This window comes from Pogoniulus pusillus, chromosome 4 (genome assembly GCF_015220805.1).
Source record: "Pogoniulus pusillus isolate bPogPus1 chromosome 4, bPogPus1.pri, whole genome shotgun sequence".
NCBI classification, from domain to species: Eukaryota; Metazoa; Chordata; class Aves; order Piciformes; family Lybiidae; genus Pogoniulus; species Pogoniulus pusillus.
Genome location: NC_087267.1, coordinates 9,049,268 through 10,202,700, shown reverse-complemented (window position 1 = coordinate 10,202,700; position 1,153,433 = coordinate 9,049,268). Strand labels below are relative to the sequence as shown.

The window sequence follows — 1,153,433 nt, the reverse complement described above, 5'->3', positions numbered from 1 at the left end:
GTAAATAAACTAGATGTAGTTCAGATTGTCCACTACGGAGCTGTTTTTCAGTGTCTGAGAACTTCACTTGCAGAAAAATCTCCTTTGTTCTTGACTCTACACACACTGAGGCAGGTTTGTATGAGTATGACTGTATTGTGAAGAGATATTTTGGGTGCAAAATGCCTCTTCATGACACTAGTAATTTTATGTCTGTGCCTACATCTCCCACTATATTTAGCAAGATAAACTGTGAAGGTAAAGCAGATTACTGATAGAACAGGTATTTTTCAGTTTTCTCACTAGAAAGGAGACCTTGGAAGTTCATGACTAGTGGATACTCGATAGAAAGTACAGCTGGAACTGGTAGCCAGGCTGTTGCCCTAAATAAAGGCATTGGAGCAGATATAACCTGAAATATATGTGAATGAACGAAAGAAGATAACATGAAATTCTCCAGATACTCATACTAAACAGGCTGCAATGGATTGCAGATATAAAGAGAAATACAATATTTACATGAAAATTGCACTAAACTTTAACATTCAGCCTTCATAATATTAAATGTTTCTACCACTCAGGAAAAACAATCAAGATAAATTTAAAAAAAAAAAATTTAGAAGCATCATTTTTCTCTTGTTATGTGTGGTAGTAAACCAGAACTTAGTCTGATGACTTTATCAGCCATAAGCATTGCAAATTGACACACTTCCTAATACTCTTGGCATTATAATGAACTTTAACATACTGCACATTGACATTCTATCACTATAAAAATACTTTCATTACAGGACATTTTGTTGTTGCCTTCAGTCATGTAGAAATCTAACAAAGAACAATCTACAGATCTAAGTTTTATTTTGAAATGTCAGTTTCTATTCATAAACATCAATAGGAAGCCTTTGTTCTAATGGAATGTGAAAACGAAAAACTGTAAGCCAGTCTGAACTTCAGGATGCTATCATCAAGAAACTTAAAAACCACACTAAACACTTTATATTGTAGGTTTGCTCTTTATTTTAAGAGATGGTTAGAGCATTTTGAGACAAAACTTTGTTTTTGCTCAAGACTCATAAAAAAATTCTTATACAAAAGATCTATTGCATCATTTAGGCTAGTCAACATAGCAAGGCTCCCAGCAGACCTCACGCTTTTGGTCTTGTCTCCATTAACCTAAAGAGTTATGAATCATCTTTCTCAGTGCTATGATAAGTTCTGTTTTTATAAAATTTATGGTAGAAGAAGAGTTTTGAAACACATAGCATTTCTTCATTCAGTGTAAGTGCTGGATTTTAGAAAGACATTGATGCTGGAAATTACCATAGTAGATCAGCTAAAAATGTATTGCATTTGTGGTTTCCTAATATCTCTATAATGGTAGCTGGGTTTGTTTTGTTTTGTTTTGTTTTTTAATGAGTGAAGTCAGAGGAACTGTCTCCCATTGAAGTGTCAGTGCCTTAAGATAAAGCAATCAAGAGATTAATAAGAAATTGACATGGTGAGATGATACTCAGCCAGGAACTCTAAAGGTAATCAAATATAAAATTGCTAACTACCAGCTAAAACTAGAAGGACAGAAAAGATCGAATAGAACATCAATTGTAGAAGTAATCTAGGAGAGAACTAAAAAAACGAAATGGTAAATCCGATTTAACTTCAGGCAAACTGTAAAGATTAGAACTGGTGGTGGGGGCAGATAGTTGAGGGGAGAGAGACACGTGAAAGGAGGAAGGATCAATGCAGATACTATAGAGAGCAGTCTTTCCATCCAGAATCAATACAGTACTTGTTGCAGGGGTTACTTTCAAAATGTTCCCAGACTTGACTCTATGTACCAGTACACTGTTGGGATTATTTCTAGAAGACTTTTGACTCTTGTCAATTATCACCATTCTGCTTACAATTTAGGAACTAGTACTATCCAGAGAACACTCAACATGCAGCTGCTATGTTTTGGATGATACAAAATATAGACTTGTCCCTGCTGGTTAGCTCAGATGCTAGAACACAGTTATAGGCACATTGAATGCATTTATATTAGTAATGCATCCTTTGAGAATAATGGCAGCCCATCAGTTTGAGGATAATGAATGTACAGTCACTGCAATGCATATGCATTTCCAGTTTCAATGAGATCTGCCACCAGAGGTCCCTAGAGAAACAGAGTCACCTTAGGGGGAATCCAAAAATGAAAATCTGCACGTGAAGTTATTAGAAAGAGTAGGAGAAGGAAACTGCTCTTAGATGTATATAAATGATGGCAGTATTTACTTCCACTCTAGCTGATGTAGGAAATATTTGGATGTTGCTGGTAATTGTTTAATGGAATTAAAAAACATCCTGGTCCCTGAAAACAGCTAAGATGGAAGGTTTAGGTTGGATATTAGGAAATGCTTCTTCACTGAAAGAGATATGAAACGTTGGAATGGTCTGCTCAGGGCAGTCACCATCCCTGGCAGTGTTCAAGCAGTGTGTGGACCTGATGCCTGGGGATAAAGTTTAGTGTTGACCCTTCACTGCTGAGTTGAGAGTTGGATTGGATGATCTTTGAGGTCTTTTCCAATCCAATATTTGTAAATCGTAGAATAATCTATTTATTTATGTTGAAAAAGATGCATTAGATCACTGAGTCTAGTCATAAACCTAACACTATCAAGCTGACAATGTCCCTAAGTGCCACATCTCCATGTTTTCTAAATACCTGCAGAGATGGTTACTCAAGCACTTCCCTGGGCAGCCTGCTCCAGTGCTTGGTAAGCCTCTGGATGGGGAAGTTTTTCTTAATATCCAATCTAAATCTCTGACACTACTTGAGGCCATCTCTCTTGTCCTGTCACTTGTTGCTTGGGAAAAGAGATTGACCTCTATCTCATACAACTTTCTTTCAGGTAGTCATAGAATGATAAGGTTGTCCCTGAGCTTCGTTTTCCAGACTACACAACCACAGTTCCCTGTTGCAAGTTGCAGTCAACTGACTGAGCAGAGCAAAGCAAATCTTAAACCTCCTCTTCCACTTCAGTTGACCAAAGGCAGCACATCATCAATATATTTTTGGTACATCAGGCAAAGATTAGTAGCAGCTGGTATCATAGGCTTAGTTTAACTAGCATATTATAACATGCTGTGATAGGATTCTATCATGAAAGTGTCTTCAGAGGTTCCCTTCCTGACCTTTTAAACTCGTTTTGCATTGCTGGAAGCAGATGGTATGGCAATAGTTTGATTCATAGATGTACATACAGAGAAACAGCACATATTTAATTACATTTTTATGAAAAGTTGTTGTGGGTTCTCAGTACCAGTTCCAGGGACAGAAATACATCACCAGATCTCTGTGCCACCGGAAAAGAACAGGCACTCAATCTTTTCAATGAAAGTGGTCAAAAGCATCGAGAAAGAAATATTCTTTCAGTAGTCCATGATTAATTTGCAATAAATGTATTGAAACAGCAACAATCTTCCAACAAACAACTTGCAAACTGAAATGGCACTTGATATGCTATTCACAGTGAAAGTATCTCTGCACTGCTCTGGAGTTTTAGTGGTTGTATTTTACAAGCTACCAGGAATTATTTTATAGATAAGTCAAGATAATTCAGATTGAAATTAATTTAGTGATGTCCCGAATATTTTTCTATCCCATGATAAAAAGAAGATAAATGAAGTAAAATTCATAAGATTTCTGAATCTCTTCTGTGGGGCCATAGTAACAGTCATACAAAACAAGGCTAGTTTCTTTTCAAAAGTTACCAGCATATCTTGTATTGACTGAATTAGAAGCACGAGCTTTAATATGATCAGAAGATAATTGTTTATTTTGCTTCTTTCTGGAAATAAGAAACCTAGTATCTGACATACACTAACAGTTACATTCCCTTGTTTTCATTGATCTCTCAGACATTTTTTGTGGGCATATTGGAACATTTTGACCTCTTTTACAATTTTTCTCACCCTTCTGATGGTTACTGAAGTGTCAAAGTCAGTGCTGGAGGTTAACAACCTGAAGACAGAAAAGAGTCTTTTGCAAGTTTTACACAAGTTCTAATCTGGCTTTGTATGTCATTCTATCACTTCTCTGAACCTAGGGGCAATTTCTTTGGTTTCCATCCTTCTGCTTTTATATTGCAGTAACAAAGACTTTTTTTCCTTCACTTCCTTTTTCTTTTCTTACCTGACCAGAACATGGTGAATCTGTAACCCAATTGAAGAGCGAATCAAAAATATGTTATTAACAGTAGTCTTTGCATTTTATTGTCTAATTAGCTGATAGTGGTGCTCTTCCTCCAGAACTTAAGTTGCCTTCACTTCATCCTCCTGGAAACAGCTTCTGACTTCTTTCATCCAGTATGCCACTGTCACAGGTCAAGTTTTAATCTGCTGCTATTTATACCATACTGCCTCATGCCAGCTTCAAAATTGAAGTGCTGCCTGCAGGAAAGTATTAGGGGCCTTGAAATTCAGATTGTATCATGAGAGGCTTCCTGTTCTGGTTGCTGCTTTTGAGTCTTGGGGTTTTGAGCATTGGCTTGAGGATTCCCTCACTAATCATATTAGGGCCCTGAAGTATCTGTTAGCCTCCCTTGGGCTACTGACTACAACTTCTTCACTACCTACATGAAAAAGTAGTAGTGAGTAGCAGTCTGAAGGCTGCGCCAGTTGTGGGAGTTTCAGAAAAGCCGTTTCCAAAAGTCATATGTAGAAGAAAAATGGAAACTAAATAGACTGAATCTGTCAACCATGAAAGACAATGCAAGAGTTGACAAAGGACAAATTTCACAGCTCACCATGTCTGTCTGTCACTTGTTCAAGAATTATCTTTTGAAGCTTTCAGATAGTAATAGTCTGATTCAATCTTTAATAACATGCAATGAAATTGTGCTCAGAAACTTTTGGTTGATATCTTCTCTGCTAATAGCTTGTCCCTCCCAAAGACATTGTATAATGACAATATTTGTCCCATTTTAGTTTCCACTCATAGAGGTGACACCTGTAATTTTACTAGAATTCAATGAATCAAGTTAAGTCACCCACAAACTGCCTTGTAAAAACAGCTCTTATATTGGGAATAGGAGCATATTTTGCAGTGATAAAAAAAATGACAGCCCAATTACAGTGAGCCTTAACTCTTATAGGTAAATTACACACAACAGATTTTATTAGTTATAAACTAATGATAGTTATCACTCTGTCTTTTTATTATCTCATCTGTTGAACTACTTTTCTTCTGTTTATTAACACCTCCTAACTTTCAAAGACAGCTATAACATAAAACATAACAGCAGTAACAGCGTTTGTACTATAAATGCAAATCTAGTACTACTGCAAGGTGCCAATTACTTATACAATGTTTCAGTATTTAAAAAGAGAGGATTGTGGTATAACAAATTGCTAGAACAAATGTTATTGCTGATGTAATAGTAAATTAAGATTAGAGAGTATTTCATAGGTCACAAATGTAATCTCTGCCAATGAAACACTGCTCTCTACAGGAAATTGTGTGGTTTTCCCTCTTCAGTTAAAATGACTTAAGTTCTTGAAAGATTTCTTTAATTCCCTTAGAAACTGTCCCAAAATATACAGGCCTGATCAAACAGCAAGGTCAACTGCCTTCCTGAATCAAGTGAAGTTCAACCTGCAATAAGGAAATGTTCATTCTTAGTTTGGCTCTGTTCAGAAAGTCCATTGATAACTACTCAAATCATGGGATCAAAGAATTACAGAATAATTCTGATCAGAAGGGATCTCTGTACACAGTAGAGTCCAAATCCTTTGCTCAGTGCAGGGTCAGCTAGACCTGATTGCCCAGACCTGCATTCTGCCAGGCTTTGAATATGTCCAGAGATGCAAACTCCATAACCTTTCAGTGCTTTCAGTGTTTTACCAGTTTACTGTTCATGTAAAAGTTTCTGAATTACTTTTCCCCCACATTTTTAAATCTGTGTCCATTGCCACTTGTCCACTCAGTAAGCATCACTGAGAAGAGTCTATCTCCTATTTCTTCGTTCCCTCCCATCAGGTATTTATAAATATTTCTAAGTTCTGCACCCCTACTGCCAGACTCTTGAACCTTCTCTTTGCTCTTGAACCCTCTCTTTTTCAAGCTAAACTGTCCCAGGTCTTTAAAACTATCCTTGTATGAAAGGAGCTCCAGTTACTTAGTGTCTTTTCAGTCCTGCATTGGGTGTTTTCCACTGGAGAGCCCAGAACTGAATATGTTTATTAATGCTGATTAGGGGAGACAAATCACAGCCTCCATCCCTGACTCCTTGCAGCAATTCTTTTCCCTTTGTTGACCAGGATGCTATTGACTTCTTTGTCATCATGGAATGCTTCTGGCTCATGGTCAGCTTACTGTCCACCAGGGTCATTAGATTATTCTTTGGCAAAGTTGTTTTACAGGTAGCCAACCTCCAACATTTATTGATATGTGTTTACACCTACAGGACTTGGTGTTTCCATTTATTCAATTTCACAACGTTCCCCTTAGCTCATTTCTTCAGCCTGCTGAAGCCCCTGCAACTGCAACACAAACCCTGAATTGTGTCTTTCAGCCACTTCTAGTTTTGTATCACTTGCAACCCCAAGGTGAATTAAAGAATAGTTTATCCAGTATTTTCTCAAATCAGTCATGAATTGGAGTCCTAAAGTCTGCTAATTGATTTGATGAGTACCTGTCTTTTACTTTGGAATCGAACCTTAGCTGCTAAGTTCCCTCTAGAATAGACAAAACACATTTAGAAATTTCAAAATGGTGTAACACGAAATGCTTGAGGGAATATAACTTCCAGTTTAAAAAATGGGCTCTGAAGCTTAATCTCCAAATGACTTTTTATAAGCAAAGTAGGCAAACACTGGTTGAGTTCTTCAGTTTCTGAATTATAGAGTTACATTCTTTTTTGTGTTTTGTCTCTTAGTGAATCACTGATTCTGATTTGGAGCCCTATTGTAAGAGGAAATTGATAAAATATGTATGTAGTGAGTGTATCTAACTAGGAAATGAAAACCCTAGGGCTCCCTGAAGGACAGCAAGAGGTGAGAGAGCCTTTAGTATGGTGGAATGACCTTGGATGACCATCAGGTGTACACCAAGATACTCTAGCACTCACTGTTGATCAACACAACAGAGAGATAAAATACAATGCATTGATAAGGACATGAGTTGATAAGGACAGGGAGGTCAATTACCAGTTACTGGCATGAGCAAAAGAGAAGGGCCAAACTGACCTAGGAAAATTAATATCTTGCCAGTAACCTGTAAAAAGAGTAGGACAGTGAGAAATAAGAACAAAACTAGAGCTGCCTTCCTTCCACCCCATCTTTTTTTCCCATGCTCAGCTTTGTTCTTAATATTTTCTGTCTCCTCTCCCTGAGCAGCACAGAAGGGTGGTGTGAATAGGAGTTGCAATCCATTGCATTTTGTCCTTTGCATGTTTATCTCTGGCTCCAGCACAAGGGACAGATGCCATACAGAGGGACCTGGACAGGCTGGAGAGGTGGGCACAAGCCTCATGAGATTCAACAAGACCAAGTGCAAGGTCCTGCATCTGGGTCAAAGCTATGCCAAGCACAAATCTAGGCTGGGCAGTGAGTGACTGGAGAGCAATCCTGAGGAGAGGGACTTGGGGGCACAGGTGGATGAGAAGCTCAACATGAGCCAGCAGTGTGCACTTGCAGCCTAGAAAGCCAACCAGATCCTTTCCACCCCTCTACTTCATCCCAGACTTTGCCTTACAAGCAAAGTGAGTTTGGAGGGTCAGCCAGGGGAATTGGAAGGCAGAAGGATTAGTTACACAGAAAGCAGGTTAGGGAGAAAAGTACAGGCACCAGCTGCAACAGGGAGCCACTGTGCTATCTATGTTTTATGTTCTTGTTTTCATACATCTTAGTATACCTCATATTGAAGTAGACATCTTTTCACAGCCTATAAACTAATTCTTCTCACCAAAATATTCCAGCTAGTCTCAATATAACACAGCCACAGGCTCATCTCCACAGGCCATAGTTCCTGTTCCAGCATTCAATCTCCACAAGCCACAGATTTCTTCAGACCACGTCCACCTGCTCTGGTGGATGTGCTCCATCATTAGCCACCATGGGTTGCAGGAAGACAAACTGTATCATCATGGTCTTTACCATGGGCTGCAGGTGCTTCTTCAGTGCCTGGAGCATGTCCTCCCTCCTGTTTTTCACTGACCCTGTTGTCTGCAGAGTTATTTCTCTCTACAACTACCTGAGGGGCGGTTGTGGCCAGGAGGAGGTTGCTCTCTTCTCTCAGGTGGCCAGCTCCAGAACAAGAGGACACAGCCTCAGGCTGCGCCAGGGGAAATTTCGGCTCGAGGTGAGGAGAAAGTTCTTCACTGAGAGAGTCATTAGGCACTGGAATGGGCTGCCTGGGGAGGTGGTGGAGTCGTCGTCCCTGGGGCAGTTCAAGGCAAGGTTGGATGTGGCACTTGGTGCCATGGTCTAGCCTTGGGCACTGTGGTAAAGGGTTGGACTTGATGATCTGTGAGGTCTCTTCCAACCTTGGTGATACTGTGATACTGTGATACATTTTCTCACTCTTGTCTGCAAATATTGTGCAGCCTTTCTTAAAATGTCTTAAATATGTCATACCAGAGGCTCTCCCAAAGCTGCTGGTGAGCTCAGCTTTGACCAGGGACATCTTAGGGATGGCTGGAACTGGCTCTGCCTGGCGTAAGGGCAGTTTCTAGTGACTTCTTGCAGAAGGAGCCCCTCTATCCTGTCCTGCTACCAAAATACTGTTGTGTAAACCAAATATTATTCAAATTGTATTTGAAGACAAATGAGCCTCAGCATTCTAGTCTTATACAGGCTATCTCCTCTGTTCATACAGAGCCTGTTCTTCCTCATACCTTGAAGGCTGTGGGATATTGTCTGCCAAATTTATTACACAACACAGTAATAAAAATATTTGTTATTAAAGCACACCATAAAGCAGGTGTGTGGAGCTGAGAGAGGGAGTAAGTGCATTTTATGGTTTTACTTTGAACATATTGTCTGCAAATGAATCTTTGGAAAGTCATTTGAATACTAAGTCTTTAAACCAGTAGCATGAAAATGTATCTTATTTTCATTTCAGTTGTAATAGCTACAGTGTAAATCTGTTAACCTTGCTGTATTTCAGGGTAACTAAATTAGGAGTTAATTTGCATACATAATTAATTTGTTGTATTTGAGTACTGTTCTTGTCAGATTATATATTAATGAAATATTAAACTAAGGAGCCACTTAATGGACTTTGCCTACTGTATGCCAACAGTGTGCCCAGGTGGCCAAGAGAGCCAGTGGCATCCTGGCCTGCATCAGGAATGGTGTGGTCAGCAGGAGCAGGGAGGTCATTCTGCCCCTGTACTCTGCACTGGTTAGACCACACCTTGAGGACTGTGTTCAGTTCTGGGCCCCCCAGTTTAGGAGGGACATTGAGATGCTTGAGTGTGTCCAGAGAAGGGCGACGAGGCTGGGGAGAGGCCTTGAGCACAGCCCTATGAGGAGAGGCTGAGGGAGCTGGGATTGTTTAGCCTGGAGAAGAGGAGGCTCAGGCGTGACCTTGTTGCTGTCTACAACTACCTGAAGGGTGGTTGTGGCCAGGAGGAGGCTGCTCTCTTCTCTCAGCTGGCCAGCACCAGAACGAGAGGACACAGCCTCAGGCTGCGCCAGGGGAGATTTAGGCTTGAGGTGAGGAGAAAGTTCTTTACTGAGAGAGTCATTGGACACTGGAATGGGCTGCCCGGGGAGGTGGTGGAGTCACCGTCCCTGGAGCTGTTCAAGGCAAGATTGGACGTGGCACTTGGTGCCATGGTCTAGCCTTGAGCTCTGTGGTAAAGGGTTGATCTTGATGATCTATGAGGTCTCTTCCAACCTTGGTAATACTGTGATACTGTGATACTGTATAAATTTCTCACAAAGGAAAATAATCACCTTATTTATTCCATGTGTGCATCAAGGCCACATGTATATTTTGGGTTGAAATTCAGCCCTGGTAGTCTCCAAACCTTGAGGGTAACATGTTTGAGTGGTAACTATAAGCAAAGTTTCAGGACAATTGCAAATGCAAGTGCAGCTGCAAATGTGTCTGGTAAAAATGTTTGAGGTTTTAATGTGCCTTTGCTTATGTGATACATGTCTTCCAGCTATACAGCTTAATGGACTATTTCTGAATTTCACTTTCATGAGATCAATTAAAGAAATAAATTTCTGTCCTTGACTTCAAAGTGAATTATATTTTAAATCTGAATGTAAGTGCAGAGGAATCAGCAGCATAAAACATTGCAGATAGAACACCTTTTGCCCCAGAAATGGACATGAAATCCTCAGGAGCAGTGTCTGGGCTTAAAGATAAACAAGGTAGAAAGGTGATCAGAACAGATCCAGCTAACACCAGCTGTGCAGTCATTCTGTCAGTGGTGTGATGATGACAATGAAATTATACAGAACTAAATGAAATAGAATTGGTCGCTTCTTGGACATAACCGCTGCTTGTGAAAGTAGTCAGGTGTGATTAGTGAGGCCATCAGAGAGGCAATTAAATGAGCCAAAGAGAACCTTGACTGGTCATTTACAGTCAGGACACCTTCAGCAATACTAAAACCCACCCAAATAAAAACCTTCATAAAATCAGAAGCCAAATTATGCAACCAGAGAATATATAAAGCAAGAGATTTGATTAATTTACCTTATGTATGGTGATGCAGTCGTTAAATCTGAGAGTTCCCTCAAAATGTGGAAATCAACTGAGGCAGAAGACGAAGAAAAAGTATTAAGGCTAGTATTCACATCCCTCTAGAGCCAACATGAACGCTGCTGCTTTTGTCCTCTCTCATGAGCTGAAGAATGCCTCTCAAGCTTGGGTCATGGAATCACAGAATATATCTGGTTGGAAGAGACACTGAAGGGTCAACACCAAACTATATCCCTAAGCTCCAGGTCCACATGCCAGCTTAAACAGACCATTGCAATGTTTGATAACCTTTTCTGTGAAGAATCATTTTCTAACATCCAGCCTAAACCTCCCCTGGCATAGCTTGGAAACATCTCCTCTAGTGCTGGTGCTTGTTGTCAGGGAGAGGAGGCCTGCCACCCACCCCCCCACCTCCAACCTCCCTCCAACTTCCCTTCAGGTAGTTGCAGAGAGGTAGTTGTAGAGAGTGATAAGGTCTCCCCTCAGCCTTTTCTTCTCCAGACTGAACAACTACAGCTCCCTCAGGCTATCCTTGCAGGTTACATGCTTCAGGGCCTTCATGAGCCTTGTTGTCTTTCTCTAGATGCACCTCAATGTGTTTCTTGTAGTGAGGAGCTGAACATAATACTCAAGGTGTGGGCTCACCAGTGCTGAGCACAGGGCCAAGATCCCCTTCCCGTTCCTGCTGGCCACTGTGTTTCTAACACAAGCCAGGATGCCATTGGCTTTCTTGGTCACCTGAGCACACTGCTGATTCCTGTTCAGTAGACTATTAACTGGTACTCCCAGGTCCTTCTCTGAGTTGCAATCTTCTAACCATACATCCCACAGATCTGTAGCTTAAGCTGGTGTTGTTGTGACCCAAGTGCAGGACCTGGTACTTGGCCTTGTTGAACTTCATACAATTAGCCTTGTCCCGTTGGTCTGACCTGTCCAGATCCCACAGTAAAACTTCCCGACCATCTAGCACATTGACACAGCCAACAAGCTTGCTGTTCTCTGCAAACTTACTCATGGAGTCAGTTTGATTGAGTACACTCAATCTCCTCATCCAGATCATTAATAAAGATATTAAAGAGGACAGGCCCTAGTACTGAACCCTGGGGGACACTGTTAGTAACTGAATGACAGCCAGATTTCACTCCATTCACTACCACTCTGGGCCAGGACATCCAACCAGTTTTTTATCCAGTACAAAGTGCACTTTTCCAAGCCTTCTGCCATGAGTTTCTGAAGAATGGTGTGAGAGACAATGTCAAAGACTTTACTAAATTCCAGGTAGACAATGACTACAGCACTTCCCTCATCTGCTAGTTGGGTCACCTTATTGTAGAAGATCAGATTAGTCGGACAGTCCTGCCTTTCATAAACCCATGGTGGCTGGATCTGAATGCCTGCTTGTCTTGTAAGTATTGCATGATGGCACTCAGGATGACCTGCTCCATAACCTTTCCTGGCACCAAGGTCAGACTGACAGGAGTGTATATCATACTTCCAGCGCTTCTTGTAGATGAGTATCACATTTGCTAGTCTCCAGTCAACTGGGACCTTCCCAGTCAGCCAGGACTGCTGGCAAACAATGATGAATGGTTGGTGAGCACGTTTACCAGATCCTTAAGTACCCATAGACTTGTGCACATCTAAGTGGCACAACGGGTCATTTCCTTCTGAATTGTGGGTGCTGTTTTCTGCTCCCCATCCCTGTCTTCTAGTTCCACAGGCTGAACCCTCACAGATCACAGGATCTCTTTACAACATACACAAGTTTTGCTTTAGAAAGTCCAAGAAATATTGAACACCCTTCACTGCTAAGCTGTATCAGCATTAATTAGCACCACCATCAGAAAAATTTTGCTGAACATTGTACTAAGGTTTCATGATGAGACAATCATCTGGTATAATGACTAAATTATTTTTTGACTACTCTTCAAGGCTAAATATCCTGTTGTATAAATACAGACACTTAAGAACTCTCAGATACAACATACACTTATTGCTAGAAAGGGAAGTAACCATTTAGTCAAGAGCTACCAAAACTCTTTGAAATTCAGAATTTGTTTAAAAGTAGTATACATTATTTGCATAATCTCCAAATTGGAGAGATTTAGGACTTAGGGCACTTCATTTGCTGAAATCACTGCTGTCTAAAATTATTTTGATGTCATTTCCCCCTCACATTCTTTTTTCCCCCTCAAGATATAATACTTTTGCAGCAGGATTATGTGGTAAGGGAAAAGTTCAGTATTTTCTAAAATAACAAGTCTTGATTATTTGGTCATCTGATTTACACCTGGAAAAACAAACAAACAAACAAAAACAAACCCCAAGAACCAAAAACCTGCACAAATTTCAATGGTGCTGATAATCAAATATGGAACACTATGGATTCCACATGTGAAGAATTCAGAGAAAAGAAGTCAAACCACCCAGTCATTGTTTCACTCTGCAGAACCATTGCAGAATGTTCTTATTGGTGGAGAACTTGTGCACCAAAATCACTTTTCTTTATAGAATAAGTGTTGTTCTTATTCTGGATCATTATGAATGACTGTCTTTGAGCTCTATATTTTCCAGTGTTGTTTTCCAAAGTACTCAACCTGAAGTCTATCTCTTGAAATTATGTTTTGTTTTAATTCAATACCCTCTTTGCAGTGATGCTTATAGGAAGAAGCAGGACAGGGAAGAGGGGAACTCAGCTTCATGGATTTGTTTTTATTCAAATTAGCTATTGCCTTAGGAAGCATAACTACTTCAGCTTCACTTTCAGCTCCTTGTTTTCTTGTTTCAAGCTTGTATGCATCTCTGACCCCTGCTTGCTTTCCAAAGGAAACAATTTACAGTAATTCACTTGATTTTGTCTTGTGAGAGAAGGTACAGGGGAAAACACAGAGAAAAGTGACTACATATATCACTTCAGGGTAGAGAGAGGCAAAAACAAAAGCGAAGCATCCAGCTGCTGTTAAGTACATGATAGCTCTTCATGTGTGAGCAAACAATCAAACACTTCACTACTTCACTACTACACTTCAATGAATTGCATGAGCTGTGGCAGTCATCATCTGTGCATGCTCCTGTCTTATCCTAATTGTCATCATAGAATCATCTTAGAATCAACCAGGTTGGAAGAGACCTCCAAGATCATCCAGTCCAACCTAGCACCCAGCCCTATCCAATCAACCAGACCATGGCACTAAGTGCCTCATCCAGTCTTTTCTTGAACACCTCCAGAGACAGTGCCTCCACCACCTCCCTGGGCAGCCCATTCCAATGGGAAATCACTCTCTCTGTGAAGAACTTCCTCCTAACATCCAGCCTATACTTTCCTCAGCACAACTTGAGTGAAGTAAAACAGATTATCTTAGGCTACCCTCATCATTTTTCAAATGTTAACAATTAAATTAAGCACCATAATTTATCAGGCCAGAAACATGTGCATGCTTAATGGTTGAGAATAGTCTTTGGACTTTGGCTTCTTATAAAAAGATCATCACATTTTTCAAACAATAGCCATACAACTCACTGTTTCAGTAGCATCTTTTCAGTGGATATCTCTATTTTGTACCTAATGTGAAGACTTCAGATTTGCTGTGAATAGGAGGGTGTTGTACACACTCAGAATCTATTATATCTATTGTGAGGAACTGAAGCTAAGGCTGACAGAAATCCTTTTGGTCCTCATCACAGTAAACACATAGAGTGTTCTTAGGAAGGACATGAGGGCATGTTCAAGTAATAATCTTCACACTATTTTATTTTTTCCCTACTTGATGTAACTGAAATGTTAAATAGAATATCTGACAGCTCCATAAAAAAAGGTTGTTGCCTATGGATTTGGTACATTACAAATTTCCATTACTATTCAGGAATGCCAGCAAGTGTTCCTCAGAGCTAGCCTTTGGAGCGATTCAACAAGGAAAAAACTTAGATGGGCAGCTCTGCTGTCCTTGAGGCTGCCCTGAGGGCTGCTCTGCACGGCAACACAGACACAGCATCTGGGACTCTGCATGTGATCACTGAAGCAGCCTGTAATTTCAGAGCTGATGCTTCAGGCTCTTGGCACAGCACTTATATCTTGCTAAATAGTCATCTCACACTTTCAAAGCCTGCAGAATTTATATATTGATAAGCCTGGCAGTGTCACTGGTTTTGACTTGTGCTTCTCTTGCATTACTTTAACGTTTAAAAACTTATCTACAGCTCATTCAAGTCCTCAACAGACTCAATAGTTTTCTTGAATGTGTAACTTTAAGAAGATATAGAAATGAAAAAAATAATTATACCTTTCTCCCAGTAAATATTACTGTTTAACAGAATCTTCTCTAGTTGCTCTTATTTGCATGCAATACATGTAGAAGAAAAGTATGTAATGGATTTAATGGCTATTTTCTTACTAAATGTACTAGTCTCTGACTTAAAAAAGCAGCATCATGTGTTGGTTAGTGCTGGTTAAAATCTTGCCAATATAAACTGCAATTAGTGAAAGATAGAGCATTGTGTTTTACACGTTGTCATTCAGCTAAATATTTCTACCCCTTTGCAATAATTTAAAATGCCACATTTCAGGGGTTTAATTAGTTTAATTGCAGTTCTTAGTGTTCTAGATGAGTTCAGGCTGAGATAGTATTCCGAACACTTAAAACTTCTCCTGGAGCTTTTCTCATCAAGTTGGATGGCAACAGAAACTGCTGGAAAGCAAGTGCAGAAACAGTGTTATGCAGTGGTACATGATGGAGAATTTAAGCAATCAGAGAAAAGTGCAGTGCCCACGCACTTTAAATTAAAAATTCACATATAGCAAATCTCACAAGCAGAATCTCCTGAGCAGCATCTCCTATCTATCTATTATGAAGAGGCATAAAGGCGTATTAGAATCACAGAATTAATCTGGTTGGAAAAGACCTTTAAGATCATCACAGTATCACAGTATCACAGTATCACCAGGGTTGGAAGAGACCTCACAGATCATCAAGTCCAACCCTTTACCACAGAGCTCAAGGCTAGACCATGGCACCAAGTGCCACGTCCAACATTGCCTTGAACTGCCCCAGGGACGGTGACTCCACCACCTCCCCGGGCAGCCCATTCCAGTGTCCAATGACTCTCTCAGTGAAGAACTTTCTCCTCACATCAAGCCTAAATCTCCCCTGGCGCAGCCTGAGGCTGTGTCCTCTCGTTCTGGTGCTGGCCATCTGAGAGAAGAGAGCAGCCTCCTCCCGGCCACAACCACCCCTCAGGTAGTTGTAGACAGCAATCAAGTCTCCCCTGAGCCTCCTCTTCTCAAGGATGAACAACCCCAGCTCCCTCAGCTACTCCTCATAGGGTTTGTGCTCCAGGCCTCTCACCAGCCTTGTTGCCCTTCTCTGGATACATTCAAGCACCTCAACATCTTTCTTAATTGAGGGGCTCAGAAGTGGCCTAACCAGCTCTGAGTACAGGGGCAGAATGACTTCCCTAGTCCTGCTGGCCACGCTATTTCTGATACATACCAGGGTGCCATTGGCCTTCTTGGCCACTTGGGCACACTGCTGGCTCATTTTCAATTGGCTGTCAACCAGTACCCCCAGGTCCCTCTCTGCCTGGCTGCTCTCCAGACACTCTCTCCCCTGCCTGTAGCACTGCTTGGGGTTGTTGTGGCCAAAGTGCAGAACCCAGCACTTGGCCTTGTTAAATCTCATGGCACTGAACTGTGCCCATCTGTCCAGCCTGTCCAAGAGTCCTCCTGCTGTCTAACAGAATGACACATACTCTGAACTTGGTGTTGTCTGCAGATGTATTGATAGTGGGCTCAATCCCCACATCACAATTAATAAGATGAAATCTTACATGTCATGTTTTTATTGGGAAGTTGAAAAACTTTACTCATTCTCAGGGAATTGAACCAAAATATCACAGATTAGCACTATGATAACATGTGGGCCAAATTGCTCTTGCTCCTCATGTAGGTGGTTCTAGTTTCATTTCAACCAAAATTATATTTTCTACTGGAAAACTCACTCCTTCTTCCTCTTCTTTTTAGAGAGAGCAGATCTGTTTGCTTCCTTACAGGAATATTAAAATAAAAGTCACAACAATGAACACACAAATTGGGATTTCTTGTGGTGAGCATTTTCAAATCACACAACCCAAAATATAGTAAGCTGGTTTGCTGTATTTAGCTCCAATTGTAAAACCTTTTCCTCCAGAACATTAAAACAAAAGAAACCAACAAAACATAAACCTAACCCAAACAAACAACAACAACAAAACCCAACACCCCAAAACAAATTAAAAAAACCCACAAAAAACCTCCAAACCAAACCAAAATCAAATCAAACCAATCAACAACCAGCTAAATAAAGAAAATATCTAATATCCTACAGAAAATGAAGGACTTATTTCCTTTTCTGAGGAGTATCCTGTGGGAGAATTTTCTTGCTAACAGGATACGAGCTGGTAAGCAATAAGCAAACCCATGCTGCGAAGCCCATGGCTTGGATGGCAACACTCTGTGCTGGGTTAGGAACTGGCTGGAAGGCCGGACCCAGAGAGTGGTGGTGAATGGTGCCACATCCAGCTGGCGGCCAGCACTAGTGGTGTCCCTCAGGGATCAGTGCTGGGCCCCATCTTCTTTAACATCTTCATAGATGATCTGGATGAGGGTATTGAGTCAGTCATCAGCAAGTTTGCAGATGACACCAAGCTGGGGGCAGATGTGACTGAGTTGGAAGGCAGAAGGGCTCTGCAGCGGGACCTTGACCGCCTGGACAGATAGGCAGAGTCCAATGGGATGAGGTTCAATAGCTCCAAGTGCAGGGTGTTGCACTTTGGCCACAACAACCCCATGCAGAGATACAGGCTGGGATCAGAGTGTCTGGAGAGCAGCCAAACAGAGAGGGATCTGGGGGTGCTGATTGATACCCGCCTGAACATGAGCCAGCAGTGTGCCCAGGTGGCCAAGAGAGCCAGTGGCATCCTGGCCTGCATCAGGAATGGTGTGGTCAGCAGGAGCAGGGAGGTCATTCTGCCCCTGTACTCTGCACTGGTTAGACCACACCTTGAGGACTGTGTTCAGTTCTGGGCCCCCTAGTTTAGGAGGAACATTGAGATGCTTGAGCATGTGCAGAGAAGGGCGATGAGGCTGGTGAGAGGCCTTGAGCACAGCCCTACGAGGAGAGGCTGAGGGAGCTGGGATTGTTTAGCCTGGAGAAGAGGAGGCTCAGGAGTGACCTTGTTGCTGTCTACAACTACCTGAAGGGTGGTTGTGGCCAGGGGGAGGTTGCTCTCTTCTCTCAGGTGGCCAGCACCAGAACGAGAGGACACAGCCTCAGGCTGCACCAGGGGAAATTTAGGCTGGAGGTGAGGAGAAAGTTCTTCACTGAGAGAGTCATTGGACACTGGAATGGGCTGCCCGGGGAGGTGGTGGAGTCGCCGTCCCTGGAGCTGTTCAAGGCAAGGTTGGACGTGGCACTTGGTGCCATGGTCTAGCCTTGAGCTCTGTGGTAAAGGGTTGGACTTGATGATCTGTGAGGTCTCTTCCAACCCTGATGATACTGTGATACTGTGATACTGTGATGTTCTGTGATACTGAAGTGTCCTTGAGTGCACCTCGGACTCAGGATACCAGGCGGTGGGTGGCACCCCCCACACGCAGCCGCATGGCAGAGCCTGCCAGCTGCAGGGGATGGACTCTACAGGTTGTTATTGTAATGTTGAACTATCTGCACCTCATACATAACCCTGCACCAACCTGTACTTTCCACATGTACCAATCTCCAACTAACTTACGCACGCCTCTTCCAAGTAGCATATAAGCTGATGTATTGCCTCAATAAAGCATACTGTACTACATGCAGCTAGCTGATACTGAGTTGACTCATCAGTACCCTGATCCTGCCTCTGCTGGCTTTCCGTGGCCGCAGTATTCTACTTAGTTCAAGAGCTAGATGGCTTTTTTAGTTCTACAAGGTATAATAAGGACTCGATGGGGCACTTAGTGCCATGGTCTAGTTGACTGGATAGGGCTGGGGGATAGGTTGGACTGGATGATCTTGGAGATCTCTTCCAGCCTGGTTGATTCTATGAACAAATGTCCTATGAACAACAGCTAAGTTAATGTTGCCTATAGAACAAGTCTAGTCTTTATTCTGAGAAAAATGCTCAGAGTTACATTTCATGTTTTTCAGTTCATATGGAATTGACATTTTGTCTTTTCTCACTGCCTGCAATATAACCAGTACTAATTAATGTCTCTCTAACCCATGAACGAGTTTTATTTTAAAATGTATTTTACTCATGTGTCAAGGTCTTTCTTCAAAAGGCTGATACCTGTCTTTTTGTAAGAAAATGAATATCAAAATGAGAAACAGAAGGAAAGAGATGAAAGGGACAGTTACATTTTTTGAATAAGGCTGTAGGTCTTTAAACTGGCAATGCTGTAAGTTCAGACAAAAGTGGTGAGTGGTTAGAAGAGAATTATATGGACTTTTTAGTGATTTGACAGGAAATTAAGCACTTTTATATCTGCTCATCTATCATGTATTCACCTTTATCTCATGGCATGTCTCTAGTAAATGGTGACATTTGCAAATGATTCAGTGAAAGTCTCTGTACACTAGGTAATACTGCAATTTCTGTGTACAAAATAAATAACAATTAACTGCATTTCATGACTATCACTATTCAAATCGAGTCATAACAAGGTTGCATGCATAATAAAGTTGAATAAATAATGATCAGTGGCTTACTTAAAAATGGTTTTATGGTCAAATGTCATTGTCATTGCAATCATAGAATTCAAGACTCATAAATTGTATATCTATGCTAGAAACAAGATAGGGAAGATTTAACTTCCTGGTTAAGTGAAATAGGTTGAAAGCTAAATGACTGAAATGAATCCATGCTGATCTCATTGCTGAATCTCATAGTTAAAGGAAGCATATACCTTTATTTTAGTGTTACATTTTTAAAGGTAAAGTCTGTATTAAGGGAAAATGTTCTACTCCTTTTCCCTCCTTTTTCAAAAAATGACTGTGAAGTATAATTAGAGCAATACTGGAAGAGGAGGGAATATAAAAATATTATTAGGAATATAACATTCTACTCCATCAGCTTTTCTTTCCTCTGATATAGATAAGATCTCGGCACCTGTGAATACTCAATGAAAAGAAAACACAGAAGAGAATTATAGACACTGAACCGACTAAGGGAATGACATGGAAACTCAAACGTGAGGCATACCAAACCAGAAGTCAACCCAAAATGTATAGATCAAAGTATTTCAGTATTTTAGTTTTCATTTATTTATAAAAGAATTGGAAATCCTTTCCTGGGAGCAGGTGTGATTTGGAGGGGTTGGAGAGAAATGTAAAGATATTAAAAAGTGGGAGTTGACATTTTCTAACTGCTGTATACATTAAGAGAGTATGCAAATTCACAAGCAAGGCTTTTGCCCTTTTTCTTTTTCTGTCTTATTTTTATGTTCTTTGTGGGAGTACATAATGTGAGAGTACAAGAAGAGTACATAAGATAGGATTACTGGTATACTTAGTTCAGAATCAGATGATTTCTTAACACAGTGTGCAAAACTACTTTTACAAAGGAAAATTTCAAAGTTCCAGTTTTACAGGAGTCACAGCTTTCTTATTTAGAATCATAGATTCATAGAATCAACCAGGTTGGAGGAGACCCCCCCAAGATCATCCAGTCCAATCTACCACTCAGCCCCATCCAGTCAATTAGACAAGTGCCTCACCCAGCCTTTCTTTTTAAAACACATCCAGGGACAGTGACCCCATCACCTCCCTGGGCAGCCCATTCCAATGTCAATCACTCTTACTGTGAAGAACTTCCTCCTAACATCCTACCTAGACTTCCCCTGGCACAACTTGAGACTGTCCCCTTGTTCTGTTTCTAGTTGCCTGGGAGAAGAGACCAACCCCCACCTGGCTACAACTTCCCTTCAGGTAGTTGTAGATAGCAATGAAGTCACCTCTGAGCCTCCTCTTCTCCAGGCTAAACAACCCCAGCTCCCTCAGCCTCTCCTCATATGCCTTGTGTTCCAGGCCCTTCACCAGCTCTGTCACCCTTCCCTGGACACGTTCCAGTACCTCAATATCTCTCTTGAATTGAGTGGCCCAGAACTGGACACAGTACTCAAGGTGTGGCCTGACCAAGACTGACTACAAGGGAAGACTACCCTTTTCCTACTGGCCACACTGTTCTTGATGCAGGCCAGTATGCCATTGGCTCTCCTGGCCACCTGGGCACACTGCTGGATCATGGCCTACTATCCACTTACAGTCAACCATTTCCTATGCAGAGGACAGCCACTTATGTTGTTTGATGCAAAGATGATATTGCAGATTGGTATATCATGTGTATATGGTTGATGTCTCCATTTAGTCTTTTTTAAGACTGGATATAGATATGTGCAGTAAACCTACAAGCACAATAGGTGCCATATATTAAATGTAAGACTCAGCTCATAGACTCATTACTGACACTGCCTTTCACAGCAAAGATATACATCAATGCTATTATGCAGCCCTCTTAGAATTTCTTTCCTGATGAGAATTAGTTTGATCTGACAATTCTGGTAACCTGGATTGTCAGAGAGAACAGCAAGCACAAGGGTGTACGTCTGCCAGCACAGAGCATCTACCAGGGCGAGTGATGGTAGGATCCCTCTTATTGGCAGTCATCTCAATGTCAATTTTGTACCTGCCTGTCCCTGCTCATGTGAAATATTGCCATATAAAGTAGGGACTACACAAAAATTCTGATAGATTTAGTAAAAAGTCCACATTTTAGTACTTCTTGGCCAGCATTTTCTCTGTTAGTATGATGATGTCCATTGTAACAATTCTAATCAATGCAGTAAATTACTGGTAATTATTAATTAGAAAAAAAAGAGCAATCTGAATATTTGTTTTTATGTATGTTTCCAGTATAGGTTTCTTATTAAGCTGACTTTATCATTTAGGAATTTAAATGAAGATAAACAGTGAGCATTTTTCCTTGTATGCAATGTTTCTTCCTTATTGCATACATACACAGCCCTCAGATTGCTTTTCAGGGGCCCTATTTTCTGGTTTTGTGAAGATACAGAAGTAGAGGTGGATAGGTCATTGTTTTGAATAAGTTTCTTAAAGGAAGAGAAATGCCTATTTGAGATGCCATAAAACCATGGATGAAAGTAATATAAGAGGGCACTTTTTAAACCTTCAGCCTAGAGGAAAGTATGTGGAAACCAAACTACAACAAAGACCATGAGCATATTTTTTGCAGAAAAATTGCAAACCTTTTTAGTTTTTAATATTAGTGTAACAGCTTTCCTCCCTCAATCCTTCTCCCCTATTTCACTTCTCATAACTGCAGTGAGTTTAAAATTAGACTGTCTTCAAAAGTCAGAAAGTGTCATTGGATTTGATCTACAAAGCATGCTGCATGCTTCAGAGTGCTGCATAAATAACATGGAGGTCTAATTCTGTGCTCAGCCTCTTGAGAGGTGTCAAAAGGAGCAGAAAGATGATTTGAAAGTTATTTTTATGTTGTTCATTTTTTTTACTTCAACTCAGAACAGATGATGTGTTTTAATTATTTTTTCTAATAAGCTGAATGTCTACAGGTTTGAAAGTTTCTGGTAATTATCTTGCTGTACTCTACATGAAGAGTGCTATGAAAAGACTGATAGAATCATAGAATGGTTTGGGTTAGAAGGGACCATAAAGATCATTGACTTTCAACCCTTCTGCAATAGGCAGGGGCATCTCCTTCCAGACCAGGTTGCTGAAGACTCCATCCAACCAGGCTTTGTACACTTCTAGGCTTAGAGCCAACAGAACTTCTTTGGGCAGCCTTTTTCAGTGTTTCATCAACCTCAAGGTGAAGAATTTCTTCCTAATGTTTAAACCAAATCTGTGTTCTTCTGTTTTGAAGACATTACTCCTATTCTTGTCACTATATGACTCTGTAAATAGTCCCTTTCCCTCTATGCTGTAGGCCTATGTCCAATACTGGAAGACTGCTATAAGATCTCCCCTGAACCGTCTCTTCTCCAGGCCAAACAACTCCAACTCTCTCACCCTGTGTTCTTAGGAGAGGTTCTCCATCCTTCTGATCATCTTTGTGACCCTCTTTTGGATCTTCTCTAACAGTTTCATGTCCTTCTTGTGTTGGGGACTTCAGTCCTGGACACATTATTGCAGGTGGATCTCATAAGAGCAGAGCAGAGGGGAAGAATCACCTCCCTTGACCTGATGGCCATGCTTTTGGTGCCAGTACAGCATAGTTTCTGCTCTGGGTGAATCCTCTGCTGGGGAGTTAAAACATCTCAATTCCTCTGCAATGATTTACACAGTGGAGACTATAAGAGGCCAGCTAGTCCTTCAAAGACCCAGAAGGGCAGCTGGCCCTGTTTGTCAAGACAAATAGATGCCAGAGATGGGAAACCACATGGGAGCCTGTGTTCCATCTGGCAGTTCTAAAAGGCTTCCAGCTCAGGAAAAGGATTCATGTAGAGAGTTTATTAACTGGAGGATTGAAGAGCCTGTCTGTCTGATTTCAAAGATTTTAGAAATTGTTTTCTTTTCTACCTCTCTAGGTTCAATGGGATTGTTCTCTTTGTTAAGCTGATAGCTAACGAAAGTAATGTGCAATTTCTGTGGCTGAATTGATCTGGTACTCAAATCAGGCTTTGGCTGGGGAATGAATATTGCACCACAAAGTTTTAAATCAGTATCTTTTAACTCAAAGGAGATTAGTCACAGAGGCTGATTATCTTGGTTTGCTACTCTTGCTGAGTTTTCTTTACAGTCAACAGAGAAACAAAGTGTCTTCCAGGCAAGGTTTAGAAAACCACAGTTAAGCTGCTGTGGCCACACTTGAAGGATTCCCTTTTCTTTCTAAAGGAGTTTATTTGATTGTCACCTTCAGCTGTTGGATACACTTCTCTGTGTAAGTTGCCCTAACAAACATGATGTCAAAACTGTCAATTATATCAAAATTAAAAGGGCTGATGAAGCAAAATTCTGTCTACCTTGGTTTAACCCTTACAGATTGCTGTCTGCACTTTTTGCATTCAGATTCACAGAAAATCTGCAGTTTTGTCTAAAGAAAAAAGATAAATTAGACAAACAAACAGTATCCAGCGTATGATTATGAATATGGACTCAGATATCTACAGACTATTTTAATAACACATCTAATCCACTGTTGTGTTTTGGTTTTGGTTTTTCTTTTGGGGGCAGGAAGGAAGTGATGGTTTTATTTCAGTGTCCCAGTGATAATAGAAAACACTGAAACAATTATGTTTCAAAGAAATATTTTTTATAGTGTCGCATCTTGAGGCCTTGAGCAACCTGCTCTAGTGGGAGGTGCCCCTGCCTATGGCGGGGTGTTGGAACTGGATGATCTTTGAAGACCCTTCCAACTCGAACCGTTCTATGATTCTTTGTTGATCTAGATGGATTCATCTGTACAGGCTGTTAAATCTGAAAATGAAAGATGAGATGTGTTTCCTTCAACTTGCAAACATTTGTTGCAACCTTTCTTATAGCAAACATTGCAAAGAAGAAAATACATTAACCCTTCTAGTGTTTTACATGGCAACTTCAATAAATCTGTTACTTTCTTTAGTAGTGTGGCCGTTTGAAGATCAGCTCAAACGGCCACAAGTAGAAAGATCTATACTAGGAGTATGGCTATTTATCATGCTGGATTAGGCTACTAGCTCATTAGTCTTACCATGTTTGCTTCCAGCAGTAGACAATACTTAAAAGCTATGAGAAGTATGAAGAAAGCATAAGGACCTGGGGAATTAGCAATAGATTCTACATTACATTATTCAATTCAATGTAACTTCTGAATTTAGAACTCTTCTACAAACAACCCACAGTCCAAATATAGGTGCTCTGGTATTTGTCTCTCTATTTGTCTTTTGGTAAGTTCCCTTTCTGTGGATGTTTCTATCATAAAGCCTTCCTTGTGACACTAGTTCTTGAGTGTACTAACTGCTATTGATCCACAGTAACTTTAGCAGGCTTTTGAACAGACCTCCAAAAGCCAATGCATGATCATCTGAACTTATGTCTATTTTTTTTATGTTTGTGTAATTAGTTTCTGTGGAATTTGTTGCCTCTGGCTACTAAAAACTTGTGATGTAAGCTTCTATGTATACTGTACTGTATTACACTTCTCCACTACAGTGTTTTATCTGAATACATGAACTTCACTCTTTTCATCCATTGAAATAGGAATCTACCAGAGACATTTTTTTCTGATTGGAAGTATTTCATTAGTGTTGTCTTCTATCATTTGAACCAAAGTTTTGTGAGAGGGAACACTGTTTGAGAGCCATTTTGTTCTGACTGAACTGTTCTCTTCACAGATATCATCTGACAGACAGCGAAATCCTTCTGTTCCCTGAATTTGCTTTGATTTTCTTCTTTCATGATCATATGTATCTGCTACTTCCTGTCTATATGGAGCTCAATTAGCTCTCATCTCTTTCTTCTCTCTGCAAATGATTCTGTCTTTTGATCTTTCCTTCCTATGCTCTTATTCCTTATTGCATCCATAATCTCTTTTCTCCACTGGGCATTTGTTGTGGTTTTATGCATTGGGTTTATTTTTTTAATTGTCTTTTTGGTTGGTTGGTTGGTTTGGTTTTGGTTTTTTTGTGGTTTGGGTTGTTTTGTTTTGTTTTTAATTCTGTCATTTCAGTTGAACTACTTTTCTCTTGAACCATTAGTCTTATAATTATGTCTTGCTCTTCCATGCATTGGTGGTCGATATCTAACTCCAAAAGTCTGTGCTCCAGATATATTTCTGCAGCCTCTACCCTGTATATCATTAAATGCCAATAAGTTCCACAATCATTTTTGGCTTCATCTTTGTCCTGGTAGGGCATAAATCCTGCCAGGCTGGCTTAACCCTTGCTCTCCTCCTCCTGATGCAGGTCCAGGAATTTGAGTCAGATGAGGAAACAATAAGTGTCTGGCCCCAGCAAAGCCTTGAGGGCTAGGGGTTTACCACCACATCAGGTGTCTTGTGCTGCCCCTCAACATGCCCGTGTGGTCAAACAAGGCATGAAGCTTTGAATTCACTGGCCAGAACAATGATGCTAGTGTCTATTGGCCAGTGTCATTCTAAAAATGATGTATTTAATGGAGGGTGATTTAGAAACTGCCCCTTTCTGCACTGATCTTTTCTGCCTTTCTACACTGACCTTCCACCAGGAGCAGCACCCCATTCATGGCTCATTAACTGGGAATCACAACACCCACAAGTATACAGCTTGCACTAGCTCAGCAACAGCATCTCAGTTCTTGTCTCCTTCCCACTGCCTGGAATATTTTGCATTTTACCCCAGGATCATTATCGTGAGTTTTGGAAGTGTCTTTGTACAGGAGACTTATGCAGGGACCAAAGCATCATGAATAAACATACTAGAGTGAATGCTAAGACTCCATAAACATAGTTAGAACTTTTCCTGTTTTCTCGCTCTTATTTTCCAAATTCTGATTGTTTAAACTGTTAATTCTGTGTTTATAAATACTCTCAGTACAACTACTTCCTGTCAATTGAAAATCCAAAGAATCTCAGGGAATTTTACCATTTTTAAAATATTAGTAATAAAAAGTAATATTCATACCGAAATTAATATCAATAATTCATATCAGATTGTTAATTTCCACAACAATCCTTCCATCCTGAACCTTCACTTTGCTAAGATCTGTCAGATTACACTAAAAATGCAGGAATCTCTTATGCTGTCTCTGAATAGAAACCCTTAAAACATCCTGATTTTGTATTACATCAGTTTATTTTTCTTGCTTTTTCTCCCTCCTTGAGTCAGCTGAAAGCATTGTCTGTGGGCACCACTACTTTCCCTTTCTAGTAGGCATCTTTGAAGAGGACAAACACCAATGTGAAAAAAATCATCCTCTAACTTCTTGTTTCTAGCACTTTTTTCACCACTTTGAATAAATGTATAATTGCGCTGCTGTACTAAAGCAGAAATGCTCTTCTTGTCTTGGCTGGTAGTCATTTGATGGTCCAGCTTCTGAGCCATATTCTTTTTATGTAAACAATTGCTTGTATTCATATTATTTGTTAAAAGTATTGATGAAGAAGCCAGGCATATATTCAAACATCCTTAATGGAGCTGGTCAAGGAATCCACAAATGCACTTTAAGTTGATTTATAAATGAAAGGCACTCAGCAGTTTATGCAGTCTGGTTCTCTTTGAAAAAAGATGCAAGTTCAAAATAACTGTAAAATTATATAATCCTTAGGATTTCACTGTTCTTCACCTAAAGAGTTCTAATCCAGAAAAGATGACATTTACAGTGGGCACAGTAACTGGAAGGGGTTTTACCTACTAGCATTCAGGACTACATTCTTATTTTCTACTTTAGTTCAAACATTTTAACAAAGCTTAATTTAACATCAGAGCTTTAGCCATTTTTTCTTTTTTTTTTAACTTTTATTTGAGTTTCTATCAAAATTGGCAGATATTTCTCAAAACAAATTAGATAGTCTAGAAAGCATTACATTTCATTCACAGTGAGAACTAATAACATAGTCCAATGTCTTGTTTAAAATAGTTCCATTAGAACTGGCAGTGCTGATTAAAGAGCAAACTTGTAATTATGGTACAAAAGACACAGCAAAATGAAGTTCAGTTCAAATTAAATCATTGTGCATATATAATTATATATATGTATAAAGACCTATGTTTAATTTTCTGTATGTAAGAAGCATTTTTTTCTCTGTAGTTAGATTTGGTCAGCTAGATTTCATTAACTTAGAATCCATCAGAAGGTAATCCCCTTTATGAAAACATAAAATATAGGGGAAGTGAGATGACTGAAAATATTACTTACTGAGACTATTTATACATTGGGCTTTGAGATTTTTATCTTATTTTCCCTCTCTCTCAAAAAAAAATGTGTCTTGGATGTCATCCTTTCAAAGAGGAGAAGGGAGGAAGGAGTAGACTAATTGGGTGATAAAACCAGACATACACAAAGGGCTAAGTCCTACACACATCAAAATCAAAGTATATCTCTCCACTGATCTTCAGTTGCTGAAGTGTTAGCAGACATTTACAGTGTATGAAGTAAGACAGCAGAATAAAAACAGAGAATGTTTTCTTCCCCCCCCCCTCCCCCGGTTATTTAAGTGCAACATGTGACATTTACAGATATAAAGCTTTTCTGGGGAGGGAAAGGTAATACTCAAGCTGCCAAAGGTGCTTTAATCTCAGCTACTTCTCTCTTTTTCCTTACTTTAGTTCTAAAAATATTAATAAAGCCTGAGAAAAAATGCCATGCATTTACAAAAAGTTCTGAGTGAAGTCTATTTTCAGTAGGAATGTCGTTATGATGGATTATACTTTGCAATAACTCTCAGAAGCACTGGAACTCAAGCATGACTTTGTTCAGGTAAGTTCTGCTTTGAAAATCTGGTTTTGAAGCAAGTATCCATTACATTACTGACACAACAATTTCAGGTACAGTCAGTGGAGCAAATCTATTTTATGTCATGTAATTAAGATTTTGTACCTTTTCATTCCTTTCTATTCTGATAGGAAGTAAACAGAAACAGATTGTACAAATATTTACATTTGATCTAATACCTGTGTAAGCTTATTAATTCCAGAAGTGTTATACAAGGCTGTAAGTCGATACAGGATCCAACTCACACTTTCTTTACCAGTCTGCGTATGTCTTTCTTGTTGGTTGGGAAAAAAGGTAGAAATGTTTCAAATTCAAATCTTGTTGGCAATTAGAAGAACTCATTTTTTTTCAATATATGTGCTTATAAAACCAGTAAGCAGCTTTCTGTAAGCTGTTTAGTTGAAAATGATTCCTTCACACTACAAGAATATATTAACTAAGTAAGAAATCCTATTTCATACAGTTTTTTTGCTAGTTACACTGAATTCACACAAAAGGAGATTTCTTCTGGCATGAAAAGCTGCAATAGTTTTACCTCTTCTCCCAAACACACACTCTTATCTCCTTAGCTTACAGTGCACTTGGCCTGTTTGTTCAGTAGCAAGAGAGTCTCTTAGCTTATCCTGAAGTGAAATAGGACTGATATCACAGGAAAAATAGATTCTGATGCTCCAAAGAGATACAGTGCTGCTGACAGTATGCCAAATTTCAGTGATATTCAAATGCTACTATTCAATTGACCTGTTAGAGTGGTTAAAGTTATTAAATCTTCAAATCTATTAAATTTTCAAATCCCTTAGTTAAAATTATGAGAAACCACAGCACTTTGTAATGAAATTCATTATGTCTTGTCTCACAAACAGAAGATATAGTTTTTATTTGTCTATGCATCTCCTCTGACACCATATCTTTTTCCAACAGTTTCATGTCCATTGATCTGCTTTGTTCTAAGTGCACATTCATAAGTGCATAAAACAAAGGTGAGGACAAAAAAAATTATACCATAACACCAACTCAAATGTCTTGACTAAAATCAGGTGGTTTAGTGTCTGTAATATGAACCTGACAGATCTTTTAAGAGTGGAAATAGACCAAAGAATTTTAATACTATTTTACAAAGAAGAGATTTTTTTTTTTAAACTGTCTTTGCATCTAATTCAATTGGAGAACCTTACCTGAGTTTCATTAACTGGCCTAAACAGAGTCATCCCAAAACATCAAAGCTCTGATTTTTTTGCATCATTTGGAGATAGAAAACCATTCATATTTTGCTTAATGTGTCTTCAAATGTTCTTATTTCCATTGAGAGAGGTCAGAGGTGAAATGTTAAAACTTCCATGGAGGAAACCTTGGTCTTGTAAACTATTTAATGAAGACATTTCTGACGTTGTAAACAAGGAAAACACACCATACCTATACTAGCCTCACTATAGAATCAAAGCCAGACCTATAGGCAAACTGACAAAATATTAATCTAATCAATGAAAACAGAATAGTAAAATCTCAAACTATGTGGTAGGTCTTTAAATACAGCTGCTGAAAATGGCATTTCTCTATCAGAGACTTCACTACAGGACAAATAACAACTATATCTATAATTATGACATGCCTGGAAATCTCATTTAAAACATTTGCAGAGAGTGTTGGTACACATTGAAAGTGGAATACTAAATTTGTAGGGAAGCATTCACCTTCATGAGAGAGAGAATTCTTACTGAGATAGGATTTTTTTTCAGCTAACTTTAGTCATCTGAAAATTGGACACTTAGTCTAAGTTAGCAAATATGTTCCTTGAGTGGCTACAAAAGTTAGATATAGGTTACACTCTTGTCTTTTAGAGAATCACACAATGTACCTGGTTGGAAGAGACCTTGAAGATCCTCCACTGAAGGATCTGATCTTTGACCTGGCACTGAAAGGTCAACACTAAACCATGTCCCTAAGTGCCATGTCCCCACACCACTTAAACTCCTCCAGGGATGGTGACTCCACTACTGCTGTGGGCAAACCATTCCAATGTTTGATAACCCTCTCTTTGAAGAAATATTTCCTAATATCCAGCCTAAACCTCACCTGGTGCAGCTTGTAACCATTTCCTCTAATCCTGTTGCTTGTCATAAAGGAGAAGAGGATGGCCTCCTCCTTGCTCCAGCCTCCCTTGAGATAGTAGTAGAGAGCCATCAGGTGTTCCCTTAGTCTCCTCTTTCTAGACTGAACAACCCCAGCTCCTTCCAATGCTCCTTGCAGGTCATGTGTTCCAGGACCTTCACAAGCCTAGTTGTCCTTCTCTGTACATGCTCCAGCACCTCAACATCCCTCCTGTAGTGAGGAGCCCAGAACTCAACACAGCACTCTTTTAAACTCCCTTCTTCCCCTCTTATAAGATGCTTTATTAAGAACATTTATGCCCCATCCCTGGAAACCTTCAGTATCCAGTTTAATTTGGACTCTAAGCAATGTGGTCTAGTTGAAGATGACCCTGCTGATTGCAGAGGGGGTTGGACTAGATGCCCTTTAAAGGTGCCTTGCCACTCAAAATATTCAAATTTGGTGCTATATCCCTCTATATAACAAATATACAGAGAGCTTAGTCAGTTCTGTAAAATTAGAAGCCTACTTCCACAGTTGTAGATAGACAATGAACAGTTGTAGATAGACAATACTAATCCCATCCTTGTATATGAAGTTGTTTGCAATGGAGGGAGAAGATGTAAATGTAACTCATCTATAGGTGCTAAGCAAATTTCTCAGCATGTAACACAACAGCTGTCTTCTGTTACATAATTCCCTACAGAAAGCAGAAATCTGTTACTAGATTTTAGAGGTGATTTCATTACTCCAGGAGACATATTTTCAGTTCCAACATTTTCTTGAGGTCAAAATCACCAGAAGTGATGCTGTATAAAACTGAGTATTACTCTAGTGTATCAAAAATGTATATAGCAGTAAAATGAGACAAAGGTTCCATATGTATTAAGATATGAGTTTTCAGAGCCCTGAGACCATCAAGAAGCCCCAATGGCTCTGACTAGCCTCCTTTGGTGACCCCTACCTACACCCTTTCCTGATGGGTACTACCAGCTTGTAGCTTACCTGCCTACAAGGCACAGTCTCTGGTCAGTATCTCTTTGTTTATATGATGCTCATTTTCATAGCCTACAGTAAAATGCAGCATTCCTGCAGTCACTAATATGTTGTGAGATTTAAAACCCCTGTGAGAACTCTATTCTGCACATGAATCCTGTGGACTGCAGTATAACATTTCAAGAAATATTTTATTTATTTCTTTTTTAGTATAGAAGAACTTAGTAATGTACTGCAGATACAAATGCCTTTGCCATGAAAAGTCACTAAAATGTCTCTGGCTTTTTAAAATTGGGGGGGAAAAAAAGTGGCAAAATTTGGGATAGTGTGGAAGGTGTCAAGGGCCTCAGGAGTTTCATCTTGCATCTGGCTACCATTTTCATTCTGCAAGGTCATGAGTGAGAGTGTGTGCTCCAGGGAACCCTTCATACTGAAATAATCCTCTACAGAAATGGAGTGCAGTGAGGGAGCTGAAGAACCGACAATTGTCTGATAGTCTGGAAGCTCACTTGCTGAGATCATTCACAAGTTTTGGACTTTCATCGTGCCAAGTAAGAGAGGTTATAGAACAGTTTCCTCTATATTAAGTTTCCCTACCTAAAGATGTTCCTGTCTCAGGATACACAGATCTCTGATTGCTTGTCAGTTCCTACTGACTTCGCTGATGCAACATAAAATCAGTGTGTAGTGAAGCAGCGTTAGACTCTGTGTAAGCTGAAATGAATAAATGCTGTATCTAGTGTTGTCTTGAAGGTTACATCTATGTTAGTGAGCAAAACATCATGATTCTTTGATATTTAGAACAAGCAACAACACATGGCTTATGCTTACATTATTAAAATCTCCTAACTTCCAGCACAGAACAGCCACGTACAAAACAGCTTGATCAGTGGTAATTCCTGAGCAATGCTGAGTTACGTGCAAGCCAGCCTTGTCTTAGTTTAGAGCAAGACAGATTGTGGTAGTTTGGGTATTCCCTGCCCCCCCACTCTTTGGAAAGCGCCCAAACTAGACTCAGCCAGCTCTGGAAATTTGAATGAAGCTTATATTTACAGCTTAGCTCAAAATACAAGCAGATATTTACAGTATATACAGTTATAGACAGTAATACACAAGGTAAAAGGTAATAAAGAAACACAACTCCCCTCCCAGAAACCTGAGTCCCCAGGAGGGGCTCCCAACTGCCCTTCCATCTTCTCCCACCCCTCTCAACCTTACCCCAATCCCAAGGAAGAATGGAGGTTTGGGCATGGGATTAGGAAGCAAAGTGGATTAATCAGAGAGAGGGCAGAGAGGCTAGAGAGAGAAATGCAGCTCAGAGCTCCCAGGCAGACAAAGTGCCTTATCTATGTTTGAACTCTTGTTTTCATACCTCTCAGCAAGCCTATGAGTGAAGTAGACATCACCATTGTTTTCCCTTTCACAGCCTGTAATCTAGTTCTTCTCACCAAAACATTCTAACTAGCGTCAAACTAGCACACAAATCGCTCTTTTGTCTCTCCCAAACCAGACTAAATTAAAATGCTCTTCACACAAGAATGGATAGGATTGGGCAGTTAAAATGGAAAGGCTATTCCTAACTACGTAACTACATACAGGACATACAAAGTACACAAAACCCATGGCACATCTCTTCCACAGTCCTTGAACGAAACCTCCTTAGGCCAGAGTTTCACACAAACCTCCCTCTAGCCCAGGCCAACAAATGCTGCCCCTGCCCCGAAGTCTCTCTACCCTCCACACCACACTGTTATGACACAGTTAAAAATTGGGTTGGTAGCTCCTGGTAAAAATTAGGCCACTCTAGGCCTAACTGGCAGCATTGCCAAGGCCGACCAGGCTGCGTTCCCCCTCCACAGAGAGAAGAGCCTGCGTGTCCCCCCAGGAGCAGGGAGGGAGGAGAAAAAGGGAAGACTCTGACTGCAGCCAGTTTATAGGGAGATACAAAAGAGTTCAGAAATCATAGAATCATAGAATTGTAGAATTATAGAATCAACCAGGTTGGAAGAGACCTCCAAGATCATCCAGTCCAACCTAGCACCCAGCCCTAGCCAGTCAACTAGACCATGGCTCTAAGTGCCTCATCCAGGCTTTGCTTGAACACCTCCAGGGACAGGGACTCTACCACCTCCCTGGCCCATTCCAATGCCAATCACTCTCTCTGTCAAGAATTTCCTCCTAACATCCAGCCTAGACCTTCCCCAGCACAACTTGAGACTGTGTCCCCTTGTTCTGTTGCTGGTTGCCTGGGAGAAGAGACCAACCCCCACCTGGCTACAGCCTCCCTTCAGGTAGTTGTAGACAGCAATGAGGTCACCTCTGAGCATCCTTTTCTCCTCCTTTTCTCCTCCATTTCTTGTGAACAGCACAATTGCAGCTCTGTGGTATAAACACAGATTTCAGAAACAAGTTCTTTACTATGAGGGTGGTGGAGCACTGGAAGAGGTTGCCCAGGAGCTGAGGCTTCTTCCCTGGAGACATTCAAAGTGAAGCTTGATGGGGCCCTGGGTGACCTGGTCTAGTGAGGATGTCCACTGCTGTGGGGCTGGACTAGATGACCTCTGGAGGTCCCTTCTGCCCTGGACCATTCTATAATTCTATAATTCTGTGATTCTATGATAAATACCTCAGTAGAAATAATGTGTGATATTCAACTTGTGGTTAAGAAGTACAAAATAACTATAGAATTTTATCTGATAAAGCTGAAATGGATACTTTCCATTGGATAATTTCTAATAGTTATAGATTATGGCTTCAAAGGATAAAATTACCTAAGCCATCAATACTGTCACTATGGTGCCTGTGATAAAGAAATACTGGGGAACTACTGTGGTGCATCAAAAATATGTAATCCAGACATTTTCCCAGACATAACATTATGAAGGAAAGGTAGTACAAGATATTTTTTCAATTTGTATTAATAGCAATCTATATATGAATCTTCCTAATTGTTAATGAGTATTCTGATAATACATTCTGATATATAGGGGGCTACATTCGATGTACTTTATTGCCCTATTAATAAGAAATCTGCAAATAAATTTATTGTTCCAGTTATAGTGAACCATTTGTAAGGAATTATTGCCTTTTCTTTCTGCAAAATAATGCAACCTCTTGTGGAACTTAATATTGTATTGCAGATTTTATTGTTGTTCTTGACATTTTACAGTAAAAATGAAAGTTTAATTTAAGGTAGATTTAAATGTTACTGACAGGGATGATTTCCAGTTTCCCTTTCTCACTGAAAATATCTGGTTTTTATTTCTCTCTTGTGTGAAGAGCTTTTGCTTTTCCTGAAGTACATCTTTCCTGTTCTCTTTATGATCATGTTTTCAACATCTTTATCATCGTACACTTAACTGTCATCTTTCAATGTCCCACTAAACATTTAAGTGGTGTAGGGTGTACATTCTGTACCTAAAATTAGAAGAAAAAAACAAAACCAAAACCAAAACCAAACCAAACCAAAAAGTTTGATTATTCTAGAAATACTTGAAGACATTGACTGGACCACACTTTCCATCTAACATCTACTTTGGTTCCAGTGCATGGATTAATCAACAAGGTTCAGAGCTGCTCCATGTATTGTGGCTTATGCCATTTTGTCTTGTGTGTTAGTTAAAGGTAGTCCATCTTTTGTAATACTCTTTTCACTGGTATAGGAAAGTGTTCTGCCTCACTTGCAGGAGCAAATCTCATCTCTTCACAGCTCATCAAGAAGTATGAAGTCACTCTTTCACTTCAATAAATGTCGCTGAAGTCCACAAAGAAACATGTAGGCTGGGGTACTCTGGAGTGCTTGGTATCACCTCTGTTCAGAAATTTGTCTTCACGTACATGATTCCTCTGAAAGATGCATGGTTCTGTTAAACCTTTCACATGGGGTTTTTCCTACTTAAGAATGAATCAGTGAAGTGGTATTTCAGAGACAGCAGTATAAAGGAAGATGATTACCTGGAGAAAAAGCGAAGACTGGACACACTATTCAAACATCTCTCATAATCTCTGTGCAGAACATTATTGGGAAAACTCCTTAAGCTGGCCAAGGCTCAACTTAACAGGACAAGCAATAAACCCTATATAATATTTGAGCTCTAACCATCTGGCTAAACCCCCTCTAATTACCTAGATATGTCAGGTGGTATATCTTGCCACTCAATAAATCTGACATCAACAGATTTCTCCTCCTAATTTTGATTTTAATAGGGAAGCCATACGGCAGCTGGGAAGTTACTGATAACAAACATTAGGAAATAGGATTACTCAAGTGAGTTAAATTCTTCTGCCTTTCTATTATATGCTATATAATACTCAAAGCTCATGCCCTAAACAGACAGAGAGCAAGTAACTGGAAATTACGTATTTGATCCCTGTGCCTCTGGCCAAGTCACTAAACAAATCTCAAGCTCTATGTATGTTCCAGAGGCCATGTTCAGGAGAAAACCTGAGATGACAATAGTATCTAAATGTGCTTTTGTGCATTGCTGTGCTTAGAATCTCTCAAGCAGCTTGTAGGTATTTTTATGCATGTGTGCTCATTTGAGGCTAATTGGTATATTTTAATGAGAGAAATTTGATCATTGGCTGTGAAAAGAAAATAATAGTAATATCTGTATCACTTTTTGGTTTTGCTTAGGGATATAAAACCAAGAAACAATAACAAACTCAGCATCTCTGCTGCTGCTTGCTATATTAACTATCTCTGCTTGAACCTGTGTAACTCAATGTAATCATTCTTCTAACCTCTTCTTGGCTTTCCACATGTAAGCCTTCTGAGATAAGGGAGGGGGTTGGAAGAAGGAGGGGAGTTAGTCTGAACCCTCCTGAGTGGTTCTGCTATTCAGGTGGGATTTTGTAGTTTTGTATTACTGTTAACCTGTATATAATTGTGTGTAGTTGTAAATATCTGTATATATTTTGTATATGCTTGTAAATTTGTGCTATGCTATAAAATATAGCTCCATTCCTTAACTTCCAGCTGGCTGAATTAGTCTGGTGAATCGTGTCAGAGGGAAACACTCAAACTACCACAGTGTGTAAGACTATTTTATTAATAATAGTCTGATCTTACACTGATTTGATGTAGGCTATTTTTAGTATTTATTCACCAATAGTTTTGCATTTGAAAATCCATGAGACATTTTTTGGCTACAGTCTTAGAAAATTTTTGTGGTGTGTCTTCACACTTTGTGAACTACCAAGGTGGCTTACCTGTTGTTCCAGTATGTTCTGTCCTGTTAAAGAAGTGATGCTATTGGTCTTTTCTTCCCAGGACTGCTTGATAATGATACCAAACTGGACCCACTATAATCTCACATCCATAGATAACTATGTGGTCTATCATAAGTCTTGAAAAAGCTCTGCTTTGCTGAAGCATATTTGGAGGCCTTACTTGTTCCTCCTGGATCGAAGATAAACCAGAATCTTTTTTCATGTGGAAAAAGCTCAGCAACTGTTGGTTTGAGTGTTGGGACTTTTTCACATTAGATTTTAAAACAACAAGGGCAAACTAAGAGCAGTCACAGATGACCACTGCAGATGATGAAAATTCCCCACGAACTCAAAGAAAATGTGGAAAATTTAAACATGACAGGACACAATAAAACTTAAAAATACAATAAATCAAAGACAGAAGCTTTTCCCATTGCTGAAGAACTCACCTTCTGTATGGACCCTCCCATGTCAAAGTGAATACAAAATCTTCCTGTTACTGTTCTGTCAGTCAGGGTTGCTGTTGTCTGTTGCATCGTTCAGTTTGGTTTAAATTTGGAAATATTTTCAGTGGTTATTGTTAAAGGTTAGGACATAATAAAAGGAGAAAGAATTGGAACATAACAGTATTTTAATTTTTTTGCTTCTTTCCTCCTTTCCCAAAGTAATAGTATTAGAAACTCTGTGAAGTATAATAGTGATTTTGGTGTTAATTAAATATGTGGAAGACATAAAACTTTATAAAAGGCTAAGATATATAATTGCTACTTTTATTATTGTTCTTAAAAATGGACATATTCCATGCGTGAGTAAACTTCCTTTACAGAGAATCATTTTCCCTTTCCCCCATCCACAATTCTCAACATTTTTATCATGTCTGGAATTTATGGAAGACTTTATAACGTGGAAAAATGACAGATTTGGAGCTCACAAAAAAAAAATTGTCCCCAGTTTCATTGATGTGCTGACAGTGTATTTCAGCTATGTCAACTCCAGCAGGTGAAATAGTTATCTAAGAACTACTTATCTTATTTAGTTATGATATCAGGTCTTTGTTGAATTCTGAAACAGAGTGAACACTAGCAAAAATAGGCAAATTTACAGATACGCCATTATTGAAACTAACTATTGTTCAAGGGCTAATTAGTGTTGAGGTTTTTTTGGGTTTCTTTTGTTTGTTTGTTTCTTTTCCTCAAAAAAATGATGATTATCTAAGCAGTCTTTCTGCCCATGTTTGCAGTTACAAAATTAACCCACCACTAACAACTGAACAGAAATTAAAGTCAGCTTCTCTATGCAAGAGCGGACACCTCACCTACTCTATGCTTAAAGTATAGGCTGGACATTAGGAGGAAGTTCTTCACAGAGAGAGTGATTTGCCATTGGAATGGGCTGCCCAGGGTGGTGGTGGAGTTGCTGTCCCTGGAGGTGTTCAATAAAAGACTGGATGAGGCACTTAGTGCCATGGTCTAGTTGATTGGACAGGGCTGGGTGTTAGGTTGGACTGGATGATCTTGGAGGTCTCTTCCAACCCGGTTGATTCTATGATTACAGGTGTGAATTTTTGATTCTTCCAAAAGATAATTTACATTATTTCCATTTGCATAATTCTGCTTTCCATCATATTGCTTGCTTACATTGCTCTGTGATAACAGGTAAAGTCTACTTTAACTGAACATACTCAGCTTGTAGCACACAAGTTCTTGCCAACTGTTTCATTCAGCCCTTTACTACTAATATTTCATATGGTGTGGCTAGAATCTCATGATCCATCTTCTGTTCAGAAACTCCATCGTTTTTTCAAAAGTACATTGTATTATGAAGCCTTAGTAGAGAAGCTTCGTAAGGAAAGCTACCACAACTTTCTAAAGTAATGAATGTTTTCAGAACCACTTGGCTAGGTATCCAAGGAATTAGAGAACCTGCTTAACAATTGAATCACAGAATCATTCAGGTTGGAAAAGACCATTAACTGTACTCTTCCAAGGTCACCACTACTCCATAGTGCTAAATGCCACATCTAAACAACCTTCAAACATATGCAGGGATGGTGACTCGACCACCTCCCTGAGTAGATTGTGCCAATGCTTGAGCACTTGTTCGGTGAATTTTTTTTTCCTAATGTCTAGCCTAGACCTACCCTCATGCAGCCAGAGGCAGTTCCCTCTTGTTCTATTATCTGTGAGAAGAAACCAGCCCCTACCTCTCTATATTGTCCTTTCAGGTAGCTATAGAGAACAATAAGGTCATCCCTCAGCCTCTTCTTCTTCCTCGAACTAAGCAGTCCCAGTTCCCTCAGATGCTCTTCATCAAACTCATTCTCTAGGCCTTTTTCCAGCTTAGTTGCTCTTCTTTGAACCCACTTCAGCAGCTCAATGTCTTTCTTGTATTAATTTACAGATACATATTTATATGATGTTTAATTTATTCATACATCTTAGCTTAGTAAATTCAGCAACATTTGTGTCAGTACAAGATTAACCTGAGAAGCTTTTCAAATCATACAGTGCTAGGCACAATCCTTTATGCTTTGCCTAGAAAAAAAAGATTTGGGAAATGTTTAGCTTGGGTTCTCTTGTTTTTCTTTGCAGGTTCAAGAAGGTGTTAAAGACCAAATGACAATCTTCTTTCTATTTTTCACCTGCAGTTCATTTATTTTCTCTTAACTAAGGAAAACAATCATGAGTTCCAAGTATTAAAACTGTGGATCTGCACTAATCACTACCAGGGTCTAAGTTCTTTAGAAAGATCTGAGTGGCAATATATAATTTCTTGATTAAAAAAAAAATCATTTCAGCTTCCAGTGCAAATAAACATTGTTCTACTTCCTACTGTGTAATAATAATTCATAAATATAATAGTAATTCATAAAGCAAGCATTTTGAAAGAGCTCAGACTCAGTGAAGAAAAAAACCAAACCAATATTTTGTCTCAAAATTCAAAGGCAATCAGGCACAAAGAAGTCAGACAGAACACAATACACTTTTACCTTCTTGCCTTTTTTTTATTTTTTGCACAGATGAAAATGAGTCAAGATGAAAATTCATATCTACCTTTGCAGCTATATAATTGTGGAAAAATAAGAGCTAAATTAGTACTAAGATTCTGGTTTGTTAGCATTTTACAATAGCTTTGTATAGATGTGTGATGGTTTGGGTGTTACCCACTCCCCCACTCTTAAGAAATCACCCAGACTAGACTCAGCCAGCTGGAAATGAAGGAATGAAGCTTTATATCTACAGTTTAGCACAATATACAAGTGTGATGGTTTGGGTGTACCCCGCCCCCCCCACACACTTTAGAAATCACCCAGACTAGTCTCAGCCTGCTCTGGGAATATAAATGAAGTTATTTATTTACAGCTAGCACAATATACAAGCAGATATTTACAGTATATACAGTTATAGACAGAAATATACAAGGTAAAAGTAATATAGAAACGCAGCTCCCCTCCCAGAAACCTGAGTCCCCAGGAGGGGCTCTCAACCACCCCTCACCTTCCCCCTGCCCCTCTCAACCTTACCCCAGTCCTAAAGAAGAATAGAGGTTCAGCCAAGAGGTTATGAAGCAAAGGTGGTTTAGGCCAAATGAAAGGTGAGGTTAGGGAGATGCAGCTCAAAGCCCCAAAGCAGAGTGCGACAAAATGGTGAGAGTGTTATCTAATGTTTTCCTTTCTTCTTCAGCAAGACTCTGAGGGGAGTAGACATCACCATTGTTTTCCTTTCACAGCCTATGATCTAGTTCTTCTCACCAAAACATTCTACCCTGCTTCAGACTAGCACAACAAGCAGATATTTACAATATACACAGCTATATACAGTAATACACAAGGTAATACAGAAACCAGAGTCCTCAGGAGGGGCTCACAACCACCCTTCCACCTGCTTTCCATCCCTCTACCTTATCCCAGACTTTGTCTTACATACAAGGTGAGTTTGGAGGACCAGCTGAGGGGGTTAGAAAGCAGAAAGATTAGTTACATAGAAAGCAAGCCAGAGAGAAAAGTGCAGGCACCCAGAGACACACAGCGACTGAGTTACCTATGTTTATGTTCTTGTTCTTACGCATCTCAGTAAGCCTATGAGTGAAGTAGACATCACCACTGTTTCCTTTTCGCAGCCCTACAATCTCATTCTTCTCACCAAAATATTCCAGCTTGAACTAGCACAACATAAAAAATGTTACATCAGTTAAATAATTTTTGCTCCAATGCTAAATTTATTTGGTACATTTATATTTTTTATATAGGCAAGATGAAAGAATTTAATGTAGTCATAAACAAAACCTAATGCTGAACTGCCAAATGTAGCCTCTAAGAAGTAGAGGCAGTAAAAGTTTCCTTGGAGGTAGGATCTAGTTGAGTTAAAATGAGATTGGTAGTGGTTATATACTGCTACATTGATCATGTTTAAACATTGAATGCATTTTATAATTATTAGTTTTAGAATTTAAGGAAAAGAAGACATATGCAGCCATAATTATTTCAAAGTGGAACAGAAGGATAAGTTCCTTTCTGCTCCCTTCCTTTACTCTCCTTCAAATTTTGGAATGCTATTGGACATTTATCAGATTTGTCAGAGGAGTACTTCTGAAAAACACTCAGTTTCCACAGAAAGCCATTGGTTTGACATAGCAGCAGCTGAGAGGTGAAGCATTTTGCAGAGTTTACACAGAGGCCAAAAAGAGAAGTCAGGCAGGCGATTAGGACATCTTATTAACCGGTCAAATTAGTATGTGCAAAACTGGCAGAATCCCAGGAAGAAGTGCAGAAGAAATCTTAAAATATTGTAATAAGAGACTGTAGGAAACTTGACACAGGGGAATGTCAACAGTGCAGTTCAGATACAAAATACGCAGGCAAATGAAGCCATACTTCACTGTTGCTTCTCTTGAAAAAGCGTTCAGTTTACAAGGCATTTCCCCACCCCTGGAATAAGGGAAACTTATGTATATGAAGCTTTTGTCTCAGCCATCAGAGTTTAGATGGTGAGGTGTCATTCTGGATCTGCAGAGCATTTCTTATTCCTAAAACTGCAATAATCTGTTCAACAATAGGTTACAGCCCACTATTTGTAAAGAAATGCTTACGTAAAACGTGTTTAAAGTGAAGTTTCAGCAACGCAGAGATATAGGAAAATGTGAGGCAGCTAATATAGCAAAATGGAATTCATCTCACCAAAGTCCTGCCCAATGTTGAAACACTTTCCAGCAACAGCAAAAATGCCCCTCTTGGAGCTACCGAGTATCACAGTGGGTTAATAATTGGAAGGAACCAGGCTGGAGAGGAAAGAGAATGCATTGCTAGGAAAGTTCAGTGAGAACACCACTGTATTAAGGAAGATTTCATGACTGTTTTTCACCACATATTTTACTCTACCAGTTAGTGTTCTATCATCAGAAGAACATTCTATCAAGGTGGAAGAGAATCTCTCTGTTTGATGTAAGTGTTGTTTGCAGAGTAATTTTTCAAATCAAGAGATTACTTGCTCCCTCCCATACTGCTTGTACATGCTCCAAGTAGCAGAAGAGCAATATGATTAATTAGGATTTAAAACCTGTCTGAAAATAATGCAGATTCTTGTAGTGGGTTGGGAACCTCCCCTCCCCCCACCCCCCCCCCCAAGCTGAAATTTACCAGACCAGTTCAAACAGCTTGGAAGTAAGATAAAGCTATTTTTACAGCAACATATATACACAATATATTTACCTGTATTTACAATTATATATGATTTAGAAATAACTCAGAAATCCAAACTTTCCTCTCAGACAAAGAAAAGAAGTCCAGAAAGGGCCCAAGGCCACCATCTCTCTCTCCAAGACAACAGAAAACAAGCAGCAAGGCTTACTTGTTATCTGTTAGCCAAGATTAGTGGACAATATTAGAGAGAGAAAAGAAAAGTTCCAGCCCTCAGAAGCAAAGAGGGACTAATTGTTAATATGTTGGATTTTTATCCCTTTTAGCAAACCAATGAATGATATAGACTTTATCATTGTTATTCTTTTACAATCAATAATCTAGTTTCTCTTCTAAGAATATTCCAATCAACCTTAAACCACTAGAATTCTCTTTCTCAACATCTGGAGTAGGAAAAAAAAAGGACAGTGCTAAGCATATTGACCTTTTTCTTAATGGAAGTAAAGCTTAGTTGCCACATTTAAGACAAATGTCTTTTTCAAAAGCAGTTAATGGCCTTGTGTAGTTATTTTACTGACCCTGATTAAGCCTGAAGGTTCAGGAATCTGAGACTCCGTATTCTATTCAGTAATACATGGAATGGCATGAGAGATATAGAAGAACATTGAAAGAAGAAGATTTCTTTCAGGGTTGAAGAAAGAAGACTGAAATTTAATCACATAAAGCAACCACACTGTATGGAGCTTCTAAAGCAGATGAAATGATCACTTACAGATTAAACAAACAAACAAAACAACAATTAGTTTTATTTCAGAGTTCTTATATGTAGACATTAAGAGGTCTAACACACTGAACCAGCTGTTAGAATGTCAGACAATTACATTCTGAAGATTATGAAAGCAACCTGTTTTATAATTCCTTTTCTACAAACTGAAGCTAACTATAAATCTGGAAAAGGAGTAGACATTTGGGCAGGAGCAATCATTAGCTGCAGCTGTCTATTTCTTTGAGTAGCAATTTTTGCCTCCAAAAGCTTGGTGTGATTATATGTGATTTCGTCCCAATTGGTAAATCTGATGATTAAACTTATTTTGGACTTAAAGAAAATGTCCTGAACTAATCGACATGAAATGCAAGACAACTTGGCCTTTAGAAGAGTGAGTCAATTCCTACAGGTGACATGAAATTGAGGTGTTTATGTGAGGATGTTTCCACATGCTCCTTACTTTGGAGAGAGACCTAGGAAGTTAATTTGCCTACATATTCTTACTAAAGATCTGTGATACTCCCTAGGATAACTGAAATATTGACACAGGACTGTTGGAAGAAGTGCAAAGCCTATGAGAGGCTCATACCCTCACGGAAAGATAGTTGTGGGCCAAATCTACATGGAGTAAATAGAATTGGATCTACATCTCTATTTACTGAAATGGGAACTTTGACAGATTGCCTTATAGTGTGAGACAGATTTAGGTAATTTAATATGGGGCTGAATCCCACTCTGCCTGTTCCCAGCAGCAGGAGTTTCTCTGTCTCAAAAGAGATATGTAAGTATTGAAATTCAACTTCTGTTAAAGGAAGAAAGAAGCACATATAATCCAGGTAAACATCAGCAAGATAAAGGTAATCTGATTTCATTTTAATTGATTATTCTGACTTCAGTGTGACAAAGCCTGTACTGGATTTTCATTCAAATTTACAAAAGAATGGCAAAGGTTGCAAACAGTTCAGAGCAGCAATACACCCTCATTACCAAATTCCTTTTATATGATTACCATATTGATTTAGCGTTCAGTTAAAAAGAACAACAGGGTTCTCTTGAACCTGTCACTAGTGATTTATTAAGTTAATTTTACATTCATTTGCTTATAGATCAAACATGGGGAAGAAAGACTCCAGTATTGAACACATTAAAAAAAAAAAGAAAAAGAAAAAGGAGGACAAGGTATTTAACTTTACATCATGCTAGGTTACACGGTTTGGGGAAGACAATAATTAAATTTAAGCAAGTGGTTTGATCAAGGATAAATGCTCTTGGCCTCTTAAATGGCGTTGAAATCAATATGCCTATTTAGAGCGAGATAATAGTTCCTGAGAAAAAACATGGCATCATCTTGACAGTGAACTGAGGTTTCACTATTTGTGTGGTTTGAATAGTAATAAGTTGAAAACAGTTCTGTTGAAAAACGATTTCCTGCATGTAGGTAACAGGAATTGGTGAATCAGACTTCATGCATCCTTGGCTAGATAAACACAAGCTGGGGTCTGGAAATGCTGAGTATCACACCTACTACCAAAGTTCTTCATAGTTATACAGAATTTTTAACTGCCAATTGTTGTCATACAATCATAGAATCAACCAGATTGGAAGAGACCTTCAAGATCATCCAGTCCAACCTAGCACCCAGCCCTAACCAGTCAACTAGACAATGGCACTGAGTGCCTCATCCAGTCTTTTCTTGAAGACCCCCAGGGACAGTGCCTCCACCACCTCCCTGGGCAGCCCATTCCACTAGCAAATCACTCTCACTGGGAAGAGCTTCCTCCTAACATCCAGCCTGTACTTCCCCTGGCACAACTTGAGACTGTGTCCCCTTGTTCTGTTGATAGTTGCCTGAGAGAAGAGACCAACCCCCACCTGGCTACAACCTCCCTTCAGGGAGTTGTAGACAGCAATGAGGTCCCCCCTGAGCACCCTCTTCTCCAGGCTAAACAGGCCCAGCTCCCTCAACCTCTCCTCATAGGATTTGTGCTCCAGGCCCCTCACCAGCTTCGTTGCCCTTCTCTGGACATGTTCCAGCACCTCAACATCCTTCTTGAATTGAGGGGCCCAGAACTGGACACAGTACTCAAGGTGTGGCCTGGCCAGCATTGAGTACAGGGGAAGAATAACCTCCCTTGTCCTACTGGCCACACTGTTCCTGATGCAGGCCAGGATGCCATTGGCTCTCTTAGCCACCTGGGCACACTGCTGGCTCATCTTCAGCTTACTATCTATCAGTACCCCCAGGTCCTTTTCCTCCTGACTGCTCTCCAGCCACTCAGTCCCCAGCCTATAGCACTGCTTGGGGTTGTTGTGGCCAAAGTGCAGAACCCTGCACTTGGCCTTGTTAAATCTCATCCCATTGGCCTCTGCCACCCATCCAGCCTGTCCAGGTCCCTCTGCAGGGCTCTCCTACCTTCCAATATATTGCCTTTATTATTGTTTCATCTTTACTACTGCACAGAACTAATTTTGCATTCAATTAGAAAATAAGTAGGTTTCTGGTATAGATATTATAAAACCAGTGTAATAACTAATCATTAAAAATACCTTACATAACAGGTTGGATGAACACTGAGCATATGACAACTTTGTTTAAAAAGCAAAACAAAACCAAACAAGGAAACCTTTTTTGGTTGGAAGCAAGTCTTGACATGGGAACAAAATAATCACTTCCTGGAGAGCAAGCTACATGTAGGAAATGCAAAATACAGTTATAAATTCCTGCTATTAAGGAAAGAATGACTTTGATCTACCTGGAAATAAAATACTGCATTAATTTTACAGTAGATGCTAATATATAGCCTGATTTTCTCCTGCACCATATAATATGACAGAGAAGGAGCAACATTACCTTAAAGCCAGTCTGTAAAGGAAATTTCAGATCGCTCATACATGATTGCCTAATGTCTCCCTATGACATTTTGGATGTGATTGCCAACACATATGTTTTCTCTATCCCCTCTGAAACCTCTCCTTACCATTATATCAGTGCTGAGATTTATACAAAATTCTTAACTTTATTATTTTTGTATTTATTTATTTGTTCTATATTATGTATATTATTATTTTTATTATATATCCCACACATGAGACAAGCTAAAACAAAAACACAAGTTCTGGCTTCCACAGTTCTAGGCAACAGTTTTCAGCTGAACATGCCTTGAAGTCTGTCTTTATTTTAAAGAATCACGTTAGCCATGTTACTATCTCAAATACACTTCAAGTCGTTTTCAGAATTATTCAGATACATCCTTGTTTGACTGCATACCTGTGGCTTTTATCTTTGTATTGCAGTGGGATTCATAGCTTGCAGTACAGTCATATGTAGTGTAATGCTTTATTAGTGTCATCAGTTTTACAAACAGGAAAAAAAAGCTTCAAAGAGCAACTGCTAACAACACAAAAGTACAAAAATGTTATGTGCTCTTGCTGTTTACCTCAGTTTGAATTGTGCTGCCACTGAAAAGAGCATTCAGTGATTAATTTGAAAAGAATCAGATATCCTGGGGAAATTATATTTTTCCTTATTCAATGGCAAAGTAGTAAATAAATAAATGAATTAATTTGAAAGCAAATGCAAATGCAAATACAACATTTATGCTTTTCAGAATCTACAAAAATACAGTGTGCAATGTTATGAAAGCATGAAAGTATTTGCAAAAAGAGATTATAAGAATAAGTGCTTGCTTACTTTATAAAAAATGGTCAGAGATGCATAATTTTATGGTATCAAATTTAAATAAAAGCTCAAGTTAAACAGAAAGTGTGGAGAGTAAGCTGTTATTACAGACATTATAAAATTTAGGCTTTGGAAATAATATGAGCAATGTTGTGGGGCACTCCAAATCCCTTCTTACCCCTCCTCCATCTCCAAAGGTTTGAATGTGGGGGAGAAGAAGTTGCAAAACTGTTTCCCCACCACTCCTTTATGGGCTTGAGGGGGGAACAGCAAAAGGTGCCCTTTTGCACATGTATAGTGACTCATGGGAAAGCCCATGCTGGCACTGGCTGGTGATTGGCTGGATTCTTCACACCCAGTATATGCGGCAAGTGGACACATTGCCTAGGAAATATTATAGAGTGAGGAAAAAAGCACGGAGTTCCCACTTTTGGACAGCTCCCACTTTTGCATGGCTTCCACTTTCACACTGTTCTGTGCAGTCTTGCCCTTGAACAGTTTGTGCCGCTCCCCCAACAAGTCTGCAAGTCCAGCAAGTCCTTAGGTCCATTCAAGAGAGAGCTGACAGCAGCACCTGGACCTGGTTTCTCTCAGACCACACTGCATCTCCTGTAATCTCTCCACTAACCTTGGTTACAAATAACCACATAAGCTTTGCTGCTTTGCTCTTTTATTTGTTTATTTGTGTTTTGTTTTGTTGTTTTGCTTTTTTTTTTCTGGGGATGGGGGTTGGGGTTTTTTAGTTGGGTTTTTTGTTTGCCTGTTTGGAAAAGTAGAGGGAGAAAGAGGGGGTAGCTTGGAGCCCACCACACCTCTTCACTCCAACCTCTGTTCAGGTAGTTGTAGAGAGAGATGAGGTCTTCCTTCAGCCTCATCCTTTCCATTATTTGGTTGTAAGTATCCAACCTCTGTTCAGGTAGTTGTAGAGAGAGATGAGGTCTTCCTTCAGCCTCATCCTCTCCATTATTTGGTTGTAAGTAATTGTACTCTCTCAGTGTTCACATTTTCCTTGTATTGACATGCTCTTCATTCCCATTGTGTGACCAAGTTTAGGAGTCCATAAATTCTTATGTGAATTGATTTTAGTCTTCACATTCAAAAAGTTAAATTCTAGCCCAGTGTACAGATACAAAACTGTATACTCAGCACATTAATCTTGTCCTAACTTACAATAAAACCAACAGTAAGTCCGGTAGCTTTATTTAAAAAATATCCACCAACCAATCAGCAAATGACAACAAAAGACTCCAAACATCTGAACTCTGTCTTCTTTCTCCTCAAGAAAGACATTTTCAGAAACAAAACAAAGCTAATCTTAACTCTTTTACTTTCTTAATTATGAATCACTGAGGTAGGGGAGCACATGGAATGTGGTACATCATAAATTAACAGTATTTAAATTATATTGCCTGCTGCTAACCTGACGCTAGTAGTGGCCAAGCACTGTCTGTTTAATGATCACATTTTTTTGGGATTCAAGCCTTTGGAATTAGGAAATTGTGATACTTTGTTCCCAAAGCGGTAACCAGCCTAACGATGACAGAAGTAACGCAGAGTGTTATTAATAAGAGACATGGACATGGATGACTAGGTGGTGATTCATGTGGAAACTAATCTGCTGACTTTTTGAATTGCATCTGGAATCTGTCACCTATTTCATGGATTAATTTTAGGTTGTGTAGAAAACTGTTCTTTAGTTATAAAAACACAGAGGCATTCTGTTTGAAGGCATTGCAGGAGGTCTCCAGTATGACCTTTTGATCAAAGCAGGATCAACACGGAATTAAGACTAGAATGCTTAGGACATTCTCTAGTCAAGTTTTGAAAGTGTCCAAGGACGTATAGAACACAATCTTCTGTGAACACGAACACTCTGTCACAATGCTTAATTGTCCTCACGGTGATTTTTTAAATGTTTCTTTTCTTTTTGATAGCCAGTTGCACCTTTGCTGTCATAATTTATGACCAGTGTCTTGTTTCCCTTCTTCAGGAGACCTATGGCGTTTAGTTTTGTTTTCTCAGTCACCTCCCCATATATACTGGGAGACTGCTGTTAGGTATCCCTGAAGTTGCCTCTTCCATGCTAAACAGGACTAGAATCTCACCTGCTCCTCTCATGGCAAGTAACTGCTGCCTGTGAACTTGGAACTCTCCACTGAAATTGCTCTAGATTGTGACAACTTTCTTGAGTTATGGGGCCCAAACCTGGACACAGCCTTCCAGAAGCAAGTTTCAAATCAAGTGTCAAGTAATTAGTGTCAAGCCCATGATGCTTCCTGGCTTTTGAGATGGAGAGCAACTGTGCTTATAGGAGGCTGCCTGTTAAGATCAGTATATTGTGTGGAGCTTCTTTGTTCCTCGGAGTTGCTGCCATACAAACCTGTTAGATCCTTGAAAAAAACAAGGTCTGATGTAATCCTGGCAAGTAAAAATTGATCTCCAGTTTACCATTTGGAGGATGTGTTAAATATTTATGTGGAAAAAACTGAGAGAATCCCTTTGTGATATTTTAAATGTTTACTTGCTTTAAAGAAGTCTTGAATCATAAGGCATTTAAACAGGCGAGTTGGTTCTGATCATTTAAGTTACTCATAGCTGGATATGCAGAAATGTGCATGCAACTGAGACTGATCTCCTCAGGCAACACAAGATAATCTTCAGTCCATGACTGACACAGCAAGATCCTCCTCCCACCTCCAGTATGAAAATCAAACTTTATACATGGGTCATTTAATATCTGTGTGCAGAGATAAATATATTTTAAGCATCACTGAGCCAAAATGTTAAGTAACAAAATTTCCTTTCCCTTTCAGACAGCCTCAATCTCTTGAAACTTGCATTATGCACATTTCACTCTGGTTAATAACTGCAGCTGCAGGTCACAAATGATTGAAATAAGCCTCAGTGACTTCCAGTTCATTAAGGCAACCAAAGTACCAGAAAAAAATATTTGGCTTCTTCACAAAGCTCAGACACTCCTAAAATACTTTCTGCCTTTGAGATCCAGTTAGTATTAAGAGTCCATAAAACAGCCCTGTTAATTGTTCATTGCTGTGGTTTAAATCATAAAATACACATACATTTTCTGATATATACATATAAAAGCAGACACAAACACACACACTTTTCTTGGTACCTGTCTCATTCTAATTTGCTTCAAAGCTTGAAGTAGTCTTTAAATTTTCTGATGATATCCACGCTATCATCAACATTTAAACTCGTGGAATCTTCTGTTGCAAATGAGAGGAGGATGGGAGGAAAAATGCAAAACTGAAAACCAGATTTTGCTTATATAAAAGTTATTATAGTTAGACCGTATAGATATTGGTATGTTGGTTAAACAGTCCCAAGAAGTTTGCACCTGTCTAGAGTGGAAGAAGCAAAACTTTGTAAAATATTTTTTTTCTTCAGAGAAAGTAGAACATCTGTATAGAAGCATGAGCTAAGCTTTGAAATAAACATAACAAGAATTCTGCTTTTTGAGCACCATACTGTAGTGAAATATAGAACACTGAGCTCAAGTTATGTTTTCCACTGGGCTTTTAAAACATTAGAAGAAACATTCAATGCTTTATTCTTCTCATTTTTATACTGAATATAAAAGTTATTTCAGTTGCGTGTTGTTCAGTATTCTCTTCTCTGCACACATGCCTGTGCAAGAAACTAGGTGTATCCATGTTACATGAACATCTTCAGGTGTAACTTCAGGCTTCCTAGGGTTTGTCTAGCGCAGGTGTCTGTGAAGAAAGCAAGAGGAATAATACTTCTTCTCTTTGTTTGTGTTGCTACAAAACTTATGACCTGTTTTTTCACTTCTTCATGTGCTATTCTAAATTTTCTGAAGCTTACAACCAAGCCTCTCTCTTTTTTGGGAAATATTATGTATCAATAGAAGCCTAAAAAGCCCTGTTTAACAGAGTGTTTGTATACATCTGAATGATAAAGTTCATTTCTTTCAACCAGACTGGATGTGGTAGGTTGACCCTGGATATCCAGCCAGGTGCCCACCAAAGCTACTCTTGACATCCACCTCCTCAACTCAACAGGGGAGAGAAAATACAAGAAAAGATTCATGAGTCAAGGTCAGGAAGGAATTACTCAGCAGTTACACTCACAAGCAAAACAGACTTAATTTGGGAAAATCAGTTTAATTTATTGTCAATCAAATCAGAATAGGATAATGAGAAATAAAACCACATCTTAAAACCTTTCCCCCACTTTTCTATTCTTCCTGGACTTTGGTGTCTGCACAGTAGTTTCTTTTACATATCCTCACTCCTCTCCCCAGCTGGAGGTGCACAGGTGTTTTTTCCCATTCTTAAAAATATTATCAGAGAAGATGTTATCACTGCCACTGATTGGTGCAACCTTACTCGGTGGCAGGTCTGCCCTGGAGCCATCTGGCACTGCCTTTATTTCACACAGAGGAATCTTCTAGAAGCTTCTCACAGAAGCCACCCCTGCAGACCCCTTGCTAGCAAAACCTTGCCATGTAAACCCAATGCACAAGATCTTCAGACCTGAGTGATGTTTTTTCTAAGTTAAATACAATTTCCAGCTCCAGTAACGTTCATCAATCCAGTCATGTTTATTAAATGTGGATCTCCTAAGTAACCAGAAAGTTGCACTAAGAACTTTGTGTGAATTGGACCTGTATTTGGTGGTTGAAGAAAGGGCTAGGAGGATGTTAAACTTCTGCATGCACCACCATCTGCTGCTTCCCTGCTGCAGCATTGTGAACTTGCCCTCTTCACAAAGTGTGTGGCTGCTAGCCAACTCCTTAGCACTATCTGCTATTCAAGGAGTAAGAGAAAAGATGTGCCACTGTGCAGCATACACTTCATCCTTTTTGTAGCTCTGTCAGACAGTGGAATGGTTCAGCTCTTTCATTCTGCTACATTCAGCCAGCCTTGATATTGAATACCTGGCAACTGGAACATCTTTTTGCCCTCAGTTTCTTTTACTATGTCATTAAAGCATTCCATTTTAGTAATGACTTTGTACTTTTTTGATTGCTTGGCTGGTTACTTTTACTCTCAGAACTATTTTCCTTTTTCCAAGACCTGCTTTTTATCTCTAGATGAGGAATTAATTCCTCATCTTTTCTGGCTTAATTTCTCCTTCAGTAAAAATAAGGGAGGTTGCTAAAAACCAATCAATAATACACAACAAAAAGCTAATAATATTAGATTTTAAATAATAGCACAATATCTTCAAGTAACCTAAAATGGCCAGTTTATGCAATGGACATTTTCTTTGGATATGTTCTGAAGCTCTTTCTGATGTTCCTCTCTGTCTCCATGCCAGTTCATTGTGAACCATGTGCATTGGTGCATGTATTTTTTTTCCCCTAAATGATCATCAATCTTATCATTCTTTAGCTGCAGTTCTTATGTGTATTTTCTCTTTGTTCCACCGCATTTGTCCTTACCACTTGTGGCAGAAGTGGTGGGAAAAGCAATATTAGCACTCATACACAAGCAAAGTCCTCCAGTTGTGAGACCCTCTGTTAGAAACCTTCTAATATGAAGTGTGAGTGTATCATGGTTGGTAGCCCTCTTAAAGTTGCTTTGCTGCTTTTAGCAGAGATTTCTTTTCTTTTCTTTTCTTTTTTTTTTGGAAGTGGGTGTTGCTTGTGCTAGTTTGAAGCAAGACAGAATGTTTTGGTGAGAAGAACTAGATTGCAGGCTGTGAAAGGAAAACAATCATGACAGTCTCAAGTTGTGCCAGGGTAGGTATAGGCTGGATATTAGGAAGAAGTTCTTCCCAGAGAGAGTGATTTGATTTCCCATTGGAATGGGCTGCCCAGGGAGGTGGTAGAGGCACCGTCCCTGGGGGTCTTCAAGAAAAGCCTGGATGAGGCACTTAGTGCCATGGTGTAGTTGACTGGCTAGGGCTGGGTGCTAGGTTGGACTAGATGATCTTGGAGGTCTCTTCCAACCTGGTTGATTCTATGATTCTATGATATGATATCTGCTTCACTCATAGGTCTGCTGAGATGTATAGAACAATAAATAAAAACATAGATAACCACTCTCACTGTGGCTGCTGGCTGAGCTGCATCTCACTTTCTAACCTCACCCTCCATTTTGGACTAATCCACTTTGCTTCCTAACCCCCCTGGCTGAACTTCTCTTCTTCCTTGGGACTGGGGTAAGGTTGAGAGGGGTAGGGAGAAGGTGCAGGGGTGGTTGAGAGCCCCTCCTGGGGACTCAGGTTTCTGGGAGGGGAGTTGTGTTTCTGTATTACCTTTTACCTTGTATATTTCTGTCTATATCTGTATATACTGTAAATATCTGCTTGTATATAGTGCTAGCTGTAAATATAAGCTTCATTCATATTTTCAGAGCCAGCTGAGTCTAGTCTGGGTGATTTCTAAAGTGGGGGGTGGGTGGGCAGGGAACACCCAAACCATCACAATGCTAAACTGTATGTTTTAACTGGAAGAGAGAAAATGTTATCCCCTTTCTCTTGTCTTAAGTTTAACCAGACATTTAACTAGGTTTCCAGATTTCCCCAATTTGAATTTTCAATCTGCCAAGGAAAGTGGGATTTAAAAAAATAAATAAAATAGTAAGCTGGTGTAAATTGTTGTGGAGTTAATGTTACAGCTGACAAATACCCAAAGCAGTGGGTTACATTTCTAATTTTCAAATTTTCTTGAAGGAAAAACAATTCCTCCTAATGTGGGATCTAAGTTTTCAGTTATGGGTGTTTCATTTTTGCAGAAATTTTAATGTACAGTGAGCTTTGACACAACAATGAGATTAATAAAGCACCCTGCTGCATGTCTCTGCCTTTCTCTGTTTCCAAGTAAAACAATTTCCTCCGAGCTGTCATTGAACAATGGGTGCAAGCTATGCAGCGTGTCAAATGAAGTAAAAGACTTTATTGGAACGTCACCCAGGAGAAACCTTGGTCCCTATGTTTTCATTTGAACTCACTGTGAATCAGATTTGGAACACGGCAATATGTGTAGCACCCATCATTACCAGTTCCTATGTGATTGTAAAACAGTAGTAATCTGTATATGTAAATTGCATTTACACACGGGAGTATAGTAAATTGTCATCATCTTTTACTCTACACTAGCTAGATGGCATGTGCTGTAGGTTTAATACCTCATGCTACTCCATACCATGGCAGTGCTTTAGAACTTTCTAATTCAATGTGACCTTGAGTTTAGAACTGAGGAAAATTAAAATCAACATAATTATCATACATCTCTTTCTTTTTTTCTTTTTTTTTTTTTTTTTTGGACAGAAGGAAAACAGATATTTGCAAATTGACTACTTCTGAGGTCAAACAATTCTTAATAAATAATGTAAATCATTGCAGCTTACTTTTTTTCTTACAACTTTTCCTCCTAAGCTTAGCCCAGTTTTCTTTTAGATTTCCTAAAACTGCTTTCATAGACTCATAGAGTCATAGAATCAACCAGGTTGGAAGAGACCTCCAAGATCATCCAGTCCAACCTAGCACCCAGCCCTAGCCAGTCAACTAGACCATGGCACCGAATGCCTCATTCAGGCTTTTCTTGAACACCTCCAGGGACGGTGCCTCCACCACCTCCCTGGGCAGCCCATTCCAATGCCAATCACTCTCTCTGGGAAGAACTTCCTCCTAACATCCAGCCTATACCTACCCTCGCACAACTTGAGAACGTGTCCCCTTGTTCTATTGCTGGTTGCCTGGGAGAAGAGGCCACCCCCCACCTGGCTGCAATGTCCCTTCAGGTAGTTGTAGACAGCAATGAGGTCACCCCTGAGCCTCCTCTTCTCCAGGCTAAACAACCCCAGCTGTCTTGCTTTCCCTACCAGTGATTGGCAGATTTAATGTTCATCAGCAAAATCTATATAAACTTTATACAGTCATCATAAACCTTAGTTTGATGATTTACACTACCTGTTGTCTCTATCTCCAGATAAAATAAGACTATAACATCTTAAATCTGGCAGGTTTGTCTTTCTAACAGTAATTTTGCCAATAATAATAATAATAATAATAAAAAAAAACACTTAGTTTTAATCTTCCCCAAAGTTATGAACAGGCTGAAGTTCAATATTCATTACAGCTGCACTGTTATTTCTTTTTATCTGCCATAAAACCTGAAAATATAAATATTGTCTGTCGCTTACAGGAAAGAATCTGGATAAGGCAATTGATGTATCCTAGAAATCTAATCCATACCTCATTTCTCTGGTGACATTTGTGATGCCAGTTTTCATCTCAGAATAGTATTGCTCTTGTTTAAAAAACAAAACCAAAAACAAACCAAAACCTAAAACCACAATAAAAAATCCCAAACAAAGAAACCACTCATTAAAACAAAGAAGCATTATTTCAATTACATACAGAAATAAGCTAAAATTACTTGAACAAACTCCTTCAGCAGGGCCTGGAGCACTAGACAGACAAGTCACCAGTAGAAGTAAATCTAACCTTACTTTAGAATGTACTGATTTTTTTTAGTTATTTACTTGCAGGTACCGCTGTGGCCTCTTTCGACTCTTTGCTCATGCCCCAGAAACCATTTTCAACCCAATTTGGGGCCATCAGTCCCTGGTTGAGGGTAGATAGGACAAACCCTCCCTGTTCACCAAACCTCTGGACCCTGTGAAGAAGGACCTACCTTGCCCACTCCATGCTTAGCTCCTACACTGAGAATCATTGATTATTTCAGGAGTATATTTAAATATCTAAGACATCCAAATGTTGTTAAAAAGATTAATTTCTACATCCTGGAAACATTTGGAATGCTTGTTTCTGCCTGACATATCAATGCAGTTAAACTGGACACATCTGATGGAAGCAACGTTGCAGGAGTCATATTATGAGTCAACGCTGAGATGAAAAAGGGAGAATGAATCCCTCTTGTTAAAAGATTCGACCTTCTTGTTGTGCAATCCTTCTGTCATAAGGGCTACATTTGACAGTCTTGTAAGATTTCCAACATAAAATTTCCTAAGGGTAGTATGATAATATACATAATGTTATGAGGCAAAATGCATTCCTCACACTAAAGCAGAATAGCCAGGAGGTTTCTACATGATGCTTACTGCCACTGCACCTGGACTGTTTCCTGCAGCTTCATTTGAGTTTGTTTAACCTGAAGCAAAGTGCTAGAGGTACCACTCTAACAAATTAAATAGAGAATGGAATAAAAGCTGCATAAAAACACTCTTCCTTCCTTTAGTCTTATACCAAGCGAGCTACAAGTCCAGAAATTATTTATATTCATTCTTTAGTGAAAGCATCCTTAGAAGCATGCATTTGAAGTCACCATAAAGAAATACACATCAGGACTGATGTGAGCTTTGAGATGAACACAGTATCACAGTATCACAGTATCACCAAGGTTGGAAGAGACCTCACAGATCATAACACCATCTATATGAAGCTTAAGATTTGTATCCAGGGTGTTCTGAAATTTCCCCATTAGGTAAATGAGACAAGCAGGCAAGAATGCTTCTTTCTCCAAATCTTGAATCTGATTTATAGGTGAAGCAACCCAACCAACCAAAACAAACAAACAAACAAACAAAAAAACAACAAACCAAAACAAAGAAATCCCCAACAAAAAAACACCACCAAGATCACAGCCAACAGTTTACTTCACCTCACTGAAGATGAACCTGTGGTTCAGTGAAAAAAGGGACTTCCTCTTGAATATGTAACACGTGCCCGCAAGTTTATTCTCTCTCTATCCCTTCCCACAACACTTGGTAAGAAGAAATGAATAAAAAGTCAATAAAAGCCAAGTTTCTGCTGCATGCTCAACAGTTGTTTTCTGTGCTTACTTCATTATATGCTAGGAAGAGCTGTTTAGGCTCACCCCAAAAACACATTCCAAATAGCTGAAGACCAGAAATGCAGCGCCAAGTTCTCATTTTGTTTTCCTGAGTGAAAGGGCAGATAAGTATAAATATGAAAATAAATACATTTCAAAGTTTAAAAGGAAATAAACAATCAAAAACTGAAACCTTGAACTGCATTCAGAACTGGGAAGTAATCTCCAGGTTTAATTAGGGATTAATCAAAGAAGAATTGTATAGGGTTAACACTCCTGGGGGAGTGACCCTGAACCTGACCCTAGGGGTCTCGGCCCCTCCTCAGGGGTGGGCCACACTCCAGGTGATGGTTAGCCCACTCCCCCCACTTCCTGTGGTATAAAAGACAGGAGTTCTCCTGTCTCTTCCTCTTTTCGCCCTCTTGCTCCCTACCTGCGTTCATGACCGCACACACACACTGATACTGCATACCAGCCACGAGGCAGAGACACCATCACACTACTCGGGTTGTATCCATCCCTGTTTTGTATTTTGCTGTTTTCCCTTCCTCATCCTTTGTAAACTCCCCTACCTCCAACCCCTTTTTTTTCTAAGTTATTGTTAAACTTTTCCTTTTTAACTTCCAAATCGAGTGAGATTGATTTATTGGGGTGTCCCTACCTTTTATCTCTCTCCCTGTCTTTTGGGGAAAGGAGGGGGAGGAGGGGAGGGCACTCTATAAACTCTATAAATCCTATAAATTGTCATTGGGTCTACCAAATTTATAAGAGTCTCTGGGAACTTGCATTTGAACCCAAGACAATTTATTTTGGCGTCTCAACGTGGGGCTAGGTAGAAAGAATTCTTTCAGAGAAGATTTGGAAGTTAAAAAATGGATATTCTGAAAGTCTTAATCATTAACGCTTTTGCATGGCTGTTGTGGGGCTGGCTGTTAAAGTTTATAAGTTACCATGTCTTCTGGATTGTCATTGATATGCTCTGGGAATATTCTAAGCTTTTGCCTGCCCGAGTCTATGCCTATTTCCTGAATTCTGTTAGTAATATCACTGTGTTTAGAAATGTTTCTGGAACATGGAATCAATCTGAGTATATGCATTGGAGCACAGAAGCTCCAGATATTTTGGGGGAAAAATGGTACTGGATAGCTGTTATTTCACTGTGTGTAAATTTGGGTTTGGGAATTAATAAGATAGCGGTGAACTGGGACACGTGGAAATATCGAGTGGGCGCCGCCATTAGGGTGCTTAGGGGGAGGGGTGGTCCTCACTGCCCCAGCTGCAACTGCGGGGGATGGGCGACAGGGCAGACCGGGCAGACCGCCCCTAGCGCGGCTCCGCCCCGAACTCCGCCTCCGGTCCCGCCCAGGGCAGCCCCCCGGACCCTGCCCCCTCAGCCCAGCCCCCTTCACCTGGCGCCAATAACCACGCGGCCAGCAAGATCAAACCAAAACCCTCCCGCAGATGCCGATCCAGGGCAAGGGACCTCTTCGGGAACCAGCACCCCCCAGCAACAGCAACCAGCTGGAAATGGACCTGATAATGGAGTGATCCTTATCAGCTCCACGCCCAGAAAGGAAATCAGGCACATAAGGCAGGAGTATGCAAGGGCAAACGGACAGTCCCTTTTAGCCTGGCTTTTGAAATGCTGGGATGCAGGAGCAGAAACAGTGGACCTAGATCACAGGGAGGCGAAACAGCTGGGATCCTTGTCGAGGGATGGAGGTGTGGATAAGGAGCTGGGAAGGCTCGATGGTACCCACTCACTTTGGGCCAGGCTTCTGATAGCTGTGAGGTACAGGTACCCGACTAAGGATGACATGATTTTCCATCCCCTTAGATGGACAGATATGGAACAGGGGATCTCATACCTGAGGCAAATGGCGGTTCAAGAGATAATTTATGGAGCCGACCAGAGGCCCTCGGACCCTGATGATGTCCGCATGAAGCCAGCCCTCTTAAAGAAACTGACTCAGTGTGCCCCTTCCACATATGCCCCCACATTGGGAGCACTGCTGCTGGGCAGAGACCCCAACAACCTTCCCACAATCAGGGAGTTTGTGAATGACCTGAGACAGTTTGAAGACAGTTTGTCGAGGAAAACCTTAATTGCCACTGTAGAGACCCTCACCCAAGAAATGAACGAGCTGAAAGCCTCTTTCTCTGAAATGCAGAAGGCAGAGGATGACTGCTCTTCACCTTCAGAATGGGTGCAAGTCTCAGCTATAAGGAACACACGCCGCCGTGCTCCTCCTCCTCCCCGCAGGAGACCAGCCCAGAGCAGACAGGGTACACACAGGGGGTCACTCTGGAGAACACTGTGTGACCATGGGGAAAACATGGATAGATGGCATGGCCAGCCCACCTCAGCTCTATGGGCCAGGGTAAGGGAACTGCAGGGGACAAACACAGGGAATAACTCCTCCAGAAGAGGGGTTGCCCCAGTGTCCCGCAGGCAGCGCTCTCGCTCAAGGGGTGGTGAAGCCAGTAACTCAGGTCCATGTGCCTCATGCAGTCACACTGCTCAGAATTAGAGGTGCCCTGTCTCCAGCCAGGCGGAGGCCAGGGATAACAGAGTATATTGGGACGTGTTTGTGAAATGGCCTGGCACTTCTGAAGCCGAGAAGTACAGAGCGTTGGTAGACACCGGTGCCCAATGCACTCTGATCCCCTCCAGCCACAGGGGGACAGATACTGTTACAATTGCAGGAGTCACAGGGGGGTCTCGGGAGTTGACTGTGCTGCAGGCTGAGATAAGCCTCACCGGGAATGTGTGGGAGAAGCACTCCATAGTAACTGGCCCTGATGCACCTTGCATCCTGGGGATCGACTTTCTCCGGGAAGGGTACTTTAAAGATCCGAAGGGGAACAAGTGGGCATTTGGCATAGCAGCTGTAGAGACTGCAGACAAAGAGCAGCTGTCTATCATGCCTGGCTTGTCAGATGACCCTTCCGTGGTTGGTACCCACAAGGTGGAAGATGTCAAGTTACCTATTGCTTCTCGTGTAGTTCATCGCAGGCAATACCGCACCAACAGAGACTCCCTGCTACCCATACAGCAGCTGATTCGCCGCCTGGAGCAGCAGCTTGTCATCAGCAAGAGCCACTCGCCCTTCAACAGCCCGATATGGCCAGTGCGAAAGGAGACAGGGGAGTGGAGACTCACGGTGGATTTCCGAGGCCTGAACGAAGTGACTCCTCCAATCAGCGCAGCCGTGCCTGACATGTTGGAGCTGCAGTATGAACTGGAAACAAAGGAGGCCAAATGGTATGCCACAATTGACATTGCTAATGCTTTCTTCTCCATCCCCATTGCAGAAGAATGTAGGCCGCAGTTTGCCTTCACCTGGAGAGGAGTCCAGTACCACTGGAACAGACTGCCTCAAGGGTGGAAGCACAGCCCTACAATCTGCCATGGCATCATCCAGACTGCACTGGAGAAGGGTGGCGCTCCGGAACATCTGCAGTACATCGATGACATCATTGTATGGGGTGAGACAGCAGAGGAGGTCTTCCAGAAGGGTGAGAAGATCATTAATATCCTGTTGGATGCAGGTTTTGCCATTAAGAGAAGCAAAGTGAAAGGGCCTGCCAGAGAGATCCAGTTCCTGGGAGTTCGATGGCAGGATGGCCGACGCCACATCCCTATGGATGTGGTGAATAAAGTGGCCACTATGGTGGAACCCACTAACCGGAAGGAGACACAATCCTTCCTGGGGTTTGTGGGCTTTTGGAAGATGCACATTCCCGGGTACAGTCAAATTGTGAAACCCCTCTTTGACGTTACAAGAAAGAGGAATAACTTTGAGTGGGGACCTGAGCAGCAGGTGGCATTTGACCAGATCAAACGAGAGGTGGTCCATGCCATGGCCTTGGGACCAGTTCGAACCGGCCCAGAGATTAAGAACATTCTCTACACAGCAGCCGGTGAGAATGGTCCTAGCTGGAGCCTATGGCAGAAAGCTCCTGATGAGACAAGAGGCCGCCCACTCGGGTTCTGGAGCAAGGCGTACAAAGGCTCAGAGACCAAGTATACCCCCACAGAGAAAGAAATCCTAGCTGCCTATGAGGGAGTCAGAGCTGCCTCTGAGGTGATTGGGACGGAGTCACCACTCCTTTTAGCTCCAAGGCTTCCGGTCCTGACTTGGATGTTTAAAGGGAAGGGTTCGACTCCGCACCATGCCACAGATGCCACTTGGAGTAAGTGGATGGCTCTGATAACTCAGAGGGCTAGGATGGGGACTCTCGAGCGTCCAGGCATTGTGGAGGTCATCACCAACTGGCCAGAGGGCACTGACTTTGGAAAGCCAGCAGAAGAGAAGGCAGTGACCCGTGCCGAGGAAGCCCCCCCATACAGTGACCTTCCTGAGGAGGAAAAGGCATATGCTCTCTTCACAGATGGATCCTGCCGCCTGGTAGGCAGCAAGCGAAGATGGAAGGCTGCCGTCTGGAACCCTACACGCAGGGTTGCAGAGGCAAGAGATGGAGAAGGCGAATCCAGCCAGTATGCTGAGGTGAAAGCCATCCAGCTGGCCCTGGACATTGCAGAACGAGAGCAGTGGCCAATGCTATACATCTACACTGACTCATGGATGGTAGCAAATGCCTTATGGGGGTGGCTGAAGGAGTGGAAGAGAAATGATTGGCAGAGAAAAGGGAAGCCTATTTGGGCTGCTGATCTCTGGCAAGACATTTCTGCACGCCTGGACAAACTGCCAGTTAAAATCCGCCACATCAGTGCTCACATCCCAAAGAGCAGAGCCACTGAAGAGCAGCAGCATAACCACCAAGCTGACCAGGCTGCCCACATCTGCCAGATTGACCTGGACTGGAAGCACAAAGGTGAACTGTTCTTAGCTCGGTGGGCACATGACTCTTCTGGTCACCAAGGAAGAGATGCCACATACCAATGGGCCCGAGACAGATCCATGGACATATCCATGGAGGCCATAACTCAGGTTATCCATGAATGTGACATCTGTGCCACCATAAAGCAAGCCAAGCGCATGAAGCCTTTGTGGTACGGGGGAAGGTGGTCAAAGTACAGGTATGGGGAGGCCTGGCAGATTGATTACATCACTCTGCCTCGGTCTCGTAGTGGCAAGCAGTATGTGTTAACCATGGTGGAGGGAAGCACGGGGTGGCTGGAAACCTACCCAGTACCTCATGCTACTGCCCGTAACACCATTCTGGGCCTGCAGAGCCACATCCTGTGGAGACACGGAACCCCAGAGAGAATAGAGTCAGACAATGGGACCCATTTCAAGAACCACCTTGTAAGCAACTGGGCAAAAGAGCATGGGATAGAATGGGTTTATCACATCCCATACTACCCACAGGCTGCAGGAAAGATTGAGCGACACAATGGTCTGCTGAAAACCACCCTGAAGGCTATGGGAGGTGGAACTCTCAGAAACTGGGAGAAGCACCTTGCAGAAGCCACTTGGCTGGTGAATAGCAGGGGATCAGTTAACAGAGCTGGTCCTGCTCAGTCTGCCCTACTGCCCATAGTTGAGGGAGATGGAGTTCCTGTGGTCTGTGAAAGGAATCTACTGGGAAAGACTGTGTGGGTTGCTCCTGCCTCTGGTGGGGGAAAACCTATCAAAGGGGTGGTATCTGCAGAGGGTCCTGGTCACACATACTGGGTGATGATGGAAACTGGTGTTATCGAGTGTGTCCCTCAGAGAAACCTCTCTTTAGCTGAAAAGGTTTTGAAATCTCAGAGTTGATTCCATGTGTTCCAGATACTTTCAGGTGTTATCTTGTATTATAGTTGTATAATAGTTGTATCATAGTTGTGCAATACTTGTATCATAGTTGTGCAATACTTGTATCATAGTTCATAAGGGGTTACAAGTTGTTTTTGTAGTTATACTCTCACCACTACACGGCGTCCAACAGAACCTACATGACAGCAGCAGCTATCCAGAGTCCTACAGCATCGCATCACACCACGGCGTCCAACCAGAACCCTGCATCTGATTCGTCACTGATGCCCTGCAGTGAGAGACTGTTCCTGATTTCCCTCCAGAGGATGTCTACAGCCAGCTCATCTACACCTGTTCCCCTGATGCCAGACATGAAGAGACTGTTCCTGATGTTTTTCTTCGCAGAGGGAAAAGACTCTTTTTCCTGAGTACCAACAAGAACTGTTCCTGATTCACTGACTTTTCTTCCGTTCCTGCCCTGCTCACATCTCAGCAACCTGCACCGGACCAGAGGAACACATCGCCTTGGGATACAGCCGGGGACCAAGAAGGACTTCACGAACTCTTAACGCGTGGACACTTTTCCCATCTTTGGAGAAGAAGACTGTTCTTAGGAAGGTGGAAGTGGTCTAACCAAGGGGTGGAATGTATAGGGTTAACACTCCTGGGGGAGTGACCCTGAACCTGACCCTAGGGGTCTCGGCCCCTCCTCAGGGGTGGGCCACACTCCAGGTGATGGTTAGCCCACTCCCCCCACTTCCTGTGGTATAAAAGACAGGAGTTCTCCTGTCTCTTCCTCTTTTCGCCCTCTTGCTCCCTACCTGCGTTCATGACCGCACACACACACTGATACTGCATACCAGCCACGAGGCAGAGACACCATCACACTACTCGGGTTGTATCCATCCCTGTTTTGTATTTTGCTGTTTTCCCTTCCTCATCCTTTGTAAACTCCCCTACCTCCAACCCCTTTTTTTTCTAAGTTATTGTTAAACTTTTCCTTTTTAACTTCCAAATCGAGTGAGATTGATTTATTGGGGTGTCCCTACCTTTTATCTCTCTCCCTGTCTTTTGGGGAAAGGAGGGGGAGGAGGGGAGGGCACTCTATAAACTCTATAAATCCTATAAATTGTCATTGGGTCTACCAAATTTATAAGAGTCTCTGGGAACTTGCATTTGAACCCAAGACAAGAATCTAAACACTTTCATAGCTTTTTATAATCTGAATCGAAATGCCATGGTCAGTCCCAGCTGATTATATATACAGTGGCTGGTCAGCACAGCTTCCTGCACTTTATGAGCTAAAATATTGGCCAGGACCATAGTCATTGCCAATCCCACTGCATGAAAATACCAAGAGCATAAATATCTTTATGGCCTTTTATTTGCAGTCTATAAAACCAAAGGAGCTTTAAAACACAAATGAAAATTAATTGCACAATTACCTTCCTCCTGGGTAGTTTCCAAGGGAAAAAAAAAAGGCAGCAAGAAAGATTAAAACAACAGCAACAACAAAACTCTAATGCCTTTTAAAGGCTTTGCTCTCATGTTCTGTATTGCCTTCCAGCTTGCCTGCTAGCCCAGTAGGACAAACCTGAATGATTTAGCAAAGCCTTTTGTTCTCAATTCATGTTGTCAATTGCCCCTTCTGAATCTCACTGTTGAGCTATCTCACTGTTGAGTTTTCTCAGCCAACCTTATTTTTCTTGTGACAAAATTTGCCCGAAGTCCTCAGCAGACAACACCAGTAATAACAGTGTGATCTAAAGACTGCTGTTTGTCTTAAAAGTCATAAGCTTTAAAGACTTGTATTAACTGTAATTGTTTCTGTTTGAAAAATCAGTATGTCCTCAAAATTTCATTTTCTTTACCTATGAAATGGAAATAAAAAAATCCCCATTTCAGGGCTATTCATAGAATCAAAAAATGTCTTGAGTTGGAAGGGATCTTAAAGATCATCTAGTTCCAATTGTCCACAGGAAGCAACATCTCCCAGTAGACCAAGATGCTCAAAGTGTCACATCCAGCCTGATCATAAACACTTTTAGGCATGAGATATTCACAGCTTCTCTGGGCAACTCATTCCAGTGTCTCACTTCCCATATAGTAAAGAACTTCCTCCTAATGCCTAGTCTAAATTTACCCTGCTCCAATTTAAAACCCTTGTCCTTTGCCCCTATAAGAAATCCCTCTCTAGCTTTCTTGTAGCCTGTCTTCAGATACTGGAAGGTTTCCCAGAGCCTTCTTCATGCTGAACAGACCCAAATCCCTTAGCCTGTTGTCGTAAGAGAGATGCTTCAGCCCTCTGTTTATCTTTGTGGCACTCATCTGCAACAGACTCAAGTCCTTCTTGTGTTGGGAGGGTGGGGTGGTCCAGAGCTGGATGTAATACTGCAGATGGGGTCTCACAAGACCAGAGAGAATGGCAGGACTCATTGTCTGCTGGCCATGCATTTTTTGTTGCAGCCCAGGATACGGCTGTTTTATTTGGCTGCCCAGTGCACTTTGCTGGCTCATGTCAAGTGCCTCATCAACCAGCAGTCCCAAGTCCTTCTCTGCTGGGCTGCTCTTAATCCACTCTTCACCCAGTCTGTATTTGTGCTTGGGATTGCCCTGACCCAAGTGCAGCTCATTGCACTTATCCTTTTTGAACTTCATGAGGTTGGCACGAGCCTACCACTCCAGCCTGCCAAGGTCTCTCTGAACATAATCCCTTCCCTCCAGCATGTCAATCCCACCACATAGTTTGGTGTCATATTCAAACTCGCTGAGTACTGACACTCCAGTGTCAGTACTGATCCCTGAAGGACTTCACTAGTCATAGGTCTCCATTTGGACACTGAGCTATCATGACTCTTTGAGAGTGGCCATCTAGCTAATTCCTTATCCAGTATTGTTGAGCAGCTTTCTTTTACTGTTTGCAGCCCTTCTCTGAAAATAAGGCTTGCAGGGGCAGTGGCTGCATCAAGCAGAGTGCTATCACACAGCACACAGAGCAGCAGAGCACAGCCAGCCCACAGATCTCCTGGAAGATCTGGGATCATGCTGGGAAGTCAAGTCCACAGGTCAAGTCCAGGTCAGCAGGTACACAGCTAGGGTCATACATAGCTATATCAGAGCTGGCACAAAGACCAGGTGTAGCTCCTGAGAAAAGGTGTCTCCTAGAGCTCTTTCCCACAAAAGCCATACAGCACCATCATTTCTTTATCTATGATTTTATTGTTTCAAGTCCATAGATTTCAAAATCTTCACCTTTTGTAAATGTACTCCAAAGAAGCAGAAGTTCATGTAGAAGGAATATTTTCAGAGCCATGAATGCCTGCAGACTATCAGTAGCCCTGAGACAGCCAGGACAGCTGACTGCAGTTGGCTCACAGTAGTAATCCATATTATCAGCACCACATTCGATTTGAAGGAGGAAGTATTAAACAGCAGAGAGCCATGTGTTACAGGTCACAGAAAGTGACAACCAGAGGGAAGTCTAAAAACAGTATGGCAAGAATTACAAATAATGAAAGAAAGGCAACTAAGCTTCCTATCGGGTATTCAATCCAATTGCTCAGCTTTAGATACAAGGTTAGCACAGATATTTTAGTCTATTTTTACTTAAAGTGCAGCAGTTTTTTTATCTTTCTTTGAGGTGTTCAGTGTTTGTTTGTTTAGGTGTCAGAACACACTGCTAGATAGAGCTCAGGTCAGATCCAGTAAAAACATTTCCACATTCAGGTCCTTTTTTTTCTGTTTCCACTCCTTGAGATGCCTTTTAGAATTTCCTAGGCTACAATATCACACAAAAGATCTTATTTACCATCAGAGAGGGAGTTGACAGAAGTAGTTCATCTTTTAGGATGACAGCATAGAAGACTGCAGAAAAATTCTCTATGTGGGCTTGGAATCTGATACAGGCAATATAGCCCTACGCTGAGTATCCATCTTATCTAAACTCAGCAATATCTCTGCAGTCTCTCATGGATGTCAATAACCAAAACAAGATTTATGCCAGTAGGAACAAAAAGGTGTATAGAATGATCTGGGGGAAATGCATGGGTTTTTGGCTTCTTTTTCTGTTACAATTGGTCATATGCTTTGAAACTATATACCAGTATAAACTTTGTGTCTGTTGGGGAAAAGCAGAGGGGTGTATATATATATATATATATACACAAAATAAATCATTTTAACATGCCATATTACATTGCTCTAAGAATAACCTTTATGTTGGGAAAAAGCAGAGGTGTGTGTATATATATATATATAAACCAAATCATTTTAATATGCCATATTACCTTGCTCTAAGAATACCCTTTATGTTGAAATGCTGTCAATTCCAAGAACAAAAAGCACAGAATTTGCATCAGAATACTGCTCTAAGGAATTTTCTGGTTCATGGCACTGTAGTGTGGATAAACTGATGTCTCTAAGACTAGATCATGATATGCCTTAGGATATTCTGCAGTTTTATTTCCTTCAGCAACCTAGGAAGTGATAATCCCACTGGACCTCAAGCAGACTTATGCCTCACAGGTCTCATTCAGTGATTTTTCTGTTTATGTTATATTCAAATGCTGCTGATTTTTTTCTCCAAGAGGATGGGCCTCAGACTCTGACTAAATATTTTCATTTACAGAAATCATTTGAATAGTGTCTCACATCATTTACCTACTGTAATGCTCTATAGATCATCTGGTCTATAGATAATGTGATCTGGATGATCAGGTAGCGAGGTGGATTTGGAACTGATTGAAGGAAAGAAGCCAGAGAGTTGTGGCCAGTAGGATGGAGTCTAGTTGGAGACCTGTGACTAGTGAAGTCCCACAGGAGTCAGTACTGGGACCAGTTCACAGTATCACAGTATCATCAGAGTTGGAAGAGACCTCACAGATCATCAAGTCCAACCCTTCACCACAGAGCTCAAGGCTAGACCATGGCACCAAGTGCTACATCCAATCCTGCCTTGAACAGCTCCAGGGACAGCGACTCCACCACCTCCCCGGGCAGCCCATTCCAGTACCCAAATCCAGTTCTGTTCAATATATGCATCAGTAACCTAGATGAGGGAACAGAGTGCACCATCAGCAAGTCTGCTGATGACACCAAACTGAGTGGAGTGGCTGCCACACCAGAAGGCTGTGCTGCCGTTCTGTCAGACTTGGACAGGCTGAAAGGTTGGGCAGGAAGAAATGTAATGAAATTCAACAGGGATAACTGTAGAGACTTGCACTTGGGAAAGAACAACCCCAGGTATCTGTATAGGTTAGAGACTGACCTGTGTGAAGGCAGTAAAGGGGGAAAGGATCTGGGAGTCCTAGTTGATGGGAGGTTGACTATGGGCCAACAATGTGCACTTGTGGTCGGGAAGGCCAATGCCATTTTGGGGTATATTAGAAGGGCTGTGGCTAGTAGGTCAACAGACATTCTCCTACCCCACTACTCTGCTCTGGTGAGGCCACATCTGGAGTATTGTGTCCAGTTCTGGGCCCTCCAGTTCAAGAGGGACATAGAACTGCTTGAGAGAGTCCCAGTGCAGAGCCACAAGGATAATTAAGGAAATGGACCATCTCTCTTACAAGGAGAGACTGAGGGAGCTGGAGCTCTTTGGCTTGGAGAAGAGGAGACTGAGAGGTGACCTCATCAATGATTACAAATATGTAAAGGGTGAGTGCCAGGAGGATGGAGCCAGGCTCTTCTTTGTGATGTCTGATGACAGGACAAGGTGCAATGGGTGGAAGCTGAGGCATAGAAAGTTTCATTTAAACACAAGGAGAAATTGTTTCACTGAGAGGGTGACAGAACACTGGAACAGGCTGCCCAGGGTGATTGTGAAGTCTCCCTCTTTGGAGATATTCAAGACCTGCCTAGACATGCTCCTGTGTGATCTGGTATAGGTGATCCTGCTGTGGTAGGGGGATTGGACTAGGTGATCTTTTGAGGTCTCTTCCAGTCCCTGACATTCTATGATTCTATGATAATCAGAATGGAAAGGCTTTTTTAATATGAAAATTTTATTAGCTTCTTCCTGTAAATAATTTACATAAATAGTGGAAAGGGACTAATATGTGCACATTTAATGATAGTATATTTTGTAGAGCTCTTAAGTCTTCTTATTTTATTCTGTACTGTTCCATGAATGGTAACTACAATGATAAGAAACTATAGATATATTCTATCCATTATGCAAAATTAGTAATTTTGATATCCAGGTGATGGTTGTTAATCACTCTGAAACTATTTATTAACATTAAAACTCACCAGACAACTTATTCACAAGCTTCAAAACACAGAGTTTGGAAATGTATACTACTACAACTAGAGCACTTATTTTCTTAAAGTGGCAAATGCAAACATCATACTGGAAGAGAAGATTCTTGCAGTTATATATACCAGCTAGCCACTAGGTGGATGAAGGAAGCTCCTTTCTGCTTATGGCAGGAGGCAATTAGTGAATTAGAAGAGGCTTTAAGTATTTATTCACAAAATAATATCAGACAGTACCCACAGCACGTGGGGTGGTTGCTCTTGGTGGTCTCAAAGAAATTAGAGACTTTGCAGTTTCCCAGGATCTTTTCTCAGGAAGCTGCAAGCCTATAGCACAGTCTCTGACCTAGTTCCTCTTGATTCCTAATTCAGCAGAAGCCTTACAGAGGGGCAGGCAGGATGTAATGCAGTGTGCAGTCTTGGCACAATGTCACGCTGGCTAGGCAGGCCGATTGCATGCAGATATTTAGAGCTTGTTCCTGGTAAACTCAAGGCAGTGGAGTTTACAGGGAGTTCAGGATGCAGTGAGGCAGCAGAGCACACTGTGCTACTTGCTTATCCCTTTTTATCAATACCAGCCTGAGACTAATGGGCCTTTGGACATAGATTAGCCAGTCAGAATAACATTTTGCCAAGATTGACCATATCGCGTGAAGCCAGGGCTTTTTTTTCCTTTCCTGCAGTTGCTTCTCCCAGCACAGAAGGAGGGGGAGCAGGAGAACATGTCTGAACGAGCCAGAATCCTTAGACTCAGTGGCTCCAGATATTTTGTCCTCTTTTTTTGTGGTTTCTTCTCCTCAGAACAGAAGAGGGGAGAGCAGAAAAACATGCCTGGGCAAACTAGGGCATGGATAAATCCATTTTTGGCCTATCAGGTCTACCAAGACATAGAGATAAGAAATACTTTAAGTATCATGGAGATATTGAATTTTACTTTAGGCTACAATCAAACAGGGATAGTATTGTTTCGTTACTTGACAAGTAACCATCCAGCAACAGAGAATGAAGTTGCACTTTAGAGTTATTGAATAGCTTTTACTGGATAGGATTGCACAGGTGGAATCCAATGGAACTCACGTGTACATGTGGATCTACATGAGTAACATCAGTGTCGTAATCTGAACGAGACACTGAGGGTTTGCTTTAGCAGTAGCAGAGTGATGTGAATACTTACCCAATACAATGTACCTCACAAAATTGCAGTTTTCAAACTCATTAGTGAAGTGTCAATGATTCTTCAGAGACTATAAAGGATAAGTAGCTCATATTTATTGTGGGTCAGGAGTTGGTGAGAGCAATAGGAGTCGTGCCAATTTGCTGATTTGTGACCCTTCTAGGGCAGATATTGATACTTAGATGGAAAAAAATTGTGAAATGTAGAACCCACACCACATGCTCAATTTCCCATGTAAGTGCAGTAAATTGGAGTTATGAAGCTCAATCACGTGCATAAAATTAGGGAGATATTGAAGTTTGTAGCTCAGTGGTGTACAATTTGGCTTAAGATTCTTACATAAAGAGGGAAAGTATTAACTTTACTGTATTAAGGTATAGGTTAGTGCAAGTTTATTCCTAGTCAAATTTCTAGGCACAGAAAGACAAAGATGTGGTAGATTTTTTTTTTTTGTTGTGGTTTATTCTAGTTTTGTATGCTTCATCAGAAGGAATAAAAGTTAGATGCTGTTAGGACAAAAGGTTCAGTACCTGTTTGAAGCATTTCCTTCACAGGCCATCCATTCTTAACTCAATATTCAATTTGTATTAAAATTTAGCAAATAAAATACATTTTCTGTCACTGGCATTAAACTCACAGGTGAACAAATGCATACCAGATTCTGAAATCTAAAAATATTACATATACAGTTTAAAAATGGGGTTGTTTAGCCTGGGGAAGAGGAGGCTCAAGGGTGACCTCATTGCTGTCTACAACTACCTGAAGGGACATTGTAGCCAGGTGGGGGGTGGCCTCTTCTCCCAGGCAACCAGCAATAGAACAAGGGGACATAGTCTCAAGTGGTGCTGGGGGAAGTATAGGCTGGATGTTAGGAGGAAGTTCCTGACAGAGAGAGTGATTGGCATTGGAATGGGCTGCCCAGGGAGGTGGTGGAGTCACTGTCCCTGGAGGTGTTCAATAAAAGCCTGGATGAGGCACTTAGTGCCATGGTCTAGTTGACTGGCTAGGGCTGGGTGCTAGGTTGGACTGGATGATCTTGGAGGTCTCTTCCAACCTAGTTGATACTATGCTATGCTATGAAAAATCTGGTTTCCAGAATGTAGGAGAGTGATGTCTGGTGGGGTTTAATGTAAGACTCTTAACACCTAAACTTCCACATCTCCACTTGAGCATCTAGGGGTATGTTAGATGGCATCAGAGTCTGGAGGTTTCCATAAATGTCACTAGAGATACACTTAGTAGTGTCAGTGAAGTGTAGCAAGATGCTGAGTTGACTAATCACCAGATGTTTTCTGTAGGATGAGACAAATCATCTTAGCTGAATTGTGATTGAATTGGCTAAGGAACTACTTTTGTTGCCTGAGAACAGATGCCTAGTGATATTTAAGATGACATGATGCCTTCACCTACAGTATCAGAAAAGTACAAGACTCTTTTCAGTCCTGTTTCATATCTGCCATCTCCATGCAGATATATCTGGAGGCCTGTATCAATGAAATTGAAAAAAGCTCTATTGACCACAATAGAAATTTAGACACTACCTCATATATTGAGACCTATTAACACCATTAAAGTGCTTGGAAATATATAATTAATATATAAGGCACTTTTGAATATATAAGACATCTAACTGTGGTTGGAAAATACGACAAAAGATTTTTACTCTTCCGTAGTGGTTGATAGAGATTGGATATGATGCCCTGAAAATGCATAGGTGGCATTAGATACTGCTATCTAGGCAATTTAGTCATATTCTAAGGCTTAGTTGTGTTAAATTTGTATTTTACTGAATCTGTATCTCATTATGTCTGTGAAGTAACTGCATTTCAGCTACAATGTCTGGTAAAGTCAGTCCTTTCAAGGTGGAGATAATGTAAGACTAAGCCAGCACCCTTTCAATTATGAATTGCAGAAGTCTGGACAATATAGTGAGTTGAAAGAGGGAGCACACTTTTGGAAGTTCACTTAGCACATACATGATCAACCAAATAGAGGATGTGAAGTAACAGAATGAGAACTTCACCCTTTTGTTATATCTTAATAGATGTCAGCCATCACTCCAACCTAAGTCCTGTATGTCCACAAGCAAACATCATACCACATGTTAGAAAATAAGCTATCAAAGAGTGATAGGATTCCCATGAAGACTGGATATAAAAAGTATCTAATGAGGTATATAGCTGGGCAAACTAGGGCATTTTAGGATGTGAACATGGAAGAAGAAAATGTATATGGAAAAGAAGACTTATAACTGCTCTATTGCCTACTCCTTTCTCATATCGTGGGCATCAGCTGCAATGACAAAGATGAAAGTTGTGCCAGCTTGGTAGCAATTACTTTTTCATGTTGTTCCACTCCATCACCTTTTTGCAACAAAGTACACTAAGCCAGAGTATCTGATATGCTGTAATATTTTCCTCTGTCCAAAAAACTCATAAACTGAGTTTTCAGAAAATCAGGGCCATAATAAAGTCTGAGAGAGTACCAAGAACCATGCTACCTCTTTGAGTATTTACACCTACAACTTCACTCAGCACAAACATTGCACAAGATAACAGGGCTGAAGCTTGTGGTTTTTACTAATTTATTATTCAGAATTCTGAAGTGAAAGAGAAAACACCACAGCATCTCTGGTGTAAATATGATTACAAGCAAGCTAGTTGCATAACTTTGTGGTTGCATAACTTGCTTGCTTTACTGCAGAAGAGCTTAGCTGGTAAAATTCCCACAAGCAACAGATTTCAGTGATAACAAAAACTTCTTTACAAGAAAAAGAACTGTGGCTTCTCAGGGAGCTGGCTTCAATTTACAGCATAAATTGACTGTTTTGTTACTCATATCCCTGGAAACTATAAAGTCAAAAAAGAAATTGATACAGATGCAGAGCTAACAGTTGGTTGAAAAACAATATATTAGAAAACTAAAGTTTATTCTCTTTAGAATTCAAGCAGGGTAATTTGAAGCTTTTGTAGAATACATTAGAGGTAGATGAACTGCTTGTAAATGCCTTGAAAGAAAAGAAGATTGTTTTAAATAAAGAAGACATACAGGCTGTACAAACTTTATGACAAACATTCTTGGTTATTCTGACAGTGAAAACCTACCCTTTATCCCTAGGGCAGAAATCATTGGCTCACAGTAAAATCAAAGGTTTTGTTCCAAAAATCGTCAAGAATTTATAGAGAAGAGATGAGAGAATACAAACGATAGCCAGATGCCAAGCCAGATGCCAGACATACTCCCTGGAAAGTCTCAATCCCATATACCACTAATATTTGAATGTTATAACTGATCAGGAATATGCAGAACTCATACTGTTTTAAAAAAAAAAGCCTGCCTGAGGTGATGCTCTTATTATTGATTAACATTGAGGAAAAAAAAACATTTACAGAAAGTCATGCTATTCCTGGTATATTGATATAATTTCTTTCCCAAGTGCACTCCCTACAGTACTGGTTAATTGATACACTTAATTTATGTTACTAGCTAATTAAAATACAATATCTGTTATTTGATTCTGACTGAGAAACTACTGAGACTCTTCAGGTTTGCAACTCCAGAGCAAGATCCACTTCTGGCAATGAAAGTAATGGTAATTACCTTAACTGGTAATGAAAATGATCCCTGATATTTTTATAACCTGAAAATATGTTAGACAGACTATTATGTGCTACATTAATTATTATATGTTATATCATATAATTTATTATATAAAAAGATAATACTAATTAGGAATACATATTTGAATACAGATATTTGTCGTGGAGGGGATTTCTCTATTCCTCCTCTGTCAGGGGGAGGTGAGAAATCAATTTGAGATGGTTTTGATTTTTTATAAAATTGTTTATTAAAAATAATATTTACAAATTTGTACCACCCCCAGCCACTATGAAATCCAGGTTCATATTGCAAGGTTATGAAAATAGCTTTGGGATATATTTACAGGGATTGATTATTAAATGAAAATATCAAATTACGAACAACTACAGACAGAGAGAAATTCTCTTAGGCTTAATGCCTCTTAACAAACCTAGTGTTTGCCCAGCAAGGGCTGAAACTGTGTGTGCTCTTCAGATAGAGATAACTTATATTACAAAGGGATTAAAGCTTGTTTAGGTGTGTTTCTCTTAGGTATTAATCATTAATCACCCTCTCGGGATCCTGTCTCAGTGTGTGCCCAGTACTTGGGGTCTTTGCAGCTGGAGTCTGTTCCGGCTTGCAGGGAATGATAAGGGTTCCTAGTCTCTGGGTAACAGACTTTCTCTAACCTTCTCTCCTGGGGTGAAGTAGTCTCTGCCTTGGAGCTGCTACTTCTGGATGCTGTGTGTCCAGGAATGATCAGCTGGCAGGATTCCCAGGTGCAGGAGAAGGATTTGTCCGTGTAGCTTCTGACACAGTCTCACAGCTAGCAGGCTGCGTTTGCAGGTTTGCAGACAGTCTGAGGGTCTGCTGGGCCTGGGTCTTTCCAGACTTAGCTGATAAGCAGTATATGCTGGGCAAGCAGGGTATATGCTGGGCAAGCAGGGTCTGCCGGGCTTCAGGGAGACGACCTCCATAGATGAATGTAAGGCAGCAAGCCAATATGTACAGCTGCTCTTGAGCTTAAGCAGGGGGCTCTCGGCTCCCCATATATGTATGAAATGCAGGCATGAATGTGCTCTGCTTCTCAAAGGGCTCGCAGATAGCTTGACTGCGCCTTGAGATCAATGCATGAAGTCTGAGCCTCTGTAACGCTTGCAAGTTAGTAAGACCTGATCCTGTGTCTAGGCCATGCAAGCAGGTCAGGGCAGCAGGATGCTGCTGTGGATCAGATCTGAGTCTGAATACTCTAAGCTTCGGAACAGTTTGAACCTCTGGACCATCTGACCACGTGGTGCTCCTTTGCACCCCTCTTTATGGGCTCTGGGTGGAGATTCGTGGCTCGTTGGACATCTAAAATGACCAACTAGACCATGGCACTAAGTGCCTCATCCAGTCCTTTCTTGAACACCTCCAGGGACGGTGCCTCCACCACCTCCCTGGGCAGCCCATTCCAATGGCAAATCACTCTCTCTCTCAAGAACTTCCTCCTAATATCCAGCCTATACCTCCCCTGGCACAACTTGAATCTGTGTCCCCTTGTTCTATTGCTGGTTGTCTGGGAGAAGACACCAACCCCCACCTGGCTGCAGCCTCCATTCCGGTAGCATAAGCCACAATCAGTTAAAGGTCAAACCCCTTCTTTTAGAGAATAACTAATTATTTCACTGTCCAAGAGAATTTCCCATACTTCAGGGTATGTAGAGGTGTTTTTTCTTTCCTATCATAGCTGTTGGCTTCTCAAAAAAAAAAATATTTTAAATAGAAGTGATAAATATGAAACTATACCACTTGTTATCAGACTGCCATAAATACATGATTATGGAAAAGATATCTTTTCTTCTTTCCAGTCTGGTGAATATGCAAATATTCTAAACTGCTTAGTAGCATTTATTTAGCAATGACTTTTTTTTCCTCATAGTATCCATTTAATAAGCAAATAGTGTATTTCAACATCATTGTCTGGTAATTCTGACCTGTAATGTCTGGTAAGTATGGTGCAATAGGATTTTTGAAAACTAATATTGTTTATTAATTTTGATATTCAGGAGTCTTGCTATTAACCACATTTTTCAATAATAATTGTTTATTTGCAACAGTTATGAAAACATTACACAAAGGAAAGCAGAATCTAGAACACTTAGGAAATACCCAGTAATAATATAACAAACATTAAACCATTACAACTGGAAAGAGGTTCTTGCAGTCTAATATATCACTTGTCCACTACAAGGGCTTGAGAAGCTCCTTTCTGCTTAAGGCAGATGACTTGGATTCAATTAGAGAATTTACAGAGTTATGCCAAAGAGGCTTTTGAACATTTACTCACAAAATTAACATCTCTGGACTCCCAGGGCTAACTACAGTTTCCAGACAGTACCCAAACACTTGCAGGGAGTTCTGTTGGTGTCTTGATAGTCGCTGAGGCTTCTGATCCTTCCCAGGCTCTAACAAGGATGCTGGGAGAGAAGCAGATGATCTCTGACCTGATTCTAATTCCTGTTGGATGATCTGTGTCACTTCCAGGACTCTCAGCCTCAGAGGAGGACTTGCAGGCAGGATGTCTTGCAGAGGAGCAGTCGTGACACAATGTCACGCTGGCTAAGCAAGCCTATCACATGAAGGCTTAACGCCTGTTCCCTGGCAAACTTGAGCAAGGCGGTTTGCCCAAAGCATCAGGGCTTGTTATTACATAGCACGCAGACTGTTGCAGAGCATGGCAGGATGCAATGGCAGAGAGCAATAAGACAGAAGTGCATTGAGGCAAAGCACAATAATGCAAAAGTAAGTTGTCTTTACCCACTCACCTCTTTTTATCAGTACAGCCCAAGATTAATAGGTCGTTGGCCACAAGTTAGCCAATCAGAATGGCAGTTACCCAAGTTTAACCATATTAGGTGAAGTCAGGGCTTACTTTTACCTTTTTAGGGCAAAACACAAGCAAGTGTATAAACACATGTGGGTACCCTGTAAACAGGTTTGGACAGACATGGAGGCACCAGACTCTTTGTCTTCCTTGCTCATGGTTGCTTCAACAATTAGCAGAAGAAAGGAGAGCAGAAAACATGTCTGGGCAAGAAGGACATGTTTAGGCCTATTTTGGCCTTCCATGACATCATCCCAGAACATTAGTCTTTACCATGTATACTTTTGTGGCAAAAGACAGTTCAGTTCTGTTTTGGTTCTAACTGGTGGAGAATAAAGGGACTTGAACCTGAATTTTTCTAATTTTCAACTGTTCTCACTGCAGAGGAAACAGATTTGGTTTTCAATTGAAGAAGCCAACAGGAAAAAATAGTTCTCTTTGCCAGTTCTTTTCAAAGCAGAAGAAAGAGGCATTTATAACCTGCCCATTGATATTAAGGTGTTAGAGTCTTATGGATCTTCTAGAGCCTTTTAATAAATGTCTGACAGACTAATGTGGAACTTACTGAAAATTGTTAGGGTTCAAAGTTCAAGCCTGAATGGAACCACATTTGTGCAACTTCTTTAGACTTCAAGATCATATTCACATACGAAAGGTGACTTCTACATCAGAGCTCAAGAGTTTAGGAATTATTTCTAGGAAGTTGCATTGTCAATTACAAAATCTGAAATGGTTTTTTAAACTTTGCTTTTCAATAAACTGTGATCTTCTTCATCACTCATCTAAGCATCACAAATTCTAGGTTGGTGCTTAGTTTTTTCATAGCACTGAAAACATGAGTAAGCTGCTTAGAGGAAATTCAGTTTTCAGTATTTTTTAAATGACAGCTAATAACATACTTGGTCAAAAATGTTACAAGGAACACAGAACTGGACAGGATCTTTTGGGCCAGCTAGTCTCTTGCTCTTACATGAAGTTACACCATTTTAATCCCCTGCATCATTTTGTCATGATTCAATTAAAAGTCCCACAGTTTTCTCACTTAAAACATCGGGTTGAAAGGCTATTGCAGTATCTCATGTTCTGACAGCTGCTCAAAACCTAAAATAATGTCTTCTAATCTTGTATTTAAATCTTGGTCCTTGACAACTGGCATGGTAGGTCTAAATAGGCCAAAATAGACTTACACATGTCGTGGCTCTCCCCTCTTCTGCTGTGAGAAAAAGAAACTGCAGGAAAGAGGACAAAGTATCTGGAGCCTCTGAGTCTAAGGATTCTGGCTTGTCCAGACATGTTCTCCTGCTTCCCCTCCTTCTGTGCTAAGTCATGCAACTGCAGGAAGAGAAATGAAAAGCCTGGCTTCACTGAGTGCGGTCAAGCTTGGCAAAGTGCCATTCTGACCGTCCAAAGGCCCATTAGTCTCAGGCTGGTATTGATAAAAAGGGATAAGCAAGTAGCACAGTATGCTCTGCTGCCTCACTGCATCCTGAACTCCCTGTAAACTCCACTGCCTTGAGTTTACCAGGAACAAGCTCTAAATATCTGCATGCAATCAGCCTGCCTAGCCAGCGTGACATTGTGCCAAGACTGCACATCGCATTACATCCTGCCTGCCCCTCTGTAAGGCTTCTGCTGAATTAGGAATCAAGAGGAACCAGGTCAGAGACTGTGCTATAGACTTGCAGCTTCCTGAGAAAAGATCCTGGGAAACTGCAATGTCTAACGGCTTTGAGACCACCAAGAGCAACCACTCCACGTGCTGTGGGTACTGTCTGATACTATTTTGTGAATAAATAGTTAAAGCCTCTTCTAATTCACTAATTGCCTCCTGCCATAAGCAGAAAGAAGCTTCCTTCATCCACGTAGTGGCTAGCTGGTATATATAACTGCAAGAATCTTCTCTTCCAGTATAATGTTTGCATTTGCTAGTTACCACTTAAACTGTTCTTATTTTGCCTGTTCCCTGTGTGTGTAAGTATCCTTGCTATGCATTTCAAATCTTGCAAGTAAGTTTTCTGGCAAGATTTAATGTTACTAAACCGTGTTCGTAGTTAGTAACAATCTCTGCCTGGATATCAACATAAATACAGATTATTATTTTTTCATAATTCATAACAATGACAAAATAAGATTATTCCTTGCTGCTGAAGGAAGCAAACACCAAAACACCCCCTGTAGAATCTAAGTCTAGTAATAATGCAGGGCAGGAATATCAGAGAGTTTGGGCCATGAAACCAATCCCTTAAAAATAATTGGACTTAAAGATTGAGAAATATGGAAAGGTTTTTTCTTTAATAAATGAGATAAACTCAAGTTCAATCATGTTAAGCCTGGACAAATGGAAAATTCATACTATATTAATCTCTTGAGAAAGTTTTCTTCTACCCAGACATCAGTGAAAATGAGAAATTCACTAAGGCAAATGAGACTATATGTCTCTGCTATTGGTTTTACCAGAGTGACCCTGTCACTGCTCTTCTTCTAGGTGAGTTGCTTTACCAGATGGCAGCCCAGTGAGACAGGGAAGATTACACTGCAGTAGATCATACCACAGTTTCTCAAGCCTGTTGTATTTAGATTTGGCTGCTGAACCATAACATCATGCAGAGACACCATAGAAAGGTGTCTGTTAGCAACTGTATGCCACCATTTACTAATGTGAAAAAGTTTTTAAATGTAAAATATTTATATACTTTCAATTTTATACCTTTGAGAACTAGAATAGGGTCTGCTGTGTTAGAGACTTGGGAAAGTTTGGAAATAAAAATGACAAAATAAAAATATTTTAGCTTAGTTTTCAGAAGAGAGCTGGTGATGCAATAAAGGAGTGCCTACATCTAACGCACATAAGATGTAATATTTGCTTCTGCTGTAGTGTTATTACTGGGTACTCATGTTATATTTCTTAGGGCTAGGAAAGATACATTATGTTGTTATCTCAGATGCTGCCTCAGAACCTGCAAAAAAGAAAATATACCTTTTAATTTCCATAATGGCAGAATAATACTGTCAGAGTTGCCTTCTATCCCTTTCTCTATAAATGCTGGTATTATCTGTTGTCTTTTTGACTGATGCTGTGCATCAAGCAAGAATTTTCATTGTTCTAACTGAATGACACTAATTTCTTTCTTTGCAGAGGTTACAATGTGCTTACCTCAGCATTTATTCTATATATATATGGGCAGAATTTTTGTAATGAAATCACATATCAGAAAATGTCTGTCCATTCAGCCAAATTTTAAGCATAAACAAATAAATGCTTAGCAAGTCACAATTTGCATAAATGAATCAACACTGTGGTCCCAGTAGGCATCACTCCACATCTCTGGGCAAAGACAATCTAAATATGTATTACATATCTAATAGCCATCCAGTTGTTCTGCACATGAGAATATCTGATAGGTCCTGAGGCTTTTCCTCTTCATGTTGAGACTGCAGTCTGCAGCTAGCAGTTGCAAGGCAGTATTCACTGGATTATGAACAAATGTTTCTAGATTATTGATTTCAAAGTTGCCTTTTCTTTGGAACCAGTATGTATTACGAGACATAGGTAACATTTACTTCAATTAATAATCTCCTGATTATATAATTTTTTATTATAGGGTATTACAACATAATTGTCTAAATTATTATTCTGATTTCTAGAACCTTCATACATAATTGACCACAGTCCCTGAGCAGCTAATTCAGTTCCCTAAAAAAATTCTCATTTAATTTTTGTTTCTACTTAGATTTCATAGTAAACCCATTACCAGCTCTAAACTTCTAAATATTATACTGATCACAGCCGATTATAGTTCTAGGGACACATTTATATAAAAGGGGGAGAAATTCCTGGGCTTGTTTTGCATGCTATGGCCCAAAGCAAATTCAACTTTAATCCTTAGGCTACAAAAACAATGCAAAAAGTCTTATGTCCTTCTTGGACACGATTAAACCATTGAAAGGTATAAAGACCTCTCAGATAAATGAGGAATTTGAAATGAGCCCAAGAGATGCATGGAATAAGAGTAATCCTAGTAAAATATGTAACTATAAAAAGGCTTTGAGAAGAATGAAAAGATCTTTGGAGTTTGCATTTAAGGAAGGATAAGTTTAGTAAAGAATTGAATCCCCACGTGTTGTAGCCACTCCTCAGAGATTAGGGGGCCTAGGGATAGCTGGAGTTATCTTTTAATAGATGTGCCATTTTAGTGTACTATAGGTAAGCAGAGAAAAGGCTTTACAGGCTATAAAACACTTAATTAAATTCTGAACAACTTTTAGATCAAAGGTATATTTGGATTTTTTTTCTTTAATTTTTTCCCCTTTGAATCTATAGGTCTCTGGTTTTTTTTTTTTATTTGAATAAGAGTTTTTAATTTATAAGTTTACTTTCCTATATGTAGGTAGCCCTTAGCATACCTTCCATGAGAAACAGAACTTGATGTTTTGGTAGCTAAAAAAAGTCAGATGATGACAACACTAGTTCTACAGCTCTCAGTGTTGCTTTCAAATCACAGATAATGTTTTCATCTGGTTTGGCCTCAAGATATTATTTAATTAATTGGGCAATATACAAGGATTCAAAATTAATTTCAGAGGTAAAAAAAATAGAATCATAGAATCAACCAGGTTGGAAGAGACCTCCAAGATCATCCACTCCAACCTAGCACCCAGCCCTATCCAGTCAACTACACCATGGCACTAAGTGCCTCAGCCAGGCTTTTCTTGAAGACCTCCAGGGACGGTGCCTCCACCACCTCCCTGGGCAGCCCATTCCAATGCCAATCACTCTCTCTGGGAAGAACTTCCTCCTAACATCCAGCCTAGACTTCCCCTGGCACAACCTGAGACTGTGTCCCCGTGTTCTGTGGCTGGTTGTCTGACAGAAGAGACTGAACCCCACCTGGCTACAATCTCCCTTCAGGTAGTTATAGACAGCAATGAGGTCACTCCTGAGCCTCTTCTTCTCCCGGCTAAACACCCCCAGCTCCCTCAGCCTCTCCTCATAGGGTTTGTGTTCCAGGCCCCTCACCAGCTTTGTCACCCTTCTCTGGACACGTTCCAGCACCTCAACATCTCTCTTGAATTGAGGGGCCCAGAACTGGACACAGTACTCAAGGTGTGGCCTGAGCAGTGCTGAGTACAGGGGAAGAATAACCTCCCTTGTCCTACTGGCCACACTGTTCCTGATGCAGGCCAGAATGCCATTGGCTCTCTTGGCCATCTGGGCACACTGCTGGCCTACTATCTACCAGCAACCCCAGTTCTCTTTCTTCCTGGCTGCTCTCCAGCCATTCTGTCCCCAGCTTCCCTTTTCCACCATACCTGCTCCTTTCCCACCCCACACTGTGTTTTGACCTTTTCCCCCCAAACCCAGAGCACCTGAGTGCTGTTGAGACTCCTCCCACCCCAGGTGTGGCCACTTTGCCCTCCCTCCCCACTCCCCTTTATAATCAGCTCCAGGAAAGACAAGCCCCAAGCTTGCCCAACTGGGCAGAGGGATCCTCCTCACATCATCATCGGTGAGTCCCCATGGTGTGCACTGGGTGAATGGTGGAGGGGATCTAAAGGCCGGGGGGCCTGGTGTGGCCCCCCGGCTAGGCAGGATAGGAAGCTTATGATTGTATCACCCACAGGTGCTGGGTCTCTTTAGGCTGAGCTTCTCTTTGTTTAGCTTATTCCTTCTGCTTGCTCATGAAGAGTTGAAGTACTTGGTGGAACTGGAAGCTCACAGGTAAGTCACTTCCAGTACAAAACCAATGGGCTATAAAGGAGTCAGGTGGATAACAAATGTAAGGCAGTGATTCTTCAAGCAGCAAGTAGGCATGGACTTCATCAGCTAAAGACACTGCAGCCACATGGCTTTAAAGGAGGAGTGGAAAGCACTTACAGAAGGACCCACTATGGGTTACTAAACTGAAAAAACATCACAAGCACCAAAAAAATGCCTCTAGCTGGGAATGTTCAGAGGCTGTGTGTAGCAGTTTAAGAGCTAATGCTCTATCTTGGTTCTAAATTCTAAACAGACTGAGTTAATTACTGCCATCTCTTACTCTAATCAACAAATTAGACATGTCCAGAAAGTGATTTATCAAAATTAGACATATATCTTAGAAGTTAAATAGATTATATATATAGGTATTGCTTTTATTCTGTTTAATAGAAAAAAAGGGAATCTAGGGATTTTTAGTTGCCTAAAACTACAGAAGTAAATCAGTTCTGTTAAACAACTCTTCTTTCTAATAGGCCAAGTTTGAGATCTGATTTATCTTGTATTTCAGATTCAGTTGCACACTTCCAGTGTTTATCCCCAAACAGAAAATTCTTTCCTGAATCACTGCTAGTGACTCGACTGTTTTTGGTTCCAGAAAGCCTGTGTCCAGGCTGTCTATTGAAATTAACCTAGCTATATAGTCACTCCCAAGCCACAAATGGGAATTTTCAGGATGTTATCATGTACCCAGTCAACCGTGCCAAGCAGCTTTTGTACTAGTCATCAGGAAGCCTCTCTCTGATATTGTATCTTTGAACCTCAGGTCTTGTAGACTTGTCTCTGGTCCTGTCTCAGACATCATCTCCTTTCTCCTCCTCTCTAGCATCCCTAGATGGGCCCTGGACTTGATTTGTCCATTGCTGTGGCTTTGACTTTTAACAGGCTCCACTTCTGTTTCAGAGTTAAGACTGTTTCAGAGTTTATCCCTGTGGGTGCAGCAACACTCTACTTGCTATTGCCTGACATTTGGTATCTCTATCAGCCTGACTGCTGTGAAAAAGGGTTAAATAGATAAACCAGGACTGATCTTGATGATGATGAACTAGTCCTATTAAGGATCAAGCCTTCTCAGACCTAAAATCTGGGATTTATTACTTTTCTCTAGACAGTAGATCGCCTATGTGACTACAGTGATAACTTTTATGCTCTATTTGTCCACATACCAAGAGTACTGATACACTTGAAATGTATCAGTAATTTGATGAGTATGTAAACTGATCATATTATGGGAATATAAAGCTGTTTTGCTTCAAGTGATTCCTTTCATAGATAACTGGGCTGTTTTAGAGCAAACATAAACGACTGAGGAACTTTCATGTCCTTAAAGCTTGCTTAGTTTTTGTGGTAAAGTTCGTTCCAAAGTAAAAACTAGTTTAGTTAAAAAAACAAAACAAAAACACTTAAAAAAATTAGTTTCATTACTAGGTATTTGTTATGTCCACAGGAGAATACACTGCTTTAAGTCAGAAGAGTGTATTGCCAGCACTGTATCAAACATAAGGAGCATTCTACATTCAAATTCCATAGACAATATCAATGTTTGCAGATAGTTTCAAGTATTTAGACTGCATTCATCTGTTATCATGAATGAATTTCTTTTGTTATAGAATGTTCTCATTTTCTTTTCAATGAAAGGACAACATGAATATGGTAACTTCATGATCTCTTTAAAGAGGTGTTTCTTTACCCAAAGACTGTTAGATGTAACTTAGAGAAATAAAAAAAAAGAAGTTTTCCTATACTTATAACAAAACCTGAAACATATGATTTGTTTTCCTCTGGTACTCTCACTGATAGACATTTCTGAATGCAGGACATTTCAAAAGATCAAGTTAGAACAGAGAGAATTTGTGGATGCCTTCAATCTAATCACAGAATCACACAGATCATTAGCGGTTGGAAGGGACCTCCAGAGATGATAGACCCCAACCTCCATGCCATGGCAGGATCCCTAAGGTAGTTTGCACATGAATGCAACCAGGCAAGTTTTGAAAGTCTCCAGAGAAGGAGACCCCACAACCTCTGGGCAGCCTGTCCAGTGCTCCATCACCCTCACTCTAAAGTCCCTGTTCCAGTAAAATCCCTGTTCCAGTTAGCTGAACTTGATACAGACTTGTAACTCAACCCTGTGCCAGTCAGAATGACCCTTTACAAAGTGTAACAAAAGTTGTGTTTATTTTCTATTCAATTTGAAAATTAGAAGCAAGCAGATCAATGAGTTAGGGAGACCACACCACTACACCAAACAATTGACATTGCTCCTTCAGAACTGCCCCAAATACCCATCAATTTGACAGCATTTAGCATGTCTGTCAATCACACTGTGCAAAAGTCAGAATATAGCACTCAAGAGAAAAACTTGTATGAGAAGCTTTGACTCACCTGAACAACATATATATTGTATTTATCTATTGATTAATGTGGAAATTATTTGAATGTTACCTTTCCCCAAGCTTTCATAATAGATCCTTTTGTGCTAAATTCAAATGTTAACTTCCTAAAGAGCAGTCATAGAATCAACCAGGTTGGAAGAGTCCTCCAAGATCATCCAGTCCAACCTAGCACCCAGCCCTATCCAATTAACTAGACCATGACACTAAGTGCCTCATCCACTCCTTTCTTCAACCCTCCATGGACGGTGCCTCCACCACCTCCCTGGGCAGCCCATTCCACTGGCAAATCACTCTCTCTGGGAAGAACTTCTTTCCAATAGTGTTGCGGAGAGCAGGATTAATTCGTGGCCGAGTCGAGAATTTATCAAAAATAGATATTTTTTATTTTTACAAAAACCCGCCCCCACAACTATATATACAAAGATTAATTTCGTTTGATAAACAGGTTCAGTTACATGAGAATTAATCTACGAGGATACCATCAATAATCTGACTATATTTTTGAAGTCAGAGTTTGGAAAAGGACTCAGCTATTAATTAATAGCGGTTTCTTACTAAATTAAGCTAAGCCAAATAACTCACTCAGGCTGGCTCGTGGGGTCTGTCTTCCTCCTCCAGCGGCTGCAGGAGTTGTTAAGGGTGGTTAGGCAGACAAAGGTGTGCCTAACAGGAAAGTGAATCCTTTGGTCTCTCTGCAGTCCAGGCACAGGGGGCTTGAGTGAGCTCAGGCAGAGACATACGTCCAGGCACAGGCAAAATCCAAAGCGGGAACCCCAAAGGCGGGAAGACCCCCAATATTTATAACCTTGGCTAGACAAAGGGCAGAGTTACCACACCTTAGGCGCGAAAGCGCACGGCCAATCCCAGCCTGGCTCCAGCGCGGGAACTCACGGGGCAGTCCCCGCCCCCTTCACGGCTGCAGGGCAGGCGAGGGGGGGGGGGAAACAGGCGGCTTTTCCCCTTCCCCCCCGAAGTCCGGGTAGGAGAGGAATTTAGGGGTACAGGACTCCAGGACAAATAGTGACCAATGTTTTCATATGTAAGTACCAACAAAAGACAGCCCAACATCTTCTCTCTTGCAAAAGACTGGAATACTACCATTTGCACTAAAATGTAACATAAAACCTTACATGTGCAGTCATGGATAGCTCAGCATGTTTGAGCATCTCAGTGCAGAATAGGAAGACATGCTGAAAATTTACTTTCCACAAGGCACATATTGTCGTGTGCTGTTCTCCTCAAACAATGCCATTTCAATTTTAGAGTTTACACAAACACCTTATATCCATAGGATTTCAGACTGTGCTTGCTGTCCCTTAACTGGGAGGTTGTACAATATTCCCAAAGAATGCAAGTTATGTTTAAGTTTTATTTCTTATTGATAAATTTCTGTTATAGGACTTCTTTTGTGAGTCTCTTAGTACTTTAATCATTGCCTTTATTTATGTCTGATGCCATGAGTTGTTTTTCTAATTTCCTCTATGTCATTTAAATCATGGGGAAAAAAAACAGATGATAATTTCACATTATCTTAGGGGAGGATTTTCTGAAAGTAACTTTATTACATGTATAAAACAGAAAATTGTGCAAGATTATAACAGACAGCATACAACATTTGAAAAAAAACTGTTATCTGAAAAAGTTTTTATTTTATAAAAGTTTCCTTTCCTTGTCTAAATGAAATAGTGTCACTACATGATTTTATTTAGCTGTTGACTTGTGTTCTGGTTTCTGAGGAAAAAATGAGGGCTTTTTCTTTCTGGTTTTTATTTTCTGTTGTATTTGGGTACAAAAAGCTAACATAGTCTTGAAAGTAATAGCAAATTATTTTTGCAGTTGTATTTGAAAGACATGCTGATATTGTGAATATAATATTATTAAGATTCATTATGAAGTCATCATGACAATTAAAGTCATCTGTGGAAAGCCAGTTCAAGAGTAACTCTATCACTTAAAAATAATATCATTAGTCCTTGTCATGCAGAGAAATGTAATTACTGTAAATTCGATTTGCATATTTACTGTTTATTTCCCCTCTTTTAATGTCATAATTGCTACAAGTAATTTTTCAAATAGGTGACCTTAATAAGTGATTAACATTCTTCTTAAACTCAATCTAACAATTGTTACTTTATCCTTATTAACATTCTTGTAAACAAGCAAAACCTTCATTCAAAAAAGATATGCTCAAAATGCAGACAACCTTAAGACAATGGTGAAAGATGCATTATTTTATTTGGAAAGGTTGAGATAGCAATAAACACATTGAAATATGCATAAACAAGTACAGCCACACAATTCATGCCTACCATGAATCTCCTTAAACTGTTCTTATTGACCAATTATTCCTATTATGCTGCCTTAGATATTTTTTTCTAATCAGGCAGAAAACTCTGATTAATTATTTGTGATAGGCGTATGGTCTAATTTATCTTCCTTCTCTATGAATTATTCACTGTTGTGCTTCTCAAATACAATAATTATTCAAATACTATTTTCTGCAGACACTGGTGAATAGCATGTTCACAAAATATTTGTGAGGGTGTTTACAAGATAAAATCACATACCTATCCTAATTTCCAAGGGTACAAATCCAAAGAAATAACTCTTATATCAGTGAGTATAAGATCAGAGCAACTGAAGCAATTGGGACACATCAAATTCTCTGAGACACAAAGAATTTCCAGGGCCAGAGAAGCACAGAATTTAAAGTATAAATATTCAAGTTGCTAAATGTATTATTAATTTTATTTGAATATTCTGTTATTACTATAGAAAATTATTCTCTTTGGCACATCTTCCTCCCAATAACTCATTTGCTGAAATATTCACAAAATGATTAACATAAAGCATGGAGTACAAGTGAAAGGATTCATTTAAAAGTGAATGTTCTCGGGGAATTATGTACCCATCTGGCAGAAATAACTGTGGTAGATAGAAGTCCTGTCACATTTTAGGATGGTTTGTCTAAGGTGCAGACAAGTAAGGAGTCTTTCCTCAGGCACATGTTTACACCAGAAGTTACAAAGAGAACAGCAATAGCAATGCAGTACATAGACTCAGAACCATTCCACCCATAGAGAATATATTGATTTATTGTCAAACTGAAAAAAACACAGTAACAAAATTCTATCCATTAGAGACGGAATGAGTAAGCTCTTATCCATCACTTCACTGGCCAGGTTACCTGCTGAAAGGCCAAGGGACTTCTGTACCCTACAAAAGATTCCAGTTTCCCCTTTGCCTGCCCTTCACTTTTGTTTAATGTATCCATACTGTGCTACCATTTGCATGAAACTGATTGTTTAAATGCCCTGTCATACAACAACCTGAATAACTCTAATATCTGTTTGGACAGATGTCTGTTTTAAATGTCCTGTCATGCAATAACCTGAATAACCCTAATATCTGTTTGCACAAGAATGTTTGCATCTGCCACACTTTTGCCTTGTTTTTCATAGAATTGGCAACGCCTTTGCCTTACACCATTTCCTTAGAGTTGCAGAAAACAGGTCTATACATTCATGCCACATCTCCTATTCCAATTCAAATGTTAGCAGATAAAAGTTTGAAGCTGATGACTCTTGACTGAAAATTGAGAAATTAATTCAGCACTAATTCTAGGGAGATTAATATTATTCCTACTGTCCCTCACTTGGAACAAAGTCTGTTGATGCTGATACAGGCACATTATTTTGTTTCCTGAATATTATTTATACAGTGATTTGTCACTCCTGATAGTTAATTTAATGGAAATGTTAGCAGATAGTTCATTTAATGGAAATGTTAGCAGATTCAGTATAAGAAAAAGAGCATTTCCAAGAAATTCTGACATAATGCAGAAAAGCATGGTATAAAAATCTAAAGGGAGCTGAGTCTACAAAATGTATATTAAGATATCATTTATCATTTTCCTTGTTCTTCATTTTACATTATATCTTCTATTACTATTTCAGGCTGTGGCCACATTCTTGCATTCCTAATGGTATATACCAACTTTTGTTTGCATTTTCAGGCAGTTATTTTTGGATGATTAATTTGAGTGTCAAAACCCAAAGTGCTGTTTTCCAGACACATCAGATTAACTCTGCCATTATCCACAGGTGTGAGGTGTTTCAATTTTACCCCATTGCTCAGGCTAGATAATTAAGTTGTCACTCCTTTAAGCAATTTATTTCAATATAGTATGCAATTGTTTTATTAAACATGAAAAACAATAAAAGAAAAGGTGTGTCTCTTTGAAAATTAATGGAAAGGAAAACTTAGAAAACAATGATTTATGGCATTTCTAAGGTGTTTGTCTTTAGTGTTTTCACAGAATTATGTCCTCATCAGCTAATCAAATTTACAGAAATTAGTTGATTCTACATAATAATTGTGAGCTTAATAAATTAACATATATTGATTAAATAAGCAATGAATAACAGAATATTCAAACCTACATATATTTGTATTGAAGCTGTCTTCCTGCAGGTTCATGAAAGAAGAAAGAGACAAAAGGCAGGGAAAGGTTTTTATGACAGAAAACACTGAATGAATTGAAGAATTTAAGATATTTTCAGTTTGTCACTATTCTGACTGCGTATTTAATTCCATTTGAATGATACCTTCCACATCTTCTTCAGACAGTGGTATTTTAGTATAAGCAGGATTTTTTTCTAGGTGACTTTCTGGGAGATCATTTTATAGCTGCTTGTTAGAGAGATTTTTACCTTTAGAGCAGGCACATGTTGTCATTGCTGCAGTCACAGTGTAAGAGAGCCAGTGGCATCCTGGCCTGCATCAGGAATGGTGTGGTCAGCAGGAGCAGGGAGGTCATTCTGCCCCTGTACTCTGCACTGCTTAGACCTCACCTTGAGTGTTGTGTTCAGTTCTGGGCCCCCCAGTTTAGGAGGGACATTGAGATGCTTGAGTGTGTCCAGAGAAGGGCGACGAGGCTGGTGAGAGGCCTTGAGCACAGCGCTATGAGGAGAGGCTGAGGGAGCTGGGATTGTTTAGCCTAAAGAAGAGGAGGCTCAGGGGTGACCTTATTGCTGTCTACAACTACCTGAGGGGAGGTTGTGGCTAGGGGGAGGATGCTCTCTTCTCTCAGGTGGCCAGCACCAGAACGAGAGGACACAGCCTCAAGCTACACCAGGGGAAATTTAGGCTTGAGGTGAGGAGAAAGTTCTTCACTGAGAGAGTCATTGGACACTGGAATGGGCTGCCCGGGGAGGTGGTGGAGTCGCCGTCCCTGGAGCTGTTCAAGGCAAGGTTGGATGTGGCACTTGGTGCCATGGTCTGGCCTTGAGAATTGTGGTAAAGGGTTGGACTTGATGATCTATGAGGTCTCTTCCAACCTTGTTGATACTGTGATACTGTTAATGGTTTTGCTTTTTAAAGTTATATTCCAGATGGCTTTGGGTTGGCTGGCTGAGTGAGTGGTTAAGTGGGCTCTTCTGTGCAAAACTGCCAGTTATTTTGTTTATTCCCAGAAACATTAAAGAGTATTTTATTGTGTCTTGGAATTGAAATGAAGTGACAGGTCAATGGATTACATTAAGCCTTATCAGAAAGGCATATCTGACTACGTTAAGTTCTTTCCTCTGTTTGCTGGCATTATCACCCACATAATGGGCGATATTCACTTATATCACATCAAGAGTTGATTTCCATCCTATATAATGTTTTCAACACCTGTACAACTTTTCAATAGAAGAGAGCACCAAGGATAAAATACTTGATGTGTGCACTACTTCAATGACCTAAGTACTCCACTACCTCTGCTGGGAACAGTTGTATAGGTTTTGAATAAATATTTGGCATATGTACACAGCTTTATATTTTTATACCATTGTGCATATGTATGACACAGATAAAAAGGCACAATATTTGTCATAACAGTCACCTAGATCTGTGCCCTTTCCATGGCCTCCAGAGTCTTGAAAGGCTTTTGAGTCACTAAGGAGTCACATAAAAGTGAAGCAGAGAAAGCGTTAGAAAAGAGCAGTCTGAAAACATGAAATCAAAAGAGGCCAGGAATGAAAACAAGTCAAAACTACCATGAGTCCAAACAAAGCAACAGAGTTCCACACTAGAATTAAGAAGAAAACTGAGATAGCTTAGTGCTACTATTTTTTTCCTGAGGGAAAAGTAAACATAACAGGTGGTTGAGGGAAGGCTGCAGTAATTGATGCTGTCTTACTATACTCTTTTCAAAAAGAAAAAAAATAATAAAGAAAAAAAATAAGAGAGTAAAAGAATTGTGACCAGACTTCATGTACATAGATCAGATACATTAAAAAATGAGATCAGATAAAATTGTCCCCAGAGTATTTAAGGAAATCGTTCATCTTGTAATCATTAGTCATTCTCTTTGAGAAACTACCAAGCATAGCATAAGTCTCAGGATATTGAGGGAGGCCAAACTTAGGTGAAAAGAAGAAATAGGAAAGGTGAAAAGAAGAAATAGTCATTTGCAGATATCTGTCTGATTTCAGTGGATGAACAGAGTCTGAGTTTTTGTTAAACCAAGCATTTTGTAAGCTCTTGGGAAATAGAATCAACCAGGTTGGAAGAGACCTCCAAGATCATCCAGTCCAATCTAGCACCCAGCCCTAGCCAGTCAACTAGACCATGGCACTAAGTGCCTCAGCCAGGCTTTTCTTGAACACTTCCAGGGATGGTGACTCCACCACCTCCCTGGGCAGCCCATTCCAATGCCAATCACTCTCTCTGGGAAGAACTCCCTCCTAACATCCAGCCTATACCTACCCTGGCACAACTTGAGACTGTGTCCCCTTGTTCTGTTGCTGGTTGCCTGGGAGAAGAGACCAACCTCCACCTGGCTACAACCTCCCTTCAGGTAGTTGTAGACAGCAATGAGGTCAGCCCTGAGCCTCCTCTTCTCCAGGCTAAACAACCCCAGCTCCCTCAACCTCTCCTCATAGGGTTTGTGTTCCAGGCCTTTCACCAGCTTTGTTGCCCTTCTCTGGACATGTCCAGCACCTCAAATAGTAAGACTTGAACCGCACAGCCTGCATAGTTATGTCCAAAAATACAGAATTTTCTTCTATCAGAGTGGCTGCTTTGGACAGTGGGAAACAGCTCGTTGCATTTTTTATATATAGATCATATAGGATATTCATATGAGAAAAAGAAGATATTACAGTTTAAATGAAAAGATACTTCTGGGGGTAAAAAAAATAAAATAACCCCCCATCTTTTTCTCAAATTTTATTAAAAGCAGGTTAATCCAAGCAGCATCTTATGTTGGATTAAAGAATAAGTGAATGAAAAATGTGAGTCACCCCAAAATAAGTCAAATTGCAAATATCGTTAGGATGAGAATCAGACTTCAGTATAACATTTAACAATTGGAGCTATAGCAAAAATCTTTGTGAGGCAATGCACTGAACAAATTTCATAGTACCATTAGCGAGACTTAAAGTATCAAAATTATGAGTGTGGCATTGATACAAATTCTCTCTACTCTTCTCTGGTGAGACCTCACCTCAAGTATGGTGTCAATCTCTGACATCCACAGCACAAGAAAGACGTAAACTTTGTTGGAGTGAGTCCAGGGGAAGGTGACAAGAATGAACAGAGAGATGAAACATCTCCCCTGGGATGAACTTGATGATCTGTGAGGTCTCTTCCAACCCTGATAGTACTGTGATACTGTGAAAAGTTGAGATATTTGGGATTGTTCAGCCTGGAGAAAAGAAGGCTCTTCAGAAGACTTGTTGCAGCATTTCAGGACTGTTGGGGTTTGAGCAGAACTGAAGTGAAAAGAGCAGGCAGAGTAACTGAACACACTTAGGTCATTCTAATAAGGAGGCATAGCTGCAGAAAAGTGGCCTTGGGAGGCTGTCAGAGAAGTTGCTATCTGTAGTTGAGCTGTGTGAGAAGAGAGGCTGCTCAGCCCTGGGAACAAGCAATGTTGTGGCTAAGTTAAGGGGGGTATCTGGTCAGGTCTGCCTCTGTGTGTGTGGACAGCCCATTTCTCCTATGTAAGCCTATTAGAAGTACGTGCCCTTGTACTGAACTCCGTGATATAGGTATCAGGCTTAGCTTCAATAAATGGATTGACCATTATGCATCACATTGGTGTAAGCCTGGTGTCTCTCCCTCTCCCGTGCAGCCTAGAAGAAAGGGCAACTCGACACAGGACTTCAATGGAGCCTATGATGGAGACAGACTTTTCAAGAAGGTTTGTTGATATAGAAGAAGGGCAATAGTTTAAAAATAAAAGAAAGCAGATTCAGTCTGTATTTCCTGCATGCAGGTTTGCAATAGGAATTGTCATGTATCTGAGGTTGCATATTCTTAATTGTATAACAAAGCATAACATTTAATGTGTCCCACTGGTCTTGAAAAACTCTAATACACAGCATGCTTTTGTTGTGAAGAAAATAATGTCACTCATGGATCAGCCCCAGAGAGTTTTTGCTGTGCTCTCTGAATCTTGTCACTCCAGAAAAGGAATGTAATGTTTTCAGAAGCCTTTGGCTGAAAGACATGAAGAGAGGTACAGAAATGAAGTTCGTGCTACATAATCAAAACTGGGCTATAGTGTTTTTCACAAGAGCTTTGAACCCTTATGAGCACCCATGGGCAAAGCTGCACTTAAAGAGAATGCCAAAGCTAACTTTTTTGATTGTTTGAGAGGATATTAGGGAGGTTAGGGCAACATTCCAGAACAGTTTGCTCATGCTTCCACACAAAGCCATTAAAAAAATGTTGCCCAATAAACAGATTTGAAAGCATTTGTTATGGAAAAGCAAAACTTCTTTTCCATAAAAACAAATCACCTTTAAATAGTCCTTAAAAAAGGCACAGCTCCTTTACATCCTTAGAGGTAAAACAGCTATCTTCCACACCGGTCCCAGGTTGAGGCTATAGGGTTCAAAAAATGTTCTGGGGACTAGAAGATCGTTATTCAGTCCCATAATTCTGCTGTCTCTTTATAGACTCACAACAAGGTCAGCTTGTTCTCCTTTCCTCCTCCCCCTGCCCTGTGTGTGTGGTGGGAGGCACTTTATCGGGAAGAACAAGAAAGCAGGAGGCCTCCAGAGGCTTGTTTAGGCTTCTTTGGATGGTAAAGGCATTGGGGGGGGAGAGGATGGGAGCACTGGGGAGTGTAGATCTACCTTTCTTGGGATGGGGAAAAATTCAATGGGGTTTGCCATGGATGGGCTAATTGCTTTGTAATATCTATCACTGTATTTCTCTCTCTCTAAATATAATTCTGTAGAATCATAGAATCAACCAGGTTGGAAGAGACCTCCAAGATCATCCAGTCCAACCTAGCACCCAGCCCTAGCCAGTCAACTAGACCATGGCACTAAGTGCCTCATTCAGGCTTTTCTTGAACACCCCCAGGGACGGTGACTCCACCACCTCCCTGGGCAGCCCATTCCAATGGGAAATCACTCTCTCTGTGAAGAACTTCCTCCTAATATTCAGCCTATACCTACCCTGGCACAACTTGAGACTGTGTCTCTCCAATTTGGTTTGAGAGCTTAATTTCTGTTGGCTCTCTTTAAAAAAAACCCACAACACCACCTACTCTTGTTAACTCTTCAGCCTGTTTATTGTACTGCTGTAGTGATACTTAACGTGTCATTTGTTTAAGTTTACTGCACCTTTTATCTTGCATATATGAAGGACATATACACAAGGATTAAACTTAGCTGCATGTAGTCTGAATTTGTTTTTACTAGGCCTGTCTTTTTATACTTTAGTATCATCTTGACAGTCTTTTAATAAACAGACTATTGTAAAAAATACTTTTGAAGTATTGTCCTGGAGTCCTGTACCCCTAAATTCCTCTCCTACCCGGACTTCGGGGGGGAAGGGGAAAAGCCGCCTGATTTCCGCCCCCCCCCCCCTCGCCTGCCCTGCAGCCGTGAAGGGGGCGGGGACTGCCCCGTGAGTTCCCGCGCTGGAGCCAGGCTGGGATTGGCCGTGTGCTTTCGCGCCTAAGGTGTGGTAACTCTGCCCTTTGTCTACCCAAGGTTATAACTATTGGGGGTCTTCCCGCCTTTGGGGTTCCCACTTTGGATTTTGCCTGTGCCTGGACGCATGCCTCTGCCTGAGCTCGCTCACTCTCCTGTGCCTGGACTGCAGAGAGATCAAGCATTCGCTTTCCTGTTAGGCACACCTCTGTCTGCCTAACGACCCTTAACGACTCCGGCAGCCGCTGGAGGAGGAAGACAGACCACACGAGCCAGCCTGAGTGAGTTATTTGGCTTAGCTTAATTTAGTAAGAAACCGCTATTAATTAATAGCTGAGTCCTTTTCCAAACTCTGACTTCAAAAATATAGTCAGATTATTAATGGTATCCTCGTAGATTAATTCTCATGTAACTGAACCTGTTTATCAAACGAAATTAATCTTTGTATATATAGTTGTGGGGGCGGGGTTTTGTAAAAATAAAAAATATCTATTTTTGATAAATTCTCGACTCGGCCACAAATTACTGCCCTCTGCAACAGTATTCATGACCAGGCACCTCATACACTTACGTGTTAACACATAGAATGATAATTGTGCTAGTTTGAAGCAGGCTAGAATGTTTTGATGAGAAGAACTAGATTACAGGCTGTAAAAGGAGAACAGTGGTGATGTCTACTTCACTCACAGGCTTTATGAGAAGTATAGGAACAAGAAACAGAAACACTAGATAAGACACTGGGCATCACTCTCACTTGGGCTGCTGGTTGAGCTGCATCTCTCTAACCTCACCCTCCATTTTGGGCTAACCCACTTTGCTTCCTAATCTCTTGGCCGAACCTCCATTCTTCCTTGGGACTGGGGTAAGGTTGAGAGGGGTAGGGGGAAGGTGCAGGGGTGGTTGAGAGCCCCTCCTTGGGACTCAGGTTTCTGGGAGGGGAGTTGTGTTTCTGTATTACCTTTTACCTTGTATATTTCTGTATATAACTGCATATACTGTAAATATCTGCTTGTATATTGTGCTAGCTGTAAATAAAAGCTTCATTCATATTTCCAGAGCTGGTTGAGTCTAGTCTGGGTGATTTCTAAAGTGGGCAGGGGCAGGGAACACCCAAACCATCACAATAATAAAAATTAATTTCCTTGACTATGCAACTACACTTATTAAAAAAAAAAATTAGGAAAATATGCAAATAATTTTAATTTGCTTCATTGTTTTATTTTTTTAAGTACACATATAAATGTTTGTTTTTATCAGAAAACTATATTTTTGCAAACTGAGCATCCAGTTTTAAATATTATTTTTTTCCCCTCACACACTGCTTCTCTTTTAAGAAATTCAGTTGCTCTGCCATTTACATTTTCATTTGAGAAATTCTGTTCTCGGCTTTGAAACAATGTAAATGAGATCAGAATGTGACCTAGTGAAAACAGTTTGCCTTCAAAGGATTCATGCATCAAGCTGTGTTATGCAGCTTTCCAAAAGTGACATCTGGCCTCTTGGCAGGTTCCTCAGGCAGCTGTGCTGGTGGCTTAGAAATTGCTGATGGGCTTGCTATATACAGTACCTATAGTTTGACTGCTTCAAGCTTGCTCCAATTTGTTGCCCTCCTGAATAAAATAAACTGCTTTGAATTATCTTCTATCTGTAAGTATTGGCATACTATTATTTTTTTCTATATACATTTGTTGTTGTTTGGTTGGTTTTTTGATCAGAGATGTGGTCAGAAAGGAGGATTCCAACTTCTCCTATATTGGCTTAGCTAGGGAAAACAATTCTGTGATCTAAGAATATCCTTGTGCTGCCAGCTGATATTAAACAGATATCCAGAACCTGACCAACAGGTCTAAATCCCTCACCTGGTTCTCTTGGTCATGTGGATTAAACCGGTTCTCTGTACAGTCCATATAGCTCTAGAGTAGCCTGGAGTGTGATAATTATGTTTCCTATAGTAGAATTTGGCACCTCATGAAACTTTGAAAGTCTGTAACACTGACAGTATTTATAAACATGGGTTGCATCCAGGGAATATTTGGTTGTTTAGTATGTTAATAAGGTGAAAAGTGGGACAAAATGTCCAAAGACTGACAGGCATGAGACCACAGAAAGAGCTTTGTATTCCTGAAAGGAAGCTTTAAAGAAACTGTCTGCACATCTGCACATAGAGTCATTATTTAACAGTCATCTTGCTTTGACACCTAGAGACCCATGCTTACAATGAGGTATCAGTTGTGCTAAACTGTATACCCTCATAAAAGTGAATAATAACAGCAGTTCCTGGCAACACTTTGCTGTATGTTAATTTCTTCTCCCCTTCTGCTCTCCTCAATGCCATGCCCAGATCAGCACTGCAGACGTGCAGAAAGTAATATATAACTGCTTTACAAGGGTTCTCAAAGTCACTAACATAAACTCTGAAATAATCTTTCCAATAATTAAGTTCTTGGAAGATGTTGATCATTATTACACAGCCAGAAGTAAATGTACTAAACACAAAAGCACAGAGAAGGGTGCTCTGAAAAAAATGTTTTCAAGTCAGCATGTGCACAAGCATAACTGTATTTATAAATACCTCTAAAGCAGAGTAGATAACCACACTTTAGTCAGGAAGCAGCAAAATTAGCACCATATATAAAATATAAGCTCTGTTTTTCCGAGTAAGTGCAATGTGGTAGACTGACCCTGGCTGGTAGCTAAGTCCTTACTCACTCAGTCTCCTCTAGTAGGATGAGGAGGGAATTGGCAGCAAGACAAACTCATGGGTTGAAATAAAGACTGTTTAATAAATAAAGGAGATTTAAAAAAAAAAGAAAACAAGAGATAAAATGACAATCACTTAGTATGTCCCACCAGCAGCTGATACCCAACCACTTGCTAAACAATGGAAATATTAGCAGATATTTATAATGCACAAATAATTTCTGACTGAATCCCATCCACATCCTGTTTGACTGTTTCTTGGAGCAAGTGGGAGGCACATTGTCATTTCCTGGAACAATTTAACTCTTTACAGACCTTCTGAGGCCCTTCTGTAAGACTGTCACAATTCAAGGAGACATTGAAAGTTGCTGCGTAGAAAAGCAAAACAACCAGCAAGAGCTCAGTGAATTGAAAGAGAGAAACCTCTTCTTTTAACCTTAAAGATCACCTAGTTCCATGCTCCTCACCTTGGCCAGGGACACGTGCCTTTCGTTAGATGAGGTTGCTTGATGTTCCATCCAACCCATCCTTGAGTGCCTCAAGAGAGGAGACATCCACACCTTCTCTGGGTGATCTGTTCCAGTGTCTCACCATGTTCACAGTAAAGAATCTCTTCTTAATATCTAATCTAAATCTAACCATAAAACCACTACCCCTCATTATATCACGACACTCCCTGATAGAGTCCCTCCCCATCTTTCCTACAGATCCCTGGGGTTTGGTTGTTTTTTTCCTAGTTTATGTTGCAGTGAAACTTACCATTAGAGACTGAACATCGTTTTGATGGTTTTGTTGTGATCATTTCAAGTAATCATGCACATATCCACCTCAAGAATCTGAACATCATTGAGTTCCTCAATATCTTAACAGCAGTATGATGACTGTGTTGGTTTGAGGCCAATTGGAATATTTTAATAAGAGAAATTAGATCATTGGCCGTGCAAAAGAAAACAATAGTGATGTCTATATCACTCATTGGTTCTGCTGAGGGGCATAAAACCAAGAAACATAAACATAGTCAGTCTATGCTGCTGCTTACCATATTAACTATTTCTGCCTGAACCTGTGTGACCTGATCTAACTGTTTTTCACCCTTGCACATGAGACTTCTGAAATAAGGGAGGGGATGGAAAAAAAGGAAGGGAGTTACTTCGGAGCCCTCCTGGGCAGTTTCTGCTGTTGGGGAGGGGTTTGGAATATTTGTATTACTTTTAACTTGCATATAATTGTATGTAGTGGTAAATATCTGTACATATTGTGTATAAATGCTTGTAAATTTGTGCTATGCTTGTGGCCATTTGAGCCAGATTTCTAGCTCAGACATAGAAAAAAAATTGGAGCAGAGAAACTTAGAAGCAGAAGCTCTGAGTGGAGAGGTGAGCATTCTAGGGATAGGCCATATAATGGCAACAATGGATAAGTTAATATCATTTCCTAAGAGCATCAAGAGCTTTATGTCTGGAAGCACAGCTTGTACCTTCCCTTTGCTGCTTCTGTTGCATCTGCTGCTGCCTTCCCGTGCAGCTGTTTTGGCTGCTGCTGCTTTTGCTGCTTTGCTGCTGCTTGACCCCTTCCCCATCTTCCTTAAGTTTATTATATTTCTGTAACAGTTTATTCTCCTTGTACTGTTATATTTAGTTCAAACTATAAGAAATACAGCTTCATTTTTCCTGACTTTAAAAAAAACAACATATTGTAGTGGATTTACCAGGGAAGGGATACACCCTAACCTGGGACAATACTGTAAAACATAGCTTTATTCCTTAACTTCCAGCTGGCTGAGATAGTTTGGTGAACTGGGGAGTGGGGGCGAACTCCCATACTACTACAATGACTTACAATATTTGTCACTCCAGTACATTCATAAGTGTCATTTACAGAGAGCTTGAGTCCTGCTTTCTGCTCCTATAACTGTGCACAGGAATTGTTACCAATAAAATGTTCCTCTAGAAAACAACTACGAGATTGCCTGTGCCAGGAGTACAGTTAGAGGAGAGAATAGAGTGTTTTCCTCAAACTGAGAGTGAAGTTTTCCTGTAGCTGCACTGCTTCAATCCACATGCCCATTACCTCTAGTCTTGCCAGGAATGAAACTGCATCTAAGCTTGTTATTGTTTTCAGGTACCCAAGCACACCATTTGTCTTGCTTTTTGGTAAAGTCCTCTGAGTATTTAAGTTTACTTTTTCTGTTTGCAGTGATGTATTATACCTTTTTCTTTCCTTTTTATTGGTACTACAGGTTTCTTTTATTGTCTCTCCCACTGTAAGTGAAGAAGAGGTGCCTGATAATTTGAGGAACCTGAAGACATACAAGTTCATGGGACCTTACAAAATGCATCCCAGAGTTCTGAGGGAGTTAACTGCTATAGTTGCCATGCCACTTTCCATGATATTTGAAAAGTCCTGACAGTCAGGCAAAGTCCCTGGGGACTGGAAGAAAGGAAACATTACATTCATTTTCAAAAAGGGTAGAAAGGAGAGCCTTGGGAATTACCAACCTGTCAGATGCAATTCTGTGCCCAGGAAGATCATGGAAGAGATCCTCCCAGATGCCATGCTAAGGCTCATGAAGGACAGGGAAGTGATTCAAGACAGCCAGCATGGCTTTACTAACGTAAAGTCTTGCTTGACTAACCTAGTGGCTTTCTATGATAAAGTGACTATGCCAGTGGATAAGGGATGACCTATGGATGTGATCCATCTGCACTTCTGCAAGGCCTTTGACACAGTCCCCCGCAACATCCTGCTCACCATGTTGGAGAGATGGGTGAAGTGTTCATTCTATAATTATACAACATACTAGTACTGAATGAGTAATGTGAACAAAATGGGAAAAGGAGACTGGGAATGACTAGCAATAATGACAAATTCAAAACCAAAACAACACAACACAAAACAAAGAATTACAAGCCACCAAAGTCTAACCTAATTAGTATCAGTAAGAGCCAGATAGATGCCTACAAGGTGGTGAGACCAGGGTGCTCAATTTATCAGCCCAGCATCCCACCACCCTGTCTTCTTGACAGCAGAAGTGAGATCTTCTCATGGGGTGTGATCAGAACAACAGGCTTGGGTTTTTTGTCTTCTTTTAGGTTTCAGTAATTAAGAGCAAGGTTATCTAACAGGTCCTCCACAGAGGACCAGTCATACAATTTAGGTTTCTTACTATCTCTTTCACAGTTTCTTGATCCTGGTTTTCACAATCCCTTTCTTCTCCTGATTGTTTCCCAGTTTTGCACTTGTTCCAAAATTTGATATTTCTGTTCCAATTGCCTTCTATAAGGCAAGGGAAAAGAAACTGTTGCCCAGAGAGGTTGTGGATGGTCCGTCCCTGGAGGTGTTCAAGGCCAGGTTGGATGAGGCCCTGAGTGACCTGTTCTAGTGAGAGATGTCCCTGCCTATGACAGGGGTTGGAACAGGATGATTTGAAGTCCCTTCCAATCTAAACCATTCTACAATTCTGTGAATATAGTACAATATCACTGATACTGTTATCTAGGTAAAGTTGGTCTTGCAAGATTTTAGTTTTCAAAAAGCATCTGATATTCTCCTCCAATTACCCACCAAGTTTGGCTGCTTATCACATAAATTCCTGTTAACCACCCCAGTAGTCTTTCATACCATTTTCTCTTAGCTTAACCTCAGGCCAGGTCCTAATCATAGACCTGAACCTTTGCTTGGAGCCTGGACAGTTACTAGGAGAATAGGAAGTATCTTCTAATACACACTGAAGATATTTAAACTCCACTATGATGCTGTATTTAACTTCAAAAAGTTATGATGCTTCTTCCACATAGAGCACTGACCTGAAAAAAAACTAACAGTGGGTAAATAACAGGATTTGGAAGATAAGTAGCATGAATAATACTTAGAATCTGATATTATATATCATACAACTGAAGAGGCATTGAATACCCACTGCTGAAAAAGCATTGATTCTTCAGAGAGGGCCTTGTCTTTCCTAGGACTGCTTTAAATGAGAAAAGCACATTATGTGATCTGGAAACAGTAAACCATGGATTTATGGAGTGTACGGTTGTGGTGAGTCCACTTTTCTACATATTGTCCCATCCAGTTTTCTAAATATTGTCCATTCTCATCACTAACACATCCATTATCCATAATAAATCTCATTCAGGATGTGCATGCACACATGGAGACTCCTACAGTAGCTGACTGCCCCTTTTCAGTCTAATTTTAGGAAAAGAAATATACTGCAAAGTTTAGGCTCAGTGAAAAGGAGATAATAAAAACCTCGCAGCAGATTAGATCAAAAAGGGTATTTCTAATTTCTATGAATGGATATATAGAGAGGCCCAAGGGGACAGTGATTTCATGAGAAAGATTAATTTCTGTATCTTCCAATAACTTCTGAGAAATAGATATTCCTAAATAGAGAAACATGAACATCAAAGAAGAATCTTTCATGGCTTCGATTGTGAGGGAGAAAGAAGACAAGGAAAAGACAAGGGAAGGGAAAGGGAAGACAAGGGAAGACAAGGGAAAGGGAAGACAAGACTTTTTTGCCTCCCTGCCTGCTAGCACCATTGTTGTTCCTATTGCTCTTGTTTTACCACGTGGCTATCCTTCCACATGGTGGACTAATCCTGATTCTACCTCCATCCATTGCCATCAGTCTGGTTGTGTGTGTATATATATATACATATAGTATCTTGTTTTCCTTCCTTATACTTCTTTGTAACTCCCCTACCTCAAATACCTTTTTATTTGTCATTACAGTTTTTTCTTTTAACTTCTAAATCTAAAAAGCTAGGCTATTTATTTGGGTGTGGTATTTTACCCCCTTCCTCTCTGCATCTCATTCCTTTATTTCCAAAGCAGGGGGGAGAAGGGAAGGCATCCAACTATTGTATTGGTTCTGTTAGCCATATATTTCAAGTCTCTGGGAAAATCAAACTAGAACCAAGACAATGTATAAGGGCACTAGAGACTATGTGTTTATAATGAAGTCACTACAGTTAAGTATATAAGGTACTGTGGCATGGATCCAGGCCTAAAACTACAGGTTTTAGGTAGAAAAAAAAAACAGACAGTGCCTCTGGCTTCCAAAAGTATTATATTCTTCTTAGCCATTTTAGAGTATTAGTTTGAAAATATAAACTACCTAAAATGCAAATAAAATAACTTAGACTAGACTTCTTTACCATTGGTATTAGTACTTTCACTGTCAGGTGGTCAGTGCTGAGATGATGGATGTGAAATTTGTCCAGTTACATATAGCATCACTAGCTTTTTAAAGCTTATCCAAGATATAGCATAACACAGTTCGAGTAAGGTTCAAATATGGCAAGAATAACATCTTCTAAAATACCCCTATATCAATATTAAACAATATTAAACTAGTGTCCAATGTAAAATATTATTAAAACAATAGCAACTCTGATGCAATGGAAAAATGAACAATGAAGAATTTTTCTGTTTGAGGAAAAGTTGTTGGAGAATGTAGATAGAATCAGAGAATCATAGAATCAACCAGGTTGGAAGAGACCTCCAAGATCATCCAGTCCAACCTAGCACCCAGCCCTAACCAATCAACTAGACCATGGCACTAAGTGCCTCATCCAGTCTTTTCTTGAAGACCCCCACGGACGGTGCCTCCACCACCTCCCTGGGCAGCCCATTCCAATGCCAATCACTCTCTCTGTGAAGAACTTCCTCCTAATATCCAGCCTATACTTACCCCGGCACAACTTGAGACTGTGTCCCCTTGTTCTGTTGATGGTTACCTGGGAGAAGAGGCCAACCCCCACCTGGCTACAATGTCCCTTCAGGTAGTTGTAGACAGTAATAAGATCACCCCTGAGCCTCCTCTTCTCCAGGCTAAACAGGCCCAGCTCCCTCAACCTCTCCTCATAGGGTTTGTGTTCCAGGCCCCTCACCAGCTTTGTTGCCCTTCTCTGGACATGTTCCAGCACCTCAACATCCTTCTTGAATTGAGGGGCCCAGAACTGGACACAGTGCTCAAGGTGTGGTCTGACCAGTGCTGAGTACAGGGGAAGAATAACCTCCCTTGTCCTACTGGCCACACTGTTACTGATGCAGGCCAGGATGCCATTGGCTCTCTTGGCCACCTGGGCACACTGCTGGCTCATCTTCAGCTTACTGTCTATCAGTACCCCCAGGTCCCTTTCCTCCTGACTGCTCTCCAGCCACTCAGTCCCCAGCCTATAGCACTGCTTGGGGTTGTTGTGGCCAAAGTGCAGAACCCTGCACTTGGCCTTGTTAAATCTCATCCCATTGGCCTCTGCCCACCCATACTGTTGCACAAGCCCTGCCTGTGTGTAATTATTACATTTATTGCATTACTATTTGTAGTTTGTTTGAAACTGATGGTAACACAATGTTTCCAGATAGTGAGTTTTCTTTAGGTTTATTTTCATACTTCTTCAGAGAAGAAATATGATAAAAAATTGCCATGGAAAAATCTAAGTCACTAAACATTTTGACACATAAGAAAATGCTTCTGCATGTTCAGATCCTAATTTAAAAAAAAAACAAAAAGGATATTAAAAAATAAAGAAGAAATATTATGTTTGGAACGGCTCAATGTAGCCAAAGATAGATTGAGAGCAAGCTGAATGAGTTTTCACTAACAGGAAGGCCAATTAGAAGACTCAATATGTTTTAAAACATTTGGAATTTTTACAGGTCATTTATGGTTTCTCCTGATCAATACAGAATGGGATAGAGTGCACATAGAGGATCAATAGTGCTGTTCTCAAAATATGTTTGCTCCTGATGGGTCCCTGGTGGAAGTCACAGATTGAAAAGCCAGCAAGACAGGCATAGCCTGTATGTCAGGCTCCCAGCAATTACACCCCAATACATGCACAGTACATGCTTAGAGCCAGCAACAAATGTGCACCTCCTTGCTGGCAAGTACGAAATATACACCCGTGGAGCTAGGACCATGCAGGAACACAGAAATTAAACCCCAGTGCTTTCTTCTTTACAGCAGGACTGATCACTAGCACTGATATACACAATGGATCAATCACAGGACTTTCTTCTGGATGCACCTGAAGTGTAAATACCAATGGTCTGCAAATGTATTGTTTTTTCAAATGAAGATGTATGCATTATTTAAAGTTAAGTCCTTTCTCTAAATATTTAACAGTTGTTTTTTTTTTCCAAGGGGACACAGTCTCAAGTTGTGCCAGGGTAGGTATAGGCTGGATATTAGGAAGAAGTTCTTCACAGAGAGAGTGATTTGCCATTGGAATGGGCTGCCCAGGGAGGTGGTGGAGGCACCGTCCGTGGGGGTCTTCAAGAAAAGACTGGATGAGGCACTTAGTGCCATGGTCTAGTTGACTGGATGGGGCTGGGTGCTAGGTTGGACTGGATGATCTTGGAGGTCTCTTCCAACCTGGTTGATTCTATGATTCTTGTTGGATAAAGTGGAGATCTCCAAAAAAGTAAAAGAAGGGGTTTTATTTAGTTCTCAGTAGTTCACATTTCACTCTTCCAGGATAGTCACGTTACAGTAAGCACTGTAAATGTCAACAGAGAAACTGCTTAAACATTTCAAGATGAAAGACACATTTTAATTTGGAGGACAAGGACAAAGATGTACAATTACCAAAGATTTGTAAAGATTCAACCAAAAAATCTAGCACTGTTAAAAGTATACAAGGAAACATGCAAATACTGGTTAAAAAAAAATCTGTTTCAAATTCAAATGAGAAGAATACAAATTGCTGTGAAAATTAGGACAAGTGAAATACCAAAGCATGTAAAAAATTGTTTGATAAGCAACTAAAAGCAAATGACTATACAGTACATTTTTAGATTAAAATGATTAAGGCACAAAATGTGATCTTAAGAAAAGATAATGTCTATGTCCTCCATTTAATCACTCGTGTGAAGTGTTTGTAAATGGCCATTCTTGTATACAGAAAAATCTAACTAAACTGACCTACAGTCAGGTCTATTGTGGTCAGTTTTGAATCGTAGAACTGATTTATACCAATACATGGCAAAGTTCACATCTTGGAAAAGCTGCATCTCTGTTTCTCGTTTGAATCCAGAAACACAAACTAAGCAGACAGAAATTCACAATATATATACTATTTTCATATATATATATATATATATATATATGTGTGTGTGTGTGTACATATATATATATCTATGTGATCACTGAAGCTCTCACCTCTTCTGCCAAACGGGGGTAGGACAGAATATCTTCAGTAAAACAGCATGATTTTCTTGCTATACTGCAACACTCAGAGCTCTGTTTCAGTCTCTTCTTGTGAAAAGTTAGATGCTAATTTTTTTGTTTCTTTCTTATTTTTCTTTTAGTTATGGAAATAGCTTATCACACCATGATTCATTGGTAAAATAATGTGTACATATTTACACTGAGACAAATTTGTTGTGGTTCAATGTATCACATGAAAATGTCAGTATACAGTTTACATTCAGAAATGTTTTCCACGTGGATCTTGTGCTCTCATGATGCTAGGATGTTAGACAGGTGTACTGGAAGCTAAGTTTAGAAACTCTGATACAAATGAGGTGCTAACCCAGTTATGTTTCTCATATCATATATTCAGTGAAATTGATTGAGGTTGTGCAGCATTTGCAAGGACAGCACTTGTTCTTGGAGCTGACATAGATATCAAGTGCTTTGATCACAATACATGTCTGTAATACAATTAAGGATGCCAAAGGAAACCTTGAAGTTTTAGGAGGCTGATACAAGGGCCTTCCAGCATCAGCACTTTCACATTTTTGTCATTTCTATTTCAAGCAATTGCATGCTATTGTATGTCAACTATTTTCTTTGTCATTATTTTCCTCACAGAGGTTTCTGTCCTCCAGAGAGGAAAATGTGTTTGAGATTTAAACAAAGCTGTGCTTTAACAATTCAGATAAGCTGTGCTAGCATGTTTATGACTTCTCAATACCAGTGATTTCAAGCCCACATCCAAGTAACAGAGAATGAACGCACAGACATTTTCATCCATATTTTCACTGTGTTTTTTACCATATACTGCAAATTCTGGGGAGACAGACAAAGTGAATGCATACATTTGCATGTTTGTATACATGTATACATGTGTATTTGATTATGTAAGTAATTTGCTTACATAGATCACAGTTATTATTTTTCTCACTTTGACACCTAAATCACAAAAAGACATTTCCATTTATTTAGTGCTAAATAGGCACCTTTGGAGGATCACTCCCAAAAGTGCAAGGAGGAACTCCAAGACAAAGTTGTCATGGTTGTTTATACGGGCACTTTCACAGAGTCACAGAGGCATCCTGGCCTGCATCAGGAATGGTGTGGCCAGCAGGAGCAGGGAGGTCATTCTGCCCCTGTACTCTGCACTGGTTAGACCACACCTTGAGTACTGTATTCAGTTCTGGGCCCCCCAGTTTAGGAGGGACATTGAGATGCTTGAGTGTGTCCAGAGAAGGGCGACGAGGCTGGTGAGAGGCCTTGAGCACAGCCCTACGAGGAGAGGCTGAGGGAGCTGGGATTGTTTAGCCTGGAGAAGAGGAGGCTCAGGGGAGACCTTGTTGCTGTCTACAACTACCTGAGGGGTGTTGTGGCCAGGAGGAGGTTGCTCTCTTCTCTCAGGTGGCCAGCACCAGAACAAGAGGACACAGCCTCAGGCTGCACCAGGGGAAATTTAGGCTGGAGGTGAGGAGAAAGTTCTTCACTGAGAGAGTCATTGGACACTGGAATGGGCTGCCCGGGGAGGTGGTGGAGTTGCCATCCCTGGGGCTGTTCAAGGCAGGATTGGATGTGGCACTTGGTGCCATGGTCTAGCCTTGAGCTCTGTGGTAAAGGGTTGGACTTGATGATCTCTGAGGTCTCTTCCAACCTTGGTGATACTGTGATACTGTGATAAACCTACCTAATGCAATTGGTCCTTCTGCCTATGATATACTCATGGAATATGACTCAGCATGCTGTTTGGTCACCTGCACCATTGTAGACAGCCTCATAAAATCACTTTCATATGCCTAAGACCATAACTCCCTTTCTTATCTATGTTTTAATTTACATACTAACACAACAAACCAAACCAATCAAACAAGCAAACAAGGAAAAAGGCAGCTTGAAAATGGTACATGAAAGAACCAATCTTATTCTACAGCTTGTGAGAATCTTTCAAGATATTCCAAATCAGGTAGTGAGATCATGAGAATTAACTACCATGTAAGGAAAAACAAAGCCTTGCTTTGAAATGTGAGGCTGGAGTCTTTGAAATATGACATCAAGAAATGCAAGCTCAAAGTAACAAAACTGGCTTAAGGACTGATTTTTAAGGTGACAACTTGAACATAACCTTTCTTTAAGGGGCATTCTATCATTGAGGCTTATAAATGTTCTTACCTGAATTGTAACAAAAGAAAAAAAAAAGGCAGAAATGAAAGTAAATGTCATTTTCATGCATTGGATGGCTTTAATCTGATGGTTTATGCTTTAAAATTTAAAGGAAATACAAAATAAAACTTCTGACCAGGTCAGAGTTCTTGACATGGGAGGCAATGAACTATAAAACTAACCACATGAATTGAAGCAAGATATAAAACAATCACTTTTGGATAGGAAGCTGAAGAAATAGAAGTGTATATAAATAGCTGAAAAAGGAATCAAAATCTGCAGCCCAGCCAACAACTTAGTTCAAATTGTTGGTGACATTATGTAGAGACTGAAAAGAATGAGAATGCTTTAGAGCCTTCCCTGAATTGTTGTCACAAAAGGATTGCCTGATAAGGCTGGAGCAAGGAGATAAGTGCATAAAGCTGAATAAGACATGGTGGTGACCGAAAAGAAGGAACTAGAATGTAATAGTTTATACCTGAGGGATAGTACAATGCCTCTTTGGAAAACTGTCTGAAAAGAAAGAATGAGTCACTATGCAGACAACCCAAAGCAGGCTGTAACAAAGAAGAAAAGAAGACAGTGAAGTACTGGCAAACTTGGTGGAAGAGGCTTCTCCGTGTAAGCAAGTTGCAAGATAGTGAACAAATTTGATGCTGTGATAACCTAATCCTCTACTGTCTCAAAACTGGGCTGGGATAGTAGTCCTTAATGACTCTATTGTCTGAAACAATATGTGACATACCTAGTCTGGATAGACAGAACAATGGGTTTGATGATCTTTAATAGTTCTTAGAGTAGCTTTCAGCCTGGCAGATGTTTTTGACAACGAAAAGAGATAATTTCTGCAAATAGGGGAATTCCCTCTTTCCTTCTTTTAAAATCACTACAACAGTGACATGGAAAGGCTCTGTGCAACAGTGCCTTGTGACAGCCACTGTACTGCGGAAGTCTGGTGCATATCTCTTCTTGCAGAGACCATCTCAGCTCCCCAACTAAAGGGCATAGAAGGACTGCAACTTCCAAGGTCCATGTGCTGCATCTGCCACGGAAGACCCTGCTGAGATGTACACCTGCCACTGAAGGACTTGGACTGTGCCTGTGAAAACATCACTGGATCCAAAGGGTGGTGGTACCTCTCTTTTCCTCTGACTTCTTAACTCTTTCTCTCTCTCATTTTTTCAACTTTCTTTTTTCTTCCCAATTTTCCTCTGCTCTGGTCCAATCAAACATCCCTAGGATAAAATTGACCAAGACTTTTCACCAGATGCAATAAGCATAACTCAGCAGCCATTTGGTGTCTGTTCACCTTAATTTACTCCAAGGGGAATCACTGAATGTAAACATGGTTCCACTGCTGCCCATGGTTGGCTTGTGATACCAGATCATTACATATGTGTACAAAATACTATTGTGTGTTTTTTATCTCCCTCTCCTCATGAAGAGCCCAGCAAAGGTTTTTTTTCATTGTATTCATTATGTTAAGCTATTCATTGTGTGGCACTAAGTGGAAGTAGATATCAACACAAACCTCTATGTGGCAGAAGCAAGCAGCTGAGTGTTAATAGAATCACATCAGCAGCTGATCTGTAATGAGAAGTTCCCTAGAGTACCCACTTCCCAACACTGTAGATGCAGACGTTTGCATGTTGCTCAATTAACATGTCATTCCTTATTTATGTTTGGTGTCTTTACTTATTTTACACCCATGACTGATGATGTAGATACAACAGCACAATAAACACTCTTGTAAAACCAGATGGATGGGTGGATGATGTTAGATTATTGTTGCTGTCACTGCCATTACAGATCAAAAAGATATGGTCTGATCAAACAAGAAATCCACTTCCACTTAATTAGCATATCTTCACTGTACTATAGTTTATTAGGAGGTATTTTGTGTCCCTTGGCACAGTTTATTAAGGCAAAATGCTATGATGAAACACTGTGAATGCAGGCCTAATTTAGTCTTCTCTTAGTATGCTTCCTAGGACACTTTGACAGACAACATTGCTGGGTTTTCGTCCCCAGGCAGCCTATGTCTGAACCAAAAAGCCATCTCCTGATGGCTTCCATCAATACAAACCAGCTCCAAAACACCCGCAAACCTCCCATCAAGCCAAACACAATAGAGACAAACTCTAGCTTCATCCAAGGCACTTAGAGATGTAAAAAAACTCTCAGCTCATTAGAACAGACTTCAATGTTTAAATTGTGTGCTAACATTTAGGAAAGGAAACTCCTAATGTTTTGAACAAATGTGCTAGACAGCATGTTGAATCTTTTTGTTTGCTTTTTGGGGAGTGGTTCTGCAAAGAAAACAGTAATTTCAGTGTCTGTAGGTTTTTGGTGTAAAGTAATTCTCTTCTGCTAACTTCCTGGATGACTAACAAGATTAAAGGAGAGCAGGGTGTTAACACACAATGCCATGCATAAAATAGTTCATAGGTTGTAATGCTAGGCTATGTCATGCTTGTTAATCTAAATCTTGGCAAATGGTCTAAACAAATGACCATAATGTGTGGGAAGCTTTCTCCTGCAACGAGGTATGGAATGTAAACATCAGACCCTGTGATGAGAAGTGTCCTTGGAGCCTCACAGGCTCCCAGGGGCCTAGGCTGAGAACTATGAGCAACCCACGCACAGCTGCCAGGGGGTGGAATTTGCCAGCCCCTGGGGCGGACACAGACCCAGGGGGCTGACCCCTGCCAGCCCCCTGGGGTGGGGACCACAGGTTGTTTACCACAAAGTAACCTATCTCTGCCCTGCACGTGGCTTGGGGCCAATCTGTACTGTCCACTTCTGCCAGCCCCAGGCTGGTTGTGCACACCTCCTCGGAGGCACTATATAAGCCATTGTATTGCCTTAATAAATGGTACTGATGCACAGATGCCTAGAAGCTGCTGTCTCGAGTCGTCAGTACCCCGATCTCGCCTCTCGCCAGCCTCTGTACCCCAACAATAATGTACCCTCACTTAGGATTTTTCTCTGTGCAACCAGCTCTGGTTTGTTGTTTTGGGGTTTTTTTTGTTATTTTTTAAAATTATTATTATTTGATGGATAGTGGTATCAGTTAAACACAGGTTTCTTTATTAGAGATTTATATGGTTTCTTTAATGCAGCATCTTTGTTTCCATGTTTTGCTCTCTATTGCTTCTTCCTGTCAGAAACCTATCAACCCATCCCATCAATTCAACTTTTACAGTTAATTCTCTATGGTGTGCTATGATCCTATGTATGTTTAATAAGTCAGATGTATGAGAATGAGATCTCCACAGAAAGGTTTGAAGAGAGCTTTTATATCAGGCAGAAGATTATTTCTGGCCACCTCTGTGGTTGCAAATATATACACTCCATTTTCTAATACATCTAGATAATGTATCTAGTTCATGCTAAAAGATGCAGTCACTTTTTCTCAAATATTATAGGAAACAGACTTACCTTAAGCAAAAATTGCCGAGAGAAATAAATCTATGTAATTCAGAATTTCTGCACGTACAGGGTTAAGTCTCCAGGGGGAGTGACCTTGAACGTGACCCTAGGTGGTTTGACCCCTCCCCAGGGGTGGGTCTGAACACCACCAGGTGATGGTTAGCTCACTCCCCCTTCCTGTTTAAAGATCCGTAAAAGCAGGGAGACTTCCTCTTTCTCTCTCTGCGCACCCTGACTCCCTGCTTACCAGCATCACCGTCCTGTTCCTCATTGTTTTTACCATGTGGCCATCTCCCATGAGGTGGACAAAGCCATCACCATCAAAATCAGGTTGTATTTACACATTTTGTATTTGTTTTCCCTTCCCTATACCTTTGTAACTTCCCTACCTCAGATACCTTTTTAATTTATTGTTAAACTTTTTAACTTCTAAATCGAGTGAGATTTATTTATTTGGGTGTGCTTACCTTTTCTCTCTCTACATCTAATTCCTTTCTTTTGGGAAAGAAGGAGGAAGAGGGGAGGACACTCTATAAAATTGTTATTGGTTCTATCAAATATATTTGAGTCTCTGGGAATGTAAATTAGAGCTGAGATGCTGCATTTTTGCTTTGCGTTGAACCTGTGCATAGTATAATGCACTGGATTCTGCACTTGCATTTGTGTAAATGTGTTGTTTAGATGTATTTCAGAACTGTCTCCCTCTTCACCAGACATACCTATGATCCATTTTTCTGTTAGTGAGTGCTGAGAAGGTGAGGATTTGTTTTTTTCTGAATACTGTGTGCCACATTAGCCGTTAAATGCTATGTGCAGGGGACTCAGAGCATTAATTGTATGCTCTTCAACTGATCAAGCAGGAGCTGCATCCATCTCACTAGAAATCAATAGAACAATTCTGTGAAGAATGGTAGCACTACTATGTGCAGAGCAATGTGAACCACAGTGCAATGTACAGGGAACCATCAACAGGAAGGAAAGAATCGTATTTTGAACATCCTGTAGAAAATGCTCACTTTTTTGGGCTTTTTCGTTTGTTTGTTTGGGTTTTTTTGGGGGTTTGGGTTTTTTTTTTTGTCTGTTTGCTCATTATAGTTCTAGAGCACTGAAGGTGCTGAAACTCTTTTAGATTTTCTAGATAAGAGGTAGCCTCAACATCTTCAATATTATAGTAAAGCCAGCAATAGAGCTCTTCTGTAAAACTGCTTCAGATGACGTTTCTATTGTGCACAAAACTGTTCATAGGATTAAAGAGATAGATGTGTAACTATCAACTGTTAAAGCTGCTACAAATGGGCACTTACAAAATAAATATCAATTCCTACAAAGACAGAAAAATTCCTGCTGTAGTTAAGAAGTCTATAGCATGCTCTGGTTCTGCAAAGTACTGAAGTGTTCTAAAGCTGCTGAAGTAAAATGAGAGCTCTTAGTACTGTTGAAAGGTAACCAACCAGGCAATTAAGAGTTTCATCTACACACTACATAAATGGACCCTGCTTAATCCAAGGAACATGTTTATTCCACTAACTGGATGCCCAAATGTCACAAACTGGATGTAATGAGATCTGAATTTTCTTCATGGGAAACCAAATATCCAAGGGTTTGAGAAAAGGATGAGGATGAGAGAGAGAAAACTGTTTCCTGTTTCTCCTTATTTTCAGCCTTATTCAAGTATCCAGTACTCTGTCTACTCACAGCAGCTGGCAGCTGTTGTGACACTGCTCATATTTTAGTTAGGTTAGTAGGAGAGCCTCGAGTTTTTGAATATAAATAATGATTGGAAGCTGGGATAACCACATATGGACAGTTGTGCAATCATGTCTCTTTATTAGTTTTTCCCTCGGTAGTATTTATAATAAATATGTGAAACTACTACAAGCAAGCTGTCTTTTTCTTACTCTCTTCTCACAGATACTTTTATGCTTTCCTCTTTGAATGTGGACAATTAATGGAGGAAAACCAACAAATTGAATTTGTTGTCTCCTCATTTAAAATTCAAACAATATGGAATAACATTAGTTTATGAATGTCACAGGCTGCAATACCATAGTATCAGGGGGTAATAAGGGACGGGGCAAAGGCCTGATACAAACCAATGCAAACCCAATCTGAATTCCAATCCCTTTATTGCACTCCAAGCATGGGGTTATACACTTTTTTATCAGAAGGCTACACAGGAAGGCTACAAATCATCTCAGATTCTGATTGGTTACATGCACCTGCATTAGGACTGCATTAGGATTACACACTACTTGGCATAGACATTCTTTATATTCTCTCATCAACAGGTATATTGTGTCTGGTGATTCTAAGTCAGCAGAGATAGGCAAAACCCACAGACTCCAGTCTAACAATTGTTTACATTTGCTACAGCAGTCTCTAAGGTCATTCCAACCCTCTGTCAGCACTTACTGAACTCTTGCCTGTCCATGGCTGGACAATAGCTGCAGCACAGTCATGCAATTCTACAAAATCACTGCATTTAATATTACTATATCCAACATAGGAATTCTTCTTTCATGCTGTTTTTGAGTCACACAGATAAATTCTATTCTTCATGACAACTATATACACAAGCATGAAATTTTTAACAGACGTGATAACAACATTAATTTTAACATCATAAATATATTAATGATAATGCAGCAGATACTACCCAACCATTCACTAACTCAGCAAAGAAAAATGCAATCATAGATGAAAAACCAAACTCTATCCTGTTCACAGCATCACAGTATGCAAATGCTCAAATACCTAAATAACCTCTCTAATTACACTAGAAATAAGATCCCTGAACTCAAAAAAATATTTTCTAGAGTTATTAGAAGGTAGTACATGCTGCATGTAGATAATAGAATTATCTCACTCTCTCCCCTAACTCCTATTTCTAGAGAGAATCCTTTAATGAGATGTTACAAGCTTGGCTTCAAACAGAAGACTCATAAGTTTTGCTGGGAGTAAAATCTACTAATTTTGAATATAAGATGATGAAAGCAATATGTGTAATTGCATTTACTTTGAACATTATAGATAGGCTATTACAACAGTACTGAAATTGAAATCCAGCAGTCTGTCATAAGTTTTGTGAGAGTGATTATAGGAGTTATGTTGAGCTTTTTTTATACACATACTTTTCCTGAATTGTATGGAGTACTGAATGAATTTCTTTAGTAATACTTCTCTCATCCTCATTTCACACTGTATTTATATGCTTTCACCTTGTAAAAAGATGAACAGCTCAAAGCTCCTGTCCTTATTTGCAGTCCAGAAAGATCCCAAACATTCTGAATTCTTACAGTTTCCTTTGAGATAGATGCCTTTAAGCCATCTTCAAGATCACAACAAAAGAACAGTGAAAGGGGATACAACAAAGCACTTCTACTGCAGTTTGTGCCCAATTCCTAGGGGCAGTGCACTAAATCAGAGGCTGGAGAATGGGGCCGTTCAACATGAATAATAACATTGGACCCATCTTATGATTTTACTATCTTGACCCCCAGCATAGGTATGTGATCACAGAACACTACTAGAAGTGGCAGATTTTTAAAGTCTGTAAAACTCTTTGAAGGTGAGTGTTAACCACAGCTGTGTTCTACTAATTGCAAGAGTTCTATTAAATCACAATAGGAGATTGAGAACAAGTCGAGTGCTACTGAGCCTGGCCAAACAGTGCCATAATGCTAAGAAGAGATATATCTAATGTCTTCAAAATATTAGCCTGGATAACCATAGTTCACTGGACATGGTGCTTCAGAATATACTTTTGAGAAATAACCAATTAACATGTGTGTGTTGTGTTGCATTCCTTAAAAGTGTACACCATGCTGCTAATGTGATATATTATTATTCCACTGAGGGGACTGGTGGCCATATGCACAGCCATGGAGAACTCTTCAAAACAATGTCTCTTCTGAGCGATTAGGCAGCATCAGTGATTGTAATTATTCTTTTTTCCTTATCTACACTTGGCCAAATAATTATGCATTTTTCTTTTGCATGTAGATCTAGTCATTATGATTGAGATATTTATTACTTTTAGAGTGCATGGCCCCAATAGCAATTGACTTAGGCAGACACATAGCAATCAAATTCTATGATTCTAAACCAGCTGGGGGAAAAAAAACTGTCTGGAAATAATTCTGAAAATGATTAAGTGTAGTGGTTGTTTTTTTTTTTTTTCCTCTCCTTTTAGAGTTGGCAATAGTCCTGCAGCCTTTAAAACCTCACCCAACACTGCCTCAAGGAATGAATGGGCTGCCCAGGGAGGTGGTGGAGTCACTGTGCCTGGAGGTCTTCAAGAAGGGCCTGGATGGGGCACTTGGTACCATGGTCTGGTTGATTGGCTGGGGCTGGGTGCTGGGTTGGACTGGATGATCTTGGAGGTCTCCTCCAGCCTGGTTGATTCTATGATTCTATGACCTTGATAGCTCAGAGCTTTTCAGTGAGCTGTATGTTAGTGCTGCCACCAGAAGCATCACACAAGGCAGCTTTTGTTAACGTGTTTCTGACTCATGGATTTAAAATGTGGCCACCAGGCAGTGAAAAAATCATTTGAAAGGAGGCAAAGCAGGGATTCACTTGAGTATGGTGCCATGGTCTAGTTGACTGCATAGGGCTGGGTGATAAGTTGGACTGGATGATCTTGGAGGTCTCTTCCAACCTGCTTGATTTTATGATTCTAAATGATTGGTATTACAATAGGCAAAGTCAGATCTGTGGTGTTCAGCATGCAGGAGAGCAGAGACTGATTCTGAGAAAGTTGAAGTTGTCCCCTGAAATATAGTTAAGAATATTAATATCAAGTACAAAAATGCAGATATGAGAATAGTTCAATTTTTTTTAAAGCACTCATGAATTCTCTTTGCCTGGATCAGTGGCAGTTTATTAGTGCAGCTTCTTATGCAGCAAATTCTGTCTATTTGATGTTTTGCAAAGGAGGGCTTTTCAAAGCCCCACACTGATCTTTTGGGGAATGAATGTTCTAAGAGTCCAAATATACAACAGAACCCTAAATAATAATCTTCAAAAAAAAAAAACCAAAACCAGTGTGTAAGCTGCACAGTGGAGAGAAGGACTGCAATATCCCGGAGGTTATCAGGTGTTTTGACTAGTATAGGATTAGTTCCAAACAGATTTATTTGTGGAACAGAGACTTTGAAGTTAAATAATAATTCCTATATAATAACTCCTATTATATAACAACTCCTTATTGCACACACAACAATTTTGATCCTTCAGCTGTCTTTAACGAGGCAGCATGTGGTATCATGGGTTAGCAATATGTGGTGATAACAGATTTCTGGATCGAGCAAATATCTGAGGTCTTCTATTGTGGGTGTATATTAGGATGTATGGTCTAGCGACATGTATATAGATGTTATGATACATACATGTCCACATATTGCCAGATTAAGTTGACTGAATTTTCACATATTGTCCCTTATTGAAATTTTACACATGCAGACAGTCTACTACTTTAGAAATAGGTGCTTCATTCTGTGGTATGATGCCTATTAATACCATCCTAATCTTACCTCAGCTGTTTGCTTGTCATTTTCTACATTACCATGTTATGCTAAATGTGGCCCTTCATAGTCTAATCAAGTATACCACTTCAGTTTTCAACACAGGTGCCCTCTTATTAATCCATCTCATATTTCACTTATAATGGAGAAATGTAAAAGGGGAAAGAATCTCTATTACAATTACAGCTATGCACAGGCAGGTCTGAAGTCACAGGGGCCACAAACAAAAGAAGTTTTGTGACAAAGATGAGACTCCAACAAAACTAAATTTACTCATTTAAGCTATGAGCCTGAGAACCTCCCATGTTTTGTGGGCATCCCTAAAGGGACTCAGTCTTCATCTTCTCTTCACAGTTACTGCTCCATCTTTCAGACTACAGGCTATTCTTTCCATCTTCCTAGTGCCAGGCTGTTGAAAATTGTCCAAAACTACAGAAAGCAGTAACATTATTCTAAAGCAATGAATAATGAAGTAGGATTTGCTACCTGCACGCTTTCTCTCCTCTTTGCCCAACACTGTATCAATTTCTTTTGATATACCAGCTAGAGCAGGAAGGACAAAGTGGGTTCCCTACCTTTCCCAGAAAAGCCTGGAAGAAAAGGCACAGCAGAACTGATGTCAATATGTGCACAAGCAAGAGTGCTGGAAAGGATCAGTACCTGAGTGCTCTTCAGCAGATGACTGTTGCACCAATGATGCACAGCTAATCTAAGCATTTAAAGGAGAGTTACTATAAGAACATATGCTTCACTTCTTCACATTACAGCAAGTGTGCATAAGTTAAGGACATTTAATCCTTTCAACAAACAAGGATTGCACTGGATTTTTTTTGTGCTCAAAATTGCCTACCTCTAGGAGAAAGAGATACAAAACCCCCAAAAACTTGTTTTTCCATTAGACTTCTGTGCTAGTTTGAAGCAGGCTAGAATGTTTTGGTGAGAGAAAGTAGATAATTTAGCTGTGGAATGAAAACAATTGTGATGTCTCCTTCCCTCATCAGTCTCGCTGAGAAGTCTGGGAACAAGAACTAAACATTAGATAACATTCTCCATTTTGTTCTCACTTTGCTTCTGCCTTCAGACCAAGCCACGTCTCCTTAACCTCACTGCCACTAACCTTCCTTCTTAACCTCTTGGCTGCACCTCTATTCTTTCTCAGGATTGAGGGTAAGGTTGAGAGGGGCAGGGGGAGGTGTTGGGGTGATTGACAACCCCTCCTGGGGACTCAGGTTTCTGGGAGGGGAGTTGTGCTTCTGCATTGTTTATCCTTTGGATATTTCTGTATATAACTGTATATACTGTAAATATCTGCTTGTATATTGTGCTGCTGTAAATAAATAGCTTCATTTATATTCCCAGGGCCCGTCTGAGTTAGCTGGGGCATTTCCAAAAGTGGGGGGGGGCAGGTTGCAGCCTAAACCACCACAACTTCAAAGGTATCTCCTTGGGGATATGAATCAATATTACACATATCCGTTACTCTTTGCGTGGTGTTGTTGCACCTTATTTATAGTCTTCTGCTGAAATAGTAGTTCACATTCACAGAATCTATCAGCAGAGTATGAGGTGAGTTCCACAGACTAAATGAAGATTTTTTTTCTGAAAGCAATCATTTCCTTACTAACAAGACTTTTATGATTGCTTTGTACTAGGGGAAAAGAGGGACTAGAAAATATTTGTATACAGAAAAAAGTTTTGGCTTTAAGTTTGTTGTGGAGGCAGGGAATTAATGCAGCTGAGTCAGGAATTTTATGTCAAAATAGTTATTTTATTTTCCCAAAAACCTGCCCTCAAAACTATATACAGAAATTAAGTTAGTTTTAATTAGCAGGTTCAGTTCATTTGAGAAGATCTACAAGGATACCACAGGTAATTTGGCTATTTTGGAAGTCAGAAGTTGGAAAAGGCTTGTTGAGCTATTAAATGATGGCATTTAATAATAAAGCTGAGCCAAAATTTGCTCACAGGTGAGTCAGGCTGGTTGAAAGAAGGGTGGTCCAGCTGTCTGTCCTCTCGCTCTCTTTCAGAGGTCGTCTGAGGGTCGTTAAGGCCATTGAGCCTGCATAAAGGGTGCTGATGGTGGGAAGCAGAGCGCCAGGGGCTCCTTCTGCAGAGTCTGTCCAGGTGGGGGGAGAACTCTCAGGTGGGCACAAACTCTCAGGTGGAGGTGAACTCTAAGGCGGGAGCCCCAAGAGCGGGAAGTCCCCCAATATTTATACCCTTACTAGACAAAGAGCAGAGTTACCACTGCCTAGGCACGAAGACCACAGTCAATCCCCAGCCTGATTCCAGCGTGGGCACTGCATGGGGCACCCCTTCTGCTGGAAGGGCTCCTTGCTCACCCCCTTCATGCCTGCAGGTCTTTTTGTGCCTTTTCCTCTCCCATTCAAACCACAGAGGGAGAGGAATTTAGGGGTATACAGGGCTCCAGGACAAAGTTTCAGCCCAGCATCTATTAAACTGGCAAGGATTTTATCATTTATTTCCTTGGTCATTGGTTCAGATCCCAGATGAAGAGATAAAAGAATTAAAAGAAAGAGAAAGAGAAAGAGAAAGAGAAAGAGAAAGAGAAAGAGAAAGAGAAAGAGAAAGAGAAGTCAAGCTAAGGGCAAGACACAGACTTACAGTTCTAAGAATGCAACATGGGTAGTGATTCTTGCAATTATGTTTATCTGTGGCACTGATGTGAAATGTAATTACAGGAACACTTTGATCTGTAAAGAAAAATACCAAAAGCAGCTTATCACTTATCTACACATTAAAAATATCAAAAACAGTTTTTAAACAATTAATCACCAGAGAACTAGATGTCAGTGAATGCAGTGATCACTTCCAACAAAAAACAGTGTGCTTATTAAAAAGTGTAAATTGTTTCTACATCACACAATTTTGTCCCTGTTAATTTGAAAATACTAATCCCTCATGGGCACTTTTCTAACAATTACAAAAATGCCTTTGCATTACTTATTCAAGACGGTAGTGCTACTAAAAGAAACAATTCAAAATTCACTTTTAATTGAACATTTATATTGAACTTGTAGAAGACATAATTTTCTTCAAGATGGAGAATTCACAACACTCATAAATCATTTCTGTCTGCAATTCGTGCTTCCTGAATTCCAAGATCTTTAATTATTCAAAGTCTATATTAAAGCAATTAATATGACCTATATAAAATGGTAATCTCTTCCAGTGTAAACTGACTCCTGGAACAAAAGTAAGATCCCTCTTCAAAAGTATGAAAAGTGCAATAAATCCCCATTCCCAGATTGCCCCAGCCACACAGAGGAGTGATATAAGCCAGCACAGTTGAAGCCAGCACTTAGAAGTTGGAGACAAACTCCAACAGTAGCTGAAACCAGCAGCAACAGCAGTGATGATCCAGGTTCATCTGGGATGCAATACGCCCTCCACAGATGCTACTCGTAGACAAAAGCAGTGGCTTGTTGTTGGCAAATGAAACTGAAAATTAGTTTCCTTCCACTGCTTTCTTACATATACCACTTCCTATTCACCTTCTTGATTGGCCTCTCCCTTCCTTAGGACAATCTTTGTGTTGCTCCCTACTCCATGTATAATTAGTTGTGACTCACAAAACATTCATAAGATACTCCACTCTTACCTAAGAGATAAAACCATTTCTGAACTGGAGGTACAATTCTGTCCTGTATCCTGTTGCAAAGAAAACAATAGTATTTATTTGCAGCTGTAGTTAAGACTAATTGTCTTCATAAGTCTAGGACCCATTTGAGACTTACTCGTTTCATAGCATCTTCACTCTTTGAGGAAGTCTTTCCAGCCATGGTTTATCTGGTAAGTCTGTACCTATTCTATGGGTAGATCTGTACTTCCCTGTGTGCACCAATTACTGTGTGTCCTAGCAACTTCTGCTTTTGTCATTCGAACTCCCTGTACACATGCATATAATTTAAAGTTAGATCACTATCTGTTCATCACATTATCTTGTCCTCTGTCTTTTGCCCTTTACGTGCTAAATTTGAACTTTTTAGTATTATGTTTATGTGCTTAATAGACAGAACTGTAGGTGCTGTTTCTAAGCACTATCAGACTAAAAGTGACAATGAAAGGAATGTTGTGAAATCCTCTACAGAAACCTTCAATTTCTCTAAGATTCATCCCAGTTTGAGGCCAGAGGTCTGGTTTCTTTAGGCACAATAAGAAATCCTTGTCTTAAAGTATTTCTGGATCAAAGAAGCTTGCCTAGTAAGCAGCTAAATGTATACCTGGAGCAGGCTGTTCATAAGAAACTGTCAATTAAACCAGGTTGAGTCCATAAAACATTTAGTGGCTCATCAGACATTCAAGCTAACGTGTATAATTTGTGTTAAACCCCACAGTTCTAATAGTTTTAGCTTCAAGTCTCAAACTCATTTTACCTTGAAATATTTGCTGGCAATATTCCCACTGTGTTTTTAAGTTAATGTGCTTGTGTCAAAGGAATGAAAGAAGGAAAAAAAAAAAGAAGCAACTGGACAGCCATCTATGGAGTAGTTTTAGTCAAGAACTTAGCAAAGTACTGAATTGTGGTGCTTCTTCCTTAGAATTGCTAAGTACTTTCCTCTTTCAGGTTGTTGTGTAATTCCTGCTTCCTGATAAGGTAATAATTTTAATGGAAAAGATGCTCAAACCTCTCTGTACTTGTCTTGGCTACTTCCCAGCAGGCTCCATTCAGGCACTATTGTAGTAATATCTTAATGATGTCTCAAGCTCTTTGTGATTTAAATTTTGTATCTAAATTATGGGAACATTTTAGACTAAATCTCCTATTATGCCTCACTGAACATCTATAAGTGATGAAGAAGTTGATCTTTGACAGCAAAAAATGCTGGAAACTCTTCTTTTGTTAAGGTTATTGGTATACAAACTCTGATGAATAATACAGTAAATTGAACAAAAGAAGCAAATATAATCTGCCTCAGCAGGAAAATACTAAAATGTGCCTAAAATCCATAATTAAAGAATAGAAAGTAAAGAAAAAAAATGTTGTTGTTCCTTCTCATGGTCCTGCTCAAAACAATGGAAGGATCTTGGAGGTCTCTTCCAACCTGATTGATTCTATGATTCCATTCTGTGACTGGAGTCATAATTTGGTTTCATTTTGAAACTTATTAATGGTCACTGTTACCACTCCATGACAAAATGCAAAGCTGTGTATTTTTTTTTTAATCATACTAATTTTCTACAAGGTTGAACTTGAATCAGATCCTGCTACTGCAAATACTACAACAGGGAGGAGTGCTCCAGAAGAACATTTCCACATCAGATCCTGCAGTTTCATGAAAAACATTGCACAGACCCTGTATTGCTATTTTGCTTCATTGTACATCTAAGTGGCCTAAAAAAAGAATGAGAAAACTTAGATTCACAGAGGTCAAGTCTTGGAGATAATTGATCAGTCTTTCCTTCTAGCACTACCAGAGGATTTGAAGAGGTAATGCTTGAGGTGAATATGGAGTCTCCTTTTTGCATTCCTTTCTGGTATCTGTTCTGCCATCCCATGCCCACCTCTGTGCATCAGCAAAGATATGTCACCTGCCGCCGTGAAAGCTATGTAGAATTCTGGTCAACCCAAAAGAGAAATCCAAGCTGGAGTAAACATAACATGGATTTGTTTGGATAAAGTAGTTAAGGACCAAAAAGCCTTCTGAGGAAAGTCGAGTTAATAGGTGTGTTTATTTAAGCCAAATACAGAGACACATTAGCTACATTATGTACATTAGGGTGTAATCATCATGCAAGTTAAACAACAGTGTGGAAAGCTAGGAACAGAATGACCATATGTAATTTAAAAGAAAGGTTTTAATCCTCACAGGAAAGAGGTTTTCTCCTGAAACAACCTGATAGTAGTAGCAATGAGAACAAAACCAAAGAAAACATTCCTGGATTTTAAATTGGAGCTTATAACTACATCTTTAAAATGCCTCTGATACTAGAAAATTGCTTTTGCCAGTTCTGATCTGTGATTCTGCCTCATGGTTCACTTACCCAAAAGGAAAAGGTGTTTCACAGAGACTGGAGAAGACCACAATGCAAACACTATAGCCAGAAAGTCTACCTGGCACCATCACTGTTATGAAGAAATGCACTGGTGGCACTGGAGAACTGCCCAGCTGAGGTGAGCATATATAATAATGGGTGACACGGTTGAACTGCTTCCCTACCTTAGCCTGTAAATCTCTGCCTGGCAGATTATAGGCTTCATAGCATTTTTCAGAAGCAACAAGCTATTCCAGTTACAGTATCACAGTATCACAGTATCACCAAGGTTGGAAGAGACCTCACAGATCATCAAGTCCAACCCTTTACCACAGAGCTCAAGGCTAGACCATGGCACCAAGTGCCACATCCAACCTTGCCTTGAACTGCCCCAGGGACGACGACTCCACCACCTCCCCAGGCAGCCCATTCCAGTGCCTAATGACTCTCTCAGTGAAGAACTTACTTAACATTTCATCAAATAAAGAGAGACATTTTTTAAAGAGATATACTTTCAAAGTGCTGGCTGTGTATAATTGTCCATAAATCACAGACAGCAGCTTGTTAGGACAGCAAATGGAAGGCTAATAATTTCCCAGCAGCAAGGAAAAACAAAAGTCCTCCAGACAAATATTCATGAGAAGACTTAGCAAACAATCACTGAAGACAGAAGAAAAATAGGCAATAATTGTTAAGTATCAGCACATGTAAACTGGAGGTCTTTTGATTGAAAAATCTCCCATCAAATATACATTTCTATTGACTAGGGGGTTTGAGTCTTAAGGGATAATCAGTCTTACATGAGATCCAGATTCCTGGTAAAGTAGATAGTAGATATTTCTGATTATTCCAATGGGGAAAGGTCTAAGGGGGAGGTTTCTTTTGTAGAAATTGTATTTTTTTCACTCTTCATGATTTTCCCTTACTAGTCACTCTCAGCTGTAAGTAGGTAGACAAGGTGGAATCAGCCTCGCTCTGTATGGATCAATTGCATGAATTATTATATAAAAGGGCACAGATTTTTTTTTTTTTTTAATTATGGACATTTTTTTTCAAAATACATTTCCTGAAGCATGCTGAACACTCAGAAGTATATTTAATATGTTACTGTTTCTGTTGTGTTCTAACTACAGATGTTACATATTTTCTGTTAAAGGTTGAGGCAATTCCATCTTTTAAATCAATATTTACCTATATTTATCAGCCTCTACTGATAACTTTATTTTGAAACTTATCTTTGCATTTCATGTGTCTGCACTTCAGGGAATGTGCTGTTTTATTTAAGTCCCTTAATGATCACTGTTCTGTTTCTAATCATTCAAATCAATGCCAAAGTCTAAAAGATTCAGTGCAATACAAACACACCCTTGCTGTTCTTGTTTTATTTTAATGATTGAAACAAAACAAAACAAAAAATCCTGTGGATGCAAACATGCATGAATTAGAACAAAACATTTGTAGTTATCAAGCAGAAAATAGAAGCCTAAATTCAGACTTGAATTAGAGACTAGGAAGGACTGCGTAGCTTTAGACTTCGCCCTACAGCTGAGAGACATAAGTCATCCTTTGGCTAAGCCTGCTGACTGACCACTTCATGTGGGAAAAAAAAAAATCAATTAAGATTTTTCATTCTTCCCCTAGTGGGACCACTTATCCTACCAAGTGCTTTTACTGAAAGATGAAAGAAACATTTGTTTGGAAAAATAATGTAACTGTTTGCAGGTTATTGTCTCTGAATAGAAAAAGAGATGAATTAAATGCTTCTAAAAACATATCCAGACATGATACAATCAAACGAGTTGTTTAGAGTAAGTGTGGGAGCTGGGATGGAAGGCTGGCCCTAGACAAACTGTACAAAAAATGAAACAAAACTTTTTTAACATTCAATTTTCCTCACAATGTAACATAATGGGCTGCCCGAGGAGGTGGTGGAGTCGCCGTCCCTGGGGCAGTTCAAGGCAAGGTTGGACGTGGCACTTGGTGCCATGGTCTAGCCTTGAGCTCTGTGGTAAAGGGTTGGACTTGATGATCTGTGAGGTCTCTTCCAACCCTGATGATACTGTGATACTGTGATAATTAATTCTGTGAGTCTTTCCAGGCTGTAGTCTACTGCATGTTGCCATCTGCTGCTTGCTGAAGTATTTCCTTCAATCGAAGCATTTCAAGACAGATATGTCAATAACTAAATTAAATTTGTCAATTAAATTTTGCTATAAAGGCACCCAGACATGTTCTCATCAGGAAAATACTTTTTTAGCTTATTAAAAGATATAATGAGTTGCACGCATAACACATTTCAACAATGCCTTTCATTCAGGGCTTTAGCATTATGGTCTCTTATGCTTCCATAGTCAAGGTTTTGTCTAAGAGATTGTCTAAAATCGCCTCCTGTGTTATGGAATTTCACTCTCAAAGTAGTGCAAAATCCTGAAAAATTGGTAAAATAATTGGAAAAAAGTTTGTTGTCAGCTCAGAAGTTCCTGAGAGAAACAGAAACTACTGCAATGTACTGAGACCTTGCCCGTGCCTTTTGAGCCCTTCTCATGACTATTCAGAATACCTAGAGGCATGGGAAGGTCTCTGGACCTACAGGCAAACTAGCAGGCTCTGTGGCTGCTCAGACCCCAACAGCAGGCATGGGAGCTGCACAAAAGACTGAGTCTGTGCCAGTATCAGTCACCCCTGCACAGAAAAAGAAACTTATAAGGAGATCAGCTTATCTTGCAACGGATGAGGAAGAATAAGGATCATTAAGAGAGCAGGAGGAAGAGCCAGAGGTGGGCACTCAGTCTTTGTCCCAGGTCTTGAAAGATGGCAAAGGACAAATGGCAGATGAAATATTTAGCAGGCTCCATCAATGTGAGCAAAGTCTTCTCCTGTACAGGCCTGTGTTTCATCTGCGAAGCAACTGCCTCAGGAATTCCATCAACTCAAAAAGAACATATCCTGTTCCATATCCACGGTCCTGTATTTCAGTTAGTAGGAGCAGGCACTTCCCTGTCCAAGATAGAGAATCTGGGAGGTGCACACTATTGTGTACCCTGCAGTTTTACTTATGTGACCATGGGGAATGCATGAAGAAGTGGGACAGAAAACTCTCTTCAGTCCTAGCTGTACAAGTCTGTGAATTACAAGAAAAATCTCTCTGGAAGAACCCTGACAAAGTTTTCATTGGAAGATCACCCAAATGGAGTAGAAAAACTGGTGCTGCTTCTGATCCTCTTGACAGGATCCAACTGATTCCACTCAGAATTAGAGAGGTCCTGCTTCCAAACAGATAAATGAGATGGACAACGTGGATCTGATGGTTTAGCAAATTGAACCCACCAGAGTATAAACCTTTAGTAGATAAAGGCAGACAGTATACTCTAACAGCACCAAACTATGAGGGGCGGAACCTGTCTGTGTTTCTGGTTCGACAGGGCAACCCCAGGAGCTGAGTGTGTTAGAAGCTGAGCACCAGATTGCAGGAGACAGTTTACATTCACTTGGAAGGGTAGAAGGAGTCATCAGAATAGACTGCCCTGGGAGTAGAAACACAGCCTGGACATTTGGACTGATCATGGACTGATCTAGACTTAACTGGAACAGGGTGAAGCTCCAGGCACTTGCAGTGAGAAGTCTTCTGTGATCACAAGATGACCTTTTGAATGACAGTGGACAGTGACTGATATACGTGGTGTGTTGTTTGATTTAATTGCTGCTGGGCATGAAGTCAGTGGTAGGGCTGGCTAATGTATTGAGTTTAGCCAGTTGAATGTGCTGATGAGCGTTCAATACCATAGAGCCATCATGCCAGATTTCAAATGGCAGTGTTGGCTGAAGCAAACTGTCATAGGGCTTAAACCCTAATGGCCACTGGCTTGGGAGGTAGGGGTATCATTTTGTTGCTGCCTTCTGCTGCTGCTTCTGGTTTTGCTGTGATTTTATGCAAAACAGGCTAAGGTAATTGTACACTGCAATATTTCCATTAAACTCCTTATCTCAACCACAGGACCTTTTGTGTTAGTTTTCCACCTGAGCTTTTTGGAGGGGCTTGCTTGTGAGGGCAGGCTGTCTTAAGCTAGGACACTGTGTGAGAAGAAAAGCAGAGGAACAAAACCAGCAAACCATGTATTTAAAGGTTTTATTAATGTAAATATATCAATATGTGCACTCATGCACAAGAACATACATATACAGTAAAAACAGCACCCATGCCTGTCACATATAAAAAAATGATGTCTTTATTATCCATCCTCACTTAAAATGCATTTTCCATGAATACATAGATGCTCCCCCAGATCTGGTAGTTACAATATTGCTGTTCAGGCAGCACTCTAGTTGTTTCTAAAGGTTTGTAAGAAGCCTGGCCTCTCATGGAATTCTGTTCAAAGCTTCTGATTTCTTGAAATTCTTCCTATACTTGAAGTTATTTTGTGAACTTAAGTGAAGATATATTTGGTTAAATTAGCATTATTTACTTTTTTTGTTGTTGTTGTTGTTTGTTTCTGATTTATTTCTGAGTAATACTTTGGATAGGTCTGACAGGATTATTTATTTTAATCTTGAGTGGTGTTATGGAGTTTAGTGAGGATTGAAGAAAAGCTTATCTAAATCCCCATGAATTTGACAGTAGCAGGCAGTGACATGCTACTGCTTCTTGATATTAATCACTTTATCTTTCTATATTTCAAACCAACAAGTGTATATGCTGAAAAAAAAAGGCAAAAGAAAAGTTAAGCAAAATCAGAGTATATTAAACCACATTAGAACAATGTGCATGGCAAAAAGAAATACAGCAAGTATCATGAAGCCAGGAGTAGGTCTCATCAAGTGTTGCTAAGTTATCTCTGAATATTAATTGACTTTTAGAATTAATTCACATAGTTTCATATCCTTTTCAAGTATTGTTTTCATTAATATTCTAGCAAGGAAATGTGCTGCAGGTTAGAAACTCTTTGTAGAGCTATATGTTTCCTATTCAAGGTCTGAATAAATAAATCACAATGGGTGACATATTCATGGGAAGACTTTCAAGATTCTGTTATAAAAATCAGAGTTCCACTTAGAGTGGAAATCTCGATCTTAGTACTTCATTGTTATGCCAGTCACTCTGTCCTGTTCAACCCGTATAAATGCAGCGAACAGACAGTGCTGAGTTACAGGAGCAATTCACCCAAGTCAAGTCACTACTGTTGCATCCACTTACAGATTTTTGTAATGTTTGCTTTTCACCAGCTGAGGAGCTGCAGCCATCACACAGGCCCCAGGTGAACCCCCATGGCAGCAATCAAAAACCTACCTACCTGGACAAAGGAGACCTCACTACATGTCCCCATCTGGAACTGAAGGGTGGTTGTGGCCAGGAGGAGGTTGCTCTCTTCTCTCAGGTGGCCAGCACCAGAACGAGAGGACACAGCCTCAGGCTGCGCCAGGGGAGATTTAGGCTGGAGGTGAGGAGAAAGTTCTTCACTGAGAGAGTCATTGGACACTGGAATGGGCTGCCCGGGGAGGTGGTGGAGTCGCCGTCCCTGGAGCTGTTCAAAGCAGGATTGGACGTGGCACTTGGTGCCATGGTCTAGCCTTGAGCTCTGTGGTAAAGGGTTGGACTTGATGATCTATGAGGTCTCTTCCAACCTTGGTGATGCTGTGATACTGTGATAACTTACTACCTGACTCAATTAGGAGCCAGATAATAAGGCAATAGCTATTTCGTAAATATTTCATAAAACAATATCTAGCCTCCCCTCCGAAGGGGCTCAGACCTCTGACACTATGCTGAAGCTGCTGTCTGAGGAAACAAATTGTACATGTAGGGGTTGAGCTGTCAGCCACAGTCGCAGAGAGCCTCTCATTCCCAGGGGTCAGATTGGCTGATGTAAACTGCAGGAGCACAGCAGCTCTGTGAGTTGTGTGAGGTCTGTATTTGTAGGGCCAGCCCACCTGCTGTGTTTGTCCTGCCAAGCAAACCAACATTAGGTTGTGTGTCAGTGACTGCTGCCGGGTTCTGGCTGAGCACCCACCATGCCAATGTCTCCATAATATCCAGAAAAGTATTTCACTGCTGAAGAGCACATGAAATGCAGATGAGATCTGCAAATTTTGGAGTCAGTGCACAAAAGACTTAGGAGAGCTTTTTTACACCTAAGTCAACAGAAATCCAAGAGCCAAGACACTGGAAGAAAATACCAGTCTATGGCTCATAGGGGACTGAAACCAAGACTAGAGGAGCCACAAGAGGCCTACCCCAACACTACAATGTTGCTAAGCTAACAGTGTCTAGTTATTGTTAAAATGCATTGCCTCAATCTTGCCATTTAGAACAGGAATTCATAGAATCATTGAATCAACCAGGTTGGAAGAGACCCCCAAGATCATCCAGTCCAACCTAGCACCCAGCCCTAGCCAGCCAACTAGACCATGGCACTAAGTGCCTCATCCAGGCTTTTCTTGAACACCTCCAGGGATGGTGCCTCCACCACCTTCCTGGGCAGCTCATTCCAATGCCAATCACTCTCTCTGGGAAGAACTCCCTCCTAACATCCAGCCTGTACTCTCCCCAGCACAACTTGAGACTGTGTCCCCTTCTTCTGTTGCTGGTTGCCTGGGAGAGCAGACCAACCTCCACCTGGCTACAGCCTCCCTTCAGGTAGGTGTAGACAGCAATGAGGTCCCCCCTGAGCCTCCTCTTCTCCAGGCTAAACAACCCCAGCTCCCTCAGCCTCTCCTCATAGGGTTTGTGTTCCAGGCCCCTCACCAGCTTTGTTGCCCTTCTCTGGACATGTTCCAGCACCTCAACATCTCTCTTGAATTGAGGGGCCCAGAACTGGACGCAGGACTCAAGGTGTGGTGTACTTTAGTGCCAAGGTAACTGCAAAGAGAGACAGCAAGAATGCTGAATGTCAGGCTGAGGATGAAAAATAAGTTCTCTGTCATAAACGTGAGTGTGAAAACAGCACTGCTAAAACGCTTAGATTTGCCTGTTTGCCTCTACACTCCTCACTTCCTGGTCTGTAAAAAAGTAACAATGCATTTCTTTATCTTTCAGGAAACTTAGGAACATAAATATTGTCAAAAGAGTAAAACCAAACCTTGAAAGGAGAGCAAAAAAGCAAGAAAAACTCTACATACAAGAAATATGATTAAGTCATTCTCTATTGGTAAGTCTATCTGCTTATCCTAAATTACAATTAAAAGTACTTTTAATTTTCAGTAATTAGAATGGTCTTCAAGAGGACAACAAAACAAGTCCTTTTCTTTGTTGTTGTGTTTTCATTGTAATAAGAGTTCAATCTGAAAAAAAAGCATTCCAGCCCAGATCCTTGGAGACAATAAGATGCATAATTCATCCTGAGCTCAGCTAGAACTTCCTTTGCAGATTAAAGTCCAAGGTTTGTGGGGTTTTGGACATGTTTAGCATAAAAGCAACAATCATTCTATGATTAATAAATAGTAATGCCTTGCCCATTTGACTGAAAAACATTGAAAACAAGAAGATGTAAGCCATTTTTCTGTTTGCCATTTACCTATGCATGATTATATGCTCTCACATGTTTGTACTAAATAGTGCAAAGTATTCACGTTCACTAAGTCTAAATATATCCATGCTTTTGAGTTTTGCTGCAACATCTGGTGAGGGACCTGGAGCACAAATCCTATGAGGAGAAGTTGAGGGAGCTGGGCCTGTTTAGCCTGGAGAAGAGGAGGCTCAGGGGTGATCTTATTACTGTCTACAACTACCTGAAGGGGCATCGTAGCCAGGTGGGGGTGGCCTCTTCTCCCAGGTAACCAGCAATAGAACAAGGGGACACAGTCTCAAGTTGTGCCAGGGTAGGTATAGGCTGGATATTAGGAAGAAGTTCTTCCCAGAGAGAGTGATTGGCATTGGAATGGGCTGCCCAGGGAGGTGGTGGAGGCACCATCCCTGGAGGTGTTCAAGAAAAGCCTGGATGAGGCACTCAGTGCCATGGTCTAGTTGACTGGCTAGGGCTGGGTGCTAGGTTGGACTGGCTGATCTTGGAGGTCTCTCCCAACCTGGTTGATTCTATGATTCTATCAGTTATGTAATGATTCTAATACCTTCTTCAATGTTTCTAATGGAGATGTAGAGACTGCTCAAGAGCACAGCACAGCTCTTCTACTTTGAGTTTTTCCACAACCAATGTTTTTCAAGGTAGGATGGCACAGTTTTATTCAGAGACATATGATTTTCCCAATTTGGTAACAATATGTCAAAAATCATGATCAAATCAACTAATTTAGACTAATTAAAAAAAAAAAGGCTAAAGAAAATGAAGGTGAAATGCTGCCCAGGAACTGATTAGCTTCATGACACTGTGAAGAGAGAAAGGCAGAGGATTTGTGAGCCACAGAGATCAGGCCAGCAGCTACCGCCAGGGAGGGAGATCACAAGAATTTAGGAGAAGGGTGAGAGTGTATTCACAACAAAGAAGATCACATTTCAGGCAGCACAAGGATAAAACCTATCTTAGTGCATGACTTTAACCTTAATGGAAAGTGTAACAGGATATACTGTTGTGTTTTTTTCCCACTTGAATTTCCTACATCCTTTCAGCAAGAGCCTCTTAGATCTACAAGTCTTTGAGATGTTGCATTCCTGCATAATCTCAGTTGCCCTGACTGTTAATTTCAAGTCCCAGTTTCATTGTCTGTCATTTATAGCTCCTTTTCAGAAGACTTCTGGAATATTTCCTCTCCTCTGGAGCTGCCAGCACAGCAAGATTCAAGGGAAAAGGTGAATGCCTTTGACCCCCTCCAGAATAAGATTAAACACAGTTTGTGCAAGAAAAAAGCAAAGAGAACACTTCAATAGAGAAAGAAGCAAGACAAAATGAATTCATAATATGATATGTGTATTTGACAAAGCTTCACAAATCATTTATAAGTTTCTACGTTCACAATGAGCTTTGATTCATCTGAAGCATTTTTCTAAGTTTTCCTAAATTTATGAGTTTAAATTTTGCACCAATTTTCTCCAGGATATTGGTAAATTTGCTGCCTTGCATATTTAAAAACCAAAAAAAAAAAAGGACTTTCTGTGCTTCTCAGGCTTTTTCCTTTTCTGTGTCACAAAGAGAATCAGGAGTACCAATATTTTTCAAGTTTTTCTCAGAGGTTTCCTTGTCTTGACAGGGATAATAGATTGGCCTCACAGGTCAACTTCATTCTCACTCACAGTTTAGGAACCCTGAAGACTGAAGATAGTAAGAACAAGAAAAACAGCAGTCTTTAATCCAGTGGTATCACACAGAAATCACAGTCTCATGTTCAGACATAACTAGGTCATTTTCTTCCAAAAGAGAGATAGGTTTGGCATACAGTACTTTCCCAAATAAGCCCATTGCTTTATTCACTAGCAACTGCCTTTTTTTTTTGGTTTATCATTGGCATTTGCAAGGCCAAATGATTTCAAAAGCCATCAGGCACTGGTGTGTGAGAGGAAAACACAGGATGGCCTCTTTGTTTGCTCCAAATGCAAAAGGTCTGGTTTGAAATGGCATTATATTTACAACTTCAGTAAAGGAAACTGAAATCAGCTTGTAGTGTATCCATTACATTTACCACCACTCCTGGCCAAATTACTTCCTTTCAGTCTCACAACATGAAGTCACTTATAATGCTAACCTGAGAGTTCTGCTTTCAATAGTACTATTGATTCTGCAAAGCATTGCAAGGCACTCCAAAAACTCCTAAGATTTTTTTATGTCAATCACACCTACTGCAGCAAATGACTCTTGACACTCGTACAAATACACAAGTGTCTCTGTGTCACAAATCCCCCCTTTGTTGACTGAGAAGTTAGCAGAGAGAAATGGGTCACAGTAGTATTTATTTGAATATATTTTATTAGGCCTGTACTATTATGGGCATCAGATCAATATTATTCAATACTCCCATGGTACTTTTTCTATTCTCTCCCACTGGTCTCCCACCCACAGCTAAGCATGATCTGCAACACAGTCAGTCACACAGAGTCACCTAGGTGGAGGCTAGCCCAGCTGTTTTCTTGCCAGCAAAAACCTTCACTGGCATGACATTGATGTCTGGATAGGTGTGCAGAGAGTCCCCCACAGGCATCCCTTGTTTCCTTAGCAACACATGCAGTCCTGGTGTCTCTCAACAGCATATAGTTGTCACTGTCTCCGCAGATGTGGTCTGAGTTGCACAAGCCTTCATTGGCCTCATGGCCTTATGCATCCTCAGCAGATGCAACAGGATGACAAACTACCAGATCTTGTCAGTATTTGGGATATTGTCACCCATTTTCTCTCAGCAAGTACTTTTTCTCTCTTCAGTCTGCTCTGTCCTCACCCATGGGTGTAGATAGATCCTATCATACCTCCTTGCACAGACAGCATCTTTAAGATACATGAATATGTATCTGAATCCTGACTTTGTTTCTTCCATCAGCAGAATAATCCCATAAATGAAGCTCTATCTCTTGTGGTCCCTGTTACTATATTGAAATGGATAGCAAACATAACAGGGATTAAGCATACTTTAGGGACTGGAAGGTAGGGGAAAAGAACTGCCAGACTCCTTACTTCATCCTTATTCACATCTGAAAGAAATGTCAGTAAATAAACCACAAAAAGGTTGGTGGCAAGTACTGTACTGTAACAGACATGAAAATGTCTCTTGTGTTACATACAGAGCCAACTGCAATGTTTGTAATTAAGAAAAACTGAGCCCAAGCCCCAGCTGGTGTTTGATACAGATGCCAAAGTGGAGTGACTGGCCCACTGAAAACTAAATATTGCTGATAGGTCCTCATACAATAATCTGAAGTTATTGCCCTGAAAATTGTGGAGTTTATAATCTGAAATAAACAAAAAAATGCTTGGTCAGAAATCACAATGTATTTTCTTGGGAGAGGATGTGAGAAAGGGGGCCACAGCTCCATTAGTTAGTCATCTGCACCTAGCCACCTTGTACAGTCACAGCCAAGCTGTATCCTCAGTCTGTTCCTTCTTTCTGCCCTTCCCATCCATGCAACATACAGAGTTTCGTGTCCAGAGAAATGTGTTGGAGAATGAAGTAATGTAATTTGGTGCTTATTGTCAAAGAAGAGACAGCATGGTATTGGCTTCTTTCATGTCAACAGCAAACAACATTCAATTACTATTTGAGCATGATCAATTATTGCCTAACTACCTGCCAAATCTATCTTCTGTGTTGGTGTGAAGAGAGCATCTCCTCCAGAAAACATGTCAGAAATTAGTGTAGTAAAGAACAAAGGCAGGGAGAGAAGAAACAGGACCTAAAGAAGAGATAATGAATGACAATGAGACCATTTGGGTCCATATTTTTTTTTTTGTGTGTAGCCCTTAAAGTGTGACAAGAAGTCAGAACATTGCCCAGATGGAGCTAAAAAGGATGTCAGCTGTGCTTTGCAGGTGTTCCTCATTGCCTGGAGAAAACAATGCCTTGCAGCTGGTCAGTGGAAAAATCACAACCATGCTCAGTGTGGAAATGTCTCTGGCAGACACAACGATTTACACACACAACAAACTTTATTTGAGCCTTTTCAATTAAGCCAGAGAAGAAAAGCCAACTGCCTGTGGAGAAAGCCATTCATGTGTACTGACTATACTTTTAGAATCTGACTATTTCTCTGTTCAGTAGCACAGGGCTGCAAGCCTACTCTACATATCTATGCAAATATCTTTAATCTTTATTTGTTAGTTGGCATAAGGTAGTAAATATACAGCAGAGATATGGTTGTATTTTAATCTTGAAAGCAGCTATGTAGCTTCTGAACTCTGGACATTTGAGGTAATTATATTGCTATGGGAAAGATGGATTGGAAAAAAAACAATGAGAGTTCAGACAAAGAGAAAATATAGTTACTTACTGCTTTCTTAGCTGGGAAACTGTAGATTGTTTGAAGGCAATGAAACCTGGAATACCTTGGCAAATCTATAATTAGTCACATAATTTATATATACAAGTGCATAGTACTAGAATGTCTCAAAGTTTGAGAGCTTCTTTTGAAAGCTACTGCAGTTGTTTTCTGTGTGCGTACTGAGGATGGATACATATAAAAGTCACAGGTATATAAGCATACTACTTTTTCTGACTTTGACCTGTATGACATGAATTTTAGAAACTGACACAGGTTATAATTTAGATCCCAGCCAAACAAGTGTTATTTTAATTATAATGATGAATTTCTGAAGATATAAATGTTAGGAAAATGAGCTCAGGAACCATTAAGCAAGTGGTAAATAAAAAGGCAGCTTAACAAGATCATTTATTTAGTGAGTGCAAGTACTTGCTAAATACTTGCCCCTACTTGCTATTGCCCCAAAAAGTGTGGTTTTTTTCTGAATATTTGCCAATTGTTTCTGCTAGGCAATTTTTTGAGAAGATACTCATAGAATCATAGAATCATAGAATCAACCAGGTTGGAAGAGACCTCCAAGATCATCCAGTCCAACCTATCACCCTGCCCTATCCAATCAACTAGACCATGGCACTAAGTGCCTCATCCAGTGGTGCTACTAAAGCTCAAACACACAGATGCAGTGATACTAAGACACATCAAGACCAGATTTTCCCTTTCAAGGCAGGACCACTCTTCTCATACCCTCCTGAACACAGAAACAGTTTTGACATTCAGAGTGTGGCTGGAACAACAGGTTCATCTATTTTCCCAATTTTAGGCTGCAGTGCTCTTCAGCTCCTTGGTGTATAAACTGTAATCTATTTTCTCCTTTTTTATTTTCATTTTTCTACTCTCCTTTTCACCACTTTTTTACTACCTTTTTTCCATTCCCAAAGAAACAACCCTCTAATGGTTATTTTATCCTCAGTGTACCTGGTTTAGCGTTGCCTGTTGCTTAGGTGCTCCTTGCCTTATGTGTTATCACTGGTACATTTATACTAGGCATTACTGCCTTTTAGGATTTTAATACTCAAAAGATGACTGGACCTCCAGTGATCTGAGAAATTTGGTTGTCTCTCCCATAACTCCCCTTCAATACCTGGCATTACCTGTACTTTGCACAGCTTTTCCCTGTGCAGCTGCCACATCAGTGTTTATTCACACTGTGTGATTTTTCTACATTCCATTTAATTATCTCAGCCATTAAGCCCATTCAGTGATCTAATTATATATTTGCAGCCAATGACTTTGAGCCATAGGTAGAGAATTGCTTGTGAGCAATATGTAATCTATATTGTGCTGTAAGCATTCACCAAACAATGCATTTCTGGCTGTGGAAGGTCTCAAACTGAAGGCTCACAGTTTATAGGCTTCTATGAAAAATGTTGTGGCCAGTAGGACGAGGGAGGTTATCCTTCTCCTGTACTCAGCACTGGTCAGGCCACACCTTAAGTACTGTGTCCAGTTCTGGACTCCTCAATTCAAGAAAGATGTTGAGATACTGGAACGTGTTCAGAGAAGGGCAACAAAGCTGGTGAGGGGCCTGGAACACAAACCCTATGAGGAGAGGCTGAGGGAGCTGGGAGTGTTTAGCCTGGAGAAGAGGAGGCTCAGGGGGGACCTCATTGCTGTCTACAACTACCTGAAGAGAGGTTGTAGCCAGGTGGGGATTGGTCTCTTCTCCCAGGCAACCAGCAATAGAAAAAGGGGACACAGTCTCAAGTTGTGCCAGGGGAAGTACAGGCTGGATGTTAGGAGGGAGTTCTTCCCAGAGAGAGTGATTGGCATTGGAATGGGCTGCCCAGGGAGGTAGTGGAGGCACCGTCCCTGGAGGTGTTCAAGGAAAGCCTGGATGGGGCACGTAGTGCCATGGTCTAGTTGGCTGGCTAGGGCTGGGTGCTAGGTTGGACTGGATGATCTTGGAGGTCTCTTCCAACCTGATTGATTCTATGAAACTGCTCCACTGTATGGAGCAGTGAACTCCAGTTTGCATTCCTGTGTTATACTTTACTGCCAGCAAACCTCTAGTTTGGGCTTTACATCAACTAAGGAAAAGTGCATGATAAGTTAGAATACAGGTACTACTGGGAGCTTATCCTATTGTACTGAAGTATATCTTTGTCCACGAATGCTACTACAACTATGGTACATGAATTAATTACATTCATGTAAGGTAATAAAGAAAACAATGCAATGTTCTAAAAAAGCAAATGCTTTTAAGGAAACATGTTTCAGAGAAACAGATTCCACTGTGAATCTTGTAAGACTGAAATCTATTTCCACTGTGCTGTCTTGCAAAAGAGAATGACAGTATATGGCAAAAATAACAGAACAGCCATGCTGAGCCAGAATAAAATTTGCCCAGCTCATTTTTTTTGTAATAGTGGACAAATACCAGCTACTTTTGCAAAGTAAGTATGAAAACATCATCACAGACAAATAACAAATCCCATGCTCTGTTCTCATTTTCAGCAGTTTAAAGCTTAGAGACTTCCTGGGTCCAAGCTTCTATCTTTACTGCCGTAAATGTTTATATCAGCTGGCACTGATGGATTTTCCCCCCGCCTATGAACCAGCTCTTTAGGGAATGGAATCAAATAGCATTACCATTCCAGCTTATGTGTAACATTCCAATGTCAAGTTTCCAATTTTCTGCAGAGAGTAAAGTGATCCTTAGTAAATGAGATCAGGGGCAAATTGGGAAGGATTTCTACATATAGTAGGTAGTTTAAAAATAAAAGGCCTCTGAACAGTACCACTAAGGTTGGGGTTTTAATATTTGTTTTTATTCCCAAACCTTTGTTTGCCAAATTTTTAGATGCATAATTGATTAGACACAGTATGATCTATCATTGTATGCTACTTACATGAGATAACTTAACTCTTTTTATTTGTTTTTATATTGTGTCAGGAAAAAAAGGTAGACTTTCTCTATAAATTATTACAGTGATAGCAGCAAATTCTTCCCCACAACCCAACAATATGTTAAATGTAATAACAAAATGAAAAATCCTTATCCCAGAGATTTGAGATTCTAAAATAGATATGTACATAAATAACACAGAAGGAAACAGATCTTGGATAATATGGAAATCAGGAACAGAAAAGAAGTGAATAGGGGATATTGGACCCCATCTTGACGGCAGAGATATAATGCCACAACTTATGGGTCTAAAATCATTGTATACATTCATATCCCAAGCCCACCACAACTTCTGCACAAATGAAGTTGCAGAGACAGAGATGTTAAAACAATATTATTAAGATAACAAAAGTCTGAAGATATTTAGACTATTACAGTGAGCTTTGTTTTACTTCCACATCTTCATTTTTTTTTTTCTGAAATAATAGGGGAAAAAACCCTGTGGGAATGAATCAGAGCTGCACAGGGTGATAATGTGAATTTTTGGATGCTCACTGGTTTATCACAAATGATACCTGTGTGGTTAGAGAGATAGGGGCCTGTATTCTAGTGATAAGAGTGATCTCTCCACAATTAGCACAGCTCAACAGTTCTTGCTAAAATTTGAACAGGTAGATAGTAATTATCGAGTCCTCTTCTCAGGAATTTTGACTTGAAAATTGGGTTCCAAGTGGTCAGCTCTCACCACTATAACAAAGTCAGAGGTAACCCTGCTTTTTATGAAAATGTCTGACAAGTCAAGTCCAGTTTGGTATCTGTGACTACTTGCTTAGAAAAGAGTTTGATGTTGCCCTGCAAAGCTGATTAATCAAGGTCCCAGATCTACCCTCTCTCTCTTAGAAACCTCCTCCTTAACACATTTCACTCCCTACTGATCTCTATATGTGGATTCATGCTGTGAAACACACCAATGAAATCATCAGTATTAAAAAATAATAACATGTTTTTAGCAAGTATTCAACATTTTCTGTTTGTCTCTCAGACTCCTAATTCCTGTCGTCTGAGGGTGAGACAAATTCAGTCAGGTGCTAGGAACTATTTGATTGCATCCAGAAAAGAGGCCAACTCGTGTAATAGTTCAGCCACTAGAGAAACTGTGTAGTGCCATGACACCTCACAGCCTGGCTATGGCAGAGCTGGTATTGAAAATGAAGCCAATTAGCTCTGATGGACTTCAAGCAGTCAGATATGAAGCCAGGTCACCCCTTTCTGCACTCCACCCACCAGCGCTCCCACTTTCAGTCACAGTGCAGCAGCACCTGCACTGACAGCCTGCACTGCTAGCACTCGTGCTATGGGGTTGGCTTTCCTGGCCTTCACTGTCTGCAAGAGCAGATGTGCTGCTGAGCCTGAGCTATCCTTGGAGTCAGCATCTGCTGCAGGGTGCTCTGCCTGCCCCAAATGCCAGCTGGATCCATGTTAGCTCTGCATGGGGTCAGTTTAGACTTCTGTACATACATGCTATGCTTAAACTGCAACCCAGATAGTCCATCTGTGGAGGACTCAGAGCTGACAGTTACTCAGCTTGGGTTTTTTGTAAGATTTAGAAAGATTGTACAGAAAGAAGGCCTGAAAAACACAAGAAGAAACTAAGGGTTCTGCCTTCAGACCAAAATGTGTATCTTTTTCTGAATATAAGATGTCCAAACATGTAGGCAAAACCCTGGTGGTGGAGGCTTGCTTTTTTTCACATAGTAGTCTATTGTGTGTACTGAATGAAAACCAAACCCAAACCCAACCAAACCAACAAACCCAAAATAATCTTACTAAGTAAGATTATTAACTGTCCTATGGTATTGAAACAAAATAAGCAAAAGCGAGTATTTGCAGGCAACCTTAATTGAAACATCCTCTAATTTTTAAGGCATCTCCATGACAACCACGATGAAGTTCTTTATACATGCTGTTTCCTGGGTTTTTTTTTTCTTAAGTTTATATAGACTGCCCTGGATTCTGCCATAATCCTGTCATTTTATGTGTAGCTGCATGGCCAAGATTCTGTTATCAAGAACTTTAAAGCATGGAAGATTGTAATCTGCCACACTAGAAGTAAATAAAAGTTGAGAGTTTCAAAAACACTATGAAAGAGAAAAAGAGTGATCTTTATTTACAGTGTGTATGCAGAGTATGTTAGGGTGCATTGTGCTGACTGAACAGAGAATGAGGGAAACGCTAAAAAAAGACAGGATTATATATGGCCTCTAATAAACCATTCAATGGGAATGACATAAACTGTAATGACAGATCAAAAAGATATTCACCCCAAAGGGCATGTAGTAGATGGCAGAAAGTCAGGATATGAGGATCTCGTTAGAAATGTAAGGCTCTAGGGGAAACATGAGAATGTTTTGAGGCAGACACAGTAGGATTTGCCAATGGGTTACTTTTGAAGCGGACAAAGGTACACAGGTTTAAAGAAGTGATATCAGCAAATAAGAACAGGACAGCAGAAAGAGAAAATTGTCACTTTCTGAACTGTCTTACTGAAAGTTAGCTACTATAAGACTTATAAAGACCCTTTTAAATTAAAACAGCATGATACTAGAAAGTAGTGAGCAGTTGGCATTCCTACTGATCCTGAACGATTTAAGTGGTATCTGTAATTTCTGAATCTCAGAGATAGGACAAAAACTCAGTTAAAAAATCAACTTATATAGTTTTCAATGCAGTAGTCTGAAGGTTGTGCAGTGAGTTAGACAAAGAAGCCACAGTGCGTTCTGTAGAGTTGCACTCAATATGCACCACAGGAAGAGGAATCAGTCTCCTGCATTGTGATTCCTGTGTCAGAATATTAACCAAACAGTAAGAATTAAACAAATGAACAAACAAAACAAACAACAAACAAACAGAGGTATGAGTCATAAGGAAAAGGGAATGAAGACCTTACGATATGAATAGCAAAGAACCGTAAGGGATATGGATAAGGGCTTTTATGGACCTGGAATCTGAAGCTTCATGCTCTATTAGCATGATGATGAAAGGATTAAACCTTACTTTGTCCATAGCTTTAGTGAGTGTCCTAACTTCCAAAAAAGTTTAACTGTTACGCTACCATTTCACGGAATCCCAGGATGTTAGGGGTTGGAAGAGACTCAAAAGGTCATCTAGACCAACCACCCTGCCAGGGCAGGATCACACAGAGTAGCTCACACCAGAACACGTTCAGGAAGGTTTTTTATTATCTCCAGAGAAAGAGGCTGCAGCCCTCCTGAGCAGCCTGTTCCAGTCTTGTAATCACTCTCACAGTGAAAAACAATTTCCTCATATTTACATGGAACTTGCTATACCTCAACTTCCACCCACAGCCCATTGTCCTGTCATTGAGCAACACTGAGAAGAACCTGACTCCATCCTCTTGGCACTTGTCCTTTGCATATTTATAAACATTAATGAGGTCACTCCTTAATCTCCTCCTAGCTAAAGAGACACAAATTTCTCAGTCTCTTCTCCTAAGGAAGATATTCCACTCCCTTAATAATTTTTGTGGCTCTGCAATGGACTCTTTCAATGTTTACCAAGACAGAAAGCTTTCCACTCTCCTCTGGTGGAAGGTTGTGCTGGTTGTGCTGATCTCGGATTATCCTTTGAATAATCAAAGGATGATTAGTTCAGTATCAGAGTAAATGGCTAAAGTCAGTGACTCCTGATCAAAGTGATATTTTTTCTCAGGAGTTCAAAGTAGGACTCATACATCATTCTTAACCTTCTCCTTTGCTGTTGAAGTAGTTCCTTATTCTGATTTCTGCCTTTTTGCAGGTGCTACTCCTGGATAACGCAGCTTAGCTGTGATTTACTGGTTGTTAAGGTTTTTGAAGCCTTCCTCAGATTTACTATTTCTCAGTCAAATTTGCTGAGAGAAAATTATCCTAGTTTGGAAAGTCTGCTATAGAATAGGCAGCCAGCACTTCTTAAACTGGTAACTCTTTTCGTTGTAGTATCTGTATTTATTATTTTTATATTTATAACAATTAATCAGCTGTTGTGCCAGATGTTAAGAACTGACATTACCAGAAGATATGTTATTCTTGTACTTAATATCCCTTAAACCCAACCAATGTAAAACACATAACCAGTGGCACCAAGGGATATCTTGCCAGTTTTCAATAGAATTTTGCTTATAGTCTTATGTATTCATGGCCAACACCATATGGCTGCATTTTTTAATAATCTAGAATATTTTTTCTTTGATATCTGCCTTAAACCTCTCTTTTCTTTGAAAAGAAAACATACAGGAAGATGAATGTGAGAACGGGATCCAAAGGTACTGTTCCCTGAAATAATGAGGAATTGTACTAAGCACTTTAGAAAGACCCCATAATATATTCTAGTCCCATGTCTGCTCACTCTAGCATCACTGACACAAAATGCCATCATGTGTGCTGAGACATTATAACTCTATGATCACAGCGAACATTCTCCACAGATGTTAAATAACCTTACAAATTACATATTTCACATAAGTAGGTCAAATTAAGCAGTGATTGAAGACTAACATTGCTGCAAGTACCCAGCTATTCAGATTTTATCAAGATAATACCTTAGAGAAGTGCTCTGCATATTAAGAATGGGTTCTGTGGGTAATGCAAAGGTCTTTTCTTTTGTGACCTCTTTTTAAGTTTCTGCTCTTGATCTCTTCAGGCGCTGTTAACTCATGTTGCAGAAGAGCAGGGTAAGTTCTGAGCCAGTGAACACGTTCATTGGCTTTGCATTAAAGTCGGAGGAAAACAGTGGGTAGCCTGAACACAGAGATTCCTGCGCATGTGGAATCTTCTGTGTTGCAGAAATGAGCTGATGCTATGCAAATAGGCTGTATCAAAAGATCTACTAGTGCATGTCTTTGGATATCAGACTGGCATCTATGTTTTAATTATTATTTCTTTCAAGGGGTTTAGTTTTCAGGCTTTTATTCCCAGTGAACGAGATCATAGGAACTGTAGATTTGTGTCTATGTTTAATACTGCCTTACATCGTTTGTGACCTATTTCTTTCCTCACTCACCTTTCCTCACTCACCTTTTTATCTCCTTAGAGATAAAAAAGCCAATAGTTACCATCTGGACCACAGTGTTTGTTCCAGTAGAAGCCCATAAATACAGCTGACAATAGATTTTGACTGGATGCATCAGTCTAGGGAAGATCATACTTCTGGCTCCAAACAGATGTCATTGACCAGCAGGGACATCTCATGTCAAGACATTAATTTAGTGTCCCAAGAAGATAGAGCTGCAGCCACCATTACTTAACTCACATAGTGACAACCAATGAAAGCTCATGTGTGGAAGACAGTATAAAAAACAAAAACAAAACAACAGCAACATCAAAACAAACAAAAAAACCCAAACAAAAACCCAAACCAAACAAAAAAAAACCCAAAACAAACCCCAACCTACCATCCAAACCCAAACAAAATCCCTGTGAATGTAACACAAGTAGAAAGAGAGAGCACTTCAGATAGTATTGCAGATTCATCACAAGGTAATATGGCACTACTGCTCAGCAAAAGAAATATAAATTACTGAACATTAGCCTCTGAATCACTACTATGTTTTGTAGACATATTACAGTTGGTCAGAGAGCGAATTCTCATACTGTAGGAAATTTGGACATTTTGGAATCTATTCTTATTCTGATTAAAATGAAATATCCACAAACATCAACTTTTTCTAAGATACAGTTCCAGGAAAGTATTTCTTTGGAAATGCCATAATTTCAGAAGTTTCTTGTTAACAGTATTGTGTAATTAAAATACAAGAGATTACATGGATGTGGATGTGCCTGTTAGTATTTATGAGACATGAAACAGTAAAATGATATTCAGAACAGAGAAAATGAAACTATGATTTATAATATAAATAAAAGGTGATAAAATCATGATAAATTAGTCTTATCGTATTAAAGTGAGAAGCCTTCCTGTGACAGCAGGAATTATATGAGGAATAGTGTTGCATTTGGGACATCGAGATGCTTGAGCGTGTCCAGAGAAGGGTGACAAGACTGGTGAGAGGCCTTGAGCACAGCCCTACGAGGAGAGGCTGAGGGAGCTGGGATTGGTTAGCCTGGAGAAGAGGAGGCTCAGGGGAGACCTTGTTGCTGTCTACAACTACCTGAGGGGTGGTTGTGGCCAGGAGGAGGTTGCTCTCTTCTCTCAGGTGGCCAGCACCAGAACAAGAGGACACAGCCTCAAGCTACGCCAGGGGAGATTTAGGCTGGAGGTGAGGAGAAAGTTCTTCACTGAGAGAGTCATTGGACACTGGAATGGGCTGCCCGGGGAGGTGGTGGAGTCGCCGTCCCTGGAGCTGTTCAAGGCAGGATTGGACGTGGCACTTGGTGCCATGGTCTAGCCTTGAGCTCTGTGGTAAAGGGTTGGACTTGATCTGTGAGGTCTCTTCCAACCCTGATGATACTATGATACTACTACTATGATTTAATGATCTTGTAATATCAGTCTGATATTTTAAATTGTTATGTCTGTTTCATACAAGCAAGGCCATAAGCACTGTGATTGTCTGCTTTTATTTATTTATTGTTAGCTCTAAGACATTCAGGTAATCACTGTTTTGTAAGGCAACAGATATATTTTGAATTAAAAAAGCCACAAATTTCTCCACTGGAAGAAGCCCTCACAGCAATGAAAATAAGTGTGGACTCCAGCATAATACACTTAAAATTTAAATGGAATTACTATTAAATTGATTACAGTTTTATTACAAAAGTGATTAGATTTTTTTATATGGTTTTGCATTTATATTTTCACAGCAGTGCTTGTAGGAATTTAGGTATACTACTCCCATAACTGCACTGAAAACTTAGTCCTTTGTGTATCATTTTGTAGCCCTTAATAAATAACAACCTTGAGGTTTTGGTCCTAAGTAAAATGTATTTTGTCAGCTACATATCCAGGTTTTTCTGACTACTGGGAATTAATTTATGAAAGAAACACTTCATAGATGATATTTCTTGTGGCCTGTAGCATGCTTAGATGTTGAAAAAGTCTTTTCCTGAGGATTTCACTGCTTCAGCACATTTAAAAAACAAAAAAAACCTCCACACATTTATTAAATGTAGTGATTCTTTGAAGGAAAACCACAAAATACATGAGACAGAAATTTCACTTTCCTAAAAGCTTAGGAAGTACAGTTTGTTAAGGTCCCCCAGTGCTCTCACTGGGGCTTTTTGCTGATCTGAAAAATTGCTGAGCATCTGTCAGACTCTCAGAGGAACTGGGTTAGAATGCACTCTGTGTGTGTGTGTGTGTGCATACACATGCAGGTGTAAGTGGGGAACACCATTTACTCTGTTTCTAGGTGCTGGGCCATGCCCTCACTGAGTCTGTGCATGATTACAGGCAAGCCTTCTTGCAGCTTATGAAACCTGGACATAGTTTTGAGCACAGTCTTTGGCTGTTATGGTCTCATGTGAACTGTCTGCAGTTTGTTCAAAAAGGATGCAATTATACTGAAGGACATTTGAGGACTCAGTTAAATTAAATGTAAAAATTAAAAAGTTGCCAACACAAGCTTCTGCCCCATTTCTTTTGTTAATAAAGTCCATTTACTTTAGCCTATTTCTCTCTTTTTTAGCTGCGGTATAGAGCTAAGTACTATTTCATAGGTCACACTTGTAACCTCACGCCTTTAATTTCCTGAATAAACCACCAAATGAGATGCCTCATGCAGCCTATCCTGCCAGAGGCATTTTTACCAGCCTCTCTAAAGATGGGTGCACACAGACACACACACATATATACACAGAGTTAGGTTCCAGTGGCAATTTCAGATTACTTTTTTTCTGAATCATAAGGTACATATGCATAATTCAATTTAAAAACAGACAAAACAATAAAACCCTTCTGAACACTGATCTTGTTATGAGCATCCAAGGGCCTGCTGTATCTACCCCTTGAACCAGCTCTGCTCCACTCACACCAATCTCACCTCTTTTTTTTGCTTCTAGTAACTCCTTGGGTTTCTAAAAAAGGACTCTGCTGTAAATCCATCACTGGCACACCTCTCTGCCTTCCTTTCTATTATGAATGATGGAGAGAAGCCATGAGACCACGCCTACATTTACTTGTATACTTCTCTTTCTCCTATCTCTGTTTCTATCTCCTGTCTTGGTTGCCTTCATATACTTCAGCACTATCAGTCTCATTTACACGCTTGACTCACAGCAGAGTCATATGACCTCTGTGTTTCTGCCAGTTCCAGGTCTCCAACATGTGCTTCCCTCAAAAGCAGAGCATAAACACTTGCACCCAGTCTCCCATCCTTCACAGAGGTTCAGGTATTTCTCACTAAAGACATATAGATAATAATGTTTCCCACCAATTCTTTATCTTGCATGAACACAGAAGTACTTTGATACTGTCAAATGCCAATTGATAAAATCACAGCTCTCTTGAAAACTTGTTTCTCTATTACTTTAGCCAAATACTTGGCACATTTTTACTGATTTTCTCAATCAAGGCTTACCTGTGTGTGGAAATCCTGCCCTGACTATTTCTACTACAAATCCTGACTGGTTTATGATAAATCAATAACAATCTTTCAGGTTAGTGTTTCAATTTTCCTTAAATATACTCAGTGCAGCCTAGGGAATAAAATCAGTTTATGCTACTGCACAATTCAGAATGGTAACATTTAATAAGCTCAAATATGAAGTTGACTATTATAATATTAGATATCAGCATGCTAAGTAATTACACCTGAATTTTTAAAGTATTATTTTTTTCAGACAACATAATTATTTACAAGTTATTACATAGCACTGAGGATTTGTCTTTGTCAAATACATTTTTTATTTGCTTGCTTTAATGAGTCTCAATAGATCTGATTGCTACCACGAAGAAAAGTAGAAAAAAGTAGATAAATTAATGAGTTTCTACTTCATCCTATGCTCTAAAATTCTTCAGGCAAAGCTATTCAAAGTACAGATAAATTAAAATGTAATCTACTCTTTTGTGCCCCTTCAGAAATCAAAGCCTGTGTTCTTTGTTCAGCTCCTATTATTCATATAATGGCAAGTTCTAGGTCACTGCATACAGGGAGGTGGTATTTAGCAACTGATCATAGAGAGGCTTAATTGGTTGTCTTGTGAAAAATTATGTGTCTCTTAAATAAAGATCAAAATGCATTCCTAGTAGCTAATACCTTATTTTCTGGGAAAATATCTGTGAAAGAGCACTTCAGCAAACACACACATCAAATACTGTTATTGTTTCTCAGTTTAATTGTTCTTTGGACATCATCCGTTTTTTATTAAAATGTATTGATATAATTGTCATGGACTTCAGGGATAATTGCATGGAAATCTTGTTCCTTTATTTGCAGAATTCTTTTTACAGAGTTTGGGTTCTCTATTGTAATGAAATGCCTTGAAGGTTCCAATCTAAAGCTGGTATGACCGAAAAAAAACAACAAAACAAAAAACACCCAACCAATAAAAGAGTCCCAAAACAACCCCAAAAAAAAAAACACAAAAAAACCCCCCAAACAACAACAACAAAAACCCAGATCACACAACCAAAGTCCAAAAATTGTATACAAAGAATAGAGAAGGTTTAATTTAATCTTTAAATGTTCATTGGTGATGACTCCACCTTCTGGAATGAGTCTGGATAGAGACGCCACAAGGTAGCCTTTGTGAAGGAGTGGAGACAGAGGGATATTGTTCATCTATCCACCTTCTTTCCTTTTTATCCAAATCAAAATACTGCAGCATTCTCCAACTTCATTTTAGAAATGTCTAATCATTATAGCTAAATTGACTTCTTTCTTTTTTTTTCTTACTAGCTCTTTTATTGAGAACTGCCAGTCTCACCCTGTATATCTTCAGTTAAAACTGCTGTACAAAGGACTTCCTTAAGACATGAAGCCTGAGTGATAGATCTAAGAGAGTACTTCTCCTGTTCATTTGCAAAAATAAAACTCCCACTACCTTGCATCCCAATATCCAAAGGGATTTTTATTTCTCTCAGATTAAAAGAGACAGTCCTACTACACACTGATAATGACAGAGATGCTGTTACAAAGGGTTTTTTTTCTACTCCATCTCTTGTCAATTTTCCCTCTGTCTTCCACTTCTGTACTGTGTTAAATACATTTCACATCTCTGTATCCAATCGTGTCAGTAAATTTTCCTCGGTTGGACCACAGTTATATTCTCTGTCACCAGTCCTGGAAAAAACTCAAGAAAATATCTCTGTGCTGGACAGTTTGCTAATTAGGAGGAGCTAGTTGTATACACTTGTGTTTGTCTTTATTCTCTTTCAGTAAATAATTGGCAAGAGTCAGACAGCAGATATGGCAGCAGGACTGTCATATTGATATGCTTCATCTTTTTCTGATGTTTCATTCCTTGTACTTTGAATACTGATTCTTCACAGAAGAGACCTATTGTTATTTTTGTTATTAGTTTCTAATACTGTGGCATGCCAGCCTGTGAGCAGGGCTGATTTTAATATCGATAATGACAATAAAAACGTCATCAACTTAGTCTGGGGAATGATCATGCACAGAAGGCACTTATGACTGGAAAAATGCACAAATGAACTTCTTTCCTCTCTTTTCCTTTACAGAGAACTCCTACCTGTCACCAATTTCCAACACAGGCACCAAAAAATTAATGATGATTCTGGTCCAGCGCTAGGAATTACATGTTGCCTACAGCCACTTCATGAAAAAATTATCATGTAACTTTTTGCCACTTACATTAATGCAGTGAAAGCAGTATGCATTATGTACAGTCTTCAGGCAGTCTCTTCTGTGCCACGCTGATCTTGTGTACAGGAACAAGACTGCAGTCACTCGTACTGTGACTTGTGGTGAGCTGGGGAGCCTGTACATTACAAAGCAAATGAAGGATAACTTTGGCAGATCAGTATGCCTGGAATTGTTTCAGATGACTCTAAACAGTGTGAAATGTGTCAATAGTTACATAACAAGGTGCAAATGTTACAACACAGTTTTTCTTTAGAATGTATTACCATTTCTATTTATTTCTTTGACATTGGTGCATGTCACTGTGAGCAAAGTAATAGAAATGAGGAAAATCTGTAGGCTGTTTTCTGGGATTGCTAAACCAAAGACAGAAAAAGATATTAGATTCACGGTATAGAAAGCCATACAGATCTGAGGAAAGTATGGTAATTTAAGTACCAAAGTCACTGAATCACAGAAGTGTCAGGGCTGGAGTGGACCTCAGAGATCATCTAGTTCCAGCCCCCCTTCCATGGGCAGGGACACTTGCCACTAGATCAGGTTGCCCAGAGCCACATCCAGCCTGGCCTTAAAAATATCCAGAGATAGGGCTTCCACCACCTTGCTGGGCATCCTGTTCCAGTGTTTCAACACCCTTATGATGAAGAACTTCTTCCTAACATCTAATCTTAATTTACCCTCCTCTAGCTTGGATTCATTCCCTCTAGTCTTAACACTACCCAACACACCAAAAAGTCCCTCACCAGCTTTCTTGTAGGCCCCCTTCAGATATTGGAAGGCTACAATAAGGTCTCCTTGGAGCTTTCTATTCTCCAAACTGAACAATCCCACCCAACTCTCTCAGTTTGTCTTCGTATGAGAGGTGCTCCAGCCCTCTGATCTTGCTCATCACATTCCAGCACGTTCATGTCTCTCTTGTAATAGAGGTTCCAGAACTGGACACGCTACTCCAGGTGGGGTCTCACGAAAGCAGTGTAGAGGGCAAGAATCACTTTCCTTCACTTGTTGGCCACACTTCTCTTGATGCAACCCAGGATATGGTTGGCTTTCTGGGCTGCAAGTGTACACTGACAGCTTCTCATCCACCAGCACCCCCAAGTCCTTTTCTTCAAGTCAGTCACTGCCCAGCCTGTATTGGTGAGATTGTCCCAGCCCAGATGCAGGATTCTGCACTTGGTCTTGTTGAACCACATAAGGTCAGCATGGACCCACCCCTCCAGCCTGTCAAGGTCTCTCTGGATGGCATCCCTTCCCTTCAGTGTGTCAGCTGCATCACACAGTTTGGTGTCATCAGTGAATTTGCTGAGGGCACATGCAATGCCACTGTCCAAATCACCAACAAAGATGTTGAACAAAACTGGCCTCAGTACTGATTCTTGAGGGACTGCACTTGTCACTGGCCTCCACTTGGACACTGACCCATTGAAAGCCACTCTTCGGGTGCAGCCATCAAGCCACTTCTTAATCACCAAGTGATCTATCCATCAAATCCATATTTTAACAGCTTGGAGACCAGGATGTCATGAAGAGCAGTGTCAAAGGCTTTGCCCAGGTCCAGATAAATGACATCCTTGAAAGAGGCAAATATTTAGACATAGGGATGTCATCTAACTTCTAGAAATATAAAGGATGTTTTATCATGTTAAGTGACCTTTGGTTGGCTTGTAACGTCTGTGGCATGAAGGAATGGTAATGTGCAATACTTGTGAAATTTACCATTTAACTATCAGTACTTAATGTTTGGTGAAAGAAGGATTCATCTGCTACAGACAAACCCACTCACGCTCAGGATTGGAGAACAGATGAAACCTTTCAAGATAGGAGAACGACCCTCATGTGAAACTGACATAAGGCAGTTTAGTTTTGGGACCCATTAGAAAAAGAAAAATCTGTGGTGCCATGTGCCCATATGCCTATAAATATATGTTACATCTGTGTAGAGTTATCTATATATTGAAAACATTTGTCTGACAGAATGGTTCCTATTCCAGTAAGCCCACCTTCTCTCTATGGAGTCTCATAGTTGTATTTCCTGGCATAATGTTTTGAAACTACAGATGCTCTAATAGTAAAAATATACTTCTAGGACACCAGAAAATGGATACAGAGACAAAAATGAAGCAACACATTTCCTTTTTAAAACTGAAATAGTCTGCTGTGAACATTACAATGATTTTAATGTATTTGAAATTAGCTTTTTTAATCTGTCTACTATCAAGAGATAATAGGACAGACATTACAACCATAAAACAAGCAGTATGTACCTTACATCAAGGAGTGAAAATACATTTAGTATTTACATTCACACTTTCCGAGGCAGCCTTTGCCTGAGGCAGACTCAATTATTTTAGTTGCACTAGTTCCAAGAATCTAAACTACCGGTAGAAATGGTGGTAACATGAGAAAGAACTATGTATCACTTCTTCCTGCATTAAACAACAGTAGCATGTTGTGCTGAGTTTGTGTCTGAAGAGGTTTTGGTACAAGCGATAGGGGCTACTGGTGTGGCTGCTGCTTCAAGATGCTCCCCCAGCTCCCGGCCAGACCTGCCTCTGGACAAGGCTTTGCCAATCAGCACCTTTGTAGTAACATTATCTAAGAAAAGAACAAACTGTGAGCTACTTATTTTGTTGTGGGAGTTCTTTTGTGTTGGAGGATAATAGGAAGTAGTAAAGACAACCATACAGTTACCTAGATCACTGAGGAGGGAGGAGTGGAAGCACGTCAGAGCAGCAATTTCCCCTTTGCACTATGGTGAGATGGCAGGCTGAGCCCTTGCAGCTCATGGAGATCAATAGTGGGCAAAAACGCCATCTGTAACCTGTGAGTGACCCCACTCTGGAGGAGAGGACAGATCCAGAGAGAGGTCATGACTCTGGGGGAGGCCCACGCTGGAGCAGTCTTTCACTAGGAGTACCACAGCCCATGGATGTGACCCACGCTGTTGCTGGAAGTTCATGAAGGACTCTTTCCTGTGGGTGAGACCCCACATTGCCACAAAGAATGACTGTGAGAAGGTAGGGGGCAACAGAAATAACATGGGACAGGCTGGGACTGACCATGAATCTTATTCTGTGGCCCCTTGCACTACTGAATGGGAGGAGGTAGCAAAATAAAAGGTCTGGGAAGAAGGATGAGATGAGGAGGAAAGTTTGACCATGAATCTTATTCTGTGACCCCTTGCACTACTGAATGGGAGGAGGTCGCAAAATAAAAGGTCCGGGAAGAAGGATGAGGTGAGGAGGAAAGTTTGTATTTAAGATTCTGGAGATTATTTAAGATTCCAGAGGGGCAGCGGCACCAGGACCAGCTCTGGCACCGAGACCAGCTCTGGCAACTAACGGTCTTGCTTTTCAGGTGGACAGGATACTTCCCGGAGGAAGGAGAGGAGGGGCAGCAGGGCCACTCCCTCACACACCTGCTCAAAAAGAGGGATGCGTTGCCATGGTTACCGCGGCCAGATACAAGCACAGGTGAGCCAGTACCAGACCATCATTCCGGAGAGGCAGCCACCTGTTTCACCGCCTCCCAGCCAGCAGTGCCTGGCAAAAACAAAACAAAAACCAACAACCAAACTCCCACAAACAAACAAAAACTGCCAAGAAAAAAAAAAAACAAGGAAAAAAAACCAACAAAAACCTCTGAAGTCTTAGCCATAGTTGTAACCTGGGCAAATGCTGTGGCTAAGAAAACTGTGGGCACACAGACTGGAGTCTCTTTCTAAAATATTTGTGTCCAGAATCCTGGCTGCAGAGAATGTGTAGTACTTGAAATGGAGGGTGGTGGGTATGAAACTTGAGTGGGGTGTGAACAGGGGAGTGATCTGCTCAGTATGGTGGCTGGGAAGTTAAGACTAAGGTCTGTATGGGATTGTGAAAGGGAAACTGACTGGTAGAGCCAGGCTATACCTCCCTGAGGGAGGGGCAGCAGCTGAGGCCTGTGCAAGAAGTAGAGGATTCCATCTCCTCTTGCTACCCAGATAAAAAAGATAAAGGAGATATAGGAGATGAAGGGGAGCAGAGACAGATCCTCCCCCACAGAGACAGGAGAGCCTCTTCCTGGTCTTCTCAGTCTTACCAGCTGCCCTTGCACACCCAAACCACTACAATAGGGCACTATAAAATGAGGATCGGGAGGACTGGGGAGGCCCAAAGTGCAGCATATGGTGATACTCTTGAACCTGTGGTAGTATTGTTGAATCTAAACACTTTCTTGGCATCATTCTATAATTTACTATGAAATAATCATGGGTTAGAAGAGAGAATTTCCCTACATTACCACGTTTCATCAGCACAAAGCAATATTGACAGATCATTCTGCCTAGGAGAAGTATTCCCTTGTTGTCAGTTGCTTGCTTTCATTTATTTCTGCATTTAGAGGGATGGAAACAAACTGTTCATGCTTACTTTCTGGGCTTCCCAGTTTAAAAGGGACGTTGAGATGCTTGAGCGTGTCCAGAGAAGGGCGACGAGGCTGGTGAGAGGCCTTGAGCACAGCCCTACGAGGAGAGGCTGAGGGAGCTGGGATTGGTTAGCCTGGAGAAGAGGAGGCTCAGGGGAGACCTTATTGCTGTCTACAACTACCTGAGGGGTGGTTGTGGCCAGGAGGAGGTTGCTCTCTTCTCTCAGGTGGCCAGCACCAGAACAAGAGGACACAGCCTCAGGCTGCGCCAGGGGAGATTTAGGCTGGAGGTGAGGAGAAAGTTCTTCACTGAGAGAGTCATTGGACACTGGAATGGGCTGCCCGGGGAGGTGGTGGAGTCGCCGTCTCTGGGGCACTTCAAGGCAAGGTTGGACGTGGCACTTGGTGCCATGGTCTGGCCTTGAGCTCTGTGGTAAAGGGTTGGACTTGATGATCTGTGAGGTCTCTTCCAACCCTGATGATACTGTGTGATACTGTGATACTGTGATACTTCTCAAGAAAATAGTTTGGACATTTGGGGAGATAAAGAGTATGTTCAGAGAAATCTCACTACAAAGTTGCCTACAAGAGTATGTGTTGGGAGAGTGAGAGGGAGTTAATTGGATTAAGAACTTCTCTAATTTTTGTGGGACATTGGATAGATCCAAATGTTTACTGTTTTTATCACCTCAGAATGCTCTGCACTAAGGAACTGGGTCTTCTCTGGTTTAACCAGGAGTTGTTGATGCTTGCCATTTGATCCTTGCCATTTGTTTGCACAGTCAGAAGAGATGTTTTTTGATTGGATTTTTTCACATTTTGTTTAAATCACTTGGCACTTGCATATATATGGTCTCTGACATGGAGGTGGCCTGGGTGGTACCTGTCACTGTTTTTCAATTGAAGGAAACAAATGGACCACAGCAATGAATAGTGTAACAGTCTGCCTGGCAACTATAATATAATTTCAGCAGCTCATACCCTTTGCATTTTACTTACAAAGTCCTATTTGAATTTGCCAGTGAATAGTCATGCATTCGAGTATAATTTGTTTTCTGGGATAGATAATTTCTCTAAGCTCCTACTGAGATAATTTCCTATTCTGGTAGACCTCAGAGGGTGTAACCTCTGGATCAGTGGCTTGCCTTAAGGCTGACATTGTGCTTATGCCCACAGGAAACAACTATTGCAAGCTGTTTTCTGAACTGAATAGTTAGGTATAGGTTTTCATTACAAAATCCTGGCCTTTAATGCTTAAAGATTTCTATTTTCTGTGCATCTCTTCACTACATTTATGGACTCAGATAGAGTCAACTTACCCTTCAACAGTCTCTTTTAAAAATGCTCTGCAACGTGTTGTGCTGGCCTGAGCAGGCCAAAACAGGCTTAATCATTTCCTGGCTTCCCCAGATATGTTTTTCTGCTCTCCCTCCTTCTGCTATAGGGGGGAAGCAACTGCGGAAAAGAGGCCAAAGAACCTGGAGCCATTGAGTCTAATGACTCTGGCTTGCCCAGACTTGTTTACATCCTGTGGTAAACAAGGTGCACACACTTAGCTTGTGCCTGCCTTGTGCAAGGCCTATGCTTTTCCCAAATTTGGGTAAAGCAAGCCTATGGTTTTACCTGATACGGTCAAGCTTGGATAACTGCCATTCTGATTGATTATTCTGTGTCCAAAGGTCCATTAGTCTCAGGATACATTGATAAAAATAGATGAGCACGTAAACACATCATGCTCTGCCATTGTATTCTTGTCTGCTGTTGCCTGCTGCCATTGCTCACTGTCTCAGTGCATCCTGAACTGCCTGGAAAGTCCATTGCCTCAAAATTACCAGGAACAGGACCTAAATGCCTCCATGTGATTGGTCTGCACAGCCAGTGTGACGTTGTGCTAAGACTTCACATCACAAGACATCCTGCCTACACCTGAAAATCTCCTGTCAAGATGGGATACTGAGATCATCCAGAGGACCATATCAGAGATAGTCTGCCTCCTTTCCCTAGAAGACTGGGAAAAATCTGAAGTGTCAGTGGCTGACAAGACAGTAACAGAATTCCCTGGAAGCATTTGGGTGCTGTCTGAAGCTGTAGCTAGCCCCATGAGTTGGGAGATAATTTTGTGAGTAAATACTTAAAGCCTCTTGTAATTCACTTTAGCCTTCTAGAATAAGCAGAAAGGAGCTTCCCAAAAGTGGTATATTCACCACAAGAACCTTCTCTTCCAGTTCAATTAATGTTTATATATTTTTGCAAGTTATTTGTAGATCTAATTATTCCTTTGTATAATGTTTCCATGACCATGTGAAGAACTGATTGTTATTAAAATTAGTGGTCAGGGGTGGTGAGAGTTCTGAATATCAAAATTAATAAAGAGTATTAATTTGGGGGAAATATCATCTTGTGATAATTAATTATCCCTCCATAACACAATGACAGACAGGAAACATTTCATAGAATCATAGAATCAGCCAGGTTGGAAGAGACCTCCAAGATCATCCAGTCCAACCTAGCACCCAGCCCTAGCCAGTCAACTAGACCATGGCACTAAGTGCCTCATCCAGGCTTTTCTTGAACACCTCCAGGGACGGTGCCTCCACCACCTCCCTGGGCAGCCCATTCCAATGGCAAATCACTCTCTCTGTGAAGAACTTCCTCCTAACATCCAGCCTATACTTCCCCCAGCACAACTTGAGACTGTGTCCTCTTGTTCTGTTGCTGGTTGCCTGGGAGAAGAGACAGTGAGAGAAATTAGATTATAGGCTATGAAAAGAAAACAATGCTGATGTCTACTTCATTCATAGGTTTGCTGAGACACGTGAAAAACACAGATAAGAGAGTAGGTCTCTGTCAGAGCTGGTGGCTATGCTTTCTTCGTGGGCTGCCTTCTGTGTAACTAAGTGTTCTGCTTTCTAACTTCCCTTGCCAATCCTTCAACCTCACCTTGCATGAAAGGCAAACTCTGGGATAAGATAGAGGAGTAGAGGAGTAGAAAGAAGGTGGAAGGGTGTTTGGGAGCCTCTCCTGGGGACTCTGATTTCTGGGAGGGGCGTTGTGTTTCTGTATTACTTTTAACTTGTATATTTCTGTGTATAGCTGTATATAATGTAAATATCTGCTTGTATATTGTGCTAAGCTGTAAATATCAAGCTTCATTCCTTGAATTCCAGTTTGGCTGAGTCTAGTCTGGGCAATTTCATAAGAGAAGGGGAGTAGGTAACACCCAAACTGCCACATTAGAAAGACTGAATGTAGTTCAGACTATGAAGTGCTGGGTGGTGCACACTTTTCAGTGCTTAATATCGTGAATCCTACAATAAATATTGCATTTTATATGTTCTTGTATTATATATAAATGTGAATCTCTTGGATCATTCAGTCCAGTAATGTACTACTGCAGGCAATTATGTCATACCATGCACTACAGTTATCTAAATGCAACATGACATTTCTGCATCCATTAGGGATGCAAAACCAGAGGTTATTTTAGATTTGCCCATTAGGAAGTTATTCTGGAATGGGAAATTGCAGCTCCTCTGTCCTCTCAGATGCCATTCAAAGCTGATCGATCCATTGATGCCCTGAAGTAAATGAAAGGCAGATAACTGCTCTTTCACTAGATGAAAAGCTGCTTCACTTCGTCTTCATTCTGTTGAAGGAGTCGGCCTACATATGGACAGAGTGAGTATATATATGGGATGATAAAACTCCAGATAATCTTTGGGAAAGTAGAGCAATTAAGCTTAGATCTACCACTACAAAGGAGAAGCCTCTTACCACAGTGATACTATCCATGCTTTTATATCTCATTTATGTGGAACAATTCAAAACACTTTACTCTGAACTTATTTAAAACACTTTTACTTACATGACCTTGTGAATTTTAGATTAGAGTCCTCATTGATTTGGTTAAATGCAATTATCTGACATCTATCTTAAAATAACAATTGCCATTCCTTTATAGGCAAGTCTTTTCTGAGGTGAAGTCTCTGACAGTTGTAGTCTTATTTTTTGTTTTGTTTTGTTTTGTTTTAACTTACATTTATTCATAATAAGTTATCCTTTTTGTTCTTGGACTAACATTTCCCTTCAGTTTGCATAACATTTATCCTCCAGTGTACTTGCATGTAGCAATTTTTCCCTTCACAGCTTCTATTTTGCTAGACAACATGAAACTCCTCTATCTTACTCTGTGTATTAGATTCCTTTCTCTGATACAGCTATCAGCCTTTCTTTTGGATGGGGCACTTAGTGCCATGGTCTAGTTGATTGGATAGGGCTGGGTGATAGGTTGGACTGGATGATCTTGGAGGTCTCTTCCAACCTGGTTGATTCTATGATTCTATGATTCATATCTGCATGCCAAATTCATGAACCTTGATCATGTGTATGATGTGCATTATTACCAGTGCAGTTTCAGTAAGGTCTTTTTTAAAAGCATTATAATCCTCACACATGTTTGAATACTCTTCCTAAAGCAACTTCGTATAAACTTTTTCAGTATCACAGTGTGTTAGTTGCTCATGGAGAAGGACTATGAGAAAAGTTAGATATTCTTGAGTTCATTGAAATAAGCAGAAGTTCACAAAGATAACATAAAACCTGTGGCTGCATTTAGCTGTGGGAATTAGCAAGCAGAAGCAATCCAGGGAGACAATCACCATATGTTATATTAGGTAGTCACAAGATACTCAGTTTCCACGCTCACATGCAGAATAAAAATCAGACTCATGCAAGGCCACTCCATCAGTGCTGTACAGCCCATCTGATTTTAAGGATAAAATAAAACCATAAGAGGTCAAGCAATATCTTAGTGAAAAGAAAAAAGCAGAAGACCTGACAAAAAGATAAAGATCTACACTATAACTTTTTGCTGATTGAACATATTACAGGTGAACTTAATGGCTATGATGGAAGCTAAGGTAATATCACTGTTAGAAACAGAAGAGGGTAATTTAAAGAGTTTTGGAAGAATAGGCTGTGTTTACACTGTGCTAAAATTCAAAGAAATTAAGTCATTCTGCAACTAGTATAGAAAAATCTCTGCTGGGATCACTGCAACCAAACCATGATTTCTTTCATCATATATACTCCATCGAGTGTCAAAAGAGATATTTGCTCCAATAATTCTCTTCATTTAACTTGGTTTGTATCAGGTCAGTAAAACGAAGAATTCTAGTGCTAACCTGCTCCACAAAATATATTCAGCAGCAAGTAGAGGCTGTTTATCACCTATACACAGCTATTTTAGTATTGTGGGCATAAGCAGGAAGTAAGGCATGTCAGGCAAGTTGCTGTACAGTTCATTTGTCCACAGAAAATGCAGCAATGTTTCAGTATCATTCAGAAATACTCCCTATAAAATGGAGAAGATCCCTGATCTTCCTCCATCTACATTAGTGGGATGATGTGCTGTCATTTCTCAGTCTCCCAGTGTGGCATGTCCAGGTTTCAATCTGTGTCCCTTGGCTACACTATGTCAGAGAAAATCTTTGGGGCAATTCATATATCAAGCACAAAGATATTTATGAGCTTCTTTTAGGTCATTTCCCTTTACAAGTAAATGTCCACAATGTTTAGTAGGGCAAACAACAAATTTCATACAGCTGTCAACATCATCCCCAAAAAAGGTTTTGTCAGTTAAAGCAGTCTACTGTCAAAGAATCCAGTACAGATCAATATATATTTCAATTTCTTGAAGGGCATACACCTACAAATATTTTTCAGAAGAATAAAAATCTAATTCTCAATGTAGATAGAAAAGAAATGGCACAATTTCCTTTCCATCAAATAACAAGAGCATATTTTTGTCTTGAAAGACATTTTAATAAAAAAAAAAATTACCCATTTTGGAAAATCTATAGGCATGGAATAGATGAAACAGAAAAGAATTACAGTGTCTTGAACATTGAATTTAACTTTCCATTAGCTTATGCTGATGATTAAATTATGCTGATGTGAGGGTTATTGTGCCCTTGAGCCAAAGTTTAACAGTCCACTTACAGTCTAGTAATAGAGATTTTAAGGAATGATGATTCTGTCACACTGCTGATGTTATAATAGATATATTTGGATGGCTGTTCACATACAAATTTATTTAAATGAATTGGGCATCATATCCATCATGATCTGCAACACATTTGGGATTTTTTCTATCACTTTATCCATTTAAATTACATCTAAATTATAAATGCCGTGAATATCAGCAGTTAAAGTAATATTAGCCTAACATAAAAGGAGATAGATAGCAGAAATATTTTGTTACTTTGCTGTGACCTACATCACTGCATTTAGTGATATAATTGCCTTCTCATTTTCACTTTGTTGAGATTTCAGTATCATTCTTAAAACTGATCATGCTGCAGAAGCACAGGCCTTTGTGGAGAGGTAATATATCATCTGCCTCAAAATGTGTACTTTCTGACTGCATGATCTAAAAGGCTTTGAAATAACCCAGCATTAACATTTGCCATACAGCATATATTAAATGCCCAATGTTAATGCTTACATACAATAACAATACAACTGTAACATTATAAGCTTTTTAACAGTCAGAGATTTAAACATCATAGATGTGAGGCATTTCATCCACTTTGCTTGGTTTGCCTGCTTGTATTTTGTGCTAGTGATGTTTTCTCAAACAGATTTTTCTGAGGCAAAGTGATAATGATTAAACTTCAACACTATATCCAGTAGCATGTATATGTATATTCCTCTTTCTCTAAGGACATTAGCAGGGGGCAGGGAAACACAAACAATCAGAACTCCCCAAAACAATGACAAAGAACCCCAAAAAAACAAGCAACTACACCAAACAAACTAAACAAACAAGCAAAGAAAGTCCATCAAATCACAAAGACTTTACTGACAACAGCTGCAGATAGGTTAAAATGATTAATTTTATGAGCTTCTTCAAAAATTGTCAGGCTGAATATAAGTGTTTCTGTGTTAGACAATTCCTTAAGTTTTTGAAGCATGCCAAGCCATTCATGGTATTAAGTTTAATGTGATCTGTGCAATTCATCAGGCAGAAAAGAGCCAATTGAATATTCTAGGTGTGCTGTTTGGCAAAGAGTAGTGCTACTGAGGTACCCACAGACAACAACAGCCACCTGAAAACTGTGTATTTATTGCAGTTAATCTGCTCTCCTTCCAACACAATAAAATTATAGAGGTCATTTGGGAAAATACAGTTGCATAATTAATTAAACTATGTGAAGAGATGAGCCAAAATGTGCACACACTCAGAAACCTGTTCACAGGTACCCAGGATATACATATGCACTCATCAAGGATGGGTGAGGGCTCCTTAGAGAGATCCTGTTCAAAGGGGAGGAGATCTGACTTCCAGTATGTTTCTGTGTGGAAATAATTCCTTCCCTCCCCATTTATATCCATTTATACCCTGTGAGTTGTGCTGTGGTCAAGTTCTCCAAGCAATAAAAGGACTTCTGGACCTGGAGATGCTAGCTAATGTCTAGGGATGTCCATCTGATCTTTATCAGCACCCAGTAAGCCTCAGCCCTTTGTGTAGTGTCTGTCAGGACCTTCTACTTTTGGCAGAGGTGATCATACCTACCACAAATACACACAGGAAAACAACATACGGTGGTGTCACTGGCACACGTCCTTGCTCTGGTGATAAATAAATGTATGAAATAGTACCTGTGGCTCACCAAATGCCTAAATAAGTTAGAACAACCAGAGGAGCACAAGAGCAGAATATCAGTCAGTATCTATGTTCTCCCTCTGCCAGCCATTAAAAAGAGGATTCCTGTGGAAAACTACATAAGCATGACCCCTACAAAGTGGTCACTTCTAGAAAAGAGTAATTTTGTACCTTGAGCCAGAGGCTGTGGTTGAACCATGATGGCAAATGGAGCTAAATTTTATGAGTTTCTTTTTGAACCCATTTATGATTTGACCTCCATGAGACCTGTGGCAACGAGATCCAGAGTTTAATAATGGAGAAATGGTGACAAACTGTTGCTGGTTTACCTTCTCTGCACAGTATACACTTTTATGAACTTCCATTGTTTTTCCTTTCAGCTGTCTTTTTAATCTGAAGACTCATAGACTGCTTTGTCTGTCTTTACACTTCTACTTTATACTTTGACCTTTATGAGACCCGTGGCAATGAGTTCCACAGTTAAATAAATAAGGAAATAAAATAATTCCCAGCTTTCTTTCTGCATTATTTGCAATGTTACAAATCTTTATGTTAGCTTTCTTTTACTAGTTTTTCCTCAATTTGAAGAGTTCTGATACGTTTTGCAGGTAAGCTTCACTTTTTAATAGTAGGTGTAATGAAGGGGTCATTAATGGAAGATTATTTTTGTTTTCAAAATTAATATTGTTTATTAATTTTTATATTAAGAACTCTTGCCACCCCCACCACTAATTTTAATAGTAATCAGTTCTTTGCATAGTCATGGGACCATGCAGAGAAATAACTTGCAAAAAATATATAAACATTAATTTAACTGGAAGAGAAGATTCCTATGGTCAAATACCGCTTGCCCACTAGATGGACTCAAGGAGCACCTTTCTGCTTCAGGCAGAAAGCAATGGTGAATTACAAAAGGCTTTAAGTATTTACTCACAAAATATTATTTCCTGACCTGCAGGGAAGATTCAGACAGTACCCTAATGCTTTCAGGGAATTCTGTTACTGTCTTATCAACCGCTGAGGTTTCTGATTCTTCCCAGACTTCAGAGTACTGGGAAAGGAGGCAGACCATCTCTGACCTTATCTCTTGGCTCCTCTGGACGATCTGTGTATCTCCAGTACTTCCCATCTTGGCAGGAGACATTCAGGTGTAGGCAGGATGTCTTGCAATGTGCAGTCTTAGCACAATGTCATGCTGGCTGTGCAGGCTGATTGCATGGAGGTGTTTAGAGCCTGCTCCTGGTAAACTCAGGGCAGGCAGTTTCCAGGCAATTTAGCAGAGCTTGCTTATAGCTTTAGTATAATTCTACAGAAGGCAATGGCAGAATCGCTGCCATAAACAGAGAGCAATAGCAGCAGGCAGCAGCAGGCACAAATGGCAGGGCACACTGTGTTTACCAGTGTTATCTCTTTTTTATCAATGTGGGCCGAGACTAATGGGCCTTTGGACACAGAATAGCCAATCAGAATGGCAGTCAGCCAAGCTTGACCGTATCAGGTAAAACCATAGGCTTACTTTACCCAAATTTAGGAACAGCATAGGCCTTGCACAAGGCAGGCACAAGCTAAGTGTGTGCACCTTGTTTACCACAGGTTGCAAACAAGTCTGGGCAGGCCAGAGTCCTTCGATTCAGTGGCTCCAGGTTCTTTGTCCTCTTTCCTGCAGTTGCTTCTTCCCATAGCAGAGTGAAGGAGAGCAGAAAAATATGTCTGGGCAAGCCAGGAAATGTAGAAGCCTGTTTTGGCCTGCTCAGTATACACTTTTGTGTTGCTTCAAACCTCTAATAATCTCTGCTACATTTCTCTGTGCCTTTCTTAGCTTTTTATTTCATTTTTATAAAAGAAGACTTGAACTTGCTAAAGTTTTTAGAGGAGCACAACAGATTCTTAATGACATAATAATGATTGCTCTGTTTGCTTTTTGTTCCTTTGCAAATAATTCTAAACAATTTATTTGCTTTTATGACCATCGTGAAGCATGTGATGAACTTTTCAGAGAACTATTCATTAAGATTTTTTTTTCCCAAGTGATTTTAAGTAATTTAAAGCCCCACATTATCTTATATTTTTTCACCTGTACACTGCTTCACACTTGCACACCCTGAATTTCATTTGCTTTCTTTTTTTAACCTAATAATCCAGTATTGTGGGGTATTCTTTCTTTCTAGGCAACCAGTTGTATTTTCTACTACAGGGATAATGTGTTAGAGGTGGAAAAGAAAGGTCAGTCATGCAGACCTGTTGTCATGCAAGAGAAGCTAGCTATTGTCTTTTCTGACCTGTACTCAAGAAACAATGATGAGGTACATACACAAAGCCAGATACTGTCATTTCTGATTTGTATTTGAGAAACAAGGATAAGATAGATACATTTATCCACTTCAGATCTTGATGTGCATCTTCACGGCCAGATTAATGTAAAATACAGATTGATATGAAATATACATTTTGAAAGAAGTAAACAAAAACATGCTGGCATTTTAAAAGAAAATAGTTGAATTTTGTAGCTGTGTGATTTCAAAGGGATTTGTGGAGACAGTTGAATTTTACAAGGCTCAGCCTCTGCTGAACCAGCAGATCTTGTGCAGCTGGTAGCTAGGTGAGTTTTGCTTGACACAAAGAACATATTGTCATCTGAGAGACAGATACTTGATAAGGCAAACAGCTGGTTTGGGGGAACACATCTGAAGGACAGATATTGGAGAGGATGCAATCACCAGAGAAGATACAATCATTCAGATGTGTTAAAGGACTATGGACAACAGACACCATTAAGCAACCATGAAGTTGCAATAACTATAAAAAATGTATAAGCATCAGGTATAAGAGGGGATAGAACAATGATTTCTGGGAAAACAGATGAACATATTGTTTATATGCTAAAATAACCTCATGGGTTCATGGATTTGGTAATGCATACTTTGGGAAAGATCTCAGTGTACCCCAGTGCTGCAATCAAAGAATACCAACTTGGCTATCATGTTTCAATTTTCTTGTGAAATCACACTTTAGAATGAAAAGTACACAATGAGTTAGCAAAGACATGGTGAGGAGGGAGGATTTACTTCTCAATAAGGTAAAAGATGTTTATTATGTAGTGAAGGAAAAAATGACATCTGAATTCAAAGACAAATTTAATTTTCAAGGATGTGGATTAATCCACTTCTTTTGATTGACATGACAAGTTGTCTGTCTCTTGAAGAAGGAAGACTTTTTTTAATGGATTATATATTTGGAACCTTATGGCTTTCAAATGAGAGAGAGGATATAAAAGCTGGCGTGCATCATCAAGGCAATGCAACATGTGCAGCATGATAAGTAAAAGCAGAAAATGCCCAGCAATCACTGTGTCTGGACGATTTACCACAAATTAGATAAATGTGAGAAAAAGGGGGGGAAATAAGATGGCTTTCTCACCTTAACATCAAAGAAAGCATGTTGAACAGTTTTTCGTTCCTTCCCCTCCATTGGTTTTGTAAATTTTTGTAGCTGTCTTCCCTCTTTTGCAAATGGTAAACAAAAGTTAAATATATCTATTAAACAAGTTTCCTAATATCCCCATGACAGAATTCAGACTCCCAGAGTATTACTCCTCATATCCAAATCATGGAAGTGTGTGGCCACTTAGGTCTTTAAGCTGGTAGAAAAGTGTCATCCGGGATGATACAGGACAAGTGTGCTCAGCAGAGTGATTTCCTGTAACTATTGGGAATCAGGATGGTTTTCTGCAGTGGGGTCTCTGATTGAACCCTGTAAATTTTCACCATCTGCTTTTCACAACTGACTAGAAGAACTTGTCACTTCGTTATTCTTCCCCCTTATGAGTTTATTTAATAGAGTACTGAATAGCAGAGATCTAAGCATAAAATCTTTTCTACCACTGAAAAAAAATGTTCACCTAACCCCAATAGATTTTGTTCTTCACTCATTTTCTAATCCTTACAAGAGGATCCTCCTTCCTTCTTGAGTATCTCAGATGCATCAGTTGTGCACACACTCACTGGTTCCTTCTGATACACCTGTGTAACAAAACTTACTTCCAAGTCACCTGTTCCACTATCTGGAATATTTTTCAATGTGTTTATTTATCCTGCAGGTTATTATAGTATGCCTGACAGGGAAATGACTGATATGAAAATTTGATCTATAATCCTACAATGACTCATAGAATCAGAGAAAATTCTTTTCAAGTCTTCAGGATTTAAACTCTGTTTTCTTTCCTCTATTTTTAAGATCAGGTTTGCTATAAGAAGTGGATTATGCCCCAGTTAGGCATGTATCAGTTCCAATTTTGAGTGTCTCATGAAATTTCAAGTGTCATTGATTTTGATCAAATATCATTGATTTTGTCTTTCTCTATTTTTGTTTTCAGCAACTTCATAGAGTCTTAGATATCTGATATAACAATCACAATTCTGGTCAGAATAGGGATCTAATGAATGAACTTTCCTTTCAAACACATCTTCCAGGCAAGTTCTTGACTAGATAAATTTGGTCACCAGAATATTTCTGTGCTGAACTGTAATATCTTATCTTATACACCACTTCATCTGAATAAAAATCTTTTCAAGTGAGAGATTTCCTTTCCAAGCTAAATGGAGAGTAAAAAGTAAAGTCAAAATATAATCATAATGAGCAGAGATTAACTCAACTCTCCACTACCTTTTCCCATAAACACAGCATTCAGCATGGTTGAATCAACCAGCATCCATGTCAGCAACAAGCTTACAGTGCCACTCACTTTCATGTTCCAAAGAATCATCAAAAGATGATCAGTCAGATATTTGAATTCACCAAAATATCAGCCTTCATTATGTGAGCCTAATAAGTTCTCTCTTTTGCTATAGAAAAATATAGATCCTTCAGTACGATGAGTCATTCTTTTACTTGCTGTAGCAGAACTATTTTTGTTAGAGCAGAACTCTTTTTCTTGCTGCAGTAGTAACTCCTGTAACAGAACTCAGTCCTCTGTTTTCTGTATCTTTTTATGGCTATCCTGATGTAAAACAGTGGGGCTGGAAATTCAAGGAAGGGGTCAGTTTTGCTCCAAACCTGGACACTCCAGAATATTTTTGTTTCACTATGACTCAGTCTCTCTATAGAGAAGATGTAGAGATGCTTTCATGTTAGTCAGAATGATACAGTTACCAGTGGTTTGGAGAGAAGTATATAAGGGTGTATGACCTTTTCTAAAGTGGATGTCTCTGCAGACTCAGGCTTTCAAGGTACCCATAGATAGTAGCATAAACTGAACAAGCTTCTAGAATTAGTATAAAGAAAAATTTTATATCAGCTTCTTGCCTGGGAAATGAGAGAAGTGAAATGACAAATTGACAGGGAAACAGCCAGATTAACTGTGAAAATTAAAGCTTTGTAGAACAATCCTTAGAAGAGAAGGAGGTTTTTTCTCTTTTTAAATGATATATATTAATTATTTCTAAGTATTTAAGTAAAGTACAAATATAATTACTAAAGAGAAAAAAAAGCCCTCAGATTAAAAACATTTTAGCAGCCAGATGAGGTAGCTATAAACAGAGGCATTATAACCACTGATGTACTGAAGACAAAGTATTCAGATTCCTCTTTTATGTAATGGAATGCAAAACTGATTGATGCTATGCACAGGATGAAATATATCATCCTTTTAAGCAGAGGGTATTTTTAAACATGTTCATGTGTTATTTTACAACACAGTTCATTTGGAACCATTGTAATATTCCTTCCTATATTAATTCTTATTGCAAGGCTGGATAGAATTTTCTGGAAATCTAAATATATGTAAACAAATTCTTTCTAGATGATTTTCCTCTTATCTCAAAAGTGAAAATGCAATTATTATAGAGGTATTTTGTTTCATTGCTATGTAAAATATCTAAAACAGAATAAATAGAAATCAGATACAAGGTAGTGTTCATTGTTTTAATGTCAGCACGTAAAGATACAGCTAGATCTAAGATAGTGACATACCATCAGAAAGGGAAACAGAAACCTCTCGGTTGAGGTGAGTCTCTGACAAAGGACAGCTTAGTCTCACTTTGTGGTGTACACTTCTCCAACAATTATGCTGTAGTCTGAGGAAATTACTTGCTTCTACCTTTTAGATATCTGAATTTAGGTGTGATGAAGCATGTCTTTATTGACTGTTACACAAAGACATTGTAGTTAAATGAAGCGAAAATATGAAAGTGGGTCAACGGGGACAGAGAAGACAACAAGAGTCTCTTGTTCTTTCTAAGGTCATTTTACAAATAAAAGCAATTCAGGGAAAGACAAAAAAAAAAAAAAAGGTCCAATTACTACAGTTCTCTTGCGAGACCATGTTACCCTCTCCACATATTTTGAACTGGTTTTGCACTACTACAAAGGTGTGCTGCCCTTCCTTTTTCCCTTCTTGTAGCCCTCTTCATGTGAGACCATGTGTTGTGTGTGTTGTACTGGTGTGTGGTGTTGGTGTAAACTGACAATGTAGGCTTAAAGGTCAGAAACAGGGAAGTAGCAGTGCTTTCCTTGGTAAACATATCTTCAATGATTTCTTTTCTATAGCATTCTGCTATAGTCAAAAGATGTGTTAACTTGTCATGACGCTATTAACATGATGACACCATGACGTGCTAATGTGACATTATCAGGCTTTTGATGTAAGCACCACTAGCTAGACTGCAAGCACTGTAAACTTGTCTTTGTACTTCATCTTATACACTAGGTGCAGAGACAGAAAGTAACCTTTATTTTGGAATTCTAAGAGGTTTCTGAGACTTTTTATCTGAATACTTTCTGCAGCTAGCATAGACCTCCCTATTAACAATGTTATCAGTTCTTCTTTTTCCAGTGATCTTTAATATTAGTGTGTAGAGGTGGAAGGAATGGAAAATAATCAGAGACAACTATTTATCATGCCCTACCGCTACATGTTTGAAAATTTTTCAGCTAGCAAATCAACAGAGATTAAACTATATAAAGCAAAGTGTATTTATGAAGATTTGACCTTGACACATTGATTGCAGAGTTTCCTAAGGCAGTGAAACATAGTACTGTTTTAATGGACTTAAATGAAAGCATACAGTAGAGATTCATATGTATAAGGGGATTTGACAGCAGACTAACAGTGGCATTGTTTTTCAATCTAGCATTATTTCCTTGGCTGGTGTATTTCTGTCTGTGTAATCTTCACAGCCACTCAGTGTCTCTGTGCATGGCTTGTCCTCATGAGAAGATTTCTGTAGAAACCAGTGTGACGTGCTGTTGGTTTTCCAATTGGCTAGACTTGTTCAAAACTAGCTTTTAAAGTAATATTGGAATCTAAAGTTCTCCCCCCTCTATAAGGTAACATTAATACATTTTTTCCTGGGCCACAAGGATATAATTATCTGAATATTTCTTAGTAAACTTTAAAGCAAATTGTAGGAGGATTGTCCTTTGTATATATCAACACAAACAAGCAAATTATTGCAGGCATTTCATATGAAGGGATTTTTTACCCTGCACTCCTTTCTAATCATGAAACGATAGCAATTGTTTTTGGCATGGTAAAATGAAATAGTTCAAGTAGTAGCAATAACAAAGGTGTTAAACTTACTCTTCTGTGTGCTCAAATTGGGGTAAAGCATAACTTTTACTAGTCTGTAGGGAGTTATAACAAGTGTTTTAAATGTAAAACTACAGCTAGCAGTTCAGTAACTCCAGAGAACAATAAAGTGCTTTTAAACTCACATAAATAAGTTCACAACCTAAAGGAAAATAGTGAAAATGACAAGACAAAAAAAAAAGAAAAGAAACATCACTCCAATTACTACAATTTCTAAATGCTTGCAGTTGTTACTCATGTTGAGAAAGTCATTTCACCTTACCCATGTCACCTAATATATTTCCTAGCCCTTTCCTTTTTGAATCAAATGAACACAGGCAAATGTTTGCAAACAATTGCAAGGCTTGAAATACAATTTGATATTTCATATTATAATCCTCTGGGACAAATCAGTGACAGGAAACTCCTACTGCAGTATGTAATCTGACTGGTTTCCCCCTTTGGATCAATGTGTTTCCATCTGCATTCACATATATGACAGTAAATTATGGTGTTACACAGGTACACAGACTGTTAAAAGCTAAAGGCTGAATTGCTGTGGGTTAACCCCAGTAGGCAACTAAATAACATAGTCAGCCCATGTCTTTCTTAAACTATAGAGATCAGAACTGGACATAGGACTCCACATGTGACCTGATAAGTGTTGAGTAGAGTGTCATGATCGTGTATCTTGCTGATAGTAATGTCCCTTTAGATGCAGGTCAGGATCCAGTTTGCCTTAGCTGATGCTGGGTCACCACGTGAGTTGCAGCTATGTGATCCTGTGATCTGATGTCCAACAGTGGCAACAAAGAGAACCTCTTCCTTGTGAGCATTAGTAGTAACTGCACTGTTTAGCAATGAGTCTGTGTCTTTCCTGTGTTTCTGCTTACTGCTTATGTGTCTGAGTAGCCCTTCTTCTTGTTATTGACATCTTTGGGTAATTTCAGTCATAGCTGAACCTTAGCTTTCCTGACTGCATGTCTGCATGCCCTAGCTATGAATGACAAAGTATCACCTAGCCAGAAGCTGGGCCAGTGTCTCTAGCCAGTATATTGCCTCATCTCTGTGGGTGAATGGTTTGAGAATTCCTGAACCATGTCATGCAATTAATAACTCAAAGCCACTGGATGTGCATACAAGCACAACCTTTATATCCTGCTATATCACCATTACAGCTAAAGAAAAAACTCAATTTCCATATTTATAGCTTAAATCCCACAGCTCTTGTCCCACTTGTGACAATTTAGAAACAATCTAAATTATATACAAGATAAAAATGGCTTTCACTGAAGCATAGACTCATACAAGTTAGAAAGGACGTCTGAAGACTGACCTTTCCAACCTCCTACTCAAAGCATGCCCAGCTAGAGCAAGACACTCATGGCCTTGTTCAATTCTCTTTTGACTGCCTATAAGGCTGAAGAGCTTACAATCTTTTTATTGCAAAACATTATTTGACTTCTCTCACTGTAAATATTTTTATACTTACGTTTAATCAGAATTTCCTGAACTATAATATTTGAGCACTGCCTCCTTTCGTCACTGCTTTGTAATTCTGAAAAGTTTCTGGCTTGTCTTCTCTGTATCTTCTACTATGTAGTCAAATACAGCAATAAGATCATTCACTAAAGTTTTTCTTCTTAAAATGGAGCAACCCCCTAAACTTTCTTGGTTGACCTCTAGTATGACAGCCTTTTTCCTCCTCAGAAACCCAAAACTGGACAAGTCAAACTTATTCTGCCCCTTTAAAAGACACAAACCTCAAAGCCGAAAAGATGCCTGCTTATAACTCAGAACTAAATTTTTTTTCTGCTGTTCAAAATAATAGGCAAATAATAGGCAAAATTTGATGAAAATACAGTAATTTCCTTCAGTTTACAATCACTTTGTTTCACTTAATTGCCTTTTTATGTATAGGCTCCTACTATGATATTGGCAATTATGTCATTAAAAAGATGTAAGTAAATTACAATGTGTGAACTATTTGTTTAAACATCTTAATTGAAAAATATTGCCATTATTTCTGTTAATTACAGAACATGTGATTAGTCCTGTAAAAGTGATTAGCAATATGCCAAGAAAGGCTAATGAGCTTCAATATCTTGCAGTACTGAAACAGATGTGATGTTCCTATATTCAGTAGTCAAGTGCTTGATACCATCTTGAAAGAAGTTAACACCAATCATTACTGTGATATCACATTTGACTGAATCAAACCCCTTTATTTTTTCTGTTTCATTGCATGCAATAAAATATTCTCAAGTTTTCATTATGTTTTTAATCAATAGCATGAAGCTGGGTTTGGAAATCTAGACTAATATTCACCCAACAGGATTAAAATTGCAAAGCTTCTGCTGTATCTCCGTTAAAAGAAAAAGGGTTTTGTGAATGGTCACATTACTAAAATGTCATGCTTTCTTGGACAGCCCAATGTCTTACCATTTACATCTCTTAATGTAAGAAAAAATGCATAGATATATCTTGGAAAGATATACAAGCAGTCAGTTGGCATGGGCAGTGGACAACAATGATTGAGATAAATTCATAAAGTTTAGGTTATAATAATTATTTAAAGCAGGTGTAACCCTAAATGCCTACATTTCAAATGGAAACAGAAGTCTTTTGAAGGTTAAGAATAACTGGAAAAAATCTGTTTGGGCTACAGTAGAAAAGACTCGTTCTCACAAACAAGTCAGTGTCCTTCATTTACACCCAACATGCTGCCAAAGATGAAGGTTCTGAAAATCTGGATGAGAACTTAGTGGCGCTTGTGGTCTACTATTTAACTTCTTTTGCAATGGAAGATATGAAATAAAAGATTCTTTTTATTCAAACTACTGTTCTGTATGGAGTTTTTGCTTCTAATCATTTCATGTGGAGATTTCCATGTGCTCAGATAGTGTTTTGACATAAACTGAAGTAGATATATGCTGACCTATCCTGAATAATGACCTTCTTTAAACATGCAATGACTTAGTATATTTGCAATAAAGACCACTTTTTCTGTTATCCAGTCAGCTTCTAAATGGTAGATAAGTTTAACAAATAGCCTAGGGCCTTCTTTGTTAATTTCCCATAGCTTCTGTTTGATAATTTCAGCAATGCCACAGGTCATTGTAACAATTTTCCTCACGTATATCATATGTAGCATACATCAAAGATTTTAAATATCAGTTGTGTGAAACTAGGAAGGCGTGTTCAGTAACCACTGCTTTTGTTTCCCATTAACTTTTGTGGTACATAAATCATATCCAATATACAAAATTTCTGTTGTGTATGACATGTCTGGAAAAAAATATACTATCTTTTTGGTTGAAAATGCTGCAACTTTCTGGAAACTTAATTTGGTAACAACTCAACTGTAGCGTGCAAATTCTTAGCACATTTGCTATAGAAGCGTACAATTTCTTACACCGTAGATGAATGTGTTGTTAGTGTTTTTCCTTTCTTTATAGAATGAAAGTCATATTCATTTGCAACCATACAGAATTCCATATCTGCTGGACAGGTTTCTAGCCACTCTTCCCAAAGCCTGTAGTGCTGCATAGGGTTTTTGTGGCTCAAGCGTAGGACTTGGGACTTTGTTGACGCACATATAATTGACCTTGGCCCATAGATTCAGTCTGTTCAAGTCCCTCTGCAGAGCATCTCTACCCTCAAGCACTTCCATCCAAATTGGTGTCATCAGTAAATGTACTGAGGGTGCTCTCTACCTCCTAGTCAAGATCATTGATAGAGATGTTAAACAGAAGTGGTCCCAGTATTGAGCCCTGAGGAACATTACTTGTGACCAATTGCCAGCTGGTCACTTGTGTGAGTTTTGTAGTGCTCATGAGATGGAGACTTGAAGTTCATCTAAGGAATGTATTAAAGATAGAGGAAAAAGTACTAAAGGAATGTTACTTCTACTCAAGATCATTCAAAGTATATGTGGAGATATTAACTGTCTTGAAGACTTCTTTGAACCTAGATCTTTGATAAACACTTTTATCATTGAAGTTATTTTAGAAAGTAGAAAACATAATAAGAAAGTTTGTGTCTTAATTTAGAATGTTCTCTCCAGAGTGACTTAGATTAAAGACAAATTGTGTGCTTTTTTTATCTTTGTAATGTATTTGCCACAAAAGGAATACATGCAGTGTATGCTTCAGTGTCATTTGTAGGGAGTCACTGTGTAATATGTTATACTGATGCCAAATAGTGCCTTAACATTTGAAAAGAGTCAATGTATTTCAAGTTCTTTAAGTTGCTGTCTTTGTCCAAAGAACTATTTGGGAAAACAGTCCTTGCTTATCAGATCATGCAGCAAAACATTTCTTTTGGAGCAAACCAAACACAACAATGTTCTAATGAAATGAGAATTCTGTGATCCATATGAGGAAGCAGTTTTGAAAATTTATTCTGAATTATCTTGTGTAACACTCAGACAGTTGCATAGCCCATCATTCTTTATCTGGAAAAGATAGGAGCTGAAGATATTAAAATTTAAAAGGCATATTTGCAGAGAATATGTTATGAGTTCAAGAAAGATGGTTGCACTCAACTGTTGTGCAGAATGTGTAATGAAAAAATCAGAACATATTTCAGGGAGAGAAAGAAAGAGTAATGTCCTTATTGATACACATAAAATATAAGTGTCAGAAATCAGAATAGAAATCAATGAGATTAAGCAAAGGTATAAAGATAGACATCAAGAACTGCAGATGTAGCACAACTGGAACAATGTGTAGGTATTTAAAGCAAGCAAAGCAAGTGAAGCAAAATAGCGTATAGTGCAAATAGTTGGCAGTTGTAAGTTTGCTGATCAGAAAAGCTATAAAGACCACCACGTGAGCCATTTCTGTAGAAACTATTGATAGACAGGTATTGCTTCCTGTAGAAACTATTGATAGACAGGTATTGTTTCCTGTAGAAACTATTGATAGACAGGTATTGTTTCCTGCACTGTTGGAAAACGGTGTTGCACAAAATTCTCCAGTTCAGAGCTTCACTACCAGAAACTGTCTTATGTCTGCATTATATTGGAAATACAGAGTCAAGGAATGAAGGACATGAGTGCCATGGTCTAGTTGATTGGATAGGGCTGGGTGATAGGTTGGACTAGATGATCTTGGAGGTCTCTTCCAACCGGGTTGATTCTATGATTCTATGATCCTATGATTCTATGATTCTTTCTTTTCAAAATGTATTTTCAGAAACATCAAGATAAATGGACAAAGATGGACTTCAGATTTGCTGAGAAAGGGCACTGGAAGGTGATGATCAGCTTGAATTTAAACTTATGTATACTGGCAGCATTATAGGGAATGGGTATGAATAATATCTATTACAAGAATGTGCAAACAGTCAATTCAAACTTGTAAATCACTTTAGGATCTAACACTGGAAGATCACACGATAAAATAAAATGTTTCACTAAGTTCAGAGCTGCAGAGGAAGTTTAAACTAGGTGTGTTCTGACCAAAATGCTATTTTCATTTTAACACATTCTGAGTTTCTTGTTTCAATATGAGGTAAGCTCCCTCATATAAGAAACTGGGATCTTGGGAAACAAACTGAACATGTGGCTTGACTTGGTTTGAATGAAATACAATTCATATAGCCATTTTTAGAGAATAAAAGGCTGTGATGGTTTGGGTATTCCCACACACACACACACTTTAGAAATCACCCAGACTAGAATCAGACGGCTCTGGAAATATGAATAAAGCTTATATTGACAGCTAGCACAATATACAAGCAGATATTTACAGTATATACAGTTATAGACAGAAATATACAAGGTAAAAAGGTAATACACAAACACAACTCCCCTCCCAGAAACCTGAGTCCCCAGGAGGGGCTCTCAACCACCCCTGCACCTTCCTCCTACCCCTCTCAACCTTACCCCAGTCCCAAGGAAGAACAGAGGCTCAGCCAAGAGGTTAAGAAGCAAAGTGGGTTTAGCCCAAAATGAAGGATGTGTTAGAGAGGTGCAGCTCAGTCATCAGCCCAAGCCAGAGTGAGAGAAAATGGCGAGAGTGTTATCTAATGTTTTCATTTCTTGTTGCCACACTTCTTAGCAAGACGGTGAACAAAGTAGACATCACCATTGTTTTCCTTTCACATCCTGTAATCTACTTCTCCTCAGCAAAACATTCTAGCTAGCTTCAAATTAGCACAAAGGCTGATTCCCAATATCTTGATTCATAGAAATATCCTTTCATAGAATAGAATTCTATTAGTTCTGAAACATCTACTCACTGTAGAAAAAGCTTGTCATCATCATTGTCTTGGAGATTAAAAGCAGTGCAAAAAGCTCAAGCTTTGGTGCATGGCCTGCAAGGGTAAGTGTTGCAGGCCTTCTCTTGGTTTTGTTTTTGTGGGTTTGTTTTGGCTTTTTTTTGTTGTGGGTTGGTTTGGGTTGGTTTTTTTTTTTTTGTTTGGTTTTTGTTTTTTTTTTTTTTTTGTCATTGTGAATTTTACTTGTAATTGGAAAATAAATCCACTTAGATGGTTTCAGGATTTTCATGCTTCTACCAAGACACAAAGCAGCTTTGAAATCATCTGCATTCACCATCAGCCATAAACTTAGTTTCAGTGGCAAGTTGTGGCAGGCTTGCAGCTGCTTTTGTACTGCTGAAGGACGATGATCAATTCGACTCCGTGTTTCTAGCATTGTGTCAGCCCCAGCAGTTCTATAGCAAAGGCTGAAGAGTACATTTTCCATGTTGGAAATAAAAGGATCCAGAAAAAAAATAATTGTCATGTGTTTCTGTAAAGTATAAAGAAATAGGATGTTAATTTATTAGGAAACATATACAGGTTTCCCTCCTTCCTTCTCTAGTTTTACCAGCACAATTTCCTGGTCATTTCTTTTCTGCAGCAGAATGTAAGTCCCATGAAAATGGCAGGCTTTTCTTATTTCAGTGGTTTTGGCAGCAAAACTTATCAAGAACTTTCAAAGTATTTTCTATGACTCAGTGCTGCTTCATCAATAGATGGAGAAAGTGCTGCTCAATAGTAATTTATAAAGTAACTTTTTCATTATAATGCCTTAAGATAATATTTATATGTATTGCATTAATAATGATTCCTAGAAGTAGGCTTCTGAATAAATTATCTCTATTATATCATGTTGTAGAAAAAATGACTGAAATACTCAATAAATTATTTAGTGCAAACCTTTAACAATGTGGTTGAAGTTATGACTTTTAATCAGCTTTCAATCAGGAACATTTCCTACACAAGAGCAAATTCCCTCTTCTGACAAAAATCAGCCAGTGTATATGGCTTTGTAATGTATATTGTGCATGTGCACAACTAACATTTGTACACTCAAAGCTGGAAAGTGATCTACTCAAGACCATATGGAACCATGCCTGCACTAGCTGAGACTAGATGAAGTACTCATAGAATCATAGAATCACAGAATCATAGAATCATAGAATCAACCAGGTTGGAAGAGACCTCCAAGATCATACAGGCCAACCTAGCACCCAGCCCTATCCAATCAACTAGACCATGGCACTAAGTGCCTCAGCCAGTCTTTTCTTGAAGACCCCCAGGGACGGTGCCTCCACCTCAACACTGGTCAGGCCACACCTTGAGTACTGTGTCCAGTTCTGATGCCCTCAATTCAAGAGAGATGTTGAGGTGCTGGAACATGTCCAGAGAAGAGCAACAAAGCTGGTGAGAGGCCTGGAACACAAACTCTATGAGGAGAGCCTGAGGGAGCTGGGGGTGTTTAGCCCGGAGAAAAGGAGGCTCAGGGGTGACTTCATTGCTGTCTACAACTACCTGAAGGGAGGCTGTAGCCAGGTGGGGGGTGGCCTCTTCTCCCAGGCAACCAGCAACAGAACAAGGGGACACAGTCTCAAGTTGTGCTGGGGCAATTATAGGCTGGATGTTAGGAGGAAGTTCTTCCCAGCGAGAGTGATTTGCCATTGGAATGGGCTGCCCAGGGAGGTGGTGGAGTCACCATCCCTGGAGGTGTTGAAGAAAAGCCTGGATGAGGCACTTAGTGCCACGGTCTAGTTGACTGGCTAGGGCTGGGGGATAGATTAGACTGGATGCTCTTGGAGGTCTCTTCCAACCTGGTTGATTCTATGATTCTATGATACAACACTACTGCTCTATGAACAAGTTTTTTCAACCCCAAATGCTGTCAGGTTGAACAAATATGTGTCTGCTATATAGAGCAAAAAATGTGCTTTTTGTTAGACAGAAGCCATATCAGATATGCTACTACATATACACTTTTTTTTTTTAATTATTATTTAAAAGCATACCCATTCATTAGTTTATTATTTAAAATCAGTTAAAAACATGAAGCCTCTTAAGAATTCTGGCATCTGACAGCCTTTATTTTGTCCCAAATGATCACAGAAATGGAATAAAACAGATGTTTAGACTCTGTTATTAACGTTCATTGAAAATTTGTGCATAAATTGTATTTGAGGAAATTAGGTTATAATTCAGCTTCTCTGTAATTGTTATGATTACACAAACTGTGGACAGGTCAGGCTAACAGCACATGTAACTCATCAGTTTTACTACTGTGGCAACAGAGGTAGCCTCTAGTCACCCTTACCCTCTTTTAAAAGTAATTTACATGAAGTAATTCAATTGGCTTCAATGAATGACTGCTATCAGTGTGCCAAGAATTCTAATTTGTAGGTTTTTCATTCAACTATTGCTACTTTTTTAAAGGTTCTGTGGACAGTTGCTTTTTGGGCATTTGGGCATGAATAACACTTCACAGCACTGCTACCTCGACAATACTGCTTAAATTAGCATCAGGGAAGAAAACAAAAGAGGAGCGTGGGGAAAATCCTTTGATTCAAGAGGCAATATGCCTGCAGACATTAGAATCATAGAACAGAATCATAGAATCAGTCAGGGTTGGAAGGGACCACAAGGATCATCTAGTTCCAACGCCCCTGCCATGGGCAGGGACACCCTACCCTAGATCAGCCTGGCCAGAGCCCCACCCAGCCTGGCCTTAAACACCTCCTGGAACGAGGCCTCAACCACCTCCCTGGGCAACCCATTCCAGGCTCTCACCACTCTCATGATCAACAACTTCCTCCTCACATCCAGCCTGAACCTACCCATCTCCATCTGCACTCCATTCCCCATAGTCCTGTCACTCCCTGATAGCCAGAAAAGTCCTTCCCCAGCTGTTTTGTAGTCCCCCTTCAGATACTGAAAGGCCACAAGAAGTTCACCTCTGAGCCTCCTCTTCTCCTGACTGAACAGCCCCAACTCTTTCAGTCTGTCCTCACAGGAGAGGTGCTCCAGCCCTCTGAGCATCCTCATGGCCCTTCTCTGGACATGCTCCAGCATATCCACATCCTTCTTGTAATAGGGGCTCCAGAACTGGATGCAGTACTCCAGGTGGGGTCTCACCAGAGCAGAGAAGAAGGGGAGAATCACCTCCTGGCCACACTTCTCCTAATGCAGCCCAGGATCTGGTTGGCTTTCTGGGCTGCAAGTGCACACTGCTGGCTCATGTTGAGCTTCTCATCCACCTGTGCCCCTAAGTCCCTCTCCTCAGGATTGCTCTCCAGTCACTCACTGCCCAGCCTGGATTTGTGCTTAGAACTGGCTTTGACTACAGACTATACTGGAGAAATAATATGAAAACGATAAAAATGAAAAATCAGATTTATCCCACCTAGGACTACAAATGGCAAAATCAGTAGGTGACTTTTTTTCCCAGTGTCATAGGAACTAGTTAAGTGAGCATTTCCAGGTTATAACATGCTTGGTTTGGTCTAAAAGTCATTAGGTTTGGTGTAATTATAACAGCTCCCTGTTAATTTAATGATGAATATTTCCACTCTAAACCTAATTTTCGTTATTTTGCTTCTTGAATGATGTAGAGTGTGCTAGTTTGAAGCAAGCTGGAATGTTTTGGTAACAGAACTAGATAACGGGCAGTGAAATGAAAAACAATTGTGTCTACTTCTCTCACAGTCACGCTGAGAACTCTGGGAAGAAGAAGAAAACATTTTCCATTTTGTTTCTCACTCTTGCTTTTGCCTTAGACCTGGTAACATCTCATTAACCCTGCTCCTACTAACCTTGCTCCCTAACCTCTTGGCTGCACCTCTTTTCTTCCTGAGAACTGGGGTAAGGTTGAGAGGGCCGGGGGGAGGTGTTGGGGTGGTTTGAGAGCCCCTCCTGGGGACTCAGGTTTCTGGGAGGGGAGTTGTGCTTTTGTATTGTTTATCCTTTGTATATTTCTGTATATAATTGTATATAACTGTATATATTGTAAATAGCTGCTTGTAAATTCTGCTAGCTGTAAATAAATTGCTTCATCTATATTCCCAGGGTCCGTCTGAGCTAGCTGGGGCAAATTCAAAAGTGTGGGGGGGGCGGGGTAACCCCCAAACCATCACATAGAGTAACACAGTATGATAGCTTAATCATGTTACTTGATTTCATATTAAGGTTTTTTTTTACTAGTGATTTTATATATAGACTTATTATGCATTGCATATAGCCATTTATATAATATAACACATGTCTGAATCTATATACATGATTTACATACAAGGTGAATTCAAGCTGGAAACAAAGAAATAGTTTCATTTTCTTTTTATTCTATTCAGTAGTTATATTTTCTTTCAGGAGACTTTTACATTTAATTACATTTTGAGGTCTCAGAATTAATGAAATAGCTATCTGGGAGACTCAAATGAAAAGGCTTTGCATATATAGTTGTTACTACTTGATAGTCCAGATGGTGCTATTAATTATTATTAATCATCCATATAGTACTATGAACATAAGTGCCATTGTATGAAAGATAAATTCTCTGTGCTGTGCAGCTCATAATAACAAGCCAGACAAAAGAAACAAAGACAAAGCAAGGGGCACATGGGGAACTGTAGAGACAGCATCATGATAAAATGAGTATTATGGGGAAGACTGCTTAGAAAAATGAGCTCTCCAAAAGAGTTTGAAGGAAGAGATAAAGGTATATGGTCTGTTCACAGGGCTGCGAGAGACCTTCTGGGTCAGCTCCCTGTAGACAAATCAAACATGAAATCACTTTCATAAACTCTCCGAGTTCTATCTTTAAAGCATCTGGGGGTGAATTGCTCTCAGTACTTATGCCTGGAAGACTGACCCAGAACTGTGCTTTGAGAGTTAGAACCCATCTTCTTATTCAAGTTTCAACTTACTCATAGCCAGTTGTCAGCCACCTGTTCCCAACCCAGCCTGATTTTTTATCTTAAAAAAATAATTTTCTGTTGCATGATTGTCCCCATGGCACATTCATATACAGTAACAGTATCTTCCCTCGTGGTTCATTGTACTGGATTAATTCTTTTCCTGAAAGATATGATCTTCATTGCCCCCACATAACTTCTCTGCAGCTGTTGTCATTTCAGTCCATCTTTCTTTAATATGTTTATCAAAATCAACGTGTTAATAGAGTTGAGATCTTGCCAGGAATTTTAAAATTACATGGAGGTTTCACCTTGTTAGTTTGGATCCTGGGAGCACCCCTCCAGATATTTTACAGAACTGTCACTGGATTTTCATGGTCATTTCTCTCTGATAGGAAATAGGCATTGTATAACCCTGTTGATAGCTAGTACAACCAGTCATTTCCCAGATGAAGTACGTCCTAGCAGAAATTCTTCTTGTGACTTCCACTGCGCTACTCAAAGGTTATAACTGTATCTTTTAGAGGTTTCTAACAACTGTCTTTGAGACCTCTACAGATAAATGTCTGCTTCATGAACAGAGAGTAGTAGATAAAAAAATAAAAGAAAAAGCTTTATTCCCAAACTTGGAAATGTATATGGAAGAGTATGCCTTTATCTTATCATGCACAAAGGTATGGATGACTACATATGTTTATACACCAAGTTTTGTATTTATCATACTGCCACAACTCCGGACAGTTGTCCTGGAGTCCTGTATACCCCTAAATTCCTCTCCCTCTGTGGTCTGAATGGGAAAGGAAAAGGTGTAAAAAGACCTGTTCCCCTCCCTGCCCTGCAGGCGTGAAGGAGGGGAGCAAGGAGCCCTTCCGGCAGGAGGGGTGCCCATGCAGTGCCTGCTCTGGAATCAGGCTGGGATTGGCTGTGGTCTTCGTGCCTAGACAGTGGTAACTCTGCTCTCTGTCTAGGGAGGGTATAAATATTGGGGGACTCCCTGCTCTTGGGGTTCCCGCCTGTGTTGGCGGCCCAGGTTTGAGTCCTGGCCAATGCACCTAAGAAGGGTTTTGTGTTGTGCTGAGTCGACTTCTCCCCGGGGGGAACCTCCCCCAACCCGGGACATCAATTCTTGGTGCTTTTTCCAAAGGGAGACTTCTCTCCTTCTTAGGTGCATTTGGGGAAGGGAAACAAACAATACAATAACCTTAAGGGAGATGGGGGAGGGGTCAAGCGGCGGCAAAGCAGCAGAAGCAGCAGTAGCCAAAACAGCAGCCGGGGAAGATAGGCGAAGCTGCAGCAGCAGAAGCCAGCGGGAGAAGGGGCAGAACAAGCTGTGCTTCTAGACATTAAGTTCTTGATGCTCCAATGAAATTATATTAATTGATCTATTGCTGCCATTTATGTGGCTTATCCCTGGAATGTTCATCTCTCCCCTATGTCTGAGCTAGAGGAACAGCTCAAACGGCCACACCGCCTTAGAGTTCGCCCCCACCTGAGACTTCGGTGCCTGCCTGAGACTTCTCCCCCCACCTGGATAGACTCTGCAGAAGGAGCCCCTGGCGCTCTACTCCGCAGGATGGCTTCCCACCATTAGCACCCTTTAGGCAAGCTCAATAGGCCTTAACGACCCTCGGACAGGCCTCTGAAAGAGAGCAAGGGGAGAAGCAGCTGGACTGCCCTTCTTTCAGCCAGCCAACTCACCTGTGAGTAACTGGCTCAGCTTTATTATTAAGTGCAAACGCCATCATTGAATAGCTAAAGCCTTTTCCAACTTCCGACTTCCAAAATAGTCAAATTACCTATGGTATCCTTGTAGATCTTCTCAACCTAACTGAACCTGCTAATTAAAACTAAATTAATTTCTGTGTATAGTTTTGGGGGTGAGTTTTCAGGAAAATAACTCTATTTTTATATAAATCCCTGACTCGGCCACATTAATTCCCTGCCTCCACAACAACAGCGGAGAAGTTAATTTAAGGTTTCTTCTAAAGGCCATTAAGGGTCACTACTAGGGAACTTTCTCATGGAAGAATACTTTAGTCTATCAATTCCTGATTGTGGTTAAGAAAATGAATGCATTCCTTCAAGAGATTTGGGAAGAAGACAAGCTGATGATTTAGGCCACTGCATACATAAATTTGGTCTGCTTCTGGTTTGTTTGTTTGACCTTGTCATGAACACTTCTTTAATAAGAAGCTTGTTCCATGTTTGTTTGATCCTTATTAAGACAAACAGTGGCTAAAACACAACTGCTTCTGTGACAATTATGCTTTCATTCATTTATGAATGCCAGGCTCTGTTTGATTCCATATTCATGGCATTAAGACAAATGCAGAGATTATGTTGCCTCTGCTTCCTTCCCAGAGTAAAATAATCCTTCTTTACATAGAACAGTCCCAAGAAGTAGCAAATCAACATGTTTTTAGATTTATGGCCCAGAAATTTACCACAGTGTAAACTTTTTGTGTGTTTTAGCATTTGTGAAAATGTGACATTTTCCCAAGTTGTATGAGAGAGAAATCACACAGTATCACCAAGATTGGAAGAGACCTCACAGATCATCAAGTCCAACCCTTTAAAATATCCTCTATGCAGAAGCTGAAAAACTTGGGGGCCAATCTTACCTTGAAGGGTGTCTCACCTGCCTGACTGCCTACACCATCTTCTTGTGCATGGAAACACATTATGAAAAGGTTCTAAAGAAAACTGCCAAGTTCATTCAGGAACAGAATGAGAAGATCTATGCTCCTCAGGGCCTCCTTCTGACAGACCCCATTGAAAGAGGACTAAGAGTTATCGAAATTACCATTTATGAAGACAGAGGTATGACCAGTGGAAGATAAAACTGTGGCGTCTCAGCAGATAGCTCAACAGTGGACTTGCTGTATCAAATATCTTGCAGACAGTTGAAATGTCACAGTTATGACCTATGAGCTTGATACAACTTGGCCCTTGTGTTTGAAGGCCTTCCTGGTCTAGCAGTTGGTGATATGTGTGAGAAAATGGTGCCACTGTGGAAAACGTGGCTGTGAATGAATGCCAGCAAAATTTTTATCACATCAGCTTGTATTTTCCTTCTCCTTGTTTTGAAATGCATAATTACATTTGGGTGGATATACACTCTTAATAACAGCAAAAAGTGTGATATTAATTCAATTTCTTGTTGCTATGTGACAGAAACATGACTGACTATTTTTATCATGATGGTAACACATAACGTAGAGGCACTACAAAGGCTTGCATATAGTTATCAGTTATTAATTGCCATCTGGGAAAAAGTAGTTTTGTTTTGTAGGAAAAAGAAAACCAGTTGATGTATCATGTCACACTTTGTTTTCATTTCTGAAATACGTTGCTGAGACAAGCTGCTAAAATGAAGTTCAGCAAGGAATTTCTGTACCCCAGAAGAAGTTACGACCTTGCATTGTTCAACATTAAATTAGTAAGATTCAGCTATCCAGATAAACTGCAGATTTCAGTTTGAAGATATGTTCAGGAGTAGTCATACAAAATATATTTGTATTACAAGAAACTAACTTAGTCAGTTTGACTTTGCAACTTAAAAATGAGTGCATAGTCCATGAAGTTCAGAGCCAAGCAAGGTGCTATATGATCATAATAAAAAAGGTAATTACTTCTAGAAATGGTGTACTGCTATACATTTTTATAGAAGAATTTTAAGGGAAAAAAAAACCCCACATGTATTATATAGCACCTTTCAGTATAAAAATTACTTTTAAAATTTATAGCTATATTTTATCATCAATAGTTAAGCAGGAAATAAATGAATGCTTTTTTTCTCTACAGAAACTCAACACAGTGTTTTCCTGCACTTACACTTTCCTCACTGTCATTTCCACACAAAAGCTGCCATTTTTAAATCAAGCCCTCTAATAGAATGACTTTCTGTTTGACTTTCTGTTTGTTTGTTTTAGAAAAGGACAAAACAGGCAAAAGCTTAAATGTCTGGAATTAATTTTGTCCCTTTACAGATTTTTTTTAAAAATACAGGTAAAATTTTGCATTACATTGCTGTGTTCTTCATGCATTCACAGATGCGATTAAGTGAGGTTTTAGAGATATCTGAACTCTACCTTGATGTCTGTATTTACCCAAACCATTACATTACATAGGGTTGCAGCTCAATGTTTTCACAGTATCACAGTATCATCAGGGTTGGAAGAGACCTCACAGATCATCAAGTCCAACCCTTTACCACAGAGCTCAAGGCTAGACCATGGCACCAAGTGCCACGTCCAATCTTGCCTTGAACAGCTCCAGGGACAGCGACTCCACCACCTCCCCGGGCAGCCCATTCCAGTGTCCAATGACTCTCTCAGTGAAGAACTTTCTCCTCACCTCGAGCCTAAATTTCCCCTGAAACTCAGAAACTCCAGTCAGATTGCTTTGTGCTTGTACATATTAACAGTACAGGTATGATTCATCTGTGTGCGAGCTAACTCTGGTGGGTTGACCATGACTGGAATCCAAGGACAGGGAAATCACTCATCAGTTACTGTCACAGGCTAAACAGAATCAACTTGGTGTGGAAAAAAAAATCAGAATAGATATAAAACCTTAATCTTAAAATCATACCCCTCAGACCTCTTTTTTTACCTGGGCTTAACTTCACCCATGAATTCTCTGCCTCCTTCCCCCACAGCAGCATAGTGGGACAGGGAATGGAGGTTGTGTTTAGTTCACTGCATGTTGGTTTTGCTGCTCCTTCCTCCTTATGGTGAGGACTCTTCAGACTCTTTCCCTGAAGCAGCAGGTTTCTTTCCCTCTTCCTAAATATGTTATCACAGGTGCAACACAAACATTGTTGATGTGCTTGGACTTGGCCAGTAGTGGGTCAATCTTGGATCCAACTGGCACTGTTTTTATTGGCCATAAGGAAAATTCTAGCAGCTTTTCACAGAAGCCACACCTGTAGATGCCCCACTATCAAAACCTTGCCACGCAAATGCAGTATATTCTATTTCTCAAGTTGGACAAAGGTGCCAGGTTTAGCTATATAGGACAAGAAATACCCTATCAGGTATTTAGTAATCATAGCACCAGCTTGCAGTCCTGGGGATTTAGAACATGAAAACTGACCAATGTGTAGAAAGTATTGTTCTCAGTACCATAAAACGTCATGCTGAGATTCTAGTGCTTTCATTCAACTTTATCCATTTTGTTTTCTCAAATTTCTTTGTCCTTCAATACATTTTTGAGATTTTGATGTAGGAACTTTACTGGATGGGTAAAAATGTAGAAAAGATGAAGCTGTGAGTAAAATTAGCAAATTCTATAATTCATGAACCTCAAAGCAATTTCTTTTTTTTACTTATACACTTGCACTTTGGTGAAGTTGCTTGACATCATTGCCCTAAATATGGAAATTTAGCTGTTATGGGTTAAATTTCTGACCATTTTGCAGGCTTCTTGTGCAAAAAAATGGAATTTGAATCATCCTCTACCAAATCTTAAATGTATGCATTTGAAAGTTGGGACATAAAGATTTGCAAATAACAAATATGGCAGATATGAATGTAGGAACCTAACAGAACACTAATATTTTATGGTTCTTGCCATTTTCAATGAGCTGTGATAGTTATTTTACATTCAAGAAATGTGTTGATTTACAATTCCCATCTTCTTCTAAATCATTTTTCTTCTAAAGGAAATGCTTACTTTGAATCACATACTCTCATCATTCATCCCCACTGTTACTGCATAACAAAAATACTACAAGTCTGGGGAACAAATCAGCTTGGAATATTTTGCACCACAGCCCTTCTAAGGGAACGCTGGAGGGACACCAAAGAAAGGTTGTCAACATTTTGTTCCAGCTTGCTTGATGCCACAATTCAATCAAGCAAAAATATCACAGAATCACAGAACCTTACAGATTGGAAGTGACCTCTAGAGATTATTGATTCCAAACCTCCTGCCAAAGCAGGATCACAATAAACATAATTTCCAGCCAATGAAATAATAGTTTAGATGGCACCCCTTACATTGAATTATTTAATAAAAATATGTTTAATATAATCTTGTGAAATTATTCTCATTTTTTTCTTGTATTCAAGCAAAAATTCATAAAAACCAGAATCTGTATAGTTGGTAACATTTTTTTGGAGAGGACAATGGCTAACATTCACATTTTAACCTCATTCTCACTGTGAGATATCTTTAATCCCTCAGAAATAAATTGTAGATCATCAACCATAAAACTGACTCCAGAATCAAAGTTGTAAAATGTTTTCTCAGACAATATGACTCTTGTTCAGCTCATCTGAGTAATAATTGTTCAAAGTACATTGTGGCTTCTCCTACAGAAAGCTTCAAAACATCTTCCCATGAACCCCATGGAGACAGACTGGATCTTTTTCTGGTGGGTACCAAAGAACAAGGCTCTACTGCCTAATTCCTTGTGGTGCAGAATCAGAACATTATCATTCCTTAAGTCTTTAGATATAAATTTATTAGAAAGGGAACTGAACAAATAAGGGGACAGCATATTATCTAAAAACACAAAGAAATTTAACATGGGCTCAGTTCTCCTGCAGAATGCCTTGATTCTCCTAAAGCTCAGCAATGGGTACAGGCTACTTCCCTAAACAATATGAACTTTCTAACCCCAAACAGATCTTGGAAACTAAGGCATCTTGGATTACAATAGAAAGACGAAGTCCATATTATAAGATAGCAAAGTCAGTCAAATATTTCAAATTGACATTACTTCTATTTAACTTCAGTACAACAATCCTGCATCTGTTCATTGCTTGTGTAATGAAAAAAACATAACTATACCTTCTTGAATTCTTTACTCTAGAGATGCATAATGCTCAGACCGCAGTGTTGTTTGAAGTAAGTTTCCATCAAATCAATTCCATCTTCAACATTAGTGAATTTCTTGTTGCATCTTCAGATCCAATTAAACCAATCATGCCTTTTCAATTATCTACAATTACCTTAATTAGATGAGAATAACAACAAGAAAAAAAAGCAAAACAACTTGCAAAGTAAATCAAGTCAGATATCCTTATTTATAGACTGAAAGCAGACATCTGCATGTTTCAGTTTAGTTTCCAACTTCATCACAAACCAAGCTCAAAGAGTTTTAAAAGAACAGTAGCAATACAGAGTCATTTCAATTTTGGTAGTGAAATCATGTGACTTGTATGAAACTGAGAGGAAACAATGTCCTCTGATAAGCAACTCTAGAACAGGAACATTTCCCTACTCAGCCAGAGGCAAGAACCCAACCCCAGAGCTATGGCTTATTCTCTGAAACATGTTATTTATCCCTAGATAGGGAGCAGGCAGAAGACCTACATGGATTTGTAAAGAACTAATGAGGAATGTCATGTGGAAGAAAGAACTTCACAGTATGTAGAAAAACAGACTGGTCACATTGGAAGTAGGCAGAGTATGGAGGCATACAACAAGGATACCCAAGGCTCTCTTAGCATTAAATCTGGTGAAGGAAGTAAAAAGACAACAAAAAGGAATCATTCAAACACACTATTGGCAAAAGGATGGCAAAATGTAGGCCCACTGCTGATTGAGGATGGAGCTCTGATGATCAAGGATGCAGAGAAGGCAGAGGCACTGAATGCATATTTTTCCTGCTAGGACCCCCACCCAGGAATCCCAGAGTCTGGAATTAAGTTAGAAAGCCTGGAAGGAATCTACACTGGTCAGTGAGGTTTGGGTTAGAGATCATTTGAGTAAGTTGAACGTACATGAATCCATGACAATGTGTCCTGGTTGCCAAGAAGGCAAATAGGATGTAGTTGGGTGTGCTGTGAAGAGTGTGCTCAGCAGATTGAGGGACATCCTTCTCCCCCTCTACTCAGCCCTAGTTAGACCACATCTGGAATATGGTATACAATTCTGGGCTCCCCACTTCAAGAGGGATTGGGAACTACTGGTGAGAGTTCAACAGAGATTAAGGGATTCCTCTTAGGAGGAAAGACTGAGAGACCTGGGACTGTTCAGTCTGGAGAAGAGAAGGCAGAGAGAGGACTTTATCAATATCTGTATATCTGAAAGGTGGCTGCCAGGAGGATAAAGCCAGTTTATTTTCAGTTATACCCAGTGATAGGACAAGGGGCAACAGATGTAAACTCAATCATGGAAAACTCCATCTTAACATGAGAAAAAAGTTTGTTGTTTTTTTTTTTTACTCTGACAAAGAACTGGAACAGGCTGCCCAGAGAGGAGCTTCCTTCTCTAGAGATCTTTACAACACTCCTGCATGCATTCCTCTGTGACCTGACCCCAAGTGATGCTGCTTTGAAGGGTGGTTGGACTCGATGATCTCTGGAGGTCTCTTCCAACTCCTTGTGTTCTTTGATTCTATGATTCCTCAGCAAAGAAGTGAGAAAAAAACCTCACTCTAAAATTTAAGTATAAAGGTTTATTATAAAATAAAGGCAAAACAGCGCTGGGTGCATAGAAAAAATTGCTAGAGGCACACCACTAACAGCAGACAACAGTGCTCATATAGGATATTATATTAGCTTTATACATGTTCATGAGTATACTTTTACCTTTTCCTAGTACCCACTGCCCCCACCCCTTGGTTTGTTTGGTCAAATTAACAGCTGGTTTTCTTCACAAGGTGAACTTGGCTCTGTTGTATTTAATATGAACATCAATCAGAGGGGCCTCCTGGATCCTCCCAGCACTCCCTTCTGGTTCCTACACACACACAACAGTACCCTGTTATCTTACAGTTTAGGTCATATAAAAGTCCTGTTGTACAAAAGCCAAATCCTCATACATTACAACTGGATTACTAGCTGGTGGAGACATAGCCCAAGTTTTGGAACTGGTGAACTTCTTGTGAGATTGTCTCTTTCTCACAATAAGACTAGCAAAGAATGAGGAGTAGTGTGGAATGTAATACAAAGTAATACACTAAACCTGTAATGCATATTGCTGCAACAATGATGATGCAAACTGACAGCTGCATGTATCCATCTTCCTTCAGTCAGTCCATATCTCATGTGTGCCTTTTGTCTGCTTTCTTTCCAGGAGAACATAAGCAATTTCCTTTGAAGGCAGTGAAGCTGTCTGAAGTCTAACAGATAAACAGTGTTTTCCCACATGTTTTCACCCCAGACCATGTCCTTACAGCATGTTCCATTAGCTGATATTGAGCAGATTTTATAGCACAGCTGGTAGGATAATAAAGATGCAGAACTTTCAAAAGATTAATTTGTTACAGTTGAGATTAAAACAATTAGCTTTGTGCTACTATTTGCCAAATTAGTGTGTTGCAAGCATATCATTTTCCTTCATCAAACATAATACTTGACAAAAAAGTGGATGAAAGACCAAACATACATAGATGCCTTTATGAACACTAATAAATGGAAAGAAACCCTTCGAAAAAAATGTGTTCTGTATTCCTGGAAGATTTTTCTCATTCATGTGTGTAGAGAAATTTTGCCTGCCTTTCAACATTTATAGCTCACTAACAATTTAAAGCAATTTATATCTCAATGCCAAGTACCATTTTTTAAATGACTCATATTAAATACAGTTATGTTCAAGTTTCTTCCATATTAACACCATTTTTACTTGTAGGCATTCTTTGCAGAATGGGAGGAGCACAAAAATCACTCCCTACCTTGCTCTGAAGCAATTTGAAGCAATTTAAAGAAGCCCATTCTTTGCAACTTTCTTAGAAGTAGCTTATTAGAATTATTTTTATGCACTTATGTCCTGAAAGTCCTGTGTACCCCTAAATTCCTCTCTCTCCATGGCTTGAATGGGAAGGGGAAAGCCGCCTGGTTCCCCCCCTCGCCTGCCCTGCAGGCGTGAAGGGGGTGAGCAAAGGGGTCCTGCCCCGTGCAGTGCCCACGCTGGGATCTGGCTGGGATTGGCTGTGCACTTTCACACCTAAGGTGTGGTAACTGTGCCCTTTGTCTATCGAGGCTATAAATTGGGGGGCTTCCCGCCTTTGGGGGGTTCCCTCCTTGGATTTCATCCATGCCTGGATGTTTGTGTCTGCCTGAGACTCCCCCCCTCCCCCCCCCCCCCCGCCCCCCGCTCGCCTAAGGTGAATACAGAAAGCAGAAAGCTTCAAAGGATGCTTCCCCATTGACACCTTTGTAAGAGCTGAATACCTCTTAACGACTCTCCCACAGCTTCTGCAGGAGAACGAGAGCGACAAACCTCACCAGGAAGCCAGCCTGATCGTGAGTTATTTTGGCTCAACTTTATTAGTAAGAAACCCACTATTAATTAATAGCTAAAGCCTTTTCCAACTTCTGACTTCCAAAACAGTCAGATTATTGATGGTATCCCTGTAGATAATTCTCATGCGACTGAATCTGCTAATTAAACTAAATTAATCTTTATATATATATATAGTTTTGGGGGTGGGTTTTTTGGGAAAATAAAATAACTATTTTTGTACAAAATTCCCAACTTGGCCACACATTAATTCCTGCCTCCACAACAACTAATAATTCACTGAAGTAAAGAAAAAAAAAAACCACAACACATTAGCTTCCTTCAAGTTTTTACCTTTCTGCATAGATAAAGACTCCTTACAAGAATGGTTAGAAACTGATTTATGAACTCCCATGACACAAATATAGAAATATAAGATGTGGGAGGGAAATGGAGTTATATACTCACATTCTAGTGGAGAGATGGAAAAAAAATTCCAGATAATTTCTGACTTACAAGAGTGGCTGCTAAAACAAATATTATTTTGTAAATATTATTTTAAATTATTTTTCCACAGCTTATGTTATTCTGTTAAACTGAAGAATTAATATCACTAGCTAAAGCTACTGTAAAATTTGTACCCAAATCTCTGTCATCAGGATTCAAGACTAAATTTTTACTTACTTTTGTTTCAGTTCTTGGCTTCATCTCGAGGTGAGGAGAAAGTTCTTCACTGAGAGAGTCATTGGACACTGGAATGGGCTGCCTGGGGAGGTGGTGGAGTGGCCGTCCCTGGGGCTGTTCAAGGCAAGGTTGGACATGGCACTTGGTGCCATGGTGTAGCCTTGAGCTCTGTGGAAAAGGGTTGGACTTGATAATCTGTGAGGTCTCTTCCAACCCTGATGATACTGTGATACTGTGATACAGATGTAAATTCTACCAAATTTTATGTTGATTTCAGATAGAAGGCAGATGTTCATGGAAAACTAAGTTGGCAGTTTGAGACTTATTTCCATGAAGAAGACTTTCTTTTCTATTGTTTCCCAAGAGCAATGGTGCACTGCAACAGTTCAATCCATAATGTTTCCCTTTCTGTTCTATAAAATATGGTTCTTGGTGGTGATACTTTAATATAGAAATGTGAAATATACTTTAGTGATTATCACACTGTGTGGCAGTTTGAGCTGATCCTCTAGCTCAGACATAGGGGAGAAATGAACATTCCAGGGATAGGCCACATAAATGGCCTTTCTTTTTTGAAAGTCAGGGAAAGATGAAATTGTGTTTTCTTATAGTATAAGTATAACAATGTAAAGAGAGATAATAACTAGAGAAGGAAGGAAGGGAAAAAAACAATACAATAACCTTAAGGGAGATGGGGGAGGGGTCAAGCAGCGGCGAAGCAGCAGAAGCAGCAGTAGCCAAAACAGCAGCTGGGGAAGATAGGCGAAGCTGAAGCAGCTGAAGCCAGTGGGAGAAAGGGGAGAACAAACTGTGCTTCTAGACATTAAGTTCTTGATGCTCCAATGAAATTATATTAATTTATCTATTGTTGCCATTTATGTGGCCTATCCCTGGAATGTTCATCTCTCCCCTATGTCTGAGCTAGAGGATCAGCTCAAACGGCCACACACTGTAAAAAACACTGTGGAGGAATTTGGACTAAGATACATATCAAATATGTATGCATGTTTTGGTTTTTTTTTCCTGACAGCATAGCTTATCACAGCACTGTAGAAATCAATTTGCTTTTCCAGGAATTTTCACAGCCTCTGAGAAAAAGGATTGTGCAATGTTGGTTGATTGGTTGGTTGCTTTTCTCCAATCTGCTTCCACAGATCTATTTTGCTATACTGCATGCCTTGTGCTGCATTAGTGGAACTTATCTTAAATCTACTGAAGGAACACAGAACCAAGCTTCTTCTACTACCCAACAAGCAACAGTACAGATTCCTCTGCCTTATGTATGGCACTTTTGCCATATCTATCTAAATATTCAGACTAGCAGGCACCAAAAAGTAAACACCCACTCTCCAAGCTCCAAATCAGTCCAAGCCATTCCAAAAGTAGGGATTAAAAAAACTTAATTTTTTTTGTCTATCAAAGTAAAACAAGATACATAATGAGGCAAGCATCCAAGCTAAAATACAAGGAAAAATATTTGGAGAAACCTCAAGCTATGCAAAAGAGTTATCTATACACCATGCAGTACCAGTTTGTGTACTTTAGCCATTTTTATAATAGCTATATAATATATATATATATATATATATATATATATATATATATATATATATATATATATATATAAAATACTATGTTTTGTGTGGCTTTACATGTCCAGATCCAGAAACAGACAAAGGAAAAAAAAGGGGGAAAAAAAGAGATAGTAATATTAAAGTAATATTAATTCAAATTAGAACATACATAAATAAATGCAAACATTATCTTTCAAAACTAATTAATAGTGTGAATTCTAATCAATATCACAGAAATCACAGGTGTATCTCCCTAATGTGTGTGCGGTTTTTAAATCAACATAGCATCCCAGGTGCACAGCAGACATAAAGAAGCAGTAACTGACATTTTGCATACTTAGCTCCCCAAATCTGTCAAGCAATGAGTTATTGATAAAAACTGATGTTGTCCTTTCTGCTCCTCTTTAGTTACATCTGAAACAAAGAAATTGTTCAAAGAATTTCATGGGTCAGAGTTCTTGAAGACAGGGAGGCTGAAGAGAGCCAGTTGATATTTAAGCACCACCTACTCCAAGACCAAAATCAGTATATCTCCATGAGTAAGAAATTGACTAAAGGCAGAAAGATATCTGCATGGATGATCGAGAAGCTTCTGGAAAAATCTCAAAGGGAAGAAGAGAGTCCACAATATGTGGAAAAAGGGACTGGCCACTTGGGAGGAATATAGGAAAGTTGCCTGAGTGTGCAGAGAGGCTACAAGGAAATCTGACACCCTCTAGAAACTAAATGTGGTAAATGATGTAAAAATAACAAGAAGAGCTTCTTCAGATGCATTAGCAAAAAAAGCAACACCCAATACTGAATGAGGTGGATGAACTGGTGACAGAGGATAGAGACAAGGAGGAGTTACTGAATGCCTTTTTGATTCAGTATTTACTTCTAAGTTCAGTCCTCAGTCCATTGAGGTAAAAGAGAAAGTCCAGAAGAAAGAAGACAGTCTCTTAGTCAAGGATGACTGGGTTGGGAATCACCTTGTCAAACTTGTCACCCACATGTCTATGGACACAGATGGGATGCACCTCAAATGCTGAGGGAGCTAGCTAAGGTTATTGCTAAGCCACTCTCCATCGTTTTTAAAAGAGCATGGAGAACAGGGAGGTGCCTGAGGATTGGAGGAAAGCTAGTGTCATTTTAATCTTCAGAAAGGGCAAGAAAGAGGATCTAGGAACCTACAAGCCAGTCAACCTCACCTCAATCCCTGGAGAGGTGAGGGAACAGCTCATTCTGGAGGCAGTCTCTAAGCGTGTAGATGAAAATAAAATTATCAAGAATATTTAGCATGGATTCCCAAAGGGTGAAATCATGCTTAACCAATCTGATAGCCTTCAATGCTGGTGTAGATGAAGGGAGAATAGTGGATGTTGTCCACTTCGACTTCAGCAAGGCTTTTGACCACTGTCGCCCAGAACTTGCCTCATAGGTAACCTTAGAAAGTATGGGCTACATGACTAGACAGTGAGGTGGACTGAAAACTGGCTGAATGACTGAGGACAGAGAGAGTTGTGATCAGTGGTGCAGGGTCTAGTTGGAGACCTGTGGCTAGTTGGAGGCCTGTGGCTAGTGGTGGTCCCCAGGAGCTAGTATTGGGTCCAGCCTTATTAAACATCACAGAGTGTAGTCTTAGCAAGTTTTCTGCTGATAGAAAACTGGGAGTGGCTGACTCACCAGGGAGCTGTAATGCCATTCAGCAAGACCTGGACAGGTTGGAGAGATGGGCAGAGAGTAATCTTATAAAATTCAACAAGGGTAAGTGTAGAGTCTGGCATCTGAGGAGGAATAACCCCATACTTCAGTACAGGTTAGGGGCTCACCTGCTGGAAAGGGTTTCTATGAAGAAGGACCTGGGAGTGTTGATGCACTAAGAAGAGCTCTGGCCATCAGGTCGAAGGACGTTCTTCTGCCCCTTTACTCTGTGCTGGTAAGGCCAGATCCTGGACTCCAAGTTCAAGGACACAGAACTATGAAATGGAGGGCCACAAGGATGATTATGAGACTGGAGCATCTTTCTTGCAAGGAAGGCTGACAGACCTGGGGCTTTTTAATCTGGAAGAGAAGATTGAGAGGGGATCTTATAAAGGCATATAAATATCTAAAGAGAGGAGGTCATGAGGATGGGGCTGGGTTCTTCACAGTGGAATCAAGTGATAGGACAAGGAGGGTGGGGGTGGAGCAGGGGTGAGAGGTTGGACTAGATGGTCTCCAGATGTCCCTTTCAACTCCTACACTTTTATGATTCTGTGATTGTAAATCCAGTAAGTAACTCAGTGAAAGATAAGAGACAAAGATATTGCTAATTCTAGGGTTTTTTGGCTAAGACACATTCTCAAAAAAAAAAAATTCCCTGCTTCAAGATAGATTTAATAATCCTAACATCTACTTTTTTTCTTTCACTGTGTAGATGATATGCATGGATTGTTTTCCTCCAAGGACATGTATATCATCGTTTCCATGGCACTCTTTGTTTAAAGACTAAAATGCATTTGGCCACACTTCAAACAGCATCTCGTGTATTTCATCTTCAGCCATTCTGAAAAAATTAAGTGCATGAGGCTTGGTAATGATGAGGATGCTTTTGCATACCAGTCAGGTGAAAACTGGAAGGGTGAAACCAAGTGTATAGCCATTAGGAAATGCAGTAGTGAGTAGATGTAATCAGGCTGATAAAATCGTATACCTCAGACCCATTTCTAGGTCCTTTAGAGATCAAAGAACAGCCCGGTGCATGGCATGACAGATAATAAACTAGAGCACTTTAACTGATTTGCAATAGCTAAAGTTTAGACATTGATTTTTCATTGTATTCTCTTTGTCTTTGATTTCACTGTTTTCTTAGTGTCTGCCATTTAATGCAGTGCCAAAACTGTCGTAGAAAGTCTGCTATGCCAGATGTCACCCTTTTGCCCTTTTGCTCGATCTGAAAATTTTCTTTTAAGAGCATTTGAAACTAAGTTAGTGAGCACACCTTTTTCAGTAAAAGAGGCATTATGAGTTATACCTTTTATGTTTTTTAATAACAGCCACAAAGTTAAGAACACATTAGATATCAACTACATCAACTATGTATTTCAAAAATATTGTTCTTAACTCTTAGATATGGAGTGTATCTTAATGGCATTTTGAGTTCCTTGCGTGCAAGAGGTCTGTTCTATTATTTCCAAAGGAGAAAACTGTTCCCTTTAGAATTCATTATGTGGGAAAAGGACTCATTTCCTAAGGTTTGCTCCTTAAACAGTCAATTTCTAGAATGTAGAAGTGTCCATTCTCAGGCTATAGGCATGAACAAAACCATTTTATTTTCATCAAAATTCAATGAGACGCATATAAATGCTGATCTTCTCGAGTTTCTCCCATTCTTCAAGTACCAGTAACTAATCAGTTAAAGACTTTTAAAATAGGGAGTGTTTTCTCTCTTTTTACAACAGAGAACTACAACATTTTCTTTGCATTTGAAAAAAAAATCTCTAAAAATGGCTGTGTATTTGATTGCAGTGTAGACATAGACTCAGTCTGGTCACTGAAGATGACTGTTACATGTTGTTTTGGTAAAATGTGTTGATAAAAGGTTTTTTTATTGGTGGTTGTATAGTGGAGTAACCTTGAACCTGACCCCAGGTGGTCTTGACCCCTCCCCAGGGGTGGGTCTGAACACCACCAGATGATGGTTATCCCACCCCCTCTTCCTGTCTAAAGATCCACAAAAGCACACCCTGCCTCCCTGCTTACTGCCAATCACCATCCTGTTCCTGGTTTCTCTTTGTTTTACCATGTGGCCATCACCATCACAATCAGGTTGTATTTATTCATTTTGTATTTGCTTTCCCTTCCCTATACCCTTTGTAACTTCCCTACCTCAGATACCTTTTTAAGTTAATGTTAAATGTTTCTTTTATAACTTCCAAATCAAGTGAGATTCATTTATCTGGGTGTGCTTACCTTTTCTTTCTCTACATCTAATCCCTTTATTTTGGGAAAGAAAGAGGAAGAGGGAAGAGCACTCTATAAAAATTGTTATTGGCTCTATCAAATTTATTTGAGTCTCTGGAAATTTAAATTAGAACCCAGACAGTGGTGCTTTTTTTTTTTCATCAGTGAAGTATGGTCAAAGTTTGACTGTGGGTCATGCTTTCTTTATGATTAACTATGCAACAAAATAAACAACAGCAACAGCAAAAAAAAGAGGTAAAAATCCTCATCCAACATATCCACAGACTAGTTCACTATGATGAAGGAACTACAATTTGAATAAAATATCTTGGTTATGTATGCAAATCCATAGAAACCACACTAGAGAGCAACTGTATGGAAAGAGGTGGGGGGGGGGGTTATGCTGATAGCACATTGGACATGCAGCAACAGTGTGCTCTGGCAGCCAAAGAGACTATCATGTCTTGGGGTGCAACTAGCACAACATAGCTGGCCAGTCAAGATAGGGGCATTGTTCCACTCCACACTGGGCTGGTGCACTGGACACCTCAAGTACTCTGTGCAATTTTGAGTGCCTCAGTATAAAGGCATGAAATTATTACAGAGTATCCAAAGGTGGGTGATCAAGATGGTGAAGGGCATTGAGGGCATGACTTGTGAGAAGCAATTGAGGTCACCTGGCCTGTGCAACCTGGAGAAGAGAAGGTTGACAGATAACCTCATCACAGTCTACACCTTTCCTAATGTGGGCAGCTGATGGGGAGATGCTGTTCTATTCTCTCTGGTGACCAGTATTAGAACATGAGGAAATAGAATGCAACAGAGCAAGTTCAGAGTGGACCTTAGGAAAAGAGTTTTCGTTGAGAGAGTGGTCACTGGTAAAGGCTCCCTAGTGAAGTAGTCATGGTACTAAGCCTGCCAGAGGTCAAGAGTGTCTGGACAATGCTCTTAGCCATGTGATTTAGTTTTAGTTATGTGGCCATTTGAGCCAAATTTCTAGCTCAGACATAAAAAAATGGAACAGAGAAACTTAGAAGTGGAAGCTCTGAGTGGAGAGGTGAACATTCTAGGGATCGGCCATATAATGGCAACAATGGATAAGTTAATATCATTTAATTGGAGCATCAACAGCTTTATGTCTGGAAGCACAGCTTGTACCTTCCCCTTGCTGTTTCTGTTGCTTCTGCTTGCACCTGCTGCTATCTTCCCCTGCCGCTGTTTTGGCTGCTGCTGCTTTTGCTGCTTTGCCGCTCCTTGACCTGTTCCCCATCTTCCTTAAGGTTTTTTTATTTCTGTAGTAGTTTTTTCTCCTTATACTAGATACTGTTATATCTAGTTTAAACTATAAGAAATACAATTTCATTTTTCCTGACTTTCCAAAACTCAGTGTTGTAGTGAGTTTATTCTAACAGGGGAAGGATCCACCCTAACCCAGGACAAGGTAGTTCTGCAAGAAGCAGATAGATGGACTTGATTATCCTTATGGACCCCTTACAACTCAAAATATTCCATGATTTTATGAAAATATTGAAGTACTCAGATAAATCAAAGCCACTATGGAATTGCTCATATTAAGTCATGGAACCAATGGTCTGAGCTATCTGTCCAGACTCCCTTTTTGCACAGTAGGGCAAAATAGTCACTTTAAGGGCATACTTTGTCTTAATTTAAAATCTTAGTACAAAACTGAGCATAAAAATTATCTCTTCATCCATTTATTGACTAAAATGAAGCCTACACGTGTAGTTATCTACATAGCAAGTTTCAAAGCTATGTGAGAAAACATTCACTCCTGCTCTGGAGCACACATTCATCAATATCAGAATTAAGGTGTCAGGGAAATTTGACTGTACTTGGGTTCAGAGTGGTTTTGTATGTGTCAGTTTCTGAGTAAGTGCTGGAAAAATCAAATCCTCATCCCTTCTTCATGGAAACAGTATCTATTACTATCCATCAGCATAAAAAGGTGACTTTACACTAATGAATTACAGATATAAAGCTCTTTACTGAACGTATCTGTAAATGAAATTAATCCAACACTATATCAGGAAATCTTTCTGTACTGGCAAAAGCAGAAACCTTAGTCTGCTGAATAAAATGTGTGATGTTCAACTTCTGTTAATGAAATAAGAGCCAATGCAGAATGATGTCCATTGAAAGGTCATGTAGAGTGTATCAGTAAGGGTTTCATATAAGTATGTGTAACTCTCATCTTGTTATTTCTGTGTTTTGTTTTTTTTTCTTTTTACATTACATTTTGGTGGATTTAAGAGAGCAGTAATGTGTAGAATAGATATTAAAAAGTCTGTAATTTGCACAATACTTGAAGAGTGAGCCTATTTCAAGGAAATAAAATAATGTATGCTCTAAATAGATAGAATGACATTATTTTTGTGTAAAGTAAAAGGACATGTTCTTAATGAAAGTATCTGTAAAACAATTTCCTTTTTACAAGCACTTAAGATAAAAATTATCAGTAAGGAAATACTGTAGAATCCCTGGCTTATTTAAATTCCTATTTATATGTCAGCACTCATTTTCATAGCCACATGCATCCTTCCTCATTTTAAAGTTGGTCAAAATTGTTTGTGACAAGATTTTGAAAGTTTTCAGTCAACTCTGCTTTCAAAGTGGATGTGATAATTAGCTCCTGGAATTCATGTTTTGAATAACTGAAAGCAGTTTAGTAGGGTAACAATTAGTCAGAAATATTTCTTGAAAGGTCAGCTCACTTCTGTGTCTGCCTTGCCTTTCTTTTTTTGTAAGGAAAGTAAAAAATGAAAGACATTAGAACACTCTTTACCTTGCTAAGAATAAATGTCAAAGTCATATCTAAAGGGAGAACACTAAACAGCTACCAAAATGCAAATTAACACCTACAGAGATCTATTGGACAATTCTTTTTTAATAGTAACATGACAAATATGAGCAGGCAGGTTTTGCCATTAAGAGAGACAAGATCAAAGGACCTGCCAGAGAAATTCAGTTTCTGGGAGTGCGGTGGCAGGATGGTCGCCATCACATTCCACAGGATGTGATCAACAAAGTTTCCACCATGGCAGTTCCCACCAATAAGAAGGACACTCTGTCTTTCCTGGGTGCAGTGGGATTTTGGAGACTACACGTTCCTGGATTCAGTCAAATTGTCAAACCTCTGCATGATGTGACTTGTAAGAGAAACAATTTTGAGTGGAGACCTGAACAACAAGCAGCCTTTGATCAGATCAAGCAAGAAGTAGTCCCTGCTTGGTGCCTGTTAGATCTGGTCTGGACATTAACAATGTTCTGTACACAGCTGCCAGTGACAATGGTCCAGCTTGGAGTCTTTGGCAGAGAGCTCCAAATGAGACACATTGTCATCCACTTGGTTTCTGGGGTTGTAGCTACAGATGTTCAGAGGCAAGTTACACTCCAACAGAGAAAGAAATACTAGAGGCCTATGAAGGACTGAAAGCAGCTTCTGAAGTGATTGGAACTGAGTCATAATTGCTTTTAGCTCCTAGACTGCCAGTTCTAAACTGGATGTTCAAAGGCAAAGGTTCATCACCACATCATGCCACAGATGCAACCTGGTCTAAATGGATGGCTTTGATAACCCAACAAACACGAATGGGTAATCTTGATCACTTTGACCTAGTGGAAGTGATCACCAACTGGCTGGAAAGCACAGACTGTACAAAACCTCCAGAGAAGAGAGTAAGCCATGCTAAAGATGCTTCTCCCTATGGTGATCTCTCTGATCAGGAGAAGAACTATGCTTTGTTCACAGATGGTTCCTGTCATCTTGTTGGGAACAAGCGAATATGGAAGTCAGCAGTCTGGAGTCCTACCAGGAATGTTACTGAAGCAAGAGATGGAGAAGGTGAATCCAGTCAGTTCACTGAGGTAAAAGCTGTCCAACTTGCTCTTAGTGTTGCTGAATGTGAAAATTGGCCTATCCTTTACCTCTACACCAACTCATGGATGGTAGCCAATGCTCTATGGGGTTGGCTGAAGGACTGGAAGAAGAATGGTTGGCAGAGGAAAGGAAAGCCTATTTGGTGTGCTGACCTATGGCAGGACATTGATGCACGGCTGGAGAGAATTCCAGTTAAGGTGTGGCATGTGGGCACACACATGCCTAAGAGCAGAGCCACTGAGGAACACCAACACAACCAGCAGGCAGATCAAGCTGCTAAAATTTCTCAGGTTGATACAAACTGTGATCTTGACCTTGATTGGAAACACCAAGGTGGACTGTTCCTAGCTCGGTGGGCCCATGATTCATTTGGACATCAAGGCAGAGATACAACCTACTAATGGGCACATGATAAGTCACTTAACTTATCCGTGGACACTATCACGCAAGTCATAGATGACTGTGACATCTGTGCTGCTATTAAGCAGGCTAAGTGAATCAAGCCCTTATGGTATGGTGAGAGGTGGTCAAAGTACAAGTATGGTGAAGCCTGGCAGATTGACTACATCACTTTACCTCGATCTCGTTCTGGCAAGCAGTATGTGCTAACGATGGTAGAGGCCAGCACCGGATGGCTGGAAACCTATTCATTTCTACATGTCACTGCACGTAACACCATTCTTGGCTTGGAGAGACAAACCATGTAGAAGCATGGAACTCCAGAGAGAATCAAATCAGACAATGGCACTCATTTCAAGAACAATCTTGTGAAAAACTGGGCCAAAGAGCACGGTATTGCGTGGAGCTACCTCATACCCTACTATGCACCAGCTTCAGGGAAGATTGAGCGCTACAACAGTTTGCTGAAAACCACCCTAATGGCCATGAGTGTGGTACTTTGAAAAACTGGGTGAAGCATTTAGCACAAGCTACCTGGTTCATAAATAATAGGACCTGCACAATGAGATTTGGTGAAAAGAATCTGTTAGGGAAAATTCTTTGATTATTTTCTCCTTCAGGCGAAGGAAACCTGTCTGAGGGGTGGGTTCTGCTGAAGGTCATGATCATACCTACTGGGTAATGCAGGCGAATGATGAAATCCAGCATATTCCACTGAGAAATTTTACTTCAGCTGAGAGAGTTTAAATTCAGAGCACATAATACAAGCTGTTAGGAGTTCTCTGTTCTAGGCATTATCTGGCATCAAAAGACACAATCTACGAGAGAATCTACAGTATAAGAGCACAAACCCAATGTCACCTGGGAGTCCCTGTTCTCATCTCATCTGTGAGGAGCCAAACTGTTTACTGTTTTCTGAGTTTTTGAATCAGCTGCATCCAAGATAGCTGGAACAAAGTGTGAACTAAACTTGTAATATTCATTATTGTAAATATTGCTTTAGATTAGGCAGAATAGTTCTTAGAAATACTCTGAGTGAAACAGACAGGGGTGGATTGTGTGAATTTAAGGCTAACTGGAATATTTAAGTGAGAGAAATTAGATTATAGGCTGTGAAAAGGAAACAATGGTGATGTCTACATAAAATGTAGATAAGACAGAGCGGGAGAGTCAGCATGTGTGTGTCTGTCACAGCTGGGGCCCTGGGCTGTTTCGTTGTAACTAATCCTTCTGCTCTCTAACCCCCTTTGCCCATCCTCCAAGCTCACCTTGACCGTAAGGCATAGTCTGGGATAAGGTAGAGGGGAGGAAGGAAGGTCGAAGTGTGGTTGAGAGTGTCTCCTGGGGACTCTCATTTCTGGGAGGAGTGTTGTGTTTCTGTATTACCTTTAACTTGTATGTTTCTGTATATAGCTGTATATAATGTAAATACCTGCTTGTATGTTGTGCTAAGCTGTAAATATAAAGCTTCATTCCTTAATCTGCAGCCGGCTGAGTCTATTCTGGATGATTTCATAAGAGTAGGGGGTGGGTAACACCCAAACTGTCACACTACCAAAAAAAAATACTCCTTATTACCCATTGTTCTACCACTTACCTTTATAACATTAATAATTATTAGCCAAAAATGTTGTTCCCATTTTGGTAAATCACAGCTGAAGTTTAATTAAACTTTTTCATCCCCTGTGGTAAGACATAAAGAGAAAATAAAACACACATACAAAACAAAACCCTACAGTAGTTAGGAAGAAGAGAAGTGGGTGCTTTGGGTGGTTTGAAAGAAAACTGATAAAAAACTTTTTCAGCTATCTGACTGGTTGATTACTTATTTAATATCTAGCTTCTGTACATGAAATTTACAGCATTAAATTTGACATTATGATGTGTTCAGCTATACATATTTTAAAAGCAAAAACCCAACTCTCTTAATTTAATTAAAGGCAAGAGGATTCATTAGAAGACCAGACACGAGTAGTGTGTAATGTAATCAAGTGTTTTTTTACAAGGGATCTATAGATTACTTTATATTATATATACTTTAATGGCTCAGTGTATTACATATGCTTAACATATACAAAAACACATATTCAAACATATGCAGTTGGAAGATGCCAAAAATACTTTTCTCTACATGAAAATAACAGCTGAAATAAAGGAAATTTCATCATAATGTGTTGGGACTTTTTTGCCAAAGCTACAGATGCAGCATTTAGGCTGAAGCTTGTCAGTGAGCCACCTTCACTATATGAACTTTTTAAGCTTAATCCATATGAGATACCACACAGTGATGCAGAATCAATCTAAATTAGAATACAAGCCACCAGCACTTAGACTGTTTGGCAGTCTACACGTATGACAGTTTCACTCAAAAGAAAGAGTTCTAAAGCTTCCACAATTTTAGTAAAAAATTAGCACTGTAAAACACTTTTCAAAGCCAACTGCATTTCTTTTGTATTCAGAGATACAATTTGTTCTGTACATCTTTTTGTTTTTGTTATGGCTTTCTCTCTCTCTCTCTCTCTTTTTTCCCCCCCTATTTTCTTCTTTGCAGGAAAAACTGGTAAAATGCCAGATATCGATTTGGACAGCAAATCCAAATATTAAGAACATATCTTATCTACAGTACAAAATAATATGTTGAAGCTAGGTTTAATCATGTGTTCTAAAATTCTTTCAGATGCAATGATTAACAGAATGCTAAAAATGAGATGAATAATTTAACAATTCACTGAGCATTCATTAATTTACTTCATGACATCTATCAAAGTCTTCATTTTTCAACCTATACTTCCAAAATATGTTTATTTGCAAGACATATTGCAGAGAAATAAAATGTACCTCAAACAGTAATCTTGCACTTGTTATTCATGTTGTTATTGGTTAAATAATTTTATGGAAAATTATAATCACATCAATGACTTCCTGAATCAGTCATATTCTCAAATTCCCTGGTTAATTTCATACATGCCTTCTCTTCCAGTTGAGAATTCCCACAAAATGAATAGGTGTCACAAACAAATTCTCTGCCATTGTCCCACCAGCACTTACCTGCCCAGCACTTGTCTTCTGCTTAATGATTTATAGTTTAAAAAGTGCTTCATTTACTCATATTGCCTTCTGACAGAAATCACTAGAAAACATAGCTGGAAAAGATGGAGTTGGCAGTGCTGCTTATGATGCTTCAGCCTCAATCCATGAATTCATCAGGAATGTGTTCCAAACATCCCTGTCAAAAGGAGTTTGAACACCCACTCAAAGGAATGGCCTTGTTTGGCAAGCATGTGACCTGCATAAGAAGGACTCTGCCTGTCTTTCCTGTTGTGGGTGTTCCACTTTACAAGGAGGATACCTCAAAACACAAGGAGAGATCATGAAAGAATGATTTCCTAGACTGGTGATAATAGCTTTGCTGCGAAGGGCAGATTTAAGTCAGTCATTTCTTTGGTGAATATGGGGTATGTAATTACAAACAGCCATTTCACTGCATGTTCATGCATGCTAAAAGTATCTCAGCTTGAGTCACAACATTTTCCTTGTCACTTCCATCTACTTCATTCCTCTCAATATAATAGCTGTTGACAATTTTCTATATTGACTGTATTCCAAAGGACATGTCTTTCCTATGTTCACTGTAAAGTCAACTGATGTTTCAGAAGAAGGCACAGCAACTATGTTTAACATTATGAATGTCAACATTGACAATATAATATCCATTTAATCAATTCTGATGTGATTAGTACCACAAAAAATATAACCAACGTGCATCATAACAGAACCAGAGGCTGTGCATCTTTATGTCTTTGATAATAACCCTGGAAACAACCAGTTATAATGTAAGACTTCAGAGACTTCATAGAGGGGAGTGTTGGAGGCTTGAAAGGACAAAAGAACCCAAACTGTAGCAAGTAAAATAATTAAACATACCTGACTGTTAATGTGAATACCAGCAGCAGGTGCTGTTCATCTCCTACACTGAATACTCACTCTATCAGAGGACATGCTTCATATTTTTAATGCTCACTCTTCTCCATTTCTCTTCTTCAGTTTTACAGGGAAACTGAGGTGATCCTGGAATCTGATTTAAGAGCCTTTTGAAGTCCAACAGTCACCACAAATAAACTTTCACCACATGAGCAATGCGTCTCTCCTATTCTTCCTTTACAAGTTTTATTGAACCTCATGAAACTATTCAAGGCAAAACATGCCATAAACCTTGAAATAGTAAAAAGCTTGCAGTATGATTCTGCAGTATGTCTGCTTAGAATACACTGAGAACTGAGAAGCATTGATTAAAATTCTTCACATTTCAATGAACCTTTAAATTTTTTCACTAACATTCCCCCTGAAACTCCAGAAATTGAAGAGTATCAGGAATTAAAACCTTATTCTCTTAATTTTTTAAAGGGTCTTTTATTTTTATAGTGAGTTTTACCTAAAAAAAATTCTAAATAAAGTCCTAATGTGTTCTATTCATAGTACAAGGATAAACATTTAAGACATCTTTTGACTTTAAAATATAACTTCTACATTTTATATTTAATATCACTAATGCAATATAGATTTGCAATCATTCATATATTCCTTTGGCAAATACCAACAATAGTTATGGGAGATATTAACAGAAATATTAAGAAATATGACAGCATTTACTGTATGCCTACCAGTCAATAAATCTGACTATTTCACTCTGAGCTCTGGAAAAGCTACCCAGCCATATATCCCACCATAACACTGCCAACACTGTCACTAAGCTTTGTGTTGATGCTGACAAGTGGCTGGCAACTCCCTGGGAGAAGGGTAGGCTGCAAGTAAGAAGTTTCTTATTACACTGCAGAGACATGAAAACTTCCATATTATAAGCTAAATAAGATTATCTGATAAATGATTGAGAATAAAAAGCACCCAAACAGCCACAGAAAAGTATTCCCAAATAAGAAGGATCACTAAACAATCCAGTGACAAGAGCAAAGCCATTAATTGCATGCAGTGTACTACACCTTATCCTAGATTAAACTAAGCACTAGAATAAATGACAGACAATACAGAATGACATCTCAGTGGAGGTACACTAGAGAAAAACCTTTAGCTGTTTCTTCATAATAAACTTGGACCTACACAATGTTTCAGACTGTAATATGAGTTCAGACTGAGTTCAGGCTACCTGGAAGTCCTATACAGAAACTACTAACAGGACATTTTTTTTTTTTTTTCAGAAAGAAGCTAATAAATTTGGGAATCCTCTGAAAACAAGATATGTTTAGCTTTCCTGCCCAACTTTGACTTTGCCATTTGGTTAAATGACTTACACAGGAGTAGCTAAATCAGTCTGAAATTGATCAATGTAATCTTCAAGAAGATTGTAGCCAAGTGGGGGTTGGTTTCCTCTCCCAAGCAACCAGCAACAGAACAAGGGGACACAGTCTCAAGTTGTGCCAGGGGAGGTACAGGCTGGATGTTAGGAGGAAGTTCTTCCCAGAGAGAGTGATTGGCATTGGAATGGGCTGCCCAGGGAGGTGGTGGAGTTGCCTTCCCTGGAGGTGTCAAAAAAAAAAGCCTGGCTGAGGCACTTAGTGCCATGGTCTAGTTGACTGGCTAGGGCTGGGTGCTAGGTTGGACTGGATGATCTTGGAGGTCTCTTCCAACCTGGTTGATTCTATGACTCTAAGTGCAGATTACTGTCATACCAGAATTTGTCTCTCTTCTTGCATGGCATTACCATTGAGTTCATTCCAGAGTAACACTGAAGGTTTGCCTACATGGTGTGAAGCTGGATTAATTTTCTACCAAACATGTTCTGAAAGCAATTCTTGTCCTGTATTATAGGTTAAAGACAAGAAAGTCACAGTATTTGTCACCACTGGAGATGTAGAGGTTTTCAGAAAATTAAATGTCATGAATTACTGAAGAAAATTCAAGATACACTGAAATACACTGCAGAATTCTCCAAGATACCCAACTGTAATATGAAATCAAATGTGAACTGGATTCCAGCTTCAATGTATTTTTTCACTTACTAACTATAACAAAGGAAATCAGAACAAATTTAGTCAGAGCACATGTATTAATAATTTTAAATGCCAAAAGCATGCTATGGCAGAGTCAGATGAAAAATGGGGCTGCTGGAACCAGACATAAAAGTTATCCCAGAAACTAAATTTGTTGATGTCATTTTGTTGTAACAGAAATAGAGGCAAATGAAGACGTGATCCAGAACCACAACACAAACAGAAATGTCTGCTAAACATGTTCCTGTAAGAGGCTGCATGCTGACAAGCTGAAACTGTTTTGGTTATATTGCATCAATTTATAGGAATGTTGGTGGGGCTGTTTGTTTGTTTGGGGTCTTTTTGGTTTGTTTCTATTTTTTTTCCACAGCCTACACATCGATCATACTAAAAAAACATCAGGAAAGATCCACTGCTGAATTCTCTAACTCATCCTATAGTGAAACAGTGTAAAGGTAAGTCAAAGAAAAATGCTGTGACCAGATAACACACTGCAGACCAAAACAACACAGACAACTTTCAAACAGAACTTCTGTAGCACAGGAGATAAATTTTATCCATGTGGTAGAGTCGTTGTGCATCTCTCCAGAAGGCCCCAAACAATCCAAAAAACACTTTGCTGTGAAGTCACTTGGTTCATTAAAACAGTCCATACTCTAGTATGTAGGATCCAATGCTAAAGGCAGTTATAGCATTGTGTGTGTGTGTTGGAAATTAATAATCAGCTATTCAGTTATGAATATTATTTTTGTATTAATGTTATTTGAATCATTAATATTAAAAAAGTCAGGAAAAATCCCTGAGATTCTTTAAATTTTTGGTCAACACAGAATTAAACAGTTTAAACAACCAGAACTTGGAAAAATAGGAATGGGAAAACAAGAAAATTCTAATTATGCTTGTGGAGCCTTAGCATCAACTTCAGCATATGTAGTCATTTTGGCCCCTAGGTAAGTTTCCTGTACAAAGATGCTTCCAAAATTCATAATAATGATCCTGAGGTAAAATATAAAATATTCCAGGCAGAGGGAAGAAGAGAAGAACTGAGTTACCACTGCTGAGCTGCTAGTGCAAGCTGCAAACAGGTGGCTGCCGTGACTCCCAGTTAATGAGCTGCAAATGAGGTGCTGTTCTGGGTGGAGGGTCAGTGCAGAAAGGGGCAGTTTCTAAATCACCCCACATCAAATACAACATTTTGAAAATTAAACTGGCCAATAGGCTCTAGCATCATTGTTCTGGCCAGTGAATTCAAAGCTTTGTGACCACACAGGCACATTGAGGGGCAGCACAAGGCACCTGACACAGTGCTAAAACCTTAGCCTTCAAGGCTTTGCTGGGGAAAAACCCTTCCTTGTTTGCTCATTCTACTCAACTTCCCAGACCTGCAACATGAGGAGAGCATAGGTTAAACCGACCTGGCAGGATTTATACCCTACCAGGACACTGTGAAATAGCCCTAACCAGAAATATAAGAGTTGACACTGAGATAAGCAAATATTTGATGCTTAAAATGGAACAATATGCCGAAGTGACATGAATATGTCAAATGTATATACTGAGTGGTACAAAATGCACAACTGTTCAGACATAATAAAACTCTCCAAACTCATCAAATCACAACCCTGTGCTGAAGTGACTTAGGCAAGTATCATTTTTAAAGGCAGGAGTTCTATTCTATGTTTACTAAACACTCATTCGTGGAAGAGTTGGAAACTGATTGAGGTACATTTTTCAGGTGTTTAGCATAGATATCAACAACAGAAAAACCTAAAAAAATTCTAGCTATCATGTATGCTTCAAGATAGCTACACGAAGTAATTATGAAAGATTAATCCTGGGTATATAATATAACCAGAAGTCAGGACAGTAGAAATTAAATCCATACACTTGCAGAGCAAAGACAGGGCAAAAGTGAGAGCAAAGTCAAACAATAACTCAAACAGTAATTTGTAGGAAATATCAGTAAGTTGTTCTGTAAATACAAGGAACTGATGGGCATGATAGAAAGGACTACTGACAAAAGATCATCTCCATATGATATTGTATTTACTAATCACTTCTTGTCTCATCAAATCAGACAACTGTAACAGAAGATACAAGACAACTACAGATATTGATAAAATGAGAAGCAGCAGATAACATGGAAGAAGGAATCCAGAATGAAAGGCAGCATCAGAAAATAATGTTACGTACACATAGTCTGAGCTCTACCTGCAGTTTTCACCACACTGTAGAAGCTTCATTTATAACAAACATACCCAGTTGTAAAAATAGCATAGAACCATGAGGTAGGGCACAGCCTAGTACTTGTTCTCTGTTAAAAAATTAGCAAAACAACAGAAATAAACACCAAATCTTAAAGGATGTATGAAAAGCTTAGTGTGAATGACACAGACATGTAAAGTCTTAGTGTGAATGATATGACCATAAACACAAGATGAAGCAAGCTTAACCTAGTTTGCAAGTAAGCTGTTCCTGCAGTATAATAATCATTGCTATTTATAACACAAAGATATTCACAGGTTCCTGTGGTGATCAGAGAAAAGATCAGCATCATAGAATCACAGAATCATAGAATCATAGAATCAACCAGGTTGGAAGAGACCTCCAAGATCATCCAGGCCAACCTAGCACCCAGCCCTAGCCAATCAACTAGACCATGGCACTAAGTGCCTCATCCAGGCTTTTCTTGAAGACCCCCAGGGACGGTGCCTCCACCACCTCCCTGGGCAGCCCATTCCAATGGCAAATCACTCTCGCTGGGAAGAACTTCTTCCTAATATCCAGCCTATACCTACCCTGGCACAACTTGAGACTGTGTCCCCTTGTTCTGTTGCTGGTTACCTGGGAGAAGAGGCCACCCCCCACCTGGCTACAATGCCCCTTCAGGTAGTTGTAGACAGCAATGAGGTCACCCCTGAGCCTCCTCTTCTCCAGGCTAAACAACCCCAGCTCCCTCAACCTCTCCTCATAGGATTTGTGCTCCAGGCCCCTCACCAGCTTTGTTGCCCTTCTCTGGACATGTTCCAGCACCTCAACATCTCTCTTGAATTGAGGGGCCCAGAACTGGACACAGTACTCAAGGTGTAGTCTGACCAGTGTTGAGTACAGGGGAAGAATAACCTCCCTTGTCCTACTGGCCACACTGTTCCTGATGCAGGCCAGGATGCCAAGAATCTTAAAGTTTAGATGGTCTAACAGCAGAGTATTTTAACATGCATTTTGGGTAAAGCCAGCAAAGAGTCCCCCTCATGTGTTTCTACATTAGGATCAGTCATAAGGGAGAATTACACCACCTGTAATCAAAGCAGTTATTGCAACCAGTGAGATTTGGATATTCCCTGGCATCTGCATTGTGTAAGTCTCAAGACACTCCCATTTGTTTAAGATAATGTGTGTTCAATTACAGTGAGGAGATACTCATGCTTAAATTTTCCATTTTAAGCAAGGTTCATTAGGATTGGGTAGAAGAATGTGAAATTATAAACTTGTGGGTGTTAGACAATAGAAATCTCACAGCAGCAGCAGCAGCAGCTTGGAAATAACACTTTCTGCAATATCAAGTCATGTCAAATAATCTTCCATCCATAAAAAAAAACACAGCATTGAATGCAAGCTAATGAGGAATGCTGAATCTGGGAACAAGTAAACCTGTCAGCTACACATCAGATGGCAGGCATGAAAGGTACAACGCTCTCCAACACAGAGCAAATGCTCTGTAGCTTTTAATATACTCCTGTCATATGAATTTGGTCAATGAAGTAGAAAAAATGGTCAAAAACCTTCACAAATTTGGCTGGTTCCTGGATTGTAGCTTCCCTAATGAAAAGTTCAAATAGTCAGTTTGCTACTTGTTCATCACATAATCAAGCTCTATAAAAGAGTTCCAGGGCCTGTGTGTCATGGTAGGCCTGACAGCCCCAAAATAGGCTTACACATGTCCTGCCTTGCCTAGGCAGGTTTCTCTGCTCCACCAGAGAGGCAAGTGCAGGAAAAGGACGCCAGAGTACCTGGAGCCACTGAGTCTGGCCTGCCCAGGGTCCTGTGGTAAACAAGGTACACACACTCAGCTTATGCCTGCCTAGTGCAAGGCCTTTGCTTTTCCCAAATTTGGGTAAAAGTGAGCCTATGCCTTTGCCTAATACGGTAGGGTCTGGCTAACTGCCATTGTGCTTGGCTATTCTGTGTCCAAAGGGCAACTCATCTTGGCCCATATTGATAAAAGGAGATACTCAGGTAGACAACGTGCTTGCCTGTTCTCTGCTATTGTTCTGCTCTCTGCTGTGCTCAGCCATGCTCTGCCATTGCCTGTTGCTATTGCACACTGCCTCATTGCTTGCCTGGTAAACTCCGCTGTCGCGAGTTGCCAGAAGCAGACCCTGGATGCCCGTACGCGATCAGCCTGTGTGGTCAGCATGACATTGTGCTGAGACTGCACCACATCTGCCTGCTGCACCTGAAAGTCCTGCTTAGAACTCCTGGACATATATACAGATCCTCCAGCAGAAGCCAGGAGACAAGGTCAGTGAGTGTCTGTGTCCTTTCCCCAGAAGCTGGGAAGAATTAAGTCTCAATGTCTGACAAGACAGAGTTCTCTGAAAGCGTTTGGGCACTGTTTGGACTGTGGCTAACTCCCACGAGTAGGGTAATATTAATAATAATAACCTGTGAGTAAATGCTTAAATGCCTCTTTGTAATTCTCCATTGCCTTCTGCCTAGAGCAGAAAGAGTTCCTTGAGCCCATCCACTGGGCAAGCAGCATATAAGCGGCATTTGACCGCGGGAATCTTCTCTTCCAGTACGATTAAAGGGTTGGACTTGATGATCTGTGAGGTCTCTTCCAGCCCTGATGATACTGTGATACTGTGATTGCTGTTTATATATTTTGCTGGTTACTACTAGATCTAGATATTATCCACAGAATGTTTCCATGACTGTGTAAGAACCAAAATATTATGAAAATTAGTGGTCGGGGGTAGTGAGAGTTCTGAATAGCAAAATTAATAAACAATATTAATTTTGGAGAAAATATCATTTGCATTAATTAATTTCCCCTCTGCAACACTGTGTCAACAAAAAAATGTTTAAAGCTGGCAGTATGGCCTGACTCCAGGAAATGAAAATGAGGAAAAGGTTGGTTCTTTACAACTGTATCTAGGAGCCATGCCTCAGGAGTTAAATGTACTTAGCAGCTCCAGTCCTTTTGACAAGTGAAAATATTTACAATGCTGTAACCTACAGTGTTTATATTGGAAATAATACTTCTGAAACAATGTAACTGTAACTTATGAAAATAACATATAACCTGGAGGTGCTTTGGCCCTGGCTGGGGGCCAGATGCCCACCAAAGGTCTATTACTCCCCTTCTTAGATGGACAGGGGAGAGGGGAAAAATATAACCAGTGGTTTATAAGCAAGATAGAAGCAATTTAATAGGATGAAAAGCAAAAGCAAAGGCCACGTGGTGAAGCAAGAGCAAAGAAAGATGTTATTCTCTACTTCCCATCAGCAGACAATGCTCAGTCACTTCCCAGGAAGCAAGCCTTCAATACACATAGCAGTTGCTCTGGAGAACAGATGCCATCAATGAATGTCCTAACAATTCCTTCTTTCATTTAACTTTTCTATTTGAGCTGACATCACATGGTATGAAATACCTCTTTGGTCTGTGTAGGTCAGATGGCCCAGCTATGTCCTCTCCCAAGATCTTGCCCATCCTTCGGCCTGCTATTGAGGAGGGAATACTGGAAAAGCACAGCCTTAGTGCTTGGCTCAGCAGCAGCTAAAACACTGTTGTGTTTTCAACATCCAGCTACATCACTGCAAAACACAGCACAAAGAAAGATGCTCTGAAGAAAATTATCTGCAGCTCAACCAAGCCCAATACAGACCTGCAGGACTCACAAAATGGCAACATCCAAAGCCCAGAGTCTGATTTTGTGTTTTGTCTGGCCCTACACAGTGCTTCCCATAGGAACAAATGTGATTTGGAGACATAAAGGCTGCCTGACTTTATTAGAGTGGAAGTTAGGTGATCATTCCTGTTAGTCCATTTTCAATTCAATATTTTAACCACTTTGTTTAATGAAGGAAATAACATTTCTGCCCAGTCCCTAGACTGAATCAAGCCATTCTTCTGCAAGTCATTCACATCTACAGAGTAACTTAATCTCATATACCAGAATATTATTAAAATTGCTTTTACCTAGCCTTTTCATTTCTGAGAATGAAGAATAGGAGAGGAGAACACTGTAAAAAAAGATTGTGTGCAAGGTCTGTCTTTTTTTTTGTCTTGCCAGAGGAAGTATTCAAAACCAAGCAAAGCCAGATCTATGTTGAGTTTTCCTGATTTTGTATATAATCACAGAACTCAGATTATCCTGTCTTGGCCATGCAGAAAATACAGAATTCAATGAAATAAGGGTGAAAAGGATTAACTATTTTGAATCTTACATGTGTATACTGTGCTAGTTTGAGGAAAACGGAAATATTTTAGTGAGAAGAATTAGATTCTAGGCTGTGAAACCAGTGGTGATGTCTACTTCACTCATAGGCTTTCTGAGACGTATAAAAAAAAGAACATAAACATAGATAAGAGAGTGAGTCTGTGTCACAGCTGGTGTCTGTGCTTTCTCTCTGGGCTGCTGCTTCTGTGTAACTAAACCTTCTGCTTTCTAACCCCCCTTGCTGATTTTCCAAACTCACCTTCTGCGTAAGGTATACTCTGGGGTAAGGCAGAGGGGTGGAAAGAAGGTGAAAGGGTGGTTGGGAGCCCCTCCTGGGGACTCTGATTTCTGGGGGTGGGTGCTATATTTCTGTATTACTTTTAATTTGTCTATTTCTGCATACAGCTGTATATATTGTAAATGTCTGTTGTATATTGTGCTAAGCTGTAAAAAATATAGCCTCATTCCTTAATTTCCAGCTGGCTGAGTCTAGTCTGGGTGATTTCAGAAGAGTAGGGGGCAGGCAGGCAACTTACAAACTGTCACATGATGACTTCTGTCTATTGAGCTCCCAAGTTGAGGAGTAGTCAGTAGTTGGCTGATACCCCTCAAGCAGGCTTGGCAATCGTGGATCATACATTAGACTATGTTATATAGAAAAAATCACCTGAAGCATGTAAACCAATATTAATATCAAGAAATAGTAAGATAAACCCATTGGGAGGCAAACCTGCTGACTGTTTTCCTGCATGCCACCTTGATTGGTCTGCAATGAATCTGAAGTTAATGTATCAGTCACATTAACAATCAGCCAGATTTCTGAAATTGAAGCTTTCTTTATTCTGTTTTCTCAACATTTCAGATATAAAATTATTGTACAAGCTTTGAAACTTTTTTTTTTCTACTTAGGAGAACCATGACAGCATTAAACATGGCATGAAAACATCATTTGTGGTAGACTAAAAGGAATTGGATTATATATGCCTAAATAAAATAGGCAGGAGTAATTTTTTTTCCTGCAGGCTGTCTCTCCTTACATTCAAAGGCAACACTGCATGTTCAGTGTCACACTGAAGAAATAGAAATAGGACAGTTGGGGAAACAAGCCCTGAGAAATTCACAATACTAGTATTTCACAGGATTACAGTATCACCAAGGTTGGAAGAGACCTCACAGATCATCAAGTCCAACCCTTTACCACACAGCTCAAGGCTAGACCATGGCACCAAGTGCCACGTCCAACCTTGCCTTGAACAGCTCCAGGGATGGCGACTCCACCACCTCCCCAGGCAGCCCATTCCAGTAGCCATTTATGGTTAGGGAAAACATTTCTACAAGACAGTTCTGCATAATAAAAACCATAACACAAATCTGTGTATGTTTTCAAGCTGCACATAATATTTCCATCAGAAACATGCACCAGCACAAGCAGGGAAACATCCTGAAAGTCCCACACATAACTTTTCCTGACCAGCTCTAATCCTTTTAGTTCCATGCAGAATGAGTTTTCAACACCCTTAGGACCACTGTATACATTATTGAGGGAAAACCACCTAGCTTGCCATGGAGAGGAAAGCAAGTACATTTAGAACACTTTGGGACCAAGGTAATTTGCAATCAGCAGGTGTCTGTATTAAACGAAGATCTGTGAATCTGGCCTGCCAAAGAGCTGCAGGGGGGAGCCTTATGAAGATAAGACAGCCCTGTTTTCACTAAAACTGATGAAGCAGGCCTCAAAATAAACACCCGACTTCAAAGCACATTTTGAGGGCCAGGGTGCCTGAGTGAAGACCTTTGCCTAATTAACTTCAATTTTAATATGAAAGTTGACACCCCTCAATATTCTAATGAGGAAAATTAAATACATGCTAAACATATGTGACTGTGTTACTCAGTTTTCCTCCATGCTGTGTTACTCAGTTTTCCTCCATGCTAGATGTTATACAGAAAGCAGGGACAGACTGGACTAGGGTATAAAACCCACAAGAGGGACATCTCTTGTGCGTGCACCGCTAAGATGAGTGTTAGCACCAGCGAGGAGGGTGCAGTGTGGGCCAAAAGCAGAGGTACATCATGGCCAGCAACACCAGCACCACAGTAGCATCTGCTGGGAGGGAAAAACAGAGGCAACTATGATCAATAATAGGCTGCTCTACTTTTCTTCCAAAGCAGGGCCATCTTTCTTGGTAAGAATTGCACCTTCAATATATGGTTTAGTATGGTTTAATGTTTGCTGCATTTCTATTATATTAGAGCTACTGCAAAGGTTTGGTAAGTTTTTATGTAACACAACCAGTGCCAGGCCCTAGCAGATTGGCCCCAGATGCTCGTGGAAAACAAATGCATCGACACGGTGACCATGCTATGGGGAAAACAAACAAACAACAAACCAACTTACACAAAATTCCTTTAAGAATTCGTAATTGAATCTTCTCATTATCTTGCTTCTCGTTGTCTTAAGCTGCATATTTGGGCACTAAAACTGATTGCCCTGGCTTAAGACAGGCCACTCACACAAACAAGGCCCCTGACACAGACTGGGAGGGAAGTACCACAAAAGTAAGCTCTTTGGTTGAGATAAGGAGCGTTTAATGAAATGGTACAATGTACCTTAGCCTATATCTCAGTGTGATGGTTTGGGTGTTCCCTGCCCCTCCACACTTTGGAAATCATCCAGACTAGACTCAGCCAGCTCTGGAAATTTGAATGAAGCTTATATTTACAGCCAGCACAATATACAAGCAGATATTTACAGTATATACAGTTATAGACAGAAATATACAAGATTAAAAGGTAATACGAAAATACAACTCCCCTCCCAGAAACCTGAGTCCCCAGGAGGGGCTCCCAACCACCCCTTCACCTTTCCCCTACCCCTCTCAACCTTACCTCAGTCCCAAGGAAGAATGGAGGCTCGGCCAGGGGGTTAGGAAGCAAAGTGGATTAGCCAGAGAAATGGAGGGTGAGGTTAGAGAAAGAGATGCAGCTTGGAGCTTCCCAGCAGCAGAAGTTGTGCCTTATCTGTGTTTTGATTCTTATTCTTATATCTCTCAGCAAGCCTATGAGGGAAGTAGACATCACCATTGTTTTCCTTTCACAGGCTGTAATCTGGTTCTTCTCACCAAAACATTCTAGCTAGCTTCAAACTAGCACACTCAGAAAAGCACAGCAAAAGCAGAAGCAAAAGTCATCAACAGAATGACTCTCCTTCCCACTCCTTGTTATGCCTAAGATCAATTTTCAGGGCCTTGGCAAAACATCCTTTGCATATAATAATTTCATAATTGCCTACATTCCTCTGTTGTGTTGTATGTCATTCGTGCTACTGCTCATTCATGTATCAGTAAACACATAGACATGTAACTTATTTGAAATGTCCAGCCATAAGATTCGGGTTTTGTATCCTGTCCTCTTCTAAGTTTGTGGGATCTGATCTGGTAACTCCACAAAACATTGAGAGATTCAGCTGAAAGAGAAAGGCTTCCAACCTACTTCAACAGATATTTAGTACAAGTGAAGCAGACCTTCAACAAAGAAGATCCATAGTAATACTCACTAGTTAGATGGGAAAGCTGGAGTGTAACCATTGATAAAAATCAAACAAACCAGGGAGTTTCACCAGGTCTTCTGCTTTTCATTACACTCAACTACAAGGAAGAAAATACACTCTACAAATATGCACAGCTGCTAGTACTGCCTGAAAGATAAAACACAACATTTAAAAATAGGTTTGTAAGCACATCTAATGCAAACACTCTTGGTGATTTTTTTTTTTTTTTACTGCTTTACTCTCTGTGAAAGTTTGTTGGAGCACACATTTACCTCCCTGAATGATTGTAAATAAAATGGTGCTGAACACCAACTGCTGCGAAGCAAATTACCAGTTTGCATGTAGAAGACACAGTATGCTGTTATATTTCCCAGACCTCTTTCATTTCTCTTCCATTACTGTTCTCTCTCTTTTAGTGATAAGAAATTATTATACAGTGTACACCATAGTGAAGGAGAAGTGATTGAGTAAAACTGCTGGAGAGCAGAACACATCAACAGGCAGCCATGACTGTGCCACTTACCTGTTCACTTTTGAAGCCTGACACTCTTTTCATGCAATGGGAAGAAAGTGTTAGCAAAGTACTGCTAATGCATGTACACAATTTCCTTCTCTTCCTCAGTCTCGATCAATCACATTCATGTGTGCATGCACATACACACACAGAGCATCACTCTTTTTTTGTTCAGCTTTGATTGTGACAGTTCTCAGCTGAAATTCTCCACAGTAGTTCTGCAGTTACAGGCTTTTCAGGAGAAATTACTTTTACAGAAGATGAAAACTGGCAGAAATTGTTGTCAGGTGACACCCAAAGAATTTTCTGATATTATTAATTTTCAAGCCTTTATTGTGAAACCAGTTAAAGGACTTTGAAATGGAAAACCCCAGCCTTTACAGTTCGTGACTGCTTTTTATCTAGTCGTTGGTCTCATTGGCATTTTCTACTTAGAAATAAATTCTTTCATTAAGGAGTAAGTTTTTTTATCTGACTGGAATCTTTCAGACAATAATTTTATTGTACACCTTTATTCTAAGAGGTGAGTTTCTTAAATAACATCTATTTGCTCTCTGAAAGCATGCTAAGAGTCTTATACAATACAATCCATTAGAATGGAAATGGATTTTTTTGTGTGTAATTTACTTTTCTGCCACTGTATTACATTATAGCTGCAGTTATCAAAGAGAGACTGAAAAAATCTTGTTGTACTTCGAAGTGTGAAAGATTCCAGCTGGCTTTTATTGTACTTCTAATGTTGTGCTTCATAACAAATACAAGTGCATACATGTACCAGTACACAAATACATTTGAATGTTTCACATTTTAAACACATTTAAAACACAAAAAGTTCAAATATTGCAAGAAGCATATGAATATATGAGCATATCTGATAGATTTCATCAGCATAACATGTAAACATTAAGAATTAGCATTACAGGAATTATAATACCATAAAACAAGTGTAAGTAAAAATGCAACTACTGTGTTCACCTGGAGATGCTTATTATTAATATGAGTCTTTAAAAATATATATCAACAGAAAGAATTGGCAGTGAGTGTATAGCTTCATGGCCAAGGATGTTTGTTTCTTTAGTAAGATTGCTGAAAACAATTCCTAATGCAAATTTGACTTCATATTATATAATGCTCGGTTCTAGCCTTAGAAAAATCACACTCATCTGGTAAAATACAAATGTGTTGAGGCAAAAAATACTAACTGGCCTTTTCCAGTGCTGATCTTTGATACTATGATGAAATCTAGAATAAAATGATCTAGCTCCGAGGCTAACACATCAGTATGCCAACTCAGTCCTTTTTGCAGGTACTTTTCTGTGTCACATGCATCTGTTAAATCTGGGATGGTTTGATGACATCAAAGCAATGCCTACTTACTAAGTTATTACTTCATGGTTAATACAAACAACATTGCTGGAATTTTGTTGAGGTCCAGAAGTAATGCAGCTAAACTGTAAACATTCAGGAAACCAGACAAGATCATGAATGTGTTTGCAGATTATTCAGTCTACCTCTAAACAAAATCAAATACATTGTTCTACTACAGTGCAGGAAAAAAGTAAAATTCTTGTCCCCACTGTGCAGGTTGAATCAGCTCACTACTACTCTCTGTGCACAAATTAGGCTAATGGCACCAGACCCTCAGCAGATAAAATGTGCGATTACACCGGGGTTCATGTGCTGAAAGCACCTAGGTGTTCAGCTGCCCTACGATGGAAGCATATCCAGGTGTTGGAAGTTGCACATAATCAGCCACTTGCTTCCCAGGCTGTGTCACCCTATAATTCAACCTCAATGTTTCACATGCTGAATTCTGCATTTCTCCCCGCTGGCTTTCCTGGCATTACTGTCAGTTGCTGTCAGGTTTATGAAGCCATGTCCAAACTGGAACCATTTTTTTTGTGTCAATGGCACTTTCTAGTTTAGAACCACCTACAAATTTGCTGATGTTGTACTCTTCGTCATCACCTTAGTCATCAGTGAAGACGCTGAACAGTATGAAGCCTAGCACTGACAAGTAGTACAATGCACATTCACATCTCTGAGATGTATGATTGGATCTTCCAAGCCTTTTTGAGCTTCTGTGAGATTTTTAAACCACTTAATAATTTATTCTTCTCGTTCAGTACATTTTTTCCAGCTTAGCTATTTCAGCCCAGTTTCCATGCCACCATCCTTATATTTCTCTCTTAGATTTAGCCATCTAAATTGCATGGCTACATGTGTAACGATTCTTATAGATTTTACTACCTCAGTCAGTTTGCTAGATAGTATTTTTGTTGGACTTATAGGCATCTCCAATTCTTAAGTTTGTGACAGAAAACTGAGGTTATGGCATTTCCATGTGAAATACTGCTGAAATAACTGTAGAAAATAGAACTCATCTATATTCCAAGAAATTAGTCTTGCTGAGGAGCTGCGGGTACAAACAAGTCACTGCTTTAACTTGCCTCTTACTGAGGGGGGCATACCTACCACATTGCATGCAGCAATTATGACAAATGATAATTGCTTCTGAATTCTCCAGTAGCTAAGGCATTAGTTAGATATATGAGGATTAGAGTTTATGAGATACAGCTAATACCTGCAGATATGTGAAATAAATATCTAAGGCAGAAGAGAATTCTGAACACCTGCTCTAACTGTAAACAAGCATTTCAGTATTGAAGTTTCGTACACTAAGCATGGCCTGAGGAATTTTATCACTATTCACCTCTAAGGACAAGCTACTGCAAAATATCACCTAAGGATTCAATAGAAGCAGTTAGGCTCTATTTGTATGAACTGATCAGCAGCTGGTAGGATGAAAGTGTTCCATAATGGTCTGCCTTTGTTGGCATTCCCGATACTGCTAATTCTGACACACATGAAGCTGTTGGCAATACATAGTGTTCGTGCCACAAGTGACTATTAGAAGATGGGACCAGAAGAAGACTCTGAAGCTTCATATATTAAGATGAGAAAAATCAGCTCAATTCCCAAGATCTTGTAAAGCTGCCAAGGTCAGGAAGATAGCAAGCTATACGCTGCTGTGACAGATGCATATGTTAAAGATGCATGATATGGCAGTACTTATTTTTCAGTTTCTGTTCATAGAAGATGAAAAACATACTAACTTGGCATTCCTATTGATGAACATTTTTCTTTGCTCCTTTTGCCCCTTTAAAAAATTAATTACCATTGAGCTTGTTAACCTATAATCATATGCAAATTGATAAAGGACAGAAGTAAAGACAATGTTTGGTTTTGGTTCTCTAAGTAGAGCAGAATACCATAGAAACTATGGTGTACACCTTTTCAATTCCATTCTCTATGCAGACTCCTCAATTGCAAGCTTTGAGGTTTAGAAGTGGAACTGTGTTACAAAGGAGAATGTTAAGTTTTCTTTTGACACAGAGCAGGATCATCGGGGGAAAAAATAGAATTGAGGACTTAGGTGAAATGAAGTAATCTCTATCAACGATGACCAAAAAAGGAGAAGACTAAGATCATCTCAAACATCTCTGAATCCAGCTACCACATCCTTGTTTCCTCACATTCCGACTCCAAGATGACTAGGTCTTCACTGTAGACACAGCTTTAATCATAGAATCATAGAATCAACCAGGTTGGAAGAGACCTCCAAGATCATCCAGGCCAACCTAGCACCCAGCCCTAGCCAGTCAACTAGACCATGGCACTGAGTGCCTCATCCAGGCTTTTCTTGAACACCCCCAGGGACGGTGCCTCCACCACCTCCCTGGGCAGCCCATTCCAATGCCAATCACTCTCTCTGTGAAGAACTTCTTCCTAACATCCAGCCTATACCTACCCTGGCACAACTTGAGCCTGTGTCCCCTTGTTCTATTGCTGGTTACCTGGGAGAAGAGGCCACCCCCCACCTGGCTACAATGCCCCTTCAGGTAGTTGTAGACAGTAATAAGATTACCCCTGAGCCTCCTCTTCTCCAGGCTAAACAGGCCCAGCTCCCTCAACCTCTCCTCATAGGATTTGTGCTCAGAAGCCTGGGTTCAGTTCTACAGGTATGCTACTTCAATCAAATATCCCATCTCTGCTCTAGGCACCAACAATTAGTGTCTAGAGATACTTCTGTTTCACCAGCACACATCCCTTTCAAGATCCAAAAGTAGCCCCATGCCTATGCCTCCACAGAGAAACAGATTCATGTGCAAGAAACTCAGCATGACTCTGGGAAGAGCCATGCCTTGTGCATCCCTTTTATCTGAAGGTTAGACATTAGGGTGAAGAGGATCTGCAAGAGGGTTTTTAAAAAGCACCTTTTGATTAACTTTTTGGCATACTATTCACAACCTATTCCACAGATGTAGCTGTGCAGCCTGTTGAGCAAAGGGTTGCAAGCAGCTCCAAAAAGTTGAGGCACTTCACAAAACAACTCCAAGACACTGAGTCTTTTTTTGAATACAAATATATAGGCTAACTAACGCTGCCTGTGGTGATTAAATACATCCTTACTACTTCAGTGTGGGGCACTATAGGAGTCTGAAATTCTAATATGCCTTCAAAGACTTTTTTTTGCCAGGTACTCCACTGACTGTGAGTCCTGTGCTACGTTGCATTGACAAATGCAAAAGGCTTCACCTGGCAATTTGTGCCAGAGCTTGGGTTTCTATTTGCAGTATAGTCATGACCAGAAACCAGGTCAGGCAGTATTGATAATAGCCCTTTGGCAATAGCAGAAAGTCTTGACAGAAAGCAATGAAAGAAACTTCCATCCTGAAAGGCAGTGACCTTAGCAGTGTTGTAGTGGTGACAGTTAGAGAGGGTAGGGAGGCTCACACTTTTGTGTTACTGCAGAAAGATATATAGCAAAGAGAGAAAATTCTATCTGCAAATTAAGGACTTCATAAATAGATGAAGACAATATTAGCAAAAAGAGAGCATTTATTTATGAAAGGCTTGAGAGCCAGGTCTCACTTCTTTAAATCAGTGTGTCTCCATGGGTTTCAAAGAAACCACATTGATTTACCTCTGCTGGGTACCTAGCTATTTCTGCAGTAAAAGAAAGGCTTAATAAATAATACAGATTGTATTCTCACATTATAAATTGTTACAGTTCCCTTGATATTAGTGGAACTACACTAGATTACAACAAAGGTCATGCTCAGCTATACTAAGAACACTGAGTGCTTACAGTGCTTTTGTGGTGGTTCAGCTTCTCTTCATTCTCACTGTATAAAGTGCTCTAAGGAGCTGAGGTCTCTATAAGAAAAGGGTCTGAAATAGTGTGCAAAAGCCATTTTAGGATCTTTGCAGAAGTTTTGTGTAGAATAGGTGTTGTTATTTACTCATGCAGTTGTTATTTACTCATGCAAATGTAAGCGTATCTGTTCCATGTAGAACTCCTTGGTGACTGAAGAAGTTATTTGCATTTAGTTCACTGTGCCTGGTATAGAATTAAAGAAAAAAAGATAACAGACATTTTATCAAAGCAAAACTTGGTTACAGCTGTCAAATTCTATAAGCTACATTGGTTGCTCAGTTCAAACAAGAAGGAAAAGACTATTTACCGATGTGCCCGGGCTCAAATATTCATCCCCCGTGACCTTATGTGAGCCTGAACTGTATTGACACAATTGCATTTCTCCATCTTACTTCAGAGATACCTCTGTAAGAGTTAGGATCATTTCTGTAAACTTCTAAACACTGCATGTTCCATCATGAGATAATACTTGAGAAAGTCACTCATATATATTGATTCCTGATGCAGCTGATTTTAGCAAGGTAAGACTTCAAATCCATCTGCTGAATGTTACTCTGTCAAAGATTAAACAGCTGTCATGCCCACCCTCTCCAAAGAGATAAAGATGAAAAAAGAGATAAATATTAGTGTGATGATGGATAAAGGAAGCTCTATTTTAAGAAGTAAGCAAAAAGTAGGAAGACATGCCATTTTCTGTGTCAGTGCTAACGTCTGAAGCTTTAAAGACCACTTCTGCCTCAAAAGAACAGAATGGAGAAACCCTGAGTGTAGCATCATTACCTGTAAAATTGGCAAAATTCCCTCCAAGCACATGAAGGCCTTTATGGATGCTGCACAGAGGAGCAGGCTGCTAGCTTACTTGTCCTCCTTCTCTGTTTTGAAAATGAGAATGTAGATTGGGTTTGCATGGCAAGGCTTCGGTAGCAGGGTGGCTATGGGGATGGCTTCAATGAGAAGCTACTGGAAGATTCCCCTGTGACCAACAGAGTCAATGACAGCTGACTCCAAGATTGGCCTACTGCTGGCCAAGGCTGAGACCATCAGAGATGATGGGTACTGCCACAAAAAACCTCACCCACTCCATTGCCCCCCCAAAAAAACAAATAAAACACCAAACACGCCAAAAACCCTGAAAAAAACCCAGCCCCACAACTGCCTTAGAACAGTTGGTAGTGAGAATTTGTGACAGAAACAACCCTGCAGACAGCAAAGGCAATGAAGAAGGAGGGATAGGATGTCCTTCACGTGCCAGAGCAGATCTCTCTGCAGCTTGGAATGAAGACTGGTGGGTCAGGCTGTCTCCCAGCAGCCCATGGAGGTTAATGGTGAGGGAAATATCCACCTACAGGCAGTCTATGGAGGATCTTGTGCTGGAGCAGGTGGATGCAATCGAAGCAGGGTAGAAATACTGGAGCAGACTACTGGCAAGGCCTTTCAATCTGTGGAGAAAGGAATTGGACAAAATCCACAGGAGGGGATTCAGAGGAATTATTAACAGACTTTGACATCTATGCCCTGGATCAGTAAGGAAATATTTCACAAAGTGTGATTCTGAGGCAGAAAACTCAAGGAAGCTACAAACCAAGATGGAGCTTTGATTGATTTTTAGAGTGCGGTCCAACACAGAACAACTTCAGCCCCAGGATCATATGCTAAGAAAGACAAAATAAATGCATTTATTACATCTATGCTTTATGTCAAAGATATCTGTTCCATTTGCTACAATCTCTTCCTGGTATAAAGAAATAAAAGTTTAAGAGATATTAACTATGTGATTATATACTGATGCTTTAGAAAGACTGCATGTGAAGTCACTGCATTAATAGGATCACTTAACCTCAACGTGTTTCTTTCTCCTACTTTAACCTTCAAATGTTTAGATTTAATATATCCATTCTTTTTCAACTATCTCTGAGGTCCTGATATAGGTTTATTGTAGACACTGGAGAAGCTGTTATAACCCCTAGAAGCCACAAAATAACATTCTTCAGACTAGATTATGCTGAACAAATTATTCTTTGTGTTAACGTGAATAACTTCAATAATTTCAGTAGCACTGCACTGAAACTAGAGTGTAGCTTTTATAATTCAAACTATCATTATAATTTCTTTAATCTAAGCTGAGGTAAAAATCTAAGGAAGGGTGAAATCTTTACATTTTTTTATCTATATTTTTCTCCCTATTGGTTGAAACCCAGAGGAACACTTCAGAATATAATTATTTTGTGTACTTGAAAATTTCTATTGCTTGAAAAGGCAGCAACTCATCTTTCCTAAAAATAGAAAGGAATGCTGGGGGTTGCATTGATTAAAGTCTTGTGTAGTTATACATTTTATCATTTGTCTCATTATGGTTCACAGAGTTTAAATTTCCATTTTTGTTCTGCATCCAGATGTAAAAGCTCCCAAATAAAGCAATAGTCCTAGCATCCACTTGCTGAACTTAACTAATACGAATTCAACTTCAGGACTAAACCTGTTGCTTCCCACATTCATATTCAAAGCAAGTAGACAACAAACAATTGACAATAAACTCTCTGGAGCAGTCAAGAGTTCCAAGAGGGACTTGTAACAAACATCCTATTTAATAGTATTACAGGGGAAACAAACTTTCCTATGTCATCAACCTACTGAAATCTGTATCAGTCTTTCAAAGTTCACTCATGAATTCTAGGATAAGAAATTAGTCTACATGGAAGGCACAGTACCCTGTGCATATGTCACAGGCAAAACCTGGGACAGCCTGATGGCATCTGTGAATTGTATGCTTTCTGATCTTATTTATTATGTTCTAATTTTCTTCTGCCACTCTACATGGAAGGTTTTCTAGCTTAGTGTATGTGCAGTAATATGTGTGTCCCTCAAGGCCATTAGAATTGAGAAAAATTTGTTGCCAACAAAGTTTATCTCAAAATATAAGTTTACTTTGCATGCTTTAAGGTTATCCTTGAGTTTGTTTGCCTAATGTTTCTGCCACCAAACTCTTCATCTCTTTCTATCAAAAAAATGGGATGCTCCCCTCAGGCATGTGAACTGTGCGACATTGCTGTTTCATCTGTGATGTGATAATCAGAGTGTCAATGTCAGAGCTTTAACAAACCCACTCAGAGTCAGTACTAGTTATCACATTTTGCTACATGACACTAAACATTTGCTGAAAACAGCATAGGTAGAAATGAGTGAGACAGTGAGACATTTACATAGCAATCTGTCCAAATCTTGGAGCCATAAAACTATGACAACAGCTGCACAATATTCCCATGCAGAAACTACTTTTGCATTCACTCAGTGATTGATACCATAACTTACCAGAGTATTACCAGACATGCTGATGTATTTTGTCATATCATCAGCAATCACCAGATTTCATTACCAAGATATCTAAACTTGTGGCTAGCCTAGGTTACATGCTATCAGGTGATGATCCAAAGACTTTTACAAAGCTACCCTGTCCCGTGGGTGTGACAGATTATGCAAAATTAATAATCTGTATTAATTTTGATATCCAAGCAATGATTGTTAATAACTACAAAAACTACATTAAAACTCACCAGAAAACTTATTCACAAGGTTAAAAAATGCAGAGTTTGGACATTTACACATGCAAGGAAAAGGCAAAACTAGAGTACTTCTTAAAGTGGCAAATGCAAACATTATACTGGAAGAGAAGATTCTTGTGGTTAATGATACCTCTTATCCACTAGAGGACACAGAAGACTCTTTTCTGCTTATGGCAGAAGGCAATTAATGAAATAGAAGAGGCTTTTGACTATTTATTCACAAAATATTATCAGACAGTACCCAAAGCACGTGGAGGGGCTGATGTTGGAGTTTCCCAGGCTCTTTTCTCAGGAAGCTGGGAGTCTATAACATAGTCTGTGACCTGGTTCCTCTTGATTCCTGACTCAGCAGAAGCCTTGCAGAGGGGCAGGCAGGATGTAATACCATGTGCAGTCTTGGCACAATGTCACACTGGCTATGCAGGCTGATCACACGTGTCCTGGGATACCTCAAATTCCTTTCTTCTCCCTTCCCCTCCGTGGGTTTGAATGGGAGAAGAAGGTGCAAAAACTGCTTTCCCCCCATCCCCCCCACCCCACCCTGTGGGCTTGAAGGGGGAACAGCAAAAGGTGCCTTTCCACACATGGGCTTACCCGTGTGGAAGCCCACGTTGAAATCGGGCTGGTGGTTGGCTGGGTTTTTGTGCTCAGTATAAATGGTAAATGGACACTTTGCCTAGAAAAGCATAAATAAAGCAAGAGAGAATGGGAAAAGGTTCCTGCCTTGAGATTTCCTGCCTTGAGAGTTCCCCACCTTGAAAGGAGCTCCTGATAGAGTGCCTGACAGGACATCTTCCTGCTGTGACAAGGCAGTCCCTGCTTTTGGATGGTTCCTACCTTTTTGTATGGCTTTTGGTTTTACCTTGTCCCAGCTTTTGGATGGCTCTCCCCACTTTTGCACCTTTCTGTGCAAACCTGCAGGTTTGGCAAGCCCTGGGGTCCTTTGAGAGAGAGAGAGATGGCAGCATCTGGATTGGCCCCTCTCAGACCATATCAGCAGTCAACTTCCTGGCTGCCTCCCAGACTGCGGGCAGGCATTTAGAGCCCATTCCTGGTAAGCTCTCCAGGACATGGAGTTTCCAGGCAAATTCAGGATGCAATGAGGCAGGAGGAGCACACCATGCTACCTGCTCATCCCTGTTATCAATATCCGCTGAAGACTAATGAGCCTTTGGACAGAGATTAGCCAATCAGAACGGCACTTTGCAAGCATGACCGTATTAGGTGAAGCCAGGGCAGATTAGCCAATCAGAATGGCACTTTCCCAAGCATGACCGTATTAGGTGAAGCCAGGGCAGATTAGCCAATCAGAATGGCACTTTCCCAAGCATGACCGTATTAGGTGAAGCCAGGGCAGATTAGCCAATCAGAACGTCACTTTCCCAAGCATGACTGTATTAGGTGAAGCCAGGGCAGATTAGCCAATCAGAATGGCACTTTCCCAAGCATGACCGTATTAGGTGAAGCCAGGGCAGATTAGCCAATCAGAACGTCACTTTCCCAAGCATGACTGTATTAGGTGAAGCCAGGGCAGATTAGCCAATCAGAATGGCACTTTCCCAAGCATGACCATATTATGTGAAGCCAGGGCAGATTAGCCAACCAGAATGGCACTTTGCCAAGCATGACTGTATTAGGTGAAGCCAGGGCTTTCGTTTTCCTTTCCTGTGGTTGCTTCCCCCAGCACAGAAGGAGGGGGACGAAGGGAATATGTATGGAGTCCTTAGACTAAATGGCTCCAGGTTTTTGTTTTCTTTCCCATGGTTACTTCTTCCTATCACAGAAGGAGGCAACGCAGGGAAACACGCCTAGGCAAGCCAGAGCATGGGTAAGCCCATTTTTGGCCTATCAGGCCTACCACAACATTGGGAAGTACAAACTTTGGGCTTGTGGGGGATTTGGGTAGACTGGGAGATCAGTATGCTTTGTTGCAAAGCAATCACTGTTCCATAAGATATCTGCAGGATATGAGCATTTTGGAATGTTTTTCAAGAACATGAACACATGCTGATAATTGTCCTTAAATTTGTCCATCACCATTGCATCATGCAAAATATCAGATCAAATATGAAGTCAGTTTAACTTCCTTGGGGAAAAAAAGGCCAAAAGTATTTCAGAAAACATATTTGCTTAATGAGGCAAAACCTTCTTATATAACAGAACTGAGTGCTGCTGATCTACTAATCCAGGCAGCCAAATGGACTGTCTACAAATCAGAGCAATTTATATAGTCAAAGACTTTAGAAAGATTATGAACAATCACTTAGGTATTTTGGTTTTCCTCAAAGTGTTTTATTTGAAAGAGGGGATAGTAAAATACTCTGTCATGACACAGAAAGACTGGAATCCTTACTGACTTCTACACACCTTTTGACTTCTCAGAAAATTCACTTGGCAAAAAATTTCACAGAAATGGCATCTACCATTCCAGCAGCTGCTGAATTCTACCATTCATTTGAGACTGACAAACTCACTTTTTCATGAGCCAACCAGCTGCACAGACACTTTTTTGGAAAAGTTCAGAGAAGGGACAGAGTGGGCATCTGCTTATTCATCCTAAACCAGTCCAGTTTAATTTCTGTCAAAACAGCAGCTTTGATGCCAGTATTGCAAAATGTGTCATGAGCTCCTGAATTGTAAGCAAGCCATGGCTTTATGGCCCTTTGAAGAGCACTGATTAACAAGACTCCTGTGGGAAGCCAACTAAATTTACTCAGTTTTGATGGATAGAACTACTGTTCCTACAAAGAATGGAGAGAAGGCACAATCTCAGGTTGGGATTTGTAACATCTGGAATGCTAAATAGGCAACAAACAAGACAGTAATTAGAAATCCCAGATCTTTTGGGCATGACTTTGTCTCTCAGGCTTTACTTCTAAATTGTTTCAAACTGGCATAAGGAAAAGGACTCGGGGGTACTGGGGGAAGAGGAGATGGGAATAATCCAACAAAGCATGTCTGCAGCCCAGAAGGCAAATCACATCATTGGCTGCATCAAAAGAAGCATGGACAGCAGAATAAGAGAGTTCATTCTGACACTCTACTGTGATGACACCTCAGCTGGAGTGCTCTGTCCAGCTCTGGGGCTCTCAGCACAAGAAGGACGCAGACCTGATTGAGTGGGTCTTGAGAAGTGCCACAAAAAAGATCAGACTGTTGACTTTCAGTACTCTCAAAAGATGGAGAGAGAATTTTCACTAGGACCTATAGTAGTAGAACAAAGAGTAATGATTTTAAACTAAAAAAGGGTGGATTTAGAATATATACAAAGATGACATTCTTTACTATTAGCATGGTGAGACACTGGAATAGGTTGCTTAGAGAATCTGAACATGCCTGTGATGGTTTGGGAGTCATCCACCCCCACACGCTATGAAATCACCCAGACTAGATTCAGCCAGCTGGAAGCTAAGGAATGAAGCTCTATTTACAGCTTAGCACAATTTACAAGCACATATATATATATATATAATATTTACAGTTATATAAAGCTATAAAAGTAATACAGAAACACAATACCCCTCCCAGAAACATCAGAGTCCTCAGCAAGTTCCTGACCCGAACTTCCTCTTTCTCTTCCTTCAGAAGTAATCAGATCAATTCCTGTATAACTCACATGATAAACCTGGAAAGATCTGAGGTGAGATGTCAAAAAGACAACAAGGAGGTTAGAGGGAAAAGGGTTAGGTTGGATTAGAGGTAAAGCAGAGGCAACCACAGAGACCAGACCACCAGGAAGAAGGAACAGAACCTAGAGCTGAGAAGTGTGTGAGGAGTGTCTTATCTATATTTTGACTAGTTGTGCTTCTCAGCAGAAAAATGAGAGATATAGATTACTCTTGGTTTTTTTTTTTTTTTCTTTCTTCTCACAGCTGAGGATATAATTTCTCTCAATAAAATATTCCATTTAGCCTCAAACCAGCACAATGCCCCATCTTTGGAAGTGCTGAAGGTCAGACTGGACAATATTTTGGGCAGTCTGATCTCTTGAAACATGTCTCTGCCCATGGCATGGAGATAGGACTAGATGATCTATAAAGGTCCTTTACAACTCAAATTGTTCTAGGATTCTATGTTTCAGCTTTATCACAGAATTACAAAGCTTGGAAAAGACCTCTAAGATCATCAGGTCCAACCATAAACCAAATAGTACCATGACCACTAAACCATGTCCTGAAGTGCCAAGCTTACATGGTTTTTGACTTTTCCAAGGATGGTAACTTGACCACTTCCCTGGGCAGCTTGTTCCAATGCCTACCACTTTTTCCTTAAAGAAATTTTTACCAATATCCTATCTAAACCTCCACTGGAGCAGCTTGGGGCCATTCCCTCTTGCCCTGTCACTAGTTACTTGAGAGAAGAGATCAACACCTGCCTCGCTACAATCTCCCCTTAGGCAGTTGTTAAAGAGCAATAAGGCCTCCCCTCAGCCTCCTCCTCTCCAGACGGAACAATCCCAGTTCGCTCAGACACTTTTCACAAGACTTGTTCTCTAGACCCACCTCTCACCAGCTTTGTTGCCCTTTTCTGAACCTGTTCCATCATCTCAGTGTCTCTCCTATGCTGTGGTGTCCAAAACTGAACTCAGTACTCAACCGTACTGGGTTCAAGGGCATGATCACTTCCCTGATTTTGAGGGATGCACTACTTTTGATATAGGCTAAGATGTTCTTAGCCTTCTTGCCCACCTGGGCACACTGCTGGTTTATATTCATATGGTTCTCTACCAGCTTTCCAGACATCCTGCCCCAAGCCTATAGCATTGCCTGAGATTGTTGTGAATAAAGTGCATGACCTGACACTTGGCCTTGTTAAACCTCATATAAGTGGTCTTGGCCCATTGATTCAGTATATCTAGATCCCTTTGCAGAGCCTTCCTACTCTTGAGCAGAGCAACACTTGTGAGAGCCTGACTGTTCCACTGTCTCAAACAATAAACTCTGTTTATGTGGGGCTTTGTCTGCAAATATTTGCATACCTCTCTCTGAGCAGGACAGCTAGGGTATTTATTCTGAATCTTTACTTCATGGACATGATCATGAGCAACTCGATTTTTTTTTTTTAATTATTATTGTTTCTGTAAATATTTTACATTAAAATTCTTAACTGTGAGAGAATTATTTTGCATATTAAGAGTTTCTTAGCTACTGCTTTCTTTAAACATACTAACACATACTGGAATGTTATTGTTCAATGTGTTAGGTATCATTTCTTCACAGAGAGATTTTTAAACTGAATGCATAGATTTTCAGTTATTCATTTTGACAATCCAGTGACATTTCAGTGACAAAGGAAGTTAACATCATGAATATATTTTTATATGCCTCAAAATAGAGTCCACCATTCACAATAGAGCACTGAGCATTGATTTTGAGCACTTGTAGCCCAGAGATACATATTTTTCAAAGAGACTACTTGGTCATGTTGAATAATTTTCTTTCTACCTACAGTATCTGATTTGCTTTAGAAGCACTTACAGCTCTGTCAGTAAAACTGAGATTGATTAGGACCACAGCATAAGAATACATAAGGCATGAAATCCTGTAATATACTGAGTCTTAACCCTTTTATCCTTTAAATTGTTTTCTGTGACTTAATTTGTTTTCATCTAGATAAAAATCAAATCAATCTATACAAGACCTCTCTTAACCCCAGAGTCCCACTCTACTCTCCAATTAATTCCTTCTTCAACAATTTATCCAGTTGACTCTTCAGTTAATTTAAACTTCTTGTTAGAGTTCAGATCTTTGACATGTTCCATATTTCAACGATGTGCTTATAGACTGACTTACAGATCAATGTCCTGTTTAACCATGTTCTATGACCTTTTGGTTCTGACCTAGTCACTGATTCAAATTCTCATTTTCTGACAAGACTCTCAGAATGTAACCGTTTTGCACCATCCCAACTAGCCAGCATTAAATTCCAATCATAATTTACTGCAAAATAAAACCTAAATCAAAGCCATTTTGTACTTTTCTTGACTGGTTTTGGCAAGGGGCTGGGTGAAATGATGTCATGTATTCAGTTGAATTTGCTGATGAATATCTGATACCATGATGATACCAAGCCAGCTTTAAAACAAAACTGCTGTCTGAAGCAAAGTATCTCTGGGCTTGTAGTTCAGACTGTAGCCTGAGAGGTTTCCTGTTTCTGATGCTTCTTCTGGTTTCTAGTTTGAGGCTCTGGTCTTTTTCTGATGGGCTGGCTGTGGTTTTGTGGGCTGGCTTCTGGTTTTGCTGTGCTTTCCTCTGACATAAGCCAGAGTAATTTAGACTGCACTGTTTCCATAAAATTCCTTATATCAACCACAGGGCTTTTCCTTGGTGTTACTTGCCCTCCCAGTCTGAGGTTGGGGGCAGCTTGCTGTGAGAAAGGGTCACTTTAAAACAGCACAGATGACACTTATGAAAAACCAAAGAATCTTAAGTAGAAAAAAACAGGTACACTGGGAGACACAATTTATCTTGCTTATGCAATACATAATCAGTGGATTTTTTTTCCCCCTGCTGTGCTCCAACTGAGCTTGCCTAGCTACAAGTACCACAGTTTCTATCTCTGCAGTATTTGACTTTATGACACATTAGTACTGAGATGAAAGATATCATGTTAGGTCCATTGCAGAACTAGATAATTAAGTTTTATTACATGGACACACAAGAACTAAATTTTTATATGCAGTAATATCTCAAAGCACCAACATCACATGGGAAAACAAAGAAACAATCCAACAAAACAGCCTAACCAAATTGGAAAAAAAAAAAAAAAAAAGAAGCAATGGTCTGTAGTTTTACTTTGGTTATGATGATGATTATCATTTTCAAAAGGATGAAAATAATGAGGAACACACTTGGAAATCTCAAAAAAAAAAATGAACACTACAAAACAAATTACACTTGTGGGAAAGGAAATTATCTAGGTGAGTAACTACACAGCAAAGTGAAAACTAGGAAGATCTGAGATCACTACTTGATCTGAGAACCACTTGCAACTGCTGCCTCAGCTCTGCTTCCCCAGTTTTGGTAAAAGTGCTGGGTACTATTACCAGTTTAAACTTTCTCGTGTGTGCATGTGCATTAGCAGCCTTGCTCAATTGCATTTTTGGTTGCCATTTTGCACGTCTTTAATCACCTGCCCTCAGTTAAGTGTTCAACCAACTAGTTGAGCAAGAGTAGCTGAAGCCCAGCTTCTGACTAAGTCCAAAGTAAAAAATAAACTATAGACAAAATAGAAGTGGGGCCAGGCTGTCTTCTTCCATGACTTCCGTGGGTCATTTATGGTCCTACATAGAATCATAGAATCAACCAGGTTGGAAGAGACCTCCAAGATCATTCAGTCCAACCTATCCCCCAGCCCTATCCACTCAACTAGACCATGGCACTAAGTGCCTCATCCAGTCTTTTCTTGAACACCTCCAGGGACGGTGCCTCCACCACCTCCCTGGGCAGCCCATTCCAATGCCAATCACTCTCTCTGGGAAGAACTTCTTCCTAACATCCTATCATGGAAGGTAGTTTGGGAGATGGTGGGGAAAATACGTGGGGCTCACTCGTAAAGTTCAAGTGATTTATTGCTCAGACACTGAGATCTCCCTCCCAACCTAAATCGCCCACGTGAATTCTTTTGATCTGAGGTTGTAGAATAATATTTCAGAAAATGGCAAATAAAAGAGAGTTTGTGAGTTCTTTAGAGTCTTTTGAGTCTCTGAAGTTATTCAGTCTTTAGGTAAAAGAGTCTTTTCTTTGGGTTACTCACTGTTTAGCAGTTTACTTCAGCAAAGTTCGAAGCTTTGGGCGTTGTCCCTTTCTTTGTCAGGATTGGGCCCAAGCGGGCGGTTTGTCCGCTGCGGCCTCTGTATATGAGCAGGCCGAGGCAGGCAGGCAGGCGAGAGAGCAGGCAGTGAGAGAGAGCAATCGAGCAGAGATAGAGCGAGCGAGCGAGCTAGCTAGCGATCCAGGAAGGCACACCATGTTTTTAAAGAGGTGTGCCCGAGCGTTTCAGGTGATTTTTATGTTATTCTTATAGATTGGTACAAAGTTATTATCAATTCGTACAATTGGACAATTTCTACCAAAACAACTTCCAAGACCACCCCAAGTTCGGCCCACACCAGGTGTCGAGCGGGCATGAGAACTGCTGTTCCCCCTAACCAAAACAGTGGCCAATGTTTACCTTTTATCTCAACTAGGGCTCAGAGGTGACCTTATTGCTGTCTACAACTACCTGAGGGGTGGTTGTGGCCAGGAGGAGGTTGCTCTCTTCTCTCAGGTGGCCAGCACCAGAACGAGTGGACACAGCCTCAGGCTGCGCCAGGGGAAATTTAGGCTGGAGGTGAGGAGAAAGTTCTTCACTGAGAGAGTCATTGGACACTGGAATGGGCTGCCTGGGGAGGTGGTGGAGTCGCCGTCCCTGGAGCTGTTCAAGACAAGGTTGGACGTGGCACTTGGTGCCATGGTCTAGCCTTGAGCTCTGTGGTAAAGGGTTGGACTTGATGATCTGTGAGGTCTCTTCCAACCCTGATGATACTGTGATACTGTGTGATACTTTCTCATGGGACTGAAGGATTGTTTTGGTTTTATGATGCCGTGGTTTATAATGTGAGACACTGCAACTTGCACAACATGGAGGCCTGTTAGGGGTTTCTGCTACCCTCCATGACACATCCAGCCTATACTTTCCTCAGCACAACTTGAGACTGTGTCCCTCTGTTCTGCTGCTGGTTGTCTGTATCAGTATTCATTAATTGTGTTCTTCAGAAGTTTCCCACTCTTGATTTATACAAGGGTTGCATAGTTTGTTCTTCCTTTATTTCTTTACTGCACAATTTCATAGACAAATAAGTATTCAGTAGAGTTCCTAAAAAGACACTTCACAGCTCTACCTCTGTAGCCCTGATCTGTCTGCTTCTGTTCTCTTCCTCTAGTTTTCTTTGTGGGAGACTATTTAAAACTGGCAGAAGCAAAATGAAACATGTAGCTGTTTCCCCTCCAAGATAACGTGGCACTTGGTGCCATGGTCTAGCCTTGAGCTCTGTGGTAAAGGGTTGGACTCGATGATCTGTGAGGTCTCTTCCAACCCTGATGATACTATGATACTACGATACTATGATACTATGATAACCCTGTGATCAGCCTTCATATGCACAACTGCATCATTCCTTGTTTACACTATCAAATCTAGACTACCTTTGTCTTAATTTTATTGTTCTTAATGTCAAACCACTCTCTGATGGACCTTGTCTCTGTTTTTTACCAGTCTAATATAAATCAGTTTTTGTTAAATGCTGATGGCACATATGCTCTGTTAAATACAGCTTCTTACGTGACACAATTAATCTAACTCTTCTAATATTTGCTAGTTGGCATTTTACCTGAAGTTAGCAAAAAATGATGTGAATTTTCATCATGATAATCTCTGGAAAATCAGAGAACATTAAAACTAAAATTAAACCTAATTAACTGATTGAAATAAAAACAGAAATATTCATTTATGCCATTCCTGTTTCTTCTTTTTGAATGATCCAGATTAAAACATTTCAAAAACTTATTTTTCTCCTAAAAATAATCACTTTATCTGAAGCCCAGCAGAACTGGATAAAAAAATTATTTTTCTATTAACTACATTAGTGTCTGTGTTTGTTTGAACTTGAGCAAGGGAACGACTAACGTAGTGTTCCCTTAGCTTGAGTGTTAACTTATTGTCATCGATTCCATTCACCAAATGTACCTGCTCTGCACTGCAACATTAGCATTGCAGTCATGTCATCACTAGTAATAAAACTTGTTCATGATATCTATCTAAATATTCTTCTCTATTCTATGAGTTTCTATTTCAGTGTCTAGAATTTGTTTTATTTTACAAGACAATCCTCCTGAAATGTCAGATGTTATAACGCAAAACTCAGCTTAAAATCAGAGAAGATATAATATAAAGAAAATAATCTTAGAAACAACAGCAACATTGTCTGAAGCACTTAGCCAAGATTTATACTGTGCTTCCTCTTACAGACAGAAAATCCTTCAGCTTTGTGTAACTCACTCTATATTCTTCCTGTAGTGTTAATCTACTACCATGGCAAAATTCCAGAAAGTCCATTTCTTAGTCCAGACACTTCAAGTATTACAGTATCACAGTATTATTAGGATTGGAAGAGACCTCACAGATCATCAAGTCCAACCCTTTACCACAGAGCTCAAGGCTAGACCATGGCACCAAGTGCCACGTCCAATCCTGCCTTGAACAGCTCCAGGGACGGCGACTCCACCACCTCCCCGGGCAGCCCATTCCAGTGTCCAATGACTCTCTCAGTGAAGAACTTCCTCCTCACCTCCAGCCTAAATTTCCCCTGGAGTTCTGGTGCTGGCCACCTGAGAGAAGAGAGCAACCTCCTCCTGGCCACAGCCACCCCTCAGGTAGTTGTAGACAGCAATAAGGTCACCTCTGAGCCTCCTCTTCTCCAGGCTAAACAATCCCAGCTCCCTCAGCCTCTCCTCGTAGGGCTGTGCTCAAGGCCTCTCACCAGCCTCATCGCCCTTCTCTGGACACACTCAAGCATCTCAATGTCCCTCCTAAACTGGGGGGCCCAGAACTGAACACAGTCCTCAAGGTGTGGTCTAACCAGTGCAGAGTACAGGGGCAGAATGACCTCTCTGCTCCTGCTGACCACACCATTCCTGATGCAGGCCAGGATGCCACTGGCTTTCTTGGCCACTGCTGGCTCATGTTCAGGCAGGTATCAATCAGCAATACTTGATTTACATTTACAATAGCTTCATCAGGTTTCTTCGTTACTATCATGAGTTACTATATCCACTGCTATTTTTTCTAGTACAACAGATTTATTAAGGGGGAAAAAAGAATGTGAAATACATTTCTTTCTCCAACATTTTTCAGAATTTTCTCCTGGCTCATTTGCTTCCTAAAACTAGCCTTGATAGTATTTTTCCCACTTCCAAGTTAATCTGTCCAGGCATTTACCTTTGTCAGGATTATAAAGTTTTCTGAGACATTTTGAATCAGGAGATACATACACTCCTGAACTGTTGCATAATATCTCAAATTGAAAAAGGAGGTAGAAAATTTGACTATCTCTTCATTACTCTCTTTTTTTCCCCACTGATTTCTCACATACCTCTTTTTTTCACAGTGGTGATATTTAGAACGGTTTTCCTTTTATATGTGAGATGTACTTCTGTCTTGAAGAGCTTTAGGTCATAGCAGGAATATGAAAAACTATGACAAATGAAATGAAGAGCAAAGAAGCACATGCCAAACGATGTATTTGATATGTTCATGGGATCATAGAATGTTAGGGGTTTGAAGGCACCCAAAGAGATCATCGACTCCAACCCCCCCTGCCACAGTAGGACAATACTATCTAACACAGATCACACAGGAACACATCCAGACAGGCCTTGAAAGTCTCCAGAGAAGGAGACTCCACAGCCTCTCTGGGCAGCCTGTTCCAGTGCTCTGTGACCCTTACATTAAAGAAGTTCCCCCTTGTTTTGAGGTGGAACTTCTTTTTCTGTGATTTACTCCCATTGCTCCTTGTCCTATCCCAGGGAGAAAGTGAAACAGCCTGTCCCCCCACTCCTGGCCAGCCTTCAGATACTTACAAACATTTATCAAATCCTCTCTAAGTTTTCTTCTCTCCAGACTAAAAAGCCCCAGGTCCCTTAGCCTCTCCTCATAAGCCACGCTGTCCTGTCCCCTAATCTCCCTTGTAGCCCTCTGCTGGACCCTCTCCAGCAGATCCCTGGCCCCCTTCAACTGGGGAGCTCAAAACTGAACACAGTATTCAAGATGAGGTCCCACCAGGGCAGAGTAGAGGAGGAGGAGAACCTCCCTTGATCTGCTGGACACACTCCTAATACACTCTAGGATCCCACTGGCCTTTTTGGCCACAAGGGCACATTGCTGTGCCATGGTTAACTTGTTAGCCACTAGGACCCCCAGGTCCCTCTCCACAGGGCTGTTTTCCAGCAGATCATCTTCCAGCCTGTACTGGTGGATTATGTTATACCTCCCCAGTGTGGTGTATGTTGATACACCACACTGCACTACACAGCAAAGGCAGAGATTACATAATGAGAAATCAATGAGCTAGCAAATGCATCTTCTATGGGTGTCTCAAACAAAAGCACTAATCAAAATCAAACTTTTCTCCTTAGGTTTTAATCAAACAAATTAAAAATGCAATTTTCAATGAAAATGATAATTTTTTCCAGCAAACTTTTTTTTCCCCCCACAGGTTTCAGCAAGGCTGATGAAATCATAGAATCAACCAGGTTGGAAGAGACCTCCAAGATCATCCAGTCCAACCTAGCACCCAGCCCTAGCCAGTCAACTAGACCATGGCACTGAGTGCCTCAGCCAGGCTTTTCTTGAAGACCCCCAGGGACGGTGCCTCCACCACCTCCCTGGGCAGCCCATTCCAATGGGAAATCACTCTCTCTGGGAAGAACTTCTTCCTAGTATCCAGCCTATACCTACCCTGGCACAACTTGAGACTGTGTCCCCTTGTTCTATTGCTGGTTGCCTGGGAGAAGAGACCAATCCCCCACCTGGCTATGATGTCCCTTCAGGTGGTTGTAGACAGTAGTAAGATCACCCCTGAGCCTCCTCCTCTCCAGGCTAAACAGGCCCAGCTCCCTCAACCTCTCCTCATAGGATTTGTGTTCCAGGCCCCTCACCAGCTTTGTTGCCCTTCTCTGGACACATTCCAGCACCTCAACATCTCTCCTGAATTGAGGGGCCCAGAACTGGACACAGCACTCAAGGTGTGGCCTGACCAGTGCTGAGTACAGGGGAAGAATAACCTCCCTTGTCCTACTGGCCACACTGTTCCTGATCCAGGCCAGGATGCCATTGGCTCTCTTGGCCACCTGGGCACACTGCTGGCTCATCTTCAGCTTACTGTCTATCAGTACCCCCAGGTCCCTTTCCTCCTGGCTGCTCTCCAGCCACTCAGTCCCCAGCCTGTAGCGCTGCTTGGGGTTGTTGTGGCCAAAGTGCAGAACCCTGCACTTGGCCTTGTTAAATCTCATGCATTATAAAAAGACAGTTCTACAAATAATTAAGACATATATTTCAGTGGATTTATATGAGCTGTAATATATGGAACAGAGTGGGAAAAAATAATGTGTGTATAGCTGCCGTGACTAGCCAGGGACCTGCCTAAAAGTGAAAATCTGATGAGCAGTGATATTCAGTAGCATGTTTGTCAGTGGAAACAGCTCATATCTGGTCTAAAAATGCAGGAAAGATCTTGTACAAAAACCTGAGTATCAAAAATCAGAAGCAACAGCTATCAAATATTGACTGAATGTTGTAGACTCAGATATTAGCTTTCTACAGTCTCCTAGCTCTTCTTTCTCACTAGACACCCCTTGCATCTGATTGAAGACAATCCCTTACAGTCTTATATAATCTCTCCTCTCTGTGTCTTTTAATTGGAATAAAACACATCAGTCTTTTGCAGAAGGATAAACTTTAAGTATTTGTATGTGGTTGCATTTATTTGTTAGAATCATGTGTCTGCTGTATTAATTATGTGAATAACAATAAAGTAGGTTTCATTGTAAAAAAAGCAGCACTTACTTGTTAAATGACCCCAGTCTCTTTTATCAGGAAACACATGAATTCTTACCTGGTTTATATTCTGTGGTTAAGAAATAATGACCCTTGAGTAAGCACAGCAGAAAACTAATAGCTCTGTAAAACTGTAAATACTGAAAGGAAGTGAATAGTCATGTCTATGATTTGTCATAAATATCTGTATTTTCTTTATGCTGGGAAAACAAAACTTGTCTCTTCTTTCCTTGCAGCTTTTTCTCCTGAAATAGAATACTATCTGCATTAATTAAGGGGATTATACAATTCCAGGTCAAGCATTGGTGCCTCTTATAATGTGCTAAACCTTCGATGAGGCCCATCAATTTTGATTACAGCATAACAGTGTAGATTTTCCCTTGGTAACTAATTAGTTTTATTCATATAGACACCTTTCATCCATGCAGATATAAATGAGTAGAACTTGTCTTTGAAACCGTTGAGAGGCTTAGGGCCATATTATTGTAAATAAACACTATGCCTCTGTTCAGTTCCTTCGATTTCCTTAATTGGCTGATGTTTAAAGAGCTGAAGCAGCATCAGAGCTGAGTGTGTGCTCTCTTAATGAATTCTCTCTAATTTCAAAATCTGAAGTTCAGAAATACAGATTCATTGAATTGTTTCAATTGGAAGAGACCTTCAAGACTCAGTGCAACCATTATCTATCAAGTCTGGTGCTAAATCACATCTCTTAACACCCAGCTATGTATCTTTTAAACACTTCCAGGAAGAGTGATTACACCACCTCTCAGGGAAGCCTATTCCAGTGATGGACAACCATTTCAGCTGAGGAACTTTCTCCTAACATGCAATCTAAATATCCACTGGTACAACTTGAGGCCATTTGCTCTTGTCACTTGCTACTAAGCTGGGAAACTTGAAATTGTGTCATAAGGCAGTCCAAATACATATGACCAACCACAGAGAGTTTCACTGAATTTACTTGTGTGCTAGTTTGAGGCAAATGGGAATGTATTAGTGAGAGAAGTTAGATTATAGGCTGTGAAAAGGAAACAATGGTGATCATAGAATCACAGAATCAACCAGGTTGGAAGAGACCCCCAAGATCATCCAGTCCAACCTAGCACCCAGCCCTGTCCAATCAACTAGACCATGGCACTGAGTGCCTCATCCAGGCTTTTCTTGAACACCTCCAGGGACGGTGACTCCACCACCTCCCTGGGCAGCCCATTCCAATGGGAAATCACTCTCTCTGGGAAGAACTTCCTCCTAACATCCAGCCTGCAGTTTCCCTGGCACAACTTGAGCCTGTGTCCCCTTGTTGTATTGCTGGTTGCCTGGGAGAAGAGACCAACCCCCACCTGGCTACAGCCTCCTTTCAGGTAGTTGTAGACAGCAATGAGGTCACCCCTGAGCCTCCTCTTCTCCAGGCTAAACAACCCCAGCTCCCTCAGCCTCTCCTCATAGGGTTTGTGTTCCAGGCCCCTCACCAGCTTCATCACCCTTCTCTGGACACATTCCAGTATCTCCATCTCTCTTTTAAATTGAGGAGCCCAGAACTGAACACAGGACTCAAGGTGTGGCCTGATCAGTGCTGAGTACAGGAGAAGAGTAACCTCCCCTGTCCTACTGGCCACACTGTTCCTGATCCAGGCCAGGAATGCCACTGGCTCTCCTGGCCACCTGGGCACACTGCTGCCTCATCTTCAGCCTACTATCTACCAGTATCACCAGGTCCCTTTATTCCTGGCTGCTCTCCAGCCACTCTGTCCCCAGCCTGTAGCATTGCTTGGGGTTGTTGTGGCCAAAGTGTAGAACACTGCTTGTGTATTGTGCTTGTATATTGTATATATCTGCTTGTATTTTGTGCTAAGCTCTAAATATAAGTATTCATTCCTTAACTTCCAGCTTCATGTGCCTGTGAAGCCAGTATAAGGGAGTGATGAAGGTGCTCTGTCAGGAAATGAAACTGGCCAATATCAAGCTGGACCAGCCAGTGAGTGGGGCACATTGCCTGAAGCATGGGGGAAGGGTAACCCTAGAGTTGACACCAGATGGTGTTTGGCTAACTATGGGCTCCCATTCAGCTGCAGACTGCAGTTCAATTGGGAAACCCATTGGCGTCTATGTGTGTTCATGGGTAGCATGAAGACTGGATATCTATGCTTGCTTAATGAAGGAATACACTGGAGGGTGTCTGCTTGTCCAGGTGCCAGCAAACAGGGAGACTAGTATACTGTATCCTGGGCAAAATGTGTGTCTGATGCTGGAAGCATCCATGCTGTACATGTTTGACTCTATTTCACTCTTAGATATTTTCATCCTGATCAGCCAGCGAGAGGAACAAGATGAGGTCTCTGGTGCCACTACTGAGTAATGAGTGGGCTTTTTTCTACATTTACATGTAGATGGATGTATGTGGGTGCGGGTGAGGCTTAGGTGCTGAGTGGACCTGGGGACATGGAGCAACAGAAGCCTTGCCTTTTCTGGGTTACATGATATAGCACCCCTTATAGAGCATGCATGTAGCTCTTGGTTCTACTTCACCTGTCATTTTATACTTACCTATCTCTGAATCCTTCTCCTCCACTGGAAAATAAGTTCTTCAGTCCCAAAGAATTCAAGGGACCTTTTTCACAATGTAGCTGATGCAGACACACTTTGAGGTACCTTTAGACAATATGAATAGAAAAATATAATTAAGATAATCACTGAGGAACAAAAGCCTTTGCTTTTGTGGATAACCTTCTGGCACTGTTTTCGCAAAACATGTCCCAGTGAACCAGAGCAGCCAACCAAATATTCCAGCTGTTCAATACATGTAACTCCAGACCAGTTGATACTCATGGAGGAGGAGAAGGAAGGCACTAAACTAGTGGAAAGAAGGCAAATGAAGGCATGAAAAACTCAGAGAAATAAAGCTCATCTAACCTGGGGTTATTCTGTTTCTTTTTATATTTCTTTCTTTCTTTGTCCTTTCATGGATGTGTGTTTGTACCTTTGTCACCAAAATTATGTCTGCAGTAAATTTCTTGAACTCATTTCGGTATTCTTAATTAATTTGAAGGGAAAAAAAAAACCAAAGAGAAAAGAAAATATTGGGAACTACTGTTTTCAATCACTCAATGCCAATCAATCATTGTGACTTTAGTGTAATTAACATTCCAATAAAGTGCATTAGTTTTAACTAAGATGAGTTCAGAGACCTGTGGAACAGCTATTTGGAACAAAGAGTGATCATGGCACACATAGACAGTAATGTTTTCAGAGAGTGTACAGAGTTGGAGCATTTTAGAATAGTGGTAGACATAATAGGGAGTTTTCATGGTGGTTGAATCTATCACCTAACCGATATGCAGACGTGCGTCTTCAAAGAGCTACAGACGTTTTCATCTTGTCTGAAGTTCTGATAATTGCATGATTTTAGCTGAAATGTTTGAAGATCTTAGTGCAATTGGTTAGATTTTTTTTAATTACTATCCTGTCTGAGGAAAAATTCAATAACCATAAAAAGCTGGCTCATACAAATCAGCAGCTGAAAATGTGACATTTTTCATGGGTTTTTCACTGACAATGTAGAAGCTTTAGTGTATATTCATAGAATGTATTTATAACATTAGCTATATAATACAGTATTTATAATCTAATATTAATTAGATTTATTATTTACTATTAGATTTATTATTATTATTATTAGATATTCTTTATAATCTAATTACACTTTCAAGGAAATGTGACAATCAATGCTATCAAGAAATTAATTCAGAAATTAATGAAATATTGCCTTCAGATATTGCAATATATGATATATTTTAACTGAATATTTACTTTAGAAAGATGTAGAAGCAATGTTTGTATAAAGCAGCCCTGGATAATAAATTAAAAATAAGTAATACATACTCAGTTTAATATTAAACACAAGCTGTATTTAAAAAAAAAAACAACAATAAATCTCATTACCTTTTTGAGAACATTTATGACATATGTGATTAACCTTTCATAGGATCACAGAATTAACCAGGTTGGAAAAGACCTTTGAGGCCTACCATGCAACACCATCTTTTCAACTAAATCATGGCACCAAGTGCCACATCGAGTCTCTTTTTAAATACTTCCAGGGACAGTGACTTCACCATGCCCAGGCAGCCCATTCCAATGGCCAATCACTGTTTCTGTGAAGAATTTTTTCCTACCATCCAACCTAAAACTCCTCTGGCACAGCTTGAGACTGTGTCTCCTAATTTTGTCATTCCTTGCCTGGGAGAAGAGGCCAACCCCCACCTGCCTACAACATCCTTTCAGGTAGCTGTAGGGAGCAATATGGTCTCCCCTGAGCCTCTTCTTCTCCAGGCTAAATCCCAGGTCTCAGCCACTCCTCATAGGGCTCCAAGTCCTTCACCAGCCTTGTTGCCTTCTCTGGACACATTTGAGCATCTCAACATCTTTCTTAAATTGAGGGGCCCAGAACTGGACACAGTACTCAAGGAGCAGCCTGATCAGAGCTGAGTACAGGGGCAGAGTGACTTCCCTGGTCCTGCTGGCCACACTACTCCTGATACAGGTGAGGATGCCGTTGGCATTCTTGGCCACACAGGCACATTGCTACAGAAGTACTGATTGTTAAATATTATAAATTATAGTATAACTCAAAGGTTATCATGGGTTTCATATTCTCTTCAGTGCAGTTAATGATAATAATAACGTTTCCATCCCATTACTAAAGAAACAAGCTTAATGTATAAGATTAAAATATTTTATTAAGGGTTTTAATAATTTCTTATCCAGAGAAGCACAGGTACAGACACAATGTCAAGCATTTTAACACTTCAGAAAAACTGAACATCTAAACCTTCTACAACCAATTATTTCAAACCAAAGTCATGCACAATGCACTATTGCTCAAGACTCTTCCAAAACACCTAAAACAAAGAAACTTTACACTTAAGTTGGCATTTTAACAGGAAGATGTTGCATGTCTTTGTTGGTGTGGTACCTGATGTTAAAGCACGCTTGGTCAAAGCTCTTCCTGATCAAACTCCACAAAGGTGTCTTTCTATCTGAACGTTCAGATCACTCCTGCTCTTTAAGAAGTGGTTTACGCTCTGGAGGTAGCATTGGCTGTAGCTTCTGCCAGCGCTGTGGAGGCCAGAGAATATGAGTAGCTCGAGCATGCAGAAGTCCAAGAGAAACCTGTAACCAAAAGAAAAATAATAATAAAAAATATTAAATACTGCAATAAAATGTGGAAAAAAGAAATCACATGATGGTTTGTTGAACGAGATAATACGCAGCAGACATCTTTGTATGCATGAGGAGTGTCTCATGTATGCAACAAGAGGAAAAGAAAACCTACTTCAGTAGCAGTACCTTTTTTTTAATGAAACATTTAGTGGATGCACATTCAGTGCTTGCTGAAATGCACTGGCTGTAGCAAACATGAAGGAGGAATGGTTTTTTTCAAGTTCAAGAAAAACAGCTAATCAAAACAATGAGGCATTCTATAATCCAACTTTTGGGTGTCAGTTATTCTGGGTACAGCAGAACAAGGCTCAGGTCTATCTTATGAATTAGATTAACAAAATCTGTGTCTCATATGTAAGCTATGTACATTAACTGCACCAGCACAATGGAATTTCTAAACACTTGTGCTTTCTGTTTATCACTGTCCTTCAAAAAACCATTTTGTCTCCAACCAAACCAAATATTTTTAAGTTTTGAGACCACTTCCACTTCATTCATGTGTTTTGCAAATGCTTTTTATTTATTATTTGTGAATATTTTAGTTCAATAAATCAAAGTTGTCTACAACTACCTGAAGGGGCATTGTAGCCAGGTGGGGGGTGGCCTCTTCTCCCAGGCAATCAACAACAGAACAAGAGAACACAGTCTCAAGTTGTGCCAGGGTAGGTATAGGCTGGATATTAGGAAGAAGTTCTTCACAGAGAGAGTGATTGGCATTGGAATGGGCTGCCCAGGGAGGTGGTGGAGGCACCATCCCTGGGGGTCTTCAAGAAAAGACTGGATGAGGCACTTAGTGCCATGGTCTAGTTGATTGGATAGGGCTGGGTGCTAGGTTGGACTGGATGATCTTGGAGGTCTCTTCCAACCTGGTTGATTCTATGAAAGTAAATATTGATATTGCTTACAAATGAATCACTTATGTATGGTATACTTTAGAAAACTGAATTACTTAGAAAACCTTGAAAAAATTACAGATGAGGCTCTTAAAAAATGGTATGACAGGATAACGAGTAACTGAATAGAAGAGTCACATTTTAAAACTGTCATAATAAAACAGATCTCCAATGTCCATATTTAACACTAAAATTAAGTAATTTGTTAAAGAGTTATCTCACTTAATTTGAAAAGTCTGCAGGATTGACTTCTACATCTTAAATTATTGATTTAGACTTCTGGCAACAATAGCAAGAAGTAAGCTTCACACTACTATGAAGTATTCAGTGTAAACAAAAAAAGTTACACATACTACAAAAACATATTTTGAAATACTGGAATGTCTCTGTCTGTGAAAAGATGACATTCAGACTCCTAAGGAGACAGTAGGCTTGGAAGTCTATGAAATTATGAATGTCAGAAATAAAGAATGCATAGGTTTTATTTGCCTACTATGTAAATTCTCACAAGAAGATGCAAAAATTAGATAACTGTCACAGGCTGTGATACCATAGTATCAGGGGCTAACAAGAGACGGGGAAAAGCAAGCTGATACAAGCCAATCCAATCCAATCCATTTATTGCACCCCAAGCATGGGCTTATATACTTTCTATCAGAAGGCTACATAATAGGATCACAAAATCATGTAATGACTCTGGCTACACACACCTGCATTAGGACTACGTTAGGAATACACACTACTTGGCATAGACATTCTTCACATTCTCTCAACAAGATGTGTATTGTGTCTGGAGATTCTAAGTCAGCAGAGATAGGTGAAAACCACAGACTCCAGGATTACACTTGTTTACATTTGCTACACCAGTCTCTGAGGTCATTCCAACCCTCTAACAGTAGTTGTGAACTCATGCACTCTCTCCCGTCCATGGCTTGTTTTCTACCATATAATATGCAGACAATTCTATAAAATCATTGCATTTAATATTACTATATCCAACAGATAACACCTTTAACATCCTGTAGTTCTATGATATTGTCTTAAAGAGTTTATAAAGCCAATAAAAAGGAAATACTTCAATGTGCATGATTACATGATACTTGTATACATTATACAGTATACTGAAAAGACTAGATGAGATTAACAAATTTGTTCAGAAAATAACAGAATCAGAGAATTACAGAATGCTAGGGGTTGGAAGTCATCTCCAGAGATCACTAAGTCCAACCCCCCTATAAAGCAGGACCACTTAGGACAGTTCTCATAGGAACGCATCCACATGTGTTCTGAGGATCTCTAGAGAAGGAGACTCCACAACCTCTATGGGCAGCCTGTTCCAGTGCTCCATCACCCTCACAGTAAAAAAACCCAATTGTTTCTCATGTTAATAGAAGCAAAGTCCACTACACATTACTGAATATCAAGTAATTGTAGTCTCTATACTCCATATCAGGAAACACCAAGGGGAAAATTATATACTTGTTCTTATGCTCTAATGATACAGTATTGGCTGTTGTCAAATTTGGGAGTTAAATGTATTTGTTTTGAGCTGCTACATTCCTGCTTCAATTTTTGTGTACACTCAGATCTTCAGGTCCATTCCATTTCTCACTGATAAAAAAAAATAGGTTATTTCAGCAAGCAGGTAATTCAGCATTTTATGAAAATAGACACCAAATAGGCCCCCAGGAATAGCTTCAGCTAATTTTCTTGATTTAATTTTATAGAAATAATGTATATTCACCAGTCTCTCTCTACTATATAATCAAATCAGTGAAGCTGAAGTGGTCTATATCTAATTCCACATTCTGTAGCTTGATGAAGCAGGTGCTGAATTACTTGAATATAATTTGGTTACTTAATAATCCATGATATCTAAAATAAGTAGATCACAAAAATTACAGTCTAGTATCACATTTCATTTGCTTGATCCTGTGCATGGATCACTTGTTTTCCAGATCCACTTCAGCTTATGTTCCTATATATAAGCAAAGGACAACTCTTATTTGACAGGATTTAGCTGCACTTTTTTAAAGTCTTGACATACTTCTATGTGGTTTGTTGGATATTTATGGAACTCACAATATCCTTTATCTTAATTATGCCATAAACTGGTCTGCAAATGTAATATTACTATGGGGATTCTTTTCCCTGAGTATACAGCGTGATGGAACACACATTACAGGCTGGTGCAAAAATATAAAACCACAGCAAACCCCACCATTGCACATAAAATGTGACAGCATTAGTACAGGGGAGGGGGGGGGAAGAAGTTAAAATACTCTTCTCAAACACAAATAACATCTTGTTTTCAAAGCTCTGTTTTTCTGAGTGTGCTGCTTGTTATTGATGTCAGTAGGAGGTCTGCATGCAGACTGAGAATAAAATAAATGAATCAAAAATTGTTCAAAGCTGAAGCTGGGAATAATTTTACCCAGAGGATTTCTTCTACTGACTGTCATCTGACTTGTAACTAATAAAGAAATGTCCTTCCCATAAACCAGATTTACAGAACAACACGACTAGTGATAGAAGGGAATAATAGGTGTTGTCAGTGATGGAAGTCTTCACTGAAGAACAAACGACATTGATGCTGTAGTACTTATTCTGTAATAACTTCAAGGCTTTCTTTAAAAGCATCTTTATGTTTGATTTCTGCAAACAACCTTAATAACTTTTGTCCACTGCCCATTATTATTATTATGCAGTTACCGGAGTAGCTATGAATTTCACTGAGGAAGAACAGAACCATTTGCAGAGAACAAGCTGCCCTTGTTAATGGGTTTACCCTCATCAAGGTTAAATATGGACACAGGGTGAACTGAGAGGCTACCCTTTCAGTCACAACAGTGAAATACTGAAATAATGCAGACATTATTCATTCATTTTACTTAAGAAAATGCTTACCTCCTTGAAACATTGTCCTAACTACAAGAAAAAGCAGTACTTTACAGATATACATTCTTCAAGGAACATTTTCATTTACATACACTGATGTTGGAACTGGATGATCCTTGAGCTCCCTCCCAACCTAAAACATTCTATGATTATGAACTATTTATTATTGTTGCTGTGACAACAATAGATGCCATGTTGAATTGAACCCATATTATTTTCCTAACCTGAGCTGCTTAGACTTTTTTTTTCTTTTCTTTTTTACATCCTTGAATATTTAATTGAACAGCTGAGAAGTTATTCTGTTAACACAAGAAGAATTGTTTTCCAGAAAATTGAATGAGTAATACTGTTTTGACACTGCTACTGTGATAAAAGCATTTTTCATCAGTCTGCTCATTGTTAGCATGTTAGTTGTATAGAGACTGATTGGTTTTGGCACTGCACTAGGGAAAGATAAGCCTAATCTTAATAGTGCTATCTGTGGTGTTATTTACAACTATCTTGCTCATTGTATCCTAACAGGTTGTAATAAATGAACATTTATTACTACAGAGACCTATTACTATCACCTTGAAATAAGTCACTTAAAAATACTCAATGATTTACAGACTGTACTCTCCACCTCTTTATTGTGTTTGCCATTTGACTCCTCCACTGTCTCTCAGCATGATGCCTTTTTTAATCCCAAATCACAATGGGTAAAGCAGTGTTAAATCTATGCAAAGTCTAATGCTTATATGTGGCATTCAGTAGTAAACATCAAGTCTGGGTCTTCAGTTCTAATTTCAAGAAAAGGCAAAGTCCAGATAAGCAGGTGACCCTAATAAGGATATTCTCAGCTTTACCAGGATATGTAGTTCTACCCAACCTAAATTTGGGTACTTTTTTCCTTGAATCTGTAGTGATTTTTCTCTAGCCGACAGTTGTGCTGGGGGAAGTATAAGGTGGATGTTAGGAGGAAGTTCTTCAGAGAGAGAGTGATTTCTCACTGGAATGGGCTGCCCAGGGAGGTGATGGAGGCACCATCCCTGGAGGTGTTCAAGAAAAGACTGGATGAGGCACTTGGTGCCATGGTCTAGTTGATTGGCTAGGGATGGGGGATGGGTTGGACTGGATGATCGTGGAGGTCTCTTCCAACCTGGCTGATTCTATGATTCCATGATTTTGTAACAAAATTAAAATTGGAAATGAAGCACCATTGAATATAAATTCTATTGGTCAATTAGTTTTACTTTCACTATACCGAAATTCTGGAAGACTTGGAATGCCAAATTTGGATGGAGATTGAAAACCGTGTAAAGGGACCAGGCTAATGAGAAAGGAAATAAAAAGTGTTCTAAAATATTTCAGTCTGCAAAATCTCAAAGAGAACCTCAGGATAGAAACACCTAGGCAACTATGCAGTGTCTCAGGTATGATACCTATAAAAATATATAGCATGGGATAGCTACTTGTGTCAAATTAGATTGCTTGTCTCTAAGAAAGGTTGTTGCACTGAGTTTTGATATTAGATTGTAGGTGTAAAGTGGTCTCACAGAGAATTCTCCCAGTAAATTAATCTCTTGAAAAAAAATCCATACTCTAATGGAAAGTAAACATGACTGCTATTACACTTCATTTTCTGTACATGTTTGAACTTTGAAAGAACTGCTATCAAGTGTAGTAGGAGCAGAAAGGCTCAATAAAAACAAAATCTTGTGGATTACAGTAAAATCCCAGAGAAACCAATTCTTCTAGTAGAAGTACCTAGTATAAAGTGCGATAGTAGAAGAAACAAATATCTTTGACCTCCTTCTTGTGTGAATGTAAGAATAACACCAAGATGACAATGGATTGTTTTGTAAATAAAGTCATACCACAACAGGCGTTCTTTAGCTTCTATCAGCTCACTGAAAGGTGGTGTAAGAATGTGATAACTAGGGAAAACTAGTGATTGATTCCTTTCAAATATATAGCAAAATGCTCCATTATTCATTCTTCTTGTAACTGAACAAATCAGACCTAATGGATCCATACAGATCTAGTGACAAAGAAAAGGATGAAGCCCATTAATTTTCTTAGTAAGTGTTCCATTATGGCTCCATTAGTCTGATAGCTGAAACAGCAGCTCCAGCTACATATAAAACATCCTGTATGTGTTTCCTTTCAGAGAGCTACTGTGTAATCAGAGAAGGTCCTTATTAAAGTTGTCAAACTCAGAAGTATTCATTTAGATCGAAAATGTATTATAAGAAATCCTGAAAATATATACATGAAAATCTATATAATATGAAGCCTTACATTCATTTATTTTATGTTATTATTTAATACAGACGAACATATAAGAAAGTTTAAACGGTGAAAATACTCACACAATAAGGATGCACATATGCCACTAATACATGCACAGACATAACTGCAAAACAAGATCTAGTAAAGAGAAATATATTTCAAATGCAATGGATGATTCCCAGAATGAATAAAATTTGCATGTTAGTACAGAGTACCTATCTGAAATGAGTATAACAATTGTGACTGCTGCAGTCCAGCATGGGTTTGAAATTTAAGCTATTCATATGAGACGAGGGGAGCATGGTCACTGCACTGCTCAAGTTACTAACTGAACTGAAAAAAATGTATTATACTAAATATCAGGATTGCTCAGTAGCATTTCCATTTGTTCTCTCACGCCTACGTGCCTGTGTTAAAGCCGAATTAACAGAAGAGGTAAAGGAAGGAAACGGTCGCTGGCAATACGCATTATTTCACATATGAGATTTTCCTATAGTTAAATGTGCAGATAGACACGAATTAATCTTAAACCATAATTTACATTCATAAAAGCAGTGCAGATTTAAAGGGAGTCAGTTAAAAAGTACTGTGTGTTTTATTCAGCTCCTGAAGAAATCAGCTGTCAATGTCACGAGTACAAGTATTCCATTAGACGAGTTCTAACTCATAGCATTTTCTTGAAATCACCAAGGGTGTACTACTCAAAAGGACACTATAGCTATTTAACTTCTTCATTCCTTCCCATTTGCTTCTCTGTTTTCTAAAGACATATTTTTAAAACAGAGGTTAGCATATAATATGCTGCTACTACTCCTTCATCTTCAGTAAGCATAGCATTCTTTACAAGAAATTAATACTTCTTGCTTATGATTCACCAAACCATTATGCTAAATAGGTCTACAAAAAGATTGTAAATCCAATCTAGCATTTCTTTCAGATTTCTAGCAATAAAAATGGTGAACTTGCTTAGGGCACAGTATGATATGCTTTGTATGCTGCATATACATAATTATAAGTTAATTGTTTAAAGCTTTTTTAATATTTCACTAAGTGATGAATAAAATTCCTAGACTAAAGAGGGTTGTCATTGAGCCATGTAACTCAGCAGAAGAAAAAAAATGGACTAGCAGCTTTCATGAAAGATCCCCCATTGAAGAGCAATAATATATTTGCAATTCAGTACTGTAAGAATTGATAAATGTGGCAGAAAACAATTATTAAAAGGCATTTATCATCTTCATCTATTAAATGTTACCTATATCCCAAATCTATGCATATTAATTATTCAAGAATACATAAAAGCCTTTGCAATTAATTCCTGTTCAACAATGTGTTGTGTCAGTGCAGAGAGCAGAAGAATGTCAGGCTTAGTGACACTTTTCAGCTTACTACACTGATATTAATTATGTGCATTGTCTTTCTTGACTGAATACTTAGGACACTACACAGAAATGTTGTACAAATTAAGTTGATTTTCAGTTTTGTTCTGTTTCATGTCATTGATTTAGACTTTCATTCTAAAGCTTTGACAAATGCAGCAATACAGTGCAATGAGTATAAGGGAAGGAATCACAGAGCAGCTCCAATAGTTCACACAGTATCCAGGGACTGCACTCTTCCTCTCACTACACTGATCCTCCACAGACTCAGCTCATCCCTGTGGGCTGCTGCTCTAGCAGACAAAGCCATGCCCTTTCTCTGTGGTGCTCTGTGCTCCCAGGAAAGCTGGGCAGAGGCATCCCAGTGCTGCTCTGGGCAGCTTTGGTCATATCTACTGTGACACTCTAAAGAATACAGATGAAAGCCCTGGCATATCCCTGCTCTGCTTCCACTACACACTCACAGATAAAGCACACCCCAATGATGAGTGCCTAGTATTGAAAAGCTGATCAATCAAGCTAAGATGACTGAACAAATTCTACTAATGAGGATCCATATGCACACAAGCTAGGAGAGATGGCTTTTCAGAGCCATTCAGGAGAAATAAAAGGAAAGAAACAAGAGGTACTGTCAGAAGAAAATAGTAGGCTTCAATTTCTAGATAGACTCAAATTCTTCACCACGATAAATGATGTGAAAAAAATCTCACCAGCCAGTTACCTCTTCTATCTTTTTTTTTATTTCCTTTTTCCTAAAAGCTCAGAAAAGTACCTGATCTCATAGGGCAAATATCAGGGCTATGTATGAACTTAGAGAAGTATCAACACTAAAGAATGCTATAAAGAACACTGCATCCCACTGTTCTCTTGCCTGCTGTTAGAATCACCTTCACCCTGAATGGCTCCATCAGAGAGCACTGTGATGGAAGCATTGGAAGTAGCAGACCTCAGGCATTTGAGCAAGTTCATTACCTTAAATTTTACTTGGAAGATATTGGCAGTCATTCAAGACCACATTATAGCAATTATCAAATGCTGAGGTAAGGGGAAAAAAAAAAGGCCATCAGTAGCCAGAAAAAAAAATAATTCAGGGGAATAGATGAAAAAATGCCTCTAAATGAAAAGAAACTGGTACACCTTATGACACTACAACTGTTAGTGGGCAAAGCAAGCTTTATCTAAAGCTAGATCTGTTCATCCTGTTTCAGTGACAACAGCTTGTATATTCAGAAGCAGATCAGTCAGCATACACACAGCTTCATTGTGTTCTTCATCACACATTTCAAGAGTTTCAATGACACAAAAGAGGTTGCTGTAACATTGCTAACAACTTTGGTTTTCTCTTACATTAAAAAGACAATTGTTAAATACACTACTTAACTAAAGCTTAAAAAAAAATCTTACTGTGAGTCTTGCCTATATTTTTTTTATTAAATGGCATACAGAAACAATTTGACTTACAGAAAACATGCTGCTGGCAATATGAGCTATGAAAAGCAATGGGGAGTCAATATCCACCGAGCGGCTAGGATATCAAAATGCCATTAAATAGCAGCATGATGTGTTATTAAACTTATAAAATACTTTTTAATAGAGGTTTTTGTGTGAGGATGGCTGGAGCTTGTCTAAAATGGTAAATTTCATCAAGATAATTGTGTAAACATAATCTCTTTGATTTACCAGGAAAAAAAAAACCACCCACACCATAAATAGTTTAAATCTATAAAAATATTTTTCTCCCTCTTATGACTATAGTAACAGCTATGAATTTAAGAATGCTTAAATACTTCCTTTCTTGGCTTTTACCTGATTTGTTATATTTTTTTGTTAAATTAAATTAAATGTACTAAAACCTGGCTTTTACTTTAGTTGGGGAAAAAAAAATGTCCAAAACATTATTCTTTTTGTCACTAGTCAACTTACTATTACTTAGCATTCTATGTTTTTATGGTACTATGACAGCTACAAAATTGCAAGGCTTCTTGATGCAATACAAATCATATAGCTATCTGCTCATTTCATAACAGAAATCATTATTAAATAATTGACACTATAAACTTATGAATATAATTTCCACATGCTACATAACTAATCTGCTTCACATTCACTCCCCCCCCCCCCTTTATTTTGCTCCTGATTAACTTAAGATAATGGCATTGCTGAGGAAAAATCTTCAGCAGAATAAATCAGAAATATAAGATTCTTATCTTTAATCAGGTACTGTTGCAGATCTTCTTTGCAATCCTGAGTCTGCAAGGAATGCACATCTTATATATGAGCTGAGCATTTAAGTCTCCACAGTCAATGAGGGATCATGTGTGTTTACAGAGAAGGCAATTTTATAAAGAAGTGATATGATAGATTAAAGAATTAGGTCTGACCCACATACCTGGCAGCCCAGAGAAGGGCAGGGGACTACTAGTCTGAATGTTACAGCTCCCCTTTGTTATATGGACACCAGAAAGACAGGAGAAACCTACATTTGAGCTTCTTGACCATAACATTAGAGGTCCAGTTAAGTGGCCTAAACAGAAGTACCATCACTATTTCAGACCTGGGAAAGCTCTGCTGGCCACTGTGCTTCATCATTCAGAAAGTCACAGTCTTCTTCAAAGTCTTGTGTTGCACCATCTAAAGACATATAAATGTCTCAGATACATAAGGACACAAGAAAAACAGTTGTATAGACAACTAGAGCTTTGATATTGCTAGCTTTGAGACCTTTAGTATTCTAATTTGCATTCTTCTTGGCATATACTAGTCAGGGTTTTTTTATCCTGCTTTACCCTTGCCTTCTAGTCTTCCTCATCCTTCCAAAACAAGACACACTACTGTAAACCAAGTAACTCAGACACAGCCTGCATCCTTTCAAAACAAAAAGTTACCTTCCTTATTAGCAAAATACAGCAACCAGATGTGATGGGAGATCATTCAGTGGTTACCATCATGGGTGAAAGCAACTTGGTAAATGAATGTAATTTATTGCCAACCAAAGCAGAGTAGGATAATGAAATAAACCCTCATATCTTAAAACACCTTCCCCCCACCCCACCCTTCTTCCTGGCATTAACCTCACTCTCAAAATCTCTGCCTCATCCCTCAACAGTGATACAGGGAAATGGGAATGAGGGTTGCAGTCCATTCCATGTTGTCTCTGCTGCTTCTTGGAGGTGCACCTCATGACAGGACGCTCTCCTCCAGCCCAGCATAGGGCTCCTCCACAAACTTCTCTAGTGTGAGTCCTTCTCATAAGCTGTTCTTCAGGAACTGCTCCAGAATTGTGGTCCTTCAGGTATAGATTGCACTAGTGCAGGATCCCCTGAGGGATCCTGCAAGCACAATTTATCTAGCATAGGATCTGCAGGTCCTGCTTGTACCTTGCTCCATTGCACACTTCCCATGGGGTCACAGCACCCTTTGGACATCCAGATGCTCTGGTGCAGGGTCTTCTATTGTCTGCAGGTTTATATCTGATCCATCATTAACCTCCATGGACTGCAGGGGGACAGGTTGACTCACCAAGTTCTTCACCACAGGCTCCATGGCAATCTCTGCTATATTGCCTGGAGCATCTCCTCCTCCTTCTACACTGACTTTGGTGTCTGCACAGTTGTTTCTCTTTCATATTTTCAGTCCTCCCTCAGGCTGCACCTGTACGGGTTTTTTCCTGCTTCATAAATATGTCATCACTGATAGACTCATCCTTGGCCAGAAGAGTGTCCATCTTGGAGCTGTCTGGCATTGGTTCCATTGGACACTGGGGAATCTTCTAGCAGCTTCTCATGGAAGACAGCTCTGTAGCCCTGTTGCTGCCAAAACCTTGCCAAAACCCAATACACCAGATTTAATCCACCACTTCAGCATCACAAACTATATTTATCTCAAAGAAATATTAAGCCTTGCTCTTATGCTATACACAGTGTAAGAAAGTAGTAGAAGAATAATGAATTCAGTTGCCTGAATTTAATAAAATAGTCTCTTATAGTTGTAACCAAGCCAAAGTTCAGCAAAGCATGTGCTGAACTTTAAATATTCAAGTAAAACACTTGAGCACATTATTAAAATTAAGTAAAATAAAATTAATATGATTTCCAGTGATCTGATGATCCAGATTTATTAACTCTTTAAATTACTCCATTTTTCAGATTAAAGGTAGCTATTAGGCTATTTTAGCAAGATTTAACCACACAGGACTGCCAGGTCATCAGTACATGAAAAATATTAACACATTTAGGAGCTAAAAGAACTAAGTGCAAAAACTTAACACCACTAAAACTAATTCATTACATGGACCTCTTTCCCTTCCAGTAAGAAAATGAATGTAATTAAAATTCCTTTTAAATGCTTACCTTTGTAATCCAATCTCATTCAAAATATGCTGTGAATCCAACATTTATATGGTACCTCAGTGTTTGGGGGACAGAAATCACAGATTTGGTCAGTAGTAGACTGCATCCATCACTATTCCTATGACACTGGGTCATCCAAGTGCTGTCTTCAATTAGCTGAGGAGACAGCAGCAGTGAAATGTGCAGATAGCATGGTCTGATACATTTTCATCTGTCTGCTCTCGAGGAAATACACTTTTGTAGAGTTATTAAGTTGTTTTCATTTCTCAATGATTTTAGCACTCAGAGGATATGAAAACAAGTGATCTACATTGTAATGGGACTATTACAAACAGTTCATCTTCCAGATTAATTTAGAGTACTAAAGTTCCATCAGCTATGGGTAAAGGCAGTGGAAAGACAGCCACTGCAATTGCAATGGAAGTCTGGCTACTTAAGGGTAGATTCTTTGTTCTCCCATTACAGCCCAGTCTATGCTTGGTAAGAATTCCACATTCTTGGTTTCAAAATACTTTGTGTATTTTCTTATTCATTGAGTCTAATATTTATCACAGTATCACCAAGGTTGGAAGAGACCTCATAGATCATCAAGTCCAACCCTTTACCACAGAGCTCAAGGCTAGACCATGGCACCAAGTGCCATGTCCAACCTTGCCTTGAACAGCCCCAGGGACGGCGACTCCACCACCTCCCCGGGCAGCCCATTCCAGTGTCCAATGACTCTCTCAGTGAAGAACTTTCTCCTTCCCTCAAGCCTAAATTTCCCCTGGTGCAGCTTGAGGCTGTGTCCTCTCATTCTGGTGCTGGCCACCTGAGAGAAGAGAGCAACCTCCTCCTGGCTACAACCTCCCCTCAGGTAGTTGTAGACAGGAATTTACTATTATTGAACAGGTAAAATTCATTCATAAACCTGCAAAATAAGGTTTAATTCCAAATTTCCTGCAGTCACCTATGTTTTCATGCTGCCTGGATTCACATACCACCAGAAGTGAATCTGAAACTTCCTCAGAAGTTTCACCATCTAGTGGTATGCACCATTAACCTATTTGAAGAGCAAATAATTTTAAAACTGGAAGCTGACACCTTGTGTATTTGTAATATGGGGATGTGATTTTAACCCTGAGTGAAAATCATGATACACCAAGTAAGGAGATGGTAGTTAATATCTAATGACAAGGAAAAGTGTAGCTCTTATGAAGTGAACAGATGCAGGGCCAGATTCTCAAAAGTTGGAGGAAAGAAAAAAAAAAATGCAGATAGCACCAAAAAACTTTGGAGTGTAGAGTTGCTTGAACAACCTGCATGATGAAATCAGAAGAAAAACTTCATCCAGAAACTTCAGTAATGATATAAACTGAGTCAGCAACAGCTGAGGGCAAAAGCATCACATTTATACTCAGCAATAGTAACTACTAGCATCTACTCCTAGAGTCCAGTACCTGGTATATCTATTGCAAAGCAGCTCTCTGCAGTTTCTGAATACTGTACATCACCTTTCCTCATTGGCCTTGAAAGCCTTCTGCAGAAATTAATTTGCAGCTATTGCAAAGCCCTCTAGCACACAATTGTGTAAGGAACTTTTCAAGTAGAGATCACATCTGGATAGGATCCTGATGCTTTCCTCCCTGGTAAGTGGCTACAGCTCCTAAATGACTTCTCTGATGCCCTTCTGGCAGTACTGTTATCCTTCCCATGTCTGTGCCAAGAAAAGGGGGCGACCTTTAGCTGGCCTCAATGATTCATCCTCAAGGCCTTTCAGTTGCTGGCTGGTAGCATTCCCCAGGCAGAATGTACCACCACCTCCATGGCTGGGCAGAGCATCACCCTGCTCAAACTCCCAGACTCTCTGCTGCCTAGATTCATTATACTATCAGAAGGAGATCCATTATAAATCCCCAAACACTCTGTTATGAGGAAGGCTGGAGAGAAAGGCACAATCACAAGCAGAACCTGAGTGACATGGGATACAGAAATAATTTCCAAGACAGATTAATTTCCAAGGTCAGCCAAAAGGTGAATTCTCCAAGAACAACAAGAAGCTACATTCTGTGGCATCTGAACAATGACTTAATTCTCTGCCCACAGAACACCACCCTAGAGTAGACCCTGATTGAGAGTAATGGAGCATATCCTATCTCCCTTGTTATGTTTTTAAACCTCGTCTAGATTCAGGAAAGCCATTTCACCTGTGTGATTGCAATGAAAGCAAATTGCTATGGTCAACTTTTCAATCACAAAGAGTAAGGCTTTCTAAACAGAGTTTAAGATTCTTCTCAAAAGAGAGATACAATAAACATGAAATATATAGAATATATATTGTGTCTGCTATCACAACTATTAAAAAAACCAGAAAATGATAGAAGAGGTTTATTCTCAGGGATAATATTTCATCTGGACTCAGTTATGAGCTTTACTTATTAAAGAAGTTTTAACACTTCTTTGGGTTTTAAATATTGAGGTTATAATACATTCAGTTTCTGTTAAGTAAATCTTACTTTTGCCCAGCCCCTGTGACTCTATTTCACATTCTTATTGCCTTGTATTATATCACTACTATCACTAATATTCATTGCTCAAAATGCCCTTGAGCTGATGAAAATACTAGACAGGCTGTATGTCAAAATATACATACACAGATACCCTTCTACAGGGCAACATCTTTTTAAAGCTACGACAATCAAAAAACTTGTGTCCACTTTACCATTCTTTAGTACCTTAATACATAGTCAATTACATTAGTACATAACACATGTAAAGTGTTCCTCTTGTTGAGCATCCTAGGCACTAGGATATTAAGAAAGATATATCATAATCTCCATTATGTCAAATTACATCTTAACTAAATTTGTTGCTGCTAAACAAGCAAGATTGAGTCTGATGATTATCATTTGAGATATCTTACTTAGAGCCATGAAAAACTTAATCCCTATTTAATTAGCTTTTGAAAAGGGTTTATAATATCAGAATTCACAAACATGATCACAGAACTATTTGTAAATAACTAAAAGTCACAGTTCACAAATAAGATCATATATTAAATGAACCCATAATAATATAATAAATTAAACAAATGTAATAAAATAAACCCACGTCAGATACAGTGCTCTGATGACAACCTGTCAGGTCATTTTATGCTTGATTACTAATAATGACGTTTTTATTATTCTCTTGGAAAAAAAACTCACATTTTTGCCATTAAAAAAGCTTTTCACTTCCTTTTCCCCTCTCAATTCACAACACATTGACATAATCTAAGCAAACACTAGAGGATCACAAATACTGTGTGTCTGACTTCCACGCTGCCACTGTTACAATGTAAGTCATAAAATGAATGGAAAAGTTAACCAGTATGCCCACGAAGCTTTAATTTTTCTTTCTTTGAAAAAGACACTGACATGATGAGCTATGTCATTTCTGTGTAAAATCCTTTTTTGGATTTGGAGAGTGTCACATTGTATCAGGAGTCAACAAGTTTTCATGATATCTCACCCACACAGAAATCTTGGGTGTGAGGGGCTTTTTTTGTTTGCTATTTTAAAAGCATGGCAAAAATTTACAGTAAAGGTTCTGAAAACTTGTCAGCCTTCAAAGTGTAGGCTGTATGAAAGCTGTTTTTAAAAGAGATGTTCAGAAATATGAAGTGTCCTCTTTTTCCATAAATAAGCCACTTGAAACATGGGATGTTTGAAAATGAGCTTGGTAAAGAAAGCCTAAACATTATTTCTGTTAACATCACGTATTTCTTTTCCTATGGAATATCAATAAGATGACAATAACATTAAATGACATGAAATGTCAAAATAAAAATAAGAGGCTTTTTGTTAAAGTAAGGAGAGTAACAGAAAAATAGAAATTATCAATTGGTCATTTTTCTCAACATTTCTTAAAATCACAGACTCGTTTCTCAGTGCATAATCCTGTAATTATTTCAGTTGGAAAAGATCTTCGAGATCACTGAGGTCAACCATTATCACACAGTATCAACAAGGTTGGAAGAGACCTCACAGATCATCAAGTCCAACCCTTTACCACAATTCTCAAGGCTAGACCATGGCACCAAGTGCCACGTCCAATCCTGCCTTGAACAGCTCCAGGGACAGTGACTCCACCACCTCCCCGGGCAGCCCATTCCAGTGTCCAATGACTCTCTCAGTGAAGAACTTTCTCCTCACCTCCAGCCTAAATTTCCCCTGGTGTAGCTTGAGGCTGTGCCCTCTCGTTCTGGTGCTAACTCTACCAAGTCTGGTGCTAAACCATGGTGCCTAACACCACAGCTATGTATCTTTTAAACGCTTTCAGGGATACTGATTCAACCACCTTCCAGGGGAGCCTATTCCAGTGTTTGATAACACCTTCAGTGAAGGTGTTTCTTCTAATACCCAATCTAAAGCTCTCCTGGAGCAACTTGAAGCCATTTCCTCTTGTCCTATCTCTTGTTACTAAGGAGAAGAGACCAACACTCACCTCATGACAACCTCCTCTCAGATAGCTGTAGAGAGCAATAAAAACTCCCCTCTGCCTCCTTTTCTCCAGACTAGATAAGTGCAGTTCCCTCAGTCACACCTTAGACAACATGTTCTCCAAACCCTTCGCGAGCTTGGTTGCCCTTCTCTGGACCTATTGCTACACCTCAATGTCTTTCTTGTATTAAGGACCACCAAACTGAACACAGTACTCTAGGCATGGACTCACCAATGCTGAGTAGAGGGAAATAATCACTTCTCTGTTCTTGCTGGTCACAGTATTCCTAATGCAGGGCAGAATTCTATTGGCCCTCTTGTCCACCTGGGCACACTAGTGGCTCATACATAGCTTGCTGTTGATCTACGCTCACAGCTGCTCTGCCAAGCAGCTTTCCAGACAATTCTCTCCAAGTCTGTAGCGCTGCATGAGCATCCAACAAATGACAGAGACACTCCTTGGTCCTCCTTTTGTTGCTAATATATTTGTAGAAGGATTTCTTGCTGTCTCTAACAGCTGAAGACAGATTCATTTCTAGCTTGACTTTGGCCCTCCTAATTGTCTCCCTGCATGGTCTCACACCAACTTGGTAGTACTCCCAAGTGGACTGCCCCTCTTCCACAGACCATAAGCTTTCCTGAGTTGCAACCAAATCTCTCTGTTCAGCCAGGCTGGTCTTCCTCCCTGCTGATTCATGTTGATTATGATTACAATGTGTAAGAGACTAATTCTTGACAATGATGCTTGCTAGAAAAAGCAAACATAGCCAAAGCCAACAACATTATCTCTGTTCTTTCAAATAACAATACTTGTTTCACATGAGAAGTCATCCCGAGCTGTGAATGTCTTAATGTCTTAGTTTCAAATGTAATTTGAACATTGACTGGAGTCTGGAACCTTTCCTCAAACTGATTACGACTTGTCTGGGAACTAGTTGCAGTAAATTTGAGAGGACTGTTCCTGTAAACTGTAGTTCATGTGTAAAGACACCTGAATCTGACCTTAAGATTTATTTTGTTTCCTCTGTAAAATGAGAGATTAAAAAGAAATCAACCAGATTTATAGAAGACTGTAAAACATGTATATGTCAGAGTTCACCTCTTGAATCTTACTGGTTTCAACTATTAATTTATAGAGCTGTGTGCAGCAGGGCTTAACAATATTATTACTCTGACATAAGTAGAAGACAACATAGTATTGCAGTGTGTAAAGAAAAAAGAAAGGGGGAAAAAAAGAAGAAAATATTTAGTGGGATTATAGGTTTTCCAACCCCTAAAAATAAAACATGAAGTAACTAAAAAGAGAAATATTCCCCTTTAACATTTGGATTTCTATTACAAAATGTTACTGCTACTAAAATTTCTTGTCAGCATTAAAAAGTGTTGATGACCTGAGAAACTTGTTTAGAGAACTTGTTTATCTACCAGAACAAAGTGGAAAAAAACCCAAACCAAACACCAAAAAAAAGGAGAACATCTGTTCCTTCCAAAAATTCTGACTCTCCTTCTGTCCATTTATGGAAGACAAGGTGGGAGAGTCTAAATCCTCTCTTGTGTTCATCAACAAAGATAAAGATTGCCTTTGTTAACTTCAGGGACTCAGACTCGGTGCTTGGCCTAAAGCTCAGGGATGCAAACCAACAGACAACGCCTTGGAAACTCCTGGACCCCAGCCTGGCTGGAATGCCCAGCATGCCTACATCTTAGCTACACAGGCTTCTGTGTATCCAGGGTATGGACAGGTACAGCCAGGGGGGGGGCAGAGGCCTCCTCGGTGGTGCAGACCCCTGCGAATACATGAGAATGCACAGGAAGAGTTCCTGGGGAGCTGTACCTGGACACCGAGCAGAAAACTGTGTAAAAGGCAGGAGGAATGTCTGCCAAAGGGGGTGCACTCCCACCAGACCACCAAGTGTCCTTCTACCAGACTACCAAGGGTGCACTTCCATCGGATCACCAAGCGCACTTCCACGAGACCACCAGGGTGCACTTCTACCAGACCACCAAGGGTAGACCTCCACCAGACCACCGAGTGGACCTCCACCGACTACCAGAGCTGCACTACCACCAGAAGAACCACTGACAAACTCCACAGAAGATCACCCCTGGGCCATGAACCTGTCTTTCTTTCTCCCCTCATCTGAAACTGAGGGTAATATGATCTCAGCTCTTTTCCTTCCCTGCTTCTTCTCTACTGTTCTCTTTATCTCTCCTCCCCACTCTGCACTTCTCTCTCTCTCCCTCTGTTTTGTCCAACCTTATCCTTTAATAAATAGTTTTGTGGTGATATATGGTCTCGTTTGCACCTTAATTTCACAACAGGGAAATCCATAAGAACAGATCTTGCTCCTCTGGACAGAGATATTGTTAATCTCTGTTGTCTGGACCTTGACACAAGGTATGAGCAGTGAGCAGCCAGTTGCCTCACAGACATTCGACTCAGACAGCTATTAGACTATAGTGCAGACTACTGTAAAATTTACAAGCCTGACACAGGGCTTATTAGATTTGAGGAATGTAATTGCATTTGTTTTAGTGGACACTGGATTTAACCCTACTGGGTTATATTGGTATGATCCAACATCTACTGAAGCATATGGAAAAATACCACAAGAGAAATCATAAATTCATAGAATCAACCAGGTTGGAAGAGACCTCCAAGATCATCCAGTCCAACCTAGCACCCAGCCCTAGCCAGTCAACTAGACCATGGCACTAAGTGCCTCAGCCAGGCTTTTCTTGAACACCACCAGGGACGGTGACTCCACTACCTCCCTGGGCAGCCCATTCCAATGGCAAATCACTCTTTCTGTGAAGAATTTTTTCCTACCATCCAACCTAAAACTCCCCTGGCACAACTTGAGACTGTGTCCCCTTCTTCTATTGCTGGTTGCCTGGGAGGAGAGACCAACCCCCACCTGGTGACAGCCTCCCTTCAGGTAGCAGCAGACAGCAATGAGGTCACCCCTGAGCCTCCTCTCTGTTCAGAGCTCCTTAGCTGGATGGAAAAGCAGAGTCAATGATTTTCATTACTATTATTCTTGGCTTATATTGAGGCATTTTTCCTTAATTTGTTGATACTTGGTTTAACAAAGGAAAAGCTCCCTGGCAGTGACAGCAGAACAGTTTCAAGTAATTGGCCTGTATTTGGAATATATGCTGCGTTTTCACCTTCCTCAGAAAGACTGCTGACATGAACATCTTCTCTGAACCAAAAAGAAAGAGGTGCTTGAATCCTGGAAGGATAATAAACACACTAGGGGTTTTGATAGCCTCAGATTAACATCGTTTGAGTCCTGAAGTGAGATATTTTGTGCTGAAATGCTCAGATGTCAAAAAAAAACCTAAAAAGTGTGACTGCTGTGATTACTCATCAAGGTATTAACATTACTCGGAGAAGTCTAAAATATCTCTTAAATTTAGGAGACCAATGTAGACAATTGAGTTTGAGAAAACACCTCAAACTAGATATAGGCCTGCTGCATAGAGACATTTGATTGCAACTCTGAAAAAAAATGAGAGTTTAAGTTCTTTGGAAGAAGGGACAGGCTGCTCAAAAAGACTACAAAAGTTGCTGTGAGGTTCTGCAGGAAGAAAATTGGAAAGGCCAAATCCCAACTAGAAGTTTTTATCTTCAGATGCTAAAGACCACAAGAAATGCTTCTACAAATACATTATCAACAATAGAAGGACTAAGGAGAATCTTGCAATACTTTGGTCACAGCAATCCCATGAAAGGCTACAGGATTGTAGCCACTGTTGGAGTGGGTCCAGAGAAGAGCAACCAATTTGGTGAAGGGTTTGGAGAACATGTTGTCTAAGGAGTGGCTGAGGGAACTGGGCTTATCTAGTCTGGAGAAAAAGAGGCAGAGGGAAGATTTTATTGCTCTCTACAGCTATCTGAGAGGAGGTTGTAGTGAGGTGAGTGTTGGTCTCTTCTCTTTAGTAACAAGTGATAGGACAAGAGGAAATGGCCTCAAATTGCCCCAGGAGAGCTTTAGATTGGGTATTAGAAGAAACACCTTCACTGAAGGTGTTATCAAACACTGGAATAGGCTCCCCTGGAAGGTGGTTGAATCAGTATCCCTGAAAGTGTTTAAAAGACACATAGCTGTGGTGTTAGGCACCATGGTTTAGCACCAGACTTGGTAGAGTTAGATAATGGCTAGAGTTAATGATTTTTGAAGCCCTTTCATACTGAAGAAATTACACAACTCTATGATTCTATACAACTTGAGGATAACTGAAGACTGGCTACATTGTCTGTTTACAAGACACACTCTCAAAATGCTCTTGAAATCCTGTGAGAAGTTCAGTAAACTTGGACTCTCCCACCTAATTCAACAACCTGAACTGAAAATCATGCCAACATCTATAGACATTCAGTGTGAAGAAAACACTTTGATACCATGACACAGACCTGTAGTAAGCTCTGTTGGTCTTCCACAGTTCTCTCCACTGAGTAACAACAGAGGTTAGGCAATTGTACTATTTATTTGGGCATCTCTGTTCAAGACTTGCAATTAGATTAATAGAATTGATATTTCATAGTGACTTAAACATCAAATAATATTCTCTATTAAAACCCACCTGTTCAAAAGATACACTTGAAATAAATGCAAGACATAAGTTGACATTAAATCAGCTTCCTAAGTGACCTGATTCTAAGTTTAGAGAACGCAAGGGCAAAGTTCCTTTTGGACCATGCTGGCCCAGGGCTTTCCCAGTTTCCTGAATAATTTCTGGGAGGTTTCCTCTCAGAAATTCTTGCAAGTCCTTTTTGCCACACTGCAGGGCTAAAGGAGAGCAGTGCTAAGTGCAGGTGAATAACTAAGCACAGGTTACAGGGTTCACAATCTTAGTGATCTTGAGCAGAATCAGTTTCCAAATGCAATTTGTTAAATACCATCATGTTACATGACAGCTCTGGGAGTGAGGGAATATGAGAATAGTAAAGCCAAAGTCCCCTGGGCTGGTCAGATAAATGTAGTAAAACCTGTCTAAATAGTGTATTTGTTATACTGTCACTTTAAACTTCTTTGCTCAGGAAACTACTGAGCTCAGTAGAAGAAATCACCTCATCTCAGACATCAGAAAGGTATTGCTGTAGCTCTCTCTGTTCTAACCACAGCAATATATTGCCACCAAAAGATAAATCACACACACACACACATCAATCATATAAAGATGGATTTAAAATATTCATTTCTGGAGTAAAACACAACACATTAAAAACAAAGATTAGATTTCTTGCCTGTCCTTATATCACCTAGTTTTCTCTTTAAAAAAAAAAAAAGTAAATCTAACCTCAGTTCTCAGGTTTGCTAGTTTAGATTCCACTTCTTGTGCAGGAGATATGCCATGTTCTGTCTATGGGACCACATCTGAAATGGGTCAGTCACTCTATACTGCCCACAGTCAAAAGAACTTCATCTAAATGTACTTTCAGATTGGATCTTCTGTGTGAAGCTCAGGTAATCCGCAGCTCAGTGAAGAATAAAAACATATTGAGGATTCACTGCCAGAGAAGCAATCGTGAGATGCAGGAATAATTGCTGGAAACTATCAGAAGATAGTGTACCAGGGAAAATTTGGGGGTTGTATACTTTTAGAGGACTCTATGTGTCCAGCCTACATATTAATTTTGTATGCCAGGGTACAGAGACAGTAAAAAAGTTTCATACCCAGAACTCATCAAGAACTGTTCCAACATAAGAAAATGTTGATTTTAATCTGCTCTTGTGAGACTCCATCTGGATTACTGTGTGCAGTTCTGGAGCCCCCTAAGACAGGAAGGACATTGAATTGTTGGAGCAAGTCCAGAGGAGGGTCATGAAGATGATCAGAGGAATGGAGCACCTCTGCTATGAGGATAGGTTTTTGAGAATTGGGGCTCTTTAGCTGGAGAAGGTTTTGAGAAGACCTTGTAGTAACCTTCCAGTGTCTGAAGGGGGCTACAGGAGGGCTGGAGAGGGACTATTTACAAGGTCTTGTAATGACAATATGAGGGGTAGTGAGTTTAAACTGGCAAAGGGGAGATTCAAGCTAGATGTTAGGAAGAAGTCCTTTACAGTGAGGGTGGTGAGACACTGGAACAGGTTGCCTGGGGAGGTTGTGGCTGCTCCCACCCTGCAGGTATTCAGAGCCAGCCTGGATGAGGCCTTGAGTGACCTGTTCTAGTGGGAGGTGCTCCTGCTTATGGGGGTAGGTTAGAACTAGATGATCTTTGAGGTCCCTTCCAGTCTAAACCATTCTATGATTCCAGTAGGGCAAGAGAGGGGAAAATGTGTGCTAATGAACATACACTTTCATTTCCTTTATAGACACGTTATAAAGTCACTGTCAGCTTCCTAGCTGACTATGGAGAGTAGCTTTACTGCAAGTTAACTAACATTTAATGCTTGTAGTAATTTTTTTAGAATAATTGTGTATGTGTATTAAGCTACCAGGATTTGGAACTTTACTTGTTCACAGTATTTGTTAGGTTCAAGTAAACTAGCTCTTTCTGGTTTTACATTTTAAATAGAACTATAACACACACACAAACAAAAAAAAAAAAAGGAGAAAAAAAGAAGTAGTTATAAATAAAGATTTATGCTGGAACTTTGTTTCTGCAGATAGTGAATGAATATTTTCTCTGAAATAAAATGGCCTTGATATACTCTTACTGCACTTTATACTATCACATGAATTATAGAGGAATCCGCACTGGTCGTGTAGGTTAGGTTGAAAGAGCCATTTAGAAGCAGAGTAAAGTAGGGAAAGCCAATTCATCCAATCAGTAGTCACTTGGCAGTATCACGGACTTGCTCAAGGGAAAAATGAAAATTCAACTTGAAAATTATGTTGAAAAATAAGCTTTCAGAAAGAGATGTTATCCCAGGGACTCTATTTCTATGAAAACAACAACGATCAAGGAGAGCAAGAGCTGAGACTTTCACAGCTAATTGGAACAAATGACAAAGTTCCTAGACTACTTTAGCCCTTCACGCTGAAGATTAAAGAAGGACTTGTAACAGCATGTACTAAAAGTAGTTTCAGATTTTTCATCTGATTTACTGTTTTCTTAATAAGCCACTAACATACACTAAAATTCAACTTCACCCTTATTAAAAAAAAATCCATCTAATAGGATGGTAACTTCAATATGGAAAGAGGATACAATATTTTTAGTGAGCTAATAAACTCTAAGACAGTAAAGACTCTAGAAAAGCTGGTAGTGTCCAGAGGATCCAGTGCAGATCCTCAGAGTTTGTCATCTGGAGAAGCCTCACTTTTTCACATGCTATCATGTCTCATGCATCAGGGAGTTCTCTATTTAATAGTGTTACTCATCTCTTCAAAGAGGTACTAATAATTCCAGCATCATTTGGAAATGTTCCATCTCCAAATTAAATTGTATTTAATTTAAAGAACTAAGTAGAAACCACTTTCACTTTTAATCTTTCTATTGAATGTTACTTCTGCTGCAAGAGGCATGTAACCTACATCCTTTTTGTTGTGCCTGATCATTCTTATTTTTGATTCTTCTTAACACACTTTAAGTATCAGTCTATGAAGACCAGTCTTAGAGTAAAGATAAGTGGCACCTCTAGACTCAGCCTAACAAATTGCATGACTGCAAATTCTGTCATTTCCTTTGTATTTCCATGTGACCCACTTTCATCATGTTCCAGCTTGTATCTTCCTTGGGAACACAGCTTTGCTCTTATACAGAGGAAAATGTAACAACAAATTCAGAAGCACATGAATGCATGCATAATAAAACAGCAATGGATGATGCCTGTGGAAAAACAGGATTAAATACCTCTAGCTATATTTTTTCCAAGAACAACTTCGCAATTTTTTGTGTCTCTCTGGACTAAACAAACACACAGTTTCCCAGAAACTCCAAATGCCCCTGAAGACCTTAATAAAAGCATCATTTCTATTAAGAAATGACAATGCTTAAGTGGTATCACTCTTTAAGATACAAACTAAAACTATGACTAAAAAAGAAAATCACTGGAATCTCTTTTGTCTAGTCTGTTTGTTTTATCTGAGTCACTGCAATTTCCACCTTGCAAGCCAATTTTAAGTTTTAAAAATAAAGTAAGTTTCAGCAGATTTTTTAGATTTAGATTCAACAATTTTTATGGTAAGAGATAGCAGATAGCAATCCAATCACCTCCCTGGGGAGACTATTCCAGTGTTTGATAACACTTTCAGTAAAGATGTCTCTCCTAATTTTCAATTTAAATCTCCCTTGGTGCAACCTGAGGCCATTTCTACACATCCTATTGCTTGTTACCAGGGAAAAGAGACCAATATCCACCTCACTACAACCTCCTCTCAGGTAGTTGTGAGAGTAATAAGGTCTCCCTTCAGTCTCCATTTCTCCAAACTAAACAACTCCAGTTCCCTCAGCTGCTCCTCAGAAGATCTATTCTGCACACCCTTCACTGGCTTCATTGCCCTTCTTTGGGCTCACTCCAGCACCTCAATGTCTTTGCACCATGTGGCCTCACCAATGCTGAGTACAAGTGCAGAGTCTCTTCCCTGTCTGCTTGTCACACTACGCCCAGTACAGGTCAGGATGCCATTGGTCTTCTTGGCTACCTGAGCACACTGTGGCTCATATTTAGCCAGCAGCCAGCCAACACTCTCACCTTTCATGTCTATTTCTAGAGGAAAGAAACAGTAGCTGTTACACTGGGTAAGTCACAAAGTATTACTAATTGCACTATATTAAAAACCATGGTAAAGATTTTCTATTTTAAAATACAATACAAAATTAAAAGCTCTTCTTTTAACTGCAAGTGAGAATCCTTTGCCTTCTGAAATTGAAGCTCTTTTAAATAGTAATGTATTAATAATGCCCAGGGAGGTGGTGGAAGCCCCATCCCTGGAGGTCTTTAAGGCCAGGCTGGATGGACAGGGCTCTGAGCAACCTGATCTAGTGTGAGGTGTCCCTGTCCATGGCAGGTGGATTGAAACCAGATGATCCCTGAGGTCACTTCCAGCTCTGACAATTCTATGATTCTATGAATATTGGAATCCTAATTTCAGTATTGCTACTTTAAATGCAACTGGTGGCTGTCTGACAGCTGATATGACACCAGCTGCATGATGCCTAATAAGGACTGACCAAAGTTCACTACAGTTTCCTGAATTATTTTTAAGGAAACTGCAAGGGGGGGGGGAAGTAAATAAAAAGTATTACAAATAAACTTCTAGACAATCTGCAAGCACTAATAATATGTCTAAAAAAAAAAAATCAAAATCCCATAAAGCCAGGAGGAAAGGGACCTGGGGGTACTGATAGATAGTAAGCTGAAGATGAGGCAGCAGTGTGTCCAGGTGGCCAAGAAAGCCAATGGCATCCTGGCCTGCATCAGGAACAGTGTGGCCAGTAGGACAAGGGAGGTTATTCTTCCCCTGTACTCAGCACTGGTCAGACCACACCTTGAGTACTGTGTCCAGTTCTGGGCCCCTCAATTCAAGAAAGATGTTGAGGTGCTGGAACATGTCCAGAGAAGGGCAACGAAGCTGGTGAGGGGCCTGGAGCACAAATCCTATGAGGAGAGGTTGAGGGAGCTGGGCCTGTTTAGCCTGGAGAAGAGGAGGCTCAGGGGTGATCTTATTACTGTCTACAACTACCTGAAGGGGCATTGTAGCCAGGTGGGGGGTGGCCTCTTCGCCCAGGCAACCAGCAACAGAACAAGGGGACACAGTCTCAAGTTGTGCCAGGGTAGGTATAGGCTGGATGTTAGGAAGAAGTTCTTCACAGAGAGAGTGATTGGCATTGGAATGGACTGCCCAGGGAGGTGGTGGAGGCACCGTCCTTGGGGGTCTTCAAGAGAAGCCTGGATGAGGCACTTAGTGCCATGGTCTAGTTGATTGGCTAGGGCTGGGTGCTAGGTTGGACTGGATGATCTTGGAGGTCTCTTCCAACCTGGTTGATTCTATGATATTCTATGATATTCTATGATACAGTAGGTCCAGTACATCCAGTAGAGGACTCACTGGTCAAGGAGTGGATTTTGCAACCCTGTGGCCAAGACGGACTCACAGGACTCTGAAATAGCTACTACAGCAGTTGCTACCTGCCAACATGGGACTCAAATAACTCAGGGTTTTTAATGGACAGAAAGAATCCAGTGTAAATCAACACTAAAGTCAGCAAGACAGTACCCAGTTAGTAGCCTCTAATGTGTGTCTAGAATGTTCTGTCCTCTAACACAATAAGAAGAACATCTTTTTCCTTGCCTGAAACATTGAAAATTACAAATTAGAGGAAGCAATGAAATAAAAAGGACACAGCAATATATGAAAGAAGGTAATTTCTCAAGTAAAAGCATGCATTCTTGTTCTTTGACAACTCACATAGTTTTGAACAATGAGCAATTTATGGCAATGGAAGGTCAAACACTTTCCTTCATTTCTTTGTTTTATTCCCTGTAAGATCCATCAAATTAACAAAATTACTCTAAAAAAGACATTTTCCATTCTTATCATTTACACCTTCAATAAAAGAATCTTAAAATCCTTTAGCTTATGAGAAAATCTACTTATAGCATCATAGACCCATAAGATCAGTCAGGGTTGGAAGAGACCACAAGGATCATCTAGTTCCACTCCCCCCTGCCATGGGCAGGGACACCCTACCCTAGATCAGGCAGACCAGAGCCCCACCCAGCCTGGCCCTAAACACCTCCAGGGACAGGGCCTCAACCACCTCCCTGGGCAACCCATTCCAGGCTCTCTCCACCCTCATGGTGAAGAACTTCCTTCTCATGTCCAGTCTGAATCTCCCCACCTCCAGCTTTGCTCCATTCCCCCTAGTCCTGGCGCTCCCTCATAGTCCCTCCCCAGATTTTTTGTAGGCTCCCTTCAGATCCTGGAAGGCCACAAGAAGCTCATCTCAGAGTGTCTTCTTCTCCAGGCTGACCAGCCCCAGCTCTTGCAGTCTGTCCTCATAGGAGAGCTGCTCCAGCCCTCTGATCATCCTTGTGGCCCTTCTCTGGACACGCTCCAGCATCTCCACATCCCTCTTGGAATAGGGGCTCCATAACTGGATGCAGTACTCCAGGTGAGGTCTCAGCATGGCAGAGTAGAGGGGGAGAATCATCTCCCTCAACCTGCTGGCCACACTTCTCCTGTTGCAGCCCAGGATCTGGTTGGCCCTCCAGGCGGCAAGTGCACACTACAGGCTCATATTGAGTTTCTCATCCACCAGCACCCCCAAGGCCTTCTCCTCAGGGCTGCTCTCCAGCCAATCACTGCTCAGCCTGGATTTGTGCTTGGGATTGCCTCCACCCAGATGCAGGATCTTGCACTTGGTCTTGTTGAACCTCAAGAGGCTGGCTTGTGCCCACCTCTCCAGCCTGTCCAGATCCCTCTGGATGGATCCCTTCCCTCCAGCATGTCTGCTGCACCACACAGCTTCGTGTCATCAGCAAACTTGCTGAGGGTGCACTCAATGCCTCTGTCCATGTCACTGACAAAGATATTGAACAAGACTGCTCTCAGGACTGAACCCTGAGGGACTCTGCTTGTCACCGGCCTCTACTCGGACATGGAGCCATTGACAGCCACTCTTTGGGTGTGACCATTAAGCCAGTTCTTTATCCGCCCATCAAACCCATGTGTCACCAGCTTGGAGACCAGGATGTGGTGCAGGACAGTGTCAAAGGCCTTGCCAGGTCCAGGTGAATGACACCAGTTGCTCACCCCTCATCTATTAATGTTGTGATACTTACTGTCACACATTCCTCCCTTTTGTCATTCTTCATAAATTCCACCAAATTTTATGATGTCAAAAATGTTCCAAAGAAAAGTAGCACCAACAAGCTTATTGTGACACAAATTTAGGTTTTTAAGAACTTTTTCACCCAGTAAAGCAGGAGTATTTGGAAAGTGATACACTAATTGCTTCTCCTAGTTGGGAAAATAGTTTCTTGTCCCATTGGATACAGAAATAAGTTTGTGTATGCTGTTCTTGAAGATCATTCAGAAGCTAGAACATGCAGAAATCACAGTATCACAGTATCACAGTATCACCAGGGTTGGAAGAGACCTCATAGATCATCAAGTCCAACCCTTTACCACAGAGCTCAAGGCTAGACCATGGCACCAAGTGCCACGTCCAATCCTGCCTTGAACAGCCCCAGGGATGGCGACTCCACCACCTCCCCGGGCAGCCCATTCCAGTGTCCAATGACTCTCTCAGTGAAGAACTTTCTCCTCACCTCCAGCCTAAATTTCCCCTGGCGCAGCCTGAGGCTGTGTCCTCTCGTTCTGGCGCTGGCCACCTGAGAGAAGAGAGCAACCTCCTCCTGGCCACAACCACCCCTCAGGTAGTTGTAGACAGCAATAAGGTCACCCCTGAGCCTCCTCTTCTCCAGGCTAAACAACCCCAGCTCCCTCAGCCTCTCCTCGTAGGGCTGTGCTCAAGGCCTCTCACCAGCCTCGTTGCCCTTCTCTGGACACGCTCAAGCATCTCAGTGTCCTTCCTAAACTGGGGGGCCCAGAACTGAACACAGTACTCAAGGTGTGGTCTAACCAGTGCAGAGTACAGGGGCAGAATGACCTCCCTGCTCCTGCTGGCCACACCATTCCTGACGCAGGCCAGGATGCCACTGGCTCTCTTGGCCACCTGGGCACACTGCTGGCTCATGTTCAGGCGGGTATCAATCAGCACCCCCAGATCCCTCTCTGTCTGGCTGCTCTCCAGCCACTCCGACCCCAGCCTGTATCTCTCCATGGGGTTGTTGTGGCCACCTGCACTTGGATCTATTGAACCCCATCCCATTGGACTCTGCCCATCTGTGCAGGTGGTCAAGGTCCCTTATGCATATCAGGATATTAATCTGAAGTACACATTATTTTCATTGTGTGTTATCCTTGGGACCCTGTTTATCTACCAGATTCCTTAAAAGTGTGGGTTAGCATTCATAAACCTAGAAACAAACTTGGGATGCAGCAATTTCAGTTGCCATCTTTCCCTAGACTTCTCACAGCTGTTGCAATTCATTGATGATTCCACCATCTGCCTAGGAAGCTAAAATACTTGGTTTAAATATACAAAAGCCAGACAGTCAATTCCATTATTACACGCAAAGGCACATTTAGCACTGTAAGTACAAGCTTAAATCTTCCCACCACCTTTGCAATTTCTGCTGTGTTAACAATCATGAGATTAGGTTGGTTTTGGCACCACAATGGCTTAATCTAGGCTCTGTCAAAGCAGTGCACATCACAACAAAATGCCTCCTGGATTATGTTAAGGTTCTTTCCCAAATAATTGCCTCATTATGTTGAGACTTTTCAAATAAATGCTGGGAATTAACTCATCAGTTGCTATCCATCTTCGTGCTGATTAATCTTTATCTGGAACCCTTTGCTGCTGTCCCATCTGCACAGGGATTTGCCTTGTTAATGCAGTTTTGTAGGTCTGTTTAGTGAAATGAACCCTTATTGTTACATTCTTATTCCTATATGTTGTAGACAAGATGTTGTCAATCTCACAGGATCCATATATTGAATTTCTGTTTGGATACTTGGGATACAGTTCTTTTCTTCTTTGTTCTTCATTTTCTATTTATGCCATAATTTCCTTCATTCTCAAATACCTAATTCTTTTTATTCAGTTCATTATAAATACAAAGGAATAGGCATATTAAAATTTGATTATATTAGTATATTTTACAGGCCGGGAACACAAATCCTATGAGGAGAGGCTGAGGGAGCTGGAGGTGTTTAGCCTGGAGAAGAGAAGGCTCAGGGGTGACCTCATTGCTGTCTACAACTACCTGAAGGGAGGCTATAGCCAGGTGGGGGTTGGCCTCTTCTCCCAGGCAACCAGCAATAGAACAAGGGGACACAGTCTCAAGTTGTGCCAGGGCAAGTATAGGCTGGATGTTAGGAGGAAGTTCTACACAGAGAGAGTGATTGGCATTGGAATGGGCTGCCCAGGGAGGTGTTGGAGTCACCGTCCCTGGAGGTGTTGAAGAAAAGCCTGGATAAGGCACTTGGTGCCATGGTCTAGTTGACTGGATAGGGCTGGGTGCTAGGTTGGACTGGATGATCTTGGACATCTCTTCCAACCCGGCTGATTCTGTGATTCTGTGTGATTGTGTTACTCTGACACATCTAATTCTTCTATCCTGCACACAATGTGATCATCACACTTTAAACCAGATAAGGATAATCAGGAAAGAAATCAAAGGGAAGTGCTAAGACCCCTGAAGTATCCTTTTTCTTGACAACCCTTACTTTGTACAATTTTTCAGTGTAACACCGGGCATGAAAGTACACATAACATTTATACAGTGCACTTGTGATACAGTGTGCCAAAAAACAAACCAAAGCAAAAAACAAACCTAAAAAAGCCCACAATGAAAGAGGTGTAACTGTTGGAACTATATATAGCGTTTTTTAGTGATCTTCTTCTAGCAGCACAGACATAAGAATCTAAACCTCTATATCACAGCTTGACAAAAATACATTTAATTTACTTTCAGCATAAATTGTTTCTGGAATAAGATTATCTGCCAATTTTCAGCTCAGAAATGTATCCAAATTCCATCTTTTCAAAAACAGGCATTCTGAGTAAGAGAAGCACAGATATGCATCTAAAAAAAAGTTTCCAGTATTCAAACTTTGCAGGGACTACTTCATTTAAGACTATAAAGGTGATATCAAATGTGAAATGACAGTTATGATTTTCAAGCATATTTCCCTCTATAGCACATACATTCTTCACACGTTAAGAAAACGAAGGCACAGTTACAGCTGCTGCCTACTGATCTGTGTGCATTGAGCAGCACATCAACATATTCAGCTTATCAGAACCGCTTGCAGGAGCATGTTTGTCAATGCAAAACTATCTTAGAGCATTAGGGAACTGACGTCTCAGTTGGATTATTTCACTAACTCTTCCACAAAAGTGTAGAAGGGTTATTTTTAGTGAGGCTGTGCAAACAAAACCAAAAAATTCTCACAGATTGTTAAGCAAGTCAGAAACCTCAACACTGTGAAACCTAAAATTGTTTCAGGCTTGAAGTTCATTATACAAATAAAATCTAGAGCTAGGCAGAATACAACAGCAGGAGGAAAATTATAAGCTTTGACACTGGCCTGTTTCCAAAGTGCAGGCCATACCTCAAACTACAAATGGTCATTTTAAAGCAGAATAAATACAATACATTACCACTAATTCCTATGTTTTCATAGTGAAGTTCCTCAGTGTGCCACAGTGAATTTCACATTATACTGATTTTGTTGGTGAGGAAATGGGCATAATGGGGGTCCTGTGAGCTTTAAGAAAATATATCTAATTGAAAAGACTGGCTGTCATGCACAAATCAGGTCTCCTCGTTCATCACACTAGACTGGCTCCACACAAAACTGTCTCCTCAGATATGACTTTCATCATTTCCATGGTCTGCACAAGAACAGAATACGTGACATATGCATGAAATGTTTTATATTAGGCTTGTCTAGCCCTTCCTGACTAAGCTCTGTCTGGAAGACCAACTCCTTCAAATTCGGTAGTCAAGAAAGATTAAGAGATCTTGAGGATAGAAACAAAACCAGGTTATTCGAAGCAGGGAATTGAATACTTGTCAACAGTTATAGGAATATAAAATTTATCTTTAAACACTGGAATATTCCTAATATGTTATAATGAATTATTAATATATGCATACACAATCCATTATATGTATATTAGCATATTTATATATAAATATATATGTCATATATATAATCAGATCTTTATCATTCAGCAAGCTCATCAAAGAAAGCATTGCAGAATGCTTTAGTAAAAGCACAAAAGTAAATAATTTTTTCTTTTCCCAGTAGCAACTGAGAAAATTGAGCAACTTCAGCAAGGCCAGAGTTTTGCCAAGGTTCAAAGGAAGCAATCATTTTGATTGGACTGTGACCAAGTAAAGAGTCTTCCTAACTTGTACGGCGCCAGTCAATTTTACAAGGCCTAAAGCAATTGACATAACCCATTTAAGCAATATGAAATGTGGTGAAAAAGACCCATACGAGTTATTTTTTTTTCCAAGACTGCAAAGTTATTCTGATCAAAAAGTATCCCAGGATAAGCTTCTGCACTTTCTTAAGTATTTGAAGCCCCTCAGCTGTGGCTCTGATTGGCCTTGCCTTAGCACAAATTAGTCCAACTCTTGTCATATAGAAAAGACTAACTCCAAATTAGTCTCTTCTGATATGAGACACTAGTGAAATGAATTGCTCAGTGCATTCATGACCTCCCACTGCTTTGAGCTTTAAAATTCCAAAACTGCCATCAATACCTGAAAGGTTCTTACTTACAGAGGAATGCATTCAACCACCCTGTTGTACACAGACATTACTTCCAGCCAAAATGGAGAATTATATTATGGAAATAATCTCAAGAATATTTCACAGGATCAGATTTACTTTTCAAAGTAGCCAACAAATAAGGATAGCCAACACAAACCACTAAGCCCAAGAACACTCTGTAACCCTACAACAGAGACCTACGCACATGGAGAGGAACTCACATAGTTCATGTCTTAAACACACCTAGAAAGAGATGAAGCGAGCTGGATAGAGATGCCTTGTACATAACACCTGTATGTAATGAGAGCACTAGCCTGGGAAGCAAGATGCCTTTTCCCAATCTGAGGAGATCCAAGGTGCATCAAACAATTCTAAAGGCATTCCTTCTCCAAAGGGCTACAACTGCGCTGTACTAAAGCAATAAAAGTGAGAGTTACTGCATTAAACTGAAGATTTGCTACACAAAGCAGAAATATTGCAGGAAGCAGAGAACAGCATCCAGGATTATGCAGTACATCTCTGGGAGTTCTGAGTCACTAAGTTAAGTACAGGCATGGCAACATTCACATGTCCCACCAACAGGAGAAATCTGCCACAGCTATCTCTTATGTGGAATCTGACCCATGGAACATGCCAATCAGGTCATAGTCTTCATCTGTTTTCTGGATTCCAAGGAGACTTAAGCTGGATAGTGGCACAGAACTTCCTAAAGCAGAGTTAAGGCACTACAGGAAACTAAGACCTTCCAGTGTCAGAATGGGAGACTCCTTGGAAGTCTAGGAAATTTGAGAGTTAGTAAGTACTAACCAGATCTAAAATATGGATGTTTGATGCCTAAAGGCAATTTCAGTTCTGTCTTAGGTATCCTTTTTAGGATCTGTACCACAATGAGCAAATATTCCTAACTTAACTTTCCCAATAAAATCATCATCTGGAGGGGAAAAAAAGTTGCTGTTTTTTTTTGGGGGGGGAGGGTTGGTTTTTTTTTGACTGAAGCCAAGTCACAACACAGTGATCCACACCACTTTCACTATGGCTTCCCACAGTGGCCATTAGCCTCCTGCTTAGAGTAAATCACAGCACCAAGATCTAGCAGCCTAAACTGATTATGCACACATTGCAAGCATAAGGATGAAAAAAAACACCCAGGTTAACTATTTTTTTCTTACTAATTTTAAATACAGACCAAGGCTAGCACTTTCAGAGAGAGATTTGGTTTCACAACTATATTGAGTTGTTAACAAAGTTTCCAGCATGACTTTAGGCCGCTCTCCTCTAATACACATCATATTATAATGTGGACAATTTTATTAACAAGCAGATGAGCCTGTCATTCCTATGCCATGTAAAGATTCATAAGTAGAAACTGCACACTCCATTGAAGTAAAACTTTTACTGAGTACACAGCTGCAGGCAGCCTCTGATACAGATGCACCCTGCCTTCCTCAGAAGAGATGCCCATGGTGTGGAAATTATTTCCAGCAGTGTTATAGAAATAAATGCAGAGTAGACTGTAAATATTTCTCTAATCACAGAATAGACTGCAAATATATTTCTATCTTTTATTTTGAAACAGATTATGGACTGAGTACAGTTATAAACAGGTTCCACCCATCCCTTCCTCTTTGGCCCTAAGTTTAGTGGTAGCATGTGCAGCTGACACTCTAAGTGGCAACTGGTGGAAAGAAACAAACCACAAAACAATGAAAAGGTGTTTGAATTAAAGTGGCTGCAAAGCACTTTTAAGTACAAGGCCAAGTTTTGTAAAAGATCTCTCCACATACAGCAATGGCATTATAACAGTCACAAACACCTCAGAAAAAAAAGCAACCCTCCCTTCTGGAGGGTTCTCCCGAACCTTCAGCCCTCCCACTCTACCAAACTTAGCAAGAACTCTGTCATAATGTTTGCTTAAACAAATTCCTTTGCATCTGTCCTACCTAACAAAAACTAAATCAGTTTCTTCTTTGTTTCTTTCTGTTTGATTGTTTTCTTCTTTTTTAAATAAAAGTTTCTTCCCAAGATGTTATGTGAAGGGAGCCTAACAACCTACAACCACTGCAACGACTTTTGGAGCAAATGGTCCACCTAAACTGTTTCATACCCTTCAGGCCAGACAGCTCACCCTGCCTCTTAGCTAGAGATTTCTGCTTTTTGCACCCTATCACGTTTGCAGCTCTCCAACACCTTATACAACTCCCACTCAGCCAAGTGGCAACAAAACGCTCCATGTTGAGACAATCTGGAGGTTTTCCCTTGCTTGTCACAAAGTTCGTTGAATTTTGAAGTGTAAATCCTTCTTTTCAAACACTTGGGAAGCTCATATGATTTGCTACCCACTAGGGTCCATCTCATTATGTAGAAATGTCTATTTCTAGAATCTAATATGCCCACGTTTGCAAGGTAACATGTGAATAACACAGAATCTACAGCGACACTTCTCTGTTCACAATGCTGTCAACTTGAATTTTATATCAAGGAAGTATGCTGTGAATATGATCAAGAAGGTCATCTGAGAGCTGTTCCAGCATTTATTTTAAGCCTATTGGAATCTGGGGTACTGTGCAAAGAGAAAGATAAAGACAGACAAAGTAGTAGCTTAAAACAAGTAGTTTATTTACCTAAATATTTAGCTCCTAGCTGCTTTTTATAGCATGCACAGCACTGATTCACAATCTGTGTTAAAGATAGATTGGTCTTCTATATTGCCTCCTCCAGTACTCTAAAAAGTAGAGTTCTCCCTTCAGTATCAGTTTAGGGAAAGAGGAAAATTCTGAACTATCAGGTACTCAATATAATTTAAAAAAAATTACTCAGATTTTTACAACCAAATATTTTTTTCTGAAGCAAGCAATGCTTGCCTAAACACCAAGGTTATCATTTGCTATCATAGAATCAACCAGGTTGGAAGAGACCTCCAAGATCATCCAGTCCAACCTAGCACCCTGCCCTATCCAGTCAACTAGACCATGGCACTAAGTGCCTCAGCCAGGCTTTTCTTGAACACCTCCAGGGACGGTGACTCCACCACCTCCCTGGGCAGCCCATTCCAATGCCAATCACTCTCTCTGTGAAGAACTTCTTCCTAATATCCAGCCTATACCTACCCTGGCACAACTTGAGACTGTGTCCTCTTGTTCTATTGCTGGTTGCCTGGGAGAAGAGGCCACCCCCCACCTGGCTACAATGCCCCTTCAGGTAGTTGTAGACAGTAATAAGATCACCCCTGAGCCTCCTCTTCTCCAGGCTAAACAATCCCAGCTCCCTCAACCTCTCCTCATAGGATTTGTGCTCCAGGCCCCTCACCAGCTTTGTTGCCCTTCTCTGGACATGCTCCAGCACCTCAACATCTCTCTTGAATTGAGGGGCCCAGAACTGGACACAGCACTCAAGGTGTGGCCTGACCAGTGCTGAGTACAGGGGAAGAATAACCTCCCTTGTCCTACTGGCCACACTGTTCCTGATCCAGGCCAGGATGCCATTGGCTCTCTTGGCCACCTGGGCACACTGCTGCCTCATCTTCAGCCTACTATCTATCAGTATCCCCAGGTCCCTTTCCTGCTGACTGCTCTCCAGCCACTCAGTCCCCAGCCTATAGCGCTGCTTGGGGTTATTGTGGCCAAAGTGCAGAACCCTGCACTTGGCCTTGTTAAATCTCATCCCATTGGCCTCTGCCCACCCATCCAGCCTGTCCAGGTCCCTTTGCAGGGCCCTCCTACCTTCCAACAGATCAACACCTGCTCCTGTTGCTTTCTCACTCTGGCTACACAACAATCACTGCTACATGTACTGCCATCAGTAACTGCAAAAGAAAGTCTCTCAAGGCAGTCTTAAGAAATGCTCCTTCAGACTTCAATTAAAAACAAAAGAAATAGTTTCATCTGGAAGTGCTGAGACACAATCCTCAGGTTTTTGGAGACACATATGGTCAGAAGTAAAAATATTTGAGTGAAATATAACTCTATCTTACTCTAATATTTAAAACAGAAGTGTAATTTAAAAAGCCTGATAGTAGCTCTACCGAAGGAATCATAATGAATGCCTATGATCAAATTGCACCTACAAATGTGGTTTAGTAACGTTGTGTGTGTTGACTTGGTTAAAATAGCTGATTAAAATGTATAATTTTATTCAGATAAGTACAGATCTTTTTCTCTAAAATGCTTTATAGAAACAACAACCAAAAAAAAAAACCCTAACTCACAGAATCCTACACTTTTGAAGACTCCATTTCAATTTTGAGTGCAGGCAGGTACATATTTGTCAGCAAATATGAAAACTTAAGAAATGAGTAAAAATCCAAACCTCTCTCTTTCAGTAGTATTAGAAATGAAACCACTACCAAGGATGGAATTTTCATTTACAGACAGAACACAATCAAACTTAGGGCAGCTGCAGTTTTTTTGCTCTTTTTAAACAAACAAACAAAAAAATCTGTCCATTATGTAATTGATGGAGCTCAGCAGCAAGTGAGAATTCTGGCTTCCTTTTTGTATTTATTGGTATTCTTGTCAGCATGTTAGTTAGATATATACAGTTTTGTTATGATATGCTGACAGATTTGGACTGTGTGTGTTGCTCCTGGTGTTTGTGGGCTCTGTTTGCAGAACATATGCCTTCACAAACTGGGTTTCCTTGAAGGAATAAATGAAGGGCATCCAGTATACACTACTACTATTATTTTATCGTTTTCTTATATTCCTACTATTCATAACAGTACTCACTTTTACTGTAAATACCTAAGACAAAATATGGAGAATTCCTGGTTAAAGAGATTTTTTTCATGGAATCATAGAATTGTTTTGGTTGGAAAAGATCTTCGAGATCATGAAGTCCAACCTATCACGCAACACCAGCTAGTCAACTAAACCATGACACCAAGTGCCACATGCAGTCTCTTTTTAAACATTTCCAGGGATGGCAACTCCACCACCTCCCCAGGCAGCCCATTCCATTGGTCAATCACTCTTTCTGTGAAGATTTTTTTCATAACATCCAACCTAAACCTCCCCTGGTGCAGCTTGAGACTGTGTCTCCTCATTCTGTCACTGGTTGCCTGGGAGAAGAGATCAACCCCCATCTGGCTACAACCTCCTTTCAGGCAGTTGTAGGCAGTCATAAGGTTCCTCCTGAGCCTCCTCTTCCCCAGGCTAAACAACCCCAGCTCCCTCAGTCACTCCTCACAGGGCTTGTGCTCCAGCCCCCTCACCAGCCTTCTCTGGATCCTTGACAACCAACATATGAAGGATTCAGGCAGCAAGCATTCATTCAACAACACACTCAATTATCTCTCTATATATCTATACCTGCCATCGTTCCATATATACCTATCTCCAAACAGATAGACAGCTATATCCATCATCATTGTAGCAATGTTACAGCACATCTTTCTTTTGGTTTCTATCAAAACCAGCCATGTGTCCTTCTCTTAATGACAGTCTGTACTTTTTGACCTCCTGCAGCATGGGCATGGAACATTTCCTAACTTTTCATTCTTTTGGAGGGTTCACAACAGTTAACCCACAATCCTGAGAAGTCCAGGAAATACCAATGTTACTTGAAAGGTGAAAAGAATTCTAAGAAACTACTCAAAATATTCAAAAGCATTGAATCTTGATTTATATAGCAAATTCAATTTCAAGACTCTGTTTATCTTGCCTGTCTTTTATACTGAGAGACAGCCAAAGCAAGGAGTATTTTATGGCCTGACTGAACAACATATTTAAGAACATAAATTGTCACACTTGCATGAGGGTGTTTTTTCATGGTTTAATACTTTTTTGAATCACAATATATTTCTGTCTTCTACAGTGCTGGGAAAGCCATTGGAGTATTCTGCAATAATAATAGTGACTCAAAATGATGAAAGATCAGTCCTGTAGAGCTGGACATAGGTGTGTAACAAACCCTTGCAAATAGACCATTATGTAGCACTTAAAGAAGACGTAAAATTACACTTTAAATTAATGAATTAAACTGCATTTAAACTGAATGAAGTACTCTGAAAACTGTGCTAAAAATGCAAAAAAAAAAAGTCCAATTTTGTAAGTAAAATAATTCTCAAATATGAAACAATATAATTTTTGAGTCTCATACTTTACAGGTTTACTTACCATGGTGTTCTACAATGGTAGTATAAAAACACACATACATAGTCTAATAGACTGCTATCAGTCTGTATGGGATCATTGTAAGGTACTCAAGATTTTTTTCATCAGAAGTCAAGCTAAAAGCATGTCTTTCCTACCACAAATAACAATGTAAGAGAAGAGATCTAATGCAGAAACTTTGAATAAATACATGATTGAGGATTATTTGGTTTATTAGCCAAATCATATTTTATTTCTTGTACATTTTTCCCTTTCAATTATTGGATATGAAGATTTTTTTGCAGCCCTTTTAATCACCACTCTTGATTGCATGCAATGGAGCAACTAGCCCCTGTGTATGGCAATATCTCCATGGTAACAGATTATAAAACATAAGCAGAGTATTGTGATCAGACATTCAGAAAACAAAGTGGTCAGACATGAGGAAATTGCAGTCCCAAGTAATTTAATTTCCTCAGGATTTCAACCATGATATTTAAGCATGGGCACACATTTTCAATTCCCAAGTTTCAATTAAAAAAGCAATATATTAATTAGACAATCAATATAAATTTATGCTAGATAATTATACCAGAAAATAAATAAGTTCTTTTATCATATTAATTATTCTGTCTTTAAGGTAAAAGCAATCTTACTTATGGTTCACTATGACCAAAATTATGCAAATTATTATATATTCTCACTGGAGTTAACTTTTCTGTGGAAGCATTTATGCTGTTAGGGGGAAGCACACAGGATATATGCCTTTAAGGTGAACTGCATACTGTGGGTTTGATCTAAAGCATAGTCACAGACAAGAAAACAGCAGAGGTCTCTGAATTGACTTAGCTTTTTGAGAATACATGAGTAAGGAAAAGGATCGGATCAGACATTCCCTTAGTTACAGTTACGACCTACTAATAGGAGGAGACCAAACACAATATGACTTCAGTGGAATTTTAAGACAAATGTCTTTAGGTATGTTACTTAGGTCTCTGGAGTAAACCTGTTGGAAGATAAAAAGGTGTCAACATTTTCTCTTCAATTCATTGCCTCTCCTCTTCTCATGTGAGGAAAGGACCTACCATCTCTTCCTAACTAAAAAACTGCTGATACTTTGATCAGTAATATCTAGTCCCCTTGATCCCAAAGAGCAGATTACAAGAATTACAAAAGGATTTATTTAGATGAGTTTGCAGGAGGAATCCATGCATTACACCAGTTCAGCTGACTGAAGTGTATTTAGATTTATTATTTACACTGAAATAAGTAGTCTGAGCAAGAAGTTTAGAGTAAACACCTAGCTTTTAGATGCATACAGCTGATGAGAAAGTCTGTCTTCAGAAGTAAATTCATGCTGTTCTAGGACATGCCTAACATAAGGAAGATGATTTACCTCAGGATATACTATTTCTCTCTGGCAAAACAAGGTCATAGAACCATAAAATGGTTTGAGTTAGAAGGGATCTTAAAGGTCATCTAGTTTCAACCCTCCTTCCACAGGCAGAGACATCTTCTGCTAGACTAGGTTATTCAAAGCCCCATCCAATCTATCCTTGAACACTTCCTGGGATGGGGCATCAACAACTTCTCCAGGTAATGGCTTCCACTGCTTCACTATCCTCACAGTAAATAATTTCCTCCTAATACCTAATCTATCTCTATCCCCTTTCAGCTTGAAATGACTACTCCTTATCCTATTATTAAGCTCCCTGATAACGATTTCTCTCTCCTCTTTCATATAGCCCCACTCTGAGTACTGGAAGGTTGCTATAAGGGTCTTCTCAGACTCATTTCTAGGCTAAACATCAACTCTCTCAGCCTTAAAGGAGAGGCTCTTCACCCACTGATCATCTTCATGCCTGTCTTCTGGATCTGCTCAAGCAGGTCTATGTCTTCCTTATGCTGGGGACCCCAGAGCTGAATACAGTACTCCAGGTATGAGTATGATGTAGAGGGGGAGAATCACCCACCTTGACCTGTTGGTCACACAAGGCACCCCATGATGTTAGTGGCTTTCTGGGCTATGGGTACATATTGCTGGCTCATATTCAGTTTCTCACCCACCAATTCTCCTAAGTCCTTTTCTACAGAGCTGTCCTCAATCCACTTGTCACTCTGTATCTGCTCTTGGGATTGCCCTGGCCCAGGAGCAGCACCTTACAGTTGGCTTTGTTGAAATTTACAAGGTTTGCATGGGTGTACCTTTCCAGCCTGTCAAGGTCCCTGTGGATGTCATCCCATCCCTCAGGCATGTCAGTTGTGACACACGGCCTGGTGTCATTGGTAAATTTGTTGAGCTCATTTTCTACATCTTTCAGTTACCTGAGATAAATTCCAACCCCAATTGCACTCCAGTGTTTGGGGTTATTTAAGAAATAAAAGAGACTAGCTTGCAAAAGATTCATTCCTCTCTTGACACTTTGTGACTGAACAATTTGTGCCTAAATATCTATTATTTCCTTCCTGCTCTATGTTTCCCTGCAGACCTAAATGTATATGGTCATCGACCAAAGAGCAGACAGACTACCTACCTTGCATTTTTCTTGCTGTAGCCTGTTTGAATTAGAAGCAGTTTGAAAGATGCACCGTTTCAAACAGTAGTTTATTTGCATTACTCGTGGAAGTCCTCCAGCTAAATTTCCACACAGCACGCTGATTACATCCATGCAAGTGTGTCTGTGAAGCTTTTAAGCTTATTGAGACAAATAGTGAAAGTGAACAGCAAAAGCTTCCTGTGCTGTGTATAACTGCATTTCCATCGTATCTTATTCTGAGTTCCAGCAGTGCATGATCCTTTTAGCTGTTTTCCTATCATCCTAAACTTCACGCATCAAAGGTTGAAGGCTGTAACTGCACTGATCTAAACTCTCTAGTTGCCAAAACACATGCAGTATTTTAATTACATTTCTTGTAAAATTATACACGTTATCAGTTGTAATCATAGAATGAGGAATGCTTTCAGTAGAAATGTTATCGTGGACTGCATCCTGTACATGTTGCATTTTTTATATAATTAAATAACTTTTCTTGTCTCTGAAAAACACTTCTGATCTAGAAAGTAACCTGTCTGAAAGTTAAAAGATTCATTATTCTGGAGAGTAAACTAAATGAAGCAACAATACCTAATAGACTCCATGGCATTGACAGAAACTACATGACCTTAATGAATGAAAGTGTACACTCTTTAATAAATGCACAGATTTTAAAGATCATCATAGAATCAACCAGGTTGGAAGAGACCTCCAAGATCAGCCAGTCCAACCTAGCACCCAGCCCTAGCCAGTCAACTAGACCATGGCACTAAGTGCCTCAGCCAGGCTTTTTTTGAACACCTCCAGGGATGGTGCCTCCACCACCTCCCTGGGCAGCCCATTCCAATGGGAAATCACTCTCTCTGTGAAGAACTTCCTCCTAACATCCAGCCCTTGCTATGAAATTCTACAGTAACCATTTATCAGCACTGAGGTCAATGTGGCATAGAAAAATTCCTTACCAAAAGGCCAGAATTGGTTTTAAGAGCGCAAGTCACAAGAACAGCCCTACGAGGAGAGGCTGAAGGAGCTGGGATTGGTTAGCCTGGAGAAGAGGAGGCTCAGGGGAGACCTTATTGCTGTCTACAACTACCTGAGGGGTGGTTGTGGCCAGAAGGAGGTTGCTCTCTTCTCTCAGGTGGCCAGCACCAGAACGAGAGGACACAGCCTCAAGCTGCACCAGGGGAGATTTAGGCTTGAGGTGAGGAGAAAGTTCTTCACTGAGAGAGTCATTGGCTACTGGAATGGGCTGCCCAGGGAGGTGGTGGAGTCGCCGTCCCTGGAGCTGTTCAAGGCAAGATTGGACATGGCACTTGGTGCCATGGTCTAGCCTTGAGCTCTGTGGTAAAGGGTTGGACTTGATGATCTGTGAGGTCTCTTCCAATCCTAATAATACTATGATACTGTGTGATAACTCAGTACTATCAGGCAAGATGTCATGGAGGTTATTGCCCCTAACCACTATTTATTTTAATTTCTTTATTTTAATTTACCAAAATTGAGCTTCCAATATTTATGTCTTATTAAACTATATTTGTTAAACCCTCTCTATAGTAACAAAATCTGTACCTAACTACCTATTGCAAAAAAAAAACCCCACAACCCAACAGATACTACAATCATACTCTTCAATACACTATTTTGTTATTAGATAGTAATTCCTCAGTCTCCTACTAGAAAGGAAATGCAAATCACAGAATCATAGACTCAACCAGGTTGGAAGAGATCTCCAAGATTCTCCAGTCCAACCTAGCACCCAGCCCTATCCAGTCAACTAGACCATGGCACTAAGTGCCTCATGCCTAACATTTTTATGAAACATTGGAAGTTCACATCATTCTTCTTCAAAACAGTGTTCAACTCACTCTTCATCAGCTAATTTTCTCTGGTGTTTCTATTTACAATAGTTCATTCATTTACAAAGGTGTGTTTTCTTTCACTTAGTCGTATACACTATGAACACGCATACAAACTTATATTTGTGTTTGGATATATTCTGCATGCAGGGTCTCTTTGCACCCATTTAAATACATGCAAATAAATAAAACCAAAGAGGGGCCATACAATTATCTTCAGATGAAAAAAAAAAAAAAAATGCAATATGTATCTAAAGTTCTGCAGCTGCAAATAGTCTGTGGGATTAGATAACTCCAAGATAAATTACACAGCATTGTGCATCACGCAAGTAACAGGTCATCAGGGCTTTCTGTATCACACTGTATCACACTACACCATCCCCTTTTGGTCCACACTATTTGTTAAGGTAGACAGCCATATAACCAACATTGTTCATAAATCTCTCAAAATCTACATAAAGACCCTTTGATTTCTGAAATTGTGTGTATTGTTGTGGCTTCTTTTTTTAGACACACTGGGAGGCTTATTCTGTTGTCTGTGTTAAGTCTCTCACAGAGGAAATTACCTTTGAAATCGTATTGATATTCTATGAAGCTAACCTCTATTTCTTTTTTGTAAGATCCATTAAATGATTTAGGCTAGGTTTATTACTGGGCCCCTCAATTCAAGAAAGGTGTTGAGGTGCTGGAACATGTCCAGAGAAGGGCAACAAAGCTGGTGAGGGGCCTGGAGCACAAATCCTATGAGGAGAGGTTGAGGGAGCTGGGCCTGTTTAGCCTGGAGAAGAGGAGGCTCAGGGGTGATCTTATTACTGTCTACAACTACCTGAAGGGACATTGTAGCCAGGTGGGGGGTGGCCTCTTCTCCCAGGCAACCAGCAATAGAACAAGGGGACACAGTCTCAAGTTGTGCCAGGGTAGGTATAGGCTGGATATTAGGAAGAAGTTCTTCACAGAGAGAGTGATTTCCCATTGGAATGGGCTGCCCAGGGAGGTGGTGGAGGCACCGTCCCTGGGGGGCTTCAAGAAAAGACTGGATGAGGCACTCAGTGCCATGGTCTAGTTGACTGGATAGGGCAGGGTGATAGGTTGGACTGGATGATCTTGGAGGTCTCTTCCAACCTGGCTGATTCTATGATTCTATGCATCCCAGTTGTATTTCAGGTACATCTGATCATCTCCTGACTCCACTACAAGGCAAGACCTAATCAATTATCGATCTTCCCCTATCCCTGGGCAAACTTGCTTAGGAAAACAGTGTAGCAGGGAATGGTTCTGAAAGTTTCTGCTTCTATGTATGTATTATTGTACTGTATATTCAGGTCCAATTTTTCCACAGAAATGTATTTTACACATTGTATAATGTCCTTTTACATTACTAAGATATCCAAGAAACACATTTACTAACTTGGCAGCTGAAGAAAAAAAGTCACAATTGTTTTTCTAAGAGCACAGAACTTTTCATCCAGTATCAGTGTGGGTAAAAATTCTCTGTATTCTCTTACATGTATTTTTTTTTTATGGTTATCAAATTGTAAATGTAAAATATGTTCCTTACCTGGTCCTTCAAAAAATATAAAACCTTACTCACAATACTAGAGTACGAATTCTGAATGTATTTATATTGATTTTTATCTTTGAGACATGTTTGAAAATAATGAAGCAAAAAAAGTGGGGGAAAAAAATCAGTGAGGGTGTGGACATTAAAGGTAGTTTATTTGCAATGCTATTCTTTCAAGGGAATTTCTGCCAAACATCCTACTTATAGATATGTATTTCATAGAATCATAGAATCAATCAGGTTGGAAGAGACCTCCAAGATCATCCAGTCCAACCTAGCACCCAGCCCTAGCCAGTCAACTAGACCATGGCACTAAGTGCCTCAGCCAGGCATTTCTTGAACACCTCCATGGACAGTGACTCCACCACCTCCCTGGGCAGCCCATTCCAATGCCAATCACTCTCTCTGGCAAGAACTTCCTCCTAACATCCAGCCTATACCTACCCTGGCACAACTTGAAATTGTGTCCTCTTGTTCTGTTGCTGGTTGCCTGGGAGAAGAGGCCACCCCCCACCTGGCTACAATGTCCTTTCAGATAGTTGTAGACAGCAATGAAGTCTGCCCTGAGCCTCCTCTTCTCCAGGCTAAACACCCCCAGCTCCCTCAACCTCTCCTCATAGGGTTTGTGCTCCAGGCCCCTCACCAGCTTTGTTGCCCTTCTCTGGACATGCTCCAGCACCTCAACATCTCTCTTGAATTGAGGGGCCCAGAACTGGACACAGTACTCAAGGTGTGGCCTGACCAGTGCTGAGTACAGGGGAAGAATAACCTCCCTTGTCCTACTGGCCACACTGTTCCTGATGCAGGCCAGGATGCCATTGGCTCTCTTGGCCACCTGGGCACACTGCTGCCTCATCTTCAGCCTACTATCTATTAGTACCCCAGGTCCCTTTTTTTCCTGGCTGCTCTCCAGCCACTCAGTCCCCAGCCTGCAGCACTGCTTGGGGTTGTTGTGGCCAAAGTGCAGAACCCTGCACTTAGCCTTGTTAAATCTCATCCCATTGGCCTCTGCCCACCCATCCAGCCTGTCCAGGTCCCTCTGCAGGGCTCTCCTACCTTCCAACAGATCAACACCTGCTCCTAGCTTGGTGTCATCTGCAAACTTAGTGATGCTGGACTCAATTTAATAAACTCTTTTTTTAAAGGAAAAGTAAAAAATATTGTTGATAAAGCAGACTGATTTGCTCTATTGGAAACCAGTGCTCAAAACTGATTTGTCTGTATCAAAGACCATATTTATTTATTTATTTTTCATAGCACATGCTTATAAAGTAAAAAAGGACAAGGTAGCTTTTACTTCAACAGCTGTACTGTGGGATATGTTTCACAATGAAATTGGGGAGTAAGGAGAAGTACCAACACTCCTTACATGCCTCAGAAGTTCACTGAACTTTGCATATGGGCAGAGAGGTGTGTGCATTCAGCATCCTTGGAGGCTCATTTTCACTTTAATGACAGGTGATAACAGGAAATTCATAGCTGTGTAATTGCAATCTCGCATTGAATTGTGAAGACAAAGCTGAATGTCACCAGTAAATACACCTCCCTATGGGGTAGGTAAAAACTAGTCAAGACACACTTCCACAAGAATCATTATTTTACATCTAATTCAAATGCTCTTTGATCCATCTTTTCCCCTCTCTCTGTCTTTTTTTCCTCCTTGCACTTTTTCCTGAAATTCTTCTGTTTCTCTGTTCCACCTTCCTTTCATCCAAACTCTATTTCTTTGTGTTTCCAATAAACAAAACAGAACATCAAATAAATAATGAAAGTCTTAGTGAAGCTGGAAAAGTTAATGTGTGAGAGACATGCAGTTTAAATAGCATACAACTAGCAGGATAAAGACATGAGACTTAACAGTATGTGAATTTTTAAACAGGAAACAGTAAGGAATTAAGGAATAAGCCCCAGCAAGCAAATGGATATGTGAATCATAGAATCATAGAATCAACCAGGCTGGAAGAGACCTCCAAGATCATCCAGGCCAACGTAGCACCCAGCCCTAGCCAGTCAACTAGACCATGGCACTAAGTGCCTCAGCCAGGCTTTTCCTGAAGACCCCCAGGGACAGTGCCTCCACCACCTCCCTGGGCAGCCCATTCCAATGCCAATCACTCTCTCTCTGAAGAACTTCTTCCTAACATCCAGCCTATACCTACCCTGGCACAACTTGAGACTGTGTCCCCTTGTTCTATTGCTGGTTGCCTGGGAGAAGAGGCCACCCCCCACCTGGCTACGATGCCCCTTCAGGTAGTTGTAGACAGTAATAAGATCACCCCTGAGCCTCCTCTTCTCCAGGCTAAACAGGCCCAGCTCCCTCAACCTCTCCTCATGACTACATCCAACACAGAGCTTAGCCATTGTTTTTTGGTTGGGTTTTTTTTTGAGAATGTACTAAAGGATATCTGAAAATTCAAAGCCTTTTGCAGGTTGGATTCAGACTCATGAGTTAGAATCACATGTAGATGTTTTAGTCATCCATCCTTGATCTTGTATCCCATAGAGTGGAGTAAAATCCCAGAATCTCATTGTTTGATTAGACCAAAAGTAAAATGTACAACCCTATCACAAATTTTCATACATTTGCTGCTTGAAGCTATGATACAAAATAGTTCACTTTGATGACCATTTTTTCCAAATTTACTTTACATAGATACTGAATATGATTACTTAGCTTTTCAATTATTTTTTATCCTGCCTTTTTTTCTAGTCCAGCTGTTCCTCCCCTTCCACTCAGACTGTCCAGTTCTTAATTGTGCTTACTTCATATTCCATTCAGGCCAGAGTGTGTGAGACACTATTCCATCTTTCCCTAAGTTTGCTATCCTGAGAGCAGGAATCTCTTTGAAATTCTTTCCATCTAAGGCTGAGTCAGAGAGAAGAGAATGGAGAAGGTAGCACTGAGCAAAATTCTGCAAAGCTTTGGAATCATTGTCTTTTTTGGATGTAGTGTGAAAACAATGGCATATATAAGGGAGAAAATGAGGCATGATAATGGAAAATTCTTTATGACAGTGAAAGGAGACTATAGATGACATTGAATCAAATTATTTCACAAGCTCCTTACTTGAAATGTGTCAGATCATTTTCACAGTATCTAGCTTGAGTATCAACGAAAAAGCAGTAGGAGTCAGCCTATATTCATAAATCTGACAATGATTTTAGGTGCTTCAGTTCTCAACCACTCAACAACACACCCTAAAGGGAACTGCAGTCAAGTAAATGATTAAACTGAGTTACAATTCCTTCATATTCTTCAGTAGAGTTTTGGAAAACAGAAATACCAAAGCTTAGTTACTTCCTGGAGTGCAGTTTAAAGTTTATGTAAAAACATAAGATATAATGTCCTAAATACATATATGAGCAGTACTTGTCAGAATATGTTACATCATTACTACTATGTTTCAACATAACTCTTCTGAAAACTACTAAATAAAACATGCATTTTTTTTCCTTAATCTTTGTTAGGTTGTTTAGTGTATTTAACAACAAAGCTGATGAGATAGAATCAAACTGTAGGGCTGTTTTTAGTTCAACATTAATTGCCTGATATGTATTTTGTAAGTTAATTTAGATCTTAAGACTTCCTGATAATGAAAAAATAGATCACAATAATAATAACAACAGGAAAGTCATTATGATAACATTAATTATTATGATCATCATGTCTTTCAGTATTAAAATCATGCATTGGTATTAAAGTTTTGCCATAATAAGGTCAGCTTTATTGTCTTGTACAAGTCTTTGCAACATGAAATTTAAAGCAGTGGAAAGAAAGCAACAGTGAAAGAGCATCTCATGCAAATAAAATGTTTTTCAAACAACAAGTAGCTGAAGATGAAAAAGTGACTGATACATATTTTGTGAGCATTTTAACAGTTAGTAAATTATTCTACAAAAGAAAATGTAAGAGAAAAAGTCTTCCAAGATGTAGTTGTCCTTTCCTGAGTCTCTGAGATGCTCACACTAAATTAAGTCTCATTATGCTACATATTTGCTTAGGAACTAAGAGTATTAAGATGCTCTTTAAACTAATTGCTTTTATAGAACACAGAAGTTTTCTCTGAGTAACATAATGAAGTTTTATGAGATAAATCAGATTCAGCTTAAAGCCACAGCACAAACTAGTTTCTTATTCCAGTTAAAAAGGACACAATATTGCTGTAAGAGCTTTTGTTCTGAAATTATTATGGTGTTTTATTGTTTATAGCTAAACTCAGTGTCAAGGACAATTTAAATATATGATGTTCCATTGTATTTACATTACAGTATGAAAATATAAACAAAATTACCACAAATTGGTGAATAATTAATAAGATTCATTTCATCCCTAAATAGTGTTTCCCTGCCAAACTAGACATAAAGTATTTAATTCTAAATGACACCACCTGCTCCTACCTGTAAGTGAAATGAAAAAGCTGCCAAGGAGCAGTTTGGGAATTACTTTGCAGCCTTCCTCCATGACACTGGAAACCAACAATCTCATGGAATGAAAAATACCATTGTAGTACACGTCTGCAACTCAAATTGAAACTCTCATTGAGATGTCTGACTTCACATATTTTTCTTTCCTATTTTTCTTTAGCTGACAAATGGGTCACTATTTGAAGTAAAGACATACTACAGCAGTGCCAACACCCCATTCTGACAAGGACAGTACAGTGAAACAAACATTTACATATGAACAATCCTCTGATTTTAGCTGGTTTTAATTTCAAGGCCTATACTCAAACTTTCACTTTCCAAAACATGGGACTGCAAGCATATTCATGAAAGAGGAAAGATACTTTAAGACTTAATAAAACATATAGTTAAAAAAAAACCCCAAACACACACTTGTGCATACACATTACTTCTGCTTCACAGAGCAAATGTACCTCTGGACAGCAAAGTGTGAGGTTCATTTTGGGTTCAATCCCTATACATGCTGTTTTCTAATTCTTTCAACTAAAGGTGGTATCAGCATGACTTCCTGATAAAATACTTGCTAAAGTTAACAGCTGTTTTCCTCCAGAGGGTTAATACTAGACAGAGTCAAAGAGTCTTAAATTAAGACCATTAAGATGTTGTGCAATATTATCCTATGTGAACATTTCCAGTTAGATCTACTGCTCAGTTGATGCGTGGCCATTTGAGACAGATTTCTAGCTCAGACGTAAAAACAGGGCAGAGAAACTAAGAAGTGGAAGCTCTGAGTGGAGAGGTGAACATTCTAGAGATAGGCCATATAATGGCCTATAACTTAATACAATTTCACTGGAGCATCAAGAGCTGAAAGCACAGCATGTATCTTCCCCATGCTGCTTCTGCTGAGCCCGCTGCTATCTTCCCCTGACGCTGTTTTGGCTGCTGCTGCTTTTGCTGCTTTGCCACCGCTTGACCCTTCCCCATCCTCCTTAAGGTTATTATATTTCTGTAGGAGTTTATTCTCCTTATACTGCTATGTTTAAACTATAAGAAACACACTTTCATTTTTCCTGACTTTCCAAAAATCCATATTGTAGTGAGTTTCCTCTACTGGGAGAGAGATCTGCCCTAACCCAGGACAGCTGAGTACACAACAATGACCCTCTTTTGCTCCTGTCTAACCAAAATACAGTACATGACCAAGTTCTGGGTATCTTAGTGTTTTTTTTTTTTCAATCTTATTCATAAGTAATAGCCAAAGTGGGACAAACAATTTAACTTAGCAACTCAGCTCCAAAACCATATGAATTTATTTATTTCTTTATCCATTTGTTTGTTTCTTTTTAAATATATATGCAGGGTTAAATATGGCTTAAATGTATAAGGCTCTCCTAGAAGAATTCACATTACTAACTCACCCAAAGTTTCTCCTAAAGGTATAGAAGAGAGATGTGTTCCTAAATGTGATTCCCAAGTGTCAATGTGTTGAACATAGAATGCCTAACTCACAAGCAGGAAAAGGAACAGAAGGTCTAGTGGGAATTCTGCCTCATGCATAAAACAGGGCAGATATTCCATGTCACACATCTAAACTTTCACATCTAAATTCCTGTGTTGTAAAGCTCAGTTTTTACCTATTTCCCATACTTTAATGTCAACTTTTATTTTTTTTTGGCTGTGCAGAGGCCCAGCTTAGCAGGGGATGCCTTTTCTCAGAGCAGCTTATCGCTACTCATAGCAAATAAGAAATTCACAAGTTCTGAATTCAAAGTAGTCAAATCAACTCAGGCTGAAGAGAGTCTTGAAACCATTGATAGGTTTGTTGTAAGTTAGATGTGCTCTGAGCATTTTAAAAAAGTCAGGAAAATCAGAAATTCTTGAAACCCTCGACAAAAGGAGCATAGATCTATATTCCCAAGAAAAAAGCCCAGCACCATTGGTGTTTTAAGCATCCAAGCAGTTTAAAGAGTGTCTTAAATCTTCCTTCATTCTTACGACATCTAAACACATTGAAGCTGCAGTCAGAAAATACCCTCAGGAAAAGAGTATTTACCATTGTGTTACACAAACAGTAAATTATTTTAGCATTCAGCTTGTCGAGGAGAGAGATGCTGCTATAAACAAGCACTGAAGCAACACAAAAATTGTAGCACATTTGGGATTAGGAATAATTCAGGAATTTGTACTAGCAAAGACATTTTATCATTAAGCAGAAATTGCCTGGTCTCTTGACATGGTGCATACACACTCTCCCTTAAGAATCCCTGCTAAAATCTTAGAGTGCTGGTGCACTGCGTAGACCTCATCTACAGTAAGAGACAAAAAAAAAGTTCAGGAAAGTCAAATGCTGAAATCACACAAAAATAGTACTAGGTTTGAAGAGACGAGGGAGTTGAAAACTGATAGCTCATAATTCAGGGTCAGGCACTTCTTATTTTTAACCTACAGGCTGAAATTCTATTTTATGTCATGGAAAAGATGAATAGTTCCTTCAGGGGGTACCTAAAAATTGTTTACTGTTCTCATCAATTTGCCAAAGTTAATACTCACACTACATAATGTATTACCTAGCAGTCTAGAATTATTGCTTTAGAGCAATTTCATAGTGCTTACTTCAAAAGAAAACATGATACATGCCACGCAGAGGATGAATGATGACAATGACAAACAAAAGATGTATTAGCGGTATTTTGAATCACAAAAAGTTGCCGTCTACTCTCTTTTGTCCTGAACTTGTCAATAACATATTAAGGCCTCTTTAGAAAATTCTAATTATAGAAGACATTTAAATGGATGTCACTGTGCTTTAAAGTATTTCAATATTTTAAATAAGCTTACATTGAAGATAGATGGGAAATGGACATACAGAGCCATTAACAGATCTTCTATGGTTCAAGCAAAACATCTGTAAGAGACCAGGACACTGAGTGCAGTTTTTCCAACTCCTGTGTTGGAGATTTCTTTCATTTGACTTTACAGTTTATTAGCTGTCTCATTTCCCCACTTCTTACCTTTCAACTTAGAATTTACACTCTCTGAAAGTAATTAAAAAAAGATGCAGCTGTGTGAAATTATTGCAACCAGCTTCACAACTTGGAAATGAAAATACTTTAGTTGTTCTCTCAGTGAACTTCACACATTAAGAAGTACTTCCACTAGCTAAGACTAAAACTGCTTAAATGAGTTGAAGTCTTTTAACTCTATAAACCCCTGCCTCTTAAAAAATAAAAAGAGCAGCAAAAAGCCAAAATTCAATGTCTTATCTAATTTGAATCTTCATCAACATCATATGGCAGGCTTTGTGCAAAATAACACTTCATGGAAATAATTTCATGTTGATTTAAGAAAAGAAAAGCAATTCATCATCCTCTGTATGAAATGTTCTGCATTCCCTGTCACATGCAATTTTATCAGCTGTACTGAAGCCAAAGTACATTCTGAATTTCACACTTCAGGCTCTCTGGATTACAATAAGCTGTATTCTAATCATTTGTGTTTCAGCAAAGGTTTTAAAACTAATAGAATAATACAATGCAATTACTACTCACTATCAGTTTCAGATTTTATTTCCATTTCAAATGTGTCTTGATAAAGTGCTGGAAAATCTAGGATGGGATTTTCTGATGGCAGGCATAGTCAAGATTTCCTGCTCTTTTCATGCCTCTGGGTTATCGACTGAGTTTCCACTTAGGAACAACATTTAGAAACTGCAGATAAGTAGGGTAGGATATTTTCAGCAAACATAAAAATCCATGTAGCATCAGATAACCCCCAGGCTGTGTTAATCAATATCCCTAATTGCCACTGTTTACCTATCTTTTTTTTAATGTGTGTTACATATGAAAAATGCATGGATAAGTCTAACTAAAGCACAGAACCAGCTATCCTGTTAAGACTATTGTTTTCTCTAAGAGCAGTTTATTGTATTAACTCTTTATTGTATGAACTCTTGCTTTTTTTTTTCCCCCTGAAAGACATATACAGACCTATAAACACAAACAGCTAGCATCTATTGATTCATGAGCCTAAATTATACATCAGCATCTAAAGTAACACTATTGTTATGAGTATATTAAGTTCATTTACTAATTCACAGTTAGTAAACTCTAGTAGAAAGCTGTGCTGAAAATTAGAAGGTTAGAATTTACAGGAAAACTATTGATTTTTCTTTTTAGGAACTAAAGACTTTATTTAAGGATAAAATACTAAAGTAAATAAGGAGTTACACCTTATCTTTATTCAAGTAATTTACACAAACTACCTAGGCAAGAGAAGGCAAAATGCTCCTGTAATAGAGGTTATGGAAATGAGTGAGAGGACACACTGGTTTTACAGCACCAAAAGGAGATTTCGACTAGAGCCATGATTGGACAAGCAGGCAGGAAAGACACCACAAATGTGGCAGGTCTCCCAGGACTGTAAGTACATCAAGGACCTTGTAGTAACCTGGGACTGGGGAATATGAGGTATCTTAGAACTGGTCATTTCCTAAAGCCTTGTGTTTTGTGTTGTGCCTTCCAGATTTGCAGTACAAATTTCAGTCTGTTTCATGCAGGTAATTACATGTATCCAAATAAACTAAATCTCTTCTCCAAAGGTGCACAATCCCTATGTGTGTATTTCTGAAAGGCAGATTTGATCAGATATATGATTATGAATGAAAACTCTTTTTGAAGTATGCCAGGGAAATATGCACATTCAGGCTGCATTCACACTGAAAGATTTTCCCCAAAACACTGTAGGTCTTTTTTAACTACTTTGCTTTCCTAGAAGCCCCAGTGCAACCACTGGTCCTTAGAAAACACTAAAGACACTTCATGAATGTGGGCATTGAGGACTCTTGAAAGTCTCAGGCTTTACAGTGGCAGAGCATATCAGGAGACTGGACTTGGAGAAGAGCATGACTTCTTTCTACTCTATTCACCAACAAAAGACAGGGTAGGACGGCTGAGGATGATGTAAACACAGGTCTCATCCAAACAGACTATTGGGATGTGGCTGGGGATGCAACCAACCCTATGATCTGAAAACAGCTGTCATCCCACTTTCATCAAGTGACTGACAGAATTCAGGCCTTCTGTTGTCTAAATTTATCCAGACTATATCTGTCTCACATGGTGCTGAAAATGTCAGTTGCACCAGGAGTTAGGCTGCTTCAGACCTATGGACAATATGAAACTCATAATGAATTATTAAAAAAAAAAAAAAAAAAAAAAAAGAAAAATCAGGGAACATATCAAAGGCAGAAGCATGATGGCAGATAAAATCCAGTTCTGGCACAGGCACAGTATTGGCCTTTTCATAGAATCATAGAATCAACCAGGTTGGAAGAGACCTCCAAGATCATCCAGGCCAACCTAGCACCCAGCCCTAGCCAGTCAACTAGACCATGGCACTAAGTGCCTCAGCCAGGCTTTTCTTGAACACCTCCAGGGATGGTGCCTCCACCACCTCCCTGGGCAGCCCATTCCAATGCCAATCACTCTCTCTGTGCAGAACTTCCTCCTAACATCCAGCCTATACTTCCCCTGGCACAGCTTGAGACTGTGTCCCCTTGTTCTAGTAGTGGTTGCCTGGGAGAAGAGGCCACCCCCCACCTGGCTATGATGTCCCTTCAGGGAGTTGTAGGCAGCAATGAGGTCACCCCTGAGCCTCTTCTTCTCCACATCCAATCTTTCCTTAAACATCTCCAGGGATGGCAAGTCCATTGCCTCCCTGGACAGTCCATTCCAATGTCTAATTACCCTTTCTGTGAGGAAGTGCTTCCTAATATCCAATCTAAACCTTCCCCAGTCCAGCTGGGGGCCATACCCACTCATCTTGTTACAAGTTGCCTGGGAGAAGAGCACAACCCCTACTTTACTACAACTTTGCTTCAGAATGTGATAAGGTATCCTTCGAGTCTACTCTTCTCCAGGCTAAACAACTCCATCGCAGGAGACTTCCCAAATCCAACCTTCCACACTTTCAAATCCCAAGTGAAATTATACAGCTGCTGTAGATTGCAGAGTAAGACATATCCTTCACGTAACAAATGCTACCTTGCCAAACATACAGTCACGAACTTTGAGGACATGCAGAGCTTCTACACACTACTACAGGCTACCTATATAGTTCACAACTTTTTTTCAAGCTTGTCACATTTCTAGACTCATGACTCTCTTAATGAAACTTGTTCAAACTTTATTTTCTATTCTTTTTAATTGGGACAATTAAACTTTAAGAGGGACAGGGGATCTGCTTGAGAGATCCCAATGGGATCTCCCAATGGAGAGCTACAAGGATGATTAGGGGACTGGAGAGTATGCCTTATGAGGGGAGGCTGAGGGACCTGGGGCTTTTCAGTCTAGAGAAGAGAAGACTGAGAGGGGATTTGATAAATGTTTATAAATATCTGAGGGCTGGGGGTCAGGAGTGAGAGGACAGACTCTTCTCACTTGCTCCCTGTGATAGGACAAGCAGCAATGGATGTAAGCTGCAGCACAGGAGGTTCCACCTTAACAGAAGGGGGAGCTTCTTTACTGTAAGGGTCACAGAGCACTGGAACAGGCTCTCCAGAGAGGTTGTGGAGTCTCCTTCTCAGGAGACTTTCAAGGCCTGTCTGGATGCCTTCCTCTGTGAGCTAGACTGTATGGTCCTGGATGCCTTCCTCTGTGAGCTAGACTGTATGGTCCTGCTCTGGCAGGGGGCTTAGACTTGATGATCTCTTTGGGTCCCTTCCAACCCTTAACATACTGTGATCCTGTATAATATTTGATTATTTCATACTTGTACTCTTAATGGCCAGCTAGGTTTAAACCAGGACACTAATCAGTACTCATTCTGGCAAAAATATTTCCTGTACATATTTTTCTATAAACTGTTTTAGAAGGATAAGATGCCACGTCCCTGTAACTGAGATTAAACCAGAGAGGTTTATAATTACCTATCAAGTAGAGTGCACTCTAATCGAAAACAATGACAACAATAACAGCAAAATAAGTACAACTTATTGCTCAATATTGCAGGAGATCCTACGTGCAATGTTTTCATGCAGCTGTATAAATATAAGCAAAGAATCCTCAGTTGTGCCTGGACAATGTCACAATAGGAGAAAAACCTATTCCGGTACTCAGCAGAGTGTATTATAGGAAGGAATATGAGAAAAACAAATTTCCAGTTTCAGAGAGCTGAATCATCTTGGACGTGGACACAAGTTCAGTGCTTCCCTAGAATTTCACTAAATAAATGAGTCTATAGAATCTAATTCTGGAATGGAAATCACACAATGATACACAGTTTCTCAAAGATGTGTGAGCTGGCATTTTTCAGTACAGCAACAAAGGCTGGAAGCAGCAGGATTTTCTGAGAACTTTTGGTAGTACTTAGAACTGAGACTGTGAATTAGAAAATGTAAAAAACAAAACATGAATTCATCTGAATATTTTTAGCCCACAGAGATTTTTTTTTTTTGCAATTCTATTTTGCATCTGGGGATTTTTTCACCTAGTTCCTGCTCTTGCCATGTTGTTAAGTACTTCTATGATTAAATATTAATTTTGGGATAAATTCTAGAGTTTGCAAATTTACTGTACATTAGTAGCTCTAGAAATTAATCAATATTTTTTCATTTACTCAACAATTTAAAATGCAAATCTCTTTATCTTAGTGGTTTCCCTCACTTAACCCAAACAGAGTGCTATGTTGATGAGAATGTAAAATGCCTCTGTGAAATTGAAAGATTACACCAAGTCCAGCCTGAGCATGACAGTATCACCAACCTTATGCCTCAAACTCATGATTCAGACCCTGAAAATCAATTATAAGTTCTTATATAACACAGTGCTTTGTATTTGCCTTCTGGCTTTTGAAATGTATTTCCAACTTTTTCACTGTAATGAGTGGGGGAGAGAAACACTGCACTACAGTATTCTTACGAAAGCTAACATTTATATCAGAATTCCTGAGTGCTCTTAATGAACATGGTGTCACTGTGTTCTGTGTTTAATATCTTTATTGATGACCTGGACATGGGGATTGAGTCCAGCATCACTAAGTTTGCAGATGACACCAAGCTAGGAGCAGGTGTTGATCTGTTGGAAGGTAGGAGAGCCCTGCAGAGGGACCTGGACAGGCTGGATGGGTGGGCAGAGGCCAATGGGATGAGATTTAACAAGGCCAAGTGCAGGGTTCTGCACTTTGGCCAAAACAACCTCAAGCAGCGCTACAGGCTGGGGACTGAGTGGCTGGAGAGCAGCCAGGAGGAAAGGGACCTGGGGGTACTGGTAGATAGTAAGATGAAGATGAGCCAGCAGTGTGCCCAGGTGGCCAAGAGAGCCAATGGCATCCTGGCCTGCATCAGGAACAGTGTGGCCAGTAGGACAAGGGAGGTTATTCTGCCCCTATACTCAGCACTGGTCAGGCCACACCTTGAGTACTGTGTCCAGTTCTGGGTCTCTCAATTCAAGAGAGATGTTGAGGTGCTGGAACATGTCCAGAGAAGGGTAACAAAGCTGGTGAGGGGCCTGGAGCACAAATCCTATGAGGAGAGGTTGAAGGAGCTGGGGTTGTTTAGCCTGGAGAAGAGGAGGCTCAGGGGTGATCTTATTACTGTCTACAACTACCTGAAGGGACATTGTAGCCAGGTGGGGGGTGGCCTCTTCTCCCAGGCAACCAGCAATAGAACAAGGGGACACAGTCTCAAGTTGTGCCAGGGTAGGTATAGGCTGGATGTTAGGAAGAAGTTCTTCAGAGAGAGAGTGATTGGCATTGGAATGGGCTGCCCAGGGAGGTGGTGGAGGCACCGTCCCTGGGGGTCTTCAAGAAAAGCCTGTATGGGGCACTTAGTGCCATGGTCTAGTTGATTGGTTAGGGCTGGGTGCCAGGTTGGACTGGATGATCTTGGAGGTCTCTTCCAACCTGGTTGATTCTATGATTCTACTCTTGTGCTGTTGGCTGTGCTACTGCTGAGTGCTACAATACTAAACACAAACTCAGAAAGGCAGCATCTACAAGCTGTGCCCATTCGGTAGAGCAGGGTCCAGAGACGAGGAGCTGGAAAGAACTGGGAAGGACACTGATGCTTGCCTGTATCATTGGACTATTTATGCCTCAATTCAGGACTGGTGTGAACCATTCTATGCCACCTTGTCCAAAGATGATGCTAAAGGGGATTTCCAAGAGTTCAGTCAGTAATCATTCACTCCTGGCCATCTTCAGGTGTTCCTATTGCTCAGGAAGACATTTAAATGAACTGAATGGTTCAATGTCATGCCATCTGCAGTCATTTGTGTAACAGTAACTTGCACTTTAAGTTGGTCCTAACACTTAGATCTCAAAATGAGATTTTACTGCAGTTCTGTAAATTGTCTCTTATACAAAAAAGCTATCTCTACAGCAATATATGGACTGAAGAAAACAGTACTGAAGTAAAACAGATTACGTTCTATGATGCTGCATATAGTACATACAGCCTCAAAATGAAAATTAGTCTGTGTCACAAATTGGATACTGTTCAACCAAAAATGTAGACGTATCTTGTTTATCAGCTTCACTTCTAATTCTTTTCCTGTATCTTCTATTTGACATATTTCTCTCTAGCAATGTACATTTACTCAACACTGTCTTTTTCTGCTTCCATTTTAAAGCTAAGGTTTTGTGGTGTTTTCTTTTGGTTTCTGTCTATTTTTCACCTACCTTTGCAATTTCTCTTTGGTGATGTAACTTTGGGAGTTCAAGTATCACGTGGAGTGTAACTGATATATAATCTATGACATATTTATTTTCTCTCATACAGTAAATGAAGAAGGCAGAAATATATTATAGAATCATAGAATCAACCAGGTTGGAAGAGACTTCCAAGATCATCCAGGCCAACCTAGCACCCAGCCCTAGCCAGTCAACTAGACCATGGCACTAAGTGCCTCATCCAGTCTTTTCTTGAACACCTCCAGGGATGGTGCCTCCACCATCTCCCCGGGCAGCAAATTCCAATGGCAGGTTTTTTACAAGTCTTGCTTTCTTAAAAGTCATTTTACCTTTTAGAAATGCAATAAAAAATTATCTGATAGCATCAAACCCAGTTTTTAAATTAAAACATCGATAACATTAGATATTTAGTATTTCTCCTCTTGATACCTATTGCATCTATAATATTTACTATTGTCTTCCTTCTTAAGTGAATCTGAATGCGAATTGTTCCTAATCAAGATTTACTAAAACACTTCTCTACAGTGAATATTAACAGAGTTACACTCATGGACAGGTAACAGAAGTAAGACACTCATGATTGAAACCTTACATTACTACCTATGTATAATAACATTTGAATGATTTGCAAATGAACCCAAATTCATGGAATTTTATTTTTCTCTTTCAATTTGTATTTAATTTTTTACCATTCAATTAGTACTTTGTAGTACAGTGTTCCCAGTGACATGGGCCCATTCAATGAATACTTCTGAATGCCCTGTAACTATGCACTCTTTCCAGTTTTAAATTACAATATGTTCTCAGGGTGTGCCTCATACTGTATTCAAGTAGAGGTCTCTTCAGCAACCACATCAAAGGTCAGCTCCCATTCCCATGGCAACAAATTAAATGAAAACATTAAAATTAATTAACATGTATTAATTTTAATCACAGAATTGTAGAATCAACCAGGTTGGAAGAGACCTCCAAGATCATCCAGGCCAACCTAGCACCCAGCCCTAGCCAGTCAACTAGACCATGGCACTAAGTGCCTCATCCAGGCTTCTCTTGAAGATCTCCAGGGACAGTGCCTCCACCACCTCCCTGGGCAGCCCATTCCAATGCCAATCACTCTCTCTGTGAAGAACTTCCTCCTAACATTCAGCCTATACTTTCCCTGGCACAATTTGAGACTGTGTCCCCTTGTTCTATTGCTGGTTGCCTGGGAGTGTGTAAACTTAAGCCTAAAATCCAGAATCCTTACATTGCCCAAACTTTTTGGGAGTTATCATCCATTAACCATATTTCTTTATGGAATTTCTCTTTAAAACACTGTTGGATTTTTTTCCCCCAGTTGTGGATATAATTCACTACTTCTTGTCAGTTAAAACTTCCAGATAATTATCACAATCTGATGGGAGTAAAACATCAGGAACACAAGAAGTTTTGTTACAGTGGGATTCTTTAACTCAGGGATGAAGCTTGTAAGAGAACAGAAGCACAGTATTCTTAATAACTGTTCTATATTTCTCAATTTCATTCTCACCTGATATTTGTTTAGGAATTAACTTGCCAAAAGTTAGAAATGTGAATGGTCCATATGCTGATTCAGACCTCAATTGAGCAGTACAAGATTATGATTATCATCATCATAGTATCATAGTATCATCAGGGTTGGAAGAGACCTCACAGATCATCGAGTCCAGATACTCACAGACATATAGAGAGCAGGAGGTCCCAAATCTGAAGAAATGTTTTTAATTTATTGTAAAATTTGAGTTATAAGAAGTAAAATAGAAGTAATGTGTCCAGCAGCTCAAAAGCTGAAGATGGATTGATTGTACAGCATAGCCCTATCCCTCTATCTTGACCCTCTAATGTTACTCAAGCAGTTTAACATGCAAGTACCTCACAGTACAGCTTGCAGACAGACAAAAGAAATATGAACAGGGCAAAAGCAGATAGCATCCCAGAGGGTGAAAAATACATAGGCAGAGAAGGACTTATTAAAATGTGTCTGGACCAACCTGTTATTCACACACACACAGGAAAAACTAATAGTTAATTCCTTGGTCTGTGGAAGGGGTGGAGAAGATGGCAACTACACAAATCACATCATTACAGAGACTGACTCTGACTATACCACACCTAACACTAGTAGGTTAAAAATATTAACTCAGGACCATAAGTGTCAATTTTTTTGTCAAGACTGGAATTAATAAAGTACACAGTGATTAGCTGGGTGGAGTTGCTGATACACCAGAGAGTTGTGCTACCATTCAGAGAGAATTAGACAGGCTAGAGTTGGGCAGGGAGAAATTTAATGAAGTTCAACAGGGGCAAGTGTAGATTCGTGCACCTGGGAACGAACAACCCCAGGTATCAGTATAGGCTGGGGACTGACCTGCTGGAGAGCAGTGAAGGGGAGAGGGACTTGGGAGTCCTGGTGGATGGAAGGATGGCCGTGAGCCAGCTGTGTGCTCTTGTGGCAAGGAAGGCCAATGCCATTCTGGGGTGTATTAGCAGGGGTGGTTCTCCTTCCTCTCTTCTATGCCCTGGTGAGGCCTCTTCTGGAGTACTGTCCCCTGTTCTGGGCCCCCCAGGTCAAGAAGGACAGGCTGATGCTTGAGAAAGTCCAGCACAGAGCCACAAAAATGATTAAGAAATTGGGACATCTTCCTTATGAGGAGAGACTGAGGGAGCTGGGGCTTTTTAGCTTGGAGGGGAGACAACTAAGGGGTGACCTCATTCATGTTTATAAATATATAAGGGGTGAGTGCCAGGAAGATCGAGCCAGCCTCTTCTCAATGATGCCCAGTGACAGAACAAGGGACAATGGGTGGAAGTTGAGGCACAGGAGGTTCCATGTGAACCTGAGGAAGATTTTTTTCACTGTGAGGGTGACAGAGCACTGGAACTGGCCTCCTAGGGAGGTTGTGGAGTCTCAAGTACCATCTGGATGCGTTCCAGTGTGATCTGCTCTAGATGATCCTGCTCTGGCAGTGGGGGCTGGACCAGCTGACCTTTCAAGATCCATTCCAGCTCCTGACATTCTATGATTCTATGATTAGAGATGAAAGCAAAATCATATCAATTTTGTTTAAAAATAGCCATTTCTTTCACTGTACCTCAGACAATTTATAACATAGGAAAATTATATTGCTGACCAAGGACAGACTTTTCTTTTAAAATCTCATTGTCAGGCTAAAACATCTATGACCAGGTCAGATGGGATGCAAAACAGTTTCACTGAATGGAAATGCTTAAGACCACTTGAATTTTTAATTTCCTAATCCATCCTCATAATAAGTAACATTTTCTTTTAAAATTCTAGGTTTTATGTGTAAATATGGACTTCATGCTACCATCACCCCAAGAAGAAAATAAGAGGGAAGGTGAGCAGATATTTTGAATCCTACAGTGCTTGAGAATGAAAAGCAAAGAGGGCACTACACCATGAGAAATAACTACCTTCAGCCTAGATTAATACAGTATTCTATCTTTAAGAAATCTGCTGATGTCAGTCCCAGGGGATGGCTAACAATAACCTAGATAAAAGAATATCCTTCCTGGAAAATGGGACTCAGGAGAAATAAAAATTAAAAGACAAGATGGGACATACCTAGGCAATGACCTCTGACCCTCTTTGGAATCCAACATTCAGGCCTTCAGTATTTTCATTTTGTGGTAAATGAGTTTATGATTTACTGACATACATTCTCTTGACTCTCTATGAAATTACTTTGTCAATAATAAATCACAGGTTGATGCTGGCGTTTGAAGGGAAATGTTCTGAGTTGCCATGTACTCCTCAGTAATACAGAGTGAAAAGTACAACATTTCTTCGGTATGCTATAACAGGTGTCTTAATAAGTCCCTGCCTACAAGGACAATATGATAGATTGCCCCTCTTTGAAGTTTATGAGAAGACAGAGCTCAGGAAAAGCACTAGAATTACAACACAGGTTAGACACCTGATGCTTTCAAGATGTGTGCATATGGCTGCACATCATCATGAATTACACTTTTCTTCTGGTATCTGCAGCTAATTCAGGCATTCCTGTCATGTTTCAAAAATATCTATAGAAAGGATCCTTACTGATGTGGATGAGAAGATGATCTCCACTGTGATAGATATGTAGGGATCAAGACCCTCACACAGATCTCTGTACCATAAAAAGCAAACATATTTCAGACACATTTGTTCGCTTTTCTTGGCAGGTAGGTACCTGCCAGTAGGGTATTGGTCAGACCTGCAGTTAAGTATCTACCACGCTAGGACAACTATTTTATGTAGTTCATGTATACCCTTCTAATTGTCACTGAGATAATAGAAAGAATATCTTGTGAAGCTATCTCAGTCTGCTTTCAAGACCTTCATCTTATTCAGGTAGACATCGATTCCTTCACACACCAGAAATGGTGACAAAACTGCCATGCCGCCAATCAATAGACATCCATCAGATGCCTTTTCTGCTAAGTTGACTGAATAGCTTTTTGACTGAATAGCTTTAGGACAACATGCAGGTCCTACAACTCAGGAGCTGCAAAACTCTTGAGAAGTTTGTTGACAGATGCAAGGCTGAAGCAAAATGCAACAATTTTGTAAGTGAAATAGGTCTTCACTAAGACTATTTCAGCCCCTTCCTTCCCCCTTTTTTATTAAGAATGAAGAAATCCTTGAGAATAAAGAAGGCTCTTCCCTTGAAATCTAGTAAAATCTCTTCTGCCAAACCCAAAGGGAAAACAGCATTCATCTCTTTAAAAGGCTTTCATGAAAAGAAAGATCAGTTTAGATGTTGTGAGATAAAAAGCATAGCTAGGTTGCTGCCATACATAACTTTTGCTGTTGAAATGTACTTGGCTTTTTTGACCTCTAATTAATTTCTTTGGTAATGCCTCTTAAGGTCTACTTAGCTCAAGAATAGCTCCAACGTGATAAAGGCCTGAAGGAACTGGCTGATTGCTAGATGGACAGAGCTTAAAACACGCAAAGCACATCAGTAAGATTCATATTGAAAGGGGACTTTAGCTAAAAGTATTTATTTCAAAGACGTGTAATGTTTGATTGTGACAGACAAAAAAGAAAGTTGTGATTTTTTTTTCTTTGATGCATTAAGGCTAAATTTAAATGAACATTCTCAATATGTTTAGGTTGATTAACATTACACTGTCACATAATAAGAAGTTAATATTTCCATTACTGTACTGATAAATGTTTTTAGAGTTTTAGATCTTAATAGATCTAAATAGATCTTTAGATCAGCTGTTGGGCCAAGTTAAAGTTTTAGCTTGCTTGATATCAAAATAATTTTAATGGGACTTCTCTTAAGCTTTTACTTTTCAAGAAAAGTTGCAGGATCTGAACATTTACACTGCAATAAATCCTGGAAGATACAGACAACTTAATTTAAAATATTCAAAAGAAGCACAGCTACTAGCTATTTAACTATATCCCTGCTGATTATTTAACAGAAGCATCTATTCCTTACGTAAAATTTGTTTCCTAGATTGCAGAAAACCATCCTTCTGCTACCCACTGATATCTGTATGTCTCATTTTCAACTTGCCACTTGATAAGATGCAGTTACACATTTTCCCTTTGACAACTCACAGCCTTTTGGAAGTTAAAACAAAAGCAGTATAAAATGTTCTATTTCAGTTAAATGCGAAGTAATATTATGATCATTCAATTAGTATGATCTTCAGCAGAGCTTTCTGTTTGTCTGAATCTTTGGCATGCTGCACTGCGATGATGAAGACTCAAAGTCTTCAGGAGAAACTGGGAAAACCACATGAAGCAGCTGACGGAATGGGAAAGTTGCTCTGTTACTCTGTGCATCTGTCTTAAAAGTGTTAACTAGTTGTAGTACTGAATACACAGGAGAATTTCTTCCTTGGGACAGAAAGTAAGATGCATTGATATTCTGAAATGTTTTGTAGCATAGAACCTGTCCAGACACCTTAGAAATCAGGTTCACCCCAAGAATGCTTTTAGTTTTCATGAAATGAGTCACTCCAGTGCAATTCTTGTTCTTCTCAACAGCAGTAAATACACATTTTTTCTATTAGCAAAGTTGCACTGCAGTAAATTATATCTTTCAAAACTATTGGCTTTTGCCTTAAAGGTTATGCTCATCTGTTTGCTTCATATCTTTTATATGAGTAGTTCCAGAGTCAGCACAGGATAGCTGAAATCCCAGTAAACAAGGGTGGTGACCTTTCGTTAGTTGTAAACATGAGGCAAACTCTATCAAATATTCAACAAATTCTCTTACAATAGCACCTGTGTTCTAGTCCCAAGAGTGAATTTGAGAGCAAGCAGATGGATGAGGTACTCATATCAAAACACATTCCCAAGAAAGAGATCAGTGCAGAAATGTCGACTGAGATTTTATTTACTGTTCACTCAGTGCATTGCAGAGAGCACAGGAAATTGAAAACAGAGATGCCATTGGAATTATAAATGGAAGCACCCAATAAAATGCAGTATGTGATGTACTCAGTTCCAGTCCTCTCTACACTTACAATATACTGAGGCATCGGCAACATCGCCTTTAAGATATTCTGCCTATCCGTAGCTTATACATCATCATCAGGCCTCCTTGTTTCCAACAACAGAGCAGAACTGATATAGTTACACCTGCAACAAATAGCATTTTCATTTGCTTTTGGCCTCCTGTGATTCTAAACTATTCTACCTTGAGAAAAAGGGGGGGAAATCCTCTAAAGTTCCTTTTGAAGTTCCTGAGTTTCATTGGGGATCTTCTGAACTAAAATGAGTATGGTTGCTTTTGGGTTATAGTATTTATAGCTCTTTATAAACGCTAGAGTTCAGAAAAAGCAAGCTTCTAAAAGACACTGTTTTACAGGGAGATCTCTTGTGCCTTTGCACTTGAAGTCTTGCTCTAGACAGCTCTCATGTGGTAGATGTGAGTTGCCAAACACTGCAAATCCAGTAGTCACTGGTGCTAAACCATCTTCACTGAACTCAATACCAGAGATCATTGAGTCAGCTCCTTGTTCATTGATGCAGATCTCCTGCCTCCTCTACTCGATTTTTTTTACTCAAAGGAATGCACTTATCTTGAATAATAATCAGCAGTTTTGTCCCACCTACAGTCTTAACCCATAAGATTACTCCAAGTAGGTCTTTGAAGAGGATAAAGCTAGCCCTCCTAAAGTCTGAGGTTGCATCCTGGGTTAACACAGCTCACTGTCACATATCCCCAACACACAGAGATGGGAGGGAAAATAATATAAACAAATCTGAGTTGAAATAAAGACAATTCAATGACATAGCAAGCTGCTCGATTACCTTACCCTATTTGTAGAAGAGTGCAGCAAAAAGGAGAAGCAGCACCACAAGCCAGTGACCTCGTCATGTGCCCAGCAGACAAAAACATTACCTCAAACTCTCAAACCCAAAGCAGCAACTGGAACAGGAAGTCTCTCATGTTACAATCTGAAGTTCAAGCCCCATGATACTTCTTTCCAGCCAGCAACTTCATTTGGAAGCCGGCATGATAGCACTATTATATAGAATATCAGCAGCAGATTCAACTCAATCCATGAGAGGCTGCAGTTCTATTTACTGCTCTGAGTTCTCCTTGTATGACACTAAACTCTACCATGTCATGATCTCTGTAGCCAAGAGTGCTCGCAAGCTTCACATCTCTGACCAGATGTGCTAGTTAGAAGCAAGCTGGAATGTTTTGGTAAAAGAACTTGATAACAGGCAGTGGTGTCTCCTTCTCTCACAGTCACGCTGAGAGCTCTGGGAAGAAGAAGTAAACTTTCTCCATTTTGTCCTTCTCTTGTGCCTTTGCCTTCAGACCTAGTCACACCTCATTAACCTTGCTCCTACTAGCCTTGCTCCCTAACCTCTTGGCCACACCTCTCTTCTTCCTGAGAACTGGGGTAAGGTTGAGAGGGACGGGGGAGGTGTTGGGGTGGTTTGGAAGCCCCTCCTGGGGACCTTGGTTTCTGGGAGGGGAGTTGTGCTTTTGTATTGTTTATCCTTTGTATATTTCTGTATATAATTGTATATAAGTGTATAAATTGTAAATAGCTGCTTGTAAATTCTGCTAGCTGTAAATAAATTGCTTCATCTATATTCCCAGGGTCCGTCTGAGTTAGCTGGGGCAAATACGAAGTGTGGGGGGGCGGGTAAGAGCCCAAACCATCACACCAGACCTTTTTTGTTCATTAATACAAAGTCCAACAAACACCACACCTCCCTTCATTGGGCCTTCCATCACCTGCATCAGACAGTTAGTGTAATAGCACTGAAGGAGATTTCTGGACTGAGTATGCATATCTATGCGGCCCTTCCAACAAATATCATGGTGACTGAAGTCACCCATGTGCACTAGGGCATGTGATCTTTAGGCTAATTCCTCAGGAATAGACCTCTTCTTCCTGGTTTGGTGGTCTGTAGTTGACACTCACAACAATTTTGCCCATAGTCTATTCCCTTTCAGTTTCTATTATTGGCTAAAATGGATCACTGAATTTCCTAGACTAAGTAATCAGACAATAATCTACATGAGGTCACAGCATCTCCAAGTTTCAAAGAAAGATAATGGTAAGAAAGCTTTCCTCTTTCAAAATATTATTGTTATCATGCATCATTGTTTGGAAAGTCATAGTAAAGACAATAATACCCTATGAGTACTTATAATAAATTGCTAAATATATAATCAGTTATTTTTCTTTCCAGTTGAGATTACCTTATGAATGCATACACAAAAAGCTTGGTATTCCTTGGCATTTTAGAGTTACAAATTGGGGGTTTATTCTACAACTGGAAAAGATAAAGTGCTCGACGTAAAATGGTAGTGGAAATGTCTGTGGTCTCCAAGCCGTTCTGTTTCCTCGTGTAGTTTAAAAAAGAAAACCACTGAGGGAAAGTTTTGGATTTATTTTTATACACAAAGAATAAAATTCAATCCAATAAGATTAAAGTAAGACAAGTCTGATACTCTTATCGTCTTAAACTAATTTACCATTTGCTAAAGCTTTTTTAATGTCTATAGAAACAATGTTTCTAACTTACCTTTTTTTCCTTTTTAAAGATCTTTTAAAATTATGGATTCTCATGCTGTTGTTTTGGCTGACAATAAAAGATCATTGCATTATACCTAGACTGCTTTGTGGCTTTAAATCTTCTCCAAAAACACAATAAGAAGAGAAATAAAAAGTTTTGTTCCTCACATTAGTAGTAGTCACACAAAAATAAGCCAAATATATTGGTAATTAATCTTGCAAGTACCTGTAAACAGCAGTTTTTAACACATGTACTCTCTCAAACAATCGTGCTTTTTTATTTTAGGAAGAGAAGGGCTCACTGCATTCTGTTCCTTAACATACCTTTGCTTTGCCTCTTGTATTACCTCTGATGATTGGACAAGAGTATGAATAACAAAGTCAAAAAGTATAATAATTAGGATATGGAATACAAGGGAAAGCCAAACCCAGGGAAACTCCACTTGTGCTACTGCAAGAACATAACAAGCTTCTGATAGAGCCCAATATCATCATTATTCCAGTCACTGCAACAACTGGTTGTTTCTCTTTAGCCACTAGATTAATTTGTTTGTTCTAATATTATCAATTAACTTTCTGTCACCCTCCATTACTTATCTCTACCTTCTGTACTCACCTACTCTTTCTTCTTGCCTTTGCCTTACTTTTCAGGTGCTCAGTTGTAATTAGCACTCTTCTATGTTATCTATTTTCCTCCTTCTGACATCTGCTGATGTTTCTGTATGAACTTCCACTGCAAAACTGTACCCATGTAGTACATATAAAGGACCTGAAAACTGGATGCAACCTCTGTTTTTACAGGCAGACACAAAACCCCCAGAATTATTATGAAAGTTGAGAGAAACAAACCATGTATTTCCAAAGCACTATCATTGTCCTTCTCATTCTCCTATCCACCTTGCATGAACTTAAGACTGTCTCAAGTAAAGTAAGGCTATCAGTTGTCCATTTATCATCTGAGAAGTGCCCAATGAATACATCTACTGCTGCCTAAATGCAAACAACTAAAAAGATAGGATTTTTGCCTGGAAGATTGTGCAGTGAGGAAAAGAACAAAAAATGAAAGCAAGATGAAAGGGGAAAAAAGGCAAAACTGCAGCAGCTGAACAGTACTGATAGTATTTTGAAACGCTGAACACATGGAGACATAAAAAAGTCTGAGCTGGAGGTCTACACTGGAAAGAGAGAGAAAGAAGAGGGTCTCTTTCAGGAAGAGATTGATGATGTTCTCAGTGGTTTATGAGTGCAGACTGTGAAGTTTGAAGAGGATTTTCTACAATAATGTAACTCCCAGCTGGGCTAATTTTCAAAACTCATAAAGAATACTTCTGTCAGTTTGACTGTGCTGGTCTCAACGAAGGCTTTATTCATCAAAGCATCCCCACACTTTACTGTGTGTGTCCCCACCCAAAACCATGACCAGTGAAAAAAGGCTATGAATATTTCAAAGGAATAAATGGCACGGATGGATGAATATTTTAATTCAAGTTACACTCCTCTTTTATCAAGATGTAACTTTGAACATCATAAATTCTGTTTAAAGAACCAAAGGCTTTCACAGTCTATATTTTGCATCTTTTTTAAAATTATTTATTTTAAATTACTTCTAAACACTGTAACGTCTATGGATGTAGCCAATGGCATGCCAAAAGCAGAAAACAAAACTAGGATTGTATCCAGCCTACTCTTCTGATAAATTTTCCATCTAAAACACAGGAAAAAGCTGTTTTCCATTGCCTACTGCAAACACTTGTCCCATAACTTTCTCTGCTTCTATTGACAGTTTCATAAAAAGAGCAGTATACAGTATTTACCCAGAAAAATGTGAAGATGTATTTTTTGAGACTGGCTGCAGGCAACAGCTGAATCATAAGAGTCCAGCTAGTGAATGCTACTGGGAGTGTTAAAATCATGAAGACTCAAAAAGACTGAGCGCTTCACTCACCACCTTCTGCGATGCAATTACATTTACTTTAAAAAAATCATTCAGAATAAAGTGGAGGCACATATTTAGATAAATGCAAAACAAATTGATAGGCCATGAATCAACAAAGAATTAACACAATTAAAACCTTCTAAATTTAACAAAGGCAAAATATAACTATAGGGGCATACATTTCATATCTCTATCATGGAAAGCTGATATTTCTAACAATAACCTTCAGAGAATTTCTCAACATTTGTTTGTATTCTTTGAGTCCTTTGACTTTTATGTGGTTCACTTCATTACATCACATCTGGTTCAGTTAATTCAGTAACCTTGTCTGCATTAGACAAAGTATGGCCAGTATGACAAAGGATGCGATCCCCACCAATGATGAGGCGTGTTTGGAGTGCTGGGCCCAGAGCTGGGCTCCTCAGTACAACAGAGGGATGAACATATCAGAGAGTCCAACAGAAGGCCAAGAGGATGCTTAGGGGTCTGGAGCATCTCTTCTATAAAGAAAGGCTGAGAGTTACGACTGTTTCCCCTGGAGAACAGAAGGCTGAAGGAAGATCTCATCAGTGTATATAAATACCTGAAGGGAGGCTGCAAAGAGAGCAAAGCCATGCTCTTTTCTGTGGTGCCCAGTAACAGAACAACAGGCAATGGGCACAAAGCTAAACACAGGAGGTTGTCACTGAACACTAGGATAGGCTTTTTCACTGCAAGGGTGACCAGGCACTGGCACAGGTTTCCTAGGAGATTGTGGAGTCTCCATCCTTGGAGATAATCAAAAGTCATCTAGACACAGTCCTGGAAAACTGGCTGTAGATGGCCCTATTTTGTGGACCAGATGACCTCCAGAGGTTCCTTCCAATCTCAACAGTTCTGTGATTCTGTAATTATTTCCTTCACCAGTGGTACCAATCAAATCCCACTTGTCCTAGAATCACTTGTTCTTTCCTATACTTACCCCCTTATGCCTCCCTATCCTGCCCTGCACAGGTACATGCAAAATTCTATCAAATGTCCTCTTATAAGGCAATGCCCATATGTAATGTAAGCAGGAAACTGAGGGTTGGCATGCAGCAATCAATCACAGAATCACAGAATTAACCAGGTTGAAAAAGACCTTCGAGTTCATCAGGTATAACATCTCCTAACACCTTCTAATTAACTAAACTATGGCACTAAGTGCCTCATCCAACCTCTCTCTACAAAAACTCGGTATTTTTCTGTCTTTCAACCCAGATTCTTACTTCAAATAGAGGTAATGATGAGATAAATGTGAAATGGCACATACCTCAATAGGGCTGTAGAGATATGTCAGTAAAGAAGTTTCTGACTGTGCTTTTGAGACCAAGTGTGGTACTATCACTACATTGTGTTTCATCTCCTCATAGATATTCTGACTTTTCTAATTGTGACTGTTCTGTTCCACAAAGTATAAAAATACTCCATTTAAGACATGGCTGTGGTTTGGCAGTCTGAGAAACTGAGTGTTAGAACTTGTTACATGGTACAAATCAATGCAGAGAGAGGTGGTGGAATTTGGCTATGCCTTCTTCTGTTTAATTTTTGTTTTACTCCAGCCTCACAAGTCACCAGAGTCCCAGAAGATGTCTTGCATATATGGGCCCATGACTGACACAATTGCTCATCAACATGTGCAGCAATATGCCCCAGTTAAACCAAACTGTAGGACAAGGTTTTAGCACATTTGAGGGTGTCAGGGAACACGCTATCTATCACAAGACGTATTCCCTAACTTGAGGGCATAGTTGCTGCCTTCTCTCTACTCTGATGTAGTCCTCTGGTGTAAACTACAGGTAGGGCCTACAAGAGAACAAGTATGTATCTTATGCCTCAGTTGGCTTTAGAAATTCGGAAGACTTTTGTTTGTTTGTTTTGTTTGTTATTATTTGTAAGTAGAAATAGTACTTTCTCCATTAGATGCTATTCCAACCTACTGTAAATTCCAGTGTCATCTTCCTAAACACCAGTTGCTATGTAACCAGTAATGCCTGCTGTTTGTGTGGAATACCTTGACTCTGAACTGTTAATAGATTACACTGCTGATTACCTTTTAGTCATTAACAATTATCTGAATGTCAGATGGCATGGTCTTGTGGCTCTCCTTTCTCTTATAGTTCTCCCTGCACTAATGACATATTCACTTTGCTATTGAACACTGAAAGGTCGCTTAGAATTACTGCCACAATTTGAAGTAGCTCCTCAGACACTTCAGCATATGCAGAACTGAATATGGTCTCTGCCACCACCAGATTTCTGTCAGCTTTGTTTTCTCCTTCATCAAGGGCCCACTGCAAAGGATCCTTCCACATCCTTTGATGTGGAATCATCACTTGAGTATTCCTCAGATGCCAAAAAAAAGAGAGTAGATTTGGCTTAAATATCAGTTGGCCACCACTGTTATCTGTTTATTTTAACAATCTTAATTAAAAACTATTGTTTACTATTTATACACTAACCTTTCTCCTCATATTTAAAACAAACACAGGGTATATTAGCTTCTCCCACATAGTTTCAAAGCAGTTGAGCAGTAACTGCACATGAAAACACTGTGACAGCGAAAACCAGTTTGAGAAGCAGAAGGTTTAGCACAAGGTTATCAAGTCTATCTTAAATAAACAGTTAAACTGCTTTTAATTTAAATACAAAACGTACAGAACACTTAGGGTTTTTTTCTCATGCCTTGCTAATTTAGAATAAACAAAAGACTACAATAAATTTGAAATGTAATTGCAGTGCAGCAGAAGAAAATATCAGATAAAATGGGGAAGCTCTCTATTTTCATCTGCATTACAAGTACTTCCTCCATATTGATCAGAAACCTTTTCTGTGTAATCTGAACTTATCTTATGGACAAGTCTTTCGTGTACATGAGGCGTATAGCAAACTTGACTATGTAAGAGAAAATCATGTCAAGTTAGCACTCTCACAAGTGAAAAACAGTAAATCTCATTCTTGTCTGCTTTAAAAAGCAGAACTTTGTGTTCTACACAGAAGCTAGTAATTTTCCTTTATGCATCATTCATGAGGCTTCCCCAAAGAAACTTGCAGGGTTATGCATGACACTAAGAAGCACAACAGTTGGGAAGGAATTGGACAGTAGATGGTCACAAATGATAGTTTCTTCCAAACTTATGAGAAAGCATTGAAAGAGTTCAATTTGTTTAACTCAGGGAAGAAAAAAACAAAACCAAAGGAAATACAGAGACGACCTTTTAGTAAGCAACAATAGCTCCAAGTGCCGGGTTCTGCACTTTGGCCACAACAACCCCATGCAGAGATACAGGCTGGGGTTGGAGTGGCTGGAGAGCAGCCAGACAGAGAGGGATCTGGGGGTGCTGATTGATACCCGCCTGAACATGAGCCAGCAGTGTGCCCAGGTGGCCAAGAGAGCCAATGGCATCCTGGCCTGCATCAGGAATGGTGTGGTCAGCAGGAGCAGGGAGGTCATTCTGCCCCTGTACTCTGCACTGGTTAGACCACACCTTGAGTACTGTGTTCAGTTCTGGGCCCCCCAGTTTAGGAAGGACATTGAGATGCTTGAGCGTGTCCAGAGAAGGGCGATGAGGCTGGTGAGAGACCTTGAGCACAGCCCTATGAGGAGAGGCTGAGGGAGCTGGGATTGTTTAGCCTGGAGAAGAGGAGGCTCAGGGGTGACCTCATTGCTGTCTACAACTACCTGAGGGGAGGTTGTAGGCATGAGGAGGTTGCTCTCTTCTCTCAGGTGGCCAGCACCAGAACAAGAGGACACAGCCTCAGGCTGCGCCAGGGGAAATTTAGGCTGGAGGTGAGGAGAAAGTTCTTCACTGAGAGAGTCATTGGACACTGGAATGGGCTGCCTGGGGAGGTGGTGGAGTCGCCGTCCCTGGAGCTGTTCAAGGCAGGATTGGACGTGGCACTTGGTGCCATGGTCTAGCCTTGAGCTCTGTGGTAAAGGGTTGGACTTGATGATCTATGAGGTCTCTTCCAACCCTGATGATACTGTGTGATACTGTGAACATCACACATGCAAAGTCAAAGATCAGCTGTCCTTCACCTCCACCAGAGAGAGGACTAGATGAAACCAGTTGACTGCAATGATGAAGACCTTGGTATGTGAAGAAATCTTATCTCTAAAAATAAGGAAGGACTAGATATGTGCCCCTTGTGGCCAAGAAGGCAAATAGGATCCTGGGGTGTATTAAGAGTGCATCCAGCAGATCAAGGGAGGTTCTCCTTCCCCTCTACTCTGCCCGGTGAGACATCTTGAGCTTTGGTCTCCCCAGTTTAAGAGGGACAGGGATCAGATGGAGAAGGTGCAGTGGAGGGCAATGAGGATGACTAGGGGACTGGAGCACTGCCTAATGAGGAGAGGCTGAGGGACCTGGGGCTTTCTAGTCTGGAGAAGAGAAGACTGAAAGGAGATTTAATAAATGTTTATAAATATGCCAGGGCTGGGTGTCAGGAGAGGGGGGCACAGGCTCTTCTTACTTGCTCCCTGTGACAGGACAAGGAGCAATGGATGTAAGCTGCAGCACAGGAGGTTCCACCTTAACAGAAGGGGGAGCTTCTTTACTGTAAGAGTCACAGAGCACTGGAACAGGCTCCCCAGAGGGGCTGTGGAGTCTCCTTCTCTGGAGACTTTCAAGGCCCATCTGGATGCCTTCTTCTGTCACCTGAGCTAGACTATATGGTGCTGTGCTGGCAGGGGGGTTAGGCTCGATGATCTCTTTGGGTCCCTTTTGACACCCTGACATTCTTTGATACTCTGATATTTTCTAAAGGAACTCATTATTCTTGTGTAGTTTTGCTTGAAAAGAAAGAAAAACAAAACAGAGCAAGCAAGCAGTTATGCAGAGTATTTAAAAAACAGAAAATGAACTGTTTCACCTGGGAAACTCTGAAATCTCACAGCCAAAACTGAAGCTACAGGACTATGTTAAAGTACTTGCTGCAAAGTCCCTTATAAACGAATCTCACCTGAGATGTTACAAGTAACTGCCCACCTATAATTCCAAAAGGATTGTAATTCAGAACATATGGAAAAATCAGTTATGCTTTATGTGCTAACTAGTCTTTGCAATGCTTTTCAAAACACTGTGCACATCTTTGAATCAGCTGAACAGGGACTTGGTGGAGAAAACAATGCCATAATTAATTTCTTATTTGTTTGGGTATAATAGCATGTCATGAAACACTCACTGAACGTAATTAGCTCCTTTACACTACTAATTCAAACCTTTTTGGACTGAAATACTGGCTTGCCAGGCAGTGAAGATCAACATGATATCTCACCAGTTGGGAAATGCTGAGTTCAGGTTCACAGGTCATAGGACAGTGATGGCCAGGAAAGGTCAGAATGGGAAGTGAGGAACGTGGTGGAGTAGGAGACTGTATATTTTTTGTCTTTAACAATTTTGTACTATGTTTTTAAACAAAGGAAAGACTTTCTGTGAACTACTTCATTGTTATGCAGTCTTGTAGCTAAGGTTCTGCATGCTGCTTAATGGAAGGCAGCTTTAACTGAGGCAAGACAGAGAAAAAAATATAATTGAAGATTGTTATGTTTGAACTGTGAACTAAAACTTCTGGCCAAAGTAGGACATTAACTTAAATGTCTTCATTGGATTCTGCAACCAGAAATTTAAAAATGGAAATCAGAATGGCTGAGTCATAGTGAAATTTTCTCTGAAAGTTCCACTGATGTATGTTGTTTCTGTCCATTGAATATTGTTTTTCAAATGCAGCTAGGAATAAAACTGTTTCTTTAAGAGATCTAAGACACCTCCATAAGGGAACAGAGAGACTGGCTGCTCCCAAAGGGCCAGAAAGCTAGAAGCCAAAGAGGGCAGCACCATTGGTGGGGGATACTGATGAGGGTGCTCCAGGCCAGCAAGAACACTGAGGAAACTGGCAAAGCCAAAAATGCAAAATCCAGCATAAGATCTACACATGCTGCCTCATTTAAACATAACTTTAATCACAGATGGAAACCAGCAAACATATTGTTCCAAATCACTGTAAGCCTTTTAAGACAATTAGAAGCAGAGATTTCAAAGGGTTTCTTTTTACCAATACATCTAAAAAGCCTAAGTTCAGGAAAACATGCTGTGCCATGAGCTGCCAAAAGTCAGCAGAGTTCTGGTCCTAGGCCTAATTCTAGTGTTCATCACAAGGTATCACACAGTATCACAGTATCATCAGGGTTGGAAGAGACCTCACAGATCATCAAGTCCAACCCTTTACCACAGAGCTCAAGGCTAGACCATGGCACCAAGTGCCACATGCAACCTTGCCTTGAACAGCCCCAGGGACAGCGACTCCACCACCTCCCCAGGCAGCCCATTCCAGTGTCCAATGACTCTCTCAGTGAAGAACTTTCTCCTCACCTCAAGCCTAAATCTCCCCTGGCGCAGCCTGAGGCTATGTCCTCTTGTTCTGGTGCTGGCCACCTGAGAGAAGAGAGCAACCTCCTTCTGGCCACAACCAGGTCCTTACTGCAGTCCACACAGATAACACCTTTATATCCTTGCTTACAGGTTCACTGCCCACCACTTTACAATAGTGGGGCATCTGTAACAAACCTGGATCAAATTGTTGCCTTACCATGCCTGCCTGTGAAGGGCTTATTACACTTGTGGTGCTACAATCATAACACCACCACCACCACCAATAATAATGGCGTGATTTTGGCAAGGGCAATCTTAGTGTCATCTATCATGAAGCTTCTGCTAAAGCATTACATATTCTAGTAGACTGCAGTATTTAATCTATTTTCCACACAGTGACACCATTTAACTCTTTTCCACACTTCATCCTTTATCTTTTCCTACTGTTTTGTATTCTATCACCGCAAAAGTGGTGAAGACGACTGTAAATTCTGCAGCAGCAGTGGCAGCAGCAAGTAAATTAAAACATAGAAAGTTTTATGAATTAAATATGAAACTGGCTAATGCAATCAGTCCTGTGCTGTGTACATTATTTATTTTATTAAATTAATTTGACTCTAGCTCAGTTTCCAGGGTGCTAATGTTTTCACATGAAAGACACGGTAGGGCACCAAGAGAAACAGAAGAAAGGCTGACAGCTTTGGAGCTGAACAGAGTGCACTCTGAGATCTGGCAAAGAAGACTGCTTGGGAGTCTGGAAATTGTGGCTACGTTGGTAAGTAGGATGATGGCTTAAAGTGTGCACATTTAAGATACGAAGATTTGGCTACACAACTAACACCTGAGAGGAGTAACTCATACTTTGTCACGTCACGATTTCAGTCTTTCTGTGAACTAAGACATCACTGCAATGGTCACACAGCATTTCCTTTGTGGAATCTCCTTTTGATACATTATCCCCAAAGGAAGCTGTAACAGATGGCTATTTATAAAACACACAGTCTTCCAACCCATATGCCTTTGTCCCCAGCTACACTTCAGAAAGCAGTAATGGAAGGTGTAAAAAATTAGTCAGTTCTACATCAGCAAGGGTTGTAATGTTATACTCATAAATTAATACAAATCTCCTTCAAATTATTTTTAAAAGCATTCTACTCAGTATACAATCATCACTTTTTCAAGATCATCTTGCATCTGATATTTTCCTGTTCTTTGGAGAGCAGTTATTTAAAAAAAAAAAAAGCTACTTACACAAATAATCTGCTGACTTTCTATCTATCCTCCTCCTCCAAACATATTTTTGTTCAAAATCATAGGATCATAGAGTGCACTGGCTTGCAAGGAACCATTTTCCGATAAATAGTCGTTGCCAATATATTGTTCATATTTCTTATGAGTACTAATGGGACTACCGCAGCATTTCTCATTCCAAAGAGAGAAATCAGCTTCTTTAAGCAATTGTAAAGGAATTCTAATCAGGATAAAAGGTTTCCCAGCAGGAAACAGACTGGCATAGAAATATTTGACAAAAGATCTGCAGTGGGGAATAGAAGCTAAATAATAGACAGCTGTAAGTTAGTATATTTTTAATGTGTAATATGCATGAATGTACTTATTTCTTAAGAATAAGGATTTTTTTGTGATCACAGCACGTAGAGTATTTGAACACTTCAGAGAAATACATCAATGACATTATGTTTTCTGTGATTCTGTATAGTTATTTATAGAGATTTGGATAAATCTATCCCAATATATGATGCAGAAGTGTATTTACTTTATGATCAGTTAAACAGAAAGTTTCTTGAACAAAACAATTAGTTCATTTCTATTTTCACAGCATATAATAGATTTGTATGTTGCTCAATATGACGGAATTAAAAGTGAGTGGATAAGACCCAGCTCTATGATGTTTGTAAAGCAGGAGCAGCATCACCCCAAAACTACCTTTGACTGTCATGAAGATACAATTCAAAAGCTGTCTGACAGATATCAGACAAAATGCATTATTAGATATCAGCACATTTCAGTAAGGAAGGGTGCTAACAGAGCTGGAAGAGACTTAGAATCATAGAATCATAGAATCAACCAGGTTGGAAGAGACCTCCAAGATCATCCAGTCCAACCTAGCAACCAGCCCTAGCCAGTCAACTAGACCATGGCACTGAGTGCCTCAGCCAGGCTTTTCTTGAACACCTCCAGGGACAGTGCCTCCACCACCTCCCTGGGCAGCCCATTCCAATGGCAAATCACTCTCTCTGGGAAGAACTTCCTCCTAACATCCAGCCTATACCTACCCTGGCACAACTTGAGACTGTGTCCCCTTGTTCTATTGCTGGTTACCTGGGAGAAGAGGCCACCCCCCACCTGGCTACAATGCCCCTTCAGGTAGTTGTAGACAGTAATAAGATCACCCCTGAGCCTCCTCTTCTCCAGGCTAAACTTCTACAGAAGAGTCCTCTAGCTTCTGCTGCTGGGAATTTCAGTGAAATTCTTGTGAAGAACTGAGAAACTCTGCTTGTAAAAAAAACACTGACTGTGATTCTATTTACATTTACAATCCTTCATTTGTAATGTCATCTGTAATTGCTCATTTGTTTATCATTTATGTACTTTCATAATCATTCCTTAATACAAAAAAAAAAAAAAAAAAAAAAGAGAGAAAAAATTCAATAATTATTCAGCAAAAATAAATCATGTCCCAGATTAGGACATTCTTCCAAAATAAAAGCTAGGATTCTAACCAAGGAGTCCCTCAGATGACTGGTGAGACTATGGGAAATTATCAAACCTGAGATCAAAGGACATCTGATCTTTTAGAAGGTCTGCCCTTCAAAGGGAGAGGGAAAGCTGTCAGCAGCAACTGGCAGTCACAGACTAAAAAAAAAGTATCTGCATAAAGCAAAGAAATGGAGAGCACTTAAAAACTACTGAGAAATCCTAAACACAGAAAATGATTCATGCATGACTCTTGTATATTGGTTGCTGCTGCTACAAGAGTAAAAGCTGACAAATCATAGTTAAAAAGAAGTTCTTTCTGTGTCCCCACACTATATCGATCCCATGTCAAATGACAGGGATGAACTCAAGGATCTGAAAGATAACTTTCACTCTATGCCTCAGTTAGGAGATCTGGGCACTTTCCAGTCTACTATTTCAAGGCAAGTCTAAGATACACAAAAGCCTGTTTTTAAGGACACAAGTGTATAGACTACAAAGAAACTGCAATCCTTCCCATACTGGATGATCAGCAGACCAGGAGCATTAGGATTCCCCAGATTCCAGCTCCAACTACAGGTTGCAGCACATCTAAAAGCCTACAGCTTCATGATTAAAATCAACTGTCAAACTACTTTGTACTTTATTGATCATAAAGAATTCTCAAGCGTTGTTGCTGCTTATAAAAGATGACAGAGGCCTTGAACCAAAATTTTGTGATCCAAAATACAAAGTTATTACAATTCGTGCCTCATGCCAGTTGTTGTTATAGTTTTATAATTTTTTGATAGATTTATAAAGCACAGATGATGTGCAGAGTTTAAAGATGCCATCATCTTTTTTCTTTCCATGTTAAAAAATCTGATGCTATATTTGCAAGACTGTGCACAAAATAATATCATTTCACTGAGAGTCTGAACAGACAAGATACGTTTTTGCCAGCGTGAAAAGAGACAAGCAGAAAAGAAGGCATAGCAGTAGAGAGGAAGGAATAAAATCAAACACTGAAGCTGCACAACTGTAAAAAACAGAGCGAGCTAAAGCTTGGCAGCATGAGGCAAGAGCAGAGATAGTACAGAGAGTTTTACACTGAAGGGTGAGGAGCTCTGGCTTGACAAAGAAAGAAAACCACAAACAAGTGGAGTCCAAGAATATTCATTCCATGCGATGTAGGCTTCAGTTATTAGTTTGTGACATTTGTTACACCACATCCATGGTTTAACGAGACTCAAGAGAAGATATTTTTTCCCTGACCTTTGACATTTGCAATTACAGAAAAGGTTATTCATGACTGAGACTGCAAACAATATTAAGCGAATGAGTTCAGTTCCACTTTACAAGGGTAAACGAATAGTTCAGAGCCCTGCATAATGTAGGAAAATGGGTCACCTAGAAGAAAGTGTGAAGCCAGCCTTAAAAGTGCATCACAGTTCACTAAAAAACCAAAAAGAAATGATTCCTGAGAATACTCAAGAAAGTGGTAACAGAAAAAGCACACCAAAAATTGTTTCTATATACAAATATACATATACACACAGACACACAAAGTTTACCTGAAATGTAACAATGTCAATACTCTGTATGTGCATAAACATCTACCTTGGCAGCATAGGGAGGGATCTTTCTTACTTACCTTTAGTGTAAGAACTGCTAGAAAGCCTGCTGCAGGTGTAAACAGATTGTCAGTGGAAAGGCTGACAGTGCAATGGAGACAGGATTCCTCTCATTTGACAGGAGCTGTCTCACCTGTATTAGTCACTGAGTGTCCTGTATTGTTCATGGCACTTCTGGAGGATGATTCACTCATCCATCTAAAATCTCTGTATTTCTATGGGATGACTCACCTTCTAAAGCTGTCACAGGTGAAAAGATGATCCTAGAGGACTAGCTGAACTTGGTGCTCAGTCTCTAAAGAGCCAAAATAATGTAGTCAAAGCAGAAGCCTGACACATCTATAAATGATAAATTATTTAAAAAAAATAAATCAGGATACCATTGACATCCTTTGCCTTGAATCCAAAAGTAATCCAACCAAATCAGTGAACCAGCAACAGTATGTAAATAATTTGTGATTCTGTGAACACACAGCCAGACACAACATGCACATATTCCATATCTGACTATCAAATAAGCAAAATAAGTGGATATAGGGTAGAGGAAATACCCACACGGCGCTGAACAGAACAAAATAAGAGCAAAGGACTGAAAATATGCATCCTTCTGCATGAACTAGATGAATCACAAAATCAAAAATCAGACAAGCATGATAGAAACTCCCATTTGGGAAAATAGAATGGTCTGTAACATCACTTGATTAAAATCAAGGTTGTAATTTAGAAGAGTAGAATAGAATAAAATATTTCAGTTGGAAGGGAGCCACAATGATCATCTAGTCCAACCAAGAAGAAGGGAGACAGGTCATAGAATCATATCATAGAATCAACCAGGTTGGAAGAGACCTCCAAGAACATCCAGTCCAACCTATCCCCTAGCCCTATCAAATCAACTAGACCATGGCACTAAGTGCCTCATCCAGGCTTTTTTTGAACACCTCCATGGACGGTGCCTCCACCACCTCCCTGGGCAGCCCATTCCAATGGGAAATCACTCTCTCTGTGAAGAACTTCCTCCTAACACCCAGCCTATACCTACCCTGGCACAACTTGAGACTGTGTCCCCTTGTTCTGTTGCTGGTTGCCTGGGAGAAGAGGCCACCCCCCACCTGGCTACAATGTCCCTTCAGGTAGTTGTAGACAGTAATAAGATCACCCCTGAGCCTCCTCTTCTCCAGGCTAAACAACCCCAGCTTCCTCAGCCTCTCCTCACAGGTTTGTGTTCCAGGCCCCTCACCAGCTTCGTTGCCCTTTTCTGAACACATTCCAGCACCTCAACATCTTTCTTGAATTGAGGGGCCCAGAACTGGATGCAGCACTCAAGGTGTGGCCTGACCAGTGCTGAGTACAGGGGAAGAATAACCTCCCTTGTCCTACTGGCCACACTGTTCCTGATGCAGGCCAGGATGCCATTGGCTCTCTTGGCCACCTGGGCACACTGCTTCCACACCTTCAGCTTACTATCTATCAGTACCCCCAGATCTCTTTCCTCCTGGCTGCTCTCCAGCCACTCAGTCCCCAGCCTGTAGCACTGCTTGGGGTTGTTGTGGCCAAAGTGCAGAACCCTGTACTTGGTCTTGTTAAATCTCATCCCATTGGCCTCTGCCCACCCATCCAGCCTGTCCAGGTCCTTCTGCAGGGCTCCCCTACCTTCCAACAGATCAACACCTGCTCCCGGCTTGGTGTCATCTGCAAATTTACTGATGCTGGACTCAATCCCCTCATCCAGGTCATCAATAAAGGTCCATTAAGTGTAAGTATAAAGACTAAGTTTTATCTATATAATGCTGATGATTAATAGAGTGTAAAAATAAACTATTAGCATGAAATGTGCTGTTAATGAATTAGTTCACTAACATTTTGCTGTAAAGTTTAAAATTGTCCTCGTGTCACTCTCAAAAATACATCACAGAAATCTCTAATTCATACATACCTGTATCTGAATTTGGGCATGTACTCAGTTGCAGCAAGGAAGTGCACTATTCTTGATGACTAGCTAAGCTAAACGCTCAAGTTCTTTATTGCAACAGTTGCATACAGGTTTACCTTACTGAAGGACTCGATATATTGTTTCTTTTCATTTGCATGCCACTGTAAGTATTCAAACACTGTGAAACTCACTGCCTATGATATTACAATTTCTTTACCTTTGAGTAGAGGTGGTAGTAGTCAGATTAAATCAGTGTACAAAATTTCAGTCTATGTAAAAAGTAACCACAGAATCATGGAATATTCTCCATTGGAAAGAACCCATGAAGGTTATTGAGCCCAGCCACTTGCAGGAAGCTTTCTCCTGCAACGAGGCATGGAATGTAAACATCAGACCCTGTGATGAGAAGTGTCCTTGGAGCCTTGCAGGCTCCCAGGGGCCTGAGCTAGGAGCCATGAGCAACCCACACACAGCTGTCAGGCGGTGGAATCTGCCGGCCCCTGGGGCGGGCACCGCCCAGGGGGGCTGACCCTGGCCAGCCCCCCTGGGTGGGAGCCTCAAGGTGTTTACTGTAAGCTAACCTATCTCTGCCTTACACTTAACTTGAGGCCAATCTGTACCTTCCACTTGTACCAATCTCAAGCTAAGTTAGTTGTGCACACCCCTTTTGGGGGCTATAAAAGTCGCTGCATCGCCCTAATAAAACGCACTGCTGCACAGTAGCCACAGAGTCGACTCTCAGTGCCCTGTCTCGCCGCACCAGTCTCCGTCCTCCGACAGCCACTCACCCCACACAGGACAACCTAAAATTTAAACCATGCATCTAAGAACACTGTCTAAATATTTCTTAAGCACCAACAAGCTTTGGGCCATGACCATGACGCTCTTTGGGAATGTTTCTGTGCTTGACCACCCTCTTAGTGAAGTATTTGTTCCTATGAATGTCACCTGGTGGAAATATAAGATACTTCCTCGCTCCCCTCACCAGTGAGAGGAGGTCAGCACCTCGCACTATTCTTCACCATGGGGAAGATAAGGATCATGCAAGATCATGCTTGAGTCTCCTCTAAACTGAACAAATGAAGTATCCTCATCTGTTCCTTGTAATTAATGTATTCCAGTCCATTCACTGTCTTTGTTGCCCTCCTTCAGACACACTGTAACATTCTTACATCCTTATACTCTGGAGTAGAAAACTATACACAGTACTTGAAGCGATGCCATGCCAATGCTGTGCAAATTAGCATTCAGGTGAATTTGCAAAGTAAAAATGTTGAGATTTGAAAAATGTGAGTAAAATTTATTGCTAGAGGTAGAAATTTTTCACGTGGCTCTTCCATAGTAATTTTTTTTCCCAATGCATGCTATTGATTCATTTTATTTGTGTTAAAGAGGAAAGTTTGAAAGATTCCTAAATAGAATGGAGAAAATTGTTGACACATATGCTTCACAGATCCTATGAGGAGAGGTTGAGGGAGCTGGGGGTGTTTAGCCTGGAGAAGAGGAGGCTCAGGGGTGATCTCATTACTGTCTACAACTACCTGAAGGGACATTGTAGCCAGGTGGGGGGTGGCCTCTTCTCCCAGGCAACCAGCAATAGAACAAGGGGACACAGTCTCAAGTTGTGCCGGGGTAGGTATAGGCTGGATGTTAGGAAGAAGTTCTTCACAGAGAGAGTGATTTCCCACTGGAATGGGCTGCCCGGGGAGGTGGTGGAGTCACCGTCCCTGGAGGTGTTCAAGAAAAGCCTGGATGAGGCACTTAGTGCCATGGTCTAGTTGACTGGATAGGTCTGGGTGCTAGGTTGGACTGGATGATCTTGGAGGTCTCTTCCAACCTGGTTGATTCTGTGCTTCTATGATTCTCCTCAGAAAACTCTTCTTATTCAAAGGTGTAAGCAAATCTGAACAAAACTGGTCACCTGCAAACATTTGCTAACTTAATTGCATTCTGACAAATCTCAGCAAAGATTCACACAGTCCTAGATAAAATGGCTTTTCTATCAAAACTGACCTATGAAATTTATAGCTAAATGTATACATAAATGTGCAATATTGTAACGTTTTTATAGGACCTTTGAAAACTTTTAGAAGAAAAACAAGGAGCAATATGCTGGAAATTTAACATTTTATGTTTTACTTACATGTCTCCAAATAACAGAATTTGTGAAAAGCTTCTTAGTGTTTCTATCTAGCAACATTGTCTCTCACATGTTTTCATTTTTCTGGGAGCCATACTTTCTAATTCTAAACTGAATTTAAATAGGCAACATTTTCCAATATATGCAAATCTGGCATTATCACCCTGTGCATTGTTAAATAACGTTTCAGGAGATCTTGTAAAACTGCAGCAATGGCAGCATAAACCTCTTCTATACAACTGAGATAAATAAATCTCCAGAGAAAGCAGAATATTCTTTTCTATTGCTGTAAATATGGAAGTATATTAAGCTTCTGAACTGTGATTTGGTTCAGGAAAATGCTAAGTGCCTGCTTTCACTATCAGCTAAGATAAAGGTTTAGTATGAATCATGTGCACTTTAAACAGTACTGACAAGAACAATGTATTATTAAGCATGGAACTCTGCCACAGAAAATAATATTTATCTGACAAAATATAACAAGTGACTGACATTTTCTATATTAATGTCATGTTTCATCAGTTTAGAAAATGCATTTTCTTAATTTCTAGAGTGCCCAAGGTGTATGAAGCTTTAGCAGTTGTGTGAACAGGCACTCTCTGTTCTGAATATCTCACAGACTGACTTGCATTGGAGAATATAACAGTCAGGGAGTCAAAAGTAACCAATACAAAAAGGGGAAATTAAACAGTAGTATAAATATCTGTAACTTAAAGTCACGATGTAAAGCCATAAAAGTGACTCTTCAAAAACAGTTTAGTAGAATAAACTGAGAACCATAGGCAATATTTGAAAGTTAGCCCACATGCCCCCTGAACTTCTAACATCCTAAACTGAATTTTTAATGTCAAAGTCTGGGAACTGCTACTTCCATTAGGAAGAACAAGAAGCATTCCTCAAGGGGACAGTTGGACAACTGAGATCCTTTTCTTCCTGCGGCTCAGGACATGACTGAAAACTGGTTGTGCTTCCATTTTGGTAATCCCAAGAACTCATAGAGAAGTCAGCTACTTCACTTTTCTCTTAAAAAGAGAAGAAATACAGTTCATTGGTTTTAAAAAATTGTATTTTCTTTTGTTCTTAGGGAAGGAAAAAAAGGAGAAAAGAGGTGAAGGAAAGAGAAATACGGGGGGGGAAGTAAAAAGTGGGTTTTTTTATAAATGCAGGACATACAACAAGTCTTAGGTTCAGAATTAACTGGACTTCAGTAAGTCTACTGATTTTCTTTAGACCCTTCATACCTGAAAGAATCAGCTATGCAGCATTGTTGAAAGTTAGACCTCTTACTGGTCCCAGTATGGACCTCTGAGGGACACCACTTGTCACCTATCTGCCTCTGAACAATGAGCCATCGACCACTACTGTCTGGATGTTACCATCCAGCCAATTCCTTATTCACCCAACAGCCTACCCATCAAAACTTTATCTCTCCAACTTAGAGAAAAGGATGTTGTGAGGGATTGTGCCAGAGGCTCTGCAGACATCCATTGGCTTTCCCTTCTCACTCTACTGTAGAAAGCCACTAAACTGGTCAGGCAGGACTTGCCCTTAGTAAAGCCCTGCTGGCTGTATCAAAACACCTCTCTGTCCTTAAATGAAAATGAAATGCACACTGTGCTTGAATGAAATACACATCTCACCTTGCTTCTCCAGTATTTATAAAATCATTTTGCACAATACTTTTTGAACTGGCATTTTTCAGCTTCTGGGCAAATCTCCTCAAGCATTTTTAGTTTATCAACTTTTCCATCTCTACTACAAAAATCATACATACACATTTCAGAGGCATTACTGAGCACAGTGCTTGCCTTGGGACAGTCTATTAACCTGTACCAGAAAGCAAATGCTAGGATTTCAACAAATGTGTCAGAAAAAAATCCAACAGTGAAGTAATTAACTATACAGATATCCATACAGTTAATGCAAGATTAATGGAGAGAAAAGGTGCCAATTTGACAGTTGTGGAGGGGCAGCTTCACAAAAGCTTAGAGAACATGTACTAGTAGTACCAAATCCATATGAAGTTCGTACTCTCTTGGACATTCAGAAATTGTCACACTCTAATGAAAAACAATTCAGTGTTTGCAGTGTTTCACCTCTATGTCCTCTCTGCTGAGATGGCTAAGAGCACAACATAATGCTAGTTTCATGGTTTGGGTGATCTTGGAAGTTTTATATAAACTAAAATGAGAGAGCAGGGGTTATTTAAACAAGAAAATCTCTTCAGCATAAAACATCTTACAATCATGAAATCTTTTACATCTTTTATGTGTGAGGAAAATGTTTCTAAAACATGTTCTGTCTCTCACACAGTTTTTTATGATTTTCTGTTTGCTTGCTTTCCCTCAGCAAAATTCCTTGCACACATTTCCACAATCCTTTCAGCAAATCTTCTGTCATTGTACTAGCTGAAATGTCTCTCTTTGTGCTGTTACTAAATATGCAGTCCTGAAGGGCTCCTGCAACTGCTTACTTACACACAGCAGTAGCACTGAACTCAGCTGGAATGTTTATTCAAGTGGTTTGAAATATCTTGAAATAGAGAAGGTGTTAGAGAAAGCTATCTCTACTTCTATTTCATCATACACATAAACAGAAATCTCTATCTTCTGCTGTGAACCAACAGATGAAATGCCTTCCAGGAGGCCCTATCAGGAGAGTGAACACTTTCAAATGTATCTAGGGTTGATCAGATGCTCAAAAAAACCCTCCAAAGGGGCCATTAGTATTACATCTTATTTCAAACAAGAAGAAACTAGGTAAGACAACAAACTAGATGAGATTGCACATCATGTGGCCTAAAAGATACTTTCATCCTTAATAACAAACCCATAATCCCTATCTCAGCCCACGACTAAATGTTAAACAGCATATATTGAAAGGACTGCAAAAACTAAGATTTTTGTTTTAATAATCATGAATGCACTTAAAAATGTAACTAGAAAATTCATTTATCCTAAGAGACTCTCTGTGAGTTTTATTCAGGTAGCCTAATATAACTTGTTATGATTATTTTTTACAAAAATCCATTCTTATAACAGGATTAGCAATGCCACACTATGCATGCTTCTGCTTAATTACCCAGAACCCTAAGGGACTTTTGCTTTTCTGTTTCATGCTTCATACCTACAACCAACTAAAACAATTGGAAGCATATTTTTAATTTGCCAGCTGTTTTCATTTTCTAGCTGGCAATGAGCAGAGGCTGTGAATTACAACGAGCAGTTCAGAAACCACGAGCACTCGTGACATACACAACTGAAGGGATGCTGGGGAATGCATGCTGCTCGTGGTGCTCATTCCTTTTTGCTACTGGAAAAACATGTGCAATCTTATGTGGGTTTTAGAACAAGTCCCAGATATTGGCAGACAGTCCCTACAAGCAGTGCTACCTCTGACTGCAGCAGTTCAAAGGTTCTTACTATAAAAAAACCCACAAAGTTTTGTTCTTCATCTATGTATTTAGCATTTTTGTGCCACAAATTTACATGGGAAAAACAGAGCACAGATTCAAATATCAAGCAAGAACAAGATTCTTCTGGTGCATGATTGTGTGAAAAAGACGTGATCTATTTCCTTTAAGCTTCTGCCAGCCTTGGACAGATGGAGCATGGCAGGGGCTAGAGAAAGGCATGGAAGGGTGAGCTGTGTGTTATCCCTTGCTGGGCAGAGTCTGTGGTGCTATAAGCCTGCAGCACAGCATCAGTAGGAAAAACCTGCTGGGGAATGAAGTCCTGACCTCACTGGACTCTGGCAAAACTCCCAGTGAGTCCCACTGTTTTTACTACTTTAACTTACTGTACAAACCAGACACAAAATCAACACATTCTGTCTTACAAAAGTCATGTTTGTTTGTTTTTCCTGACTTGGGTAATAAAGCTATTGTAAATGTCCAAGGCTTCCATGGTTTTGTTTGTTTGCTTGCTTTTTTTTTTGTTCTGTGTTGGGTGGTTGTTCTTTCTTTTTTAAAGCAGAATGTAACTTTACATTTATATTAGATAGAGAAATCTAATGCAAAAAATCTCAGCGTTTACTCCACGTCATGTCATTAGTGCAGTCACTGAAAGCCCACTTAATGCTAGAGCCTGATTTACACTTTCACTGAAATTTCAACACAACCAGAATACAGTGAAAAAGAGATACCTGTTCTCAAGTTCCAGATTCCATGGGAAACAAATCCTGAGTTTTCCTTTGGTGGCAGATAAGATATGAATCTAAAACTACCAGTCACTAATGCCATGTAACACTTCTTCTACGAAAAGTTTAGTCTCCAGAAAGAAGGCATCGTTCCATTTTAAAGGCATAATTTATTTTTTTATTTCAAAATCTATAAGCAGCATCTCTGTGTTCTTTTTCTTCCTATGAAACTTTGATAGCTTTATTCCCTTTTGAATATCATTTTTAAAATGCATGCATTTAAATGCCAACTGGGATTTTGTCTGGAGAGTTAGGAAGAAAGGCTTTAAAGTGGAATTCTGACAGAAGAATAAATTTAATGTTTTTATTCCCATAATAACTGAATCTTTTCCAGATACCAGTTATCTGCCACTGTCTCTACTTGTAACATCATTGTTGAGGGAGCTGGGCCTGTTTAGCCTGGAGAAGAGGAGGCTCAGGGGTGATCTTATTACTGTCTACAACTACCTGAAGGGACATTGTAGCCAGGTGGGGGGTGGCCTCTTCTCCCAGGTAACCAGCAATAGAACAAGGAGACACAGTCTCAAGTTGTGCCAGGGTAGGTATAGGCTGGATATTTGGAAGAAGTTCTTCCCAGAGAGAGTGATTGGCATTGGAATGGGCTGCCCAGGGAGATGGTGGAGGCACTGCCCCTGGGGATCTTCAAGAAAAGCCTGGATGAGGCACTTAGTGCCATAGTCTAGTTGATTGGATAGGGCTGGGTGCCAGGTTGGACTAGATGATCTTGGAGGTCTCTTCCAACCTGGTTGATTCTATGATCAGTATTTGTTACTTTAGCAAGACACTATCAAGAGCACAAGATCATAATGAATAATAATGAAAGCATTGTGCTACGGAAGGCAGGGTAATATTAAGTCTTGTTAAAACAGAACAGTATTTGAATTACACAGAGATTTAGAATGTGGGTTGGATGGTATGATGAAGAGTAACACCTTAGATGTTTGTTATTGAGTTGGAAGAATTTGTTCATTTTTTTAGATGGTAAGTGTAGTGGGTCTTTAATTATGCATGATAAAGTCAGCTCATATTTTCAACAGATCAAATGTTCCCTTTAAATCTTGATTCTGTTAAAATAATATACCTTCTTTGACCTCAAATATTTTGACAAGAAAGGGAAAAAAATTCAGATTTGCAAAATTAGAAGAGATTGTACTTCTTTCTTCCTGAGCTTATAAACAAGAGATATTTTATATTATAACTGGGCCTACCTGGAGGTGACAGTGCCCCAGGAACATTTACTATTTCATTAACAATTACTCTATAAGATATCCTCTGTCTAGGCTATCTCAACTTTTCTGTCTCTGTAGAACCTATCGTGGGAAAAGATGCAAAACTCCTTTTTTTTCCCTGATTTTTTTACTTTCCAAAACCTTTGTGCAAAGTCTCATTGCATGAGGTAAATGGATGTGCACTGTGGAACCCTGGGAATATGGAGAACTTCTTCAGAGTACCATGAAGATATCCTCTTAAGAAATACAGATTTATCCTAGTAGGATAAAAGCCAGCTGTGGAGGCTAAGTTTGCTTTCACAGGACTTGTCTCAGGTTATAATTTCAAGGGCTTATTGTGTTGTCTGGGTCACAGCTCTTTTGGAGGAACAAAATCCTAATAACTTGACACATATTAACAAGAGTAAAGCTAAGGTTACTCTGCTGTTCTAGTTCCAGTAATGTGAGATTCACTAAAAGTCTGCAAGTCAGGGCAAATATGAAGGTTCAGCTGGCAGTTGACAATTTAACAATTTCTCTTTTTTTTGTTGTCTCTGTGAAGCCTGCAGTTTTTTTCTCTATATAAGTAATCTATTACAATATGATTAACAAACGAGTGTTCACACGCTTAGACAAGTGATAAAGTTAAATGACGTGGTTCTATTGACAGTTTACTGCTGAAGTAACACAAACACCTTTACATTTTTTGTTACTGTGAAATGAGTTTGTTTAAAATGCAGGAAGAGAGAATTCTGAAAGTAGAGCAAGGAGGAGAGAGCCTGTTCTTCCTTTTTTCTTGTCTTTTACTGCATGACTTACGTCAAGGTGATGCATAGCCTGAAACTTCAAACTAAAACACAGCTGTTTTGCATATAAGGCCTTCAATACAACTCACACTGCATGTAAATGCTAACATGAGACATGAGATGTTACAACTGAAATGCAAGGTTTGCTTCTGTAGTTATGTGAGCTGTACCTTATTCTTCTGGGTGAACTAAATAAAATAAATATAAATAAATACAAGCTTTATAGCACAAAGTTTTTGATCTGGTTCCTGCAGACCCACTGAATACGTGAATAAAATTTAGCTTTGAAGACATTGTTTATCAAACTTTCAAACAAGCCCATCCCTAAATTCCTTAAAGACAGTAAGCCTGCTGGCTATCATATGCTAAAAAGAATTACTGCAGCCCAGAGATCCTATCCAAGAGCATTAAGATCACCAAGCTTTTGAAGGCTGTATATGAATAGCCCAAGATCTTAACAATTGACATAGAAGTGTCAGGATTAAATACCAATACTCTGAAACACATATATGCACAGCAGAATGATAAAGATAGAGCTTTAAGTTAATCCAGCAAGGTAACACATTTTTCAACTCTTGCTGGAATATTAAACAGATTACAAAGACATGCAACCTAGATCTGAGAGAAGAGACTTCAGATGTCACATTCATGAAACTGCTAGGGCTCAGCCTGGGCCAGGGCTGAGTACCATTCTTCCTGAGGCTAACAGGCTTGCACTCTGCTCAGCTTGACAAGGAAGGTGACCGTGCCTGGCAGACAAGATGTTTCTAATTTATATAATACAATCCATTCTTGGAAAGGAAGGTTCCATAGTACAAACATACCTGGTTTGCACTGGTATGTGCACAGATTAACAGGGCTAATATACCAGTAATTCCTATGACTTGGCCATATAAGGAAAGAATGGACTATAAATTTTAAATGAATGCATTTACCACTGCTGCTACTTGAAAATGAGACACTGTGACATGAGATATTTACAGGAAGACTCTAACACCAGCTAACAGAAAATGGTATATACAAAAATGCAAGACAGTCTTGAGTAGTACCCAAAGTGAATAAAACATATTTGATATCAAGTAAGCACAATGATCTTCACCTGGCAGAAGAAAGGCAAACTCCTGGTGGCAGCTAACAGAAATGGGAACACAGACAGGATGGAATGAAGCAGACTGTGATACAGATCGCTGGCTGCAGTGAATGCCTCAGTCTCTCCTCAGTATCAGGGAGTTCTGTACACTGTGAACAGGTAGATTTTCTACTCAATTGAGCAGCACAGCTAGAAGATGAGGTCAAAAGATTAAAGGATGAAGTTCACAGGCTTAGAAGAATCAGGGAAGCAGAAGATGAGATAGACAGGTGGTGCCAGGCTCTGACTGCCCCAGTGGAGAGATAGGATTACCCATTAAAAGATACTGAGGGTGAAGTACCCCTTATAGCCACCCCCTGCCAGATTAAGGCCAGTAACCTAAAGGAAAAGAGGAAATGGAGGCAAGTCCATGGTCAAAACAAACTCCCCCCACCCCCTCACCATGGGGCTGTAGCAACGAGTTCCCACCTGCCATGGTGGGAGGGTTGCTTTGGTTATTAACAGTGCCCACCATACAAACATCTTATATCAAAAAGAAAAGACTGCCTCCTGAAGGGAACAGAAGGCCCAATATGCAGACCTTACCCACTCCAAAGGGAGGTCTGCTGTCCACCAGGGGCCCAGGTCAAGGATGTGATAAGAAGGCTTCCCTCAACCTTCCAGACAGGCAATGATGACCTTGGAAGAAGAAAACCGAGGGCTACAAAGATAGACTTCAGGGCCTTGGGTCAACGGGTTGAGTGGGAGCACATGTAGCATTCTCTTCTATCCTTCCTGTTGAAGGGATTAACCCAGAAAGAATGAGGAAGACTGACCTGCTCAACTCTTGGCTTCAAGACTGGTGCCTCCAGCAGGACTTTGGCTTTTTACCACAGGTTCCTCCACATGATGCCAGTTCTGCTGTCAACACCTCTCCACAAGTGGAAGAAGGTTTATATCACAGGGGTTGGCTGGGCTCATTAATCGTGCTTTAAACTAGGTTGGAAGCAGGGAAGGGAGCAAGCCAGGCTTACTCAAGGCACTGAAACATGGTGGGACACCTCCCATGACTGGAATGTTGTCATGGATGGCTGTGTACCATTCAGGAAGGATAGACCTGCAAGACAAGGTGGGAGAGTTGCTCTCTATGTATGACAGCAACTGAAATGTGCTGAGTTCTATCAAAGTGGGGAGGCAGAACAGGTTGAAAGCTTGTGAGTAAGAATTAATGGAGAGGGTCCAGCGGAGGGCTACAAGGAGGATTAAAGGACTGGAGGGCATGGCTTATGAGGAGAGGCTGAAGGACCTGGGGCTTTTTAGTCTGGAGAGAAGAAGACTGAGAGGGGATTTGATAAATGTCTATAAATATGCGAGGGCTGGGGGTCAGGAGAGGGGGGCACAGGCTCTTCTCACTTACTCCCTGTAATAGGACAAGGAGCAATGGACTAAGATGCAGCACAAGAGGTTCCACCTCAACACAAGGGGGAACCTCTTTACTGTAAAGGTCACAGAACACTGGAACTGGCTTCCCAGAGAGGCTGTGAAGTCTCCTTCTCTGGAGACTTTCAAGGCCTGTCTGGATGCATTCCTCTGTGACCTCAGCTAGATTGTGTGGTACTGCTCTGGCAGGGAAGTTGGACTCAATGATCTCTTTGGGTCCCTTTCGAACCCCTTGACACCCTATGATCCTGAGTTCCTAACTTGAATCATTCAATGTAAGCACAAAGACTGCATACTTCATTAGTGGTTTTAGTCTTGTTCAATCTAAATATTTCTCATTTAACAGTTAGTTGTTTTGTAATACTACCAAAGTCTTGACCATAATTCAAAACACAGTGGATACTTTGAAAACTGACGTGAACAAAAACTCAGACACCAAAAACATTTTAATAGATGTCAATAACTAGGAAGAGTAGAATTACTCTCTGCATGGATTCGTTCACAGACTATGATAATCAAAGCTTTGAATTCTGACTTTATGCCTTCGTTGAAACAAGTAAAACTGTGATGGTCTCCAAAATTAACTGATAGCTCTTACGTGTTTATGAAGCACATTCTCAAGTTCTGTATTACAGGACTTATCAGAAAAAAAAATACACATCCTAGTGACAACAACACATTGTGCTTGGCAAAGGGGAGTCTTTTATCTCTTTGCAGTTCGAGAATAGAGGGAACAGACTGTCTGGAGCAATATCAGGAACCTTAGTGGGAGCATATATACTTTCACTTCAAAGTGCATGTCAATTTTTGGTACTCTCTAGTCTGGAAAATAATGCAAGCATTTCAGATATATCCTATATGTGGAAACCTACATTAGTAACATTTGGGAGAACAGGTTTGAATTAGTGGCTCATGGTTGTGATTCTGGAATGCTTCTATATAAGATTAAAATTATAAATTCATCCTCTGTTATGCTCTTTCTCCCTGCCAAATCCTCTGAAATGTGAAGGCAGCTATTACAATAGATGGAGCCATAACCTGCCAAGTGGCAGTCATGAAGAATTTTGTAGGTAGTTACTTCTTCCAATCCCTCTCCTTTTTTCAGTGTATTACACCTTGTTTTGGTCATTGGCTTCCCCTGGCTTTCATTAGATAGAGAATGTATATGGCCAAAATTCAATGTTGGATATCAGTTTCACATCTGTTACAGAGTCATCCAAGAGTCTGTTATTTTGGCATCTAAAGTATACAAATCTTGTTTTATAACAAGTTGCACTTAAGTCTGAATTTTATTTTGTATAGTAGGAAAACATGTTAATATAATCAGGCATAATAGAGAATTAAAAATATTACACTGCCAGGAAGTTAGGATTTTTAGAGCATTTTTAGTGGGAGGAAGCTGAGCTTTAAAACTTATGATTGGCTTAACCATAAAAAACCCTATGTCCCTACAAGGTGATCCAAAAGTAAAATCAGGCAGGGTTGTAGCTCTTCAGTTTCCCCCTTTGGCTGTGTACCAAGTTACATTCTACAAATAATAACTCTGGCAACATTGACTAAAGGCTTTAATAAGCTCTAACAATGTGCAGAATTGCATAAGTATCACTTAACTTACATTAATCCAAAGGCTGCAAAGCAGTGATTGCAGGGACCATTTACTATGCTCTTAAAAAAACACAATGTGGTGACTTAAGAAGGTAGCTGATTATTCATTTTATCATCATTAAAGAGTGAAAGGTTTTGGAGTGTCTTCATTTTTTTTTACTGATGCACAGATTTCCACTATTAACATGGCATGATTTCCACTGCAAGTAGAAATGATGTTTTGTGGAACAGTACCTTTTTCTTTCATTCTTCCTCTTTCATTCCAATTATTGATCCATTACTGATCCACTATGAATGGCGGCAAAGTGCAAATTATTTCAAATTATTTATTGTCTTCAGATGTCTAGGTTTGGTAAGAATGAAATAACAGATCTTATTATCATGTCATGTTAACTAGTACCTTGGTTCCCTTCCACCTCTATAGTGGTATAGAATCTCTGGCCCATGTTGTGATGTCAGGATTAGCAATGTTTTGTTCTTGTCTTGGCTACAAGTGTAGTAATTTGTACATACCTGTATCTGAAACTCCAGCTGCCTAGGAAACTCCTGCTGGCTGGATCCTAGTCTGCCTTGGGAAGAGACAGTACTGATCAAATTCAATCGTCTCGCTCTCCTATAAATGGTGATCCTAAGTGAGACCCTTTAGAGGTCTCTGGAATAGCAGCAAGCTGTGACCTTATACTTTACCCCTGAAGTGGCACCCTTCTCAAGGGAAATTTCACGAGGACTTCAAGTAATAAATCTCACACAGGTTTCAGAGAATAAATTTTGCAAACATTTTGAAGATTGTTTGCTGAAAGGTGTCAACAAAGAAAACTGGTTCAAAGGTCACCTGCTGAAAAATGCTGATGAAGAGTAACAGTAATTCACCACAGCTGGATTTTGTGAGGTTTGAAAGATCATTTCATACCACTGATTTATTGCAACTTGCAAAGACAAAATATGCTAACATCTCTATCTGTGTGCGTGACCTGACTTAGGAAGCTTTGTCATGAGTTGTGCGTCCATCTTGTCATTTTTTAATTCCTAAGTCACAGTGATGATGAATTTTATTGAATCATTCTGCTAACTGACTGACAATTAAGTACTGTCAAAAATCATACAGCCTAGCCTTGTGATTTTGCATAGTAGTGCTAATAAACCCTAAATTTCTACTATGTCTATGTTGTGTAGGATTTGCGTAGTAAGTAATAGAATGAATTTTGCCAAAGGACTTTTTAAGTTGCACTATTGCAGGTTCATATCAAAATCACTTTTATTAACACCTTTAATGGTGATTCTTTATCCATGACACTCAACTGTGACAACCTTCGTAACTGTCACAAATTTTAGTCCTACAAATTAACATTCCCTAAAACCTGTGATCTGGTCTCTCAGTTTCAAGAAAATGTATTTCAAAAAGGAAGAGACAACACTGATATAAGCTGAAATAGATACAGCAATACACAGCAAACACATACAGCAAATATGAAATATTTTTTGTGGAAAGTCAAAAAAGGCCAGAATAGGCCTGAACACGTCCTGGCTTGCCCAGACATGTTTTTCTGTTCTCCCTCCTCCTGTTGCTGAGAGAAGCAACCACAGGAAAGGAAAACAAAAGCGCCTGGTGCCTCCATGTCTGTCCAAACTTGTATACAGGGTACCCACACTTGTTTGTGTAAAAGGTAAAAGTAAGCCCTGACTTCACCTAATATGGCTAAGCTTGGCTAACTGCCATTCTGATTGGCAAATCTGTGTCCAAGTTCCATTAGACTAGGGCTACATTGATAAAAAGAGATGACCAGCTAGAGACATCATGCCTGCTGCCATTGCCTTCTGCCTCACTGCATTCTGCCATGCTTTGCGATAAACTAGCTCTGCCACAAAGTAACAAACCCTGATACTTCGGGTTTTTCTGCCTGGAAACTGCATCAAGTTTACCAGGAACAGGCTTTAAATGCCTCCACATGATAGGCTTGTCTATCCTGCATGACATTGTGCTAAGACTGCACATTTGCAAGACATCCTGCTTGCAAGTCATCTGCCAAGGCCGGAAAGCCCTGGAAGGAACACATAGATCATCCAGAAGGAACTAGGACCATGTCAGAGATTGCCTGCTTCTCTCCCAGCATCCTTAATAGAGCCTGAGAAGATCAGAAGACTCAACAGCTAAGACGACACCAACAGAATCCCTTTGCAGGCATTTGGGTATTGTCTTGGGATCTGCAGGCAGCCTCACAACTCAGAAAATAACTTTTGTGAGTAAATATTCAAGAGTCTCTTTAGAAAATCCTAACCTTCTGTCTTAAACAGAAAGGTGTCTCTTGAGTTCGTCTTGTGGGCAAGCAGTATATTGACCACAAGAACTTCTCTTCCAGTTCTAATAGTTTAATGTTGTATTATTGCTAGTTATTTCTTAAGTCTTCTAGAGCCAGTTATTCCTTTGGTTAACATTTTCGTGACTGTTGCACAGAACCAATTATTAATAAAATTTACCAGATGGGTAGTGAGAGTCCAGAATATAAAAAGTAATAATCAATATTAATTTAGAAAAAATACCATCTTGTATTAATACCCTCCATTGCACTATTTCAGAAGAGTATTAATTAAAATCATATTGGCATAGATGGATTGGGGGAAAAACCAAAACAAAAAGACCCCACACCCAACCAACCACAACAACAAAAAACTCCAACAAAAAAAATAGAATCAAAACTAATTTTGCAATTAGAAAATGTGATAATGAAATACAGATACTACAGCTTGCAAGCTTTTTTGTGCATCACTGGTGTTCAAAGTTTTACATAGGACTTGTCCTCATAAACATAGAGAGCTGCTGGCCACCTGACCAGAGATTTCTGCTCTACATAATATGCAGGTAAATATCTTATAGTTTTATAAATCATATATAAGTGGAACAGGAAGCAATATGTATTCACTATCTACATAGGAAGCATTACACAGAAGTTATTGCTGCCTTCATTCAATTACTAATACCATTTTTTGCATTGCACACAACCGTTTTAAATCTCAAGGTTTAGAGAGAAGAATTAAAATAGTTATACTTATTCCTAGCTCTGACATTGAGCTGCAGTAGCTCTTAATTGAAATGAACATAAAATTTCAAACCCTAATAAAAGCTAATCTACAGTGTTCAAATTCTCAGAGCAAGGAAATGGTAATAACTATAACAGACTTTAATTAATTTGTCTCAAATAACAATGAAGGGAAAAGGAATGTATTCTACAATTTATTTTGTAAGTATATTTAGTCTTCAGTTAGGTCATCATTCCTCTCAGCAAATACAACATACTGTGGGATTCACCTCTCAAGGACTATGGACCTTGACTGCCTGGACAGATGGGCAGAGGCCAATGGGATGGGGTTCAATAGCTCAAAGTGCAGGGTGCTGCACTTTGGCCACAACAACCCCATGCAGAGATACAGGCTGGGGTCGGAGTGGCTGGAGAGCAGCCAGACAGAGAGGGATCTGGGGGTACTGATTGATACCCGCCTGAACATGAGCCAGCAGTGTGCCCAGGTGGCCAAGAGAGCCAGTGGCATCCTGGCCTGCATCAGGAATGGTGTGGTCAGCAGGAGCAGGGAGGTCATTCTGCCCCTGTACTCTGCACTGGTTAGACCACACCTTGAGTACTGTGTTCAGTTCTGGGCCACCCAGTTTAGGAAGGACACTGAGATGCTTGAGCGTGTCCAGAGAAGGGCGACGAGGCTGGTGAGAGGCCTCGAGAACAAGCCCTACGAGGAGAGGCTGAGGGAGCTGGGATTGTTTAGCCTGGAGAAGAGGAGGCTCAGGGGTGACCTTATTGCTGTCTACAACTACCTGAAGGGTGGTTGTGGCCAGGAGGAGGTTGCTCTCTTCTCTCAGGTGGCCAGCTCCAGAACAAGAGGACACAGCCTCAGGCTGCACCAGGGGAAATTTCGGCTCGAGGTGAGGAGAAAGTTCTTCACTGAGAGAGTCATTGGGCACTGGAATGGGCTGCCTGGGGAGGTGGTGGAGTCGTCGTCCCTGGGGCAGTTCAAGGCAAGGTTGGATGTGGCACTTGGTGCCATGGTCTAGCCTTGGGCACTGTGGTAAAGGGTTGGACTTGATGATCTGTGAGGTCTCTTCCAACCTTGGTGATACTGTGATACTGTGATACTATTCTTATATATCTCTCCTGCAGTGAGAAGGAGAACAAATAACTTTAAAATTCTGCTACCAGTCTCAAAGTTCCTCTAGGTAACACCATGACTATGTTCACCAGAAAACTATTTCTATATCTTTATAGTTCTATTTCTTCTTTAAAAGCCATGAATCTGTCCATTCCATGCTATGTTTATAAGAAAACACAGTTTCAAAAATGCTCTGATAGCTTTGGTAACAATCATGAATGCAGTTATGGCCACAGTATGGTTAAGCCTATTTAAAAAGTTAAGGTATTAGTGAAATGGATGACATCCTGAGACACTAAAATCAGTAAGATTGTTCAGTTTCACTGGAGTGTTTTATTCATTAAGCCTTTCAAAGTAAGAGAGAGAGAGAAAAGATGCAAAGTAAAGAAAAAGAAGCAGTATGAATCATGTGGTCTCTCAGGTTTAGCAAGATTGGGATCCTAGTGGTTTAATTCTATTTTCTATTTGCTCCATCACACACCTCTAACTTCAAATGTTGCCATGTTAGGAAGAAATTGTATACTTTCCAAGCTCTTCTTTTTACAACAGAAGGAATACAGACAAAGTTTTGCAAAGACACTTGCACAATCTGAAGTGAAATTTGATAGATTTTGTAATCCTCTGAGAGAAGATAGCAGTAGGAACATAGTACTATAGTAGAGAAATGTTCCATTTCCCCAGTCTTGACAAATGTGGCTCCATAAATTTTAACAGATGGGAGACTAAACTGACAAAAGTTTGCTGTCCTAAACAGGATAGTTTACTGACAAAATAAAAATCACTTTCATAGATGCACACAATCATATAGAAAGGTCATCCAGTCCAATGTCCTACTCAAAGCAGAGCTAATTCATGTTGCTCAGGGTATTGTCCAGTCAGATTTTTTTTTAACCATCTCCCAGAACAGATACCAGAAACTTCCTGGATAATCAATGCATGTCTTCCCACTGAAGGAGAAATTATTTTTAAAACATCCTAATAACTATTTCAAAATTTCCATCCTGTGCAAAATTTGTGCCTATTGTCTCTCTTCCTAATATTCTCCATCTCTAAGAGTCTGGCCCAGCCTTTTGTATATGTGCTACTGTAGCTGAGGACAGCCATGAGCTCCCCTCAAAGCCTTCCTTGCTGAAGGCTGAGCCAGTCCCATTCTCAAAGCCTCTCCTCTACATAGTGTGCTCCAGCACTCAAACAGGCCTTTCACAGATCTCATTTTCCTTTGTCACTGCAGCTCTTGTGGAACCAACCCCAAAGCAGAGTAATGCTGACCACACAGGCATGAAATAGATGGAAAAAACTCCAATTCTCTTAAATAATTTATAGAAGTATTGGCAGTTCTCTTAATATTGTTAAAAACATTTCAAGAGTATTTTGTTCTTAAATTCTATTAAAAGCACTGTTATAAATAAATATGTATTGGTTTGTACATTCACTGTCATATAAATATATATTTCCAACCTTCCAATATGATATGGAATCATGTAAATAAAGTACTACTGTCAAGTAGTCTTATTACAGAACTGGCCAATTTAATGAGATTAGTACTTACCATACCAAAGTATTTATCATCCCTGAAATCAGGTAAATAATAATTTCTCATAATTCTGCAAACTAGAATTTTATTTTAAGGATCAGTGATTGAGCTTTGACAATATTTCATGCCAGGGAATTAGAAAGAAAGAAAAACATTCAATGAATTTTTAAAAGACATCCTGGTAGATGTTAGTATGAATGCAAACATCAATCAAAATTCTCTATATAGTTCAACTATAGAAAGGCCAGAAAAGATTGTTTTGTGTCTCATTTCCATTAAAACAAGTGATTTACAAGATCCTATATAAAGAACATAACAGCATAAAATCTGCAGAGTGTTTATTGAATAAAAGGTTATTCCAAGCTACAGCTTGAAAAAAGAACAAAACAGAATTGTAAAGACTCAAGTTGTGCCAGGGTAGGTATAGGCTGGATGTTAGGAAGTTGATTGGATAGGGCTGGGTGCTAGGTTGGACTGGATGATCTTGGAGGTCTCTTCCAACCTGGTTGATACTATGATTCTATGAAAGGTATATAGGGTTTATCAAATTACTATACTGGGATGCAGAGTTGTTTGAATTAAGTACAAATGGTGGTATGAATCTAACAGCTCTCTGATCTCCCCTAATACTTCATTTAATCAATGTCAAATTTCTTCAACACTTTTTTCCTTGTTTATTTCCATGTAAGTGAAGTCAAAAACATATGTCAGCTGTTCAGCCTACCATTCTTTCCACTGTGATTGGAAAATTCTTTAAAGGTACTTGCATTCAGAAATATTTACCAAATACTTGGATTAATAATTCATTGTGCTTGGGGTTATTACATAGATCTTGTTCCACAAGCAGGATGGCTGAAGCTTCTTTGACTAGTACAATGCCAAATAACAATTATACTTCCAAGTACAGTATTAAAGACTAAAATGCACAAAATGTTTAAGATTCCACATGACTAAGGCAAAAGTTCTAAACTTTCTGCTACAAGTCTTCATGAGCATTTCATTACTAAGACATAGACTTAAGAGCTTTTAATCACAAGCACACAAAAAACTTCATATTCTGAATGTGCTTAGAGAATAGATCATATTTATGCTCCTATTTATATTAATCGAACAACAAAAAGAAGTAAAATCCTTCTAAGCATATTGTCAGGATTGCTTCAAGTAGATAGATAAGGTTCAAAAAGTCCTGTCTGGACTGATGATTGCCTGCTTGAAAGATTATTTTTGGTTTAGACAACAACCAGACAAAATATTTTACTTTCCAAGAAAGGATAGCCATAAAGGAATTTTTAAATACTTATACTGCAAATGCTGTTAGTCGTGATAATTTAATGGACAGTGAGGCCACACAATCTTATTATCAAGGCTGCCCTTCAGCAGCTCCTGGAGTGAGCTGTCATTCTCAATAGACAAGCCACCATCCCAATTTGCATCTCATATAATATTCTCTCTAAAGGAACAAGCATATCTACCCTTCTAGGTCTATCTATCATCAGTCATAACAAATAATGTCCTATCCGTTTTACTCATCAAACATTTTTACAAGTTCAAGCTGTGCATGCATGCCATTTACTATGGATAACTCTGTGCTCCATATCCAAAGGGGTTTGGTTTTTCTTCTGATTGCAATTTCACCTATTTAACTTTTACCATTGGTCAGAGATAAATATTATGGAATGTCATTGACTGCATATTTGCACTGCAAATTCCATTTAAAGATGGCTTCATTCAACATCCAAGAGAAAAAGTAGAAATGTCATCGCTCAAGAGTCACACTACTCTCCAAGGCTACATTTACACAGTGAGGGTGCCAAGTACTGGCCATGATGTTAGCCAAAACAAAGTAGAAGGAGCTGCAACATCAACTAGCAAATTGATGCAGAGAAGTCCCCAGTAAGACATTCCAGTCTTCAATGACTACTTTGCCATCAAAGTCATCCTCATCTACAGTAACATTATGAGTGTGAGCACAGACAGATATTTTCTTGCTAAAATCATGCTTTGGTTTCATAACTCTTGACTATAGACTTCAGTTTAAACTATGTAAAACAGGGTTTGGGACCCTGCTATTGAAATGATTCATCCTATGCCTCTCTACATGGCTGGTTGGAGTATGGGCACACAAATGGGGTCACCAGGCATTTTGAGACCTGGCAGAATTCTCTGTGAGAAGAGTACGCCCTGCTGATGCACCTTACTGTGCAATTTTAACGTGGTGCTGCTCAGTACACTGCTGTAAGCTTTTAAACTCGTGTCACATTTTTCCTTAGAGGCTGCCCCATTTCAGAGAGATATGTGATTCCTGCACTAGTTTATAGCTCATAAATGAAAGCCTCAGCAGATGGCAAGATCACCAAGATGATGTGTACGTTTAGGACAAGAGGCATTCTTTGTTTGCTATTATGTAAGTAATCCAGAACAACACAAAAATATCTGTTTCGTCCTTCAGTTCTCGTCTGAAATGTCTATTCTCACATGCTGCAGAACTCTTAGCTTTATCAGCAGTCATGCACTGCACTTCACTAAAAGTGTATTATTTCAGTTCACATTATTAATTAATGAACTTGGCATATATTCTGGTTTGGACTACTTGTACTCAGTAACAGCAGTTACAGAAAGAAATATAATAGGCCACATTCTATTATTGTTACTAATTGGATTTGTTCATTGAGATTGAAAAATTATGCCATTTATGTCTTACATCTGAGATGACCATAGTCTTTGAAAACCAAATTAAAACAAAAATAGAATGCTAGGGGTTGGAAGGGACCTCCAGAAATTGAGTCCAAGCCCCCAGCAGAGCAGGACCACTTAGGAGAAGTCACACAGGAATGTATCCAGGAAGGTTTCAAAGATCTCAAAAAGGAGACTTCACATCCTCTCTTGACAGCCTGTTCCAGCACTCCATCACCCTCATAGCATGAGTTTTTTTTCTCTTGTTGAGATGGAATTTTCTGTGATTGAGTTTACATCCACCGCCTTTCATCCTATCACTGGGTATAACTGAAAACAGACTATCTCCATCCCCCTGACAGCCACCCTTCAGATACATATAAACACTGACAAGGTCCCTGCTCAACCTTCTCTTCTCCAGGCATTCCTCACAAGATGGATGCTCCAGTTCTTTAATCATCTTTAAAGACCTTTGTTGAAATCTCTCCAATAGTTCCTTGTCCCTCTTGAACTGGGGAGCCCAGAACTGTAAACAACATTCCAGATGCAGTCTAACTGGGGCTGAGTAGAGAGGGTGAAATCCTTCCTTGGACTGCTCGACACACTCATCTTAATGCATTCAAGTGTACTATTGCCCTGCTTGGTCACTAGGGCACATTGCTGTCCTATGGATAACTTACTATCAACCAGGACTCCGAGGTCCTTCTCTGTGGAGCCACTCTACAGCAGATCAATCCCTAACCTATACTGGTACATGGTGCTATTCCTTCTCAGGGGCAGGACTCTACACTTATCTTTGCTGAACTTCATTAGTCTTTGCCCAGCTGTCCAGTCTGTCCAGGTATTACAGAAGCACAGAATCATATAATTTTCTTAGAATGGAAAAGACCTTCAAGATCATCGAGTCTAATCATTTGTTTCACACTGACAAGTCATAGAATCATAGAATCATAGAATCAACCAGGTTGGAAGAGACCTCCAAGATCATCCACTCCAACCTAGCACCCAGCCCTATCCAATCAACTAGACCATGGCACTAAGTGCCTCATCCAGTCTTTTCTTGAAGACCCCGAGGGACGGTGCCTCCACCACCTCCCTGGGCAGCCCATTCCAATGCCAATCACTCTCTCTGTGAAGAACTTCTTCCTAATATCCAGCCTATACCTACCCTGGCACAACTTGAGACTGTGTCCCCTTGTTCTATTGCTGGGTTACCTGGGAGAAGAGGCCACCCCCCACCTGGCTACAGTGCCCCTTCAGGTAGTTGTAGACAGTAATAAGATCACCCCTGAGCCTCCTCTTCTCCAGGCTAAACACCCCCGGCTCCCTCAACCTCTCCTCATAGGATTTGTGCTCCAGGCCCCTCATCAGCTTTGTTGCCCTTCTCTGGACATGTTCCAGCACCTCAACATCTCTCTTGAATTGAGTGGCCCAGAACTGGATGCAGCACTCAAGGTGTGGTCTGACCAGTGCTGAGTACAGGGGAAGAATAACCTCCCTTGTCCTACTGGCCACACTGTTCCTGATGCAGGCCAGGATGCCATATTGTTGAGTGTCAGCACAGCCTTCTGGTGTCAGCCATTCCTTTCAGTTTCAAGTCGTCAGCAAATGTGCTGAGGGTACACTCCATCTCTTCATTTAGGTCATTGATGAATATGTTAAACAAGATGGGACCCAGCACTGACCCGCACCACTAGCTACAAGTGTCCAGTTGGTCTCTGTACCATTGGCCAACACAATTCAAGCCCTGCTGTTTAGCAAGTTATCAATCTGTCTCACAGTTCCCTCTTCTAAGCCACACTTTCTGAGCTTGCCTACATGGATGCTGCAGGAGAGAATATCAAAAGCATTGCTGAAGTCAAGTAAGACAACATCCACTGCTCTCCCTGCATTTAACCATTCAGTCACATCATCATAAAAGGCTACCAGATTAGTCAAACATGACCAGTGAATAACAAAACAGCATATCCACTTGAGTGTCATTCTAGTCTGTAGAGTTTTTGAGTCACAGCCTACAGGTTTGTGCTGCTGAAAGAAAATGCAGACAGAAATGTTTTTCAGATAATTTATTACTTCAAATTACAGTAGTGCAGTGCTTTCATTGACAGTCATAAAAACTGCCTCTACAGTAATGCTGGTTAAAAGCATCCTGCTCATTTGAAGTTTATGAATGTAAAACTTGTGTAGAATAAAAAGCCAGACTTGGGTTCAACAGGAGTTAGTTTTGAGAGTAAACACATTAAAAGACAAATACATGTTTAATAGAAGTGCTAGGATAGGGACCCAACTGAGTCAAAAAAAGATATTTTATGACAATTACTCAACCTACCTGTATCTCAGGTTTCCCAAGAAGATGAGGAGGATAATAGCCTTTTTGCCCTTACACTGGATTGTGAAGTTTGACTCATAAAGAGCCTTATCCAAAGCCATTAAAGCTAATAGAAATATCTCATTGACTGTAATGAGCTTTTGTTCAGGTCCTTTACAAGACAGCTGAAAAACTGCCATTGACTTCAAGCCCTAATTTTAAAAAGCTGTTTCATATCTTCAATTCAGAGGCATTGGGAAACAGAGAAATTTAGTAATAAGAGCATTGTAATTACTAAAGAAATCCCCATAAGACAAAGCCGAACCTTTGTTTTCTTTTTTAATTCTGAGGTGCTACTCACTGCATGTATGCACATCTGGGTATATGTGCTTGTGTGTGTATATATATATATATAGATCAGTTATTGTATTCACTGATTAACAATTGGTACTTAGATACCCTTATATGTTGGTTGCATCCCTGCACTGCTGGATATTAACTCTACACATTTAATCTGACATGGTACAGTCTATAACACTTACATTGATTTAGCTAGTGTCAGTTTCAGAATATAAACTGTCATCTCTTTATGCTGGTGTTATTCTGGCTGTGCAAGCAAAGACTATAACTGATCCGGGATAAGGTTAACCCTTTAAAATCATTATGAAATTTGAAACTGCTGAGGATCTCCATACTTGAGCAATTCTTTATAATGTGTCCTCTGCACTTCTCATCTAAGAAAGTAGAAGCATTGCCAAGAACACTATTTTGTCTTCTGTTGAACTACAGCCTCATAGTGAAAAGGTCACTCAAACCAGGAAACATACCAGAAACTAAAAGAACACTTTAAAAAAGAGAAACTTTAAAAAGTGGTATAATTATATAAACTATTTGTTATTTCATTCCAGTAGTACGCCAGTTAAGGAATGCTAAGCTAATATCATAAAAGCTTGTCTTCATTCTATAAGAATTTGAAAACATTAATAGTCAATTGAGTTGGAAATCTTTATTCTAGTCCAGGGATCTGAAATAAATTTCCACTGGTATGTAACTTTTTATACCCTTAAATAATAGCAAAATGCTGTAAGTTCTCTGTATAACTATTGGCTTCTTTTCAAAACAGTTATTTTCAGCATTACGAACGGCTGACATGACATATTTCAAACCCTGAAACACAGCAGTATCAAAGCAATAGCTTTATATAACACCTGACATACTGTATTACAGAAAACATTTCTTCTTTAAAGACAACATACAACACCCATAGATTACTGCATTTAGCCCAATATTTTGGAACGGTAATTAACTTTTATTTTTTATGGTACAGAGAGCTGACAGCATATTTTTGTAAAATCAGCTAAGGCATGAACTTTAATCAATGGCACAAGTCAGTGGAAAAGAAATATTAGGCCCTTGCAAGTCTTAGCTAAAAGATTTTCATTTACACACTTCAGGAGAACATCTCTCTGTGCCTTAACATTCCCATATTAGTCCTAGAAGAATCATGCAATAGCAAGAATAATTTTGGTTTTAAGTATTTTTATGAATGAAATAAAGATAATTTCATCTGTCAGGATGTCACATTTTAGAAATTCATATGTCTTCAAAAGTGAATTTAATTTTGAACTCAATTGCTGTCTGTATTTTTTTTTGCTTTATCAACCTCAACCATTAGACCATTACACATTATTGCTATTACAGTACCACAGTATCACCAAGGTTGGAAGAGAGACCTCATAGATCATCAAGTCCAACCCTTTACCACAGAGCTCAAGGCTAGACCATGGCACCAAGTGCCACGTCCAACCTTGCCTTGAACAGCCCCAGGGACGGTGACTCCACCACCTCCCCGGGCAGCCCATTCCAGTGTCCAATGACTCTCTCAGTGAAGAACTTTCTCCTCACCTCCAGCCTAAATTTCCCCTGGCGCAGCCTGAGGCTGTGTCCTCTTGTTCTGGTGCTGGCCACCTGAGAGAAGAGAGCAACCTCCTCCTGGCCACAACCACCCCTTCAGGTAGTTGTAGACAGCAATAAGATCACCCCTGAGCCTCCTCTTCTCCAGGCTAACCAATCCCAGCTCCCTCAGCCTCTCCTCGTAGGGCTGTGCTCAAGGCCTCTCACCAGCCTCATCGCCCTTCTCTGGTCACGTTCAGTCATCTCAATGTCCCTCCTAAACTGGGGGGCCCAGAACTGAACACAGTACTCCAAGAGAAAAAAAATATTCTAATATCTGTTGTCATTACAGTTTTCCATATTTTCCTTTTGTGCCCCACATAACTCATTAAACTCATCCAGAAAACATCAGCGTGTCTAATTGTCTGCACTGTATATGCCTTTCCACTGTAAGACTGCATGAAAAATAGCAGCCTTCAACTAAAACCATTTAAAAAATACACTATTTTTACTGAATCTTTTGATCCAAGAAAATATGTCTGGGTTTGCAAGTCAAAATTGTGACACATGCAAAATTTAATCTAATCTCTTAAGTGCCCTAAATTTTTCAGGAACTGAGAAAGGTTCACATCTTACTATTGTGCAGTCTGTTCCTTACAAGTGCTGCAGTGTTATGAGAGGAAAAGTGTTTAAGAACATATCTTCCAAACTGCTTAAAGAAAGTAATTTTAATATTTTAATTCACTTGTGCAAGTGACCTCCAAAGCACAGCAGATAGAGGAGCAGAAAATACCCCAGGAACCTAAAATCTTACGTGTTTGTAGGATGGTAAAATCTAGTATGTCCTTCTCAATACACTTCCATTTTCTAAAGGTGCAAATGTTCTACATTCTCTTATTCTCAAGCTAGTTTCCATCTCTGTGCTCTCTTGTGTCCACTTTTGCCTGCATTCAACAATTGCTATTCTAATTTAATTTCTGAGGAAAATATCTATTGACAGCTGTCTTGCTCATAATGTATTCATCAACACAATACAAAGGTCATTCTGCCTGAAGAAAGCTGAAGAATTCACTATAAAAAGCTCTCCTGCCAGCTTTCTATCGGTGACATCGCTGTAAGAAGTGACATACCGTCCAATGCTAGCTAGGAGATGATGAGTAATGTAAGGTCAAAGATCAGTAAAGTTGATTTTCTAGTATGTATAAACTTAGGGAAATGAGTAAAATTTTGAGAATATTTAGATACACTTAACATGCTATCATGCATGAAAGCTGCATGGTATCCACACTGAGGGTTTTACCTTGTATTAATTTCTGTGTGAGCTGCTGTAAATATGAAACCAATGCCCAAATGATAATGTTTCCATATGCTCTGCGTCTACGTTGGCAATATATTTGTAAGTGAAAAGAATATTAGTGAATTTATGTATGACTAAGATTTATCTTGGGAACAGAGAGTGAAATAGAACAGGAAAAAAACTATCAAAGTAGGAAAGGGATAACTGCACAGGATAGACTGAATTAAATCCTGCAGGAAAGAACCTCTAAACTAGATGTCAGAAATCTTGGAAGATATTATCAGGAAAGTGATAATTAAAAATAACAAGAAATACAATCATAAAAAGCTTGAGACAAACCAAAAGAGAGACAATGGCCTCACATACCTCAAACCAGACAGTAGGTATTTTTTGTACTTTATACAGTTAATAGCTGGGTTAAACTGACTTCTAAAGTCAAACTTAGAAGATCCTTGCTACTGCTTATTCAGTTTGAGTCAATGGAGTGACCTCTGTATGAAACTGGTATGGAATGAATAAGGCTGTAAAAACGAGGCCTGGACAACTTCCCTGTGACTACTGATGGGCTTTTCATAACATTAGAAGAGAATCTTCTCTTACAGATACAAGTCATAAACCTGCACAGAAATAGGCCAAACAGGATTTGTATTTCCACAGCAGGATGCAGAGCTTATGCAATTACTTCTTGCATGCTAGATTAAGTAAAAAACCAAGAACAAGAATCTACACAAAGTGTAACAAAATTAAAACCAAACCAAAACTGGAATCTACTGTCTTTCTGACGAACAAATGCAGACTTTCACTTGTAAAGAAACAGATTTTTCAGGATACATTTTTTCTTCATTAATATGAAAATAGACACAAAGAAAGCTTACATATTTATAGAGCCATAGATCTCTTTCTTTGTTTGTTTGAAAGAGACCTTTAAAGTCATCCACAGATCAATGTAGCAGTTAACAATTACTAAGCACAATCATAATTTCCTAATTCTTTATCCCAGTACAGGCACTAAAGTAAGACTGAGGTCCCAGGAGGAAATGATTCCATATTACATCAGCTGGCAACATATCCTCAGGGAGCATCTGTCAGCCACAGGGAGTTGGCTCACCCTTTGGCTGCTCCTCCAGTACATGCCTCCAGATTTAAAATCTCTGCCACTTCTCCTTCCATGAGGGGAGACTAAAATGAGTCTTAGTCTTTGTGTAGTAGGTAAGAGCAAACTCAATCTCTGCTAACCAAGATATTTTATGAGGTCTAATAATTCTCACAAAACCAGCAAAAATACAATCATGATCAAGTCACACTTGCTGTGTTGCACTAACTACCCAGAAGACATGGACTACTTTGCAGTTGTGAAGTGTAAATGATACACAAAGAACTGACTTACCGGTCCAAAAGCATTGCTGTCAAAGCTGTGCCCGTGGTGGTCACCTTCTACCCAAATATGTCCATGTGGAACTTTCACATACTTCTTTTTGTATCCAATGGTTCTAAAAGAATTACCAAAAAAATGGCTAATAAGTTAAAAAGTAAAAAATTACAATGTTTTGGTAGGGAAATTCACATATTTATGGGCTTGAGATTTGATCTTGAATACGATCCAACAACTGCTTTAAAAAAAACCCTGTGCTGAAGTCCTTTAGGCTTCAAGAGTGCTACTTAAGTCAAAATACATACTGATTTTGTATGATTTGTTTGCAACACTGGCAGAAATCACATCACAACAGAGAACAAGAGATTTTCCAGTTAAATATAATTAAGGGATTCTTATTTCCATCTCTGTAGCGACAATTCTTTGAACTTTCAGACTTTATGTCATTCAAATGCCAGTGGACACACACTGCAGTCACAGAAAGATATTGTACTGAGAATGTTTTTCTTCTGAGGTAGTGTCAGGTACTCATCAAAAATAGTCTGGCAGATCTGAACTGGCCTCAGATTCAGAGCTTGGATTCCTGTAATGCTTTTATGTCCTGGGGATAGGATACCTTCAGCTGTAACAAGCTAAACAGGATAAACTTAAAGGAAACCTCTAAGAGAAGGACAAGTGCTGCAAAAAAATGGCATTGATGGTTCCAGCCATTTTCCACAGAAATTCCTACTGCAGCAGTGTCTCAGCATATCACAAAAATGACAAACTACACAAGAATACTAAAGCTGGGGCACAGAGTATGCAAAATTCCTCTATTTATTTTCTGAATAGCTGTCATTTTCACAATTCCAGCCTGCCTTCTACCATATGTGCCTTGCCTTGCCTTTCCGATAGGATCTGTTATTCTGCAGTCATTCATGCAAAGAAGTGATTTTATCATGCACACCAAATTGTTAGCATGGTGAAGCACTGGGGACTATGAATGGTGATACCTACAATTTTGATTTAGATAACCAAGTCAGTCCATAGACATAGAAACAGAATATAGGAACAGAATTGGTCTAGCTTGTCTTCAGCTGCTCATCACTTTTCAGTGTGTGGAAGATATGCCCCCAAAACAGAAGGTAGAAGGAACACATTCTAAAACTAAAGAAAATCAACTGAAAAGAGAAAATCACCTTCATCAGGAAATTCAGGTGAACCATACAACAGCACTGATCAGGGTTGTTCATAAGTCAAAATGGGAGAACAGTTTTTCCCATTCCCCTCCCATTTTCTGGTGAGATTTACAAGCTAATTAAAAAATCCCAAGACTACGACATATTAGAGGAATAGGGAATCCTTAGAAGTTCATTTCATTAACTTTATTTGTCTTTATCACCCAAGCAGTGCTTTTCCAAACAGCTGCCTTTGGATGACAAAAGGATGAGCAAGCTCTAACTATATTCTGATGGAAGTTCTATCTGTACTTTCACTGGAAAGTGAAGAAGTAAAATCCTATGTGGAAAAAACAAAACAAACAAAAAACCCAATTCCTTCCTCCCTCCCTTTTTTTTCTTGTTTTAAAGAAATTGGGAATGCAATCTGGACAATAAGGTTATTTATGTTTTGAGATACCATAATACTTCTCACTGATAATTTCTAAAGTACCACATGAGACTATATTTTACTAGAAATACTGTTTGAGATACAGTTTGAGAAAAGTTGATCATTAATTCTGTTCTGACTAGACACTAAAAATTACCAAATTGTGACAAGAGTTCTGTACCTTTTTAGCCTTTGTGCACAAGACTGAATTTCACCTAGAAGGGTCAAAGGATTTGAAAGTGCATTCTGCTGACATGTTTACATCATAAATGTCAGCAAAATAATTCAGCAAATGCCAGTCAGCAACTCCATCTCAGACCAGAAACAATCTCTTATCCCCAAATATTCTCCTCCATTATTGTGATTAGGAAATCACCAATAAGAACTGGAGAAAAAAGGAAATAATTTGTTCTACACTGATAGGTCTTGCCGAGGTTTTCAGAGACCCTGTGAAAATGGCAAGGTTTAATGCAGGTATATAGCATGTTCTTTAAGGCCTTTAAGTTCAGTAATAATATTTGGGCTTTTTTATGATTTCTTTAACTGAGAAAACAAATATTTCTTTTCTATTCTTGAAATAGCCAAGAAATAAGACAGAAGAACTTGCTGCAATTATAAAAAAAACCAGAAAGTGTCTCACAGTGATTAAGAGGAATTATGTATAAATCCTCAAAGTGAAAAAAGCTGATGATTAGATAGAATATTTTTTTTATTTAGAGGAAATAGAATTAAATGTGATTATATTAATAAATTCATTAAGGAAAAACCTCTTGCTAGTTCATGTATGGAATATACAATTCATCAGACTTTTTCACCCTTTAGGTCCTGTAGGGAAAAAACGATCAAGATACATAGTAAAAGATTAGCACTTGCATAACTGTGAACAAAAGAGAGGGAAAGAAATGTATTTTCCTAAGACAGTGCCTTCAAAATGAGTGTGTAGCAATTGCATAAGTTTCCAGGAATTTTGTATTCACTTTAGCAATCTTCCTACAAAAAAAAGTCCCATGGAATGCCCATTAAATTTGGAAAGAAGGTTTTATTTGAAGTGTTCATTGCATCAATTAGTAAAAAATGCCAGCAATAAACTCGGATTACAGTAAATTGGATCATCCATTACTTAATATTGGTTTGAATTTTCAAGATAATTTCACTCTTGGATTACTCCACAACAAATCAATAAACGATTTAAGCAAGTAAACCAAGCTATAGGCCTCAGAAAGTCACATGGCAGTAGGTTATTTTTAATTACTATTTAAGAATCAAAAAATCAAAATTAGTCAATAACACTGCTCTTCTCTCATCAATCTTGCAGAAATTAGAGACTTCAATCTCTGGCCTATATTGCAAGGAGGCGACCACATGTGTCAGCTACATTGGTAATATGGCTCATGCTCTAAAATGTGCAAACACACCTCATTCATTTTGATACCTAACCATTTAAGACAGACATGTTGAAAGAAAATTATCATCCTCTTTTAGTGCAATCCTACAAGGCCAAATTAATAACACAATTTGAGAAGGACAGCTGTTGCCTCAACCTTTTTTCCCCTTAAGGATATCTTTGCAGACAATTGACATCAACTTTTTATATGTAGGATCAGGTAAATAAATATCAGTTATAACAAATAAAACTCCTGTGAAAAATGAACAGAATATAAAGTGAACAAAGACTTTGGAATGCTTCTAGCACTCTTCAATAACAGCAAAACATGAAATCCTCAAGCTGCATATCAATTAAAAGCATGACTAACTCATCAGGACTTGTACATCAAATCCTTGAGGGGGCCTTTGCTACAAAAGAAATGCAGTCAATAATGTACTGCATATTTTGGAAGTAATGCAAAAACCCATTTTTCTTTCCTAATTGAGCATTCTTACTTTTATTTCTCTGACTCTGTCTGTAATCTTGACCTCTTTGTTAGCTCTCGCACATGAAGTATTTAATTAAACACAGAAATTGTCTGAATGAATTCTTAGGAGAACGACTGATGTAAGTAATAATTAAATTAGTGTTTGTTAATTTCACATCCTGTTCATTAGTGTGAGTTATAATTACTGATCAATTTTGTAAAGAAAGCCTCCACTAATAAAGAGTAGTCTTTCACTTCCTAATACTTGTTCACTGAAGTGAAAATGCTGTTTAACAGATCATACATATCCCCATTTCAAAGGTTTTCTTTAAGGAAAACACAGGTAAAGACATTCAGCTACCCAGATTTTGATACACAGTATTCAAGCCTCTGTTAAAAACCATAATGGTGAGCACAGAAAAATACCTCGGGTTTTACTTAACCACAGTCTTTGATAGGTTAGTAATAACCACCTGTGCTACAGTCGCTCAAGCTGTAAACTCTCCCTGACTTAATAACAGCCTACAAGAGTTGCAATCATTTCCTTTAAAAGAATGCAATGGAATTACAGCCATATTTTTAGTTATTTTTACAGAAATTGCTAAAATTCAATCGTTTAGTTTATTTCTCACAACTGAGGTACATTTTGAGCCTTTGCAAGTTCAGGGGTTATGGGTTTGTTGGGTTTTGGGGGGTTTTTTTGGTGAGTAGTTTTTTTTCCTCTCCATGATTTAATTCTTAACAGATGTACTTATATGTATCCTTGGCTGAGAAATAATTTCAATCTTGACAGTCAAAAATGAGCTGTATATGGTATTCTAACCACCTGCCCACAAGCAAGAAAATCTGCTTTTTTAGGATGTGGTACCAAGTGCCAAAGCAAGCAACTTGGCTCAGATATGTTGGATGAGAAATGACTGCCTTCAGTTTGATCTGACCTTGAGGAATCAAATGGTCTCAGTGTCATGGTTTTTAAAGATAGCGACAGAAATTAAACTCTCAAATGAAATTAGAGAAAAAATACAGGATTATATTTGGACAGAAATATAGAGGGAGACATTGGATATTAGGAAGAAGTTCTTCACAGAGAGAGTGATTTCCCATTGGAATGGGCTGCCCAGGGAGGTGGTGGAGGCACCATCCCTGGGGGTCTTCAAGAAAAGACTGGATGAGGCACTTAGTGCCATGGTCTAGTTGATTGATAGGGCTGGGTGCTAGGTTGGACTGGATGATCTTGGAGGTCTCTTCCAACCTGATTGATTCTATGATTCTATGATTACAAAGCAATTAACGCATCCCTGGCAAACCCACTTGAATTCTCCCCCATCCCAAAAACGAAATCTAATACTCCCCAGTGCTCCAATCCTCCCCCCCACCAATGCCTCTGCCACCCAAAGAGGCCTAAACAAGCCTCTGGAAGCCTCCTGCTTACAAGTTCTTCCCGATAAAGTGGCTCCTACGAGACACACAGGGCAGGAGGAGAAGGAGGAAAGGAGAACTGACCTTGTTGTGAGATTATAAACAGATAGCAGAATTATGGGATTGCATAACAATCTTCTAGTCCCCAGAAGATTTCTTAGCCCTATAGTCTCAACCTGGGACACTCAGCGATCTGCATACCTTTGGGTGTCATCAGAGAACAGACACTGTAGATTATTTGCTCCGTTTGCACATCTTCTTTTGTAAAATAGGTATTCTCTATCACACTTAAGAGCAACTTTTTCCATACAACATAAACTGCTGTATGTGGAAGTTTTTCACATACATCTATCTTCCTCAAATTCAAAGAATAAAGGAACACTAACATCGTCCATTTCAGGTGACACCCACATAGCATGACACGAACGTTATTTTCATACATCATGTAAATTGTGCTAATATCATCAACAATACGATCCCCATGATACAGTAGTATCCCCATGGTACTAAACACCTTCCAGCTCCTAAGAAATCTCCTCTTTTATTTCCCCAACACACACATACAATCATTTATCTATATCTATTTATTTTAACCTTCCCTTGAAAATGTGCATCTAAAACTGAGAAAGCACCAGAGGAGACCTTGTGCTTGGGATAATTCTTTTGGAGCATGGCTAGGTATTGAGAAGGGAACTGCAAAAAGAAGACAAGCCAAAATGACAGAATTTGAAACAATAAAACTCCAGTGAAATTAGAAGCAACCACTGAAGAGGCAGACATTTCTTTCACCTGTACTTTATTTCAACCTTCCCTTACATACATGATATTCCTTTGACCTCGAGTTGTTACTGAAATGACTGCTTTTAGAAGGTGGTTATGTATGTGAAGCACCTACTTCTTTTTCTTTTTACTTTTATTTTAATTAAGAGCAGGTTAACACGTATGAGAATATGTCAAGAGGTTATGGAAAACCCTCTGGTTGTGTGCAACTATTAATTTTTGCCACAGAGCTGAAATGTGTTCTCCTTAAAAGCTGCAGATCAGTCAGATGTTGAGAAGCCTGACTTGAAAATGTGCATCTAAAACTGAGGACTGGGAAAGCACCAGAGGAAACCTTGTGCTTGGGATACTTCTTTTGGAGCATGGCTAGGTATTGAGAAGGGAACTGCAAAAAGAAGACATGCCAGAATGACAGAATTTGAAACACAAAACTCCAGTGAGATTAGAAGGAACCACTGAAGAGGCAAATATTTCTTTCGTCTGTACTTGAGAAACTTTCAACTGCCTAAACCAGGGGTCCTCAAACTTTTTAAACAGGGGGCCTGTTCACTGTCTCTCAGACACGGTTGGGGGCTGGACTATAGTTTGGTTCCAGCCCAGTAGTGTCGGGAGCGGGACTGTAGTTTGGTTCCAGCCCAGTAGTGTCGGGAGCCGGACTATAGGTTGGTTCCAGCCCAGTAGTGTCGGGAGCCGGACTATAGGTTGGTTCCAGCCCAGTAGTGTCGGGAGCCGGACTATAGCTTGGTTCCAGCCCAGTAGTGTCGGGAGCCGGACTATAGCTTGGTTCCAGCCCAGTAGTGTCGGGAGCCGGACTATAGCTTGGTTCCAGCCCAGTAGTGTCGGGAGCCGGACTATAGCTTGGTTCCAGCCCAGTAGTGTCGGGAGCCGGACTGTAGTTTGATTCCAGCCCAGTAGTGTCGGGAGCCGGACTATAGCTTGGTTCCAGCCCAGTAGTGTCGGGAGCCAGACTATAGCTTGGTTCCAGCCCAGTAGTGTCGGGAGCCAGACTATAGCTTGGTTCCAGCCCAGTAGTGTCGGGAGCTGGACTGTAGTTTGGTTCCAGCCCAGTCCCGGCGGGTGCCTGTGGGCTGTGGAGGCCTGCGAGTGGATTATGTGGCAGGAAGCAGCTGCTTGGTTCCCCCCCAAACCCCATCAGGGGGGGTTCTGTAAATACCAGCAGGCCGGATTGAGGGGGGGGGGCTGTACTTTGAGGATGTCTGGCCTAAACCTTGCGAATTTCCCCTTTTGCAGTGAAAGTTTTTTAAGTTTAGATAAAATGAAGACTAATTAACTGGCTTCCCCATTCGGAACAATAAATAAATAAATATGCAAGCAAACAAAATACGCAATAAATAAGCAAAAGAATTTTAAGCAATCAAGTTGCTGAACTGCAAACGTGATCTCCTTTTCCCCAGCTAAAGCAGTCTTAGCAAAGTGATGCACCACTGCAGGTTCCTGAGACCCAGCGGTGCTATGAACAAGTAAATATCTGATACGGAAAGTATGAGACTTGTTTGTAGCTGTGTCTAATTAATTAGGTAATTTCTCATAAAGCATGCAGTTGTAAACAAAAGAATTATTTAGCCATTATTTGCTTCACCAGGTCCTTAAAACTAGCACTTAATCACATTTAAAACATACACTAATGAGTAAAGTAACTGGATTTCAACTTCAGAGACAAGCTAATCAGATACCAATGCTTACACTTTATGACAATTACCTGCAGTGTGGAAGTTGGTTCAATTTTCAAAAGCATGTATCATGTAGTGTATCTGATAACTTTTAAACTGTATTTCTACCAGATGGCCGTACTATACTGAGAGAGGTATAGGCTGGATGCTAGGAGGAAGTTCTGCACAGAGAGAGTGATTGGCATTGGAATGGGCTGCCCAGGGAGGTGGTGGAGGCACCGTCCCTGGAGGTGTTCAAGAAAAGCCTGGATGAGGCACTTAGTGCCACGGTCTGGTTGATTGGATAGGGCTGGGTGATAGTTTGGACTGGATGATCTTGGAGGTCTCTTCCAACCTGGTTAATTCAGTGATTGTATGAGTGAAGTATACAAACATGATTATACCACCATTTTGTAGGGCAGCAAAATGCTTCAGCAAAAATTCTGAAACATTTTGAAACACAGCCCAGCATAAATCTTATTATTAATGCAGCTGCTCTTTATATGGCTACTAAAACCTGTTGCTTTCTCTCAGTAGCACTGGCAGAGCAAAGAAAGCTAACAACATGAATTCTAAGGCCAGAAGATACCAATGTAATAAACCAGTCTGAAATATATCTAAGTACATCCCTCAGACTTTCAAGCAGTAATTAATGTGGTGCTAATTGAATAATTCACTATTAAATGGTATCTTGAGCATGCACTGTTAAGTGAATTTAAAATTTTCATTATTTTGTGTCAGGCTGTGACATATAATGATATGTGCATTTTAAAATACTTTCTATTTTTATTATGCATAGTAATTAGTACATATTGCTAGTCTCAAAGACACCTGTCTAGATGAAAAGAACTTAATTTGAGTAAATTGCTAAATCTATGTGAAGTCATCGAGAACTCTACCATCAAATAAAAAGTTCACATCTCAGTGAGAGGGAAATCTTCAGTGCCACGTTACAAATAGTTACAGAAGATATTCTTTAAAGTTTAGCATAATAAACTTGTCCTGGCAAAAACCTACCTCCCTCCAGCAAATGGGAAACTAAAGAAATTAAGTGCTAATAACTCTTTGTTGTTGTTCTATATATGACCTGGTGAACAATTTATTCTCTGCATGCTTTATTCTGGCTTACCCATTTTTTACCTATTTCATAGAATCATAGAATCAATCAGGTTGGAAGAGACCTCCAAGATCATCCAGTCCAACCTATCAGATTAACCAGATATGTCACACATGATCCACATCACATATACATCTAAGTAAAATCAGATTTATCAAGACAAAGCAGCTTCATTTCTGAACTCTGACCTCATATTCTTCAATGAATGTTCAAATTCAGGCAGCACCTCAATGCTACTTTGAAAATCTGTCTGGTAATTATGAACAGTGTTTTGGTTATATTTCTTTTCTCTTAAACTGCAATAAACATGTCTGTCTGAATAGCAGCTAGCTAAAGAAATTCAATTTGCATTAGAAAAGCTTTTAAATATGTTTACAATACAGTTGACAACTCATATAGCAATATTTTTGAGTCAACACTATTTACATTCGATCAAGTGCAGACAACATCATATTACCTACTGCAAATAGTACAGATTATATACAAGATTGCCTACCAAGTCTTCCATTTCATTAAAAGAGATTAGTCAAATTTCTGTTCAAGTCTAATTTTCAGGAATTTTTTTTTATATCCTGATTCAGGATAAATTAACACAAAACCAAAACTGATTTTATGTTGTAATAAAGAACAACATCTCATCTGTTGTATCCACTTTATTTAAAAGGCTACCCAGCTTACTGACTTAGCAAAAAAAAAACCACATAAAATATCTATTTTTTCTCTACTACAGGCTTTCATTTGTGAATCTGTCTGATTCTAACTGCCAGCACTGCCCTTTCAAGTTAAGATTATGAAAGTTACTCAGTTTGGTTCTTTTGATAAAAGTCCCATTAGCCAAATGAGTGAATCATTTCATTACCTCCTCACATTTCTCTGCTAAATTATATTAATTAATGTGACATGATTTTGCTACTATCATTAAGAGCTATTAACAATATCATATCATATATTACATAGGAATGATTTGTTAGATTCATTATCATTAGCTTCATAACTTTACCAAGGTAAAATTTTACTAAAGACTGTAGGTCATCTCAGCAAAGTTAGCAAACCCTCTCTCTCTTGCCCAATTGGAAATCTTATACCTGTATGAACAGGAGGGTAATAGGGACCAAAAAAGTGCTGCTATCAAAAAAAAAGATGCATTCTTGCAACCATGTCCCCTTTTGGTTAATACTGAATAACCTGAAAAAAATGCTGGAGAAAATATTAGTTTTAGACACACTTGAAATAATTGAGAAAGTTGTTTTGAAAACAAAAAAAGGACAACAAAGCAAAACAAAAATGAAAGAGATGGCCCAACTTTTTTCTCAATTAGAATTTATGAAATTTAAGAGATGACTCTAGTTAGTATCCAGCCTGCAGAACTTGTAAGTTTTAAAGTTCTCTACAAAGCTCTTCTTGCTTGAACTCACTTTTTCTCTCACCCAATTCCTCTGTCTTAGCAGTTTCTGCTGACACTACTTCTGCTATGTAAATTGTCAAGAGCGAGACTGAAGCTTGACATTGAGTTACATATCCTATATATTGTCTTAGCCTAAGGGTGGAGGTCGCTGGCCATGCCAGCCTTCCAACATATGTATTGAGGAAGAGGCTGGGTGCAGGGGGGAATCTTTCACTGGGAGAAATTATGTCATTTACTACCTTGAACAACTCCTGTTGGCCTATTCCTCTTCTGAGGAAACAATGAATTGAGAATAGCTCTCTTTTTTCAAGTGGTAACAGAGGTGGTCACAGCAACTATGTTTCTTTAATTACTGCTAGAGGTTGTCAGGCTAGAGGTTAATGCTCCTGTATCCTGATCCCTGAGTCCGCCTCAGCTCAAGGCTGTCTGAATTCCAAACACTAGAGATAGATAGAGGATAAAAAGGTCCACCTGTTGACAGGCCATACTGTAAGCAAGGGAAAATCACAATCAAGGACAGAAACACTTGACTGCATGCAGTCGTCATTCCAGACTTCTGATGTAGGTATCCATTTTATAAGACAACTTTAGATCATTATAATGGAGACAAACCTTTCTGGGTGATATGAGTTAGCCATTTTCTCATTTCAGCAAGAGGGCACCAACAATTGGACTAGAGCCTGCTGTCTTTCTAAACCTCTTCCAATTAAATTTAACCATCTCGTTCAGTCCTTGACAACTCATGGAGGTGAGCACAGGGACATGAAGTCACCATGAGCATACTTACAGCTTGGCATTATCGAGCAACAAGACTAAGGTCAAATCTCACTCAGACTTTACAAGATGTTAATTGTGCTCTTGGCTGCATCAAATTTGGTATCCAGGTGTGGTCTGCTAAACTGTCTGGCAAACTCACATGTAGCTCAAAGTACCAAAGAACTGCTGAAGTACCAGACTTCTGCCTGGGATAGAAGTGGAACTTGTGGCAACAGGTCTGCATTCAGATGGTCTGAATTTTATTGAGACATTGGATCCTGAAAAAGGGCACTGTAGTATCCATATATTAACATGCAGTACAACCTAACCAATCCTTCCAAGACCGACAAAATGCTTGCTTGCTGATGTAAAATGGCCTTTCAAAATATGTTTTTAAGTTAGCTGCTCTGCGAAGACTCTAGAACAACTTACTGAGGACAAAGAAAAAGGTAGATCCATGACTCTAAACAGCTTATTTAATTAATAATTACAAGACTTTGAAAAGGTTCTCATGTCTCATGCAAATGCTAAAAGAAGAATATCATGAAGAACAATACCCTATGTGTTGTTTGGGGTTTTTTTGAACCTTGTAAGAAGGTTCAAAAGGTATTGTGAATAGCTGTCTTAGTTAAAATCATATTCTTGTAGCCCTCTGACTGCTCAAAGTCTGGCAACAGCTCTGCCTAGCTCCAGCCATACGAAATAATTCCCCACCCACACACCTCTCACAGAAGTTAATTGTTATACCTTCTTTATTGCTTAGCACAAACTAAGGTATTAAAATTTCCTAATCTGCTCTAGGCAGCATGTGCAAACTGTGGAACCTTAACTTAATAAGTGTTCTCAAGATGGCTGGGTTTTTTAATTTATGGAAATAAGAGAGAGTTCTATTCTCCGTATGGCAGGAGTCTGAAAGTATACATACTTCCTTCTACTAATATTTGTGAGGAAAAAACATTAAAAGCTGCCTTTCAATGCTTTGCCTTTAAGAGCGTGCTTTCTTCTCAAAAGGACATTATCATTAAAAAGATAGCTAAAAAGCAAACAAAAAACAACACATCAAACCCAAACCCAACAACTCCACATTATTAATGTATATTTTTATTACATAAGCTATGATTGTGAGTTTTTAAACTCAAACATATTTCAATTGGTTCATTTGAAATGTGTAAAAAAACTTAATAGTAGTGAAGATGTGTTAGATATAAATACTTTCTGCTGAGGAACAAAAGGAAATAAGCAATTTAAATTGAAGAAAAAAATATTTACAAAGAATGGATTTTGACATGCAATAAGATGCTGGTCACCATTTGGAAACTATAACAGAAACTATTAAGAAGATGAACTCTCACATAGCATCCATCACAAGATTTTGTGACCTTTCAAAACCAGACTAACTGGGGGGTGGAAAAGCCTTGAGCACAGCCCTACGAGGAGAGGCTGAAGGAGCTGGGATTGTTTAGCCTGGAGAAGAGGAGGCTCAGAGGTGACCTTATTGCTGCCTACAGCTACCTGAGGGGAGGTTGTGGCCAGGAGGAGGTTGCTCTCTTCTCTCAGGTGGCCAGCGCCAGAACGAGAGGACACAGCCTCAGGCTGCGCCAGGGGAGATTTAGGCTTGAGGTGAGGAGAAAGTTCTTCCCTGAGAGAGTCATTGGACACTGGAATGGGCTGCCCGGGGAGGTGGTGGAGTCGCCATCCCTGGAGCTGTTCAAGGCAGGATTGGACGTGGCACTTGGTGCCATGGTCTAGCCTTGAGCTCTGTGGTAAAGGGTTGGACTTGATAATCTGTGAGGTCTCTTCCAACCCTGATGATACTGTGATACTGTGTGTGATAACTCACTGGGATTTTTTCAATCTTTGTCTCCTTCAGCAATTGCTATTGCCTTAAAATCTTGGTTTGGCTTTAGACTTACTCCAAAAAAAGCTAAACCCCAGGTTTCACATAGCTTCTGTTAACAAGGTATATGTTGATCAGACTGCAGAACTCAGCTTCCTTTGAAGGTACTTTCAGACTGAACTTTGAAATTAGTTTTGCAAGACTCTTTCTGGCATTTCCCATCTCTTGTATAGATACACCGAAATTCAGCTTTGCTTTCCATACCAGACATATCTTAACAGAAACAGAAATGTAAAGTGACATATAAAAAGATCTGCAATTGCCAAAAATTTCTTTTGCTAACAAATATTTGTTAAAATAAATTCCCAGGTGGGATTTTTTTGAGCATTATCACTGTCACATAGTACAAATTACTGCAATCAAAGTGCTTTACAACATGGTGAAATAGTACAAATCAATACACAAATGAAAAGCAAACTATAATAAGCCATTTGTAATAAAGGCTTCTCTGAAGCAGGATTTAAACAATTCAAAACAGAAATTTCAGGATAAAAACATGTTACTTTTAGGAGCCTTTATCATGGAACACTGCTCAAAAAATGATTTTTTTTTTAATTTGTAATTTATTTCAGTTTGGTTTGGTTTTTTGCTCAAACAGCCCTATAAGAGGATTTGTCTTTATTGGGAAATACCCAGTGAAAGTTATAAATCACCTTTATAAAATAGATACTAAATGTTTATCAGCTTCACCATCACAGCTATGTAACCAAACTTAAAATCCTGAACTGCCTATTACAAGAAAACTGATGTAACTTGGGCTGGGTTATTGCCTGTCTATATTAAAGGTGATCTGAAAATGTATGATTGTTGCTAGACTAAATATTACAAAGAAAAGCACCCAGTTCTCATTCATCTTGTATTCAGTTTGCCATGTCATCTGACACGAATTCCTGTGTGCACTCACAGAGCACATGGCAGGCTGACTGTCTGCCTCAACATCTTAACCTGCCCTTGGATAGGGAGCTTCCAAATCTCCCACAGATTTCACTACCATGTGTCGATAAGTCAAAGTGAGACAACAACAACCACCTTGGTCCTATGTCCACCTTATTCACAGTGCATGCAGGTGTGTATCTCAGTCCACCCTGGAAACAGTGAGGCATCAGATTTTATATCCCTATTGTCACCAAACCTCACTGCACTGTCAAACAGCAGGTAATTTTGGTCTAGAACAAAAACCTACGACTTGCCATAAGCTGAGGCACTGAAGGATTCATATATTCAACAATTATCCAAGTTGTATTCAAACTGTGTCTATTTGAGACTTTTTTTTTTCAACAGGCAAGGTTGATAAAAGAGAAGTTTTGCTTGAAATGAGCCTGCCAGTTATTTTTGTCTGATGTAGACTATTCAAAGAGACTTCCAAAATAATTTCAAGTAGTAGCCATAAATTATGAAATTAAAAAAAAAGCTAAAATACCAGTAACTTTAGTTTTCAAATTTTAAAATGGGATATCTCTAAGCCCTTTTTTGTAAGCAAAGGCACAGGTGCCTAATTCTATGATTTCTTCACAATTAAACTCATAAGCTGAATTATGTTTGTGCCTTTCCACTTGACAGTATGAGCAAGGAATGTAGAGACCACAGCACACCACAGCTAGTTTTAATTTCTATCCAACTGTATATACATTAATGCAAGGTTCAGGTTTTTCTTCCTATTTTTACTCTTAGCTGAAACAGAAAAATGAGACAAAATCCTGTCAAAATATTATTACTAAAAATGCAGGTGTGTGAATGAACATCTGAACATATAAAAGTTATTGAAAGGGCAAGTGTAACCTCTTTGAGAATCTATTCTTCTACTATTTTCTTCTGATGAAGAAAAGTCTTGTCTAGCATGGCACTCCTGTAAAGAACTCAGCAAGTGAGTAATAAGCTAGAATGACTGTTGATTTCTATCTCTTACTGCAAGTGTACTGTTAGTTTAAAGGGCAAAGAAAAAGTGATAACTACGAATGAAACAAATATTCAGGTACTTTTATTCTTAAAAGCAGACATTCTCTAGGAGGTTTCCACAAAGTATTATCATTATTGAAATAAGCATCATGCAAACTTTCTCTCTATATATTTAGGATTAGTATCTAAGCATGGATACTGATATTTCTTGGATCTTAAGTTTAAGATAACATTAAAGTGTATTCAACTGTATACTCATCAACAAACTCTTGTAAAGAAATATCTTATTTCTATGTGTGAGAAGCTGTCTTTGTGGCCTTACAGCCTTTCTCCAAGCGATTGCAGAAGATAGAACCCAGGCAAAACATGTTAGCCTGGCTACTCCTCATGAAAGTCAAAATTCACTGCATCAGAGTTATTCCATTGTACATTGTAGTCTACTTCCAGTATTGGTCTGTTACCCAGGAATGTGTCTAAGCCACTTTTGCACCTGCTAATGTTATCTTGCCTCCAGTCTCCCAGGATAACAGATTCCAGAAGCTTACTATCTGCTGCGTAAAGAAATACTTTCTTTTTTCTGTTATAGCCCAATCTCCCACCAGTCTCACCAAGTGCCCCAGCAATTGAACAAGTATTGCAGTATTGTGGGGCTTGGTGAATGACTCAGCTGACACTATGCCTTCAGAAGCTTGTAAACCTTCGGCATTTCTCCCCCCAGCCTCTGCAAGCTGAAGATTTCTTGGGTTTTCCGTTGCCAATGTTAGGCAAATGCTCCATCAACACTGTTTTCATTAGATTTTTCATTAATTTTTCCCTATGTCCACCTTTACAATCATCTTTCAAGAAGCAAGAACTGACAGTATTCTTTAGGGGGTTTATAATCCTAGCCCATTAAGGCAGATCTATATGTGCTGCATATTTTAGCAGGTTCTCAGCTTCAGTATTACAACTTAGATCAAGAGTGGAAACCTAATAAACAGAAATGTTTCATTTAGGGAGCAGTCTAATGCTTTTTCAGAACAGACTGATATTTGCCACGTGAACCCATCTTTAAACAGTTTTTCTGAAAGAGCTCAGCTGCACACAGTCCAGTACTGGACAATAGTAAAAAAGTGCTTCATGGAATCTAAAGGGATTTAGAAAGCTGAATTTTGCTCTTAGGAGGAGATGTTAATTATAGCATCATTTTTACCCCCTCACAAAACTGGAGTTTCCTATTGTTTTGTTAACAGGAAGAGTTTGCAAAGCAATATAAAATTTGAAACCAAAGATGCTGAGAGAAATAATCCTAATCACCTACAAAAGAAAAGGGCAATGTCCCCCATTAATACTTCCACAACATTCAGTAACCTCACAGCATTGAGTCAACTGATGTCTCATTAAGCAGGTGTATTTCTCTTATTCTCTGTCTCCCCAAGTATAGTTTTGGTGGGATGTTTTATTTATTTAATGCTACTAAACCAAGAAAATGTTCATTCAATACTAATTCTTGATCTTTCAGAATTTTCACGGTATCACAGTATATCAGGGTTGGAAGAGACCTCACAGATCATCAAGTCCAACCCTTTTCCACAGAGCTCAAGGCTAGACCATGGCACCAAGTGCCACGTCCAACCTTGCCTTGAACAGCCCCAGGGACGGCGACTCCACCACCTCCCTGGGCAGCCCATTCCAGTGTCCAATGACTCTCTCAGTGAAGAACTTTCTCCTCACCTCAAGCCTAAATCTCCCCTGGCGCAGCCTAAGGCTGTGTCCTCTTGTTCTGGTGCTGGCCACCTGAGAGAAGAGAGCAACCTCCTCCTGGCCACAACCTCCCCTCAGGTAGTTGTAGACAGCAATGAGGTCACCCCTGAGCCTCCTCTTCTCCAGGCTAACCAATCCCAGCTCCCTCAGCCTCTCCTCGTAGGGCTGTGCTCAAGGCCTCTCACCAGCCTCGTCGCCCTTCATATCAAAAGAGAACTTGATCCTGTGTCTGGTCACAGAAGCAAATTTCTTGTCATCACCTTGTATGACAGCAGCCACACAAGTATGCTGTGCACATTATTGAGTCTTGTATCGTTAACTAAAAAACAGCAAATAGGGGTATTTTTGTATTTCTTTTTTGAGCCATGAGGCACCATATAGGAAGTATTTCTGATTTTTCTTTACATAATCTTGCAATATAAGAATAGAAAAGTAGATCTATTTTTGCATAACAATGGCAAATGTTGATATTTATGGAAACCTAACAGCATGATTAGATGGTTCTAAAGAAGTGAGAATACAGTGATAGGAAGCCACACAAAAGATTTCTTATAACAGCCCAAGGCAGACACTAAACCCATTTTTTAAAATATACAATCAATCGAAATCAAAACTGTTTCTACTTATGAGGGCCAGAATAAACATATAATTTAGGATTTAAAAAAAATAATCTATATTCCTAGACATTCTTTCAAATGATGAATAACAGGCTCTGTCTGCTGTCACAATGCAAAAATAGGCATCTCCAAAAGCTGAATCGGAGGTACATGAAAGAGGGAAAAAAGGATCAACACAGAATGCATAAATTCTTGAACATCACTTTCAACGTTGGCACTACCTTTTATTCAATATGCATTTCAAAATTCAAAAGTTATAGTCATCATGAAAAGCAAAAGGATCAAAAATATGACTTTTAGTCTAATGACTTGTAGAATTAACCTGTTTAAATATATATTTTTTCAATTTTAGATGATCAACATTAAACTCCATAGTATGGTGACTCAATCCAGTCAGCTTCCACACCCCCACAGAAAGTCTATTTCAATTGACCTCTCATTTGCATAAGGATAAACCAAATCTCTTTCACCACTCTGAATGCCATGAGTAGCACCCATAAATAAATTTTCACCATAACTAACATGCTTTTAACAGGAAATGTTGTAGAAACTCTGTATTATCTAATTTAAATTAGATAATAATAATAACCTGAAAATAGCCTCAGTACTCCCAGTGATTTCAGAGTGGAAAAATAGTGGAGACCCATTCAATCTGAACAGACTGCACCTCAAGAGGATTCTTCATTGAATAAAAAATTTGTCAGACACAACAAAAATACTTACTGGGATCATTCAGGGAGGGACTTTGGAACTCTTACTTTTGGCTAGTACTGTGCTAGACAACAATTGTGTAGAAAGTAGTGACATTACAAAAAAGGACTCAGACCAGCTGAACCAATTCTTGGGTTCAGACAAAATGTCCAGAGCCACAAGCCCCTACCATTATCATAGTATCATATCATAGTATCATAGTATCATCAGGGTTGGAAGAGACCTCACAGATCATCAAGTCCAACCCTTTACCACAGAGCTCAAGGCTAGACCATGGCACCAAGTGCCACGTCCAACCTTGCCTTGAACTGCCCCAGGGACGGCGACTCCACCACCTCCCCGGGCAGCCCATTCCAGTGTCCAATGACTCTGGCACTGTGCTCAGAAAACATTTGAGAGGACCTCAATGTGAAATGAGAAAATCAGTTGGAAATTTGAGTTGCTTATTTATACTTCCTTTATTGACTACTTGTATGGCTTTACTTATAAAGATTGTTTTTAACTGTCATTTTTCTCCTTGCTTTTTCCATCAGTAGCTGTTTCTAACACAATGAGAGAAAAATAATTTCTATACACTGCTCTAGTAACTTAGCTGCATAATTCCCAGTCCCATCTGTTCATGTTTATTCTTCAACACTGGAAAAAATCAGTTTTGTCAGAATCAGGGGCAATGGACCATGAACAGAAAACCAGAAATACTAATATTAGTGTATTTCCACAGGCTTCTTTCTTCAAGGGCATTGATGAGTTGGATTGAGGGGTTTCTCCCACAGAGTATATCACAACAGGACAGGAGGTAGAAGAATAATAATGTGCTTTTGGTGCCACAGACACCAAGCCAGTCACAAGTATCAGCAGCAAGCTTCTGTTTCAGATGCTGGCCCTTGCTCTCTGTTTCATTGCCCAAACTGAGATTCATTGACCACTGAGAATGGATCTGCATGATGGACAGACTTCTGGCATACCCTAGAGGATCAATGCATGTTGCTGGAGGGTAGGGCTGGGATGGGGAGACTTCTGTCATAGCTGCCATATGAAAAGAACATACCTCTACTTCCTAACAGTGCAAGGCAAGGCAAGTGAGCCAGCCTTCCCTGCCTTTCTTTCAGATGAGCTGCTCCAGCACAATTCCCCATCAGTCATAATCTGTCACTTCCCCTGAGCATTAAGACTGTAATTAATTCTAGCTATGCAAGGAAGTGGCACTGTATAATCCCCAGTGAGTCATTCACCCTGTCATAGCAGAGAATCTTTACAAGAGAAAGAGAAATAGTCTGACAGACATGTAACAACCCAAGAAACCCTGTAAACATTTGCTTCAAAGTAGGAAAAGCACATGTGGATTTCTTTAGAGGACAGCTTTAGAGGTCTATTACATTGCACCAGCCTTGAATAGAGAGGAAATAGGGAAGTATGGCACAGGGAAGCGGAACAGAGTTGCCACCAGATAATTTCCATCTCTTTGTCCTGTTTGGTGAAGGAGAGGGACAATCATACTTTATCTCCTTCTGGGAAAACTCCCAAGCACACTATGTGCTTTTTTCCTGCAGTGCACTCTTAGCTCATTCTTCAGCTTCTCACTTGCTGAGCTGCAACAAGCACCTTGCTGTGGAAAGTCAGTAGAAAGCAATAACCAGCAACAAGGCTGGCATATTTGAAATAATCTTCATATCTAAAAAGCTACTTGTTGCACCTCTGTGCAAGTACTGCAGCACTTGCTGCACTGAGAAAAAGCACAGTACTAGCAACAAGAACAGTGACTTACTAAGGAGGAATAAAGAAATGGGATTTTTACCCCAGTCTTTTGTACTGCTAGTGTAAAGGGGCCTCTCACCTTTACCAATAACAGCTTAAAAATAAAAGCTATTGGCAAAGCTAAAAAACCCAGGTTAAATTAACAACAGCCAAACCACTCATTTCTATTTCTTACTACTGTTGCATTTCTGGAATGCTTTAGTATATTTTTTTTCCCCTTGTATTTTCTTTTTTGTCTTATTTTCTCTTCCAGGCCTTTTAACCTCCTCTCATACACTTCTATCCTTTATACTTCCTTAAGAAATAATGAAAATTCCATTAAATGTTTGGAATGGGTAATTCACAGTATAACCAGCAAGGGAACATTTCCTGGTCTGTATCATTAGCATTTATTACCGCTAGTAGATCATACAAACAAAAAAACTCACACAAGCAAACAAACAAAAACCCCACTAAACCACAGAAATACCCTCACCAACCAACCCCAAAACGTAAGGAAGCAGTAAAGAAAAACAAATACTTCTGAGTGAACTTTCTGTCTCTAGATTCATTGTAAGAGACATGACATTTTATAGACTGCTTGGTAATAGGAATGGACAAATACATAATGTTCTGTTATACAGAACAATTTTATTCAGTTGATACTTAGATTATACATCAGGTACAATTACAGCTCTTGGTTTTCTGTAGATTTCCATTACATCCATTTTTCTTAATGTAATGAATCACTTCAGCCTCGTATTTCAATTTCAAGCATTTATGGCAGCTACGAAACTCAATGCTCAGTTTGTAAGCCTGGCTGCTGTGGCTTTTTAAGATGGATCACATAGTCTTCAGTCCCTATTCAGAAAACACAACATATGGAATGAAGACTATATACCACTTTATCATTGGGGGGGGGGGGGGGGGATAAAATAATGGGAAAATAATTTGCTCCATAACAACCAGGAAGGGAACTATTTACCTCCATTCCATCAAGCAACCAAATAAACTGTACTCTGGTGTATACTGCTGCTAAAGGTAGAAGTCCTAGTAGAAGCATTTCTGTGAACCCTGGTGTTATTTACAGCTATCCTTTTAAGAACAAAGTTGGAGTTTAAGAAGTTTTCCTCTCTTACCAAATAGCTAGCAAACGATGGTATTTCCTGTACAGTTTCGGAAGCCCAAAATAGCATTCTTTACAACTTGGTTGGCAGAGTTACAGAAGTTCTCATTAGTCCTTGTGACGGTTTGGGGATTACCCCACACAGACACTCTTATGAAATCACTCAGACTAGACTCAGCCAGCTGGAAATTAAGGAATGAAGCTTTTAGATTTACAGCTTAGCACAATATGCAAGCAGATATTTATAACAGATGCAGTTATATACAAAAATATACAAGTTAAAGGTAATGCAGAAACACAACACTACTCCCAGAAATCAGAGTCCCCAGGAGGGGCTCCCAACCACCTTTCTACCTTCTTTTCACCCCTCTACCTTATCCAGAGTTTGCCTTACATGCAAGGTGAGCTTGAAGAGTTAGCAAGGAGGGTTAGAAAGCAGAAGGATTGGTAACACAGAAAACAGCCTAGGGAGAAAGCACAGGCTCCGACACACACACACACACTGATTTGTCTATATCTATGTTCTTGTTTTTATACATCTCAGTAAACCTGTAAGTGAAGTAGACATCACCATTGTTTTCTTTTCACAGCCTGTAATCTAATTTCTCTCACTAAAATATTCCAATTAGACTCAAAGCAGCACAGTCCTTTTGACTTTACTTCACTGAAAACACGCAGACTAATACTTGACTAGTCTGATTATTAATAGCTCATACACCTTCAGTGAGAAAACCTCAAGAAAAGTCTGATTTTCATATTTCATCACCTCTCATATCAAGTCTACATTTTTATGCCTGTTTGACATGTGATTAATCAGAAGTTTATAGGAGATAGATTAGAGAAAAGGTTGGAAAGTTAAACTGATGAGATATCAAGAATATAAACCAGACACTCATTTATCCAATTGGATACTACTATTTATTTCCAGTATTGCCAGAACCTGCTCAGCAATGTACAAATACCAAAACAATATCTTTCTTGTAAAGAGCTCAACTCTTCTTCAGTGACTTTCCTTGCAAATCTGGGCAGTTCAGAACAGAGAATCTTCTCATTTCTAAATCAGAAAATATCTCTGGATTTTTCTTCACCTCAGAAAAGTTGCTATCATGAGATCTACCCTTACCAGAAGTTTTAGCAGCCAGCAAAACTTGAATAAGCAGAAAGGCAAAACACTCCTCAAATTATTGTCTTATATTCAGGTCATGGGCTCCAGCATATGAAAAGTAAACAAGATAGTGATTACTCTGCCTTAAGAAAAAATGTCTAAAAATATTTAGTTCAAAGTAGTACATCATTGAATACATTTTTTAAAATGCTATTACATGTTCTTTAACAACTACCACCTTACTAGAAATGTGCAATGTGCTGCAGTTATTGTTTCTATGGGAACTAAAATACTAAACTTTCTGATTTATGAATACACAGCCTCAGATATATTGTTGCTTTCCTATAATATTTTGCAATACATTTTCTCATTTCCTACCAGTCTTCTGTGGACTACCTTCTCATAACAGGTAGATTGCTCCCCTGAGTGATCTTTTGACCTTTTTTTAAGTCAATGGGAGTTTTACTGTCAGCCTCAGTAGAGGTCATCATTTCACCCAGACCTCTGCACCAAATACAGTTGCTTACTATTATGTCCCAAAGATCTGACTCTGATCTCTTTTACCATTAAAAGGAATAGGGGAGACCTTACTGCTGTCTACAACTACCTGAGGGGTGGTTGTGGCCAGGAGGAGGTTGCTCTCTTCTCTTAGGTGGCCAGCACCAGAATGAGAGGACACAGTCTCAGGCTGCGCCAGGGGAGATTTAGGCTGGAGGTGAGGAGAAAGTTCTTCACTGAGAGAGTCATTGGGCACTGGAATGAGCTGCCCGGGGAGGTGGTGGAGTCGCTGTCCCTGGAGCTGTTCAAGGCAAGATTGGACGTGGCACTTGGTGCCATGGTCTAGCCTTGAGCTCTGTGGTAAAGGGTTGGACTTGATGATCTGTGAGGTCTCTTCCAACCCTGATGATACTGTGATACTGTGTGAAAGGGGAGGAGATAAAGAAACAGGAAAAAAAACCAAAACAACAGGAATGCAAGAAAAAGTAAGAGAAAGCCACAAAGCAAGAAATGAAGATTCCAAGCAAGTTTTCTGTTCCATTTCAATTCATATGCTTTGTATGATTTCTTTGGCATTTTTCCCAACATTCAGCTTAACAAAATTAATCCAGACGTAATATAATCAGGATAGTTCTTATCTCAAGAACTAACTGGCCTGGTTTCTGCTAATGACCCCTTGTCTATTGGTTTTTTAAATTAAATCAGACATTTATTAAAGCTCTAAGTACAGATGTGATTTGATAGCTAAACATATCTAGAGTAAATAGCGTACAAGCACTATGACAAACATTTTGACGTCAAAATGTATGGGCCTGTCTGCTTTGCTTTGCTATTTACAGACTCTAACATGAAAATTCTCTACTTTAACTGAGCATTTTAAGAATTATGTACATATTAGCTATTCCAGTCCCAAATAAGCCAAGCCAACAGCTCCCTACACAGTACCTAAGAGAATTTGGTGGTTTTTTTTTAAAACAATGGTTTTTTTAACATGAATGAATACAATATTTCATCCATAAACTTCTGAGAGTGACTCTCAGAAGACTTGACCATGCACACTTAACCATCAGCAATAGCTCTATGTATTTGCCACCTGTGAAACCTATGTCAATTGCCAAACATCAGGATTTTTCACTTATTATCATCTCTATATATCACTTATTATCATCTATATATATCATCTTTCATATATCATCTAAGAGGAGAAAGGTAGTTGAAGTAACAGATAAGTGAGAATGATAAAACTCCTACTCTCTTTATCCAACATATGTAAGAAATAGCTTTTCAGTAAATACTTTCCTGAAAGTCTCAAATGCCTGCAAAACACACAGTAGAGCAGAAGACCTTAGATGAACTGTTAAAAATATAAGTGAGCATTATCCTAAAAAAAAACCCCAAACTTATTTTCCCTTTCATACAGCAATGGAATAAAAACTGGAATAGTTTACAGGAAATAATTGTTTATATTAAATTTATTCTACCATAATGTTTTCAAGGCACAAAACCTCCAGGAAGGGAAGCATAGATTAGAAATACTGAATAGTTAAAGATTAACCCTGTTGTAAAATCTGTAAGGAAAGTTAGCTTTTATTTTTAGCTTTGTGCCTCCGGACAATAAGACAAATCTTGCAACCTTCAAATCTTCCTTCCTTGTACACATAACTCACTAACATTTAAAGTGCTTGGAATGAACAGATAGATACATCCTCAATATACCTCAAATACATCCTGTGAAGAAATGCTGAGAGATTTGAAACTGTCCATCCTGAAGAAGAAAAAGTTCTGAAAAGATCTTGTTGTGACCTTTCAGTACTTACAGGAGAACCATAAGAAAGATGGGAATTGTCCTTTCAGTAGGGACTGTTGTGACAGGACAAGGAGCAATGGTTTTAAACTAAAAGAGAGTAGATTTAGACTAGATACAAACAAGACATTTCTTTATGCTGAAACAGCAGAACAAGTGGTAGATGCCCCATCTCTGACAACATCCCAACAGGCTCTGAACTACCTGTTCCAGTTAATAATGTCCCTGTTCACTGCAGGGGTGCTGGACTACATGACCTTTAAAGGTCACGTCCAACCCAAAGCATTCTGTGGTTCAAAAAGCTGACAAGACTACATTATCTAATGTATGTCACACTTACTGGCATTTTAAAATCTCAGTGTCTTCAGCTGTACACTCAATCATACAGCCAGTAGCTAGTCAAACACAGCTTTCAACACAATTCCAACTGGCTTCTGTCAGATTTCCCTCCTTTTCCTTTCCAGATAAACCCAGGTGATTTTTTTTAATCAAAATTCTTTATAACTTCCTTTTAAAATGTAAGTATTTTAACTGCTCTGCTGATATCTGTTTCCATTTGAGTTTTTTCAAAAAGAATGACCCCCTCTGAATTTGTATTTTGTCTCAGAAACCTAGCAGATAAGTGGTGCGGGTTGGCTGCAGATGTGCATCTCTGCTGATAACAATTTCTTCCATGAGTCCACTTCACCTCGTTACACTGCACCAGTCTCTGATTTCTGCAGCACATGCCTGGCTCTTTCTCAGGTGTTAGCCCACTTCATATATCAATGAATTTTGTAACAAATGACTGGAAAGTGAAGAGTATAACATAGAATCATAGAATCAACCAGGTTGGAAGAGACCCCCAAGATCATCCAGTCCAACCTAGCACCCAGCCCTAGCCAGTCAACTAGACCATGGCACTAAGTGCCTCATCCAGTCTTTTCTTGAACACCCCCAGGGATGGTGACTCCACCACCTCCCTGGGCAGCCCATTCCAATGGCAAATCACTCTCTCTCTCTGAAGAACTTCCTCCTAACATCCACATATATTTGGCATTTGCAAAATACATTTTACTTTTCATTACCCTACAGTGCTTCACATGCATTTTATTTAAGTATTTTTAAACAGTATTTTCTCAGGGCTTTTTTTCTTCATTTTGTTCCTAGTATTAGCAGCAGCAGCAATTGCTAGCCAGCAGATTAAATACTACTGGAAGATTCTCCCATTGCTACATATAATGTAAAGACTATGGCTTTATAATATATCTTTAAACTTTTTCTTTTTAATACTTACATAAATAATCTTCCCCCTCAAAAAAAAAAAAAACCAACCAAAATCCCCTTTATTGTTGTGAAGATAATTATTAGTAACATCTTACAGAGGGGTCATCACCCTTACAATGGTTAGATTCCACAGTGATTAAACTTTCTGTACTACAAAATGAAATAGGTCTGTATTTCAAATAGCTGTATGAAAGGGGAAAAAAATTCCCTGTAAGACTATAAATGCTGATATCTTTTACCAACTATCTTCTCCAACCCGCAGTCGATGACCCTAAACCCAAGATTTTCTATACACTCTATGTTAAAATAAAATTTATGCATTTTACATTTCTTCTTAAGATGTTAAAAGCAGCAATCAAGATTGGAATCCCATTGTTAGATACTGCACATAAACCCATTAACTCGGATTCCACTCAGCGAAGTTTAAAGGTCACAAACCTATTCTAAACTCATTACTATCAAAGGAGATACATTCAAATGAATTATTATTCACAGCATCTATCCTAGGGACCTATTTTGTGCAATATAATTTTAAATATCAAAAGTAGGAGGAAGACCTGTGATTTTTAGAAGCAACTCTCAATAGAAAGGGTAATTGGAATAGGAGATTTTAACTGCTCAATCAATGGCTATGATAGGAACAAGGCATCTCATGTACATTCTACCAAATTCTCAGAAGACGTTTTTTGTTGCATAGAAGAAATTAGGAAGGGGGCATGACACTGTTCATTGAACTCTGCCTGTAAGGAGCAGCTCATGGTAAAATAGAAAGTGAACACAAGCCAAAACCCTGGGTTTTTTTCTTGTCATAGGGCAGACAAGATCAGTTCCTTCTTTGCTGGAACGTACAGGAAAAAATAATTCATGACCAAACATTTAATTAAGGCAGTTTTAATGATGGGGTAGAATGGTAAATCAGTATATAGACAGAACATGATCTACGACATACAGGCTCTGGATGTATGCAAGAAGGTAAATTAGAAGTTCCCTTAGACGAATTAAAACAGTCCATGAGACAACAGCAATTATTTGCATGAACCCATGCAGAGTGTAAGTTATCTCAGATGTCCCAGAAAAGTAAGCACAATACCTGTGTTTATATCAGATAAAAAAGATAATCCAGCAATTACTGAGCAGTTGGTCTTCTGCAGCTAAAAGCATGACAGAGGAAACTATGATAGAATCATTTTGAAAACATCTCTGCAATGATGAAACAATAAACATACAGCCAGGATATTAGAGAGCAAATTGTGCTATATTTGTGTTAAATTGATTCATTTCTTTCTTTTGTACAAACCATCTGACCTATCACTAACAGGAAAAGCAACAGAAATGCCATGTCTTTATTTTACTGATGCTTTTGATAAATTCCCCAAAACAGTCTTATAACACTGACCTAGGAAGTACAGTCAACATGAGTGCCTAATTGACAATCCATGAACCAGATGCATTCTCCCAAAGCAACACATTCATCAGCACTTTCTGACTTTGGGGTTTGCCATGGGTTTTTTGTGGACATGGGAATAAATCTGCAACTTGTGTAGAAGGAATGAAGCAATGCCACCTGCAAAGCACCAAGAAGGATAAGGTAGGTCAGAGGTTACTATAGCACACTATATCATGTCACACCTTTTTCTAAAGGAAAATACAGTTGCACTAGGATCACTAGCCATACAAAACACCAAAGAGTACAGTTAATACTCTTTAGGGATGATTCTGTAGAAATTAGTCTCCACTGCAGAAGCTTAGTGCCAACTGGATAATCACCAAGTTGTAAGCAAACACAGAGATACCATACTGCTGAATAAAGCTCCTTAATGCATTCCACAGTATCAGGATTATCTGTTTGTCTGGTATCTTTAATACTTCAGCTATAAAAAGCACTCTTTAGAACCACAGTCATCCCACGGGAAAGGTGGATGAGTGAAAAACTCTAAGGGCAAGATAAGTTCTTCTTAGCATTTTTTCTATGGAAACAGGAGATGGCATAGAGTACTCCAAAGGAGATGGCATAGAGTACTCTAAAGGCTGAGGAAATAAAATTGTGATGGGTTGTAAACACTTTGAAGAGAAGTATTAGATTTTTTTGTTATTCTGTTACACTTTAATGATGGTCTAAGAAGCCAACTGAAGCTGTGCAAAACACTGTAAGAAAGATTAATGGAATAACATTTCTGCAACCATTTTGCAGTAAAAAACCCTAGTTATTATAGCTGATTACAAACAAAATACTGGTTAATGTTGATGGAAGAACTTTATTTGAAGATGTAATAAAGAGATGTATTAAGACATATGCTGCATACAAAATCTGGGGTGAAGCAGACAATTTATTCATTCTTCTATCAGTTACTGAGGTCTCAGTGGAACTTCTGTACCAAACTTAAGAAAAACAGAAACTTACTGGAGACGTGGCACTTGGTGCCATGGTCTAGCCTTGAGCACTGTGGTAAAGGGTTGGACTTGATGATCTGTGAGGTCTCTTCCAACCCTGATAATATTGTGATACTGTGTGATAGAATGCAGGAAAGAGCAAACAAAGGATACTGGGTTTCAAAAACAGAAGTAGATCTCAGTGCAGGTAAAGCAATGCTTCCAGGATATGAATAAAGACTTGTGCTCTAGGCACTTGAGGTCAGGCTCTGATCTAACTGTTATCACACAGTGAAGTTAGAATTGGGAAAAGTATTGGTAATCTGAAAAAAAAAGATCAGTTCAATGTCTATTAATAGTCAGATTGAATGTAACTCATTGTAAGGAATAGATGGGGAAAACCCAGAAATTTTGTTACTGTACAAAAATGTAGTGTGTCTTCTCTAGAATATTGCATGCAGCCTTCATAGAAATGCCTGATGTGTCTGATAGAGACTGAAAATGGTACAGTGAAACAACATATGTTAAGCAAAGTTGGATTATTCAGCCTGGGAAAGCGATAATTAAGCAGAAGAGAGTTATGGAGAGCTAAAATAATTGTGCACAACCCAGACAAAGTGAGTAGGGAACTTCAGAACTTCTTGCAGAGGGTGTCGTGGAAGCTATATTTTAAAGAGTTCGAAAAATGATCCATTTCATAGATGAAAAGTCTAGTGAATAGTTTTTTTGAAGCCATCATCAGCTTCAAGACATCTATCAAAGCAAGGATATTCTGAAGAACAGTCTTTTGCTATTTCAGCCTGGAAAAACAAGATTAATTGTAAGAAGCACTTTGCAATGACTGCAATGCTGTATGAAGTTCTTTACAATCCACAATGGTTTTGGTTTTTTTTCAGTAACATTAGAAGGGAAAAATGGATTACATTTCACTAACATAATTCACTATTATGAATAATTATTCATTACATAGCAAAGTACTGGAATAGTCTTTCTGGGAAGGTTGTAGGATGGCTCTCAGTAAAGTTTAGAAGAGTAAGACAAACTTTTGTTAGAATGTAGCTGATCTTTCTTCTTTATCAGAAAACTGATTAGACCATTCTTTCAGATTCATTTCTATTTCTTGACTACAATTTTCACCAGAGTAAATGAAAAAATTAAGGATCTATTTCAACAAAAAGTGACTCTCAACTAAAAAAAAAACCAAACTTCAAACTAAATTTAGTAAATAAAGCTTTGACAAAATATATATGGTGCTTTACTTTTTCAGTGCATGTGATGAACAGAAGCACAGATTTTTTTAGCATTTAAAAGTCTATCAGATAGGAAGATGAAGGAAGCCTAAGTGATGGAAAATTAATTATGAGCACAGAACTGAGCCTCAGTGGATGGGACTTTTCAGAGTGTCACCTCTCAAATACAGTGAGAATGAGTCCATATATAACCTCCTGTTATCTTGTACAAAGTCAGTTTTGTGGACAAATAAAGCATACTTCAGAATCCAAGACCACCCAAGGGAGTGCTTTACATATGAAAAGAACTCTGAACACCAACAAATTAAATGAGAAGATATTTTTCATCATTAAAAAAAAAATCTTAATTTTAAGAGAGGAAACAAATATCCATTTTGTTTATAAAGATGCTAAGTTCAAAGTCATCCTTTTTTTTTAGAGTCAAGCTTCAAAACAGGAAGCAGCATGATGTCCCCCCAGAGGAATCATTGATAGGGTTTTTTTTTTCCAGAGTAGAAAGAGATTCGCTTCCAAACATTTTCTCCTGTCACCCAAATATCATCAAAAGTTTTGTCCATTACCTGAATCCTTCATTATTTTCTTATTAATCTCACTTTTTCTTCTCTGTCTGGAGTAGTTTGAGGAATAAAGATTTGACTTTCCCTGGTGACTGCTGCTGTAGCAAACTAGTGAAGTGCAATGCTGGGGTATGCTAAATCGTTACTTTTATCCTGTTTTGTCCTTAAATAATGTTTTTCAAAAAGGATGCAGTGCAAAGGAAAAATATGCATGAAATTAACTTTTACAAAGAGTATTTCTCTTTATCATCACCACTAAGTTGGTCTTAGGATTTTCAAATCACTAACTTAAAAGTAGAAATTGATGAGATTTAAAACACATACATAAAAGATAACCGAGTAGATTAATTTGTACACCTATGAGAACTAGGTCAGCCTTAATAACCTTCAAATTGCAGCTGACACAACGAATCTTAAACTAGCCAATCATGAGAGATGCATTTTGCCATTGGAATGGGCTGCCCAGGGAGGTGGTGGTGTCGCCGTCCCTGGAGATGTTCAAGAAAAGACTGGCTGAGGCACCTAGTGCCATGGTCTAGTTGACTGGCTAGGGCTGGGTGCTAGGTTGGCCTGGATGATCTTGGAGGTCTCTTCCAACCTGGTTGATTCTATGAGTCTATGATGCCAAACTATTTTTTAATAAGAAAATTCATTACAACACACTGATGTTCATGTGATTTTCCCCTGTACAAATGTTTTACCATTTCTAGCAAAGTCTCACAGCTAAATATCAGAGGATGTCTAACAGCAATATTTGTAAATAGTAAAATAATCTATAAAGACCTAAGTTAGGTATTTTTTTCAGCACAGGTTTTAACCAAAATGTAATTGGAAGAAGACTTCTAGGAAACTAAGAGTAAAAGAGAAATATCTTCTGAAAGCATTGTTGGGTAAAATTTGCCACAGAAAATACTAATTAAAAAAAAAAAAGTTGTTAATAATTTTCTACATCAAATAAATTTTAATTATCTTTGGTTGGGTTTGGTTTGGTAGTTTGTTTTTTTTCTTCATCCTGTGAAGATATATTTATTTTCTGGAAAAGTATATCTACATATATCTATACAAGGCTGAAAAAAAAACCACAACACTTAAAATATAGCACTAAATATTGATGGTGTTCTGGGAGGAGAACTGGCCTGATAAACCTTGGCTTACACAGTTCTTCTGTAAAATATGTTAGAAAGATGATGACTAATCTCTGTGCTGACACTTTGTATAATACAATAAATATTCCACAAATATAATAGCAGATAAAAAGTTAACATTTCCCTGACCAGTAGTTACTTAAACTCAGATATGTGCCCAGTCCTTGCACTTGGCAATTTTTGTAGAGATTTCATATTTCTGTTTCTCCTGATTGGCAACCTGCTGTAGCTGACACTTGGGCAAGGAAGCTGCATTAGATAATCTCCAGTGGTCCCTTCCTATCATTCCTCATTACAATTCTGATAATCTGAGTCTATAAATTTATAGGTTTTCAAATTGAAAAAGAATCCCAATCTCTTCTTCCCTTTAAGAGCAGACAGAAGACATGTGGCTGTTCTAACCATATTTCCTCTCCTCCTCTCCCAGGAATTTTAAGAAAAGGAAATTATATTAAACAAAATAAAAACAAGCAAACAAAGAAGCAAACAAAATCCACTGTTCAAAACAGATTAAAGCCTCATTAAGTAGCAACTGGGTCTGATGTTTTCAGTCAGTATGATTTATGAATTTTGTTTGCTGGTGTACAGCACAAAGCAAACAAAAGAAATGCTCTGGAACTATTCCCTGGGGAAAGAAATATATGCAAAATGAGTTGAATTTTATGACAGGCTGCATTTTACAACTAAACCATGCAAAAACATTACTTAATTTTCATTATGTTTTAATTGAAACAGTATGATGCAATTGCTCACAGTTATTGAAGTATGCTCTGTCCCACATTATCTTCACTAGTTTTTGATGTTTCACCAAGTGATAAATTTGAAAGCAAAGAATTTTCAGAAAGGTTGTTAACAAAACAAGTGGTTTCATAAATAAGTCTAGGTTTTACACACTGAAATATGCATCAGATCTATCTGGTGCCTACTACTGCAGCACTGCTTGTGCATTGGTAAAAGCAGTGATAGTTCTTAAAATATTTTTATATGCTTTTTATACAGAAAGTGATTTTATATCATCCATAAATAAGTTTTAAAATCAAAATATTGTCATCAGGTTCCCTCCTAGATGTTATGTTCAAATAAACACAATGTCACATGAGTGCTCTCTTTCCTTTTAAAACTGAAGATACCACCTACTGTACAAACAATATTTTTTATTTTAATAGAAATAATGAACATATGTGCATATGCAATACCTTAAAACTGTATACTTTCACTTGAATACCACAGGGGCCATCTGTAGATGAAGTAAGTGGTGTTCTCTGACCAAAGAAATCATAGAATCAACCAGGTTGGAAGAGACCTCCAAGATCATCCAGTCCAACCTAGCAACCAGCCCTAGCCAGTCAACTAGACCATGGCACTAAGTGCCTCAGCCAGTCTTTTCTTGAACACCTCCAGGGATGGTGCCTCCACCACCTCCCTGGGCAGCCCATTCCAATGCCAATCACTCTCTCTGTGAAGAACTTCCTTCTAACATCCAGCCCACACCTACCCCAGCACAACTTGAGACTGTGTCCCCTTGTTCTGTTGCTGGTTGCCTGGGAGAAAAGTCTTGCAAAAGGGATATTTGCTATTTAGAACTCAATGTATCTGCCCATTAATATACAAAAAAACCTGCTTTTAATATCCCTGAGGCTACCTTTAATTCTGATTGTTCTGACAACCCTTGTTTCTTACAAGCCAACACGTAAATACAAAAAGTATGGTACTGGGATCACCTCATGTAAAATGTATCTAGTAATTCGGAAGAAGTCTAAGAAATTGGTGACCTGATTCATGTATGTATGCTGGTGACATGATTCACCACATTGTATACTTTGCAACTAGGCTAAAACTAAATGATTTCTGAGAGATAATTGTCTATCCACTTTCTTAAAAATCTTTAAGTATTTCTGTTATTGGAAGGTTAAACTTTGTTCTATTAACAGCTACTTTGAAATACTACATAAGGTTGGAACTAGGTTAACAGGTAGCTGAAAAAGTAATGATAATGAGACTAATTAGACAGCTGCTAGACATAAAAAAGAAACAGTTTGAATGATGTAGTTCATAGTGAGAAAATTTTTGTTGTTGTTGTTGTTAAGAAATACCACAAGAGTAAACAGGTCTGCACATTTGACAGCTTCTCTGTGAAGACTGTATCTTAAATTAATAAAAATAGTTTATATTTTGCATACACAAACATCATGACTATATGTCTAATTAGGTGTGAAACCATGCTTTTAAACTATAACAGGTGATATCTAGCAGCAAGAGAATAGTTGCATACTTAAGTAACAGCCCAGAGAGAACAGAATGAGCCAGAGGCACTGGCATCCATTTAAATATGCTATGCCGTTTTCAACATAATTAGTTATCTAATTGCAAACCCAAACTTAGTCAATGCATTTGCACATGCAATTAATTACAGTTTGTTTAAAAGCACTTCATTTGTAGTGTTTTATTCTTCATTTCCTGCAAATCACATTACCAAAGGATAGATTAGATTTTCAAAAACAGAGACAAATACATAAAATGAAGAAAGGCATCAAAGAAAAGAAAGCACCATAGGGTAATATATCATTGGTCCATCTAGAATTTCAGAAATACACCTTTTTAAGATGCAATATATCTAAACAGTAACATGTTAAAAAGACTCTTTTAAGTTTTCTCTATATACAGAGCATCAATTATAAAGGTCAGATTCATACTGTAACCTTCATGGAGGGAAGTAATCATGATCAAATAAAAGCCTTTATTTATTGGTATTTAGTATTTGTGTCACACTAGCATCTAGAATTTCTACCAACAGATCTGAAATTATTATGACTGCCTTTCTGTTATGTTTCAAAAGATTTACAATGAAAGAATAAAAACTGCAGTGGCTACAGATCAGTAAACAGTTTTACAAATAAAACCAAACAGATCAGCAGAAAGCACAATGCAAAAGCATCTTCTCTAAAGAAATACAAAGATACTAAGGAAGGAATTTACAGAGATTCACCTTTCTCTCTCTCTTTTTTTTCTCCTTGTGAAACACCAAATAAACCAGGCAATGTTGATGGTGTTTACCCAAGTCACTAAATTAGTGAGCAGAGGATGCATATCCTCTGGCTGAGAAGAATCATAGAATGGTTTAGGTTGAAAGGGACTTTAAAGATCATTTTGTTCCAACTTTCCTGCCATTGATAGGGGCACCTTCCACTAGAACAGCTTGCTCCAACCTCTATCCAACCTGGCCTTGAATACTTCCAGGGAGAGGACATCCATAATTTCTCTGGGCAACCTGTTCCAGTGTCTCACCATCCTCAGAATAAATAATCCCTTCCTTATACCTATATTTCTTCCATTTACCAGAATTGACATTTTTCAAACCTATACTACATGTCCTGATCAATCTATGAAAGCTCTCATCCATGTACCTATTCAGTGTCATTCAGAAATTCTAGTGCTCATCATAATACCTGATTTTCTATCAGCCAATGTTCTCAGAATTTCTCTTTTGCTTTAATGCACAATAAACTGTATTTACATCTACATACATTTGGCATTATTGAACTTTTGGTGACAGGTTGTCTTCTTCCTTAGAATCATAGAATCAACCAGGTTGGAAGAGACCTCCAAGATCATCCAGTCCAACCTAGCACCCAGCCCTAGCCAGTCAACTAGACCATGGCACTAAGTGCCTCATCCAGGCTTTTCTTGAACACCTACCTCCAGGGACGGTGCCTCCACCACCTCCCTGGGCAGCCCATTCCAATGCCAATCACTCTCTGGGAAGAACTTCCTCCTAACATACAGCCTATACTTCCCCTGGCACAACTTGAGACTGTGTCCCTTTGTTCTATTGGTGGTTGCCTGAGAGAAGAGACCAGCCCCAACCTGGCCACAACCTTCCTTCAGGTAGTTGTAGACAGCAACGAGGTCACCCCTGAGCCTCCTCTTCTCTAGGCTAAACAACTCCAGCTCCCTCAGCCTCTCCTCATAGGGTTTCTCACAGTCTTATCATGTGGATTACAGCACAGTCAGACAGTTTCCTGATAATGCAGTTCTCTGAATTTTCTGTGCCTGAATCAGTCAATTTTAAACTTAACCCAGAGCCTTGATCTGCTGTATCATAGTATCACAGTATCATAGTATCATCAGGGTTGGAAGAGACCTCACAGATCATCGAGTCCAACCCTTTACCACAGAGCTCAAGGCTAGACCATGGCACCAAGTGCCACGTCCAACCTTGCCTTAAAGTGCCCCAGGGACGGCGACTCCACCACCTCCCCGGGCAGCCCATTCCAGTGTCCAATGACTCTCTCAGTGAAGAACTTTCTCCTCACCTCCAGCCTAAACCTCCCCTGGCACAGCCTAAGGCTGTGTCCACTTGTTCTGGCGCTGGCCACCTGAGAGAAGAGAGCAACCTCCTCCTGGCCACAACCACCCCTCAGGTAGTTGTAGACAACAATAAGGTCACCCCTGAGCCTCCTCTTCTCCAGGCTAAACAATCCCAGCTCCCTCAGCCTCTCCTCATAGGGCTGTGCTCAAGGCCTCTCATCATACTAATGGCATTCTGATATTATGCTGATGTGAGTATGCTTTGGTGACTCATGTAGTCAAGACTTCACTGTTAAAATAACATTAAAAGTAACTGATGATTATTTGGTCAGAAATCGAGATGCATTTTACTTTAAACACCTAAAGAAGAATATAATCAGAATTTAGCTGAGATGGAGTGGAGATATATCTGTGTGAAACTAGAACTTCATTTGGCTTCACAAACAATTTCTTCTGTGAAGATCCAATTTGAACCAACCCGTTTCATTTTGGACCTTGAGCTCATGCAGTATTGCATCTTCCACTGGGGACTACAGACTCCATTCTGCAATAAGATCTTTATGCTTTCCTTAATTATGATGTCTGCAAAGCTGACAGAGAATAAACATGACTAATGATCCTGATTAAGTCTCAACTGCTTGACCTATCCACCAATCCCTCTGCAAAGAATTTAGTAGAGTGATCACAACTGATGGTGTTTACATGTCTGACATTAGAAATAACTATTGTAGCAAATCACATTTCTGTCTGTGCAATACTTTAAAACTGAGGTAAAAACGTGAAAACAAAATAACTGTCTTGAATTTAATCTGAACCTAATGCACAATTTGTGGCAAATTTGTCATGTTCAGAATAAGTAAAACATTTCATGCTCTCTGCAGATCTACAGAGATGGAAATCTTTTTGTCAGATGTGTCCTATTTGTGACAATGTCTTTGTTGCATAACCTTAGCAAAAGAAGCCTAACAAGAAGGAAAATAAAACATTTTCAGTTGTTCAGCTCAATTTGTCTTCAAATTTGCATTTATTGCCAGATGCTGTGACTGTCAGAGAGTTTCAGGTACTGAAGAACACCAGTTTAGCAATCTTTCCTTGCTTTAAGAGACATGGAGTTTATTCCTCCAATCTGGCTCTATTTAATCGAAGTAGAATTTGTCTCCAGTGAGCAATGGATGTTTTGAATTTCTTTTAATGAAAGTCAGTATTTAGGCATATATTATACACTTAATTGTATTTAAACTAAAATCTTCAGTTGCCTGCAAAGTGACAACATAGAATCTAGATTTGAATAGCTGAATCATGATTCATTACAATCTATTATTCAATTCTGTTCCAAGCAGACCTATCCTATATCTCTTGATACTTGTCAAATTCAGCAGCTTTTTCCTCATTCCTGTATGCATCACATATACATATTTATAAAATTACATTTATGAGAGTAGATCTATGCATTTATATAGTCTATAAATTGAAAATCCATGTACATTATATAAAATATTTACATGCCTTACAAGCCTAACAAAATCAGTGCTTTATGATTTTCTGTCCTTATTGTAGGTTGTCACAGCCAGTGCCTATGCAAACTTCTTCTGCAGACTAAAGCAGCTGTCCAAGTAAGAATTTGTTAAATAGTATGTAGAAGACAATTACACTAGAAGCTGATCACACACCTTAAAGTTAGGGATACTCTTCTCTTAAAGACCATTCTTTGCATATCAAGCAGCAAGGATACTTGGAAGACAACGATGATTCAAATACAAATAGTTTTGACTAGTTGCTATTAACAGTCCAAAGAATGTACATCCTTAAGATAATTTCACATAAATATAAGGAAATTCAAAGAACAAATTCTATACAATAAATGACTCAAAAGATTAAAGTCCCAAAAGGTTTCTGGATGTTTGCCAAAACTTCAGCATGATATTTTTAATTGCTTCTCATGAATCATCTAATTTGTTAGCCCACACATAAGTGACTGGTGCTATTTTAGGTAGTCTACTGAGACATCCTCATGACAAGGGCAGCTATAACACAATGTTCAAGAGGATTGTGCCTTCCTAAAACTGCAGCTTGTAAGACCAGACAGGATAACTAGAACATCTAAAATGCTATTAGACAGGTATATTTAAGCAACTGAATCCCACCTATAAAGCCTGCAAAAATTACTTTAGTTTCCTCTTGAAATTAAAGATAGTACAGAAAAACTTTTAAAATTCATCACACAACTTCTGTCATCTATTACAAAAGACTATGGAGACAAAAAAATCAAATATTAATTATATTCTTTTCTTTCAGCAGGATCATATAATGTGGAAAGTGTCCATAGCAAGAAACACTTTTTGACACACAAGGAAATAGCCACTAATAGAAGAAAGAAAACACATCCTTCAGCAATATATGCTAATCTCTTGCCCTTCTCCTGGCAACAGGTCAGTATCTGATGGTTAAGTGTAGCACAACAGAACTGAGCAGCCAGCAGATGAAATGTTCACAAACTTGTTTGACTCTAGTAAAAGATAATTGTGGGCCAAAGAGTAGATGTCCAACATACACAAAATTATCTTCATGAGCCTGTGCATAAAGGAGTAGTGCATACAGATCTGTAAATATTTCCACAAGATGCCTCAAAATCTATTTTGTACATGAAAGGATGCAAAGGAATGGAACACAATTACCTATGCAGACTGACCAGCACTGGTACAAAGATGTGTAGAGGATGCATGAGCAATGGGGGTGAGGGCAGGGTGAAGAGAAGAGAAAACAGAGTTGCCTAAAATGCTGCCTAAAAATGAAAAGAAAGGAGGGTTATAGAATTAATTACTCTGTATTACACCAGCTAATTAACTGATGAAGGTATTTCTACTTTAAATGGTTAGCTCTGTCCATGCAGAATTTATGAGGCTCAAATTACTTACAAAATGGTCTGGGGTTTCTTTTTTATCATTATCATAAAAATTCACATTACACACAGAAAAATGAAAGGTACATATGTTGCTCTGTGCTTTAAATTCAAAGTTTGCAATATTAGGGGCACTTCCTTTACAACCCTGTAAGATTTATTTGCAGCCCTGAAGTCTGCTTTTGATGTTGCATTCTTTCACTAATATACAATCACAGAATCGTTTAAGTTGGAAAAAACCTTTGAAGATCATCAAGTCCAATTTTCAGGTTGAGACCACCATGGCCTTAAACCATGTCCCAGAGTGCCATATCCACATGAGTCCTGAACACCTCCAGGGACAGTGGCTCTGCCACTTTCCCAGGAAGCCTATTACAATGCCTGACTACCAGGAAAGATTTTTTTTTTTCCTAATATCCAATCTAAACCTCTCCTGGCACAGCTTCAGGCCATTTTCTCTTGTTCCATGATGTGACACTAGGGAGAACAAACCAACCCTCACCTCACTACAACCTCTTTTCAAGTAGTTGCAGAGAGCAATGGAGTCTCCACTCAGCCTCCTATTCTTGAGACTAAACAATCCCAGTTCCCTCTGACAATCCTCATAAGATGTTCTCCAGACCCTTCCCCAGCTTTGATGCCCTTCTCTGTACTCTGCTCCAGCAGTTCAATATTTTTTTTGTACTTGGAGGCCCAAAACTGACCACAGTATATGAAGTGTGGCTTCACCAGGGGCATGATTATTTCCCCACTCCTGATGGCCACACTGTGCCTGATATAGGCCAGGACAGTGCTAGCCTCTTGGCCATCTGAGTACACTCCTGGCTCATGTTCAGATGGCTGTTAGCCAGCACCCTGATATGCCCCAACATTGCTGGGAAATACTTTTACCTTGTAAAATCAGCCTTGTGTCATCAAACTGCAAAACTTTAATGGGTCTCTGATATTGGGGTTTTAGCCATCTTTTTTTATTCTTGCCTCTCTTTCACCTCTCACATTCTAATTTCTGCTTTACAACTTTATTGTCAGGGACATATAGAACACAGTAGATAACATTAGCAGATACTTATTTAAATACCCCAGAAACAATATTCAGAAATATACATGTACAGGACTTCACGATCAGTTAAATGAGTGCAATATCTGCACCTGATTGGTGTGCCATTGACAACAGAGTCAACACCAATGTGTAAGAGAAACCAGCTGGGACAGCAAGCTTGTCCAGCTGTACTGATATAGTCATTGTGGAAAGTGCTATGGGGAGCATCTGCAACACTAGAGAAAATGATGGCAAGAGGAGTCTTGCCTGGGGATGATCCAGTCCCTTCCTTCCTAGGTGGTCTTTGGTGTATCTTTCTCTCCTCTTCTCTTTCCTTGTCTCCCTCTTTTTAATGTTTATTTTGCTTTAATAATAATTTTTAAAAGGTGATTTTTTTTTTTTTATTAAATGTGTGCATGCTATCAGCTATGGATCTCACAGCTAAGCCTGTCTGCTCAGCCTTTACACAACACAGAGAATAGTCTGGATTTTAAGAAGCCTTCTACAAAAATCAGTAGACATTTACGTAGCATTCCTGATATAGCTACCATTTTTGCCCACGTTTGCATCATCTCAAGCATGAATGACAAAAAGAAGATTAAGAATGCTACTAATTATAACATCAAAGCAGTTTGTGTGGCCCAGTTGGAAGGAAAATAATCAAGAAAAAAATCATTATTAGCTCAGAGAATCACAGAACCATTGTACCTTTATATTCTTTGGAAAAAAAAGTATTTTAATTGATGGAGAGAAACAGATTGGTTAATAGTCCTCAGGCGTTTGCTATTATTTCAGAAATTGACCCAAATTTTCAGATTGTGTGTAGCAGAGATCCCAAAAGAAAATATCTAAAGCTAATGTAACTCAGCCTGCTCAAACACTATCAATATTTCCCACCAGAAGGAGAAAAGAATTAGGGACCTCTCGGTAACCCATAAGGAAACTAAAGCTTTCTTCAGAGAAATAGAGAAAGCAAATTAAAGCAGCAACATCCTAGCAGGTTTGTCACATCTCAAATAATTCAAAATGTTGAAGATTTTTTTAGTAGTTTGAGGAAACAAATACTGCAGACAAAAGCAAAAAGTGCTTTCAGTTGAACTATCTAAATCTGACAATGTAAAAACAAGTAGTTGAACTTTGTCTTCATAGGGAAGGAAATGTAGCAGTTCGCTATTTCCCTTAATTGCCTTCCAGATAGATGACAAAATTTAGCTCACTTCTATCCCAGGTGAGAGAGCTCTTGATAGGGGCCAGAAAGCATTTTGTATTAACCTCTGTCTCTTTGCAATTAGAATTAACATCAGTTGAGTAAAGCTTACGCAGGAATGAAAAATATTCTGTACCTACAAATTCCTTATGTTACTCTTGCCCTTCTCATAAATTTGGCTCAAACAGTTAATTGTGTTGAAACAAACATTAGCATAATGCCTGAGGATACAATTTTTTACCTGGCTATGGAGTGTTGGCAGCAGAGATGCTGAACCTAAACTGTGGAATAACTCATTAGGAAATATGCAATAGCTGTGGCAAGATTTACTACAAATATGCTTGAATTGTTTTTAAAAATTAATATTATGTTGCTATGCTTGGCTTAATTAGCTTTCTTCTTCATTTACAAAGCATATCTATCTGGTTTATGAACTTGGTCTCTATTCCTCATTCTTGAAAACCTGCTTAATTAAGTTTTAACTACTGCATGAGATTTAGAAACAGTAGAATGACTTTTATTACTAGAAATCTAAATTCTTTTAAATGCGATCACACCTACATATACTTTATCAGAAAGATGACAAAACACATCCCATAATAGTCCTGAATAGACACATGATACTGCTGCATATAGTTATATATGCCATCCATTTCCACTATGTTGCATATGGGCAATTTTGTTGTGGGGTTTTTGCTGTTCTTTTTTTCACAGAAAGTTGCACTAGCAGTGTAACAGTGATTAATTTCGTCAATCACCAAGTCAGTTCCCTGAAATCCATTAAAGGTCATCTTTCTTTTTTAGCTATGCACTGATTTCTCATCTGTTCATTGATTTCCTTACCCATTATTCTATCTCTTCTAGAGGTCCATCACTTATTATACTCCCACCTTTACTGATTTTGTCTTTCAATTATTTCAAATCCTAGTACAATCTTCTTGAGCATTTATCACTTGCTTCCATTCGTGCTACATCAATGATTAAATTTTAACTTGTTTTCATTATATATACAAAATTGAAACCTAGTCATTGAAAATGCTAACTGGGATATACCTGAAGTTCTAAAAATACATGACATACAGCTTATCATAATATATGTCTGGTTGCATATTAAAAAGCTTGTGGCATAATGGTCAGCCAGCAGAAATTATTTTTGCAATCGCTGTCAACAGACTGCAGCAAAGCAGAAAATATCTGTGGCTCCCCTATGCACAGATGCCAGAGACCCCACTTAATGATTTCTTACCCATTATACCCAAAATACACTGCAGTGTGATCACACAATTTACTCCACAGCAGCAGAATGTCAACAATAGCCTGTTCTATAATAATGAAAAAAGATAATAGTCATTTTCCCTCCCATTCTCATTTGAATCTCATAACCACTGGGGTGATCAATTTCAAAATCTTATTAGTTCTGCTACTGTGAACTATTTCAGGCCCTAATTTCAAGATCAGTTTGTAGTGAAAGTCTATGGAGGCATCTTTTTAAATGAACACTTTACAATTAATACTTCAACCAACTTATATTTGCAAGCTTTACATAATAGCAAACAATTATTTCAAATATTTCAAACTGAAACATTGACAATTATTGCATAGGGAGAGCCAACATTGCTTAGAAAAATATGCACTGGCATTCAAAACTTTGTGAGGCTGTAAATCTAATGAAGAAAAGAAGCAAATAACTGGAAAAGTTTACATAATTTTTGTAAATTTATATATATCATCATTAGTGCCATGGTCTAATTGACTGGCTAGGGCTGTGGGATAGGTTGGACTGGATGATCTTGGAGGTCTCTTCCAACCTGGTTGATTCTATGATTAGTTCATTCTGTGTAGAATTCCATATTCCTTAGTAAACTCAATGGAAAAATGTGAAAAGTTAAAAACCATTATACATCTTTGAAGAAGTGGTTTGTTTGGTTTGGGTTTTTTTCTTTCCATATATTCTTATCCTTAAAAGTGTTTTAACCTGATTATAGACTAAATTAGCTTAGCTCCCTTGACATTAAGACAGCTATCATAGTTCACACTGCCTGAGAGTCTGATTCTTGAGAGTATTTCAGATGATCACAACCAGCAGTTCAAGTGAATTTTAAGACAATGGCTGCGCTTCAGCTGGAGTTGGTAAGAAAACATGTGGTTGCTGACTGCAATGACAAGTATACGGTGTTCACTTCAGCTGCTTTCAGCAGTTCTAAAAGGGAGCCCAGGGGAAAGCAATAAAAAGATGAGCTTTAAGAACAAAAAGAAAAAAAAATCCAGTTTGGAAGTAAAGTATGTGTTTTTCATACATACACAGCTTTCAAAGTGATGCAATTGCATCACTTGAGAGGAACTGGAAACTAATCTCCTTCACTATATCGGAGCAGCATCACGTACACAGCTTAAATAAATAGTGTGAGGGAGCAGTATCTCCAGTAGTAGGGAGTGGAAGGAAGGAGGGAAGACCATATGAAGGTATGGAAGTGGGGGAGAGAAAACCAATACCTTTTCAAAACTACCAACTCAGTCACCTGCAGTTATCTGATAACTTGAAAACAGTCAAGTTAATTCTTCCTTCAATGCAGACAAAGGAATTCAGACAAAAACAAAACATCAAATTGACAAACCAGAAGTCATCATTTGGGACTGTGAAGCCAAGATAATGATGCAGAAAATGAAACAACCTCATACTGAGTAGTCTGCAAGCTCATTTTCTGCTCATTATTTTTAGGTGGATAAAACTCTCACCACGTCACTGGCTGTGTCCAGCACCCTAGATATATTGAAGTACGACAGAAAGAGGACTTTTGCACTGCTGTAAAATGAAATAACTGGTAGGATTTATTAACATTGCTCAAATTTGGCTCTCCTGTTTCAGTATGTTTTTACTCAAGTTTGCAAACATAATATCCCTCATCTTAACACTGCTCAAACTAATAAAAATTGTCCTTTCAGCTTACAGGAGGAAAGTGTACAGAATTGCTCAGATTGTCAATGCCTTGCACAAAACTGGACACGTAGTATATGTGTGGTCTATGACACAATAATGTTTTTCTTTTACTAAACCAGCATTTGTGTGTATCACATCTCTGCTTGTGTTTGTGTTTAAAACCTATGGAAAGGCCTCAACATCATAGAACGTGTCCTGTTCGATGTCTTTATTGATGATCTGGACAAGGGGATTGAGTCCAGCATCAGTAAGTTTGCAGATGACACCAAGCTAGGAGCAGGTGTCAATCTGCTGGAGGGGAGGAGAGCCTTGCAGAGGGACCTGGACAGGCTGGATAGGTGGGCAGAGGCCAATGGGATGAGAGATAACAAGGCCAAGTGCAGGGTTCTGCACTTTGGCCACAACAACCTCAAGCAGCACTACAGGCTGGGGACTGAGTGGCTGGAGAGCAGCCAGGAAAAAAGGGACCTGGGGGTGCTGGTAGATAGTAGGCTGAAAATGAACCAGCAGTGTGCCCAGGTGGCCAGGACAACCAATGAAATCCTGGCCTGGATCAGGAACAGTGTGGCTAGCAGGACAAGGGAGGTTATTCTTCCCCTATACTCAGCACTGGTCAGGCAACACCTTGAGTGCTGTGTCCAGTTCTGGGCTCCTCAATTCAAGAGAGATATTGAGATACTGGATACTGTCCAGAGAGTGGTGACAAAGCTGCTCAGAGGCCTGGAACACAAACCCCGTGAGGAGTGTCTGAGGGAGCTGGGGTTGTTTAGCCTGGAGAAGAGAAGGCTCAGGAGTGACCTCACTGCTCTCTACAACTACCTGAAGGGAGGTTGTAGCCAGGTGGGGGTTGGTCTCTTCTGCCAGGCAACCAGCAATAGAACAAGGGGACACAGTCTCAAGTTGTGCTGGGGGAAGCACAGGCTGGGTGTTAGGAGGAAGTTCTTCACAGAGAGAGTGATTTGCTATTGGAATGGGCTGCCCAGGGAGGTGGTGGAGTCACCGTCCCTGGAGGTGTTCAGGAAAAGCCTGGATGAGGCACTTAGTGCCATGGTCTAGTTGACTGGCTAGGGCTGGGTGCTAGGTTGGCCTGGATGATCTTGGAGGTCTCTTCCAATCTGATTGATTCTATGAATATAATTTTGTAGAAAATAAAGAGCTGCCTATTAATAGTATTATCCATTCTTACATTGGCCTCTACTCAGTGTTCAGCACATGAAAGCCAGTCAGGAGAAGTAAAATGGTGACCATCATTCTGCTGGATACTTGCACTGCAGAGAACTTCATAACTGACCAAGACTGAGACAAACCAGCAGAAATTACATGCACTTAGGTGCAAGTACAATACAGACTTCAACAGCACTTTTCCCACCTCCTGTCCCAGACTTAGGTTCCTATCTTTCTCATTTTTAATGATAAGATGTAAAGTGCTTGTCTGCCTCTTTTTTCCTTAATTCTGCAACATCTTAGCACAAGACAGATTGGTCTTTTGCACAGCTACAGTTAATGCCGGCAATAAGAGTCTGAAGACACACTTCTTGCATATACTGGAGTATATACTTCACATAACTATGAGCTGCATAACTACAAGGATATATTGAAAGCTGCAAGAAACATTACTCCAAGGTGCCTACAGAGTATTTTAAAAACTTCCCTGCTGTTTACTACTGTGGCAGATTAAAATAGTCTTTGAACACTACTGAGACTTGTTATGCAGTGTTCACAGACATGCTACCTTAAAAAAGATGCTCCTTTCTGAATTTTAGAGTGTGACTTACCTAATTAAACACCAACCAAAACCATTTTTTAAAGTAAGAAATAAAATTGAAACCTTTTTTCTCTCCTGTATATGCAGCTGCCATTTGTGTTTTGCTTCAGATGCGTACTAACAGAGAGCAACTGAGCTGCAATTGCAATTGCACACTCAATTTTTAGTATTTTGGGGTTTTTAATAACTAGTCTGAATGGTAACTCCATGAAAACTAGTCTTATTGATGGCATCTCTTTTATTGTCTCGCTGTTGTCCAAATTAAACCTCCTCACTTCAGAAGTAATAGGATATCATAGAATCATAGAATCAACCAGATTGGAAGAGACCTCCAAGATCATCCAGGCCAACCTAGCACCCAGTCCTAACCAATCAACTAGACCATGGCACTAAGTGCCTCAGCCAGGCTTTTCTTGAACACCTCCAGGGACGGTGCCTCCATCACCTCCCTGGGCAGCCCATTCCAATGGGAAATCACTCTCTCTGTGAAGAACTTCTTCCTAATATCCAGCCTACACCTACCCTGGCACAACTTGAGACTGTGTCCCCTTGTTCTATTGCTGGTTGCCTGGGAGAAGAGGCCACCCCCCATATATGATAACACTGCAATTTCTGTACAGTCTCAGAGAATCATATTACATTGGGCTTTTTTCACTAGTGTAAAGAGTTCCAGAGGTCACACTGGGTCTGCATTATGACTCCATTGTTTTTGAGGTATTTTTACAAATTAAACCAACTGAAATATCAGAGAAATGTTATTGGTAATACATATGGTCAGTACTGCTGCTACCAGTATTCGTAAGAGTATCGCTTTAAAATCTTCTGGATATTAAAGGAATTAAGAACTTACTGCATGGAGCAATGGGTAAACACAGCTATAATATTAACATCCATGTTTTTCATGTGGAAAAAAAAAAAAGGTAAAAAAAATCAATGGTGAAAATTATATATTTTCCTTTTTTCCCCAATTTTCATGGGTTTTGCCTATGTGAAAAAGTATTTTAACCTGCATCTTCTGAAAAAAAAAATATAGTAGTTTGGGTTTTTTCCTCAAATTGAACTACCTGCTCTTATTCTTTCTGCCTCTTTGACACTTCCTCAAATATTATGCAACCAAAATCTAATGCAAACAAAATAATTTGTCCATATTTTATAGTAAGTATGACAAATTTTAGAAATACAGCTTTGCAGACTTTCATTACTACACATAAAGATCTATAGATACTTAGAAATTCATTATGGATACAGAAAATCTTCATGTCCAGTTTACCAATTCATATTTATAGCTTAAAGTTGTTGTAATAATATATACTTCCATCATTTGCCTTTCAAAAAATGGAGTCCAGTCATGTGAGGACTCTGCATATGGAAATAGAATCAGAATTGAGGAAAAATGTTCAGGAAACTTGAGGATATGATCAGTGTTGAAGAGTCATGGCCGAGAAGTATAGCTGGAACATACAAAAAACTTACATTAGCTAAAAAAAATCCTTCTGACCTAATAAAAAATAGAGCAAAATAAAGTGCATAAATCCTCTAAGATATGTGGTTTGTGTACATGGCTACAAAATAAATATATTTTGGAAGGTGAAGGTTTCACCTAAGGAGTAGCTATTGTATCTTTTAACTACAAAAAGCACAAAGCCAGAATAATACAAAGACTTGTAAGCTGAAAGGAAAAATGTTGCAAAATTTGTAATCTCTGAGGACAGTTCTGTGTCTCTCCAGAATACAATCACATCTCGCGAACACTCCTGACAATGTGGATCCCCACATCCACAGGTCTACACTCACAACCCAAAACCAACGGATTCTGAGGAAGAAAGGAATATGACAAAGACATAAATATTGCCTGTGCATCATGATCAACTCTCATTCCTGCTATTTTGATATATCTTTTACTGATATTCCAATTATCTATTCTAACTTCATGCCATTTTAAGCAGTACCCTACCACACCACCAGTACCTCAGAACAGTTACAAGAAGTCTTTGATTTTTTTGTCAGGGTAGGAAGAGCGCAGAAACAGAACAAGACTCTTACTATAATGTGCTAGTTTGAAGCAGGCTAGAATGTTTTGGTGAGAAAAAGTAGATCATAGGCTGTGAAAGAAAAACAGTGGTGATGTCTACTCCCCTCACAGTCTCGCTGAGATGTACGGGAACAAGAAAGAAAAACATTAGATAACACTCTCTCCATTTTCACGCACTCTCTGGCTGGGCTCTGGCTGAGCTGCATCTCCCTAACCTCACCTGCCACTCACCTTTGCTCCTTAACCTCTTGGCTGAACCTCTTTTCTTCCTTAGGACTGGGGTAAGGTTTAGAAGGGCAGGGGGAAGGTGCAGGGGTGGTTGAGAGCCACTCCTGGGGACTCAGGTTTCTGGGAGGGGAGTTATGTTTCTGTATTACCTTTTACCTTGTATATTTCTGTTTATAACTGTATATACTGTAAATATCTGCTTGTATACTGTGCTAGCTGTAAATAAAGAGCTTCATTTACATTCCCAGAGCTGGCTGAGTCTAGTTGGGTATTTCTAAAAGTGTGGGTGGCGGGGTACACCCAAACCATCACATATAATACTAGTGAACACAAAATTATTTCTGTGTCATTAAATGGCAAAGGTCTGGATGTCATTCCTGGTGTGTCATTGCCCTGAAGATGTTATGTATTAAAATGTACTTCTGCCACAACACTGGCAAAGTCTGAGTTTTTCTGAAGACTGCTCTACTTCCCAGAGGCAGGCAGTAATATTTTTAGTGTAATCTAACACCTTTCAGAGTCTCTGCATGAAAATAGGTGCTTTGTGGAGCAATTATCCTAGGTCCTCTGAAAACAAATAGCAGTCACAAGTCTCAGAAGAAACAGAGCTGTTTTCATACTGAAGGGCTCCTGAACACCTCCTCTCTGAAAGAAAAAGTAACCGAACACTGACCTGGAGTAATGAACAGTTCAAGAAAAACTGAAAGGGTTCTCCTTCAACTGTACAGAATGAATACATTTTTGAGTCTATTTTGAGGCAGTATGGGTTATATTTTAACACAGAAAGAAGTTACACTGTGATTACTGCAGCTAATAGCTGCTGATGGACTTTATTTTACACTTTACACCTTTTTCAAACCTCATTACATCTCTGTCCTTGCTAACATTCTGTGAAAATAGTTTCTGCAGTTAAAAACAGTAGTAAAATTTTTGAAGTTACTGAAGCTTGGTTTAGACCTACAGTCTACATAATGAACTACCTCTGCATTATCACACTTAGAGAAATGATGAACATCGTCTCGTTCACGTCTTCAGAGCAGCTTTGCAAGGCGCACCAATTAAACGCAGCATCATTTTGGTCCTTAGAACACTGCCTCTTAAACACCCTAACAACATCCTTGGATAAAACTTTAAAATTGCTCTTCCTAGGGGCTCAGAAATTATTTTTAATTCAGGTGCAGTACTAAGAAGCACACCAAGTTCCTGCAGACCTGTGCACTTGTGATACATAAGGTAAACAGCAAGTTACTGAACAGACTTAATTTTTAATGTTGGTAGTTTAATCTCAGGTTTGGTTTACTTTGCACAAACCTGCATTTATTTGTGTTACTAAAAGCATACCTTAACTCATCTGTGATAGATTACAATAGATGTTTTCATTTCCACTAGTGTATTAAAGGTAAATTAATTTTAATAAACTTAATTTTGAGCTACTCAATGTGATTTACAAAAACAATATTGATTTTTAATAGATTGGATTACATTGACTTTTAAAACAAGGCCTTCTTTGGAAAAAAAATATCATTTGAACAGTCTACAGGAACCACTGTAATGATTTCTTACCTAAAGTTAATTCTCCTGTGAATTCATGGGAGACAAAACAGAAACTCACGTACGGGAGCTACCCTTTGCAATACAGTATCACAGTATCACCAAGGTTGGAAGAGACCTCATAGATCATCAAGTCCAACCCTTTACCACAGAGCTCAAGGCTAGACCATGGCACCAAGTGCCACATCCAATCTTGCCTTGAACAGCCCCAGGGATGGCTACTCCACCACCTCCCCAGACAGCCCATTCCAGTATCCAATCACTCTCTCAGTCAAGAACTTTCTCCACATACTATCTATATAAGCTGACCTGTAGATTCATTCTCAAGGGCTGAACAGTTATTTTCTGTCTGCTCTTTAAATTCTTTTGAGCAGGAAGTTCTACTAGCTTACCCAAATTAAATTACCTGTTATAAGCGTGTGGCACGTACCACACACTTCCAGAGATTTACTTCCAAGCTCATTACTCCTGAACTATCAATTAGATTGGAAAGAAGCACAGAAAATTTAAATACTAGGATTTTGAGTCAGTGAGTTTGAAGCATTTTTCCATCCCTCATAGAGTATCTCAGGAAGTAAACTACTATGTAGACCTAATGTCTGACCTGAAAATTACTAAATGAAAGGTCAAAGCAGACCTCTGAAAGATCTCTTATGTCCATTCCTTTTAAAAAACTAGAAGTCTATCATTATTTTCAAAATGAGATAATTTTTATCTTATTCAATTCTTTCAGAAAAGAAGAACTGAAACCCAGGATTTTTCTGCTGTAGAGTCATAACACCTGAACTCAGGACAAAATACAAGGAACATTTCATGTGTTATTAATGGCTTTGCCTAATTGTTCTTTCATTACTTTCAGTAATCAACAAATTGTGAAATGCTAACTAACACACTTTAAATTATACAATATGCAAACACAGAATTCTTGTGGCTAATTAACCCTAATCATGCACAAAATACATTGAATAAAGATAATTTGCTCACTTATGAAAGCATAACTACAGACTCGCAGACCATATTGTCTCATGGAGCACTAAATGAAAACACCTTTCAGCTGACAATTTGCAAACCTTTTTTCACAATGAAAGACTGGAAGAGTTACCATTGGAAGCAAGTATGAATTCTATCACATGACACCAAGCAAAATCTGCAGAGCAAAACAGACTTTGTACATGACACTGACCTTCCAGAGATATAATGGCCAACACAACACAACTCTGTATAACCACCATCTTTCTGCAGAATCATTGTACCCAGAAACAGGCACACACATGCTAGAACATGATTTTATCCAAGTGATGATTCCTATTTGTATGTACCTTGGAACTGAAACAATTGCTCTGTAATGAGACTGGATGACTTCTCAGCAAGAAGGAATTCTAATTGATCAGCAGAGTACTAAAGACAACAAGGCATAATGAATTGCGGTTTTTAGCATACAGGCATAATAAGACTTTATATTAGGAAAGAAGATGTTTGAACATTCCTCTAAGGTCAGTATATAAGCTGTGCATCTTGCACCAAAAAAAAAAGACAGGGAAAAATCTCATATTTTCAGATACATTTTTGTACATGGTCCATGTTACTTTCAGTTTCATTCAGGGCATTTTATGCTGATTAGAAATAATTCAATATACCAAAACATCTTAAGGTATCAAAGCAAAGTCTCTTCAGTTTGTAATAAAGACTATCTTTGGACATCAAATAAGAGTCAAAAATCTTCTCTTTATGATTTCTCTACGGGCTTTCAGTTGCCAGTTGCCTGTTTCAGTAACAAATATCTTAATCACGTATTTACTTGCAGCATCATTACAAAAAAACCCCCACATTATAGAAAACTCTTGCCAGCTTTGCCATTTTATCTATTAGCTAAGCTTTTACTTTATTCTAGTGCTATGAAAGTGGCAAGTATTACTGATATTTTCTACACATAGAATTTGGGAATAGTTGCATGTGATAAAACCAAGTTATAACAGTCCAATAATTTATTCTTTAGCTTAAATTTAAAAAGCATGGAGGCAATTTTCATGTATTCAAGTAGAAGAAAATGCACACCTGAATTACTAAAATAAATATCTACAGGGACAAATTAGTCTAACGTGTTTTGCCAAAGACAAATGAGGACCATCAGCTTTCTGTGTCCACAAGTGACTCACTAACTTAGAGGGTCATCAGTGCTTTGCACACATTTTCTCTGCCAGGCTCCACACCTTTGTCCATGTGGCAAACGACACCTCCAGAAGTAAATGAAAAATTCAGAGTCTTTGGGTATTTGAATGTATGGCATAATTAATTTCCTGCAGCTGGAATTTAAGTTACTGAATATCTTCAGTGTTGCCAGAACTACATTCATCTTCAAAAATTCAGACAAATAAGTTAATAACATAGAAGTGTGAAAAGCGACACTTGAAGTTGCCTTACATTGTTATAGAAATGAACGAGGAATACTGAATCACAAATATCAGTCTTATCACTTATATGAATTACAACACCAGTATCACTACATCAATAAATGAGTACCTTATTAAGGGCATAGGTCCATAAAAGGCATCATTCAGCAGCATGCACTACTCTGTTTGTAATTATTTAAAATGATAGATTATTTTAGCTGCAGCTGTCCATAATTTTTAGACATCACATTATATACTTAGTGTCTGTCACTTCAGATATTTTGATTCAAAGATATAAGAATTTCTTTTCCTTTCTGAAACTGAAATGACTGAGAATTTTTCAATAAACCAGAAATTACATTTCCCACAAGAGGGCAAACCAAAAAGACACGGACATATTCCTTGGTGCCCAAAAGTTCACCACTTGCTGCTATTAACTAGGTCCCATTGAGAACACACTGCAATCATTGGTTTGAATTGCAGCTGCCAAATACTCTTTAAGTATTCTCTACATCATAACAAGAGTCATTATTTAAATGAATTCAGTCTCAATCTACCATATTGGCTGAGAGCTCCCAGGGTCATTCATACCTTAGTGTGAGAAACTAGGGATTCACCCTTGCAGTTTTATGCCAATTCTATTCTGTACCTGGGGAAAATAAGCCAAACTTTTCAAATAAATACTACTGTTTCCACAGAAACTTTTTATTTACATCTACTAGTAATTTATTGCCATCCAGTCCCAGTAGGAAAGTCTCCCTGTCAGTACTCTAGAGCCTACTCTCACTACAACTTTTTTTCTGATAATTTACTCTGAATCAGCTCCACCATATTCCCAACAGATTCCTACACACTGCTGTGAAGACTGTAATTTAGGAAGATTCTGTCTCTAAAATAAATTTTAAAAAATAATTTAAAGATACACACACAAAAAAAAAAAACAGACAAGGAAATAAACAAAAGCTTTTAAAAGCACCTTACTTTTTTTTTTTTGTCCAACCACAGTATTAAACAGTAGCTGGAATATCTGAAAGAAAAACCTGAAACCTATCATCTCACTGGAAAACTGCTGTACAATTACCAGCCTTGATACATGGCAGAAATATTCTAAGAAACACACATTATTTGTCAACCATGTACCTTTTGTGAGAGAGGGAGCAGTTCTGTGTAGTGTATCTCCTTTCATTAAAAAGGAGACAGGTACAATGCTTACATTGCTGTTAAGAGTAAACAGAAAACACTAGAAAGTTCTTGTTGTCTGGGATACTGATTTAAAATCCACTGAAAAGCTGCACTATTCCTATAAAGATTCAAAGACTAAGGCTTAAAATACTTACTTGATAATGTCTCCTTCAAGAGCAATCACTCGTTTAATGATCTTCTGTTCAGGGTTTCTAGGAGACCTAAGACAAGGAATAAGGTTATACAATGAGTAATGTTCCTGTTGTTTTAAGAAAATGAAAAGAAATTCCACAAAGAAATAGACAGTATTAAAGTAATCAGGAGATTCCATGTTCTCCTTGACATAGCATCAATCACTGTGCTGCATGGTGAAGTGAAACTACGAGTAATCATTCTCATTGCAAACCATCATTGAAAAGCAGATACTAAAAGTTACCTGCTTACAAACAGCACAGCATACCTTTCATCACATAAAAAAGGAACTCCACAACATGAAAAGTAGAATGCCCTACTACCAGTAAAGAGGGCAGAGATTAATGTATTAAAACCAGTATTCCTCACCCTGTTGTGTTTAAACATTTATGTCACTCACTTTAAGAAAGAAAAAGCAAAACAAAACAAACAAACCCCCAAAAAAACCAACACCCACCTTGCTATTTTATTAATATCTATCAGTAATTTACAGAATCACAGAATTATTGAGGCTAAAATAGACCTCTGAGATCATCAAGGCCAGCCTATGACCTAACACCACCACATCAACTAGACCATGTCACTAAGGTAGAATCATAGAATTAACCAGGTTGGAAGAGACCTCCAAGATCATCCAGTCCAACCTATCATCCAGCTCTATCCAGTCAACTAGACCATGGCACTAAGTGCCTCATCCAGTCTTTTCTTGAACACCTCCATGGATGGCCACTCCACCGCCTCCTCCATGGATGGCCACTCCACCGCCTCCCTGGGCAGCCCATTCCAATGGCAAACCTTGCCTAGAAAATTGTGGATGTTTTAAAAAAGTTGTGATACTTTCTTCGAGTTTCAGCTATAACCAAAGCTTCTTAATGACATATGTGCTGGGTTGAAATTACTCCCAAAATAAAATCACCAGACTAGCTCAGAAGGTTTGGAAGCAAAGTGAAGCTATATTTACAAGTAAGCTAAAAACCTAGGCATAAAATACAACATATATGTACAGAATATATTTACATACATGTACAATTATTTTACAATTCAGAAAACACAAGGACCCCTCTGGACAAACTCAAAAGGGGCTACCAGCAACCTCCCTTTGCCTTCCTTCCCTGAACCTCATAGACGTGACATGCCAGCAGATGGTCAGGAAAGAGATAAGAGAGTAACGCAAAGCAGAATCACAGAGAAGAAAGCAAAAAAAGGCAAAGAATGGTTTCTGCAGAAAATTATATACTAAACCAGCATGCAAATGGAATGATGTAGCTCTACATATTATTTATCTTTTGTATCTTGGAGGTCTCTTCCAACCTGGTAGATTCTATGAAATTCTTAATTACAGCCTCTTAGACATTCAATCGCGAGAGTTTGATATTACAGTTTTCATGCCTAAAAACACTGGCCATGGCATTTTCACAACAGACTTTGAGCTCATCTCTGGTCAAGTGGTAGCACACACTAAGATCACATCTCATTAAAAAGCAAAGCAGAGATGAGTCTGTGCGAAAAACTTGCCCACACTGCTGCATGACTGAAGACATTTGCATTTCCCTTTCAGCTCCAAAAGTTAAAAATAGATCCAGACATAGTCAGTTTTCTTTAATATCAAGCTAAAAAGGTTATTTCAAACATTTTAGAAGTGTTTTGGCTTTTTGTGCACATCGATGTTATTTGAAATGTATGTATATTTAAAGGCAATTAAATAAAATTCAACAAGCATAATTTTGAATTTAGAAAAAATGGTATCACCTTACACTTTACCAAGCCTGAAATCTCTTCTCATCACAAAGCAGTGTGGAGCACTGAACATTCCTAAGGACCATAGTTTACTTCCCCAATTACCACTGGAATTACCAAATCATATCGTTTACAGTAATATTTTTTTTAGCATTAATTTTAAACCAAAGAGCTGCATATTCCAGTTCAGTCTTGTCTTTGGTTTTCTTTCTTAGGCTAAGAAGGTGCATTTTTATAGCATTGTACATGTCAGTCTTTGGAGGAATTGATCAAGTTTTGGATGCTCACGCACAGCACTTTCCAATTCTGCTCTGTAAGAGGTTTCAATGCACTCATTTGAGCATGGACCACATCTTACACCAAACCACAGCACAGTCTAAGAAAGTCTCTATTATTATAATCTACTATGAAATAAAAAATATTTGCCAAAAAATACTTTAGTGTTAATTGATTTAACCTTTAATTCATTTATATTCAGATTGTAATAATTTCTTTTAAAATCCAAGTAATGAAAACAATAATGCATAATGTATGGGAAGAAGTGTTTCTTACAGAGCAAATGAAAACAAATCTTAAGTTTGCTCTTTCAAAACTCTCTTCCAATTTAACAACTTGCTTTCAAAGGGTCTTTGAAATTCCCCATGTAAGCACTTTGAGTTGATTAGTATGCATATATTGTAATGTAATTACTGACCTCTCCCTTAATTTGCCTGCCTCATGCAAAAAAATTGTAATGACCTTGAGTAAACATCACTCTAAATCTGAGATAGGACCATTTGCTCTAAGAGCGGTTCCTTGGCTGTGGTCATGACATATTTAACCAAAACACACAATTCATTGGAAAGACTTCAAGGAATTCCTTGTACATCATTGTTCTAAATCTGGAATATTCCTAATATTTGCATCCAAAGTAGTTTAAAAATAAACTTAACTAACATTTTTTTTACAATTCATTAAAATGACAAAGAACTGCTAAACAGCAGGCTCAAAACAGTCAGTAACACAGGCACTTTTAGATAAGTATTTTCACAGAATCACAGAGTGTCAGGAGCTGGAAGAGACCTCAAAAGATCATCTGGTCCAGCCCCCCTGCCAGAGCAGAATCACTCCACAATGTCCATCAGAGCTCTCTGAGCTCTCCTCTTTTGCCAGTTCTCAATCCAGCTCACAGTACACTCATCGAATCCACACATCCTGACCTTACTTATGAGGACATTATGGGAGATAATATCAAAAATCTTGCCAAAGTCAAGCAGACAACATTCACTGCTCTCTCTTCAGTCACACTATTTAGTCATCCCACAATAATTGAATGGAGATGAAAATGTAAGTTATTTACTTGTTCTGGTCAATGCAACTCTGAATAAAACTGGTGGGTGTGTTTTATCAATGTTTTTTGACTGCTAAAACACATCTTGAGTTTCCACTAATTTTCTTCCTTTGAGCATGCTCTTCAGATGTTATTTTTTTTCCTATTAAATTTATTCTTCTGTCTGATACTGTCACTTTTAAGCATAATAAAAACATGTTATTTCAAGTCCTGGCCTATTTAAGAGAGCTTAGCCAGACTGTTTGCTTTAAACAAGATATTTGCTTCTTATTAGCCAGAGTATACCACAAATATGCCTAGTTTTCAACATTTTAGTTAATTTTTTTTCAAAGTCATGAAATAAGATAGAGGATCTGTAAAAAGATGAAGACTTCTGCTGAATTTCTGCAGTCCTAATAAAAGTTAGTTCTGCAGAAGTGTAGTTGTGTTTACTTTTCAGTTGTTTCATTTTGTTTTAGAGGTGTTTCATTTTCTTTCCTTTGATTGCTAAGACAATACAGCCTTTTAACTGCAACATCTTTAAATATGTTAGGCTACATAGCTGTTCTCCTATTTATAAATTATTGGCTTGCAACAAACAGAAAATATGAAAATGAGGAGGAGAGATGTCATTAAAAGACATTTTCAAGAAGTGAGTGAGCAGTTGGCAGCATATGAGGAATGCACTAGGAAAAAAATGAAAAAGGAAAAATAAATCCACTTCTTCAATGGCTACTCCACTTGCAGTCAATTTTCCTTTTCCACGAAGAAAAGTGGAAAATAGGCAAGTCTAGCAGTGTGTCCCTCAAGCTATCAAGTTTGAGGATAATTCATTGTTACCAATTTCTCTTCAAATAGCACTATACTCTGTTAAAGGACCTCAGGAGACTGACGACTGTTTAATACAAAAAGAAAGCAATGGCCTGTGCAGCATTCAAGACTGATAAATATGTCTTTTGTCAAAATAATTATTGCAACTTCACCTACAGGTCACCTAATGGCTGGCTTTAAATAGGAGAACAAAAGAAATACAACCTATCTAACTGAAATACTTCCTGACGATGGAACAATTCACTCTGCCCTAGCAACAACTTTAAGTTTATGCACAATGCAACAAAGAAATCCTACCCTCACCACAAAGACAGGAATCATGACATCAAAACTCAAGAGTTCTAAGATAAACAATTTACCAAGTGGAAATTAGATACTTAGTATGTGTTTGCATGTAGTTTTCCAGGTACAGTCTTATCGACTCAGCATAAGCAATTTACCACAATTAGCTTTTGGTAATAATCCTGGTTTCTTCTCCTAAACATACATGTTGTATTATTCTATAGCGACTTTGAACTGTGTAGTTCTCAACTACATCCAGATTTCATAAAAATCAATGACCAATTCCACCATGGCAAAACACAGAAAACCAACCGCCCACATCATCCCTGTGTCACTAACTTTGGGTTAAAGCCTCTCACATTCAGTCATTAAGTCATTTTGTGATGGTTTGAGAGTTACCCACCCACCCCCACTCTTGTGAAATCACTCAGACTAGACTCAGCCAGATGGAAATTAAGGAATGAAGCTTTATATTTACAGCTTAGCACAATATACAAGTAGGTATTTATAATATTTACAGCTATATACAGAAACATACAAGTTAAAGGTAATATAGAAACACAACTCCCCTCCAGAAATCAGAGTCCTTAGGAGGAGTTCCCAACCACCCTTTGGCCTTCTTTCCACCTCTCTACCTTATCTCAGCATATGCCTTATGTGCAAGGTGAGTTTGGAGGATTGGCCAGGAGGGTTAGAAAGCAGAAGGATTAGTTACACAGAAGCAGCCCAGGGAAAAAAGCACAGGCACCAACTGCAACAGAGACCCGTGCACCCCCGCTTTGTCTTCTCTATGTTTTGTGTTCTTGTCTTTATACATCTCAGCCAGCCTATGAGTGAAGTAGATATCACCACTGTTTCCTTTTCACAGCCTATAATCTAATTTTTCCTCACTAAAATATTCCAATTTGCCCCAATCTAACACACATTCATTTGAAAAAGAATTCAGAGAAGGGTTAAGCAGAGGTGATTTGGGCAGATTCACCCACAAACAAATGTTGTTCCTTATTCACCCACAAACAAGTACTTAAAGACACAATAATCTAACCTTCAGCCTACACACTATTCTGGAGCAGGTCTCTTTTTATCTATCCAATTGTCGACTGATGAAAAATAAAAGCAGAATACATAGGAAACCGCTGTCTCCCATTTAGTTCTACAGCTGATACATTTTAGCAGAGGAGCTAAAAAAGTTAATTTTCCTTGCCATAAAAAACCCAAACCAAACCAGGTTTTTAGAGCTGAAGACACTGAGTGTCATTATGGAGAGAAAATACCAATTAATATGGAGACTGATCAGATAGCTTCATCTGAGTTTTAGCAGTGATGTATCCTCAAAACCCAGAGTCTGAAGTATACTAATAGTTTACAAGTTCGTAAGAAGAGGTCATTTCTTGAGAAGGACCAGAAAAATAGTTGAATTTCTACTAGAAAGTGATAATGGTCTATTTCAGGAACACACTGACAACCTTTCACAGAATGTTAGGGGTTGGAAGGGACATCTGGAGATCTTTGGGTCCAACCCCCACCCCTGCCAGAGCAGGACTATATAATCTATTGCAGGTTGCACAGGAAGCCATCCAGAATGGTCTTGAAAGTCTCCAGAGAAGGAGACTCCACAATCTCTCTGGGTAGCCTCTTCCATGACCCTCACAGTAAAGTTTTTCTTCATGTTGAGATAGAACTTCCTGTGTTGTAGTTTACATCCACTGCCCCTTGTCCTATCACAGGCTGCAAGTAAGAAGAGATTGTTCCTTCCTTCTTGACATCCAGACCTCATGTATTTAAATAAATTTATTAGGTCCCTTCTCAATCCCCTCCTCTCCAGACCAAACAGTTCTTTTCCTCATAAGGCAGTGCTCCACTCCCTTAACCATCCTTGTAACCCTCATTGGAGTCTCTCAAGTAGATCTCCGTCCCCCTTGAACTGGGGAGTCCAGAACTGGATTCAATATGCCAGGTGGGGTCTCACTAGGGAAGAGTAGAGGGGGAGGAGAACCTCCTCATCCTTTCTTTATGGTTTTATTTTTAATTGCATGCTCTTACAAAAATGCATAGATATACAGACACATATTTATCTAACCACCCGTTATTCTACACACAACGCTACTGAACAGTGTGGGACTGCAGTACTACAAAGCACGTTTGCAAGATAAGAAAAGAAGAATGACACAACCAGCAGGAAAATCCACTGTTTAGCAAGCAAATGTCAGATACAAATGCTGACAATCCTTAGAAGGCTGTCGTATTTCCTGACTGAGCAACTGAGTGCTTCAGTCACAATATTGCTTCTAAACATTCTCCTTTCCATCATTTGGCCACTGATTAGCACAACTGTAAATAATCGCTCAATTAACTAATTAATATGTGATTGATCATGATATTTTCATAATATTTCTACTTTTTGTATGTATTATTTGACCTTCTCTCATTCTTTGAGTTGTCTGACTACATTCCTCTCAGTGTGCACAGTGAATCATGCTCAAGAGCTTGAAACTGAAGTTTATATAGGCTTTTAGAGAGCAAGCGAGCATTTTTTTAGGCTATATCTTAAGATCCCAGCAAGATAAGTGAAGGAAGATGATTCATTTCTATATACTAGCATGTATCCCCAAACACTATGTGATATCATTCCCTGCTGAGCATACAGACTCTGTAATAAATTAAAAAAAATAAGTGACTATCAGTTCTGGATAACAATCAAACACAACATTTGGTGCTCAGACATAGTGTAGGCACACCAAAAGCAATTGTATCTTTCAACAGAAAGCAGCACAATAGCTATTACAAAAAGACAGAAATTGGATTTGAATAACAGTAAATTCCAATGACGTAAATTCTGCAAGATACAAGATTTTTTCCCCCCTTCAATGAGCACCTTCCCTTCAAATTTTCTGGGCATGTGCATTATTCTGGGAACTCAAAATGAACAAGCAGCTAATATATTTCAAACAGATAGCTTAAATTAGACCTACACGGTTTTTATATTATCCATCCATTCTTTGGTCAACCCACACAGGTTTTGTGCTCACTTTTGAAAACTGTCAGACTTTTGATACCAACAATATTCCCTAGAACAGGACAAATAATAAGCAATTATTAATGGTTGGACTGTTTATATGTATCTCTATGTATGCATATGTATGAATATTACTGTTGGCACGTGGCTTCATTGTTTAGGAGATAGAAGAAAGATGTTTAAGCAGCACCTGGAAGTTTGCCTTCTGATCATTCTGAGTTTACTTCACATTCAATCATAATTTACATGGAGACAGCTGAAAGAATGAACAATGTGTTGTTATAAAATAAACAAAATGAAACCTTCTTCAGAACTTTATTTCTGCTTTTATTTATGTTAACGTCAGATATCAAGAAAGACTCAACTCCTAAAGCAAGACAAGGAGAGCTTTTGAGCCATTCACTTAGTGACCTCTTAATTTCTCAAAACTAATTCCTGTCTGATCAAAAATTTCAGTTTAGATTTGATTTAAACTTCTGGGTATTTTGAGAAATGCTTCAGGATGAAAAAATGGTTAACTTCATCTTGAGTCTTCTGGAAACCCAGAAAACACCTAGAGCTGTTTTCTCTGTCATTTCTCTTGTCAATTTATGTTACATGGAATTGCTGCATTAAATGTATCCAGGTATAATATCTGTGTCAAATTTGGACCCACCCACACAATAAAGATACTCACAACTGGGAAAAAAGGGATGAACCACCGAAATAATAATAATAGAAGACTAATGTAACAGAACAGTGGCTAAGGAAATAGAGTTTGTGCAGATCAAAGATGAGGCAACATGTTTAACTGCTGTTGTCACCTATCTAACTGGTGATGAAGGTAACGAAACATTGTGAATTACACCAAAGAAAATTCCAGTTGGATATCAGAAAAATTCTTACACTGCAAGTGGTTAAGCAGTGATACAGGTTGCCCAGGGAGGCTGGGAAATCACAAAGGCACTCAGAATTGAATCGGATGTGGCTGAGTAGCATGGCCCAACTTGAATCTCCCTTTAGTGGTAGGTAGGATTAGATAACCACAAGAAATGCCTTATAAGAGAAATTATTTTTCAAATCTAACTATGTACTGGCTTTATTCTTACTCAAACATATGAACCATTATGACACTGATGCCTTAAAAAACAACATCTCTTGTCTAGAGAGGCGGGCTCTAATGCCAGATCACCTTAATTAACTGCTTTTCTGTCTTTTTGGATAGTGCCTAATTCTATTACAGAATGTTCTTAGAGAGGGTTATGATATCATGTCTCTGAAACATTCTGAGTGACAATGAGACTAGCATCCAGAAAAATTATTCAGAAGTTTAATTATCCTTGCTATTAGGAAATTGCATCTATATTCAAAACTGTATTTATCCAATTTCAATTTCATGCCTTCTCCTCCAAGGCAGAGAAATTCTCAACACCTTATTCCTTCTTCATGCAGAAACATTTAGGTAAAAGAGCTCATCTTAAAATTTCTTCTGCATGCATCAGCTAGAATTGTTTAAACTTCTTAGCATACAGTTAGTTTTTTAGTTCCAGAGCCATCATTTTTGTGACCGTACTTTGAACTTCCTCCAGCATTTCCATTTTCTTTTTGGTACACTGACATGAGAATCTAGGATTATTCAGCTTGGATTATTACTCTACTTAGTAACAAATTAAGTAGAGTAACCTGGCTTTATTATGGCTGATCAATGTAAAATACCTCTGCTATTTCTTAATACCCCATTTATTTTGTATACTCATGCAAAAAGCTCATGCTTTTCATCCTAAGACCTACTGTCGAAATTACACAAGAGGTGACATCTAAATCTTTCCTTAGTAAAAAACACTTACTAAAACAGTTAACCAATAAGGTTTTGACTACTACTTGCACTTCACATTTTGTAAATCATATTTTTCATAGTGACCACATTATTCTGATCATGCTGTAATGAGATGGACACCCCTTTATTTACTGTCTGGTTATCTCTGCAAGCAATCTTGCAAGTCTTGTCAATGATGGTGAAGCCTGTTTACACAACTACTACCTACCTTAGGATCAGAAAGCAACCTCCTAGAAACGTTACGGGCCACATATGTTTTCTCCAACCATATCTAGAGTTTCACAGTGAAACTGAGCCTGCTTAAAATGTGTCTAATGTGTCCCACGTTAATTCCACAAAAAGGAATTTTCTAGATCAGGATATTAAGTGGTAGCAAAAAGGTGTCTTGAAGAAACCAAATATATTACACTGTGGCCTGCATCAAAATCTTATTTATCTAGTTGTTCTGTAATTTTATTGACAAAACACATGACAAGTTTGTCTGATAAGACCTATTTCTGAATTGACTGATCTTAAACATACTTTTGCTTCAACTGATAGAATGAGAAATAAACAGTCTAATCATTTTGCTTGGATAAAATGTTTCTAAGGTCCTTCTTTTTGTTTCAAATACTGGAATTTTATTGCCAGTTTTGAAGCCATTTGTCTTTTCTCCTTTGTCTTTCTCCCCCTTCAACTGCTAAAGAGGCATTTTCCAAATGGTATTCCACACTACAGAATGTGAGTCTGTGATGTCTGTCAGGACCAGTGTCTGAAAGAGTTTTGACCTTAAACAGTGTTATAACTTCAATTGAAAATAGATGAGTTATAACTTCTACTGAAAGAGATGAGCAATTTTTTTTCGAACAGAAATGTTATGTAGAAATCTTCTGTAATTTTGGCATTGTTAGCTGATAATAAGAACAATGGAAAACATTCTTCAATTGCTCCTGGATTCCCTCTGGGCTAAATTGGAGGAAGTAGGTCCCAGTCCTAACAAATAGTGGTTTAATGAATAATTTCGAACATTCACCATTTTTCAGCCATAATTTACAAAATAAGTACTTTGAGACAGCAGCTGTGTTAGGCATAAGTTCTAGTGATGCCTGATTTGCTCAGCAGCTCCAGTGGAAAATATGTACAAAGATATAATTAAAAATGTGAGGGAAATTGTACTTCTAATAATATCCTATAATTCTTAATTTAGCTCCACATTACATTAGCATTTCTTAGTCAAACCTTTGTTAAAAAGCAAAATTACTCACTGCCAAAAACATTTTGTTTTTACTGAAAGTAGTGTTTTATAATAATTACAGATTGCATGGGCACCTTCTTGGAAAGGTAGTATTTTATTGTTATTACAGTTTATACTATTTGCATATAACCTCCAATGCTTCCTTGAAACTTCATGATGGATTTTGAGCAATCTCTAAAGAAAAGCAACAATCTGTACACATGACCTGCACAAAGCCTCAGTAAAGGAGTCATACACTTTGCTACATAGCCATGTAATAATTAGAACATGTGAACAATTCTCTCAAGCTCTGCAATTCTTGAATATCATAGAATCAACCAGGTTGGAAGAGACCTCCAAGATCATCCAGTCCAACTTAGCACCCAGCCCTAGCCAGTCAACTAGACCATGGCACAAAGTGCCCCATCCAGGCTTTTCTTGAACGCCTCCAGGGACGGTGCCTCCACCACCTCCCTGGGCAGCCCATTCCAATGGCAAATCACTCTCTCTGTGAAGAAATTCCTCCTAACACCCAGCCTATACTTCCCCTGGCACAGCTTGAATTGTGTCCCCTTGTTCTGTTGCTATCCATGCTTGTTCCTTCTCTCCCATTCTCATAGGCTCCCTTCCTTAGTTCCTCTCTAGTGTAGAGTTTTAAAATAGAGTAGGAAAGTATCTCTCCAAGGATAATAAAAACCCACCAATAATGTGTCTTCTGGTACCAGACATTATTTAGCAATGACCTCTTACACTAAGATGAAGAAGGCGTTAGAGGGAAACAAAGATCTGTGTATTTTCAAAGCAGCTGAGCTTTCTGTGGTATTTCTACAGCATGCTATATAGTTGTATCCTCCTTGTGAGACAAGATACCAGCAGCGGAAGGTTTTCAGCATTTTTATAAGTGTTGAAAGATTATCACAATTAATTTGGATTTTTGTCAGTGGATAACTATGGCCTCTCTCCAGTTTAAACTAGATACATCATTCCTGCATCTTTCAATCCAATAATCAAAACTGTGAATCTGAAAAACATTCAGCACTACATAGCGGACAAAGAAAAAAACAGGAAAGAAAAATCAAGTATATCTTAATTTAAAATTGATATTTAAAAATTTGAGATAGTTAAAACAGAGGCACAATTAAAAAAATAAAAAGGAAAAATTCAAAGACTAATTAAAAAGTTTCATTGCAATAAAACTAATTGGTACTGCCCAATTATCTGACATCACTCCAAAAAACCCTCCAAAATACTACAGTATCTCAGAAGCATAGCTACTATTTTGAAGTAAAACCTCATTTAATTGGTCCTCAGCCTTCCAATCTAACCAATTTGAGGTTAAATGACTCAGCTGCTTGTAATGCAGACTGTGATCACAATAGTTATGTGCACTTGACCTTTTTCCTGTTAACAGAGAGACTCAATTAATTACTTGCTGTTTTAACTGGCCATTTCACCTTATCTTCACCTTTTCCAAAATGGCTGAAAAACTCTCTACCTTAACCTTTGACTTTGAAGGCATACACAAAAATATTTATCTACCAAATAAGAAGTTAGCAAAATGTAGGAATGCGAATACCTGCACTTCCATGCTTAAGTTAACAACAATAATACATTCACTGTTTCATTAACCATTATGCTGTTGCATAGGAACCATACTCATCTTTCCAATATCTGCCCAAATAGTCTGCTGTGAAATGGAAACAAAATGTGACTTACTTCTGTTACACATAACAAAAGGAAAGACACAGAAAGCTGCAAAATATAATCAAATGCCTGCAAATCATTCTCAGGTTGTCACATGAGATGCTAGATAGAAATGATTTAATCTATGCATAATCAATTAGTATGATTCTTAACATTATGCCTCCTTTTAAAGAATCTTACATGCTACAAAAGCATTTCTCTACTTCTGCCTCAACACAAGCGGGAACTTCTTTACTGTAAGGGTCACAGAGCACTGGAACAGGCTCCCCAGGGAGGTTGTGGAGTCTCCTTCTCTGGAGACTTTCAAGGCCTGTCTGGATGTGTTCCCCTATGATCTGTGTTAGATAGTATTATCCTGCTCCGGTAATGGGGTTGGACTCAATGATCTCTTTGGGTCTTTTCCAACCCCTAACATCCTATGATCCTATGACCTGTGTTCAGTAGCAACTGAAGAGTTGCTGTCCTAAGATGCTAACTGAAATTGCACACTATAAAGTTGTGCAGCAATTTTCAATTATTATTCCTTTCTGATAGCATTCCAGAAAACTTCCCATCATATAAGACCACAATTATTGAAGAAACTACTGGATGTATATTTAGATGTGCAAAATATCAGTGACTAAGGAAATAAAATATTATCGTAAAAGATCACAGTATCACAATATCACCAAGGTTGGAATAGACCTCACAGATCATCAAGTCCAACCCTCTGCCACAGAGCTCAAGGCTAGACCATGGCACCAAGTGCCACGTCCAATCCTGCCTTGAACAGCTCCAGGGACAGCGACTCCATCACCTGCCTGGGCAGCCCATTCCAGTATCCAATGACTCTCTCAGTGAAGAACTTTCTCCTCACCTCAAGCCTAAATTACCCCTGGCGTAGCTTGAGGCTGTGTCCTCTTGTTATCTTATCTTTTGATTATTAGATTATCTTAAAACATAATTTAGAATTAAGAAGCTTGTTTCTCACATTGTCTCTACTGGAGTCCAAGTTTCTCATCTCCAACAGGGAAAATACAATAAATAGGACACAAAATTGTGATTCTGAAGTATCTGAAGTATTCGCCTATCTTTGAAATCACCTAAACTCCATAAGGACATCACTCTTCAAATCTTCTAAATGCTACTTCAAGCACCAGTTAAGAAAAACGTCTTGATATTTCTGAGTAGCATGATACTTTCTTAAATTTAACCTCCATTACAGTCAAGAAACTAAGCCTTCTGGACAAATTACGTCTGTTATAGTCAGAGCACAGAAGCACAGGCAATTAGAGCAGGATGAATCATCTTTTGAAGGAGAATCTCTCCTCGTTGACTACAAAGGAAGCTAGATGCCAGCTTAGTCTAGCCATCTTAAAATTAAACTATTAAAGACAAATGGATTTCAAAATATTGTTTCAACTACCTTATAAGAGTCAGCAAATTCCTTTGTAAGTTATACAGAAAAGCAAGTAAAGCATTAATGGTGAGGTTAAGGGAGGATTATCATGTCAGTGTAAACTCACACTCAAGCCATGCAACCAATAACTGAAAAGAAAGATCTCTATGGAGGCAAATAGAGGTCTTAGAAATTAGTTGTAATTATTCTAGTGAATAATGCCACGTAGAATAAAAGCACCTTTTTTCCATACTTACTGCATAGAAAAGGAAAATCTGATGAGGCAGTCAGGTTGAATTAACCACAGATTGGCCACTGTAACAGAAATCCTTGTAGTAATAAGAGTTGTGATCTGCTTTTAAGGAAATGGCAAAGAGCAGAAATGGAAAATGTAATAGAGAGTACTTTTCCACATGATCTTCCTTCTCAAAATCTGATCTTCTGTGGCAGCAGGTCACCAAGCATTGTGCTCCATTTGGTACTAACTGCGTTATCCTCCACTTAAGTGCTTTGACAGATAGCAGAAGGGACCCTGTACAATCACATAATCATAGAATGGTCTGGGTTGAAAGGGACCTTAAAAAACACCTAGTTACAACCCCCCTATCATGGGTGGGGACATCTTTCACTAGGCCAGGTTGCTCAAGGCCCTGTCAACTCAGCCTTGAACACCTCCAGGGAGGGGGTATCAACAACTTCCTTGGTCAGCATGTTCCAGTATCTTCCCACCCACGTTGCAGAGAATGTTTTCCTAATGTCCAGTCTAAAAGTCATTACCCCTTGGCCTATCACTACAAGTCCTTGTAAAAAGTCCCTACCAGCTTTGTTGTAGGCCCCTTTTAGGTACTGGATGGCTGCTATAATGTCTCCCCTGAGACTTCTCACCTCCAGGTTTAAGAAGCCCCAACTTGTTCCCATAGGAGAGATGCTCCAGCCCTCTGATCATGTTCATGGCCTCCTCTGGACCCACTCCAAAGGTCCAATGTCCTCCTTGTGCTGGGTGCCCCAGAACTAGATGCAATACTCCAGGTAGGGTCTCACAAAAGCATAGTAGAGTGCTAGAATCACCTTACTTGTCCCATTGGTCACACTTCTCTTGGTGCAGCACACATCACAGTCAGCCTTCTGGGCTGCCAGTGCACATTGCTGCCTTTTGTTGAGTTTCATTACAGATTTACACATTAAATCAAGTTGGAAGAGATCCCCAAAGGTCATCTCGTCCAACCCCCCTAGTGTGAGCAGGAGCACCACCAACTAGATCAGGCCAACCAGGGCCACATCAAGTCTGATCTTGAATGTCTTCAAGGATGGGGCCTCAAACACACCTCCAGGTGACCTGCTCCAGCATTTTGCTGCTCTCAGAGTGAAGAACTTCCTCCCTATGTCTAACCTAAATCTGTTTGGCTCTGGTTTAAAACGATCCATCCTCATCCTATTGCTACAAGCCCTTCCAAACAGTCCATCCCCAGCTTTCATGTAGGCCTCCCTTCAGACTGAAATGTAATTATAGCATCTTTCTGGAGCTTTCTCTTCTCCAAGGTGAACAGTCTCAATTCTTTCAGCCTGTCTTTGTAGAAGTGCTCCAGTCCTCCTCTGTGGACCTGCTCCAGAAGGTCTATGTCCCACTTGTGTTGGGGTTCCCTTAGCTGGACATAGTAGTCCAGATGAGATCTCACCAGGGCAGAGGAGCAGAATCCTCTATCTTGTTCTGAAGGTAATACTCCAAGAGACTTTGAGGAGTTTGTAAAGAGTAAAATGGCGTCCTGTGTTGTTTTTTGACACAGGATGATTAGGATTCTGAGCTGCAAGACAATTCTCCTTTTGCATAATCAAAAAAATTACTTATTTAAAAACAAAAACAAAACCAAAAAGGGAAGATGAGATGAATCAGAAGTGTCACAAATAGTGAACAGCACGAATGAGTAAAACCTATGAACTTACAAATTACTTTTCCCTTCACACAATGCAGTTTACAAGGTTTTTAATTAGCGTTCCTCTTCTCTGTGAAGGGCAATCTGCTCTCCCTCTCTTCCTCAACTATATATACCAGCTCAGGCTTTGGTTTGCATGCTTGCTTCTGAGCTCTTCCCACGCTTCTGTCCGCTCTGGTTATTCCACTGAAAAGGAATTCTTCAGTTTCAGGCATCAGCAAAGTCAGCCCTAGCCCCATCCATCTGTCAAACCCAGTCCTGTGTGACATTTTCCCACAGAAGGTCCCTGTCACCTTTTCTTCAAGTAAACGATACACTGCTCAGAATATTCGAGAACAGGGAGAGACGAGCAGTAGAGGAGAGGAATGAATGAATTAAACTTTACAGACATATTTTACACACAGTGATGTTGCATTCCTCACTCTCCTTCCTTCAAACAACCTATTTATCATTTTTCAACTCTACTATTTTTTTCAGAGTGGACCTGTGTTAGAAGGCGGCGAATTCTAGCTTCACTACAACTCAAAATGTTTCTGCCAATCTTATGTTTCTTTTAACCTATTAATCCACTGTTTAAAAAACAGCTTTCTTTTTAAAAGATATAGAAAAGGTCAGAGAAAATAGAACAAAGGGGCAATGGTCTTAACCTGCAGTGGGGTAGATTTACTTTGGACACAAGAGGAAGTTCTTTACACTTTGAGTAGTAAAATACTGGAACAGGTTCTATTTCTTGAAGAAATCATGAGGAATTACACATAAAACAAATAGCTGAAATATCTCCCCAGTATGCTGTCTTTAACTGAGAGAGGAATGCACATTCAATAACAGTTTATACAGACCTTTTTAACCCATTAATAATTAGTTTACACATTAATCATGCCTGCAACAAAGTCACTGACATTTGAAAAATCTTGAAGCATGCTGCAGATAATTCATGTTCTTTTTTCAGCTACATTTTATGAAGATTCTGGATTTTCATGTGGTCACCACCACGACAAAAAAATATATCCTGGCTGTATTTCCTGGATCTGAATGCAAGAATCCAAAGCACATTCAAGACTAGGCTTCTCAAAGGAGTTTGACACAGTCTTGACTGAACATCTGTAATGAAAGAAGTTTTCAGTGCTTCCACTATATGGGATTGTCTTGGCACAACCGATTTAATTCATAGCTTACTAACCAGAGTCTGTGCTTCATTTGTTTGCTTGACATATTTCAGGGTCAGCAAGGAAGGGAAATAATCTTGAGTCTGACTTAATGCACATGCCAATGTTTGTATGTACATGCTTGCAATGCCTCCATCACAGGAAGTTTCCCCTTAGAGTTCTACAAATTGCAAAATATGTTAGCTGGTTGCTGGTAATTATCTCCATGATTGATATTAGTTAGCACTAATGTAAGGCAACTTCAGTTACTCCAATCTCCAGCATAAGAAAGATCAATTTACTTTCTGTTTGTAAAGACCTAAAATGGAAAATATGGGCAGCTGCCACGAAATAACTATGTTTGGTAATGCATCTGTCAATCTGAGACACAGGATCATAACATTTCCTTCATTTGATTTGATATTGAACCAAACACCTTTTTCTTTTTTATTAAAACACAACTTAGCTTCCTACCTTCACATGAAGATTCTAATGAATGTTTGCCTCCTGTTCCTTTCCCCAACACCGCCCCACCGCCCCCCCCCCCCCCCCCCCCCCCCCCACACACACACACACACTAGTTAAGCATGAGCATCCTTCATATTTGAAGTTGTCCAACACCCTTGAAAATTTTTCTCAGGATCAATTTTATGTACATAACAGGGCAAAATGGAAAAACTTCCACTGCCCATGTTTTCTCATGGTAAATTCTGTGTATAACTATAGAAGAGGTTTCTTCTCTCAAGACATGGGTGACAAACACTTGCATTCATTTTACATCCTGAAAGTCGTTAGCCTATCCAAAGACAGATGCAAGATCTTTGTTCTTTTAAACTCTTAGATTCCACCATCGCCAAGACTACTTTCTAAATTATTTCATGTTGTCAGCTGAGGAAAAGAAAAAAGGTAGGAAAAAAGCCTTGCAGTCCCTCACATCACCTCCAGTACTCTCTCTGCATTTCTTTAAACTTTCTCCAGTCTTTTGCTCTGCTGGCTTACATTTGCTGGCCTAAACCTTGTGTAAACTGGATGAAATGGTCGTTTTAGCCACAGGAACACTCCAATAAAAAAAGGTTAAAAAAAATCACAGTGTAATCTAAAGAAGTGCAACTATTGTGTGTGGTAGTCAAAGTGTGAAATGAGGAAAATAATGTATTCCTCTTTTATTGACTTTTTGGTTTGGTGCATGTGATTGAAGTGGTTAATTTGCTCAAATTTATATCATAGGATTCCAAGTAAAAAAAAAATAATAAAAGTCAAATAGACTAGCAGGGAGCCTGTTCAAATGCATATAACTCAAACTAGAAAGCTTATGAACTTAAAAAGCATATATCAAGAAGTATGAATTCATTTGAATAGCCACAAGAAAGGCAATGCATTAAAAAAAACAAATGTTAAGATCCTTAACAGCTCAGTGCTAGTCCACCTAACTGACAGTTGTCTGAGTAAATAAATGTATGCAACAACCCTGGCTGGCAGATCTCAGATCACATTTGTTCATTTAACTATACTGTCACATACGACAAAATTGTTTGCAGTCTGGCCCTTGCAAAAGTCAATAGAGTTGTAACTATACTCATAAAAGTAAAAGATACTTCACAGTTTATGGAAAATCCCAACCTACCTTCATAAAATACTAAATACAGTTAAGTAGAGAGTATATGGATTACATTTCACAGTACCTGCAACAGTGTACATTCGCAAACAATTCTGTAAGCTACCATAAGTGCTCATAATCATATTATGAACACAAATGTATTTTTTCTTACAATATTAATGATGTCAAAAGATTGGTTTTGGAGATAAGGTGCAGAGAGAGAATAAAAACTTGTATAAACTAGAATTTTTACTGCCAAGTTCATTTATGAATAAATGAATTTCAGATTGCTGGCAGTAGTTCAATGAGACATCACATACCTTCCAGAAAAAATTTTATACTCTAAGTATCTTAATGAGACAGATGCAGTCTTCTCCACAACTGCTGAATCACAATTTAATCATTCGTGTAGTGCAGCAGTGAAAATGTAAGAATGAAGTTATAAAGACCTTCTCCATTTCAATACAACAAGCCCTAAAAAGCTTAATAAATGTAGGAAAGAAAATTAGTTGTAGAAACACTGGTGCATACTCTGTATTTAATGTTTTTCATTATGTGTGGAAATGTAGCCCTGTATGCAACTGATCCGTTCATATCATACATAATTTAGAAGTAGTAACATAGTTCAAATGAAATCTTGTAAAATGAGCAGTGGTACTGGATATCCAACTTAAGATACCTGAGGGCCTCATTTCTTCCTTAGTTAACAGTTCCTTTTCTACTTATTTCAGAGTGAGTATGAAAGTCATTAGGTATATAGAAAAAAATGATCTTGTCAAATATTATGTGTCTGAAGGATCCTTAGCAGTGAGTTGTAGGTGCTTATATCACTCAGTCTTCCATTTATGAGTGGGTATGACCTGGGAATGTGTGCACTCAACAGCAAAGACAATTATTAGATCTCTGATTAGCCAGAGATGCCATCTCCTTTGCCTTCAGGAAATGCTTTGGGGCCTTTTTTGAACGCTTCACAGGCAAATACATTATTTTCTTTCTTACTGGATCAAAAATTTGACTCCTTGGCTTGACCTTGTACCTGTGTCACCCCTGAAGAGTTGTCTGGCAAGCTGGACTCTCAGGTGTCCCAACCATGACCCTGGCATGGACCCACACTGCTTTTCACAGAATTGCTCAAGTTGTTAGGGATCCATAAGGATCACTGAATCCAGCTCTTAGACTACCTAAATCATATGACTAAGGGCTTCATCTAGATATTCCTTGAACTCTGAACCCTGAGAAGCCTGCTCCAGCAGTCAACTCAGTGAAGAATCTTTTCCTAATGTCCAATCTGAACTCTTCCTGATGCAGATTCATTCTATTTCTTTGTGCCCTGTTGCTGCACCTCCTCCTTCATTGCCCTCCTTGAAGAACGTACAGACTCCAATAAGGGCACCCCTCAGCCTTCACTTCTCCAAGATGAACAAGTCAAGTGACATCAGCTGCTCCTTATAAGTCTTCCCTCAAGTCCTTTCCCTATCTTGTTCAATCTCTTCTAGATGCACTCCAATAGTCTGATGTCTTTCTTTTATTGAGGCACCCAAAATGATACACAGTATTTAAGCACTGCCCCTCCACCAGTGCAACGCAGAGTAGGGCAGTCACTCCTCTCAAACGGTAAGCTATGCTATGAAGGACACAGATTGTTCACTGTTGATCAACTTGCCATCAACCCAAACCCTCCAGATCTCTTTTGTGTGGCTGCTTTCAGCTTCATGTCCATATAACCAGGTCTACCCCATCCCAGGTGGAGAAGCCAGCGCTTGCTCTTGTTCAGTTTCAAACAACTGGTGACTGTCCATCTCTCTGATCTATCCAGATCTCTGTAAGGCCTTTCTACCCTCGAGTGAACCTGCAGCTCCTCCACGTTGCCATACTACATATTCCTACACAAGAAATTATAGGTTTGAGGGGACAGAGAAAGGCCTCACAAGTGTTTCAAAAAGACTATTTATAACAGAATTTTTTTCCCAGGGATAGACTGTTCTGCCATTCCCTCTTCCCAGCTCCTTGTACCACTTCTCTTCTTGGCTGTCCTTGGAACTCCCTGAGGGTTTTCAGCAGCAACTCTTTAAGCAGTCACCACCCACTAAGCCAGATTGCCTTTGTCTAAACTCATACAGTACTAAAGCACTGATTAGCATTGACAAAGTGGCTTCAACATAACTAAAGTAAAATTTTAATTACTTTAATTAAACAAATGCAAATTCCCAAATGTAGATAAGTCTAAACCAGTTTAACAAAACTTAGTAAATTTCCATTCATGTTCTTGATTATTCTCTGTGTCACATAAAAAGGTATCCCCTGAGAATGGCAAATAGATGAGAGCTTCTGGGTTTTGCATTAAAAAAATTGCATCTTCCAGTTGGTAAGATCATTACAAAAACGGATGAGCAGATCAGAGCAGGAAAAGGAAATTGCTACCTTGAGCAGGAAAGAGGACGCTTCAGAGGTTTTGATGCCTGTGCCAGACACGGAGTAACCACATGCTAAAAGCTGTACAATCCAGCCCATCAGTGGGCAGGACACTAAGCTCTGCTAAACTGTGGGATGGAATGGATGGATGAACAAAAGGATTGAAGGGCAGAGATTGTTTTATCTTGCAGCAACTGGCAATGTTGGCATGCTGCATGATTAAAAGTGGGGTGGTTTAAGGAGCCACCAAAAATCAGGGGGATTCTACCAGCTTTGGCTGGAAGTCACTAATAAATGGCATTCAAGAAACTAGTCACAAAAATGGTGGGGATTTTTGGTTTGGGTGTCTCTTTATTAAAACTACTACTCAGAATAGAGTGATAGTAACTATTCACAGTGGTATAGTTTAGTTCCTGATAACTCGATTATGCAAACACACACAGTCCTTGGTTAAATTCATAGAAGCAAATTTAACATTTAGTTTACTGTATTTGGTGTGCTAAGTTAAAAATGAACAATGTTACCAAAAAAAATTGAGACTTATCCACCAAGTGTAGCTTCCTATTTGGCCATCATGAAGTGTGATGATTATGGTATCAGCAGGGGAAGGAATGGGTCCTGATAGTCTCCTGAGTTTGTGTTCATCATCATTTGTGTAAAGCTTAACAATTCTCTGTCTCAGAACACCAGCCCACTCACTCACCCAGCCACATTCCTGCTATTTTCAAGTACTCTGCTTCATTAAACCTTAAAAGGACTCTGATTGCAGGCCTCAGTTGGAAAGTGGTTATGCACTTTTCTCCTCTCTATAATTAATACAAGGAAGTCTTTAGAGTCTTACCCTCACACTTCCAATGTTTCCAATTTTAGTTTACTTTTTTCTACAAGGATGGGCAATTCCTGCTCTCTCTACTTGGATAGAGAATTAAAGTGAGAGTTTTCACTGCCCTTAAATGTGAGACTGGAGATATTTTAAAGCTATTTACTGTAGCAGTAAATGGCTAGTGTGGCCACAGGTGATTTAGCAGATTACAAACAGTAATGAGACAGTTCTAAATAGATTTTCTCACTATGAATAATACTTGCTGAGGTAAAATCCTGTAGGAATAAGCAGATTTGACAGATAACACACATAAAGCAACCTACTCTACAAACCTTTAGTTTGCACACATAACTGCTTATGTGGTTTCCTGGCAGTTGGAAAATTACTGTTTTCAAGGTTATGTAAGATAGAGAGTATCAAGCAACATTTAAATACCTAATAAAAATGCTTAAAATCTTAAAATCAATTATTTAGTAAAAATGAGGGTCAGAATAAGTTTCACTGAAATGGAAGTTTCAGAGATCTTTGCAATTAATCACTACAGATAAACTCATTTGTCAAGGTGACTCTCTGGGTATTATAGACAAAGCATCACTTTTCACAATGCTGTGAAAGTTCCAATAACTGTCTGTCTTTCAGTGAAGGCACAACCACATGAATAGGCTCACTGTCATCTAGAGCTCTGCACTTAAGGAAAAAAAAATCTGCCCAGCCCCATTCCCTTGGCTGAAAAGGAATCAGAAATGATTCTTTGTTGCCAGCTGTCATTCCCGGAATCTCTCCCATGCCCTTCAAAATAACCATAAAGCTAGAGTACCAACACATCAACTCAACCCAGGAAAAGAACTCAAACACAGAATGTCTTGCTTTTTGTACAGTGGAGGGGAACCCCTGTAGGCTCCTACATACTAGAACACACATAGCATTTCCAGAGATGGTCAATGTGCAGGGAGGATGTTACCAGGAGCAATATTTTCTCTTCATCAAGCAGAAGCTCGTGTATATCTAATATACCCAAGTATTTTGTATCTTCTAAAATTTAAAAAAAAAAAAAAAAAAAAAAAAGTGGAAGGATTCTAATTCCTCTAATTTCATTTCTGACAAAAAGTATGATCCAACACCTATCTCCTTATTTACTCACAGAGCTTTCTGACACTAGTGTTTACCGATTTCTACCTCCAAAACAGCCACAGTTGTGATTCCTTTCAGAATCCTCTGGTTGCTGCTTTCTGCATTGTCATCTTCATGACTTCAGGCTTTTTTGGTAGCACTTGATATCAAGTGTTTTAACAAAAGCTTCACAAAATAATAATTGCAGTGGAAAATGTGCATGTGACTCTTAAATAAAATTCTTGTTAAATAACAACAGCTTGACTGCATTTAGCAAGCATGTGACAACACTGAAACGTAACCAAGGCTTTAAAGTGAAAGAGTGAAATGATGTTTCAATGGAATCCATACTCTCTAACCTCAAAAGAAGTCATACTGCCTAATCTTTCCTGAATCATTTAAGACGTCTCTTTCTCACCGGGGTTTATTACAGGGCTTCTGTCACGATGTAGGGGTTTTTTCCTTACACTGCAGTAAATATACAAGCAACTGTTTGGGCTTCTCCCTATTCCACAGATTCTATTTACTGACAGCTTGTATTCAAATGATATTGTTTCTAATGCTGAAGTAGAGTGGGAGGTAAAACGTAAAACAAATGGAAACTGACAGACACCAAAAAGTTATTCCACAATACTGATAACATCTGAAATTGATTCTGCAACTTGAAAAACTTTCAACAGCATATGAGACCAACGGTGTGCACAGAAAAATCTAATTAGCAATGACATAAAACCCCATGTCTTTTGCTTTCCTAATTACAAAGGGATTGAGAAGACTGACATTGGCACTTTTGCCTCTGTTCCTGAGAAATTAGCTGCTCTTTAAGAAATAAAACTCAAACAATATTATATTAAACATATGAACTTTGGCTCCTCAGCTCCAAATAAGCAGGTTTCTAATGCCAATGTCAAAAGTCAAGGTCAATTAGCTTGCACCTCCAAAAAATGAAGAAAACCAACATAATATATTTTTCTAGGATATATCAAGCTACAATAAAGTTACTGTACTCATGTGAACTTCTATAGAAAAGAATGGTAGAAACACTTGCTCTGATGAAGCTAATCCAAGACCAAGTCTTATCTGAAATCCTCATGACTTGAACAGTTCACAGTTTTGACCAATTTCCTAATGCTGTTCATCCTCATTCATTCACTTAATCTTCTTTCAGAACAATGGTAGATCTTATTCTCCTTCTAACTCCAGCAATATCTCCTCCAGGCACACCTTTTTACTACATAAACACTTTCCTGATGCTGTAAGTCTACTTTTGATAGCATTTCTGCTGTGATTGTGGTAGCTGACAGCTATCAAAAGTCTCTACATAGCTCATTCTTTCCAAACTCTTTCCCATTCCAGAAACCTGGACCTTTCAGTGTAATATAACTTCTTTATTTGCTTCAACCTATAGAGTCTTCAAAGCAAGACATCAGGAGGAAAACCTTCTTCTAAATCAGCTCTTGTCTCCATTATCTCTTCCCGTGGAACCATGCAGTAAACAGTGACTTCTTTTCTGCCATGTGCTTATGCTTATCTCTTCACTATCACTTCACTCTTGTTTTCAGTTCTTCCTTCTACACATTCTTCTTCCCATGTCTTTGCTTTAATGAATTATCTTCTCCCTAACTAAATCGTATATTTGCCATTTCCTTGCTGACCCTCTAGCTCCTCTACAAATTCCCCACTTCCCCAGAAAAACTTAACAGGCTGAATCTTCTCAAAATACTGTTCCTTCTCCAGCTGCTTTGTCTTGTTTGCTTGCTTCTAAAAAAGGTCATACAGTCCTCAAATTACCTCCTCCACCCAGAAATAGCAAAAAGTTTGGGTTTCTCCTTCAAATTTTTTCTTTTTTTTTAAAGAGACATTTTTCCCCTCCTCTTTTTCATTTCTGTTAAGTCTGGAAATTCACACATCTAAAACTCCCAACTGCACACTCAGCATCACATGTTTAGCAAATCCAATCTTGTTCCACTCATACCCACTCAATGTTGCTACAAAAATGATTCTCCTAATTCAATAGTTAGCTAATGTAAATACTGTCCCTGCTCTATCACATCAAGCAAGCTATTGCTATACATTTTATAGGTCCCCAAAACAGATATGAGAACTATGTTTTCACTTCAGCATCTATCTACTATTAAAGGGCTATGGCTGGACAGCCAAGGGGAAATAAAGCTCTGGGATTTGCGGTCCCTCCTCATTGCACACTGACTCAACCTGAACACCATGATAGGGGATTTTTCTCTCCCTAGAAATAATTGGTTATGGGAGGAGTGAGAAACTTCTGGAGTGCTGGATGAAGTACTCCTGCAGCAGATGAAAACTTTCAAAGAAACAGACAGGATATGAAGATCATTTGTGAAACCTTGAGGCTTAACCAGGGTAGCGATAGGGGTGAAGTAACAGATGGGGAGAGAAGCCTGTGCTGCAGACTATTTTAAGGAGTCTGTGTAAGGTGACAGTGAAATGCAGGCCTATTTTCAACAGACCAGTGAGGTCTATACTTCATCAGAAAATTGTAAAAGGCTTTTAATTTTTTTAAAAGCAGGAAATCACTGAGCTAACGAATTGCAAAGTGACTTTTATAGGTTCCAGGACATGTGTGACATGAGTCCTGGCTGCAGTTACTTAAAAGTCTAATAGGGTCCAAATGAACATCAGACAGTAAAGGTTACCACAGTACTGATGACCATAAAGTTACCATGAATAAACTTAGCTTAAAATTAGACAAATGCTATAATCATTCCTGAAGAAAACCACTCAAATATGAGAATGAAAAAGAAAACAAACTTTTTTTTTAAATTAGTCATCTACAGGATAACACTTGAGAATTTTTTTAAAGTATATAATATCAATGAAAGAGATAACCAAAGACAGATTTCCATAAAGGCAAGGGTCTTTTTTAGTATTCTTTTCCCAAACGTGTGGAAAAAGAACTTTGTGCTATTGCCCTGAAAGCGCCAGCACATTACTGATCAACACACTTTGTGATGGTATCAAACGGCTTTCACTCTCATCACTTCCTCGGAAATGTAGATACTATGTTATTTGATGAGCACAATTTCAGCTTCCCTAAATGCTCTATTCAGACAGGAACTTAAGGAAGAATATCCAGTTATTTCATCAAATAGTAGTTCATCTGCTGGATTTTCAGATAAGCGACAATCAGCTGAAACGTTCTCCACTTTAAGAGGCGGAAATAAGTTTCATACAGCTGGCATTTCATGTAGCAAACACACAAATAATGAACTAGATACAACTGTCACTCCTAAATCACCACAGCAGACTTCCCGCGTATTTTTAGACACGGCTGATTTAAAATATGCCAGACTAACATACTGCAAGTCACAGAGGTATATGCATTATCCTCCTGTAATAGAATCATAGAATCAACCAGGTTGGAAGAGACCTCCAAGATCATCCAGTCCAACCTAGCACCCAGCCCTAGCCACTCAACTAGACCATGGCACTAAGTGCCTCATCCAGGCTTTTCTTGAACACCTCCAGGGACGGTGCCTCCACCACCTCCCTGGGCAGCCCATTCCAATGCCAATCACTCTCTCTGGCAAGAACTTCCTCCTAACATCCAGGCTAGACTTTCCCCAGCACAACTTGAGACTGTGTCCTCTTGTTCTATTGTTGGTTGCCTGGGAGAAGAGACCAACCCCCACCTGGCTACAATGTCCCTTCAGGTAGTTGTAGACAGCAATGAGGTCACCCCTGAGCCTCCTCTTCTCCAGGCTAAACAACCCCAGCTCCTTCAGCCTCTCCTCATAGGGTTTGTGTTCCAGGCCCCTCACCAGCTTTGTTGCCCTTCTCTGGACACATTCCAGCACCTCAACATCTCTCTTGAATTGAGGGGCCCAGAACTGGACACAGTACTCAAGCCGTGGCCTGACCAGTGTTGAGTACAGGGGAAGAATAACCTTCCTTGTCCTACTGGCCACACTGTTCCTGATGCAGGCCAGGATGCCACTGGCTCTCTTGGCCACCTGGGCACACTGCTGGCTCACACATTGGCAAACTGCAAAACCCTTATCAATCCTGCTGAGAAATTATACTTCCCTGCCCAACAAAATCAATCTCCCCTGAGAATAAACACTCACCAATAGCATAAGCACCATAAAGCTAAACATAGTCCTCCAACTAGAGTACTGATCTGTCATGTCATTTTGATCAAACAGCAATATAACTCTGTGATAACTTCCATTAAATCTATCATGGATTTATGTTTTTTTTTGGTAGGCTGGGGTTTTTTGGTTGGCTGGTTGTCTTTTTTATTGGTTGGTTGTTTTTTGGTTTGTTTTCTTCAAAATTAGCATCATCCATAAAGAAAACCAAAACATTGACTGGCTTCCAAGTTAGATTCTGGAGAATAAAACCTCATCTATAGTAATACATATTGTACATATTGTGCAAACAGATCGTTAACCTCTGCTTCCATTATTGAACTTTCCCCCTCCCAAGCAGTCATTTTTAAGTAGATGAGAACTTTCCTGGGAGTTTACCAGGGGAAGTCATAATTCCTACTTATTTCTTTGCAAGTAAGCAGTTATGATTAATACACCCTACTAAAGGAAACCATTAACATTGTCTAAAATAATGCATTTTAGGGTCCTACAGAGGTAATTTCTACACAAAATGACCGCAATGTTAACAGTTTCTTTTGACTGATACTATCATCAGTGTGATTTAACTGGATATTGAAGTTGTTACTTTTCAATATTTATGCTGAAGCTTCCATATTTCATCATCTGCCACTGCAGTTTTCAATCTGAACAAAACAGACATGCATCAATACAAAAGCAATATATGTAGACATTGATCTTTCAACCTAGATTGTTCATTTTATTAAATGTTACCTAGAGATAGCCCACATTTGTCAGCATGGCTCATTTTTACCAGCTTCAACCTAGCTCCAGCCACTTTTTGATTACATCCCTATACTTCTCTGACAGTATATACCCTGATAAACATTATTTTCAGGATTAGGAATATGCAGAATACGTTGTATAGAGTCATATATAAAAAAATAACTAGTGCTACAATGGATCAGCTATTCTAATTCAGTCTAGTGCAAATGAATCTGTCATGCAAAACACATTGCAGTATTTTTATTCTCCGACCACAGTCACACATGGGTTACAAAAGCTTAAATCCCATACCAGTGGGATGATACACAAACATAATGTCTGGTATCATGGACATCTTGGCAATTTATTACTAACTGAAATATGTTTACTGATATCATAAGGGAGTAACGTTTGTGTTTAGATATAGAGTTCCTCAACAACAAGTTCATAGAGCAAAGCACTATCAGAGAGACTACCAATTAAGTACTTGCAAAAAGTTAACCACCCTCAGAGATGAACCCAACTGATCAAAGTCATCATAACACAATCTAGCATTAGTGATGCTGTGAATAGAGAAATAGTCTCCAGTGACATCAGTATTCCTTCACAAATATTCTTGCATACAGAAACAACGAAAAAATGCACATATAAAGTGCATAGTCTCAGTTGCTCCTTTCAGCTAGACTATTACAACTAATTGAAAGGCTCACCAATCTCAACACATAAATGTTACTACAATTATTACAAGACTACTTTGAATCAGAATAGAAAATAAGAGACAACCTTTCCTACTCAGAGATTTAATTTATCTTTATGCTTGTCAGATCCAAGTTTGATCAACATTGCTTCAAACAACGGACTAGTAAGTCTAAGGTTCATCAGACAGTTATTGAAATATCAATTTAGTTCACTTTCTTAGTTCTATTAATTATATTTTCAATACTGATGAGGAACACTAAGCTCTTTTCTTGGCATAACTCTTTAGATATAAGTGAATGCCCATGTAGGGTAAAAGTAAAATAATCTTATTTAAACTTATTTAATTTTTTCTTGATTTTAAACAAGGGCAATAAAAAAAAAGTGTTGCATCCACCTGTTAACTATTCTTAACAAAACTCCTTAGCATCATTACAGCAGTACAATAATTTTAGTGGTTTAGTGATTTTTTAGGAAGGTAAAAATAGTTTTCCATATTCCAATGGTGACAGCATTTGTGTTATTTTCCAGAATGGTTCCTCCTCTTATAAACCAAACTTCCAGAGGCCTCACAGGACCTTTTATTTGACATGATAGACTCAATATCTAACTATACTTATTGGCCCTCTGTCACATGCCTCTTTTTTTCTAAACATTCAGGAAGTCATGGATCTAACAAGCTCTCTGATTTAAGAGGTCAATCTATCTGCTTTGACACCTATGGAGATTTCCAAGTGGGACTTTAGATGCTGATTTGTAAAAAAAAGCAGCATACTGGTGCTGCTTTCTGATCAGCTTCTAACAGACTTTCTTTGCTAAGAGAAAGGGACAAACAATACTGGTCTCATTTATCTGTAAGATACCTATGGCCTACGTGAATTCTGAGCACTTCTGGCACTCTTTGGGTACCTTTAAGCTCTGATGTGCAAAAGTACAGAGTATGTCCAGTGAGTGATAGTTTCCACTATTACTAAAAATGTTTAATAAATGTGTTCATGCTGTGTTTCACAGGCACACATTAAGAAAAATATAGGTAGAGAGATAATGACTATTGCATTTCAGAGTTTCTGCACAGTTTCTTTGTGAGATATAAACTTGTACATGAAAGCTGAAGCTGCTCAGGTTTATGCAAAGTTTTATCAATTCTGAATGTTTAAAATTAACACCTTGCATGTCAAAGAAACAAATAATACTTTAAAGATGGTTTGGGAGTCACAAATGGCAAGGAAAAGGGAAAGAAAAGAAAAAGAAAGTTAAAAGAAAAAAAAATCAGGAATTTGCTGCAGACATGTAAACAGCTTACCAGCTGAAAAGCTGATGATTCATGAATACCAGTTCATGCAAACACTAAGCCAAACAAGAGATGACAACTAACTTAAAATCTCACAAGGCCAAAGTTGGTGGACTTTTCCCCTCTTATCTTAGCTATGACTAAGAGTTGAATTTTAAAATCTAAATACTAATTTATAATAAAAAACTTCATAAGTAGTGACTAAACGTTTTGCTCAGCTTTAATTGCAGTGTTCCCAAGATATATCCAAGACTTCACAGGGCTAGAAGAAAACTTATTATTCAGAGAGCTTGAAAATAAAGTATTAAGAGTGGTTTCTATTATTTCTGTTGTTTATCATTCATATCTTTAAACTACCTATACATTTTTACTTCTTTAGTACTAAAGAGCAAATAATTTCATTCTCTTTACACACTCTTTTTCTATTTTCTCTATTTGAATGACATAAACGCCTGCATTTTCTATGTCAAATGAAATAACCCCCACAATCCATCTATTTGGTGTAATGCACAGTTAGCCCTTATTTGTAACTTTTACCAGTAGTCTAAACCACTCAACACACAAATTGAAGGCTTTTCATTGCTTGAATGGCTTGTAGTCTCAGAAGAAATTAAGATGATTTGACTATAAAGGCCATGAAAGGAATACTGAACAGTGATTAATACCATCACTACCCTTACACAGGCACATACACACTTTTATTTTTGACATTACAAAACCCAAGTTTTTTAGTGCCACTGGAGCAGAAAAAGAGGACAGTCTGTCTTCTATTTAAAGATATCACTCATACAGGAATCCAGGCAATACTGGAAGAAAGAATTTAAGGACATCTTTCAGCATATGAATCTGCTTTCTTCTTTCCTGAAGTTAGGCAGGGAAATAATCTTCTCAGCCTACACTACAGATGCGCATCCATACATACCCTTCTTTTCTTCACTATCTGGAGAGTGCATTATTATGAGGCACAGAGACTGAATGTATTATTATCAGGCACAGAGACAGGCACATTTGGCATGCTCATTTTGTCTTCTGGTATTCTTATCAAGCCTTACAGGTCCTGACAGGTCTAGGGCAGAACTGGTGTCCTCTGCAATAGTTCTGATGTTCTGGTCTCTTGACCATCTACACCCTTTCCAATGTACACATCCCCTCTGGCATAGCACACAGGTTTCCTTTCCCAGGAAATTAGGGTATGTCTGACATAGAATGGGGATGTTGCTGGAGTGTGCACCTTTTTTCACAGTTGGAGACTGTCATCATGACTGCTTTAAGAAGCAGACAGGACTAAGCAACAAAGTGCATTGAAAGCAGAACAGATTGTGACTATACAAATAGAAACCTGTTGAGTCTTCAGCAAGAAATCAGTGCTGAAGGATGACTTTGGCTCTGAGAAAAATTGTGCCTATTGGCATTGAGTGGCACAGGACAGAAACTAGCAAATTAAAAGCTGGAAATACTTCACTTGGAAGATGAAGAAAATGCATCCATGCACTGACGCCTTCTAAAGATAGTTTTACGAGTTTACTTGCACTGTAACCTTCAGGGCACCAAATGAATTTATTTTAAGGCAGTAATTAAAACATTTATTTCAGTGCATTGAAAGAGCAATCTACACTATTACCATAACTACAGTTAAGTTTCATCCATGCTATCCTCAGCTGTGGCAGTTCTGATAAAATAGAAAGGTATGTTAACCAGTGTCTGGAAAACAACAGGGAAGCAGCTAGTCAAAGCATGTCAGTTCTGTGGTTTACATACAAATATGATAGGATTTCTTTTCTTATGTTATTATAACTGCTCTGCTACAGAATTTCCTAGGGTCTCATAATGACAACAGGAGCAAGAAAAGTGAAAATTAAATAAAAGCAAGGTGACCTAGTAAGAAGAAACATAAACCTCCTTTGAGTCAAACTACCTCAATAGGCAATATAGTATTTTCAAATACGACAACTCTTTCCTATTCAACTAGAGTCCAATAATTCTGTATTAAAGCACTACTAATATAATGTTAAATACCCTGGTGCAGGGCCAGAGAATTTCAGGAGTTAGAAACATTCCTACTTCCTATTTATCTGGCACTCATATTTGAAGCTCTGTGTTGTGCATGCTATTCAGCTTAGATAGCATATTACAAATGCACATTAAACTAACAGTTCTGTTCCCATTAAAATTATGTACTGCAAAGACTTCCAAAATTCACCCATGAAAATATACATAGGATATCATCTCAAGAATGGATATTTTGATTCCCCACCCCACAGGAAGCACCTGAAGAAAGATTTTAAATAATTTCTGAAGAAACAGGGAGAATTAACCACAATTTGAAGAAGGTTGGTCTGAAAAAGGAGTCCTCAATGGGGTGCAGAACTTTCACTCATTCCAAGCACATGCTGAGAGGTGGCTGATGCCCCTGACAGCAGCAGTAGCCTTGGCTCCTGCCCAGTGCAGTCACAGAGCCCCAATAACATGTCTGCACAGCAGTACAGATGGATCCCCTTCAAGCATATGTCCCTAATGTGAAAGACGGCTGTCCTCTTACACTCTAACATAAGCTTTCCACATCCTGTTCCGTTCTGCAAAGAGGAACCAGATTTATTTTGCTTCCTTCTGCCATATGTGCTTCTGTAGAGAAAAGAGGAATTGTCCTACTAAATGAGCACATCACAGAGAAGGGAAAAAATCAGTTTTATTTCTGCCACACTCTCTCTCAGGCACAGACTTGACAGTGCAAAAAACAAAATTAAATATCAAGGGTTTAATGTAAAATCCTACTTTTATATTTTTTAATAGATATTCATGCTTAACCTTTCTAAGCAGCTAAAATAATCAATAGAACTTTGTAATGTTTGGTTTCTTTTTTCCCCATTTTATAGCCATCTTAGGCAACACCGTGAACTTAAAGCAAAATATTTCTGAACCACATTCCAAAGCCATGTTCTTGAAGCTTTTTCTCCAAGGTACCATTTGAAGCCATGTTGTCATTTCTCTTTAAGGTTTATCAAGCATTTCTAGTCTCCCTTTGGAGCAGCATTGGAGCAGAATTACAGAAAACAGCTCCAACTGCTGCTATGGTGAACAAAACTTTCCTAGTCAGAACAGCATTTTCAAGTTTCTATTGGTAAACAGTTGTATGTGAACTGCTGCTACAGTGAAGCATCTCTGAGATGTTTTTGATACAATTTCAATGTGATAATCTCAATTATTTCCTTACTCACTTGCGGAAAGGGTTGAATACAACACAAAAATTATTTTTGTATTCTCCTCATTTGCCAAATCTTGAAGGCAGCTTTATTTTATAACACAAACATGTCCAAAGTCAAAACTGGTGTCACAAAGCACTTTCGAGTTGTCTTCATGGCAATGTTATCTTATTAAGTCAAAAATAGCAACAATACCAGGGCAACAGGCTGGCTTTATACCACGGGAAAATCACTTTTTAACCTAAAAGAAGTCTGCTTGGGCTGATTAAGCTGTCTTTAAGGTAAGAGCGTACAGGTATTTGGCATAAAACAGCTACTCTTCTGTGGCATTAAAGTACGGAAGGTAGTTACTAGGCTGACAACAGAAAAGTGTCCCCCATGGACAAAAGTCTAATGAAATTTTGGCCATGCACTACTCAGAGAGGAGCATGCGTCTTTCTCTATCTGAAATGCCAAACATCTATTCAACCTCAAGAACTACCTTTTGTGCAGTCTCCATGAGTGCCAAATCTGACACAATTTGCTTCATGAGTACGGGAGCTGGCATGTGAAACACCAATTACCAGAACAGGAAGATACCCTTGAGAGTAGTTATAAAATATGCATCTGTAGTCATGAATACTTCACACTTCTACACTGACCACACTACGTGAACTAAAATATGTAAGGATTCATGAAAACTGCATGAATGACAATGAACATCGAATGAGACATTTTGTATCACTTTTTGACATGTGACATCTAGACCTTCAGGGACACTATCTCACTGTCAGACTCTTTGATACCCATCTTAGAGGCTCTGAACTTCATTGTCTGAAACCTCTGTGGAAATCCTTACTGTGCCTCACCAGGATGTACAGACAACGACAACATACAGCATCTAAGTTATAAGCTTGAACAGGTTAACATAAAGAGGCATGAATCTACACACACCAGCACAAGGTAATCAACCTCGCAATTAACATTCAGGCAATCACCTCTTAATAAATTCCCCATTCTCTCCCATGTTTTTTTCATCAAAAATACTCTCAGTGTATTCTGTGCAAAATTCAGCTTTCCCACCTTTCAAAATGTAAGCAATAACACGGCTTTTCCACCCTCTTATAGCACACACATGAAGTATATGCTATAATACACAGTACTTTGCTGCCAACCTTCCCAGCTGCTCTTGAAGACTCTCAATCCAGTGCTTTCTCCTCTTCAGGACACTGAAAGGCACCAAATCCACTAACTCCTGAGTTCTTAGACATGACCAAAAAAATGATCTTGAAGTGATTCAATAAAATTGTCTGTTTTCATGGTGCCATCTGGAAAAAAATGTCTCCTTAAGTGTTCTACTTCTATGTCTATTCTGAGACCTGAGACTGTTTTCTTATTACACTGATCCTTCCTCTCCCTGCTCCGGGGAGACCTTATTGCAGCCTTTCACTATTTAAAGTGGCCCTATAGGAAAGATGGGAACAGTCTTTTTTTAGCATGGCTTATTGTGACACAAGGGAGAATGACTGTCAACTAAAAGAGGGTAGATGTAGATTAGATATAAGGAGGACATTTTTACAATTAAGTTGGTGAAACACTGGAACAGGTTGCCCAGAGAAATAATAAATGTCCCATTCCTGGAAACATTCAAGGCCAGGTTGGATGGAGCTCTGAATAACCCAGTCTAAAGATGGCCCTGCTCACTGCAGGAGCGTTGGGATAAATGACCTTTAAAGGTCCCTTCCAACCTAAGGCATTCTACAATTTCATAATTCTCTGTTTCTACTCTCTCAAAATTATTTTTCAATAGTTCCACATCTGCTGCTCTTCCTAGAGGAAGGCAACTGACCACAGTGTAATCTCATTTGCTATAGGATCAGTTTCAATAGATTCAAATTCATTCATGGAGAAACATGCACTGATATACCTAAAATGATTTAAATATCAATGTAACTTAGATTAGTACCCCTTCTGTTTGAGTAGGATCTTTAATAGGCCTATCTTCCCATTCAGTGTTGTCAATTTGCTGGGTATAATACAACTTTCCCACTTGTAGCAGCACAGATCCCTTTTCATAGGTTTGATTTAACTACCCCCAAATGGGAGAAAGCTCTCACTGTCTCTGAATAGCTGTGGATTAGTTCTGTGGTTAAAGACAGTCCTTTATGAACTAAATACAAAAATACTACATTCCAAAGTTATTTATCTGTCTGATATACAATATACTGTTCTTGGTCTCTCACTTCAATTAAATCTCAATTACCTTGCTCTTCTTATGCCTGTTTGAAAGAAACAATTCAAATCCTTTTTCTCCTTTGCATTTAAATGCTTATTTTCTGCTACTCAGTTCTGTGGCACATCTAGTATTACATGCTATTTTTAAAAATACCTGCATTTAATCCTTAAGACAAAGTTTCTTTTCCTCTCTGTTATTACATAGGAAAGTAATGTTGACAAATAGAACAAATTGTTTGCCCTCAAATGCAATATAAGTGGATAACGAAGGAGAAAAAAGGTGCCAACTTAGATTATTGTGCTGAAAGCAGGATATTCTAGTAGTAATTACAGAAAACCTACTTATTTACATATAAATAGCTAAGAAATTTCACCAGAAAATGTACTTTAAGAAATAAAATAAGATGTTCAATAAAACAATACTCAGGTGCATCCATAATTTGGTGAAGCAGTTACAACAATCATGTACCTAACAAAACAAAAGATAGATTATAAAGTCTTTATTGGAAGAGAAAGAACCATGGCTTTTTCTTGTAAGTACTCCCACAACAACAGGAGCTCAAATATCATGAATGCCTGACTTTCCATTCAACTAGTATGGGAAAGAGTCAGTTCTAGTATTGGTCTATCATGCCTATATGGAGAACAGTGTAGAGAATATAGTCTGAACAGGATATATGTCTACTTCTGCCTAGAGATACCTCAATTACAGCCCAGGCCTCAGTCAGCTCGATACCTACAAGTGAAGTCAGTGATTCCTAGCTTTTAGAAGATTCACTTGAGAAAGATGGTAGTAATCTGCATCTCCTCAAGTTCAGCTTCTTCACTCTGTCTTGAGACAGTCATGGCCAGTAGGACAAGGGAGGTTATTCTTCCCCTGTACTCAGCACTGGTCAGGCCACAGCTTGAGTACTGTGTCCAGTTCTGGGCTCCTCAATTCAAGAGAGATGTTGAGGTGCTGGAACGTGTCCAGAGAAGGGCAACAAAGCTGGTGAAAGGCCTGGAACACAAACCCTATGAGGAGAGGCTGAGGGAGCTGGGGTTGTTTAGCCTGGAGAAGAGGAGGCTCAGGGGTGACCGCATTGCTGTCTACAACTACCTGAAGGGACATTGTAGCCAGGTGGGGTTGGTCTCTTCTCCCAGGCAACCACCAACAGAACAAGGGACACAGTCTCAAGTTGTGCCAGGGAAAGTCTAGGCTGGATGTTAGGAGGAAGTTCTTCACAGAGAGAGTGATTTGCCATTGGAATGGGCTGCCCAGGGAGGTGGTGGAGGCACCGTCCCTGGAGGTCTTCAAGAAAAGCCTGGATGAGGCACTCAGTGCCATGGTCTAGTTGACTGGCTAGAGCTGGGTGACAGGTTGGACTGGATGATCTTGGAGGTCTCTTCCAACCTGGTTGATTCTATGAAGCTGAAGGTGGGGAGATTGAAACTGGATGTAAGGAGGAAGCTGTTCAGCATGAAAGTGGTGAGAGTCTGGAATGAGTTGCCCAAGGAGGTGGTTGAGGTCAGGCTGGATGAGGCTATGGCCAGCCTGCTGTAGGGTAGGGTGTCCCTATCCATGGCAGGGGGTTTGGAACTAGATGATCCTTGTGGTCTCTTCCAACCCTGACTGATTCTATGATGTCTATGATGTCTGTTCTATGATGTCAGTTCCTTGGAATAACATCTCTTCATATTCTTCCTGAAGCCACTGTGGCAGAAACAGGAAACGAGAAAAAAGAATACTGGAAAGTCCTGTAGCATCCCACTATATCTGGATGCCATTAACCTACATCCAGAACATATAAAATAGTAATGACTCTTAACGGACGTCCTATTTTCAGTGACACCTTGCTGATGAAGAAAATGAGTCCTCTTTGCAGTAGTGAATAGTGTAATTTTAAAGAAAGGCTATCATAGTGCAGTAAGGGTTTGATCATCAGTTTGCTCTGTTAAATCCTTTTTACTCGCTGATCAAGACGACACAGTTGTCAGAGACATATGTGGGCTTTGCAGACACAACCACAAGCCAGTCCATACCTGTTACTTAATTTCTTTGAACAAGAATCTCTAAGGGATGCTGAATTCTGTCATCAAGAACTAAGTGACCTCTCAATAACAGTGACTTGATACAACAGTTTTAAAAACAGAAAATGTCACAACTGCAAAGGAGTGGAACATTAGAAAGAAAAGAGAAGGCTGAGCCCTTTGAACAGAGAGATTTCTGCAACTAACATGCCTAAAAATAAAATTGGAGAAGGAAAAAAAAACCAACCTACAAATATAAGGTATTTTTATTCACTGTAACTAAACTCTAGAGAGATCTATCTAAAATGGGCTTTGTGGAGTGTCAAGATACACTATGCAAAATATTTCTTCTGGCCTAGAGCCTCCTCTGTGCTGTTAATAAATCTTCGTTTTAATTAGACCACTGGAGTCTCAGACTTTCATAAGGAACATTTCATACAGGTTGTTCCAGAGAGATAAAACATTCAATCACTAAAAGCTAGTGGAAGAAAGGTGATCGACAGGGATTCCCAGCCAAAGAGGAGAATTTTGAACTTAGAGAGGTATATTACCACTGCAGGCCTAAGGTCGCAGGCATTCCTCTCCTGCTAGCCAAGAACAAGATTATTTCAAAAGAAACAGTGAGGAACAGAACTTTTATGCTCGTTTTTACCTTTCTCAAAATACTTAGGTAGATAAAAGGAACAGTAGGTACTTCTACTACTACCAAATGACAAAATCTCAAATGTAAGATTGCAATTTCAGAGACTTGAATGGCAAAGGTTTTCAAATGCAACTCTTGATTTTATCAGACTTTTTTTTTTTGTCCCAATACAAAATTAAGGAAGAAAATCAGCTTTTTTGAAAGCACTGAGAAGGCTTACTTCAATTGCATTAACTGTGTCAGTTCAAATAACTGACCTACAACAAACTGGAAAAGTACGCAGAGATCTGTAGCCAATAGAAGGGTTAAAGGCATCTGTTTGAATAGCTCATGAAATGTAAAGCAAAAGAAAAATTTGAAAGGTCAAGAATTTTAAAGCTTAAATGACAAAACATATGCCAACTGGCTAGAATGATCAAAGTATTCTGTACAGCCACTTGTTAATCTCCTATTATCTTCTTCCCTGCACAACTGTACACAGCCCCGTGGTGGGTTAGGAACTTTTCCACACAGACACACTATCAAAATTTACCAGACTAGCTCAGACAGCCTGGAGGTAAGATGAAGCTATATTTACAGCAAAGCTAAATTTACAAGTGTGTATATATATATATATATAATGTAAAGTGTTAACCCTCCTGGGGGGAGTGGTCTTGGATCCTGACCTCTCCCCAGGGGTGGATCCAAAGACTAGCGGGTGTGGTGATTAGCCCACTCACACTGCCGGTCTAAGATCTGTATATAAGCAGAGGAACTTCTGGTTCCTCTCTCTCTCTCACCTTGCCTCCCTGCTTGACAGCATCACCTTCCTTATCATGGTACTCTTTGTTTTACCATGTGCCATAACCTGTGAGGTGCACAAACCCACTGCCATCAAATCTGGTTGTATATCTATATTTTGTATCTTTTTTTCCTTTCCCTATATCTTTTGTAACTTCCCTACCTCAAATACCTTTTACTTATTGTTAAAATTTTCTTCTTTTAACTTCCAAAATCAAAGTGAGATTAATTATTTGGAAGTGCTTCCCATGCCTCTCTCTACATCTAATTCCTTTACATTGGGAAAGAAGGGGGAAGAGGGAAAGGCATCCCATGAATTGTTATTGGTTCTATTAACTGTATTTGAGTCTCCGGGAAATTTAAATTAGAACCGAGACATAGATAACACAAACACAACATTTACAAATGCTTACACTTACATACAAATTAAAAATACAGAAATCCAAACTCACTCCTAGACTAATGTGAAACTGCCCAGGAAGGCTTAAATCTACCCCCTCTTTCTCACTTTACTTTCCCAGACAGACAAACAAAACAACCAGCAAAGCTTATGTTGTTTTCTGTTAGCCAAAATTAGTGGAGAGACATTAGAGCAGAGTGAGGAGGAAGCGAAGAGATCCAGCATCATAGACCAGAGTGGGACAAACTATTTACATGTCAGCTTTTTATCCCTCTCAGAAAACCAGTGAATGATATAGACCTCATCATGATTTTCTTTTCACAACCAATGATCTAATTTCTCTCATTAAAATATTCCCATTGGCCTCAAACCAGCATAAGTCCCAAAGGAAAAAAAAATGCTGAGTATTGTTTGATTAAAATAAATCTGTTGGCAACTCCTGAAGTAAGCACAAAGTATCTTCTAAATACATTTTTTTAAACAATATTTTGTCAGCTATAATAAATGTTTTGTTCCTACTATTACAAAAGTTGCTTTCTAGTCACTCCCTACTTTACATACCTCCCTGACATCACAAACAGCAGCAAGCAATATTATTGCAAGCAAGATACCACAATATTTTTAGGACATATTTGGTCTGCAAATTTCACAAATTGGCTGTTGCAATCAGCATAGAGGCATTGCAGCTGTCACCACCTTTGAATCTGCTTAATAATTCTTCTCTAAGGAATACATAAACAAACCAACACCAGTAATTAATCATAAAATTCTCATGCAAGAAGAGCATTTCTAAATGAATCTGCAGTATTCTGGAAGCACTGCTGTAACTACTGACTGAGCAGAAGCCCTTCATAAAGAAAAAGAAAGCATTAAATAGTTACATTTCACACATTCATCTCATTCTCTTAGCAGATCTTCCTCAGGTTTCTTTTCTCCTTAAAGATCATTATATCATGTCCAACAGAAATATAATTCTTCTTTTCCTCAATTTAGAATGTCTTTTTTTTTTTCTTTACTTTTGAACTGCACCTGTTATTTGACATGCTGCTGTGGCAAAAGCTGCGCAGAGAAAGGTTGTAAAAGTCATGTCCAACATGAAAGACAACGAATGGTCTAAAATGGGAAGTCAATGACAATGGCCTGACTCAGTAAAAAATATCTTTGGATTGAGGCGGGGAAGGATGGAGAAAAATCAAAGCTTTCATGTATTTTTTCTCTTGACCTAAGAAAGAACAGGTGGGATGCTTAAAGAATCTTATTATACCTAATGAAGACCTTCATGAAGACTGTCAGGTTCAACTGAAATAGCAATCTGCTTGGGGAAAAAAAAAAGGCATTTGTCCCCCTTTTTTCTCCATTCTGTGAATCTGAAGACTGGGGATTTTTTGTACCTATTTAACAAGGAAAGAATTCTATGTAAAATATATTTAGCAAGTGATAATGAAGAAGCTAAACCAAAAAAGAATAAGTAGGATATTGTTATCCTTCAAATGGGATCATTTGCCTGATATACATAAAGCCAAAATATGCACAAAGCCAAAGTATTCTGATTTTATTACAATTGCATATATAGGCATGCAAGGTGTGTGTGCAAATGTTTCATCTAAGAAAGCACCAAATCACACACCTCTACCGTGACTTACACATGGAAAAACTAACTCAAGATGTATGTCATACCAAATTTTTTTTCCTCTATTGGCTAGTCATATAACCACATAGAATCATAGAATGTGATTTTTTAAGGGACCTCAAAAACCTCATCGAGTCCAAACACCTACCAAAGCAGGATCACCTAGAGTAGGTCACACAGGAATGCACCCAGGCAGGTTTTGAATGTCTTCAGAGAAGGAGACTCCACAGCTTCTCTGGGCAGCCTGTTTCAGTGTTCTGTTACTCTCACAGTGAAAAAGTTTTTCCTTATGTTTACATGGAATCTCTTATACTCCATTTGCACCTGTAGGCCCTTGTCTTATCACTGGACAACACTGAGAAAAGCCTGGGCTCTGTCCTGCCAACACTCACCCTTCACATATTTATAAACAATAATGAGGCTACCCCTCAGACTCCCTTCTCTAAGGTAGAGAGACCCAGCTTCCTCAGCATTTCCTTATAAGAGAGATGTTTCACTCCCTTAGTAATCTTTGTTACTCAGCATTGTACTCTTTCAAGTAGCTTCTTGTCCTTCCTGCACTGAGTGACCCAGAAATGGACACAATATGCCATATGAGGCCTCACCAGGGCAGAGTACAGGGGAAAGACAACCTCCATTGACTTATTAACCACAGCCCTTCTAAAACATCTCTGGACATCATTGTTCTTCTTGGCCACAAGAGCACATTGTTGGCTCATGACCATCCTGTTGTCCACCAGAACTCCCAGGTCCCCTATGCTGCTCTCAGACAGGTCAGTTCCCAACATATACTGGTACATGGAACTGTTATTCCCCAGGTGTAAGACTCTATACTTGTCCTTGTTGAACTTCATTATCTCCCCACCCAGCTCTCCAGCCTAAGTCTCACTGAATGGCAGCACAATCCTCCTCCCAGTTTTGTGTCAGCAGAAAACTTGCTGACAGTGCACTGTTCCCTCATCCAGATCATTTATGAATAGCACTCGTTCCAGCACTTACTGCTGAGGGACTCCACTAGCTACAGGCCTCCAGCTAGATTCTATCCCATTGACCACAACTCTCTGACTTCTTTCCTTCAACCAGTTCACAATCCACCCCACTACCCAACCATCCAGATCATGCTTTCTCAATTTAGCTGTAAGAATTCTTCAATTTATAGGCTTAATACACAAAAAATCAAATGCCTCTGCTGGGGGGGTTGTGATTTCTTCAGAGGTAAGTATCTTAAGAGTGGAAGTGGGTCAGTTAGATGTTAATCACATTATAATGACATAGTCAACAAAAGATTAATCTATAGTTAATCTCCAACCACTAAACCCACTTATTTTGCAAATTTATATGGTCTTTTCAGCAAGACAAAGATATATACACATACTCTTTTGGAGCTTTTCTTACCTCCTTGTTTCTGAAAACCTTTGATCTCTCAGCAGCCATTCCTTGTTTTTCAAGACCTATGGTCTTTCACTTTAGAGCAGGAAATGGCTGAGGTTAGGAGCCTCGAAATCCTGACATGCCCAGGATGTTTTGGCAAATTTCAACACTTCTGAGGGAGTTACATAAGAAAGATTAAATTATATTACCTGAAAGTTTCAGGGTCTACTCACATTGTTTGGTTTTATTTATTCAGTAACCTATGTGAAAGAGAGTCCACATGCAATGAATACATGGCTTGAGAACACACTGACACAGTAAATGTCCATATTCAGATAATAACAGCTCCAGCTGCTCAGGTAATACAGCTCTAAACCAGAAGTGTTAATAATATTCTGAAAACACCTAAACTCATAGGCAAGACTACTATTTTGAAGTTATGATTTTGCACCCATACAAACATTATTTGTCATGAAAACAAACTAGTTTTCAGTATCTTTATTTTCACATTTCAACACCTACAATCTTTATATATTTTTAATTTTTGATACCCACAAGACTTACCACACAATATAATCAAACTAAAGGCATGCACTGTATAAAATCAGCTACTTCGTTAGTTTCAGGGGCTTTATTTTTCTATTTGTACTGCAATATCAATCATTTAAAGTGTATTTTCAATTGTGTTTATGAGTCATACAAAGTGTATGAGGAAATATATTGTAAATAAATTATTATTACATTACTAGATAGCAATAAATGTTGAGGGAGGAAGGAAAAAAACCCCGAAAGCACATTACTCTCTGATGGTGAGATTGCAGCAAACAGTAAACTCCTTAATCTATAGACAGAACAAATGTCAAAGTAAATTTTTCAGCAGGACTACATAACTCCAGGAAAAGATAATAGCATATTTCACTCCTCAGCTTCTAGGTCATAGCCTTGCACCAGGCTCAGATCATTTCTCTTTTATGCAATGATCCACTGCTTGCATATGCAGATGTCAGAGCTGTTAATTAAAGGCATGTGAGCAGTGCTGGTAATAAAAGTCACTATTAAATTTCTCACAGCATTGTCAGTAACTTATAGTGCAAGGCAAGTCTCTATCATATCCAAAAACCAAACACTAACTAATGGTACAGGCACAAACTATACATATTTGAGCAAGAAGAAATATAGATGTGCCCAGGACATTGCATGATTTTCTAGAGTCCCATGGGAAATGAGTACCATCACTTAACAACAACACTATTGTGATAACCTAATTTCAGTGCCAATCAGTGGACGTGATTGAAGGCCTACTGCATTCACATTCAAGTTATAGGGGAGAAGCAATTATTTTCACTGCTTCTAGTGTGCAAATGAGTGTGGAGAATTTTCACAAAAGTTTCTACTGATTTCAACACTAAAGTATGCACCTGAGAGGCACTAGAAAGAAAGGCACTCTGATAGTAAGACTTTTATAAAATATGTTATATATACCAAAGAAAATAACTTTTCCATGACCATCAAAATTCTTGAAAGAGTATTTCTGGCAGTTTCTAAATACAGTTATACTGGCCAGTTTCATGAAATAGGATTCATGTTCCAGCACACACCCTAACAGCTCTTGTTATCACCACTGTTAAGTGCTGTCATTTTCTATGGCAGTAAATCTCTAATTATTTTTTTTTACAGGAAACTTTATGGGCCTATTCTCAGGACACAGCAATACACTTTGAACCAGTTGTCACCATCATCGTCATCATTATTTAAAAACAAAGTCACATAAGCACTGGTGTAATGAAGTGGATGAGTATATTGCCAGCCAGCAGCTAGCAAAACCAAACACAGTGCAAGGTTTGGTGGAAAGGCCATATGCCAATAGAATAGATGTTGAGAAAGTAACACAGGAACACAGCCAGAAAAGTCTTCAAAACCATTGATGGCTTTGTAAAGACTCCACACTATCATATATACTTTGTACCTCTAGGCGAATAAGAGATAGAAAAAGGGACTGAAAGAATGGCTTCTCTAGATTGGGAGGAATCCAAATCCAAGGAAGAGCTGCTTGAAAATGTGATGGCGGGTGAAAGGCAACTTGGGTGAGACTGATGATTCACTTACAGAATTCACATTCTTCTAAAAGGGGAGAGTAAACAGCCAAATAAGACTATGACTTCAAGAAGACAAACAATATTGGATGACTGAGTGGAAAGAGAAAAAAAGTAAGAAAGAACAGAAAGTCAAAAGTAAATTTTCCAATGGAGGGAAAAGTTGGCATTGCACTACATTAGAGCTTTCATTGGTCTTAAACAAGAAGCAAAACAAGTAGAACAGAATATGTAGTGACAAAATAAGACATGCCAACACACATGGGATGTAAAGAAAAAACTCCACAAACCCACAAAACAAAAAACCCAAGCAAACGAAAATATCCAAACCGAGATTAACATAAAAAAAGCTATAAATACACTAGTAGTGAGAGAAAGACCAAGAAATTATTGACTTGCCATTCAGTAGGAGGTCTATTAACACGGATTGTGAAGGAAGTGCCAAATATTCAGTAACATTTCCAATTAGTTGTCACTAAAACTCCTAATTGCAAGCAAATGGTCAAACCAGTTTCTACCGAAGACACATGAAAGTTCAACTGTTAACACTGTTCAAGTTGACCTGAAGATGTGGGCTAGAATCACGTCTTGATCATCTTTGCAATTATTCATCCTCCTAAGGAAGGTTAAGCATATTTAAAGACCACCGGTAAATCTGAAAGTGATTACTGAGTGAGAAGCAGTTGGGATTCAAATGTGAATATTTGGAGAGATTTTTTTTTCCCTCTTGCTTTACGTAGCAGGCTACAATATTTATTAATAATAGGCCAGTGTCCAAATCAAGAATAAGGCAATGAAGAGGACTTAAGTCATTCTAAAAGCTCAGTGAGGAGCATCTGTTCATGCAAACATTTTTGCTATTACAGAAGTTGTCAATTGGGCTGAATTAGATTAGTCTAACTCATAATTTCAGAAAATGTTTTTTAAATGGTTACATTTCTTCTCATCAGACTCCAGTAGACGCTATAAGGAAAGAAAATAAAATTATCTCCCTCAAATCCATATTGCAAGCAGAAAAATCTCTTACAAAGCAATCATTCAGATTCACTATTTAATTTTTACCATCATTTTTCTTCCTTGATACTTCCTTTTCCATAATTGCAGATTATCCAAATACACATTAATGGTGATAACACAACTGATATAATCATAACAAAAATAACCCAGTCTTAAGACACTCAGGATCATGGGAAGCACTGAATAAATAGTACTTCAAGTAGAGGTCTAAATCTCCACTACTTTTTACTTTTAAGGTCAAAAAAAAAGGGGAAAAAAATAGTCTCTGGGAGAAGACATGAGACAGAAATCATTAGAGGTAAACACATTCAACTAAACACATGTGTTCAGATCTGATTCTGAAATCTGAACAAATAGAATGTTATAGCTTTCAGCTAACAACACTCTTGCCTAGGTTGGGTTAGACTGATTTTTTTTTAACATTGGAAAACATAATTAAGATTTTACAGTCATTACACTGTTCCGCTCTAAGTTCATTTACCTGATCAAAGTGTAAGACGCTTTAAAAGACTGAAATATGCTCACCTGCTACAAACAGCATAGCACTTTAATTCTATTCCTGACATTTTCAAATTGGGGTGTGCCTGGTTTATTTTGTAAATATGTGCTGTATCAAATGCATGTGCTTCAGAGTGATTTAGAATTCCACTATAAAGATAGTGAATAATTAGAGAAGAAAGGGATGGAAAGCTGTATGAAATTGGAGAATCATAAGATGTAATTGAGTCCAAACGCAGAAGCCATTAATTTCACAAGAGAGCTTTGGATGGTAAAAAAAAAAAACACTTCAGATGCATTAGTTGGATATTATTTTCTGTTTCAGCAAGAGTAAGATCAAATCAAGGCAGCCTCACAGTAAAAGGAGTCCTACAGTTACACTCTGCAAAGAGGGGTCATTTTAATTTCAGGGTTTTTTATTACACAGCAAGATAACTGATTGAACTGTGAAATAACATTTACAGCATAAATAAATTCTGATGTCCTCTCTTCAATGCATTTAGAAGTGACAGAAGTATTTTAGGGGATTTGTTTGCACGAATTACGATGATTCTTCAATTACTTTTGCATAACTTCAAAATCTTCTGCCACTGCTAAATTCTAAACTAATTATCAAATTAACTTTTCAAATGACTGTGACGATATAATAGTTTCATGGATTCAAAGCTCTTGACAAAGAATGAACTTGATTGCTGTAAACCTATTGCTGTTTCCTTACCTTTTAAACCTCCTTCTAGAACAACATACTGTAATTCAAAGTAAGAAATTGGGAAATGATGGACATTTCTATTATAGAAATATTACTCAAAATAGGAAACCATTCATCTTACTGCATACAGAGGACCAACTATCAACAGAAAGACAGCTTGATTCCTGCAGAAGCCTAGTGTTTCCAAAAATCAGGCTTGGAGCTTCAACATAACATGCAACTTGTACTAACATACCTGTAACGGTGATTTCAGTAAGCACAGACGTTTTAGTGCTTATAATGTGCAAAGATTCTGAAGAGCTTAAAGACAGTAAGATGACGTGGTTTTTGAAGGAATATGCCTTTCACATAAGATGGTGTTGTTACGGTTAAATTTTCAGAGTTTCCTCCCTTGGCAAAAATGCCAAGTTAAAATGACAGACAATAAATGTTTCAAGGACACCAAGTACTTGCACTATTTCTGTTATAAACATATAAAAAACCCCAATTTTTAAAATAACAAATGCAAGAGCCTGCTTAAACTGATTAAGAAAGACAGGAAACATTCAGACTTGAAGTGACAGGTAATTGGCATTATCTGTGCTTTCTCCTCCTTACAGGCTTGCTGAAATCCTATTCCCCTCAGTTATAAACCCATTGGGTACTGTCTACCTGTCTTGATTAACCAGTGCCTATATTTTGGTTTTGATGGTGGGTGTTTTTTAGGATTTTCTTTAGATAGATACCTTAAAAATAGAATTTTGAGCCAAGTTTCACCTAACGTAAATCTGAGCATCTCTGTGATGTAGCTGAACTGCAAGGTATGTATTAATCTACGTCAGTGGAGATCTAGCTTAAAAAATACAAGTTGCAAAATAATTTAAGATTATATATATGTTTGTAAATAGTATAAATTTATGCAGCTATAGAACATGTTAAGGTTAACTAAACTGTAAATTAACACACAGTTTGTAAATTAATCAAACTGTAAATTAACACACAGTTTCAGTTCAATTAAACTAGCATTCATTCGGAGGAAATCTGAAGTGTGTGTTGATGATGCTCTCATTTTGGCTAAATCGTTTATTATATTCAGGGCTTTTTATGAAAAAATTTGGAAGATGAAGTGGTATTTATTCACACTCAAGGAAAATGGAACTGAACCACTCTAGGGCTAAGACTCTTGAGTTCCTGTCTGTACATTTATAATGCAGCTGAAGACAACACACAGGCTTTTTGAATGTAAAAACTCTGAAGTGTATCTGATGAGGGTAACAATAGAAATCAGTGTGTACTGTAACAGCTTAACATCAGTGAAGTTCCATCCCTCTTCATTTACTACTCAACTAGTCTGCACGAGGATACTAATTCCAGCTATTTTTGGCAGGTATTACACTTCCATGACACTTTGTTGAAAATATCAGTAAATAAAACATCCTCTACTGTTTTTATTTTAAGGCATTACCCAAGTATGTGGGACACCTCTCACATTAAAAAAAAAAAAGCACATATTCATACATTCATAGGTTTTTATGAGACACTATGCTGTATGCCACCATCTTAACACTTCTGAATGCAGTTAGCAAGAAACATCTTAACAGTTTTATTTACATGATGCCAAAAATACTTTCAGGAAAATACATAAACATTAAATGAAATGCAAATTTGGTATCTGTCAGTTCAAACTTACCCACTGCAACTTTAAGTCACACAAGCTGGTGGAACTGAACATTCTAAATCCATGTAACCTCATCTTTAGTCATAGACTCATTCACACCTCACCCTCAATGCCAAACTGCTGCTAAGGGACAGATTTGTTTACCAGAAGAACAGCAGATTGTAGGAAGGAAATTAAATACCTTTTGCTGTTAACAAGTACTTACAACTAACATAATGAGGAGTACATCTGTTTTGCAGTTAAAAAGGAATATTTCTGGCCTATATTAGCCACTTACTACCACAGAATACATCTGGTTGGAAGAAACCTCAAAGATCAAACAGTCCAATCCTCCACCTAGTAATGAATTACACTAAACCATTTCCCTAAGTACCAGGCCCACATGCTACTTGAACACCTCCAGGGATGGTGATTCCACCACTGCCCTGGGCAGACCATTCTAATGTTTGATAACCCTTTCAGTGAAGAAGTATTTCCTGATATCCACCCTGAACTTCCCATGGCACAGTTTGTAACCACTTTTTACCCAGTGTTTTTCACCCTAGCCGCATGCCATGAGTTTCTGACAGAGAATGGTGTGGGAGACAGCATCAAGGACTTCACTAAAATCCATCGCCCTTCCCTTGTCCACAGGCTACCTTATTGAAGAAGAGGATCAGATTACTCAGACAGGACCTGTCTTTCATAAACCCATGCTGACTGGGCCTGAACGCATGTTTGTCATGTAAGTGATGTGTGATAGCACTCAGGATGACCTGCGCCATAACCTTTCCTGCCACTGAGGTCACATTGACAGGCCTGTAGTTCCCTGGATCATCCTTTTGGCTCTTCTTGACTGGAAATTAGAAAATGTGATGTCCACCTACAACTAGGACCTCTTCAGTTAGCCAGGACTGTTGGCACATAATGGTAAGTGGCCTGTTGAGTACATCTGCCAGCATCATTGGGTGGATACCATCCAGTCTTATAGACTTGTGTTAATCTAAGTGGCACAACAGGTCACTGATCATTTCCTCCTGGATTGTAAGGGCTGCTTTTACTCCCCATCTCTGTGTTCCAGTTCCAGGGCCTGAACCCTCATGGAGCAGCTGATGTCACTGAGAAATACTGAAGCAAATTAGCAGTTCAGCAGCTCATACTTTGCTTGCCTTTGGTCACCATGTCTCCTTCTACACCCAGCAGTGGGTGGACATTCTCCCTAGCTCTTCTTTTACTGTAAACATACTATAAAAGCACTTTTTATTATCTTTAGTGAAAGGTGAGAGAAGGAAAATAACTGTGAAAACGACAGTTTGTAGATGTATTAATTTTAGTTTGTCAGAGAAGATGAAAGAGGCACTTGAAAACTTGCAGCACAGGCATAACACTGCAATATGTAGAGCAGCTATTACACACTAGCAATAACGGTAAATATGTGTAGATTTTAATTAAAATTTCCATAGACTTGAGCACATATCACTAAAAGTATTTACACTTCTTAGTCCTGTAATATTTATACATCTCCACCACTCTTTAAGCCATAAAGAACTACACACAATCAGTGCTTTTCTCCTGAGAAAAGAACTATCTGTATTAGAAATATTTTTATTGTCTTCTGTACATAACTACCATCTATACTTCAAGATTATTGTGGCTAGTCTAGATCAAAATTATTAGCATACTCTACCTCTGTAGTCTTTATTGTCTTCAAGCATATTACCAAATTCTGGAATAAGAATGATTGTTCCCTGCTTTAATGCTACTTGTTTTCCAAATGTGTCTGCAGTGATGCTTATATATCATCATTTTAAATAGTTCAATTGCATTTTAATACTTCCCTAAAGACTCTTTAATCTTTTCAGTTCTCTATGTGATGATTAACTGTTTTATTGTGTAATAATACTTTTACAACATTTTCAATGTAGATTTTTAAGTGAAAACTCTAGTCTAGCTCAGGTTTAATTTGCATGTAGAAATCATTACTCCTTCAAAAACACCCAGTTCAGAAATAATTGTTTGTATTTTTTAATTCTATTTTTAATAGTATGCATGCATTATCTTGAAAGAATCCCTCTTATCAGAAGCATTACATTCTTCTTTTTTCGTGATTTGATCTCAGGATCACCTTTGCTATGCATGCTCATAAATTTATCTTGATTTAAGCTCTGGAATTCTCAAAGTCATTTCACTTGGCTGTAGGAAAATACATAGCAATTCCCAGTAGAGTTTTGCCTACTTCCCCTTTCAGCCTGGAGGGGCAATCCAAAGACAGCACTAGTAAGAAACAGCCCTATGTACTAGTAATGAATTATTGCTAGCCAAATAAAAATTTAAATCAGGATACCTACATTTACAGTTCTTAACATTCCAGGGCTCAGATGTGTTATCCACTTGTTAAACCACTTATACTTAAAGAAAAAGACAACAACTCATCAATGACAAAACAGTCATGAACCTGAAAATAACATAATAATTTTCTCTGGTATTCAATTTACGAAGAAGAAGAAAGAATAAAACTCAGTGGAAACCTTTTTATTTGTAGTTCCCAGTCTACTGTTAATTACTACTTATATTAATTAAGCTGCAGTAAGTAAGTAAAATAAGACCCTTTGCTTAAAAACACGTAAATTTTTACACATAGAGATCCAGGTTTAACAGTGCTTTTGTGATTTCTCAAATGCAATTTCATTAGTTATTGTTGCCAAATTAAAGAGAACCAACTGCCAAACAAACTCATTTTTTACTGAGTGTTAGTTCTCAATTAAACTCTTCAGCAGACACAAAATCAGCTCTGTTGACCAGCTTAGAGAAATACTCTCCTAAGATCAGAAGCTGAACCTAACAGTTACCCATATGGAATCGTATTAGGAGTGAAAGACATCTAAAATTTCCTAGTGTGATTCTTCTTCCATTTTCTAAGCCAGTCAACTCACTGAACAACCATTCTGGAACATATCATGAAGCCATTCTCTACAGAGGTTGGATAATTTGATCAAGTGGCTAAACTGAATTATGTGGCAAATATATGAAGCATTTTCTGTTTTTTCCTATACAATGTCCACACCTAACATACAAATTCCTTCCATTCCTTGGTCTTCACATACACAAAAGCTGCTGTGAATTTAGCAGGTTCTCTCTGGTATTTTCTGCCTCACGGCATGGATTTCAGCATCATCACCTCCAAGACGGTGCTGCTGCTGAGCCTTGCCTTCTAGGTGGCAGCAGCAGGTCTCAACTATGTGGCGGGATATGTCATCAACACCTACAAGAGCCACAACAACTTTCTGCAGAACAAGTATGCTCCATTGCCATCTATGATCATTCTTTGTGTTGCTGTGGTAATGCTCATCATTGGGTTAATTGGCTGCTGTGCCACCTCCCGGGAGTTTTGAGTTGGCCTAAGTCTATTCTTGGCCCATTATCCTGGTGATTTTTGTTGCTGAAGTATCTGCTTTTGTCCTGGGATTTGTTTACAGGGAAAAGGTACAAACTGATTTACAAGACACAATGCGCTCAGTATTTGAAAGATATGATGGGGAAAATCCTGAGCCTACCACTCTGAATTACTTGTAACAACAGCTTCATTGTTGTGGGATAAAGAATTACAGCAACTGGACAAGCATGCAGTGGTTCAATTCCACCGGTAACAGCGGTGTCCTGATGAGCTGCTGCAGGCAAGAGCTCAAGAACTGCACAGGGCGCCCTGATCAGCCTCAGGAGCTCAATACACGGGGCTGTGCAGAGGAGATGGAGTCTGGCAGGCAGAGTGTTTTCAGCTACACTACGCTTGTAATCCTGGTATCTGCCATTGTGAAGATAATGTTTCTGTCTCTTCCCTGATGGAAAAGAAGATAGTTTGCCTTTTGATCGGGAGGCTCTTCTGTCATGTTCTGTTAGCCTACAGCCTTTTTCTGGCTCTGAAGCAGACCCAGTCCTCTGTTCCCCATTTTTTTTTTTCCAGCTGTCTCCATTTCTCTTATCTGGCTGGACCAGATAAGTTTTTGAGGTCCTTTCCAGCCCCTGACATTCTATGATTCTATGAAAATATTTCACAGGTCACCTTCCTCAATCCTCTTCTAATCTCTTAGGTGACAAATATTACTTCATTAAAAATAGATTTTTAAAAAGAGCAATATCATATATAAATAAAATTTGAATATATACTTGGAATGTACATATTATGAAAACTACATATATACACAAATACAAACATATTTATATTATACATATTTGTATGTATAAAATAAACATGTATCTAATGTTTCCACTCTTAACACTTCTATCATCCTTGCTTTTATTCATCACAGAATCACCTTCAACAACCTTTAGAAACATTGATTTATGTATGCTTGGGTGCCATGGTATCTACGGTCTGAATCATCAGGTCTTCATTTCTAACACGCAACATTGGAATTTGTGTCTAGTAGATCTACATAGCATTGGGGCATCTACTGTCTCCATTAAATGGTAAGATGAAATCAAGGGATCGTGATGGATTGACCCTTAAACACTAATAGCAACTGATGAAAAAAAAACCACACCTATTCCACAGTGCAATGCACTCAGATTTCTGGTACTGACACCTGGCAGTAACGCATATGTAAACGCAGGAAACAGTCAATGAAAGCTATTAAGAGTGGTTTGGGCAATAAACTCTTACATAAAACCTAGAGGGAGCTGACTCTACATTGATGAGAAGTATCTATGTTAGAAGAGATATCAGGAGGTCAGGTAGTCATGGCTTGTACAGTTCATGTAATGAAACTGCAACCATAGCAATTAATTCTAAATCATTAAAATACTGATGACTTAGTCTCATTACATATTAGCCAGGACACACATATGCTACTCTAAAATACAAGTACAGAATTACTACACACATGAACACAGAAATCAAGATCTGCGTTTCCCATATACGCACACACTAAATGGTATCTGGGGTTATACAGCAATATTTGCTTTGCAAATAACACAAGGAAAAAGAGTTTATGCAGTTTCTGTGTATTCTTATTACTTAGTCAAAACCTGACTATGTAAATTATAGAATCATAGAATCAACCAGGTTGGAAGAGACCTCCAAGATCATCCAGGCCAACCTAGCACCCAGCCCTAGCCAGTCAACTAGACCATGGCACTGAGTGCCTCATCCAGGCTTTTCTTGAACATCTCCAGGGATGGTGACTCCACCACCTCCCTGGGCAGCCCATTCCAATGGCAAATCACTCTCTCTGGCAAGAACTTCCTCCTAACATCCAGCCTATACTTCCCCCAGCACAGTAGGTAAGTGTTTTTAGTGGCATCTAGTAATTCAGCTACATTTTTCCTCTTTAATAAACACTTACTATTGATGATTACACTAGACTATGTTACGATATTCTTTTCTTTCCTTAAGAAAATATTCTACCTTAATAATTTTTATCACTCAAACTTAAAATTGCCATTTCACTGTTCTGCTCAATAGTTAAAAGTTAGTACCAGACACATTTCTAATCCTATACAAAATTCTGGAGATCTCTCATATCATATACAATTCAAAAAACGCACATCAGCAACCACCTGTGGAACAGACCCTGTATAGTATTAGCCTGACAGTAGATAAATTGTAAATTACCTGTTACAAAGCCAAGTCCAAATACAAACTTCAGCAGATAGAAAGGATATGGTTTGTTTAAAGATTAATGTTACCATATATTGACCCACTATATGACTGATCTTATGTCTACTTAAATATTTCTACATTTCAGACACTAAGTGAATAATTGCATTACCAAGATCTATGCGGACTTAAAACCCTTAAATTCTACTTTAAAAAATTCACTGTCAGTATGCAAGAAGTCAGCTTCTGATGCAAAGTGATGTAAAGACATTTCAATTTTAGACTGAAATGAGATGTCATCTATGGATCTTCAGTATCAGCAAGATTCAATGAAGTGGCAATTTGCAGTAATAGGCAAAACCTAAATATGGCACACCTGGGAACACAGCAGCTCCAAGGATTACAGTATACTCAGCCCAGCTGTCTTCATTCCAACCAAGGATGCACTAAGTCAAGCTCTCTCACTCCGTTAAAGTTTTACCATGCTATAAAATTAATGTTCCTCTACATATTGATTTTTTACTTCACAAAAACGTTAACACTCTACAAAAGAAAATTTCATCTCATTGCAAGTTTTCACATTTGTTTCTTTCTTTGGCCTAATTTCAACTGGCAGCCAAAGTGCCCCATTCCCAAGGCTGCCCCAGTGACATTGATCCCTCTGTCATGACAAAGCAACACATTGCGACTGCCATGTTACTGGCATATGCAAAACTCAACATCAGAGCTTCTACTTTCAGTGAAATGAAGTCCACCCAAATGTACATTTAACAAAGCACAAAGGATAGCTTCGCTGGGGTACAGTAAAGCAGCTTTAAGCACAGGATTCCCCACTCCAGTCTAGCACCGATTAAACGTTACCTGACAAAAAGAAATAAATCATAACTTACCCAGACAGAGAACTAGTTTGTGTCAGCTTTCTGTCTTTTTAATAATACTGAAGGAATTCGTGAATATGGGAGAATTTTGGAATGTAAAACCAGTGAGACAGTAAAACCAGGATATTAGACCTAGAGTATCAGCAAATAGAGCAAATAACTACAATAAATCTGGAAACACTGCCTTGAGATTAAAGGCATTCCACTATTAAACCTAAGTAGTGAAATCTTAGAATAATTCCTTCAGTGGAGCATATATGTAGGAGCAAACTAAAACACTGACCTCTGTCTCAAGACATGGAGGACTATCAGCTTTACTTTGTTAACATAATGGCTACTTTATAATGAAACTCAGACGCTACACAAAAATGCAAACAAAAATTAAATGAATAGCTGGTTTGAATATTATATTTAGTCTAAATTATGCAACAAATTTGACAGAAAGAAACAATTTTAAAATATTTTCTCTTTCTCTTAATCTTTTACAGAATTGTTTTTATGGCCTAACTGCCTTTACATGTCCATAAATATAATTCCTATTGTGAGCTTTGTAAAACTTGTAGGTTTTAATTAGAATCTTGACAAAAGGTGAACCTTAGATCTAAATTGTTTACACACTTTACTCCTCTACATAATTACTTATGACAGTTTGTTTCACGTTGACCTTAACAAAAGTAAGTCCAGTAATAATAGAATTAGGAATGCTTCAAAATTGCATGCATTCTAGAATCCAATTTGCAGATAAACAAAACTGAGAGATTATTTCTCCATTAGTGATCAAGAATTTAAAAGTCTGAAATGATTAAGAAATAACCAATAGATTACACATCTCATGGTGTGCATAAGAACATGTGACCAATGTTCTAAGACTGCTGAGAGTAGCACAGGTGGTCTTTGAAGCCTTATTCTCAGTGTCTTAAACTCTGTTACTATCATTGCAGGAAATGCAAAGTCAAAATAGACCTTAAACCAAGCAGATAAGGCTTTCTACTGCTTCCATAAAGCAAAGCATATATTTGCCCAAGTTAGTAACCTGAATTTTTTTTTCAGTTCACACTGAACAAACTTTTTTTGGTTTATGGTCATGGTAACGCAACACTGTGCATTGCAATTCAATTACTTAGCACCATCTGAACTGAAATCTTTCTTTCTTCATTAAGACCAAAATTATTTTGTGAAAAGCTTCTTCTCATTAGCCTGATGTTTAGTTACTTTTGTCTTCAGCAACCAGAGCATTTTTAAAAAATTGTTTAGATAGGCCCTAACTGACTGCAATAGACATGGAGAGGACAACTATCATTTCCTTCTGTGCGAAGGAGGACTACTGTGGCTAAGAACTGTCATCTGTAGAATTTACACAAACATTAATTAGCCTTCCTTTGTTTCTCTCCAAAACCATATTAAAATACCAGACACAGCTGCCTCTATGAGAGATTAAATTCATGTCCTTTCTAATTCATGGTGTCACCCCAGTCACAAGCAATTTCCAGTAGTTTTACTTTCAAGAGAACGACAACTAATGAAAACATCACTATAAAAGTTTACATGTGTAAGCGGTGCAGACATCCTACAAAGAATTTAGTACTCATTTGAGACCCCTTTCACAGTGCTGGGCAAAGATATATAGGCCAGCATTCCTAAAGATAAATCAAACTTCATTTCCAATAAAACAGGCAGCTATTATGACACAAGCTGAGAGCTCCAGCTTTTATTTCTATTAGAAAATCCTTTTCACACAGACACATTACAAAATTATTTGACAGAGTGTAATGCTTAAAACTCATTGGGGTTTTAGCTTGCCTGAGAGAGTTAATCAGTAGCAGAATACTTCATGGCAATGCATCATATACGAAGTATCATACGAATTTATAGAATAAAGTTAATGGGTTGATGTGATGGCCTAAAGGGCATTCCTAGTGTTTTACAGGAGAATGAAAATGAAAAGTCCTCAATCTGAAGAGTAATAGCAACATTAGAAGAGTAAAAATCAGTAAAATTAGATGACCCTGTGCTAGGAAATACTGATATAAGGAAGGCCCAGGAGTGTAGGATCAAGATCATGGAAAAATGTGAATGTCTGTGAGTGGAATGGAGGAATTAAAAAAAGAGATTTACAGTAGTAAGCAGCAATGAAGACTGCCTCAAAATACATACAATTTATGGCTTTTACAGGAGTACCACTTTTTCACTCTGGAAAATGTAGATTGGGTGTGGAAACTGTTATTTGACAAGGAAAAATATACAATTACTTTAATATTACTGATATGATTCCTGGCACGTCAGTGTTAACAAGCTTATACCCACAGTTCTACAGTATAGGTGCACTAAAGGTAAAGATGGGAGATGGTGTAAAATGTTTTTAGTGAAGAAACTGAATCCACATGTCCTAGTGCATCTCTCTCTCTCTGACCCCCAGATTGTTTCAAAATTATTATCATTACTTTTATTCTTTACCTAATGTTAATTAAGACACTGCAGTTAGAATCAAATGCCATTTACACATCATACAGCATTCTTGATGACAGTTGGAAAAATTTAAAATATAGCCATAGTACTGCAAACATTCACTTTTTCACCTCTTCCAGTACAATGCTATTTTTAAAAGAGAAACAAACAAGAGAAATGACAAACAGAATTGAAGCAAATTATTTTTTAACAAGCTACTAATTATTCTGCATTTTTGTATAATATGTTTTTAGCTTTATTATCTAATGAACTTGTGCTAGTTTGAAGCAGGCTAGAATGTTTTGGTGAGAAGAACTAGATTACAGGCTGTGGAAAGAAAACAAAGCTGATGTCTACTTTGCTCCTAGGCCTGCTGAGATGTATAAAAATATAAGTCAAAACACATATAACACACTCAGCATCACTCTCACTCGGGCTGCTGGCTGAGCTGCATCTCTCTAACCTCACCCTCTATTTTTGGGACTAAGCCACTTTGCTTCCTAACCCACTGGCTGAACCTCTATTCTTCCTTGGGACTGAGGTAAGGTTGAGAGGGGTAGGGGAAGGTGAAGGGGTGGTTGAGAGCCCCTCCTGGAGACTCAGGTTTCTGGGAGGGGAGTTGTGTTTCTCTATTACCTTTTACCTTGTATATTTCTGTGTATAATTGTATATACTGTAAATATCTGCTTGTATATAGTGCTAGCTGTAAATAGAAGCTTCACTCATATTTCCAGAGCCAGCTGAGTCTAGTCTGGGTGATTTCTAAAGTTGGGGGGGATGACATGGGGAACACCCAAACCATCACAGAACTCTTTATCTAATTTCTACCTAATTTATCCAATGATCTCTTTAACGATCAATAGTAACAGGCCAAGACCTGACCACCCTTACAAAATGAAGGATGAACACTGCACAAATATTATTCAGATTAAATTTTCCCCAAGACCAGATCTTAAACCTCTCTCCACAGAGAGCTGTATTTGCACTTCTGTGCTCATAAACAAACACTTAAAATTCATACAAATGGTTTATCATACCATGTACAAAGGAATAGGCTCCCAAGGAAAATGGTTGAATCATCTCTGAAGGTGTTTAAAAGACACATGGATGTAGTAGCAAGAGACACAGTTTAGCAGCAGGGTAAAGTTAGATCATGTTTGGACTCAATGAGCTTAAAGGTCTTTTCCAAATGAAAAAAACTCTGTGGTTCTTTGATTATAGTCAATATTATCTTCCATTGCTACTATGGAACTGTGAGTCAGACCTCACTCTGGAATAGACCCATATCTCTCTCTGAGCTCCAGAGACAGAATATTGGCCAGCACTGATGTTTAAATAAGCAATTACCTCAGAGTTTTTGAATACTTATCATAACCCAATGTTCTTTATAAAATAACCTGTGTTGCCAAAATAAATTTTAAATTGAGAAAGCTTTAATAAAATATTAATTTTACAAACATAAATGCACTGTGTCAAGAGACAAAAAACAGTCTTGGTCACCCAGGCACACTATGCCTATACTCTTCAAAGATATTTTACACTATTAGCTAAATTACTATTACTATGTAACCACAGAGGTCCAAAGCAAGAACTGAGACCCCTGAACTACATAGAGAAAGCACACAGTACTCAAAACAGCTCGTGAGTTAAAGGAGCTGTTTGGTAACAGATTCCTAACTGCATGCCAGATTTGTAGCAGTAACTGCATTAAGCAAACCCATCAAGCACGGTGAAGGCAGGTGAATGCAAGTAAGAGTAGACTATTGCTCATCACGTGAAATCTTGGCAATGTGTTCTAACTGGCCATGCTTCAGCAAAGTATTTAAGGATGTGCTGAAGTACTAGCTCTCTTGGCTAGTAATGCTTTCCTGAATTGAGTCTAACTTCTGGTTGGTGGTAGAGATGCATTAAAATATCCATTATTACTTTTTGTGCACAAAAATGCCCAAATACGGAGTGCTTAGAGAACTATGCATCCAACTTCTCTACCATTTCAGAGGGGAAAAAAACCCAGGAGGTACTTAGCAGCTGTAGGAACTCATGATTTTCACATGCTTTGATAGTCACACCTGAAGCTACAATCTTATTTTGTACAGACTGTTCTCTTAGAGGTTGGAGTGATGAAGTTGCAATGATGCATGTTGGAACGAGTGTGTATTCCTGAAAATTAATTAAGAAGCATAGTTTTATTATGTTGAAAACCTTAGAGTATGTATAGTTTGGTGGAAAGTTTGAAATGCAGGAACCCACCAAAAAAAAAGCATCTTTGCTTTTTTACAGAAGTTTTTTAGAGGCAATTATGTATTTTGTATATGCTTTCTACTGGTCATTTCTCTGAAAGCAATGGTCCACATACTTATCTCAGGGAGGAAACCATTCCCTGGTAACTACTATCTCATCTTTCATCTAACAGAAAATTGCCAACATATCTATCACTAATGCAAAAATACTCTCTAATAAACCATAGAACTGTATTTTTGTGTGTAGATGTGTAATGAATTCACAAAAGCTGATTATATCAAAGGGAACATCAATTTCCATCTATATTTTTAGTGTAACAGCTAATTGTTAGTTGAAAACAAACACGTTGTTTATCTTATCAGCTATATAGAAGCTATGAGCAACTGAACAAATTTAGTCTTTTATTTGCTTATGGAAGACTACATGTCTCATTATACATACACACATACAGTCTGACATTTTGTGCTTTGAAGGCCTAGGAAATTACTTACTGCAATGTACAACTCTCACACAGAAAATCTGTCTTTCATGTCTTAGGAAATAAATCTCAGACTTGCTAAATATAATAATTATAACTAATTACTTCCCTTTAGGAAAGGCACATTCATAGTTCCTCCCACTTTACCTCTACTCTCCAGCTGTTCTGCTACTAGGGGTGTAAAATATTTTTTTAAAATAACTTTGGAAGAAAGAACATTTTCATTTCTAAGTCTAGATTTTAGCTTTTACAATTACGTGCTTTGTACGTTCCGCATGACAGAATGGTTGCTTCCTAGTACTAGGACAAAGAACAAATCCAGCACAACTACAGACTAATCTAGAATCTCACTCCCAGATGGTTATTGCTTCTCATTCCTACAAAATAAGTCATCACTGTCAGCATATACACATTTGTTCTTTTGCTAACACAGTACTACAGCTTAAACAGACATTCTTGCCCTGACAGTGCTTTTCTCTTGGAGAACAAAGAGACAGTACAATTTCTTTATTCTGCAAAGACACAGAATGAGCTTTTTTATAATACCTAGTAAAGACAGTTTCTACTTCCCAACTTTCACTACCCATCTTGCACCTCATCCATTTGGAATTCATGCTTTGAGCATAAGTAACCAAAGCTACAAATAGAATTCCAGATAGGATCACGCTAGTATTGGCTACATTACTTTTAATATTTTCTTTTCTTTCCTAAAAATGCTGTAATACATTTTGTTATGTCTTTACATTTGTCTTTTTTCATTGCCATGTCACATTTATGGCTTTAGTCACCCTGAGACTAATAAGGCCAGATCTCTCTCTTTCTCTGACACTTTCAATTATAACTCACAGCTTATAACAGAAAAATCTTATTAGTTCCTAATTAGACTTTGTACTACGCAATTTTGTTTCGTTCACCCTTGCTTCTCTAACTTCCACGCTCTGACTCCCCCATCTTCTTCTACCAGTCAGTTCCTAGCCTTTATTTTTATATTCAGGAATATTTTCTATTACCTCGAAGTTAAGCCACAATTCAATATGAATTTATTTCAGTGGTAGCACTGATCTGAATTAAACCAGTCCAAAAGGGGAGGGGAAAATGCCTTTGTTTTCAGCCATACTGGCTCCCCTGTTCAGTTTATCACATGAGTTCTTCTACCAACAGCATGCTGAAAATGAGCCCAGGAAAAGAGGATGTACTTTCTTCAACAGGGATGTAATTTACAAACACTTCAGCCTGCTCCAGAAGTTCCTGCAGTTCTTCATTGGCCTCAGCCTGTTTAACTGTTTACTCATTACCCTGATCTTCTCTTCACCATCAGCTTTTATCTTTTCCTGACTCTAGGACTTGTGGGATCCATAACTCATTGCACTGCTTCAGGATGCTAAGAAAGTAGACCGTCCTTCACCTGTTTCCACTACAGAATTATCAGCATACTGACAGGGTCGAGCAAGGCGGCAAAAGGCAGGAGCCTGTTGAGGGACTGACCAATGCAGCTGCTAATGGCAGCTACAGCCAGCAAGTTAATCTAGAAAGATGTCTTACAGCTCAGTACCGGACTGCTAAGAGTTTGCTGGTCTCAAAGGACAAGATCTTTTCCTCCTTGTGTCTTCCCTTGTTGTTACTGTTCCTCCTCCCCACTCCAAGCCATGAACTCCTTCTCTGGATGTTCTTCAGCCTCTGTGTGAACTCCCTGCATCTACCTCAGAGCAGACTGCCTAAAACACAGAGAGACTCTATGCACATAGGCTGTGTAACAGTCACACTCTAGCATGGAGAAAGGCAGAATCATGAAGCTCTTTTCCATCTCTTCACTTGTATTTTCAACTCTCCTGGTTTAAGACAGCCAGCAACACACAAGCACACAGACCAGGGAGGGGGAATAACCCAAAAACCCTTAGGTTGAGATGAGAGTTTAATAAAAACAATGCAATGCACAACTACATCACCTGTTTCACAGAAAAGAGAAAGCAGAAGCAGTAGCAGAAACCAGAAATAAAACTACAACACTCAGCCCCACAAGCCTGCAGCCAGCTCAGCAGAAAAGACTAACACCTCAAAAATGGAAACTGGAAGCAGCAACTGGAAACAGGAAGCCTCTCATATTGCAGTGTGAACTTCAAGTTCCATGATACTTTTCTCCAGTCAGCATCATCATTTTAAAGCTGGCATGGTGCCATCATGGTATTGAATACTCACCAGCAGATTTGATTTGCTAAACCCACAATATTAATACAACCTATAATTTAGTGGTATTAATAATGAATAAATAAGCCGAGTATTTGAGTTGCTGGCTATAAACCAAGCAGAATATTACTCAGTATTAAAACCAACAACCCTATTTAAATGCTTGAAGGGTACTTAGAAGTTGGGAAGGTTTAAATCATTAGCTCAGTCAGATTCCATCAGTGTGAGCTCATAGTAATTTTGATTATCCAGTGGGTCAATAAAAACGTTTGGGGAAAATGATGCCTTTTCTTCAGAAGAAGTCCAAAAGGAGAGAAAGAGAGACACTGGGGTACCATCCTGCAGCACTGAAATACACATTCACTATGTTATCACTTTAGAGTGCAGGTATGCTTGCCAGTACAGAAATACAACATAAAATGAGGTGTCTGATCCAAATATTTACAACTTAATTGCTTATTTGTTTACATACACACCTTCATTAAAAATTCTGAAACTTTACTGTGGACAGAAGGCAGTAGAGAAAGAAGACTTGTGAAACAAACCCTATGTTTATCTCCAAGGTAGCAGGTGAGAAAATGTCCTATGGTTATTACATGACATGAGAATAGAGAACAGCTTCTGACACAATTAACCTTTTAGCCACATAGGGAAGTTATTTTTAAAAAGCAAATGGTGTTTCCTTGAGGGCCAAAATTTGTACACCTTGCAAACTTCATTCCAGTCAGCACTTCTTCAAAAGTGCTAAACACACAAAGAATAGTTGCAATTAATTTTTCTTTTCAAAATAAGTATTAGAAGTACCAAAATACAGTCTTAGCCTGCACACAAATTTTCTTCATTTATAAGAAACGACAAGGGACCTCCTTAGCAGGGTGCCATGGGAAAAAACCCTGGAAAGAAGGAGGGCCCAGGAAAGCTTGTCAGTGTTCAAAGATCACTTCCTCCAGGCCCAGGAGCAATACATCCTAAAAAAAGAGGAAGACAGGTAAGAATGCCAGGAGGCCTGCATGGATAAACAGAGAGCTCCTGGACACATTCAGATGCAAGAAGAAAGCCTACAGAGAGTGGAAGCAAAGACAGGAAACCTGGGATGAATACAAAGAAATTGTCTGTGCCACCAGATACCAGGTTAGAAAAGCTAACATACAGCTAGAATTGAATCTGGCTAGGGACATTAAGGGGAACAAGAAGAACTTCAGGTATATTAGTGAGAAAAGGAGGACTAGGGAGAATGTGGGACCCTTCCAGAAGGGAAATGGAGAGCTGGTGACAAAGGATAAGGCCGAGGTGCTCAATGACTTCTTTGCCTCAGTCTTCAACGGCAAGGGTTCCAACCACAATGTCCAAGTCCCAGAGGGCAAAAGTAAAGACTGAGAGGACAGCCTGGTCATCACACTGCTTATAGCATCTCAGTGCACTTACATTAAGTGCAAGGTTAGAAACGAAAAGACAGCTATCATGTATCTGTCCTAAATTCTTTTAGAAGGAATTTTGTGTTTTGAAAGAAAATTCACAAACCAAAACTCTAATTACTAGAAGAAATATGGGTGAAGACTGTAGAAATTACATTAAAGGAACTAAATACAGATTTTAAATACATGAGCACATTTTAAATACATGTTCATCCTAACAGCCATAAACCTGAGATACTTATAATACTTGGGTTTCTGCAAAGTTGACATACTTGTTCCCTACTTGTGGCATAGTGTCTATTGTTCTATAACACACTTGAAAACAAATTCAAAAACATCACTATTATCCAACAACATAAGAAGCACAATAGAATAAAACCCTGAAGTATTCAATCAGCCAAACTTCAAATGAGAAAGATTCAGAATCAAGAGAAATAATAATTCATCATGCAAAAGTATAGAATTTGTTTTCTTTTGTCTGTCAGGCCAACGGCTCTTTTCATGGTGTAACAAATGAGCAGCAATATGAAACAGTTGGAAAATCCATGAGTTTACATGCCTAAGATAAAGGTTGATATAAAATTGGTGCTTCACTGAAAAGCACTTTGTGCAGTTTGGAGAACCATGATTGAAACTCAAAGACATACTGGTGAATCAGTCTGGTCTTCCTATCAAGCTAATTAGAATTAGGCTAATTAAGTGCAAACCATGAGAGCAAATAACACAAACAAAATAATATTCTAGCCATAAGGAACTAAATTCTTAACATGGAGTAAGTGCAAAGGGCAAAATAATTTGAAACTGCAGTCAGTCCAAAGGTTCATCTAATGTCTTTAGTCCAACACAGGTTAAAAGCAGACAGAAGATGGTTATTATCCCCTCTGCAGACACACTTGTGTTACATAAAACTAAATTCTCTAGAACTGTGTATGCACACAGAGACATGTACACACACAAGAATTATGACAGTGGGGAATGCAAGAACAGACTAACAGTGAATTCCTTCCAAGAAAATATATAGTATATAAATTGTTGAGAAGCCGCATCTCTCAGAAATAAGTTCATTCTCCTTTCCTCTTTCTGGAATACCTTTGTACTAATACTGCTGAAACTAAGACAAAAAGTTCTGATCACATTGAAACCAGTGATTTGCAAAACTCTCTTCAACAAAACTACCTGAATTTTTACTTGCATATGTATGTGGCACACTTGTTTTATGTGTGCTTGTCCTTCGAAGTGCATACAAGTAGAGTTTACAACAGCCTTACAAAAGTGACTGTGGTATATGCAGCAACGGCTACCACGCAAGTCACCATTTCAGACTTTCTCATGGCTTTGAGAAGATGGGTAGTAAATTTCTCTTTATAAAACCCTTACACTGAACCCCAGAATGTAAAACATTTTATTACAAGATCTACCTCATTCCCTGCAAGTATGTTTGGAAATGCTTTGTCAATGAACATGAGAATGATCTCATGTTTCTTTCAGATGTTATCAATAAATTACTGCAAATTAGCTACCAAATAAGCCCTGTGTTGCTGTTGCTAAATGTTTCATTTCCATAAGCTCTTTAGCCAGTCACATTATCACACTGAACTACTGAAACGTGGAATTATCTAGTATTAAAGGCGTGGTACGTGTTTGTAGAGCCTATTGAATGCTTTCAAAAATGAAAACCTAAGCTTTTCATTATTGAAACACAGTTTCTCTTTAAAAGGCTATGAAGATTTTAATATTCACAGGATTTATGCACAGGTGTAGTAATAGAAGTATGGTTCTTAGAACAAGAAGATTTGCCATGTAGTACAGAGCTCTCTAATACTGGAGCTTTTCTGAAAGGGTTGATTAATCATACTGTTTAAAGGTTGTGACACATTTATGCTCAAACTAATACAGGCAAAGCTAATAATTCACAGTTATAAACCTGTGCAAGAGATAGCTCACATGTTTGGCACACGATTTTAAATTCTGGACATTTTTGGACCCTGCACATGGCTTTTTTGTTGAGGCCAGTTAATTAGCACGTCTTAACTCTTCAGTCATTTGTGTGTTAATTTGAAAAAAAAGGGAAAAAATAAATCCCTACTTTGTTATTTGGATTGGCTTTGAAAAGCTTTTGTCACTTAGGTTGACTCAGAAGAATCATAAACTGTAAAGAGTAAGGACAATAATTCATATCGTACTTCTCCTCAGCCAAGACCATAAACCTTTAGACTCACTAAGAAAAAAGAGATCTTCAGAGCATTTACTTAAACCACAGAAATAGGTGTTGACCATAAATACACTGAAAATGTCAACCCAATTATAAATAAATATTTAAATGTGTTTCAGTGAATTTTGAACGTAGATCGTCAAGCTTTATAGACCAAAAATGTATTCAAGGCAGATTTATTCAAGGCAAAGCAGTAGGAAGATTTACACACAGAGGCACTGGATATTGGTGCCACCACACCATAGAACCCTTGAAGTACAGTTGTGCTGACTGTGGGCAAAGAAAGGTCATACTGGCATATGCCAAGTAAAAGCCTGTTTCCCACAATTTACACCAAGAAACAGGTTGGCAGAAGCTGACTCCAGAAGAACTGCAGTGAAGAGGGCAGATGTTGATCAGATAGAATTTATGCTAATCCACGAGTGTTCCTCCTGTCCATGCTATGCACAGTTTGCATGGGAAAGGAAGGAAATCCACATAAGCAGTCTATGACCAAGGTCTTGTGCTGACAGATATATCCTGGGGTCAGTCTGGTCGTGTTTTGACCCCACTAACACAGACCACTTTGTAAGTCTTTCTGCAACAGTGAAAGGAATAGATCCCACACAAGCAGAGAGGGCCAGTGCTCCCTCAGACATCCTTTACAGTGTCTGATAGACACCTTGGAGAGAAACTGAAGGACTAAAACCTCCATCACTCTAGACAGAAGCTAGCAAGGACACAGACTTGAGGAGTCAGATGAGAAGACTTCTAAGAAAAACTGCTTTTTTTCCAAATATAGAAGCAAGGTCAGAGAAAGCAATTGCATGTTCTTTGCACAACCAAAGAGCACAGGTAAGATGGATCAGTGGAAAGTGAGATTCAAAGCCTAAGGTAATTTACAGTTAGCTCAGTTAGGAATATTCAATTAAAGCCTTTGAAATGCAGTGTAGGCAGCAATGAGGAGTTTGGCTTCTCTCCAAAAGCAGCTGCACTCAGACCCAGGACCCAGATGGTCTCAGGAGGAGTTAGTGGAATTAATGGCATTACTACAATCTCCTCACCTGGTCAAAAGTTAGTGCTTCTGCTTGACATAACAAATTATTCACTATTTAGGTTACTTTTGAGGCACATTTGTAAATGGCAATATTGAATGTCCTTTATGTTCAGTTCAATATTCTACATTTGACATAACAGCAGCCATGATAAAAATATGTGGCCTGAGAGCACGTTTAGGAAAATACGAGAATGAATCAGCAGTTTGATTTCTCCCTCTTTGATCCATGCATTTTAACTTGTTGGGTTTCCAGTTTGAATGTTATTACTATTTAATTAAGGTCATAACTGTCTGCGTTCCGGTTCCTGAAAGCCTATTTGGCATAACATTGGAATTAGCAGTAATGAGAAAAATACGCTCTTCCATCATCAACTTTATTACCTTGATGAATATCTCACTGCAGGAATATATGAAACGAATTAATGTACCTGCCTATTAAAGCCACTTCAGGAGATGGCTGAACATATAGGTGGCCTATTAGCTAAAGAGAAATTCAACCTAGAGCCCAAGAGAGAAATACAGATGTATCGAAAAAGTGGATTTATTACAGCTATTTCTTACAGCTACTCACAGAAAAAGAAGATGTCAGCAAAATTTAGAGTGCTAAAAGATTACACTAAAAAAAGTTGGGTGATTCGGGGGCATTTGGATTTTGCATAAAAGATTACAAAGAGGTTTATATGTTTTTGTGAGGGGTTTTGTGCATAAAAGGCTTTTTGTAACTTCCTCATAGTTGAACTTAAATTATCTGTCACAATAACCAAAAGAAAACCACCCTACCTGAAGATACTACCTAAACACAGAGTGATCAAAGTCACAGATGGGAACAAAACTTTGGGTAAAATCTAAGGCCTTTGGATAGTTATTTGTTTTAGAGACTATTATCAAGGGGATTACTGTTTCCATAGCTATCCAGAGAAGTGGAAAGCAAAGATCATAATATGGAGCTTACTTTCCTTTTTTCCTTCAGAACTTTTTGCAGTGTCACTCAACTATTAGTACATAAAGGTAGCTAAACTTTATAGTGTTAAGCAAATGCACATTTTTTATTTCCTTTATTTATACTTGCTGAGGTAAATATTGGGAAAAGCTAGCTTACTGCTTAAAAATCAGCATTCCCACCAGTTATGAAATTAGAAATTCTTCTGCTTGCAATACTCAAGAGTATCATAAACAGTTTAATAGAATCTAGAACATAGAGATGGAGACTGGATTTATGCATAAATCTGCTAAGTAGGGTTTACCTTTGATAAGCTAAAAAAAGGACTATAAAGAGCTTTCTAAAATGGTAACTCACAGTATCACCAAGGTTGGAAGAGACCTCACAGATCATCAAGTCCAACCCTTTACCACAGAGCTCAAGGCCAGACCATGGCACCAAGTGCCACGTCCAATCCTGCCTTGAACAGCTCCAGGGACGGCGACTCCACCACCTCCCCGGGCAGCCCATTCCAGTGTCCAATGACTCTCTCAGTGAAGAACTTTCTCCTCACCTCCAGCCTAAATTTCCCCTGGCGCAGCTTGAGGCTGTGTCCTCTCGTTCTGGTGCTGACCACCTGAGAGAAGAGAGCAACCTCCTCCTGGCCACAACCTCCCCTCAGGTAGTTGTAGACAGCAACAAGGTCTCCCCTGAGCCTCCTCCTCTCCAGGCTAACCAATCCCAGCTCCCTCAGCCTCTCCTCATAGGGCTGTGCTCAAGGCCTCTCACCAGCCTCGTCGCCCTTCTCTGGACACGCTCAAGCATCTCAAAGTCCCTCCTAAACTGGGGGGCCCAGAAATGAACACAGTACTCAAGGTGTGGTCTAACCAGTGCAGAGTACAGGGGCAGAATGACCTCCCTGCTCCTGCTGACCACACCATTCCTGATGCAGGCCAGTATGTCATTGGCTCTCTCTGCCACCTGGGCACACTTTTGGCTCTAGCTCCTTCTTCTGAAGGCAGTAAGTCAGCTATCCATAAACATACTTCTTTTATAAATATACCAAGCAGAATGTTATATAGATCTTTCTTTTTGCTGTTAGTTAGTTTGCTCTAGGTTGTGGTTGTTTCGGTTTAGCTCTTTCTGTTTTTCTACTTAAAGTATTTACATTGGGAACTTGTCACAGAATGCGATGACTCAAACGGGAAAGAAAATAAAAGCAACCAAAAGCAACCAAAACAAAACAAAAACCCCTTTTCTAATTTCCAGACTTAAATTTAATCACAGTCACTTACGCATTTTGTTCTTCTGGTAGCTTTACCGTATTGTGTGCCAGCAGGATGTATTTATCAGCAGGAATCCTATTTTCTCCCTGACTCTCCTACACTATACAAGGCAAGGTTGTAAAAACCCCTGTAATGTGTGCTCTACGCTCTGAACAATATTTTATCACATATGTTCCAGTTTGAGGTAACTTTTTTTTTTTCAAAGTACAAAACCACAACTGAATAAATAAGGTATCTGAATAAATGAGGTGTCTGAAGTGCTACAAATTTCTTGCTGAGACTAGAAAAACTTTCCCGGTGTATCATAAAATCACATTTGCTCTTTTTCACAACTGTGCTACGTTGTTAGCTAACACTTCTTGATCAATCAGTAATCCAGAGATATGTTCTCCTCAGTTACTTCTATGTAATAACCCCTCAACCTACAGCAGGATTACACGTTATTGGCTCCAAATGAACTTTCATCACAGACTACTTAGACTGTAATCCCATTTCATAGAATCAACCAGGTAGGAAGAGACCTCCAAAATCATCCAGTCCAACCTATCACTCAGACCTGTCCAATCAACTAGACCACAGCACTAAGTGCCTCATCCAGTCTTTCCTTGAACACCTCCAAGGACGGTGATTCCACCACCTCCCTGGGCAGCCCATTCCAATGGCAAATCACTCTCTCTGGGAAGAACTTCCTCCTAACATCCAGGCTACACCTCCCCTGGCACAGCTTCAGACTTTGTCCCCTTGTTATGTTGCTGGTTGCCTGGCAGAAGAGACCAACGGCCTGGCTACAGCCTCCTTTCAGGTAGTTTTCAGGTAGTAATTTCTACTATTAAAGTTCACACAGCTTTTCTCAATGTTATTCCAATGTTCCTCTGAGCTGCTCACCACAGGAAAACCTCCCTCCTATTCTTGTCTTTTGCTTCCTTCTCAGTGATGTCATCATTGAATTTAATTAACACAAAACTATTATTTATATCATTACTGTATTTTACATGACTGTTTTTACATAATTATTTAAATTAAGATATTAAAAATGTTGGTTTCTCTTCTCTGGTAACTATAAATTCAATTACTAACTCTTAATTACCTCTTAGTATCAAATGGTTCTGATCCTCACCAGGTAAATGGATACTCTTACATCAAAATCAATGTTATCTTTTCCTGAGAGTGTCTATCCCAGTTATTTTAAAATATTAATTTAATCTCTTTTGTGATAATATTGATAGAGTTGGAGGCTAAGTGTACTCTTTTGGAAACATAAAAGTTAACACTGTAAAAGTAATCTTCAGTATTACCTAACACTGTAAAAGAAATCTTCAATATTACTGAACACTGAAGATCTTACTTCCTGCTGCAAGCACAAATTTAAGAATAATGAATAGCAGTACTTTTAGTGCAGACAAGTTCCTGCATCCTTGCAATAAGTAGAATCCAGTACAAATCTGAAACAACACAAATACTCTGGATTTCTCTTAGCTGCAATAAATGAGTTCTGATATCTCTACATAACCTTAAGACATTTATTCATTTCACCCTAAAGTATTCAAGCAAAATAATCTTGTTACCCAAAATAGTACATGAATTATGCAATATATATTAAGAACAATCATTCAACAGACATATCAGATATCAACTGCTGACAAGATAAACATATTAACTTAAAAATTTATTTGCTTTAACACACAGACAAAATATAGAATGTATTTCTATTTTCAAAGAAATTAACTTCCTGCAGTACTGGTTTTGTTGTCACATGCCCTTACCGAGTTTTGGGGTTTTCCATCTTTGTCTTCCTATCCTGATTGGCAGAAAACACTGACAAACTAATTCATATATCAGACACGCTGAATAGGAACACTTACTAGCCACATACTTGATACAGCTCTCTGAAAATCTGTTATATTTCTACATTCCTTATTTGTGAACAATTCTGATCTGCAAGAAATCTTTCAGAATCAGTTCCAATTTATTTTAAAACGTATCTCCTCAAATGAGATCTGTCTGGGTGTTGTAAGTCAACCTTTCATTTATGAGCATGTCCCTTAAGCAGACACAATGAGGAGGTTTTTATTCAATTGTTAATGTAAGTGTTTGGTCAGCACAGGACACATAGGCTATTCATGTGGAGAAAATGTGATGGCCCCAGTATAGCATAAATACATTTGGGTGTCTTTTAGCAGTTATGTTTTAAGCTAGGAACTTTGCCAAACCAAACACTTTTCAAGCAAAGGTTTGGTCAACCGTTGAATACATAACCATCTTCACAGCCTTGCTTTAGCTATTACCATTGAATAAGCACTTTCTGTACCACATATGATTTCAGGAAATGCAAGTTAGAGGTCATAGTTAATACTACATGAATTATACACCAGATTTCTCAAGTGTTTTTTGCATGCAAAGTGCAGGACAAAACATCTGATTTCCCAGTTTCTTTATTAATACTTTCAGTTTTCAATGGAAATAGAACAATCAGAATGCATATACATATAACCCTCAAATATAAACAGATGTGTATACTTTCATAAGCATATGATACAATACTTTCATAGATACGTTCCTTAAAGACGTGGTGTTTTTAAGTCTCTCTTCTTTCCTTTGCCTCTTTCTCAGTGCTATAATGCAATCCTCAGTGTTTGAGCACCAGACTTCAAATGAGAGATCTATTCAAAACACGCACAGACAAAATAAGTGGTTTCCTTAGTAATGGGAACTATGTGAAAGCCTCTGAAACAGCTCCTCCTCCAGTAAGTCATTATGTACGCGATCCTTTTTACCCCTCAACTTAGTAATGTAAAGGTTACTTTACATTTAAATAGAAATACCTCATGAGCACCCACAGTTTCTGGCAGTCAAATTACAGAGGAGAGAGGAAACATTTACATCATTCCTAATTAAACAGTTTGATTTTTAATCAGTAAGGATGTTGCATGTTCCTGTGACCTTTCAATTAATTTTCCAGATCTACAAGTTGAAAAAAAATGAAATTGTGTAACTACACTGCTAAGAACTTCACTTCAGTATCCATCACACTCCAATGACTTATTGCATTTACACATATCCATGCTGTTAACCTTATTACCACCAAGGCAACATCATAACAATTACCGACAACCACAGTTCAATGATGCTATAGATGCCATGGGAAAAATTATTACAATACTTCTTTTAGTCAAAGTAACTAACAGCAAAACAGCATTCTAGTTCTAAAATGTATCTCAGTGACCTTGTTTGAACTGATTTCTAAATTGGCAGTACAGCTCTTATGCAATTATTTTTATGAAAAGCAAATCATCTAGTATTGGCATTGTTGTCTATCCATCTTTAAATTAAACTACAATAAAATGTAACAAAAATAGTGTCCATTTAGTTTCATCAGAAAAGGTAAGAAATTCAAGCCTTAAGTTCTGGCTTAAGAAAGACTGATCCTTACCATATACACATGAGGGCAGTGGGGGGAAAGCAAGCCAGTATCAGAATCAGGGGAGTGGTTACATTTCACAAGTCTTTAGTAAGTGAAAAAAGCTCCTTCTCATTGATCTTGTACTACTTGTCACACTAAACAGTGTTAACAACAACAAAAAAAAAAAGGTAAAATGGTTTCACATAAAGATTCAGTCAAATTTCAAAAGAAAGGAAAGCAGACATAAGCAAAGACATTGAGGACAGAAATATCAAGATTCACCACCATCTGCAATAATTACAGCTGTCAGTATGAAAATTCTTGGCTTTATATTCAGATCATCACTGCCATCATTTTTTTCACCAACTCCAGATACAGCTTAGCTCAAAGATATATCCCATGGACATATCATAAGCAACAGGCTCATGAAATCAATAAGGTCATCTCAGTGTTAGAGATCTACCATTGACAAGATTCCAAGAAATTATAGCCAATTACTATAAGTTACAAATAAACTGAGATACCATCACAAGTAAGACAAACTTACTGAGCTGAAATCGGTTTTACAATGGAACACATAGACTGAGCTTGAAAACCAGCTTACAGACCCTATATTTCATCTACCTAATCCAGCTGCACATAAGGATTCTCTAGCTGTTTTTCACTACTCTGTCTTCATTAAGATTCCTACGTGGCATAGCAAGGTTGTGGTTGCTATGTGTGACTCACTTCCAGCTTTCAGCAGATGCCAGAGATCCTGTCTATTAAAATAAAGCCAGGGATGAAAATTAGAACTCAGATATCTGTCTGAGTTGAGCTCAAAAGGCATAAAACATACAAAGATTTTCTCAGACCTCAGTCCATTCCTGAGGAAGGCTAACTACAGCCCTACAACCTATCATGAAGCCACATGGATTTTGCCCTTTCTGTTTGGTAGAAAGCAGTTGATACATAAATAGGTAAATTTGCTGGAACATTCAAAATCTCCTTGATCATCAAGATAAGAATCAGCTTGTCACCACTGCTTTCATTCATACCAGTCACATATGACTGAATGTGTCTGTACTATATGGCTCTTTTATTACACAATCCTATATTTTGCTAAGTCATGTAGCACCTACTATCTACACAGCTTTTAATGAAGCAACGTGGTTTGTGCAAATGTGAACTTTCCCTTATGTGAAATCCCTTACAGATCCATGGCCTAGGTTTACTTCCATCTGCTTCATCTCCACCCTATCAACTCTAACTCTGAGATCTGACAAAAGAAATTTGGTAGAAGGTTAAGTAATCTGAGCATAACACTTTCCATTATGAATTACAAACGTATTTAGAAACTTGCACTCTTTGGCAACAAGCCTTTCATCTTCAAAAATGACAAAGAACTGGAGCCAGAAATGTTGTTTTTGCTAATCATTTAAAAAATAACTCTGCTTCAGAGGAATGCTTATTAATAAAAGTTACTCTTTTTTTGTGTGGACACATAAGCTTTAGGATCATGTCAATAAGAAGTTGCCATAATATCTAAAAGTGTGCCTGACAGTGTCAGGTTAAAGGCATTACACTGAAAATGCTGGTAGAACAGCCTATAATTAATAAGTTAGCAGATGATGCCATGAGGAAGATTTCTTTCAATCTGAGCAATTCTGGACCTTCACTCTGAAAGCAATACTTCCCCCACACCTCACTCAGAAGATATGCTATAGGTATGCTTTGAAAAACTGGTGAAAATTAATCTGTCAAACATCAGCTTCTCTTTTTTTATTATCCTAAAGGCTATAAGAAGAAAGTGCAAAGAGCCACCACTCAGTACTCTTCCTTGGAGTTATGGTGCCTCAGTGACCAGAATAGGAACACATGTGGTCACAAGCAATGCCTACATGAAGTTACTTAGAAAGCATTAGCTCTTTTACACTTGGACAAAACACACTCAAAACCATATTTTTAATTGACAATTTCTGTTTTCTTCAAACTTATAACAATACACATGAATTTTTTCCTTTAACTGCATAGTATTCCCATTTGAAACTATACTTGCTCCATTCTAAAAACTGCTATGTTCTCAGGGGCTGAAAATGGTTACTGTTAATTTCCTCAATCCCATCAAGTCTACGGGACATTAAAGCCCAGGGATGCTCCACCTTCCTATGTAATCAAAAAAAGAAACAAGCTTTTAAATCCTCTTCCAGTTTTGAGAACAATGTGGACACAGAACCACTTTAATAACTAAGAGTTTTATACATCATGTTAATTGTCCGTTACAAACAAGTAATTAGCTTATTTTCATGTGCACTCACTAATCTGATAAAATGCATGCTAAATAAATACCTGGAGCTAGTCTACATTACTTTCATCACCTATCTGTCAGTCTGAGGTATTCTTTTTTTCTATCCTATAACCTAATAAGCTTTATATAAAATTTTGGTGAAACAGATTACATTGCTATTTTAAAACCACCAAGCATCATTGTGAAATCAGCAGGAAAATAACTTAATGAACCTTAATCATCATAATTGTATTGCTTATAGAAGGTATCTTTCTCCTGAAGACAGTTTGGGGAAAAAATAAATTCTTTAGCATTAGTCAAATTTAAAAATTCAATTATTTAATTTTTTTTAATGAAACAGAACTGTATTATAATATAATAACATTTTAACTAATATGTAAATGTATGCCTATCAAGGAGGTACTTTAATTGCATATATAAGTCTATCACTTTCTTTATGCAAGTATACTTTAGCTGATCTAATTATTTAGCCCTCTAATTACACAGTCCATACCAATCAACCAAAATGAAGTATTCCTATAATCTTACTTTCACATGTCAAATCATTAAATATGTTTTTGCATGATTCATTTTGAATGAACTACATTAAGTACTTGAAGTTAAGGACAAAACCCAGGAAAGCTTTCATGCAGTGCATGGTCTATTCCTCCACTGGTTGGAATAATAGAAAAGCAGAATTTGTTTGGCTTTAACAAAACATTTTCCTATTTTTAATTTTGCCCAAACTTTTTGAAATTTTCTGCTCTCTTACACCATCTACCACCCCCACCCTGTAGCATAGGTTTCTTTTGTTTGGGACAGGTGTAATGGACTTTCGATTTTGCTATGGGGGTTAACAGGGCAAGAAGCCTTAAGTCTCTGATTTTGGGTTGTACTTCTTTAACATATCCTGAGTATTGTCCAATCAAACACGGGTCATTAGGCTGTGCATCAGGGAAAACTCTTATGTTCATTCTGGGAAATTTACAGTGGTATTTGCAGCTGATGATGGCGAACATTAAATACTATCAGAAGCTCCAAGAGCCACCTCGTGGGGTAAAGGAGATAAGTTTTCACCAATGGACCCTCAGGTTGTAAAAAGTAATGTGACATCTTTCTGGCCTGATGTGTTCCCTGTCACCACCCTAGGCAGGAAGACCTGAAAAGCAACTAAAGAGTCAGTCTCCACTGTTTTGGCTATACTTTAATTCGTATCAGAAAAAAAAAATAATGATGCCCACAATAAAAGAACGTGAGAAAACGAAAGGTGGCCTTCCTCCTACCCTGGAGTAGTTCACATATTTGCAGCCTCTCATGTAAATGCCATTATTTCATGTATGAGGTAGGACTGCTGTACCTCAGTTTATTAAAATCGAACAGTAGACATTATTAGGAAAGATAAAACATTTTTCCCCTGTACTTAGTTTAAAAGCAGTATTAGAAACCTTGGGGCAGAAGGCAAAAAAACTCTGCTGTATTACAGCCACAACAATGCAAGCACCGGGCAGTTGAAGAGGACTTGCTTTGCAAAATTTGCTCTAATCATTTATGACAAACTGAAATTTATTCAAGAAGTTGTCTTTGTTCCAATTCGCTTTTCATAAGAAATATTTCATGAAACATAAAAGAATTTTCTCACAGAATAAAAACAAAACCAATGTGGTCCACAATCTCAGATGCAAAGTAAACTGAAATGATACATATTATTCATGAAGTAGTCACCACTTCGTAATAGAATTCTGGTGCTACTGACGTTTCCAAGAGTACATGAATTTGCACTGTTTACTAATCTTAAGAAATGTTTCCTGCTATTATTAGACGGCACTGCGAGCCTTTTATCAAACGAAACAAGTGTGAAACGAGAACCACATCCCACTTTAATCCACTAGAGGGTGGTCTGCCGCAATCAGGACTGGAATACTGAGTTCAGGCAAGACATCCAAGATTCTCTTCGGTTTTGACCTGTTGATAACCAACTCTTTGTATTTCGCTATTGTTCACCTTCTGCTGCAGAGTAATTTCCTTTATATAAAACAGCATGTATGATTACAAAACCGTTTTTCTTACTACATCTATCTCATTATTGTTTTGTGTATCTGGGAGAACAGATGATGCATTTCAGTATATACTTCCCTTAAATTGAAAACAAACCCCATAGATTATTTCATAGTTTTCATAGCCTTCATAGTTTGTATGCCCTTTACTCCCAGATACAGAATAAATAGGAAAAGAACTATTTTTTTTCCACCAAAGAGCATAGTACAACGGGAGAAAGGAAGGAAAAAGGGAGAAAGGAAAAATCTGCATTCTATTGTTTATATAATTAGACATCTATTAAACAAGAATCAAACAGACAGGAATTGAAAGAAACTGACTTTAGCTAACCTGTTCTTCAGCTTAATCTGATTTTTCCTTTCCCTGGAAAATGTATTGTTGCTCTTACTTTCTACTGATAAAGCTACATAATAAAATATAATGTTTTATAAAATTTAGGAAAGGAGTATGAAACACCCTTTACTTTCTTAAGCTAGAAAAAAAGGTAGCAGAATTGGGGGGGGGGGGGGGCATTTTTTCCTGAACCGTTTCAACATGCAGTATCCTCTGAACTAGAACAGCCTTCGCAGAACTTCAGTGATCTCTAATCAGTTGTTCTGAACACAGATAACATCCTCATATAGCCTTGGGGGGGGGGGGGGGGAATAAATTTAAACCTCCCAGGCTGTTTGGTACAACCACAAAAGCATGCCCTGCAACTCCCACAAATCGGAAGAGCTATCTGGAAGCGTGCAAAGGCTTGTTTCACGTATCCGTACCCAGAGCAGCAGTGTCACGTAACAGACAGCTTCCCACGGCCAACCAGGCTGGCGCAGCCGCGCATACCACGCGACATCTGGGCACACCGAAGGACTGGCTCTTCTCTGGGGACTGGAAGGGGCTCAGTTATTAACAACCACTGAGCAGGCAGCACCATGTCAGTGTGACAACCAAGCGAGTGAACGATGCACCACTAACCACCATGGAAACAAGGAGAAATCAGAAGAGCTAGCAAGCATCTCTCTCTCCCACACCCCTCTCTCTCCGCTGGATTGTGAATCTCAGCCAGCCAGGCAGCAACAGCGCTCTGGCAAACGTAAGGGATCTCAGCTGGCAGCACAGAGAGTCTCTCATGTTGTAGGATATCAATAGATACATCTTTGTATTATATCCTGTTAGACACAGACATGCACATAGACTCACATACACACACATACATGTATGCACACCTATCCAGACTCTGGCTTTAATACAAGTATGTGGCTACCTGAACTAAGGAATCAAAATTACCGAGAGGCGAGAACTCCTCCAGCTCTGAAACTACTCTTATTATAGGGTAAGTTCCTCTTTATTTTCAATTCTATTCTGACTTTCATCTTAATATGTAAACTCTCTCCCCTTTCTTCTTTTCCTGAAGTTATTTTATTAAAAATGGTTTAGTTACCGAATGCAAATACAAATGCAATTTGGCTTTTTGTGACAGAACTAATCTAAAAATGTTTGCAATGGTATCAGATTTGTACATTTGTTAGTTTGAAAGGACATCAAAGGATACAAATCTAAAAAGGAAGAATGTTTCCCCTGATGTTTTGGATGCAAAAATCAAATTACACAGATGCTCTGTGTCTTGAAACCAATAAAACAAGATACAGGACAGCCTCCTTTCTTCTCTCTAGTACTAGGCTTAAAGGAAATGCTGTTTATGTCAGGACGTAAAAAACACTGAGCAGCAAGGCTGAATGAACATATCACAAACAGTTATTGAATTTCTGCCAGTCTACATCTTAAGGATTGTGGCAAATGACTTCGGTTAAAAACATTCCCTTCCTAGTCAGAAGGGACAATGTGAATGTCTCATTACAGATGCAGCTGGAACAGATGCGTTAGGTAAAAAGGCTCGCATTAAGCAGAAGAGTTCTAATCTTCTTTGGTAATTAACAGGATCACAGCAGGGTGCCTCTAAAGTATATTTTCATGTAAGGAGAGTGTTCAAATCCATCACTACAAAAGCTTTGCCTGTTTTAGCACAGGAAGGCTAAGAACTGTTTGTCTTTGCTTTCCATGTCTTTGTTTTCACATGTCTAGTTGGGAGTTTTTGCCCAGCACTGCTGTTCAGAAAGAGCCCATCATAGAGGGATGGAGAAGAGAGCAAATGCAGGGGCTACCAAAAAAGAGACAATAATTTTCTCTTTAACCAATGTAATCAACATAAAATTCAATACTAGCACAACTGCTGTCTAATGTGTTTGTGTTTATGTTTGTGCATGTCATTTCTTTCATGCAGTACTAGAGTACCTCAGTATCCCCTCAGATGAAAACACATTCAGTAAAGTCTATCAGCATGGATCTGTGATTCACATATCAGTGAAAGCCAGATAGTGATTTTTACTTTACACCATGAAAATACATGTTTTCTACCTAATGCATGTTTCTGAGTGAAAAAATACAGCCTGCATTATCCTGAATAATTTTGTTTGCTTTTCAGTGTACTATTTCTGTGTTAAAAACAGCTCAGGATTTGTATTATTTCTCCTCCTCCTTTTTCTCCCCTCAACCCCTCACTCCTGTACACTCTTGGAGAACATCATAAAGAATCAGTTCCTTTGCAGCATTGTGATTATTTTCTTGTAATGTTAGAGTTACAGTGGTTTGAGAAACAAACATTGTGAAACAATCATCAACAGATAGCCAGTGGCTGTAAACCTGCCACCTTTCCACAAACGTCAGGAAATGGGTAGCTTAACAATATGTATGATAAGAAGTCAATTAATTCAGGTGACCTTTTTAAATGGTGACAATAAAGCAGCTCTGACAATATGCCACAGCATTCGATATTCCCTCCGGAAAATGAATGAGCTTAAGAAGAGGTTTCCTTTTCAGAGTACAAAATGAAAGGCATTGAAGCATTAGCTCCTGCTATTGGCAAGTTCGCTTCCTCTATTTCAGATAGTCTATGAAATCTGTTTAAAGCAAGCTGTCTTATTTTATTACTTGAACCACAATCTTTAGTTCAATTAAATATTCTGTTTTTGCACACATTGCACATGCATTTTAGTTGTTAAAATAAGAATTTTAAGCTGCTGGTTTGGATTTTTACAGACTGTGCAATACAATAAGGAGAAAACCTGATTCTGATCTCTTCATGCTATATGCAAAGGACTACTCAGACAAAACTTTTTCTATGTACCACAGTATATGCTGAATCTTTATCCTTACTACTAATATTACTAACTTTACATTAATGCATACTGGGCTCTCCCACATATATCTCAATGTGCTACTCTATAATATTATACAGATATGACAAAGACTTCCAGAAGAATATAATCATTCCAGTCATATATGTACAGAAAAGATATACTGTACATGTATTGTCTGAGTATACAGCATAGAGATTCTGAACCAGCAAAGCACTCAAAATGCATGCTGACTGTATTTTGGCTAATACTTCCTCAAAGCTCCTGCAATAATATTGTAGTGTCAGACAATGACTGGCTGATGTTGTTATAGCAACACCAAAGTACCACCTTTCAGGGTGGTAGATCTGAGCATGGCCTCAAAGCATGCCTGTTTAGAGCATCCAGAATTAGGTAAGTATTTCTCTTTGGCACCAAAATTAGACCAGATCAGCTAGGCTACCTGTATGTACTACAGATCAAAAATATCATGTTCACTCTGTTAACTGATCAAGAACGGGCAGCTTATGAAAATACTCATGTTCTGCAAATCACTTGTGATAACTTTTTCCTTGACATTAGAGGACAAAATTACACATTAGTAATTAAGCACAAACCATTTCGCAGTGTTGGAGCTTCTTTGATTGTTGGAGTTTCTTTGACTTTTACCCCTAATCTTTATTATATTGATTCTATTTTAGTATATATGATTCTACCAGCAAACCAAAAGCTCTTCTGCCTGGTGACAACCACTCCAAACAGTCTTTAACAGTGAAATTTTAGAGCATCTAAAGTAACAGAAGATAAGCAGTAGAAGACAATCTGGTTTTCAAGACAAGCTCTACTTCTGAAAGAAAGGTCACCACAGAGAATCACTCAAAACTTTTCAGAACTATATGTTTTTAGTGAATCATGTTACTTCAATATTTTAGTTAATTCATACATCCTTCCTTCCGCTAGTACCATTAAAAGCTGAAAGACGACAAAACTCTTGAGAAAGACATAGTCAGAAACTATCCCAGTAAATCTTTTCACTTTAAGTTCCACAAACTCTACTTATTATCAACCAGTAAAAGCTGACAAAGTCATTTCAGACTTAGCACAAATCTTTTCTGAAGACCGCAAAACAGACAGTTTCTAAGATTGTTATTTTTCATAACATTCAAGATTTCATATACCTGAAACACAATACTAATTCTCATTCTAACAATACAAGAAGCAATTAAAATCCTTTACTCCACTGAAAGCAAAATGCCAGTAGAATTTGAGAAGAAACAGTATTGACAGATGTCATTAGAAAAGTCATTAAATACATTAGTATTAAGAGAAAAATCAATATTTTTCATTACAACTGTAATGTAACTGTAAAAACTAATTACTGTGCCTCCTACTTATTCAGCTGGCCACTCCACATACTGTTAACTGCTCAAATGACATTGTTCATAAAGAACTTTTGAAACCTTGATTTAAATAATCAGTCTGACCTTCAGTGTTATGAGCAAAATCTATAAATGAAGTCATCAATGCTTCCACAATAAATTCATATCCTCAGCTGACCTGAACTGATAAAGGTCTACAGGCACAGCACATGGAGCTGTACTCATCTACACCAGAGAAATATCCAATATGGGCATCATATTATGACTTTTTCCACTTTGGGTTTGTTGTGGAGTAGATAAGAGTGACACCTGGTGAGAAAGAGCATTTCCATGAAGGTGAAATAGAAACTACTTCCACAATTTAGCTTGATCAAATTACCCTCTCCCAACAGGATTTCGTGTTCTTTATATATGGAAGACAGTGTTGTTTAAGTCAAACATAACGGAAAGAATAGCAAATGTGCACATTTTCTTCTTTTAATAGTTAAAGACATTCTACTCATATGAACCAAAGGAATACCATTTGCTAAGCAGGTTTATATTTATCATGCTCATCTACTTCTATTTTATGACTTCTTAGTTTTAATGTATATACTGCTCAAAGAACAGACTACTGATATGACCTCACCCCTTAGGATTCCCAAGCCCACTTACTGGTTTTCTGCACAGCAAAATCAAAGTCAAAGACATCAAATTGAGGGGAAACTTTAGTATCATAAACACAAACTTTTACAGACCATCCTTTAAACAAGTATCTTCCACTTAGAAATAATCATTCTTCAAAAATTATTTGTCTCAGAAAAACTCGTTCTCTTTCAGCTTTTCTATTCACTGTAACTGCTTGGCTAAAGTCAGTAACACTCTAATCCACAGAAAGTAAGAAATAAGATCTCTGTATTACTGTTATTTCTAGTCATCTGCTGTCTTTCTTGAATTCATTAAAATACCTGCCCCAAATTCAATGATAGCTTAACTCCACTTACCTCCAAATTAGAGCAGAAAAGAACTTTTACCACTTTTCTGCTATCAGCTTCCACAGTCTTTGTTAAACTGGGAAATGCTTTTTGACATTAGCACAAAGAAATAATTTAGTAGTTTCGTTTCCTGTATCAGCATCTGTATTTAGACGTAAACACCACAAAGCTGAATAAAATGCTACAGATAATACTTTTCCAAAATATCTACCAGTTATTATTACCTCAAGAGTCATTGACTATAAGGCAATTTCCTCTTCCAGGAAATAAAAGTCTCTAAAATACTTGGTATAAGAAAGGTAACAATCTTAAGTGTTCTTAAATGTAGACGGAGATACAGCTACCAGTATGGGGGGGAAAAAAAATAAGGTTATACAATTCTCTGCTCAGGGATCAGACAACTTCATAAATAACTTGTTGAATAAATCACAGAATAATAAATCAGAATAAACAACAGGTAATAGCTCACACAGAAAATGGCATTTTTTAAATCACCATAGAACAGCCATCCTCCTGCATGAGATGAGTCTCCTAATAGCCTTTACAAGTGCAGTGTGATGATCAGACATTACTAGAGCTTTTCTAGCCTGGTCTGGAGAGGTTAGAAAACACTGTTCTGGTGCTAAAACAAAATGGTATTGTTATTCAGTATGCCAAGACAGCATGAGAAAATATCCCTGACTTGGGAGGCAAATGTTTAACCTTCCCTGAATAAGGGTAAACACAAATGCCTCCAACTTTACTTTGCTTTACAATAGCAGTACATTTATGCTGAAAACAGAGATATGTGTGTCCCTATTTGTATCATATTTATGTGATTTATTCTCTACCTAAAGTCCTAATAAAATCGTTCATTTTGACAAGAATAATTTTTATGCGGACATGCACTTTTCTGAGAGGTGTTAGCAAGCATCATGGTAGCTGTACACTAGAGGACTAAAGGCATTTCCTTCTTTACCACAAGCTAATTGCCATTGCCAAGTTCTTTCAAGTCCCTGAGCTTCCACCCCACTCTGGAAAGCAGCCTTCTCTAGATGCCATGTCAAGGATTAGCTATTTTTGCAGATAACACTTAACAGTGAGCTAACTCACAGTGTTTCCACAAAATGCAGAATAACCTGCTGAGTTCCCTGCACCAGCTGGCTCCATGCTGCAGGCCACAGAAGAAATAGAGATGCAGGAGAGTCCACTCTGCCCAAGACTCATATGAGGGCTGAGCCTTCCACAAAGGCTTCGTCCCTGTGTAATACAGCTTCAAGTCCACTGCATAGTATGAAACAGCTCTTTTCTATTTGTCTCATACAGAAATCAGATAGTGCTTTAAAAATTCTTCCTCTGCACTGCAAAACTGTATTTCAGAAACAATACAATGAATTTATAAAGTACAATATTTTCTTTTTATCAAATTATAAACAAATAAAAATGCCTTCCAGAATGAAAAACAAAATTATAATCAACTGTAGCTTGAGGGACATTATGTGCATATTTAAGACCAGTTCATAACAAACCAGAGTTACTTAGGTTATCATCTAAGCGTAACACTGTAAGTTTATCCTAGATGTATTCAGAGTGTTATAACCTTTTGAATATACATTTCTTTTTACACAGGATACATCATACATTTTCAAAAAAGAGACAACTGTAGCTGTAGAGTAGCTATGCCACGGCAGTCCCAGAATACATTAATTCCACTACTTCATTTTAAGTTGTTTGGCCAGTTACTTGATGGCAAGCCCAAATACAAAGCTAAAATTCTACAGCACTTAAGTGAAATTGAATGATTCAGTAACCACCATACCAGTTGATAGAGGTATCCTTATGAGGTGATAGAAGAGAAGATGAGGTAATTGCAAATATAATGATCTGAAGTTAGAAATCTTTGAATAGCCATTTCACCCAGTATGTGTAATTCAGACAACATGTTCTTCTCAATGTTGCTTTGATCTAGATTATTCAGTCATCAATATCGTGTCAGACAAAGATGTTCTCAGTCATTTCAGTCTTATTGTGAAATAAGTGACAAACTGGATATTCATTATAATTTACACTCCAAGCTCAAAAAAAAAAAAAAAAAAAAAAAAAAAAAGGAAGGGGGAGGAAAAAAGTCCTCTGTGTCTTTCCTAGTCAGAAAGAAAAGCCAGTCAAAATGTGGTACTGCACAGCAGTAATTCTGCATTTTTCACTTTCACACATCCGAGAATAATTTGCATGTTTGGACACACATCCTGTGAACCCTATGCTCACTCTAATAAGAAGCAATCTCCTTAGATATTAGTGCAGATATTATCTGTAAAACAGAACATTTTCACACCTAAATGTGATATCAACAAGTCTTAGTATACTTGAGCAATACACTCGCCACTGCTCTATTTCAGCAGCAGTCATGAGAGTCAATGCATTTGCATTCACAGATACTTCCATGCCTTAAAGGACAATAAAAACCAGATACTAGGGTTCACTCTGTGACAGAGACACTCATTTTATAACACATTCTGTTACTGCTGAACAGAAAAAAAGGTGAAAGGTATATTAAGCAAACTAAAATATATGAAAGAAAATCTGATTAACTACAACTCATGTGATGACTACAACTTTGCCTTATTTGCCACAGATGCTACAATATAAATCACTCTCCTTTGTACCTTTAAAGCTGGTGATGCTGTGTATTGCTGATGATGCCTGATGTACCTCAGTAGAACCAAGCTGGATCAAAACAACTGTGGGAGTGTCAACTGATATTCTTACCTTTTATTCCTCTCTGATGCTTTGCTAATTCTCTTTGTTTTCACTTTCCCAGTAACATGATTTTAACAAAATTTTGTGTAAAAGTAATTCTAAGAATCATCAACTAAAACCAAGCAAATGAAACTATTACCATTAAAATTTCCATATTAGATAGATCAATCCAGAAACCTTTCACAGATAGTACTTAGAATTCCCATCTTTAAGCACAATTTTACTTCCATTTGTGGTAAATGGCAAAATTCCCATTGATGTCATCAGATGCAAAAGGGATTCATAAATATTTTTTCCTCTCTGTTTTTTGATGTTTCCATCATTTTTGTGTCTAGAAATACAAAATTCATTATATTTCTTCATTTCCATTCATGCAGCAAAGTAAAGACAAAATAGTGCTTTGAGAACTTCGCTTCTTGTTTAGAATATGCTAATATCTTGTTCAAAATGTCTCAATTACTACAGATCCTCTTTGTCTAAAACATCTAGATGGAGATCTAAATCTTTCCAAAAACAAAGTAAAGGCAATTTACCTTTCCTATTACAAAATCCAATGGAAATCATTGCCTAGTAAATGTGGTTAAGTAGTTTTTCAAGTACTACACTCTGAGAGACACTGGAATCAAACCTAGCTTTCAATTTATGGTCAAATGGAATTTAATTAAGCGGAATTATTCCAAACATTTGGCAACTACTGTATATTCTGGTTTGCCTCTGTGAGGAAATAGGTAATGCTCAGAAATAATGAATAGCATATCATCAGAAATAAATATCGTCAGTATTCAAAATGCACCTTACCTTGAAATATAAGTCATGGACATTAAAATGATGTCTCATAATGGAAACACATGGTCCTCCCTGTAACTTTTGCCTCTCATTTATATTTGGCTTGTCCGTAAGACACATTTTTTCATGAAGGATATTAGTGTCTAGGTGGCAAAGCAACAGATTTTGACCAAAGAGCACAGACATCAAAGATGTATTCTTATTTCTGTCATTAATAGCAGCAGGATACTAACCTAATGCTCTCAAGCACTCATAGGGCCAACTCATTATAAAACTATGGCTTTTTAGTCTTTAGTCATTGATTAGCTTGCAACTTATAACTTATCACAGAACTGTTCATGACTGGTACCCTATTTTATCCACTCCTAGTCCAGACTCATGTGCCTTTATCTTGTCCATTAATAAGTTATATCTCTTGTAAAATTAAAGAACATGCTGTAATCTTCTGACACTCAGATCTTCACATTTGTTACATAAATCCACTCTATCTCACCTCTCAAACTGTTGTCTAGCTCTGGAGTTTGGCTACTCCTAAAGAACGCTTCATTCACTTATAGTTAGCATGTGTCAATAATTATGCAAATTAGGAAATGAGACATTATCTCATAGATACGTATTTGTCAAAAGGGCTCAGAAAATCAGACAAAGGATTTTCAATCTGTATTCAGATATTTACATAAAAGAACTTCCTTTGATAAACTTTGCATTTTAAAGTTGATGTTGCCAGTGCTCCTAATGCTTTCAGAGACTTCTCAATGCAATCCACATCCAAATGTTTTTTTTAAAGGCATTTAAATATTGGCTTCAGTAGGTATCATCTAACAACATGTTACAAGTAGAAGAGAGAAGTACAATTACATGTCATTTCAAATTCACTTGCTTAAATATTGAATTACTGATATACTGCCCAAATTCTTAAGTACATTTAGGGTCCTGGGTCATCTCAATTTAAGTAAAGCATATGGATCCCTATACTCAGGAGTTGGCATACTTGACGGTATGCCAACACAGGTCCTGGCCTTCTGTTCCAAACTGAAACACCTTCTGCTCTTCAGAGGGTTGGAAAATTCATAAACTTTCTGGTTTTCAAGTGTTATTCTTCATCACTGCTCTGATAGTCTACAATGTATACCAAATGTTCATAGGAAAAAAACCCAAACAAAAAAACACAACAATCGAAATACTCTGACAAAAAAAAAAAAAAAAAAAATCAACAAAACCCCAAACAACTTTACCTCAAGTGAACGTGGATTTACAGCCTTTACTTTGTTTTAAATGTGCTGCATCTGTTAGAATGGGCTGCCCAGGGAGGTGGTGGAGGCACCGTCCCTTGAGGTCTTCAAGAAAAGACTGGATGAGGCACTTAGTGCCATGGTCTAGTTGACTGGATAGGGCTGGGGAATAGGTTGGACTGGATGATCTTGGAGGTCTCTTCCAACCTGGTTGATTCTATGATTCAATGACTCTCCAAATAATATCTTCTGTTACAATGTCAGTATATCAGTCCCAGCAGTGGCACAAAGACATAGACACCATTACCTCAGAAATGAAGACAAATTGATAAAAGGTTTATACACACACACATCATACATGCCTGACACAAATATTGCAAGAAAACAAAATTAGTTATGGTATGACTTTAGACTATCTACAAATACTCAGTGATAAGCATATAAAATCTATGGTATAAGTCCACTATGCTACTATTTAATCACTATGCTATTATTTAATCTCTCACATAGAGGTCAGACAAAGTTTCAAAAAGTTTGAGTAGAATTAATGGAAGTTATCTATTGAACTATGCATTGAAACAGATTTTCATAGAAGCAACAGAGAGCAATCAAACCTGAGGGAAATGTTCAATTCCATAAAAAATAAATTTTCATTAGCATTAATTAAAAAATAAAGTTTGCTTGGCATGTTGAAATACAGTATTGAATCCACACAGATCAGCCATGATCTGTGTGAAATGGGACAGAAAAAGCTCAAGATTACTATTAGTAAATCCTACACAGCAACTAGTAAGAAACTGAATTTTGTTTTATACCTTCCATAAACTGGTCTGACAACAGCTGCCTGGTTTAAGCAGGTGCTTGACTACGGACTTTGAGGTCTCTCCCAATTTTAATCATCATGCTATGATCACCTCAGTAGAGGCGCCTGCTCCCCTGCTAACATTGTCGTATTTGACAACCTACAGCAGCGCTACCCTCATCAGAGCCTGTTTAATGTGTTTGTATGACTACATCAGATTAGAGCAATGAAGATTTTGCCAGAGGTGAAAGGCACTGTCCAACCTGCCTTGATACATGCTTTTAGTCTCCAAGGTATAGAGTTGAAACTTTTGAGAAGGCAGTTATCTGAAAGACGGCTAGCTGCTAAAAAGGAAATAAACCTCCATTTACTCACAATGCAACATTTGCTGTGCTGTTACCTACTATTTGACCACATCCCAGCAGGATACTCAAAACTGTTTAAATGCCCTTTTATTTGTTTAAAAATCTTAAAATAACAGACCATATTTATTCAGACAACAGAAAACAACTATTTTCTAGTGAGAGAGAACAATTCCTGGAAACACTAACATCTTAATTCACAATCTGTCTGTTTCTGCTCTGCCAGGTGGTTCAGTGTATTCCACAGATTCAAGGCTGTATATGCCACCGTTTTTAATACAAATTTAAAAATTCAGCATTAGCAATCATGAGTTAGAATAATAATTTCATACTAAGCTCTAAACTTCAATTTTCATTTCCCAGATGTTATTTTACTTCAAGTAGTGAATATACTTAAACCGTTTTGGTCTCTATATGAGATAAACCTGCAACAAGTTTCACAAAGAGTGATTCTGTGAGAGAAAGCTTGATAATTTGGAGCTATTATTTGTGCTTAGTTTCTCATAGCTATCTCCAATATCAAGACTCAGCTAGTAATTACTTCTACCAGAATAATTTAATAAACATGAACTGGTCAATTAGAGTCACCTAAAATTTAGCAGATCCTTATACAGATGGTTAAATGAACATCAGTTTCTAGTCCTGATCTTTGAAAAAAGACATCACTGCGCAAAGGATGAAAAACTAGAATCATGCTATAATACCATATGCAACTTCACTGAAGCAATGGAGCGTAAATCAGAGCACAGATAAGCTGCAGCACTAAATTCCAGCATTTGCTCTAGTGTCATCCAATGGGAAACACAAGACAGCCCTTTCAGTTCTAAGTTCTGAATCTGCATAATAATGTCATAAGATTTTCTTAGTACTGTAATTTGGAGAGAGGGTCAGAAAGCCCTTAAAGTATTTTTCTCTGCCATACTGTAGAGGCACTTTAACTTCTGTTCAGCACCAGTAAAACCTGTAATTTGATCTATTTTTTAAATTATTTCTGAAAAAAATCATTATATTGTTGATTTTAATCACTGTATTTTATCAGCTCTTCAAAATCAATATTCCAACAAAAAACATACTGTAAACTCAAAAGTATGGAACAAAAAGAAATTTCAGGAGTAGCAAACATTTCACCAAAATAATACCAACACAGTGTTACAGACCATTTTTTTAGCTATGATCTTTACATTTGATTGACAAACCCTGCTTGTTGCAATCGCTGAAGTATTTGAATATAATTCAAATCAAATTGCTAACGATGCCTTGTAAAATTATTTCCTCTTATAAGGAGAATTAATTTCTCATTATGCAGAATTCATTACCAAGCACTTTACCAAAAAAAACATACAAAATTGTTTGCCTTAACTCCTGTTCAGACCCTAAGTTGGGCTTGCATTGAACAATGCTAGCTCATCTTTCCAAATGCCTGCTGGCTTTCACTCTGACACTCTGCTTCAAAATACTCTTAACAGAGAATTTGGCCAATAAAAGGGAATCATATTTAGGTGCAAAGGACAACTTCTAATTTTTTACTTATTTTCTGCTTACCTAGCCTGACAACCACCTAACATGATCAGCACTTACAACAACCACGGCTATACCTTACTGAGAGTAAACAGAGATAGTTTAACCAAGTAAAAACCACTTTAAGTTTAGTAGTTGGGTGCTTAAATGACATCCTGAGCCATGCAAAATTCAAGTCTATGGAAGATTCAAGGTGAAAACTGAAGCAGATATAATTCGTTGTTATGCAAATACCACAAATCATAAAGAACCAATTGTGAATACGAAACTTTATATGATACTGCTTTCCACATCACCAATCTACATGTCATGTTCTTGGACTTTTTCTGCAAAATGCAAAAAATGGTTGCCCCTAGCAACTGCCACATGTTATTCAGTTTATTTATGAGATAGAGAGCAGTCTATAAAAGAATAATACTGTACACTTTTATCAGGATCTCTCAGCACCACAGAAAATTGGGAGTGAAGTGTCACATGTACATGGTATTTTCTCAAAGTTTAAAGTAGGCATGTTAAAGAAAAAAAATAGTGGTATGTATTTTGTGTGCATTTTTTTGCAAGATCATTTTCTTTATTCTTTTATGTGTAAACAAGAAACAAAGATTAACATTCACATGAAGAAAAAAATATACTCTGTCCAATCTGACAGCTACTCTCTGCTTATTACAGTTCTAGTAGACTTCTATATCTAACAAGTAAGACTTTCAAAACTTCTTTAATGATGTAGGAGATATCTTCCAAAGCATAATCATACCGTAGATCTCTAGTTCCCACCATGTTTCGAACGTTAAGGTTTAGTTCAAAGTAAGAATTAAAGCATTCACAGTTAATCACCTGCACTCCCTTCACAAAAATAAGTGATCTCCTTGTTACCTGTCTATGCCCTATGTAACTTACAAGAAGGTATCTTTCAAAAATAGTACAAATAAAACCCACCATGCTAAGAAGGGAGCCAATGGAGGTCTTTTGCTTTTGAAGTCTGGAGGAAGACTTCTCTGCCCACTTGAGATTCCAAGAGACAGACCTTTTTCCAAGCAGTCGACCAAGAATCAAGCCAAGACTTGTAATGGATAGTGGCATCCCAGTTTGAGGCCATAGGCTACCCAGGAGTAGAGGACAGAAATTACTCTTACTCCTTTGAAGAGTAAGAATGAGGATCCCGCACACTGATTGGAAGAGAGATTCTATTCACTAATGCATATATGCAAAAGGCAATGAGATAGAATGAATACATCCACAAACTAAGCCAAGTTTATCGGACTAAAATAATCTAGAATTCCTCCACCCCCATCAGGCCTGAGAGTAGGCTATAACTGTCCTCCCCAGCTTAGGTGTAAAAGGCTTCAGCAGGCTACATGACACAGCTCAAAATTCTCTGCCAGCTAGAAGCCATCTCTCCCACACAAACCATGAGATAAGGAGGGCCACATGCTCTTCCTGAAGAAAAGAAGTGAAAGGAGGAGAGGCAGGGAGGGGAAGAGACTGATAACAGCCAGGAATTGCCTTGTAAGCTGTGATAGCAGAAAGTGGAGTAGAATAACAGTATTACAACATCCTGGGATGACCGGGTCCATCCCCTGGGATGGGACTCTGTCACTGTGGTTTTCTCAAGGGAACCTGAGAGCCATCAAACTACCACAAGCATAAAGCTCAAGCTACTGAATTCAAGCTTTTTTCCCCATCTCCCACGAAAATGGGTTTGGATAGAATAGAGGGAAAGCCCTGGTTAAATCCTGACTCCTCATTCTAGATACATGATTGTGCCCATTGAGATAATGAAAACATTTCTACATTTGTACTTGAAACAGAATAATCAAAAAATAAGAAGTGTTTGGATTTATATAAGCATTTATACGTTGGATGATTTTTCCCTCTAGCTACTTTCACAAGCTATAACCAGCAATCCCCACCTATTTTGCTTGTCTCTGCTGATTTTTTAATGTATTATCATTTATCCTAGGAAAGAATATGAAAGCTGAACAGCTCAACAGAAGAACATGCCTTGATACATTGTTTATGCAGTTATTAGGGATAGACATTTTGTAAAACTGCAAAAGAATGGCTAAAATTTGGATGAAACTGCAATTGATAACATTAAATTGAAAACAACCAACCAATCAACCAAACAGAAAACACAGAGTATGTGCAAAAAGTCCTTAAAAGGTTGAATGTCTCAAACAGGTCTGTTAGTATAGAAACCTCTCAGACTGTGAGAGTAAATTAATATAGGCTAATTCTGTGTTTAGGCTCTGGAAAGCACTCAAGCCAGAAGTGCCTCAGACATTAATGAAGGCTTGTGTCTGTGAACTGGACTAAGAGTAACGTATTAATTTCATATCTTCTATGTATAAACGTGTACATTGAGCAGTTCAAATGCTAAAAGTACATGCTTCCCTTTGCATGCATACTTCAAAAACTTGTTACAGATACATTAATATGAGCACAAACAATATTAGTCCAGAACACACACACAAGTAATTTTTTTTTCAACTTAAAATAATTTACCTTTAGTAATACATAAAATAAAATATTCTTTTGATGCTTAATCAAACCATAGAAATGGAATAGCAGAGAACATATAAACAAAAGCTTTTTTGGATTCCCTTGGGATGCAATACAGACTAATCAATTATAAATTAATCGGGGAAAATTTGTTTTGCATAGCACAGAGAGGTAAAACATTAATTCAGAATCATTTGCTTAATGGCATTTCTAATATGTTATGCATGTATTCAGCCTAGTTCTTTACAGTGAGATGCAAAACAATTACCAGGGATGTAAATACCAATAAACTGTAATCTATGCCTCTACTAAGCAAGTAAAAGTAGAGTCAAACTACTAGATTATCTTTATTTTATACCAAGGAATATTCAGAGTAGTTATTTGAATGTATCTGATGCTTCATAAATTATTGAGGATGTATAACAATTTTATTACATTTAAGCAGACCCAAAGCCACTTGACAGGAAAGAGGTTGCACATTGTACAATCATACCAGTACACAAGCATATAAGTCAGTGCTAACTCTCCATATGTTACTTATTTTTATGTGAAATGAATATCTGCTTTAAATGCACTTGCAAGAGAAACCAATACTTGTTTTTAACAGTATAAATATATCTGTTTAGATTTTCTTTTTTTTTTTTTTTTAATGAAATCTTATTTCTGGTTTCTCCTATTTTGGTCTAGATAGACAAATAGATAAAATAAATGTATTAACTGTATGAGGCAGAAGAAGAGAAAGAGAAACATTTTTAAGATACTCTGTGGTTAAACTCTCCAAACACATATTCAAGGGAAAGCACAAACACATAAAATAATAAAAGAAAAATCTGCATTTTACTGGCCATAAGAAAAATAATTTTAATTGGTTACTCACTGAATATGAGATTCAATAAATGCCATTCTTGCTCTGATTAAGTGCCAAGACCATAGACATGCTCTTTCAAAGTGAAAGTTATACACACACACATTTGGTGTGTATGACAAACATTCCAGATGATTTATCTGCATGATACTTTTCTGATCAATGAAATTTCATGATCTAGTGCCATAAATTGTAGCTTCTTTATTGTAATGTGTTTTGGGTTAATAAAATTTCATTTTTATTTTTAAATTCAGTATCAACCAGATGCAAACCTACCCTGGTTGTGACTTGATCTCCGTCAGTGAGGTGGAGAGGAAGGAGCAGTCAGAGACCTTATTGCACATACATAAAGAGTGGCTTGTGATGATTTTTGCTTTTCACATCATAAATGAGATGCAAAAACTTTATATTCAAATTTCTGTCTGCAAGTCTGCCATTTCCATAGCCAGAGGCATTCCAGGCCAATGTGGTTATCTTAGAAAGATAAGTTTTTTCTGACTATGCACATCTAAGCTCCAGAGGCATTCTAGGTCCATGTGGTTATCTTAGAAAATGAGGCTCATCACCACAGTGTTCTATAATCTATACCTAAGCAGACACAACTAAGCCCTTAGGAATTAACAGACATATCTAAGTGGAATAAAAAGTATCTCTCAGCAGAAAATGCCCCACTGTGCACTGCAATATTCTATTCAAATTCTTTGCATACAAGATTTCAGGAAATACTTTACAATTATTTCTAGATGTATCTCTAGTATGTTTAGAAATTATAACACAGGAAGATGAACTTAGCAAAAAAAAAAAGCTAAAAAAATATTTACAAAGGCTGTTGAGATATTTTGCATAATATTCCAGGACAATATTTGCATCCTTCTTTTTTGTCTTTGTTTTAAATTTGTTTGAATGAATAATGTTTTGTTTGAATGTTCATATGAAAAGCTGTGCAAAATGAATTTTGACTCTATTTCTTGAATTTCTTCAACTGCAATATGAATTCTGATTTGAATTCAACAAAACTCCCAAGTAATAGCTTGAGAAGTTAGTCATTCTCTCAGAAAATAGCTCCAACAAGACGTATTACAGAGAATAAACAGCACACTCAGAATATCAAAAAAAACGTATATGATATGAATTATTGTATTTATTCAAATTGCTAAAGAAAAAAAAATCAAAAATCCTTACAGTTAAATTCTGTAATTCAAAACTGGTAAGTAAAAGCTAATACATACTCGCAGCACAATGCAAAAAATGGGAAACATTGGTAACTCAAAAAGTCAGAACCTTAAAACATTAAAATATCAAATTAGTATGTGCAGCCTCTGAAATTAAGGTTTGGGGTTTTTTTTTCCATTGATACAAATTCTGTTTCACGCTTCTTAGCTATTGTTACTTTTAAAAGAGAAAGCAATTAAAACCACGGTGAAAAATTCTGCAAGAGTTACTTTGCTAATAAAAATATGATAGAGTCAGTAGCAGTAAGACAGTAATGAAGCCATTCCAAAACGATCTGCCTAAGCTAATTACCAAACTAATGAAGGCTAATATCGTTTCAAACCTTAATAACAGCTTGAAAAATACACTTTTTCACAATTAAGCAAATGAGGCAGGACAATTTTTTCAGAAAAAAATGCAGATTTAGCTTTCTGTTAGATTTCAAGGATCACACTGGTGTATCATCTACTATTTTATCTATACAATGAAGGAAAATAAATCAAAACAAACCTTTCCATTCACCAAAAATAGTTACTGGGATGTAAGGTTCTTTTACATTCTGTAACATGTTAAGGAGATAAATGTTTCCCCTCTTTCCTTAACAGCTCTAGAAATTGAGTCCATATATATGGAAGAAGTATTTAGAGCATCAACAGGCTTCTTCCTGCTTTAACAAAATTGAATTCTAAATTCTCTGACACAGTCATAAATGGGAGGTCCTACAGCAATTCCTGAAAGAACTAAAACTCTGAAAATAGCCTGGAAAACCAGAAAGAGGGACACATGAAACTCAAGACTCTTTCACTTTAACACTGCTTAGACTATCAGTTTAGCCAGTACACAGCATTAAAATATGAATATACAGCCTAAATGAAATAAACTATGGGTGTTTATCATCTGCAAATAGTTAATAGTTAAAATTTTGAGCTGTGAATATTAAGTGAGCATTGCCTATACCCAAAGCATTCTTGGTACCACCTTGTTTGTCAGATCGTAATCCTGTACAGCCACTATGGGGAAAATAATGCATAATCTGACTGGAGACACATTCAAAAGATCTGATTACTCTCAACAAAACATCAATGCATTTCAAATCAGAAATTCTGTTGGCAGAGAAGTGCTTAGTAATAGACCAAGCTTCTAACAACACAACCTGATCAACTTAGTGTGAAAATCTTTGGACTGATGCAGGTCACTACACAACAGTTTCAAAAGAATACCACTTTTCTGTGTCCATATGGCTCTATAAACCACAAGAACGTTAAAAGGGATTTAGGCATCCTGACTCCAAAATAAGAACTCATCTCAATAATTCTTCTGCATTTTGTGTCCAAATAGGTGTTTATTACCTAACTAAAAATGTTTTAAGTGTTGACCCTTGAAGACTAACTATTTGTTGAAAAAGAGCAACTAAACAGCAAGTTTATTTGTAGCATTGATCATCATTTGATTCTAATGTTGAGCAGCAACATGGGAAACACAATTAAACTCAACTCTAGTTTTCAAATCAAACATTCTCATGGCTTTTAGGGTATTTTTCTTGCTGCTTGTAGTAGAGGTATGATCAATCCTGGAAGTCTGCTCCTAAAAGACTGCCAAACAAAGCTATTTCATCTCATAACAGCTGTAAGTTTCTACTCATTACAACTTCCAAAAGTACTTTGTCTTTTCTGGATGTATGATTCACATAATCTGTCATGAATTACAAGAAAGGAAAAGAGCTTTCTATGACCTTCGGAAAAATGTTTTCAGGACTTTTCAAGTTCTCAACCATTCAGGTGTACTGCTTTGCCTATTCTTGCAATCATCCAGAATAATGTACATTTTTTACCTACTGAAAGTTACCAGATGGCACTGGAGATTCAGAAATGGAATTTCAGGAAGACATCATGATCATTCTACACAACTAGTAACAGAAACCAAACCTGCTTGGCTGTTTTTAAAACATAGGAGTTAGAACGCTCACACTGCTCTGTACCCCTGCTCCCAAACAATGAAAGTTAAATCTGGATTTACTTTCAAAATTTTCATTTCCTTCATGCAATAGAGTACTATACAAGGAGAGTTTAATTCATATTCACACAAATTCAACAACTGGTATGGATTTTGAACTTCAGATGTTTTCTATGCTTTGCTTTCACTGTATTATGAAGGATAAAACCATTTAATGTGACATTTTCATGCTCATTAACAGAGGACACAGATTCATTTGTAAGAAGACAGACAGGTGGTTTACAGTTTCCATCATTATAATATTGAACAAAGTGACAGCTATTGCCTAAAGGAAGGATAATTATACCATATGAGAACTTAAACTATATATTCAGTTCACATTTATAAGAACTGGCAGATAAAGCCAAACACCAAAGATAAATTGTCACCCTTTACCTGTTTACATTGTGGTTAACCATATTAATCCCTAATACTTTTGTTAGCGTTGGAATTACACCAACTAGCTCTACCAAGTGAACTGGATATTTGCCTTCCAAAGCAATTACACTATCTATTATACACTCTTGCAAGCAAATAGACCTACACTCACTTTTAGAGAAACACCTTGTCACTCAGTGCTCTTTTTTGACATGGCATTACAGTGTCAGTGGGCCCCCTATAAGTAAGCACACCATGCCTTTGTCCTTATTTCTCATATTCCTTCTGATGTTTTCCAACCTTGAAACAGAAATTATCACTAGCCACTGAAAGTATAATTTGTCATTTTGCACTATTGAAAGATCACTTTATTAAAATATCTGTCTTTATTTATTGAAATAGGTTTACTTCGGGGAAAAAAAAGACCATGCTACTGTCTGAAAGCAGAAAGGTTGAAATCAGATTTAATAAATGTGTCATATAAAAGCAGATTGGCAACATCATCATCATTACAAATTTTGTCTAATCCATTTTTACAAGGTCAAGCTGTAAGGGCAATTTTAAATGGTTCAGCACCAGTGATGAACAAAAAGATTCATTCTATCATTTAATAACCTTCATTACTAAGTTATTTTCAGTATCTTCATTCAAACTTATATGTTGTTACATTTGAAGAATCATTTTCCCATAGAAAGATGTGTTTCATCTGTGTAACATTCGTAACATTCTTGTCATATGTCAGGTAATGTTCCTATATGTCATTATTTATGCATCTACAGCAGATATGTCTATCCACAGGATTTGAAACCTAAGTAGAAGTCACAAAAGGCACAAAGTAATGCCTGTCAAGAAACATCTAGAGCAATCTTTGAATACAGTGATCACAATCTGGTTGATTGACTTGAACACTGGTCACAATACTCTGAGAGATCATAAAGTTAATTTTAACATTACTGTCAGATTTGGCATACAAAATGCAGAAAGGTGCTGTAAAAGGATGACAGATGCTGCAGAGCTAAGAGAAATAAAAAAAATCAAGACATGGCTACATCATGTAAGTTTGGTAATCAAAATAAACTTGTTCAGTGACATGCTAATTAGAGCAACCATCTAACATCAATGGACTGGATGAATTTTGTCACCTTAGATTAAAAAAAGAAACTACTAGAAAACACATGGAGAATTGTACACTGGGAAGACATGGACTGGGGAAAGTGGCTATGAATTCACGTATGTTAGAGGGGCCCAATGATTTAAATAGATTTGCAATTTTGAAAGTAAAATCAAAATACTTGAAAGAGGATTTAGGTACTGTTCCAGATATTATATGATTATTTAACTGCAGTGTCACACATTGAAGAAGAGATATTGAACTTAAAGTTAAGTCTTGCCAGTTATCCTGTATTTATCCTCTTTCTCCAGGTCTTATTCTAAAAAGCAATCTTAAAGAAAAAATAAGAACAGAATTTTGGTGTACTCATTTCTGGGGAAATAAGAATAAGAAGTTAACCCTGATAATCCTATAGTGTGGATTAGAGCTGATGAATGGATCATACAAGTACAAAAAGCAATCCTTTCATGTCTAAAAATAACACTAGTTTTGTAAATCATATAAAAAACTTCTCATGCAATGTTATTAATGAGATGCTCAGCTGAGCAAAAACTGTAATTAAAACTAAATGCAAACTAAAATTCTTTCTACAATCAGAAATTGCAGTATCTCTATAAGTTTGTGATTTATAAGTACACATAAATCACTCCAAATGATATAAACCCACCCGTAAACAGAGGTTTTATTTCCTAATCTTTACATTAATATTATGGTTTATGCACTGTCAGTTTCTGCATCTTGAAATTGTGTTTCCATCAATTCATTTCTCTCCACTGCCTCAAGTAAGATTTAAAAAAAAAATCCATTTCTGTTGAACAATACATTGTGGATCTGCTTCCACAGGTGGCTCAGAAAGAAAGTAATCACTCAGTATATTCACAATTATGAAGTTAGAGCAATTCAGCCTAATTTGGTAGAAAAGTTCATGACAGAAAATGTAATCTTCTCCACTACTGGCACCTCAAAAATAGTTTTTTCTTTGTTCTTCAGTAAGGAATTTCTGCTCACAATAGTGACAGACAACACTTTTTTCCCCTTCCTGTATCTGAAACCACATTCCATTGGCTGGGGTTGTAGCAGGACGTTCCTTACATAACTGCACTCTTTAAGCTTTTTTATATGCTCTGCTTATTATAGTTTACAATCAACATAGTGCACACAAGAAATTATAACACTTCTTTGAATTGCACATTTAGGTTGATGTGGCCATTTCCCAAAACAAATAGTAAATATACAAAGAAAAAAAAGATTAATTCAGTAAATATTAGCAATCTACCAATAAAGACTGACAATTTCTATTCATTTCAAGCCTAAACACTTACTACTGAAAAAATCACTGAATACAAATTGCACCTCCTGAAACTATTATGCTTATTATGCTGATTTTGTTACAGCAAAACCTTCCCATAACAAAGCAAAAAATATTAAGTTAATAAATTCCCAAGGAAAATACTATTTTTTATGTAAAGTCATTATATTTCTCTTTCCTTGTTATGACTACCTGAACAAATCTATGTTTTAGGTCTGTTTAATATTTACATTTTAATTGCCACAATGAAGAAATTAACTAAGTAACTAAATTGCAAAACGCAGCTTTTGCCAGAAGGCTTCTGGCTAGGACTTTTACTAGCCAAATGCACCACAGACCTCCAGAATCATTATGGTAGCCTTCTAGAAAATCAAGCCAAAACTGGTCTCACTCATCTTTAGTTCTGGCCATCTGCTTGAAGCATCTGGTAACTGGGTACATTCACCCACATCCAGAACGTGACTGCTCTCCTGCCAACTATGTGCCTAGGTAACTGCCAATATAGGCTTCTCACTACTAATGCGACAACTGTCAAAAAGAAGTACGAATAAATCTAAATTCAACACATTACTTAACCAAGTTACAGCAATCATTTTTTAAACATAACTGATTGATAAGGGCAACAATAAGTCACTAATATGCTGAAACCTTCATACAACAAAGAACTGTAAGACGGATACTAAAGATCTAAATGCATTGAACATTTATTTTTAACATTTAATCCTTGCCATTTGCTGTGACAAGTAGAAAATACATTCGTGCAACTATTGTTTAAGAAAAAAACAAACCTCAAACAAAAATACAAACAAAAAACCCAAGTAGTAATACTGGCAATGAGTTCATTTTTTAGATTTAAAAAAAATACAATTTCACTATATCAAGTGAAATAAAATAAGACATCAGTTCAGACTCTTGTCAAAGTTTCTTTTATAAGTAATTCAAGTATATAAAATTATTAGATGTAGTCTACCTGCCAGGCACTAAAAATATTGCAAGAGGATTTGGAATGTCATATTAGAAATCAGAACATCAATGTCAGCTTAGAACATAAATGGTAAAAAAATATGTGCAGCTTCCATCAAAATGCAGCCACTTTTCATGTAGATATTTTTTAAGAGCTCTGCTCACTCAACATAATACCAAAAAAATATTTTGTGGACTTACTAGAAGTAAAAAGTAACTGCAATTGCTGAAATTATTCTTTTTTTATCAACTATCATGAAAGAAACATTTTGTCTTTTTTTGCCATGACTTTTGTGGCCAGGGAATGTGCGATTAGAAGTTAAAAACACAGAAAAGAGAGTTCTATGGCTGGAAATTCTAAAAATCAAAGTCTGGAGAAGTAATCCAGGATCAGTATAGTAAACTATTGGACTACAGCTGAAGAGAGACATAAACTCAAAGGTACTCAGAGAGTGTCACAGTGACTTCTTTTTTTCTCTTGCCCTGTCTGAATCATCAGTTGTCCTTCTTGTACTTAGATTTTAAGCTCCGTGGAGTAAAGCTCTCATTTTCATTCCGCAGCACACAAGACAGTGTGGTTCTTATTCCCTACTATGGCTTCAATTTCTAATTGGTACACAATGTTGCTGCTGCCACCACCAAATCAACACTAGCAATAAAGTTATGTACCATTTCTATTACCTGCTGTGATTACAACTGACAAGCACCTTACTTAACATGCAGATGTTCCCATAGTTATCTGCCCTTCCATGGTCAGTCATGATAATCTAGTTCAAAATAGGTTAGAAAATAAATTCTCTATCTTCTCTGTCTTCTCATTTTTAAAGGAAGGGTTTAGCAAATGTTCATTTTCATCCATTGCAAAGTTATTCAAAATGTATGTAATACAGTACCACATATTTGTAAATATTTCTTTGGCTTACATTTTAATTTTTTGGTTGTGATCACATCTATTTCAAACACTGCATTTTCAAAGACTATGATTTATTATATTGCAGTGTTTTCCAAAATACTGTAATGTAGATTTTGATTGATACAACAAATAGAATTACAGTAAGTTCTTAATGAATTGTACATGGTGATAATTCTTCTGATATCTGTTACACTGCATCAAGATGAAGTTAAAAAGGAGCACAAAGATAGTAGACATGTGCTACTCATGAGTATAAAGAACTCGTAACTATGCATAAAATCTTGTTATTCTTATCTTGAAATGGTCTAAAGTGTGAGAATTTGCCCTGGTTTATAGTCACAGTACAGATTTTAAGCTTGTGGCTTTCCCACAGGCAATTTATTCCAAGTAAGGGAAAAAAATAAAATGTGTAACAAGTTCACAAAATAAAAGCATGCAATGAAATAATTATTCAGATATGCCAAATTGTTCTAAGGTGAAACACGAGTAGATTTGCCATTTCCTTTAGCATTTAATGCTATTGAGGGCCATTCTGAAGTTCTAAACTTCACTCATTAGAAGAAAAGAAAAAAAGAGTAGGTTTCCAAAATTAGTCAACATCCCAACAGGAAGTCCTGGTCAAATTCTTCAATTATGTTCAAATAGTTCAAACCTAATACTCTAAATATCCAACTGTGACCTAATACTGTCAGCTGCTCAAGTTGCAGACCTCAAAAGAGAAATGTCAGAAACACAACAGCTTCCTAAATTCCTCATTCACCTTTGAATGTGACTAATATGTTAGAATATAAACCATCTAGAGCATGTTACAGGGTACTGTTAACTGGGATTTGCAAAAAGAAACAGGATTCTGCATGGAACTGCATGAAAGTCCAGAGAGCAGAATGAAAGCAAGACTACATAGGCTAACAGAAACTCTTGCAATTTTCACTAAGCCTATATCATTTCCAGCAACTATATCAAACCAGCCAGTAGAATTACTTCCAGATATATTTTGTTTCAAGACTGATTCTATTAGGAAAATCCATTTTATTGTATTTTTATGCTTTAACCTAAACATACTCCTGCCTCAGTCACAAACTTTCTATATCTATTTCAATACAAGCATCCTATTTACATTTTTATGAAAGAAGAAAAACACAGATTTTTGTGCATTTCTTAAAATTTGTCAAAGAAGTTGTTGCATCCTCTTGTCAATTGTGCTGTAACAAAATCCCCAGATAAACAGGTATTTTGATATTTTGATCATAGAATGAACAAGGAAAAAATGCCTTTTAAAAATTATCAGAAAGGTACTAAAAGTTCAAATTTAAGGCTGCATATCTCCATAGCTAACATTTTAAAAGAAAATATTTTTTAAAACACCCTTAGTGCTGTAACTACAATCAAGTGAGGTATGAAAATTCTCATATCAAATTTTTGGTTAGTGACATTTGCAAATTCCTATCCACAGAACTACTCAAAGTGGTTATAACGATAAGAATTGAGAAGTGGCTCTTTCAGCTGATGTGTTTGAAAGGTAGCTTTGTATGAACAGCTGTGTTTTCAAAATGCTTGCCACCTCTAAATTGGTCCTTGTGAAGTGAACTGTTTGCCTTATTGCCAGCAGGGCACATTGCAGTGTAGCTGCTGCATTTTTAGTTTTTATCACTGTCTCTCTAACTGCTGAAGTGGAAAAGAAAGATTGCCAAAACCTGACATGTTCCTTTTCCTTTCTGCCCACTCTGACTTGGTTCTTAGCTGTCTGTTGCTCCAGTGATGAGAAACATTGCTCAGTTTATTCACTCACTGAATGTCTTTTCCAGCTCAAATAATGTTGAAACCCTCTGGTAAACCAAGGCTCCAGCTGTCAATAGCAGAAAATGACACAAACCTATTTAAGACAATCATTGTCAACACAAGAGATAATTAGGCTGAAAAAAAGTCATACACAAGGGTGCATTTTTCTAAAAGAAAGAGATAATACCTTGAAAGCAAGAGGCACAATATATTTAGCAAAGACAGTAAGTACAGATTATAGGAGAGATGGACTATTCCAGAAGAAAGTAAATCATCTGTCCACAGTTTCAGGACAGAAGTCCTAGTACAGAAAAACAATAATAAAAATACTGAATATAATAACTAATAAGCCATGCAAACTTTTTAGATGCAGACTGTTTATACTTTTTAATTGCAGACATTAGGAAGAAAACCTTACCATTATATGTATTTCCTCACCCAGATAAAAACAGCCTACACAAAAGTTTATAGATGCAGCTGGGTACAGAGTTACACATACAGCTCCTGCTGCTGCTTATGTGAAAACACTTATCCCATGGCTCAGCTTACTGTTGGTAATTCGCTGCTGAGCCTCATCACTACAAACTTTTCTATTATGCTCAGTAGCAGGTACAAATTTTAAGAACTACTTCCATCACATGCAGAACTACACATAAAACTCCAGATGGCATAAAGCATCTAGCTTTAAAGCACTAGAACTCATTGCTAAAAAAGTCACTGTTAGTAGAGCACTTAATTGTAATCTAGTGCTATTAGTATAGATATTAGTATTAGTATAGATTTGCTGTTATCAGTACATTAATGAAGAAAGAGAATCAATGCATTCCTAAAGTTCAAAGTCTCACAAACTTAAATGCCCATGCTCCAAAACAAAATTTATCTCTGTGAGGGTCAATTCTTCAAGGAAATTGACCTTCAATTGCAGTTCATAGTGCTGAGCGCAAGACATAAAGTGTTCAGTTTTGGGCATCTCAATACAAGAAAGACACTGAAGTGCTGGAGCAGGGTCCAGAGAAGAACAACTAAGCTGGTGAAGGGCCTAGAGAAAGAGACTGAAGAGGAGCAGCTGAAGGAACTCGAGCTGTTCAGTCTGAGGAAAAGGAGGCTGAGGGGACACCTTCTCAATCTCTATATTTACCTGAAGAGAGGTTGTTGTGAGGTGGGTGTTGGTCTCTTCTCTCAAGTATCTAGTGATAGAACAAGAGGGGATGGCTTCAAGCTGCACCAGAAGTTTAGCCTGGACATTAGGAAAATAACTGTGACTGAAAGAGTTGTCAAGCATTGGAACAGGCTGCCCAGAGAGGTGGTTGAGTCACTATCTGTCCTGGTAGGGCACAAGTCTATCCCTGGATGCATTTAAAAGACATGTAGATGTGGTTCCTGTGAACATGGCTTAGTGGTGAACTTTGTAGAGTAGTATCAATGGTTGGACTCAATGACCTGGAAGGTCTTTTCTGACCAAAAATGATGCTATGATTCTATGTCAATTTACATAAGACTTATTTTGTTAGAGTGAACTGCAGCTAATTTCTCATTTCAAAGTGGTTGTACACATCTCAAGGTTACAAATTACATACACACAGACACAATCACATAAACAATAACACCAGTTGTCATACATAAAGTCATACTGCATAACTTGATTTTGGTATCTTCAAGTAGGATCAGAAAATACCAGCATTCCACATTTTCTTACCTTCTTTGTCAATACTGTATATCAGAGTCACAGAACAATAACATTGTAAACAAAAAAGACCAGCCCAAGTGATTCTATAGTATTTTTGCTGTGTATTTCACTTTTTTTTTTAATTAATACATGCTATGGTCCTATGATTTAGTTTTAGGTTGTCGTTCAAGAAGCAGTATGTTGGACTCAATGATCTTTATGGGTCTTTTCCAACTTGAGATATTTTGTTGCATGATTCTACGACTGCATAAACCACCAAGGATGTCCATACTACTTCTGAAATACTATTTTATTTCATACCTTGAATGATAGCTAATACCAACTGATTTAAATGTGAAACAAGACACAGATATGCCACCATTTGAATAAAAAATCTTTCAGAATTATGACTCTGGAGGCTGGGAGTGTGAAAACTATTCTAAAATCTTTTAAGGCTCTCAATTCCAGTGAATATTTTACACAAGGCAGAAGCACTCTAACTGGAAAAACAAGAAAGATTTGTGCTATAAAACCATATGAGCTTGAGCTGGTGGCTTATTCACCAGAAAGAGAAAAAAACATCATATTAAATCATAAAGAAGAATTTCAGACCTTATCTCTCAACTCTTTTTTACTGCCTTTTGCAGAAAGCCCACTCTGATGTATATGCCATGAAAAAGTCCACCGAAGCCCTTGTTTCTGGCTTGATAATCCCAGAGATGAGATATAAGCTCAAGAGGAATATGAACTCAAAACCAGAAAGATGCTGACTATGTACATGAAAATGAAGTATTTTACATACTCTAACTGGTACAGCCTCTCAGGTACCTGGGATACACATGAAAAGTTCCTCCTGGTCCACATCCTATCTGCCACAGTGACCAGTAACAAATGTGCAGGGAGGAGTAGAAAACCAGATCAGCCATGTAGGTATGCGCCCACAGAATACTTTCCCAGCACCTCTGCAGAGCAAAAGTCCCTGAGCATCATAGTGGCATCAAAATGCTGCAATTAGCTATCTGCAGCAGCAATTTATTGAATTTCAATTAATTCACTGTTCAGATAAGGTTTCCAATGACTTTTCAATTATTAGAGACCTAGATGTGTCATGCTTACAGAGTTTTTTTAAAAATATATAATTCAAATAAAATTCCAAAAGGCAACTGGACATACGTTTTAGAAAGTTCATGAAGAACACAACTAAAATTCCTTTCCCACAGCCATTCTGTTTTCTCTGGATATAGTAAGTTCCATTTGTGTGTTTGACATGGAATGATTTCTATGAGATCTCCCCACAGCTGTATCACTTTTCTCCTGGTGCCAAAATCAAACCCAAGTTATAGCCGCTAACTGTCCAATGCAAACCTGTATTCTTCTTCAAGCTTAAAGTTCATCTCACTTCCCCAAATAAAGGAACAAATTATGATTTTACTGTTAGCATGTCTTTGCATTTCAGTATAAAGTGAGTCATTTGCAAAAAAAAACAAAACAAAATAAATTATTCCTCAAAACAGCATAATGTTTTCTGTTTGTTTATCTCACACTTTGTCTGTTCAGTTTATTGATAAATGTTGAAATAAAATATTAAATGTCCTTAAAAGTACATAACACAAACAGCAACCTCAAAGACTTGTCAAACATACTTCAAACTGGGCCAGTGTTCCTGTCACTCAACATGGCCCAACACCCTTCCTCTCAGCTGATATGAAATGCCCGTATGGTCAATATGCCAAATTCCCCCCAGGCCTAGAAAGGAAACCAAAAATCAAAATCTTTGACACTTGACTTTTGCAATTCTGTCTATCTATACTAACAACAACTCAAAAGTTAGTTATTACTGTCAATGAAGTGTTGATCTTGCAGTTTGAATACGTCACTGTGGATTTTAAGGCTAGAGGGCAGGGAAGAAAGGGCATAAATGTGTTTCATACAACACTCTCCTCAGACAAACCCTGGTTAATGTTACTGTGTCATCTATGTTCTGAAGTAAATGAAGCAGTACTTCATGTATGAAAATGAAGAGACCTGTGATTTATATGGCTTAGAACACAATGTACATACAAAGCAGGATTATTTTTAATTTCCAAAAAAGCCAGCACATACCAAACTTCTGCAAAGGGCACATACGTTTCAAGATGCTAAGGCTTCTGTCTTAAATGTAATTTGAGGCATGAAGATAGTCTAAAACATCATAGCAAATTTCAGATTCTTGAAGAGCTACAGACCAAAGAAGCAACTACTGTGTAGATTATTTTTTCCCTTTTTATCATTCTAAAAATATTTTTCTGTTATTATTATTCCTTGCAATTGAAATTACAGAAGCCAAAATAAGCAAGCCAGTAATTAGCCTGAATTTGCCAAGACGACAAGCTATTTATTATGAAGTACACATTTTTCTAATTATCACTTCAAAGAAAAAAAAAAACAACTCAAATTTTCTTTCCTAAACAGCAGATTTTAAAAAAAAAGAAAACACACCACCAGAAAAAAAAAAAAAAAACAACCCCACACCAAAGAAAACCCAAAACCATAAAACCTGCGGACTATCAGCTGTGTATGTTTCTATATAAATACTTCACAGGGTTACCAACAAACATCATAATTAGCAAAGTGTATTAATCCAAGCATTCCATTCTCCTTTGATTACAGAAAAATATTCTTTATATGTGTAAACTTCATGTTTGAAAGTTAAATATTCATGCTCTGTAGGAATTTGCTGAATGTTTACATTTTCAAAGCCAACAGAACTCAGTCTGCTTCCAGTGATAATTGAAAGTAAAAATACATTAAAAGAAGCATAAAACATGTAGAAAAATCTTGCTGACATATTTTGCTTTATACTTTTTGGATCATCAACTTTCTGAAGAGCTATTCTCCACTGCATGTATGACAAGCTGCAATTCTAAAGATATCATACTATATTAACTTAATTTATGCTATCTGGATACCACCACAATACTCTAGGCACCACAGTCATTTTCTTTCTTACTTGCAATAATTAACATTAGAGAGCAAAAGATAGCTAAATTAATTTATAACTTTATAGTTTCTTATACTAATTATTTCCTCTTCTTATATTTTAGGTCATCCTGTCATTTCTACAAACACTAATCAATCATGGGACTTGAAGTTATTACTACTAAATAAATGAATTGCTTTATCTCCAATGACCATCTCTACATACTTCATCTTCACAAAGCTTATCAATTTTGTGTCATCAGGGACAGAGTGAACTTCATTTCCACAAAATGCCTCTTACTACTGGACAAGTTGGTTACGACTTTATCGCTTATCCTCAGGAAGAAAGTCATTTGCAATCATCATTCGACAAATCCAAGTGTGTGTTGCGTCAATTGACCGAGTCACACTGAATTCCAAAACTATAACTGTGGAACACTAAAGAGTCTGTTACTTTTCTGAAGATTTGAGATAAGATGAAGGACATGCAACTCAAAATTGACTTTCTACTTTGCCTAGTTATGACTGCATTAGTACTAGCTGTAGAAAAAAAAGCAGATTGCCCAGAGTCATGTATATGCGAGATCAGACCATGGTTCACCCCCAAGTCTGTGTATATGGAGGCTCCAACAGTGGACTGTAATGATTTAGGCCTTTTTCATTTTCCAGACAGACTGCCTGCTGACACACAAGTTCTACTCCTACAGACTAATAATATTGCAAAAATTGAACATTCAGTAACCCTCCCAGTGAATTTAACTGGTCTAGACTTATCTCAGAACAATTTATCCACAGTTGCCAGTATCAATCTTAAAAAAATACCACAGTTGCTTTCGGTGTACCTTGAAGAAAACAAACTTACTGAGCTCCCTGAAGAATGTCTCTCTGGACTCCACAATTTACAGGAGCTTTATGTTAATCATAATCTGCTTTCTGTGATTGCACCGGGAGCTTTCGTAGGCCTCAAAAACCTTCTCAGACTTCATCTCAATTCAAATGGTCTGCAAACGATCAACAGGAAGTGGTTTGAAGCTACTCCTAATCTTGAAATTCTCATGATTGGAGAAAACCCAATAATCAGGATTGAAGATATGAACTTTAAGCCTCTTATCAATCTGCGCAGCCTAGTTTTAGCAGGCATAAATCTCACTGAAATACCAGATAATGCTTTGGTTGGCCTTGACAAATTAGAAAGCATATCATTTTATGACAACAGATTTGTCAGAGTACCCCACATCGCTCTTCAAAAGGCTAGAAATCTTAAATTTCTGGATCTAAACAAGAATCCCATTAACAGGATACGACAAGGAGATTTTAGCAATATGCTGCACCTAAAAGAATTAGGAATTAATAACATGCCAGAATTGATTTCTATAGATAGCCTTGCTGTTGATAATTTGCCAGATTTAAGAAAAATAGAGGCTACCAATAACCCCAGATTGTCGTACATTCATCCAAATGCATTCTACAGACTTCCCAAGCTGGAATCGCTCATGCTCAACAGCAATGCACTGAGTGCCCTGTACCGCAATACAATCGAATCCTTGCCTAACCTCAAAGAAGTGAGCATACACAGCAATCCCATTAGATGTGACTGTGTCATCCGCTGGATTAACATGAATAAAACAAACATTCGCTTCATGGAGCCAGAGTCTCTGTTCTGTGTGGACCCTCCTGAATTCCAAGGCCAGAATGTGCGACAGATACACTTCCGGGAAATGATGGAAATCTGTCTCCCTCTGATAGCTCCTGAAAGTTTTCCATCCACTCTGGATTTAAAGAATGGCAGCCATATTTCCTTACATTGCAGAGCAACAGCAGAACCAGAACCTGAAATCTACTGGATAACACCGTCAGGACACAAACTTTTGCCTAATACTCTTTCTAATAAGTACTACATTCATTCCGAAGGAACATTAGACATACGTGATGTAACACAAAAGGACAGTGGCTTGTACACATGTATAGCAACAAACTTAGTTGGGGCAGACCTCAAGTCAGTCATGATTAAAGTGGATGGCTCTTTTCCTCAGGACAGCAGTGGATCTTTGACTATTAAAGTAAAAGATATAAAATCTAACTCTGTTTTGGTTTCCTGGAAAGCAAGCTCTAAACTTGTGAAGTCTAGTGTTAGGTGGACAGTCTTTCTGAACGCCGAAAACTCTCAGGCTGCACAGAGCGCTCGAGTACCATCTGATATAAAGGTATATAATCTTACACATCTCAATCCATCAACTGAATACAAAATTTGCCTAGATATTCCCACAGTCTATTCACAGAATAAAAAACAATGTGTCAATGTGACCACAAAAGGACTGGACTTGGCAGTGAAAGGCTATGAAAAAAGCAACATGATAGGATTCCTTGCCTGCATCGGTGTTCTTCTGGGAATCATCTCCATGATATATCTCTACAGCTGCATCTCACGAGAGGTGAGCTATGATACTGGACATAGCTATCTAAAGAATCACTTGAAGAAACAGTCCTTTTCACACAGTGAGCTTTATCCTCCTCTAATCAGTCTTTGGGATGTAGGAAAAGAAAAGAGCACAACAATGGAAGTAAAAGCAACTGTAATAGGTGTACCAACAAATATGTCATAAATACATCATTATATCTCTTCATTTCTGAAATAAAAAGCACATCACTGCACTTGTGCTGAATAAAAAGGAAACAAGTATTACTTTTAGGAACTAGATGCCTGGACTTTGCAACTGCTGACAAATCAGAATATGTCCTGACTCAACATAAAACAATTTTCACTAACTGGCTTCTAAGAGGATTCTACCAACCAAATACAATTAACTACATTCTCTAGAACTTTCATGGGACTTTTAAGTCTGGAATACAGTGCAAATAGCCAAGAACAATTTCTGGGTTTTGTTTGCTTTGGGTTTTTTTGTTTTGGTTTTGGGTTTTGTTTTTTTATTATAAAAGTAGTGGAACTGAGCAATACCTCCTCCTGTGCTGTATTACACACACTAGCCATGAGTTTTTGCAGTGAACAGATATACTAGGATTGACACACGGTGTAATGAAATGGACGAGTTCTGTAGAGTAGACACAGTGAGTATGTGAATTTTTTTTATGAGGAAAATACATTTTTTATTAAAACCAAAATCGGTTTTGGCTTGTTTGTTTCAAAAAAGGCATCCTGGGAGCTCTTGTCTGACAATAAACAAGTGTGTTCTAATGTTTAATAACTCCTTACATATTCTCCTGTTAAAATGTCATTCTGTCCACAAAGGATATTTTTTTGCTGGTTTTAAGCTGCATAACTGCAATAAAACACGTAACACATATTTTTAAAGTACACACCCATAATAAAAACACCGTATTTTACATGTTGCTTATTGTGGGAGAGGGAGAATAAGGCTGGGAAGCAGACATAAGACTGATAGGGAAAGAGACTGTTAGCTACTGGTAACAGTTCTGAGCTGCTTTGGTATTTTTCCCGGAAGCCTGACAACTCAGCGCTAAGTTTAGACTGAGATAATACAAATCCAATACTTGGTCTTCAGGAAAAAAGTTCAATTCATCTATTAATAATCTTGAAACATTCCCTGGCTACACAGAGAACTCAGCTCGAATAGCTTAAATGATATTAAGGTTTTCTTTCTGACCTGTACACTTCCACTCAGCAATAACTGACTAGTTTTTCTACCCCCTCAGCTTTTGTGTTACAAGTAATAAATGACTGACAGAAATGTTGTTAGTCAAAATGAAACAAAGCTAAAAGAGACCAATGATTCCTGACTATTCGTATTGAAGCTAAAGTTCTCCCAGGAGTAGAGCTGGGCACATAAGCAGGTAACATGCACAAGCTGCTGATATGAGCACCAATTACAAACTAAACACACTTCTGTTAGGATGCAAAAAGTGACTGTCCCCAAGTCCAGTTGAGAATCCATTAAGATATCTGATGAAAAGACACAACAAAAAGCAACAGCAATCATTTTTTTTTCTGGTATAATGGTTCACATGTACATGAAAGAGGGAAGAACTACAGGAAAAAAAAAAAAGTCACTGAATATTGTCCTTAAGGAAGCAAATAATCACAGAGCACACAGGTAGCCTGAATTACAAAGTAAAACTATTATTACCAGAGCTGCTGCTGTGGTATGCAGCTTGCGGAACCGCGGACAGCTCCCGGCGCCGAGCTGCCCCTCAGGAAAGGAAAGCCAGCGCCCATTTCACAGAATCACAGAGACGTTCGAGTTGGAAAAGACCCTCAGGATCTCCAAATCCGACCCATAACCCTACTCTACAAGGTGCACCCTAAACCATATTCCTAGGCACCACTTCCAAACAAACGACTTTTAAACACCTCATCCACCTCCCTTGGGTGGCCCAATCTAATGCCTGACCACACTTGGAATTTTTTTTCCCTAATATCACAGTATCATCAGGGTTGGAAGAGACCTCACAGATCATCAAATCCAACCCTTTACCACAGAGCTCAAGGCTAGACCATGGCACCAAGTGCCACGTCCAACCTTGCCTTGAAGTGCCCCAGGGACGGCGCCTCCACCTATTCTACACCTACCCGGTTGCAGCTTGAGGCCATTCTCTCTTGTTCTATCACTATTCACCTGTGAGAAGGGTCCAGCACCATCCTTTCAGGTAGCAGCATACAGTGATGAGGTCTCCCCTCAGCCTCCTCTTTGTCAAACTAAACAGCCCCAGCTCCTTCAATTGTTCTCCATAAGATTTACTATCTTGTATGACTCAGCAGGACCTTGCAGGTACAGCCTATAGCAGGGGTCCTCAAACTACAGCCCACGGGCCGGGTACAGCCTCCCAGGGTCCTCAGAGATGCACCCGCTGGTATTGACAGAAACCCCACACGCGCACCCCGCCGGGGGTTGGGCGGGAAACTAAGCCGCCACTTCCTGCCACTTAATCCGCTCGCAGGCCTCCGCAGCCCCCAAGCAGCCGCCGGGACTGGGCTGGAACTGAACCATAGTCCGGCCCCCAACCGCGCCTGAGGGACAGTGAACTGGGCCCCTGTTTAAAAAGTTTGAGGACCCCTGGCCTATAGTTCACCTTTGGAACCAACCTACATTAAGAACCTACAACTCTTACCACTATGAAATAAGAATTTAATTTTATCAGGCAAAAACATCACTTCATGATACTATAAACCAGCAGATGGATACAAGGCTGAGGGGGAGCAGTGACAAGACTTCTTCCCCTTACAGAACAACTACAGGCTTCATTTACTGTATTTAGATAGCCCATTAAACATTTCTGTTGACAGACAAAAATGTGGCTCTATCCAGAAGAATTCTCATACTAAACTTTAAAGAGCTGAAACAGATATACATCAAAAATTTGAATGATTCTATATTTTATACTGATATTAAATGAAAAAAAAAAAGCATTTTAAGAATAAATGGGCTATTTTCTTAAGATGTAAATTCTTTCCTTTATAGCTTCCCTTCCCCCTCCACCAAAACAAAAACAAATTACTGAATTTTCCTAAAATCTTCCTCTTACATGGACCTTGATTGAGACATTTTACATTCATATGGTTTCCTTTCTCTGAAAGTTTTTGTTTTCAGCATACAAACAAGAAGAATCATAGAATCAACCAGGTTGGAAGAGACCTCCAAGATCATCCAGTCCAACCTATCACCCAGCCCTAACCAATCAACTAGACCATGGCACTAAGTGCCTCATCCAGCCTTTTCTTGACGACCCCCAGGGACAGTGCCTCCACCACCAAGAATCTTCTGTAACTAACCATTACTGAGTAATATTCTTCATTTTTTTAAACAGATATGCTTTCTTTGCTATCACTCCAAAGTGAATGTTTAATAAATACTATGAATATGTCCACAAGAACAGGATCTAAAGTGTCTCTACAATGAAGGTGTGAGATCACAGAATTTTTAGTGACTTACAGAATAACACATCTGTGATTTGATACGAGTGCTTAACTGATGGGGTACAAAGAAGGAACAGAACTGTTGTCAACAGCATTACAATTCTTCAGTATTCTTCTGAGGCTTTAAACACTTTAAATTGAAACTTTGTATGTTTCAAACAGAAATGCAACTTAAGTGATTTTTTTCTTTATATACTCTAACAACATGTTAAAGGCAAAAAGTATGTTGGAGGTGAGGCTGTTTCAGCCCACTTACATTTCAACATATATATTACTTAGTGAATGGATGTGTGTTCTTTTTATTATATACAGTTCTATGTGTGAAGTGCTTCTCTATTAGCAACAGTTAGCACCTGTCTGCATACCTTTATACTGTATTGCAGTATTTTATCTACTATACATAAGTAATGTCTTGCAGAACACATGTCAATACTTACAATAGCAGTACTGCGAGCCACTTGCTATGTGAACATAACATTTTTAATAACTACACAGAAACTTCTCCACGATATTAGTATTTTTAGAGCTTGGTTTAGGCTCAGTATTTCTCTGTGACCTAAAACAATCATAGAATCAACCAGGTTGGAAGAGACCTCCAAGATCATCCAGTCCAACCTAGCACCCAGCCCTAGCCACTCAACTAGACCATGGCACTAAGTGCCTCAGCCAGGCTTTTCTTGAAGACCCCCAGGGACGGTGCCTCCACCACCTCCCTGGGTAGCCCATTCCAATGGGAAATCACTCTCTCTGTGAAGAACTTCCTCCTAATATCCAGCCTATACCTACCCTGGCACAATCTTCACATTAAAATCCCAACAGAAGCTACAGGTGAGCAGTGGGATTCTTGTGGAGCTGTGTATAAAACTAAACAGCTGTTCTTCCCCCAGATATACTGCTACGTAAACCTGAGGGTCCTCAGGAACTAATAAATCCTCCTTTTGGCTTTAATAGCTTAGTTTATATCTAAACCACATCATTTCACAGACATATGCAAAAAAAAAAAATAAAAATCAATCAAACAAGCAAAAAAACCCTATTTTTTTCCAGGAAAGGAGAACGTATTTTAGAAGTATAGGAATAAGTTCAGGATGCTAATAGTAGTACACTTTTCTTTTTAATAACCTTTTCACTTGTAGGATGGTTAATGTCTCCACAAAAAGTAGAGGGCTAAAATTACCCTGTCTTTTACTGATTGGGATGTTTACGCTCATTAAAAAGAGGTAGGAACTCACAACAAGCTATATTAAATATCCTCAAAAATGGGCTATTTATTTAATATTTTTCTCTCAGGAACCCAATGCATTGAAAATACCACTTAGTGATAAAACAAATTAGAAAATAGTTACTCAGAAAGAGATTATATCTTGGCACTTGACAGCAAACCTCATTCTGAAACATGCTAGTAATGAAAGAGAAGGCAAATATGAGTGCTTGAAATGTCTGGCTAGGTAATACCCAAAACATAGGACTGAGAAGACTTTTTAATTCTATTTTTGATTCAGTTACTTTAGTTTCTATCAACTACTAGACTGAAAAGTCATGTTCTATTCATAAGAAGCTTAAGCATTTAGCTCTTGGTAAAACATTTACAAAATTAAAATACAATATTCCATCCGATGTCAAATGCTAATTTCCATACATATACTTAAATTTCTGGTTTAGTTACAATCATAACTCCAAATAGCATCTAAAAAAATTAGGTAAAATATTACAGAATAAGTTCATCTACATCCCAAAAATATTTTTTTCCAAAATTCATGAACAAAATTCATTCTAGTTGTGTAATTTTAAAACAGTGATCTCAAGATCACTTTAAAAAGAAATGGAAATTCCTCCCTCAGAATTGTGCTGGCAGTGATCAACAGTAATTTTATAAAATATTCTTTGTTATCTAGAATCCCAAGTAATATTCCAGAAAAATGCTATCTCTGTAGTCTAGAAAATAAGTTCAGATACTAGACAGTAACAGAAGAAATGAGGTTTCATGGGGGAAAAAATGGAAATTTCACTTTATCAAATTAAAGAAAAAAACAATTTTTATTAATAAACCAAATGGAGTTCAACCAGAGAGGAGTTGTGGCACTGACAAGACACATTACGAAGACAGAAGTGCTAACTAAGGATTAGAAGTTCGATACTAAAACTCTAGAAGACATTTTGAAGGATATTGTTAAATGGATTAGAGAAGATAGCCATTGATCACAAGCCAGTAGAGACACACCACAACCAACAGTTCACCTCATGCTAAAGATGAGGAAACATGCTTAGAAACAAATTAATAATTGCATGCAGTTTTTTTAGAGGTAAGAAAGAAGCTGATTAGGAATGTATGCAGAGTTATATGTCCAGGTATTGCCTAATTAAGATCATGAGATTTTTATCATAACATAGCTTACATAACACAAATAAAATTGTCAAGGCAACAATAGATAAAACTTATCAGTTTAGACCACCTTTGGATTCCATCAGCAACAGTAAATGAAAGTAGGAAGATGTTGGAGTAAACTCTACATATGGGAAAAAAATAAAAGCATCTTTCTGGAGTGTAGGTAGACCTTCCAAACCAATTGTCTTGGTAGGCCAGTTGTTTGGTGTACCAAATGTGTAATTTGAATCATTTCCAGTTTAGTACCACTGGAAATAATTGGAACTAATCTTCTCAGGAAAAGGCTAAATAAATGATCAGGGAAAAAGCTAAGCTGCCGCGGTGGGGGGGGAAGAGATGGATTATCGATACAAGAAAAATATTATCAAAACATTCAGTAAACAGAAAAACCAGGACACTGAGAACAACAAATAACCTAGATGCCAAAGTTACATAAAAAAACACAAATCAAAATAAACAAACAAAAAAAAAACACCAACCAAGCAACAAGGTTATTTACTCGCATAAAAACTCTAAAGTTGGATATTAATCAAGAGAATTACAATTGCTCTGCAAAATGTATACATTCATTTTGAGTTATTACTGAAAATTGGCAAGACTTGCATTGCTGGAATGTTAAAATACACAACCATAACCTGTCTAGTGATATCTGTGAACTCTGCTTTGAAAATGAGAACTGAGCTATTCATTTCAGGTTCAGTAAAAACTGAGGGAATAGGGTCCTCTTCAGTGTTTGTGCTATAGGACAGTGTGAAAATAATGTACCAGAATGAAGTCTATCTATAATCAGCTGGCCTGCAGTATTCTGAAGCAAAATGTACAACCATAATTTGTAAATAGCATAAGAATACAGGAAAACTTGTAATGAACAACGAAAACTGCATAAACTGGGGTATGTCACTGGCTGTGGTTATGTTATTATTCTGGTTACATGAAGCAGTATTCCATTTCTATAGGTAGGGTTGTCAAAAAGATTAAGCCAATTGGACAACATACATAAAAGGTTAATTATTTTGAACACTGACAAAAAGTTTTAAATGAAAGTAGTTTATATCTACATGGTTACAGCATTCTGAGACATACAAAGTTGCAGTTATACTGAAATGTCTTCCCACTTTCAATCTTAGAAAAAGAAGGAGACTGACACGCAAAAAAAAAGGGCAATTATAAAAGAAAGACTACAAATTATCATAAATTTGGACTAGTTTCTTCAAATAATGGACAAATCATTTTTGTCTTTGGCTGCTTAAGAAATTATGACCAACTGCCAGAGCTACTAAACATGAATAAAACAAAAACTATGATCATTTAAATTTCTGCTTCTAGGAATTACAAATACAAAATTTTTCAATTTAATCAATGTCAAGAAAAGAATGCTGAAATTCTTTTCCATTAAAAACAAAAGTAAATTCACTTACAAAAAAAAGTATACATTTTTACAGATAGCTTTATTTATTATTTAGCTAATCATAGAATCATAGAATCATAGAATCAACCAGGTTGGAAGAGACCTCCAAGATCATCGAGTCCAACCTATCACCCAGCCCTAGCCAGTCAACTAGACCATGGCACTGAGTGCCTCATCCAGGCTTTTCTTGAAGACCCCCAGGGACGGTGCCTCCACCACCTCCCTGGGCAGCCCATTCCAATGGCAAATCACTCTCTCTGGGAAGAACTTCTTCCTAACATCCAGCCTATACCTACCCTGGCACAACTTGAGACTGTGTCCCCTTGTTTTATTGCTGGTTACCTGGGAGAAGAGGCCAACCCCCACCTGGCTACAATGCCCCACTTAACCTGTGAACTGTGTTGATTAATGACAAAGCTATAACAAGACACAGATATCCATTCTCATCTTGAAAGCTTTTCAGTGCATTCCTAAGCTGCTGAAAGGTGCCTTCCCATCTCTCATAGGTCTTGCCTACTCTGCATACATATCTCTGTTATATTAGGGCATCAAAAAAAGGAGTGCTAGATGCTTATGTTTATGAACATAGTTACAAAAGAGCAATTGCATGAAAAAAGGAAAACCCAGTATATTCCAAAGGAAATTACATATCTGGAGGGAACTGATTTTTATCTAAGATGTTATTTAACAGTTTATGTTTAGGGGTATATCTACGAGAGAACAATCATATGCAAGAAATTCCATTCTATTCCACAGAAAATTAGCTATGTGATAGAAATGCCTTTTTTTCCCCCTAAAACATTGTTTTACACTTAATAAAGCACATTCTTATTTAGAAAAAAGAGGGTGCAGTGGGGAGTGGTGTGCAGAAAGTTTCGGTATTCTTAGAACATTAAAATAGTTTCATATGATTTCTTTAAACATTCAGGAAGAAAACCTTTCATTTTCATTTCCCAAGTTAAAAAAAAGTAGTACAAGTATTTATACAACATGAATTGATAAAAAACTTGAAATGAAATGCTCATATGAAATGTTGACATTCTTGCAAAACATTTGGTATTCATTGAACAACAATTTCAGATTTTAAAAAGGTTCCATTGGAAAATTATTCTTCCTAAAGCTCATCCCACAAAGGCAATCAAGTATAATGCTCATCCTACAAAGACATTCAAGACTATACATCAACAGTCTTCAAAGCTACTAAATCTTTTATTAAGTCATTGCTCTTTTCAGATGAAGCTGAAAACTACAAATGAAAATCCTCTGGCAGCTAAAAAATGCCTTTTACAGATCTCTCTTACTTGCTCACTTTTTCCTAACATCCTTTTCTTTGTCTTCATGCAAATACTGTTCCTTTCCTTTCCATGATTGCTGTAGGTCCTTTGCTTGTTTTCTGCTACTACTGTTGCCAGACTGTCGCATCATTTCCAGCACTGTCAGCAAGGACAGATGTTGTCTGACTTAATTAAAATTTTTTATAAAATTAAAAATGAAGCAAACATCATATTAGAGGCAAAACATTTGAATGGCAAAATATAAACATCAAAGAAATTAAAGACAACCCTAGTATGAAACTAATTGGATAATGAGATTATTATCTCTCAGGGAAAAAATAGCATAAAAATATAATGACATTCAGATGAATATCAGTAATATAGGAGTAAGATAAAGCTGAAAGGGCAGGCAATTTGGGCAGATGGCCTATTCCTGATCCCAAAATAGCTGCCATTCTTTTTAACATTACCGTTTGGAAGAGTGGAAAACAACTCCATCTGCCATACCCTTACGTAACTATTGTTCATTATTTGTGTTTCATTCTATGCTTCAAAGAGCCATAAAGCTTTTGGGAATCCAAGGATACCTGCTGTATGTATTCAGGTGTGGAATTCACAATAAATGGTCAAAAGAACAAGTTTGTAGCTTCTTGATCTCAGACAATGTACATTAATGTTTCTAGAAAATATACCATTCTAATATGGAAAATTGAGATTTCCCTCGCAAGTTGAATACTTAGACTCTCTCCTTTCAAAGCTTACAGTTAATATATCAGTCATAGAACAGTATTTCCTTTAGTAAGAATTCTCTACTACAGCAGAGAAATTAAATTAAGGAAAGTATGCAGAAAAATACTTCAATACTGAAAAAACTTCTTAGAAGAATGTAACAGTCATGGTGAATAAACACAGTCTCCCTTCAAGAATTATCCATGAAAGAGACTACCAAAACCTACAGATTGAGTTCTACAAACTACTCCAAATTCAGGACTTGTGTGTCCTGGTTATAGCTCAAGACAACTGTACATATGTACAGTACAACTGTACATACAGGAGATATTACATAGCTCAGCAATAAATTAAGGGTGAAGGAAGGCTGTATCTCCTGTCCTAGATATGGCTTTCTGCTTTCAAATGTCCACATTAGACTACTCTGCAAACCATCGTCATGAAACATATAGGTTGATTCCTTTTGACATTTCAAACTAGCTTTACTCTTTATCTCCATACGCCATGCAGATCTATACTTTTTCCCAGGACAAATGCAAGGATGGGATCCCTTCATTACATTTAGCATAATGCATTACCCTGAGACTGCCTGTCAGTGTGGATTTGTTGAGACAACATTATTGCTAGCCCTGAGGTTCACACAGAGAAGGAAGCAAAGATGAAGTGTGTCATTTTAAGAACAAGATATTTAATAGATAATCCTTTCAGTTCAGATTACTGCTGCAAATGAAAAAAAAGGGGGGATGGATGGGAGTGAACTCCTACTGAATCATGTGCTTATTCACTTCTCCAGCACTTAGATAACCTAGGTGCTAGATGCCAGAACATGGGTCAATAAAGCAATGAGTTTTTCTTTCAATAGAAGACAAGGAGAAAATAAAGTTGCAAAAAAATTAACCTATTTATGTTCTTTTTAAGGATTAAACTCACTAAATATGGTTTCCAGTGACTTCACAACACTGAAAGAATTGCCTTGTTCATAATTTTCAAGCTATCAATTATACCATTCAGATCACTGGACCTTGAAGGATAAATGGGGAGATCATCTCTGCAAGACAAAAAAGAGAGTGAGACATGCCCAAAATAAGCTGTGAAACAGCATGGACAACACAAAATTGAGTTAGGAAATAAATGCTGGTTGTCAAATTAACCAAATAAATAGGAAACAAAAACAAACCTTAAAGCTTCAGAACCTCAACAGAGAAGAAGGGTCATTCTCTTTTTATAAGTAGAATGACTGTGAGCTTTGCACTGGTCTAAGACAGATAAACCTCAAGGAGAAATCATAGAATCATAGAATCAACCAGGTTGGAAGAGACCTCCAAGATCATCCAGTCCAACCTATCACCCAGCCCTATCCAGTCAACTAGACCATGGCACTGAGTGCCTCATCCAGTCTTTTCTTGAACACCCCCAGGGACGGTGCCTCCACCACCTCCCTGGGCAGCCCATTCCAATGGCAAATCACTCTCTCTGGGAAGAACTTCTTCCTAACATCCAGCCTATACCTACCCTGGCACAACTTGAGACTGTGTCCCCTTGTTCTATTGCTGGTTGCCTGGGAGAAGAGGCCAACCCCCACCTGGCTACAATGCCCCTTCAGGTAGTTGTAGACAGTAATAAGATCACCCCTGAGCCTCCTCTTCTCCAGGCTAAACAGGCCCAGCTCCCTCAACCTCTCCTCATAGGATTTGTGTTCCAGGCCCCTCACCAGCTTTGTTGCCCTTCTCTGGACATGTTCCAGCACCTCAACATCTAATAATGATGTTGAAAAAGCAGTGATGATAATCTTCATCTATATATATTTCTTCCAGCACAGACAGATTCTATAAAGAAGGCATTTTTATCATTCATGTACTACACTTTACAGGTCAAAGGGTTTAAAATTTTGTCATTTAGCATGTAAGCAGAAGTCAGAATCCTTGAGATGGCTGTTGGGAATAATATTTGAGATGGTAGAATCTTGACTGATTTTTTTTTTTTTTCCAAAATTGTGGCTTGTGTTGCTAACATTTAAAATGTCATTTTTCTTTCTGTCTCTAGCATGAATTTCAGCTAAACATAAAAACATACAGGTGAATACTTCATAGCATGAAAGGAACTGTGTAACTTTATGAAGACTACTAAAGACAGCTGAAAGACAATGCCTTGACGCAATAGTAGGAAGATATATGACACACAAGTATTTGATGAAAATCATATGTTCCTATATGTTCATAGAATCATAGAATCAACCAGGTTGGAAGAGACCTCCAAGACCATCCAGTCTAACCTAGCACCCAGCCCTAACCAGTCAACTAGACCATGGCACTAAGTGCCTCATCCAATCTTTTCTTGAACACCTCCAGGGACGGTGACTCCACCTCCTTGGGCAGCCCATTCCAATGGGAAATTACTCTCTCTGTGAAGAACTTCCTCCTAACATCCAGCCTATACTTCCCCCAGCACAACTTGAGACTGTGTCCCCTTGTTCTATTGCTGGTTGCCTGGGAGAAGAGGCCACCGCTCACCTGGCTACAGCCTCCCTTCAGGTAGTTGCAGACAGCAATGAGGTCACCCCTGAGCCTCCTCTTCTCTAGGCTAAAGAACATTCTAACATTTAAAGGAAAAGTAAACAGGCTACATACAGAGTTCAACTTTAAACTAGGTGCAAAGTGTACACACCACAAAACAAAACCCACACACACAAAAAAAAGCAACAACCATTCAGAGGTAGTCTCAATACAGTAAAGCAACTAGCAACATTAAACTGCAGGTAACCAGCTATGGCTTTGTTCATATACCGGACAAGAAAAGGATTCAGTTAAATCAAGCTGTTACTATAAATTACACTGCCTCAAATTAACCCTACATTGAGATTTAGTATTAAATGAGATATATAAGTACATACTTAGGTAGCTATTTTTAAAAATGTATTTTGCCTATTTAGAGCACTGTCAAATAGGCACACAATAATAGCTTCTGAGAAAAAAATAAGTTATACAAATCCATTTTATATTACTTTGATTCAGTGTTAAAATGTAGTCATATATATTCTACCAGTTGACTATTTGTTTTGCACTTCAGAAAAATTAGTGTTTAACCATGCTAAGAGTTGAAGTCTTATATAAATATCTGCAGGATAGTTATGAAATAAATTGTGAAAGCATATATCTATGTTGAGCTAATTCCATTTTATACTGAATATTCATGTGCTAAAATATATATTTCAAAATAGGAACCAATGCATTTCCTAAAATACCCGACTGCACAAATTGGCTTATTTATACTTTAATTAATGTATGAGCACCATTATCTCCATTCCATTTCTTCCACAGCGATTGAAGAATATTTCAGTATCCCAATTAAAATTCTTACTCCTTCTGACCTAAACAATTTGCAAGACCCTTTTCCTGCTATTCATCTTTAACTATGTGATCTTCCTAGTTCTTAGACCTCAGCTTGTCTTCCTTGCTATAACCCTTACATAAAACATGCCAAACTGAGACAACTTTCCAGTGAGTAATGGTTTACTCGATTGAAGAGATTGAGAATGTGGAAATCATCTCGAAAATATTCAGAAAACAGAAGGTCTAAGGAAGTACCAAAAACAAACAAGCAAACAAAAAACACAAACCAAAAAAACCAACCAAACAAAAATGAACTAAAAAAAAGAACAAAAAACCCAGAACAAAACCAAATAAATGCACTAAAAAAATCCAAACCGTAAAAAATAGTAATTACAAATGTTATCATATGCTGTTAATAAATTAATTGCAGACCATGTATGTAATAACAGAAAAAAGTGAGGAAAAACAAGAAAGTAAGAATATGTGCTTTGATTTGGCCATAATATTTAGTACAAGGAAAAAAAGCTCTAAGAATCCTGACACAGTAGATACAATACAGACTGTCATTTAAAATGCTTCATCCAGAAGACAACTGAATGTTGATAACCCTGTGTTATTAATCAAAATATTTTCACAAAGAAATCTCAGAGGGAAGGAGACGATACTGCCTCTCACTACAGCCAAAGTTCAAGGCCCAGGAGCTGCTTGGAAGTATTAATTATGATGCCACTAATAACAAATTAAAGTTTGTGATTTTACTAAACATTACCAAAGCCAAGGGAATTTTTTTTTTGTTGCTTTTAAGAAGTCTCACCATTCTGAAGTATTAACTCAAAAAATCCATACAAATGCAATAACAAATGGCACTGGAATGTATTCAATTTCCTTCTAAATTGTACCCAGTGCAAGTATATTCCAATAAAAATAAGAAGCCAATCATTGTCACACAGGAAAAAAAAAAGCTTGAACCAAAAGCAAAGAGCAGGAGGAGAGAATAAAGAAGTAAAACCAGTACAGAAGAGAAAAGATGGAAACCACGAAAGATTTAACACTAAGTTCTACAAGTAAATATACTTAATTTGTATATTAAAAAACTGACACAAAAGAGCTAGATGGAATACAGAAAGATGTTTTTTAAAGGGTTTTTTTAACCTCATTTAAAATAGAGAAGGAAGAGAAACTGAATAAACCACCTAAGTGTGGATAACACTAATGTGATCTGGAGAGATCTGAATTCATAAGTTCATAAATTTCTGTGCAGCACTTCAAAGCTTTTACTAGCTTGGGTTCAGTAGAACATTATTTGTCTAGCAGAAAGGCACAGTAGCTTAATATCACTCCCACCAGTCCTGATTACCTTGGAAAGATCCCACATTCATATAGCTAGATTGTATACACAAAGTCACTAAAACACACAGAACTAGCAATGATAGTTTTGAAACTCTCCACTCAAGGGTATTGGCAAATGATTTGTGCTGCTAGTAGACCAGTCACAAGTACCATTCCTCAGGGGTCTATTTTGCTTAACATCTTCATCAATTCCTGGAGGACAAGACAAAATCCTTATGAATCCAACAACTCTAATTTGGAGGATGCAGTCAGTGTATTTGAGGACATGGCTGTCACTTAGAGGAAGATAGAAAGGCTGAAGAATTAGGCCAACAGGCCATCATGAAATTCAACAAGGAGATGTGTAAAATCTTGCAGCTAGGACAGAATAACTCTTCAATATGGGCAAACCTGGGAGCATCTCACTGGGGAGCAGCTCTGCTGAAAATATCCTGGAGGTCTTAAGGACAAATGGCTAACAGTACACTGGGCTGTAGTAACATGAAATTAACCAAAGATTTAGGAAAACAATATTCCCTTTATTCAGTACTCTTTAGATGACCTCTGTAATACTGTGCTTAATTTTGGATCCTTATCAATCCACACATGGAAGACACTGATCAACTGGCCTCTTCTCTCATTAATTCCTCTGAGCAATTTTTTAATCTATATTTACCATTCAAAGTGTAATGTACCAATAAGTTCTAATGAAGTTTTAACAGTATGCTAACAAGATATGTCTTTTTTTTTTGCATCCAGATGCAATTACAGAGGCTTTTATTTTTAAGTGAACGTAGATAGATCAAAACATCTTTGCCATTTAACTGAAGAGTTAACATTGGCAAATATTTTGTAAAACTTACATTAGAATTCTAACACAAGCAGCATCCTAATAAGTGGAAGAACCCCAAAAACCTAATCTATGAAAACAAAGTACATTAACAACCTTGAGACCATTACAGAGTGATTAGACAACCTTTGCCTGAAATTTGCCAATGTGAACCAAGGTAAGAAAGTGTCTCTCTGGACACTTGGCTATCTAAAGGTGTTTATTATCGACAGAGATGTTAAGATTTATTTTGGAACAGAGAGGAAAAGAACTGAGGGATTGCATAAATTTAATTATGGGATATTTTAAGAGGAAGGAGGAAAGAATAAAGGTTCATATTGTAGGATTTGGTGGCTGAAAAACTGGATGTGAACTAGTAATGTGTAGTCTCAGCCCAGAAAGCCAAACATATGGGTTCAGATGTAAGCAATAGCTAACTCCAGTCCTGATTGCTTAGATAGGAGAAACGAGATCAGGCTATCCATACTGTTAATGTTTATGTGCTTACAGTGGTGCTGGTAAAGAAACTGTTTTCCACTTCTATTGATCTGTGTGGCCAGCCAAGTATATGCACTGCATGACTTATGCATCTGCCTATGCAGGACATATATTTCGCCTTGCCATTGGCTGGATCCCTAGGACGCAGAACCACAGCAACTTCACGTTTATTGCATCAGGACAGGAGGGCCCTTCTGGGTCTGAAAATACACCCAAGGTGGCTCTAATAGACTCCAAAAGACACTTCCCTGCAACCTGAAATTCACAGGATGCACTATCTCTAACACAATTTCTAAGATCATACTATTAAGAAAACTTTAAGTAATATTTGAGGTGATGCTTAGTTTGGCCTCACAGTTACTATACATTGAAGTATGCTTTTGTAGTTTAAAAAATAGCTTCTAGTTTAAAAACATTTCATTACAAATCTTTCTCAAACTGTTTTCACATTATATCTCCCTCTTACAGCACAAAAACTCTTACTGTGGCATCACCACCACAGGTAGGGGTTGATCATGGCGTAGGCTTATTGGTTCTGACATGCTGACAAACACTTAGACTTCATTTCACTAAGGCTAGGATTTCTCAAACACACACGTCACCACCAAAACCATTCACTTTTTGTCCATGGGCAAAAGGATAGCCTTTAACTGAAGTGAACAACATTTGCTTCTAGCTTTGAGATCCTTACAACTAACTAGTCAAGGTGACAGCACAAATCAGGGTTAAAATCTTACTGTGACCGGAGAAACCAAGCCTCATTAGCCATGCTACCTTTGGTAGGAGAACGTTTAACAAAACAAAACAAGCTGCTTTCATTTTCATTTGTTAAGTTACTGTACTTTAAACCAGGGTTGCTGAGGGAAAGGATCTTCACTCCATCCCACATCAAGGCAAATAAGATTAATAGGCATTCTGGGCCTGGAGTTGGACCACAGGCCGGGAAGAGAGCACCTGAAGTGCAAGATAAGGGAACCCAAGTTCGTAAATGAGCTTCCAAGGAGCCCCAATTTAAATGCTTCTAAACTAAAGCACGAGAGATACAGCCATGCACATGCCTGCAGGACTATGATGTCACTGGTATTACTGAGACATGGTGGGATGGTCCTCAGGACTAGAGTGTAGGATTAGGTGGGCATAAACACTTCAGAAAAGGTAGGCAGGGGAGGAGGGGAGTGAGTGGTGCCCACTTCATCAAGGACCAACTGAGGTCCATGGAGCTCCACCTGGAGATAAATTAAAAGATGACAGATAGCTTAAGGGTTAAGAGGAAGAATGAGAAAGAGATATTATAGTGGGGGGGTCTGCTACAGGCCACTTGACCAAGAAGACCAAGAGGATGAGGCCCTCTATAAACAAGATAGCAGTAGCTTTGTCTTCACAAGCTCTGGTCCTCATGGGATATTTCAAACACCCATATATCTGTTGGAAGGACAATACAGCAGGACACCAGCAATCTAAGAAGTTCCTGGAGTACATTAATGATCATTTCCTCCTACAAGTAGCAAAGGAGAAGATGCTATCTAGCACCTTGTCCTCACCAAGAAGGAGGAGCTGGTGAGCAATATGAAACTTATGGGTAGCCTTGCCTGCAACAACCATAAAATCACAGACTATAGGATCTTCAAACAGAGTGGAAAGCAAGCTCATGACTCCAGATTTCAAGAGAACAGACTTCATCCTCTTCAGGGACCTGCTTGACAGGGTGTTGTCATGGCATAAACCTCCATGTGGGAAGAGGAGCCCAAGCAAGGACCATCTCCTCCAAGCCTAGAAGTATTACATTCCAAGAAGTCAGGCAAGAGTGCAGGAGAATGAATGAACAAAGTGCTCCTGGACTTACTTGGGCAAAGAATGAAGCAAGAATGGGCCACATGAAAGGACTGCAAAGAAGTGGTCTGAGCAGCCAGAGATGAGCTTAGGAAATCAAAAGTGCAGACAGAATTAAACTTGGCTAGGGACATAAAAGGGAATGAGATTAATTTCTTCAGGTTCATCAGTGACAAAAAGAAGGCTAGGGAAAATGTGGGACCTCTCCAAAGGGAAAATGTAGACCTGGTCACGAGGCATATGGAGAAGGCTGAGGTGCTGAATGACAACTTTATCTTAATGTTTACTGGCAAGGGCTCTTGCCTAAAGCTCTACCCAAGCTCCAGAAGGCAAGGGTAGTGAGCAGGAAAAAGAAGATCCACCCACTATAAAGCAAGATCAGGTTTGAGAACACCTAAAGAATCCAAAGGTGTGCAAGGTCCATGGGGCCAACAAGATCCACTCATAGTTCCTGAGGAGGGCCACAAAGGTGATCAGAAGGCTTGAGCACCTTCCCTAATGGGACAGGCTGCAAGAATCGGGGCTGTTCAGCCTGGAGAAAAGAACACTTTGGGGAGACCTTATAGCAGCCTTCCAGTACATGAAGAAAAACTATAAAAAATCTGGGAAGGGACTTTTTTAAACTGCTTGTTCTGATACAATGAGAGCAAATAGGTCTAAGCATGAGGAGGGATGCAGGAGCAGCCTCATCTAGTAGGAGCTGTCCCTGCCCATGGCAGAGGAGTTGGAACTAGACAATTCCTAAGGTCACTTCCAACCCAAACCACTCTCGGATTCTACAATTTAAAACAAGAATTAATCAACATCAGTGTGAGTTTTGACTCTTTCTCTCAAACAGTTTTGTATTTGACTACTAGATCTCACTTCTGTGTTATGGTTGTTGTCTGCTATCTTGACATTCTTCACCAAATACTGGACAAATTTTAACCTAGTTACAGACAGTCTCAGCTCTGCCTTTATCCCCATCCTTGGTGTTTTCTTAGCTTCACTCAGAAATAAAACATTATGGAAAATACCAGATGCTAGGATTTAAGTTGTATTTAGACCATCTGTTTCTTGAAGTCTTGAGACAAAACACCTCCCATAAGCCGAATTCCTCAAACTAACAAGCCAACCATGCTACAGCAGTAATAATTACTTTCTCTTGTCAAGATGCTAATGATGGAAGAACTTGCAATAGTTAAGTCTACATTTGTTCAAAATTTTCTACTGTGCAGTCCTCTCTATAGAACCTATATTTTAATTCTGTATGCAGTATCAGATGGGTAAGTGACAAGAAAACCTCCATTTGTTTTGCAGCTTCATGTTTATTCTGTTCCATGTTGGTCAGACCGGCAAATGTAACAATTATTTAATGTAATTTCATACTAATCATGCATTTAACTGCCTCATTACCTTGATGCCTTTGATTCAAATTTCACATTCATGGCAACTGCAAACAAACCAACATTTCTTCTATTGAGAGCAGCGCCCTGCAGGGAAGGACTTGGGGATGCTGGTCTGGAGTTCCCTGGCTCCTCCTTCCTACCCTTTTTGAAAATGGGAGTTATGGTTCTCCTTTTCCAGTCAGTGGGGATTTCACCAGACTGCCATGACTTTTAGAATAGAATAGAGAGGGGTTTAGCAACCTTATCTGCCATTTCCCTCAGCATCTGTGGATGTATCCCATGGAGCCCCATGGACTTGAACACCGTCAGGTTCTTCAAGTGATCACAAACCTGATCTTCACTTATGATGGGCACTTCTTCCTTCCAGTCCCTGCCATTAACCTTCATGACTCCAGGAGTGTGGCTGGAGACATCTGCAGTGAAGACTGAGGTAAAGAAGTCGTTGAGAACCTCAGCCTTTTCCATATCACTTGTGACCATTTCACCTGTTTCTTTTTCAAAGGGGCCCACACCTTTCCTAGACTTCTTTTTGCCATTAATATACCTGTAGAAATTCTTGATGTTCCCTTTGACCTCCCTGGCTAGATTTAATTCAAGGTTGAGAGAGACCATTCAACTACTCCCCTCTCCTGCGATGCCATCTGGAGTACTGTGTCCAGCTCTGAAGTTCTCAGCACAAGAAAGGCATGCACCTGCTAAACGGGGTCCAGAGGAGGACCACAAAAGTGATTAAGAGGGATGGAACATCTCTTTTATGATAAAAAAGTTGAGAGAGTAGTGGTTGTTCAGCCTGAAGAAAAGGATCCAGGAAGACCTTAGTGAAGCCTTTCAGCACTATAAAGAGGGCCCGTAAGAATGATGGGGACAGACTTTTTTGTAAGGTTTGCTGCAGTAGGACAAAGGGGAAAGGTTTTAAACAGAGAGAAGATAGATTTAGACTAGATATAAGGGAAAAAAAAATCTTTACAGCAAGGGCAGTGAAATGCTATAAGAGGTTCCCATCCCTGGAAACACTTGAGGTCAGATTGGACAAGGCTTTGAGCAGGCTGATCTAATTGCAGACGTCCCTGTTCATTGCAGCAGGTTGGAACAGATGACCTTTAAAGGTCCCTTCCAACCCAAAACATTTTATGACTGTATGATTCTGCAATTATTTTTCCTTTTTTTTTTTTTAACATACTGTACAAGTTGGAGACTTACAGCCAATATAATATTCATTAAAAGTACTGACTAAACACTTCATATTACTTTGGGAAATATCAAAAGTGTAAAAGATTTTTCACGGTTCTTAACAATTCATTTAAAGTGAAGCTAAATATTTCATAATTTCTAATACTTTATTCTATTTACTTCACTTTTCTAGACATTTCACATTTCAATTGATTTGGAGATACTTATAATAAAATCCTCTTCTTCAGTTAAGATGGCCAAGTTTCCTTTTAAAAATATCTTCCTATTAAAATAGCCACTTTAATGTAAAATTTATATATATATATAATGCAATGTTTTCAACCTGGGCTACAATATTGTAAAATCAATTATTTTCTGAATGACTGCTCATATACACTCAGTATGAATTACTGCTTTATAGAAGTAGGTGGATATTTTTCCCTTGTGTGCAACACAACATACTGCATCTAGTTAGAAAATGGAAAGATTCAGATTTTCTACTACTTATTCAAATTCTGTTTACTAGAAACCTCATTTTTCTAATGGTCTCAAAATGTCATACTGAACAATTCTACCTATTTTTATATGCTACTAGTTAGCTCATACACCTTTGCTTCCTTCTTTTTATATAAAAAGAATTGTCAGTAATTTGATAGTAAGAAATAGTAGCCAACATGTAAAAAATTACAGATGCATGTGTCTTGTATTGCATGTTACTATTGCAATCAGCAAATGGCAGAAATAAGAAGGTTGATTCCCACCTTAAGAACAACAAAATCAACAAAAATTGGCATTTATATTGCCATTGTTTTCTTAATTCATATAAGGACACATTTGCCATTTTCTTATCTTGAAATCATTGACTCCAAAACTAGATAGTAGAATAAAATTTAGCACATACTTAGGCCTGTAAGTGCCTGCAAACTCAGACCCAGGATGCTGTGGTAGTTGCATCATTTGCTCTATCAGCTGCTGTTCAGAGCAGAAATCAAGCACACTATATTCAAGCATTCAAAACATTCTGAGTTCATAAATACAGATGCAGTGTGATCAAAACCTCACTAGATAAATTTCTCATTCCTCAACATCAGGAAATGCTGTATTTCACACACATCAACCCTCCTGATTCGTTTTAGATAATAGTTTGTTATGAACTATATGCAACTTGGGTAATATGCAATTACTTATTCCACCTGTATTGTTAGATTCAATGTGAAAATTGGGGAAGTCATAGCTCTTGTATTTACAGCGAGTTAAGCTATTATGAAACACTTGTTTTCTTCCTAGATACAAGTATCATAGCACAACAATTTCTGCATAAGCAATAGACAAAAAGCAGGAAAGAAAAAAAAAATACATTAGCATGCTGGTTTGAGGCTAATTGGAGTATCTTAATGAGAAAAAATAGATTATAGGCTGTGAAAAGAAAACAATGGTGGTGTCTACTTCACTCCTAGGCTCGCTGAGAAGTATAAAACCAAGGACATAAACATAGATAAAATAGAGTGTCTCTGTCTGTCAGAGCCTGTGTTTCTCTCCCTGGGCTTCTTCTGTGTAACCCAGCTAATCTATCTGCTTCTAACTCCCCCATTGCCAATCCTCCAAACTCACCTTGCACATAAGGCAAACTCTGGGATAAGGTAGAGGGGTGGAAAGAAGGCGGAAGGGTGGCTGGGAGCCCTTCCTGGGGATTCTGATTTCTGGGAAGGTTGTTGTGTTTCTGTATTGCTTTCAACTTGTGTATTTCTGTGTACAGCTGTAAATATTGCAATATATTGTAAATGTCTGCTTATATATTGTGCTAAGCTGTGAATATAAAGCTTCATTCCTTAACTTTCAGCCATCTCAGCATAGTCTGGGTGATTTCATAAGAGTGGGGGTGAAGGTAAGAGCCAAGCCATCAGAATCAGAAATTAACTAATTAGAGAGTGGAGATTTGTTTTCTTCTAGATTAGAGAGTTTGAAAAGGTTACTAACATGGATAACAACAATAATCATAAAATGAATTGCCTTAATCACTACTCTAAAATGGAATGTTTCCAGAATGCCCTACCTTATTCATCTGTAGCACTTAAAAGGATACAAAAATTGAACTAGACTTTGGAAACTATTTCACTGAAATTTAACTCCAGCAGGGCATGAATTCCATTTAGCTATCGATATGCAACTTAGACAACACAGGCACATTAAAAAGTGAAATCTAGAAAAGAAACAGTTTCATGAAACTTTTTCAGGATAAGAATTACAAGTCACTTGAGCCAGAGACTTTTTTTTTCTTTTTTGGGAGTTTTATACATCTCCTAAACCTCTCCACTGTTCTGATACAGTAAGATGCAATGACTGCGTAATGCAACTGATGTTCAGGAGAATAGTTTTGCAAAAAAGTAACCCAGTGTCTATTACCAAGATGACATAAAAAGATGTTAATGTTTGTTTGTTCTTGAGGATAAGCCTCAGATACACCTCAACCTCTTTTTTTATATGCTTTATTTATTTTTATTCACAACACAATTACTGTACAGATAATACTGTTACTTCGAAACCAGATTACTGCCTTTTGTACAATAAGGACAATTAATAGGAAGTTCCAGCTAATCAGAGTTTCTTTTATTTATTATCACTTTGTAAAAGAAAATAATTCAAACACTTGCTAAGGGCTTAATATTAATAAAAAGTGCATGTGTTATAGATACTCTGAGAAAACAGCCCCATATTTACTACCTAGTATACACTGAATTCATTCTTGCTTTTCTCCAATATCAAATGTATTATTGTTAGTTCTCTCTATGTACGTTTAAGTACACAGCGACTGCCAATGCAGATTCAATTTCATGGGAGAACTACATAGTAATAACACATCTGGTAAAAGTCCCTTATTTTACTGTTGTCAGTATATGTGAACTTGATCCAATTTATCCTGGAAAGGAAAGAAGGAAGAACAAACAACAAAAGGCAGAGGGGATTTTATATGTGAGTGATTCTCCTCATTATCAGTGATACCATGTGTCCCAGTAGTTAAGTGTACACAATGTGAAAAGAAAGAAATCTCTGTGGTGTTTATAATCTTGTGCCTTTTGAATTTGTTAAAGATATCTTTCCTCACGTTTCCAGAAGAAGCAATCAGCACAGTTCAATTACCTTCCTTGTGCCAATTATTTTTTTTTTCACTTCTCTAGAGAAGTGACCAAATGAAGTAGTTGCCACTTTTAAGCCTTCAAGAAAAATCTCTCCACATGTTCATTGTTCTACCTGACTATATGGTAATAGTACATTCAATTAATTCACCTAGGAACTGTTAGGGCAACTCAGCTGACTACTACTATTCATCTGTTACTAATGAATTTTACATTCCATTAGACTGCCTATTCACCTTGGCTGTTTCTCTGGAATTCCTCAGTCTTCCGTGGTAGTATCTGATTCCAATAATTTAACATTACAGTTGAAATTGGTCTCCTCTTCATTTGCATCATTCATTAACAGCCCAAACATTAGAAAAATATATTAACTTACTAAATTTCCATACTGAAATAGGAACTCTGTAAAAAGTAACAGCAACGTTATTTCATTGAAGTCTGTAACAATTACTTGGGAATACTGAAAGTGTTACTTGATTCTAAGAAAATCTTACTACAGAAGTGACTATTTTGCTCTGAGAATGTCAAAATACACATCTACTCTGACTCTTCTGGAAAATAATAACTGGAATTAGATTTACTTACTAGTAGTATCATAGTGGTCAAACTTATGTGTGTTTTGAAAATGGTTTATTTTTTGAAATGTGTTATTCTTCTCCTGTACTCAACACTGGTCAGGACACACCTTGAGTACTGTGTCCAGTTCTGGGCTCCTCAATTCAAGACAGATGTTGAGGTGCTGGAACATGTCCAGAGAAGGGCAACAAGGCTGGTGAGGGGCCTGGAACACAAACCCTATGAGGAGAGGCTGAGGGAGCTGGGGGTGTTTAGCCTGGAGAAGAGGAGGCTCAGGGCTGACCGCATTGCTGTCTACAACTACCTGAAGGGAAGTTGTAGCCAGGTGGGGGTTGGTCTCTTCTCCCAGGCAACCAGCAACAGAAGAAGGGGACACAGTCTCACGTTGTGCTGGGGAAAGTATAGGCTGGATGTTAGGAGGAAGTTCTTCACAGAGAGAGTGATTGGCATTGGAATGGGCTGCCCAGGGAAGTGGTGCAGTCACTGTCCCTGGAGGTGTTCAAGAAAAGCCTGGCTGAGGCACTTAGTGCCATGGTCTAGTTGACTGGATAGGGCTGGGTGCTAGGTTGGACTGGATGATCTTGGAGGTCTCTTCAAACCTGCTTGATTCTATGATTCACACAGTTTGTGCTGGTGTGTAGCAAAAGGACAAAATCTTAGGTTTATGCTCCAGTTACAATTATAGTTATTCAAATAATTTTTAGGGTTTTGTTTGTTTGGTTGTTTTTTTGGGGGGGGGGTTGTGTGTGTTTTGTTGTTTGGGTTTTTTTTGTTTTGGTTTTTAAACCTAGGAAGAAAGGGCATTCAGGGTATCACACTTTGCCAAAGAAACAAGGAATTATGACAGAAATTACTCTGCAACGGTAATATGAAATAAGTACACTGATCATAAACCTCACATCACTGTTGTTCTATTTTCTCACAACTCTCAGCAATTTATAAACCAAAATAAGACACAGTATGTCATATACCAGTGTCATTAGAGCAATACATTTCAGAATTGCAAATTATGTGTACATGTCTTTTATTGTATAGAACAACTGTACAAGAGGAAATAACATCTAATAAAGGAAATAAATCATGTATGAAGTTGCTTACATAATGTTATTTCTAAGCATCCTAACCAATTATAGAAGAAAAAGGAGAGCCAAGTTTATGTTCTGATTAAACCAAAGTATGAGAAAAATCCTTTCTGGATGCTACTAAATCTCAACTGCATATAGTATATTTTAGTTTTTCTTGAATCACACATTTCAATTATAGACTTAGATATCCTTAAATTTTGCCAAACAAATACTTCAATGACTAAAATGGATGTTGTTCTTCTAATATCAATTTGCTGGAAATGAATCATGGAATAATTTTGTTTGGCAGAGATCTGAGAAGATGATTCTGCTCAAGTCACTGTGATCAGATCATTGCTAACTTCATAGTTTATCAGGCTGCCTATGCCCTTTCCTGGTCAGACTGAAAAAAAAAAAATATTATCTTACTGCATCACACATCCTCTTTGAATCCACTTTTTAACATTTTCAAGTTCTTCAAACTACCACTACACCTTGCAACATCTGTCACAGGACTTTCCTGTATCATACTGTTGCACAAAGCACCTTTTTTTTTTTCTTAAGGTACTTTTTTCTAAAGGAAATGATTGTAGATACTTTAAAGTGTTAGTCACTGTTCCAGAGTACTCCAAATTCCTTTCTTCTTTCCCCCCTCCACGGGTCTGAATGGGAAGAAAAGAAAACTGCTTTCCCTCCCGCCCTGCAGGCTTGAAGGGGGAACAGCAAAAGGTTCCTTTTTGCACATGTGCTGACCCCTGTGGAAGCTCACACTGGTGGTTGGCTGGGTTTTTGCACCAAGTATAAAATGGTCAATGGACACTTTGTCTAGAACAGGATAAACAAAGCAAGGGAGAAGGCAAAAGGTGCCCGCCTTGAGAGTTTCCCCACCTTGAAAGAGCTCCTGCCTTGACAGAGTGCTCGACAAGACAGGTTCCTGCCACGATGGAATTCCCATTTTGGGCCATCCCTGCTTTTGGACAGCTACCTTTTTTGCATGGCTCTCGGTTCTACACTGTCCCTATTTCTGGGTTGTTCTCCATATTTTTGTACCATTCTGTGCAAGCTTGCAGGCTTGGCAAGCCCCAGGGTCCATTTGAGAGATATGTCAGCAGCACCTGGACCTGGCTTGGACCATATCAGCAGCTGACTTCCTGGCTGCCACTCCAAGCTAGGAAGACACTAATAGTTTGGCTGTCTTCTGCCACTGCTGAGGCAGCATTGTTCCATGACCATCCCACTTGTGAAGAACATTTGTGAGTGAGACACTGGCGGTTTTGTCACTCGCCTTGGGCTTCTGCTGCATGGACATATGCTGCTGGATATTGTTTGCAGCATCAGAAGGCTGCTTCCACAGAGGAATCCAGCAAGGGATCACAGTCAAATACCTACCTCACCCTCCATGAGTAAAATCCACTGTTCCCTTTAATTCTCTGCTCAGCCTGATTGGTACTGGGGTAAAGCTGCATTTACAGCTTGGCCTTTTCAATTTCCTGACGTTCTAAACCTCTAAATTTTCCATAACATCCTTTTGAAGAAATCTGTAATCAAAGTAGAATCTGTAAATATACCTAAATTAGTTTTGTATATAGTTTGAGGGTGGGGTGTGCAGGAAAATAAAATAATTCTATTTTTATAATTCCTGCCTCAGCCACATTAATTCCCTGCCTCCACAACAGTCACACCAATTCATTTTTCTACGCTTTGGGGAAAAGAACCTCCTCCTGCTTAAAAATACTGGAAATTAGCTTCCAATTTTCTAAAGTGTATTGCTAGTTGCCAATATTTATAGAAAGAAAAAAATATTCTTCATGAGTCTGAGAATATAAAAATGTTAAAGATTGTGATGGTTTGGGTGTTCCCCCCCACCACCGCCACTTTAGAAATCACCCAGACTCAGCTGGCTCTGGAAATATGAATGAAGATTATATTTACAGCTGGTACAATATACAAGCAGGTATTTACAGTATATACAGTTATAGACAAGGTAAAAAGGTAATACAGAAAAAACAACTCCCCTCCCAGAAACACGAGTCCCCAGGAGGAGCTCTCAACCACCCCTTCACCTTACCCCTATCCCTCTCAACCTTACTCCAGTCCCAAGGAAGAACAGAGGTTTGGCCAAGAGTTTAGGAAGCAAAGTGGGTTAGCCCAAAATGGAGGGTGAGGTTAGAGAGATGCAGTTCAGCCAGTAGCCACAGCGAGAGTGATGGCGAGAGAGAGTGGTTATCAAATGTTTTTATTTCTTGTTCCCATACGTCTCAGTAAGCCTGTGAGCGAAGTAGATATCACCACTGTTTTCCTTTCACAGCCTGTAATCTAGTTCTTCTCACCAAAACATTCTAGCCTGCTTCAAACTAGCACAAAGATCATCATTTAACTTTAAACACAAACAGTTGTGGATTTATTTATTTAGGTTGTCAAGTGGCAAAAACTAAAAAGCAATGTTGCTTTTAAGAAATTTCACAGTATTTTGGGGAAAGTTTTCCCTCCAAAAAGCCATTTAAACTAAATAGATTCAGCTTAAGTAGAGATGTGTTGGGGTTTTTTTATTAATTATGGTAACCCTTTTCAAATAGTAGTAATTAGAATGCTAAAACCATCTTAATGTTTATGTAGCCTGTTTTTACTTCCTGAGTGAAGACACAGCAGTAGTGAAAGATGGAAATGTTCTGGGAAAACAGCGAATAAAACCAAGCTAAATCTAAGACATAACTTCCACATTCCTAATTCCACAGACCCCAAAGTGTTGGGAATAACTGTTAAAGAAATCTAAAGGAAATCTAGGCATTACAGAGGAACGTGAACACAACTCAGAGTGGGGATGCTCCAGGATAATGAGGGACAGACATTTTGCCTTTGGACTGCATTCCAAATGAAAGCAGCAACTTTTCAGATTTTGAGGTAGACACATTTTTCTGCGGTGCACAGGAGATAATTTTGCCCCATAGTCCTCAGCCATTTCTGCATGGAATGAGCTTAGCGATTATCTCACAACAGCACCAATAAAATTTCAAAGTGACATTAATTTACTTACACAATCTAGTCTAACCTCCTGTAAATCACACAACTTCATTCCCTGAGCTCAACTTACTGTTGAACTAGAGTATACAGTTCAAACAGTTTAATTTATTTAATTAAAATATGGAGGAACTTCTGTTTCAGTGTTATAATGGAGTCAAAAGGCCATAATAAAACAAAGGGCTGCATTTCATTTGAACTTATCTATGTAGTTGTTAGAAAGAAAAACTAACACAAATTACCTTCAAACAGCATTTGCTACTGTGGCCTGAAGAAAATAAAAAGATTAAGATAAAAATCAACAGAAGATTATGTCCTTACCTTTACAGTAAAAAAAAATAAATATATATCCTGAAAGCAAGTGAAAAGTCAGTAGAAGCCATTTCTAGGTGCAAAACCCATGGCGTTTCTACATTCTGCGACAGAAGATGCTCTCCTCTCCATGTTTTCTCTACCTGAACTGTTGGTCTTCCTTTTAAGCATTCTGCACTCACCTAGCTGTAAGTTCAAATTCCCTACGGGTCCATTAAATATATTGCTAGTCCAATATTCCAGTACCAACTGCAAACAGGGCATTTGGATGGAAGCCAGTTTTGTAGGTCACTACAGTGTAAACCTTCACATCACTAAAGAAGAAAAAGGCATCAATGAGTATAGGTTAGTTTCATATACTAGGAGAGTAACTGTCTACTAATGAATGTTTTAATGCCATAGAGCAATATAAATGTCGAGGTTGGAACAGACCTTTGAGATCTTCAAGCCCAACTGCTTGCCTAGACCGCAGTCTCACCACTGCTGCTAAGCCACAACCACTAAACCAAGTCCCTAAGCATCCGTAAGTCTTTTAAATACCTGCAGGGATGGTGACTGCACTTTTCTGGGCAGCCTGTACCAATACTTATTAACTCTTTCCGTGAAGACTTTTTTTTCCAATATCCAAGCTATCAAGTGTTTAGCAATAATACAGCCATAACCACACTAAACATGAACAATTACCATACAATGGACTTCTTAAGACTGGAAATGTATTAATGAAAGTAAGCAAGCAGATCCACAAGAAAAATGAATGGCTGGGATGTGTATATTAAAATTTCTTTTGTTACTAGTTTCAAAGTGGAGCACCTCTGAGCTGAAGAAAATGTGAAAAGAGAGCAAAATAAAAACATTTACTCTGTGAACTTGACAGATTTAGTGGGAAAAATGTGTGCTAAAATGTATGCTACTGAAACTGTATCACCACAAAAGAAAGTCATTCAGAAAGCAAAGGACTTGCAAAGTTTCTGTGTCCTTGTTTGTTCGTCATCTGTAACATTTTAAGTTTTATGGTAATAGAAGAACAGCAATAATCTCCAAACAATGATTGCAGGTAAAATGAAAAATGGGCTTGCACGTAAGGAAAGGAAGTGCATAGGCAGAAAGATCATACTGCTGAAGGTAACAAGATTTAAGCAATGCCAGCAATACCAGGGATTTCTCATCATTTTGAGTACAAAGTAGCAGCAATGAAGCCCTAGATAATCTTCATACCTTCTAACTTTTGTGTGTGGGGTTTTTTTTTCCTTCATGTCATAACATGATACTTTGTACATAATAAGTTCTCCAGACATGCGAGAAAATTGTCAAGCAAAGAAATTGTATAACACTACTGTATTCTTGACAAAAAGATGTTCAATTTGTCTACTTATCCTGCCAATTCTTGAGTGAAAATACCATCAGACAAATCTATCAGCATTATTTACAACCTCTGCAGAATATAAGCTTGGGCTTGAGCAGGCAAGATAACAACTTACATTTCTAGTTTTACAAACAACTTCCTCCTGCTATTTGGGCTTTTTTGAAGGAAGATGAGCAGAAGGAACTCATGACTTCTCACTGATTCTATTCAAGCAAATTCTTATACTAATCCAATCTACGTACATAAACAAAATCAACAGAAGGACTCCTTAAAGAATCCCTTTTTACAAAAGCCTGAGTACTTAACAAAGCCTGCTGCTACTAACATCACATTTTTCAACTGTTCCTTAAAAAATTCATTATAATTTGCATTAAAACGACCAAGATGCACCAGATACTACTGAAAACTATGTTGTAGAAGCCTCAGAACTGCTACCAAATTGTTGAACCACAGCACAAAATTGGGTACCTGACATATGCCAGTTTTACTGGAACTCTGTTTAAAAACCTGATCTAGGCCTTGTAATGAAAAAACAACTTCGCATTTGTCTCTTAATGTGCAATTAGCAAACACAACCATCATATGATTAGTGGTATCTTGTGCTTGATTTTTGTTCATAAATGTCCAGGTCTTGTCTCCTCTGCTGGAGGCAGAGGTCCCTAGCTCTCTTACAAGGGACTCTTTGAATCCCTCTTGTTGCCTGTTCCCAGCCCTGTCTCTGGTTTCATCAGCTTTTGCTGACGGTGAAACACCTGCAATGGTCCTTGGTTCATCACTGGCTGTATGTGAGCCAGATGCTAGCTCTACTCTAATGTTTGCACCTCTGAGTAAGGGCACAAAGTCCCCTCAGAGCATCCACCTTGCTTTTACTGCTCAGATATAGGAACATGCTTGTATTACTTTGTGACTTTACATGAACAACAAAAGCTTTGCTCTTAATCCCGGACATGAAGTAGATCTTCCCTAGCCACAGTGGAAGCTTAATAAAAAGTTCATATGCAAAGAGCAAATAGACATTCATCTTGAACTATTTTCTTATTCATTCATTCAGGCATTAAAATATCTATTATTTGTTAATTCCTCTAATTGATTCAGTAACATCAATCACTCTATTTGCCTGAGTTTTCCTGACTTCTTTAAGTTCAGAGAGAACTTTCTTTTATTGATATTCCTCTATCTGTTGTTGCTGATCAAGGAAAAAAAAAACAGGGGGGAAAGTGCCATAAATATTAATCCATGAACAAGTCAGAAGCTGTAAAGAGGCAGACCATTTTGTTAGAACTTGGATAGGCTCAGAAATCTATGAAGTCCTCATTGAAAAAATCATGCCAATAACTAAGGAGACTTAACTAATTTTTGCAGATATGTAGTCTTTTTTGGTACACACTTAATAAGCATAGACAAAACCCATATTATGATTTTTTGGTGAGCGATTTTCTGCTGTCTGTGCACCACAGAGATGCTTAGAGTAGCTCTAAACAGGCTAGCTTCGTTGCTAAGATAACATAGTCATGTTAGCACAGGCACTGCATAATGTACTCAGACCATTAGCTGAAATACATTTTTTATGATAGTGGCATATTTAGAAATTATTTTTGAAAAGCTATATGAACCTAAAGAATCTCAGTCACTTTAAAAAGCTGCCAACACAACAGGAACAGGAAGGAATATGATCAGCACTTGTGTGAAAAATAACCACATCTTCTCTAAATAAGAAGGATAGTAAGCAAAATAAAATTTAATAGAACATAATAGGTAAGCATCTTCACAGGCTGCAACAGTAGATGAAGTACACTGCTGCTACCTGGTGTATGCTGTCTAAATCAATAGAATTCAGAGGAAAAGCAGCTTTCTAACAAACACGCTCACTTCATCAATATCAGAAGTAAGGAATTTACCATGCAGCTCATTTTTTCTAACCTGGTATTGTCAAACAATATTTAGATAATAGATGGGAAGACTGATGGTTAATTAAACCAAAGCCAACGCAGTCAAAATGTTCAAACCAAACACTACCATTTATACTACACAATTACATCAGTGTCCCTGTAATTTACAAAATAATTCATAATGATACTACAAAGAAATTTATTGAAAATATAAAGAAAAACAATTCCATACCACACATCCACATCTTTCTTTTCTGGAAGAACTGTATGAACATTTGGCTTCACATTCTATACATTAAAACAGTTTCTTTGTATAAATTGCATTTTTAGGTATTTCCTCCATCAGTCTCAATCAAATGAAAGAAAATCCCTAATTTGTTTTTGGTAAGCAGACACAGTAAAAGATAAACTTCACTACATATGCACTGCTCTCTGCCAGTTAAACAGTTAAATTTTATCTTTCTCCTATCTATAAGAGGCCAAATTAATTCTTTAGCTCAAAATGTTTGCCACAGTAACATGAGGATAAGCACACTACTCAAGTGCTTTTACTTGCAGCTGCTGCTCAGAAAATTACAGAGATTAAGATGAGCTAAAAGTTGGAGACTTGTAGCCACATTTCATACCATAAATGGTATTTTTAAAAAAATATGTTTGCTACATGAAATTACAAAGTCGGCATACAGGATATGTTATTTTCAATCTGTGATTGTTTTCATTGTGGGGCATATACAATGGTTTACTTTTAAAAAGACAATTTTTATGTTTATCATGTAAAATGGAAACAGCACAGACATTTATTTGTAAAGCCTTCGGGTCATCCTGACTTTGCCGGCTGCAAGAGAAACTTAATCCAAGCAAAAACTGGAATGCTTTTAAATGTAAAATGTGCTTCCTTTCACATGAGTAAGCAGCCTGCAGGTAAAAAAATGCCTGTCATGGACTCAAAAGATAATTGTGGGACGTTAAGCTCTCTTTTCAGAGTATTTGTAACTAAATTTGTTGATGAGAAGTTCACTGAATTTCATAACAACCCCATTGCAATACGTGATGGTCATTGATGTGAGATCTGACAATAGGATGCCGTTTTCTTCCTCACTTTTAATTGCTTTAATTAAAAAAATGCAACCATTTCCTCTCACAGCTGATGGATTGTTTATGCTTTTTGAAAATATGGGGAAAAGTGGTGGCAGCAAACAGAGTAATGATATCACATTGCCTAAAGAATAGCTTTGGCCTGAAAACATTTAGATATTTTACCAAAGTTGCCACTACCACTGTGAGAGCATCGCTGGCTCAGACAGAGCATTTCTAAAACGGAAGCTGCTACCATGTAGATTTTAGCCCACATAAAATTAGACTGAGCAGCACTATAAGTAATGAGACAATGCAAACAAAACTACCATCTTCTGTGAAAATAAACAAAAATACCTAATCTTTCTATCAAACAAATGGAGGCAGAGGTGTAGCACAGAGAATACAAAGCCATTAGATACTGACAAGCTTTCCTTGTTATCTGTGCTCAAAACTTGAGCATAGTATGATACTGCATCTCTAGTTCTGCATCACTGAAATACTTCAGTCCGTAAAAGCTCTAAGTGTAACATTTATACCATTAAAATACCTTTTCAATTGTCAGAATAGCATAGACATTTGTAGTATATACATGCATTAGGCTTCAGAGATTTGGACTGAGGGGCTTGAGGATTTTCCTTGAATTCCAGCAAGACACTCCAAAATTTTCTTAAGCATTTACTACTCCTATCTGAACTGAGGACCTCATTAGTTAATTTATATGTTAAAACATATAGCATTGGTTGAATAAAGCAGGAGCCTTTGATATTTATAGCATCAAAATATTTCTGTTACTGATGATGGTTCAGCCATAAGAATCTAGCAGATACAGTTGCAAATCAGAAATGTTCCCAGAAGTCAATTTACTTACTACATTGTTTCATTCACTTGTTAAACTATTTCAGACTTAGTTCTTTTTCTTCTGTTATTTAGCTGATGTTAAGAAAATTAAGAGACCCTAATCACTGACTGCTAGCCTAATGAGTAGTTATAAATTATTACTAAACCCACGAATTTATATAATTCCTATAAAACTATCATCTGGATAAAGAATGAAAACATATTCAAAGTACTCCATAAGTACATTTCTAAAAATATTCAAGAATGTTTCAAAATTACTTAACTTTTTGAAACATATCCCTTCATTTTTGGATTCCCAGCTTTGGAATCTCATTTCTTCCTCCTAGTCAAAACTAATGATGGGAAGCAGATCACTAAGTAATAATTCATCCACTGCATGGATGATGCATGTTTTACTGCACTAAATTCAGGGTCAGTTATATATGACTGAGACAAAATATGAAATCTCTCTCACCACTGATAAGGAGGATAGCACATGATTTTATTCAGGATCCTCTCTATGCATTTATTCTATTTAAGCAGTATATTTAATTAATTCATGGCTGAAAATGTGAAACACAGATGGAAATGTAGCAACTAGAAAGAAAAAGTAATCATAGGTACAGTGTGGTTATATTGCACTCTGCTATAGATCTTTGCTTTCCATATAACACATAAAAATAAAAACCTTTCCACTAGGTCAACATTTTCAATGAATTTCACCCTGAAAAAATTATATTAGAGGAATACACATTCAATTCCCTGGTTGGATAGCCCAAGTTCCATACACAGGTCCATTTCCCTTTGGCTACCACTTCCCATTTGTCATGCCTCCTAGACAAGGCATCAGTAAGAACATCAGGAACATTTCACAGAAACACAGGATTGTCAGGGCTGGAAAGGACCTAAAGAATCATCTAGTTCCAACACTCCCCCACCACTAGATCAGATTGCCCAGAATCACATCCAGCCTGGACTTAAATTCCAGGCATGGGGCTTCCACCACCTATCTGGGCAACCTGTTCCAGTGTCTCACTACCCTAATGGTGAAGAAATTCTTCCTAATGTCCAATCTAAATTGACACTCCTCTACCTTAGATCCATTCTCTCTAGTCCTATCACTACCTGACACCCTAAAAAGTCCCTCACCAGCTTTCTTGTAGCCCCCTTCAGATGTTGGAAGGTCACACTAACCTCTCCTCAGAGCGTTCTCTTCTCCAAACTGAACAATCCCAACTCTGTCACTCTGTCCTCATAGGACAGGTGCTCCAGCCCTTGGTCAGGAAAAAAAAAATTGGATCTCTCTTCCCCAACCTGTACAATTCTTCATACTCTCCAGCCTCTTCCTTCCCAGCCCAAACTGGCCTCAGGCTCCAAACCCATCCAATCTACACCAAACAGATTTGAATTTGTATTTTAAAAGATCATTTGAAAAACAATCTGCCTAACCTTCCAGTAGTAGATATTGGCAGCACAGTAAGGAAGTTTATTCTACTTGACTTACACATGCTATGACTTCACAGTAATTAGTTTACAAGCAAGACTTAAACCTGTCACCACATAGGCTTGTCTAGGTTACACCAAGAAGGAAACTAAACAGATTTTCTAGTAGCCTGGGTATTCTGATACTTAATGTGAAGACAGATATGAGTTCAGATTACACAGTTCAAATTTTATATTAAAATATATATATATTAAATGTATTGAGTATTTTTGCATTACAGACTGCAAAATTGGTTCTGATATAAATCCAGGTATCATAAAGAGGAGCATGTCCAATCAGAGTGAAATTTGTCTGACTTAAGGTATCAGATAATTGTCTACATAGTCATGAACAACAATGTCCAGGAAAACCTAAGACTACTCATTTTGCAAATCATTCTAGATACTCTGCCAATAAAGATTCACAGTTGCCATACTTTCAACAGAATCTCAGGAAATCAGTTTGAAACTAAATATTCTTCAAGTGTTTGCAGTCCATGCTTTGCACAACAAGGAAAAAAACACACACAAAAAAAAATTAGCCTTCACAAGCAGGAAAAAAAGACATTCCAGTAACCTGTTTTCATTTTACAATCTGAAATAAATAAATATTAACAAAATAAATAATTATCAAGAAGAAAATCACAGTACATCTTTGGATTCCATTATTATAAAGAAGAATTTTTTGTTTGTTTGTTTTCAAGGAAAAAAACCCCAGAAAAATATTACCATAACTAAAATGGAGTTACTGGAGATGATTTATTCAGCCAAAAGCAGACAATTTTTCAACATGTGTTTCACATCTACAGAATACATAATTTAAATAAATTAAAATAAAGAAATCTAAATATGCAATGGTGTCAGTTTCCTTAATCTACCCAAGAGACCAGTTCCCTCACAGCAAACAGCATAGCTTTTCTTATAAACTACTTTTGTTTAAAACTCAGCAAAAGGAAATTTTGTTCCAAGGCTGGGATGTCATCAGCATATTACTACCAATACTAGTACTACAGGCTCATCCATCAGCCCTCCAGTACACCCTAATTTTGGTGGGATGAGAAAAGAAAATACAGATATATATGTTTTACAGATAAGCCAATATAAAAACCCCATAATTGTCCATTTAGATTTGATAACTCTCTTTACAGAACAGTTAACTCAATATTCATTTTATTGCATGCAATCTTATTTTCAGAAGATAAATTATTTAAATATATATTTATATATATGTTATATATAACTAAACATTAATCTTAGCTTTAATAAAAAAGTCATTCATTCTTATTTTTAAAAAAATCTAACAATTTGGGAGGGGAAAATAAAGGGTATTCTGTACTCTTCAGGATGATAATTTCATGGTTCCTCATCACTCTTGTGATTTTTGAATGTTGGAGAATACAGTATTCTAACCAGAAAGGCACAGGAAATTCTGATCTATTGCTTGTTACAAATAGAAAATGAAACAAAAAAGAAATTCTGCATAAATGTGCTGTACAGATGTTTAATCTCTGTTAAAGAGAAAAGCCCAATAATGCAAAGCATTAAGACTCCCTAAAATCCTTTTCAAAAATGGGCAATTGATGATTTCTTATAATTAGATTGCTGGTTTTATTTTTCTATTAATTAAATTAGCATCCACAGAATTTCCAGCTGTTTTACATCTGCTACTTGAATTACCATCCAAATTTGCTATGTAAGGACAACAAAGAAAGTGCAGCCCATTAAAGACATAGACATAGTCATGGTGGTGTCAGAGAGAAGGCAGCTCTGAACTCTCTCCCAGCCTTGTGGTGCAAAGCAGATATGAGATACAGGAGAAATAGCAGGGTGTAAGTTCTTCCTCCCTCTGCACACCAGCAAGTCTGCCTTGCAAATACAGCTGTCTCAGAAAACACAAACTACTGCAAAACTACTGACACTGCCAAGGTGATGAAGTAACAAAATGCTTTTTTACTTGCCTTATATACAGCTAAGCAAATTATTTTAGAGAAAGATTTGTTTTAATAAACATTAAACAAGAGCCATGATAGCAAGGATAAACCACCTTCTGAAAAGCAGAGGTGGGAAAAAAATTATTTTCCTGCTTTTATCTCCAAAGTAATGGTGTCCTCCAACCATTAGCACATAAATACCTCCACAATCTATCATTACAGAAATTGAGGAAAAAGGAACATGAGTCAATATGAAAAAGGTGGCAATTTAAGAAAAGAGAAAGAAAAAAATAAGGAAAAAATTGCAAATTGCTATAAAGTTTTCATGCCAATTTAAGTATCTGGATGACTCAGTATTAGTCAAGCATCATACTACAATTTGCTCATTGTTTATAATTTTGGCTCCTTCTAGTAGTAGTACAAACCAAAAAAACCCCACAGTATAAAACTGTCATACAGCAACAAATGTGCTCATACAGCTAGACTGCTGGTAGGTGTTGTAAATAGGTATGGTGTGGTTTTCAACCTGTTTATTCCCAAAACATCCACTTCACTTTTAAAACAGATATATAAACTGCTGCATTTTCTTTCACATATGTCTGACCCAAATGTGTTATATTTAGCCATCAAAGGCCACTACTCAGGCTGTTAGGTTAGTAAAGGCAACAAATAGGCAAGAGGAGAACCTATCTGATGCATCACCCTCCCTAAGGAGGGCACAGTGCTGATGAGGCTATATGGCAGGTTGTAGAGCATATGCTTGTGTAGTTGCTTTCCTCTTGTCTTTCCACAGTCCACAGAAAGAGATGGTGAACAGGCAGTGAGTTTCCCATTGATCACAGGGACAAAGTGAAGCACCCCTTAGTGTCCTTTTTACATTATCTGAAGGCATGGGGTACAAACATCTGACATTTACAGAGGCTGGGATACAGGCAAACACAGCTGGCTTATTGCTAGGGCAGCGCCTTCACTTAAAAGAGGCCATAGTGCCAACAGGTAGGGGAGGGAGTCCAGAAAACAGCAGCTGTTCTGCTTCAGTAAAATTGTACTATTCATTAAATGAAGGCAAAATAAGGAATTTTATCTTGTCTCTCAAGGGGGCAAAATTCAATTTTTCCAACACTGCTGAGCAGCACTAAGATGTGGCACACCTAAACTAATGAAATCAAGAAAACTGGAACATTTTTAAGACACATATTATCTACACTTGGCTAACATCCTACTCAGTGACACTTTGTATCACTGTATAATTACAAACCTATAAAACCCCCATTTAATTCACACCAGTAAACATCTCTTTGAGCCGAGTGAAATAAAACATTTTGATGTGCGCTATTCTCAGCATTTATCATTGATGTTAGAAATATTTTAGTATATTATAGAAAAAAAAGAGTTGTAATACCACAAGAACCAAAGTAACAAGGTGATTAATTGTCTCAGACCAAAGGAAAGACTATAGCATAATCAATTAAAAATCTATTAAACAAATGTATTTTAGGTGGCAGGATCCCATTGTCATTTTAGTGCACATTTCTTGGGGGTTTACGAGCTTACTGGTTTTACATCAGAAAATGTGAGAAATAAAGAGATAAATGTCAATGTCTTAAGGATTCCAATATAGGCCACAAGGTAAAACCAGGGCAGGTAGGGGGAGGGGGGAACAACACAACCACATAAAACATATCTTAAAGGTTTTGGGACTGATTACATTTTTCTCCTCAGATTTCCTTTCTGCATTTTCCCTTTAAAAGAAAAGGAAAGAAAAAGTCTTCTCTAAGTGAAAAGCATCAAAAAGTATATTTCCTAAAGCAATGAATATTTAAAATGTTCCTGAAAAGTCCTGAAATGTGACAGGAAAGATGAGTGTCACATCTTTCTCAGTCTCTTCAGGTTCCAAGGTCCTGAAAGCAGATCTTTTAATTGCTGTATCCCAAAAAACATCCTTATCACAAGCATAATAATCCACTCAGACTGCTGACAGCTGTAAATTAATATGAACAAAGAGGAGTGAAGGACTTGGTAAATGTGTCTGAGTCCTTCAGTGACTGGCGCATAGAAAACCTTTGGTTTTTACTTTTCTTGAACAGATGCCAGCAGATGTTCTAATTTGCCAAAGAACATCAAGTTCAGTGACCCATCTTCATTATATCACAGTCACAAGCTACAAAACTTCCAAATTCTAGCAGATGTTTCTCTAATGTGCTCTCTCCATTAAGATACTCAAGACACATAAGAAGGAATATCAAAAGTTTGTACTAAGGGAATACACAGAATCAAAATTCTCCTCACATAAGTCTTAATAGTAGCAGTAATAGATGAAAACTTCTAGTTTCCACTTGTTTACATTATAATTGAGGAATTTTCTCATTTAAAGACTAATAACAAATTTAAAAATCAGATTAAAAAATCATGTGAAAATATTATGTGTATGTATTTACATAGTTATTCACAGATACACATATGCTTTCACTCAACAAAGTATCCACAACTTTATCCAGTCACCACATACCTGCAAATCATGATTTCGTAGCTCAACACAAATATTGAACATTGGATACTCAGTCTTCACAGGGAAGTAGTCACAAACAATTTGATTATGTCATTTTATTTAACATGTGTAGGAAAAATAATCAATAAAATAACTAGTATGTTTCACAAGCAGGAAAAAAGGCCACATTTGAGAGAGATAAGAGTATTTGTGAACATCATTAGAATTTTAAACAGAAAACATTAACATGAAAATAAAAAACAGCATGAATGAACTTCAATATTGCAAGGAATCAACCATCTTGCTTAAGACTTTGGATTTAGGCTAAAGAGAGTCAATGCAAGCCTCTCCAGCTTTCTGGAGAAGAAATATAACCATCTCCAAGCACATAGCAGTTGTCTCCCTTCCTTATTTCCCTTATCTTCCCTCACAAACACCACCACGTCCTACATCCCCCCAACAATCTACCCAAAATAAAGTCCAAATATATTGTAGTAGTAAACCATTTCAAAATACAAGGTTGTCTGAAATACGTGTATGTTATGTTGCAACCCAACAGGGAGATGATTTGAGACAGTCAACATGGCTTCACTAAGGACAAGGGAAGACCAACAGATGTCATCTATCTGAATTCCTGCAAAGCCTTTGACATAATCATCCACAACAGCCTTCTAAGCTGGAGAGATAGGGATTGGTCAAGTGGACTGTCCAGTGGATAAGGAATTGGTTGAATGATTGCATACAAAGGGTAGTGGTCAACAACTCAATGTCCACATGGAGATGGTTGACTAGTGGTATCCCTCAAGGGCCTGTACTGGAACTAGTGCTGTTCAGTATCTTCATCAGTGATACTGACAGTGAGATTGAGTGAACTCTCAGCAAATTCAGAGATAATACCAAGCTGAGTGATGCAGTCAATAAGCCTGAAGGATGGGATGCCATCCCAAGAGACCTAGACAGGATGCAGGAGTAGGCTGAGGAGAATATCACTGAAGTTCAGTAAGACAAAGAGCAAGGTCCTGCACCTAGGTCAGGGTAATCCTTGAAACCAATACAAGTTAGGGAATGATGAAATTGTGAGGAACCCTGCAAAAAAGGACATGTGGGTACTGGTGGATTTGAGAAGCTGGACATGAGCCATCAGTGCATATTTGCAGCCCAGAAGGCAAATTGCATCCTGGGCTGCATCAAAAGAAGTGTGACCAGCAGAAAGAGAGAGATGATTCTGCCACTCTGCTCAGACCTTACTTGGTGTACTGTGTGCAGCTGTTGAACCCCCAACACAAGAGAGACACAGACCTGCTGGAGTGGCTCCAGAGGAGGGCCACAAAGATGATCAGTTTTCTAAACGCAATCACTGCAACATGATGCTTTATCACTGATTTCTGCTCTAATAATCTATCAAATGCCATCTTGAAAACTCAACATTCATAAAAAGACAATAAAAGTTAAAGCCTCATTAGGGAAAAAAAAATATGTATCTGTAATAAATAAATTAAAAGAGGTATTCCTTCTGCCTTTGTCCAGGATTGTTGTATGTATGTTTGTTTTTCCCATATGGTATCTTATTTGTCATATGGAGGTTGCAAAAATATCCTTTTAAAAGATAAATTAGAAAAATGAGGCATAAACAATAAAAGCCTGCTCAGCAGTCATGTTTTCCGGTGCTCTGTAGGGTAGCTGCAGGAATTTTCCATGCTGTGAATGTTAATGAGACCCTCCATAGGCACCATTAATACGTAAAAGCAATCACCTATAACTCACCTTTTCAAATCTGTGCTCCTTGAATTTAGTAACTGGAAGCAAAATAGGAAGAATCATGCAAATATCATGATTTACTGATATGGAACCACTAGCCAGAAAAGGGATTGACATCACAAATGCTTCAACCATCAAGTACAGAGTCCAGAAACACTTGGAGAACATGCCTTTTTGAAGACTACAAAACAATCTCTAAACATATGCTTTTCCTGATGGAAAAAAAAGCGTAATTATAGAGAATACTAATTAGCTAAAACTGTCTGGATTCAACATACTTAGGTACTTACAACAGGATGGGCATATGACCAATCTCTCTGACAGTAATCTTACATGAAGAACAGTCATATAAATTCTGAACAGTTTCTTTTTAAGTAGTGGTTTATTTTTAATAACATTTAATTAAATGAAAGAGAGAAGGGGAAATGGTATTTGCTGTGTGGATGCCATGAAAGTTCTAGGTAACATTGCCAACGTGAGGCAATTGTTACTAACCAGTACCACATATCAGCAAGTTTCCAAACCAGGCAGTGGATTTCAGCCAAAGACAGCTCCACCAACCTGTGAAGGGTATCAAGCTTTTGGGAGGACAACCTGCATTTCTATGCCATTTCTACACTGCCAACTGCCTGGGTTAAAAAGAAGTGGGGTCTGTCAGTCCCTGATACCTGACAAATTTTAAAGTGAAATAATATTAGTTCATTCTGCCAAAAATGAGCTTTGGGTATTAGTTGCTATATTTAGTGACAGAAATATGAAACAATAACATGCCTGACAGCTGTCATGCACTTTGGCCTGGGTTCAAATTGAAGTCTCTGATCCAGCTACTGGCAAGTTTCTGAATAATTTGTACAGATACCCAGCAATGAGATGCATTTTATTTTAAATAAGACTCACCTCTGTCGCAAAATGGATCTGTGTTAGAAACTTGCTTTAGGTCATCCTCTCTCAGCTGAGGATTCTGCTCCTCATGTTGTAAATTAACTCAAATTCCCCACTTATAAAGGGTTAACCCTCCTGGGGGTGGTCTGAACCTGACCCCAGGTGTAGTGGTTAGCCCACTCCCACTTCCCCATCTAGACTCCCTATAAAAACAGAGGAGCTTCCTGGTTTTCTCTCTCTGCCCTCCCTGCCTTCCAGCAGCACCCTGGTTCCTGCTGTTCCTGCTTTTGCCATGTGGCTACCCTACCACATGGTGGGACAACCCCTTTCTGAATCTATCTTCATCCATTGCCATCAATCTGGTTGTACATATATTTTGAACCTTGTTTTCCCTTGCCTATATCTTTTTTGTAACTCCCCTTACCTTAAATAACTTTTATTTATTGGTAAAGTTTTTCTTTAACTTCCAAATCGAAGCAAGACTGTTCTTTGGGTGTTTTACCCCTTTTCACTCTCTACATCTAATATTTTTTTCTTTCCAAAGGAACGAGAGAGGAAGTTATCCTATTATTGCATTGTTCTGTTAAACTTTGATATCCAGAAAGCTTAAACTTGAACCAATACACAACTGTTCTCGTTGCTAGTAACTGATTCAGGCAGGATATTCTGTGTCAGTGAAATTCTTTTTGCTAAGGTGCTATCTCTGTTGCCTGGTAAAACTACTTTTTTTTCCCCAACAGTATTACCTGTTGGATGAGCCTAAGCAAGTAATTTGGCCTGCAACTCTAAGTCAAACTTAGTATCAAATACACATCAATGATATCCTTCAAAGCCAGCTTTGCCAGAGGTTAGTTCAGGACATTACTTGCCCTTGTTCTGGCTTTGATGCTCATCAGTGAGTAATTTCAGCACGTTAAATTACTAAAAGCATTTGTATTTTGGGTGATCAGGTTATCTTCTTGATGTCTTAGTGCACTGCAAAAGCTCAGTCAGCATCTGATGTGAACTGAGGCATTAGAAAGAGTACTAAGTGGAATGTGAAAGAAGAGGGCAGCCAGCCCAAACCCAACGGTGTTTGGCTGCTACTACACTTACTTACACAATGAAATACACTTCCTGACTGCACTCCACTTTCACAGAAGTGAAAAATCACTGTGGCTGTATAAAATATTTTCATTCTTAAATGTAACAGCAACCATTTTCATCCAAAAGTACAATTTCCTTTGCTTCCAGTTTTAGACAGGACTATCACCAGCAAGGAGCCTTATACTCTTACATAACCACATTCTCATATTTGGTAGTTTCAGTGAGTGGTTCATATAACTGAAATATCATTTTCTCTCATCTGGATTCCATCAAATAACTTAGACAAAAGTAAATTCCATCACTGTTCATGATCCTGAACAGCAGTAGCTGAACTGCAGTCTTAAAAGGCAGAAGGCTTTATACACTATCCCAGTGGCATGTTAAACCACTGTGTCAATTACTATCGTAATCTACATCATCTACTATGTCTCCCTCACTTTCATTTCTTTCCTCTTTCTCCCTCTCTCAGTTTTTAATGAAAAAGTGAAATACTGCCAGTGTCTGCCAGACAGGAAATTAGCTCAACATTAAGGACAAGTAAGATTGCACTAATATGCACTAAAAAGAACACAGCTATTTTCTGAGTTTTTCTTGCTGTTTTTTTACTCTGCTGCATAGATATTTGACTAAACCAATAAATAAAGTTCAAAACAGTCTGATCCAGAGCACAGTAAAGTCAAAGGAAAATGTCTCAACGTATTTAAATTTAGGTATGTCTGCCACAAACTCCCATTTCAAAGCAACTTTGAATTACTGTCAACATCAGTGCTACAACTGTTATTACCATAAGAAGCTCATTACCACAGGATCTTTCACAGATCAAAAGTCTGAAGAGGTACAGAAAGGGTCACCAAAATTAATGAAGGGTAGATATTATTAAATTAGATAAGAAATATTAAATGAAGCAATACAAAAGCAACCTGTGGCTCACACAGACACATGATTCTTATTCCAAATGTTTTATTTTTTACACAAACCCTATGAGGAGAGGCTGAGGGAGCTGGGGTTGTTTAGCCTGGAGAAGAGGAGGCTTGGGGGGACCTCATTGCCGTCTACAACTACCTGAAGGGCGGCTGTAGCCAGGTGGGGGGTGGTCTACTCTCCCAGGCAATCAGCCACAGAACAAGGGGACACAGTCTCAAGTTGTGCCGGGAGAGGTATAGGCTGGATGTTAGGAGGAAGTTCTTCACAGAGAGAGTGATTGGCATTGGAATGGTCTGCCCAGGGAGGTGGTGGAGTCCCCATCCCTGGAGGTGCTCAAGAAAAGCCTGGATGAGGCACTTAGTGCCATGGTCTAGTTGACTGAATAGGGCTGGGTGATAGGTTGGACTGGATGATCTTGGAGGTCTCTTCCAACCTGGTTAATTCTATGATTTTGGGTAGATTGATGGGACTTTGTTTTGATTTTAAATACTGTTTATGTCTTCATTCTGTCAAAGAAAGTACTTATTCCTTAAAAACCCACTTACTGCCTGGAAAAAATGAAAATAACTGAGGTTCAAAACAACTGTGAGCTTCAAAAATGCAATACGAGGCATATTTGATTTTTATACTTATGTTTGGTTCTAATAGATGGTTAGTGATATGGCACAAATAGATGGGGCATTCTGCTAGTACTAGACCTTTTTTTTCTTCTAACAGTCAATAAACATTCCACATATTGTGACACCAAACAAGATGGTCCTCTTCATCTGTTCTAACATTGTTTCAAACAATTATATTTGAACATCAAAGGCTGCTTTTCCTCGACCCACATTTTGCACATGGTAGATTAACCTCAATATGTCGAGTTATATACATGAATCATTATGTTTTATTTAGTGGACATTTGTACACATCAGCTTTCAGTGATGTCTGTAATAATAACTTTTTTCCACCTCTTTTAACTACCTGCTCTATTTATCTGAATTTATTTATTGCTAATTTGTCAAAATAAAGACTGCCACTAGAATCAGCAACTTCCATTTAAGGCACATGAATGCTGGCTAGGGAACTATATTTCTTGTATTCCAAGAAGACATGATGAGATGAAGTCCTTGGGACTTCAGTATTAAAAGGATCATTGATAGCAATATATGTTTAATCTCACTACATTCATAGGTGTTTAATACAAAGTTTATAAATGCCTAAATTATGGCTTCTGTTATGGGCATGACCTACTTCATTGTCTGTTTTCAATTGCCTACTCTGGCTCTCCAAGTAGAGCGAATCTAAGGGCTCTGGCTTGCCCAGACTTGTTTTGCTTTTTAAGTAAACAAGGTACATACACTTGGCTTGTGCCTGCCTCATGCAAGGCCTATGTTTTTCCCAAATTTGGGTAAAGTAAGCCTATGGTTTCACCTAATATGGTCAAGCTTGCATAACTGCCATTCTGATGGGCTACTCTGTGTCAAAAGGCCCATCAGTCTTGGGCTGTATTGATAAAAAGAGATGAGCAGGTAACATGACGTGCTCTGCTGTTGTATTCATGCTTGCCTGCCTGCTGCTGCCTGCTGCCATTGCTCTCTGCTTCTGGCAGTGATTCTGCCATTGCCTTTGCATCATTATGCTATGCTAAGCTATAAGCTAGCTCTGCCAAAACTTCACACACCCTAATACTCTGGGTTTGCCTTCAAACTGCCTGCTTCGAGTTCACCAGGAGCAGGCTCCAAATGCCTCCAAGCTATCAGCCTGCATAGCCAGTATGACATTGTGCTAAGACTGCACATGGCAAGACATCCTGACTACACCTGCCAAGATGTGGAGCCCTGAAAGGGACACACAGATCATCCAGAGAAATCAGGACCAGGTCAGAGGTCATCTGCCTCCTTTCCCCAGCAGTCTGTAAAGCCTGGGAAGAATCAGAAGCCTCAGCAGCTGACAAGACAACAACAGAACCCCACACAAGCATTTGGGTACTGTCTGAAACTGCCCCATGAGTTAGGAGATGAATATTTGTGAGTAAATACTTAAAGCCTCTTGTAAGGATGAGGCACTTAGTGCTATGGTCTAGGGCTGGGTGCTAGATTGGACTGGATGATCTTGGAGGTCTCTTCCAATCTGGCTGATTCTATGATTCTTAGAAACCATACTGTAATTCACCAACTGTCTTCTACCACAAACAGAAAGATGCTTCCTGTGTCTTTCTAGTGGGCAAGTGGTATATTGACCACAAAAACCTCTTCCAGTCCAATAACTTTTGCTAGTTATACCTCAAGCATTCTAGATCCTATATTATTCCTCTGTATAGCATTTCCGTGACCATTGCAAGAGATCCTGATTATTATTAAAATTAATGGGCAGGGGGGCAAGACTCCTAAATACAAAAATTATTAAACAAAACTAATTTTGAAAAAATACCACCTCACATCAACAAATTACCCCTCCATTACAGTCTTTGGTGATCAACTGAGCATCAGGGGATAGAAAATCCCAAAGGCAGCAAGGGATGGAAGAGGGGGGACAGCCAATATCATCAGGCAGTCAGGCATCAGAGGAGTAAGAAAATTAATATGGACCAGAGGTAATAATTCAAATTGTTCTTCATCCCAGAAAAGTTAAGTAGCAGTCAAAAGCAAGCAAGGGATGAATGGAAAACCAACTTGCAAGGGTTACAGTGGTACACGGAAAGAATAATACTGAGCCCTTATTTTATTTTGCCTAGGCTAGCCACACTGACTTTTTTCTGTTTTGGGTTTGACTGCTTTCCTCTCTATTTAAAATTAACTCTCAAGTATAAACTGTTATGAATTTTTCTTTTTTTTTAACTTCTTCAGTATCTCCCCACAAAGAGGAAGTCAAGGCAACTTCTCTGCAAAGCTTTGGCCTTCTTAAGCAACCATGAGAGCTTGATAGACTTCTGCTATCACATATCTTTTCTCCAACATTTCAAGATGACATTTTTATAAGTTTTGTAGATTTACAATGTATAGATTCACACAATTTATGGAGATGTGCTCTATATAGAGATTTTGAAAATTTATAAAGATAATTTTATAGATCTATAACATTTGCACAAAAATCTCCAGGTAAATGAGAAGAGACTTTAATTTTTTTATAACTAGCACTTACGAAGGAGGATGAATTTCAATTTACATTACACCTCCTCTTGCAAAATTTGCCCAGTAGGGATTATGCCTATATCTGATTTAATGGATCAATGCTGAATGACAAAAACAAGAAAATAGACAGTTATCTAAATTTCTATTACATTCAAATGAGAAACTATGAAAAAGTTTTTATTCTGATTAAGAATATGACTACTTTTTCTACACAAGGTATCAATCAACTGGAGAACATGAATGTCACCTGAAAGCTAAAGCAAAGGGCAAACAATAGCCTGCACATATCACTCAAAAATAGCCAATCTTTTAAAATTACAAACATATATAGAGTGAGCTATATTTGGTGTTCATTCAATAACTAGAACAAAGTATGAGTGCAGGTCAAGTTTCTAGCTCTAGAGGAAGAATTTAGACAAGGAATCTTCAAAAATAATCTGAATCTACAAGGGCATAATGTGGGGAAATAGGTTAAGAACAGGCAGTACTACTATTATTAGGCACAAAAGAAATCCAAGAATATGTGTACATGTGAATCCCAGCAGAGAGAGCAATGTCAAAAAAAAAATAATAAAAAATTAAAGCGACTGAACCCACAGAAAGTTTTTGCCAGTGTGCGAAATGACAGAGAAATGCAACGATCAGAAAAGCTCTAAAAAATATTCCCATAACAGAAAAACCTACCCCACAAGTTAGAAGCGTGAATAATGTGATAGGTTTTCTACATTACCTCCATTAAATGATACCAAGTGCTAGAAAAGGAAATAATTTGCCTCTTGCACAGTAGTTTTGTCAGCCATGCTTATTGCTCCAAAGTCAAAAGTAGATGCTCAAACACTCATACTGACAGTATTTCTTAAAATGTTTTAAAGAGGCTGAAACAACAAAATAATTTTGAAGGCTCTCAAGTCAGATGACCAGACCTCCTAGTTTTGGAGTCAGTGAGTCTACTCAGGTATTCATTTGTAGGTTTCAGGTAACAGTTTACATACAATCCACTCATCCTGTCCTGTTTCCATCTTTTCCCTAATACTTCTTAAAACCTGCTGATCTGGGGCCCCTCTCTAACAATGTAAGTTACTACACAATTATATCATTTTTCCTACCTGTCCACCAGTCTCTTCACCAGTTTGTAACAAAAAAAAAAAGTCTCTTGACTTAATGTCATTGTAGTACAGTTTAAGAACTGTGCTACAAGATAGTTCACCTAAAGCAGTATCTGATCTGAAAATAGATGTTTAAGGAAGAACACAAGATGGTAGCTGTGTACTGAAATAGCCCTAGAAAACTTTTGTATCTTTGAGAATTTTTCAGAGTGCTGAGCTGAAAGTGATCTATCTTGAATTTCCTTCATCAACTAAAAAAGGAATTAATTCTGATAGGATTTCACTATATTCACCTCTTCAAAACTTTAATTTGCTGAACAATTTTCACCTAATTTAGCAGGAGTATGAAGTGTTTATTAAGATTCACAGTATTGAGTCTTTGCAGATGTAAGGAAAAAACAGCAAAGGGAGACACTTAAATTAATGACACTCATAGGAAAAGACTACAGAGTGACCATAATTACTCTGTGTTACACGCAGCTTGTGCTGTGGCCAGAGGAGTCATAGCATAGTTCCTTCCCCTCCACAAGCCTAGGTAGGAATTCTCAACACAGTAGTAGGCATTACACTATGTGTTAGACAGAAAATACAAGTTCTGTGGGGCAATAAAGCAGTGGCAACCTGCAGAAGACAGGGAGTTACACATCAGAGGAAAGAACTGAGCATACTGCAGTGGGAAGGATAATGTGGGGAATTATGGAGCAAAGTGCTATATCATAACCTTTCAGGTTATGATAACCTGGCTTCCAAGTCTGTATGCCACCTGTGTCTAACAAAGACAAAGGTCTTCCACTCAGTCTACAGTGGAAAAAGTACAAGATACCAGTGTTGAAATGAGAAGAAAAAGAAAGCAAAATAAAATGTAGCAACAGCATAATGAAGGTGGTAGGCAGTCTGTTGAATGAAAAAGCCTCCAAATTTAAGTGGATGGAAAAGCATTTAAAAGTCAAATTCTTCATGTTAGCATTTCATGTCCATTGCAAGGATTTAGCACTATTTTATGCCAATTTTTAGAGTAACAAGAAAATCCCTTAAAATGCCAACTAGAATAATAATCCTTCCTCACATTTCGTATTGATCAGCTGACTACACAAATGTCTTTCCCACAGCATGGATGATAATAACCAAACAAACCACCCCTCAGGATCAATTTCCAAACTGCCACCAGAATTTTTAAAGAAAAAAAAACCCTACTGAAGAGATATTTCTAATATTTAATAATTTTTTTAAATTGAAAAACAAAAGAACAAATATTCAAAATGAAAAGAACTTTCATCTAGACCTACAAAAACATACCCATTTTGATTACTAAAATTAGCACAGAATGAGAAAGGAACCACGTGATTGTAGTCTGAAATTATATTTTCATATAAATTGTATTTTTTTAATCTTCTCTTAGCTTTTGGACAATAACTTCACATCTGTACACACAAAGGTTACATGGCAAGTTCTAAGAGCCTACAGATACTCCACGTCAATAGATTTTTTTGATGAATAAACAGTTCTTTCACTGCATAGAGGAATCAACTTTACACTAAAGAGCACATTCCAGTAATTTACGTTTGTACAACTATGTCCAAAAAATTGTGCTTATTTTACACAGGGACTGCACTTGTCAAACTTCTGTACTGCAGATGTTTGCAAAAACGTCAGCCATCTCCTGAAACACTGCTTATTATGGGTAAGCAAAGTGTTTGGCCAGTAATTGTTATAGGAATTCAGTATTTGATATTTGTCATATGTAAGCATATTTTTGTTCTGGGTAAATATTACAAAGTTTTGCTCTTACTATTTCCCATGATGCACATATCAAAGGCACTTTCACTACAGCTGTCTGTTTGAGCTTATTTACTGTGACTCTAAGTGATGAAGACAGGAGGAACTGAAATACCATTACTACATATGGAGTATGTAATACATCTTGGAATCTTGTTTGTATTTCATATGACGGCTGCTACTGCTCATCTCAGACAAATAGGTCTTACAGAAAACTAGCTGATTCTGAAGACTAATTTCATGGCAACATCAAGTTTCTATAAACTTTACAAGATAGCAGAGAGTTTCTAAGATCTTAAGAATTTACCAGGTTTTTAGTCACATTTTTTTGACCTTCAATCACAAAAAACTCCCCCACACACTTTTACATAATTTAATCTCTTATTCAATTGTTTATAAATTATAGTTCTGTCTTTTAGATTCATGTTAAGTTGAAAGAAAAGCAATTATTAACAGCACATAGAACATATCTACTTAGTAGCTTAATTTCATCACAAACAGCAAAACAACTCAATATACTCTAATTAACAGCATAAGCTTCCAGTTTCTGTGTAATTGCTGTATTTTTGTGACACGCCATTTTCTTTGGATTTTTGTTACTATATTGCTCTGCATAGATAAACACATTATTTTAAAGACTCTTATTGCTCTATGTCATAAACTTAAAAACAGAGAATAAGGTCTCAATGCACCACCACTGATGATGCAGTTCTAATAGGGAAAATTGGACTCTTTCTGCTTTTCATAATAGATGTTAGACAAGCAGATCAAAAATAATTTTTCATTGTTTCTTAAGTATCTTTTTCCTTTGGTCATTTTATATTGAAAATATCAAAACATTTTCAAACATGCAGTTTTCAATGGCATCACTACAATGGCTTAAAGAAGAGTTCTGACTCCTTCAGCAGTAGGTGTCCTATCACTGATGTGCAATATACTTTTGTGCTTAACCTTCTGCGGTTTTCTCTCTTTCAAACCAAGATAAAACAGCATGTCCTCTGGACCTCATTCTTCTAACTTCCATAACAATATGGAGGAGTGTTTGTACACAGTGGCTGAGTCTTTTTTATTATACATTCCATCTAAATGAGTCTCCTCCCCTCCATTACCATGCTGTTTTCTATCTTAGTCTGTCATTATAACTTAATTATAACTCAGTCAAGATACATGGATACTCAAAACAGTTCAGCTAGTCATTAATGACAAGAGACACCACTGCTGTGCTTCAATTATTGTGCTTATATTGTACTTCATTAAAAATGTGTGGGAAGAACTACTTCCGTGAATTCAATATATACAACATATTTTTCACACACACAATCAGTTTCTGTAATTTTTAATTTGACCTGTTATGTATGTATAGTTTACATACATATACTATACATTATCTGTTATGTATGTATAGTTTCAGTAAAAGTATATTTGGGAACTACAAATTTTATTACTATTGAAATCCCTTAAGTTAAACATGAACTAGCCTTGTTGACAATTTTTGAAAGAGTGATAAATCATAAACTGGAAATACCTAGCACAGATTACAAAGCAACATGGATATCAAATATGAACTGCATTATATGGTCCAGAGACTTAGTAAACAAAGTGATAATCTATTACAAAATGAGTGTTTTCTCATTCATTAATCGAGAGACAAAATAATTGTGGTAACACAAACAGAGGCAAAACATTATGAAAAGTAAGGTGTTCATTTTACTTACAACATAAAACCCCATCCATTATAATTCACATTAAAAACATAAATCTCATTTCAGGAGAACTCACTTTAGACATCAATTCCATTGCAAGGCATAAAATGTCTCTGGTTTATCCTCCAAGTAATCTTGCTCCATCAGGAAACTGGATAGTAGTTTTAATAAAATGGGACTTATAAGTTTTTATTACTTTTATAATGAATGTGTTTCAGTTTTATTGCCTCTTGGAAGGAGTAATTTAGCTTCTCTATTTAAGCATGACTTTCCATGCTTCACAACTTGCAGGTTTCAATGTTATGTTTCTAACATTATAAATATAAATGCATATACTAAGGTTTTTATAAAGGTATGATGTTCTTCTCACCAATGTATACAATGTATGACTCTGAAAATAACAGGAAAAGGAAACAAAGATCATCATCATCAGATTAATCACTTCTCTAGGCTGAAAAGCTAACACTGTTTTTGTGAATTTAAGAGTGTTAGTGGTTATCAGTGATCACACTGAGTTAGGTTATACATACTGCTATGCACTGAGTTCAGTGCTTTTCTTGCTCTTCAAATTTTCCTAGAAAAAGTAATCTAATGTATTTCCCACATATTATTATTATCATAGCATTTAATGACATCAGCGAGATTTTTACCAGAAATTTCTTAGAGCACAAAATGGATCAGTATAAAGTGAACTTATGTTTTCTTTTACCACAGTTTAAATAGTTAAGCATCAGAAATTTAAAAACGCTGCTCTTGACATGCTGCCTCATTTTTACTAGGGTTTTCAATCAGATGGGGAAGATGTGCTCTGAAATCATGAAAGCATGTTTTCTCTCTGATTTTGTTACAGAAAAAGTGGGTAAAGAAAAACATAGTTGTGAAGTTTGTTCTAGAACTGTGAGAAATGTCTAAAAAGTACTGAAATTTTGGCATCTCCAGACATGTCCTCGTAAACAATTGACTGAAGTACATTTGCAACCTGAAATTCTGCTAACTAATTTATAGAAGGCAAAGCTGTCAAAGCTGTCAGGTATAGTCTCCTGCTATAAAAACTATGAAAACTTATTTTTTCCTCTCGCTCTTTCCTGCATATCTGAGTGACATGATGTCAGTAAACTGTTTATAATAAGCTGAAGAAACACTTACAAACAGCTTGAGCTTTGGATTTTGAAAGGATACTAAACAAGAATTTCTTTTTTTCATGTTGTTATAAATAAAGGGGACATGACAAAAACAGCAATTTGCAACAACTGCGTGCATCCCGCTATTTTCACAACACTGAGGTGCCAACAGACTGGCTAGTTAAAGACATAAATTAGAGCAGCATTCACAACTACACAAGTATTAGCAGGACTTGGCAATGGAAGCTGATGCATCAATGCCTGCCACCTCTAAATTAATAGCAAGCAGCTGCATGTTCAACTTCCACACAACACAGAATACTCTTGCATTCATGTATGACATGAGGGCAGAAGGTCATTTGTAAAGCACTCACTAGCTGGCTATGGAATTTCTCAGAAAAAGCATATAAAGAAAATTATTGAAATAAAAATTTAGTAAAGCATCATCCTGTTGGACTTCATAAGAAAATCCCCAATTTTATACTTATTTTTCTCTGTCTTTTTTTCTCCTTTTTTTTTTTTTAATGGTAGCTGCCTGTAACTGAAGCTCAGAAGTTGTTAATATGTTATCATTACTCAAATAATTTAGCTTGGGAGGAATAGGTTTTTCAATTTGCTATCTCCAAGCAAGTACTATTATGATCATTTAATTATCCTTTAAGACATCTTTACACAAGCATTATCTTTCTACTTGGGACCATGCCTCAGTTTATACACTTTACAAGAAAACAAAGTTAGTGTTATGCACTGAAGAACATACATGCACAGAAAAATGTCAGAACGTCAAATGGTACAATTCTAAGGCCATACTTTTCTTTCAAGACATTCTAAGGCTTAAACAAGTAGTCAAACTTGTCCATTTAAATTAAATATTAAAGAAAGCTCAAACACAACAACAACAAAAAAGCCCTTTGATTTTTTGTTTATATCATTTGCAGTAGCTACCCCTACTTCTTTCTCATAAGCCTAGAATAAGAGAGTCCAACCTTGAGACAGCCCAGCACAAAGCCACAAAAATGAGGAAGACAGGAACATCTTCCTTATGAGGAGAAACTGAGGGAATCATAGAATCAACCAGGTTGGAAAAGATCTCCAAGATCATCCAGTCCAACCTAACACCTAGACCATGGCATTGTCTCATCCAGGCTTTGCTTGAGCACCTCCAAGGACAGCAACTCCACCACCTCCCTGGGCAGCCCATCTCCATGGCAAATCACTCTGTGAAGAACTTCCTCCTAGTATCCACCCTATATCTCCCCTGGAACAACTGGAGACTGTGTCCCCTTGTTCTCTTGCTGGTTGCCTGGGAGAAAAGACTGACCCCCACCTGGCTAAAGTCTCACTCTTTAGCTTGGAGGAGACTGAGGGATGACCTCATCAATGTTTATAAATACGTAAAGAGCGAGCACTAGGAGGACAAAGCCGGGCTCTGCTTGCTGATGTCCAGTGATAGGACAAAGGCCAATGGGTAGAAGCTGAGGCATAGGAAGTTCCATGGAAACATGAGGAAAAATTGTTTCATTGTGAGGGTGACAGAACACTGGAAAGGCTGCCCAGTGGAGTTGTTGAGTCTCTCTCTCTGGAGACACACAAGACCCACCTGGATGCATTCCAGTGTGATCTGGTAAAGGTAATCCTGCTCTGGCAGAAGGGTTGGACTAGAAGATCTTTTGAGGTCCCTTCTTGCCCTAACATTCTGTGATTCTGTCAATAATGCCACTTCTCAAATTGTTGTGCTATGTGACTGTTAATAAGTGGCCTTTAAGATTCAATAAGCAAGTCTTTCAGCAAAACTACTTATGAAAAGGCCTCTGAGCAATTTTTAAGAATTATTGGTGTATCTCTTCAGCAAAGAATGTTGAACTGTGGCATAGGAAAGCACAATGTAGCTAGAGGGGGTATCAACAGTGGGAATGCAGAAGCACATATTTACGGCAAGCCTGCTGTGGAATTGGCACACGTTGAGGATGCTGGCCAATAACAAAGCATGTGGCAGTGTGTTTTTATTAATACTGCTGCTTTCAGTAGATTCAGGAAAAGCTGAATCTTCAAAAAAGCTGCTTTGATGCAGCAATTCCACCTTCCTGTTGCTATACATGTGCCTTAAGAGGGCAACTTTTACATAGTCTCATTTCACTTGAGAAAGACGTACAATTTTAGGTAGGTAACATGGACTACCATGGATTAATATGCAAACCATACCTGTTTCAAATTAGTAACACATGTAAATTAACCCAAATAAGTATTACAGTACAAAATTTGTGTTTTTAAAACCAACAACTTTATGAATATAGTTTGACATAGTATGATCATTTTTCCATATTAAATATAATGCTCTCTTTGTACTTTTCATACATTTTAAGAACTTCCAGAATTGAGGTAGCAGTAGATATTTTAATCATTTAAATATTCTGTTTTAAGATTAACAATTAGATTCTCCATCACTACTTCTCTATAAAAAGCTATCTAAATAAAAGAATGAGATTTGGGTTTTAAAATACTTTTTTCCTAAGTGCTAAGTAAAACAAGGTAACACTTCCAGATACACATATAATACAAATAATCTGAGAACAAGAAAATACACATCCTAATATATCATACTTCATCTTTTCTCACCAAATATTTGTATGAGTTTTTTGCCACTACAATGTTGTTGAGTACTTATTCCTTCCCATTCCTAGAATTTTGAGAGAAAGTTTCATAAGAATTTCAAGAGAAATCTGTATTCTTTTGAAACCAAACTGCTTCACCTGCACTTTCTACACCTACCACTCTCATGTCTTTCTGTTGATATCTTGTAAAAACTATGTAGGGTGCCAGACACACCTCACCTACTGCTAAATGTACAGCTAACTATTTTTCTTACTAGAAAAGTCTGACCCAAAAGATACAGCTAAGACATAACAACTCTAGAAACAAAGGAGACAGAATTGTGATTTGTGAACAGACATCTTATAATACAGTCAATTAAAAAAATCCATTACAAAGTCTTTTCTATAAATGTCCTTTCTGTCTAATACAATTTTATTTATTACATACATTCTGGAGAAAGGAAGGTGAACACTTCACTGTAATCAGAACACAATTTTGATTTTAAAAAGGCCTATCAGAAAAAACCTGTCTCAGAAGAGAGACAATTCAATTTCAAAACGCCTGATTTAAACTTCTGATACCAAACCACTTAATTAAGAAATTTGAAAGTACATAGACTCCACCAAGTAATACTGTTTGCTGGTGTGTTATTTTTATAGAGAAAAATAAATGTTGTACTTATTAGAAACTAATCTTCTGCTGTTATTATCTATATAAAATTTTTATAATGTATTAAAAAATAAGTGTTCCAAAATTGTATTTGAGAGGCAAGAATAGCAAGTCAACACTTCAAAAGATATTTAGGAAATGTAATTTTTGCATGATAATTATATAATTTCTGTATTGACTTAGAGCAATGAGAGGGACAAATGTGCATAGAATTTCAGAACCAGAAAAACTGATCTGGACCTATTTCACGAATGTACAAGTCTTCTCTTGATTCAATTGGACAATATCTTTAAAAACTTCATTTGGATATAACAGGAACACATTGACACATTCCATCAAGGGATTTCCAAGCAGAAAAGGAAAATAAAATCAGAAATAAACAGCTTTGTTCTAAGAGCTCATGTTTCTGGTAATATTGCTGGGAAGGAAAAAAAAATAGAGAGAAATAGTTCCTATTCAATTCAATTTCATCTAACAAGTTTGAAAACCAAAATAACCATCAACATCACATACCAACATCTGCAGCTGATTATTTAACTACATTCAGCTGATACTCACTTCAGTAAATAAATCAACTATTCCAAAAGGTTTGGTTTGCACAGTTTCACCTCTTAAAGAAAGAGTTGTCCAAAAGCAAACGTTTGTCAATTTTAATATAGGGTTTTTTTTAAATCTGTTATTCTGTCTTACATTTTAACTACCCAGCAGAGAAAGAAAAGCTGAGTATAATGGACATGCATATAAGCCTATCCAAGTAGCTGCCAAGGTACTTAGTGAAAATAAATCTATTCCTCACAAAGGAAGCACAACTATGGTGTATCTATGTCTGTAAGGCTTATATGATTTACTGTATTTCCTAAATTCTGAGAAACAACAGTGGGGTGATTCTTGCACCAACACACGTATGAGATATCACAACTTGAAACGTAACTCTTTTGAAAACAAACCAGAAATGTTTCCCTTCAACATCTTACAACAATTACACAAAATGCTGTATCTCTACCCAGCTAGACTTTTGATACACATCTCAATCCACGACTGCAGAAAAATACCTCATTAAATAACTTCACAAGGGAGTTAAAATCTGCTACACAGAAATGTCTGAAAATTGTCAAGCCTGTTTGATTAAGATGCATAAAACAGGAAATAAAAGTCCTTTATGAGTAGGAGATGTGGATGCAAGATTAGATGAGACTATTTTAATTTAGTTTTCTAGGTAGTTATCTTACACAGAAGGGCAGAATGCACACTGAAGATTAAGAAATACTTACTTTCAAATGAGTATTTTCAACATATATGAACATCTCAATAGTATGATGTCCATACAATGCATATTTAGGAGATTATTTTGCTGCCAAAGGTCAAATGCAGGTAATTGAAACAGATGAAGAGGACACAAGTGCTGTCATTCATCATGAGCTGGCTGGGACTGAAAGCTAGCACTCTTTGCAACTAAGCATGGCTTTCTTCTTGATCAATTGAACCTGGAAAGATAGTACTTCGGAGGAGTTTGAAGACCACTTGTCTTAGATATCTATTCTAGGATGGAATAAGTTGTCCTTTATGTAAGTCCATCTTCGTTATAAAGCAAACCTGAATGGTTTTCTTAAACTACTTTGGTCACAAATACTTATTGAACTGGGTAACACATAGATGTAATTATTTGGCTACTTATTATATTTTTTTTTCTTAAAAGGGAAAAGCAAGCATCAGGGCACTGTGTGGGCTCTGTTATCCCCTTCCCCCTCGTATGCATTTGACTACCCAGAAGCGTGTCCATGGAAATGGTGAACTCTGATGGAGTGAAGCTGTGTCACTGCAGTCCTACAGCTGTGGAAAGTTTTGTTGGGTTCCCCTCTTATCTGCTCTTGTCAGAGGCTGGCTGCAGCTCAATCTTATGCCTCACAGCCATCACCTCACCCAGCCCCATGAGGCTCTCTTTGTACCCAGGAAGTAGCCTCCTTTGATCTTAAATCAACACTATAATACTGGCTTTCAAGAGGATTCCTCATGCTGTACACTCTCTGGCTGAGTGAGGTTTGAGATAAAGTTGCAACATGATAATTATATACCTCGAGACAAGGTTTGAGGTCACAACATAACCTACAACTCATTAAACTGCAGACCAAATGGTTGATTAGGGTTCTCTCATGTTTTTTTTCTGAATTTTCTTCCTTTAATAGTTCTTAGTGTTAAGATTATCATATGAACCTGCCACTGTACTTCAGTGATTTGTTTCATTTTCATTAAATCCATATGAATCATCTAATTACCCAGTTATTAGTCAAAGCAGTTCCATCTAACTGACAGCTTTTTTCCAGGCAGTATGTGCTCCTGGAAGCTTAACATCTGATGAAATGGATGCTGTCCTTATCTGCCTCACAGATTATCTACAAACTGGGGGCTATTTGTGTCACAGCATACCACAAGTTAACAATGACAAGCACGACTAACCCTCCCCTGATGGACTGTCCCGATGGATCGTTTGGAACCTCCTTGAGAAAACCAAGGGCAAGCTGACAGAAAAATCAGCAGCAATTGATTTCCAGCAGAATCCTGGAAATCAGAGACATACATCTCACTTGCTTTTCAGATGCACAGACTATGCTCTTAGTGTGCAATGCAAAAGAAAGAAAACCAACAAAACCAAACCAAAACAAACCCATGAGGTAGTGGTGGATTCACTCACTACTTAAAGGATCATCCCTGAAAACAACAGCAGGCTGTGTTACCTGCTGTTTCAACCCACCACTACGTACCCAAATTACTTTAAACGGAAGTGGTAACATACTAAACATTTGACCTTCGGCAACAGACAATTTCAAGTTACTTGAGAATTATTCACACTAACTACTTTATATGCTTTACTTGTTATATGTATCCCAGGCTTCCTGTATAGCCACTGAAGCACAGTTGGTTCTATTTTAAGTAGTATAACCACATTTATTAAGTCAAATGTGTTCAACCCCTACATGGGTGTTGCGGGACAACTGGAAGAGCTTCGAAAGAGAACAGAACATCTAAATGGCATTGCTTCAAAGATAGCAAAGTTATAGCAGAAACTGTCAAACTCACAGCAGCATCTCCTCACACAGTGACAAGTAGCAAGAGAGAAGATGCACACTTTGTAAAGGAGTACTCGCACAAAAACGTTTTGTAGCAGCTGAAATGCTAGAGAACATTTCCAATAAGATGTCACCTTGTACTACATTACTACCACACACATTGGCATCATTTAGACAATAAAAATCAGACTGTTAATGCTATAACAAATTGAAAGACTGTAGGCAAAAAATTATGCCTTGCCTACGCGCTTGTAATTTTTCTAAGTAATCCAGACCATTTTACAGCTTGTTTCATAGTATTTGGAGTCTAACAAGCAACCACTGGCTTATAGCAATAAACCATCTCTAGTAAAAACATCTACTCAGCAGAGAAGACTCAACCTACTTGTAAAGTCTAGAAAGAAGTTCACTACTGTTCTTCAAGACTAAAAGTGATAATGACACAGACAAGACTCTTGATATTTTTCCATCTTGAAATATACACTCTAAATTCATGTTATGTTTCCCAACAGGCAGAAAGGAAACTAAGCTACTGAAAAAATGTCCATGAAAACTGAAATAAAAGTTATATTCTTCTAAAATAATAATTCAGAAAGAGAAAAAAGCATTCAAATTATAGACACTGTTATCTTTGTATCTGAGTACGTTTAACTTCTGGAATAGCTACTCCTGTGACATTTTTCTCTAATTTATGTCCTAAAGTTAATAAAAACAAAATAATAAAAATAAGTTTAAAAATCTGTGTGAGTTCAGGCATATGCTGTTTCATAATGACTTCAGTAATGACCCTGAGAGGTGTTAATTCAACTATTTCTGCATGCATTGCATCCAGATGATTATAGTATATTTCCATTAGAAACCAGAAACGACATGAGATGAAGGAAAACAAAACGAAAATCAAATCAAACAAACAAGAACAAAAACAAACAAACAAAAAAACCCACCCAAAAAAGTATGTCAAATCATTGCCTCATGGAAAGAGAAAATAAGCACTAATTGATATTATCCAAGAAGAGAAGCCATTATGTGGAGGCTCAGCCACAAAGCTGGATAGTTTCCCAACTTAAATATCGTGCTAGTTTGAAGCAGGCTAGAATGTTTTGGTAAGAAAAACTAGATCATAGGCTGTGAAAGGAACACCCAAACCATCACAAATATATTAGAGGTGCACTCTTCAAGCTTTATAATTACTGGATCGAGGAGATAACTTCAGATAAAAGTACAGTATCATGGGATTCAATGGAGACAAGATATACTGAACATGCTATTAAGAGGCTCCATACATCCATTTCTACTGTGCTTGTAGTGGTCTAATAATTATGACCCTGCATAAGGTTTCAAGGTAACTATGGGATTGAGGAAAAGGCTCTTAATAACATTCAGTTCATTTGAATAATGTAACCAGAAACAGGAATGAAAGGCTTTAACTGGCCAAATGATAGAACAAGCTTTAATTCAAGATGTTGATGAAGTTAAATCCCTATATACAGGACCTTTTGCTTGCCATGCCCAGTGAAATACGACATCAACGCTTGTGACGTCTGTGTTATGTAACACACCAGCCTCCAAAAGGCTGAATGGCTTGATCTATTTCAGTGCTGCTGCACCATTTAGCTGATGAACAACTGACAGTGTTACACAGAATATTAGAGGTTGGAAGAGACTTCAAAAGATCATATAGTCCAATGCTCCTTCCAGAGCAGGATCACCTAGATTAGGTCACACAGGAAGTCTGGTTGTTAGAGCAGTGAGAAGTCTTTCCTACTGGTGATTTCTAAGTAGAAATCATCCAAGACTGACCAGTTTTGTAACTAGGTTTAAGAAATTAAATGAATTATGAGATTTCCATAATTGTAGTCCCACTCTGGATATTAAATATTTTCAACAATCTGAGTCTGACTTTGTACCAAAGAATGCAGATGACTACGTAAAGAACATTGTTTGTACAACATAAGCATGCCTAAAATATAATGTAATACACTACTGTTCAAGACTATATGTATACCAATAAATACATGAATGCTATTAATGCAAACATAAGCCTATTCAGTAACATGTATTCACTGGGAGATATCAACAATGTTATTGCTATCATTTCCATATTTCTAAATCTAGTTGCATTGAGAAGAAAAATTCTACCATTAAATACCATTATTGCTTAAAGGATCCCAGGTCTCTATCCTTCATGTTCTTATAAAATTACCAGAATATTAAGTCTCTGTAATAAATACATCTACACGATATGAAGCTTTTATCTATCAGGTTACTGCTTATTTTAACACTGTATAGCAGCCTGGGGGAAAAAAAACAGGAAAACTGAAATGATGAGAAAACCACAGAAAACTTTGAAAATATGTTTAAACTTACCTAAAATAAAATGATTAGAGAATTACAAAACAGAAAGTTAAGGTGGCCAGACAACATACAGGTTATACTCCATGGTACAAGCAAAATAATTTCAAAGGTCTTAACCATTAAATTTTGCATTTATTCATTTTGTTTGATTTTTGAACACTACATCTTGCTTGTACAATTATAGGTTTACATTTGTAGAATTTTCCAATAAACCTAAACTTCCATCAGCACAACATCACATAGCTAGGAGAAAACAAACAAAACCAAACAAAATAAAACTCCCACAAACCCAAACTTTACTAGAAATAGGTCCTTGTAACACCTCTGTTGCTCTTTCTGAGGTAATTGGTCACCGACCTTTTAAAGATCACTGTGTTCAAAGAGTCTACACCAAAAAGAAAAACTGACAGAATTTGTTATAGAGAAGAGGAATTTTAAAGCATTGTTGGATATACATTTGACACAAATATTCTCTAAAACATAGCAGCAGATATTGGTACAAATTCCATTCTAGAACAGTGGCAGGAAGGGATGAACAGGTATCACACAGAAACTAAAGAATAATAATAGCATTAAATGAGAATATCCTGGTCCTTACAGGGCAGTATTTACTTTATATTAAGCATCTATATATAAAGAAATGCAAACAGACTAATTTTGGTGTGCTAGGAGAGATAAATGTTGGTTAAAACACATGTAATTACTGAAGGTACCTGTTCTGCTCAAGAGGACTGAGAATTCTCAGAAATTCTTGCAAGCCATCAAGCCAGTTTGAAGGAAAATTTTTGAGAGGGATGGCATGAGGAGCACCAACAACACAATTTCCAGGGTGTTGTGTGAAAAAAATTAAATAACATATCCTACAGTTTGACTCAGGAGGCAAACTTTTCTCATCCATTCAATTCACGAAATTGAAAGATGCTTTTCCAGTTCTTCAAGGTTTTGTAAAAGGCACTTATCTATTTCCAGGCACTTTCCAAAGGGTGAACACAGAACAACAAAAAGCAATAAGCACACTAGAGCCCTATAGCACAATAGGAAGATGGTACACAACTGTCCTTTTATAATCTGATGAAATCTGAATAAAATGTAATAACATGAAACTGTGAAAAAGTAAACTTTTCATATCAACTGACTCAAAAAACCTATTAAAATTATATTCCTCCTAGTCAACTGTCACTATCCACATTCTACAAAGTTAAGAAATTGAAGCAAAATGTTGTCTGTGTACCCTCATAATGACATTATGGAAGAAAATACAACCAACACGGAGAACTCACTGACCTCAACTTTAACACTTTCAGAGCATTCTGTCCATGTCATTGTACCACACAGAAGAGTTAAAGCCCTTTACTGTACCTTGAAATGCATTTCTAAATGATGTACCTGAGAATTCTGAAATACTCAAAATTTACCATATTCAGTACAAATTAAGTAAACATTATCTTCAGAGAATACCACAAGAACCATAGGATGCCAGAAAAAAAAAACTGAGTATACAACATGCAAAATAAATTTCTGGTTTCTTGTTAATATATAGAATGATCAGTCATAACCACATAGAGCAATTTTTAAAGGTAGTAACACTGATTTTTATTTTTTTTTAATCTAGAACGTATAATTGAAATAGAAAAAAAACCACAAGCCTTTTTGTAGCACACAAATAACAGAGCAATCCCTTTTAAAAAGTTCACAGTGGATTTTTTTAAAACCATCCTGCTTATTTTTCCACAGTAACAGGAAGATTTTTCTCTATATAGGATATTTACCTGATTTAGAATCATAGAATCAACTAGGTTGGAAGAGACCTCCAAGATCATCCAGTCTAACCTAGCACCCAGCCCTAGCCAGTCAACTAGACATGGCACTAAGTGCCTCAGCCAGGCTTTACCTGAACACCTCCAGGGACGGTGCCTCCACCACCTCCCTGGGCAGCCCATTCCAATGGCAAATCACTCTCTCTGGGAAGAACTTCCTCCTAACATCCAGCCTACACTTCCCCCAGCACAACTTGAGACTGTGTCCCCTTGTTCTGATGCTGGTTGCCTGGGAGAAGAGGCCAACCCCCACCCAGCTACAATGTCCCTTCAGGTAGTTGTAGACAGCAATGAGGTCACCCCTGAGCCTCCTCTTCTCCAAGCTCCCTCAGTCTCTCCTCATAGGGTTTGTGTTCCAGGCCTCTCACCAGCTTTGTCACCCTTCTCTGGCTGTGGGCCTATGAAAAAAATCAATCAGCCAATTCCTCAGAAATTCTTTTCCTTGGATTCTGTATTTTCTATTGAAATTAGCATCACGCTGTGGGCAAAATCATGGCTGCTTGGCAAATACACTAAAATAGCCTGACTGGAGTCCATCATTTAAGCCCACTTTACACAAAGAGTTCTGGATCACTCAAACATGTAATAAGAACAGCCTTACAAGGCACATTTCCTTCAATTAGGAAGACAAAAAAGCTTTATTTACATTTCTTACACTGCTGTTGAAGAAACAGAATCACATGTGAGCTTCGGTTAAATGAAAAAGAAATTCCCACCTGTTTCCTCTCATGCTTTAAACTAGAAGACACAAGCTTTAGTAAGGGAGCCATAAATATAGAACATTTACTGGCACTCTGCTACAAAACAAAGTTTATTCTGATAAGATGGAAATGATCCTCAGTCCCTGTTTTTCTCACTTTGCTGTGACTGTAAACACATCTTACAAAGCTATGTACTGAGGATTCAAAAAACCTAGTTGTTTAGTTAATTTCTACTCTTAGGCATGCCACTGTCACTTCAAATGATTCTCCCATCTTTACTTTCAAACTCTTTCTGCCCCTTTCCCATCACTATTACAACTATTATTCTCCTAATCTTTACAAGACTAAGATATATTTTTCTTGTTCTTTTTTTTTTAAACTCATAACCCACTAATTCATACAAAACACCTTTCCAGTACCTGTAATTTTATCTCTACACACATTTCAGCACACACTGCCATTCAGCAACTCATAACACACCCATTAATAGGCTCTTGTTCTGGCCCTGAGCTGTTCTCTCATGAATCCTTTTTCAGTGACAGTTTTTGTGCAATAACTTTGTCAATCCACGTGGTATTGACTCTATAGTCCTCCTTTGCTGCCATTTCAAATTTAAAATTTATAATGCTATTCTAAAACTTTTGAAAGCATCACCTTTAGCCTATTTTGCTACCTCCAAGAACTCCATATCCAATCCACCAAAGATTGGACACACCTTTCAAATCCCTTTTATTAAGCTTCACCATCAAAGGCCTCTTCTTTGCCTTCAAATTCCTCTTTTGATAATACCTACCTTTAGCCTACACACAAAACAGCTAGCGGATTAGTTCTGACAAGTATATGCGCTTACATCCAACTTTACTTACACCCATGTGCAAACAGACACAGCTGGTGAGGTGGTTTGTGTCACAAATGTAACCTCAGTCACTCAAAACGCAACACAGCAGAATAAAGAAAATTTAATGCATGTACTGCTTTTTTTAGCTCAGTTATAATACAGTCAGAGTGTTTGTAATGTTGAAACTATTTGTTCACTCCTCCATGCAGGTCACATTTCCATATAATGATGCAAGACAGAATTTTACTACTTCTGAAATACTGTATCATAGGACAGGTGCAGCTGATATAATATCCGTGATCACTGAATAACAATGGAAAAAGTACCATTTCATCTTACTAGCTGCTTTTATATTTAGTACTCATCCTCAGTCTATCAATTTTTCCCTAAATGCTATTCTGGAGTGAAGAGACTTGATAGTGTCAATCAAAAGCCCCCAGCTGCATCTTTTCAACACCACATAACACATGTGATAAGACAGAGAGAAAAAACGTGAGATATAGTTTCAAAATGAGCCATATAGATTACATGCATTAAGCATTCACTCATTTGCCAATAGATACTTCTACTCTTCCATTATTTTAGATTTTTACATAAGAATTAGTACACTATTCTTTCAATTCCTTCTGTATATTGTTCTTTTCAGAAAATAGATAAAATGAAAAGACACTCAGAGTATGAACTTGTCATCTATCAAATGTAAAATTCCCTACTTATATGTGAAGTTTGCTATATTTTTGTTTATCGTTGAGATAGTTATGCAACCTCACCTGAAGGAAGTATAATTCAGGCTGCTCAGAATGGTTGACTGTGTGCAGAAATGGCTAGATTGGAACTATCATAACCTTGCAGGTGCTGCTCAACCCATTACACAACCTGCAGAAGGTATCTTGGAAGAAGACAGAGATTACACTATCACACTGCCAGCAGCCCAGACATCTCAGCCACAAAGCAAAGGAGTTTCAGCTTTCTTTTGAGAAAAGAAAAATGATACACTGAAATGGGAGACCAAACTTCTATAACAAAGCAAAAAACTAACTGTAGAATGTATAAATGAGAACGAAAAGGACATTTCCTGCAGCTGATAAAGACATGCTGTTAAATTTCAAAGTGGCTTACTGCTGAACGTGAAATATGAGCATTAGATGACCGGACCATGGAAAATGCCCTTAACCAATCTATAAAATGTCTTTTCTTTCCCAGTCATGAAGAAATATGTGCAAAAAAAACCCCACAACCCTCTGTATCATGCAGTTGAATAAGAAAAAACTGGGACAAAGAATGAAAGAGAAAAATTCTACAAAATGGATTGGAAAATGCCCTTAACCAATCCATGAAATGGCTTTTCTCTCCAGGTCAGGAAGAAATATATGCCAAAAAAAAACCAACCCAAGTCTGTATCATGATGTTGAATAAGAAAAACACCAAAATAGAGATTTTTTAAAAATTCCCAGAATATGGACTAGTACTTTTTTTTCCCATCATAACCTTTTCTGAATATGCTTTAAGAAAATAGACAGCTACAGCACTGGAGAATAAGGACAGGTGCAGGAGGTTGAGCAGTAACTTGGTGCCTTTAAGAAGCTAGGAGTTTAACATACAGCTGAAGCACATCAGCAAGGAGAGAAATCCAATCTCCTCAGAGATTATTTATGACAAAGTGCACCTCACTGAGGCCAAATTTGTAAGTGGAATTGCAGTCATTCCATTTCAACTAAACAACAAATGAATCTGCCTTGCAGAGTATTGGTTCAGAGTATAAACAAAAACAAGGGAGAGAACAGATACAGCACTGCATTTACGCACCAATTTACAGGGTCATTTATAGAAATGATTGATAAACAGTTTTTCAGAAGCAGAGAGATAGCTAAAACAGATAGTGTCTGAATCACATTTAAAAAATTCTCCTCTGTAGAGTGAGCACTCCTTATTTTAGATTTATTATTCATTGGTTATAATTCATATTTTATGTCATTATTTTACTGTTTCCCAATTTACATGGTTAAAATTGCAAGTTTTGTCAAACTAAGAAAGCTACCGTAAGTTTTGCTTTATAAAAAAGTAAAATAAGCTCTAAGATTAAACAGGCAGGGCCAGATGCAAGTAGCAGGGGCTCCCCAGGGCACAGATTCTTAACTAAGGCCACAGCAAGGCAATAGGGCAGCCAGGGCAGTCCCATATATCAAGCACCATTGTGAAAAGGTGGTTTTCTAATTAATGATGTTTTAAAATTGTTACATATGCTATTTGAAAGCACACTGTTTGAAAAAGCAAACAGTCTCACTGGATTTGTTATGAAAGCACTCAAATCATATAACATTAGCTAACACATCAATCAATACTTTATCAGTTGGGCTGATATTATTAAAAATAAAGCTCTCAACAAAAATTAAAAACCTAAAAAGAATTTTGGTCAATTACTATTTTGTGCCCGTTTCTGTCCCTTTTCTCACTGTTATCATCCACACCAACACACTTCATTTCTCCACACCAAGATGGCATGTAATCACCCAGTCACCAAAAAACACTACACATCAAACAGCAGGGATAGACTTGGCAACATTACAAGAGAGGTGCTGTCTTGAAATCTCAGCAGTAAAACCCTGAATGCTTTCAGAAATGGTAATCAGTGAATACAGAAAAAGTCCACAGGTCCATAGAAGAGGGGAAGAGAAATAGTAATTTCACCAATTAGAAGCCAAGTTGTAATTTTACAAGCACCTAAAATGAATTTTCAAATTCCAAGACTTAAAAATGATCATAAATAGCAAAGGAACAATGAACACAAGATCTGTCTTTCCAAAGACGCAGCAGAGAAAGAAAACTTAAAAAAAATAAAGAGTCCTGAAAAGACAATTCTCTCTGTGTTCCCAAGAAGGAGAAATTATAGCAAACATTCAAAGAGAAGAAAGCCAAAAGGCTGTAAAGGGTTAACCCTCCTGGAGGAGTGGTCTTGAGCCTGACCCCAGGTGGTCCTGACCCCTTCCTAGGGGTGAGTCCAAACACTACCAGGCATGGTGGTTAGCCCTCTCCCACTTCCTGTCTAAGATGCATGTAAAAGCAGAGGAACTTCCAATTCGTCTCTCTCACCCTGCCTCTTGGCATCACCTTCCTGTTCCTGGTACTCTTTGTTTTACCATGTGCCATAACCCATGAGGCAGACAAACTCACTGCCATCAAATCTGGTTGTATTTACTGTGCTAGTCTGAAGCAGGGTAGAATGTTTTGGTAAGAAAAACTAGACCATAGGCTGTGAAAGGAAAACAATGGTGATGTCTCCTTCCCTCACAGTCTCGCTGAACAAGAAGAAAGTAAACATTAGATAACACTCTCACCATTTTCTCCACACTTTTGGGCCGGGCTTTGACTGAGCTGCATCTCCTTAACCTCACCTGCCACTCACCTTTGCTTCTTAACCTCCTTAGGACTGGGGTAAGGTTGAGAGGGGCAAGGGGAAGGTGCAGGGGTGGTTGAGAGCCCCTCCTGGGGACTCAGGTTTCTGGGAGGGGAGGTGTGTTTCTGTATTACCCTTTCATTTGGATATTTCTGTATATAACTGTATATATTGTAATTATCTGCTTGTATATTCTGCTAGCTCTAAATAAATAGCTTCATTTATATTCCCAGAGCCTGACTGAGTCTAGCTAGGTGCTCCTAAAGTGGGAGGGGGCAGGTACATCCAAACCACCACAATTTACATATTGTGTGTCTTGGTTTCCCTTCTCTATACTTTTTGTAACTTCCCTATCTCAAATACCTTTTATTTATCATTAAAACTTTCTTCTTCTAACATCCAAATCCAAGTGACATTATTTATTTGGGTGTGCTTACCGTTCCTCTCTCTACATCTAATTCCTTTCCTTTGGGAAAGAAGGGGGAAGAGGGAAAGGCATCCCATAAATTGTTATTGGTTCTATTAACTATATTTGAATCTCTGGCAAATCTAAATTAGAACCCAGACAATGGCCAAAACCAGAGAACTACAAAATGTAGATAATCTGTATTTAAAGTAGGATAAATTAGCACTTGCTGAAGAACAGTGCAGAATGATTATAAATAAATATATAGGTACACAAAATCCCCAGTAATCAGACTTGGTTGTCCAATAACTGACCATGAAAAAGATCCCCTATCAAGCACTGAAAAACTGTTTTATTCTCCAGCTGAATGAAAGCAAACAAAACAAAAAAGGGGGGGAGGAAACCAGGTTCTTCTCAGTTTCCCAAATATACTATGCAATAGAAGTAGAAGAGATATGGGGTATCATTAATTGAGAATCTCCAAGTGACATACAATGATAATTGAACTTTGGCAAAAAAAGAAGGGAATCTTCTCTGCCAATGAATCCAAAGTATAGAGATAGGACTCCCAAGACTTAACCTGAATATGAGAAATGTGTATTTATGTTTATGATAAACTCTCCCATACTTTGCTTTTAATTTTGTGATGCTTTTCAAAACATGTGCTTCATACACAGTGCAAATAAATTTAAAACTGTGTAAAAGTCCAAATGGAGCAGTTGTTGTCAAAAAAAGGTAAAACCAGCAAACAATCTGACCATCAACTGAAAGACAGTTTGACTTAATACTTGCTTGTTTTGCCAATTATGCAAAAATCTTTTGACTGTGCGACTACAAAATATTGTGAGAAGTGATGTGTGAAATGGGATTTTCCAGACACAGCATAGAGTGATAAGCAATATATGTTAGCTGTAGGGAAAATATCGATAGATGTGACAGGATAGTTTAAACTGAGGAATATATTTGTCAGATACGTGTATAATTGCCTTTGGTTTAAATGTATATGTCTACTTAACATGAGACTCACTGGAGGATTTTAGTCCAGGAATGAGTTTTAGAATTGTCATGTAATAAAGTTAAAGTTACAAGAAGATAGAAAAAAAAAATCAACAGAAACATTTGCAATTAATGATGACATTAGCTTTGCTATAACACAGGTACCAAGCCACTATGGCAAAAGCATTAACAATAGGAAAGGTGGGAGTTGGAATGTTGCACACTACCCTGAGTAGAAGGCTAGATTACTCTGTACATATTCTTCCCATGTTTTTGTATAAAGCTTTGCAACTGCAAAACTCCCTGTCTGTAAGCTCAACTTGGGAAGCTTTTGAATCTGACAGTGTTCTTCTGAGTAACTTCTGACTTCCAATAACAGTTCAAAATCTCATTGGTGGGGCACAGGCTTTCAAGATTTGATGCTACGAAAGACTGCTATAGATATCTCTCAGCACATAAAGACAATCTCATGGTTTATTTTTTAAATATTACTGGAATCTTACTTTACAAAGCTTACTCCTTTACTTTAAAAAAGAAATCATACTTGTTGAAAAATGGCAGTTCTGGGATATTACGTTCTTTTGCTTCAGATAAGGTAATAGCAGCACTTCGAGGCTTTGGTTCACTGTATACATGACCTTTGTATCAATGGCAGAAAATGAAGGGTTGTTGTAAGTGGCATTAGTTGTCATCCCACAACATCTGTAACTAACTGGTTCAAAAAGTCACAAGTCATATCTCCAGTAAGCAGCAATATACTAGTTTAGAAGCATGCAAGACTCTTAATAATAATAATAAAAGGTACTACCAGAAAAACAGAAGCATTGCCTTAATAACGTGAGGAAAACAGTAAAGCTCTTCACAAAACCTAGTGCCACATTTTACTTCCCCATCTATATAATATTTTACTATCCCACCTATATTGTATCTTTTTAATTCATGGAGACAATATTACTAATCTGTACAGGTTTTTTCCAACATATTATGTATCACTAGTGCATGTATTTCAAAGGGATTAGAACTTTTGTCTCTCCTGATGAATGCTGAAATGGTAGGTGCTTAAGAGACTCCTATCAGAAACGCCATTTCTTTGAAGATCGGCTAGAAAGACTTTCTGCATGTCTTCCTATACTTTCTTTTCTTACTTCCTTTCCCTGCTACGGCTTCTTTTCATCTTACACTGTCTTTTAATTAAGGATGGCTTCTTTATATATATACACTAAACATCACATTAAAGTTGTTTATGAGGCCAATTTGCATTGGAGAATGCAAGACACAAATATGCTTTCATCACTAACTCAGCCATATTTTCTTACAGTCTTAAGTTTTCCCAGTAATAATGCTTTTTAAAATATGGCAGCAGTGTAGGCATCTTGACAGCCATTTGAAGAACTAGAAAGGAATTGAATAGGAAGGAAAAGAGTCAATAAATCCACTCACTTTACTGGATTTTATAGGTTTATCTACTCTACATTTACACCAAAAAAAAAAAAAAAGGAGGGGGGGGAGGGACTTGATTGTATGATTCAACTGACATAGGAACTCTGGTAAGAGTTATTTAATCTTTCATTTTATTGGCTAAACTATGGCAATTTCTTATTCATGTTTTGTAACTATGGAATAAAAAAGAAAGGCTGAAAAAGAAAACCATAAAAATGCTATGTAGTCCAGGATATGTTTGCCAAAATAGATTAAAAAAATCTAATGGCCAATAAAAAGAAAATTAGCTGGTAATTTTTTGTGAAGCTGCACATTTGGCATCTTTGGAAATGTACATCAAACACTCCTCGAGAAATTCACCTGACTAATCTGGTAAATATATGCAGTGTTACTTGGTACTTTTCTGGGCCTAATGCTCTTAACATCATATTGTTACACTTCAGTGTCATCATAATTTGACTTCGCTGTAGCAAGTATCTTCAAAACAGGGTAATTAGAAAAGGAATCTACTACTTCTCCACTGCAATTACAAGTAATCAAAACCTGCCTATTGAAATACAACTTTAAATATAGTTACGATGTGAGATTTCTACAAAAACATAGTTTCCATGCTACTCCATATAAAGGTTATTTGGTTTACATCATACTGTAGGACTGTATCAGGAAAATGATGTTATGCTTTTTCAGGAACAGCTTCCAGTTTACAGCTCCCTTAAAAACTAAAACCTGTTAAAGGAAACTAAATAGCATCATGTCTATATTAACAACAGAAAGTGAATTTAGCAATTAACATCTTGCATGTATTAAAATACGATTTTGTATAGCAACATATTTTGTTAGCAACACATGCTTACAGGCATGTGCACAGAATTCATGAACATACTTTTACCTAACTACAACAAAAACCAATCAAAATTACATACTCTTTTGCCATTACTTAACACTGTTCACAGATTTATCCATTTATCAGGACACAAGTTCAAGAAAAAAAAAAGCTCTATTTTGTAAGATGTAGGAACTATGTATTGAAGTTTCCTATCACATTGTTTTTAACAGGTACTATCACTTAATGCCTCTCAATGATTCAGTCTTAACTGTATGTAGGTTCTTAAAGTCTGCAGGATCTGAGCTCCCTAGTGCTTCATCTTGAAAAATCCTTACAGAATATGATTGATTTAGTCCATTTTCCTTCAGATGTTATATATTCTTTACTTCCCTTAGCACCAACAAAATTTACCTTTCAAATAATGAAGATTCCAGAGAAAGAGGATTTTGACCTTTACTAGTAATATGTTCTTTTCTTGAGGTCTGTACCAGAGGAGTAAAGGGCTTTCCAAATGCCCTTTTATCAGAACTCTGCATGTATTCTTCTCAGGAATTTACATTTCCTCCAACTACTTCCTGCCTTTATAGTCATTCTGTTTGGCTTTCGATCCATGTTTGTTTAGTTTAGAACAGCCTTTCACTCCAATTGTTCCTTACTCTTCACAGTTTGACACTGTCCTTCGCACTTGCTGTTTTGGTTTTGGGTGCATCATGTCAGATCTATAGACTGTAGTCAGCCCTTGGACTACTAATCACAAGATTTGTTTTTGTTTGTTAGCACTAACACAGCTAAAAAAAATATGACAGAATGTCAACAATATTACAAATAAAATTTCTGTTAATCAAAAGTTACAGTACTCAACATCATTCAGAGCCTCTAACTTCAAAAAGTCATGGCAGACCACAGCATTTATGGAAAAAAAAACCAACCATAAAATCCCCCACATCTCACAATTAGGTCCCACAAAGATTTTGGTTTTTTGCAGGTTCAAAACACTGCAGTAATTAAAAGATCAGGAACAATTTACACAGATAGGAACAAATGTACTCACGTGCTGGATTTGTATTTCCTGCCTCTCTATCTTTCACTATAAAGCTTTTGTGTAGGATTGTTACTTCAGATTAACAACAAATATTTGTAACCTGAAATAATATTTGTCGAACAGTGAAGCTTTTAACAGTTGATTCCAAATCTTTTTATCTTTAGCTTACATTTGCACTAATTAGAGCAGAACCAAATGCATGTATAGATGAATTGTAGTGCAGGACAGCATTAGGCAGGATTTTCTTCAATAAGTATTTATTGAAGAAAATACTTATTTCTTCAATAACTATTTATATAACTTTGTGATAGACTGCTTTTAATGTCTTTTCCAGTTAGTATTTAAAGGGCTTATAACATTCAACTACAGGATATGAAAACATCTTATTCAAAAACACAGCTTTAAAAAAACACTTTTAATAATTTTATTATCTTCTTGATATATATTCAATTTTAACTACTAATCAATCACCTCTTCTGTGCAGGTTGAGTAAGGAAATAGGCAGCAAAAAAACACATGGAAAAGCTATGTCACAGATGACAAAATCCTGTGAAGTGACAGTTATAGAAACAATTTATTGTATGCAAAGTAAAACAAATCTGTCTGTATGGAGGACTGTCAGAATACACAATAACCTACTGATTAGATAACTGATGAGTCTAACATATTGACATTTTGTAGCAACCACGCAAATCACTTGCTGTGCTCATCTAGAAATTGGCTAGTTCTGTATCAAAGAAGAGCTCTCATCTCATCTGGTGTTTCCTAAATTGGTTGTGGATTCTTCCAACAAGAAGACACATCTTCCATTCAATGAAAAGTAAAAATAACAGAAGAGGCATGTTTTGAACAGTTTCTTAAAAGAATATGCTCCAATTATCTACAAACATATGGAGGCTTAAAATTATTCAATACATCTGCCTTTCCTAAGACTATCTCTTCCCTAAACAGTTCTTCCCTAGGCTGCTCATCTTGTATACAAGAACTGACAAAAGTAGTTATAACATTAAAAAAAGGCCTTCATTTTGGCCAAAACTGGAGCCCTGCATTGTAAAACAGGCATCAATTAATGTGAAAACTGTGGAGAGAGCCAAGTACTAAAACATCTCTACAACAATGATTTAGGCTCTTCTGACAAACTCAGGAATTACCTTAAATACATGCCATCCAGCACTCCTGGCTGAGGACAACACATAATACTGCTGCTGCTCTGACAGAATATTAACTCAGTCTGCTTAAGCCAGGACAAGATAAAAATTCTCTATAATAAGAAGATAGAGAAGACAGTTCTATCTATCCTCTCTGACTGGGAGTATGTTTGGCAGCTGTAGGAACTACCTCTAGTAACCACATATCAATGAGCCTGAGATGATGTGCTACCACCTAAAAATATAAGTTTATCACTGCTTTTACAGCCTTCAGGAGAAAACATACCTAATCTTCTTGATGTATCTTTTCCTCTATATCCTCTGAATCATCAGCATTTAGTATTTAAATAGTAATTAATGAACCATGCTAACTATTACACTAAACTTCATCCTTCCAGCAAAGCTGTCAGAGAGATTTTTCCTGCTTATTTTCTCACAAGGTATTAAGATAGCTGATTAGCAATCAATGTACAAATTTTATTCCAAAGGCTAAAGCAAACGTGTACTGCAAAAAATTACAGAACAGAATGTACAGCTAACAGCAAAATTGACTAGAAATATTCTAAAATGTAAGTTATTCATGTATGTATAGCTCATTGCATTTTCTTTGGACTTGATTTCAATTAGCCTACATACTGCCACAATAAAACCCAGAGTCTTAAACAATTTACAATGAGAGGTTGCTTAACACATTGGTCAAGAGTCCTTTAAAAAGAAAAAAATGTTGCATTGGCAATTATTCCTCAAGAATTTCAAAGTTGCAATTTTCAAAGGCAAAAGAAAAAAAATTATCTTTAAATGAAACAACCCTGTACTTCAAACTTAGAGTAAATCTCTGTTTTCATTTCCAAAATCTAGGCTATGTTTAATTTCTTGTTCATTGAAGAAGGGTGCACATAAAATACTGTCTTGAAGAATTCCCATCATTTACTTTTAAATTCTGATACTACGGAGAAATACTTTGGTTCAAAATACTTTCTCTTACTCAATATCTCATCAAAACAATGACAGGCCAGTATCAAAAATTATATGGAGTTCACAGAGTTGATAAGTACCACATATGAGAACACAAGATGGAGGAAGTATTGAAACTTATGTCCTAATGGCCTAAGAAAATGTAAATTGCCAATCACAAAATTTAAGTGTTCAATAAAATAAGAACAGAGGAAAGACCAAAAAAAGTGTCAAGAGTACGCTAAAACATTGGATCATGCATCAAGGATACAGCTGAAAATATCAAACATAGCACTGAATCTGCACAGATAAGAATTGAAACAAAAGACTGGATGACATCAGAAAAGAGCTTCACATTTACTGAAGAGCCAGTAAAGTGATCATGAGAATATTTCGGATGAGTTGATTATGAGTTACACTAGAATTTTTAATTCTATCTGGTTGTCATGTCCAATTAACTCCACACACCTACCCACATTTCTACCTATGTTTTCATGATTCTTTCATTAGTTCTAACTTATCTGCTCTTAGAGATTATACTTTTATTTGGGTCACAGATGCAGTTTACTTAGCGGAAACCTAAACCTATTTGTTCTGAAGTTACTAGAAAGGTTCCAGAAACTGAATAAATTTCAAAACTCTGCTCAGGATTATGTCAGCATGATCTAACAACTCAAACTAATACCCACTGAGATGTGCATTTTCTTCACTAAACAGAAACAAAGAAAAATGAATGTTTGCTGTAGTAACTATTATTAAACTAATTATTACTTTAAAATAATAGACGTAATTCTGCAAAACAGAGTGACTTAGGTCTTGTATAAATTACACACTATCACTTTTAAAGCACCTCACTACGTACAGTAATGAAAACTTAAATCAATGACTTTATATAAATAGTCACTCGTTTTGTTAATACACAATACTTCAAGCAGGACAGATGCCAAATGGCACCAAAATGTTCCATATTAATACACTTGCTATTTTTTGCCCAATAAAACTTTGTTCTTTGGGGACTTTACTGCAGCAATTTGGATGTTATCTTATGAGGCAAATTTCAAAGTTTTATTTCTTTTTTTTTTTCACCCTACTGATTTACTACTTCTTACTACAAAACTTCATTGGGTCTTTCTTAATATACCAGTATATATATATATTTCTATGAAATACTGAGTATTGTACAGGGGGAAAAAGTATATTAATTCTTTTATTAAAATCACCTTTCCTTCTTTCATCAGTTTCCTTCCATTATTACTAACATTTTTTAAATGCTTTACTATTTTTGAAGAATGGGGATAAATGGATTGCTTCATCTGTAATATGCATGAACGAAGTCACCTGTTAGAAATCTGGAATGGAAATTACTACTCAGTAGCTATTTTTACAGTTGCTTTGTAGGCACAATCACATATTACTATAAGAAAAACACAAACGAAACCAGGAAACAAGACAAAAGCCAAAAACAAATCCATACTTGTAAAAAGAACACTAGATATCTAAAACTTTAGTGGTTTCAAAATTCTTTAGTTGTTCATAGTGTTCTTTCTAAACCTGGGATATCAAATAAACAAAACAAACACAAAACCACACAAAATAGGCAAAACAAAGCACTAAAACAACAACAAAAATCCACAAGCAGACAAGAATTTATTTTTTTTAAAGGCATTCAAAGAAACCCAAATGCTATTGTATTTTCTGTCAATTTGCATGACTTGTTTTCCTTGTTTTTACTTCTGTCAATTTAAAATTGAAATCTGCATGGCCTACTTTCACTCTCATTTCAGGCGGGATTTGTGCTGTGTATTTTGCATCCCAGATGAGCCCCCTTATGCTCTGTATTGAATTGAAAGAAAATAGTTACTTTCAGGACCCAATTTGTGTAGCTTATTTCAGACATCTCTTTCAAAAGGAGATGGTTTACTCACCTGGGATCAGCCATTCCTGTCCATTGACTGCAAGAGAAGTCTAAGTAATAAGCTTAGATTTAGACACTTTCCTTTGTTCAGGTGAATCCCAAGCACCCAGGATTCCAATCTCTAAGTTATATGCACAGCAGGTTTGTTTGTTTTGGCTTTCTTTTAAATCCAGTATAACAGAACCCAGTTTTCTGACAAAGTTCCACTTTACTACTTGTTGATTTGCTTACTGAAGTCACTTGCTTTTAAATTCTATAAAATATGATAGTATCCCATAAGCAGCATGGTTCGTTTTGTTGGCATGCTTCCATTTTTGACAGCAGCAGAAACTATATATGGGTGATCTTCCTTCAAAACTCAGACATAGGGCTAGCACTTTGTCTTTTTTTGGTTTCCAGAATGCATATGGAAGTTGCTGTGCTATTGATTTGGTGCCTTTTCTTAAACACCTTTTTTAAAGGGCAAACCACTTGTTTGCATTTTTTCTCTTTTCAGTAGTGTCATTTGAGCTATACTAAACTTAGAATCATTTTCTTATCTTCAGCTGTAGGAATGTCATTAATGTTTATGACTATGTAAAAGGTGATTGCCAAGAGGACGGAACCAGGCTCTTCTTGGTGATGCCCAATAACAGGACAAGGGGTAACGGGTGGATGCTGAGGCATAGAATGTTCCATGGAAACATAAGAAACACTGGAACAGGCTGCCATGGGGTGTTGTGGAATATCCCTCCCAGGAGATGTTAAAAACCAGTCTGAACGTATTCCTGTGATCTGCTATATGTGATCCTACAGATGATACTTGAGGTCATTTCCATTCCCTGACATTCTGTGATTGAACCATATCCTCCTCTGTACATTACAGTTTTTTCTTACAGTTTCTCAATTTTAAAACTTCCTTGCTGTATTTATTAAGTGTCAACATCCTGGTTTCCTTACAGTTCAGATAAGGCCATTCTCTCTTACACAGATGCCCTTTATTTGAAACAGTCCTTCACATAACATTTCCTCAAGAAAAAAAACTTATACGAGTTTAAACACTAGGTTGATGAACAGAGCTAGTAGCCAAAAGCAATAGTTTTACATCTCTTTCCAAATTTCTAACTTATTTCAGTTGTTGCAGCAGCTCCTTTTAGACTAATTTACGCTACATTATTTAATTCCCAGAGTAGCATTTGCTAATCCCTTTGCAGGACATCGAAGGTTATCAACTATCCCTCAAAGGATTGTCAGACTGTTACTAACAAGCATGTCAAATTAAAACTGATGCTGTTTTGCAATGAACAAACAGAAACAAATCACTGATATATATAAATCCCAGGAATGAGAGATGAGGCTGATCAAGTACACCACAGCTCTTCTTTTCTCCCTTCAACAACAGTGAACACAAAGCACAGTTCCAAAGCAAATATTTCTTTCTATGTCTGGGAATAAAAACAGAGTAGCTTCTATTGTTTGACTCCAAATAGAAATGGTAAATCTATTATCGTTTCAATGTATTAACACTTCACAGACTTTAAGGTGCAAAATTCTCCCCATCATTTGCAGCTTAGATTGTATGACACTTAGTTTCACACACCAAATACACAAAATCAAGGAATAAAATTGTTCTTAATTTGCACTGATATTCTAAATTTGAAAATAAACCTGGCATTCCTCCAGTTTATTTCAATCTGATCATACTAGGGAAAATGTGCTTGTTTTAAGCATTACAATAATAGTCAGAAAAATCAACAATATCTCTCCCAATTAATTGTTAGCCACATGGTATTGCAGTTAGTTGTGACCTAACTATGCAAGGTCAAAAAGCACTGCTGATCACATATGAAAACTTTGTAAGGAAGTTCATGAATGAAGACAGTAACCTTGATGTTTTTCACCTAGATTAAAGGCCATGACTGGTGTGCCAGGTATGCTGGGGTTCCAGGTGAAGTTTTAAAGGTGTTTAAAACTTGCCTCCCTCGTAAACTAGAAAAAGCCTGCATTCATTAGCCAAACCCTTGGTAAACTACAGGATTCAAAATAAAGCTGGCCTTGGAAGCTGTAACTTCCTACTGATCCACTAGCAGTCATAAAAAAACCTGTGTATCCAGTATTCCTTATGCTGCCATGTCTCTTGAGAAGCTAACGGACCCATGATTTTGTTCCCAGAACTGCCAGAGATTTTCCAGAAACATGCTAAAGTATTCAAGGAGCCTCATACTGATTCTTCATTTTCCAAGAAACAGAGACTTGCACATGGCCATACAATCCTGCTAAGAATCTTGTAAAAAGGAAATGTATGGTCCCAACACTGCTGAAATGGCAGCATTTTGATAAAGCAAAAGCTCACTTTTATGCTAGCAATGTAACTGTCAAGTGAATAAAATATGTAAAAAGCTGTTGCTGGAAAACAATTTTTCTTCTAGTTTAACACTGAAGAGGCCTTCAAGATAAAGAAAATGAAGTGTCTTACATTATATGATGATGCCTCGAACTTAACAATAGCTTGTAGCCTGTTGTGATGGCTGATTACTATCTGGTCATGCATTATAGGTTCATCTGTACCTAACTGAGATTCTACGAGTTAATATATGATGCTCTATTCTACAGTTCAATTTCTTAACCCCTCTTCATAATTCAGTTGCTTCATATGCTGTGGAAAATTCAATAGGATGGAAAAACCACCATGAATATTTCTAGGCTACAGTGCAATGTGCCTAATGAGAAACTTAAATTTAAGCTTCTCAAAAACTAACATATGTAGTACTAGAAGTCCCTGTCAGTGTGTGACTATAATTACACTCTGTTCACTTACAGGACTGCCTAATTAGTCAACAGTCACATTGACGGAATGCATGCTCTATCTCCCAGAACCAAATATGACACAGCAAAATATTTTAGGCTTGTGTTGCTAACTATGTGTTTTCAACATACTGAATATTCCAGGAATGGAGCCATCACAGACCAAGAGATTCTGATCAAATTTAAAACAGTCTGGCAAAACGGAAAACTTCAGAATTAAGCTTTTTGTTGTTTCACATCCAGATTAAAATCTACTGCGAAGTCAAGCTCAGACTAGTCACAATTAGAACAGAATGTCAGAATGTCTACTCATTTATTTTCTTTGGATACTGAATAGCATAACGAATAAATTAGCAGGAACGCTTATGTTTGGCATCTGGCAGGGATGAGTAATTTGGGGAGTGCAGGAAAGTGGAGACCAGCTGATGGGTTTCATTTGGACTTGTTTTTACACTAATTTAAAGCAAATTCAGCTGGATTGTTTTAACACAACATTCTGAATGTTTGATTTTTAAAACGTTCGTTTTTTTCAGAACCTCTTATTGTTTTGGTATAAACTCTTGAGGTTAGCACACAACACCATTTTCGTTAAAGGTACAATTCTAATGAACTATGTTCATTAGCAAACTTTACTTTGAAGCAATATGAGTTACAGCCTAAGACTCTGAAATTCTGAAAAATCTACATGTGACAGAAACCAAGCTTATGGTAAAAGGTAGCCAAGAAGCTTCTTGCCATGAAATGTAAATTGTACTACTGTACTTGAAGCAATGTTCTCAGTACTGTCAGTTCTCATGTAATTTCAGCGCTCTGTGCACATTTGGGTCTTTCAGTACAGTTGTATTAGGCATATGTGAAGTAACAACCTGCAAAACATGTAGTCCTTGTAGTTTTTCTATAGAACAAAGACTGTCCTACTCTCAAAACTTGTCCTTAACTTCCATCAAACTTCTCCTAAAACCCTGTGGCAGGCATATACGAAAAGTTTTCATTTCATTTAGGCCATCTAATTGGTAGAGTTTTCTAAAAGGTTAAGTCTGAAGATTTCCCAACAGATCTCACTCCCTTCACACAACTTGACTAGCATTAAAAAAACATTCACAGTATCTAATTTCCCTAGATGCTTATGGAAAGTTTTAACAATGGGAGAAACATAAATCATGTTCATATACTTTTGGCCACTGGTTTAAACCAATATGAGCATTTTACATAGTTTGCTATACTCTTTTTAAATACAGTACCCAAAACCTCAGGCAGTCATCAAGATGTAGGAAAACTACATTAAGCAATCTTCTAATTATCTTCCCTCTCTTCTTTGGCCAAGAATTTCTGATCAACTTTGTTCCGTAATTTTATATATGGAGACAAGATTCTCTTTTGTCTTCATGTACATCACCTTACATTTACCTGTATTACATCCCCACACCCCCAGTATTTAGCAATATACTGAAAAGTCTATGCTCAATAAAAGCCTTGCATACCTGGAAACCAAACTTCACTGCTCAAAGCACAATGCATTTTAATTATTTATTCTTGCAAACTTATCCACTTAAGCAATCACTATTTAGTTTCCTTTATACCCTCTGGTGTTCATTCCTTTACCTTTTAGAAATTCCAGCCAAATGTATTAATTAACAGGATCCACATAAGTGAATCTCTCAAGGCAAGACTTCCTTGCACAGCAGTCATGCTTGCTTTTCTAAAAGCTTATTGTATCTATCCATTCATTCAATAATTCTATTATTCATTCAGGTTTCACTAATTTAGACATATCTGTACTTCTGGAAATCTCTGAAACTTTTTAAACAAAACAAAAACCTCACAACCACATTTGCTACTTCTAGGCCTCAAACTGTACATTAGTTTTCAGCAACAGCATTTCTCACTGATGACCATTAGAAAAACAAGTTCAGTGCATTCTAATCCCAATTTCAAACACATTCATATGGTAATAGGACTAGTTTGTTTTGCAATCATCAATTACACCAAATGACTGAGATGACTGAATGTTTTCCTTATTGTAACAGAAACAGCACAGACATATCCAGAAAGTGTTTTATTTTCACGTTCAATTTCCTCAGCATGTATTTCTACATAAAGATTACATCAGACATTTGTAACAACTGCATAAATGGTCTGCATTAACAAATAGACATTTCAGTCCTTTATAGGACTGCTAATATTTTAGCCTGTGAAATCATTATGTAAATGAAAATCATTTCCGTGGCAGCCATGTGACTTTGAGCAGCTGTACAAATGAAGATTTTCCCTTTTCTTAAGGAATATGCATAACATCACATTTTGTATGACAGTTACACAGCAACACTATTGTCCTTTCCTCAAACACAACAGAGCCTCAAGCCATGGTCTATATTTTAAGTGTCGCTATGGTGTTCACCTTACCATCTGTTCTCATTAATCTCATAAACAGATCCTTTTGAAATCATGCCAAATACAGTCAGGTCTACAGTAAAAAAAGGTATTCACAACTAAGGGCAGAAAGAAACAGTTCATGACTAGCAATGGTACAGTTCTGTATACATCTAGAGTCAGTCAACTTGAAGCTTGTATTACAGTAATTGAAAGTCTTTCTTCTTTTGAATACATCCACTTAAAGTGGACAAGATAATTATGCTACTCCATTAGCTCAATGGCTAGTCTGACCAAGTCTCTCTACAGAGACTGAGCCTCTGTTTCTTTATCCTTCACATCATCCACTGCAGCAGACTAGCAGAACAAGCTTATCTTTGGGAGGAATATTAAAACATGAATACTTAATGTATATAGTCGAAATAAGCATAAGGAGTCATGTGGCATCTAAACATAAAATCAGTGGAGGAAGTCAAAGGGCTTTGAGCTGAAAAGAGGGCAGAAAGAGAGGACTCCTTGCCTTGCTAGCCTTTTAAAATTCACATTCTCCTGTGCTATGAACCCAGCTCACTCTCTCCTGTCCAGAACATACTCTGTAATCATCATTGAACTGAATTTTATCCATCTCAAAAGTCTTGACTCAATTCTATTATACATACTCTGAGGTTATAAAAAACACACTTTCAGATTTTAATAAATGTGAGAAATAGATAATTTGTTGCATATACAGAAGTAGAAAGCTAAGCAGAGACCAAAAAGCTCAGTGAAAGACAGCTCATTCCTCATATAACAAAGTCATTAGTCCATTAAACATTAAAAAAAAAGGACAGTATTTTTTAATTAAAGAGCAAAACATATGGTAGGAAAATATGACTAAGCAGAGACCTATATATGGGCATAAGCATGTGTTAAATATTGGTTATATTTGGCAGAAGCATAGATTTCAGCACCTCACAGCCATATGGATGAGCACAATCAGGTGCAGATCAGAAAGGAGGAGAATATAAAACCAAAGTCAAATTTAGACATCATATGAATACAAATGGGTATGACGGAAGTTCTCAGTTTTTAGATGAAAAAGCAGATCTCAGTGCTTAATAAAATTTCAAGTATCACTGAAGGATTCTCAAAACTTTGTACCACCAAAATTTTCTAACCATAACACAACAGAAGTATATCTGACAGGAAAATGACCTTCTGAAATAGACTGTCTATACAACTTCTTAAAATAGAAAACAATTTACATATGGCTGAGTGGTAGGATTCCAAGTAGAAGCAGAAAGTTCTTGATTGGGATTTTTAAGAGCTTTTGCTTCTGCTACACATCAGTAGGTTGGACCTCTGTTAGTGTCAAGAAGTTCATCTGAGAAACATCAAGAATCCCAACCTTCACACAACATAGGGTCCTTCAAACCTTGTGACACCCATTTATATACTGCCAGTTGGTGGGGTCAGCACAAAGGACACAGACACCAAGTTAAAGAAGTAAATCTATCTTTTACTTGTGTATAAAGCAGTATACTGGCTTTGTTCTTCTGTTAGATTCCTTCCATACCCTAGCCAGGGCTTAGCAAATAACTAAGGCAGTGTGCCTTTGTATTTGTTTTTGACCACATCCTTCCCAACAAGACCAAACACCTGGTTGCACAGCCTTGACAATCGCCCACTGCCTTTATATTACCTATGAAGCCAGACCACCTGTCTACAGGGCCTTGAAAATTTACCAAATAAAGCCAGACATCTGCTTACATAGCCTTGATACTCTACTAAATAAGGAAAGTTAAATATATACACTTCATCCCCACCAATCATTATATTTTGTCTAAGCTACATCTTTCACTAATAAGCATGCATATTTTGCTAATGGTTATATACTAGGAATAGATACATATTCCTCTAATGGGCAGACATTAATAATACATAACGTTTGGTTGGGATGTGATGCTCATGTAGATGTCAACATTGGTTTAAAGCCTATTTTTCAGGCCTCAGGACTTCAACCCACAAACACCACAGTGCCTTTTTCCAACCCAGACATTCTACACAAGATGGGCTATATTCAGTGGTGATTTCTATTTTAAAATTCTGTTGTTGCTGTGACAATATTTTCTGCTTGTATGTTGCAATTACTCCTGGCAACTGTCTTTCAATTTTTTGGGGGGGATTTGGTTTCATTAAGTGATAAACACTTCTCAAAAAAATGTATATTAAAAGTACCCATTAAAACCATCCACCAAGCATTATTTTTTCTATTACACTTTTTTTTTTCCAAACTTCTGTTAATCAGTAAATTAGAAAACAGTAAGACAATGAATGCTTAATTACTGACTAGCTTGCTTAATCCCCTCATACAGATGTGCGATTAATGCCTATTATGGTTATTATTTTTATAACTAAAATGATTTGTCCTGCAGGAACCAACAAGCTACAGATTTATTCTATATACAATATTAACCAACCAGTCATTTTTCATTTGGCCAATTTTAAACCCTTATCAAGGCACCACATACTGTACAGAGTTATGTATAACTTACACAGTAGGATTCCTCTGTTTAGCAGAAGCTCTACTATTGTCAGACAACTGCAGTTAGTTCTAGGGCAGGATACAGTACAATCTACCATGTTGGCTTTAATGTTAAAGGTGAATTTGAGATTATCTTACACAGTCATAAATGTATTCAATTAATGGTACACTATGCAGCTGCTCAAGAAAATCTGGGATGATGATGACTAGAAAGCACACAGGTTAAGGAAAACTATTTAGTTTTGGAAATTATATTATTTGTAGCACCACTAATCAATGCACAACAGAAAAAAAGAGAGGCTCTGCTACAATAATTTTCTTTAGGATGACCAAGACACAAATTAAAAAAATAAAACCAAAATAATAGAAAATAATAACAAGTAATTATTTAGTAAACTAAACAAATTATGTATAGTAAAAAGAACATTGTACTTAGCATGTATTACTATTTCTGTAAATAACCCAAGATCTCACATTTGACAGTATGGACAGAGAGAATATTAAGATATCATCTGAATGATATCAGGAAAGGGCAAAAAAATTACTGACATCTTAAAATATTCCACTTGGACTTCATAGATTGAGTGTAAATTGCATCAGTGCCAGGTGGCAAAACAAGTAGTCACAAATACTGAGTTTATATTCATCTCTCTCATTTAACAGTACTAGCTTACACTACAACAGGTACAAAAATGGCATCTGTAAAAGGAGAACATCTGGTATTCCACATTAGAGCTCTATAAGCATACTAAAAGAGAGGGCCTGTTTTGGGCAGACACAGTACTATCCTGAACAGACAAAGCTCAGGCAATGCTCTTTAACCCATGTGCATGAAATAAATGCCACGCAAGATATTTCTCAACTGGGCTTATACATATTTCAGGAAACTTGAATAGGTCAACAGACGATGTCATACTAAGAGTACTTCCATGACATCTATCTCTATCCATTAGGGCAGCAAACTCAAGCCTAATTCAGAAGAATGATAGCTCAAAATATTTAATTTAGAAATAGTACTTGCTCCCAACCATTTTAGAAAGTAACCGATACAACAAAATAAAGGCCAAGTGCCAATTATGATTATATACCATTTATAATGTTATATTTTAAGAGAAGATATTAAATAGATTCGTTTGTGGTAGCATTTCTGAATGTCTAATTGCATGAATAGGAGGATAATTACAATCAGCAGGAGTAGGTCCCAAAAACATCACTGTGCGAAGCCCTTCACAATGGCAGGTTTGCCTTTGCCCAGAGAGCTTGCAATACAAATGTTATTAGTCTTTACAAATATAATACAGAGAAGAAATAGGGGGGGGGGAACAGATTGCTAACAAGAGCTCTCAGCTAAAAATGCTTTAAATATCCTGTGGTAGGTTCCAGAAATACTAAGCTATTAAGCCAAAAATTATTCAATATAGCACCGGTCAGTAAAGATATTTCATTCCTATTTCAGTCTACATAACAAGACCACAAAGAGGCAAATATTTGTTAGAACAGTGCTCCATACTATGTTCACATGTATGTGCATTGATAATATTTCACTCTTCAAGCCCAGCAAGTATCATACAAGCTATTAACTCAAGTTATTGATCTAGATTTATCACTGTGTCTTTAAATATCCTGGTCCAGACCAATGACAGAAGCTATCTGAAGAGTTACTACAGCACCATACTACAGCTGCTGCAAATGGACTACAATTAGCTTGTACATTGCTTTAATTTCTTTGATTAGCCTCAACAGAAAGCAGGTGATCTGAAATATTTCTTCCCTGCTTTGACACCTAAATTACTTTCTCCTTAGGATCATTACAGACAGCATGTACAGTGACACTTATTGCCTAATTCTAAGATCTAGCTTTCATAGTCTCCACTATTTAGACTAGAATTTTCCATGTTGGGACTCTATTAAAAGCCAATCTTTTTTCCCCCCTAACGTTTCTAGTTACAAATGTTCAACTATTACTGTAAACCAGATAGAGGCAGAACATAACATTCTGCCAATACTAGGAAGTTTTGACAATTATTCCATTGGGAGGTTTTTTTAAAGACACTTGAAACAAGACCTTCAGATCTCTCAAGAGGTTAAATTTCTATCAAATTATAGCATCTTCTGAGCCCACGAATCCTGCAAAGACTGCTTTTTGCTTGTACTCCGTCGAGGTCACCCACTTCATGACAATCTTGTTTGTACTGAGCATATTCAAACACACATAGAGCCAGCACAGCTCATCCACCCCAAAAGGACAACCAGGCACATTTATCAGTTTGACTCATTCTCCTAATTAAACTAATCGTGCCAGAAACTGAACTTCTAGTCCTTGATTCCACATTTTGTGTGACTCCTACAGAGCACTATGTGTGTCATGGTAGGCAATTAGTAGCATATTTGCTTCAGGGCAATTGCTCCTCACCTCCATGCCTTAGATGATGCAGAGGTGCAGTATTGCTGCTGTTTAAAAGCTCCAGGGCAAAACCCCAAGGACAGAACTTAGTTTACAACCTCACTCCCCACTTCCTCTCCCCCCATAGACAAAAAAGTAGGCAGGGGAAGGTAAGGGGGAAACAAAGGGACTTACTTGGAATTCGAAGTTAAAGCCATTTTAACAACAAATAAAGGGTATCAAGGGAAAAGGCACGTACAGAGAAATTAAGAAAGGAAATAGATACAAACACTTACATAGTCCAGTCACAGCCTGAAGTAAATCCTCTGGAGACAGGCCCCAGCAGCCGCAGGCAGGCCCCAGCAGCCGCAGGCAGGCCCCAGCAGCCGCAGGCAGGCCCCAGCAGCCGCAGGCAGGCCCCAGCAGCCGCAGGCAGGCCTGACCACCTGGAGACAGGCCCCAGCAGCCGCAGACAGGCCTGACCACCTGGAGACAGGCCCCAGCAGCCGCAGGCAGGCCTGACCACCTAGAGACAGGCCCCAGCAGCCGCAGGCAGGCCTGACCACCTGGAGACAGGCCCCAGCAGCCGCAGGCAGACAGGCCTGACCACCTGGAGACAGGCCCCAGCAGCCGCAGGCAGGCAGGCCTGACCACCTGGAGACAGGCCCCAGCAGCCGCAGGCAGGCAGGCCTGACCACCTGGAGACAGGCCCCAGCAGCTGGCAAGCAGGCCTGATTCCGTGGTCAGCAGCTCTTAGGAAAGCAAAGAGCAAAGGTGCAAGTTGCTCCTTCTTCCCCCTTATATAGAGGGTAGGCAGGAAATGGGAGGGAACAAACATGCCCCAGGCGCCCCTCCCCTGGGGGTTGGGTTTGCCACCCACCACCTAATTACCAGGTTTCCACCTGGCCACCTGGTAGCTCTGACACCACAAGAAGCATGAGAACCAAACCCAAGCAGAATGTGTCTCCTGCACTTTCAATAGCTCTACTGAAGGCATCTAGGGAAAGGAGAGAAAATATCACTAGCTGGTCTTGCTGGGAGCTGAACACAGAAGCAGACTAGATAATAACCTCGGGCAACAGAGGGAAGACAACACAAAAACAGGATAAGAAACACAGAAAATTGTCTTTGCAACTCCACATATTCCTTTTCAGAATGTAACCTGTGTTTGCCAGGTAAAACACTAGTTGTGTATCACCAATTACCAGCAAAAGCTGCTAGCAAAGTTGATGTCTCATCCCCCTGTGCTGTTGATTGTATAAAGCCTAACACTGGCTTGCCATTACTAAACAGCTCAGCACTTTTTCAACGCGATACAAAATAGCAACTAAACCACAGGCTTGTATCACAGTATCACAGTACCACCAAGGTTGGAAGAGACCTCACAGATCATCAAGTCCAACCCTTTACCACAGAGCTCAAGGCCAGACCATGGCACCAAGTGCCACGTCCAATCCTGCCTTGAACAGCTCCAGGGACGGTGACTCCACCACCTCCCCGGGCAGCCCATTCCAGTGTCCAATGACTCTCTCAGTGAAGAACTTTCTCCTCACCTCCAGCCTAAATCTCCCTGATGCAGCCTGAAGCTGTGTCCTCTTGGTCTAGTGCTGGCCACCTGAGAGAAGAGAGCAACCTCCTCCTGGCCACAACCTCCCCTCAGGTAGTTGTAGACAGCAATAAGGTCACCCCTGAGCCTCCTCTTCTCCAGGCTAAACAATCCCAGCTCCCTCAGCCTCTCCTCGTAGGGCTGTGCTCAAGGCCTCTCACCAGCCTCGTTGCCCTTCTCTGGACACGCTCAAGCATCTCAATGTCCCTCCTAAACTGGGGGGCCCAGAACTGAACACAGTACTCAAGGTGTGGTCTAACCAGTGCAGAGTACAGGGGCAGAATGACCTCCCTGCTCCTGCTGACCACACCATTCCTGATGCAGGCCAGGATGCCACTGGCTCTCTTGGCCACCTGGGCACACTGCTGGCTCATGTTCAGGCGGGTATCAATCAGCACCCCCAGATCCCTCTCTGTCTGGCTGCTCTCCAGCCACTCCGACCCCAGCCTGTATCTCTGCATGGGGTTGTTGTGGCCAAAGTGCTGGTACTTCTTATTTTTCCGTAGTCCTTTCATAAAACAAGCAAAGTAAACAAAGTCCACTATCAGTGTACCTCTTATTTCAAAAAAGGATGTCAATTTAACTGATTACACAACTGTGGGTTAAAAAGAATTATTTTAAAATGAAGTATTTTTCATATGTACCTTAAATATGAAACCAGTATTACTTTATTGCTTTCTTAACCATCCTAAGTTTATTTTAATCTTAGATACCACCCAATTTAGCTGAAATGTCAGTTTCTGGACCACAGTTACATCTTTTCTTTTTCCTTTGCCTGACTAATCTAAAGCTTATGTTTTTTTCAAAATATCTTACATGTTTCCATCACTTCAGAGCCTCCTGCCCATTGAAAAATGCACTGCTCCAGTAATTTCATTCTGTTTTGTGGATGCTTTCCCACAGCTGAAGCCATTTTCTTTATCGTTCATTCCTAGCAGTTTTTCAGACCTACATTTTTAAGATGTATCTGTGGAAGATGACAGCATGTCAAGGTTAATGCAGAGATAAATACCAACTACATGCACCATCTGTAAAGGATTTTGATATCTTTTGGAAAGATCACATTTTCTTACTTGGAGGTTTAACTGATGGAAGGTTGTTTCCTTCTACATGGAAAACAGTAATCAGATCTCAGACTACTCACAGCCACCACTCATACCAGAGGCATTCCATTTGGCAGTGTTCCAGAAATCTCAAATGAAAATTACTTGCCAATGCAGTGATGGTGTGATCAGATCAAAGCATTTCAGTGTGTTCACCAAGAAATTATTGAACTGCATCTACTTTTACTAACAACACAACATATTACAACCACAAAAAAACCCCAGAAACACATCACTTCTGCAGCTTATAGGCTGTTACTGGCAGTCTTCTGAGGACAGATTAAACTGTTCCTGTCCTGTCCAAGTGTGGTAATTCCACTTGGACAAGAGTGCAAGAGGCTATCTTTGTAGACAGAGCGAAAATTTAACACCTAGAACATCATTAATGTCTGTAGATGTCCATGGGCTTAATCCAAATGACCATCCGAAGTCTAGTAACATCCATAGAACAAGTTATTCCTCTGCCTATCCTACTGCACATAAAACTGCAGACCGCTTGTCCCTTCACCAGGCAGCAATCTTGAACTGAATGGCCTGCTTCACAGTTAGATAAAGGTCTCTTCTCCCCAAAATGGTGGTTAGATTAGTGGAGTGGACTACAGAAAAGTACTTTGGCTGAAATAAAGCTTTTTGACTCCTGTTCGATATCTTTATTGATGACCTGGATGAGGGGATTGAGTCCAGCATCACTAAGTTTGCAGATGACACCAAGCTTGGAGCAGGTGTGGATCTGTTGGAAGGTAGGAGAGCCCTGCAGAGGGACCTGGACAGGCTGGATGGGTGAGCAGAGGCCAATGGGATGAGATTTAATAAGGCCAAGTACAGGGTTCTACACTTTGCCCACCACAACCCCAACCAGCACTACAGGATGGGGACAGAGTGGCTGGAGAGCAGCTAGGAAGAAAGGGACCTGGGGGTGCTGATAGATAGTAGGCTGAAGGTGAGCCAGCAGTGTGCCCAGGTGGCCAAGAGAGCCAATGGCATCCTGGCCTGCATCAGGAACAGTGTGGCCAGTAGGACAAGGGAGGTTATTCTGCCCCTGTACTCAGCACTGGTCAGGCTACACCTTGAGTACTGTGTCCAGTTCTGGGCCCCTCAATTCAAGAAAGATGTTGAGGTGCTGGAGCGTGTCCAGAGAAGGGCAACAAAGCTGGTGAGGGGCCTGGAACACAAACCCTATGAGGAGAGGCTGAGGGAGCTGGGGTTGTTTAGCCTGGAGAAGAGGAGGCTCAGGGGTGATCTTATTACTGTCTACAACTACCTGAAGGGAGGCTGCAGGCAACCAGCAACAGAACAAGGAGACACAGTCTCAAGTTGTGCCGGGGGGAAGTATAGGCTGGATGTTAGGAAGAAGTTCTTCCCAGAGAGAGTGATTGGCATTGGAATGGGCTGCCCAGGGAGGTGGTGGAGGCACCGTCCCTGGAGCTGTTCAAGAAAAGCCTGGATGAGGCACTTAGTGCCATGGTCTAGTTGACTGGATAGGGCTGGGAGATAGGTTGGACTGGATGATCTTGGAGGTCTCTTCCAACCTGGTTGATTCTATGATTCTGGTTAACTGTGCTAACAAGCTACTATGCTGAAGCAAGTGTTACCTAACCCTTAAGACACACACTACCACACATTTCACTCTCTTTGCAAAGTGAAGTTATTTCGTCCAGTTGCAGTGATCATCACTAGACATGCTCAGCATTTCAAGTGATCTATAAGCCTGTAATTTCATGCCATTGTCTTTTAAAAGTCTTTACCTTTCTTATGATTTTTTTAAAATTGTCAGCCCTGCAATTCCACTTTTGGTTTCTTTCAGTATTTTTCATTTTTCATCATTAGTGAGTGTTACATGCTTTATTTATTTATTTCAGAAGTTTTCATTGGCTAACAGAGGCATATCAGAGAGAAAAACATGTGCCCCAAGATTTAATTAAGCTATACAAAATAGTGTAATTACACAGCTAGCTAGTTTTATGTATTGCTACCCATTTCTGATGCCAGTCTGATTCCACCATCTTTTGTTTGAGTGTACTGTAATTTTAGGACTTAGAGACATTTCTGGTAGCTATTTATAATGTCTTGCCTTGCAGTTGTCAGGATGAATTTCTGTTGCAATTTAGCCACTCAACTCACTAAGTCAGCCTCGCTAGAGTACTTCACAGTCTCCCCAATTTAAGCTGCTGAAATAGTGCTGTGTCTTCCTCCATCTTCTGGCTAATAATAGCACATTAAGCAACACGTGTCTTAGCAAAGAGCTCACATACATTGCACTAGTAGTACAACACTTTAACATACATTCTTACTGCCTGCTTTCCTTTTGAACAGTGTCTGTCTGATAAATGTTGCTTACCTCCTAACATCTTTGGTTCTGCCAAGGCTTTTCTACAGAAAAGCAGGGAAAATACTAAAAGAAAGTACCAGGCATGCTTTGTATAAATTTCCTCTTTTCCTTTACAGTTCATTTTGGAACCAAGTGAATGAGTTTTTTTCAGATAATTCTTCCAGCTATTATAGCAATAAATATGACAAATACTATTGACAGTTTAATTATTATGGAACAGCTTGATTTTTCTTGGAATAGCTGTTAAAAAAAGACTTTCTCAACACTCAAGACTGCTTACAGTAAAAAATTCTCCTGCTTAAACTCTTCCTACAATGCTAACTTACAGTAAGTAAGTTTAAAATTGGAGGAAAAGTTCAAGAGAAGGCATGAAGTTTTGGAACCTTCCTATAATTCAAGAACTTTAAAAAGGGGTGAATATTTTAAACAATGCTTTGTAAACTGTAGAAATGTAAATTTAGCTCTCCTCGGGAGAAAAAGACTGTAGTCTTATCAGTGATGTTACAAGGAGTATTATTTGTTGTTAAATTATTCTTTGTTATGTAGTACTTTTGGGTAAAGTTTTAAATTTCCACTGCTGGAAACAAAATCTGATAAACACGATGATATGCACCACAGCCTCTATGGAGTTTGTCTGTCAAGTCAAAAGTCATGATATGGTTATAGCTGTGAGGATTTAAGGTTACAAGTAAGTTATGATTCAGAGGGAGAAGTACTATTTTTTATTAAATAAAATCATACAATTGCATTACTTGCACGAAACATTAGGGCTTGTGTGCCCAAAACTCTGCCCTTTTCTAAGTTTTGCCTTTCTCATAGGTACCAAAAATCAAAACAATACTTGGAGCACAGTTCTGAAAAGCAGCTTGTTTTGGAAACCTCAACAAACTAGCAGCACACATCTGAATGTGTTGCTAAGCCACTGCTTAGAAGGAATAAAACAGTACTGCCTTTTTAAATGAACATTGACACTCAGGATAGAAGTTCCTTGGTTGCTGTTTTTTACAAATCATGATGGAAGAAGACAAATCTTTCAATACCTTGCTATGTAAAATTGCAATATAATTACGTTTTTTAAGTGTCGTTGCTATAATAGGTATTTATCAGGCAGAAAGAAACTGTCAGTGTAGTAATATCCAGAGTAGAAGAAAGAATGCAAAGGTCTGTTAACTTAGAAATGTAAATTGACTTAAAATTCAGACCCACAAGTGACAATTTAGTAAATTATTAATGCGATTTAGAATACTTAAAGTAGGGATATATAAGTACAAAAAAATGCTTTACCAATAGTCTGAAAAAAAGGCAATAGTAAGGAACATACAAAACACCAGGACTAATAAATACTAATCTTGAGACTGAATGCTTAGAAATCAATGGCACTCAGAAGAGCTAACACTGAGATCTGCTTGCCATTGGTAAAAAATACACTACAAGTCAAAATCCAGAACGTGTAACTGCAAAAAAGAAATATCTTTGCAGGTATAAGAACCATTTGTTAAAAATCAGATAAAAATTGCCTGAAACAATGTGTTATTCAGATACAATATACCCATGGCACTTTACCACTTGAAATAATTCACTGTTGTGAACATACTTAAAGTAAATATTTTGTAATTCTACATCTCTTGAATCCCTGTGAGATTTCTTATTCAAGGCAGAAAAGAGTGTACATAACCATAAAAATACCACTTTAGTTGCTTAGTTGTAGTACCATGTAAATAAGTAAAACCTGACAAAACTGTTCTACAAATCTGGTTCCTACAATATTGTAAGCAGTCAGGTCCCTTTATAGCGTGTTGAGCAGGAATGGGCTCTAGTGACATACAAAAGAAACTCTTACTTTGATTACACTGGTATTAATTATACAATACAATAGGTCCTCTGAGATCAATTGAATCATTCTAGCTTGCTGAAATATCTGAGTATCTTTTATTACTGAGAAGCATTGCAGAAGCGTAGTCATCAAATCAACAAATTAGAAGGACTGCCAAACACGATCTTTGTTTATGGATAAGAGTAAATGATATTTTAGGATTAAAAAGCAAATTTGCTCTTTAATCTGAGAGCTGAGGCCACAAGCACCCTACATGTCTGAAATTCAGTCATGAACTGAGCAAATCATGATGCTGAAGTTTTTCCTGTTGTTGTAAAGAGGTAACAAGGTAATTATTACCTGCCAAATTTCCCCTTTTTTACTGTCCTTATCGAGGATGCAGTTTGCATCACATTGTTGTCAAAAGCTAAATCACTTTTCCATAACTTCCATTTTAAAATAAATTATGTGAGCCTAAAATATCATGTATTAATAGTGCTGAAAATGAACTTCCCTTTGAAAATACTGTGTCTGTAATGTCTTTTTGTGTCACTTCATTTTGTAATTTTTTTTTGACCATACATACATGTTTTTTAACTTCGTAACTTCTAAAACCAGAAGAAGTAACACTTAAAATGTAGCAACAGTGAACTATATTCAGTGTTGCATTTAAGTGTACAATTATTAGACAAGATTTCCACAGTGTAATTCTTCAAGGAGTAGCATGTCACAGAATCATAGAATCATAGAATCAACCAGGTTGGAAGAGACCTCCAAGATCATCCAGTTCAACCTAGCACCCAGCCCTAGCCAGTCAATTAGATCATGGCACTAAGTGCCTCATCCAGGCTTTTATTGAACACCTTCAGGGACAGTGCCTCCACCACCTCCCTGGGCAGTCCATTCCAATGGGAAATCATTCTCTCTGTGAAGAACTTCCTCCTAACATCCAGCCTATACTTCCCCCTGGCACAACTTGAGACTGTGTCCCCTTGTTTTATTGCTGGTTGCCTGGGAGAAGAGGCCACCCCCTATAAACTTCTATTCATGATGAGATGAAAAGCACTAACAGATTTTACTTTTTAAAAACAGAGAATCAAAATAAAGAAAATCCCTAAGAACTCAGAAATATGTTTTTTTTGGCAACTTGTCTTATAATCTTTCCTATGTTTTCTGCCAAGTTATCTGGGACACATTCTCCTCTCTGGTCTATGAATACAGAGCAAGTATAGAACTCACATAGCAAGCAATATCTTGGTTATGTAACACAGTGCAACGTTTTACATAAAAGTGAAAGTATGCACAGCAAGATAAAAGTTGGAAACATCTCCAGAAGCAAAAGTAGAATCTATTTACTACTTGATGTAGGGACACGTGATGCTCAGACCTTTCTTGATTCAGATCACAGAGATCATAGATTAAGGTCACTTCTGATTGCGCCTGTGAAAAGCTAATGGAAGTAATTTGACGAAGACAGAACATATGACTGTTACCTTTTATGAGTGAAAAATTGCTTACATTGTTGGGACATGGAGTTGTGCTCTTTTTTATTATATTTCTCCCCTGAGCAATTTTTTTTCCATCCTACCTGTGATTTTGATAGATGAGCTACAGTCTGTACCCCTTCAAATTAAGCTGCCAGGAATTTGTGATGGCTAGTTACTTAAAAGCTCTTAAAAAATGACACCCATAAAAGGTACTTATTTCATTTTATCCGTTTTATATGATGTAAGCATTCTATCTAGCATTTTGTGCCTGTTTCTGTCCTCAGTGATCTGTTCCTGACCACTCACATACAGCATATGAATAATTTCCAGGGCCAGGAAATGATTTATGACACATCTTTCCATCCAAAAAAACAAATTATAATTTCAGAGTGGTTTCTTCACCTCAGCTATAATGATAACACTAAAGCCTCTGATTCTGAAGAGTTACTTTTGGATCCAGTTCAGTACCTTTTCCCTAGTACTTCAACCTTGCATTGGACAAGTACGAACCTCCTCTGTTCACATATTTTCCATCCCAGAATATTGTGTCCAGTTCTGGGCCCCTCAATTCAAGAAAGATGTTGAGGTGCTGGAGCGTGTCCAGAGAAGGGCAACAAAGCTGGTGAAGAGCCTAGAACACAAACCCTATGAGGAGAGGCTGAGGGAGCTGGGGCTGTTTAGCCTGGAGAAGAGGAGGCTCAGGGGTGATCTTATTACTGTCTACAACTACCTGAAAGGACATTGTAGCCAGGTGGGGGGTGGCCTCTTCTCCCAGGCAACCAGCAACAGAACAAGGGGACACAGTCTCAAGTTGTGCCGGGGTAGGTCTAGGCTGGATGTAAGGAGGAAGTTCTTCACAGAGAGAGTGATTGGCATTGGAATGGGCTGCCCAGGGAGGTGGTGGAGGCACTGTCCCTGGGGGTCTTCAAGAAAAGCCTGGATGAGGCACTTGGTGCCATGGTCTAGTCGACTGGCTAGGGCTGGGTGCTAGGTTGGACTGGATGATCTTGGAGGTCTCTTCCAACCTGGTTGATTCTATGATTCTATGATTCTGTGATTGTGGCTTGTGCAACAGTAACAACATGCAAGACTGATAATCTTTTATCTCTTTCCCAGTGACCAGGTCTGACATACATTATCGTTGTCATCGTTGTGTTTGGTGACAAGGCTTTAATTCTAATGCAATTCCACCTATTACTAAAGACCTGTGACATCACCTGTTTTATTGGGTCTATTTTGCAGATAGCCCTTGCAAAATACAGACATTATTGCATAAGCAAAAGAAGTTATTTATGAGCAGCACTTGTTGGACAAGGAGTTCTACTCACCTGTGAGTAGTTAAGTGCATTTTTAAATCTTTCATTACAAGAAACCTAGTTCTTATCTATGTATCTAATATGCTGTTTAACTGTTTATGTCAAGTTGCCCCCAAAACACAGGCAGTCAAGAAAAAGTTCATTATTGTAATCAGTTCTCCCAGAAAGAAAAACATAAAGCTGCAAAACTAGAATTCTGCAGCCCTACTGGCTCCTGACTTTAAGAAACAATACTTCATTTCATAAATTAAGAGAAAACAATTGCAGATCAAATGTAGCCTTCATATTTTTAGGGTGTAATGAGAACAACTGCAGAATAAATACAGTCTTTATGTTTTTAAGGTGCAGAACACAGAAATCAGCTGGGAATGATCACAGCTATTTCACTGAATTGTGTTTCCAAATAAAAGGAAAAATCTGAATGAAAGTAAAGGTTATTTTACTATCTCTAAAAACTTTCCTGTTTCAAGAATTAAAAGCATTATAAGGTATCAATTACAAAAACATGCATAAAAATAACAAAGCAGCAACCATCCAGGCCTGGTTTGGAATAATCTTGAAACACTGACCTAACAGAAAAGGGTAAAATTAAATCTGTATAAGGGGTTTGGTGTTTTGAAATGTACAAGATAAAATGTCTTCTTGTTACCTACATACATGAAGGAAGAAAGTATATACAGGCTGTTCATTTTGATCCTTGAAATGACAAAGTTGTATTTCAGACAGCAAAAGGGAGCAAAGGAAAAGGCTGCCCACCACCTTGGAGGCATTTTCATACCTGCATTGCTTTTTTTCTACCAACTTCAAGGAATTTGGGCAGCAGTTACTGTAAATTATATCCTCTTATCTAAACCACCACAAAGGCAGCTTAAGGTGTTTCAGCTTTTACATGGGCATTTCTTACTTTGCTATCTACATGATTAGCATGGCCATTTCTGTATTTCAGTATCTCTGCAAGACACATGTGGCACAAAAAAAGTCATCTGGAGTATCTGAAGATAACGACCCCTGAGATTTCAGTCTGAATTATTTTATGGCCATGCTCAAGTAATAGGTACTATATTTTGATACCAGTGTTAGCTTATAAATGTAAACTAAGCCAAAATATTTTTTCCAGAAATCATTGAATGCAGTGGGACAAGATTAACACAGAAACTGACCTTATCTTCTTCAGTCTCCAAACAAAACAAAACGCCAGTTTATGTGACAAAGCAGGTGGTTAAATACAGATTTAGCTGTCAGGTATAAATCTGAATTTGGTCAAGCTCAAAACAAGAAGTGGAAAGTAACTCTCCAGCAAGGTTTTTCACCATAATTGATTCCTTTCAAGAACTGACAAAGCAGCAATTTCTGGTGGGGATATAGATGCACACTGTTAATTTTACCCCCACTATTTTACAAGAGAATGTGAGCAAAGTCAGCCTCTTTGTTGTGAGCAGCTAAAAACATTATTTATTTTTCATTTCTGCAGGCTTTAGCTAAACTCAAGCTCAGCACTAACTCCAACAAAATGGACTGATGTTTCTGTAGTGCTAACAACTGTTCACTGAAGAATTTTACAATATTCAGGGAAATGAAAGTGTAAAAATGCATCCCACTGGTCTTACATGTTAATTCTAAGAGCTTTGTTTGGTTGACATAAAATGAAGACGCATTAAGATGCATTATGAAGGAAGGTACTAGGAAAGGAGAACTAGTTCAGCTGAAAGACTGTAACAGCAGAACAAATAAATATAAACATAAGTACCTGTTGTGTTTTTTTGTTAAAGAGGGCTGACAGAAATTAAACTCTCAAATCAAATTGGAGAGAAAATACAGAATTATATTTAGAGAGAGAAAATACAGAGCTAGACATTATAAAGCAATTACCCCATCCATGGCAAACCCCACTGAATTTTTCCCCATCCCAAAAAAACACTAAATCTACACTCCCCAGTGCTCCAATCCTCCCTCCCCCACCACCAATGCCTCTGCCATCCTAAGAGGCCTCCTGGTTACATGTTATTCCCGATAAATTTGCTCCCGCCACACACACAGGGCAGGGGGAGGAGGAAAGGAGAACGAGCTGACCTTGTTGTGAGTCTATAAAGAGATAGCAGAATTGTGGGATTGAATAACAATCTCCTAGTCCCCAGAAGATTTTTAACCCTATTGTCTCAACCTGGGACAGTACTGTATAATAATAATTTTATCATCATTAAGTTTAGACTAAAATTATCTGAGCCTGCAAGAAGAAATTCTGAGTAAACCTTCTATTTAATGCACAAGAAGAAATTCTGAATAAACCTTCTATTTAATGCACTGGATACAAAAGTTACAAAAAATACTATGTAGCATGATAATTTACCATGAGAAGGTATTGGCTGCGGTGCAGTGTTTATTGACTTATTCGTTCCTATTTTACTAACTATATAGCCTACAGCAGAAAACTCTACAGAAAAAAACACTTCTTGAATTCTAAATATCATCAGGATAATTCAAGAAAAATATATCATATTTTGAATAATTTTTTAAAAATATTAATAGCACTTTTCAAGGCAGGCAAACTTCAAGGTAAAAAAAATATAGCTTCAAAAATGCATCAGAAATGTTAACCGTAAATTGACTATTCTCTAAATGAAATAAAAATCAAAGAAAATCATAGAATCATAGAATCAACCAGGTTGGAAGAGACCTCCAAGATCATCCAGTCCAACCTAGCACCCAGCCCTAGCCAGTCAACTAGACCATGGCACCAATTGCCTCATCCAGTCTTTTCTTGAACACCCCCAGGGATGGTGACTCCACCACCTCCCTGGGCAGCCCATTCCAATGGCAAATCTAAAGTGAAAGTTGAAACTCATCTTCACTCGAGAGAGAATATCTTTACTGTCCTCAGGAAAAAAATCTTACAGAGGAAGCTCATGTAGAATTAAACTATGTTTATTTCAATAGGCAAGTGCATAACCATCATTAGATCAACAGCAAATTTATGAGACTCAAAGCACAAAACTGTTTTAAAATGTTAGATCTAAGATAAATATCAATAATTCTTCCAGATTAGAACTGGTATCCTGGTCTGAAAGGTTTTCTGTTGTATTGCAGAATAAAATGAAATTTAAAAAAAAAAAATAAGTAATAGCAAAAATCAATTTCCAGGTCCTGCACCTCCACAAAACCTACGCTTGCTACTGACTACAAGAGCATATTTTTAAGTTACCAGAGTATCTTCAGTAGTAAATTGGTTTAGGACAGCATGGAGACTTGATATCTGTTTTTGAAGTTTAGTCTAAATCAGATCATTCAAAAAAAATCACATAGCTTCTCATGGTAAATACAACTTGCACACATGTGAACCACTTGGTATGGTGGTTTATACTTTCTAATATGGTATTGCTGCCATTCCAAAACCTCACATTAAAACAAATTCTGAAACATACCTCTTAGGACAGTCAATGTCCTCTCTACACCCACAAAAATTACCTACATTTAATTTCAAAATTATGTTAATCTGTTAACTGTAAAGCAGCAGTCAAGAATACTTTTCAAAATTTAGACAAGGTGATCCAATAGATTATATGCCAAAATGTATGTACATTTGTATTTAATTCCTTTTAGTACCCAGTTATTGACTTTTCTATATTTACACTTTCTTTCCATTTGAAGATTTTTTTTTCCCCTATAATCTAATTATGTTTTTTTGGCAGGGACATTGCCCAGAGCATTCTGGAGTTCTGCAGATTCTTAACATCAGAACACCTGGCAGAATCTCTGTATAGCAGATAAAAACTGTAGTAGAAAATGCCTCCCCCCCCAAAAAAAAAAAAGGAAAACTAGTAAAAAAGAAAAATCTCTTCTCACATCTCCTCATCTCTTTCATAACCAATAATCTTTGAGTTTATTTTGTTCTATTTAACCAAAAGCGAAAGGCTACAAAAGGGCTCAAAGGTACAAATCTGGATGAATAGACTGGAAGCAACCTGAAGTTTCAGCAACACTTGAGTTATTTTTGTTCCAACAATGAAAAGGATTCTTTGAGAGAAAAAAAAAACATACATTTTCAATTACAAATAACTTAGAAGTTTAGTATTTCCTTACTCATGTACATTAATTCTAAGAGAATGAAACTGTTGTTGTAAATTCCTTTTCCCCAAACTAACGCATGGAAATCTAACAAGCATTATAGAAAATTAAACACTAGAGGCATGAAACAGAAAAGTTTGTTAAACTACAAAGAAACGCAAAGGATTTGTTAAAGAACACACAAAAAGAATTTGAAATATTCTCTCTCTTGATATAGTTTCCATTGCACAAAACAGTATTATGATTCACCAGCAAGCAGAACGAGTAACAAATTAACTACTTCTGATTTCTCCCAAATAATCTTCTTACAGTATCATTCCACAAAAAGAAAAAAATTACTCAGTGTTTATGAGAAAAGAACATCCTAAACAATGCAGATAATGTGATTTCATAACAGAACTTCAGAAAGGCAATATAAGTTCTTCAATAAGAATACAAAGCATTCTTAAGATATATATTCTTTATTTCTGCAAATTGTTTTGCAAGGACTATGGAGCATCGTTCCAGTGAAATCTCAATTCTTAAACAGAAGCAGACAGAATAAAGCACTTAAAAAGGTCTCAGAATTTATCCTGATGGTCTACAACAGGTGCATTTCTACCAACAGATTTCTTGACACTTTCTGTACCACCTAAGTCAGAATATCTATGAGTTCCTATGGCAATAAACACCAGTGATTTTATTTTAATGTCAAAAAATGTCACCTTACACATGTTGCTTTTTTTCCCTAATATCTAGTCTAAAATTCCTTCACTCTTATCTATGCATACAATTTCAGAAGTCTATATTTTACAGCAAGGATCATTATTCTTGAATGAACTGATTTTACCTGCTAATTTTCTTAGTTCTAACTGCTAATTATCTCAGACAGTAACTCCAAAGTTCTTTGTGAGCTTTTATTAAATTTAGCACAGAATTAGTAAAAGGAAAATATCATAAATTATTTCCCAGTTATAATATTTATAATTATAAGGTTTATGTATGCACATCTAATATATGTACTTCTAATCATCCAGTACATAACAAAATTGCAAAATTAAAATCTCCTTAAAAAGAGCATAAATAATAATCTTCTAAAGTAAGAATATTTAACCTGTTGAAATGGAGAAGGAAAAAAAAAAAACCCCAAACCAGAACTTATGTGCTCTGAGTGTCCAAATTATGTATTCTGTGACCCAAGAATATATTAAAAATAAAGTTTTCAATATTATTGTTAATGTAATTTAACACAGTTATCAGGGGAAAGTTATACTGAGTGCAAAGAGATTCATGTGATCTAATTATTCCTAGAAGCATCATGGCCATTTTCAGCAGCATGAATTCATAGCTTGTAGAGAGCACAGGAGCTCAAAAGAATGCAATACCATCCCTTACGAGGGCAAGAAACAGGTTTGAAAGATGAAGTCCCATTCAGAGCTAAGTTTCTGTGATGCAAAGGAGGAGTAAAGCAAAGCAGAGATTCTGCTGAAGACACTTGGCAAAAAAAAAAAAAAAGAGGTTTAGATGTCAGAAGAGATATATTTGCTGTTTATTGTAACTATATTCAAAGAATAAAGACTTGGATTACAGAATTTGCAAATAAACATGATGGCACACAAGACGTGAATAAATAATTTGATCAATTCCTCTACCTGCTGTAAAGGAGGCAAAAAGGCTTTGAGTGTCATCCTTCTCACATCTGTAGGAGAACAACATACTCAAATCATTTAAAATCTTGCAGGGAAAAAAAAATTCTCAAAAGCATATGAGTAAGCTTTAAATACCACAAAATACTTTTTAATGAATGGCCCTTCCTGCTGGATTCAGCTGGATGAGCATTTATTGAAGGAGTAATTGTCACCACTGCTTTCAGATCTACATCAGTTCTCATAAATGTCCATATGTTCTTCGGTTAAAAAGTGCAGCTTAATGACACAGGAAAGTGCAAGCCAATTTATCATCCTTCCTTAACCTTTTGAAAAATAAATTAGTTTTTATGAGAAACAATCACCATAAATAAAGTAAAAAGCATTTCAATTCTATCATAATATGATGCCATCTTGCATTAAATCTTGATGCAATTGCTAAACTTTAAAGTAATTTAAAAGAATCTGGGTTTGGTTTTTTCCCCTTGACCTAAGTGTTCACAATCTATAGAAGGGCAGAAGCACAGACCAACTTAACAAGCAGCTATATATGTTTGCCATGTGACTATGCACCAAGTGTTTATACATGATTCTCAGTTGAGCTGTATTTCTATAAAACAACCTCTACTCTAAATATATTTCTATTAGTGTAAAAGTCTTAGTGCTACAGGGATTCATCTTCCTTTTAAAGATCTACACTTATGTAAAGTATTTTTACTAACATAACTGAATCCACACCAGAGAGTGATACTACCTTAATTGTAGAAGTCTGGGGGGGGTTTTCACAATTAACATTGCAGTGTCAGAACAGTCCATTTTATAAAGTTTCAGAGATGTTTTGTTTCTACCTGGGATAGCAGTTTGCTACTAAATGAAAATTAAACTTATGATCGTAGGCATGTTGTCATGCTGAAGTTCAAGTTTTGTCATGGGTAGCCTCAGCCAACTGTGTATTAAAAAATTCTACTACCAACCTTACACAGTGTACCAGAACCTCTCCTTACTGTTTCAATTACAGTATTTTTATCTTCAAAGCTCATAAGCAGTGGAGAGGCCTTTTTTCCTGTCTGCTTCACTACAGACTACCAGACACATTACTAGCAAGCATCATCTCATTCCAAATCTAAAAGTTGTTTAGTATATGCTATCATAATTGCATAGCAGTGTTTGTATTAGACATTTGAATAAAAGGGTTAAGAGGATGAAGAATTTTTAGTATCAGAGAAAAACTACTTATAAAAAGAATACTGATAGACTTGAAACTACCCAAAATTGTATTAACTCTTCTACAACAAGAAGATAAGCTTTTCCCACGTTGCATTTTTGGTGAAAAGGGAATAATCAGCTTCTTCTAAACAAATAAAAAAAAAAAAAGTGATATTTGAATCTGAGAAAAAGTAAGCAGTACCTTAAACACATCTATCCACTGCTTTATAAACAGATTATGAGTATTATGGAGTCTCAAATATGGTTCCTCTCACAGGGAAGAACTACCTAAAGGAAGTGTTCACTACACTCCCATAAGCTCTTTTCACAGAGTTCTGCAAGTTTTGTAGTAAATCACTGAAGTACAAAGAAATGAGAAAGAACAGAGCAACAGAGAGAATTTAGAAAACAACACAAACATTTAAAAGGCAAACCTAATTTACAAGATATAGATATCTTGAAAACTAGGCAGAATTTTGTCTTAGGCTGCAAAATAGCTTTTGCAGGATCTGGCTTTTGTACTGGTAATTGTCTTGTCTTCCTTGATCCACTACAAAGTAACATTAAGTAACATGCTGCCTCATATCTGATCTGCCTACCTACAGGGAACTTTACCTGAACACAGACTTTACTGGAGGGTCTTAAATGTATCGTAACAGGGTTTATTTGTCCCTGTCCACATTTTTTTATAATAAAACAATTTTACTATTGTCTATTTCCATCACTCATCCAATACCAAACCCACTCCAGGATGCACATTATAGATAAAAAAAAGATCTTGAAGAAATAGTATTTTATTTCTCTCTTAGCTCCTCAGACATTTCCGTCTCTTACCTGCAGGTTCTATTCAAAGAAAGAGAGGAGAAGATATTACTCTTCCTTCTCTCTTCTACCTTTTCCACAGACAGAAGGAAAAGTAACGGAAGTGTAATGAAACATTTTGGTCTATGACATGGCATATAACAAGCACAAGACCACAGAGGAACCCCATGGGGAAATGTTCAGGTTTGTTATTTATTTACAAGAGCAGGAAATAGGATTTACCTTTCCACAGTAATTCAAATTATTCTCCTAAGAAAGTTTTAGAGATAATAGATGACTTAGCAATTATCTCCACCACTTAAGCAGAAGTCACATTAACAATACTGTAAAGAGTTATCAATTAACATTAATTTACTAAGCATGACATTCTATCATATAACCTGTACCACCCAAGAAATTTTCTCTTTCCTGCAAGAGTAATCTTAGATATCATAAAAGCTGCATAAAACATTTGCATGAAGAAATGCACAATTGCATCACTAATGCAAGAACAGACTTCATTACTGCATCACTTCATTACTGAAATCTTCATTACCATCTATTTTAGAGCAGTAGGAAAAATCACATCCTTCAAACCTTTTTCTGTGTATAAGAAACACTTTTATGACCACTATCTATTTTCTTCTAGTCTTTTTTACTGATACTTGCCCCCAAACACTTGAAGCTTCTATATGGACAAACTTTTATCAAGCTTGATTAATTCAAACAGCCTTCTGTGGACAAGCAATTGTGATCATTTTATGCGATCTATTTGCAGAGCTTCATGTATACTGACATCATCTGGGAAAATGGGGAGTTTCAAACAGCTCAAACAGAAGCAATTAGTATGGATACATCAATCATTATACAGCTATAAATACAGATCTAGGTACAGTTTGTGTCTCACCTTTTAAGTATATAATGTAATTTTTATACAAGAAGAAAGATACTCTCTGCCTATAATAAGGGGAAGAGCACAACACAACAGGTGGACAGTACTTCCAGCAAGGGGTTGCTGAGTAGACCTTGATCTGAGCCAGCAGTCATTCCTGTACAGTTAATGTCACTTTGGAAAAGGGTCAGTGCCATACATGAAAAAAATATAATGATAAAGAAAGTGTGGCCAGAATTTTTTTTTTTTAATGCAAGCTATGTGCAGTACAAAGGGATTATAAAAGTATAAGGCCTGGATTTCATCTTCCTTTTGCTAGTCATTATAGCCATTTCTAAAATATTTTCAGATAACTCTATATATAATATTACCTTAAAAAGTCCATACATTTTGACCAAGGCTGCAGTAATTCAAATACTATTATTAGATGACAGCTACAGGATACTACATCCCTCATCACACTGCAAATCTAGCATCCCCTGAAAAAGGGCACACTCATGGAAAAGAATTCATAGGTATGTTATCACAAGATTTAACTTTCTGTTCCCATTGCCACTGTGCATAGCAGCAAATGATTCTGAGCGTTCAGAATATACTTCTGAAAGCATTCTAGCCTGGTAAAAATACACTGAAATACATAGTGCCTTTAGACTTGGCAAGCCTCTGGTTCTCTATTTCAATATCTAAGAAAATGTAGCCATTACTAAGACAAGAGGATCATAGCTGTACAACCACATGCTGTGCTGAAGAGAACAGAGCAGTATTTAGAGATGTATTTTACCTTCATGAGGTCAGGTCTGAGGACCCATCAGGTTCCACAAGGCTAGGTGCAGGCTGAGCTACAAAATCTGAATAGGAAATTATCACCATGAAATCAAAGAGGTCAGAAGAACATGGGAAAAGCCATCTCATTATTTCATTCTATCCATGTAGAAGTAAAAAGGAATCTTACTTTGAAAGACTTTCTTGCCTAAAATTTGTCTAATTTAGATCTTAATGGACACATGGCATTGAACCAAGATTTTGCATAGCTTGGAAACTGCTAAAATGATGTAGAAGTTTAAGCAATTACAGCTAGGGAAGGACAGAACAATCAGCTAATAACCATCCCATTCAAATATATATGGGCTGGCACTGGACACAACTACGTAAACTGAGATCATGTCTTCTGGGGAGCCAAGAATGGATAACATCTGTGAATAATTAGCAAAGGTAGGGGCTGGAATAGACAGTAGGTACTCTGTTTCTAAAACATATACTGAAGTATATGTAGCAATGTTATTAAAGCAGTTTAGTTTGTAATTTTATTACTCCCTTGTCTAAAATCTTTCAAAAACTTTCAGCATTTTATTTTTCTTTCAATCCAGACATGAAAATTATCCAATATTTCTTTTTTTTTTAAGTTCTAAAGTCAAAATCAGTAATAAAGTGTAGCAGAGGATAATGCAAATGATACGTAGTAAAAAGAAATAAACTAAGTCTTCTGAGATTTCAGAGAGAAGTTTATTGCCAGAATTAAAACCAAACCAAAAGAAACAAACAAACCCATGCAACAAAAAGCAGCCAAGCATGATATTCTAAATACAAATGTACAGATACAGACATTCTAGGTTCTTCATTGAAAACCCTGATGCTAAACACAGTCTCACTATCCCTACTCACTCTGTCAACAGTGGACATTTTACAGCATGTTTCCCCCTCTCACAAAGGCTCACAAATCTTTATGAGCAGAACATTTATTTCCTAGAACCTAGGATTGTGTGTCAGTAAGTATTCAACTAGTCACACAACGCTAATTCTCCTGTTGAGGAAAGATATAAATACTAATTTCAAAGTTATCTGACATTTAAGTACTATTCCAATTACAGCATGCACTCATTTTTTGTAACCTATTAGTAGTTTTTAAGATTTTCTAGAGACCTTGCATGTGACTTTACCCACCACTTAGATAGAACAACATTAGAGCTTCTGCGAACAGTATCTTCTCCACTCACATGGTATGTGGTTCTACCGCTGCCATTCAATCAGAGGAGAAGCTAAGCAACAAATGTAAGAAGCCTTTTGATAATAGACCTGATTTCTGGAGGAGGTTACTACAACTTCAAGACACAGGCTGTTCTCTGAAAGGAAGCAGTTTGCTAGTACATTTTGCAACAGAAAGATTTTTTTGCCCACATTTGCAGAACTCATTACATGGGGAAAATAAAAGACAGAAAGGAACACTGGATATCAAAGTCGGGGCCACAGTCTAGAATGAAAGCATGCAAAAACCCAGTGAAAATTCTATTTATGTGTCCACAACCTGAAAAAGTACATCTGGTACACACAGAAACGTGTTTCACATCAGTGTCCAACTTCACAGAGCTAGCTTTACTTTCTATTTATTCGTATTGTCATAGTATGAAAAATAAATACCATTTGTTAGGAAAGAAGCTGTTACACAAAATTAACAGATATCGTGCTTCAGGGCATGAATGCAAGAAAATTGTCAGACATTAATAATGTAGACAGAGCACATTCCTGGGAAAATGAGGATCCAATGGAACAACAGATAAATCATAGCCAACTGCTCACTGTTTGTTGTTTCACAATCTGTTGTGCTTTATCGAATATGACTCGTACAAGTCTGTTACAGCCATAAAAAACATTAGTGGAAATTAATATGTAAATTACTGTAGTGCTTGTGTGGGATGCCATTTCATTAATTTGAATTCACTGATATGACTGTGTAATCTAAATTTATGAGTTTTTTAACTGCCTTTCCATGGAGAATTCTGCATTTATTGAATTTTACTTTAGAAGGATTTAATACATTAAATAATATTTGCATGGCAGTAATGTACATGAATGGCTTGGAATTTAATATACATATGTATAATACATACCAGGCATGTTGCCTAGGAGAAAAGACAATCTACAGTGCAAAAAAAACCTGCAAGCAGACATTTCCTTTTAAAACATCTTTAGAGAGCAATGACAATAGATTATTAGAACAGAGGACAAAAGCAGGCTTTGGAGTTCTCTGGAAATATTGCTCATTATTACTTTGTTGGAATAAATGCAAATCTTGTTCCTGCTACCATACATGATTTATATGGCTGGAACTTACTGTGTCACCCATCAGACTTTAAGAAGGAAAAAAAGCATAATCTGAAAAGCACATACATTTGACCAAGAAACTTTACCAACACACAGAGCAGCCTGAAGGTTAAAGTTTCTATATCAAGATTTGGGAAATCCTTAAGAAAATAAACATCTTCTAATTTCTTAGATGTAAAATGAGCTACCCAGATAAGACGAAATGTTTCTGAAGCAATACTGCAAATACAATGCTCACTTTCTGAAGAAAACAGTAAATGCTACAGAAAAGAAATAAAACTTACCAAGGATATAGCCAAAGATTTACTCAGCTATGAAGATCTGGTTTTAGAAGTGTGACCATTTCAGGTTTAAAAACCTGTTTCTGTTATCAAAAGGCTTTATGTTTACTTATTGACAGTATTGTAAAGCACTCTTTTGCCACTGATTCTAAATGTTTTCATATCACCTGTTTGCTGATAGGACATGCTACCGGGTTAATTAACTTGCAAATGTTCCATTTTGTGAGCCACAAGATCATTTCATCACTGTGCTTCAAAGCATTTACCTAGGAGTGTTTGTGGTTCGGTTTTTCCCCTAGTCACTTCATTCTTTTTCACACTGAGACTTGTATCCACAAACAAAATTGAGTTTTATGTGTCATCTCGCTTTTGAACACAGAAAATCACTTTCAAACAAGGGTCTGGATAGCAAGGAAAGGAAGAATTCAGTATCAGATTTGTTTAACCATAACACAATGAGGAATATATTCCCAGTCAGCAGCGAATGTTTTGCACTTGTCAAATACTCCTGTCAGCTCTCCCTACAGCTCTGCTGACTACAAGGAAAACCTGCTACAAGGTCACTCTAATGTAATGTCACCTTGCAGCGGACACGTTCACACAATTAGAATTTGAGTATCACCTTGCAGTGAATTTTGAGAAGTCTGTCGTTTTACTTTAATTGATTATGAGGTAATTATACCTTGCAAATTGATATGATCTTATAAATCAGAATCTTGAATTAGTTTGAATGGCAAAAAAGCATGCACAGATAAGACATAAAGGAGCACATATTTGTTATATGCAATGGTTACAGTTCAATTACTTACATCTTTAGCATTTTCAGGCATTTCATTCCACTCATTTCCAACATACACACCCCCCTACCACTGAACTGATGCAGAAGTATGGGTTTTAGTTAAAACATCACCTGTTTTTTTGCTGCCTGCTTTCTACTTAGGAAGCTACCTCTTCCATGGTAAATACTGCAGGGCCTTTTGAAAACATGCTGCTTTTCCTATTGTTCAATACATAAACCACTTAAAACTATCATTGGGGTTGTTCCACACACCTGCATTCATGTGCAAATGATAAGAGCAGGTAAGAAATACAACAGGAGTCTCTGTTTTGACTTGACCTTGACATTCAAATGATTGTAGTACATTGTTCTGTGCCACTAAGTAACTGTAATTTTTATTAGAATCCTATCCTCCAGTTGCTCTGAGATTTAAACCTTCTCTGTATGTCTGTAACTATGACTTTCTGTCCTAAGCTGTACAAAACATAGCAATTATCAGAAGACACACATTCCTTAGCAGCACTCAACCTACGTACCAGCCACATCTTCCCACACTCAGGTCTTCAAAAGAAACATTTCTTTTCTCCTAGCTCATGTTAAATTGTTCTTTCCTCCTATCTACAAATGGATTAACAGATTTCATAGGTCAGAAAAGCAATGGGGAACAACCCAGCTCTTCAAACGATCAAAGGGATATTGATGTCATTGCTGTTCCTCGTGGAAAAATTCAATTTGTCACTACAGTGCAAAAGTTTTAAAGACCCACTTGTCATGGCCCTTGTAAAAATATATCCCATGAATTTCTGCAAGCATTGGCTAATTCTGCATATGCAATGGCAAGTATTTTTCCACAGAAAAATGACAAAGCTTTCTACTGAAAAAGAGAGAAACAACAGAATGCTAGTCTCAAACAAAACACAGAGAAAAAGACACTTCAAACAAAAATCTGCTAAACCTTCCTCATGCATTGTCTGGACTCCTGACTGTTTGCATAGCATTGTCCAGCAGCTCATTAAGCCTAGACTGTTTAATTACTGACAGTCAATACCAATTGGAGTTATCTAGAGTGCAGATATTGAGAGCCATTGCAGAGGACCAATCACGGTATTGGTTGTCTTATGTCTCCTGCACTGACTAACAGCGATATCTAGGTTCAGGCTCTGCAGAGTAGTTACTTCAGAAAAAAAAGTGATCAAACAGGGAGGATGTTTAATGTCAGCTTTGTCAAGTACCCATATAATCTTAATTTTGTAGTCACCACCCAATTTTGGTCATGTCAATCTGTATATAATTTTCATTTAAAATCATAGAATCATAGAATCAACCAGGTTGGAAGAGACCTCCAAGATCATCCAGTCCAACCCATTCCCCAGCCCTAGCCAGTCAGCTAGACCATGGCACTAAGTGCCTCATCCAGTCTTTTCTTGAACACCCCCTCTTTCCACTGTAATAATCTGAAATGCACTTCAAAAGTTATTCTTGTTCCTGGGAAGTAAGGAGAGGAAGAAAGGAAATAAAATCAGTCTCAGGAATTACTTCATCCATGTCTCACTTTCCCTCTTCATGGGAGTCTTGTAACGTGAAGAGCTGAACAGCTAAACTTTCATATACACAAGTCTATTTTCACATCTGATCCTTCTCCTCCTAAGCTCCTCTCATTTGCTGATTTGAGAATCACAGCCACCCAAGGGTTGTATAGATTTTCTTTAGAGGAAGAAAAGCTTTATGGATGGTTTTGTTCATTACTTCCTCACTTTCTTCTGCTGCAGTCAACAGAAATATGTGATAATTATAAACTGCAGTAACAACCAATTGACCCCATCTGCTATTGGGTCTTAAAAGATACTCTGCATTATTGACAATGACATCAAATCCCATCCTTATGAACTCCTAAAAAAAACCTGTACAGTCTGTACTGTCACTCATAGATCCATCATATTTTAAAACCACATGGTGGGAAATCCTACTCCCTTTGTATAACATGCAAGAGAATACTCTAACTGAAATACTAGTGCAATTCACAGAACCCATCATCAAGCCTCCAACTGTCCAACTGTTTAGTGTTCTAGGAAACACAACAGCCTTCTCACACACACAGAGCAAAACCAAAAAGTAAAAACTTCACCATCCTGACCAATCCCACAACAGAAATTCAGTAAGGACAAGGTCAATACTCAGATTTCCTATGTAAATAAATGGATTCCACTCTCACCTGCAACTACTTCACCTGCCAATACTGACTGATGGACACTATGCCAAGGTACAAACAAGTCACTACATGTAGTACCATTTCCTTAGTCACACAAAATACAGAGGTAACATTTGTATCCTCTAGACTCACTCAGACTTCTATGAGAAGATTCAATAACCATTACTTCTCCACCAAACCCAACCTCAAATACACCAACAGCAGCATCAATTTCTTAGCTCCTGTACTCAGCACAAAAAAAAAAAAGCAAGTTACGAACTACTACAGATAGAAAACATACAAAAACATTATAAAATCAGGTGACTCTTGCAACACCCCAAGAAGCTACAAAATACAGTAAGCCCTGACACCACTTGCATTCACTGTGTATTGTACTCTCATGATGCCCAGCTCAACAATCTCAGATTCTTAACTACATAAACACACCACTCTAAAGAAATCCGCCAGATCTTTCACTGAATCTTCTAAACCTCTCAATTCTGACTCTGAAGGAATCCCCAAACCTAGAAGATTATGAAAGCTGAAACATAAATTCCAAAGGATGCTTAAAAAAATCAATGGGGAACATTAGGATTCTCTTTATAATTTCTTATATCCTGCTTCACAATTCTCAGTCATCTCTGACACAATGCTTTATATTAATCTCTATCTCCCTGCCCAAAATGAATTAGCAACTCTATGGACTCTCCTCTGAATAATACCCTTTTTCCTCCTCCATTGCTGCTTCACAGATATCCAGTCATTTTCCTTTCAGACAGTGCAGCTCAGTAAACAGGTTAAACTTGTAACAGCTGAAGAGTTGCAGTTCAAGACCTCTTCTACTGTTTCAGATTTAAAGAGGCTCACATGCTCAAAGGTCTGTTTCCCAGTTATTGCAATTATTTTAAGACTTTATCACCTCCTTACAACGCCTGTAAAGCTTTTCTTCTTAGAAAATCATAGTTACAATCCTATGAGTGCATTAACATATTTGTTGTTAGCATAAAGGCTTTTAAGTGCTAATGTCTAGGGAGGCAAATAAAACAACTATGTAGGGCTTCAAGAAGCCTGATTACAATGTTCTTTTGTCTACAGCAGAAAAAGTATTTCTACACTGCACATAAAATTAAGATAATTATCTAGCAGTTTAATTTAAGGAAGAGTATACAAGCCTCTCACTATAGTAACAAGAGCAATTACTTTTGTGGTAAGTTAAATATTAGATTTGGAATGTTTTCAGACTAAGCATAATAATATCTTAGAAGCAGTTTACACTACAAAAAATTCAGGAAGTGTCCTTTTGTGCATCTGCAATCTATATAATACTAGAAATAAAATTATTTAGCATATTAATTTCTAACATGCTAAAACTTTACAAGTATCACAGTACAGAAATTATGTTAACCAGTATTTAACAGGTACAGTAAGTTGTTGAGGTGAACAGCCCTTTCTTGGGCGGCACAGCAATGCCAACCCCAATCAACATTGTGGGAGGACTAGGTACTCTCTAACTGCACCTGAAGCCCCTGTTGCCTGGGAAACATCCTCAATACTCCTCCTGTCTGGACCATAGCCCCCTCTGAAGGAAGCCAAGATTGCTTGGCCACAATGGAAAAGTCAATCTTGTAACTCTATAAATACTGATCACAAGTAAGGTCCTTTGAGTTCGTTGGCATCCCAGTTGGCTGTGCTAAAGCATCTTCCCCTAAGGGTAGATTTTTCACAACATCAAGGTAGATTTTGCAATGTAACTTAAGACCATTGGTGACAGCTGACAAAGGGAAAAGACCATCTGCTGGTAAAAGCTAATGAAGGGAAAAGTGAGTAATTCAGCATAGCTGATTTAATGAACTTTTGAATATTATTGTGTACCAAAAATTTACTATAAACTGTAGAAAAAGGAAACATCTTATTGATAGGTTAACCTCTAGGTGTGTGTGTGTGTATGCATGTGTCTGTATGAATTATACTTTGTGTATACATAAATTTGTGCATATGACTCAATCTTTCTAGATATCCGTATTTGTGCATCTGATTTGATTTAGGGACCTACTATGCATCTTGTGTGAATCTTGCCACTCTTGAATCTTTAACCAAGTTGCTATGTTAATTATGGTACATTTTGTTAAATCCTGGTAACTGACTAATAATTAAGTGCTAATAAATATCAATACTTAATCCTGTGATTTACAATAACAATATTATCTAGTTGATTGGATGGGGCTGGGTGCTAGGTTGGACTGGATGATCTTAGAGGTATCTTCCAACTTGGTTGATTCTATGATTCTATTAACAAATCCTATATTACTGTCATGTAGGATCCTCTTATTCTTTGCACCACTCAATTGCATACTTCTTCCACATAGCAAGCAACAGAGAGAACAAAGGGAGCCTTGCCACCAAATTGATAAATAAACTTTGTTAAATTCCACCATATTCATTGAACTATCAAATTATCATTCTATCTCAATAAAACATATCACTGCTTTATTATTCTGAGTGAGGTGAATTCCACTCATTCTAAAGCAAGCAGGATACTAAATCAGGATTCTGCAACAAGAGATTTAAATGCTTTACTCCTCTGCAACATAAATATCCAAAAAGTCATATTATGATTATGCAGATATTGGGAATAATTTGCATATGTATGCAAATTACATGGTATAAAGTTATAAAAGCAATCTCCACTGATTCAGTTACTGGGAGAAATGCCTTTCTGAGATGTGATCTGCTTCTAATATCTATGCATGCCTTCATTAAGCCACAAATACTGCAAACATGCTAACAAACTATTGAGATTATTAGGAAGCTAATGTTTGTAGATTTGCATAAGACTATTACACTCGCATTATATTTATTTCATTATACAAGCAAGCAAAGTTTCCTATACTTTGATAGTTTTCACTTGATTGTTTACAAGGAGAGAACCAACTAAAAAACAAGCTTACTAAAATGCCCAGTTTTCATGTAAGAGTTCTTAACCACATGAGAAATTCTGAAGTATATAGGCAATACTAGCTGAGTCAAACACTCCCATGAGATATCAGACCTACACATCAATCACATCCTTTGAAGTGCTTTTAAAAAGAAAAGAGAAGAAAAGAGAAGAGAAGAGAAGAGAAGAGAAGAGAAGAGAAGAGAAGAGAAGAGAAGAGAAGAGAAGAGAAGAGAAGAGAAGAGAAGAGAAGAAAAGAAAAGAAAAGAAAAGAAAAGAAAAGAAAAGAAAAGAAAAGAAAAGAAAAGAAAAGAAAAGAAAAGAAAAGAAAAGAAAAGAAAAGAAAAGAAAAGAAAAGAAAAGAAAAGAAAAGAAAAGAAAAGAAAAGAAAAGAAAAGAAAAGAAAAGAAAAGAAAAGAAAAGAAAAGAAAAGAAAAGAAAAGAAAAGAAAAGGAGTACCATTCACAACAACTATCTGTATGAACTGCTACAAAGGTTTAATTTAAATACCCAGAACCTGCACAAAGTTTAAAAAAGCAGTTTTGTATATATCATGCTATAAATAAGCATTACCTGAAGGGGAGAAATTGAGAAATCTTCTAGTATCAGATTACCTCCTGAGTTAAATTGTTTACTGGTTAACCCAGAATTATGGGGGGGAAAAAAATAAAGGAAGCTTTAGTTCTTTCTGATACATTAGTTGTCAGTATAGTTAGTCAGCATCATTTCCCCATTTTACATGTTTTGAACATAACTATTTTCAGGTTGATGTTTTGCATATTGTTCAAAACATTAATCTTGGAGAGCTGTGGCATATTAAATTCTAAAGAGGAGGAATAGGAATTATATTGATTATAATGCTCATTGACTTTAAAAACAAAAAAAAACCCACCTTGAAGTTACTGTCTTCAGAAGTCCTTGTGATGCCCTCTAGAACTCTTCACAGGCCATTAAGTCTGTAATGTGTATTACTGCCTTTGGGTAGAACCCACACTAATTTTCAAAGATTTCACAAGATTTTGGTATGCCATTTTAATATTTCTTAAGTAGCTAGATTATCCTGATAAACCTAACAGCCTAGAGACAGCCATCACACTCCAGTACTTCAATAATAATCCATGAAATGAAACATACTGATTCAATGGAATACAACTCGTTATGATCTGTTAAATTCAACCCAGGGAAAATCCACATGCAGAGAGAAATAGAGTGTGAATGTCCTAGAAAGAAAGATACACAGACTTCCAAAGGAGAAGTACAAAGAGGTTATCTAGAAATGGAAATACTCTATTATGCAAAGCTTTCCAAAGAAAAAGTAAACACATTAATTCTTAATAAACTTGGAAAAGCTACTGGGGAGGGAGTTACTGTGTGATCAACTCCAGGCGATCTCGCTCTAGCAGCGGAGTTGGACTAGATGAGGTTCACATACCCCTTCCATTCCCTACCATTCTGTGATTCTGCAAGTTGAAATGAGTTTATGCAATTTTAGATAATCTCATTTTTCTCACACATGCTTATGTTCTGCTCCATCTCAGAGTCTATTTTATGCAAAAGAGGAGGCCATCTGTCAGATGGGATGGCTAGTTTTAAATGCTACCAGTCATGGAACTGTGAATATTTTACACACTGTGTACCTATGCCAGCATGCTCAGGGCTGGTTACTTGTACTACAAGTTATTAAACCAAAAGTTACCTTATTCTAGAAAAACTAATAGCATTCCACTGAAGCAATGTGGCATATTAATTTTTTGGAAGACAGAAGAGTTGTTTGGGTTTACAGTTATATAGAATAGATGCAAGGTAATTTCTAACACCTGGATAAAGACTGGACCTAAACCCGAAGCTGTCACAGTAAAGCTATCCATTATCCACTGTGATTTCTGGAAGCACTACATCTACCTATACTGCGACAGAGACCCACAGCTGCAAAGGGCCATTAAGGCTCTCTCATTCTGCAACAATTCCCTACTTGGTCTCTCCAAATTTCACACATGTGGTCTACCCAGCATCATACCTCAAATGGCCTTCCAATGGCCCTTCTCTTCTCTGTAAATAAGTAATAGCTGCTTTGTATATGTCAAAAGAGTTTCTTGGCAGACAGTACAATACTAGGATCTACTCAAGGCTATGGTAAACAAGGAACCTGAAATTCCAAATGGCTTCACAGGATATACAAATGTTTACCTGAAGTTCAGATTTTAACCACTAGATGTAAACTGAGTATTTCAATTCAGCAATAGTCGGTTCCCGGTCACAATGTTTTCAGCAAGTAAAACAAAAAGAATTTTCTCTTCCAGAGGCATTATCTTAGGTTTAAAAAAAAAAGGTCTACAGTGCTTTTTAAATATGTGCATAAAAAAGCAATATTTCTGACTAAATACAATACAAACCCGAAGTACTTTCCAATAGGAATAAAAGATAATATAGCATTCTTAAGTGCATAGAGAAGACATCTTCGAGTACTAATAAGAGACAAAAAAATGTTGGAATTTCTCAGTCCCTTTTTTGTTACCTCAAGACAAATGTATCTAACACAAGCTACACCTAAATACACCTACAGTAAATCCCTTTATGATATGTTACAATATTATGTTCAGATGTTAAGTATTATATTATTTATTTCCCCCTCAATGTTTTACACTCTTTATGACTAGAGTATTTCTAATAGAGAAATACAAAGTAAACAAAAAGTTTAGAGGAAAATGCAACACAACTTCTTCAAAGATTAGGAATATTCAGATGTTTGGTTTTTTGTTGGTTTTTTTTTAACTTACTACATGATATAATCACTTCTTTCAAGTAACTCCTGTTTTAAGCAAGAGAAATAAAATGAAGGGCATATTGTCTGAAAGACATTTCAGACAGAAATTGGTTGTCTTGAATAGAGAAAAAAAGATCTCTTTTGCTTTAACCAGAGGCAGCACTAAACCTTTCCAGCTTGTGAAGATCTCAGTGTGTATAACTTACCATATTTTTCCTATGACTTTCTGACTCTAAATGCAATTTAAAGAGAACATTCAGCAATTAAAATGGAAATTCATATTCAGGAATACAGTTCAAAAAGCACTACCTACTGCATCAGCAATTTAGACAAGAGAAACTGAACTTTTTTGGACATAGTTAGCATCATCTTCATTATACCTAGCAGCAATAAATCAAACCTATAGCCTGTATGAAATAATACAACTCCATTAACTTCTGTGATAACAGATTACTTTGCATGACCTGAGAATCAGACATGTATCTATTGAGAATTTTTCAAGGTTTAACATTGACCTGTAACCACCTCTGAGAAGAGCTGATGTGTTGACTGAAACATAACATCTCTAATGGCCTGCATCAGGAACAGTGTGGCCAGTAGGACAAGGGAGGTTATTCTTCCCCTGTACTCAACACTGGTCAGGCAACACCTTGAGTGCTGTGTCCAGTTCTGGGCTCCTCAATTCAAGAGAGATGTTGAGGTACTGGAACATGTCCAGAGAAGGGCAACAAAGCTGGTGAGGGGCCTGGAACACAAACCCTATGAGGAGAGGTTGAGGGAGCTGGGGTTGTTTAGCCTGGAGAAGAGGAGGCTCAGGGGGGACCTCATTGCTATCTACAACTACCTGAAGGGAGCTTGTATCCAGGTGGGGGTTGGCCTCTTCTGCCAGGCAACCAGCAATAGAACAAGGGGACACAGTCTCAAGTTGTGTTGGGGGAAGTATAGGCTGGATGTTAGGAGGAAGTTCTTGCCAGAGAGAGTGATTTGCCATTGGAATGGGCTGCCCAGGGAGGTGATGGAGTCACCGTCCCTGGAGGTGTTCAAACAAAGCCTGGATGAGGCCCTTAGTGCCATGGTCTAGTTGACTGGATAGGGCTGGGTGATAGGTTGGACTGGATGATCCTGAAGGTCTCTTCCAACCTGGTTGATTCTATGATTCTATGGTTGACATCCATTGAAAGTATACCAATTCAAAAAACTAGTTTCAGTGCTAGGGTTATAAAAAATACAACTTAAAGATAAGATATAAAAAACATATTAATTTGCATCTACATAACTTCATATTTCATTATGTATTCTCAGGGAGAGAAATTTAAAGTAAGACCATAGGAGACAAGGCACCTAAGTGATTTTAACTTCAACACTTAAACATTTCTGATGTTCACAAACGCCTGCAGGCACCTCAGTTCACTCAGACCCTAAGATTATGTTGCAAAGCTTGCAAAAGAAAAGAAACTTCATGCCAGAATACCCTATGGCACCATGGTCATGGCATGTTCCTGGGTATCAAATCTGTGTCAGAGATAATGTGAGCCACAGCCACCCAGGAGGCATGGGGCCATTAGTGAAAGAACAAACAGTACTCATCACTCTCTTACCCATCCCTCTTCCACCCTTCCTGAAACGCGGACTTCTCTCTTTAAAAAAAGTACAGGGTGAAGGCCAGATTTTAGGATCTTGAGCATACAGCTGTTACCTTTCTGTTTAGACTAGGTGCCCATATTCCCAGGAGTTAAAGGTTGCTGCCAATACTGCACCAGAATATTGTATCTCGATCCTGGCCCTTCTTCCCATACGCTGCATATAAAAATCGGATACTGAATTTCACTCGGCAAAGGGTATCTAAATATTATAATTTAAGTGCATATTATAATGCTTCAATCACTGTCTGAATCTAAGTCTTGCAAAGATCTGAATATAGACTTGAATACTCTGTAATATGTGCTTTTTTTTCCCATTGACATGCTCCCCTGGCCTTTTTATAAAACCATGTCTGAAATTTTCTATTGAAATGGAATTCAATCACAATGCACATTTATATGCTTTACACTGCTGACCTGATTATTAACCTAAAATATTAATCAGAAAGCAGTATCTCATAGTTCTTCTGACATGTCAGAGTCCCAGATTGAGCCACCTATTTCAAGCAGGAATTGGAAAATTGCTAAAGCGTTTACAGGTCTCAAAAGTAATTCACAACTCGAGGACAAGGTAAAGCCTTCCCAGCACCCCAGGCAAACCCTGAAGATCCCAAGCAAACAAAAAAAAAAGACCAAAGGAAACTACAGGCAATACTACATATAACTATGACCTGTGGCTTGAATCAGTACAGATGAATTAGAACTATAATGCTTTGTGGATTAGATGGATTTTGGACAGGAATTCATGTGCATGTCTGAGTGAGTTCTGTGTAATACTAAAAGGCCAGGATGAGATGCATAGCTTGGGAAGTGATATGCATAAGAGGTTATCATTAAATGGTGAAGAAATTGCTGCCATGAATTCCCACATAACTTCCATATGCAACTTTAACTTCCAATCCAACTGGCTTTAGTTAGATACTTATCCAAGATGAACTCTCTACAGTGAACAAAGAAGAGTGCAAAAAACATAACCACTGTGCCTGGCAAATTCAGAGGTGTCCTAAGTGGTAGTGTATCTATGCCTCAACTAGACAGTAGAATGAAGTTTACATATTTCACAAACAGATAGAATTCAGAGTTCATTACCAAAGGGTGCCAGCAGAGACAGATTTCCTTAATTTCCTGTGGCAATAAAGGACATTACATTTTTAGTGCCTCTTTTAATCAACAGAAACCTAAGTTTTCTTGAATAACTTGATGTGCATAATTTGTTTTATGTCCCACTTAAGCAGCACAGATCTAGTCACAACTAAAACCCAGGTGTCATTTTAAATAGAATCACAGGAAGGATTCAGCATACTGGTCAGAAATAGAACTTCAAAACACACTGGTTCATATGGAGTCTCCAGTACACATTTAGCTATTTCTCTGGGATTTCCATTCCATTATATGCATAAGATAATGAAGACAGTGTGTTATAAAAGGACTAGTGTACTGGTTCTATCTGAAATCTTTTATCTTCAAACCTTTCAGAGCATGCAGTAAGGCCTTAAAAAAGTCAGCCTTCATTATCTCCTCTTACTGGCAAACAAAGCAGCAGCAGAAGATAAAAAATATCATCATGTCAGGAGCAACAGTAAACAAGTATCACCTCCTCAGAAGTTCTCAAGGCCATGTCACTATTTCTTTCCTTCTTCATCATGGGTAAGAAGGTCTCAATAATGAGCAAGTAGTGCTTGCATAATTAGCATGACTGAATATTTGAAATAGTCTTTTATGAACCTACTTGCTGGTTTCATTGTTAGAGGCATACCAAAACAGTTTATTCAGAATCCGTCATAGTTTCTTATTCACTGCAATGCATTTCTAAAAAAAACAGCACCAGCTAATGTGAATTTAAAACTGGGGATAATAATGCTCTCTGTGGGAAATTCTTGAGCAAATACTCAAGGTTCTCACAAACAAAATATTATTCAAATACATAGAGAAGATCATGAAAATGCCTTTAATCTGGCCCATGCACTGTGGCACTGTCCTTAGAAGTTTACATTTTAAACAAAATGACATTTAACAAGGCCAAGTGCAAAGTTCTGGATTTTGGCCACAATAACCCCAAGCAGCGCTACAGGCTGGGGACAGAGTGGCTGGAGAGCAGCCAGGAAGAAAGGGACCTGGGGGTACTGGTAGATAGTAGGCTGAAGATGAGCCAGCAGTGTGCCCAGGTGGCCAAGAGAGCCAATGGCATCCTGGCCTGCATCAGGAAGAGTAGGACAAGGGAGGTTATTCTTCCCCTGTACTCAGCACTGGTCAGGTCACACCTTGAGTACTGTGTCCAGTTCTGATCCCTGTGAGGAGAGGCTGAGAGAGCTGGGGTTGTTTAGCCTGGAGAAGAGGAGGCTCAGGGCTGACCTCATTGTTGTCTACAACTACCTGAAGGGAGGCTGTAGCTAGGTGGGGGTTGGTCTCCTCTCCCAGGCAACCAGCGATAGAACAAGGGGGGACAGTCTCAAGTTGTGCTGGGGGAAGTATAAGCTGGATGTTAGGAGGAAGTTCTTCACAGAGAGAGTGATTTCCCATTGGAATGGGCTGCCCAGGGAGGTGGTGGAGGCACCATCCTTGGAGGTGTTCAAGAAAAGACTGGATGAGGCCCTTAGTGCCATGGTCTAGTTGACTGGATAGGGCTGGGGGATAGGTTGGACTGGATGATCTTGGAGGTCTCTTCTAACCTGATTGACTCTATGACATCTTCCTCACTATGGTATTCCACAAATGTTACAGTTTAATTTTCTTGACTGCCTACCATCAGAGATTGGATATGCTGGCTCCCCTCTGAGTAGAGATATTATCCCTCTCTGCAATGGGAAAACTGTTTATGGCAAAGAGTTTTACAAACTGAACATGAATCAGCACTGCAATGTTGTTTTAAAAACAAAATGTTTGATCTCCTAACAGAGCTGGTTTGGGACATACTGGGGGAAAACAATAAGATCTTGGAATTTAATTGTTCACAGAGTTCATAGACATCACATAAACCACACAAAATGTTGAGGAAGATAATGAAACAAAGGAGGTGAAGAAAGCTCTCTGTAAGGTCCTACATCATAAACTACTCATAAAATTCTTCTTATCAATAGTAAATCCAGGTATGGCCATCAATTATTTCTTTTACCAATATCAGTAGAAAAACTGGTTTTTGAGATCACATATAATCTGTTCAACAACAGGTCAGAAGAAGCTTCGAGCAACTTGACCTACTGATTCTATGACTGCATAATGCATGGAGCATTTTTTCCAATGTATTCAGCACTACTAAGTTCTAAAGTGAAATATTATGTCCTATTTTCAACACTACAGTTCTGAAAATTTTGGATAAACTTCAGAGAATCCAGAAATTCTGAGAAGAGCAATAAGAATCATAGAATCATAGAATCATAGAATCATAGAATCAACCAGGTTGGAAGAGACCTCCAAGATCATCCAGTCCAACCTAGCACCCAGCCCTATCCAATCAACTAGACCATGGCACTGAGTGCCTCAGCCAGGCATTTCTTGAACACCTCCAGGGACGGTGCCTCCACCACCTCCCTGGGCAGCCCATTCCAATGGGAAATCACTCTCTCTGGGAAGAACTTCTTCCTAATATCCAGCCTATACCTACCCTGGCACAACTTGAGACTGTGTCCCCTTGTTCTATTGCTGGTTGCCTGGGAGAAGAGGCCACCCCCCACCTGGCTACAATGCCCCTTCAGGTAGTTGTAGACAGTAATAAGATCACCCCTGAGCCTCCTCTTCTCCAGGCTAAACACCCCCAGCTCCCTCAACCTTTCCTCATAGGATTTGTGCTCCAGGCCCCTCACCAGCTTTGTTGCCCTTCTCTGGACATGTTCCAGCACCTCAACATCTTTCTTGAATTGAGGGGCCCAGAACTGGACACAGTACTCAAGGTGTGACCTGACCAGTGCTGAGTACAGGGGAAGAACAATCAGAAATCTATAAATATGATCTACAGGAAAAACATAGAATGAGTTCAGTTTGTTTAATATAACAAGATAATTGAAGTTAAAGACTTAAAGTCTTCCAGTCTTCAAGACACACAAAGGTATCATAAACAGAAGGTTAATGAACAGTTCTTGTGTGTTGAGATGGGATAAAAAGCAATAGGCTGAAATAGCACCAGTGGACACCAAGGCAAGAAACTAAGAAAAAGAAATGACAAGTGAGGCTTGAAAATACATGCCTGGAAGTTCAGGGATCATCAAGCCAGCATATTTTTCAAAATAATTTAAAGAAATAGTTTACAACCCATCATAAGCACTGCCAGAGCAGGTCAACGCCTATCACCCCAACACCTCACATCATCAACTTACATCACTTGCTGCTTATTCCATCGCACAGTAAGTCCTGCTTCTGTTGCACCAATTTCATTCCAGATCCTTTCTTCAGATAGTGTCACCACAGCTCCTAGAGCCAGCTCTGATCCTAGTTTCTTGGCTTTTTCTTCTCTCATCTCATACCAAAAGAATTAGTATCCAAATATCTCAGTAGTGGGCACAGCTCAATATGTAAGGAGTCATTTGGATTTGGTGAGGCACACCTCACGGTTTCAGTAACCTTTAATTATATGTTAGTTTCAGTATCTGAAGAGGACCTACAGGAAGGCTGGGGAGGGATTGTTTAGAAGGGCAATGGTTTTAAACTAGAGCAGGGTAGATTTAGCTCGGACATCAGGAGGAAGTTCTTCACAATAAGGGTAGCAAATTAATGGAATGGTTTGCCCAGAGATGTGGTGAGAGCCCCATCCCTGCAGACATTCAGTGGGGCTTGATGGAGACATGAGCAACTAGGGCTAGCTGGAGATGGAGGTTCGGTAAGATGACCTTGGAAGATCCTTTCCAACCCAATGCATTCTATGATTCTCTCATAGTCTCTCCAGACATATTTTGCTATGAACCTACAAATGGAATTCCACCAATGGGGTGATCTTTCCAAAGCATCCTTATGGCTGGAAGTTGAAAGAAATGTATTTTCCTCAAATGTGCATCATTATATTTGATTGATCTACTGAATTTTATATACAAACCTCCTGTACAACATTTGAAAGCATCTGTAATATGTCATATAAAATTGCAGGCCTCTTCAGGCCATCAATATACAGAAGTCTGTTTAAATTGCCAAACCTTTTAATAACTGTCAGAGCTTCCTATATTTGAGTTAATTTAATTAATTCTTTCATATTAAGATTAGGAAGCCTTCACAGCTATTCTTTATCTTCATTATGTGCTTGTCTTAAATGATGCATATCCTTAATTGTGAACCAACTGATTATATGAAGCAAATGCCTAACTCCAGAAACTCCTAGGTAGCCACACTTAGACTTTAATTTATCTTGAGACTGTTTATTTGAGGAATTTCATTACTCAACCACTTGCAGATGTAATTCATTCCAAATAACATGATGCTAGCAACAATTCTTCAGATAAGAAACAAACTTGGAGTTTTAGTAAGACATTCTTCTAGGTATTATAAGAAACATAAAATGTCACAGTATCACAGTATCATCAAGATTGGAAGAGACCTCACAGATCACCAAGTCCAACCCTTTACCACAGAGCTCAAGGCTAGACCATGGCACCAAGTGCCACCTCCAAATTTGCCTTGAACAGCTTCAGGGATGCCGACTCCACCACCTTCCCAGGCAGCCCATTCCAGTGTCCAATGACTCTCTCAGTGAAGAACTTTCTCCTCACCTCGAGCCTAAATTTCCCCTGGCACAGCCTGAGGCTGTGTCCTCTTGTTCTGGTGCTGGCCACCTGAGAGAAGAGAGCAACCTCCTCCTGGCCACAGCCACCCCTCAGGTAGTTGTAGACAGCAATAAGGTCACTCCTGAGCCTCCTCTTCTCCAGGCTAACCAATCCCAGCTCCCTCAGCCTCTCCTCATAGGGCTGTGCTCAAGGCCTCTCACCAGCCTCGTCGCCCTTCTCTGGACACGCTCAAGCATCTCAATGTCCCTCCTAAACTGGGGAGCCCAGAACTGAACACAGTACTCAAGGTGTGGTCTAACCAGTGCAGAGTACAGGGGCAGAATGACCTCCCTGCTCCTGCTGACCACACCATTGCTGATGTAGGCCAGGATGCCACTGGCTCTCTTGGCCACCTGGGCACGCTGTCTTAACTGTGAAAAAAGTAATCCTTCTTTCTAGAATAGAAACCTAAGGAAGTGACCAATATTATAATTAAGCTTTCCCTTCTTCTAGCAGAATACAGAAGATCTGCCCATAAAGTAAATTGGAGTAAGAAGCATCCTCCTATTCTTGGTTACAGTCACAAATAAAGAGACATAGACAGTTTCTGAAATAAATACCCTTAGGATTTGCCTCAGACACCTTCAAGTTGAAGAGTGCCTATGATCCCCAAGCTTAGCAGATCATCAATTTCCAAGCTACTATACAAAGGACCATCATTGCTTATGTTTTGGATCCAATCATTTTTCATTGGACTACAGAACAAAGATGCTTTCTGAATCCCAAATATAATCAAATGGAAGACAAGCACACTGCAGTTGAAGAAATATGACATTACTAGACATGTCTGGCGTAAAAAGCCTTATTTGTTGTATTTGTTTTGCCATTAACATCTTAAACACTGAAGATCACTGCACTGATTCCCTGAACTTAGTGCTTAATCCTGCTTCAGGGTTTTTGGCTACCAAACTCTTTCTTGAACTTGGCTCTTATTTCTTAGCTCAAATAGACTATGTGATAGCCCACGATGACTCTGTTGCCTCAAACAAGGTGTGACATGCCTGTTTTTCAATAGTCTTAATGGCTCTGCAGAAGAACTGCCATCTTAGCAAAGAAAAGAAGTAATTCTCTCTTAAAGACCAGGTATAACAGACATACACTGCACTACAAGGGCCTTCTGCATACCTCTCTTTGTGACTTGGAGAGACCTCACCCCCTACACCACCAAAAAAGGATCACAACTTCCAGGGTCTACATGTTGCACTTACAAGACAAGACTCTGCTGGGTGTACACTTGCCACCGAGGGACTTGGACTACACCTGTGAAAATGTCAATGGATCCAAGGATATACTTCTTTTTCTCTGACTTCCAAATCTCTCTTTTTTCCCTCTCCTTTTTCTTCTCATTTTCCCTCTGCTCTGGTCCATTACTGAGAGTTTTCACTGGCTTTAATAAACCCAACTCCTCAGCCACACGGCACTGGTTTGCTTTTATTTAATCCAAGGTAATTTTTGAATCTTAGCATGATCTCCCCCTGGTGCCCTGGGGCATGACTGACTACCAGTGCAAAAGGCCATGTATTGCACTTTATTTTGTAACAAAATTAAAACACCAAGTATCAGCATATTATTGAAACCTCAAATAATTACTCTTTCATTTGTGTTTATTGTTCACATATGGAAGCATAAATTTAAAGTCCATTAAATTTTGAGACATAATTGGATAAATCTGAAAGGCTATATTGATAAATTATGTAAAAAACATATTATAAAAATGCTGTTTGTTCCCAAAATGAAGTGATATGAGAATTTAGAGTGTAAGAGTGATTTAGTAGGTTAAAAATGTAGAACAGTAGAAACAATGCATTATGACTGGAAAACCTTGCTGGTCAAACAGAGATATTGTGAAAGGGGTCAAAGGACAAAAAGCTATAGTAAAACTGTATAGGAAAAAAAGTACATTAAAAAGAAGCCAGGCAGTATACCACACAAACCACCCCCAATATGGACTGGATGAAAAGATCCCAGAGTCACAGTAACCTTCAGATTTGAAGAAAACAACCCAAATGAGCATGTGTAGGTATAGAAAATTGAAAGAGGCAAGACTCCTGCTTCATAACCAAAGACTACCTGATAACTACCACCCAGAGGCACAGAGTATTATAATGAGTTCTGGGAAATAATATGAATATATTGACCATTCACAGCAATACTCCCTCCCATATCTGGGAGAAAATGATATAGATGTGCACGTGAGAATCATAAAGACACACAGGTGCTTTGGGAAGGATTCCCCCTGCATCCAGCGCTTCAACAAAGCATACTTAGAAAAACTCTCTGGAGTTTCTGTATTCACTTTTCTTAGCTCAGAAGCATATTGAAAGAAGAATGTTGCAATTAGATAATTCTATTTATTTTATAATGGATAATTAGTCCAATTAGTACTAATATATAAACCCCACTATAGTATAATATTGTGAAATGAACATAAGGTATCATATATAGTTCTCAAGATGAAAGGTATCTCATGGGATTAGTGTAGTAAAACCTTACCAGCTAGGAAGATTTGCCACTCTTACTCATTCTTAGCAGGTGATAATGATGACAACAAAACAGATAATCTTACTATCTGTTACAAATACAAAAATACTTCTTTCCTGAAAACCAAATTACTGTGTGCTCTATGCTGACAGCATCTTCTACTTCTTACTGCAGATTGAGCTTTACATAATGCTACTCAAGCACTACACATGGTTCAAATGTTACAGAAAATAAGGTTCCTGAACACAGGTTCTGTCACTGCATCTCACTTCTGTGGCACACTGAGGTGATAACAAATAGCTAATTCATTTTCTTTTAGGTTCTATAAAGCCAAGTAGTTGTAACAGTTAATGCAGTTCCTGTAGTAACCAGCCCTTCCTCCATCCCTCAATCACAAATTCAAGAGCTTCCTGTATCTTTAAACAGTCCTACTTTGCTCCAGTTAGAAATAAAATCCTTTATATCCCTTATCCTTTATATCCTTTGCACTTGTGCAATCATCTTCAAGACAATTAGTGTGTCAAGTGCTTATAGGTAGCTTAGCAAGCAAAATTCAAGACCTGATGATCAGCAACCGCAGATTAGCAGATAAAATACGAATAGATTTAAAATACAAAAGTTGCCACTTGTGGGAACGTTTCAATTTGTGGATTGGATGAATAGATTGCTTCTATGCTTAACCTGTATTTGGGGCTAAACTTCAGAATTTGCTCTATCACCTGATGACACCTCCAGGAGAGAAGAGGAATCAGGAGAGAAGCCCCCTGGGTTGAAATGAAAATGGATTTGATGAAACAACAAAACTGATATCAGCACCAGTATAAAGTGTGTGTGTGTATATATACACATATACACACAAGAATAGATAGATATAGATATACTCAGCCCAGCAAAGGTACAGCAATCACAATACACAAGAATGCAGTCCTCAAGAGCAGGAGAAAGCAAAGGAGGATAAACCACAGCAAAAAGCTCCCTTCCCCTCATTAAACTTCCTCCTTTATACTGAGTGTAGTGCTGATAGCAAGGGGTACTTCTGTGAGTCAAATCAGCTGCCCTGGCTGACTCAGAACTGCTAATGGTCTGCAGCCTATGGCTGGCCTGGGATTCCATCCTGGCAAAACCAGGGTACGTTGCTAAAGTCAAGTCAGAGAAGCCTGCACTTTTTCATCATGCAGCATATGCAATCCAGCTGAAAACACAGACATCTTCTTTTTAACTTCCTGCCTCTATTGTCTAAATGAAGAAACAAAGAGACATATGTGATACAGTTACATCAGAAAGCACAGAGGCTCATAGCTTCCACAAGTAATAGTTTACACTATCTTTTATAGAAGACAATACATAGACTCTGATTCATGTATTAAAACAGTAAACCCAAAAAAATAGCAGCAGTTGCTGTTCTGATTTGAAACCACTTTACTTCTGTCTAAAAGCTGAGAATATAACTGATAAGGCATCCCCCTGCATTCCACACTCTTACTGCCTGTCATGCTAGAAAAGTTCTGCACAGATTAAGCTTATGTTTGCACTACTACACTCAAATAGAAAAACTCAAGACCATGCCTTCAGGTACAAAACTCCTGCCTTGCCCTCTGTCGTAGCCTGTTGTTTCTTTATGCAGACAACACAGCCAGCTGCATAAGATTACCATGAAAGAATGCTTCAAAGCACAGCTATTCCTGCGAGGTCCAATTCAATGCCCTCCAAGAGAGAAGGAGATGGTTTTGAGATTTATCCATGCTTCAGGAATCTCTGGATGTGTTTGCTGCCTCCTGGGACCATTAGAACCAAACTAATACAGTCTTATTGATCCTAAAGGACTAGTTCCATACATTGCCAGAAGTAGAGATCCAGTGTATCTTTTCATTCTAATGGAGACCCAAAGTCACATAATGGATTAAAGAAGAGTGCATTACAGTTAAAAAAAGAAGACAGTTTTAGTATTTTTTTAAATTGTTGTGTCATTAATATTTGGCAGATTTTTTTGGGGGGGGGGGGAGGGGAGGGAGGCAGAGGAATATTTTAAAATACATAAAAGGAAAATCAAAGTGGTGGGGTTTTATTTGCAACTAAGCACCATAGAAGGTATGGCTGCTCAAACCACCATTTTACACCATTTTTCTCTTCACTACCTTAAAACATAAGAACAGCCACAGTGAACCTGATCAAGGATTTCATCTCACTTGTTATCACCCTTCTGGTAGCAGTTAGAAAACTAAGAGCTGCTCTTTAGAAGTGTGTAAGAGAGGGAAAGCCTGTATCATGTCTCTCTCCTCCTTGACCCCATATTTTCCCAGCCTCAATGAACTTCAGAGCCAGATGTTATTTTCCTAAAACTCCATTCAATTTGTAAAAACACAAACTAAGTGTGGTGTTTCATCATGCTGATGTATTGTCACACTGATCCTCAGTCTCAGACAATGGAATACTTCCACTGTCTTAAGCCAAACAACCCACCAAAGGAAAAGACATTTACTAGTGGGGTTTTTTTGCATAATCAGAACAGCATTTTCCATGTAATAAGAGAGGATAATAGTTGTCAGAATGAACAACGTTATTTATCCTTAACTCATCAGAAAATGAGCAGTTTGCAACTGAAAAGAATACCTGAAGCAATTACATACAGATCAAAATAAATACAAAAACTAAGGATCACTCAGGATGAGCAAGCATAGATGACAGTAACCATAACCGTAACATAAATAATTTGTCTGTACAGGCACATAAAGAAAGCACTGATGAGATCCACTATTAGAGTAAAGTATTTTGGTCACACTTCATTTAAAGTCAAGCCCAGAATGAAGTACATTTCACCCTATATAGGATCATTTTACCTCTGGACATCAGAGGCATATTCTGTGGTCCACTGCTCTGCAATAAACAGGTGTTTGAATACACCCTGTGCTACAGATAACAGTAAATTTGCCTCCTGGGATTTACAGGACATTGGTTCCTAATGAGCAAATTTAATGCTATGGCAAAGTGGAGAATGTGTGAGATAATACACACAGAAAATAATGCAAAGGACTATGATTATCCAGGTATCTTTAACTATACTTAGCATTTACTACCAACTAAAACTCTGCCAAGAAGCCAGTATTATACATTAAGCGTGTCTCAGTATTATGCATTGTAAAGCACTAATTATGCATATGGGAAAAAAGATAAAATACATTGTCTACTCTTTCTTTCAGAGAAGTACACATTTTAAATTCTACATTACATCCACTTCGTGGCCATAACATTACAACTAAATATAGGTAAGAGCATTAGAAATAAGAAAAACAAGCTTTTCACAGGAACAGATGAGTACAGCATCCTGTCAGACTGTATCATAAGAAAATATAAGTGAATCTCTCTGCTTGAAGTAAAGCTTACAGCCCACCTGAGCCTCTGACAAGACCCAGCAGAGTTTTAATCTGGCCCTCCCCAACAACCTGCTCAAGCATTTGCTCAGACATTTCCCAGTGTGCAGGAGCAGGGATATATTAAAAAGCCTGTATGTATGTGTATTTAAATGCTTCTTAAAATAGTATTTCAAGAGGTTTATGGGGTTTTCTCAATAGTTTTAATTTTTGTTTATCTAAGGTGTCATTAGCACAGGAATTTAATGTTATTGTTTATGATTTCAAAACCACACCACTAAAAATGTGGTTTAAGAAGTGTTTCATATTATTCTAAATTGCAACCAAAAGGTAAGTATGACTGAGAATAACACACACATTACACCACAGATATAGATTCAGTATCCTAAAAAACAACTGTTTTTTCAGCTTTGGGGTTCCACGGAGCAATGCAGCTTACAAACCCCATGAATTTTATTTGTGAAATGGGTTTATGAAATTTAAATATTAAAGCAAATTATTTTTATATATATGGAACACAAGCATATTAAAATCCAATACATAGTTGTGACAACAATATTTTAGATGTCTTTGATTCATTTGATATTTGATTCCATCTTTTTGCCATATAATCTAAGCAAGTAAAGAATGACAACTCTACCCCATATTTGTCAGAACTCTGTCACACATCCATTATACACCATTTTGCACTTTGCAGGTTTATGTCTTCTGAGAAAGCTGTTACACAGCTCCTCAGTGTATCCCATCTGATTTATTAATATAAAGCAGAATGTGATTAGACTGCCAGATATCAGTGAAATAATGTTCAGGTACATTAGCACTAGTTTCATTTCAATAAAATCAAAGCTAATATGACAGCTTTCCTTCCACTGTGTCAGAAAGTGTCTTTCATATTGGCACATATTACTGGTTTATGCTCTTGCCTACTACATCTGTAAAGCACTCTCTGTATCACTTTTCTGCATGGATCCAAGCCTTTAGAAGTGTGATTAATGTGAATGCACCATGCAAGGCTGACTACAGTCATTTGTGTGCCAGTATCGTTGCTAGTATATTGCTCTGTACTCTCTATCTCCAAGGATGCTGTGATTAGATTTCAGCTCAGAAAATCTGTTGTTAAAATCTGAGCTCGTTTAGCATTTCTTCACCTAGGTAATACTCAGAAACTGCACAATGTCTTAAGCAATGAGGACTACTGTAACATAAATATCATACTATGGCAATTTAGGAAACTATTTCATTGCATTGATATAATTAACTTGTAAACTAGAATGCAGGATTTCAGTGGGGAACTGAAACTAAAAATAAGGGCACTTATTATCTTATTTCTGTTTAGCTACAATTCAAAATTCATCAAGGCCCCCTGATGGGGAAAAAGTATACTGATATTCAGTCTATTCAGAGAAGTCTCAATAAACATCTACAAGGAAGCAGGTTATTTTGCCTACAGATTAGCCATTACAGATTGCAATCAATTAGATGCAGTGTCTAGGTAGGAACACAAGACACTCCATTTGATTGAGAAATGCTTCTAAGTGGATTGAATATTCATCCCTACCTGACTTCAAACCTCATTGCTCTGACCTCATAACCACAATTTTGGAACAAGTGAAAGCAAGAGAAATACCCAGTACAGAAGTACAGATCCCTGCACTATACTGCATGGACCGTGGCCAAATAGAATCGCTACAGGGCACCACAGGGTATTGTTAATCACATGGGGAAAGCAGTTTAACCAAAAAACCCCAACCAACTAACCAAATAAACAAACAAACAAACCAGAAAACTTTTCATTTCTCTTGTACTCTCTTATTCAGGTGATTTCCTGATGCAATTCAGTAGCCTATCTATTGCCTCCTGCATTTTCAGTGAGATATTTGTTCTGAAAAATAAGCAAAAGATTATTTATGCACTGGCAAAAGTAATTGGATAAAAGGGCATTTATGAGAGTAATATGCCTATTCCTTATTAATCCTTTTGCCAATATAGACATCTTTCTGTGTCCAAGCTACCTCCTGGCTCTCTGCTAAGTATTCAGCACAAAATTGCTTTCACTAATTCCATAGAACAAGGCAACTGAAAACTAGATATGGACCATTTCAAATATTCACCCCTCTTTGTCACCTCCAGGCACACTGTCTGTGTTGACTGATTTTCTGAATAGGAGTAAACTATTGCTTTAAAGTGATGGTTATATTTCTACTTCTGAACTGACTTTTGGTAACTCTCTAGGGCTCTTAGGAGATTTTGGTCCAGCCAGAGCCATCTGCTGGAATTGTCTTATCAAATAGGACCTTTAACCCTCATCTGACAAGAAATCCCAGTCATGGGCAGTTTCTGACTTGCTACCAACTTTGCAAATTATCCAAAAGGCTTCTTCCTATTTGAGATATTAATTTAAACAGAACCATAGAAGGTAAAAAAAAATCACACAGTATCACAGTATCACAGTATTATCAGGGTTGGAAGACACCTCACAGCTCATCAAGTCCAACCCTTTACCACAGAGCTCAAGGCTAGACCATGGCACCAAGTGCCACATCCAATCCTGCCTTGAACAGCTCCAGGGACGGCGACTCCACCACCTCCCCGGGCAGCCCATTCCAGTGTCCAATGACTCTCTCAGGGAAGAACTTTCTCCTCACCTCCAGCCTAAATTTCCCCTGGCATAGCTTGAGGCTGTGTCCTCTTGTTCTGGTGCTGGCCACCTGAGAGAAGAGAGCAACCTCCTCCTGGCCACAACCACCCCTCAGGTAGTTGTAGACCACAAATACCACAACGGTACATAACATTACAACAGACTTCTCTGGATCAAACATCGTGCTTCTGTTTTGGTAGACTGCTCCATTTTAGCTTTCAAAGGGCACATCTTTCACATAGACTGTCCTTTAGTTATCAAAAAAATGGCATAACTACAGGTTACACTGATTATTTATTTGCTATTCCAATCATTCTAACACTTTCTGTCTGGTTGCTTTTTAACAAATGTTAATTACTACTTTCTTCCCGGCTTCCTTTGTCTAACCTAGTGCTTCCTATCCTTGCCTAATCTTACTAATTAGAAATCATTTGCCCTGATCTGGCATTTCGTCCAGGACATAAACCCAGTAAATAGTTCTCATAGAAAAATGGTTTAAATTCTGTATGCAAAGCAGGTCTCATGGAAGAAATCCTATGTTATCAGCAGTTTCATATGCATTCATATTTGCACTGTCCCCTTGTAGTCATCCAAGACAGAAAACTTGAGGTGTTTTAAGAACCATAGAATAATAATAGTTGTAAGGGCGATCAGGAGGTCTCTGCTCAAAGCAATATCAGCCAGAAAGATCAGGTTGTTCAGGGCTTTACCCATCAGGAAACTTACAAGGAGGGAGACTGCACAACCACTCTGCAGCCTGTCCAACTTTCAGATGAAAATTATTTCTTGCTTCTGTGTTTTTTCAGGTCACCATAGCCTGTCTCACTTCTCTCAAGAAAAGCTACTTGTCTTAATTCTAATGAATCTCAGATACCCTTAATAAATTCTCAGTTCCTGGAGCTCTCTCTCAGTCATATATAAATTAATGTCTCAAATTTGCAGCAGTTGATTATTTTGGCAGAGCCTCCTACTAAGTCTACCTTGAGGTGGAACATAATACAGTGTCTGTGCCCTCTGAGGTTTACCTAAGGCTCCTACTAGCTCCTTGCATTTGCTGTTGATTTATTTTGCAGATACCCCATATATCTTTTTGAGAAAGAAACTATTAATAACTTAGCAGCGTCAAGAAAAAGAAAGGGACAACAAAAACCTATAGAAAATCCACTTACATCTACCCTACTAGAAAATTCTCATGATGGTAATTGTGACTACTGCAAGTGTTTTCCTCTTAGCTACTTTAATAAAGTTCTAACTTCACATAGTACTTCCATAACTTTTGATGTCATTCTGCTATTATGACAGGTTTAAAAGAAAGATGACTGGAAGAATGCTTTCAGTGAAGCCTTTACTTTTCATGTCCTACTGCAAACACAGGCAATATGTGTGGTTAAGACAATAGTTTGAAGAGATGCCTTTTAAAGAGAAGGACCAAGTTAAATTAATTTTGGTATATAACTTAAAGATAATAGAATATGCACTTGAATAAACCAATTTTCAAATTGTCTGCATTAAAGCAAGGGATAAAATAACAAATCTAAGGAACAAGATGTCCATCCAGGAAATAACAGAAATGGAAACCATCCCAAGTATAGCACTGTGGGAATGCAATGTAAGAGGGAATAATAGCAAGCAGTGTATAAGCATTTGACCTTCATTCCCACAGCTTCAGGATGTCTCTCACGGGGGAGGAAGGAGGACATCTGGCTCAGGGAGAAAACAAGATGTGATGTATGTAAAAGACTGGGCTGTACTCGCCTAGATTATGCTACTGTGTAGGTGTGTGCTCTGTGCTCATGACTACATAAACAGAGTCAGAACCAACAATAAACTTCTCCAGTGGGATTCACATTGAATCATGTGGAGTCCATGTTTCCTCACTTCATTCAGTTACTAAAATAATGCAAAAAGACCCTAGAAAGTGACTAAATTCTGAGGCTTAGCATATATTACCTTGATAGAACATTGAAAAGTTGTAAAAATGTTTCTAATTGATGAAAAACTGATTTGCCACAAATGAGTTCTACATGCTTTTTAACTCTGCCCTGTATAGAGATTACTTGGGGCATTTTCTTTGAAGGTCTGATAATGGTTTACAGTATTTTAGTGAATCTCAGCAAAAAACTGACATGGCATGGAACATCATCTCCTAGTAACCAAAACCACAGTACCATCTATCCATAACTGACAGTAAAATTCAGTCACCCACATTGAGTTGTGATGACTGTGCCATTAAAAACTTGCTAATTCACATAGCTCCTAACTATATTTAATTGCATTCAGTTTGGATTCTAGAACACAAAAGAAATCAATTTGCCTCTTTAAGGCCATTTTCTCAACACATGTTTTTCAACTTAACTTTATCTCTGAGAGAGTTAAACTGTTTGGTACCAGAGGCTCATCTGTATACTTGCCCTACAAAATTTAAATCAATTAGCATAATCAAGTAGTACCAAGTGTTTGCCAACAAGATGAATTATGTCTTTACTTTTTGTTTACCCTCGAGCTGTTGTGATGAATAAACTAAACACAGCAGTGACAGATAAAAATTAAAGTTCTGACAGAGAACTTTAAACTGTTTCACTGAATTAAAAATTACTATTAATGCAACTTATAAAGCCATCATACTTCTACAGAGTAACTTTTATCAGAGATTATTTAGTGCCAATATGTATCTGATATGCATAAACACTTGTATATTGAAGAGTACCTCCTAGCCAGCATGAATTTATTGTGACATGGTCTAGTTGACTGGCTAGGTCTGGGGGATAGGTTGGACTGGATGATCCTGGAGGTCTCTTCCAACCTGGTTGATTCTATGATTCTATGATTCTATGTCTACCCCAACTGCATTCTCAGACAGTGATTAGTACTAGGCATTCAGAAAAAATAAACATGAGAAAACTCAGATTAATTCTATTTGTTTATCACTGTAAATGGTTTCATCATTTTGTGCTGTTTTGAATCTTAATCTATTTTATTTCATAGTCCTAATCCTGTTTATCCTAGTGCTTTCATATATAGATCTCAAATATATGTATGCTGATAGTGATACGGTCTATCCAAACTTTGATAATGAAAGGAATGCAGGTTTAAGTTACTGGGTTTGTATTCACTCTCATCAAGTTTCACACAGAGCATTCTAACAAAATGGGCTTTTTTGAGAAATGATGCACATTTTTGTAGCCAAAAAAAGGGCAAATGTTCTGATAAGGAAAGCTCAAAAAACTGAATGCAGTGGTAATCAAATTCAGTTAGTCTAAAGTAAAAACTGCACTGAGAGCAGATACTTTAACATGTCAGTGGGAGACACTGTCCTTATAAATTGGAGATAAAACAGAAAGAAGTCCATAAGATAATAAAGTTTCAAATATCAGAAATACTTTCCAACTTTCCTGAGATGAGTACTTTATGCAAAGCATTAAAGATTCTGTATGAATTTTGTTAGTGCACTTTTCCCTTCTATGTTACTAATGGGGGGGAAACAAGTGTTTTTACAGCTCATTTTATCACTAAACTCTTAATACTCTGCATTTCACCGAATGTCAAAGAGGAAGGGGTTTGTAATTGAGAAATATAGTCATCCTGTGTTCTTAAAGGAAAAACAACTTTCAAAAAACTCCGTTGGAAACATAAATCAAGGTGGAATTTTTTAGCTACTGATTCACATGAACTGTGTTCAAACAAGAATATATTCTCTAGAAGAAAGATTAAACACTAATCTAAATTAATTGGATGGCAAAAAAGAAATGAGCAACGTTTTCTAAAAGGTAATCTGTTTCATTAGTTGTAACCAGTACCAACAAATCTTGAGAAATAAATCCAGCATCAACTAAACAAAACCTTTTGTCAGTAGACTTATGCTTAACCAATGTCTAGCAGAGCATTAGGCTTAACATTAAAAAATAAAGAACATAACAAGCTGAAGATTTCACTATAAAATTAAGATCTTTTACCATAGCATGGAAAAGCCTACACAGAAATGCACATACTCACACTGCATACTATGCACACAGGAAACTCCATGTCCTCAGCAGTACCAAACCTCCTACATACACACATTTGTATGCATACAGGTGTAAGTCAAGTGCCAAACATTTAGTTTATTTGCAATGCAGTGAACTTGCACAGTATTTTCAAGAACAGATTAAACTAACATTACCCAGCACTGTGTCAAATGAATAAAACTGTTCTTCTCGCCCTACAGCTCCTTGCCTTCACCACCTTCTCCTTCAGGAATCCATTCCAGCTGTGACAGATCATTTGTACTGCTCCTCAAAGATCTGAATTGTGGAATTGTTCCCATTTACAATGTTCTTAGAAAACACACAAACAAACCACAACAACGTCCAAACCACAACAAAAATCCAAATACATGGCACTTTCCAAAGGCAGTGTATCAAGGTGAAATTAGATGATCCTAGAGGTGCTTTTCAGCCCTGAGAATATCATGATTCTGTGATGAGTATGATTTACACATACAGCAAGCAGAGCAAGGAGGATGACTCTTGCAGCCACAGTATTCACTCTTTGGGAAGCTGCAATGTTCTATCTGTGTACAGAGCTCCTGATCTAGTGCCCAGGTATGCTATCACTGTTTATATCATGTGCTAGCAGGCCCTACAGAAATACATCAAGTTCTTAAGACATGAATTGGCAAACTCTTGCAGATGTGTGTGGGAAAACCAGATACACAGAAGTCTAACCAGCCTAAACCAGAAAAACTGATTCTGAGAAACAGTGTTTTAAGGTAAGTGTATTAAGGTAAGCATATTAATTTTTAAGATATCTCACCTGAATATCTTCCTTTTGAAAACCCACTGCACCCATTTTTATACAAGAAAACACTAGCAACATCCTCCCTCAACTACAAACTCAATCACATACATAGTGACTTTTCAATAAAGAATAATGGTGTTTGGCACTGGCCTTTTCTGAAAGAAAGAATAAGACATTTTAGTCTTCAGAAAGCTGAAGTGTGTTTTTACAAGTAAGGATGCATCTGCTTTCTAGCCTTCACTGATGATCTTGACCAGTTCTCTAGGGTACATTACAGGCCTTTAAACATCAAACTGCCCAGTAGGTATTTACATTTAACCATCGATCTCCCAACAGAATTCTAACCTTTAAATACTGAGCAAACCCAGCTTTTACCTAAAACCATAACCAACTGCCAGCAAAGAACAGACCTTTTTTTTAGTGGTGAAGAATATGCAGCTATATTTTTCTACTGTATCTGCCATTAGTGGTAACTGCAATCAAATCCTTAAAAGGAAGACATTTAAGGATATCTTTGAAATTACACTAGGAATTTAGTAAGATGTACAAAATGGACTACCACTAGAAAAATCTGATTTGTCTAAATATATTTATTATCTCTCTTGACTCTCATTGCAATTGTTATGGTACAGCAGCCACTTCAGTAAGTTCATCTGATTAAATCAACACAGCATGGAAATTAGAGAGGTCTAGAGACCACTTCCTGAAGCAACATCCATAACAAATTTTATTTTAGCAGCAGATAGAATTAACGATATTGCAAGAATAAGTACCCAGAACATAAAGAAACAAACTCATGGAGTTATAGAAGCTGACATTTGCCTCATAGTGACACAGATAACTATGCTAAAAAAAAAATCCCACCACATTTGAGGAAGGCTTTGTCTTTCAAATACAACCATAACACTGCACTTGACAAAAATGTCTAGAGTCACTAATGCCAAAGACATCCACTCCAATTCAGATACCACATGTAAAACAGCTGCCTTTGCAAGTTCAGTGCCCAGTGTCCTGCACCTGGGTCAGTGCAATCCCCAGCACAAATACAGGCTGGGTGGTGAATGGCTGAGAGCAGATCTGAGGAAAAGGGCCTGAGGTCTGGGGTGATGAAAAGCTGTACATGAGCTGGCAGTGTGCACGCACAGACCAGACAGCAACCGTGTCCTGGGCTGCAGCAAGAGAAGTGTGGTCAGCAGGGCAAGGGAGGTGATCCTCTGCTTATACTCTGCTCTCACCAGACCCCACCTGGAGCACTGTGTGCAGTTCTGGAGCCTCCAGCACAGGAAGGACACCAAACTGTTGGAACGAGTCCAGAGGAGGGACACAAAGATGATCAAAGGAATGGACCACCTCTGCTATGAGGACATGCTACAAGAGTTGGGGATCTTCATCCTGGAGAAGAGAAGGCTTCGAGGAGACCTTGTAGTAGCCTTCCAGTATCTGAAGATATCTTATTTATAAGATCTTGTAATGACAGGACGAGGGATAATGGGTTTAAACTGGAAGAGAGGAGACTTATGTTAGGAAGAAGTTCTTCACAGTGAGGGTGGTGAGACACTGGCACAGGTTGCCCAGGAAGGCTGTGGCTTCTCCCTCCCTAGAGGTGCTCAAGACCAGATTGGATGAGGCCTTGAGCAATCTGTTCTAGTGGGAAGTGTTGCTCCCCATGGCAGGGGATTTGAACTAGATGATGTTTGAGGTCCCTTACAACCTAAACCATTCTATGATTTTATGATTCTACGAAGCTAGTCCACTTCTACCTAATTTTATAGCCTAATTTGTCTAAACAGACTTACAAATAATCTTCTGAAAAATCATCTACTTTTCTCTTCTATATTTCTGCATTCTGTTCCTCCTTAATTCTATTATCATCTTAAATTTGTGCCACTTTAAAAAGGATGTTTTCAATGAAAGTATAAAAAAACTGTATCTTGCAGAATCTTTGCTATATATTCATCTCAGGAAGCTCATGCATCACTTATCTAGAGACCATGCTTGCTTTCTTATGGATTTATGTTCTAAAAATATCCTCCAAGATATCCTATTCTATTAATAAGTTTCCACTTCTTACAAGAAAATAATCAAAGTGTTTTGCTATGACAGGAGCTCTGACTTACTTTCAGACTAAGGAAATGGGATTAACTGTTTTTAGCTTTTTAACCCAATAATCTTACTTGCCCAAATATCAAAGTTTAATGTTGACAATATCCAAGATGCTGGGTCAGCTTCCAAGGAGGATATGAGAAGTTTCTCTTAACATTAATAGAAGACAATAAAAAGTTTAAACAGCTAACACAACAGGTTAAGATTAATGCAGACATCAATATGAGATATACGTAGCTGAACTACTGAACTAATAAGGAAGGAGGGGAAAACAGACATAACCTTTCAGACAGTAGACTGCATATATCCCAGCACTAGTCTCCCCTACACTGGTTCTTTCTGACCTGCATGATTTTTATCACGACAGAGGAGCAACAATATATTGTGTGAGGGTGAAAACAATAAAAGGTAAGTGAACTCTGGAGAATATTTTGGATATCATGGACAAACTGAAAAGAAGATCTGATGGTCATTACTCGTAATAATTTTAATCCTACAGAAATAAAAGGTATTTTCCAAGAAACAAAGAAAAATGAGCCAACATGCTTCCTTCCAAGATGCTGAGGTTTTCAGCTAAGACAACAGAAAAGGTGACTTTGGTAGTTAAACTCTCCCTCATCCCACTTTGGACTATAGCAGAAGAGCACAGACCCCTTCCTAAAACTCTCCATCTCTTATATTTCCTGTCAGAAGCAAGATATTCCTCTCTGAAGCCACCACTATCAGAAATTCTCTAGTCACTTATCCAAAACACTTATTAACTATATGAATAACTGAGTTGGAGAGAAATATATGTGAAAATATCACATCTAAAGGGACAACAAACACATGAAACTGAGAGGTCCGTGGAGTCAGTGGAGTCGCTGTCCCTGAAGGTGTTCAAGAAAAGCCTGGCTGAGGCACTTAGTGCCATGGTCTAGTTGACTGGATAGGGCTGGGTGCTAGGTTGGACTGGATGATCTTGGAGGGATGGTGACTCCACCACCTCCCTGGGCAGCCCATTCCAATGCCAATCACTCTCTCTGGGAAGATCTTCCTCCTAAAACCCAGCTTATACTTCCCCCAGAACAACTTGAGACTGTGTCCCCTTGTTCTATTGCTGGTTGTCTGGGAGAGGAGACGAACCTCCACCTGGCTACAATGTCCTTTCAGGTAGTTGTAGACAGCAATGAGGTCACCCTTGAGCCTCCTCTTCTCCAGGCTAAGGAACCTCAGCTCCCTCAGCTTCTCCTCATAGGGTTTGTGTTCCAGGCCTTTCACCAGCTTCATCACCCTTCTCTGGACACATTCCAGCACCTCAACATCTCTCTTGAATTAAGAGGCCCAGAACTGGACACAGTACTCAAGATGTGGCCTGACCAGTGTTGCATAACTCTGCATCATACCCCTTAGCAGCAACATGTGGGGCAGAAACACCAATCAAGACTGCAGTAGAAGCAGAACACTGCACAAAATACAAACATTACTGAACACAAAACCATGGGCAGAAACCAAGAATCAGCAGTATGAAGCTCTTGTAGTCTTGTATCATTTTGCTCATTTTTATCATTATGCTGTTGTAGATTTATTTGGAATATAAAATCTGCTAAGGCTGAACAAGTATAACTGGATCACTTTTAATGGAAATGTATGCATTGTGTTATTCCTTTATCTTTCCAGCTCTTATATGAGAAGCAAAATACCAACTATGTGAAAAAATTGTAAGCCTGAAATAATGCAAAAAACAAACAAACAAGCAAATCATATGGCTCTGCTCCCTTCCCTCACCTCTCCATCCTGTGGTTCTACAGATAGAAGGTCTGACCTATTGCACAAAACCCAAACCAATGTAGCAATAAAACCAAGTAAGCACAAAGAAGCTAAGAAATTTTGCCAACCTGTAAACCCAATCAGCTAGTACTTAAACAGGATAAATAATCACTGAAAGCGGTAACACAAAAACAGATGATCCGTGTACCTTCACAATTGTCTGTAAACAAGTACTTAGCTCAAGTCTGTGCAAATGTAGTAACAAACAATAACTGTATATAACAATAAATGATGTAAGAATCAAGTGGATCACACAGGACAAAAAATTTCTGTTGTAGTAATACTGCCAGATTCAGCTATTTCTAAGAGTCCTTCACAGCAAATTTTTGTTTTCAGCACTACCTGAGAACCCTGGGAAGTCACATGAGGTCACCTGATCTCTTTACAGTTCTTATCCATGCTCTTAAAAATTAAATGGGTTTAAAATATTTCTATTTTCCCCTTCAGTAATCCTTCATTAGCTTTAATTATTTACATTCTGCATTGTACTATTATTTTTGCAAACAGTTAAGCCAGCAGCTCTTATCTAGAAATTGCTAGAAGCTATGATACAGGAGAGATGTTCTTTTTCCATTACCAGATACTAGCAATTTAAATGTCCCTTTGTTGTGTGCCTTGTCATGTATAGAAATCAACAAGCACCTTCAGGTTAATGTTATTCTTACATCTTGGTGAAATTCTCTATTTTACATGTGATTGGCTTTGTGGGGTTTGCATATAAGTGGCTACATACAGCTCATTCCTATTTTCAGACTGATAATAGAATTTATTATTATGTTCAGAAAAATTTGTACCTGGGGCAGCTACTGCCCCTCAGAATAGCTCACAGTTATTCACTGTCACTCTGTCTGCTCAGTTAGTACCTGAAATAGCTCCAAGTGCAGGGTGCTGCACTTTGGCCACAACAACCCCATGCAGAGATACAGGCTGGGGTCGGAGTGGCTGGAGAGCAGCCAGACAGAGAGGGATCTGGGGGTGCTGATTGATACTCGCCTGAACATGAGCCAGCAGTGTGCCCAGGTGGCCAAGAGAGCCAGTGGCATCCTGGCCTGCATCAGGAATGGTGTGGTCAGCAGGAGCAGGGAGGTCATTCTGCCCCTGTACTCTGCACTGGTTAGACCATGCCTTGAGTACTGTGTTCATGTCTGGCCCCCTCAGTTTAGGAGGGACATTGAGATGCTTGAGCATGTCCAGAGAAGGGCAACGAGGCTGGTGAGAGGCCTCGAGCAGAAGCCCTATGAGGAGAGGCTGAGGGAGCTGGGGTTGTTTAGCCTGGAGAAGAGGAGGCTCAGGGGAGACCTTATTGCTGTCTACAACTGCCTGAGGGGTGGTTGTGGCCAGGAGGAGGTTGCTCTCTTCTCTCAGGTGGCCAGCACTAGAACAAGAGGACACAGCCTCAGGCTGTGCCAGGGGAAATTTAGGCTGGAGGTGAGGAGAAAGTTCTTCACTGAGAGAGTCATTGGACACTGGAATGGGCTGCCCAGGGAGGTGGTGGAGTCGCCGTCCCTGGGGCTGTTCAAGGCAGGATTGGATGTGGCACTTGGTGCCATGGTCTAGCCTTGAGCTCTGTGGTAAAGGGTTGGACTTGATGATCTGTGAGGTCTCTTCCAACCCTGATGATACTGTGATACTGTGAAATGCCAAACTCATCACACTTAACTTCACCCATCTAAAAAAGAAGTTTGTGTAATCTAATTACCTGGATCCTCCATACAACTCACCGGGACAGTGACAAAGATGTTTCATCCCATCTGTACGAGGTGTCTTTCAAAAAGACACAAGCTGTCCTCTCAGTGTGCTTGCTTACACGGTTAATTACAAGAGTCTAGGTGACTATGCTATTTTAAAAATCTCATTTTCACAGACTCACACATTGCACTGAGCTGGAAGGCATCCTCAAAGGTCATCTTCTCCAATTCCTCTGCAGTGAGTAGGACATCAACTAGATCAGTTGTCCAGGCCACATCAGATCTGACCTTGAATGACTCCAGGGATGGGGCCTCAACCACATCCTGGGCAACCTGTTCCAGTATTTTACCACTTTCAGTGTAAAGAACTTTTTCATTATGTTCAACTTAAATCTACCCTGCTCCAGTAGGGTATATTGCCCTTCATCCATTGCTCTTCATCCTATCATTATGAGTGCTTTTTGTGGCCGTTTGAGCTGATTTTCTAGTTCAGACATAGGGGAGAAGTGAACATTCCAGGGATAGGCCATATAATGGCAACAATAGATAAGTTAATATAATTTCATTGGAGCATCAAGAGCTTTATGTGTAGAAGCACAGCCTGTTCTTTCTCCCCTGGCTGGCTTCTGCTGCTTGAGCTGCGCTGCCACCCCTGGGGCAAACGGTTAAACGTATACTGAATCCCCCTCTGGTTGAACGTAAATTGAGGCTTGCATTCCTCTGCTACTGGAATAGAGAAGAAAGCATTAGCAACATCTATGGTTGCATGCCATTTGGCCTCCTTGGATTCCAGCTCATACTGGAGTTCTAACATATGTGTCACAGCAGAACTCGTGGACGGAGTCACTTCATTCAGGCTGCAGAAGTCAACTGCCAGTAGCCACTCTCCACTTGCCTTTTGCACAGAGTTCAGGGTTCAAGTCCCTGTTTGGGCACCAATTATTCTGTCGCCATTTTTAAAGATAGTGACAGAAATTAAACTCCCAAATGAAACTGGAGAGAAAAAATACAGAATTATATTTGGAGAGAGATAGAGAGACATTACAAATCAATTAACGCATCCCTGGCAAATCCCCTTGAATTCTCCCCCATCCCAAAAATGGAATCTAATACTCCTCAGTGCTCCAATCCTCCCCCAGTGCCTCTGCCATTCAAAGAGGCCTAAACAAGCCTCTGGAGGCCTCCTGCTTACATGTTCTTCCTGATAAAGTGGCTCCCGACACACACACAGGGCAGGAGGAGGAAGAAAGGTGAGCAAACTGACCTTGTGAGTCTATAAAGAGATAGCAGAATTATGGGATTGAATAACAATCTTCTAGTCCCCAGATCATTTTTTAACCCTATAGTCCCAACCTGGGACACTTTTGAACAGTCCTTCTGCAGCCTTCCTGTAGGCCTTATTAAGATATTGAAATGTAGCTGTAAGATCTTCCTGGAGCCTTCTCTTGTCCATCTGAACAGCCAAAATTCTTTCAGCCTGTCTTCACAGAGGTGCTCCAGCCTTCCAGTCACGTTTGTAGCCCTCCTCTGGATCTACACCAGCAGGTCTGTGTCGCTCTATGCTGGGGGCCCAGAGTGGACACAGTATTCCAGGTGAGGTCCCACCACAGCAGAGCAGAGTGGCAGAATCCTCTCTCTCAGCCTGCTGGCCTCACTTCTTTCACTGCAGCCCAGGATGGGATTTGCCTTTTGGGCTGCAAGTGTGCATTTTTTACTTATGTCCAGCTTCTCATCCACCAGCACACCCAAGTTCTTTTCTGCAGGGTTGCTCTCAATTCCATTTCCACCCCAGCCCATACTGATATTGAGGGTTGCCCCTAAGTATGCGCAGAACCACGCACTTTGCCTCACTGAACCTCATGAGATTCTTCTCAGCCACGAGGAGACTGTATTTTTAGATGAATACATTAAAATAAGATATAATCCAGCCATTACATGGCAACAGGACTATTTCTAATAGTATAATTACACCAACTTTTCAGAATTACATGTACTAAGTAGAAAAAAAGCATTGTTGTCAGCAGACCCAAATTTGCACTAAAGGTTGTCTGCACAACACCTTTAGCTGGTTTGCTCTTCTACCGTGACTCAGCACAGTTTACACTGCCAAAATTCCACACAATAAGCTTGGCCTGGAATGCAACTATAAGAAAGTTGAGTTAATAAATTATTAAAATAGTCGAGTATTATAAAAGTTCAGAGTTGAAATATACTGAAGACCAGAGCAGTGTGTGCTGGAACAAAACTGGATTTAGACTTGTACACAAAATCATCTTCCAAACCTGGGTAGTGTGGTGGGGTAGCAGCAAAATACCAGTACAGTAAACTTTCTTGTGAACTTAAACATTTCTTGTAAAGCCAAACCTTTGATCCCAAAGTCCAAGCAAGGAAAACAGATTTTAACATTGGCTTAATCACTTGTTCATGTTTTCACATTAGAAGATTTCTCCTTACCAAATGTACTTAGAATAAAAATCATAACAACTATATTCAGGCCTTTTAAAAAGAAACTAATCCGCTCAAACCAAAATAGCAACAAAAGCTTTATTTAAATTTTACACTTATCAGGGAAACAAAGCAAGAAAATTTATGCTCTGCTGTGCCTACTGGATTCATAAATACTGCTTTTTTTCTTGCCTCCTCTCAAGCCTGTGATCAAAATCCAGAACATCTTAGCAATAATAATTTTGTATTGGAGAAGGAAAACAAAAGAAGCCCAGAACAAAAGAAAATTGTAGCTATATAGTCTCTATGATATTTTTTATTTAAAACTTTCTTCTTATAGCATATATGTTCCTGACTGAAAAATAAAGGTTCAGAAGAAAGTATTTTTTTATGGAATTAAAAATGAAAATACAACTACAACCACTCTATGTTCGTGCCATACTATATTGAGTTTTCAAAAAGCTTGCTTTGCTCACCTCACATTAGATAAGAAACTACTGAGTGAACTTTCCACATCTCTTCCAAACATTTTATTCTTTTTTTTTTAACAGATAAACACTTATTCTGCTGAATTTTTGAACTTCTGTTTTCCACTGCTTACACTCAACTACATACTTACATATAACTATAGTTTGAGTTTCCAACGTGTATGCAATTTTCAGAAAGACATTATGAACATCCAATTCATTCCACTGGTCATATGCAATGATTTAGATAATTTCTTTCAACAGAGTTATCTTATATCTCAAATATAAATTAAGCACAACTTTAAAGTATACAGATTCTAGAATGGATATATTAATCTTTTTTTGGTAGCTAACTTTCCTAAAGCAGTCCTTAAAAAGCTCATATTACTCTGAATTTCATTAGAATCATAGAATCAACCAGGTTGGAAGAAACCTCCAAGATCATCCAGTCCAACCTAGCACCCAGATTAAGATACATCAAGATATGTAAAACTTTTGAACAAGGATTGCTATCAATATATATTCTTCACTTTCAGTGTGAAATACTTTAAGCCAAATAAGCATCAGAGACACAGTTATTATATGTAGTTGATTATTAGATTTGTATACTATTGGTCTGAATTACTGTGGTTTTCCACAGTTATGCAGTTGAGCACAAGCCGTTTTTGTACATCTGCATTTACCATATGGCCTAATTATTTGAGGTTTCACTTCCTTTTACTACACTGCTCCAAGCAAGCAGATTTCCTTAAGCAACAAAGATTACATGGTTTAAAAATTAATTCTAAGAGCAGAGAGTCTGAGATGACATGTCATGTCCTTTGTTGAGTAGCCATAGAAACCTATTAGCTAGCAATCAACAAGCACTTGTGCCCTGTTTCTCTAGGTTAATATGGACAACTATTGTCACACACAAGAGCAGGACTTGTCTGTTGTCAAAATTCAGTTTTTATCTTAGCCAATGATGTAGTTCTTTTGGATGGAAGAGCAAGCCAAGGAGCTACAATCAAAGACAGTCAGGTCAGGAAAAGAGGGAGACGATCCAGTTGAGTGTTCTTGCACTGAGGTGAAACAAATACCATTTGATTTATCCATGGCAAAACTTTGTCCAATTTGCTCTTTACATCAAGAGTTCTGTTTCCTCCTCCTCTCCCTTTATTCCTAGATTAATTAATTAATTTCCTAGGCTAATTGATTAATTTGTGTCTTCCTTTACTAGTCTTGTTTTTGTTGTGGCTCCTCTGGAATTGCTCCGCTCCACCAATGTTACATAGTATGAGTTTCCCACATTATCACTGCAACATGTTCAAGGATAATAAAGCAAACCAATCTTCCATTACATCACTGATGTAGTGATAGGAAGCCACTTGGCTTCCTTTAAATTTTATTTTCACAGAATTTAAACGGTTGGAACAGAACTCTAGCAGTGATCTGCTTCAACTCCTCTGCCTCAAGCAGGGCCACCTGCAGCCAGTTGCCCAGGATCATGTCCATACAGCTTTTTGTAACTCAGAATTTTCTCCATTACTTCATCTGTATTTTACACCTGCACTCATTTTTTTTAACTTCAATGTACATAATAAATCAATTCTTTATAAATCAGCACAATGACATCCTAAATCTGATTTTTATGGCACTTATGTGCAAAACTGCAGAATTGATTTCTTCACTGCTACAGCAAAAGTAAATTCAATATATTCAAGTTAGCTGGTTGATAGACCTGAGATCTTAAAAAACACATCAATACAATGGTGTGGATTTGTATTTCTAATTTTGTAGGTTTTGCTATTGACAGATTTATGTCTGTCCCCTACTGTGGAAAGAACATGATCACATTACTGTGGTAGTGCAGAAACGTTATGGCTAAGTTTCACTTTAATTTACACTACTGCTTAAGAAATGGCTAATAGAGCACTTTTCAGTATGGGACCTAAACTGCTACAATATACATTACACAATAATGGATAGCAAATTACCACAGGGTGGAAAAAAGCATGGCAAATGAGACCATTTTAATTTATTAAATTTTGAAAACTCCACCAGGACATTTTTTGAGGAAGCTGGTAGAATTTAACAAGGACACACACAACATTCCAGAAAGAAGTGACAAAGGAAACTAGAACATCACAAAATATATATGAGTTTGTTTCTTGTCTGCAAGGTCTTATGCTTTTTTTGTTTTAAACTGCTCTTCCACTTGAGATAGAAAATTGAAATAGTTAGAATGCTTTCTATTCAGACTGCAAATGAAATGTTACTGACTCGATTCATCATAAAAAAATTCAATACCTTTTCTTGTAATTGAGCTACTCACTGAGCTTAAATAAGTCATTTTGCTCATATAGCAAAGCATAGGAGATGTGATATTTCACAACTCAGCCGATAGGGTGATAGCCTCCTATTTGTCCTTTATAAACATATTGCAAAGAGGCCAACTACATAAGAATGACCTAAACCATTAGGCAAATTAACCCCTTGTTTTCTGATGTACGTTTGCAGCTATAGAATGACCATGTGTCATGCTGAAACCCAGATATTTTTCTGAACTCAATTATCCGAGTATGTATAAACCTCATGAAGTTCATCACAGCCAAATGCAAGGTCCTTGGGACTGTGAGGAAAATCCCAAGCATAAACACAGGCTGTGCAATGAGTGGATTGAATGCAGCCCTACAGAGAAAGTCTTGTTGACATTGGTGGAAGGAAAACTGAATGTGAGCCAGCAGTGGATGACCAGCAGGTCAAGGAAGGTGATTTTCTCCCTTTACTCTGTTTTTTGAGACCCCACTTGGACTGCCACGTTCAAGTCTGTGGTCCTCAGCATAAGAAGGACATGGAAATGCTTGAGCAGGTCCAGAGAAGAGCCACAAAGATAATCAGAGGGATGGAGAGCCTCCTGTACAAGGACAGGCTGAAAGAGCTGTTGCTTAGACAAGAGAAGAAAAGGCCCCAGGGAGACCTGTCCAGCTATCCAGTACCTAAAGGGCGGACTAGCAGGGAAATGGAAAGATGGAGACTAGTGATAAGATGAGCACAGTAAACTAAAAGACAACAACTTTAGGTTAGATATTAAGCAGAAATTCTCTACTGTGAGGGTGGTGAGACACTGCAATAGGCTGCCCAGAGAACTTTTAAACATCTCCTCCACAGAAGTGTTCACACTCAGGTTGGATGTGGCTTAGTGAACAACCTGACCCCCACCCAACGGATGTTGGAATAGATAATCTTCAGGATGCCTTCCAACTCAAATCTTTCTCTGATTCTATGACAGTGTGCTGGTTTGAGGCCAATTGGAATATTTTAAAAAGAAAAAACAGATTATAGGCTGTGAAAATGAAACAATGGTGATGTCTACTCCACTCATAGGACTGCTGAGATGTATAAAAACAAGGACAAACACAGATAAGACAATGTCTACCTGTTAAGAGCCGGTGTCTGTGTTTCTCCCTGGGCTTCTGCTGTTCTGCTTGGATCTGTGTAACCCAACTAATCATTCTGCTTCTAACCCCCCTTGCCAATCCTCGCAACTCAGCTTCCATGTAAGGCAGACTCTGAGATAAGGTAGAGTGGTGTAAAGAAGGTGGGAGGGTGGTTGGGAGCCCCTCCTGGGGACTGATTTATGGGAGGAGTGTTCTGCTTCTGTACTTTTTTTAACTTGTATATTTCAGTATATAGCTGCATATATATTGTAAATATCTGCTTGTATATTGTACTAAGCTGTAAATATAAAGCTTCATTTCTTAACTTCCAGCCAGCTGAGCCTAGTCTGGGTGATTTCATTGTGTGGGAGAGTGAGTAACTCCCAAACCATCACAGACAGGATTATACATCAAAGAAATTAAATTAGAAACCCATTAAAAAACAACAACAACAACAACAACCAGAAAAAATGTTCAAATAAATATTTTTTCCCTTATAAATATTTCAGTTTATGGAAATGTACTTTCTTTAATGGCTCTTCACATACACAGCTAAGTATTAACAAGAGACGCACGATCATTACCATTACAGATGTTTATCTGACCTTTTTAGACATAAGTATGGAAAGCCAATAAAAAAGTAATTAAGCCTGTTGATATTCAGCATCATAATGACTACCTTTAAGGTGACTCAGTCAGAAAACAGAGTCCAAAGTATAAAGACAAAAATACAAAGTCAGGCAAATAAATCTGCATCATATTCATTTTCATAAAAGCAGGTGTTTCACAAAAGAAGTCAAAAAATCTGCATCTCTTGTTTTTCACAGTGACAAAGCAAAAATGGCAAATATTGAATTAATTTGATAATTAAGTGATCACATGGAACAATTTATCACAACATCTAATGAAAATTTTAACAATATATGGCAGTGTTTATGAGAGAGAAAGGTTATGGTTTTAATGACAGTAATAAAACCTGGAAGTCATTTTGCCTGTGATAAACAATTCACAGAATCATAGAATCAACCAGGTTGGAAAAGACCTCCAAGATCATTCAGTCCAACCTAGCACCCAGCCCTATTCAGTCAACCAGACCATGGCACTAAGAGCCTCATCCAGTCTTTTCTTGAACACCCCCAGAGACAGTGACTCCACCACCTCCCTGGGCAGCCCATTCCAAAGGCAAATCACTCTCTCTGTGAAGAACTTCCTCCTAACATCCAGCCTATAATTGTAGAACAAGCAAGTAAATACACAAGGACAGAAATCAAACTCAAATTAAGAAGCCTTCAGCTTTTTCTATAACAACCAGAATGTTTATCTGCATACATGTTTTTCCCATTTCTCAATTTAATAGACTAAACTGTGAAGTGACAGGGGTATTTCTGAAGTGCCAGAAGAAATATAGTTCCAGTCTTAATTAATGTACTATTTCCAAACTTCCAATAAATGTCATCATTTTCGGTTTGTCATAATTTCTGTCCCAAAACTCCCCTTGTACAGAAATGTTCCACAGAACTTCTGCTGTCAGGCAAACTTGAGGAAAAAAAATTGATAAAATAAATTAGCTAAACTTCCAGCTCCAGGGCTAAGTGCAAAAGCAAATCTTGAAGAAAAGAAATCATCAGATAATCCATTCAGTAATTTCATGCACATGTGATCTAGTCACTGAACAGATCCTGGCACTGCATTTGGTTTTGAAATTTCAGCAAACACTGCAAACAAGCCAAGGTTCACAGAACACATATTCTAGATCTGGAATACTGATTGCTAGATTAGATCAGTACTAAACCTCTTTTCATTAATTTGAAATGGAAGCATCATCGCCTTGATTTGGTTCTATTTTATAGGTGGATGGACAGCTCAGATTTCTGTATATTTCATGCACTGGTAAAAAGATAAACAGCATGTCACTGTTGTCACCAAACCACATAACTAGTGGAAAAAGGACAGAAGTATGGTATCTTGAAATATGGAAAACTAGACATTCAAGAAAATGCTGTTATGACTGTGGAAACAACCAATCATTGACAAACTGTTCAAACTTGGACAATAACCTTGAGCCCAATCTGCCAGGTATGGCATTTGTCAAAAAGGCTGAAACTTTGCACTGATGAGACCCCCTTAGTCACAATTCACCTCAGGAGTTAGACCAGATACCACGAGGGTTAATATTATCTGCAAACAGCTTTCAAAATGAATGCCAGCAAATGAAACACATATATGTATTTTAAATCAAGTTACAGCTTACTCTGCTTCATCTCAGTATTAGAATCATAATAAAACAAAAATAAAGTTATGTAAAAATATAAAACACTCCCCCTCAAAGAAAAAACAAGCTATGAATTCCATGGGTAAAAAATGTCCCATGTATGGTACTTCTCATGGTCTGTTTTACATTGAGTCAAATTAAATACATGTGCCTGCAAATTGCAAGTAAAGTAAGTTTCTATATACAAGGAGGTTTTCACAACTTAGCCAAACAAGACTGAAGGCAGTTAGAAAAGCAATCAGATTCAAAAGGCTTATTTTCAAGCATGTTATTCATATCACTATAAAATGCACCCAATAATTTCATTACAATAAAAGGAGTGTACTACAGGCTATCCTAAACTGCAAAGCCATATAGTGATAAGTATAACTTTCTAATAAGCTGTGTCAAATTAAGGAAAAAAAAGAAGAAGAAAAAAGAAAAATGTCCTGGTAATAAACTTATCAGATTAGAACTTCATGGATAATTTTACAGCATTTTCTGATATTATGGGACACCAATAATAGTTTTTACACATATATTTACACATATACATACCTATGTGTATATATGTACATATCACACACATGCATGCTACTTTTTCTTGCTATTGGGTGAAAACAAATGGCTATGAAAGGAATGAGGGGAATATGATAAATATGAGTTCCTTGTAGCTGTCTCAGGCTCCAAAAGATAAAGAGTTGCACACAGTGTAGCTGATGAATAAGTGTGGTGTGGGTTTTTTATGATTAATATTACACACAGACACAAAAGACTTCAAAAAAAATAACTACTATGTGGAAAGTACATAGGGAAGTTGCACAAAATCTCTAAAAGATATATGATATATACAGACAAAAATTACATCAAGACCCAAATCCTCAGGTTTTCTTCCAGGCCCACAGTAACACATGCTAACTGCACTCTAAAATGAGTATTTCCATTTAGAATTTCTTGCTCAGAACAGACAGTCGTTTTACCCCTGATGTCACAACAGGAGGCAAAACGTACCCAGTTGCAACTTCTGTAATTTACTACAACAGACCAGCCCTGTGTCATCCTCACAGTGCTGGGACCTAGAGACAAAAACATACCCTTTTTTTTTCTATAATACAAACTTAACTTTCCAATATTTGTCACTACGAGTCCCTATCCTGAGAACTTCAGGTGCCACGCAACAGCAAAAGAGCTACTGGACATGCTGCTATCTTGAAGTAACAGTCTTACAGACTCATTGGCAAACAATTTTTCTTGTGATGCTGTAGAGTTAATGTATAAAATCCCAGACTACATCAAGCAGAATTATTTTTTTCTAGGTTTTGCTGCTCATGATTACAGCTTAAAATGTCATCAATGAGACTTCACCATATTATACAAAATGAATTCCACACATTCTGCTAGTGTAGTCCTCAGCATTTTCTCCAAAGGGAACAGAACTGCTTTCTCCTAGAGAAGTTCTATTTGAAAAGGAAAAGAAAAAAAGGAAAAGGGAAAAAGGAAAAAAAAAAGTAATGAAAAAGATCACAAACTGGTAACACCACAAAAGCCCTCCTAACAATCATGTAAACATGCATCCTAATGCAATCACTGGATTCTGTCTTCCTCCTATGCTAGGAAAGAAGGTGTGCAAATAATTTACTCTAAGTTATATAAAGTGTCCAGTGTTCTACACACACCAAACTCAGCAAATACTCTTACAGATACTCAATAATGGCTTTTAAGTAGAATAGACCCCTGTTTTTGAATCAGAAAAACAAATTACATTAACCACACTACTACACTGCATACTGCTTACCAGTTTTGCAAGGGTTCCTTACAGATTGAGGCCTCATTTAAAAGAAACATATTTTTAAGTTCAGCTTTTTGCCAGATCACCTTCGGGCATTCAGTTCAGAAAACACTGGTTTAAAAGATCTGCTAAAATTTGGAAATTAAACAAAGATCTATAAACAAACAAGAAAAAAAATAAATCACAATTATCTCCAAGTCAAAGCAATAGCTATTCTCTGTCTTACTGTACTGAGTTTTGGTTAATGGCTTGTAACTTAGTCATCAAGAGTTAGTTTAATTGCACTACAAAACACACTAAGCTACTGTACAATCATAGAAATCTTTCTAACTTTTAAAAAGAATATGGAAATCAGCAATGAACATTGAATTTTTCTTGACATGCAGCACTGTCTCAGATTATTCTCCAATCCATGTCAGGACACTGCAGTCTAGATGGGTAGGAAACCAAACAAGTTAATAAAAATGGGTGGATTCTCACCAGCTTTGCTAATGATACAAAATCATGGGGATTGATTGATATTCCCAGACAAGGGATTATAAACCAAAGGACAATGGAGATAGATGAAAAGGGCTTTGCTAATGCAGACTTTGTTCAGCAGAGGGCTGGTGAGGGGCTGCTGCACTAGCCCTTTAAGACGGATGTGATCCTATCATCTGTCTTCCAGTTTTGTGAAGATATAAACACATGAATATTTGCCTTAACAAAATGTCCAACTTTTTGAGACAGGCTTGTGAGACAGAGCACAGAGTGTTTTAAGAAATTTCCACTAGCTATAGTAAGAACCACAGACGAATAAACGGCTACTCTACCCAATTCTTTGCCTTGACCTCACTGTCAACACTGTTTGAAGAACTAATCTTTACTTTCAGCAGCTAGTCCAGCAGTCTGAAATGTATGGCAAGTAAGTCTCAAGGCATCATTCTCCAGACATAAAAGGCAGATCTATCTTTTAAAGCCAGTATCTCAAAAGAAGATAAATAAGCCAGTCCAAAAACATCTGCATCTGCAGGGAATTCATTCAGAGTCAGCATATCACCAAGAATGCTGATAAAATTCTCATGTAAATTCACTGTGCATTCTGAACAATACAAAGAAAGCATTTCCTACCTCTTCTCTTCATCCTTCAACTGATGTTAGCTTTTAACCCATCCTTACCATGCAACTCAAAAAAAACCCTATAAAATAGCTTTTGAAATTCAGCATAGAATTATAGAATCGCAGAATGTCAGGGGCTAGAAGGGACCTAGAAAGATCATCTGGTCCAGCCTGGATAAACTAGTATAAGCTAGTTCATAGAATCATAGAATCAACCAGGTTGGAAGAGACCTCCAAGATCATCGAGTCCAACCTATCACCCAGCCCTAACCAGTCAACTAGACCATGGCACTGAGTGCCTCATCCAGTCTTTTCTTGAAGACCCCCAGGGACGGTGCCTCCACCACCTCCCTGGGCAGCCCATTCCATGATACCTTGACATGCTACAGTATTATGTAAAGCTTCACATGTAAATAAAAGCTACAAAATCAAACTCTAAAGATATTTTAATGATCTTTGACCAAGAAAGAAAGAAAGAAAGATGGATTCGCAATATAATCTCTCCCTGGAGAATGCCAGAGAGAGCTCTACTTATTCAAGGACACAATCATATGAATTAGAGATGTGAATTGGGAAATGACCCAATATATTATAAAGTCTTTTTTCCTGCTGCCAAAAAATATTCTACATCACATATTATCCAGCGTTTTACCCTAGCTAATTAAATGTCTTCTTAGTGTATTTCCTGTCACTAAGGTGAGAATTCCCAGTTCAAGACTTAGGGCTCAACAGCATCACAGACAAGCCTCACAACCACTCTGCTAGTTTAAGTGACAAAAAGTCCTACTGTCAGTCTACAGGACACAAATCTTGATATTGAAAATATGAGAAAGACATGATGGCATTCAATTGTGTTGGTAGAAACTCAGCATTTTTACAAGAAGTGATTTGTTAATTCTGGTAACTTCTGTATTAGTCCTAAACAAATTTTAATTTTCAAGTAGTCAAGGGACCTGTTCTAGTGGGAAGTCCCTCCCTATGGCAGGGAGTTGGAATTAAATGATCCTTGCGGTCCCGTCCAACCAAAACCATTCTATGACTCTATGACTCTACAGTGATGTTAGAGGGTTTCTATCATGGAGGACAAGCCATAGGCAGCAGCCCTGCCTTCAGATGCATAAACCTTGTACCAAAATTCTACAAAACAAAAATTACCACTGTTACAGACTTCAGTGCACAAGGAATATGTTTGCTGACATCCATTAAATGTAACACTGCTACTGGGCAGTATTATAATTAAGTGAAAAATCTATTTTGTTGGTTAATTATCATGTCTCATCTGCAGTGCTCTATTTCTGACTATTTGATGGAAACAGAATGCATGCCATATGGCAGCAAGATATAATACCTGTGCCATTCCATAGATCTTGACAATCAAAAATCATTCACACAAATAGCTCTGAATAGCTCTTTGGCTATTTCTCTTTCTGCATCTAGTGTCCTTATCTCTAGACTGAACTAAGCTGTATCCATTATCAGTACTAAACCTAAACGCTCATTTTTGGTTATGCAAAATAAAACTATCAACAGTATCACAGAATCATACAATCATAAAAACAACCAGGTTGGAAGAGACCTCCAGTATCATCCAGTCCAACCTAGCACCCAGCCCTATCCAATCAACTAGACTCATCCAGTCTTTTCTTGAACACCTCCAGGGACGGCAATTCCACCACCTCCCTGGGGAGCCCATTCCAAAGGCAAATCACTCTCTCTGGGAAGAACTTCCTCCTAACATCCAGCCTATACCTCTCCTGGCACAACTTGAGACTGTGCCCCCTTATCTGTTGCTGGCTGCCTGGGACAAGAGACCGATCCCCACCTGGCTACAGCCTCCCTTCAGGTAGCTGTAGACAGCAATGAGGTCACCCCTGAGCCAGGCTGAACAAGCTCAGCTTCTTCAGCCTCTCCTCATAGGGTTTGTGTTCCAGGCCTCTCACCAGCTTTGTTGCCCTCCTCTGGACACGTTCCAGCATCTCAACATCTCTCGAGTTGAGGAGCCCAGAACTGGACACAGTACTCAAGGTGTAGCCTGACCAGTGCTGAGTACAGAGGAATAATAACCTCCCTTGTCCTACTGGCCACACTGTTCCTGATGCAGGCCAGGATGCCATTGGCTCTCTTGGCCACCTGGGCACACTGCTGGCTCATCTTCAGCCTACTATCTACCAGTACCCTCAGGTACCTTTCTTCCTAGCTGCTCTCCAGCCACTCTGTCCCCAGCCTGTAACACAGTTGTGAGGTTTGGTGCCAGAATTAAAGGACACCAACCCCAATTAATTCCCTGTGTTGAACAAGAAATGACAGTGAAACACTTCTAGAAAGTCTGCCTATTTACATCTATTAGCATTTAAAAGCTAGAAAAGTATCACCTGATTCATGTTAAGGTCTTTACTACAAATACTTTCCCTTCTAAAACACTGAATTTCCACATTTGTGCTGGAACATAATATGAGGCTGCAACTTACAACTCCCTAAGGGAATCATGTCAATTGGCATTTTAAAAATTAATTCAGTGACCTACAATAATATGAGTTTCTTATGCACAGTATTTGTCAGTAGGCAACATGGGAAGTTCAGAATTCATTTAGAGAGCTCAAGCTTCACAAAGGCAAGCAAAAATACTCCTGAACTGCTTCCTCTAACCCAGTAAGTGTTTACGGTGAATGTCTGTAATAGAGGAACACAGGAAAACTGAATGCATGAAAAGGAGCTGCAAGCAGTAAGGTTCATATTTAAAACAAGGAAGGAAAAGTGGCATAAAAATTCCTAGCAGTACAGGCCCATCCACCTACATACTGACCTGGTGAGCAATTCAGAGCTTATGGAAATTCTGCAAATCTTCTAGAAACTATAGCATGGTAAGTCTCACACATCATGCACAGCTCACTTTTAGTCACTATACAGAATATTTGCAATCATAAGCAGGTCTTTGGGGACAGAAGGCCCATCTAAAAAGGATTAATACCTAATTATTTCAGCACTCTGTCCTTCTGGTCTTACAATTCACTGAAATGCCAGAGCAGCACTTCATGGAATGGCCTCACAAAGAGCTGCCTATCATTTCCTGGGGTTTGCTGTAGTAAGTACAAGTTATCTTCAGAAACACCTTTTTTTAAGTGACTCCTGCTGTTTCATGAAATGCTATAATGTGCATTTATCAGTAACAGAGAGTTAAAATGGGATGGAATTATCAAAATTAGGTACAAATATGTATGAAAACTGACCATGTGCTCAGCAAGGATGAGATATTCATACAACTATAATACATTTGAATACGGTAATATTCAATGTACTTAACATTTACAATGAAACAAAACCTTATATTCATGTGAGGACATAAGCTGAGCTCTCACTCTTGAAACACTAAGAAAAAGAGTTTTAACTTCAAAATTTTGCTTGCAAAGCTACTTTCAAACATCTGAATGACACAGGCAGAGGACCAACACTTTTTGTTGTTAAAACATAATAGCTTACGTCTGAACTATCTATGCAAAAATGAAGTACCTATAGAAGTAACCTGCAAGAAGTGATTACTATTCTATGAAAGGATAATAGAGTACATATTGCCAACTTCCCTATTTTATCATAGAGCCTGAGGCAGCAGACAGTTCAAAAAGTGCATGCAGTTGCCATCTGTCCTTCAAGGATAGTCTTCACTTCCAAACTGTACTAAAAATGTTTGAAATGGTGGATAGGAATTATATTTCATTCCTACAGAGCATTTATTACCTTTTCAAACTTATCACTGGGCAAATACAATTCTTTTTCCCTCAAGGTGGTAAGTACAAAGCTTCTCTGCTCAAATGCTACTCTACACTTGGTTTTTAATCAAGGAGCTTTTGCCATCACACATTATCTCTTTGCATAAGAGCATGTGCTAGTTTGAAGCAGGGTAGAATGTTTTGGTGAGAAGAACTAGATCATAGGCTGTGAAAGGAAAACAATGGTGATGTCTCCTTCCCTCAGAGTCTTGCTGAACAAGAAACAAAAACATTAGATAACACTCTCACCATTTTCACGCACTCTGCCTTGGGCTTCTGACTGAGCTGCATCTCTCTAACACACCCCCCACTCACCTTTGCTTCTTAACCTCTTGGCTGAACCTCTATTCTTCCTTAGGACTGAGGTAAGGTTGAGAGGGGCAGGGGGAAGGTGCAGGGGTGGCTGAGAGCCCCTCCTGGGGACTCAGGTTTCTGGGAGGGGAGTTGTGTTTCTGTATTACCTTTTACCTTGTATATTTCTGTCTATAACTGTATATACTGTAAATATCTGCTTGTATATTGTGCTAGCTGTAAATAAATAGCTTCATTTATATTACCACAGCCGACTGAGACTAGTCTGGGTGATTTCTAAAGTGGGGGGGGGGGGGGGGGGGGGGGGGGGCGGGTAACACCCAAACCATCACAGAGCAGCATTCATTTGGTTAAATATACAACATTACAATATTTGAATTGAATACATGAAAACACAGCAAAATGGCCACTACCACAAAACAAATAATTCAAGGAAAAATCTAGTAAGATAAGACAGAAGGACTAAAATGTTATATTCTATCAAATATTAGCCTTTTTTTTTTTTTTTTTGTATTTTTAATGTGTTCTTTACATAATGGTCAGGTTCTGGCTGTACTGTGTTTCACTCATAGAGAGTTGTGTTCTACCAGCCACATCTATAGTTCCAGCAGAACTACTGTCACTTTTTCTAGAGTCACATCAATATAAGCACCTTCAAAAATATGTACTGGTCCTTCTTGAGATGCTATCTGCGAAAATTAGGATCTCCCCATATCACAGACTTCTGGGGTGCTTGAATTTCAGTAACAGCCACTCTCTTAATACTTCTGCTCTCCTCGTAAGTAAACAAAAAACCAAAGATACATCAAGGAGCAACATAATATCAGACTGGGACAAGATTACGTGATCTTCATTTCTGGAGATACTCAAAATGTCTGATAAAGTCCCTGCACAACCTTATTAGCTCTGCTTTAAGCAGGTGCTTGAACCACAAAATTCAGAAGTTCTAAGTTCATAACTGCACAGTTAGGATCTAAATTACTTTATGTTTATCAAAGAAGTAAGCAAGCCAAGAAAGAGAGCAAGACAGAAGGAAAAAAGGCAAGGCAGTGCTAACACTAAGAGTGGCTGCTAATAAGCCAAAACCAGTGTTACATTGATGAATTGTAGGCATGATATCAGACAACTATCTGAGGTCTGTATGGGAAAAGCTGGACTCCATTTGAAAATAAAAACATAAAATTAAAAATCACTGATAACTACTTTTCCAGTTTTTCTGAATCTATAGCTACTGATGATTTAACCAGTTTCCAGAGCCAGACTGAAAGTGCAAGCTCTGAACTGAAACTGCAGTCATAGTCAAACCCCCAAAAGAGACACTTGTGAAAGATTGCAAATGAGTCTGCAAAAAATGAAAGAATTCCTTGAAGCATCCTTTATTCATTTTAAACTAATAACTCAGAATTATAATGAAGGCACATGGCAGATTTCATTACAACACATCAGATACTAATTCAGTTCAGATATCCAAAGCTGTATGGTGGAGGGCAAGGGGCAAAGAGCTAACAAAAGATATGACTTCACACTTGAAAAAGAAGGCTGCAGAAGTCACTCAGGACAAAATTCAAACGACAAAAACAAACAAACAAACAATAGAACAAAACAAAACCCTACAAATATATTTACTTTGGCTACAGAGAAACAAAAAAATGAAAAATACAAAGTGGAAACTTAGCAGAAGGCCCAGAAAGAAAGTACTGCTAGAAACTGCAGTAAGGCAAGAAGCAAATGTGATGTAGGCCACACAAAGTATTGCCAAAACTATGTGCAACTGCAGGTGATGCACAAAGAGCTGCAAATTAGAAGAAGGGCAAAGAAGGCACATTTTAGCAACCATACATATGCATAGTGCAAACCTGCTTAGTGGTGATGCCTGCAGGATCCAACCTGGAAACAGATACTTCATAGGAATAAAAGAAAGCTCTTAGGACTTTAGAGATGAATTTAGACAATCTCAGGTAATTTCTGAAAATGCTTTAGAAACAAAAGAGGATTGACACTGACATAGGAGACAACTAAAACTGAGAGCTTAAAGAATCAACATTAAGGATCATAGGACTCCAAACTAAGGTGGCTAAAACAGAACTAGGCAAGGTTTAAATCTTGTTCATTAATATCAGTATAGACAAAGATAAATGATCAGAGTATCTCTCTTATGAAGAGAGAAGAGAGGTGGAGGGAGTTGGGGTTGTTCAGCCTGGAAAAGAGAAGGCTCCGGGGAGACCTAGTAGCAGCCTTCACTACCTGAAGGGAGAGACAAGAAGGATGGAGAGGGACTTGTTTACAAAGGCCTACAGTGACAGAATGAGGGGCAATGGCTTCAAACTACAGAAGAGCAGATTTAGATTGGGATGTTAGGCCTTTCAGTAGCGGGGGGTACAAGAAAGCTGGGGAGGGACTGTTTACAAGCTGCATGCGAGCAATAGGACAAGGGCCAATGGTTTTAAACTAGAGAAGAGTAGATTTAGCCTGGACAGCAGCAAGAAGTTTTTCCCTATGAGGGTGGTGCAACACTGAAACAGGTTGCCCAGGGAGGTGATGGAGGTCCCATCCCTGGAAATGGTCAGGCATGACAGAGCTCTGAGCAACCTGTCCTAGTTGGGGATGTTCCTGCTTATGCACGAGGTTTGGACTAGATGACTTCCAAAGGTCCCTTCCAACCCAGTGCATTCTATGATTAAACCATGTTGTGAAGTACTGTGCTACACATATTTTTAACAACTCCAAGTGCAATGACTCCAACAACTCCCTGGGCAGCTTATTCCAATGCCTGGACACTCCAGTAGCATCTGTAACCATCATACTGACTTCTCAACAAAGAACTTTGGGGTTTAACCTTCACTGATTTTACCAACATATATCCACAGCAATGTGATGTTACTTTTCACTCTTGTTTACTATCTACAATATGATAGTATATTAATCTATAGGCTTTATTTCAAGAAATAAAAGGATGCTGCCAAATAAAAGGTAATTTAAGAACTTCTCTAAAGTTTTAAGACTAATTTTCATCAAAGTAGGAAAACAGTAGCATAACCTCACATCTCACCAATCTGGTTTATCTTTTATTTAACTTGGTGATTGTGATTACTGGGGGTTTGTTGGGGTTTTTTGTTGTTTGGTTGGGTTTAGTTTTTTGGTGGGTTTGGGGGGGGTTGATTTTTTGTTTGAGTTTGGGCTTTTTTGGTTTGTTTGTTTTGTTGTTGGGTTGGTTGGTTTTTGGTTGTTTTTTTTTTGGGGGGGGGGCAGGCTTGCTACAGAAATGAAAGAACTGTGGATAAGGAAAGCTACTGGATATTAAGTTTGATACCACTACTACTTGCAATTGTTTCTCAACTGAAACACATCTCTTCCAGGTTTATCAAACCTTAAAATGTAAAATTATACAATCTGAACCTTCCATCCTTCTCATGGATCATATTCTTGAAGACATTTTAAGATCTGGTTCACCTTAATGGTAGTAGACATCTGAATCAACACATTACACTTCATTTTTGTGCCATCATATAAAGGTGAATGGTGCTGTATTTACAGGTGGAACTCTCTGAATGCTGTGTTTTCAAGTATATTTGAGCCACTGTATAATGGTGTCTGTCCTCCTTCATAAATCCTCCTATCAACCACTGATCAGTAGAGCAGAGCCAACACATTTTTCCTACCATCTTACCTAAATGGATAATTAGATGGTGTGTCAAGTAAAATCCTCTGCAAAAGCTTAAAATGTCAGCACAGCAAGACCAGATGAGGGCATACATGGCACCCAGCTAGGCTGGACAGCTTTGTATTATTTAAATATATAAACTATTCAGCATATAATTCCAAATCTATGCAGAGTTTCAGCCTGGCTATTACCCAGGCAAAAGTCTTTGGTGAATTTGGTGACCTCTCTGGTGGACAAATTTAATCTGCTGAATTTCCATATATCACTAGACTCCCTATAGTAGGGAAGATGTTTCTTCCTTCAGCAGCTACTATGCATTTTCAGAAAATTAATTACACACACATTTCTGATGCCATCCCAAAAATTTGTTGAGTTCTGCAGCTACCATGAAGGTGATTCTTCCCCAAGAACAGAAAAGCCAAATTACAGCACATATTTACTAGCAGTTGCTAGAAAAACAATGGGAACGTAGCTTTAATGAAGCAGCTAAAATATTCTTCAGATAGTGACTCCTTCCTTCATAACAAATGTATCATTGCAACTATACATGTATAGAGCAGCAAACTAAACAAACAAATAAAGTCTCATGGATAATAAAAGCTAGATGTAGATGTACAAGGTGTTTCTTCTAAACAGTAACACAGCTTTGATGCAAAACTCAAACTGCAATTGGGAAATAATATTTACAGAAAAATATTTCCTTTATCTTCAAGAAGGATACACATTATTTCATGTTGACTGAGACAGTTTATAGTAAACAGTTTTAAAGGTTTGAAATCCTCCAGAATAAATCTCTCCCTAATGAGGAATGATCTGAGTTCATTCATTTTTACACAGCACATTCATCATTGCAAAAACAAGAGAAAGAAAAAAAGAATGGAAAAAAAGTGCATAAGGAGAAAGGGAGGCTGAGGAGTTTTCATTCTGAACCAGGATGCAATTCCACCAATAAACCAAGTTGAAAATGCACAGCAAAGTTTTTCCTTAATTGTCCAGCAGGGGTAGTTTCCTTCTTCCTTTACTTGTTATATAATATTATGAAAATGCTTAAAGCAGCAACACTTTTAACAGGATGGAGGTGAAATGAAGCATATTTGCTTCAGTTCCCAAAAGATTTTCCCCTGCATCTTTGCAAATCAGACTCCTTCCAAATTTCTTAAGGATTTCTCATTTAACTGTTTTTTTATTTATTTCTTTTTCACTGAAGGTTTTGTTATAGTATTTATGACCATACAGAATCACAGAATCCTTTCAGCTGGTAAAGAGCTTTAAGTTTATCAAGACCAACCATATGAAACCGGTAACTCCTTCAGTAGTCACCTCAGACTTAATACAAGCCAAAAAGTAAGCTGAAAGTGTATTCTGATAGTAAGGTTATATGGTCTGACATGACAGCCAAAAATACATTATCAGAAATGCTTTCATAAATCAAAATTCAGATGGTAAAAAGACCCTAGATACTGTCTTCATTCAGAAGGTATTTTTCCAAATGTATATGTGGAAATCTGTAATTCTAAGAAGTCTTTTTTTCTCTTTTTTTTTTTTCTATATGCAATGTTTACAACACACATCAGCTCCTTACAGAGACTCCAGTTTCTATTTATTATACTTTAAACTGAAATGTGTCTTATTTAGCAGGAAATCAATTCTCACCCTTAATTCTATCAGAGTATGAGTTGTCTGCCTAGAAAGCAATACATCAACTCTAAATTTATGGCTCAATGTGGATACCAGCCCACAGCTAAAAATTTGCAGATCTATATAACCAAGCACATTAAACAGTCCTCCTGGGTAACATATAACCAGAAGTAACTCTCATAATTCAGCACACACTATGGGAAGAGCTATTACAACCATGTCTGTTCACCTTTTTGAGTCCAATCCATTTTGAAAAGAAGCTGTGCATATTGTCAACATAATGAATGAAATCACAAGACTCCTCATAAATTTTAAATGTCCTAAGGGGCTTCTTCACCTTCATGTGAAATCTGAGTACTGTATGCTTCAACTGGTGTACTGGGTATTTTTTAAATTAAATTATGTGTTTTGATGAATGTGCCCTTTTATTGGCTACATCAGCATTCTGTAAAACGCCCCAAAGTGAAAACATTCAGCAAGATTAAAGTGGTGTTTTCTTAGATTAGTTCTGTTTTACTGTATAATCCCTTCAAACTCTGCTGGTTTTCATTACAGTAGAAGCTCTTCCCATATATCTTCCATCATGCCTTAGAGACACTACTATTTATTTCACTGTGAAGAACACTATAAGAAGTAATAAGTATTTTTTAAATTGTACTAAGAAATTCTTTAAGGAAGAGGGTCTCACATCATTCTGAGAAAACAACCTCTGAATTCTGGTAATAAACAGCATCACTTCACTGTAAATACAGGATAAGAATACCATATCTTCTGTTCTGTCAAATGTGGTAACAGAATAGATTTTTTCTTTGTATAGCAAATGTTCCCTAGAATAATCCTTTTATAGAAGGAAGCTTTGCTGGGTAATTTTTATCATTGAACTAGAGAGCATCCAACTGATTACATCACTGTTGTAAAATACTACTAATATACACAACACTGACACAATTTTCAGATAAATTTGAAATCCAAATTTGAAAACTAACAGATGCAGAGATTTGTGATATTCTCTGGATGAAGAACAAAACAAAAAAGACCTGAAAATTTTTGCTGTTTGTTGCCACAGGAAGTTGTAGAGAGAGGTAACATTTTGCAGTTTAAGGATCATCTGTCCCTGAACTGTTGTGGTTTTTTTTTTTTAAATTTTAAAGACAGACAAATTCTGGGACTATATTAATGAAAAGAACAGAACAGAATCAGTATACACAGTTGCTGCTAATACTGAGGAACTGACCACAGACAGGGAAATCATAGAATCAACCAGGTTGGAAAAGGCTTCCAAGATCACCCAGTCCAACCTGTCACCCAGCCCCATCCAGTAAACTAGATCATGTCACTAAGTGCCCCATCCAGTTTCTCCTTGAACATCTCCAAGGACAGCAACTCCACCACCTCCCTGGGCAGCCCATTCCAATGCCAATCACTCTCTCTGGCAAGAACTTCCTCCTAACATCCAGTCTGTACTTCCCCTGGCACCACTTGAGACTGTGTCCCCTTGTTCTGTTGCTGGTTGCCTGGGAGAAGAGACCAACCCCCACCTGGCTACAATGTCCCTTCAGGTAGTTGTAGACAGCAATGAGGTCCCCCCCGAGCCTCCTCTTCTCCAGGCTAAACACCCCCAGCTCCCTCAGCCTCTCCTCATAGGGTTTGTGTTCCAGGCCTCTCACCAGCTTTGTCGCCCTTCTCTGGACACGTTCCAGCATCTCAACATTTCACATGACACTTTCTACCTTCTTTTGCCAGTTCTGGAAACAGATGTTGGAGTAAATGGTTTTTTTTTTGGTCAGAGATTCCAATAAGTAGCCTTATATTCTATTGGACTTAAAACACACTCCAACTTCTGACTCACATATCCTGGTTCAGACCCGGCCAGAGGCTGAGCCACATGCAGCAACTTGCCTGACTGATGAGATAGGAAGGAGAATCAAGAGAAAAAAGGCAAAGCCCTGTGAGTTAAGGAGCGTTTAACAGAAGATCACAAGGAAATAACAATAGTCAGGGAGAGAAATAATTCTAATGGTACAGTATATAAAGTGAGGGATACAAAATGAAGCACTGAGTGGCTGAACCACATTACAGACACATGCTCAAAGCAGCCTGTCACACGCTTTTCAGCTCAAACCATTACACACCTGTATTTGAAAGCTTCTTCTGAAGCAGGGTAGGGGTGTGTGCGAATGGACACCCCTTAAAAGTTAAGCCTATCCAAGCCAAACCTAGGGCATGCTGACATCTCCATAAATCCACAACTGCAATTTCATGATATTTAAAAAATGTTCTCACATTGATGTGAATTCAATTCAACATCCCTTATGCTCACTTCACAGGTCTGTACTGCACTTTCCAATAGCCTACACTTAAAATTTCAAAGCTTATCATTGCCCATTATTTTCAGTAAATCTTATAGAGTAGGAAAGTTCTAATACAGTGCTTAGTAGATTTACAATCAGGTTGGTTATTAATGGAGACAGGAAGCCAAAGAAAAGAAAGCAGCAGGAAAGAACACAACTAAAGAAATTAAAAAGCATCTCTGACAGATTCAGAATAATTGATTATTCTAATAACCTCACTTGCTTCTGAAACTGTGCCACAGACCATGTTAAATGTAGGTAACAGTAAAGGAATTAAGGGTCTAAGTTTCCATTACAGTCAATGTCCTCAATGGAGCCTGGACTTTCATGTTCCACTTGTAATGACTCTAAGTAGAGCTGAATCCCTCTCTGTTACACTTAATACATTGAGTGTCAATCAAGCATACAGCCAAACATGGAGTTTGGGATTCTAAAGCTTGGTGCTGGATTACGCAAAATTAATAATCTGTATTATTTTTTATATCCAGGCAAAGATTGTTAATAACTATGGAAACTGTTTATTTACATTAAATCTCATCAGAGAACTTACTCACAAGGTTTGAAACGCAGTTTAGAAATTTATACACACAGGGAACAGTCAAAACTGGAGCACTTATTTCTTAAAGTGGCAAATGCAAGCATTACACTGGAAGAGAAGATTCTTGTGTTTAATTATACTGCTTATCCACTAGATGGACACAGGAATCTCCTTTCTGCTTATGGTGGAAGGCAATTAGTGAATTAGAAGAGTTTTTAAGTATTTTACTCACAAAATATTGGACCCAAAGCATGTGGAGGGGTTGCTGTTGGTGGTCTCAAAACCATTAGAGGCTTTGGAGTTTCCCAGACTCTTTTCTCAGAAGTCTGAGAGTCTATAGCAGAGTCTCTGACCTGGTTCCTCTTGATTCCCAATTCAGCAGAATCCTTGCAGAGGAGCAGGCAGGACGCAATGTGATGTGCAGTCTTGGCACGTCACGCTGCCTAGACAGGCCAATCACTTACAGGCATTTAGAGCCTGTTGCTGGTAAACGTGAAGCAGTGGAGTTTACAGGCAGTTTCAGGATGCAATGAGGCAGCAGCAGTGCTCTGTGCTACATGCTCATCCCTTTTTATCAATATAGCCAGAGGTTAATGGGCCTTTGGACATAGATTAGCCAATCAGAATGGCACTTTGCCAAGCATGACCATATTAGGTGAAGTCAGGCATTTTGTTTTCCTTTTCTGTGGTTGCTTCCTCCAGCACAGAAGGAGGGGGAGCAGGGGAACATGTCTGGACAAGCCAGAATCCTTAGACTCAGTGGCTCCAGGTTCTATGTTCTCTTTCCCATGGTAGCTTCTCCCCACAGCAGAAGGAGAGCAGAAAAACATGCCTGGCCAAGCCAGGACATGGTTAAGCCCACTTTTGGCCTATCAGGCCTAGCACGACAAAGCTCCTGTTCAAAATGTAGTGTTTCAAAGTGAAAGAGCATAACCAATAAGCTTTTGGTCAAATATACATCTTGAAATGAAAATATTTCTTTCAATCCATCACCTGTGAGAACTTCAGCATTCTCTTTTAAACCCTCATCATAAAATGCTCCTTGAAAATCCTCTTAGATCAATGTTGTGAGAATCTAATTAAATCAAGTTACTGAACTGTATTCATAAACAGTGGTTTTAATTCTGTACACTTAGTATCACTAATGCCATCCATAAATTTGGTCTTGTTTACAAAGAAACCATGAAAAAGTCAAGTTTACTACCTAATAAGTGTTACTTTAATGGGCTATGTTAGGACAACAGCAGTCAGCTAATTTATTTTTTTTCAGGCTTCACTTTGTTGGCATCTGTGATCCAAGGGGTTATTCATTAAATTATGACCCCTTTTTCTTCTGTGTGGTTTGACAGACAGAGAGAGAGGAAGAGAAAAAAATATTTAAGCAAAGAAAGATCCTCAGTACCACTTAATTACCTACAAGTAACAGAGATTTTATCACAACAGGACGAAAATTTGACAGTAACAGTGAACACCTTTGTTAGTCAGTTACTACAACCTCATAAAAGAAGGTTCCAAGATACATGCAGTGATGCAACGTGGAAAATATTCTTTTTGAGCATGGGTAAGCTGGATATAACTAATTCTTAATACTGTATGGTGAAATTAATTCAATTAGTTTCATTACTATTTGGTCATCTACTTTAGGCACAGCAGTGGAAAATTCATACACAAATGTGTTTTGAATCTAAATTAAAATACATGGCATTTATTTGGCCCCATCATTTAAAACAAAATGTCTAAGGATAATCAATAAAAAACCCTTCCTGGTAGTGCTCATTTCTCTCCACTGACTAAAGAGAATTCTGGTGTGTAGGCTTGATTTATGACATCTAACTATTAAAATAATAGAGTTAATTGGAGTAAGTTTAACACAGAAACACTCCTTGAGGCAATGAATACATCTGTGAAGTTTCTTGAACAATGATGTCCTTGTCCAAAATGAGCATCCTTAGGCATGACAAACTATAAATAAGAATAAAATAATAGCCTAGAAGCTTTATCTTAAAGGCTTCATTAAAAGGAAAAAAAAAAAAGTCAAAAGATGCTATGAGAAGAAGAAATAAAAGTGCTTGCTGGCCAAATTTTAGCACATTAACTAGTCTGTTGTATGCACTGAAAAACGAAAGCTTTAATGTAACATGTTGTTTTTAGAAAGTCAGAAGTAAAACCAGAAGATCACAAATTGCTCTCTACAGAAGAGAGATGACATCAAAATTCAGCTAGGATCAATAAAAAGAGAACAATCTCATGAAGTGCTGATCACACAACTTTTTTCTCCACCACAGGCCTGTTCTCAGCATCCTTGTTTTCTCCCTGATCTTTCTGCATATGCTTAGTGGTATTGACTGCCTTCTCAACATTTACACATTCAAATGGAGTAGGGATTGAAAAGCAGTTCATTGTCCAGTAGCACACCTTCTGTGGCTTGCGGAGGACCTTGGACCGCAGGTGCAAACTAAGCACCAAAAAAAAACATTAAATGGAATTTATTTTGCATCACTCCATAGAAAAGTCAAAATCACATTGGTTACAATGCTACAAATTCCCTTCAGCTTATTAGTGTCCTCCTGAGTACAAAATCCAAAGTCTGCCAGAAAACAACTTTAGAGAGAGATCGCTTTTGTTTGTAATACACAAGTCTTATTATTTTTTTTCAAAAGGGCCTTAAGGTGGAAAAAAAAACAAACCCTCATGTATGTACCCTATTCTAAGACACTGAATAATTCCCATATCCATTCTATGGAGGGGAACATTTAGTTTTCAAATACAGTACTGTGTCGTTTGTACAACACAGACCATTAAAACATCTATAAATCAACACAGTAAAAGAATGTAAATACCATTTTTAATCTTTGGGTTTTTTTTATAAGCCACAAAATAGATTTAATTAACATTTTCCCTTTAGCTATTTTTAAAGTATTTGGCTAGTCTGCACCATCTTAAAATACATATTGCATTTGGACTGCAAGGATAAGCTGTTGAAAGTAATCTGGGCTGTAGCTTGGAAGAACAAGATGGGGACACACATTTTCTCTTCTCACAGGCAATATGAACCTCATGTTTTCCAAGGAATTACAACAACAGGGAACCCAAATCCTTTCACAGTCTCAGTTCCCAGCATTAATGACCATTGATTTTGTTCCAACTGACCCAAGGAAAGGAGAAAATTACTTTCTTGAGCATACACATTTAGGAACATATGCAAGTGATGTGTTGCAGTCATTTTGCTACTGCATGCCAACTGTTTCAAATATGAACTCTATGTGTCCAAAATTAGTATTTCTCAAAGAGATTATGTAATCTGACATTAGTCTACAAATACTACATACACATAATAGGCATTATTAAATTACTACATAAGCTTCTCATTTACCAGCATGCATATATTAGATTTTTTTAAAACTATAATCTAAATAATTCACATCTATTAACTGTTATTACAGTTCACAAATTCCTAGTGTGGCTAATTTTATTCCTAAATTAAAGATTATTTTGAATATCAGCTATTCATTCTAGTCTACATACTATCTGTCCACCTTCTGGACTTGGGTCAAACTTCCATAGCAATCTCCAAAATCAGTTTATTCTTAGAAAATACAGAGGAATCCTATTAGAAATATATGATTACAGAAATCATCAAACTGTTCTGTTCACAATATATATTTAAACAAAAGAGTTCTTCATTGAAACTTGTAAGCCTTTCATCTTCATGCAGATGAAACTGACAACTAATGCAGTACTGATGAGTTTTATTTGTTAACTTTGTCAACTGCAAGCATAAAACAAAACAAAAGCAGCAGAATCATTCTTAAGCCTATTCCAGCATCAGTCATATTACTATTAACATATCATAAAGCAGAAGTGTAACTGGTCGAGATACTGAAATGGATTATTTCTTTGTGCTAATAAGACCAAGTGCTCTCTTCTTGTCCTTTGAATGCCAGGAGCTGTCACAATTGCCAGCCCTGCTGTTCTACTTGTTGCTGCAATGTAGCACTGCAGGAGTTTTAGCAAACCATATACAGCTCCACACAAGAACTGAAACAAGCCACATGGCAGACTTAAATGTCATTGCTAGCAGAAATTTCCAAAATAGCCCAGGAGAGCTTTTACAAGTCAGGACATGAAGATTCCCTTCAAATTTAAATTTCCCTTGGCAGTTAAGTGCTGCTGTATTAGCAAATCTTGTGAACAGAAAAACCCTGCTGAGTTGTCTTCCATAGAGCACACCACTGAAATCCTACACACAACTGTTAGTGTCTTTGCAAACTCTGAAGTATTTTCAAATGTGTCAATTCATTCACATATGGACTAGAGAGATACATTATGTTGTATCTGCTCACTAACCACAATTAAAAACTGATTAAAACACACATAAAAACAAATGCACGCAAAAAATCTGCTGTAGTGTTACAAAGGAGAAAAGTGGAAACTATTTAGACAGCTGGAAAAATGTAGGCAGATTTTAGAAAAGTGGGAGACAACAGCTCCTAAGCTACAGAGTACAGTTCTCCAGTTTGAAGGTAACACAACACACTAAATACTTACATGAACCTCAATTAATTTTATGCATTCCTAAACTTTATAATATCTTCAACAAAAGAAAGAGCCACAGGATTACAAATGAAAACTACTCAAAATTGTCCCACTGAAATAATACCCCAAAAAGCATAGAGAAAATGGGAAATAAAGAAGAGGATATCCTATATGAACGTGTTCAGCTGTTTTAGTTATCAAAACTAAGAAACATTTAGATGAAGTTCTGGATATTAAGTTATACTTCTGCAAAAATTGGGTTCAGACAATTAAGAGCTAATTTGCTTTGCTAAAGTAGGTTTAACTCAATGTAGTTCATATATTTTAACAGCATCATACATTTCTCCCAGTACAGATTCATTTCAATAGTGCACCTTTCTATCAGTCAGTTTAAAACCATATGGAATGAAATGCCCCCTCTTTCAATTAAGTGGTAGCAGCGCAGTCCTGACGATGCACAAAAAGCACTGTCTGACCAGTGGAAAGCAAACAGCAGCACGCAGGGAGGGTGACAAGTGCTAAGTGCTTTAAAAATCTAACTAACGTTCAATATTACAGTACAGATATCATGGGACAACATGAAGGTCAAACTTTATCTTAGAGGGTCACAAGAGGCCCATGAAAGATTATTGTTCTTGCAGTTTCCTGGTTTTGCAAGGTATTCAAAACAAGTTACAACATATGTGAACTGTACCAACAGCTCTCTCCAGTTCTCAGTGGTGCACGTGCTACTCCTATGAAATAATGGTTATACTGACCTAGAAAACCCTCTGTTTTTTTTACAGAGAAATCACAGATCACAGTGAGGAAAATGCAGTTAACAACAAAGTCAGCATTTCATGTTCTGTGGAAGCTATTTCTGTTTTAATCAGAAATAAGAAACCACCTCATAAATTAATTCTGTCAGGTAAGTTACTATCAATTAAGAATACGGACTATAACTTGTAATCAAGCTTTCCCCTTTAAGGTTAAACAGATAAGTATTTGAACTCAAGAAAAGTGCAAACTAATAAAAACTTGCTGTAGAAGAAATATACTGTCAGTGTCCTATAGGACTGAAGAACACACAGTGCATGATTGTGCATTTGAAAACCTTCCAACAGTATCTCTTTACTAAGGTCAAAGTCAGCACCGGTTTAAAAATAGATTGCTCTGAGGGCGAAGGGGATCTTATGCAGATGCAAACATCACAGCAGGCCTTCTGGGTGTACAGGATGCTATTATCTTTTGCTTGCTGACAGTATACTTCCCTTTATATGGCAAGACCACACTTCTCTCACTACACTTGCCCTAGTTCTTGAAACACTGAAGTTATTGTTCTGAAATGCAACTAATTTGTCCCTTAAAGCAAAAATGTAAAACAACATGTAATGCTAGGTATCTCTTTTTTTGCCTTCAGATATACACTATTAATTACCAAAACCCTAAAAATGGCATTACGCTATGGATCATGGTTTTAAATAAACTACAAGTTTAAGTTTTAACCTCAAGCTTTTCCCCTAGTCCTGATATCTGTTTAGATATTGCTTTTGTATGTTTGACAAAGGTAGCTGTAGCAGAAGATACCTACACTGCCAGGGAAACTGTGAGCTAAGTGGCTAGAGAATTGCAGGCTAGATGATTCTGCTCTGTATTGGCAGAGGACACAGGTCAAGTTTAAATCAATTTCAGTTCTATTTATGAAATAAATTAAAAAGATTCTCATAGATTCTTCATACATAAAGTCATTAAATTACAGCCTTGACACTAAAATTTGCAGGTAACCCCTCTTTGCTTTCACTTTTCTATCACATTAATTTTTTGGCTTCTGTTTAGGCATCTTTCGTATGTAACTCCTGACACATTTCTCTCTGATTTATAGTTGAAATATTGACCCTGTCCCATATGCATGAATTTGATCAGACTAAAGTGAAATTTAACAAGTGAGCAACAATTACTTGTGTGCTTTTCCAGGCTCTTTTTCCCACTTAGGAACCTCTCTCCAAATACATTTGCAAAGTATTTCCCTTTACTATAGTATGTTAAACATGACCCAATGTTCAGCTGTCTGCATGTAGGCTGGCACTCATCTCACTGATTGTTTCACCATGCATATCTGCCTGAATCCAATCATTGTTTCTCCTTTACAGTGTCCCAGGTTGAGGCTATAGGGTTAAAAATTTTCTGGGGACTAGAAGATTGTTATTCAACCCCATAATTCTGCTATATCTTTATAGACTCACAACAAGGTCAGCTCATCCTCCTCCTGCCCTGTGTGTGCGGCAGGAGCCAATTTATTGGGAAGAACACGTAAGCAGTAGGCCTCTTTGGATGGCAGAGACATCGGAGGGGGAGGATTGGAGCACTGGGGAGTGTAGATCTCGTTTATTTGGGATGGGGAAAATTTCAATGGGGGTTGCCATGGATGGGGTAATTGCTGTATAATGTCTAGCTCTGCATTTTCTCTCTCTAAATATAATTCTGTATTTTCTCTCCAGTTTGATTTGAGAGTTTAATTTCTGTGGGCTCTCTTTAAAAAACCATGACAAATCTATTTATAAAACCCAAATGCAATGTTAGCACTTGCTGTCCTTTTAGTTATTAACACAACAGGCCTACAACACATGAGTGTGTCTTTAAGAAGTTGATGTAAGACAAATAACATGGCCACAACTGAGTTAATAAAGAGTTTTTTAGAACCTCCACTTCTGTGCTAGAAAACAAATTTAAAACATCCTAATGCATATTGTAAACACTAACTGACAACGTTGGTTTCTGACTTTGAAGGGATATTGCTATTGCTATTATATCTCATATTCTAAAATTTCAGTTGTTAATATGCAGACAGAGTAATTCAATTTGGAAGTAACGTCATGGAGTCACCCACTGCAACTGCTGGCCAAAACAGATGCAACTGCAAAGGCCTATCAGGGTGCTAAGGCTTTTACTAAATAACTTGTAAATGCCTTCAGGAACAGAGGTTTCACGGTCACTCTGGCTAAAGACTTAGCTATTCTCATTCTGCCTTTTTTTTCCCCTTACATCTGGTCAGAATACCCCTTGCTACAATTGTGACCCTTTGCTATACACCTCTGATAACAATTTGACTCTGTTTCTTTGTAGCTAACCAAGAGATTGACAGCTGACTACAGCAGTAAGGTCTCATCTCAGCTGAACAAATATATATGAATCTATCTAAAGCATATTTATTTATTTTGTTCAGTTGCACTTTCCAGGAGCACATAAAAAACTAATCTTACATTCATGAATACAACCGAAGATAATTTCCCTAGAAAATACAGTGATGATAAGGTTAATTATCATTTTAAACCTGATAATTTTCTATTCCCTTGTTTTTGCCTTTGCTAACAGGATGAAAACAACAACAACAACAACCCCCCCCCCCCCCCCAAACTCTAACAAACAGGAAACAAAGGTAAGACTCTGCTTATTACACACAAAAATATTCATGTCCACAATATACTCAATACAGGTCAAGACCCATTCTTTTTCTTCTAACATTACCAATTAGACTGGAAATAAATATTTTTAATGTGTAAGCAGAATTCACTTTGTCAGCATATGCATAGTTCAGTGAAAGATTCCTAGAAGTAATATTCTGCAGCTAATATTTATGGTTGCTCATAACACAACCGACTAAACTGGCTTGGGGGAAGTTATTACTAAAAGATATTAAGTCAGCTGTGGCAGTATTTAAACTATAATTTGTTCAAGAGCACTGTATGAAATATTCTGTATAATAAAACATCAACTCATTATTTCCCAGGTTGTACACAAAATAAAAGCAGCCTAACTCTACAAAAGGCTAAAACGCACTTAGATACCTTTTTGCATACTCAAAAACTACAGAACCAACTTAATTTGCTTAATAGATTACATCCAGGACTTTAAAAATTAAATAAAATACACATTATCAAACTTCATCACTCAAGAAAAAAATACCTCATCTGAGTTTCAAGCATTGCTAAATCTTACTACAATACTCTACGCACATTTCTGTTAAATTTTTCATACTATTGCAGGTAGAAGAACTTAAGAATTGGAATAGGCAAGCCTGGCCATTAAGGAACTGAGTATCTTTCAAAAAGAATGATTTTGTATGGAGGAAGAGGAAGGATAAGCTGTCTAGAGTTGTTCTGGGGAAATAAAAAACGGTATTTCATTACTCACTAAGTACAGACAGACACAAAATGTGTCCCATTCATGATTCAAGCAAACCAATTTGAAAGGTAAAATCGTAATCCAGCAAGAAGTTTATCTTAAACTGAATCTAGTATTTCATCAACTCAGCACTAAGCATTTCATCAGTTCAGCAGAACCTATGTTTAAATACTTTGATACATTATATTCTTCAGGAATCACAGCTGGTGCATTGGCTTCCTCAAGTCCTGTACCTTCAAAGGAAAAAAACTAGCTACAAATTAGCAGTTTACTTTCAGTTTAACAGTCTTCCAAATCTTCAAGACATCTGTTCAGCAGATTGAGTACACATCCATCCAGACTGATGTCCATCTATATGTACAGTAATAAAAAATACACTTGATATCTCCATACAAGGATAGCCATATGAATACCTATGATTTTTTTTATCCTGTACCATCACAGACGCTCAGTCTGAATTTACTTAAGAAGTAAGTGTCTAATCTGACTACATTATGGAGAATGATCACTGGAAACAATCATTCTTCTTGGCACTTCTAGCACTGAGACTCTGTAGGCTATTTCACCAACTTATAATATCCTTCCTAGTTCTAGGAACCTATAAGCAATGCCACTCATAAAAAAATAGTAATTACTCTCAGCAGTTGAAAATGTACTGAAGGAAAAACCCACCAAGTATTTCCCTATCAGAGTTGTCAAATTTTCTTAAGGTTAAATTTTTAAAAAAAAAAGTTTAGGAAAAATATACTGTTACCTTTCTGTACATACATCACAGCAGGCATTTATAACACCAGATTCTGCTGAAAGCAAAGCAAGTTACTAGATGCTAAATTATAAATATTTCAAAAGGTAAAAGTGACATTTTTCTAAACCAAGGCAGGTTTCAAGCTCTTTTTGCTCCACATGACCTTCGCAGGGCAGTCAGCCATCACGCTACAAGGTAAAGAGTTACAGGATCAGAAACAGCTTTCCAGCCAATCGAGTCTCTGCTTCAATTTCTGCAACACTTCAACTTATGCCCAGCATCTCTAACCTATTATGTCTGCCCATCATCAAGAACAGTAGAAAAATTTCCACTGTGCTGCTCCATATTCTACTTAATAGAGGAAGATAAAATTTATTTCATTTATTAGAAGATAATTTCTCCCCCCTTCTTTAGATGCCTGCTCACTAAGAAGTAAAAATGAATTATTTTGTTTAGAGGTTGACAATTACTGTTAACAGGCCTCTTCAGCAAAACACAGGCCCTCCTTCTGCATTAAGTACCTGCTAATACCTTATCTGATCTTCTTAAATTTTAAAGATCACAATCGAATAATTTTTTTTCTCCCATCTTTCTTGCTTTCTGAAGAACCACACACACATATATTCAGATGAAACTTCTTTTTATTATTTACATCCTAATCTGTCTGAATTTTAACATAAACACAACTCACAGCTATTCCAGTGTAAATACAGGTGAGCAAAGAAAACAAGATACCTAAAATAATGATACAGATCTGTAGAAGATCCTATATGGAACAGCTTTAATCTTGATGCTATTGAATTGGTACTGAGGTTGGCAAGATCGGTACTGAGGTTGGCAAGATCGGTACTGAGGTTGGCAAGATGATGATGTCCCTCTACTTTTAATAGACTATGTCTTGTTGAAAGTTTATGATACTTATCTCAGTACTAAATTCAACCAAATCTCACAGACTCTGCATCTGATTTTAATTATTCTTTTCAAGTATTTCAATGTTGCATTTTAAATGAAAAGCAAAGACTATATGCAGTAGAATAACCTCAAAAACAAAACTGATGACTTGCAGAGTTATAAAACAATAATGTTTTACAGTTTTTCAAAGTTCTACCCTTCAGTCACTGTAAGAGCAATATCTCAGGTAAGAGCAATACCTCAGATAAGAACCGATGGAATTGTCTTAATAATTGTCATTAAAATTAAATTATTTTCTAATTAATTCTAACTATTCCTAATAGGAATTCATATTTTAAATATAAATTCCGACAACCACACTGATGCCCATAAATTTATTCAAGGGACACTAACTAACATAAAAAAAAATGATTAAGATCATGGTCTTCCACCATTAAATCTCAACATTTGCTTTCAGAGCCACAATTACTGATCATATAGCAAGGTTCTAGATCTACTTATATTCAAGTACAAACATGATGTAGATTTAGTAATTTTATCTGATGAGTTGCTGTGATAGAATGACAATTTCTTCTTTTTTAACTACCATTGGTTGCAATCTGGTTTATGTAAGCATAAAGTATGTAAGCACAATGTCCACTTTTGTCTGGCCATCTTAACTCAGTAACCCATGAAGTGTCTTTTAGTAAACTTGCAATTCAGTATCCAAATGGATACTCTAATAAATACTCAGCAAGCTACAATTAATTTCTTAATTCAATATCAAGGTCCTTAATTCAGTAGCATGGGTTTTAATTCAATACAAAGGTATTTAACTCAATATTAGTGCAAATAAAATTTAAATCAGCCAGAATATGAAGTTCTCCCTGGCACCACTTGCAACAATACAGTAGTCTTCCTGATCATCTAACACCTCTTCCACAAATGGTCCAAGCCATCCGACTCACTGACACATTATTAAGATTTTAGGAACAAACAACAAACAAACAAACAAATTAATTCTCCAAATTCCAACAGAACACTAAAGAATCTTTAAGCAATAACATTCATATATGTCACTTTATGACCTAAAGACTCTAGCGGGACTCTCTCCAGCAATGATTTTTGAAATCCCTGTAAACTTCCTATTCATATCCATAGACTCTATATTACATAACAGTAACTTCAACTACAGTAAACTCTTTCTTCCACATCCACTCAGCTTTCACAGTACTACAATAACTGCCTACTTAAACCCATCCTGAGAACTTCTTAATAAAACCAGGGGTCATGTACAATATTTGGAAACTTTCTTTAGAAAAAAAAAATTATTTTACTTGCTTTATAAATATAAGATGTAAGTCTTTCTTTCATCAACAGTGTTAACACACTCATATAAACAATGATATCTACTGTAAGAATAGATTGCAATGGAGATAATAAAAGTAGAACTTGATTTTTATCAGAAGACATAAGGAGGTTCTTTTTTCCCAGTTAAAAGAATAGAATAGGAAAAGATTTTCTGAGGTCACTGAGGCACAGAAAGTAAAGTGATTATTTAGCTTCTATGTCAGCACAACTTCCATTGCAGTGGCCTATCTGCCAGAAGACAGATGACTTGGTACATGGACTTAAGAGCAAACAAAAATAGAATAGAAAGTGGAAGACTTAAGAAGGTCGAGCAGAGATATTCGTAACTACAGAGATATTTCATAACTACAATTACTGATTCAAGTTCAAGGTAATGCCTTCAATACTATCTTCTTTTTATTTTGCTAGGTTAGCCGTATTAATGAAATTCCAATTAGTGATGTTTTATTAATAGTGTGTATTTGCTTTTCACCATTTGACACTCTTTTGTTTCTATCAACTGATCGGGTCGACATTTCTTCTCATTTTTGTGCATAGGCTGAAACTTGTTGAACTATTGCATACAATCACCCTGGTGAGTATCTTTTCCAGTTCTCATTTCTGAACTGATGTCAGTGAGGGACATAGCTACAGAGACAACCTCACACATAGTACTTTGATTCTTCCTCCAGAATGCTGACTTGCACTGGATTTTTCAGAGCTCAAACACACATAACCTCACATAAAAATACTTCACAGTTACCAAAAGCAAGGAAGTTTGCCAAAAGGTCTGAACATAACCTTACAGTCAGAGGAAACAGTGACAGAATACACTTAACATTCTTCATCAGGATAGCAGACAGGAAGTACAGTGGGTTGTTTTTTTTCAAATGTCAAGGAGGTTTCTATGTAAAAAATTGGGTTTGTACTTCAAGCAATTATGCTTCTATAGAAGAACTCACAAGAAGCTATCAAAATACACAATGTTTGTTTTCTTCTTATTATAGCTGACCTTTAAAAGCATGTTTTTAACTATATCAATTATTTTTAATGTAGCTATTACAGCTCAAAACTGTAAAATCATGTCACCATTCAGAATGTACAGAACAAAGAGCACCAGTTCTCAATCTTTTTCCACGTTAAACTAGCAGACCTATTTTTATTTAACCCATAAGCACACATTCTAAATTAAAAAAGGAGGGACACTTTGCAACCCAACCAGTAAGTTCCAGCTCTCAGTGACACCTTGGAGAAGGTGTACTCTCTCTGCCACAGAAGTAGCATGACCTCTAAAAGCTAAAATTACTATCTGTGAATACTTACAACCTTGAAATGTCATAATTCAAAACCATTTAAACTTCAGTTATTGTTACATCATTTTTAAAAAATCTATTAATCCAGAACAAAACAATGTCCAAACTTCTACTTATTAAAAAAGAAAATTAAATGTCTGAATTAATGTTGTTATGTCTTCATTTCAAAAGCTTGCTTAAATTTTGTCATATTGATAAAATATCCTTTCTACACACATGTGCTGATTCTGCAGTCTCCTGCAAGACAACAACAATTTTTTTCTACATTAAATAAAGAGAGTGCACAACTTCACAAGGGCACAATTTTACAATCAGGTTATAAGGTTTTCAGCAGAGACAAGCAAAATGAATTCTGTAACTATAAAATCACTCTTTGGTAACATCTTTTTATAACAATGCCTGCATTTGTACACAGTAAAGACAAGATTACACAAAGGTACAGTAGAGACCAAATTACATAAAGGTAAGTTGGCAAAAATGTCTGTTACACAATGTAAGAGGACTATCTCCTTCAGCACTAGGAGGTGCAGCTGCAGCACATATTCCCAACAACCAAGCCCTTACTGGGATGCATACTGATCCAGCTACAATGCTATTGACACTCAAACTTTACAGAGCAGAACCGTCTGGGAGCAGCCTACTCATAACCCATTCTACAATACCTGGTAAAATTTTACATAACTCTTGAACTCTACCCCAGCAAAGCTCTTACAAAGTAAAAATATCACAGTCTTCTTTTATTTCCCCCCCCCCCCCCCCCCCCCCCATCTATTTAAGAAGTGCAGTTACTGGAACACATAGTAAGAGAAACTATTGATTTTACTGAAAAAAAAATTGGTTGATTTTTAAATTATTAAGCCCCCATAACATACTAATATTTACATTAAGCACTCAAGCAAGTAATCAAATTAAGGGTGATAATAATTACCCTTTGTTCTGGATCAACTTAAAATTGTGTGTTCAAAAGTTAATGCAAGTAACACTGAGCTCTCTTAATTCCGCTATCAGTAAGGATGAATCATAAGTAAAAGGAAAAACATTAACTTCAAAGAGTTTCTAAAAAGTCAAGGTGAGATTTACCTATTTGCAAAATGCTGAACTGCAAATAAGCAAGTCATTCTTTGCCTGAAATGTACTCTCTCCACTGGTTTTATCTGACTCTAATTTTATACTTATAAAGATTAATGCCACTCTAAATAGTATGTCTAAACCCAAGGATATGCACATGTGCTAATTTTGATGGCTGTGATGCATAGTTACAGCCACATCACATGCAGAGACACGGATGATAGAGATATATGACAAAAGTTACCATAAACTTGCAGTCTTTATTTAATACCTTAACCAGGCATGGACACCAAATGCTGGGGGCAGGGTGCTCATTCATAACCAAAGTCAGCAAATAATAAAAATACAAATGTTCATCACAAACTTCATCACATGAGAGAGGAAAAACTTCTGCATCTGCAAGCAGCACCATAACAATGACAGGCTGACCGACCTCTTGAGGTGCCCAGGGCCATCAGGAGTAACATCTTTTTGGCTTCAAGGCTGGCAGTTTACTTACACTGAATTTTGTCATTTGGGACCTCAACAATCACTTTTAGGACTGTGGTGACAGAAACAGCACACATACAGAATGATACAATGTTTCTGATGTTATGAAGAAAGCAAATAGCTTGGGTGGCCCTAGACAAGCTGCCACAAAACAATGTTTGACTTTAGCTCTTGCTCAGCAAAAGACCACCCTCCCACAACCTCATAGCTATTTTCCACTATGACTTGGAAAAGAGGAGACAGTAGATAAATATTAATTAGACAGCCAAGCAGTATATGAAAGAAGGTTTACATATCCATCTGCCTGAGTCACACCTGACAGGTGTGAACCTCTGACAGGAGCAGAAAAAGCAGCAGCTGAAGAGAGATTGGTCTTCTCTGTTCACACACTGCCTACATCAGCCAAATCCTGAGGACCACCAAGTAAAACACATGCACATACACAGGATATCTATTCACTAGTGACTTTGAGAAATAACAGCTAAACAATAGAAATTAAAAGTATAAAAATATTAACCCATTTACAACATAAAACTTCATGTATCAAAAGTATCGAACAACTCACACAGGTACAGAATCACATCCAGCTATTACATCCTGTAGGTCTTTGCAGGACAATGAAAAACTTAACAATACAATAAGCTAGTAGATCAAAGACAGTAACATCAATTAAATCCATATCATGAAGTACTCAACAACTTGAAAGCTGTTACAATACATAAAATATCCTTCAATATTTTCATTCAAAAACTATTTGATAGACTGCTTTCTACATTGCTTAACTTCATTCATATTGTACTTAAAGTTACTTTTGAATTGTCTAGTCTGATAATTCAGCATACTTCCCCAAAGACTAAGAAAAACCTCTGTACAGTACATAAAAACAAGGTGACTTCCTCCACATACATCTACGTATGCTCCATCCATAACAAGCAAAAACCACACAGCATCTAAAATATTAGCTATGAAGCCCAGGCATATAAACTAATCAATGCAAATGGCTCAAATAGCCCCACAAATATTCAAGAAGTGTAAGAATGAAACGATTTACTCTGTTTTCTTATCAGACAACATGCTCATCTTCTATTCATTCTATTAATTACTAATCAATTACACTTTTGTTTTGGCCTCTAGAGCATTACTTGAGCAGAAAGATGCACAGGTAGAATCAAAGCAGATATACAGTGACCTGAAACTGGAGTCCTTCTTCAATATTAGGTATTTAAAAGATGAATAAATTCATGTTTGTAGCTAGACCATTTAGAGAAAATCTTACATGCCAGACAGTAAGAGAGACCAAGACCATAAAGTAAATTTAATTTTTTTAAGAAGTCTACATGAGAGTTTGCTTTAAGAAATAGTAATTAAAATTGTCATAGGAATTACCACTACAGTGAAAAGGAAGGCAAAAGGGACGATTAGAAGAGATATATCACACAAAGGAAACTGGATAATGTAGCTTGCAAAGACAGTTCTGTTACAATCTACACAATGTGCACTTCACCTACAAAACTAAAACCTTAAGCTTAAATTATCCAAGCATGTAGTACAAGTATGCATTATATCACTGTGTCATTTATGTACACCTTGACATTCCATTTCTATCTTACATTAAGGCTGAAATGGAGTTTCTGTCCTCTGTTAGTCTTGAACATGATTTCAACAGTGGAACACTGCCACCTTTTGTCTTGATACACAGACCTTCCCATTGGAATTGTAAAACTTTCTGCTGTTGTTGTTGCTTCATTTGTCTTTTATAAAGACAGATGAATTCTCATAATCTTATCTTAAATTTTATTCAGTAGCCAGATTTCTCCAGGAAAAAAAAAACACTAATTGGAAATGAAACACTATTTTCCTCTACAAATATGAGTGCATAGCCAAACAATTTTAGAAGTATACTCTGTTAAACTTATCTATTTTCTCTCTTAATCCCACATCTCTTTTTTCTTGGCAGTTTTGGTGCATATATATACCATATCACATAATTATCTTCCACAGCATTCCTTTCAGTAAATACGTGATAATGCATTATTTGAACATCTAGGTTTTGAAAACTGATTAAAGGAACAAGAATAATGCATTATTAAAATGTTTATGTTCCTTGTTCACACATACGGTATTCTAAATACTGACGGCTCAACATTTATATAAGCATGTATTGAAATGTGTGCAAAACGACTTACACCAATGACACAATGTCCCCACGTTGTACATCATAATTCCGAATGCTCCAGTGGTTTAAGAGTACTACATCAGATGCTTGTCTTCCCCCAGGATTCAAAGAAGGCTGAGAGAGAGCAAAAAAACCAAGCTTTATATCTACAGTTCCTTCAAGAATCTTCCACCTAACCCTCATTCCATCAACAAGTAATATCTATTAAACTCAGTGAAACTGTACCCGTTAACTAGAAGATTAGGAATGTCTTGTATTCTAGGATTTTCTTCATATATGGGGTAAGGTTGAGAGGGGTAGGGGGAAGGTGCAGGGGTGGTTGAGAGCCCCTCCTGGGGACTCAGGATTCTGGGAGGGGAGTTGTATTTCTGTATTACCTTTTACCTTGTATATTTCTGTATATAATTTTATATACTGTAAATATCTGCTTGTATAGTGTGCTAGCTGTAAATAAATAGCTTCATTTATATTCCCAGAGCTGGCTGAGTCTAGTCTGGGTAACTTCTAAAGTGTGGGGGGACGGGGAACACCCAAACCATCACAATTTATTTAATAAATGTCATGTTAAATGTCGTAAGTTTATGACTAACTGCAGTTCATCTTTTTCAATACACTACTGCACACAAACTAAATTACATATGACAAGCCTGATGAAAAGAAGTGATATCATTTAATATTAAAACCAAAAAAGTAACTAAGAGAACACTAATTCCCAGAAAAAGCACTTCCTGCAGGGTTATTACCTCTTACACAAGTGTAATACACTAAAAATTAAGTATGTACTTATAACAACACTAATCTCAGCACCCCTTGCAAAGGGAACAAACGAGCCTTGCTCTTACAGCACATACTGACACTACCAGCAAACATGAGCCCTTCCTAACAGCATATAAAGCAGCATGAACTCACACAGACCCTTGCAATGAAATGAAACTGTTCATTAAGCCAAATATTAAAATAACAAAGTAATTAATTAGTAGAGAGTATCAAGAGGTACACAGTACCAGAAAGAACTACTTTGTGGAAACTGGTACAAAACCAGGGTACCTGCTCAATTCTGGTTCTGAGTTAACCCATCAGAAATAGCAGAGGAAGAAAGCAGACCATCACAGAACAGTCTTCATTGATTTCTCCAGGGCTTAATACAATACTCTAATACAGGAAGTATTCAGGAGTAATTCAGGATAAAGTCTTTGAGATAGCTTCTTTCTCAATACGTTTGTTCCGAGTCTTCAATACAATTATGGTATCTCCAAGACTCTAAAGCTAGGTGATACATGTAATAGAGTATGAAGGGCAGGCAGCTCTTCATTTTTTTAGTATGACAGATGAAATATTTGCTAAAATTTGACCTTTTTTTGAGATATGAGACTCTCACTGCTGAAATTTCCCTCCCTAGACCACTTGTACCTTTGATGAGCAAAGTGGGCTATAGCAGTGAAATTAACTGTTCTCAACACAAGTAACTACACGGTGGTAAATTTCATTGGATTTTTACTCAGAAAAACTATCCTCTCAAATCAGGATGGATAGTCAATATTTATTTTTAACTTCAAAAGTGATTTGAAAGTGTTATTTTCTCTTTACCACAGTTCCCTCACTCATATTTTCTAGGTTAAACAGATCATGTCAATGAAGATTTATTTCAAATGGGACTTGCACAAAACTAGCTTTTCAGTGTGCAAGAAGTAACATGCTGAAGTCCTGAGCAGGTTTAATTCACATGAACAGTAAGGAAGGTGATAGGTTAAAAGAGTATGTAAGCAAGTATCTAAAACATGCTGCAAAACTTTCTCTAATGTAAATAACATAAATTGTGATACCATAACAAAAAGTATAGATTTAACGCAGTCTGTTTAGAGACAGCCTGTTCCCCATGACATTTTTACTAGTAGTAAAGTCTCAGGTCTAGCAAAACAAAAATACAGCTTCTGAAAAGGTAGTGAATAGGCTCACAAAAACTCTTTGGTTTTATAAGAAATAATACAGGACCTTCTTCCTGCCTCCAGCTTGAAGCATTATAACTTGTTTGCCCAAGTTCTTGGCATAATAGCCTCCTACAAATGAGACACACAGGTCTTAATTTATAACTGGAGCTGCAGAAGTCATAAAACATTCACTCTTTCCAATTACTAACTAATCTAATGCTAAAAGCATGCAAATTGAGATCCCCAGCCATATGATGAAGCCTCACAGGACATGAGGTTCCATAAGTAGGAGGGTTAAAGCATGCCCTTTTACTATAAATAATGATTAACTTGATAATTGTTATGCTGCTAGTGAATACCAGAAGGTCACAACTTATTTGCTTATAGCTTGGGGAACAGAAAGAATATTCACATGAGCTCACAGGCTTAGGTACAATAATCCTAATAATAAAGTCAGGAGAACTGCCACAGAATAATTACAACTGCTATTATGCATAATGGAATAGAACATTCAATAATGTTTGCTGCTGAAACAAGTGTGCTTTGTCAGAGATCGCTGGTCAGGCTACTTGCTATAATCCTTGGTATTGAACTATGTGACAGAACTTGCATATAAAGTTGCACACACACTGTCTTCTTCTACCTCACCTGAAAACAGCCCACTTGATTTCATGAATTTAAAAATCCATATATCCACAGTGGGTTGCCTTTTCCCCATCACTGTGTATGAACACCAGACAAGCAAGAAACTCAACAGGAAATAAAAGTGTAGCAAGATGTCCATAACAAAAAAAATTTAAAGTACACATCCAGCATTCCAAGGAGTCACAAAACCCCCCACGACAACCAATTAGGAAATCCTATTACCAGTTATTTGTATCACATACAATGTTGCAAACAGATTGCAACCCACTATTAACAAAACGCTAGATGAGCACATCAATCTTTAAAATCCTAAGGAATAAAACCATGTTGTGATTATAAAACAAACCAAGTAATTTTGGAAAGAAAAAACACCCAGAAGGTAATGAAACAATTTAAAAAAATGTTAAAATTATAAACTGCAATATTTCACTGGTATTCCCTGTAGGTTAGAATTAATACTTATACCCATCAAAGTCAGCACAAGTGGAAGAATTATCACAGGTGGCTGAAAGACCTGTAGAGACACAGTATCAGCTTGAGACAACTATATGCATGAAGTCTGTCTTAATTGCTTGGGAATAAAAAAGCAAATGTGTATTTTCATTAGAACCTTTATTTGGTGTGCTTGCCAGAGTGTCAAAAAGTATTATCATTGTCAGTAACTATGAAGCAGCAGTAAGATCGGTCAAGCAAAACTAGAGAGGGGAAAGACAGCATGCAACAGAGAAGAGCAGGAGAACAAGCAGAACACAGAGATTTATTCCTTGCTTCTTGTCAGAACTTTTAATTTCAGGCTCAGCAGGAGCCACAATTATGAGTACACAAAGCAAGTCAGATGTCTTAGAGGTCTATTGCAAGCAAAATCTTGGGAATCATACTATGATATCTTCAAACTGACACAGTGAGATACCATTGGCAGACTGATGGATATGTGACTACATGCTGACAGGACTTCACTCTCATACCCACGGTTTTTAGATACATTCAACATAGATCCCTCTCCAGAGAATACAGTAAATAGATGTAACCACAACGACCACTACTCCTTCAAACTACTCTGTAAGTGAGGAATATACCCCTCGTACTTGTGTCCCTGTCAGATTTATTTATGTGCCTACTAAAAATTGGCAAGGAAATTAGTATCTTACTAAAAGCACTACAAAGGTTTTTTTTTTTTTTGTAGTCTGAAAAGCATCCATATGCATAGAAGTTTAAAACAAACTTCTATTTCAGTGCTGCAGTCTAGAATAAAATCAGAATTTTAGACACTAAGATGTCAGCAAAATTACTAGTGTCAGCTTTCAAGCTGCCCATACATCAATCAACAGAGGCGACGTTTAGTCAACAGACATCACGGGAAAAGCTTAGATTCTAATCACCCAGTGAATATATATTGCTTTCTCTAGCCACTGTGAAGAATGCATATCCTTCTTTGTCCAGCTGAATAAATCTGAGCAAATAACTGCAGTGTTTTTCCAATCTCTCATGGACAAACCACAGTTAACTACAGGCCCTTCAAGTGAGTACAGAAGCAACACTCCAGAAAAATAATGGAGCACCCTCTGACACCTGGGACTTTGACTTCAAAGGAAACACAAAATGTAAGTCTTGACCAAAGGGGTTCAACCTTCTTTTGGAGTAGGGCAATCTAGAAAATTTTTTTCCAGATACTGAGCTAAACTATCCAAACAAGAATGGATATCTGACAGAACACTGTCAGAAACAGAAAAGACCAAACAACTACAGGCAATGTGACATGTTGAAAAAACAATCACTTCAAACTCAATATTTAGGTCACGCTCACTAGTAGAAAAACTAACAAACAAGATAACCCACCAAAAATACAAAATCCAAGGCATGTCTGCATCTTGAGTGCTGCATATGGCTCTAGATCCAAACAGAGGCAAAAACTGGGGAGATGGAAAAATGGGGGAGTTGGATTTAACATCTGATTAACATCTTGTTGCCAACATGGAAAGCGGGATGGAGTGCACCCTCAGCATGTCTGCCAATGACATCAAGCTGTGTCAAAGCAGATCATATCCTGGCCTGCACCAAAAGAAACATGGCCAGCAGATTGAGTGATGTGATTTTCACTCTTTGCTCTCACGAGACCCTGCCTGAAGTATTGTGTCCAGCTTGAGCCAAAACACAAGAGGGACATGGAACTGTCAGAGCAGGTTCAGAAGAGGGCCATGAAGGTGATCTGAGGGCTGGAGCACCTCTCCTATGAAGACAGGCTGAGAAAGCTGGGGTTGTTCATCCTGGAGAAGGTTCAGAGAGCACCTTATAGCAGCCTTCCAGTATTCGAAAGGGGCCTACAGGATAGCTGGAGAATGACTTCTTACAAAGGCATATAGTGATAGAACAGAAGGTAAGGGCTTCAAACTGTAAAAAGCAAGATTTAGATTAGGCATCACAAAGAAATTCTTCACCACCAGATTGGTAAGAGATGGGAACGTGTTGTCCAGGGAAGCTGTGAAAGCACCAATCCTGGAAACGTTCAAAGCCAGGTTGGATGAGGCCTTAAACAACCTGCTCTAGTAGGAGGAATTCATGCCCACGGTAGGCTGTTGGAAATAGATGATCTTTAAAATCCCTTTTGACCCAAATCAATGTATGATTCTATGACTTTATTCATCTGTCTCATTTTGTATTTATCTAGATGCTGTGTTATAGATTTGAATTTCTCCTGTTTGAAAATAGTAAAAAGAGAATGAAAGTGGTTTTCCCACTGTCCAACTGCTCTCCTCCTTTCTAGAGCAAAGCCTAAATCCTGAGATTCTCCTACCTTTCACTGGTCATCAATAAAATTCATAACACTGATAAAAAGAGCAGAAATAATACATTACATCTAACTTTCTGGTCTGGGATTGTAGAATTACTGGAGCACAATGAGTTTACTTTGGTCCTTAATCTTGAGATGAGAGTTGCTTCTAGACCAGCTGAGGTTTTGTGATAGGCATTAAACATCAAATTAAAGACTGCCACAGAAGTCACAATGGTACCTTGTCATGCTCTTCCCACCACCATAATCTTTTTATAACATTAAACACAGATCAGCCAAGCCCAGATTCTAGTCCAAGTTTTGTCTGTGTGAATGCTGCACAATTCAAACTCTAGCAGTTGGTCTTGATTGCTGTGTAACCTGCTCTTCATGGTTCTGAGCTTACTTAGACAATCAGAAAAAACAGCTTGGCATGTGAGAATCAAATTTTTAGTCTCTGCAAACTGGAATGTTGCAACAGTAGAACAAAATAAGTTATCAGTGGTGATGCACAGCAACACACAGTGCATATTATTTAAAATGCAAAGAAACAATATAAAAAATGTCTAACTACACTATAATATGTATTTTTCAAGTTCAAAAAACAGAAGAAACAAAGTAGCTGCTCACTAGAATGAGTATTTATTTATCTTCTACATGTTACAAACAAATGTTATTTTATACTTACTTGACAACACTATAAACAGTCAGTATAAGCAAAGTAAAAACAGCTAACTACCACTTATATCCTGATAAGCAAAGGTAAATAACTAGGAATATATACAAAATACATAGACATAAATAAATAAATAAGTTTAAGATAAATAAATATATAAAAGCATCTTCATCAATACTTAGCTATGTTATTTTCCTTTTACTCAGACAGGATTTGGGCAAGTCTCATTCTCAAAAGCTTTTTCATATCACAAAAGTATTTGTTCAACAAAGTAAAAATGAAACTACCTCATGCTATGATGAGGTCATTTAATAAAAATAGTGAAAAGGATATTTTTTGCACCTTGCTACAGTCAGTGGACACTGACTTTAGTTGCCTAACTGACAAAATACCTGCATCGATGCTCCTTCCACTCTTGCTACACAGGCAACTCTGTCCAGGAAAGTCACTGTTACTGGAACAGCAACAAAGAAACCTTTAAAAAAGGCTTTAATGTATCTCTTCCCCAAACCTTGAGCCTGCGCCATAATCTGAAAAACAAGAATAAAAACGAAGATTAAACTTGTTATAAACCAAATTTTAAGCAACATTAGAGTTGAATAATAAGGTTGAAGAATAAATTGATTCTGTTATCTGTAAGGGTCTCCCAACATCCACAGTAGGATTTAAAAAGTAATGTGCACATAAGAATTAAAAAGAACTGAATTTTTCATCAGAATTTAAAAGTCTACACAGCAGAAGAGAGCTTGATATTCGGCATTTAACCTTTGCTTGACTTAACAGTTTCTTGTGAACCTGTGCTAGAAGTACCTGCTAACAATGACTAAATGGTAACAATTCTGCTAAGCAAGAAGAAAACTAATGCAACCAGACAAAATCTAAGTGTGCATATCTGAGAAAAAAAAAATCATCAGATAAACTGAACTAACCAAATAGCATTCAGATGGAATTTACAACCAAAATTCTGCAAGCTATTTTATCTCCATATGCTAGTAATTATTAGCTTGTGAACTCCAAAGACAGACTGTGTTATGTAAGGGAAAGCTGACTATTTTCAACACAGTATAACGTCTTTATTAGTATTTGCACAAATGCAAATGCACAAATGCGTAGCTTCCACACTTCTGATAACTGAAAACACATCAAATCAATTAAAATTGTCACATATATGACAGGGACACCCCATAGCACAAGGACACCTTGTTTGCTACATTGACACTTTAAAAGCACATTGCCAAGCTGGGCAGCTAAGTAATGACACGTGGGACTATTCCACTCCAACTTACCACTTATTATTCTACCACTCATACATTTATTTAGGCCAAAACCATTGAACCCTGAAAAGCACAGTTAAACACAAGTTGTTTGATCATATTAGTTATGCCTCTGAAAAGCAAGTTGATTATGCAAGTACTGCTGGAAAGGTACAAGACTGTGTGACGTTACTGCAATTTCACTGTAAGAAATGCTGCCCTTCACTGCAATGTGAAGGGGTAATTAATTAATGTGAGATGGTACTTTTCCAAAATCAATATTGAGTAGCAATTCTGATATTCTGAACTCCTGCTGCCCCTGACCACTAATTTTAATAATAATTGTTTCTTTGCACGGTCATGGAAACACACAGAGGAATAACTAGACCTAGAAATAACTTGCAAAAAATATATAAATATTAACTGAACTGTAAGAGAAAAGTTCCTGCGGTCAAATACCGCTTGTGGTCAACATACCATTTGCCCACTAGATAGATGGACTCAAGGAGCTTCTTTCTGCTCATGGCAGAAGGCAATGGTGACTTACAAGAGGTTTTAAGTATTTACTCACAAAATATAATTTCCTGACTCGTGGGACTAGCAACAGATTCACAGTACCCAAAATGCTTTCAGGGAATTCTGTTAGTGTCTTCTCCACCACTAAGACATCTGACTCTTCCCAGGCTTCTGGGGAAAGGAGGGAGACAATCTCTGACCTTATCCCGGCTTCTCTGGATGATGTGTGTGTCTCCAGGACTTCCTGTCCTGGCAGGAGACTTTCAGGTATAGGCAGGATGTCTTGCGATGTGCAGTCTTAGCATGACGTCATGCTAGCTATGCAGGCCGATCACATGGAGGCATTTAGAGCCTGTTCCTGGTAAACTTGAGGCAGGCAGTTTCCAGGCAAACAAACTCAGAGCATCAGAGTTTGTTATTGTGTAGCAGAGCTAGCTTACAGCTTAGCATAGCATGCCAAGATGCAACAAGGCAGTAAGATCGTATGCTGCCAGAAACAGAAAGCAAAAGCAGCAGGCAGTAGCAGGCACAAATACAACAGCAGAACATGTTGTGCTACCTGCTCAATTATTTTTATCAATACAGCCCAAGACTAATGAGTCTTTGGACACAGAATAGCCAATCAGAATGGCAGTTAGCCAAGCTTGACCATATTAGGTGAAACCAATTTACCTAAATTTGGGAAAAGCATAGGCCTTGCACAAGGCCTGTATCTTGTTTACCACAGGATGTAGTCTGGGCAGGCCAGAGTCCTTAGACTCAGTGGCTCCAGGTTCTTTATCCTCTTTCCTGTCCTTCTTCCCAAAACAGAAGGAGGGAGATGAGAAAAACATGCCTGTGGAAGCCAGGACATGTATTTTTGGCCTATTAGGCCTACCACAACATTCACCTATTGGCAAATTCAATTTAAACTGATGTTTCAAACTAATGAATCCCTGGTAGACCCTGCACAACATCAGTTTCTAGAGCCCCTGCTCCCTCTATCTCATCCTAACTCTGACATACAGTAATAGGAGAAATCACATTGTGTCCTGAATTTTGGAGTCTTTCAGCATTTTTATATTGAAGAAGCAGAGTTATTTTTCAACTAAAATAATGGGAAACATAAATACATGCAGTTTCATTTGATACTCTCACAAACAGAATATTTGGAACTTAATAATATAGCTTTTCTTTGTTGTGTTTTCAGAAATATGGAAGTGATGAACTACTTCTATGCAAAACAGAAATTCAAATCACTCTGATGAAAGACTACTGAAAGCAGTATTTCTGCCACAGATATGATTTCTTTATTCTCCCAGTTGCAGAACTAAGGAAACCCAGTTCTACAAAGTAAGCCATCAGGATATTCTTTACTAAAATCCTTTCTAGATATTAATAACATTGCAATGACAAGATCTGTCTCCTAAAAGACAGGAACATCTTTACTGTTACTTCTGACAGTTACTATCACAATGTGTTACATCTTTTTTTTCCCCCTTTTAAAGCAAAAACACTTCACCATCACCTGTAACTCCTGCTTAATACTTGTAACTCAATTACATTTTCTTTCTGCATATTTCATGTAAACATTCACAACAGATTTCACAGACTTTGAAACTGGTTATGAAACAGAATAATAACCTCATCAATTCAGGGCAAATGTTAAATTTATTTCCTTTCAGCTTATCATTTAAGAACACATTGTTTGAATCAATCCACCTAAAGAGATTATTGCCCCAGTCAGCACATTATTACCTTTATAATTATTCCACATAAAAACAGAATCTCTAAAAATTAGGGGTTTGTCTAGTGTTTAACAAATTATACCTTTTCATACACCTTAACACTCTTTGCTGAACTTTACCTCTCAATTTTTCTGGCTGGAATTCTACTTCTCTGCCATAAGGTCTGGCACATTTCAGACCTCCTCCTCTGAGACATTCCACAAAAAAACATATCTATCACATTCTTTGTAGACACAGTTTGAGCTGGAAAACATTGTCTAACAGATGTATCGTAGTATTATTGATTTATGATTAAAAAAAAAAACAAAACAACTTCAATAAATCAGACAAATTTACTTACCCTTTAAATTCCTTACAGTGAAATCTATTTCTCATTAATAATGAAGCATGAATGTTCAGTTCACCCCTTCCATTAAAACCACTACCAGATCTTGTTATGAACTTCTTGCAAAAGCCCCATGCTGCTATCTACAGAAAAATCTAGTATCTGAAGAAAAGCAATTGATCAGACAATCCACAGGAGACCAACCATATGCTCCTGGAACTACAAGCTAATTAATAGTGACACAGAATCTAGCAGCCAGGTTAAAACAGCCAAGACAAAATGCTACATTCTCAGTACATCACTTGGCCAAGGCAACAGTGGAAGTATTAAATGGCTGCAAAGCTGGGAGCTCAGGTTCTACCTTTGTATTTTTGGACACATGTAGTATTACAAGACACAACAGGAATAAAGATGAGGGGAAAAACACCAACAGCATCCCTACCAGCAATCGATTTGCAAAGCCACCAAAGCCAGTATCAGCTTTTGTGCTGAAAAACTTCTCTACTTGCCCTGAATTTTTTATCTTTTGTCTTTCATTCCTTCCCCCCTCCCTCTGAGCATGTCTGTGGATTATTCTACTCTATTGTAGCACTTCTTTCCTAAAATCAGCAAATATATGCACACACATATTAAACAGTCTGAGAAGACTTATAAACAAATTTGTCTCTAACTCTACATCCTTCCATGTAACATAATTTTTAACATTATGAGTAAGAAGCTATTACATCAGCATCTCACTGAAGAGTGTACACATTTTTGCCAGGTGTATTTCGTAAGCTTGTCTCTCCAAAACACACAGACAGGCATTTACCAATGGATAGGTACTTGCACGTGCAGAGTTGCCACGCAACTGTTGACACAAAAGTTCATCATCCAGCTGCCAGCAAACAGAAGGTTACCCATCAGTCTTTCAGGAAGAGAGGCTTCAAGATGACTTCTGTTACCACAGGGGAAGGAAGAGCTTGAATGCAGGCATCAAATAGTTTGCAGCACTATCTTCAACCAGAAACTGTATGTATAAATGAATAATCCTAACTATTGTTTGATGAAAATGTGCAGTGCTTTCATATACTTAGGTGGTCTTAGGAGAAGAGAAGGGGAAAAGGTAATGATAAGCACTTATTGTAATTGCAAGAAAGAATTTAGGATAGTACAGGGAAGATTTTAAGAAAGGATCTTTACAACTATAATTATAATTTTCTGGTTGAAGTCTTTGTTTAAAAATACAAAAAACATTAGTTATGACTCCTGGAGATAATATTCTGCTTTTATAGATTATATTTTATACTCTCAATGCCCTCTAATAAAGTATTCTCTTGGAAAACATTCAATTTGAGAAAATCTGTGAAAACTACTGAAATAAACATTGCTATAACATCATATCTCAATGTAAAACATTTTCTCTATATTGTAGAGAAATTTAGACACATATATTTTAGTTATATTAATTTCAAATTTATGCTACAGCTATATTTAATATAGCTATTCTTCATTAATATAGTTTATTTTTCTGTATCGCATTAATGAGTTAAAAAATTATGCATGTGTCATGTGAGCCTGTCATTTGTACATAAAAATGTTGAAGTTCAATGCTCAAAGTGAATTATCAGTTGTAGCAAGGTTGAAATTATTATTTCCAAGTCTAATTTACTTTTAGAATCTGAGGTTACAAAGTTACTTCTAATGCTCCTTTAAATAACATATTAATTATTTCTTACAGCAGAATATTTTCCAAATGGACAGTCAACTTTTTAAACAGCTTTAAATGTAAACACAGGGACTCTGGGGAGGAACTATCTGACAGCTACAATGAACAAAAAAAATTAAGAACAAAATTCTGAAATCAGTGCGGTGTCTGGTTTATCCTGGTGGCATGTTTAGATGCATGTCAGTGAAGCAGGACTCTTTGCTGAAAAAAGATCATTACATAGAATCAACGAGGTTGGAAGAGACCTCCAAGATCATCCAGTCCGACATATCTACCAGCCCTATCCAGTCAACTAGACCATGGCACTAAGTGCCTCATCCAGTCTTCTCTTGAACACCTCCAGGGACGGTGACTCCACTACCTCCCTGGGCAGCCCATTCCAATGCCAATCACTCTCTCTGGGAAGAACTTCCTCCTAACATCCAGCCTAGACCTACCCTGGCACAACTTGAGACTGTGTCCTCTTGTTCTATTGCTGGTTGCCTGGGAGAAGAGGCCAACCCCCACCTGGCTACAACCTCCCTTCAGGTAGTTGTAGACAGCAATGAGGTCACCCCTGAGCCTCCTCTTCTCTAGGCTAAACAACCCCAGCTCCCTCAGCCTCTCCTCATAGGGTTTGTGGTCCAGGCCTCTCACCAGCTTCATCACCATTCTCTGGACACGTTCCAGCACCTCAACATCTCTCTTGAATTGAGTGGCCCAGAACTGGACACAATACTCAAGATGTGGCCTGACCAGTGTTGAGCACAGGGGAGGAATAACCTCCCTCGTTCTACTAGCCACACTGTTTCTGATAGAGGCCAGGATGCCATTGGCTCTCTTGGCCACCTGGGCACACTGCTGTCTCACGTCCAGCCTACTATCTCCCAGTACCCCAACATCCCTTTCTTCCTGGCTGCTTTCCAGCCACTCTGTCCCCACCACATACTTCTGGATCCCCACCCAGTCAGTGACACCTTCAATAAGATCAACAAATATCAACCCTTTAAAAGATGGCATAAAAAAATCCAGACACATAAAATATAGGAAAAATAATTTAGAGATTCATACACCAGTACAGGTGATCCTGCTCTGTCAGAGGGGGGTGGACCAGATGATCTTTCAAGTTCCCTTCCAGCCCCTAACATTCTGTGAGTCTGTGATACATTTTTCATCTTTTGTAAATTACAGTAGGTTTAGACAAAACAAAAGAAACAAACAAAAAAACCAAACCACCCAAACCCTTCAGTAAAACTTACAAACTTCAAAGCAGTAACCTTGAAAACTTGTTTGAAATGGCAACATGGACAAGAAAAATCCAAGATCAAAAACGCCAGCATACAGCAGGTCAAAGCATTAAGAATTTCACATTGTGCCGCTCAGAGATTAAGGCAGATGGAGCACAGCATTATCTGGACTGAAGTATTTGGTGCACAAAAGGTCCAGGGATTATAATGAGCCTCTCGTGGGTACTACAACATATGGAGCAGAGATGCTATTTAGATAGCTCTCTATGTATAAAACGTTTATTTTTCCTTACACTTGCCTGCACATTAGAAGACACTGTTTATCAAACAGCCTGTAGAAAATCATCAAGTAACATTAAGAAAGCCCCAGGTTGCAATGTACTTGCAAATCTAGGTATTTAAAAATTACCCACAAAAGTATGATAGGAAAAATAGCTGTAAAAACAAGGCATTAGCAGTCATCCACAAACGAAATAAAATGGTCCCTAATGTGCTTCTACAAGAAGGCATGTGAGGAAACAGGAAGAAGGGAATTACAACCCAGCCAAGATTGCTATGTTCATTTGAAATTACTTATTTGATCTAGTTCAGAAATTAGTAACTTTACTATATCTAGTTCTCTAATCCATTCAAACTTCTCTGTCAATTGTAATATGCATTTTTCCATAAATCCATGGCATCACACTAGAATTCAGGCATATATCATTTGAAAACAAGAAGCATCCTCATAACAGAAAATACCAAAACATATGTATGAGATCATTTCTATTGCATCTTCTGAAATACAAGCTTTTGCTTTAAGTAAAACTGGTACAATTGAAGACAAGGTTATAGTGGGTCCAACAATTGTGATGAACAGGATGCTGCTTGGTATCAGAATTTATGTGATCTTTTTAACAAGCACCTTTTCTACAGTTTTTCACAATACAAGGCCAGACTGAACTACTGCTATGCTGCCAGACTCTCGTTTTCCACTTTAGTTGTACATTTCAGTATCTGTTATGTTATAGTTATTTTTGTGAAGGTACAAGTATGCACACTTCTTAGTTGGCTAATTTAATTCATATAGACTTATCCAAGTACAGGCTGATGTCCACAGATACAATGGTGACAAACATCACAGAAGAATCAAAACAGATTAGTCCATAAAAGTTTTCAGTTTAAAATAATCAAAATAGATTAGTCCATTTAAATTTTCATTTAAAAGCACTGTGAAGGTCCAGAAGGAGCTTGCACTCATCCTTCAATAAAGACAACTCCATCCTGGTATTATTCCACCATAAAGGTGATATTTCTAGTCCATTAATGTATTTGTACTCTACACACAGGTTTTCTTCTCAGTATTCCTCATTCACATTAATCTCCTTGTATCCTGTATGCCCCCAGCACACAGTGACTACAAAATAAGGCTCGACTGCAAGTTTGGAAATGTCACAGATCACAGAAATTACTGTTGTATTACTGAAGCAGCAAATCCTAACCTAATCAGCAGTTTCAATAACCAGACATGTATGCTCTATGTTCTGCTGTTCTCTTTCTCCTAGGGCAGTCATTTTGTGCTGATACCTAAAGGTTTTGTTTGTTCCAAATAAAAAGCTGCAAATTTTGACAGACACAACTCCATTATATAAAATTTTCTTACACCTTAAGTTTGCATTAAAGCAATTATCATTTCCACTATAAAACATACTTTTTTCCCCAGTATACCAGAACACAGAAAAACAACAAAAATCCAGGTTTGTAGCTTTTCACAGCTATAACATATGTTCCCAGAAGCAGACAAAAATAGATCACCACAACAAACTCTCAGTTTACAAACCACATAAAAAAAAGAAAAAAAAAAAAAAGCTTAAACCACAAGAATCAGGAACCTAACCAGTCCCAGAATTATTACAGGGTGGGAGGGGTCAATTTAATGTGGAATAGGTTTTCCTTCTAATCTAATCTGACTACACCCCATCTCTGGCACTTATCTCATGTATAAAGGCTCAATCCACACATTGGTTGTGACTAGAATTAAATTGTTTATTTTTACAATTTAATTCTGTGTCTCAAGGACATGAATTCCACTCTCATGGACAATCGTGTATTTCCAAACAAAACATTCCACTCTTCAAATATAAAGCAAAAGCGGAAGAAAATGCAACTGTAAATAAAAATTATTTTCAGCAATTAAATTAACAACTATTTATTCAGAATGAAGAGCAATGACCCAACCCTTGGTTATTCAAAATTCCATTTCACACACATAAGTAATCAAGAATAGGAACACCAATACAATCACTTTTTGGTGGATACTGCAACACAAATAAAGATCAGTAATTGTTATAAATCAGATCTTCTCAGAGCATTTAAACTTAAAATGCAATGAAAAGTCTTCAAGTACTATCACAGAGGTGACTGTCAGAGTACCAGTTTTTCTAGCATAAAAGACACATTCATTGATTTTAATCATGTTTCCATATCCTCAAAGAAACTAATAATCATTAACATATATTGTACACAAAGGACAGCACTAAATTACATCAATTTTGGAGCACAAGTGAACAGCATAATTAGCTTCTTGCAACTGAAAGTTTTGCACTGCCTCTCAAAGATTCAATACATGCAAATTAAGTTAATTTTATAAACTGAATTGAAGTGCCCTTTACAAACAACTATCAGCTGGTGTTATGTTTAATCTTGAGCAGGCAGCATAAATGAGGTACTGCTTCCGAACACACTAAGTCTATAAATGGTATTTTCAGTAAATAATAGCATAACCTTTGATTTTAAATTAATTTTGGAATATATCTAGTCAACACTCTGGATTCTTTCAAGTACCAAGAAACCATCTTGTTAGTCAGAATCACAGAATCACTTAAGTTGGAAAATACCTTTAAGATCATTGAGGCCAATGACCTGTGGTTGTCAAGAATCAAACCTGGGCAAAAACTACCAAAAAAAAAAAAAAAAAAAGGAAATATTCAGTTTTAGCCAACATATATGTAACATTATAGGCCATCCAACCAGGACAATGAGGCTGATGAAGTGTTTTACGGGTGCCTGGGAAAGGTCTCAGAATTACTAGCCCTTGTTCTTGCTGGTGACTTCAATTTACCAGGTATCTGCTAGAAATACAATACAGCAGACAGGGAGCAGTCCTGAAGGTTCTTGCAGTGTGTGAAAAATAACTTCTTAAAACAGCCAGTGAATGGGTTAACGAGGGAAGGCTCTCTACTAGACCTGCTACCTGCAAACACAAAAGGACTAGTAGGAGATGTAAAAGCTAGTGGACATCTTGGACAAAATGACCACGAGATGGTGGAGCTTCTAAGGGAAGTTAGGCAGAGATCCAATAGAACTACATCCTTGGACTTCTGGATGGCAGGCTTGGACTTGCTTAGGAGACTGGTTGATGGCATCCCCTGGGAGGTAGTCCTGAAGGACAATGGAATCTAGGAAGGCTGGACATTCCTCAAGAGGGAAATCTTCAAGGCACAAGAACAAGCTGTCCTTGTGCATTGGAAAATAAGGTGGTGGGGTAGAAGCCCAGCCTGGCTAAGCACAGAGCTTTGGCTACAATTCAGGAAGAGAAAAGTCTACCAGCTATGGAAGAAGGAGAAGGTAACTCAAGAAGAGTATAAGACTTTTGTTAGCATATGCAGGGAGAAAATTATAAAGGTCAAAGTTCAACTAGAACTCAATCTGGCCAGTGTCATTAAAGACAATAAAAAGTGCTTTCATAATTAATAGTAAAAGAAGTGCTAGGGAGAATATCTACTCTCTACTGGATGCAGGAGGGAACCTGGTGACCAAAGACAAGTAATAGTCTGAGCTACTAAATGGCTCCTTTGTCTCAGTATTTGTCAGTGACCCAAGTTGCTCAGTGAGGCTTCAGACCCTGGAATTAAAAGACAGATACGGGGAGCAGAAAGCAGCCCCCACGATCCAGGAGGAAATGATCAATGACTTGTCATGCCACTTTGATGTGCACAAGTCTATGGGACCAGATAGGATCCACCCAAGGGTACTCAAGGATCTGGCAAATGTGCTCAACAAACCACGTACCATTATTTGACAAAAGTCCTGGCTAACTAGGGAGGACAGTTCATTGGAGGCTAGCAAATGTGATGTCCATCTACAAGAAGGGCCAGAAGGATGATCCAGGGAACTACAGGCCTGTCAGTCTGACCTCAGTGCCAGGAAAGGTTATGTAGCAGGTAATCCTAAGCACCAATCATACAGCACTTACAAGACAAGCAGGCAATATGGCCCAGTCAGCATGGGTTTATGAAAAGCAGGTTATGCCTGACTAATCTGATCTTTAGCTACAGCAAGGTGACCCAACTAGTGGATGAGGGAAGGGCTGTGGACATCATCTGGCTGGACTTCACTAAAGCCTTTGACTCTGTCTCCCACAGCACTGTCCTTCAGAAACTCATGGCACAAGTCTTGGATAAGTCCACTCTGCACTGGATTAAAAAAATGGCTGGATGGCCTGGCCCACAGTGGTGGTTGCTACTAGTGGTGTGCCCCAGGGTTCAGTACTGGGGCCTGCCCTCTTTAATCTATTTATTAATTATCTGGATGAGGGTATCGAGTGCACTCCCAGTAAGTTTGCAGGTGTCACCAAGCTGAGTGGCTGTGTCAATCTGCTAGAGTGTAGGGAAGCTTTACAGTGGGATCTGGACAGGTTAGATTGATGGGCCAAGGCTAACTGTATGACGTTTAACAAAACCAAGTGCCGGGTCTCCCACTCAGGTCACAACCACTCCACAGTAAGTTACAGACTTGGGCGTGTGTCGTTGGAAAGCTGGGACTCAGAGAGGGACCTGAGGGTATTGGTTGATACTTAGACTGAATATGAGGCAGGAGCATGTCCAGGCAGCCAACAAAGCCAGTGGCATCCTGGCTTGTATTAGAAATGCTGTGGCCAGCAGAAACAGGAAGGTGATCACCTCCTGTACTCATGAGACCACACCTTGAGGACTGTGTTCAGTTCTGCTCCACTCGCTACAAGGGCACTGAGGATCTAGAGCATGTCCAAAGAAGAGCAATGAGGCTTGTGAAGGGCCTTGAACACATGACCTACAAGGAGCCTCTTAGTGAGCTGGGGTTGTTCAGTCTAGAGGAGGCTGAATGGAGACCTCATGGCTCTCTGTAACTACCTGAACCAAGGTTGGAGCTGGGAGCAGCCTCTTCTCCTTGGTGGTGATAGAACTAGAGAGAATGGTTTCAAGCTGCGCCATGTGAGGTTTACAGTGGATGTAAAGATATATTTCTTCACATAAAGAGTTCTCAAACACTGAAATGGTCTACCCAGGTCCATGGTGCAGCCACCAAACCTGGAGGTGTTTAAGCAGCACACAGACCAGGTGCTTAGGGACATAGTTTAGTGTTGACCCCTCAGCACTGAGTTTAAGTGTTGGACTGGATGATCTTAGAAGTTTCTTCCAACCAGATGTATTCTGTGATGGAATGGAAAATGCCTTTCAAATCATAATAAACTTTACCAAAAGTAACTACCTCTCCCACAACTACTGTACAGAAGGCTTTACATGTACTTGCTCAAAATGAGGGACAGTTGACTCCCCAACATAACATTCCCATGAAACCTAACAGTAAGCCCTGATCCACCAACTAGTTACTATTTACTGTGGTACACTAACAAACTAAATGTGCAAACTAATAAGCAAAACTATCTTTAAAAATTAACTGCCTTTATTTTTACTCCTTGAACATTAGAGGTCACTGTGGGACTTCCTAGGGGCATACCTAGTATATTCTGCAACATCTGTTCACCACCATATTGATTTTTAGTCTGATACTTGTTATAAATCCAACTGCCATATAAATTCCTCAGGTCTGAGGAATAAATGAAGCCAAACCATCTGCATAAGGACCCAAGTATTCAAAAAAATAACTGCAATCTGTGGCACACTGGTCAGCTTGCAAGATCTCAATGTAAAATTCCAACTGTGACAAAAACCATTTGAATCTCAAAATTATAGCTCAGCATAATTTAAATATTCACATGGATTTGAATACACCACCCACTACTATACCATATCTATAGTTATCTCCCATCAGTTCCAGAAGCCAATTTCTTTTGGTAACAAAATACAAGTCAAACAGAAGACTCTATCATTTTAAATGAAATTTAAGACTCATAGAAATCTCCCACACACAGTAGTTTAAAATGTTAGACTTTTTTTACAAAGCTACCTATTGCAAATAAGTCTAATTTTGAAGGCTTTTAAAGATACAAGTTAAATCTGAAAACGCCCAAGCATGTCCCCCTAACTGAGCAATGAACAAGTATGTATGACGTATGCTTTTTGGGTGAGACAAAGAAAATAAAAACATGGTAGCAAAATAAGATTATCTAGGGAGACATAGAGCAGCTTGCCTACATCGCCTCCCTCCTGTTTTGGGTATGGCAATGTACTAAACTCCAGTTCAACACACCAGTAACAATATAGAATAAATCACAAACAAACAAACCACCTACAGTGGAATACTGATTAGTCTACCTGGTGTTCAGATGCAGTTTTGCTATTCAAACTTAGTGACTTCAAAACAAAAAGGGGTTTTTTTTCCTTAAAAAAAGGTAAGGCCACCACAAAGCTCTGTCTAGAAAGCAGCTGAATGTCTTCGGTTTCAAGCACTGCAGTCTTTACATAGAGCAGTAATGTATAGAGTAGATTGAAGGCCAACTATCAGATATAGAAAAGTAGCCACTTTACAGTAAGTTACATAAACCCCCCAAAAAATAGAGTATTTCTCCCATGTCTAGGATATACCCTGACAGGAAAACCAGTCCCTCAGGGCACCACCGAATCATCATTAACAGGACAAGATTTGATACCAATCTAATAAAACGGCAACACACTTTTAAGTAAAAACTGCACCCAGTCCAGAAGCAGGAACTGTGCACAGTGTCAAGTCCTGGTTACACACAGTAGTTTCTGTGCCTTGGTTCCCTCTTCCACCTTGCAGTGAAGAGTGTCTCCCCTTAATGACCACTTTCACACTATCAGCTTTGCACTTGTTTTTAATTAAATCCCCTCTCACTGCCATTAACATATGAGTAACTTAGAGGAAGAACGAACACAGGCAAAAACCTACATCAAACAAGCGGCATCCAGGCCGCGGGCCTGTGGAACAGGCGAGGGACACTTAGCCGCCCGCGGCCGCCACAGGGCTGCTGCCAGGCCGCAGGAGCCGCTTCTGCCCACGGGCCCAGTGCCGCCGGCAGGAGCCCGCCGCCGCCGCATTCCGGTTGTTACACCGCGCGGCAGTCAGCTCCGCCGCAGAAGTACGGCTGTCCACAGGACACCCCACCCGACAGGGGTACAGAGCCTTCCACTTCCATACTTCAGCTTCCTCCTCACCCACGCCGCCACCACCAGCTCCTGACAGCGAGGGAAAGGGCGGAGAGAAGGGCGGGGCCCGCGGGGGCGGCACAGAGAGTCTGGCGGACGTGGCGCGCGGTGTGCTAGCACCGAGCCTGCCCTGTGGCGGCCGCCGTAACCCCCCTCCCCCAAACCCTTTCTCTTCACCTATGTCCCCACTCCCTTCTCCACCAAGAAACCTTTCCCCGCCATTTCCTCGCCCAGCCACGCACTGCCCTCCCCGCTTTTCCGCGCTCTGAGCCCGCCCGGCTCCCGTCGCCCCGCCCGCCGCTCCTGCCCGCTCACCCTCTCCTCCCTTCCGCGGAGGGCAGGCCGGTAGGGCGCGAGCCGCCCGCCGTCACGTGGGCCAGCGGCTGCGGCGGCGAGGGGAGGCCGCGGGCCCCGCCGGGGCCGGGCAGGCTGTGCGGCCCTGGAGCGGCGGGCGTGGGGCTGCCCTGTCTGGCGGCTGAGCTGAGGCCGTGCGCAAAGCTCCCGGCGCGGGCTGAGCGATGTTCCCCGCAGGGAGTCGCTCCGAGTGTGCAGTCCGGCGTGCGCTGGGCGTTGCTCGGCAGGCGGTATGGCCTGGCTGCTCTGCCCGGCGTCAGGCGTGGGACACACCTGCAGGCCCTTTACAAAAGCGATTCCGTGCTTGGCATTTCATTTTTTCAGTACGTCTGGTTGTGCAGCTGATGGAAGAACCGAAAAACAAGTTCAGGCCATTGGATTGCAGGAGCTGTGATTTCCTTTGGTGGTGGTGGGCATCCAAATGCACATGGACATTACTTCTGTGGCAGCTGGATAAACACAAAGTGGTTTAACATCATAGTTCAGTATCAATCAGTTCTGCGTGTATTGCAGTCCACTCAGGAAAAGGGTTTGCGTTCAGCTGAGGAGTTTCTGTAGCACATAATCGATTTCATCTGGACTGGCCACATCAGAACTGGCTGCATTATACTTAGCATAATGCTGTCACGAATGGAGGGTTATTATTCCTGTCTAGTGCAAATGGATGTACCAGGGTTTGATTTTGGTTCTTTGCGTTAGCTGCCACAATAAGTGCCGGTGGCATAGTCTGAAGCAAGAGCTCACCACTTGCCTTGAAGGGCAAGGTCACAGCAGAGAAATCTATTAGTTTTACTAAATACCTCTGATGCAGGAAAGTCCTAATTAGGTGCTGGGAGATACTTCCACTATTTAGGTGGCCTTCAGAAACAGTGTGACACTTCTGCCTGACTAATCAGTTATTAAAATGTTACTTTTTTGTTCAAATGTGAAATTGTTTATAGTTGACATCTTGGCTTTGAAGCACAGCTATGAAAGTATGAATGCATAGTTACCTCTATTCTGACCATGTCACTTAACAGGTAAAATATTCTTTCCACAGTTTTGGAGATGAGAATCAATTATCTTACAAGACAATACCATAGAGTACTTATTAATTAACTGAACTGGAAGGTGCACTCTTAAGGCATTTTTTCTATAGGGATGTTGAATTATGTGTATGTAAAGTTTCTGACACGCTATTGCAAAACAACACGTCCAGCCTCTTGTCAAATCTGAACCTTCCAGAAATGCTTACCACTTTTAATGCTGAAAACAACATTTTCACAAGAAAACTGCCAAAATATTTGTTACATAGTGTAAACCATTGATTGTTACCCTGGTTTGGTTTTTTTTTCTGGATTTTTTTTTTTTACATGCTTACTTTTGAATCAAATAATTCATACTTGTTTGGTTGTTTGGTTGTTGATTACTTTTTTTCTTAAGTGAATTCTTTCCTTAACACATGAGTTGTGTGCTTACTATAACAGACTGTAAAATAAGCATTATAGTGCATTGAGCAGGAATAATAAATACAGTATTTGTACATTGGTATCCACTATCTTCATTTTCATCACCCATAATGTAAACATTTAGCTGGGAAATACTGAGAAAATCTCCACGAGTGTTGCTGCAAAAAAAAAAGTTACCCTTTAAATCATAACACTGTTGAAGCATCTTAAAGGAATGTGCCTCAACGTTTTCAGGAATTCAAAACTGATGATATGAAATGTTTCCCACTGAAACTTGCCTTTGGTGAGGACACACCTAAGTACTGTGTACAGTTTTGGGCACTGCAATACAAGAGTTGGGGAGGTGCTGGAGCAAGTCCAGAAGAGGGCAACAAAGCTGCTGAAGGGCCTAGAGAATAAATCTTAGGAGGAGCGGCTGAGTGAGCTAGGGGTGTTTAGTTTGAAAAGGAGGAGGCTGAGGGGAGCCCTCATTGCTGTCTACAGCTACTTGAAGAGACATTGTGCAGAGGCTGGTGCTGGTCTCTTCCCACAAGTAATTGGAGACAGAACAAGGGGGAAATGACCTCAAGCTGAGACTGGGTAGGTTTAGATTGTTGGACTTACTGATCCCAAAGGTCTTTTCCAAGCTGGATGTTTCTGTGTTTCTATGTTTCTTCAGCTGAAACTCTTCTCTGACTACAGACTTTTGCTGTAAGCCTCTCAAGATCAAATGATGGCTTCTCAGCAGTTTTCTTCATTTTGAAATTATGCATGTGCTAAACAGCTAGCAGGAAATACCCATTCTTAGGCTTCATTTATTTGTAGATAAGGTCAATAAAAGTTACCACCTGCAAATGATGCATTTCCAGTGTTCACACCATTTTCTTTTTCAAGTATTCCCACTGCAAGTGCACTGCTACTGAGAAACAGAGAATGGTTTCTTTTCCTTTCACCTCCAACAAATAGCGATGAAAATGTCTTACTGCTTCTATGCTTTGATGCATCAGTGGCTGAAATAAAGAAAAAGCTTGACCCTTTTCACCCTCCTCTTCAATTTTGTTTCAGGTGAGGGTACCATTAAAGTGTTCCTGGCAATCCATAAAACTTCTGTACCACAGCATCCATTTAAAAGACTCTCAGAAAACTGCAGCAAGCTTTATGCTAAAAACACATTTAATTGAGTTTTCCCAGCTGAATTTCAAGAGCAAATCTGTAGGAGATACTCAAGACTTTGAGTTAAAATCAAGTGCCATACATTTGCAAATACAACTATATATAGGGTATTTAAGGTCTGTTTAGCATCCTGCATATACTAAGAGAATTAATGCTTCAGTGGTGTTGAATGTAGTGTTCCAAAGAGGTGTGTTTTGGAGGAAAATACTGGGCTGAATCTAACAGCCTGAAAGCACAGAAAAGGTGCCATGAGAGAAGGGCATGACCACTGGAAACACCAGATCAAGAAGCCTGATTGCTTAAATTGATATTGCAGGTGAATGCTTCATATCATCCATCTGTAGCCCCAGGGTAGCAATCAATGGGGTGTCACAAAAAAGGACAGTAAATATTAAACTTGCTATTGTACTGGATAAAAAATGGTAGTGGCATCTTCAGTGATATTATATTATTACACATCTCCATTTTATTACATGAATAGGCATCTAACCCCTTCTGAGCTCTGACAGTGGCTTGTGATAAAAGATTACATGTAATTTTGGTGGCTTTTTTTTAATTAAAAGTTTATATTCACTAGGAATTATATACCCACATGAATACATACACACACACACACACACATATATATGTGTCTGAATAAAATGTGCCTCCCTATATATGAACTGCTTGTCTAAATTTCCTGCATGTCAAGGAGGTGACATAAGGCCCTTCTAGGACAAGAGTCATTCCCACATGGGTGCTGCAGATAAATCACATCTTAGAAGAGCCTGTTTCTCCTCAGTTGCTATGAAGTGCATCTTGATGACTCATTCAGGTGTAGACATGTATGGGAGGCTTGCCATGGGCAGAGAAGCATCCCATCCTGCCTGGGCCAGAGTTCCCAGAGACCCAACTGAAAGGTTGCAGGCTTTGCAAAGCTCCCTGACTGGTACCTGTGCACTTGTTCAGTGCTCTTTGCTTAGGAAAAAAAAAAAAACCCAACAACTGGTTGATTATGACACTGGGAGATACCAAGGAAAGATCTTTAGACAAACATTTCTGTCCTTTGGTGTTGATAGTCTTTTGGCCATCAGATGTAGTTTATGTTATGCCTCATACATACTAACCCACAGACTGCTAAGAATAAAGTACATTTTGTTTCCAGTTGGTCAGGCAGGCTGCAGAGCACAGAACTCTGTAGTGACCTCTCCATTGGGGAAAAAGGAAGGAGTGAAACACAAGAAAATTATTCCTGAAATCCTATCATTTGTCAGTGAAAAAAGCTGTCCTTAGTTAACACAGGACACATGCATAATCTTTGAAGGGCAAAAAAAATGCCTAGAGCATACGAATTTGTTCTGTGGACTTTCCTCAAGGAACAGTTACTACCCCCAGATTCCTTACAGAAGAGGAAGCAAACGTCTTTTGCAGGGTCAAGAATCCATTGTCAGTTTAGATAAAATCCAAGATCAAATAATTACAGAGGAAGAAAATAGTATTACAAAGGAGAAAAAAAAAACCTACAAGCCTCAATAATAATACAGTTACTATTAGTCTTACAAACTTCTTAACATCCACATCGTCTGATGTCATACTCACCCTTTGTTGCCTCCACAGATGCTAAGGTGGTTTGGTTCGGTGCAGTGTGCTGGGAGTTGCATATTCTCTTTGTTACCTCTAGAACTGGCTTCCCCAACTTCCAGGTCTGTGCATTTTTAACTGATCACCTGTTTAGAACCATGAAGTTGTTGGTGTCATCCTGTGCCTTCCCTCATTGCTGTCATTCCATGATTACAACCCCTTGCACTGCATTATCATTATAACATAACTGCTTATCACTACTCATAACCACAGATTATGGTTGTATCACAGAGTTATATAAACTTAGACAAGAGTAAAATACAGAATCACAGAGTCGTAAAATATCTCAAGTTGAAAGACATGCTTAAGGGTTATTGAGTCCAACTCCCTGCTCCTTGCAGGACTACCTAACGCTAAGTCATATGATTAAAAACCTTGTCCTGACATTTCACAAACTCTGACAGGCTTGGTGCTGTGACCACTTCCCTGGAGAACCTGTTCCAGTGACTGACCACTCTCTTGGTGAAGAACCTTTTCCTAACATCCAATCTGATCTTCCCCTGATGCAGCTTCATTTAATTTCCTCATGTCCTGTCATTGGTCACCAGAGAGAGCTCAACATATTAGAGAATTACGACTTGATTAGAAAGTTGTTTTTATGGGTAAAAAAGGTGAAACAGCATTGCAGGCATGCTTAAAGCAATGTTGGCAAAAAATCGTCCTGAGAATTTGCAGAGATGATGTGAAACTCACGTTCTGCTGCCAGCCATAGAGACTGTGTGTTTACTGAGCTGCTAGCCAGGTGTGGAAATAACGTGTGCTAGTAGTAATTTACCACTTAGTAGTCTTCAATATATTTGATCAAAAAGAACTCAGCATTTAGTTCTTTTGTGCATTGTGTCAATCTTGGACATAGAAGGTTTCACCTCAACGTGAGGAGAAACTTCTTTTCTTTACAGTGAGGGCGATGGAGCACTGGAACAGGCTGCCCAGGGAGGGTGTGGGGGTTTCTTCTCTGGAGACTCTCCTGTGTAAACTACCCTAGGTGATCCTGCTTGGCAGGGGGGGCTGGACTCGATGAGAGGTCCCTTTCAACTTCTGAGGTTCTGTAATTCTGTGTGATTCTGATCCTCCTTTTAAGTGAGTAGTAAAGGTTACAGAGGTTAGTAGCAATTAAAAAAAAACATGGAATCACTGTAGATTAGTAGTTGTTAAATGCTTAGTATAAAACAGCCAACAGTTACTTTGCTATTATATACAGTGCATTCCTTCAGCATTGTCAAATTCAAAGGGTTACACTTACCTGAGTGGAGTCAGTATTTCTGCGCTGTCCTTTATCATTATAGAAACTTGTTCCTGAATCATTTCTCCTGCACATGCATTTTAAAGGGGTGTAATTAACTAGCTGCAAGTTGTTAGGCAGTTGATGAGGTGTGAACAGGCACTGATTGTTTTCTTTATTTACGTATTTCCCCTAATGCTCTGATGAGAGCAGGGTGTTGAGGCGTTTCTACCCTTTGTGTTATTCCTTGGTTGTTTCATCAGATTAAGAAGCGATTTTTGAAGCCATTTGCAATTTTTCAGATTCCATTAAAAAGCAGTGCCCAGGGAAGCCCTAATCAAAAAGATCATAAGGGCTACAACATGAATGTGAACAGCACTCCTGCCACTAGCTCAAAGAACCAGGTGTCTGCTTTTATCTGAAGCACATCAGAACCTCTGACCCCTCTCAGCCCGTTCTTAAACAGCATCCTGGTTTTGAAGACCAAAACACTTTGGAGAGTTTCTGTTGTTCATTACTCAGTCTTCCCCCACCTATTCACTTTTGGCCAGAGGGAATAATAATTGTCTGAGGCAACCCACCCTTCAATCAATAGAAAGTGAGACATTTTAACAAAGCTTCATCACTGAGGCCTCACAAAAGGCAACCACCCAGTGCCTACCCTTTGTCAAAGGTGTCTACCCTTGAGTGTATCACACACACAGTATCACCAAGGTTGGAAGAGACCTCACAGATCATCAAGTCCAACCCTTTACCACAGTGCCCAAGGCTAGACCATGGCACCAAGTGCCACATCCAACCTTGCCTTGAACTGCCCCAGGGACGACGACTCCACCACCTCCCCAGGCAGCCCATTCCAGTGCCTAATGACTCTCTCAGTGAAGAACTTTCTCCTCACCTCGAGCCGAAATTTCCCCTGGCGCAGCCTGAGGCTGTGTCCTCTTGTTCTGGAGCTGGCCACCTGAGAGAAGAGAGCAACCTCCTCCTGGCCACAACCACCCTTCAGGTAGTTGTAGACAGCAATAAGGTCACCCCTGAGCCTCCTCTTCTCCAGGCTAAACAACCCCAGCTCCCTAAGCCTCTCCTCGTAGGGCTTGTGCTCGAGGCCTCTCACCAGCCTCGTCGCCCTTCTCTGGACACGCTCAAGCATCTCAGTGTCCTTCCTAAACTGGGGGGCCCAGAACTGAACGCAGTACTCGAGGTGTGGTCTGACCAGTGCAGAGTACAGGGGCAGAATGACCTCCCTGCTCCTGCTGACCACACCACTCCTGATGCAGGCCAGGATGCCACTGGCTCTCTTGGCCACCTGGGCACACTGCTGGCTCATGTTCAGGCGGGTATCAATCAGTACCCCCAGATCCCTCTCTGTCTGGCTGCTCTCCAGCCACTCCGACCCCAGCCTGTATCTCTGCATGGGGTTGTTGTGGCCAAAGTGCAGCACCCTGCACTTTGAGCTATTGTGATGGTTTGGGGGTTACCCCGCCCCCCCACACTTTTGTATTTGCCCCAGCTAACTCAGACGGACCCTGGGAATATAGATGAAGCAATTTATTTACAGCTAGCAGAATTTACAAGCAGCTATTTACAATATATACAGCTATATACAATTATATACAGAAATATACAAAGGATAAACAATACAAAAGCACAACTCCCCTCCCAGAAACCTGAGTCCCCAGGAGGGGCTCTCAAACCACCCCAACACCTCCCCCCGGCCCTCTCAACCTTACCCCAGTTCTCAGGAAGAAGAGAGGTGCAGCCAAGAGGTTAGGGAGCAAGGTTAGTAGGAGCAGGGTTAATGAGATGTGACCAGGTCTAAGGCAAAAGCAAGAGAGAGAAACAAAAATGGAGAAAAAGTCTTTCTTCTTCCCAGAGTTCTCAGCGTAACTGTGAGAGAAGTTGACATCAATTGTTTTTCATTTCACTGCCCGTTATCTAGTTCTGTTACCAAAACATCCCAGCTTGCTTCAAACTAGCACAATCCACCCCTGTCTACTTCGCTCAGAGTATCGCTGAGAATTATCCAATCTAATCTAAACCAATATTTACACTAAAACAATATATACAAGTTCAGTTCACACTTCAATCAGATGTAGGTGATTCAAAAGCTCAGAACAGGGACTCCCAGGTGATGTTGGGTTCGTGCTCACATACTGTAGATTTTTCTCAGTGTTGGGCGCCGATGTTACCTAGAACAGAAAACTCCTAACAGCTTGAATTTAAACTCTCTCAGCTAAAGTTAGATTTCTCTGTGGAATACACTGAATTTCACCATTCTCCTGCATTATCCAGTATGTATGACCAGGACCTTCAGCAGAAACCACCCCTCGGACAGGTTTCCCTTCGCCCGAAGGAGAAAATACCCAAACAGTTTTCCCTAACAGATTCTTCTCATGTATAACAGGAACTTTATCACCGTCTACTGTTTGGACCAAATCTGATTGTGCAGGTCCTGCTCTGTTTACTGAACCTCTACTATTTACCAACCAGGTAGCTTCTGCTAAATGTTTGTCCCAGTTTTTCAGAGTTCCACCCCCCATGGCTTTGAGGGTGGTTTTCAGCAAACCATTGTAGCGCTCAATCTTCCCTGAAGCTGGTGCATAGTAGGGTATGTGATAGATCCATTCAATACCATGCTCTTTGGCCCAGTTTTTCACAAGATTGTTCTTGAAATGAGTACCATTGTCTGACTCAATTCTCTCTGGAGTTCCATGTCTCCACAAGATCTGTCTCTCCAAACCAACAATGGTGTTACGTGCAGTAGCATGTGGAACTGGATAGGTTTCCAACCATCCAGTGCTGGCTTCTACCATCGTTAGCACATACTGATTGCCAGAACGTGATCGAGGTAAAGTGATGTAGTCAATCTGCCAGGCTTCACCATACTTGTACTTTGACCATCTCTCACCATACCATAAGGGCTTGATTCGCTTAGCCTGCTTAATAGCAGCACAAATGTCGCAGTCATAGATGACTTGGGTGATAGCGTCCATAGACAAGTCAATTGACCTATCACGAGCCCATCGGTATGTTCCATCTCTGCCTTGATGTCCAGATGAGTCATGGGCCCACCGAGCTAAGAACAGCTCACCTCGGTGTTTCCAATCAAGGTCAATGTCAAGTTCAGAGTTGGTATCAACTTGAGCAATCTTAGCAGCTTGGTCTGCCTTCTGGTTGTGTTGATGTTCCTCAGTGGCTCTGCTCTTGGGCATGTGTGCGTCTACGTGCCGCACCTTCACTGGAATTTTCTCCAGCCGTGCATCAATGTCCTGCCATAGATCAGCACACCAAATAGGCTTTCCTTTCCTCTGCCAACCATTCTTCTTCCAGTCCTTTAGCCAACCCCATAGAGCATTGGCTACCATCCACGAGTCGGTGTAGAGGTAAAGGATAGGCCAATTCTCACGTTCAGCCACATCAAGAGCAAGTTGAACAGCTTTTACCTCAGCGAACTGACTGGATTCTCCTTCGCCATCTTTCGTTTCGGTAACTCTCCTGGTTGGACTCCAAACTGCTGACTTCCATATTCGCTTGTTCCCAACAAGACGACAGGAACCATCTGTGAACAAAGCATAGTTCTTTTCCTGATCAGAGAGATCACCATAGGGAGGAGCTTCCTCAGCACGAGTTATTTTCTCCTCTGGAGGTTTGGAACAGTCTGTGCCTTCCGGCCAGTTGGTGATCACCTCCACTAGACCAGGTCGGTCAAGATTACCCATTCGTGCTCGTTGGGTTATCAAAGCCATCCATTTAGACCAGGTTGCATCTGTGGCATGATGCGGTGATGAACCTTTGCCCTTGAACATCCAGTTAAGAACTGGCAGTCTAGGAGCTAAAAGTAATTGTGACTCAGTTCCAATCACTTCAGAAGCTGCTTTCACTCCCTCATAGGCTGCTAGAATCTCTTTCTCAGTTGCAGTGTAATTTGTCTCTGAACCTCTGTAGCAACGTCCCCAGAAACCAAGTGGACGACCACGTGTCTCATTTGGAGCTCTCTGCCAAAGACTCCAAGTTGGACCATTGTCACTGGCAGCCGTGTACAGAATGTTTTTAATGTCCGGACCAGATCTCACAGGTCCTAAGCCCACTGCATGGACTATTTCTCGTTTGATTTGATCAAAGGCTGCTTGTTGTTCAGGTCCCCACTCAAAATTGTTTCTCTTACGAGTCACATCATGCAGAGGTTTGACAATCTGACTGAAACCAGGAATGTGTAGTCTCCAAAATCCCACCACACCAAGGAAAGAAAGTGTGTCCTTCTTACTGGTGGGAACAGCCATGGTGGAGACTTTGTTAATCACATCCTGAGGAATGTAACGGCGACCATCCTGCCACCGCACTCCCAGAAACTGAATTTCTTTGGCAGGTCCTTTGACCTTGTCTCTCTTAATGGCAAAACCTGCTTGCAACAGAATGTCAATGATTTTGTTACCTTTCTCGAAGACTTCCTCAGCAGTTTGGCCCCACACAATGATGTCGTCGATGTACTGGATGTGCTCTGGAGCTTTACCTTTCTCCAGTGCATTGTGGATGACTGAGTGACAGATGCTTGAGCTGTGTTTCCACCCCTGAGGCAAACGATTGAACTGGTACTGGATTCCTCTCCAGGTGAATGCAAACTGAGGCCTGCACTCCTTTGCTATGGGAATAGAGAAGAAAGCATTAGCAATGTCTATGGTTGCATACCATTTAGCCTCCTTCGATTCCAGCTCGTACTGGAGTTCCAGCATGTCCGGCACAGCTGCACTCATGGGTGGCGTCACCTCGTTGAGGGCACGAAAGTCAACTGTCAGTCTCCAGTCGCCCGTAGGTTTGCGCACAGGCCAGATGGGACTGTTGAAAGGTGAATGAGCTTTCTCGATGACAGCCTGACTCTCCAATTGACGAATCAGCTGATGAATGGGCAACAAAGAGTCACGGTTAGTTCTGTACTGCCTATGATGAACAGTTTGAGTTGCAATTGGCACTTCCAGGTCCTCTATGTCATGATGTCCCACAACTGCAGATTCATCAGAAAGTTCAGGCCTAATGGACAATTTCAATTTATCATCCTCAATCTCTACAGATGCTATTCCAAAAGCCCATTTATGACCCTTAGGATCTTTGAAACAACCTTGTCTCAAAAAGTCAATTCCCAAAATGCAAGGCGCATCAGGACCAGTTACAATAGTATGTGTCTTCCACTCTTTACCAGTTAAACTGATCTCAGCCTGTATCTTAGTTAACTCTTGAGATCCACCAGTGATTCCAAAGATAGAAATGGACTCTGTCCCTTTGCAATTAGATGGCAATAAAGTACACTGAGCACCTGTGTCAACTAAAGCCCTGTATTTCCGAACTCTTGAACTGCCAGGCCACCTAATGAATACATTCCAATAGATTCGGTTTTCTCCACTATCCCTTTCCTCCTCCTGGCTGGAGGCAGGGCACCCCTAATGCTGAACATGGCATGTAGGGTGTACACAGTGATTGGTGTTGTTGCAAGAGGAATTGCAACTGTTGGAACAATTGCAGTTGCTCTCAGGAGCTGAAGAAGTGACAGCTACTTTCCTGGCATTATTGCCTCTGTTTCTGCCACTCTGCAGATCCCTGACCCTCTTTGAAAGAGCTGAAGTAGGTTTACCATCCCATTTGTTCATGTTCTCACCGTATGTGTCACGCAGAAGTATCCACAGTGACGCACGTGATTGCTGCTGTCTGGGTGGAATTTGTCTCCTCCTAGGCTGGAATTGCCTTGCAGGAGGTGGGCGTCTGTTCCTGACTGCAGAAACATTCACCCATTCAGATGATGCAGGAATGGTATCCTTTACCAGATTGGAAATTGAGGTTGTAAGGTCCTCTTTCAGTTCTTTCATGCTCTCCTTGATGCCATCTCTTATACCATCTTTAAGCTCTGTAGTCATAGTCTTTATGGCACAGATTATACCAGAATGTGACAAGCTGTCCTCAATCTGCCTGAGCTGATCAGTGAATTCACCAACAGTGAAAGATCTTCCATTGTCACTCCTTGCTAGAAACTTACTGGCCAAGATGTTAGCATAGGATGAAGGAGCAAGCTTAATCAGCTTCTTCATGAGACCTGTTCCCAAAGGAATATCGTCAGGCTCATGAGTACCATGATCTCCATAAAGCACTTCCTTCACAGCAAACTCCTTCAGAAGCTTAATTCCCTGCTCAATGGTGTTCCACTTCTTGGCAGCCCATGGCAAATCATCTCGGGAAGGATATCTCATAGCCACAGCCAACAAAAGGCGTGTCCACAAGCTAACCCTACCAAGAGGACTTGCCAGGTGTTTGTCCACTCCACTCTCCTTAGTGAGTGGTCCCAGCTGCTTGGCAGACTTGTCTCCTACCTGCAGAGCATTAGCACCAATGCCACGGCATCTCACTAGCCAGCTTAGGATTGGCTCGCCTGATTCCCTTGTGTATTCCTTCCTAACTTCCCTGACCTCTCTGAGTGGATCCTTGGAGCCTTGGATGTCATCTTCCTCCTCCTCTTCCTGTTGATCTGGTGGTGCCTGGCCTAACACAATCTTCCTCATAGCATTCCTAAACTCATTGGAACCATCCTCTCTCCTGGCAGCTAACCTCACAGCGCTCCTCTCACTTGAGTATTGTTGTCTCAGCACATCTACAAGGTCTCGCAGACTAACTGCCTCCTCTTCCTCCTCTTGCTGCTGACCACCAGACGTCCCCTGTCTTACATCCTCCTGCGAACCACTCTTTGTTTTAGCTTTTGCCTTAGCAGGTGCCAGAAGGGCCTGAGCAGCAACAGACTTGGATGTGTCTGCTGGAGGATTTGAATTTTTAGGAGTCTGACTTGGAGCACTTGAATTATTGGAGGTCTGACTTGGAGCATTTGTATCCTTAGGGGTCTGAACTGGAGCTTGTGAGTTCAAGTCTGCCTTGCTTTTAACAGGAGGATTTTGGTTCTGGTCTGCTGGCTGGGGGTTCGAATTGGCTGAGCTGGTGTCATTAGGATTTGGACTGACTGGGCTAGCGTTACTAGCACTAGTAGGATTGTTTGCCTGTCCTCCTGGGATGCCTGCCAACCCTGAGGTGTTATCATTTTTGCTGGGAACATTCTGATTTTGGGTACCTGCCTGTGCTCCTGAGGCTCCTACCGAATTCTGCCCGTTTTTGTTTTTGTTTTTGTTATCATTGTTTACGTTAGTGGCAGGAACACTGGCTGTGTTCCCAGCACTTGGAGAAGGAGGGGCAGAGGCTGGCAAGGGGGAAGCCGATAACTGTGTTCCCTTGTTTTGCTGTGAAAGAGACTGCTTCTGAGACACAGAAATTTTCCTAGCTCTTACAGAAGCTGGTTTTGAATTTTTCACACATAATGCCAAAATTAATATGAATATTAAAATCATAAGAGCCAGATTACTGCAGACCAAACCCGTCACAATCTCTTTTCTGTAAAAATCCTTGCATGGACTTGACATTTCAGTTTGGGGCTGGATGACCCTCATGAGAGCAGTAGATAAAGCAGACTCTCGATTGATTGTAACATTATTCACAAAAACTCTTGTAATATCACTAGTAATATTCTCAGTGACACTAAAACCAGCATAACCAAGAATAAAATCACCCCAGCTCCAGAACATGTTTGAAAGCTTAACTTTAGCCTTCTTAAAAACTACATGAAGTAAGAAATAACCAATTTGATCTTTGATCCAGTTGTACACAAAAAACCAGAAAACAGGCCACACAGCAATCCCCACCAAGTACAATAGCTGCTTGATTAGCTTCATCTTAATTCCCAGAGCTGATTTCCACTCACTGAAATATCTAGCCCCACGTTGGGAAAGCCAATATAAAAATGTGATGGTTTGGGGGTTACCCCGCCCCCCCACACTTTTGTATTTGCCCCAGCTAACTCAGACGGACCCTGGGAATATAGATGAAGCAATTTATTTACAGCTAGCAGAATTTACAAGCAGCTATTTACAATATATACAGCTATATACAATTATATACAGAAATATACAAAGGATAAACAATACAAAAGCACAACTCCCCTCCCAGAAACCTGAGTCCCCAGGAGGGGCTCTCAAACCACCCCAACACCTCCCCCCGGCCCTCTCAACCTTACCCCAGTTCTCAGGAAGAAGAGAGGTGCAGCCAAGAGGTTAGGGAGCAAGGTTAGTAGGAGCAGGGTTAATGAGATGTGACCAGGTCTAAGGCAAAAGCAAGAGAGAGAAACAAAAATGGAGAAAAAGTCTTTCTTCTTCCCAGAGTTCTCAGCGTAACTGTGAGAGAAGTTGACATCAATTGTTTTTCATTTCACTGCCCGTTATCTAGTTCTGTTACCAAAACATCCCAGCTTGCTTCAAACTAGCAAAATAGCTGAACCCCATCCCATTGGCCTCTGCCCATCTGTCCAGGTGCTTGCAGCTACCTTTATATTAGCATTGCTTTTGGCAAGCATAATAATTAGTTTGCACCCTGAAAAGTCCATATTCTTGTGTATGTACATTCCTTGCTTTTCCTGGTCCTAGTTCTAGTGAGAATTGTTCTCTGTGGTCACCCCATACACTTATTGTCTGACTGAGTGGATAAAGAAGTGGCTTGATGGATGCACCCCAAGAGTGTCTGTCAGTGGGTCCATGCCCAGGTGCAGGCCAGTGACAAGTGGGGTCTCTCAAGGATCAGCCCTGGGAGCACTCTGGACATGGGCAGTGGCATACCGTGCACCCTCAGCAGACTTGCTGATGACACCAGGCTGCGTGGTGCGGTTGACGTGCTGGAGGAAGGGATCCATCCACAGGGGCCCGGACAGGGCAGAGAGGTGGGCCCATGCTGGCCACACAGAATCATAGAATCAACCAGGTGGGAAGAGACCTCCAAGATCATGCAGTCCAACCTATCACCCTGCCCTATCCAATCAACTAGACCATGGCACTAAGTGCCTCAGCCAGGCTTTTCTTCAACACCTCCAGGGACAGTGCCTCCACCACCTCCCTGGGCAGCCCATTCCAATGGGAAATCACTCTCTCTGGGAAGAACTTCCTCCTAACATCCAGCCTATACCTACCCTGGCACAACTTGAGACTGTGTCCCCTTGTTCTATTGCTGGTTGCCTGGGAGAAGAGGCCACCCCCCACCTGGCTACAATGTCCTTTCAGGTAGTTGTAGACAGCAATAAGATCACTCCTGAGCCTCCTCTTCTCCAGGCTAAACAGGCCCAGCTCCCTCAATCTCTCCTCATAGGATTTGTGCTCCAGGCCCCTCACCAGCTTCGTTGCCCTTCTCTGGACATGTTCCAGCACCTCAACATCTTTCTTGAATTGAGGGGCCCAGAACTGGACACAGTACTCAAGGTGTGGTCTGACCAGTGCTGAGTACAGGGGAAGAATAACCTCCCTTGTCCTACTGGCCACACTGTAGGTTCAACTGAGGTTCAACAAGACCAAGTGAAGTGTCCTTCATCTGGGTTGGGGCGACCCTAGGCACTAATAGAGGCTGGGCAGTGACTGGCTTGAGAGCAGTCCTGAAGAAAAGGACTTGGGGGTGCTGGTAGATGAGAAGCCTAATACAAGCCATCACTGTACACTTGCAGGCCAAAAAGCCAGCTGGGTCCTGGGCTGCATCAAGAGCAGTGTGGTCAGCAGGCCACAAGAAGAGATTCTCCCTCTCTGCGCTGCTCTTGGAAGATCCCACCTGGAGTACTGTGTCCAGTTCTGGAACACCTATTACAAGAAAGATCTAGACATGCTGGAATGTGTCCAGAGAAGGGCCAGGAGGATGATCAGATCTCCTATAAGGACAAGCTGAGAGAGTTGGGGTTGTTGAGTCTGGAGAAGAGAAGACTCTGATGAGACCTCATTGGGGCCTTCCAATATCTGAAGGAGGAGGCCTACAAGAAAGCTGGCGAGAGACTTCTTAGGGTGTCAGGTATTGATAGGACTAGAGGGAACGGATCCAAGCTAGAAGAGGGTATATTTGCAGTAGATGTCAGAAAGAAGTTCTTCACCACAACAGTGGTGAGATAATGAAACAGGTTGCCCAAAGAGGTTGTGGAAACTCCATTCCTGCAAGTTTTTAAGGCCAGGCTGAATGTGGCTGTGGCAGCCTCATCTAGTGGAAGGTGTCCCTGTCTGTGATACAGGGGTTGGAACTAGATGATCCTGGAGGTCCCAACCCTGACAATTTTATGGTTCTGTGAAAAGCAGCTTTTACAGTTTATGTCAGGGACTACATATTTATAACAACAAAAAAAGATCATGGTGGTCAAGATGACAGAACATGACCAGCTAGCTTAGTGGTGTAGACAGAGCACAAGTTCTTTTCCCTGTGTTTACTGAGGGGGCAGTAATGACTGTTGTAATCAGCATTCCTGAGTCTTGCTGATCAGTATGAGTGTTTCACACTGGCTGAGAGGTCACACTAACTCCAAGAGTGGTAGCTGTGGTTTCAGAGTACTCATTTAATTTGTATCAGCCTGCTAATATTTACCTCCTGTGGCAAGTATGCAGCCTCTTTACACCACACAGTAGTGATGGATCCAGAGGGAGGATCCTGGCAAAGCTGGCAGCTCGTGGCTTGGACAGATTCACTCTGATATGGGTCAAGAACTGGCTGGAGGGCTGGGCCCAGAGAGTGGTGTGAATGGTGCCACATCCAGTTGGCAGCCAGTCACTAGTGGTGTTCCCCAGGGATCAGTGCTGGGCTCAGTCCTATTCAATATTTTTATTGATGATATGGACAGGGGGATTGAGTCCAGCATCAGTAACTTTGCAGATCACACCAAGCTAGGAGCAGGTGTCAATCTGTTGGAGGCTAAGAAGGCCCTGCAGAAGGATCTTGACAGGCTGTATAGGTGGCAGAGGCTAATGGGATGAGATTTAACAAGGCTAAGTGCAGGGTTCTACACTTTGGCCACAACAACCCCAAGAAGCGTTACAGGCTGGGGACAGAGTGGCAGGAGAACAGCCAGAAAGAAAGGGACCTGGGGGTGTGGTAGATAGTAGGCTGAACATGAGCCAGCAGTGTGCCCAGGTGGCCAGGAGAGCCAATGGCATCAGGAACAGTGAGGCCAGTAGGACAAGGGAGGTTATTCTTCCCCTGTACTCAGCACTGGTCAGACCACACCTTGAGTGCTGCATCCAGTTCTGGGCCACTCAATTCAGGAGAGATGTTGAGGTGCTGGAATGTGTCCAGAGAAGGGCAAGGGCAACAAAGCTGGTGAGAAGCCTGGAACACAAGCCCTATGAGAAGAGGCTGAGGGAGCCTGGAGAAGAGGAGGCTCAGGAGTGACCTCATTGCTGTCTACAACTACCTGAAGGGAGGCTGTAGCCAGGTGGGGGTTGGTCTCTTCTCCCAGGCAGACAGTAATAGAACAAGGGGACACAGTCTGAAGTTGTGCTGTGGGAGGTCTAGGCTGGATGTTAGGAGGAAGTTCTTCACAGAGAGAGTGATTTGCCATTGGAATGGGCTGCCCAGGGAGGTGGTGAGGCACCATCCCTGCAGGTGTTGAAGAAAAGACTGGATGAGGCAAGCTTTTTCAGAGCTACCAGCTAGAAAATAGTTACAGAAAGGCATCTCAGGTTGACTGTTACAAACACAGGTTAAAAACAAGCACACATTCCTGGTACATGGACTCCTTTGCTTAGCAAAGGGCATTTGCAGTCCCACAGAGTCTATTCAGACCACATGTCTAAAACTCCTCCATGAAGCATGAACAGTTGCTAAGTACTTGGAGGGAAACAAAGGCTATAATAACAACATATGACCATAAAAATACACACGGTGAAGAACAGCCTTTATATTCTTGGCCTGGAGTTCAGACTCGAGCTGTTGAGCTCTACTCTCCATAAAATGTGTTACTGCTAACTGATAAAGGCCTCCCTCTGTAAAATTATAACACTAAAGAAGAAAATTAAACCAAAAAGAGAATGCTCTGTACCTTTCTTATGCAGAATCTTTCTTGTTGGCTGCTTGACACTGGTCTTTCACTTCACCACCCTCAATGACTGCTGGCAGCTACATGTAACTTGGGAAACAGCTTCTGACAAGGGTATTGCAGATTCTTCCCACAGAAGATTCCCTTCTATATAAAGAACTCTGTATAGTGAATCTCTGTATTGCAAGATCTGACATCTGTGCTGTACATATCAAGCCTATTCTGGGACTCAGGTCCAATGACTACTCAGCCTGAACTGTCTGCTGTGCAGCACAAATAGCTGTGACATGAAAGGTTTGACCTCCTTGCTCTTATGGAGTCAGACTCTTTTAAACGACAAGGACAGCAAGATCAAATAGCAGGAAGTGTTATGAGCCTTGTGTATTTGGATATGAAGGTTAGGGATAGGCTTGAGCAAGCTGCTGATGTTCTTTGACATAGACAATCCTATGAAGAAAGCATAGGACAACACTAATGTAGTTTGTGTGCGCCGGTCAGATGGAGGGTCACAGCAAGCTATTGTTGGGTGCCTCTGGTGTGTTTGCGAGGTCCAGAGTTGCTAGTGCAGTGCTGAAGGCCATACTGTGTTGCTGCTGGTTTTAGTTAGCTCATGAAGTTTGGTGAAGGTACTAACATAAGGTTGGAAACATGGAGCAGGCTTAGTTTCCATTATGGAGTAAGATCATCAAAACCATCTATGTTATCCATGTGGAATACACTCTTAAGACCTTTCCAGTGACCACTCAAACTAAGAAGGTCCAAAAATAGATGTATCATCTCTCTGCACTTGTTATCTCTGATAGTTTCGGTGTCAACACCTAGAGCAGATCATCTGAGAAGTGCAAACCTTCTTTTTCCACCAGCTAAAGGAATCTGAGGATGCAGCTGGTCTGGGGGGAAGACAGCCTAGTGTTCCATGTAGAGCCTGGCCAGTGATAGTGATAATGCTTGGGCTGAGGGACAATCCACAAACATGCAACTGTGACAGAGGTTTCAGAGACAAGTCACTGATGGTATCCTGAAGACCCAAATTGTGAACGTCCTCCTTTTCCTCCTCTTTTTCTCTTCTGGAAAACCACCACCACTGGCAAACATTAACATGACAATTTTACATTAGTTGCTTCATTATTAAAATCTTAATTTCCTTTCTTCTAATTCAGGACAAGTTTCTAGTTTATGCATGGTCATCCTGTGCCATTCCAAGAGGTGATTTACCCATAAAGATGCCAGATCCAGAAGCTGGCCTTAATGAGGCTGCATACATCCTGACAGGGTGATATGGAGCCTTATGTTGCCTCCCTTAGAGCTTATCTGTTAGAGTGGGCATAGGACCACTGTGTAGTTAAACATGAGGCACTGTGCACATTGCATTTGCCACCATTAATGAAGACTGATGCCATATATGATGACCCAAGAATAACAGAAGATGGCAGCCCAAGTTGCACAGACATGCATGAGCTGTACTGTCACATTCAAGCAGATCCAGGTGACCCTGCAGCTTGATCCAGCCACCTGTGTAGTAAGGAGGTACTCTGCAGAGCTGACTACTTCCAAGATTCTATCTTTTTCCTTTGCAGCTGCCAGCCAGGATGCCACAGATGCTCCAAGAGCTAACTGTTGTTGGCACAGAAGAATTGGAGAGGCTGCCACTATCAAGAGAAGGTAATAGTTTTGTTATTTACATTGTTTGAAATGTAACAAATAGTTATGAAATATGGGGGTGGGTGGGTAAGTAATTACACAGATAGCTAAGCCAGATCTTTCCCTCAGTGCTAGTCTTATGTCTTTAAAAAAACAAAAAAGCTGCAGAGACAGATGTGAAGGTGATACTGACCTTCACAGAATCACAGAATTAACTAGGTTGGAAAAGACCTTCAAGATCATCGAGTCCAACCTATAACCTAACACCTTTTAATTAACTAAACCTAAGTGCCTCGTCTGGTCTCCTTTTCAACACCTCCAGGTATGGTGACTCCACCACCTCCGCAGGCATCCCATTCCAATAAGCAATCACTCTTTCTGTGAAAGCCTTCAGGACAGTTCTCAAACAAACAGAAAAATGTTCCATACCAATTAAAACACACAACAAAAAACAAACCACAAAACAGCCCACCAAAACCTACAAAACCCACAAGTAAATGGATATCATTTGACTCATGTATAGGGTTAACACTCCTGGGGGAGTGACCCTGAACCTGACCCTAGGGGTCTCGGCCCCTCCTCAGGGGTGGGCCACACTCCAGGTGATGGTTAGCCCACTCCCCCCACTTCCTGTGGTATAAACATGTATACAACTCTTCATCAGGATTTAAAAATTTGTTCACAAGATTCAGTATCCTCCTGTCAAATTTCCCATTCTGGTCTGTCAAAAGTGGTTGTTTTTTTTCCCTCTGAAAAACCTTACCCTTAATTATACTACATTAAATAAAATGGCTATGAGCAGTTTTCAGTGAGAGAGTGGAAGCTGAAATGGAAGTAATGGAGTGGGCTGAGAGCAACTGATACAGAAACACTAAACAGCAGAGGCATGAGGAAATTAAACCGAGGGGCTCGTGGTGAAATGTATTGAAATAGCAAATAGGAATCTGGATTAATTGGTAGGGAACAAGTGGGTGGCAAGCAAGCAGCAATACAGTACAGAGTACTTGTGAATATGAAAGCCAAATGCCAAAAAAACAAACAGCCATGTATCACAGACAGGAACAATTAAGCTGTGTAATAACAAAATCCTGCTGTGACTGAGCTCATAATGCAGTTACTGGATGGACATACACCTGGATCACAGCACTTTGAAGGGGACAGTAACCGTTTCTCTCTTTTGTGTGTCCCATTCACTCCCTCCCCCTCAGTCAGCAGTGACGTATGTGAGATCATTGTTTTCTGCATGAGTGGCAGAATTGCTGGCCATGGACGGTCACAGCAGCACAATGCTGGTTAATTAAAACCTTCCTTCCTGAAAGAAAACACAAGGCTGGAAGGGTACTCACAACTAGTTCCTATTCAGCAGCACAGCACTGGCAGTGGCAGCATCAGATTGATCTTGAAATGCTTTCTTTACTAATCTTATGTGTAGCTCAATTGAATTCTTCTATTATTAATTTAGAAACCATAGCTCTACAACAAACATATTCTTTACTAATATATTTAAAACAAGTATGTGAGACACTGTTAGAGGACAGCAGTGGGGGTCGTTATTTGAAGCAATTAGCATCTCCATTTGCCTCTATGGCCCACTCATATTTTTGGGGCCTTATTACAGGTTGTTAGGCCAACATGGTCTGAGAAGAACTTGTTTGCTGAATCAATTTTTACTTCTAATTGCATAGCCTGAACTGACGTAGAATGTCTTTTTCTCCCCCTCCTTTAATTACACCAGCACCTTATTAATCCAAAATCTTCAAAGAGCAGCTAGCTGCAGTTTTTTAGAGCTGCTTTGCTAAACCTCCTATGAGAAAAATCCCTTCCAAGTAGATGAAATTAGAACCAATAAAGGCCTAAGGCATCAGATGTAGAATCAAGACACTTTAAAATCCAAAGTTATGGTCCAAACCCTACTGCTCAGATGTTGTATAACCTCGTGGATAATTCCTCATTTAACCTGCAAGTCCTTTGTGAAATCTTGCTTTCCAGCAAGCACACAGCTACAGTTGCACACACCTAAATCAAGGCACTGAACAGAGATGGCTTTTATATCTAGTGTGAATTATCAGAGCAGGACCTACACATATCTCGAAGTATCAGGATTCTCAAAACGTCTAAATATGGCTACTTGTTGTAAAGCAGCAGTGCTTAGTACAAGCAGCACAAAGTTAACGAAGTCTGGTGGCAGGTAGATGAGCTTGACCCAAGTTTTGGGATGACCTTTTGGTTTCAGTTTCTGGAGCTCTGGAGTTCCTAGTGCTGACCCATACAAACCAGACTGAGTCTGTTGTTTGGTTCCATGTCAAAGAGAGACACTGACTGCTGTTGCTGAGATGTGAACAAAATTGGTGACTTCTGCAATTTCTACAGCTTGTACTTCAGTGCACATTTAAAACTCTGGTGGACCTCAAGGGCTACTGGCAAACAAGTAGTTTCCAAAAGCTGATCAGCTTGGCATATACGTTAGGCACTGAACCACCTGCTTCTGTAAAATCCATGCTGTGGTACTTTGTAGGAGGAGATTCTCAACTTCATAGCCTAGACTCATACCTCTGAGGTATAACACATGTTCTGGGTAGAGAAATGTTGAGCTCTTAGGGACTATTTTTATAAAACACTCATTCTAAAGCCTAGGTTGAATGGGACCACTTGAACTAACAATGGTTATGTGGCTAAGTAAGTGGGGTTTGGTCCCTCAGTATCTTTACACAGACACACAAATACAGAAATAAAATTTCTGGCTATAAATTACCTGGCCAGTCACCTGTCTGACCACATTTGTTGACCCAGTGCATCCTGATCCACCCATTTTGCATGGGTTGTGTAATCTGGACGGGCAAGCAAACTCCTTCATGTCAACCCTACGGATGCTAGAGGACAGTAATAGGCAAAGAAAATATGATGGAGTTAAGACTTTAGTTTGCTTTTCACTCTGACATCTGGTCACACCTACATCCCAAACTGCACTCTTATAAACTCACCAATAATACATACTGTGTGAGGTTTCCAATGGCATATAAATTAGTCAGAGCTAATGCAGCCATTTATTACTGCACCACATTTCAGTTCCCATTGGACTCAGAGCCACTTACTTAAGATATGATGCAAGATTTTTCTTTCAATAGTGAGATCTCGCTTTCACTGCACACATTCTTGCATAAGCTACTGAAGCTGAATCTCACAGCAAACTGCTTTGTCAAGAGCTAAAAATACGAAAGCCAGTGGTAGGAATTGGGCAAATCAATGGAAATGATTGTATCAGTTTTCCCAGACTGAAGTACACATATGCATATATCCTCTTGCCAGGTGAATTGTTCAGCAGCCTGGTCAATATAAAATAATGTATATATCTCTTGCAGGGAAACTAATGTTGTAATATACTATGGATTTGTATAATTAGCTCTAATGCTGATTGTAAGTACCTAGTCTTTCTGTTTCTGCCTTTCTTTGTCTCTTTCCCACCCTTAGTAATGCATTGCCCTGAGGGAAGCACTATGGGGTTTCAGTGGCCACCCGAAGATACCTGGTTTCCTTAGTCAGTATTACAGCTGCAAAGATGGCTGTGGTTGGAGCAGCACCATTGCTAAGGCTTGTGAATCTCGGTATACTCAGGCAAAAGAGTTCGAGGTGCTGTCCCCAAATCTTGTTCTGAGGATAGGCATCTTGATTAGCACTTTTAAAGAACTAAGTATTGTGGTATTTTACCACTGCTGCTGTTACATGCAATGTCTTATTCACCAAAATGTTTACCCAGGGAGCTATACAAGTTGTAAGAGCTGCTCTCTGACTCTGCTTCAACAGGTGCCTGTTAAATGAAAAATGAAATTAACTAGGCAGTCTGGAGGCAGGTCTGTAATCACTGCTTCTTGCTCCCCCCGGAGACGCATTAATGAAGTCACACTGTGTTTGGCAGCAGCAAACTGGTGATTATGTCATGCAGACTGGGAGAGCTGTACCCTGGGCTGGTTGCCTATTAAGAAAAGCATTTTCCTGTGCTCTCCAGTGGAGAGCAACTGACACACCACACACAGAAGTAACTATTGAGACAGAACAAGACATGTCACAAGAGCAGCAAATGCACATCTCTTCATCCCTGTGAGTTTGCCCTTCGCCTAGATTTAACTGGAGAATGTGGGTCTCAGGCCTGTCAACCAATTCAAGAAAGATGTTGAGGTGCTGGAGCATGTCCAGAGAAGGGCAACAAAGCTGGTGAAGGGCCTGGAACACAAACCCTATGAGGGAGCTGGGGTTGTTTAGCCTGGAGAAGAGGAGGCTCAGGGGTGATCTTATTACTGCCTACAACTACCTGAAGGGGCATTGTAGCCAGGTGGGGGGTGGCCTCTTCTCCCAGGCAACCAGCAACAGAACAAGGGGACACAGCCTCAAGTTGTGCTGGGGTAGGTATAGGCTGGATATTAGGAGGAAGTTCTTCAGAAAGAGAGTGATTGGCATTGGAATGGGCTGCCCAGGGAGGTGGTGGAGGCACCGTCCCTGGAGGTGTTGAAGAAAAGCCTGGATGAGGCACTTAGTGCCATGGTCTAGTTGACTGGCTAGGGCTGGGTGCTAGGTTGGACTGGATGATCCTGGAGGTCTCTTCCAACCTGGTTGATTCTATGATTCTATTACTCTAATATTTACCATAATTAAAGTGTATTGCATATAACATTAACACATGTATGCTAACATTAACATAATAAATTTTACATCACATTTAACATAAAATTTGGAAAGGGACTACCAGTATACTGCAGGTTTGCCCCAGGCTACAGTATGGTCTTCACAACCACGTTGTGGCAGTCTCCAGTGGTCAAACACCTGAAAATTATGCATGAATCAGTCACATACCAACTGAGTGCTTTAACCATGGAAGACCACAGGGTGAAACAGGTAGTGCTGCCTCTTGTAGTGATACTTTGTAGGTGTGTCACTTTTTAGGAGGAAGGACACAGAAACTATCAGAATACAGAATCGCTCGTGACCTAGGTTGCTCTCTTCTCTCAGGTGGCCAGCACCAGAACGAGAGGACACAGCCTCAGGCTGCTGCACCAGGGGAAATTTAGGCTCGAGGTGAGGAGAAAGTTCCTTCACTGAGAGAGTCATTGGCTACTGGAATGGGCTGCCTGGGGAGAGGGTGGAGTCGCCATCCCTGGGGCAGTTCAAGGCAAGGTTGGACATGGCACTTGGTGCCATGGTCTAGCCTTGAGCTCTGTGGTAAAGGGTTGGACTTGATGATCTGTGAGGTCTCTTCCAACCTTGGTGATACTGTGATACTGTGATACATGCTTCGCTGCTTGGCAGTGTTATGATGCAGGCATGCTTCAATCATGCCAGTTTGCAAAGTTACATGCAAAGATAGATATGTTCATACAGACTTCTAAAGATCAGCAAAGACTGCATCAGGTCAGGCCTTATCTTTTTGGATCTCATATTTGAAGACCGTACGACTGCATACACCAGGTGTCAGTTGGACACATATATCCCTTTCAATGTACTGCATTTGGTATAGTGTATGCATTCAGTTAAATTCAGTACCTCTCTCCAGGTTAGATTCTGTTCCGCTTCAAGTTACCTTTCTGCAAGTCCAAAGTAACCGAATCTACCTGTTGATTTAATTTTTTTAAGACATTGTTATTTTAATAAGATCTGGGTGACTGACTGCAGTTCTGTAAGTAAGCAAGCTGCAGCACAAACTACTTCTAAAAAGAAAGAAGTGGTTTCCAATAAGAATTCCTAATTTCACTTTTTTTTTCCAGGTGCTTGAGACATAGGATTTAAGAACAAAGGAAAAAAACCTCTGAAACATTAAATGTGAACCTTAAAATTTTAAACATATAGTATAATATTTATACTTAATAAAGAGTAGTGCATCTATTGTGACTTAATTAAACTAACTTATAAACACTGAGGAGTCTCTTCTCCCAGGCAACCAGTGACAGAACGAGAGGACACAATCTCAAGCTGGGCCAGGGGTGGTTTAAGCTGGATGTTAGGAAAAAAAAAATCTTCATAAAAAGAGTGACTGGCCATTGGAATGGGCTGCCCAAGGAGTGGTGCAGTCACTGTCCCTGGAAGTGTTTCTAAAAAGACTGAATGTAGCACTTGGTGCCATGGTTTAGCTGATTAGATGGTGTTGGGTAATAGGTTGGACTTGATGATCTCAAAGGTCTCAAAGAACTGGCTGTGCTTTTAGACTTCTCAATTTACTTTAAGTTTTACATTCAACAGGTTTTGTCCAAAGACACAAAATTTTAGCATGCCATGTCGCTCTAAATTCTTTCTGGCAGCTTGGAAAGTATACAAATTCATTAATTTGCTCCTTTTTTTAATTGCATGCAGTATATTGAAAACAATTTCTTGAAGTTCTAATGTCTGGCACCACTTGATTTCAAACCACACTGCAGAAATAAAACATGACTACGTAAAATTTGCAATTTTATGCTTCAATTCACCACCACGCCAGAGCATTTTAAGATTACTCTATTGAAGATGATTGCCTTTGAACTGTCACATTGTAAATGGTTTAAAGAGCTTCCTCTTTCACTCTGAGTATGTACAGAAGTATGTACATTTTTCATACTCCTATTAGACACACTGATCATAGAGGAAAGAACTTAAAGAAAATTATGTAGGTTGCAGTCTGCCTAAAGCAAAAATATGTTAGTGCCCCAGTCTTGGAGTTTAAATACTTTTGTTCCAATTGTATAAAGAATTCTAATTATGCAAATAAATGAGTGGTTATTCTGAATTCCCTAATGCATGAACCCACTAAAAAACCATCTTACTGATCAACCACTAAATTTAAAAGTCTTTAGTCTGAAGAGACAAACCAATGCAAGAAGTGAGAATACAAACACTGGGAAAGTAGTTTTGCTTACCTAATTTCAAAAAGTCGTTAAAACTATTGTATACTACTCTTCAACACATTCTTAACATCTTCGTTATCCACCACCAGTCTCTGCCGATGATTTCAAGCACATTTAGAAAAAATCAGAAACTAGAGCCCCTTCACAACCTATTTGTGCAAAAACATATCATTTTTTTAACAATTTAACATCCTTTTTTATCTGAATATTATATACAACATTTTTCTTTGGGTGTTGAGAACTTATACAGCAATATACATAACTTAACCTGATCACACAGAACCAGCATCACCTATAGAATCAATGTTACAGTTATTGTGATCTGTTGTTTATTCATCTATTTTCTGGCTCTGCTGTGCCATGAATTCCCACTAGGAGCCATGCTTAAGGATGGGTGTCTGCCCTTTTGCTTGCATTGAGCTGTTCTGGCTGTGCTACACAAAGCATCTTTTAATAGGCACTTAAATGCAGGCAAAGCAGGTAAGGCAGATCACTCATTCTTCCCCTGTCTGCTGTGTCACCTTGTCAATACATTGCTCTCCGGGCAGTGAGCACAGTGTAAGACCTACAGAAGACCTGAAGAGGAGCCACAGCAGTTTGTCTCAAGATAAAAATAAAACCAACTGTAGCAGTACTCTTTGCAAGGTGCTGCTGACTACATCACACCCAGGCTGAGGATTCAGCAGCTAGATTAAAAAGACTAAACTCTGTCATTATTATTTCGCTTATATTGCTGCTAAATATTTTGTACAAGGACAGCATGACAAGATGTTTTCTTGCCTATGAGATATTATCATACAGCAAGCACTTGAATGCATTTCAGAGCACAGGTTTTAAATCAGCTATTCAAAATAAAAACAGGGAGCCAGGCAAAGCTTGCTTGCTAGGGTAGAGGAGCAGGGTATTTCTTCACCAAGTACAGCATGGGTGAGTCCATAAAAGGTTCACTTATTGTTTGAAATGATTCAGTATTATTTAAGGGACAAATTAGTAATCTGGTTTAAACAACATATTTTATTTTCAAAAGCAGATTCCTGTCTATTGCCATTTTCTTTAGAGACCAAGGTAGAAATCTGAGTTTTTCAGAGCTGATTCAGGTTCATCTACCAGCAGTATTTATTAACTTATCTATAAGCAGTGTTTCTAATGTTTTCAAGTGTGCATCCTTGTGTTCCGCAACACACAAGCCACCAGAGAAGGGCCAAACCAGCAAATTAGCCAGATGTTTTATCAGGCCAGCAAACCCTCACAAAACATCTTTCTGTTCTGCCAACAGTAGCCACAGCTTTGGCTCCTTTGGCTCCTTTCATCACTCAACCAAAGCAACTCATCTTGGCAGTTGTCATTTGCAAATTAGTTTGAGTTACACAACCATAGATGAGATTTTGGCAACCTGTTCTGGAACAGATTTATTAATGATGATCAATTATGACCAGGTGGAATTTCTGACAAATGATATTTTTTTTATTGTTACCTGACAGTATGTAGTAAGGCATCAATTAGATAAATGCAGTTAATGAGCTGACCCTGCCATCTGCTGTCATTTCTGCTGCTGCTTCTGAGGTTTAATGCCTGCTCACACTCTCCCAGGTCAGTCCCTTTCCTTCAGCTCAGTGTGGAATACAAATTTCTTTAATGAGCCAACACAGTATTGAAGACCTGTCATTCAAGCTGTGCTTGGTTTCATCTAGCACAACTGCTGAAAGCTTCACTTGCAAGATGGGCTGATGATGTCTTTAACAAAAATAGCACTGAACCAGAAAAGGCTAAGAGAGTTTGCTAAATCTGCTAAGTTTCCTAGTTCTCGAGCAAAATAAGGATAGGGTTGGTAAGAACAACAAGTAGCAATTATATTTTACAATTTGACATTTTAACTGTTTCTGTGTTCTTCACAGTGCTTCAGACTTATTGCAGATAAGACCATGACAGCTAGTCATGATACTCATCACAAGTACATCACTGCTGCAGCAGTAAGAACACCAAATAAGAGAGGGCAGCACGCTGTGGTGCATGTCTCTGCCCATACCTTGATGTGTCCAGGGTGCATGCACAAGCACACTTCACACAGCAAGGTGGAGCTTGGCCAGTTTTTGTCCCTGTGCATGGACATGAGTGGACAGCAGCAAGTGACCAGGCTGTGGAGTTCCTCACAACACTCCTGTTGCTCCACCAGAGCTGATACACCCAGGTCCATTGAACTAGCTTTGGAAGCCATGCTTCACCCATGTATCTTCTCCCTGATAACTCATCTCCCCTCACCCATGTCAGTTACACAGCCACCAGTAAGATCAGCAGGTATGACCACCACAGGTTCACCTTGGGATTAATTCTGAAAGAGGACACTGTTGCCAAGACTTCTGTCTAAATCCATCTTGTGATTACAAGACTTAACATGGAAAAATCGTGACAAAAGAGACATCAACATACAGGAGGAAGTTCACTGAAGGGCCATGATGATTAAAAGACTGTAAGACATATGTCTCATGAGGAAAGGCTGAGAGAGCTGAGACCATTCAGCCTGAAGTAAAGTCTCAGGAGGGATCTCACCCAATGTATATAAATACCCAAAGTGGGGGTGCAGAATGCAGAACCAGGCTCTGTTCAGTGACACCCAGTGACAGGTCAAGAGGCAATGAGCACAAACTGAAACATGATAGGTTCTCTCTGATACATATATATATATATATTTAACACTGAGGTGACCAAGCACTGGCTACAGGTTGCCCAAAGAGGCTGTAGAGTCTTTGTCCTCAGAGATGTTCAGAAGTCCTGGACAGCTGGCCCTAGGTAGGCCTGCTTGAGCAGGGATTTGAACCAGATGATCTCCTAAGGTTCCTGACAGCCTCAACCATTCTGTGATTTTGCAAAATGATTCTTGCTCCCTTCATCCCTGCAAATTTGTGCATGGGCAGAAAAGGAACAGGAATCAAATACAACTTTTGAAGACCAACATGTGAACCTCTGTCTCTCAGTGGCCATCTTCTCTCATTCAGATCTTTTTAAGGTGTTACATCAAATATTGGAGGTGCTTGGAGGCTTGGCTTCATTCATAAAGGAATATGCTCCCTGGAGCACTGTTGGCTCTTTTCTAGAGTTGAGAAGCTATTTTTGTAACTATATTCAAGCAAGTAGTAAATTAATAATTTAGAACTGGCCTTTACCCTTTGGAGGTTTGGGATCCAGGGCTAGTTAGAAAACTTCCTGAGCATGACCACCTTGAGTTGAGAGCTCATGTAACACTCTCACATAGTACTGACCACAATAAAGCCCATCCTGTCTAGGTACAAGATGACTAGCATAATTCAAACCTGTAAGAGAGAAAAGTACTTGCAAGCTTTATCACACAGAAGGGAAAAAAAACAGTAAAAATATGGTAAAAATCCAGCACTTCTCATAAAGTAGCAAATATTCCAGAAGTCAAAATAAGAGGTTTATGACCTGAAAAACAACTTTCTCTCTTCTCCCTCCTTGCTCCCCTACAGACCCTGTCTGCACGGTCAGGTTATGACTTACTTTGATTTTGCTTATCATCATGCAGCTCAGATTTTACAGCTATAAAAACTCCACTGAATTATAGCTTTAGGGGTATTGACAGGATGTGCTTCAGTTCTGAGACTCAACTTGGAGGGGCCACTGCAGACGCAGGAAAGCTCTCCTTGGTAACATAAAAAGCCTCTGTCCAGTGTGCACAATCTTCCTTTGCTACACTTAATGGCCTAAAAAGAGCACAGCACAGTAATATTTCTTGCTTCATCTCCTAATGCACTAGCTGGGAAAGAAAAGGGGAAAAAAAGACAATCAAGCAGAGTTTATTGATGTGTTTTGTTCATTGTAAAGTGTATCATGGTGTTAGACTCTAATTTTCTTCAGGTGGAACTAAATTCATTATATACCAGCTGCTTTCACTCAACTCCTCTTGGACACATGTCAGTTTCTAAAAACATTTGTATGAACCTTTGCATTCATTTTATTGGGTACTTTATCACACCCTTGGATTTATTGCAGCACCATATTTGCAAAGGTCAACTGCGTATCTCAAAAACAAGCACAGTGGTTAGGCTGCAGCACGCTCTGCTCCAGACAGCACACCTGCAGCAAACCTTTCTCTTGCAACAGATGGTAAAAATGGGACTGGCAGAGGAGTTCAAAGAGTGCAGGCAGCTGGCTCTGCACAGCTCTTTGCTTTGACTCCACCAGAGAGTATTCAGAGTATAAGGACAAATCACTGCGTAAGATACATCCCTTGAATAGCAGCCAGCCCAAAGACCCAAAGCAATGGTCTCTCAAGGCATCTTAAAGTATGGATTCAGCACTTCTCTGTTCCTTGTACAGGAGTAGTTCATTTCCCCCTATCCCATGCTCAGCAACCCTCTTTAAGAAAGAAAAAAAAAAACAAACTAAAAAATTATTTACCTGACATTTTTTGGTGAAAGGCTCAGTAAACAAGGCAAAAAGATCCCCACTTATAGGGTGTGCTGGGACTGAGTTTCACCCTTAAGCAAAGCTTAGACCCTGCAGGATATTACTTACAGCTCACCTTTTTGTTTTAGTAAATTAGTTTAGTCCCAGTCCTTGAGCTGTCCCTATGTCTGTGAACATGAACTCCTTACAGGTGCTCCATAGGTGCTTTTGTTATGATAGGCCCTTGTGAACTTGCCCCTGGGAGTAGACGTATGTCTGTGGGGCATCCCCTTCAGGCTGCTCTTCTGAAGTATTCCCCATGGGAAAGGCTGAAGCAGCTCGTTACTGACAGGTTTTCTTTCAAAAAAAAAACAAGAGAAATAGTTCATGGAAATTGGGTGAAGTCAAGGAAAGACAGCAGCAATAGCACTCTCATAAATAAGCAAGAAGGTAATGCAGAGAATTCTTCTGCAAAACAACGTCTCAGGAAGCTGAACGATCTAAAATGCATTAATAGGTCTACTACCAATAGGCAAATCAATGATGTAAAATGCTTAAACATATAACCAAAATTTCAGCAATTACTTCTTATGAAATTTGAACATGGATTTACCACCTAAACTACTGAGGCATTTATTGCAAAATGCACTACACTGCAAAACACTGTTTAGCAAAGCCAGGGAACTATTTTTAATGTTTTGCAGAGGTTTACAATTGACAAACTCTTTGCCCTTGCACCTGATGGCAGTCAGTATTACCTGTCCTCTGATGAGCCATAGCAAAGGGTAAAAAACAATCCCAAAGCCTTTGCAAAATCAAATAACCTGTATTTAATGAAGACATGCATCTGTCCTTTGGCCTCCCTTCAGCTCAACCAACAGTTAAGTTGGTATAAAATCATGCTCTATGACAGCTTAAAATTATATCTGATGCTTCAGTTTCAGCCCCTACTATTTTGCCTGGTTTGGTGAAAATGCACTTGGATTAATTATCTAGCCATCAAGGGGTTTGCCTGCCTGCCTTTTTTTGGCCACCTTCTTTTTCCTTCTTCTAAGACAGTCTTCCTGAAATAAATACAAACCCATCACTGGCCAATTAGAGAGGAACTATTAACTGTGTCTTTCACACAAGTTCCAACCTAGGAGTTTGTCTAGCCTGTAAGGCTCACGTCATAAGCTCAATCTCCACTGAAGTCTGCAAAATCATCAGCTTGTTGTTATAAGCACACCAATTAACTTACTGAGCAGTTAAACTAAAAAAAGGAGAAAAGAAAACAACAACCAACAAACAAAACTATCCAGGAAGAGTTACTTCATCCATATACTCAGTGCATGCATAGGGTATGCAGCTGTAAACCTTTGGCAGACTGAGAGAGTTTTGAAAGGACCTCTGGAAATAATCTAATCTACAACAGCAGGTTCACCTAGAGCAGGATACATACTATACCATCCTTTCATATTCCTAAGGCTTGCATATTTTAGCCTTTTAATCATAAGGGTTTTTTGGTAATGTGACCCAAAGTAACCAATCATCCTAGATTCTTAAATTAAATGTATGTCAAAATCTGAATTAAAATGACAAAGAGAAGATAAAGACAAATTAAATTAATATGGAGAGGGCTTTCTCCTACAGAATTTGATTCAAGGTCAGATTCTCATGGGCTTCAGTGATGAACACTCTTTCACAGTCCCAGCAGATGGGGCTTTATTCTTTGGTGAACATATGTTAAGGCTATACCTGGATCATCGGATCATTGTAGGAAAATGCAACTACCAACAGAGCTCTGGAGCAAAGAGCGATGTTGGTCAGCAGCAGTGTTACCAATAAAATGCTGTTATAGGCCTTGCTGACCACAGTTAAAACAAGATGCTTTTCATAATTTGTGCCTCAGTCACTGACCCTTCACTATTGGTAATTTTTGTGCTGTCACTTTGCTTTTTGCAGATGCTGCTGGACAATCTGTGAACAAGAATGGTTAGGCAGGAGGGCAAGGTACCACTTCCATACAGAAGGTTTACATGTAGCCACACTCTTTTCCATGTGACCAGGATCATACCTGCACTACCTTGAAACTTTCATCAAAGGGTGACTTCACCTTTGTGCTTCTTTCTGGGCAGAGGCCACTGGCTATGACCTATCTGCCCTGAGACATCATGATACTGGAGTTCACACACACTACAAAGTATTGTATTAGCCTACCATGAGAACCAGTTTGAATTGCATCACTTTGGAGCCAGCCATCTGAGTCTGAAGTTGCCTCTGTGCCATCCCAGAGGTACCAGCATCTTAAACACAGTATCTGCATACAAGATCATCTCACCTATTACGTGTATGTTGGCCAGCATTCAAGATGTTGAGTAGTAACAGCAACACGTTCTCACAGGTCCTCCTAGTATGAGCTTCTGAATTACTCACTGCTGTACACAGAGTGATAAAACTACATTTATGAGTAATACATAAAATTCAAACAAGACCTTTATTTACATTAGGTTTTCAAGCTCTAGGTGTTGCAACATACATAACAAAATTTCATAGTACATTTTTTTAATGGGAAATCAGGTTGAAAAGCTGATCTACAGAATCAATTTCTCAAAACTGCCTAAGCAGAAAATGTGTCAGCTCAGTTTGAGAGTACTCTGTCAATTTTACACCATCTGCTATCATTCAGAGTATTCTTGATGTCATGGTTATAAAAACAGAGCATTCATGCAGGTTAATTTACAAGGAACTCCCCTAGTAAATTTTACATTCATCACTTGTTCAGAAGAGCAGGTCAGTACTCTCCACATTGTCTCACAAAGCAATTGTGGATCTAAACAGGGAGAAAACTAGATCCATCAGGAATTTTTTGACAGAAACAAAGCTCAATTTAGCAAGACAAGGAGTCAGAACTTTAATTCTGTGACAAACTGAATTATAATCTCTGTAGAAAACAAGATGTACTGTAAGGATTAATCAAGTCCTTTTATTCCATATTAACATTATGCAGCAACCAATATGAGTGTCTAGGTAAACAGAAACTTTGTGAAATGTTCTGCGGCAAGGCTGACTTCAGTAATGCACACAAATGATAAAGTCATCAACTCCACTCACTGCCAGAGAAGGAAAAAAACACTAGAGGCTTCAGGAGCAAATAACACTGATTCACACTGTGCTGAAGCACTAATCAACAAAGTCTAACTACAGAGGGGTGGAAAAACAAAATAAAATCAAAGCAGCTTTGTTATCTTACTTGTGACACCTTATTTAAATCTCAGGCATTACTTCTTCATATCAGCATAAATATGTAGCCTTCTACATCTTTTATGATGTGGTTACAGACACAAAAATGTTATAGTAGAAAGCAAGAGCTAGTTCAAGGAATTTCAGACTTTGAAATCAGCAAGATACAAAGCTAAAATTCGTATGTTCCTTTTCAAGTTATGAATACTTTCACTAAAACATAAATATTTAAACATATATTATTTTTTTTTCTGACATTCAAAATTGTAAAGTCAATATGCAGAATTATTGTTAAAAGCACATATTTACAAATATTCTTTTTTCCATACATAAAGTATTTGGCATAATTATAACAATCTTACTGCATACACAACTGTTTGCTTCTTTTTCACATAATGGTACACTCCTTATTAAAATTTACCAATTATGTACAAAAATACTTGAACATTTATTATAGAAAACCTCTATAACTACTGTCAACAGCCTGTAGCTGCTGAAGGTTTAATTGAGAGAATATAAAAAAGTGGTCACTTTCTTCCAGTTAAGCTATCAACAAATCAAGCACAGCTAAAATCAACATGAGCTTCCCAACAAAAGAGGGAGAATATTTTTTGACAGCATGATTTAAATTGCAGTTCATACATTTGTTCCCCAAGCACATGTTAAAACAGTCAGTAAAAGAAAAGAGAATACAAAAAGTACATACAGAAGGTGCATTTTTCCCCCTCCACATTCCTACAGCTTGGCATTAGCTTTCCAAAGCGCTTCGGGTGCCAGTCAGTAAAATACAACCTAAGGCCAACACCATTTTCCTACAGTAAAGATGATGGTGATGAACTCAAACTAAAAAGCAAATCCAAAACCTGACTCCACCGGTACATACACATCCAAAGACTGTCTGAAAGTTTTGCTGCTTTTTTAAACAGAATTGTTAATGCACATTGCACAATTAATTGATTGATAGCTAGCAAATGATATTTTCAAATCTTTGTTCATTTCGTCTGTTGCCTTGGTACTAGTCAGTACTGATTCCTGTAGGCAAGTTAAACTAACAATTCATTTGTACCTATTTCAAACACAGACTGTATTTTAGGGCATATGTTCAAAATCAGCAGAGAGCCTCCAGTAGCAAACTGCTAGCTTAAGAACAACAGAAAACAAAAAACTGTAACACCCCCACACCCACCAACATTAACTGGAAGAACAAAAGTAAATTGCACCTCAAAAAGAAAAGGATGTGTCAGGTATAGTAATACATCAATGGCACAAAATCAAGGTTCACCAGACTGGTGCTGTATGCTGCATATGAAATGCAGGTATTTTCCAATCTTAAAAATAACTTAAACCAAGCACATGTTTCAAAAAACCCAAACCACATTCTTACAACAGTTCTCTGCAGTGTAACTTGCATTTATATCTCCATTTTTTTCACAGACGTAGGAAATGACCAAACTGTTCATCAGATAAGAGAAACAACTTTCAGCCTACTTGCAGAAACATCCTAGTCTACAGACTACTTTGTCAGAAAGCGTGCAATTTATCTCTAGTAGTAAAGATCCAGTTGGTATCATCTGCATTTTGTAAGAGGCATTTTGCTAACTGATGAGAGTTGTAGGGTTTCAGATTTATTTTTTTTTAAATAAAGTATGAAAAAAAAAAAGCATTTATCAGTATTTATCACCATAAAATTAACAACAAAAGCTCTCTCGTTCACGCTTCCTGCAATACCTTGCAACCTAAATTAGTAATTCTGTTTCAAATGTGCAACATAACATTAAAAAAGCATTTCGAATTTACTCAAAAGAAAAAAAGGTGGGTGAAGGATTTAAGTGCTTAAACTAATTGTCTTTCACCATTTTTAAAAGATCCTATTTCTTAAACAGTAAAGAATCAGTTGCAATTAAATACAAAAGGGGCTTCTCATAGCTGAGAGACTTTGCGGGGCAGAGGCCTGGGCCGGGGAACCTGCTCAGTCCTCCTGTTGCTGTTTTCCAGGTTGTTTGGCCGGACAAGCTGCGGCTTGGGTGGCAGTGCTGGTGGGTCCGTGGCGGGTGGGATGGAGAGGCTGTGAGGTAGAGGAACAGGGCGCTTCAAAGTCCGCTCATACACGCTGTAAGGCGGTGGGGTTTTGCTTTCTTTTCTCACAGGCTCCTCAGAAACACTGTAGTTTGGGACAGTCACTGTTGATTCGCTGCCTTGGCTTTCAAAGCCTGACGTCTCCGACGTGCTACATCGGCTGAGCGAAGAGATGCCGCTGCTGTAACTCCCCGACAGCACTGGGGAGTTGGATAACAGCCCCGAGGAATGATACTCCACTGGAGATGGTGTGAATGATTGCACAGACCCCTGCTTGAAAGAAAGGGCAGAAATATTCACCTGGAGTAAACGAGGAAGAGTGTTCCTGTACTCTGAAACATACTGGGCTACAGTGTGTAGATTCTGAGGCTTCATCACCATAAATGGTTGCATTCCTGTTTAATTATGATCCAGGAAGAAACTAGTAAAAAAGTCATTTCAAGAGTGTATAGGTGCACCTCAAACAGTGCTCATGCCAGTAATTCATGTAAGTGAAAGTAAAACTCTTATTTAAATGTTTTATTGCCGTCATAATACTCTGGAAAACCCTGGAGATTTTTAAAAGGGACTCTTGCTTTCCCTGCCTTGCTTACAATGAGGAGCACAACCTCGTGCAGGGTATAACCTAGTGGTGTCCTGCCCCCTAACGTCAAAGCACAGGACTCACAGTCCGGGCACTGCTGCTGCTTCAGTCTCTCATGCTCCTCATTTTCAAAAGCTTTTCTTCAGAGTTTTAGTGCAGTGTCATGCAGTGAAAAGGGCATTTGCATTGTGGCATCATTTCCGAATATGTCACGCTAATGCTGGAGCTGAAGCACAGCTAACAGCTGTTTCTGGGTGCTGGCACCAGACCCCTTCAACTGGCAGCTCCAGTTGCCATTTACAGGCAGCAGCAGGAAGGAAGGAAGGAAGTGAGGCAGTGCTGGCAAATGCATTTTGGACAGCAATTGCTCTACATTTCCTCTCCTGTATCTCTCAGGTGTACACTGGATTCACTGTGCCACAGAAGACCACCGTGGGCCTCAGGGAGAGGGCTGCAAATGGGCTCACCAGCAGCCTTGCAGGTCTGTGAGGAAGGGTGAGGGGCAGGAATCTGAAGACCTGAGCAGCAACAACAATGCTGATGAAGAATAACAGGCAGGAATAGTAAAAGCTCTGCCTAAAAACATTCATCAGGCCAATCCTAGTGCAGCAATTTCAAAAAGTTGAAAAGTTTGTCTTTAGCCATCTGAGATCATCTAGACTTAATGGCCTCAAGTACAGGCTGAAATGAGGGTGGAGAAAATGCATCAAAGAAATTTCTGAACCCAAATTCTTTTTAGATTAACTTGCACTCAGCTGCTCAGCTTGAGGTGAGAGTGTGAGCCATGCAACAAAGGGTGAAGAGGGGAGGAAAACAAGAGTGGCAGGGGTGTATGGAGCTAGCTGCACTGACTTTATAATGCTGTTGAGATAATTTTAGTTATCATCTAGGACTGGATCCACAGCACACTGAAAGCAATGGAAAAGAAAAAGAAAAACAAACCTTAATTTACATCAGTGGATTTTGTATTAAGATGGCCTTCTCTGGCATGTACCAATTTTGGAACAAAGGCTTAAAAATGAGCCCTGTATATGGCTAGGGAAAAACACAGCAAGTTTTATTTAAAGCTCAGTAAGTGTTGAAAACATTTCAGACACTGTGAGGAGCCTGTTTAACTGCATTTTGGATTCCATGCCTCTCAGGAGGCTGCAGCTGCACTCCTACAAATGTTCAGGGCCAATGTTTTCAAATAAGTGTTGCAATTAGTTCAAGTTCCAAGAACATTTGACAGACACTTAGATTAAGTGACTGTAGATAAGATTTAGGACCTTTGCTTCTGCTGTTCAGAACAAGAGCAAATAAGCATTAACCTAGTCTGCTTCAATTTAGGAGCTGAGCAGGGGTAAGTACTTGGTTCCTGACAGCAGTGCAGACTGTTTGTACTGCTAGTGACTAAGTGTCTAGGCACCAAAAGAGTCTGCAGATTCATGGATGCTCAAAGCAAGATCCAGTATCTCTCAGAAGGACCTGGACCAACGTTCCTCTCCCAAGCAGCAAACCAGGCTTTGACTGTAAAATGCTTAACTTCTGTCCAGGCCTTCATAAGAAACTTAAGACAAATTCCAAATGTCTGTAAGAATCATTCAGGAAAAAAAGAAGAGTTGCTCACCCTTTGTACAAGACACTAATGCTCTGAAGAGTTTCCTAGAACTCAGTTAGTGCAAACTGGTGTTCACTTCAGCAGAAGGTATACTCTGATAGTAGGACTATGGGACACCCTAACGGCCATCACCATTTGTCTGTGTTGAACTTGGACCACTGTGCAGCCACCAAGTAGGAACCTTACAGGCTCATGGGATGACTGCAGACTTGTGATTAGGGACTTCAAAGAGAAAAAAGGCATTTTGAGGTACTGCATTCCTCCTCCTCAGGACATGTGTACCCCTGCAGTATAAGTTAGACATTGGGCAGCTGAGGGATCACTTTCACAGAGTTGCCCCCCTCTGTCCTCGAACCCAAGTGCCTGAAACACAAGCCAGGCACCTTTCTATTTGTCCGTCCTTCCAGGTTGCTGACTCTCCTATTTCTCACTGCAGAATTATCTCTGTTTCAAGGAGGCAGTAAAGTACATCCCTGAAACTGATGTGCAGTCTGTTTGACTGAATATGCAAGTTATGTGTTTGTGTCCTCCAGTGCTGTGGAAGACAGATTTTCTGGTCAAAGTTCCCAACAAACAGGCTGTTGTGCAACAAGCAAATACAAACACATTCAATTATTTTGAGGTCAAAATGAGACCTGCTGAGTTTAGCCTGGATCCTCATTCTTATCCAAAGCCCCTGCTTAATGTGTTTCCTAGTGACAAGCTTCAAACTACTTCCAACCCTCTTGCACAACCTCCCTGGAGCATTTTGCAGAGGGAATGGGATAATAAAATGTCTAAAACAGGGATTCCACTCTAATACACCCTCTAACCCAACAGGTCTGGATGTTGAAAATTAAGAGATATGGGCTGCATAGGTGGTTCTCCCTAGCTAGCATCTCCCTCTGTAACACTGTAGTAGACAAAATTGCAGACCAGGTTGACCATCAGACTCTTACATTCCTTACACCTCTTACTCATGCACATTGATTTCTTACACTGCTTTCCATCCACTGACTCAGGTGAGCTTCATTACGCATGAGAAGCCTAATGCTGAGAGGCTAAAAATTCTGAAGATTAGGTTTCTTGCCTAATAACAGAGTGGCTGTAATTGTTATTAATCACTCTTGTGATTTTTAAAAATAAACACATGATAATTAAAGGAAAATATATATTAAAGAAATCCTATTTACCCCACAACACATATGACCTATCTCACAAAAGCAATTTGCTGCAACAAGACAGTACCTTCATTGGTGATCTGCCAGTAGGAGAAGGGGAAACAGAGGCTATGTGTCTTGCTGGTGATGCTGTAAAGTCAAAAAGATTTCAATGAACTCTTGGCATTACAGTTTTCACTAAGAAATGTTTTAAGTAGATAAGACACCATTTGATACACAAACATTATCTCTAGGTCCTTGCCCAGTGGCTGCATATAGTTCTAAAGATTTTATTTTACTTTGTTCTCAGGATTATCCTGCAGTACAGCTAAGGGAGCATAAGAGAGTTTTGCATCCATCTTCTGGGAATTTCTTTTTCCACTGTAAATTGGTTAATATCTTACAAAATGATAACAGAATTTTAAAAAGTCAGTACTGTGACTTCTCTCCTCCTCTTTCTGTTCATCTTTTAAGAAATATTGCATGTATTTCTATGGGAAACAAGAAAATAGAGAATACACAGTGTATTTATATCTTTAGTCAGAACAAGTACATTTATAGTATCATTTAAACAACCTCTCCTTTAAATGGAAATTAATCTTTTGAAAGGGAAATTGATTATAGTAACAGAACTCATGTATGTCCATGATTACTATGTATTTAGTGGCCAGTGAGAGTCTTTGTGGTTAATGCTCATTTCTGAATGCTAACTTCCAATTATCCTAAGATCAAAAGATGAAATTTGATTGTCCTCCCCTGCACCAGCATGAACTGCCTGAAACTACTCAGTCATTAAGGGAAGGGGCAGAGTACCAGAAACAGAATGCTACAAAGAACATTAATGAGATGAAAGCTGTAAGTAATCTAATAAATAAACCTGCTCAAATAGTGAAAAATTAATCAGAGTGAAAAGAATCCAAGCCCTAAAGAATTTTTTTTTAATTGGAACTTAGCATGAAATGTCCATTAACTCACCAGTCTGTGCAGGTCTTGGTGGTACAGGAGGAGATATAAGCTTTCCACTTTCTGATGTGTTTCTGGCTTCCTTCCCACTGTCCAGGCTCCAGCTGCTGGGAGTGGCATTTACAGCTGGAAGAGAATAAAAAAGCTGGCATAGGCATCAACACTTCTAGCTCTCTGATTTGCCTTTACTCGTGAGGGTGAAAATATAGAGTGAAAACGCTAAACAACTCAACAAGCACGCCTGAAAAGCTCTCGTGATTACATCAGCATTTGAAAAGCTCTTATATAATGGCTGTCAATCTCCTGGTCGCCAATGTATGCATCTTGCCTTCAGGTCAGTTAGCGACTGTATAGCATTTGGGACCATCAACAACAGTAGCAGCTGAGATAGCACTCTGATGCACTGCAAATTCAGCTACAAAGGGAGATAAGCTCTTAGCCTGTTAATACAATCAGTTTATCTTTGCACCAGGCTCCTATTTAGAGGTTTCTAGGCATAACGAAGCAGACTATTCTTAAACTGTTTCCATTAACTCATTTTTATATACAGAAGAGACTAGAGGAGGGAATCTGCCAAATTCCAGTCTTCCTCAGAATGCTTTTGGTGCTAACAGTCTTCTGCTGCTTGCATAGGCTACAAATTCAGAATGGAAAGAAGGACACTGAATGGAGTAAAAATTGGAAGAAATTAGAGTCTGGATTGGGAAAAAAAATACTGTGGACTGAGAAAATTTACATACACTGTTTGTATCCAAGGTCAAGGATCTCTGCTTGATCATGTAAATTGACTGTCTCATTGAAATGTATAAAATTAGGTGTTGTATTTGTCTGTGTTACATTTACTACATTCAGAGACTTCAACTGAATGATCCTGTAATGCCAGGCACAGCTATTCATTAAGACCTGGATTATCTCATGTTATCAAGGAGCCACCAATACTGAAAGAAAGACAGGGCATTTGGCATGGGCAGCACAAAAGCTAACTTAAACCCCACAATTTTCTACATATCCTGTAAAAAAGTGGAAAACTGCTTCAAGTCTCCTTGTTGCTAACTGATGGTATCAATTATGGCTATTATAGCAATACCAAGGGCTCTCAGGAGGACTGCAGTCCAGTACAAAAAATATTTGTTTCCTATCTGTAACAAAATTGCTACAATATAATTACACATTAGCTGACCCTGAAAATAGTGCACAGAACAATTATTTTCCAGAGGATCGTTTTGCTTTTTTATTGCCAAAATATCCAATACATTGTTTGCTTTCTATTGTAGGCTTCAAATAGTAGTATCATTTTGCCCTCATCTTAAAAATTCCTTGGCACCAGACACAGTGCTTGAAACTTTTCAAAAGCGGTTGGTTAAGTCATCCAAGGAGTCAATTCTTTGGACTGCTCAAGTCTCCAGGAGAGAACATTTTATTTTAACAACTATGCAATGTACTTGGCTGCATAGGGCAGTGGAATTTTTTTCCCATTTCCATGTCAATTGATATGTTTTTCAGTCCTCTGAAGAATTCCACACTTGAGCATTCATGAAAATGTACACACAAAAAAAACTTATAAAATTCAGGTCATATTGACAAAAAATCTGATTCCTGATCAGTTCTTGTTACAGCATATTCTTAAAATATTCATTTTCAACACACCTGTTCTACTGTATCTTTTATTCAGGGTACCAAAAGAGGCAGCACCTAACAAAATGCTGAAGCTTATAACAGATGTGAAGCACATAATAAAGTTCCAGGACAATAACCACGCTAACAGCATTAAATTTTCCTAATGTGTAAAATTCAGAAAGTCAATGTTTTGTCTATGGAAATTCATAGGTTTCTTGTTTGATCTAAAGCCAAAAAACCCACAAATCACACACTGATCTTTTCTCTTCCAAATGGTAACCAGAAGCACAGTGACTTATATTTGGTAAGGCGGGCTTGCAGGTACCAATCTTCAGGACTTAGACCGTTTGTTTACCTTCTCTCTGCATCAATCTCCAGTTGTTCTTCTCCAGGGTGTCTCTTCACCACGTGTCTCTTAAGAAGCAGAGAGGACAGCTCTCACAGGCAGCCTGCACACTTTTGGGCCCTTCCAAGTGCAACACTCAGTGCAAACAAACACCATGTTCCCCCTATATTGCAAAGTCTTTTTAAACTTACAGTGTTAATGTAATCTTGTTAGTCACAGTGTTTTGGAACTTGGAGATAACTGTATGCACTCAAAAGAACTAGCATTCTACAGAAAGAAGGCTAATTGATTATATTTTCATTGCTTCCAAGATTGGTATGAAGTATTTCCACCCACCTTTGTCAGGACCAGGCAGATTGGAATCACTTCGAGGCAAAGCACTGTCTCCGATATGATTGAAGAGCATTCTCTGTAAATTGAGAACAGTAGGTTTTATGCAGAGCTGCTGTTGTATTTCAGAGGGCTTTATGAAACAAGTAGCGTTTTGTTATCATCTGGGGTGCATTAAGAAGAGTGTGGTGAGCAGGTCACGAGAGCTTCTCCACCCCCTCTACTCTGCCCTGGTAAGGCTGCACCTGGAGCACCATGTCCAGTTCTGGGATCCCTAGTTCAAAAAGGACAGGGAACTACTGGAGAGAGTCTAATAGAGGGCCACAAAGACAAGGGGACAGATGCATCTGTCTTACAGGGAGAGGCTGAGAGACCTGGGCCTCTGCAGCCTGGAAAAGAAAAAACTGAGAGGGAATCTTATAAACACATACAAATATCTAAAGGCTGGAAGTCATGAGGGTGGGTCTCAGCTCTTTTCAGTGGTGACCTTCCAATGCCTACCATTCTATGATTCTATCTCCACCACACAGGTCAACTTTGGAGGTTGAGTGATACACATTGCTGATGGTTTAACAAAATTATATGCATAAAAACAGGAGTGGACTAATTCTCTGAAAACTGTACATGCCAGAATCAGAGGAAGGATTATCATGTACTGAATTTTGACAGTTTCCAGATGTCTAAAACCATAATAAGGCTCACTCCTCAAGTGGTATCGTGATAGATAACTAAACAAGTTTGGAGATAGATTTGCATTAATTTCATTGCAGAATCAGGATTTGAACAAATTGTTTAACAATGTCCAAGTTATGGCTGTTATTGTAAAAGAGCTTTGTGTATTACTTGTATTTTTTTTAATTTATTTGTAATTTTGTGTTATTTTGTGTGCTGGTAACTATTCTTCTTTCTTGGACATGGAGCTGACCCACTGTCTTTACTTCCCTGAATATCCATTAAAAAAATAAAAGTAAAAAAAAATAACAGTCTATTTATGAAGCAGTTATTTCTTATATTAAAATAATCTGCAAGTCACTAGTTTATCATGATTACAGATGTAAATAGCATGCAGTTAAGCCTATGTGTAACTCAGCTGTATTTTCCAAAGAAAATGAGAACAGATAAACTTCATTATTATCTGAAAGTAATATCAGACAAACAGCAAAACCCAAATCAAATTCTATTCTCGTATCTCCTTTCACTGTTCACAGAGCACTATGCTGAGTCAGCAAGGCACTTTGCTGTGCTTCCACAAGATGGCAAACACAGCTGCAAAGTAATCATCATTGATCTAATATGTAGCTGGATGTCACAAAGTGAACTACAATACCTGGCCAATTCGGTTTGGCTTAAAACATTTGATAGAGAGAATTCTTTGGTGGAATTTGACCTATACTAGATTTGTCTATGTTGCACTAAATTCAAATCTCTTTTTAAGGAGTTAGTATTAAATTGAGGTGGTCTAGCAACACATGTACTCTAATGCAACCAGAATATGAACCTGACTGGTCTGAATTGAATGTTTACTGCTTAGTGAGTCTGCAGTGCACTACGATCCGGTGAGAAAGTGTTGAAATCTGTTTTCTTTTGCAAAGATAAAGGTCAAAGGCTAAAGAACAACAAAAATTGAAAGAGGTAAAGAGACAAAAACTGAATGAAAAATAAAGAAACACAGACATACTGAAATAACTAACAAGAGTACTGACGGGATGCTAATGAGATGCAAAAAAAACATGAAGAAATGTGAAACCCAAAAAGCTCTGTTCAGAAGAACAATAATGCAAAAACTAAGGAGGCTTGTTGACCAGTCAATGACAGCAGGCATTCCTCTTCAGAGTGTTGGAACAGCAGGAGAGACACTGTACAATCACTCAGATGAAAAAGGAAGCACAAATGGATGTTGACTGCAAACAGCTGTACAAAGATAACCCTGAGCATCAGTTTCAGTGAGGAAAGTGGATGCAGCGCTGCTGTGGTCTTGTTTTATGAAGTCCATCAAACTTAATTAAATGAGGTAGCTATAGCCTGAAAGGACTTGATTTGGACTTCAAGTGCAGGAATTTGCCTCTGTGTCTTATATATCCCATTTGAAAAAAAACTATTATGAAAATTGTACTAATAAAGATGTAACAAAGACATTCTTAAGGTGTACTCACTAAGATGTAACAAAGACATCAGGAAGGTAGTCCCTTCCTCATTAGCTTAGTGTGAAGTTCCAACCAGGACTGTTGAAGTTAACTTGTGTTAGAATAAAAACAGAAAGAGTAAGGAAGAGTTTGAGAATCTAAATTCCAATGAGAGTTGAAGGTTAAGATATCTCCTTACAATTGTCCTGAGGATTTATTTCTCCCTTCTTAATCGGAAGGCAGAGAATCAGATTTTTTTTCTTTGGTTGTTTTTTTTTATCATCACAGTTCATTTTTATTGCTCAGGGAATATAGCACCAGAGAAAGAAACTGTGCCTTTCCCCAGAAAGATATATCCTCATTTATGGTTATAAGGGCAGAAAGAAACTGACAGACTTTCTTATCTGTGAAGCATATTTCACTGTATGAGCAAGTTAGTTTTCTACTTACCCTCTCGTGGGACACTGAGGGTAGAGAGAGATTGGGAGATTTTCCTGCTGGGCGAGTCTCAGAGAGAGAGGAGATGGGGCATACGAGCTCCTCAGCCTCCCTTATCGAATCTCGGGCAGAGTGGGGGGTACAAGCCATGTTCCACTTGGCAAAGCAAGAGTTTGCAGTCTGGGAGCAAAAACGGGATATTTTTTTCTTTGCAGCAAACTGCAAAACCGCTTCAAAATAAAGAACATCTCCTAGTCTTTCCTGTATGTTAGTTTGGCTACACTGCCACTGAGAAAGTGCCCAGTAAATATAGCAGTAAGAAGTTCCCAAAAACTGCCCTCAGGTCTGGCTAAGCCTCAGTATTATTTTCCAAGCCCCCAGGAAAGAGCATGAAGACTTAACCAGAAAAGAGATAAAAATGAAAGTAGGAGCCAATTCAATAATGGAAGAAGCAAGGGACAAGAATACAAGTAATCAGAAATCAGCACACAGTACAGGATCCTGGACTACCAAGCTGTTTTTTTTAAAGATCCAAAGTTTCTGGTGGAAATGAGTTTTGAGAGGAGGGCTTTTCACACTGTATTGTGTTCTCTTTCTCAGCTCCAACAAGAGGTGCACCAGAAACAATGTAAAGTGAAAGCACTTTAGGAAAGTAGATCTGTTAAGAAGAAAAGATAACTAAGGATTCAAAACTGGCCAGCTCACCAAGGTCATTTTACATTTCAGATAACTCAAAAGATACAAATCCCATACAGACCTACAAAACCATAATTTTTAGGTAAGAATACAACTTATTAATTTATTTTGAGTAACAAAATATCTATCCTTCTTTTCTGACACTACATTGAAAAATAGTTTGCCGCATGGAGTGGATTATTAGGGTCACCTATTTCAGAAGAAATAAAGGTGAGGTCAACATGGACAATTGCTGTGACAACAGTTTTTCTTTCTTTCCCCTTCCCTAGATTAACAAATGCTGCTTTTTTGCACAAGCAGGCTGTGTCATCTGGTAAGTCTTTGCATCTCTCCCTCACTGCAGTAAGTATCAAAAAGTAGACCTAAATCTGAGCAAAGCAAGTGGAAATTTGATCAAAGACTGTGTATTCTATTGATGTCTCTTTCATGTAAAATGTTTTAGAGTATTTCCTTGTAAAAAGGAACAAAAAAACCTCTTGAAAATTAACAGCAGTGAACAGACACTGAATCTGCTTGAAGTTCAACAAACGCCTTTACCACCTTCTTAGTTACTTCTGTTCAGAGGACTTCCAACAAGCTTCCTACCTGTGAGTTTTCCAGAGGTGTAGGGTAGATGGCACTGCAGGGCCTCTCTCTAGGAGAAAGGCAAGAGTTTTCTCGGGAATGCTTATGCTTGTCAGATAACAGCGGAGAAGCTGGAATATAAATGTGTCAAGCAATTAAAACTCATGCAATGAAACTCACACATTTCAATTCTGTGCTTATGACAGACAAAATCCCTGTCCCAAGTAATTCATATTCCTAAAAAAAAGGCTAAACTTGTTATCTAAGTGATATGCAGAAGTGCAGCTGTGTATATACCCAAAAATCAATAAACATGGTTTACCACAGGAGACAAGCACTGACCTCTGGCACTGGATGGAGCAGAACTGGTCACATTAGGTGAAGCAGAATGAGTGGAACTCAGACTTGAGGTAGACGGACTAGGCTGCATATGGAAGAGATGCTGTTGTTACCACATCACACTTACAGGTTTGGAAAACCAAAAAACAAATCATAACATCCTTTTCACTAAAATAAAGAACTTGTAATTTATTAGACTATCTTCAAAGTAGTGAACCACTATAAAGAGAATTAATGTAACTACACAAAGATGCAATTATATAATATATTGTATAGAGTTAACATTCCAGGGGGAGTAACCCTGAACCTGGCCCTAGGGGTCTTGACCCCTCCCCAGGGGTGGGTCACACCACCAGGTGATGGTTAGCCCACTCCCCCCCCACTTCCTGTCCTATAAAATCAGGAGCACTTCCTGTTGCTCTCTCTCTCTCTTTTGCCACACACCACACTCTACACATCTCTGCCTGCATACCACCATACCACGTGGCAGACACAAGGCAGACAAAACCACCATCACACAACTCGGGTTGTATTTATACCTTTTGTATTTTGCTATTTCCCCTTCCCTATCCTTTGTAAACCTCCCTACCTCAGATACCTCTTCTAAGTTATTGTTAAACTTTTCCTTTTAACTTCCAAATTGAGTAAGATTGATTTATTTGGGTGTGCTTATCTCTCTCTCTCCCTATATCTCATCCCTATCTTTGGGAAAGGAGGGGGAAGAGGGGAGGGCACTCTACAAATTGTTATTGGGTCTATCTAATTTATTGGAGTCTCTGGGAATTTGGATTAGAACCCAAGACATACATCTAACTATACTGAATGGATAGAGATTAATTACAATAATTATATCACAACTACAACAAGTGGACAGTAAAGTCTATGTAAGGTCGGGTGACTTCATCACAAAGCATTGCTGCTTATTACTTTTGTGGCAAATTCATGCTCCAAGTTAAAGAAAAAACAGTTACATAAAAATGCCTTCTAACTTAAGGAAGCTAACAGCCTGTTTAAAGATTTGTTTTTCAAAAAGATGTATCAGCAATAACTTTAAGATTTCTGAATGAACTAATAGGAGCATTAATTTAGTAAACAGCCTTATAAAAAAGAGTCCTCTTTAATTAGAAGAATGACAGCAATTTGTACCTGCATGTTAAAAACTTCATCAGAGCTCTCCGATTGCCCAGTGATATTGCTGACTTCAGCAGAAGCTTGGGATGACAGCGATGAGGATGAATACCGATTGACAGCTGGGTAACTCAAGGGACTATTATAACAATAACCAAACACAAACTGGTGAACTCTATTTGCCAACCATAACTTTCCATGCAAAAGCAGCACATGTTTAGTAATCTCTATTAATTTAGACAGATGAGTGGAGAGAGAGGGGAGGAGAAACAGATATGTCAACTATTTGTGACTAAAGATGCTTCAGGTGGGTCAGACAAGGAAGCATGAATGCAATAAACGTATTTTAAGGGTCATTTTCTGCAAATAACAACATCTATTCAATTTGTAGTGTTTCAACTAACCTGCGTCGTGGTATTACCCTGGCACCATCAGGGCTCATAGAAACAGGTATGGAATTTCGGCATACACGAGGACTTCCATTTGGGAAATGAATAGGGCTAGCTTGTACACAGGCCAGAAATTCCTATGGAGTGATTAAAAGAAGACTAATTAAAATGAACATAATGTCACGAAGCATTTGATAAGTACCAAACGCAATTTTAATAGTTATATCTGTATTTTGGATGAGCTTGATCATTAGCACGAAAAGTATTTTAAACCTTTCACTGATAATACTTTCTCTTTAGTACTATGTGACTATTTTTCTCTGCACTATGTGGAAGGTCTAACTCTTCAATTTGTGGCACTGCAAGAATGCTACAAGATGTAATGTGGACAAACCACCAAAAGATGTCGCTGTTTATTGCGTAAGAAAATTCAACAACCCTTACTTCAACTAAGTTTCCTGGTTTATCCATGCATCTGCTTATGTACCTGGATGCCCAAGCTTGCTTAAGACAACAACCCTTACTTCAACTAAGTTTCCTGGTTTATCCATGCATCTGCTTATGTACCTGGATGCCCAAGCTTGCTTAAGAAAATTCAACAACCCTTACTTCAACTAAGTTTCCTGGTTTATCCATGCATCTGCTTATGTACCTGGATGCCCAAGCTTGACTTCATCACGAAGAACTGATCCACCAGCTTTTTGTGCAACGGCCTCATGTCCTGTGGTACCACCTTCTCATGCACTGCCAAGCCAAATTCTAGAATCTGGGCCTGGAGAAGAGACAGGAGGAAAGGGGAAAAATGTGAGGGGGTTGCTTGTTTGTTCTTTTCTTTTATCATCAGTTAGGATATCATCAAAAAAATCAAGCAAACAGCACATTTTATTAAAAACATATATCTAAATCCCTGACAGACTTGTAATCAAACCAAAACCAGTAATATACAAGAAGGTTTATATCTTTTCAGATTTTACTATTCAGCTTTCTCAAAGATTTAGCATACACACATCCAACTCTAATATAAACACCACTATAGATAACATCATGAGAAAAGGGGCTAAATGGCTACTTAAGCAAAGGAACGGTTCTGAGACCTAAATAAAAAATCATTTTCTATAAGAATAGTTAGAATGAAACAAACAGCAGTGGCCACACCCACCTGAGACCCTGTAATATATTTCCATGAAGTCCATGGTTCCCTATCTTATCTCAAATCCTGAAAGACCTCAGTAAATGGGAGGATTTATGTACGTTCTTGATGAAACAGACTTCAGAGTAACACTGCTAAAACTCTGATCTTACTCAAATTTGGTCACAGGCATTTAAAATTCTGAATTGGTTACATGAGAATTCAGACAAATTAAAAACAAAATAGCTACACTATGCTGTAATATCTTTGGATAAGATCTACTAGCTGATGTTTACAAGCAGCCTGTGAGCGGGCATACAGCTGAGCACCATCACTGACCCGAGGTCAGGACTGCAGCACACCCATCTGCGCACACAGCCATCCCAGCCCTTCTGAGCACTTCATGGTCTCTGTCAAATCATCTGTGTGTGCCAGATAGAGCTTAACTGCTATCACCTGCTTTTGTCATAGGAAGTTATTAACTCCAGCTCTAAATTGTGAGTCTTAGTGAGATGAATTATAGCTTGGGAAAAAAAACCCTGCAATACGAATTACTATATATGATCTAAATGAAATTCAAGTGAGTTCAGTGAACCTATTCTGACTTATACTGTCTGAGGAACTATCCTTCAGCTGATATGACCAAAGAACACCACAATACTGACAAAAAAAGGAAATTTCCATCTTGCCAAATTCCAATACTCTGACTGTACCAAGCTGTCAGTAAAGCTTGAAATTTCAGTGTGCTGCGTGGAATAAAGACAGGCAAATGTCAGTCAAAAAAGATGAAATACTTTGTAAAACCATTTGATAACTTTTTTTTTTCCCATTATTTACAAATGGAGACATTTCATATTTGCAGCTGGTAGGTCAGTGCCTTATAAACCAATTAATAAATAATAATAATAAATTCTATCATGCATAGAATACTTGCCTGTTTAATCACCACGTGGTATTTATTTACTTTGGCAATTATTTTTAGATATCTTCTATTGTAGTAAGAGTTTTGGGGTTTGCTTTTTTTGTGTGTGTTATTATCAACCTTGCAGTGAATGTTGGGGTTTTTTTTTGTAACACTGGCAAAATATGTCATAGAAGTTTTTGCTGAAACCATCCAAGTTTCAGTGAGTTAATATTTATCCTGTAGTAGTGGTAAAAGATCCTGTGCAAGTATTTGCATATAAGCATCACAAAACAAAAGCTTGGTTTTCATTCAATCTTTAATTTTGAACAACACTGAAGTGGTTAAGATGATGATGAAAAGAACTAAGGAAAAAAAATACTAACATGACACATAAACCTGCTTGTATAGGATGCTACTGTCTACTTGGATTATAAATCAGAAAACACTGAGGACCATTGGACAATAAATTAACCTCTGAAATGTTATCCTTTATCTAGAACAGTCTTGCCTCCACTTTACCTGCTCAAGCATCAGCTCTCTCAAACGTGTGATCTTCTCTCCATCCTCTGGATGGTTCAAGATGTATTCTTTGACAAAGAATGCCTAAGCAGAAAAAAAAAATCACAAGGTAACAGAATAAAAATGCACCACTTTCTTCTTATTATTTTTGAAGTTTCTAGATTATACTTTTGAAACAAAATCCTCTTTTTACTGCAGTAGTGGATAGTGAATGCTAAATAATATTTTTTTTGTACACACATTGGTACAAACTACGAGCAAATAAAATGTAGCCATTGAGTGCAATTTACCTATTGTTCAATATCCAGGACAGATCCTGGAAACCTGCAAATCAGAGTTGAAACCAAACAGAAGTCATCTGAACTAAGTATCTCTTTCCCATTAATTGTTCCTCTCTTTTCATAATAAGGAGCTTCATTCCTTCTTGAATACAAAGATGTCTTAAGAACAGTGTGGAATTGTATATGATATTCTTATTCACTCAATATAAGTAACATTTTAAAAGGACTCACATTCATGTCAAAAAGCCACACTTCAACATCATCTCGTCAACATGCAGGTGTCATACATGACCTTCCACCCCACCTTAAATGCTCAAATTGTGGTATCCTAAAGTTGTTTTACCCACCAGCAATGGTCTGCGCATATCAATTCCCCATTTATTCAAGACCACATCTTAATGCAGAATCCTACCCTGTGTGATAGTTTAAGGTTTATTGGAATATTCTAATATGAGAAATTGGTACTTTCCTGAAAGTTCAGTGTAGAATCTGAATAAGCAGGGCATTGCTTGTAAAAGAATAATAATGATCAAGTCTATATCATTCACTGGTTTGCTAAGAGATGTATAAACAATGCTTTCCTCTTGGCTCTTGGGCACTGCATCCATTCACTGTTCCTTTGCTTCTCTCTCAAACTCTTCCCCTAACCTTGACTGACCAGATAACACGTGAGTTTTGCTGGTTGTTTTCTTCCTGGCAAGAGAGGGTGGTGTTGGCCCCTTGGGGGCTTTCTTTGTCCATGGGGAGGAAACCTGGATTTTTGTATTATTTCTAAACTGCACATAATTGTAAATACATGTAAATATATTTTGTATATATGCTTGCAAATTTAGCTTTGCTGTAAAATATAACTTTATCTTACTTCCAAGCCGTCTGAGATGGTATGGTAAGCTTTAACTGGAGGGGTTAAGTTCCTAACTCACCATACCCTGCAAAGGTGTTATACTGGGTACACAACATAACACTATTTTGCAAAGAAAACGCCCAGCTGCTCATATAGAAATTTCCAGACCCTCTCAAAGATGTATTTGTCACAAAAACTGTATGCATACCTACACGTACACACTATTTTCTGTCGATAGCAGTAAGGAGATAGTGGCTGCTCTGTGCTGTGTTTTCCTTTTGCACCTGTCTTAGCTCATATACTTCTTACAAGGTTCTCCATCCAGCTTTAGCTTTTAAAATCTTTACTATGCAGAATGACTGTTAAATATGGGGAGATCTGGAGCTGGAGGTAAATATAATGATTGCTCTGAATAAAACCCAAAATTTCGTATTTTGACACCCTGAAACAAGGAAGCACTCAGACTTATCTAGAAGATGCTGATACTGTAATGAAGAGCATTTATTTCAGATGATCCTTTCACAGCAGATAAGTAGAATTGTAAAAATGTTTAAATTGTTAAAAGGAGCCTTCTGATACTTGCTAAAATCCCAAATCTCAAACTTCTGTCAGATGATTTTTCCCCCCTCTCAGCTACAAGCTCAGTATCAAGCAGGTAGCATCCCAGAGCTTTTGGGCTAAGATTTCCGCAGATCTGTAATATGAGTCAGAGCTGTAATAATCTAACTTCAAACAAACTCATCACTTAGAAATTAATCAGATTTTGACTAAATCCAGCAATATTCTTGAACTCTTGGTTTCAAATAATTACTCACAAAAGTGCCTCAACTCTTATAGGACACATAAAGAAGCTAAAATAAATGCAAGTTACAGTACAAATTTCAGTTTGAGAGGTGTTAGTGGGCACAAAACACACTCTTCATTTTTTTTTCTAGCAGTGGTTATAAAAATTGAAAAAAAATCAGTAGTTAAATTTACAGCCAGTTTTCAGAAGGAAGGGAGGCAAGAAGGGAGGGAGGCAGCAGCTGGCCAAATGATTCAACTTCCTGGGTCTTAAAGCTTGTAGTTTGTCTGAAGAGAAGAAGGATGACTATAAAGACATGGGCATACTTACCTCAAGACCACAGGCTTCAAAGAATGAGTTTTGAGCTTTGTAAAGGGCAGAAGGCAAAACCAAGTATAACAGATAAGCAGAAAAAAGCGTTTATAGAAAAGAGGAAGACAGAAGATAAGAAGTGGCAAAACAGCAGAAAGACACATAAAGACTGGAAAAGGGACAAGCCAAGAAAATGAGGTGAAAAGTCCTACTTTAGATGTATATAGCAAGAGAAACAGAGAGAACAGAAGAGAATCTAAACATGAAGACTGTCCAGAAGATTAAAAATTGAAGCTAAGAACAGCAATAAGAAAGGAGCAAGCCATGACCTTTAAAATGCTTGTGAAGAATGGAAAGCTATATAGAGATACTGAGCTAGCTTTGACACTGCTAATTCAAACCAGACACAGGTCTGACGTGACTATTTCTCAAGGGACTCCCTTTGTGGAGCTTTGCTATGCTAAACAGTTTAGTTGTTGTTTAAAGGCAGCTGGGAAACATCAAACATGGTATTGCTCTGCTTCAGTCTCACAAATTTCATTATGTTGCAGTTTTGATGACAGGTTCTAAGACTAAAGCAGACTCAATTTCTTGTAGTTTAATGCAGATTTTAGTTTCATCAAATTGAACACTACTGAGTCAACGCTGAATCGTGCAGCATTTGAGACAAGTGGACAGAATGTCATTCAACTTGACAATTTCAATGGAAAAGGAACAACCACCAGACTCAATTACTGCACAAGACTATTAGGAGAAAGAGAAAGATTAAACTGGATGGGAAAAAAAATTCTTCCTTTCTTTTCACAGCAGTTTTAAAGTTTCACAGACATTTTTTTGAAATACAGCATCCTGAACAGTTTAGGTTCTCCTAAGCTGGTTCAGAAATTATAATAATGAGGGGCACATTTTAGAAACAGATCAAGATTTAGACAATTTTAATCATGCACATGGTTTCTTATCAATTTTTTTCCCCAGTAAATTACCTTCCTTGAAAAATTATATAAGAGAAAGAAGGATCTAGAAAAATGTGACTCTTCAAGATAGTAAGTTTATCATATAAACACATATAGCTACTATTAACTACTGAATTAAAAATTCCCAAACAAACCAGGTCTGCAAAAATGCAAGGTAATTGTGAACTGGCTCATCACTGAAGTACATTTATGATATTGTCTTCAGCAAAATAATTGTTTCAATAAAGCTATACATATTTAACATCATCCCAAACTGAAATATACGTATAATTCAAACTATTATTGCCATAGTACTTTCTGTCATTAATTCATAGAAAGTAGCTATATCTGTACAGAGAAAGAAATTAGTAAGGCATTGTCTTATGATAGACTTTTAATAAACAGAAAATAAACTGCTTACTTCTTGGTATCTAGCAACTCCACCATTAACTGCTGCATCAATGACTCCATTTAGACACATTGTGAGAGGGTTAATATTCTGCATCTGCCGAGTTTGACACTGACTAATCAGTGTTCTCAGCTGCTGGTTCTTATTTTCTAAGACTTCAATAGCATTCTCAAGGGGACTCATTTCCACCTGCAAGAAGAGGTGAGAGATATTGCACATTTAATTTTCAGTTGAAGATGAAATAAAGGTAACTTTTGACTTCTTGAAAGTAAACAATGTTATTCCACATTTTAGAGTACCGGAGCAGAAAATGTTCTTTTCAACTGGGCTACAAAACTCTGAGTGTATGTTCTGAGCACAGTTTTATCAAGCAATCAGGACAAAAGGACCTGCCCTCTCTTGTAGATTAATTTTCTGATCTTGAGAGATACTCAAGCCCTTGATGCAAAACACTCACACACTTCAGTCTGTCATGCACCTTTTGGAATTCAGGGCTAAATGGTCCTTGACAATTTTACCTAAAATGAGCTTGAGGTCAGGGAGGGCATCACCATGCTTAAGGGCAGAGACCAACACTGCAGTATGGGTGAGCTAGTTCCCTCATCCAAAGTGAAGGCAACAACTACACATTATCAATGAGGCGTTTGAATATTAAGCTTTGAGTTAAGATGATCAAGTTGCAGTGAAGGGCAGTCCTTGAGTGGGATGTTCCTGTCTTCTCTAGAGAGCAAGGGAGCTCTTCTCACAGGTAGCATGAATTGCAGGAAAAGAGAAAAGCTAAGCAGTGCTGTAATTTATTAAAACATACAAGCAAAGTCATGATCTGGGACATGCCTATGAAAAAAAATGGACAGTTAACTTTCAGAAACTCTGACTAAAATGCTAACATAGTAGTCAACTGAGTAACTTCTCATTAGGGGCTGTATTAACCCAGTAAGGACTCATTAGGAGTCAACTTATAAAACTTCTCACGTGTGAACACAATTTTTAAATGTTTTACTAAGTCCCATTTCTGGTTTTCTACAGGGGAATATCAGCATGGTGAATGAATAACATTCTGTTGCTGTTGTAAAAGAAAAACACAATAGAGTTTTAGAGAAATCAGTTGTACAATTGTATTCCTTTATCTAAGGGACTATTGTAATGACACCAAGTTAGGAGCAGGTGTTGATCTGTCGGAGGTAGGAGAGCCCTGCACAGGAACCCTGACAGGCTGGATGGGTGGTCAGTGGTCAGTGAGATGAGATTTAACAAGGCCAAGTGCAAGGTTCTACACTTTGCCCACAACAACCCTAAACAGCACTACAGGCTGGGGACAGAGTGGCTGGAGAGCAGCCAGGAAGAAAGGGACCTGGGGGTACTGATAGATAGTAGGCTGAAGATGAGCCAGCAGTGTGCCCAGGTGGCCAAGAGAGCCAATGGCATCCTGGCCTGCATCAGGAACAGTGAGACCAGTAGGACAAGGGAGTTATTCTTCCCCTGTACTCAACACTGGTCAGGCCACACCTTGAGTATTTTGTCTAGTTCTGGGCTCCTCAATTCACAAGAGATGCTGAGAAATGGGAATGTGTCCTGAGAAGGGTGATGAAGCTGGTGAGGGGCCTGGAACATAGGCCTGTGAGGAGAGGCTAAGGGAGCTGGGATTGTTTAGCCTGGAGAAGGTTCAGGGGTGACCTCACTGCTGTCTACAACTCCTTGAAGGGAGGCTGTACCCAGGTAGGGAATTGGTCTCTTCTCCCAGGCAACTAGCAACAGAAAAAGGGCACATGGTCTGAAGTTGTGCCGTGGGAGGTATAGGCTTGATATGAGGAGGAAGTTCTTCCCAGAGAGAGTGATTTCCCATTGGAATGGGCTGCCCAGGGAGGTGGTAGGGTCGCCATCCCTGCAGTTGTTCAAGAAAAGATTGGATGAGACACTTAGTGCCATGGTCTAGTTGATTGGACAGGGCCGGGTGCTAGGTTGGACTGGATGATCTTGGAGGTCTCTTCCAACCTGGTTGGTTCTACGATTCTACAATTCTAAGGATGGCTCTGATAGAAAGGAAAACAGTTAGAAATGTTCCACTCCTGGGCTTAACAACTGACCAATTATTTAGAAATCTTTATAGGAGGAGCACTTCTCCAAATAAATCCGAAATGCATTAAAAGGTTTTCTATGAAGTATAAAAACAATGAAGGAAAAGAAATGACCATGTGGCCGTAACAGATTCCTATGTTAGACTCTGTTCCTACAGGTTCCCCACACATGCAGGGAACAGAGCTCCAGGCAGACACAGAGATATAACCACATGACATTAATTAAAGCAGAGACTTGAAGAATGCTTAATTTTCAAGAATACTGAAAGATACATTGTCCTGTAGAATCAAGGAATCATAGAATGGTCCAGGCTGGAAGGGACCTCCAAAGGTCACCTAGTCCAACCAATCAGTAAGGATATCCTGAACTAGACCAGGTTATTCTAAGTATTAAATGCTTGCATCAAGCTGAGTTTTACGAAAGTAATTTGCTGATATTAAATGTTGCACATTTTTGTTCTCAGCTTGGATTCTCATTAATGATTAAATGAATGACAATACTGATTCTTAACAACACTTTTCAAGATAAGTGGAACCACACAAAACAAAACATTTGGTAAAGCATTTTGGGTAGCCAGCTTCAAAACTTGCTTAAAACCATTAGACAAAATTTTGAAGTAGTTCATCAGATGATCAAGAAAATAAACCAATCCATCATAAGCACTGCCATCAGTCTCTTACTCACCACTTCACGTTTTTCCACTTCAAACCAACGAGATATTCCAGGTAAACTCTGCACCAAGATCAGTGTGGTTCTCTCCACCCACAGACTCTACAATATATAACAGCAATTTATTTCTCTAATTTTCCCCTGTATTTTTCTTTATGAATACCTTGATAAGTAAAAGTATATATTTAAAAAAAATAGCATCCAAATTTCTACTGAAATACTTATCCCAGAAGCCTATGACATTCATATTTCTCCTTAATTTCTAGGACCTACTGCTAAGCAGTTATGCTAATTCTTCACACTCAAACATGTTGTCCCCTAATCTCCAAATGTCACTTGCAACTGAACTGGCATTTTAATACATCCTTTCCAATATAACATGTGAGAAGAGGGAGAGTTCAGAAACAGAATAACTTAGACATCACACAGAATAACCAGCTCTTCTCTCTGAAGTCCTACTTGAGAATTCAGAATGCATGGTTGATGGGATATTCCAATGTACTACTGTTAAACAGTTTATGCAAAGACTTTGTAAAATCAAAATACAGTTTAATGCTTACACAAAAACCATATAAGGTATGCAATGAATCTCTATGCTTTAATTAGAGGACAACTGTTACTTAATCTAGCTAATTTATTACCCTTACAGTTCACCCTTCGTTCTTCCATTCTAGAACAAAATTGTATGGGGTAATTCACTTTGTGTGTCTGCATAGCAGAATATATTCTGGCCCAGGATGTGTTTCTAGTGGGTCAGAATTAAAATTAAACCAAAGAATGTAAGATGAATTTTCAGTGTGATATTTTTATTAAGAGGAACAGAAATCATTTACATATTAGGGAAGGAACTATGATTCTTCTTGAGACAATCTCTGAGTCCAGAGGTAGTTTCTAGTCTTGATATCACAAGAACAGAACATTACACTGCAACTTATTCAAAAATTACTCTCCCTTGCTCTGGGCAGAGACAAATTTTGGCAAACCTATCCATACCCAAAATTACCTACTTAATGTTTTCCCATCTGCTTTATGAACTTCTCTGGAGGCTGCTCTCCTCTCTCTAATTCTGTCTTCTCTATATCACTTATGCAAAAAAAAAAAAAAACAAACAAACAAAACTTTTTCCCTGTTTTATTCCCAAATGCAAATAGTCCTTCCCATCCCCCTTATATTTATTGTACTTTTTACATTACAATGAGAAATGAAATGGTCAAACTTGAGCTGCCATCTCCTCTAGAGAATTTATTATACCACATGTGGTGGAATAATACAAATGTAGACAATCTTTCCATAAGACAACTATCCCTGATGTTACAAATTAATCCATAAGTACAGTAGCTCTGGAAGGGGCACAGTACTTCACCTTGAATTCATTTTCCTTGTCCTTGGTTCCTTTGTGAAATGGCCTGTCATACCGGAATCGCCAGATGTGATTCACTTTGTAAAAGCTCTTGATGTTATCCGGAATTCCATCTCTCTGCAAGACTTCCTGGTTTTCAGGAATTGGTGTCACAGCATAGATCTGCAAATCTATACGTAAAGAGTTAAGGCTATCCCACAAAGCATATTGATTCCTGAAGCATGACAGAGTAAAAACTCTTTTGGAAGTGTGTATCATTAAATGCTTCTAGACTATGAACAGCTTGGGAAAGGAACCTGAGAGATTTTTTGAGGGCTTGGGATTTTTTTTGTACTGTTTTGTTAAAAATTTCATCCTTATTTTTGAGATAGAGCTACTTACATGGAACAGTACATGGAGAAAGGCATTTGATTACATTCTTACATGCTGTGCTAGTTTGAAGCAACCTAGAATATTTTGGTGAGAGGAACTAGATCATAGGCTGTGAAAGGAAAACAGTGGTGATGTCTACTCCCCTCAGAGTCTTGCTGAAGAAGGAAGGAAAATATTAGATAACACTCCCGCCTTTTTGTCGCACTCTGGCTTGGGCTTCTGCCCGAGCTGCAGCTCCCTAACCTCACCTTCCAGTCACCTTTGCTTCTTAACCTCTTGGCTGAACCTCTGTTCTTCTTTAGGACTGGGGTAAGGTTGAGAGGGGCAGGAGGAAGGTGCAGGGGTGGTTGAGAGCCCCTCCTGGGGACTCAGGTTTCTGGGAGGGGAGTTGTGTTTCTGTATTACTTTTTCCTTTGTATATTTCTGTATATAACTGTATATACTGTAAATATCTGCTTGTATATTGTGCTAGCTGTAAATAAATAGCTTCATTTATATTCCCAGAGCCAGCTGAGACTAGTCTGGGTGATTTCTAAAGTGTGGGGGGGCGGGTAACACCCAAACCATCACACATGCAATACCTCATACTGTACTAACGTTATATAGGGTTGTATTGTAAGAACTTGAAGTACTGTAACTTGAACTGATAAACCCTTATCATAGCAGTGACAGTTCCACTAAACTAAGAATCTTAAGAACCTGTCAGGGAAGTTTTACATAAACCCAACAATTATCTAAAAATAAAAAAAGTTCCAAACATAATAGAGCAGCAAGGACAAACTGCAGGGGAATTCTCACCTACCATTTATTTCAGTGGAGGCACATTGTGATTGAAATTTGCTAGAGTGTACCTACGTTTTTTTTTAAACATGAAAGACATAAGTGCAGGGTTTGAGTTTATGATTACGTGGATACACTGTGCTTCTGCCTGAAAGATGGTCTCATCTGGCTGATTAGCATGTTGCATAGCAATGGCATGCGGGAATTCATTCAACATTCGCTGCTGGAAGGCCTCCAGTCTTTCATAGTCATGTCCTCGACAAACAAATTCCTTATTCTAAGCAGAATAAGAAAGAAAATAACACAGGAGTTAGTTATGTGAAAGTACCATTAGATCCAAATACAAGCTCTTAAAGAGAGGCTTTCTGGGCAATTTTTAGGAAGGAAACAATAATAAACAAAGGTGAAAATAAAAGTTCTAGAAAGAACGACTTACTTAGAAGAGGAAAATTTTACCATATAAAGTATGTTTTATTCAACAGTCTGGGAAAACTGAATCATTATACTTAAAGCTTTAACAAAAACCTGAAAGGAGAAATAGTTCTTATAGGATTGCATCATGTAACTAACATAACATATCAGAATGCATAAAATATACAACAGAAGTATAACACAACAGATGGTTAAGACAATGAAATGGGAAGAGACTCCCTTCCATGAAGAACTAGAAAACTTTGCTTTGAAGTTATACAACTCTTAAGAAAAACAATGCATAAGACAATGGTAGAATGCATTCAGCCTGCCTTGTCCTCTAAGTGTTTATCAACTATCAGGTGGTGAATTAAAATGATGTAATTTTTGCAATATGAAATAGAAGAATACACTTGGCTTAAACGTGATTTCTTGTACTTGGATGTCCACTGTGAAGTTCACCATCATTTTCCTGAGACTGTGCAACATGAATGCAGGTGTAACATATATCCTACACTAAACATGAGATGTCTGGATTTGGAGTACCATTTGGAATTAGTCTTTGACTGTAGTCGTACTGAGGGTTTCCTGTAGCTGCAGACAGCACTTTTTGGTTTGACTCTGCTTGCACACGTTTGAAATAAGGAAATGTCATAATAGTTTTTGCAGAAAAATAGTTAAGTCCCTTTCAAAATTTATATTAGCAAAGTCATTACTAATGTCTGCTACTCTTGAAGCAGATTCAGATAGAAATTGTTGTTGTCCTATCCTGAAAAGAGACAAGATCCATTGCATTCTGGGGAACTGCTACAAGAAATCATCAGAGATATTGTGCAACTACAAATTAAAATGTAAAAGCTTTATTATGAAGCTGTGTCCTTCATTCCTTCTACAGCAAACAAGAGATTTAAAAGAGTTACAAACTACTTTGGCATTTGCCATAAAAAAAATAAATGAAATGCAGTAAGATCTGAGTTGTTCTCGGTTGGTGTTGCAAGTATGAATCTGGGCTATGTACTTTTACCTTGGAAAATGCATAAATACTGCCTGGGCAGATACATAAACAGCTGAAAACCTACAGGTCTGAAGGTACTGCACAACTTTCCTCACTATTTTCACTTCATCAATTGACATACTTTTAGTAATTTAAATATTACATTCCTTCTAATTAACATTTTCAAGTTTATGCCAATGTTATATTAAGATGGTTACTATATAACACCAACAAAACATGTAATTGTCAGACTCATTTTGTGCACTGCTTTTAAAGGGAAGAGTTTCATACTGTATTTGCCAATTGTCACCTTCCCCACCACAAAGGCAAGTTAAAATCAAGCTTTTTAGGCCTCCACCATAGAGACAAGGCTCTTTCATCACTTAAATTTGAGTTACCATAGGAAGAGGAACTTGGATTATGACTGCAGTGACTCCATGAATGAGATGGATTCTGACAGTCAATGTGGCTAAACCACTGCAGATTATGGAAGAATGGAACATTGTAAAGACATCTAAAACTTTCAAGGGCATTTCAGTAACTTCAGAATCCCAGATTAACGTTCAAAAGTAACTTCATGTATGCTGTCAGCTTTACTACGCTGAAAATCAATGAAAATCAGCATGTGAATTCCTGAGTAATTTTTTTAAAAGCAGAACTTGGGAATATAAATTAGTGAGCGTCCTGCTGCCAAGGCAAACCTCCTCTTGCAACTGCCTGCTGAGCAGCCATGAGCAGGAAAAGAACAGGATAGAGAACAAACTGCCTTGAGAAGATGATGCTGATCTCTGGATTAGGATTAGGTGCATGGTTGCCAACATAAACATGAATATTAAGTTTATATGTGACTCTGGAAGCCTAGCATTTATCTTCTCATTAGAAAGAACCTTTTCTTATTCTTTAAAGATGAGGGTATTTCACGAATTACCACAGAGAACTCCTTGTGTCTCACAGAATAAGAACTTGTAAGGGGTACAATCCAATTCTGAAAGTAGCTATGAATGACAGCATTAATTCAAGAATTACTCCATTTATTTATTTTCAAGTCACTTACTCTCAAGAAGAATGGGAACTTTTTCCCATAGAATCCAACTCTGAAAAATTCTGGTTCCAAACGCTGTTGATCCATAATTTTATCATACAAAGATGCTTCCATCATCTGGGTGAGATTGATAAGAAATGCAATTAAGTCTTTTTGAAAACCTATTTTTGCCTTAAACCATCACAAGGGCAACAATACAGATATTCAAGACTCTGGATGCATCAAATTAAATAATTATACTTCATAATCATCTGAAAGTTTCCAAGAATTCAATTCCTTTTAAAAATATGAAATACCCACATTAAAGGGATAAAATATTCGATTTATGACAACATGCATAGATTTTTAATGAAAAACTGAAGTAATAGAAATGCAGTTTGAAATATTTGACCCAGTAATCTGCTAATCAGGCAACACATAGAAGTAATGTGGTCAGTTTAGTCACCAAAGTCTAATTTCCATATTAGAAAGAGTTCTGTCCAATGATTTAAACTTCAAATGTTGAGTTCCTTTAAAAATCTCACTATAGCAAATCACAGATTTTTTGTTCAATGCATCCTGCATTTATTTCATTCAAAACACTGACACAGAGAGATCTTAATATCAAACTCCTCTATTCTTAAGTTTGTAATACAGGGGAAAAACACTTCAGCATTAACTCTTTCTGGTAATGCAGACAGCTATTCAATGTGTATATGAAACAAACAGCTGCCTAGTTGTATTTCTATGAAAAACGCCTGCACCTCCATTTTTTTTATTAACATAAGGGACACAGACACAGCAGAAGGGTATTTCCCAATTTGAGTACAAAATACATCAAGTACAATTAATTCAACATGCATAAACCGATTATTTTATTCACACAGTGATAGTCATGTTTGCTTTCATTTGTAGGATTCTGCCAATGGGGGTATCTAATCTTATATGGAATAAGCAGATCATGGGGAGTACTGGCACATAGCTCTGTATTGAGAATTTTGCATAATGTTTTTAATCAGATCTGGATTAAGTATATTTCAGTCATTCCTAGCAGCAAGCATCCTAAACATACAGAAAATTTTAAAAGGAAGCTGTAATATGAAACTGAATCTATCAAAACATGAAAGACAAATAACCTTTAACATACAGCATCAGAAAAAAATGGAGACACAAACAATTCTCAGAGTTCTGAGAAAAATAAGAAAGCAGGAAGAATATGCCAGGAAAGATTCATATTTGCTACAGGATATTAAAGAGTTAACACTTTAAATCAATAAATAAAAAAAAAGACAAGTGTGTATGTTGCTCGTTTCAAGCTGTTTGTGGACAATTACAATAGCAAAGATAAGCTGCTGCTACTAGCAAAGGACTGCACAGGGCACATTCCCTGGATAAATCATAGGAAACCAATTAAATTTAATTTGTAATATATTTTTTTCTGAATAAATGTGCATGCAGAAAGGGTGTTGTATAGGCACAAATATTGCAAGATCATTTATTTTCCTATTTTTTGAAGACACTCATGTTCCTTTTTTATAATTTTCACTGTAGGAAAAAAACCACAAGTTAAGATATAAAGTTTGCAAAGCAAATTAAGGACCACTGCATGGCAAATTTAATTTTAGAAGTAATGTTTCATAACCCATACTAAAAAGCTTTTGGATCTCTGATTGATGAAAGGTACTCAGGTACATTACCCTCATCTTGCTGAGATTTCTGTAGTCATAGTAGCTCTCATACTGTTCTGCAATTTTCCTGCATAAGATAATGCCATTTTCCCAACACTGCAAGCAAGTTAAAGATGTTCAGTAATTTCAAAGCAACTGTTTGACAATTAATGATCTGCCCTTTCTATACTAACTCATAAATCCAGTAACTGAAAACACCTGAACATATTGTCCATTAGATAGCTGCTGAGTAATACTGATTACTTTTTTGAAAGATCAAAAACATAGAGACTTAATAAATTATTCTCACATGACTATCACTTGCACAAGATGTAAGACATTGCTAGAGTGACAGACATCTCTTGATACTACATCTGAGTTTGATTCAACACAGCAATATGATTTTTACTTTGTAAAATTGCATTATTAACTTTCTTAGTTTTTGTAGAATGGATTTTTTTTTTGCACTGTGTAAATTGAACTCTGTAAGCTGATTAAATAATTTAAAAAATAAAACGCCTACTGATTGACATCAGCTTGATTATATTTACTAGGCTTATGTGGATATTACACTAGCTACACAAACTGCTATGAATCGATTGTTATCTGCAAGATAAGCAAAGTGCACATGAAAATTTTAAGACTATGGGATAATTGCTCTTGCTTCATTCAAAATAAGCATTCCCAGTGATGACAATGAACTGTGCCCTCTCAAACCCATTCCTTTCTAGAGATTGGACAACTGTTATTCTAAAAGTCAGTTAGATGATCTGGGTGTAAACATAGTTCTTATAATCTGGACCCTTCAATCTATTTCCTTGGTTGGTCACTAAATGACCAACTTAGTGGCTCATTTTCACCATCTTTAAAATGGGGAGAAATTATCGTTTATTAAGTGTCTTGACAGTTACAGTGTGAATTGCAACACAAGTGCAAATTATTCTCACAGGCAAGTGTGAGATTTCTAGGATATAAACACAGGATTAGAAAAAACATACTGTGTCAGTAACTACTTAATCAGTGACAAACACTTCCTACACTTCCTCTCCATGTAAGAAAAGATTGCAACTCCTGAAGTAATGTCCTAAATGAACAAATTCTATTCCAGATCCACTCAGTAAAGTAAAACTATTTTACCTTTCCCCTATCAAAATTTTGAATGATGGTCAGATGGAGACACTCTTTACGTTGCCACTCTGTTTGCATGGGGTAGTTGAGAAATTCTCTCAGCGGCCGATCAGACCACTCCAACAGCTCATCATACAGCAGGAGTGTGTAGGCAGCCTCTATAAGACAAATTATAGCATGGCATTTATAAACACCAAACAAATAAAACAATAAAACAAAGTACATAGAAACATGAATGCACCTCAGGAGATGCAACTTTTTAAATGAGTAACTAATTCATCTCAAGTATAAGACAGATAGTAGAGCTGGTTTTGGACAGAGTTATTATCTACAGCTATGTAAATTCAGCTTACAACTTTCACATGTGGACTCCACATAAAGTGGAGTCACTAAGGCAATTTTCCTGGAGTCTGACAATACAAAGGGAACAGAGAAATTAAGAAACACTTTCCTGCATAGAAATAGTCTTCCCTGCTACTTATGGGATTCTTTGAATGGCTCTGCTATCTGAATAAGGGAACATGGATCAGAGGATAAGAAACACCAACAAAGAAAAATGAAAGATGAAAAGCAGGACCATAGACACAGTCCAGAAGAGCTAGAGAAAAAGGGAGAGATAGGTGTGCACTTAACAGACTCTACTCTTCCCATAAGGGAAATAAATCTGTCATAGCTGAGCCTTAGCACTCTATCACAATAAATAATTTAAAATGTTTCATGTGTGCACTCCTATTTTTTGGGGGGGAATTTATTTTTAAGTTTGGAAAGAATCAAACACACTGTTGCTGTCTGGCCAGAAAACTGTGTACTCTCTAGACCATGGTTGGTAGAAACTGTCTAGGAATATTGAATTTATTATTTCTCTGATTAAAAAAATTCCTCATAAATGATACACAAAAACTAATATTAAATGAATCTCTGCAAAGTCAGACTTTGTCCAATTATTAAACATGAAAATTACTACTACTGGTTATGACAATTCAGTTCAGCTAACTGTATGTGCACTGTTGTTTTCAAAGTCGGTGTTCACATTCTGTTTTTCCACTTATGGAACCAATTTGCATAAGTGAATCTGTTCAAAAATGGGCCACGTTCTTGAGAGGCACTGTACCGGAGAAGTAAGTTTCCTCCTGGACTCTCCTCTAGGCTAAACAACCCCAACTCCCTCAGCCTGTCTTCATAGGGCAGATGCTCCAGCCACCTGATCATCTATCTCTCTGTCCCTCCTCTGGACTCATTGTAACAACTCCATACAATCTTATGTTGAGGGCCCCAGAACTGGACACTGGAGGTAGGAGTCTCGTGAGAGTGGACTAGAAGAGCAGAATCACCTTCCTTGACCTGATGGTCACAATCCTCCTCATGAATCACAGGAAACGATTGGTATAATAATAAGGAAGCAAAACACAGCAGAGCATAAACACGTGTTAAGGATAGCTCACTAGGGCCTTTCCTTTCCAACATGGCCATACTAATCGTTCATTTGTTTCTTTTAAGGAGGTTTCTAAAGTAAGAATGGTGATACTGGACAGAAGGTTTGAAGTTCCTCTACCCAGCATCCTATGTTTGGCAGTGGGAGAGGTCTTAACTATTGACTGTGCAACAAAACAATAAGAAGCCTTGAGCTCTGTGGTAAAGAGTTGGACTTGATGATCTGTGAGGTCTCTTCCAATCCTGATGATACTGAGATACTGAGAAGAGAGAGCTGTGAAAAAATCAGTTTATAAAGGAAAGATTCAAACTCCTAAACATTTGTAGGACAGACAGACACAAAGACAATGTCATTGCAATTCCGAGGTGACTGAGAGGGACACAAGAGGAATCAGCGTGATTCAGCCTCAAGAGAGTTATAGTAGCAACTGAGTGCTGGGTAAGGAAATATTTGAAGTTATATTTTGTATTAAAAAGTCCTGTTGTGCCGGGCAAAGTATAGGCTGGATGTTAAGAGGAAGTTCTTCACAGAGAGAGTGATTTGCCATTGGAATGGGCTGCCCAGGGAGGTGGTGGAGGCACCATCCCTGGAGGTGCTCGAGAGAAGCCTGGATGAGGCACTCGGTGCCATGGTCTAGTTGACTGGCTAGGGCTGGGTGCTAGGTTGGAATGGATGATCTTGGAGGTCTCTTCCAACCTGGTTGATTCTATTATTCTATAATCATACTGTGAAGAGAAGCATTATTTTAAAGGCGAGCTGGCTTTACCCCTACAATGAAACTATGCAGTTAGGAAAATAATGCTGTAATATAAAAGAATGCTGCTGAGGTAGCAAACTTTTTTCCTACTCTCATGTAGCTCAGATCAACTACCTGAAGGGACATTGTAGCCAGGTGGGGGGTGGCCTTTTCTCCCAGGTAACCAGCAATAGAACAAGGGGACACAGTCTCAAGTTGTGCCAGGGTAGGTATAGGCTGGATATTAGGAGGAAGTTCTTCCCAGAGAGAGTGATTTGCCACTGGAATGGGCTGCCCAGGGAGGTGTTGGAGGCACCATCTCTGGAGGTCTTCAAGAAAAGACTGGATGGGGCACATAGTGCCATGGTCTAGTTGATTCGATAGGGCTGGGTGATAGGTTAGACTGGATGATCTTGGAGGTCTCTTCCAACCTGGTTGATTCTATTCTTGAAGACCTCCAGGGACAGTGCCTCCACCACCTCCCTGGGCAGCCCATTCCAATGGCAAATCACTCTCTCTGGGAAGAACTTCCTCCTAACATCCAGCCTAATCCTTCTTTAACACTCTCACAACAAAGAAATAATAATAATTCAGTCATGGAATCTACCAAGGCAAGGAATGCAAAAATCACACATGTTAATAATAAGTAAACAGGAAATACAACAAAGTCCTGAAAAAAAATTACTGTTTAAAACAGAACAGATGGCAACACAGTTTAAAAGAATTAGGTTCATATTACCTCTGACTGTTAACCAGACACATATTGGCAGTCAGTGTGTACAGGGAACTCAACATTGCTTACAGAGTTATCAAGTTTTGTAGCATAAAATGAGGAAATGAATAGTCTGGCACAAAACCCAGCTGTGGCAAAGATATTGCTGGATAATAAAAACACTCTTGTGACTCACTACTGACAAGTCACATGAGAAAATTAAGCTCTCTGAATATATCCTGCTATCTAGTCTGCATTTTAAACCATGAACTGTAAATGGATATGGAAATTCCATGGGGGGGGGGGGGGGGGGGGGGTTGTTTTTACTATGGATAGCAGAAAACCATAAGAAAATTTGCTGTAGCAGTAGGTACCTGTATCCATCCTCTTTACTAGTGACTTTGACTCAACTAATCTGCTTTTAAGAAAGAAAAAAATCTAGAAAGTTTCTGAACACATGTAGTTGCAATTGCAAACACTGGGGAAAAGATGGAGGTATTATAAGGTCAGTTAAATATTTTGGCACTCAAAGATTGTTTAAAGAGATACTGATTCTATCCTCTCCAGTAAATACTGATGGCATGCAGTTACGCAAATGAATTGCACTTTGTGGCATAAACAACAACCACACACATCCTCTTCTTATTTCTGCATTTAAAAGGCACTGGACAGAATCATAGAATCATAGAATCAACCAGGTTGGAAGACACCTCCAAGATCATCCAGTCCAACCTAGCACCCAGCCCTAACCAATCAACTAGACCATGGCACTAAGTGCCTCATCCAGGCTTTTCTTGAAGACCCCCAGGGACGGTGCCTCCACCACCTCCCTGGGCAGCCCATTCCAATGGGAAATCACTCTCTCTGGGAAGAACTTCTTCCTAATATCCAGCCTATACCTACCCTGGCACAACTTGAGACTGTGTCCCCTTGTTCTATTGCTGGTTGCCTGGGAGAAGAGGCCACCCCCCACCTGGCTACAATGTCCCTTCAGGTAGTTGTAGACAGTAATAAGATCACCCCTGAGCCTTCTCTTCTCCAGGCTAAACAGGCCCAGCTCCCTCAAACTCTCCTCATAGGATTTGTGCTCCAGGCCCCTCACCAGCTTTGTTGCCCTTCTCTGGACATGTTCCAGCACCTCAACATCTTTCTTGAATTGAGTCACATTGAGAAATCCTGGATAATAGTAGTGAAAATGGAGTACGAAAATGAAAGATACAAGCGAAGTGCTATATTGTTATGGGTTTCAGGGTCTCTGCTTCATCATTCGTGATAAGACTCTTACTTTTTCTTTTTTTTTAACCTAAAAGTCAGGGTTTGAAACACAGCTGTGGAGAAATAGCACACCACCAAACAGCTAACCAGTAGCATTACAATAAAAAAGCTTACATAGGCTTAGACACTACCAAATGGACTCATAAAACTCCTCTAAACTTTACACTTCTTAGGTGAAGAATGACCATATCACACATTTATTGATTGTTGGCCCAGGTTGGGAGCTATGGGTTTAGAAGTCCTCTGGGGACTAGAAGATTGTTATTCATACCCAAGATTCTGCTATCTCTTTATAAACTCACGGCTTGCTGGCTCATTCTCCTTTCTCCTCCTCCAGCCCTGTGTTGGGCAGGACCTGCTTTTATTGGGACAAACATGTAAGCAGTAGGCCTGTTTTGGGGCCTTGAGAGGCTTGAGTTTAGGCCTAGGGATGGCAGAAGCATGGGGAGGGAGGGAGGACTGGAGCACTGGGGATTATAAATTTAGTTTTGGGTTGAGGGGAAAATTCAATGGGATTGCCATGGATGTTGTATCTGCTTTGTAATTTCTTTCTGTATCTCTCTTTTCAAATATACTTCTGTTTTCTCTCCAGTGCATTTGAGAGCTTCATTTCTGTTGGCTCTTTTTTTTTTAAGAACCCCCAACGCTAGTGTGTATCTGTGCTAGTTTGAAGCAGGCTAGAATGTTTTGGTGAGAAGAACTAGATTACAGGCTGTGGGAAGAAAACACTGGTGATGTCTACTTTGCTCCCAGGCTTGCTGAGATGTATAGGAACAAGAAATAAAAACATTAGATAACCACTCTCACTGGGGCTGCTGGCTCAGCTGCATCTCTCTAACCTCACCCTCCATTTTGGACTAATCCACTTTGCTTCCTAACCCACTGGCAGAACCTCTATTTTTCCTTGGGACTGGGGTAAGGTCGAGAGGGGTAGGGGGAAGGTGAAGGGGCGGTTGAGAGCCCCTCCTGGGGACTCAGGTTTCTGGGAGGGGAGTTGTGTTTCTGTATTACCTTTTACCTTGTATATTTCTGTCTATAACTGTATATACTGTAAATATCTGCTTGTATATTGTGCCAGCTGTAAATAATAAGCTTCATTCATATTTCCAGAGCCAGATGAGCCTAGTCTGGGTGATTTCTAAAGTGTGGGGGGGCAGGGAACACCCAAACCATCACAGTATCAATAGCAGTAATTCACATTCAACATGGCACAGCAAATAGCAGAGTTCTAAGGCTGAAAAGAAGTCACATTTTGAGAGGGGGATTCAGCAGGCAAAGAAACCCAGCTATTACCTGGGCTAGTATGTTCCGCACTGAGGGGACAGCTTACAGGTTTGCAGAAGACTGCAAGTAATGGGGACCAGTCCCAAGTATCTTTTTCTAGTTCATACTCAATTACCTGTGAAATTTTGTGCTTTCAGATGAAGGTCATAGAGCTTATGAATGTAGCGAATATACATCTCTTCCTTGTTCAGTTCAGTCTTGTAAAAATTCTGCAATACAAGAGAAGTTTGCAATGAAACATAGTAAATGATAAATAGAGTGGAAAACCAAAGACTGCAAACATAGTGCTCTAGAAACACACACATGTATTTGAAGATTTCATGTGTACAAAGTCATTGCACAGAACTACAGTAAAAAATATATCACAGTATCACAGTATTATCAGGGTTGGAAGAGACCTCACAGATCATCAAGTCCAACCCTTTACCACAGAGCTCAAGGCTAGACCATGGCACCAAGTGCCACGTCCAATCCTGCCTTGAACAGCCCAAGGGAGGGCGACTCCACCACCTCCCCAGGCAGCCCATTCCAGTGTCCAATGACTCTCTCAGTGAAGAACTTTCTCCTCACCTCGAGCCTAAATCTCCCCTGGTGCAGCCTGAGGCTGTGTCCTCTTGTTCTGGTGCTGGCCACCTGAGAGAAGAGAGCAACCTCCTCCTGGCCACAACCACCCCTCAGGTAGATGTAGACAGCAATAAGGTCACCCCTGAGCCTCCTCTTCTCCAGGCTAAACAATCCCAGCTCCCTCAGCCTCTCCTCGTAGGGCTGTGCTCAAGGTCTCTCACCAGCCTCGTCGCCCTTCTCTGGACATGCTCAAGCATTTCAATGTCCCTTCTAAACTGGGGGGCCCAGAACTGAACACAGTACTCAAGGTGTGGTCTAACCAGTGCAGAGTACAGGGGCAGAATGACCTCCCTGCTCCTGCTGACCACACCATTCTTGTTGCAGGCCAGGATGCCATTGGCTCTCTTGGCCACCTGGGCACACTGCTGACTCATGTTCAGGCGGGTATCAATCAGCACCCCCAGATCCCTTTCTGTCTGGCTGCTCTCCAGCCACTCTGACCCCAGCCTGTATCTCTGCATGGGGTTGTTGTGGCCAAAGTGCAGCACCCTGCACTTGGAGCTATTGAATGCCATGCCATTGAACTCTGCCCATCTGTCCAGGCAGTCAAGGTCCCGCTGCAGAGCCCTTCTGCCCTCCAACCCAGTCACATCTGCCCCTAGCTTGGTGTCATCTGCAAACCTGCTGATGACTGACTCCATGCCCTCATCCAGGTCATCTATGAAGATGTTAAAGAGGATGGGGCCTCTTATCAATAGCTATGTAATGACATCCCTGCTTTAGGCTTCCATCTGCCTTTATAATTCAAAGACTTCTTTTCCTCCCAGAAGGTGTAGATCAGGAACAGATGCTTCTCTTTAGAAGAGAAAATGAAAAAATATCTGGGTTTACACTCAGATTTACCTATCTGAAAAAAAAGCATAATCTAAAATACAGAATTGTGAACAACAAAGCATAAAGATTAAGATGAAATAAGGTGCTGAACTGCAGTGCTGGACTTTTTGGCTCTTAACCCCAATCACTAACAGATCCAGCACTTGTCACACCGCAAGAGTGGTGAGACACTGGAACAGGTTGCTCAGGGAGGTGGTGGAAGTCCTGTTCCTGGAGGTGTTTGAGGCCAGGCTGGATGTGGCTCTGGGCAACATGATCTAGTGGAGAGTGTCCCTATCCATGGCAGGGGGTACGGAACTAGATGATCCTTGGGGGTACCTTCCTGCCCTGACAATTCTATGATTTCAACTTGTTCTTCTCTGAAGCTCAGCTCTGATAACATCCAGTTGGTCTGTAAGGTAGACCACAGCAAGCCAATCCAGTCACAGCTCAGGAAATACAACATGCTAACAAAGATGGTGCATGATTTTCCAACACACCAGTTCAGGATATAAAATACAACAGTCTTCAAAAGGGCACATGAAGTAAAAAGTAGACCTCCCTAATGAATACAGACTTTTTTCCTAAGAAAAAACAGCTTGAGAACAAAATTTACACAGGCAATGTGAACATGTTCTACTTAAATGGCATATGCCAGTGCAGAGCCTCACAGGGAAATATTCTCTTTCTAAAATGAATAATTTTAAATTAGTAGAAGCTGAAATATCAATTAAATATCAAACTTCAATGAGGACAAGAGATGCCTGAGAAAAACTCCTTAGCAAGTTACCAGAAGTTATTCAATATACTTTCAATGCTTTTGTACAGCTCTGTGATGACAGAGTTCTGTCATTACAAATTGAACTTTGAAAATGGAGTTAGGTGATTCTTATGCATATGGAACTAACTCCACTAGACACCTCTTAAAACAGTTTTTCTGAAGAAGCATTACTAATGTAATTACTAATTACTACTTCGGAGGAAGTTCTTTACTGAGCAGGTGGTCAGGCACTGAAACAGGCTGCCCAGGGAGGTGGTGGAGTCGCCATCCCTGGAGGTGTTTAAAAGGAGAGTGGATGTGGTGCTTGAGGCTATGGTCTAGTGATTAAGGATGATGGGATGAAGGTTGGACTGGATGATCCTAGTGGTCCTTTCCAACCACAGGCATTCATAGTGATTAGATGTTGTGCTGAGGGATTTGGTTTGGTCAAGGACTTGTCAGTATGAAACTAATGATTGGACTCGATGATCTTGAAGGTCTTTTCCAATCTAAGAAATTCTGTCATTCTGTGATCCTGTAATGTGAAACCTACTACAGATGATCCAGAGAATGGAGAAGAAGAAAGTTCCTACATTCTCCTTTCTTTAAGTTATTGCTGCTGGTGCATATCCCTTCTGCATGGTCATGATGTGGCATAATTCCAGTTAATACGATAACTTGGTTAATTCTATTTTCTGGAGAAACAGCATTTTATTATAGGAAAACAAGGGCCAAATTCTCTTATGTCAGCCATTCTTATGTTTGGAAGACAGAAGACATTTGAAGTAGTGTTGGAAAATGCAATACTATTTCCCCCTCTGGACTCCAAATATTTTTTTAACATTATATGTTCTCTAATTACTCATTGCATGAAACATCTTTTGAGATGACAACTGGTTCTTCTGCCATGTGGGCAAGTAAATGCCTTAGAGTTTCTGTGCTACTTCATAAATTGAAATTTCCTTTTCAAGCTTTGCCATTTGTTGCTCTTCTGGTGTGCAAACAGCATTAAAATTTGTTTTAAAATCATGATATAAAATCCAACTCAGCCTAAGTCACTGAAAATCTCATTAAAAACCACTGTAGTGCTTTGGGAGTTTTAAATATTTGAATCTTCCTTTTGTGCAAATCCTGGATGATTTGCTAATAATCAGAAATTTTAAAACTTCTTAGTGATAGGATAAAAATAACCCAAGTGCTTTAAAGAATTCAGATCGTGACAGACATTTTGACAGAAAGCCAGCTGCTCTATAGCTACGTAGTAAACATCATCCCCATTTACAGAACACTATTTTCTTCCTGAAGAAATCCTTTATTCTGTTGTTTAACTGCTACTTAGAAATGATACCAAATTGCTTCACTGACGTCAAAAAACAAGAACTACAAGTCAGCTGATTCTGTTTTTTACTCCCTGGCTAAAAATATAGCTTTTCAAAACATTCACCATGAAAATGGAAACTTTCCAAGGTTAACAAAAGTCAACTGACTTGTCAGTGGAAACTGGCCTAGAACCAACATCATCTTCTCACACAAAAAATACATCTTTTTCATACTATGAATTGGACCTGTTCACGTGTTGTAATGATGGTAACAGGCGGTCTCAAGCAGCATTTCTGTCTCATCTATTGGGAATATAATAGATAGCTTGCAGTTCTCTGAAGGTATATTAGATGTCATAAGAACCAACTTGCACCAGTGTTTGGGAAAGAAAGGAAAAAAGAGAAACTGCCTAATTTTTGCCTAGGTTTGGGGAAGGAGGAAATACTTGATTCTTCTTCTATGAACTCAAACAAATTAAACTTATAAAGTACTTTTGAAATTTATCCAGTAGTAGGAGTCTCAGAGCCCACCTATAAAATGCCAAGGAAGGCTAACTCCCCACCATATCAGTTTCACTCTGAAAAAAAACAAAACAAAAAACAATCTCCCAAAAACAGTGATCCCAAGTGCAGCATTATTCTGTCAATTTCCACTCAAACTGCAGCAAGAAGCAAAGTACCTCCTATTCAAATGTGTATCTCTACACTAGAAAATGCTCAACTGAAATAAAAATTGAAAGTCTTATACAAACCAAAAGGCTAACAGTGCAGCCAATCTTTTTGCCATCCACTTCACCCATTTTCATGCAGTCCCTAAAAGAAAAAGTAATGAAAGTTAAAAAGAGTGATGTTTATCCTGATAGAGTGGAGCACACTTCAGAAAACAGACATATTTGTCTTGGCAAGCTGACTGAAATGGTGTAGCCCAAACAGATTTGGGTGAAGTCAGGCATGTGAGGGATTTCATGCCTCCCTTCCTAGGATATGGGATACCTTAACCATCAAGAAAGCAAATTTTTGTTTGTTTTTGGTCACTGATTTACTAGGTGAATGCTAGAGACCATTTGGGAGTTTGAGAACTTTTCTCCAATCATGTCAAAAGAAGCCAGCATGGCTGCCAGGAGAGTCAGTCCTGCTCCCTTCCTGCTCTCTAGCACTCATTCCCAGTTTTGCCCTGCTGCCTGCACAAAACTCGGGAGCAGATATGGGTTAGGTAGCATCTTTTGCTGGGTTAATTTTAGCTCATGTCAGTCAGATGACCACACAGCAGAATGAATGCTTGAGTCTGCAGAAGGAAGAGTGTGATATAAAGGAAGAAATGAGCAAGGATGAGTTTGCTTTCTTCTAAAAGAAGTAGTACATCTAAAACGGTCATGGAATTACAGCATTAGTTTGTCCTCTGGAAAAAAAGATTGATCCTGATCTCCTCTGTGCAATGCTAAATTTTCCTTAGCAGCACTTCCACAACTAATATAATTTATTGTTTAGCGAAGCAACAGATATGACCTCGTCAAAAGTTAAAATGGAACCTTGAAGAGTTTGATTATCACGGAGGAAACAAATACTCTCTTAACTATCAGTATACACAATTGTTCTGAAAGACTGAGAGCCCTGTGTGATAGCCTAATCCTCTATTGTCTCAAAACAACGCAGGTGGTAGAGCAGGGTCTATGGCCCTTAACGAGTTGGTCTCGAACAAGGTGTGACAATACCTGTTCGTGAATAGCTCTGGAAGAGAGCTGCTGGCTGGAGAGATGACTTGACAATTAAAAGAGGTAACTTATGCAGAATTCCCTCTTTAAAACCGCTGCAACAGAGCCACTGAAAGGCCAACAGCACACCTCTTTTTGTGACTTAGAGAGACTGCCCCTCCCGTGCTAAAAGGGTATAAAAGGACCACAACTTTTGGGGTCCGCACATTGCATCTACCACAGAAGATCCTGCTAGAATATACACCCACCATCAAGAACCTGGACTATTCCTATGATAATCCTTGCTAGAGTGGTGATATCTTTTTCTCTTACTTGTTAATTCTCTCTCTCTTTTCCTTTCCTTTTTGTTTTCCTTTTCCCTCTGCTTCGGTCCATTACTGAGAGTTTTCACTGGCTCTAATAAACCAAACTCATCAGCTGTTTGGCGTTGGTTCATTTTAATTTACTCTAAGTGAATTTTTTGAATCTTAACACGACCCCTTCCACTGACCAGGGTTGCCTCGGGATACTAGGTCATTACAGACTGGAGGTAAACCAACTGATCCCTGAAGGGAATAGCACTGCCAGGTTTTTAGACATGCATTTGGTCTCTATTGACAAAATAGCATTCCTTTCAAACAATCAGTGATGATAGCAAAAGGATTATCAGGTTGTGAGAAATATATAGAATCATATGTTTGATCCGATCAATTCGTGGCAAGAGGTCACAGACAAGGAGGAAGGGGGGGGTTTGAATGAAACTGCATTCCTGCTTGCACCACCATCTCAATAAGCTTAAAGATAAGAGTAATTAGATTGGCGAAGGAGGGAGGCATGTGGAAGAGAGAGTCTTTTGCATATTTAAATGGAAATGCATTCCTCCTGGTGCCACCTTTCCTGTATGAGCAAATAGAAGAACCAGGACTTTGAAGTTCATGAGGAAGACACTTAAGCAAGACCCCTTACTTCATCAAACATTACCAGAGGGACCACCGGATAAAAGGAGGCCTGTGTGGAAGAGACATCTCACATTCCTAAGAACTGATAAAGAAAACCCAACCTTTTCTTAGAACTTAGTAAATATGGAATAGAATAGGGTATAAAAAGAGAAAGCTGAAGGCAAAGGGTGTGCGTTGGGGTAGATCAGAGTCTCTCCTCGCACCCAGGCCTGTACATTGCTTGATTCCTGCAACTTTATTAAAGCCTTAACTTGCATGAACGCCAGTTTGTGCCTGTTATTTATGACAAATTGGGGGCTCGTCCGGGAGATCACCAGACTCTGGGGGTTCACCTAGGGAGGGGCGCCCCACCTTTTTTTGGTGGCTCCCTGGGGAGACCCATACGGGGCTGGTGATATCCTGAACTCTGACGGAATCAACCAATACATTTTTTTGAGCTCCCTGATGAGGCTGCAGCCGCTTTTATAGACCCTTAATTCTGTGCGCACAGACCCGAGCGAAGACGACAGAGTCGTGAGTATTGCGGAAACCGTTCGGTTGGGTGGGATTCGACTGCCTGGTGTGAAAGAGTGTGTTTGAGACGGAGTCTGACTCCGAAGCGAGTGCGGAGGTCCGATAAGCCGCGGTTCCAAACTCCCGCGAGGGATTTGGCCGGTAAAGGATTCAAAGCGATTCCTATAGGATTCGTGGGTGGGTTAAAGGAGGGTCGTTTAGCCCCCTGCAAGACACTCTTTAGGCAGTCATGAAAGATGGGTCAAGTTGAGGACCCAAGACCTTAACAGAGGGAGCAAAACAAAATTACCAGATTAATGATTAAATATTGGAATGATCGGGGCCCCAGAAAAGCAAAACCAAAACTGAAATTAGTCTATTACTGTATGAGAATATGGCCAAAGGAACCAGCACGGCCACATGTTCAGTGGTCTATGTTTGAGTGTTTAGAGGACTGGGTTTGTCAAGCCCTGGTAGAATGTGTGAGAAACAGGAAAACGTTTAGCCCGGAGGAGGGTAAATATGCTGAGCTCTGGGAACTATAAGCAGAAAGAAAAGTTACAGAGCTGTATGCTCGGAAGATGAGGGAGGAACGGGAGTCCTTATGCTGGAACTCACTGCCCGTTCCAGCCTCTCCCTTGCTGCTGCCGCCGCTCCAGCCCCACCCCGGCCCCGCCGCTGCCGCTTGTCTCTCTCTCTCGTCGAGTTCCTTTTTTTCCCGGCGGCTCCAGTCCCAGTGCCGTCTAATGTTACAAGGGAGAATGTTGAGGCTGGCCTGTACCCACTAAGGGTTCAGGGGGCGGAACGTTATTGGATGATCCCTGAGGGGTGGCTGAGAGACTAGGTGGAAAGGCTGAAAAAGAGTTTAATAGATCTCAATCCAGTGGCAAAACGGCCGGAGAGGGATCAGAGGAATTCCTTAGAGAAGCCCAGAAGTTATCTGTCCACAGGGGCGCAGAAAAATAGAGAGCAAGAGCTAAAGATCCTTGTAACAGCAGTGAGGGAGGGTTGGACAGTACAAACTACAACTAAAGAATTAAAAAGGATGGGGCCCAAGGGGCCTCTGGAAAATCAGAATTCAAGAGAAAGAACCTCCTGTGTGTCATTGTTGCAATAAGAAGGGACATATCCAGCAATATCGCTGCAAAAGGACACAGGATGAGAAATTATTCAAGGAAGACTAGGGGAGTCAGGGGCTGTATCTTTTGGAGACCTCACCATCTACTGAGCCCTTGATAAAATTATTAATAGGTTCCATAAGGAGGAAGAGGAGTTTTTTAGTGGACACAGGAGCTAAAGGAGAACCATTTAAAGTACCTGTTTTAAAGGAAGTAGAAATGGAAGCAGAAGATAAAATTTGTCTAAATGATTTGTTATTATTACTGGAGGCAGAGCATAACCTACAAAGGAACTATCTCCCTCCAGAATTTCAGTGGGACAGGGATTAACCTTCTGGGTTTGTTCACTAAAGAAGGGATCAAAGGATCCCTTTACATTTGAATGAGAAGATCCATAGATAGGGAGAAGAAAACAGTTAAGGTGGACGGCATTACCCCAGGGATTTACAGAATTCCCCAACTTATTTGGTCAAACATTGGAGAAGGTATTAGAACAGCTGGTGTTTCCAGAAGAGATAAAATTGTTACAGTATAGCAGGAAAAACTGAAGAAGCAGTCCGGGAAGCCACCGTACAGACTCTATTTTTTTTTATTTTTATTTTTTTGAGCAAAAGGACTTAAGGTGTCCAAAACAGAAGTTACAATTCGTGGAATAAGAAGTAAAGTATTTAGTGCATTGGTTGAGCAAAGGGGAAAGAAACAAGACCCTGAAAGAACATCTGGGATCTTGGGGTTTAAGACTCCAGAAAATAAGAAGAAGTCAGGCAGTTATTGGGACTCCTTGGATATTGTAGACAATGGGTAGAAGGATATTGCAAAAGGGTAAAATACTTATTAGTTATAGTAGGTCACCTAACCTAATGGGTGGAAGCTTACCCAGTGAGCAGAGCAACTGCACATATGGTGGTAAAGGTATTATTGGAAAATACAATACCAAGATATGGGGAAGTGGAACATATTGATTCAGATCAAGGGACACATTTTACCTCAAAATTAATTAGAAAAAACAAAACTGAGAAATTTCTTTGTTGTAAAATGTGTCCTCATGGGGAAAAGTATTACTGTCCTCTTCAAGAAGCTAGATCTTGGTGGGATCTCCCTGGAGGAATTTATTGTGTGTTTCCTAGAGAACAGTGTTTGTGGGGGAGCTTTCCTTGAGCGGTTTTTGTAGGGAAGATTTTGAGGTATAAGGTCTTTTGTGTTGTTGTGACCTCCCCGTGAAGCTTTTACGTTAAAGGCAATGGCCACGGTGGAGAGGTTTTTGTGTCTGTTGGAGGCTCATGGAGCTCGCCCGTCTGTGGAAGGGCTGGGCTGGGCCCGTGAGAACTGAGTAACTGTCAGAGTGTGAGGAGCGGATTGTGGCCCTGCAGAAGGAGGCACGGCCAAGTCGGGAAAGGGCAAAGCTTTCATCTGTGCAGTTTTGGGTGCGTGTTTCGCCGCTTCGAGAGATGAAAAGCAAAGCCAAAACGAACGAGAGAATAAAATCATTTCCTCCTTGCAGGAGCTGGTAGATTCCCTGCAAGGGCATATTGTAACTTTAAAGGACGAAGTGGCAGATCTTAAGGACAGATTAAAAACAGAGCAGAAGTGGCAAAATTGTTTTTTTTTGAAGAAGGAAGAACGACAGGCAGAGCCTGCCTCCACATACCCTCAGGCAGAGCTGGCAGCAGCAGAGGAAGCTGCGGCTCACATGCGTCCTCTCATTAAAACCGAGATGCTGTATGAGGATGAGGATGGCACCCCTGCCATCACAACGAGAGAGATACCCTTTTCTTCCACTGAGCTGGCCAAACTGCGTAAAGAGTGTACACGTTCTGCTGGGGAGTCTGAGGTGGAATATGTATGGCGTGTTTCTAAAACTGGAGGTGATCAAATTAGGTTGACAGAGGCTGAAGCTACAGGCTATTGGGGTGCTAATGTGTTCCTAACTACGGGAAATACGAGTGGTCCCTGGAGCCTTACTCAGCGAGCAACTTTCTGGGCTGGGGGGCTTTGATTCAAAAGAGAGAGGAGAGCCTCTAGTTCTGAGGGGAGGCATGCATCAGATAATGGAAAATGTGCAGAAGCAGCTTGTTTGCAAATGGTCTATGATCGAGAACTGAAACATCATTTTGAATCACCCCTTTCTCTCGTGGTGGACCCAAAGCGAATGACTCCTTTGGTCGGGGGCTTCCTGACTCCCTTAAGATGAAAGGCATCCAGCTTCAAAAGGAGATAGCTGACACCCCACTTACCTCCCGAGTACAAGCTGCTCTGAGGGAGAACTTAACACCCGGGAGGAGGCAGCCTGATTGCAGACAAGGGACGTGGGAGGAGGTGGCCAGAGAGCTATTAGGTTATGCCAGGCAGTATGGGGTGCCTGAGGAAGTTCATAAGCCTGAGCCTAGAGGCTTGAGGCAGGTGAACATTAATCGCCCACCTCCGAGTCCAGACCCCCGGAGCCAGATGCTTCGAATCCCCAGGCGACACTGGGGGAAGGGAGCATCTGAATACTAGACAGTATTGGTGGTGGGTAGGCCGAAAGAAAGGTATCCCAAAAGAAGTGCTTGACGGGTTGTTCACAAGGCAGTTAGAAATGGTTGTGAAGCACTGGCCTGAGCCCACCCTCGATAAGAGGACAGGTGTGCCTCATAGGAACTGAGGCTTCACCCCTCTGTGGTGAGTGGGGGGGGTGAAGCATAGAGATCTGTGAGCTCACCAGTCAGTAGTGAAATTGTACCGGGTTTGGGAGGTGGATTCGGGTCTGTGCTTAGCTTGGCTTAAGCTGAAACGATCAAAAGAACTTACAGGCCCATTCAAAGTAATTAAGTCAACTCTATTAAGAGCTTCACCTAGGGAAACTCAGGGAGTCTCTCGTTGGATGGGGGGTGTCCTGCACGGATACTTTACTGATAAAGACTTGGAAAGAACAAACTTGGTTAACTCTGTGGGAAGGCTCTTTTCTTGTGCTGCTCACCACAGGAACGGCGCTCAGAACAGCAGAGAAAAGACGGACACAGCCTCACGAGTAAAAGCACCTGTGCAGGAGGGACAAGTGACTTCGGACCCAGGAGAAACAAAGTGACACTAAGGCTAAGCACTGCTGGAATTTCTAAATACTTATCACTCCTGGGGGGGGGGGGCACTAATTGAGACTTCATAACCAATACTCAAACTGACCGAAGGTGTTGAAATTGTTACAAACAGGAGGGATTGTGTAGTGGGGAAGAGGTTTTTTGTTGTTGTTGTTGTTGTTTTGCCTGTTAGTTAGTTGTTTGTTTTGTTTGTGTGTTTTAATTTAACTTGTGACACATATTTCAAGGAAAGCAAAAAGGGCAGTGAGAGGCACCCAAGGAAACAAAAAGAGGGCAAGACCGGAGTGGGAACCAGTGCTGCGGCCGAAGAAGGTCTGCCGAGGGCTGCAACCCCTCTGGGCTGTGACTGCCGAGTGACATGGCCCTGACCGGACCTCTGCTGTGCATATTTGGGTTAAGCCTCCTGTCCTGGAACAAGCCCGGAATTGCAGTGACTGCATTGCTGCGACTTGGAGGGGCAAAACTGTGTCTCAAACACTGGTGTACCATACAATTTATGAGCACGAAGGATGAAAGTTAGATCCCTGTTATAAAAACGAGGGGTAATGAGACATTAAAAATCACTTGTTATGATCCAAAGGAAGGAGCTCCTATCCTTGGTGGGTAGAAGTAAGTGCAAATGATGAGAAAGGAAAGTTGTTAGGAAGAAGCCAAATGGCTACTGACCGCAGCCAACCCCTTTGGGTCACTTTTGCTGCTTGCCAGGCTATTGACAACAACGGTGCTTCAAATTGTGGGAATATGGGGTGGAGATGTTATTATAGTGGGCAAGAAAAATACATTTGCCCAGAGGATCCTGGCCAGTGCTGCCAGTATCGTAGAGAAAATCACAACATTTGGTATTTCATTCATTTTATCATGAAATAGAATCAGGAGTTAAGTATGAAATTCCAACAGTTGCTAAAAATATTGTTTGTAAATTTATCTGAGAATATTGCAAAATCCTTGAATGTAACCAATTGTTATGTCTGTGGAGGTACCAATCAAGGAGATCGATGGCCCTGGAAATCAATGGAAGCAAACATCCTGGAAAGTGGAGAGAGGTAACAGAAAGCACCAGTGGGTCCTACAAACCAATATAATTGGAAGAAGTTGCTGGCAGAGACTGGGTAATGGTCATTTTATAGGGAATTTGGAATGTGAAGGGGGTTACATGGTAAAATGGTAGCAAAATCATAAATGGGTGGCCAGCCCTGGTTGGATATTATCGGATTGGGAATAATGAGACCCAGCTTCTTCCTGTTGCCTGTCTCCAAGGGAGTAAGATTAGGCAAACAGCTGTACACTGAGACTGACGAGCCAAGAAGGGCCAGGAGGGATCTCCAAATAGGAAATTGGAAAGACAACGAGTGGCCTCCTGAAAGGATCATTGCCTATTATGACCCTACAACGTGGGCAGAAGATGGATCTTGGGGATATGGAACCCCAATGTATATGCTTAATAGAATAATCAGACTAAATTGGCTTTAGTGGGAGGGGGAGTGCTGATTGTGATATTAATTGTACCTTGTCTCATTCCATGGTTTGTAAGACTGATCACGATGGTTGTGCAAGGAATGCAAGTGACCCTTGTACCCCATAACCCAGAAGAGAGAACCAAACCCCAACCTATAATGATTGTTCAGGCGATAAAAGAAAGGAGGAAAGATGGAGAGTTAAACTCTCTAGAGCAAGTAATTGCCCGATTTGAAGCTAAAACACGAATCAATCTGATCAAAAAGCAAATGGGGGATTGTGAGAAATATATAGAATCATATGTTTGATCCGATCAATTCGTGGCAAGAGGTCACAGACAAGGAGGAAGGGGGGGGTTTGAATGAAACTGCATTCCTGCTTGCACCACCATCTCAATAAGCTTAAAGATAAGAGTAATTAGATTGGCGAAGGAGGGAGGCATGTGGAAGAGAGAGTCTTTTGCATATTTAAATGGAAATGCATTCCTCCTGGTGCCACCTTTCCTGTATGAGCAAATAGAAGAACCAGGACTTTGAAGTTCATGAGGAAGACACTTAAGCAAGACCCCTTACTTCATCAAACATTACCAGAGGGACCACCGGATAAAAGGAGGCCTGTGTGGAAGAGACATCTCACATTCCTAAGAACTGATAAAGAAAACCCAACCTTTTCTTAGAACTTAGTAAATATGGAATAGAATAGGGTATAAAAAGAGAAAGCTGAAGGCAAAGGGTGTGCGTTGGGGTAGATCAGAGTCTCTCCTCGCACCCAGGCCTGTACATTGCTTGATTCCTGCAACTTTATTAAAGCCTTAACTTGCATGAACGCCAGTTTGTGCCTGTTATTTATGACAAGGTGTCACCACGTGTTCCAGTGGAATTAGATTAACATCCTAACACTTCAGCTCTAGAAAGTGCTAGAACTGGTTGCAGTAAGGAGGACTAAGATGAAATATGAAGTTTCTACATGGGCTTCACAACTGACTGAGAAAATAATTCCTGTGAAGAGTCATTTCTCTCTCCTTTGTTCATGTGCTACAGTTAGATGGGAGCCTTGTATACATACTTACTATGCCAGCTGACACTACAACTAAGCATGATTGACATAATGATAAGAATTTTACACGTTGTGTAAAACAACTGTCAGGTGATTAGTACTGAGCAATGTGTTTCAGACAGACTTGAGTAACTACCCTCCTCCCAAAAGTTCCTTTATTCCTTGACAGGAAATTCATGCATCGTGCATGCCACTGGATTTTCACAACGTGTGGAGGATACTTTTTTTTGTTCAGCCTGCTTGTCTGATTTGCCTTTTGACTAAGCAGCTGCTGTCAGAGATCCTAAGCCTGTACAGCTGATGTACCCATGTGCAGTCACTATTTGTGCAAAAACACCACGCTTCCCTCCCAATATTTTGGAAATGACAAGCCTACTGATACATTGTGATAATCACTCACCTGTAGTCCAGTAACCTCTCCATTAGGCGAGTCACAGTGGCGATTAATGAAACACCACTTTCCCTCCATGTTTCCCGCTCAATTTTCTTCAGTAAACTGAAAAAAATTAAAAGCCAGAACAATCTCACCATTTATTTTTAACTGTCACTATGACAACCACTCTGCTTTTACCAGTACCTTAATACCTTAGCAACATCTTCGATAGATTTCACTTTACAACCACCCTCCCAAGAAGCACAATTTGCAAGCAATGTCTTACCTAGGATAAGGACCAAAAAGTGGAATTCTAGTCCAGGAAGCATTGACAAAACAAATGATTTTTACATTAGCTGCATCAAGTTGAAATACACCAAATACCTAATTTTCAGAATACATTAATATCCCAAAGACTTAACAGAACTCTTACATACATTTTATGTATTAATATCATGCTGATCAGAAACTGGTGAGCTAAAAAACAATCTACCTAGAGAAGAGTATTTATCAAGTCAATATATCTTCTCAATGGGACCTCAACTTTCTTAAGAGTTTTTTCCTCCTCTCTAATATTTCACTACCCATGAAATTTAAGAGTGGGAAAGGGATTTTAATGAGATTCCTTCTTCACTTAACAGTTCCTTCTGAGAATATGCTGTCATGCAGATGTAAAATGCTATTATCTTACGGTACCATAAAATCATTAAAAAATGTTGTGTTGAATTCTTACACTAATGTAAAAACAAATTACACATTGAAGTGAAAAGGTTTCAAAATGGTGTAAGTGAAGCTATCAGTATAATTATATAATTATTCCATTACAGGCCTCTGATTGCCACTGCTTAGTTTTATCAAATATTAATCACTGAGGCATGAATCTCCCATATTTCCTCTCTAAGAATGAGCAAGGAAATATTTATCTACAGAGCTGTTTTATGCTTTGGTGCAGGACCTCAGATGTATGTTATATCCATGAAAACCATTTCAGCAGTCTCCCTGAAAAGGCACTGGTACAGCTTACCTAGAGAAGACTGAAAATTACCACACCCATATACTTAGAGCTTTTTATGGAGTTGATAATGGCATCTCCAAGCCTTCTGTCTGCAGTGGGCAAGCTGTCAGCTCTACTGACCTTAATCTACACTGAGCATGCTCAGTCCCATAAAACTCCTACATGCAAATTTCACCAAACATACAACAGTGGCCAATAACTCCTACATGCCAACTGCACTAGCTATACTCCAGCTCTTTTCAGCTCCTTACATACAGGAGGATGCAATTCTCCAAACTAAATCAACGTAAATGAAGCTGTGCTCTGCTGGAACCAAGGAGGAAACACTAATCTTCATTCTGCACCTTTAGAACCATCTTAGACTCCCTTGGTCGTAGAAGGCAATCAGATCTCTTTCCTTCACATTCAGAGCTGGGCTACCTGTCACTGCTAGCAGAGACAGGATGACAAAGCCAGAAGAGGCTGAAACACAATCTGACATGTATGCTTTCCACATAGAGTATACAGGCTAACTCTAATTTGCGTTTAAATCCCTCATGTTCTTTTTCTGTCCCTAGGAAGAAATAACAGCAGAGTGTTACATTATTAAGCACTGATTATCACACTGATTTTTTTCTCTTTCTATCGCCTTAAACAGGAACATTTCAACCTAAATTTATCAAAATAATTACCTATAGTTACTGCAGAAAAATGTTTGAAGTCTGACTTCTCTTTCAAAACAGGTGGTTTGCATCTGCATTTGACATATGCATGTTCTCTACAAATGCTCTGCCATATTATTATAAATATACAATTTCTACAAATGGGTTGGGTAGATACTGATGTACTTATTCAAAGTGACATTAATGTAGTCAGTTGAACAATCTTATGACTTGCATTCTGATGCATGCCTTCTCCTTTCCACCATACATCTCCACACAGCACTCAGAATGAAAGAGTTGCTCAAATATATCCCTCAGCTTCCTCATGGCTATATCTAGATACACTCAAATTCGTGTTACTTAGAGATCCCAAAGCTTAGCCAAGATGCCATGTTCTGTAAAGGACTGTGGGTAATAAATGACTTACAGAAACAATGAAAACCATTCTACTTATCCATATAACTATAGCCTAATATCTAGGCTTAACACAAACAACTGTGGGATTGTTGTTGCTATTGAGGTTGGGATTTTTGGTTTGCTTTGTTTTTTTAACTTGGGTTCACAAGAGTAAGAGAGTGGAGTGGAGACCCAGAGAATCAGAGGTCTCCACGGATGAAAGCAAGTCTTAGAACCATATTCAGGCTAGCTCAATAATGTAGTAAGTTGATTTTTTTATGCCTAAGTCACAGTTGTTCTGACCATTAACTCATAGGCATCTAAACCTAGAGGTGTCTTAAAACATCTGTTTTGGAGTACAAAGTCCTCGAGGAACCTCATGATATCCAGAGGTACCCTAATGTACTCACATGGGTCAAAGACAGTATGGGACAGGTAGCAGCCACTTCTATTTTATATAATAGTTCCATGGCTAAAGGAATGGCCCACAAACTGGCATAGCTCAGTTAAATGCCTACTCTTCTTGAGAGCAATCTCCATTATTTTTTTAAGAAAAGCCTCTTTGTCAGGAGCTCCCCAGTCCGTGTTTTATGCTTCGATAACGTGGTTACCTAACCTGCAATCCTGAAATGGCGAATGACACGCCAATACAGCTACAGAAGTAATCCACTGCCTGCACCCACCAAACTCGAACAAAAGAGCTACTTGAGCATATCCCTTGTTTTCCCAGGGTTTTGTTTTAACTACCAACTGTTTAATAAACTGAAATAACTCTTTCCTCTGTGCTAATTAACACAGGAATCCAAATGCCATGTTAGTGTGTAAATGTAGATCAGGACATCTTTCATACCATGATTACACTGAGTATCAATTACCATTTCTAGTTTCTTAGGATAGCAAAATGTTCACAAGTCTATTGTTTTCAGCTCTTCAAATGACATCAGGAGCTAATCACCGAGTGGTCACATTCAAGTCCCCAGAAAGATGCTAATTCAAAACAGCCAGCCTTCGACTTTCAGTATGCTTTTTCATTTGATAAAGACAATTTCATTAAAAGCAGTAAATTCTAAGCACATAATACTTCAGATGCATCTGAAGATGCTCATAATTTGTCCCTGAAAATAGATGGTGTTCAAAGAAAAGATGCAGTCATGGTCTCATGGAAAGAAAACCCAAACAATTCACGTGAGAGTTGAGAGATACAAATTAATTTTCCTTTACAAGCAAAATAAACAAAAAGCATAACAAAACCTGTAAGTGTCACACCCACTGCAGTTACTAGATTGCATCCAAAGTAGGTGTGTGCATCCCATTGGCTCCCAAATGAACCTATCAAAACTAACCCTGCTGAATCTTCAGAAAGATCAGCTAATGTAGCATTTGCTTTCATGAGAGACTAAAAACCACTTCTTGCTTCAAAACTGTTGCTGTTTCACAGTCCTTGGGTACATAACACACCTCTGTCACTTCAGCCTGAACAAGTCTGCTTTCTGGCACTGTCCAAAGACACACTAATATTGTTAATGCCCAAAAACCCATTGGAGAAATACGTTTAAAACAAAACACACAAACAAACAAAACCCCAAACCAAAAAAAGACATTTCAGACTAACTAACCCCTTGCATTTAGATCCCTAAATATATTCTTTCACATGCCTTACAACACTATGTCATCCTCCATTTCAGATTTCTGTCTTCCCCAAGCTCTCTCACTAAGAGGTGCTAATGTATGGGGTGAATTTAAACTCAGATACAAACTAATGATAAATACTATCTGTTCTTAAACTGGAAGCAAAATTGAGCAGTTACTCTGAAATTTTCCTAAGCATTTAGTTCTACCTTCTGTTATACCAGAACAGAAACAAGTACACTGATGCTGTGAGACATTTTGCAATTTAAATTACTGTGACTATCTCTTCAGCATTTAGATTTAGAAGAGACTCTCATATTTTTTCACTTTATCTTGTTTAACATCCCTTAAATTTAACTAAAAAACATTTTAAAGCATGCAGAACACTTCATCCAATTATGCTTTCTTGTAGAATTTAAAGTTCTTTTGGCGAGAGACATCCTGATGTGTTTTGCACAGGAGAAGGCATTTAGACTTTATCTTACAATTAGAGCTTTTCCCTTAAATCACTAGACTTAATTCTGAAGTGAAAATACTGTATTACTAAAATACCTTAATATTCTCTTTATTCAGATTATTAAAAATGTCATGAATAATTTTAAGAAAGTTCTGGTTTACAATGCTGTTGTTGTCCATTATTCATTCATTTCCATAATATTCTGCCTAATCTCCTTACCTACTTTTGCTTTTGTAAATGATAAATATTTAGGAACTCTTTTTATTTAAAAAAAAAACAGTACAGGTACAGATTATTTTATTTTTGCTGTTCACAGACACTGAGATTTGAATGTTGTTATTTAAGCAAAGCCAACAGAGGTAAAACTACTAAAGAAACAACACTGGTTACGAAGCCATATAAACAGAAAAGGATCTGTGTTCAGGAAAGGGCATGTTTTCAATAGTACCGAGAACAAAAGAGCTTGGAATCCCGAAGAGGAACAGATACAACTAAACACACCAGAAGGAAGTGAAATCTTTCATTCAAGTGAATTCGAGTTCTGAGAAACAACAGAGACCGAGTTCAGCTACTGTGTACCTGGACTCTTTGTCAATCATTTCTTTCGGATAACTTATGGAGAAATTCATAAAATAAAATAGTAAGAATAATCTTAATGCAATATATAAAGATGTTCACATCAGTTCAGAAATCAACAAGTGACATCACACAGAGGAGCACAAGTTTCCATCAATACAAAATTATTTATTAAACAGCTTTTTGTTGAATTCTCATGCCCTGTTTTCAAAATGTTCTATTTGAGTTTTATTATGAAGCAATTCTTGCTTTTTGGATTTTAAAATTAGTAGATAGAGAAAAAATAACGTTCTCTGGTCTGACAGATTTATCCTTTCACAATTGTAGCTGTATGCAAGAAGTACAGCCAGAATTTACAGATGCCATGTCACATCATAAAATGCTTTCTTTCTCAGATTTTCAGAAAAAAATCCAAAACCAGCCCAACAACAAAAATTACATCCACAGCAGTTTGAAGCATTACTTCTCTACACTGACTCTAGCACCTGACACAACCAACCAAACTCCAGGAATTAGCAGAAGATAAATATATTACTCACATACTGTTGAAGAGCTCTCGGTATGTTTCATCGCCTTTACCTTCCGACATCAGGCTGTCCAGTTTGTCAATCAGTTTTGCTTCTACCTGCAGCATAAAAGTGTGGTGTAAACAGCTTTTTCTTTCTGCCTTCTGAGAGACTCGAGAAAACTGAAGGAGGATTTGTTTCTGTATAAGGGATTTTGCTAAATGCATATGTTAGAATTACTGGTTAATCATGCAAATCTGATATAAGTTACCTCATCCCTCTGAAGCTTTGAAGCTGTTATTCCCAAGGTTTGTGGGTTTCCTTTTTTTTTGGTGGGCTTTTTTGGTTGGTTTTTGGGGTTGGGTTTTTTTTTTTTTTGAGGGAGGGAGCTAATTTAAATTGAGCAACGTGACTTTAAAACTACAGGCTGAGTAGCATTTGCTGCTGCTAAGGCAGCTATCTATTTATGGAGTCAGACAAAAAGCACACAGTCCAAATAAATTGCCTGAATTCTCACTGCAGGGCTGTAAGCATAAGCCATTTTCTCAGACTTCAGTAAAAATATAATAATTTTTGACCTGCATCTCGCTCTTTATAATTTATTTTTCACAAAGGTTTGTACTGTTGTAGAAGAAGACTCGGGGGCTCAGGCTTACTCTCCCAATCTTCCTTAACCTGCCAGTGTATTTCACTGGAAATCTGGTTTGTTGTATTCATGTATTAGCCATCCAAGAAATTTACAGAACATACCTGGTGGCTAATGACTCTTTTGATGCATATTTTGAAGTGTATTGATTATTTAAAAAAGAAAGAAGTAAAGCTACACTGTGTATATAGCAAACCTCATTTTTAGGAGAAATATATTAGCAATCACAAGTCTAGGGGGGAAACTGTTGTCAAGAGATTTTATTACGGAATAAATACATTACAATTTACATTTAAACCCAAGCTGAAAACACTGAGAAGCCAAACAAGTGGATTTTTTTCCTTAGTTGCTAACATTTCTGTGGTGACTTTTAACAATAAGCTTACATATTGGTAGCAAAAAGATGCCTATTTACATAACGTGCACTCCTCCGTTCTGAACTGTTTGTTTGGTTTGTGTTTCAGATAGAGCTACCACTCTAAGCATTATGATTGCCTGGGAGTAATTCAAATACTTTTGCTTTCCTTCATTTGAAGCAGCAGGAAGAAGGGCATCAAGAATTGGTTTGAGGCAGTCTGAAAGAACTGAGTGGGAGCTGCAGGAGCAGATGGTACACTTGGTTGTTCCTTCCTAGCCCATTAAGGTGGTTGAGAAGCAAGAATACTTAAATCCTTACAGATGAATGTTCCTCAGAAGAACCACATGACATTTTTTCATATTAGCCAGAAAAGAAGCTAGCTGAATCTTAACCTAACCAGTACTCTGTACTGCTCTAAAGCAGAGATGAAAAGCCACCACAACGTCAGTCATGTTGAAGACAATTTAAGTTTTCTTCTTCATTTTGGTGGGCCATAGATTTTGATATCTCATCTCACATTACTAACATGATAGCATTAACTGGAGAATCTTCCTACCCCTGCAGAGAGTAAAAAAGAAAAACCCTGGCAACCACTCTCCAACAGGTACAATGGGCTGCCTGGGGAGGTGGTGGAGTCGCTGTCCCTGGGGCAGTTCAAGGCAAGATTGGACGTGGCACTTGGTGCCATGGTCTAGCCTTGAGCTCTGTGGTAAAGGGTTGGACTTGATGATCTGTGAGGTCTCTTCCAACCTTGGTGATACTGTGATACCTTCTCCACCCTGAACCACTAACACTTGGGACCAGCACTCACTGAAAAAAAATCCTGTTTTATGAACAGCTTTACACACAATACCTGTTTAAAATTGCCACTTCGCCTGTGCTCCCAGTCCATCATGTCATGGAAAATGGGAATCATTACATTCCTCAGGTCCGGCTGTGGGATCAAGGTCACTTCCAGGAAAGGGCCAATCAATGTTGGAATAAAGTGAAGTTTGTGCTCCCCTAAAATGAAAATGAACATGAACTTGAATGTGAATTGTGTGTCCTGCAAGGTACCAAGCAGTCCAAATACTATCTGAATAATTTAAAAATAGCACACTGAATCTCTACAGATTTTTTCACATCATGTCCATCACAGTATGCACTATTTCTTAAGCCCCAAAAGTGAAAAGCTGCAGACAATACAACATAAGGCTAACATAATTATCAGATTTTATTATGCAATGCTAAATTCAGAAGTAACAGTGGGCTGTCTCTAACCCAAGTTAGTCTCCCAGAAAGATAACAAAGAGACAAAGCATTCTCTAGGAATTTCACTTATTTTTCACAGGAATAATAATTTGGTTTCTAAAATCTATGTTCTTGTGTTTACAAAATAGTTAACTGTCAGTTATTCTGTGCTCATCAAAAAGAGGCAAGTTGACTTTTACCTATCTTTAGTTTTCTGACTACAGAAATGAAAGCATGTATTTTGACTGCAGGAAATGGAAGATGTAACTCAGCTGTTCTCAAAACAACTCACTTTAAAATCTGTGCTAAAACATCTTCTATTAATTCACCATGCTATTTAGCAGACAATGAAGTTCTTGTCAGGGAAGCTAGAAACAGCATACAGTAAAGATTAACCATTCCATTTCAGTTTTCCACAGGTAAGACTTCTGATATCTTCAGAACAGGGGGATTATGAATCATGACATCTAGCCTACATCTGCATATTCCAGTGAGCAGTCACTCCAGCTTGCTGTTCTGTTTGGTGTCCATTTTTATGCAAAGCAAAACCAGAATTCCCTTTGCCAGAAACAATTACATGAAATATCCTGACTACAGTACTTAATTTGACACACTATTAGATGAACTTAATATCATACCCCACAAAACTCTCTCCTACTGAAAGGGATCATGATTCCCTCTTGGCTTGCATACTGAGTATCTGTCCAATAGAAAACAATGTGGCTGGAGAGATGAGGTCTTACAGTAGCTTGTAGAAAGGAGATGGAATCCAGTAGTGGATCCTTGATACAGTTTAGAAATCCCCATCATGTATCCATACAATTTGGAGGGATGACTTTTAGAGGGAACACTTAGAATGAGTAAACAATACTTACTACTGCAATTAAGTACATATACAACAGAACAAAAATTAACAAGACATTAATAACCAAATACTTATTTGAACATTTATTTTCTAGTAAAGGTTAACTGGAAAAAAAACAAGAGTTTTTTTATAACTTCCTGTCTTGCTGGTGAAAAGATTTATAGAACTGAAATGAATGGATCTCAGTAAGCCTCGAGAGTCTTCATATTTTTAATGAGTCCTTTAATGAAGAGAACAATTGAATGCTGCTTGACATATAAAGATGACAAGCAATGTCTAAGTCTTCTACTTGGTTTTTATTTTCTCCCCAAAGAACATTTAACTGCATTTCTCTGGGGTTCATATTTCCAAAGTATGTAATTTTATACAAAAATATAAAAATTGTCCTCACTTCACATTCAAGCATGTATTTTTTTGTGTTGTCCAATGTGTCACACATCAGTCACTTATTTGTTTATGCCTTTATATTTTAGTGCAACTACAACTTAGGGGAAGACTTGATGCATATCTAGCATCTCAGGAGAGTTTCAGAATTCAGATGTCTGTATGGCAGCAGAAGGAAATTTGTGAACATAAGTATACTTCCAGCCATAATAAGTCTGCCCCAAAGGAGCAGTACTTTCTTTTCTAATTCTAATGGCATTCTTTGAGCTTTCTCTGAAGAAATAGGGATGAGGCCAGACAGAGTGTCAAGGTTTAGAAAGCTAAGTTTAGCTATGAAGAAGGGAATTACAAATGACTACAGTTTTCCTAAATTTGACTGAAGACTTCATATGAACTTAATTATCAGTAAATCCTCTATGACTGGCAAGTGTGTTTAATAGGTGAAGAATTAATAACCGTTTTTATTTGAGCTACTGATGATTACTCACCTAAATTTTGCCACATGCTGAAGATTTCACATCCCATTGTCACCCGCATATCACCATATCTGCAATGTATAAAAAAAAGAAAGCAAAACAGTGGAAAAATCATTTAAGAAAATTAAGCTCATATGCCACCCTATGACATCATTCAGTGGAATATCTCCTTTGCAGTCCATAAAAACCTACTTAAAAAGGGATGATTTTTTCCAAGTTTCTGCTTGTTCTTTATTTGCAGTATTTTCAAAAGTATCAGTGCTTCCCAAATGCTGTGCATCAGTAATGCCGCTGTGAAGCAGCTCTGAGAACAAATCATTTTGCTCTAGCTTAAAGAACTAAGATTATTTCATAGAGAACAGTACAGTGCCTGAAAGAAATGCCTGACCCAGTGTGAATCAACATATATACAAACTGGAAGTTAGAGTTGGCAGTCCTGTAACATGCCTGTTTTCCTCCCAATATCTGAACCAATTTAGGCACTTCAATGAAGGCTGCTATGAGCTCTGAAGACTTATGTAAAGGGCTAGAACAGCCAGTGAAAATACTGCTAAACATTATCTTCTTGGTAGGCCTTTCTGCAGTCTCCCATGTTTTGCATTTTGATCTATGTTCTGACTGTTTGATCTATCGCAGTTTTCTAGAAGTTGACAGCAATACTTACTTTTCTAAGACCTTTTTCTTCTTGGAAGGTGTGAACATCTCCAGTTGCAGACACAACTGGTTTATAAAAATGACAGCAAGAAAAAAGTAGGAATCCCATATCTGTAACAAACATAGAGCATTTGGTTATTTCATTTTCTCAGTACCACCATTTTATGAACACTTGAGATGCAAATTTTCATATCACACCACTTGTTTAGGTCTCAACTAATAAATTACTCAAACTGTTTTTGACTAAATGTCTTTGCATCCAAGTATACTTTTCACCAACCTCAAAATGTTCTGCAAGAATACATCTATTTTACATATTCAACATCTCTTAAGGTTTCAGAGGGGTAGATTATCTTTTTTTCATCTCTCCAAATCTGAAAACTCTACCTCCCAAATTTGGAAACAATTTTTTGGTATATTTAAGTAGAAAACTGAAAGTTCTGTCTTTAAGTCCAAACTCCTAAAATTTCTGACATCACAAAAGTTATCACATAAGAAAACTGTCATTCTCTGGTCTGTCCTATTGTACAATATTGTTTGCCAATCTCACTTGCTTCAGGCTTCACTGAAGCCAGGTTTTGTTAACATACTGCAATCACACTGATGTTTTATGCAGGTACTTTAAAAGTCTGATGTTGAATCTTCTATTTAAAAGGCTGAGAAATAAAGATAAATCTAAGGTACATTCAAATATTAAATATTTTAATTCAGTTACAGATAGTTATAGATGCTCCACGGAAGGATGAAGGAGAAAGTATAGGGGAAGCCCTATGCCAGACACTGTCATTCTGCAGGATAGTATTAACGCTGCTGAGCAAATGTAAGGAATACAGATGCCTTGTCTATAGGCAGTTCTTTCATCAGTTCTAGCCTCTGAGCTGGTGGAATTTCATAAATAGGCTTCTTCATGTCCAGTTATGTCAAGTGAATAAATACGCATTCCCACCAATCTTTCCAACAGGAGTTTGGCTCATCAGAGAAGCATCCACAACTCTGCTGGAAGTCAATAAACAGGAGCTCACTGTGATCCTTAGGAAAGAAATCCTGCACTTTGCATGATGAAGCAATTGGACTAATGTGTTTTGGTTGGGACATTTAGGTATCCACAGGAATGCATCTTTTCAGACACATTCCTAAGTCTTCTTATCTGAATCCTAGAAGCACCATTCTGTAATTTACAGATTATCATAGGTGCCACATCTCACTAAATGAGGTACTAACATCTTTAACTACATTCATCATGCAGTGTCAGAACTTTCTAATTTAATTACGCAGCATGTTAATTGCTGAAGAGAAATGACAGAGCTGCAAAAGTGTATTTTTTTATATACTTGCATTAAAAAACAATTTTCTGCAATAACTCAAAATACAGACAAATCTTAAAAGTTAGTTCTATAATAAAAAGAAAGCTATACAAAAATCCCAAGCAAGTGATCTAACAAGGAGGTTGAAATAATCCAATGAATAATATAACACTAACACACACATACATCCCCAATAGCACTCCTGATTGTTAAGACAGATCAGTAGGTAAGAAAATCCCTAATCTCTGAGTACTTGCAATTGCTGATTTAGCACAAATTTTAGCTGTTTAGATGCTGGAGCTAACTTTAACAATAACCAACTAAACCACAGGATGATGCAGCAGCGATTGCATCTGTCTCATGTTAAGACACATTTACTCTACCTTGTAATCAAAGTTTTCATTTAAGAAGTTTTTACGAAGGGCATCCGAAAGGTACAAGACTGTAGTAATGATCACACTGGGAAGAAAAGAATAAAAAGGACAGTAGCTTTCATTATGTGGAGATTCATATTTAATACTCAGACAATTTTCCAATTAAGAAATAGATGCAGCATGCATAGTGACATTAAAAACTACACTTTAAATACAGGCAAATATCTGACTAGTAACAGCCCCTACTGACAGGCACATTAAGGAAAAAAAAACACCAATAAAAATAGATGCTATGTAAGAATATGTGCTGAAAACTGAGGTCCTGTGTAGAAGAATATAACTAGTCAAAAAAGCAAAGCATAAATTTTGTTCTGCAAATAATGCCAATATCACATTTAATATACATTACTTTGACCTACTAGAATCATAGAATCAACCAGGTTGGAAGAGACCTCCAAGATCATCCAGTCCAACCTAGCACCCAGCCCTATCCAGTCAACTAGACCATGGCACTAAGTGCCTCACCCAGTCCTTTCTTGAAGACCTCCAGGGACGGTGACTCCACCACCTCCCTGGGCAGCCCATTTCAATGCCAATCACTCTCTCTGCGAAGAACTTCCTCCTAACATCCAGCCTAGACCTACCCTGGCACAACTTGAGACTGTGTCCCCTTGTTCTATTGCTGGTTGCCTGGGAGAAGAGGCCAACCCCCACCTGGCTACAATGCCCCTTCAGGTAGTTGTAGACAGTAATAAGATCACCCCTGAGCCTCCTCTTCTCCAGGCTAAACAACCCCAGCTCCCTCAGCCTCTCCTCATAGGGTTTGTGTTCCAACATGTACTAACATGAACATATACAGTTAGGCAATTTGCTTTGCTTGGTACTGAAAATGTGCGTGTTGATGATAAAAACAAACCATCTAGGAGTTATCAATACACAATATTGGCAGCTCTAAAGACAAAGATATATGATCTCATAATCTAATGACAATGGATCGATGCAAAATTGCATGAGCTTTACAAGAACAACCTGCTTCTAAAGATTTCGACTCTGTATGCTGCAAACTGTTATGCACTGCCTTGCACTAACATCTGCCTGAATTATACTAATCTAATGCATATAAAAATATATGACCCAAATCCTTTCATAGCAGTTGTCACCAGAGGTCAGTGACAGCCCTGTCCATTGCAGGAACCAAGTCTGGTTAATTACAGAAATGGAACATCCTTGAAGAGTATTTAAATATAATTAATTTCAGCAACTCAACCCCTAAGCTAGCCTCTGCAGTATTTGTGTCTTGCCAATTTAGTCAAATCAAAAATTGGATAAATGATTCAAGTGGTTTTGAGAGTAATCAATAGCAGATACTTACGACAGAGGAAGAAAAATAAGCAAGGAGTGATCGTTTTGCTGTTATACTCATGTATTTTACAATAATCAACTGTTTAAAGAATCATAGAATCAACCAGGTTGGAAGAGACCTCCAAGATCATCCAGTCCAACCTAGCACCCAGCCCTAGCCAGTCAACTAGACCATGGCACCGTGTGTCTCATCCAGGAAAAGTTTATATCTCCACATTTAACTTAATTACCATCAATCTACTATTAATACATCTAATACTTCTGTGAATGCAGATCCTGACCTGCATGCTGTTACAATGCTAAAATACGGTTCCCTTTCCACATTTTATGTGTCTTTAAAATTTATTTTTATATCTTTGCAATGCATTCAAGGCAAAATATGTTTTATTATGTATAGTAACAAATTAAGGACATGTTTTTTTTCATCTTCACAACACTGAAGAATTGTATGTTAAACAACTCACCTAGGAGATAAATTCTATTTTTCTGGCACTTAAATCTATGGAAAGTTTATAAATACAAAATGTCTATGTATCATTATCACTAGTTCAAATATTTGCCTCCATTTGTCTACTTTTAAAGTCATTGTCCCTGCCAAACTTTACCTTCTCATTTGTTATGCCTGAACACCTGTAGCAGCCAAGTCTGAGACTGTTTTAGAACACTGCTCTAAGTGTCTAATTTCTTTCAAAGTTTTGTTCCTCAAATGTAATTTCCATACACATATCTTCTCAGATATTATATTGTAATTTTTATAGGTAGCTTTCCATGTTTAACACTCATCATAGGTAATTTACCCCACATTTACACCAATGGGGAGTTACAGCAAGTGTACAGAACTCCCTGCTGAAAGATGGAAGATGAAGTGAAAGGTTTAGAGAATCTGTAATACACATAAAGCTACAAATTCAGGCATGGATAAGAAGAATCCTGTCGTTCTTGTTATTGTTCATGATTTAATTTACAGCCCATATGCTTCACAAAATGGAATTAGTTTGCATATTTCAAGAAGATGTTCTGATAGAAAAGGTCAGTTCATAAGAACTATTACTATGTAAAGTTTGAATCTAAATCCAAAGTAATAAATCCCTGAAACATTCTATGCGAGAGAAAACTCCAGAAGATCTCAAGAACTGTGACTGTAATGCCAAGTTTACGTTGCTGTCATGTTTTAATCCCAACCAGCACCTAAGTGCCATGAAGCCCCCAGCTCACTCCTTCCCCCACACAGCCCTAGTGGCATGAGAAGAATCGATAAAACAAAACCTCCTTGGTTCAAGTACAAACTGATGTAATAACTCCAGCAGAATAACAACCACAACAACAGTAATTGTAATAGCAATAAAAGAGAAGATAAAAAAGAGAGAGATAAATAAAATCCAAGAAAGACACATGATGCACAATTGCTCACCAACTGCTGCCTGTTGTCAAGCCAGTTCTCCAGCACTGACTGGCTCCCTCTTGGCCACTTCCTCTGAGTTTACATACTGAGCATGAAGTTTTATGGTACAGAGTAACCCTTGGGCTAGTTCAGGTCAGCTGCCCTGGCGATGCCACCTCTGCTTCAATTCTTATGAATAAGTGATCAAAATAAAATTCTTAAATGCATTTTAGAAAGTATTTTGTTCTGAATTTTCTTGCAGTAACAGAATAACGACATTGCAGGTATTTCGTGATACAGGCAACACAGCTCAGGCTTGATTTATTTACTAAGACAAGCATAGGATATGGATTAGCTGATAAACTGTGAGTCTTTAGTGAGAGAATGTTTAGAATGTTTACTTATGTTTAGATAAAAACCCTCAAAACTTCAGCCTGATCATAGAAAGATGAAGCCATTGTTTTTAAGCCCACAATCTGTTATTTTGAATCAACAACACATTAATATCAGGTAGGGTAGAAACCTAAAAAGAAAAAAACCCAAGAGATTTGTTTTTTTCTCCTTTCCCTACAAATAATGTAGGTTCTGTATAACAGAACTACAAAAAACTTGCAACAAACACGCACAAAGCCAGCAGCCAGACAACCAATAGACAGCAGAGCTGCCTGATCTAATATTCACATTCCAAGCTGCTTCCCAGCCAAAGATTACAAAACAACAGTATCAATATTTATTTGAAACTCATTTGAGTATCAAACCAGAAAACACTGAATTTGTGACAAGCCTTGTTTTGCTTCTTCTTACATAGAATATTGATGGAGTGGCTTTTCCATCAAATTTTCATGACAAACTTTTCTGCAACAACCTGTTTGAAAAATCCAAAGCAGACCCTAGAAGTTCAACAACTGGCTTACTTACTGCTCAGACTGTGCTCTGGCAACCTGGCTTTTACCTGGGCAGCCAATAGCAGAAAATGGGAGCTTTCATTTTTCCATTCTGATATGGGAAAAACACATAACATTAGCTACTGGTTTCATCCTTTGCTATTACAGAGTAAATTCTTCCTGGGTGCAGAGGCATTTGAATGCAAAAACATTCCTTTCCAGTGCCATAAATAAATTAAATAAACCCAGAGTCACATATACAGTATTCCTGTGAAATCTATTGTTGTATACATATAAAAATTACTCATAGACACATACCTATGGGTGTATTTATATATATATATGCTTTGTGACAGATCAAATGGCAAGTTTATTTGTTAGCAACACTCTGCATTACATAAAAGCAAGAAGGTTGCTAGCAACACTGTGTATTACATAAAAGCAAGAATTTTTGTTCATTGTAGGAGTCTCAGACTCCCACACCATAGGAGCTAAACGGAATTCTTCAAAGCAGCCATAATGATGAAACTGATGCTAATTCAAGGTCTTCCTTTTCTGTGGATTTCTTTTTTACAAAATTAATGTCTTTCAGTCATTACTAAATTACTAACCAAAAGGATTCTGTGTCAAGTCCTTGTGCCCAACTGTCATTAGACGAATTTGGAACTTTAGCATATGCAACATACTACAGTAAATTTTTCTTCACAGTGTGCTAGTTTGAAGCAGGCTAGAATGTTTTGGTGAAAAGAACTAGATAATTGGCTGAAAAAGGAAAACAATGGTTGTGTCTCCTTCTCTCACAGTCTCACCGAGAGTTATGGGAACAAGAAGGGTAAACTTTAGATAACTTTCGCCATTTTCTCACTCTGCTTCTGCCTTCAGACTGGACTGCATCTCCTTAACCTCACTGCCACTAACCTTGCTCCTTAACCTCTTGGCTGCACCTCTATTCTTTCTCAGGATTGGGGTAAGGTTGAGAGGGGCAGGGGGAGGTGCAGGGGTGGTTGAGAGCCCCTCCTGGGGACTCAGGTTTCTGGGAGGGGAGTTGTGTTTCTGTATTACTTTTTACCTTGTATATTTCTGTCTATAACTGTATATACTGTAAATATCTGCTTGTATATTGTGCTAGCTGTAAATAAATAGCTTCATTTATATTCCCAGAGCCTGTGTGAGTTAGCTGGAGCATTTCTAAAGTGTGGGGGGGCGGGTAAAAGCCAAACCACCACACACAGATAATTATTTTGCAATAAATAATAAGATTCATATATCCCTTTTGCATGCTTACAGAATTCAAACTGAGAACTGGATGACCTACTGAAAAGAAAAACATTATCATACAGAGATCTTCAGAATTAAACCTTCTTGCACACTAAGAGCAGAGGGAAAATTACTTCATTGTTCACTAGCACATAGGCATAATATGTAATAAATATTAAACTCTTGCTCAGCAAGTAATAGACACTTGGCTCTCCAACAGCCTCTTCAACTGTTAACAAAATGTGACATACTCAGAGTTCAGATGAGTATGTTAAAATGCTCTCAAAGAAGTCAGTCAATTAAAACATTGGATGAGTGATTCTTTTTCTAACCTTAGGGTCACATAAGCAGGTGACTATTAGACAGTGAATCCTAGTCAAGAAAGATATTATGAAGGTGTTATACAGAACGTTCAATGTCTGGTGTAGAATCAACCAGGATGGAAGAATCAACCATGTTGGAAGAGACCTCCAAGATCATCCAGTCCAACCTATCCCCCAGCCCTAGCCAATCATCTAGACCATGGCACTAAGTTCCCCATCCAGTCTTTTCACAGTATCACAGTATTATCAGGGTTGGAAGAGACCTCACAGATCATCAAGTCCAACCCTTTACCACAGAGCTCAAGGCTAGACCATGGCACCAAGTGCCACGTCCAACCTTGCCTTGAACAGCTCCAGGGACAGTGACTCCACCACCTCCCCAGGCAGCCCATTCCAGTGTCCAATGACTCTCTCAGTGAAGAACTTTCTCCTCACCTAGAGCCTAAATCTCCCCTGGCGCAGCCTGAGGCTGTGTCCTCTCGTTTTGGTGCTGGCCACCTGAGAGAAGAGAGCAACCTCCTCCTGGCCACAACCACCCCTCAGGTAGTTGTAGACAGCAATAAGGTCACCCCTGAGCCTCCTCTTCTCCAGGCTAAACAATCCCAGCTCCCTCAGCCTCTCCTCGTAGGGCTGCGCTCAAGGCCTCTCTCACCAGCTTCGTCGCCCTTCTCTGGACACCTCCAAGGACGGCGACTCCACCACCTCCTTGGCATATTTTATTACGGAATTCTGGATTCCTCTCTGGTGCTATGCAACTGATTCAGATACAGTCTTATATTAAGTGGTTTTAGTTTGTGACATTACAAACAGAAGCTTTGCTTAGAGGGGCAGCAACCTAGCTTGCAACCTAGCTTGCCACCTAGCTGGTGCAAAGTCTAACCCTATAATGAAAGAAACATTTTTTTTCTTTTCCACAGTATATATAAAACATATCCTGTATTTCTTCATGTTGGGCATCCAGACATTCAGAATTATAGATCATGCATGCATCATCACGAAGTATCTTAATTTGTGGATAATTACACATTTCTCTTCTTGAGCTCACAGTATCATCTAAGATTTTGAGTTTTTTAATGTCAGACAGTACCCAAGTACCAGATGCTACATAATGACTGGAAACACTGCAACAGGAAAGGAAAAAAAAAAGTATCTAGAAGCCAAGGTGTAATAATATTTTTTGTATATAAATAGTATATATTGAAGGAATTACAGCATGTTAAGATTGAAAAGTCTTTCAGGTAATTGAAGTTCTGTATATAAAAACAAGAGATGAATATTTTTCCCCCCTCAGGAAAAGCTTATTACCTGATTATATCCTAATTTCTTCCCTAGGCTCAGACAGGCTAAATCTCTCTTCCTGTAAATACCAGACAGTTTCAAGTTTTATACCACTCCACGGACAGGAGAGAGAAAAGACAGTGCTGCTGGTGATGTGACATGATGAGCAAAGCTTTGAAGACACAAACTGCCTTCAGATTAGCTACTGTTACTCAGACTGAAGCCCAGGCAGCCAAGAAGGCAGTTGTCTGACAGAGGAAACATGACAGTCAATTTATTCCCAGGAAGCAGGACTTTGAAAAGATCCAGACTGCTAAATGGATTACTTGGTTATGTTCTTTAAAAGGTAGGCTAGATCTTCTAGTCCTTTCCTTGTAGACATGAATGAAGCAAGGAGTTCAATTTTGCCTTCCATCCTGAAGTGTCTCAGGTCACTGGAAGTGATGTAGCTCCTCAGGTGAAGCTCAGGAAGAATAGCTCACAACTGTTTCCAGCTGCAGCTCAGGCAGTATCCTAATCTCTCATCCTGCCTCTAGGCTCTTTCTTCCCTTTGCATTTAAAGATTTTTTGATAGGGACGATTCTGCCAAAGCAACTACTCTGTGGCTGTGCACTTTAGAACACCTTGAAGAAGCTGAACAAAGACAAGCCACTGCAGTGGCAGTGCAGAACACAAGTTAAAGGAAGGAGCTCCCATTTAGAAACAGCTCCAGAAAAAATTAGTGCTCTGCAACTGAGAACAGAAGTGGATGTTCCTTTCTGCTGCCTCAAAAAGGAACTGAAACCAAATCATAGATATATAACATAGGGATGATGAGTCTTCAGATCACACCACACTTAAATACACCTGCCAACCCTATTTCATGGCAAAGCAGCATTTCCTCCACCCAAGAACAAACGCTAGCAAACACTGAATTTGCAAAGAGGTGTTCATATCCCATTTGCTGTCAGCAATGATTATGCAATTGTGTGTTGTTTGGTTTAGTTAGCCAGTCTGATTAGATTCTTCTGGCCAGTTCCCACTAGCAGCTACTGTCAGCTTTTACCTGTCTTTTTTGCCTGACAGAATTGGACATATAATCACTTTCTAGATGGTCAGAAACATGAGATGCATTAAAAGATGTGTGATGCTACCTGAAATAGTGACGTAAATATTATTTTTGCAGAACTTTGCATCAGCATCTTTAGCACATCTGAACAACACCAGCCCGAGAAACACATGCCTAAATCTTAGTTCTGTACATGTCAGCTGTTGCAAAGCCATCTGCCCAGCCAGCTGTTTCTGGAATATCTAACAATTTCTTAGATTATATATTTAGTCTAAAAGTTCCTATGTATTTTGCCCACTTTCTTATGTTCCTCAATATATTTCTTAAGCCTGATTACTAGATGCTGAGTGGCATCATCTGTACCTTCTCCACACACAGAAACAAACGATTACATCCATTCTTGGATTATTAGTAATTTTTTGGTGCTGGAATTCAAAGTTGGAAAGATTACTAACACTAAATCAGAAAATAAAATTGAGAAACAAATGCTATTTTGTTCAAGTCATGACTAAATTTGAACAAAACTTATGATGCTTGCATACACACACACATATTCATGAATGCAAAAGCTACAAAAAAGGGTGGCTGGTGATATGGGTAAAATCAAATTCAATAATCTGAGATCTGTTGTAATGTCTTCTCAGAAATGCTGGGAACCAGTTTCTACATAAATAAAGCCTGAAAAGAAAGAGAATAGCTCAAAGACAGGTTAGATCTCTATAAGTATCACCAGGCCAACAATTAGAATTCTGTTATTGTTGCTTGTGCTGCACCTCATTTCCTGCTGTGTTTTAATTTGTGACTTTTATGTCAAGCATTGAATTAACAAACATGCAAAAGCATTGCTAATGATATTACAACAGATAATTTCTTCCTTCTTGAGAGCAAACACATCTTTACCAGCTCTGCATTTCAACAAACAGATTTGACATAAGGTTCAGTTGAGATATGTAATTTGCTACTTGAAAAACAAAGCTGTTGAGGTTTAACATCTTCACTCTGTGAAAGTGCTTTTGATTTCCCAGTTACATGTGCTTACAACAATTCAGAAGAGAAAGAGGCATACATTATATTATGAATTTGCCATGTAAAGTAAGGCCAGACATTTAAAATCTTCAACAAAGAATTTAAAACCTGTAGTTAGCATTACAACATACATTTTACATTTTAATTATACATCATATAATTCTGTGTATTTATACCATGATCTTCATATGCTACCTCTATTTTTTGTTAATATTTAAATGCCTTACTTGTTTGCAACCAAACGCATCACTGTCCAGTCTTTTGGAAACATCTCTGGTCGTATTAGTATCCGAAACACAGTGAAAATCTGCAGCAGGAAATCCTTCGGAAGGAAAAGAAAGAGTCATATGTCTTTGCTGCTTTAGATAGAGCAGTGAGCTTTAAAAATATTTTAATCAGAGACAGAAAATCATTATAGAAATAGCAGAATTGTATTTATTTTCAACATAGCTACACCTCTGAATATTTTATCTCTTTTTTTGATTCCCCGAGACAGCTCCGGATAGTGACTTAATTCATGTTAAAACAAGAAAAATAATTTCATGTGCCGTTTGACTGACAGCAATGCATAAAAGAAATGTCAGAGATGCATTTGGTTTCCACCCATACATTTCCACAAATGTGATCCCAAGAAAAAATTGCAAATAAAAGAAGCACTTTACAAGCACTGCAGTACTCTGAGTATCTCCTTAATCATGCCACGTTGTCACCACTTTCAAGACTTATTCTCTAAGTGTCATTATTTTGGTGGGAAAGAGAATGTAAGGACAGTTTTATCATAGGGTTTGCAAAGACCACTGATGCTCAGGCCCCTGAACTGCTGTTACAGCTGTCTGTCTGTATGCAGGTCACTTAACCATTCTGTCTCATTTGCACAGTCCATAAAAATAGTGAACCCATGTGAGTGACTTTTAATTTAGAAAGCACTGTTTAAGAGCTTTTAGCATTATCATCTCCTATGCCATTTAACTCACAAAAAACTAAATGAAATATTTATCTCAGCACACATTCGTTCAGATTTTCTTTTCACAAATAAAACTACAAAGGAGGTATATAGTATTGTCAGTACTTTGTTTGTAAGCAAAATGGAGCTCTTGCCATCATGAAGAGTGTGAAGTGATGTCAGAATCACCATGGTACCTGACCTTGAAATGTTTTGTATTGATTCTGCCCACATCATTGTAGAGAGTTATCCTGAAACACAGATGAGATGAAGATACAACCAAAGGATATCAAATAATTGTGAACAATAAAGTATACTCTCAAGTGTATTTACCAAAGTGTAGATGATGTGCACTGCACAACAGATGTCTCCATTAGAGAATCACTGTAAAGGGAGATGAACGCAGGCACTGGGAAAGGCAGATGAGATCCCTGCAACCACCCACCAGAGAAAATTACATAAAAGAGATGTGTTTTCTGAGCAGGATGCCAAATTTTTTCTCTGCTAAAGAGTATAAAAGATACTCATTGCAGATAACATAGTGACTGAATGCAGGTGACCAGCTTCACAGATAAACAAGGAGCTCTACATTTATCCCAGGTTGTTTTCCTATGTTGAGCAATACATTTATTCCAGATTGTTTTCCTATAACTTTGTAACTTATAGTTGCATTTCAACACTTCTGGGTGCTCCTTTTTTATAAATTCTCTGTAGGAGTCACCTCCCTTCTCTCTGATGTAATCTCTGCAGTTCTGTACTGCAACCCCAACAATACTTCTATGCTGCAAGTATGTCAACTCACATTAATTTTCCCATATTCCATTTTTATCTCATCTGTTGTCCCAACACAGTACATGTTGCTGTTATGGACCTAATTAACTGACTGCTGAACTGAAGAGATAAAATGTCTGCTTTTGGGAAACCAAACAATGGCTTATGGATGTAAAATCCAAGGGCTGTATGAGGTCTGAACTCAGTGCCTTAGAGGTCCAGGGACCATTGTCAAAGCTTGCTAAAATTTATCAGCTTGCTTAGGTGATTAAGAAATAAATGAGAGAGAAGAAGATCATACACACTTCATTACTTAAGATAGCTGGGCCAAGATCAGAATGCATCTTTTATTCCAACCAAACTTTAAAAACAAAGCAAATGTAAACACTACCATTAGATTTTGAATCATGTTACACCAGTCAAATTATTTCTAATTTTAACAGAAACAACAGATAATTGTCATCCATTTAGTGATAAATGATGCTAGCCACCAAGTGTGGACTTGAAAAGCCCAAACAAGACTGAAGATCTCTTTGTTACACTGTGTGTTAAAAACTTAAACAAGACACAGTATAATTCAAATATTAAATATAACTGAAACAGAAATTATTAAGAACTTCAGAAAATCTAGTCAGCTGTAAGATTTTTCAAGATACAACTATTAAACCTCTATTAACAGAAGTACCATTCATGAAATATCAATCTTGTATTTTGAATTGTTTCCTTTGCACTAAACAATTGTCTTTCATATTTGTATCTTCTCTGCTGAACATATCATAATGACCTTAACACTTAAAAGAACATTTCTGCAAGCAGTATAAGTGAACTAACATTTAGTTGGTTGAATACAGATATAATTAATGTTTCATATACCTTCTATCTTGAGAACCAGCAAGGGAATAATTTTGTCCTTTTCCATACTCTAAATATCATCCTTTAGTATCTAGCACACATAAACTCTAGTACTATCTTACATCATTTAAATAGCATTGCAGTATCACAGTTCAGTTTCCTTTAGCAGCAACATTCGCTTGATGAAATTATCACTGTGATTTAATCAGAAGCATGTCCTTGAAAGATTAAAAGCAATCTCTTCAGTGAAAGAAAATCTACTTTGGAATTTCTTTCACAGGTCCCTGCATACATGTAAAATTCTCTATAAAGCAGGTCAGATTCTCCAATGGATGTCCCAGGGTGCATCTATATAGCATTTTAGTTTGGGTCAACAGTACACTTTGAAGCTAATTGCTTGACTGACCATTCTCTTGATTTGCACTGTAGAATTATCAAGCTACTTGGTATCAACTCTTTGTAGAGCATCCTAGAGCTTTTTTGCAGAGTGCCAGGACATCCATTAGAAAGAGGATAGTTTGACAGTGCACTGTGTGCTCATACAACTAATTTATCCTGTGACCAGCTCCTTTCTCAGACATTCCTTCCTTCCTGAGGAAGCTCGGTCTACATCAGAAACCACCCAAATACCTGGTTTAGAGCCCTAAAACCTCTGCCTCAGTACTCATCCTTTCAGAAGTACCATATCTGAACAGGTGTGCTTGCATAAAAGGGAAAGGATGGTGGCTAGAACCGAGTTTCTCCACCGGAGACGTTCCCCATGCCTAGGAACCTCGCACAGCCTGTATCCAAGGAGTTACTACAGAACAGTGGAATGAAATATACTTGGTGGTAAGGTTCAGCACCCACCTTTACCCTGCTCAGGCATTTTTAGCTGAATAGTATCTTTTAATTTAGCTATTATCTTTTTCTTCATCAAATCTCTCCTGTATATCTATTTTGACACAACATGTAGGGTACATGGCCAATGCTTAAAAACTACACCTTCCAGCAGGTGCTTATCAGTTTGTTTTGTCTTCTTTCAATCTACTAATTAAAAAAAACCCCATGTGTCAACCCAAACTGCTTTGCTGTGCTCAAAGCTGCACTGTGCTAACATATAATGTTTTTCTCCTTCACTCTCCCACTTCTATTTATAACTTCCACTATTACCTTTTGTCACAAATTATATCTGAGCCTTTTTGTGTCAGCAAATATCCACCCACGAGGATGCCTCTGTTCTGTAAATTGCTAGAAAATATATTTACTAGAAGAAGATGGTATTTTGTGGTAAGCAAAAGGAGCCCATCTTAAAAATAACATTGAAAAATAAAAGGAAGCATTTAAACCCACTGTCTTGTAAAATATAGCATTCCTTTAAAAGCAAAGTGAGAGAATTTTAAGCCAATCATAATAAATGTATGTAATGTAATTATGACTAGAGTCACTCAAGCACCACCTGAAAGGTCAAAATAGGATAAAACAGCTTGAGGGAGGATTACCATCAGGCAAAACACCGATGCAGAGCACCTGTAATTTCTGGGATGAGTTGATGGACTGAGCCTCTCTTCCCTCCCAGTATTTGAATTGTTAGTTACATTGAGTGCTTCCTCAGGGAAACAGAAATTTCTGTAGAGCTGTTTTCTGACTTTGCATGTTTGTGGCCGGGCGGTATTGTACATCGCGGATGGGAATGGGAGAGCAAGGAGACGGCTCAATATGAGCTATGCTGTCCAAGCAATCCACACTTTATTGAGAGCATCAGACTTCAAGTTACAAAGCACATACTTTTCAGTTAGGGTGAGAAACGTGAGCACACGCAGCATGCAACGTGGTACTGTTCACTAGCGTTTGGCGCACCTAAATATTGGAATATGCATAATCTTCCCTACTTGCGGTTACTGCAAAAGCATTTAGTGCACCTAGATACTGGAATTTGCATATTCCTCCTATTTCCCTCCTACTCTGGACATAGTCCCACAGAAGCTGTTTATCAGAAGGCTCAAGGACAAATTCCTCTGAGCTTCTTCACACATACAGCGCTGTGGTTTACTGCAGCTCCAACGCTCAGACCTCACATCCAAGGCCTCATTGCACAAGCTTCTAGGGGCTCATGCCCCCCATTTTTCAGCCAGTTCCCAACAGTACATAATCTTGATACTCACCCATGCTTTCCAACGTATTTATCACTGGCAATCCTATAAGAACCTGGGCTGCTGCTTCAGTAAACTGCATTTGCACTAAGACAGTTGGAAAAGTTTCTCATTCAAAGTTTCTCATTTAAGTCAACCGAAATCTTTAAGTATAGCCGAGTGAGTTCATGGAGCATGACTAGTCTGAAGGTGCAGCATTGCTATTAGTACATCTGTAATTGTGGTAGTTCAATCTACTGAACATGACCAGACCCAGAACACTGAATTGGGCATCACTAAGCCCCTAACCCCTCTAATATCTGAAGACAAGCTGGGATGCCAAATTACTTTCCCTTTTAACACTATGTATAGTCATCCTGAGAATTAGAAGAAACACCTTGTGATATCAGTGCCTCCTAAATAAGTACAGATGGTTAATTACAATCAGGTAGTCAAAGAAAAAAAAGTGTAAGAGATAGCAATTAAAAGGCCTGGGTAAGACTAAGGTAAGTCCCTTGCAAACTTCAGGTTTGTAACTTGTACTATGTCTTAAGAAAGACTCCAATCCACTTTGACATCAGTGACCAAGGGCAAAAAGCAGATTAAAAAAATGTAGCAAGCTGATGGTAGTTACCACTGAAGCTGAAGTCTCAATGTATATAGCAGCCACAAGATTAACTACAGCTACTAGTTCAGTCTCTGAAAGCAGTTACAGTTTCTGAAAGCAGTCACAGCATTTACATCTTCTGAAACTTAATTTACTCATATTGATGTCATTTCCTAAGAAGCATATCTTAAACCAGTACAAAATACCAAGGAAGTTCCACACTTGGGAAACAAAGCAGAAAAACACAGAGGTAAGTGACAAGAGGGCTTAAATAGTCTAAGTCATACACAATCATCTCATGATTAACAGCAGTGTCAGCCTCACACACCCTCATCTTTCCCTTTGTCCTCTACACATTCAGTGATATTTGATATTTCCAACTGAGGACAAAAACATTATATTACTTATGATTGAGAAGGAATGCTGCATTAATTATGATCCACCTACTGCCATTGAATCACTGGTAGAACTGATGCTGATAATGAGATCTGAAGGGAAATAAGAACTCAAGTCCAAAGTTTGTTAAGACCTCTATTTTGATAGCTGATGGCACTGGCTACAGCTGCTTTCCTTATGTCTTTCTATATGGTAGAGTATGCAGGTGGAGGGAATTTAAATGTGTCAAATCAAACACCATTCAAGCAGTAATTCCAGACGTATTTCATGTTTCAGAGCCAGGAAGGTCTGAATAAACTCAACACTATTTCATAGATACATCAAACAGAAATTAAGCTTGAAACCTCTAGGAAATACAAAAATCTAAACCTAGGAACACAGATCTGATCAGAACACAAACAAAAGGAAAAACATTTTTAGTAACTAGTATCTAGATTCCACAACATCTGCTAATAGTTGCCTATGATAGCAGCTATGATAGGTGAAAACAGATGCTGTAATACTAATATAAAAACCATCCATCCTATATAACTCCTAAGGAACATTCTTGATTCATGATAGAGATAATGTCTTAGTAGTGTTTTCTATCAACTAGGTTGGAAGACACCTCCAAGATCATCCAGTCCAGCCTATCAACCGGGCCTGTCCTATCAGCTAGACCATGGCACTAAGTGTCCCATCCAGTCTTTTCTTGAACACCTCCAGGGACAGCAATTCCACCACCTCTCTGGGCAGCCCATTCCAATGGCAAATCGCTCTCTCTGTGAAGAACTTCCTCCTAACATCCGGCCTGGACCTCCACTGGCACAACTTGAGACTGTGTCCCCTTGTTCTGTTGCTGGTTGCCTGGGAGAAAAGACAGACCCCCACCTGGCTACAGCCTCCCTTCAAGTAGTTGCAGACAGCAATGAGGTCACTTCTGAGCCTCCTCTTCTCCAGGCTGCACACCCCCAGCTCCCTCAGCCTCTCCTCATAGGGTTTGTGTTCCAGGCCCCTCACCAGCTTTGTTGCCCTTCTCTGGACATGTTCCAGCACCTCAACATCTCTCTTGAATTGAGGAGCCCAGAACTGGTTGCAGCACTCAAGGTGTGGCCTGACCAGTGCTGAGTACAGGGGAAGAATAACCTCCCTTGTCCTACTGGCCACACTGTTCCTGATGCAGGCTAGGATGCCATTGGCTCTCCTGGCCACCTGGGCACACTGCTGTCTCATGTTCAGCTACTATCTACCAGTACCCCCAGGTCCCTTTCCTCCTGGCTGCTCTCCAGCCTCTCTGTCCCCAGCCTGTAGTGCTGCTTGGGGTTGTTGTGGCCGAAGTGTAGAACCCTGCATGAATGGCATGCTCTCTTCAAAGTAATTGGCCTAAGTGACTACCGAAGAGTTCGTGTGTGGATCTGATTGGGTGCAATGTACATTTTCCAGGGTCTAGTGGAATGAAGTCTTTACACAGGAAATCCTCAATTAATTTTTAAAAAAATCCACCCCACTTTTCCAGAGAGGAATAAAAATACAGTATTTCCTTGAACCACCCATCTCCATCAATTAAACTAGTAAAATCTGCCCTGAAAGAGCTTCACAGCTGCTCTTTCATGATCAAATTGGGCAGACAGCAAATCTGACAGGTCATCCTGCAAATGGACTTGCTGCACAATTAAGAAAAACAGAGGGTTAGTTTCTCAAGCTGCACATTTTCCACTACAACATGCAATTTAACAAGTGAAGAAACAAACAAACATCATAAGAGAAAACACAAACTAGCTGACAGGAAGAATGAAACACAATTATGTAACCTTAAATTGACACTATCTTTAAAACAGGCTTTGAGGATAAATTTACAGCTTTAAAGCAATTACATAGTCCTCCCATCCTGATTGTATTTGCTGTCACAGTGGAAGCAACAAAATCCTAGCCTCACTGTAAGAGTGGGCCTCAGTACACATGAAAGGCTTGTGCAAATTCTGCCTAATCAGAAAAACAGACTGCATTTAAATAATGAAGAGTTTCACCAAAGCAGAGGGATATTCTAAAGGGAGATAAATAAAAAAGAGAACTAAAAAGGGACCTGAAAAAGGAGAAAGACAATTCTGGTACTTACCCTCAGATCTTCCTTTGTGTTGAAGCTATCAAGAAGCTGTTGATAATGTCTATCTGTCATTTGTCGCAAAAGTGACAATAAACAAGAGACAAATTCCCCCTGTTCAGATAAGCCAAGAATAGGAATATTACATTGTGTCATAGAATCATAGAATCAACTAGGTTGGAAGACACCTCCAAGATCATCCAGTCCAACCTAGCACCCAGCCCTAGCCAATCAACTAGACCATGGCACTAAGTGCCTCATCCAGGCTTTTCTTGAAGACCCCCAGGGACGGTGCCTCCACCACCTCCCTGGGCAGCCCATTCCAATGCCAATCACTCTCTCTGGGAAGAACTTCTTCCTAACATCCAGCCTAGACTTTCCCCAGCACAACTTGAGACTGTGTCCCCTTGTTCTATTGGTGGTTGCCTGGGAGAAGAGGCCAACCCCCACCTGGCTACAATGTCCCTTCAGGGAGTTGTAGACAGCAATAAGATCACCCCTGAGCCTCCTCTTCTCCAGGCTAAACAACCCCAGCTCCATTAGCCTCTCCTCATAGGGTTTGTGTTCCAGGCCCCTCACCAGCTCTGTCGCCCTTCTCTGGACACCTTCCAGCACCTCAAAATCTCTCTTGAATTGAGGGGCCCAGAACTGGACACAGCACTCAAGCTGTGGCCTGACCAGTGTTGAGTACAGGGGAAGAATAACCTCCCTTTGTCCTACTGGCCACACTGTTCCTGATCCAGGCCAGGATGCCATTGGCTCTCTTGGCCACCTGGGCACACTGCTGGCTCATCTTCAGCTTACTATCTATCAGTACCCCCAGGTCCCTTGCCTCCTGGCTGCTTTCCAGCCACTCAGTCCTCAGCCTGTAGCACTGCTTGGGGTTGTTGTGGCCAAAGTGCAGAACCCTGCACTTGGCCTTGTTAAATCTCATCCCGTTGTCTTCTGTACTCAAGCTTAAACTGTTGTATTATAAGCAAATCAATCTATGGTTTAGAGTTAACATTCCATATTTTGTTAAAAGACATTAATTTAGCTATGAACTTTTCTCCTATTTATAGAATTATTTTTCCCCAAATGGAGTTCACTTGCTTAGCAACATCAATTTGAAATAGGTCCAGAAAGGCTAAATCAGTGATTGTTTTTTTGTGATTTGTTTCCCTTGTATGTGTTTTTAACCAGATTATTAAGATTATTGAAATTATAACCCCTTAGTCAACTCAGTTTTGAAACAAATCTAACCAAAAATATTTTGCAACAATTCTGGGAAGAATGCTATTGTTTTTCTTTAGAGAAAAAATTAAATTGAGTTAGTTGGGAAACTTTCTAAACATGTTTTCATTACAAAACCCAGTCTTTGTAAAAAAGAAAATTCATTTACAGAAATGAACAATCTTTGCAATTTCCTTTCACTTACAGAGGAATTTCTAATTAAAGTGTACTAGAAGTTGAGCATAGCCACAGGTCAAGACCACTCTCTCATGGTGTCAGGTTTTGGATTCATATTCTGTTGTGTCCCACATTCCAGGCAGTAGCTGAAGGACTTACGGCACTGCCGCATGGATTCCTCCGTGCCTCTCTAGATGCATGTTCACCAGGCTATCTTTTGAACAGCATGGGATTCAGGAACAAAAGAGTAGAGAACTGCACTAGGTTATCTCCAGTGAGTAATGAAACAACCAAGATACTATAGGAAGAAATAGGTTCTCCCTCTCTCCCTTTCCTGTCTTCTTGTTCACTTTTGAACTGAGAAGAAACATTGAATGGTATTACAGAATCACACAATCAAGAATTAACCAGGGTGGAAAAGACTTCTAAGATCATTGAGTCCAACCTATAACATAACACTTATAAATAACTAAACCATGGCACTAAGTCCCTCATCCAGCCTCAGTCTGGTCCTACTGCATAATGAGGACAGTAAAGAGTGAAAGGTCTGGATTATATCCCAGTGTTATAAAAAAACAAACAGTTCTGAACTCTTACAAGCCTGTTAAAGGAAATGCACTTCTGGCCTGTATCTACTAGGAATGAGGAGTAAGACTGGGACAAGAGAGAGGTGTGAGAATACTACTTTAAAATGGTGTCTTCCATTAAAAACAGAAATTATGACTATAAAAGGGAGTATGTTTTCACAGGAGTGCCTGTTCTGAATTTTACACTGGAAGGTCTAATTCACTTGTCCCATGCCTTGCGTACTGGGTGGTGTATAAGGTGATGGCTGCCACTGGCCACAAGGTGATAAAATAATTGTCTTGCTCATTATGAAATTCTACACTGAACTAACAATCCCAAGTTAATTACCACCCTCTAAAAACATTGCCTTTTTACAGTGAACACAGCATTCTCAAGACAATATCCAAAGGCTACAAAGTAATCCTCATGCTCTGAGCAAAACCATCAAGGTTACAGCTGATCTCTTGTAAATAGCTGAAAAAAATATTTTAATCCTACCAGTTATTGGCCTTTAATCATTATTTTCTAACATTTTTTGGCCATTTAGTATAATGTAAGTTCATCTAAACAGGCATAATGTTTGGAGACTTTTTGTAACGTCTGAGTCCACTCATATTTGGCTAATTAGCCAAAATTAGCAGAATAAATAAATAACAATGTAAGCTTACTTGATTCCTATCTTGAGTGCCAAAATGAAATGCATGAACTTTTTGAATCCTTCCTTTCCTGCTTAAAGTATTTTAAGCAGTACTTTCTAGTCACCTTCCATGTTCCCCCACTGGCTTTCACTTATGAAAATTCACAGCCTATTATAGAAAGTTGTACTGTTATAGCTGACAGATCAGCATTCAAAGGGTACCAGCTTTAGCTAATTGTTAACTGACTTCTAAATTTGATCTTTTAATTCAAACGTAGGTAGCTATAAAGGCAGGCAGATTTTAAAATAACAATGAACATTCAGCTGTATTTGTTGAACTCAACACAAAACTGCATGCTGCAAAGTATATGCCTGTGCCAGGATGGGCTGGATTGATGGGCCAATGTCAATTGATGAAGTTTAAACAATGCCAAGTGCTGGGTCCTGCACTTGGGTCACAACAGTGCCAGGCAATACTACAGGCTTAGGGCAGAGTGGCTGGAAAGTTGCCTGACAGAAAAGGACCTGGGAGGGTAAGCCGACAGCCATCCAAACATCATCCAGCAATATACTTAGGTGGGCAAGAAGGCAAACAGCATCCTGGCCTGTATTTGGTATAGTGAGTCCAGCAGTACAGGAAGTAATCATGCCCCTCTACTTGGCACTGGGGAGGCCACACCTTGAATACTATATTCAGTTTTGAGTCCCTCAATTCAAAAAGGAAATTGAGTTGCTGGAACATGTCCAGAGAAGAACAAAGTTGGTAAGTCTTATGTGGAATAACTGAGGGAACTGGGATTTCCTCTGGAGAAGAGGAAGATGAGGGGAAACCTCAGTGTTCCCTACAACTACCTGAAAGGAGGTTGTAATGAGGTGGGGAGTCAGGCTCCTCTCCCTAATATCATGTGACAGAACTGGCAGGAAAGTGACAGGAAATGGCCTGAAATTATCCCAGGGGAGGTTTAGATTGGATATTTGGAAAAATTTCTTTACCAAAATAGCGGTCAGGTATAGGAACAGGCTGCCCAGGGAGGTGGAAGAGTCATCTGGAGGTGTTCAAGAAACGTGGAGGTGGCACTTTGAGAAATGGTTTAATGGCCATAGTGGTCATTGAATGATAGTTGGACTCAATGATCTATCAAAATAATTCTATGATTCTATGATTTCTGCCAGTGTTAGTCATAGACTAACTTACAAATCATGCATGAAAGCAAACTCCACAGATAACAGCCTTGATGAAAATAATATAGGTTCCAATTCTAGTGCCATATGTCAAGCCAGGATGAGTATCCAGTTCACTTAGGCAGAATTCTTCAGTATTTCTTGTGTGTCTTATTTGATGAGCACAATTATTGAAATACATAGAGTTCACAATTAAATTGCAACATTATGTTCTGGGGGACTGACCTTCCAAGATCTGAAATCAGAAGTTTGCTTTAATTTGATTGCTTTCCATTAACTCTTTTACATCCACACATATTTTTCTTAAAGAAATCTAAAGTTCTGAATCACTGACAGCCACTGATAGAAGTTTCACCATTGCATTAAATTCAACGTTTGTTAGTGCAACAGCTGTAACACTGACACCCTGAAGATGTGTCTTCCTCATGCTCAGTTAAAGCATCATATTCATCTTGCAGGTTATTGTCAAAGATTATTCACTGCTAATCGGAAAAAAAAAGGGTGTAGTTGTGGCAGTGCACAGCCTGATGCTGCCTGATTTTACACTGCTTATTTATGCTCCTTCCTCGTGCAGAAAAACAGTGACACGTGGGCCTAGAAGATCACACTGAGATGACTTTAGGACTACTTCCACAAGGAAGACTGTCTGATGAAAAAATACAACAGAATTTTATCCAGTGTGCTGCCATAATACATCTCACAAAGAATATTTTATGATGCATGCAGCTTGAAATACTGGAACAGACTATCCTGCTGTACTCACATTGAATACTTTATCATACTGACTCTACAAATAGTTCCAAGAATCTGGCTCTGAGTATTGCCATTAGCCCATACTGCATGATGTTTCTACATAAGTGTATGTAATTGCCTTATGCTATACTTTGAGTCACATCCATATTAAGTGTTCCTTGAGAACCTGTGGTGACAATGACACAGCTTTTCTAATGTATAAAAAGAAAATTTTGCAACTCAAAAGCACTTTCAGAGTCTAATTCCTTGATGGTGTGAAAAGAATTAGGCTGTCATGGTGTTTTATGAAAACTTAATGTGCAATCAAGTGAGTTTCTCTCAGAATAAAGCAGGATCTGTCTACCTGGATTTCTCTGAAGCTTTCAACACAGCTCCCCACAGCCTCCTCCTAGAGAAACAGGTTACAGTCTAGACAAGTGTTCTCTGGAGCAGGTTAATAACTGGTTGACAGGCTGCACCTAGAGGTAGGTGGTAAATAGCCCTTGTTCAAATCTGCAACCAGTCAGAAGTGGGGCTCCCCAGAGCCTAATTCTGTTTAATATTTCATAAGTGATGCGGATGATGGGATCAAGTGTACTCTGATGAAGTTTTCTGATGATATCAAACTGACTGGGGAAGTGGACACTTCAAAAGGAAGAGTCGGAAGACCTTTATAGTCTGGAAGAGTAGGCTTCCTTATGAAGTTCAAGAATGACAAATATAAAGTCTTGCACCTGGGAACACATAAACAAGCATTACAGAACCAGCCGGGATATACCCAGTGAAAAGCAGCTGTGTGAAAAGGGACACAGGGGTCCTGATGGACAACAAACTTAATATGAGTTAATAGCATGCATCAGGAACAAAAAAAATCCAAGAGGATGCTCAGTTGCTTCAACAAGGGCATCACCAGCAGAGATAAAGAAGTCTTTATCCCAATCTATTTAGCACTTCTCAGGATACACCTAGAATTTGGTGTTCAGTTTTGGTTTTTTGCTACAGAAAAAAGATGTGGCAAGCTGGAAGAGTCCCCAGAGGGCCCAGATGATCAAAGGACTGGGAAGCCTGCCACTTGAGGAAAGGCTTAGAGAATTTGGTTTGTTCAGCCCTGAGAAAAGAAGGCTTAGAGGAGAGAGACCGTATCAGCATGTTCCAGTAATTAAAGGGTGGCTACAAAAAGGATGGCGACTCCCTTTTTTTAAGAAGTCACATGGAAAAGATGAAAGGTAAAAGGTACAAGTTATTCCTGAGGAGATTCCAATTATACAAAGAGGAAAATCAGCTCTTGGAATAATCTCCCCAGGCAAGTAGTGATGTCCTCAGAACAATGGATACTTTCAAAAGTTGGCTGCATAAGGTGCTGTGCTATTTTATTTAGCCCATGCATTTCCCAAGAAAATGATGATCCACGTCCCCTCCAACCTGGCATTCTATGGATCTGTGAAACCACTAAGGTCACAGTTTTGCCACCTTAACAGTACAATACTATAACCCTTACTTCAGCTTAGGTTTGGTTGTGATGGCCTCATATGCCATACAGCACACATTTGCAATTCTAAAATTTACAGAAAAAAAACCCCAACAAATTCTTATACCTATAGGTCTACCGAATCAGTGATTAAAGCATGGTGTAACCTTACTATAAACCCTGATTAGCTGCTTACACTTCATATAACATTTGTTGTCTGAGGGACAAACAATCTAAAAACCCAGCACATTACTTAGATGGCTGTTAAATGCTTCTGAAATGTTTCATTTCAGAGGAAACTCTGTTTTGAAATCTTCTATTTGTTAATGAAAACTACTGTAGTGTAAAAACTGGGCAATTAAGTGTATAATGAGATGCTAAATCACACAGCAACATGTGTTCTTCACACAAAGCATTACCCCCCTCACCTCATGCTGGGGTCATATTCCTTGCTATGTTAGGATTGATTTTCCCTTCAAAAGTAAACTAGGAACCTTGCTGAAAACAAAGCAAAATTACACTTTGTTTTACCAGTGTTCAGCACAGACTTTTCTGTAAGTGCCTGAATTTCAACCATCTAATTTGCATGAGTTGTTATAGCAGGTTTACCAACATATCATTTGCTAGTTTTCTAAATCCATCCCTTATGTGACAAAAATGAAACTGAAATGCTCTGCCCAGCAAACAACAAAACGCTTTTAAATTAGTAAATCCAGATTTGTAGAAGGCAGCATCACAGATTCTGCAGGCATTTGTAGAGCTCTTTGATCATGTAAAAACATGTATTTAAGGAATGAAAATGTTATTAAGTGATACTCTTCCATTTTAAGGAATTCAAACTTAAAGAGTGTTTTAGAAAGATTTCAAATTTGCCAAGCAATGAAACTTAATTAAATACTTATTGACCTGAAATGATCTCAAAAGAAATTCTACCTTTGGGGATGGTTTTGGTGTAACAGTTTATAAATAAATTTGATCCAAAAAATGTACTACTTGAGCTGAAAATTCCACTGCAAGAAAAGTTTTCTTTGTTCTACTCATTCTTCTTTTTACACACAAAATCTAAATCCAGTGAATGACAACACTGTCACAGATCTAGTTTTCCCACCAGTGACAATCATCAGTTATTTCATTTAAAAAAAAGGCTTACAGTCACATCTTGAAACTGGAGGCGCATAGCAGAGCCTGCCGGTTGTGGTCGGCTGGTGATCTCTAGTATGGTCCTTAACAGAATGTCTAGTAGGCTGTTTACAATCACATCAATTTCTTCCAGGACAGATTTTTCCTTAAAAAGTAAAACATTTTAAGATTTTAAAATAGAAATAAGTCATTTCATAAATAAATTATAATTGTACCATGAATGTTATATTTGAAAAACAAGGACTATTATCTAATGAATATATTTAACTTTATTGGGTTTTCTTCCTAGTAGCTTTTGATTAATTACATTGTACTGAAATATTAAGGACAGTTTTAGGGATGACTTTGAATATGCAAGTGTTCATCACATCAGCATGGCCCTATTTTCAACTAATGTTTAGAAGAAAGCAGTAAATAGCACATGACAAATTTTGGGGCAAGGTTTTTATAGGTAACACCCATATATTCTCTGGGGAAATTGCCAAAAGAGACCTAAAACTCCAAAAAGTAGAACTCTGTTCCAGAAACAAGCAGATGGTGCTCAACCTTCAGGACCTGCTTCAGTACTAAGGGGCAGCTACACTGCTTCCCATCAACCGTGCAGCACAGAAATTTATGCAAGCCTATAGCTGCTTGTACATAACATCAATACAAAGAAACCAAAGCATTCACCACCAAGAGAGTCCATGAATACCTTAATTACACACATGAAAACACTTGATGAAGTCAGGTGTAGTTACTTTTCCTTTTTAATTAAGATAGAAATATTTTCCCTGTTTCAGCAATGTTTTCTGTCTGCTCTGCAGCAGACAGTATCTTAAACTGAGCAATTTTATCCACAACTTAAGATGACATTTCTTCACAGAAAGGAACACTTCCTAATCAAATGCACAGATCCAAACTAAGACTCAGTCAAAAAACCAGATCATTCAGCTTTGTTGACATGGAGAAGTAGGAGTAATTTTTTTTTCATTTTAGGTTTTTTTCCTTCCTACACACCCAAAGCATATGATTCGTAACAAAACAAAAAAACCCTCTTTGGATTCAAGATGAGTCTAGTGTCACTGTCAATTTCTCTGACACTTTGCTAGTATCAAATAGCAGTTAACTTTGCTACTACATCTAGTTTGATGACTCAAAATGAAAGATTTCCTTAAATCAAAGCCAGACATGCAAGCCTTTTTCCCAATCCAAAACCACAGCTAAGCTTCATCATCTATCACTTTATCTTGTGATGAGGTATTATACTAATCCAGAAGCAGCTGCAATGACAATGTTGTCAACAGTGCCAAACAAAATTGCAGGCCATATCCGTATCAAATCACTGATGGAGTAACTTAAGCTGCTGACAGCAGTATGAAATGAAGAAAAACATAAAACAGTTCTCATTAATGCATTTACAATGTAAGGTACACTGGCCTTCGTGTGTATGTACTGCACTAACTACAGGCGATGTTTGTTCCTAATTGTCTTATATCCCTTTGCCTGTCAGAATTTATAATCTTCTTTGACCTTGCAGTGCACCAAATCTTGTTCTCATATATAGCTTTTGCAGATGAATATACAAACACAAACATCTGAAACAGGCCACAAAGTTTGTCAGTTAACAACCAAGTGCAATCTCCTTGCAATACATCAATCTGGTGACCTATATCTATATATATTTACCTCTATGATTACCTTTAGCTACATATCCCTGTGTGCCATGTGACTAAATAGTCCACACAGAAAATGTCTCTAAAAGAACTCAATACTCAAAAACATTCAAAGTTGGTCAGAACACTATGGACTACAATTAAGATATTCTTGCATGGGCAGAAAAGGTTTCTGAGAAATCAAAACTACATGCTTATGCAGAAGCATTACACAGAGAACATTCAAATGCTCTCGGTTACGGTCCAGTTTATTTCATTAAATGTCATTGAGCCATACTGAAAAGTTCAACACCTTGTGGATGTGACATGGTGTTTACTTACAGAGCTGTTCTTTTTGATGAGGCAAAATATGTTGCTAAGGATACGTGCACACATTATAAGGTCCTTCTGCTCTTGCAAATGCATGTGAAGATGATGTAAAACCACAGGAAGCAGAATGCATCGAGAATCTGGAAAAAAGGAAAAAATTTAGGAGTAGAAACTTCTTATAGGATCATTGAATTTTATCACAGACATAAAGCATGTCTTTGGTCCAAAACAGTGTTTCTGTTAAGAAGAAATATTTACCAACATGTTTAATAATCAGAAGCTTTTACTTCATAATCATAATAGCCTAAAGCAAACATAGAAAGACACAATATGTGGAAAGTCAGTATGTCACAGCAAGCATGGCAAAAAACAGCACCATGTGGAATTACACTATATATTATATATTACAGTTACATAATTTTTATTTTTATACATATATTTATATACACACACACACACACACACACTTCTGTTACTCTTGAAATGAGTTCTACTTCACAGACAAGCAGTACTTTCAGATTTCTTTTTGGGATTTTAACTTTTCCAGATTCCTCACTCCTACTGAGTGTGAGCAATCTAGGCTACATAAAGTCATTTGCCTTTCCTCTATTTCGTTTTCTATAGGCAGCTCTTTGGTTCTATTTCCAGACATGAACTCTCTCAAAACTATGCAAGAACATCATTAACATGCTCTTGCTTCTTGCATGTTTTTCTTTAACAATGTTAAATGGGAAGAGCCCTAATACTAAACACTTGTGTTAACATATTGAACACATATTTACAACTTGATAAATAGAATGGGTGGTATCATATTTTCACTTCATTCTTGGTTTTAGATCTTTTTCATAACTGAGAAATTACATTCTCACAGAACTGTCCTTGAATAATTACCTTTATTTACAAAAATATATGGTTATGTACTACATAATCTGAACACTTTAATCTGCTCAGTTTCTTTGTTAATTTAATGTAATTATTTCCAAAAGTTTAGTTTATCTAGGTGCAAATTCACTCCTTTGAAACCATTTTGCCAACCAGGTACTGTTCATGGATTAGTCTTTCTATGAACACTTTTTTCCCCTACAAATATTTCCTCTATTTTTTTCCAAGAGGGAAAAAAAAATATTGATTCTGAGGTTTTACTTGTTGAATGCTTCTTGCAACTACTGAAATACAGCACTAATCATAGAATCACAGAATCATAGAATCAACCAGGTTGGAAGAGACCTCCAAGATCATCCAGTCCAACCTAGCACCCAGCCCTATCCAGTCAACTAGACCATGGCACTAAGTGCCTCAGCCAGGCTTTTCTTGAAGACCCCCAGGGACGGTGCCTCCACCACCTCCCTGGGCAGCCCATTCCAATGGCAAATCACTCTCTCTGGGAAGAACTTCTTCCTAACATCCAGCCTATACCTACCCTGGCACAACTTGAGACCATGTCCCCTTGTTCTATTGGTGGTTGCCTGGGAGAAGAGGCCACCCCCCACCTGGCTACAATGTCCCTTCAGGGAGTTGTAGACAGTAATAAGATCACCCCTGAGCCTCCTCTTCTCCAGGCTAAACAGGCCCAGCTCCCTCAACCTCTCCTCATAGGACTTGTGCTCCAGGCCCCTCACCAGCTTTGTTGCCCTTCTCTGGACATGTTCCAGCACCTCAACATCCTTCTTGAATTGAGGGGCCCAGAACTGGACACAGTACTCAAGGTGTGGCCTGACCAGTGCTGAGTACAGGGGAAGAATAACCTCCCTTGACCTACTGGCCACACTGTTCCTGATGCAGGCCAGGATGCCATTGGCTTCTTCTTCTCTCTCTCCTTTGATTGCCTAGTTAAATTTAGACAATTTCTGTAACACAAGGAAAATCACACAGACAAGTTGATCTGTACAGACTATGTAAATATATTCTTATTTCCAAAAAAAGCTTGCCTGCTCCTCTTAAATGAGTGTTTCAAGCTTATTAGTGTCTAAGACCAGGTTGGATAGGGCTTTGAGCAATCTGGTCTAGAGGAAGATGTTCGCATACATGGCAGGGGGCTGAAACTAGATGATTTTCAAGGTCCCTTCCTGCACAAACCATTCCATGATTTACTCCGGTGCTCTACTTAGTCTTCCTACTTAAGAACAATATAAACAATGGCAGTATGGTAATATACAGAAGGCCATGAATGAACCTAAATCCCATGATACTGAAACTCCAAGTTGTCAAACAATGTCCTCTGGCCAGTGACTGCTTAACTTCTGCAACTGCTTCAGTAGGTTTTCAGTAGGACTGGCCTGAGAGTTCGCAGCACTGCAGCCAGGCAGAAGCCTCTCAGCCAAACAAACAAAGAAAATTTCATTTGTCTGTCTGAAAAGCAGAAGATCAGAAAAGCTTTGACTCAGGTACTTTGACACATCAAGTTTGCTGACTGGCCTGGAAGATTTGTAAAGTTAAAAGGAAAGCAGGCAGTGAGAATAGTTAATGTGCAGATATGTGGTTAGGAAAGAGCTGTCTTCTGATCTCCAATACTAAATCTGTTTATTGATTACTGACAGAAGAAAAAACAGAGCTAATGCATTCAGGTGAAGTGAAAAAGCAGGGGTCTCCACTCCTGTATCAAAGACTTCATCTCTAGATTACAAGGGGTGGCTCCTTTTCCTTGTTTTCTATTAGGCCTTACACATATTGAATTCTTGACTATCTGGTAACTCATTTTCAAGAGAAGAAATGAAGAGTTCACTTTCTAAAGCATCCTGTGGTTCTGCAGCTGGGGTGCTCTAGACAGGCAGGTGATAGGAAGCTGAATCTAGGCTGAAAGAGCATTGAACATGGTCTTTCTCCACGCAAATGCTCAAATCACGACTCAACTCTACAACTGTCACAGATCAGTTATAGCAGCTCTTTCACACATTACTGATGTGAGCTTTATCTTTCGAGCTGTACGTCCTTTGAGAACAGCAATTTCTTGCGGCTACAAGTCAAATCCCTAAACTCAGGTGGTGAGAAAACAGGAGCAGCCCTGTGTCAAGGTGTTCCTTCTTGGTTAACTCTAAAAGTAGCCTCCTGATGAGCACACACAGGATCTGGTACATTTTTTGTGGTGTCCACTACTTTGTGCACTGCTTACATGTAAGTTCAGCGTTATGAATTCCACCTTGAAGTCCAGAGATTCTACATGTAGCAACACTTGACTTATAAATGACCACTTCTTAGATGCAAAACGGCCTGAAGCACATCAAGCAAAAATAAGCATCTTCATTCAACTGTTACAATTGTCTTATTTTTGCAAAAGCTTCATAAAACAAAGAAATTTGTTTAGTTGAGGCATAACAGATTAGCAAAACACACACTGCAATGACCTGCAACTATACATGGGAGGGAACAGTGTCAGTTACTGAATTAAACACTACAACTCTAGATATGTCCTTTCTAAGCCTTTGTAAGATCTCTCTACCTTGACTAGTTTATGTGGAGAGATATAATGGCATTACAGAGAGAAGAGCTGGCATATTCATAGAATCAACCAGGTTGGAAGAGACCTCCAAGATCATCCAGACCAACCTAGCACCCAGCCCTAGCCACTCAACTAGACCGTGGCACTAAGTGCCTCATCCAGGCTTTTCTTGAACATCTCCATGGATGGTGCCTCCATCCCCTCCCTGGGCAGCCCATTCCAATGCCAATCACTCTCTCTGTGAAGAACTTCCTCCTAACATCCAGCCTAGACTTCCCCTGGCACATCTTGAGGCTGTGTCCCCTTGTTCTATTGCTGGTTGCCTGGGAGAAGGGACCAACCCCCACCTGGCTACAGCCTCCCTTCAGGGAGTTGTAGACAGCAATGAGGTCACCCCTTAGCCTCCTCTTCTCTAGGCTGAACAACCCCAGCTCCCTCAGCCTCTCCAGACAAACCAAGGAGTACTTTAGAAAGTTTGGAGAAGTAGTCTACAACAATAATTTGTCTGAGGTTGTCTTTTTCTTAAAAATTATTAGGTGCAATGTCAGCAGCTGTAGATAGAAAAATTAATGAGTGCAGGGAATGGTGCAATAATCAGAACTCTTAGCCACCAGTTACTGACCTATTTTTTCTTCTGTGCAGGAAGCCAAATTAGCTGACTGTTTAAAATGCTAATACTTGCCCTTTACAAATATTATACAGAATGGGAATAAAGAAAAAAACCACAGAGCTTTCCAAGTACATGCTTGGCATAATTAGAGACTACTCTGGGCAATCCTTCTGACTTCTCTATGCAAGCAACATTAATGTTTAATATTTAACCCATAGCACAAGTTTCTCCCTTTGCTTTTCAGTTAACAGCAAAACACCTGCACAGATATAGAAAACTCTCTTTATTCTAGTGTATTTTAAAGATGAATTTCAGAAAGATGATATTCATTTCAATGACTACATCTGAACAGATGGTCAAAGATTCAGCCTGCTTGGAAGAAGAATTAGTGCAATTCAACATTTTCAACAAATAAACACCATTCTCCTTGAATGGTGAGAAGGAAAGAACTTGCTCTTGTTTTTTACTGTTTCACCTGAACCTATTAATTTTACACCTCCTTGTTTGTGAGAACAGCTGGGCTTGGTGATAGAAGAAAATGTTCAAGCCAAACAGTTACCACTGCAAAACCAAACATACATGCCCTGCTCTATAACTGAATGGATGCTTTTTTCTGAACAGTCAGTTTCAAATTTTTTATCATTTTCAATAAAAATAAAAAAATGCCTGTACTGCAATGGAAAAATATCTATATAGCAGAGAAACTCCTTCCTTCGTCCTAAAAAAGAGCCACAGATGTGTCTTTTGCAAAGCTTTTACAGCATTACAGGATGTTAGGGGTTGGAAGTGACCTCCAGAGATCATGAAGTCCAACTCCCCTGCCAAAGCAGAATCATAATCTAGTGCAGGTCAGAGAGGAATGCATCCACACAGGTCCTGAAAGTCTCTAGAGAAGGAGACTCCACAACCTCTATGGGGAGCCTGTTCCAGTGCTCCATTAACGCTCACAACATTAAGAAGTTCCTTCTCATTTTGAGGTGGAACTGCCTGTGCTGTAGTTTATAACCATTGTCCCTTGTATCACAGGATGCAACTGAGAAGAGCCTGGCTCCTCCCTCTCGACACCCAGACCTCATATATTTATATTTTTAAAAAATCCAAAATACTTTTTTCTTTCCACTATAGAGATACCAATAAAGGCTGAGTTTTTGCATGCAGCATACCTACATACATCCCTCAGTAGGTGGGTACAGAAGCAAATAAACAACTCCAAAGACTAATACATTGCTGTGGAAGAAAAATGAAGAAATACTAATTGGTCCAAAATAGATCCTGGCATATTTGAATGATGTATTACAGATCAATGTGTAAAGCCTTTGTGTTTTGGAAAAACTCAACTCTTTTTTCCTCAAATCTCTGTTAACAAGTAAAGCTTAATGCATTTAAATGAAATTTAATTGAAGATCTGTATCGACCATTTCAACTTTTTTTAGCAATCAGTTTTTTTCAGCTTACAATGATTACTGAGATATCTTGCAGGTCTCATCAGGAGAAGTTCTGAATCTTTTGAAAAAATGATGGAATAGGAAGGACAACAGAGGTACTTTCTAGAACTCAACTCCTTACCACTTAATGGGGTCTTTTCCACAAATTTAGGGCAATTTATTTTTTCATTTCCCTAGGAAGTCTAACATGTGACATCCTTTCTGCAAGACAGTCCAAAGATATTAAATTGTTCTGTATGACCGTGTCAGATATTAATCTCTGAATGACACTGAAACATACAGCAACCTACATGTACATTCTCCTGTGACATATAAAATACAATTCTTAGTTGAACTCATTCATAAAGATAGACTGAGGGAAGCAGCCAATCTTAGAAATGAAGCAAATAGATAATTATCACTTTTCTCATCTATTAATAATGTTTTAGTGTAAAATAAGGAGAAGAAAAAACTGGCAAGGAATAAATTACAGATAAGATGCATCAAACTTCACATAGGGAAAAAAATGAACACATGAAGATGTCTTTAAAACACCAACTCCCTTTTTTCCTGCATCATACTATATACATCATATACAGATATAATTCACCATGTGCTATCTATAGTGTAAATAATGGAAGAATAAAATCACTCCCTCCACTAATTTTGGATAGTTTGACTCACTTGAAAAAAAAGCCCTAACCAGCTACTCTTGGACAGAGGTCCAAACCCTCATATTTTGTGAAAATACAAGGTAAATACAAGGTTCCTTGCCTTGTAGGAAGATTCTCCAGGTGGCAAAGAGCTGCACCACAGATTGTAACTGGGTGAGATAGAGATTTTATAATATATGTGTTGGTTTGTGGGGTTTTTTGGGTTGTTTTTTTTTTTTTGTGGGTTTTTCTTCTCAGGGGTTTCATCTACTAATGTAATCTCTCTTCTGGTAATTGACAGGTTTGATTCTTGGTGAATCTAAAAAACCTCATCCTCTCTGGAGCATAAAACCTAGACTTCCCACCTCAATTTTCATAGCTATTGAATGCACACGTTCCAAGTAGTGCCCTCAGGAAAAGAAAAAAAAACCAAACAAACCAACAAACAAACCAACAAAAACCACCAAAAAAAAATCCCACAAAAAACCAAACCAACACCAATAAACCTGGTTCCATTAATTCCTGTTTAATCATGTCAAGAAGGACAGGTCAAGATGTGTTTCTCTGTTATTATTACTTCTTAAAACTTCCCTTCAAAACAGATTTAGCTCCTCACCAAAGCAGCTATATTTGTAATGCAAGCAAAACAACAAACAAATGTTACACTACTCATGTATTGGAAATTAGAAAAGTAGAAAATATTCTGGGTTCAGGCCTATGCAAGTCATCAATTTGACTATTTTGCAAATATCAACAGGGATGCATCTCCAGAGTTACACCCAAAATACAAGGAGACTGGAAGAAAAGCCAAGAGGGAAAAACTATATTGCTGGTGTTTCATCACTAGGAAAAAAGTCAGCTCTTTCTGTTTAGACACCCAGTGTAGTGTACTACAATGATGAAGCAGTAAATGGGAAAGTAGAGGTTAAAGAAAGGTCTTCACACTCACTTTTGACAACAGCCAAGCACATAGCTGCTGTTACATATAGTAAGAGCTGAAGTTTAAAATCACTGAAATAGAAAAAAAAGTTCTAATCATGCAATGCCAGAGCCATTTCAGACATCTTATCCACACATGAGTAGAAAATGCAATATATAACCTGCATTCTCTAGAGAGGCAGGCAGGGACCATATGCATTGAATACACCTGATCCTGCATAAACATCTGTGCTTGGGCATCTTAGAATCACAGAATGGTTTGGGTTGGAAGGGACCTCTGAAGGTCATCTAGTCCAACCCCTCCTGCAGTCAAGCAGAGGCATCCTCAACTAGGCCACATTGCCCTGAGTCATGTCAAGCCTCACAATGACTTAAATCAACACCTGCATTTCTGACCTTTCTGTTTTCAAAAATATGCTATCTTTATCTCCCAATTTTAGTGAAAGCTTAGCTTTAGTGCCAGTTGACTTCTCAAGCTGATAGTTGTTCAGACCCTTGCAACACAAAGTGTATAAAACTCCCGTGCTCTCACTTGTTTCCAAGCAAGCTCAAGATTATGGAGAACATTACCTAAGTGCCCTCTTAATTTTCAAATATTTGAATAGAGTTATTTGCTGCATTCCATCTAGTTCAAATATGTTACACAGCATCTTAGCTTGCACCATTCATTATCTTCAGCTAGGGGACATAAATCAATCATTTTCACAGCAGCAAGCCTTGACTTCACATTGGGATGTACAGTTTACTCTGCACATTAATGTAATCTAATGAAGTATTTATTCTACCAAGAGAGTTTTATAAGGACTTCCTTTTAGGTACTGACTGAGGGAAAATTTACTTATATTTTTGTATTTTAAAGACATAAAATAGTAAGGGCAAAGACACCATGATGCTGATCTTCAGAAGACTCTTCAATTTATTGATGACTGAAATTATACAAGTCTCTCTGATCTTCCTGTTATGGACACTGTGACCTTATATTACTGCCTGATGGTTTTTATATGAGTTTTCCTGTGATCAAAAATTTATATCCTACTCATACATAACCTGAACTCCATGTAAAATTTAACATGTAATTTTCATTGCTTTTATAGCCAAACCAACTTATATTACTTCTTAAAATGAAAGTGGATTTTAATACAAAATGAAAACTTTTCCATAAAGAAGCAAACAAGAACAGGAAAAAATGTGATACAGCTGAAAGTAGATTTACAGTTCCATGAAAAGTCCCCAGGAGTCCCTTACATTGTATTAAATAACTGTCTTTAATTACATTCATTGATTGAATCTTCTGGTTAGGCTGACCTAACAGAGATAACAGAAGGAAAATGAAAACTATGCTACCTGGTCCCTAAATAGTTTGGAAAATGAAAAATGTAAATTAAAGCATCTTTGAAGATGCTCCATAAATACATGAGTTTGTCTAGAGTATCGAATTCTAATCAATCAGCTGTAGGAAGAGCTAACTGTTCTGGAAGGGATGGCTGTGGAGGCTCACAAGGGAAACAGCAAGCTGATTTTGCTACCATAATGAAGCAAGGTAGCCAGGATTCAACACTTTCTAACTCTTTTCTTTGAGCTCATACTTTAAAAGAACAATCAGAGCAGAGACTTCACCATTGTTAATGTGTTTATTTTGAATGTCTTCAACGGTAAAAGTTACTGTTTCTACTCAACCCCATCAGCTAATGGCCAAAAGGCTCTCAAGAGGACTTTGGGAGAGTAAACACTTTCTAGAATTCCCAAAATATTTTCCATTTTTATTCTTTTATTTCAAAATTAGTTCATTTCAAATTTAACATTTGGTCACTTCTGTGGGTTTCACATAGAAGAGAAAAAAGAATGTCAGGTTCACCACCACACAGCACTTTTTTCATTTCACATAGCAAATAACTATACTGTTACATCCTTTATGCATCAAGTATCACTTGTGTTTGCATAGCCTTTTTAGGCTGCATTAAGAAATGGAGGATTGAAAGTGCTGACATAGCAAGAATTGCACAAACAAGGCTTACTGCCTAAGCAACAAGTTGAACTGTCCCCAAAGGAGAAGAAAAAAAAAAAGAAGAGAAACCAAATTCATAAAGCTTTAACTTTTACAATTACTTAAAACATAGAAGCCAAACTTTCTTTACAGACACATACATCAGCAGTAGGTAGAAACAAAAGTACATTTTAACAGCCTTTGTCCCTGAAAAAATAACCACTAAGTTTAACCAGCTATATTATGGTATGTGAGCAGTTTGTAAATAGGGGTACTTCAAAGAAGTGCTCCTTAAGAAGCACACTATGAAAATCACTATTGCCGTCAACAACTTGCCAGCCCATGTGCCAGGCACACAATTTGAGTTTCTTACCTGCAATTTGAGTTTCTTATCTGCAGACAATCCAGAGTAACCTTACCTGGGTTAGTGTACAGGTGACTCTCTACAGTTTTCCCAATACTCTGCAGTTTAACAGCTTGAAGGGACTCATCACCATGCATGACTCTTGGCAAGCTGCCCAGAGCATCATGAACCAAATTTGCCACTTCTCTAACATCAAAGAGCTTCAGAAGTTCAGAGTACACCGATGGGAACGAGCTGAGAAACACAGCCTAGAGGAAAAGTGCAAAAATGGGCAGTCAGATATTGCACTGCATTTTAGAATTTACATAAATGTAGAAATGAAGTAACTGTACTTCTACATTCCAAGGGTAGTTAGTAGCTTTAAAAGTGACCGTGTTTTCAGAAGAAATATTATCACATTAATTAACAAGCTTATACTTGTGACTATTCTCCTGTAAGCATTATCTAATGACTGTCCATCTCTCTCAGGATGAAGTCACAGTAAAAAGTTCCACTTAGAATAAAAATACTAATACTTTATGGATTCTTCACAGTCTAAAATTTGGGTGAAGGTTTTTTTGTTTGTTTTGTTTTAAGAGAAGTAGTGTAACAGCCTCCATATTTTACTTTTTTCATATAACAAACACTTATTTTGGCACAAGACAGCACTGGTAGTCCTGACTCGCTTCAACAATGCAAAAACAGGGTTGGAGACCATTATGAATATGGAAACAAACCCTGGAAAAGGAAGGAGAGCAATGTCAGACAGAAGATGACAGAATTGGCATCCCCTTTTTCTTCCTTCAAATCCTGATAATTCTCATCCCTCAGAACTTCCTCACACTGCTGTCAGAACAGATAATTCACAAGGTTAAAGACACTGAAGAATTTTAATTGTGGTTGCTTCTGTCATTTTGCTATTATTTTTTGACTCTACCTGCTTACATGATACAGGACAGAAAAACCACCTCTCTACTCAGTTATCTCCAATTCACCACTTGGCGAGCAATTTTCTACAGAGATTCAGAAATTAATCTTTCTTAACAGGTCTTAAGCACCTCAGGTTAGAGAAACAGGAAGAGTATGGCCTATCTATGATCTGTACAAGTTGGTAAATTGATAGCACAATGCGTATGTTTTGCCCTTTTACTTTAGCAGTAGTCACTTTTATCAACTGAAATAAAGACTACTAAACCATACAGTTCATTAAGACTTATTTTTTTTCTGTAAGGCATGAAAACAACGATAGCCTTTGGTATGGCTCAAATTCTTCTGTTCTAATGTGGTTAAACTAAGCTGTAAAATGCCCAAAGCAATTTACTTTACTTGTATCCAGTAATACAAACATAGTAGTTAAAACTTAATTATTAGCTTTAGCATTATCTATGCCAAGATGAGTTCCAGTACGAAAATTTGACAGTACAGGACAAAGAGTTTGAGAATGAGATGAAAAATGCCATTTTGCTCTAGTAGAAGCACATTTTCTTTCCTGAGAATATAGGTAAGGACAGACACACTTTTTGTATACTGGATGTGGAAAGTGGCAATAAGCAAGGCAAGCTTGCAAACTTACTTGCAGCTGAGATAAAGCACTAGCTCCTTTGCTCTCTTGGGAAAGGAAGAAACGTACGGACATAAGGAGCTCTTGAATGCAGCATCGAAATTCCTCTTCATTTTGTCCACCAGTGGCAATAGAGAACAACCTTCGAGACTGAACTATGTATTTAAAGATATATTCCTGTGCCTATAAATGTCAAAACCAGAGATACCTTACAGAAACAAACCAGCTCATCTTTAAACATGACACACACACTGACTGTATCATTCAAATAATGACAAAGGACTGAAACAGAACACTGTGGTGTTTGATTTTGGCAAATCTTTCCATTGAAACAGTTAACAACAGCTCAAAAGCACGGTCAGGAATGCTATTTCTGTGCCATCCTATATCTCTACAAAGCAGGGAACATTTGGGGTTTTATTTAATAAATAAGAGTATGGCAAAATCTCAACACTGCCCCCTCTCCCCCAACTCCTGCATCTTTGGCTACAGAAACATCTATTTGCAGAAAGATACAAGGCCAGTTCAAGAAAAAGGCTCAAATTTTGAGCGGTTCTTGCAATTTCTCTACCTATTAAAAGTTGTTTTTCCTGTCAATTTTCAACCACATAACAAAAAATAATAGATTTTTTTAAATAGAATTAAAAAGGCAAAACTGTGGGAATCTAAATTAAAAATACAGCCCTTCCTTATTAGCAAGACATTTAAGTTAACAGCAGTATAGAAAAGGCAAAGATGGGTACTATGTCAATGGTTATTTTTGGACCATATCACTTGTCCCAAACAGATGATGTTGTACAATTCACCCTGACCCCACCCTGTGCTCTACTGATGGTACAGAATGGGGCAACAAGAGCAACAAATCCCACCATTTTCCATTTTTGAAGTTGTTGGTAGTCTATAAATAGATCATTTAAATATACAATTGTCTTTGATGATTTTTACTACCTTTAATACTTCCTGTATGTGCTCATGCAGCTCCACTTCAGTGACTCGATCAATATGCCACTTCAGTACTTTTATAAGATCTCTAAAATAGAACAACAGAAAGTATTGAAGTGGGAGAAGGGATAACTCTGCACATAAAATGCAACCCAAAAGCTATCATAACAAACACTGACAAAATAAAAAATACATGTCTAGATCCCACTAATCACTATAGGTCAAACAATACACTTAGTTTTCAGTCTGATGAAAGCCATCCAGTCTGTCTCTGATGAACAGAAAATACCAGTGTTCCATATGCAGCACAATGACTTTGCCAAGGATAGACAAGATCATTTTAGTCAGAAGAGTTTCTGACAGCATGGAGCATCCCTGCTAACATGCATTGACTTCAATGGAAGCCTAAGTAGTAAATAATAGAGAGAGAACAGCATACTAAGTGTTACTAACTAGTGCACTGCTCTGCACAGAGAGTGAACACAGTTGCAGCTGGATGATGTTAAGGTTCCTGTGTTTTCCAAAGTAATTCAAGTAAAGAAAACTACTAAAGAAAACTATTTTAAAATTAAGCCAATGCTATAGCATTAGCAAATAACTTTTCTGGGAACTTAAAGTTTTCACTCTTTATTGATGGCCCAAATCTAGTCATTCATACAAACACTGTATTTCTAATGACATCATTGCATGTAACCTAATGGGATTGATTCTGCTGAGTTTAACAGCAATTGTCAGCATTTAAATCAGATAAAAAAATACAGAGACTTCACCTGTATGCAAGTGCTCCTGCAAAATGACTTTCAATGTAAGTGTCCATTACTGGCTTAAAATGGTGAAACTTGCTGTCCTGCAGCAAATTTATTATGTGAACCTAAATCCAAAAGAGAAAGAAAGGAAAATCTTGTTTCTCTTCTTACTTAGCTCTTAAATAGTATTAAACATCATCACAGAACAAACCTTACCAAACAATCAAATACTTTTGATCCATATTTTTGAGAATTTTCATCTAAAATCCCAAATAAAGTGTCTAGTGTATCTTGAAGAAACTGAATGGAGAAAATAAGAGATAATTTGTTATTAAACAGGTATTTTTGTGACATCTCTCATATTACCTAAAAGCATGTAGAAATATATACCTTCACTATTTCTGAACCATCAATTTCTTTTAATTTTGAAAGGCAACCTGCAATTTTGTCTGGGTGGGTTCTCCATTTCAGAAGGTCAAGCATATCTCCTGCAAAACCAAAACGCAAGCTTAAAGTAGGAAACAAAATAACACTTCAGATTTTACATTCTGCTACTGCAGTCCACTCAGCAAAACCTTGCATGATTATAACAAAAGAACACATCTGAAGATTTGCTATGATTTTCATTCCACCCCATATATGCTCCAGTAATAGAAACACAAGAACATAATATGGGGTCACTAAAATCAGCCTTCTGTGGCAACTACATAATACAATCCTGCTCAGATATATGTCCACTACCACCTAAAGAAAACTGATTATTTTGCTGTCTCTTGTCCCATTGAAGGATGCTTTCCAAAGCTGTCCTCTGACAGCTAGAAATAATCTCCCAATTACTAGTTTAAATATGTTTAAATACTCACCCTCCTATGTTTTTCAAGAAAACAAATGTAGTCCTGCTTTATTAATAAGCTACACAAACTCTTCCAGAAAATAAACTCTTCTAAAACTCACCTCAATGCCTTCACACTTCCTCCAGTTTTAGTTCATTCTCCTTCAGTTTTCTTAAGTGGTTAACTATGTTACAGATAAGATTATATCACTGTTTTCTCTCTCATTAGGAAGCTCATATGTCTGCTGTAAACACCCCAAATTCTAAAACATGTGAAGCAACTCCCATTCTCATCCCCTTCCAGCCCTTTGAAAAAGAGATCAATCCTAGCCCTAATGCTTCTTACCCAGTAATGTTTAACTTCCACTCAGGAAGAAAATTCCTCCCACTACAGTGCAACCTGCTAGTTCACTTTTAGCCTTTAGTAACCAGATTTAAAATTCCTATTCTCATCTGTACCTTTTTCCAATTTCTAATCTGCTACTTTTTCTCTAAGTAATAATATTTTTTTTAAACCTTTAAAAAGAAAGATTAAGGATTTTATTCTGGCACAATATGTCTTTGATAAACTCATCTTATGGTACATATTGTTTAGCTACATATCCATCCTTTTGTCCATGGCTTCTTTAAAGTACTTGCACAAAATTCAAAGGGTGATAGTCCATTTAACATATCACAGTATCACAGTATCATCAGGGTTGGAAGAGACCTCACAGATCATCAAGTCCAACCCTTTACCACAGAGCTCAAGGCTAGACCATGGCACCAAGTGCCACATCCAATCCTGCCTTGAACAGCTCCAGGGACGGCAACTCCACCACCTCCCCGGGCAGCCCATTCCAGTGTCCAATGACTCTCTCAGTGAAGAACTTTCTCCTCACCTCGAGTCTAAATTTCCCCTGGAGTAGCCTGTTCTTCACTTGTCCTGAAGCACTACATTTATTTCTCTCTGTTCATACGCTGTTGCTTTCAACTTCAGAGATGTCCTAAAAAACACCTTGCTATGAGACTGGAAATTTCATGTCTCATAGTATTCAATATTCCTAAAATAGAACTGTACAAACTTGGCTTGGCTTTTGAGCAGTTGATCCTGACCCTTGTTGAATTCTGACATGTTGCTGCTACTCCTTCTATTGCAGTTCCCTGCTTACACTTCACATTTGCTGCCCATGACGCACTCAAACTTAGGTCTGCAGAGCTCCTTTCAAGTTGTGTTTAATAAAATTCCACATATTTTGAACCACTGAATTAAGTAAACCCAATGGGCCTTTACCTTCAACTTTACTGTTTCCACATTTCTGTACCAGATTTTTTTAATTTCTTGAAGCTTGTCCATTTGAAGGAGAGAACCTTAAACACTGTCCAATCCTTCCAACAGTTTAAAATCAATTATATTATAGTTTATTACTGTCAAGCACTGTCTTAGAAGGACTCAGTTCTTCAGAAATGTTCTCAGTACTTACCAAACTAAGGAGTTAATACATGTTTTCCTCTTGGTTCAGCAATTATTTGGGTACTTTCTACCATAGACTGTTTTCACAGCCAAGCACATTTGAGCCATACTCATCTTTGTATCATATTTTTCATCCCAGTTTTCTTGAGGAAAGCTCATCACTCTGACAGCAAGAAATTATGTAATATTTCTGTCTTTAATAAATATCCACCTATATTCAAATTTTGCCATAAGTGTTAATGACAAACACCCCACATGCTATTCCACCAATATTTTGCTGCTTTAATAGGTCTTGGTGGGCAGACTTTTTTTTTTAAAATGCATTTATACAATTGTTCTTTTGGTTTTGCTACATGCTGTGCATGGAGCTTTTTGGATTAAAAGAGATCTTTGATCTGCACTAAGAATGCTGATGAGTCCCACATGTGCATCAGAGACACATCCAAAGACCAAGTAAAAAGAATAGATCTTCTTACTCCTTCTGTTGTGAATTTTCAAGAAACAAGCATTATAAATCCAGTGAACTGCATTTATCTTTTGGATCATTAAGTGGACCTCTACACTTTATTCTATTTAAGCCTCAACTTGTAGCAGAGCAGTCGAGAGTCTAACTGAACCTGTCAGTTCATAGCAGGAAAAACACTTCTTTATAGGTTTTCTTGGTGGAAGACAGTTGACACTCAGTACCAGGGATTTGTTAGGGGATTAAAACAGAGAACACAAATATAAGACACTCACTTCAAAGCACTCATTTGAAGGGAAATGCTAAGGAGGAAAGGCATTGCTGAGATAAGAGCTGTGAATAGCCCAAGTGGAGACAATATGAATAGAAAACCTGATGTGAGTCACAAGGGGAAGAGATAGCAGTGTGTCATGTATTAAGAGAAATAAGAATATAAAATTGAGCCCAAAAATTGACCCATTAGGAAAACATAGTTTTGGAAAAGGGAAAATGTCAATGCTGCTCATAGAATTTGCTGAAGAAGAAAAAAAAAAAAACAATGCCTTCTCTTAATCATGATCAGATTTGTACATTTTAAATAAGCTACACTTGAACTACCATTCCTACCCAACAAAACACTTCTCAAAATGTATTCTAAGTTTAATAAAAGCTTTAGAATCATGGGGTTTGGGATGATCTTTCCATCTCTCTCTCCTATAATTGAGACATCAGAAATTGGCCTGGTGTAGCATCACAGAACTTTGAAAGAAAAAAGTTGAATTCCAGAGCTGGAAGTCCGCATTCCTCTTCCAAAAGGCTGCTTCTGTGGTTTCCAATACTCCCTTCCAACTGAGGTCACTCTGGAAAGCTGCCCCTTGTTATTTTTGTTTTGTTTATCCCTGTTCCAGCTTTTTTTTAAATGCAGATATATGTATAATACCTTTGCCTTATAGCAGATGTGCTATATGGCATGTTGCTCTGCTGATGAACAGCTGCATACTGGAGATGTCCCAGTCAGTGCTGAGAAATTAATTGATACCAACTTGCTAAAATGCCCTGACTTGTTGGATGGATCCCAAGACTGTCAGGCAGAGATTCCCCACTATACATCAAAACCAGCTAAGAATATTACATGTAAAAGCTGCTGCATTTTTTGGGGTATCAGTAACTGATTAACTGTCCAGGATCAGAAGTTAAGCGAAGGAAAACCTAACTGGCAGACAGTTTATATAAGGATGTATTCTAGTATGTTGATGAACGCACAGACCCCTGGTTAGAAGGCCTCCAAAAACTGTTTGGAAGTAATGCTAAAACACCCTCCCAAGTACCCGAGGTAAGGAAGTTATGGATCCCAACAACAGGGACTCAACCTCTTTTCCCCAGTCCCCATAATTTCAATACACATGAGACCTGATGGCATGTGGGGAAAATCGGTGAGAGAATGACAGCTGAGTAAAACTTCCCAGCAAGCTAGTAAAGCTGTGGCCTAATTCAGTCACACTCTTTACAAGTTGGGTTTGGGGTTCTCCCCCACATAATGGCCAGAAAAATAGCATAATTTTCAATTCATTTTCAGGCTGGACATTGTTGTCTGTAGACATAGGCAGATCTCCAAGAACTTCAGAAAAAAAACTCTCCAACTTAATACCAAACTAAAAAAATACCAATAATTTTCAAAAATACCAATACAATTAATTGTATACTAAAAAAAAAAACAAAACAAAACAACACAGATTTTTTAAATTCTGTATGTTTTAAATATGCTACATTCTCTCAGGGATAACTGAATTAATGCTCACATGACCAGATATCTACATGCTTTGCTCTACGTTTATTTTTTCTGAGCATGCAATAGTTTTTGGCAAATTTTTTCTTAAAAGAATGGGGATTTGGAAACTCACCAAGAAGAGCTTCCCAAAGTAGATCCCTGGAGAAAATATGAGCCTGTCTGTTGAAAATATTTCCACCCTCTGAAATACTGCTGAAATAATTGTTAACTCTTTCAGAGCTGAAAAGGGGATCAATATTGCTTGGATTTCTACAGCCTCTTACTCAAAATATGGTTAAAAATAGATTTTAAAAATTAAGAAGATAAAAAGGTATTTTATGAGCTATGTCACAGAGGTACTTACATTGAGTACAAAATACCTCCTTTACGGTGAGTAGTTATTAGTATTATAATGCCAGACAATAGTGTAATTACTTATCAGTGATACACTTAGGTTTCAAGCAGCACTTCCATGTGTAAGTACCAGTAGATTCACAACATTTCCTAAATCAAGGAAGCTTTAACTGAAGCAAATTTAGCAAACTTTGGGAAAATCTTTCTTTTGCTAACTTTTAGTACTTTGAAGCTAATTGCTATGAGAATACAAAATGGATATGTATTATGAAACAATCCACTTACTACATGCACATAGTTCTATTCTGGACAATTGCTACTAAATGTGAAAATAAAGGTGATTGTTTCAGTTTTTAACATCTACTTTACTTGTTGTGAAACACCTGTAATCACCTTGCAAGTAAGTAGCAATTTTATCATCATGCATATAAAAAGGTAAAGACACAACCATTCAAACACGAGAGAGATAAGGAAGACCCAAAAACTGTCACAAACAACTTAGAAGAAAAAAAATTACAGTGAGTCTTTCAAAGAATGGTGAGAAATACATTACTAGGCAAATGCATAATAGTTAGAAATTAATGGAAAACTGTTTCAGTTGCAGACTGTAGCTAATACAGCAAATAAACAAGAATTTTATGAAATTTTATAGAGCAATGGTCAAACCCAGGTATTTTTATCTGCTAATCCCTACATGCAGCATGTAAGATTGTTCTAAGTTAGCAGCAACTATTTGTTGATTTAAAGAAAGTGCTGCAACAAAAAAAAACCCCAGTATGTGCTTAATTAAAACCAAACTGCCAAAGCCTAAAGCCTACAAGTAGTATTTCATGAGAACTCTATAACAAACAGATTAAGAAGTTATGTAACGCAGCTGGGTTTTGATAGTTGATTCCAAGAGTGCTGCATTTGATTCCAGTATCATTCTAATCCGAAAAGCATTCCTGAACTACTTAAAATCAGTGATTTATCATGTTGCATTGGTTTCCATATGGATATAAAAAAACTAGGAAGAAAACCAGTTTGGTGGACATCCATGCCTGCTTGGCATGCAAAAGGCTAGCTGTCACACCCCTTTAAACTGATCACATTTTAAAACACCAAAATATCCTACCATTTTGTGTGAGTTTAGTGGAGCAGAGAAAGGATGTAATCCAGAAGGACTCTTTAGTGGTTTTTACTGCTTGGCTGTTGTTTCCTAGGAAAATTCCCTTTGAAAAGGGGAGCTTGAGGTAGCGACCAGAATCCTGAAGGTTTGTGTTTTCCTCACACTGTGAAAACAAAGCAGTTTAAATAACTACTGCAGCCAAACAAAGGACTAAATTCTTAAATTAGATGAATTAATATTGTTTGCTTGTCAAAAGCTGAAGTATTTTACTATGCCTACTGGAGCTCTGGTTTTGGATCATAGCTTCATATCTTACTTTGAAGTCTAACAAATTTGCATAGGTTATGTCAAATGAATAGCTGCAAATCTTGGTGCTAAAACAAAAAATTACATGGGAATATATCAAATTCTCTGAACAAAGAGATAAATGTCATATATGGAAACAAAAAGTCCCCAAAAAAACCCCAAAATATCTGTAAAATGATTACACTGAATAGATCTGCATAAATGAGCTGGCTTGATTTCGAATTTCAGGAATTCATTAAGTGGGTATCATGGGGTTTACTTGTGGATTTTAGTTGAAACTACCTTTATGAAATCCATTATAAACACAATGAAATACAATAATGACTTAGTAAAACAGTTTATTGAAAACACATACATAATTAAATTGTCATATTTAACAAGAAACTTAATATGAAACAAGTGACAAGTTTATCTCTCATTTGGCAATGAATACAGACTTTGGCAACCTAGTGTTTCCAGGCACTTAAAGTATGTTGCAGAGGAATAACTACAGCTAAAGATTACCAATTCATATTACCTTGTGTACAATGAGTTCATGGGTGCCATCTGGCAGAGTCCTCCCATTTTCCTGCATCAGAGGTACGAAAGAAAAGCCAAACAATTTCTTCTCACCCTTTTCTTTTGCTGAAATACACATGTAAATAGCACCACTTAAAGTTACGATTATAAATTGTAGAAAAAATAAATGCATAGAACACAATAAAGGATGTAAGAAAGTATACCAGAAGCTATTTGCACTTAGACTAGGATTCTTTTTTCCAGATTTGCATATTATCTTCTATGAGCACAGAACTACAGAATGTCAGGGACTGGAAAAGACCTTGAAAGATCATCTAGTCTAACGCCCCTGCCAGAGCAGGATCATCTATACCAGATCACAGGAACACATCTAAGCATGCTCTGAAAATCTCCAGGGAGGGAGACTTCACAGCTCCCCTGGACAGCCTCTTCCAGTGTTCTGTCATTCTCAAGAAGGAAAAAACTCCTCCTCGTGTTTACATGAAACTTCCTATGTCTCAGCTTCCACCCACTGCACCTTGTCCTGCCATCGAGCATCACCAAGAAGAGGTTGGCTCCATCCTTCTGGCACTCATTCTTTACATATTTATAAACACTGATGAGGTCACCTCTCAGTCTGCTCTTCTCCAAGCTAAAGAGCCCCAGCTCTTTCAGTTTCTCCTCATAAGAGAGATACTCTATTCCCTTAATTGTCTTTGTCGCTTTGCGCTGGACTCTCTCAAGTTTGAACTGGGGGGCCCAGAACTGGGCACAGTACTCCAGATGTGGCCTCACCAGGGCAGAGTGAAGCAGAGGGAGAGCCTCTCTTGACCTACTAGTCACAGCCCTTTTAATACACCTCAGAATGGCATTGGCCTTCCTGGCCACAAGAGCACATTGCTGGCTCATGCTCAACCTCCCATCAACTAGGATCCCCAGATTCTTGTATTTCACTGTAAATCAGAAAACAGCATTCTGGAATGATTTGCTATTTATTAACAACAAATAAAGGAGACTTAATGTATAGACTGACAGGAAATCCAAATGAATGTGACCTAGCCAGTCCAACATGAAGAAATGAGGAACTTTTAATGATGATTATCCTTTATAGTAGCTTCTACCTACTGGTCTCAATTTTAGGTCAGCCACAATGCACTTCTGTTTTCCAATAATCCACCTGCCTCTAGAAATATGCCTAAAGATGTCACTGTTCCATACATGAATGCTAAGACAGCAGGTAACATTTTCAGACTTGTATACCAAAGCTCGAATTCCAAATCTCACTTGAAGCCTCTGAGTGTGGATGCTGAACACTTTTGACTATCAACCACTTGTCCATCTAATGTGTATACCTACATGACTTCTCCATCTGGGTTAAACACAGTTGGGGCGGTGCAAGCAATCATAACAAAAATATTCAACTTTCTCCTAGTATTTAGGCATTACCAAAGCACTTAGTCACACTAAGTAGAGTTGCAAGCCTGAAAAGCTGTGTCATGAAAGCATTACAGAGAAGAATCACACAGCTGTCTCCTTCCTGAGGTACTATGGAAGCTCATGTGCTGAATGCAGCTGTAAGAAAGAGAACCAGGAGAAGTCATGAACAGTGCTTACTGGAACAGTGCCGGAATTCACAGCGGATGTGTGCTCCCCTGAATTTATCCACAGGAATAGGCAGTTTCAGCAGCTCAGCCCATCTGGGACCGTTGTTATGATAAAGCACAAAGGAATGGTACTCACTGGCTGGTGGCTCTCCAGAGCCAAATGAGATAAAATCCTAATAAAGAAAAAGTATGATTGAAGATTGCTTTTTTCACTGGTAAGAAATCAAGAAAGGCTATTTAATATTTACTCACACATCATAAATACAACCTATCTTAAAATGCTCAATATATTCAGTTGGCACCAGACTATTTGTAGCAGCCATTCTTTGTCTTGTCACCCCACAGCCCTGAAAATCATGCATATTTCAAAGAGAAGAAAAAAAAAAGGGCAAGCTATATATTCATGGAAAAGGTTGAAGGTGAATAGAAAACTGTTCGTTTGTATAAATATAAACCAGTGTCTGTTTGTATCTCCAGAAGCATGCAATCAAATCTGAATAAAAGAAGGAACATAAATTCATTCTTTTATTGATACACAGTGGTGATTTTTGCATCAAGGTCCTCTGATGAATATCAGGCAAAAGTCTGAAAATGACTGAAATATTCTCTGTCACATGAGCAAATACATACCTACTAAGAATTATTATGAAATCAAAATTTCTCCATAACTTGATCTTACTTCAGTATTTTTCAACATCTTAATGGAATCATAAGTTACCTGGCTGCAATTATAAGTATTTATCTGAATCAAAATTGATCACAGAAATAAAACAAACATACATTTTATAAAGGTTTTAAGCAAAGTGGAAGTGTTTAAGAAAAGACTGGATGAGGCACTTAGTGCCATGGTCTAGCTGACTGGATAGGGCTGGGGGATAGGTTGGACTGGATGATCTTGGAGGTCTCTTCCAACCTGGTTGATTCTATGAAATACCAAATATTTAAAGAAAGCAAAAGGCAAACATAACCTTTCCAAAACGATTTTGTACTCTTCAAACAATGACAACAAAAGATTACTTAGATGCGAAAAGGTGTACCAAGCATTTAACTACAGCAAGAAAAACATACAACAAATATACCTTTAAAATTTGGCCACTGCTATCCACGACATGCATTGTCACTTCCACATTTCTGGCCACGCTTTTCCCTCCTTTCTCAAATTCTCCTCTTTCTACAGTGATATACAAATCATTTCTCATTTCACCTATTAAACAAACAAAACCAAACCAAAGAAATAAGTGTACGAACACCAGTTCAACTTGCTTACCTTTTGCTTTTAGTACTTCGGTGCACTTTCATCTCTGTGTCCAAACAATCCATAATTTATCATTATTTTTGCAATTTAAACAATTGTCTTCATAAAAAAACACCAACAAAGCTCAAAACACAAGAGATTTCTAAGGGCCTCTCTTCATCTGGTGGCTTTTTTTTGTCTTTACAGTGACACCTCTAGCTATACCAAAGTTGGTGTCTAGCTTCTTATCACTTAATTTCTCTTTTAATCCAGGCAATATGAATGTATTTTCTTTAATTTCTATTGACTGCATTTCTCTGTTTAAGGTCTCCTTGATGGACTGATGGCAGTTTTTTACACTTAATCCTGGAAAAAAGTATTTTACTTTGAAAAAAACAAAGAATTATGTATGGGAGTTCTTTATATCAGAAAGGCAAGTTTCCCAGTTTGCTGTCATTCAAATCTATCTTTCTCAACTAAAAGATCTCAACACATTTTACACTACAGAACATTCTAAAGTTTACTAGCAAAAAGTTATCTTAGTTTATTTTACACTTGCTGAAAAAGCTTCTGAGAACTAAAACCAATCTTTTCAACACTTTCAAACTAGAAACCAAACACAGACATGATTGCATGTAACATAGTCTGCAGAAATTAATAAATAGGGTTGCCATATTTAAACTAAAATTCTTTGCACATTCAAACAGTATTAAGCTACATATTCTGTCAGACCATAATCAGATCTTCTGGATGAGATTAATGGCAGTTTTATTTTAGTTTCAGTTGACACAAACCACAAAGATCTCAGTTGATGAAAGGACGAAAGTTTATGAGTAGTAAAGGAGGAGAGGATGGAGGTAGAAGCAGTAGAGGTGGTGAATGGACTGCCATGGTAGGGCAGCTAAAGCTCCTTCTAAAAATTATAAATTAACCTAGCTCTGGACAAATTTACTAGGAACAACTTGGAAGCAATTGCACTTTCCTTGTGAAACAGAAAGCTGAAGGATGAACAACATCATAACTAGGGGCAATTTCTATATTTGGTACGAAAAGAAATCGAGAATATACACTATCATATAGTGAACTGCAGATTTAGTACAATGGGAATATTTTCTCTTAATAAAGCAGATTTTCACGGAGCCCTGGTGAAAAGGAATCAAGTACTACAGTTTTGTGTACTTACAGTTGTATCACTTCAAAGCCAAACATGACATAGATACTTGTCCAGTGAAAAAGATATGTAAATGATACATAGGAAGTACATCTTCCATTTCTCACTTTATTTTAATGCGCAAATAAATATGACCTGCTTGAACTTTCCAGGCTAGCCTCATGTTTCACAATTCTTCCATTTATTTTACTGCATATAAATCTCCAGTGATTTTTAAGTACCAGAAATAATGACCTTGTTATAGCCATCTATTAGCTTCACAATATTATTCCATCACTGCATGCAAAATAATGAAATTATTCCTGCAGGGCACAATCTAAACTATAAAAAATAACCCCAAAACCACCAAGACAAAACTGGTCAAAGCCTTGAGAACCACACTGATCAAAAACCACAGGTGCTCTTGTATTTCCTTATTATCAACTGTCTTCTGAAGCAAATACGCACAAAGGCTAGAATACAGCTAGATAGGACGAACAGAAACAAACATTAGGATCTGATGGTATTCCCTGAAGAGTTTTGTGTGAAGTCAAGGATGAAAGAGCTGAATTACTAATAAATATGTGCAACCACTGAATCAATCTCCGGTTCCTAGTGGGAACCAGATTCAGAGTAAGAAAGTTTGTGGTGATTATTCAGGTAACAGACAGCAAGACAAAAGGAATTCCAAACTCAAAAACAAACAACCTTTTCCAAATGATGTTGCTAATGTGAGAAATGTGTAAGTTCAAGGCATGAATTGTGGAAGGAAGATCAACTAAAGGATATGAAACAGATCACAAGCAGTTCAGGAAATCCCTCAAGGTGAAAATAGCTGTAGGCTGGGAGAGCATAAGGGAATAATTACCATACATGCATAAATGCATGCGCTGTTCTTACCCTTCCTTAGGTGTCTGTTTACAACACTCAACTAGATGGGCTCTTAGTCTGAATCACTGTTTTGTGTTTATTCAACTCATAAAATCACTCTTAAAAATACTGGATTCTGCTAAAACACTACTGCAATATGGAAAAGTTTTAGAAGGTAGTACAATACAATTATAAAAGAGCATGGAACATGTTTGGTCCTTGCCTAGCATAGCTTATACTAGGACTGGTTCTAGTTCAAGAGTTTCATGTTCAAAAAACTGACAACAAAGCATCATTAAAATGAGAAGCTTTGTTATATAGTTGATTTTAGCAAAAAAATGTAGTTGAAGCAATTTCTCTTTAAGGATTCACTTAACTTCTACACCCACTTGTTCTAAATTCAGTCATTATTTTAATTTGTAAGCAAGGAATGATTTCAATTGTCCATGAGGTTTTCACCAAAACAAATTAATCACTATTTCTCAAAAATTTCATGGCCTAGCCCAGATGGAACTCAGTAAAAACGTGAAGACAAATTTCCCACACTCCCCTTCTTAAACAGAGTAAACTGTACCAGATTGAAATGAAAACGACAGTGGAAGAGGTTGCTCAGGGAAGTGTGGTGTCATTGGAAGTGTTAACGGCCAGCTTAGATATAAAATCTAAGCAATGTGATCTACTGAAATACATCTTTGTCCATGGGGAGGCAGAGATGAGAACCTTCAAAAATTAAGATGATCTTTAAAAGTCCCTTCCAACCCAAATCATTCTATGATTCTATGCAAAAATAAGAAAATAGTTTCAAAAGTAGTAATCAGAGCCTCAGAGAAACTCATCAGGCTTTTAAAAACTGTGTCTGCATTTCAAGGTTTAACAAAAAAGTAAATGCAAAACCCATAGAGCCAAACCTCTGGAATTGTCAGAGGAAAACAGATCACAGGGGAAAAAGACACAGGAGTAGGATATGCTTTCACAAATATTGCAGCCTTATCCTCTGACAGAACCTTTGCAGAGATTGTACTCAGTGTCATGAGACGATAGTTTAGATTGACTTTGTCCTGATCTACATCGAGTCAGGAAGCTCTACTCTATTTTTAATGTCTGAGAGCAAATCAAGACACATGGATCACATAACTGAAAGAAAATGACAGATTTTCTCCATCACCATGCAAGGCAAAATAAATCCAAGAGAAGACTAAGCCTCTCACACTATATGAGGAGTAACAATGTCTTAAATGGAAACAAACAGAACAGCAGAAGTGAGATAACTGAAACAGACTAGAGAACTAACCAAGAGTGCAAATTATGGGCAAGGGTACAATCTGCATCAGACAGACGTAACAGCAGCCTACTTTTCTAGAAGTACATGGCATATCTGACATTTTATAGAAGTGACTCATTAACTCCAGCACTTTGGAGCTACTTACTTAGTACTCTATGATTGCACCTATTTGGCTAATCAAAAATCAGATTTTTAAATATTAAAGGCTACAGACTGAAGCAGTCCTAGAAGAGCTTCTACTACAAAGTGAGAGCTAGAGTTACATGACAATTGAATTTCCATGGAATTTAACAAAACTCCACAAACCCGCAGTGATGTGCATACAGTGTTAAGTCCCACACGAAGCATGAAGGTTCTGTGCACATTCTGCAGGGACAATTTTGTTTGTGAAAGTCAGTGTTGCTAAATCAAAATGCATACAGAACTGCACCAGCAGTACTTGCCTCTTCATATGGTGCTGTCAATACATTTCAGCTTTCACTTGGTAATAATACATTGAAATTACTATTTATAGGCTGAGAGAGGAAAAACTCCAAATCTACCTATATAGGTGCTAATCAGGCACGCTACAGCTCGGGATTTCTGACCTAACAAGGTACAAACTTTATGACTTTAACTAGCAATGAATTGTGCAAGAACAGAACGGGAGCAGAGGACAGAGACCCAAGCAGCATCAATCACACGAAAGAGGCAATTACAGGAGGAGGAGAGGCCAATTAAAGTTGAAAAACAACCACAAGATAGACTATTGGAATACATGCTCAGGTAACAGAAGTCAGTCTTCCTGACCCTGCCAACTATAAGGCACAAATTTTAAATAACCAGTAAATAGAAAAGAGCCTTAAGTAGTTTGCAGCTTGGAGGTCACAGTGCATGCTCAGGGTCCTACTATCTCCGCTGTGCAGTTGCATTATGGAATGGTTCTGCAGGCCCCTTTCCATCACAGGTAGGAGAAGGTTGAATCATCATCACTCAAGACCTTTGTACAAGTACTTCTCTGCTGTTGCTCACAGAATGTACCCCCAGCTGTGGGACCTAAATGCAAGCTGACCGCAGCTCACAGGCACTTGAATACTCTTACTCAACCTCAGCCAATAGGAACAGAGGTTTGGAGAAGGTCTGATCAGGATGAGCATCAGGAGAACATCTGTATGAATGCATTATTTGTTCTTTATTCAAGAAACAGTTGTATATAACCTAAGCAGCAAAGTAAGCATCCTTCATCACAAAACTGTTTTTGAACTTAGACTGAGGAAACTGCAAGTTGCAGCTGTAGCACAGATATTATAAGAATAAAACTTGTCTCGTATTATAACCATATTCAGAACTGTAGAATTTCTTGTAGCATATAAATATGGAACAAAGTTTTCAACCTGAAGATAGTTGTCAAAGATCAAAAGTACCTGTTATAAAGAAAAGGCAGTTTAGTTTGCGAGCTATCCTTGAATAACTTTCTAGTAAAAGAAATTCCTATTTTATTAAGTACTGTAACAAACACAGCACGATTGTATTTAAACAAGATAGCATCTCTTATAGTTGGAGCTTTCAGTGTGCAAATCAAAACTGTCCTGACAGCAGCTTCTAATTTAAAAATAATTACACAGAATTCACCAGGAGCTTTTGTTAAAAACTGCTTTTCTGAAAGCTGTGCTCAGAATTCTAAGCCCTTTAGAACCATAAATTAGAAAGGAAGAGAAAATAGTATTTCATTTAGAAGAAGTTCCTGTTCATTTACCTCTCTGTAAACACAAGCTAATGAGTTACTTTGTCTTATACCCTAAACATGACTTAAACAGCTCTTAAAGCAGTTTCAGTTATAGGGATTAGAAGTCTTTGGTTGTGACAGACAAAACGGTAAATCTTGTGGTTGCAAACCGTTTTAGAATAAAGCTCCTTAGAATATACTCCAGAATGGGACAACAGCTGTCTCTGGAAGGATCTCAAAATAAAACCCCAACATACAGAAGGTGATTTTAATGAGCAAGCTAAGAATCTCTAGTCCACTTTGCCCTTTATCCTTCACGTCAATCTACACTCTGCTTTTCAGCAGCTACAAAGTTCTATGATGCCACTCTCAGTGCTGATATGCCGACAGTAACAAGCAAAACCAGCCCAGAAATCTTCCACTGCCTTTTTATCTCAGTATAGTTGGATCAGGCTCAGCTACAGTTACAATAAGAAGCAGCAGTTTACAGAAACACAAGGAACAAGGCAGAAGAAATCAGTTCAATAGTAGGTGGCCTTATGTCTGAATGATGCAGCACTGAACACCAGCATACAGCCTGAATTTCAACAAGCTGATCATATTTGCAGCAGTCAAAATGTAGCAATTGCAAGGTTTAAGTACCAAAATGTATGTGCTTTTTAATTAATAATATTGTGATTTTTTTAATTTGCATTTCTTATTTAATTTCTTTATTATTACCAAATTGTAATATTAAGGCTTTTGGTGGGGAGAAGAGATTAAGTCCTGGAATATTACGGCAATATTAAACTCTCGTTAATGCCTGTCTGGCTATTGAACCTTGATGATTTCATAGCAGCATAGAATGGCTTGTGTGGGAAATGCCCTTTAAAGGTCATCTCGTCCAACTCTGTTGCAATTAGCTGGGACATCTTTAACTAGATTAGGTTGCTCCTAGCCCTGTCCAATCTGGCCTTGAAGATTTCCAGAGACAGGGCATCCACCACCTCTCTGGGCAACCTCTGCCAGTGTTTTGCCAACCTTATCATAAAATTCTTTTTCTTTATACCTAGTGTGAATCTGTCCTCTTTTAGTTCAAAACTATTACTCCTTGTCCTGTTACTAACTGCCCCTATTCAAACCTATGTTCCTATCTTTCTTATAGGGAACTGAAAGGCCACAATAAGGTCTCCTCCGAGCCTTCTTTTCTCCAAACTGAAAACTCAAACTCTTTCAGCCTGTCCTCACAGGAGAGGTGTTCCATTCCTCTAACAATTTTTATGGCCCTCTTCTGGATCTGCCAATCTGAGTCATCACTGTGATGATTTGGGAGTTACACCCCTCCCCAAATTCACCAGACTAGACTCAATCAGCTGGAAGTTGGAAGCTACATTTATGGCTTAGCACAATTTACAAGCATATATATGTACAATATACAAATATTTACAGTTATATACAAGTTAAAAGTAATACAGAGATACATAATCCCTCCCAAAACAGTCAGACTACCCAGGAAGCTCCCAACCCACTTCCTCCCCCAGTTCCCTCTCTCTACCTTCTTCCCCTCCCCTCAGAAATAATCAGATAAACCTCTGTATATCTCACATGATAAATCTGCAGAGATCTGAGGTGAGATATCAGAAAGATGACAAGGAGATTAGAGAAAAAAGTTAGATCTGATTAAAGAGTTAAAGCAGATGCAACCACAGAGACCACCAGAGAAAAGAACAACTGCGAAGTATGTGAGAAGTGAGTACCTTATCTTGTATTTTGACTACTTGTGCCTCTCAACAGAAGAATCAGTGATACAGGTCACTGTTACTTTTCTTCTCACAGCTAAGGATTTAGTCTCTCTCAATAAAATATTCCAGTTAGCCTCAAACCAGCACATGAACTTGTTCCCACTGTCTGTTATTGATGAAGATATTAAATAGCACTGGTTCCAGTACAGAGCTCTAAGGAAAACCACTTGTCACCATTTTCCATCTGGGAATTGAGCAAATGACCACTACTATCTGGACATGACCTTCCAATCAATTCCGCAGAATGCACTGGGTTGGAAGTGGCATGTAATGGTCATCTAGTCCTAACCCTCTGCAGTAAACAGAGATATCCCCAGCCTCCACCACCTCCCTGGGCAACCTGCTCCAGCGTTCCATCACCCTTACAGTAAGAAGTCCTTCCTAATTTGCAATCCAAGTGCCCTTCTCCAGTTTAAAACCATTGCCCCTTGTCTTACTGCTACATGCTCTTGCAAATAGTCCTTTCACAACTTCCTTGTAGGCTCCCTTCAGGTACTTTAAGATGGTCTGCTAGGTGGTCTCCCTAAAGCCTTCTCTTCTCCAGGCTGAGCAACTCCAACTATCTCTACCTGTTTTTGTAAGAGAGGTGCTCCAACCCTCTGATCATTTTTGTTGCCTTCCTCTGGACCCACTTTATCAGCTCTGTGTCCTTCTTGTGTTGAGGGCCCCAGAGCTGAACACAGAACTCCAGGTGAGGTCTCACCAGAATAGAGAGACTCTCAACCTGCTGTCTATGCTTCTTTTGATACAGCCCAGGAAGCGACTGGCCTTTTGGGCTGCAAGTGCACATCACTGGCTCATTTAACATCTCATCCACCAGTACCCCCAAATCCTTTTCCAAAGTGCTGGTCTCTGTTACATCATCCTCCAGTACTTTTCCACAGGGCTACTCTTCATCACACCAATCCCCAACCCGCAGGGATAACGAGGATTGTACCATGCGGACCAATTTCTTACATGTGACACAGAGTTATGTTGTTGTTTGTTTTTTTAAAATCAATTAAAATATGTGAAAAACCACAGTACATGAGGATGGTACCTGAGAGAATGGCATCTGAGATCAGCTGAGAAATACACAAGCACACTGCATTTCACAAAGAATTTAATCACTATAGGAAGTAAAGTCCAATTATTGAAGCAATTTCACTTTTGTTGATACCAAAACAGAGGCTGGCTGCTTATCAGCAAATGTATTCAATGCTTCTAAGAAATGGGGACAATCTCACTTAGATTCTTGAAGCTGACAGTAAACATAGGTGAGATTTAAAGACCATAACAAACACCAGTCAACTGTATGTTCAGTGGTTTCTCCCTGTGTAGCAGTACCTTGACTTTCCAATCATTGTCACAAATCTTGCTATTTGCAACAACCTTTTGCACAGACTCACAATAATTACTGAGTACTGTTGACACATAATTCAACAATGAGAAAATGCTGGACTCAGTGCATAATGCAAGTATTAAAATAACTCTGCATGTGTTAGAACTTTGCAAGCATTGGTGACTTTAGTAGCATTACCGTCTTTTTACTACTGGATAAGTAAGCTTTGGCATTTAAATGAATCAAAGGTAAAGAAGAATAAATAGTTTCCTGTTCATTGTTATTCTGTGGGCTTTTTTCATTTTAGCTTAATCACAGAAACTCTCAACAGGTGCTAAGAAACACTCAATATAAAAAAAACTGATTAAGCAAACAAAATGCCCTTTGTGAGGAATTCTCAAGCTTTCAGATTTCAAATGGATTGTAGATCTAACATGCAAGATCCAGTTTCTCTGTGACTTCTTTTTTTAGCTCTTTCTTTTAACAATGAGAAGTAAAACAAGTTGCTTTGAACAAGTGGAGAATAAAAGACTTAAAAGCATTTGTAACAGAAACCTTTGACCAGTTGATTTTGTATAGCTACAACATGGAGAAAGTACTTCCAACAGTTTTGAAAGACCATGTGTTTTTACAGACCTAAAGCATTCAGTTGTTAATTTGCTGGTGACCCTCACCCAGTCTGTTGAAGAGAGCCATTGCTATCCTTGTATACACTTCCCATGAATCACTGTGACTTACTCTATGCTCAGAAGAAAGCCAGCCTAATCTTCCAAGTAGTATGAAGTGAAGACACTTTCCCCTGTTCTCCACTTCCAAATCTTTCAATCCAGTTAAAATTTGTCTTTTCTTTCCTTTACATAGATCTCCCTACTTCTCCTTCATTTCCTAGTAAACCAAGAAAATAAGACAGGAGATGGGAAGGAGAAGGAAAATGATATGGAAGTTCCTTGCCTAACCAAGCATGTTGTCATACATTAGTATCTTTGTTTTTCTCCAGTGATATGGAGAAACTATAATTCTGTTGGTACACAGGATTAAAGCTTTTAAAAAGTATTAAGACAGGATTTTACAATTTGAGAATATTCCTCACACAGAACTAGTTTTGTGATAGGTCAAAATCCAGGGTGTCTACTCCAGAATACTGCTTAAACATATTTTGTGTAACTAAAATACCCATGCAATATTACTTTCAGTAATTAAAATTACATATTTCTAGATTCTTGGAAATCAGAACAGTAAACAATGGCAGGTGTTAAATTTAGGATGTTTGTACTTCATACGGGATAAAGAAGATTGGAAAAAGCTATATCACTGCTTGTGGGAGAAAAATGCTCAAGTGTGTCAGACATTTTTTTTCCCTACAATCAACATTCTCTACTAAGTCCAAGCTTACTGACAGATACAGAGAACAAATTCCATAGTTTTCTTTACATTTTTGCTCACCATTCTAAGCTTTGAAAGAAGGAATATGCTTCTAGTCAAAATAACATCACTGGAAAATGCATGTTATCACTAGGATACTGTTTTGTGAGATCTCTCAAATAAAAAGACAAAGATTCTAGTTCTAGTTTCATTTTTTAAAGCTTCTGCAAATAGAAAGTAGGAAATATTGGAGAGCATGTACTTGAACATGAAAACAATAAAAGGCCTTCTAGCAATCCAGATGGATTACTGAGTATACTCAGAAGCTTTCACAGACAGGATCTTGAAGAGACTTAACTGGACAGCTGAAAGACATCTAACGAAGTTAAAAGCTGATAAATGCAAAGTAATGCAAGTGTAATGGTAAAAATCCCAACTTATTTTTCTTAAATAAAGCATATGAAAGCTTAACATAGGAAATGTAAAAACACTGCAATATTCTGGGCAGTTCATTCTGTCTGCTCAGTGAGCAGAAACTGCAAAACATCATGATACAACACTAAGAATCAAAATGCAATTTTTTTTTTTTACAAATAAATGATGACCAGAAAGAAATATGAACTCTGACCATAACTCAGAGTAATCCTGGCCAGATCTCAGCAGCAGTGATTCCACCAGTTTAGATCATAAGCTGAAAAAGGCTGTCTATAGCTAATTGATATCTGTCTCTGACAATCTACTGAGATGTCAGCCAACAGGCCAATTGCATCTACATAACAGTATTACATTTGGAGACAAACTGCTGTCCTCTATAAGATACAGAACATTTCAAATCATATCTATAGATGTTCTAAATAAGATTATCTTTCATATTATAGACAAAGCTGCACAGAGTACAGTTTAGGTAAAGATCCAGAAAGTAAAAAATGGACCCACCTGAACTGCTTAGCATAACAAGATTCTACAGAAAGGCATGAGATGAGTTTATGGAGTTTATGTGCTTTGCCTTTGAACATAGTAAGCAGTCAAAACAACTACTATTAGTAATGGACTCAGCACTATTAAGGATAGTATAGCTCAAATAAAACAGATGCAATTTGGGTCTTATAAGCATAAGAAGAGAAGATGTGTACATATATGGATGCTCACCACATGACAGTTCAGTCTGTTTACAACTGGTAGTCCTAGTAGGGAGGTATGGCTCCTCCAGTAAGTCCTCCTTTAGATGAACAGCTGTGCTAAAGCTTATTGCAATTCTAAAAACCTCAGCCAACACACATTAATGAGGAGGTTTCTTTATGACATTAGGTATCTTCCATAAAGATGCAAAATATGTACATGTGTATGTGCTACAACACATGAGGACATGCAGCACTGAAGTTATGCAGTATCTGATGCAGATGCTGTAAGTCTGAAGATTCCGTAAGAGGGTACTATATAAAACCACAACAATAAAAAAAAGCTGGTAAAAAGATATGAAAGAGTTTTTATATTGTATGGCCTACTATATATTTTAAGCTAACTTAAAATACTGCTCCAAAACCAGTGTATGCTTGTAAACATTAAATGCTAAATTTAATGTACTAAGTAATGATGTGCCTGCCCATCCACTCAGGAAACGGTGAACACAGATATTCTATTCAGGGTAGAATTGTCCTTCAATGCTGTACAAGACCTTCTGAGAACACTTGTGTATCTGCACTCTTGGAATGGAGTGGTTGCATAGATTTTTCCCTTAAGTTCCAGTTAAATCTAATAAATGCATGTTGATTAGATTACACTTTCATTGTCTTTCCTTCTTCCGTCAGTCGGAAGAAAGTGACTTATTTCACAGCCTTTTTTGAATCATAAATGCTATTTTTTGCCATCTACTTAATTTCCTGAAACACTTGGGAGCTATTAATTAAAAACTTCCACAGGTCCCAGAAAGAGCATTCTGTGGTTTCACCCTGTCAGGCTCCAGTGTTATAAAAAGCATTGTTCTATAAAAAACATGCATTATTATTGTCAATGAAATTCCGGTTTGGCATATATGTCAATTCTAGTTACTTTTAAAGGCAAAACCTCTAAAGAGGACAGGAGTGAAATGAAAAAAAAAGGAAGGTCAGAGAGAGCTTAAATACACCAGAAGAGAACAGAGATTTAAAATAATTGCATTTATAAAAAAGATACTGTAGTTTAGCAGCAGGAAGTATTTCTTATTGAATAATTCAAGAGAATCTGGATCAGAACCTTAACCTAAGTGCTAATTAGCCACAACAACTTACTTATTTTCAACAAAAATATAAAATAAGATCTAATTAATGACCATTCTCCATGGCAAAAGATGAAGTTCTCTAATTTATCTCTGAAAAAAGACACTACAAGAAAAACAAAATGAAAGGGGAGCATTAGAAGAAAAAAGCATTTCAAAGGCTAGGTTCCTGTGGGCATTTCAGTGCCTAGGGCATGCTGCTCTCGTTAGCCCCTGGAACTTGTCATTGCAAGAGAGAGAAGATTATTTATTTCTAGGAGAACACAGAATAAGAGTTGTACATTTTCTAAACCGAGGTATCCTGTTACTTGGATTGAAAAAGGAGAACACCAGAGCCATATATTTTTTTATAACTACAAAAAAAAAGGACAAACCAAGCCTACACAATTCTTTGAAACTGAGCTGAGAAGCTCCTTCAGCAGTTGATAACACAGTGCTCTGCTATAACATGTTTTTTTGCAGTTTAGCACATCATATTATTTCACAACTGGAAAGCAAAGGGATACAAAAGCTATGCATAGAGCTCTGAAAATTTTATAACGCAGAGCTGAAAGATTTCTTACAGGGAGCTGCAGTGTGCTCAGGTACACAGTAAAACTGATTCTGTTGTTGTTAGCCATATTATTTGCAACGCTCACGCGATCCAAACTACAAATCCAATAGTAATACAATAAATGCTAGCTAATAAGCCATAAAAATTCAACTGAATGTTTCTACTAAACATACATTTATAATCTACCTTCAGACTAAATGGCACTTGGCTCATTAATTTTATTGTACTAAATACTGAAGTCATACCAGCAGGCCATTTCCATAATAAAGCTAAAATGGTTTTATTGACTTATGTTCTGCGCATGTTTTGAGTGATTAGTAGCACTGATCAAGGTTCCAAAAGGACAGATGTTTATCTGGCAGTAAGAATGAGTGAATTCTCAGCTGTCAACTTTCAAACAGAAGTTCAAGTGAAATGCATGTCGACGGCTAAAGCTGAGTCTCATTGCTGAGATTTAACTGACTATTTAAGACTTCGTTAATTAGTGAAGTATTGAAGCTTAGCTATTCTTTTCTCAGAATTTTCATTTACTTCTGATATAGGCACTCTGGAACATGAAGACAGATCTTTGTAAGAAGGCGGCAGTCTCCACTAAAAATCTGCAAGTCACACTGCAGATAGTCAAGGCATTGTACAGATTTAGCTGACACTAAGATGTGAGTTCCTCCCTGCAACATTTGTAAGCAGCAATACAACACTATATTCATGCCAAACTAGTTTGCTTGCAAGCATGCTTTTCCTTTAAGGAGACATTTGCCTTATAAATTCCAGCAACCCATCAAACTCTTAAAAAAATTCATTTCAAGGGCAGAACTATAGATCTTCTTCCTGTGCTTGCTTCTCACATGCATATTGACACAATCTTTCTACCTTCCTTAGCATCTGTTATGTATTCGCATATTATGTCGTACAGTATAATCAAGATGCAATCTCTACATCCCCATTATTGTGCATTTCCAGTATCTCTGTTCCTTGCATTTGAAAGACAAATCTCATGAAATGAGAAGCTGTACAGAAAAATTATCTGAATCTCTATTTAGAAAGCTACCAGCTCTTAAGAACATAACGTTCTGCTGGTAATCCCTTTCTCTGCATAGTGCTCAGCAGTCTTGCTTTCAGTCATCTTCACTTCGCTGCAGTCGGATGCCAGCTCTCAAAATAGGCTGCTATAGGCTCTATGCCATTTGGACACAGTAATTACATAACGTACAATGTAATGGGGCCTCCAATTAAGTGAAGAAAACAAACATAAGTTTCTGGAAAAGCTGAAGAAGTTTTAGAACGCAGCATTTATTTAGAAAGTACCTGAGCACTTTCTTTTGCTATTTAATGAAAGGGGTTTTTTTCCTTTTTAACTTACCAGGCATTATAATATTGGAAAAACCTAGCTTCCTTGTTATGGATACTCCATGGGTAAACATCGATGTATACTCTCTCCTAATTTGTTCTATGTCTCCATGTAGCAACTGAAGAGAAACTGCCAGACCTGAAAATGAAGAAAAGCACAAGAATACGTAAGATGTTCCAACAGATTATGGTCATCAAGTATATTTGCATTACTGAGAACTGAGAAAATTTGGAGGAAGCTCAGTAACACCAAGTGCACACACCTAAATGTCTTTTAAAAGATGTATTTGGGAAGGTTGCCAACATCCAGAAATCAATAAATACTTAAAACAACTACTATGAAAATGCAACAGCAAATTTATTACTGCTATGTAACAGCTAAAATGAGAGGTCAGATCAAAATTAACTCAACAGGGAGAGACTGAGGCCTGGACTGGAAAAAGAATTGGAAAAATATGAAATCAGAAAAATATCCATCAGTAACATTTGCTATAATTTCAAATTTTCACTTCTTTAACACAATGTTGGTTTCATTGGCATGCAAGAAGTGCTAAAACAATGGTCCCTATCTATGGAAGAAAGTCTCACTGATATACAATTTATTAATCTAAACCAAACAAATAAACTCTGATAAATCAATGTAGTATGAGTATGTTTCATTCAAGAACAGTGATTTCATAGTGACTGAAATTACAACTTTGTTTCAGTATTTATCAGATTTAATCAACCATGCTTATTCCTATGTGTGATAGATTTTGTAAAATGCAAAGACAGCCATATAGTAGTTTTCCAGTATTTATTGCTGTAGAATCAAGGAAGAATAACTTCATCTACTATATACACAGTATACAAATAAAGTACAAACAGTATACTTCATTACAGCTGAGATGAACAAAAACACAGGCATGTCCTTTGGCCATTTCAAATATAATCAGAGGCAAGTATCAGGATGGTACAGCTTGTAAAGATTAATCTTCTCCGACCTTCAACATTGCTACAGAATATCACGTGCCAACATACAGACCAAGGAGAAGGTAAGAGCAAACTCTTCATATAGACTGAACTGGAGATAAACAGACAATATAGGAGAGTCATAACTAACTTTAAGCTTAAGAAAGTAACATGCACATACAAACTGAGCAAAGGCATTGGTTCTTTGGGCTTTGGAACAAATTTCCCCAACCATGTTATTATTTAACTGAATAGAAATACTTGAAGTTTGACAGTTCTTAAATCAGAGCTTGAAAACTCTGTACTGTGTACTAGCAGTCCTTCCCACTGTATTAAAGAGCTCAGAGATGTAATAAGCATGAGAACTTTTGTAATTTCCTCATATCTGTGCTATACATATTTTGGCAGCTCCTGATAACATGATACTCTGACCAGATTTCTATTTTTTTATGAAAAACAACTCACCTACATTTCAAATAAGTACACAATCAAATTTTACAGGAAAAAAAAATTCAATAAAGTCTCATTCTATTTTAAAGACTGCATTTAACACAGTACTATTCATTATTTTGGTAATGAATTTTTTTCTGTGGTTATCCAATTGACAAGTTACTGGAATTTGTGATAGTTATTGCTCATGTTAAAGTTGAAACAACTCATATTGCAGCCAGCTGATACTACAGGATGTTAGTAAGAAATCATGCAGCTAAAATTCAGATTATTAGAGCAGGGGAATTTTTTCTCATTGCTGGATGAGAAGAGCAAGGCTGGGTATAGTCCACTTATGGTATTTAGTCCATCTCCAATCTTGTTTATTTTATATATTTTAGGAAATAGTTCTACAAAGATGTGTTTTCATACCCCATTATGCCCTTATTGTGCTGTTTCCTTGGAAACCTAAACAAAGATTTGCCACAACCATAACAGTATTAATCAGATACTGTACACCGCCTGGCGTTCAGTAAAGTTATTGTGTTTTCTAAAGAAAAGTTGAAGACCACAAATCCAATTAGTATGGAAGGTTTTGTGTGTGTACAAATCTCATAGATTTCCTTGAACATTTTATTTAGCTCAAAAATGAAGTAAACATAAAAAAACTTCAGTGGCAAAACAGCTTTAACTTGAGAAACAAGCTGCCTGCAAAAGGATCTGAAGTACTTGTTCATGCAAGGCAAGAAATGTATTAGAGCTCTGTATTTCACATCATTCATTATTAGAAAATGGAGTCAATTTCTCTTAATCCACAAGCATCAAGAAAATCCCCCACTGAACACACTTAAACCACAGTTTAGTCGTTTTATGTAGAGTTCAAATACATCTTTGGAATATAAATGATATACATCTACCAATTCTTCAGAACACTGAAGGGCACTACATTAAAGAAAGTGAAGTTCCTTAGCATTATATGGTATAAACAGTTTAGCACAAAAGGCAAGATCAAAACTAAACCAGAATGGAAACAGCAAAGGTGGTCAGGGAAGTCTGAAGAACCCCCAAAAAAACAAGGTTTCAAGTTAACAGTCCTGCCACTGAGGATCTAGCTGCTGAATAAAAAGGGAATTGACAAGAAGGGAAGATGAAGATCTGATAAATCTGGTAAAAGTGCTAAAGGTAAGAGCATACAGAGTTTTTATAGCCAGTTCTGATCCCCAGTTAAGTGTTCTGATTGCTCTCTCAAAGCTCCACTAGTTTTGGAAGGAAACCAGGGCCCCTTGCATTAAAGGGCCTAAAATGAGAAGATATATACAGTTACTGAGGTGTGAACACCCCAACTACAGAAACAGTTGCTTGTATGCTCACTGACTTACATTCAGAAACATACTGTATATGAAAAGCCAGGAAATCCCAGTAGGTCTTTGGTTTCATGGTTTCAATCTGGAAAGATGGGGTATGGTGACCAAATTATCAGCAAGCCAAGTCGTTTGTTATGAGTAGCTGGATTTTGCCTGTTTTTTTCTCCTTTCTCTCTAGGCTACTCTTGGAATAATTTTCATGTTTGCTTTTGTGCTTTACACCTTGCCATTTCTTCACTGATCTGAAAGGTCACATTAAACCTTCATTCATCATATGTGTATTACATATGCGACATACCTATTTTTTGTTCTCTTTGTTTCCCCTAAATCTAGTTTAATTCTGCTCTCAAAGTCACGCTATTTTATGACCAGTGATTGTCCACTGATGAGCTGTTGATAGGCCTGGAGCCTCTAGTATCATCCCGTGTACTTCCAAGGCTTTAGTTATGGCCACATACCTTTACTCTTCTACGTTCCATTTTAGTCCAGAGTTACAGAAGCTAATTCTGTACACCATAACTACATATTATAACTATCCATTAAACAGCAAAGTAGGTTATACTACACAAATGTACAAAGCTAAGCAAAAGCTAAAATAAAGTAGACATAATTTATTATTTTGTCGTTACAGAAATGTTTTTACGGGTCAGAACAAGCCTCCAGGCAGACTAAGACAATTCCAGCCAACCAAGGCCAGACAGGTAATGAGGACTGTGTTATCAGCTTAACACAAAGCCTGCAACCAGTTACAAGCCACAGCAATTCCATATTTATTGGTCTATAAAAATACAATACACTTGCCAAAGAAATTAGATGCTCATCATGACTGAGGAACTATGCATCTGAAATAAAAGTCATGGGGAAGAGGTACTTTAAAAAGATGAAACACTGCTCACTGGACAAGGTACTAAAGTTTGTATCATTACTATAAATCAAGTTACCTGACCATTAATTAGAATTAACTAACACAATTTAAAAGATACTGGTATGACACAAGACAATTGAGATTTTTAGAATGTTGCACATTTCACTGAAGATGGAGTCCTTCAGACAAAATGGAACAAAGAAAAATCTATTAGCTGAAAGACACCATCTTCCTCACCATAAAGTAATCAGAATTTTGCATACCGTAACAGTCCAAAAGCCACTGAATTCAATTTACAATTGATGAAAGCTGTCTCTACAGAGAAGAAGTAAAGGAGATGAGGAGAAATGTTATGGCTCCTAGAAAGGATGGTTCAATCATCATATAATAAGTAATGAGACTAGGTCAAGAAGAAGCAGGCTTCCAAGAAATTTGGTCAGCTACCAGTCCGGGAGAAATGGAGAAGAAGCTCAAGGAAAAGGAACGCAATAAAAACAATGCAGAAATGCAGAGATATTCTTCTTGTATATGGAGAGAGAAAGTTAATTTATCAACATTTGTCTTAAGGAAACATGAAAACATTTTCTATCATATAACGAAGGTAATATCCTTTTGTCTTAATTTATTCTACTCCAATGAGGTATGCCAAAGGCAGTTCTTTCTCATTTAATTTCATGCACTAGACAATAAAATCATCAGCTTAAAAAAAAACAACAAAAAAATCAGAGCATTCCTGAGAGAACAGCTGGGCACAAAGCAAAATAGAAAACTGAAACCACACACTGCATCTGACCGTGGTAGGTATGATCATTATACCACCTATAACACCTAGAACCTGTCCAAGACTTCAAAACTACAAATTCTTAATTTTGAGAACATTAGAAGCTAAAACATAACAATGAAAATTATTATTCAGTCTCTGAGAATCTGGCACATTGTCTTTAATTAGGTACACAGCATACCTTTGTCTTCTCAAATTCAATTACTGCCTTAGCAGTAACTAAAACCTCTTTTTTATCTATTATTCTTTATTTAGTCCAGTTTTGAAAATATTACTACAAAACTCTGTGTGGCACTGCAAACAGACAGGCTTTGATTTCTTTTGCAAGCACATGAAATGTCTCACAATTAATTTGTATCATAGTTCACCACAGATTATCATTTAGTTGAAAGGGAACAGAAAAAAAAGGAAATTTACTGAATAGGCAATCCAGATTTTCGCTGGGTCTGTTATTTTACCTTAAACCAACTTATACGTTCCACTATTGATTTCTGCTTTTAATTATGACAAAAGGCAGCTGTTCATTAAGCTTATGGAGCAGTTATTTGCATTTGAGCTTCTGGGGGGAGGGGAAAGCATTTACATTCAGCTTCTATCTACTGGCAGCAAAGAATCCTGGATCATATTAAGAAGAAGATGCCTAGCAGCTGCTCAGGAAGCCAATAGCAAAAAAATCCTCAGACCTAATGCTATTCAGCACTGTTTGGATTTTGGGAAAGATAATCCATCCAAATAACAGGTGTATTCTGAAAGCATACAGGTGTTCCCACTCCTGATATTATTTAAATTGTCCAAATTGCCACTGCAATGGTAAAACCAAAATATTTCCACATTGTCATTGGCAAACAAATGATTTATTGATTTAATGTGATCTGTAAAATATCTTCATTTAAATCTTATGCAATTTAACCACAACAATATTGTGGGGGTGAGGGGGGGAGGGGAGGAGCAGAGGAGTGGAACAAAAATCAACCAAATTAAAAACAAACAAAAAACCCAAAAGCTGCTGAAGTGTCTAAAGCCCAAATCTTACAAGAAGATAAGGGAACTGTTGTTGTTTAGCCTGTACAAAAGGAGACTTAGGGAAGACTCTATTGCTCTCTACAATTACCTGAAAAGAGGGTGAGGTATGTGTTGGTCTCTTGAAAGTAACAAGAAACAGGACAAGAGGAAATGGCCTCAAGAAGTGCCAGGAAAGGTTTAAACTGGACATTAGGAAAAAAAAATATTCTTCAAATAGGTTGTCAACCACCAAACAGGCTGCCCAGGGAAGTGGTTGAGTCACCATCCACAGAGGCATTAGAAAGACTTGTAGATAGGACACCTGGAGTGCATTGGTTTAGTGGTAGATTTGGCTGATAGGTTAAAGGTTGGACTCGATCATCTTAAGGGTCTTTTACAACCTAAATGGATCAGTACTGAGATGAACAATAAGTTATATCTTCTGCTGGATGCAAGATGCCCCTGAACATACAACAGCACATTTTTCATTCTTTAAAAACAGAAAGCAACATAGAGCACAGTATGACTTTAACTTTATGAGGGCCCTCATCTCCAGCAAAGTCTACAAGTGACACTACATGAAGAACACTTAGAGGTAATTACATCAAAAATTAACCATGAAAATGTTTCTTCAAGTCCTTATGGTAAAGCCAGAACTGTTCACAGAAAACAACACAAGCTTGAACTGCTGTAAAAATGTAGAAAGTTTACATCTGTCCGGTCTGTAAATCTGCTGCCTTTAAGAGCTAATACATTTTCCCAAAGCTATCATAATAAATATACGCTTTGATCTGGGCCCCCCAGTTTAGGAGGGACATTGAGATGCTTGAGCATGTCCAGAGAAGGGCGACAAGGCTGGTGAGAGGCCTTGAGCACAGCCCTACGAGGAGAGGTTGAGGGAGCTGGGATTGGTTAGCCTGGAGAAGAGGAGGCTCAGGGGTGACCTTATTGCGGGCTACAACCTCCCCTCAAGTAGTTGTAGCCAGGAGGAGGTTGCTCTCTTCTCTCAGGTGGCCAGCACCAGAACGAGAGGACACAGCCTCAAGCTATGCCAGGGGAAATTTAGGCTGGAGGTGAGGAGAAAGTTCTTCCCTGAGAGAGTCATTGGACACTGGAATGGGCTGCCCGGGGAGGTGGTGGAGTCGCCGTCCCTGGAGCTGTTCAAGGCAGGATTGGACATGGCACTTGGTGCCATGGTCTAGCCTTGAGCTCTGTGGTAAAGGGTTGGACTTGATGATCTGTGAGGTCTCTTCCAACCTTGGTGCTATTGGACTTGATGATCTGTGAGGTCTCTTCCAATCCTGATAATACTGCGATACTGTGATATTACACTGTAGATTAAGCTACCAATGTTAACAATTTGGTTATTCCTGAATTTGGGAAAAGGCTTTTTTTACATGAGATTGATGAACAACACCATCTATCTATAACAAGTACTTGAAAACAGTAAAGTTCTTGTTGTAAGTGGGACTAGTTGAAATCTGAGTTTGGGGGAAAATGCAATGAGGCAGATTTAAAAGTTATGAAATATTTATTAATATACACAAAATAAATCCCCCAAACCTATTTACAACTCTCCACACAAGCTCTTGGATGCAGTTAGCAGAACTATTCTACAGAATGTCTCTGCACAATGGAATTTTGAAAGGTTTCAGAAAATGTCTTTGCTAGAGAGTCTGGCGGCTTCATTCGCCGCTTGTGAGGCTGATTTAAATCCTTTAGCAACTTGAACAAGAATGGAGAATACTCACTAGTCCCTAATGTCCGTGGCCCGAAAACATAGGCAGGAAAATACTCAACAGAAGCCCTGTGGCTAATTCCACGTGGGCTGCTGGCTGAGGCGGGCGGCTGAGGCGGGCGGCTGAGGCGGGCGGCTGAGGCGGGCGGCTGAGGCGGGCGGCTGAGGCGGGCGGCTGAGGCGGGCGGCTGAGGCGGGCGGCTGAGGCGGGCGGCTGAGGCGGTGGCTGAGGGCTGAGGCGGCGGGCGGCTGAGGCGGTGGCTGAGGGCTGAGGCGGCGGGCGGCTGAGGCGGTGGCTGAGGGCTGAGGCGGTGGCTGAGGGCTGAGGCGGCGGGCGGGCGGGCGAGCGGCAGATCAGCGTGGAATGAACGAGCACGCCAGCACCTTTTCCCCTGTTCACCCCCATTTATAGGGTAATGGCCGAGGCTAATGGTCTCATTGACCACACAATCACCCAATCACCTCTGGCAACCACCCAAGCAGACACGGAAATGGCAGAACCCACAGGCTGTTGTCTTCCATAGAATGGGGGCGCACAGGCCTGCCACGGGACAGGGGCGCGGTCCCCATGGAACCCCTCTCAGGCAAAGAAACTAAGTTGCCTGGGTTTCTTTTGTCCTGTTTTCCCGCCTCTGGCTGCAATGCAGACAGGCAGGTAAAAAAGACAGGACATGCTTGTGAGACATATATACTTGATCCGATCAATTCGTGGCAGGAGGCCCAGGACAGGGAGGAAGGGGGGTTTTGAATGGAGCTGCACTCCTCCTTGCACAACCATCACAGAAGCATACACTTGGCTTAAGATAACAGCAATAAATAATTAGAAGCTAGAAAGGTTGGTGGAGGAGGGAGGCAGGTGGAAGACACAGCCTTTGCACATGAGCAAACAGAGGACTAGTTTGGAGTTCAAGGAGCGGACACTTGAGGAGGATCCCTTACTTCATCACTGAAGACCCCTTACTTCATCCCTGAAGACCACCAGAGGGACCACCGAGTAAAAAGAGACATGCGTGGAAGAGACACCTCCCATTCTTAGAACTGATAAGGACAACCCAACCTTTTCTTAGAATTAGTAATGAATCTGTAATAGAATAGGGTATAAAAAGAGAACACTAAAAACAAAAGGTGTGCGTTAGGGCAGAGCAGAGCCTCCCTGCGCACCCAGGCCTGTACACTGCTTGATTCCTGCAACTCTATTAAAGCCTTATTTTGCATGAACGCAAGTTTATGCCTGTTATTTATGACATGCTTAAGCCCATTTTTATGTCCTTTAGGGCTATTCACCACAGTTCGATAAACCCTTGCCTAAAAACCTGCTCTACACCTGACATTTTTAAATGCTCAGGTTGTTACTCAGGGTCACATAACTGTGAACAATCTATGTGCCAAACTCTCTTCCAGCTTTAGCACTTACTGAGAACAAAAAGGAGTGCCTTGATTCATTGTGTATTTCATGTATCAGCATTATTCTTACTTTAAACGCATTTCAAATAACAGCCTGTAGTGACAACTAATTCTAAAACCCATCAAAATGAAACGCATAGAACAAATCTTGTCACAAAAAGGAAGGAAAATGAAACCTGGCAGATTAATAAGTTGTCATAGAACTGAAGGAATTAAAACAAATGCCCTGCTTTTTAAATGGTGGCAATGTTGTGCTGGTTTAAGACTAACTGAAGTATTTTACTGAGAGAAATTAAATCCTTAGCTGTGAGAAGAAAATAAAAAACCACCAACATGTGCCTTGTATCACCCGTTCTTCTGCTGAGAAATGCAACTGGTCAAAATACAGAGAAGACACTCCCTTCTCACACACTGCTCAGCTCTCACTTCGAGCTGTGCCTTCTTTCTGGTGCTCTGGTCTCTGTGGCTGCCTCTGCCTTAACTCTAATCTAAGCACTCTGTGCTGGGTTAGGAACTGGCTGGAGGGCCGGACCCAGAGTGGTGGTGAATGGTGCCACATCCAGCTGGCAGCCAGTCACTAGTGGTGTCCCTCAGGGATCAGTGCTGGGCCCCATCCTCTTTAACATCTTCATAGATGATCTGGATGAGGGCATCGAGTCAGTCATCAGCAAGTTTGCAGATGACACTAAGCTGGGGGCAGATGTGACTGAGCTGGAGGGCAGAAGGGCTCTGCAGCGGGACCTTGATTGCCTGGATAGATGGGCAGAGTCCAATGGGATGGCATTCAATAGCTCCAAGTGCAGGGTGCTGCACTTTGGCCACAACAACCCCATGCAGAGATACAGGCTGGGGTCGGAGTGGCTGGAGAACAGCCAGACAGAGAGGGATCTGGGGGTGCTGATTGATACCCGCCTGAACATGAGCCAGCAGTGTGCCCAGGTGGCCAAGAGGGCCAGTGGCATCCTGGCCTGCATCAGGAATGGTGTGGTCAGCAGGAGCAGGGAGGTCATTCTGCCCCTGTGCTCTGCACTGGTTAGACCACACCTTGAGTACTGTGTTCAGTTCTGGGCCCCCCAGTTTAGGAGGGACATTGAGATGCTTGAGCGTGTCCAGAGAAGGGCGACGAGGCTGGGGAGAGACCTTGAGCACAGCCCTACGAGGAGAGGCTGAGGGAGCTGGGATTGTTTAGCCTGGAGAAGAGGAGGCTCAGGGCAGACCTTATTGCTGTCTACAACTACCTGAGGGGAGGTTGTAGCCAGGAGGAGGTTGCTCTCTTCTCTCAGGTGGCCAGCGCCAGAACAAGAGGACACAGCCTCAGGCTACGCCAGGGGAAATTTAGGCTTGAGGTGAGGAGAAAGCTCTTCACTAAGAGAGTCATTGGACACTGGAATGGGCTGCCCGGGGAGGTGGTGGAGTCGCCGTCCCTGGGGCTGTTCAAGGCAGGATTGGACGTGGCACTTGGTGCCATGGTCTAGCCTTGAGCTCTATGGTAAAGGGTTGGACTTGATGATCTATGAGGTCTTTTCCAACCTTGTTGATACTGTGATCTAACCCTTTTATCTCACTGTGCTAGTTTGAAGCAGAGTAAAATGTTTTGGTGAGAAGAACTAGATCATAGGCTGTGAAAGGAAAACAATGGTGATGTCTACTTCCCTCAGAGTCTCAAAGGAGTTTGGGAAGGAGAAATGAAAACATTAGATAACACTCTCGCCATTTTCACTCACTCTGGCTGGGCTGCTGACTGAGCTGCATCTCCCCAACCTCACCTTCCATTTGGCCTAACCCACCTTTGCTTCTTCACCTCTTGGCCGAACCTCTATTCTTCCTTAGGACTGGGGTAAGGTCGAGAGGGGCGGGGGAAGGTGCAGGGGGAAGGTGCAGGGGTGGTTGAGAGCCTCTCCTGGGGACACAGGTTTCTGGGAGGGGAGTTGTGTTTGTGTATTACCTTTTACCTTGTATATTTCTGTATCTAACTGTATATACTGTAAATATCTGCTTGTATATTGCACCAGCTGTAAATAAATAGCTTCATTTATATTCCCAGAGCCAGCTGAGTCTAGTCTGGGTATTTCTAAAGTGTGGGGGGGCAGGGAACACCCAAACCATCACACTCACAGTCTCCCAGTTATCACATGAGATAAACGTGGGTTGATCTGGTTATTTCTAAAGGGAGAGAAAGAGGGAGGGGGAAGGGGGGATTGGGTCAGGAGCCTCCTGGGGACTGTTTCTGGGAGGGTTATTGTGTTTCTGTACTACTTTTAAACTGTGTATAGCTGTATATATGGTAAATATCTGCTTGTATATTGTGCTAAGCTGTAAATATAAAGCTTCATTTCTTAATTTCCAGCCAGCTGAGTCTAGTCAGGGTGATTTCATAAGAGTGGGGGTCAGGTAACATCCAAACCATCAAAGATGTGTAGACACAAAATACATCTGTGAACCCTGCTGAGAGATGACAAACACGAGGGAACTTCTGTGATCTATGTCCAAGAGTTAGCTAAAAGTTAGGTACTTCATGTATATGCTACCACTTGTGCTTTCCTTCCTCCTCATTTTCTACAAGCTATTGCTCCACTGAACTCTGCACTGTAGCTAACAGCTATAGCTTCTTGCAGCAAGCAATATACATTTTATTTCCCATCCACCACTTCTCACACTGATTCATAGGAAAAAGCTCTCCTTGCAACTCTGGGTAATGCTGTGAACTGCTGGGGCAGTGTTGTGCAAACACAAGACACACTACTTCCATCTAGAAAATACTAAGTTACCACAGCTCTATTCCTAGAAATACTGTTTCCTAAAAGTAAACTTATACAGAGCTATCAATTCCCTGATGTATTTGGTCTCTTGCAGGTTTTCATGACACAAAGTGAAGAAAAATTATACTACTCAGTTATCTAACTTCATGAGGCTTCTACAGTTTCTCTACTGCAAGGTGGCCTTGTGGCCAAGAGGGCCAATAGGATCCCAGGGTGCATTGAGAAGAGTGTGCCCAGCAGATCGAGGGATGTTGTCCTCCCCCTCTACTCTGCCCTGGTGAGACCTCATCTGAGTACTGCACTCAGTATTGGGCTCCCCAGTTTAGAAGGGACAGGGATCTGCTCAGGAGAGTCCAACAGAGGGCTATGAGGATGATTAGGGAACACATGCCTTATGAGGAGAGGCTGAGGGACCTGGGCCTTTTAGTCTGGAGAAGACTGAGAGGGGATTTAATAAATGTTTATAAATATCTGAGGGCTGGGGGTCAGGAACAGGGAGACAGACTCTTCTCACTTGTTCCCTGCAAAAGGACAAGGAGCAATGGATATAAGCTGCAACACAGGAGGTCCACCTCAACACAAGGGGGAACTTCTTTACTGTAAGGGTCACAGAGCAATGGAACAGGCTCTCCAGAGAGGTTGTGGAGTCTCCATCTCTGAAGACTTTCAAGGCCCATCTGGATGCCTTCCTCTGTGACCTGAGCTAGACTGTATGGTCCTGCTCTGGCAGGGAGGTTGGACTCGATCTCTTTGGGTCCCTTCCAACCCCTTGACATCCTGTGATCCTGGGAATGATGATTCTTAATAGGCTTCCTCCTCTGAACCAAGGAATTTTTAAGTGAAAACTTTTTTTTGTGACACAGAAGATGAAATAGGCAAAGTAAATGGTTTTCCACCTATTTTTTTTAATTTCTCAGTGTTTGACAGTACCCATGGAAAGAAGACATTGTGTCATGAGGCTGTTGGACACAGGTAAGTAGATGTGGGGAGACATACTACCCCAAAGCACATACCACTTTCTATCCAACAGCCTCCATTGCCATACTTGTCTCAAAATCTGTGTCTTGTCAGAGAAATTCATGCACTGGGATGGTCTACCTTGTGCCTTCTCTGACCAAGTCTTGTACAAGACTTATACAACCCCTGACCTAGACTGAGATGTAGTGTGAACATGGAAAAAAAATAACACATGTAAGGTAACAAAGGCTCCCTAAAACCAAGGCTGTCTGCTTTATGAAACATACTTTAGTCTAGTTGAATTAAAATTATAGCAGTGTAATTAAACTTGTTTTTGAATGAGCAATCTTATTGAACTTCAAGAATGTTAGATCCCACTTTGAAATTAGTTCCTTTTTGAACTGGTGTTGGATCACATAACCTGAGAGGACTCTTCCAATATAACTAACTGCATGATTTGATGAATAACTTTTCCCCTAAGAAGACACTTTGTCCTTCCATGTGATGGGATTCTTGGCAAACATTTCCCAACAATATGGGCTTTGACTTCTTCATGATTCAGTAGGGGTCATTATACAGTTGTCCATTTATTGGCCAGCCTTCTTTTGCTAGGCAGCATCACTATGGATGACCCTCTGCATGTAGATTTTTGCACAGGTACATGGAAACAAATTTTAATTTATTACAGATAGTAATCTATTAATTTGAAAAACCTACTTGTACATCTTTCTCTTTTAAAGAAAGAAGTAACAGTTTGTGGTTGACAGACTTAGGACAATTTGTTACAAATCGAACTACAACTTGTATCCATCTGAAAAACAGTCTCCCAATTCAAATCTTGCCTCCACCATATAAAAAAAATGTTCCTGGCAACTACTTAATGCAATACAGTATTTATTTACTTCATTCCTTTTATGATCTAAACTGTATAATGTATATTTATGTATTTAAAGTATGATTATAATAAGGATTACTACATAATACTTATGACCTAAACTGTAAATTAAATTCAGCATAGGCAAGTGTAGGGTCCTGCAGCTAAAGAAGAGTAGCCCACATAGCCTAGGGGTTGACCTGCTGGAAAACAGCTCCATAGATACAGACCTGGGAGTTCTGGTAGGTACGTTAACCATAAGCCAGCACTGTGCACATATGGCCAAGAAGACCAACGGTATCTTGGAGTGAGCGTGACCAGCAGGTTGAGAGAGGTACTCCTCCCCCTTTTATATGGCCTAGTGAGTCCACATCTGGAGTACTGAATCCAGTTCTGGGCTCTTCAATTCAAGAGACTGGAAACTATGAGAGAATTCGAGAGGGCTGCAAAGATGATTAGGGGACTAGAGCATCCCATGGGGTTGAAGAGCTGAGACAATTGGGTCTGTTTAGCCTGGAAAGGAGAAGACTGAAAGGGGATGTTATCAATGCTTATAAATATCGAAAGGGCAAATGTCAAGAAGAGGGAGACAGATTTTAAGTAATGCCTGGCACAGGACAAAGGACAACAGGCACAAACATAAGTAGTTCCACCTAAACATAAGAAAAAACATCTTTACTTTGAAAGTGACAAAGCATTGTAACAGGCTGTCCACAGAGGTTAAGGCTCTAGAGACTTTCAAAACCCACCCCGACAGCTTTGTCTGCAACCTGCTCTAGTCGGAGTGTTGGACTACTTGATCCCCAGAGCTCCCTTCCAACCCCTACCATTTCTGTATACAGAAGCTGTACTTTGACCCTCTATGTAACAGCTGAAAAAATTAACACTGCCACTGTATTAAAAAAAGGGGAAGAATTTATGCTTAAGCCAAGAGGACCAAGGAAAACCCCACCACCTTGAATGCTTTTACTAAAACTTGAAGTCTTTCTATCAACTAAATTCAGTGTATAATTAACAGCATTTCCAGTGGAGTTTAAAATACAAGTTTGGCATTGCTACTACAGAATACATCACACTGTGTTCAGTAAGCATGCAATTAGGTTACATCACCCTTGTCTAGCTCATCAAAACATTGCACAATAATAGTACAGGAAAAGACCTTCCCACCACATTCGCTATTTTCATGGAATACACACAAGAGTTTAAAGCTAAAAAGAAGTAGATATATTTATATTTTATTACACCAATAATGTAATCTCTGTAGGATTTGGAATGATTTTCACCCCTTTGGCTGTAACAACTGAAAAGTATGCATATCCCTGTCTCGGCTCTCGAGAATTGTTCCATCTGGTGCATGCAGCCTTTCATGACTTGTTGTCAAGGGAAGCCAAACTGGCATTTACACAGGAGCTTATACGTGAGAATGTTAGGTATCTAAAGCAAAAAGCATTTCATTAAAACCAAATCTTTCTTCTCTAAAGAGGGTGATAAAAAAGGAAGTTGTAGTAGATTTTTCATCATTTTTGAAATATGCTTTTCATAAGATAACTCACTGGGGAGAATATTCACATCTAACACAAGACCAAGGTTTAAATCTCTTCTCTGCAGGTTTTGTGAAAGGTAGATGAATACACATCACACTTAGGAAAACCATGTGCTACTTGGCAGGCTTTAGAGCTACTTTGCCTTTCCCCATGGTATGATGAATATTTTCTGATCATACACAAAGTTGAATAGTTGCTGCAGGGAAGTCTGGGAAGCCAAGCAATTAGCAAGCTCATCTGGGACGTGCGAGACAGACTGAAAATCCTTTTCCAAATCAGAGTCTGAATCAAGACATTTTCTGTCTTTGAAAAATGTCTTGAACATTGCAGTAAATAATTGCTATGGTAAACTCAATGAATATTGGTGAGGCTTCACTACTGAAAATACACTGTGAGGGGATAAAGAATGATTTTACACAGTTTGAGAGAAGTCAGGAACTGTTTTCTCTGCCTGTGGTCCCACAGATAAATAGAAACGGATTACTTTCCTGGTAAGACCAATGCAATTAGGGGCAACCTTTATGCAGCAATATTGTTTTTCTTCATCTTAACTAGTTTCAATTAAAAAAAAATTTACAGCCAACTGCACTCCAGATACTACTGAAAGACAGTTTGTTTAATAATTAATGGGACTTTTCCTACAAATATTACAAACTCAAGGTAAGAAATAACAATGCAGCAATGTTTTGGCCTTTACATGACCAGTTTGATTGCCTATGCTAGGATACCAGGTGTCTTCCAGTAAGATGATACCCAACACCAATTGTCAATACTAGTGGCAAATGGCAACCCAGTCCACTACCTGCTTGTCTCTGTTAGGCTGGAAATTCATGCAGAAAACACATTCCAATTCCTATTCCAGCAAATGATGTTTAATTAGACATGAGATTGAAGCCTATTCTTGCATCCACTAGGAGGAATAAACACCTTCTCCCAGTAACTGCTGACATAACGTCAGGGCCCAGCCTCAAGCAGCACAAGGGAATGCTTAGGTTGGATGTTTGGAAAAACTTTTTCACTGAAAGGGTTGTCAGCAGGAACAGGCTGCTCAGGGAGGTGGCTGGGTCACTATCCCTGCATGTGCTTTAAAGCCATCTAGATTTGGTGCTTGGGGATATGGCTTATTGGTGGGCTTGGTAGAATAGGTTTAATGGTTGGATTTTATGATCTTGAAGTTTTTTTCCAACCTAAATGCTTCTCTGATCTGTCCTCTATCCCTGTCTTGGCTGTATTAAGAAGGTTATTTACTTGATCTGTTTTAGACACAAGTTGAGAATAAGATTCAAGAGGATTCTGTATTTAAGAACTGTCATGAGTTGAAACAGAAAAACTTATAGGGGTTTCGAGTTCTAAAGAGAAATGCTATAGTCTGGCAAAATGTTTTAAGTGCCAGGCATTGAAAGTACATTTTTAGCTCATTCTTAGTTTTACCCTGAAAACTGGAAGATTTTTTTTTTCATGAAGAATAGTATGAATTTTCTGATAAATTGTTAACAGTGGGAGACAATAATTTGTGGAAATCAAAGAGTTTGTACAAAGTCTCCTGAGCTGAACATCTATACAGGACAGAATCTGAAGAGGGAACAAGCCTAGGGGATATATAATAGTCTGAAGTATCTTCACTGTTATTTGTTTACTCCATTCAGGTCTTTTTAACAGGATTTGAAAAGGGCAAGTGCACTCAAAAATTCAAGTTTTCCTACATTTAGCTCATACTACGACAGCTCCTAGGAGAGACAGACCCATGTCTAATGAAATGCAAGATTTTCTCTAACATGACAGTCAAGGTTAACGAGGCTTCAAACCCACCCATTCAATACTACTATAGAAAAAGACAGCTAAGTAAAAATAAAAAGTAGTGTAACAACAATATTTTCCATGAGGTGTCAGCAGAAGTATCTGAAAGTATTGCTAAAGCCTTGCAAGTGATTTTTCAGGCTGCTAAGCAGTTGCCAAGGAACAAATGTCACGTGTGCAATGTAAATAACCTTTCATAGTTTATCTTTTAGTTGCTTAGTACTGAGTGGCATTCTTCTTTCTCTCTTCAGCCTTCACATGCACTACTAAAATTCTGTGCTGCTCTTCTCTTCAGTGACCTTTTTTCTTAAACGTGCACTTGAACAGCAGTATCACATACTTTAATCTAAGGTAAGCACTTTTCTGTCTATGAAAAATTAGTTCCTTCATAGAAATTAGCCCTTCTAAAACAGAGCCACTTCGTTTGCAAACTATGAAAACCTGAAGAATACAAACAAATGTGGCAACTTACTCACCTGCATTGGAGCCTGTCAAGTTGTAACGTGCATTCAGCTTTTTAATGATGTTTTCATGGATCTGATACCAGTCACTCTCTGTGTTGCACCTAGAAAAATGATAACTTTCTTAACTCTGAATAGGAATGCAAGTCTTTCAAACTAGCTTCACCATATATTTCTAAGTAAATCCTCTTTTAACCAAGAAACCAATAATGAACTAGGAGCTAATAAAACCCCACAAAACTGCCTGTCTCCAAGGGAAAGCTGAGAGTGCTTTTACCACTTGAGAGTATCTGCTTTGTGAGGTAAAAGGTGGGAGAAAGATATGAGCAATTATCCTCAGGAACTCAGCTGTGACCAGGTTCATCACCTGCATAGATCTATCCTTCAGCAATAAGCCACAAAGAAATCTATCTTGTGACACAAGACTCTGAGCTGGTTTTATCAGACCTGTGCTGTACACTTCAAAGATATCTAAAACAGTATGTGATCCTCAGGCAGCAGTTAGTGAAAATGCAAATTGCTCTTCAGTATAACTTTTAGAGAATAGCGGATTTTCCATAAGGAAACACTGACCATGTTCTAGTGATTGCTTTTCATGGTTTAGTCTGGAGTTAGTCTTAGCATCAAATCTGGTTTTGATCAACATTTACTCTTCTATTGTTTTTGTGGCCTTTAAAAAAGATTATTTGTTAACCAACACCAAACACTCATTCGACTTCAACATCTGGGGAGTCTAAAGTAAGCACCAGTCCACATGACCACTATCACACCACGTTGCTTTTCTGCAGCACTGATTCCAGCAGCGTTAATTCAGCAGAGGGATACATAGGAGAAGAGAAAGGCTGGCTGGAAGACTTCCACGCCTTCAAGAACTGAGTGTCAATGCTAGGAGGAACAGAACATCTTCATGTGCATTACAACACACATCCTAGGTTCATGCACTTAGAATAGACAGTTCTTACTGTCTTGTTCTTGCTGTTAGAATTACAGTTCTTACTCTAATTCCAAAATCAGCTGGAAATTACATGTGCTGCCTTGCCACAACTCCAGGACTGAACTTTCTTCCAAGTACTATCAGTCAAAACACACTATTTAGTCCACTATTCATTTTAAAATGTGTGGGTTTGTTTGTTGTCTGAGTTTCTTAGTTGATTAGGTTTGTTTCTTGGTGTGTTTATTTGGTGTTTGTTTGTTTCATTCTCCATCAGTAACTGAAATGTACAAAGACATAAAAGATTGTGACCTTTAATATTATCCCACTCTAAGATCACAACTGTAGCGCTAATCAACATTCCCAAATTGTGACAAAACCTCCCAAATTAAGATAATTGACTACTACACTTTAATGGAAGAGAAAGGAATTACAGTTACTTACACTGCTTCTGATGCAAACTAGCTCTAAGATATATCTAGAGGTTAAGAAAAAAGACATTCCTTACATGTATACTTTTAAGACGAGGTCGTCCTTTGAATCTCCTGCCAATAAATCTGCGATACTGAGGACTGCACAGCCAAAGGGACGTCTGTACTGCACATTGCAGGCATTTTTCTTTTCTCCAGCCCCCATTCGTCCTGGCAAACAAAACACATATTTGTTGCATAATCTAACTGCCTCTCTTAAAACTACAAAAGAGAACAATCCAGCTTAGTATGGTGACAGGTCTGAGCAGACAATGACAAGTGTATTCAACACAAGCCTGGTCCATCTTTGTATTACATTAGCACAACAAATGAAAGTCCACCAAACGTGGTGATTTAAAAAGGTCTCAGACCAGAGGTACTGCTCATACTTTCATGAATTTGACTCAACAAAGCAACATTTTCTGGTATCCTGTGACAGCCTGCTTATGGCACCACCAATTCAGAGTTCAAATATAACAGTTTTTCCAAAATTTGTTTCCCATAAGAATTATTTTAGTGTGGTTATTGCTACTCGCAGTTTATATGAGAGGTACTGTGATAGAGCCATTACAATTTAGTAGACAAATGCTGTTTCCAAATAGTTGCTTGGCTAGCAAGAGCGTAATAGACCAGATGCCAAAAAATCTAAATAGAGATGAAACATGAGGAGGAAAGATGACAAAAGGCAGAAGAACAATTTATTCCCTTCTCTTAAGGAAAGAAAGCAAGCAACCAAGGAAAACAGATTTGAAACAAGATATTTTCCTTGCCTTTTCTATTGGATTTAAATACAGTTGATCAATCTTCTTGCTATGTTTCTGGCCTTTGAAACTGCCATCTTTCTAAGCATTTTATTCAATTGTGCACTGGCAGTTATGCATCTTTCCTACCAAATCTTAATTCCTGACAATAAAAGCCAATGGTTGCAGTGGCTGTGGGGCAATGCCTCCTCCAAATATTCCTATGTATCAGAGCAGCTAGAGGAGTAATTGTTCCTTTTCACACCATGCAGCATATAAATCTCACTTCAACTTTTTAATATTTCAGTGGCTCATTTATAAACTTGACCAGGAATATATATTTTAAATCCATGCAATAGGAAAAATTCTACTCTTTACTCTACTTGAAAGCATTTATTCTTACCGAATATACTCACCTGAGTTTACCATAACTTTTCCAAATCCTTCTCAATAAAAAGGCCACTATATTTTGATATTCTGATGACACACAAAACCAACATCAAAATGCAACAAAAAAAAGTTATCCTCAAAGCTCTAAGTTACTGTTTACTCTGTAGTAGGTTGCTCCTGAACTCATCACAGGTTACATTGACTAAAATGTCTTTCGAAAACAGAGAAAAAAAGTTTTATTTAATTACAACTACAAAGACAGTCTACAAAGAAAGTGATCTAGCTGAGAGGTCAGAAGCAGACCTGAAGATTGGTGAAGCCCAGTGGATAACTTCTTAAAATAAATAGCAGTGCAAACATACACTTCTTTTTTATTTTGCTCTAGAAGACTTGGTACCTGTCTATAGCACAAGAGATTAAAATTGTGAGACTTTCTCCAATTCTTTCCCTCTCTTCCTTTTTAAAGGAGCCAAGGATAAAGCAAAATTCATCTGAACAGCTGCACATATACATCAGATTATATGTTAATGAGGTACTTAAAATTTCCAGGCAAATTTTCTATGAAAAAGGATACTTGAAATTACTCTTTAGAACAAGAATGGACTCCCTAGTGGTAATTCCCTCACCTTAAGGCAGCTCATATTTACCACTTTCACTTTGTAACAAAGTGTACTGCATCTAAATTCAACCATGAATTTAAAAACAATGCAAAACAACGCTGAGAAATCCAAAGCAATTTTTTTCACCAACACAAAAGCATTTTCTTTTCCAAAGATTTATCCAAAAGCCTACACAATCTAAAGCTGACCTCAGCCAGATTTCCATTATGTTACATGTCTAACACATTTCTACTCACAGATGATTATACCCACCTATTCGGATAATATGCACAGTGATATAGATGTCCTTCCTGAGTTCACTGCTACCCAAATCCTGCATAAGATCAGAACCTCATTATTTCTGACTCTTGATTAAAAGACATTTTATTTCTGACTCTTGACTTAAAAGACATTTAAAAAGACATTTTCAGCGTCAGCAATAGCGATAAATGAACACTGAGTTCATTTATATGGCATCAACAAATTATCCCTCTAACACTTTACATTGGTGGCCATGCACTCAAAATGACTGCTCTAAAATATCATAGGCTAGAATATGCCCTAATGCAGCACAGTCAGTGAGAGCACACAAAGTGCAGTGTGCCCTGAACAGCATCAATGCATTTGTGCAATTCCTAACATTCAGAAAGTACAATGAGTGCTGCATAAACAGTCTTTTGGGTGCAAAATGCACAAGGAGAAAAAACAGTTGCTCCCTGCTGCAGAGAGAAAGAGCGGTACATACGCACACATGAAAGTTTAGATGAGCTTGCTCCCTGCTGCAGAGAGAAAGAGCGGTACATATGCACACATGAAAGTTTAGATGAGCTTTCACAATACACTAGAAAATACTCAAGCTTGGAGTTCAGCAATACATTTCCAACCAGCCTTTAGAATTTGCTGTTCATAACAATGTAAAAGCTTAGGGAACAGTTCTGAGTCAACCACAGAAAAACAATTTAATCCAACTTCCATTTTCAGTACTCCACACAACAAAGATTGAAAATAAGTAAGAACTCACCACAAAGAGAGAACAATGTCTTTCAGGTTTTTCTGGGCATTTTGGTAAACCATTTCTATTCAGTCTTAGAAAAAATCTTTCACTGTAAGAAAACAAATATGACAGATATGTTGAACAATACTACAGAAAAATAGATCTCATGTGAATCTTATTTTCAGGTGCAACTTCCTCAAGATCTAAAAAAATGTAGTAATTGCTAAATAAAAGGTCTAGACTAATGAAGGGTGGTGATTTTCTTAAGCATGTAAAACGTTATTAAATACTCAGTATACAAAACAGAAGACCAGACACAAGCAGTGAAATCCATTCATCCTAGAACTGAAATTAGATGTGTAGTATGCTGGTATTGATTCTTACTTAACAAATGTCAACATTGCCACACCTTTAATCAACCAATATTCTTCTTCACAGAACAATGATCCTAGGAGAGACTTTTTTTTCTTACTTTATCAAAATCTCTCCCTGGAGTATACAGAGTTTAGCAATGCTAAAAGAGCCTTGGAAGTTCAAGCAGGGCAAATTAATTTTCAGAATTCTGTTTTGCAGTCTCTTGTAGAACGTTAAATGCTGCAGCTGATACAAGCTCTAATACTACTAGTAGGGAGATGCAGAGAAATCTCACATCAGAATGGAAAAAGGTATAAAACCCCACTTGAAAATAAATTACTTTAAAAAATATTCCTATTTGATAGTAGGTCCATTATGTATAATCTCTGAGCAAACCTGGCAATTCATGCATGGGAATGTTATGAAAAAACAAAAACTCTCCACATTTTGGGTAATTTTCTCCAAGACACAGTCTCTTCAGAAATGTAGACAGTCATGCTTCTGCATTGAGCGATGTGGAAGATTGGAAAAGCAACAAAGTTGGGAGTGTTATGGAGGTTTCTTTTCACCCTGTCATGCCTAGTCCCAGCTGGCCAGACAACTGGGTCGGGATGCCCTCTAATGCTCAGATCAGAAACAAACCTTCCAAAATGCAACTAGGTTGTTTAGCTTTGGTTTTTGGTTTTGTTGGGGTTTTTTTCTGCTATGTTCACCTCTTCTGCTTATCCCAGAGACCAAATATGGCTTACCAGTACTCTATACCATGAAGAGCTTTTCAAAATTCAGCTGGAAAATCACAATGAATATGTTGGATAAAATCCAACTCCACAGAGACTAATTAAATCTTTATTGCACCAGCATTTGCCTTGTAGAAAATCTGCATTGATCCTTCACAGAATCAGAATCACTCACACTCAAAGAGACCTCAAAAGGCCTCCTGCTCAGCGCAGAGTCCAGTTATAAATGTTAGATTAACTTGCACAGTGCTTCAGCCAGTTGAGTCTTGAAAATCTTCTCAGAAGAGACCACACAGTCACTCTGGAAAACCCATTCCAGTGTCTGACTGTTCTTAATTTTTTTCTTTATATCCAGATGAACCTTCTCTTTTTTCCAGTGTATATCCATTGTCTGTGATTATCCCACCCAGCACCACTGATGTTATTGATGATCTTGCTGGTACAAGCAGGTGACAGCTCTCCTCAAACAGCTTCTTCTCAAGCCTGAACAAACTATTGTCTCAACCTAATCTTCCAGGACTGGAGCACTTGCCCACAATGTGAGGCCTTCTGTTGAACTTACTCCATCAATATCAGTCTTGTATTGGAGAACTCCAAAGTGGCATGAGTCTAACCAATGTGGGCAGGGGATGAGCACTTCAACTAAGCCACCAGACATGTTCCTGCTGATACAGCCCAGTACACTGTAACACTCAAACTGGTACTTTTAAAGAGGTATGTCTAGAGTGTGCTTTATTTTTGTATGTGCCAGCCATCTAGGCTGAATCTATAAGCACTGAAGATTTTTCACTGTGACTATTTGAAAACATTTGTGCAAACCTTAGCTACACAGAAAAGGCAGAGCCTAAGGATAGTAGGGTTGAGCTCAAATAACTCAAAGTGCATGAAAATGCTATTTTCTCAGAAATATTCATGTTTTATGGTGCAGCCATCTTCTGCAGCTTAAGTCTCCATGGAGACTTTAAAACCAACTTTTAAAGGCTGTCCATGTGAGTATATTTTTACAGAGAAACAAGCTGGTATTTTGCTGGTGATTTAAAAATGGCTTTTGAAATAATTTTGCCCTTTCAATTACATTTAGCTTATTTGTGATATTGGAAAACACAGTAAAAACATCTGGAGAGAGATGTTTATGTGAGGTCTCACACAAAGGTTATTGTACATGAAGCAAGAATTATTACTTATATTACAAAACAGCTAGAGCTTTAGGACTCCATTATGTTGGACACCAGGCAAAACTGAACATGAAGAAAAAAGCCTCTGTTCCAGCAGTAACAACACAGCTTCTGCGCAGTGAAGCCTGCAGCATGTTTATACAGTGCATCAACACAAAGTTAGCCAATACAAGATGATTATAGGTTGGACTGGATGATCTTGGAGGTCTCTTCCAACCTGGTTGATTCTATCATTCTATGATTTTCAATTTTAACACCTTATTGTCAGTCTGTAGAACTATTTCAAAGTAATAGAAACACATGCCCCACATTTATCTACATTTTTTGTCTTTAAAGCAACCACTAAGCATGCTGATTCAAACAAAAGTACCATTCAACAAGAAACTGTGCTGCTATAAACTCTCTTCATAGTTTACTATTAACTGGCAAAACTTGAACTTAACTGGGAGCATATTCTATATTTATTGAAGCTCAGGTCCTCTATTTATTGAAGCTCACATCCTCTAGAAACAATAGCACATCTTTTGAAAGCTTCCTCCTGACTGTCCACTACAGTATGAAAGGTTCCAGCTCTGCTATTGATTCACAATACAATTAAAAGCCAAGGACTTTTTTCATGAGACAAAGAAATAAACTGATTGTAACATACATACAATATTTATGCAGATCTAATGTCCTCATTTGAATTTGAAATCTTGTTTGACTGAAACATAGGACCCAGTGAAAATAATAATAATAACAGCAACAATAATAATGGTAATAATGTTGTTATAATGTTTCTCTTTCTTCGGTGTTTTAATACTTTTTTTTTCCTTTAAACATATCACAGTACCAGCTACAGCTCAGATGAAAACGGTTATCTTAATCAGGGAGAAAATGCAAGCCATTAGACCTGTAAGATCATGAGAAGATGATGGCAATATTATAAGTACAGAGAGCATAAGCATTTATATGCTATTTCTAAGGATTTCTGCAGAGACAAATAGGTTAAATAATAGCTGAGCAAAGTAAACAGCCTTCCTAAAACAAAATCAAGACAGGACTCCCAAGACCTGAAAGTCTGGCTTCAAACAGCAGCAAAAACTGCAGAGGATTAAATTTAGGGCTATCTTATTGCATAGCAACTCTCAGCAGTCAGCTACACACATATATATGGCAAATTCAACAGCAGTACCCCAAAGCAGAAATACTTTTCCTTTGTATTAAGACGATTTGTGTCTAGTGTAGATTGCAATGAATATTTTATGAGCACCAATCTTACCACTTAAACATGCTGTACACATTTAAACTCTGCTGTCTTCCCACTGAAAATAAGGAAATAACTAATGCTGGAGAGATTAATTTAAGAAGGTCAACAAGGGATTTTTGTACTGTAAGTTCCCATGTATTAGTGAAGTAACAATGTGTTCCAAATCTGCAGGCTCAAGGCACATATTTAAAAGAAATATGGCCACAAACTGTTCTATTTTCATAAGTGACCTGTATTTCCTTAGTATTAGCAGGAAAATGTTACCAGTCACATGCTACCAGTCTAGACAGATTGCTTGTTCCATGAGTTACAAACACTCAATCAGAAAGAAAAGCAAAAAAAACAAAAGTCAGATTTATACCACATTACACGTTCTGGCATCTGGCTGAGTCAAAACCTTAACAGTCAGCTATATCATTACATAGTCATAGTTCTTGGTATAGTTTCACTTGCAGAATCTTTATAAATGCTCCCTACCTAAACACAGATTACAGTGATTTCATCGAATCATAGAATGGTTTAGCTTGGAAGGGACCTCAGAGACACCCAGTTCCAACCTCCCCCCATAGGCAGGGGCCCCTACCACTATCACAGTACCACCAAGGTTGGAAGAGACCTCACAGATTATCAAGTCCAACCCTTTACCACAGAGCTCAAGGCTAGACCATGGCACCAAGTGCCACGTCCAATCCTGCCTTGAACAGCTCCAGGGACGGCGACTCCACCACCTCCCCGGGCAGCCCATTCCAGTGTCCAATGACTCTCTCAGTGAAGAACTTTCTCCTCACCTCCAGCCTAAATCTCCCCTGGTGCAGCCTGAGGCTGTGTCCTCTTGTTCTGGTGCTGGCCACCTGAGAGAAGAGAGCAACCTCCTCCTGGCCACAACCAACCCTTAGGTAGTTGTAGACAGCAATAAGGTCACCCCTGAGCCTCCTCTTCTCCAGGCTAAACAATCCCAGCTCCCTCAGCCTCTCCTCGTAGGGCTGTGCTCAAGGCCTCTCACCAGCCTCGTTGCCCTTCTCTGGACACGCTCAAGCATCTCAATGTCCTTCCTAAACTGGGGGGCCCAGAACTGAACACAGTACTCAAGGTGTGGTCTAACCAGTGCAGAGTACAGGGGCAGAATGACCTCCCTGCTCCTGATGACCACACCATTCCTGATGCAGGCCAGGATGCCACTGGCTCTCTTGGCCACCTGGGCACACTAGAACAGGTCGCTCAAGGCCTCATCCAACCTGGCCTTGAACACCTCCAGGGAGGGAGCAGCCACAACCTCCTTGGGCACCCTGTTCCAGTGTCTCACCACCCTCACTGGAAAGAACCCTTTCCTAACATCTAGTTTGAATCTCCCCCTCTTTCAGTTTAAACCTATTACCTCTGTCCTGTCATAACAAGACCCTGCAAGCAGTCTCTCCTCTGCCTTCCTGTAGGCCCCCATCAGATACAGGAAGGCCACTACAAGGTCTACTTGAAGCCTTCTCTTCTCCAGGCTGCCTTGGGGATTTTAAACTTTACCATTTTATGGTCACTGCAGCAAGGCTACCCTTCAGCTTCACTCACCAGCCCCTCCTTGTTGGTGAGGACTAGGTCCAGCATAGCACCTTTTCTTATGGGTTCCTCTATCACTTGGAGGAAGAAGTTATCATCAAAGCATTCCAGGAACCTCTTAGGTTGCTGGTGCTCTGCTATGTTGTCTTTCCAACAGATGTCAGGGTGGTTGAAGTCCCTCATGAGGACCAGGGCCTGCGAGCATAAAGCCTCTCCTATTTGTTTGTAAAGGGCCTTATCTGCTTTGCCTTCCTGATCAGGAGGTCTGTAGCAGACTCCTGCCATGATGTCACCTTCTTGTGCCTTCCCTTTAACTTTTACCCATAAGCTCTCTGTTTTTTCATTGCACATCCCCAGCTGGAGCCCCATGGACTTTAGCTTACCATTGATGTGGAGTGAAACACTTCATCCCCTTCTCCCCTGCCAGTCCCTCCTGAAGAGTCATAACCATCTACCCCTGAGATCCAATCATGAGATACACCCCAGCATGTCTCAGTGATGCCAACAACATCAATGACATGCCAATTTCCAAAGCAAATAACAAGAAACAGTAAGAGATTATCATCCATCAGCTCAGGTACATCACATTCCAGAATAATCTCAGTGGATGTCCAGAAAGAACCTGAACTTATTCCATTTACAACTAAAGACTCACTGACTACGCAAGGCCAGGATGAGATGCAAAATGTTACTCTCACATTTAGAATCAACCAGGTTGGAAGAGACCTCCAAGATCATCCAGTCCAACCTAGCACCCAGCCCTAACCAATCAACTAGACATTGGCACTAAGTGCCTCATCCAGTCTTTTCTTGAAGACCCCCAGGGACGGTGCCTCCACCACCTCCCTGGGCAGCCCATTCCAATGGGAAATCACTCTCTCTGGGAAGAACTTCTTCCTAATATCCAGCCTATACCTACCCTGGCACAACTTGAGACTGTGTCCCCTTGTTCTATTGCTGGTTGCCTGGGAGAAGAGGCCACCCCCCACCTGGCTACAATGCCCCTTCAGGTACTTGTAGACAGCAATGAGGTCACCCTTGAGCCTCCTCTTCTCCAGGCTAAACAGGCCCAGCTCCCTCAACCTCTCCTCATAGGATTTGTGCTCCAGGCCCCTCACCAGCTTTGTTGCCCTTCTCTGGACATGTTCCAGCACCTCAACATCTTTCTTGAATTGAGGGGCCCAGAACTGGACACAGTACTCAGGGTGTGGTCTGACCAGTGCTGAGTACAGGGGAAGAATAACCTCCCTTGTCCTACTGGTAAAGCATGTCGTAAGTTACTGAAATAAAGTTAATAAAGCCATAAAAGTATATTCAGAGAATAACTGAAAGGCAAATGTGCCAACATGACTTAGCAGTGCAAGCTGTTGCACACTACATCAGTACCAGTATTTGACCTGTGATGCACTTATAAAAACCATGGCCAAATTTCTAACAGTAAAATAAGTAGCAATAACCAAAGGGGAGAAAAGAGACAATTAATACCAAAAAATTAAGATTTTGACTGATTACAGCCAAGTATCAAAGCATTCATTCTAACAAAATTATATATCTAGTAAAATAATATGATGATGTTATAATGAAGCTTATCTTCATGTCTCTTAGCCATGCTGACAGCATGGCAGAAGAAGAAACAAACAACTTATCAAACGCTAGCTTTGTGCTATGGCAACAAATTTCCCTTGGTTACCTGCACAGTTAACAGGGGAAAGGGAAAAGTAAAAACAGAGAGGGAAAGGGAAGGAAGAGAAAAATAGACATATACAGCTAAATCAAGCTCCTGCTTCGATCTTCGTCTATTTGTCTCTTTTATTAACTGAAGATAGCCTTGAGAAACTGCTTTTCATGAACACATCCTATGTTATTTTAGATACCTGAAGGGCGGCATCACACATTTCTTGAAAAGACTTAGGAAGCAATAACTAAGTATTTCATGAGGTATCACAAGCCAGAGGAAAATGACAGTTTCAAAAGACAGACACTGAAATCTATCAGCAGGTATTTACAACTAAAGAAACAAGACACACCAGGAGCTGACGCTCTCACTAATAGTGAGCTTAGTCTGCCACCATGGATAAACATTTTGCAGCACAGCATTATCAGGGTGCAGACTTAAAGATCCTTTAAGCTGAATTACAGCCTTGATTATTATCCTAGCCACTGTCTGAGGTAACAGCATGGTTACAAGCAGATTTGCTGTATCTTTCCCAAAGACTGAAATTAAACTGGAAGAGAGCAGGAGGAATTGGTTAAAGTGAAGGGAAACAATAGCATTTAAGAAAATTCCCCTTCCTCCAACAAGACCTGGGCTCTTATGTATTCACTGTCATTTAGGGGTTTACAAATAGCAAGCCTGTATTTTTATGCTGACCCTAACAGGCGTTCAGTCACCAGCTAGAACTACTGCAGTGTGTTCTCAGTAAGATGCTCTTGAAACCCACCAGAATAGCATTGGTGTCAAACACCATCATTACCTAAATCTGTCACAAATATTTCATGTCTGGTGCACACATGACTGTTCCAGCACTGCATTCATTTCTGAATGTTGATTGTTCAAGGTCCATGAGCTACAAGACATCTCCTGCAGTGCTTTCACTACCATGAGTAAAAACAATTATTTCTCCTCTTACTTTTCAATTTATACAATACAAACAGGAAGAGAGTTACTTGTCAATTCTTAACAGACAACTAATCAACACCACAGGTTACTCCTGCTTGCATTGTTTTTTCTGCTTTAACAAAGTATTCCTATACAAGATCACATCAAAGATCCATATAAGGTAGCACCCACACCCAACTACAGCAACTAGAAGAGAAAGGATCTCTAAATGATAGGTAGGTATATTTGTTCCAATGAACATGGGCAGTCATGACAGAAACTGAGCTACATCATGAAATACACCAAATTTCTAACATGCCCTTCCACCTGGGAACACCACATCTGTATTTTCTGACTTGAGGGCATATGAAAGATATTAAAAACAGGCTGTGCCTCCCAATACAATGCACACTCCAAATCCTTTCAAAAGCCTTTTCTTGCTAAACTACACTTATGCCTCTTTTTAAGAAACTCATTCTTAATGCATCTACATTGATGCTTGAGAGTGTCCAGAGAAGGGCGACGAGGCTGCTGAGAGGCCTTGAGCACAAGCCCTGAGGAGAGGCTGAGGGAGCTGGGATTGTTTAGCCTGGGGAAGAGGAGGCTCAGGGGAGACCTTATTGCTGTCTACAACTACCTGAGGGGAGGTTGTAGCCAGGAGGAGGTTGCTCTCTTCTCTCAGGTGGCCAGCACCAGAACAAGAGGACACAGCCTGAGGCAGCACCAGGGGAAATTTAGGCTTGAGGTGAGGAGAAAGTTCTTCACTGAGAGAGAATGATTTGATACTGAAATGGGCTGCCCGGGGAGGTGGTGGAGTCGCCGTCCCTGGGGCTGTTCATGGCAGGATTGGACGTGGCACTTGGTGCCATGGTCTAGCCTTGAGCTCTGTGGTAAAGGGTTGGACTTGATCTATGAGGTCTCTTCCAACCTTGGTGATACTGTGATACTGCACTACATCATTTTACTCATGCAAACACACTTTTTTTTTTGCTGCAAAGTCACATGCAATAGCTCTTGTCCAATTGCTGAATAGGGCACTCTCGGCAGCCAGGCCAGTGCAAACACGCCTGCTGAAATGCCAGCTCTTCAAAAAATACTTAGAACACTACCTTGAAGTAAAATGTTATCCTCTTGCAACTCAAGAATGCTCAGTATTTAAAAAGCAATTTATCAAAAAAGTCCCATTAATGACAACAAATTATACGGCACTGCATAAAATCAGGTTGAATAAACACTTCGTAGAAAGAAATATTATTCAAGCACCCAGACCTTCACAAAGCCAGGACAGACTGTTTTGATCACCTAACGAAGAAGAACAAAGTAAATCTGTAAAAAGGACATTTATTACAAAAACTACCATGAGGCCAGAATATTTCACAAGAGGATGAGGCGGTGCCAAATATTCCTTTCATGCATATCCTTCCCACTACATAAACCATATCTACTTATGCCATCACTGTTGATGAGTATGCAAAACCCATCTACCAAAAGAAAATTAGTGACTGGTGAGGGATAAAGAAATAGTATTTTTGCTATTAATACCTGAAAGCTAAAATAACTGTAAATCACACTATCACCAAGGTTGGAAGAGACCTCATAGATCATCAAGTCCAACCCTTTACCACAGAGCTCAAGGCTAGACCATGGCACCAAGTGCCATGTCCAATCCTGCCTTGAACAGCTCCAGGGACAGCGACTCCACCACCTCCCCGGGCAGCCCATTCCAGTGTCCAATGACTCTCTCAGTGAAGAACTTTCTCCTCACCTCCAGCCTAAATCTCCCCTGGCGCAGCCTAAGGCTGTGTCCTCTTGTTCTGATGCTGGCCACCTGAGAGAAGAGAGCAACCTCCTCCTGGCCACAACCTCCCCTCAGGTAGTTGTAGACAGCAATAAGGTCTGCCCTGAGCCTCCTCTTCTCCAGGCTAAACAATCCCAGCTCCCTCAGCCTCTCCTTTTAACAAAATGTTAATACATACAAGAGAAAAACAGGCCAGACCCATCCAAATCTCTGTAAGATACCAATCCACTTGTTTTTCATTGGTCATGATATGTTCCTATGATGATTTTCTAAATCCAGGTGAGTTTTCAGGTCAAAGTCAGACATAGAGAAAAGATAATAAAATCAAAATCCTCACACCACAAGGCAGGTAGCCTTTATACTCACAGCATACCTAAGGGGCTAAAGTTCAAATGTTTCATTATAATATGTTGAATACACTATGAGTCAGGGCATTAGTCACAATAAATGTGTCTTTTACTCTACTTTTGGAACTATTTTGCTTTGCAAATCAATACTTGAAAATTTAATTAACAGGGCACAGATAGTGACTGGGCCAGCACTCCAGTGTTCTTACCTCTGCTGTGGAGGAACTCCTCAGCAGGCAGTTCCAAGTCAGTATTATAAAGCAGAAAGTATCACTCACTTAGGGCATATCCTTCACATTTGCAGTGTGATTTAGATGAAGAAAAACCTGCTTTTTTAATCTCCTCTGATGACTCCAACTCCAGAATTTCTCCTCCAATCAGGAGAAGCCCTATGACTTCTACTAATATGCTATCCTGCCAAGAAAAAGCTGTCTGACTACATATGTCCTCAATACCCTCCTGCACATACAAATATTTCTATTCACAATAAAGAACTGGGAAAAACAAGACATCTTCTGGAGGGGAACTTCTGGAATCTTTGGAACTTGATGCTTCTAAGCTTCTTTTGATAACACTATTTACTTCAGATGACAATCACAGCAAATATATTCTTGTGCATAAAGACAAATTGCCAGGTGTCTTTAAGACAGTAACAAACTAATAAGGCCTGCTGATATATTGTGTGTATATACATCAATTAAAAGGATGATGTAACAACCTATTTTAGTTAGCAATTACGCTCACAGAACATTGACCAAGTTACCCAGCTAAAGAGGTATTTTAACTCCAAATACATGAAAAATCCTTAACAGAGCAGTGTTTGCACTCTTGCTTAAGTAACCATTATGTTTTCAATCAGAACTACCCCCTGAATGACCAGGAAATATATAAATCCAGGCTTGTTTTGTTTCATCTTACTTCTGAGAAGGGACAAAGTACAGTAATTAAGTGACTGGAGTGGAGGACCATCTCTTAAAGAAAGCCTGCTAGCCAGAAAAACCAAGATGCTTCATCTCTCCTGCATCTATCAGGTACAGATATATATATATATATCTGCATTGATTCTGTGTAATTCACTACAACACAGTTTTAATACTGTGAAAGACTTTTTTGTGCACACTGTAGAAGAAATTGAAAATAACACTGAACTACCCAATGCTGTGATCCAGTAACACCACAGAATATGCTTTCTGTGGAAATTCTATGAAGGAAAAGTAGCCTTAAGCTAGTTCACTGCTTCTGGTTCCCATGGGCTGCTCCCTCTACCAGAAAAATTGCTAGCTCCTTTAGCTAAAATCCCTGCCCTGCACAGCAGGAACATTTGCTTGGAGAAAGTCAGGATCAAAAACTACTTCAAAACCAAAAAAAGCACCCACAGATGTATCAGTAGCGTCACTAAGGGCAAATTATGCCTGAAAAACCGGGCAGCTTTCTGTGATGGAGTGACAGTGTCAGTGGATAAGGGAAGAGCAATTGACATCATTTACCTGGACTTTTTTATACCTGGACAGTTTTATACTGTCCCCCATGACATCCTGGCCACAAAACTGGAGGGGTATACTACTCACCAGATAAGAATTGGCTGGATGGCAAACTCAGAGAGCTGTGATCAGTGGCTCAGGGGTCAGTGGTCAGATGGAGACCAGCAACGAGTAGCATCCCTCAGAGGTCGGTACTAAGACCAGTGCTGTTTAACATCATTGTCAGCAATACATCAGGCTTGAGTACACCCTCAGCAAGTCTGCAGATGACACCAAGCTGTGCGGTCCAGAGAACACGCTAGAAGGAAGGGATGCCATCCAGAGAGACCTAGACAGGCTTGAGAGATGGGCCCAAGTCCACTTCATGAAGTTCAACAAGGCTAAGTGCAAGATTCGACACCTGAGTGGGGGCAATCCCAAACATAAATGCAGGATGGGTGAAGAACGGATCCACTTGGCACACAGGACCTCAGCATTACCAGGACATGGAGGTGCTAGAGCAGGTCTGAAAAAAGCCCACAAAGATCAGAGGGCTGGAGCACCTCCCCTGTGGGAAGGGACTGCAAAGGCTGGGGCTGTGCAGCCCAGAGAAAAGAAGGCCCTAGGGGCATACCTTACAGAGGCCTCCCAGTACGGCAAGGAGGTCTACAAGAGAGCTAGGAGGAGACTTTATACCAAAGCGTGTAGTGGAAGACGAGAAGGAATGGATTGAAGCTTGAGGAGGGCAGATTTAGACTGTATATTAGGAATAAATTATTTACAGTGAGAACAGTGAGACACTGCCACAAGCTGCCCAGGGAGGCTGTGGATGCCTTCTCCCTGAGTCTGTCCAAGGCCTTGATCAATCTGGTCTAGTGGAAAGGGTCCCTGCCTAATGCAGCTGGGTTGGAACGAGATGATCTTCAAGGTGCCTCCTAACCTAAACCATTCTGTGAATTTTGTCTGAGATACAGTTGGAAAGGAAAACACCACACACATGGTTTTCCCCAGCATATTAGTTCTCATAGAAATAAACCTCTCTTTATGCAACATTATTTGTTAATGAAGCCTCTGAATTTCCACGGCATTCAGAAACATGAAACTTGAACATTCAGAAACTGTACACGCAGGAGGAAAATACCTGCATATCAACTAATGTACCTTTTGAAATACACTGCACCATCTGAAATTATTTCTAAATATGGTTTTAAAAACGCCCTCCCCCAACCACCCCCCAAACTTAATTTGTTCTCTTCGCCAGTGCTAGGATAAAGTACGCAGTCAAGCATCTGGAAAGTACATTGAATGCAACAATAGATACACATATTGTATGCAAGAAATAAAGTCCAAATTAGCATTTCCAGCCTGAAACACTTGCATGCTAAGCATGCTATGAAAGGACTCATATTCGAGCAGTTGAAATTAATTAGCAAGTGGTTCTGAACTGAAGCTTCCTGTCCAACTCCCTAAAGTTCCACAAGGAAGTGACTGACCTAGCAGATGAGGAGAGAGCAGCAGCTAACATCTACCATGGACCTCAGCAACTCCTTTGGTACTGTCTTCCATAAAATCCTCCAAAAGAAACTGTTGATGCATGTGCTGGGTGAGCAGACAGCCAAGTGGCTTGACAAATGGCTGAATGGCCAGGGCCAGAGGCTGGTGCTCAGTGGAAGAAAGTCTAGGTGGATGCCAGTAATTAGCTGTGCGCCCCTGGGGTCAATACAGTGCCAAGTCCTGTTGATCATCTTCATTAATGATCCAGACGATGGCTGAGTGTATTCTTAGCACATCTGCTGATGGCACAAAACTGGAAGGAGTGTCTGATACACCAGAGAGGTGCATGACCATCCAGGAGACCCATCAGGCTGGAGAAATGAGTTGATAGGAACCTATGGAGGTTCAACCAGAGGAGCTGCTAAGTCATTAACTAGGGAGGAACAATCCCGTACATCAGTACATGAAGGGACTACCCAGCTGGGAAGCAGCTTGGCAGAAAAGGACATGCGAGGTCTGATGAACACCAAGTTGAACATGAGTCAGCAATGCATCCTTGTGGCAAGGGAGGCTAATGGTAACCTGGGCTGTGTTAGACAATTTCTTGCTAGCAGGTTGAAGAAGATTATCCTCTCCCCTATACTCAGTGCTCACTGATCTTGTCACACTCAGAACAGTGTGCCACATTCTGGGCTACCCAGTAGAAGAGACACAAACATACTGGAGAGAGTTAAAGAAGAGAGATAAAAATGATTAAGGGTCTGAAGGGAAAGGCTGAGAGAGCTGGGACTGTTTAGTTTGGAGGAGAGATTGCTCAGAGGAGATCTTAATAGTATATATCAACACCTGAAGGGAGAGTGCAAAAAGGACAGAGCCAGGTTCTTTCCAATGCTGCCCAATTAGCAGGAAAAGAGGTAAAGAATACAAACAGAAGGGCAAGGAGTTTCCCCCTGAGGGTGTCTAAGGACTGGCACACATTGTCCAGGGAGGTTGTGGAATCTGCAGCCTTAGAGACATTAAAAAAAACAACTGTATATGGTCCTGGGCAATCAGCTCTAAGAGAGTTAGACAAAATGACTTCTGGAGTTCCCTTCCAACCTCAAACAGTGCACGATTTTGTGATTACATGTAAGAACCACAGAAACACAGCTCAGATAAACAGCTGGAGTATTTGTGTCTTTGTGGAAATACAATTCTATATATATTCACCACTTCCAACTCCTCTGATTTAATAACTGCCATGCTACTTTGCCTTTGCTTGCCACAAAATTCCAAATGACTACAATTAACAAACTTTTCTTCTCAGCAACATGCAATATATTCTTCATTAGCCAGGATGAAGAATACCTAGAGGATTCTTCTCCTGTACTTTAATAACTTACATACTCTTGTGTTGAGTACACACCTTAGTTTCACAAATACATTCTTCATCTTTTGTGGTCTATCATTCAGAAGAAGCAAATCATTTAATTAGTACTCTCCTGCATTCAGAGTGCTCATGTCTGGATCACTGATGCTAAATAAACAAGATACTGAAACTAAAGTGTAACCCTCTTACATGATTAAAGGAAGATTGAATCTTTGAGCTCTTGCTCAAGAGGTCACAGGGATATCCTCAAAGAAAGACATCTTGGGGTCTCAGTAGTGAACCCTCTGGGTATCCAAACTCTTTGTTGCTGTTGTTCTGACTTAATTAGTAATAGTCAGTTGTGTAAACTTTAGATGGATGATTAAGTCAGGTTTTTTGAACTGTGCTGGAGTAGATCGAATCTCAGGTCTGAAGATGCTAATGGAGGCTGCAAAAAAACCAAACCAACCACACAAAAAGCCACCAACAAAACACAGACAACAACCAAAACCACAAATCACAAAGAAAGAAAACCACATAAACAAAACACTTTAAAAATCTCTTACCAAACCAAAAGCGGGGAGGGGAACATTTTTTTTCAGCAATCAATTAAACTGATTTAGGGAAACAGCAGAATTGAGACAAAAGCATCCAAAGATTGATGATGTGTATGAATGCCATTAAAAAGATGAGGTTGAAACTATAAAGGAAAGATAACTAATTTTTTTTAGTATGGTCTGGAGTTTAGACAACCATTAAGCATATAATCAAAAGCTCACAAAATGGAGAAATGTGGTGTGCTTTCACTGGCCTTGGATAAACAGACTATTCCTCTTTGTGCTGCTTAAGAATCTGAGCTCATTTGAGGGCAATATGATAGTTACAAACAAGGTTGCTCAAGGTGATAGGAAAAGGAGGATTAGTATGCCAACTTATCTCTGCTCCTCACACAGATGGGGCCAGAGGCATCAATCATTCGTGATAAGACATTCATATCATATTGACACAGACACACTAAGTATCAATGAAAGAAAAACCTTGCCACACTCCATCTTTCTGAAGTGCTGCCTTGAAATTGTCACATTAACAGCATTGTTATTTTGAAAGAATAGCATTAAGGAAATTGTTTAGAAAAGACACTGGTGCCCAAGAACCCTGTGTCACATTGCAGATTTAAAAATCAATTTCTACAGCAATATGCTGGCATAAAATAGAGGCACAAACTCTAACACAAGTGTAAAAGGTCAGCAAAGCAGCTACAACTTTGGGCAGGAGACGAGGCAGCATTCTTATGCATGCTCAATGTCAAGAATAGGGTCCAGAATCTGAACTGCACAAATGCATACAGCAGTCTCACATACCTTACATTCCTTTCCATAATCTGCTGCCCAGTGTTGATGATGCTTTCAAAGTTTTTTTTATCAAGAATCATGCAAGACCTGCAGACAGCAATGTGCTACAAACATCAACACAGTCTTACAGTATCTGTGATAGAAAGGTAAGTATTTCAGACCACACTGTGATGTTTGATTTTTAAAACACTCACGTGGCAAATATTTTCTTTGGGGTTTTGCTTACTGTACAGCAAAACACTCTTGTGGAAAGAAATGAAGTTAACAAAGCATCAGTGAATAATGCACATTGTCTGGAAAACAACAAAACTGTTACTTCATTCCTTCATAGTATCACCAAGGTTGGAAGAGACCTCATAGATCATCAAGTCCAACCCTTTACCACAGAGCTCAAGGCTAGACCATGGCACCAAGTGCCACCTCCAATCCTGCCTTGAACAGCCCCAGGCACAGCGACTCCACCACCTCCCTGGGCAGCCCATTCTAGTAGCCAATGACTATCAGTGAAGAACTTTTTCCTCACCTCGAACCTATATTTCCCCTGGCATAGCTTGCAACTTGTTAAACTGATTCAGAAACACCCAAAAAAACAAAACAAAACAAAAAAAACCCTCAAAGGCCACACATACTGATCAGATCTTTCTAGGATCTGCTTAAAAAAAAAAACAATGTTTTTTGATTGAACTATTGGTGTTCTTAGAGCTCCAGTGCAAACAGGGCCTCTGGCTAAACTAAGGTCATCACTGATGCAACAAACTGCTCTATTTGATAAATTATCAGAGTCCACCTAAGGAGAAAGTATGTATTATCATCAGATATCTTGTCTTTTACAAAAAAAATCTCCCACTACAGAACTAGTTACTGGGTGATCTCAAAGTAAATACTTTTGGCCCCATAGGTATGATCTAACTGCAAGAAAAGAATAGAATCATAGAATTAACGAGGTTGGAAGAGAGCTCCAAGATCATCCAGTCCAACCTACCACCCAGCCGTATCCGATCAACTAGACCATGGCACTAAGTGCCTCATCCAGTCCTTTCTTGAACACCTCCAAGACAGTGACTCCACCACCTCCCTGGGCAGCTCATTCCAATGGCAAATCACTCTGTCAAGAACTTCCTCCTAACATCCAGCCTATATTTCCCTCAGCACAACTTGAGACTGTGTCCCCTTGTTCCGTTGGTGGTTGTGTGGGAGAAGAGGCCATGCTGGTAAGAGAAGATACTCCCAAAGCAATCAACCACTGACACACTCTTCAGTACATTAAATGTTTGGAATCCAACATTACAGGTGTTTATAATCCCTTTTAACTCTAAAATGGGTCTACAATGTGATAGTAATGCCTAAAAATATCAGTAAACATGCCAAGTTAAAATTACATAAGCAAGTAAAAATTACACAAGCACAGCTGTGATCGTCTTGTACAGCATTTTCCTCCAAATTTCCTTGTCTTCAAAGAAAATTTGATCACCACATTTTGGTTCACAGTTCTCATGATCTGAGAAGACCAATTTCAAGAAACTGTTTATAAAAGCTTTTCTCAACAACATTAACTACTTTCTGAACTCTCAATAAATATAAGCAGAGTATGTTTGAGATAATATACTTCAGAAATGGACTAAGGCATTGCACAACGCTAAGTAGCCAGTAAAAGCCCAGCAGTGGCCAGGAAAACAGAACTGAACTTAAAGACAGAAAAGCCTCAAAACAAGATGCAGCCCTTTAATTTTCCAAATACAGTAAGCACCACAACTATCCAACTACATATCCTAAAAACTTTGCCTTCAGATTCTAACAATTACAGATTTTTACATTCCTAAAGTTCAAAAACATGAAGAACACTCAAACAAGATTTATGACCTTAGCAGAAAAAGAAAGGAAGAAGAATGTAAGATTAGAAGACTTCAGTACATAAAATGAAGAATTTTACTGGGACAGGCTATGTGGCTGTGCTATGTTAACAGGTCCATTCACAACTTTGCTCTACCCTACTCAGAAGCTGTTGCTGTTCTATCAAAGGAAACTGCTAGGCAGAGGGGGGGGAAAGCAAACAGAACAAAATACAAGAAACACCAGAAAAAGCTCTAGGAATTGTTGGGGCTGACTTCAGATGTTTACTGCTAATTTAAATGATAGTAAAAAAAAAAAAATCTTTCTAGTAGCTAGTTTAGGCAATAAAATATGGATACATACATATGCATACACAGTCAAGTGAAATTAATATGCACCAATTAAGCAGAAAATTAACAACTTGCAACTGTAGTCATAATGCATTTAGGTGCATAAGCATGTAATCACCAAAATTTAAATACTTGACTTAAATACTGACACAGAGGAAGCAGAATATTCATGTCCAAAAAAAAAAAAAAGCATGTCTTTTAAAGCGTGAAGGCACATTAGACTATTATATCAAAATAGAACATCCACACAGTATTATTTCTTATAACTCTTTATCACAGTATCACCAAGGTTGGAAGAGACCTCATAGGTCATCAAGTCCAACCCTTTACCACAGAGCTCAAGGCCAGACCATGGCACCAAGTGCCACGTCCAATCCTGCCTTGAACAGCTCCAGGGACGGCGACTCCACCACCTCCCCGGGCAGCCCATTCCAGTGTCCAATGACTCTCTCAGTGAAGAACTTTCTCCTCACCTCCAGCCTAAATCTCCCCTGGCATAGCTTGAGCCTGTGTCCTCTTGTTCTGGTGCTGGCCACCTGAGAGAAGAGAGCAACCTCCTCCTGGCTACAACCTCCCATCAGGTAGTTGTAGATAGCAATAAGGTCACCCCTGAGCCTCCTCTTCTCCAGGCTAACCAATCCCAGCTCCCTCAGCCTCTCCTCGTAGGGCTGTGCTCAAGGCCTCTCACCAGCCTCGTCGCCCTTCTCTGGACATGCTCAAGCATCTCAATGTCCCTCCTAAACTGGGGGGCCCAGAACTGAACACAGTACTCAAGGTGTGGTCTAACTAGTTTACTATCTAAGTTATAAATAAACTTGTACTTTAATGCTGCATCTACCTTAATACAACAGCACTGGTGTTACTGTGGATGCCAAGACAATTAGAAACAGCTCTTTAGTAGCAATTTCCAGGAGTTAAAAAAGCTTGGAGAAAAGTATAGTCCCAAACTGTCCCAAACAGTGATCATAAAAGAACATTCAACTCTAGTTTACTGAAGTTGAGAGAAAAAAAAGACACCTCTGTTGTTCTAGGTGGGCACTAATTACACTAAGTCTGGTGCAAGTGATGCATCTAATCCACAGAAATCTTTAGCTAGGAAGTCTGAAGGTCAAAAGCAACCCCAATAATCAGCATCATATTTTCATTAGTTTGTTGCTATACAGCAAGACGTTTTTTTTTCCCCTGGCCAAGTCATTAATTTATTTCAACATCACAGTTCCTAGTTTCACCTGAAAAAACACATTGTCTAATTCTTAGTACACATTGGGAAAATCACAAGCCCTTATTCTTGCTTTTAAGATGAAAAATTATTTAATTGAGAATAATGTAGTCATAAATTCACCTAATTTTCCTTTTATTCAAATCACTAAAGCAATACCATGACACATTATCAAACCACCAATAACAGTTTAGGAGTTTTATGGCTTTAATTTCCATCTCTTCTTTTAAAGGGTGCTATCTTAGAAATGCACTGGCAGGTTACACAATGAGAGCATCCATTTATATGTTAAATTAAAAGAATACTCCTTAAATGTGTACATTGTCTACCACAACATAATAGCAAAAAAACACAGAGCATGCTTTCTTTACCAAAATAATTTCAATATACTGAAGCAATAGTAATAAATTCATCTACTCTAAAGCACGTGAAAATATTTTAAGACAAAATTCAGAGTGCTACTCTAAGGAGCTAATGTTAAGAAGGCAGATAACTAATACTAAGTACCTGTGTCTTTTATAAAGTCAGCATTAACTTTCTGAACTTGAAGGCTCAAATTTTACTGGGATCTAAGCTAGTGAAACAGAAAAAGAAACTCAATGAATTCAGTTCAAAATTACTTCCAAGTGTACCAAGCAGCTCTTTAATCAATACAGCCTACAGATTCTGTAGAGCTATCCAACATGTCTCTGTCTTCTGTAGAGCGTTTCATCAACTGAATCACTATTTCACCAGGTTTATAATTAGGTCTCTGTAGACAGGACCCTAGAGATGCAATTCACATGAAAATCTTTGGAGCTGGATGTGCTTACAATTCACATGAAAGTCTTTGGAGCTGGATTCCAATCCTAAAGTCCATTTAATTTCAGAAGGTTTCATGATGAATAAAAAAAAAATGGAAATGCTAGGCACTGGCATATGCCTTACTCTTGGCATCACAGTGATGACTCTAGAATGATACCTCTATCTACTCAGATTCCAGAGCCTGGTAGTGTTCTCCCCTACTCTGAAGACAGACTTGGCTGTTTTCAGGACCAGTTCTTCCATAACAAAGCACAACTCAGAGAGCAAATGCTAAATTTCAACATAAAGCAGATAGTGATAACTTTGGACGTTTTTATTTTAAAACAAAGATGTACAAGAGTGTAATGCTGTTGAAGAACAGATTTATATTAGTAGGCTGGGGTTTTCTTCAAGAAAGGAAAGGTCCATGCACAGTTTCTTAGTCTCCCTTTGAATATTCAAACTTATATTTCCTATTTTCCAAGGAGTCTGGACTGTCTCAAGCTACAGCAATCAAGATACTCTATAAAGGGAATTCCAATTATTACTATTCTCCTTTCCCTTTTCTGGTTGGCTTTACAAGGACACACAGGGGCCAGCATTGCATCATGTTAGAATACATCCCTGCCAAGAATACTTAGGGCATTTAATTCCTGCAGCAAAGCAAACAGGTCACAAGAATGAGAGAAAGGTTGAGCACTGACGTTCAGGATCTAGCTTTCAATATGACATCTAAATTTCACTCTACTTTTTATATACTGTTCCAGTGAGTTCTTTGGGACCAGGGAATGCTCTCACACATGAGTACCCTCCTCTGGGTACAATTTCAGTAATTTATTGTAGTTTAAACACTAAAACCATAATGAGGAAGGTATACTGGAAACCACAATACCTATGGCTCACATGCTACAGCTATAGGGAGAAACTACAATGCTGAATAAGATGTGACAAACAATCCTGAGCACCTCTATTGATTAAAGGGCAGGCTATACCCACCCTATCCCACTGGGCAGCATAGCTCCTGAGATGCATAAATAGCAGAGTGGGTCAGCTGTCATCTCAAAAGGTAGGCATCTCCACCAGGAGCCATCATAGTGGCAGACTGATGCCACTCCAGCTCCCCTACCTATGCTCTCAGTTTATGTGTGCTCAGAATTCTGTGACGTGTGTCCAGGACGTCCCAGAAGGCCGAACCAAGGAGAACCAAGCTCCTGCCTTATTTCACAATTGGTTACACCATGACTTTCCCTACTGCTCATGTGCACTGTTGACTTCAGTGGTTGTGCGACCCCTAGCAAAGGGAGTCTTCATCATTCTTCAGCCCCCTCTGCGGAGCCCTTCAAGGTTACTGGTGGCTCCACATACTGTTTAGCCAACACTGCATTCTGGCCTCTGATTATAGGGATTGTACTTGACTGTTTATCACTTGAGAGCTCAAGACCCTGTAGTTCTCAGGTCTTATCTTCTGGTAACCTGGCAACTATTTGGCCTCTTGTCTACTTCTGATCAAGCACATACCAAATCTTTCCTCTCACACATATATATATATTCTTTTAATGTGTTCTTAGCATGTGACAGTATCTTCTTAGCAGATTCGCTGTTTCTATGATTCCAGTTTCACTATGTTAAACACAAGAACTATTAACACACTGCTTTTTGCTTGTAACTTAAGTCTCAGTTGCCATGGCATGCATTTTTCAGAATAATCTGTAACTATAGCAACAAAGCCAAAAAGTTTCATTACCTCTCATTTTTCAATGACTATAATCTAAGTCTGATCAGTTCTTAATCTCACCTGAGGGAACTACAACTTTACAATAGCCTAAGGGCAACTTCACTCTTAGACTTTAACGTGTGATGTTCCTCAGAGCTCAGTAATGGGGCCAGCTCTCTTCAATATCTTTATCAACTATTTGATGAGGAACTAGAGTGCACCCTCAGGAATTTTGCAAATGACACCAAGTTGGGTGAGAGGGTTGATCTGCTTGAGGCTATGGATGCTCTACAGAGGGGCTTGGATGGACTGGATTGATGGGCGAAGGACTAACTGTATGAGCTGCAGAAAGTCTAAGTGTCAGGTCCTGCACTTGGGCCACAACCACCCCAAGCAAAGCTACAGGCATTGGGAAGAGTGGCTGGAAAGTTGTCCGGTCGAAAGAGGATTGGAGGTACTGACTGACAAGTGGCTGAATATGAGCCAGTAGTGCGCCCCGGTAGTCAAAGTCAACAGCATCCTGGCTAATACCAGCAAGTGTGGCAAGCAGGACCAGGAATTTGACCATCCCTCTGTACTCTGCATTGGTGAGGCTACATCTCTAGCCTTGTGTTCAGTTTTGGGCACCTCAATACTAGACAGACACTGCAGTTCCAGAGTGGGTCCAGAGAAGTTCATGAACCTGGTGAAGGGCCTAAACAACAATTCTTATGACGAGTTGCAAAGGGAATTGGGGTTGTTTAGTCTGAAGAAAAGGAGTCTGATGGGAGACCTTATTGGTCTCTACAACTCCCTGAAGGGAGGGTATTGAGAGGGATGTTGGGGAGGTTTAACCTGGGCATTAGGAAAAAATATTTCACTGAAAGCATTGTCAGGCATTAGAAGCCCAGGGAGATGGTTGAGTCATCAGCCGTGGATGTGCTTTAAAGCCATGTAGATGTGGTGCCTGGTGATATGGCTAGTAGTGACCTTGGTAGAGTAGGGTTAGACTTTATGAACTTGAGGGTCTTTTCCAAACAAAATGATTCTCTAAAGCTCAGCCACTAAACTATATCTTCCCTATGTTACTAAGTACTTTCTTTTTCCCCCCAGAGCACAGACTTTTCTACACAGGAACACGCTAGCCACATTAATAATAAAACTCTGATATTATCCAAATAAAGGACAAAAAAACCCAAGCTCTAAGTATTTGACACTACAGTTGATCAGAAAAAAGATTCAATAACTGCAAATTTGCAGTCACTATTACTACTAGACGGTTGCAAACTACCTTCACACAGTTCTTGTCATTCCCTGTGTCCTAGAAGGCAGTTTGGATTCACGACAACATTTCTTCAAGGTTTGTCAGTAATAGGATGAGGAAGTTCACACATAATAAAGCAGCTGCAAACAGACACTGGAGTCAGGAATCAATAACTAAAGGTCAGATCACAGCAAGCATGTGACAAACTGCTCTAGAATTTGTGCTTTCATGTGGACATGAAATCCAATCCATTTGTTTTCATAGCACCACTACTGCCATAACCTTGTTATCAGCAATCCATAACATCCAAATTGTTTTCTGACAAGGTCTAAAGCTCTCTCCTAAATCTATCACCTGCTGTGGCATTCAGTGGAGTGAACACAAAGGATGTGCCCTGACACACATTTAACTCTCAGAAATCACAGTAAATGAAGAGTATTTAACACCTAACAACAGTAGTTGCTTACACCTGATTTTATTAACAATAAAAACAATGTAGTCAGTATAATCTTTCTTCAAAGCACTGGTTGTTTATATCACCCAACTACAAAGCATAGATGTAATTTTGTCAAGTTTAGTCCAAATTCAACACGGTTCCCCCAAATTTCTACTGCCATATGTAAGACAATAACTAGTACAGTCATGGCTTTGTAGACATTTTGAGTAACACATTCTGATCTATTAACAAGCTTAAAATAGTAGCTTATACTTCTTTCATGTGTTTGTGAGTCATTTTATCTAAAATGTTTTCATTTTAAAGTCTAATCTTTCACTTCTCTAGTGGCCAGTTTTAAAGCAGATGATGAGTGTTGCCTCCACAACATGTTCTTTCTATGGTGGTGAGAGAAGAACATAGTAGCCCACAACCAGAAGAACTGTCACCCATGGGAAACGCTCATGTTGGAGCAGTTGGTAAAGAATACAGTCGCTAGATTATGAATGGAAGCCTTCTGACAAGGTGACCTGCATTTTATTTGGTTGGCACAGCAAGGTCTTAGTATCATGGGCACTAGAAGAGTGGTTTCTATGAAAAGCTGCTACAAGTTTCTCCTATGTCTGATAGAACTGATGACAGCTAGCCCCAAGATGGACCCACTGCTGCCAAGGCTGAGCCCACCAGCAAGTGTAGTAGTGTCCCTGTAATGATGTATTTAAGAAGGGGGAAAAGTTGCACAAGGGCAGCTGGAGACTGAAGTGAGAACAGGGCAAAGGAACAACTCTCCAGACATCTAGGCGAGTGAAGGAGGGGGAAAAAAAGGAGCTTCAGACACTGTAGCAGAGATTCCCACACAGCCCATCATAAAGACCATGGTGAGGCAAGCCATCCTTCTGCAGCTCACAGAGGTTGACAGTCAACCAGATTGCAACCCACTCAGGAACCTACCACCCAGGCAAGGTGGACATCCAAAGGATGCTGTGAACCCATGTGAAGCCCATGCTGGAGCAGGCTTGTTAGCAGGACTTGTGACCTCATGAGCGGACCTGTCTGCTCCTGGAGAACTGCACCCTGTAGAAGCAGTTCAAAAACTGAAGTCTGGTTTGTCCTGGAAGGCTAATGGGCCTATTAGATGTCCTGGCTTACCTCACCCTTCTGCTGATGGAGGAAGAAAGGGTGGGAGGAAAACAAAGGTTTGGCCCATTATGTCCCCTCACAAAATGATAAACAGGTACCCACAGGTGTTTAAGTACTTCTTAGTGTCTTGCCCAAATAAGGATAAGCAAGCCCTGGTTTCACCTAGTATGGTCAGTTTTGCAAATGCCATTGACTGGTCAATCTCTATGGTCAAAGGAGACATCACACTCAGGCAAATAATATAAACTGAGCTAAGTTGCAAGCAGTTGTGCTGCTTCTGCCTCACTGTGTGCTGCTGTGCTCTGACAATGTGCTCTAAGGGCAGCCCCTCCAGTATCATGTACCTAGGGGAATTAACCTCATCACTACTATAGAGCAGATGACATAGATCTAAGTTTTGAATGTGCTCTGACTAGGAAAGAAGAGATACTGGAAAATGCTCACTAGATCATAGAACTCTGTATGCATATACATACACATGTTCCCACACAAATAAAACCAATCTAAAGCTGAAACAGGCAAGCAAAACAGAAATATGTTATTGAAACCTAAAACGGCATTACAAAATATGAAGTATAGATACTGAACCAAATATCAAGTAGAGAAATTGAATCCTGAGTCAATATTATATTCTGCTTGTTTCCAAATGTGAAATTTGTTATCTGGATCAAAAGATAACTTATATAAAACTAGTATTCCAGTAAAAAGAGAAATTAAAAATCACATGGTACCTGATGGGCCGATTTTCTTTACTATCAAAGAGTGAGAAGATGACTTCCAGTTCCTCTCCCAGATTGGAGCACATGAGACTCTTCATCTGAACAAAGAGATGGTGGCTGCTAGCTGGTACTGTTGTGTCTTTTTTTCGATGACGATGCTCCATCTAAAAATACCACAAACACCACAGTGACCAGCTTGAATTAATCATAAACATCTCAAAACAAAAAGGGGTGAAAAATAGGAGAAGTTTAGATCTTTTTGCTTTGTATTTGAGAAGGAAAATGCGAGAAAGTGACTTTCCCAATGTTGTAGTCACTGCGTCATAGTTTTCTCTAGAAGAAAATAAACTCAAGAGGTTCACCTTTTTTCTACTCAGAATATTCTAAGCCTCTTTGAAGCTTTGCACTGTAATATTACTTCACAAGTGTTTGAAACAGTTTATTATCTGATATTGTATTATTCCAACACAAAAAAAATGTTTCTGAAAAAGACTAAATGCCAGTATTTTAAAATGGGGAAAAAAATCATGTCCATACTTTATAATCTTTGGCCGACTACTATATAGAGACTACCAAATTGTCTTGATCTGACAGTTCACTATTTTAATCACCCAATATTAAGTTCCACTATTTCTCTTCCATTTTGCCAAAAATAAATTTGGAAAAGCCATCTAAACTCAGCCTTCAAATGCAGGTTCTTGGCTTTTGCTGTTCTTGTTTCTCCTCTATTTGAAGGCACACTCCATGAGCTCCTTGTAAATATTGCAGGTTATTCTTCCTCTGTGTTTCTTCTTCCTGCATCTCATCTAGTACTTCGACAGGATCTCATAAGATTACATACAACTTGGACACTGCCCAAAGGCATGAAGACAATACTACTAGGCTTGACATTACAAGCTAACAACATAAGTAGCCATGAATTATCAAAAATGCATTGCAATTACAGTTCAAAAAAAAAGCATTAATTGTAATTTTTCCTTTATTCTACACTTAAACACAGACATTAACATTAAAAACATAACGTAAACAAAACCTTGCTCTTAAGCAAGTTAAGGCTCAGAACTGCATATCTTAACAACTGCAGTACTTAAATATGACTCCAGGGCTACATAAACCAATTGGTAAGGTCTCTTAGATCTCACCATAGATTAAATCAGAGTAAGTAATACCAGTGCTGGTTTTAGTAAACCAAGACAGGCTTTTATACCCAAAGAGCTTTTTCTATGCAGCTAAACTGCTATTTACATTGACATTAGAAAAGACCGATAGGCCAGTATGATTGTGACAATACTTGTATCACAAGTAATCTTATCTGCACATCAGTCACAGGCCAGGTAAAGCACTAATGAAAATGATGTCATCGGCTTACTGAGGATAAAATTCATGTTCACAGTCACAATTTTAATGATATATCAGAACACAAAACATCTAACAAACAACATGTAACATGAGCACGTGTGCACACAAATTTGGTATCAAACCATCATACAGATGTAGAGATTACATCACTATTCCAAAGAAACCTTTTTCCCCATAGTGAAAACTCATTACATTATGAAACACCTGTTTACTTGATCAAAAAAAGTATTTGTACTTCAGTTGATGAAAACTGCCATCAAGCCATAAGTATGCAATTCTGTACCAAAAGTGCTGAGCACTATATTCACATACCAGCCTGTAGAGCTCTGTGATGCTGATCTCCTCAGGATCTACCATAGCATATTCTTTTCTTGGAACTAAGTCAAGTCCTAGTTGTCTGCATGGAAAAGAATAACTGTAAGTACCTTCTACATAACAAAGGAAACTAACTTACTACTTCTATAAGCATTTCACTGAAATAATCCAAGAACCAACTTATATATTAACTGGTACTCTACAATGTGCTTGGTTTTGGCTGCATTCATTGTTCACAGATGATTAGTCCACTTGGTAACATTAATGTTACCACTTGGTAACATTAACAGAATACATTTTTTCCACTTTTAGATCTGTTCCATATTGTGGGCTATCTACAATGGATATTGTCCTTTGTACTATTGTGGACATTGTACAACATGGAATTGCACCAGTATTGTAAATTTGAATGACAACCATGAAAAAGAAAATATAAGGAAAAATCAAATGCCAAAACATCAGCTTATTTTTAATTTGGACAGGATGGCATCAAAGCTACTTTGTTGTATCTGAAAGGAGGTTGTAGCCAGGTGAGGGTTTGTCTCTTCTCCCAGGCACCCAGTGATAGAACAAGTGGACACAGTCTCAAACTGTGCCAGGGCAGGTTCAACCTGGACATTAGAAAGAAATTCTTCACAGAAAGAGCAATTGGCCATTGGAATGGGCTGCCTGTGGAGGTGGTGAAGTCACCATCCCTGGAGGTGATGAAGCTGAATGAAGCACTTCGTGCCATGGTTTAGTTAATTAGAAGTGTTAGGTGGTAGGCAGGACTTGATCTTAGAGGTTTTTCCAACCTGATTAATTCTGTCATCTCCTGAACAATATAAGCTAAACGAACTTCAATCAGCAGGAGTACGTTTACTTTCAGCACAGTCACAAGCAATAAAGATTAGGAACATATATAGGACAGTCATACTGAATCTAGAAACATCTGAAAGACTAGAATGGTTATCTGGAAAACACAGGTTTTACAGAGTAGGAAATCACGACTTCAAAACTCATCTCAATTTCATTCAGTTAGCACAAAATTCTAAGCAGTTCATCTTACACAGTTTTCTTTCACTTTTTAGGTATTGAAGCTTTCAGACAGCAGCAGTTACAGAAACCCCTGAAATTCAGTTAACTCTACTGTTGAACATTGTTATATTTAGTCAGAGGTAACTGAATAAGTATAGGCTAAAGAAAACACTTTGGAAACAGCACTAAGATGTCAAAAAGTATTTCAACCTTTTTCTCAACTGCTTTTTGCTTTGTTTATTTTGCTTGTTGGTTTTTTCCCCTTTGTTTTAAAAAGTTAATGCAATTTGCAATAGCTCTTATTAGTTACTCAGATAGAAGGAAGATGCAGAGCATGATGGCAAGATACATGTTAGAGACTCCCAAGCATGAAGTGAATTGTATGACAAGCCAAAAGGGAGCTAACGTCAGTCAATACTGTTTCAGTTAAGACAGCAGAGCTGTACTAACTGGATCACACAGCAATCTGGCCAGAGCATTTCAAAAACACATAAAAGCATGCTGCAGGTATTCCAAAGCAATTATCTTGCAGACAGTACAACTGCTATTAAAAAAAAAATAGAAAAAAAAGGCAAAATAAATCAAGTCACTTTATTACAAAATCATAGAATTCATCAGGTTGGAAAAGACCTTCAAGATCACCAAGTCCAGCCTACCACTCAACACCACCTAATCAACAAAACCATGGCACCAAGTGCCACATCCAGTCTCTTTTTAAACACTTCCCAGGATGGCGACTCCACCACCTCCCTGGGCAGCCCATTCCAAGGGCAAATCATCTCTTCCTGCAAAGAATTCTCAACATCCAGCCTAAACCTGCCCTAGTGCAGCTTGAAACTGTGTATTGTTAAAACATGGCTCAGAAAAATAATTGAGAAATCTATTATTAGGGGAAAAAAGTACCATGTGTTTGAGATCTGTTTCTGATGTCAGCATTCTAAAACTGTAGCACTATAATGAGATTACACTATTTTAACTGATAATTATATTTACTCACTCATTGCCCCAATCCAGACGAGCAGTGATGTGCCTCTTAACATCCTTCATTCGATCATGTGTCAGATGGCCAACAAGCACTTGCCTTCGCAGGTCTAGGATTTCATTCATTATGTGCCAAAGTCGGTGAAAGAGATCTCCCTCGTTCCTCTGCGAGATGAAAATAGCATTACCTCTCCAACGCCTGTATAAGCTGACAACTCAAATATAAATATGATGGAGATAAACAAAACTATTACTCTGCTTAGTCTTTTTTCTGCTCTTTATATTGTGATCATTTTACCTGCAAGCGCCTGTGTGTGCATATGTGCGTATAAAATTTCAGAGCTTTCCACTGTCTTTGCACCACACTAGCTCCAAAATTTCCCTCCAGCCACCTATGCCTCACATTTATAGTCTCATTTACATGATATGACAAAATTGCTGCAACAAAAACATTTTACTCCAAGCTTATCTTCACTGCTGTCCCATCCAAAGTGAATACATGACCATATAATTCAAGAGTATTTGAATTTATACACATAAAGGAGCTGCTCCTACCATTCCAGTGCTAAAACATAGACTGTTAAAGATTCTTTCAAGTAGTTCTTACATGGATGTAATTGTACACTCTACTGTATAACCAGTGAACCAGTAACTAGTAAATATCATGTAGACAAAATCTTGTCCAGATAGTTGTTTACTCTTCCTTTAACTGAAGTAGAAGTTATGTGAATGATTGCTTTCTAAACCACATCCTCCTGCTCCAATTATGTACTAGCTAAGACATAAATGATTTCCAAAAATTGTTTTCTCCCAAACAGAAGTTTTTACCTCTGCTGTAACCAAACATAAGTAGTTTTACTTGACACAGTTTTGATGAGAAACTTCCGTTTGAAGAAACCATTGCAACCTCCATGTAAGAGATTCATCATACAAAAGTGAAAATCCATTCCTATTCAGATTTACTCTTCTAATTCTTGCCAAACCCCCCTAACCCCACTTCTCCTTTCCTTGTTCCTAGGAACAAGTGCCTAGGAAAAGTTATTTCTCCTGCATAATTGCTATGAAAAAGTGAAATACACTTTAAAAGCACCATTACTCTCTTGTACATATTTTTTATGTTCCAAGGGCTCTGACAAACTGCCACTTGATAAATCTACTCTTTTTAGTTCACATTCATCCACTTAAATAAGGTCATTAAAGCTACTATCAGTCCATTGTGTGTACTATTACGAACATGCAGTAACAACAGTGAAGAAAAAAGGTGTCAAAAATGAAACTTCAGTAACAAGAATAGGAATATGAGAACTTTGAGTAAAAAGTCATGCAAACAGTCCTTAAATTGCAAGCAGAAGACAAAAAGCAGGACTTCTAGGAATGCTATAGAGAACCAGGCTGAGACTACGTCTACCGTTTTCCATCAGGCACTTTTGTCTAAAGAACTCATTTCTATAGCTGAACAGATCAGATAAACACATCTTTATTTCAGTAGGCAATTATAAACTCTACTGAAATAAATTATTTATGTGAATACAAGAGACATGCTAATCTTTAACAACACTATTAAGCACAAAACAACATTTTCAGGCACTCCTTTTCCAAAGCTTTAGAATGAGAGATACATGCAACACACGAAGTGCTGAGTGGATCTGCAAGCAACTGTGCTTGCTTTATAAATTCAGGTCTGTACACTAAAAGATCATATTTTTTGCTCCTTTTGTTCCAGAAGTCAAGGTACTAACACATACAAAGCAATTATATTTAGATAACCTCAAGATATTTGAGAAAATCACTCCCTAGTAAAATCTAAAGGGATTTCATGAACGCATCTAAGAAAGTTTCTTGTTTCTTAAAAATCAGTTTGCACTGCTTAATTACAACTTCACTGTCAAGTTTAAAATCATAATTACACAGAATCCAGCTGAAAAATATACTTAATTTTGTATGGTCTTGTATAAAAGCTTTCCCTAGACAAATTAGCAACTGCTCTAATTACAGGTTTCATAAAGGTTTCCTGGTTCTGAAAAGCCTCTGAACACAATCATCTCAAAAATAAAGCAGATTGGCTACTTCTGTATTATCCAGTGGCACTACTCATTGACAATTCTCATGTAGTCCAAGTAGCCCCTCTATCAGATGAAGGTAACAGACAATTTAGCTCAATGATAATCAACACAGCAATGAGCTAAGATGTGAAGCTGAAGCCTATATAGATCCAAGTAAGCAGGCTTTGATTGCATTTTGTGTGTGCGTATTCTTCAAGTCCAAACAGTGCTTCAGTTGTAATGAGGCAGATTAGAAGGCCAAATGTAAAGATGAAGACAACAATGATGAAAACACTTTTAAAACTAAAGTATTTCAGTTAAAACTTTCAAGACCATTCCACAGTCAAGAGAACGTGAGAGAAAGAATTCAGAGGGAGGAGGAAATTACAACAATTAAGATGTCTTCGACTATGTCGTGCAAAAAGCTCCCAAACCTCAAAAAGAATGGACAGCAAAGGCTGTACATCAAGTCAGAATAAAAAAGAGATAGCAAAGAGTTTTCTTTCCACACATTCATTTCAAAGCTGGTGTGACACCAGTGTGGTATCAAATACTCCTCAGCAGGATCCACTGAATCCGTGACAGTACACCGAAACAAAACAATGTCTACCTGTTGGAAGAAAACTGCAGAACTTTCTTACAGTGAGAAAGTCACTGTTCTGAAATCTCTCCAAAGAATGGAAGACTGCAACAGCTTCACACAGGAGACAGTATTTAGTTCAGAAATGCAACGGAAAATACAATATGGGTTCATAAATAGAATGGTTACAGGAAAAAAAAATTGAATCTTAAGAAGATGAATCTACTAATATAGTTAAACACAAAGCTAGTACTTTAAGTATCTATTAAAGTGGAACCCTTTCAGAGAGGGGTATTCTGTAGGGAGTTGTAATGGAATTAAGACTGAAATGAATGAAATATTAAAATGTATATAGAAATATGAGAGGAAATGACAGAACAAGGAAAGGCAGGAACTATTAAGCACAGTAAGTGTGATTTCATGTAAATGAGGAAAGAAATGAACTGACCTAAAAATGTCAAGTAGAGGGACAGAAAAGTCTAGACCTACAAATTGTCAAACACTGAAAACAAGAAAATTGTAAAATAGCCTATCCTGGGCTGCAATAGAGAGGTTCAAAATGGTAATCAACCACTGCTGCTTTGTGCAAAAGCCTGTAAAGTTTGGATTTGTAATTAATTTTTTTAGGGTTTTGGGACATGGGTGCTTTCTTCCCCACTAAGGTACATCATCTTCTCCATCCGCATCTCACCAGTGGAGAAGCCCTCCTGCAGTGCTGGGCTGGGGGATTGGAGGTGAGCAGCCCTTTGGTTTCATCTCTCCACTGTCTTTTCCTAACCCCTTCAGAAGGAAACAACTGAGCTGAGAGGTCTGGGGACCTGTGCTCTTCCCAAGAATGACTGGACCACATGATCCTTGAGGTCCCCTCCAATCTGCACTCAAAGATTCAAGGATTCTATGGGACATTTACTTAAAACTTATGAAGCATGAGCTAAGGAACAAGTTCAAGACCAGAATCCACTTCTGTGACATATGGTAGGTAAACCCCAAATCAGTTCACTATTGCTAATCAAGAATCATTCTTCAGCCTCCCTCAGTGCTGAGGACTTAACAGGTAGCATCCCTTGATCTGTGTCATACACAGAAGATTCTGGGCAAATAATGGACACGGTTTTTGACACTTCAGTGTGTGGATGTAATAGCAAATAAATATGAGGAAATAAGTCAAACCAACTGGCTATCATAGGTTGTGCTGAATCTGCTGCTACTCAAACCATGCTCATGTCATGCCAGCTTCAAAAACGGAAGTGCTGGGTGGAGCAAAATGTTACAGGGCTTGAAGTGTGGGTTGTAACATGAAAGGCTTTCTGTTACAGTTGCTGCTTTGGGTTCCAGTTCTGGAGTGTTGGCTTTTTTCTGCAGGCATGGTAGGGACACGGGTGGGAGTTAGCTTGATGATTTTCTGCTTCATGCTGGGCTTTTTTCCTGCACTTTGCTGCTCTCTGCAAATAGGCAAAGCTAAGGTAATTGTACATTATGTTATCTCATTTATATTAAATTCTTTATCTCAACTCTATCTCTAAACCCAGAGGGTTTTTTGTGTGTTACTTTCCCTCACTTCTATGTTGGGGGGGAAGAGGCAGGTTAATCCCTTACAGCATGTTATCTGTCACATTGAGAGATTTTTAGTAATACACTACATTTCTGTACTTAAATAAAATCCCAATATTTTATACACTTATTTTCAGCTCTTAAGTTTAGCAGATAAGTAATCCTTATATCCAAGAGCCAAATAATGAAGCTGGAAAAGACTCAATCAGTAAGTCGTTGAAGTTTGGCAGTAGAAAGAGTCAATGATTGGAACAAATTAAGCAACACATTTAGAGCATAATTGGAATAGTTAAAAAGCTAACTTAGTTTTTTTAAATATATACTTATACTAAACTAAAGCATCTAAATAACAGTGCCTTCCAAGTTCACACTAAATCAAAATGACTATTCAGGGTACTTACCACATAGAGTTGTTTCCACATTGTTCCCCAGTCTCTTAAAGTTGATGTCATTTCTGTAATAACAGAATCTTCTGTTGGAATAACCATTTCAAATTGTCTGTAACATGCAGAAGAACACATGATATTACACAAGCTTGACAAATCCCATTACATTTACTAATGAGTTCCACCTGCCAACAGCAATGTCTGTCAACCCACTTGGTTGTTCCTTTTGCCCATGTCACTTTTTATTTGCCTGTTTCATTTAATCCCCATGAAAAGGTCTTAGGAAAAAAATAATTTAATCCCCATGGAAAGTCTTGGTCCTAGAGAAGTTACAGTGAGTTTTTCTGAGATAAGCATGTCAAAAAATACTTTCTCAACAGGATAATTCCTTTCAGCTTTAGCTTAGACTCCAAATTAGTTGTTCTTCCCACTATTTTTACATCTCTTTTTATAGAAATATGACATAAAATTACTTCTTTTAAGAGGATAAAAAATATAAAAACCAAACAACCCACGACTTAATACAGTTGTCTACTTGATGTTGGCCAAGAATAAGTGGGTTTGGCTTAGTCACAATCAATCCCTCCGATACACCATTACTTTGCACACTATCAGCACTACCACTTTGTTCTCACACAGTACTTATCAAAGGCTTGCATTCACACCTGGATTACTCTTCTTATATCATTTTTGTCTTACAAAGTTAAGGTAACAATGGGACAGTCTCTGGCCACAACACGCTGTATAGGGGCACAAGGCCTGAACAGGAAATGCAACACTAACAAAGACAGAGGCAATGAAGCCTGAACTCCCTGCAAGTATGGTCATGGTGTGCATTAACCAACCTTTTTTATACTCACAGAAAGATAGGTTGGAAAGGAATTCAAGGATGACCTAGTCCAATCTTTCTTAGGAAGACCATGGTCTAGATAAGATGGCCCAGCATCCTGTCCAGCTGGATCCAAAGTGCCTAATGCTGGGGACTCCACCACTTCCTTGGGAGAGTACTGCAGTGGCTGACTGTCCTTGTGAAAAACTGTCTTGTTTACTGTGACACTTCACAGTAATTTTATTCCTCTGAACCTTCAGTTTTAACTACAACCACTTTCAAAGGAGAAAGGATCCTGGGGCATGACAAACCATATGGCTGAACTCTGTATCAAAGAACCAAGTGTTTAACAGTGCTGTGAAACTGCTTTTACCTGTGGGTATGAAACTACTCTCAATACAGTTACCATCTTCATGATCATATTTACCCATTGTCAACCACAAACACTCATTCCTTTATGCTCCCCAAAAGGGTTGCTAACACCTAATACTTAGGCACTCTTCTATTATGATGAGAAATCTCCTTATATAGCAGCTTGAGACATGTTTAGGTATTAATTCTCTAAAAAAAAAAAAAAAAACAAAAAATCTAAATGAAACAATGTGAACACTCCCAAATTTACTTATAAAAGTTTGGAAGAAACCATGTTGAACTAACATCACTGAGAAATTTAAAAGTGAAACAAGTTAAAGAGAGGCATTTTCAAGGTATTACATCTAAAAAAATAAAGGAAAGATCAATGGTTCTTTTGGCCAGAGCATTTGAGTTCTGAATCAGGGTTTTTAGAACCAATTTTAACCAATTTTGGGGGGGTTTGTTTTGTGGTTTTTTTTTAATCAACTCTTAAAAATTAAAAGAGATCCATTGTTTTCAAAAATAAGTACTGTTCATGCCCAAAAAGAAGCAAGGGGAAAAGCATCTCTATTAATTTACAGTTTTGCCATTGAACCATACACTATTTTACCACTTACTATAGTACAGCTGCTGTCTTCAAAGGAAACAACTCATGTTAACCAGCAGGTTAAGAGTCAGCTTCTGCACAGAATAACTTCTTCTAATTAAGGCAATATTTTTTTCAAGCCAAGCTTAAGAACAGAAGTGAAAACAAGCAATTGCTTCCTCTCTCCTCTAGACAATACAGACTGATATTCCCAGTTGCGTTCCACATCTTCTCAAAATATATCACACCAATTTTATGACTCTGCAGCTAATTTCAAGCCCTGTGACAGTAAGCTCACATGAGATATTAGAACATAAAACAAACAAACAAAAGAAAATCACTACTTCACCTTATAAGCAAAAGATCTCTGGTAAAGTAACCAACCATGTTTAAGTATTTGAATCCAGAACATTCCACCTACCCTTTGTTTTTAACACACGCATTTTTCAAGTGAATGTAGTTGGATGGAAATATGCCCTGAAAAATAAAATAGTTCAGGTAAAAAAAAATGCAATGTACCCTTATATGAGCCTGGAACACCAATCAGTACTATTTAATACAAATACATGGTGAATTCTAACTCATCCAAATTGTTACCAGAAATACAGGTGCAAAAGAGAATGCGATATGTAGTCAATGTAGATCTTAAACTAAAATGCCATATTAAGCACAGTTTAAATCCACCAATACTTCAGGAAATGACAAGATAAACACATGTAGGACATGCAGAAGATTGCTTGGGAGCTTTTTTAACCAAAATGTTTTTATTAATTATTGCAACCTTGATAAAACCAGTCCAAATGGGTCTGTGGGTGTTAACATCAGCAGCATCTTCAAAACAGTTATCTTCTGACAGGGATTTTCAAAATAAAGTTAACTTTCTTTTTATTGAACTTTGCCTGGTTCATGGAAAAGTCAAAATAGATTTGGTGGCTATTAATGTCATGCAGTACACAGGAAAGCTGTGACAGATGCCTACCAAAGAGCCTCAGTGTTTGACAGGTGTGGTCCTTTTATAGTTATTTAAGGGCTCTGCACTGTTCTTTTGAATGGGCAGCACTGCAGCAACTGTCACACTGCTCTTACAGTGCATCAACCTTCCTAAATCAGAACACACGAAACAAGGCAACCCAGCTTCAGCTTCTGGCTGGGAATGTACTACACTACAGCTCAGTACATTAATGTAGTAAGGGAAAATATATCTGTTCTCTTTGTAATAAGCACAGCTGCCTAGATATTTTCTTTGTGATGCTGGCCCATTTTCATTTAACACAGACATTAGACCTCTGACAAAACCCACATCTACTATATAGAGACAACTGCCTGTCTGACACTCCTAACTCCTCCATAATAAAAAGTAGTTCAGGAGAGCATCTCTCAAGGACAGCAAGATGTACAGCCTTGCACTTACAACAATATGCCACAAAACAGGATGGCTCCATACATACACTTACTGCAGACCAGCTGCCGCAGATAATTTCTTTGTGTGTCAAAGCTAGCAGAATATCAAGGGAACAATCTTGACACAGCAATAGCAATAACAAGTGGAGTTACAAGGTGCTGCTATTATTTTACACTCAGAGAGACTCCTTTGAACATCCCCATTCTGAAAACTGTTTGCATTCACACGAGGAAAGCAGAAAATATATATTTCATTTCTTCACACATCGAGTCATGTTTAGAAAATCTATTCATAGTTTCTATCAACACATTTGACAGACAACAAAGCATGACTGACAGCAAGCATGTGGTGAGAAATGCAACAAAAAGACACAGAAGATGCACTAACTAATCCCAGCTGCTCCTGTCTGGAAAACCAAACTGCAATATATGTCAATGAGATCGTAGTAAACATCAGATTAGCTTCTGTTGCTAAATTTATTGTTCACTCTGACACTTCATATAAAGCAAGTAAATTTATGTGAGCAGAAACTGCAGGCCTCTGCACAGAGGACCAATGACTTATGATAAAAAAAAACCAGAAACTTTTGAACTTTACACATGTGCCCTATTTTGCAGATGAAGAGCCTAGGAAATAGAGAGAGAAGAGTAAAGCTTACAATGCAAATGTTAGGAGCAAAACATGATTAAAGATCTTTCTTTAATGGTTTTAATAAGACAAACTAGCATCATGTTGGGAAAAAAAGGAATCTTGAAATCTTTGAGGTCCCTTCCAAACTAAACCATCCTGTGATTCAGTGATTTTCCATACAAAACCCAAAATCTTTACAGTCACAGAATTATAGAGTGGTTGAAAAGGACCTCTCAAGATAATATAGTCCAATTCCCCGACTTTGATCCTAGGTAAGGATCAAAGCAATGTGGTGGGTCCAGAGAAGGAGACTCCACAACCTCTCCGAGCAGCCTATTCCAGTGCTTCATCACAGAGGTGAGTAGGAGAGATTAAAAAAACCAGAAAGACAAACAAGATTTGTTAATCCTAAACATAGTCAACATGAACAAATTCTGAAATCTGCATTTCATCGTGGTTTCATGTCTGAAAGCAGAAAATTAGTCTGGTTTGGAGTACTATCAAACGTACTAGAGTGGAAATCAAAGCCTAGATGAAAGAACAATAAAACAAAGTGTATATTTTACATGACAAAACATATGTTTTATTTGGTTGCTACTCTGCTTTTACCTCTATAAACTGTCTCCACTGGCTGCTCTAATTTATGACACGAGGAAAAATAGGCAAAGTCTAACCAACATTTCCAACAGTATTTACAATTTGTATGGTAAGTAGTTTCCTCACTTCAGTTTAGCTTTGAGTTCACAATCAAAGAAATGGAAATAAAAAGAAAATTCAACACAGCCTCTGACTCTTAAATTGCATCCTCTTAATGTATCAGAGCATTTCAGAAGTGTAATTCATGTCCAAATCTAATTAATGCAATATATATACTTAACAATGAGATTGTGGCAGTTTTGTCCAGGCCCCCTGTCCCCAGCCTCACATCCCCTGCTCTTCTGAGGAGAGCAAATATCATATACTTACAGGGAGACTATAAACTTTTACAAAGCAGACAGACATTTCTGTCAAAGAATGCAAAACTGCAAATGACCTTTACCTTAACATTGGGGTTTTTTAAGGCAAATCCTCTGTACCACCCTGTGAAGAAAGAACATTTTGCTTCTTAAACTATGCAAGTAATTTCCATATTTAAAACAGATTTCATCTTTCCCTTTTGCACAGATATGACAATTACCCCATGCTGTCAGCCTGAACTTATTTTAAAGACTTTTCACAAAACTAAAGGAATTTTTAAGGATTTTTTTTTTTAAATCAGTTCACATTCAGGTGACTTAATTCACACAAGGCAGAAGAATCACGAGAACTTCATGCTGTTTTAACTGTTACCCTCTATGAATGTATTTTCTATGTACGTATGTGCTAGTTTGAAGCAGGGTAGAATGTTTTGGTGAGAAGAACTAGATCATAGGCTGTGAAAGGAAAACAATGGTGATGTCTACTCCCCTCAGAGTCTTGCTGAAGAAGAAAGGAAAACATAAGATAACACTCTTGCCATTTTTGACTCACTCTCTGGCTGAGCACTGACTGAGCTGCATCTCCCTCACCTCACCTTCCACTCACCTTTGCTTCTTAACCTCTTGGCTGAACCTCTATTCTTCCTTAGGACTGGGGTAAGGTTGAGAGGGGCAGGGTTGAGAGCCCCCCTTGGAGACTCAGGTTTCTGGGAGGGGAGTTGTGTTTCTGTATTACCTTTTACCTTGTATATTTCTGTCTATAACTGTATATACTGTAAATATCTGCTTGTATACTGTGCTAGCTGTAAATAAATAGCTTCATTTATATTCCCAGAGCCAGATGAGACTAGTCTGGGTGACTTCTAAAGTGTGGGGGGGCAAGGAACACCCAAACCATCACATAGTATTAAAGAAAGATTAAATAAAAAAGACTAATTGCAAATTAATATATAACCAAATGGATTAGAGCTCACTGGATTGTGGAAAAAACAATGAGAGCAAAATGTGCTATACTATCAACTTTAAAATTGCATTAATCCAAGAAAATAAATGAGTTATAATGAGGTTCAGATCAACAACACACAGAACTTCATTATTAGTGCAGCTTGTGAACTCACCATCACACTTCTCTAATATTTGAACAGTGTCTCCAATCTCCAGAGATAGGCCGTGTGGGACTGTCCCTCGAAAACCAGCTATTACTGAAAAACATAATAGGTTTTGTTCATTTACAACATGAAAATTTCATAAGCATTAAATTTAAAATACAGGATTGGATGGGAAAAAAAACAGAACAGAAAATAGATCAGACCAAAATACTTAAGGGACCCACTATACATGAATGGCAAGTTCGCACTGAAAAACACTTAGCTAGACCATAACTATCCTGAAGGGCAGAAATGTTATTATTCCAAATGCTCAGACTAACATATCCAGATGTCAGACTTTTGTGCTGACCAACCTGATCTCCATTTGTGATCAGGTTGCCTGCCTGGTGAATGTGGGGAAGGCTGTGGATGTAGTTCACCTGGACTTCAGCAAAACCTTCAACATCATATGCCACAACAAGCTCCTGGCAAAGCTGGCAGCTCATGCTTGGACAGATTCACTCTGATATGGGTCAAGGAGTGGCCAGAGGGTCGGGTCCAGAGAGTGGTAGTGAATGATGCCACATGCAGTTGTCAGTTGGCACTAGTGGTGTTCCCCAGGGATCAGTGCTGGGTCCAGTCCTGTTCAATATCTTTACTGATAATCTGGACAAGGGGATTGAGTCCAGCATCACTAAGTTTGCAGATGACACCAAGCTAGGAGCAGCTGTGGATCTGTTGGAGGGGAGAAGGGCCCTGCAGAGGGACCTTGACAGGCTGGATGGGTGGGCAGAGGCCAAGGGGATGAGATTTAACAAGGCCAAGTGCAAGGTTGTACACTTTGGCCCCAACAACCCCAAGCAGCACTACAGGCTGGGCACAGAGTGGCTGGAGAGCAGCCAGGAGGAAAGGGACCTGGGGGTACTGGTAGATAGTAGCTGAACATGAGCCAGCAGTGTGCCCAGGTGGCCAAGAGAGCCAATGGCATCCTGGCTTGTATCCAGAATTAGTGTGGCCAACAAGACAAAGGAGGTTATTCTTCTCTTGTATTCAGCACTGGTCAGGACACACCTTGTGTGTGTCCAGTTTTGGGCTCCTCAGTTCAAGAGAGATGTTGAGGTGCTGGAATGTGTCCCAGAGAAGGGCAATGAAGCTGGTGAGAGACCTAAAGCACAAGTCCTATGAGGAGAGGCTGAGGAAGCTGGGGTTCACAGGATGTTAGGGGTTGGAAGGGACCCAAGGACATTACCAAATCCAATACCCTTGCCAGAGCATAACCACACAATCTAGCACAGATCACAGAGGAACACATCCAAACAGGCCTTTAAAATCTCCAGAGCTGTTTAGCCTGGAGAAGAGGAGGCTCGGGGTGGCCTCACTGCTGTCTACAACTACCTGAAAAGAGACTGTGGCCAGGTGGGACTCAGTCTTTTCTCCCAGGCAATCAGCAACAGAACAAGAGGACACAGTCTCAAATTGTGCCAGGGGAGGTACAGGCTTGATACTCGGAGGAAGGTCTTGACAGAGAGAGTCATTTGCCATTGGAAGGGGCTGCCCAGGGAGGTGGTGGAGTCACTGTCCCTGGAGGTGTTCAAGAAGAGGCTGGATGAGGCACCTAGTGCCAGGGTCTAGGTAATTGGATAGGGCTGGTTGACAGGTTGGACTGGATGATCTTGGAGGTCTCTTCCAACCTGGTTAATTCTACAGTTCTATGAAAGAGACATTATTTTTGACACCTATATCAGTCACATGCCACAAAACAAAACCTTATTTCACATTCACTTAATGGATGTTATAGACCCAACATTCCACACAACCCCAAATGTGAGGAAATGCCTAGGGGACTGAGACCAGTAAAGCCTATAAGTGCACAATCTCCCTTGCAGCCTCCCTGAAGCAAGTGAGGCCCAGGTCATGGGCTCAGGGTAGGACAACAGCTAGAGAAATGGGCTTTCCTTGCTGGAGATAGAACATGCCTCATAGGAAATATCCAGAGCAGTGATGTTCCCAAAATACTTCAAAAGATCAAATTTTAAGTCTTATATTATTGGTGCTAAGAAAATTGAGTATTGAAGAAAACAGTTGGCAAAAGCCACTCAAAATGTTCATTCCTACAACTACTAAAAATCCATTAATGTATGAAAGAGCAATTCAACTGTTCAACTCTGAATTAAAATAATACTTAATTCAGGCCATGAGACCAAGCAACTGATCTTGATGATGTGTACTGTAATACTCTTTTGAAGTTGAAGAGAAAAATGGCTAACATTATCAGCAGAGATAACTGCACCCTTGCTACTAATTACCAATGATCTATCTAGATAAGAAAATCCAAATCTCATTGCAGATAAGAAATCATCAATTCAAGAGGCATGAGAACAAAAATCCAAAAGTAAGCCTTATGGGTGCAGATTTGCACTTAAACTACTCTTCACTAAAGGACTTGTAGTATTCCAATTCACAACAATCCCTTCTAGCAGCTCTTACCCACTCTTGAGGCCTCTCCCATGACAGGCAGAGTCTGTTCTCAAGCACAGTGTAACTTGTTGTGCATCACATTGTTCCTCAAAGGCAGCAGACAGATTAACCACAAAGTATGGAAATTCACTGGTGAATCTTGGCAGATTGTCCCAGATTTTAGGAGTAAAAAACAACAGTACGTAGTCTTTACTATAGGATGGCAAGTATAAAAATGTACCAAACTGAAGGCTTCAAAACTCACTAAATTCAGTCATCACTTCTATTTCTATTCATTTTGGTGCTTCTTCTACTCCAAAGAAATTACATAGAGTTAAAATATTGAGAAAAACATTATCAAGTAAAAAGAGCTGCATAGATTCCCCCACCACAATCAAGCACACCATTTTTTTCAGAGGTTTATCTGCAAACCTGGTTTTGTACATTAAAAGAGTTTGAGAGTTGAAAAAGTGAAAATTTCTCAATCAATTCACATGCAAAGACAAAAAAGTTAGTACCTTATTAACTATTAGCAGACTGAAAACAAAACTCCCTGAATATCAGTACTACATACGCCTAAATCCCTCTGTGACACTGGAATGCCAGAAGTCTTTCTGGTCACTGCTCCAGCTTGTAAGAAACAAACCAGCATTATAAAGCCTACCAAAATAGCACCTACAACTGTGGAAATAAAATTAAGGAATTAATAGAAGTAGCACACAAACTCAAACCACATACTTTTATGTCATTACACTTGAGATGTCTTATTTTAAAAACCATGAGATACAAACAACAGGAGTTTTCTTCTTATGAGCCAATATATCACAGTATCATCAGGGTTGGAAGAGACCTCACAGATCATCAAGTCCAACCCTTTACCACAGAGCTCAAGGCTAGACCATGGCACCAAGTGCCACGTCCAATCCTGCCTTGAACAGCTCCAGGGACGGCGACTCCACCACCTCCCCAGGCAGCCCATTCCAGTGTCCAATGACTCTCTCAGGGAAGAACTTTCTCCTCACCTCCAGCCTAAATCTCCCCTGGCACAGCCTGAGGCTGTGTCCTCTCGTTCTGGTGCTGGCCACCTGAGAGAAGAGAGCAAACTCCTCCTGGCCACAACCACCCCTCAGGTAGTTGTAGACAGCAATAAGGTCTCCCCTGAGCCTCCTCTTCTCCAGGCTAAACAATCCCAGCTCCCTCAGCCTCTCCTCGTAGGGCTGTGCTCAAGGCCTCTCCCCAGCCTCGTTGCCCTTCTCTGGACACGCTCAAGCATCTCAATGTCCCTCCTAAACTGGGGGGCCCAGAACTGAACACAGTACTCAAGGTGTGGTCTAACCAGTGCAGAGTACAGGGGCAGAATGACCTCCCTGCTCCTGCTGACCACACCATTCCTGATGCAGGCCAGGATGCCACTGGCTCTCTTGGCCACCTGGGCACACTGCTGGCTCATGTTCAGGCGGGTATCAATCAGCACCCCCAGATCCCCTCTCTGTCTGGCTGCTCTCCAGCCACTCCAACCCCAGGCTGTGACATCACATTGTTATGATCTAACTGTGCTGTAACATTCAGTTTTTATTACTCAGTTACTAGATCTGTTAAATATCTTTTTATATTTTGGCACTGTCCCATCCTGTCTTTTTCTTTTTAAAAAGTTTCAAAAAACTTTTAGGAAGAAAAAAAAGAACTGAAATATGACACAGTGTTGGAAATGGCTAGAAATGTGGAAGAAAAAAAAATTTTATCTTGAAATATCTTCTAGAAGGATGGCCTGCTGAGTACCAGAAAAAGAAATGAGGGCATCACCTGTATTACTGAGCCACTACAATTCACCCAACCCACTCAAAAACCTCTGAACAGATTCTTGCAGAGGTCTTGCAATGAGGTCAGCCTCAAAATAGGCAGCCTGTGATCTTTAGTAATGCCACTCGAAGCAAAAGAAAGCACAAGAGAACGTATATCAAAGCACAGGACTCGCTGTTCGTTGAAATAGAGCTTATTACCATGACAATAGTTCTGCAAACCTGGAGGCCCTGTTGTGATGGGAAATTGCTGTCAGGAAACTGAAAGGCTTCAGTAGAGATTGCTGGAGATCATCAGCTTGAAAAATGAATCTTGCACTATCTGTGCTTTGGTATGAAACATGCAACTGTTTCTCATAAACAAAGCTAACCTTGCTCTTTCATTTAGTCCCTTTTATCTGTCTTCTTCACCTCCAACTACATCGCAAATTCAGTGTTACCGTGGAATGGCAACGTGTGAGTGTCGCTGGGCCCCTGGGTTCCCATGGGCCTGCCGTTATAGTCATGGAATCCATTGGAAGTAAAATAAACCAGGATGGAGAAGGGTAAGGACGCTGGTGGAGAACGATTAGACACAAGACGAATGCTAAGTTTTCTGTTCCCCAGTCAGAGGACTATAATTTTAGGCTTAGGTATCTGCTGCAGATGTGCAGTGTTAGTTTCCCTTTAGCAATGTTCAGGACTTTGGATGCTCTTCAGTCAGAAAGTTATTTGTTGTGTGTGCTGTCTGCGAAGAGGCAATGAGACAGAACTTAGATCTGTAGAAACAATTCTGTTCAGGATATTTGAGAGCATCCCTGCCATATTGCTCCTCCTGATTTTAATCCAGTTTCCATGAAAAGCAATAATGTCAATCAAAATAAAAAAAAGGACTGACTAGATTCCAAGTATCAATTTACAGGGTAGTCATCTTCCCCAAGTGAAGTTTGTGCCCTTACCTTATCTAAAGAACAGGCTTTGCAAATACAGAGATTGCTCCGAAATATGATTTATGAAAAACAATCTCTTCAATAAATATTTATTAGTCAAATCTGCCTCCCTTTTCTTCTTCATGATATACAGTTTAACTCCCTTGCTTGTCTTTGTATAGTTTCTTCCTGAATTGTTAGTATTACTAATAATAAGCTTATCGATTAGAAATTTGTCTGAGATGCTGGAGGACTCTCAGATATTTAGGTGTAGTAATCCTTCAGTAAAAATAGTCCCTGAATGTACATTAGGTGTATGCTTTGAGTTCTCTGGTTTTGGAATTGGAGAGTAATTTAGATAATGAAGTGATACACCCTTGAGTTTCTTCAATTTGAAGTGGAAGTTGTGTAATTACAAGGGAACAATTTTCACCTTTTAAGTTCTTGTCATTTCCCTTCTCAAATCAACACTGGCTAGATCTAAACCAAGAAATAAGGATGCCTCAGGAACATTTCCCAGTTTCTTGATCTGCACAAATACCACCATTGAATTTAGACTTTTTTCCTCCCTGCTATACTTCTATTCCTTAATAAGCATTAATTTCCTTAGGAAACAAATAAGTTGTTTTTTGTACATGTGGCAACAAAGCTGGTGAGGGCCTGGAGCACAAATCCTATGAGGAGAGGTTGAGGGAGCTGGGGCTGTTTAGCCTGGAGAAGAGGAGGCTCAGGGGTGATCTTATTACTGTCTACAACTACCTGAAGGGGCATTGTAGCCAGGTGGGGTTGGCCTCTTCTCCCAGGCAACCAGCAATAGAACAAGGGGACACAGTCTCAAGTTGTGCCAGGGTAGGCATAGGCTGGATGTTAGGAGGAAGTTCTTCTCAGAGAGAGTGATTGGCATTGGAATGGGCTGCCCAGGGAGGTGGTGGAGGCACCGTCCCTGGGGGTCTTCAAGAAAAGCCTGGATGAGGCACTTAGTGCCATGGTCTAGTTGACTGGATAGGGCTGGGTGATAGGTTGGACTGGATGATCTTGGAGGTCTCTTCCAACCTGGTTGGTTGATTCTATTCTATTATTAGTGCCATGGTCTAGTTGATTGGTTAGGGCTGGGTGCTAGGTTGGACTGGATGATCTTGGAGGTCTCTTCCAACCTGGTTGATTCTATGATTCTATGCTAGTTTGAAGCCGTCTAGAATGTTCTGGTGAGAAGAATTAGATTACATGCTGTGAAAAAGGAAACAACAGCGATGTCTACTTCACTTATAGCCTTACTGAGATGTATAAGGACAACAACATAAATATAGATAACAAAGTCACTGCCTGGGGTTTGGGCTGAACTCTTCTCTCTCTAATCTATTGTCTTTGTGACTAATCTACCTGCTTCCTAGCCCCCCCCCCCCCGACCAACCCTCCAATCTTCCTTGGGCACACGGCAATGTCTGTGGTAGGGTAGAGCAGGGTGTGAAAAGGTGGAAGGGCAGTTGTGAGCACCTCCTGGGGACTCAGGTTTCTGTATTACCTTTTAACTTGTATATTTCTGCATACAAATATATGTACTGTAAATACCTGCTTGTATAGTGTGCTGAGCTGCAAATATAAAGCTGAGTCTAGTTTGGGTGATTTCCAAAGTGTGTGTGTAGGGAGGGGGTGGGTGGGTGTGTAACATACAAACCACCACAGCACAAAATATCAAATTGTGCTCTAGGAAAACTGAGATGTCAGGATAAAGTGTATTTTCATGGTTAAATGTTGATATAACCACCCAGGATAATACCTTGGGTTTGTAATACTGAAAAAAAAACCCACAAAATCCACCAAAAAGAACAAACCCAAACCAAAACATATTACATGCTATACTTTGCCATTTAACAGTGTGCTAGATTACCTTAGCAAAGACTATAAACCCCATTAAAACCATCATTCTTAAATTCTCCCTTTCATCACTGGGATCCTTCAGTCTAGCTGGAAGTTACAGTTGTATTGTGTTAGACAGTTTCAGGTGCAATTACTCCCAGCAGCTGTGTTAAGGTTTTCAGAGCAACCTAAGGCAAGAATTACCTTGCTTTGTAGATTCCAGCTTCAAATAAAGTATTATTGCCCAATGAGAGGAGGCTAAACTCGGTGGAACTTGATAAAAGTCACAGGCATATCTATTAATTCTTCCTGTTACTATTAACTTTCTCCACTCTAGGTGCTCCAAATCTGATATTTCACCATAGCTAACACAGCAGCTACTTTCAAAGTGTTTGAAGATGGCAGCAAGTTTATTATGTTCTTTTACAGGCTGGGTTCCCTTCATGGATCAATCTCCCTGGACACATGGTGTCTGGGGCAGTGTGTGGTGAACACATCAGTTACAAACTAAACTGGATTTGTCTACTGGCAGCATGACATTTTCACTGGAAAAATACTCATTTGAAGACAGCTGAATGAACCACCAGAAGTTCCCCTACAGAAATTCAAATTGATGTTACCAGGCCTCTCAGAACAAGCCTCACCCTGTAGAAAAGGAGCAAGGCATTTCATATGCCAACCTGAATTTACACAACAGGCTTTACCCCGGCTACAGCCAAGAGAAGATCTTGTCCAGCTGTCTTCATTAGGCACCTAACTTGTGTTGCTGTTACTCCTTTGGAATTTTAAGTCATAAACCTCTGAATGTTAAGGTGCATATGAGAAATGAAAAACAGACTTAGGGGTATAACCTGTGCAGTAGCTTTACACCTTTATTCAATTGGGAGCAAATCAATATATTTTCCAAGCAACTAACTGAGCATCTGAAGAACTGCAGCTTTCAGTCATAATAGCACAAAAAGAGCTTGCTTAACCCAAGTGCTGATGAGTACAGTTTGAAGCAGAAACATACATGGGCTCAGGTAACAATCTGTAAAAACTTCTGCCTGCCAAGCAGTTCAATCAAGTAGAATCCTGGACCCCATCATAATCAGCTAGTGCCCTGACCTGGCCTAACCAAGTCAGGATTTCACCTCCTACTGAATAAAGCTAATTTTAACTTCATTTCAAAACAAGACAGGGTTTTAGCCACTCCAACATAAAAGAGTGTCAATGAGTTTGGAGACTGATTCCATTTTCCTTGTTAGGGATTCTCAGACATTTCCTCCATGCTAATTCAATGCCTCTCAGAACGTTTCACAGGTTTGTTCCTGTAATTCCTACAGTTTTACAAGTGAGCAGAAAGAAGGAGCTCAACAGAGAAGAGCTCAGCCTAAGTAAAGAAGTACAACCAGCACCCACAGGTGACATTAGAGCAATCATGAAACCTAATCCTACAGAGCCAGGGGGCCAACCAGGCCCCCCAGCCTTTAGATCCCTTCACCCAATGCAGCACCATGGGTACTCACCAGTGATGAGATGAGGAGGATCCCTCTGCCCAGTTGGGCAAGCTTAGGGCTTCTGCCTCTCCTGGGCCCGATTATAAAGGGGAGTGGGCAGGGAGGGCAAAGTGGTCACACCTGGGGTGGGAGGAGACTGCAACAGAACCCAAGTGGCCACACCTGGGGTGGGAGGAGACTGCAACAGACCCCAAGCGGCCACACCTGGGGTGGAAGGAGACTGCAACAGAACTCAGGTGCTCTGGGATTTGGGGGGAAAAAAAGAAGGCAATGTGAAGTGGCAGGGAAAGGGGTAAATATGGTGGAAAAGGGGAAGTGGTGCTGAAAGGAGGGAGATGGAGAGGAAGTAAATGAAGGTAGAAAGGGGAAGAGGGGGGGAAAGGAAGGAGATGAAAAGAAAAGGTTGAAGATGGGAGAAAATAGGAGATGGAGAGGATTTACAGAATCATAGAATGTTTGGGGGTGGAAGGGACCTTAAAAGATCGTCTAGGCAAACACTCCTTGCAGAGAAGGACCACCTATAGCAGATCACACTGAATCACATCCAGGCAGGTCTTGAATACCTCCAGAGAGGCAGACTCCACCACCCCCTTGGGCAGCCTGTTCCACTGTTCTGTCACCCTCACAATGAAATATTTTCTTGCATTTACACAGAACTTCCTATGCCTCAACTTCCACCCATTGCCCCTTGTCCTGTTGTTGGGTATTGCCAAGCAGAACCTGACTCTATCCTCTTGGCACTCACCCTTTACTTATTTATAAGCTCCCTCAGCCATACTTGAGGAGGACTTCATTCTTGGGGGACTTTAACCACCCCAACATCTGTTAGAAAAATAATGCAGCAGGTCATAGGCATCAATGATAACTTCCTCCTCCAAGTGATAGAGGAGCCAACAAGAAGTGGTGCCATGCTGGACCTTGTTTTCACCAACAGATAGATTGGTGCGGAATGCTAAGCTCATGGGCAGCCTTGGCTGCAGTGACCATGAGATGGTGGAGTTTGAGATCCTAAGGGCAGAGAAGAAGGGGGTACTCAGCAAGCTTGATGCCTCAACTTCACAAGAGCTGACTCTGGCCTCCTTGGGGAACTCCTTGGTTGGATACCATGGGACAAGGCCATGGAGGGACTGAGAGTCCAGGAAAGCTAGCTGACTTTCAAGGATCATCTTCAGGCTCAAAGGCTCTACATTCCTAAATGGAAGAAATCAGGTAAAAACACCAGCAGGCCTGCATGGATGATCAAAGAACTCCTGGCCAAAATCAAGCACAAAAGGAGGCTCCAAAGGGAGCGGAAGCAGGGTCAGATGGCCTGGGATGATTTCAAGGAAATTGCTCAGGAAACCAGGGACAAAGTTAGAAAGGCTAAAACCTTGATGGAAATAAATCTGGCTAGAGACCTCAAAGACAACAAAAAAAAGTTTTTACAGGTACATTAGAGGAAGAGGAAGAACTAGGGAGAATGTGAGAGCTCTCCAGAGGGATCCAGGTGACCTGGTTACTGGGGATATGGAGAAGGCAGAAATACTCAATGACTTTTTTGCTTCAGTCTTTACTGATAACCAGTTGAGCCACACCACCCAAAAGACAGAGGGCAATGCCTCAGTCCTTGGTAGCCAAACCAGCCATACTCATGGTATTCAGATCCCTGAGCTGAAAGATGAGGTTGAAGATCAAAGTAATCCCCTTATAATCTAGGAAATAGAAGTGAAAGACTTGCTACGGGAATTGGACACCTATTAGCTTATGGGGTCAGACGGGATCCACACGAGAGTTCTGAGGAAGCTGGCAGAGGAACTGTCCAGACTGTCCTCCATCATCTATCAGCAGTTCTGGTTAATGAGGGAGGTCCCAGATGACTGGAAACTTGCTAGTGTGACACCCATCTACAAGAAGGGCAGGAAGGAGGTTCACATACACTTTACTACCCAATCACCCAGACTACACTGTCCCTTTTTCCCCCAAATCCCAGAGCACCTGGGTTCTGTTGCAGTCTCCTCCCACCCCAGGTGTGACCACTTTGTCCTCCCTGCCCACTCCCCTTTATAGTCGGCCCCAGGAGAGGCAGAAGCCCTAAGCTTGCCCAACTGGGTAGAGGGATCCTCCTCATCTCATCACTGGTGAGTACTCATGGTGCTGCACTGGGTGAGTGGTGAAGGGATCTAAAGGCTGGGGGGCCTGGTTGGCCCCCTGGCTCTGTAGGATTAGGTTTCATGATTGCTCTAATGTCACCTATGGGTGCTGGATTGTACCTCTTTACTTGGGCTGAGCTCCTCTATGTTGAACTGCTTGATTCTGCTCATCTATAAAACTGTAAGGACTGGCTGATTCTTGGAGTTCCTTCCAGCTTGGTGTCCAGTGAAGTCTGGAGTAATTCCTTTGCTGTGTTGAGCAATGTATAATGAAGTGTAAGATGTGCTAGTTTGAAGCACAGCAGAACGTTTTGGTGAGAAGAACTAGATTATAGGCTGTGAAAGGAAAACAATGGTGATGAGAACTTCTCTCAGAAGTCTCGCTGAAGAGTTTGCTGAATAAGAAACAAAAACATTAGATAACACTCTCACCATTTTCTTTCACTCTCACTTGGGCTGCTGACTGAGCAACATCTTACTCCCTTACCTCACCTTCCGTTTGGCCTAACCCACTTTGCTTCATAATCTCTTGGCCCAACCTCTATTCTTCTTTAGGACTGGGGTAAGGTTGAGAGGGGCAGGGGGAAGGTACAGCGGTGGTTGAGAGCCCCTCCTGGGGACTCAGGTTTCTGGGAGGGGAGTTGTGTTTCTGTATTACCTTTTACCTTGTATATTTCTGTATATACTGTAAATATCTGCTTGTATATTGTGCTAGCTGTAAATAAATAGCTTCATTCACATTTCCAGAGCTGACTGAGTCTAGTCAGGGTCATTTCTAAAGTGGGGGGGGGGGGGGGAGGGGAGCAGAGAACATCCTCCTTGGGGAGGAACTTCTTCAGCACGAGTTATTTTCTCCTCTGGAGGTTTGGAACAGTCTGTGCCTTCCAGCCAGTTGGTGATCACCTCCACCAGATCGATCAAGATTACCCATTCGTGCTCGTTGGGTTATCAAAGCCATCTATTTAGACCAGATTGCATCTGTGGCATGATGTGGTGATGAACTTTTGCCTTTGAACATCCAGTTTTGAACTGGCAGTCTAGGAGCTAACAGCAATTGTGACTCGGTTCCAATCACTTCAGAAGCTGCTTTCACTCCTTCAGAAGCTGCTAGTATCTCTTTCTCTGTTGGGGTGTAATCTGCCTCTGAACCTCTGTAGCTATGACCCCAGAAACCAAGTGGATGACCATGTGTCTCGTTTGGAGCTCTGTGCCAAAGGCTCCAAGTTGGACCATTGTCACTGGCAGCTGTGTACAAAATGTTCTTAATGTCTGGACCAGACTTTTTGTTTTTTTAAAATCAGACTAGCTACTCTACTCAGGACATTGTTTGTAAACTTATGTCGGATGCTACTGACCACGGGCAAGTAATGCAAGCATCCAGCAGTATAGATCTCAGTATTTTGTCATCCAGGGATCTCCCAAGCCAAAGATAGTATTTGTCTGTTCAACAGCCATTAGAGGAATTCTCTTTTTTGAGTTTGCCTAACCACACTGTAGGTGCATGACATCTGTGTCCACAAATTCATAGTAAGCTTTCCAGTATAAATACGACTCATGCAAGAAAAAGGAGGAAAAAAAAAACAAAACCAAAACAACGGAGTCTTCCTCTTGTTTTACAGTGCCCCTTGAAGTTTTATGTCCCTTTGTTCTTGTGGGAAAGATTGAAGAAGCAATCTCTTGCCACCCTTTCCACAACTCAGCTGTATCTTTTCCAGGATGAAGCTTGTTATCCTCAAGAAGAAGTTAAAAAACTTTTACACTTCCTAAAGAGGCAGAAATTAGAAGCATAAGCACAAAGAGGCACACGACTGTGCTAATGCAGAATAGCCAAAGTTTGCTGTAAAATGCACTGAGCTTTGCCTACATATGGATTGATCTGGATGGAGTGACATGATAGTACAGCTACATGGCCATGCCTCTAATAGATGAGTTAATTCAGGCATCTCTTCCAGTAATGCACTGTGCTGCCTACAGATACCCCAGGAGGCTTGTTGCAAACCAAAAAAAACACACTAATGAATATAGGGACAGAAAAGCAGAAAGAGGAGGGATGAGGAATCAATTTAGTCTCCTTTCAACAAACACAATATATATGAATGTTAGTTTTGGTAACAGAAGTGATCTTTAAATCTCTTGTGGAGTGTTAAGGACAAACACTCTCAAATTTATACTGACATGACAGGACACAAATTATTATCTCACCTGTATAATTACACCACAATTAAAAAGATCAACACATAGCTCAGGTGATGCCATTCCAGGTCTCCTAAATCATTTGTGGCTTTTGAACATGTGAAGTACTGCTCATGTGAAGCACTCCATTGCTTTTAGGAAAAATCCATATAAGCACTCAGCTTTAAGAACATCTATTGAACAGCTATTCACAAAAATATCTCAAGGCACATAAATAAAATCAGTAAAATTTGTAGTTAATATCCAAGTTGCAAAAATAATATGCAAGTATTTTACTTTACATAGAACTTCTCCTCACCTGTCTGAAAAACATAGCAAACCATCTGGAATTCCTACTGCTAATAGCATCCTATGCAGATAAAACAAATGCCAAATGCACAAAGGACAGAGCCGCGGCAGATTATTGCCTCCTGTGGTGGTCTCAACATTTCAATTCAGAAAGGTAATCTCTTTCAAATCCCTGATTACAATACTGCCAAAACCCATAGGACAATTTTAACAGACAATCAATTTAGTGTGATTGTCTCAACATTTGTCAAGCTCTCCTCACCCTTTATCTCTACAGGCAGGGACCTGATCATCTCTGATAACAGCTTGATTGGTTCTCCCAGCACCTACAAACATTTTCACTAACTCTTCCCTTTGGGTACCCTAGCTGACAGGACTTGAATCTTAGAAAAGAGGGCTATAAGTACCTATTTGCTGTTAAGAAAGGCTGCCTATCTGGAACACCAACAATGAAATACTTTATCATGTACCACCAGGGTCCTTGCAGGTATGACATTTCATTTATCACTTGTCTCCTATCAAATCACTACTTAAGCCCTTAATAATTAGCTTCTACTGCATCTTATGTCTACATCTTGTCCCAACTAAGAGCAGTTTGTTGATCTGTATTAAGAAAAAGAACATAAAACTAGCAGCTCTTTACAAGTTTAGAACATCTAATGCACATTAGAGTCTATGAATATAGAATACAGCTCCTCCCTGTGAATCCTCAGCAGTGTCCTCTACAGCAACATTCTGAAATTTCCATGCCATTACTTTTCAGCTTTTCTAGTATAATTATATTTCAGTTGAGTTTTAGTCTCCTGGTAAACTGTATTTCAATGACATTCAACTATGTCATTATAAATCTAAGTACTTTCATTTTAAGAGTTCTGTTTGACTTTAACCTACCTGCAACATTCTCCCTAGTATTTCATATCGTTCTGGTTTTGTAAGCTATAACCCTTAACCACATTGCTACTTATTACATATATATTTATTAAATGTCATTTTCTGGCTGCATATTGAAGATTGGAATCTGTTTTTTGTCACAAGTAGCCACATTTTCAGTCTGAAACAAAACTCTACCAACTTATGTAATATTTGTGCTACTTGGCTAGTACTAAATCTAAGTTGTAATTGTGAGCCTCTATGGCCCATCCTGCAGATCAGCCAATTCTGTCAGAATAATTTGGCAAAGGATTAAAGGTGACTAAGGCAGGCCATGATTACAAATCACTTAAAAGTACCCTGGCACTTGTTTTTGACATTAAATGAAGCCTAATAACTTTCAATGTGAGGGTGACAGCAAACTGGAACAGGCTACCCAGAGGGGTTGCATCTCCTTATCTGGAGATTCAAAACCCACCTTGATGTATTTTTGTATGGCCCTCTCTAGATGACCCTGCTGTGGCAGGAGAGTTGGAAGATATGACCTTTCAAGGTCCTTTGCAGCCCCTAACATTCTGTGATGTAGTGTAAATGAGAGGTATTTCAAATACATTGGAATACAGTTATCAGCACTAATAAAGTAAAACTACTCCCTCACGAGCAAGTCCTCAGAGACTGCTGGACACAAGTTTTAACATCCTACTCCGCTTATAAGCTGGTACATTAGGCTTAACAGTTGGACACAAACCCTATGAGGAGAGGCTGAGGGAGCTGGGCCTGTTTAGCCTGGAGAAGAGGATGCTCAGGGGGGACCTCACTGCTGTCTACAACTACCTGAAGGGGCATTGTAGCCAGGTGGGGGGTGGCCTCTTCTCCCAGGCAACCAGCAACAGAACAAGGGGACACAGTCTCAAGTTGTGCTGGGGGAGGTATAGGCTGGATGTTAGGAAGAAGCTCTTCACAGAGAGAGTGATTTCCCACTGGAATGGGCTGCCCAGGGAGGTGGTGGAGTCACCATCCCTGGAGGTGTTCAAGAAAAGACTGGATGAGACACTTAGTGCCATGGTCTAGTTGACTGGATAGGGCTGGGTGCTAGGTTGGACTGGATGATTTTGGAAGTTTCTTCCAACCTGGTTGATTCTATGATTCTAAGAGAGATTGTTGCAAATTACCCTGGGAAATCACTATGAGGTTTTCTTCTCTATGAAAACAACATCTCAGAATGCAATTTATTCCTTAAGTAAATAGTGATTAAAATAATTTACCACAGTTAAATACACAGTTTTCCTCTTTCAGAACACAAGTCTGAGCTCTTCTTGCTGCAGGAAGACATTAGTATTGCCCAACAGCAGTGGTGGTGCTCAGGAATCCACGAGACACAAAACTAAGCACAAAAATATCCCACCAATCCAGATGAAGAAAAAATTTCCTGTAGAGTCTGACAGTACCATTACTCATAAAAGCAGGAGCAAGACATATAAAGCAGATAAGTCAGTTTTTATCTGCATTTAGAGGACCACCCCACGTAGTCCTACACTGTTTCCAAGGTCAATGATTCAGGTGATGCAGCTGCCACTGTAATAATAAAGAAGCAAACAAAACACTGAGGCCAAAGTATAAGCAAAACTCTGCTTAATCAGTCATCCTATGGCAAGCAGCACACAAAAACCAACACATGGCATATTAAAAGCTCCAAAGCGCATATAAAACCAACTGCTGCTACTATTGAAGCCTGCAGTGGAGCCCTCACTTGCACAAAAATCCCTTCCATATTTTTTTATATAAATGGAACTAAATGAAGCAGAGCAAGACAGGAAGGCTCACTGGGGGCATGCATTGTCTTTCACTGGAGGAAAGAACCAAGCTTGGACAAGAGATCTGACAAGATACTACAAAACAATACGGGAAGATCAACACTAAATAATTATCTCCTAACCAAAGCCTAATAACCTCAAAAAATGAATAGTATGAATGATCTGGCAGCAGATTTTAAATGAACCACATGATATTTTCACAAAGACACAATCAAATTATGGAAAAACAGTGTCAAAGAACTCCATGAAGGTGAAAAGCAGAAGTTTTAAAAAGGCATTAGAGATATAGGCACACAACCCTAATGTACTCTTTAGTTTTTAGAGACTTCCAAAGCCATGGTTAAATCCATATTTTCCTTATTTCTTACTTTCTCAGAGGATTGTTGGACGGGTAAGTGACAACTCTGGCTGGACCCATCTTGACAGTTGCTCAGTTCTTATACTCCATCAAACAGTTTTCAGTATCAAGTTCACTAAAGTAGCAATACACAAGTGCTAGTTTGTGTGCAAGCTAGAATGTTTTGGTAAAAGAACTAGATAACAGGCAGTGAAATGAAAACAATTGATGTCAACTTCTCTCACAGTCTCGCTGGGAGCTCTGGGAAGAAGAAGTAAACTTTCTCCATTTTGTCTTCTCTTCTGCCTTTGCCTTCAGACCTGGTCACATCTCATTAACCCTGCTCCCTGCACCTCTCTTCTTCCTGAGAACTGGGGTAAGGTTGAGAGGGACGGGGGAGGTGTTGGGGTGGTTTGAGAGCCCCTCCTGGGGACTCAGGTTTCTGGGAGGGGAGTTGTGCTTTTGTATTGTTTATCCTTTGTATATTTCTGTATATAATTGTATATAACTGTATATATTGTAAATAGCTGCTTGTAAATTCTGCTAGCTGTAAATAAATTGCTTCATCTATATTCCCAGGGTCTGTCTGAGTTAGCTGGGGCAAATACAAAGTGTGAGGGGGTGGGTAAGAGCCCAAACCATCACAACTTGAAATTTAGTAAATTAGATGATCAGTAAACTGCAAGGATGTTTTTGAAGTTGAGCAAAACACAGCCTTGTGACTTGTAAGATGAACATCATATGGCATATCTACTATATGGATATTCTTCTCTTTCACTAAAGGTTCTCCAAACCACTGAGAGAAATGAACTTTTGAGAGTCAAATAAAATGCTGGATCTGAAGATGGTCAAAAACATAATTTAAAACACAAGAGTAACTCTCCTAAGATAGATATAGATATATAGATAGATATATATATATATGGCTGTAAAATGACTGTAAGACTTGGTGCTTCTGCATGGTGTCCTTCCCCTCTCAAAAAATAGTTTGCATGAGACCTCTGAATTTCAGTAGCTCAGATACCAACTCAAAGAATCACAGGGAGCACCAGGCATTAAATAAACTCTGTTTTGGATTTGATTTAGCAGCAGTTTCTCTACTCACTAATTAAAACTATTTCAGGCATGTAAGTAATCAGTAATGCTTAGCCTGTAATGGGGTTATTCTTCCTAACAGTGAATTGAAGAGACCAAATCAAAGGAAAATGACACTTTATGGGGTAAAAAAAGTATCCATAATCTAAAACACAGTTAAACTTGGAGAGGAAGAGCAATATAAGAAGTACATCAAGGCTTGCAACATTGCTTCTGGCTTTCTTAAAACAATTTAAATGTAGTATATTCAACTCAAATACACATCTTATTAACTCTATCATCTCAATTAAAAAGAATCCCTTCTCCACTTCACAGGGATTATCTGAAAGGTCAGCCAACAATCACTGCTGGGCTTACACTGAAATTCATTGACTCTAACCAGCAGCAATGTTCATGGATAAGATAATTACACTCATTGGTGGTTTGGTTCCTTTTTGTGTCAGAAAGATACCATTATGTTCCTGACATAATCCTAACCTAATCCTTGGTAAACTTGCATGATAACTACTGAAGTGACACAGAAAGGAAATTACATATGAGGGAAGTCAGTGAAGTATTACAATTTACCATACTTTTTTTTCTTCTTGAAACACTGAAGTTCAACAATGTAATGCTTTTGCTCTCCAAGAAACCTGGAGACATCAAGCATACTGAAACAATAGTCTTGCTCAAGTACACCTTGCAGCCTTTATATTTCATGTAGATTACACATGAGGAAAAACAAACTATTAATTTTGTTTGAAATATATTTATCAAGACTGCATCTTTTCTTAAAGCACACTGGTGTACTGATTAAGAAATTAGATCTGTTTATTTTCATCTGCACTATGACTTCTTACTATTTCAATTCCTTCCCCTGTTTGTTTTTAAGGATTGAAGCAACCATCGACACTGGCACATAGCAAGCAACTGCCAGTAAACACAATGGTCAGTGATGGATTAAATAGAAACAAATTTTAATCTGAAGAGATCTGTAATTTATGCCTTTTCTAAAAGAAGCACAGCAGCAGCACTCAGGACACAGAAAGGGCCTGACAGTTAAGTGTGGAGATTGGTCTCCATTACAAATACTGAATTGATTAAGGAAAGTATTGTAATGTAGGGCAAATATATGCCAAATCAAGACTAAAATATCATTTTAATGATTCAACCTTGCAATTTGCTTTGCCCAGGTAAGCTTCTGAGCTATGAACGTACTCCATCAGGACTAGGGATTTACATAAAATATTCAGGGTTGACCTGGTTTCATCAATGGTAGCTCTACTGAAGACTTGCATGGTGAGGACTGGGAAGCAGAATTGAGTGGCAGGACAGGGGTGTTCTCGCTTTTATGTTGTAGGGTTTTTTCCCCTTGAATAATTTTTGGAGTGCATTTAATTCTAATTTTTTTGAGAAAAGTAATTCCTGGTTTTAGAGGCACAAAAACTACCAGAAGTGTAGTAAAACAAACACTGGGGCAATCCAGGCAGCTGTACTTCATCTCATGACTCTCAAATTTAGGGTAATACTAAATGAAAAAGATGCTTTCTATTTTTGACTTCTCCCTTATTAAAAAACTCTTTCTGTATTTGGAAGCATATCTTCTGCAATTTAGACTTTCATACTTAATTCCCCTTTTTTCCATCTAAAAACAGAAGAGGCACTGATAGTTCATGCTTTTCAGAAACATGGATTATCCATCTCTCTTCACAGAGAGAGTGATTTGCCATTGGAATGGGCTGCCCAGGGCGGTGGTGGAGGCACCATCCCTGGAGGTGTTCAAGAGAAGCCTGGATGAGGCACTTAGTGCCATGGTCTAGTTGACTGGCTAGGGATGGGTGCTAGGTTGGACTGGATGATCTTGGAGGTCTCTTCCAGCCTGGTTGATTCTATTCTATTCAAACTACACAGAACTACATATGCTGACTTCTAGTGAAGCAGCTTGAAATAGCAGCAGAAATGGCAAAATAGGCACTACTATAATCATACAACCACTTAGGCTAGAAAGGAGCCTTAAGATGAGTAAGCCCAAGCAAAAAATACACTACACTATACCCATACATACTGTACTGTGTGACACCTGATTCTCAGCAGACTAATTCATGTCTACTCACAACACAAAGGTAGCCTTATCTTTACTTCAGTATCTAAGAGAAGTGTTTCAGAATCACTTTGGTAGGCTCTGCAAGACATTACATTCTGGTTCCCAGACATAAATATCCAAATGTCAGAGTGGCTATAGGTTATTTGTTCTGCCCCAAAATTCTGTAAGCCATTGCAACAGTATTCTTTTTGTCACTGCAGAAATGACAAAGTCAGAAAGTATCTTTGCTGTTTCTCATCTTATCTATACTAGAAATATGAGAAAAACAAAATTAAAACCAAAATACATCAAGAAATCACTCCAACTAAAAACAAGACCAAAAGGGAGCCCAAAAACCCTCAAAAAGCACTCCAAAAAACCAACAAATAAGCAAATGAAAACCAAAGCCGTAACAAGGAAAAAAACCCCGTCAGTAGAGGAAAATGAATCAAGGATTTAATCAACAGCTTACTGTGGGAAACTGTGTATTATTCTCAGTAAAACAATAGTGGTACTGTAAACAAGTAGCAGGCTACACACAGAATTCACTGGAATTCTTAATCTTATCACAAGACTCTGAAGTAGGTCACAGCAAGCTTAACAAAATTTGTCAGAAAGCAAAGACTAAGGCACAATAGTATGCAAATCACCTTCCCTGAAAATTGATGGCTCTTCTCTCTCCTTGATTTTGATCAAGCCTCAACCATAACAGGATTCATTGTCTGCCAATAGAGAAGTATTTCTGTACACACCTTTAAAAATAAGTTTTAATGACAATTCATGTGCTTTTAGACTTCTAACTGATCTTGAATTCTTCTGGTATCTTTCTTAAGTAGTGATTTATAGCTGTTGAGTACTATTTGAAGTGGTGTGATTAGAAGGTGTTAAAGAAAATGAATACTTTATATAGAAACCTTAGTTTTAAATACACATTTTAATAAACTTACATGTAGGCTTCACAGAAAAATCCAATCTAACTTCTGCATTGAAGTATTTTAGAACAAACTTCAATTAAATCATCTTAATGTTTGGTGCATCTCAAAAATCACAGTTATTGCTTAAAACAAAGAAAATATAACCCAAGAATGACAGAAATGTCTGCAAGTCATCAGCGACACAGACAGCACACTTGGCAAATGTATAAATATAGCCAGCTGAGAGCTGTGGTTGCTAAGTCTGAAAAACAGGATGCCATCCAGAGGGACTTGGACAGCCTGGAGGGGTGGGCTGAGGAAAATCTTATGAGTTTCAACAAGGCAAAATGCAATGTCCTGCACTTAGGTTGGGGCAATCTTCCTTAGCAGTACAGGCTGGTGGATGACAAAATTGAGAGCAGCCCTGAAGGTAAGGGCTTAGGGCTACTAGTGGTTATGAAGCTGTACATGATTCAACAATGTGCACTTGCAGCTCAGAAGGCACATCACATCCCAGACTCCTCAGGAGAGACAGGCAAGGGAGAAGGGGTGGAGGAGTAGCCCTATATATTAGGGATGCTCTGGACATCATGGAAGTAGAGATTAAGGATGATCAAGTTCCTATGGGTAAGAATTAAGGGGAAGGCCAACAAGGCTGACATCCTGGTTGGGAGTCTGCTACAGACCACCCATCCAGGAAGAAGAGGTTGATTTATTATTCTTTATGCAGCTGGAAGCTGCCTCAAGATCACCTGCCCTTGTTCTTGTGGGTAACTACCCTGCCAGACATCTGCTGGCACTTCATCACTGCAGAGAAGCAGCAGTCTAGAAGGTTCCTAGAGACTATAGAGGACAACTTACTATCCCAGCTGTTATGTGAGTCTACCAGGGGTACAGCTCTGCTTGACCTGCTGTTCACAAATAGGGAAGGGCTGATGGGAAATGTGGTGGTCAGAGGCTACCTGGGGTCCAGTGACCACGAAATTATACAGTTTTCATATATGGTAAAACCAGGAGGGGCATCAACAAAAGGCCCACACTGGACTTCTAAAGGGCAGATATCGGCTTATTTAAGGAGCTAACTCAGAAAGTTCCTTGGGAAACAGCCCTTAAAAACAAAGGGGCCCAGAAAGGTTGGACCTACTTCAAGAGAGAACTCCTGAAGGTGCAGGAGCAGCTGTGCCATTGTGCCAAAAGATGAGCTGATGAGAGAGGCAGCCAGACTGGATGTGCAAGGAGATTCTGAAGAAACCAAGGAAAAAAGAGAGAGTGTATCATCTTTGGAAAAAAGGGAAGGTATCCCAGGAAGAGTTTAAGTATGTTACTAGGTCTTATAAGAAAAGAAATGGAGAGGCAAAAGCCCATTTAGAACTTAGGCTGCCACTGCTGTTAAGGAGAATTTAAAAAATGTTTCTGTAAGTATATTAATGGCAAAAGTAGGGGCAAGGACAACCTCCACTCCTTATTAGATGGAGAAAGGAATATAGTAACAAAAGATGAGGAAAAGGCCCCTGCCTTAACACCTTCTTTGCCTTAGTCTTCAATAGTGCGACAGGTTGTCTCCAGGACAATTGACCTCCTGAACTGGCACATGGAGCCAGGGACCAGAACAGACCCTTGTAACCCAGGAGGAAGAAGCAAGGGACCTGCTGAGACACTTGGATCCTCACAAGTCCATGGGTCCAGATGGAATCCATCCTGGGGTGCTGAGAGAGCTGGCCAAGCCACTCTTCATCATTTATCAACAGTCCTGGCTCACTGGAGAGGTCCCTGAAGGCTGGGAGCTGGCCAGTGTGACACCCATCCACAGGAAGGGATGAAAGGAGGAACCGCGAAATGACAGACCTGTCAGCCTGACCTCAATGCCAGGCAAGGTCATGGAACAGGTCATCTTGAGCACCACCATAGAGCACCTACAGGATGGCTAAGGGACAAGGTCCAGCCAGCATGGGTTTAGGAAGGGCAGGTCCTGACTGATCAACCTGATCTCCTTTCATGATCAGGTTACCTGCCTGGTGAATGTGGGGAAGGCTGTGGATGTAGTCTACCTGGACTTCGGCAAAGCCTTTGACACTGTCTGCCACAAGAAGCTCCTAGCCAAGCTGGCAGCTCATGGTTTGGACAGATTCACTCTGATACAGGTCAAGGAGTGGCCAGAGCCTTGGGTCCAGAGAGTTGTAGTGAATGGTGCCACATGCAGTTGGCAGCCAGGCACTAGTGGTGTGCCCAAGGATCAGTGCTGAGCCCAGTCCTGTTCAACATCTTTACTGATGATCTGGATAAGGGGATTGGGTCCAGCATCACTAAGTTTGTAGATAATGCCAAGCAAGGAGCAAGTGTCAATCTGTGGGAGGGTAAGAGATCCCTGCAGACAGACCTGGACAGGCTGGATGGGTGGGCAGAGGCCAATGGGATGAGATTTAACGAGGCCAAGTGCAGGGTTCTGCACTTTGGCCACAACAACCCCAAGCAGCACTACAGGCTGGGGACAGAGTGACTGGAGAGCAGCCAGGCAGAAAGGGACCTGGGGGTAGTGGTAGATAGTAGCTGAAGATGAGCCAGAAGTGTGTTCAAGTAGCCAGGAGTCAATGGCACTCCTGGCCTGTATCAGGAACAGTGTGGCCAGTAGGACAAGGGAGGTTATTCTTCCCCTGTATTCAACACTGGGCAGGCCACACCTTGAGTGCTGTGTCCAGTTCTGGGCTCCTCAATTCGAGCGAGATGTTGAGGTGCTGGAACATGTCCAGAGAAGGGCAACAAAGCTGGTGAGGGGCCTGGAACACAAACCCTATGAGGAGAGGCTGAGGGAGCTGGGGGTATGCAGCCTGGAGAAGAGGAGGCTCAGGGGTGACCTCATTGCTGTCCACAGCTACTTGAAGGGAAACTAGCCAGGTGGGGGACAGTCTCAAGTTGTGCCAGAGGAGATACAGGCTGGATGTTAGGAGGAAGTTCTTCACAGAGAGAGTGATTTGCCATTGGAATGGGCTGCACAGGGAGGTGGTGGAGACACTGTCCTTGGAGGTGTTCAAGAAAAGCCTGGATGGGGCACTTAGTGTCCCAGTGGCATGTCTAGTTGATCGGATAGGGCTGGGTGAGATTTTAGACTGGATGATCTTGGAGGTCTCCTCCAACCTTACTGATTCTGTGATTCTATGATTTTATGCATCCAAAAAAGTGTGGCCAGCAGGTCAAGAAGGGTGATTCTGGCCCTTTATTCTCTCTGCTGAGAGCTCACTTAAGTAATGTGTCCAGCTCCAGGGCCCCCAGCATGAGACATGGAGCTGCTTGAGTGAGTCCAGGTGATCAAAGAGCTGGAGCACCTGTCCTATGAAGACAGGTTGAAGGAATTGAGGTTGTTGAGGCTAAAGTACAGAAGGCTCCAGAAAGTGAGATGTACCTATAATATCCATGTGATAGCAACCTAGAGCAAGGCTGGAGAAGGGCCTGTAGCAACAGGACAAGGGGGAAATGGTTTTTAAATTGGAGCAGGGTAGATTTCAGTTGGACATAAGGAGGAAGTTCTTTCAATGAGAGTGGTAAAATACTAGAACAGGTTGCCCATGGCTGTGGTTGAGGCCCTGTCCCTGGAGACATTCAAGATCAGGTTTGATATGGCCTTGGGCAGCCTGATCGAGTTGGAGGAGTCACTGCCCATGGCAAAAGGGTTGGACAAGATAACCCTTTGAGAATCATTTCCAATCTGATGCAATTTAATCGATCTTTGACAGGCTTGTTCTTGTGTTTCACAAATCAAGCAAGAACCAGAAAAGCTTTGAAACCGTGGCTAGGAGGAAACGTTGAAACTTTATTTGTGGTGACTGGAGCAAAGAGAGGGACAACTCTACTGGAAATATACACTTAGGTATTTTTTATGTTCTTTTAATATAGCATTTATTTTGGCAGGCACTAGTAAACACTCAGTGTCAACACAGCCAGAACACTATCTTTACAAGACAGTTCTTCAGAAATTACAAGTGGTCATATCAGACGTGGCCCCAACACCCCAATTTCATTAAGGGGTATCAAACAGATAACCTTCATTAGGCAAAGACAGCTCAGGCAAGATGAGCCTACCGTAGCCTAAGAAACTCTAAGGCACACTGTCCTACTGAAGGGACACCAAATAACGCTAACACAAGCCTAGTAGCTCTCACATAGCTGGGTTTTGATATTTATCATAGAATGGTTTAGGTTGGAAGGGACCATCCAGCTCCAACAGCCCAGCACAGGCAGGGACACCTCCCACTAGAACAGGTTGCTCAAGGCCTCATCCAACCTGGCCTTGAACAGCTCCAGGGAGGGAGCAGCCACAACCTCCCTGGGCAACCTATGCCAGTGTCTCACCACCCTCACTGGAAAGAATTCTTTCCTAATATCTAATTTGAATCTCCCCTCTTCCAGTCTAAATCCATAACCTCTCATCCTGTCATTACAAGACTGTGTAAATAGTCCCTCCCCAGCCCTCTCTTGGGCCCCCTTCAGATACTGGAAGGCCACTATAAGGTCTCCTCAAAGCCTTCTCTTCTCCAGGGTGCAGAGCCCCAACTCTTGTAACCTGTCCTCACAGCAGAGGTGCTCCAGCTCTCTGATCAGCTTCGTGGCCCTCCACTGGACTTGCTATAAGAGTTCCATGTTGTTCTTGTGTTGGGGGCTCCAGAACTGCACAGAGTACTCCAGGTGGGGTATGAGGAGAGCAGAGTAAAGGGGGTGAATCCCTTGCCCTGCCAGGACACGGTTGCTGTCTGGGCTGTACGTGCACACTGCTGCCTCATGTTGAGCTTTTCATCAACCCAGACCCCCAAATCCTTTTCCTCAGGGCTGCTTTCCAGCCATTTGCCACCCAGTCTGTATCTGTGCTTGGGACTGCGCCCACCCAGGTGCAGGACCTTACACTTGGCCTTGTTGAATGTTATGCTCATCTCTCCAGCCTGTCCAGGTCCCTCTGGACAGCATCCCTGCCCTCTAGCAAGTCAGCTGTGCCACACAGTTTGGGTGTCATCTGCATACTTGCTGAAGATGCACTCAATTCCTCTGCCCATATTGCTGACAAAGATGTTAACTAGAGAGAAGATGAACTTCTGGCATAATGGGAAATACAAAGAAGTTTAGACCTTTAGAGGAGAGAGATTGAATTAAAAGATGTTAAGAAAGCATTCAGCTGTTGGCTTCTCAGACTTCTTCCAAAGGACATCAGTAACTATTAATGCAAGGTGGGTATTTTTGTAATTATGGAGTCATTTGTCCTCAGAGAATGCAGCTAAGAGTCAAGCCATATGAGCCCTTAAAAAAAAGTAGCAGATTGCTATGATTTCTGGATTTCAAAGGTCAATGGCCTTTCTGGATAGCCATCAGCATCCCTTCCTAGTTTAGAGCATTATTTATGTCCTTTATTTAAGCACAGGTCAATAAACAGACAGTCAGCATTTCACATTTGACAATTAAGGACTTCAGTATGAAGTGACTTGATACTAATTACTGTGCATCAAAGTCTCAGTGTTGTGATTTATCACAACAAAAGCACTGCAATAAATGGATAACTGATGATGGAGGAACACCCCATGTTTGTAACTGCTGAAAGTCACTTAGCTGGATAGCTTAGAGTCATACAAAGCCAGAATTTCATACAAAACATGCTAGCCTGGAAGATTTGTATTTAGACAAATAGATTAATTAACATTCTGATGTGTCAGAAAAAGTAAAATGTCAGGGCAAGTGCAGGGCAGAAAAAATAATTTAGGAGGTAAGAAATAATGTTACTAGAAAAAGAAAAACCCAATTAGCAGCCAATTTATCACACTGCAGCTACCAACCAATTTAACATCCTGAGGGGACTTCTGACAAAGCAGAAGGGGAAAATTAAAGAAACACTCTGAAACAGATCTAGGGCAGTATTCTAGGTCAGTATGCTGAAAGCAGCAGTGCTGCAGAGGGCTGAGCAGCAACAGCAGTGCAATCTCACTGCTGCCAATGGGTGTTGCTACGGGCACAAGTCCCATAGAGGAAGCGAGATAGGAAACCAGCTTTCAGCACACTGACCTCAGTGGCAGAACAAGCCATCCTGTCTTCAGGGAGTCACTCAAGCTGACCACAAGGCATTAGGTTCCCCCAAGGTCTCTTTTGCCCAACCACAGCTGTAATATCAGTATTATTTTGGAAAAAAAACTAATAAAAATCACAGAGATACTGAGATAAGTGTAGACTTTCATTCCTCAGCTTGAAAAGTGTTGTAGCCAAGTCTCCTCCCCATGAACAGGAAAGAGCTTGTTAACCTCTGAAGTACTGGGTTGGGTTTTTTTTAGATTATTTCCAACAGCTTGGAGGTGTGACAAAGGTCCAATTTGATTACTTCAGCCCACTACAAAGAACTTCCTGCTATTATCCTCTACAGTTATCAGGCTCCTCTGACCTACTCTTAACACTGGTGGTGGGACTTGGTCATCTCCCTTCAGAACAAGCAATTACAAAAACGAGGCAAATCAAGTATTTCAGAGAGACAGACAAGGTAACTGTTGTCAAAGTAGCTATTACATAGTTTTGGGATGCACAACATAAAGAAGACAAAAAACCACAGAGCAATCAACCCAACAGCCTCCATTTTCATTAGCATCTCAAAGTACTGCAATGTGTTTCTTCAACTACCTCCTCCATACCCCTTATTAAATGTGTTACCTTGGTGTCAATACACCTTATTTCAAACTCAGGATCAATGAATCAACTTTGCTGCCATAAATATATGAAAGTTAACTAGGCAATCACCAACTGTTAGGTTCTTTTTGATTTCTTTTTTTCCAAAGTAAAAAAAAAAATTGCAATATAACCTAGAGATCAGGACAGGTATACCAGGGTAAACCACAAATGTCTACAAGTCAGAATAAACATTCCAGCAACATTCAAATTTGCAACTACAAAATAACTAATCACTTCATTTTTAAACAATAAACATCAAGTAATATCTACAAAAGGTGTATTACTGCAGCAGGCCTTCAGTTAGGACAGAGCTCAAAGAAACTGTTCTCATGTCTAGCAGACACTAATCAATGGCACAATATGCCTAGCAAGGAGTGGACAGAATTTGTTTTCTTTGGGTCTTTTTTTTTTCCCTTCACAAAAATATATCTTGTGATGGTTTGGGTGTTCCCTGCTCCCCGCCACTTTAGAAATCACCCAGACTAGTCTCAGCCAGCTCTGGGAATATGAATGAAGCTATTTATTTACAGCTGGCACAACATACAAGCAGATATTTACAGTATATACAGTTATAGACAGAAATATACAAGGTAAAAGGTAATACAGAAACACAACTCCCCTCCCAGAAACCTGAGTCCTCAGGAGTGGCTCTCAACCACCCCTGCACCTTCCCCCTGCCCCTCTCAACCTTACCCCAGTCCTAAGGAAGAATAGAGGTTCAGCCAAGAGGTTAAGAAGCAAAGGTGAGTGGAAGGTGAGGTTAGGGAGTAAGATGTTGCTCAGCCAGCAGCTCAAGGCAGAGTGCGACAAAAAGGGAGTAGACATCACCACTGTTTTCCTTTCACAGCCTATGATCTAGTTCTTCTCACCAAAACATTCTACCCTGCTTCAAACTAGCACATATCTGAACTGTTTTATAAGTTCAGGAGGGAAAGAGCAATCTGAAGTCATGTCAGAAGTGGCTGCTCATTTATTTGGAGCTCAATGAGTTTGCTTATCCAGGAACTCACTGTTCAAAGATCTAGTAAGAGGTGAGAGTCTCTAAAGGCAGGGTTGCTGCTGTTTTAATTAATCTATCAGATCTGCAACAAAGTACCATTCTTAGTTACCACACCTGGCACAAGCAAATAGCACGGTTATTACACCTGGAATTCACATCCTCAGTTAAAGCAGGGCAAGCATTTAGTACCCTTAGGTTAGACAATCAGTATTTTTTGCTGTAACAACTATCCCTTACACATTCTGCCTGCGACTAATTTTTCATCTAGCTGCACTGCTTTTGAACAAGCCTCAAATATTCTGGGAGTTTGTTAACTAATTTAAAATATGAGACAAACACAAGACTATCATAGCCAAAACAACTGGGTTGGCTTCCTAATTTCCATCCTCAGCATATTTGCCAGTGTCTCCATTCAATTTTGATACTACAGCCAGGAGCAAACTTAAAAGTGCAGAGACCTAAGTAAAAGAAGGAAACTGAATGTACACACAAAGAGAAGTTTGAAAGTTTCTTGCTTACATCTTCCAGAGGATTGTCTTTCACAGTGTATAAACAACAGACATTGCCTTCCTTCTTGTGCTTGAAGGTGCCTGTATATATAGCACATGAATCATTCCCTCTGAAAGGCCCAAGTGCATCATCCACTGGCTGGCTCTCTGCACACTCAGCAATACAACCACTGGTGAGTAACTGTTAGAGCAGTAAAGGTCCCAGGAAAGGCAACTGCACAAGAATCATAGAACCACGGTTGGAAGGAACCACAAGGATCATCTAGTTCCAACCACCCTGCCATGCCCAGGGACACCCTCCCTAGATCAGGCTGGCCACAGCCCCATCCAGCCTGGCCTTAAACACTATCAGGGACCAGGCCTCAACCATCTCCCTGGGCAACCCATTCCAGGCTGTGCTAGTTTGAAGCAAGCTGGAGTGTTTTGGTAACAGAACTAGATAACGGGCAGTGAAATGAAAAACAATTGATGTCAACTTCTCTCACAGTCACGCTGAGAACTCTGGGAAGAAGAAGAAAACATTCTCCATTTTGTCTCTCACTCTTGCTTTTGCCTTAGACCTGGTCACATCTCATTAACCCTGCTCCTACTAACCCTGCTCCCTAACCTCTTGGCTGCACCTCTTTTCTTCCTGAGAACTGGGGTAAGGTTAAGAGGGCCGGGGGGAGGTGTTGGGGTGGTTTGAGAGCCCCTCCTGGGGACTCAGGTTTCTGGGAGGGGAGTTGTGCTTTTGTATTGTTTATCCTTTGTATATTTCTGTATATAATTGTATATAACTGTATATATTGTAAATAGCTGCTTGTAAATTCTGCTAGCTGTAAATAAATTGCTTCATCTATATTCCCAGGGTCCGTCTGGGTTAGCTGGGGTAAATTAAAAAGTGTGGGGGGGCGGGGTAACCCCCAAACCATCACATTTTTAATTTGGCTTTCCCAACGTGGGGCTAGATATTTCAGTGAGTGGAAATTAGCTCTGGGAATTAAGGTGAAGCTAATCAAGCAGCTATTGTACTTGGTGGGGATTGCTGTGTGGCCTGTTTTCTGGTTTTTTGTGTACAATTGGATCAAAGATCAAATTGGTTATTTCTTGCTTCATGTAGTTTTTAAGAAGGCTAAAGTTAAGCTTTCAAACATGTTCTGGAGCTGGGGTGATTTTATTCTTGGTTATGCTGGTTTTAGTGTCACTGAGAATATTACTAGTGATATTACAAGAGTTTTTGTCAATAATGTTACAATCAATCGAGAGTCTGCTTTATCTACTGCTCTCATGAGGGTCATCCAGCCCCAAACTGAAATGCCAAATCCCTGCAAGGATTGCTACTCGAAACAGAGCATGGCATGGTTGCTGGGCATTATACTGGCTCTTGTAGTTTTAAATTTCATATTAATTTTGGCATTATTTGTGAAAAATTCAAAACCAGTTTCTGTAAGAGCTAGGAAAAATTCTGTGTCTCAGAAGCAGTCTCTTTCACAGCAAAACAAGGGAACACAGTCATCGGCTTCCCCCTTGCCAGCCTCTGCCCCTCCTTCTCCAAGTGCTGGGAACACGGCCAGTGTTCCCGCCACTAACGTAAACAATGATAGCAAAAACAAAAATAATGGTCAGAGTTTAGCAGGAGCCTCAGGAGCACAGACAGGTACCCAAAATCAGAATGTTCCTAGCAAAAATGAAAACAAGTCAGGGTTGGCAGGCATCCCAGCAGGACAGGCAAATAATCCCACTAATGCTAATGCTAATGCTGGTAACGCTAGCCCAGTCAGTCCAAATCCTAATAACACCAGCTCAGCCAATTCAAACCCCAAGCCAGCAGACCAGAACCAAAATCCTCCTGTTAAAAGCAAGGCAGATTTGAACTCACAAGCTCCAGTTCAGACCCCTAAGGATACAAATGCTCCAAGTCAGACCTCCAATAATTCAAATGCTCCAGGTCAGACTCCTAAGGATTCAAACCCTCCAAGTCAGACTCCTAAAAATTCAAATCCTCCAGCAGACACATCCAAGTCTGTTGCTGCTCAGGCCCTTCTGGCACCTGCTAAGGCAAAAGCTAAGACAAAGAGTGGTTCGCAGGAGGATGTAAGACAGGGGACCTCTGGTGATCAGCAGCAAGAGGAGGAAGAGGAGGCAGTTAGTCTACGAGACCTTGTAGATGTGCTGAGACAACAATACTCAAGTGAGAGGAGCGCTGTGAGGTTAGCTGCCAGGAGAGAGGATGGTTCCAATGAGTTTAGGAATGCTATGAGGAAGATTGTGTTAGGCCCGGCACCACCAGAACAACAGGAAGAAGAGGAGGAAGATGACATCCAAGGCTCAAAGGATCCACTCAGAGAGGTCAGGGAAGTTAGGAAGGAATACACAAGGGAATCAGGTGAGCCAATCTTAAGCTGGCTAGTGAGATGCCGTGGCATTGGTGCTAATGCTCTGCAGGTAGGAGACAAGTCTGCCAAGCAGCTGGGACCACTCACTAAGGAGAGTGGAGTGGACAAACACCTGGCAAGTCCTCTTGGTAGGGTTAGCTTGTGGACACGCCTTCTGTTGGCTGTGGCTATGAGATATCCTTCCCGAGATGATTTGCCATGGGCTGCCAAGAAGTGGAACACCGTTGAGCAGGGAATTAAGCTTCTGAAGGAGTTTGCTGTGAAGGAAGTGCTTTATGGAGATCATGGCACTCATGAGCCTGACGATATTCCTTTGGGAACAGGTCTCATGAAGAAGCTTATTAAGCTTGCTCCTTCATCCTATGCTAACATCTTGGCCAGTAAGTTTCTAGCAAGGAGTGATAATGGAAGGTCATTCACTGTTGGTGAGTTCACTGATCAGCTCAGGCAGATTGAGGATAGCTTGTCACATTCTGGTATAATCTGTGCCATAAAGACTATGACTACAGAGCTTAAAGATGGTATTAGAGATGGCATTAAGGAGAGCATGAAAGAACTGAAGGAGGATCTCAAAAATCTGGTAAAAGATACCATTCCTGCATCATCTGAATGGGTGCATGTTTCTGCAGTCAGGAACAGACGCCCACCTCCTGCAAGGCAATTCCAGCCCAGGAGGAGACAAATTCCACCTAGACAGCAGCAATCACGTGCGTCACTGTGGATACTTCTGCGTGACACATACGGTGAGAACATGAACAAATGGGATGGTAAACCTACTTCAGCTCTTTCAAAGAGAGTCAGGGAACTGCAGAGTGGCAGAAACAGAGGTAATAATGCCAGAAAAGTAGCTGTCACTTCTTCAGCTCCCGAGAGCAACTGCAATTGTTCCAACAGTTGCGGTTCCTCTCACAATAACACCAATCATTGTGTACACCCTACATGCCATGTTCAGCATTAGGGGTGCCCTGCCTCCAGCCAGGAGGAGGAAAGGGATAGTGGAGAGAACCGAATCTATTGGAATGTATTCATTAGGTGGCCTGGCAGTTCAAGAGTTCGGAAATACAGGGCTTTAGTTGACACAGGTGCTCAGTGTACTTTATTGCCATCTAATTGCAAAGGGACAGAGTCCATATCTATTTTTGGAATCACTGGTGGATCTCAAGAGTTAACTAAGATACAGGCTGAGATCAGTTTAACTGGTAAAGAGTGGAAGACACATACTATTGTAACTGGTCCTGATGCGCCTTGCATTTTGGGAATTGACTTTTTGAGACAAGGTTGTTTCAAAGATCCTAAGGGTCACAAATGGGCTTTTGGAATAGCATCTGTAGAGATTGAGGATGATAAATTGAAATTGTCCATTAGACCTGAACTTTCTGATGAATCTGCAGTTGTGGGACATCATGACATAGAGGACCTGGAAGTGCCAATTGCAACTCAAACTGTTCATCATAGGCAGTACAGAACTAACCGTGACTCTTTGTTGCCCATTCATCAGCTGATTCGTCAATTGGAGAGTCAGGCTGTCATTGAGAGAGCTCATTCACCTTTCAACAGTCCCATCTGGCCTGTGCGTAAACCTACGGGCGACTGGAGACTGACAGTTGACTTTCGTGCCCTCAACGAGGTGACGCCACCCATGAGTGCAGCTGTGCCGGACATGCTGGAACTCCAGTACGAGCTGGAATCGAAGGAGGCTAAATGGTATGCAACCATAGACATTGCTAATGCTTTCTTCTCTATTCCCATAGCAAAGGAGTGCAGGCCTCAGTTTGCATTCACCTGGAGAGGAATCCAGTACCAGTTCAATCGTTTGCCTCAGGGGTGGAAACACAGCTCAACCATCTGTCACTCAGTCATCCACAATGCACTGGAGAAAGGTAAAGCTCCAGAGCACATCCAGTACATCGACGACATCATTGTGTGGGGCCAAACTGCTGAGGAAGTCTTCGAGAAAGGTAACAAAATCATTGACATTCTGTTGCAAGCAGGTTTTGCCATTAAGAGAGACAAGGTCAAAGGACCTGCCAAAGAAATTCAGTTTCTGGGAGTGCGGTGGCAGGATGGTCGCCGTTACATTCCTCAGGATGTGATTAACAAAGTCTCTACCATGGCTGTTCCCACCAGTAAGAAGGACACACTTTCTTTTCTTGGTGTGGTGGGATTTTGGAGACTACACATTCCTGGTTTCAGTCAGATTGTCAAACCTCTGCATGATGTGACTCGTAAGAGGAACAATTTTGAGTGGGGGCCTGAACAACAAGCAGCCTTTGATCAGATCAAGCGAGAAGTAGTCCATGCAGTGGGCTTGGGTCCTGTGAGATCTGGTCCGGACATTAAGAACATTCTGTACACGGCTGCCAGTGACAATGGTCCAACTTGGAGCCTTTGGCACAGAGCTCCAAATGAGACACGTGGTCGTCCACTTGGTTTCTGGGGACGTTGTTACAGAGGTTTAGAGACAAATTACACTGCAACTGAGAAAGAGATTCTAGCAGCCTATGAAGGAGTGAAAGCAGCTTCTGAAGTGATTGGAACTGAGTCACAATTGCTTTTAGCTCCTAGACTGCCAGTTCTTAACTGGATGTTCAAGGGCAAAGGTTCATCACCACATCATGCCACAGATGCAACCTGGTCTAAATGGATGGCTTTGATAACCCAACGAGCGCGAATGGGTAATCTTGACCGACCTGGTCTGGTGGAGGTGATCACCAACTGGCCGGAAGGCACAGACTGTTCCAAACCTCCAGAGGAGAAAATAACTCGTGCTGAGGAAGCTCCTCCCTATGGTGATCTCTCTGATCAGGAAAAGAACTATGCTTTGTTCACAGACGGTTCCTGTCGTCTTGTTGGGAACAAGCGAATATGGAAGTCAGCAGTTTGGAGTCCAACCAGGAGAGTTACCGAAACGAAAGATGGCGAAGGAGAATCCAGTCAGTTCGCTGAGGTAAAAGCTGTTCAACTTGCTCTTGATGTGGCTGAACGTGAGAATTGGCCTATCCTTTACCTCTACACCGACTCGTGGATGGTAGCCAATGCTCTATGGGGTTGGCTGAAGGACTGGAAGAAGAATGGTTGGCAGAGGAAAGGAAAGCCTATTTGGTGTGCTGATCTATGGCAGGACATTGATGCACGGCTGGAGAAAACTCCAGTGAAGGTGCGGCACGTAGATGCACACATGCCTAAGAGCAGAGCTACTGAGGAACATCAACACAACCAGAAGGCAGATCAAGCTGCTAAGATTGCTCAAGTTGATACCAACTCTGAACTTGACATTGACCTTGATTGGAAACACCGAGGTGAGCTGTTCTTAGCTCGGTGGGCCCATGACTCATCTGGACATCAAGGCAGAGATGGAACATACCGATGGGCTCGTGATAGGTCAATTGACTTGTCCATGGACGCTATCACCCAAGTCATCTATGACTGTGACATTTGTGCTGCTATTAAGCAGGCTAAGCGAATCAAGCCCTTATGGTATGGTGATAGATGGTCAAAGTACAAGTATGGTGAAGCCTGGCAGATTGACTACATCACTTTACCTCGATCTCGTTCTGGCAAGCAGTATGTGCTAACGATGGTAGAAGCCAGCACTGGATGGTTGGAAACCTATCCAGTTCCACATGCTACTGCACGTAACACCATTGTTGGTTTGGAGAGACAAATCTTGTGGAGACATGGAACTCCAGAGAGAATCGAGTCAGACAATGGTACTCATTTCAAGAACAATCTTGTGAAAAACTGGGCCAAAGAGCATGGTATTGAATGGATCTATCACATACCCTACTATGCACCAGCTTCAGGGAAGATTGAACGCTACAATGGTTTGCTGAAAACCACCCTAAAAGCCATGGGGGGTGGAACTCTGAAAAACTGGGACAAACATTTAGCAGAAGCTACCTGGTTGGTAAATAGTAGAGGCTCAGTAAACAGAGCAGGACCCCCACAATCAGATTTGGTCCAAACAGTAGACGGTGATAAAGTTCCTGTTGTACATGAGAAGAATCTGTTAGGGAAAACTGTTTGGGTATTTTCTCCTTTGGGCGAAGGGAAACCTGTCCGAGGGGTGGTTTCTGCTGAAGGTCCTGGTCATACATACTGGGTAATGCAGGAGAATGGTGAAATCCAGTGTATTCCACAGAGAAATTTAACTTTAGCTGAGAGAGTTTAAATTAAGCTGTTAGGAGTTTTCTGTTCTAGGTAACATCGGCGCCCAACACTGAGAGAATCTACGATAGAATCTACAGTACGTGAGCACGAACCCAACATCACCTGGGAGTCCCTGTTCTGAGCTTTTGAATCACCTACATCTGATTGAAGTGTGAACTGAACTTGTATATATTGGTTTATTGTAAATATTGGTTTAGATTAGATTGGATAATTCTCAGCGATACTCTGAGCGAAGTAGACAGGGGTGGATTGTGCTAGTTTGAAGCAAGCTGGAGTGTTTTGGTAACAGAACTAGATAACGGGCAGTGAAATGAAAAACAATTGATGTCAACTTCTCTCACAGTCACGCTGAGAACTCTGGGAAGAAGAAGAAAACATTCTCCATTTTGTCTCTCACTCTTGCTTTTGCCTTAGACCTGGTCACATCTCATTAACCCTGCTCCTACTAACCCTGCTCCCTAACCTCTTGGCTGCACCTCTTTTCTTCCTGAGAACTGGGGTAAGGTTAAGAGGGCCGGGGGGAGGTGTTGGGGTGGTTTGAGAGCCCCTCCTGGGGACTCAGGTTTCTGGGAGGGGAGTTGTGCTTTTGTATTGTTTATCCTTTGTATATTTCTGTATATAATTGTATATAACTGTATATATTGTAAATAGCTGCTTGTAAATTCTGCTAGCTGTAAATAAATTGCTTCATCTATATTCCCAGGGTCCGTCTGGGTTAGCTGGGGTAAATTAAAAAGTGTGGGGGGGCGGGGTAACCCCCAAACCATCACACAGGCTCTCACCACTCTCACGCTCAAGAACTTTCTCCTCACATCCAGGCTCAATCTCCCCAGCTCCAGCTTTGCTCCATTCCCCCTAGTCCTGTCACTCCCTGGTATGCTAAAAAGTCCTTTCCCAGCTTTTCCGTAGGCCCCCTTCAGATGCTGGAAGGCCCCAATAAGGTCACCTCAGAGCCTCCTCTTCTCCAGGCTGAGCAGCCCCAGCTCTTTCAGTCTGCCCTCACAGGAGAGCTGCTGCAGCCCTCTGATCGTCGCTGCGGCCCTTCTCTGGGCACGCTCCAGCACATGCACATCCTTCTTGTAATGGGGGCTCCAGAACTGGATACAGATTCTTTGAATTCTTTCTTGCTAAATTCATCACAATATTCATGGCATAACCCTACCTGAAATACCATGCACAGAATCTTAGACTGCACAAGGTTGGAAGGGTCTAGCCTAACCCCCTGCAGTAAAGCAGGTACACCCCCAACTAGATCAGGTTGCTCAGAGCCCTGTGAAGCCTGACCTTGAAGATTCCCACAGAGGGGGCCTCCACCACTCCCCTGAGCAACTTGTTCCCGTGTTCCACCATCCTCATAATGAAGAACTCCTTCCTAATGTCCAACCTAAACCTATCCTGCCCTAATTTAAAACCATTGCCCTTGTCTTAGTGCAACATCCCTTGTAAACAGCCCTTCCCCAGCTTTCCTATGGACCACTTACAGATACTGGAAGGCTGCAGCACCTCCGCAGAGCCTTCCCTTCTCCAGACTGAACAATCCTAACTCTCTCAACCTGCCTTCATAGGAGAGTCGCTCCAGCCCCCTGATCTTTGTGGTACCCTGCATCTGGACCCTCTCCAGCAGGTCCATGTCTTTCTTGTATTGAGAGTCCCAGAGCTGGATGCAGTGCTCCAGGTGACGTGTCACTAGAGCAGCAGAATGAGCTCTCTCAATCTACTGGTCACAATTCTTTTGATGCAGGATGGTCTTCTGGGCTGCAAGTGCACATTGTTGGATCATGTCCAGCTTCTCCCAAGTCCTTTTCCACAGGGCTCCTTTATCACATCATCCCCAACCTCGTACTGATAATGAGGATTGTCCCAACACAGGTGCCAGACCTTGTACTTTGCTTTCTTGAACCTCATGAGGTTCACCTGGGCCCAGTTCTCCAGCTTGTCCAGATCACACCCTGTACTTACAAATAAAGATGCAGCAGTTCAGATAACCCCTTTATGCTCTGGGAAGGGGGGATGGGAGGATTCCTCACCATACTATATGATTCACAAAACAAAAAGTTCCTCCACAGCATAACAAAGGACTAAGAAATCAAACACAGATAGCAATCTGAGCTATTTCACCACACCTTTCTTGTCAGGGCTCAAAATCCCCCAACTTCCCTGAGAAAACAGGAATTTAGGTCTGGTAGGAGAACCCCATTAAGAGCCACTAAAAAGCATCATAGGTGCTTAAAAATAGGAAACTAGGATGTATCCTGTAAACCACAGACTTCATTATACATGCTACACATCTCCATTACAGCAAGTCTTACACAAACACCTATCAAACACCTTCAGCATCAGTCAAGAGGAAAATTGGGAGATGGAAAGCAGAGTTCCACAAGCAAGGGACTAACCTGCACAATTAGTATTAAGAAACAAAAGCAGGCATTGCCTCTTCAAAACCCAAAAGTACAAGGAACTACAAAGGTACTTTCTTCACTTCCTGAAACTAAAGGCTTCTGCAAAACAGCATGAGGATAAGCACATGAACGTGAGCCTTGGAAACCACTGCACGCACAATGATTGTTACAAAACTAGAAATACAGAGCAGCAAATGTTTTACCTGCAGCTTAAGCATCTGAAGAATTGGCCCAGAAGAAAATATTTGAAGCAGCTTGACAGCACCCCGATTATTTTTTTAAGTATGTCTTGCATTGATAAGGATGGAATTGCATGCATGTTTTGCACTTAACAGCCTGGTTTTCCAAAGCCAAAGTTTCCCTATTCTAGAGTGGAACCTTGTTCTGTATGCAATTCTAACCCTGTAAAGTTAATCCCGAGATGTTTTCAGAATAAACTGAGGTGGAAATTGTGAGAAAGACTAGTATACATATTTCATATGCTAAGCTTTACTGAAGCTGAAGCTACCTGCCCCATACTCCACTGCAAAAATGCCCAGCTCAAGTGAATACCAAAATTCAAGATTTTCTTTATGGTAAGGGGAAAAAGGGTTTGTTTGGGGGTGGGGTGTGTCCTGCCATTGTGTCATGTCCCCACACACACTTCTAACAAGAGACATACGTAGGCACTGAAAGAGGATATGAAGAAATAGTATCATTTATACAGTTCCTAGCTGAGGACAACAATTGTTTTTGCACATTTGGTCAATCCAATGTATATTCCCTTGAATGGTATTAAGGATTCTTCTCTCCACACAGAAAGCCAGAAAAATCCAATTTTCAGTCCTTTCATAAAGTTTTTCACCACCATCCATTGGTTTCCAGCAAGTCATTTCTGGTTGGTTGGTGGTTTTGATAAAGGTACAACATGCACAGCACTCTAAATGTGTAAGGCTCTTGCTCCTTTTTCCACAGCTTGAAAAATCTAAGCTTCAACTCCCATTTTGATGATTTATATAACAAAATTTTAACTGCCACAGCACATTTAACTTGCATATTTCAGATAAGGAAGTGTATGGTTGTTCTAGTTCTAATGGTGTACGTGGTCCAAAAGGAAAGGCTTCCATCTGTATTAAATATTACCCCAAAGAAAGCCTGCAGCTCCTATCCATTTTCTGTAGGTCACATCTTATGAAGAGATGCACACTAAATTCCTAGAAAGGACCTTTGCTCAGGATAAAAAAAACTTAAAAGAAGCTATATTTTATGTTTACATTTGTAGGAAATAAAAATGTAGAAAAGAGAAGTTTATATTCACATAGCAAGTTTATTCATAATTCACTACGCACTGAAGACGACCGCAGGTTGTTTTCTACATGTGACTTCTTATAAAACCAGACACAGTTATTTCCCCAGTGTGGCTTCTTCTCATTCAGTACTCCCATGGAATTCTGTTTTGTTTAAAAGCTATGTAATTGTACATTTTGTACCCAGCTCAGATGAGACTACAGTGAATGTGACTTCTACTTAAATGAAGACAAACTTGTCTAAACAACATCTGAGGCTCTGGCATGCTTCAGAACACAGTCCTTTGTCCGAGCCCTGCTCTCAGTGAGAGAAAGAGGCATTTCTGATGAATCACTCAATTTAACAGCACTCCCACATCTCACTCAAGTACATCCACCTGGGTTGCAGACCTTGTTATTAGTGGCAGCACTGGTATCCAAAATGAAAAGGAGGTAATATTCTTAACTACTGGAGGCTACCTAAGTAATCATAAAGATATGCTCACAACTCTCTAAAAATCAAACTCTCTAAAATCAAAACTTAGAAATATTCTGTGAGGAAAAAAAGCCAAAGGTAAAAATAGAAACCATCTCAATCTGCACATACCACTCTGCATTACTGCAAAATAATCACAAGCACAGCTTTATTGGGCAAAAAGAGTTTCTAAAAAACAGGGAGATGGATAAAAATCACTGTTGTATTAAAATGACAAATTGCAACAAACACTAGGCAACAGAGATAAAACCAGACATCTGAAACCCAGATTTCAGCTTTGCATGACAACCGAAGTACCTTTCAACACACTGTATCACAGTATTAAGTGCAAGACTGAAAATTAACAGTAGAAGGAGAGACTATACCCATTAGCTTAAGGAGAAGATAGGAAGACACAGAAGGGTTCTGCACTTGGCCACAACAACCCCAAGCAGCACTACAGGCTGGGGACTGAGTGGCTGGAGAGCAGCCAGGAGCAAAGGGACCTGGGGGTACTGATAGACAGTAAGCTGAAGATGAACCAGCAGTGTGCCCAGGTGGCCAAGAGAGCCAATGGCATCCTGGCCTGCATCAGGAACAGTGTGGCCAGTAGGACAAGGGAGGTTATTCTTCCCCTGTACTCAGCACTGGTCAGGCCACACCTTGAGTACTGTGTCCAATTCTGGGCTACTCAATTCAAGATGTTGAGGTGCTGGAGCATGTCCAGAGAAGGGCAACAAAGCTGGTGAGGGGCCTGGAGCACAAATCCTATGAGGAGAGGTTGAGGGAGCTGGGCCTGTTTAGCCTAGAGAAGAGGAGGCTCAGGGGTGATCTTATTAGTGTCTACAACTACCTGAAGGGAGGTTGTAGCCAGGTGGGGGGTGGCCTCTTCTCCCAGGCAACCACCAATAGAACAAGGGGACACAGTCTCAAGTTGTGCTGGGGGAGGTATAGGCTGGATATTAGGAAGAAGTTCTTCCCAGAGAGAGTGATTTCCCATTGGAATGGGCTGCCCAGGGAGGTGGTGGAGGCACCGTCCCTGGAGGTGTTGAAGAAAAGCCTGGCTGAGGCACTTAGTGCCATGGTCTAGTTGATTGGTTAGGGCTGGCTGCTAGGTTGGACTGGATGATCTTGGAGGTCTCTTCCAACCTGGTTGATTCTATGAAGAACAAATCTATGAAGGACCTTATGAATGTTCATAAATAAAAAAATGAAAAGTGAGTGTGAAGAAGATTCTAGTCTCTTTTTATGACATGCTGTAACAAGACAAGGGGCAATGAGTACAAACTAGTACACAGCAAGTTCTACCTCAACATGAAGAAAGGTTTTTTTACTGTAAAGGTCACAAAGCACTGTAACAGGCTGTACAGTCATCTACTCCAGAGACTTAAGACTCATTTGAATACATTCTTGTGTGACCTGTCCTAGGCGATCCTGCTTTGGCAAGGCAGTTGAACTCAATATCCAGAGGTCCCTTCCAATCCCTGCCATTCTATCATTCTACATAGAGTGAGTGGAAGGCAGATTGTCCTTCACTTCACTGGACTCAGATTGATTCTGTAAAAAGCAGAGAGACTAAAGGCAACAAAGTCATGCACTAGGAGATGACAAAAAAAACCCAGAACAATTAAGTTTTATTCAACTTGCTTAAAAAAAATTGAAAACCAAAAAACCAGCAATGAAACACTACATTAAAAAAAAAGAAACTCCACCTCCCAAATCACTAAGTTGTAGCTATGAAAAGGTAGAAACCATGAAAACAATAAAAATCACAGGACAGTAACAAGATGTTTCCCACAGAATGTAACAAGGAGGAGCTGAACTTTGAAGCTTACATTTAGAAATCCCTAATGATACAGTTCCACCAAGACTGAGCTCTTATGGAATAGGTATTAGTTGATTGGCTAGGGCTGGGTGCTAGGTTGGACTGGATGAGGTCTCTTCCAACCTGGTTGATTCTATGATTCTAACACAGTAGTGAAGCTGGAGAAACAAAAAAGCAAGAGCTGCTTTCTCTTCTACTCAAATTACTCCACCATGAAAAATGTATGTTCTAGGTCTGCATTTTAAGCGAACAATAACTAGAAATAAAAGCCAGCTATTGGGTCATTACTGAATTCCTCTACCAATTCAAAATTACATCTTGCAGTACATGACAGTGTTTTATTCAGTCTAGTAAAGATATCAGTCAATAGCACTTTCCAGGGATGATTCATCCCACTGAAAAGTGCCGTACTGCTTATTCAAAATATTCTGTGTTTAGTTACTATCCAGCAGCAGCAGGAGGGAAAAAAACTCTGAGTTTTGCCCTTCATAGCACATCAGACATTTCTTCTCACTTCAGGTTGCCAGCCATCTTCCAGCGACTTACTTCTACAATCCCTCAGGCAAAACATTCTTTCCTCGGTGTTTTGGTCTCACACATCTTGAGAGTGGGCTGGTGAAAGCTGCACAGTGTATGAAGCACTCTTCACTATAGCAGCTCTGTCCAATATTGATTCAAAACAGACCACATAAAGCAAGAGAGACATTTCTAGAAGCCATCATCTCCTATGACTTGGGAGTCTTGGAGAGACTGGTAGCAGAGAGATAAGTAGTATGAGAAACTGAAATCAGAAATAGCTTAGGGGTCCACACAGAACCAAGAAACAACTAGGTGACCAAAAGAGACTTCACAGAGAGTTCATAAATCTTGAAAAGGTGTAAGTAAATATAGCTCAGCTAAATGCTACTTAAACCTTCTCTACACTTTTAACTCTAAGGCTGTCATTAAACTTGCAGGGCTGTGTTAGGTTTTCAACAGACTGTTCTTCACTGTAAAGCAAAGATATCTGTCAACCTACAAGCTCCAGACATGCAGCAGACTACCTTTAACCCATTTGACAGGTAAATTTTGAGTTGTATTTTTAGTATTATAACATCACTTCTTTCAACTGAACATTTATTGTGGGCCCACCCATAAGTGTGTGGAGAGAAGTAGTGTTTACTTCAGCTGGGCTGGTGGCATCTCCTGAGCAAATGGATTTCAGAGATAATTGCCTCAGTACAAACTCCCTGCAGTGTCTAGAGCTTGGCAGAACTGTAGAAAATAGACCACTCAACAAAAACAAATTGTCCATCTGATCAAAAAGCAGCTCATGCCCTCATAGTCACAGTGAGGCACAAATAAAATAGACTTGTACCATCCCTATCTTACAATGAACTAGCGAACCTAATTTACTGAGATTAACCTTCAGAACAAAACCAGACAGTTTAAACAAGACAGGCAACCTACCTGGGAATATGCAAATTGATCCATTATGGAATTTGCATAAAATCTGATGGAGAAAAACTATGAAACACTTGGTACTTGTGCTTTAATCCTCATGCTGTTTCCCCTGGCAGGCAGAGAAGGCCCTCTCCAAACCATCACCAACTCAGCATTATTAACAGCCACTCACCCTTAGAGACTTCTGTGGAGAGGGTTTCCATAACTAACAGTAGTGTCTATGCAACAAATCATTTTTATTTCATTTTTCTAGTGCAGTAAACCTCAATGCCTCCATTACAGTTGCTCCACAGTATTATGAGTCTTACAATCCTAGACATTATCTTACAGCAAAGAAATAAAAAGGCAAAGACAAGAGTATAGAAGAAGAACGACATTACTTACTGCAGTTACGTATCTCTGTGGGATATTAGAGCATACAGCTGAATGGAACCTGCATCTTTAACAGCTAATAACACCAATACTTCAAGTCATAAATGCACTTCTGTTCCTTCTGGTCTGTCTGGACAGACACCACACAAACTACATTTCTAGTATTGGACACAATTTTTGGACTGCTTAAGTCTACCTGGTCCCATCTAAGCAGAAAGTGTTTCTTGGCTGCACCTCTCTTCTTTCTGAGAACTGGGGTAAGGTTGAGAGGGCCGGGGGAGGTGTTGGGGTGGTTTGAAAGCCCCTCCTGAGGACTCAGGTTTCTGGGAGGGGAGTTGTGCTTTTGTATTGTTTATCCTTTGTATATTTCTGTATATAATTGTATATAACTGTATATATTGTAAATAGCTGCTTGTAAATTCTGCTAGCTGTAAATAAATTGCTTCATCTATATTCCCAGGGTCCGTCTGAGTTAGCTGGGGCAAATACAAAGTGTGGGGGGGTGGGTAAGAGCCCAAACCATCACAGTGTTCTTGCCTTTAACTTACATCCTAGTGCGGACACACCTGCATCAGGAACAGTGTGGCCAGTAGGACAAGGGAGGTTATTCTTCCCCTGTACTCAGCACTGGTCAGGCCACACCTTGAGTACTGTGTCCAGTTCTGGGCCCCTCAATTCAAGAAAGATGTTGAGGTGCTGGAGCATGTCCAGAGAAGGGCAACGAAACTGGTGAGGGGCCTGGAACACAAATCCTATGAGGAGAGGTTGAGGGAACTGGGCCTGTTTAGCCTGGAGAAGAGGAGGCTCAGGGGTGATCTTATTACTGTCTACAACTACCTGAAGGGGCATTGTAGCCAGGTGGGGGTTGGCCTCTTCTCCCAGGTAACCAGCAATAAAACAAGGGGACACAGTCTCAAGTTGTGCCAGGGTAGGTATAGGCTGGATGTTAGGAAGAAGTTCTTCACAGAGAGAGTGATTTCCCATTGGAATGGGCTGCCCAGGGAGGTGGTGGAGGCACCGTCCCTGGGGGTCTTCAAGAAAAGTCTGGATGAGGCACTCAGTGCCATGGTCTAGTTGACTGGCTAGGGCTGGGTGATAGGTTGGACTCGATGATCTTGGAGGTCTCTTCCAACCTGGTTGATTCTATGACAGAAGCTCCAAGAATAAATATAGTCTAGATACAAATTCCTTAATATGATAACTCAAAAGAATTTTAAGGCAGAATCCCTTTCTATCTCCACAATATTAAAACTTTAGTAACACAGCTATCTTCAGTGTTTAGTAGAGTGTATCACTAAAATTGTTTTCAGCCATTAAACAAGTAACCTCTTTGCTCTCCCATGGAGCTTTCCCCATGTCAGGCAAGCCTAGCATGAAGGCCTGCATCACAGAGCAATTTACTTGCTCTCTGTGTAACAAAATTTTCAGTTATTTAAATCTTCTGCAAACAAATAGAGACTTGCAACATACCTAGGAACACTAACAGATAATTTGGCATAGCACTTTTTTTACAAGGACATTTATTAGTTTGTAAAACCTAAATACACAAATCTTTAGTCCACGTTAAAAAAAACAAATAGAAGCATTCAAATGAAGGAGCAGAGAATGTAATTTTAAAAAATTATTCATATTGTTGAATGCTCACACTTCCAGTTTTGAAAGTAAGGAGAAGCAAACAGTATTTGTTCTACTAAGAACTGTATCATTCCCTGGTGTTGAATAAAACCAAAAATTAGTATAGGAAATTTAGCACCGAAATGTGAGGTTACTACTTTGTTACTGAAAGTACTGAACAAATATTTGAGCCCTGAGGTATTTTTCTGAATGTGATAAATGGGCCTAGGACACTGCGCAGACATCTGATTTCGCTGAATATGCAATTTCCCAGGCAAGAGGCAGCAAATGCAGTCAATAACTCTGTGCTACAAATGATGGGCACAACTGAACTCTGTCCCACTTTCCAGCTGAATTAGGTTAGCTCAGCTGTCAGCCAAATCACCAGGACCTTCCAGGGAGACTGCCTGGCACACAAAATGGTCCTCACCTACCTTCAGCAAACAACAGCCACAAGAAAACTCCATCATCGAAAGAAATTAGTTACAGAAGAACAGTATTTTTAACACTGTGGTTAGCACTACCATTTTATTAAGAGTACTCAAAAAGCATTTTTACAACATTCACTGTGGCAGGTAAAGACATATTTTTTCTATGGCATAGGAAAGATAAGACTAGCTAACATTCTCATCTGAGCAGAAAGCTCAGAATCTTTGCTATGCTACTCTTACTGTCAGATGTGTACAGCATGAGCCTTACTATTTGCCATTATCATTTCCACATTACCACTGGAGTTTTGACTGTGTGCAGTGTACAGCACTCAAAGTGTAATATATTACATAGATAAAGCTTTCCTAGGCACAGTATGACATTCCATCATATTTTTACATAATTGAAAGGATTCACCAAATCATGTATCAAATAAAAAATGACACATCCACCAGACAAATAGGAGTCACTTCAGTATGAAAGGAATTAGTAACACACATTTGAAGAAAATAAGAGGTCACAATTTTGTTCATTACAGCATAGTAAGAATTCAGCTCAAAGCCAATGCAGGAGTCCTACCATATTGTCTCCCAAGGCCACCATTCTTTTGATCTAGTCAGAGAAAAAAGGCAATTATCTGCTGACAAAAGTCCATTAGCCTTAAGTTCTAACCACACTAGAATATACATCTAGCACAGGTACAAGATTAGAATAAAACCCACCTTTAATAAAGGATACTTCTGAGAATAACAAAACAGCTGCCCAGTCTTCATTTTGGTCGTCAGCAAAGTTTCTTGACCAAATCAAGGATGGTATTTGAAGTGCAAGTTAGAAGGATGCTCAAGGAGAGCCACTAGCAGCCACACTAACCAGTGTTCCAGTGATACTAATAAGCTATACTCTACCCTTTTCCCTACACCTTCTGTCCAAGTATACTGAGTCAATGCTACTTCTCTGCCATTGCTGGAGAAGAGAAATTCAGGTCAGAAATGAAGGAATACTTCTGCTTAAGGTGGACAGGACATCATGGAGGCTTTCCTAAACCTACTACGCTTTAAATGCTTTTTTAGTTGTTTTTTTTTTTAGAAGCTTTTCAAAGAGAGATGTATTTTCCCTTTATCATATTAACACAGAAAGGCAAAGGACAACAGAAGCAAGTAATCTGAGTAAGTAACAAGTTACTGGAATATTAATATTTTGAGTTAATTTTAAATGCATTTAAGTGCATTCATTCCTGTAGTTTCTGCATCTGCATTTTGATGTTTTCTTTAGAACCCGCTGGGATTGTTTAGCCTGGAGAAGAGGAGGCTCAGGGGTGACCTTATTGCTGTCTACAACTACCTGAAGGGTGGTTGTGGCCAGGGGGAGTTTGCTCTCTTCTCTCAGGTGGCCAGCACCAGAACAAGAGGACACAGCCTCAGGCTGCGCCAGGGGAAATTTAGGCTTGAGGTGAGGAGAAAGTTCTTCACTGAGAGAGTCATTGGACACTGGAATGGGCTGCCCGGGGAGGTGGTGGAGTCGCCGTCCCTGGGGCTGTTCAAGGCAAGGTTGAACGTGGCACTTGGTGCCATGGTCTAGCCTTGAGCTCTGTGGTAAAGGGTTGGACTTGATGATCTGTGAGGTCTCTTCCAACCTTGGTGATACTGTGATAGCAGTTCTTATTCAGCTGAAGATAGTTGATGCTCCCTATACAGATAATGACATTCCCACAAGTCTTGGAGACCTTCCTAACAGTAAAAAAAGATAGCATGTCTTACGTCAATCTCTTAAAGATAAGTTTAATTTAAAACATTCATGATCTGACAAGCAGCAAACTGAGAACAAAGTATATACACGTCCAGGTAGTGTTAAGACTGGAGAAAAAAGACCACCACAACACCAAAACACACCATGATCTGCTTTCTATAGGCCCAAAATCACACCTATCACCAGGATGCACAAACAACTAAGCTACAGTTCAACTGAAGGGATTTCTCAGGTAATTTCTTGGCATTTGGGATCAAGACGACAGTTACAAGTTTTCACACAAGGCTAAGGAGGAGTTGGGAGAACTCAGCAGAGTAGAACAAACACTTAAACAGCAAGCATTATTTCATCTGTTATCTCTTATGTTTTCAGGGATTATTTCACAGCCATGTGCATGAATGCTGTATATACCATGACCATAACATCAATGAAGTATCAGAAATCTGTAGAAAGCATAAAAAGACTTGCACGTGTTTCACAGCCCTATTCTCCCATTCATTTTTTCCACATTAGTCAATTGCTGTCCTTTTTAACAGAACACTAAAACTAGTTCAAGCATTCCATTCACTTTCTGCTCAATAGAAATAACATACTACCATTGATCTGTTGTAGATTCAATTCAGCCATTGTGCAATTAGTGGAAAAACTGATATATCAACACTGGACTAGAAAGCAATGGCTTCCAACTGGACCTCTGATACACTCCAACAGTTCAAGGAAATCATTTGTTGTGGGATGAGCATGATTCCACCAGTCTTGAGGGCCAAATGAGCAGCTTTATTAGAGATGCTTTACAAGCAGCAAAGAGCTTTGTTTACATTAATAATTTACTTCCATGGTATTGCAGCATGTTTGACACAAAAGCACCCAAGTTCACCATTCCAAAAACTAAGCCAAGAACAGAAAATTGATTTTGTACAATTCTGCTGAGTTCTTGTTTTATCTGTTCAGCATGGAGGTATGTAAAGCAGAGTATGCACTTCACATTTCTCATCTTCTCTCAGTGTTAACTACTCCCATGTGCTGGCAGTGAGAGTGGCTGCAGCAATTAAATGCTTGTGACAGCAGTGGTTGCAGCTGTGGTCATAGCATCTCCTTTTCTTATTTTCCTTCTCATTTTCCAGACAGCAGTCAGGTAGTGGGAGAGGAAACACCTTCATTCCCATTTCAATCAGAAAGTTCAACCTCTCGTTGTGTTTTGTCCCCAGAGGATTCCACAGTAAGAACAGTTTTAAACACTATCCTGTAAAATTCAAAGCTGTGGAGAATGCACTAGGAAAGCAAAATGGGACATAATCTGCAGAGCCAGAGAACAAATGAGTGGCAAATAGAAGTAGTGAACAGATGCAAACAAATGGGAGAAGAGAGAAAATGAAGGCAGAAGTCCAAGAATTTGCAGTAGATGTGGTTTGGGGTTTTTTTGGTTGGTTGGGGTTTTGTGGGGTAGTTGATTTGGGATTTTTTTTGGAAGGGGGTTGTGTTTGCTTAGGGTTTTTTTTGTTTGGTTTTGTTGGGTTTTTTTCCCCATAGAAACAACACAAGCACAAGAACCCACAAGTATAACAAAAAGAGACATTGAATTCTCCTGACAACTCATCAGTTTCTGAAGAAATGCTATGGGCTGCTGTAGACCTCCAAAGCATATTCTACTATGAGGCCTGATTAATGTTAGAGACAAGTCACAGGCCATGTGGTTAATGAAAGCTTCCTCTTCAAGTTTCTTCTTCCATCCACCAAAGTCCAGCTCAGTTGACAGATCTATAGTGTTTTGGAATGTCAAATAGTGGCACTTCTGCATTTGCCAATGAGTCCTGGAAGAGAGAAGGAGCTCACTTGAAAAGAAGGTTGCATTTCACAGAACCAGGTCCCCATAGCACCTGATTTTGTAGGCTTGGGCATAAACTGATATACCTGAGGGACAGCAGAATTTCCTTGCTTTTCTCATTAGTTGTGACTGAACAGGCTGGGAAGCAAAAGCACCCTGATTACTCCCTAAATTTACCCCACAATTCTAGGAACCTTTCAATCCATAATCCATCCCATAGACACGAATGATACTGTTAAGTTTCTTAACTCATGTGGAAAACATCAAGTTATGATACCTTTACATCTCAGGGAAAGAAAATATGTAGATCAGATCACTATATGAAAAGCAATCTAAAAATAGATGAGAAGGCCCCCAGAAAGCATGTCTATTATGCTCAATTACAATCAGTGGATGAACTCCATGAAGTAAATCTGTGGCATCTAAGCATTACTCGGATGATTAGGGTTCTTTAAAGCAAAGGATGGCTTCAGGTTTGGGAGATCTGTTGTGTGTTTGGAGTTGCTGGGGGAGAATGGGGTTTTGTGGTTGTTCTGTTGTGGAGGTTTTAAGTTGTGTTTGTGATTTTTTATGTGTGGCTGGGGTTCTTTTTGTTTTGTTTGGGTTTTGGGGGCAGGTTTGTTTCATATGTTAAGTTTAGCTATACAAGAGTACTCGGTCCTTACAGCTTCTAACTTGTCCTGTTGCTGGGCTCTGCAGTTCAAGAGAGAAAGGGAACTACTGAATAGAGTCCAGTCGTGGGCTACAAAGATAATTAAGGGACTAGAGCATCTCTTATGAGGAGAGGCTGAGAGAGCTCAGGCTCTTTAGCCTGGGAAAAGAGAAGACAGAGGGTACCATGTAAATGTTTATCAATAGCTAACAGGCAGGTGTCAAGAGAATGGGGCTGGGCTTTTTTCAGTAGTGCCCAGAGGTAGGACAAGGGCCAACTGGCACTGGAATAGACAAGAAAGGTTGTGGAGCCTTCTCCTCTGGAGACTTTCCAAATCTACCTCAATATGTTCCTATGCAACCTGCACTTGCCTTATGCAATAGAGTTACACTAGATGATTCACAGAGCTCCCTTCCAGTATCTACCATTCTGTGCTACTGGAAGTGTATTCTATCATTCAACAATATAGCATCTTCTACCACAGTATCAAGTACCCAAGAGGAAGAGAGAAACCTATTCTCAAGTGTGCCTAGAGACCATGAAGAACTTGGCTGACTACAGCTGAACTAAACTGAACTACCTGTGGAAATGATTCAGACAACAGTTAGAATTTCTCTGCAACTTCTAATTGCTCTCAGTTGCTTGATGTCCAAAGACTGAGAAAAAAAATCCTGGAAATAATTTGTTTCTTTGAAGATTTCTGGGTTTTTCAGCCTACTTAAGGCATCTCCCATATATACCACTCTGCAAATCCATGTTGACTGCAAAGCCTCATAAGGCTCAGGGCTCTTTACCAGGTATACTAAAGAGATGAATGCTGAGCATTACTTCAGTAATGCAGCAGCAAGGGCAGCAAGCACACCTTGAATCATATTTCTGTTTTCTCCAATTGGTTATGCTACAAGTATATTGTAAAAACTTCACAGAGTATAGTAATTAAGTTTATGGTTATTTTCCACAGGGAACTTTCAGGTTCAGGCCATACCAGACAGTCTTTTAAGGGAAAGAAAAAAGTAAGTGAAGACTGAAGGCATCAAGAAAGTTTTGCTTCTAAGTATTTAACTGTGAGCAGAACACATGAAAGCCACATCCAGCATCAGATTTTTAAGTTTATGGACACAAAGTGGAGTCCAAGTGGAAGTAAACATATTAATGCATAGAGTTCACAACTTATATGCATTACAAGATACTGAAATGTACTGGTACTCAGTGTCTAAGTGTTGAACTACCATCATTGGACTATTGCTTCAGAAGTCTTGGTTCCCTAGATACTCTAGTTAGGAGGCAAAATAAATTTCAAGGCTTTTACTATACACCTCCAGGCCCATGACCAATAAAAAGTGGCAAAGCAGTTCTTGTTAATAGATTCTTAATTAGTCTGGGATACACAGAAGAAGTTTAACGTGAGTAACCTCTAAATTTTAAAACACCAGAGAGCTCTACACACACAGCAGTGGCAATGCCTGTTCCTGTGTCACAGTAAATACAAAAGCTGGAGAAGGAAAATTGTAACAGGGGAGGTTTCTTTCTTCTGCAGAAAGTCAGAACTGACTTAACAGAAGATAGGCTTCATTTCATAAACTAAATGTAAAAATAAAAACATTTTTGTAAATATTTACAATAAATTAAATGCTATGAAGTCATAGTGATACTTTTGTGCATGTGTTTAAGAAAACATACAAACATTAACCAAAAGAAGACCTTAAGTTTGTCTGGAAAAAGGACCCACCCACAGTAAATGGGGAACAGTAGGTCCCATTATTGCCCCATAAGCCAGCCAAATACAAACACTAAGTGCCTGAAATAGGGCTGCAGCCACATAATGCCGAACACACCAGAACTGGCTTCTCTTTGCAGCAGATCAGAGACAGAAGTACTATCACATGTCATGTCTCAGCCTGGAAGAAATGGGGCATGTGTTGTCATACTTATTTAATGACTTGCAGTCATCTGAACCAAAGTTTAGGCTATAAGCATATCCATGACAAATGTTGGTAGACTGAAACCTAACACAAAAAGAAGCCATTTTCCCATATGTGCTTTTTTAAACTTTGTGTCTACATTTCAAAATTATTTAGCATGTTAAATCAATTGAAATGGTCTTCAGAGCAGGGGTGGAAACCTAATTACATCTGCCTGTATCTTAATTTTGGTAACATTTCAATGTGAACAAATCTATCTCTCTCCTGTGGGTTGTTTAAATTGCATGTGTTTGTTAAAGACAGCCCAAACAAAGTTATGAAATACAAACAAAGGTTCTGTCAAGTATTTGAAAGAAGTTTTGGTAGATCCTCAGGACAGTTCAACCCTTACAATTTTCATTAACACAAGTTTACTTATTGCTGGCAACCAAGCGAACTTCACTTAGACAAGCCTTTAATTGGGCTGTTGATGAAGCTGACTTGAAGGTAGCCATCCACACAAAATCTCTTTAACAGCAATGCAGGCAGTAGCAAGTTTACAGCCACATGTTCATTTTGTACCAGAACTGCAAGCACTGTATTCAGCTTAAAGATCTGAAAGGGTTACATCAAACATTAATAGAATTCATAAGGGTGATGTGGGCAGAGAGATGGAGGAAAAAGTACATTCTGCATACTGTCTGAGAACTGAACTTCAAGGATTTCTGGGAGTATAAAAGAAAGGGGCAGCTCAGAAGTCAAAAATAGTAAAATCTGAGGGAAGAGAATAACTAAAGAGGGAACATACAGCTCAGAAACTAGTAGAGGCTTTTTAAAAAGTACTCTGAACCAAGTGTTAAAGAACATAAGTTTGCATTTTCTGTTAAGAAGAACCAATCATTTATTCTTAGAATGACGGAAGTGAATTTGAAACTACCAGAGAGAAAACAATCATCTCAATTCTCATTAATGTCAGCAGCTTTTCAACAGCTGAGGAGCTACAAAGAGCAATGCTGAGAATCGCTGATGAAATTCTAAAGATAATTTCAAGCAAAGATGTGGGCACATATTAAAAGCATTTTATGATTAAATGCAGAATGCCAAAAGTCAGAGGTTTATTTCCTCTGAAATTTTCCTCTTAACCCAGAAAGCTGTTCTCTACTGCTAGCTTAACATCCTACAAACAATATTCATTTTCAAAGAAATCAAATGATGGTTGTATCTTGATAAATTGTATAAAACGTACCAGTTCTAATCATGCAGTTTAACCCCCATTCACCTGATAAAAACATGCAACATCCAGACATTAACAACAGCATTAACAAGGAACCAGTACCCCAGCAGTCCTATTTCCTATCAACTCTTGCCAGAGTTCAGATTTGCAAAATTAAGCTATCACAGGCTTTCAAAGGCAGCTGAAAGCAGATTTGCCATGTTTAAAACTATCATACCCAGATGTTAAAATAAGCAACTGCAGTGACGGCTCAAGTCTTCAGCAGTCTACAACCCATTTAACCTAGATACTTCCATTCTGTTTGTGCTGTCAGGCTTGGTGGGACTTTATACACACTATGACATCACTTGAATCTGCTGCCTAGACAATTAAGATATTTAGAGACTTTAGTATCTAGTTTTTTTTAACTGAAACCTTTCCATCTCAAATCTCCAAGTTCCATCAAGTACAAACTCAGACACAAAAAGCTGTGGTAATCAAACAAAAAACCAAACAAGCAAGCAAAACCACCACACAACACTAAACAAATCAAGTTCCTATTTACCCAGGAAACCACTGGAATAACATGAGTTTCACAAAACACATGCTGAAATCAGCTAATGCAGATAAACATGGCATTCAGAAATACACAATTTCTACAGAAATGCAACAAATCAGTAAATCTCCAAACTGTAATACCAAATTCAGCAGAATTTCTGTGTCAGCAGCATGTGAAAGCTAATTAAAGCACATAAACTGATGGATTTAGTGTTTGTTCTTGATGACAAACTTACTATTTAGCTTCTTATTCATCTTCACAGTAGTGAAGTTCACAGTAGGGACCACAGACTACAACAACAATTTCACAAGCAAATCAGATCCAGATGACTCTCTCAATGTTTCCCAGCAGTTTCTAATGTGCTGTAAGACTCATTTTTTCACCTGGATCATCACACAGGGAAAAAAATAATCCCAGCTACACCTGCAATCATGAAAAATGAGACCAATTCTTAAAAAAATTAATATACTTCACATACTTTTGTACTCCTTTCCTCAATATGTAATAGCAACACAGATACATACTTTACTGCCACCGAGACATGAGCATTAGTGTTACCCAAAGATATATACCAACTGCTTAGTAATTTCTAACAAAGAAGTGATGATGGCAGAGGCTGGTCCTCCAGCTCTTATGTAACTGGAAAAGGAAAAAAATACACATATATGCAATTAGACTTAGAAGTGAAAAGTCTGTTTACTTAGAACAAGAGCTGAAGACTAGATAGCTTTTCAGAAGATTACTAACAGAAGTGGCTTTACAGAGGCTGATGGTGCTCAAGCAGCTTTTACTAGTCTAGAAATCTATTTCTTCAGCATCAAACATGTACCTTCAAAACAAGCTTAAGTAGCTAGTGAAGGGAAAAAACCAACCACATGTAATGCATGGGTTTGAGTACATAGGGCAACAGCCACCTTTCACAAAATAGGCCTTTCGTAGGCAACAAAGCAGAAGCACAGATCAGTATTTTTCCAAGTCATTTACCTGCTGTTTTCCTCCCCCATTCACTTCTAATTGTGGGGTTTGTCCCATGGCAAAACTCAGCAAAGCCTTTCAGTGTACGAGTACCATCTAAGTGTTGTGCTCGGTCATATCTCCAAAAGCTGCAGTTAAGGATGAAAAGACAGGGGTGCAACCCAAAAACCTGCACAACCAACAAAAAAATTCAAAACCCAGACACCCTTAGATGTTGATATCTGATGGAACACAATCAAGCTTGTAGGGGAGTAGAATTCAGTCCTAAAACTTGGGTGTGCAAAGCAAACTACTTATTGAAGCAAACAAGGAAGGAGGTAGGACAACGTGGAGAGAAGAGGCATGCAAAAGAAAGAAAAGGAAAAAAGAAAAACACAGTGAACAGTAAGATTCTGGATTAGGTATGAAATCTCGAGAATTCTCTTACAATGACAGGAATAGGGAAGTAGCAGGGACAAAAGAAAAGAGGTAGAGCCAGTGACGGTTTCTTGCAGGTGTTGGTTTTAGTGTTTGTTTTTTTTGGCGGGGTTCTTTTGATTTTTATTTTGAACACATCAAGGCAAGGTTTGTTGGTTTTGGGGGAGTTGTTGGCTTTACAGACCTGATTTAAGCCTTAGTTGTTTATTAAATGACCATCTAATCATTGATGTTTTGGTTGCATACCGCTGTAGTATTTCTACTGTATTTTTCTTCACATTTAAGTTACTTTAGCTAATTACTGCAGTTATTGCCACTCAATACTTTACAATGTAAACAATACATATAGACAAAGATTCACACCAGCATCAGCTGAATCAGAAGGATGCAGGTCTTCTGATTCTTTACTATGTCTTAGACCAGTGTGCTAGTTTGAAGCTAGCTAGAATGTTTTGGTGAGGAGGACTAGATCATAGGCTGTGCAATCAAAACAATGGTGATGTCTGCTTAGCTCACAGTCTTGCTGAGAAGCACAAGAAATAAAAACATTAGATAATCACTCTCGCCATCACTCTCCAGGCTGCTGGCTGAGCTACATCTTAGTCTCTAACCTCACCCTCCATTTTGGGCTAACACTCTTCGCTTCTTAACCTCTGGCTAAACCTCTGTCCTTCCTTGGGACTGGGGTAAGGTTGAGAGGGGTAGGAGGAAGGTGCAGGGGTGGTTGAGAGCCCCTCCTGGGGACTCAGGTTTCTGGGAGGGGAGTTGTGTTGCTGTATTACCTTTTTATCTTGTATACTTCTGTATATAACTGTATACACTGTTATCTGCTTGTATATTGTGCTGCTGTAAATATAAGCTTCATTCATATTCCCAGAGCCAGCTGAGTCTAGTCTGGGTGATTTCTACAGTGTGGGGGGGGGGGGCAGGGAACACCCAAACCATCACAACCAGGGGTCTTCAAACTTTTTCGACAGGGGGCCCGTTTACTGTCCCTCAGACGCTGTCAAGGGCCGGACTATAGTTTGGTTCCAGCCCAGCAGTGTTGGGGGCCGGACTATAGTTTGGTTCCAGCCCAGTCCCGGTGGCTGTGGAGGCCTGAGAGTGGACTAAGTGGCAAGAAGTGGCTGCTTGGTTTCCCCCCCAACCCCCGGGGGGGGATTCTGTAAATACCTGCGGGCGGATCGAGGACTCTGGGGGGATGTAGTTTCAGAACCCCTGTCTTAGACTATAGAGAACTTCACTTTTCCCCACCATCAACACTAATATTCTTCCTGCAAAGTAGACAATTTATCTGTTCCAGTAACAAACAAGGCTGGTATCCTCATCCTAGTAGGGCTGGTTTTCCTATTTTGCTTGCAACAAGAGCATATTAATGACAACTGAATATTTATGTGCATTTCAGTATGTGAACAGTCCTATTAGATGCACCTCAAAAGCCACAAGTGACAATGTTTTCCTAGACTTAGTCCAATTAACTATCCCAGGACACCTACTGGTAGCAGGTAAACCAACTATAATCCCAACTGCAGAGTGCCAAGACAACTGTTACCCAGAAGTTCTCATTTTGCTGGGAATTCAGCATAGAAGTTACCCAGTTTTAAAAATTCCAACTGAAATTTCATGGACAAAACAGGAAACTAACAGGTGGGGGGGTGTTGATTGTTGTGTTGGGTTTTTTTGGTTGGAGGGGTTTTGGTTGGTTGGTTTTGGAGTTCGGGGTTTTATTTTGTTTGGGTTTTTTTGGTTTTTTTTATTTTTGCAGTGGGGGTTTGTTTTGGGTGTTCTGGGGGAGGCTTTTTTTGGTAGAACAGACGTTTATAGAATTTACGGAAAGCAGTTAGTGATCTCAAACTTTAAGACGAGCATGAACAGTTCTTTTAAAAAGGAAAACATTAGTAAGCAAGTCAGAATGACAATAAGAGTGAATGCTTTCAGATTCATCATGCAGAATGAAACAGCAAGCTGAGACATTTACAATTTCAGCTTCTTTTCAAAAGAAAGCTGATGAAAAGGCTAGAGAACTTGCTAAAAAACACAGTCAGCTTCCAAGTACCCATGATAAGTTCTCCTGTTATAAAGCAACAGTGGCAAGGGAGGCAGAAGCACAAATGATCACAGGTGTCAGCTGAACAGCTGTATTATTTCCAGTGCCACTATGAATCTGAAAAAGTTACTACCCCCATAAGCTGTAAAGCTAAGCTAGTGTTACGCAGAAGCAGCTCAGGTGTATCAAGACCATAATCCTTGAGTTGTGATCACTGTGGACTACATGCTGTAGAATGCCCTTGTCTCATGTTTTATTTGAGCGTAGCCAAGGCTTGTGAACCCCAAGGCACATAAGCCTCCAAACAAGCTTTCTGCTGTGCCCACCAATTCTGTGGATTCTGGGAAGGTTTCGCTGGGGCACTGTGCCAGGCCCCTAAAGGCCCTGTATACTTGCTGCAGTCATGCAGAACCTGAGCACTACAGTAGTATTTGTTTGATTTTAGAGTCATTTCAGGTCCTGCATGGCTAATGCTAAGCTGAGGTCAATAAATTCTGCTAAAGACAAGGCAAATATTGCCGAGTCACTAAAGTGTCCCTGTACTGTGTTTTTACTATTACCCTCTGTGGAGTTTACACATTTTACTCCATTTAAAAATCAACCATCACAGAAACATTTTCTAGTCTCAAGTCTGGAGATAATACAACTACAAGGTTGGTCTCCTCAATATGTTATCTCTCACCTGAAGTCACAACTAGTTGCCACAAACCATTTCACAACCTGCCCTCGATGTCTAACAATTACTGCTGCTCAGTAAGCTCCTTTTTCTTAAGAGCTACTATGCAGAAATCTTCACATGGCTACAGGCAACAATATATTACCTGCCTGAAAAGTCAATTAAAGGAAGAAAAAGCAGACTAATGTACTAATAAACTAGTTTTGAGATTGTTTTTAATTCAGACATGATATCAATAATTTCACCTGACATTGACAAAATTCATATCTTCCTTAAGACACATCTGAGGTTCGTATTTGAAGTTTCAGGTACAATAAGAAACTTCATATATTTTCTACCAAAAAAAAATGTATTAAGTGTAAAAATTTCATTGTTCCAAGATTTCCCTATCAGTTATAGACATGAATATATAAAGGAATTAGTGTCTTAAGGGCCTAGACAGAGTTAGGTTTCATTAGTCTGTATCTATATAAGCATACCATAACATCTGTTCCAGATTTACACATCAGCAGAGAAGATTATGCCAAATATGAAAATCTGAGAAACTTGTTTTCCAGTAACTTTCACTCTTCCAACTACACCAAGCTAATTCAGGAATGTACTACCATGTACCAATAAATCCACATGCTTAAGTAGTATTGATTGCACCACAGTACACATACAAGCAGGAAAACAGTTAACGGAAGAATCACTCTAGATTCCTGAAAGCATAGATTCAGTTCTGAGAAAAACAAAACCAAAAAAAAGAGTTTTCTCCACTAAGTTTCTGCTTCTTCCATAGTTCTGAATATGTATGAGAAAATAAGTAGTAACCATTTTATAGATATTTTATGTAGTATACAAAGCATCTTAGGATATGAAAAAAAAAAAACTACATTGTGCCTCAAATTAATATTTAAAGAACAAGAAGGGACACTACATGCTCAGACTGGTGGATAGCCAATTCAGATAGAAATGTCAATAGTTGCAGCTACATGATCTCCTCTGGAAGACCTCACATCAGCAAGCACCTGCCATGAATCTCTATTTTAAGTAAAAAATTCAAGTGTTGAATGCATGCAATGAACATGAGGTGCACCTCATTCCCCACCTACATCCAGTGATCTGCCTTAGGACAACACCAAATTGCTCCTTGCATTAAGTCCATTAAGAAAGCTGGCTTATGCTATGTTGCAAAGCTTTTGCTAAAGCACTCAGGCTTCAATAAAAGCCTGTTTCAAAAATTCATTTATCACAATATATTTTTAAAGGTGTCTCATGCAGATATCATTGAAGGTGTGCACCATGCATTTAATCAGCTTTCTAGAGAGAGATGAAATCTATGAAAACCTTAAGTTTTTGCAAAAAAAATCCTTCTCTACATTTCCAATTTATAGCTACATGTTTCCCAAACTGATGATATTTCTTCACATTTCTAGACCCAAACCCAACTGGCATGCAAAGACTGGGGAGCAGGCAGGTCTTCTCTCCCAAAGGCTTAGTCCAGCAAACACCTTGTAAAGTAATTTGACTGGTGACACTGCACAAAGGGTACATGAAGCATGGACAACCTTCTGGCTCCACTGGAGAAAGGCTATTCCATTTTTATTCCCAAAAATGTCAAACACAAAGCATGCAATGTTGACATTCAGATGAAATCTAAATTTTTCTCTATGACTTAGCTGAACCTGTAACTAACTGCTTTCATCATTAACATACAGCTAAAGGTTTTATTAATAGTTTCCCACTGCAAAGACTAACAATGAAAGGCAATTTTGAGCTGTAATGGGCACCTAATGTTTAAATAACGTGATAGAAAGCATTGTTCAGGGTTACAGGCTACATTTTTACTTCATGTAAATGGCTCAAATCCATCATTTAACTTTTTATAGAACTTGTAAGTATGCCTAATATACTTGGAGGTAGAGACTTCAAACCTAGCTCTTCTAGAATTCCTTCTCCATTACTGAAATTATGTTGAACAGTCAATTTAGACAAGTTAGCCATGCCTAAATACTAATTTAATTCCTTTTAGCTCAAATTGCTACAGAACTTTGATAAGGACAAAATCTTTACATTTCACACACATGAGCCTAGTCAGAGACTCGTTTCATCTCTGTAATTACCTTTTTTAACGTCTCAGTACTACTTTACACCAAGTGCTTTCTGGCTTTTACCCTGCTGTAACCTGGCCAACGTTTTCCTCTGAGAATCCTTTGTGCTTGTGGGAACCACATTCCCATTCAAAGACAAAAGCGACAAGAAGGGCACCCTAGACAGCTTCTAGGTAAGTGCACATACACATGTCAAACCACAGAAAACCCCTGTGCAGAAGAGACTGAAACCAAGAATGCCAGAGAACATCCAACAAGATTTTTCAAGTTTTGTCAGTGTTTCCCCGGCACAGTTTTCAGAGCTGCTTTGAACTGTGTGCATTTTAGACTGCTTAGCAATTGGCACATCACCCAAGACCACTGACACTCAAATACAAACCTCCTCACCAGTGTATCACACAGTATCACAGTATCATCAGGGTTGGAAGAGACCTCACAGATCATCAAGTCCAACCCTTTAGCACAGAGCTCAAGGCTAGACCATGGCACCAAGTGCCACATCCAATCCTGCCTTGAACAGCCCCAGGGACGGTGACTCCACCACCTCCCCGGGCAGCCCATTCCAGTGTCCAATGACTCTCTCAGTGAAGAACTTTCTCCTCACCTCCAGCCTAAATCTCCCCTGGCGCAGCCTGAGGCTGTGTCCTCTTGTTCTGGTGCTGGCCACCTGAGAGAAGAGAGCAACCTCCTCCTGGCCACAACCACCCCTCAGGTAGCTGTAGACAGCAATAAGGTCACCCCTGAGCCTCCTCTTCTCCAGGCTAAACAATCCCAGCTCCCTCAGCCTCTCCTCGTAGGGCTGTGCTCAAGGCCTCTCACCAGCCTCGTCGCCATTCTCTGGACACACTCAAGCATTTCAGTGTCCCTCCTAAACTGGGGGGCCCAGAACTGAACACAGTACTCAAGGTGTGGTCTAACCAGTGCAGAGTACAGGGGCAGAATGACCTCCCTGCTCCTGCTGACCACACCATTCCTGATGCAGGCCAGGATGCCACTGGCTCTCTTGGCCACCTGGGCACACTGCTGGCTCATGTTCAGGCAGGTATCAATCAGCACCCCCAGATCCCTCTCTGTCTGCCTGCTCTCCAGCCACTCCGACCCCAGCCTGTATCTCTGCATGGGGTTGTTGTGGCCAAAGTGCAGTACCCTGCACTTGGAGCTATTGAATGCCATCCCATTGGACTCTGCCCATCTATCTCATAAAACACAAATACCTGTTTCACAAATGAGACTGGTGCATTCTACTGACAGCCAGTAAATACAGAGACATAATATAGTTAAGTCTCACTATCATTCATTTGTTGAATACTAAGGCTACTTTGGTAACAGCAACTCTATGTTAAGTAATAAAACAAACATGAAGGGGGGCAGAGAGGAAGTATTATTGGCATAATGAACATGAATAGATATTTTCCAGCCAAAACAACTGTATGATTCTATGAACAACCTTGTTTTTCCTGTGCTTTTGGGCTGACTGCATGGAAAGAGTAATTGCATATTTCAGAGATAATCATGAGGGTCCAGACACTGACTCAAGCTACAGACTGGCTCTACACAAGTTGCGTGGGTTTGTGCTTGTGCACAGGTTCTTTACATCTTATCCTGTTTCTTTTTCATATGCAGAACTATTCTGAATTTGTGTATTCATAGAAACTTTACTGTAAAGAGAAGCCCTGGCAGAGGTAGGTGTGGTGGAGGGGCAGCAGCCCCAAAACTGAGGCTTCACCATGACTGTACATGCCTGGACATGTTCTTCTGCCAGGACCCACAAGGCAGCAAACAAATTGTGTAACACACACGCCCAGCCCGTGTACCCCTGAGGTCCGGGCAGGTAATCCCCTATTGGGAGGGTCCAGGCATGTCCCTACTGCCTACTGGGGCAAGGTTTGGCTTACTGCCAGCCTGATTGGTCATTTTAGATGTCCAATGAGCCACAAATCTCGGCCCAGAGTCCATAAAGGGGGGTGCAAAGCAGCACCATGTGGTCAGACGGTCCAGAGGTTCAAACCATTCAGAAGCTTAGAGCATTTAGACTCAGCTCTGATCCACAGCAGCATCCTGCTGCCCTGACCTGCTTGCATGGCCTAGACACAGGATCAGGCCTGACTCACTTGCGAGCATTACAGAAGCTCAGACCTCATGCACTGATCTCAAGGCACAGTCAAGCTATCTGTGAGCCCTTTGAGAAGCAGAGCACATTCATGCCTGCACCATACATATATGGGGAGCCGAGAACCCCCTGCCTAAGCCTAGAGGTACCTTGATTTATCTACGGAGCATAAGTCTCCCTGCAGCACGGCATAGACCCTGCTTGCCAGCTGTTCTGGCAGTCTGGAAAGACCCAGGCCCAGCAGACCCTCAGACTGTCTGCAAACCTGCAAACGCAGCCTGCTAGCTGTGAGACTGTGCCAGAAGCTGCACAGACAAATCCTTCTCCTGCATCTGGAATCCTGCCAGATGACCATCCCTGGACACACAGCATCCAGAAGAAGCAGCAGCAGCTCCGAGGCAGAGATCACCCCAGGAGAGAAGGTTAGAGAAAATTTTATTTAACCCAGAGACTGGGATCCCTTATCATCCCTGCAAGCCGGGACAGACTCCAGCTGCAAAGACCCCAAGTACTGGGCACACGCTGAGACAGAATCCCGAGAGGGTGATTAATGATTAATACTCAAGAGCAACACATCTTAAGTAAGCTTTAATTCCTTTGTAATATAAGTTACCTCTATCTGAGGAGCACACACAATTTCAGCCCTTGCTGGGCAGACACTAGAGCTGTTAAGAGGCATTAAGCCTAAGAAAATCCTTCTCTCTGTCTATAATTGTTCATAATTTGATATTCCCATTTAATAATCAATCCCTGTAAATATATCCCAAGCTATTTTCATAACTTTGCATAAGAACCTTGATTTCACAGTGGTTGGGGGTGGTACAAATTTGTAAATATTTTAAATAAATTTTATAAAAAATCAAAACCACCTCCAATTAATTTCTCACCTCCCCCTAACAGAGAAGGAACAGAGAAAACCCCTCCACGACAGTAGGAAACAGAGTCCTGTCCCCATACCCATTGCTTTCAGATTTCAGAAGCTGCCTTCTGTAGAAAACAAAAATGAAGACAGCAATAGAAATAATAGAAGTGAGACAATCTATACTTGCTTTCTACTTCCCCCACTTAAGGTTACTTTCCATAGCTCTTAAAGAAGTCTCCAGTATAAATAGACACAGTTATAGGTTCCAAACGGGATAGGCTACATTCACAAAGGATGCAAGAGAAAAGTGGTTTCTAAAAATATTCCTCCGGTTTCAAAACATGGCATGACAGAAAGAGAGGAACCAGCACTGGCAGTATCATTCCTTGCGAGTGAGCAGAAAGACAGAAGTATTTCACAACCATTAGAGAAGCTCATTACAGTTGAGGGTTCAGCTGTATCACTGACTTCTCTGCTCTTTTGTGGAACTACATTGAAATGACAGTCTTATAGTTGCCTTCTCTACAGCATGAAATTCACATTTCACTTGATTTTAAACTACATTTCTGCACTATGACATTCCATTTCTGAGCATCCTCTCATGAGTACAGAGCAAATAACTTATGCTGCAATCTCACATACCATGACAGGTTTCCATTATGCCTATGTCCTTCTAAGGTGAGCTGCTCACCCTAAACATTCAGCATGGGGCCAGGATAGCCATTAGCATGTTAGCATATAGGCCACCATATAAACTGGTACAACACAGCCCCGTTCCCTAACTCTATCCATTTCTAACCCTGCAAACCTAAGTAACTTTTGTCCCAACAGTGAATCTACACAAAAACCAAAAGAAATCTCATGCCTCTCAAAGCTTTGCTCCTTCAAGAAAGCACTACTCACCCCTACTAAGTTGTGTGGTAAGGAGCAACTACTAACTACTGTATAGTAGTAACTCAAGGCAAGTAACTCACGAGAATTTGAGATACCCAGCAACTACTGAAACACTGCCTTAAATTTGAGCAAGTCAGTGGCTGAGTAAGATTCATAAATGCTAACCCCTCTGCAGGGAAGAAAAGGCAATTTTTCAGCCAGCTCTGTAGTCACACAGCTCAGACACCCACTATCATGGTAGGCATAAACAGGCCACAAATAGGCTTATACATGTCCTCGCTTGCCCAGACTTGTTTTGCTCCTGCTTACATCCAGTGGTTAACAAGGGACACAGACTTGGCTTATGCCTGCCTTGTGCAAGGCCCATGTTCTGCCCTCAAAAGGTAAAAGCAAGCCCATGGCTTCACCTAATCATAGAATCAACCAGGTTGGAAGAGACCTCCAAGATCATCCAGTCCAACCTAGCACCCAGCCCTAGCCAGTCAACTAGACCATGGCACTAAGTGCCTCAGCCAGGCTTTTCTTGAACACCTCCAGGGATGGTGCCTCCACCACCTCCCTGGGCAGCCCATTCCAATGGGAAATCACTCTCTCTGGGAAGAACTTCCTCCTAATATCCAGCCTAGACTTCCCCCAGCACAACTTGAGACTGTGTCCCCTCATTCTGTTGATGGTTGCCTGGGAGAAGAGATTGACCCCCACCTGGCTACAACCTCCCTTCAGGTAGTTGTAGACAGCAATGAGGTCACCTCTGAGCCTCCTCTCCTCCAGGCTAAACAACCCCAGCTCCCTCAGCCTCTGCTCATAGGCTTTGTGTCGCAGGCCTTACCAGCTTTGTTGCCCTTCTCTGGACACATTCCAGTATCTCAATATCTCTCTTGAATTGAGCCCAGAACTGGACACAGTACTCAAGGTACAGCCTGACCAGTGCACAAGTGGCATATGGACCACAAGAACCTTCTCTTCTAGTTCAGTTAATGTTGTTTTTTTTTTTTTTTGCTAATTATTTCTTAAACATTCTAGATCCTATCTCATCAACTGTATAGTGCTTCCATGACCATGCAAAGAAGCAATTATTATTAAAACATAGTGGTTGGCAGGCGAGAGTTCTGAATATCAAAATTAATAAACGATATTCATTTCAAAAAAATCATATCTTGCATCCATTAATTACCCCTCCATTACAGACACTGCAAAAAATATTTGTCTAGAGAACTGAGGCAGCAGGTGACATAGCATGGTAAATAGCTGCTCAGGATGAGCCATCAATTAGTCACTGCCTAGGATCAATCCAAGTGCCCCTTCTCCTAGTTGTGAACAGCAGTTTGAAGAAACAGAGTTTTTATGCATCCTTAACCCTACTGCTGCATGAAATAAAACAGTTATGAAGACAGACCATGCTGTGATTTTTAGGTATGACTGATACCTTGAGGGCAAATGGACAATTGCACACGTGTTATTTAATATCTAAATACAGCAAAGTTCATTCCTTTGTCCTGGAAAATCTGTATTTTGCCAGAGGGTGAGAGTAATGGTGGTAAAGCATCTGGAAGTAAGAGAATCCACCTACAGCAAGGTACTCCATCTAGTAACAGCTGTGTTTTGTCAGTGAATTATGAAAAAGGCAGGAGAGAAAATTTCCCTGGGGAAAACAGCCCCTTGCAAAATCTTTCCTACAAATATCAGAAAATGGAGAAAAAGGTTCTCTGAGGATTAGCAATATGGAGACTACAGCTTCTTAATTTTGCCAAAGCAAATTTTAGATTAGAGCAGTAAATATGCATCCTAATGAAAAGGTAACAGGAGTTGCTCCCCCTGAAAAACAAAGCCCCTAAAGGGGCAACATAGTAGAGATGTATAACAGCAACAAAGATAAAGTAGGTCAGGAAATTCTATTCAGTATTTCTCAAATGAGAAGCAGGCCAATGCACCTGAAAGGTACACTAAATTAAAACTGGTAATGGAAAGAAGCCACAAACAAGAATTTCTATATGAAATTATGGTGTCTAATTGCAAGTAACAGAAGGCAAGTTCTTAGAAAAACAGACAGAAAATAAATAGTTCCAAGGGTACTCAACATCATTAAAAGCAATCTTTAAAAATACTTAAAAGGCCATAAGCCCACAGGCTCTAGGTGATATCCAGTGCCCTATAGTCAAGAAGAGCTCTTCCCCACTGGCAGGTTCTGTGGCTCCCAAGCAGCTTTTTTCACACTTCCCACTGAAACAGACCCCAGCTTCTTGGAAATGAATCACTTCCAATTAAAATTGAGGTTTCCAGATTCTTAGAAGGTCTACACGATCCATCTGTAAAAGATAGTTTTCCATTTTGGAGTTTTGTTGTGCGTAAAAAAAAGCTCTTGAAAGCACACCCAATACAAATTCAAGTACAATTTACAGTCATTAATAGTATTATCAGTAATGCAGAACCTTGTTATGTGCATGTTCAACCTCAACTTCGCAATTACCAATTCTCATCAGCACATACAGGTAGAGAATTAGATTTCAAGTTTCTCTTTAAAAGCCCCAATAATTATTTAATTATACATTATTAAACTGTAGTGGGAGGGTGGCATGTTAAGTGTCATAATCCAAACCAGTGACTGGCCATTCCCTTTATATTTGTTTAATAAAAAGCATACATTAGCCAAATACACAAGTATGGCAACCTAACTTGCAATGTAGTTTCATTAGTAGTCTTCTGACCTTTTAAGGGAAGCTACAAAGCAGAATGAACATGACTACACAAGCCAATTCAACCTTATGCTCTTGATGTTTTGGACACAAATGCAAGCTTTTTAAATACTGTTTACATTTAGATGTTAGTCTGTCCACAAAACACTGGTGGGTATCTCATTTCCTGAACTCCTGCAAAATTGTGTTTGAATTGGGCTAATTTAAAGGGATTTACTGCTCTTCTAATTCTCAAACAGCCCAGGACAGCACATAAAGCAGCTATGGCCAGCAACTGATCAGACACTTAACCTGCAGAACGTTAATAGAACAGGGTTGTTGTAAATGGTCAAGTTAAAGCTCAGAGTAAAACTTAACCATTGAAAGATATTCAGCCAAGTAGCAGAAATACTGTGAAAGAAAAGGTGAATTACTTTGGGACTGTTGCGTGCCGATTTGTTTACTACACATTGCACTGAGTTTTCAACAGGGTGGGTTTTTTCCTAAAACCCATAATTACGCATTACAAGTGACAACACAAAATGCTTACTGGCAAAGTTTGAAATAAAACCCCAGAAAACTTCCTCAATACATTTTACCACGCATTATACCGCAGTCCAGTGCATTTTAGCCACTGTTGCCATGGTTATCCGTCCCATCAGATTTTACAAACCAGTTTCTCATTTCCTATCTCCCCACATGCCATGAATAATATCAGCTACCCTATTCCAGAGTTAACACCTTACATTTTTATTGCCTGAATTGGCCTTTTTCACATGCTTGGTTTTGAAACATTAAGTATGTCCAATGTCATGAGAAATAATGCACACTAGGGGAGCTTCATTCAAGAACAAGCAGCCAGGAAGACTGGTAGAGGAAGTAAAAAAAGAAAAGTGTTCTCACTCAAAAGTTTCATCTTCATAGACACTTGCTCTGCAGTTTCAAGAACTAGTATAAATAGTGCCATAATTCCTAGGTCACCTAAGCAGAGTCTGCAGTCTCGCAAAGCATCATTGAGAAAGACTCTCATTGCTGAAATCAAGAATGAGTTTGCTCAGATTGCCATACAATCGCCATGCAGTTGATAGGAGTCTGAACAACAGGGCCTCTAAAACAACCAACCACTGCTATTAGGGGAGACCTGAAATTCTTTAGCTTAAGGAGGGAGGAATTTCTTTCCATTTTTGTTGACAGCAGTTTGGTAACTCTGCATATAGACACTGAATTATCACTCATCAGAACTCTAGGGCCCCTAAATCTGAATCACATGAGAAAACTGCAATTGAAAGCAGTTTAAAACACACACTACTAACCACCAACTCCATGTTTAGCCTACTCCACCTTGATCATATACATAACACAGAAGTAACAGGAAAATGCTTCTGAGAACTGTGTGCAAAGAAAGGCACAGGAGAACGGCACTTATATGGCCTTAGACAGTATTTTGGTATTTTACACTTTCCCTGCAATGCATGGAATGGACTCTGTCTTACCACCCCCATCAGGTTTCCTCCCTAATCAGTTAAATCAGGCCCTTCTATAAAGTCATCTGTTTCAACTCCCAAATAAATATCCTCATGTTCTACCTGCACTCATCCTTAGTAATGCATTTCACAATGTACTTTCTTCTTGCATCAAAGTTTTTAGTTTATTTCCCTAAGATGTACCTTAAATTAAGACTCAGGTGGCCACACATTTCCTGCCACGTTTGATCAGACCTCAGACAAGAGAAACAAGCTCAGTTCCTCCACAGAACCTAAAGCAGCAGCCATGGAAATTGGGTAGAGTTGGGACAGTCAAATGCCCACCTCCATGAACTGATACCAGCAATTAAAGATATTTAGCAATTCCCTTGCTAGATCAGTATTTCCAACTAGCAAATGAAGTTACTTTGTTGTGCTTATTTTCCTGAATGGGGAAAAGATGAAACATTTGTGGGTTTGGGAACTAGTATTTCAGATGGCAACAAGCTTCAAGTAATGCATCTCAACATTCTGCTCTTCATAGTCTTTGGTTTTCTTTTTGCTTAATGTGCAGAGCACATGAATCCAGAAGTAAACCTAAATTCACGAAGTTGTGTGTAAAGTGATTGCTTAATCATGGAGAATTTTGAAGTGTTGAACTTAAGCTTAACAGGAAGGAAATGGAGTGAAGCTTCACCCACAAAGTTTCACAGAAACAAAGTTGTCAAAAAAGCAGATGAGATGTGTTACTTCTGAAAAGCTTTAGTCAAACTCATTTTCATTTTTTAATTATGTTTGGCAGCTTTTGAAAAAGCTTTTCCCAGCTCATACTTGGAATGAAATCAGGTACTTAAGTCTTGCCTTTCAGTATTTCCTTCCATTCTTTTTATCATTTTTCTTTGGCAAAACACACCATGTTTTCAATTCTTACTTCATGTACTAGAAACTGCTTAGTGATAAAGCCTTTAAAACACTTTGCTTCCAGGAACATTTTACACAGCAATTCCTCAAAAACCAAAGGATAATGTTTCCCTTCATGTAAATGCCCAACTGGTTATCAACACCAGACATCATCTGTTAGAGACAACAAGAGATCTAAGACCGTATCATAAAAACCCCCACGTAATCAAAAAAAATCTTAGTGTTCTCTGCCAATTCAGTATAAACTATAAATCCAAATAAATCTTCATTTACAAGACAGATTCAGCTTTTTTAATTAAATTCCCCCAAGGAAAAAGACATTTTTTCATTGTTCAAGGACAATATGGAACTAAAATGATTAAGTATGGTACCCTTTATTTGTAATCAAGTAGCACATGAGGATTTTGTGAAGTACAAAGCAAAGGAAAATGCAGTATGCTTTCCCTAAGCTGTTTTCAAGTGTAAGTATGGAAGCTATATTAGCAATTCTACTGATATCAGCATACTGACATCCCAACCTACGTAACTCACTTCAACTTCTGCCAAAGATTGTACATTTCTTACGGAAATTCAAAACCAGCTCTCAACACTTAGCTCTAAAGGTAACTTGGAGATTTCCTTTACTGTTATTGCTTGACAATTATTGCTGCTTTATGACATGAATAGCCCAACTATCAATTTATTTAGGTAGAACCTCTGTCTTTTTTTCAAAAGCATTAGGAAGTAATGTTCTAACAGTTGCTTATACAGGAATAGAACTAGGCATGATAAAAAACCTGCCCTGAAATTACATAGCTCAAAAATAATCTCTCATTCCATCCTCTTTCACTCTTCTCTTCCTAACAGAATGCCAGCTTAGAGCAGACATATACCTTTGCACCACACATCCATAACTTCTACATGCTTACTCCTATTCACTGAAATTTTTAAACATGTAAGAGCACATCATGCCATGATAATGAACTACTCTCTTCTCCCTCACTGCTTTCTTCAGGCACAAGTACCTGATTTCATAGTCTGCATGAAATGTACTTGTTTTTAACAAATACACTGTTGAGCTGGAAGTTAGCCAACAATTCTCACCCCTTCTGCCAAAACAGTTGTTTTGCTGTAGCAGAGCTAAGGAAAACGAGTATTGCCCAATCTTCACCCATCATGTGAGGAGGTATGGACCTTTCACTCAGCCATATCCCAAGCACAATTAGATCAATTGATCTAATTGTGGCATACATTCCCCCAACTCCACTTCTTGCGGAGGAGTCAGGAAAGAGAAGAAAAAGCTACCAAGAAGTGAGAAGATAAGAGTACTGCAGAAAAGTGGATGCAGTGAAAACTTTGTGACTAGGTCATGAAGAATGTAATCAGCTAATGAATCTAAACATGTTTTACCTGTGATTTAAGAGGTCACATTATGAATCCCTCCCACCTCATTCAAACATTGATCAAATATCTTCAAATAAGATACAAATGCCCAGGCCAATGTCAAGAAGCATTAAACTCCATGCTCCATCCTTTAAAAAACAGAAAGCATTAAGGCCATTTTTTTTATCATAAAAGGGTATATCTACCCCCAGGAGAAGCTCAAGTTAATGGAACTGTGACTGTATATAGCAGCCAAGAGGTTGAATTTAGTTAACTGTGCTACTTCAAAATTTCTTTAGGAAAAAAGAATTGCTATGTAAATACAACACTTCTTGTTATCAACATACAGATGGGGTCTATTCATGGCAATCATCTCAGTATTATTGACTCACTAGGTAAACATTGGTATGGTGTATTTTATGCAGTGATCTGCACTCTCTAAGTACTTCAGACAGATGACAGCTCTTCCCTGTGAGCCAGGCTCCATGGCATCACAAGAAATCTCCTCATATTGTTCTGATGAGAATAACTCAATTCTGAGCAGAAGGGAATTTAAGGCCTTACACTGGAGCAACTGAAGTATACTTAATGTAGGTCTCTATTCAAAGTTATTGTCTTTTTTCCATTCTTTCCATTATGTGCAAGTATTAAATAATTCTATGTATATCCTAAAAAAAAACCCAGCAAAAAATAGTGGAAGTCTTCAACTTGGCACTTCGTCTCCAAAGAATTACAGCTGATCTTGATAATACAGCATATTTTATGAAATAGAGTTGGCTTTTTAAGTATGATGCAAAAAAGTCAGCACATCTCCTGTTTTCTTGGTGGTATACTTTCTCCAGCTATTCCAAAATCATGAACCTGAGTAAATACAGCTGAACTTCATACCAGGATAGAACTTTCCTTTACTTTTAGACTGTAAAAATCTGAAAAACAGCAGAAGCAAAAGGTTCCAGACACTGTTTCCTATTTCAGTTATCAAACACAGCTATTCTCACACAAATACATTTCAAAACTATGGTTTACACAATTCCACCTTTCTCGTCCAAGAGATCCTTTAAGTTAGACGTCCTTTTACACAAAAATATAATAAACTCAACTCCCTGAATTTCTGTTTCTATTAAATCTCAGAAAAAAACAAAGATCAATTAACACAAACACACACACACACAACTGTCCAAACAAACTTCAAGTACTTCAGAACTGTAAGAATATAATTTTCTTCCTAGACTTCACAAGTGAGCCTACAAAGAGGTTCCATGACTTGCTGTAAGTCATAAAACTAAACTAAGGAACAGAAAGAAGAACTGTTTCTATACTCCCAACTCAGGCCCTGTGCATTATTGCATAATTACTGTGGCTAAAATTGCAGTGCAAAAAAATCATGGTTGACAGCAGCCAGAAGGTAATTAAAGGACAGTAAGTGAACAATGCAAATCCCATAGCTGAGTCCATGAAATACTTCTTTTAATCCCTGAAGAAGTTCATTTGAGTTTTGTTATATTAAAAAGGCAACTACAGTCTTTGGCTCCATTAAATATTGAAACAAGTAGCCTGTGATAAGGACTTTAAGGTTTAAACATTAATCATGCATTATCTGATTCTGTATTTGGTGTGTAATTACCAGGAGCCCCAGAGCAGCTAAGTACCTCCTCCAAACATTTCCTATTTATAAAAGGGAATGATTCCAAACCCTTCCCAAACCGTGTGTTATATTGTACAGATACTTAGACACATGCTCATCAATCACCCTTCCATCCTAGGCCTTTGTTTCAGGTACTATGGTATCTGACAGGATCCTGCCCAATACTTCCCTCAGACCAGTCCTGAGAGCTCTGGAAACTGATATGTAGAGAAGTCATGCTCTTCTCAGTCCAGAGTAGACGTAAGGACTCTGAGAGCCAACTAACATCAACTAGATCAGAACTGAAGCAAGCATCTGTCCCATTGTATCTTCTGCACTGTGATGTCTGGGCTGCAACATCTGCTGAAGGCACTATGGTAAGAATAAAGAGAGATACTCTCCTCACCCAAAAAAAAATATTCCAAGTATTGTTTACGGAAAACACTTGCTCCCTTCTGCATCTGATGCTACAAAGGAAGGCTTCTTTACTGTATTAACATAATATCTGCTAAGTGTGCCACCAGTAAAAAATGTATATTCAGATTTGCTAGTGAGAAGTCCAGTCTCACAACCAGACTCAATTAAAGCCCATAAGAAGTGACCTAGGAAGACTTCCTGAATGGTCTACTGAATATGGTACAATCTTACCCAAAAGGACTAAAGCTTTTACTTTGTCATTTATCTCTGTAATTTCAAGAGAAGTCAAGAGTCAGTCACTAGACCAGAAGCCTTTGTTCTATTTGACAAGTACCACAAAAACTCCATGTAAAAACATTAGACAAACTCTCTCACTGTAAAGATTTCCAGGGAAAAGTGCTGCTTAAGGCAAAGTTTAAGGTTACCTTCTTACACTTTATTTACCATGACTTTGGCTGCAGTTGAGTCAATTAAAGTGTGTAAATACAATGCATCCACTTATGAAACAATACAATGGAAAGATAGTTTCCATGGCAACCTGGCAATTGTGGGACACTTTGGGGAGGTTTTTAACAGATGGGAAAGAAATATCATAATGCTGACCTCACGCTGCAAGTTTCATTTCAGAGTTGCCTATATGAAAGCCTTAAGGAAGAAACATGTGGTAGAAACTTAGTAATTTTATCTTTCACTTGAACAGTGCAAGGCTTGCTACAGGCAGATAAGCTTAAATCAAAGATCAGACTAAGCAGGAATAGCTACTTCTAATGAAGCATCTTTACAAAAACATATAGAGACATACTTAATGAAGCTTCAAAGCCAGGAAGTTCAGCTTGAAACACATTTTATTAATAGTGGAATGCCTTAATGATATATTTTTTCCAATGAGCATAACATTAGTCATTTATCTTAAACAGAAGAGTTCATAGCTCCAAGTGTGGAAACCTAAAAGTAACCCTGGACAGAGCAACAGTGAGAGATGCAAACTAACACACACCTGTACGAACATGAACCTACATGATATCCTTCTACGGTGAAATAACTGACCTGGTACAGACAGTGTGAGAGCAGTCAGCAGTGTCCACCTGAGAATGAATACATTGAGACTGTCTCCTGTAACTGTCCCAGAGAAGCTGATGAGCAGACAGAGGTTGCTGAATACTGGCTTAACAGCTGGGCCCACAGGGTGATGATTAGCAGCAAAAAGTCTAAAGTGTCAACTGGTGACTAACAGCATCCTCCAGAAGTCAGTACTACATACCACCCTGTTCAAGACAGGCAGTTTACTCTCTGCAAGTCTGTTGATGATAAAACTGTGAAGAGTGCCTGGTATGCTGGAAGGTTGGGCTGCCATCCAGAAGGATCCCCAATAAGCTGGACAAATAGCTGAGGGGAACCTTCTGAAGTTCAGTTTCTCATGATGAAAAGCAAAACTCCCAAGGAGGAACAACTCCAGACAACAGTTTATGCAAGGTCCACCTAACTGGAAAAATCACATGGCAGAGAAGGACCTGGGGGTCCTGGTGGACACTAAGCTAAACAAGAACTAGAATGTGCCCTCATGGGAAAGGAGGCCAATGGTAACCTGGACTGCACTACGCAAATTGCCAGGAAGTTGAGGGAGGTAATCCTCTACTCAGCACTGGTTCCATCACACCCAGAGTATTCTCACCCATCCTGAACTTCCCAGTACAAGAGAGAAACATACTGGAGAGAGACTAAGAATGGATGTGAAAAATCATTAAAGGACTGAAGTAAAAAGCTAAGAGCTGGGACTGCTTAGCCTGCAGAAGATGAGGTTCAGAGGGAATCCTATTCATCCCCTGAAAGAAGAATACAAATTGGGCAGAAACAGGTTATTTTCATTGCTGTCCAGTAAGAGGACATGTGCCAATGTACACAAACTCAAGTACGGGAGGCTCTCTTTGAGCATCAAAAAATTTCCTGCAACAGTATCTAAGCACTGGCATAGGTTCCTGAGGGAGATTGTGGCACCTCCATCCCTGGAGGCATTTAAAAGCTTGAGAGAGTCCAAAGGGTGACGAAGATGAAGGGATTGCACTACAGAAAACTTGCATCAGAACACACTGGCAAGCAAGGTGTGGTAACTGCAGGTTTTAACAGCCTTGAAGAATGAAATGCTCCTCAGGACCAGCTAAGCATAAAGCTTTATATGATGTAAAGGAAGAATAAAACTATAATTTAATTTCTTTGCACAAAGTCTCAGAAGGGGAAAAAAAAAAACCAAAGTAGAAGGAGCAACGTTTCTTAAAGGAAACCCTATGTATTTGCTGGGGTAAGTGGTTACCCTAAACATTTAAGTTCTGTGGTTCTAGAAAAAAAGAAAGCACACTTCCCTCCCAAAATTTTTGAACTGCTCTTTAGGACAGTGTCCATGTTTTATGAACAGAAGCTATAGATTATTATTCTACACCGAAACAGAACAATTGTTCTCTGCAAAGAATTTGCAAAAAAAGAAAAACAACCACAAACCATAAACCAGAGACTGACATTTATTCCTCCATAAGATATAAGCTCTCATATTACAGAGATACTGGCACAAGATTAATAAACCCAGACAAGGAAGACCTCTAACAGGCCTCATTGCCATCAGAGTTTCTCTTCTCTAAAATACAAAGACTGTACTTCATTTTCTTAATAGCCTGAATCATCATAAACACAAACAAGTCCAGTACAAGAAAAATTACAGTACCAGGGAGAGGAAAATAATAAAAACCTACAAACAAAAAAGGCAACACAACACAAGAAAAAAAACCACACTCCACAGTCTGCAGCTAATTTTGAACATTGGCACACAGCAGTTTCTGTGCATGGGGAGAAATGCAGACAGAGTTTAATATTTAAAACAAATTTCAAAGCTTTTTGCAAAAGTAGTCATTAAAATTAACTGAGAATCCACAGTATTTACTCAAGTATTTGTAGCTCTCTAATTATTTCTAGCTTGCTTTTATGGATTAAAGTGGTTTTCATTAACATCACATTCATTAATATCAAAAAAGGAATTCACATAGGAAAGAAATTCTCTGGCAAGTACCAGAGATGCTGCCAATCATAAATTAGACTACTTTATCAAAACAACTTGATGAAATCGACTTGAACTAGTACTTTTTTTCTAAAGATCCAATTTTTAGCATATTTCTGTGCATTAAATCAGATATCAACTTCATTATGAGAAGTAATGAACGAGAGGACACAGCCTCAGGCTGCGCCAGGGGAAATTTAGGCTCGAGGTGAGGAGAAAGTTCTTCACTGAGAGAGTCATTGGACACTGGAATGGGCTGCCCGGGGAGGTGGTGGAGTCGCCGTCCCTGGGGCTGTTCAAGGCAGGATTGGACGTGGCACTTGGTGCCATGGTCTGGCCTTGAGCTCTGTGGTAAAGGGTTGGACTTGATGATCTGTGAGGTCTCTTCCAACCTTGGTGATACTGTGATTAAAATCAAGTTGCACGTGGTTCTTATGGTAAAAAGTCAGGTTCTGCCCTCTTCTCCTCTGGTTCAGGTAAAGTATCTTCCCTAATATTACTTCAGATTAAAGAATAAAATTCAGTTCACTACATGCCACTCCAAATCCATTTAAACTAGATCGGGATTGTAACAGTGTTTTGCATTACATGAAATGCAAAACACTGGGTGCTAGGTTGGACTGGATGATCTTGGAGGTCTCTTCCAACCTGGTTGATTCTATGAAATGCGGAATGCTGACCACTTCTTACCAGTGAGGTGGCCTGTGATAAATCTTGATTCTTCACATGCCAGACTGTCATAACACTTAACCAGGCCACTAATCTACTAAGTTCCAACCTATCCTACTATTGCAGTCTTCTAACATTTACACAGACACAACAAACCTCAGCCTGTGTACACAGCTATGTGTCAGGTATACAGTGGAAGTTAATTTAGAATCAATCACTTGTAGCTTATACAAGTGCCTTGGTAGCATAATCAAATTGTTCTAGTCCAAGACTAGAACATGTTTCAGCTTATTTTTCTTTTTCCTCAGCAGCCACCTGATATGGCCTTAGAACAGACATAACCACACTGACATCTGTCAATGGATAGAACCAAGGTAGCTCTCCAAACATACTTTACACTAATCCACTGATGTTTCATGACTGCAAGTACAAGAAGCTTACATGTAATAGCTGTGGTCAGTTTAAAGCACACATGTTGGGTATAAGCAGAGATCTCTAGACCACAACAGAGAATGTTATTTCTACTACAGTAGAACCTAAAGTACTCAGTACTTTCAAGACTTTCTACTGACACCCTCTGGTAACTCTAAAACCTATCAAAATACTTCAGTTAATAATTTGAGCTTTCACCATACTTTTTGGCTTCCCATGGAGTACCTCAGCATTTGCCAGACAATACTGAACAGACTCAACAGCAGTATGTCTGCATCAGACCCAAATTCTTGCCCTCACCACTGGTGTGTGTACATGTGAGCAGAACAGACCAAAAAGCCACCAAGATAGCACAAGAAGTCCTAGACTGTCTGGTAATCATCAGTCTGTTTTCACTTCTGCTTCTGCAGCTCCTGCCTGTACAACTCTTTATTTGACTTCCCCAAATCAGACTCATTGACTTCTTGTCATTCCTTACAGTAACCTGCTGGCAATGCATGCCAGAAAAACTTTAAAATCAGAACTGGAATCAAGGACATTACTTAATTCTCATCTAAGGAAGGCATTACTAAAGCAATGAATGCAGCTGCTAAGCTCAGATTGCAAAGGGCAGCGGCAGTCCAGGACATTAGTGTATGAAATGCCAGCACAGAACAAACCAGAGCACCTGCATTCACTGCCATCAGTGCCATCTGGACAGACTGGATGTTACTACCTTCTCAAAAGGGGAAAATAGCATCTCATCTCCACTGTCCACTACCTTGAGACAGTTACGAGAGGCTGCTGTTTGGGAGTTACCCACCCCCTTATAAACAAATTACCTCAGACTGGACTCAGCCAGCTGGAAGTTAAACAATGAAGCTATATTTACAGGTTAGCACAATTATACAAGCAGGTATTTGCAATACACACAAGTATTGTATGCAAGTTAAAAGTAATACAGAAACACAATACCCCTCCCAGAAACAAGATCGCCAGAAGGCTCCTGACCCAAACCTCCTCCCCTCTCCCCCTTTATCCCTCTCTTCAGAAATAAACAGATCAGTCCCTGTATATCTCACATAATAAATCCAGAAAGATGCAAAGTGAGATGTCAAAAAGACAACAAGGAGGTTAGAGGGAAAAAAAGGTTAGATTGAAGAGTTAAGGCAGAGGCAACCAGAGAGACCAGACTGCCAGAAAGAAGGAACAGAACTGAGAGCTGAGAAGTGTGTGAGAAGTGTCTTATCTGTATTTTGACTAGCTGTGTTTCTCAGCAGAAGAATGGGTGATATAGGGTACTGGTTTGTCTTTTCTCACAGCTAAGGATTTCATTTCTCTCAGGAAAATATTCCCATTTGCTGGTTTGAGGCTCACTGCTAAACCACAGACAATGTTCTACATTCATTTATTTACCACATTCATGAGCTTAAAGGCAAAGACAGAGGTCTCCAACACTCTTTCACAAATCTTCCTTCTACTGCCTCCAAGTGTCCTCTCTTAAGTACTTCCTTGAGAGTTTCAAGCTCCCACTCTTAAATGTCTGCCCTGTTGGCTTCACCTTGTAAAATTCAGTGGTTTTCCACTGTTTTCACCACTTTGCATTCTGAACATAGTTTGGAGGTACAACAAACATGTCATGGATATAGCTAAAGAGATGTTTCAATGGAAGTGAAACAGCTCAACTTGAATACTGGTGGACTTCAATGTCTCCTTTAATTTGACAGATCATCACCAGAAAGAAATGTTGAGTATTGTTTGAAACCAACAGATCTTTTGTTTTCCTGTAGCACATCTCTAATTTTCAAGTCAGCTAGGAGAGCTGACAAGATGCCCATAGAAACCATAAAACAGAATCCCAATAGTATCAGAAACGTAGGACAGTGTCAACACTTTTAACAATGAAAAACAGCAATTTACAAGTCTTAACACATAAACTATTAATCTTACAAAAAGAAATTGTTTCTACAGAAGATACGTGCATGCTTGAATCAAAAAAGTCTTCTAGACTTACTGTACAAATCTAGAAATAAATCAAAGTACTATTGTCTGAAAAAAATATCCTGGCCTTGCTGAATATGTTAATCTCAATCCTGAACACAAGATACTTCCAAAATCTTGGTATCAAGCAGAAATACCTTAGATTAGCAGACATTTCTCAAGAAACTCAAATTTTACCTTGTCCATTTCCTTTTCTTTTCTGCTTGCTCCTCTCATAGAAGCTGACTAACTTGTAACCCAATGGACAAAAATGGGTAATCCAAATATGGTTTTGTTTAGGTACCTCAGATCTGTCATGCCTTTAATATGGCATTTCTCACTCCAAACCTTAAAGAAGCTTACATACTGACTGTCTACTATCTGCCTAAGAAATCTGTGGCCATTCACAATGAATGCAGCTTGTCACAGCAAACTAATGAAATGACAACTTATTTATGCATTTAAAACTCTACTGACAAAAGCATAACAGCTTGAGAACCAAGACCACTCTCTTCAGACTACACAAAAACTAACATTAGCTCATGTATGGCATGTTCACATTATGCTTAACGTGACAAAGTCAACTGTCAATCCTTTAAGCCAGAATAAGTCTAAGTCTCTCTCCAGTGACAATGTCTGGAGAATAGCAAAGAGAATATTGATCCTGTTTCCTCCTTCAATAACCTAAAAAGGCAGGGAAAACAAATGGTCAGTGCTCAACCCAATTGTTACTGCACTTATCTGCTTTTGATATTCATAGCATCTTGTCCAAATACCTGAAACTGAAAAGGCCAAGAGGGGGGAAAAAACCTACATATTGCATCACAGAATTTCCAAGTTTCTGCCTTTATTTTCAGGAACAAGACCCTCAATTTTAGTCACCAAAAACCCAGCTAGGGTTTTATGTTGATGACTTAACAATTACAAGCTGGAAACAAGACAGTTTTTCCTCATTCTTTTAAACTCTCCCTAGTAGATGTGTCAAAAAAAATCATCCAGGCTAAAACCTCAATGCCAAGCATGCAGTTAAGAACAAAAGTAAATAAATCTCTGGAAGGCTTGGATGCTTTAACAACTCTTTCTTTAGGGTATTATCAAGAAAAATATTATTTGTTACCACAATCCAGATACTATTACTTCAAACTTGCAGTGGCATACAGCAATCCATTACTTGGTGACACAGCCTGTAGACCACAGTGAACAAAAAAAATCTCCATTGAACACTAAAAACACCTGACAGCATCTGATTTGCACAAGCAACTAATAGCAAGTGGTTCAAAGAGGCAATGTTTTCTGAACTGATCTTTACATTATAAAGATTTTATCACTAGGAAAGTATAAAATTTATCAACAGGCCACAAGACCAGAAATTTACCACTATACTTCTTTCCCTCTGCTGAAATGAATGCTCAAAAGGAACTTCATAAAGGAAGCTTCATGAAGGAACTTCTTTCCATAGGTATTGCTTAATTCCACTAATATACTGAAAGCAGGATACTACACACCAACAAAAATGATATGAACTAGACTGGTTTTTATTTTGTTTCAAGGACCTTTGTGGTGGCTTTTGCTGTTTGGGTTTTGGTGGGTTTTTTGGTTGTTTTGTTGTTTGTTTTTTTTAAACCCCACACCCCAAAAATTATCATCTTCTGTGGTGGGCTTTTGTAGCAGATTCTGTCACAAAGCACAGGAGGAAAAGAAAGAATGGAGGAACACTGTCTCTAAAGCACACCTTTGGTACCAAACACAAAAAAAAGAATCAAGAGTGAACATAAATACTTACTGTAGGAAGCTTAACCATGGGAACTCAAGTATTCCAGCTCTGTTAAATAAGTTATCAAGACTACTAAGCTATTCTTTAATAATTCTTCACATTTCTCTTGAAGCCTCTATTACATGACAGCAGAGTAAGGTCTGTTTCTTGACAACTTGCACTGTCTCACTCTTAACTGGGAGCCTTGTGACAATCCTCTCAAGTCACTGTGAAACCTTGGAGCCTCCAGATACTACTCAGACTAACTAGCAAACTTTTAAACCCCACATCTACACAAACCTCAGGCAGCCATTCTTGCACATCAGCAGAGCCTGCACAACCACGTCCCAGTGCCAGATGCCATCATCCCAACAGAAACTTTATCAAATACTGGACCGCAAAGACACCTCACCTTTTCTGCCTCACAAGCCAAAATTCCCACTTCAGTATTGCCAAATCACTGTAATCTGTCTAACAAGCAATAGAGCCAGCTATCAACATCACACTTGTCCATCCAGTGCTGCAACTATGTGCACAGTTGACTATAATTTGATCAAATATACAGCCAGTGTCTGCTCAGCTTATTTTCCTCTCCTGCCCAAACAACCAGCAGAAGACAGGCCAGGTAGTTGTTACCTTTAGAAAGACATAATTTCTTGCAGACATTACAAAAAAAGGGAAACATTAGAAGAGAGCATCCTTCAGACACCTGTGCAGCTCCTGCAGTAACTGCCTATTCCAACCTATTCACTCAGGTAGATCAGGCCTGCGAGACCACATGCAGACATTGGTGTCTATAGAGACAGGTGGTGAAAGATGGAAAACAGAACCTTTTTGACTATGAGACCATACTGAGATACATTAAGCAATTCGTGCACTTGTGGCAAGTTTACAGCGTTTGGTATTTACCCCCAAAGGAAAATGACCACACTACTCAGAATTTGGAAGTCAAATAAAATTATCAAAGCTGGCTAAACATAAAAGGTAATAAACATAAATACACATATTCAACTGGACAATAGCCTAGCTATTCCCCCTGGACAAAGCCCAGGGACACCCCTCCTGTACTAACCCAGACCACCCTAGACAAAAGCCCTGAGGGCTGCATAGCAACTAACAAGTTCTCTGTCCTGCTGCTGTTCTTACCATAGCCTAGACAATTCTTGACACAGAAGCAGGCAAGGACAGAGGGAGAAACAAGCAAGAGAACACACTGAACTCCCAAGTATGTAGAAAAATAACAGATCAATGGAATAAGATAAATATCTGCTGTGTTCTGTTCAGCCCATTTTGGGGTGTACTCTCATTCTCTCAAAAATGTGACTTACAATTTAGGACCCTGTTCTTAAACAACATGCATAGCAGTGCTAGGCACAGATACATGCTGAGTGTCACAACACCACTAGACAGTTGTAAAGATGCAGAGCAGCTTCACATAAGCAATGCTATGAGCTGTCATTGCAACACAGGTATCATCATGGTTGACTATTAAGTGTGCCGTGGCTTCACAGATGCAGTATTTCAGCTAGATATGTCTTCTCCTGGTCAGTCTTCAGATACAACAAAAAAGCACAAGATAGCTTTTTCTGTCCACATTATTAATGCAGTTTTAAAAGTACAGGATTAAATCTGTCCATTGGAATTCCTACAGATAACCACAAATAATTTAACATGTTTTATTTAGTGCCCAAGAGCCCACATTGCCCCAAATCACTGCACCATGATTTTATCTGTTGACAAAAATGGTTCAGAAACTTGAGAAAAATGACAGCAGTGTTTAAATACAAAGAAGTCATACAGCAGACAGCTCTTTTTCCTAGCTTTATTAACCAACCACAGGCATAATTCCTGAACTCTTGGCTGTGTCAGAGGATGCAAGTACAGAAGCCTTCAAATCAGCACTGACAGCTTGCTTTTCAGCATGGTGCTTTACAAACCAGGCTCTGAGGTCATGTAATTTGGACATGGTCAACAGGCACATCAGCAGTAGCTGTGGGGATGTTACTCCATTACTGGAGTCTCCCCATTCAGCACTCCAACCACATTAGACTATCCAGGGATTCATACTCAATGTATTTACCAATATATCTCTATGTCAGATTTATGATCCATGTTTTCTCTGCCCTCAGTTTTTCACATGGAAAAGGTAGGAGCATGAAGCCTAAGTTCTATTTTGGCAGTTCAAGGAATACTGTCCCAACCCATGCCAGTGCTACCTGGAACACTGAGGACAACCATCAAGCTCATGTAGAGCAGGGAAGCTAGTGTTGACTAAGCAAAACTATACAGTAGCCATTGCCTCACAAAGCACAGTGTACAAGCCTGGCAGGGAAAATATGAGTGGAGAAGCATGAACCATCATCCCCTGTTCTTTTTCAACATGCCCATGCTTGAATGGCTAATGAAAATGCAAATTACTACAAGAACCACAGACCCCCAAGCAGCCTCCAGCATAGACCTTACTCATGTAATTTTCCCCACAAAAGGCAATGCTGAGATAATAGAAAATGAACAAAACCTACATTTGCAAATGGAATGGAAAAACAGAAGCAGGTGGTCAAGTAGCTAAGCTGGCAGGGCATTTGGACAGTAGCCGAATGGCCTGAATTCAGTCCTTAGTAAGGTCACCAGTGTCTCCCACAACACACAGCTGCATTACTTGGAAACTTAAATCATAAGAAAATAAAAAGCACTGTCAGATGCATGCTTGAAGGTAACAGAAGAGCTTAGGCATTTAAAAGCAGTATCATCCATTCTGATTCATCAATAAAAAGATCACTGCACAAACACTGTATTTGTTCTTCATACTCTAGTTACAGTTTGTGGTAATACAGGTTCAGCTCCTACCGCTCACTGCAACAGTTCTTTGAGATGATACCTTGTGCATTACTGGTACAAACACACTTACACACACTCACCTTATTTCCTACCTAAAAGTGCCTGCCAGAAACTCCAGAAGGCTCTCTAAGCAGCAGCTTCAGAGAAGTCCTGCAGAGTACAATCAACCCTAGCTCAACAAAAATCACACTCACTCATCACTCTTTGCAATTCTAAACACACACTCTTCATTTTGTTCAATGAATAGCGTTTTTAATGGTACACAAGTACTGTTAGTCTCTATATTTTGCTGAGGTGAAATGAAGTGGTCCAGACAATACAGGCAATGACAATGCATCATACAGCAAACAAAACATTTATTGTACAGTGAACGTGTCAGTTAATCAAGATTTGTTAAGCGAATTTAAGTGGTAAAACCAATGAAATTCTAACTTGATTCCCACAAGCAACAGGACAGAAGCCATTTCTTCAATGAAGCAGCATAAATTGCATCTTACAGATAACACCTGTAGAGTCTACTTTCAACATCAACCACTGTCTCTTATCTGTAAATCTTGTGACCTAATCCTCAAGCTGCAAGTAAACACTGCCTATGTCTAGCTATTGCTCTAGAACCTCAACAGCTAAAGTCCATCACACAGGGAACAGCATTACTCAATGAGCTCTCAATTCAGACACTACTCTAGTCACGATTAAACTCTGACCCAAAAGTTTCCAAGTAGCCTTGTGGAAGCGAGAAACTATATTCAGGAACTGCTCATTCAGAGCAGCAAGCCCTTACTTAGCATTGCAGGACAAGGTCTCTTGATTAGCCCAAAGCTCATTAGGAACATTCAAGAATCTCTGGGGTTGCTAGCAAACTAAAACCTGCATGACCTACAAACTAAGGCAAATAAAACTGATTAAAGAAGGCTCAAATCTGAGATCCTTACCTAAAACCACACAACCAAACAAGGTATCATGAAAACTCAAGTTGAATCAAGCACTTCTCAAAATCTTCAGAAACAAGACCATGTCAAGTATGCCTTAATAAGACTCATTACCACAAGTAATGTTATATATCCTTTCCAAACCATAATTCCTGACAGCACATTGTCTAGAAACAACTGCCCAGATCTGCTCCCCAAACTATCTTTATTCTGCAAGTTTTGCAGCAAGCCTTAATTATATCTTTCCTACTGGACAGGCAGGTGGCCACAAAGAGGCCATCAGTGGAGCATAAAGGAAGTGCCTCACAAAGCTTCCCACATGTTCATACACTTCTGCACCTCATAACTCCTCTTTGCTGTCCATACCCAGGTACCAACTTCTTCCCCTACTGGCTCACTTTTGCAAACTTCATTTCATGACTTGATAAAACCACGTAACAATTTAGATCTCTCTGCCCTTGTCTGTCACTTCAGCTCCACAATTCTTCATCCACTCTTCCCAAATTCACTAACTATCTGAGATGTGATCACCTGCAACCTTTTGTGTTTTAAAAAGCCTCTCCAAAACCTTACAAATAAAAAATATACATTAAACATTTTGTAAGTGAGGATAAAGCAATTAGTGTGAGGCTTTTGTATATCTCCATAGAACTGTATAGGTAATTTTTCATCTTGTCAGAAAAATTAACTAATTTATCTTAAAACTAATGTTGCACAGAAAACATTGTGTGATTTGGTAGAAGACACATGAGTAATCTAAGCAGGGGGAAGGGTAAAAGTTCTGGCTCTAAGTCATTATTGTAGGAGATGTTAGAAGAGCCAAGTGCCAGAAAAGGCTGCCAAGCGCTATTCACCCACACACGCACAAGTGCATAATGATGACTTGAAAAGAGCTCTATATGAGATTACAAAGCAAATTATATGAAATCCTGCTCCATCTCTAAGATCAGAGAATTCCAAGTATTTAAATCAGGTATGCTATGCTGTTTATGTGCTGCAACATTTTACAGTAGCAGTATCAGCATTTCAGTTTGACATCTGAAGCCACAGCATTCCTCCTGCCTCCCAGGGGCCTACATGACATACCACAGGCTGCAGAAATGCCTTCACACATTCAGAAAGTCAACATCCACACAGAACAAATTCCTTTTTAGCTAGTAGGTAATAACTAATACTAGGCATAAGTCAAAAGAATTTTTAGCAGAGGTACACTGATGAATTTCTGGAGCCGCATTCTTCTACAGAGGAGGAAAAAGGACTCTGTATGATAGAATTATTTGGTATCCAACCTTGGAAATAGAAAGCAAAGCGAGACCTGCCCAAAGAGCTTTCCTATTAAACACAGATCTGAAGAGACCAAGCTATTCTTTTCCAAATCATTTATGTTATTTTATCATAAAATGATCTTGTAGACATGAAGATATTAGCCATAAAGCACTTTAAGCACATAGGCAGAGGTGAAGAGTAACAGTTACCTAAGCCATCTTCACAAAAATCAACAGCAATAGCAATGTCTGGTAACAACTGTATGCCTCTTAAATTTTAAAGGTGTTTCAAGGATGTGAGACTTCAGGAGAAGTAGTATTTCCAGACAAGTTACATATTTTTAAGATCATGCTCTAGAATGCTTCATAAACACGCTCCTGAATCTGAGCCACCCCAATGATTATCAGATATATGGTAGCTCTTTCATCCCCCCTTCACCCCTCAATTCATTTGGATATGTCTGGACAGTAGGGACATACAAATACAAAACCCTGTGTGAGAACTAGTTATAAACACTCAGCAGTTAGAAATGTGTTGTAAGGCAACTGCCAACTTGAAGAAACTAGGAAAAAAAAAAATACATGCACAGGTTACATACTACATTCCAGTTCCTAGCCTCATAGATTGCTGTACATCAAGTGCACCCATCACACACTCTAAAGAGGCAGTTACAGCTGAAGTCAGTTTACAACTACTGTAATGTAAAAAGAAGGGGAGGAGGAAGGAGATTACAAGAAAATCCTCCCAATATGTTGAATATTACGTATGCAAACCTCTAGCTTTATAGCTACGATATCAAAGAAGTTGTAAGGATGCTGTTTCACATTTAACAGACATTGAAGAGTCCAGTATTTCCACAGATCAGACAAATGAAACAATTCCTCCTGTGCTAAAGGTTCTTGATATGCATCCAAACTTTACTCTGGTACAAAAGCAAACATTGCATCACTAACAGAAGAGTACTTTCTCTGCACTGGAGAATGACAGATAAAGGAGCTGGATGACAAGGGACAAGAATCAGAATGAAACAATTCTGGCAGTACGGGAAGCCCAGGCACTTCACTGATGGTTTCCAGGAGGTCTATCAGAAACACCTAGAGCAAAGGAGAAAATGGAAGGAACAACTGTCAAGGCCTTTTCCTCAGAATTTTCCCAGAATTATCCCAATCAAAAAGGCAATAAAAATGTTTAAGAGTCATCTTTTAAAGAGAAGTAGCAGTTCCCATTAATCTGAGGGTATTCAAGGGCTCATATCAGCCACGTGTTAGCATTACAAAGCACACATTTCAACTGTGTCAGATCGAAGTGCTCATTTTTCTTTTCTGTATTACTATATTGAAAGAACTCATAGTTTATCTGATCAAGTTCTAAGTGCAGCAATGAGATACAGACCTCTCAAAAGGCTGCTAGGATTACATTTCACTTTGTTCTTGCACCTCACTGAGTTCCTGCTGTACATTTACTAGTTCTTCTGTTCTTATTCTACTTTCTCCCCAAAGTTTTGCTCCATGGCACACTCATACACCTTACAGCCACAGAACTGAAGTCATGCCCTTACAGTTTAGTTTCTAATATTGTGACACTGGAACTATTTTAGCAGCCTGCTCAGAGTTGGCAAGAATCAATTCCCATCTAATATCCCAAGTATGTTCTTGGCTATTTCTGCATGTTGCGCATGGAGACAGAGTTTGAGATAGCAAAGACTGGCAAATACTCACTAAGTGACCCACAGACAGAAAAGTGCTTACTGTCATGCTGGACAAAGTGCATGAAGTAAAACTATGTGAACTGCACTAGCAAGTGGGAGTAAGCTAAAGTTTGTAAGCATTTTAGAACTAGCAGTGAGTTCAGTAGGCAGCACACTCATGAATTCAGACCAAACAGCTAGATAGGAAGACATACAATTAAGCTGTCTACTTGAGTTCCACATTTGTCCTGCCCCATTAAAACAGCCATATACTTTTGACAGGCCAACTGCATTCCTCGTTGTGCTGTAGCTTTCCATTACACTTCACATGGTGTACCTGCAGCTTTGACTACGTAAGACAGCTTTGCACCAGAGCTAGCAGATGCACAGCAGCACCCAGTCATCTCTAACCAGCCAAGGAAGCCAGTGTCTTCAGAACACTCAGCAGGTTCATCCTTGCAGCTAGGTCCCATTCAAAGCAGAAAAGTCCCAGCATGGCACAAGGAACCACTGGTACACTGTGGCTGAAAGACTCTTTGAGCAAGGCACAAGAAGAATGCTGAGGTCCTACCATCTTTTGTACACCCAGCTGCATCCTCCCTCACCTCCCCCATGCTGGCACACATCCTTTGGCAAGCAATCCAAGCTAGAGGTTCTGATCTAGTAGGAATTCCTCCCTGAGAAAAGAGCGATGGGTTTTTAACCAGATTAACTATTCTTAACTACTCATCACAGAAGCTTTGAAAGGGAGCAGGGGAAAAGTGCATGGCCAGACTTGAGCTAGCACCAGAGATGGCCTTGTCATGGTCATGCTGGTCCTCACAGAATTAAAGTCTGCTTACCAAAGTTTACACACACACTCTAGGTGATAGGCTATTTTGACTTTCCTGAAGTACTTCAGTATATGGTACTATAGCTGTGTCTGTTCCTATTTTACACAAACCCCATAACCATGGCATAGCAGGTTTTTTGAGGTTTTTCATAAGGTATGTAAAAACAGAAATGCTATTTTACAGATCGTTAAAAAGCAAAACTTATGACAGCTCTGCAAGCAATAATCTACTTCATCGATTAACCAAAAGATTCTAACTTGTTCATTTAAGAGCCCATTCAACACTTATCAGTTAAGTTTATTCTGGATCTCTGCTTCTCTAAAAGCAAATGCTCTCCATCAGTCCAGTCCCTTTCTAATGGGTCATTATTTTGCTGAGGAACCTGCAATGAGAAGCAAAAACACAAAGACCTTTATTGGCTGTACAGTCACTTCCATGGCTCAATTATGATGCTGCTAAACAGCTGCCTAAATAGAGCTCAACGTAGTCTTTACCAATATAAACTCAAACAGATCTTTGTAAGAATCATCATGGAAGCCTTTGATTTTTCTAATGTTACAGTTGTACTTTTAGATTACATTTTTCCCAATTACATTACAAAAAGAAGGAACCACATAACTTGTGTCTGTTTAGTATGACTAACTTCTATACTTTATTTCAGCCAACCTTAAAATTGATATTATTCAATATACCTATCAAATACACATTTTTAGAAGCATTGATGTTCAAGCCCCAGCCTATTCAGTAGCACAAAGCTTTCACCAAAGTGAAAGAAACTCTTTCCTTTGACTGCAAAGACATTAAGACTGAAAATCGTTGAGTTTTAAAGACTTTCCAGAGAATTTTCTAAATGCAGTCATGCATGACCACACTCAAGCTTGAAGATACAGAAGTAGTCAGTCTGGTCTGGCACTGGACAGACAGGTAGCAGCAGCAAGACTGACACCACTTACCCTCCATGCTGCCAAGACACCAATGTTTTTCATTAAGAGAATGAGTTTCAAACTCCGTTTCTTAAAGCACATCATTTCTCCATTGAAATAAACTGCTTTCAAGTTAAAAACCTCTAAACAATAGTGTAAGAGGCAGCCACTGACAGTAACTTAAAAAACCCAAAACCTGCAGGTGACTGTGGATTAAGTGATATCCACATTATCCTGTCTCTAAAGTTGGAAAGTCCATTATCTCAGATTCCTCTAAATATTCTCATCCATGTTATATCCCCAAAGATTAAACTCTAAAGCCAACAGTTGTCTCACATTCAAGATCAAATACCTCCCAGAAAAAGATAAATTATTCCACTATTTCACCTGTCTTCAGCATCTTATTATGCTTTCTCAATTAAACAGTGCAAAGTGCTCAAAGTCTTTGAATAATGAAATCACTATGAAAAGCCTAACTTGTATCCAGAAAAGACAGCAGACAAGTCTTTTGTCTTCCAATCTGATTTGTAAAAAAAGAAGAAAAAGTAATTTAGTTGAGCTTTCCAGTTACTTAAGCAACTGGAGAATCTGTACTTGGAGATTTATTACAATCAGCATATGTTCCCATGACAAATATAACGGCGAAATGTGTGTAGGCAGATATCCCTACCCTTACTTTACCTCTTTAACATGGTGAGCAATAGGAATAAGTCCACATGTTAACACCACTGAGCACTCAAAATTACATCTAGTCCAACAAGAATTTTAGCATTCAAGCCCTGTACTCCAAGTGAAGAAAGGATATTGTGAAGCAGTATCATTTTGGGTTGAGTTCTAATTAGGGTTTTTATTTTCTGATAAAAGTGAGTGAATGAAATGTATTAAGTGTACAGAATCAACATGTGTTCTCTTACACCAAAAAAAACCCAAACAAACCAGGCATCTTAGGCATCTTCTGTTTTCCACCTTAGCATTTCCTTTTTTTCCCTCTTCTTTTTTTTTTTTCCTGAAAGTTTACAGAGGAGACAAAAAAAGAAAAGAAAGGAAACTGGGGGCAGGGGGAAAGGTAGAGGAATAGGGAAGAGACAGAGAAATGAAAAATATTTAAGAAGTTTCCACTATTAATTGTGAATATCACAGCAGCTCTGCCAGCTGTCATGCTCTTAATTGTAATAAAAAACAACTGTGCTTGTATTTCTTCTTTATCATAGCAAGAAGGGAGATGTTAGCATCAGAGTGAGCAATTCCATGCAAAGGCAAAAACTGTAGGTCAAGTTCTGTATCCTGGCAGTACTAACAGAGCTAGTACACACGTTAGGAAATGTACCACACACTGCCTAGGAAAGTGATATATTTCTTGAAGGCACAAAATATTAGCTGACTTTATTACTTATAAAAACCACCACTAACACCAAAAAAATATTTACAACCTGTGATCCATCTCTATACTACCTAGTTTCAGAGACAGCACCTCCCAGTTGTACCTATGGAATCAGAAACGTTATGACCCACTGATTACATTTTTCCCAAAGCTGCTTTCCCCATCTCCAAAAGAGTACACTTAAAAATCAACTCCTTATCTTTATACAGGGCTTTTCCTCAGAAAACTAATATTCTGTATTTTATGAGCAAAATTATCTACACAAGCATGAATGTTACTTCATGAACAACAATTTCATACTTACAGTCCACAACATCATCTACTGTTTAAGCTGCTACTCATTGCTCCTTGTGTAATACAATAATGAAGCAAAACAAATTTTTGCAGTTAATTTGCATTTAACTTAGGTAGCAAAACAAATCATGACAAGTACGGGTGTGTTTGCCACCTCCCCACCACCGTATCAACCATTCTTAGCTCACCACATTACTCTGAAGAGAAGTTAATTTAAGGCTTCAGAGGAATCATTTGCTTTCTGCAAAGTAATCTGTACTTTCAAAGAGTTTCAAAAATGAAACATAATGCTATTATATGTTGTCAATGATTTATGATAGTAAAAGAAACGGCTTTGTTTTAAAAATTACTCAAGAAAATTCAGTAACTTCTGTTATGGAAGAGCCCCTACTGTGCAACTGGAATACATTTCTTACCCACAGCATGTAATAGATTCCCATACACTCCATGCAAATTATTCATGAAAACGTGTCAGTACACACCTTCACTATAAAGAACTCATTTTGCATTTCCAAATAGAACTCAGAAAACACAAGTTCAGTGTAGAGAAAGATCAAAACATCCCAAGCAATGCATTTGAAAGGGCACTCCACTTTCCTGCAGAAAGATCTAAACAAGCTCATTTAGCTACCAATTGTGTAAGACCAAACGCCTACTTCCGAGGCCTGGAAGGACACACACTTGAAATCCAGCAATACAGAAAGCAAACCTGAAATAAATTTAAAGTTATTCCTCAAATGCCTTATTTTAAATTCTATTAACTAACAACTCCATTTGGAGTTATATCATTTCATCTACTATTTGTATCTTTCTATACACAAGCTATCAAGCAAAAAACAAACTTAATGTAGTAGAGAGGCAAGTAAACAGACTTTACCTACTTCAGTTACAATAATTTCAGCTGTTACTAATAAATAAGATAAATCTGGAAAAAAACCTGGGTCCTCATAGGGAGAAAGATGAAGGGTACCAGCATTATCAGCAGGGCTCTCTCCCTTCTTATATTAACTCTCCTTCAGAAGTACATGAGTGTATTTTTTTGCCTCATGCCATAGTAAGACTGTTGTGGTTTCTTTAATCCTGCAAAGCTGTTGATATTATTCTATTTTCTTACTCCAAAGCAACAAAACTCAGCAATGCAACACATTACAAATTGCAAAATCCGAGCTTCTTTGTCCCTACAGCACAGGTGACTCTCAGAGCTGCACTGTTTGCAGCTCTCCTATCCACCCCTGAGCATCTGGAAGCGAGATCAGCGTTATTGTTAAACAAAACATTTCAAGTGCCCAAGAATGCAAAATTGACAAGCTGTCATATTGTCTTCAAACTATAACTGGGAACATGCTTTCTGAATACCTAGAAATATGTATTATGGAGAGAAACAGAAAGCAGCTATCATTTTAGCTGCTTGTCACTGCAAAGATCTGAATAAATACATTTCTTTAAACATATAAAGGCAAACTAATGGCAAATCATTGTGGCATCCAAGTGTCTTTAGCAGCTCACTATGCATACCTTCTGTTAGCAAACACAGTTGTTAAAAGGCATCTCTTACAATAAAGATGTCAGACAAGGTGCTTCCAGCAGACTTCTGTGAGAAAGGAAATTCGCAAGCCAGTGTCGCTGACTAACGGGAGAAATAGTATGGAAGAGAGGTGCCGTTCACCAAGGGCACATAAAGAGAAACAATCATCTGACAAACACAGGATGGAAGAATGACTGTCTAGACGTTCTCTGGAAAAGGATCTGAAGGACTGATTGGCAGTTCCTGACTGAACATGAGTCCATATGATGCTATTGTCTAAGGAACAAACATCACACCAGCAGTGACAAGCAGATACAATGCCTTGAGCACACTAAAGTATTCTGTTTTACCCGATAAAGCTGTCCCAATTTCAAAATAGATCATAGAATCAGCCAGGTTGGAAGAGACCTCCAAGATCATCCAGTCCAACCTAGCACCCAGCCCTATCCAGTCAACTAGACCATGGCACTGAGTGCCTCATCCAGCCTTTTCTTGAAGACCTCAAGGGACAGTGCCTCCACCACCTCCCTGGGCAGCATGAAATAACTGGAGCTACTTAATATAAGGAAAAAGGAGATAGTCTCAGTAAGTCTTCATATAAACACATGTGCAGAAGGAAAACTAATCCAGTATTGAACACTTTCTAGCAGATTGCCAAAAACTGACTGAAGTTACTGATGTTCCATTACCAGTGTTTTGAAGAACACTGCCAAACATCCTTCAGAAATGACTGATAGATCTGACTTAGCCTTGAAAAAGAAGTCTCTAGACACACTCAAGACTTTTTGTATGCTTCTGTTGATCACTTCCAAAACAGAAATCGATCCTATTACAAAACATCAGAAATATTTACAACAAATTAAACACTCGTGACAAAAAGCAACACCTCCCTTCAGGTTAGCCCCCTGACAATGGTCACCTCAAAATTATTCTGCCCAGACCCTCATAAAAGTACAAATAGCAAGAAAAGGAACAAAAGCATAACAGAGGGATAGTCACTGATGTACATGCTTATATGGAAAGAAGTCCTACAGTAACAAAAGAAAATCCAGATTGAAAGTCACATAATCACAGAATTTTAGGGGTTGAAAAACATCTTGAAAGATGTTGTAGTCCAATCCCACTGCCAGTGCAGCATCACCTAGAATAGATCACAAGGGAACACATTCAGGCGGGTTTTGATTAGAGGAGGAGACTCCACAACGCCTCTGGGCAGCCTGTTCTGGCAGCCTGGGCAGTGAAGCAAAACCTCATTTCAACCCTTCTGAGCCATAAATACAGGCTTGAAAGGACTTTGAGGGATTATGTAGCTTGTTCCCCTGTATCTTCACAGAATCAACTACAAATTCATTAGCAGTTACACAAAAAGCCCACACATTCAGTCTCTCAAAACTAAAGAAATAAAGCCACATATCTCCCAGAGGTGAAAACTCTCTGCTGAAAATGTCTTCCCTCAGTTGTTGAATATATTCAAGTGCTGCAAATGATCCAAGCAGCCAAAACACTCTCTTCAGGATTTTCCCTGATCCCAAGATTCAAATTATGGAGAACTTTATAGACCAGAACATACACAGCAAATTACACCTGGAAACGAACTGGAAAATATGGAATGTGGGAGATAAATTGTTCATCTTGAACCAGGCTGTAAATGTGAAACCCTATTTTATTCTAAAGGTTTATTTCTGGGCTGCAGGTTAGGGAAGCAGAGAAGTGCCAACAGCAGACACTTCTGCAGCAGTGCAAAAAGTTGCTGATATCTGTGTGGTAGAATAACCAATTATAGCTTCCTCGAAAGAGAAGTTAGTGACTGTCACGTGCTGTCTGAGCTCCCAGAAGCAATCACAGATTACATCAGTCTATGCTAGATAACAAAAAAGCCTTCTCCCTTTCAGCAAGCAGACAATGTTCTTACCTTCCCTCTTTATGTTATTTCATTCACCACTTCACCATTTTTTGGCTAAATGTGACCCAGCTAGCAGCCCCAAGTCCAACACTGAGAGCAGTGGCAAAAAAAAACTCCAGACAACTCAGTACAGTGAAAGAAGAAGAAAAAAAACATAGTGTCTTCAGTATACAACTAGCTGTGAAATAACATCAGCCTTCAAAAATCTTCCCCAGCAGTTCCAGATATGCAGTGAATAGTAAAGAAGGGGCTAAGATGTTAGTAAACCAACTGGCTCTGGGTTGTTCTTAAGCAATGCAGATATTTAAAGCACCACATCCATACTGAAGACTATAGACTTTGAGGGCAGCTGTTAAAAAATAAAATTTAACATCTAAAATCTTGGTTTAGCCAATTTAACCACTTTATAAACACTCCAGGACTAGTCCTACAACCAAAATTACTTTCAATCCTCAGCTTTAATTCTCCACTCCAACAGAATAGTCAGTGATTTTATTTCTATCCAAAAGCTGTGACTGCAGATAATTCTGCTTTTGAAAGATACTGAAAGTTACCACTTATACAAAACACCAGGAAAATACCATCTTTATTTGAGTGACATCCTAAACTGATGTAAAAACCTCCATGAAAACCTGTCATCTGTCAAAAATGTTCCTACAGCAAAGACCCATATATTTTCTGTCTCGGATAGCTTGAACTCAGAATATTTCATACAATGGTAATGGGCTTCTATCACCTAGTGAAGTGAATAGAGCACTGGCGTCTTGCCAAGCACACTCAGTGCCCCGCAGTACCCCTCCTTCATTTACTTGCAGGTGACCAACTCCGCAAACCATTACAAGCTGTAACAAGAAAACAAAGATCATCCTCCAAATGTTCCTCAGTGAATTTTGAGATTTGACTATCACATTTATCACTATTTCATCACTAAGCAGCTATGCAGACTGCTTGACACATGTTTTAGATAACTCAATATTATTGGCCCTGTCATACTAAGTTAATAAAACCAAAACAAACTGAACTAATAGAAACATGAGGCAAGATTAATGTAGGAGAAGAAAGAAGACTGAAGGCTTCATTTGTACTATTTGGAGATGGGTGCAAGAGAGGCTGATGAAGTATAATGTGTTTTATTTAACATAAATAAGTCCAGCATGTTATTGACACAGACACTGTAGAACTAAACAAAGCAAATTACTTAACAGTGAAGTTAACTTGCAGTCTAAAAAAAGCATGAAGATAAATAGGCCTTAGCTGTCTTTCAACAGGACTGCTAGCAAGACCAATCACACTGCAGCTCAGGACAGGGCACAAGACAATTGATTTGAGTTTAGACTATGTGCAAGTCAATACCACTCCTGTAATCAACTAACACACCCCTGTCTTTTTCTTCCTAAAAACCTCAGCTTACAGCACAAAGTTATTTGATCCTTCCATTTCTCCATCCATAAAACAAGAGATGGCCACAACTCATACCCTCTTGGGATGGCAGATTTATAACTAAACCACACTAAAAATACCACACAGAATTTAAACTCACCTGGATTTAAATTGGCTTATTTTGCTGTAAAGAATTACTTCGGGACCTGGACTACAATCCTGTTTATAAATTAGGTGATGCATTGAGCAATTGTTTTTTATTGTTCTCCTTAATTAAATCTTTCCATTCTAATCTAAAAATGCCTTCCTAAGAAATGCTGAGAAGCTTTATGCTCAGTAGAAAAAGGTAAACCGCCTACATTCCAGAATGCACATCTGCATCCTTACAAGTTCAGGTAACTTCAAGAAATTAGATGATACAGTAGTATACAGATCTAGTGAAATGAACAGAAATACGGATCCTTTAGATTCAGGATAACGGGACATATATTCTTAATCCAAACAGTAGCTACAAGATAATTATACTTTCCTGGGATTTATTCTCAGTTAAGTTTCCAGTTTGCAGCAACCAGTATGAGACACCTTTGAAAGGTTTCTGGTTTGTTATCTGCAGAGCATCCACTGCTATGCAATCTTGAGATTATTCATTTTAAAGCATTTGGTTATTGTTCTGTTTACCTCTGAATTCACATAGAGCAGCAAACAGCATTTCTGTAAGCCACTTGACATCCACCAGATTTAGACATTACTAACAATAAAAAAATTACCTCTTCTACTCTTACATCAGCATTTTTGTGCTAAATATTCCACATAACTGAACACTGGATCCTTTGTGATGTGATCAGTTTGACACAGTATCAGAAGGTGTCATTCTCAAATTAAATATATCAAAACCCAGACAAAGCAAACTTTTTCTAATCCAGAAATATTCAAATGTTTATTTCATGTTTCATATTCAAAGGGATAATATATAACTGACAAAATCTACAGACCCATCTATAGCTCTTCATTACAGCAGTATGTCTGACTACTAGGAAATGACCTGGCAGTGTGTCTGCCTACTAGTAAATGAACCCAGAGTAAAGCAATCTTCTCAGTAAAAAGCAGTTAGACATTATCAGTGGCTAGCAGGCAGAAGTTTAAAAATAAATGAAGAGGAGGAGATCATTACTTGTATTAGCTACCATTCAAAGTGGAAATCGAGTCAGGCTGTGCAAGTAAGCAACAGCCACATGGTTACCAGCAACCCTTCAGAGCAACCAGGTGGCTGTTGCCTGGTTATTCATCCATTTTGGCATGTCACAGTAGAAATGTGCAGCACACAGCATGTGCTGCAAAATTCAGATTGAAAATGCAGATGAGGTCTGATGTTGATGCAAGCTGTGAGCTCTTTATACAAAGGATAAATATGCTTGGTACAACTAATCAGGATTCTCAAAGGGGTTTTATAACACACCCATTTTACTAGGGTAGATAAATACAGAAGTATTAAAAAACCACTATTTGGAAACATAATAGTCCCATCACTAAAATAAAATGCAAGTTTGATCTACAAAATTTACTTTATATAAAGTTTAAAGAAATACATGGTAAGATACAACTTTCTCTTCTGCCTCTCCTCCCACTGCTATACAACACAGTAGCTTATATGGCAATTGGGCATGAAGATTTTGCAGACAGCACTCATCACGCAGGTGAGTGAGCACATCACATAGGAAGCAGTTCAAGAGAAACACTTAATTTAGATTCATATATTAACATTTTGCAATAGTCACATGAACTACAGTGTCAACATCATCCTACGGGTATAGAGGATACCAACTGAACAGTGGCTTTTTGTTACCGTCTTGAATAGCCTTTAGAAGCCAAATCACAGAAAACCACGGAATGAATTTAAATAAGAATATTTTTTGTGACTAGATTATATTTAGGAAAATATAAAGCATCTTTGTAGTGAGTTACATTTTCTGGTTGATCCAAAGAAAGCTCGCTATTGAGAAATCGCAATTGTATCTCTTTAGCAGACATAAGATTTCAGAGAACACCAGTCCTAGAAGCACTTGACAGTGATCCATATGCAAGCACTCGAAAAGGTTCACTAAACAGAAAATCTTATTTAAGAGTTATCACTTGGTTGCTCAGTTATTCAAATACGGGGAAATGAATTTCGCTGATTGTTTTCAGCGCTGGAAAAGAAGCTCCATAGCGATTTCTGGTTGATAAATCGGAGGGGGGGAGGGGAAGAAAAAGAATGCTTCGGTTGTGAGACAGCATAGTATGCTCCAAAATAAAAACAAACAGATCGAAAGGAGTGCTGCATCTCGAAATTCTTGACTGCTAATACCCAGTACGCTGCTCCAGAGAGTCCTAGAGTGGTTTTAAACCTCTGGTCATCCTCGTAAAGAAAGGCGGGTGCAGGACTAATCAATATTTTGCAACCCAGCTGTGACCCGACAAGTAATGAAGTCAAGAAAATAAATCCCATCGATGATGCCTATAATCTAAGGTTCATAGGACGGCAACATCTGGGCTCAACTCCAGATGGGACGGAGCGGCACGGCACGGGGCTGGCTCCCGCGCTAATCGCTTGCCACAGCGCTGCTACACACACAGCCGCACACACAAAAACAACAAAGGAGCCTTTCGCGCTCCTCCTGCTTCTTCCATAGTACGTATAAGTCTGCCTTCGAACGCGCCGTAAACAGAACTGAAGCTGCTTGCTAGGCTAGCGGGTCTGTGTAACAGTTCAGTCTCTCTACGTCAGAAGTGGGCTATTGTCCGGGACGAGCCACCGGAGTGTTGGCGATTTTAACTGAAGGTATCAAAAAAATAGATAGAACAAAAAAAAGCCCCAACCACAGTGAGCCTCCCTGACCACTCCGTAAGTCAAATCAACGGGCTCCACAGCCCTGCACCGGGCAGAGTTAAATAAATAGCCAAGGAAGTGCGATTCCCACAAGCGACACTTTGTCTGGTTTACACCGAAGCAGGGACAAAACCCCCGACGACGGAACAATGCCTGTGGCCCCGCTCCTATTCCTCCCCAGGGCGCCGATGCCATAGCCGGAGACCGTATTCCAGCTGGGTCGTTTCTCCCAGCAATATGTTTTTAAGGTGCTTTGTTTCTCACGTAATACCAGCTTTTCCACTCAACGCGGCGGGGCGAAGCCGAGCGCCCGCCTCGGTTAGGGGGACGAGTAGCGGCTTCGGAGCCTTGTGCCGCTGCCAGCGGATGGGGCTGGGACCTCCGACCCCTGCGCAGAGAAAGGGCGATGAGGCCGCTGACACGGGCGGCGTGGCCACCTCCTCTGCCGCCGGGAGACGGAGCTCCGCCGCGGGACGCGCTCCTCGCCGACAGCGCCGCTCCTTCCCCCCCCCCCCCCCGCCCTGTCCCGCTCGCTGTCGCTCACTCACCCACGCCGTATTTCTCGTGCTCCGTGGGTATCCACATGCTGGCAACGTGTGGGCGCCTGCACACCAGCCAGCCAGCCCTCTTTCGTCGGCCGGCAGCCTCTCCGCTGGGAGCGGCGGTGGCCGACGAGCGCGTCTGCTGCCCGGTTGCTCCTGCCGCGCCTCAGCCGCGGCTACCCGGCCTCGGAGGCGAAAGCATTGTTCAGCCGTGAGGGCTGACGAACTGACTAAAGCGCGCTCACCACCAGCCACTTATATGCCCTGTCCCGCTGCACGCCGGGGAACGTAGTGCCTCGGCGCGGCCGCACCCCTCGTCACCCACGGCCGGGGAAGAGACTACGAGCCCCGGCTGGCACCGCGCTCCCAGTCGGGGCGGGACAAGGCGGAGCTCGGCTCCCGGAGGCCGGCTCAGGCCGGGGCGGGGGCAGCGGCTCGGCTGCAGTATGGCAGCGTCCCGCAGGACCGAGGAGCCGCTGGCGCGGAGAGGTGAGTGCAGCGGCGGGTCCGGGGCACCCTAACGTCCTTCCTGCTGACGGCCGCGCGGCCTCCAGCGCTGGCTGTGGGACGGGGCCAAGGCCGCGAGGCGCTCGGGTGGGGAGCGGCACCCACGTGCTGCGCGGCTGGGAGCCGTCAGGGCCCGGCGGGATCGGGGCCCTGCCGATCGCTTGTCGGAGAGAGCATCCGAGACCAGCCCCGGACAACTGTATCCTCGCCTCCCAGTGGTTACACGGGATGTATGCCGCTCTTCTGACCCCCCTGGTGCCAGATCTTCTCCTAGCGAAGGCCCGCGTTTGGCGCATGAAACTCGGGACAGGGTGAGGTTCAGCAGTGAGTTGCGCTGGAGTGGGAATCTGTGCCGACAATGGGTCAGAGAGGTGGGACAAGGAGCTGGCAGTCTGAGGGGCTTTGTCACTTCTCACGTAAATCTGTATCTCGGCACATACATGCACAAAGAATAGTAGGCAGTGTACAGTGAGAAACACAAATGGACTCTTAGAGGTGGCACCCAGCAAGGGTAAGCACTGTGAGCAGCGCTGACAGCAAAGTTTTCATCCTTGTTGAAAGGCCTGCGTATCTACGCTCATCTAGAAGCAGCTTAGTTGAGAGTTCACTAGGTAAAATGCCAGCAGTCGTCAGGCTGAACTGATCCTTGTGCAAGAAACCCAGATGTAGGAGCTTGGGTTACATCTTCTGGTCCTGAGTGAAGGCACAGACAGAAGAGGGAAAATTCTGGTGATGCAGTACTGCTTCACAGGCCTCACCAGGTATAAGTTGTCTCTAAGATGAGCACACCAGGTTTTAAAAAAGGTTCTTCAATCAAATCATTGCTCAGACCTGGAAATTCGAAGTTTTATGGGATGATTTGATTTCAGATGAAGGAAAAAACAGTTTATTGTTCACAGGATCACAGGATATTAGGGGTTGGAAGGGACTCAAGGTGATCATCGAGTCCAACTCCCCTGCCAGAGCAGGACAATAGTATCTAACATAGATCACAGAGGAACACATCCAGACAGGCCTTGAAAGTCTCCAGAGAAGACTCCACGACCTCTCTGGGAAGCCTATTCCACTGCTCTGTGACCCTTACAGCAAAGAAGTTCCCCCTTGTGTTAAGGAGGAACCTCTTTTTCTGCAACTTACACCCTTTGCTCCTTGTCCTATCACAGGGAGCAAGTGAGCAGAGCCTGTCCCCCCCATCCTGGCCAGCCTTCAGATACTTATAAACATTTATCAAACCTCCTCTCAGTCTTCTTTCCTACAGACTAAAAAGCCCCAGATGCCTCAGCCTCTCCTCATAAGCCATGCCCTCCAGTCCCCTAATCATCCTCATGGCCCTTCACCGAACACTCTCCAGCAGATCCCTGTCCCTCAGGGATCTTCATACTAAAGAGAGAAAAGGGGCTTTTTTTTTTCGTTTCAGGTTGACTTTTTAGCTTCTGTGCTAAGTTATGTTGAATTTTTAGGTCACCAGTAGTGTGAAGAACACACCAAAAGGAAGTCGTGTGCAAGCAGGAAGTTTCAGACCTAGAATTAGAGTGCACTTGTTCCATCTTTATCCTTCTAGTTGTCAAATTTTGGTAGTGAGCAATATATTTATTTTTTAATTACCTTTGTGTCATGTCACTTGTATGTACCTTGCTTCTGTTCATAAAAGTCATATCATTATTATGTCACATTATTTATGCTAGTACGTAAAGCAGTGCACTTTATTTATGTGTTGCAGTGTGTTGGTGTGAACCAGCCTTATGTGAAAAGCCAGACTCTTCTAGAGCACTTTCACATGAATGTATTTGCACCCAGGTGCAGTTTTCCTATTAGTAAGAACAAATACTCATTAAAAGGATTACTGAACTTTCAGTGTCTTTGCTCACAAAATTGCTCTCTATCCCCTGGCATATCCTTTGGAGTCTCTAGGTGATGAAATACACAAAAGTTACTGTTGAAAATCACAATAATAGATGCCATGCTGTATTAACATCTGCCCTCAGCCTATGGACTTCTCTGTAAGAGAGTGTCTGCCAACGTCTTGGCTGGAAGTCATGAAATTCTGCCACAGCCTTAACTGTTGTCTGTCACGTTAACGATGACTGACTTCAGCGTGTTTATATTAGGCTCAGAGCCCATCTTCTTCTTCCCTTGAACAAAGACAAGACTACCCAATGGCTGAAACAGCCTTTTCAGTTACTCATTTGGAATCCAGTTGCTTAGGGTAAACAGATCTTATACTATAAATCATGATGTCTGTGAGCAAAGGTATATCAACCTTACTGTAACATTTAGCATTTCCTTGTCTCTGAGCAAAATCTGTATTCTTCCAGAGGTTTCATTTCTTCCAAGGTATTTGCTCTGGCAAATCATGTACTTGCATGTACACCTGAGAAGCCATGTCACTCCTTTGGAGACAGTATATACGGAAACTAAATAACAGTGGTTTTAGCCTGTCGTGCTGTTTCCTACTTACAGGAAAGCCTGTGCTTTTATATTCTAGTCCAGGACTGTTTGCTTTCTAGTTAGTTCCTTCCAACAGCCTTCACCAAGTGGCTTTTAATAAACATTTCACTGTCCATGGTGTGATTTGTTCAGTCTACATTATTTATGCTACATATCAACGTTTCTTACAGCACCTGTCAATGGCATTTAAAATGAAGTTTCTTCTGGAACTGTGTCTTTCATAGTGTCATTGGCAGTCTGGCAGTTACGGTTTCCTATTCAGTGTTTTCATGTGCTCCCAATACTTTTTAATACCATACTGCTCAAGTGTACCATGCCAAGGCACAACGTGTTAACTCTTTATCCACATCAGTCTCTTGTGTCCCATTTTTAAGATAATTCAGTTTACTGTGGAAAATTGAAGTTTGACTGGTCTTGCACAAGTCTTACAATTTTTTATTGCTGCCTAGATGATACTTGAGTTAAAGTTGTTTTGTTCATGATGCTACCAGCATCGCGTCTTTAGCTCAACTTGTCATTCGTCTCTGTTAAGGATGCTACAAAAGCTGCTTAACCCAGTGGACTGTGGGATCAAGGGATTCCTTTCTTGATTACTGAAAACCAGTCCAATGTACTCTCAGACCTGTAACATTTCTCTGTCCACTTCTTTAGGCCTGTTGAAGTCCCAAAAGCATGAAAGGTTGTGAGGCAAATCATGAAAGCATGACTGCCAGTGAAGTACCTGACTCTCAGCAGCATCATAATTTCTGCTTTTAGGCAGAAGCAACTTTGGAGTTGGAAACATGATGTTTCTTTCTCTCTTGCTCTCCTGCCTGCTGAGCTTGATAGCTAAAAGTCCACCCAAAAACTTTAGGAAGTAAAGGAATCATGTCAATTCTTGAGGCCCGTGTGATAAAACACAGGTCAGATTTGGCCTCCGTGTTGCTGCTTCGCTTCTGTTTTGGATGTTGTAAAGTGCAGAGCTGAGTAGGCAAGCACTTCCCTTTTTCCATTCCTGAGTTTTACATCCTCAGTTTATCAGTAACTTGACAGTAGCATTGTAGTGACAGCTTCCTTCACATTTGCTACTGCAAGCTCTGCTAGAGGGTATAGTTGCAACATACCTTAGACAAAGCTCATGCATGAATCAGAGCAGTCCTGCACATGCAGTTCTTACAGAACAGGAAATTTCTTATACTCCTTTCCTGATTCTCTTTCTCTGTGGGTGCCCAGCAGGGAGAGAAAAGGCAACAGCAGCAGCACATGTGGCCATGCCCTGCCATAAAGCCAGTTCTCAGGGTGTGGAGGATGGAGGACAGTGGTACTTGTGAGAGGCATTTGTGGTTGAAAGGACTGATCACAATTGTAGTGTGCCGGTGAAAACACTGTGAACATCGAGTAGACATCATCACTGTCCAATGTAGAAGCATGTGTGTACTCCTGGATCCTTTGAGCATTGTCATGGCCTCTAAATCATAGAATCATAGAATCAACCAGGTTGGAAGAGACCTCCAAGATCATCCAGTCCAACCTATCCCTCAGCCCTATCCAGTCAACTAGACCATGGCACTAAGTGCCTTATCCTGTCTTTTCTTGAACACCTCCAGGGACGGTGACTCCACCACCTCCCTGGGCAGCCCATTCCAATGGCAAATCACTCTCTCTGTGAGGAACTTCCTCCTAACATCCAGCCTATACCTCCCCCAGCACAACTTGAGACTGTGTCCCCTTGTTCTATTGCTGGTTGCCTGGCAGAAGAGGCCACCCCCCACCTGGCTACAATGCCCCTTCAGGTAGTTGTAGACAGTAATAAGATCACCCCTGAGCCTTCTCTTCTGCAGGCTAAACAGCCCCAGCTCCCTCAGCCTTTCCTCATAGGGTTTGTGTTCCAGGCCCCTCACCAGCTTTGTTGCCCTTCTCTGGACATGTTCCAGCACCTCAACATCTTTCTTGAATTGAGGGGCCCAGAACTGGACACAGTACTCAAGGTGTGGCCTGACCAGTGCTGAGTACAGGGGAAGAATAACCTCCCTTGTCCTACTGGCCACACTATTCCTGATGCAGGCCAGGATGCCATTGGCTCTCTTGGCCACCTGGGCACACTGCTGGCTTATCTTCAGCTTACTGTCTATCAGTACCCCCAGGTCCCTTTCCTCCTAGCTGCTCTCCAGCCACTCAGTCCCCAGCCTATGGCGCTGCTTGGGGTTGTTGTGGCCAAAGTGCAGAACTCTGCACTTGGCCTTGTTAAATCTCATCCCATTGGCCTCTGCCCACCCATCCAGCCTGTCCAGGTCCCTCTGCAGGGCTCTCCTACCTTCCAACAGATCAACACCTGCTCCTAGCTCTCATGTCTGTGCCTGGGGTCTCTTACCCAAAATGCAGGTTTGCACCAATTGCTAACAAATCCATCTTGATGTTTGCTATCAAAATGGATACATGCATTCACAATTGTCTCACAAATCTTCCCACAGTCATGGATCACTCAAGTACCAAGGCTCAAAGTCTACTGGCTGAACTACCTTGACAGGCATCAAAACTCTGCCCATGGCTGGACACCAAGGCTCCTTGCCCAGACACTGACTCTGACATAGAGTCTTTCCAGAATGGAGTTTCCTTCTACTCACTGACTACTCCAGTTTGAGCACTGCTAGCAAATTACACATACACACACACAAAGACAGGGTTCAATTTGCTAGGAAAACACTGTTGTAATCTGCAACTCTCCTTGTTACTTGTTCTCTTACACTGAATAGTCCTTAATCAAATAAAATACTGAATTGAGTGTCTTCCCATGCCACACATCGTTGTACTACCTCTCCTATTCAGATCATCCCAGAGGGAGCAGGTTGCCTCCTTCTTCAAATACCTGCAATGTGTAATTGTGAATAGATCATAGATCATAGAATCAACCAGGTTGGAAGAGACCTCCAAGATCATCCAGTCCAACCTAGCACCCAGCTCTAACCAATCAACAAGACCATGGCACTAAGTGCCTCAGCCAGGCTTTTCTTGAACACCTCCAGGGACGGTGCCTCCACCACCTCCCTGGGCAGCCCATTCCAACGCCAATCACTCTCTCTGTGAAGAACTTCTTCCTAATATCCAGCCTATACCTACCCTGGCACAACTTGAGACTGTGTCCCCTTGTTCTATTGCTGGTTGCCTGGGAGAAGAGGCCACCCCCCACCTGGCTACAATGCCCCTTCAGGTAGTTGTAGACAGTAATAAGATCACCCCTGAGCCTCCTCTTCTCCAGGGAGCCGTTGGCTGCTTGCTATCAGGGCTGAAAATCCCAGAAGGTGGTAGAGCCAACTGCCATTGCCCCAAGCATACTGCTGCCACATCTTGTCTATTCATTCATCAGAATTCCTCTCACATTAGCTTAATAGGCTCATTCAGCCTACTGTATCTGCTCATTTGTGTTTGATGGTTTTAGGAGTTGATGTCCTGTGCAGTACTCTTCCTTAAAACCCAAGCTAGTTCCAAGTGTTCACACACTTGGTTGCATCCTCAGTTGTTCCCCCACAGGGCACTTTGAAGCATCTAGAGTACTGATAGTGATCCATTTCTTTCGTTAGATCTGTGTTTTGAGTGGAGTATTTCAAGACCTGGGGCTTCCACCACACTGTAGGTTTTGGAGATGGGGAGAAAGGGTTCTTTTCACCAGTAGGCATTAAAAGTTCTGTAAAGGATCTTGGTTTGACTCAGATCAATCCTTGTGAACTGAACAGCTAGCAATTAACACCTGGAGGACAGGTTTGCTAATTAGTTCCTTAAATGCAACATCAGTTATTTTAATAATACTACAAAAATTAATCTTCTAAACCAGTATCACTTTAAAATGTAAAGCTTTGATTCCTGTAATCTAAGACAATTCTTGCCTGCTCAGTGGCAGGCAAAGATTTTGGTACATGATCAAACTACCAAGTATCATCTGCTCTATATGCTAACTGGAGCTTTTTGAGAGGTAACCTTCAGACTACTTGATGAGCATGTGCACAGTTTAAACCTAATAACTTGCTTGCATGATGTTATAGCCTGTAAGTTGTTTGAAATCTCTTCTCAAGCCTTCTGTTGCCTGTGATGGAGCAACACTGAGTGACTATTCATCAGCCCACAGATCGCTGAACACCTTTAAATTGTCTCATAAATTCTTGGTTCTTACTCAATAAGACCTCTTCAGAATCTGAAGAAGTAATAGATGTGGACATGCTTTGTTTAGATGTAGGGATGTAGACTAGGGAGGTATTACAAGTTTTAAGTGTCAGAGTATTACACGAGTACAACACAGTTGCCAGGATAGTTTGTTATGCCTATTGAAATACCTTGTTCAGTGTTTTGTTTTACTGGTGTGTACTGATATCTTGGAAGAGGGTCAAAATTGTAAATCCTTATCACCAGCAATGCCTGTCACAAGAGGTGCCTGTCATATAAACAGGAGACAGAGCTCTCCGTTTGAGACTTTAGGCAGCTTTCTCAATGAAGGGATGCAAGGTTTAAAATAGGGCATGATTAGGATGAGAGTGAACAGCAGGAAAGGAAAAAAAGGACTTAAATGCTACAAAATTAAAAGTGTCACGTATTTTAACTCCAGTATAGGTGAAATCCTTGTCTGTCCTTATAACCTTTCTCAGCCCCCTGAGTTTCTTTCCACCATGTCCTGTCTTGCAACCCGTGCTAGAGCTTCACATGTTCATGTGAATACCTGATTTTTGAAACTACAGTTGTTCTTGGACTCGCCCTCAGGCCTCTGCTTACATTATCATCTACAAAATCCCAGCAGGCTGAGCCTGGGAGAAAAGGCTGAAAGCATTTGAAAGTCTTTCTATGGACCTTTTAAATTAGCTTTAAATATTGCATCTATAAAAGAGCCCTTCACATTTGGGAAAGAATATGGCATTGAAGAACTGGGCAGGAAAACAGAGCTATGTTTTGTGCAACTTTGAAGCAGGTCTCTGCTTGTGAATAGTTGAGCACATCATCCTGACCAGTGTCTCACTGAAACCAGGGGTAATGCATTTGTGAAAGTGTGAGTTCTTTGCAGAGTTGTTTACTTGAGTCATCAGTAATTGAATGTAGTCGTTTGTGCAGGGAAAAAAAAAAGCTAGTATCTCAAGACCTGATAATTGTTGCATTAAATAATGTGTTAATTGTTGCATTAAATAATGTGTTAATTGTTGCATTAAATAATGTGTTGGTCAGTACAATCAAAGCTGCATAAACAGACTGAAAGTGCTGTGTGGCTTCTGATATACTGCACACATTTTTGAACTGCTGAATAGTAGAGTTAGGAATTTGAGGGTGTGTAAGCAGTTTTCCTCAGTGAAAATATGCTATTTAAGATTACAAAGGCAATATCTGTGTGCAATACAGTTTTACATTAGGGAGGTACTCTGTCCCACTTGGTAGGGCAGTAGGTTTATGCGCAATAGTGTAAGCAATGACACTTTTCCACTGTACAGATGTGAAGTCCTCAAAGTGCTTCATACAGAAATAGTATCCATATTTGATACTTCTGTTACCATGTGAAGTCAGAAGTCCTCAGCTGGAGTCTTTGTTCAGATTTTTCAAAACATTCTAGATGTTATGGCAGTCAAATTGTGATGATGAGTAAGTAAATGTAAGTAAATGAAAAGGGCATATAGTTTTGCTTGAGTTTATCCTCCATTTATAAAGGATTTTAGAACATTAGGATGCAGCAGTAAATGTCATTTTTTAATGTTTCGACACTATAGGGAACAGTGTAGTTGCAAGTCTGATGTCTGATCACCAATATCGAGAACTTGCTTCCTACCAGGCAATTCCATCTTCACTGTTTGCCACACTATCCTAATATTTTGCAGTAGTAAATCCATAAACAAGAAACTGTGGTAGGTGTTTTCAGTGGGTTCTGTAGTCCAGAATTCTCAGATGCCTGTCTATTCCTACTAATATATTTCAGCTGAGTTTCTTGAACTTTCCTTTTGGGATTTTTTGCCTTGTGTTTTCACTGGATCATATCTTCCAAATGGTCTCTTTTCCACTTTCATGTAGTTTTTCCTCTGATTTTCATGGCTAACAGAGAGCAACCAATGTGAAATGGCCCAGCTGCTTCTGTTTGGTTCTTGCTCATTGAGATGTCATCCTCCCATTTGTCATCAGTGGCGTCATCCCCAAGGAGTAGCTACTTCTGCTTCTTGCTCTATGTAGTAGTAGCAGGTTAAAAGCCTTCTCTTTTTCCCTCTGGTATAGAAGCTTTATAACTGGATATGCCATCTGTTTCAACCTCACATGCTGATGTGGTGTAGTGTGGCTCAAACCACATAAACAAATAGTAAGGCACAGTAGATAAAGAAGATTATGCCCCAGCCCCTGCAACTATGTCGTATGGTTTGGCGTTTTTACTCTGGATAATATGTAGTCAGTATTCCCACATGAAACTGAGTCAATGTGCAGATGTTTCAAAACAATCTGAAGCTGTGCCTCTTGGTTTAAACCCAGCTGTCTTTGCTAGCAATTGGGATACATTTCGTATGTATCTAGACTCCAGACAAACCCAGTGTATGTGCACCAAAACTGCTGTCTCCACCCAGCCAATATGCTAAGAAGCAGGGGAGTTACCTGTGTGGCTCAGAGCTGCGCTGAGATGCAAGGAGAGGACAGGGCTGGTGAGTAAGAGCAAGGAAGCACAGCATTACATCCTGCAATTCAGGACCACTGACAAAGTCCATAGCATGTGCTCCAGGTCAGCCCTTGCAGTCCCATGGTGGAAGTGCACAAGACTCACAATATTAAACCAGGAATGGTTATGAAACAAATACATGCAGTAATAAGTGATTCTGCTGTCACTGGAACATTTTGCTAGCATTTGTCTTGGCCAGCGTGCCAGCACTGAATTTTATTATGACTCAGTAATGCATGAATAAATGAGACAGAGCTTTTTCTCTGAAGGCTGGTATGTAACAGAAAACATCCTGTTTGTGGCTTTAATTTGATTTTGTCTTATATGGGATGAAAACATGCAGCCTGTGTTATTGTACTAATTTGATGCTCAAGAGTCTGCATGTATTTATGCAGTTAGCAAAATGTTGTCTGAAAACCATAGACAACTTGTATCACTAATTCTAGCATTCTAACTCTGTTCCTTGAGGAAATTAACTTCATTTATTTACCATCTATGTCCATGACCTACATTGGCAGTTAGTGTATCATATATTTAAGAAGTCAAAATCTGTGACATATGTTTAATGAATGTGTGAAGGACAAGAGAAATAAGTCCAGCATCACAGAAATAATTGTTTCAAACATTGGCACAAAGTTAGAATGTGCTCATAGAAATTTGATATAGCCTGCTGAGAAATGTCTTTTTGATCTACAAGGTGTTAGTATTTGAGCTCTGACGTGAAAATACTTTTGCCTGAAATCAGTTTTCAAAATTTTATTTATAGATAGTGGGTTATGTGAAATACAGTCAAAGCTTTGTTTTCCTGAGCTATCAATTAGACTGAACTATCTTGATGCACATCACTGCACTCTATAATGAACTTCCTTCTCAGCCATTGTTCTTTTTCCAGTTTGAATAGCAGTTTATGGGTGTTTGATTCTAAAAGTAGAAACAAGTTATTTTGCTACTCTCCATCTGGAAAAGCTCCAGTTCATTGCAAAGGCAGCAACAGACCACAGAGCTTCTAACACTGCAGGGCCTTTTCCTCATACTGATTCTTCATTAAGTAGAAAATTTCATTGAACAATTCAGCCTTTATGGCTTTCTTAGTGTCACAAAGCTCAATCAGTATACTTGAGAGAGATTTCCACATGTTCTGTCAGTGTACATCAGGATCCTGGAAATGAGACTTCTCAAGATGCACTTTGAGGTCATTTCTAATTTATGAGTCTGGGGGAAAAGGCTTTTAAATTTTCACACTATTTTTTTATTATTGTCTCAAATAGTTGCCTTTTCCAAGGAATGTCTACCAGTGGAAAAGAATTATAAACCCTGAGATGGAGAAGTAGAGAGGAGGGTCAGCATAATTGCCAGTTGGGACTTCTAGTAGGCAGACTTTGGCCTGGTTTTGAGACCGGCAGACAGAAGCCCTTGGGAGACAGTCTGGAAGGGCCAATGAGTCCAGGAAGGCTGGACACTGTTCAAGAGGAAAGTCTTAAAGGCACAGGAACAGGCTGTCTCTGTGTGCTGAAAGAGGAATACATGATTGTCATGAGGCTATGCAGGGAGAAAATTAGAAGGGTCAAAGCCCAATGGGAAATTAAGGAGAAGCTCTGTCCTTTATTGGGTTCAGTGGGGACTATAGTGGTCAAGGATGAGGAAGAGGCTGAGGTACTTAATATCTTCTTTACATCAGTCTTCAGTAGTAAGACCAGTTGTTTGCTAAATACCCAGCCTCCTGAGCAGCTGGAAGGTATGGATGGGGAGCAGTATGAAGCCCTCATAGTCCAAGAGATGATTACTAACCTGCTGCACCACTTACACATGCATAAATGTGTGGGATGAGATGGCATACACCCAAGGGCACTGAAGGAACTAGTGAAAGTGCTCACCAAGCCACTTTCCATCATTTACCAGCAGTCCTGCCTGAGTGGAAAGGTCCCAGCTGACTGGAAATTGGCAAATGTGATGCCCATGTGCAAGAAAGGACCCTGGGAACTACACACCTGTCAGCCTGACCTCTGTGCTGAGGAAGGTGATGGAGTAGATCATCTTGAGTGCCGTTAGTTCAGCATATGCAGGACAACCAGATGATCAGGCCCAGTTAGCATGGGCTCATGAAGAGCAGATCCTGCTTAATGAACCTGATCTCCTACAACAAGGTGACTTGCTTAGTGGGTAAAAGAAAGGCTGTGAATTTTGTTTATCAGGACTTTAGCAAGACCTCTGACACCATTTTCCACAGCGTCCTGCTGGAGACACTGGCTGCTTGTGGCTCAGGTGGTTTAAGAACTGGTTGGACAGCCAGGCTCAGGGTGGTAGCGAATGGAGGTAAATCCAGTTGGCAGCCAGTCACTAGGGGTGTTCCCCAGGGCTCAGTTTTGGAGCCAGTTCACTTTAATATCGAGTTTGCAGGTGACACTAAATTGGGTGGGAGTGTTGATCTGCTTGAGGGTTAGTAAGGCTCTGCAAAGACATCTGGTCAAGCGGAATCAATGGGAGGTATCTGGTCAATTGTGTGAGATTTAACAAAGCCAGATGCCAGGTCCTGCATTTTATGTCACGCCAACCCCATGCAAAATACTACAGGCTTGGATCAGAGTGGCTGGAAAGTTGTGTGGCAGAAAAAAACCTGGGTGTTCTGGTTGACAGCCATCTGAATGTGACCCAGCAATGTGCTCAGGTGGGCAAGAAGGCCAACAGCATCCTGTCCTGCATCTGGAGTAGTGTGGCCAGCAGGGAAGTGATCTTGCCCCTGTACTCAGCAGTGGTGAGGCCACACCTCAAATACTGTGTTCAGGTTTGGGCTCCTCACTCCAAGAAGGACATTGAGTTACTGGAGCGTGTCCAGAGAAGGCAGCAAAGCTGGTGAAGGGTCTAAAGAACTAGTCTTACGAAGGGCAGCTGAGGGAACTGAGTCTGTGTACTCTGGAGAAGAGGAGGCTGAGGGAAGACCTTATTGCTCTACAACTACATGAAAGGAGGTTGTAGTGAGGTGGGATTGGTCTCTCCTCTCAAGTAACTAGCAATAGAACAAGAGGAAATGGCCTGAAATTGTGTCAGGGGAGGTTTCTTTACTGAAAGAGTGTTTAGACATTGAAATAGGTTGCCTAGGGAGGTGCTGGAGTCACCATCCCTGGAGGTGTTCAAGAAATGTGTGGACATGGCACTTTGGTATGTGGTTTAACGGTCAAATGGCCATGGTGGTGTTAGGTTGATGGTTGCATTCAGTAGCAGTAGAGGTCTTTTCCAACCAAAACAATTGTATGATTCCATGCAAATATTTTAGTCAGGAGCATGGTAAAAGTTCTGTCATAATGGCATAGGGATGGTCTCACAGGAATGGCTAAAGCAGGCCTTAGGTTTTTAAAGGAAACTCAGACAGCCTTTCCTTCAGCTGCAGAATGTAAAGCAATCATTTGAAAAGACCACTAGGCAATCCTTTTAACATCAATAGGATAAATATGCTTGGGAATTTAATCCTGTTAGAGGAAAATGACAGGTGACAAGAGAAAAGATAAGGAAACTAATTTTAATAAAGAATTATTGATCTCTATTAAATAATGATAACGAGAACATATTTTGTGTAGCAGTGCTGGCATAAAAGATACTAGGCTTAGTACAGGAGGTGTGAAAATCACTGCAAAGATAAATTGTATCAATGAAGAATATTGCTATCCTTCTTAGCCACACTGTTGAGACTCCTTTGTAGAACAGCTAAGGTCACAATCACAGCAAATGGAAGTTGTGCCTGTTTCCAGCTTTCTAGTGTTTTCAGAGGAGTCAGCAGAACAGTGGCAATGGTGACACACATAAATACTAAATACACATACACATCTGTATTTGTGACACCTTTCTGAGTGTATTTTTAAGAGCTTTTAAATGGCAGTCTTGTTGGGCTTGGCACAAAATTGTACTCTTCTTTTTAAAGTAGTTAATTTTAATGTAAAAATAGCTGAGATTTAGTCTTAAACACCATTATTTATGCTTTATTATGACACCTTTGATAGGCCTCTGTATTAAATCACTAATTAAACAAGAAAAAAATAGTAATTTTTATTCATTTGGATTTTAGGTGCCAAATACAAAAGAAGAACCTAAATGATCGCTTTTGTCCTTCCATCTCAAATTCTTCTGTTGGATATTTCATTCCTCTTCATTGTAACTAATGTTCTGAGTTTCAGGATACATAATTACCTTGCTAATCTTTCCAGATAAAAGGGCAAGGTTTGATTATTATCTCTTAATCCCTGATTGTAATACATAATGTGGATCTCAGCTCTTTGTGTTTTCCATATCGTGGGACAACACTAAACAAGACAAGGTCACTACTGTTTACTTCAAATATGTTTGTGGTTTTTTGTTGTTGTTGTTAAAGTATCCTGTTCCTCTGGAGATCAGTATGATAGTTCATACAGGTCTAAGTGATATGTAAATGTCGAGGGGAGGTGTTAATTAAACATTTGAATATGGAGAAACTGTGCAGGAAGAGCACTGAGTATTGAGTATCAGGCCCTTGATTTGCTTTATTGCTTTTCCATTAAAAAGCACAAGGGTATTTGGGTGTAGTTTTATGGATGTTAAGACAGCCTCCATGTATTTATGGTCTATAGTTCTCATCTTCCAAATACACAGAGGTGAATAACAAGTCATTAGCCCATAGAAAACTGGGTGAGATTATTCACATAAGTAAAATGTTTCACAAATAAAGGTTTGTAGAACTAACCATGGAGTTAGCAAGGAAAACTGAATCCAAAGCCAATATTCAGGAAAGGAAAGGCTTTGGGGAGATCACATGACAAAACTAAAGAAAAAGAAGTGTTCTGGGAATGAAAGAGCTGCATCGTGAAAGGAAACTGATGGTGCTGTAACTCATATGGGTGCCACCTGTGTACTTCAGGAACACAGGGAGGGGTAAAAGGAAATGAGAATTAGGTTTTATGGAAAGTCACATGAAGTCATTTAAATGAGCTTGGTTTCCTGATTTCTATCATGCACATAAGGGGATTTGAGTGATGAAGGTGTTCAGAGGAGGAAGACTGGTAATGTAATCCTGGAGGAGAAGGCAGAGTGGGTCTAGAATGGAGGCTGTATCCACAGGTGTGGAAGACCAGTGTGCTGAAATGCAACAAGAAAAAACATGTACTAGTTGCAGTGTAGTTCGTATGGAAGGGACACAGTGTAGCTGATGGAAGCAACGTGAGTAAATCCTAAGGCACCTTCACAGGAATCAGTGAGTATTGACTGGCAAAAGTGGGTGAGAGAGAATGTGTCAGGACTAGAGAGACACTTTGAAGGTATTGCTAAAATCAAGAAAATACCTGCTGTGAGTAGAGTCCAACATACAGTCTTCACTGTTTAGTGAAAAAGCAAAGCAGGTCTGCTGTTAATCGTCACAAGGGTTGTCACTTGTGGAAATTACTGTTATGTGTTTTTAAATTCCAATTTTTCGACAGGGAGTGTAAAAATACAGTCATATAGTAAGCAGGATAAGACATTTTCCTAGTTTGGTTGAGAGTAGGAAATGGCTTTGTATTTTTGAGTATGACACAGCTGTCCTGCAGTGCTACCGTTTTGCCCTGTAGGTATTCTGTAAATAGAAATGATACTACTTTTTCTCAATAACAATCATAAGAAATCAGAGTAGCTCTGAAGAGTGTAATGAAGTTATTCAAAATTTCATTCTGAAGTAGATAAAGCACTTCATGTCTGTGACCAAGATAATAAATCCTGCATTTACACTAATCTACGTTTATGCTGTTTACCCAGGAACAAGGTATTGTGTGGCTCTGAGCTTGCACAGAACCTGCCTGTATTGTATTAAATATTTATAAATTACATATTAACATCAGCACTTAAATATTGTTATTTATGAGTACTTTTTATGGCCACTTTCATTAGAGAATGTGTGTGCATGTGTGCCACTCTCAGTGTGGCAAGAGTGGGTTCGCTCTGGTTTTTTATTGCTGAAGGGGCTCGTCTGGGCTCAAGCAGAAAGATGACAAGCACTGGCACATATCTGCTGGTGAACAGGGCAATAATGTAGTCTATTATTTAAACATGATCTTATTGGCAAGCACATTAGTTTTGTTTTATTAAAATTCCAGCACCTCACATTTTTATTAATCACTTCTCCACTCCTTATATTCACTTGTATTCTGATGCCTGTGCTCCAGTCCCCATAGCAACACTTGTTAATGCTAATGAAACTGCAACATCCTAAGCTTCCCGACAGAGCAGCCCTGTTAAATATGGCTATTAAGCACAGTTGTATTTCTGTTAGTTCCAGCTCCCAGCAGACACCTGCTCTGTGGAAACTCTGTCCTGAGATATTAGGATTTGGTAACTCAAAGCTTTTGTTAAAGCTGTCATTCGACTGGAATAAAATTTCTGTATTCGCAGACAGTGGATGCTACAAAATGTGTACGGTTTCTGTAAAACTGACAAGGTTTAGCTGTAGGATTAAGTACTCTTTTGAAGTGCTCATTTGCATTCAATGAAAAACCAGGCAGGGCTGAGACGGACTGATCTTGGGGGAAGCTGCAGGATGTGTTGCCTCCTACAGCACATGGACATTTTAACTAAATATTCATAGTGTGTTAACAAGCAGAAATAATAGCTAAATAATTCCTCATGAACTCAGATTCAATCCAGCTTAATAGAAGTACTTGAGCACTTTAGTATACAGGGGTAGGAAATGGTTATGTGCATTGATTCTTCTTTCACCAAGGAACATATTTATGTGTAGTATTGGTGACGATACCAACAGGGTATTTTATTTCCATTATTCTGAAATTTGCTTTTGAATACTATTTATTTGTCAAGTGATTAGTCATCCATCTTTTATACTCCAGAAAACAAAGGGAAAGTCCTGTAATCAGTATAAAGTCTCTTCCAAGAATATGACCACAAATTAGGGAATGCTGCTGTGCCAACAAAGAGATGCTGCATTGCCAAGGCAGCAAAACAAGGAAGCTGTCATGTGTGTATTTCAAGTGCGAGGCTGGTACTTCTCGATACTCTTTTTCATTGCAGCTCAAAAACCCTTGAATACTAGACAAAGCTTTCAAACTGCTCGTTTCCCTGAGAGTTTTAAATGCAGCTCTGTTTTGTGCAGAATTACTGTAGGAATCAAGTTTTTTTTCCTAATGTACCATATCTGGGAGTTTGGTCATTTTGATAACTAAATGGTTTTGCTATGCAGTCAGCATAAGACTAGGGGAGGATGCTCAGCCTTTCTGTTTTCCATTTGGCATCTGTTATACTCTTAGTGTGGAGTGCCAGGTTTGCTAGGTGTCTGTTGTTTCTCTATCGTTTATTCTCCCCTTTGTTCTTCACATGCCTAAAAACCTCAGTCTTTTACTCATCGCTAGGATTCCTTTATTTGCCTGTGTATCTTCGTGGTGTTCAATTTTTGGTTTAGGATCATTGCAAGTTCTTGTGCTAATCTTCTCATAATACTAGCCAGATGTATTAATGAGATAATAATCCAAAGTTGTTGGTAATTAATCGATCCATTCAACTACTGGATTTAATTATAAAGACACTTAACATTCCAGCAGATGTTCTTATTTTGTTTCATTATCCTTGTGTTACCAACAGCGGGCTTATAAATACATACTCCACATGTCTATATTTACATAATATACACATCAACCTAAAACCTTGTTGTTGTGCCACTAACTAAAAAAAATGGCATGAAGCCTGTGAATATGTATCTTAAGTCAATCTGCATGAATTCTTCTTTCATTATTTCCTTTCTCAGACTATGTGCATTCTTGAATTTTCAGGTATTCTTCAGCTGATAATAAAATCCTTTCTCTTTTAAAAATGTGTTAGATATTTTTCTTCCCTAGTTAAAAACACTTGTATTTGGACTTTTTTTGCCTCCTTTCCTTCTGGTCTCATGACTGTCATTCCTTTTTATCTGGTGACAAAGCTTCAAAAAGAAGGATATGAGTGCCCCTCCCTTCAGCATTCCCTTCAGACTTATTTAGAAGATTCTTCACTTAGCTTGCTGGTTGCCTGCTGAAGGAGTTCTGCCTCTCCCTGAGCTCTGGTGTTCCAGTCATGGCTGTGGCTTGCAGCCCAGGGCCAAGATATGTGAGTTAGGAGTTGTAGCAGTGAAGTTGTTTCATTCATCTGAGCACCAATACTTCCCCTTTCCAGATGGAAAATGTAATTTATGCAGCAATACTCAACGTGTCCACAGGTCTAGTCAGAGCACATAGTTCAGATATGCAGCCAGGAAGAATTGATCTCAATAGCTGTTACTGCTTTGAGTGTGTTTCAAATGCCTGTCACTGGAAACAGTAGGTTTTACAAACTGCAACTGGTGTTGGATGTCCTTGTTAAGAATCACAGTGCTAAAATCTTGGCATTTTCTTTTCCTTTGTGTGTAATGCTTTTGAAGGAACCTTGCACACTTTGTAAGGCATCCTTATGGTAAAATTGCATGAAACAGCTTAGTCTCTTAAGATGAGAAGAAAGGAGGAAGCTGAGATGACAAGAAGAAGGTTCTGTTTCATCTTACTGCTGCTTGCTGTGCACTTCTTAGTTTGCTCCTGTACTTGGTGGACTCTGCTGTGAGCATTTTCAATATTATTGAGCAGAAAGAAGTGAGTAATTCTATCTGGTTAAAGAGTTGAATCAACTCATCAAAGGATTTGCCAAACCCAGGAGCCAGTACAAGCAGAAGGGCAATAGCAGGTGGTGGGGAGTGGCAGGATGAGGTGGAGAGAGAATAACAAGACATCACTTCTTGGTGGCAGCAAGCTGTTACACTGGCTAAATTATCTCTGAGAATTTTGTCTTTTACAACTCACCTTAAAATGCCAAGTCTTTCCTGCCTTTCCTTTCTGGTATATCTACTGTATTGATCATAAAATGGCATGACATATTGCTTTGTAATAACTGCATGTGTGATTGTGCATGTAGGGTACATTGCCTGTACTGATGTCATCGGTGTTAGAACTGCGTGGGTGTAACGTTTACTTCATGTGCAAACTAACATTAGTTTTGTGTTAAGAATAATTACATTTGAAACTAAAAATGTTACAGTAGGAGAATTAATCCATTTTGAGCCTGTATTGTTACATTTAAAATAGAATAAGACATACAATTTCTATAAAAGACAGGATATTTTGTTATTATTATTACTGTTGTAGAAGTGTACAGAGTTTCTGTGCAGGGATCTCAGTTCCATTGCATTAGGTATCCTGTGGGTGCTTACAATAAAAAATAATGCTTACTCTAGCTTTGAAAGCAATTTGTGTAATCCATACCATTTTCCATGCCATCTCATTGTCAAGTGTCTTCAAAGTATTCATTTGATTTCCAACTGAAGAACTGGGGATACTTCTTAGTCTTTGCTTTCAAAGTCTAGTCATCTAGTCTCTTCTTTCTACTGATCTACATTTTTTTAGCACTGAATTAGCTCTGAAAGTCCAAATTTTGTCTGTCCTGTTAAAGGTTGAAGAAAATGGTGACAATTGTCTGTTCTGTGAATGAAGAGAGGGGCTTTCATAGTTCTGAGTTCCGTGTCCTTTCTGTGAAGTTTCTGAGACATCTGTTTGCATACCAGCCATGATGGGTTTACATTAGGTAGAGGAAAACCCAGTGGTTATGGGGTGATTTGGTAGAAACTTAATGGATGGATTTTATAGGGCTCTGTTTTCACTGGCAGCTAAGTACCATGCTATTCACCACAGAGACAAATAGGAGGAGGTTAGGTGATAAATTTTGCAGTTAATATACTTTTTTTCTTTTTCCCAAGTGGTAAGCAGGAAGGCCAGTTGAAGCAGTGCGGAAGAATTTCGTGTCCAGTGAACTGGACACACACACAAAAAAGTGTTATTCAATGTTAATAAGTGCAGAATAACACATATGGGGATGAACAACCCAAAAAAGTGCTATTTGATGTTAATAAGTGCAAAATAACACATATGGGAATGAACACTGAGAATATGTCCACTGTCTTGCACATCAACACCTGATTCACAGCTTCTCTGAGACTTAGAAGTCACTGAAGATAATTCAGTCATTAACTCAATGATCCTAAAAGCAAGCCAAATGCTAGAAATAAAAAAGAAGTGGAGACTGAGGTAAATCTGTGCTGAGTGTTTTTGAGATATCTCATCCTGGCACATGGAGAAGTGTACAGCAGAACTAGCCAGAACTTGAACAAAGACAACAAGGAATGAAGGACCATTAGGAGAACATGAAATGTTGCTGCAGGATTTTTCAGGTGATGTAAGACAAGTAAGTTCAAACAGTACAGAAACAAATCAATGGAGAGGAAAAGAAAAAAGTCATAAAACGCTTACTGAGGTATTTCTATAGCCACAGAATCACAGAATGGTGAAAGCTGGAAGGAATCTCTGGAGATCTAGTCCAACTTCCCTGCTAACACAGGTACCTCTAGATCAGGTTACACAGAAATGCATCCTGGAGGGTTTTGAAAGCCTCCAGAGAAGGAGACTCCAACTAGCTCTCTGGGCATCCCCTTCTGGTGTTTTGTCACCCTCAAAGTAAGGACATTTTTCATTCAGATCAAGTGAAACCTTCTGTGTCCTAGTTTGTGCTCATTGCCCCTTTGTCCTTGCACTGGACATCACTGAAAAGAGCCCAGCCCCATCCTGGTGATCTCTGCCCTTTAGATGTTTCTACGCATTTATAAGATCCCTTCCCAGTCTTCTCTTTTCCAGGGTAAAGAGCCTGTGACTTAAAGTCCTCACCCTCATATTTCTGAAAGACCATGCTATTTGTGTGACTACTGTTTGTTTTCTTTTTTTTTGTACACTTCTCTACTGTACAAAAACAATGGCTTCTTGCCATTGTCAGTCAGGGCACTTGCACTCGAAGGATATTTAATCTGAAGCTGTGAAGTCACCATTGTGTCAGCACATTTTAAGAGGAAAGCTCACTATTTTCCCCTCATTTTCAAGGGTCTCTGTGTGTGAGAGTCCTGGTGGAGCAAGAACTCGATCTAAGTGTTTTTATTTCCCTGTTAGCCTTTAGCTACGCTTTAATTAACAGCTCTTCTTCAGTACCTGTGGCCACTCTGCTCCAAATATAGAATCAAAATTAGCTACTTTTGCAGAGCTTTCCATAATATACTTAGCTGTATTTGTACTATTTTGATAGCTGTGTTATGTGTTAGTCCATTAAGTGCTATGCTAAAGGCTGTGCATCTTTGTTCAGCTCTGTGCATTCATTCTCTTGTTCAGTGTTTTTTGCATTAGATGAGTACAAAGATATATTCATGATTCTTTTTCCCCTCACCTCCTCTTTTAAGTGCCTTTCAGACAAATTGCATAAGCTTCTGCAGATGCCACATTGCTCCAATAGTTATAGTTAAGTTGCTCTCTTCACCTTAGTTTATCCTTTCAGCAGTCCACTACTACAATTAAAAATCAACAGCTATGTTCTTCCAGCTCAAACAATTGCTATTCCCAAGTACTCAAGTTACATAACTACCTGCTCCCTGCCTATGTTGGGTACCAATGCCTACCATACACACCTACCTTTTGGAATTCATTTATTTAAGACATACAGGACGTTATTTGGACATCTAAATGTTTAAATAGGTCATTGCAAATGACCTAAACTAGGAATGAATATAAAGCACTGTAAAGTAAAGCACTGCTTACTGGGTGCAGCTGAACTGGCTGACAGAGTTCTTAGTTCTGCCATCAGCAATTGCAAAGGAAATTAAGTTGCTCTACTTTTTTCAGTAAATGTGTTGTAATAATTCTTCAAACTACAAACTGACACTGACTGTAAGCAGCTTGGTGATCTGTGCAACAAAATTGGGACCCAACAAAATGGGTTTGGATTACCTAAAAGTACTCCAAGTGATGTAGATTTATTCACTGACTCAACGTCTATTTTTCATTTGTTTTAGATACAGAATCTATTTTGGAGCCTCTATCTCTACCAGAAGCTTGCAGTGTTGCTGCTGTAGCAAGTTCTCCCGGTGTGCCTTGTATTTTCTGTGAAGAATGCTATCTCTTAGCAGAACAAAACCAGCTCCTGAAACACATGATTATTGAACACAAGCTTGTCATAGCAGATGTGAAACTGGTTGCGGATTTCAGAAGGTAAAGATTATTTTGTTTAAAATGATAGTGTGTGTGTGTGTGTGTGTGTGTGTGTGCAGATATTATAGAAACCTTCAGAAAACTAGAGATTTTGCTTTTAAAATACTTGAAAAAAAACATAAGGATGTTGTGTGGTAATTTGTATTCCATTTTTATGGGCTTTTTATTGTGAAGTTACTTTTCTGTTACTCTCCCACTCCCCAGGCCCTAGATATTGCTGGGGCCTGGGAACTTATTGGAATGGGCTGCCCAAGGAGGTTGTGGAGTTGCTGTCCCTGAGGGTGTTCAAAAAAAGACTGGATGAGGCACTTCGTGCCATGGTCTAGTTGATTGGACAGGGCTGGGTGCTAGGTTGGACTGGATGATCTTGGAGGTCTCTTCCAACCTGCTTGATTCTATGATACAGCACAGCACACTCTGTGGTGGACATTCTTTGACATATTCTGTGGACTTCTCAGGTCCTATCACTAATGAACAAATTGCCTACAAACCAGAAAGCTGTTTATTTCATGAAGCACATACTAGATAAGCAACTGTCCTAAATTTGAGTTTTGTGTCTATAGGACAAGACTATTTCTACCGCTGTACAATATCGTATAGCTGTGTATTGTACACAGAGGATGCTCAGTACAGGTTCTCTCACATTCTGGGATGAAATTAAGTTGTCCTATTTTGAGGATGCCAGAATTTTCCCATAAAAATCACAGTTAATTCTTAACTATATTTTACAGTACTGTAATCTACATAAACCTGTGACTCCTACAGCTGTGTCATCGGTCATCTCAGCAGGATCATGTTTGGCTTTCCCTCTCCTAACTTCCTCCAGTAGCTGGCATGGCACCAGCTGACAAGGTGCTCAGTGACAATATATGGGCCAGGCAGTAGGCTTGATGGTACCTGCCAGTTTGTGCACAGTTCTGTTGCAGCGTGTAAATGTTATCTGGATGATTTATGGGCTAAAAAGAGCTTTCTGGTAGGTCTTCTGTGATTAGTTACTGAGTCAAAGCAAATAACTTGTGTCTATCAAGATGTTAAGAAGAAAACAAAATATTAAGATGAAATTTAGAAGAGAATTGACAGCCATAATAATCCTTTTCCAGATGTATGAGTTTTTCATTGCTTAAATCTGAAAATTGGTACTTATTTTTGTTTGGTTTTATGCTGAAAGTAGGCAGTGTTCTCTGGAGATAATGCTAGTTTCTTCAGATAAATAAAGGGATCAGAGCTGCTCAGTCATGGACCACCAGTTTAAGTGCACTTGGGGGATTATTCTTTGTTAATAGAAATGTATTTTAAAATCACATTTTACAGAAAATGCCCATTTACATTCTTTTTGCTGCTACTGCAATTGGAAGGTAGCCAATTCTTAAAGAAAGTGGCCTCGGGATGTGAAATGATGGAGTTGTTACTCTGAAGTGTGCCTCCTCTTATTTGCTCCACTGAATATCAGTAAAATAGTCTAATGCTATGCACAAAAAAGGAAGCATAATCTGAAGTGTGAAAAATAAAGGGAAACAACTATGAAAACACAGAGAGGGCATTATACTTAGCAGTGAGTTACAGTCAGGAATAGTAGTTCTTGACAGAAATACAAGAAATGCTGAATGCAGAGAAGAGCAATGCCAATGTTTTTTTTTTTTAAACTTGGGAGAATCAAGATAAATTGGCATTAAAGCAAGGGGAAGAGATAAAGGGAATAAGCTTCCACTGCATGATTGGATGTGATCACTCATGGACACTGATCACTCGTTCTGTCTCCCCGGGAATATGACATGACATTGGCTTATTTGATCATTGATTTTTTGGCTGAGTCTTATGATATGAAATCCCTTTCCAACAGACTTCATGTTTAGGTGAGTTCATCTGAAGAGCATTCGTTTATTTTGGTGCATGGGACAGAATAAATCTTGAAATCCTTGGGACAGAATAAATCTTGAAATCCTTCCATTTGCACATTTATGTTCCAAAAACTCAAGGATTACTTATTATGGAAGACATGCCATTCTGTGTAGCAGAAAAACTGTTTTATTGTGAATTATAAACAGTGGAGTAGATAAAGGGACAACAAGATGCTCGTCTCTCTCTTACTGGCATGTAATGAGCCACCAAATGTATGCATGCTGACTTCACTGTGCTCAGCTGTGTGCCGTTAGCAGAGTTTAATCCTCTCCACGTCAGAGTTAGCAGAAATATATATATGTGTATTCCTTGGCTATCCTGTGTTAAGTTAGATGGTAAATACAGGTAATGTGAACCACCATGGGATGTGCTAGCTGTGCCAACTAAATAGGTTGCACAAGTTACAGCTATTTAGAGGCATCCTCATAATAACAGTGTCTGATATTTTATGATTCTTTTCCTGCTACAACAACATGTCAATGGAAATCAATTGTTGAATAGTTAGCCTTTACATTACCAAGTCTTTCAAGATTTATATCATGCACAAGTCACATGTGTAAATATAAACACAACTTAAACATTTTCAGGTGGTTTTGTTTGGTTGTTTTTTCTTTTTTTGTTTTAAATAACATTCTGAATTACTAGCACAGAGCTTGCTTGTTTCCCTTTGTCATATAATTGAAAGTGATGACTTCTTAGAAAGTAGCTTCTAGTTCAGTGGAAACCTGTTCTCAGTTGCATTACATTGATGCTGTAATACAAACAATGATAGTACAAGAATATTTTTAAACAACTGTAGCTGATGGGTTAAACCTTCAAGATGTGTTTAGGGCTTTCCTTATTCTGTCTGCTCTCCTAGTCCCAGGTGTTTGGGGACTTCATTTTCCTGTCTTTCTAGTTGTCTGTCAAGCTACAGCTTTCACTGTATCTCCACAGGAGACCTGCCAAAACCTCACTTTTAACAAGTTGGCATTTTCACTGAGTTTCAGATTCCTGCCTGCGTCTTGCAAAACGTGGAGCACATATTGTGGGAATTTGAGAGTACTCCATAGCATATCTTTTGAGTAAAAATGCATCTGAGTGACACTTTGGTTTGAAGATGTGAATAGGTCACCGTGTTTATGTAAAACTTAATAATGCAAATCTGTCTTACTGAGCTCTTCACTTTGACTGGGTAGTTAAACACAATTTTAATGAAGTTGAATGAATTTAATGAACTAGACAGCTGAATTAAAGGAAGCAAAAACAGAGACAGGATTTTTTTTAAAGCACAACAATCTTATGAATTTAGAGGATTTTAAATGAGAGCAAATCAACTGCTTACTAAACTTTTTTTTTTAATGTTTCCTTTTTCACTAATCATCTCCCTTCATTTTTAAGATACATCTTGTACTGGAAGAAGAGGTTTGCAGAACAGCCCATCACAGACTTTTGCAGTGTGATAAGAACAAATTCACAAGCCCCATTAGGTAAGTGTGCTGCTTGCTTACTCTCTGTTGGCCTAACCATGTGATAATTTTCGGCATACAGTGCTGCTTTGATCAGCCAAGTGTGAAGTAATCTGACACTAGGTCAGAAAACCACAGAAGTAAAGTTTTAACTCTTAACCACATAATTTAAACTTACCTTTTCCAAGGATTGCAACACGTGCTTCTTCACTGTGCGGCGCGAGGGTGAGCACATTACATGCTTAACTGCACTGCCAAATTGAGGCCAGCTGCAAACCAAGGCCTAGAAGTGTCTCTGTCGAGACTGGGGAAACTCTGATACCCACTGCATAAAATATTAGTCTTCCCAGAAATTTGAAGAAGCATTCCCACTGAGCTGCCCTTTCCAACCTCACCCTGTCCACCACCCACACTGATACTGCTAACTCTTCCTGGATATCAGGGCCACAATCACCCTTCCTTTCCCCTGCCACAATGCTTGATGCCCCAAGCATATTAGAGGACAGTATCTTCATGATAGGAGTACAAAGACTGCCATTTCCTGGGCTCCAACAGAGCCCAAGGACAGGTCTGCTGCATTGGCAGAGGGACATTCCATCATAAAGCCAGTGATGAGTGTGCAAAGGCAGTGTCTTCTCCAAGGTAGCTGTTGCATTTGTCCTCCCCTTATCTAACAGAAAAATATCATTTACTTAAATGCAGATAAGAAAACATTAGGGCTTTCCTGTGTCTTTAATTCTCAGTGGAGAACTCAAAGGAGAGGAGTAAATGCATGCGGCCAATGTCAGAGATAGGTGGAAAGTGATAACTGAGTACAAAATGGATGAAAATAAATTGTTTCAATTATTCAAACTAGTTCTTTTTTGTAATAATCTGAGGAAATATGGAAATCATCCCAAACTTCATAGTAGTCTTTCTCTTACGTATGTATGTTTTTGCTTCTGAATTTTACCACTGGGTTTGAAAATTGCAGATCAAGGGCTTGAATGTCAGAGATTGCCAGAATTATAAACCATTAGTAGCCATTCAAAAGGACAATAAGAATACTTTGTTCTCTATTTCTTAACAAATTCATTCATTTTAAAGGCTAGCTCCTTCAAATTTGATAGCTTAGTGATCACAGAGTTTTGTCTTACTTCACTCAGGCTTCTGTATGAGAAGATAGGAATGACTGAAATCTAGCAAGTTTAAACTGTAAAAGACTTAATGGTCACTTGACCAACCACATAACCCTTGCTGAGTAATGTTCAAATGTAAAGTATTTTTGTATTTTTGTATTTTCTTACGTGCTGAGTAATTTTAAGATTATTTGAATAAGATTTGTTCTATTATTAAATTGGATGTGAACTCAAGTAGAAAAAAATAGTAAACATAACATGTGGATAAAACATGTAAGTAGAAATGCAAATTAGGTAAGTCTCAAAGTGTGTTACTAAATGCTTGTGGTGCATATCAACAGATGGAATGAGATCTGATGGTAAAAGGTGGTGAGATTGGTCAGGGTAAGAGTATGCCAAATGATGTCGACTACTGAAAACTGACAGTTATTTAGGGAGATAACTGGAAACCCTATATGCAAGATAAAATTAAGGGTGATTTGATGTTTCTTTCATGCTGACTTTATACTGAAACCACTGCCAATAATTAGAATTGCTTTATGTCTCTAGAAGAACCATGATAAAATTAATAAAGCCTGTAGTGGGGAAACCTATGCCAGAGTTTTAGTTGTGTACTGCAATATAAATTATATAAAGCTCTTACAAACATGTATATACAAATATTTAAGCATATTTGATTAAATTATGAAGCTGAAATATCTTACTTCTCTAGATTAAAAAAAAATCTCACATTTTTAACACATTCTAAAGGATTAGCAAATGATGTGCTAAAAATACTAAAAGCAGCTGCAATTTCCCATCCCTTACCCTCACTTTCTAATCTTAACAGAAGAGCAGGACAATTATTTTCTTCTATGTGATGTTTTACCAGAAGACAGATTACTTAGAGAACAGCTTCAACAAAAGAAACTGGTAAGAAATTACTGTTCTTCCATTTTTTGAGATAAGCAGTTCCATAGTGGAACTTATTTTGCATTTTTAAAATGATAGTATTTTTTACTAGACTGCAAAATTCTAGGGCTTTTTACATGATTTTGTTTGGGTGTTTTTAAGCTTATTTCCCTAGATGCTGCAGAGGCATACATAAACTCCTTATTTTTAGATTTTCCTTTGGAATAAATTTACAGGTTGAATGTCAGTGTTCACATAGGTGGAAAATATGCCCAGAGCTGAAAGGAGGACTGTGTGCTGAGCTTTTTTTCTTCTTGAAAGAATCTACAATACACTGATAAGCTGTCTTTTGTGTAATAGTGTACATGTAAGGAAATCAGCAGTATAAAACTCAGTGTGTGATTCTGGGGAAAGGGAAGGTGTTACTTATTTAGAAAATCTTGAAGCAAGTTGGTTTTGTGCATTCACCCTCTCTTACCCAGATGTCATTAAGTCACACTTGCATGCTCATAAGCACCATGGTGCATGAGTGGTGGAAGGCTCTGTGGTATTGTTTCCATGAGATGCAAAGGAGAAGAAATGCCAGTTGTTGACTTTGCATGAGCTGTTCTGCTTCTTGCTTGATGATAGCAACAAAGTACTTTGGACAGACCTCTCATATGTGCAGTGCTTCACGTGAAGCTCTTGCTGACTTCAGCCTTCCATAATGTCTTAGTCCTGGTTGCTGACCACTGGGTTTTTTGGTGGTGTTTTCTTGTATGAAATCTGTAGTCTGGTTTTGCTATTGGGCTAACCTAAAAATGAATATTACATAATACATCACAGCTTTGTGGCCAGTCTGTATTAGGATACAGGGTCTTCTACTGGCAACTCATCAGCACTGTGAGGTGTTAGAGTGGTCATTGTGCTTCAGTTTCCTGTTAGCAGCTGTGTCATAGGAATTATTAAGAAGTCTTTTAACTCCTTGTTACACTGTTTCTTCTGTTATGTTTCTATTACAAGTCTGTATATACACAGCATGCAACTAAAGACATCTTAAATCATAAGCATTCATAAGCAAAATGCGTTTGGTTCAACTACTCTTTGACTGCTATTTCAGTTTCATGACTGAAGTAATGTACTGCTGCTCACAGCACTTGACTAGCAAATCCTTAGAACCCATGGAGTATGTACAAGTCTTCTTCATGAACCTCCAATCCTGAGCCCACAAAACCTTAAATATCCACAGCTTTTTGCAGCAGTAAGTTGCACAGCTTAACTGCAGGCTTGTAAAGAACCATCTGTTTGGTCCTTTTGAATCTCTCGTCTGGCTGGGTTTTTTATTAGAAGAGGTAGTGAACAGTTTTCCCTCAATCTTATTCAAACTGATTTGTCTCCTGATTTATCTACCTTACATTATGTCTTTTGTTAGTCATGTACTGAAATGCACCCTTGTGGCAAACCAGCATCTTGGATTGTTTTAGGAGGAGTGTTAGTAGCAGGTGAAAGGAAGCGATTCTTTCCCTCTGCTCAGCACTAGTGAGATACATGTGGAGTTTTGGGTCCAGAACTGTGTTTCTTAGTACCAGCTACAGACATATTTGAGCAAGTCCAGCTTGGAGATGATTTAAGGGATTGTAATATCCTTCATACAAGGAGAAGCTGAGTGAGCTTGATCTTTTAAGCCTGGAAGACAAGGCTCAGGAGGGATAGTATCAGTGTGTATAAATACTTCAAGGGAATGAAGAGAAGACTCATTTATTTCTCGGTAGAGCCCACAAACAGAATGAGTGGTAGTGGGCATGAATTAAAAATCAGAAAATTCCATAAAAAACAGAAAAATGTGAGGGTGGCCAAACAGTAGAAGTTGCCCAGAGAGGTTGTGAAGTCTTCATCTGTCAAGATACTCAAAACGCAACTAGACACAGACCTGGGTTGCCCTGCTTGGACACAGAGGTTGGACTACCTTCTCTCAAAAGGTCTTTAGAAACTGCAAGGATTCAGTGATTTGAGGCTGAAGATGCTGTCTATTTGGTGATTCTTCACTGTCCATCATTGCACTTCTTTGTACCTTTCCAGTTTTCTATAATCCCTTTGAGGTCATGAATGACATGCAGTGTCATAATGATGTTCCTCTCCCAACGTTGTTTGTGGCTTTAAGGAGAGAGGGTTGTGATTGAGCATGCAGCTAATATTTTTGTATCTATTGTAATGTAACTCCTGACTGTTACACATTGGACTGTAGTTCTGTTGGGTGGTTTTTTAAGGGCATATGTTTCTGTTTTTGTGGTGTTCTGTGCTATTCAATCCTATTACAACAAGGGCTTCTCTCCACTGCCAGTGTCAAGAGAGTGTAGTCTTTTGGCAGGTAAGCCATCTCATCTCTGCAAATAGATGCTTCCTCAAATTCAGAAAAGAGTGCAGGATTTAACCCAAAGCAGGTGCTGATTTTATTTACAGAGTAATTAAATTAGAAAAGAAAGAGGTACTTACTATGGTGCAAAATAGACTCTGGTTTAAGTATCAGAATTGTATCTTCAGTTATTACAGGATTTTATGAAATCAAGCTGCAGCTGTAGTTTGGGGCTGATGGAGTTTAGTTGCAGCAATACAGTCTGTTTATTTTTTTTATTTCCTCTTGCTGCAATCTGAGTGTTGACTTGCAAGTTAAATAGCTATTGTGCTTTGCAAAGTCTTTTACCTCCAGGCAAGCCCAGTAATTAAGACCAAGCTGGCAAATGGACTCGTTAGAGTTGCACAGAATAAAGACCAGAACTATACAATTTTTGGTGATTTTTCTGCAGCCTTTGAATCCTCACTGCTGCCTCCAACACCAAGGACAAATGTTGTCTTTAAAATGTGCTAGATGAAGCATTTAATTTTGCAGTATTGAAACTCAAGTAAGGAGTATTTGAGGCTGTATTGCAGCAGGGGAGCCAGCCAAGGTGGATGTCGTGCAGAGACATTATGGTGACTATGATGTATTGAGAGAGGCTAAGGAATGAGCCTGAACTAGGTTAGAGAACACAGCTTGCTGAAACAGCTGACAAGGCTATGAAATACAAAATAGATACAGACTTTTGGAAAAGCACTGTCTTGACAAAGAATTTGCAGTTGTGAAACATTACCAGCCAAAAAAGTCGTGGCAGCAAAACTTGAGAAGTAGTAGGAGGGTCAGTGTCAGTATCAACCACTTGGGCTTATCTTTAAGATTTTTCTAAGAAAAGACAAAAACCTCAAAATTTTTGTTTGAGAATACACACTTCCTACCACAACCTTGATCTTGTCCTGCTGTCGTATCTATTCTCCTGTCATATAAATGGTAGTTTTAGGTGGAGAGGTTCCCTATCCTCCCAGTAAATTGACCCTGAAGAGCAGTCTTCACCAAAAATGGAAGGGGGATTGCTGTGCCAGCTTCCTAGACACCTGACCTCGGTGCCAGGCAAGGTCAAGCAACAGGTCATCTTGAGTGCAATCACACAGCACCTACAGGATGGCCAGGGGATCATTTTCATATATATTTTCAGCTGAGTATAAGGTGCAGACATTGGTTGACATCTTCTGATGAGGAATATATAGCTATGGAATAGTGACAAAATAGGGAATGTTTAAGAATATTGTCATAGGGCTGGAGACACGACAGAGAAGAGAAGAGAAGAGAAGAGAAGAGAAGAGAAGAGAAGAGAAGAGAAGAGAAGAGAAGAGAAGAGAAGAGAAGAGAAGAGAAGAGAAGAGAAGAGAAGAGAAGAGAAGAGAAGAGAAGAGAAGAGAAGAGAAGAGAAGAGAAGAGAAGAGAAGAGAAGAGAAGAGAAGGAGCATCTTAGGACATCAGCTTGCCAGCTAAGTGAGGAAGATTTAACCTAGGTTTGAAATGACAGTGAAAAGAAAAAAGCCAAAGAGAAATAAGAGTTATGACAGACTGGAAAAACAGGTATTTGGGAAGAGAACAGTGGTAGTGAGGGGAAAAAGATGTAGGAAAGAGAACAAGCTGTAATATCTGCTGAATCACAGATCTTAAGCAGATTAAATGAGTACAAAGACCTAATTAAAACTTAACTAGCATTATAATGAAATGGCTGAAGTCTCAGGACTATTACATGGGTGTTAAATATTTACTGTTAAACTCCTGAGTTGCATTCTCCTGACTTTTACTTTTGTTTTGTATATCAAGTTGCCTCTTAGAACAGGGATATTTTCTTTTCCTCCTGCGCATATTATGCTTAACCTCAACCTAGTCTGCTGAGTTCAAGGCGAAGTCAATAAAAAAAAGGGAATGACATGATGAAAATCAAGTAATTGTGAAAAGATGTATGAAAAGAAAAAGAGGCTTGAAATTACAGCAGACATGTGCCACAGGCTGGCAAGCTGAAGCAGGAGAAAGGTGAAGTTTGTTTGAACTAAAACAACCAAACCAAGATGGAGACAGGCTAACACAGTAAAACAAAAACAGTGAAACCCAACTTCCCCCTGCCCCCAAATACATTAGAAAAAATGGCAAAGAAAAGCAGAGATCTGTTCCTCAATGTAGGAGGTGACCAAACACAGAGAAGAGAGTAACACTTCCAATATGCAGGGCTTCAATCTTTGCAGGAAAGGTTAATTATGTCAGAACTGTTAGTGAAATGCATTCAAAACAAAGAAAGAACTGAGACCAAAAAAGGGCAAAAAGGGGTTAAAAGTTGATGTATTCAAACCCAAGACTCATTCTGGAATTAGTTAAGTGGATTTCTGACCATTAGTTTGACAAGTCTTCAAACACTTCAAGGTGCTTGAGAATAGCAATTAAATACCAAACACAGGCAAAGAATTGTAGAACCAAGCAGGTTGGAAGAGACCTCCAAGATCATCCAGTCCAACCTAGGACTCAGCCCTGTCCAATCAACCAGACCATGGCACTAAGTCTTTTCTTGAACACCTCCAAGGACTGTGACTCCACCACCTCCCTAGGCAGCCCATTTCAAGAAGGAATATAGGTCCAAGAAGGACCGACAGAATTTCAAATCTTGACACTAATATGCTGACATTACTAAATCCTCTGCAAGCACCTCTAATGCTGCTAATTAAAGCAGACTAGCACCTCAATTCCTCCTTCAACTTTCTTGAACCTTGTCTCAGTTTATGACAAATGGGATCATACAAACCTGCCAGTCCGGTGAGCCAGGACTGTTGATAAATGATGGAGAGCAGCTTGGCCAGCTCATCTGCCAGCTCTCTCAGCACCCTAGGATGGTGCTGGTCCCATCTGATCCCATGGACTTGTGATAATCCAAGTGGCTCAGCAGGTCACTTACTACTTTGTCTGGTATTACAGGGGGACTATACCAGTCCCTGCCAGCTTAGGAGGCCATTTGCCCTGGAGTCAACCTGTAGACAACCTATCTAGCCAGTGGGGCTTTGTTTGTGACATTTCTGAACTATGTATGAATTTCCACATTCACTGGATGAAAGGAACAAGTAAACAAAGTAGTCAGCAAACATATGTATATCAGATGGTGTGACAGCTTGACTTCAGAAGTGTTGAGTGTTCTCCAGACTGGACATCCCATCCTGACAATTTTGTTGTATTTCCATGCACATTACAGCTAAACTGTTTCCTGAAGGGCATCTCCAGCAAGCATCTCTGATGATATTAAAGAAAAGGCACTCTTCTTGAAATAACATTGAAGAGGACATGGCAATGATTACAGAATTGGAAGGTGGTTTTTTTCTGTACAAAAGAAACAAGAGAGTATTTTTTTCAAATGGGAGGACTGAATGCAGTGATCAGTAAGGAGAAGCTGGATAGAGAAGTTAGGAGACATGCTATCAATATACAGCTAAGGTTGCAGATCTTTGGGCAGGTATGAAGTTTCTGATACCATGTGTGATGGTTTGGGTGTTACCCGCCCCCACACACTCTAGAAATCACCCAGACTAGTCTCAGTCAGCTCTGGGAGTATAAATGAAGCTATTTACAGCTAGCACAATATACAAGCAGATATTTACAGTATAGACAGTTATAGACAGAAATATACAAATGAAAAGAAAACACTACTCCCCTCCCAGAAACCTGAGTCCCCAGGAGGGGCTCTCAACCACCCCTGCACCTTCCCCCTGCCCCTCTAAACCTTACCCCAGTCCTAAAGAAGAATAGAGGTTTAGCCAAGAGGTTATAAAGCACAGGTGGGTTAGTCCAAATGGAAGGTGAGGTTAAGGAGATGCAGCTCAGGCAGAGCCCAGCTGGAGAGTGAGACAAAAATGGTGAGAGTGTTATCTAATGTTTTTGTTTTCTTCTTCAGCAAGACGGTGAGGGAAGTAGACATCACCACTGTTTTCCTTTCACAGCCTATGATCTAGTTCTTCTCACCAAAACTTTCTAGCTTGCTTCAAAGTAGCACACCATGTAAATATTTCTCCTATTAGCTACACACACAATCTAAGAGTAGTTTATCCTAATGCTGTATGTAATTGTCAAATAGTATGCTTGGCAAGTTTTTAGAAACTGTATAGGAACTCAAGTGTCACCAGTCCTGGTCTGGTTTGCTTTACTGCCAGCTTCATGTTGTGGTCTGTCACCATGATATTGTTTTGTTTTTTTTTTATAAATCAGAATCTGTTTCACTTTCTTGCTTTGCCTATAGCAATAGTTTCTGTGAGATGAGTGCTCAGCAGGGAAGTGTAACTCATTTAAATTGGAAGAAACTACAACTAAAGATACATACTGTGTGTTTGAGAGATCACCTACAAGGCTTGATAAAATACATATTCTTCTTGTAAAGTCCCTATTATTTAGATCCTAATTCACACCCACATTGCTGTCTGTAGTAATACCTTATTTCTCATGCAGACCATTTGATTTCAGTAGTATTGATGAGTTTATTTTCACAACAGAAGCAATGTGGACTGTGATCACACACTCCATAACAGTGTGATTGAGCATTCAGATGTTTTGAGCCCTGCACATGTAGCATTTATGAAGTTTCCTCTTCAAAAGAACATCTTTGAGCAAATTACCTCCCCAGAGGACATAGCACCATTTATAAAAAACATTCATTCCAACTTCTTTTAAGGGATTGTTTGTAGAGAATGCTATTTTTCTAGTCTCTTGACCAGAAAGAATTACAGTGAAGGACCAGAACTGGCAAGGCAGGTGTCAACAAAACCTCCGAGCTGCAATATACTCTTGCCTTAATCATGCCTAATAGTGAAATACAAGTTGAGACTATTTGCATCCTTAAGTCTTTGGATGAGAAACTTTGGGCCTTGTCAGAGCTTATGGCAGTATTTTTTTTTTCTTTTTGTTTTTTAATCCTGAACGTCCTGCAAAAAAAGACACATACTGCAGTTAGCTCATTTTTGCAGACAACTGCAAAATCCTCCAATGCATAAGTGGATTCCTGGACTGAGGAATGATAAATTCAGGTCTTACTGCAGTCAGAGTCATTGCATGACCTTGTCCCAAACTGCACTGCAATCTGCCTCTATCTTAGAGGTAAGGTGGTACTTTTCACCTTTATTTCTTATGTATCAGAAGTGCAGTACTTAAAAAAAGACAGGGTATGGAGGGAGAAGTAGGTTTTGGGTTGTTTTTTTTTTTGATGGGTCAACTGATGTAGCTGGGGGGAAAAAAAAAAGCACCAAAATTTTTACCACATTTTTTTTTTCTTCAGGTTGGAATTAAAAGCAGCAGAGCTTGTGCTGAGTACTTCTGCAGTGCTCAATACTTGTGTAGGGCTTGTGCTGATTCTGAATCACTGTTCTCTCTTAGTGATCCAAGCCATGTGTTTAAATAGCTGTGTGAATTATTGTTAGTAAAGGAATATATAATTAGAAAAAAAAACAGTGGTGGGACAGCAATAAAGACAATTTAGCACCTGGGATACACTGTTAAAGAGAAGGTTAGTAGAAATTGCCACACCAACAAGTCTAATGTGCCGTAACACCTGCTGTCCTGGAGTCCGTATTTTCTGGCATTCAGTGGAGTTGTTTTCAGTGTTACCTTTTGAAGGTATTTTGTGTCTCGAGTGTCTCTTAACTACAGCCCAGAGATGAAGTAATTACTAGGGGAAAGTGCCTACTAGCTGCAAGCATGCATTTTTCATCTTTTACTGATTGCCAGTGTGAATTCTTCCTGATGCATGGTGCTGAAGTACTTGAGGGGGGGGAGAGAAAAAAAAAAGGGTTATTTCTTCCAAAATATTGCTTCCTAGAAGAGGAAAAGACACAAGTTTGTTTTTCATGTACATTTTAAATTACTGCCTCCTACAAGAAAGTCTGAGCTCCTCACAGCCTTAAACTGAGCATCATAATTGTGCAGGGGGCATTTTTCTAGACTCCAGATTACAAACTGCCATGCAAGCAATCAAACTTCTTTTTCACTAGCAGCTTAGTGTGGTGGTATGTTTAAAGATGAACATCCTGGTGCAAACGCTGGTGCATCCCTACCATTTTTATTTTGTTTGTTTTATAAGTTAGAACACAGAATACACAGTAATTTTGTAATTTGATTGGATTTTTTTTTAGTGGCAGATCACCTCTATAGTTGAAAATGTATGACTAACAGCTGTAAAAGAGAGGGGTTTTGTGGACAGAAAAAGACAACTGAATTAAAACTGTATTTTATTTGGCTGGATACCTTAAGTATTCCTGCAAAGCAGCTACAGTTTTGTTTCCTCTGAATATGCTGGGTAATATCTACCTTCCACTTGCCATCTTCGAAGCTGATCAACCACTTATGTACTGTAGAATTTTCCTAAAGCTATTCTATGGGAAGCTACTCACTGCCACAGACACCTTCTGCTTATTTGAGCTAGGTTCTCTCTAAAAATGTACTTCCATGAATTTGTCATCTGGCAATACTTATTTTTGACCATACCTGGTTGATCTTCTTGGGGCTTGTGAGGATGAAGAGTTTAGACTAAAAGCCTCTTGTAATTTCAGTTCTGCTTTCTATCAGTGGGGATTTGTGTTCTGTCAATGATTGTTTCACAACTCATTTGACAGTAGTCGGTGAAGTAATGGATTTCAGAGGGAGGGGTTAGAAAATCATCGAATATGGCTGAAAGAGTGGAGGACAAAATAGCTGTCCCAATATCTCAAAAAAGATTAGGAGAGAAGGGGTCAGAATTATTTAACAAGCTGTAATGAAATTGTAGAATATTCCCCTGACAGCAAGATATGGCATTTGGTTCATTTACTTTTGTAGTGTTTTGGATTACCTTTTCTGCCTGTGCTCAATTCTTTTATTCATTATGGAAAAAGAAAACTAATTTTGATATATTTTGTTATCTGCTTACTTTTTGCTCAAGTGACTGCCTCTCTCATTCTCTGACACTTTGATATGACACAGTATCATTAACAGGTTTGGGAAAATATTCATGGCTGAAATGTTCTTGGGGTTTTTTTATCATAGTATCAACCATGAATTAATGTCAGCCACCTCAACAGTTCCAACAGGTTGGAAACTGTTGGAGGTACAAAAGTAAATTACTCAATTTCTTCCTCATAACATCACAGTATCACAGTATCATCAGGGTTGGAAGAGACCTCACAGATCATCAAGTCCAACCCTTTACCACAGAGCTCAAGGCTAGACCATGGCACCAAGTGCCACGTCCAACCTTGCCTTGAACTGCAAGGCAAGTCAGTTTAAGCTTGACTTCCATCACCAGATGAAAGTCCTCACTCAGAAAAAGTTCCAAAGTTTTTTGCAAGTTGTTACAATTTTATTTTATGCAAACTATTGCAACTGCTATTTTCCCTTTGTAGTCTCAGCAGTGGAGCAGAGGCAGAATGAACAGTGTTCGGGAGTGCCTGCAGAGAAGAATTGCAGACCTCTTGCTTTCAGTGTACTTGACTTGAAGAAGTGCTTTTAATTCCTCCCCTGTGCAAGTAGCAGATTTGCTCACTGGCAGGTTCTCTGTAGCAGCAAACGATGCCAACATTTGATAAAATGAGGATCTACCTTTAAACTGAGTTGAGGAAATTGATAAAAGCCATGATACTGGGTTAGCCACAGCTTCTCAGATGCTGAGCATGCTGATGTAGGGGCAAATAGGAAGGGTGAGAGAGTAGCGCCACAGGATCACTGTCTGCCTGGAGTATGCAGTATGCTTCTTCTTCCCCTTCAGGCATAACTGGGAGTAGCAGCACACCAGGACTCCAGCAAGCAATCTGTATGAAATGAGAATCTGGAGTTAGGCAGCCAAATATTGCAGAATATTTTTTACTCTCCTAGTACAGCACAGTTAGGAAGCCACTTTGGAATAAAGTTAATGGGAGGGTGGAGTGCTTAAACTCATGCTATCTTAATGTTTGGATTGTATCTGATACCTTTTGATTTTCTTTTAGATTGGTTCTAATGCGTTTTTCAAAGTATATGAACTACAGTCAAATGTCTTCAAATTCAGAGTTAGCTAAACCGTGTCAGATGTGCTGCTGAGTGAAGTGACAGTCAGAGAAAGGCCCAGTTCTTACTGACATGCTGTGGAACGTTCACTGCCCAAGCAAAGCAGACAGATATCCTTACTTAAGTGCATCTCTGCTGAAGGGCTTTCACAAGATGTGTTATGCTCTATTTATCTCTTTCAGGAGCCAACCCTGAAGAGTAGGAATTTATATCTCTATTAGTTGATGTTTTGCATAATGCAGAAGGACATGAGTGGATATGGCCTGGAATTTGAGCAGGTACTGCTAAGCACAACTCCAGCAGAAAATGTACACCTTGTAGTACCAAAGCAGACAAAAAGCCCCAGGTTCTTCATTTTCAGAGTACACACCCTTAGCTGGTGTGCAACAGCTACAACTCCCAAATTATGTGGTTGGATAGGGGTACTAGAACAGGCTATGGCAAGATGCGTTTATGCCCCACAGCAGCTGCTGGATCTAGGCCAAATGTACTCAGGTGTCGTATGCTCCTGCACTCTCCAGCAGGCATCATTTTCATCCCATTGCCTCTCACTGGGTACAGCATGCACTTCTTGCTGGAAAGAAACCAGCAGCACGCTTATTTGCTCAGTATCAGCCTGTGGGCAGCAGGATCTCATGTGGTACATACATGCTGCAAGATATATTTGAGCCTGTAATGGTGAGCCTTCCTCTCCTTTTATTTGGGATTTTTTTCTTTCATTTTTTTTCTGTTTCTTGTCTACTTTTTGTGGAATTTGGACCTTTGTCCATACAAAAGAGTTACTAAAGAAGTAAATGAGAAACACAAAGCTCCACTGTTGCAGGCTTTAAGGAGATAAAGAGATTGAGAAAATCCCCTAAGAAATTCAGAAAGGATCTCTGAATGTCAGGAAGCAGGCAGTAACACCTCTACATTGACAGGGAAAAAAATCCTTTACCAGTTAGCAGTACTTAAAACAGAAGTGCAAGGTAGTGTAATGCTGAGATGAAAAAATTTTAATCCAAACACAGATTCTCCTGTGTCCCAGATGATTATGGCCTTTCCATCTGAAGTGTGTACTAACTCCACAGTATAACTAAACAGCTGCTGTTACAGCAGCAGAGAAAATCACCTGCTGCCCAATTTTGTTATTCTTAGGAAAATTGTGCTGAAGTGTTTGAAAGTGTCTAGCCTGGCCTGATGGTCTGCTTTGAACAAGACCAGTGGTAAAGGCAGTTAGCTTCTCTTTTTCTCTGACTTTTTTGCATGCCATAGCTCCTTGCAGAAGAGTCCCTCATTATGAGTCCCTTACTTTGAAAAAGTCTTCTAGATTGCTTGCAGTTAGCCATGTAAAATTGAGTTTCTCATTCCACTGGGTAAATCTGAACTATGAGCTGAAACAATAAACTGATGTTGAGCACAGAATCATTTAAAGAGCTGCATACAATCTCACTGCAGATTGTATTTCTTTCCATGCACCTTGTATATTATTAGAATTTTACTGGAACTTCACTGGAACACATAATACCTTTTGAAAACACTCACACCAAAAAATACTAACATCTGGTTTGTATTAGCAGCACATTTCAATGCTATATGTTCATTGTTACCAGTAAGGGTGAAGAGGTGTAATAAGTTTATGTGGTGGAATGATTATTTCTTATCTAAATAACTCCATCTGCTTCTCTTTGTAGAGAGACATTCTTGAACAGCAACAACGAGAGAGATATGACACAAGTTTTCGTAGCATGTGTATGTTCTGTGATCAAGAATTCACAGGAAACAGGTTTGTTTATTGACTTGTTTGCTTTTGGTTTGTTTTTTCATATCTGCTCTGCCTTTGTCTATGGTTTTAATGTCATTGAACCAGTTAGTGCCTGATGGTAGGACTCAGACAATAGAATTAATTTTAAGGTACAGTTCAAGTATTTCTTTCAAATACAGTGCCATTTTAAATAGACTTTGTTCTCAATCCCTTATTTTTTCAAGTACCTTTTTTTATACTGCACAGGAAGCTGGAATTAGGAACTGAAACGGTGTAAAGAGTGAATTTTTGAACAGTTGTGTTAGTAGGAAGGAATGCTGTTTATGCTAATAAGGCTGTCCAGTTAGACATTTTCATATCTCAGCCTTACTGAACCACTGTGAATTTGAAGTTCAACTGAAGAGAGGAAAATTAGAGTGCGTTGTAGCATCTGTCAAGTGCAAGCAGCAATTGCAATCAAGTGCTTGTTCTGAAAAAAAACTTTCTTTATACATAGTAATCAGTTTCAGCTGAAGAGACTGAGTCTTGTCTCTTAATACTTGCATAGGTAGTTCTGACACTCTAAGAAGGATGAAGAACCCAGATTCATGTCAATAGACATCATTCCAGTGTTGTGTGAGTGTCCTATTCTCTGTACTGCCTGGTATAGTGAAAGTTGCATCATTTCACTTGCCAAGAACATCATCCTCTACTTACTTTTGGATCTAACAGGTAGAGCACAACGTTTGAAAATCATGCCAGAATTGTGGTAAAAGCAAGGCTTAGCAGTGTCAATTCTTGGATATTTAGACCCCAAAAGCAGAAGTTAAGGTCTGTAAAGATACTGGGCAGCCAAAGAATGAACCAGTATGTATATCTATCAGAAAATATCTTATGGGAACATCCATTGTTTGTTCATCCATACTTGGGAGTGCTGTTGTGTTGCTAATGCTGCAGGAAGCAATATCGATGTAAAGCATATCACATCCAACACCTTCTCTGCTAACAAGCATAAAGAAAACTGACAAATAGCTTCTTGGAATGTTTCTTCAAACAGTTATGTGAAATGTGATTTGCTTATTCGAGTTAATAAATGAGCTTTGCTAACAGTGAGGGTCAAAACAAACTGTGTTATAATTTTTGTTTAAAAGATTATTTCATGTACAAGGATTATTAGGCAGTTGAAATGTCACTGAACGTTCAGCAGAGCTGAAATTGTAAACTTCCAGTGTTCAATAAAGTAGCAATGTTTTTTTCTAGTAGTGGCAACAACACTGTTTATTGTTCATTTAATGTATTGGCTTTTATGAATTTTTAGAGCAATTGTTAAACTTTAGTCACTATTTGAATAATTCTCATCTGTCTCTAAATATGTAATGTTCTTTTTGAACATCGTTTGCAGATCCATCCTTCTCAATCACATGGCAAGAGAGCATGCTTTTAACATTGGGTTGCCAGATAACATTGTGAATTGCAGTGAGTTTTTGGCTGTATTACAGGAGAAGCTCGACAAGTAAGTAGTGTTTTGTCTTGTTACTTTGAAATGGTCTCAGGTAATTTTTTTTAACCTTGGAAATAAATTGGATTAGAATTAATTCAACATCCATGGTTGTTTAAGAAGAAACAAAGAGAAAATGTGTGTTTAATGTGAGTTCTCTTAGCAGGCTTTTAATTGACTTGTTTAAAGCTGTTTCTTGATGTGCTAGTTTGAAGCTAGCTAGAATGTTTTGGTGAGAAGAACTAGATTACAGGCTGTGAAAGGAAAACAATGGTGATGTCTACTTCCCTCACCATCTTGCTGAGGAGTATGGGAAGAAGAAATGAAAACATTAGATAACACTCTCACCATTTTCTCTCACTCTTGCTTGGGCTGCTGGCTGAGCAACATCTTACTCTCTAACCTCACCTTCCATTTGGACTAACCCACTTGCTTCCTAACTTCTGGCCCACCCTCAATTCTTCCTTGGGACTGGGGTAAGGTTGAGAGGGGTAGGGGGAAGGTGAAGGGGTGGTTGAGAGCCCCTCCTGGGGACTCAGGTTTCTGGGAGGGGAGTTGTGTTTCTGTATTACCTTTTACCTTGTATATTTCTGTCTATAACTGTCTATACTGTAAATATCTGTTTGTATATTGTGCTAGCTGTAAATATAAGCTTCATTCATATTTCCAGAGCCGACTGAGTCTAGTCTGGGTGATTTCTAAAGTGGGGAGGGGCAGGGAACACCCAAACCATCACACTTGAGAATTCATAGTGTGTGTTTGCTGGGAAAATGGAGTCATGTAGTGCTTCACTTAACACATTTCACAGTTCCCTTGGACAATAATACCATGTCCCTTTTTCTCACAACTATTAATGTTCCTCTTTCATCATAACAATCTTTTTGCTAAACATGTCTTTAATCACTGAACACAGAGTTCTTAGACCAATCTTCATTTGCTTCTCTGTATCAGTAATGTGCAGTATTTGATCTCTCCCTTCTCTACTGCTTACAAAGTACAAGCCAGAGTAGAAGGGGAAAGCCAATGTATATACTACCTCAGTAACACGTAACCCTGAGATGGCTGAAGGATTTAAAAGGGAAGGAACTTGGATAGCAAAGACCAAGGAAGTCTTCACTTTGAGTTTCCTTTGCAAGTATCCAAGAGTCCTGTATCGACTTTATAAATAGGACACTATGAGCTATGTCTCAAATATAAATTGGGCTCTACCAGAAGTGGTACCTCCTTAAGAATGAAACCAGAAGGTTAAGAAATTTGTTATCTTTTAATACAATCTGTAATCATAAACTGTATGAAAAATTTGCTTCGTTCTCAGACTTAATTATGAAAAGCCACATAACAGTGGGATTAATGAAAATTGGGATATGAGAATTAGATTAAATATCCTTCCAAGTAAATTTAGGATCCATTGGTTTGTACATCTAATAAATAATTATTTTTTAAATGCAAAGGACATAAATGTCAGCAATGTTACCTAATATAGTCACACACAGACTGTGCAGACACAATTGGTATGTTAACTTATTCCAGAAAAATGTATTCAAAGTGCCTTTTGTGTATCATTTGTTGTCTAATGCAGCGAGTCACCATGCTCAATGATAAAGCACAGCTCTACTATTGATCAGTAGGATTGTGCCTTTCATGGAGGTTTCTCAAAAGCAGTCCTCTTTGTAGTTGGTGCACATGATGAAATTGCTTCCAAAGCTTCTTCCTACTGTTAAGAAAAGATTTAATAGCCAGAAAAGTACCTGAAAATATAATTAAGAGGAGGAAATTTTTGTTTCAGGGAAATAGCATGACTACATTGTATATGCCAAGGAAAACATTATGTAATCTTCCTGGAATACCTTTCACAAGTAGAACAAATATTTTGCTGTTAACAGATGGAGCAATGCAGATATTAAAGCTCATAGACTTATGTCTATGTTCATAAACTTCTGCCATCTGATCTTTGATTCACCAACAAAGCAACGTTTAGATTTTGAGACTATAAGCACAAGGAGAAGTCAATTTTTTTTGAACAGTGAGCCTGAATGTTACAGCAGTTCTTGGAAGGCAAAAAGATACCGAAAATACTGAATTGCTCTTACACACACAACAGCTTAGGGGAATCTCGATGCATCTTTGCTGAAGCAGCATGAGGATTTTCAGGGTATAGGTACAGACCTTCTAGGCACAATATTATTGGGGTTTGTGGGGGCAAATGTTTAAGTAAGAAAACAATTTTCTTCTTCAACATCTATATCTTAAACCCTGGGGAAATCAGAGAAGGGCCTGACCCAGACACTGTTAAATTTCCTTCTGACGAGACAAAGAGGCATGCTTTCATCTGTGAGTAAGGCTGGGAGTGGGGAGGGTAAAATTATGATTTTAATTCAGAGCCACTGCATTTTTTTCATATCTGTTATTTCTGTGTCTTAAAGTGCCATCATTTATCCTTCCCCTCATACTGTTTTTCTTGTTAGCCAGCATACCCCATACAAAGATATCATGGCAGTGTTCCAAAGCTTTTGTTTAATGAGAAATTATTCTCTAGGGGGTTTCTCCATTCTGCTGCAGAGATAATTTTCCAAACATCCCAAGAAACACTCCTCCACCTTGGCAGAATATTTAAGCCATGCTTTTATGAAAAATACTTTAGGACCTCAGCTATCTAGAGGCTTATCCATTAAACAAGGATGTTCTTACAGCTCAGGGCTCTGCCAGAAAAAAAAAAATGACCACCATCTATTTCAGGAAGAATCACCCATTTAAGGTGAAATGCAGATTACTGCCCTCATAGGCTACTTTCTGAGTCAAGAGACTTCACTTAACGCTTTACAGGCTGAACTTCCAGGTGTCGGTTGACACTGTGATGGAGACAACAATTATTTTATAGTACTCATAACAGTGAATTTAAGACATATACTTCTGTTTTGTTTTAAATGGGAGACATACTGCTCTAAACAGTTTGTTGGTGAATGTTTTCACCCCAAGTAATGTACACATAAATGTATATAATAGGTCATGTCTAAGTGTGCATCTACACAGGCATGTACATAGTCACGTATTTTTATATACACAAACGTGTGTGCATGAATGTATTTACCTAACTTGATTTCTCAGGATTTCAAAACCTTCTGGTCACCCTGCCAAACTTCCATTTAGCCTCCCTGCTGATGAATTAGAAATATAAAACTCTCTGGTTAGTTAATTTAAATTGTTTGTAAAGATACCAGTTGATTTTTTTTTCACTCTGAATTACAAAGGAAAAGTTACTTATGGATTAGATGCCAGTGTAGATGCAGGAGGAGTTCATATGGTGACCAATCGGCAGCTCTCCTATATCCTTTGACAATTTTGGGTAGTAAAACTTTTCTCCCACTTTGCATATGGGGCAAACAGTAAACTTTTTTATTATCTATATTTTCATTTTATGTTGTTTTTATCATCTCTGTATTTGCCTGACTTCACTGTAAGCTAAGATTATCATGTATGTGCTTTTCTTTCAAATAAACTTTCATTTAGCTTGCTTTCACATGCTTAGGATTAATCTTACTGTATATATCTCCATCTTATTTAAGGATATAATGTTGTACACGTTTTGTTTTAATATGCTGACATATTTACTTTTTTTATCTTAGTTTGCAGTGTTTGTACTGTGAAAAAGTCTTCAGAGACAAAACCACACTTAAAGATCACATGAGAAAGAAGCAGCATCGCAGAATCAATGCCAAAAACAAAGATTATGACAAATTTTATATCATTAATTACTTGGTAAGTGATTCTACAAATAATGAGTAAATTGACTAAAGTGATGCAGACAATATCTTGTTAAAAGTGAGCAGTTACTACAAAGGTAAAAAATCCAGTGAAGGACACTTAAGAAAGATGCTCATTTATGGTATTATATTCTGGGCAATTGTTAAAGTAAGGGATAGTAAACATTTGCTGTTGAGAATTGATTTTGAGAGATGCAGGAATGCAGCTTGAAGAGGTACTGATCACCATGTCATTACAGCTCAGTTTCTGCTTTAAATAACCAGAAGGGGAAATGAATAATGAAGTAAATGGAGGTCTAACTTGAATGCTGTTGGCTTTGAGTTTGTTTTCTTCAAACCTTAAGCTGGAAGTGCTCTTCAGAGTATAAATTAAATGAGAAGAGGAGGAAAATGAAAGATACATAGATGAAAGAAAAAGTGTTTGTGTTTAGCCTCCAGGTAGATGTGTGTTGCCAGTTATTAGTATTCTTTATCTTGGACCTTTGAGAGTGTGTATGAATGTGTCTATAACTGATTTTCACTTTCTGTCTTTGACTCACAAGTACAGAGGCTGCTTCAAAAGCTGCTGCATTCCGTCCCAGAAATAACTATTTCAACAGAACGATCTTTGTGCCTTCTACATGTGATAATATTCAGGTTATATATAGACATCCTTGACTGGTTTACATACTCTTTCCATTTAATTTTTCTCCATAGGTTTCACTGCAATACTAAGAACAAGTTGTATGTTGTGGCCGTTTGAGCTGATTTTCTAGCTCAGACATAGGGGAGAGGTGAACATTCCAGGGATAGGCCATATAATGGCAACAATGGATAAGTTAATATAATTTTATTGGAGCATCAACAGCTTTATGTCTCGAAGCACAGCTTGTTCTTTCCCCTTGCTGGCTTCTGCTGCTTGAGCCATGCCTGCCTGCTATCTTCCCCTGCTGCTGTTTTGGCTACTGCTGCTTTTGCCGCTTCGCTGCCGCTTGACCCTTTCCCCATCTTCCTTAAGGTTAATACATTTTTTTCTCTAGTAGTTTATTTCTCTTTATATTGTTATCCTTGAACTATAAGAAATACAATTTCATCTTTCCCTGACTTTCAAAAAAAAATACGTGTTGTGATGAGTTTATTCTACTGGGGGAGGGATCCACCTTAACCCAGGACATATGTTTAATGGTCTGCCAAGTTCCTTCTACCCAGGATGGAGTGACTTCCCTCTGTGATCATGTATACTTTCCTTCCAATGATCTGAGGTTTCTGTTGTATTTTCTAGATATTCAAATATCACTGCTTTAAAAATTGAACAGTGCATACTGCACGCTGGGGAAAAAGTTATGCTCAGTTCTTCTCAAAAGAACTGAGCATTCACTTCTCCCCAGCAAGTTAGCAGACTCAAATTTAGCAGTGTAATTGTTCTAAGCTATTTTTAATGATTTCCTTCTTCTTTACTGATGTTGCAGGTGATCTTGTATTTTCAGAACTTGGCATCCTTTTTAAACTAATTCAACTGCCGCAGCTCTCTCAGTCTTTCTTCCTAGGAGAGAGGTTCAAGTCCCACAGTCATCTTTGCAGTTCTCCATTGACCTCTCTCCAGTAGATCCCTATCTCTTCAATTGGAGAGCCCAAAACTGGACACAGTATTCCAAGTGTGGTCTCACCAGGGCAGAGTAGAGCTGGGAGGAGAACATCTCTAGACCTGCTGGGCACACTTTTCTTAATGCACCCGACAATACCACTGGCCCTTTTGCTCTTGGCTGCAAGGGCATATTACTGTCCCGTGGAGAATTTGCTGCCCACTAGGACTCCAGGTTCTTTCTCCATAGAGCTACTTTCCAGCAGGACAACACCTAGTCTGTAGTGGGCATGGTGGTCTGCATGTGCAAGGTTTGTACCAGTGTGCTGCTAGTGTTTATTCTGGGACACTGAATGATCACAGTTCTTTGTCTGGCTCTATATGCTCTACTACAGCCACGTTTTCTTTCCATGCATTTTCAGTTGTCTTTCACTATGTTCTACTCAGTAGGCTGTTTCTACTCAGTCTTTCTAACCCTTTAGACCATAACCATAGCAGAACTTCTGACAGTTCTTCTAAAGAAATAATCTTTTATTTATTTATTTTTAATAGATTGCTACAAAATGTATAGTTGCACACTAATGTTGCATAAGATTAATTTTTCATGAGTATCAGACTTTCAGGATAGTTCCTACATGGTAGACAACATGCTTTCAAAATAGCCTTTGGTAAAATCTTCATTTCTGCACAAGAGAGAAAGATTAAAGGGAAGAACTTTAATTGGTTCACTGAGGGTTTAGTAGATTGGCCTTTACATGTGAGGAGAAATTATATTAGTCTCTACTGCATATCATATAATGGCTTAGGTTTGAAGACAGCTGAGACATCGTCTACTCCAGCCTCTCTGCCATGGCCAGGTACACCTCTCAACTAGACTTGGCTGGTCAAGGCCTCATCCAACCTGGCTTTGAACGTCTCAGGTTTAAAGGCAGCTCAGACATCATCTACTCCAACCTCTCTGCCATGGGCAGGGACACCTCTCAACTAGACTCATCCATCCTGGCTTTGAACATCTCCAGGCGGAGACATCCACAACCTTCCTAATATCCAGTATAAACTCTCCCTCAGCTTCAAATCATTACACCTGCTCTTGCCTCAAGACACCCTAATGAAAAGTCCCTCTCCAGCCTTACTATAAGATCCCTTCAGGTTTTGGAAGGCAGCTATAAGTTTCTCCCAGGGTCATTTCCTCTCCAGGCTGAAAGGTCCCAGCTCCCTCAGCCTATCATCTTTGTGGCCTCCTCTGGCCTCAGTCCAACAGCTCTGTGTCACTCCTATGGTGGGGACATCAGAACTGGATGCAGTATTTGAGGTGGGGTCTCACCAGAACAGAGCAAAGTAGTCTACAGTAGATTCTGCTAATGTGGTAGGTTTTATTCAAGCTGAGTCTATATTCAGTGAATTCGAGTTCTTATGCAAAGTCTGTTTTCTGTGATGACTCGATGTAATGATTTTGTTGCCTCTCCTTCAGCACCTCACATATTTTAAGGTGTCTTATCAAGCTCTATCAAGTTCTCAATGAGTCTGAAAGGTCTGTGCTTCACGTTGCTCTAACTGTCCATGGGAATTAAGTAATTTCAGAGACACAGATTGTGTATTTTACCTGAAAGGACAGATGTACTCTTTTAGCATTTACTACTAAATTCATCTTGACCTAACGATTTTTTTTTTTATGTTTTGTCAGGAAAGTTTGCATTCTGAGATTGTAACATAGGCTTTCAGTATGCCACTCACATTCGTTTTCATCACAAAGAAGCTACAAGACTGAGTAGGCCTCTAGTGATAAGCATCAATGTTATCACAGTCTTAGCCACTTTGCTTTTCAGGTGTGCACCATAAAGCTTTTCTATCAGCAACTGCATCTTAAGCTATTTAAATATCTCTTAAGTACAACCATCTCAAAGACATCATTGTCCTTTTTGTTTTAATCATTTTCCATTACACATTACCTTCACCAAGCACTGTGTAGAAAAGTTTTCCAAAGGGAGAACTGGCAGTTTCCTTTATTCTGTGGCTTTGGTGCTGAGAAACTCTGAGGGCTTTTTATTCAGATATCCTGAGAATGTCTGCTGAATTTTCCCCATGATCTTCTGGCCAGTTCCTACTTGTGTTTTTAAGCTGATGGCAAAGTCCCCGTTGATTTAATTTAGAACAGTAGGTTTGTCTGCCTTCTTCCTTTCTCTTCATTCATTAGCTCCACTTCATATTTTTAGTGCAGTGGTGAGAATCTGTTTTACATCTCTGTGTTGTTAGTTCCCTCTCCTAAATTTCCAATTTGCCCTAGTGCTTCAAAATATAAGTGCAAATTCCTTTCCAAATATGCTGATATTTTGATATTTTCTGTGACTTCTGTTGTGACCTACAAGCTGCTTTGATTTGTCTACCCTCATATAATTGACATGTTCTGCTGCTCACAGGCTAGTGTTAAGAGTATCATGTGTGATCTTCAGTAGGAGTGGAAGCTTTTTTTGTCATGTGCATGTATAATAGATTTATTTCATAAGCAAGTATCAAAAGCTTATTATTAAGATAGTTACATTAAGTTAGAGTGGGAGTTCTGCAATTATTCAAATTACTTGAAAGGCAGTGGGGTCACTTCCCCAGTGGATCTGGTTATGGAGGTCTTTGTCAGCATTCTGTTAAGTATGGGAGGTGATACCAGTCCTGTTCTCAAAGGCTTGAAATGTGAATTCAGAAAGACCAACTGATAGCAGAGGGTGAAAAATAGAGCACCAGTGCATCCAAGACGTGGATGTAGGTCCTTTTCTTAAAAAAAAGCCTTCCAACCTAATCTTCTTGTTTCTGTGACTGTTATCCTATGGCCCTATGACACACCTTACACAAAAAGCCAAGTGGAAATGGAGAGGGAAGAACTTTGTAGTGCCTGCTGGAGGCCATAAAAGAGAAGACGACAATAGTATCACTCTTATTCATAGCCCGATGAACTAAGGTGGACCCCGACTGACAGGGAACTCCCCTCTGTTGTCACTTGATTGTTGCCAGCAGTACTTCAAGTCTAGAGTGTCCTTCATTCTTCCTACAAAGGAAGAACAATGATTATTTTCAGATGGACTAATGATGTATATCAGCAGTAATGGAACATCACCACAATCAACATGCCTATGACTAAAGTAGATGGTCGAAAATGTTAGCTGTTACTAGAAAATTTGTTTCATAAAGCCCTTGATTTTCCTCAAAGATGAAAAGGTGTTTTCTCATTGTTGTCAAGCCCTAAATCATCATCATCATTATTATTGTTATTATTATTTGGGGGCCAGGGAAAGAATGTTTTGTTGCATTTAGCCTGTTTTAACTTACACTGTGTACATTTTGTGAAATAGTAAAGGAAAACCCTTCATAAGTTGGTGCTAGTTCAGGACTTAATAAAACCCCCCAATTTAGGAACTGTTTCACATTAAAATTCATCCAATATCTATTAACTAAGGTTGGGGTGAGACCATCTCTTCTATGTGACAAAGCATCTTGAGGTCTCCAGCAATATAAAACAATTCAGATAATTGCAGTAAGGCAGGCAAGAGGATGGGTAGAGAAAATTTGCAGGGGAAATGAGCATCTGTTTGGAGTTTCTGAGTTCCCTAGGCCTGGCACTACATTTACATGTAGTTCAATAGCTGCTCTTTTGGGAAAACTGCTTGACATACAAGCTGCTGTTTCTAGTTTCTCCCATCTCAGCACTTCTCAGGTTGGGGTATTTTGCCTCAGCAAAGCAGGCAAACATTCTCCCTGCAGAATGCTTAAAGCTGTACTCAAGTCGAGAATATAAATTATCTAGGAGTTGATTAATCTCTGTGCACCTGGACTTTCTTTTGGAAGAGGAAATCAAATCACACACATGTGCTAGTTTGAGACTAATTGGAATATTTTAATGAGAAAAATCAGATTATGGGCTGTGAAAATAAAACAATGGTGATGTCTACTTCACTTGCTGAGATGTATGAGAACAAGGACACAAGCATAGATGAAACAGTGAGAGCCTCTGTCACAGTCAGTGCCTGTGTTTTTTTTCTCCCTGAGCTTCTACTGTGTAACCCAACTAATCATTCTGCTTCTAACCCCCTTGCCAATCCTCCAAACTCGCCTTGCACATAAGACAGACTCTGGGATAATGTGGAAGGGTGGTTTGGAGCCTCTCCTGGGGACTCTGGTTTCTGGGAGGGGTATTGTGTTTCTGTATTACTTTTGTATATTTCCATATATAAGTGTAAATGTTGTAATGTATTGTAAATATCTGCTTGTATTTTGTGCTAAGCTGTGAATATAAAGCTTCATTCCTTAACTTCCAGACAGATGAGTTTAGTCTGGGTGCTTTCATAAGAGTCAGAGGGTGGGTAACTCCCAAAGCATCACAATACATTTGCACACACTCTTTTCCGTAGGAACCTCCTGTCTGTGGGGTACACAGAGAGATTTTTTTTTTTAAGTTGGTTTACCTTGGATATACAGCAAGACCTGCAGTTTTTCTAATTCTGTGTTGTCTGCTGCTTGAGCTATTAACAATGTTGAGTCTGGGTTTTTTTTCTATGGTTCTAAGAATTTCTTGGGAATCTCTAGAGATGATTCCTGGGAGCTCTTGCATCTTAGATGAAGGAGCAAGAGAAGTTGAATGCTTAACCAAGGCACCTTTTGTCCCAAAAGCTTGTCAAGCTTTAGAACTAAAAATAGAGCTTTAAAAAGTAGACAAAATTTAAAAAAACAAACTAGAAGAGCCTTAAGAATGTTTTGAAGAACTCTTTTCCCACCCAGTTGCTCAATTTCAGTGCACTTCTATCAGTGTCCCTAGATACCCATTCACCAGGCAGCTTTACAGTGATACAAGACCTGATGAGACATTTCCTTTTTCTGGTTTGCATTTTTTTGTTGGTGTTGAGTACAAATAGGTGAGGGAAACAGAGACCTCTTAGAAGCTCTCTGCCCACATCACAGAAACACCTGAAAGAAACAGCAACAATAACAAAGCTTGTGCCTGGTTTTTCCCTTTCACCTTTAAAAGGTGAAGCTTAGTATTGGCTGCTGTTTTGAACATGCTCTTTTGTGGACATACACTTCAAGATGGTATGGGGGGAAATGGTGAGCATTTCTCTTCATGCTGCAGTGCTTGTGAGCTACTATCCTCTCGTTAAGGTGTTAACATTAGTAGCCTTAGGAAACTAGTGTGCAGCTGGGAGAACATGTGGTGAGAGGTGTTAATGGCTTCGTGTTATCTCAAAGTAATGGTGACATTAATGAGTCTCCCCTGTAACTCAGAGAGTTTACACACTACCCTGCAGTATCGCTGAATTAATTACTGAGATTTTATTCTGTAATAGATGATGACATTACATTTAAAGCTGTCTAGAGACATTTGTTTATCATTTACCTGACAACACTAACAGCTTTGAAAGTTCCCGTTTAATTGTTAAATGATGGGTATCTTTTGTTTCTTTACCAAACAACTGCAAAAGCAATGGTAACACTTCTTTACTGAGGATGTTATTAAATATATTTAATAGAGGGAACATCTGAATGAAATAAATGAAAGAATGATCTTTTTAATAGCTGCCTTTTTTGGTTTTTTGAACGGGGATAAGATCATCAGCTACAGTCTTTGTGAATCTTTCACAGCCATCAAAATACGAGTTCAGAAAAACTATTTTGGTTACTGGTTAGTTTGCTTAGGTTTATTTTTAAAGACAGGAAGAATCAGAAGAAAGAAAGAAAAACACTAGCTAAATAGCACTGCTGATATTTCAGTGGAGTGCTTCAGCATTTTATTGACTGTTATATATATCGCAGTCATGCTGAGAGTGTGTGGCACTGTGCTGAACACTGCATAAATGGGATACAGTTTGTGATGAAGGTCTTTAAGATACAAACAACACAAAAAGTGAAGGCAGAATGGAACACATTGAGTAAGTGTGCTTACATTCACATCTGAAAAGGGGATGGAAAGGGAAACTGAAGTCTTATTTCCTAGTTCATACTGCCTTCCTGGAGTACTCTGTAGATAAGCTGACACCGTGTGTCTTTACAGATGTAACTTTATGCAGTGTATGAGCACTGACTTGGCTATGCCACATAAAGGCTCAGGTATGGTAGCTGCATTGTTTAAGCAGCATATGCTGCATGCAGCAAGATACTCAGATTGGATTAAGCAAATGTGGCAAACTCAAGACAGCAATAACATACCCACCTTGGGAACACCTTGAGAGTGTTGCAAAACACTAGTTTTACACAGACCTTGGAGCCTCTTCTTGAGAGCTCTCTGACAGAGAAACACCAAAGTGATCCAAAATAAGATGTTGATTGTGACTTCCCAGATGTTCATTCAGTTGATATATAAAATGTGACATGAATCAGAAAATTATTTTTCTTTTCTTTTTTCTCCCCAGGAATTTGGAAAGTCCTGGGAGGAAGTACAGTCAGAGGATGACCGAGAATTACTGGATAACTTAGAAGAGTAAGAGTTCCTTATGTCCCCATTATAAAAACTTTAAAGACTGTCATTGGTGAGAACAATTACTAGAAACCAGTTGAACAGGTTTTGTTCAAATTTGAAAATCAAGAGTGAGCATCAAAAACATCGACATGAGAAATAAATAGTATGAAAAAAGTCTGATAACTGGATTTTGAAGGAAGCCTATCACCAGTTCTGATGTAGGCCAACATCCATCTCTCTTCTGCAGTCCAGGCACTCAGATCACTACAGTGGCTTCCTTGCCTGTAGAGAACTAAATAAGCAGTAAGTAATTTGTGGGTATCAGGGCCCCTGACCTTCCTAGGTCTAGCTGAGACTGGAGTTTCATTTTGCTTGATTGTAACTGGTTGCAATAATATTTCTTAGTAGTATTGGAGTTCTAAATAGATGCATTGGCAAAATTTTCCCTGTGTGCATGTAAATGTAGTGTAAATGAGAGTCTTTTTCAGAAATAATAATATTTGATAAGTAAATAACACTTAAAGTGAACTCTTCCTGATGGTTATGTCTTTGGCTGGTGTATTGAAGTATTAGAAAGGTATAAAAAAGTATTACAAAGGTATAAAAAAGGTGGCCAAGAGAGCCAGTGGCATCCTGGCCTGCATCAGGAATGGTGTGGTCATCAGGAGCAGGGAGGTCATTCTGCCCCTGTACTCTGCACTGGTTAGACCACACCTTGAGTACTGTGTTCAGTTCTGGGCCCCCCAGTTTAGGAGGGACATTGAGATGCTTGAGCGTGTCCAGAGAAGGGCAACGAGGCTGGTGAGAGGCCTTGAGCACAGCCCTACGAGGAGAGGCTGAGGGAGCTGGGATTGTTTAGCCTGGAGAAGAGGAGGCTCAGGGGAGACCTTATTGCTGCCTACAACTACCTGAGGGGTGGTTGTGGCCAGGAGGAGGTTGCTCTCTTCTCTCAGGTGGCCAGCACCAGAACGAGAGGACACAGCCTCAAGCTGTGCCAGGGGAAATTTAGGCTGGAGGTGAGGAGAAAGTTCTTCACTGAGAGAGTCATTGGACACTGGAATGGGCTGCCCGGGGAGGTGGTGGAGTTGCCATCCCTGGAGCTGTTGAAGGCAGGATTGGACATGGCACTTGGTGCCATGGTCTAGCCTTGAGCTCTGTGGTAAAGGGTTGGACTTGATGATCTGTGAGGTCTCTTCCAACCTTGGTGATACTGTGAAAAGAATTTTAAAAGACCTTATAAAAATAAACAGTGAACATAGTACTTAGTGAGTTGCTGCACTGGATGGAAATTAAAGTTGGATTTGGTTGTTAGTGAAGGCACATTCACATAGGGCTTACTGCCCATCAACACAGGAGTTACCCAAAGTAACTGCTCTGTTATACTTGAGTTTATATTTCTTTTTTAGACCAGATTCTAATCATGCATCTTCCACCTCTTTAAAGTATTCTGTTTCTCTGGTTTTAGTTCAAGTGCTGTGAGTGCAGAACCCGAAGTGCTTTTACTCAAAATGTCTTTTCTCTTTTCCACAATGAAAATGAATTCTTTTGACTCTTAATCATAAGAGATTGGTCTGACTGGGAAGAGCATCCTGTATGTGCAGTTTGCTTGTTCTGTGAACAACAAGCAGACACCACAGAAAAACTGTATCTTCACATGCAGGTAAGACTTGTTTTTAATAAAAATTCTTTGGCCACTTTGGAACTAAAATGTAGTATTGTAGAATCTTTGATAAGAGCAAAACAGTCACTGCATTAGAATGCCCTTTTTAGCACAGAACTGAAAAAGAAAGACAGGTGTAAAACACATGTCCCTCCAGCATCTATTCTCTAAAATATGTAGACAAGTCAAATTCTACATGGAGAATATGAGCAGCTATTACTTGTGAGTGTACAGACTGGTACAGACAATGAAGACATAGAATCTTTAATATTGTAGTGGCATGAAGATTTAATACACTGTTGTGAGTTTAAGACTGGATGTCATAAGCATAGGGTTGAAAAGTCCTCCAAGGGGCTAGATAGGCACAGGAAATCGTAATCTCTTGTTATTTTACCCCATAAGCCCTGCATCTGCTATAGAAATGAGTTAAAGAGGCAATTCATCTCTTTTCCCTTTTTCTGCCCCTCTCTCCCTTCCCAGCACAGATCTATTATCCCTTGCCATGTGGGGGAGGTTTGCAGCCTGGCTTGGCCTTGGCAAAGCTAATTTTGTGGCTGCACCATTTGGCTCAGTTTGCAAGGGTGGGTAGAGAGGAATGGTGGGAGGCCTAGGGGAGGATTGAATCCTGGTTTGTTGGAAGGGTTTTTGGTGTAATGAGGTTGTGAGCTGAAATGTGAGTTTAGGTGGTTTGCATTTGTGTAAATATTTGTGAACAGTACTTCCATTTAAATTCCAATTCTGTGAGGAGCATTTTTATTTTACTCCTTTTGGGAAAGGTAAAATATCTTAATATATTAATTCCCACTTAAATTTCAATTCTGTGAGGTGCATTTTTATTTTACTCCTTTTGGGAAAGGTAAAATATCTTAATATATTAATTCCCATTTAAATTTCAATTCTGTAAGGTGCATTTTTATTTTACTCCTTTTGGGAAAGGTAAAATATCTTAATATATTAATTCCCACTTAAATTTCAATTCTGTGAGGTGCATTTTTATTTTACTCCTTTTGGGAAAGGTAAAATATCTTTCTGTCTGCTCTAGAACTAAGACATACACTTAATGGCTATCATCTGTGTTTCATTCAGTTTTAATAAACTATTTAACAGGAACATTGCAGTTCAGCAGTACATGAAAGTTTCCAACAAAATGGAACTTTGGAGGTTCATTTCATGTGTTAGTATTTGCATGTCTGTATGCATGTGTTTGCATCAGTCTCTGAAGAGCTGAGCTGTTTTTAACTTGAAATAGTAGTAGTGGAAATGAGATATTTCTTATTTCCTTTCTTTTTTTCCTCCAGAAATCACATGGATTTGACTTTCCTAAAATAAAGTCAGTGCATGGTGAGTAATTGTCAGACTTTGCCACTAGTATGCCACATCATAAGAATAGTGGAAAACAACTGTATTGGTTTGATTTTTGTTCAGACATTTAACTTTTCCATTATGCAGACTGTTTCTGCTTACAAAACATCAGGAAAGCTTTATTTTTCTGGAACTGTGGTTAGTACCAAGGATGTGTGTTATTTTCTTTTGAACCACTGCAGAGGAGATTCTACAAATATCCACAGTATGAGTTCTGATTGGAAAGGGCTGGGAGATAGGTTGGACTGGATGATCTTGAAGATCTCTTCCAACCTGGTTGATTCTGTTATGATTCTATGGTTCTGGCTGCTGGAGCCATGGAAGTATTACTATCATCATAATCATTATCACCATATTGTTACAGCTGTTAATACTTTCTTGCAAATTCAAAGGCTGTAGTCTTAGCTTTGTTTGGCCATTGTTTGCTTTCTCCTGTAGACTGAGAAGAAAAATGTTTGCAATTTCTACATTGAAAAAGGGGCACCTGGGGGAAAAAAAAACAACCATTTGTTTGATTAATTTGCTGAGTTAATAGAATTCAGGCAGTGCTGATCTTCAGTAAACTCTTGTCAGTCTTTATGCTTAATCTAAGAAAGCATTCATAAATTAAGATTTAAGTATCCCAAGTGCTTATTTGCTACCATATCTCCCAGGTCTGAACTTCTATCAGCAAGTAAAGCTGGTAAACTTCATTAGAAGAGAAATCCATCATTGTCGTTGTTACAACTGCCAGGAGAAATTTCAGTCTAAAGAAGGACTGATAAGTCATATGGAAAAGACCAAACACATTACGTTCCTGCCAGCCAGATCTACATGGGATCAACCACAGTAAGTACAAACATGTTTTTTTCCAGTATTTGTACAGTTATTAGATAATTTCTGTAAAACAGTAAGTTGAAAGTTCCAGGTTTTTTCCTGGTGCAGCAGTACACTGAGCTACCCAGCTCTACAGCCCCAGATGAAATAATAACTGCTCTCAAAACTAGTCAGAATTAGAAAACTCTGTACTATCTGAAACTAAATGAACATGAGATACTGGTCTCCAAGTTGCATCCAGAAAGCACTGCCTTCATAAACTCTGTCTGCACTAGAAAAGTTTATTGTTCCAGAATTGTCTTTTGCCTGTATTTGCTGTTGTGCAGACCGTACTCAGACCACATTCACTCGTGGTGGCACCAAGATTGAATCTGTGCACAGAAGTGACATCTTGAATATGCCTCTTGTAGGTCTTCCAGCCACTGGCTTTCTACACAGATGAAGTTCATGCCTAGGACAGGCATCCAGGACATAATTCTTTGCTAGTAAAGATACACTGTGTTCTCTGAACTAAATTAACCTCCTTCTTTTGCATCTCTCTTGTAGATATATGCATAATGTCTACCTAATTTTGGCATCAAAACAAGTTGGTTGTTTACAGTTAGTTTTCTCCATAGCAAATAGAGAGTCCAAATTGTAACACCAGTTCAATTTGTAAGTAGGCTGAGTAGGTCAGGGGAATGATGCCATAAGTATCAGAGCACAAGGAGTGCTCTAAATCAAACACCTCAGTTCAGCATTTATTGTGGGGCAAATGTGGGTCTGTGGCCTCAGTTGTGACAACATGCAGGTAAAGAAGTGACTAGCCTGTTGCCAGCTTTTCTGAGATGTACATGCCAGTTGATTTTCTTTAGTGTGATGCTTATTCTCGTTCCATACAACCAGGCTTTCTCATTTTGCCTTTTTTTTTCCCAGATCTGATCTCATCATACACTGTGCCTCTTTCAATAAAAATATGTAACTGCCTAATAATTATTTCTCGTTGCTTTCAGGTATTATTTTCCTACCTATGAAAATGATACACTCTTATGTACTCTGTCAGACAGTGAAGATCTGATAACTGAGGATCAAAGTGAAGACATCCCTGTCGTAAGTGAAGATATATCCAATCTAAAAGCTCTCAAACAGAGCAGTGTTTTAAACCAGCTCCTGTATGAAGAGAACAAGAGTCAGGAAAAATCCTAACCTTGAATTACAGCTGCTGATCATTGCATGTTTCTTCTGGAAGAGGACAAAAACCCATATTCTCTCAGTAATATTGGAATACAATTTAACTTGCAATTATTATCACTGGGAAAATGTTATATAAATGGGAATGCCAAATAAACATGTAAACATTTCTGGTTTACCTTTCTTTAAATTCTAGGTTTATTTTAAAATAAGATGCTGAATTTTCCACTTAGCTTTCTAAATACTTTGTTATTTACAAGTAGGTCTTTTCATCTTTTTTATTTTGATTATTATTTTCTGAATCAGAGTTATACTTTAAGACTATGTTGTGAAAGGCACAAACAATTGAGACAGACAATGTGAGCCAACAAATTAATCTTCTCTGTGTTATTGCTGTTAGCATAAGAAAAGAGCCTCAGTTTTATTCTTGGTCCATTAAGCACATTTTCTGGTTTTAATGCTAGATCTTTTTCAAAGTGAAAACAGATCTGTATATCTCTGATTCATCATCAATATGTAAGATACTCTCTTCTGAAATTTGGCTCAGAAATATCAGTAAAACCCATGGATATTTGACTGCATGGAAAGCTGCCAGTCCAATGCCTAAAAATGCATAGGGACAATTGCAATCTCGGTTGCATCAACGATCTAAAGAATTTAAAGTAGACTTCTTGTACAGCCATGACTTGAAATACAAAAGAAATTACTTAGGGCATTGCAGACACATAAATCCATGAATCCAAAATAAATCCTCAAAATGTCAATTCAGCTGTCCACTGAAGTTTTTGTATTTTCTTTAGTATTGAACTTTAACGTTCCTAAGGTAACAGAAGGTTTTCAGCATGTCATAGAATCACAGAATCAACCAGAATGGAAGAGACCTCCAAGATCATCCAGTCCAACCCATACTGTCCAGTCAATTAGACCATGGCACCGAGTGCCTCATCCAGGCTTTTTTGAACACTTTCAGGGACAGCAACTTCACTTCCTCTCTGGGCAGCCCATTCCAATGCCAATCACTCTCTCTGTGAAGAACTTCCTCCTAACATCCAGCCTATACCTCCCCCAGCACAACTTGAGACTGTCCTCTTGTTCTGTTGCTGCTTGCCTTGGAGAAGAGACCAATTCCCCACCTGGCTACAGCCTCCCTTCAGGTAGTTGTAGACAGCAATGAGGTCACCCCTGAGCCTCCTCTTCTCCAGGCTAAACAACCCCAGCTCTCTCAACCTCTCCTCACAGGGTTTGTGTTCCAGGCCTCTCACCAGCTTCATCACCTTTCTCTGGAGATGTTCCAGTTTCTCAGCATCTCTCTTGATTTGAGGAGCCCAAAACTGGACACAGTACTCAAGGTGTGGCCTGACCAGTGCTGAGTGCAGGGGAAGAATAACTTCCCTTGTCCTACTGGCCACACTGTTCCTGATACAGGCCAGGATGCCATTGGCTCTCTTGGCCACCTGGGCACACTGCTGGCTCACGTTCAGCCTACTATCTACCAGCACCCCCAGGTCCCTTTCTTCCTGGCTGCTCTCCAGCCACTCTGTCCCCAGCCTGTAGTGCTGCCTGGGGTTGTTGTGGCCCAAGTGTAGAACCCTGCACTTGGCCTTGTTAAATCTCATCCCATTGGCCTCTGCCACCCATCCAGCTTGTCAAGGTCCCTCTGCAGGGCTGTCCTACCCTCCAGCAGATTGACACCTGCTCCTAGCTTGGTGTCATCTGCAAACTTACTGATGCTGGACTCAATCCCCTTGTCCAGATTATCAGTAAAGACATTGAACAGGACTGGGCCCAGCACTGATCCTTGATAATGCAAAGCAGTTCAGAGCCATAGGTCCTGCTAAAATGATTCAAACTCTCTTGCTCCTCTAAAGTAGTGCCAGAATTCAGGTTCAGCATTCCATAAACATGTAACCACTTTCAACACTGGCAGCACACTCTTTTGTCTTCTTCAGGTCATTGATATAGCACTCATTCAAAGTGTGGTGGTCTTGGTTCAATGATTCAAAGCCAAAGTTTTGCCCTTTGCACAGCCCTGTTTACTTGAAATAGATTGCTGTCAGTAAGAGTTGTTGTTTGTCCTTATATGGGAATTGAGAATTATATAGTAGTCCCTGGGAGCAGAAGCTAAATTTCAAATCCTTACCTGTGTTCTGCTAAGCTTCCATATCCAGCCTAATTCATCCTGCAAAGTACTTGCATCAGTTTCTTCTAATGTCTGTTGAACTTGCTTTCCCCTGGCATTATCCATCATCCACTAGCACTTCTTTTTGCTTCCCATTTCTTATTTTCTCTTGGGCCTAGGTGCTCGGGAGATAAGTTACAACAACAGGATGTTGAAAATATACTGAGGAAGACAGATCAGCTACTTAACTGCACAATGAAACAGAGACAGAAGCAATTTCTGACTGTGTCAAGAGGAAATGGGATAGAAGTGGTTTACCAGGTCATGAGAATACAGAGAAAAGAAAAGGACAGGTGTAGGCATGTGACTGCATTGGCTTTGATTAAACAGCTATGAAAATTTACTATGAACAACCCCAACATTTCTTAACAAGTGCATCTGACCATCTTAAATAAGCTGTATTCTGTACTATCAGCATTTGTAAATTCATTTCATGCAGTAGCTGCAAAGACTGTTGATTTTTTTTTTCTTTGTTTGGTTGGGATTTTTTTCACTAAGCATTTATTTTCTTCTTAAACTAGAAACTGACTCCAGTATTTCTCAGTCAGCTTTTTCATGTAGATGTGCGTAAGAGTTGATGGGGTTTGCATTAATGATCGGTGTTTTGAGCAATGGGAAAAAAAGCATCAAGGGAACTATGGCTGAATCAGCAGCCCCTGAATGTGTTCTGTAGTAAGCCTGTATCAGAAGTGCCACATTAAGGAAAAAAAATTATTGATATATCATAAAGTGCAACTGCAAAATGTTTCCTCGCCATGAGGAACGTGATACTGAGTCACTCAAATCCATGATAAATGAAATCAAGAATGTTCAATAACAGTAATATGGAGTGACTGCTGTTCCTAGTTCTAACAGAAATCTGAAATAGCAATTTATCAGTGTAGAATGAAGAGAATATCTTGAGATAAAGTATAACATGGAATGGTTGTCTTTTTTAAGTAAAGAGGAAAAAAAGTGCTTAGGAAAAAATCACCATAATTGTGTAACTGTTCTCTGAATATAGAAGCAAAATGAGGAGTCAGATTAGGGTTGAGCTTGTTGTTTCAAATACAAACATCAAGCAACAAGTCAGGTTTAAAGTCAGCATAGAGAATTCCTTTTCCCCATAAGCATCAAATGTCCTGTTCTCCTCAGTGCTTGTGTTTGGGTTTTTCCTGTTGGAGGCTTTCTGCTTCTAAGCCACACTTAATTTGACTTCTGCCACCAGACAATTTTTTGTTGCTTCTTAAATTTGATTTTACAGCTTCCTCCAGACTCTTGCTGATGAAGATACAGATAAAGTAACTATTTTAGGAACTACCGTGTAACCCCTTCATTGAACTCACAGTTGGTATTTCACATCTCTGATAAATTCACTCTCTCCATAGGAGCAAGGGAATTTAGGGTATTCACAACTAAAAATATGTAATTCATCTTTGCAGAAATTTAGATAGAAGTAAAAGCATTTTCCTGCCACAGATGTTCCTTGCAACACAGTTCTCTCCATCTGGTTTACCATCCTGAGACTGTGAAGCTGTCTGTATGTAGATTACATATGAGCCTAATGTATAAGCTTCCAGTATAATCAATAAATGTAGATTATGGACCCTAAATTCATTCAGCTCATGTTAAAATAAACACCTGAAACTGTGTTCTGTGCCCATGAACATCTAGTGTCATTTAAGATGCTTGAAATTCCTAGTATCCATCTGCTTCTCCTTAAGGATGCTGATCTCCCAGAGATTTTGTGTCTGTTCTGTCAAATGCATATGAGAATTTCGCATACCATGCAGCATCTCAGATGGCACTGAGGCATACCCAGGTCTAAACAGCTAAATATAGCACCTTTGGCTGGAAGCTGAACCTCTCTTTTAGGCTGCATTAACTATAATGGAAATCTAGGCACCTAGGTCACATCTGATCACTTACATCTGGACTCCTAAATTTAATCATTAATTTGGAGCTGAATTCTACCCCACTATTATAGACTTCATTTAATCTGAAGACAGATAGCTACATGGATCAGATTATTTACTTTCTGGAATACAGAACTAGCTACAGTGGAAATATCTAAAACTAGACATTTGCAGGCACATCTTAAATCATAGCCACAGACCTAAATATGGAAACCACTAACGTAGCAAAAGTATCCCACAGAACATGCATTCTATCTGTGCTTCCCTGAATTAAGGAATCTCAGTTTTAATCTACTGTTGTGTAGATGCATATTAAACAATCAAGAAGCTGGACAAGTTCTGCAGATAGGTCAGGAGATCTTTGTGTCCTCTTTCTGTGAAGTATTCTTAGCCTGGAGAAGAGGATGCTCAGGGCTGACCTCATTGCTGTCTACAACTACTTGAAGGGAGGCTGTGGCCAGGTGGGGGGGTGGCCTCTTCTCCCAGGCAACCAGCAACAGAACAAGGGGACACAGTCTTAAGTTGTGCTGGGGGAAGTATAGGGTGGATGTTAGGAGGAAGTTCTTCACAGAGAGTGATTTGCCATTGGAATGGGCTGCCCAGGATGGTCCCTGGAGGTGTTCAAGCAAAGCCTGGCTGAGGCACTTAGTGCCATGGTCTGCTTGACTGGCTAGGGCTGGGTGATAGGTTGGACTGGATGATCTTGGAGGTCTCTTCCAACCTGGTTGATTCTATGATTCTTGTGTGTATATTTTTTGTCTTGGAAATTCCTCTTGAACCCGAATATAAATGAAGAAGATGATAATTCAAGTCCATAGACCACACTGAAGAATATGGCTAAAACTTAACTATCTCCCTGTGACCTTTCTAACTGTATCTCAGGTTCTTCATATCTCAAAAATGTTTTGGCTCTGAAGCATTTTGAGTCAAGAATTGTCTTTCCTTTTTAAAAATGTTACAGTGCAAAGTAATGACATTGTAATGGCACACGAAAAAGGAGAGAGCTTTATGGTGACTAATTTAACCTCTTGACATAAATTATAATAATCTTTCTACCAACTCATCACAGAAGGAAGAATTAGATAGCACTTAAAATGGCATGTATCCCCTCAGGGTGCCTTTGCAATGGAAAGAGTCTGTAGCTCTACATGAAACTGGGACTGGAAAAAAAAGCAACAACATGTGTCTCTTCCTTTGGCAGCTCATACTTCTCAGTACTGCCATAAACCAGCAAACCAGAACACCACAAGGACTTAGATGTGAATTCAAACTAGAGGGGCTGCTGCTCAGAGTGAAACCTAAGCCAGAAAGTAGCCATTGCTAATTATTATTTTAAAGTCTACAGGGTGGTGTTTTTCACAAGTTGTATATCTGACTATATTGCAGAGAATGTAGAAGGAGTATGAGGAGCTTTATCACAACACAGGAAGGAAAAACATTGCTCTCTATCTGCACTCACTGCTCCAGTGTGCCCACACACATTCAGACTCTTACCACTCCTACAGCATTTTTTAACATGGGTATCCACACTGATATCAGTACTCAAACAAGAGGCATTCCAGAAACTCCTGCTCTTCCCTTTAGAACCATGAAGAACCCAGGAAGCGCCAGTGGCAGCCGTCTATTATTACTGCCAAGCACCTGAATACCTCTAAGAACCAAATATCATTCTTTAGTATGGACAAATGCTTCAAATTTTCAAGCTTAAAGAAGGTTGTGCAATGTATTTTTGTGTTGCATCACATGAGGATGTGGAGACATCCCTCAGAATAATTACAGGTTGCTTTTTGGCATCACACTTCACTGACTATTGAGAGATTTACTTGTTTCTATACTCTATGGAAATACTAGAACAATAGAGAAATAAATAATGCAGGAATTGCTGATTGCTCATTAGAGACTCTGTAAACTGCCTGCCACAGCTTTGCAGAGCTGAGCACTGCTTTAATATTTATGTGGTTTTAGCTTTAAACTTCCAATTGCATTGAGGTTGGTTTACATTCTGGTGCACATCCATCTTTGCACCATTACCAGACATACCACTAGGAGTCTTCACAAATATTTGACCTGTTCTAAAATAAAGTCTGATGTTTTCATCTGAATCCAGATGAAATGAAGAGCAAATAAGCAAGGAAAGAGCTTAGCATTTGTGAAGAAGGATCATGAATGTGTGGCAGTGATGGCTTCCCCAAGGATCAGTGCTGGGCCCAGTCCTGTTCAATATCTTTATTGATGACCTGGACGAGAGGATTGAGTCCAGCATCAGTAAGTTTGCAGATGACACCAAGCTGGGAGCAGGTGTGGATCTGTTGGAAGGTAGGAGAGCCCTGCAGAGGGACCTAGACAGGCTGGATGGGTGGGCAGAAGCCAATGGGATGAGATTTAACAAGGCCAAGTGCAGGGTTCTACACTTGGGCCACAACAACCCCAAGCAGCGCTACAGGCTGAGGACTGAGTGGCTGGAGACCAGCAGGACAAAAGGGACCTGGGGGTACTGGTAGATAGTAGGCTGAACGTGAGCCAGCAGTGTGCCCAGGTGGCCAGGAGAGCCAATGGCATCCTGGCCTGTATCAGGAACAGTGTGGCCAGTAGGACAAGGGAGGTTATTCTTCCCCTGCACTCAGCACTGGTCAGGCCACACCTTGAGTACTGTGTCCAGTTCTGGGCTCCTCAATTCAAGAAAGATGTTGAGGTGCTGGAAGGTGTCCAGAGAAGGGCAACAAAGCTGGTGAGGGGCCTGGAGCACAAATCCTATGAGGAGAGGCTGAGGGAGCTGGGGGTGTTTAGCCTAGAGAAGAGGAGGCTCAGGGGTGACCTCATTGCTGTCTACAACTACCTGAAGGGACATTGTAGCCAGGTGGGGGGTGGCCTCTTCTCCCAGGCAACCAGCAATAGAACAAGGGGACACAGTCTCAAGTTGTGCCGGGGAAAGTCTAGGCTGGATGTTAGGAGGAAGTTCTTCACAGAGAGAGTGATTGGCATTGGAATGGGCTGCCCAGGGAGGTGGTGGAGGCACTGTCCCTGGAGGTGTTGAAGAAAAGCCTGGATGAGGCACTTAGTGCCATGGTCTGGTTGATTGGATAGGGCTGGGTGCTAGGTTGGACTGGATGATCTTGGAGGTCTCTTCCAACCTGGTTGATTCTATGATTCTATGATTTCTATCTTTTTACAGACAGTGACTTGCATACATCCTTGGTCAATTCTGTTACTTTCTGGTGTCTTAGTTTCCTAAACAGCAGGATTGTGGTCACAACTACCAGGAAAAAAAAAAAGGCACATATAAGATAGGGCTCCAATGTATGCATGCATCAATTCTGCATTTCTGAAGTTTTCATATTTGATTTCTTTTTAATATACAAATACTTTTAGGATAATATTAGTATTATATAATAAAATGTGTAGTATGTAATATTATCAATGCTAAATATTTAATATATCAAATATTTATTTGAAAGGTGACTAGATCACAGTCAAAATAGTTACTCAAGAGGACAGTTATTTTGGGAGGGGCATTCTCAAAAGGAAACAAAAGTTAAAAATTTTTTAATTTACATCTCTCAGAAGGGTTAACTTCTGGATCAGATTTTCAGAATATATCTGATTTGCTATCACTTGAGAGTAGAGAATATTAATTATGTCAAAGATCTTGTTCTTTGAGTCACATTACAAATCTTCCAGGTGTTCAGTTGCATACTAAGGACCAGTGTAAGAAAAACTAAAGACTGCATAACATAGGATAGCCATGGTTCCTACCAGTTAGAGATGTTCCAGTTAGTCTGGCCTAGTCTTAAAAAAACTGGAAATCCATGAGTTTGCTGTGATTAAAAAAAAAACAACAATATTCTTCAACCTTTAATTTGTTTCATTTTCCTCTGCTTTGTAAACAGTTCAAAATTCAGTTTCTCTGTGAACTTTTCAAGTGCAGGTCTAATATTTTCCTCATAAAGTATGTACATGAGGTAGATCAGATTTCTCAGGATTAGGTTATTCCATGGACCTTCCCTTTGCTTCAGTGTAGGAAAGTTTCTGAGGAAGACAGGACATTTTCCTCTCTTATAGCTGATACTTAGATGAGATTTTCTTCTCAAAGTTTCTGCAATAATGCCTTTGCTCATGTTTTCATCTTAACCAGAGGCCTGAATTTTCTAATTTGCATTGAGCCACACAGCCAAACAGATAAGCAATCTGTGAAAGCACTAATCACTTAGTAATGTTGATATTGTTTGTGTGACCATAAACTATTAGAAACATTGATTTCTTTCTCTTTTTTTTTTCTTTTTTTCTTGACAGAAAACAGTGGAAATCCACTAAAGACCTCTTTTTGTTTTGTTTTGTTGTTTTGGGTTTGGTTTTTTTTTTGTTGTTCCAATTACTCTCGATATCCTCTGTATGACTCCTGTTGCTCCGGGACTGGTAAAAGTCTTTTGGAGATTTTCACCAGGTGGCTTCTCATACCTACAGTAGAATCATAGAATCATAGAATCAACCAGGTTGGAAGAGACCTCCAAGATCATCCAGTCCAACCTATCACCCAGCCCTAGCCAGTCAACTAGATCATGGCACCGAGTGCCTCACCCAGTCTTTTCTTGAACACCTCCAGGGATGGTGACTCCACCACCTCCCTGGGCAGCCCATTCCAATGCCAATCACTCTCTCTGGCAAGAACTTCCTCCTAACTTCCAGCCTATACCTCCCCCAGCACAACTTGAGACTGTGTCCCCTTGTTCTATTGCTGGTTGCCTGGGAGAAGAGACCAACCCCACCTGGCTACAATGTCCCTTCAGGTAGTTGTAGACAGCAATGAGGTCACCCCTGAGCCTCCTCTTCTCCAAGCTAAACAACCCCAGCTCCCTCAGCCTCTCCTTGTAGGGTTTGTGTTCCAGGCCTCACCCTCAAAGTGTAACAGGATCACAGGTGAAAGGAGCACCTCCAACTCTCAGCAGGACACAGGGATCCAGGCTGCAATGGAACAGCATGGACCATTTCCCCATTGATGCTGGACTATCCCCAGTGACCTTTAATGATCAAGGAGATGAGTTCCTGTTGCCCCTAATGACTTGCTTGAAACCAGTTAGAGAGGATTCTTATCAGTATCTAAAATTAATGTCAACATCCTGCCAAACAAGGATTTTTCTGCTCTTTAGCTTTGCCTCTATCTGAAAAAAAAAAAATCCTTAACATGTTTTGTAAGATTGCAAAAGTCCTTGGTTCCCTCTGATTTGAATGGGAGTTGCCAGGCACAGACAGTTTACAGATTTGGTCACCAAATTAATTCACTCTTGTTGCTCAGTGCTGCAAACAGTATCTGAAATAACTCACACTTTAATATTCATTTTCCCAGTCACCAGCACTTGTTTTTATGACAAAGAGCCACATAAGTGCTTGCAAAGACAGTGAGGAAGTGAAGGACACCTCTTCATTTTCCCCCCTCAGCATCTGGGTGACACCACTTCTCCCATCCTCCAGCTGCCCTGCAGCCCACTGCCTCTTAACCTCTTGGCAACTCACCCTGGGCAAAATTCTCCTTTCCCAATGGAGGTGGAAGGTTATGGTCTCCCCATTATGTAAGGAGAGCCAAAAGAGTGAGAACTGGTTTTGACTCCTCCTTCAAAGTATGTATTGTTTATATTCACCCTGCCACTGTGGCAGAGCACAGCATTTTATCCCTGACTCAGCAGGTCACTTAGTGTTGCAGATGGGTCACCCCATCCCTCTTCTGCTTGAGGGCAATATGAGCCAAATGTGCCAACTGAAAACACCACTAGAGCACCACTTACTGAATTTCCTTTGCCCATACCTTGCTGATATGGAAGTTCATAAATGTGCACAGAATAATTTTCAGTGAAATCTCTGAATTTCCTCGCTAGATCCGTGTAAGGACTTGGAAGCTTTAAAACTGAATTAAGAAGAATGGTCCCGGTTCCCATAACTTTTTTTGCTCTCAGTGACTGCTTGTCTGGATTTTACAGTCACCAAAGCAAGGATTGTCCCCCTAGGTGAACCACCCTCGGCACAGTGCTGTAGACCTCTTCTTGTTCTGGAGCTGTGTTCTTGCACTGGCCTTTCTCTCCTATAGCAAAACATCTGTGAGACTGAACAATGTTTAACATAAAGTCTGCCAGCACAGGAGATACTTGAAACCATTCTGGGTGGAGGAAGAAACAGGACCAGATCCCCAGTCCTGCACAGCTGTACTAACAAGGCTCTTACCTGGCAATTCCATCCGCAGCATGAAAGCAAGCAGTGACCTTTCAGTAATTTAAAACCAGATGAAAACAACCTCCAGGGGAGACCGTGGGCTGAATATCATACCTAGAAGAAATTTCTTCAGCAATCATTCAGGCAATTACCTGCTGGCAGGCACAGGGTTTTTGGATGTAAGCTTCCTTGTCCTTTTCTGCTCACTCCCCAGTTTATATGCTGACTGGTCTGGGCTTCATTTTATGATGCTTGTTCCTGAGAGCTAGAGAAGCAACACAAGTACCAACACAGGGCTCTGTATTTCATAGCAAGCATTTCTACACTGTCAGAGCTACTCAGAAAGGCAGCAGCAGTCCTTACACATGCATCTAGCTGGGTCCTAAGCAAGAGAAGAGTACATCAGAATGGAGAAACTGCAGCACCAAGCAGTGACCAGAGCTGCCTTGCTTTAGCACTAGCTTGGTTGCAGCACTATGCTACCACACATATCATAATAAGCCACAATCTGAGGCTTAGTGCCTCAGATGTCATAGCTTGACAGCAAACATTGCTTACTGTTCAAGGCTTCTGAAATTAGCCACTTAATATGCTGGAGTCTGTGAACAAACTACAAATAGCTACCTGCTTTCTCAAAACATTGAATAATTTAGCTTCACAAATTCATAATCTGTAGAGAGAATAAAAATGAGTTTGTGTCCTTTGGAGGGGGGGAAGTTCCACCTGAGATAAGCAAAACTGCCATCACTGAAGTAGAAAGGCTGAAGTGTGGCAGCTTCCTGAGATTACAGAGCAGAAATATGCAACCCTATTTTTTTCAGCAGGCACAGACTCCTTAGAAGCTTGTCACACATGCAGGATACAGATTTGCTCTTCTTTGTCACTTTGGAAGCAGCCCCTGGAGCACATGGTTGGAAAGTACAGATACAGGACTTCCAGAAGAAAGAAAGGGACAAAGTGTGTGTTGTGGAGGCAGGGAATTAACGAGGCCAGGTCAGGAAACACCTAAAAATAGAATTGTTTTATTTTCCTGAAACCCTACCTCCAAAACTACCTACAGAAATTGATTTCATTAGCAGAGTCAGTTTGATTGGGTATATCCTACAAAGGATACTTGCCGGTGGAGCACCTGGGTAAAACGAGTCTTTGTTCACCAATATATGGTTAGATGGTCATAGTCTGTGTTGTTTCCGTGGTGCAGAGACTTACATGCGTTCTTGCAAGAGGTGTGCTCCACCAAGATTGGTTACAGAGGGTACAGGGTTACATGTGCAGCACGGGTAGGGTAATATACCATACCAATCCGAGGGTCAGCCTCTGGGGCTGGCTAACTCTGCCCACCTGCAGCCGCACTCCACCCCCTGCAGCTGCATGTGGGGGGAAGCTACCCAGCGCCTGGTATCGTAACTCCCAAGATGGACTCAAGGACGCTCCCAGCACGGGTTGCTCATGTTTATGGTTTTGTGTCCTCTGCTAGCAAGAATCTCTCCAGCAGATACTGTAGATAAATCTGGCTGGTTTAGAAGTCAGGAAATGGAAAATGCTAAGCTATAAACACAGCTCTCCAGTCAGGCTGAGCAGAAAAGCTTACCCCGAAAGGGAGCTAGGCTGGCTGAGAGAATGAGCGGTCCAGGTGCTTGCTCTCTCTCTTTCTCTCTTTCAAAAGGATGTCTGCGGCTCGTTAAGCCTGTTAAGTTCGCACAAAAGAGCGCGTAGGGTGGGGGCGCAGTGGCAGGGGACCCTCTCTGCAGGAGCTCTCCTGGCGGGAAGCACCTCTCACCCGTCCCTCTCCCGGGCAGTGCCGATTTGCCGTGCCCTGGGCGCGGGGAGCGCAGCCCCTCACCAGCCCGCTCCCAGCGCGGGAATCTGCACACCTCACACACACACTCACACACACCCCGTGGCGGAAGGACCCTTTGTTTCCCTCTGCTTCACTGCAGGGCCGGGCGGGAAACAGGTTTTTCACACCTGTCCGCTCCCATTCCAACCACAGAGGGAGAGGAGTTTTGGGGTACCCAGGGCACCAGGACAGTGTGTCCCACCTTCTGGTTAGAGTGGGTTAGCAGGCTTTGTGAGAAGATGCATTCTGTCCCACAAAAGTTATGTCTAGACTGCAATAGGTAGATGGCTTCCCTGAAAGGACAGGAAGGCCTTTGGGGCTGGAAGTGCCTGTACTTAGCTGTGCAGACCTTATCGCTGTCTACAACTACCTGAGGGAGGTTGTGGCCAGGAGGAGGTTGCTCTCTTCTCTCAGGTGGCCAGCACCAGAACAAGAGGACACAGCCTCAGGCTGCGCCAGGGGAAATTTAGGCTGGAGGTGAGGAGAAAGTTCTTTACTGAGAGAGTCATTGGGCACTGGAATGGGCTGCCCGGGGAGGTGGTGGAGTCGCCGTCCCTGGAGCTGTTCAAGGCAAGGTTGGACGTGGCACTTGGTGCCATGGTCTGGCCTTGAGCTCTGTGGTAAAGGGTTGGACTTGATGATCTGTGAGGTCTCTTCCAACCTTGGTGATACTGTGATACTGTGATAAAGATACCAGTCTGGGTCACTGAACTCCAGTCACCTCTCAGGCAATTCAGTCCAGTCATACTGAAAAACAAAATCTCGAGTGATTTTGAATCATTGCTACACCTGATGACCTTTTAGTCATCGTTTTCTGTGAATTATTGGTGGTATCATTTGCTCACTTCCTCAAAGGGATTTCAGTTGCATTAAAAAAAAAAAAAAAGCAAGTTTGTAGCACCTGATAGCTGGTCTGGAGGTATCTCCTGGCCTCTGAAAGACTAGCTTCAAAACCTTAATCACTGGCTTCCAATGCCTGAAAAGTAAAACATGGAGCCTGAGCTACCCCCTACATGGGTGGTTTCTTTAGACAACAAGTACAGAGAGAACAGGCAAGTGCTCATCGCAAGCGCAGGCTTATAGGGGCAGAGGCGTTTAGAGCTTGTGCCATAGAATCATAGAATCATAGAATCAACCAGGTTGGAAGAGACCTCCAAGATCATCCAGTCCAACCTATCACCCAGCCCTATCCAGTCAACTAGACCATGGCACTAAGTGCCTCATCCAGGCTTTGCTTGAACACCTCCAGGGACGGTGCCTCCACCACCTCCCTGGGCAGCCCATTCCAATGCCAATCACTCTCTCTGTGAAGAACTTCCTCCTAATATCCAGCCTATACCTCCCCCAGCACAACTTGAGACTGTGTCCCCTTGTTCTATTGCTGGTTGCCTGGGAGAAGAGGCCACCCCCCACCTGGCTACAGTGCCCCTTCAGGTAGTTGTAGACAGTAATAAGATCACCCCTGAGCCTCCTCTTCTCCAGGCTAAACACCCCCAGCTCCCTCAACCTCTCCTCATAGGATTTGTGTTCCAGGCCCCTCACCAGCTTTGTTGCCCTTCTCTGGACATGCTCCAGCACCTCAACATCTTTCTTGAATTGAGGGGCCCAGAACTGGACACAGTACTCAAGGTGTAGCCTGACCAGTGCTGAGTACAGGGGCAGAATAACCTCCCTTGTCCTACTGGCCACACTGTTCCTGATGCAGGCCAGGATGCCATTGGCTCTCTTGGCCACCTGGGCACACTACTGGCTCATCTTCAGCTTACTATCTATCAGTACCCCCAGGTCCCTTTCCTCCTGGCTGCAGTGCTGAGTTTTATATATTGTAATTCACTTCCAGAGAATAAATTCTTGTCCCTCTGCCCCTCTCCAAAATGTTTCATTAAAAGATATCAGCTGGTTTGGAGGCCTGAGAGTGCTTTTAACAAATATTTCCATTTTCAGTCAGATAAGTAAGTCAAGCTCCGGCATTATTACATGCTGCTAGTTTGTTTTCCTTCAACAGCCTCATGCAATGCTCATTTTTGTGAGAGCACATCATATAGTGTCTCTCCAACTTACTTGAGCAATTTAATACAGGTCATGCAATCTAAGAAGGGCATATAAGGCTCAGCAGGTGCGTTTACCATTCTGGCTAACACTGACAAGTCCTCTTAAGATAAGAGAATGGAAAATGTCTTATTATATCTGTGCCATTTCATTAGAAAGGCAGTTCATTCCAGCCTCAGAAGCTTGCCACTCACAACTCCCATGTTAGCGCTTGGGGTTTTGTAATGAAAGAATTGAGGAGGAAAAAAGAAGGCATAAACGCAGCTGCATTAGATAAAACTATCAGAAGGGCAAAAGCAGTCCTACACAATGTTATAGAGTAACGCTATTGTCTTTGATGGCCTATTCACCCAAAGTGCTGAAAGGGAGCTCCTGGTCGAGTGTAGTGTCTTCATTTATCAATATGACCTTCTTTCCTGCATCAAGGCAATTTGGCAAACATATTTCCTTGCAGAGCAAATTTTGAGAGTTTTGAAACTGTTAAATCTATTTATTAGTCCAATCTGTTGATGTTGTTCTAATGACATTTTCATATAAAAGGTGTTCAGCTCTTTCTTTTAATTCAAAGGGGCCTATCCTGTTGTAATCAGGTTTTGCATATGTACAACTTGGCAAGTATTTTATATTAAGGAAGAAATTAACCAACAGACAAAGTAATAAGTTTTCATCTCTAGAGAGTTCATTGAATGTATATCCAGCATTGGAAAATAAGTTTAATGATAGACCTTTTTTTTCTGTACTTGCAGGTGAAAAAGCTGACTATTTATAGGACTGATTGTTTATGGAGAAAGAAGTATTGAGAGAAAGACTACATTAGAGTGATTTCCCATTGGAATGGGCTGCCCAGGGAGGTGGTGGAGGCACCGTCCCTGGGGGTCTTCAAGAAAAGACTGGATGAGGCACTTAGTGCCATGGTCTAGTTGATTGGCTAGGGCTGGGTGATAGGTTGGACTGGATGATCTTGGAGGTCTCTTCCAACCTGGTTGATTCTATGATTCTATGATTATTTTTTCTTTAATATTTTTTCTGCATACCAACTACCCAATATTCCTTTTTTATTTTGCAAGCAGACTGTGACTCCATGTCAGTGTTCTTCATCCCATGCCCATAAGCACTCTTGTACTCTGAAGAGTTCTGTTGTGTGTGCCATTTCCTCAAGGAGATCAGAACCCAAAAGTACACTGCCTGCATAAGTAGAGACTTTTTAGATTCCCACATCACAGAAGGATGTGCCTCAGATGAAGGTGTTAAAAACTCGATAGAAGCTCCATTTCCATTTGATTCCTAAATCCATGTTTCGTAGGATATTGTCTTGGACTAGGTAGAAGAACTCTAACGATTCAGGAGGCCCTCTCATCAACTCTAAATCTACCCTCCTCTAGCTTGGATCAATTCCCTCTAGTCCTATCACTACCTGACACCCTAAAATGTCTCTCACCAGCTTTCTTACAGCCTTCTTTCAGATACTGGAAGGCCACAATAAGGTCTCCTCAGAGCCTTTTCTTCTCCAGAGTGAATTACTTCTGACCCTCTCTGCACAATTTTGATTTCAGAGAAATGTGCACTGTTTTTTATGCGACTTCCATTGTCTGCAAACAATCTGTGTAACATGCAAGCACCAGGCAAAAATTGGCACAGCTCAAGGAATGTCTACAAGGAATAGTACCATACTCCACAGCCTCTACTTGAAGGTAGCTTGGTGTTTCTCTGCAGAATTGCCTCATTCCAGAGGTATGTACCCACATGAGTTTCAAGTTTAAAACGTTTCCAACTGAAATTCATAGCAAACCTGTGTGAAGTCAGAAAAAAAATGTTCATCTATAAGCCCTACAAATGCTCTCCTAGCAGGATAGCACAGTTATTCTGCTAGGAGAGCATATTATAACTGAGATGGCTGTTAAAAAGATTTCCATGGTAGTGAGAGGACAAGGTAAGATCTGCTAGGAAGTTTATGCCAACTATATAAGCTTGCTTTAAATCCTCACTCACAGTAAGAGTGTTCTAGGGCTATTTCAAAAATAAGCCATCTACTTTCACTGTCTACAGACAGAGAAGCAGAGGTTAAATTTTAGGTTCTTTTTAAGAATCAGTCATATACTAATCCCATCGAGGAGGCTGCTGTGGTTGGAGACAAGAAATTACACACAGACATGAGAAAAAAACCTGACTTCTGCCCAGGGCCACCCTCGAGAGTTCATGTACAACAGCAGGGCTCGGTTTAAATGCTTAGCTTCTGTGAATACCCTGGAAAATTGGCATTTCCAGCAATCAGGCATGCAAGTTAGGTGCTCTGTGCAGCCTTTTGCAGACCGTTGTTTTGCAAATCAAGCTCTACAAAGCTAGAAGTAAGTCAGGAAAATAATTGAGGCAAGGGGCAGCCTGAAACGACTGCTTGTGAAACCTTTCTCTTGGAAACAGGCTCGGTGCCAGCTTTTCCTTTACTGTGATGTTTTCTTTTCAGGTTTGGGTCCACCTCTGCCTCTTTTGAAGATTTTTTTTTCCCTTTGAACATTGCATTCTTGCTTCACAGGGAAGCAAAGCCATGAGGGCAGCAGAAAAAAAAAATCAAACCCCAAACAAACCAAAAAACCCCAACAAAACCAAAAAAGCATTTGTAGCTTCAGTATCCAGAGTTCTGGCCTCTTAGTTCATTTGCATTAGGCTGTTCACGCATATTCAAACCCTTTAGGACCTCAGCCACTATTGGCAGCAGTGTGTTCACGAGTACCCAATTCCTTTGAGCATTAGAGGTATCATTAGGTCATCATCTACTTCTGCAAGAGAAGCAAATTACATAGAAACCTAGGTAGCGACTCGTTCTGGTTTAAGACAGTCCACTTGCACAAGCAAGCCCCCCACTTACAGACAGCCGGGAATGAAAGTAACACAAAAAAAGCCCTGTGTTAAGACAGACTTTAATGGAATTCTAATACCTTAGCTATTTCATAGAAAATAAAACGCAGAAGCAGCAGCAGAAGCCAGCCATAAAACAACCTCTCCACCCCACAAGCCCACAGACACCTCAGCAGGAAAGATCAGCAATGGGAAACCAGAAACTGGAAGCAGCAACGTGAAGCCTCTCATGTTATAATCTGATCTGCAAGTCTCATGATACTTTGTCCCAGCCAGCACTTCTGTTTTAAAGCTAGCGTAACATCAGCATGGTATCAGATACTCACCAGCACATTTAACAGAACACACGACATTCTCCACCCCTAATTCTATACCATCTGCATCATTGTCAGCAGTCATCAACATCAAACAACACACATCAGACATCATTCACTGCCCATTCTCACTCAAAATGAGATCACCTTGCAGTACACAAAAGACTTCTCACTGCAGATGTTTTGGAGCTCCACCCTGCTCCAGCACAGGCTGGATCAGTCCATGATCAGTTCAAATACAGGGGCTGTGTTTTCACCCCTGCAGCAGTCAATTCCAGGTGTACTGGACACCTACACCAAGTGAAAGCAAACTGTGACCTGCGTTTTGGTGCTATAGGAATGGAGCAGAACGCACTAGCAATGTCAGTTGTGATATACCACTTGGCTGCCTTCAATAGTATGTCTGGAATAGCATCACTCATTGCTGGTGTAACCTCATCCAGGCCACAGTAGTCCATTGTCAGTCTCCACCACCATATGAGGCAGTTGAAGGGTGAATTACTGATCACCACTTTTCTTGCCAGTTGTTGTAGTATTTCATCAATAGGGGTCAGGGAATCCCAACTGATGTGATATTGCTGCTGGTGCACCAATGTAGTAGCAACTGGCACTTGTTGATCTTAAACATTTAGCAGTCCCACCACAAAAGGGTCCTCTGAGAGACTGAGAAAAGTGGACAATCATTTTCTTTCCTCTGTTCCTAAGGAGGCTTAGAATCATAGAATCAACCAGGTTGGAAGAGACCTCCAAGATCATCCAGTCCAACCTAGCACCCAGCCCTAGCCAGTCAACCAGACCATGGCACTAAGTGCCTCATCCAGGCTTTTCTTGAACACCTCCAGGGACGGTGCCTCCACCGCCTCCCTGGGCAGCCCATTCCAATGTCAATCACTCTCTCTGGCAAGAACTTCCTCCTAACATCCAGCCTAGACTTTCCCTGGCACAACTTGAGACTGTGTCCCCTTGTTCTGTTGCTGGTTGCCTGGGAGAAGAAGCCACCCCCCACCTGGCTACAATGTCCCTTCAGGTAATTGTAGACAGCAATGAGGTCCCCCCGAGCCTCCTCTTCTCTAGGCTAAGCAACCCCAGCTCCCTCAGCCTCTCCTCATAGGGTTTGTGTTCCAGGCCCCTCACCAGCTTTGTTGCCCTTCTCTGGACACCTTCCATCACCTCAACATCTCTCTTGAATTGAGTGGCCCAGAACTGGACACAGTACTCAAGGTGTGGCCTGACCAGTGTTGAGTACAGGGCAAGAATAACCTCCCTTGTCCTATTGGCTCACAAGGATCCTTTTGGATACTTGAAATACACTCTGCACAGATAGTCTATAGGAGGATGTATGGGCCCCTAGGTGAGTTACAATGGGGTGTTTGTGCCATGCATTCTCAGTTAGGCTCACCTCAGCTTCTAACACAGCTGCCAGAATCCACCTATGACACCAGAAATATAGATGGGTTCCACCCCGTCTCTCTCTCTCTCCTACACCTGGTTGGAAGCAGGACCCCTCTAATCATGATAATAATAAGCACTTGCATGTTTTAAGAATGCTTTACAGGTCCCTTCTTGCGGTAGACCTGAATTGGCCTGAACAAGATCCATCAACTGGGTGAGGTTACATCTGCACCAAGTAGCTAGTGAAGTAGTCATGTCATAATATAGTGCCATGGCCTAGTTGGCTGGATAGAGTTGGGTGATTGGTTGGACTGGATGATCTTGGAGGTCACTTCCAACCTGAGTGATTCTATGATTCTATAATGGAAACTGACAATGGGTTATTGGAAATTTTGCTTCCTGTCCTTTTAAAAAACCACTAGAGAGGCCTTAAGGAAAGAGTTTGCAATCCAGCTGAAAATTGGTAATTGGTTTAATTGCTGAAAAAGACTACTAATACAAAAAGAAAAAAAGGTACTTCAAAAGAGAAAGACAAAATATTATATGGAAAATTAAGATGTTGTCAAAATAAGACCTTTCCCTGTCTGACCTTTGGTCTACACTAGTCTGCTGGTTTGTTTTTTTTTGTTGTTGTTGTTTGTTTTGTTTGTTTGTTTTTTTTTTGTCAGCAGAGGATTATAGTGGTGGTCAGCAAATTATTATAGTGGTGCAAAGTTTGTGAACAGCTATGTTGTGAACAGTGAAGGGGTGATCTTATTGCTGTCTACAACTACCTGAGGGGTGGTTGTGGCCAGGAGGAGGTTGCTCTCTTCTCTCAGGTGGCCAGCGCCAGAACAACAGGACACAGCCTCAGGCTGCGCCAGGGGAGATTTAGGCTTGAGGTGAGGAGAAAGTTCTTCACTGAGAGAGTCATTGGACACTGGAATGGGCTGCCCAGGGAGGTGGTGGAGTCGCCGCCATCCCTGGGACAGTTCAAGGCAAGGTTGGACATGGCACTTGGTGCCATGGTCTAGCCTTGAGCTCTGTGGTAAAGGGTTGGACTTGATGATCTGTGAGGTGTCTTCCAACCCTGATGACACTATGATACTGTGGTACTGTGAATAGGTCTAGCGGAGCACATACCTATCATGAGATTTCTGATTAATACTGTAAGATGGGCAGAAGATTGACCAGATGATTTATACCTGTAGCAAGCTGCCCAAGGTGCCACAACCGAGGTTGCTCCTAACTTTGCTGTAGAATAGAAATCTCTGGAAGTTCGGAAGCAAAGTACATAGACAATCAAACTGCTCAGATCCTAAAATAAACACATCATAATTAGAGAGACGTGGAGGCAGGAGTTCTGCTTTAGGTGTATGCAGACAGTGGTCTTTTTCTCAGCCTGTGGCAAGGGAGGTGCTGGTTCTCATCTTGTTCGTTGATACAAACTCCTGAAGGCAAGACAATAATAGCTGGTTTAAAACATGGCTGTAGGGGTGGTCTGAAATCCTTTTCCCCTCCAGTGAACAAATACAAAAAATCATCTAATAATATGTTGTAGTGATGTTAGCAATCTGGTTACTGTCCATTCTGCCCTTCCAAGTGATCCAATTTCTTTTTAAAATGAGATATTTTAACCCTCGTCATAAACAGGATCACACCTACAACTGAACATAGTTTTCATGTCTGCAGCATCATTCCATTGCCATGGGCAGTGGCAATAGAACAAACTAAGAGATGATAATCTCTTGATGTCTCTGCTGATACAAATATTAGCCTGTGCTGGACAGGTTGTTTGAGAAATCTTAAAGTAAAAAAAAATCTAATTGTTCATGTAAACTACTGTCACTTAACAACTCAGAGCACAATTCAGATCTGCTTTAAATACATTTGACTCATTCCTTCTGCTCTGCCAAGTCATCAAAAGAGGAACACACAGACACAGACAAAATGATTCATGCAGGAAATCCAGAATCTTGCAGAAGTCTTCCCTCTGCCACGACAAGCTCATTTGAGTTTCATGCATTCTATTTCCAATGCAAATAGCTTTCAAGAGCAGACACTGCTTCTATGCTTAATCCAGGTTACTTGGGATGTAGTGCAAGTGACGTGTCTTGACAAAGGCAAGAAGTAGCAAATGCAGCACAGTGTTTCATGAATTCAGGGATTCTGCACTGTAAACCTTCAGGCTGGAGATGTCAGCATTGCAGGCACTGCTTACACAGGTTTAACTCAAGGAAACATCTCCCTTAAGGACTATTAGGCTGGAATCGAAGCTTAAGCAGTGCAAAAGGAAGGATTTTGTATAAGCAATCACGTTAAAAATTATACAAGAAAGAGGTAGAATGTTTCAGCTTGGTACTGTACTGGTTTTTGGCATGCCCTAATAATTTCTATTGCTCCCACAGATGTTCTGTGCTATTACTGGCCTGAAAGTCTCCTCTGCATTTTTACAGCCCATTTTGGAATGGGCTGCCCAGGGAGGTGGTGGAGTCACCGTCCCTGGAGCTGTTCAAGGCAGGATTGGACGTGGCACTTGGTGCCATGGTCTAGCCTTGAGCTCTGTGGTAAAGGGTTGGACTTGATGATCTATGAGGTCTCTTCCAACCTTGGTGATACTGTGATACAGTTTTTGAGAGAAATCCTGGCGACAGGAAGGGAGATCAGAGTGGTTTGCCATCAGCAGTCACATGCTGCAGGGAAACTCTCAGTGGCAGGGAACACCTCACAGTGCTTCCTGAGGGTAGAGCACAAGTCAGGGCTGCCTGTGGGTGTGACAGGGATGCAGGCAAAACCTGGAGTCCATTCTCTCCGCCGTAACAGAAAGCCAAATAACATGAAACATAGCCCGTTCTTTTTGGGACCCAGACATCTCCCCAGCCTCTTAGCAGTCTCACCATGGCGGTTTTCCCTTACAAAAGCCCTGCTGAGGTGTCCTGCATGTTCCACTGGTGGGCGGCTGGCAGGCTCAACCTCCTCTGAGCAGCCCACCTGCCAACCCAGTGAGACAGGAACCACAAGCGCTGCCTCTTTCCCCACACCTCTCTGTGACCGCAGCGTGACCCAGCTTGCTGCTGTCTAGAAAGGCTAGAAGCTGTCAGTTCACCTCTTTGCCTCAGCTCATTAACACCTTCGTGTCCCATATCATCTATTCTGATTTCTAAACTTCCTCATATGATTACTCTCAGCCTCAGTACACATGCAGTCAGCCTAGCTCTTTGCTGTCTGGTCTAGGAAAGGGCCAGGGAGCCTCCAATCACCCTATGGACAGAGCAGGGTGAGAATCTATAGCCCTGCTCAGAGAGGGAAGAGTCACATCATGCAGCCGAAGAGCTTACACGGTCCCCTTCGTTCCCTTTTCCTTCCCTCCTGTACGTGTAGGGCGAGAAACCGCTCCCCCTTCTGAAGGACACCAAGGGCAAAATTCCTTTCCTGCTGTCTGAGCCTGCACTTGCTGTACCTCACTTTCAAAAGCCTTTGTCTGGTTGCAAAGCACTGAAAAGCAACACAGGTAATGAAGAAAATGTAGCTGTGCCTCAGCACTGACATTTGCTAGCATCTGCATCTCGAAATTCAACACACTGATAGAAAGGAGAAAGCTGCAAGGCACAGGTAGTCTTTCTGGAGGGTACAGTTGTGTGTGCTGGGTTGAAAGCCAAGAGGACAGAGGAAGTCCTTGCTCACATGGGAACAGCAACCTTTGGCGCCAGCTCCCGGCTGCTGGCCTTCCCCCTCCCTCCTGACAAAAAGGGAGCTGGCACCAACATAGCCACAAATGCTTCAGCTTTACAGTAAAGTATAAAGCACCAAGAACTTCTATGGCTTTAACACAAGTTACACACTATTCTGCTCATTTCCAAACGCTGTACTTGTTTGCAATATAAAAAAGCACCAACACCAGCCTCTTTTTTTTTAAATTATTCTTTTGGTAAGGGTAACCTTACACAGTGTTGTTGAGGAACAAAGGCATGAAAACATAACCTGGACATACATGAATACGATAGAAATTATGCACAAATTAAGTGGAAACAGAATGGATTTAAAGTGGCATTTTAATCCACTCCTACTCACAACTGCATCTTTTGAAGGACTAGTTTGACAGCTCTGCATATAAAAGGCATGGCACTTCTTAGAAACAGTATAAAGGCTTTTAAATGGCTTTCAGAGCCTTTTACTCCTGCTTTTGTGTTCTGGCAATCTTCCTCAATTAAATACTTCTTCAACGTCAAAGATGCCTTTGGTGTTGACAGAAACAATCCCTGGCACTTCTTGCCAGAACCAACTTTGGGTGAGTTTCTCTGCCAAATCTTGTGGGTTTGCTCAGCAGGACAGAGAGATGTGAGATAATTTTTCACCCCATGGGTAGAATTTGACCTCCTCATTCCTTCCCTTTGGTATCTACTTGTCCCATGCTCACTGGTGTTTCTCACCACCACTGATGTTTGCACCTGCACTATCCACAATGAATTTGATAAACTTCCTAACAGTTGACTTTTTTCCCCCTAAACTGCTTTTGTTTTCTTCCTGTAGTCTTATAGCAAGTTTTGCTGACTGTAGTCTATGCTGCATGGTAGGGCAAAAAATGGTAGGAAAGGTTTGTGACCCCACATGATCTAGGAAGAGACAAGAAAAAAAACATTCTGCAGCTTCTTTCTGCTCCAGGCAGGCAAATGGGCAGCTGAAGATAAATTAGAGAAGAAAAGGAAGCCAGATTACAAAAATAAAGGCAGTTTCTCCCTAGGGATGATCTAATATCTGAAGAACTGAACTCTTACTTCCTTGTCCTTTGTCTTCTACTTGTTACCAATGTTGTCACACGTAAGTCAGGAAGGAAACAGAACAAGACCGGTTTAGGGAGATAATGTTGTTTGTAAATATCTCAGAGTGCTAGAAGGATGGTTGTAGCCACAAGGAAAGTGTGAGAGTACTCATTTAACTAGGACCGACCAGACAAAGGAGCCTTCGGCTTCTGTCAAACCAGCACTAAAGCCACAAATTCCGGGCTGTTTACTCAAGACTCAATTCCTGCAGCTTGCTTTGACTATGGAAGTAATGCTGCACCCCGTTGCTGCATCCCATTGCTGGCTCCTCAAGCGTCTCTGTGAATGTGAGCTAAGATGAAACTGAGCTGTGTGAGGGGAAGGCTGCATTTCAGCATCTGTGCACAACACAAACGCATCAGCTGCTGGCAAAACAGTGCAGGAGTATTTCCTCCTTCTCCTCCAAACGTACAAACCTTTGTAGCAAACCCCCCAAACATCTCACAGCCCCAGGTGGACAACTATCTACAGCGTGCCTGCCAAGAAAATGATGCCTTATCAAAGTTTTCTGCAGCTGTGTCCCCGCACAGAACTGGGGCAACCACAGCATCAGCACCCCCAGGTGTCTGGCAGCATCTTTCTGCCTTCAGGGACCAACACCAGCGAAGGCCGCTGCAGCTGGGAGCTCTGGTCCGGGAGGCAGTAGTGTGTGCAAGCCTTGCTTGCTGCCCTTGCTGCCACAGGGATCTCCACTTATCTTACAAATAACTCTTGGAAGTACAACCCCCAAATGTCTGGTATTTCTGCATGTCCCTGTAGGGGATTTATAGGCAGTTTAACTGTCAAAGTTTGGAAGCTGAAGTAAAAACAAATATATTTATTGGGAATTGGACTCTAGATAACTCATACACAGGCTTCTCTGGCTCTCTGCTCTCATTGTCAAGGGAAACTGAAATACCTTCAGATTGAAAACTACAGAATTCAGCCATGCCAAGGAGGTTATAGTGTGGCCATAACTAGAGTGCACTGCTATGGTTTACAGGACAGGTTTTTTTGCTTCTCAGTGGACCCATGCCATTTCACAGCAGTCAAAGAACATCCTCCACACAGCCTGTAGTGCTAATGACAAACATGGGCTTGCAGCTCTACTAATTTTCAGGCAGTCGTATTAGCTGAGCTGGAAGATTGCAATGGCAAACCATGAGTGAAATTAGTGTACTGTGCTAGAGGAAGAGCATTCAGACTGACTGCAAGTGCCATGCATAAGACACCATTCTGCCCCTCCTGCTTGGCAATTCTGTTTCCTTTGTATCCCATTTATACTATATTAACTATTTATAAGAGAACACTTTAAATCCCTTTGCAATCAGCACACATACATCTCATCTGAAGGCTGATGCCCGTTTGCTAAGGCTCTATAGCTATGAGAACTCATTCTGAGTAATTGTTACTGTGAAGGTTTCAGCTGAACAGGTAAAAAGTGTTTAAGTGGCTTTACCAAAAAATCCACTTTCCCATTTTCCCTCTCTTATTTATGCACAATCCAAATTCATTTAGGTACGAATGTTAACAAGTGGTGGATAAATAGATGTTAAACTGGGGAGAAACAACTGAATTTCATGTTTTGGAACTGGACAACTACTTTTTGCCTGTATAGAGATGACTTTGGCCAAGAGGGTCAATGGCATCCTGGCCTGTATCAGGAATGGTGTGGCCAGCAGTACCAGGGAAGTCTTTCTGCCCCCATACTCAGCACTGGTTAGGCCACACCTTGAGTACTGTGTCCAGTTCTGTGCCCCTCAATTTAAGAAAGATATTGAGGTGCTTGAACGTGTCCAGAGAAGGGCGAATAAGGCTGATGATGGGGCAGGAGCACAGCCCTACAAGGAGTGGATGAGGGAGCTGGGGTTGTTCAGCCTGGAGAAGAGGAGGCTCAGGGGAGGTCTCATTGCTGTCTGCAACAATCTGAAAGGAGGCTGTAGCCAGGCAGGGGTTGGTCTCTTCTCCCATGCTCTCAGTGACAGAACAAGAGGACACAGTCTCAGATTGCTCCAGGGCAGGTTTAGGCTGGTCATTAGGAATAAATTCTTCAGGGAAAGAGTGATTGCCCTTTGGAATGGGCTGCCCGGAGAGGTGGTGGAGTCATCATCCCTGGAGGTGTTTAAAAGGAGGCTGGATGAGGCACTTAGTGTCATGGTTTAGTTAATTAGAACGGTTAGGTGATAGGTTGGACTCGATGATCTTAGAGGTCTTCTCCAACCTGGTTAATTCTGTGATTCTGCGACTTGTGCGCTGTGTCTGCGAGGAGAAGCGCGCAGTGTGGTGCTGCACCCTGTTGGTTTGCTGTGATATCAAAGCCCAAGTGCATTCTCAGTACAGTGCAAGGTACTTTGGTTTATGTTAAGCCTTTCTTTCAGCCAGGCTGCCGCCAAATGAGACGTGAGAGACAGGTTGTAAAGAAAGAAACTCATGTCCTTGCAGAGAGAGTGTGACCTGCAAAGATGAGAAGAAAAAGTTGGATTAGAAAAGCAGCCAAGATTTAAGTGTTCTCACTCACTCGTTAGTGGGTGGAAGCAACTGAAAAAATAATAAGCAAGCAAGGAAAAGGAAAGAAAGTTTTCATGCCACTTGTATGGAAGCAAGAAGAATGGATTTTAAATTATTAGAACACAGGGTCTCAAAAGCATGACTGACAGGGTTCAGATGTCTACAAAAGTGCAAGTTCAGGATAACCTGAACAAAATGACATTTTGTGAACTCAGTGCCAAAAGTCAGATTCCAGAAAACATGATGAAGAAGGTGGCTGATGAAGAAGGTGGCTGGTTACAGTCTTATTGCCTGAGTACACGGCCACCAAGCTAATTTCAACTCAGAAAGAACATCAGAGCAGCCTCCTAGCAAAGAAGGAAGCACAGGCTTCCTGGAAGGGGGCCAAGGTGAAGGACACGAGTGCTGAAGGGTTGGCAGTATGTAAGAGAAGGCATCTGTACAGGATCAGAGTGCCATCATGCAAAGCAGAATCAGAGAGATTACACATCTTTCTTACAAAGAAGCCAGGCAGAGAGGTTCAGAGGCAGATGGTCTGTTAAGGCACTTCTCTGCAGGGGGGGTTCTTGCTAGCGCACCCCAGTGGTCCTCTGGTCATACACTCCTGCAACATTAAGACTGCTCTGTAGCTACGTCAGGGAACAGCACTTTCTCCTTCAGTAGCCTTTGCCCAAGCCATCTGTAAAAATAAACTCATCCTGCTGAGTCATTGATTCAGTGATCACACAAGACTGTAACTTCATTTACGTCATTGATCTTAACAGCTCTTTCCCAATCCAGTCCTACTGGTTATCTGTGTTGTGCCACTGCCTGCTCAGTGGAGACCTCACAGTTATTACAGAGACCAGCCAGTGGTTGTTATGTCCTTGCTTGCTCCCTCACTGTCTCCCAACCTCTCCATCTACAGAGAACTATCAGACATTCTAGTCCTGCCTGGCCTTTGCTTTAATCAATCTTGGCCTGAATGACTTACCCTAAGGCTAACGAGGATAGAAATAAATGCCAAAGGCAAGCATCTGCCTCCAGTCACTTCTGGACTAGCACCTTGGGGGAATGGCTTTTAGAATATTCATTTGGGGAAAGTACAGTCTTTGAATAGTTGTTGACAGTTGCACTTTAAATACACTGCATTGCAAAAATATCAGAAAGAAGTTGGAGATAGAATTGTTATTGTGTTCTCCTTAAGATGCAAGTGTCAGAGACTCTTTGTTTCATGAGTTGGAATTTAAAGTAGGATGCAGTACAAACTGTACTTGCCTAAGCATCCAAGTACTTACTTCTCCCATAAGCACATGATGTGAAATAATCAGATGTGACTTAGTTCATGCATGAGACTAAATAAAAAATGAACTGCTACAAAAAAAGGAGGAATGGGGTGGAATGGAATGGCACAAGAGAATATCCACCACTCAAATGGCATTGATATTTATGCTTAAGCAGGGTTTTCGGGCATCACATGGCAGTTTTTCCTATGGCTAGCATTGTAAACCATTTAGCTTGCACATTTGGTGGTCAGAGATGTTTGTTAACTGATAAAACTCAGAAGCTTCTTTTAGTTTCTGTATTAATAGCATAAACCTTTTCCTGAGATTTGCTTCCCTTACAGCTCCAACCTCCTTTTTAACCCATATACACAACAGCAGCTTCCATGCTTTCCTCTTGAAATCACACTGCTCCTCTGGCTGTGGCCTTTCTTTCCTTTCTCCACCACTGCACTCGTCTCTGCATCTGTGTGCCTAGGGACATCCTGCTGGGGCTCAGGTTTTCCTTGGGCATTTTGGGCAGTGCTCCTACTGGTACAACTCTTCTGCAATGGCTCCAGCTGCTTCTCTCTGCACCTTGGAACATGAAGCGGCCCTCAGACTGAGCAGCTCTACAGAATTTAAGCCAGCCAGGAAGACTGTTTCATGTCAGTAGTTGTGATTTGCTCTTCTCCAAAGGCTGACAGAGCTCAGCACATGCATATTGGCAGGAGCTGTGCCTCAAAGACTGCACGTTTAATTGCCAATTTCTATGAGAAACTTCGTCATTTTCTTGTTCTTATTTTCTCCAGTGCTCACATGTAGCCCCCAGCAGGAGATGGCTTTATCCCAGCAGCTATTTGTCACACAGTGAAAGAGAGAGCTGCCACTGACACAGACAAGAGGTAAGGAAGTGAAAGCCAAACACCCACCCCAGTGACACTGACTCACTTGGGAACATCACAAGCAGTACACAAAGAAAGCCAGCATAGCAATAGGGCCACAGATGTCAGCTCAGCCTTCACTGTCAATCCATCTGTATCCGCAGAGGGGATAACGCAAAATCCCTGCCAGGTAGAGCAACCCACAGCAAGGTTCACATGTCTCATTGAGTGAAGAAGACATGGCAGCTACCCAGGGAAGTGGGAAAGCACAGGTCATGCTGAAGCCCCAGAAATAAAGCACCTCAACATTCCACCTGACAAAATGGGCAGAAAAGGATACAAATTGAGAAGGTAGCCATACCACACCAGTGTTTGTGGGCAGCTCTGTAGGCTACTGAGCTCTCACAAGAGCTTGATACAAACTTCACAGTATCACAGTATCACCAAGGTTGGAAGAGACACTGAGATGCTTGAGCGTGTCCAGAGAAGGGCGACGAGGCTGGTGAGAGGTCTCGAGCACAAGCCCTATGAGGAGAGGCTGAGGGAGCTGGGATTGTTTAGCCTGGAGAAGAGGAGGCTCAGGGGTGACCTTATTGCTGTCTACAACTACCTGAAGGGTGGTTGTGGCCAGGGGGAGGTTGCTCTCTCAGGTGGCCAGCGCCAGAACAAGAGGACACAGCCTCAAGCTACGCCAGGGGAGATTTAGGCTCGAGGTGAGGAGAAAGTTCTTCACTGAGAGAGTCATTGGACACTGGAATGGGCTGCCCGGGGAGGTGGTGGAGTCACCGTCCCTGGGGCAGTTCAAGGCAGGATTGGACATGGCACTTGGTGCCACGGTCTAGCCTTGAGCTCTGTGGTAAAGGGTTGGACTTGATGATCTGTCCTCTCCTTAAGGGCGGGGTCTGTTGGCTCACTTGAATTGCAAAGCAACAGAAATGCAGCCTTCCTCCCCAGGACCCATAACAAGACCCTCCTCCTTCTGCCTACACCCAACAGACACCAGCTGGCCTCACAGCTGGGTGCAGAAAGTGAAAGCAACCATCACTTCCAGACCAAACCCAGAGCAATCAGCACCATTTTCAAGTGCACTCCCTTTTACTCTTTCAGCCTTCACCTTTTTGCATCTTTCTGCAAGGGCAGGCAGTCTGCCTCTGTGCAGCCCATACTGTGAATGTTAAGCACACCCACAAAGTCTCTTAAGCCTCTCCTGTGCACAGTCAGAAAAGTGGAAGGTAATTCTCCCTACTTTCTGTGATTAACAGCCAAATATGGCTTTACATCTTCCAACACTACAAGCTAGCTCAAGGCAGAGCATTACCGCCTTGCTGAGATCATATGTAGGAGATGGTGGATCTTTCTTCAGGGGGTTCCAGCTAACCCTGGGGCAGCTTCAAATGTTCAAAATGCCTCCACTTTGAGACATAATTTTACAAGGGCCAGTAATGCCATGCAGTTAGACGACCGAGCTCTTGGCCCTGTTCTTGTGTGTTATCTATTTCTGTTTCTTTGGATTTATTTATTCATTGGGTTCAAACTAAGGGTAACTGCAGGTATCCAAAGTGCATAAAACCAGAAACAGAGCATCTGAAAAAAATCCCCAGCTCCAGATCGCTCTTGCTTTAGCAGGTGTTAAACCTCAGCAATATTCTCTGTCGCCTTGGGGCTGGATTATAGGCAGAGCCAAACAACAGTTGTGTTGATTTGAAGAGTGGTTTAATGTGCAAGGAGCAGGCAAGACCTCCAGCACAGGGACACAAGAGTGGAAATAGTGATCCAGGATCGTAGCTCTTGCCTTCTCTGCCTGAAAAAGATAGATTTGAATTTTCATTTGACCAGCAACATGAGACAGGCAAACGTGATGTATGCACTGCAGGACAGTAGTCATAAATACTGTCATATTTCAAACCACTGAGAACAGCCTTACTCCTATCTGTTTTCACAGTTTTTAATTTAGTCATCTTGGTTAGATATTTAATATTGCCTTTCCTTCCTCTGTGAGTTAAACTCTGTCTTCCTGGTTCCCTTGTGACATGTATGAATATCAATCATTTATCCTACTGTTCAAACTAACAAGGAAGAAAATTTAATTCTATTAAGCTGATTCATTATTTTATGATGTCTCTCACCCTCTGCCCTCGGCACAGAATAGCAAGATAAAGTTTCAGTCACTCCATCTTGCTTCAGACCACCCTTGAGATGTTGTTAGCACATTATGAACATAACCTGTCTTGCTTTATTATTTCATTGTAACTCTTACCTCTGCAGCAGTGCAGCAAGCCAGCAGGTGACCTCTTGTGATTAGCTTGCAGGTTTGCAGGGAAATCTGGACAAACTCTGGTATTTTTAAGCATTCATACTTTGTTCCCCTGCATGACTTTCACCACATGATGCCCCAGTGGCAATGACAGAATTAACAAGCTGAGTGGCAGTCAGACCTTGCTGGGGACCATGCTCCTTGGGGCTGCAGGTTTGCTCAGAGCTTGTCATTCAGATGGGTGAGAGAGGCACTGGCCCAAATCTCCATGACAACAAATTTCAGATGGAGACCAGCATACTGAGTGCCAGAGGTCACAGCAGCAAAAAAACCCTCTATTGGAGAGGAAGAGAGCAGCTGAGGAAGAGGTCAAGGGGCAGCTTGCAGCACCCTCAATCACACTGAAGTTTGAGTTAACTGCCTCAACCTGCTGGGGCATTTAAAACAATTTTGTGGGGAAGAATTGCCACAGAAAACTAATCCAGACAAATCTGGTGTATTTCTGTCTGTTGTGACTTATTATTACTGTAATGGAGAGTATAGAGAGCGCAAATACATTTCTTGCCCCATGAACCTTGCAGTCTAAATTCAGGATGAGAGACAAGAAGCAGTCTTGGGAGACAGACAAAAGGTGATGGTAATGAGCCCAGTTCCTCAGGATCCTTTCTGAAATGTAATCCATTTTTAGCTCAGTTTTCTAAGGAATTGAAGCTGTGCAATTGCAGCGGCTGCCTGTCCTATGCCACCGCACTGCAAAGACTCCTGAACCTGCCATGCTATTTTTACCAAATCTCCCAAGAAGTGGAAGTTTTAAAGTTGTTTAACTCCTACAAGGCACACAAAATGACAGTGACTGCATAGAGAGTACTGCAGGAGTGCCACAAAGGAGGAGAGGAAAGGGTAGCTCAGCCCTCCTCCACTGCAAGAGGCATTGCTCCACCACCTGAACAGCATGTGCACACTGGCAAGCTGGGCAGCACACACATAGCTCTGGACCTGCCAGAACATATGTTGCTTGTTGAGCTGCCAGAAATATAGAGGCATGAGAGGAAGATGAAATATTGCAGTGAGGAATGAGTGAAGACACAATGTACAGCTGAAGAAACCAAGGGACAGAGTATAGGAGATGGAGGAGATCTGGCGAGTGTTACATGACAGCAGGTGCGGTTGCAAGGAGGAGGTAACCAGGATAATCATGTGGGGGAATGTGTGAAATGACTCAAGTTCTGTTAACAGAACAACTACTTGGAAATAACTTCTCTGCATGTGAGGTAAATGTGCACCTGGGAAAGCTGCTGGGCTGAAAACCATGGCAATCCAGGACCCTGGTTTAGGTGAAGGAGAGACACAACAGAGTCAACAGCAAATCGCATCTGCCCATTGGTAAGAAATACTTTCAAGGAAAGTTGAGCATGTTGTTTACCAAAAGTCTCAGTCTCCCATCTCCCTCCTTGGCTTAGTGATACAACTGAGCAGTGCAAGTTCAGTGGAAGTGTTTTGGAAAGTGCTCTGAGGTCTACCTTCAGAGATACTACACCTAAAGAATGTGTGCTTCCAGCTTTTTCCCTGCTACACACACACAGAGCTCACTGAAATGCTTCGTTCAGGCTGCAGTCTGCGTGCAAACACTTCTGGTCATCTGCTTCTGCCACAGATAAGGGGGGGGGAGGTTCCCACAGGTATGTCTGTCATGTGGTGGTTATGAAAAGACAAATAAACCATATTTCATATGTCTTCTATGCCACTTCATTCTCACCCACTCTACAAGAACGCCGTTAGGTCTGATGTTCATTTCTGAATCATACCAAACGACTGCTTGGCATAGCTGTCACCATGCAGTCCCTGCTCAACCTGCCATTCCCCATGGATTCCTCACTAGGCCACACTTGTCTTTAATAAGTAGTAATTATTTTTCCTTTACATACCTTCTTAAAAAGTCACACTGACGTGGCACATGAACTAAGCAAGGCACAAGAACATCAAAGAGAAGCATATCTTTGGTTATCTTATTCTGTACAACAGTAATAACATATACAGAATAAATCTAGACTCTGATTATGGTTACTCTTGAGCAATCACACCAGTTGTATTTCACGAGTAGTTGGTAGTGGGATTGACAAACAGAACTTGACAGATAAAATTTACCTAGTTCATTGCATGGGGTAGAGATTTATACAGAATGTCTTATTTGAGACTATTACTTCACTGCACTGAAGGTTAGGTGTCACATTTCTGGGTTTTGCATTCATTTTTGTGTGCAAAATACCTACTGAGGGTAAATGACTACGCTCCAGAGAGTGTTGTGCACTGCTAAATCGTTTATTAGTTCCCAAATAATTTTATTTGATCATACGGCAGCCACGCTGAACTCCAGAAATCTGGATGCCATACAGGCAGGCTGCCAGCCAGGGCAAACCAAAGCCATTCTGTCCCTGGGGTGGGAAAGGTACATGGCTGGCACGAGCTCTAGGGAAAAGAAAACAAAAATCAGCATCAGGAAGTATCTTGGCCAAGAGGAACTTGGCAGAGCAGTGTTTTAGCTATGCCCATTGAAATGGTAACATCTGTGGAGGAAGGGCAGAGCACAGGGATACAATGCAGTTTTATGGCAGCACTGCTTAGTCAGGGAAAGGGACTCCAAAGGGAGCCGATACAGCCTACTGGCTGGCTGATGAATGGAAGAATGATTGTGGAAGAGATCAAAAAGCTACGAGCTTTATGGCAACAGTATGAATTCCTGAGGATTACTGAAGCTTGCAGATGAGGCATACAGGTTCGATTTCAGGAAATATTGAACACTTTCTGGGTTCTTAAATCATTACGAATTAATTTGAACTCACAAGCAAGTCAACACAATGACAAAAATCCTAAGCATCTGAAATTCAGCATGAATGAGTTGAATACAGACTGAATACTGTGCTTTTGTTCACAACATGAGGGCAGAAATTCAATGTATTTTGTATTGGTATGATGGATTCCCACTGGTTTCAGCTGTGCACCTCACAGAGTTGCTCCCTATGCAGAACAAAACAAAGGCTTATTTTTCACTCTGAAATGCATTGTGGTGTGCAACAAAAAATAGCTCCTAAATACATTTATTTATTTCTGCTTGGGTTACAATGGCTTTTACTTCCCCTTCAATAAACTCTGTGAAATCTATTAGTATTTCTTTCATTTAGCACATTTATCAAACCACTGAAGCTACAATTGATCAGTTCCAAAAAGTTAACTGAAGTAGTTCCTAAGCCTGCACCTCTCCTTGAACTTTCCTGGATGATTTCCATTGTTTCACATTTACCTGCTTAAAACCCAAAATGCTCTTCCCTTTTTTCCCCACTCTGAAAGAGCCATACAAAGAGCGGGGAAATGACTTCAGCAAAGCCATAAAATTGATTGCAGAGCAACTATATCAAATGCCTTCTGAGATAGATACTGGGTTTTTGTTGTTGTTGTTCAGTGGTTTTTTTCCTTATGTTTTCTAATATAATCAGGATGTTAACAGCTGTACTACAACGGGCAAGGCAGTTCCAGGGAGCATTGCAATTTTCAACTGGCAATGGTCCTTCTGGTGTGTATTACCTTTTGAGATGTTTTTCTGGCATCTAACAGCTGCCTTCAGGAAAATTTACATGATACCTCAGTTTGCTTAATTCCTTTTCTCTGATAATGTGCCTTTGTTATTGCCCTGTGGAGTTCATTAACTGCACCAGAAGATGGCAGCAATGGAAACCATTTCCGTGCCCTCCACTCATAAATCACATTTCACGCTGAGCAGCAGTGATATGATGATATCAATCAACGTTTAAAAATTGTTTAGGAGGAAAAAAAAAAAAAAGGCAAAACCAACAAAACCAAACAACCAAAACCAAGACAAGAAGCCTCCACAGCTGTAGGTGAAAGGAACTGCATGCTCCCTTCCTCAGATTTGAAAGTAATTTTTTGACACCTAAGTTGCGAACAGGGATAGGGATGTCAGTAAAGACAACTGTTGGAAAGCATGACTTTCTCAGATTGCTGTGTCCAAAAAAAATGTCTAAAGTAGCCCTAATTCATTTGATTTTCATGGCTCACAACAAAAAACATTTGACTCCAGAGCAGAAGAGGACCATGGAGAATCCGCATAGAAACTATAGAGATTAGAAAAAGGTTTCTGGGCTGCTGGGCTTTGGACTCATGTCAGTCATTTGGTGAGAAGAGGCACTGGGACTAAGCTGTTTATGTAGCTGTATAAAACCTGTGAAGGAACACATAGAGCCAGGCAGAAGAAGGAATGTGTGTTTACACAGGCAAATTAACATACATATTTCCCACAGGACACAAGCATTATTAGACCTGTTACGAGCTTTGTCAGCAACCACTGGGGAAAAAAAAAGAACCTTATTAATCTTATTTACCCTTCTAAATATGGACCTGCCTTCAGGCAATACAGCTGCTAAACCTATTGACATGGGTGCTTGTGTTACAGCCAGGATTTGTCACGAGTGATAAATATGAAACTGTCTCTGTTAGAAGCTTTTGCTCCCAGAATTTTGTTGCTTTTTTAATTGATCAGAATAAAGAGCATATAGAGGAAATGAGCTCCCTCACCAGGGGTAGAGGGTTTTGTGCTACTGAGCTGAAAGAGTGAAGCTGGAGGCCACAGAGAAGCCCTAGTACTACACTGGGCTTCACAGGGCAGCCGTGGCAGTGTCAGCACATAGGGACTCCCTATGTCAGCACATAGGGACTCAGGTTGGCATGGATGCATCCCATGGCTTTCAGAACCGTATCCCCACAAAAGGTTTGGAGGGTAATGGTTATTGGTTGTTTGCAGTCCTCAAGGGAATTTGAGCAGTTAGAAAAGACAGGGCCCCTTGTCACATTTCTTGGTAAGTTTGGGGTTGTAAATTGTCCTGCTGCCTTTGTGAACAAACAGGAACTCCCATTGTGGAGAAGTATCTGCTTTCATCATCAATGTATCCTCACAGAAGACTCTGTGACACCTAAGCTTTGCCTAATTGCCTGTTTTAATGAGATAAAGTGAATCATGTTTATGGAAATAAATCTGGTTTTCATTGTCCTCTTCCATCAGTTGTGACTACTGGAAACAAATGGTGTTAGGATGTTTTAAAGGGCTTCCTTGAGTTATAAAGGCTAATATTGCTGGAAGGAATACATGGGTTTTGTAGCTACAAGCCACTACAGACACGGTAGAGACTTCTGAACAACTTTGCTTCACATTAAAGATCCACAACCCTCAAGGTGTAATGAGCTCTGTTGCAAGCAAAGCTCACTAATACTGCTCAGAGATGGCCTCTGTGCAAACCAGGTCAGTGATTATTTTGATGTAAAGCAGCCTCACCTAAAAGAGGTGCTGATCAAAAAAAAGCTTCCTTTACTTCTACACAAAGCTGTAATTATCAGGTTAGTTAATTTTCAGAACAAAAGACTGCAACCTCTGGGTCTGTTCATAGTTTAATATATTCCATGTCTGAGACCACATCAGGAGAATGGACCTTTGCATCTCTAATTGTTAGTCTGTATGAGAAATGCCCTCTCTTGAACACCTCAAATGCAATTATGTCCTATTACTACCTGTGTCAAAAATGTTATTAGAAGTTACAATGAGTATTCATCCTACCTGAGTCTTTAATAGCCTAGTATGTAAATCTGCTTCTCTTCCTTATTTCTGTCTACTCAACTGCATCAAAAGGCAGCCAAATTTAAAATTTCAGCATATTTTTATACTGCCCCTGAGATGTTTTCAAATAAAAAATGGAAGGGATGGTACATGCAGCACTACTGGTATGTTGATAACCTATGCCAAATTCCTCCGGAACTACTTTTATAACACAAAAAGACCAGAGAGATTTGAAGACCTTGTAATGATTTGCAGATTTTAATAGACAAATTCTGTGATGTAGGAAGAGGGAAACAATATATTACTATTATCTGAGCATACTTTTGTAATGCTTGCAAAGAGGGCATGCAGTGGTGTGGCATCATACATAAGAGGTCCAGGGCAACAGCATCCAAGAAGGCTCTGTCTGGTTGTCTCTGTTCTAATTTAAATTCCCAGAGTCTCAAATATATTTGATAGAACCAATAACAATTTTATAGAGTGCCCTTCCCTTCTTTCCCAAAAGAAAGGAATTAGATGTAGAGTGAGGAAAAGGTAAGCACACCCAAATAAATAAATCTCACTCTAATTTGGAAGTTAAAAAAAGAAGAAAAGTTTAACAATGAATTAAAAAGGTATCTGAGGTGGGGAAGTTACAAAGGTATAGGGAAAGGAAAGCAAATACAAAATGTGTAAATGCAACCTTATTTTGATGGTGATGGCCATGTGGTAAGAACCAGGAACAGGAGGGTGATGCTGGTAAGCAGGGAGGCAGGGAGTGCAGAGAGGGGGAGAACAGGAAGTCCCCCTGCTTTTATAGACCTTTAGACAGGAAGGGGGAGTGGACTAACCATGAATCACCTGGTGGTGTGGTGTTCAGACCCACACCTGGGGAGGGGTGAAGACCACCTAGGATCGGGCTCAAGCTCACTCCCCTGTACTGTACATTGGTATTTTTTGCTCTACAGGCTTAGGCCTGCAGGAGGAGGAAAGGGCACTTTTAAGGCTTATGAGCTCCATCCCATCTGTGCTGCAGGCTTTATGGTATGCCACCCTCAAAAATGAGATGCCTTCTGAAATGCCTGAATTTAAGCACAGATGTATTATGTAGCCTGAAATACTGATTAGCTCTTGCTAATGTCACCAGGCAAAAGGGAATCTCAAAGCAAAACAAAATTTAAAAACAAACAAACAAACAAACCCCAAACCAAAATACAAAAAAAAACCCCCACCACCCAAAAAAAGAACAAAACCCAAACAAGCCTAAACCCAACACCTAAACCCACACAAACTGAAAAACAGCCAAAAGAGTTAGGTTGCCCTTCTTTGTCACTTGATCATCCTAGGGCTCTCAGAAGCACAGCAGTAACATCTTATGCAATACAGCAATCCATTGTATTGGATATCTTCCAGCATCTTCCCTTTTCCATTGTGGCCTTGCTCATATTGCTTTCCACCCTGAGCTCACTGCATCTGTCCTACAAGTATCAGGGAGATTAGTGGTGCTGAGCTGCCACATGTCAGCAAAACTCTCACTGGGCCTGATCCCAACACCCACCCACACGTGGGCTGATGTCCCAACCTGTCCTTCACCATCCTCATGAAGGTGCCTGATGGCTGGGGCTGAGCAGAGCTTTGGTGCTGACTTCTTGGAGATGAAGATTTGGCATTTAATGACATTACTGGCAGGTGTGGTGCGGTGCTGGCATCAGTCTGACTGGTTTGGGATGCTGACCTCAAGGCAGAGGAATGCTGCCAGCGTTACACATTGTGATTATCGCCTCTAATGAGGCATCTAATGAGGCACAGTGTCTGTGGATATTTCCACTGAGTCTCTGCTACAATATTCATGACAGCTCCCATTATGGGGCATTTTGGGCCCCCTGAGGGACAGGGAGAGGCAATCTCTCCATGCTGTTGCCTGCATCAGTGGTGATAATGCAGAGCATGCAGGAGAATCCCTGAGTCTGCATGTACTCTGTCTGAGAGATGACATATCTGTGTTCCACAGTGTATGACTGGAGTCTAGCAGGCACTGTTTTCAGTGGTTTTTCTCTCTTATATGAGAAAGCAAGCTGCTGGAGGCAGACCTTCTCTGCAGAAACTTACATATCCAAGCACTCAATAAGAAACTGAGACAGGGTCACATATTTTCCTGTTTTCCTCTCTCCTTTTTTTTTTTTTAATTTAATAGTTTCTTCTTCCTCATTATTTAAGATCCTTTTTCTGAGAATACTCAGCCATCAGAAAAACAGCATGATTTTACCCACAGACCTCAGCACAAATGAGGTTATGTATTTCTGATGGCACACCTATATTTTCCAACAGTTTCTCTTGGGGATGGGCATTCACACAACAGTTCTCATGACAAACTTCTGCTTTTCTTAACTTGCAAAATTGCTTGCAAGCCACAGAAAAAATCCTTGAAAATAAGGGAAGAGCAGGTGCCCAGTAAGCCTGAGAATTCATACTGCTGCATCCTCAGGACTGAAATACACTGAAGAGTGGATGAGAGTTGCAGTAGCAGATGGGCAATGGAATGGGGATGGTAAGCACAGATTCAAACCAAGGTGAGAGAGCTGGGACAGGTGGCATAGGCTACTGATGTGGCAAAAGTACTGGGCTTGTCACATGTCACTGAGTAGCTGGTTGTGAAAGACACTGTTTAAACAAACTGTTGTGTACATTTCCATGCCAATACCTGTCTGCCCGGATTCTTATTTTCAAAGTGCAGCTCTTAAGCACATTTGAATGAGTCATTATTTTTTTGGCCAGCACTGACAGCAACTGGAATATCTAAATCTTATTACCTGTATGTTCTCTGCACTTCACAGGTAGTGTCCCATTCATACACTCTTTCTCTATCTTCAACTGAGAGTATTCTTGTTCTGCCAGGAAGGGCTCTCTAATTCCTGTTGGACAGGCATTTCTTCCACTGGTGAAAGAGTACCTCTGCATAGTTGCTACTGAACAAACAGTGACTATGTAACACCAGTAATTTGAATCTGTTAATATTATGCACCAGTGCCTGAAAGATAACACAGCCTTTGCACTCAAAAGTGAGATCTCACCTTTGGAAGTTGAAGCCAGGGTTCATAAAAACCTTCATACCTATTTCTGCTTATTTATGTTTGCCTGTAATAGAGTAACTGTACAATATTGCATTCAATCAATTCCATAACATTAGAGAAAATGTTACAAACAGAAACTGCCTGATTTCGAGGCCAGCCAACCAGACAGCAGTGGAGAGAGCCTCTAGCTAGTATGTCCAGCACTTCTGACAACAGTTGGAATTTCCCGTCTCCCAGAAAATAAGTTGAAAATGTCTTCCAGCATTGTGAAGATTTGAGCTCTTCTCAGTGTAAGCCCAAAGTGAACAATCTGTGAAAGAGAAGGGAAGAAGCACAATTTGAAAAGGAATCATGGTGGTCATAGTGAGGGAAAAGGAAACAAGAGACACTGAACCCCTTGAGGGAGCAGAAGTGTACCCAGATTCAGGTGACACAGAGGTCCTGGTGTGAGAAAGGACTTGGAGGTGGTGAATAGAGATGGGCAGGGAGCACATCATCATCTTAAGGGAAAGAGTAAGGCACAAATTCATATGTATTTGGGATGCACCAATACAAGGCATATAGCTTGGCATTTCCTTGCTTTGACTTAGGGACAATGAAAACCATGTAGCTATCATGATACCACAGGAAAAAAAAAACCTCTCCCTCCTTTGGAAATTACCTCTGCAACTCCTCTGCCTTGCTTTCCATTTTTTGTGCAGACAGAAGTATGAAGTCTGTGTTATTCAGACTGTGGACCATGGGCTGTGGCAGGTCCCAGGAGCTTCAATCACAGAATCACACAATGCATCTGGTTGGAAGAGACCTCTAAGATCATCTAGTCCAATCCTCAATCCAGCACTGAAGGGTCAGCACTAAACCATGTCCCTAAGCACCAGCTCCACACAACGCTTGAACACCTCCAGGGATGGTGACTGCACCACTGCCCTGGGCAGGCCATTCTAATATTTGAGAAACCTTCCCGTGAAGAAATATTTCCTAACATCCAGCCTAAACCTCCTGTAGCACAGATTGAAACTATTTCCCCCAGTGCTGTCGTTTGACACTAAGCCGCCCCCTCCTCACTCCAACCTCCCTTCAGGTAGCTGTAGAGAGCAATAAGCTCTCTTCTCCAGACCGAACAACTCCAGCTCACTCAGATGCTACTTGTAGGTCATGTGCCCCAGGCCCTTTGTGAACCTCATTGCCCTTCTCTGGATATGCTTCAGCACCTCAGTGTTCTTCTTGTAGTGAGAGACCCAGAACTGAACACAATAACCGAACACAATGACCTCCAGTGCTGAGCACAGGGGGTGATGACCTCCCTGTTCATGCTGGCCACAACGTTTGTAATACAAGCCAGGATGCCATTGTCTTTCTTGGCCACCTGGGCACACTGCTGACTCATACTTAGTCAGCTGTAAACCAATACCCCCAGCTGCCTTTCTGAGTTGCAGCTTTCCAACCACACATCCCCAAGTCTGTAGCTTACCATGGGGTTGTTGTGACCCAGGTTTCAGGACCTGGCACTTGGCCTTGTTGGAAAATATAAAGTGGGTTTTTTTTCCCCTAGTTGCCTGTTTCCTAGTGAACCCAATACATTCAGCTGTAGTAAAAGAGGTGTCATCTGTTTGTCAACTAGACTTTATGAACCAGAGCAGTTGCATGTATTATTTCCCTCAGCACAAAACTATAAAGCTAACTGGTTATCACAAGCTGAGCACTAGAGCAAATAAGCTTGCCCTTTGTTTTGTTTGTTTTGTCAATGCAACTTGCACTGAGAAATCACCTTTCAAATAAGCAGTAGCCAAATAATCATCTTTCAAATAAGCAGCAGTTTCCTCTGATGGAATGGAGATAGGTCTGTAATTACACAGTAGCTGACAACAGCTTTATTGTTACATTTCCCTCCACTTCAAGAACTAATTGATCAATAAGAAATGACACCTTTTGATGTTCACTATTTGAGCAGCCTGACAAATACGCGAGAAGCAAGTTGGTGACTATTCAACACAAAATGCAGATTTCCAACAGGTACTTCTTGTTCCTGGGAGCAAGCAGACTAATGTTGCCACTAACTTCCAGAACAGCAGAAGTAAGAAGGTGTTAATGAAATTTTAAACTGCCACATAAAGTAGGAGGTGATGTCTTTACAAAAGAGGTTTTAAATATAACCTAGGAAGAACTGACCATGAGGTCTAGACTGAGAGAAATAAAGTAACATTTAATAATCCATGATGGAAGATCATGGACTTCAGGACTAACATGAATTTCAGGTCACTACTAGGGAGTTAATGAACTGTAAATCATGACAAGGAAGGAAACATGGCATAGAACTCAGGCAAACTACTTCAGACACTGTATTTCTAACAGACAAAAAAAGCAGGAAAGCTATCAATAACAGTGATGAGACTTCATCAGGAATACTGCCCATTTATGTTCAAGTCTCACAGGAACTAGTGCAGAGAAAGACTTCAAGACTGGTCAGCAAATAAAACCCAAGAGCATTAAAACCCAGATTCAGGTCGTTCAAATTCAGGTGCTTCACAAAGATACCTAAATTAAGAGCACAGTCACCAGAGACTCCTGTAGTCAATAGAAAGAGATGGGCATCTCCAGTCACTTGGCCTACTTAAGTTCTGAGTTGGTTCCTAAATTACATGTTTTATTTAAATACCTTAAGCCACATGGGAAGAATATTCCCTTAGGAAATCAGTGTAGGGACCTCAAAAACAAAGGCTGAGAAAGAAACCAGCTTGTCCCAGAAGTGGGAACACCACAGAAGAGCTGAAGGTCAGGTTTGTTGGCAGGACAAATGAAGAACTTTTGGGCACAAATAAATTAGTCTGATAAACAGAAGGTCGATCTTCGGAAACAGCCTTCCATATGTAGAGGAGAGAATAACAAATTTGGCTAGAGTTAAACTGCAGCTGAATTACTTCATTTGGGAGCTTATGCAATGACCATACCTGGAAAACCAAACATTTGCACTGGCAGATACTGCTTTGTACTATGCTGTTTTATTTGGATTTGTTAATGTGTTTTGGTAGAGAATTATTGCAAGGTGCTGCTGCCTTGTTGCTGACCATCTGCATCGAGGGGAAGGGCAGCAAAATCTGTTTCCTGGAACCAGAATTGCTCAAGAAGAAAACCAGAATGGCTGCAACACTGAGCATGAGATACCCTTGTGTTGGATATGCCAGCAAACTGAGCAAACTCCTGATGGGCAAATGCAAGGCAATATGCTATTCAGAAGGAACAGAAACACTACTCAACACATGTGGCATGTGTGGTAGGGTATAAAATTGATAGCAAATTAGGCCAAGTTAACAACATCCTACTTCATGACATGCTGCAGAAATGCTAAAACATTGCCCATGGACCAGCCCCATGTGCAAGCCTGAAGTGCTTGGGGCATTCGATTAAAAGTGTCCCAGCACATACAAACCTGGACTATCGATCACAGCTGTTTACTGCCAAATAAGCCAGCAGAAAACAGCCAAGTGCATGGAAAACAGCTCCAAGTGCAGGGTGCTGCACTTTGGCCACAACAACCCCATGGAGAGATACAGGCTGGGGTCGGAGTGGCTGGAGAGCAGCCAGACAGAGAGGGATCTGGGGGTGCTGATTGATACCCGCCTGAACATGAGCCAGCAGTGTGCCCAGGTGGCCAAGAGAGCCAGTGGCATCCTGGCCTGCATCTGGAATGGTGTGGTCAGCAGGAGCAGGGAGGTCATTCTGCCCCTGTACTCTGCACTGGTTAGACCACACCTTGAGTGCTGTGTTCAGTTCTGGGCCCCCCAGTTTAGGAGGGACACTGAGATGCTTGAGTGTGTCCAGAGAAGGGCAACGAGGCTGGTGAGAGGCCTTGAGCACAGCCCTACGAGGAGAGGCTGAGGGAGCTGGGGTTGTTTAGCCTGGAGAAGAGGAGGCTCAGGGGTGACCTTATTGCTGTCTACAGCTACCTGAGGGGTGGTTGTGGCCAGGAGGAGGTTGCTTTCTTCTCTCAGGTGGCCAGCACCAGAACAAGAGGACACAGCCTCAGGCTGCATCAGGGGAAATTTAGGCTTGAGGTGAGGAGAAAGTTCTTCACTGAGAGAGTCATTGGACACTGGAATGGGCTGCCCGGGGAGGTGGTGGAGTCGCCGTCTCTGGAGCTGTTCAAGGCAGGATTGGACGTGGCACTTGGTGCCATGGTCTAGCCTTGAGCTCTGTGGTAAAGGGTTGGACTTGATGATCCGTGAGGTCTCTTCCAACCCTGATGATGCTGTGATACTGTGTGAAAAAGACATGGAACTGTGAATATGGAGAGGTTTTGACTAAAGCATTGGCAGAAATAAGGTTTGGAGCACTGGTTCCTGCTATTTAATAATTTCTAAATTTTAGTATAACAAGCTTCTATACTTAGTGCCCAAAAATAAGGGGGCAAAACCAGAGAAATATCAGATTCCCCTACAAATGACACTGAATGTTGCCTAACCAGTTGGGTCAACAGTGTCACAGTGCAACAGAAGAATGTTTGCTAACGGGGAACATGATGTGTACTGATTATTGTATCACATGCTAGGGGAAAGGCTGTGTCATAGCCCTCTAATTCTATCCAAACCTGATATTTTGAAATTAGAGGGATTAAAGTAATTAAAAATGGTAGGTTCAAATTTGAATTTTGATTTTTTTTTTAATTGAACCCCCCCCCACTTCTTTTCAGAACAGCAGAAAACTGCTGATTCACCTGTGCAAAACTTGGCATCAGCTTAGCGGTTGAGATTAGGAAACCCAAAACTTTGCAAAACAGGCGGAGAACTAAGTGAAGCAAGGTACAAAATGACAACATAAAAAGCTTTAAGAAGCATAAAATCCTTGCTTTTACAACAGCACTGATGTTCACTACTCAGTTTGTTCACTAAAGCTCCACAAGAAACAGCAGAGACAAATCTTGAGTCCCACAGAGTTTTTTGTTCACCCTCATTCTAGCAAAAATCTTCTTAGGTGTTGAAAAATGTTTGCAAGGGCCTTATGTTTCACAGAGACTCTTATCTTCCTTTTTCCATGGGGGCACAGTTGCTTTGTAATGCTGTTATTGTTAAGGATAACATTTGCAGTCAGTTGCTATTGACAGTGACAGTTGGAAGTTCAGGCTGACAAATTTAGACGTGAATTTAATAATGGCATATGTAGCAGAGAGTTTAAGTATGTATTGTTCCTTCATGACTTACCAGGAAAAATTCTTACTGAGGTCCAAGGAAGTTTGGCATGAATTAGCCACAAATATAGAGTGAGGGATCTGCCTCAAGAACAGGAGATACTTTCAGCATAACATGGACAAAATCAGCACAAATATCTGGAGTATGAAAGCAGCTGAGCTCCCCTGCTGTGGAAAGTGAGGGTACTGCATGACTGAGGATGTGCTCAGCTGCACAAAATATTGAGTGTTTGATAAAGTCCACATATGTTTTACTTCAGAAATTGCTCATTTAAAGGTGATGGTAAATTTGGAAGAGCACAAGCCATCTTTCAGTTTTTATGCAGCGTGCAACATATGCCATAGCACTGCATATATAACATAAACTCCATCAGGACTGTGAGAGGACAAGATCTGAGACCATTAACCACTTAGCTGATTTGCACAGTCATGCCTTTGTCTCAGCAGGTAGGCTTGCTAAATCCATCAGCTCACCATAAATAAGTGAACTTCTTTTCTGATTGATTTTTTTTTCCCCTCAAAATATCCTCTGTGTGCCCATACACCAGAGCTGTCAAAATTAGGGAAAAGAGTATAGGCTGCTCTTGCATCACCTTAGAACCCTGGACTTCAGTCAGCTGCACACAACGGGAGCTTCTCTCAGTATCTGAATTAACTCCTTCACCTAAGGCCAGAACTTCCTCAGGCTCCAACAACAATGACTCAAATATTGAGCCTGCCATCTCATTTTATTTTATGCTTGTCTTGGGGTTCTTGGATGCAGCTGGACCACAACTGGTCAGATTTCCAAAATAGAAATAAGAAGACAGGAAGCACATGATGTAAGAAAAATGAAAGGAGCTCCAGCCTGGATGATGGACAATTTTTGCTGCAATTTTATTATAGCAGGAACTGTATAGTGCCCCAAAATGTGTTCCAGCATTCTAATGGAAAAAGCTGGTCCCCACCTGGCTTTTCCACTCTGTATTTGCATTTGAAGTTTTTATCTTACTGTTGTCCATTCAAAATTCATTTCACTCATGATCACTCTGTCAGAATGTCATTAATCACTCTGTATGAACTGATCAGATACAACTTGCATCTATGCCTTGAAGGACCCATGTCCTTCTAAGCACCTTCTCAGTGAAGACATGAGCTTTCCCTTCCAAGCCTTAGTCCTTCCCCTCAGATATAAGACCAGATAACTCACCTGTGTCCACAGAGTGGAGTAAGCCCCAAGCAAGCATACCACTGTAGCAACTGCAGACAGAACAAAAGGAAGCTGTGGCTATAATTTGTTATGGGTAGATTTATTTTAGGCAGTGAGGCTACACACCAACACTGACAGAATTTGGTGCATTGAGCCTTTGGGGCCCTTGTGAGTGTTAAGATGCCTGTGGTTGAAGGCAGGTCTGCCATGGTGCAACCAAATGGCCTAAGAACAGACTACTGCACTGTAAAAATGAGGACTGTTTGCTTTCACTCACAAGCTGTGCTTAAGCTTAAGTACTCCTCTTTGGTCCTTGCCTGAGCTATGTTAGACACACCTGTGCCTGGCCATATATGCGCTGGTCCAGACTGATCCATGTGGGCTGATCTCAGGTCTTTCCTGTCACTGCAGGCTTGTCTGATGATTACCAGACTGGTGTCTGCCTGACCCTTGTTACTGTCACTGAACATGATTCTGACCCTGACTCGCTGACTTGGCTTTCTGGCTTGTCCCTACCATCACTTGCAATCTGTACGGATAGATGAAACTCATAACCACCACCAGACTTGCTTTGCTCTTCACGCTTGGATGCTGTGGGGCTGCTCCTGCTTGGTAGTGAAGCCACTGCCGTGCGTGCCTTGCTGCTTCATAAAACACATCTCTCCAAAGCAACCACATCTCACCTACTGCTGGTTATCACTAGTGACAGTGGAACTGTGACACCCCCAACATCAGTAGCTCCAGTATAATTCAGACAATCAGTATACAGATTGCCAACACCATGTTGAGTTTCCTTTTAGCCGAAGATTTTTGTTAGAAAGTTGTCTTGAGCCAGCCTACTGGCGCCATGTGTTCCTGCCAATAGGATAAATCAGGATAGTGGGCAAGAAGTCAGCAGTCAAGACAAAGGGTCTGTTCTGCTACAGACAGATGGCAAAACTGAGCAGTGATACAAATCTCCATGTGCAGTCTCACTGAACTGCCGGTCAGACAACCAGGGAATCTCAGTAATGTGGGAATTGTGTATTTCAGAAGCCAAAGTAAAATTCAAAATGGTCATGTATCTGAAGCAGTCACAAGTTGGTTTTGGCACCTTTTACAGTTTATTTTGGTTGTTCAGGTCGTGCCTTAGCAGCTGCTTTCCCCACCTCAGTTGCAACATCCTTTCTCTCTCTCCAGAGCTTTACCTCCACCTGTCCTGGTGAAACCCTCTTCAAGCATTCCATTATTTCAATTCCACCATACGGTGCTACTGCTGTTACATCTGCCCACTACAGGACACCTCAACTACCATGTATACACATATAGTTCTGTGTTGTTCAGACTGTGTCTCACCTGCAAGGAGTTCACCATGAAAGCAATGATTTTGGCAAAGTCCAGGCCAGTCAGTCTGCACCTCCAAGACTAATCTACACATTGAGATGGCCAGCACACAGAATTTTTCATACATGGCTAACCTCACTAAAATGGTATTGGCATCTTCCATCTCAACTCCTTCTGCCTCGCTTGGCTGCCATTAGGTGTTCTACCTTATCCAGCACTGCTTTCTTTTCCTAATATTAAGCCTTGTGTACTCAAGAGTACAGTTATATCTTCAGTGTTGCAACAGCTCCATCTTCTCAGCTGGAAGGGTGTTCTTTGCTCTATCATTTCACGCTAGAGCAAAAACCCTGGTCCCTCTGAGATACTTAGGTTGTCTTGTACACACGCAGCTACGTGCTGATTTTTGTCTCTTTTCTGCTCTTCTTGAGCAGGATGCTGAAAGAACTGACCAGACCTTTCTCCCATACCCAAGAATTATTCACCTGACGGCTTGCATGGCACAGCAATGCAAAGTATCAGGCTCTCCCAGGGCCCAAAAGTAACCTCACAATTGACAAATATAATCTTCTAGAGACACTACTAGCATTTCCTCCCTCGACACGGACAAATGAGTTACAAAACTCTGTTTCCTTTATTTTTCACGTATCATTCATGTAGAATTGTTACACAAGTTTACATTTCTGGAAATCAATGTATTTTGTATACAAAGGAACCACAATTGTGTTTTATGTAGCTTTTCAGCATGTTCTGCACACCCTGTCCTTCCTCTCTCAAAAAATGCAGTACCGTTAGGCTCCATCAGTGACAATTCACTAACTTCCACACTACATAAATAAACCGATCTAGTTTTGGTGGGTAGGAACGTTAACCATTTTTCTTCATCTGAAGTTCAGCAGAAAACAAGAAACCAAATTCTGGATTAAAAACATAAAGTTCAGATCTCTAAATCAAGAGATACGATTGACAAAAATGTGACAACAAAGCCCGCTTCCTCCCACGAAGAAATTCCCGGTAACTCCGGGATGTGCCCTGGGCACGTTGCGCAGGGCGGCACACGGCCGAACCCTGCCGGCGCTGCGCCCGTGAGCCGCGCACGGCGAGGGCGCCCCCGGGCACCGACAGCGCCACACGTGAGCTTCCCACCGCCACTGACAGACACGGCACAAACTCCAAACGCCTTTGTCTGGCCGCATGGGCTGTCCGGGAATTCTGCCGCCTCAGATGTCCCCTCTGCGGCGCCATCAGGCCCCGTTCCCACCCGCCACAGCCGCTTCGGCCGTCTCTAGGCAGAGCGCACCTCTGCACAGACTGGGCGCTCTGCCGCTTGCACGCCGTCCGGGGCAGCGAGGCCCGCCCCAGCCCGCCGCGCCACCAGTGCGGTGTTTTCCAGCTCCCTGCGGAGGGCCCGTCGAAGAGAAGCGCCAGGGCAGAGGAAGTCAGTTCGCCAACGCACCGGCCCTTTGCCTCTCGATCGGCCTCGTGCATGGTGTGGGTTCCGGCTGCCACTGCCGGCCCCACCAGCGGCAACCCAAGGCCGCGGGCCGGGGCCCACGGGTCGGTGGGGGTCACGGCCGCCGCCCGCCCCCCCCTCCCCCTCCCCTTCCCGCCCCCAGGCTGGCAGCCAGAGCTGCCGCTCCCAGCCATCACCTCGGCGCGACGCGCCAAACGGCGCTGACGTCCCAGCCCCGCCCCTCGGCAGCAGCGCGGCTCCCGTGACTGAGTCATCCGCCGGCTGCCGCAGCCTCCCGTCATTGGCCGCGGGAACGACGCGTCCCGGAGCCCCGCCCCCGCAGCTCAGCGGGCTATAAAAGCGGCCCCGGCGCCCCCTCTGCGCCTTTAGCCCCAGGTGTCTGAGAGGAGAAAGATGCATCGACTCCGCTTACGGGCCTTCACGGGGATTTCTGCCTTTGCCGCCTGTTCGTCCTCTGCCTGCTTTCGCCAATCACCTCCGCTGCCCCGGACCGGGAAGTCGGCCTCGCAGAGGCGTTGGAGTAAAAAGCCATCCTGCTCTTCTATCGGCTGATTGTCGCTGATTCCCGGGCGGGGGGGAGCAGAGAGACCGAGACCCAGAGAGGGGCCGCGGGAGGCGAGCCCAGCGCCGCTGCGACCATGCCCAAGCCTAAGAAGCGGGGGAGCAACCACCAGCGCGGAACCGGTGAGTGCGGCCAGACGATGGGCTGGGGCTCGGATCAGACTGCCTTCAGGGGCGCGGAGTTCTCTCGACGTTCTGTATGGCCGCCTGGGCCGTCTCGGGGATCTGCCCTACCCGGCGGCAGAGGCCACGGCCAGCCAGGTCGCCTTGTCCACCTGGGCCCCGACTCCCTGTGGGGCTTGTATGAAAGGGGTAGGATGGACAGACGTGGCTGCGGAGCGCCCTGCTGGGCGAGGTGGAGCTGGGCATTGGCCGAGGGGCCCCACTGGCCTGCCAGGAGCCGGCCCCGAAACCGCCACCTCACGCCGCTTAGGCGCATGCGCCCAGGGGCGCGGGCGGAGGCCGTGCCTGGCGCTGCTGGCGGTGATAGCGCCCTAAGGGCAGCGGCCAACATCGGCCCAGCTGCAGGCTTCCCGACTGTCGGTCCCCGGTGCCGCCCGTCTGGCCCCAGGGAGGATGGGGGAGGCCGGGCCTGTGTGCTGTTAGGGGGCATCCCCGGTATGCAGAAGGTCCGGTGTCCACCCTGCCGCATGGCCGCCGGCGTGGGCCCTTCCGGGGCGGGGGAGACGGCTGCTGCTGTCACTCCGGTGACTGGTGGCTGCGGTGGCGGTGTGTCACCGCGCACTGTGCTCTGAAAAGCTGCAGTATCGTTAAAAAATACCTTTCTTAGCCTAAAAGATGATATTAAAAGATAAAAGTTTTCATACGTCTCCAGTATGTGTGTGGCTGAGGTGTTGATGTCTAGTAGAATTAAAATTTTGCGGAGTGAGAGAAATTCAACTTTGGGCTACTATAGCTGTGGGCACAGGCTTCTTTCTAGTATCAACTGCTCAACAAGTGACCGATTCACTGAGGCTTATCGCAGCCGCATTTAGTTCAGTTTGTGAAGGACTGGCAATCATTCCCTGCTTGACGTCACTAGAAGCAAGGTGGCTATGCCAGGGCTCTGAGCTTCTAAGTTTCCTGGTTTGTGCCTTGGTTAATGTTTGTCAAGGATTGTGGTAATGAATACAAGTTTCAGTTACAAGTTTCAAACTATCCGAAGTGTGAATTTAACTTTATTGGATAGGCTTAGGATAGTCATCAACTCAAGGTTGATGCTGTCTAGATAAAATAAATGCATTTTGAGTGTCTTGAAGCAGGCAAGCACTACATGCTGCTTTCATAAATAATTTAGAATCAGTTGTACCCCAAAACCCCAGAATTCTGAGTTCTCTAATATTTGGCAACTGCTGGAGAAATAACAGTTAAATTGTTTTTTGGTAGATACGTGCTAAGGACAAGGATAGAAATTCAGTTTTATCAGGTCAGATTTTTCCAACTCTTAATGCTGTAATAATAAGATGCAGGTATGAAAAAATGAAAACTACTGGTGAAAATAATACAGCTTTCTCAAAAAAGATTGAAGTTAGTGAACTGAGGTATTTTTGATCCTGAGAGGGACAACTTTTTTCCCCTGTTGAAACATTTGATGTTCTGGCCTGTATTTGTAATTCAGTATTAAAACAGAGTTGGACTCTCTGGTGCTGCACATACTACACTTAATCCCACAAATCCTGCATCGAATTGGGTGAAGTATGTTTGTTTAAATGTATAACTTACCCTGGCTTGAAGTTCCTCAAAACTTATAAAGACTGCATGGCAGGTGTTTTTAGATAGCTCATTCCAACAGTGAAATGGATGCAGAACTATTGTTAAAGTACAGTCATAGGAAATTCCGTTAACTTGAGGTTGATTGTAGAAAGATCTTAAACCTAGAGTTAGGAATTCTACCAATAATTTGAAAACTAAATGGACTCTTTCTTGCCATTCACAAGCCATCTGAGTCTTCAAAACAGGTGGAAGTAAAGGAATTGAGTAGAGGAAGGAAATGTACTTTCTGTATCTGGATCAGGGAGGGAGAATCTCTTGGAAAGGCTGAATTTTACTTTTGATGTTTGGATCTTAATTTTCCATATGAGAAATGACCAAATAATTGTATTCATTTTTCCTTAAGGTGGTCAGCCCAGAAATGTGCAGCCTTTTAGTGATGAAGATGCTTCAATTGAAACTATGAGCCACTGCAGTGGCTTCAGTGATCCTGCTAGCTTCACTGAGGATGGTATATTCTTTCACTTCTATCTATTCATCTCTTTTAAAAATATAAAGTCTGACTTCTTGTAGCAGTTTTAAGTACTAGAATGTAAGTAGCAGTAGCAAAATAATGACATTCTGATAAGCACTGTGATTGTTAATCTAGTGGGCATTGTTTTATTAAGGATTTATCTCAGATTTCATGAGTCTCCTGTGAAACTAGACTTCTTTCTATTAAAATATGCTGACTTATGGAGAAGATTTCAAGGTGTATTGTAAGACATTAATTTTTGTAACATAGTTGAGGCGGTAGGAACTGCAGAAGAGTTTGGAATGGGAAGTCACATTTGCCTGTTTAAACTAGATTTGTATTTTGTCTCTGATTCCATCTGGGCTCCTCTAATGTCATTTTGTTGGTGAAAGGGGACCCGGAAGCCTGCTACAGGGCAATAAAGAATGAAACCTCCCCTGTGAATACTTGCTACACTTAACTGAGCTTCCGTTGCAGAGGCATCTGAAGTGATGCCAGATAGTGCAGGCTGCTAAAACACTGAATCAACAGAATACTCTGCTATACTCCAGGGGCCCATCTAAATGGACTGAATGAGAATGTGTTGCTGACAGGATTGTTTGATGGGTGTCAGTTGTAGCAAATCTATGAAAGATCTGGTTATTTCTTGCACTTGCTGGAGTATTTAAGAAGCAGGTCTAGAAATAGAACAGATGTATCAATAGATCCATTTTTATAAAAGTATTTTAAGGGACAGTCTGGTGTAGTAGAGTTAATACCATTCTGTTGCTGTAATACAGAACAATTCTGTTGTGATTTTTCTATATTGAACTGTTTATTAAAATTAAGAATACTGCATTGGATGTTACTGTGTCTGCTAATAAAGTGTATATCAGTAGGACTTAAGTTATTTCCTTTGGATTAGGGCCTGAAGTTGATGAAGAAGCTACTCAAGAAGACTTAGAATACAAATTGAAGGGATTTATTGATCTTACGTTGGACAAGAGGTATAGTATGCTTTGAACAAATGCATTCATCCATTGTTATCTGTCTTCCTCTGATGTAATAAGAGAAGCATGGGTCAGATGTTTGTTTTATGCTGGCTGAAATAGCAGTCAATGCTGGGGAGACTTGTTTTGGTTCTGTATCTGAAAAGACCTTTTTCTCCCCACCAAGGTTTTGGATAAGTGGAGGTCAGATTTTCCTTCCTTAATAGCTTGAGGTAGAGTGACTTTATTTCTAGCTTGATTCCCTATTGTGAACTCTACAGCTAACCTAAGTTTCTCTGTCCTTGAGGAAGGAGACAATTCATAACATTTCATACTTCATGGTGCTGCTGTGGGTTACCTTACTATTGAGTGCAAATATAAGCAAAGACTAAGATTTAAGTTATGTGTGCTGATTTCACGTCTGCCTTCTCTCTTCTAACAGTGCAAAAACACGACAGGCAGCTCTTGAAAGTCTGAAAAATGCTTTTTCTTCTAAAATTCTGTATGAGTTTATCATGGAAAGAAGAATGACACTAACGGATAGCATTGAACGCTGCATAAAGAAAGGTAATGAATGTGCTTACTTTTAGAAGGCAGTAACCCCTGTGAAATAGTCTATTGTTTAAAAGGAATTAAGACTGACGGTTCTAGTGCTTTATAGAGTGCTTAACTGAGGTATGTTAACAGCATTCCTTTTTTTAATTTCAATGTTACTTTTTAACTGACATAAAAAATTCACTGGGATTATGTGCTGTCCTTTTGGCCTCTGAATTTCAACTTGCAAGTTTTCAGACTGGAGCAATGCACTGGGAGATTACTCATCACAGCATGTTAATCTCTAGGTAAGAGCGACGAACAGTGTGCAGCTGCTGGACTGGCATGTCTTCTGTGTGTGCAGATGGGGTCAGGAATTGAAAGTGAAGAGATTTTTAAGATCCTTGGTCCAGTTCTGAAGAAGATTATCTGTGATGGAACAGCCAGTATCCAAGCCAGACAGGCTGTAAGTATAAAAAGTTTATTTGCCAGGCAGGATTGAAGGACAGTTTTTAACCAGCTCACTGTTGTGTAATCCAGAAGTGATGTAAACTCATAACACTGATGTATGCTCCAAATGATGCATAGAAGTTTGCACTTGATTAAAACATTCCACCTAAAGATTGGACATGATTCTCTCTTTCAACCTAGAAACTTCATTAAGGAGCTATTTTATCCAGTACTCTGTCAAGTGTCTTAACTATGTTGCTGTCTTATTGCAATTCTTAGGGCTGATACTAAGTCCTACAGGAAAAAATGAGAAGTTTTCCCACCAACTGATGCGTTTTTCCTGTACTAGTTTTAGTTTCTTCAACAGCAGAGGAATGCTAGTTTTTCAAATACATTTGTATATGATAAAATGACATAGAGCAGATACAAAATATGTACTTGATACATTTGCACTACCAAAAGGGTTTACTCAGTCATCTTATCTGTACATCAGGAGTAAACTTGAAATACTGTCTGGAGACAGTGTAAAGCTCTTGCCAAGAGTTTATTTTAACATCAGAGTTTTAGCTAGCATTCTCTAACTTGCCTTATCATTGTACAGCTGACTGCTTCTGTTGTACTAAAGCTGTGTTACAATATGTACAGTCAGCTGGAAGAGAAGGTAGTAGCTCAGCAGTTGTTTCTACAAACAAAAGCTTTTAGTTTTCAAGTCTGTGTGGCTAGTGCAAATAGGATTTTTAAAGATATTTTTCTTACTCTTTAAAAGAACAGACCAAGTAGAATATGTGGCATAGAAGATGTAGGGCCTTGCAGTAAAAGTTGGAAAGTGCCAAGAAAGGCTCTTGAAGCCAAGTGTTTTCATGGTATCTCATTGTAGTAGCGGGTTAGGAGCTGGCTGGAGGGCCGAGCCCAGAGAGTGGTGGTGAATGGTGCCACATCCAGCTGGCAGCCAGATGCTAGCGGTGTCCCTCAGGGATCAGTGCTGGGCCCCATCCTTTTTAACATCTTCATAGATGATCTGGATGAGGGCATCGAGTCAGTCATCAGCAAGTTTGCAGATGACACTAAGCTGGGGGCAGATGTGACAGGGTTGGAGGGCAGAAGGGCTCTGCAGCGGGACCTTGACCGCCTGTACAGATGGGCAGAGTCCAATGGGATGGCATTCAATAGCTCCAAGTGCAGGGTGCTGCACTTAGGCCACAACAACCCCATGCAGAGATACAGGCTGGGGTCGGAGTGGCTGGAGAGCAGCCAGACAGAGAGGGATCTGGGGGTGCTGATTGATACCTGCCTGAACATGAGCCAACAGTATGCCCAGGTGGCCAAGAGAGCCAATGGCATCCTGGCCTGCATCAGGAATGGTGTGGTCAGCAGGAGCAGGAAGATCATTCTGCCCCTGTACTCTGCACTGGTTAGACCACACCTTGAGTACTGTGTTCAGTTTTGGGCCCCCCAGTTTAGGAGGGACATTGAGATGCTTGAGTGTGTCCAGAGAAGGGCAACGAGGCTGGGGAGAGGCCTTGAGCACAACCCTACGAGGAGAGGCTGAGGGAGCTGGGATTGTTTAGCCTGGAGAAGAGGAGGCTCAGGGGTGACCTTATTGCTGTCTACAATTACCTGAGGGGTGGTTGTGGCCAGGAGGAGGTTGCTCTCTTCTCTCAGGTGGCCAGCACCAGAACGAGAGGACACAGCCTCAGGCTGCGCCAGGGGAAATTTAGGCTGGAGGTGAGGAGAAAGTTCTTCACTGAGAGAGTCATTGGACACTGGAATGGGCTGCCCGGGGAGGTGGTGGAGTCGCCATCCCTGAGGCTGTTCAAGGCAAGATTGGACGTGGCACTTGGTGCCATGGTCTAGCCTTGAGCTCTGTGGTAAAGGGTTGGACTTGATGATCTGTGAGGTCTCTTCCAACCCTGATGATACTGTGATACTGTGAAAATAGTTCCCACAGTTGTGGATAAATATATGGCCTTTAGTGTAATTTCTGGTAGCAAAACATAGTGGGATTTAAGGTATTTGAAGGGAAATGAGTGCTACATGTAGCTTTTTGGAGGAGCCTTGTGAGTTATATTAAGTAGTACATCATGAAAAATTAAGGCTTGAGTAGCATATGTTGAAAGTCATTCTGAGAGGGGAACTGAGAGATTTTATAAAGTAGCTGAATTAAGTAACATTGAAGAGTTGTACTCCATGTTTCCATTACTCCAGATGCTGAACTTCAGAAGTCAAAGTCTGAAACTTTGGTCAACAGTAACATTAGTGTCAAGTACTGACTCTCCTCTCTTTTTTTTAGTGCGCAACCTGCTTAGGGATTTGCTGTTTCATTGTCACTGATGACATTACGGTGAGGATAAATACTATTGTTTCTTAAAAATTACATTGGCAGTATAAAAAGGTGTGACTCTTAAGCAAATTCCATGATCTTTTTCCCTTGTTCAGGAACTGTACTCTACTATGGAATGCCTGGAAAACATCTTCACAAAGGCCTATCAGAGAGATAGAGATACTAATGGTATATCAAGTACCCATAATACTGTGCTTCACATCAGCGCTCTCTTAGCATGGACATTGTTGTTGACCATTTGTCCAATGAATGAAGTGAAGAAGAAAATCGAAATGTGGGTATCTTTTTTGGAAAACAAAATCTGTAATGACTGTCTTTATATACAATGAAGCAGTGTCAACAAAATGACATCTTAAATGTATTTTGACTTATTCCTTAGGCACTTGCATAAACTTCCGAGTCTGCTGTCTTGTGATGATCTCAGCATGAGGATAGCTGCTGGAGAAACACTAGCACTTCTGTTTGAACTGGCACGTGAAACAGATGCTGTAAGTGGATGTCAGCAGCTGAATTTTCTGCACTGGGATAGTGACAACACAAATTATTTCACCTGTGTTGCATGCCACTCTGGATCTCAACTGCGGCAGATGATTCACTGAGTCATGTTCTTTGTAGTGAGTTTGTCCTGATCCAAGTGGGTACAGGAGTAAGGGAATTGAGATATCATTTTTACATTAGTTTCCGTAGTGAAAACAGGACCAGTATTAACAAAAGACATGAAACTGTACTGAAGAGCAACTAAAAAGTGGTATGTAAGCTTTAAAATCTAAATCTAACACTAGCTTAAAAAAATACTATTGTTGACTGTAGTGGGAACATTTTTTAGATACTTGCATAGACAAGTTGCAGTGATTCATAACCTGCACAATTCTGTTCTCACAGCTGAAAATCTATTGTTCAGTAGGAACCATACTGACTTTTAAGTATTATGCTTTTCAATAGGCTTACTTGGGTGCTTTGATAAGAATAATTAGTATTGCCTGATGCAGCATTTGTGACTTCAGTCAGGTGGGGACTAGTGTTAATTTTAGGGAGGAGACTTTGAAAATGTCTGCATGAATTTTGCGCAGATGCCAGTGTTGCTACATTTGGTAAGGTTTCTTGTGGCTTGTTTTTGAGTTGCATTAGGTGCAAGCTTCTTTTATTGCCTCATATACAGCTAAACTTGCCTTTGGATTCTTCACTATACCGTATTAATTTCTCAACTGTTTTCTTGACAGCACTGAAGGGAACAGTCTCCACTTGCCCATGGCACAGTTTGGGAGAGCTGCTTGGATGGCTCCTAGCTTGATCAAGGCTGCTGTGCTTTGCCAGAACACACTGTCCAAAGTGAAAGGATAACTCCAGTTGAGCCAGGATACACACCACACTGATATGCATAATCTTAAACTGTGCTGAGACTTCTGTATAATTGCACACAGTAGGGATTTGAGTCTCTTGGTTACAGAAACAAACTTTGAAAGGCAAAAAACTCTAGAACTCCATCCTTTATTTTGTCAAACTGACTGCAAGTAACTAAAATCTTAAAATGTGTTGACAAATGAGACTACATTATCTAAAGTCATCTGTCCAGTTGAGAAAATGCCTCTTTATTCTTTTTGAATCCTTAACAATCAGCACAGATTAAAAATGCTTATTGTGTTTTGCCTTTGACTGGTTTCTCTCACAAAGCTGTAAACTCAGCCTAGTCAGTGGACATGATGAAGCATTCAGATTAAAAAAAGCCTTCAAACCCAGCCCACCCCCACCTCACACAAAGGAACACAAGCTCCCTTTGTTTTTTACATAAGCTCACGTACACTCATACTAATACAGGTAAACTACTGATGAGTTAGTGAGAGGAAGTACTTCTTGCTAAACAATTATTTATTTAACTTTAGTGGAGTGTTCTGTTAAGCATTTTAAAACTGCTTTCTGATTTTCCACCTTCTACAAGAATTATGACAAAATATTCTGTACTGTCCAGTGATGTCTCGCAATCAATCTTTAGCAAACGTTACTTCTGTGCTAATAACCTGTAAGTGCCCTCATTTTAACAAGAGTGGCAACCAGGTTCAGCAGATCAGTTATAGGCAGTTTAAGTCCCTTGGGGTTACGGAGCAGGACAGACTGACAGGTATATACACACACTGAAGGAGCTGCGCTATTTAGTGTGGCTTTGGAGTAATAGAACAGTTTAATAGTGTCCTGCTTGCGTAAACTTAGTACTATAAATGGGGCAAATGTAGCTACAGGAAGCTAGTGCCTTCTCTGTCTCTTTAAATAACAAAGTAACAGGTTGTAGAGGTCTGCGTGCCCAGAATTTGGAGAGATCCATTTTGCTGTTCACAGGAAAAGATCTTTGGGGCCAGTAACTTAAAAAAACCCTACCCTTTTGTTTGGACAGGATTTCTTTTATGAAGATATGGAGCTTTTAACAGAGAAACTACGAGCACTGGCCACTGATGGAAACAAGCACCGAGCCAAAGTAGATAAAAGAAAGCAGCGATCTGTTTTCAGAGATGTTCTGCGAGCTGTTGAGGTGATTCTTTTGTCTTAACTTCCAATGTCTGGGTTGTAACTAGGTAGTGTGTGATTTTTACTGAAATGTTTTATCATTAACTAGAAATACTGTTTCAGTGAAAGCAACAGGAAAATACTGTTTTAAATGAGATTTCAAACTCTGATTCCTTATGCAAAATACAGCTACTTGTTTAGGAATGCAGAACGAGGCAAGTCAAGCTTAGTTTACTTTGCTCCAAAATTAACTTCGCATTCAAGAGTATTTTTTTCTTGTATGAAAGCTAAAACATTGCACTGCAGTTCCTAAGTATTTTTTTATTTCATACTACAAGCAAATTGTTTTAGTAGAAAACTTTTTAGGTCATTCAAATTAGTGTCCTGAATTCTGCAGAAAGACTTACTGTAAAATAATGTATTGAACAGCTGTGCATAATAAAAAAGCAACTTAGTGGTAAGACACATTTTCAGATGGCACCTCTGCAAGGGGCCTAAGAAGTGTGTGTGTGTTGTTCTGGTTGTGTTGTTATATTCTTAGTTTCCATATCTGGATGAAGAGAACAATACATGAAGTACAATTCCTAAAACTTTTATTTTATTAGTGACATAACTTTTGAGTAAAGCCTCGAAGACAAATGTAAAACTATTAGTACTTTAATGGATTATTTGTTATATCTATCACACTAGATGTTTTCACTGATCAGATAATTTTTACTTAACTGTATGGGTAAGACCAGCTAAATATTGATTGACATTCATAACATTTAAATGTTTCATGAAACTAAGAGGAAGGCTCTGAAATTATTTGAGATTTCTGCCTGTAGAAGAATAGTTACTCAGTACTTGTTATGTTCCATGGTCACCAGTGTAGCTCACTGCACATGAAAGGTACGTGCTAAAGGAGGCTTACAAACAGACTTAGAGGTACCTGCAGACAGAATTGATTTATCCAGAAAAGTCAAAATCTCTGTATTTTTAAATATGAAAGTGGAGTGTTTTTAAAAATGCCTTCTGTCTTGAGGATTATCAGCCTCACTTTTTAAACTGATTCACATACAGACAAAAATACATTGAGAGATACACAGTTCCTAATACAAAAGACTGTTTAATTATATGTTGTTTAATTTTGGATAGGAGCGTGACTTTCCTACAGAGATGGTCAAGTTTGGACCTGAGCGCATGTATATTGACTGCTGGGTTAAAAAACAGACTTACGATACATTCAAAGAGATTCTGGGGTCGGGGATGCAATATCACTTGCAGGTGAGCTGATGTTTGATACATGCTCAGACTGTTGAGCCACATTGGACTTCTATTGTAATTCATTCTGAATTACAAATTTGTGAGCAGGATTTGGTGAAGTGATGAACCTTGCATTAGGAGTGTTGAAATAGAGCACTTAGAACATGAACTACAGCAGTCTGGGTGTGCTGGGCTAGCAATTAAAAGACTTCTCCAAGAGATTCAAGCCAAATATCATCTTAGCTTCAGGGCTTTTCTTGGATCCTTATGCTGCCTTTCAGGAGAGTAGCGTAGTCACCTGGCTATTACAAAGCTGCATGCCTCCACCCTTCCTGTGCAAGTGTGTAGAAAGGAATGCAAATTTTTAGTCAAAACTAATGATCATAGATTGCAGCCCAATGATGACAGCATTCCAGAGGAGAGGGAATAAGCCCTTATCTCTTCAAGGAACTACTTGTTTGCTAGTCATCTGTTTGTGTAGCAGAAGAAGGAACTCCAGTTTAAAAGTATATGCTTCTACATTTCTTTGATAATCCTGGGGTCAAAATTTCAGCCCAGTGTCAATGGCATTTTTGTGACTGGGGGAGCCCAGGCATGTAGCAGCTTTTTAAGATACTAGCTTTCTGTTTGAAAATTGGCATACTGTGAAACTACAGATCTGTGTTCAGCTGCCTAATATTACATAGAGGATTGTAACAAAACCATGTCTAATTTGCTAGGACAACATGAAAGGGCAGGAGGAGCTGTCTTTGTCTTCACCACAGGGCAGTTTGTAGTTTTTGACCTTATTCTGATGAAAAGAAGTGTTTCCTGGTGTAACTGCAAGAAATACTAAGATTTCTGTCAGATTGCTGCTATTTCCCAATACAATACACAATATTTAACAGTAGTTATGTTTGAAGACTTTAAGTGGGGGAGAAGCTGATTGTTTGTTTCTTGTTTATAGTCAAATGACTTTCTTCGGAATGTCTTTGAGCTTGGTCCACCAGTAATGCTAGATGCTGCAACTCTCAAAACAATGAAGATCTCTCGTTTTGAAAGGGTAGGTTATTACATCTTCATGTATTTTCTTCATATGCTAATAAATTTCTCTTGAATTATATGGTATTCCAAACATACACCTTAAAAGCTGTCACCTTTAAAGTCACTTCAGTTCTAACAGTGCCCCATGTTCTCCTAAGTGAAACCAAACTTAGGTCGTATGTGTCTTGGAGCTCTTTGCTCTCTAGGTTTTTCCACTGGGCATATCTGCTACTGCTTTTTTCCTGGGGGTGTTTGGAGGTTGGTTGCTGATTGTCAGATTCATTCTCCATCTGTGGGGAAACTTGGCCACTTTTGCAACTCCTAGGGCTTTGGATAGAGATCTAGAAAACCATAGAAATCAAGTCTTCATGATTATCTCAAACCCAATTATGAAATGGGCACTAAGAGGGTGACTTTATTCTGTTGGTTGTGAATGTACACATTGCAGATATGAGCAGTTTGTGAAACGGTGCTAACAAGTTTAATCTAGAGGAGCAAATGTAATCTATATTGTGTCTGTATGACAAAGGTGATTGGATTCCAGAATTGCTGCTAGCTCAGTCATCTCAGACAGTTGAAGTTTTAAGTGTGGGGGGATGTGTATATGAATCATACTTTGGTCCAAGGATACTATACTGTATTTCAGAAGACCTGCTAATTTACTTTAATAACAAAAATATTTTCAGATGTTTCTTCACTGTTTTTTTTGAAGAACACAAGCCTTTGATTAATTTTTTTCCTTTTATTTTGTAGCACTTGTACAACTCTGCAGCATTCAAGGCTCGGACAAAGGCTAGAAGCAAATGCCGTGATAAAAGGGCAGATGTGGGGGAATTTTTCTAGATCTTTTTCATGGGGTTCAGTTTTCAAAATAGATTTGTAACCTTTAAATGATGAAGCCTGTAAATATAATGCATGTTGCTGTTTAGTTGCATATAGATTGTATATAGATAATGTAAGGTTTAGTGCAGGGATACATTATAACACTTGCAATAGATACAACTTGCTCCAAAGGTGGATATATTTATTGTAACTGAACTGTTAAATGGAGTGGGTAACTGTAGTCAAATGCTGTGTGTCAGACTGGATTCCTTACTTCAGTGTAAAGATAAAAGTCAATTAATTCATTGACCCAGTGTTTTGGTAAGAAAGTGTTAATATGAAAACACACTTGTTTGTGTGAAGTTATTTTAATAACTTTTAATACTCTTCAGTGGCAGATAGACAACTTTTTATACAGTACAACTTTATTCTGAAGGGGACTATGAAATTAACTTCCCTTTATTTACAGTGAAATAATGAATGCCACTCACCTCAAGGTAAAATACAAATAATGTTCTCATGTTCTGAAATTGGATGCTTAATTTCTGGAATAAAGGTGTTTTTCACTGCTCACTTTCTGTGTGAAAGTCATTACTACATGAATGAAAAGCTGGAATGCTAGCAAAACCCAAAGATATAAACAGATGGTTTATTTGACCATGCAGGCCTGTGGCTGGGTTAATCTCTGCTGTAGTTGTTACCTGAAACTGCTCTGCTGTGTTTGAAAGATTTTATTGGCCGATGGTCAGCACAACAGCCTGCCATTTGGTCATCAGCTCTGAAATGGGCAAATGTGTTCTGGTACTGCAAAACATCCTGTTCCTTATCTTACAGGAGCTGTCCCAGCTGCTGTTTTCATCATGTCGAAAGCTACTCCCCTCCCCTCAGTTTGTCTCTTAGAGTACTGAAATGAGCCGGTAACAGAACTGTCTTTCTTTGGGGTAGTTGGGGATGGGACATTACTGCAATAAACACAAGTTAAAAAAACCTAGAGCTTCTGAACTGGAAGACCTATGAATAAATGTGCTTGAGAATAAACATTCTTAGAACTAAGGGACATTATCAGCAGAGGAAGTAAACCTGCACTCAAAACATCCCACACCCTGAAAGCTACTGCTTGCTCTGATAAGCAGAAGTTTTGGAGCTTTTTAAGTTTCAGATTATAGCAGAGCCTATTCCAAAAGATCCATACTTACTCTTTGTGTCTTCCACACGCATGCAGTATTTGAGAACAATTTGTTAGAACTTCTTTAGCTTAGGGAACTGATTAGACTACATCAAGGCCTTCAACTAGAATTTCTACTACTGCTGCATACTTGTGTTTGTTGTACAAATGGAGAGGAAACCACTGAACATTGAAGTAGATAAAGTTGTCCATGAGTGTTTGCCCAGCCTGAAATTATGCCCCATTTGAGCTATGCTGTTCCCACAAGCCTGCTGGTCTCCAGTGCTTCTGGGTGGTCGCCGTTGACACACTTTGCTAGTGTAAAGCAGCAGTTGTTAGCTTCCTCTCCTGTCAGTATTTTGCAAAATTGCTTTCTATAGCACATCTTGGCAGGTGGCCAAGCATGTGGTTGCCCTTCCCTCATAACACTGTAGCTGGCAACCACAGAGACCAATATGGCTTCCACTTCCAAGGAAGTTTGAGGGGAGGTGGGTTGTTCTGCTGTTTTCTAGAGATCTGATAGATTTGTATCCCTTGGAGCTTGGACTTGAAGGGGCTTGGGTACTTGCCTTGCAATTAGGATGGCGCTGTGAGTCTCAGGAGTGGGAGTGAGCTGTTCAGGTTTTTTTTTTCTGGTTTACATGTTGTCCTAGGGTACCCCAAATTCCTTACTTCCTGATTGCAGGTTTGAATGCAAGGAGATGTGAAAGCTGCTTCCCCACTCCCCCCTGCAGGCTTGAAGGGGAACAGCAAAAGGGACCTTTCTGCACATGTGCAGACCCATGTGGAAGCCTATGCTGGTGGCTGGCTGTGTTTTCACACCCAGTATAAAACAGTGAATGGACATTTTGTCTAGAAAATGATAAACAGAGCAAGGGAGAAGGTGTAAAGGTTCCTGTCTTGAAAGATTCCCATCTTGAAAGAACTGACAGGGTGCCTGACAGGACAGGTTCCTGCCATGACTGGACTGTCTCTGCTTTTGGAGGGCTCCTACGTTTTTGTACATCTGTTTTACCCCATCCCTGCTTTTTGGACAGTTCTTTCCACTTTTGCACCACTCTATGCAAACTTGCAGGCTTGGCAGAGCCTGGGATCCTTTGAGAGAGCTGCTGGCGACACCTGGACTGGCCACTTCTGGATCATATCAGCAGCTGACTTCCTGGCTGCTTTCTGAGCTGGGAAGATGCTAATAGTTTGGCTCTCCCTTGCCATTGCTGAGTCAGTGTCGTTCCACGATCAACCCACTGGTGGAAGAAGTGCTCGAGCCATTTCAGAGTTTGGCGGCTCTGCCACTCACCTTGGGGTTCTGCCACGTGGACATCTACTATTGGATATTGCCTGCAGCGTCAGAAGGCTGCTTCTGCAGAGGAATCCAGCAAGGGATCACTGTTGAATACTTATCTCACCTCTGTGAGTAAAAACCGCTGTTCCCTTAATAATCTGCTCAGCCTGATTGATAGCGGGGTAAAGCTGTGTTTATAGCTTAGCCTTTTCCATTTCCTGACTTCCTCAATATATAAATTTATCTATAATATTCAAGGAAAATAAAATAATTCTATTTTTATAATTCCTGACTCAGACACATTAATTCCCTGCCTCCATGATACACATCCCTTGGAGGGAGGACTTACTGGAGACTCCTGGAGGAAGTGAGCAAGCCTGTTACATCTGCTTTGCCGTCCCAGTTATTCAGACTGGGCAGCTGTAGAGCTCGTCAGCTTGAGGGGGATCTATGAGTTGGAGGGTGGATTGTCTGTTGTTTCCCAGAAGAAAAAAAATACAGAGGCATTTGAAATTTTAGATTTATAGAATGGCTACAGAAAGGATTTGTTGTTAGAAGCTGTGGTGTCTTTGTGTGTCAGCTGCCTGTCACTACAGTGTGCTGTAACACTATGTCGTGTCAGCAAGCAAAAAAAACAGTATGTAAAGGAGCAATTTCCAGTACTTGGAGTACAGCAGAATTTATTTTTTAAACAACTAAGGATGCCATACAAAATAGTCTATCTCATAATACTGTCCCACTTGACTTTATAAGGAGTGTGGGAGAAGGAGGAAAACACCCTTTTTTTTCCTAGTCTATGCCTTTAAAGTACTCATGACTGCAATGCTGTAGATAGGACTTTTCTGCATAGCAGACTGGTTACTCATTGGTACAGTGTTGTAGATATGACTCTTCTGTATAGCAAGTGAGTTTTAAAAAGGCATCATAAACCACAAGGTTATGAAATACTGATCACTAACAAGTGTTCTAATTCTCTTTGATAGCACATTATCATGATTACCATATAATAAAAAAGACCTGTATATGAGCTGCTTT

The 1,153,433-nt window shown here is 39.4% G+C and overlaps 5 protein-coding genes, 2 long non-coding RNA genes and 1 pseudogene across 18 annotated transcripts; 6 read left to right on the top strand and 2 right to left on the bottom strand.

Moving 5' to 3' along the window:
- Nucleotides 1-81,333: 81,333 nt before the first annotated feature.
- On the top strand, nucleotides 81,334-83,353 carry LOC135175083 (uncharacterized). The gene is made up of 3 exons (XR_010302220.1): nucleotides 81,334-81,370; nucleotides 81,485-81,582; nucleotides 83,066-83,353. It is a non-coding gene; the product is annotated as an uncharacterized LOC135175083 (long non-coding RNA).
- A 159,208-nt stretch (nucleotides 83,354-242,561) lies between these two features.
- Nucleotides 242,562-723,373, bottom strand: IMMP2L (inner mitochondrial membrane peptidase subunit 2). 5 transcript variants are annotated; one of them, XM_064142892.1, is made up of 8 exons: nucleotides 723,327-723,373; nucleotides 722,042-722,169; nucleotides 717,825-718,312; nucleotides 703,780-703,917; nucleotides 697,382-697,485; nucleotides 405,074-405,139; nucleotides 353,089-353,191; nucleotides 242,562-243,014 (listed from the first exon to the last, which is right to left on the bottom strand). In XM_064142892.1, the coding sequence occupies exons 4-8, from the start codon at nucleotides 703,912-703,914 to the stop codon at nucleotides 242,895-242,897; spliced, it is 528 nt and encodes a 175-aa protein (XP_063998962.1). In that variant the 5' UTR covers nucleotides 703,915-703,917; nucleotides 717,825-718,312; nucleotides 722,042-722,169; nucleotides 723,327-723,373; the 3' UTR covers nucleotides 242,562-242,894. The 5 variants fall into 5 exon arrangements, with proteins under 5 accessions (XP_063998962.1, XP_063998963.1, XP_063998964.1 ...); XM_064142893.1 differs by lacking the exon at nucleotides 717,825-718,312; XM_064142894.1 differs by lacking the exons at nucleotides 717,825-718,312; nucleotides 722,042-722,169; nucleotides 723,327-723,373 and adding an exon at nucleotides 717,253-717,546.
- On the top strand, nucleotides 455,611-456,292 carry LOC135174341 (tetraspanin-36-like; annotated as a pseudogene).
- Nucleotides 481,606-514,575, top strand: LRRN3 (leucine rich repeat neuronal 3). The gene is made up of 2 exons (XM_064142124.1): nucleotides 481,606-482,178; nucleotides 511,581-514,575. Exon 2 carries the CDS (start codon nucleotides 511,932-511,934, stop codon nucleotides 514,056-514,058), a length of 2,127 nt encoding a protein of 708 aa, XP_063998194.1. The 5' UTR covers nucleotides 481,606-482,178; nucleotides 511,581-511,931; the 3' UTR covers nucleotides 514,059-514,575.
- Nucleotides 723,374-723,573: 200 nt separating the features above from the next.
- LOC135175080 (uncharacterized) lies at nucleotides 723,574-731,841 on the top strand. The gene is made up of 2 exons (XR_010302219.1): nucleotides 723,574-723,992; nucleotides 731,693-731,841. It is a non-coding gene; the product is annotated as an uncharacterized LOC135175080 (long non-coding RNA).
- Nucleotides 731,842-750,572: 18,731 nt separating this feature from the next.
- On the bottom strand, nucleotides 750,573-1,031,897 carry DOCK4 (dedicator of cytokinesis 4). Of its 8 annotated transcripts, none has more exons than XM_064142114.1 (54): nucleotides 1,031,687-1,031,897; nucleotides 934,274-934,357; nucleotides 933,239-933,279; nucleotides 930,589-930,644; nucleotides 928,414-928,510; nucleotides 923,856-924,004; nucleotides 921,839-921,923; nucleotides 920,180-920,331; nucleotides 895,303-895,384; nucleotides 894,555-894,615; nucleotides 892,591-892,723; nucleotides 891,167-891,255; nucleotides 874,239-874,364; nucleotides 860,446-860,570; nucleotides 859,377-859,539; nucleotides 857,782-857,888; nucleotides 856,965-857,121; nucleotides 851,392-851,489; nucleotides 851,218-851,301; nucleotides 851,026-851,126; nucleotides 850,262-850,343; nucleotides 849,326-849,496; nucleotides 847,829-848,021; nucleotides 838,376-838,503; nucleotides 836,410-836,544; nucleotides 829,300-829,398; nucleotides 821,752-821,846; nucleotides 812,975-813,050; nucleotides 811,298-811,398; nucleotides 810,646-810,704; nucleotides 808,532-808,680; nucleotides 806,708-806,793; nucleotides 801,741-801,767; nucleotides 801,482-801,577; nucleotides 791,989-792,049; nucleotides 787,836-787,929; nucleotides 782,291-782,439; nucleotides 781,184-781,270; nucleotides 779,520-779,624; nucleotides 777,196-777,337; nucleotides 775,912-776,078; nucleotides 774,564-774,650; nucleotides 771,816-771,992; nucleotides 768,221-768,304; nucleotides 766,321-766,440; nucleotides 765,684-765,805; nucleotides 765,298-765,418; nucleotides 764,155-764,236; nucleotides 763,834-763,943; nucleotides 762,565-762,732; nucleotides 759,998-760,070; nucleotides 757,711-757,824; nucleotides 756,824-756,885; nucleotides 750,573-753,686 (listed from the first exon to the last, which is right to left on the bottom strand). In XM_064142114.1, the coding sequence occupies exons 1-54, from the start codon at nucleotides 1,031,721-1,031,723 to the stop codon at nucleotides 753,258-753,260; spliced, it is 6,078 nt and encodes a 2,025-aa protein (XP_063998184.1). In that variant the 5' UTR covers nucleotides 1,031,724-1,031,897; the 3' UTR covers nucleotides 750,573-753,257. The 8 variants fall into 8 exon arrangements, with proteins under 8 accessions (XP_063998184.1, XP_063998185.1, XP_063998186.1 ...); XM_064142115.1 differs by having other exon boundaries at nucleotides 750,573-753,683; XM_064142116.1 differs by lacking the exon at nucleotides 1,031,687-1,031,897 and adding an exon at nucleotides 938,871-938,911.
- A 196-nt stretch (nucleotides 1,031,898-1,032,093) lies between these two features.
- On the top strand, nucleotides 1,032,094-1,089,831 carry ZNF277 (zinc finger protein 277). Its single transcript, XM_064142123.1, has 12 exons — nucleotides 1,032,094-1,032,169; nucleotides 1,053,163-1,053,358; nucleotides 1,056,638-1,056,726; nucleotides 1,058,653-1,058,735; nucleotides 1,070,754-1,070,845; nucleotides 1,072,206-1,072,316; nucleotides 1,075,925-1,076,057; nucleotides 1,084,013-1,084,080; nucleotides 1,085,623-1,085,719; nucleotides 1,087,018-1,087,060; nucleotides 1,087,735-1,087,909; nucleotides 1,088,890-1,089,831. The coding sequence occupies exons 1-12, from the start codon at nucleotides 1,032,127-1,032,129 to the stop codon at nucleotides 1,089,080-1,089,082; spliced, it is 1,323 nt and encodes a 440-aa protein (XP_063998193.1). The 5' UTR covers nucleotides 1,032,094-1,032,126; the 3' UTR covers nucleotides 1,089,083-1,089,831.
- A 47,811-nt stretch (nucleotides 1,089,832-1,137,642) lies between these two features.
- Nucleotides 1,137,643-1,150,524, top strand: IFRD1 (interferon related developmental regulator 1). The gene is made up of 12 exons (XM_064142113.1): nucleotides 1,137,643-1,137,971; nucleotides 1,139,965-1,140,069; nucleotides 1,140,977-1,141,058; nucleotides 1,141,483-1,141,607; nucleotides 1,141,883-1,142,040; nucleotides 1,144,315-1,144,365; nucleotides 1,144,461-1,144,639; nucleotides 1,144,745-1,144,853; nucleotides 1,146,752-1,146,886; nucleotides 1,147,999-1,148,127; nucleotides 1,149,053-1,149,148; nucleotides 1,149,883-1,150,524. Exons 1-12 carry the CDS (start codon nucleotides 1,137,926-1,137,928, stop codon nucleotides 1,149,970-1,149,972), a joined length of 1,305 nt encoding a protein of 434 aa, XP_063998183.1. The 5' UTR covers nucleotides 1,137,643-1,137,925; the 3' UTR covers nucleotides 1,149,973-1,150,524.
- Nucleotides 1,150,525-1,153,433: the final 2,909 nt, after the last annotated feature.

Coding starts and splice junctions, on each gene's coding strand:
- LRRN3 (XM_064142124.1), top strand. CDS start 511,932: ATGAAGGACATGCAACTCAAAATTGACTTTCTACTTTGCCTAGTTATG.
- IMMP2L (XM_064142892.1), bottom strand. CDS start 703,914: ATGGCGCAGGCTCAAGGTTTGGGGAAGAGATACATTAAAGCCTTTTTT. Junction 697,486..703,779: donor TGGAAGGAGCATCGATGCAG/GTATTTTGTCAG, acceptor GCTCTCTCTCAG/CCTTCTTTGAATCCTGGGGG. Junction 243,015..353,088: donor ACAGCAATGCTTTTGGACCG/GTAAGTCAGTTC, acceptor TTTTGGTTACAG/GTTTCTCTTGGACTTCTGCA.
- DOCK4 (XM_064142114.1), bottom strand. CDS start 1,031,723: ATGTGGATACCCACGGAGCACGAGAAATACGGCGTGG. Junction 811,399..812,974: donor ATGAAAACTTTGATTACAAG/GTAGAGTAAATG, acceptor TGTTTGTTACAG/ATATGGGATTCCTACTTTTT. Junction 762,733..763,833: donor CACCTCTGGAAAACTCACAG/GTAGGAAGCTTG, acceptor TTTTGCTCCCAG/ACTGCAAACTCTTGCTTTGC.
- ZNF277 (XM_064142123.1), top strand. CDS start 1,032,127: ATGGCAGCGTCCCGCAGGACCGAGGAGCCGCTGGCGCGGAGAG. Junction 1,053,359..1,056,637: donor CTGGTTGCGGATTTCAGAAG/GTAAAGATTATT, acceptor TTCATTTTTAAG/ATACATCTTGTACTGGAAGA. Junction 1,056,727..1,058,652: donor AAATTCACAAGCCCCATTAG/GTAAGTGTGCTG, acceptor TAATCTTAACAG/AAGAGCAGGACAATTATTTT.
- IFRD1 (XM_064142113.1), top strand. CDS start 1,137,926: ATGCCCAAGCCTAAGAAGCGGGGGAGCAACCACCAGCGCGGAACCG. Junction 1,137,972..1,139,964: donor CAACCACCAGCGCGGAACCG/GTGAGTGCGGCC, acceptor TTTTTCCTTAAG/GTGGTCAGCCCAGAAATGTG. Junction 1,146,887..1,147,998: donor ATGTTCTGCGAGCTGTTGAG/GTGATTCTTTTG, acceptor AATTTTGGATAG/GAGCGTGACTTTCCTACAGA.